The sequence below is a fragment of the Ilyonectria robusta genome (genome assembly GCF_021365365.1).
Source record: "Ilyonectria robusta strain PMI_751 chromosome Unknown BGZ61scaffold_2, whole genome shotgun sequence".
NCBI lineage: Eukaryota > Fungi > Ascomycota > Sordariomycetes > Hypocreales > Nectriaceae > Ilyonectria > Ilyonectria robusta.
In genome coordinates this window covers 383,498-1,415,106 of record NW_025764436.1, presented here as the reverse complement: position 1 = coordinate 1,415,106, position 1,031,609 = coordinate 383,498, and the positions used below count along the sequence as shown (strand labels likewise).

Here is a 1,031,609-nt window from a genome sequence, read left to right as displayed (position 1 = left end):
ATCACTTCATCCTGTGCCAAACAAAATGATGTACCGTACCGTGCCGTCCCTCGCCTCACCCGCGTCGCCTCGCCGCTCCCTCCTCCCTCCGGACCATCTACCCGTGATTCAAAGGGTGTGGGGGGTAAGTGGGCACAGCGGCGGCGGCCCCGGGAGAGGGGCAGTAAAAAGCAAATCTGCCGTTGATTGCAAAAGGCCAACTGAAATCCATTCCCATCAAAACGAAAGCTGCTGGGGTGACATGTCAGACGGGGACCGGGGTTCGTTGTTGTCGAGCCGCACAAGCTGCCCGATTACAAACAGGGAGAAGCAAAGAGGTCGGTCGTCTTTAGGTTTCCCCCCCAGTGCGGCGTCACGATGAGGTCGCCTAGTTCCAGCTTCAAGGTTCACCCCGTCCCAGAGGCCCATAGGTTCATGGAGACTGGACCCACGCTGGCTGGGCTGATGGCGACATCGAAAGACTGGAACGAGCATTAGGATGGGGCAGGATTCACAATTAGAAGGGCTTCGAGAGTGGTCGATGGCAGTGTCAGACAACGTAGTGCCGGGGCCGACTTAGGTGCCGGGATGGAATTGGCCGTGATAGCCAGCATTATCAGCTGTCAGTGGGAGAGCCGAGCCATAACTGAGATGACTATTACGATGCACCTGGACCGAAGAGTGGGCGACCCAAGGGACCATATATGCTATGACAATCCCTGCCATGCCGATCCAAGGCACCGGTCTACTACGAAAGTACCTGGTCACAAAAATCCCATATCGGACAGGGCGATTATAGGGCAATTGTAGGGCAATTGCAAGGCAGAGGTGGGTATCTTTTCGTGGGCGGGACCAGGTCGCTTTTCTGGGTACCTACCTATGACAGGCATTGGGCCGTTGGGATGCGCGGTATGGCATACCGACATGACATGGAATGCACAGAGAACTCGAGAGGAACATTGCAGACGGCGGTTGAGAGCCAGGGTGCAGTACGGCGCTGTGCAGACCAGGACTGTCAGTCTGGCAGTTGGATCAGACCGAGACTACAGCATTCGAGCGACATCGCCATGGTGAGTGAGCGACAGGTGTGCATTGCCGGCGTTGTCTCATCCCGTTCATTTGTCCACAACCATACCGTGCCTGGGAGGGCGACTACGACTGCGACTACGACCGCGGTTGGCACTCCTTCAATTCCGCTCGTCTCGTCCGCCAACCCTCCGTTCACCGCACGGCGAGCTGGACTGCCTCAAGTTGACATGCGTGCTTCCTACACCACTCCGCAGACACCCACCACCGCCACCACCCTGGCGCAACAGATGCTCCGCTCCCGCAACCACTTGGGGTCTCAGTCTGCCGCTGACTTCATGTTCTGCCTCTCCCGTCCCTTGTCTCGGCTTGGCTCTAACTTATCCTCCACCCCTAAAATCCCTACAAACCCTACGAATCTTACAAACCCTACAAACCCTACCTACATACCCTACAAGCCTGCCCTCACTGCCTGCCCTCACTGCCTGTCTGCCTACCTCCTTTCTAACTTCTGACTTTCTGACCTACCGGCTTCCCTCGTTTGGTCGGTTTCGCAACATGGTGCGCACTGACGTACCTGCCCTCCTTGGCCCAAGCTCACTAACTTTCATTAGGCAAAGCACTCGGCATCGCTCCCGGAGCGTCTCTAAAAGTTTCGACCCCATCGCGCTTCTCTGCTTTCTACACTACACAGGCTCACTACACCACGCTACACACGCTACACACTCCGCGCACTATACGCACTCGCACTACACACACGACCCCCCATGCCCATGCCCCGACCCATGCCTCCCGGACAGCCCTTCACGGTCCCAAGCTCCTGGCTAACTGGCCGTCTCCACCCTCCGATCCTGGGCGGCTTCTGGGCTGCACCGAGAACCAGGACACGGGGCGCGAAAGCGGAGCCCTGCCATGCCATCCGTGGACGGGTCTTTCCATGTTGCTCGCTCGACACCCTCAGGCTTTCCCATTCCCAGTTGCCAGGTCTCCCAGGCTCTCCCAACCCTCACCTCACCTCACCTGTTCGTCATTGCGATCCATTGATCCCGCGACCTCGACGCTTTGGATTCGCCTCCCCCGCCCATTGCGCTCCTCGGCTTCGTTCCCCGAAGGCCGTGGCCGCAGCGCGATCAAACAACGAGCCAGGTACCCGTCCACTGTGGGTACACCTCATGTATTAGCTGGGGTTGTCCGCTGCCCGCTGCCCGCCGCTGCTTGCTGCTTGTTGCTTGCGAAAAAGCCGTTTACCTACCTACCCCCCCTTCCCTTCCCTTCCCCCTCCCCTCCCCAAAGGGACCACAGGGCATCCTGTCCCGGCCCCGTCGAGACGGGGATTGGGGCACATCTGGGACTCACGCCGAGGGGCATTGCGACTGTGCAAACGGGAGATTTTGCAACTGGCATGACGGCTCGTGGTCTGAAGGAGGGGCCACAGTCCACGTCCGTCCACGCCGTCCGTCCATACAACACCGTCCGGGGGCCGCGCCGCAGGGTACATTATCACCAACATCCCCGGGTTTGTTGTAACAGCCAGAAACTCTAACGCTCGACCTGCTTCGCTTTGTCTCCCGCCGTCAACCAACTAATCTACGTCGTTGGTTACTCTTCCGCCTCGTTCCTCTCCCGTCTTTGATTCCTGTCCTTGCTGTAGCCGGCCTCCGCCCCGCCTACACCCCCCGTCCTCATCACGGCTCCCGTTTGGCATTGCATCACGGCCCCAGTCTACAACAAACCAACTTTCCACGACTCGACACTTCACCCATCTACCCCCTCCCCCCTCAAAAAACCATAAAAGCCCGAGCATCTGGCCATTGATCCATCCTTTTCACTTCTCATCAATCTTCAGACTTCTTTGGCTACCTTCAACTACCATCAATCCTTCTCAACCATTTCACGCTTGGTTGTCTCTTGTGTGGATATCCACCCGCTTCAAGCCTTCAACTTACATCTCACTTCACTCACCAGTAAGTCCCCCCTCTCCTGCACCACACATGTGGATGGGAGTCCGTCTGGTTGCCGAAAGGCTTCCCCGGCCTTCTCTGACTCTGTGTGGGCAATTTCCTGTTATGCAAGGCTAACTCTGGTCCTCCCCAGGAGCTTTTTTGTCCAATCGGGCCAAGCCCTGTCAAAGGATTGAAGATTATTCGGTCCGGCAAGACGCATCCTAGCAACAGAAACACCCAGTTCAACCAGCTCTTCCACCACCGTGGCTACCGACAAAATGGCCAATGCGTGCGCGCACTCGTTTCGGATGATCAAGTCGGACAGCACCTTGATCCAGTGGGTTTGCCAACATTGCCGGTCTGGGCCTCACTGGATGATCTTTGAGTGCACCTACTGCAAACTCCACCTGTGTCGAGTGTGTACGCAGGCTGCTTAACCCTCCGATGGGATCCCCGGCGGCAAGGCATGTGTCACTGGTGTCTGGCGTGGGGGAAGGGAGGGGTGTGTGTGCGAGCGTGCGCATTGTCCGACTGTGAGTGTAAGTGCGAGAGCGCGTGTGGGCAGTCCTGTTTTCGCTCGCGTGTTCCCGAGTTGCGGACATGGCCTGACTGACATGGCACCAGATTTGCAACGAACAAAAAGAGATGCTTTGTTAGTCCCGGCGCAGGAGCAAAGACAGACCGTCGCATCCGGAACTTTGATTGCACATGGCAAGGCTGCCTGGAACTTGGCATTGGAGACGTGGTGCTGTACAAAGCGGCATGGGCGGCACACGCCCCTCCACCTTCGCAGATCCATGGCTGGCGACAAGACTCCCCTTGGCTGTCGACTCAGGTGGCCGAGCTAAACGGAGCTGAGGCCAAGTCGACACGACGCCTACGGCTAAAGCAAGAAGTCTGAGGGCCTACGCAACGTCACCGATACCAGAGGGAAAAGGGGGCTCTCAGTCATGACCGTTTATTCCTGCTGGAGAGCGAGTGGAGGGCCAGCCAATGCTGAACCAGGACATTGGATGACTTACAGTTTTACAACTTTCCTTGAGGGTGTAGTGCCCTGCAAGATCCACGTGGGAGGCTCCAGCCAGTGCCCCGTTTTGGGAACTGTGCAGCACTAGCGACCCCCTGGAGCAGCCCACGACGCCTAGGGCCAGCCCCTAGGACATGCCGAGAGGGTGGTCCAAGGGCTTCTTCAGGGCTTCCTCGGCGCTCAAAGAGGAGAGGCGCAGGCAAGTTGGAGCCCCCTGGCTCTCTCTTGTCACCGTCACAGTCACTTCTCTATTGCCAATCGCGAATTGTCTACCGATGGAGGCTGGACCTGGGTGGATGTTGAATGCGGCTTGAGCCGGTCAATCCGGGTTATTTTATTTTCCTTTTATTTTTCTTTTTTTCTGTTTTCTTATTTATTTTCTTGGGGATTTGGTCTCTTGTTGCGCACAAAAGGAGGAGTTATTGATTGACTCTGGGTTGTGTTCCGCCAGTCGGAATTCCTCCCCACATCTGCCTGGACTGCGATGAAAATCCGTTTCATCTTTTAGCATGTCTTTTTTGGGTTCACGGCGCATAAAAAAAAGGGACGGTGGGTGTTGGGGGCTGTTCGGCGCTCGAAATAGACTACGGCTTGAAATGCAATTTTTTTCTTTGGCTCGGGCCAAGCGGAACAAACAACGAGGGAATGCGAAGCGGTGAAAGGGGTTGGGAAGCTTAGAGCCTGGAAGTTGGAGGCGGAGTAAGAAAGAAGCGGTGATGATAGCGAATGATTTCCTTCTGGTGGACAACATCCTCCCTGGCTCCATTTCCGTTTTCCGTTTTCCGTTTTCCGTTTTCTGTTTTCCGTTTGAGGGTGCTCTCGGTCTTTGGGTTGTCACTATTTTGTTTCTGTATCTAACTACATCGGGCGCTTATTACTGATGGCAGAGGGCTACCTACCATGTAACATGAACTAGGGATTGAATCCTTTACACACTGGGCAAAACCGCGCACTGAAGAATGCAAATGGTGAGACGTTTATTGGGGGCGGCGACGGGCAACGGGCAACGGGCAACGGTAGGCGGATGGGTGGAGGAGTGGAGGAGGTGAGGGGCCCGAACCGTAAGGGAGGGTCCTGTAGAGGGTCCTGTAGAAGGGTTCTGCAGCGGACCTTGCAGAGGGCCTTGCAGCGGGAGGGCCTTGCAGACGTTTTCTGCAATGCAGCCCAGAGCAGCGGATATACTGTCGAGAATGGACGATCACCAACCCTCATGCCTCGGAAAGTTTAAAAGGTCATAAAGACAAGACAAGCCAAGCTCACCGAGAGTGGAGATGCGAGATCCCCAACCAACTCTCGTACTCTTTGAAGGGTGCTGCGAGGGTTCGTTTGGCCGGCAATAATCGGTCAACTAGGTAGGTGGGTAATGTAGGCGTCGCTGGCGGCTGGTTGCTGGCAATGGACCCTGGGAGCGTGCCTTCCTGCAATCTCCTCTTGGCCGGTATTGTGCCGTGTGTAGTCGTCAACTCCTCGCGGCCGAGGCTCGGTTGGGCACCTGGCCGTTTGATCTTGGCTCTTTCCTCCTTCCCTCTCTCCCTCCCTACCTGCCTAGGTTACCTTACATGGTAGTATTCGCGCCGTTTGCTCTTTACGCTTTGTGGCCGCTGACCGATCCTGATCTCGGTCAACGGCGTGTCCCTCATCCCCATCCCCATCCCCCCCATCTCACATCCCGGATCTCACATCCCACATCTCATATCCCACTACTCCGTACTCACATTTCTACATTCCCACCTTCCTACCTTCCCACATGCCACATTCTGCATCCTACATGGTGCATCCCGCATCCCACATTCACCCGATCCATTGACACCCCCCCCCCCCCCCCCTTCCCAATGCCCAGCTCCGGGTTTGTTCCCTTAAAGGCTCAAACATGCTTCCCCTTTCCCCCGCGCTCGCCTCGCTTGGTAGGTCGGTGTCGGCGTTTGCGTCGTTCCCTTGTCTCTTGTCCGTTTCCCCGTCAGATCATGCTTCTCTCCTCCGTTACGGCAATCTCGTGCTTTACGGCAATCTCGTCCTCTACTCCTATGCCGTCATCCATCATCATAATCCGACTGGGGTAAAATACGTAGTTGGTGTCGACGTCCTAGTCTAGCCTTGTCTCGCCTTGTCTCGCGTCCGTTCCGCACCGAATCGGTTCACATCCACAGCCGGCGCCTCTAGACCTGGCGCCTCCCTCCCTCCCTCCGTTCTTCCCACCCCACCCCCATTCGGACAGCTACGGATGGGGCTTACGGAGGGCTACGCTACGGCGCCATGGATAAAACTGACCAAAAACGCAGGCAAGGATAACACTGATTGGCGGCGCTCTTACTATGCGCTACGGATGTTACATCACCTCGCATTGGGGCATCGTGCGCCGGAAATCCCCAAGGATTACTGGCTCATAGGGCACCCTGAGGGACCAGCGCGCCGCGGGCTGGGCGCCAAGATACGAGCCAGAAGGCTTCCAGAACAACTAAAAAACGTTCGGCGTGTTTCCAACTCTCCACCCGCGCCATCCATGATCCATGCCCATGACCATTACCTACCGCAGGTACCCAAGTACCTTAGGCACGGACGGGGTACAAGGTACATGCGGTGCAAACGTTGCAGTCGATGATAGCTGTGGCGGTTCCCCTTTTCGGCTGTTAATAAAGGCACTTCGGCGACGAGTGCAGCTAAGCACAGACCAAGATACCGATAGACGAGGCCCCCTTCATTGAGTCTGCATCTGCACCCACACCACTCTCAGACACCGACACTAACACTAATACCGACACCAACATCAACACACCGGACCGTCACCGACACGGACGCACACTCAGACAACAAGCCACAGGCACGCACACACGCACACATGCACACATGTACACACACGGACTGGGCGGCTCTTGGGTGCTTCGATGCGTACCGAGGTGCATAACTAGGCTGGCAATCCCAATCAGCCTCCGTCAATCGTGCTCTCACACCAGCACAGACTCGAAACAACCCATCTACGCTCTTACACTCACGCACTCATACACTTTGACACCTTCACACTTTCACACGTCGCCACACAGTACATCCTGCTCACCTTGTGAACACCGCACACCACCACCCCAGCCACCGGCTCCGGCCTCCCGTCCGCCCGGCTGGCCGGACCCTTCGGGGAACGAGCCCGGCGTGCCTCAACAGTGAACTTACTATGCGTTCACGGATCTACTAAGAACAGAGTTTATGAGGCCTCACCACCCCTGCCTAACTTGTCCATTCGGATGTATGCGATTAGCCCTTAGCTCGTCTAGTCGCGCCTCGCCTCGCCTCGCCTCGCTTCGTTCCCCGGGTATTGGGATTGGTTTGTGAAACGTTCCTGGGATGCCACGGCCCTGCGGCCATTGTGACGTTGTCCTAAACATGTCTTCTTCAGCGCCCGCGCGGCTGCGGGCAGGGCGGGTCATGGAACACTTCCAGATGCTGCCACCAAAGTGCCACCCGCCACCAGTCGTTCCTCCACCACCCTGGCGGGTTCCCTGTCGTGTATTCCTTCGCCCCCCGGTCGCCGTTCCGAACCGCGGAAACACCAAGTCACATGGGACCGTTCCCGTCCCGTGGCGGCAGTGGCTTGCCTGGATGGCTTCCCCGGCGCCGGCTGTTTGGCACACCTAGAACTTAGAAGTTGCTAGCAATAACTAGCCCGTGACGACAAGTCGGGTGGACGCGTCACACCTGACGTGGAATGGTGATAGAGTAGCCATGTGGATGCTCAGGATCTCTTCTTAGGATGAGGCGGCAAATGGATCTAGGTGTGGCTCTTGCCAGTTGATTGCCGCTCGTCTACCAGGAACAACAGCGTGATAGCCCGGCCCACCTTGTGTAACACTCCCCTGGCAAATACAGAGTTCCTCTGTGGGGACGTGATGCATCACCAAAAGCTTCTTGCACCCCGAGACGGATCCGATGTCAACGCAAAGACCACACGGTTCGACAAGGTTTTGCTGTGCTTTAGGTTTGTTGATAATACCTAGCAGCTTGGGGATCCTTTATTGGCCAGTCCCAAACTGCCCGCTGAGCCATCCTTGCCTTCACCTCGACGCTGTCACCAACAGAGACCTTATCGTTGCCGTCGGGACTACCAATGAGGAAACCATATCGGCCGAAGACCGGCGAATGTTTGGCTCCGCTATCAACCCTCCGGTCGGACATGAGCTTCTTCAGCACCGTACCACGTTCTCCCTCTGCAGTACAGCCGGTTTTGTAGTCGACGTTCAACGATGTGCACCGGTTGCAGTTCTTGGTCAGGGACAGCTTATGGTTGCGGTTGATACAAAGCTCTGCCCAAAAGTCCTCGTCCCACTCGGCCTCGCCATCCACAACCACGTTTGGTCGAAATGCGCCCATCTCCACTTCGGCGTTGGTTAGTCGACGCTGACGCTCTTCAGTGACTGTTCCGTCGTGATGAGGTAAGGTGCGCAGTCTGTAAATGTCAACCAGTCATCTTCTTCTGTATCGATCCTATTTCCTGCAACATGGCCCGTTACGGAGGAAACCCATGATTTCGCAGCCGGCTGGGACTTGGGTGAGAAAGTTCCCAGGATGGGACGTCGGCCGTCTCCGATGAAGATGAGCGCAGTATCAAACCCAAAGCAGGCTGAGAACCATGCATCACATTTGGTTCCCATACGGTACGCAATGACGAGGCTTTGATGAAGGTTGACATGTGCCTTTTCCAAGTCCTCCAGGCTCGGCTCGAGGGGAATGTCCAGAACAACCTTTTGCTGAGGCCGTGAAGGTACCAAAGGCTCTTGTGGAGTCATGTACCGGACATGGATGTTGTCCCCCACGATCTCCTGCGCGAAGAGAGAGCATTGCGGATACTTGGATAGTTGGATCTTGCTTAATTCTCCGGAAGCTTCAACCTTGCACAGCATGAACCGACGATCGTGTTGGATACCCTGAGGCCCAAGCTTCGCGACATCGAGTTGGATGCCTCGGATGCCCTTGATCGGATAGACCCAAAGCTCTTGCCGGTCAGAGGTGGACTTCGGGATGACAAACCACGCTTCACTACGTCTAATAAGAAGCGATTCTCCTCACCTCGGTGATCTTCATCGTTGGAAATCTGCTCTTCTCCCACTCGGCTTGTGGTCCCGTAAATCACAGATGTTGAGATCGAGAGCGGGGATGATTGATAATCGAGATGGACCCCCACCGGCGAGGACATCCACCATTATCTACGCCTTGACAAAATAAAATGGACACCGATTGTGGCAACGAAACGGCATATAGACATGGCAGATGCAGGTGGGTCAACGCACTCGACATTCTTCCTACAGCTGGCGTGCCTCGCTCTTTTACCACAGCAGTGATTCACTGAAATGAGAGAAATGAGAGATATGAGAGAAATCCGATTGTGCTCAATGGGATCATCTATTGGGAGATTCTGAACATGCCATCTTTCAACCTTTCTGTTCTCGCTTAATCGCCGACGCGTCACTGGTCATCTCCGAGCGTATCATCTATTTTGTCGCCCAACACGGGAGATCTCTCGGTTTTCATCCCGCAAACCGAACCTGCGGTGTCCACAGTGGAGCCGGAAGACTGCTAATATATACAGTCAACGGGTCCGTATCATTCCCACTTTTCGCTCGCGTCGAACACACCCAGCGTCTTGTACGAAAATATTCGCGAGATCCGCAAGCATCGGACGACTCGGCGCCCATTTTCCTCCCCCGGGAACCCTGCCCGCACGAACCCGCCCCGCGCCCAGCTCCGGTGTCCGACAATGGCCGATAAGACGGCGGCCGGATCGGCCGTTGCAGTTTCAGATCTGACCCCCACTTCCCGGGACTCGCAGCAACGCTCCGATGTCGAGGCCGATATTGAAGGCAGCGGAGGAGAGGATACGGCAGTGCAGAAGACGAAGGTCTCGACGATAGGAGAGCGTCCTGCATGCTTCAAGAATACGTTTCAGGAGGTTTCGTTTGTCTTCATGGCCACTGTGGCCATGGCGACCAGCACCTTCTTGACTGGCGCCACTGTCATTGTCACGGCCTCTATCGGGAAGGACTTGGACATGTCACAGAGTCAGATTTCATGGATCTCTGCGGCAGCAACGTGAGAACCCCCTATCCCCAAGTCCAATTGGACTCCCCCCCGTATCAGGCCACTTCTGGCAACGCGATGCTAAGTCACGTCGCAGCCTCACCGCGGGAGCCTTCCAGCTCACCATTGGCCAGCTCGCCGATTTGCTGGGCCGCAAGGTTGTCTTTCTCTTCGGCATGGGCTGCTTCAGTGCGTGCTCTTTGATTGTGGCCTTTGCGCAAAACCCGTTCTGGATGGACATCCTATGTGGTGTTCTCGGTCTGGCCTCGGCCATGGTCGTCCCTCCAGCCATCGGCATCCTGGGCGCGGCATATGACGTGCCCTCGCAGCGAAAGAACTGGGCATTTGCTAGCTTTTCCGCGGGCAATCCTCTTGGTTTCGCCGTGGGAAGTATAGTGTGCGGTATTGCTGCGCGTATCTTCGACTGGCGTGCCAGCTTCATCCTCCTGGCCATTATCTGGGCGATCCTGGGCGTTGCGTCCATCTGGATCGTGCCAAATGTCGAGGCCTTTGAACCAGCGCCGTTCAAGACCCGGCTTCGCATTGCCGTGCAACGCTTCGATACCCTGGGCACGATCCTCACCGTCCTTGGTGTGGGCATATTCACGGCAGCTCTAACGTCAGTCCTCCCTTATCCAAAATGCCTGTAAATCCTTACTAACATGATAACAGGCTCGGTCCCGGAGATGGCTGGAAGTCCGCTCACGTCATTGCCATGCTTATTGTTGGCTTTTTCCTCCTTGTTGTATTCATCTTCTGGGAGAACTACTGGGAGCATCCCCTGATGCCCCTCCACATCTGGAAAGACAGAACCTTTTCTCTGGTATGTAATCAACTGCCCCTTTGTGGTCGAACCACCTGGGGCTGCTGTAACAGAGTATGCTAACATGGACGGAAAGCTTGTTGCGACCGCAATTCTGGGTATGATGTCCTTTACATCATCCAACTTCTGGCTCGCGCTTTTCATGCAAGAGGTCAACGAATATGATGCCCTGAACGTAGCCGTGCATCTCTTGCCGCAGGTTATTGCAGGCGTCCTCTGGAACATTGTGGCGGCCAGTATCCTCCACAAGGTCAACAACACGCTCATCATGGCAGTTGGCGCCGTGGCCTACGTTGGCGCAAACCTGCTGCTCACGTTCAACAAAGACACCTCGTTGTACTGGGCGTTTATCTTCCCCTCGCTGATCATGAACGTCTTCGGCGCTGACTTCCAGTTCAATGTCACCAACGTAAGCCGTCTACCTATGACTTCGATATTTGTCCGCAATTGCTAACCCCCCTCAGATGTACGTGATGCAGGCACTCCCAGCTCACCAACAGTCGCTTGCTGGTGGTATTTTCAACATGCTCATTCGTCTTGGGTCCACCATCGGCCTGGGGATTTCGACGGCTGTGTACAGCTCCATCAAAGAGGCTCAGGCGGGAGATGGTGATATTAACGAACCGTTCCGGATGGTCTACTTCGTCTCCGTGGGTCTTGCAGGCCTTGGGTGCTTATTCGTTCCGTTCCTGCGGATCGGGACACAGGGCAACGTGGTGCCGGACAAAGAGGCGACGGAGGTGGCCACCGACCTTATGGAGCCCAGTACTGAAAAGGATGGCGAGAAGCCCGTTACGTCGGAGAAGGAGGATGATGGCGAGAGGACGATCACTGGCAGTGTAACCGAGAAGTAATGGTCTCCTAATTCTTGATGGGGGAGGCATGAGGATCTTCACGACACCACTAATACCAGCGAAGTGGATTATAATTTTTTGGGCAAAAGGATAGAACTAAGGCATTCTGGGAAAAGCATTTAGGACGAGTAGACATGGGAGAAGCCAGCCCAAAACTACAGCGAGCGATCCAGTCATTCCTATTTCTACGGAGATGCATCAAATCAAAGTTTTGTTTTTGAGTTTCGGTGTTGACTTTCATTTTCGGCTCCTTGGCTCGCGGCTGGGATGAAATCCGGGATTTATTTTCTCTCTCCGTCGGCGCCCAGCTGGAGTTGACAATAGAGTAGATATATAGATGGATGCCTTTATGTTTCTTTCAGGCCTTTAGCCTAGTGACGATTAGAAAAGTGTTAGCTACCTACCTACCTACCTACCCCACAGCGCACGAGCACTTTGTCCAGCCTTATTACTTAACAGGAGGAGGGTACGTACTCCAACCGTCGAACTTCTACTCTGATTCAGCCTTAAACATCTATCCGCTGAAAAGCCTAGCCCATTCCCAGTCTGGCAAATATCATGCCATTGGGAAGCGTCAAGCGTGGCTGAACATGGCAGGGCTCAGTCATCCGCTGTCCCTTGTACTTTTATCCACCAACCCGATTTGACTCGGGGACTGACGTCGGTTCTGACTGCAACCTGCGCAAGGATCTCGACGCGAGAGCCGGGCTGTGAAGGCCGGCCATCGCGCAGCATCAGGCCTCATATAGCTCTGATGCGCAGCTGAGAATCCTCCGAGGGTCAGCCAGGGTGGAAACTTGGGAAAAGCACAAATGGATTCGCCAATTAGGGAAACGGGCTCGCCAATGCCCCATCGCGAAGGTGACGACGCCACTAAAATCTCACAGGATGATCTTTCGAGCCCCGGTTTCGCTTGTGACGTCTCGTGAAATAGTCGCCGACTGGATCCCTGAGCCCCGTCTCATCGACACTGCGTTGCCAGGCAAGCTGTCTCCGAGTTAGATGAGATGGAGCTTGCAAGCTTCCTCCGAGGTTGGCACTTTGGGGGCTGAGCCGGAGCAAGGCGGTAATTCATAAAGAGGAATATGTCCCCGAAGAAGTTCGAGAGAAACTCAAGCCGCTGCGCCCTTGAAGACGGCCTCGAAGACGGCCTCGAAGACGGCTCTGAAGACAATTCGGAATGGAGCCTCAGGACATTGACCCGGCGTTGATGCCGCAGGACCCGTTCCTCCCACAAGAGGACCAGCTGCAAAGTCCCGTCTTCTTAGACACCCAGGCCTGCCTCTGTGCGTTGCAGACGTTGCCGAGTACGGACTCGACAAAGGACACCGCTGCTTGGCAGTGTATCGGTAACCAGACGCAGAGTGTTTACGAGGTGACGACAGGAAAGTGGTTCAACACTCTCCATGGCGGCAGCAAGATCAACTTGACTCTCTTCGACGATTCCAATGGCCCGGATACCACAGAGCCCAAGACTTGGAACAACCAGTCCAAATCTCTCAAGGCTTTGACAAACGAGAAGAGCCTCACTGTGTATGATCGGGCCTGTACCGGGAAGAACAACACGGCCTTCTCAACCAGCTACTATCAGGCCGTCGCCCAGATGAGCAAGGACGAGCTCCCCATTGCCGCCACACCCTGTTGGAGACCCGGTGCCTTTCCCATGCAGCTGCAAAGCGTTGATTCATGGGAATCCAAGGGTTGCAATGAAGGATTCCTCTGTATGCCCATCACCGAGAGCCGTCAATGAGCCATGCTGACGTGCCCAGGTGCCAACAACACCATCAATTCACTCCCCTTGTTTTGCCCTCCCCTATCCGAATGCCAGGTCGCGAGACTGACTGGGGTGACATGTGCCCTCAACGGCAGGAATGTGGGAATGGGGCCTTTTGAGCCTGTCGTCTGCCAGCAAGGCTGGTACTGCCCCCCGTCGGCCAAGGGAAAGAAGACGATCCGTTGCCCGGCGGGTTCGTACTGTCAGCCCGGCGCCTCAACTCCGACTCCTTGCAACTTCGGGAGCCGGTGTCTCGAGGGTTCATCATACCAGCTCTTCCTGATCCCGATTGTGGTCCTCATCGTTGTCGACATTCTCCTCGTGGCTGGAATCTTTTTCGTCAAGTTCAAGCAGCGATTCCATTCGAGTTCCCGGGCACACATTAGCTCCTTGAAGAACCGCAAGGGCATGAGTGGTGTCACAGCGAGCATTACAGGCTACAAGACGCTTCCTGACGAGAACGACGACATTGACCAGGAAATGGTACCGATGAATGCGACATACCTTCCAAGGCAGGACACTTGGACTGGCTTTGAATCCGCCTTTGACGTACTGTCCGCCAACAACGCGGACCGGTCTCAAACAGAGGCCGGTCTGTCGCCACACCTCAAAGCCTTCATCGAATCCATGAGAAAGGCAACAGAGGCTACCAACTTTGGATTGTCATTCGCATACTCTGACCTGGTTTTCCACCCCAAGGGCAGCCCTAAGCCAATTCTTCAAAACGTAACCGGATCCATCGAACGCGGATCCCTCGTTGCTATCATGGGTGGTTCGGGTGCTGGAAAATCGACATTTGTCAATGTGTTGATGGGCAAAACAAACAACACAGGCGGCCTTGTTTCCGTCAACGATGTCCCTGGCAAGATGAAGAAGTACAAGAAGCTGACGGGCTACGTGCCCCAGGACGATATTGTGCTGCCTGAGCTGACCGTCTACGAAAATATTGTGCATTCCGCTAGAATTCGGTTGCCTCGAACCTGGAGCGATGCGGAAATCAGGGCCCACGTCGAGTCGGTCATCGACTGCTTGGAGCTGTCGCATGTGAGAGACTCTTTGGTTGGAAGCGTGGGCAAGCCTGTTATCAGTGGTGGCCAAAGGAAACGAGTCAGTATCGGGATGGAGCTGGCCGCGGCGCCTATGGCAATCTTCCTAGACGAACCGACCAGCGGCCTGGATGCCACTGCGGCTTCATCTATCATGCGGACGCTCAAGGCCATTGCGCGGCTTGGAATCTCAATCATCGTCATCATTCACCAGCCCCGTGCGGAGATCTTTGACCTTTTCGATAACCTGATTCTCCTTGGAAACGGTCAAACCATTTATGAGGGCTCCCAGATTGAGGCCACACCCTACTTTGAGGGTGTGGGCTTCCACTTCCCTGAGCACTGCAACCACGCTGATGTGATTACTGACATCATCACTGGCAACGGTCGAGACTACAAGGCGAGCGGTGACATCTCGAAAGAGGCCTTGATATCGCATTGGGGGAATTGGCAACAATCAAGGGGGGACGACACCAAACGCAACACGACGGTTTCCATGTTGGGTGGAAACTCGATGCATCAAGCCCTCAAGAAACGCGGGGCCCCTCGTATCAAGCAAGGGTGGCTTTGCCTGAGCCGGGCATTCCTCCAGCAATATCGTGCAAAGGGTGCTTTCTGGGCCGAGATGGGATTGGCAACGCTTGCCGGTGGACTTTTGGGACTGGCCGAGAATCCTAAGCACGGCGTCCTCTTCGTTGGACTCTTTAACGAACCGTACGGAGTCTTGTCAACGGCCATGGACTTCCGGTCTGCACCGGAGTTGGCGCTTCTCATGGCCATCGCTATCGGACTGGTGGCAGGCCCCCCCGGAGTCAAGAGCTTCTCGGAGGAGACACTGCTGCACCGTCGAGAGGCTGAAGCCGGCCATTCTCGACTGGCCTATTTCCTTGCCAAGATCATTTCTGTTCTGCCCCGCATGACTCTTGGTTGTCTGCACTTCACTACGCTCGTGCTCTTGTTATCTGTCCCGATTATCGACTGGGGTCTCGCGTTCCTCGTGAACCTCATGTACTTTTACTGCATCTACGGCCTAGCGAGCTGTGTGAGTATGGCTGTCCGGAGAGAAGATGCGCCTCTATTCGCGACCATGATCAGCCTTATCGTGGGCATTCTTTCTGGAGCCGCACCCCCACTGGCGCAGGTGAAGGAGTGGCATATCGAATGGCTCTGGCGGGCGTCGCCCGGCGTTTGGCTGGCCGAGCTTTATTTCGGCCAGCTGGTGGCGCCGTTTGAGTATCTGTTCAATGTCGAAGCCGCATCGAAGGTGACCGGGTTTCATCTCGATTGGAAATGGATGAACATCCTGGTATTGCTGGGGATTGGGACCGTTTACAGAGTGCTTGCATACATCGGCATGCTTGTTGGGCACAGGCTGAGGAGGTAACGCAATGGCGCTTTGATAAATGCGATACCGTACTGATGATTTAAATCATTCAAACTACTAATCAGGCAACTCTTCACATCTCTCGTTGCCTTGATATTGTCTCACGGGTTTACAGGCAAACTAAATACCGTAGAGGCGATATCAACTACTCAGGAGTATCCAACATCAAGACACAACGCCTATTAGACGTTTAAGGAGACGGATGAGTGTAGAAACTAAGATCAATTTAACTATAAAATTAGGGTATACGTAATGGCATGCATCCACCGGCCCTACCTACGCCTTCTCAATCTTGCCAGTCTTAACATCGTAGCTATAGCCTGTGATGGGGACATCAAGTACCAGGGGGCTCTTCTTCAAGATAGCAATGTCATCTAGAATGCTCTTCTTCACATCAGTGAATGCAAGGAATGCGATATGGTCCGCATCTTCATTTAGATCCTGTCTGATCTTGGACTTGAGATCACTGTCGGAGAAAGTGAGCATGCCGCAATCGGTCTGTACAGGTCAGCATTTGCGCACTGAATCGCCTCATGGATGTCTCTTCTTACGTGGTGAATGATGACTATTTCGCGAGTTCCGAGAAGCTGCTGCGAGATAATCACAGAGCGGATTGCGTCTGCGGCACGGCCGCCGGCGTTGCGGATGACATGGGCATCGCCCTCTTCAAGCCCCAGCAGTCTTGCGGGGTCTAAACGCGCATCCATACATGCCAGAACAATGACTTTTCTGCATGATGAAGTTATATCAGTACTAGTTTATCGTGGCAGTTCAGTTGGATATGGACCTACCGTCCTGGTGGCATAGGCAGGCTCCCCTTGTCAAAGGAGGCCGCGTACTTCTGGCTTGCGGCCTCGAACTCCGGGATGACTGATTGTACAGACGCCATGATGTTGATTGTGTATTCCCTTGGTATTTTTTGGCTGTGTCGTTTTAAAAAATGCATACATTCTCCCTGGGATCCCGGCTCTTTATGTATCACATCTGGAGAGATGCTTTTGGGAATAGTCACTGGCTTTAGTTTGCGGGGTTCACCCAATGGCATCAGTGCTATCAATCGCCATTTCGACCTTCTATTTGCCATTGACTGTCACACGTCATTCTGCTTTCAGCTCTCTTGTCAGACAAAGTAATATTTAGCAAGGGTGCACTTGATAGGGTGGTATCTGACAGGCATGTTAAGGCACCTCGCGGCGCAATTATATTCAATCTCCGTCACGTTTTATGCAGGTGATCGATAAGCAAGGCGCGAGGCGAGCTCGGAGTCTGGGAGCCCAGCTTCTTTGAAATCCCAGACTCTTGGAGATAGCGTGTTCTCGATGACCGCCTTTCATTGTACGACGATGGCGAGGTCGATCTGGCTATCATCTGATGACGACTCTCATTTGAACCATCTAGAACCTTTCAGAACACCAACTCCAAAACCACCAACACAAGAGGAGCGATGGCCGCGAGCGCCAAGCCTGGTGTCAGTCCAGCAGCAGCATTGTCCGAATCCCCGGTTGCCGAAGCAGATCCGGATGCAGTCGTTGAAGCTGTCGCCGTGGTCTTGCTCATCATGTCGTTGTACTTCTGGACGACAAAGTTGGCCACATCGTCGCCATAATTGGTGATGTACAACCTGTGTACTTCTCCATCGGTGCCAAGGTCGCAGAAAACATCCCCAGTGTCGCAATATGACCGCATGATGCCAGTGTAGTTGTCCTCGCACACGGTGATGTTTTCACGCGGCCAGACCTAGACGCATCAGTTCGCCGCAGGGCCGCAAGACGGTAAGCACACATACCCCGTTCTTCTGGCTCGTTCCCCTGTTGTAGGGGGCTTCGGCCACATGCGTCGGGTCTCCGAAGACGATGATGGCGACAACTGGTTCAATTAGTAATCCGAGCGGCATTATATCAGGCCATTTGATTGCAAATACCGCTGTCATCGACGAGGCTCGTGGGGAGCGGAGCGGCCTCTGAGAAGCCGCTGATGCCGCTGCTGCCGCAGAAGGCGTCGCTGGTGACCTGGCCGCCCTGGGAATAACCGAATACGGCCATTTTGCCATTGGGACAAGCATCATGATAGCTTGTGATCATATCCTGCATGGCATCCACGCCATCTCGCTCAGAATACAGGTAATCCGGGTCAGAAAACGCGGCCGGGTAGTCGAGGGGCTCAACCGCCGAGTCGTCGATGCGGTCCGCAATATCCTCGGCGAGGCTGCCTGTGACTCCAGCGCCCTTCTTTTCGCCAGTGCCTCGCGCAACGATCATGTACAGGCCTTGGACGCACGTTATGTTGGAGTTCTTGGCCAGGGCGCCAGTGGCGAGCAGCGCAATAGGCAGGGCGGAGAGGTGCATCTTGAGAGGATGACGACTTTGAAAGGTGAGCTGGGACCGGCTGAGACTCTTCGAGGTGGTAGAAAGCTGGAATGAAGATCGACCAGAATATATGAGGCGGATAGGCTGAGAATATGAGTTGTCAGTCTGCCCAGCCCAGCCCAGGAACGAGCTGAGCTCCAACCGCAATGTAGGGTAATGTCTATGATAGTACACATAGTCCGCATAGTATTTGCTTCTGCCCAGCTCGCACCCCACAAGGCCCGCCAGTCTAAAGCCCTAGCACAAAGATCTCCGGAATGAGCACTCTGTAGAGTGGGATCAGTCGGGCAGTGATTGGGACGCACTGTCAGAACTTCCCGAGACCCCGTGGAAGATAAAGATGGCATTTTGACCGCCACAGAGAGTGGTGGTATATTTCACAATATGATTGGTACTCCAATTATGGTTTTCATCGATCAGACAAGGCCCGTCACTCATATGTTTACAAAAATGGTTCCTGGACTCCTTGCGGAGCTAACTAATTGAACTTGACGACTTACATGGTACATATCATAGACACAGTACACATCATGGACTTTTGCAACTAGGAAACACCCAACACTGAAAAGCTCCAAGAGAAAACTCTAGAATACTCATGATGTATTTCATGTCTCATCCTTTATCACACGGCCACCGCCACAATCTGTTATCACAACACATAATGGCATTGTCTCACCTAAAAAACAAGCTCCACGTCTCTTCCGCAACCAGTCACCACAACAAACAAGTACCCATGACTAGATACTCTAAGACAAAAGTCTGCCGCAAACTCTAGCCCGTAGCGGACGCGAAGTCTTCTCCCGTGGCCCGCGGCGGAATACCGGTAATGCCCGAGACACCCGCTGCCACGGCGGCGTTGCCTCGCTCGACGCCCCTCCCGTTTCCGAATATGGATGTTGCCTTTGCGGACGGGAAATTCCCGGGAGACGATCAAGATCAATCCGTACATTTCGGAATCATTAAATAACGCCATGGTTCTGCGAGAGTTTCGGACGGGACTAGCCTCGCGCCACCTGCAAGAGGCTATCGCTGTCGCACAGCAACACGTGAATCACGTCTTAGATCTCGGGCATACTGTTGACAGATCGACTCAAATAAAACATCCCGCGGCGTCTCCTGACTCAGGTTAAAATTGGAAAACACTCACTTTAAAGTATTGCAATCCTACTGTGGACTTCCCCAACCATATTCGAGCAAAAAGGGCCAACGACTTCCCAGACAATGATCCCCACGACATTTTTGTCGTCGAATACATTCGAAACCACCCAAATAGCTGCCCATAGAATTTATGTCCAGGTCGCGTGCGTGTCTTTAAAAAAAGGGAAGAGAGTTCATTCTCGGCCCTTTGGAACATCGGTAGCCTCGAATTTATTGACATCACGTTTCAAAAGTCGGCCGAGCTAGCCCGCCCGACTGCTGTCTGTGAAGCGCCTGAACTATAGGGTGTGATCAGGCAATTTCAGCGTTTTGAGATCCAACACCACCTCCTCTTTCAGGCTTTCGTCCCCAAGCGATATACAATTTCCCAGCACCATGCGCCACAGGGATCGCCGAGCTTTTAATTTCAGTGTGCAGGGAGAGTGATGGCTTGGCCCAAGATAGTGGTAGCAATCGCTCCTTGCATTGGCCCTGTGCACTGGTTGGATTCGGCTTAGTTGGGTGTAGGTAAAACCAAGGACAATCCGCGTTATATTATCCAACCATAGCGGTTCAATGCCGTAATAGTGTCTAACCATCACGCCCTCTGCGTAAACTGTATGGACCCGGTTGACAACTTGACTTGCTTGCCTCATCCGTTCTCACCTGAGGTTTTCGCTACGTGAATGTCGGCTGAAGCGTACGTTCGGTGGGGCTGAGTCAGATTCCTAATATGGGCATTAAGTCCGCCAGGCCCAGCTCCGATTGGCGGTTCCAACCCCAGCCGCCAGGGTATTAAGGATATGACTGAGATCCAAGATCCGAGAAATGGCGGGATAGTTCCAAATAAACCAGCTGATATGCGTGGTATTTGAGAAAGCCTCTAATATAACCCGCATATAGTTTATGGATGTCCCGATTGAGCCAAAGAGTGAGAGTGATCTTCAAATTTTGCTCCGTAATCAAGTTTGGTGGCTGGAGAGTATACGGAGCCCGGCCATCGGGGCCAATTTGGTACTTTTGAGCAGCGCGATTGATGGCGACCGACAGAGCTGGCAGGTGACCACACAGCAGGATCTCGAATAAGTTTGCTTGCGATTTAGCCCTGTCCGGGATTTTGAAGTGCAACTGGATAGGCTGCCACGCTGGTGACCGTTCAAGGCAAGGAACAGGAGTCGCTTGCAAAGCCGTACGTGTTGGCTGGTTGACTTCCAAACCATATCACGACACGATAAAGGGGGCCAAAATGGAGCCTCAAAGGGTTTTCTGTGATTCTCCAGGGCGCCTGAGAGCCGGCGTCGATAGTTTCAGAAGCAGCGTCACACCGGTTCACCCAAGGTTGCCGTGCACGATGGTGACAAATGAAACAACTAATGCGTCTTAGTTAGTATCAAGACATGATTGCTGCATGCGACGACAGGATGCAATAAGGTGGGTTTTCTTGTTAGAGAATGGTAACACGACGGTATGCGTGTCAGTCTTGGCGAGCTGTCACTTCGAGGGGCCAGCTGTGTTTGGGTGACATGAGTCTTGGTGTTGGTCTTGTTTCGCTGTGACTGTCAAACCCGGATCACTGGTCGCTCCATCCCCAGCTCATGGTGATACTGTTCGCGGTGCTGGTGACAGTCTTCTCTCGTTGCATGAACTGCTGCCAACAGAGTCGGTATCAGATTAACAGAGAGAGGAAGTGTCATCTGGGTTAAAGTATCGCGAGAAATTGAAACGAAAGCCAAGAGCTATTGTAGTAATCAAGCCCCATAGAAGGAATATCCAGAAGTACGATGCTGGTTGGCTCAAGAGCCCCGTCATGGACCGGGTAGCTTCTAGAATCGGGACCGGAAACTGGCCAAGCCTGACAACTGGTCCCTCCTAAGAACGATGATCTCTTCCCCACACGTTGCTCAACTCACGCTGGGATTGCTTCAGCTACTTTTAGCATCGCTTGTTTCCATCTAATACAAGCGCAAAACAAGGCACAGAAACGAAACCCAGGAGTCAATGCAGCTGTATCATGAACGCAGTCGCGCTACCGGATGTCGTCAAATGCGATAGCCTTGAAGCTGGGGTCGTCTAGCCACCTGCGGCGCGGCGGACACTTGTCACAGCCCCCCGTCCACTTCAAAGTGTCTCCTAGCAACAGGCAAGGACATTTATCCATCGCAAAAGCCGGCAATCTTGACTTCCCCAGCGACACTTGGCCAATGCTGCGATACACGGCTGATCGTCAAACGCTGCGGAGAAGAGCAGGCGGAGTCGAGCGTTTCAAGAGTGCATCCTTGGCGTTTGAGTTGAGGGCGTATTGCCGGGGGGATGCACGTTTGAGGGAATCGCCCGAGCGGAGGTGTGCGGTGCGATGCGGTGCAGGGAGCTGGCGGCTATCGAGTTAAACTTGGTCCTCTTTCTCACCGTCCAAGAACCGATATCCGAATCATTGAGGGGACTCGCACCAACCTCCCCCGCAGCTATTACCGAATTATTGATCAGTCGCATGAAGCGCAATAACTAGGTCAATTGGTGGCGGACAACTGGTCGTGAAGGTGGGACACGGCGTCCTCGCTAGTCGTATCTAGTGACCGCGCGGCCTTAGCTTAGTCCATCCCGCACGATCGGGACATGCCTTGGGTTTAATCACTGGTTGATGGTTGGACAGACGAGCTGCTGTTCGATGCTTCGTTCGGCCGCCGGTCGGTCCCACAGCCAACCCAGCGACGGCCATCAGCCAAACTCGTCTGTTGGACGCCAGGTCGGTAGGCGCATCCCCGGCCTGTGTCAAATGTCTCGGGATTCGTGTGTCTGGTACGTCAGCGGTGGAGTCGGCCAGCATCTGGGATCCTCATAGTACAGGTGATGATGATGCCATGGCGGCGCTGTTGGCGGGGTTTCGTGCATTTTTTTCACGTTTGTCTTTGGTCGCCATGCCGTCGTACGTCGCAGTACGTCGCAAGCGTGGATGATTGCATTGCCGTCGTCGTCGTCGCCGCCGACGTTGATCTGCGGAGGAGAGTGCATAGCCGTGGGCGATATCAGCGGTCAAGCTTGGGTGCCCGAGACACCGAAGACGTGTGACCGACCGACCCAGGCCCATGCTAATACTGAAGCTAATGCGATGCATGATTGAAAGGCGATGGCGTCAAAGAACAAACGAACACCCTGCCAACAATTGCTCGCCCGTGAGTGCCTCGTGCCCACCCCTCCTGTTGTTGGTCTTGTTCTCGCCCTTCAGCGGCCCCATCCCCAGTCGGGCACGAGACGGTGGCCGTCGCGGGTCCAGACTGCTGGTCCCCTGGGCGCTGTGCCACTACCACGCGCACCATGCTGCATTTGCCTGCTAGAGGCCGTTGTCATTCGGTTCACGGCGAACAGGTAGTGGCGTTGGGGATGACTCGGTCGGACGCCTCGACCGTCCACAGCTGCTCGCGTGTCGCTCTATTGGACGCCGCCGTGAATGGCGCCTTATCACACGATGCGGGCAACGTTGGTTAAGGCAACGTGCCCACACACACTTGCGGCCAGGCGTGTCTTGGCTGGGCTTGCGGATTTGGTTCCCCGGACATGGGAAGTTGTCCATTGTCCATGATGGTCGACAGGCGACAGGCGACAGGCGACTCTAATGAGAACAAAGAAAATATTGGGTGGGAACCCGACGCCGCGGGCACCGGAACGAAGCGTGTTGGGCGACGCTACAGGCTTTGCGGGTGAAGCCAGCGGAGAACTAACGGCTTCTGGACTCCAGGTCGGCTGGGCCCCCCGCTTGGCGCTTCCAAATAATGAGTCTTCTTCAACCCCAAGTCGTCAATCCTCGACCCTCGACCCTTGTTAGCTTGCCGACTTACAGCGGGTTTGCCTATTGCGCTTAATTAGGGTGCAGCAGCTGGAGCTGAAGCTAGGTATGGGGCTGGGATGGGTGAAGAGGAGGTGCGCCGTAGAGTCGCAACAACGAGATAGCCGCCTGTTAATAGACGTCACGCCGCGGGCCTGCGTGCATCTCGCAGCCAACAGGGAGGGCAGGGGAGAGGTGAAGTGAGGAGGGTTGGGTGAGGGATAGGACCGAAGTGTGTGGTGGATGGTAGGTGGATGGGACGTAGATGGTTGGTTGATGGGCGTCCTCTCAGATAAGGCACCGCGCAACTGAGGCGGATCGACATGACGGTGGTTGACGTGACAGTCGACAGGAAAAGTCCTCATAATCACGCACCGCTGGATGGCTGCATCGCAACCGCACATGTAGGGGGAGCGATGCAGCAGGATCCGACAGTCTGGTCGCCCTTTGCCAATGAATCGAGGCGCGGAAGAGGGAGATTCGAGCCGGACGTGGCGTGTCATGTCACGTCGTGTTGAGGTCGCGCCTTGTTGAGTGAAGCGATGCGGGCGCCCTTGGAGCCTTTCCGCCTTTGGGGGGGCGAGGAGGTGGGAGGTTCGAGGTTGCTAGGGAGGCTACGGGGGGGCTACGGCAGGTTACGGGGGGGTTGCCACCCACCAAAACCCACTGCGACGGGCACCCACTAACTAAAACAGGAGCCCATGGAGCGTGGAGCCCATGGAACGACCCTTGATCCCACAAGCTAACAGCTAACAGCTAACAACGGGTCGCTAGTTTGAACGGGCGACGACGCAAGGCCACCAGGGATGGCAAGCCCCGGGCAAGGAGGAGAGGAGGGAGGAGTTACCTAGATGCATGGGCTGCATGGGCTGCATGGGGCCTTGCCAGGTTCTTCATCAGCGCGCGCAAGGGTTCCAGTGAAAAAAAGACGCTGCCACCACCAAAACGTCCTCGGTCGCAGGTCAAGGCTCCTCTCGCGTTGATCGAATAATGCTGACGACGGCCCTCTTCATCCTCAGCTCCTGCTCTCCGTCGCACTCCTCACATTCCTCCACAACTCAATTCCTTCTGCCATCTATTACTGTATAATCTTCTGAGCCTCTCTATTCATCACTCTCCCATCCACACTCTACCCACTACTCTATTATTCTTTGCTTTATTGTTTCCGGTCCATTTGATACCCTCGGTCTGCTCTACTATCTACTATACCCCCCCACCACCACGCGATCTCCAAGTCGCCCGTCGTCGACGCCTGCTTTTCGAGGCTGGCTTCCTCTACCTCTGTCTCTGTCTCGCCTCTGTCCCGACTCTACTTTGGATCTGATTATTATCGAATCCCATTAATCGCTTCCCCTCTTTCTCGATACTCCATCCGACCCCACGAGCTTTCGCAACCATGGAAGCTCCCCACCACATGGCGATTCGCGAGCTCGACCTCAGCGCCTACCATCCAAACCCTCTGGTCGACCGGGTCAACGCCATGCCAGGACTGAAGACAAGTGCAGGTAGGCATCCCTTTTTTCCCTTTCTTTCTGTTATTATTGTTTTCTGTTGCGTTTTCTGCTTCATACGGCTCTCTGTCAACACGGCCGTTGCTCGTTACGAGCCCAGGGGCCCTGTAACGTAACCGAGTTTTTTTCTCTCTCTCGCGTTCGTTACCTTGGCCACCGGAATAATATCCAACCCTGGTCATCAGCTCGCTTGGCCCTGTGGGCACGAGCCTTGGGGACCCTGAATCTCAACCTAATGTGGTGAGCCTCGGGCCTTGGGTGGCATTTCAGCACTTGGCGTCTAGGCAGGAAGTCAAGCTGTCGCTGGGAACAAGTGCTCCTCCGCCTCGGTTTTTGTATGTGGGAGCGATGTCGGTGGCGACGACTTCCTGTCTTCCACAGCGCGCCTCGCGTCCATAGATGCTTTCTACCCGTGCACGAGAATAACTAAACCTCAACGAAACACATAATGGAAACCTGCCACTAACATACACCTCGCCAGCTTTCTTCACCTTCCTCCGCGCCAACCTCGTCCTCCACTCCGCAATGTCCTCAGCCACCAGCACCCCGCGCCTCGGCCCGTCCTACCCATTCGCGCCCTCGCCCTCGCCCTTCTCTGCCTCTGCCGCCGTCTCCGCCGATCAGCTCTTCGATCTCGATGACGACAACATTGATATCCCCCCGCTGTCCCTCGAAATCCTCGAGTCCCGCCGTGACAAGGTCGACGGCCTCCGCCTCGTTGCCGACTCCATCGCACAGATGCGCCAGCGTGCTTCCGTTGCCCTCGTCTTCCACCCTCTCTGCCTCGCCGGCCTATCCGCCGCGCTTGCTACCGTCTACCAGCTCGGCTTCGTCTCTACCCTCGATATGGGCGTATCCATGACCGTCTCCTGCGGCGTCGTTATGAGTTACCTGATGGGCATCCGCTACCTCGCCAGTGGTTACGTCTCCCTCGCCGAACGTCTACGCTGGGGCTGGCTCCGCGCCGACGACGGTGAGGAGGACACACTGCTGGCTGCCCGCTACAATGACGAGATCATCGGTTCCCTAGTTCTTCGCCTCGAACCTAACCCGGCCGCCCTTGCCAGTCCCAGGCGCAAGTACCGCAGCGTCGCCCTCCGCGGTGGCAAGGGTGTCATTCGCGCGTGGACCACGAGCCTGCGCTACCGTGGCAAGGGTGTCGGTAAGGACCTACTCTACGAAGCTGTCCGTATCACCAAGGAGCGCTGCGGTCGGGATGCCGAGGTCGGCTTCGCCCAGGAGCATGCCAACAGCGCCATGCTTCTCCCCGGTATCTTCAATGCTCCATTCCGCCGGGACGAGGTCCTCGCCACCAAGGCGCTTGAGGAAGTCCTCGTCGACTACGAGGTGACTAAGAAGAGGAGGTAAATGAAGAAAGGGAAGAAACAAGAATAAAAAAAGAATAAACAAGACAAAACAGAAGAGAAAGACTTGGAAAGGTTGTGTCTGCACTAGAGGAGGCAGGTAATGGTCGGAGGTTGTGGCACTTTTGCATATTATACTTTCACTTGAGATACCCCAGATACCAGATACCATTCGTTTTAAGAAGACTAGTAATTCAATTAGGTCATGATAGATAATGACTTCAAATTCAACTCCCAAACACCTTGGTGGTCATGTCTTGCTGCGTCGAGTGTGTCTCCCTTTGACAATCTTACATCTGTTCGTTGCCATCTGCGCATTACCATCTCCCCTTCCAAGGCGAACCATCGCGACGAAACAAGTCAAGCCGAATACCAACATCCATCAATACAACGTTTTGAAAAATCAAACCATGGGTATCATTCAACCTCGAACAGGTGATCCTTGCATCGCCTAAGAGTAGCCAGAGGCAGGTCCGACGGCGTTCTTGGGCTTCTTACGGTCATTGTAAGTATCCGGGTCGAATCCATAAATAGGTCGACCGATCCGCTTCAGACTATGGATGACCTAGAAACAGATGTCAGTCATCTTGCAGAACGAACCAAATGGTAATATCAGTGGGAGTTACATCATAGACGGTGACCGTCTTGGCTCCACGGTATTCAACATACAAGGCACAGTCCTTGAGGATCTTTGACGTGGTCAGCTGAGAAAGTAAAACAAGGCATAGTGGCAGGGCATACCATTTCGAGTCGGTCCTTTAGAGCGGCGCGGGCATCATCATAGATGGCAGCCGAGATTCGCTTGACACCACCACGACGGGCGAGGCGTCTGCGTGCCAGTCAGTACAGTACATTGCGCGATAAGACGTGGCTGGGAGTGGTGATAAGAGTGCAGATCGTATCGAAAAATAGTGCCGCGCTTGGTCGCTGATGTTGTGATAACAGTGCAACTCACCTAATCGCCGGCTTGGCTGTAACCCAGTTAGCAATCGCGCTAATCTCCTGGATACAGAATCACATACTTATCCCAAGGATATTGTCCCTCAGGATCTTCCTATCGCCAAATCGTCAACACCCGCCACAACGTTCCAAAGCCGCCGCCACCGGTCTCACCTGTGTCGCTTTCCCGACATGACCGTCTTGCCTCCAACCCTCGCAATTCCCTTTTTCGCACCGCCAGGCCCGCCACGCTGCGAGACTGAGGTACCCATGCTCGGCTTTATCGATGCGCCCGCTGGGAGTTTGTGAGGTGGGTTGCGTGCGGGTGCTTATCTGTGAACGCGGGGTGAGGAGAGCGTTATCATGTATCAGAGACGAGCAAGCGGATAAATGGGGAGCATCCAAGATAACACGTGGGAAGCTCAAAGGGCGGTAGAAATCTGCGTTGACCAAGGATTTGAATCGGGAAGGTGAAGGTGTTGTTCATGAGGGTGTGATTCAGTCAAGCTTTTGAGAGTTGCTGAAGGTTGCCTAGAGTTTCTGCACGTGACATTGCAGCTTAACCAGTGTGCACCTCATACAAAGAAACCAACGATCATGCAAATAGGTAGCCAATTAGCCTAAGCGTCCTCGGGGAGCCCAAGTTTTGGTCTCACCATGGTCGCTATAGGTTTATCATAAAGCCTACTCTATAATCAGGCCCAATGTGCTTTTACGGTCAAGCGAATAGCTAGCTATATGTAGGAAATACCGAGTTAAAAGCATCACATTAAACATGTTCATGGGCTCATGTCAGAACAGAATCGGGTGTCTAATTTTTTTCATTGCCAAAAGCAGCGACACTTTTTTATGGTCCACGTCTCATCTCAGTATCCCTCGTGCCCGTGCTCCCACTCAAGCATCGAGAAGAATTCGTTACGGCCGGGTGGAGTTGTAGGCACCGAGAAGTCGCGCGGAGGCAGGTATCAATGGCTTCATAACATTCCGCCCCGAGCTCCAAACCATTCGCCCCCGTCACATCCTGGTATGATCCCTCATATACCGACTCAACATAAAAAGCAAAACTATGTCCTTGAACGCCAGGACCCCTGCTGTGGCTGTCGCCTGGACGTGTGGCTGATGAACAAGAAAGCAACGCGAGTGCACCGACGCCTCTTGTACAAGGGTATTAAAAGGATAGGAGTCGTAAAACGATGCGAGAAACCTTGGGTAATCCATGCTTCGGCACCTTGTCCGAGTAACAAAGAGCACCCGAGTATCCCATTTGGGGACAGATGACCCATATTCTCAGTTTGGGAAAACGAGGAATCAAGGCCGTCTCCCAAAATATGACAAGCAATGGCATAGCTCTTATGCTGCAGCGGAGACTTCCGTGGACTCAGTTGCCTTGATGGCCTCGGGGGCTTCGGGGGCTTCAACAGCCTTTGGTGTATCAGTCGCCTCGGGAGCGCTGGGTGCTTCGGTGCTAGATGCTTCCGGAGCCTCAGAAGGCTCGGTAGCTGCAGGGGCTGCAGGGGTTTGGGCAGCAACTGGGACTTCAGGGGCATCCTCCGATTTGAGAGTTGGCTCAGCGAGACGGGCCCTCTTGGAAGGTCGCTCGTTTGCAGCTTCGGCGGCGTCCTTGGCGTCCTTCAACTCAAGTTCAAGGTCGTCAAGGCGTCGCTTCAGACTGTTCTCTCTCCTGTGGCTATCTTCAAGCTGAGCGCGAAGTTTAGCTTCGCTATCCTGTGCTGCCTCGAGCTGCGCGCGCAGTTGGGTCTGCTCGATACCGGCGACTTCCTGTCCTCTTCTCGCAGCGGCCTCTTGCTTCTCAAGCTGGCCTAGGCGGCCACGGAAGAGCTCATTAATCAGCTCCAGCTCGCTCACTCTCGTCTTAAGACTAGAGTTGTGCGCGATAAGCTGCTCCTGTGTCTGGGGCGCATCGGGATTGCGGTCCCCGTTCAGTGGAGATGCGGCGCGTCCCTCCGCGTTTGTAGCAGCAGCGAAACCCACGGCGTTGGATTGATACGGATCGTCAACCATGAAGGAAGGCAGGCTGTGGTTGTACATCGATGGCGTGCCAGTGCGCGAAATCGGCGAGTCGGATCCATCATTATGTCCATTTGCAGACCGTTGCGAGGCACGTCGCGCAGCCTGGGCAGCATGCGCATTCGCATTCTGACCGGAGAGATCGAGCCGATTGTGATCAGTTGCGACGGGGAAGTTCTGGGCTTGTTGTTGGTGCTGCTGCTGCTGCTGCTGCTGCTGCTGCTGTTGCTGGCACGTGTCAGCGATGCGCGGTTCGAGGTGTGAAACGGGTGTACCTTTTTCTTCGGCACGAGATCTGGTCGCATCGTCTTGACGCGATTGCGACTCTTGATAACGTCAGTCTTGAGAGAGATAGGCCGAGGGCGGCCGTGCAACTTGAGGAACAAGCCGCAGGCATTGCAGAGGACGGAACCAAACTCGTCGCGACGCCATAGTGGTGTCGTGGAGGTCGCGCAATTCTGGCAGGTAGGCTGCGTAGATCCGTTAGTGGCCATCATGACGCCGGTAGTTTGGTGGTAAAGTGAGGACGAGGCGGGAGGGAGGGCGATGATGATTAGTATCTTGATCACGATAAGAGGATGGAGTAAAAATCTTTGGCCCCAACATAACTGGTCTGATAAGCCAGATAAGCCCACATAGGGGATCCACGAAACTGCCAAACTGAGCCTAGCACGGCCAGGATTATGATAACACACGTGATCATATCAGTGGCACGCGATAAGACAGTGGATGTGCACAATGGCAGCCCCCCGATAATAACGCCGCGGCAATCCGACATTTCATATCTCCCCTGCATGCAGACGATTGTTGTGGCTGGCCAATTGCGATGCGATTGCGAGAAAGAGCGTTTCGGACAGATCGGTGATGGAAAGTGTTGTGGTGATGGGACATATTTGCGACGTACCAAGTTCCCTCCAGAACCCCCACTCGTGGCGGCGGGCGACGCACCGGTATACATCGTGGGCAGCGGTCCGTTAGACGGTCTAGCAAGAAGGTGTTAGTCAGCGAATTATGCACAGTAAAAAGAGCCTTCGGGATCTTCAAGCAACTTCATCCTGGGCAGGGGAGAGCCTCGGCGCTGATAACGTATCACTCGCGTCTCCCGGTCACTCGGGGGTCGCACAGAGACTTGTGTCCAAAGCGCAGCGCGTACCTTGACTGTGGCGAAGCGGTCGCCGCGCTCACGGCCGCCAGGGACGATATGCCGGGCAGCTGCGTCAACGATGCCGATGCTGCAGTAGAGGCAGAGCTCGGCCGAGAGATCGGCTCGAGAGTCGGCGGCGGGAGAATCTGGGGCCCCTCCTCCATTGCCGGTCGAGGAAGGGGACAGGTGTTGTTCGAAGGATGTGTAAAAGCCGGGGTAGTTTGCGGGAGAGGAGCTCCAAGGTCGAGCTGAAGCGCAGGGCTGTCGCAAAGTGGAAGGATCGCTCTGAGAGTCGATATTTCGTCGCGCTCAACGATTGGCAAGGATTATGGTGCGATTGCTTCTCCTCCAAGGGCGGTTGTCCAGAGGGCAGAAAACGTGAACGAGACCACGCAGAAGAATCGTACGGACGTGGAAAGATTCGAGGGATTCGGGGCACGGGTCAAGGAAGCGGACGAATAAGGACCAGGTACACGGCCCGAGCCAGAAGCCAAATGAGGATGGAAGTGCTGCGGAAGCCAAAAGCACCCGAGACAATAAGACTTCAGGTGCGCGGGAAGTGTGCGAGCAGCGCTGGGCAATGCGACAGCGAGTAGTGATGTACAGGAGCAACTATGGAAGAGCAAAATACGAAAAAAGGTCGACGACCCCCTCTAAAAAGCAACGTCGCGGCGGTTGTCGTCTGCGAGTGCGATGGGCCAGCGCGGTCAATAAAGTTGGATTTAGGCTGGGCTGCACGTAATAGAAAGAAAGGATCGCACTACGGGAGCACTCTCATTGGACGGCGTGGTGTGAATCCAGGCGCTGTGGTCTCTGGAGGGTGACGGTAATTTCTGGCGGACCAGCCTTAACTTATCCCTTATCACTTATCCGATGAAGGGCACAAGGCCGACGGATCTTATCAACGCCTCAGGAACGCGGGCGGCTTCATGGATCGCCGCCGATTTGATCGCCCGCCGTGATGCCGGCGCAGTGGGGAAATTTGGGGGGTACGTATCCGTACATGGCCAGCATCTCCCTCCCAGGGGGGCTACCCAAATCTCTTTCTGCTCCCGTGATGGTGGTTATGGGGATCCGCACGAGTGATTTGGCGCATCTCGGCGGTTCCTTTGGCGGACCCCTTTTGGAATGAGCTGATGGTGTGCCAATGTGCTTCCTAGTCCATTGCCAGCTGTGGATTGATAATTGGCATTAGTGGCTAATTAAATGCTACGTATTTTGGTATTGTTCACTTGTTTGGGACAAGGGACGAGTGAGATCGAGAGCCCTTGCATTCGGGTCTGTGACATCGCGGGTGTTGTATTTTGTCTCGATCCAGGGATGGAAAAAAGGTCCCTAATAACGGCATAGACATTGGCCTTCCCTATCCCCAAGACGGTCTACCGTGACAGGGTCCGTACCGACTCCTTGTTACATAAGGTAAGGTTACCATCATGTCAGATCTTGCAGCTGTGTCAGCGCAACCTACTGGAGACACCGAATCTCATGAGCCCCTTTTCAGCACCAGATCCGTCAACACAGTGAGACATCGGGTACATGTGCATCTTCCGAGTACCGTTCCAACGGTCAGGCAAGTTCGCAGCCAATTCTGAGATTATCCAGTTCGACTGTGTGGCCTTTCAACCCTTTGCCATGGTCGATGTCACGAGGCCTCCAGCTTCCGCAGCATCCGAACGGCACGAAATTGAATTTTCCTCCATTGATACTCCGTACGTCAGATGAATGACGATGTGCGGCGCACGCACTAGTGGTAGACGCCGCGTTGGACTCTTCGCATGCTCTACGGCGCTGGGAAAGGCATGACAGTAAAGTAAGCAGTAAGCAAACGTGCAGGAAACACGACGCGTCCTTGGCAATGTGGCAGTCCCTCAAGACGAGAGTACATACGCGTAGTGTAGTGTTGGTTGCGAGGCACGTCATGATGCAAGGCGTTGAGCCACACCCTTTTCCGCCCATGGCCCAATCTGGCGCTCACCAGCCACGGCCCTGGCGTCATGGGGCGGCGTCGACCCTCATCCGCAGCGACCTTACAGCGACCTACAGCGGCCCCTCCACCAAAAAGCGAGCCCGCTACCCGCCGCCACTGGCCCAAGGCCCGAAGGTCCAGCCCAGCCCTCCAGCGGTGTGAGTGACATGCAGCGGACGTCCTGATCTTCGACTCGTTTTGGATATCCTTCTTCCGACTCATTTCACTTCCTCCGACCATATCACGCTCCGTCCCATCGCCCTTCACTATCGCCTGTGTCTTGGATCTAGAAACAGCCACACCCGTCCCTCAATCATGTTCAACTGGGCCAAGCAGACGTAAGAAAATCCGCCCCCACCTTGCCATGCTCTCGTTCCCCTCCAAAAAACGCTTCCCGAGACCCGGAGATGGATGGACAGCCAGACAAGCAGACAAGACAGACATCCAACTAACTCTCGCAATTACAGGTTGGCGAATGTCGCCGGCACCCAGGAGCCCATCTATGGCCCTACCGCCATCAAGTCGGTCGCCCTCGAGGCCGAGAAGACGCCCTTCACCGAGCTGAAGCGCGAGGACCTTGCGTGGCAAGCCATGGATTCGACGTCGGTCGAGACAGCGAGCTTCTACCTCATGGGCGACAACGGCTACGTCGCGCTCGCCCAGGTCATCTATAGTAACGTGGCGTATGCTCCCTCTCCGTTGTCGATGAGACAAACGATACTAACCACCGTCTCTGATCCAGCGGCATCCGAACCACCTGCCAGTTCAACTGCAAGGTCTTCAGTAAGGACCAGGACAAGCCCCACCTCTGGTGCTCGACGCCCCTCAACAACGTCGAGCTCAGCGACGACAAGAACAACTTCTACGCCGATGACTGCGCCGTCGAGCTGTCCGACGACGGCACCTACTACACCATCAAGAGCATGAACGACGACCGCGCCATCGTCAACCTCAAGATCACCCGCACCACGCCGGGCTTCCAGGTCGGCGAGTCCGGCCAGACGCTCTTCGGCACCGACCTCACGAAGCCCTGGGGCTCCATGCGACACGCCTTCTGGCCCCGCTGCGTCGCCGAGGGCACCATCTCGGTCAAGGAGGGTCCCATCGACTTCAAGGGCCGCGCGCTGTTTGCCTACGCCCTCCAGGGCATGAAGCCCCACCACGCCGCCGCGACCTGGAACTTTGTCGACTACCAGGGCCCCAACTACTCGGCCATCCTGATGGAGTTCACCACCCCGCCCTCGTACGGCACCACCTCCGTCGTCGTCGGTGGCATCGCCAAGGACGGCGAGATCATCACCGGTGGCTGCGCCCACGCCGCCGCCCACACTGCCATCAAGGGTGACAACGAGAACTCCTGGCCCGAGCCCACCGAGGTCAAGTACTCCTGGTCCGGCACCACCAAGGACGGAAAGGCCGTCACGGCTGTCATTGAGGGTTCTCTCGGCGAGCGCAGCGACCGTGTCGACGTCATGGCCGAGGTCCCTGGCTTTGTCAAGAAGATTGTTGGAGCCGCCGCTGGTACCAAGCCCTACATCTACCAGGTTCGTATATATTCTCCCGGTCTTGATATCCCAGCACTGACACCCCTCCAGTACCACCCCAAACTCCCCTTCAAGCTGAAGATTGGCGACGAGGAGATTGTCGAGGAGGGCATCATCTTCACCGAGGCCACCTTCATCTCGGACCCAGCGTCCTCGGAGTGAAAATCGCCTTGAAGGACTACTTTCGAAAGTGTTACAACCGTGTCGCATTGGGTAAATACATAATCAGGGTCGGCGTTGGAGACGGCTTGGTCACTCGCTTGGTACAAATGCATTGATGCCCTTCTCATTCTAATAACTGGCATCCCCCACAGCGTCGGGGCCCAGAAAACATACAAATATAATGCCCATTTTTGTTAGTCGAACCTAAATACCATGCTATCGTGGTCGCTGAGTCCAATCCAATCTCTTTTGCGCAAGGGGGAATTTGATAGTTGCGTCACCGTCTGGCAATAGTCCAGAGGCTTGAACCCAAGGGAGAGGCAAGCCAAGCTGAAATGATTTCAACGTGTAGATGGCTCGCGGAGGCGCATGTCTCTGTTCCTGAATCCGTCTTTTCTCCCCTGTATTCCGCAGTTAAGCGGCCCCTCCCCCCCCTGGGCTTAGGAATCCCAACAGCGCGGGCAACCCCACGTGTGGCCCTGGCGATGGATCGCGACTACACGCGCAGCATTCCAGGATGCCGCAATGTTTTAGATGCGATCCCTCCAGCCCCTGATGTTTGTTTGCCCTGTCCTCGGCCCCCCGGCGCCCTTGTTCATTAAATACATCTGGAGGAAGAATCCCTCGAAGCAAAAACACAATCCAGTTCAAACCCTCCCTCTCTTCCTCGCCTCCTCCCCTTCATACCTCACCATGTGCTCTAACGCGGTGCCTTGTCTATCGAAAATGACGTCCCTCGATTCCTCCTACGCTCCCCTGTTCCCCTCGCCGTTGAACCCCGTCAGCTATGGCCCCGACGGCTCCTCGACACGCGCCAGCCGCCGGAGACGGGGTCAGTCTGTTCGGCGGAGGCCGACGTCGCACACGCTCGCGCAACGGTTGATGCGCAGCAAGGCGGCCGAGGCCTGGCGAGGACATGTGCTGAGCTCGCAGCTTGCGCAGGGTGACAATATCGGCGTTGTCCGTCGCAAGGCGCCGAGGAACCGAGTAAGTTGCGCATCCCTTTGCTTCGCGGGAGGCTATCGTCAGTGATGTCATGATTGCTGAGACGTCGTGCAGGGGTGTTGTCCGTCGCTCCCTGACCTAAGAAGCCTGGGGCTGAGCTTCTCTCTCGTGGGATACACTCGGAGTCAAGAACCTGTGATTCGGTTCCGGCTGCCAGACTTGTCAGCCTTGACGACGCGGCGGGTGATAATGGCCTTGGGCCTCGCAGGCGTGATACCAGCATTGAGTGCGCAGAACTTCCTACGGCCTGCCGAGCCGTTATGACACGGACTGAGGTGGGGAGAAGACGAAGGCGAAAAAGTTAATGATGGCATGAAGAATTGTGATTTTGCTCGGCGCCCCCCTGGCCTGGTGTTGAGAAGTGTCTATGAATATACCCGCGTACCCCGTCCGTCATTTGTCCCCCTTCTATGCGTCCGTCGTTATTGAAATGCGTGACCGTGCCAGTATTATCATATCATACATCGTCTAAGGCATAGCAGCTTTTGACTCATTGATCCTTTTTGTTATCCGATTTGTTCTCCGGGGGAGGGGACGCCTGCGTGTCCGACTTTTCCGAGACCGTTCCAGCGGAGGCATCCTTGGGCGTCTCCTCCTGGTTGGGGTCCTTGAGCGACTGCTCAACCTGCCATATGGCCCTCTCCAGCTCAATCTCCAGGGCGGGGATGTCGAGCTGGCTGGAGAAGGTCTGGACTTCCTTTTGGGTCAGCAGCGTCTGCTCCTTGTTTTGGGGCTCCTTGGGGGTCGCGGCGTGGGTGGCGTAGAGCTCGTCGAGAATCTTGGAGGGCGCGGGCTTGACGAGCTTCTTCTCGAGGAGCCATTGGATGTGCTTGCCGCCCGCAATGGCTCGCCAATGTGACCACGCGCGGTACAAGAGGTAGAAGAAGGGTAGATTAGGGATTCTTGAAGGCACGTCAGCGGCGTATCTCAATGGGCGGAACTCGGGAGGACCTACACTGGTACGAGGGCAAAGGGGATCGAGATGGGCATGCCCACGCAACACCAGATGAGCTTCCGGCGATGCAGGGCCTGCCGCTCCGTCGCCAGCGTGCGGAGGATCCCCTCAGCCTTGGCGTGCGGTATAACGGAGCTGGGGTAGCACACCTCGATATCTTCCCTTCCCTCCAATTCATCCGCACGGCGCCGCGTCGACAGCGGCGGGACGCTCTTGAGGCCCCATTCCTGGTAGGGGATGCGCCGGAAGGCGTAGTTTCCGTAGTCGACGACCTTGCGCTTCCAGCCCGACTCCTGCTTCTCCCATGTAGCCCACGTCTTGGCGGCCCAGACGGTGCCGCGGTCGAGGTAGCTGCGGTCCTGCGCCGTGGTGACGACATTGAGGCGCTGCGCGTACAGCAGCGTGCGCCGCGTCGAGAGCGGGAGGAGGAAGAGGCGCATGGCGGCGGGCGAGATGCGATATTATTGGAGGAGTGGTTTTGTTTCGGGATTCGGTCGGTAGGCGCAGAAAGCAGCGGCGAAAGGTAGGACAGGCGAGAGAGCTGTCGGGGCGAGCTGACCGTGGGAGATGCAGCTATAGCAGCATCGCGAAGTAGGCCAATCCACCAGAGCAAGGCCTGCAGCAGCTGCAGAAGAGAGAGAGAGAGGGCGGGAGAGCGGACGAAGGGGGGGCGCAGCAAGCAGACTAATAAACGAAATCCTTTGAATGCGTTCGTTGAGCTGCTGGGGTATTCCACCTGGACGAGCTGAGAGGAGGATTGGGGCGATTCTAGAGCGCTGGAGCCGTGGCGAAGCTGACGACGATGATTAGTTTTCAGGCCCCTCTGCCCTCTGGCAGGCACCCACCCGGAGGCCCTCCCCCCAAAAGAACCAAGGATTTGGAGTGACGCACATGGTCGTCATGGTTGGGGAACCAAGATTTACAGCACGTGCATGGCCCCCAATCAAAGCCTGTCCTTCCAGGGCTCCAGGGCTCCAGGGATCCCCTCTTACAGCGGGACAGCGGTCAAAGAAGGCCCTGTCGACGCCGGCGGCCTAACCACGGGGGTTGGTTAATTGGGCATTTACCCACTGACGGCCCGGTAGCAGCAGCTTTACCGCTTGAGAGCACACGGCATGACGCAGAAGACTTCCATATCATTTCATCTCCTGGCAATGTATATCGACGTATCGCCATATCTCATATATCGCCCATCATCTCTCCCTCTCTCGTCTCGACCCAGAATTCGATGCACAATGGCCCGTGCATTCTTCAACGCCATGCCGAGAAATCCGCCTTGTCGGGCTTGTAGCACATCCTTCCAAGGCCTGCAACTTGCAAGCCGCTCCCTGTCACCGCCGCCACCAAGATGGACCCCCCACATCGACACCCAAACTCGCCCACACAATCGAAATTCCGCTTCTTAGCTGCAAATCCTTCCATCCGGTTTCAACATTCACTCGGGCGAATGGTTTAGTGGTATAATACTCCCTTAGCATGTTTCATCCGAATATCTGGGAGTGGTCCAGGGTTCGATTCCCTGTTCGTCCAACGCAGGTGGTTTAATCCCACTGTTATATCCTTTCTTTTTGATTTTTTTTGCCACTTGATTTTACTCCTTTCTCGGTAACACGGCCACCTCACGTCAACTCCAATGAGGACCGTATTACATATCCTCGGAACCATTCCTGAAGTGAGTCGTACAGCCTTCAGTTTCTTTGCCCCTCTCTCGGCTTTCCCTTTTGCTGAGGCCTGAAGCTGTTAACGTCTGCTACTGATGATCCCACGTATCTATAAATGAAGGAGACGAATGCACATCACACGAAAGTAACGCCCTCCAGCGATGCTAGACGATTCTGCCTGATATCCTTTCGGCATAGTCCTCGTACCCAAATTTCGTGCCTTGATGATTCTCGTACGTACACTTAGCCCAGAAAGAGCAGAAACGGTTGCATCAAGGATAACCTAACTGCGATACAGGGTGGGACACTTTCCATGGAAACCACAATCATCAAGACTTCAATATTCTATGGGAATCTTCTCTATCCTAAGGCTACCTAACAATAAAAGCTTCATCACTCCTGCACAACTTACACAAAACTCCATGCCTCATCATCCCAAACCATTACGCCTCTATCAGACACATTCTATCTATGCCCATATTTTCACATCCGACATCGTAGTCATGACATGTACATGTATGTATCCAACCGTCTCAGTGCTTTACGCCTTCATCTACGGGGCTCTTCGCCCGAGTTGAGGGCCCCTTCCCAACAATCTTCTCGGCCCAGTTCCACCCAGCTGAAAGTGGGCTAGAACTTCGCTGCGCCTCCTTGCCCTTTTCCTGCGACGTGGGCAATGTCAATGCCGCAGGCCGCCTCTCTGAGGGAGGAGGGTCGCCACCAAAGTCTAGATCGCTGTCGCAATCGCTGTCGACCCAGTCGCGCTCGCTCCATGTCATTGAACCATCGTGGTCAGTTCGAGACCGTTTCCCCGAGGTATCACTGCCTTGGGACTGTGGCGGAGCTTGTAGGCCCGGTAAATCAGACACTTCATCCAGGGCTTCACGCGCCTCGCTCTCGGTACGTGTGGCCGGCGCCTCCGTAACAGAAAGGCTGTCCTTAGTCTCGCCGCCATGTTCGTCTGGTGGCTGGTTGATTTCCCGCGCACGCTCGCGGTTGCTCTCGTCTTCTGTTCGCAGATGGGAGGCCGCTGAGTCACTAAAGTGCTCATCCACCAAGTGCTTGACGACAGGCCAGCCGTAGGCATTGGCAAACATGCGACGGACAAAGATGTTGTTGTGCGCGTCGGGCTCCAACTTGACCAAGACTTTCCTCCAGGACAAGTCCCGATGATAGGCCCTCGAAATCTTCTCCTCGACGCGCATGTTAGAACTGTCGATGATCTCATGGGGATCCTTGTCGGGATTGGTATTTGTCGTGTCGTCGTAGTCCTTCGTTGATTGCGTCGTATCTTCGTGGTGAATCGAGGGATATGGTGACGAAGACCCGCTAGCTGTTGAGACACCCGTCGAGGCCCGCGAAACAGAATGTGACTGAGTGATAGTTTTCCTTCGGACTAATGTGGTCGGCCGCTTCTTCATCGGCGGCCCTGGGATATCGGCCGGGTGATATACTCGATCATGGAAGATGGTCCGCGGCCGCTCAGAAGGATCAATCAAATAATCAACATCTGGCATCTTGGGATTGAGGACATCACCAGCAGACTCAAAGAAAGTCGTCTTTGGCGGAGCCGTAACTCCCTCCTCTTCTTCCTCGTGTCCAGACGTTACCTTTGACGGTTTGGGCGATGCCGAAGGGCTCGGCTCTCCGCTAGCTGTGAGGTCCCCAGAGCTGAGTGTCTGACTCCTCCGGAAAATCATTTTCTGCTTCTGCGAGACGTTGGGGGGTTTTGGTGGCTCATTACTCTTGAAAAAGTTGAAGAAACCCGACAACGGGCCACTGCTGTTAGAGTCTCCCGAATCGGATGGCACGTCGTCCATAAATGGCGTGGGGACGGACCGCAAACTCGCCCGGTCGTCTTCGATAAGCGCATTACTAGATGGCAGCGGAACCTCTCGCATATTCTCTCGAGACTTATCGGGCGTTACTATTCCAGACAGATTCCGACTCTGTCGGTCACCTGCTGGAAGCTGCCTCTGGCGAGGAGAGGCCATGTTGGCACCGGTGAGTTCTGCCCATCCGAAACCAACTACCGTCTCGACCAGGCCAGCATCCCGCCGCGCCTTCTCGACGCGATCGAGGCCTTGCCAGTCCAGGAACAAGAGACAACTCGTGCGAAGGGGAACGATGCCATCGTTGACAACATTGGAGTACACGGTACGATTGCGGAACTTCTTCAGGGCCGTATGCGCGGGTCCCGTTGGTAGGATCCTCAACAGGGGTTTCGACTCCGGCTGTGACTCTCCATAAACCTTCTTGTGTGCCGTCTCTCCCAGGTTGCCGACGAGGGCGCCCCATCCGCTACGTGCAAGAGTCGGAGCCCTCCACGTCAAGCCCAAGTCTTTACCGGTCCTGCCAACCAGGCCAAAATCCAGGGCAAACTTGACATAAAGTGGATTCTCGTTGCTTAGCCCCAGAAATGGTGACGCCAAGGTAATGAAGTTGATTGGTTTAATGAGGTTGAAGAATTCGGGAGAGTGTTTTTGGATATAGGCAATGGCGTAGGTCTGTACAAGCCCTCCCAGTGAGTGTGCAATGAAACTGATGCTGGTGATTTTATATGGTCGTTCGTGTTTTTCTAAATGTTCTTTGCTGTGGTTCGAGACTACACTGCTGTGTTTGTGTGCCGGTTTTAGCTCGGAGTCGCTCTTATCAACCTTGGTAGAATGGAACACTGATTCGGCAGCCCCCTTTACTGACGGGAGGAATGGTTGGTCTGGATATGTCGTGGAGAGCACATATCTGGCAAGTCGTTTACCCAAATACTTGATGCCTCTCTCGGTCTTGGTGGCATTCCCCGAGTAACCACGGACAATCACTTCTTCGTCGTCGCTTTCATGCTCATCCTCGTCGGAGGGGTGGTTCTGGACCTTTTCGTCGTTTGTTGGATCGGCGTCTGAGTCCCGTTTCCTCCTAGCAGCTCGCTGTTTTGCTCGCCGTGCCTTGGCATCGATCTTGGCCTGTCTCACAGCTGCATCAATGCTCTCCTTCATGAAGAGCATGTCAGCGCCAAGATTACTATGCAAGCCATGCGTCAGGACCACCAAATGGATATTCTTGTGCTTGCGGGGTGCTGGCTCTTCTTCAGTCTGCGGATCTCCTGTCTGGACCATGCTCTCGATTGCCTCATCGGCACCTGGGTGTCTCCGGGCTCTACTCTGGCCAAGGTCATCCCAACCCGGAAGACGTGGCGTGTTCCACAGTGTGGCTGTATCCTCAACCTTGACCCTTACAGCTCGCGAGAAGACTCCCCGGGGCTGCGCTGGGTGGTGGCCGTCCTTGGCGCCGATGCTCTGCTGATGGTCGCTCACTTTGCCTGGTTGCGGCACTTGAGTCTGTCCGCTCAAGACGGGGCTAATGCTGCTTAGGTTTAGGGACTTGTGGTCGCGTGCCACCACGACCTCATATCCCACGGCCGCCGAGGTGGAAAACAGGACCTGGGACGCTACCTCGATGATCCAGCTGGCACATTCTTCGTCATGCTCCGGGGCCTTGCCAAAACCGCCATGGCCGCCCATGCCGGCGCTCTGGCGAATGTCGTCTGGTACGACGAGCTCGCATTCCCACGAGCCGCCAGCCTTGACCATGGGCTCGAACTCGGGCACGCCATACCGCTCGGGGTTCTCAAACTTCTCGTTGGGGTTGAAGGCGGCAGGGTATGCGGCGGCGGAGAGGGTATACGGCCCGTGGACGAAGGCGGCGCGCAGGGCAATGGCGCACGTGTTGCGGACTCGCAGGTAGAGCTTCTCGGGCGACGGCAGGATGCGGTCCTGGGACGGCGTGTAGGTGACGGTGTATCGGACGACCTCGCCGGTCTTGACGCTGCCGATCTGGTGGAGGAGCAGCATGTTGGCGTTGGCGTCGGCGCGGCGCAGCGTCGTAGCGAGGGCGCTCTCGAGGGGTTCGGGGGACGTCGGATGGAGGGCGAACGAAGCTGTCGGCGTGGGTGCGGAGACGCAGACAGAGGCGGAGAGAGTGGGCGAGAGCACGGGCGAGAGCGAAGGAGACAGGGAGAGGGCGAGGGCGGATGCTATTCTGGACTTCCTGACGTCACCATGCCCGGCCAAACGGTCCTTGTCGGTGGACGAATGGGTTCTCGAAGCTGAAGCTGTCGGGGGCGACGGTAGCTGCGGAGGGGGTTCGTCTGGCATGGGGGGAACTAATTAGGAAGCAGACAGCAGAAAGCGGGTTGGCTGACGTGGACGCAACGTGACTCTGTGAGAGAGAGCCGGCGACCGAACCACCCGAAAAGTCTGGGTGCCGTGGCCGTGGCCGTGGGGGAAGTCGCGATTTGCGATTTGCGATTGTGCGAAACCGAGCGATGACGGTAAGCTTGGTGCTTGGTGCGTGGTGATGGGCCTGTGATGGCGGCTCACGGCTCAGTGCTCACTGACAAGTCACACCCGTGGGACCTGTTTCGGAACATTTGGAAACGTCTTGGCTTGCCTACTACCTACCTTACCACGTACAGTGGCACTGTACCTCCAGCCCTCCAGCCCTCCAGCCCTCCAGCGCCCTTTTCTTGGCCATTAGTTACGGGGCCCCGGGCTTCCTGTGCATCCCGGTGCGACCCATCCGCCGCCCGGAGTGCGCCAATCATTCCTCGGCGCCGACATTCTTTGGCCGTAATAACCCCGCCATGGTGCTAGGAAGTTGCTCTAGTTGGGAAGTCCCCTGTACGAGGCCTAACCTAGAGGGGTACCAGTACCTGTGCTGAGGTTACCTCTACCTAACAGATAGGAAGGCCTGGACGTCCGATGAAGCCGCCCCGAAACCACCGAAACTGCCGATAATAAAGTCACTAGAATGCTGTTGGGCTTAGTCCGTCGATGGTCTTCGCAGGGGTCTTTTGCAGCTGGAGGCCTGTCAACCTTGGCGGCTGGCATGTGGTGATGCTCAGTATTAGGGCTAATCATCACACGACACCCATCGTCATCGGGTTACTTCCTTGTGACAGCCATAGGCATAGCGACTGGGATCACCGCTCAACTCCTTAGTTGTGACACTTGACACCAAAACACTGGACACTGGAAACTGGAAACTAGATACCAATGACCCCATGGTGGTGCCTAATGAGGTCGACATTTCTAAACCAAATACTTCGCCGCAACTAAAGACAAATCCCGCCCAAATGACACCCAACCCACCCGTCAATCAACATGTCCCAAATCCAGTCCTGTTGGTCTTCTGTCCCGAGCATCGAGTATCCCGCTGGTCTGCCATACGCCCGAGTCCTCCCTTTAGATATCCATATCCTATCATACAACGAGAGAATCCTATGTGTCTTGGTTTTTTCTTCATTTTTCTCTCTCAAATATCCTCGTAGACCGACCGACCGAATACCCAACCTTTGCCTTCATAATCGTAACTCGTAGCTTGTGGGAGCTGTTTAAGCCATAGCCATGTTGTGGGCAGCGGCGGCAGCAGCAGCAATCTCTCCTTCAAAGTCTCCTGGCTCGACATATTCCCTCCATGAGTGTACTCGTCCCATGCCTATGCCGCGACCAGTTAGCCCGGCAAGAGTCGACGATTTTGGAGTCACACTCCGTCGAGTGGCCCTCCTGCCGTGCGAGCCTTGGCTAAAAAATGACCCTTCCTCATCGTATTCGTTGGGATCATGTTCCACCACGACACGACCTGGGTATACCATATTCATTGGAGGCGGCATACCCATAGGAGGAGGCATCCCCATCGGAGGTGGCATCCCCATCGGTGGTGGTGGCATCAAAACAGGCCCCATGTGGTGGCCCATCGGCGGTTCCATCCCAGGCATCGAACCCGGCATATGGCGGGTTTCCGAGAATCGGTCTGCGAGGCGGCGCTCCATTGAACCCCCTCTCGCACCTCTACCTCTGCCGCCATGGCCGCCGCCATGGCCATGTCCACCCCTCGGGTCTCCTCTGTCAAACCCGTTTCGGCCTGCCGGTGGTGGCGCAGCCGGAGGCGGTGGTCCTCCGTGGCCGTATTGGCCATTCATGAAGTGTGCGGGCGCATTCCCAACCCCACCGACATCCCCTATCCCATCCATGGGGTCGTATTCATCCTCCTCGCCGTAGTACTGAAGCTTTCGTGCCAGTTCTTCGTCCCGCTGTTCCTGGAACTGTCGTAGGAGCATCTCTTCTTCATAGCTCTTTGGCTGTGGCCGGACTGCAGGCAGGCCGCGGCCAGCCCTTCGTTCTCCGGGCGATGGCGGATCCTCATGGTGGAACCCGTTATCCAATTCTCCACGACTCATGGGGGCGTGGCCACTCATGTGCTCGACGTGGTCCGAATCAGCGCCCTCAAAGCTGAACCACGGGCAATCACAGCCCTTCCACTTGACACCGCAAATCATGCAAAACTCCGCACCACATCGACTGTTTCTAGTTAGCATGTGTACAAGAGCCTCCAAAATACAATACTCACCAAGTCATGTGGTTGCATCCTTCCTTGAGCTCAACCATGGCTCTGCATTTGTAGCACCTCTTCCAACCTTCGTCCTTGGCCTGCTCCAAGAACCTGGCAGTTTCTTCGTCCCTTGGGCACCTTCGCGGGTGGTGCCATTTGCCATTGCAGGATACACAAACCTTTGTTTTGCAACGGCCACAGCGAGCCATCTTACGTCCAGAATCACGGTCGCGGTGGATGTTGGCTGGTTTGATCCATTCGCCACATTTTCTCATTGGGCAGTACACACGGTTCCGTGTCGAATATTCGGCAAACTTGCGGTTCCACGTCTTCTTGAAAGAGCGATCGAACAGCTTGTCCACGTGGTGTAGTGGTATATGGTCCGAAGTGCAGCATTTAGGAGGCATATGCTGGGGATCAGTAAGAGATATTTTGAAGTTTCGCTTGAGGCAGGTGTGGCACATGCGGTGGCCGCATTTGAGTCTGGGACACTTGTTGACAGGGACCTCATCCAGGCATACAATACAGTCACGACTAGAATACAAGTCAGATCTCCGTACTTTGGAATGAGACTCGGGAGCTTACAGTTTGGCTGGCCTCTCTGGAGAAGATTGGCGGGATGATCCGCCAAAGAGACTTCCTAAGAGACTGGGTGGGCGTCGTGAATTTGATCTTGACTGCCGGGTGGTGTGGATGATTGCGGTCCGGCGAGGTCTACCCTCACGGCGGACCTCTCGATTTTCATAAACCTTTGTAGTTCTGACACTCTAGTTAGACACATGGAACAGGGGATGGATCACATCTGGGGTCCAACCTTCTGGATGACACGGGCGGTCGTGAGCTCTCGATTATACTCAATACCCTGGATTGGCGACGATGATTTGGGGAATCACTGGCCTGCCTTCTAAGCGGACGCTGTCGCCGTATCGGAGAGCCGGTCTCTGAAGAGGCATGGCGGTAGTTGACGGTATACTCTTCGTCAGACCGGGAAGGCCTCCTTCTACTCCTCGCCCGCAGTCTCTTGTCTTCGGACGAACCAAAGTAATCGTCCCGGCTCGAATGCCGATCTTGGCGACGACGGTATTTAACATCGTCGTCCTCGACTTCCTCGACCACTTCTATTTGGTCTTCACTTTCATCGCTCTCATCATCACTGTCACTTTCACTTTCACTCTCCGTTGTCGACGGGGTCGACTCGGAGGAAGGTTCTCGATGTTCTCGGTGGGCTCGAGGTATTGGTACTCTGTGTTCTTGTGGTGCTCTGTGCTCTCGAGTAGCTCTGTGTTCTCGATGTTCTCGAGTCGCACGGTGTTCTCGGGGTGTTCGGGGTTCTCGAACTCCTCGGTGTTCTTGATGCGACCGGCGTGGGCGCTCCCGCTCATACTCGGGACTCGTCTCTCTGGTCCCTGACTCCCAACGGTCGTCCGACGAATCCTCATCCTCGTCTTCATAGACCAGGATCTCCCTGGGCCTCCTGTAAGCATCTGTTTCGGCTCGTGTTAGGTGCGGCGGCGGCATGGTGCGATTGAATGCGTCCAGGCTCCTTGCGCTCCTTGCACTCCTCACGCTCCTCCCGTGGCCCCTCGGTGTCCGATCGTCGGGCCTTTGTATCTCGTGGATGCGTGGTGGATGGGGCAGCGAATAGGGCAAGACGTCATCTGGGGGATACCAATCATGGCCCTCTGGGCGACGGTTTCTCCGCCGAGGCATGCGGGCATCTCCCTCGTCGGCGTCTCGATGCATTCCCAGCCTCATTTTGCGTCCGCCCCAAGGACTGGTGTTGGGCCTCGACACGGCCACGGCGGTGTCCGAGGCTTGACTAGTTGCTGTAAGAGTAAAAAGGACAGGCGACTGCGACTGTGATGAGAGTGGGCGGCCACTCAGCGAAGTCCACGCTGCGTGCGCGATTGCACCCCCAGAAGCTGATTGGAGTCGAGAGGCTGATCATGCATGGCAGCCGCAGCGTTACGTCGGGCGAGAACGAGAAGCGCACGCCCTGCAAATTGGGCCGCCAGCAAGGACGGCAGCGAGAGGTCGGAGGGGGACAGGCAAGGGCTTTAGTACTGCAGCGTTGCCCCGGGAAGGTTAGGAGAGGCACACAGATGCGGGCGAGGGCTCTGAGGCTGTCGGTATGTAAGATGTCGGGAGAAAAGAGGGAGTAAAGTGGTCTGCCGCGGCGAGCGCTGGAGAAGGCGGCACAGTACTCTGGAAGCAAAGCAAGTCTGGGCGCGGTTTATAGGTCACCCCATCGGGTACGGGGCGAATCAATGTGCCCCTCCCCCGCGTGCAACTGGTGATGCACTGATGTCTTGGGAGCGTCAGAGATTCCAAGACACGATATCCAGCCAGATACGGGCTGAATCACACGAGCGTTCGAGAGCCAACGGAGAGGGATGACGAGAAATGCCAGCGCGCGCGCTCGATGGTTGGTGGCGGGCTGCGCAGGGCTTCCAGATTCGCAGGGCTTGTGGACGAGTTGGCTTTGTCGGTGTGCCGTCACGTGGCGGAGGGGGGATTGGGAGGGTCGCAGATGGGTGGTGACTGGGAGCCCGATGACGGGTGGGATGGATTGGAGGGATGGATCATGGAGGGATTGGAGGGATGGACCATGGATGGATCATGGCTGGATCATGGATGGATGACGGAGGAATGAGTGGATATGAGGAGGGTGGCACATTGAATGGTAGTGGAGGTGGAATGGATGGTACTTTGCAAGATAGTGGAGGTTGGATGGTGCTTGGTTCAGTAGTGACGAGTAATAGCGAGTGGATGGATGTTGGGCGTTAGATGGTGGAGGGATTGAGGGATTGATTGCCCACAGCCTGCAGGCCACAGGCCACAGGGCCCAGAGCCAGGGCAGGGCCGCAGACCACAGGGCAGGGTGGGTTGAGCCGTCAACCAGTGGACCAGCGGACAGTGAGTCAGTCAGCTGAACGTTGGGGCTGGCGCCTGCGCCTGCTGGGGGCCAGTGTCTGGTGTTGAGGGCGCCTGTTCCACGTTGTGACTGCGTGTGCGCTCCGACATGCCCGTGTGCCTGTGTGTGATTGTGTGACCGTTGTGGTTGCGCTTGTGGTTGTGCTCGTGCTTGTGCAAACGCGCAAAGATCCGGGGCGGTGCGGTACCTACCTACCAACGCATGCGGCGGTACGGTACGGTACGGTACGGACGGTACGGCCCCTTGGCCTTGGCGCACACAGCCTGCCCGCGCTGCCCTTAAATGCTCTCTGGCCCACGGACCTATCCCTTCCTGAGCGAGGCGTGCGTGCCTGGCCGTCATCGGGCGTCTTCGTCTGTGCTCGCCTGCTGGGAACACATGACTGGACAAAGGAATGTGAGACCTCCAGCCCAGGTTGCCAGGCCCCTCGAGGTAAGTAGCCTCCGTCTCCCCGACAGAGTGAGTGTTCGGCGTCATCATCTGGTACTTCCGTTGCCTCAACTTCTCAGCGCTCGCCGGAGTGGGGAACAAACATCGGCCGATCCGGGGCTCTCCGGCTCCCTCCGGGTCCATCCCTGGTGGACCAGCCCCTCCCTCCCCTCGGCCCGGTCCGGCATCTGCAGTCAACTGCCGCGCCCTGACAGATCCGGCCTCCGCTGTCTGGCTTTGAATGTTTCGGCCTGCGTTGACCCTGCGTTGACGCCGAAACCATCCGAGTGTTTCCGCCTCTTTTCGTCGCCCCCAGTCGCCCCCAGCCGCCCCGATATCTGCACGTACGATGACATGCGTCACGACTAATGGTAGCACATCTAGAGGTACCCCTTAGAGGTTTCGTGATGCCCTGTCAGAATAGGCAACTATCGTCCTCGTACAACCATGCCGTGTCATGAAACCATCTCACAACACAAGCCATCTTCTGCCAATTTCAACTGGGCTGCTTTGGCCGAACTCCTGAATTAATTTATATCCCCTGCGTATCACCGTCCAAGGAAGGAAATGCCTTGCATGATTCTCATTGGCTATTCAATGTAGAGTGCCCATGTCTTTGCACCTTTGTACTCGTACACTAGGAAGACATTCAATATCTAACTTTGCCCTTCCTCCCAAGATAAAAGCACCTGTTAAAATTACAGAGATTGAAGTCACGACAACCCCGTACCGTCCTAGAATGCGAGTCGCATAAAGCTTTGGGTATTGCTGTGTGTCCACAAAAACTCCTGAGCGATGAGGGGCAGCCTCAGTCGGCTCCAACTTGAAGAGCTCCGGTTTGTGCCCTCATCTGGGAAATGAGTTACCAAATTAGTAAACATCCGTCGTCCCCTGAAGATCCACCGGTGAACCGGAAAAGTTCAAGGCTTGTTGCCGTTGTGTGGTAGCATGTCGGCTGATCGGTCCGACTGCCGTGACGTCCTACTTACCCAGCCAATCAACGAAACCCATTCTGAGCGCTTCCTTAAAGTGGTGGTGTAAGCCTAGAATATTCATACCCCGGATGAACCCCCTGGTACAAATTCTCCAGCTTTGGGGCGCTTTCGCGGGGAACACTCGGGTTCACCCTGGGCAGAGTGAGATCAACCCAGCATACACCGTTCAATAGTTTCTGCCAACTCATCTTGTACCATGGCATTCCATAGTTTTGGGTTGGTGGCTGTGCCAATAGGTGTACTCTGATGTGTGGTTGGGGTTGTTGAGATGTCACCATTGACGAAGGCTCAGGTGGAGTCCATGCACATAGAAGTCGGTATTATCGTTTTCTGCACGATTTTTTCCTGGATTCGGACATCAGGTTCCGAGAAATGTTCGCCTCCGTACTTCTGCTTCCTTGATGATCTCAGCCGCAAGGTTCAAACTTGGTGCCAATACGGCATATCGTTCGATTTCCAGCACAACTTCGTTGATGATTTGGTCTAGCGCCTCGCGGTGAGGCACCAGTGTGAGCAAGATGGCGAGTAAAGATGGCGACATGGTCGCGCCCATGATGAGCAAGGTCTGAGAGACCACAGAGAGAGCACCTTGCCAAATATATGGCATATGACCTGCATGGCTAGAGAACAATTAGCGTCAAGAACCAAAGATTTCTTCGAAAGAGGGCTTACTGCTCAACAATGTGTTCCAACTGTCGTATGGATGCCTCGAGGCATTTGTGGCAGCAATCTCGTACCGCAGGATCCAGTACCGCCTGCTCATTGTCCAATACTGCCAAGATGTAGGGCCGATATATAATGGTACGGCAGGCGAAGAATCGTAGTCGAAGGACTGTTTGTATCGGGTCCTGAATAACAGTTCGCGTGAAAGGGAACTGGAGTGGCAAGGGCAGACTTTCGTACCACTGGGTAAGTTGATAGTCAAGCTCCGCAACCACAGGCTCCAAGCTGGTGGTGGAAGCCATGGAGTCCTTGGAATATATGAGCTGGCTGACCCTGTTCAGGAGCCGACGTAGCGCAATCTCAGCAAGAAAATACCAGAGCTCATCTCGGCCAACCTGTTCCGCCTCCTCTCCTTCGAATCCTCCAGGCAGGCCAACATTCTCCTCGAACTGGACCACCCCCGAGTGTGGCAGATCTAATTCCGCGAGTAGGTCGCTTTCGAAAAGTAAGGCATTCCAGTAAATACGCTCCACCAGTTCTCTTTGATGGCTGGGAATTCGGCTTGGAGTCATAAGGAGGAGTTGGAGCTTGGTGCTTGTGGTACAGAGAAGGTTCCACGCCTCCATTGGCCGGACCAGATAAAAATGATATGCAGCAGCGAGAAGATGGCACTGCGCCGCCACAACGCTGTTTGCTGTCATCATTCCTGGGAGGAGTGACCATGCAGCCGTGAAGTACTGTAGACCTGGTGGGTCATCCTGAGGAACGATTCGTGAGATGCTGCCATGCAAACTGGCTTGACCGAGAGCCAGAACAAGCAGCACAATGCAGCTCTCAGGACCTTCTCGAAAGCCGTTTGAAAGAGCTGTCCGGTATTGACTACGCCATGTATACGGATTGACGCAAGCGTACCAAACATTGACCCTTTCGAAATACGCCTCAATATAGGCCTGGGTGTTGGACAAGTCCACGCAAGGCGTTTTCGTCAACGAATGAAGGGGTTCTCGGGCCATCTCAAGCTGCAGGAGGATTTGAGGATCATATGGTCGCGAAACGAGGTCTCTGATGAGCGGCCACTGCAACAGGTGCATTGCGGCGTTCGTGTGGACCTTGGGCATCGTGGAGATGTTGGTACCGGTAGGCTGGGCAGACCACGTCCCGAATCCACCGTTTGGTATGGGAACAAAACCGCTGGCATTAGTACCGAGGAGTACATTTTCGCCGCTGAGCCCGGTGCCATTGCTCATCGATGGGGAATCTTGAGTCAAGTTGAGGCCGTTTCCTTGAGCATTAACCATGCTCATCTGCAACAAACTTTCGATGTGGCTAAGGCGCTCAAGAATTAGCTTGTCGCCGGCATCCAACTTGATACCTGGTTCTCGATAGATGCACTCAGCGCCCAGTTCAGTGCACAGCTTGCATTTTGGCTTCGTTCCATCGCACCGGGACTTTCTCGATCGGCAAACCTCGCACTATAATAATGATTAGCCGGTCGCGATACTGAAAGCTATCCAAACTTCCGCAACATACAGCGATGGTGGCTCTGCGACGTGGGTAATCAACCCCCGCGTCAGTATTCCTCCTCTTCAGTGGGTTTGAGCCCTCGTCGCTCGAGACCCTTTGCCCATTGGCCATGTTGTCGGGCCTGTTGTCAGAGGACTGTGAGAGATGCCGGGATTTTGGAGCAGCGCTGAGCATGCCCTCTCTGCTGAAGCTGGACGTTCGATGGGTCCTAAGATTGAGGGGAGACTTGATGCCGACGTCGTTTGACATCCCTGCTAGCGACGCAGATGATATGTCGATGCTAAAGCTGTCACGAGTGGGAAGCGGATACTGCCTGGTGGAAGCGCCCGAGGCTGAGTGAGGAGATTCACCCGTTGAGGATGGGGACATGGCGTGAGGTTGTGGTCGAAGCCAGATATTGCAGGAGATGAGTACAGACGATGAGTCGCAGTCTGATCTGACAGACAGCGCTGTGGCGTAAGGCGGTAATATGTAGATGGCTTCGCTAGAAGCCGAACTTAAATGTGTAGGCAGTCCCGAAGAAAGGAATGTCAGCGAGGCGACATGTCGGGTACGAGGTGGCGGGGGAGAAGCTTCAGGTGACGAGAATCAACCAGTGGGATTGAAGCTTGGGGGGTGAGACGACAAATCGGACGTAATGATGGGAGGCGACTGAGGTTGTCTTGGCTAGATGAGAGATGAGAGCCGACTGTGGACGAGTGAGAGATGCTGGAGTTTGACAGGAAGATGGAGCACTTCAACAGTTCGTCACCAAAGACCAGAAGTTGGGGAAAGGTTCACTTCTCACGAGCAGAATGGATGAGCTATGGTTATGTATGGGGGACAACAGGGACAAGGGTCTCTGGAGGGCTCCTGGAGGGCTCTGAGTCGACTTGTCGGGAGCGAACCCCAGACCCTAGGCTGGCCCGGCGGTGGAGGTGGGGAGTGGGAGGTGGAGACGGGGGCGGACGGCGGATGTGCTTGGGGATGATGGGAACTTCTGGAGAAATGGGCCGGCCCTTGGCCACCCAGAGTCGGCGGCGGGGCATCCAAATTGGACCTAGTTGTGATGCACCCGGATTAGACGAGCTCAAGGTGCCAAGCCCCAGGCCAGACCCAAGGAAGGGGAGAGACATGGCATGACAACCGAGGGCCGACTCTCCTTGTCGACAGCGGTTTCTGGTGGTGGTGGTGTCGAGTCCGCCACAGAGGGATCGAGATGTTGAGCACGGCCGCGTGTCTTGGAGGATCGAGCCGTTACTGAGACGCAGTCTGATGTACGAGGTAGCGTGCTGAGGTAGCGTTGAGGCATCTTGGGTTGCGAGCCCGTTCCCCCGGAAGCCGCTGCACGCTCGAGGCACCATGTAGCCGTGGCGCGCATGCTGGCAGTCCGACAGCCTGACAGCCTGCCTGGCGACACCCATTGCGCGGAAAAGGTCAGGCAAGTACTTTGTCAACTGTACGGAGCATCCATCCTCAGCTTCCCCCAAGCACACTCGGCCGAGCATGGGGCGGCGGGGTGACGCCAATACGGTGGAGGAGGGTGGCCGCATAGCATGGACCGGCCGACCCCCCCTCACAATTGCAAGCACGCCATTTGTGGATGAAGGTCTTTCCGTCCGATCTTCGACGAGGCTCATCGTTGCAGGCATCCAGGTTGCTCTAGTATGAGATTTGGCGTCCCGGTTTGCGGGTGGGAGTCGTCTAGGATGCAATGGACTTGCATCGGAAAAGCGTTTGTCATGAGGTTCAAGGATGGATCAAGGTTGGGTCAAGGATGGCTCTGTTCGGCTGTGGAGGAAGCACAGAGAGTTACCGTATGTCGTGTCAAATTAGTACTGTATTCTTATAGGCGCGCCCCGCTCTGAATTTACCCGCCAGGCGCCAAATCCCCCTGCTGTCAGCCTTAGTGCGTCCCCGCGATACAGTGCGGAGAAATATTTCTCTCTAGGTAATCTAATTTTCACCCTCAACACCTCTATAACATTCAACGTACTCTGCATACGGTCCTACCGCCTTGCTATCTATTTAAATATTGGAGAGAAGGGAAAACATGACACTTCTATTCTGAGATTCTACTGTAAACCAACCGATCCCCATACAAATCCAGGTTTGTCCTTTTGCCGGTCCCTGTAAAGCTCACTCTACCAAGTCCATTTTAATTGATCGAACCCACGGGCCACATGTCACCTTGAGTTAAACCCTCGCTACTTTTCCCTCTCTCCCCAACACGAGACCTGCCTACCTGGCACATGGCTACCAAGTCCCACCAAAGGAGCCTCTTCCTTAGGCCAGGGACCATGGGATCGCTGGTGGAGGATGCGGATCCCATCCGGGAACTGGCACACTCTAGTCATGGGGTCCGTCTATCGTCCCAGGTGTCGGTATCGTGATACTGCTCGCGCTTTCAGTGGGCACTTCAATGCCTCATGGTGAGGGCAACCGGCGTCCTTGCGAGTTGCGATGACAAGCTATATTCGCTGCCTCTGCACACTGGGTGTTGTGTCCATTAGGAGCTGGGTGCTGCCAGAATTCAACATCAGCTCACATCACCTATCGACACCTTCTGAACTCGCTGACGGAGCCTCGCTCTCACATAAGTATCCGGCACTCACCAGACTGTACCTCGTGCGTACCCGCCACCGTAGAAGTAGCATGTCAACGGCCCGAATAGGAGAACCACGCTGCCGGAGCGTAGCAGCTCTGTCCAATCCACGCCGGAGAATGCAGCCAATCTGCTGGTGCGCGACGCCTGAGGAGACAGTCTAGCACATCTTGAGGCGCCGGGTCCAGTGGAAGAGGCTTGTCGGGCTGCGGGGAACCTAGGGTGTGCCACACCGTCCCCGGCTCATTAACTTTACCCTGCAAGCCTGGTACCGACGTAACTGGGCCAGTGCGGTAATCTGCGGCCTGAGACGACGCCTCCGCTGGCGAATCCATAGCGTAGTGCTGAGATCATATCATAAGCCTGGATTTTTAAATCTTTTTTAAAAAAAAAATTTGAAATAAGACGCCATGATGAGGCGTCCTTCAGGATCTAGTGAATAATAGGGGCGCAGCTATGATCGGACCGACCTGCGTCTGGCTGGTAGATGGAGGGTAACATTCTCACATTGGGGGCGTGGCTTGCCATGATGTCAGCTTCCATGCTCTTTCCATTGTGACGGTCCCTGTGACCCTTCTCACAAGGCCATCCTTCTTGATCAAATGGGATATATTTGTTTACCTTCGATTATAGTATGCACTTGGACTTCGTCGACAGATCCAGATACATCGCGCAGCTGAGAGTCGACCATGGCGACCCTGACATGATACGCAGGTACTGACGTTATGTGAGACACGCCCCATGCATCACAGAAACTATGGTAGAAGGATTTTGCCTATATTGAGTAATAGAAGTGTACCCGGCCCTATGTTGAGCTTCAAGCAATAGCGACGGCATATATAGAACTAGAACGTGGCACCCGCATCGAAAGGCTTCCAGCCCTGTCGGATCAGAGACCCGATCTTCCGAACTTGGGTACCAGAAGACGTAGCTACGCTTGTCGCGTCTAATGGATTATGTGATTTCCTCTGCTATAACTTAAATTCTCGTACGAGCTCATGCACGTTGTTGGAAATGAGATCTGCCCAATTTCTCTCATTTGGGTGTTCTTAAGGAGGGAGTGTGGGCATGTGCAGAGTCTTCATAGACCTTGGTCATCACTCTAGATTTTTCATGATGACTTACGGTAACCAGTTTCATGGAACTGGTCCGTATATCGTCTCCCTATTTGTACAAAGAATGCAACTTCGCAAACCCATTCATTTACTCATTGAAAATAACTGCCGTTACCTCTCCTTCAATACTAGCATGCGCCACAAAGTTTCCCAACTCTCCCGTTTCAGCATCCCTCTCTATTATGACCACCCGGCCATCACTCTGAAGCCCCACTGCAACCAGTGTCCCGGCCTTGTTAATGGAGAACTGGCGCGGGAATAGTCCTCCGCACGGTGCTTCTTGGACTAGGTCGAGGTGGCCCGTTTGAGGGTCGATGGCGAAGTTGATGAGCGGGTCAGATGCAACAGCAGTGCTGTTGTCGGGGTCGAAGTTGGGAATCTCAAGCGTGCTCTCATTGCGTGATGAGAGAATGAGAAAGTTGGAGTCAGGCTTTACGCTCATGTTAGCAGACTTCTTCCTCACCCGTCAAGCACGAAAGAGGTTTCTTACCGAGATGATGATCTCAGACGCGGCGCCGCCGGTCGGCATACGATTCCCTTTTCCATGTATCCCACTTGTCCAGACCTCTTCAAAGGCGATGGACTCATCATCGTATGTCACTTCGTACCCGACGACGGTGTTACCAAGCTCCGTCACCAGGTACATAAAAGTTTTCTCCCCCCGATCCGCGAAGGCCAAATGCCTGGGCCCACTGCCGGGGGCCACGAAGAGCGGGCCGCGTTCCGTGAGGTCAAGATCACCGTCACGGATGGCGTATACGCGGATGAGGTCGGCGCCCAGGTCCGGCACGAGAATAAACTGGCCCGTGGGATCTACGACAGCAGCGTGGGGATGTGGTGCCTCTTGACGGGACGGGTCCGGTCCAGGTTGGGCCATCTTGAACAGCCGAGTCTGAACTGATCTGATGGCAGATGGGTCGTCAACGTCCCAGGTGGACAGAGCTGAGCCGCCGCTGGAAAGAGATTGCGTTAGCAAGTGAGTATAACAGCCTCAGATGAGATATCTGGAGGCACAGTGGAAGATGGAAGCATACTAATGGGCGAGGGCGAGTCCATTCCTGTCTTTGCCGTACACGGCCGCACTTACGGGTCCAAAGACAGTCCGCACCCTGTCTAGTCGGACCAAGCTTCCATCTTCGATGACCGAAAATGAAGATAGAGACCCTTCACTCCCAGTAGTCAAACCCTCATCGGTACAGTACAAAATAGAATTGGCGTGGTCAAGCGTGAGCCATGAGGGGCTTCCGGCGCATCCATCTGTGGAGGCAACGGGTTCAAGGTCCACGGACTTGGCGACACCGCTCTCGGTCAGTTTAAATGTCGTAACGGTCCCGCCGTACGAGGCAACATAAAGGAAGGCAGCCGATGCGAGGCCATCGGCGAAAGTAAAGGGTGCCGCTGGCTCCAGGCCGTGGCTGAGGTCGGCGGAGTGGCCGTGGTCGTACCTGTGGTAGGCGCAGTGGACGAGAAGAGCGAGAACGGGCAAAGAGAGGAGCAGCACGGGGAGGAGCACCCGGGAATTGTTAGCCCGATATGACGCCCCGTGTGCAATGGCCGGCCGAGGAAGAGATCCCATTGTGTTGAACGAGCTGGAAGTTGTAGGAAGACGAGGTTCTCGAATGTCGAGAGTTACCTGTCGATGTTACGACGACATTTCCCGAATAGGTAATTGAAAGACGGGTCCCGCATACGCGTAACGGGCGACGAAACGAAGGGGTTTTTCCCGGTCGATGGAAGCTAATAAATGTGGAGAAGCGGAGAGCAGCACCCAGGGGCGGCGGTTAGTTGAAAGTCCAGAGAGCTGGCAGCAGGAGGAGAAGTGAAGGGATGAAGGAGAGGATGGAACGAAAGGGTGGAAGAAAAGGATGGGAAGATAAAAGGGAAAGAAGTGAATCGGCATGAAATCCTTCTCGTGGGAGCAGATGTTGGGCGGGTCTCAGGATTCAGTTAACCAACTCGTGGTGTCATCCTTCGAGGACTGGATCAGCACCAACAACAATGGCCAAGCGCTTAGGTCGCGGGGTGTCTTGGCCCGGCCCTGGTCGCTCTATTTCTACCCGCATGAGGCTGCTTACGGCAACATCGCCATGCAACCCTGCAATATCAGGTCGCATGTAGATGGACAGAGACGCCATGCAGACACGGTTTCTGGCTCGGATAGAGGATGCGCTTTTGCTGCTGCACGCCGAGAACTTTTTTTACTCGTGGAGATCCATGCAAGGAGACTTATATCATAGCCCCGAATTGCACGAGCGCAATCCTCATTGAAACACAAATGGCTTTTAAACTCGTGCCATACGACGATGTACCTGTACCTGCTCCAGGTTCGGCCCCACGCCATCCTTCAGCTAAACGATGGCGGCGTCGTCGATGGATGAGCTAATATTAGATAGACGACAACCGAAGGATTATGGCCAAAACCTTCGCCCTCAGCTTGCTTAACCGTCGACAAATCAGCGAGGGCGGGTATGCTACAGAATTTGATAGGATTACATGTGTAAGTCATCATCGGTGCGTAGCGCAATTTAAAAAGCAACAATAGATCGACGCACATTATACTTTGTTACATTCCATGATTTTATCCTGTCAGCGAGAGGCGAAACGTAGCCGAAACACCCGACGGTCTAGAACCGAGCAACAGAATCAGGAATCGAGCACTGATCTCTCCAGGAACAAAGCTCAAGTCTCAGAGCCACCTGCTGCCTCTCCACCTCTGCCCATCCTCTAGTCTGGGGTATCAACGCTTTTCCAGCATGTCCTGAGTCCTAGCCAGCTAATCGCCGCGATTGACCTCTAGCGGCTAGAATTCGTGGAGAAAATTTTAATGAACCTTGCATACTATATCAATATTCAAGTATAACTCCAAACCCAATTTTGAAATCGACTACATGCCAGGGGACAGTAATTACACTTTCTCTGCAGTGAAATCCTGGATCGCTGGTGTAGTAGTTCCTCTTGATCGAGACATGCTGTAAGGGGCCTATAGAGTGCGTTTGTTAGCTCAGAGATGGGATGAGCCAACAAACAGGCGACTTACCAAGACCTCCTTTGCGTTGCAGACTCTCCAAGCCAATTTCCTCACGTTTCCATCCGCCGCCACAACGGGGGGTGCGAATTCAATACCGAACATCTCACGGATAGCGTAGACAATCCTCTTGGCGTACTTACTGTGCCGCTCAACGTGACCCCCGAAAGGCTCCTCTGGTTTGTTGGGCGCAATATCAGGATCGCGATCGAGGCAGTTCTGAACAATAGGGAGAAGAGCCGCCTCGACAGCTTGCTCATACAATCCTTTTGAATCAACATCCACGTCCTCTTCATCAAACTTTGCGATTTGAATCGCAAATGGTTCCGAAATCGCCATGGTCGTGTGATTACCATCGTGATGGTATCGGAATTCAAACATGCCTTGAGTCCACCAAAGTTTGTCTCCCTCAAAGACGACTTCGCCTTCGACCAGATCGGCACCCGATGATTCGGATTCGGGCACAGGGCGCTCAAGAATGGAGATGCTTGTATCGGCTGTCAACGCGTCGTATAGTCCAGGGTTTGTTGGCGACCAGCGTCCAAGCGAGGGAACTTCGGTTGTTTCCCGAGAACGGTTGTCTGTGACCATGTACAAACCAATCCAGTCCTTCTTACTGTGGTTGGCAGGGGCCCTCCACTGAACCTTGAGAGGCGCACCGTACTCGTAGGTCATCGTCTTGATAGGCTTTGGGAACCTGCCATTCAAGCTTTCCTTTCCAGTAGCCCTCTCATCTCCAGATAAATCAAGTGACGGTTTACCATGGACAATCAGAGAGTACTGCTTGGGATCTCGTCCTTCCAGATCCGGGGCGATCCGGGTGATTGTGAGTCGCGCAGGAGCCATATTGAATAGCGCCGAAGTATCGCGGACAATTGTCTTCACACCAGCGGCAAACTTTGGCCGGGCCATGTCAAGGAAGTCGTCAACAAAGTGGGACGTTTCATCAATAACCTTGTCCATGCTCTCCTGCCATACCTTGACGGGAGGGGGCAGCGAGCGTTTGATGAACTTGGTGAGACCAGCCTCACCACGTAGGCCTCGGCCGTAGATCTTTTGCATGTGTGGCTGCTCAACGTAGGAAATGAAACCGACGGTCAAAATCTGTGTCACGAGGGCCATCAGGAAGATGGATCGACTCCAGGTGATAAGAGCAGCGCCCCACACACCCGCGGTACCGAATACTCTCTCGGGGTTGTTCAAAAACCGGTAAATGGACTTGTACGTCAACTTGGCTTGGTGGTCAAAGAAGAAGTCGCCGCAAAACCAGCCGAACTCGCCAAGAGACTCGTAGATGCTGAATGCGGTCCATAACTGCAAAGCCACCAGGCCAGCACCGAGAACGTGCTTAAGCATGACCAGTCCATATGCCCAGTCTTCCGGAGGAGAATACATCTTCCAACACGCAGCAATTAAGGAGGTATTGGTCATAACCACAGTGATGTGGTACAAGCCCTTCCACTGACGCCAAGCCTCACCTGCACTCTCACCATACTTGAGGAAGTGGCGGGTCCACATCTTAGTCTTTGACTGCTGGTCCAGGATGAAGCCGAGACCGAGATGATACCACGCACGCCAAAGCAATGCATGGATCACGAAAACACCTTGCCAGAGCGGGGTCGAGGGAGCCACGAAGGTGAGGGCCGCTACGTACAGGGGCAATGCAATAACTGTAAAGTCCGGGACTCGGAATAAGTCGATGTTGCTTATTCCGACAAGGTTATGGACCGGGGCCGGAGAGTCCTTGAGGGACGGAGTGAGGGTCTGCTGGTCGAAAGATCCTTCAGCAAGCACAGCACGATCACTTTGGCTGTCGGAGGCAGTCCTCTTTCGTGGGGAAGGAGGGTTGTAGATCTTTTCAATGTGAGGGTTCTCGACAATCACAAGGAAGGCGAACTGGGCCAGGTGGGCGAGAACTGAGATGAAAAGGACCTCATAGCTGGCAGCCATCATGGAGATGCCGTAGTAGCCGGCATAACCGATGGAATACATCGGGTGAGGAGCCATCTCGAAAACACCATCGAAGGTCAAGTCTTGGTCGATAAGGTAGAAGAAGTCTCCCCAGTACCAGGCGAAGTCCTTGACGACTCGGTGGGCATCGAGCTTCACCCAGAGATTGAAGCCGATCAGAGCAATGCCGATAGCCCAACGGGCGATCCCAAGCAGGGGATTCTCTCCCTCGGGAGTGTGTCCACATACAATCGCGAAGAGGCAATAGGACACGAAATCACACATCAAGATCAAGTCAACAACCCTTCGGAAAACCAACCAAGTGTTGTACTCAATGGGGGCCTTTTCGAATTCGTAATCCTCGGGGATCTTGGCTTCGAGCTCGCCTTTGAGGAAGCTGTACAGCCATGGTCTCGGGTTCTTGCCAGTCGTCGGGTTCTCAAAGAGCTTCCAGCGCTGCGCCCAGGTGATGAGGCGATGGTGCCGAGACTGGATCTGCAGAAGAATGCCAATGCCGATGTTGTACGAAGCGCGCCAGAACAGGAAGACGAGGGCAAAGACGGTGCGCTTCCAACCAGCCGGAAGCGAGTAGGCGGCGAGGATGTGGAGAGCCAGAATTGCGAGGACCAAGGCGTCGGACAAATTCTTGGGCTGTCGTGGATCGAGAAGTTGTGAGACCATGTCATGAGTAGTGGGGACAATGAAGACTGGTTTTGACATGTGAAAGTCAGCCAAAAGGGCCTCTGGGGTACATCGTTACTGGGACAAACAAACCTGTGCCGTCTGGTGTGCGTCCATACGTCTTCTGGACTTTCTCCTTCGGGACATCAGCATCGGGCGACTCTTCGCTTTGCCCTGGTTCTGGGCCAGAGGAATCCTTCTCGTTGGACGAGTCGCCCCTAGATTGCCGAACCCGAAGGCCAGGGCCACTGGGTGGCAGATCGGCGGAGGAGCTCATGACAGTTGACGGTGACAGTGCTCAGCAGACAAAAAGGTGTCAGACAGGCAATGAAGAAAAGAAAGGTGGGAAAAGAGGTGCCGAATTAGGAGACCCAAAAGAGGGCATCCACGTGCTTAATGTTAAGTAAGGCAAGGTACGAGAGAAGGCGGAAGAGCTCGACGGAAGTAACGGGCAGCGAGCGTACAGCGGGTAGCGAGCAATTGTTGGGACGCTTTGTGCGCTGCTTAAACGACGTCAGGGCTCCGCAGGCCTGCAGTCTGAAAGAAAAGAAGCCAGCGTTACCAGGAGCCAGGGATTGATCCCAGTGGGCGGTTTAACCAGGGAGCCGCGCTGGGCCTCGAATCAATTGGCTCGTTGTGGCCGGTTGCGTGGTTGATCGCAGCTCGTGTAATGAGCCTCCAATGACGTGCGGCTGAGGCTTACGCTGTTGAAGCTCTAGCCCGGAGTATTTTCTGACAGGCGTAACGGGACAGATGGAAAGGGTGTAGGAGGGATGGAAAAGTCGAAGATCAAATGCAGTGTCTGTGTTTGTGGCAGCATCCATGAAGCCAGCGCAACCCATAGCGTCGTGGAAATGGCGGGGAGGTAACACTTTGCATGTGCCATGTGCCATGTGCCTCCCGTCTGCAAACTCAAGTCACAGCCAGCGGGCAAGGGATGGAAGGCACCTTCCCCTCCAGAGCTCCAGCACGGACCCGCACTTGGGCCACTGGCTAAAGTCCCACTGGAGCACCGCACCACAGGGGCGCCCAGCCTTACCCAAAACCGTGGGGAGCACTGCCGTAGCTGGCCACCGAGCCCACTAGCAACCTCCACTACCAAAGCAGCGGTGCCCCGGAACGAGACGCTTTCAATTGCTCGCATTCCACCGCTCCACTGAGTCGCGTGCCCGATTGATGTCACAATCACCAGTTGCTTCACCCAGCAGTCATAGGAACTCCCTCTCATCTGCCACTTCTTTATTTCTATGTAACGTCCACTACGGTCCATGTCTCGCTCTATCCGCAAACAAAAATCGCCGATTCTACCCGCTGGTTTACACAGTTACAGAACGGCCTGCAGCTGGTCATGGCCCAAGCTCAAGGCGCTCTTCCGATAGACACCCAGAGAGCTACTCCACACTCGGAGCTCAGTGGGGCCCGTCTTCACGATGGAGCCTCTTATATGGCTGGATTCATTCCACTAACTTCCGCAGCCCTCAGGACGTCGTGGGGTGGGCACAATCACATGCTCGCACTTTTACCAGAACCAGGAGCATCGAACAGAGAGTTGGGTGTCCTGAATGAATCTTATTGCTGTTCATGGCTGAGAGTCCTCCCCCCAATCAGAATATCGCATAGGCTAAATACGCCACTCATCGTCCAAATGAGCCGCATCAAGGAGGAGTCTATTTCACGTTGCGCCCTCGCATCGCCAGACAACTTCTTCTGCTCGCTCGCATCCCGCCATTCGACCCTGGTTCTAGCCCGCACTAGGGGTGTCACTTGGTTGCTTAGGTAGTCCCTTGTCCCGGGCGAGTGATTAATTCCAAGTGGGATATTCCAGTAATTACCCTAGTCTCCCTTTGTTGGGGGACTTTGGGTTGGCCCAGGGTCCAGCAGGAGTGAGGCCTCATTCGTCTGGCTTCCGCAGTGACGAATCTCCCGCACCAACGAGGAGAGAACAACAACTCGCAACCGACGCCGAGTGGGCGGGGGATAGCTGCCCTATCCCTCAAGGAGGTAGGCCAGACCGGATCGTGATTCTCGTTCTCTCGGCCATAGATTCCGTTCTTACGGTGTGGGGTCTAGACTGATGTTCTCTCTTGGGCAGAGCTGCACGGAGCTGGTCTAGAACCATCGGGCATGGTTCTTATCTTTTGTTGAGCTTTCTGAAATCGTCTTCTGGAAGGGAGTCTTCCGGCCGAAAGGCTGAAGATCGGACGACAGAATCGCCCAGGATTGAAGGGAAGGAAATCGTCTTTTCACCAGATCGACCAACCACAAGCCGACCAAACAAATACTGCCCGCTAACCACTGTCTCATCCTTGACGCCACTTCGAACTTCGAGCACGACTATGATTTATCTATCCAGTGTACCGTTCCCTTTGTTGTCCATGGACACATATCAAGCCCCTCGGGGCGAGAGTTTACCTTGGCTCGCGCAGCCTTAGGTCAATAGAGGTTCTTAACCAGTCAATATTTGGTCAACCCGTCGCCGTTTATATCCAACCTCCCTCACAAGCTATGATACTTACTCTTTCTTGAACATTGGGTCACTGTGGTGCCTCTCAAGAAACTTTGAGTGAGCATCTCAGGTTCGAACCGTCAACATTGGAATACCCTGGTCGTTTCTCGCGTCCATTCAAGGTGAAAAGTATACATCAAGTTGGCATTATTTCTAGCCGTTTATTCATTTTGGGTGACCTTCATAGATCATGCACAGTATCACCACTCTTTCGCCAACCCAGGAACAATATCCAGATAGCCGTTGAATCATGAGGTGCAAATCCTCGACCAATGCATTACCGTGCCCCTAACTAACCCGTGACAAGAACGAAATAGCCTACGCGGCCTTTTTGGCAAACTCCACCCGGAGAATGAGATGCTTGAAACCGAATCCGTCCATCTTGGCGGCAGCCTTAACAGCGTCGCCACGGTCAGCAAAGCTGATAAAGGCGAAGCCCTTGGCCATGCCAGTTTCCCGGTCCTTGGCAAGGAATACCCTAGTGACGCGACCGAAGCGCTCGAACATATCCCGCAGCTCTCCCTCCTCGGCCATCTCGGAAACCTATTATCTAGAGTTAGTATCGTAGCCAGTGCAGACTTGAAAATATTACTCACGTTTGTGACACGCAACGTAGCAAAGTCGTCGCGCTCGCCAAACTTGGATCCACCCATGCGCTCGCCACCAGCTCCTCCAGGCCCGCCACGCAGGGCAGGGGGAACATAGGAACCCTTCTTGCCAGCAGCAGCACCACCAGATGAGAAGTCGTCGCCAACTCCAGCAGCAACGTCGGCGGCACCGCTCTCCCCGACGGGGGCCATGGTGTCCTTGTAGGGACATCTGGCAGTGAAATGCTCTCCATTACAGATACGGCACTTGACTTGCTTGTCCTTCAACTTGTCCTTCATGGCCTTCGAGGCTGCGTCGCCACCGTCCTCCTTGGCATCCTTGCGCCAGTTGACGCTGGGTCGGAAGATGATGTTCTCGGCCACAGAGGTGGTATCGGGGGCAGGGCCGGCAGGGTCCTTGGCGCTGAGGCCGAACTTGGACCACGATTTTCGGTCGGCGACTCGGGGGTTCACGGTCTCGGTGTGGGTGATGTATCGGACGCGGCGAGTGGTCTTGACCTTCTGGCCTTCATCGTTGTATTGGTAGGTGATGATCGTCTTGGTTCCGTCCTTGTTGGAGATGGTCTGGGGGGGAGGGAGCTCAGTTGTGGTGGTGGTGGTCTCCTCGATGTCGTCGTCGTCGGCCCAGTCGTGCCTTGATGGTGGGGTTAGTCAGAGGGGAAGTCGCATCCGCAAGTCGAGACCGCACTCACTTGGGCTTGTTCGCTGCTGCGGTAGCCATGATGAATCAGCCGTATCCGAGATTCTGGTTCAATATCGGTGATGCGTTCTCGTTCGGTCTGGGGGTGTCGTCGCGGCTCAGAGGGGCGGTCCGTCGTGATCGTGGGGTTTCTCGTCGATGAATGAATTTAATCACTTTTTCGTGGTGCGGCGGTTGCCATTAGTGGGGCATGAGTCAAGCCACAGGCAGGCTTGGACCAAGCCACGGGTATTATCACGTGATGATAAGAGATGCTCTTGAGATAAGCCACAGGATGAATCCTCGCTATCAACCCAAATTAGGCTCAAGAGGGGCTTAGAGAGAGTGTCTTTGGAATCATGCCATTCGGAGGAATGGGTTTAGTTGCTGCGACATTTTCCCGGGTCTCTCGGCATTCAGATACGACAACTTCCTCACATTGGAAACGAATGAGGGTTCAGAGTTGTGGCGCAGCTCGGCGCAACCAATCCGGTGGCGTCGACTTGACGTCTGAGGCTTTGTCTCGAGTCGACTTGTCTGACATGGCGAAGAGGACTCCAATTTCGCAAACCGAATGCTCAGAAATCCCTCTGCGCGGTGATTGCTAATCGGGATATGTGAATGTTGGGAGCGCTTTCCTTGGGCCGAAAAGTCAGAGACAACCTGCCAAGTGGTTTGGCGCCGGGGAACAGGAGAGCCAAGGGTGGCGCAGCGGAACCCTCGCCAATCCCGACCACGTAATGAGAGGCGAGGCCTGTGGCGCGCAAGGGGGCCATGTGAGACCGCGACGTGAGTTTGGCCCCGGATTCAACTTAGCTTTCTCGTCTTTATCTTCCACTTCTTTCTCTCCTTCCATCGAACGAACCGCATTCTGTCCTTTTTCGCGAATATCTCATCCCTCTAATCCATCTCTTGCTATCGTGCGCGCTCGAGCAAACCGCCCACGTCGACTCAATCCACCGAAAACACATCACGATGGCCTACAAGCAAGACGAACCTCCGTCCTACGGACAGCCTCCCGCCGCCCCGCCCTCTGCGTATGGTGGTCAACAAGATCCATACCAGGGCCAGCAACAGCAGGGCTACTACCAGCAAGGGCCTCCCCAGATGGGATACCAGCAACAAGGCTACCCTCCTCAACAGCAAGGCTACCCTCCTCAGCAAGGCTATCCTCCCCAGCAGGGCGGTTATCCTCCTCAGCAGGGCTATCCTCCTCAGCAAGGCGGTCCTCCCCAAGGATACTACCCTCCTCAGCAGGGTGGCGATTCGAAATCCGGCGGCCTCATGACTGGTCTGCTGGCCGGTCTGGCATGCTGCTGCTGTCTGGACTGCCTCTTCTAGACGCCAAATACATCGAGACCGGAGGATGGTGATGCAACCACGTGTAGTTTGTCGGGCTCACCCGGTCGCGGCCTCTCAACTGGATACCGGCGATATATTGCGAGGAGAAAAGGGATTTGAGGACGATGCGCAGCATGGCGCATGATGGGACAAGTTTCTGCAGTGGACGTTCGACATGACTTTGGAACTCGTCTGGCGTTAGGGTCTGGCTTTGCTAATATGCGCGTGGATTAAGCATTGCAACGAACTTCACCTTCCGTTCTTTTGTATCAAAGTATTAATATTTACACTTCGACCTCCTATCCTTGCTCCATCCGTACCGTCAATGCGATAGCTAAGACTACCATTAAAGACTCGTATAGAGTGTGTCGAACTCTGCTTTGACCTTCTCAACACAATCATTGCTGTAAATCATGTTCTGGACGTCAGGGGATGTCCACTTGTCCGGCACTGAGCCGCTCGTCTTGTGTTCCTGGAACATCCTGTCTCTCTCTTCCTTGGCCTTACCTTCGCCTAAATGTAACGTGCGCCCTGATAAAAAGGCCATCTGTACGAGGTTCGAAGTCCACTCCTTGCGAGACATTTCGTATACCTTTAGGCACTTGGCGATTGTCTCTGGTTGGGCGTCTGGAGCAAGGGAGAGCACCTCGGCGATGGTGGCACCATCCTCGATGGCCATGGCAGCACCTTGGCTTAAGTGAGGTAGGGTTGGATGACATGCGTCTCCAGCGAGGGCAACGCTTCCGTGTGTCCAGGTTGGTAGTGGCAAATACATCCTCAGCCTCCACTCGCAGACCTCTCCCTCTGGGACAAGGTTGAGCATCCTGTGAACCAGCGGACAAAAGGTTTCAAAGACCTTCAGCATCTTAGTTTTCGATCCTCTGGTTGTGTACGTGGCTGAAGGGGCAGTCGCAAAATTCTCGTCAGGTTGAGAGGTCGAAAGGTTGTAGATAGACTTTCCATCGATGGAGTAGGCAATGATGTGACGTTTCTCACCAACCCATCTGACAACCTTATCACTATCAATCAGGGCGAGCAAATCTGGGTCATGTGCCATGTCTTCCCGCTTGAGCATGATGCGGTAGGCAGCTTGCCCAGTCTCAGCTTCCTCGGAGGTAGCCCCGACTTGTTCCAGGAGCTTTACCCGAGTCACGCTCTTGATGCCATCGCAGCCCAGGAGAATATCGGCTTCGACTTTGCGAGGCTCAGAATCTCTTGGCACGACAGTAAAGGAAACTCGGGGCGAAAAGCCCGTAATGTCTTGCAGGGAAGTTGAGAAGTGGAAATTGATGCTGCCCTCCCTCTGGCACGCCTCGTACATGCGGCCGGCCAAGGAAGATCTGTGCCCACAGCAATGCGAGTATCCGTATTTAGCCTTGATATCCGGCATGTCGACGTGCGCGAGTTCAACGTTGGTAGCGCCCTCTGTCGGTCGTTAGCTATCTGCAAGTGCAAGGCCGAGGATTCATTGTCATACGCCGGATACTACTCCCTGTAACATGCGTCGCGTCCCTCTCGATTTCCGTCCAACAACCTAGCTTGTCCAGGATCCTTCCCATATTTGGTGCCATCTGGATTCCGGCTCCAACGAATCCGAGGTTGCTGGCCGATTCGTAAACATCGATGTGCTTGAACCCTTTCTTGGCAAGGGCCAATGCAGTCCCAAGGCCACCCATGCCGGCGCCCATGATGGCAATGTGCAAATCTCGAATATCACTCATCTTCACCTGATTGATTTGGATAATGAAGTGGAAGAAATAACTGGTAAGAAATGAATAGCAGTGGTATAATGACTGAACCAATTCGATGTTTATAGGAGCCCGAATGGGGTCAATATCTAGCTTGAGGGTGGAGATACATAATGCGGGGATCAATCACGGCTTGTCGGAGAATGGAATTGAGAAGATGGGATGTGGGGAACGAGCCAGTTTGCCGATGGCTAGGTGTCTGAAAGATGAGGAGACATCGGTAGGTTTCTCGGGACCGGCAGAGCAGTCGGCAATTGAGCGGGCTTGTAGTCGTAAGCCTAACCGACGACAGCCACGAGCTCAGCACAATTGGAATTGAGCGTACCTCATTAAACACAGCTGGAGTACTTGCACTTCCCTTATTGATGTTGAGCAATCCTTAATATCGCTTTCTTTCCATATTATCATGGTACCATTGAGGCCAAATAGTGATTGCTGGGAAAACGCTATCCTGCCCATGGCGAAATACCCTAGACCCCAAAACGCAACTCGAATGCTGATGCTGCGAACGGAATTCACAGCCACCCGAGATAGGTTATTGAAGTTTGAGATAAAACTTCGCCTAAAATATTATCTTTAATCCCAAATTCCCCTTTTCGGAATAGAGACCTAAAACGGATGGATATCACAAGACGAGGCGTGCTGCAGTGCTAATCGTATTAATAGTTCCCATTATGCTTCGCTCGCTCAAGAGTTTTGTCTCCACGCAGAGATGTTTGTTATTTATTTAATACACTGCTTGAATAATACTACTGTTAACATTTAATTGATGTACCTAGTCTTCTTTCATATACTATACTCGAATGTCAAGTATCTTCACAGTAATAAGCCCGAACTTATTCATCTCAAGTGAGAGAGAGATACGTGGATTCATCTGTCACTTCCAGCCGGGTTGATGTTTTGTCGAAGGGATACAACCGCCTATACGTAAATAAATCAAGACCAGCACAGCATTGTGGTGTCGGAGATTTAGGTTCACATTTAGGGTGACAAGGGGAGCAGGGACTGTGGCGAGAATATGGGCTGTTTGGAGAGTCGTTTCTGCAGTGGCGAGGAAGCCAAAGCCTATGTGGTAGCTGTCTTTATTGCCAAGCACGAGGAGGACACTAGGCGCATTCTTTTGTGAGGGATCGACAAATTGAGAGAATGAATGAAAGCTTGGGAGCTTTGTTATTTTACTGCTTTGTTCTAGATTAGGTCCGTCAAATACCTGGAGATGCTGAGAAGCTATTGAAGACGGGTGGCTGGTGGAGGAATGGAGAGGCGAGGTTTTGACGTCAAGGAGGATTTAGGTTCGGTGGCCGAGAGAAGGAAACATGCCAGAACGCGCAAACCGAAGATTGTCTAATACAGGAACGAACTACACACGAGGCAAGCTATGCAAATGACGGCGAGCCAAATCACTCTCACAATTGTTCCTCATACTGCGACATAATATTAGAGTTCAATGCATGGAGAGTCATTGAGAGACTCATGATTCGCTTGTTGATCCAGGGTACAGATAAACAGGTTCGCAGAAGACGGCTGAAACCATGATTGAAAGCGGGGTGATAGGATGGAGGGGCGATTGTTCCATGGCTCGGCAGCACAGCCCGTGGCACTCTTGTGTCCGCCTGTAATAGGAATGGGATTGGCTGGAGGCAGTGGCAACATGCTATTCGGGTGCAATCAACGTGGTGTTTTTTTTGATGGGGTTGGAAAATCATACCAAGTGCGGGCGAAAAATCAAGAAATCGATCTTCAAAGAACGACATCATACCCTCCACTACGCCTACGCGAACACCTTCTCTTGGAGGGAGGCCGCTTGATTGATCCCTGCCAACGTATTCCCAATCGGGTGGTTGGCCCGCCATCGGCCAAGGTGCTATTTGTAGATGACAGCTCATTGACGCTGCACGCTCCACTGTAGCACCCAAGGCCAACACAAGGCCACGCAAAGAGTCATACAGGGCACAAAGAAATGATGGATCCGTGTCGGAGAGCATGGAATAAAGAGAGGATCGATCCCGGGCCTCGTCGACAAAGACGGGTCTCATCTGGGCTCGACTGGGCCACGGAAGCGCGCGGTCCAGCGTTTCTATTTTGCCTGCCGTGGCGCCAAAGGGCGGCTGGCCAGGAGCCATGACAGCCAACAAAAGCCAGTCGCGGGCCCAGATTCCAGGCAATTCCAGGCACAAGGGCCTGTTTCGAAGCCGGCCGTGGCCAATGAAGCCTCTGATGTCATGGATCCAGCGCAGCGCCTGCTACAGGGTCCGTTGCCCAGTTTTTGTGGCCTTTGTGGCCCAGCGGGGTCCAGGCGGGGGCTAGCCTGGCTCAATCGCTGGAATGCGCGCTGGCGAGCCACTCAGAGGCCTGCTCCCGGGCCACTCCGAGGCCGCAGCCGCTGCAGGGGCTCCAAACCATGACGCGACCAAGGATGGATGGCACTCAAACATGGCGACAATCTCCAGTAATTAATTATAAGCCAAACGGCCGTCGTCTCGCTTCGGGCCTTGCCTAATCATGATTCTGCCGCCCAAACACCCCAAACACCTTCCTACTGTACCTTAACCTGCGACTAGCTGTGATGGCCGTTTCCTGCCGTCACTGATTCTCTACACCATATTCCGCTGTCGATCCTGAGAAGCACATCCCTCTTGAGCTCTTAATCGGCGCCCTTGCCCGCCCAGGGCCCTCCCTCTCCTCCGCGTTTCAACGACCCGACTGGGCCAGAAACCGCAGCGATGGCTTCAACCGCGTCTGAGACGGCCGACTCGTCCGAGTCGGTGACCGACACGCTGTCGTCTATAGTCAGCTCCGCTCTTCGCTCTGCGGCCTCCTCTACCATCACCGCCTCCGCTACCCTCAGTGCCTCCGACTCCCAATCCGACTCCACCACGCCGACATCGACAACTTCTGCGGCCACCGCAACCGCCACCAGCGATGCCGACAGTAGTCAGGGAATTGGAATCGTCAGCTTCCTTACTGCGTTGGCTGTTGCCATGATCGTGTTTGCGGTCCAGGTTTTGCTTTTCCTCTTTCTTCGGAACAAGTTGGCTCGAATCTTGTACGTCGATAAGCTCCTGAAAGCTCCTGAAAACTCCTGAAAGCCTCTTCTGACCCCTTCTCTAGTAAACCCAAGACATATCTGGTCCCCGAACGCGAACGAACCGAGCCTCCGCCTAGAACATTCGTGGGCATGCTGAAGACGCTATGGCTATACAGCGATCGCGAAATCATCAAAAAGTGCGGTCTGGACGCCTACTTTTTCCTTCGATACTTGAGGACTCTCTTGGTCATCTTCATCCCGATCTGCGCCATTGTCATGCCCATTTTGATTCCACTCAACTACGTTGGAGGAAGGGGTAAACAAGTCGACATCGGATCCGACGTGGCTAGGAATTCTTCCCAACCAACTGGATTAGACACTCTGGCATGGGGAAACGTTAGCCCTACTCAAACCAAACGGTACGATGCTCATTTACTCATGGCCATTCTCGTTGTTATTTGGGTTTGTGGTGTGTTCTTCTTTGAACTCCGAGTCTACATCAAAGTCCGACAAGACTACCTCACCAGCGCCGAACATCGACTTCGAGCTTCCGCCACAACCGTCCTCGTCAACTCTATTCCCTCAAAGTGGCTCAGCGAAGAGGGCCTCAGGGGACTCTTCGATGTGTTCCCTGGTGGTATCAGAAATATCTGGCTTAACCGGGATCTGTCTAAACTTCTCGAAAAGATCAAGGTCCGGGATAAGATCCACCTGCAGCTCGAACAGGCCGAGACAGACCTGATTAAAGCCGCAAAGAAGGCACAACTCAAGAAAAGGAATGCCGAAGAAAAGAAGGAGCGCAAGATGATGAAGCTTGGTGCCCTTAGCAAGGAAGAAAAGGCTGCTCGTGATGCTCAGGAAGATGAGGAGGCCAAGAGGAGGGCTAACAGTGCCGAGGGCACGAATGCTGGAGACAACCACGATGTGCCCCATACCGTTGATGCCGGAGTTCGCGAGTCCCGGTATGAAATACTTGAGCACGACAGTGACAACCACCGTGGGAGCGAGGGGAAGCATTCAAAGGGATTCAAGGTACCCTTCATTGGCGATCCCCTTGCCAAAGTTGGTCATGGAATCAAGGGAGTCGTTACCAAGGCTGGTAACGGCGTCGAGGACACACTGGAGACAACAAATGGATTCATGGGACTCAGCCAGTCAGACGAACGTGCCCCATCCCGCACATCCGACCGTTACCGACGCCCCAACACAGCGGATGATGGAGGCGAGCTTCCCCGTCCCTCGGCTTCGGATACACTACGCGCCTTGAACACCCACTCTCGAAACGTCTCCAGCGACTCCACGAGCGAGATTCGACCAAAGGACCCGTACGACCCCATGGCTCGTGGAGGCAATACTGTCCGAGCGCTTACGAATATTGACGAAATGCTCGAAACAGAGGCTCCGAAATGGTGGGAATTCTGGAAGCCGCCCCCTGGTAGTTATGCTTCCCCCATCCCGCAGGGTGCTGCGACAGCTATACGGAACTCGACAGAGAGCAAACCTCTCTTGCTCAAGATTAAACATGCCATTCCATTCATGGGACCAGAGGAGGAGGTTGTCGAGTATCCCGTAGCTCACAACCCCGACTACGAGGAAGAAAAGGAGGGTCCTGCTGAGTGGGAGAAGTATCTTAAGAAGAAAGATCGCCCAACTCACCGTCTCCCCTCCTTCGGAGTCTCTTGGCTCCCGGGTCTTCCTCTGATGGGCAAGAAGGTGGACACCATCTTCTGGTGCCGTGAAGAGCTGGCCCGCCTCAATCTTGAGATTGAAGAGGACCAGAAGTACCCCGAACGATTCCCTTTGATGAGCTCGGCCTTTGTCCAATTCAACCACCAAGTCGCTGCCCACATGGCTTGCCAGAGCGTCATCCACCATGTTCCCAAGCAAATGGCTCCCCGAATGAACGAGATTTCTCCTAAAGATGTTATCTGGGATAATATGGCCTTGACCTGGTGGCAGGAATGGCTGCGAACTAGCATTGTCACCGGCATCGTTTGCGCAATGATCTTCCTGTGGGCCATCCCAGTGGCTTGGACGGCGGCTCTGAGTCAAATTGATACCCTTATCCAAGAAAATGAGTGGCTATCCTTTATCAAAGACAACCCTGTCCTCGAGAACGCTGCCAAGGCGATTGGTGGTGTCCTGCCAGCCATTGTCCTCGGTCTTTTGCTCTTCCTGATTCCTCACATCCTCGATTTCCTTGCTGGAGTCAAGGGAGCCAAGACTGGATCCCAAAAGGTCGAATTTGTCCAGCAGTTTTACTTTGCCTTTCTCTTCGTCCAGGTCTTCCTCATCGTCTCGATCGCGTCCTTCTTCGCAGCGTCTTTGGATGCTCTGATCCAGAACATCCAGAAACTGCAGACAGCTCAAGATGTTCTGAACCTCCTCGCGGAAAACCTGCCCAAGGCTGCCAACTACTTCTTCTCTTACATGATTCTGCAAGCCATGTCGACGAGTTCTGGTACTCTTCTCCAGATCGGCGCTCTTATCATGTGGTATGTCATTGCTCGGATCCTCGACAGCACGGCGCGAAACAAGTGGTCCCGTAATACCAAGCTGAACCAAGTACGATGGGGCGCTTTCTTCCCCATCTACACCAACTTTGCTTGTATTGCGCTGGTCTACTGCGTCATTGCGCCTCTGATTTCCGTCTTTGCCATCATCACGTTCGGCCTTCTCTGGGTTGCTCAACGATACGCCATGCTATACGTGACCAGATTCGAGAACGATACCGGCGGTGTTTTATACCCCCGGGCTATCAACCAAACCTTTACCGGAATCTACGTCATGGAACTTTGCATGGCAGGATTGTTCTTCCTCGTCGACGACGAAAAGGGCAGGAGCGCTTGCACGGCTCACGGCATCGTCATGATTGTTGTCCTCCTTTTGACTATCATCTACCAGATCCTGCTTAACATGTCCTTTGCACCACTCTTCCGCTACCTACCGGTCACATTCGAGGATGAAGCGGTGCTCCGCGATGAGGCGTTCCAGCGCGCACAGGATCGTCGCCTTGGTCTTCTTGATGACGAAGACTCGTCTGATGACGAGTACGAAAACGGAGGCATCAACAGAGAGAAGGTAAACCAGGTGGATGGCACCCAACCTATCGAGCTGGAACGGTTTGGTTCGATCCGACGTCCAGTCAAGCAAGTCGGAGCATGGGCCAAGGGAGGAGGTAACCAACTACGCAAGCTGGCGATGGCCAACAAGACAAAGGACAAGAGCAAGAGAGCATCTCAGTACCGACGCAATCACCGCCAAAAGGATCTAGAGGCCCAGCGCGCCATAGGAGAAGCGCTCTACGGAGGAATCCACGACGAAATCGAGGACCTTACACCCGAGGAGCGAGACCTACTCACCCGCCACGCCTTCCAGCACGAGGCCCTTCGCGCCCGCCGACCAACAGTCTGGATCCCTCGCGATGACCTTGGCGTGAGCGATGACGAGATTCGCCGAACCCAGAATTACAGCGAGCACGTCTGGATCAGCAACGAGGGCACGGCGCTTGACAGTAAGGTGCGCGTCGTCTACGGCAAAGCTCCGCCCGACTTCTCAGAGATCGACCTGATCAACCTGTAAATCAACATTGCACGCTCGACGAAACACAAAAACACAATGAGTGCGCAGCATTACAATTTTTTCTTATTACGTATTATGTTTATTGCGGACTTTTGTCCCTTGGCGCAGCTATCACATGCAGCTTGCGGGCAAGATGCAGTTGCAATAGGGGGAAGAGAAATTCAGATGGCAATACCCAGAAAGGACAGCATAGTCCTGTGTTGAGAAGGACAAGGGGGGCGGTAGTCCTATAGATACCAGTTTTCACTAGAATTTACGAATACACACGTTCAATCATTTCATATTACACTCATCGTCCCTTTGGAAATGGCTATATTGCGCGAATGTGAAATCACGTCAGGCAAATCTCTGTCGCGAATATTAGGGTCCTCCAGAGTATTCTTTCAAGGTCCATCCAGGATCTGTCGAGAGCTCATCACAGAAGCATGCTGGCTGCAAATAACACACAAGCGACACATGAAGCATGCGTGAAGTAGAATATGATCTGTATGAGTATCGTCTCTCGGTCTAATTACCGTAATGTAATGCTGGCTGTATGGTCAAGTATATCCAAGTCTAATGTGCAACGAAGTGCAGCACCACAAACAAATTAACGCCTCACATGTCCTCCCATCATGCTTCATGACGGCCGAGGTCCTGGCCCTGCACGTTAAGGTGCTGGTAGACAAACGGCCGTGTACTGGCTTCCCACTATTCTCCTTGCAACGCCGTCCCAATGATTCCGCCTTTTCTGGGGTTCTCGTGCCCTACCCTCCTCGAACGCCGTTGAGGTGATGGGAGGGTTTTATATGTGTTCGTCTACAATTCGCGCTTCCGCCTTTCTGTCTCCTTGGTATCCTCCAGCTCCTTGCGGATCATGTCGTTGAACTCGTCTGGGTTGTCGAGATACAAGTGGTGACCAGCTTTGGAGACGAGCAAGACCTTGGCGCTGCCGTTCTCACTCCGCTTCTCCTCATCTGTGCCGTGGATCAGGGCCTTTCGCTTGGTCTGGTTCAGCTTCTCCTGGGCAGCCAGACCACCAGCCACATCCATCCAGTCGTTTTCTCCGTACATGAAGACAATTGGAATGCCAGTCTCCTTCGGTGCCTTGGCACCGTCTGGTTGTGGGATGGGTTGTCGGCCAACTTCTTGGATGCGGTTGATGACTGGTCGGCGGGCATACGCGCCAGGGGCGAGGATGTATGCAAGCGCATACTCGCCGCTACCCTTTTGTTTGAAGATCGAGAAGGAGTAGTCGTGGAGAGCCTGAGACTCTTTGGGAGGCAGATGATTGAATCTTCGGGAACTCCACCCGGAGACGAATCTGGGGCCCAAGGGACCAGTCAATCGCACGATGCTGAATGGGGAGATGTTCGCGTCCCAGAGCCAGACAAACCAGCTCGGAAGGGGGCGCTTGATGACGACATGGGCAGGCTTGTGCCTTGCAAGCGTGCTGGCAGCCTCGGGGTCGGCCATCGGATCGTCGGTGAAGTCGGTTGGCAAGGTCGGTTCTTCGGGGTCGGGCATGGCGGCGTTGACGGCATAGGGGTCCTCAGGGATTCCGACGGGAGAAGCCAAGATCAACTTCTTCAAGTGTCCCGGGTACTTGATCGCATATGATACCGCGAGGTATCCGCCGAGCGAGTGTCCCAGCAGCGTGAACCGTTCAATCTTGCGGGCCTTGCGCCATTCTTCAAGGGCATCGATGAACCAGTTCTCGGCTTCCTTGACCTGTTCCTCCTTGTCTTTGGCGTGGATCTTGAATGGGGGTCGCGTTGAGTTGCCCATGCCCAGCATGTCGAGAGCATACAGCTTAAGGCCCTGGACGCGCGAAAGGGGCTCAAAGTTCTTGTAGAAGAAGCCCAGACCGGCGCCGTAGCCGTGGAGCATAACGAGGGTCTCCTCGGTTTCTTCTCCGACCCTCTCTACCGATACCTCATTTAGGGCGCGATTCTTGCCCGAGAGCTGGACCATGGATCGTCGCCAGATTCGGGTTCCGTACGGGTCGTGGCTGTCGATGGCGTTCGGGTGGGTGATGGTGCCAGTGGCTTCCTTCAGGTACGGCATGAGGCTGAGGACATTGTGCTCAACGTTTTGAGGGCTCAAGCTGGACCACTGGAGGCAAGTTAGTGACGGTCGACCGGAGACAAGAGGGGATTTGAATTTGCCAACTTACCCATTGGTATGCCGCGTCCTTGTAACCCATGGGGAAGAAGGCAGCGGCTGTGCGAGCAGGCGGCGTCTGTTTGTATTCGTCTGCATGCTCAGCAGCACGCGAGGTCGGCGGGCGCACCGTGCCGTCGGTGGTGGACATGTTGCACTTGGTGGATGGAAGAGAGGCGGCGAGAGTGATACGGGAGAGTTGCAGCACCGCGGATGAGGTTTGAAGCTTGAGCATGCCTATGACAGCGGACGGGGGCCGGGGCGCTTTTGAAGCCCCAGGCCGCCGATAAAAGAATAAGGAGGCGCTGCCAGGTTGCCGGGTATGCCAGCGGATGACGCCTCTGTCGCCTGGTTTGACACGTTTGGACGTCGGCGAGCCGGAGTTAAGGCAGATTCGGATTTTGGATCGTTCCGATGCCGATGGGAATGCGGGATTGCCGGCGCTATGGTGATGAAGTCCGCAGTGGGTGTAGGGAGGAGTTATGACGGCGCATTGCAGGTCCGCAAGGGCCGATGTTCAGTTCATGCAGAGATTGCGGATAGAGGGAGTCAATCCCGCGTGTGGGCGTCTGGGAGGGAGTGAAAGCGCGCAAACCGAAATGTTTAGAGGCGTGGCGGCGAAGAAAGAGAGGTTCCGGCGGAAGATGTCGGTTCTTCTCCGTACCGTGGCTCCGGTGCGGTTGTGCTACGTACTACGTAGTTGTAGACTGGAATTTTTACTGGGCTTGCTGGGACAGAAAAGCGCTAGTTTTCCGCCTGCCCGCAAAGGACAATCCCCAACGTGTTGGGAGAATCTGCTGCAATTGGCGCTCGGACCCTGCGTCGTCCGCTGTCTCTACGTACCTTACTGTGGCTGTCCGCTGGGCTGTCCACTGTCCGCTCCACTAAATTCCATGCCCATCCTCCGCTTGTGTCGCCTGGGCCGAGCCCCGTTCTTGGACTTGTACTGGAGCGACGGCAGACGACTCGCCCATGTGATGACGTTCCACGCCCGCCCGCACTGGACGCTCACGCCCGAAAAAAGGCACCACCAAAGGCACCACGACAGATGAGAAGCTCGCCCACGTTTTGCGCTACCACAAGCCTCTCTCCATCACTGCAACTTCCTCCCCGCGTTATCCCTCCCAGCCGACAGCCCCTCGTTCCTGCTGCCGCCAGCCGCTGCTGCCGCGCTTGCAGCTTGCTTCCCTTCTTGAGCCGTCACCCTCAGCGTCTCCTCGGCGGCTGCATGGCCACAAGCTCTCCCTGACCGGCTGCCGTCCAGCCTCTTGGGGCCCGACTGAACCCCCCCCGAACCCCGAATCTCTCATCGCCATGGCCGACGACCTCGATTCCATTGTCAAGGGCGCATCTCTCCCGTCACAGGGTGCCAAGGATGCCGCTGGTACGAGCCCAATCATCGCCTCCTCCGGCAAACATGGCGATCCCCTCAATCACACACCGAGCTCGCCCTCCATGATATACCTGAATCTACTCATCCTCGAGGCGTCTTTGCGAGCACAGTTCCTCGAGCTACGTGCGAGAAAACGCCACCATACCTTCTTTCTGACCCTCCTGACCTTGTGGATTGCCCTCTTCGGCTATGCCCTGTTCTTCGCCCCCCGAGAGGATGGACGAGGTGTCGGCGGCTCCATTTACTGGGCAGTCGAGGGTGCCGAGAAGGTGTGTCTGATGGGTGGCATAATTACCGCCGTGCTCGTGTGGGCAACCGGAATCTGGGACCGCGGAATTCGATGGCCGCGACGCTGGTTTGCCATCTCGAACCGAGGGCTACGAGGCTTCAACTGCAAACTTGTCATAATACGGCGGCCGCTGTGGTCCGAAGCGCTCTCGACGATTGGCTTTTTCCTAACCTACGGCCTCTTCTCGCACACCGCCAGCTCATCTTATCGATACGTTGAGCCGAGTCTGCTGCGCGATGTTGACAAGGATCTTCAACTCTCCAACGAAAATCATCCCACTCTGGTACTACCACACGATGATGAGGAACGAGCAGGACATGAGGAAGACCTTGCACCTGGAGGTGACTACGTAAAGCTGCTCTTGCTGGCCAAACCATTCTCCGCAAACTTCAGAGAGAACTGGGAGCTGTATCGCACCGAATACTGGGAGAAGGAGAACGAACGCCGTGCCCTGCTGCGCCAAAAGGTCAAGGAGCGAGATCGCCAGCTTGCCAAGCAGCAGTATGGATGGTTTTGGTGGCTCCCGTGGCGGCATCCTCAACACCGACGACCCGACCTGGAGAAGAGCGCGCATCCTCCGCGCCATTTGGTAGTTGAGAAAGAGCGCAGACGCCGCGGCAGCAGTGTCCGCCGGGCATCTATGAGCTCGACCAGGAGCCAGACACCAACAATTGAGGGCGAGGATCAACCAGTCAATCGCCGGCCCAGCAGTGGCTCACTCTCTGGACGTCGGAAGAAGCTTTCGACGAGCTCCAAACCAAAACGGCCTGTGAACGAATCGCGGTCTGTAACGCCAGAGATTCCGTCGCCTCTGGCTCGAGAAAGAAGTGTTACGTTGGAGGCGGCTGCGAATAGCGACTTGCGGAATTCAGTGTCCTCAAGATCCAGCGTCAGTTCTAGAGAAAGAGAGTAACAGGGTATTAGAGCGAAAGCGAAAGCAGCCTTAGTAGCAATGATGAATACACCGTGACTCATACTACGTGATGGATAGCCATGTGATGTCAGATTGCTCAGTCACCCGGAAATCGTTGCCGATTTGCAGTTGGATTTATTCCCAGCTAGGAAGCTGGGATAAACTCCATTGAGTCACACATGCTGCAGGGGATGCGATTGGGCTTTCCGTCGATTGTCCGTACGTATCATGGTCCAACCGGCTCTATTGTATTATCTATATTTATATTTTATAAATTCTTTCATTAGGCAACCATTTATTACTTCTTGAAATCTTATCCCTCAGTGCTAATTGGGCTTATTGTCGGAACTTTTGCACGTCCACTGTACGTACATAAGAACCCAGGTCGGTTGCTTCATGTTTATGGCACCTCACCTGTTATCAACCTCCTGCGTGACTAGATATCTATACGGATATCCCCCGGCTGTGTGTCGCATACTTACTACCTGTCACTCTCCTCTCCTTATTCACCACCCACCATGGCCTCGGAAACTCAAACCGTGTCCCACATTGAGACTCTCCTAGAGTCGAAAACACTCTCGATCTCTTTACGAAACCTAGAGCTCAAGGATGCCCCAGCCTTCGCCCATCTCCTCTCGGACCCCCGCAATGCCTCGGACCCCAACATTAAGCCCATGGATGTATCCACCGCACAGGGCGCCATTACGCGCATGCGAGAGTCTGCCTCTGAACCAACCGTTTACGACGCCCACGGCAAAGTCATCACCGGTCCCAGCCGCGTGAACCTTGCGGTTGTGCTTGGGTCGGAGGACCAGCCTGATGGGAAGATGATCGGCCTGGGCGGGTACGGCGCCATCAAGGAGCTCGAACGCAACGGGGAGAAGCTCCGGGCTGGGGATGTGGGCGCGCTGATCGGGGCCGACTACAGGGGCAAGGGCTATGCAACCGAGACGATGAAATTGGCCATGGACTGGGGCTTTGCGGGTGTTGGACAGGGTGGACTACAACTGGATCGCATTACCATCACGACCCTCAACGACAATGAGCCGATGATCAGAGTGATCAATGACAAGTTGGGGCTGAAGGGCAAGGGAATCGAGAGAGAGGCAGATAGCGAAGGCGAGATAGAGTTGTACTGGGAGTTGGAGAAAGGTGATTGGATACTGAATTGAAGGTCTTGTCGTCGTCTTGATAGCTAAGCTCCCCAAACCAACTCCTACTCAAAACCAAACTTCCGCAAAAACGCCCAAACACCAAAAGCTTCGTGCCCCTATATCTTCGTCATGATGAAGTAAAGAAAAAAGAAATGAAGTGAAGAAAAGAAAAGAAGGTTTAATCATGAACCGGAAACAGTCGTTTCCCAAATCAGAACAATCACGCTATCCATAAACTCATTCTCGGACCGCTTGAAAGTCGCGGTATCTCCCACAGCGGCGCGCTTCACGTAGGCCTGCCACACGGCGCCGTCAGTGCCTCGCACCGAGTCCATCAGCCGCCACACGTTGCGGCGTCCCGTCCAGAAGAGCATCTTGCGCTTGATGTCGTCCTCGTCGAGGTGCAGGGGGCCGATGACGGCCTTGCGGCCGACGCCGGTGTTGGGCATGTCGGCCATGTTCATGCCGTCCGGGTACTCCGTGATGGTGTACCCGTTGACCAGGATCCAGTTGTCGCGGAAGCGGTAACGCTGCAGGAAGCACGCCTCGCCGCATACGTCGGTGACGAGGTGCGCCATGCTCGGGTTGAGCTGGTGACGATCCTCGTAGTGGTGCAGCGCCAGCGGCGGGACGCCCGTCTCGTAGCTGTCGGTTCGCGCGGCGTATTCGTCGTTATCGTTGGGCGAGTAGAAGCTCGGGAGCACACGCATCTCCATGTCGGTGTGGTGCGTAAGGCAATCTTGTAAGAGGGTGTCCCATCCCTTGCTCTCCGAATCGGCGCCTGAGCTGTCGAGGCACGAAAGCCCGGTGGCTCGCGACAGAGCAGAGCGCGTGAGGAACACAGCGCCTCCGCCGTACGTGGTTACGAAACCGTCTCCGATGGCCCAATCGGCCCTCTCGCTAGGCAAGCCCACGTAGAGCTCCTTGTCGGAGTTGTAGTTGAACAGGCGGTGCTGGAGGTACGACAGGTTGGGCAAGAAGACCTTGTCGTCGAAGATGCCGTACCACTTCTTGCGCTGGCCTTTCTGCGCCAGGGTACCGCTAAAGTCCTTGATGATTTGCATCATGCCAACGTATCTCTGGGCCACGGACATGGGCTCCGTCGAGGTGGTGACGTAGGCGTCGATTCCCTGGAACTTGAGAATCTCGCTGAGCTCCTTGACCTGGTGGTCTGGAGACTGGTTCAGGACGAGCACAAATGTCGCACCGTTTCCGTCATGGCTTCCTCCCGTCATCCACCGCGCCCAGTTCTTGACCATGGTGAACTCGTCTTCCATGACCTTTTCGTAGGTGGTGGAGATGGCGAACAAAAAGTCGGAAGCGTCTACCTGCGCAGGGAGCGGGCTCCCGGGGACTGGGACGTCCAGCTGCTTCTGAGCGACCAACTGGATACGGCTGGGGTTTTCCACATCGATATAGTTGAATTCGTTAGAATGAAAGTCGGCGTCGAGATTCGTCACGGACGTCCACTCCGAGTCCTGCTCGAGGGCCCGGATCTTCCACGCTGACCATGCGGTGGAATTCGTGAGACGATACTTGTTCTTGAGGCGATTCAAGTACTGCTCCTCCGCCGGGGGAGCCGCTGCGGCCAGGTCCGCATAATCGATCACAATGTTCCTCGTCTGAGACCTCGACAAACGCTGGGTGTAGAGGAAGAAGACGACGACAAGCACAAACACAAACAGCCGGATGACCTTGGAGGGCAGGGCTGGGGGGCCGGTGAGCACGACCATGGTGGGGGAATGAACGTAGGCAGATCACCGAAGCGGCGACCTGATATAAGTAGAAGCAAAGGAGTGACTTGGGGTGGGAGCGAAGAGGTCTGGATGAAGGCGAGGCTACCGGCGACCAGCGGGCATGCTGAAGAGCATAGGAAGAGATCACACAAGTTACAACGGCGGGACGAGAGACGAGGGACCTACACCTTGCGTCACAATGGGCGGCAGGGGACACTTAATAAAGCTTATATGGCGACAGTATTATCTCCAAGAGTGCAATTTGTGGCACGGCATCAGTGGCAGATCCGGTCCCTAGACCAGTCCTTGGACTAATATGAATTGAGTGCGCGGTGGGCCGATCATCCTTCAGCCAAGACGTGAAACTGATAGCCCCGGTTTCAATAAGCATGGATACAGCGACGAGAAGGGGAAAGAGGGTGATAAGTTGGCGAAGGAGGGGTATCATGGATGAGGAGCAATTTAACCCAGACCAGGGGCCGGTGCTAATAGCTTGATTGGCGCCAATCATGGGGTCGCTGGTCTGGTCGCGTACATACTACGTGGTAGTACGTGGTAGTTCAGGGACAGGACGGACGCACAAGACCAGTGAGAGACATCCACAACGGTTGTCAGGATCGAAAGGAGCCTCCTCAGGAACCGATGGGTTGTGATTGGATTCCATAGACCCTGACTGCATCTGCATCCCGCGCCTGGTGATGTCAGGGCTGATAACCATATTTGCCGTTGAACGCGTATAGCCACCGCAAGATGACGGAGTGGGCGCGCCAGACGCACGCCCGGCTCTAGTAAGCAAACTAATGACATGATGCAACCCACTTCTCCTCCTCATCGTGCGCGGAATAAGCCGGTTTCTAGCCTGGACGCGAATCCCTAATAATATTTGCGACTTTTGTTGAAGAGCGCTGACCGCCTGCATCCCAGTCCTCACTTTGCCGCTTCGGCGCCAGAACCCCCACCTCCTTGACCCTTGACCCTTGGCAGTTGAACCGTTGGTGTCGGCCCTGGTCCAACGGGGGGGACGAAGCGTCTTCCCGCCTGGAGACCCCCGCTCGTGGTATAAGTCATGGGCTTGTTGGCTAAGACGGTCGCTTTCGCGTGCTGGTACATGTCGAAGCACTCCGCGAGAGCTTGATCAATCGTGTGGTTCGTTGGGACCATGGCGGTATCGAGGATCTCTCTGATGTGATCTTCGACTTCTCTAAACTCGGCCATGTTATATCCGTAGCGGTCCGGCAAGCCACTGTTGTGAAGAAACGCAAGTAGCCCGGCAATGATGGTGTTGGCTGCGCCAAGAATGGTGATGGGCGTGCCGTGTTGCAGGCTGAGCGAGCCGAGGCCTGTAAGGCTGGCTCCGAGGAAGAGTTGCAGGATCATTAGAACCTATCGCATGATGCTCGCAAAATGGAAATTGTAAAAGGCCTTTGTGCGTTGATAGACAACATCCCTGTAGAGCCCGCGAGGAAGTCCTTTGGGAGGCCACCACCAGCTGACAGGGTGCAGAGGCGCTTGATTTTCTGCATCTTTGACACCCCCAACACCATGCGCGAGAACCGCCCACTCGGCGTGCGTGAGAAATCTGTGACGGGGGATGTTGCAAAGGCCCAGGTCGTGGCTCCTAGGGGTAACGCCACCATCGGCGTCCTCCTTGCTGACGGCGTGCTGGATGTCTGGTGTATCCAGAGTGCAGGTTGTGAAATCAGCCGCTAGGCTAGGTTTAGGCTGTTGCGACATGGGAGCTGTAAACAACGGAATAGGGGGGATCAAATTGTAGTAGGAGAGTTTGTATGATTTGCTGAAACGAGTCTGTTCATGCGTTTAGGAATGAGTATAGGGGTCCCCGAAATCGCAAATGGGAGCACTTACGTGGTAGGGCCTGACGGATTCAAGAGCGAGGATTCATGAGGTCAAAAGGTTAGAAAAAGTAGAGAGTCGGGATGAGAAAGGTTGTTGAGTAGACACGGTTGCGGATGGAGGTTGGAGAGAACAGGCTCTATGGCTAAACTTCTGTGTCTATTGCCATGTTCGTCATTCCTTCCGTTGGAGAACGCCTCTGAGGCGATTGAGAGATAAGGGCAGGAGCATTCTTGAGAAATGCGCTTGCATTATTAACAACTGCGTTTAAAATGTAACACTTGTGGGAAGGTTCCAAAAGTGAAAGCTGGCAGTGGGAAGCACTTATTCTACTCTTGGACATTACGTCGAGATACGACAAGAGCCATGCACATCCTGCCTATTGCAAAACGCGGGTGGCTCCTTGGGCATTTAGATATCAAGTCTGCCATCCAAGGCAACATTTCTCAAACCCAGGTATTATGTTAAAATAAGAGTTAGTTTCGCGCCTTGGTTACCCAGTGGCTTTATTATGAGAGAAGCGGAGCAGATATTGTAATTATGTCGTTACTTGAGAGTTTGATCTTCAATTGACTTCGTCTTGCTACCTAAGCTTGAACCCCTGTGAGACATGGCGGGGAGCTTACAGAGGTGGGGAGCAGCTCCTCACCGCCTTGGTGACGAGCGGCAGAATTGTCAAAATTTGGTTCCCACTTGACTTTTAGCATCTCGCGACCACACCAGGCTGCCCTTCTTGCGACCCGCTTGCATGTATCGCAGTGTTCTAAGACCAGGGCCAATTTCTGGCATACGCGTGAAACTTGAGCTTATAATCACAATCGCATCGATACTTCCTTCTCCAAGAACCCTCCATTCGTCCCGCAGCCGCCCTGCTTATAGCCAACAACAAATCGCTTGCCACACTTTTTCCACCACTACTAAGATGGCTGGCGACGCACCGCCCACGAACACGGTCGAGCATGGTGGCAAAGAGTACCGAACCGTCACGGAAGGAAAGGCAACTATCCTAGTGCCCCAGGGCGCCAAGATTGGCGAGGATCGTGGAGAGGTTCAACAAGTCTTCTACAACCCCATTCAACAGTACAATCGCGATCTCTCGGTTCTTGCGATCAAGACATACGGCGAAGAGGTTCTCGAAAAGAGACGAGAGCAGTATGAAGCGCGCATGGCAAAGCAGGGGAAGAAGAGAAAGCGCGATGATGATGTGTCAAAACCTAAGGAAACCGCTGACGAGGCCGGAAAGTCCACAGTCGAGGGCCAGTCGCAAGCTCTCGAGCAACCAAAGTCTGGGGTTTCGGAGAAGCAACAGAAATTCGAGCCCCCGAAAGCCCAGTTCAAGATTCTTGACGCTCTGTCAGCGTCTGGATTGCGAGCCCTTCGATATGCTCATGAGCTGCCCTTCGTAACCTCTGTCAAGGCGAATGACCTGTCTGATTCGGCCGCGGAGACGATCAAAATGAATGTAAACCACAATGGGCTTGAGGAAAAAATCACCGTCACGCAAGGCGATGCTCTCGCACACATGTACCGCGCGATTGCGGACGATTTGTCGAGTCGAGATCGACAAGGGAACGCCGGCAAGGCTCACAAGTTCGACGTGATTGACCTGGACCCTTACGGTACGGCCGCGCCATTCTTCGATGCTGCAGTCCAGGCTGTACGAGACGACGGTGGTCTTCTTTGCATCACCTGCACAGACAGCGCTGTGTGGGCTGGGCATAGCTACTGCGAGAAGACGTTTGCCTTGTATGGTGGAATTCCCATTAAAGGCATGCACTCGCACGAAGGTGGTCTACGACTTGTGCTGAACGCAGTTGCAACCTCTGCGGCTCGCTACGGTCTGACGATTGAACCCCTCCTTTCGCTTTCGATCGACTTTTACACCAAATTCTTCATTCGTGTTACCAAGTCTCCTCAGTCCGTCAAGTTCCTCGCTGCTAAGACGATGCTGGTGTACAGCTGCGATCAAGGCTGTGGTGCTTGGGAAACACAGCCTCTCATGAGAAGCAAACCGACGCCCAATAAGAAGGGGTCTGGGGCTTTCTACAAGCACACTATGTCTCTCGGGCCGACTGCTGATCGGTTTTGCCAGCACTGCGGATTCAAGATGCACATCAACGGCCCGATGTATGGAGGACACATTCACTCCAAGGACTTCATACAGCGACTCTTGGAGCAGATCCCCGGAGCGGACAGCTCTGTCTATGGCACCTTGCCCAGACTTGAGGGTATGCTTCGAACGGCTCTTGAGGAGTATCTCGAAGGACCAGAGATCAAAGAGTCAATCGATCCCAAGGATATCAAGCTTGCAGCCATTGACAACTACCCCTTCTTTGTCATCCCTAGCAAGCTGGCCAGCGTGGTCAGTTGCTCGACCCCTGGCGAAGATATGTTTAGAGGGGCCCTGATGCACCTGGGTTACCGAACTACGAGAAGCCACTGCCGACCGGGAAGCATCAAGACCGATGCCCCTTGGTCTACAATTTGGTGGGTGATGACTGAGTGGATCCGCCAGAAGTCTCCCATCAAGGAAGCAAATATCAAGTCATCCTCGGCTGCTTGGAAAATCCTGAAAGAGGCGGGCCTGGTTGGCCGTGAAGATGCTGGATCGGAGGAAGCACCATCCAAGGATCAGAGCACAGAGATGGAGGGGGTGGAACAGCAACAGGCGTCAGACGCGAAGGCCAATGAGTCAGCCGATGCATCAAACGGAAGCGAGGCTGTCCCTCCAACCGAAGAGGAGCTGCGCAAGACATTATTGTTCAACGAGGACTTGGTGCGACTTGTGCGTCGACGTGGAGAACAAAAGTATGTTCGATACCAGATGAATCCTCGGGAGAACTGGGGTCCGCTCTCCAAGGCCAGCAAACGGTAAGATACAGACATGGATTGTTCCATTCCAGTCGGAATACCATACTTGAAGGAGAGGAATGACTGCGCCCGATTTACTTAATTCGGTCGTGTGGATTCGGTTGATGCGACTGGCGTCATCTGGAGCCTGGAGCGGACAATCTTCGTCAGCTGGAGCCGGCCCCACAAGCGATGGTGCAAATCCAGGGCAATGCCAGAACAAACCGAGCCAAATAGCGCAGCTCTTCTAAAAGCACCGCCCTCTCGGCTCCGTCAGGCCGATTGATTGCTCCTTCACATGCAGGGCGTTTGCTCGTGACCGCGCTACGCGTGCTTGCTGCCTCACCTGCCTCACCTGCCTTTATTGGCCAGATAGCTACTCCATCCCAACACCACACATACATACATCCCATTCATGCATCTATCAAGATCGGTTGTCCTTGTCTGAAGCGAGCCGTCCCTTTCTTTCTCTCTCTTTTCTCCTCTCTATGAATCCGGTGTTTCATCCATCGTTGCTACTGTGTCCCGCCCCGTTCCCCGCACAATGAGCTCCGCACTGTCGCAGGCGCATCCTCAAGAGGTTCTGCCTGTAGATGACGTCGCTTTCGCAGACGGCAATCTGACGTGGACTCGAGCCGGAACATCCGAAAAATTTGATGGCGACGAAATCCTGTTCATTCTAGAAGCACCAGGCACAAATACCGTGGACCTGGAGTTCATCATTTGTTGTCTCAAGGAAGTCCCCGAAGACCAGGGAAACCCGTATCGCCTCTCTCTGTTTAGAACCACAGAGATACCTGCTGAGGTACCAGAGCGATATGTCATTAGGGATTTGCCGCCTTACCTCCGCCATGGGGTAAATGCCGAGGTAGACGTCATTGTCTCGACCAAATCCGGCACGGGCTTAGCCTTGAGAGTATGGGAAGACGTACTGCAACACCTATGGCAATTAATCGCAAGTCACGTTGGTGAGCAGCGTACGCTTCAGGCCCACGGTCGCCAGGCACCCACAAGCGAGTTGTATTACCGACTCAGTATTACGCAAAGTGCGGAGACCATTCGCAACTTTTCGAAAAGTGTATGGGCCTCAAACGACCAGAGCCCAAGGTCAAGAACCATTGTCCTTCTCAGCGGAGACGGCGGAGTGGTGGAGCTACTGAATGGGTCTGATCAAGACTCATCACACGCGACCTTGCCCTTGATGGCACTGCTTCCTCTGGGGACGGGAAATGGTCTCTTTCATTCCATGCACAAGCCTCTATATCTGAGTCCCGGACCAAGCCCACTGGTCCATGGACTACGAACGCTCTTTCAGGGAACGGCTTCTGATCTCCCGGTCTTTCGAGCGTCCTTTTCACCGGGTTCTCGAATAGTCACCTTTACCGACAAAGCGTCTGCGACTGGTGAATCCAATAATGATGCCAAGTTTTTGAAAGAAGAAACCTCTGTATCCCACCTGAACGGCGCCATCGTTGCTAGTTATGGGTTCCACGCCAGCATTGTCTACGAAAGCGACACGCCTGAGTACCGCGTCCATGGCAACAAACGCTTTGGTATGGTCGCCCAGGAACTCCTCAGGGAGGCCCACGCATACGGCGCGCAGGTTTCCATTCGCCGTCCCGGATCGTCCAAGTTTGAGGGCATCCCTCGGGACACGCATGCATACGTGCTCGCCACACTAGTGTCGAACCTAGAACGGACGTTTACCATATCGCCCGCGAGCAAGCCCCTCCAGGGACAACTTCGCCTGGTTCACTTCGGGCCTGTCGGAGGCGAGAGGACAATGGAGGTGATGATGAAGGCATATGACGAGGGTAAGCATGTGGATATCAAGTGGGATGATGGTGAGCAGGTTGGATACGATGAGGTGGAAGAGGTTCGAGTCGTCATTTTGGAAGAGGAAGAGAGGTGGCGTAAGGTCTGCATTGATGGCACAATCGTCGAAGTTCCAAGCGGCGGGCAGATGAACGTGAAGATGTTGGAGCGAGGGCCTTTTAGGGTGTTGGCAGATTCTCGTCTGTTGCGTAGATAAAGAGGCGCCGGGGGGGTTGATACAGCATCCGCTGCCTGGTAGTGTATTTGTTGATTGGCACGCATAGTTCAAGTTATAACTCGTCTCACTGTTGGAGTAGTTTCTTCACCCTCTTCTCCATGAGTTGCTCGAACTCATCCACTCCATTCTCCAAAACACTCATCTTTCCTCCCTTCAACCGATACACCACTCGCCTCCTCGGGCTCTCTTCGTCATCGTCCTCCTCGTCGCTATCCTCTTCATCCTCATCCCGTGCCCCCTCCACCACACCTCGCATGAACCATCGGTCGTGGCTCACAAGGATGACAGCGCCCTCCCAATCACGCAGCGCCTCCCGCAGCGCCGTCACCGTCTCGTAGTCGAGATGTGTGGTGACTTCATCGAGGATCAGGCAGTGAGGTTGTCGCCACAGCAGCCGGGCGAGTTCGACGCGGACGACTTGGCCACCTGAGAGCTTCATGAGAGGCACGTCGGAGGCGAAATGGCCGGGGAGGCCGAGCTTGCCGAAGAGGCCACGGAGTTCCCCCTCGTTAATCTCATCAGTTTGCGCTCCAACCTCGCGAGTGAGAAGAGCTAGAGCTGTGAGACCTGGTTCTTCGCGCCCGATGGCCTGGAGAGCGTCGACGGCGTGCTGGGAGTAGTAGCCCAGCTTCAGGCGCGGATGGGCGGTGACTATGCCGGAGGACGGCCGGGTTTCGTCAACTAGCAGTTTTACTAGCGTGGACTTCCCGGCGCCGTTCAGGCCCAAGATGCCGATGCGGTCGCCCATGCTGACGGAGAGGGTGATATCCTGGACCACGAGAGGGGTCTTGGGCGAGTATCGAAATGCGACCTTTTCGAGGGAGATGAGCGCCCCTGGGAACCGCAAGTCGAGGGTCTCTGGTAGGCAGATGACGACGGGGCGGTCCTCGGGGGCGATATCAATATCCTCGCGAGCGGTGAGGTGAAATCCCACGAGGTCGCGGTTCAGCTTGAAGCGGCCGCCGCGATTGCTGACTTGCAGGCCCCAGCGGTCGTCGAGCTTCTTCTGTCGGGATTTTGCCTGTCTGAGCTTGTTCTGGTCGTCGTTGGCCTTGCCGGCCTTGATGTTGGCGGCAATGGACTTTTCAATGTGTGCCTTCTGCTTGTCCTGAGCGTCCTTCATCTTGGTGAGCCAGAGCTTACGCTCCGACTGGGAGGCCTCATAGGTGGGAAGATCACCGTGAAAAGATGTAAGCTGCTTATCCTTCAAAATGATAATATCAGTGCAGACGGAAATGAAGTCGCGATCGTGGGAGACGAGGATCAGGGTCGGGGCCTTGTCCGTATCCTCGAGACCTTGGAGGTAGCGCTGGAGCCAGATGATACCCAGGAGGTCGAGGAAGTTGGTGGGCTCGTCGAGGATAAGAATGTCTGTCTCCTGGAGCAGAGCTGTTGCGAGGGATGCGCGCATGTGCCATCCACCCGAGAGACTCGTGATGGGCTTCGCCATGAGCGACTCTGAAAACCCAAGACCAGTGAGTATCCTCTTGGCCTGCGACTCCGTCTCAGCAACGTGAGAGGGATCGACCTGGATCTGAAGATCGGCTAGCATATCAATAGCCTCCTGCGTTTCCGCTTGGAGGATATCGGGCGTGATGTCGTCGTTCGCCTGCTCCAAACTACACAGGCTTATTAGAGTCAAGGGGCTCGATGGTGCTCAATGACGTACACAATGCCGGACTCGGCAACGACTTTCTCGTATGCCACCAATGCTTTACGCGCCTGCAGTCCACGAGCGCCACTGCGAAGTCTGGCGTCCTTGTCGAGTCGGAAGACACGTTGCTGGTGGCGGTGATGCTTTAACTGGCGTAAGGCTCGAACCGGGGCGTATGAATCCGAGGCATTGACGCCTTCGGATAGGACTGCAGATATGAATTATGAGAACAGATGCGGTTAGAAATTTTGAAAGAAGGCATACCCTTTATCTCCTGCTCAACAGTCTGCTTCGCCGTAGCTCGCTCAATCACCTCTTCCAAGACGCTTGCGGCAGAGCCACCTTCAGAGGCAGGCTTTCCATCGGAATTCTCACCGACGAGTCTAGATTGCTGCAGAAGTGCTATTCTGGTTCCCTCGGGGATTCCAGGGATGAGCTTCTCCGCAATAGCCTTGAGCAACGCTAATGACGAGTTGGTTAGCAAGAATCACCTTGAAGAGTGCTCCAAAGTCAGAGTCGTACTAGATTTTCCTGTCCCATTGCGTCCGACAAGAGCATACCGTTGGCCTTCCTTCAGCCTCAATTTGGCATTAGTGAGGATCTCAATGCCCTCAGCCTTTGCCTTGCCCTTGCTCTTTGCCGTAGACTTGCCGCTGGCCTTGCTGCCCGAAGTGACGGTGATGGAGATGCCTTCGATGTCGAGCTGCGGGTCCCCAGAGTTAGATCCTGGCTGTCTGTGAGAGGTGGGCTTTTAATGGACGTTTGTACCTCGCGATAATTGGGCGACTCGATGTGAAAGCGCGTCTGCTTTGAGGTGCAGAGGATGGTCGCTACAGATTCATCGGCAATCGACGTCATCGTGGACAGCAAGGATTGAAGAGAAGCAGAAGCAGAACAATTACTCTGGAAAGAAGAAAAGGGACAAGAAATTCAAGAAACGCAATCTAGTATCGTACATTCAGTGATTGATGGAATGAAACCAGCAGATGCGCTTTGCTCCCGCACTGGAAGCCAACTGGCACTACATGGGTTAAGTAGTTGTCTTTGTGATGGCGATTTTGGGTGCTCTCCGCGGATTTTCCCCGCGATGGCTTTGCTCTCAGCCAAGTCCAACGCCAACGAATCACGGTCCGGGAGCGACGAATAAGGTGCTTTCGGAGAAGAAAGACATGCCACTTGCCCTTTCCGTGTAGAGGTGCCGCCATCAAACTGTCGGTGACTCATACCGGATGACTCGCTACATTTATTGAATTAGGACCCGCCAATCGCCACGCCTCCGCCTTGCTGCAGTTCAATTTGTGTGACCCCAAGATCTACAGCGCGAATAAATCGATTGTGTCAGTTTCGGGGACGCTGCCAGTCAGGGCGGGAAATGACTGCTTAATGAGTGAGTGAGTGACTCACTCATTGATAGATCGACTCGCTATTTCGCGGTATTATCATTCACAAGCTCTCTCTCACGCGACGTAGGTACCTAGCCAACCTACACTATTTCCATAGCACCTCTCGTTCTATCGGATTAGTTTCACGTTAATTGTACGGTTGAAAGTAAACAGGAAGAAAGGAAGAGGAGAGGGCCAGATGGTAAAAAAGTTTTCTTATTTTTTCCTGTGATTTCTTTTCCCCAATTATATCTCTTCCCTTGCGACATAAAATACGTCGTTTTATCCCTCTTTGGGGCGCGTGCCATTGGAGCATAAGTCCACCCACGATTGCAGCAACATCTGACTGGGAACCCCGTGGTTCTCAGAATTGTGTTTGGTATGCTAGTCGACACGGGTGGAGATACTTTAATATCCAATGACTCCATTCTTAAATGAGACTGGCTGTGTTTGAAAGAGTTGCATTAAAGACCTCCTGAATGTGACTGAACTCTGGGGCTGCTGCATCGAGGGTCGTTTGTCCTGCAACTTATATTCTGGATGAATAGACCCTGGTAAAGAAACTATCTGTTATTTTTTGTAACAGGTTGCGGCATTTGCGAACTGGCTCCTCACCCAAGTGGATGTATGCTTGTGCCACTTGTGTTCCAATATAGAGGTCATCGGGCGACGAAGGGTGAACCAGGCTGGTTCTGGGCTCTGGAATCGAGGATGCAAGACCCTTTTCCGTCTGGTAACCCTGACCCGACGCAGCAGTTGACATCCCCGTGCGAGTTCGGGCGTATAATATATAATAGATGAAACCAATTAACTGGAAGAGACATCTTCTTGAGGTTTCGGGGATGTCGGAAGCGGTCGCTAGGCGCTCAGGGCGTGGTGAATTTCGGCCGTCATCGTCGTCCTCAAGTCTGTTGTGAAGCCTGTGTTTGGCCAGGTCCTCGGCAGGCTCGACCTCCATCCGTCGGAGGAATCGGGAGAAGATTAGCATCCACAGGTGAACGTTCGTCTCGGTACACTCCTCCTCCCCGACGGCGACATCGAGGAAGGGGGCAGGTGCTGACGGAATCAGCCGCCTCTCCTTCAAGACTCAGAGCCAGAGATGGTTTGGGGGGGGCCATGGTTAGGTATAAAACGCCGCCTCTTTCGTTTTGGAAGTCTTTCCGTCAGCTTCTCAGTAGAGTCGACGTTCAGCCTTGCGATGGACTCCGGGTGCGAGCTCCTGGAGTGGATGTGTCCACGGCCTTCGAGATCAGTTCGGGGACGGTACCCCCAATGCCCCCCAGCATACATGTGCTCATTGGCCTTCAATCTCTTGCGCCGTAGTAGTGTCTGGCGCCTTCGCCAGGCAGTATCGTAGTATCGTAGTATATGCCCAGGAACGATTGCAGATCGAGTCCTGTATAAGAATCGACCGGCTTTGCCAGGTCGTCTTGCTGACAAGCTAAGGTAGATTAGAGGCATGTCATGTACCACAGGCCATTGGCCTCGATTACCTCAGTATGCGAATGCGAGTACCCAGAGCTTCGAACCAAGGCGATGAGACAGGCACCGCCAGTGCTGGGACTGGCTTTCGTTCCGAGAGTCATGAGCTTGCCGGTGCGTCATGCAGGTTGTGGACTTTATGCATTGTCCTAGACTGTCGTTAGAGTCTATTTGGTCACTCAAGGGAGAAGGGATCATGTGAACTTACTCCAGAGCCAGGGCTGTCGTTCAGGGTCTTGGAAACAGCGTGGTATATAGAAGTTGTGTAGAGAACTGAGTTGACAGAGACTTGATGGGGTATTTATGCCCGGTGTCAGTGACAGAGGCTTCTGGAAACTAGATGCTGCATTCATGGAGGTTTGCATAGAAACCTGTCCACGATGCAGCTTGCTATTACGCTGGTCGGCAACTGGATTGCTTGTCGATGTCACAAACCTGGTTTACCGAGCTTGTCACTCAACCTGCTTGCTCAAGCAGACTTACAAGGGACTCCAAAGCTTCCACAAACAATCAATAACTACACTACCAGAGCGAGAGGGAACGGGAAGTCGAACATGGGTCGACGTTTGGTCAACTTGTGTGTAACACCCCGTCTGCATTATTGGATCTCGCCCTTCCCACCTAACCTGCTTTCGGAGATGAAGATAGAAACTTGATCATTGAATCTATGATTCATTCCCCTTATTTGAGTCGTGACTGATACGTTTACGAAGTTTGTGTGGCCCTATTTACTGGGTGCTGTCGCCTGCATTACCTACCATGTTTCAGCATTCCATTGCTTTCGTTTCACAGAGTCGTCTTCCACCGTGGCCAGCCGTTAACCGCTGTATTTGGCTTCAAACCTCTCCTAACATAACGCCTGCTGGATAAAACTGCCCAGCTCTGTGCAGAGTAGTGATATTCAATCCTTGCTTGCATTATTCTTCCACTTGAACAGACCAAACTGTCAGCCCATGTTAGCCACTAAGTCGCTTCAAGTAACCACCTGCCTAATTCTTCCAGGGAACTTTTGCAATGCGACAGAGTTGCTTATCACCAGTCGCTAAGATAATGCTTGCGACTCCAATAAATAACCCCACACTCCCCATTTTCCCACTATCTCAACTTCTCTCATTAACCTCCCCAGGAATCTGTATTGTTGTCACCAACATGAACTCATCCACTCCCCAATGCGTGCCCTCTGCGGACAACGCGTTCGGTCCGATGGTCGCCGTCGAATGTCGCCAGGGATTCGACTTTACCGTCACCTTTGAGCAATCCATTCTTGTCCTACTTCCCGCCACGCTTCTCATCGTCGCGGCGCCTCTTCGTCTGTTCCATCTTCGCCATTCCCCCGTCAAAGTCGCTGGTCATGGCCTCCGACACCTCAAACTGGTCAGTGAAAACAATCCGCATGCACTATTCGCCGCGTTTCGTCCTCGATGAATGGGAGTCGAGATTAACACGCAGAGCTCAACAGGCCGCCATCGCCGTCTTGGCCGCCCTGCACCTTGCCCTCGTGGTCCTCTGGGCGACGCGTCCTCCAGGCGCCCGTTTCAGTCGTGTCTCTATTGCTGCTGCATGTGTCTCCTTTGCCTCAAGCTTGATGTCCTGTGTCCTCTCGTATGCTGAACATGTCAAATCTCCGCGCCCATCTTCCTTGTTGAATGCCTTCCTCCTCGTATCTCTGCTGCTGGACGCGGCACTGCTCCGCACCCTGTGGCTGCTGCCCTCGTCCATCATGAGTGCCTCCATCCCAGCCATCTTCACAGCTGCATGCTCTTGCAAGGCTGTCCTCCTCATCCTTGAGGCATGGGATAAGTCATCATACTTGATAGCCGGCGCCGGCCCGTACGCACCGGAGGTTACGGCCGGCCTCTACGCCCGGGCCGTGTTTGCGTGGGTCACGCCTCTGCTGCAGACGGGCTTTCGGAGGCTGTTGAAGCCGGTGGATCTGTTTTCGCTGGATGAAGATATGGGTGCGGCGGGCTTGGTCGAGAGGTTTTGGTGGCATTGGACAAAAGGTTCGGTTTGTCTCTTACATAGCTACTCCCATATTATTAAAATCACCCTTAAATCCGTGATGTCCTTGTACTAAACGTTTGCTCAGCATCATCAACACGCAAGCACCGGCTCATTCGATGTTGTATCATCACTTTAAGATGGTCCCTCGTCGCTGTCGTGCTCCCACGACTCGCCCTCCTGGCCTTCACCATCTGCCAGCCCCTCGCGCTGAACCGCTTTCTCATCTTTCTCGACGATTCATCTCAGCCCGCCACCATCGGTTACGGTCTTGTCGCCGCCTACGGGCTCATCTATTTCGGTATCGCAGTTACGCAGGCCCTCTATTGGCATCGCAATGGCCGCTCCGTCACCATGCTGCGGGGTGTTCTTGTCTCGGCCATCTTCTCCAAAGCTACCGAGACGAGCATCACGGCAACGGATGATTCGGCGGCTGTCACTCTCATGTCATCCGACGTGAGTCTCTATTTCAGCGCCATTCTTCTCAGACTAATTGGTGCGCAGGTCGAAGTCATTGTCCGGGCCATCAAGGAGATTCACGAATTCTGGGCAAATGTTATACAGATTGTCATTGCCACTTGGCTGCTGAGTATCCAAATCGGATATGCCGCCTCAGGTCCAATCATCGTCTCTGTTGTAGCCCTTCTCGGTACGGTCGGGGTTGCGCCTCTGGCGAAGAAGTATCAAATTGCCTGGTTGGCGAAGACGCAAAAGCGAGTGGGTGAGCACAATCCAGATCTCGATACCTCTCATACAACTCTAAATCTCCTCAGGAATCACATCCGCCATGATCGGGCATATCAAGAGCATCAAGATGTCTGGTTTGGCGCAGAAGCTCTCTGAAACAATCGCAAGTCTACGCGTCGAGGAAATCAAGACTGCTAAACCCTTTCGTGTTGTCGGCAGCATCACTTCTTCGATGGCTCAAGTGCCTCTTCTACTCTCACCTGTGGTGGCCTTTGGTCTGTTCCAGGGCGTGGCTGCAAATTCTAACCAAACACTTGACGCAACAAGAATGTTCTCTGCTCTCTCGCTCATTATCCTTTTAGCCCAACCGCTTTTCTGGATGTTTGAAGTCGTTCTTGACATGAGCGCTGCTCTTGGAGCTTTCGAACGGATTGAGAAATTCCTCGTCCAGAATTCACGTCAAGAGTATCGCCAGGTCTATCCACAAGCACCGTCTGAGATTCCCCTTGAGCACGATTCGGAGGCTGTGGAACTACAGGTCCTTAGAAACCATACTCCTACCTCCATGGTTAGCAAGATCTCAGAAGGTTTCGCCGTCGATGTTCTAGAGGCAAATTTTGCGTGGTCAGAGGAGCGGGAAGTTCTCCAAGACATCACTTTTACAATTGAGCGCAGTCAGTTTGTTCTACTGATCGGACCAGTCGCCTCTGGAAAGAGCACACTCTTGAAAGGGATGCTTGGAGAAGTTCCAAACACGACTGGTAGGATCAGTCTAGCCAGTGAACGGCTCTCCTGGTGCGATCAGACACCGTGGCTCTTGGTATGCAACCCAGGGTCTATTACTCCCCTGCCTTAACTAATTGAGTAGAACAAATCTATCCGGGAAAATATCATTGGGTACTCTCATTTTGATCCAAGCCTCTACGACCTCGTGGTCAAGTCCTGTGATCTTGGAAGGGACTTCAAGCAGCTGTCAGAGGGTGATATGACTGTGGTCGGAAGCAAAGGTCTTGCTCTCAGTGGAGGGCAAAAGCAACGAGTTGTGAGTACGCAGGTTCTGCTGTCCAATCTTTGCTAATAAATCCAAGGCTTTGGCTAGGGCAGTGTACTCCAGGCCGAAGATTGCCCTGTTTGACGATGTCTTCAGCGGTCTGGACAACCATACTGCACAGCGGGTCTTCAAGAATATCTTCCTTAAGGATGGATTACTTAGGAAATTTGGCACCACAATAATCCTTGCCACGCAGTCAGGTAATTTCGCTATCGCAGAATTCTTGCCATCATTAACATGTCTATAGTGAGCTTCCTTTCGTCCGCGGACTTGATACTCTGCCTTGATGGGAACGGAAAACTCTCTGAACAAGGAACTTTCGATCATCTTCGAAATTCTGGCGGGTACATGCAAACACTCGTCAAAGACATCCCCAGTTCTCAATCCATTGGTTTTGAAGATTCTATTGACCCCGTTGAACACGCCGACAACACAATGGTCAACTCCAAGGCCAAGCCAGTCAAGGAACAGGAACCAGATGAGCGCCGCCAACTCGGCGACAGGACCGTCTACCGCTATTACTTTGGCAGTATAGGTTATACTTTTCTCGGTACTCTGATTGCACTGGAGATTGTGTGGGCGTTCTTAGAGAGTTTTCCCAGTTCGTTGAGATCCTACCCTATACTCCAAGCATCACGGAAGAATACTAACAAACCATAGCTGTGTGGCTGAAATTCTGGACAGATGCCAACTCAGATGGCAAATATCAGCGAACTGGTTATTATCTAGGCATATATGCTATGTTACAGGTCATGGCTGTCGTTTGGTTCGCTCTGCTCATCTGGTTAGTGCCGTAAAATATTACGAGAACTATTGGAGACTGACAGCAACACAGGTTCGTCCTCGTGATAATCGCGGCCAAGTCCGGAATATCACTACACCACAGGCTACTGTGGACCGTCATGAAGTTCGTCTAACTCCTAGATGAGACTTGATCTGTTGCTAACGTATACAGGGCCCCACTGTCCCTGTTTACGACCACAGACATCGGATCTATTACAACGAGGTAGATGCGCCAGTTTACATTCTACCCTAGTATCTCTCAATTCTAACACCTCTGGCAGGTTCTCTCAAGATGTTGGAATGGTCGATAGACACCTCCCTCTCGGCCTTGTCGTTACACTTGCTAGTGTGTAACCCCTATTGCCCCCTCTCAAACCATCTCCTCTCTAACATCCCAACAGGCTTCTTCGGCGTCATATCCAAGGCTGGTCTGCTCGCCGCCTCCTCCTACTACGTTGCCGTCACCTTTCCTTTCCTCTTCGCCGTATACTTCTACCTCCAGCGTGGCTACCTCCGCACCTCACGGCAGCTTCGCCTCCTCGACCTCGAAGAAAAAGCCCCCGTGTACACTCAATTCCTAGAGACACTCGATGGCCTCTCGACCCTCCGCGCCTTTGGCTGGGCACCCGCTGCCATCGAAGCCAACCACATCCTCGTCGACCGATCCCAGCGTCCGTTCTACTTGCTCATCATGGTACAGCGCTGGCTAGTCCTCGTACTGGACATGACTACCGCGGCCCTTGCGCTCCTGGTGGTTGGGTTTGCCGTCATGCTCCGTGGCGACGTGGATGTTGGATTAACAGGCGTGTCGCTAGTGCAGCTTATAGGGCTCAGCGAGACACTCAACATGCTCATTCAGTTTTGGACGTCAATAGAGACCTCGATCGGAGCCGTGGCACGGATCAAGCAGTTTGCAGAAGACACACCAGAGGAGAGTCGACCTGGGGAGACCCAAGAGCCGTCGACCGCCTGGCCTGATAGAGGAGGAATCCAAATCAGAGACTTGATAGCATCCTATGAAGGCAAGGAAGAAGTCAAGGTTCTCGATGGAATCAATCTTGACATCAAACCGGGCGAGAAAGTCGGCATCTGCGGCCGAACAGGGAGGTTAGTAGCCTCTTGACGTGATCACCGTCTCCTTAACAGTCTACAACTAACGTCTTCCAGCGGGAAGTCTTCCCTTCTCCTCGCCCTCTTGCGCCTCCTCGATCCTTCCTCCGGTACCATCACTGTCGATGATCTTCCTTTGACAGCCTTGCCACGAGAGACGATCCGTACACGATTCATCGCCATAACGCAGGACCAGTTTGTCCTCCCCGGTACGGTCGGCCAGAACATCGATCCCTTCGGCACTTGCTCCCTGCCAGCTATCGTCGAGGTTCTCCGACTCGTCGGCTTGTGGGACACGATCGAGAAACGCGGAGGTCTGGAGGCACCGTTCGAGGAGGACATGTTGAGCCATGGTCAGAGGCAGCTGTTCTTCCTGGCGAGGGCGGTGCTTAGAAAGGCGGTTGGAATGGTGGTGCTCTTGGACGAAGCTACGAGCAGGTAAGTCTACAGCGCGTGTTATAGATGGTGACCCCGTTCAAGAAACGCACTGACAACAGGCCAGTGTGGACCAAAAGACGGAGGAGGTTGTGAAGAGGGTGATTGAAACCCAGTTTAGAGAGCACACCGTTATATCCATCGCCCACCGTCTGGACACGATTCTGGATTTTGATCGTGTTGTAGTCATGGAGAAAGGCCACATTGTTGAAGTGGGCAAACCAACAGAGCTTCTTGCATCATCAAGCAGATTCAAAGCACTTTGGGGTGCCAGCTTCAGCACACGCAACTAGATCACGCAGATTTAGAAAGGAAACAACCAAGTATATCATGGGCTCTTGCAGTGTTTAGCCTATTGGAGGATTGTGTATATTAAATAGTAGTCTAGGTATCTAGTTCGTCTCTCTCGACAACGACGAATCTCCCCTTGCCAGCCCTCGAGGCCCTGATATGTCTCTCAACATTCTTGGCCATATTGATAGCCTCTCTGTAGTTAGTTCTCTCCGATGGAAGTGCGTCATCGCCAAGCTTTAATCCCGTGTAGAGTCGTAGCTCAGTGATCTTGCCCCAGTTGGTGACCCAGTCCACATGGTCATGATCAGACTCAGCCAAGAGGGCCTTGAACCATGGCGTGCAGCCAGTGAGGTCCAGAAACTCGAGTGCGTACAGGTTCTTACTCAACAGACGCAGGACGAGCAGGGCTTCGCTCCAATCGTGATCGATGGAGTGGGAGTAGAGGTTGGTCCCGCCATACGGGATGTTGCCCTGGGGTGAGGCGACGAAAGATTGGCGGCCCCGGGTGATGAGACACGGATCGGGCCAATAAGCGAGACTCAGATGGGTGAGGGAGGTGAGCTTGGAAGACAACCCGATGAGCTGTTTCCAGGATGCAGACGAGGCATGGCGGGGATCTAGGGCGAGCGATAGGTGGGTGAGGTTCGGGAGAAGTGTTCGGGGAGGGCTTAGAACGGTCTCGGGTACGTCCCAAGAATCCTGGGGCTCCGTCGAATCCTGATCTGTTGTCGGGAAAAGTAGTTCACCAACATCCTTCAGCTTAAGGGAACGGCCGATAGAGCCGGAAAGATCGAGGTAGTTCACCTCGCCATTGGAAATGGTTCGGCCCTCCAGGTCATCCTCGGTGAAGGTATCCGGGGGCGGCAGGAGAATTGCCTTGAGGTCGCTCAGAGACAGACCCTCTTCGCTGGCAATGCCAACAAAGCGTATCAGTGCTGCCTTGAGATGATTGGGCACGAAGTACAGATGATATTGATTGTACACGCGATGGAAATCCCAATCGTACGCCAGCTTCCGTAACACAATGTCTATGAGACTCCCTCGCGCAGGGAGGTAGGTCCCAGGCAAACTCGTGTCAGCCAGACACAGGTTCAATCGCGAAGCGCCCGACCAGGCGCCAGAGTTAGCATCGTCCGTCAGGCTACGGGAGACCCAGCTCCGAGGGGGAGGAGGTCCGGCGGGAAGTCTCCTGCCATTTCCATCGAACCTTTGGCGAACAGGGCGTCGGGAACGGGGCGCAGGGGTTTCGGGGATCTGGAGAATCTCCCTGATGACAGGAGGAACGCTCGGGGCGGTGGCTGGGTGAGCGGGCTGGGTGGCCGCGGATGGTCCAATCGAGGTACGACGCAAGTTTGCTAGCAGCTCGTTGACACTCCGTTGGGGCCTGTCTGCTGAGCACGGCTTGTGAGACTCTGGCGGCCACGAGGGAGGAGGTTGGAGGTTGGAAGGGGGGGGGGGGGGGGGGGGTCTCAAAGGGAAGCAAGCCGAGAGGACCGTCTTCGGCCTTGGGGGGTGTGAGGCATCGGGAGGGAGGGGTGTGGCGGGGGAGAAGGCGGCGATGGGGATGCGCTTACCGGCGATACTGGACGATGAGCCCGCGGTTGGCTTGAAGGACTTTATGTTCCTTTTCTTCGGCATGCCCGGGGGAGGTCGCCTAGTGTGGAGGGCGATGTAGGGGGAAGCGAGAATGGGAGAGAGAAGCGGAGCGCGAGCTCTTTTGTCCCAGTGAATGATGACGAGAGCAAGTTTAGGGTGGATTCAAGCTCGGGTTGGATGGACTAGATGAGTCAAGCTGGGCTGATAGCGCCGGGCTCCTCTCGCGTGGCAGTGGGTAGCAGTGGACTGCAGTGAGCTGCAGAGGGTCCTGGGGAGTCACTTCATTGTCATTGCCTACGTTCCAGTGAGTCACAGCGCTACCGACAGCTCTGTCAGCGCTCCAAAGGCGCTGGACCTGGAGCCCCAGTGACTCAGGTAGCGGATATACCCCTGTAACTACCCTGTAACTACCGCGACCTGGACACTTTTCCACGGCCTCAGCTCAGACTGGGCTGCTTCACTAGACGCCACAGCCGAAGATCGATCCCTCGCAGGGTGACCATGGCGAGACCCGGTGCACACACCCAGAGACACGCCCCGAGCACCCAAGTCAAAGTGAAGCAAGACATCCAAGCCGAGCTCAGCCCAGGCTCAGCCTTTTCGAAGATCCGAGTGTCATCTTCATCTGAGAGTGGAGTGTGCTCACGGCAGCGCAGCCAGTCTCAGGCCAAGGCAGAATCGCCCCCAAGCAACCACCACACACTCGGCCATCACTATCAAGCCCATCCACACCGATGCGCTTCGTCATCTCGTGACGCCACCAGCATACCTCCTCTCGCCTGCCACCATCCTATCCCGTCCGCCTTCCTTTGTCCTCCTGCGGCCCGAATGCGCCACGCGGCATATTGAATCAACTAACCCGTGACGTGCCCCTCCTCCCGAACTTGAGGCCACTTACACCGAGTGCCGGTTTCAGGCCCGTCGCCGCCCGTCTTCGGACTACGCTGACGTGCAAATATGAGCTTGGCAAGGATGTCTGGTCTCTAAGCGCCGCCGGTTATCAGCTGTAAACACCTTGGCCATCTTCCTTGTGTCAGAGTGTGATGCCATTGCTTGGCCCAAGGCATTGTTGGTCAGACGGCGACATCCTTCCAACCTTCACCGGGATATGAAAAGTGCTGCGCAACTCTGTCGATCGCGGGTCTACTCATTCTCATTCTCACCGATTAGCGTATCGTTGTTTTAATTCGCTGCTGAAAGCAAGGCCATCCATGTTGCCGTGGCATTTGTAAGATTGCCTTGTGCTGTCTCCCGTCCCGGTAGCCCGGAAAGAGGCGTAGACAACTCCCACCCACAACTCCACGAAATCCTGTAAATTTCGAGCATCTGATGCCGTGACTATGTGCTTGCGTCGACTTGACCTCTTCTAGCGAGACATGTTTAATCGAATTTACAGCTTTGACCTTTGAGGCGTCCGACTGCCGCAGACTGACATCATTCAGCAGCTATTCCGTAACATGTTCGCCCTGCCTTTCACAGTCAGCACAAATCAACGTCGACATAATCGCACTCGATCAGCACCATCAGGTTGTGCTTGCTTATATGAACCGGCGACAGCGGTTTTGCTTCCTCGTAGTCTAGGCCAGGCGAGACAAACACTGTCGTCCAGCATAGTTTGGCATGAACCGCGGGTGCTTGCATTGTACGCCTCGTTCATTGAGGCGGGAGAAGGGTACCACAGATATGCTTCCCAGCCTCCAACAAATCAAAGAGACACCAGTATCAAGCATGGTCTCAAGGCCTACAACAGCGCCGGGGTGGAGAGGGGTCTAGTTTGCAAACAGGGGTGTGGACCAGAGTTTCCATAACTTGAGGCTGCCCAACATGCTTGCCCACCTGAAAAACCTCCGCTGAATTAGCACTTTGGAAAACGAATAAGAGTCATGGGGATGTGTTTCGGGAGAATGCGCCTTGTCTTGACCGCATTCAAGCTCCGCCAGTATCTTTGTCGCCTGGTGCCATGTGGGCACCCTTGCTATTATGAGACAATTATGGAGGCAGGAGAAAAGCCATGGCATCTTACTCCTCGAGAGATGTTTGATGTTCTGCTGAGCAGCACTGTTTGTCCAGATCATTGGTTACCGACAGAGACTGAAGCTGTGTTGCAGAGGCGTTGCCACGTATCACTCCCCTCATCCTCCCCTCATCGCCAGCTTCCTCTCGAAGGATGGCATGCGCAGCGTGTACACTGTTTACTAATCCATTTCGAGCGCAAGGCAAGCACCCGTGATAAGAGGCGAACACAACAGTGATGGTCCTCCGTCAAAACGCCGTCCCGTGGCTTAGTGCCGATGGGGTGGCAGACCTTCATGGTCCTGTTGGACGACGGCCTGATCTGGAAGGACGAAGCGAATAAATTCCGAATCGGACTTCGTCCAGCCAAATAAGATGAGACAATCGACTCGAACACCCTGATCAGGGCCCGGGTTCGCCCTCAAGGCTTCCCAGGATCGCATTCCTTCAGTTTCGGCAGTCCCTCTGAAAATTTCTTCAGACGACTTTTGTCTCTGCCTAGAAGTTTGCTTCCAATGCGACCTAATCCCTTGGCGCCTTTGTGTCACAAGTCAGAAAAAGGAGTGGTTGCCGTCCCGGGGCGCCATTTGCCTCGCGCGGAGCCAGCAGCTTCTCAGGGCCACTCTTTACCGTGACCGGAGCCTATTCTAGACCAAGACGATGCCATTCGGGGGGAATAGTATGCCGTTTAGAGCACGCGACTGGTTCCAAGCGCATTTAGCAGAGGACGAGATGTCTTCTGACCTCGCCCGGTCAAGATTGGCTCGGGCGGCCAAACGCCTTCAGCATGTGACAGGGTTGCCTCTTGGATAGGTAAACTACTCAAATGTGCTCCATTTCAGGGGCCAGAAAATAGAGTTGGGAATGTCCTTGACAATGGCGTAATGCATGTGTACCTGGACAGGTCACCAACCAACGTGAGCCTTGCCTGCTTTGGCCCCCAACTTGACACGCAATTCGCGACACACGGTTGGTTATGCGAGATGTAGGGCTACGAACGCATGATCCACCTGTATCTAAGATGGGCATTTTAGCTGCCCATGCGACGATTGTAAATACGGGATTTAGTGGGAGCCAAAAATGTACCAAGCACTCCTTGGTTGCATTGGGTGCCCACCCCGAGTTTTACGATTTGTGACAAGCCTTAAATCCTACTCCCCAGGGCCGAAATGACATTCTCCGTCGTGTCTCGGGCAAAGCAGCCGTGCCAAGCCACTGGTCATGCTGGGTGCAGACGATCCGACAAGGGCCACTTAGAATGGTAGGATCAACGCATGCTCGGAGGACGCGAATGGTGGTGAAGACGAAAGTGCGGTGCTTACCGTTAGCCCTGACTAGCTGAGAGTGGCTCATGTGTTGCCATACCAAGCGCGGCAGGTAAAATTGAATAGAGATGCAAGGCTGTAGTCACAGGACGGGGTGACTTTATCATCGTTCTCTTCAGGGGGCCGCTAAGAGCTGTCTTACTGTACGACGCCCATCCTCGAGCAAGCGAGGCGGTGTCTTGCTCTCCACAGTATCTTCGATCCCTCGGCTAGCGTCACCGGTTTGGAGACCCTCGCCGTGCTTTGTTGGCCAAGCCAGATGCCTGTCGGTTTAGATTGCTCTGCAAGGCACCGGCAGATTCACCGTGATCGGACGGCGATGGACTCAGTCGGAATATGCCGGTGAGCAGGCGAATTGCACCCAAATGCACCGCCCGGGTCAAGTCCAACTTGGGGCCGTGTCTGTATAAACCAATACGCCAGCGTCCATCCTCACAAAGATGCAATGGGTACGGACTTGGGGTGTTGTCGACCTAACGCAGTGGCCCACCGGGCTTAGCAGGATGATGCGTGTCTCTTGACGAAAACGTTAAACACCCGTTCCTATTTTAGAAGGTGCAAGGATGGGTGAATGTGCTCTGCATTATGGGGTGGCTTGATATTTCTAGTCTCTCTGATAGTGTATCATTGCCATGATGTGTGTGCAGCGACCCGGCGATCTGAGGTAGGTACCTAGGTAGCTGAGCCAAGGTTGGCGCCTTCTATGTGGGTAGGTAGGTACCTTAGATACCTAAGGTAGGTCTTGCCTACAGCTCAGGGCGTAAACGGGGGTGGACCGACCCAGCGGATGGCTCCTCGGGAAGTGCAGGTACTGTTTTGTAGCGCTCTGATAGGGGTGCCTCGGGAAACCCATACAGTCATCGGGGAAAAGGTAACCATCCATTGTCAACAGTCGTCCACCGTGATAGGGAAATGGTGCTGCATAGCATACCTAGGTAGGTACAAGGCAGCTGAGTAGTTGAATGGTGGGGTTCTGACGCGTGGTTAGCGCCCACGGCACTTGTTTCAGACCCAATAATTAGCGTCCAGGGACGGCACTGACAGCCTGCTTGTGCGGTACAACGTAGGGCTCTGATATCCGGGGTGATTCCCCACCGTCTCGCTAACCCCCTTCTGTAAGGTGCGTACGAGGGGGGTACTTTCTGGATGATGGGTTCGCGGGGTGCCAGTGTGACCAATCGCGAGCAGCCAGCACGTGCTAGGGCAGCTAGCGGAAGATCAGAGGGCAGGGGCCAGCAAGGCACCCGAAAACAGACCTGCGAGGCTCGACCGGTGAGGGATCGCCCGTGCATAGGTGGGCTGTGCGTGACAGCTCTTCGCTTGTTGACGCCAAACCTCACCCAACCATCCTTCGCCGCGCCGACAATTGCAATCCTCCACTCATCCACTCATCCATCCACTCGTCCACTCGCATCTCTGACCCAGAGAGGGATCGGATATGTCCGCCGTTGGAAGCTAAAATCTGGGATCTTGGAGACCAGCCTCAGCGTTGACGCCGCCAGTGGAGAACTGGAAATTCAACAGCCACGGCCCGCCCATTCTGTTCCGTGGTCATGGCATCGGGGGCTGGATTTGAGACTCCCAATGGCTTTTAGGTTTGCCTCTCAGATTCTCTCAGGGATGGCGACAATGGCCGGTGATAGATCGTCGCTGTCATGGCGATGCGGGTGGAATGAGATGGCCAGCCCAAGAATGCCGGGGTCAAGTCCACCACAAGGGCCACCACCCTGGTCAATCTCTCTCCTCATGGTCTCAGCGAGACGATCTTAGCTCCGCAGTGGTCCGCGTGCCAATCGACACACAGCCGTGGAGTATTGGAGTACGTGCATCTGCTTGCAAACAACTTGACACCGTCTGTTCCGTCACCCAACTTCATCCAGCATCCGGACCGTGACACATCTTCCTGCAGCTCACATGCAGCATCCTTTGCTTGCCTGCCTACATTGGCGCCGACCCCCCGCCGCCGCCCACCGCCGCCCTAAGTACGGCTGCTGCTGCTGCCCCCCATTTCTCTGCACTAGGCGTTGCCATGCAAGCTTTCTACATCGTCCTATCACCCTTACGGGATACGACCGCCGCCAGCGGAGGGTTGACATTTGGGCTTTAGTCACTTGTCACATTGTACAGAGATCTTCCTGGGATCTGACCAAGCGATTCTTGGACTCATTCGTCTTGGCTCTCGGTCGCAACCATGCTGAGCCTTGAATGGCAGCAACGGCTTGCAGTCGCACCGCTTACACCACTGCTATCAGCCACCACGCCAACTCTACATACAACCACCGGGCCTGATTGATGGGCCCCCAAGTAACGGCCCGATCCGATCCAAGGTTGAACCTGCCTCTCATTCGTTCTGACCTCGTTTGCTCTGGCCGCCGTCCTGGTCGACGAGGGCACCGACCTTGAACGCCGCATGTCGCGTTCCGGGTGCTTGCCCGCATTTATGCCCGCCCAAAGCCTGAAACGGACGACGAGGCATCACACTGGCCCGCTCGGGGAGGTTTGCAGAGGCAGCTCTTACCAGCGCCCTTCAAGACTAGTCAACGGGAGCCGACGCCGATGCTTGATGGCTGCATGGTTTCCACTGGAGAAACACGAGGACCTGCAGCCAGCGAGCTTCTCGCATTCTAAGTATGGATCTTCTACCTCCTTCTAGCTTACGGTCCATGCCGGCGTTGAAGGGTGGCCAGCGACACCCCCTCCATTCCCTTCGGTTCGGGTACATCCGGATATTATTGGTTAACTTTCAAGATGCACGATCGTCAGCGTCTCTTCGATTTGATTTCGTTCAATCTGTATTTTGGCAAGCTCTGACCGATGATTCGACCCCGCCTGTAACAAAGGATCCGATCTTGTCATTGACCCGTTTCTCCCGTTGACACTCTGATTTGGAACGCTGCAGCTTCTGCGCCGTTGGGACGCATCCGCCGTCTGTGGGCATGAAACTTTCTTCGACTTCACGTGTGTTTGTGTAATGTTAACGGGCTCCGCCCAGAACCCGAGACATGGCCGGGCTATCTGACAAGAACAGTCGATCTTTTCGCTATGGACGGAGAGCACGCCATGGGGTCAGCCACCTAGCTGTCGAAGCGCGTGGGGGAGTTCACACGGCGGGCCTTTGGTAAACCGCCGAGAGCGACCTGATCTGCTTAATTGCTTCTCGTTGGCTGAGGATATGATCCCCAGGCGATCGTGGGTCTGGTCGGTGGAGAACATCCCTGTGGCAGACAGAGCATCCCGGAATCCACTATCGATCTGCTTTCGATCGCTCCATCCATCATACTCGAACAGAACCATGACCAGAATTATTTCATGCTGAAAACTTCTCGCATCAGCGCATGGCAAATATTTGCGAGTAATGCGGTCAGACTCCAATCCAGGCACTTCAGTGTTAGTGGTTGACAACCTGCTCACCGCCGGCCAATCCTTGACGCTTTTCCTGCCGTCGCCCGCCTTTGGCGTCTTCCTCTCGTCAAACTATGTCCTTTCCCAATCAAAAGCAGTGTTTGTGGCCTTTCGTAGAAGCCCTTGACGGCCGGGTGCTTGCATGTTGATGCACTCGAGCTGGCACCGGGGTGGATAGCCACGGTCAGTAGACTCGGGACAGCGCCATTGTCATGTGCAGCCCTGGTGTATACGAGCACCACGCTATCTACTATGGGGATTGATCTCTCAGCCCACACCGTGAAGCCAACAAACAGTTTCACATCATTTGCGGAAGGATTCGTCAATTGAGACTGGAGCTCTGAGCATAGAGACCCATCGATGCATGGGCATGCGATCGCCGCAGTGGGCCAGACCCTGAGCTCATTCCGGCATCCGCCTCACAGGGAGCCCCGAGGGCTCTGTTTGGTTGAATTCGCGAGCGCATTTCCGATTTGAAGCATTACCCTGCAATTGGTACGGCTTCCTGCCTCTCATTGTTCCTGAGAACTCGAGCATCCTCCGCGGCTTTCCACGTCTGCCGGTCATCGATGACGGTAAGACAATTCTATGCATCGCCTACAGTCCATTCACATGGTCCTAACTTGCCGCAGAGATGTCCAAGGAAGAATATTACCTTTGATTAAGAGACCAGGGTCGCCTCGCGCCCCATAATTCTCATGTGTCCTTCCCGTTGTCTCAGGCTCTGCGCGACCCAGTCGTCTCCAGTCAAAGGTCCCTCCCCGCCAGCCGGTATCCCCGAGTCTGTCATTATCCTTTGAGCGCTTCGGCAGACTGCTTGCTTGAGAATTAGCTCCTTTTCTGTTCCTTGCTCGGTCTGTGCCACGGGTTCTCGCGATCCCCCCTTGAACCTCCGGGCCCTCCTCAGCTTATTCCTGTGCGATCCTAAGTCAAGCCACCGCCGCGGCCCCAAGCGGCGAGGGTATATAGACAGCCAGATCCTGCACCCGCGCGGTTGTGTCTTCTCATAAGATCGCCATTGTTGACCAAGTCCTCGCAATCACCATTAACGTCACCTCTCAATTTTTTTGTTACACCAAGCATCGAGCAAGGTCGTCACTCAAACCAACGGACAAAGACACCTTGATTTGTCTTCGAAGAACGCAAAGCCACTACGAACTGCATCAAGTCGGAAAGACTTATCTAATTCTGCAGCGGAAGACAAGGGTGAGACATCGATGTCTTTTTTTTCCCCATCCATCTCGGTTGCTTTGGCAGCCGAATCCGCATCGTTTCGGTGACGAGTTTCTTGGTCGCCGTTTTCCGTCAAGTCGGGGACATGAGTGCACGACGGAGTCTTTGGAATGCTTCCAGGCACGGGTCGAGTGCTGTTGCCTAATGGTAGATTCGTCCTAGTGATCTTCTCGGCCTCGAATCCGGGCTGATCCAGTTGCAGGGATCGAATGGCCATCCCTAGAAGCATGTCAGTCCCTTCCTCGACTCGTCACGAGGAAAACAGGTGATAGTCGTTTCCGAGAGGAAATGGCAGCTAGTCAGCAGCGTCAGCCCATTGCTCTCTCGCCCTCATTCTAACATTCTTCGTCCATGATTGGCGAAGAGTGTGATTCCCTCGTCGTCAATCACTCTTTCTCGCCCCGATCGATCGCTGCGTTTCTGCCGTCAAATACTTCTTACATGTCACTTGAGACAAAGCTGATGATCGTGAATTCCAGGGTCCTAACGATACTCATCTAAAGACGTCCTCGGACACAACTACGTATCGAAGCCACGCGACTGACGAAAGGTGCTCGAGCTGGGTCCCTCAATAAAACTCTAGGGTATATGACATGACTTTATATGCATTGCATTACCTAGCCCTTCCTGGGCTTTTCGGGGGTTTGGCTGACACATGCGCTACCGGATTTAGTGTGGGAGGGCGAGCTCAGATACGAGCCACGAAAGCCAGAACGAAGGCCGACGCCAGCTATTTCGTGGTAGATTCCGCCTTGCGACGACAGCCTGTCGTTAGAAAAGGGCGTATGAATTCTCAAATCCCAAAGGTGAGTTATCTGTCTTGTTTCTCAATCATGTCGACTGCCCGGGTTTCCCATTACTTCAAACCGTCCGGGAGAAACTTCCGGGAGATCGGCGCCGGTGGACAATCCATGCTTTGGAGGCGAATGTGATGAGGCCCAATAAGAACGGGCCTCTTTCACTCGGGTGCATCCCAGGAGACGGAATCGGGGGGGTACGCTCAGCATCCCAGGAGGTAGGTGTATCCATTATCCTCTGTCATTACCCTGCCCATCCATGTTTTCCTTTCTCTACGTCTTATCAGCAACCAATTTTTCGCCATCCATTTTCAGAACCGACACAATGTCCGATGGGCATCGTCTGGATGATCCAGGTCGGTGATGGGGATTCAGAATGCAGATGCAGCGGACCCGCGTGCCTAGTTTCGGTCGGACCAACGCCAAGAAATGCGTCGTGTGGCCATTGAATGCACGCAAGAGCTTTGCAGCACGCGCTGCAAGAAATCTGTGGCGTTGTGCTTCCGACTGGTGCTGGGTGCACAGCACATGAGCGTGGAGCCCAGCCACGTATCTTGTCTAGGTCCCGAGTATCTCATTGTACTCGACGGCTGGGCTGGATTGCGAGCTGGGTTGGGATGGCATGGGCCAGGCCGGGGCCTTCAGCCTGAGTTGGCGTCACTCGCGTATTGCGCGGGACCATCAAACAGCCCCATATATCCCAATATTCCCGTCGGGTTCCTGTTCACTAGTTGACTCTTGGGCGCATTGGAATGGGGAACAGTATATCTCAGTTGGCTAACGCGTTGATTGACAGACACAGTGGCCTTTTCCACAGAAGCCGACGGCTCGCAACCGAGGGTGGTGTGCGAGTTACGTTGACCAGGCCAGACAAGCCCATGTCACATCGCCATCAAATGCCGTTGCGCGCAAGGACGTGACATGGCTGACTATTGCCGTCGGTACAGGGGCTGACATGCAGTTCGTTCAGCAGGATTTTGACCCTTCGCAGCCCGGAATGGGCTACATGGACATGGCGACGCACGCTGAAGAGATGAGGTGAGTTGCAATGCGTTGATTGGATCGTTGTTGTGCTGTGTCCAGGTAGGTATCCAGGTGTCCAGCTTGTGCTCGCTTTGTTTGGTCTGTCTCGACTGCCTACCTCGCTCTATGTTTTGCAGTTTTGTTTCTACTTTTGGTCAACTTGCACGCCTGCCTGGGCTTGCTCCGGCTTCCTCTCTCACTCACTCCCGTTCTCGCTCCCCCACCCTCTGATTGCTGCTACTCACACTCCCGGTCGCCAAGTGGCTGACACGTTACGTGTTGTTTGTTCTTGTATCCGCGTGGTGTGCGCACCCCGTGTTGCGCACTGCGTGCTGGGTGCGTGTGAGGGAACAATACGGGGAGAGTACAATGGTCTGGAGGCAGAGCCAGACCCCCCATGCTCATGCTCTCATGCCCATGCCCATGCCCCATACCCGGTGGCGGAGGCGGACGATTGCAAGTACCTTAGGCCATTCCCATGGGCTGTCTTTGGCCGTCCGTCTCTGTCTTTGGCCTGCATTGCCTGCGTTTGCCTCACCTTTTACATACACGCTCCTCGTGCTGCCGCTGCCGCCGCCGCCGCCACCCAGCATGGTCTCCCGGTTTATGCAACTGCAGACATCAGCAAAGGCAGCAGCAGCAGCAGTAGAAGCAGTCTTGTTGGGGCTCGTTTTTTTTTGGTTAATAATAATCCCTACCGGCTCTCACTCTCACTCTCACTCTCACCATCTCTCTCTCCCTTTCCTCGCTTTCCTCGCCTTCTCTCCTCTCTCTTCAACCACCCCTGTCCTTTTTCCAATTTTTTTCTCCTTGGTTTTCTGCCCTACTGCAGGCAGTTCCCTTTTGAACCAACAAGCCTAGCCCATCCGTCCCGCAACCCAACCGGTGCGGAATCGTCAAACCGGCAACCGCCAATAACGGCCAAAAAGCCTTTGCCGCGCGCCCATGTTACGAGTGTAAACGCACCCGCTCCCAGCAATCATCATTTCATTGCGCATCAATCCACAGTCCAATCCACTCTTCCCCCAGAACATCGCGTCACATTGCAATCGCAATCGCAGTCCTTAGTCGCAGTCCCAATCCCAACCCCCAGCCTCGCGCCTTTGCGTCCCCCCGCCCGCCCGCTACACTACGCCAGAGCTCCCCGTCTTGCACAGCACGCACGCTTCAATCCCTGCCCCTCATCCCCCAAATTTCCAGGCCGGCGCATCCCATCACACACAACCCATCCAGCTCACCTCACTTCACTTCACTTCACCTCAACTCACCCTCATCCGCAAATCGCTCCCACAACTCCACCCGCACCCGCACCCGTCCCCGTCTCCGTTCCCGTACCCGCCGAGCGCTGCCTCCAGAGCCCAGCCCACCCCCCCCCAGCCCAAAACTCCCGTTGCGGCCGTCAAGCCTGATCTGCTCTCTCCTGGGTGGCTTGGGCGCAGGGCAATGGGTAGCTGCTTCGACGCCCGGGGTGCCGCCTGGATTTATTTGTACACGCTTCCAAGCCCCTTCCCGCTCACTGCTCACTGCCGCGAGCTGCTGCATCGCCGCAGCCTCTCGAAACTCCTTCTGTGCCACTCCAGCGGTGGCAGTATTACCTACAAGCTGTGACACCTGGACACCTGGACACAGTACCCAGGGAATGGCAATACAGCATCTCCTGTGGCCGCGTCTTTTTGCCCGCGTCCTCGCTACCGTTGCTCCCTGGTCTGAGGCCGTTCCGCTGATGAGGCCCCAGATATCCCCAGGAAGCCAATACTACTTCTCTCTCGATAGAGCCCACCCAGCCCTCGTCGCTCTTAAACCTATTCCACCCGCCAACCAGCAACTCCACAGCGCCATATCCCCAGGACGCAGGTGCCGCCTTTTATCAACCTCAATCCAACCCTCACATCTTTTCGGGGTACGACATCCGTGCTCGCCTGGGCTCAAAGTACGTGCTATCCAGCCTATCCCGCCTATCCTTCCCTCTCCTCTCCACCTTGCGCTGTCAGCTCTCTCTCTTTCTCTCTCTCTCTCTCTCTCTCTCTCTCTCTCTCTCTATCTATCTATCTATCTCTTTCCTTCTCACACGCCCACCCCTGTCTCTCCTTGCCCCCCTCATCAACCTGCCCATGCGCCCGCTTGCTCCAGGGACTGGGAAACTCAAGTCGCAAAAGTTGTCTTTGGCTATCATGGAAACCCAGCGAGATCCGCCCTCTTAAAAGACTAAAACTAATCACAGCGAGCAGCAGCGCCGCATCTACGGGAATGGCACATCCCCATCCCCATCCCCATCGTACCTCAGGTCTCCCACACCCGGGTCAGCAGATCAGCACCCGTGAGCAGTACACTCCGGCAACGCCATCCTACAAAAGGGCGTCGGAGCACCCATCGCGATCCCCGTCTTTCCCCTTGAACACGCTTCGACGCAATCCCTTGTCGCCCACTCCGAGCCCCATTACCTCGTTCCCGGTCGGAGGGCCAAACATGGGCTCCGCTCAGTTTTCCAACCGGGGTGCTCAGAGTATTCCGCCTCTGCTGTCTGTCAACACAATGGGTTCCCTCCAGTACCAAGATGGCGCCGGCACGCCGGTCAAGGTTGACATTACCGGAATCATTGACAAGGGTTTCTTCCTCTCCGACAACGAGTGGACCTGTTACCGGAGGAACTACTTCTCATGTGGCTGCTCCTTCTCCCTGACCCCCTACATGCCTGATGTGTCAATTCAATTCACGGCCACGAATTCAACCCAGACTGTTCAACTCTACGGTTTCGCAATGTGCATCTCAGCGGTCGTGTCAGACAATGAACAGCACAACATCGATCTGGTTCAGCACACCCCCAAGAGAGACAAGGGACCCATCATGAAGCCTGAGAAGATTCGGCTCGGGGTCAAGCCGCCCCAGCAGGGCCATCACCATCATATGGAGATGTTCCCAAGCGCCGTGGTATCCAGTCGTTACCCTGACAGCTTCACACCCGCCGGCGGCCAAACGCATCCGACAGAACACACTTTTGAGCGTATTCAGTTCAAGCAAGCGACTCAAAACAACGGCAAGAGAAGGGCTGCGCAGCAATACTATCAGCTCGTCGTTGAACTCTGGGGCGATGTTGGATCCCAGGCCCCCGGTGAACAGTTCGTCAAACTCGCCTGTCGAAAGTCTGCCAAGATGATCGTCCGCGGGCGATCCCCTGGGCACTATCAGAACGACCGGCGGGGGAGCCAAAGCAGCGGCCCCGGTGGTTCGTCTGGCAATCTGAGCAGCTACGTCCCCGGTGGCAGCATGAGCGACTTCAACCAGAACCCAATGCTGGGGCCATCGGCCTACCAGCAAGGATTCGATGGGCGGGGAAACATTTACAATGTTCGCCACCACGATATACCACCAGAGTCTATAATCCCTTCGGAAAATGCAAAGGCGATCGACACGGCGAAAGAGTATCAATACTATCCAGGCGCCATGTACGACGGGCAGAGTGACCGGATCGATCTCTTCAATTCCCGCAGTGAGGCGGAGGCTGCCGTGCCCCACATGGCCACTGGCATGGACGTGAATGGAAAAATCAAGCACGAATACGATGGGGCTACTCTGCCTAGCATCTTCCATCCGCCGGGGCAGGTAAGCGAGCGCCGCCCAGGGCCGTTTGATGGCAAGCCAAACACCAACGGCTACTATCCGACCATGGTTCCACCCCCGGGTGTCAACATCACCATGACTTGAGTGGGCCATCTCGGAGCATTTTGCATTTTCTGGGGTTAACAAGGCTCATCCCCCAGCACAAAATGGACGACCGAATTTATTCGATGAGACTGCGCAAAAGTTATTATGGGCTTCCGGTTGAAGAGAAAACAAAAGAAGACTCGGACAAGGGTACGGGCATGGATACGGGGTTAAGGTCTTGATTTCAGGGTTTCTTTCGATCGAAAAGTGATACGCTCGCGAAAACAGAAGTGCATTCTGCATTGATCCAGAGAACTGACTCCTGGCGTATTGCAAGGATAGAACAAGGTCATGGCAGCAAAAGAGGGGGATCCTCGTTGAGGCCCAGCCGAATGTGCTTGGGTTCACGGACAACTGTTACGATGTGTACGACACCGGGTCAGGAGTATGGAGGATGGAGCATGGGTCTTATTGGTTTCTTGATTGTTTGTCTGTTTTGTTTCTGCTCTTCTCGGGGACGTAAAATGGATGGTGGATCGGAATGTACGAAGAGGGTGAGCGGGAAGAGGGGTCAAAATGGAAGACAGAGAGCGCGTGAGAGAAACAAGGGGGAATGATTGGAGGGGGAGCAGGGACAGGAGGGATACCCAGGTTGCATTTCGTTTCCTATTCTCGCACATTTCTTTGCCTTTTCTTCCTCCTCTTGTTGGATGTGATTCCTCTGCTCAGGATCCTGCGATTTGGTTGGAAGGGTATGAGGCATCATTTTCTCACTCATCATTACGTCATTGAAACTTTGGACAAAGGGAGAACGGGGGTATGGCACATGGGATGGATGGGATTGGACGGGGAATATGGAATGGAATACGGAAGGAGACATTGGCGTTGAGAAAGAAAGGTAACAACGGGCCAGGGGCCAGGACACGAGGGCATGACACAGAGGGCCTGGTATTGGCCAGCCGATGCCACGCCCACGAGGGCCTGACTTTGCTTTTTTGTTTTGTTTTTATTAATTGCTTTTAATGACGATGTTTCACCTGGGTATCATGACGACGTGCATTTGACGATGAATGGTTCATGAGACTGACGCCACAGGCGGCATTGCTAGACTAGGTGTGTTTTTGAGTGGTTGTCGTCCAGGAAACGTGGGTCATTTGGACAGTTAGGGTGAGAGTGAGGCCGCGTGCCTGGGTGGCCTCAGAACCGGGAGGTTGGTTGTCAAGGTCTTACTGGGTGGCGTACTTTGCGGTTGCATTTTGACGAAGAAAGGGAAATGGCAACAATGCCCGGTTGGAGGGAACTAAAACGAGGCTTCAGGCGTCATGGTCCAAACAAAGCCAAAGCCGAGACTTGACTTGACCAGGTGATAGCTCAGATGGCAACCCAAAGGCCGGACCAGACCAGACCAGGCCGCGCCAGATCAGGCCAGACCGAGAACTTGGATCAGCCAACCAGAGCGGCGGCTTGTTGGCCTGACCTGCCGTCTTAGTTAATGTCCAAATCCCGGAGCGCTCGCGACCGCGTCCCCCGGCGATCCGGAGATAGGCGTGACCGCATTCGGAACATGGCCTCCAAGCCGGAGCTGGTTGTCCCGCCTGCCCACCCGGGTTTACCGTGTAGGTGGGTGTAAGCAGCGCGGGAGTGAGGCCACCATATCGGCCTTTGCCTCCAGCTTTGCCTCCAGCACTAACACTGCAACTCTGCTACGCCCCCTTTTTTCCCACTTGCGGCGGCCGTTAGCTTGTCGTCTCTTGTCAACTTCCAAAAGTTGGAACCGTCGGGAAGCTGACTCGCGCGCGGTTCGATTAAGGTTGGGCCCATTGCCCCATGGCCCCATGGCCCCACGAAAACGGTCCGAGCCCCGTCACATAAGGTCGTTAGCCTTTGAAGGGATCGCTCGCTTCATCGACTGACGTAACTAGACTACGCGGGAGGGGCTTGGAGGAGGAAAGGGCCCGGTTGGAGTGGGCCGCGACAACCGGTGTTGCGTTGTTCTAGTATTTGTGAGGGTTGGTTTCGGTGGCTTGGGACGCTTGTGATTGACGTTGGAATCGTTGGATGAGGAAGTTGGCGCCGCGAGCGACGTCGGCCATGGCGCTCGGCAGGCCCTGTAAGGATTCCGGGGGAGGGGCTCGAGTAGGAGGTCACATGTGGGATTTGATCAAGACATGGCAGGCTTGTGATGTGGCAAGTCTCTAGATCGTATGGGGTTCCAAGGCGCGGGCTTCCTAATTCGGATGCATCGACTCCGGATGCTTGGAACTAGAGATAACGATACTTTCCAGCTGGACGACGACACTTCCTTGGCAAGGATACGGAATAAGGGAATCCAGCCGGGATCATCCACAGACTCAGTCGGACGTTTTTGCACTTATGCCATCCATGGCCCTTGTCGGAGGTCGACCAATAGCCGGGAGTCCCCCCAACTATGACGTTGATCCCAACACTCGGTATTAAGCACTGGAATTAAACTACCTCCCTACTACCTACGCAGTAGGCCACTGAATACACCACACCCTCCGCCACAGCACCCAGACTTTCTCCCACCGACATCTACCCTGCAGAGATCTAGACCGAACAAGACCACATCATGCTGCGTAACCCAACTCCCGATCCCCAAAGCCACCCACCCACGCAACCTCGGCCCATGGATCGATGCATCCTCGCCAAGCGGGGACGTCCCAAAAATACCATGCGCGCATCAACAACCGACCACGACTCCCAACCCCCGTCGAACTGGGCCCCTCGGATGGCCCTGCATGGCCGAGGAATGAAGAAACCCGAGATTTGTCGAGGCCGATGAAGGAAAGCCAGCGCCCACATTCACACCCTCCCGTCCTGCAAGTGCGACTGGCTCCTCTTCCGGTGCTCCACCCTCGACGACGCTCCGTTCATATCCCGGGTTTCACAGCATGTATGCGCCCACCGCCCATCCACGGCCAACGATCTCGTCGGCCGGGTGATGGGGCGTGACGATTGGCCTCCCGTCGGCGAGGCGCGCGGTATTTCGCAGACCGGTTTTTCCCTGGGCGATTGTGCGTCGCCGGGCAGGTGCACAATGTTGAGAATGGGGGGCGGCTTGGGCAGCAAAAAAAGGGGCGAGCATCTCGGTGAGGAGCAAGGGGGGCGTCTGGGGAGAAAAGGCTCGGATGGACTGGCTGGGATATCCGGGAATGGAGGGGGTGCGTCGACGGCAAGCAGGGAGGGAAAACCGAGCGAGGCTGGCGAGCAAGAGGGACGGACGGACGCACACATACACACGCATATGCACGCACACACACGCCGGGATGAGGCTCATGCAGGGCGCACACCGGTGACGGGATTGTGCGTCCGATACGGCGGCTTCCTGCCTTTGCTCTCGCCTGCGCCGAGGAGGATTTGCTGGTGTTGGCTGTTGGCTGTTGGGCATGCGGGCAGCCTGCGCCGGGTTGCAGGAAGTGGCCTGACGCGGCCGCGAGAAAGGGTCGTTGAGGCGGCGAGGTAAGGCGAGGCGAGATTGACCGGCTGGGCACTGATGAGGGCGAGGGATGAGGACCGAGTTGGGCATGTCAACACCCGATGCGACGCCCGCGGCTGGCTGGCATTTCGGGACTGAGATGGCGTCGACTCCGGCCGACTTCGCTGTCTAGGTAGCTCTAGCTGCAGTTGTTCGCGTCACCCAGTTTGCGCTGATCGGCGGTGCTACTCGAAAAGAGGCACCCAGCATCCGACATCCAGCATCCAGCGTCCAGTATCCAGCTGCTTCCCCCAGCGCCCGATCCCCAGCTTCTCTCCGTCACACCCTCCAGATGGCATCCGCCATCTTGGCCACCACGGCCATCTCCGCCGTGTCATGCACGCGCACCACGTCGGCGCCTCCCTGCACCGCCGCCACCACCGCCGCCGCCGTGCCCCACGTCCGCCGTGCCGGCTCCGCGACGCCCGTGATCTTGCCGACGAAGGACTTGCGGCTCGCGCCCACGAGCCACGGCAGGCTCTCAAGCCCGGGCCAGTAGCGCAGCTCGTCCAGGCGCCGCAGGAGCTCGAGGTTCTGCTCGCTCGTCTTGGCGAAGCCGATGCCCGGGTCGAGCATGATGCGCCAGCGCCGGATACCCGCGGCCTCGGCGGCGGCGACGCGGGCCAGCAGCTCCGAAGCGACGGTGGGGATGAGGCCGTCAGGATACGACGTCAGGCCGGTCATGGTCCCGGGGGTACCGCGCATGTGCATGAGGCAGATGGTCTTTTGCAGACGGGCAACAGTTGAAAGCATGTCTGGGTCGAGCAGCCCAGCCGAGACATCGTTGATCATGTCGGCGCCGTTGGCGACGACCTGCTCGGCGACAGAGGCGCGGTACGTGTCGACACTGATCACAACGTCGCGGGTCTCCGGCAGTGACCGGATGAGCTGGACTGCCGGAACGACGCGGGCTGCCTCCTCCTCGGCGGAGACCTGCTCGCGGCCAGGGGCGGTGGATTGGCCGCCGACATCGATGATGGAGGTGCCGCTTCGGACCATGTCGAGGATGGTCTGCGCGAGGTTCTCCGGGGCGTGGACGCCGCCGTCCGAGAAGGAGTCTGGGGTCACGTTGAGGATGCCCATGACGTGTGTCTTCCTGTTGCTGGCGAGGGCTGTCAGGGGACTCGATGTGGCAGACAAGGGAGTCATCGAGGACATTGGCTCGCCGCGAGGGAGCTCGTGGAGGTAGTCTCGGATAAGCTTCCAAGGCTTTGCAGGGTCAAGTGACTTGGCTGGCATAAGTCTGCAGTTTGTTAGGGATTTTCTGTATCGTTTGAGATCCGGGTCGCATACTCTGCTAGAGGTCTCAAGACAAACTCCCTCTCCAGGACACCAGCATGAGGCACCGTTAGTCGCTCATGGCTCACTTTCTCATCTCCATAGAGGAGTATGTCCAGATCAATGTTGCGCGGGCCTTTGTCAATGACCTTCTTGCGTCCCATCTCACGCTCAATGGCCTGGAGCTCATCGAGTAGAGCCAAGGGCTCCAGCTCAGTCTCAACCTGGGACGAGGAGTCAGTGTGAAGGGAACGTCATGCCAGGTTCAACGGGGCACTCACCTCGCAGGCGCCATTGACAAAGCGGTCCTGGTCCTTGACGTACATGGGCTCCGTCTCCCACAGGCTGCTGGTCCGCTTAACCTTGATCCCGCGGCGGTCCATCTCGTTGCAGGCGCGCTCAATCTCGGCGACACGGTCACCAAGATTGCTCCCGAGGGCGATGTACGCCGTCTTCTTGCGAGGCTTGCTGCTGCCGCACGCGCAGCCGCAGGCAGAGTGCTTCAGCCCGGGCATCGTGCTCCGGGTATGGAGCCGGGGGCGCACGGAGGTGACGGTTGTAACGGAGGCCGAGAGCATCCGGCGTGGTTGCGATACGGGCGACGCAGATGCGCATCGCGCAGGGAAGGACCGCAATGAGCAGGCGCCGGCATTGGAGTGAGAAGCGCCGAGGCTTCGGATTAGGGGGCGGGATGGAAATGAGCGCTTCATCATGGCCCTTTTGCTGCTACATGCTGCGCTTTATGCTAGGTGAGGTTCGCTGGTGACGATGGCGAGCGTCGCAAAAATTTGCGATAGAGAGACGAGTGGCGTGTGCGTAACGTTGGAAACCGTCGGTGGAGTGTTGTCATTGTGTGTGGGGTTGCACTGGAGGTGTTTTCGGCCGTGTCTACTGTCTAAGTTAGTGAAGATGTGAAGATGCGAATATGGTATATGGAAAGCCTATGGAAGGGATGGAGAGTCTATTCGCGATGCTGAGTTTGGGGTGTCACAGGTGGAAGGCTTCATGATCATGTGACGGGGGTTGAGAGTCCGGGATGGCGATTGAAGAGGCCGGGGCAGCCCATTGTCTGTCGCCAGGATGTTCTCCACATTGTACCGGCGGTTGTGCGTAGCCTAGGCATGTAGTAGGCAGGTGGAAGACGGATTGAATCTGACGCTTCAGGGGCGAGACATTGACAGTTGAGACCGAGTGTGAGAGGGAGGGAGCACATGTCAGTCAGTCAGTCAGTCAGTCAGTCAGTCAGTCAGTCAGGCAGTCAGTCAAGTAATAAGTCAGCATCCCACGGCGGTTTGCGACTGGAGACGCGGTAGGTTTCTTACTTGAGCAACCATGTCAGCAGCGACGGCGATTCAGTCAGACAGACAGCCGTCGGTCAGTCAAGCAGTCAGTCAGTCAGTCAGTCAGTCAATCAGCGGCAAATATCACGGCTCTTGTTTTTCTCTCTCAACTCACCATCCATCTGCTGTTCCCATCGTCGCAAACCAACCGGCCAAACCCGCATCAGCCAATGGAGAAATTGGTAGCACCTCCTCGTCCCTCGGCACATTCCCCAGATTCCTCGCTGGGGTCGCCCCCCGTTCCCCTCCAACCCCGGCGCGCTAGTCCTCTTGCGGCTTCGTGGGCCGCCTTCCTGTCCTGCGTGACGGCTCCTGTGCCTCGGCATGTTGGCCTGGCTTCCTCCATCCCTCCATCCCTCCATCTCCAACCTTTCAGATTTGCTCGACTCAGCTGATGCCCTTGTTCTTATAACTTGCGCGCGCCCCTTTGCTTTGCTCCGCTCCCATCTCCCATCTTTACCTCTGTGTATCATAGTCTGACCGTCTTCTGCTTCTGCTTCTCCGTCGTCGTCTTCTCGCTGTCACGGATCCATTGCCATCAAACCTCCATCCCCAATCCATCGCATCTCTCCAAAGCCTCAATTCACAATGGCATCCCCACGTACGTCACCACTACCACCGCCATCACTACCACCACCAATCCTCCCCCTTCTCCCTCTCCTCTTCAGCCTCCCATGCAAGTAAAGTCGCAATCGCTAACCCTCCTGCGTCCGCTAGAGAAGCTCCGCACCCCCATCACCGATCTGTTCAAGATCAAGCACCCCGTGCTGCTGGCCGGCATGAACGTCGCCGCTGGCCCCAAGCTCGCCGCTGCCGTGTCCAACGCCGGCGGTCTCGGTGTCATCGGCGGCGTCGGTTACACCCCCGAGATGCTCCGCGACCAGATCGCCGAGCTCAAGGAACATCTCGACGACAAGAACGCCCCCTTCGGCGTTGACCTGCTTCTCCCCCAGGTCGGCGGCAGCGCTCGCAAGACCAAGTGCGTATTCCCCGACTCTCCGCGTTCCCCAAATTCATGTGCTTTTCCGTTCTTCCCCACATCACCCACTCAGCCTCCTCTGTCAAAACTTGGGTGGTGGCGGCTGAGTACAATCACATGCAAAACGCTCCGTTCCTTTAGCTCAGCCTTGCGCGCGCTAGAGGCTCGCTCATGACCACTCGCGGCTAACACGCTCTACAACAGCTACGACTACACAAAGGGCAAGCTCAATGAGCTCGTCGACATCATCATCGAGGAGGGCGCCAAGGTCTTCGTCTCGGCCGTTGGCGTCCCCACCAAGGCCGTCGTCGAGAAGCTGCACGCCCACGGCATCGTCTACATGAACATGATTGGCCACGTCAAGCACGTTAAGAAGTGCCTCGACCTCGGCGTCGACATCATCGTCGCCCAGGGTGGTGAGGGCGGCGGCCACACCGGCGATATCCCCACCACTGTCCTCATCCCCGCCGTTGTTGAGATCTGCAAGAAGCACAAGTCGCCCTTGACCGGCGGACCTGTCCAGGTCGTCGCCGCTGGTGGCATCCACAACGGCCAGCTCCTCGCCGCCTCTCTCATGATGGGCGCCAGCGCCGTCTGGGTCGGCACCCGCTTCATCCTCACCGACGAGGCCGGTGCCCCCAAGGCCCACAAGGAGGCCGTCCAGACCGCCGGCCACGACGACAACATCCGCACCATCATCTTCACCGGCCGCCCCATGCGCGTCCGCAACAACGAGTACATTAACAACTGGGAGGTCAACCGCCAGGCCGAGATGAAGGAGCTCACCTCCAAGGGCACCATTCCCTACGAGGCCGACCTCGACAAGATCATGGAGGAGAGCAGCGACAGCGACGATGATGACGCTCTCGACAAGTTCCGTCCCTTCCTCATGGGCAAGTGCGCCGCCGTCGTCAACGAGCAAAAGTCAGCCAAGGCCGTCGTCGACGAGTTTGTCAACGACGCCGTCTCCTGGCTGCAGACGGGCAACAAGATGATTGCCAAGCTGTAGAAGAACCAAACACCAGATCCTCCTTGAGATACCTGTAGACTATGAGCATTATTGCATTTTACGTACCACCAAGACGAGCATGATAAATATTACATGACCCTTCTTCTTCATCTCTCAGACCGAGGTTTTGTTTTCCCACCACATGATTAAGAACAATTTGACGTGAAAGAGGAACAAAAAAAAACACATCTATTTCATACTAACCAACACAGCCAACTTTGACATTCACATGTACGCCAGCACCCAAAAGCATCCCGCCCCATATTTCATGCCGAGGGTATACGCGTCAGGGGCTCTGGCAACAACCCATGATCTAACTGGGTGCATGTCTTGCCTGCCCTCTACTTCGTTACGACATCTAAAGCTTGGCGCAGTCGTGCTTCACTATTCTCCTACTAGGGCCCAGCCCGTTCAGTTTCCGAGATAATCCCGGATGGCGCCCTGGAGTCGGCCGGCACTCTCGCCCAACAGGTTGGACAGGTTGTCGAGATCATCCGCGGCCGTGATGCCAAACTTGCGCACAAAGTCCTTGGCGGCGGACTCGAGATCACCGTAGTCATCTTCGGGCTCATCCTCTGGATGACCAAAGTAGGCATTGGACGAGATGGCAGAGGCACCCTCGAATCCTTGAAGCCGGGTCTTGGCCTCGGCTTGGGCGCTGGGATCGAAGGAGCCCTTGCCGAAGAACTCGTCGGAAGAGATACCCTTCTGGGCACCGAACTTGCTTCGGGCGTAGGTCTGCGAGTCATCTGGGATTAAGTTAGCATACGTATCAATCAATATCACAACAAGGTAATTTACCTTCAGCAGCAGCCTTGACAGGTCCAACAGAGCCGAATCCACCGGCGTTCTTCTTGGGTGCGGCGGCCGCCTTGTTGCCACCAATTTGTCCGAAGCCCAGCCGGCCCATACCCATGCCTAATCGCTCCACTTCCGCGTCAGACTTTTGGCGAGTGTGTGAGGACAGGTTGCTTGAGCTGGGGTTCACAGGAGTGGGCGAGATAATGGTGGCCGCCGACCCAGAGGTGGTCTTTGCTTCCTCAGCCTCAGGGTCATAGCCGAGCTTTGCGATGCGGTCCGCCTCTTCCTTGGCCTTTCTCTCAGCCTCGTCGAAATCGATTAAATCGCCGGTAACTTTCTTGACGCCCAACTTGGTTGTCTTCTTTGCACCGAGAACGTTGGCTTTGCGGGGGCCAGTAGCGGTCTTGCGCAGGGCAGCGGAGGTTGTAATGCGGCTTGCGGGCTTGGTCTCGCCAGAGGCGGTTCTAGCAAGGGGAGACGAAGTGCGCGCGATATCCTTGCCATTTCCTGCGTTCAAGAAGGGAGAGGGCGTACGGCCGACGACGGGCGGGGTACCGGTTCGGGAGACAGGAGGGGTAGGCTTCTTGATGGAGGGCTTGTCCCACGAAGAGAAGAAATCGTCGTCGGGCTCGCCAGCGGGGGTTGCGGCGCCGTCGTCGGCGCCATCAATGACAACCTCGCCGGGGAATCTATACATCTGTCAGGTCCAATTCAGGGATATATAGTTCCACGATAAGCCACGTACTCCTGGGCATCCCGGGCAGCGCGTCGCTTAAGCTCATCCTTGTACTTAGTAGCAGCGTTGGACTGGTACTTGGTCTTGGAGTCCTTGCTGTTGAGGGCAGCAGAGCCGCCGTTCTGCTGGAAGAACTTGGTGGCCGACTCATTGCCGCCAACCTTCATCACTCGAAGCTGGTCCCATTGCCACTCTGCGCAACCGGGTTAGTTCTGGAAGTGACGAGCAAGGGGCGGCGCGCGGGGAACGTACGGTCGAGGTTCGTTGATCGCACAAACGAGATGTGGACACCTAGGTTTCGGTGGTTGGAGGAGCAGTCCAGGCAGAGGTAGATACCGAAGGGCACAGAGGTCCACGTAGGATTGTTCTGTCCGCAGTCGAAGCAGATCTAGAGTAGAAAGCAGAGTCAGCGCTGTTTCCATTGACCACAGTACGAGCGCGCAAAGCAGGGACGCGGTGATGGCGCGTGCTTACCTTGTTCGCCTGCTTCGTCTTCAACTTCTCGAAGATCTTCTGCGACTGCTGCTTCGTCGCAAGGGGGGCGCTCATCTTGGCACTGGGGTCGCACTGCGGGCAATGTCTTGATGGATGAGGGGAAGAGGAGGGCTCGTGCTGCGGGGAGACGCTGTGGTTCTCCTTGACGACGCGTGAGGACAGAGTTCGTCGGGCTGGGTAGAGTTGGGTGTCGGGAGGTTAAGGAGTCGGTCATCAAGGGCGGCGGTTTGGTAAAGTGGCATATCAGAGCGCGCTATCCCCTTTCGGGCGGCGACAAGTTCCCCACGTCGGATTCTGCCCAAGGCGGTGTCGACGCAGGTCATCGCGAGACCCGAGAGCTCCATGTCGATGCCGAGAAGACCATGTTGACCACCACTGCCGGCCTTGTGAATTGATTATTGCCATTGTCAGGACTTTGATCCTGGGACCATGGCTGTCGCAAAACCGTCATGATGAAGCCGACCAATTCCCTGCTCACCACCCGCCCAATCGCCTTCCTCGGCCTCCCGCCCGCCCTCCGAACCCTCGCCATCCCACGACAATATTCCACCCAGAACAGCCTCGGCGCCGCGCCGCAGGCCCCGAAGCGCCGAAGCAGAACCGTGACGCCTTTCAACGACGATGGTTCTGTGCCGTGGAGTGAGCTCTCCGCCGCCGAGAAGACTGCTCGGGCAACCCAGCAGAGCGTCAACTTTGGCATGATCCTTGTTGGTCTCGTGCTAACGGTATGTCGGTCCGCGCATTGACAGCGACAGCTCTAACTTTGATAGGGCGGTGTTGGCTACTTCCTATGGACCGACGTATTCTCCCCCGATAGCAAAATATCACAGTTCAATCGCGCGGTGGACAGAATCAAGGACGATCCTCGTTGCATCGAGTTGCTTGGCGACGCCAGAAAGATCACGGCTCATGGAGACGAGACATTCAACAAGTGGAGGAGAGCTCGCCCCGTTTCGTAAGGGAAATTGGGCCATGTCTTTCCAGGGGGGAATGCTGACGGACTTAGGTCTACGGAGAAAACCGACGCACAAGGGCACCAGCATCTGGTGATGCACTTCTATGTAAGCTCGCCCACCGACAAACAAGTATCCCGCAAGCTAACAGTCCAGGTCGAGGGGCAACGCAACCGTGGAGTTGCTCAACTTCACATGATCAAGCATCGTGGTCATGATGAATTCCTGTACAAGTACTTTTTCGTGGACATCGAGGGCAATGACAGAATCTATCTCGAGCAAGATGCCACGGGCTCCGCCAATTCAGGAAAGAAGCTCAGCTTCTTCGGCGTCAAATGGGGCTAATGTCTATGCGCACCAAGTGGTCGTGGTTAAAAGGTTTGGTTACGAGAAATGCCCTCATGTACAACTGGTTCGAAGGAAACTGCCTGCATATCATGTTGATGGGGCAGGCAAGGGACTTTTCACGTGTATGATACTGTCACTTCGATGACCAGAGTTTAGGGGATTCATCCCCATGTCTGTACTATTAAGATGATGTTCTTCAATCCCGTCCACCTATGTCCGCAAGTTTGAAGTCGTTGCCTGGTCTTCCCTTCGGTTGAGAGGAGACTGCTAATTTGCAAAGACATTGATATGGGTGGCATGCTTCTGTACTTGATAAACGAAAGACATTTGACGCGCTTTCACATTTGGTTGAATGATATCGGTTATTTACGGTGTCTACCATCTATAGAGTCTTGCAATTCTAGTCCCTTGAAGCAATCTTTGATCATAAACATCCTTCCTTTAGGAGTTGAGAATTAGTGTTTCTGAAACTGCTGCGGATACTGAAAGTGGGTTAAAGAATCTTGACCATGAGGTTCGTTCACAAGGAGTTCCATGATAGAGATTCAGACCTCCAAGTTCACATACATAGATTAAGAGCATCACTATTCGCACTTACAAGGACGTGCTCTATCTTAAAGAGACTTATGAGTAATACACCTAATATGGCAGTTTAGAAGAGAATATTTCTACAACGCAAACTTTTAATATTTGTCCTAATATTTTATTTTATTTCAGCTATTAAATTACAGTTACTAGTAAATGTCTAAGTTTGACTTATACTACTTAACTTCATTATTTTGCTTGAGGTTTAGCCGACGGGGCTTGTATCTGTGTGTGAATAGCAATGCTCTAGATTAGAGGCTCCGTGAGACCCAAGGACATCGCATGTAGAGCCATGCTACTTTCTACAGTCCCGTCTTCTTGTGCTTCGCCCCCACCGAAACAATAGGATTCGAACCAACTACTCGAGTCAACAAGATTTATCTTGTGGGCGATTCGACAAAAGGTCACCTTGCCTGTGTAGTGATAACCAGTTCGACCTTCGACATTGAAGTAGACAGAAACAACCAGAGAGCGAATATCGCGTAGACCCAACCCAGTATGAGCGGAATGATTGAACGAAGGAATCAAGTAAGCTCGGTTCATTTCCTCCATTTAGGAGCTTTGATCGATGATCGGTGTTTCTGGATGTTGAGACTGTGTTCGAAAACCACTGGTCGCGTGTCCTGCAGTGTCTTGCAGGTTCTCGTTGAGACTTAAATGTCTACAGCTAACTGAGACAGAACAGCTGCAGGCGCATTGGATTACCTAGAGTCAATCCCAAGAGTCAATCCCAAGTTCATCATATCTATGCTCCAGTATGTATGCGTTTGTGGATCCAAATGCGCTGAGTAGCAGGTTACTCAATTGCCCATTCGAGATTGTAGGATGAGTCCTTAAATTCTACTCCACACTGACGGCACCTTCTTAACCGAGCAATTCTACAGATAGAAGACCCGGAAGAGCAATCATTCCTAGCGTATAAGACACACAAACCGTATCATCATCGCGGGACCAGATTGCTTCTACGATGACATCCTATGACGGATGGATGCCATCTTTGATGAACATTATTGGCCCACACAATATCAGCCTGGATAGATCGAGTCAATATGATGCAGTGGTCACCTATGGTTAATAGTTTAACCTCGTTTAACATCATTAGATGAATCACGGCAACGGAGTAGCAGTAGCATAGAGTGATGACACATCACTAGTTGGTATATTCAGCACCGGAAGGCCCTATAAGTGAAGATAATAGGGTCGATGAGCTCTAGTTGCCTCGAGCCTCTTTGCAACCCGTTGGTTTCCTGTCTCCGGCTTTACTATGGCAAGCCCTCGTCCGGTCTATTCTATCAACATATGAGCAGCATCTTTCCCACTCTGGTTGAATGCAGCGTCTATCACGGTTATTGTTCAAGACGACTGTTGGACGATTCCGAAGCCGGACGCAGTGAGCGCATGCATCCTGAAGGATCACTTGAACAAGGAACCTCGACAAACAGCCGGCATCGGAGTTGTCAAAACGACTTGCTGGTTCATCCGAGGCGTTTTCGTATTTCCGTCACACATCATTACCCTCGGTTCTTCAACCAACACGCCGACTCTAGCGCAGGCGTCTTCCCTGTCGATGAGCGGCATCACATGAGTTCGGATGATTTCAACCATGCAGGTTTTCTGCAATGGCTGGCAACGGACATTATCCTCCTGCCAAACCCGGAGCCGACGGAGTTTTCGGTCGTGGCCCCGGTCGACGCGGTGGCCACGGTGAACGGCATCTCACCTCGGCATCCCGTTCTGGCAGCGAGGACTTCTGGCTCTTCCGGGCCGGCTTCCCACGTTGGATGCACCCCCAAACCTTCGATTCCCCGGACATGTGAGAATGCGGGGGAACGCGCCCAGCCAAGTCAGGAAATAAGATCGGGGGGTGCAGCTTGAGCCGCACGAGACGACTGCAACGTCAACTCACTCAGCTGAAGGCAAATGTTATCATGTGTCAATGGCGTTATACTCACGCGACGCCAAAGGCTTGGGGGTAGAGACGGAGGTTCATGGCCGGCACATTCGCTCGGCAGAGGTCTGTTCGAGACCCGGAATTCCAGACCCAGGACCCCGGATGATCTGTTTTTCTGGGAGAATTGCACTAACACTGGCGAGGTGGAAGTAGAGCTAGCAGAAGGCTAACACGGCCACCACCCGGCGAGACTTCCCCCGCTGGGAAATTGTAAACACCAGCAGCGAAGCCATCTTTGCGCTTCCCCGCTAACCTCGTCTCCGGGCTAAATGCAGCCGGCGGCGGCGGCGGTCTGGGGAACGGTATCTGGGGGAGGGAGGGGGCGTGGCAAATCTGGGGAAATGGTGAGTGGGAACTGGAAACTGGAAACTGGGAAGTTGGGAATGGAAGCGGGAGGGAGAGTGGGCGATCCGACCAAGCCCCGGAATTGCAATGGCCGACTCGCGCTCGTTCCAACTTGACCCGGCTCTTGGCTCCCCGAGATCGGAACCGCGTCCACTGTCTCTCCCGCTCATGCCGTGTCTCGTTCACCATCTCACCGCGGAATGCCGGTCTCTGCTCCGGAGCCGTGACCCAGTCGACGGCCGTCGCAAAGCCCTGCTGCACAAGGCGCTTCGGGCGAGCGGCTCTGCGGCTCCACGTATCGATATCGTGAGCTCCACGCCTGGTGCAGCTTGTTATCTCGTCGCCAAGGTCTGGAATCAGGAATCATCAGCTAGCTCGCCACCCCTAGTTCCTCCGCCTCTGGGGCCCCATTGCCCCCAATCGCCGACACGTTTCTTCCCGAGGCGAATCGTGCTGGCTCTTTCCACCTTCCCATTGATAGGGAGCCGAAGTCCCCCCTGATACAAGGCGCTGGTGGATCTGGGCGTGTGCCTTCTGACTGGCGAATATTTGGGCCGAGCGAGCTTTGGACCCTGCACCAAAACGACAGAACGCCCGCTCACTGACACGGGCGGGCAGCAAGCCATTGACGCCCCCAGGTCTGAGCTCTCGGGGTCAGCACCGACGATGATAACGAGCCAAGGTCAAGGGGGGAAATTGGAGGGCTGGAGTTACTCGTCGTGGGATCCCGAAGCTCGGCTCTCCGTTACCCCCGAGCCACGCCGTCTCACGGCCCCGAGCTTCTCTTGTCTAGGTACTTGGTTGCATTAAGCAACAAAGTCATTGAGGCTCAGCCGGCTTCCCATCCAGGGCAAGGTCAGATCGAGGCGTGTTCTGTGGTAGCCGATCAAGGTGAGCCGGACCTCCCGGTATGTCGGTGATTTATTGCAACGCTATGCAATGCATGCCGTCTAGCTGGTTACGAGGAGGGTTGCGCCGATCAGTTTGGTAACACAATTAGCCACTATTACCACGTTATTAGGGAATTAGGTCGCCTTCTTCACATGCAAAGATGCCGAATCGGCGCAGGGGCAGGCTCAACGTGCATTGTTGAAGCTACAATTTGGCTTCGTTAGTTGCTGCTTAGGTCAGATCATGCGATCGTTCAGGGCCCGTCACATGTGATTGTGACAAATTCCCGGCACGTTCCAATACGTCACAAGGATTGTGACGAGTTGTATCTTATCAAAGCCGCTCGAGATGTTCATTTCTAGCCTGTGAATATCACGGGCGAGATGATTGATAGGCAGATGCGCAATTTGGACCAACGGTAAGTTTGAACCATGGTTTGCCCAAAGTTACTTGGAACAAAGCGGAACCCCAACTCCTGGTCAGCGGTAACTATCCGCATACCATCTTGCATCGGCATACTGCAACAAGTTAGTTCTTACAAATGGTTTTTCATGAGGTCGGCAGAAGGAAGCTTTTGGACATCAAACCATCTCAGTTCCGACCGAGCCAACCAGCGCCAGAAGAAAATCTCCGGATGAGCATGGTAGAGCGACCCCTCCACGTGGAGGCTTTCTTGGAGCGCGATGCTGCAGCTACAAAGAGATAACCGTCGATAAGAGGCGTAGTGGCAGATAGCCCAAGGTGAGAAGCATGTCCAAATCTCGGAGACACGGCATGATGCCATTCTGATGCAGGTTTTCGGCTTTCGTATTGTAGTTTGTGAGTCAAGCCAATGCACTACTGTCAGTTTGCATTGGCGACGTGGTTGCATGGCTGGCTTGTGATAGCCCGAGCGTCACAAGGGGCAGCTACACATGTTGTCTGTCTCTATGCCCGGCGGCGTCACCTTTGGGCGTCAATAGCTCGGTGCTCGCCAATGGGCGACGCGGTCGGTGCCAGCTCTACGGGATGGGCTTGCATCATTGAAACATCAGCCGTGCAGCTTCCGAAAGACGAGTGACGAAATGTGGAAAGTATCGCATCGGATGGCGTGTAAACGGTGCCCAGATCCGGACGCTGTAATCGGACCTCAAGTTCGAAGGCATGCACAGGAAGATTGACAACATTCGAAGGTATAGGTACATTCAGCTCTACAAGGCAGTACAGTGCTTCTTTCAGTAGAAAGCCTCAAGACATCGTACTGGAGGGATGCACTCAAGTTTAAGTCTTATTCTCCTAAAAGTGAAGTTTTAGTTCCTATTAGCTAAAGCATACTTCAGTACCTACCTACATAGAATTGAATAAATTAGGGAAACCTCGCTTATATGAGCCTGTTTTTGCTCACCTTAGCTTGGGTGGGTAGTTGATCGATCGGTTGCAGAATGTACGTGTAGAGGGCTCCCCAGTATCGAAATTGTCAAGCTTCCATCGCGAGCCCCTGTACTATCAACGTCACTCAGATACACATCGGGCGCTTTCGGAAGCAAGGCCAGGCAGGAAAACCCACGTTCAGCAAGGGGACACTACCGCGCAAATCCAACGTCTGCTCCACGGCACGCAGGATCGAAAGCCACAAGATGGGCCCAGGCAGGGACAAGGCTAGCAGTAAAACGTGGGAGCTGCCAACAAACACGACAACCAACACGCAGCAGCAACATCAGCAGCAGAGCCGTTTTCTGTCCGCGCCAACTCGGGATGAACAACAGGGCTGTGCTGTGAGCTGTGAGCTTTGTGGTTTGGGTACCAACCACGTCGACCTCGCTGCGTCGCGTTGTCATTTGGCATGCTTGGGGATGACTGCGAAACCAGAAACAGGATTTGGACGGAGATGCCGTCGGGCGTGTAAGGCTGTGCTGCATACTACATTTCCCACTATGTCGACGTGTCTCTCTCACTTAGGTGTCGTGTACATGCAAGAGTACTTGGAAGACGGCCATGGAAGCCCACACCCTTCCAACGTGTGTCCCAAAGACTCATCCTCTGACGCAAGCCCGGCTAGTGACAAACAGAATGCCATGGCGCGATGGCGATTCGACTCATGTTCAGTGTCGCAACTCAAAAATACCCAAAACCCCAAACGACCCCCCTTGTTCCCGTGCAGTCCCGTGCCCGCATGAAGTCATGCCCCAGCCAGGGCCATGATGCCCCTGCAACCCTGCAAATGAGCCTGAGAGGCCTTCCCCATCCCGACCCATGCCCCATCTCGCGGGGCCGGCGTGGGGGGACGCGTCAAGGGTGGCCGGGGGGTACATTGCGACATTGCGACATTCTCACTCTGGCCTCATTACCTCCCTGCTTGCGCTTCCTGAGTTCTGACCCCGTCGGCGGAATCCTGTCGTCACTCGTCGGCCGATGGTGACATCGCGGCCCTCGTCCCGACCTCACAAGCCGAGCCGCGCCCGCCGTCCGCCCTGGCTTAGACGCTTGCCTTGGGCCCTTGGCCGCCCAGCTCAAGTGGCAGCGCCTCATTTCCGGGGAAAGCATTCTTCCCCTCTCGCCCGCCAATCCGTCCCCGTAGCTCCCCGCCCAAGTCCAAGCGCCAGGTTCGTGGTGATGACGATTATCGGGGCTGCGCAAACAGCCATCCCAGCCAAACGTCCAGCGAGCCAGCTATTGGCGATAAGGCTAGCGCCAAACCGCCCTCTATCAGGGTGCCTCGCGACCAAGCCCCGGATTATGGCTCAGGTACTGTACGTTTCGCGGGCTTGAGGTGGGATATGCCAGCGATTATTGCCGGGGGGCTCCTAGCAAGGGCGTGTCCCGTCGGCTATGCCATCCGATCCGGGCTTTACCTGCCATGTAGGGAGATCCTAGCGACAGAACAGGGCGACGGGGTTTCGCACTGAGTCGCCGTGAGAGAGAACCTGGCAAGAGAAGCAAAAAGCCAAGGCGCGAACGTGATAACTGGAGGGGATTCAACATAGGGTGATGAGCAGTCAAGTCAAGCCCGCTTCAATCCACTTCCGGCGCCAATCTCCCCCTCTACTCCATCCATGAGAAACAGGGCTGGGGAGGCATCAGAGTCACCACGACGCCTCCCCAAAAGAGTTCCAATCATTTGTACAGACTGCCGAGGAGGCAGACAGCTTTTGGCCACACCACCCCCTTTGCCGTCACTTTTCCCGGGAAGCACGTGTGCTCTCTTTCCTCGTCCCATCATCCGCCCTTGTCGTCGGCTCAGCTCCCGAAGAACACGGCAGCAAGGGTGACGAGACACGAGACACGAGACACGGCATCAGCCCTGATGTTTGCCTCTCTCCTTTTCGTCGCCTTGACCCTCTCACAGGCTGGCGGGGATGAGATGAGAGGAGCACTATCCCGAGTCGGACGCCCAAACGGACCCCACCCTCACACTTGTCTTGACTCTTTGCCTCCCTTTTCGACTATCTTGAGACAGCGCGCAGCCCTCTGTGACGGGCGTATTGTTGCCGGGTCTTCTGGGTGGTGCCTGGGGGCCGGGAGTCGAAGCCCAGCTGGCAGCCGGCCCCGGCGTGGCATTAGAAGCCTGCCAGGCGGACGAATCACGGCCCATCGAAGCGCTCGAATCGCTTTCTAGTTCCCCCATCATCTGCCGCAGCCTATGGTTGACTCGTCCCGTCGCGGGTTCTGTGTGGCTAGATCAGGATCAGGTTGTCGACCCGCGATGCCGTCCCATCGACTGCCCACCTACCAACCCTCTCCCTCAGGTCCCTGCACCGTCGAACCGCCTCTATCCGTTCGAAGGTGCACACATGTCGTGACTCGTCAGCTTTGGGCTCAGCTATCTTGCTGCCCCCAACACGTCTCGGGATTCGCTCGCCCTGAGTCAAGGTAAGACTTCGCTTGCAGATGCCCAGTTCCAAACTCCGTGGACCAGGTACTATCCCAAGGTTCACCAGGGTCGAGGCGCATTGCTGTTCCCAATAACGAGCCTCGCGTGTTCAAAGACTCAAACTCAAGACCCATCGGGACCGGATCGGTCCTGTCGACACAACGACATCTAATCGTCATCGCGATCACCAGCTTGCCCCCCCCCCTCTCCCCCCAGCTCCTCCCCCGCGATACGACCACCCGCACGCCACCCACCCACACCCCAGACTTTTATCACAACCTCCATGCAGAGACCCCAAGAGTTGCCTCCTTCACACCATACCAGGCGACCTTCAGCAACCTCATTCGCCAGTACTGTCTAGCGGTGTAGATGGAAAAAATGCCTTGTCCACCACAAACCTTTGATCAACCGGCAGCCGGCGAAACGAGTGTGGCCGCAAAGTCCAGGCAAAAGAAAAAAAGAAATCAAAATGCCAAAAACAAAAATTGATTTGATGTGCCATGTAACACGTGAGGCCACCACCACCAACCACTCTGCACATAGGTGCGTGACGGTAACGTTGTCCGTGGCCTCCTTCTTTGTCTTTACCGACCTTCCAAGCCAGTGACCGAACGGCGAGCCTCGCCGGGGCTAACCTGATAACACGCTCGCCCAAGGGAACAGGATTCCGTCTGCTCCGTATTTAGGAGGATTCCGTGCAGAATAGCCAGAATCCCTCGCGGTCCACCGGCCATCGAAACCGCCGCTGTTCCCACCTTCCTAAAGCCCTGCTTGGAACCTGTTTCGCATCCGCAACGTGGTTCCTCACGCTGGGCAGAGCGGCCAGAAGAAACGACCCGCCAAGCCGGCCAAGGGACCAGCGAAAGCTGAAAGAAATTGACTTCTCAGCAAGGCGCAGCTCGCTTGAAGCCCTCAGGAGCTGACGTGATCTCACCAGGCGCTTGGGTGTCGCAAACTACCTACGTTTGTGCATTTGTGTGTGTGTGTGTTGCCTACATTGGATCAAGGCGGGCACTTCCCGTCCAAAGGTACCGCCCGCGTCGTACACCCACTACCCCAAGCGGACAAGCAAATAGCCGTCTGGGGGAAGCGGGCGTGGTGTAATATGTGGCTTCGTGTACTCTGTTGATCCTGGGGGAGCTGAGCCACCCCCCAACGGGGCTGTCGTTGGTGGCCTTTCCCCAGGATGATGGGGGGTTTTTGGTCCCTTTTTTTCTTTTTTTATCTTTTCTTTTTTCCTTCGTTGTGCCGGCCGCCAGTGCAGCCAGGACTTGACATGCAGTGCCTTTTCCCGCAGATATACTGGTTGCATCGCCCGATAAACTTGTATGCACAACCGAGCCAGGGACACGAGGCGCCCCCAGCGCCGGCGCGGCAACTGTTGCACGACGGCACTAATCCAAGTCCCCCTTCCCTTCCAGCGTTTGGCTACTGGTATCCGTGCCGAGCACGCTATCTCGTAGATGGTAGTTGCATGTTGACGCCGACGGAAGCCAAATCCCGCCAATGCCCACCCATTCCATGAGAGCGTGTGCCGTCGCCGGGAGAGGTTGCCTATATTCCCTACCCCCCTACACGAGTTGTTCTCTCACGGGTTATCTCCCTGAGGTCGTCTGGGCACTTCCATGTGACGACGGGGCGAACATCTGACTTTTGGGGGGCCACCCCTGGCGGCATCGAGGGCTGCTCATCACCTCAGCCATCATGTGGGGTGGATGGGGGGACAGACTGGGGGGACGCTTCTGTGAGCGAGAGGGGTGTGAGAGGCGCTACAACCCCTACAACCTGCTGGAATTGACTCACTGGTCCCGCGTACAGCGTCTGGGGCGAGCAAAAATCGCATTCCCTACAGGCCCTGGCGCGCTGTGCCGTGCCGTGCGCTGTGCAAACTCGTACCCCGTCAATTCCATGGAACATGACGGAATTACGTCTCCGGGGCATATTCCCCCGGGGCGTTGCGCTGGCTAAGCTGAGCTGAGTTGTTGAGGCCAGCCCCAAGCATAGTCCCCAGGTGCTATGACTTACCTGGCGACACTAGTGCATCGATATCGTCGTCTGCTGCGGTTCCGCACAAGAAATTCATGGCCTTAGCAGATAGCGTCATTTGGAGACCAAGACATTCAATCCAACCCCTCCATCACAGGTCGCCACGGGGCCTCCGTGTCACTTGAGGCTCGGTGAGTTGTGCAGGTAGCACATTGTAAATCACAAGGCGGAGTGGAGGCCAAAAGTAATTTGAAATAGACATTATTCGTTGCCTGATTCACATTTCGTCTCATATCTGTGTCTTATCGCGAAAAGTAGAGGATTGCCCCGCCCCGCCCCGCCCCATCTGCCGTTACGGTCCCTGCAGGATAATGCACATCTGAGGGGCATACAAAGAAAAAAACACAGCAGTGTGAAGTGAAGCATAGTAGACATAATAATAGTAGCTTTCATAGCAAGAGAGTCGAGTTTTCACAAGATTAAAAAAAACCTGGTATATCAAATATACTTTGCTTTTCCGGCCGAGGTATGGTGGCCCCGAGGCAAGCCCGAGAGAAAATCCAAGTGCTCCGCAATTCGACAAGTCTAGTCCACCATCCCCTCCGAGAAAGAAAAAAAAAAGCCTCCCAAGGGCGGGTTCAGGTCCTGATGTCCTATCAGCCCGCCCACCCAGTCATCTGGGCCGCTTCACAAGTGCCGCCCAAGTCCTCGCCGATTGCTCAACTCATGAGGAGAAATTCGATTGCCATGTAGTACCCTGTAAACGCCGTCTCCGTCTAAACCTCTATAGCCCAAGTTTGTCATCAAGTCGTAGGAAGTGCCAAGCCATGGATGTGGTCTGCCCTACATCCTATCCATGAGGTCGCCGCCAGCTAGACTTCCCGCCGCAGAACTCCTGCCGCTGTGGCTGAATCCGTTGTCCGACAACAGGTCCTGGACAGCCACCTTGGGGACCTGGGGAACGGGGAGCTTCCTCTGAGATCCGTCAGGTCGGCTGATAATGTCGGTCAGCGACATTCCAGTGGACCTGGGGGCTGTGGTAGGCGGAGGAGTCTGGAACTGGCTGTGCTCCAGGTGGGGCTCCATCGGTGCGAGCGCAGGCGTGGTGTTGTGCTGGAGAGACAGGTTCCGGAGGCTGGGGAGCTCGTAACCGGAGAAAGGTCGCAGGCGAGGAGAATGGGCAGGCGTAGCGATGGGGGTGTGGTCTGGGGTAGGAGACAAAGAGTCATGGGAAAAGGTGGGCGATGAGGGAGCCGTCGAGTTGGGGGAGTTGGGCCTTGATCGCTTGGCGTGTCGAAGAGCACCGTTGTAGTGGTCATCGTTGGGCTCGTCACCGGAGTGAGTTCGCGACATGTGGTAGGCGGACAGGGTCGGGAGGTGACCTCGCGAGCTGTGCATTCCATGGCTGTAGTACGGGTGGTGGCGCGAGTTGTGGTGGGGAGGAGCAGTGAAGCTCTCTCGCTCGACCTGGGCAACCTGGGTGGCCGCCTTGGCCAGCATGGAAATGTCACCGCCGCGGTTGTAGTGAATAGCGGAGTGGGGAAGAGCAAAAGTCGAGTAAGAGTGGGGAGGAGAGACATTGGGTGAAGCCAAAGTCGAGGTAGGAGCCGAGCGGATCGTCTTGGGAGCGGGAGGCGGGGCCATCATTCCCTCGGAGTGCATGTGAGGCGGGAGGCCCTGATGCTGATGCTGGTGCTGGTGCTGCTGGGCCTTGTTGCCTCTCCTGGAGTTGGGGTTGTTGTGAATGCGAGAGTGGCGGGTGAGCTCATCGGAGCGAGAAAACTTCTTGCTGCAGCCAGGGAACTGGCAGGCGTGCGGCTTCTCGCCCGTGTGGGTGCGGATGTGGCGCGTCTGGTGCTCCAGGCGGTGGAAGGCCTTGTCGCAAAGGGGGCACTTGTAGGGTCGAGGCAACTCGTTAGAGCTCTCTGAGGCCTGGGCGCCGGGTAGAGGCCCATTGGGCTTGATGACGGTGACTGCTGCGGTTGCCATCTCGACGTCACCCTGTTGGGAGTTTTCGGATTCCTTCTCTGCCGATGCTGTGGGATTCAGGAGATTGGAGAAATCCACGGCGGACTGTGCTCGCTGCATGTGAAGCGGCTGTTGTCGACCGGTGGCTTACACAAAGGGTGCTATGTTGTAGTCGTAGATAAGTCCGGGGGAGGACCGTTGACAAGTCGATGGCAGTGAGCGTTGTTCAAGTGTTGGTGTGGTGGATGTTGTTGACCGAAGAGGCGAAGGAGTCCTTGGGCGTCTTCGGGAAGGTGAGTGAGTGTGCAGGTTGCAAAAGCTGGGGAAGTCCGGAGGGATCTGGTAGTTGGCAGTTTGGAGGACGGGAATCTTTGGACGAGGGAGGGGACGGGGGGATCAAATGGTTATAAACGACGCCGGGCTCGGCCGGGTCGGTACCCACGCAGCACAGCATAGCGCAGCGCATGTAGCGAGGGTTGGGTACCTGAACCCGCTGCAGGCAGCGGTAAAACAGGAGCATTCAGGGCAGGTCGCTGGGGGGGCCGGCGTACCGCTACGACGTGCTACGTACAGTACACGGCTGCAGGGAATGGCTAGTGGGTGCCAAGGTGCGTGCGATGGGGAGAGGAGAGGAGCGGGTGGGTGAGAGAGGGCCCCCAGGGTCCAAGGGGGTGGGGATAGGGCGGAGCGTGGGTTGGGTTGTGTGTGGGCGTGAGACGTGGGGCGAAGCCGTGGGGCAACGGGGCGTGGGTGTCAAGGTGTGACTGACTGATTGAGCAGAATGACTGACTGAGGCACTGGGTGACTGAGTTTTGGGAGGGAGAGGGTGTGGGCGTGTGGGTTTTGGAGGGCGGCGCCAGCACCCCAGGCGGGAGAAGCAGGAGGCTCCGAAGCTACGAGATTTGGCGCCCCCATCCCCATCCCCATCCGATGGCCGCTCGCTCGGGGAGATAGAGGATATCTACAGCGTATCCTGGGCCACCACCGCTAAGGTAGCCAGATACCGCGACAGACTGCGCCGAGCCGCGCCGTGCCTTGGTACAGCGACCTGCTCCGGGGCATGGCCGAGAGGAGAGTTCCCCCCCTTCCAGAGAGCCAGAGGGACCGAGTGACGACACGTATCCGCAACACACGGCGCACTGCCGGCGAATGCGATAGACGGGAAACATGACGACAGCTGGGTCGAGGGCCCCAGGGTCGACTGTCATCAACTGGGGATGCGATGCTGCTGCAGCGACCCCCCCGAGACATTGGCTTTCCCCCAGGCGGAGAGCCGGAGCCCACACCCCGACACCCCGACTCTTCTCCATCTCTCGCTCGCCCTCTCGTCCTCTCTTATCCCTCTCCACGCTCCACGCCCCCGGCGCCGGCGCCTCCAGTGCTTCTGGACGCGCCAAGAGGGGTGGACGGGCGAACCTCCAGCGCTCGAGTGGGGACGGTGCGCTCCAGCTTGCCCCTTCGCTCGCCCGCTTCGCCGCTCGACGGTGAGATTTTTCCCCCTTCCCACCTCACTCCACCACCGCTCGCCCAAGGCCGGCCCGGGGCGTGGGGCGCGCAGGCGTGTACTGCCGTGCTCGACTGATTGGTCTCCATTCCATCCAGTGGCTCCAAGGCCCTGCCCTCTGCTTGACTCGTCTCAAGGCCTGGCCGTCGTGTCCATTGTCGCCGAGCGCTGAGAAGCCCTTTGCCCTGCGCCCGCCACGTCGGCTGTTCTTCGCTCTGTCAGTCGGCGCGTCGGCAGAGCTAAGCATTTGCAGCATTTGCGACCATGACGCCCAAGTCTTTGGTCCTTTCACCCTAGTCTCCGTTGACCTTGTGCCTCGGTGGCTTGGGGGAAAATTAGACCTTGGATGTCGCAATAGTCAGCCTGTATTTCTCCCCTTCCGCTCGGTGACCCGCCCGAAGATTCTCCATCCGTCCTGTCCTTGTCATTATCATGCTCTTGCGCTGGACGTCCGTCAGAACCTGGCTTCACTATTAGGCCAGCCGCCGACCCAAGCACGTATTCATGAACTAAACTAAACCACCTCGATCCTGCAAAGTAAAACAAAAACGAGCTGCCACGTACGTAATGGCTCACCCTCAAGGTCCAACTTGTGCCCATCATCCATCATGCGATGCCGTGCTAATGCCCATCCCCATGCCATGCTACATCCATCCCCTCCATCGATCCGCCGCTGATGCTAGACATGGTGGGGGGCTGCCCTGGCCCTTGTGGGCTCTTGACTCGCTTGTTGGCGTGAATTCCTTCCACTTAGGGACTTCACGATGCCTCACGAGGGCGCCATTTCCATCCATCCCAGACCCAATTTGCATTGGCTCACATTGTCAATCACTCCGTTTTGCTTTTTTCCGTCGGCAGTCTTGTGCTCTGACTAGTTATCCAAAACTAGCTTCCGCATTCAACCTACCTTTACCCCAGCTTCCACACACCCCGGATTAGAGGAAACTCTCTCCAGCAAACCCCATCTCACTCGGGTGCGAATCCGAGAATATTCGCAATCTTGCCGGCATAAACCAGGAACACCTGGAAATCCCCTGATGGAAGACACAAGTAGGAAAATAGTCGAGCGGCATCGCAGCACGCGGCCCCGGAGCCAAGACCGGCTGTGGGGATTCTCACCAGACTCAGGGCCGGTCATGTCTCCAGGCCGACCCACGTCAAAGCCCATGATAAGACAGATTGACCATCACCAGACACATCTTTAGATCAATATAGCCGGCCCTACGATATTGTCTCCAGATTCTCTTTTCCCCTCGTCTAGACTCTGTCCTAGGTCGTCTGGGGGCACTAGGACACTCAAGTCAGGTCTAGTTGCTATCGTCATTTTGGCTCCGGCGTGGTCCAGCCATTCAACGCGATAAGCGCGCACCCCAGAGTTCCGCCCGCTTCAGCCCGCCTCGGGGTCTCTCCGGGTCTCTTGGGGATCGTGCCAAGTGCACCATCCGCCTGGTTACTATCGTCAGTCTTTGTCTCTGCCCCCGTGTGGATGCGTCGCTGGCATTTTCGGGGCGAGACCGCACCAAGACAGACATACCCCGGCTCTCAGGATTTGCCTCCCCAACTTCCTCATGTCCGCCCCATCCCCGGACGATATCCTCGGCCCAAAAATGGATCAAATGAGCCGTGGCCCTGACCTCTCGATGGAGTTTATCTCTGGGGTCCAAAGGCCTAGGTCGACCTTGGGACGTCTCCATCTCCGCATTTGCGCCATCACGAGGGCCTCGAATGCATCCAGACTCCAGTCTTTCTATCTCATCCCCATCTTGACCCTCTTGATGAGCAACCCTCTTGGCCTCTTTCCCTAGCAGCTCAGCACAGCAGGCGGATCCGCGGGCTACCTTTCCCCAGACTTCCTTTTTTGCAAATGATCAGCGAGAGCTTCAGGCCGGGCGGGCCAATTGTGCACAATGCGGTCAGGGGTGCGGCAACCTAGCGTGGGGGTGATAAGCCATTTTGGCTGATATCACGCCTGAGGTACCTCGAGGCTCTAGAAGATGGTAGGGATTTGCAAGCCACCGGCGTCCCTCCCCCTGCCTAGAAGCCGCCCAAACTCTCCCCTTTCCAGCAAAACACCCTGTCGTTCTTCACCCCAGAGCCAGTGGGTGCGCAGATAAGGAAACTGTAACCGGGGCACGGCCAAGAGGCTCTGTTCGCTCTCCAACTTCTCCAGCTTCCCCTTGTGCGATGGCGCCCCCCCAGATACCCAGAGCCTAGTGCCTGTCGCAACCACTGCGCTAGCTCCATCAGGAATTTCCGGGGCAAATGATCTCAGATCTTATCCTAGGAATCGGCGGTTCGGAACGGCGATGTCCGCACGCTTGGGTGTGTGGCGGAACTACCCAACTCAAAGTCCGACCCAGATAGCATCACATCATTCAGGTGAACGGCCGCCAAATCTTCCGGCGCTCTCGGACCGACAAGGCGAACGGACCGACAATCGTCCCCAGATTCCGTGCGTCAACAAACATTGCCACTGGCGCATGGAGATTTGTTGATCAACAGAACGTGGCTAACGATTAGTTCCAATTGATGCGTCGTGGCGGTTCCAGGGTCAACTCTGCCTGTCCCTGCGCTATCACGGACTCCCCTCTCTGGAGAGCCTCCATATCAGGCGCCTGTCCATGTATTTCTCCTCAATGAAGCCCCGATAATAGTGCGCTGATGGCATGGGGATGCGGGAAACCATGTCCAGCCAAGTCAGCCAATGCGCCCGCCCTGAATCCGAGGACCTGGTTAGGACTCGGTCGGCTTCCCGGTGAATGGGTGATTGTTCACCCCCAACCCATGACAACCTCCAAACTCTCCTCTACACCCAGGTAAATTCTACACTATTGTATTCATTCCTGGCGACCTTCTCTCCGCTTCCTCGAAGCTCGCCCTCAGACGATTCTCAACGCAACGACGTTGCTAGAACCCTTGACACATGCGATGGCAGGTTACTCCTGACTGGGTCGCTTCCACTTTGACACCCCCGTCAAGTGTCAAGCTGGGCCCCTGGGCATGGCTCGCCCAGCTTGGATTTTCATGGCAGGATGCATCAATTGTGTTTTTCATGTGTCAATTCCGGTGACTTGATTTGGGACCTGGTTGTGGAGTAGCCGTACAAGGTCCCAGATGCGTAAGAGGCTCAACAAGGGCATGTCATCTCGGCTGAGCGCAGTGGATGAATCGCACCAGAGAGCTCACTGTTCTCCGCTCAGAGCGACATCCCCCACGTGGTATTGGAAACCGGGGGCGGTTGCGGCCCTCAGTGCGGCACTAACTTCCCGAGGGCCGTCGGCTCCGCGGTGATAGAAAATGCCCTGTGGACAACACCGAAATTAACCCAGAAGGTGGCGACCAAAAAACATAGCCTCGGCACCCTTTGAGCGTCGAAAAACTCGAGTCAACCTGTCAAAAACGTGTATCCCTTGCTGGTCGGCTCTTTCGTTCCCAGCGCAGCGTTTGGTGGCTTGCGGGCGTCCCTCGCCGCAGATCCTAAGGTCTGGATCTTCGACAAGCTTCGTGGGGCTCCAGCTTTTTTATGCACAATGCAGCAATCAGCAATGATCCCCCCTGCAGGCAGGGTGCGGCTCAGCTATTGTTGATCCCCTCAGGCATTGCGAGGGATTGCTAGGAGAAAGGGGCGTGCGGATCTCGACGCCATGCTACGTCCGCGGGTCCGTCAACAGGTAGCGACTCGGCGTATCTCTGTGCGAGCCATATTGGAAGAGATTGATGACGCCCCCGGACCCTTTACGGGGACAGCTCGGAGGTGCGGCGGAGCGCATAAAGACGACATGTGGGGGTCAAACAACGAAGTGGATGATTGACTGGAACCAAGAGCCACTGTTTGTGAGAAAAAAAACTCTTCCCCGTTATTCCGCGAAATGTCCCCGATATTGGCCGAGCCGTACCAGCACTGTGAACCAGCGCCAAATTACACAGTATCTGCACAGTTGCACTCCTTCTAGGCGAATGGTGACATGTCGCTGTCGGTGTGGAGGCCGAGCCTCAGGTGAGATGACATGTCGCGCCGAAATCAGCTGTCTCCGCACTCAGCTACCAGGCCTCTACAAGGACTGTTCGTTGCTCCAGCCAGGTAGGAGATACCTCCTGTGACCTTTGACCAGACCGGCCCGGTGCCCTCACCGAGAGCAAGCTCGGTCCTCGTAGGAACTCCTGGGTTTCATGGACTCAGAGCCTCCTAGGGTTCCAGGTTCCAGGTCCTAGGGTCCTGTCATCCATCCATCCATCCATCCATCCATCCATCCATCCACCCATAACCAAGCTCCCCGACGCCGCCCCGTCATGGAGTGTCATCGTATTCGGTACCTTGCAGCCGCCGCATCTAGCCGGGTGAGGGTTTTAGAGACTCGCCGCACGAGCTTTCCTCTAAGCCTCATCGCTGACTACCAAACTCCACCAACTAGAGCCACGGGTCCTTGGCATGTGCAATGAGCATTAAAACCGCCGCACAGGTCAATTCCCTGGTAGCTGCGCTAAATAGGAAACCGCGTTGATACCACGTTGATCCGCATTACTATCAGTGTGGGGCAATAGCTGGGGGAGGCTGAAGCGCTCCAGCTCGCCCTGGAAGAGGAGATTCAGAAACAGGGAGGTTAGCTACCCAGACATTGAATCTCCTGATCCCGCAGCGGCTGAGCCAAGGCCGATCACGGCGATGGCAACTAATGCAGCTGTGGCCAGTATCGTGATCCGGTAAAATGCAAACACTCGCCGCATCATATGCGACTTGTTACGAACCGAAGCCCAAGGGGTAACTCATGCGACGCACGAGCTTGGCCGCAGTGTAACTCAAGCTTCGAAGGATCCCCGTCGCCAGGCGACAGTTTTGGAAGCTGGAAGACAAAGTCCGTTGTCGACCAACCCTGTAGTTCTCCTTGCGCTCCTGTCGCGCGCTCCCGACCAAGGTCATGCTCGGTTTCTTATCTTTGCTTGGCTGGGGCGGATTAGCCCCTATCACGACCCCAGACTGTCAATCCTGTGACTCGAAATCTCTTCCGTCTTCTGCCGGGGTTCGGGGTAACGGGGAATGGGGTAGGCTTATCTTCCCCACAGACTCATCCTTCCTCCCGTCTCAAGGGGGTGCAACATAATTAACCAGAGTCAGTATCAGTGGGCTCGATCATGCGCTGGCCACAGAAAGTCTCAAATCCAACTCGGGAGATGACCTCGCAATTAGTCCTCCGCGACTCCGCGAACCCGCGACTCCGCAGACGCACGGATAATACTAGACCCCTGACTACCTATTGATAGTTTGGAACATCATGCTCAGCCCGGTTCTGCTAGAGGCCACCTGCTCGCCTCGGGAGTCGGTTGTGTCCCCAATACTTGCTGGGATCATCCGAGATGGTGTTCTACAAGTGCCGGACTGACAACCGAGGTTTAATGAAACATGATGAATTAGGTACTCAGCCTCTTGCATATTTTGTTCCCCAGGCTTGGTCTATGGAGCCTCCGCAAAGCGATGGCCGTTCTATACCAGAGACCGACCGGGGCTATGTATTATCAGTATTCCCTTGGAACACGAAGCCTCAAAAACAGAGGACCATCTGATGATAAATCGCCTGCCCGGCTTCAATTGGCAAACTGGGGAGCGATTTGCCACGGTGGTTAAACTGCCCATGCCCCATGCTGGGGTAGCGGAGTGGTCCGCCTTATCGAGATTCATGGCTCGAAACGGGCTCAACACGGGAGGATGTAGTTCACCGGGGTGTATGGGGAAAGGATAATGGCCACCGGGAGACGCGGAGTGGCTGGCTCAGGTGAGCTTCGGTGGGCTGATGCGCCCTCAAATCGAATGTTCCATCGAAGTTGGGTTTCGTCGCCGTTCAATTTCCACTGACTGAGAGGAGGTGGGCGGCCCGGACTTCCTAACCTGGACACACCAAGCTGGCATTTTGGGTGTCACGTGAACGCGTGTCCCCTCCAACACGTGCGATGCCGCCACACGGTGTTGACCACTCACGACAGCTTCATTGACTGGCTGGAGTACTCCACGCCAACGGAATGACGGTGGAGGATGGACAATTATCATGCGATTCACGGTCATGACAGAGCTAGCTTTGACACACCTGGTACCCGTCAGTCTCACGATGCATCCCACGACACGGGCCAAAGCTAACCCATGAGGCAGACCGACTGCCAACCGTCTCGGCATCTCAGGCTCTAGACGAGCTACGAGACGACACTTCGAGTCTCATACCGACAGGCTTGGATGATCTAGATCAAGCACTTCTTGGTGCAATATCGATTGACACCCAGGGCTCTCCTCAGCACGGTGGTGTGAAACGGGGCCAAGTGACAGAGATATGGGGACCCCCAGGAACAGGCAAGACAGCCTTGGGGTAAGAGGTCGAGTTATTTGATAAGGATGGACTCTCGACTGACACTTTCGAAAGTCTACAGCTTGCCGCAAACACACTGTGTGATGGCGACGCCGTGGTCTGGGTAGGTCTGTGAATCAAACGCACCCTCAACTTTCCAGGCATGTCTAACCCGACTATTTTTGCATAGACTGCTTCCAGGCAGTACGTAGTCATAGGATCAAGGCAGTAGTCGACGGGGTAAGGAAGTCTCATGTCCCTAACGCCCCTGAAGGAGAACAGGAGAGCGACTCGAGCCGTTTCTTTCACTACTCCTGTCTCACTCTGCCTCACTTCATCGCTCTCGTTTCGCGCCCAACACCCAAATCAATAGCGGCCAATTGCTCTTTATTGGTTATCAGTTCCCTGTCTGCGCTGGTAAATTCGGCTTTGCCCAAGAGCAATGATGCAAAGGCGGCTCCTAAGCTTAGCAAGGGTATGTGCATAATCGAGCCACTGCAAGCCACTTATTGATATCTACCCAGGACCAACCCCCGCCGCAAAAAGAGTGCAGGCGCTTCAATCCATAATGAACGCTCTTCAGAAACTAGCTGCAACCAGGAATTGCGCAGTTGTGATCCTGTCGCAGTGTGCGACAAAAGTGCATTCAGAGAGGGGCGCAACCCTGACTACCGCTGTGAACGCAACAGTCTGGGAACAAGGCGTGTCAACTCGATTGGTTCTGTTCCGAGATTGGATCTGGCAAGGGAACAAACTAGCCAGCGTCTTTTTGGCAGGCCTGCAAAAACTCGATGGGAAGGCGACCCATGAGGCCGTGGAAAATATTGTCGCATTTAAAGTGGAACCAGTATGTCGGCATGATCTGTGAACGCTGCGGGGGTTTGCTCACATCACACCAGGACGGCTTGGCCAAGGTGCCCTACGATGCGACTCAATCAATCGATATGCCAGGCCAGAAGCGGAAACGGGGACACACAGAACTCGAAGTGCCTGATAGCGAGGATGATGAAAATTACGGATGGGGGGATGGCGATGAGGCGGCAATGCCGGCCCCGCCACCTCAGTGGCAAGGAAGTGAAGATATTCTCCTGGGGCAGGAGGTCGGGCGAAGCGATGAGGAATACAGTGATGATGGCTACGGCGACAGCGACGGTGGCAGAGAGGGACTGTACGAAAGCGACTGAAGAGCGACCGAGCAATATTGATGGATGACGACCCCGGAGCAGTGTCTCCCTCTCGGCGCCGGTGAAGCGCCGAGAAGGTACACCGAGCTCCACGAGCGAAAAAGCTCCCCGGGTAAACCCCACAGAACCAAGGAGTCGAACGGCAGAGCGCATTGATATGAGCCCCTTACTAGACGACGGATCCGCCATGACGAAAAGTTGGGCAGTGGAGAGGGAGAGGCGACCATTTCTACCGGTCAAATGTCGGCTTGTCTGGGCATCGGTCAAGTCCGGCCGAACACCGATAGTGGCAGGCCGTGGAAGCGGCGTGGAGGCGGCGTGGAGGCGTCGTAGAAGCCCTGGGGAGGACTTCGTCAGATTTAGCCGGGCCTCCCAGAAGATGACATGCTTCTGGAAGGATGAGAATTTTCCAAAATGGCATCATTGGCGTGACTTAGCCAAGAGACTCCACCATAAGTGAGGCGGAAACAGCTAGCGGCACTTGGTGCTCCACCGGGCCGGTCGTGTCGTCGCTGTGGCTGTGGGGAAAAGATACCTGGAGGGTAAACGTGGAGGACATCCTTTGGACAAGAGCGTCTCTGGGGATTTGTAGGGACACACCACACTCCCTAGAATGACGGTGCTCAGCCCTGCGTCATTGAGGGGTGGCGATTCGACAGAGGGAGGCGGCCAGGTGGACAAGCAATCCTCGGCATACGAACGGGCATAAAATGGAGGCAAGGAGGCAAGGAGGACGACGCAGAGGAGCATCGAGAGGGCTGGAAGGCAAGGAGGGCCATGAAGAGCAGAGAGCTAGGTCGCAAAGGCGTGGGATTGGCTGCCAAGAATAGGCCGATTGTCACCAGTCTGTGGCTCTGTGCCCCCGGGACAGACGGGAGATTTGCACTTGCGGAGAAAGTTCCGATGTGCTTGGATGCTTGAACTTGGGTACTCGGTTGCAACTCGCCCAGTCCTAGCGGCTTCATGCAAGCCTCCTGCTGCCTTGTCTATACAATTTCCCAACGTCATCGTCGGCAGTGGAGAAGAGACTCGGCGATAATCCGATGGCGAGGCATTCATGTCTCACTGGTGCAGGGCAATGTGTGGGGATGGAAAGCCCTATTTCGATTTACCGTATTTTGCTGGACGCACTCGGTCCGAGACAAACAAACAACGCAGACAAGCAAGGCCCAATGAATTCAGGCGGCGATACAACCCGTACAGACCGACAAGATCGAGCTGCCCCAGCCATTGGGTGTAGTTGAGCTTGTGAAAGGTTTTTTTTTCTGCTGGGTCGTTGTTGGGCTGCCACTATGAATGCACACCGCCAGGGTGGCTTTTTTTTTTCTTTTACCCCGGCCTCTTCAACACCACCAAGCAGCGCCGTACCCATCTTTGCGTTTTATGGCGGCACACTCCAGGCGCCAGATCTCACGATCTGGGACACGCAGCTGGATAAGAAGCCACTAGCGTCACTGCCCTGCCTGCATTGGACTGGATGGACTAGACTACGTTGGTGCTCAATCCAAGTGGTTGCACCGCCTTGGGAAGACGCTCTGTGGTACAGCTCTGTGTGACGCGGGCAGTAGCACGGAAATGTAGCTCCTACCGATTTTCAAGCTAAAGGACGATCCGGAGTGATGTCCTCAATCCGCGAATGGGCATCAATTGGCTTCGAAGGTCGGGCCTGCTTAGGTCGACACACCGCTGGCCTTGAGGTAATGTACAGACATGACTAGATGAAGCTATCAGTGGCCGACAATGCCTCCAGGCCGATGCTTCAAGCCGACGCTTCACGCCGATGATGGCCCTCTCTCGTCCAACCAACTCCCGCCGTCAACTTTTTCCTTCTCGGGTGCTAGATTGCTACTCCAACTTGTGCTACAATCTCAGTACCACTGCATACATACTTGTGAGACCGCCCGGCCGTCAGTCACATCCCCATCGTACGTGAGCTCCAGGCCGTCCGGCACAAAGCGCATCTGCAGGCCGCTCAGGCGATTCCCCATCGACATGGGCCGATCGCACCTCACACTCACGGGCGAAGGCCGGCCCCGACAACGCTGTCTTGCCCCGCCACATCCTCTCCTCGGCGCGGCGGAGAAGGACCTTGAGGCGTCTGGGGTGTGTTCCCGTCCGGCAGCGGAACGAGGTGCAATGTAACTTCCTCCTTCTCATCGGGGGATCGATGTCGGATGCGGGAAAGGGCGGAGAGAGCCAAGCTGGGGCACGCGGTGTCGCGCGACCAGCGGACAAGGACGTCCAGCGAGTGCTACAAGGGATGGAATGCAGCAAATGCACAACAAGATGGTGGGTGGACTGTTGAAGCACGCGCCAGGACCGTCTTCTGGCCTGATCGCGTTGCCATCCCCTCCAATCACGGCGCCTGGTTCATTGGCCGGGAGTGTGCTTTCGGATGCCTCATCGGCATATGCGCGGCAGATGGGCGACGATCCTGTTACGTTGACACCTTTGCGGGATGTATCCCCCCCTTTTGTTGCTTTTCTCCGACGAGACGGCCGTCTGGGGTTGGATTTTGCGACGACGGGAATAGCACATGGAGGAGCTGTATCGATTAATCGTTCGATGACGGGTTCGTGCTGCGTCCTCGGATCACGGCCCTCGGCACTCGACCTTCGTGGAGGGTGCCAGTGCAACTCTGTTGGGAAGAGCCGGGGGCCAAGCTGCGGGGGGTTGGCGGTGGGCAGAGCAAACGCCTGATGAATACAGGACACGTCCGGATTACATGTTGCGGTGGACAGCCGGCTCATCGAGATCTGGGGTTTTGAGGTTGCGCGTCCGGCAAGTGTCGAGGCCAAGGCCATCGAAAACCTGGAGCAGCTCCCGCACATCCGCTGCACAGAGAAGCTGGGGGAGTGGCTGTAGCATGTTACTCGACTCCCCGTGGGAGAAACAGTGAGGTCATCCCCTTGTCTATTCGTATTTCCCGGCCATTGATACGGACGGTTGCGGCATCAGCAAGATGACCTTGCCCCCGTTTGCAACTGGACGCCGCTGTTAACGGCGGAGAGGCTTCGTCCGAGGGCCGTCGCCATTTTTGGTCCCTGTCACGTATCAGCATGCCGTCTCCGGAGAAAGCCGCCGCTGGTCTCTTGTTTCATCGCCATATCGCCGGTCCACGTTCCAATGATCCATTGGTTTTCTAATCACAAGCAAATAACTCCTTGATAGCCGCCGCTATGGCCATGTTTCTGCTCGCTCCCCCATGCCTATATGTGCCTGTTGGCGGGGAATAAGACTGTGTGGATACGGTACAACAGCATGAATCAAGAGTAATACTTTTTCAACGGTACAATGCAACTTCTATTTAGCTTCGCCACTGGCGGCCTGACTCGCAACGACTCCCAACACAATACACGTCAACTTGGGTGGCTAGCGGTTTGATAGCGGGCCGCATCCGGGCAAGGAGGTTCCTGGGAGAAGTGAGAAGATTCACACCAGGCCGCACAGAGGGATGTCTACACGGAGGGATGTCCGCACAGAGGGAATGTAACAGAGAGAGTCGGTGTGGAACTAGCACCCAGGTTGCGCAACTCTTGCACTTCGCGCAGAAGATTCGAGATACATGAAGTGGATGTGGTTGCCTGCATCTCGTCTCGGAGTCATAGCCCCATAACCGAGCTATTGCGGGTATGTCCTTTGTCATAAATGAGATATGATTTGCGTCTGCATGTCATTCGATGCTTGGCGGTGTCGGGTTACAACTTCTATTAGTGTAAAGATACTCCAATTGTGAGCTGGAATGCGAAATGGTTAGACAATAGATAATGTGTGTCTCACCGACACAGCAATTAGTGCAGTACATGCAGTCAATTGGCATGCACACATGCACAAACTGAATAGCGCCGAGCGTCTCCCAATAGAAGCAGCAAGATTCAATGGCCTGCATGATACGATAAGCCACCAGTCCTACGATTCCATAGGATTGGTTAGATCATATGCAATCCTAATGGGGGACACCTAAGACCGCTTGATATCGACGAGCGGTGTAGGGTAGGCAGATTGGTTCGGCGACCCGGAGTTGATCCTGCGATAGGAAAGGATAGCAAACATCTAGGTCTCACGAACGGTTATGACCTATCATTAATTCAATCGTCCCCAATGTAATTAAGCTTCCAAAGGGAAGCGGATTCATTCCTCTTACTTCTGGGGTTAGATTCTAGTCGTGGAGACTCATGTTTAATCAATGAGTTAGAGATGTAGTCACGAGAGAGCACCTCTATATACCTCCATACAATTTGTTTGGTTACAAACAATTACGAACCCAATTGGTGTACTTTTACTTTAGTCAACATTCTGCACTACGCGAGTCTGACGAAATTTAAGACTCCAAGTCCAAGGTATTATCTCATACCTATGCTTACGAAGGCATTCCTCTGAGTGACAACCGAGCAGTATAACCGCGTGTTATCTTGCACCCTCGAACAAAATCGGAGCCATGGGGTCATTGGGGCTTGTCTAGTTTTTCAAACCTCTCATACAAAGGTTCGGCAAAAAGTCACGTTTCTGGCGGATTGGGCTGAAGAGGTGCACCGCAGATAGCCAAGTGGAAGGGAGCAAGTTGGGGATAAGGGACACAACCTGATTTCAAGAATACGTCATTAAATCAGAAATCCAGTCATCCATTGTGTGCTGGGGCTGGCGATCAGCACCCGCGCTCGCCTATTCAATGGGATGAAAGAAAATCCACCCATTAGCGAATCAATGCGGATCTTCCTCCGTCACCTACCTCTGTTGTGTGTCTTAATGATGACCACTTCCGGACCAACCACATTTTTCCTCTTTGAGAATGGGTAATTTATCGGAGCTGTGGGTTGAGGTGATAACCTTGCTCCCGCTCTTTCTGGGTTGAACTGGCGTGTAAACCCTTCCCGTCCTTACGCGTCTTGGAATAAACGTTGAGAGAAGTAAAGGCGCAATCTGATCCAGAGCCCACCCCTAAACAAATTCGATGGATTTGGCAGGAAATCCCGTTAGTAGAGGTCATTCCAAACAAGTTTCCAGTTTTGGCATGCCTGATTCTTCGTGGTGGTATTCACCTGGCGATGCGCCGAACATCAGATTGTCGACAGCAGTTTTCTTAACAATGATGAAGATGTTTCACATGACCATGACGTAGTTGTATACGTACTGCGGTCTACCAGGACGTAGGATCCATCGCCAGCTTCTACGTTATCAGGAAAATACTCAACCAATGCTCGAGTGATCAAAGGGAGCTCGAGTCCAGTTGGATTGATGGCTGTAGGGTAAGCCCAAAAGGAAACATGGACGGAAGCGGACAATCTCCGGGACCGTCGTTCCTTCCAATCACGAACGCGCCACACAGACAAGTCGACGTCTCTTATTGGCCCACAATCTCAACACAGTCACTTCACGCTGCCTGCTCAGACGACCAGCATCACGATCATCGCGATTCATCGTAGTTGAGCATCATTCACCGTGTGACGAGCATTGCCGAGCAATTCTCAAACCAACGTCACCGCCAAATGAGTTACGACTGAGACTGCCGACAAACGCGAGCCGAACCCGATCAACTCCGTAAGACGGGCAGCGAGCGGCTGGTGGTTCCGTCGAGGTTGAATTGAGCTGCCAGGCCATACAAAGCAGAAGCATCGCCAAATACAATGTAAGTCTATCTACATCTTCCCCTTTAAACCAGCCGTGATTCATGGCTTGGAAAATTATCGACGAGCGACAATATGAAAGTGGCCTATTGTGACGAGGGATTGAGTACGAGGCCTCCAGTGACAATGATTCACATCATGAAGAGACGTCGTCTTATCTTAAACACAGCACCCTCCCATGCTTTAATGGAACTCACCCTTCCTGACATTGATCTGCAGTACCAATATGTCAGAACATCCAAACGGCGGGGACTCCCTGGTCACCGAGGCCAATATCAATGTCCAAGAGAAGCGACCATTCTCATGGCTGTATGACACGCCCTTCTTTACGTCAATGACTTCAAGACAATACTGATAAAAACCACAGCGAACCTCACCCCATTTTCGTCATCATACTCATCGGTCCCGACGAGCAGCCCTTCGGAATCCAAAAGGACTTTCTGTGCGACCGATCTGAGTTTTTCCAGAAACACTTCTCCTCGACCGCCATCGAAGACAAGGTCGAGCACGTTGTGCGACTCCCAGACGCAACACAAGAGGTCTTTGGGTTGGCTCAGAGTTTCCTCTACACCGACGCGGTCATTTCCGATGTGTCCAACGTGCCGTCATACGAGGCGCTCGTCGGCTTGTGGAACCTGGGGCACAAGCTGGGTATCCGGGGACTGTGTGACAAGACGCTCGAAGCCATGGTCGACTGCCGGCGCATCACGGAGCGGATCCCAGCCACGCCCCTGCTCATTCAGGTCTGGAAGGATACTCCCGAGGGCTCATCGATCAGGAAGCTTCTCTTGTCGTGGACGGCAGAGTACATGCGTTCTTCCGATGCTAGGGCAGAGTTTGCAAAGTCGTTGCCACAGGAGGTGCTCAGCGAGCTCGTCGTAGCCATGAGCTCCTTTGATACCATCACGGCGGTGGCAGATACGTCCGTCATCTCAGCTGCGACCCCTCGCAAGAACGTGCACTATCTGGAAGAAGAGAGTGAAGATGAGGTTATCAAAAACACCAAAAAGAACCGGCGATCTTTGGGCACACCTAGCGGGCTTCTGCCATCTGTCGACCAGAAGCTGGCCAACAAAAACAAGCCGCCCCGGCCTTCTCTCCCCAAGCCAGTACCAAAGCGCCGAACAAGTGCCGGCTATGTGGACAGCCGCACATTTACAACAGCGCAGAAGCTGGACTTTTGCGCAGATCTCCTGACTAGAATGCTCTCAGGACCCGGTATGTGCTCATCTTCCGCCAGGGGCTAGTGTCTTGTGTGTTCTAATCAATCCATAGGTTTCTGGACACGTCTTGTCGGCCCCTTCCGTGACCCGGTCGAGCCGGTCGAAGACGGCGTGCCGGACTACTTTGACAAGGTCAAGCGGCCAATGGACCTTAGCACGATCAAGACCAAGATGGACCGCAAGGACTACAGCAACGACGAGGAGTTTGCGACAGATGTGCGGCAGATCTTTGAGAACTGCTTCAAGTACTGGAAGAAGGGAGACCCAATGTGGAATGCCGGAGAGAAGCTGCAGAAGACGTTTGAAGACAAGTTCTCGCACATGAACAAGTGGATCGCCAAGATGGGCGGTGAGGAGGGCGAGTAGGGCGCTTGAACGGGATGGTGCACGATTGTTGGTGCGGGAAGCTGACTGGGTCATTGTTCCACGGGCGCATTCTGGGGTTCACAGAGGCGCGATGTGCAAATGGATTTGCAATGGTGACCGACGGCAAGGTTTGTTCTTCCATTGGCAATGTAATTATTATGAGTTTGAGATCGACTGTCTTTGGGAGGCGCTTGGTGATGTGATTGGGCTCGTTGAGGACGCGAGTAGAGAGCCATGGAAGGATTCTGAGTCGGACCACCGTCCCACGGATCTTGAGATTGCCACAAGGACGGGACCAAAAAGCAACCAGGGCTTATAATTAATCATCTTGCTCTTTCATCATGACATTAGCGGCATTAACTGCCATGCGGGTCTCGAATCAAGTGTGATGAGCGACGATCGCAAGTCAGTGAAGGCCCGGTTTCCGTAGCAAGGGCCACCGGATCGCCGCGGAAAATGGGGTTACGCAGAGAAGCCGGCGAGAGTGAAGCGCTAGAACGGGCGGGCGGCCTAGGTCGCGGCGGGTGGTTGTTCTAGAGCAGCGTGACAGACGGTAGGTGGTGTAGCAATTTACTATACGACGGGGCGAGTTGTCGGAGCAATTTAAGGAGGTAATTTGGCTATACGTCAAGTCACTATCGTGGTGTCGCTAAGGAACATTCGAGCCGGCCTTCTGGCTGAACGGAACAGTAACTATCAGCCGGGATTAGGTGTCTCTTCTTCCAGGATGGCTGGTGACGCACTGGGGAAAGGCTGAGAGAGGGAGAGACGCTGAGGGAAAGCGGGACAGTCCATCAGACCACGCCGCATCGAGCATTGGGCATCGTGACGGCGATAGTGGTCAAAGAGGGCGAGAGAGGGAGGGAGCAATCTTGAGTCGAGTCATCGACACGTAGGCCAGCCACGTCACAGTGGGCGGTCGTTATTGGTTGGGCGCAGAGGGATATTTATGCGACTTTGAGGTTCCTGAATCATGGTGAGGGAGGGATTGGCACTTTGTTCGCTGGCCTTGCATTGTTGTTGGTCTTGCAGATCGCCCAAGTGGTTGCATGCCGTGTTGCTAACGCATGGATCGCGCATCTGGCGTCGCGCAGTAGATCGAGAGTGATGACAGGTGGGTGACACCGCGACAATGGCCTTCGAGGCCTCTTGCTTCCCCTGTTAGTTTGTCAGTCTTCCATCGGTCTCGCCCGCAGAATGAAGGGACCTGAATGGAGGGCTCTGAATGGAGGAGCGCGTGTGTGTGTGTGAGTGACAATCCCCTGCGGTTGGAAGAAAAGCCGCCCGGGCCTGTCACAGTAACCTGAAACCCAGTCGAGTCCTCCTTCCCCCGGTCCCTGGTCCCATGACGCAGGGCTAGAAGATTCCTGGCCATGCGCCGGCGAATCAGACGCCGCGATCGGGCCGAGTGGAGACACAGCTTCGTGCTAGGATTGGGTTTTGGTTCCTGGTTCCTGCGTCCACACGGACGCCACTTGGCCACCTCCAGCGTAGTACAGGCTCGCCTAGCGCCTGGATCTGCCCCCCCCAGACCACTACAGACCACTAAGACCACTACAGCGCGTCGCCCACCACCCAGCGTCGGCTGATGCCATGTCCGGTAGCAGGTGTGGTAGGGGGGGGGGGCTGGAGGGGACCTGCTGCAAAGGGAAGTTGAGCCATTGGACCCCGGTGTTATTGGGCTATGCGCGCTTTCGAGCCGTTGCGGCGTTACGCGGTTGGATGTGGATTCAATTTAATATTTAATCCAGCACTCAGGGTCCCCGGGCGCAAAGTGGGCGGCCAACAAACAAACGTAGGAGAGGCATCTCAGTGAATGGATCATCACATTGTTTAAATGCCAATGTTTAAAGCTGCTCTGTTGCTTGATTCGCTTGATGTTCGCTGAGAAAGGGCAGGCAGAGCGGGCAAGATTGCGCTTTGACACCGTCCGACACGCCATAGCCAAGGTTGGCTTGGTCGCCTCTTTTCTGTGACCATTTATCCAGCATTCCTGCTGTACTACCTACGTAGAAACACACGAGCCCAACCCAAGGCTCGTTGTCTTGCTTGGGTTTCGAAACGAGCACGCGCATGAAACGGCCGCGAGCCCAGGCCACACATACCATGCCATGCCCTGCGCACAGTACTACGTAGTAGGTTCTTCCTCGGCTCTTTTGCCTGGGTCTCTCGCCCGTGCCCACGCTGCTCTCTCTCTCTCTCTCTTCTCCTGCTCCCGCAATCCCCAAACACCCAGCGTAGCAACTTCGTCACTCGGGAAAGGGGCGGTGCCTGGTGTTGAGCGAGGCGCCGTTCCGCACCAACCGCCCCGAACGGGCAAGGCGCGGTCCTTTTTCCCCCGTCGTCTCTCGGTGGTGAACCACTCGCCAGTTGCCACCCGCCCGCCGAGATTTCTTAATTAATTAATTACAGCGAGCGGAGGGGAGCGGAGGAGGCCACGGGATAGGTCCAACGGTCGGGTGGTAGGGGTTTGCGATATGCGGAATGGGGGGGAAAGGATCTTCCCTCCAGGGATTGATCGACGCCGCAACACGCATTCTCCCGCTCGCATTCGCCCTCAGTTGCTCGCCCTCAGTTGCCCACCCACACGTATACACAGACTGCGCGCCGCTTCTCTCTTCTCCTTCCCTCCTCTACTGCGCCGTTCAACGCCTAGTTCTGGGCTTTGGCCTGCTGTTTCCACGGATATGTACTGGGCGCTGGTGGCCACCTCTCCTACAACCTCCAAGGGTCCTAGCCTGGTCTGCGTCCCCCGTCCCCCCCGTCCTCCGTGCTACAGTCCGATACCATACCCTGACCTAATCATCTCCAATCTGTACCACGTCTTAATTACGTAGCGTCGTCAACTCAGTAGCGCACCTGCTGTAGTCGGAGCCCTGTAAGTTAGTTCGTAGCCCTGTAGTCGTAGTCCCGTTTGGGTGGTTTGGCCTTCCTGCCCATCCTTTTGGCTTGGCGCGGGCCTCTGCCCATTTCCATTTACACCTCATATTGCCCATCCCCGTCCTCTTCTCTCCCTCTCTCACACCTCCACCCTACCTCTCCTCTGCTTCGTCCGTCGCCGTCGTCGTTGTCCTTTTTTCCATCGCAAACCTCAGAGTACCAAGTGACTCTAGCCATTCTTTCAGCAAACCTACGCGAATATCTCTATCGCTCGCTTGACAGCACCCTCGTTGAAATCTCCGCCAGCAATCCCCACCGCCATCGTACAAACCCTGTCCGTGGCTCTGCGTTCCCTGTCGCACCAGATCGTACATTGCAAAATCCTTTCAATCTTCGAAATCGTCGAAATCTTCAGTCAAGATGCTCTTCCGCTTCGCCACCTCCATTGCCCTCGTGGCCTTCGTTTCCCACGTCGCCGCCCAGCCCGAGCCTTACAAGCTGGTCAAGGGCCCCGTCTTGGGCCTCAGCTTCGCTCGTCGCGACACCAACGGGTACCAACCCGAGCAGTCCGTCTGCGGTGACGGCGACACCTGCGCCGAGGCCTGTGGTAAAGGCTATGAGACTTGCGCTTCCAACGACTCTTCCACTCACTGCTACAACCCTGCTGATGCGCAAATCTGCTGCTCCGACGGCTCCGGAAGTAAGTCCCCTGGCGAGCTGAAGAATGCCTTACACGCGCTCTTCTAACATGATGTTATTCGCTGTGCTTGATGCTAACCTCTTCTCCTAGACTCTTGTGATGATGGTTACTACTGCAGTCACGACACCGCCGCTAACACCTGGTGCTGCCCTGACAGCATGAACCTGGTCGAGTGCGCCGCGGCTTACAACGTTGATGGTGCTCTCGTGTCCGACGCCCCCATCACCAGCTCCGCTGAGCCCACGACGACTTCCACCACTTCCGTTGAGCCTACCACTACCTCCACTGAGCCTAAGACCACCTCCACTGAGCCTGAGACCACTTCCACTGAGGCCGAGACCACCACCACTCCCGAGTCCACCTCGACTCCCGTCTCCACCACCTCCAAGAAGGCCTCCACCAAGTCCGTCGTCACCAAGACTGAGGTCGACGATGAGACCACCACCATCTGCCCTACTCCCAGTGCCGGTTACAGCACTGCTTGGACCGGTTCCAACAGCACCGTTACCAGCGTTGCCCCGACCCAGCCCTACGAGACCCCCGCTGCCAGCGGTTCATCGTCAGCCGGAGTCCCTGCCGTCACCACCAGCGTGAACGGCGCCGCCGCCACCGGTGCGAGCGCCCTGCTCATCGTCGCCGCCGGCTTCTTCGCCCTCCTATAAGCCAAGACCCTCTGAAATCAGGCAAGCTCTGTCCAGTGGAAACGTTGGCACTTTCGAGTAGCCCCCAGGACACGACATGCTCATCGTCGCCACGATTTAACGAGTTTCATGATGAAGAGAGCGATGGAGGCTTTAATGGGGATCCGCCAAACCGAAGAAAGAACCTAAAAAAACCTGTTGTGCAATGTTGAACCACACGTGCCCTTCTCACGACATATTTGACTTACAAAGAGATTCCCCTTCAGTTTGCGACCCCCTTCAATCGGAGTTGATCGGCTTGGTGTTTTTGGTAGGAAAAGGAGCACAGGGGGAGGATGGAAGATGAATGAACCGCTCCAAGGGCTTGGGATTTAATAGGTACATGCCTGCCACGTACCTTTACTTAAACATTAGTTTCTATTCTATGCGGCGACGTCAGAGCTTGTCTCGAGCTCGTCTGCGAGTACTTTATATCCTAGTAATTGCCCCGGTAGACAATTTTACTCAACATTGCACCACACATATATACATACACTGCTTTCCCGAACCTGGTGCCACCCGCCGACGTGACGTTGATATTGGATTTGAACGTCATCCGTTACTTAAGCCAGCCGCGCCGCAGGGAACATCTGTGGGGACGCAGCCGCTAAGGCTGGAGCTGTCAACGGCCGTCAGCACAACGGGAATGAACCCTGCGATGGCGGGATGATGTGCGTGCGGCCCGTACCCACCACAGGGCGTAAGCCACCGACAGGGAAGAAAGGGAGACGCGGCATTCATAAATCTTAAATACGAGGAAGGGGGTCATAAAGTTGCATAGTGGATGGATGTGGTCATTACTTTCGAGATGGCTTGGCTGATGAGTTGAGGACTGTGGTTGGCGCCTGGTTACTGGGTGTATATCTGGACTATCACCTACAAGTTGGATGTGCGGATGCGTCTGAAGCGGGTTGGAAGATGATGATGCAGCGGGATGGTGATGGTTCAAGGATGCATACATGACTCCAGCTCAGTCCACACCAGTGTGTTTTAGAACTGATTTGAATGATTTCTTTTCCACGATGCAGAGTTCCTCCGAACCAGGTAGCTTGTTAATACTTGTGTGTGATTCGGAGGGTGGACTGGATGCCAAGGATGTTACGGTAAGCCTGCAGCTTAAGCTCCTTCGATCCGACATAGCAGGGTTAAAGATGCGTCTGCGAGAGAATGAACATGATCTGAGTCTAGGCAGAAATCGATCTTGATGCATGAACCATCCTTGTCGGGGCTACATCCCGAAATGTGACCCGTTGGGGGTTTCTCAAGTCGGCGATAGATGCCACTCGGCACTGATTGCTCGGGAATGGGATTTACAATACTCACATAAACATGAACCGAATCGAGCAACCAAAACGATCGCCCTTGAGTGATAGACATGTCACATTACAGCGACATAGGCTCAAGACACGACGAGGTGTCACTCAACTCGAGTCTGACAGGCCGGGAATCCGGCAGGGTATGATTGTTTCTCTCCCTCATCTAAAGATGTTCCGCGCAAGAAAAATACAGCGGACAAAGGCCCCATCCTCTTGCTACTCGTCACATATCATTACTCGATCTTAGTCCTGACCAACAGTCTCGGGAACCTTCTCCGCATCGTAGCCGAGCTCCGCCTTGAGCTTCTCGACGAGGACGACGTAGCGTTCTTGGGCGGTCTCGGCAGAGATACCCTCGTCAACGAGCTCCTTCCAGGCGCGGTACTTGTACTTGCCCTGTAGGTTCATCATTGTAATTAGTTTCTGCTTCCCTCGAGCCGACCGTAAGCGAATGACGTACCTTGAAGTCGAATGCGCCGGGAGCGGTGACAGTTGAGATGTCCTCGCCGCATCCGACCTTGAAGAGGGCTGTAGGGCGAGTTCTGGTTAGCAGGATAGAAACGGATGGGAGGGGCAAGGGGGAAGTGGGGGAGTGCGAACCGTAGAGCTCGAGGAGCTGGTCGTTGCTGGGCTTCGCGGTCAACTTCTTGGAGTCGACGACGGCCGTCTTGAAAGCTTCGCTCTGGGTAGCCATTGTGAATGGATTGCTTTGTGGGGGATAGCTGGGTGGATGGTGTTTCTGTGAAATGAGACGAAGAATAGAGAGATGGAAGCTGAGCTGTGTTGGGATGGAGATGGAAGATGGAGAACCGAACGGGGGGGGGAGGATTATTGTTGAGGGACGAGTACCTGAGGTGGCGGTTAGCGGGGTCCAACTAGGCAAGTCACAAGCGATTTCGACGGCGGAGGGGGAGGGGTCGCGGGCAGGAGCGAGTGTGACGTCGTGGGTCTCGATTGGCCCAGAACGAGACGGCAGGTGGGCTTGGCAGCTGGAGGGGATTTAGGGATTTATGGATTTACCAGTAGGCCCAGAGGGGCTTCGTTCACGCTGGCTTTGGGATGCGTGCGTACTAACACCACACAACTCCATCACTGACGAGAAGGGGGGGGAATGGGAGGGAAAATAGAGAGGGTACCCGCATAATCTCCATGCAAACACATACAGACACATCTAAACCACATGCCGCGGTTGATACTGACTATATGATCAAGTGACGTAAGGCGGTGGTGGCAGTGGTGGTGTCATGAGCAAGACCCTTCGAGGCATCACCATTACGGCCAACTACCGAGCTAGAATAAGAGCACGCATATAAACAGACCACGCGCAGTGAGGCCACTTCCTATTCGGTCGAATACAGACCATAAACGATCCAGATACTTGTCCGGTAAGTAGCCTTTCCGACACCCTCCCACTCACACGGACATGACAGGTCCTCGTCATACAAGCTACAGCGCACCACCTTCTCCGCCACCGGTCTCGCTCCGAGACTCCGGACCGCACGCTCGGCTTTACCCAACATCCCTCAACTCCATTCCCTCCCAGCACACCACAATACAGTAAAAAGTCCGGCCTGACATCAAATCACCAAAACTACACTTTCCGGTCCTGATCGGCTTCCGCTGGTTTCCTTTTTTGCAACGAGCTGGAATATACAAAACAGGTCTCATGGGGAAAACAGTCGTCGTGTTGGGCGGCTCCCTCGGCGGTCTGGCCGTCACACATCGCTTACTCAAGTATACCCAACCACATGAGGAGGACTTGAAAGTCATTCTTGTCTCAAAGGTACGCAAGCCTGAATATTTTCTATATGAGTTTACCACACGCTATTTTCATAATATCGCCAGCACAAGACTGACATCCCACAGAACAGTCACTTTTACTGGAACCTTGCCTCCGTTAGGGCGATCGTGCCCAACCTGATCAAGGACGACCAGATCATTGCCCCGATCCGGCCCGGTCTATCGCAATACCCTGCCGGAAGTGTTGAATTCATCATCGGCGCCGCTATGGCTGTTGATGTCGCATCCCGTACCGTGCAGGTCGACACTGGCGCCGACGGGTTGTGCGTGCTCACCTACGACCACCTCGTTCTTGCAACCGGCGCCAACGCCGCAGACACAGACCTCCCATGGAAGGCCTGCGGCTCACACGATGAACTAGTAGCCAACCTCCATCGCACAGCCGAACAGGTTGGTGCTGCAAAGCACATCGTCATCGCCGGCGCGGGAGCAACAGGCGTTGAGGTGGCAGGAGAAATCCGCTTCGCATTCCCCTCCACAACCGTCATCCTCGTGTCCTCGGGTTCAAGCCTCGTCGGCGGGGACTCCATCGCGTCAAACGCAGAGCGAGAACTCCGACGCCTGGGTGTCGAGATTCGAAAGGGAGTACGAGCGGAAGAGGCAACGCCGACGCCCGATGGCAAGACCCGGGTAGTGTTGTCGGACGGCGAAGAGTTAACGACGGAATTGTACCTGCCGACTATGGGGCTGGTGCCGAATACTGACTTCTTGCCGTCCGAGTGGCTGAATGAGCATCGTTATGTGGACGTAGACGATGAGATGCGCGTGAAAGGCGCGGAAAATGTGTGGGCTGTTGGCGATGTCATCTCGAAGCCGCGGGCGAGTGTGATATGGACTGAAGCACAGGTAAGCAACCTCTTCTTTCTTTTTAGTCAAGGAACCATCCAAAGGCTGACAAGTACCTAGGCGGCCGGTGTGGCAAACAACATCGACCTCATGTTCAAAGGCGAGCCTCTTGAGTATGTCAAGGGCCCAGCAGTGGACGCTTTCCTTTGCTCGATAGGCCGATCACGCGGAGCCGGTCGACTCGGCCCTGTACCTGTCCCATCCCTTGCGGTATGGGCCATCAAGGGCCGCACGTTGGGTATGGAACGTACATCCAAGTACGTGGACGGGAGCATGTGGTGATACCCCCTTTATGACTAGAGCAACGCCCGATATACCATTAAAAAGCGCCGTATTATTCCTACAAGCCATGCAGCAAAACCACACCACCACTCCAAAGATGCAAGTTTCGTCTATCCTCGCCTCTCATCCTCAATCTCCCGTCGGATTTGTTCCAGGATCTGCTCCCGCGACCGCAGGTGTCCCTCCAGGCCATCCACCTGCTCCTGGACCGTCTGGAGATCTTCCGATACGCTCTTTAGGCTCCCGCCCACGGCGCTCTTGCCTGTGCCCTCCTCCAGTTCCTTCAGTTCTCTCCGCTTGTAATCCAGCAGCTGGTCTAACTCCTTCTTGACGAGCGCGGGCTTGGAGTCGCGCTTGCCTCCTTTTCGACGCTCCGCAATCTCCTCCACCTTCTTCATCTTATCCTCTAGCTCCTGGAGCTTGCGCTTCAGTCGGACCTCCTCCCAATCCTCCGTCTTCTCTGTTGAAAAGTCCGTGCCCGCTGACTTGAAGCCGCTGCGGCCCAACCGCGTCAGGTATTGGTCGCCAAACTTGGCCTTGCGGCCGGTGCTCGTCGTCTCGTCGGCCTTTGTTGCCCATCGGGAGTTGGCACCTGTTCGCTGGTTATCGACCTGGTAGTCGATCTGGTTGCGCTCGAAGCTCGAGCGGAGAGATGCAGGTACGGTGCGGGGAATGCGGAAGCCCTCGTGACGGTAGTTGAGAATATGCAGAAAGGCAAGGCATGCGTCCTTGTTGATTGTCGATCCGGCGGAGGGGTTAATCAGATTCCAGGCAGAACGGACATCAGTGTCGGGGACGTCGAGTGATTCGTAGAGACTATCAAGAGTGTTGACTGTCACATGTTAGTCAAATCGGTGGTAGGACAGGTCTCGGGGCACAAACAGGCAACCTCGCCGCGCATGTCCCGGTTCTCCTGGTAGATCTGTTCATATTTGGACTTGTCCTGAGGCTTCATGTACCACTCAAACCCGTCCTTGAGCCCGAGGGCTTCGTCGTCATCCTCCACTTGCTCAAACTGAACTTGCTTCCCCGTGATCGCTCGGCTCGCTTGTACGAGATGAGCCTTGGATTCGGGCACCAGCCAGTCGGGTAACGTCGTCGGTACGTCGGCGTATTCCTACTCTTGGTCAGCCGCTGTGTGACAATCGTTCATGCAGCGTCTCATTGCGTCCATACCCCGTTGAGAATGTCAAAAATCACTCGCATCGCGACGCAGAACTCCTCAAAGTCGAGGTTGCCATCGTTGTCCACGTCCGCCAGGTCCCACACCCGCTCAAGCTGGTCATCGCGCAGTCCGCTGTTCTTGAGCACGGGGGCGGCCTGCTCGCCAGTCAGAAACTTGCCGCCGCCTGTCCGAGTGGAGAAGATGTTCCAGTAGGTCTCGATTTCTGCCGCCTCGATCTTGGGAGCCATAGTTGCGGTGGGCCAGCTCGCGGCGATGCTAACGACGCTGGAAGAGGCGGGTTGTTGATGAATTCGACGTCCGGGAGCCGCGGTCGCTTTCTGTGAGCTGTCGCAAACTATTGTACGTCCGGCAGCCGCGTAATGTCGGACACTGGAGAGGGATGACGGTGGCGATGGGCGTAAGGTTGTTAATGACGAAGCTCCCCAGCCTCGCTTGGGTTGATTCCCCTGATAGCAAGGAGAGCAGCTCCACGAACCCCGCTTGGGGAATATCCGATTTAGCGCATAATCTCGTATGCTCACCACCATCGATGTACCACCCACTCGGGTCATAATCATCTTCTATCACACTTCTTTACTCTTATCAACAGATGCGAACATGGGCTTTTCGTTTTCAACGGGGGTCTCATCTCCTTGGTGATGTGCAGTTGCTCCCTCCCCAGTACTAACCACCCTCACGCTACCACATGTCCCGGTTGTACCTGTCACGTTTCGATTTCAACTCGACGCACTCGCTAGGTACCTAGGCGAGGTAATCCGTTGATATTGCAGAGACTTCCGGAAGAATCGGGTCAGCGTGGTACCGCGGTGGTAGTGGGGTTTACTCTCGGCCATCTACCAGTCTACCCACGACTACGAGGTTTCCAGATGCCGAAAACGAATGTCACATTGCGAGTGCGATAGGGCATCGGATGCAAGGTGCATCTACCAACCACAACTGATGGAGGCAGATTGTGGGGTTGGGCGGTCCAGTATCGTTCTTTGCAGTGCTCAAGATCGGGTTCAATACAGCGATTCATGCTGTCGCGTCTCTCGGATCGAGTGTTGATAAGTGCCCGGAGCCTGCGCAACCGGAAGCCGCCGGGAGTTGGCGTCTAAGCCGGGAACGCTGACTTGGATATCCCGAACACTGCACAGTGACAACCCCACCAACCGAACGATTATGCAAGGCATTGATTTTTGCTTCCGAATACGCAGGCGACGAGGCTTTTATTGTACCTGGGGCCAAGGCACCCCTCTGCAGCCAGGATGATTGGAGACCCAGCCCAGACTGAGATGTCATGATGCCAGAGCAGTGAATGAGCTATTCCCAGGCCAGCTTCACCGAGGTGGCTGACTAACCAGCAGGGATCAATGTTGGGCCCTACTGCCTGTTAGGGATGAAGTGCCCCCAGAGGTCCAGGAACGGGACCCCAGTGGACGGTTTCAGTGGAGCCCCAGTGGGCGCTGGGCGGCTGGCGACGATGGAGGGGCAACCCGCCTACGACTCTGGAGGGGTTCCAAATGACTTTAAATTGAGCCTTGGAGACAGACCGACTAGCCTCTTCTCTCCTGGACCCATTGCTCGCACTGCATCGCACTACTACCCCTTTGCGACGTACTCCTCTGCTTCTCTCGCCCTCTACGTCCTGCAGAACCTCTGCCTCTATCGCAATGTCGACCACCACCACCACTACCACCGAGGCCCAGCCCATCACGGCTGAGGCCATGCTCCGCCTCTTCCCCGACATTGACGCCAGCTCGGAGCCCCTGTCCGGTCACGATGAGGAGCAGATCCGCCTTATGGACGAGGTCTGCATCGTTCTCGACGAGAACGACAAGCCAATCGGCACCGCTAGCAAGAAGATCTGTACGTGCAGCCGCGTCCGTCCACAGCCTCGCAAGAGCCATATCGCCGCGTCCATCGCAGTCGGTTGCTAACATGCCTCGGACTAGGCCATCTCATGACCAACATCGACAAGGGTCTCCTCCACCGCGCATTCTCCGTCTTCCTCTTCAACGACAAGAACGAGCTGCTTCTGCAGCAGCGCGCCACTGAGAAGATCACCTTCCCCGACATGTGGACAAACACGTGCTGCTCCCACCCCCTTCACATCCCCACGGAGACCGGCTCGACCCTCGCCGACTCCATTGACGGAGTCAAGCGTGCTGCTCAGCGCAAGCTTGACCACGAGCTTGGAATCAAGAAGGAGCAGGTCCCCTTCGAGGACTTCAAGTTCCTGACCCGAATCCACTACAAGGCTCCCAGTGACGGCAAATGGGGCGAGCACGAAGGTACGTCTATGGCCCATGTCTACATGGCTACGCAGTGAATTTGTCAACCAACTAATTCGCCCAGTGGACTACATCCTCTTCATCAAGGCGAACGTTGACCTTGATGTCAACGTCAACGAGGTCCAAGCCACCCAGTACGTCAGCGCGGACAAGTTGAAGCAGCTGTTCGAGGACCCCACCCTCAAGTTCACCCCCTGGTTCAAGCTCATCTGCAACTCGATGCTCTTCGAGTGGTGGGAGAGCCTCGACTCGGGTCTCGACAAGTACATGAACGAGCAGGAGATTCGACGCATGCTGTAAGCCAAATACGAATTTCTGAAGTTAAAAAGTCGGAGCAATGAGGACGGCAGACGGGATGGTTCCGTAGGTGTAGGAGGAGAGACACATGTGGTTGATAGTTTTGTTCGCGGTTGATCTGCATAGATATCCACTCTCATGGCCCTCGAGAGATGTCCCTCGGACGGAGAGCCGCTTTCTTAAATTTGACGTCGTCCACCCGCTGCCCGCCCGCTGCCCGCCCGACCCGCTCAATGACTTGAAGATCAGCCGGTGGGACATGGCTGGAGAGAGTCGCCGGACTCGCCGAAGCTCTATCACCACCGGCATCCGAGGGAATGATGTGGCCGCATGCCGAAGATCCGTCTCTCAACTCCGCTCGGTCCCATTCCCACATACGAGGTGCAGCAACGTACCGGGCCGTGGCGAGCCGTCGACATGCAACCGGAGCAGAGTAGCGCCGTCACCTGGATCCTTGCAGACGCCGAGCGCTGCAATCGACAATCACGACGGCTCCGCTAGCTTGCCGGGCCTCGATGATAGGCAGCCGGGAGCCCTTGGCGCCGCGGAGTCTGTCTCACGGCTTCCCGTCGTCTCGGTGGCTTGGGCTTCTCTTTGTGCGTCTGCCGCCCAACCTCTCAACCCCACGGTTTGGACGAGTCGTTGTCTTCCCACCACGCCCGTCCGCCCACGTCAATGGGAGCCACATCCATTCGCTTCCCATTCTGTAACTAGCCACATACGCTGCGGGGGGTGAAGCCCTGGGACCGGCTTCACGAAGGGCTCGCCTGACCTGTCAACCTGTCCAACACGGTGACGCCGCAGCGCAACCCCCACCGGTCATGCGTGCCCAGGCCTTGTTCTCACCAAAACCATGTCTTACAGCAAATCGCCCAACCGTGTGCTTCTGCAACCCTGACTCGCAAAGGCAGCTTCACCCCACGAATGCCCACGAATGCCCGCGAATGCACACGAATGGCCGGCCCGGTGACGAGCCAATCGTGCTCGCAGCCATGTCTAAGCGTTGCCGTATCTAGGCGCGGGACCTCCCGGCACTTCCACCGACTACTTAACCCTTGGCCCCGGGTTGCCTATCTCCGCCTCTTTCTTCCCTCCGTCACCTGTCTCGACACTCAACAGTCCCTGGTTTCACTAAGCATCCTCAAAGGAAATCTCCCAAAGCCACCCTTTCAGCCGGGAACGCTTGAGAGAACCTCCAGCTCTGTGTCTTGCTACTGTTGCCACTTGCCTGATTGCTACCCCAACGCCTCTCCGCTCCAGCTTCGTCCCGTCTCACCCTCTCACCCTCTCACCGTCTCTCCGTCTCTCCGTCTCTCCGTCTCTGTGCCCAAACCTGCTCCCCCGCGGCTCTACAATCTGCGATCCTGAACAGCATCGCTAGCTATCCCGTCGAGCCTTCGAACCCTACTACCTAAGCCCGCCTTCGAGAGCCTGGCCCGCTCCCACACCACATTGATGTCGGTTGAACTCCGCGCCAGCCTTAATTGCCTGCGTCATCCTTCAAGGTTTACGCCTCTCTCCAGAAGTCAGCTCTCGCAAGTCCATACGGGCGATAGTATCCAGAATATACAATGTGAGTCTAGGCCTTTAGTTGCGAGCCGCTTGCTTAACACGCCGCGCGGCTCTTAGACCGTTCAAGTACCGAGTAAAGCATCCGGCCCACCATGGACAATTTAAATGGGAAGACGGCCCTTGCCGACTGGCGACGTCACTCTCTCGTGCCGCCATCCTGGGAGGACACTGTCCGCGTTGTCAGCATTGACGAGAGTGCTGCGGCCGGCCGGTCGTTGGCCCACTCGTTTGCTACGGATGCAATGAGCCGCTATGTCCTCGATGGAGATGACATGGCGGATTACTCGGATGAGCACAAATGGAAGCTCCACGTCGACATCATGACTTATATGGTCGCTGGCCACGTCTACAAGGGCGTCGTCACGGCCATCGGGCCTGACTATGATGCCGTAGCTCTGTGGTATGTAGCTATCCGTCCCTTCTAAGTGGCGAGGAACATCAAATGCTCACACTCAATGCTCTCGAGATAGGCTGCCTCCGGGTAAAAACATGGAAGACTGGTGGACTGTCTTTCGGAGTGGCATGTGGAGGTTGTGGTATCAGCTCTCGCCCGAGGGTCGCAGACGCTACTTCGACGAGATGATCCCCGTCTTGAACCACACCAAGGAAGAGGTCATGGCGGATCGGGATAGTGAGTGCTACTATCTTGTCTACCTCGGAACGAAGCCCAACGCGAGAGGCAAGGGCTATGCCGGAAAGCTCATCCGCGCCATGATTGAAAAGGTTGATTTTCCACAGCGTCCCTCATGAACGACTTACACCTCGTCTCCCCTCATCCAATGCCCTCGCAAATCACCCCTGGAGTGATATGGATTCGTCACTAACGCATCCCGTCTGTAGGCCGACGCTGAGAACCGCCCGGTGTATCTCGAGTCCAGCAATGAACTCACCAACGCGTACTACGCCAAGTTTGGCTTCGAGGTCAAGCGGATCGTAGTGTTTGAGCGCGGCCGTGACCCTGTCCAGCTGTACATCATGGTTCGTGAGCCACAGGCTCCGAAGCCAGAGTACTCTGCCGCGCCAGTCCTCCTCCCCGCCCTTGGCGGAGTGAAGGTCTAGCAGCGAGTGGTCGGAGAGGCTTGAGGTTTGAAGAGGAGGAGTTTGATGGGAAGGGAGATTGAACGGAAGATTGACAGGAAGATTGAAAGGAAGATTGAACAGAAACTGTGTGGAAATGGGTGCGATGGCCTGGGTGAAGCTGGCCATGGCTTGGTCGGTTGACCACATTCATTCACTTTGAACGGTTGTTGATTTTGAACGACGTAAGACGTGCGGAAGCCATTAGGCTTGGACACCCACGTCAATGACGGTCTTTACCGCTGCAATATCTCTATTCATGTTGTATTCGGCAGTGCACCGACTAGCTCCAGTCATTCATTAGCAGAAAATAAATAGTCATTCCCTCATAAGCTGGACCGCCTATATCCTTGAACACCTTTTAACCAGCTTTGTACCCTGTAACAGTTGACACGTCCCATGCTCACTGCCCTCTCTTCAAGACCTCAAGCGCGCCGCTCAGTATTCCAGAATCGCCCACGTCTCGTCGTCGACAGTTGTGTAGATTAGACCCTGTCCGAGCAACTCATCGGCGCCAGTTAGGACATCCCTCACAGACATGCTAGTCGAGTTGGTGATGACGTTGAGATGGATGCCTTCATTTCCGCCAGGTGTGTCGTTCATGAAGTTGAACATCTTCTTGGCCGGGGCGGAGCAGCCGGACAATTTACTGTTTGCTTGGCTAGCGTTACCGCCAGTTTGGTCATTGTATCCGCCACCATCGACGAACATGCTGTCTCCCTCGCCGTTGGCACCGTTCGCTCCACCAAGAGGTCCCTTGGTGAAGTAGAGGTGGACGTAGGTGGCCTCGAGGAGGTGGTAGTTGACCTCGTTGGGGTCGGACACGGGGCGGATAACGTGGGCACCGACGTGACGCTTGTTGAAGGACTTGAGGCGGCCCCAGATGCGAACATGGGAGTCGAGCTCGTACCCAGGGTCAGCATCATCTTGCTTGTCGGCGTCTATCCACTTCTTGACCTCGATCTGGCCGGTGCCGTCATCGATCTTGAGGGTGATGGTTGTGGGTTGCGGGTTCACGTTACGGACTTGACCAACGAAGGTGATCTGGGTGACGGGGGAGCCGTCGATGCGGAAATCGGCGCCGGCGTAGGCCTCCTCGGCGTCGAGGATTTGCTTGATTGTGACGGGGCGCAGAGACTCATCTTGGTAAGACTGGACGTATCGAGGATCTCGTCAGCAACTGAACGCTCGCTTGGTGGATGCGTCAGGGAGAGGATCATGGCATCCGACATACCTTGCCACCACCGCCACCTTGGCTGCCCTGCTGTGAACCGCCTGCGAAGAAGCCGCCAGAGTCGTCACCGCCCTGAGCACCGTATGCGGGTTTTGAGTATCCTCCGTATGCAGCTGTCCGGTTTAGGTTAGTAGATGTCCACGGTGTGGTTCAGGAGTGGTGGTGGGCATACACATTGTGGTAGTTGGCGGAGGTTTTGGTAGATGTAAAAGCAGTAAGTGTCACACAATGAAGGAGACGCGTGAAGTCGCGACTTGGTTTAATGGATGGTTGCCCCGCGATTCGCGTCCGAACAGTGGGGCATGGACTGGAGAGCCTTAGTCATCCCAGTAGCCGCCGCCTGGAGCTCCAAGCCGAAGGTGCTTGAGCACGTGCGCCTTTCAGTCTCGGCGCATTCTTCCTCAGCTAATCAGTGCGGCCCGGACATGCTCCCGGCGGCGGGTAAGTAAGTCAGTCCACTCTGAGATGCTCACATGAACGACTGTGCGGAGCGGCCTCAGCAGAGACCAGCAAGCTGAACGCAGTAATTAAGCTGCATGGCGCGTCAGTCTCGGATCAGGCTGATGATTCGATTTATCAATCGTTATGCAATGCGCTCCTGCACGTCTCCAACGGCGCGGGTGGGCTTGCATCCCGTGAGCGGAACGGACGGGATCGATTCGCGAGTCCTGGATCAACGACCGTGGTCCCATGGAACATGGTCGCATCTGGGAGAAATCCTGGGGCAATTCCGATCCCGAGCCAGAATGCCGAAGTCGGTTCTGGTGCGACTTTCACCGGGTCCTAGGCCCAGACTGCGTTTGTTTATGCGTAATTACGTCCGTCGATAGCTGTGCTGCTCTCGCAATGCACAATTAGCCTCGGCAGCGAAGTGGAACGAGGCACTGTAGCGCTGCACCCCGGCTTCGGCCTCGATCCCCGTGTTTCCAGCTTTCCCGCGACCGGCCGCCGACAACTTGACATCTGACATCAACCTCCTCCACCTTGTTTGCTGTGCCCCATCCAAACAGCATTCCCCGTCCATCTCAAGTACTTCTTCCCGTGCATCCCGCAAGCCCTTGTCTTTTTCCTTTTCCCGCTCACTCACCTCTGCATCGCTGTCCTTCCTATAAGCCTTGATTCCGTCATGGGGAGATCTCAGACCGCGACCCTTCCCCTGATCCCGCTCGCGCGCGGCACCATCCTCCTCCCCGGCCTCGTCCAGCGCATTGCAGTCAACTCCAGCCGTCCCGATATCCCCGCTCTCCTCGCCCACGTCTACGAGCGCGCTGCTACCAAGGGCCCCGATGGCCGCATCGATGGCGTACCCATCGCCTGCGTCCCCGTCTCCTCGCCCCTAGTCGGCCCCAACGGCCAGCTCCTCATCGGCGATGCTGAGGACATCGACAGCTCACAGATCGAGAATATAAACCCAGGCAGTGCCAAGGAGAAGGATCTCTACAACTTTGGTGTTGCCGCCAAGATCATTGGCATCGATGGAAGGGGCACCGGAGAGTTCGCTCTGCGCGTCGAAGGCACCTCGCGCATCCGTGTCGATAACATCACTCGGGAGCGGCCCTTCTTCGAGGCAAAGGTCACATACTTTACCGATGATAGTATGTCCAAGTCAACACGGCCCAGTCTTCGTCGGAACTTACTAACCGTCTCGTAGTGGCATCCCCTCCCGACAAGCAGCTTCAAGACCTCTTCGCCCTCCTAAAAACCCGATCGCGAGAACTAGTCACCATTCTGAGGATTTCGTCCCTCCTACCTCGAACCAAGGGCGGCCCCGTCCTGTCGCCATTGATAACCAAACGATTGGATATGCTCATTATGAGGAAGGAAATAAAGGATGCTGGACTGCTAGCCGACTTCATGGCCAACCTAGTTGAGACTTCGCACGAGGAGAAGCTCGAGGTCCTCGCCGCGCTAGATGTCAAGGTACGCCTGACCAAGGTCATTGAGCTGCTTGAACGTCAGGTCGGAGGCATCAAGAACAACTTTAAGATCACCACATTCGCCGCCATGCCCGTTACCATCTTGGATCGGTTGAATGAGAACCAAAACCGAAAGGGCAACTCGCTACCTCAAATTCCGGGCATGTCATTTGTTCCTCCGTCTGGACAATTCCCTCCGAACAATGATCAAAATGACGATCAAGAAGCCAACGAACTAGACGAACTCAAGCGGAAGCTTCAGAATGCCAAGCTCCCTCAAGAGGCTGCCAAGACCGTAGACAGAGAGATGCGGCGATTACAAAAAATGATGCCAATGAACCAGGAGTACCAAGTTACCAGAAATTGGTTGGAAACCCTGTCGGAAATTCCCTGGTCGACCCTCACCGATGATCGTCTTGGCCCAGAAACGCTGCACAAGGCCAAGAAGCAGCTTGACGAAGACCACTATGGCCTTGAGAGCGTCAAGAAGAGGCTGATCGAGTATTTGGCGGTTTTGAGACTGAAGCAGTCCATCAATGACGACGTGGATGAGAAGATCAAGAAGGCCGAGGAGCACATGGACAAGCCCAAGGAAGGAGAGGATGGGAATGCTGATGCGAACCCAGCTGCCGAGGACACAAGCCGGCCAGAAATCGCTAAGCTCCAGATCCTCAAGTCCCAGCGCCAGGTGGACAGGTCCCCCATCATGCTCCTGGCGGGACCCCCTGGTGTTGGCAAGACCAGTCTTGCTAGGTCCGTGGCGACGGCCTTGGGACGCAAATTCCACCGCATCTCTCTTGGTGGTGTCAGAGACGAGGCCGAGATTCGTGGCCACCGAAGAACCTACGTTGCGGCCATGCCTGGCCTCATCGTCCAGGGTCTGAGGAAGGTCGGTGTTGCCAACCCTGTCTTCTTGCTTGATGAGATCGACAAGATTGGGCAAGCCAGTATTCACGGCGACCCCTCGGCGGCCATGCTCGAGGTTCTCGACCCCGAGCAGAATAGCAACTTCCAGGATCACTACGTTGGAATGCCCATTGACCTTTCCAAAATCCTATTTATCGCCACAGCCAACAGCTTGGACACAATCCCAGCTCCTCTCCTGGATCGAATGGAGACCATCTACATTCCTGGCTACACTACTCTCGAGAAGCGTCACATTGCGATGCAGCACCTGATCCCCAAGCAAATCAGGGTCAACGGACTGGCCGAAAGCCAAGTCGCTTTCAACCAGGATGTTGTGTCCAAGATTATCGAGTCCTACACTCGTGAATCTGGTGTCCGTAACCTTGAGCGTGAGATCGGCTCGGTCTGCCGTGCCAAGGCTGTTGAGTTTTCAGAAGCAAAGGACGGCGGACATGCCAACGACTATCAGCCGGCCCTCACTGTGGATGACATTGAGAACATATTGGGTATCGAGAAGTACGAGGAGGAGATTGCTGAGACGACGAGTCGTCCCGGTATCGTGACTGGCCTCGTCGCCTACAGCTCTGGGGGTAATGGCAGCATTCTGTTCATCGAAGTTGCTGACATGCCTGGCAACGGACGTGTCCAGCTCACAGGAAAGCTTGGTGATGTTCTGAAGGAGAGTGTCGAGGTGGCCCTGACTTGGGTCAAGGCCCATGCATTTGAGCTTGGTCTCACGCCCGAGCCAACTACCGACATCATGAAGGAGCGCAGCATCCACGTCCATTGTCCCTCAGGCGCCATTCCCAAGGATGGCCCCAGCAGTGGCATCGGCCAGGCTGTGGCCCTGATTTCTCTATTCTCAGGCAAGCCAGTGCCGCCGTCCATGGCCATGACGGTAAGTTTTTGGCGGATTCCTTGGCGAACGACATTTCGATGTGCTAACACTTGTTGTGCTACAGGGCGAGATTTCTCTCCGGGGCCGAGTTACAGCCGTCGGAGGTATCAAGGAAAAGCTCATCGGCGCCCTTCGAGCGGGCGTCAAGACGGTGCTACTCCCCGCCCAGAACCGCAAGGATGTCAAGGATCTACCGCAGGAGGTCAAGGATGGACTCGAGATCCTCCACGTTAGGTGAGCACACATCCCCTGTCCCTTACAGCTTCGGCACCGGCGCCCTTGTGACACCGCCCTCCCGCCGATGTTTGTCATACCCCGAGCACGGAACTGGTGTTACTAACACATGTCTCGCACAGCCATATCTGGGAGGCGATACGCCTCGTCTGGCCCGATTCGCATTGGGCGGACGACAGCAACTTCCGGGGCATCGAGCCTCGGCTGTGATGAAGTCTGCAGCAACCCCTCATCCGGGCGCCTGCGCCTGCGTCTTCCTGCCGACGCCTCGCCCATGTTCCAGCCTCCGATGTTTCAATGTCTTGTCGATACGCCGAACCTGTTCCGCAGCGTTGAAACGTCTCGTGGCGACAACACAACGCAACGAACCCCCGTTCCAGGGAAGATGGCGACAGCCCCCAGCATGGCCTAATTCAGCCCGTTTTGCGACGCATCCAGCCGGGGACGCGGCTTCCCGTCGTACAAGGGCTCCCCGTGATCCCACGTTGTCCTTCCCTCGGTGCCAAGGGCGCCTCACACATGCACAGACACACGCTCTCCTCTCTCTCTCTCTCTCTCTCTCTCATTTAATCTGCGACCTGCAGCATCGAGACAGCAGGTGTGGCGTTCCGGATCAAATTGTGTCGAGGAAAGCACCGACTCGTCTATCTCCTGAGCGGGGACTGCGGAGCGTGTACAGCAAGGTGACGGCAAGCGAGCAGGGAGCCCTCGTGTCACGCCGAGCCGTCTCAGTTCGACAGTGGACGGGGAAACGAATGGGAATACGTCTTGTCTCTCTGTGTGAGAGCCGGGGAGGAAACCTCGTTGCACATGCGCTGGGTGAGTCGCGTCGGAGAGGGCGCGTGGTGCGAGTGTCCTCTTGCACGAGAGGGCACAACCTATGCCAGGCACCAGAGACTCGGCACGCGGGTAGCAGGATCACGGCGTGGATTAGCGAGGGCAGGTGTTTTGGTTTGACGCAGAGGGACTTGAGGATATTTCGGGGGCGTTTTGTGTATTTCCTCGTCATGATGGCCTCTTCTCAATGGCCTCGTCTCGAGTCCATTACCCTATAGTATGCCATTTAATACGTAGCATAAATATTTCCCCAAGTATATTGAATATGCACATTTTTTGGGGCTCGCAGCATCGACGAGCATACCGCGATTGTCACCTGTTAGACATGTCTTGAGAATCGATAATGCGGTAGCTGCAGAGCGCCCCTATTAACGCCGGCGTCAACGTGTCCGAATCAAGCAAGGCTGGGCATGTTAGTCAAGGTCGGTCCCATTAGGCGTCAGCCGCGCTCAGTCCCTGCACCGGTAGATCCAGTTCTCACGACGCCATCCCCCTGACTTTCACGGCCTGGACCAAGATCGACGCCGAATGCCAATCACATCACCTTTTGGGTCCCGTCGATGACACCCCGGCCGCTCGATAGTCTGCCTTCGTTCCTTCAGCGAACGCCTTCCCACGGACTGAGACAGGCAAGGTGGAGCAAGGAGGTGGCATCGGAGAAGGGCGGTTTTGCTTTTTGCTTCCACCTGTCATATTGCTAAAGGAAAGGTCTCGACTGGGGCAAGCAGAGCTAGTTCGGCTCGCTCCACCGTGTCAAGCTGCACTGCGCTCTCGGTGCTACTTTCGTGATAGTTACTTACCCAGGGGAGAGAAAGAGAAAGAAACTGCACGACATGGCCGGACCGCTTCGTCGGGGTCCAGAGAATGGCCCCCTTTCCCTTTTTACTGTCAAGTGTGGGAAACAAGAGACACTCACATGCGTAGTACCTTGGCGGAGGTCTCAGCTGAAGGCATGTCGACGACCCATGTGGTTTCTCCACCGTTGTTTCTGCGAGAGCCAAGCTAATGTGGCCGAGAGACATGCAAAGTGGGCGAGGAGAGACTTTGCTTTTGGGGGGTGGGAGCGTCAAGGACAAAGCCGGGGAAGGCTGGACTGAACTGGGCAGTGATTGCTGAGCCGCCACTGCAGAAATGACATGTACCGTACTTCCATGATGGGGATCGTCATCGCAAGCGAGGCTTGTTTGAGATATCTTGTAGGTTCGCAGTGACTAGGTGGCGGCGTAGTGTAGGGTAGTCTGCGGTGTTGACTGAGACTCTATGTTCAGATTTGAGATAGTGAACGGTGATTGGGATGTCTGGGATGTTTTCCAGGGCTGGTAGCGCGAGTAGCCTCCCTAGTGTGGCTTCCCTGCGGGCGAGTCGGGTCGGAGCCCAGGCACCTTTGAGCTGCGACCCTGCGACCCTGCGGCAGAGCTCTCGCAGCTCGTCAATCTCATGGCTCCCACGAGCACATCTCCACGACTCATGGCTAGCCAAAAGCAACTGTCACTAAGGCCACATCACATGGACGCCACCCAGCCTCAATATGACAGAGACAGGGAAAACTCGCCAACCTTGCCGGCGGCACAGGGAATGTTCGGAGGAATCAAAGACGCCTCCATCACTGTATCCGCGTTGAAGGTAAATCAATCCACGAGTAAGCACCATCGTGGAACCGTAAGAGCCTATCCCAAACAGAGCTGGAGAGCCGGCTCTAACATACGTGCCTTCTCGTATTTCTTATCGCCATCGCCGAAAGTCAACAAGCGAGACTCGCAAGCGGCCTCAACTTTGCTTCACTAGAACCCCTCGGACACGTCGATGGGACATTGCAGGTTCATCGTGGCTCCGTGCACGGGGATACGGCGATACCTAATCGTGACTCGGACCTTGCCTATAGCATGCATCGGCCTGTCACTTATACCGCACGCCAGTAGGCATCATGATCGGCCCTAGCCCTATCACCCGCCTCTCAACAGCCGGTTCGTCTCATCTGTCACAAAGTCTGTGTCTGTCTCTGGTTCTTGGCCCGATCGTCCGTAGCTGAGCATCGCGCGTCGGCGACCCAGCCAACGAAGGAGCATGCAGGAGACCACTGATGCTGGCGCCCGGTTCCATCTGCAGCACACAGGCGCGTCCCAAAACTCCGGGCCCTTGATCGTCGTCCGATTATCCTGTGTAGCACATGTCTCGGGCGCGTCATCTGCCGTTGTTGACCATGCGTCACCGCATCAGACCGGTACGTAATGGTGTCTGGGCGAAGGGGAAATCTGCCACGCCGAGAGTAACTCCCATACCGCACATACCAACAGAGTCGCAAGCCGGACCACTTCTGATAGATTTGTGGTAGCATCGAAAGGTTTGCCCCCTGCCGGAGAATAATCGAGACCTCTGCAACGAAATGAGAGCGATCATCCTCCAGGGCCCGACGGGAAAAAAATCTCCGTCTGGCCAGTAAGCGAGCGGACAAGGGGCCGCACTCGATGTGCTGGAGGGAATGGAGGGGCGTGAGAAAGGGATCCCCAGGTGCACTGGCGGAAGGCCCTGGCGGAGTTGGGTATGATCGCGTGCAGCAAAAAGGGATCGCATTGAGGCCTGTGGCAGGGACGCACTACCGAATCAAGGAGAGATGAACCTTCTCCAGTGATGCCGGGAGTGAGCTGCGCTTCAAGTTAATGACGGTTGGGGACCCTGCCCCTGTCGACAACACTCGCATGCGCAGGGGACGAAGCATATTTTGGGACACGGCCTCGTCTCTGCTGGGAAATTTCGTCCGCTTTCTGTCGTTCTGTCGTTGCCAAGCCATCAGCAACAGTGGTGAGAATGACTGCATCAATAGACCCTGCCCAGACTCAAGCTGGATGCGAGGTGACGTTGGGCCGCCGGTGAATTTGCAAAGGTGGAACCTTGGCTATGACGAGACCTCTGAACCCCAAAGCCCATCCTCACAACTAGTGATAGTATCGTCATGTCATATCATGGTGTTCCGGGGGCCCCCATGTCCCGGAAATTTACCTACTAAGTTATGGAGTTTACCAATAGCGCTTCCCGTATCGGAACGGCAAAACGGCTTCAGCCGTCACGGCCAAGGCTGCAGCACGGGCCGAGAGTAGACTTTGGAGTTGTTCATAACCGTCATTGACGAGGCTGGGAAGCAATCCTGGATGGTCACCGGGCCGTCAGAGAGTTCATCATAGTCAGATTCTTTTCAGCTCACCACCAATCTTTTCCAAGTTGGGAGTATTTTAAGATTTTCGAGACCCTCAGCGCGTAGGTTTGATTAGATGAAGTGACATCGTGAATGATCGAAGGGCTGGTCCTGGCTTGCAGGGAATCGACCCTCCCCCTCGAGACTATCTGCTTGGATGTGCCCAGAGTGTCATATTCCAAATCAGCGAGTGACCCCGCTCGTCTCTAAAGAGTTGACCTCATGTCAACTCTGGAGGGTGAGCGACGGGCGGCGAGGTCGAGGCGGCGGCCGCTTACATGGCTGGTCCATGCTGTTTCGCCCTCGCCGTTCCCTTCCGCCGTATCGGGTAATTGGTTGTGCTGCGATTCCAACCGGCGATGATGGATGTACAGTTTTGAACTGTTTAACACAGATGGATTGAAAGGCCTCGACCAAGACACAGCTCTTGGCTAGGCGCTCGTACGATGCCCACGGCGTCTTGCCATTGGTACCGGGAATGGTAGGGAGATCCAGGCGGAAGGATGACGATGCTTTGTCTCTAAATTACATCCCACGCCGCAACTGAATTTCTCATCTCGCTCTCGGATTTGCGAGGGCTGTCAAGACCCCGACCCGCAGTTCTCGGCGACTGACAGCGACGCAGGTCACTGGTTTGACAGGCGGCGATTAACCTAACAAGGAAGCCTGGGCAACTGGGACCCTGGAAGCCCGGGACAAGTGAGAGGCCCTTCTGGATCGGGTGTTATGGACAGCTTGGTTGGTAATGGGAGGCCCGTTGTCGACGATGTCAGGCTGCATGTGGAGAGACAGGCGAGGGTCCACTGCCATGTGCCATGTGTCCGTGTGCCCGTCCATGGATGATGGTTGTCCAGGCGGCGCTTGGGGGAACAAGGAGGAACCCTGTATATCCCTCGTTGAGGGTGTGAAGTCGGGGGTGCTTGCATCGGTGCTGCTCCAGGATTTGTGTCTGTGCGGCACCCGTGGTATAGGTGACGACCTTGGAGGAAGACAGTATGAAGTACAGATTACAGTACCGCCCTGCGCTTTGCGCTCATGGGACTGGAACCAGAGACAATTGGAGGCGCTGGTGTTGGGTGTAGTGCTGGGCCCCCAAGAAATCCACAGCGGCGGCCCGAGTATTTTGTGGCGGCACTGGCTGTCTGCAAGTAAGGGATGACGCCCTAGCTTGGTGCGAAATATCCCCGGTGGATGGCTGATATTGGGACTAGCCACCCAAGGCACGGAGAAAGCCGTCCCGGGGAGTGATCGGCGGGTGAATCTCGTGATATGAGGCTAACAGAGGAGACGAAGGTTGGAGCATGGTGATAACGCAAAGAGCGGTCGAGAGGCATGGGCTGGTCGGGAGGCGCGAGGAGGCGTGGAGGCGCGAGCAGGCGTGGAGGACGGAGTCGCGGAGGCGTGAGAATTAGCACATGGCCGTTGGCTCGGTTGGGCTGAACCCGGAGCTGGCCTCTGCTTCACCCTCCCTTTCCTCCACCCACGAGACTACTGGAACTAGTCAGTCGCAAACCCGCCGTTGGCAGCGTCGATCATTAGGTGCCATTGGTGTCGCTAGGCCAAGCTTTGGGCAGGCGGTTTGCTGGGAGCACTGGCGGAGAAATTCACCATCGTGACTCCGGCGGTGGCAGATTGGCGGATTGGTGGAGTAGTGGCGCGGCTTGCGTCGTGAGGCGTAAGGAGATTCAGGTTCGACCTGATCTGTGCAGGACCGAGAACATCGGCGTCGTCGTCGTCGTCGTCGTCGTTGGCGTCGTACCCCAGTTAGGCGTTGGATGTTAAGTCCGCCGAGAGTTGGCGGGAGTTGCCACCCGCTCCTTGCACCTTCCTCGTATACGGAACACCCATGCTGGCAGGCCTTGCTGGTTGTTGTTGGCTTTTACCTGCCCCCCGGACCCTTTGTAAGCTGTTAACCGTTAGGCAAACGTCAAAGACCTGGTCCGTGGGAACCATGAAGCCTCGGACCCGAAATGAATGGGCACAAGCTACGGCATTGAGTGGTGTCTTCTCTGAAGCTTCGAGGGTCCCAACCGTCGGACCGCGAGAGCTCCTTCTACCATGTTCGTGCTTGCCGGCCGAGGCAGCGTGCGCATCGGGGCCTCGCCTCGCTCTTCATGACCGTGCCCATGACCGTGCTCGCGCTCTCTCCATGTTGATGCCCATGCTGGGGCCCAATGCACGTCTATGCACGTCTATGCTTTGCAATAGTACATACAGTAGTCCTATTCTTGAACGAGGAGAACCAGCCGCGCCGCACATGCCTGCATTCCCGTCAACCTAAAGCAGATGAGGTCATCCGAGGGCCTGGCGAGTTCCGATGGGTTGCGGTCGCCCCTGGAGCCTCACGCCTGACGCCTCACGATGCTGTGCAACCATTCATCGTGTGTCTCGCATCATCCACCCCTTTTGAAGTCTAGCTAGGTTACACATCAACCAAGGGTGGACAAAGTTGGCTGTGCCAATCGAGTCCGATTTCCAGAATTTTACCTTGTAACTTGTCCTTGATACGTCCATAGTCCATCCTCAACTCTAGCCTCAGCCTCTGATTGCTCTTCAGCAAGATTGACTTTCACCACTTACATCATGTCGTTTGCGTCCCCAAAAGCGATATTGTCTGTAAACTTGCGCTTCCAAACCTACGTTGACATGCTTTGCTTCGAAGAATATTATCACCTGATATGTCTCAGACTCAGCGCCACATCCGCCTGCGTGTCCAACGACACGCGAATCATGAAACCCTATGTTTTTTGGCTCCACCCGGCAGCAAAGCCGGTTACTCTGTCTCAGGCCCCCTTTGACGGGATGATTCGCGAGGTATCGCCGTTGATTCATGGCTCGGAAGGCGCTGGCTCATCGTGTAATTTTTTCTTTCTTTTTTTTCAAAAATCCCCCCAAAAAATCTGGCTGAGATTGAGTCAGTCTGACTGAGATTGATTCTGTACTTCGTTCTTCAACTTTCACGATGCGAAATATGTTGACGTTGTAGCGTCTGGAAAATATGACAGCCACCGCACTAGCGGCGAGGCTTGGTGCTGATACCCACTCTGAACCGTCCAACTGGAGCCGAGGCGTTTGCCACCTCAGCCGTCTTAATGTACGTACTATTATCCAAGGCTCAGCCCGTAAGAATCCGTCGAGGTCTACGGGACTTGCACTTTAGTCTTCAAGAATTCTTCGTAGGGTCCTGGCTTCGTCCTAAGCCATGTGCCCACAATCCTCACCGGCATCCCTAGTAGTATCGCAGCCCTACGCCGTCTACTGGGTGCAATAGGTATGTGTTTGACGCCTCAAGTTTCCCTATATCACTAGGGAATGAGGAGAGCTGAACGGACAGCTAGTCAATTGGCGGCGGATCTGCTCACGTATCATGCAAGGGCTCTCTAGCCCATGGATCTACATAACAAATCTGAAACGTCCCAATTCAACCTTTGCCCTGGGCGATCAGTCTTTTCGACGGGCACCTGACTCAATGCACACGGACAGCCAGGATCCCGAGGAATGGCGTTGAGCAGCGATGACACTAGGCCGGTTTAGCCAACCGCCACGGCCATGTGCCACGATGGGGACGTCGTTAATTAAAGTTGGCTGACATTGGCCACGCCAAAGCCGGGGCAAGGGCTGGGCCACCGGGGGTGAGGGCAGATTGACAGGGGTCACTCGGTGTGGTGGGAGCGGGTGATGGCGTAGAGGGAAGTTCGGAAGCGCAGGGAGAAGAGGTGTTGTGGTGGGGAGCCTGGAGCGCGTGTCTTCCTCATGGCTGTGGCATCATTTCTGTGTGTGTCTCAGGTGGGTGAAGACGCTTGACAGGCGGGATGGGTTCGAGGGCTTGATCTACGTGCAGTGCCGTGGCGTGCTATGACTACCTTGGTTCAACGGCTCTGCAAGCTAAGGGCCTTTGGTGGTCCATTGGGGCCATAGAACCGAAGAAGCAAGTAACGGGCGTCGAGGCGCATCCAGACCTGCCCGTCAGTGGAAGCTCAGACCGGGTCCAAGAACTGTGGCTTGTTGCCAGGGGGTGCGTGGGCGGTGCGGTGCCTAGGTGTGCGTGTCTGCAGTCTGCAGGCTTCGACCACGTCGTTCGAATTCGAGATGTCAGCCGAAGAGCCCGGTGATGCGCCCAGATCTCGAGGCTCAGGCCCCTCCGCGAGTCGGAGGATGCATGGACCTGAATGCTAGATGAGATGAGCAAGGAACGCCGCAGAACCCGGGATACCAGCCTCCGGCGACCGTAAAAAAACCCCCCGTGGTACGGCACGCACCGGTAATTAGGCCCATTAATCCTAGAGCGAGCGTGGGGTGTTGGGGTGTGAGGGTCTGGATGCAACTCATCACGAAGGGCCAAGCGTGTGTATGTGCATCGATTGATCACGCCAGGCAGTCAATCTAGACCTAGCGAGAACCGCATCTCCAGCCCTTTTGTGCACGGGATGTCTCATCCTGCGTGATATCATGGCCCGACCCTTTCTGCGGTGCATGCATGCTGCGACGACATGTTTGGCAATTCACTTGTAGGCTTGCCGAGGTGTCCAGTAAGAGAGAGATGCTGTGTAGATACTCTGTAGATACGTGGTAAACCACCACCAAGAATCCTCGATTGGCCGATTCCACAGGTCGCGTGCAGAATCCAAAATGTGTGAGGTAGCATTCTGGCCGGAGGGGTGTCCCACGGTGGAGGGCGAGGTGTGTCTGGGCACCACTAGGAGCTTCCTTTCATCCCATGATCCATCCCATCTGTCTGGCCTAGGGTCGCAATCATCCATTGCCTATCAGCTCATTTGCGCGGTTCACCCATTTTCCAGAAAGCAGGCGGGCAAGGCGGGCAAGGCGGGCAAGGCGGGGCGGTAAATGGTACAGTTACAGTACCTTTCGTTAATAAGGTTCCCAAGGTTCTGGAGCGTCCAGGAGCTGAAGCAAGGGACATCGGGCGACCCGCGCACCGGCTCGGGATATTTAGCCATCGGGTTAGAGCTGGGGCTAGCTAACGGTCGCGACTGATCTGTACATAGTAGGTTTCGATAGACACGGTCCAAAAGCCTTTATTAGAAAGCCTGGCATTTCCTTGGTTCACCATGGTGACGATGTGGACTCGGACATGGCTGACCGAGGACGCCACCAAGTCCCCAGAGAGCCCAAGCCGGTAGAACTAAGCGCTCAACGTTGAGATGGGAAAATGAAAGAGGCGTTGAACAAAACCAAATACGCCGACGCCCATGTTTTTCTCGGGTATGCTAGATTAGCATTCATCGGGATCAGATGCCAGACACTCGAAGGCTCGGAACCTCAGACACCGGAGTCGGCGCCGAGCCTTTGAGATTACGGAAGGGAGACGGCATGCTACCACCCCCGAGTGACGATCATTAACGGGGGGGCAAGGACCTCATTGTGGGCTGGGCCGGGCTCGTCCGTGTGTCGACGATACGCAAGTGGCCGTTTCATCGCCCTCGGACTTGCAAGGCTGGAGGGCGCTTGGCCCGGTGGGGGATAGACAAGCGGCCGCCCAAAAGACAGGGTAGCGTAGCAGAGCCAGCGGCTGATCCGGGATCGTGAAGTCGGCGCTCTCATGGGCAGAATACATCATGGCATTCTCGGATTGAAAGGTACGAATATTTTCACACCTCTAACAGGGCTGTAGAAGAAAGTAAAGAGGTACACTTCTTTAAAAAAAAAAAAAAAAAAAGTAACGATAGCGAGGTCATCAATCACGATAATGTGTTTGAATCCATCGACAGGGACAAGGATGAAGGGTAAGGCTGGGGGCGGTTACATGGGACAGGCTGATCCTGGATAGGAACTGGACGAGGGGATCGGTGATGACGTCCAAGGCGCCCAAAGAACCAGGCCGAGCAACTTAGACGCAAGTCGAGGATCACCCTAGTTCACGGTAGTATTGGGTAGTCTGATGGCACATATCCCGGCCGCCAGGTGGGCGGTTGTTGAGAGCAGCCATGGGCCGTGTCGATGAGATGAAGTTAGGGGGGGGAGGATGGGGAATTCTTGGGACCCATGTGTCGAGGTCTCGTCCCGGGATGGCACTGTTGCATCAGCCATGCGATCTGGCCCGTCCTCCCTTGGCTGATTACGGAGTCTCTGGGACTCGATCGGGCGGAGAGGATGGGATTCGGAGTGGCTGTGGTCTGAATATTAGTTAGCATGGCTAGCATGGTTAGCAGACGGCACTGCGGCACTATGGCGCTAGGTTGACAAGGCCCGTTCTTTAGGGACGACCTCCCAACGGGCCATATTTGCCCCTTCTGGAAATGCAGTGTTCTGGAGCACTAATTTTCACCTCTGAGACCCGTGCGGTTGATCATGTGCGCGGCGCAAGGAGGTTGATAAGTTGGCGATTACTGACCTAGCATTTCGGAATAAGGTAGCATGGATAATTCGGGTTGGAGGAACTTGAGGTTTAGGACGAGGCAACCCCCCCACCTCCCACCTAGGGCGCGCCGAGGAAGAAAGACCCCGACAATGGCAGGTGCGGTACTCGGGACCCCCGAACAAATGACATCCCTTCATCACATCAACGATCAACGGGTCGGACGGAATTCGGAACTAACGCCAAGCACATCCTCAGCGGAGATATTCACATCTGGGAGCCCTCCATCTTTCTCCGCCGTTTTCGTATTTTTCATTCGCCCATGTCGCCATCGTGACAGTGGCCTGCCAACAGTAAGTCCGGCCACAGGCTAAGCGAGAGCCAGGCTACTCAGCACCTTGCAGTGACAGCCGCCCAGCGGGGAAACGGCCCACAACCCACTGCGCCCGGGGGACGCTAGGGTGACGCCCAGCCGGGATGGCCAACCACGCCAACCACGCCAACCACTCCAACCAGCCCGAGCCAGCCAGAAGCCGGGCGCTATTCACAGCGGCGTCAGCGTCCACGGGAGGGTTTTCGCAACGCGAGCGAGGTCAAGCCTAGGGGCTTTTTAAGGGGGGAGCGTCAACGAACGTATTTGCCGGGGTGGCTCAAGCTTGGGGCCGCGCACGCGTCGTTGTGTCAAGCATAAGGCCGGACCGTAATGGAAGACAGAATTGGGTGTGATGCTGTGTTACGGCGAGTCGTTCATCGCCACGGGACGGTCACGGAACGGTGCTTCACCTCCGGACACGAGCACTGCACCCGGCGCCAGGCCCGCCAAGATGGCCATCCAGGATGAGGGTTCTTTTTCCTTCTTCTGAGGGTGGGTTCTTGGACCCTGGGACTCGCAGATTCTCGCCGCCAGCGCAAGCCATGGATGGCCCCGGCCGGGCCCATTCTGTACGCCTGAGCTGCTTGCAGGGAAGCGGCGGCCCCAAGAGGTGGGAGCCGATGCTGCATGTTGTGCCGCATGTCGTGTGCTGCCGAGTCGAGCCTCGAGACAAGAAAGGTCTGGGTCGGTCTGATCGGGGCACTGAGGCACGGAGGGACTGATCGAGGGACGAGGGACCAGGCATGTAGTACCCCTATACCTACCTCCCTTACCCTGGGACCAGATCTTGCGGCATCGTACATTAGTTTCCCAGGTTGTATCACCCGTCTGCAAGGAGGAGGCTCCTGACGGTTCATTAGCCACCACCTGCATCTGTAACCTAATATCCCAAACGATGGGAAGCTGGCGATGGGACGGACAGCGTCTTTTTGAGTGGCAACAACCAACTGAGTCTCGACAAGGTGCCCGGGCTCCCTGGTAGGGTCGTAGCTGAGAGGTATTGGACAATTGTGTGGGTGTTGGAAGGGGAATTCACTGGTGCTGTAATAATGTACTCTGAGGGCGAAATAGAAAGCGAGTCCCGATGGCCGTACTCAGGGTTTCGATCAAGCATCGGTATCAATCATCACCATCACCATCCTCATCTTCATCATCATGGACTCCTGGTCCACCAGACCCATCCCATGTCTCAACCCTGCCGCAAGTCGCCAAGTCGCCCACCGGCAGGCTCACCATGCTCATACCCGAGCTCCGGGGTATAGGGAGGGAGGAAGCGCGGTGGTGTTGGACGTTGCCGGCCGGGCACCCTCCATAGCAAGCCTGAGCCCATCACCACGCGCCAGCCAACGAGCCTAAACCCAACTACGAGGTACCTGCCGCAGAGGCGGGCTAAGGCATGTATCTGTCCAAGGACGGGAAGGTGAGCTGCAAGTCCTTGAGCCCTGGAGCCCTGGGGCCCTGGAGTCCAGCCCTGGAGCCCTGCATGGAGCCCTGTCTCTCTTCCGCTGCCAACATTTTCGGCCAGCATTTTCCCTTGTCCCATTCATCCCATCTCAGCGTCCACAACTGGTAGTTCAACGGTCCACAGTCACGGACCATCCCTTCTTCAATCAATTCTCAACCATCTTCTCTTGCATCATCCGCCCTCGAATATCCCAGCCCCCCCCCGGTCCCGGTCCTGGGCCAGACGTACCCCGGGCACCAGGGCGTCTAGGTGCCCCCGCTTTTTCGTCCCATGATTTCTCCGTCTTCTTCAGTGACCTTCTGCTACGTGGTAGTTGAATTGCAGTCCTCTCTGGCCCCTTCCCGCTCCCACTCCCAAACGATGGTCAATTCATAGTCGATCACCGACCGACCGACCGACCGACACGGCGCATGCCGCAAGAACCAGGGACCCAGCCGCAGAGCCAAAAGGGGGACTAGAGACTCCACCGTGGCCGCTCCAAGAGCCCGCTCCCTAACGCCAAAAATGCCCACTTCCAGGACCACGCCAGTGCCATGCCAAGGCCAACGCCCACGCTGCACACTCGGCGCTGGCGCTGGGAGCCCATGCTCGATGTAGATGTCTGGACACCCACACCCCGGAACTCAACGGGCACACCCTTCCTCTTGCACCAGTTCAGCAGGCTTTCGAGGCCCCGGCCTAGCTGGGACCAAGGGCTTCCCAGTTCCCAGCTAGGTACTATGTTAGGGACACGATCCTCTCTTCCAACTAAGTTAGGTTGCTAGGGTTTGAGGCGTCGTCCAAATCTCAAGCTCCGGCTGTTGGGTGCTGCACGCTCTCGCCGATCTTGGTCGTCCCGGTCATGACGGCACCAAGCACCAAGACGCGAAACAGCCCTACTAACTCACTGGGCTTGTCTGGCTGGCTGGCCCGGCTTGGCTGGCTTATTTGATCGTTTTGACTGTCTTGACTGCCTTGAATGTCTTAGGCAAAATCTAGAACAGAGAGATGAACCCCTTGACGGGCGGTTTCTTCCCTCTTGAGGCTAAGGCTCCATGCCACGCGCGCGCCGGCTGCCATGCCGTGCGAGACCTCTCCGTGGCTGGCCCGGTGTCTGTGTCTGTCCATCGTCCATCATCACCACCACGCTCTTGGTTTGGCACCTGGCCCATGCTCCAGCTCTAGTTTGCGCATTGTCTTTGGCTCTGCCTCCATCTTCCATCTCCCGTCTGGAGCTTCTCGTGTCTTGTGTCGTTCATCCACGCCCCCCTGCCAACCCTCCCCCCACTTCCTCCCTTTCCCCATCATGTGCCTTCTTCTTCATCATCATCGTCGTCTCGTCCTTGATACTGCAGGGTTGCGGGTAACTTGACACTAGCTGCTTGGTTAGCTGGCTTCGTCTCGTCTCGTCGCTGACCACACGCCCCCCGTCACCCCCAGCACAACCACCACCACCACCACAAACCTCCTCCACCTCCACCTCCACCACTTACTACGTCCGACTACGTAGGTACCTCAATACCTGCCCGCCAACTACTGACCAAGGAAGCAGCAACCTGCATCCTCCGCTCTTCTGAGCCTGCGTTTGGGGCCTGCCCTGTCTAGTTAACTACTGGCTGCTGCTGCTGCTGCTGCTGCTACTACTGCTGCTGCTACTGCTCCTTCTCCATTTGCTGCTAGTTCTCCTACCTGCCGTTGTCTCGCTTGCTGTCATCCCATCTTTTCGGGCCTGCCGACTCTCATCCCCAGCCAGTCGGCGTTCGTCCGTCTCATTCTGCCCATCATCTTGACACTCCCCTTTTCCATCCAGTTGCGTCAACCGGCCGTTGCTGCTTCGGCCACGACTCGCCGCGAACAAGACGACGGCATCACATGAGACATTCTCAGTCCTCGTAGTAGATAACTCCCACACGAGACGAGACACTGCCCCTCTCCCTCCTGCTCGCCGGGCCCGTTCACCTCCACCACGCCCCCAATCATTGCCGCCCGTGGTGTCTTATTGCACCTGCAAGACTAACACAGGCAAAACGCCTTGGGCCCCAAGACACGCGGAGAATTCTCGTCAGTTATGGCCCGTTGACTGGGGATCGTCATGGCATAACCCTCTACCGGAATCCTTGATTAGCAGCCACTCTAAAATCCGAACAAGGGTCGTCCCCGATGCCCTGTTGCCAACCCTGAACCACCCCCGGCTGCATCTCAATTGCGCCGCCCCTCTCCAGTAGCCCGATAGTCACACAAAAACCGACCGCGAGCCACCATCTAGCTTCCGTCCACAATCCGCCTTTTGTGCTTGCGACTTGCCGGCCAGGAAGGGCCCGACGAATTCCCCCATCACGACCAACGTCCTCCGAGTCCGCTTCGCAGGTCCTGGTCCCTGGGCATCTCTGTAGTGGCCCGAACACTTCTCGACATCCCACCAGCACGGCTTCATGCTGTATTACCAGGACGCCCCAAGATCCATCTTCCTAGTATCACAGTGCAGCATCTCGTCCCACAGAGACTCACCTTCGTCTGTCGCTGTCGTCGACACTTAACTCGCAGTCTCGCAGCCACGGCTTGACGTTGTTGACACCTTCTCAACACCCACCTGTTAGGCAGTCTTTCCTATCTGGCAACGCTTCGGTGCCGATAAACCTGCGCGGGGCAACTATCCTAGCCATCCCCAAGTCGACCTCGACAACCTCCTAACACAGGGACCTAGTTAGCCTGTTCGCTCCTGGGCTGGACGAAGCTACTCGCCACTCGACGATTGCGTCTTCGACAGACCGGCTTCCCACCAAGGGCAACTGTGCCAACTCTGGTTGCTGCTCGTGCTGTGTGGAAGGGGATGCTAACAGCGAAGGAAGTCTTGACGACGTGTTGAAATCTCCATACCGAGACCACCCTCTGGCACTAGGCCTAGGGGACTCGGTGATTGTGGGATCGAGCATACGGACGCCTCTCCGTCCGGCCAACTGAACCAGTACAATCGCTCCCCCCATGCTCCCCAGAAGTCTTCTCGTCGACGAACCGCCTGTTCCGCTCGGCCAGCGCCGAGGAGTCTCAGACCTGGCGCGAATCGCCTTAGACCTGACCTGGGCACCCAAGAGAGCAGAGTTGGACGACTCTGCCCGGTCTCGGGCATACCCCTCGCCGCCCATGTCAGGGTCTCCGCCTCTTCCCACGAAGCCATTTCAAGGGGCCGGCGAACGTGGTCAAGCCCCGGGTGGCTATCCAACTGTCAATCCCCAAGATGGCTACCGCGGAACTCCGAACCAGCAGTCTCCAATCGATCCCCGAGGACCACCCAGCATGCCTCCATCGCTACCCAGGTTATTCCAGCAAGAACAACAGGAGTCAATGCCCTACCCATACCGCCGGCCGGAGGAGCCCCTAACCAGGCCAGGCCAGTATCCTCAACCCGGAGTTCTGGGCATGCCCCAACAACCTGGCTATCTGCCTACAGCCGGCCCCAGTGCGCCAGCACCGTATCCTGTGCCCAGCCGGCCACTAGTTGCGGAGAGCCAGCAAATGACTTCTCCCAAATCCCAAAGGAAGACTAAGGGCCATGTGGCCTCCGCCTGTGTTCCATGCAAGCGGGCCCATCTCCGGTAAGAACTCCTGTAGGAATGGACATCCTGTGCACAGTTGCTGACCAGATGATAGATGTGACGGTACGTATTCCAGATGACATTCTTGCCCCTCGATTTCTTTCCATGCATCGCGCACAATGCCCGAGTCCTGCGGCAAATCGACAGGGCGGCAGCGTCTCCAGCCCGACCCGATTTGTCTGGGAAAGCAGGGGTTCACCAATGTCGATAACTCTAGGGGGGTAGGGGCAGCGCCACTACCCTGTAAAGGGTGCAACTTGTCGAGGAGCCTGTTTCGGACCTGAAACCTCGACTCGGACGTGATGGGCAACAGGTCCGTCGACTGCAACTAAAGAGCTGGTCGAGAATATGGCCTTGGAAGACTTGCGCTCGAAAAGAAAGAGCCTGGCTTCAAGGGCTAGTTGTTGTGCCTGTTAACATGCCTGCACGGCAATTGCCACGACTCGGAACTGCTGATGACTTCGTATCTGGATATTGGTGCTAATTCTCATTGTAGCGCAACGACCTTGCTCGAGATGCATCACAAACGGCAAGGAAGACTCTTGTGTCGATGTACAACATAAGAAACGAGGACGACCGCGCCTGAGAGACGACCGAGATACACGATATGACCCGTCACGGTTCCCACACCCTCAAGACGCAGCTGCGAGACGACCGTTGAGTATATACCCATCTGGTGGTGCAATGGGCTCAGGGTAAGGACTCAGTCTGGACTTGTCGTTTTGTTAGATGCTAATGTGCCGAGTAAGGGAGCCGATACCACCCAGATACCTTGAACGGGCCCCGGGCGCGGATGCAAATGCGTATGCGGTACCCTCGATTGCAGCTCGGGTACCAGAGCCCGTGGCCTTCTTGAACATGAAGATGGAGTTTGCCAAAGTGTCGCCAGTGTTTGCGGATGCCATAGGCGGCGCCAATATCCAGGGACGAAATTTAGGCGACGTTGTGGTGCCGACGGAACGAGACAGGGTCTTGGCAATTCGAAGCCAGCTCCTGGAGGAGCAAACGAGAAAAGAGCCGAACTACCTACCTCCAATCCTAGCCAGGCTCGACCACATAATACAGGGACTTGGGTTCAGCGCGGAGGAAATCGGGCGGTTCCAACTGGAGCGTCAGGAGTATCTGACTTTTCGAACGTTTGATGGACAGGCTAGGCAATATCCAGTGCGCTTGGGTCTTGCGAAGGAAGGGTCCATCTATTTTGTGGTGATGGTGTTGAGCCACACTGCACGACACTCCTACCCACAGGCGCCCTCGCCCCTTTACGCTCAAGGGTACAACCCGCAGCCGCAGACACCCCAGGCGACCTACGGCCAACGTGCCCCCGTCTCTGCAACGTTCGATCCTGCGCGTCAGCGGTTCAACGAGGGCCCTCTCGGATCTCGGCCGCCTCCAGGTTCATCTGGGCAACTGCCGCCAAACCCAAACCCGGGGATGGGGGCCGGAGCACCGTCGTATGCTGCGTCGCCGAGTCGTCAAGAATACCCGGGACCGACGTCGTATCACATCCCCCGAAGCGAATTGACGACGACGATTCGCCCTCGACCTCAACCGTCATTCCAACTACCCCCGATTCGAGCACAGCAGGATCACGCTGAGCATCCTGGAGAGCGGGCCTGGTCTCGGGAGGAACGCCCGGGCAGAGTCGATATCGGAGGGCTGATTGAGAAGCCAGACGCGTCAGGACGGCCACGATAGTACCGCGATCGTCCGATTTCTGGGCTCTCTATCCAGTAACGGGGCAAATGACGACAACCCCACACTCTAAACACGACAAAAACCTGCTTCTATCGGGAACAAGCACTTGATTCGTCCATCTTTTGTGGTCGTACGCTGAATTGCGCGTCTTTTCTAACGATAATGCTTGTATAATAACCCTCTTTGGGGAGGCATCGCATATTATATGTCATCCTTTTGTGGGACAAAGGGCAGCGACTGAGAAGTTTGCTGCCGGGGAGGATGGTTTTGGGCATTTCAGCCGATGGCGTTGGTCGAGGATGTGGCCGTGGATGCTGCTTTTAAGGGCCGGGTGGGCAGGATAGATGGATCCGAATCGACTAAAATGACTGGATCTGTACGATAATATGTGGCTTGGCGCCGATCAGATGCCCAAGTTGGCAGCGCGCGTGGTGGGCATAATTGTTGAGCGAGGGCCAAATGCGGCGTGGGCAATGCCCTCTGATGGATGATATGGTGGGGAGTGGTGAACGAGAAGATGGATGCAACAGGACAAGAGACGCCACGGCAAATGGGTAATGCGAGACAAGAAAGAGACGAGGATGAAAAGAAGGAGAACAGAGGTGGTAGGAGATGTCCGTGGGCGCAAAGGGGTTGATATATGAACAGGGAAGCCCAAAGCGAGTTGGGCGAATAGCAAAGGTGTTTTGGGAACATGGCAATATACCACAACCGAATGTATAATGCGATTCATATATGATTTAATTTCCATTTTGTTTTTGGCATGGATCGACAATTAATGGTGAATGTGTCCGATAGGTGGTGAGAGGTTGGTTTCTGGGGGCGGGATCAGGGAGACATTTGGCGTCAATGGCTGGCGACTTTGGGAGCGTCCCACGTGGCCATGCTCGAAGCAGCAACGGCAGAGAAGGCGTGGGCATGGAGGTGTGACGGCGGGAACGGTTGGAGCAGGATGGAAAACGGGATGGAACAGAAATGAAAGTGAGAGCAGCCCACGAGGGAAACGGAGCCTCGTGCCGTGTTTGTGATACCAGGGCTCTGTACAGGTTCTGCGCGGGCTGAGTGCGCAGCGCTCCACGTTCATGCGCATGCCTGGAGTTCCTGCACTAACATGACATGCCACAATCATATGGCCGGGCTACTGAGTAATGGCCCGGGGGGGGGGCTGTAGCATTTGCATTATTCTCCGATGCCCTACCGAGACCCGATTCGCGATCGGGACTTTGGATCCGGAGACGGGAGTGGACTTTGTACGTAGTATCGGAGCCTGAGTATGTCCACCTAAGTCTGTCCACCCAAGTCTGTCCACTTAAGCCTGTCTAGGTACCTAATGGACATATAAGCACGACGAACAAGTACAAGGAAGTCGGGATGATTTTGAGTGGACAGCACTTAGTCACCTCAAGGTGTCCTCGTGATTGGATTGTAAGTTAATGAGTATCACCAAAAAAGTAAAATGAACGGAAATGACCGTGTTTTGATCGCACACTGCGACCGATTAGTAGAAACCGGATAAGTATGGTACGTGCCACAACCGTCGGAAAACAAAAGCAATCATCGACAAGTCCGGGTGACGAAGCCACAATCCGGATTAACAGGAGCAGGCTCATTGCTCAAGAGCCACCCCAACCCAGGAGTAATTTCGCTAGTGGAACACCGCGTTCTCGATAGTTACGTAGATATCCAAGTCGCCCATATCCAATGACGGACTGGAGTTATGGTTGCTCCTTGGCAATGCGCAGTTAGGCGTTGACACGCAGCATCGCCACTTTATTCGCCTGATCTGATGTTCGGATAACATGTGGTGCTAGTACAGCAGGAATGAAAACGGCCTATCCGGTTCCGTTGATACGAGACTCCTTGCCCAAATTTATTAATGAAACTAACACTCAGTCTAAACCCGACCGGTGTGAGGCTGGTACTGGCCCAGCTGGTATCTGTCAGGAGGTCCCGAAAGAGAATTATTGGGAAACAACCAATATTTATCATTTAGGGGTGCTGGCGACTATAAACGGGCCCTAGTATGGAGATGCCTTTTGGTAAATTCAATTTTAGCGCTTAATTCGTACCTTGGCTGTTCAAGCGCAGCTGAGCGGGTCGATATTGTCTACTGGGACCTTGATGGATCTCATCCGCCCGTTGTTCCGGAGTAACACGACGCCCGGCACGACGCCCACTTGACCTTGAGGCTATTGAGATACCTTGTGCATCACCGAGATATACTTTTGGCTTTGTAAACCACCCGGTTGTCTAATCAAAGAGCTGCCACTGGGTCTGCACCAGAACCTTCATAGCAATTAGGGGATCAATGCCATTCTATCAAGGCCATTCCGAGTTTCTTTACGTAACCACGTGGCTAGAAAATGTTTTCCACAACCCTTTTTGGGCGTTTCTGTCTGCTGTACCGCCCTGATCTTTGCAAACCTTGTTCTGAGGCTCAGATATATAAGGTCGTCTCCTGACCGTGGCGAGCCAGAGCAATTCAGACCTCGACACATTCCAAACCCAACCGAACAAGACGATGGTCAACAACAACGACACCGCGCTTACTCCCGACATGGTCCTCTACATTGAAGAACCAGGAGGGCATCACTAACAACGCCATAATCTCGACTCCATAATCATCACAGGCAACGCTCTGTCTCTTGTCTGCTCCCTCAAGGTGAGCAAGTTGCCGGCACAAGATAAACAAAAACCCAGGGTTTTCCACAATTCAAGTATTTCCTACCCAACGCTTCCACGATGACCAAACATCAAGCTTTGCAGCTTGGAAAAGTTAAACCTGTATTAATATATAAGTAGTTGGCCTAAGAAGTCGAGCCCTGACTCTTTCCCTCCTTCTCACATCACCTTTCCTACCAGGAAGCAACGATGGCAGTGGCGAGAACCCTGGTCGGCTCGGCTGACCTAGCGAGCCCTGCAGCCATTGCATATGCAACCAAGAACCACATCACAACAAATCAACTTTATTTCTCAAGCTCAATAAGAACATCCTATCAGCACTGGAACGAGTGCAACACTTCAAGAACCCAGCTGAAGCCGAGGCCCAATTGGTCTGGCTTAGCAACCTGGACCGGGTCAACCTAGCGCCGCTAGGTTGCGTGGCCGCCTCTATTACGGCCCACGACAAGAACCTAAGGTCTTCTGCCGCAAGCAACATAGCAGGCTCGAAGCCCTTCGAAATGCGGTCACAAGTAATACGACCAATAAAAAAGACGAAGCAAAGGTCAAGAAGATTGGCCGGAACAGGGCGTGGCTGTTAGAGCTGTTGGAGCTGTTCTTTCTCCCAAGACGTTCCTGAAAGGCCCCCGGCCATACGAGCCAGAGGGTCGCATTGACCATTCTCGGCTGTGACCTGATGCTGGGTGACGACGATGATAATATGATCTCTCCAAGCCGGTGCGTAAAGCGGACCGTTGAGGCAGACGACCATGGTCAAGGGCAACACTCGCTTGGTCCCATCGGAAGCTACGAGTTTACTGCGAACCACCAGCGAGACCGCTACTACATCCTCCAACCCTGAACTAGAAGTTCCATCTACGACTCGACTTTGCAGCGACCAAGAAGCGACCCCGTTTCACACATCCGGCAGCGGTTGGGGGCGGCTGCCACTAAAAACCCCCAAGTGCAGTGGAAAGTCGTGGACGGAGTTGCAGGTCTTTCTTACAGACCTCCGAGCCCACTTCCTTACACAACACCAGATAAAAGACGCTGTAAGCTAGCAGCTGCCTCGAAGGGCAAGTCAAGTGATGACGGACCAACTATACGATCACGGATAGAGGAAGTAACAACGAGGGCGCGACGGAGACATTTGCATTGACTTTATTATATTCAGTGAGAGAAGGCTGCGTTGATGGACCTGGGCGGAGGTGTGGAAGTCAAGTATTACTCCAAGTTAGAAAAGAAAGAAAAAAAGGTATAAAAAAAGCCAAAAAACCCCAACAAATTGGAAACACACCGCATGTTCCCTCGGCTTAGTCAATATTTGTTTCCGCGGTCTTCGAGTGCCATGGTCTAGCCAGCTTACCCGTCCGCCCGCTGGAGTTGACTGGGGCGGGAGTGACATGTTTCTGCCGACGGCCGTTGCGAAACCACCTCCTATGGTACATCAAGCCACCAGAGCAGATGCGCCATTTTCCTTCTCTCGTACTCGCCTTGTGGCAAAAGCGCAGCCACGGTTGCTGGCCATCATGAGCTGATTGGGGAGATACCTAGCTCCCGTCTGAAGGAGGTCCCGGATGTCCAGTACCTTAGGCTTGTAGCGGCGGTAGCGCAGGTACAGCAGGTCGGCCTAGCGCCCACTTAGGCCTTCAGGTTACCGGCACCCGGGTCAGCGGGCTGGCTTCAGGCTTGCAGTTACAGGGCACTTTTTCTGGGGAGACGCATGCATAAGAATTGGATCACGGCCGACAAATGCCAGATCGACGGCGCGGCTTCTTCTCACTTATCGTCGATATCGAATGAATCATCTCTCGACGTCACCATTGCTCCCCGGCCGTGATTGATTGACTCCCGGATCCCTCTCGAGAATTGCTCACTCGCACATGACCTGCTCCGGCTCGCTCAGTGAACCTGTGTCTCGCAATTGACTCGAGCCTGGTACCGTTATCCCGACATTGGGCTACCAGCTCGCCCAGAGTCAATATCCCCTCATCACAGCGGCTTCCGCATCCTCTACTCTACACGTATGCCGCGGCCGGGACACGCACCTACGCACCGTGACCTGTCACTGACTGAGAGCAGACTCCCGCGCCAGCTCTTAGCCGCTTTGTCAGACCGTGGCAGAGGCACAAGCACACGCAGCGCTGACAGACTCTGGCAATCGCCGACAGTTGGGTCTATTCATAGCAGATCTTGTGGAGCAAACCCGTCAATTCATTCACCTCTCTATCTCGCTTCTCACCAAAAGCCTCATCATGTCCGACTCGGGAACCGTGGCTCTCTTTTCCCCGGCCCAGCATGGCCACCTCATCCCCTACCTCGCCGCCATCCACGCCTCCTGCATCACCCACGACCGCACAATCGCCACTTTTCTGCCACCCCTGTCCCACGAGAAGCTTCTCGCCTGGTGGAAGGAGCGCATTGCCGAGGTCAACGATGGCAAGCGGCTGATCTTCATCCTGCTCAACGAGTCTGAGCCTGGGACCCGCGCCAAGGGTGGTGAGGTTATGGGCGTTGTGATGCTCTCCATGCCCTACTCCGAGACGGGGCCCTTTCGTGGCTTTGTCGAGAAGCTCCTTGTTCACAAAAACTTCCGGGGTAGGGGTGGTGCCAGGGCCCTCCTTGGCTCTCTCGAAATCGAGGCAGTCAAGCGCGGGAGGTCCATGTTGGTGAGTCACAGACGCTCAATTCCAGCTTGATTTATTCTATTTGAAGTGGTTCGCTGACATGAGTCCTCGCAATGTGTAGCTCCTTGATACCGAATCCGGTAGTGCAGCAGAGGAAGTGTTTAAGAAATTCGGATACGTGGAGCTAGGCCGGATCCCAAATTACGGCTTGAGTCCGGCGAGGGAGCTGAAAGACGGCACCTTTTTCTACAAGCAATTGCAATGAGTGGCTCCCCCGCGGGTGTAAGGGGTCATTCCGGCGAGGGCTGCTCGTCACGAGCCGTGTTCCATTTGTTTTCGATATCTAGACTCTTCACAAAAAAAGTTAGGCGGAAGGGGAGCGAGGCGACTCGATTTTGCTGCTGTTCTGATGATGGGTTCTGGCTTGCGAGGAGCTGCGGGTTGCTTTTTCTAGATCTCGAAAGAATCGACGTGATATGACATCAACCGGCCCTTGATGCGTGCATGTGGGTGGTTGTTCTCATAGAGCCATTGTTGTTCCCCACGGCTTGCCTCAATGGCTACATCGCTGGAGCACTTGTTCTACCATTAAGGGTTGTACTAACTGGCAGAGAAGTAAGCTTATCTAGAGTACAGAGTTAACTTAATTAGGACATTCAGGGATGCATTTCATCACACTCAAGCCTTACGATACCAGAATAACAAAATCAAAGGCTGAGCCGGATGTTATGTAACACAATCTTTCGCATTACCTGCTGACATACAGCCCCATTTACTATCCCCATTTACTATCCCTAAACTGCAGATACTCCCTTGAAATGTTGATACAATTCCCAAACGCCACTGATCCATCAACATTGACTTTTGCACACCATCTACTCGTCGTCCGACAACTCCTCTACCCTCGGCGCCGAATATGGGCGCTTCTCAAGCCCGGCAGTATTCACCTGAGTATCAGTGCCGGTGGTGGTTGCAAGAGCGGGAGCAACCTGGCCAGTGGCCGCAGCCAGCGCGGGGTTGGCACTGGTTGGCGCGGACTTCGACTTCTTCTTCTTGGGCTTCACAGTCTAATCTTGGTTAGCTCAAGTATCAAGTAAAACATAAAAAGCGGCTCACCTCATGCCAGGCCCAAACAGGCTTGAAGCTGTCCATGAATGAGACATCCTCCCACAGGTTGGGGAAAAGCCAAAGACCAGGAGCCGCAACAAAGTAGGTGATGCAGAACAGGATAACACGGAAAATTGCCATCAAAAAGAACAAGCCGAGGAGACCCAGCAATCCCCAGCTCAGGTAGTAGACTCCCTGGCGCAGCACCAAAGGCCAGAGGGGGTAGAGAACAATGGCGAAGATGGCAACAAGGGCAAGACCAGCATAGACCTTTCGCATGATCTGACTGCCCTCCCAGAGCCAGGCATAGTACATTTCTTCCTTGGCCTCCTGTTGCTGCTCGATCTTGACGTTCCACTGGCCCTTGACGCGCTTGGGCTTCTTGCCGTTGGCGGCAGCCTGGGGCTCAATCTTGGTGACTCGGAGGGCGAGCATGCTCAGAGGAAGGAGCTTGAAGGTGTTTTCTAGGGAAGCTCGGTCGGTGATTTCGGGCAGAAGAGGGTTCTTCTTGCGGGCCTTCTCATACGCGGGAGACTGCAGGGCTCGGAGAGCTCGTTTGACTATGGTGCGTTAGCGGCTGGTAGCTTCTGACTCGGAGCAAACATACCCTTGAACATGTCTTTGCGCTCGCCATTGAGGATACACGTGCGGGGCTTGAGCTCCTGGCCTCGTAGGAAGTTGGCGACGGCCAAAGCCTTTGGATTCGGGGGCCCAGGAGTGATGGGCTGGGCGCGACCTTGGCCCTCTTGGGGAGGGTGCGGGTGTTGGTGATCGTGGCCGCCAGCCTGCTGTTGCGCTTGTGCTTGGCGTATTCGCATCTGCTGAGCCTGAGCCTGCTTCTTGATGTGCTCGATAAATTCCGGGACGCTCATGCCGTTTTTCTCGGCATCGATGGCCAGTTGCCGCTGCATCGCTTGGATCTGCTCGGGAGTTGGGCGCTGACCTCCAGGCATCTGCATTCGGATCTGGCCTGGACCAGGCATCTGACCAGGTTGAGGGGGAGGAGCGGCCATTTTGATCGCAAGGTTCGCAACGAGTGTCGAGAATGATTAAAATTAGAAGACGAAGAAGAAGAGGAAACGGCGTGCGGAAGTGGACCGTTGCGGGCTGCCCTGCGGACTTTATGAAAGAGTGTAGATGGAGATGCGTTCTGGCCTTATTAGCTTCTGACGTCGCGCCAGGTGTTCACTTCCCTCCCGCACCAGCCCAAAATTTCCAGCTGCATCTGAGTCCCGCTTATCTCCACGTGACGCATAACCACAAGGTCCCGGCGCCCCGATGGCCCTGGATCGGCCGCCACTTTAGCATTGGCCGTTTTCGTGGGGTTGCCTCCATTTTACATTCGCGAGGCTCGTCAGCCTTGTTTGCGACAGCTTTCATCTACCTACCATCATGGGCGACCGCTTGACCCAACTGCAGGATGCTGCCGACCAGGTACGCTCCCGTGCTCGACGATGATTTGATACCCGCAATCTGACAGATTCATACAGCTGGCGCAACAATTTGTCGCGTGCTTGCACTACGTCCACAGGCGACACGATCTGGAGATCCTCGGGCCCAACGACAAAGTCCGCGATGTGAAACAAGAGGAGAACCAGAGAGAGGGTGCGAATGACACTGGAATTTCCCACGTATATCAGAGTCGCTTACTATTGTGTAGTCGATCCTCTCCCCGCGGATGAGTTCCGCGCAGGCATGGTCGAATTGTCCCGAGACCTCATCATCAAAGAACAGCAGATTGAGGTCCTCATCTCGTCACTTCCGGGTCTGGACAACAGCGAAAAGGACCAAGAGCGATATATCAAGGAACTGGAAGATGACCTAAAGATTGCCGAGGCCCAGCGGCAGGAGGCCATCAAGGAGAAAGACCAGATTCTGGCCGAGCTCGATACCGTGATTCGAAGCATCCGACGACCTTGAGGAGATCTTTGTTTGAACGAAAGACGGTGGAAATGGATTGAGGAATGCATAGCGTGGAGTTTGGGTAATGAATGGGCCGCCGAGGACTAAGGTTCACGGATCACGGAGTCCCCTGGACTCTGATTATCTATTCGAAATTGTTTAAATGGTATCTCTCCCACTGCGTGCCCAAAAACCCGTCAACTATCTAGTCTCGTTTGACACCAGCCATCTCATGGCGGCATTGTCATTTATGCGCAGAAAATCATGGTGTTGTAAATGTCTAATTATCCTGGTCGCTCTCCTCTATCCCGTGGAGTGCTTAAGCGGACTTGGATTTGAAGAATTGAGGGTAGACGTCGCGGAGTTCAAGCAGATGTTGGATCTGGAACTGCGATGCGGGGGTCTCGGGGACCTTGAGCCCCTCTTCCACCAGGTGGGTGGCCGTCCACCCGTACTCCTTCGCGTTTACGCAGTTTTGATAAGAGTCATCTGGGAAATGTTTAGATATGACTGGGTAAATCGGGGATCAGAAAAATCTGCTTACCAACGAAAAAACAGTTCTCTGGCTGTTCTATGCCGGCCTCCCGCATGGCTTTCTCGTACATTCGCGGGTCAGGCTTGCAGATCAATGGCTGCTGTCCATAGTCGCAGAAAGTGAGTCCGTCAAAGAGATCGTCGATGCCCAAAAGTCGAACTACCCGCTTGCCATGCGTCTTGTAAGCATTGGTGAAGAGCCACATGGTGACCTTGCTCTTGTCAATGTCCTCAAGCAATGCCCGAAGCTCAGGATTGGGCTGGATAATTCCCTCCAGGGGGAGAGCATCGTCCACCTTGGTGTTGTAGTCAAGGGGGTCAATCTTGTGGTGTCGCATGAGGCCCTCGATGGCGAGCCCATAGTTTTTGTAGTACTCCTGGTGCAGCGTGACGGCCTCCTCAAATGGAATTTCAAGGTGCTTGGTGAAGTACTCGTCAATGAGCTTGGCCATCAAATCATGGACTTTGGTACCTGAGAAAAAGATGTTAGTATGTGACACTTTTCGTGCTATGCGTGGTCGTCTCACTTCTTGGGTACAAGCAGTTGTCGATGTCACTGCGATCTGGTTAGCCAAGAACGGGTCCGGAAAGGGTGGCATCAACGCACAAGAAGAGAACCGGCTTGCCGGTGGTTGGCCCATTAATGCTCCCCATGATTGTCCTGGTGTGGGTTTTGGTGTTGAGGTGAGTGGTGGTGTTGAGGATTTGAGAGAGCGGTGTCAAGTTCGAGACACGAGCGAAGGGAGGGAGGGTAGCTTTGAAGGCGCGATTGAGTGATGACAATGTAGATGCACGTGGTCCCAGCGGGTGCATTGAACGGTTACTAGAAGATTGGATACTTGAGAGAGTTTAATGACAAAAAGATCCACCGCTAAATCTCGTTATTTGCCACGTTGATATAGTTGGAGCTTGCTGGTGTGTGAGTTGGGAGGCGGCGAACGCCGCCCAATGACTCCTCCGGCGTGGGTGCTGAATAATAACCTCAGATATGTACCCAGCTCCGATGACGGCAAATTCAATTCAGGTTGATACCAGCATGACTGCACATCCAAGAAGAAAATAAACCCTTTTTCATGTATGCGCAACGTCCCGCTTACAGCTAATTTCGATGAGCCACGATGACAGGGATTTTATATCCCTTTTGTCTCTTGCATGTATGCCTTGTCATACCGGGGTGTAGAGTCGGGCCAGACCGAATGCAGGGAAATCGGAGCTCGGATTATCCAGAAACGGCCCGCAACGTGCTCATGAATCCTAGAGCCATCCACTCAACAATGATTGTAAGTCACATCCACTTGAGTCGATCAATGAGGATATCGGGCTTTTATGGACGGTTAATATCTTGCAAAACGGTTGTCGATGCTTGCACACCAGAATCCCAGCTCCAGTCAGGGGACGCAAAACATGATGGCATTAGGAAGCAACATCTTCATTCTGCGTACTCTTCGAAAGCCATATTCGACGAAGGAAATATGCCGTCCATCTCAAGAAAGTCCGATCGATGAAATGAGGAGCTGTTTTTGATCACGATGAACCGTACCGTTCTCATTACCCCCCAACTGATCGCCTGCACCTAACTTGGTAGGTAGTGGTAGGTAAGGTGCCCACCTCTAGGCCCTGGCCCCGAAATTCTGCCAGTCACACCGCCTAATTATCCCCCAAAGCCACCTCGAGCTTGTGTTAATCCCCTGCTCCCTTGGACGAAAACATCAACTTTGCCTCCAGCACAAACGCCATCTGAACAACCCCGACCCACGCCTTTACAGATTTGGCAGAAAGAAGCATCTAGATCTCGCCGTTTGGCGTATCGTTCTTTCCCATCTCCTGTATCGCTAGCTCGCAAGTAACATTCGGTGCTCGAGCTCTGCCAGAGCACCAGGTGACGCGACGAGCATTTGCTACTTGTTGCCGCCATGGCACAGGGTCGTGTTGTTCAGGGGCATGCCAATGGTGAGAACGTTCCCTTAGGCCTGGCGGAACGCCAAGGCCGCGAGATTCAACAGTACGAAAGGATTGTGCGGTTTCAAGAAGCCGTCCTCTCTGGTAACCACCCACACTTCAAACTTCCTCCCCATCTGATTGCATCGGCGCAATCATCCGTCCATCCCATAGATGGCACGATCAAATCTACTGCGCGTGCCCGCCAGCTTGGGAACTCGCGCTCGTTTTCTGCCAATGCGCAGCAGCCAGGCGTACCTGTCGGCGCAGCCCAGCCTGTTTTGGGCTCTGAGAATTCAGCCGCATCCAAGCCCTTTTCCACAGGCAACACTGAAATCAACCCTATTCTACTAGAAAAATCAGACGATCTCATCAAGGCCGAGCTGCAATTGCAGAGGCAGCGACTAGAGCGAGGTTTGAGGGAGGAGATTGACCAGCGTCGTGCAGCGACGAAAAGTACAGCACAGGGAGAGCCTCTTGCTGACTTCGACCTTTCTGATGTTCTGTCAAAAGCTCTGACTCTCGTCCAAGCCAGCTCGGCTCCGGTTCCTGCTGATGAGAACGTGGGTGCTACTAATCACGATACTTCAAGTGATTCCTTCGACGACAACACGTTCTACTCGTCACAGCATAATACTCCCGAGTCGGTTTTAATTTCTCGCGTCAGAAACGAGTCCGAGGAGGCGAGGGCTCCCGCTGCCCCCGAGTCCCAAAAGCCTCCCAGCGTGCGGACTGATCCTGCTAGACGCAATCACACGACGGATGCCGTACCAGATTCGAACGCTTACCGACCATACCCGCCCTACCCCCAAACCGCCGCCCATGACGATAGACCCCAAATCGGTCAGGTCCCCGGGCTAAATCGCCACGTCGATGAGAGGGTTGTGCCACATGGGCCGGTTCAGAATAATAGTACGGGCCAAAGCCAATCTGATGACTCCGGAAACATGGAGGTGGATCAGCTGGATGTGAACTACAGAGCGGCTCCTCGCCAACATCTCAGTAACTCCTACCTTGACAGCCACCCCCCTTCTCCCCTCATGCGAAGGCACGAGCGGTCGCCTCCCCCTCAAACCGCACACATCTCTCCATTAACAGCTGCCAGACGACCTGTGCCGCCCGTTGAGCATGTATCGATTTCATCTACAGGGACACCGGCACAAATTGCTGCGCTCAGAAGTGGGCCTGCTGCGGTCACGAGCCCAGAAAGCTCACCACAAGGCGGGAAGGCATCGGATAAGAAGAAGGGGAAGAAGAAGAAGAGAAAGGCAGACAGGCAAGCGCCAGAGGCCGAAGCGACTCCGTACATCAAGCCAGAACCCCGATCTCCATCACCTATGAATGCTCCATCCTATATCCGCCCCAACAAACGCCAGAGATACGCCCAGCGCCCAGAAGATGAAACAGGCCTAGAAGCACCGCAGACCAGCAGTGCTCCTTATGAGCCTTACCCAGGCCGGTTGCAGAGGGATGATCGCATTCCTGTAGGCTATGAAAGGACTGCTATCTATCCCCAACGCGCAGCGAGCGCTGCCGGGGCTGGTGGCCCAGTCTATGGGAGAGAGTATACAGACGACCGATATGTCTCCGGAGTCCCATATTATATGGCGCAACCCTCACTTGTTCCAGCTTCCCACCCGGACCATCACCAAGCGCAACTGAGCTCTCAAATGAGGCCTAGTGACGGATACCCACGCTCTTCATGGCCTTACCAGGGCGCCTACGATACCCCCCCGATGAGTGTTCGGCCAGAGAGTGAAGCTTTCTTAGCTCCGCCACGCCCACCACCAACTCGGATCGTTGTAGATGCTTTTGGACGTGAGTACATTGAGCCACAGCGCCCCACAGTCGTCCGACATTCTGTTGCTCCTCCCATGCGATCTGGAGACCCTGAAGTCATCTACGAGCGAACGGCACCTAGGGCTGTGTCTAGACACACCGGAGTCGAGTCGTACGAGCAAGGAGGGGCGATATATCGGAGGGCGTCACCATCGTACATGCCGAGGAGGGTTGTGACACAGCCTGAGTATATCTCGCAAGATTACAGAGACAGTCGGCAGCGGGAATACTCAACACGGCCAATGGCGCCGCCCAACGAGTTTGTCGAGGTAATGGCGCCGCCAGAGAGGAGACATGTGGAGGACGGACCGAGGGAGTTTATTAGCCGGGCGACGAGCGTCCGGCCAGCAGAGCCTGTGCGATATGAGGTCTCTCGTGACTATGCACGGGTCCAGAGCGTACGCCCCGAGGGGCCAGTTCGCCAGTATCCGGCGAGTGTCCACCCAGAGGCCCGTCGCGAGGCTGCGCAGCCTTACATGCGAGACTATGGTTCCCGCCCGGTGGAGGCAGCCGTGGTGCGACAGGAGTATAGTATGCGGCCTGTAGAGCGGTATTACGACCAGGCGATGCGAGGAGGTGAGGAGATTGCATTTATTGAGAGGCCAAGAGGGGCGACGCAGGAGATCGTGTACGCAGACGATGTAAGGAGAGAAGTGTATCGTTGAGGCGCAACTAGGACAAGCGAAAAGGAAAACGGAACAACAGCGGATTGAGTACAAGTATAGAATCGGGCTCAATGAATAATGATAATTCTCAAGGGACTTTACACTGTGCTGCTCTACACCAAGCGCTTTGATGGGCCGACCATGATCGACCCTGGAAGAGGGACCGTTGACAAGAAAGCTTCGATATGTGGGTGGCCTGACCCTACCATTACTGACCACCGACCACACTTCTGGAACTCTAGTCGTCAATGGGTTATCTGGCAACATCCAGAGCTGTTTGCATCTTGAACGCCCTTTGGTCAAAATTTTCTGTCATGCCAACACCGCCTCGACAGTGGCTTATTTCAACCCTCGGATTGCAACACTGGCTGGGTGTTTTCTGTCAGGTCCTCTTCTTTAGTTGCTAGTGTCAACTGCATGGTACTTCTTGGAGACCGCTCTCACTTGCATTGTCTCTATTTGGCCAGGGATGAAGAAGGTCTTGGGGTCTGGTTCCAATGTCACATTTTGCAACGTTGGATGAAACCGAAGGCATTCCATAGCGGTCGTAGGAGATAGTCTAACCGCGGATCATCTCGTTTACCGGCGTTCATTCGTCGAGCATAGTAGCATCGGGGCAGTGGAATGCGAGCGCCTGGGGGCTGTGTGATGGGCTGGATGGGACTTGGCAGGTAAGCCGAGGCGTTTGATACCACTTCTAGGCCACCATTCTATCATGTCCTGTTTGACCCGTGAAGTTGGAACATATTAGGGAGCTAAATTAAGAACCCGAGGCAACGCAACGCAAACAAAGGCACGACAGAACACGGCCGTTGTGAAGGACCAGGGCTAGTTACTCCTCTTGACCACCAAGCTACGTCGATCATACAGGGACGCGTGGGCAGAAGCAACCCTCATTCTACAAGCCCGTACACTGGTCGTATCAAACTGGGCAAGAACCCTTGCTTCTTGTATTATCCCTTGACCCTGGACCGGCTGAGACGGAGCCCGCAAACACCGGGTATGGAGCCGCAGGGGAGACACGACAAAGAAGCGATTGCAAAGCGGGACGAAGTCAATCAATGAGGTCATCGGTGGGCGCGGGTCCAGAGCGAGCAGGGGGACCGCAAGCTTTCAGCGACACAGCCCGACTACTAGGGATGGGGCAGGCAGCAGTGGCGAGAGAATTGATGCCAGCAAGCCAGGCATTAATATATTGTGAGGGGAGGGGTGTTTTGTCGACAGATGAGAAACGAGAAGTTGGAGGGATTGGGGAGATCAGGGACTTCATGGCCTGAGCGGCAATCGTGGTAAAGTTCCGGCTGTGAAAACAGCCTGTGGCAGGGGAGTTTGACGGCTGACGGTCGTGCATGTACCGGTTGCGCCGCCGTCTGATAAGGGCGCCAACGAGCTGTTGATGTGGATATGTGGGTTGGTAGTGGATGGGTGTAGTGGTGGTGGGAGTGGTAGTGGTTGTGGGGATTGTACTAAGGACAACATCTGGCATGAGGTGTTGGTGAAAGAGAGAGGGAGAGAAAGAAAAAACGAGATGAAATATTTCCCAAAATGGAAACACGCAACGGTCTCGTGGACAGCTAGCAATCCCCTATAGGCGGGCTCATGGTCAAGTGGTATAAAAGGCCAAACTGACCTCGTGAATAAGCCAGGGCCCTCTTGATGACTGACTGACTGACGGACTGACTACCTACCTTTGGTGGGAAGCGGAGACGCTCCCGAGCGACAGCGCCGGGACTAGATGGGCCAGTCGGATCGCGCAAGAGTCAACTGGGCTTGTTGGCTGGTGCAGCACCAAGGGGCTTTGTCACCTTGGACCTTCGGAGCTTGGGAGTCGGAATAGAATGGCCGATCTGAGACATGGTGTACGTTGAGTACGGCATTGCAGGGACTCGAGGGCAGGCTCTGCTCTTCTGCATTGAGCTGGACAGGGAGTGAGCATGTCGGCAGACTCGCGCATAGGGACCGCGTCGTCTTTGGCCAAGTGTCGTTTACTCTCCGCTTGGATAGGCTAGAAAGAAGAAAGGTTATCCCCAAGGTCGAGACTTGTTGGGAAAGGCAACGCAAGGTAACAAAATATGCTTCGAACCACGCGACGAGCCGCGCATGGGGCCAAAGGAAGTGAGTGGGAGGGAGTGGCGCGGGTTGGCTCGTGATACTGGAATTTTGGCGCTCCGAGTCGAGACCCGTCAAAGCACCCAAAGACATGACAACGCATCGAAACGAAGGAGGAACAAAAGAAAATGACACGATTTGAAGGGATGGTGAGGCTCCCGGCAGGGCCTTGATCTCACATTGGGATCACGAATGTACGAATATGGGGCCCTCGAAGTGAGAACTGAGAACTGAGGCTAAGCTGGCTGGCTCCGGCAGTGGTTGGCGTGGTGGTCGGCGGTCGACTGGTGGTGTTGGCGCTGATGGTCCACTGCGACGTACCGTAGTCCACCGTGCCACCCCCGGCCGGAGGCTTTCTGGCTGACAGCACAGACACAGACATATTCCTTGCCAGCAGGCGTTCCCTTGGTATGCTGCCGTGTTGCAAATACAGGAAATTCCGTGCATCTAGTCGTCGTGCTGTGCAAGGAACGGCCTCTCCGTACGACCAGATGGACGCAGGTGAACGGGATGGAAGTCCTTTCCCCCATGCCATGCTGCCATGCGGCCATGCGGACCCACCGTGCTAAAGCATCCGTCACCCAAGGGAATCAAGAGGGTTAACATGGCGCCGGTATCGTGCAGTCTAGGTGAGAGGTGGTGCTGGACTGGACTGTTCGCTGCCGCACATACGCCTGCATGACGATACTGGGCGCGGATGAAGGAGGCTGCCCCGGCGGATCCACCCGAGCCCTTGAGCCTGCCACTAAACGCGCTGGAACGCAGCTCAGCGGGCTCCGTCCCAGCAGCCTTCCACTCATGGTACAGCACTGGGCCACCGCGCAGTACCGTGCACTGCATCCCACCCGCAGCGAGAATGGGCTGGACTGGATGGGGGCGTGGCGTGGGCGGCGGGCCTTGTGTTTTCGAATCGAAGCTGGTCGAAGGGGTTGAGGATTGTGCGGAGGGAGGGATCGAGGGATCGAAGGATCGAGCGATGAGGAGACTGTCTCTCCCGTCTCCTGTCTCGCTCCATGGCTACGGGAATTCGAGCGGAGAGGGCATGGGAAGAGCAGAGGGACAGAACAAGCTGAACTTGGTGTATTTTGGCCCGTCCAGTGTGGATTGTGGGTGGACGACGACGGGCTGAACAAGTACCCCGAAAGTGTGGCTGCCGTCCTTATCCATCCATGTCCCCAATCCTGGTCCACCCACACGTATGGACAGAACCTGGAAGGTACCTCCTCTGTCCTGGTATACAGTACGAATACATCCATCACCCACTGGACCACTACCCACTGGACCACACCTGCTGGCTGTTCTCCCAACCCTCCTCCAGGTACCTTCTTCCCTTGCCTGACCTCGTACTGCTGACTGACTGAGGGCCTCCGCTTCCCAATCCCTCCTCGTCAGACCTGGAAAGAGCTCACCACCATCCTTCTTGCTCTTCTCCCCGCTCCTCTCATCCCCATCCCCATCCCCCATCCCCTTTCCGTTCTTGCTTCAACTTACGACACTTCGCTTCTCTCGACCTCGCCTTTCCCCCCCCTCCATCCTTTTCCTCCCCCCTCCGTTCCCTCCCTCTCCCTCCCCCTCTGCCTCATCGTCCAACCCGCCGACCGTCGTCGAGGTCGCCCACACCGAGGACATGAATAAGCTGGCAAACATGCGTCACTGGTCGGAGAGGATGAGCCCCAACTTCGGAATGGGCCGTCCCAATATGCCTATGAATGCCCTCAATGCCCACCCCAAGAACGCCGCCCAACCGGGGCAGCCCATAAGCTCACCCCAGGCTGCCGATGCCACTATCCACTACTCGTTCAACGTGCCATTTGCTTCCGATCTCGTCGGGCCCGACACCGAGGACATCCTTCACGCCACCACCGACGCCGTCCTGCGATGGACACACCCCGAGGACGCGCCGGACGATGTCGAAATCCACGAGCTACCCGTTCACGCCCAGAACCTGGCCAACCTCAGGAGGTTATGTCGCGAACTCTCCAACGGACCGCTACCCATCGAAGCCCACGTTCTGTCCGCGACGCCCAAGAACGGAAAAGGACTGCAGGTCACCACCGTCTGTCTATCGGGCTCTCCAGAGCTGGTCCACAAGAGCCGAGAGACCATTTTGAATGATACCCCCATCTCGCTCGTATGTCCCGTTCCGCACGTCCTTCGATCCGCCCTGGTCAGCGTATCCCATGTCGCCCATTCTGACCAATCTTCTAGCGCTGCACAACGATCGACGTCGATGGCCAACTGGTCTGTGATATTAACGGCGGAATCCTCAAGAAGTCTGTGACGGACAACCTCGACTACATTTCCAGCTACTGCGGTGTTGACATCTTTCTCCTTGGCCCCAAGCTGACCCCGATGGTTGACGGAATGACTGGTGAGGCTGAGATGCGGATGGATCAGCGATGGAGGGTTGCCATCTACGGCGACATCTTGTCGTCTGAGCACGCAAAGGCCCGAGTCCTGATCCACATTGATACCTTGGTACGGGGTTTCCACGCTTTACGTTCTGGTCACGATCCTAACTTCTTCCCAGCTCGGTCGTGTTGTCGATGGTACGAAACTCGAATTGTCTTGCCACCAGCTCGTTTGTGGCCGCCACCGCAAGAATATCAAGTTGATCGAGTCATCCACCGGGACTGCTATTTACTTCCCGCCCCCGTTCTCGCAGATGTACCGCTACTGCCCGCCGAAAGCAACTCGTCGTGATCCCGCCGATATCTTCATCACTGGCGAGACCCCTCAGGCCATTGAGCTCGCCAAGCAGAAGCTGCACGAAACTGTCCAGCGAATTAGGCTCTACGTTAAAGACGTGACGATTCCTGCCGCCAAGATTGATAGCATCCTCCTTGGTCGCTTGGATAAGGTCCGCAAAATCCTCGAAGCGAATGGAACCTACATCATGTTCCCCCCGTTGGCAAGTCAGCGCAATATGGTTCGAGTCCAGGGCAGCGAGGGTCTCCACGTGGAGCGAACCGTTCGAGAAATCATGTCACTGGCAGGCCAGTTCTACAGCGCAGGATGGTACATTCAGCAGCCTGAGTCTCGACAGCTTCCAGGCCCCGCCGATATTCGCACCATGCTGGGTGATATCTGCGCGAACTCGGAGGCGGACCTATCTTTCGACAAGATGACCTTCACCGTCACTGGATCTGATGACGCTGTCAAGTCCGCTCTGATGGTCATCTCGGAGATCAAATTTGTAGCTCAGTCTCAGTACCAGATTCGAGTCAAGATCGAGCTTGCCAATGAGCACAAGGAGTTTGTCAGTGGCAAGAAGAACGGCAAGATCAACAAGATTATGGGCCAAAGTATGCAGGACCCCGCCTTATCATTATCACGTCACTAACCCATTTGAAGGCAATGTCCAAATCATTTTCGACGGATTCAACGAGTACAACTTCAACATTGACGTCATGGCTGCTGGTTACGAGTCGATGAAGCAGGGCCTGACCCTTGTCGAACAGGAGATGCCCGCCTCAATCTCTTTCCATGTCCCTGACCAGTACCACAAGCGAATCATCGGTATTGGTGGGCAGCACATTCAGCGAATCATGAAGAAGCACTCCGTCTTCGTCAAATTTTCCAATGCCATGGACAGAGGTATGTTTTGGCAGCTGGCTTTCATCCGCACTACTAACATGCGCTATAGGTGGCATGGGACGTGAGGATGATGATATCAAGGTCGATAACGTCATTTGCCGAACCCCCGCCCGCAACGCCCAGAACCTCGATGCAGTCAAGAACGAGATTCTGGAGATGGTTGATCGTGCTGTAAGTGTGCCCTATGGTGTACAATTACTCGACCCCTAACTGAACGTTCTTAGGACTCTGAGTACACCTCTCAGATTGTCAGTGTTGATCGCCTGTACCACCGCCAGCTCATTGCTCGCCTTCCTGAGATCGACGAACTCGAACAGAAGTACAACTGCAAGATCAACTTCCCCAGCACCGAGCAGGCCAGCGACGAGGTGACTGTCAATGGACCTCAGTGGCAGGTCCCTCACTGCGTTGACGAGTTCTTGGGAATGGTCCCCGACAAGCACGAACTCATCCTTGCCCGCAGCCCCGAGTTGATCAAATTCCTCGAGTCTCCCGAGTTCGCTCACGATCTTGTTCCGAAGCTGAAGAACCAGCATGAGGTCGAGGTGACCGTTCATCAGAACCCTGATGAGGTTACTGAGGACGGCTCTCCAACCGTGGCCCTTCTCTGGGGCTTTACTCGAAACAACGCCGGTGGTCTTCGTGATGCTATGGATTTCCTCCAGTCTCAGTTTGCGACTTCCGGGGCTGAGATTAACATTGTTAAGGGCGCCCTCCCCCGACCCAAGTCCGACTCGTTCGAAGACTCGCTTCAGTACTTCGACTCAAAGCTCCTTCAACATGCCCCTGCTTCGGTGGCCACAGACTCCCCCGTCAAGGTTGCCTTTGGCGACGAAGTTGCTCGTGAGCGAAGCAGCATCCTCGACCGTCTCCGAAAGCCCGGCAGCATGACCTCGATCTCGTCCTTCTTGGACCGCAGAAAGAACAGCTCTCACTCAGCCCATGCCAACTTCTTCAAGGGCTCGAGCAACGTGTCCAAGTCTTCGCTCATCTCCATCGAATCGACCCGCAGCTTCAATGCTGACCGAAACCCCTGGAATGACAGCGGCGTGAACCTCCCAGAGGACGATAACCCCTGGGCCCCGCGCCCTTTCAGCACCCATGCCGACAACAAGTTGGCTATTCCCCAACCTGGCGACGTTACACCTCGCCACAGCGCCCGCGCCTCCGGCGACAGCGGACGCCCTTCGACCTCTCATTCTATGAATTCAGGATACCCCGCCCCTATTGGGCCTTTCCGTTAGATTCCCCCGTGTTAGAACCTCTACATGCAAATACCCCGGCTGGATATACCCTGGCGTAAAATACCCTGGAACGTCTCCTTCTGCATCGGCCGGTTTATGCCTCGCTCTGTTTGTTTTCTCTTCGCTGTCTTTGTGTTTTGCTGTTTTTCCTATCGCTGGTTTTGTTTTGGTTATCGGGATCGGGGGTCTTTTTGACGACTTGACGTCCACTCATTATACCCAGTCACGCAACGAAAAGCTGAGGACAAAAAAATGAAGAATACCCCTGGTGCCGAGCGATATGATCTTTGAGACATGGTGGATTGATTTGGGGAGAAAGATACCAACATCAACGAAAACAAGAAGAAACATGAAGAGTCTTATGTCTGGAGAAAGGCGACGACTATACACGGAGTCGAAGTTGGGCATTGGTTTGTTCCGCCCCATTCTTATGACAGACTTATATTGTTTATGGAAGGATGTGTTCGCAATGGATATTGCTCGCTACGGTTCCAAAATGTCTCTACGGCTTCTGGATGGACTCTAAGCGAGTCTACCGGGCGAGAATGAAAAGTTAGAGAATCACTATACTGCTATGTGAGTTCAAGAAACTCAATGATACCCGCGGTTTCGCGATTGCTCTTCACAAATTTTATTCCATTCTTGCAGTGACGTAAATGTTGTTTTATTGCGTCGTGGCATCCTCGTACTCAACTTGTCGCGCCCTGGGGCGCAAGGTTTATGTCCAAAGGATCTCCTTGCAATTGTACTACTACATCTCCTCTCTCTTGCGGATTTCTGGAACTAACTGCTTGAAACGTGGGAATATATCGGTCCAAGCTAGACTATCATAGGTGCCAGCTAGGAGGTCCCTAGTGCTCACATACGACTCGACAACAACACTACAGGAGCCATTATGAAAGATATGTCGCAAATGAGGACGACCTCAGTCCACTTTTCCCAGAAGGCGTTCAGGGTATCCCTGCGGGCGACGGCGAGATGAGTGTAGCACATAGGCCGCCTCAAAAGCCCATGTACGAAGAAGGCATCCGCCACAGCCACTTCTCAACGGAGGAAGCGAAGTGGTTATTCTCTGCTGCCTTTGCCCCGGAGTCTCGTACCCAGGGTGTCGCCGTCGGCATCTACTACCTTTGCGTTGTGAGTGAGTTGACAGGAGCTGATAGAGAAGCATGGATTGTGCCCAACACCTTCGCATATGATTCAGACGTATGTCGGTCGTCACATGCTGTCTTAGTTTCGAATCTCCGAGAGGGAACATATCATACAGATATAATTAACTGTAGGATGCCACACGTATTAAACACAATATTAGGAGCTTAACCATCTTGCCTTCCACGCTGTCAACAATGCCACTCTATGTGCGCTGCAAATCGCCCATGAAACACATTGCCTGTAAGTGAAAAGACAAGACTGGGTTTACCTGCAAGGCTTTCCGACCAACTCCACACCGTCGCTGTGCTTCTACAGCCACTAGACACATCTAGAACGACTTCCCGTTCATCATCCGCTCTTGAACAACCCTCACATCTTCCTTCGCAACCTCTTTCATTGCCCTCTCGACCGCTTCCATTATCTCCTCCAGCCGCTTCTCGGGCGATTCGTCCTCGGGGGTACTCTCCTCAGACGAGAGATGGCACTTGCTACAGAAGCGCTCTACTTTCGGGGCGTCTGGGCCAGAGCGGCATTTCCACTAGCCGCCGCTCTTTTTCCGGACCGCGGTATCCCAAAGGGAGCTTGGGTCGTGCCATTCCTTGTCCCATCGTTGGCGTTTCATCGGCGAGACTTGGCACTGCAATTCGAGGGTGCGGATGGTGTTGAGGAGCTGGATGAAGCGAGATTGCGTAGAACCAGGCCAGAGGTCGAGAATGTTGTAGGTGGTGAAGATGAAAAACCAGTCGGGGACAAGGACGGTTGGCAGATCTGAGGAAGAGATGTTGGGTTTCGGGGCTGGAGTTGGTTCGGGTTCGGGCCCTGTTGTGGATCCGGGTGCTTGTTGCCAGTGCCTCCAAAAGGCCTTGTTGTATGCATTCCTATTCTTAGACCGGATCTTATCGAGGTTCTCTTGATAGGCGCTTTGGCTCAGTGGCTTGGTCATGCCCTCCAGATAGGAATGCTCGCCGACTTCAGGATGGGCGACGATCGGCGCTCGTAGGAGTCGCTTGTCAAGTCCTCCCGACTCAAGCAGGAGCTCACGGTGACTCTCTGGGGGCTTCTGGTCGGCTCCATCCCACTGGAAGGTGAAGAATCCAGCTATTGCACCTTCTGACTCGGCGTGATTGATCGAGATGTGCTTCATGTTATCCAACAACTCAGTTTCGACCTGGCGGATCACTTGTTGCTGGGCTGGGGCCAGGGGCGGCGGCGAGAGAGGTCGTCGGCGAGCTACACGCCCCCTGGCCCTCGACTCTGCAGCTCGTGCAGCATCGGATTTCTGGCGCTGTTCACGCAGGAAGGTTGCTAAGATTGAGTCGGCCTTCTCCCGTGCTTCGATAACAGGACCGTAAGCGTCCTCGCGAGCTTGCTCTTGACTGGCAAGGAACTCGACCAGTTGCGCGCCCTCCTCGGAGTACTTCTCCAATAGCTTCTCGACTTCGATACTGTTCGCAGTGTTCATAGGCTGGAACAGCCTTTCGCCAGCCTTTGGGTATAGATCGCGAGAAGGGGGTGGGAACTCCAAACGGAAAGATTGCGACTTAGTGAGGACAGGGTCGCAAACAGGTCGAAGTCTGTCAAAGTGGTTTCGCGATATATTGATCGGCGTATCGCCACATGGCTTGGCAGCTTTCCCGCTCGTATCTTGAGACGCAAGGGTGGTCGCAAACGAAGAGCGGCTGGGCAAAGGACGGTCGAACGATGGGCGCAACGCTGACGGCTCGGATGGGCCCCGTGCCGGAGATGTGGGCGACGATTCTGGCAAGTCGCATTCTTGATGCGCCTCGGCAGCGCGTTCTGAAGTTGAGGGCGAGGGCAGGTTGCGCTCGATGAGGAGCGACGACGGCGGTCTCGAACAGGTAGAGCTTGGAGGCCTCAGGCTTCCCGCTGTGCTCTTGTTGGAACAAGCATCATCGCCATCGCGCAGCTTAACCGCCGCGTCTCCTGGATCCAGCATGGTCGATAGATGTGTTGATGACGGGTGGCGGTTGGAATTTGTGGGCGTAAGCGCGAGATGTAAAGACGAAGGTAGAGGGGAAAGTCAACAGAGGGTGAGAAGGAAGTAAACACAACTCAACAGGCAAGGCGCAAGAATTCCGCCAAGTTCAGCAAACGGCGTCAAGGAGACAACGAAGTTATGACTTGATTTCCCGGAGCGAGATCTCGAGGAGAAATATGAGCAAAGAAAGATGAGTGTTGAGGGTTGAGAGCTGCAATCAGTGGTATGCTCTCGTTTGTTGATGCGGCACCTGCCTTATCAGGTACCTACCTCATAGGGGCACCTTACGTCCCTTATATAGGTAGGTAGGTAGGTACCTTACCACCTTAGGGTTGCGCTGAAAAGAAATCGGTGAGTTGGCGCTCCCGCGTTTTCGTCAGTGAATCATGGTCATCGTGACGATCTGCGAGGCATACGTCAACAGCTGGTACACACACCATGGCCGTTTTCCCCTTGATCAGTTTGCTACGCACGTGCAAACCAGGCATAAGCCAAGTCCTTGGCTGTGAATTTTGCCAGACACAAAACATTCATTGACGCAATGCGAAGTAAAGGTGGCCGTCTGTAAGTAAAAGCGTCCAGAAAAGCATGAAAGTTGTCGTTGAAACTCATCTTCATGTTTATCCAAGATGGCATCCATGGAAAACATAGCTAGGGTATACAGATCCACACCAGGGAAGCCGAATCGACTCTCTCTCTCCCTTCTAGAAGCCATTTTCCCGAACCCGCTCAATGACGCATATCCAGCGCCTAGCCCAACGCCGTCCCACCCCGTTGTTGTACAGGTTATACAGCTTGTCACACGCTCAGCGGCGACAGCCACACGTGAAGCTTCATCCCACCAAGGGTCCCACCTTGACGCGCTCCCGGAGTTGCCTTGACTCTACAACTGCGCTTTGTCTCTCCCGTCGCTTTTGCTCCGCCTCGATTTTAGCAAAGTGACCGCGAGCACCGTGTTTCAGCTTTGTGATCATGTCGGTGGCTCTGCCCTTGTCCAGGCCCTTGATGGTCAGGGGGTTTGCCTTTCCGCGCAGCTTGTTGATAAAGTCCACCTGGCCTTGGGTAGGCGGCAGTGATCGCCATCTTTGGTACCGATGAATAAATGTATGAGGGAATGCGTTGGCTGCGTAGCTGTCCGCTCCATGCACCGCATCAGGGAAGGTGGCTGCAGTGAGAATCTCTCGGGGGACTGCGTATGGTGACTTGGCCAAGCCAGCTGGGAGCGCTCGCACCTCCACCGCTCGGTATATCGGGGACGAGGTTCCAAGTTCCTCGCTGATCTTTTCAATCCTGATGTACGAACCGCTCGGAGCGGAGAGGATAAATTTTTCTTGCCCGACTTGCACCCAAGAGTACTTACTAATGGATCGAATATGCTTCTCCCCTGAAGTGTCAGCGATTAGGTCGAGGACAGACGAGTAGTCTGTGAATGTGACTGTGTCAGGAGAGCCTGGACCGGAGGTTGTGTGGAACGACAGAGCACTCTGTGCAATGTCCTCCCCCCGATCCTCGGCCGCCTTGATCTTCCGCATCTCTTTGACCGACGCACTTTCCACCAACACGTTGGGGTCCAGGCCGAAAAGAGTTGGCGTAGTAACAATCCCGGTATCTAAACTTGACACTAAATCGATTACGTGGCAGTCCTTTTTCCCTGGGTGAAGTCTCATGCCTCTTCCAATCATCTGTACAAGTAGGTTTCGCGACCTCGTCGGCCTTCCGAGGACGATGCAGTCGATGTTGGGAATGTCGGTGCCCTCGGTAAATACACCGCAGTTAACAAGAACCGGGAATTCTCCCCTCTTGAAAGCGTCGAGAGTTTGGCTTCTCTCGACTCTCGGCGTATCTCCCGTCACGTATCTTGCTTCGAATCCGTGCTTGCGGAATGTCTGGGTGAGTTCAATGACGTGTGCTACGTCAACGCAAAAAACAAGTGTCGACTTCCTTCCTTGGGCTTTCGCCATCCAACTTCGAACCGTAATGTCGTTGATCTCATCGGTGTTGACAATTTTGGAGAGCTCTCCAGGCTGGAAATCGCCAAAATTATTGCTTTTAACTTGTTTGAGGTTGGCGGTCGATTCAACAGTTGTGAAGATGACATCTGAAAGCCACTTTTCGGCAATCATGTCGACATAATCCTTGTGGTAGACAATCTCGTCAATGGCTGCGCCGAGTTTCACACCATCGAATCGGGAGAAGGTGGCAGATACACCGATCAAGTTCGGGGAGCCTTCTCGCTTCTCGTCGAGACCAAAATGTTGGAGGGTTTTCAAGTATCCTGGCGCAACTATGTGGTGTGCTTCGTCAACTAGCACAAGCTTGAACCGGGAAGGGTCAAACTTGGCCAACCGGCCCTTGGACGTGATACTCCGGACACTTGCAATGGTGATATCGGCGGTCCCCGTCGCATGCACGTTTCCCATTTCAATCTCAATGCTCTTCTTTGGATATGCCAGCTGACAATGGTTTGCGGCTTGTTCAACCAACTCTCGTCGATGAGCCAGGATGAGGGTACGGTTAGCGTCCTCTGCAGTTGACGGCATCCTGTCAATGAGTTGTGTGAAAATGACCTATAACAAATGAGCTTCATGGCCAAGGCAGGACCTCGCAACCCATACCGTCTTGCCGCTTCCGGTTGCTAGTGAGATTCCGACTCGTTTATGGCCCCGCTTGAGCGATTCCAAGACGGATGTGATGCATTCTCGTTGATAGTCTCGAAGCTGAAGCTGCTTCTTAGGGGCTACGGTGGATGCGTAGGCTCTGAGCGCCCAGGGCTTGAGCACAGGTGCGCCCAGCCTGGCATTCGGCCTGAGTAAACATTTAGCCACCGTTCGTAGCATTGCACATGATGAGATGCGCAATACCAATATTCACAATGCACATGATTTGAGATGAAGCTTCGACAGGTATTCGAGGCGCTTGGAGTGCAAAGTTGCTAGCGTCTGTGTTAGTCAGCAAGCGTTTAATGGTGGTTGGCTCTTCAGTCATCAACTGCCGGGGCTTCTAGAAATTTGAGACGGTGAACCCTGTGAACCAAGTGCCGAGCATCTCGCTTCTCTATAACTCAAGCCTTTTGTATTCGCAGGGCTCAATCATCATTCTGTTGGTCGAGTTTCGACTTCTTCTTCTCCGCCTCTGCTACCATGTTTTCGCCTGCTCGGAGCATTCTTGACGCCGTCAGCAACAAAGGAGCATGGACTCGGACGCCGACTATCCGTTCGGCGAGGAGGAAAACCTGCCTCGTCACTCTTCGCCTTCAGACATGAAAAGCCTAAACATTGCAGAATATTCTCAACATGTCGACCCAGTGGAAGACCCCTACCTGTCGGGAAGCGTATATGCCGAAAGCGAAGACAGCGCAAATTCCTCCGCCAACAAGGAGGAAGATGATGATGAGCGCTTCTCTCTCAAACGACCAGCAGAAGAAGCTCTAATACCACAAGCTTTCAAAAGACACAAAGGTGTCTTAAACACCGACTACCTCGATTTACTCAACGGCGACATCGAAGATGCAGCTCACCGAGTCTGTATCTCCGGCGAGGAAGATAATGAACCAAGCCAACTTGGCGTCACTTCCTGGTCGCCTCTGGAGAAGAAATTATTCTTTGAGGCCATGGCACGCTTGGGGCAAGAAGATCTGCCTGGTATCGCGTCTCGCATAGGAAGCAAGAGTGAGATCGAAGTAAATCACTACCTCAGCGTCCTCAAGAGGGTTCACCTTATGCGACAACGGGAAGGATTGCGTCCAGCAATTGAGTTCTCAGAGTTTCCCGCCGCCGTCGAGCTCAGCCAGCCTCTGTGCCACGCCCTAGACGAAGCTGCAGATGCAGTCTCCGTCAGACAGGAGCGCAAGGAAGAGCTGCGGGAGGAGAACAAATGGGGAGAGTGCTGGGACATTACACCAAGACTCGCCCGGAAGCTCGACAAGGGTGAACTGATTGCAGAAGGCCAAGATGTGGCGTTTGCTGGAGTCTTGAACGTCCACAACTGGCTGAGACTTTCGGAACGAATTTTCATGAACTCTTCCATTCCAAGTGACAACTGGAGCTATATCGAAAACCACCCGCCATCCATGTGGGCAACCACATTTGAGGATTTCCACTCTTTGGCTGTGTCAATCACTAGAAGGCTTGTTCAAACAGCCATCTTTCTCAGCATGTCCAGGATTCGAGCCAAGAAAGAACTTATTCCTTCAACTAGGGACATTGTGAGGAGGCAAGATGTCGAGGCAGCCATTGCGTCCTTGGGCATGACGTCAAACTCGCGCGGATTTTGGCTCAAGTGCGCCCGGAGGCTTCGCCTTGAGGTTTATGAGGAGCCCCCAGACCAAGATGACGATGTCGAACAGGAAGCTCTCACGTATGACCAAGTCGAAGAGGCTCTCTCGGGAGACGAGGACCAACCTCTTTCGTCAAGATTGGAGCCAACGCCAGCATTTGTCAAAGAAGAATCCATCGAATACCACAGCCTGGATGAATCTGAATCCGAGTTTGAGACGCCATTTACCCTCTCTGATGACGAAGAAGCCGCTATTGACAATGAAGCCAACGAGGTGCTTCAATATTCTGCTGCGGACTTCCCTGAGACCTATCGCACCAAGGAATCACTAAGAAACCGCATTACCACAGAACGACGACAAGAAGAGTACGCGGAGGGCTGTGATCAATACGCAAGTGGCCAGGCAGAAGCCGAGATGTGGGAGTTGCTCCAGAAGAAGCCTCCTATGGGGTTACCCAAGGTGAATGAGCCAGGGCCAATACAACGCTCGAAGCTGGATGTGGAAAGCATCTTCCCCATCGGGCGGGATTGGAGAAGCAAGATCAGGTATCACAGCGAGTGGGAGACAGAAAAGGAGCGGAAGAGCTAAAGGAGACGTGAGGCTACTATCTTATGATGGTGCATGATATTTCCACGACATCTATGACTGCCTATCCAACTCCCAAATTGGAAGTTGACGAATATTGACTCTTGAAGAGGTCTGGTTGATTAGAATAATAGTAATTTTGGGGTATCTAAGCTGTAAGCCCGATACTGCAATGCAGTCATCATGGCTCCGTGTCATTTTTCACCGTCTAGTTCTCCTCCCTCTTGCCCGCGTTCTCGCCGCCGTCGCCGTCGCCGCACCCCGGCTTTTATTAGCATTCGCATTCGCACCCCTCGTCGTCCTTGACACAGGAGTACCACTCTCCTCAGCACTTCCCTCTTCCTCGTCACTCGATCCACTCTCATCCCCGTCGCCCGCTTCCTCTTCTTCTTCCTCTCCCTCTTCGTCTTCCTCCTCGGTCGTCTCAGCCTTCTCCTGCTTCTCGGCCTTCTCCTGTTTCTCTTGCTTTTCCAACTTGTCTTGCTTCTCCTGCTTTTCTAGTTTTTCCTGCTTCTCAGCCTTCTCCTGTTTTTCTTGCTTCTCGACCTTATCCTGTTTGTCTTGTTTCTCCTGCTTCTCAGTCTTGGCTTGACTGGCTGCGCGCTTCCGTCGACTTGAGCTTCTCTTGCCCTTTGTAGCTGGCGATTGCGCATCCGTGCCCTCCTCTGTATCCTCAACCGAGGTGCCCCTTGTCTTGGAAACCGTGTCACCTCGCTTGCGTTTCTTGGGGGGCGAAGGTGCTGGCGACAGCTCGAGCTGCGGGGGAGACGAAGGAGCCTCGCTCGGGTCCGCGATGGCGCGCTGCATCATGGACTCCAGGAACTGATCCCTGGGCAGCGAAAATTCGACATACCTGTCTTCGGTTTCGTCTTCGTCAAAGTTCTCCCGTTCGTCGATGACTTCGAGGTTGTAGTACGTGCGCAACTTCTGCCAGATGTAGGGAATGCGCGTGTGCGGGTACAGGTCGGGATCGAAGCCGTGATTTCGAAGGTGTTCTGAGATCGCAATCATTCGGAAATGTCTATGCATGCCTGTGGGTGGTCAGAAGGGAAGTCGCACGAGTAGCTAGGCATGCGACTGACCTGCTGGTTTCCATCGAATGACGCCCTTGAAGAGCGAGGCGACCTGGTCATCGGTCCATAGCTCGTTGAAGTTGTTCTCAGGTTCTTTTGTCTCGCCGGCGTCATCGGCGTTGTCACCGGCCGGGGGAGTATCGACGTCCATGGCATCGTCGTCGCGAACCGGAGTTGGCGTGGCAGCGGCCTGGCTCCCACGAGCGCGCTTCCGAGGAGGCATTTGGATTCGCAGCGGTTGGATTGTGTGTGAAGCGTATTCGGTGCGGCCCGGAACAGGGTTCTCGGCGCGATTGGCGGTGGTGGACGTGAAGATGGTTGTTGGATCGAAGTGTCAAAAAGTTCAAATCTCGAGCTTGTAGCAATGGATCAATCATGAGACGGATGTGGTCATGGGCAGAAGAAGCCTGCAAGGGCCACTGCAAGCTACTCCCGGTACCTCTAGGCCGGCCGTCTAGCGCGAGTGGAGGGGTCACTGGCGGGAAACGCGCCCTGAAGAGCCCCAATCGTGGCGCGTCGCGGGGATCAAACCTCCACTGACGTCGGGGAAATTCACCAACTTGGCAGCGTCGATGATACGGTCCAACTACCGCCTTTCAGACTGATCCATGACATCCTACGCGGTGCGCAACTACAGCTATGCCTGGCAATGAGGACAAAGCAGATGTCTTCGCCATTCCCGACCTATGGCAGACCCCCAAGTTACTTGATCAGCTAGGTCAAGCCGGCGAGCCTCCGTACTTTGCGACGGAGCTCAAAGGTACGGATCCTCAACTCACCGCTTTGTTGTTCGCCGTGCTAAGTCTTGGATTCAAGATAGCCTCGATTCCAGTCTGCTGCAGCTTGCTCCGCTTGCAGTCGAGCAGCATGGCTTCTTCAAGCTCCCATCTCTCGAAGCCTCTACAGTCGTCGAACCCGACGCCAACGTAGCTTCCGACGACGCAGAGACGACGGTGGAGAGCACGCCAGACATCGAACCTACCGACGATATGTGGATGGGACTAGAGAAAGCGCCAGAGAAGACCGCTGAGCACAGGACTTGGGATGCGTTCCTCAACGCGACTTCTGCGACGACCCAACCCCCGCTGATCACCGAAGCTGGCCCTACTACCTACGACGCCTTACTGTGCTGGTCAATCGATCCCTTGCGACTCGACAACTCTGACGTGCCTGTTGTGGAAACAAAGACATACATTTCTTCATTGCTGGCGCTTGCGATTGGCCAGGAGTCAGTGTTCTTCTTACGAGACGACAAGAGTCGGAGATTCACCTCTGCTCTACCGAAGATGCGGATTTCGGGATATTCAAGACATGTGCTGCAGGGTCTAGAGAAGCAATGCTTTCGCTGCGGCTCGATCTTCTTAGAGCTGCGGGCATTTGTCCAATTGACCTACTCCAAGCGTTCGACGCGATGCGGCGTCGCTCTAGCCAGCGCCCTCGAGCAGATTCTAAAAGATTCTCAAGAGCATGTAGCGGTCCACGGACACAACCCGCGATCACTTCTAAGCCTTCAATCGACAATCAAGGGCTTGTTGGCTATCCTGGAGCCGTTCCACAGGCTCACGTCGAAACTTCGCCGAGGTTATGCTGATGAAGATGTTCTCTCCATCGTTTTCCACGAAGCATACTCGGTCGACCATCGCGAAGAGCAGCTACGTGAAATCATGCGAGAGGTGTTGCAGCGAGTTTCTCGACCCTGGATTGAATTCCTCGAGGAGTGGATTGGTACCAGACGGGAAGAGGGGATACCATTGACAAAGTCCAGTGTGGGTGAGAGCAAGGGCTTTATCAAGGTCGACGTAGAAACCTACATGGATGACTTTGGCCTGGAAGTGGAGGATATCGACTTCCGCTTGGACGATGCCAAGATGCCCCATTTCATGCCTCATGATATTGCCAAGTCCATTTTCGAGACGGGCAAGAACCTGCGCTTCATCAGAAGCTGCCATCCAGAACACCCATTGGCAAACCATGAAATCCTCGCTTTGACGCACCCCCCGAGGACTGAGTGGCTTTACGACTGGGATGCCATATTACAGTTGGAGATTCGGGTTTCTGAATATCGGGACAACCTACTTGGTGCCATCCAGAAGAGCCGCTCGGACACACAGTCCTCCCCTCCAGCAAGGGGAAGCTTGCTTCCACCATGGCCTCAGACTGAACTGCAGTTCTTTGGTGTAGAAGAACAGAAGATTGAAGAACGCTTACTGGCATCCATCGACCAGTTTAATCAACCCCTTGCGGATGCTGGTGCTAACGATTCGCTCAGCCTTGTGGTTCGTCAACGTCTTTCTGGCCGATATCAGTCTCCCTCAAACTCCTTCAACTTTGCGCCACATTGGTCCTTGCTTCCTGTCCTATCCTTTGGTGGTATCACTTCTGCTCAGTCTCAGGTCGTTAACCAGGAGAGCTTAAGACTTCTCTTTACGCATCATGACTTAAGGAGTCATCTCAAGATGCATCGTGATTTCCACCTGTTTGGCAATGGTCTATTTTCGAGCCGCCTCTCTCATGCTTTGTTCGATCCAGACTTGGAAACCGCCGAGAGACAGGCTGGAGTTGCACGCCAGGGAGGCGTCATGGGTCTCCGACTAGGCGGCCGAGACAGCTGGCCTCCCGCAAGCTCCGAGCTTCGGCTGGCCCTTATGGGGGTGCTGGTAGAAAGCTTCGGATCAGAAAACGGGTTCTCAAAAGAGACGCTAAGCAGCATATCTAGGGACTCGTCAGAATTGCCTGGAGAGCTGAGCTTTGCTGTCCGTGACTTGTCGGAGGAAGAGATTGAGAAGTGCATGAACCCAGATTCATTGGAGGCGCTGGACTTCCTCCGCCTATCATACAAGGCTCCAGTCCCCTTGTCGAGTATCATCACTCCAGTGCTTCTAACTCAGTACGATCGCATTTTTAAGCTCTTGTTGCGAATTCTGCGAGTGCTCTACGTCGTCAACCAGTTATTTCGGGACGTCAATGCAAGAACAAGTCGATGGAACGATCCGGAGAACGCCTCGTATCGATTTACTCGGGAAGCACATCACTTCATCTCGGGTATCACCTCGTACTTCTTGGATGCAGGGGTTGCGATCCCATGGCAAGCATTCGAGGCGAAGCTGGATCAGATCCAATCCGACCTGAACAAGCCCAATTCTAAAGGCTCTCAAGAAAAGATGGAGAGCCCCGATAGGCTTAGGGAACTTCATTCTCAAGCCCTCGACCGGATTATGCTTTCCCTTTTCCTAAGGAAGCGGCAGCAACCAGTGCTCAACTTGCTCGAGGAAATCTTTGCGGCGGTGCTCCAGTATGCAAAGTACTCCAGAATGCAAGCGTTAGGAAGGGCCACAGGCAGTGATAAATCCACAAAGCCGGAAGAGTTATATCGGAAATTCAAGAAGAAGGTTCAGATATTCATTACTGTCTGCCGAGGACTGACAGAGAAGAGTCGGTTTGGTAGCAGTAAGGGGGGTGACGACTTGGGCCTGAAGCAGGATGGCATTGGCGAAGATCACCTAGTTGCACAGCTACTGATGAAGCTGGACGCGAACGATTACTACTCTAAACACTAGTAGATAGTTGAAATTCAAACTCGAAAGAAAACAAAGAAAAACATGGTCATTTCCCACCCGTCTCTTCGTGGTGGTCATGTTCAATCTCCAGTGCTGAAGTGAAGCAGTGACCAATACCCCGCCATATTGGGCGGAATGTGGGTGGGCTGCCCCTCATCGCGTCTCCACGCGTTTACATCGTCACCATCAACAAATCTCCGACCCAGCGACCGTCCGTCGCTAGGAAGCCAGCACCATGTCCCGATCAAGCGCCGCAGCGCGCAATCTGAGCCTCACGGAGGAGCTGGAGAGGCTCGAACAGTCCATCACGCTGACTCTACAAGGTACCGCGCCCTTCGCCTCTTTTGCTGTGGCTTTTGCTGTCGCTTTGGCTCACCGGCAATCCAGAAATCGACCATAACTTCAGCAAGTCGCACCGAATCGTCACGACAAGCATCCTACCTTTAGTCGAGCAATATGGAGATCATTCCCGGGCCGTCTGGGAGGCGTCTAAGGTGAGCGCTCCATCATGGGCCGACGAGTCGAAATCGCTAACAATGGTCCAGTTCTGGAAGCAATTCTTCGAAGCCTCTGCCAATGTATCACTTTCCGGCTACGAGGAGCTAGCCAACGACGAAGAAGAAACAATGACGGTCGAAGAGAGCACAGCGATGAGGGACGAGACGACGGCAGACTACACCGCTCAGCATGGGGAGGAGGATGTAACAGCCACAACCGGCGCGGAGCAGTCGACCTACCACATCGACGAATCGCTACTCGACGATGCCGAGCTCTCCGGGAGCACTCCTCGCCCGCCTTCGACAAAGACCTCAAGGACGCAATTCTCACACCTCCAGTCGCCGTACGAGACCATGAAGCGGGAGATGCAGGATGAGGAGGGCCACACGACCGTGCTCGAAGACAACGAGGACTCCACTGTGTTGTTCGCCCAGCACACTGCGAGGTTGCCAGACATGTCAATGACACCAGGCGGCCGTTTCGATGAAGATGAAGACCAAACCATTGAGCAATCGATACACCGCAACAAAGACCCTCTGCTGCATCGGATTCTGGACAAGAACTACCGCATCCAGGCCACACCACATAAGCCGGCATTGCGCATATCCCCCCTGAAAAGCACCCAAGCCAAGAAGGAGACCCCTGCGTGGCAAGATTCTCCAATGTCGTCACCTGAAATGGCGGTTCCAAAATTGCGCAGCGAGGCCTTTATGTCGCCCATGAAGACCAAAGCCCGGGAGCGTTTGGCGGCGGCCACTCAGGGACCAAGAACGCCCGGCGTCAGCGTGCAGACGCCCGCGACGGCGAGGAAGACTCGGGATGTGTTCGCCGATGATAGCACCATGGCGAGCGGGAAGCAAAAGTATGAGATTGATTGGGAGAGCGACGAGGAGGATGACGATATTGACCTGTACGCCGGCATGAGCCCGCCAAAGACGATCCAATTCGCCCTGCCCCCATCCAAGTTGCTGCAGACCCCTGGTGAGTTGTCACGCTGGTCAAGTTTGTGGGTCACGAGAGCTAATGATTTTTTCAAGCACGAGAGGCAAGCCAGAGGATTGTCGGTGACATCCTCCTCGATGCGGGCGCAGACCCAAACTCGTCCGAGTACAGTCCGAGCATGGTCAAGATGAACGAGGACATTCTCAACGACAGCTTCTAGGGACGTATATGGTACAGAACGAGAAAGCCAAAAGTCGAAATTATTTATTTGCCTCTAGGCAGTTTATCAATACAGTAAGAAAGATACCCCCTGGGACATGTCTTATCCCTGGTCCAGTTCCCGTCATTCCATAACTCGTCAATAAATCCGTTTGGTCACCGATTGACCAATCTTTGCCAACGTGTCTGACAAGCCTACCCTCATATACAAAAGAAACCCTCCATTTTCTATCCCCGTGTACCCATGTCGTGCATCACATTCGACCCATGCCATACAACACCGGGGCGCGGACGGCTCGCGGAGGAGCCTCAGAAACCTTAAACCATGAACACGTTAATACTAGAATCCAAGCACCGAGTCAGGAAAGCCTCTGAGATGTTGGCTTAGACGCTAAAGCGCACCTGTGACTTGAGAGCCTGTTCCTGCAACTTGTTGGCATCGACGGCGGGCGCCTTGGGCTCCGCCTTGGGCTGTCTCTTGAACTTGCTGAGCAGACCTGAGGTCGAAGAGTAGGAGGCTACAGATGCCGTCTCAGGGTCTGCGGCTGGGGGAGCTGCGTTCTTCTCCTGCTCACTGGTGTAGAGGATGCTGTTGAGCATGGAGTTGGTTTGTTTCCGGCCGAAGGAGGCGCTGGAGCTGGTGTTGGTGAAGTTACCGACGCCCGACATTTTGAAAGTGAGATTGTTGGTAAGTTGGTTGTTGAATTGGTTGGTTATTGTGAAAGAATTGGGAATAGACAGCGAAGAGCTGAGACTAATAAGATGATGAGATGGTTTGAGCGGTGGCTTAATGAAGACTTGGGAGTGTTTGATGCTTGTTATGGAAGTGTCTGCCTGGTGTCTGCCTGATGTTCAAGTCCACTATCTGTTACATCCTCATCTCTTTATACTTGATGCCTGGACCCAGGGGCCAGGTAGGTGACGAATGATGGCAGAGTTCAGGCAGCCAAAAACAAGGTCATCCAGACTGACGCTGCCCATGCAAGCATTGTCTTGCGTAGCATCATGTCTAGTCACCAGCAACGCTTGCGTGAGTCATGACGCAAAGCCCCAACAGCAATTTAGTTCAGCCTCGCAAGGCAACTAGGATTGAAGAGATCCCGGAACAAAGCGAACAACGGCTGTGCCGGCGACTAACTTACGCGTTTAGGCTGACGAAAAGGGTGCAGGTGCTGGGTCAGTGCGACACGCAAGGCAACTTAATTGGGATTAAGGCGAGCATGCAGCTGGTAGTGGGGAGTACGACACCATAACACCAGGGCGGGAAATCGGGATGCAATAAGATTTTGCCTCGTACAGCCCGCCATTCATCTGTCTTACTGGGCCGCTCTGGCCATGTGGGAGCAATTCGGCTCCGAGCCGCTCTAAGCCCGGATAGACATCCGTCCGGTTGACTCACACACGGTCTTCTGGAGTGTGGAGAAGACCAGCGCGGCGTGCTCAAACGGGAATAGGGAATTAGGATTCCATGCGGGCGAGACCTGATATCAAGGCCAGATTGATCAGCAAATGCCAGGTTTGAACCCGACTGGATCTAGTTAGCCAGCAGTCGACGTCGCGGACGGCCACGACAGCTTCTACGTAAGGTAGTAAGCTGTGCATTCTCATCTTGGAAGGAGCTGACGTTTGGTGATGCTCGGCTTGCGTAGTCGCAGAGTCGCGATGGATGATCGATCACGACGTCGACGAAGCGGTCAATCTCAGAATTTCCCTCGGACTGTCTTTCAGGGATGAAACACACCACAGTCATCAAAAGACTCATACTCATTGCGCCCTGCTGGTGTTCCCTACATACAACCATGGCTGTGTCCACGTTACTCACAAGGTTATCCCAAAGCGGAAGTGTGGGTGTATTGAGCGTGCCGTGTACTCCGAGCCAGGGTCCATTATGTTTCTCATTGAGCGACCCAAACCTGGGACGGCCGCTTAGCTGTGCCGCAGGTACCATTGGTTCATCCAGGCACACCGCAATTAAGACGGCCATCGCCTTATACACACACGGTTTTGGTGCCGGTTCTGACGGTGAGGAGTGTACATCACACCCTCCAATGGCGGTCCCAAGAAATCAGTCAGAAGACAATTGAAGCCCGCATAGTCATGCATACGTCACCCCGACGAACTGCGTGTTTGACTCTTTCGGTATGTAAGCGATTCGAGGATCTATGCTCGAACAGGAAGCTCGTAAGACGTCCGTTCGATTGGAGTGAAGTTCGAATTGGAGGGGTCTACCAGAGCCGCGCGCGTGGCTGGAAGTGGCTTGTGTGGTGGCTAGTGACCTCGGTCTCTCTAGTGGCTCAGCTCACAACCAGCCCAACTCTCACCAGCCAATAATGGCCCCCAAATAAGCTTAACGCCCCGCAGCCTATCGATAAGGCTACGCGCATGGCTTATCGCTTATCCGACAAATTTTCCCACCCAGTAAGTGGGAATTTTTTGGAAGATTGATTGCTGATGATCGGTCCTGCTGATGCTGGAGACGACGCGCAACCATGGAGCAGCAATTGCATAAGCCGCATCGCAAGTCCAAGGACAGGAAGGACAAGAAGGACAAGAAGGAGAATACTGGGGGTACGTGGCCTTGCGCTTTGCGCGCCTTTCCCGGTGAGAATGCATGCTAACGTCAACCAGAGCGCAATCCAAAGGCCTTCGCCTTCGCCAGACCCGGAAAGCTTCAACGACAGGCAGCGAGATCGCAAGACGTATGACGGCCCTCTGCCTTCCCTACTCATGCCTCCTCGATACTGACAGCCTCCAAACAGGTCAGAGAAAAGCGACTCCATGTCCCGCTCGTCGATCGACTGCCCGACGAGGCCCCTCCTCGCCTCGTCACCATCGTTGGCCCTCCCGGTGTAGGCAAGACGACCCTGCTCAAGTCCCTAGTCCGACGATATGCCAAAGAGACCATCTCCGACCCTCAGGGTCCCATCACTGTTGTCACCTCCAAGAAGCAGCGCTTGACGTTTGTCGAATGCCCCAACGAACTCGAGGCCATGGTCGACATCGCCAAGGTGGCCGACATTGTCCTCCTGATGATTGACGGCAACTTTGGCTTTGAGATGGAGACTATGGAGTTCCTCAACGTCCTCGCCGCGACAGGTATGCCCGGTAACGTCTTTGGCATTCTGACCCATCTCGATCTGTTCAGGAAGCCCCAGGCGCTCAAGGATGCCAAGAAGAGACTGAAGCGCAGACTGTGGACAGAGCTATACCAGGGCGCCCACCTGTTCTATCTCTCCGGTGTCATCAACGGCCGATACCCTGATCGCGAGATTCACAATCTATCTCGTTTCCTCTCAGTCATGAAGAACCCTCGTCCGCTCATCTGGCGCAACTCACACCCTTACTCCATTGTCGACAGCTTCCGAGACATCACCCACCCCACCAAAATCGAGGAGGATCCCAACTGCGACCGGTCGATTGTTCTGTCTGGATATCTACGAGGCACAAACTTCGCGTCACAGGGGCAGCGGGTACACGTTCCCGGTTTGGGCGACTTTACTGTCTCAAACATGGAGGTTCTGCCAGACCCGTGTCCGACGCCATCCATGGAGCAAGCAATGGCGAAGATCACTGGAAAGACTGGGCGGCGAAGGCTCGACGAGAAGGAGAAGAAGATGCATGCGCCAATGTCCGATCGCAGTGGCCTGAAGATTGATGGCGACGCCATCTGGATTACCCGTGAAAAGGGCTTCAGCTTTGACCAGGAGGATGAGGATGGCGAGCGTGGTGAGGGTGAGGAGATGATTGTCGGTCTTCAAGCTGAACGAAAACTCCTCGGTCAAACCGAAGACGGTGTGCAGCTCTTCAGAGGCGGCGAGCAGATCAAGGAAGTGCCCGAGGAAGAGGACACTGGACGAAAGTCACAACGCAAGGCCCGCTTTGCGGAGCGAGAGGATGACGACGAAGAGCAAGGCGAGGATGATGAGGGATTCGTTAGCGGAAGCGACGAGGGCGATTCTGATGCCGAGGTCGAGTTCAACGAGGGTAAGCTTGGCAAGATGTTCCGGAAAGATGCCGACAAGGAGGGTAATGAGGAGGATGTTGCCTTTGCGGACAGCGACTCGGATCTGGGATCAATGTCCGAACAGGATGATGCGGACTCAGATGAAGAATACGACTCTGACGAAGAGGCCGCTGCTTTGAGATGGAAGGACAACCTAAATGGCACAGCCTCAAAGCTCCATGGCAGGAGACGCTCATACCACACCGGCGACTTGGCGAGGTTAATGTACGAAGAGTCATTGAGCCCCGAAGAGGCATTAAACCGATGGAGGGGCGATGACGGTCAGGAGGAGAACATTGAGGACGATTCGGATGACGAGGAATTCTTCAAGAAGTCAAAACAGGAGAAGGACGATGCTGTGGAGGACAGGTCGATACCCGAATTTGACTACGAGGACCTGGCAACGAAGTGGGCAGAGCAGGACAACATTGAGGCACTGCGAAAGAGATTCACGAGTGCCTTTGGCAGAGGTGACGATGAGGAGGGAGGCGACGATGATATGGAGGGAGGAGGCGATGACAGTGAAGGAGACGGAGAGTTCCAGGATCTCGAAGCCGAGGAGGGCGAGACCAAGGCTGAAGAGCCACCCCAACAGACGGCCGAGGACATTGAGGCGGAGCGAGAAAAGAATGCCAAGCGCAAGGAAGAGCTCAAGCAACGGTTCGAAGAGGAGGATCGAGACGGTTTCCTCAACGACAAGGCCAATTCCCGGCGAGACGGTGGCGATGTGCAGGAGTTTGGCGAGGACCAGTGGTACGAGTCGCAAAAGGCCATGATCCAGAAGCAACTCGACATCAACAAGGAGGAGTTTGAGACTCTGGACGAGCGACAGCGCGCAGCCGTCGAGGGCTACCGCGCCGGCAAGTACGCCAAGGTGGTGCTCGAGGGCGTCCCGGCCGAGTTCGTCAACAAGTTCAACGCGCGACTCCCCATCGTCATCGGCGGACTGTCGCCGACCGAGGACCGCTTCGGCTTCCTCCAGGTGCGCGTCAAGCGTCACCGCTGGCACAAGCGCATCCTCAAGACCAACGACCCGCTGATCTTCTCGCTCGGCTGGCGACGCTTCCAGACGCTGCCCATCTACAGCACCACCGACTCGCGCACGCGCAACCGCATGCTCAAGTACACGCCCGAGCATATGCACTGCTTCGGTACCATCTACGGCCCTCTGATCGCCCCCAACACGGGCTTCGTGTGCTTCAACTCCTTCTCCTCCAGCAACGCCGGCTTCCGCATCGCCGCCACGGGCACCATCCTCAGCGTCGACGAGTCGACCGAGATCGTCAAGAAGCTCAAGCTGACCGGCCACCCCGCCAAGATCTACAAGAACACGGCCTTCATCAAGGACATGTTCAACTCGTCGCTCGAGATTGCCAAGTTCGAGGGCGCCTCAATCAAGACCGTCTCGGGCATCCGCGGCCAGATCAAGCGCGCGCTGTCTAAGCCCGAGGGCCACTTCCGCGCCACCTTCGAGGACAAGATCCTCGCCAGCGACATCGTCTTCTTGCGCGCCTGGTACCCGATCAAGCCGCGCCGCTTCTACAACCCCGTCACCAACCTGGTCGGCTGGCAACCCATGCGCCTCACCGGCGAAGTACGCCGCGACCAGAACATCGCCACGCCCCAGCCCAAGAACAGCCAGTACCGCGCCATCGAGCGCGAGACCCGCCACTTCAACCCGCTGCGCGTGCCGCGCGCCCTCGCCGCCGACCTGCCCTTCCGCTCGCAGATCGTCCAGACCAAGAAGCAGAAGAAGGAGACGTACATGCAGAAGCGCGCCGTCGTGCTGGCCCCCGGCTCCGAGGAGAAGAAAGCCCGCGCCCTCATGCAGCAGCTGCTCACCATCCGCAACGACGCCGCGGCCAAGCGCCGCGCCAAGAAGGACGAGAACCGCGCCGCCTTCAAGAAGAAGCTGGCCGACAACGAGGAGAAGAAGGAGGCCCGCGAGAAGCGCGAGTCCAAGGAGTACTGGCGCAAGAACGGCCGCAAGCGCAGCGCTGCCGAGGACGGTGCTGGCGGTGGTGGAGGTGGCCACAAGCGCAGGAAGTGAGCATGAGATGGAGATTGGGCTCGCACGTCTGTGTAGATGCATGGCCAAGGATGGTAAAAAAAGATAGATGTGTATACCTTGCTGGGTTGGCGTTGGTGAGAACAGAAAATCAATACAGTTATTCAAGAAGCGCTACAGTTCCCACACCATGGTACAGCGAGTCTGTCATGATTTCCAAATTCAATCACTCATCATGCCAACATTCACATGCACGAGGCCATTCAGATAGTAGAAAAATACAAGTTGTAATTGTGCAATCTCAACTAAAGGGAACCAAGCAAGAAATGCCCAAGCCCCTCGCAAGCGCACACAATGTACAGTCCGTCAACACCAAGCTTCAAGAACCAGGGTAGCAAAAAAAAGAGCCTCGAACCGAATACGTCCACCAACAACCGACGCAGTAATTAAAAGGTTAAAGCCTCGCACTCCTTTCCTCATCAGCATGAAGTTCATCCTCCCCGCCTCCACATCATTCTTGCCCACGGGCGCGGCCTGGAGGCTCACTCCTTGATGACCATATTATCATCTCTCCTCTCCATATTTTTTTCATCCTCATGGCAATCAACCCGAGTCATTGTCGCATTGCAGGTTAAGGAATGCTCTGAAAAAGCAGTTCACGCCGAATTCCAATCTGACAAGTCCCTTGCCCTCGATCAAAGAAAGACACACGCTCCGAAATGCCGTCAAACATGTCATTGCCTAGGCCAGCTATGCCCTTTCTCAAGTCGTGTACACGTGGAAATCGCTTCGTATCGGCCGTTTAGGCAGTAGAGACGGGGACCTTCTCGTTGACGGGGTCCTCCTTGGGGACCTCGGGGAAGTCGACCTCCTCGGCCTGGGCGGGGTCCTCAGTGGGAGGGTTGGGAAACTCGGGCGCAGGCTTGATGATGACCTGGCGCGAGGGAGTCTTGCCAGACAGAAGAGCCTGGACCTTGCCGGTGTAGTCGCCAGCATACTGCTTGCCGAGAGCGGAGACCTGGTCGAGCTGCTTCTGGGCAACATCCTTGACCTGGGCGGTCTGGGAGTTAATCAGGTCGGAGGCGTTCTGGATTTGCGCATCGATAAGCTCCTGGTTGCTGGTGTAGACCAGGGGAACAAAGAAGACGACGGTGGTGCCGATGACGGCAAGACCCCAGTAGGGGACGAGCTTGACGAGGAAATAGGAGATGAAGGCGGCAACCCAAGCCTAGGGGGGCTTATTAGCTTCAAAAAGGATCGTATGGTTCTGGAGTTTGGACTTACGGCGCAAGAAGCGCCAATGTTCTCGGCGAAGAGGATGCGCTGAGCCTCAATGACAAAGAAGTTGATCAGCTCGTGGACATCCCCGATAAGGGTGTCGAGAGTGTCGCGGGGAACAGTGTAGTATCGGCGGGGTCGAAGATGGGTGGCCAGGCCGTGGTTGAGGACGGTCTTGCCAACAACCTCGGCGAGAACGGTCACACCCAGGACCATCCAAGAGAGCTTGAAGCCCCATCGAAGGATATCGAGGTATCTAGCCGAGAAGATGAGAGCGACGATGGTGACGTAGGCGATAGCAGAGGCACCTGGGCGAGCGATTGCGTTAGCGATGGGCTTGCGGGGAGGTCAAGAGCGGTTCACTCACGAGGGTTGTTCCATGACAGGAGCTCGGAGAAGAAAGAGTGGTAGTGGGTGAGAGGCTGGCCGGTGGCAGCAGGGTTAGCCGGCGTGCGACGAGCAGCGGCCAGGTTGGAGAACTCGTTGGAGGTCTTCTGTGTGTGATCCATGACGTTCTGAGCGACGGGGCCTATTAGGGGCGGAAAAGCTGATGTTAGCAACGGTGATCGAGATAGCAGCAAGGGGGGGTTGTCGCCTGGACTGCGAATGGGTGTGATGGGATCACGAACCGTTAGTGACAGTGTTGTACGCAGCGGCGGCGTCTAAGATAGAGAGTTAGTCGGTCGGTTTATAGCAAACGGTTTCGATCGCGGATCGGGTTGGGACAGGGAAACTATGCAGCACATGTTAGCAAGAAGCCTAGATCCGAATTGTCCCGGAGGAAGCGCAAGAGACGAGACAGCGCAGCAATGCAATACGCACCCCACTGGACTTTGTTGTTTCGTAGAGAGAGGCTCCGTTGACGGCCGGGGCGGAATCAGCCATGGCAGGTATCGAGATGCGAGTATGCGTGGTGTACGAAGGAGGATCGGGAGGTCGAAGGAGGAGAGAAGCAAGTCTCAGGTAGCGTCCAGGAGAGAGAGATAGGAGGTCTGCAAGAGAGCGAAAGGCGGCGTGAGCAAAAAGTGGCCCGAGGACTTGGTGGTGGTTATGTCTCGCGCAGTGTCTTCCGATAAGGGGCGGAGGAGAGAAACGGGCAAGGCAAGCGAGCCAGTCCAGGATAGGTAGGGAAGGGAAATTTAGAAGGAGACGTACCTTGCAGTGGCAGCAGAGCGGAAGCGGCAGGGGGGGGTTGTGCAGTAGGAAAGCTGTAGGCGATGGATGTGGATGTGACGATGATTCTGGAGGAGGACGATGACGGACGGGGTGGGCGGCGAGTTAAGTGGAAGAGAGAAAGAGAAGAAGAAGGACAGGTTGTCGATGGTGACGAAACTAGACGCCTTTGTTGCCGGAAACAGGTCACCCACCACCTCTAGACCTCAGGCACTGCGATAGTGGCCACGGCGACCAAGACGACGACGGGACACGCAACCTAACACACAAACCCGGCTGTCGACAGCACTAACACGACCCCTACAGCGGCCTTGTCCACAGGGCAGTTCAGTTGGTCGGTACCTAGCACCCAGGTGCCTTGTGGAGCTTGGGCCGCCCCGGAACCAAGATTTTTCTTCGACGCAATGGAACCTGGGAAAGCCTCCGTTGGCCGCACGCAGAGCTACCAAGCATAGAGGCAGCTAGCTTAGCTCCCCCGACAGTGGAGGTATCATAGCTGAGGTGGATGACGCAGTTTCGAGACTCCGGCGGTACCTGGGTTCTCGCAGCGACACCACCGGATAGCAGGTACTCGCCAGGTTGCAGGGCCCATACATGTGGTAAAACCAACACGCCTCCTTCGTGCTCCGGTCGACCCGCCGCCGTCACCTCTGGAATGAGCCGAAACAAGGCCATTCCGAACTTGACACACAAGACCCGGAGGTGGGTGTGTATCTTTGCTTCACGTGTCAGATCTAACAGCGGCCGTCGCCTCAGATAAGAAAGATGATTTTAACACTGAAAGACGGCAACCTAAATATCTGCCTCCCCCTCCATCCAGGCACCCGCCAGAAGGTAGTAGCGGCAACAACAACACGGAACCCCCTTACATCAACCTCCGGGCTCCTCCCGGCTGCAAAATGAATGATGCTTTGACGTGAGATGATCTGGTCATTTTCCAAAGCGGAGCCCGCAGTCTGCTCCATGTCCATGCATGTGATAATCCCTCCCGACGGCGGCCCTTATTTAGCGCTAAAATAAGGGCTGCCGGGATGGACAGAAAAACAAGACAACGAGGCAAATGGTAAGGTAGGTAATAAGTCGGGAAGAAAGCACTGGCCTCTTTATTAATTTTCTTCTTCTTTCTTCTTTCTTCTCCCATTTGATTTCTTCAGATTGGATGGCCCCTCCCATCTAAACAAAAATAAAAGCGACTGTGCACCCGGCAACTAGGTAACTAGGTATCAACGAGTTGACGGCTTCCTGAAGGTATCCACCTAAGTTAGGATTGCGATGCGACAAAGTTGTCCCATGGTCCATTCTCCCATGGCAAACATATCTAAACAAACTCGACTCTATGATTCTCAAAGTCTTACCAGTGCTTTTGGCTCAGTTTGCTCTTCCACTGCTACCAACTCGTGTATGTAAGGAGCACAGCGATTCCCCCTTAAGGTGCAGTACATGCAGTGCATGATGCATGCATGCCATGGCGGCACGGGGCAGCTCTTGTGTGGGCCGGCACCTTGTTGTACATGTCACCGTTGGATGGATGGATGGATGGATGGGCGGGTGGACAGATGTCCGGATAGGCCGATGTCTCCGGTGCCGTGAAAGGTCCAGCCCGCAAGCATCATAATATGTGGGTTTGCGACATCGCCATTTACAGCTCGCGTGCCATATTAGCTTCTTAGAAGAAGCTATAAGTAAAGAAACACGCACTCATCAATGTTTTAAAAGCACACATACTATTTTTGCAGTCGAAAATTACCGTGTTGCGCCGACTGCCAGAACGAAGCGGGACACCCCCAAGAATATCACACCTTTATTTATCCTTGTGACCTGCACTTCGTTCGGCATCGCATCCATGCATCATCACAACGTGTCAATGCTGAGTGGTCCAACCCCCAAGGCGATGCCCACTGTGTTGTACTGAGAGTAACGCCATCCTCGCCCCGGACTTCTCTCCCAACCTCCGCCTGGGCTCCTCCCAGATTCCCGTCCTTCCCGACATCCCATATCTTCCCCAGAAACCATCCCAGTGTGCCGAGTACATTGAGGTCCAGCTATGCGCATAGTGTTTCCCCTCCCACCACCACTGGCGTCATCCCTCGGTTCCATGCTCACCTCGGCATGTTTTATTATTGGCCTGAACCAACTCGTATTTATGTCTATCATCCGAACTTCCTTCTGTCACGCTCCGGTTGTAAACTCCAAAATTAGATTGTAGATGACTGTCTGACTGGAGAAATACGCTTTGATTATAGGCTCCGCGGCTCTATCCCGCCGCGCCCGCCCTTAAAGTCTGCCTTTTGATGCAGAGAAAGACCATATCCGAACTCCCTTGCTAAACTAAACAAACGCCCGAGCAATGATATGATATGATGATGGAGGACAATGAGAAGAGAACAAAATCAACAACGGCGCGTGCAATGCCAATCCGCCCAAGGACATGCAAATCCCACATGAGTTTCAGTTCCCATCATAGGTTTGTCCCAACACAAACGCTCGCCAATGTGAGGCGGTCAATGCCCAATATATACATAGAAGCATCAGTGGAAAAACAAAAAAAGAGTCCAGCATTGCCAACAGTGTCGCGTGACCATCATGATGCCACTAAACTGCGGGTGCTTGTCGTCGTACGGGCGGTTCAATCCCGTTACCTTCGCCAACCCCAAAATCCGCCCCCAGATGAAGGAGATCCCGCTGCGTTCGACGCCGGTTTCGTGGGCGTCTCGGTGGAAGGCGACGTCCCGTGTCCAGTAAGTAGCCCAAACACCCCCATCGGCCCCGATTGAGATGCTGATGACGAATGCGACAGTTCGCTGTGGCTTAACCCATGGGCCTTGCGCAAAGACTCCAGCTTCTGCCTTGTCTCTTCGGCTTCCTGCTTAGCCATGGCCTCGGCTGTCTTGGCCTGCACAAGCTCCAACAGCAACGCCTCGTTCTCGGTCGGGGGAGGCCCGGGGGCCGTCGTCGTCACCGTCGGCACGTTCGGTTCGTGGGGACGGGGGAGGGATGAGATCCTCTTATTGAACACACTGCCACCATTCCCGCCCTTTGCTTGCGATGGTGTCGACTTGCTCCGCCCCAGCTTGAATTCCCTCAGGCCTGCGCCGTTGCCCCTGTTCCACTCGGGTTCTGGTTCTCGGGTCGGCTCGTGCGCTGAGTAGGCTGATGCGCGCGCCTTCAGTGTGTGCATTTGTTTCTCTAGCCGCTGCTTGTCTTGGTGGAGAGTCCTGACATGCGCGTGGCTCTCCCGGAGCTGCTCCTTGACTGTCGCCATCTCTTGGTTTAAGTCGTTGATCTGGCGATTGTATTCTTGTGACTGGGACATCGCACTGGCCAGTTGATCTTTGGTGTGTTCCAGTTCCTCACGCAGCTGCACCTTGGACTGGAGCATTGACGACCGTCGCTGGTCCTCATCAATCTGGAAGCGACGCTCGACCAGGTCAAGCAGTTTTGACAAATCTTCAGTCGATGGGGATTTTGGGTTGTCGTCATCCTCCTCCTCCTCATTTAGTACATCGGCTGCACTGTTTAGTCCATCGGTGGTATTAGTTGACTTCCTGCGCTCCGCGCCTTCATCACTCCGGCTCACTTTGTCCACCGTCTCTTCGTCTATAGTCTCCATGCCCGGTTTCTCTTCATCGTCGCCATCCATTGTCGAGATTTTGACCTCGGGGTTGCTCAATTCTGTTGATGTCGACTCCCTGCTCGCCTTTTGTCTCAGTCCACTGAGGAGCGATTGGACGGCCTTACGATCCTCTTGTCGCTCCTCTTGCTCGCGCTGGAGCTGGTTCGCGAGCAGCGCATGATTTCGCTGCAACTCACTCAATGCGGTCAGCAGATCCTCGATTTGGCTGTGCAAGTGTCGCTCGTCGCTGTTCTTGTGGGTCGCCGCCGACTTGGCTCCAACAGGCGTTGACTCGCGAGTCAACGCACTGTCCTCGGCGTTTGACGAGTCTCGCGTCAAACTCGTGGCATCCGTGGACGTGGAACTGGTGACGCTTGCAGAGCTAGCCTCCATCGAGTTCAATGTCGATGCGAGGCTCTGCTTCGATGTACTGCGGCGCAACATGCTCAATGGTCGTGATGGTGCGCTGTTGCCAGGACTGAGATTGGCAGATTTGGGCGACAAGCTGGTGGTAGATGAGGCCCAGATGCGACCCAGAAAGCGGCTGGCTGCTGTGGTGATTTCGGATCCTCTTCCGGGCGTGGTGGCAGCTGTCTTGGATTCCTTGTAGCTCTGTTCCAGTTGTTGCATGCTCTCTCGCGTAACAACACCCGTCAATCCAACAAAGTCTTGGACAAATTCATCTGCATTGTAATGATAGCAATCCCAGAGGCCCCGGGAGAGGAGGAGGGTCATTATATCCTCCATCTCAGTGCAAGCCAATAGTCGCGCCTCGTTCTTCCGCATCAGGGATAGCGCAACTCGCATGATGGTTTCTGATGCACCTTCGGCAAAGATGACATCGTAGATCCGAAACAGCATTGGCAGGGGGCACGTCACAGCAAAGAAGCTGAGAAACCACTGCGAGACATATGCAGGGTCGACCTGGAGCTCCTCCAGGTGGTTCGATAATACCGGCAGACTCTGTCGCAACAGCTCCCTGAACTGATAGATGCGCACATGAAGCCCAGAGAGATCCGGGAGGAAGCAAGCCCGGAGATCGTATCGCTCCATGAGACTAGGTTTCTTGTCAACACGCCACATCGGCCGGATTCAGAAAAGGTGTAACTCTTACCGGACCAGGACGCAAAATGCCTGTTTATCGGGCATATGCATCAGTAATGGGCCAACCAGAAAGGCCAGCCCTTGGCAGTAGCCAATTTTGGTGTCGTAGAGACTGAAGCACTTGAGGACTCGACCCAACATACGTTGCCCATCCCCTTCCGGATCCCGGAACATGTCCACACCCGGAAAGCTCCGTCCCAAATCCTTACCGATGATGACCTCGTACGGGCTAGACTCGCCTGACAATCGCTCATACTGTTCCTCCAACACCGCGTCCCGCGCACCAGACATACTCTGCCAAACAACCCCTCGGAGCGGAGGAGGAATGCCTTTGCGGATCTTGTTGGACAAAAGCGTCGGTAGTCGGGCGGCTGTTTGTTGATAGTCCTTTACTAGCGCAGCGTAGAATTCAAGATCAGTCATCGGCGGAGGGGGAAGCATCGAGTATCGTAGGGCAGGGGGTGTCGGGCCCTGGACCATTTGTCGAAGCTGTGCCATTGAAGGTGGACGAGGCTTGCTGACGGCGCTGCGTTCCACGGTAGCACGGTCGACGCCTTGTACTTTGACGCTTTTCGGGTTCGTAGCCAGTTTGGCATTTTCCTGTTCAAGTCGTGCAAGCAAGAGAGCGGTTGACTTGTCCGGTCAGCATGTTTACTCCTTCAACCCCATACAAAGGAGGGGAGCAGGTACGTACATTGTCTGTCTCGTCATCCTTGGTCTGCTCATCTTCCGTCTTTTCTAGCTGCTCCCAATTGACCTCCTCCTGGTCGTCTGAGGAGTGGTCATCATACAGCAGCTCATCCTGAAGAGATCGAGTAACGATAGGGGGCGGCATGGTCGCTTTCGAGTCACGAGGGGTCGCCGTATTTGCTAGCTCTCCCGTACTCGAAGCATCCACTACCCCTTCTTCGCTGTTGTCCTTGTCGTCGTCTTCGCCAACCTTGGTGTTGTCCTTTTGGTCGTCCGTCACGTCTTCCGTCACGTCGATCGTCACGCCGTGCTTCACGTCGTCAACCACGCTATCGTGCCCGTGATCCTTGGTCGGGGTCGATTGGGCCGTGTCAACATCGAAGCCGGTCGTGGAAGTGTCGAGGAGGAGAGACTCGGGTTCGGAGAGTCGAACCGTAACCATGGAGTCGTGTGCCATCTTCGGGGTCTCGGGACTTTGGTCTCGGTCCATCATGGAAGCTCGTTCAGCAGGCGCGGTCGAAGGGAGAGACTCATGGTCGCTCTTTGTGACGTCTGTGTCCATGCCTGTCTCCCAGTCGGGTGGATGCGTGTATCGTTAGGACTGGGACTGGAACGGAGAGTGTCAAGACACAATCCAGCGTTGACGGAGGGACCCTCTCGGCGAGGCGCTCTGGGAGCGTCCGGACCCAGTGTCGCGTGCTCGAAATTTTGGATATCAAACAGAGTGAAGCCGAAGTCAGTATCAGGCTAAACAAGAGACTCAGCGATAGCCAGCCTAGTGAGAACGCGCCTGGGCTGTTGCATCGAGGGGTGCTCCCACGGAGGCTGAAACGGGGAGGAGCTGCCGCGATCTCGGACTCGGGGGCTCGGGATCACGGGGGGCCTCACGGGACGGGAGCTGGGAGAGAGCACGTAGGATTCGGGGGTGCGGAAATCGAGAGACGAACGAAGGTCAGCAAAGAGAGGCTATCTCGGTAGACGAGGCAAGAGCATCGACACGGTCGAGAATGATTGTGGGGATTGTTTGGAATCGAAGGATCGTCTAGGCGTTGGCAATCTGACTCTCAAAACTCGACCTTCTAGGGGGAAGCATGTCTAGGGGGATGATAACCAGCGAAGGCCCCAACAGTGAGCCTATTCGATCCCCTGACCACCGCGTTTTTAGGGAGTCGCTAATTAACCGCCGTTCCAGTGCAGGCCAACCCGCTGCCCGCTGAATGTGCCCACTGAGTGGCCACTGGGGTTCGGCCCCCAGGCGGTGTCCACAGGGCTACAGTGCCGGGGGACTGGCGGGGGTCCTGGTGGGCAGCCACAGGACAGGGGGTCGCAGGAGCAACAGTGCCGCCGGCGATAACCTGGGTCAGTCAGGTCGCTTTTTTCATAATTTCCAGTACCCGGCTTTGGTGTCTGTGATTCAAGACACCATCGTCGCGAATGAGGGGAATTCATCCTGTATCGGGCTGGTCGGGACGATGACGGGCATGTTGAGCATTTCGGAGGCATTGAACAACAAAAGCCCGGGGCCCGTTGGATACGAAGGTCCACGATTCGGAGAACTCCTACGGCCGTCGTTGCAAACTCCGCAAGCCCTGGACCCTGGGCGGATTTGGCTGTCATTGGCGAAGGTCCCAGGCCGATCCCTTCCTAAATCCAGTAGCGTGCTTGTCAGTCAATGCCCGTGGACAGCACAAGAGGCCGTGAGCCGTGGTCTTGAGCCTTTGACGGCCCATCCGCGTAGACCGCCCATTAGCTTTTTGGCGGTTCCCAGAAATCCAGGGGTAAAGTTGAGAGTCCCCACGCGGGAAATGCAGGGACCCTGCACTCGTGGTTCCTGTGGCGTGCGGTCAGTGCACCAGTCACACCGCGTCGTCTGGCTTCGTTCATGCGGTTCATCTCGAGTGCATCTTACCCTGGACTAATCACCACATGCTGCATGAAATTCTGCACCAGCTTTTCAGGCCAAGCAATTACTGTCAGCCGGCAAAATAGCATCTTCGACAGGCATATATTTGGTTCGTCAGTTCGATATTCAGTAAGAGAAAATTTCTCGACTTCGGTCTTGCACAGATCGACATTAGTGGCTGCCATTGCAGCCCTCCACCGCCATCCCAGTTGGTGATCTGATGGCATTCTGATCCTCCGATCGCACTTCCTGCTCTGTCTTACCCTCGTCGTAATGCCCAAGACATCCGATCACACACCGGTTGTACCCCAGGGGTAAGAGTGCCATCTCTAATCGCATAACTTTTGCAGATTGTATTTGGTCAACCGAGCCTAGTCGCCCAGCATTGCACCTATTTTCCTCATTCCGCTCCCTGCGTCATGTTTTCCCCATCAAGCAGGGCTGAACTCTGTATCGATGATTTCATATTGCTCTCAAGGGTTAGATACGTTCCTCGGACTCAAGATAGGTGCAGCTCATCGACCCTGATTATAAAGAAAAGGTGGTTGTACCGTAAAAATAGGACTCACCTCGCAGGATACAGGTGACACTGTAAATCTCAGAAGCGGCGGTGCCTCGGGTATTTTCGCCATCAAAGACAGTGCAAGAGAAACTACCCGAGAGGCATCACCCACACGCGGCGAGGGGGTTACCAATTCCCGACGCGAAGGATAGGTACATCGAGATATTGACGTGATGGGGATGGGTAATTCGGTCTACTGATCTTTCCAATACGTGGAGGTGTGTGATACTTGACAATTGACTTGAAGAAACCCATCATCGGAGCGTTTTGTGTGGCTAGCTCCACTGTGAAGTACTTAACTCCTGTCCCTATGCTTCAATATAGTGTTTCTGAGTGAGCTTCAAAACGGGCTTGACTTTAGAGTAACAAGATGAACATGATGCGGATTGGAATGTCTCTTATTTATTAACAACAAATCCAAGGAAACACCTTACTATGTTCTGGTTTATCTCTCTCCGGAGTCGAGAGATGCAGTGTTACCACGATTGAACGACACGCACATTGCCCGGTTGATTAACATTTCATTCCCAACTAGCATACACCAGAAGGCAGGATCCCTGTATACCTGTCTCTACGCTTGGAATCCCCTTATCTGATTTAAGACATGGTGACGACCCAGCGGGTCTGAGCCACTGGCTAGTGTACAGTTCCTCATAATACTTTTGTCCTCGCAAACCTCATGGCCTCATCGCTAGCATGGGGATCGAGCTCACAATCGATGGCAACGGCTTTATTATTTGGCTCTGTATGCTTGATGAACAATGTATTTTATGTCTTATATCTTGACGTATCCCGTTGTTCCAGAGTACAAGCCGAGTGGTCGGCTACCTTTCCGCAGGAGTCGCCAACAATATCTACAGCACAGATATATCATGAATGGGAAGATCACCGCCCCTTCATGTTGAACATGTGAAGAAGAGAATTACTCAAAAGAACACGCCGAAAGCATCCATCCAACCAGGCGAGAGGTTTATGGTGGAACACATGAGCCCAAACCTGGGAAATGTCTGGTGGTCCCAGAGGAAGATGAGGGCCTGCCCCCCATTATAGGCGACTTAGACAACATGGGACCAAGTGATTTCACATGCACTTGGAATTAAAGCTGCATTTGAAGCTGGCCGAGATGACTATAAAAGTTTTTCCTTATTTCCATCCTTCTCATGTTCCCCTTGCTGTTCGAATCAGACGTGTACTTTCCGCGAACCAAGGCCCAAGCACCAACATTTCCAGCTCCAGGCCGGGAACCACTCTCATTCCATCCACAATATTACATACTGAACAAGACAGAAACAAAATATATGCAATAGTGGTGAGGCCTCACTGCCGATGTGCGACTGATGGTACGGGGGCAGTTGGCTCATTCTCTTGGTGTGAGTGAAGAGCACTCCTGGGAGGACCGCACTCGTCGACGCGAGAGCATGGTGGGATATGCCTTTCTTGACCCGGAATGGCAGGCCTTGTTCGAGAAGAATATTTCACGATGTCTTGCGGTACACCCATGTCACATTAAAAAGCTCATATGCCTCAGCGGTTGAAGCACTTCGTCGAGCATGTCTGTTTTGGAATCGAGCTGACGCCTTCTGGGTGCTCCGCTTACACAGGTTATCCAACCGGTAGTGCCAGAGAAGTGGATTGTCAGTACTCCTAAAGCGACGTTGGGAAATTCTCTTCTGAATTGAGCACTTGGGATGAGAATGCCGGCTGAGAACTGCATCTGAAGATCAGCCACTACTTTCCAAGTGACTCGGATCTTGAGGCTGACTGGTCTTGCGGCCAACGAATGCGCTGTGCGGGTCTATCATACAGAAAATATAGTGTAGCTGGAGTGACTCGCTATGCTCTACTATGCAGACTTATTAGAACTGCTCGATATGGGCTTGCCTAAATACTCAGAAGGCTGCACATCTTCACGGCTGTTACGGACGTCAAGCATCTACACTCGTGGTATTGACCTGTTGGGGCGAGCACCCAGCTGCAAAATCGAAGCTGCCGTCTCCGAAATATGCTCCAACCTCGACCATCTCTCTGCATAGTTCCTGGTTGATACGCTAGACGTCATCAGGTATCATCCGGATCGTATCCGGACGGGGCTCAAGACCGTGGGCATGACGTCGTGAGCGCTCAAGCCCAATGCCAACCCAACTGAGAGAGAGAACCTGAGGCTGAGAATGGTAGTAGCAGCGGGGAATATTCCCAAGCTTGAGGTGATGGAGATATGGTGGGGTGACACGCACAGTGTTTCTGTGTTTCGTCACAACACAACGACCTGAACCAAAATCTTGTGGCGAGGGACATGGACAATAAAGTTCAGCCCCCTGTTCGCGGTGGCTTGACAGATGGCGGCAGCTAGTTACGGCGGCGGAAGGTTGTGCGCGGAACCAGGTGCTATGATAGATCGGAGTTGGTCATCTCGAATGGCGCCGCTATTGACGAGCTGAAGCTAAATAAGCAGGTTGTTCACCTGGCGACCCCTGAGACAAATTCGGCGTGAGAGCAAGTGATCGTCGCTTGGCTTATTAAGTTGGATGTCTACATGGAAATATTATGGAGGTGATGATTTTGATACTAGCGACGATTTTGATACTAGCGACGATAATACTCTACGGAGACTTATCATAGTGTTACTGTTACCCCAAGCGTCCGATGCCTAAGATAAACATGGTGGCGACGTCAGACTGGGTTCACTGTCATCACTTTTGGATAGGCGCACCTCCATATGCGGTTGCGCTCAGCCCCGATGTCTCACCTGCAAGCCCAACTGCAGCCAGTGAGTGGACTGACAGTCTGACGCGGCGGCGGCGACGGTGACTTTCGGCGCCCAAAAGGATCACCACCGTCGTCTACGGGAACGAATGTGCTCCGTTGTGGCGTCTGGGCGGAAAGCCATGTCTAATCTGCTCCCTGGCACACGCGAGAGAGTCTTGGTCCCGTTTGGGATGCCGCCTGGAGGCGAGCCAAATTACCGGCGGGGCGATTCACGCTTCCAGTCCGGGGTCGAGCAGAGGCAGAAAGAAACAAGCCATTGGCGTCCGCCTCCCCGGAAAGGGGACTTGGGGAGCAGCTACGGAGCAGTTCCAGGGCGCGATGAAGAATTCCAGTTGTACGATGCGGTGAGAGGGGCGCCCCCGGCATTGGATGAGGTGAGTCGAGGTGAGGCGAGGAAAGGGATGCAGCGCGTCCCGCGGACATGGATGATAATACTTAGCGTGGGCTGCCATCGCCTCACATCGCCTCACATCGCCTCCAGAGTCACTACCGAGCCATCGTACATAGTGCGTACATACATGGGACGTGACAGAGCCCCGTCCGGCCCTCACAACATGCTGGGTGGACGCATGACACTCGCTGATGGAGTCGCTGGCTGCACGGGGTGGGCGACCACATGCCGGCCTGGGCCAGCTCATTGGAGCGGCGGCCATCGTGAGGTGTGTACGGAAGCCGGAGAGGCCATCGTGATTGGGGGCATGGCGGCGGCGAGACACGGCCCAGCTGTTGCGAACCGCCGGTTCTCAGGTACTTGGACCTCGTTAAGGCCGGCGAGGGATGACAGACCGCCGGTGTGTGGTGTTTGTTATCGCGACATGGCGGGGTGGCTGCGATCTGGAGCTGTCCAAGTGCAGGTAATGGGTACGCAAGTGCGTGCGAGGTGCGTGTGAGAGCAGCGTGCCATTGGTGGTGTCGTGATCCAAAAGGATGTGCCCCCCCCCGGTGTTAGTTGTCCGTTCTCGCACTCCCTCCGCGACTCCTGTCCCCTAAATTGATGCGATCGTCTGTGCTCTCTGATGGATCGGCAATTGGAGCCAAGATCAAATAGCTCTCATGATGCCGAGATAAAATTGCAAGTCGATACCGAATTGGCTCGTGCTCGCCGCTTGAACGATGGCCCGTGAACGACGGACTGCATATATTCGCAAAGGGGGGGGATCGGACACCGCGATGGACGCCCCCCATTCTCACCCACGATGCAGGCCTGGCCTTATCTTTTGGTGTTGTTGATCATGGGGTCGCCTCTAGTTTTCGACACCAACGCCGGCCTGGGTCGGGGCGGGCCAGGGTTTGGGTTGCATGGGCCAGACTGATGGGTGGGCGTCGACTAAAACGCACGAGTCTGGAGTAGCGGTTTGCTAGCCACCACGCATGCGGAAACAGGACGAGAAATCCTGCATCGTACGTCTGCGATCCGATCCAGACCGGTTCATGTCCGTCATCGCAGGCCGCGCTGCTCATGATGCCTTCTTTATGCACTGCAGGCCGGCCTAGGCGGCTGAGCTGATGTCACTCAACTTCCCCTGTCAGCCATGGTAGCACGACACGGGCAATTTTCAACCACCAGCACCGACCGAGTCATGGTGTTTAGGGATTGCATGTCAACTTCCTGGAGCAGCCTGCAAGAGGACATCCAGTACACACCATCAGTAACACCGCCACTACCACCACCAACATTGTGTTTCCATGCACCCATCCCACCCAAAGAGATTCCCTTCACCGATTGTTCTTGATTCCGATTTTCGCAGTGTCTTGATCGACCACCTTTCATGGCATGGCTATGGCTAATTTGCCTGCTGCTCCACACCACTCTGATCCTCGCCTGTGCTGTTTTCTCCTGAGGCGGGCGGGGGCAGGCATGAGAGGAGAGAACCTAACAGACAATGCTGCTACCCCTCCCGTCTACAACAAACAGGCTGGTGCCACAAAGTACTTTGGGACCTGTACTACTAGGGAGGTAGGTATGTATGCAAACCATTTACCAATCCCTGAAGGTTCGCTTCCATGTCGACAGTGTAGGCGAGGAGTTTACGTGAGATGAGCAGGCAGCGCTGGAAAAAGCAGTGTCTCCGATGCGATGGCGTTAGACGCGCTACGGCAGCCCCCCCCCATGCTCACGTCTCCAGACCTGTTTTGTTAGTCCCATCTTGGTCTTTCAGGTCTGATTTCCCTGGCATAGTGCGTAGCCGTAGTGCGCGCTGCGTCAGTCGACAGTTCGTTGGGTGGGGGCAGCCACTGACCATCCTTGTCCACTGGCGTTACACCGTGTCGGCCACTAACGTGTTAGCGCTCTTGGTGCTCTGTGCAGCGTCCACGGCCACTGAGCCTTAGCCTCTCTCACTTGGCTCCTTTGGCTCCTTTGGCTCTCCTGGGAAGTCGGTTGGATCCCACTCGAGCCTCGAAGCCTCGACGCCCACGACGTTCCCTTCCCTTGCGTCTCCTTCTTGCGTCCCCTTCCCTTTTCCTTGTTCTTCTCTATTCGCAACCCGTTTGTGTTTTCTTCTTCGAGGGCGCCTCTCTCTCGTTCGCTCCTTTCTCCCCGCTTCACCCCCATGGCGCGTTGAGACCGCATTGGCGAGGCGGCACGCTTGCTCCCACAGGAGACCTCTCCCAACACCATGTTCTCCTCGACGCTTCGTCCCGGGGCTGGCTCCCGTCGCGTCAACCGCCGTCCCGACTCGACCGGCTCGCTGTCGCCGCATCCGACACGCCGCGAATACACTCTCCGGAGACACGCCACGGCCGACTTCACAGAGGCCGACGATGACGAGCCTGACGATTCCCACGAGGAGGGCCCGGCCCCCCGATTCCCCAACGACCGCCATCTTGACGACGAGGGCGAGGACGACGACGGGGACGACGACAACGACAACAACAACGGGGCTATCGGCGAGGACGGCCGACATGGAGCTCTACCCGTCCTCCCTCTCTTTTCTGCCAGCCACTTGGGTGCGTTGCCCCGATCATCCAATTGAAATATTCAAATAAAGAATAACAGTTCTGACCATCGACCCACAGACTCCTTGCCCATCTACAGTCTAACTCATGCCATCCGAATCATCGTATCCGCCCGAACCGAGACGACACTCACCTGGGATCAGCTTCGGTCTCCACAAGTCTCACAGTTTCTCGTCAAGCCTATGCAACAGCAGATCCGCACCCAGCACTTCTCTCGCGCGACGCTATATGCCTTGATGGCCAACTGCCTCCAGTTCTGCAAGGAGGGCCAGCGGTACCCAAGCAACGCGGGCATCAGCAGCACCCGGGCCAAGGTCTGCGAGCTGCTCACCCTCAAGCTTCTCAAGGAGTACAACACCCGTGAGCTCATTGATGCCCTCGCCTATGACTTTTACCCCCTGCAGGGGCTTCCTGGTTCGCAGTCTCCCAATGCCGTCCGCAGAACCCCTCCCGGCTCCAAGATGCCGTTGACTGCTTCCCGCACGTCCACCCTCGAGGTTGCAATCCGAGCCTCAGCCAAACACTTCCTTGCCCACCCCGTTGTTGTGCAACAGCTGGATGCCATCTGGAGCGGTGCCATCACCTTTCACTCGTCTGCAGATAGCTTGCACCGTGAAGCCCATGAACGCAATGGCAACGGCCAGATTGGCAAGCCCGATGCCAGAACCCCGTTGCTTAGAACTCTTCCTGTCAAGGAATCCTTCTCCCATCATGCAATGGGCAGACGGACCGTGACGCTCTACGATCCTCGACAGGCGTCCCTCCTCAAACTCTCCCGTCTCCGAGTGCCTCGATATAGATCATTCCTATCCACTCTGTCCCTTGCAGTATTGATTGGCCTGTTCCTCGCTGTTCTCGCCCAACGATCCGTCCAGATCACAGGCCTTGAACTAATATTCTGGTTCTGGAGTGCAGGTTTTATGTTGGACGAGCTTGTGGGTTTCAACGAACAAGGCTTTGCGCTTTACATTATGAGTTTCTGGAACATCTTCGATCTCGGCATTCTCATGCTCCTCATCGTCTACTACGGTATGCGTGCCTATGGCGTCTTCTTGGTGGATCCTCATCACTGGAACGACATGGCGTACGATGTGCTTGCGGCGAATGCCATTCTGCTCTTGCCACGCATCTTTAGTATTCTTGATCACTATCAATATTTTTCTCAGCTTCTCATCGCCTTCCGGATGATGGCTGCTGATTTGTTTGCGGTGCTCATACTTATTGGGATCATGTGCAGTGGATTCTTCGTCTTCTTCACTCTGTCAAAGAACTCGTTCGAGGCATCTGAGGTCGCCTACAAGATATTCCAGCTACTCATGGGATTTACACCCGCGGCTTGGGATGTGTAAGTCAACGTCAAACCCTCGCAAGGATGAAAGGCTAATCAGAATTAGGTGGCCTACGTACAATTGGCTGGGGAGAGCTTTGCTCGTATTCTTCCTCATTATTTGTCACTTTTTAGTCGTGTAAGTTACACTTCAGACTACTCAAACTCACCTGGCTAACCTGGTCTCAAGCACAATCCTCATCACTGTCCTGACCAACTCATTCATGACAATTGCATCTAATGCCAATGAGGAACACCAGTAAGTCCAAAAGTGTTGCACACCTGAGCGCATATCTGATCGTATTCCAGGTTTTTGTTCGCCATCAACACCATCACCATGGTAAAGAATGATGCCTTGTTCTCCTATATTGCCCCCAGCAACATTTTCGCTTGGTTACTCATGCCGCTTCGATACTTCATGCCGTTAAGGCATTTCGTGTGGCTGAACCGGACCATCATCAAGGTGACACACTTCCCTGTACTGTTCTGCATCTATCTGTATGAGAAGTTTTGGCTGGCTCCGTCCATGTATGAGCCAACGGACCTGGTGGAACACCCAGAACGTGGAAGAGCCATCTCGTTTGCAGACCCGGTGTCCAGAGCAATCTTCAGCCCGAGTGTCCGAGTTCGCGAGGAGTCCGTTGCAGGATACCAGAAAGACCGGGCTCTCGAAGAAGTCTTTCGACGCGTGCCGGATCCCCTCACCCTGAGGACGCAGAGACGCCATGAGAGGAGGAAGACTCAGACCGCCATTCGCAACTGGATGGACCAGCATGACGAAACAGGCGAGTCACCAGGTAATTGGCCCACGCTGGAAAGCGGCGCTGTTCCCAACTGGCAGAGGAGGTTGAGTGTGGGATGGGAACGTACCCCCAACCTCAGACGCGTCTCAGATGTAAGATCAGCTGCTAGCGATCCCGCTGATCTGCTGTCTAATAACGGACACCCGTTACGACACGAGCATTTCCTGAGAACTCGTGTGGCTCCTGAGGCACCGGAGTACAAAGATCAAACCGACGCGGATGGTGATGACGAGCTTGTCACCAACGACGAGGATGAGGATGATAACGGCACAAACGCTGAGATGAGCCGGGCTGGTATTAATCAGCGCATTTCCGAGGAACCAGAGGATAGCTACTTTTCTTCACGCATGGCTTCGGGCTTTGGCAAATTGGCATCCTCGGTGAGTTCATCTGGCAAGGATGTGCCTCCAACTCCACGGCCGAGACGAGGTGGACACACGCGGACATTGTCGACCAACACCATTCTCTTCAACCCTCAGGAGATGAAGCAACCCCAGGGTGCTTCTCCGGTCTCGCCCCCTCACGCCGGACAACCTCGGCCGCGAACTAGCGGACGCACAACTGGAGGAGAGAAGACCCCGACTCACGCCGGACGTCGTAGCTCACCACGACGGTCGTTATATGTGGCCGGATCTAAGGCCCGACCTGTGATGGCTCCACGGGCAGAAACGGGTGCCGTCAGCCGGTCCGCGCTTCTCAGCATCGAACCTCGAAACAGACCCCGAGAAGTCAGGAGACTGTCGTCGTTAGATCTAAGCGTCATGTCGGATCAGATGCCATTCGGAGGTGATGATCCCCATGCAGTCATGCCTGGAAGCTTCCAGACGCAGATGGCCATGGCGATGATGAAGGACAACCGGCTGCGGGCAGCTGGTAGTATGGATGCCGGAGATCGGGACAGAATTGGAAGATTGGTGCTGGCCAGGATGAAGACGCTAGAGGAGAGCTTCGCAGACGTGATCCGGGATCTACGGGATCTAAAACATTCGTCGACAGCCCCCACGACTCGACGGAACTCATCAGGTGATGAGGCCAGAACGTCGCCCATGATCGAAGTTGCTGGGCGAGATCGGCTCCGCAAGGCCAAGCTCGAGGCCGCGTCGAAGAAGGTGCCGCCTCCTTCAAAGAGACCCGTCAGCCGGAGGAGCCTAAAGGAGCCAAAGGCAATGTGGGACGTCAAAGGAAAAGGCAAGGAGGTGGCATACTCGTCGGATGACGAGGCCGAAACGGACGACGACTTGTTTCAGAAGGGCGGCTCATTGTAAAAAGGCACTTGGTGGGAGTTGACGGCGTCGGCATTACGCCCATGTGTGTGTGCTTATGCGTTTTCTGGGTGCATTGGCCCGGCGTTGGGGTGCTTTTTGGATTGCGGACGGACGATCGGGACCGAAGCATGTTCCGACATGTAGGGAGAGACTGGAGTAATGGTGGTTGTAATTGTGTGAATAGAATCGAGCCTGACGTGACCGCAACCTGTAACCCTAGTTTCTGTCTGTATGTATATCCAGTTACTCTGAAAATGATCTTCATTAGAAGACTTCATTCATGCATTCGTCCGAGTCTTGTATGTTCGTGCCTGGTATTATTCGTCCCGTCCGCCGCCATCACCATTCTTTCCTTGTATTCCTGGAAACGCCCCTTGTGTCAAACCGACCCTAGCCGTTGATGATGGTCCATGACTACCCCGTTCGCTGCTTATTTGCCAGCATTGGCTTTCCAGACGACCAATCGATCAAATTCCGCCGCCGCTGCGGTCGACAGACACGTATCCATGCGGTGCCTTTCGAGTGCGCTGCTCGACGTCGTTGTGGCTCATTGAAGCGGCCTGGTATTTGAAGGCAATGGCAGTGGCGGTTGCGGCGGCAGCGAAGACGAACACGGCCTTGTGTCGGCTGGAGACGAGGAATATTAAAGTTGGCTCTGCGACGCGGGTGCGGGCATGCACTTGCGGGAATGGGCTTGCTGGTAGACTTACAGGAAGGGACGGGTGGAGATGGACGAGATGGAGGGCTTGGTGGTTTCCATTGTGGCGTGAGACGAGAATGTGAGACAAGAGAGGGTGGATTCACGAGCTGTCACTTGGGGTGTGTGAAGCTGGGAAGATGAAGCTGGGTGTGTGTGGTGAAGATGCGACAGGTGAAGGAGAGAAGGCAATTGATTTATGTTGGACGGATGGTGGGAAGATAAGGGGAGGACGAAAGTCTAAAGTCGAGGCGGCGAGAGGAGGAGGGAGGAGGAAGGAACTAGGTTGGAGATTACCTCCTTACATAGCTACCTAGGTAGGTGGGTAGCTTCTTGGTGACGGGAGGCAGGAGGCGGGATGCGGTAGACTATAGTCCATTACGTAGGCACCTACCCAGTCAGCAGCTACCCATGACTGCCTTACCTACTTGAGGGACCCATGATGCCTTTCCCTTCTGCCCGAGTATGCCATGCCGGGACGCTCCCGAGATGTTCCCTATGGCGCCCAGGCCTTAGACCAGTTTGGGTGGCAAATGGGTGGACGAGGTTTTGTTGGGAACACACACACACACACACATACACACACTCTCTCACCGACGCGTTGCGGTGACAGGTGAGAAGGTGGTCAGTGGCGTGGTGTCGCGTGTAGTAGTTCCTATTCATGCCGACTGCATGCAACCTAGATGGCGGAGGAGGAGGGGCACGCGACACTAGGCGCTCGGCGGGGAGTGAGTGCGGGGAGAAGGGCCCAGGTATGACAAGGTCTGACAAGGTAAGGCAGTTCAAACGTATGGGATTGGACACTGCGTAAGTACATACCTCGGTCTGCGGATGCTAGCTCGGGACTTGGTTGGTGATGGTTCCGGCGCATCGGTCTAGAACTGAGATGGGGTGCGGGAGTCCTAGCGGGAGCTCGTACCGCGCCTAACAATCCTGGCTCGGCAGCTTGGCTTGGTTGCTCACGGGTATGGGGTAAACGGGGTTTGTGTTTTCTGTCGCCCTGCGGCAATAAGTTATTTATATGTCTTCAATGTACCTGAAGCGATGACGAAACTGGGCATGGAAAGTTTGAGGTGCACAGCATGCGTGCTCTGAGGTACAGACGGCCAGTACATGTCTCAAGCCAGTAGCACTACCCTAGAGCCAGCGTTTTTGGAGTGCTTGTTTGGCCAATACTCCACACTCTCTACTTACTCCTCTACTTTCTTTTGCTGGATAGAATAGAGACGGCATTCGTGAACTCACAGACCTCACTCTAACCATTCGGCCACTTCCAATAATCACATGGTAGATCAAGGAACCTGATTGGATGTGACTCTGTCGCCTCGGGGGGAGTCATCCAACCCCCGCAGATCCTTACGGACGATGGCTACATGCCTTCGGGATGCGGCAACAAGCATTTGCAAGCCGTTGGCTCAACCGCAATCAACTAGAGTTACACACCAGGTCTGGTCACCAAGCGGCTAACCTAATTGACTATGCTTTATCCATTTGGTACGTCATATGGACCTGACTGGCCAGGCAGACGCAAATTTAAGGTAAGTTACCTGCTGCAACCAGAGGTACCGCAGTCAACCAAACCTGAATGCGGCTCACCTGCAGGCTGACCAGAACAGGCCTTGAGCCCTCAAGGCAACCATCGCTCAGGCATCAACTTGGCTGATTTGCTACCGATTTCCTCTCTCTTTGCTCTTCACCAATAGCGACTCCTCCATCTACCTCGTCTCGCTTTCGTCCGCATTCTGTTCCACTTCAGACCTTGCTCCGGCCTATGGTGACCGCTACCATCCACTCACTGCCTCACTGCCCACTGCACCGCCCACGACCGGCATTTGCATGCTCCCACCCAGCCCTCGAGCTTGGTTGCCTGCGCCAGGGTCAGCAGCCCTGGACCGTGGTGGTGTTGTCGCATAGTTTATTATCATCAGGCTGCGACGGACCACCTGAAACCTTCTAGGCTTCTGAGTTCTCTTCCTTTCATCTTCGACACCCTCTTGCCGTCATCTCCTCCGTTGCCGTTGCAGCATCGCATCGCATTAACCACCATTAAACACTCTCGGCACATCGTGGCACATACGTTTTTGGGTCCGGATCCCGACATCATCTTGCGCATCTATCCATAGGCTGTGCCCGACATGGATTTGGGTCACCTCTGGAATAGCGACAACGGGCACACTGTGCTCGACGTCTGGTCCGACTACATGGAAGATGTTCACGTGACCGAGGGTGAGGCCGACAATGTCCTCGACACGGCTACCAGGGACGAGATGGCTGAGATTACCTCTGCAAGGGCCAGAGGCATCTCTGACTTTAACGAGATGATCAGGCCAGTGTTAGGAGGAAATGTAGCGACTGGAGTCTCCCAGACTGACGCCATAGGCGTCGAAGTCGCAAGCATGTCAAGATGGATTGGTCCTCATTTCAACAAACCTTCCGGCATGCAAGACAAGAAGCTGCCGAGGTTAATGGGACCTCAAAACATTGAATCGGCTCGCAGATTTGAGCTTTACCACCTTCACACCGTCGGCTTTGAGATGAACACAGGAGACACTCTGGTCATCATCGACTTTCCAAACCGCTCGACGGCCACTCAAAACCAAGCCGATTGCAATGGAATCGCATACAGGTCCCAGCAGTTCCGCGTCCATTCTCACAACCTGCTCGATACCAATTCCGCCAAGTTTGCCGAGATGCTCGCGCCTACGCACCAGTTTAGGACCCTGAGGCGTCGCAAGCTGGTCAACAAACTGCCGGAAGGCGTCAAGTATGTGTTGGACCTGACACCGCCGTCCGAAGGCGACGAGCTCGTCTTCCAAATGACCGAACTGTCTCTGACACCGGGAATCACCAAGTGGTGGAGCTCCTGGATGCTCCAAGAAGTGGATTCTTGGCTTGTCTGCGGTCACGACGACATCTGCACGTGTGACCGAAATCCCCCTCGATCCCCCACAGACGAGACCTCCATGGGGGAGTACTCCTCAGAACTCGGGTCGCCAACGCGCGCGACATGGCCTCATACAAGGTTTAGAGCAGATGGTTTGTCGACACAGCTCCCCCTGGACCCCGACACGCTCCTCCAGATGAAGGCGAGGAAAGAAAATGACCTCTTTGAAACACCCGACTTTCGGCGCCTTCCAGACTATTGCCCTGTTCGTCACCGCAACGGTATCATCCGACTGCTCATGATAATTGAGGGAAAGCATGTCGCCATGGATTCAGCTTCCCGAGTATGGACTTTGGTGAAGCTCAGCAAGATGTTTGACTGTGGTTCGGTTATTAGAGACCTAGTGGCACAATGGATCATGCACGGTCTCAACACTCGCTTCATCGAGGTGTTGCCCGAAGAAGCTCTCCAGATTGCCTTTACTTTGGAGCTTCCGGGAGTGGCTCAGTCTGCTTTTCGGATTCTTGTCAACGAACTCGCCCTCGAAGAGGCCGGCGGCAATACTGCCAATAAGAAGCACTCACAGACTACCGTGTTTGGAAGAAAGCTGGGGGATCTACCGGACGAGCTGAGCAACCTCGTCCAACATGCTGCGCGGGCATTTATCGAACGCTTGACGAATATGGATGCCATCCTCAGAAACCCAGACATGTTCGACTATTGGAACATCGAGGAATGGAAACGACTGCGAGTGCTTGAGCAGCTTCTTGCTCAGGAGGAAGGCCCGACCGCTGCCAAGGCCTATTTTAAGATCCAAGATCTCATGAAAGCATTTGTTTACGAAATCACCGAAGCGTATCGCATGGCAACTTCGAAGGCCCTCTCCACCAGCGTTGTCGCCTACCACAGCATAGACAAAGACCGAGCTACCTACGTGGAGCCAAAAGACTACGAGACGATAGTCCCAATCATGAAGAAATTGAATCCCATCCAGATGATTCTCTGTTCCCTCACCTACAACGAATTTGGAACAGCCCTGGATTCGAAATTGTACCTCGGGAAGCAGGTCAAACTGCCAGGCCAACCCAGAATCTCCTTTTTCAAAACAGTCGAAGACGCGGGGTTCGCGGTCCAGGCAGTTGTGGATGCGAACCCGAGGCTTTCCTACTCAGAGGCATGGCAGCCATACTTTGATCCAAGAGTCTGGGGCAAACCACGCCCAATTCGGAGGCCACTGGTGAATTTGACGGACCTTGAAATCAGTATCAAGGACCAGCTGCGACCAATCACCTTGTCATGGCTCCGTCACGACATTGAACCGTCGCTTAACATAACCCGCCATCTGCTGCTTACGCTCACTAACGATGAGATGAAGTTCTTACCCCTCTGGGCAGGAGGTTGTGATGATGGAACGGGGGGTGTCTTTGAGACTCAGATTCCCCCGGCTGTCATGGGTCCCAACGGTCCGGGACCTTCGTACCATACTGGTATCACAATCCCATCTCAGCCATCAAGTGAAGGATCAATGATCGGAGATTTGGCCGAGATGAGGCTGCGCGGCAGCACAACAGATGAGTCCGTCGATGTCCATGACAGCATTTCAACAGTCTTCCGCCCAGACCGAGTCATTGCGGACGACGTCTCCATGGAGTCAGAGGCTTTCACCGCAGGCGGGGCTGAGTATGAAGCTGCCAAGTTCGAAGTCCCAGCTGACCACCAGAGCATGGGATCGGTGGTGAACATGCTCGTGGATATGGTCGTTGAGGATACCGACTCGGAGGCCCAGTCCACGGCTGCCGATCGAGAGTTGACGCCCACAGGTGACGATGACATGGAGTTTTGGAACGACGAAAGTGACAGCGACGACAGTGTTGTCTTGATCGAGACTGGGCAGACCAAAGGTTGATTGAGTAATGGTTTCTTATGTCTGGGGTAATGTACGCGAAACAAAGAAGGGAGTCAACATGCTCCCTACGTAATGTGAGAAGGCAGGTTGAGCTAGGAAGGTTGGATACGAGTATTTACTCAAGATATACATGAAGACGCACGAATAATTATGACCGTAACGAAAACAAAAAAGTTGGGGGTATCAATCGATTTTCCATTTCCTGCTCTACAAGTTGTTTCGTTTTGGATTTCTCATGTTGTCGTTCCTCCGTCCCGATTAAACGCCAGTAATGTTCACCATGCATGCCATACCCAACAAGATCTATTCCCATCTTTCATATCATCCTCGTGAAAATTAAATATAGAAAACCGCAACAAGAAAACCCTGAATATTCAACCTTAGCCCCGGTTGAGCGTGTTGCCAGCGCCCTTGGGGTTATGGTCGGTAAACTCATCCCACGCGCGCGCCTTGTACGTGGCCTGGTCCGCGGCCTCCATGTCGTCCTCGTCCACCACAGGCTTTTCCTCCACGCCGCCCTGCAGGATGTTTCCGCGGCGCTTCTCCTCGTCGAGGTACTCATCGATGGACATGGTCGGCAGGTTGTGGCCGGAGCGGAACACGCCGCGCGTCCGGTCGGTCCGGGAGCCGACGAGCGTGAAGGGCTGCAGGGGCTTGCCCTGCGTGGACAGGAGAGGCCCGCCGCGGTTCGTGAGGCTACCCAGCGGTTGGTCGAGGCGCGTGTCGTTGCTGTCGGGCTTGGCTGCGACGCTGTCGGACTCGGGGTCGGGCCGCGGCGCCTGGGCGATCATGTCGAACTCGCGATTGAGCGAGTCGAGGGCCTGCATGGTCGTGTGGACGGCAAAGGTGAGGTGAGTGAGGTGTAGCTCGCGGACAATCTCCTCGTCGCCGTGGTCGAGGTAGCGCGGGTTGCGACGCAGCACCTCGAGCTTCTCCTTGAGCTGCTTCTCGGCCTTGTAGTTTGCAATCTTGCCCTCGCGGCGGGCAGCCATGTCGCTGCCGGCGACGACGGCGAAGGCATTCGGGTCGTCGCGGTAGCGCTCGACTAGGCGATCGTAGGGCGCACTGACGAGGGAGTACCCGTCGACGAGGGCCAGGAAGCGCTCGTAGGCGGCGCGGGAGGAGGCGAGGACGTCGGCGCGCTCGTCGAGCTTGAGGCCGGGCGTGCGCTGGACGAGCTCGGCGTAGTGGAAGTCGAGCAGCAGGTAGGGCAGGTCGGCGGTGGCGATGTCCTCGGCGGCCTCGTTGGGCGAGAAGATGGCGACGCGGGAGAGCTGGTCGCGGGCGCGGGCGTAGAGCGCGAGGGCATCGTCGAGCTCGCTGCGGTAGGCGGGTGAGGTGGCGGGGAGGGTGGTGATCTCCAGCACGCGGCGCTGGTCCTCGGCGGCCTGGAAGATGGACTTGAGAGACTGGGGCTCGTCGGAGGAGACCATTGCGGTTGTTGGGAGGGAAGGGTGAGCGGGGAGGGGAAGAGGAGGAAGAGGAAGAGGAAGATCGGAAGATATGGCAAAGTGTAGGTAGAGAAGATGCTGGATGGTGGTTTGTAAATCCCATTAGACTAAGGCCCTGGTCCGCGGGGTCGTTGGTCGTTAGTCGTTGGTCGTTTGAGGTAACTTACCCCTCATCGTTGTGCAGATACATCTAGCCCTCTGCAATCCCCTGTAGCTCGCCCCCTATGCCCGCTAGTAAGCCCGCGGATCAGGGCCTAAAACGGGAGTTTGCGGATCTGGCCCTAGATGGCTCGTGCTGCCGGAGCCTTGGTACCTGATGTTATGTCAATGATATATATATATGGATTCTTCGGCCTGGTGCCCAAACTTTTCTCTATACTGATAGAGCTTTGCAGTTTCCCTTCTGCCTGTCCGATGGCAAATTACCTTCGCCGCCCCTCCGTTACCTAGCCGAGCACCTATCAAGGCCTACCGGTGGTCACTGATATATGCCCGGACTCCACGCGTGTGACACTGAGTAAAGAAACTCAACTAACAGAACGCCTAGTTTGGTCCATGGTATTTTCCTCTACCGTTTCTTCCGAGCTTCGATGAAGCGAGCCACGTCTGAAGGGTACTCTTTCTGCCACAAGTGCTGACCATCCGCAATTTCTCTAAACACCTCGCCACCTAATTGGTCTGAACTTTCCGGCGCCTGATAATGGTACTTTTGCAATAGATACGCCATATTGTCGAGAGCCCTAGACATGAAAATATTAGTCGAACCATGACGGAGTGATGCAGAATGGGGTTTAGATTGAAGGGACGGGTGGCAGGCCTACCTCCGTCGAGTGACATGGCCAGGATTCATGGACGAGTATACCAAGCATGGCTTCAGGGTATAAAGCAAGAGCCTGTCGTCAAACTCGTCGACTGGCTCGCTTCGTGGATAGTGGTTAAAGTAGGAGCTACAGTAATCCAGCTCATGCATGCGGTGATGTCGTGTTCTCCACAAGGCGAATTCCATCTCATGGTGGGCGTAGTAACCGCTGGAGTCGAAGAGATAGAGCGTGTCGGTATCGGCAGCTGTGCCGAAATTGCCATTCCATAGATCTCCATGGATGAAGCAGGGGACGATGGTCCTGCCGTCCTTCTCGAGGGCGCCGAGCAACCTGGGGACAACGTGGGTGATGATGGGCACAATGGCTGCGTGCATCGTATCCCATCTTCCGTTGCTCAAGGTGTTGTAATGATAGACTTGGTAGAGCATCTTGGCAAACAGCGTCTGCCACTTGGACTCCCAGCCGCTGAGGTAGCAGAGCATGCCGTCGAAGAGCGGTCCATCGGTGCCGGACCTGTCCGAGGTTCCGCGCGAGACGGCGTGTAGCTTGGCCACGAGGCTGCCGGCCGCGTCAAGGTCGGGCAGGACGCGGGAGACAAAGGGGACGAACTCGGTGATCAAGTACGAGCACTCGTTTGGCGACCGGAGCGGGACGCTGCCCCAGGTCATGGGCTTCGGAACATGGTTGGGGATGAGGGAGTATAGCTTGCACTGGGCTTGGTACTCGCTCTGAAGCATGTTCCTCCCAGTGGCTCCCATGGCGTACTGGAGATCAATCCATCATCAGCCATGCCATGCCGCGCGGGAAGGGATGGGAGATAATACCTTGACAAAGAACTGCACGTCGTTGCCCAGCTTGTCCTTGGCCTGGATGAGACCGATACGGAACCAGGAACCGCAATCCCCGTGATCGACACCGCGTTGGATGACGGTTCCAGCGGGCAAGGCTTGGCCGCGTTAGCATCCTGGGCGGAGAGAGCTGGCTCTGCGAGACCATCACCAGGGTTGAACCACCTTTGAAGACAGCATCGAACAAGGGAAACCCTCCGTCCGCGTGCCGGAGGCTGCCGTGCGCCAGGTTGTCGGCATCCCAGGGCGACGCCAGTTCAATCATTGTGGTGGCCGAGAGTCGAGGCTCGCTTGTTGCGATGCGAAGACACGTCTTAAGTAGTCTACAGCGGCATTCCAAAGCAAGTGGCCAAGGTTTAACACAGTAGCATCACCGCTTTGTTGTAGTTTTTTTATATCCTAAAAATCAATAATTTATACGAGACATGATTTCCAGCAGATCTAGCCTTTTCAAGATGCAGCTGTTACTGCAGCTTATTGAGTTATTGCAAAAGGTAACCAGTTGGACTAGAAACCTTAGTCTGTCTGAGTATACTGTTGACCATTGAATGGACTGGGTATATAGTCTGTATTATTGGTACTATTGTTGGTGTGTTTTTTTACTGTAGAGCTTCTAGTCCCCCCTCTGGTTATGTGTGTACTAGGGCACCCTCTTGATATAGGAATAGGACAAGACAACACAGACAACATGATCAAGGCCATCAAGTGCACATAGTAATAGAACATTCATATTTCAGAGTTGGATATCAATTGCGATAATAAAGCTCGGCTCCGGAAGCAAGTGACCACGTCCCTGACTCCTCAACACATAGCCTCCAGATGTATCTCATATCATGCCCGAGCCTGTGGCTGCAAGGGGCTCTTCCAGGAAAGTGCAAAGGAAAAGTAAAACTAGCAAGGCGAAACAATATAACTGACAGTATCATGGGAAGTGCCGCAGACAATACTCTTGTCCGTCGACTTGACGAATCTAGTCCTCATCATCATCCACCTCAAATGGATCTTCGCTCTCGTCGTCGTTCTGCTGGTCCTCCATCATCGACGAGTCCTCGTCGTCAATCACAACTGGCCGTCTCGCAGCCGCTGCTCGACCTGGCCGCGCCCTTGCAGCCGGTCGGGGAGGAGGCGATGAAAGTTCTTCCATTTCCTCATCCGAATCATCATCTAGGACACTCTTCTTTATGGCCTTTCGAGCCGCGTATGCCTTTGCCGCTGGGGAGAGAGTGCTGGCCTTTGACACTGCCTTGGCTCTGCTCTTCGGCGCTGCCTTGGGTGCGGCCTTGGGCTTTGGCTCAGGCTTGGCATCGTCCTTGGCCTTGGCCTTCGCTCCAGCAGGACGACCTCGGGGTTTCTTGACACTGGTAAGGCCTGCTACCGTAGCGCTAAGTGATGTGGCCTTGGAAACTGCCGGCTTGGCTGGAGAAGGGACCGGGTCATCATCAGACAGGAAGCTGTCGATGTGGTCTCCCTTTGTCGCGGTCTTGTGAGGGGAAGACTTGGCCAACATCTCGTAGTTGGTGTCGTCAGGGCTGTCAAAGTCAAACGACTTGGCCGACTTAGTCTTTGGCTTTGGAAGGCCACCGGAGCTGCCATTGCCGTGGCTTGAATCGGGGCGGTTCATGGCATACAAACTAAGTCTGCCGCCGGATGACTCGCCCGCCGGCTTGTCGATTCCCTTGACAAGCGCGCCGACGTCGCCGAGCATCTGGTCGTCGTCACTCTCCGAGTCTTCGTCATCGAAAATGGTCCTCGCCTTGGATGCAGCAGCCCGCTTGGTGCGAACAGGAACAGCTTCAACTTCTGACTGCGACTGCGACTGCGCAGCCTTGGCTGCTGATTTGCCCTTGCCGAGTGCCGCAAAGTCATCATCGGAGAAGTTGTCAGATAGCTCTACAACATCAGACTCCTTCTCCACCTTGACCTTGGGCTTGGAACTGAACGTCTCTGTAAACCTCTGGGAACTCTTCGTCTCCTTGGCAGGCGCGGCCTTGGCTGCTGCAGCCTTGGGTTTGCCGCGGGCCTTCTTCTCAGGCTCATAATCGTCTTCATCCTTGACCTTGCGGCCACGGCCAGCACCAATCTTCTTCGACACTCGGCGGCCCAGGCGGCGAATGTTAGTTTTGATCTCGGCAGCAAGCGCGAGCTGGTTGTCCCACTCGGCCATGAACTCGTCAAGGTCTCTGCACCACAGGTCCTTCTCATTCAATGCGAGAAGGTCGTCGTGCTCAGTCTTCTTTTTGGCAATGGCATCCTTGAGCTTCTCGAGACGCTCGGCCGTAAGAGACCAAATGGGCATCTAGTCCGCGTCAGTAATTGAATCAGCTGCACCCGTCGTTGTCCTTACCGAAAGTAGGTAGTCGTAATCGCGAGCGCCGCCGTCTACAGCGTCAACTTCCTCTTCTGCTTCTTCTTCGTCTTCGTTCGACTTCTTTTCTTTTCCTGGTGGGAATGCCTCATATTTGCGTTCTCGAAGCTCCTCCACAAGCAAGCTCTTCTTCTTTCTGCCAACGACAAGCTCGCCATCAATAATTTCCTTGATGAAGCGGGCCTGGTTCTTCAACTTGCGGTAGTCGGCATGGTACACACCGAGCCAATATTTCTGGGAACAAGTCAGCAACATATTTCGACATTTAGAGCAGTGCACAAACCTTTCGCTGCAGGTACATGTCCATTCGATGGCAATAGTACTCCTCCAAAATTTCCTCAACCTTCTCATACTTGCGGATTCGGCCCCGAGAGTCAAAGGCTACCAGGTTGGATGTTGCTACTTGCTTCAATAGCTTAAAACGCTCGAGTATGCCCTCCTCGAGAACCTTGGGCATGAATTTCTCGTCAACCATAATCTCAAAACGGACAGTGTTGTGATCGTTGAACTCCTTGTAATCTTTGATCCAGGTTGGACCGTCACCGCCACTGATAATTTTCTCAAGCTTGGCCTTGAAGTCATCTGTCCACACTCGGATGGGCAGTTCAGTGATGATAACCTCGTTCGGGTTTTGATCGTCTCGGGTGGCAATGCCATTGAACTTGTAGCGATCAGGTCCAGCCGCCTTGGGTTCACCTTTCCAGCCACGGAACCAAGGTGTCATGGTCTCGAAAGGCTTTTCCTCGTCGTCATTGTCGTCAAGGCGACCCATTCGGCGCTTCAGGTTCTTGACGATTTCCGCAGGATGGTAGTTGGGAATCGACGTGCTCCAACCGGTACCAATACCGTCAGCGCCGTTGACAAGGACCATGGGAATGATCGGCGAGTAGACCAAGGGCTCGATCGGTTTTCCATCGTCAAATTGAGCTTCCAGGTTAGGCTCATCTAGAGGGGAAAAGATCTTTCGGGCGAATGGTGAAAGGCGAGTGAAGGTGTAACGAGGGCTAGCAGCATCTGAACCACCGGCAAGTCGGGAACCGAAGTTTCCACTTGGCTCTAGACAGTTGATGTTGTTTGAGCCGACAAAGTTCTGAGCCAAGCCAATGATCGTCTGCTGAAGAGACATTTCACCGTGGTGGTATGCCGTTTGCTCGGAAACGTAACCAGCCAATTCGACCACCTTCTTATCCTTTACAAGGTTTCTCTTGAAGCAAGCATAGATGACCTTGCGTTGACCAGGTTTCAGGCCATCGAGCACGGAAGGAATTGAGCGCATGTTGTCAGCCATGCTGAACAGGATCAGTTCTCTGTTAACGAAGTCGCCGTAAGTGATCGACTTGGTTGAGTGGTCCAAGAAAGTACCCGGAACAAAATTGCCGAGCCACTCCTTTCGCGCGTCTGCCTTCTTCTTGGAAAAAGCAAGTTCAAAGAGTTCCGCCTCGTCTGGTTTCATGACTTGGAACTCCTTCAGATGCTCGTCGAGGTTGGTGAAGTAGACTTGGGCATCCTCGTTGGTAGAGGATCCCAGACCCTTGAGGTATTTGGCCTGCCATCTGGACTGCTCGTTGGCATGGGTCTCTTTCCATTCTGTGTACTGGGGTTGTGTGAAGAAGGTCTTCAACTTCTTGGGCTTCTTCGGATCGGGTCCTTGCCAGACCTTGACAATGGGCGTGATAAACTCACGGAAGAAGTCGGGAACTTGTAGGAGCGACGGGAACTGCACTTGAAGGAAGTTGATGAGAAGACCCTTGATATGACTTCCGTCATGATCCTGATCGGCCATGATCATCAAGTGACCATATCTGAGACTCTTGGTATCGGTGTAAATCTGCTTGTGTTTGAGACCCAGGAATTGCTTGATGTTCTGGATTTCTTGATTCTTTGTTATTTGATCAATGGATGCATCGCGTACATTGAGCATCTTTCCGCGAAGTGGGAAAACACCGATGCGGTCGGGATCAAGGATGGCTCGGCCAGACACGGCTAAACCCTTGGCGGAGTCACCTTCTGTCAAGATCAGAGTGCATTCGTGGCCACGTCGTGTGCCAGCCAAGTTGGCCTCGACTAGCTTGGCGTTGCTGACACGGGAACGTTTGCTTCCGTCACTCTTTGCCATCAGCTTGTCGGCTTTCCGCTCCGCGAATTCCATGATGTTTTGGATAGCATCTGATTTCGCAATCTTCTTGAGAAAGTCTTCCCCAAGAACACACTTGCTACCAAACTGGCTCGTCTTGGTCGTCATTTGTTCCTTGGTCTGGGATGTGAAAGCCGGGTTGTTGACAAGACAGTTGACAAAGATGAAAATGTGATTACGGAGATGGCTTTGTTTCAAGGTATGGCCCTTCTTCCTCTTGTTAAGAGTCTTGAGCAGGTAAGCCGTGACCTGATCGGCGACGTAGTTGACGTGAGTGCCACCACTTGTCGTAGCAATGGAGTTGACGAATGAAACTTGCTGGAAGGTACCGTCCGAAACAGCGAAGCCAACCTCCCAGCGAGGATGGCTCTTGTCTTTGTCCATCTCGACGGTGCATGTTGGAGTGCCACCCTCCTCGTCGGTTCTATCCTTGGCAATCGACTTGGCGTACAGATCGCAGTAGGCCTTGAAGTCCTTGATCTTGATCTGTTCACCATTGAGGTGGACTTTGATGCCTCGGACCGTTCCGACCATGTCGTAGACTCGCCGGAACAGCAGGCATTCCAGGTCATCGTCGATGCCTTCTGACATACCAAACCGTTCGTAATCCGGCTTGAATGTGATGCGGGTGAAGTCAGATGACTTGCTGGATGTGATTTTGGCCTTTTGCATCTTCTGCATGTTGTCCGTCCACGTTTGCTTGTAGCGCTTTCCATGCTCGCTATCCTGACATTCAAGATTGAATTCAGTGCTGAAGACGTTACAGAGCTTGGCTCCATAACCGTTTCGACCACCAACCGTCTTCTTCTCGTCATCGTCGAAGTTGGAACCAGCCAAGAGATGGCCGAAAATGAGCTCGGGGATGTAGATCTTCTCCTTCTCGTGGATCACAACAGGAATACCTTTACCGTTGTTTTCCACGCTGATGGTACCATTCGCACGATCGATGTTGATCTTCATGTAGGTCATGGTGCCGTCACGTTGCTTGTTGTCAGCGGCGTTGACGAGGATTTCGTCAAAGATCTTGTAAAGACCAGGTACGAAGGTCACGGCTCGGTATTCCATGAGGGAGGTTTCCTTGTTGAAAACCCACATCTGCTGTTCCGTCTTCTCTACTGATCCGATGTAGGTATCAGGACGCTTGATGATGTGCTCGAGCTGGGTCAATTTTTGGTATGTTTCGGTGGCGGTCTTCTTTGTCTTGGCCTTGGGAGGGCTGTCGATGATCATGCTGTCGTTTTCGAGCTCCGCCAAGGGAACTCCAGAAGACTTCTTGGGTGGCGGGTCTTTTTTTAGTTTCTTGGAGTTGGGAGGGGTGTTTGAGAAGCCAGAACCGTCGCTCATAGCATCATCATCGTCGCTCTCGGGCTTGGGGCGCTTCTTGGTGGCGGCGGCGGGCTTGGTCTTCAGCGTGGTTTGGACCATCTTCTTCACGGCGGGTTTCACGGCGGCTTTCTTTGGGGCTGCCTTGAGCTTAGGTTTCTGCGACGGCGACGTTAGCAGCGGGTTCGAGGGGGTTGTTGTTCGCGAGGGCTCCATTGCGGCGGGTGTTTCTTGCATGCGCTGGCAAGGAGGTGTTGAGATGTGACAGAAGGCAAAGAACGAGTCGTTGGTGGAAGCAGAAAAAGTAGCAGAAGAGGTGCCAGCTGTGAGGCAGCTGTGCGCCCGTGGCAGCCACTGCGCAATTCACAGTCGGTTGAACAAAGAAGCAAAGGCAAACACTCACAGGTTCCATGACAAAGCCATCGGACTCGTCGTCGAGACTGAAAGCCGAGGCATCAGAGGCGTCGGAATCCATTTTCGTGGTAGATTTGAGCACTGCCCTGGCTTTGGTGGCCAAAGTGGATGTTGTCGACAGAGAGAGTAGAGGCAACAGTGGCCGACAAGGGAGAACAGTCAATGGGGCAGAGCAGCTCAGGCGAGCAAAAGGTGAAGCTCGCGCGCAGATTCGCGACAACAAAAGAGAGGGGACGAGATGGGCCAGCCTGATGACTTTTACCATCAACCAACTACAAAGAGCGAATGTTGTTGTGGCAATCAGTGTCCCGCGCGTAAACAAATCCCGGACGCGACCCCTGCGGCCCTGCGACATCCCGGATGCCGATAGTGGAGACCGTGTTTCGACGCCTCAGGCCATCGTGACTGCCCAGGACTGATGACCCACACTTGGGCCTGGGCGCGATTGCACCTGACTCAGCAACCGAGGTACAGTACCTACCAGGTAGCTTCAAGCTTGGCCCGAGCAGCATCTTCAACTTATCTTGTCAATTCAGACGGTGTTTGTACGCCCCAAGATCGACCCGTCTTTCCAGGGCAGCTGTATATGCTGTGGCGCTCAATTCGAATCGGCCGATATTGAATCGAGATACTCAACAGCCTGGACTTCGAGGCCTTCCTGTTCCACAAAATGTTGTTCCTGGATGCAGCAGCCACTAATAAGTCGTCACCACAAGTCGTCACCAGCGAGCGCAATTCGTGGGAGTCAGGCATCACAAATGATCTGAGCATCCGCCGCAGAGAGGTATCGCACGCTTCTACAACACACCCAGAGATATCGAATGCCTCTACAACACCCCCAGAGGTCCATAATGTCGGCTTCATGCTAGAGCCCGGTCCATTCGCTTCCTAGATACGCACTTGTCACACAAGTTTGACAGAACCGGGCACTCCCCAATCCGGGCAGCCGACCGCTACGCGAGGACTGACAGCTGTCTGGTTGTCGAGAATCCACTCTTGCCGTCTGCCTTCTGGCCAACCCTGTCGATTCTCGAAGTCAGACATGCACGGCTCCAGTTTTGACCGGTGGGCCGAGTCTGGACGTACAACAGTCTGTGAAGAGGCACCCTCTCTCACCCAGGTCTGTGTCGCCCCAAGCCCGGACGCAAGGCCTGGTCTATACTCTCCGTTCCACCGTCTTCGAGACCAGCGTGGCTGATGTTGGCCGTATCACTTGCGTGAAACTGACGAACTTTTCATCGTTACGCTCCCAGGCTATTCCGTCACGATTGGCTGATTCCACTGACACAGGAGCTATGAATCGTATCTGTTCACTCCCATTGCCCCTGTATCGCGCTGAATCCTGTTTAGGCTATCGAGGTCGAAGTCGACCTGTGATAGCTCCTGCCATCCAATCTCAATCTCAAGCTATCCCGGAATACTTAGGCCCAGCTATGCTTCGCTTGGGAAAGTCGCTGGTGATGGCTTATGCAGCCTCAGCATCCACTGGGTTGGGGAATGACCATCTCCTCACCCACTCCACGCTCACTCCTCGCGGCCACTCGCAAAACGGGTAGCCATATTTACACGTCTCTTCAGGGGCCTGTCCAACGCGGCATGCCGGGCGACACCAGCCCATGCGGCGTGCGCCTTGAGCTCCACAACTTCAGAAAATTAGGAAAAAAGGCAGGCTGCTCCGAAGTCGATGCAGGGAGCCGTCTGGATGACCAAGGTTGCACTCCGCGTGAGGCAGTGACAGCTCCTCGCCTTAGTCCTCCCGCCGTCCCACACTGGATATTGTACAATCATCTGAAACTATCCCTTGAGTATCAGAGATTTTATCTCCGTTCTCTGTCTGGCTCTAAGCGTGGAAGTAGGCACTCTGAATACGCTCACAGCTCGGCCCGACGGGCTCATGAAGAGAGCCAAACAAGACGCCTGCCTTGGACGGATGGGTGGCGGGGTTCTCATTTATGACAGGCAACCAAGGCTAAGCAGTCTAAGCCTAAATCCAGCGTGTGCCTAAGTTACCAGTCGTAACAGTGCTCTAGTAGGGTGTGTTGGCTCTCCAAGTGTCTGACATTCGCATTCAGTCAGCGCCTCCGAATTTAGCACAGAGCCTGAAAAGAAATCGCAACATCATTCGCTGAGAATCATTTTATCTCTAGCGTGGACGTTGGACGCTTGGATGTGTTGGTACCCGACCCGTCGGTTGGTTGCAGCAAATGTGATCAACCTCATCAAAGCTTCTGTCTACATATCCGCCAGAGGATATTGACTCGAAGGCCAAGGGATGGCACTCTACAAACACAGTGCTTTTTGGGAGATTGCATGGGTACCGAAAAGTCGTTCAATTGGACGTCCTTCGTGGGATACAGAGACAGTTGTACCGATCTACCTAGCGACCGCCAGGGGCCACTCGAGTGATTGCCCAAGCACCATGCGAGTTGGCGAATCCCGGCATTAGGGGGAACTTATGCCCTGGCCGGCACTGTACGGCAATCAGAAGGCTTCTCAAGAGTTTGAGCAGGTGTCCCTATCGGGCGTAGGCTTGTACCCCCTCGGACATTTTTCTTGTACCTGTGCGCCGGCAAGCCCGCGTGAGTAACAAGAGCCGGCAGCATGACAGCTGTGATCTCCAGCGCCTTCGAAAGAGAAGAGAGGAAGAGAGAGTCAGCTATCCTTGTTTCTAGAAATCTCCGTCGAACGTTTTTGGGCAGCAGAGGATGAGTGAGTGGAGGAGGAGGCAGACATGCACACTTTGGCTCTTGCGGACCAACATAAAACTTGGACTTATTTTTACGGCATGGTCAAAAAGGAACGCTAAAACATTCTCCAAGTTCTGTTTGCTGGGGTCAAGGATCCTGGAAGGTATCTTCACTCACATCAAACACCACACAGTCTAGCCGGCTCTACCCAAGTCGGTGTCACTTCTCATCTGCCATAGGGGCACGTGGAGCGACTCGGGCGAGGTTTGGAAAATGAGCATGAATTGCTTTCACGACTGGCAGACAACAGAAAGCTTTTGTTGTCCTGTCTTCACCGAGCGGACCGGGGTGGGAAGCCCCTGGCGATGGGCGATGCAAGTACCCGTTGGCGCTCCAGTTCGCCCAAAGCTTCCTGAGGTGGCTTCAAATAGTGAGACATCAAGGATTATGCCCCAAAGGGCTTGCATTTGCGATCGGCAGATTCAGGTGTCGCCCCCGCGACTTGCGGGACGTCCCATCCAGCTACAGGATATTGTTAACGAGCAACTCCCGTTCTGGCCAGCGGGTTTCCGATGTTGGAAGCACCTGCAGTCGGAAACGGCTAGGTTGTTATTGGGCCTGGTTTGGGGGATACACACCACGGGAGTGTGACGGAAAACGGAGAGCAGAGCAGCAAGGGGCGACGGATGAGGGCCGCGCTCTCACCCCCAGCGGCTTCGGCCTACACGCCCCTGTTGCGGTTCTCTGCCTTTCGGTCTTGATGCGGAGAAGACAGCATGAAAGCACATGGCGAAGTTGTTTGATACACTGGACTCCAAAATTGTAGGTGTGGCCATTCTGGTGCGCGGAGGCTCCGAGGCGACATGTACCGTCGAGGCTGTGGGACACGCCGCGTCTCTACTCATCAAACTACCTTGGCCCCCTCGTCCTGGCTTCCGGTCCAAAGGTTACAGGCTGAGTCGACTTCCTTCATTTAGAAGTTTCGCACCCACCCAACCACGTTGTCTGGTCATCTATCACTTGGTGGCGTATGCTAGGCTTCGCCAACGCAGAGCGGTGGGAGTTTGCAAACGAGGCCGTCTCATTTTAGGCATCCCGCCAGAGGGAGGAGACAAAGAAAAAGACACCGAGAATATCGGTCAAGCCAACAGACGTCGCTTCTAGCTGCCGGAGTTGCAGCCTCCGTCCGCAAGTGACTTAAGCCTCCGGGCGAAAGCGACCTAGGGTTCCTTGTCCTTGACGCGTCGGGGCAAGAGGACACCGCCTGGAAGACTGTCCTGCCCCGAGTTGTTTGTCAAGCTTGAGAGTGACTTGAGTGGGAAGAGTTTCCACTCACTGTTACGCTGTCTGTCCTTCCCTGCAGTTTCGGGGTTGGGTTATATCACGGGCGCCGCCCACCGCCCCATCCAAACCACCTGGTTCATCCCCCCCAACAGCGACGAGGCTTCTTTATCCCTCCAAGACCACGTTGAGGACCTTACCTGAAAGAAATTCTGTTTTTGGCCCCTGGCAGACGCCGCCGTTCGCCATGCTGTCTCTCAAGACCCTTCTTAACCCAGCCTCTCCCCGGCGAGAGACTGCCCCCTCCTTTCATCCCATTCCTGCATCTTCCTCTCTCATCTTCTCTGCCAACACGAGTGCCTCCACCTTAGCGATGGACCGACCGATTATGCCTCCTAACCGGAACAGCACGGGGCGAGCCAACTTGGCCAAGTCGAAGATCCGTGCCCCCATCAACTACCCCCCATTCGAGAACCTCGATGATGGTTCTGTCATGGAGATCAAAAGGTTTGGGATCCAAACCTTTGGGTCCATCCAACAATCTTGCTCGCACATCCCCTACAACAGCGGCAAGAAGGGCTTCTTCGAGAAGACGGGGCGAGAGAGCTTCGAAGGTACGTGACTCGGTATTGCCCCCGACCATCTGGCACTAACAACGACGCAGTGTTTCGATACGAGTTCACGCTCCCTGGACCTGGACAAACTATTGAATACACCGTCATGTGGGACTACAATGTTGGGCTTGTCCGCATGACCCCCTTCTTCAAGTGCTGTCGATATGGAAAAGTAAGCAATCAGTTGTCGCATTTTGTCGTGACGGTGTGGCGCTAATAGTGGAAAAGACCGTTCCAGCCAAGATGTTGGGTCTCAACCCAGGCCTCAAAGAAATCTCGCACAGCATTACTGGAGGCTCGATCGCCGCTCAAGGTAACTTGCTCTCTCCCTGTGGATCTGCAAAGCCCCTACTAACTCGCTTGCTAGGCTATTGGATGCCATATTCCTGTGCCAAAGCAGTGTGCGCGACATTCTGCTATCCCATTGCTGGGGCGCTGATCCCCCTTTTTGGGGCATCCTTTCCTTCTGAGTGCTTCCACCCCGACTCTCCAGACTTCGGCCGTATGACTATCGACCCGCAACTGGTCAATAGGGCTACCCATGAGGCTGAGTTTTCTCGTCAGCAGCACATGAACAATATCACTTCAGGCTTCAGTGGTGCTACTAGCTTCCCTCGAACCGTCCGCCCAGCCACCCTCAGTCCTTTTGATCAGGACGAAGGCAGGTTCCAACTCAGACCTCGCCTTACCTGTGACTCTTCATGGATGCCGGAAGATACGGAGAGCCACTACCATTCGGTACCTAACTCTGCGTCGAGCATAGGATCTGGGCTTCAGGGGTACACGTTACCATCGCGCCCCAGCTCGAGTTGGACTTCTGCCAACCATCCCAGCCCACAGTACGACTTGTACCCTGATCCCAGCCCCTACCTCAGTGCTGTGCCAAGCATCCCGTCGCTCCAGCCTCGCAACACATCCTCGCCACCTGGATGGAGTCCTAAACGACGACTGGACTACGAGGATTCAGAACACGGCTACAGAGCCAGCGCGAGCCCGATCATGGGCAACATGGGCAACACAAGCCATGTAAACTTCACAAGCAACACGGCCAATACGAACAATATGAGACTCAGTTCTATTCTAGCGACTGGATCCCCCGAGCCGACTTTAACACGAGAGAGAACAAGACCTGTGGATGAAAGAGCTGAGGATGCGGCTGCGGTGCTATTGCTCCTGGGCGGTAGGGAACAAAGCCGCGGGTCCTATACCGCGGCTGGCCCCCCTCCTGTCGCCCCAACCGGGTTGATATCGTCTGGGCCATGGCTCGACGATGAGCATCCGAGAAAGAGGCAGCGGACAAACTCGTTTTAGCTTCGAGGCCGCACTGCAGCCCGTAGCGGCGTCGACTTGGCTAGGAGGGTATCTGAGCCGAGAGGAGTTGGGAGCATTTGGAAAAGTCCTTGGTCCAAGGCAGCTAGTATTGGGTAGACAATTCATCTCTGGCAGGTGTTTTCTTTTGGGAATCTCTTTTTGTTTGCTTTCAAATTTGTTTGGACCAGATGTTGCACGTTTATACCACTAGCAAATCACAACACCACGGGTAGTCTATCAGCCGGGTCAATCATCAAATCATCAAATCACTTTTCCGTCATTGCCTTTGCCGTCCCGTTCCCACTTAGTTCGCCTGATCCTCCTCGCCCTTCTCTCTCGCCCTCTTGGCCTTGTGCTCCTTTACCCACGCCTCGGCCTTCGCCCGCGGCACCACAAAGATGCGCACCACCTCGTCTACAACCTCGACCTTGCCCGTTCCCAGCACCTTGAGGAGCGACACGCGCTTGCCCATCTTGAGCAGACCGCCCTCGCGAGTCTCGACGTAGCATTCGACTCCGGCGGGAGTGTACTCACGCTCGCGGTCCCAGGGCAGCGGGAACACGTACGACAGGTGGTCGTCGAGCGACTGCGTCTCGTTGAAGGCCTTGATGAAGTCCGACTCGAGGTGCAGCGGGTACAGCAGCACGGCGGGGAACGACAGCGTGCTGCGCGGGTCGTCCTGGTCCGGAACCAGCTCCAGCTTGGCGTCCTCCATCTCCGGCGGCTGGGCCGTCGTGCGAGTCGGGATGCCGCGCGCACGCAGCGCGGCCTTGAGGAGCAGCGCGCGGCGCTTCACGCGGGCCTCGCGCTCGGCGACAATCTTGCGCTGCGAGTCGAGCTGCTTGGCGCGCTTGACGAGGTCTTCGGCCACGGCCTTCAGGCCTGCGTTGTTCTCGTCCAGGGCCAGGCCCCGCGCGCACACGTCGTCGGCCTCGGCGATGCGGTCCACGGCCAGCAGCGCGCGGGCGCTGCGGTAGTGCGCCTTGACATTGCGTGGGTTGAGGCGGATGGCGGCGGCGCAGTCGGTCCAGCAGCTGCGATAGTTGCTGAGGGCGAGATGGCAGGCGGCGCGGTTGACGTAGAGGGCCTCGAGCATCTCGCGCTGCTTGGCCATCTCCTCGTCCGAGTCGGGCTCGCCCTCGGGGTTGGTCGTCACCTCGCCGCGCGTGCGCTTGCGCTCCTCGAGGAAGAGGATGTTGATGCCCTTGGTGTAGAACTCCTTGGCGTCCCCGTAGCCCTTGGTCTTGAAACACTCGTTCCCGCGATCCTTGAAGTCGCTGCCGTTCTCCAGCGGCGTTCCCTCGTAGGCGAGGGCCTGCAGCGCCGCGATGTCGACGTTGTCGGGATCCGCGTCGTCCAGATCCGTCATGAACAGCGGCGTCCTCTTGATTTCCGCCACGACTTCGTCAACCGTCATTCCCTGGCTCGTCTTGGCGATGGCATGAGCCAGCGGCAGCTCAGGCATCGTCGCCTCGCTCTGCGGCTGTGAGTCGGAGGCATCCGGCTTGGACACCTTCATGGCCTGGCCAACTTGGTCGACGAGAGCATCCATATCCATTTTTCTTGTGTTTTAGAGCCTCGTACGAGAGCAGCCCCTTTGACGTTGAGAAATGGGAGCGACTTGGTTGGGTGGACTCTGTCGTTCCCCGTCGTCAATGAGTGACTAACTCGCCGACTAAAATTTGACCATCTTCTCCAACTTTCGGTGGGTGTCCAAAATCCTATTGGGCGACGCATCTCGACAACAAATCTTCAATATGACGTCGAAACCCGAAAACAATAGCCCCCATTTTACTTGAAATTAATTTCTTTACACTGCGAATTGTTACATCGTCTATTTAAACATCACTGATTCTTCTTACCACGCAACTTGTGGGAGACAGCACGCTTTGACGTAGGTGTGAGTCGATCCAGCTCCATTGCCTTCTATGAGCATCCATGAATGTTGACCCTGATCTATAAAATAAAAAAGGAAAAGATTTGAGCAATAATAGGCAACAATTAACTCCCATGCTCCAATTCCAGCGCTCTCCTCCGATGACTCAAAACATGCAAGCCAAAAAGAAAGCCAACCGCTTGAACCAAGACAATACCGAATGGTGCAAAAAACAAATAAAACTTTTGTGTTAACACTGGAAAACAACCCCAAACTCCAAGCCGCTGATCCAACCCAAACATATACATGTACATCGTACGCTGTTGACTGATTTCTCGGCCAAAGGTGCATCTCTCAAAAAGAAAGTATCTAGTCACCGGATCCCCCTGTGCAGGTTTCCCAAATCATACCCTTTGACCTACCTTGTCAAGACCACGTTAATCAGAGTCGTAGAACGGTACTTCAGCGATAGTGACAGTGACATCCTGTTTGCGGCGTACAATCCCGTGCTCTTCGGAGTGCTCGTCGTTCCACGCTCGCGGTACCCAAAAGCACTGGACGGCACCGACAACAGCGACGCCAGCACTGGCATACCATGACAATGCGGAACAATCAGCCCTGGTGCCAAGAGTGTACAGGAAGCCTGCAATGGGAGGCGAAATCATGCGGCATGCAGCGGCCGCGCTGGCAGCCAGGCCATTGACCTTGCCCAGGGCGCTTGGACAGGGAGTTGCTTCCTTGATGAGAATCATGAGGAGAGGGTAGAGGACGATGGTGAGAAGGTTGCGAACGGCGAGACAGAGGTAAATGGCAGGATAGAGGAGAGACTGGGGTACGAGAAGGAGCATAGGCATGATGATGTAGGCGACAGGATGCATCACTGCAACGACGAGGAAGAGCCGATATGTGCCGAGCTTGTTTGCTGCCCATGGAAAGATGAAACCCTGCACGATCAAAGCGATGCCACCGTCGACCGCCATGATCGCCCCCACGTTGCGGAGAGACAGGCCTAGTCCGCCGGGAGAGTAGAACGGGAACACCGTATGTGCCTTGGCCGTTTGGAAAGCCGAAACACGATCGTCTTCGAAGAAAATGGGCAACAGATGATCATAGGTCATGGAGTGGTATGTGAAGATGCACAGGGATACAATGAGTCCGACAAGCCCCTTGTTCCAGATCTTGACGAGCGGGGGAGGTGTGTCTTTTTCTGTCAGAGACATATCCCAGTCCTCTCCCACACCTTCGGTAGCCCCGTACGTCTCGACTTGGGAGTCGGTTGTTGAAGTGCATTTTCGTGGGTCCGAGGATGGGATCAACGGAGTTTCTTCCGAGGCACAGCATTCAGTCGGTTGAGCCGTCAGTGGTCGTAGATCTGGGTGGGTTTCCTCAAGGAGAATGAATCCCAAAACAATGCTCAGGAGCAACATGGCAGCGCAGAGAAGATTGGGGAGCAGGTAGGGGAAACGCTCGAACAAGCTGCCGACAGGGAACGTCCGAGGCCAAGACTCATGCGGGTTAGCAAACATACCACCAATCGAAGGGCCGATAATTGTGCCAACGCTCCAAACAAAAGGCATTATGGAGAATGCTCGTGCTGTATCATGTCAGCTGGTCCATGGGAAGAAGGCGAGATCCGTATTGCCGGAGCAAACTTACGTTCGTGCTCTGGCCGGGTGACCATTTCGCCAACCATGGTCTGAATAACACCAATATTTCCGTTGAGCATACCACCCAGCGCCCTGCCGAACAAGGCAACCCAGAAGTTGGGAGCGATTCCCACCATGATCATGCTGAGCATGGTACCGACGCATCCCAGGATCAAAACTGGCTTGCGACCGATCCGATCAGACAAACCACCCCAGTACATGCCCATGGTAGCCTCGGCAAGCGAGAAAGCTGAGATGAGGAGGCCGGAGTAGAAGGAGGCATTGTTTTCGTCTCCAACGTGGAAATCCTTAACCAATGCCCACGCATATGGAAAGATTGACGTTAGGGCAACGGGCTCCGCCAATCGAACAATAGCTTTGAAAGCATGAAGTTAGCCAATTTCGCCAAGTCGCTGCTGAAGGGATTTGAGAAAAAGAATTACCGAGGAGGAAGAGCTGCATTGCCGGAAAACTATCCGGGTCCCGGGCGCGTGACCGGTTAAGAAGAGCCATTGTGTCTTCGCCTGATAAAGGCTAACCGCGACAAATGCAATTCTTTGAGAGGTCAAGAAATTGGGACAGTAGGATAAGACGGTGGATAAAAGTGTTGCCGTCTTATGAAGGAGGGTTATGGCTGTGCGGTGATGGGATTACGGGCCGAGGATGGCGTTCAAAGGTACTGGTGTTGGTCTTTCGAGGCAATAAATACAGTGGCGGTAAGCGTCGAGAATGCCCCAGGGAAGGCAAACAGATATAGGGTGACTGAAGCCAGAGAGGAAAGATGGTGGGAAGCTTTGGAGAGGAGAGAGACGGAGGGTGGGAGGCCATATTTGAACCGTGGCAGTTGGGGCCGTGTAAGTGCAGCTGTGGTTCTGGAGTGGAGTCTTCGGGCTCTGCCAGGCCGGGACACCCTGATAAGAGCATTGAGGTAAGAAGTATGCACCGTTTGCAGAATGAGCGGCGGCGATAGCACGGTGGTATTCTATCTATGTACATAATATGGCCTGTGGAGAACCAACTTAACATGCTGGGACCTGGACTTGGCGTAGCCAGACACGCGACACAACTTAGCCGAGATGTGGCTAGACGAAAGCTGGGAGTGCTGTTAGAGGGGAGAGAGGAGAGAGAGGAGAGAGAGGGGATCGGATGAGCCGGGCGGACGCATTCACTGGATTCATTGATAACCCGAATTCCTCCCAGGCGGGAAGAGGGGGAGGAGGAGGTGTGGGAGGAGGGGTTGTCGCAACATTTTCCGAGGCGGCTCCAGAGATCACAAGGGAGCGAGACCGCTTAGGAGCATATCCCCCCTCCTCCACACCTTGACTCACCTTAAACTCGGCACGAAATGAAGAAGCCGAACTTTTGGGAGCTGGCTTGACCGCATGCTGCAAGTCGCCTCGTGATGGGATTTCCTTTTCTATATACCCTAGCGGCATCTTTCGGAGCATCGCTAGCACGGGTGGTCGGGGGTCGGTCGGACAGTCGAGCGAGGCCCTCGTCGGACTAGATCAACCAGGTTGTTCTTACTACAGTCCCGCAAAACTGCCCTTGACATTAGCCGCCTGTGAGACAGGCAATCCAAGCGGCTCCCGGGCCCCGGCTTTTCGAGAGATGGCTCGCCAGACCTGCATGGGCTTGGTCTGGATTCTGCATGCAGCTGCTCTGCTGAAAACGGTGAAATGTGATTGGTTGGCAACAGGTGATAATGCTCCTGTTCAAGTGGCCTGTGCGCAGCTGGTTGTCGATTCGAGGGGCTCTGCGCTAGAATATGCTTGTATCCAATATCAACACAGAGCGACGGGTCGTGATTGGCCAAGTGTGGCCGGCTAACGATCGCCACCCTGGATGAAAATTCGCCTGGATGCGCTAGCAATCGGAGCCGACAACGGGCTACTGCCTTATCCATCCTCATCTTCAGCATTCATCTCGTAACATCAACCTCGACAGAGTCCGCCTTACCCACCTTGGAAAGCTGACCGCGACCGAAGCTTGGTGGTGCCATATGGGTTCGCTGTCCCCCGGCCTCGTGCGGCGCCCAGCAGCGACTCATGGAATCTGTAGTCCAGGCCTGCTCAGATCGGCCCACGGCCATCCCATCGCTTCTACAAATGCAACAAGCACTGGGGATGAAATCACGTCACTGCTGCAGTCCCGTTGATTTGACCGGAAATCTGCTCCGCTGAGACATCAAATCGCCGTTACCAGCTTCCAATGATGAATGCGGCTCGGCAGAGTCAGAGGCATTCATTGGCTCTGTCTCAGATGCATGCGAGGCACGCCCTGTCTTGGAGTCGCGGATGGTTACCTAGCAGGGACGATTCCCTCCACTACCACTCACAAGTCGCAACACCTAATTTCTGCACTGCTCTCTTGCTAACGCTACTCCCCGAAGACCGGAACCCAATGACATGAACTAGACCTGGTTGGGTTGAAGCCGCCGTTGCAACGTTAGCTGGGGGCTTAGCTGTGGTTGTCTGTGCGCCCGCGCATATGCACTGTTTGCTGCCTCGCATTCTGGCCTGCTCCATCAACCTTCCGAATCCCTCCTTTGCTCCCCCTCCCTCCGTCCCTCCTCGTCCCACTGTGCTCTCCCCTCTTGCTCATCAAGGCGCAATTGAGATTTGGTTCCTTGATCGACTGCCGATCGCTTTGTACCGGAAGATTTGCACCGGCGGCATTACTGCCCCTCCTCTTTCAGATAAGTAGATTAGATGGAAACGTCGATGCTGGATCAAAGCAATTCCTATCGCCCGCTTATCTCGCAGTTCGCCTCGGCTTGGGTGTGGCCCACCTGGCCCTCGACCTCCATGCTGCACTCGGGGTTTCATGGAACTTCGTCAAGGCCCGAGAGCTCGGCGCCAAGCAAGGCTTGTTTTCTCTGCTCCTCTAGTCCTAGCTCTGAGTTGACACCGCCGGCACGCAAATCTCCGGCGACATCACCGGGCACCTGTGAGCATGTCGTCCTCCTTTGAGTCTGGTTGTCCTCGTGCCTCCAGGATGACCATCTCTGGCCCGCTATCCGTTCATCTGGCCCCTGTCGTCATGCATCTACCGAAGTCCGCTAGCGGGGCTTGCACTAGTTCCCGCATTGGAGTTGACGGGGATCAGCTACAGGTTGTGGGGTTATTCAACGACACACCATCAGCGCGGCTGGGCATCAAGTCGGACCGTCGCATTTCGTTCTGCTCTTCTCGTGGGGAGTCGGTTTCAGCCGATTTCAGCCGATTCCGAAACTTGGCTCGCGAAAGATGGTAAACAAGTCAAGATGCGATATAAACACCTGAATTCCCGATACTATTCGGGGTTGCTGTCCACATTTGCTTTCCAGCATCACATTTATAGCAGGCGACCAATGCTGCTCCGCTGAGCGGCACTTGACTCGCGTTCGGAACGGCAATTCCATTTATGGTCTGGACACCAACTCCGCTCACCGCAACAGCCCCGGCATCCCCCTTACCTACATACGTCCAACGATGGCGCATACGCTACCATGCTCGCCAAATTAACCCACGGCATGCTTTGCCTTGAACACCGCGATAAATCACTCGTGATTCGCGGGGTAACATCCGTCTGTCATTGCCAATCTCAGTGCTTCGGAACCCAAATATTTTTGAAGGCTTAGGCGGGGCTCCAGCCAGTCCGCGCCGTTTATCTGCTTCCTTAATTTTCGACGTCACCACTTTCAAAAACTGCTAGCTTCGCATTATAGTTGGCAGTAGCGGACAGCCCGGGTGCGGGATGTCGAGATACACAGATTACGACTTTGTGGTGTCTATATGCGAGCCAGTGAGAACCCACGCCAGCTGCCTTCTGATGGAACGCTGACTGCTATGTCATCAATAATTTCACAGGTTCCTAGCGATGCTAGACAAGTTCTGGGCCCTGAAAAGCTCACCGTGCTCTCTAGTATATTGACTGCTACCATTTCTCTAATATCTTACCGCTTTTATCTATTGGACTTGCTATTTCTTGTGTGACCAGCAGACAGCATAGCTTTATCACGGTGTCCGTTCGACTCGATTGGATGTCTTCGGTATTTTGGAACCGGGCATGGCCTGACCATCCCGGATTAATATCTTCGCGAAAGGTTAAATTTGGAAGATCAAGAACTCAACGGAAACATTGCCATGTTGCCTGACTGATCGATCGATGGCAGGTAGGGCTAAGGGGGTGGATGCATTGATATGCAATAAATGTTACTTGGTTGTGGAACAATTGTAACCCAACGTGTGCCCAGTTTGCATATGCGTTGGCGAAGTCAACCCACAATCAGTAGATCCGATTGCTGGGCCCTTTTACATAAGTCACCCGAGGCGCATCTTCATGCCCGGAAACACCGGGGGTGACGTTCTAGTTCCTCACTCTGTTCCTTGCTGGCGTGTCGTCGGGGCTTAACTTTGACATGTGTTTCCGGCTCTTATCAAGTCAACACCTCTGATTGCCCATTGTTGATTTGGCGCCGTAGATGACGTGCGATCAATGGACCATGATGCAAGTTATACACTGAGCTGAAACATGTTTGCCTTGAGAGCATCGAGTCAACTGTAACGATGGCCCTTTTCTACTGGGCCTAGTCAAATGGTGCTGTTGGTACCTAGGCACTGAAATCCTTAAGCTCATCACGCAATATTTGAGGTGCAACGTCCCGTCGGCACACCCCGTCTATACCAGACCCTCACTCAACCCCCATCTCTCTCAGAAGTGCTTTGTACTTCTCCGTCTCCTCCATCATCTCCTTCTCAGTTCTCGGGCGTCGATCCTCGTCATCCACCCTCGGCATGCTTCCTCCCGGCACAGGCCGCCGCCGCACCTCCTGATCCCATAGCGCGCCGCCCACGTTGCCGTCCTCGCCCGCCATCTTGACGTAAACGACATCGGGCGTCCCCAGGTCGCCGGCCTGCCGCGGGATGACGTGCACGTGCACATGGGGCACCGTCTGGCCCGCCGCCGCGCCGTCCTGCACGGCCACGGAGAAGCTGCCGGCGTCCGGGTCCGGGGTGGGGAAGTACGCCCGGGCTAGAAGCCGCTGCATGAGTTGCACAGTCGTGAAGAGGTCCGCCATCTCCTCCGCGCTCATGTCGGTGAGGCGGCGGTGCGGCGCGTGTGGGCAGACGAGGATGTGGCCGGGAATGAGGGGTTTGAGGTTGACGAGGGCAAATGAGTGGGGGGTTGAGAAGAAGACCTGTGGTTTTGTAAGCGATGTAGCTACAAAGGAGGTGATGATGAATTCAAGATGCAGATGAGTGATGACAAAAGGACACGTCGTGGGACAGTCTCCATGCCGCTTCACTCCTCTTGAATGGACTTTATTGGATCCACCAACGCAGACCCAGCTACTCACCTGTTTCGTCACCTCGAATGGCCCAAACTTGATGATCCTATCGCCCGCGCCGGTGGAAGTCATGATGGCTCTCACGCTGCGACCCGCTGCGAAAGATGTTGTCGCTGTCCACGCCCTCGACATGAACATGCTCCAATGGCGACACCGGCGACTCCTCAAACCTTCGAGTCTCTTGTGGCGGATTCGTAGGTTCAATTGGACGAGAGTTCGTGAGGTGTTGATGCAGCTTGAACGGATATGAGGGAGCGCTGTGGTTCTGGGTGACGCTGATGTCATTTGCGTGTCGCGCCCACCCGAATCAAACTACGGCCCCACCCGAACGAGATGGTGGCTTCTGTCACAACGGCATGATCTGATTGCGTATGTGGCATGGTTGGCGCATTTGCTCTGGGACTGATTGGGTTTACTGATGACGTCTAGTGTGTATATGATTTATAATAATAAAATGTTCCGTGTGGCTGAGAGGCTTACATAGAAAATGAGTACCAGCCCTCCCAAATGTTCATCTAATCACACGCCTAACGCTTGCCTCTGTCCGCCGTGAACTCCGATAGTTATTCCCACAACACAGGCCCTCTTCAATAGATATGTCTAAAACCGCAATTATTTACAAAAAGCGGATCTGGTCTTCATCGTCGACGAGATCCGGTCCGGGATTCAGTGGCTCTCGCTCCTCCTCGGGCTCCTCTTCCCAATGAACTATAAAGTTGGTTAGCATGTCCACAAATAGCTGTACAGAGACGAGCAACTTACCATGAGGCTTCAGGATGAGGCTCGACGTCAAGGCGACGCAAAATATGAATGTCAACAGCACAAAGATGGCCTGGGGGAAGAACCCGACCGTTGCAGCATACAGTCCGTTGAACAAGACGGGGCCAAGCACCCTGGCCAAGGCCTGAAGCATGCCAACGGCGCCAAGAAGTTGGCCAACCCGTTGGGCTGGCACATGCTTGGTTACCATGGCCTGGCAGGTAGCACCGCCGAGCCCGCCGAAGGCCGTCACCATACCGCATGCAAAAAAGACACGGTCCGACTTAGCCATTGCGTATCCAATAGATCCCAAGACGTCGGATACCAGAGCAACTCGGAGAATCCATACATCGAGGTTGTCCGCTCCTGTATGCTTTTCTGATACCATCTCACCGGCCTCCCTCCGGCGTGCGGCCGGACGTGTGCGTCCAAAGTAGTTGATGATGGGGAAAATGACCAAAAGTACCACCACCCGGACAAACGACAACGCAGACACGAACTGTGAGGCCTCGAAATTGCCCCAGTCAAAAATGTATCCGCTGTACAGGACGATGACGGCACCCGCAGCAATGGAGGATCCCAAGATGATGGTGTCGTTGATAGCTAGCGCCACCAAGTTGCGACGGAGAGCGGGAGACGTACCTGGGCCCTTTGGCCAGAGGATCTTCAGGGGCTCGAATGGGTTGATGGTCCGGATGGTAGTCAGCCAAGAAGTGCTCGCCACTTGGACTCGCATCTCCTGCTCCTTTTCCCACTTCTCTCGGGCTGCCAGCTGCCTCTGCTTGGAGAGCGATTCGGGAATAACAAAGCCGACGACCAACATGAAAAAAACATGAAATACTATCACGGCGTAGAAGATGGAAACGAGGTTGCCCGTCCACTTGGCGAAGTACCCGGCCAGGATAGGACCAAATGCCAGTCCGGAGAATAAGCATGCGTGCATGTAGCCCATATACACTGCTCGCTTCGAGGGCGGCGTACAGTCGCTAGTGTACGATTGACTCATAATGCTTCCAGCTGTGAATGAACCAGTCATGCCGTCGAAAACGCTGCCGAGGAGCAGCCAGCGATAGTTGATGGAATTCGGAAATTGGACAGCCAAGACCGTGATGATCTCGGCGAGCACTCCACCAACCGATGACAGCGCCATGAGGCGGGTTCGGCCGTACCTGTCAGACAGGCGACCGATGCGCGGCGCCACAATAGCACTCAAGATGCCGGTGACAAGGTTCATGACGAGCATAAAGGTCGCCACGTTCCTCTGGACCTCGGGGATCTTGCATTGAGGGTTGTCGCTTCCCAGCAACACGGGGTTGAAGTCGATATCCGGATTCTGGAGTTTCTTGTCGGCAAAGTATTGTTTACACACGAGATCGAGGATACTATTTTCAGCCTGGGTCAGCAACGCAAATGATGGTGCTCCGGGAGGAGCGCTGATTGGGAGTCCTTACAGATTTAGTCTCGGCACCATCACGCCTCCAAAAGCAAGTGTGAAGATGGCAAAGGGGCCGAGCAGCCAGTAGACCTATATGCGGTCAGAACTGAGATGCGAATAGTGTTTCCACAACGGGTCATCGCACAGAAGGTCGGCGCCACCACGGCATGCCCTCGAAGTCTTTATAACCATCCCAAACGCCATCGGAGGCATCCTCAGCTTGAGCGCCCCGGGCGCCATTGCTCAACAGGCCAGTCGTCTCGGAATCGTCCATAGTGGGGTTCGCTGTCGCAATCGCCGTCGATGTCGCAATACCGTTAGATCGTCTCGCTCTCGCCATGGTGAAGCGAATGCGCGCGCAACGTGTTCACGCGCGCAGGTGAGATGGGAGGAACAGTCTTTCGGATCAGTCGAGGGGTTGAGGCGTGCAGGTGATGCAATCGCAAAGCGGTTCGGCCGTCGGTGGGCGATATCGGCTCGGTTGGAAGCTATCGCATGGCACTCGGAACAGTTGGGACGGCTTGGATAGCTTGGAAGAGTTGCGACCGGGTTCGAGAGAGCATCAACGATGGGGGAACTGCGCAGCCATATCGCAGACACGGGGGATGTCAGCTCGGGCAGGAAGATACGAAACACGGCACGGGCGAGAAGGGAGGATCTGGATTAATAATGGATCCAAGCGAGCGGAAGCCGACCCCCAAGATACGTCGGAGTTCTGCCATGGTGGTGGAGTCGAGCTACCCAGACTGAGCCAAGCCAACTGGCACGGCGGAGTTCACGAGTCGGACTCCGGGGCGGGTGGGGGGCCCGATCCGAAGGCCAACAAGATAGTCAACACTTCAACACTTGCTGTGTTGGCTGTATCAGCGCTGCCCACGATGATGAAAGCGCCCAAGATACAGGGATCCGTCAATATGGGTCAGCCAGTGACTGCTCTCTTTCGCGCCCGGGATCCAAGCATCCCGCACCCCGAATAAGCAGTTGCGCCAGGGCCCCAGCCAACCGGGCTGTGAGGCCATTGCCAGCGAATAAATAGATGACGCGCTCAACTGCTCCGCCCGCACCAAGTCGGCGATTATCATGCTGCTATGCCGCTACTGCACCGCAAAAGGAATCACTGATAAGGCCAGTTAGCATGACGAGATAATCCGAGAGCATCAAGGTTGTTGGGTGCTTCCGGCTACTGCGAGCAGTCGGTGTTCGGAAGTTGGTCAGGCCGTAGCCGTCATTTCGGCGTGCAACTGCCGAGCCATGACGCCGATGCTGCTAATTGCCCGCCATCAGTCGTTTGAGATTCGTCATGATGTTGCATTTCCCCATGTTTGCGATAGCCAAATGATGAAGTTTCAACAACCCAATGTTATCGGACTCGGATATTGACTTTGGCTCACCACTTGGGTAATGTGATGTGAGCATGATGAGAGGTGCTCAGACAAGCCACGGTGCGCATGCTGACGGCAACACAGGGGAGTAAGGCGCCAAAATATGACAAGATGATCTGAAACGAGAAAAGAAGCTCCCGAATCTTATGCCCTTTCTTCAGCTTGTAACTTGATCAGGGTGGAATAGCCGTCGATGATTGCCACTCCCCATGCTGGTGTACTGCACGCAACAGAGTTAGCTATGAGTTGAGAGCCCGAGATTAGAGGTGGATCTCAATATTTGGCAAGGCACAGTGGTCGCGCGCCATCTCACCACTCAACCAATAAAACGCCGCAAAATCATGACTCAGCATATTCGTCTCAAGCTCTTCGTGACGCCTGCAGGCCCTTGCATATTTTCAGAAAGGCGTGTCGTGAAGCCTGGGACTGGCACGATCGCATCCAACGCCCCGACAGCGCGACTGCGAAACAACCGTCACGATGCCCGTCGTCAAGGGAGGAGTCTGGACCAACATCGAGGATGAAATCCTCAAGGCCTCCGTCTCCAAGTATGGCCTCAACCAATGGGCGCGCGTTTCGTCGCTGCTGGCTCGCAAGACCCCCAAGCAGTGCAAGGCGCGATGGAACGAATGGCTCGACCCCAGCATCAAGAAGATCGAATGGAGCAAGGACGAGGATGAGAAGCTTCTGCACCTTGCCAAGATTATGCCCACGCAGTGGCGCACCATCGCTCCTATTGTCGGCCGAACCGCGAACCAGTGCCTCGAGCGATACCAGAAGCTCCTCGACGAGGCTGAGGCGCGAGAATCCTCTGGTCTTGGCCTCACCGGCCCTGAGGGCGGAGAGACCCAGGCGCCGAGCGCCGACGATGTGAGGAGGTTACGCCCCGGCGAACTCGATCCGGATCCCGAGACCAAGCCCGCGCGACCTGACACGATCGATCTCGATGAGGACGAAAAGGAGATGTTGAGCGAGGCTCGTGCCCGTTTGGCGAATACACAGGGAAAAAAGGCGAAGCGAAAGGCTCGAGAGCGCCAGCAGGAGGAGTCGCGCCGTCTGGCTGCTCTGCAGAAGCGGAGAGAGCTCAAGACTGCTGGCATCAACGTCAAGATCAGGTCAAGGAAGGATGGCGAGATGGACTACAATGCAGACATTCCCTTCGAGAGGAAGGCATTGACTGGCTTCTACGACACCTCCGAAGAGTTGGTGCTGAACGAGCGTCAGCGCGCGGCCTTCGATCCCCGCAAGCAGCAGCTCACTGCCAACAAGCGCAAGGGCGATGAGGACGAGGAGAACAACCGAAAGCGAAGAAAGAACGAAAAGGACGGCGCGTCGGAATCACACAAGGCAGCGCTGAAGGCTGGTCAATTGCAGAAGATCCGAGAGGCTGAACAGAGCAGCAAACGACGCGGCTTAGTTCTGCCGGCGCCACAGGTCAGCGAGGGAGAGCTGGAGGACATTGTCAAGATGGGTAAGATGGGCGAGGCCGCCAACATTCGAGCTCGAGAAAGCGAGAACGATGCCACCCGGGGACTCGTCAGTACCTACTCGACCCTCAACTCGAGTGCTCCTATCCGAACACCGAAAGCCCCCGAACAAGACGACCACATCGCCAACGAGATTCGAAACATTCGAGCCCTCAACGATACTCAGTCGGCCTTGCTGGGAGGTGAAAATACTCCTCTTCACCAGGGAAGTGCCTCGACAGGCTTCGATGGCATTGCTCCCCGGAAGCAGACCATGGCAACACCCAACCCCATGGCCACCCCCTTTCGAGGAGCCAACGGCGTTGGTGCAACGCCCCGTCAGCCCGGACAGACCCCGATGCGAACTCCCCGAGATACCTTTGCACTGAACCAGGATGACGGTATGTCAATGGTTTCGGCTACCCCCCGAGATTTGAGAATGCGAGATCTTGCGGTGCGGAATCAGCTGCGGTCTGGTCTTTCGTCGCTCCCCAAGCCCAAAGATACGGAATGGGAGTTTGATATTCCCGATGAGCAAAAGGAGGCGATGCAACTCGAGGATGTGGTTGAGGAGGATGCCGAGGAGCGTGATCACCGGGATCGCGAGATACGAGAGGCTCAAGAGGCCCTAGAATTCCGACGGCGAACTCAAGTGATGCAGCGCAATCTGCCGCGACCAGTTGTTGTGGACCTGGCCGATTTATTAAAAAAGGCGAGCAAGTTGACCTCCGCCGCCGAAGCCCTTATTGCCAAAGAGTCGGCGGCACTCATGGCCAACGACGCCATGAAGTACCCTCTCCCCGGTGCGCAAGTCAAGGGTGCGCCCAAGGTTCTACCCCAGCTCGACGACGATGCCCTTGCGGAAGCTCGCCTTTTGATCCTGTCGGAAACGAAGCCTCTGCCCAGGCTAGAGGATATCCAATCTGCCTTTGAGGCTCGTGCGAGCAGCTCATTGCTCCTCGGCCTCGGCTGCTATAATGACGACGAGGAAGAGGAGGGTGTGGCCATGAAGGCTGCTTTCGATGTAAGTCTATTTTGAAACACGCTCAAAGTCCCGACCGCCAAAATACTAACCATCGAGTAGTCTGTTCAGGATTCCATCATGGCCTCTGCCGAACAAGGAGCCAAGCTAGAGAAGAAGTTGTCTCTGCACCTCGGCGGCTACCAGAAGCGACAGAAGATGCTCAAGGACAAGATCGGCGGCGCCTCTGAGGCCCTCGAGAAGGCTCGTGTGGCGCTGAGCGGATTCAAGACGCTGGCCATTTCGGAAGACGTTGCCATTGGACGACGCCTGGCCGCTTTGCGAGAGGAGGTAGGCTTCGTCAACCGACGCGAGAGAGAGGCGCAGGAGGAATACAGGAAGGCCAAGGAGGAGCTGGACGCTCTGATGGCAGGAGGCGTGAATGGGTTTCATTAGAGGGACAAAATGGATGTACGATTAATTTGGGGCCAACAAAGCGTGTGTGTGTGTGGGGGGGGGGGTTACTTGATATCAATTGATCCTAACTATCCAGACTACCGAGGCTAACTTATGCTGTTCTGTTTTCTGTTCCCCAAGCATTACTCATCTATTCATACTCTTCATTATAGCAGTTTGCGGTATCTGGGAAGGAAATGGCTGATCTATCTCTTGCGAACACCGAGACGAGGCAGCTTTATCGGCAAGGTCAAAAACACCGAGACGATGGCAAACACGACACAAGTGAGAAACGTCAAACGAAGCGCGGACTCATAGCTCAGGACAACCTGCTCTTGGTAATGGGGCTCCAAGTTGAGGACCTCTTCGACGGAGCCGCGCACGAGACGGATGACCTCGTCGCGCTGGTCGCCCTGGACGAACTTGTTCAGGTAGTGCAGCAGGGCATTCTGCAGGACAAGACTACTGCTGGCGATGCCGAGGACCTGGCCCAGACTCCGCCACAGCATGAGGGTGCTGGTGACGACGGCCTGCTCGCTCTGCGGGGACGCGGCGAGGATGGCCAAGAAGGTGCCCGGGAACTGGAAGCCCTGGCCGATGGAGGAGGGGAGCAGGATGAACAGGTAGGCTTGCTTCGGGAGGTCACGGCGGAGACAGGAGAGGGTGATGGTGCCGAGGAAGAGGAAGATGGAGCCGGTCAGGACGGGCCACTTGAGGCGGCGCGTGTAAGTCACTGCAAAACCGACGAGCGTGCCCGTCATGGAGCCGGCGACGGTGGGGATAACGAGCCGGAGGCCGGACGAGGTGGCCGAGGTGAGGAGGACGGCCTGGAAGTACAACGGGCTGCTGGTGGTTAGCCACGGCGGAACGGCGAAGAAACTCGGCGCATCGACAGGTCTGCTCACATGTTGAAAAGAATCGAATTGGCCAGCACCGACGCGATGAAGTTGCTGAAGATGAGGTTGGCGCGGGGACTGTGGCGGATCAGATGCAGCGGCATGATGGGCTTGTGCACCCACGACTCAACCCAGATGAAGAGCGGGAACACGACGGCGAAGATGACGAGCGAGGCCATGACGAACGGATGCGACCCTGGAACGTGTTAGTTGCTGAAGACCAAAAGATCACGGCTCGTGGCTGTGGTGACTTACACGGCAAGACGTTGCCTCCGAAGTTCTACACGACATGGTTAGCACGGACGGGCGACTTATACAATCCACGCTCTCTTCGCAACCACACTCACCAAACCCAGAATGCCAAACGTGATGGCCGTCGTCAGCAGCAACGAGCCCTTTGCGTCAAACTCCCTGAGCGCCTGCCACACGCTCTTGCGCTCGCCCTGGATGCCCAGGTCGTCCGGGATGGCGACGGTGGAAACGGCCATGCACAGCAGCAGCGGCGGCACCTGGACGCCAAACTCCCAGCGCCAGCCAAAGTAGTCGGCCATGGCGCCTCCCGTGGCGGCACCGAGCGCCGAGGCGACGCCGTAGTTGGCGTTCATGATGGATTGGTATGTGCCGCGGTCCCTAGATAGGTAGCCGCCCGTGTTAGCCAAGCCAGTTGTTCGCGGCGTGTCTCATCTACGGGTGCTGTTGTCTCACCCCAGAAGAGTGGGTGGCGTGCAGTGGCTGCAGGCATGCGCAACAGAGGCAAGGGTGAGTTGGGGAGGGGGGGAGCAGGTGACTCACTCAATCGGGACGAGATCGCTGATGATGATGCTACCCAGAGTGATGACACCGCCGGCGCCGATACCGCACGCGGCCCGGGCGAGGATGAAGCTCTTGATGCTGCCGGCCAGCGCGCACCAGGTCGTGGCGAGCGCGAAGACGCCCAGCGAGCCGACGAAGAGCGGCTTGCGGCCGACGGCGTCGGACAGGCGGCCCAGCAGCGGCTGGAATGCCGACGACGTGAGCAGGAAGGCCGTCGACAGCCACGAGGCCGAGTTGGAGGCGTGGAAGTAGGACGTGATGACGGGGTGCGACGACGCCATGATGGTGCCGTCGAAGGCCGAGATGAAGTACAACGTGAGGATCTGCGAGAAGATGAACCAGAACCGCGTCACCGAGATGTCGTTGAGGTACGGCGTCACCACCACCGTCGCCGCTGACGCCTCTGAGCGCGCCTTGGACGGAGCCCGCGAGCGACGCAGCAGCGGAGATTCCTCATCGGGATCGCAGCCATCGTCAACGGCCTCTTCGTCGTCTCTTCGAGGGTTAGGGTTAGGCACGGACGGCCGCAGCATCGAGTTCTCAAACGACTCGGGCTGCAAAAAGCTGCCGCCTGTCGTCAGCGACTTTGAAAGAGCCTCGAACTCGGCAGCGTCGATTTCACCAGGGTCGTCGTCGTCGTTCCCGCGCGCCCTCCGGCGACTCGTCGGGACCGCTACCGGCACCGGACCGGAGGAGTTGCGAGGCTCGGCAAGCGAAGCGCCTGTACTCGCAGCGGAGTTGCCTGAGCGCCCGGGGCGTCCATTTGTCCAAGAGGAGCTCATTTCGACACAGCAACCCGGTGCTTACAAGTTTGTGAGGAGGCAGGTTCAAAAGAAAAACAAGGTGAGGCTGAGCTGGTTAATAATAGGCAAGGAACCGGTGGATCCCCAGGGGGGTTGTCGTGATCGCAGACTTTTCGGGGAGCTTGCACTTGCAGTAGTCTTGGCCACCCGCCCCGCAGTGAATCCTATCGGTGCAAAGGTCGGCCGTCTTATATGAGTCTTATGAGTCTTCACATGTTGTGCAGCGGCCAGGGAGGAGTCAACATAAGCGGTGTGGCCTCGCAAACAGTGTCCAGGGCGTATTAAACAGTGTAAGCGCTCAAGACATATGCCTGGCGGGGTACATCAGGACTGAACACTTGCTTCTATGAATGACTGGCAACCATCCCTCGAGTCCTGCGCTCTAGCAGTCCTAACCCGGCCACCACTGTCTCACAGCTTTCCCAACCACGTCGCCGTAAACCGCCTCCAAGCGCCGTATTTGCCGTAGCAAGTGCCGAAGCGGTCCGACCGCCCATGCGTCCAAGTTCCTCAACCTCGATCTATTTCACGCCGTTTTGGGTTGACAAGGCCGCAGCCGCCACGAGGATGCCCGCCCCCGTGATACCTCCGTCATGGCAGGGACTCAAATCCACCTCTAACAAACGCTCATTGCCAAATCGCTTCTCTAGCAATTGGTCCAAAAATTGCTGGCAATCCGATAAATAGTCCTGGAAGTGGACAATGCAACCGCCCGTGTAACCAACGCCCAACTTGCAGGCCCGATCCACGACAGGCGACCCCTCCGGAGGAACGTCCCCGGCCAGAGTAAGAAGAGCCAGCGTCGCCGCAGCCACGATACCAGCGGCGCGAACCTCGATGGCTTTGGCGATATGGTAGAGTGCGGCAGCAAGGCCCTCAGTCCAGTTAAAATTTGGCGACCCTGATGACTCCGGAAACTCTGTCTTCAAGCGAGATAGGAGATCTGGCGACTGAAGAGGCCTAAAGTGACTCAAGAATGTCGTCGTGAGACCGTGCCTCTGCAGAAGTTTCGCTGGCAACGTTTCTGCGGCAATTCCTAGGTTACTCGTCATGTAGTCGACCAGCATGATGCGTCCGAGCTCGCCCAGGTATCTCCCGGCAGTCATGTACTCCAGAGGTTGGAAGCCAGGCGACTCGTTTTGTGAGTCCAGCACCTTGTCCCACCGGCTCATTAAACCCAGTTCCCGTATCGGAGGAGCCGTTCCATTAATGCTCCATTCGGTATTTATCGTGATCTTGATGTCGTCGATATGTTCCCCAACACCAGCGGGGACCTGCTGCGGGCGTTTGCTAGGATGTAGCTGGCTCAGTCTCAAAGGTATCGTGGCATTGCAGCCAGTGCCGAGAATTAAGCCCATGGTGCCTCGCTTGGTTGTGGATTCGTCATACGTGAAGACGAACGACACCAGGGTCGACACCGAATCGTTTGCGATGGCCTCGACTCGAATAGGTGGAAGGTCGGGTGACTTGGCGCGGTTGTATCCATCCAATAGACGAGCGCCGAGGTTAAGATTGGAGGATATAGCGAAGCCTTTGCCCATTGTCATGAGTGTCGCCTCTGATAGCGAATGTTGTACCATCGGGAAACTGAAGGTCACACCGAGTGGGATTTCCTGGTCGGCCGGAAGACGCAACTCGGTGCATCCGTCCAAGATGACCTCAGCAATGCATTTTCCAATCCACAAGAAGAGGCTGTCAGAGTTCTCGTTCTTCAGGTGATCGTCAATAGGCCAGGACTTTTCCATACGCCGTCGCATGCGTTCGGTAGTCTCTGGGATGTAACCGTTGGCCTTGCCGCCAAGCTGAGAGGCTGCTGGGAGCTTGGGCCGGAGCTCAACGAACCCAACCCTGAGGTTTGTACCCCCACTGCGAAGTCATTAATACCAAAGACAACGTAAAGAGCCAGTATCGATGCAAAGCGATGATGCAGGTGCGCAAGTGACTTACATGTCTATGGCTAGGTGGCTGGAAATCTTCATCAGTCATTGGATACCAGAAACAGGGATGCGGCGCTCGATCCCGCGAGGTCCACCAGGGGAACGGAAACTCACCATCCTTGGCTACTATGATGCGCGGGCCGCAGAATGGACTCGGTGATGGGGGTAGGCAGGAATTGGTTCTGCGACTCGAGAGCGAGCTTTCCAAAAGTCCGCAGGAACGACTGAGACAGCAGGTGGACCTTGGCGAGGTCGATGTGGAGCGGCTCCAAGAAGTCCTGGATGGCAGATGTTGGGGAAGCCATATCGAGCGGAGTTTGTGTTGGGATGGTGTTTCTGCTGGAGGAAGAGTGATGTTGGCCGTCTCGAGATGCTAGAGCATTGTCACCGGCAGGGTTGAGGAAGGAGGAGGGCTCTTGTAGCAAGCAAGCGGAGTAGCAGGAGCAGGGGCAGGAGCGATGGACGATGAGCGATGTGCGATGAGAAATAGGCCAGCAGTTTGTTGGAACCAGAGACGTGGCGGAGTGGTCCGTTTTTGTATCAGGCAACGAGGCGGCCCGTCAGTGATAGTGGGTGCAGTGTATCCTGGATTCCTGTGCGAGTTCGAGAGTGAGAAGCGACAAACGAGCAAAGGGAGGAAAGAGGTTGAGTTGGTGACCAGCCAATGATCATGTAGCTACGGCCAGGGCCAATGGCAAGCTGCAACCCGGTCCCGGCGTCAATCAAGGAGGAAGCTGTCCTCAATTCAATGGCAGGTAACAGGTTGGGGGGAATCAACCTAGAATCTGGGGGATCCGATATCAGGAGCTAAGCTGGTCTCGGGGCACCGCGGCCGGTATAAGTATCCATTTCGAAGTCGCCCCAGGTCCAGTAATAATTAATGCTGCAACCGAGTGGAGGAGGAGGCGCAAGCTCACGCCTTTTCAGTCCGTTCGGTCGGTCAGTCGGGGACTTTTCTACGATGCGCAGCGTGCCAGCGAGTGCCCTGGGATCCATTGACGGTACACTGATGTACCGCTGCACTGATCAACTGCTGCGCTGGGATACAGCTCCGTCATGCACCGTTGCATTCCACGGATGCGCTACAACCGTTGGTCGCTACAGCCCCCTGGCCCCTTGAGAAGCCCCGACAACGACAGGCGGTTATGGGGGACTCGGTGCTGCACTCCACCACATAAACCTCTGAGGCATAGCGGTCGGGCCGTCCATCTGTGAGTCTCTATTCGCAGCCATTGCGGCCCAGGCCCGGTCCTTGCCGCCTCACGGGCCGAACAGTCCCTGGAACTTTGGGGCTTCGAGGCTGCTTGACCCAACTGGAGGAGACGTGCCATTCCCTCCACTGGCCGCCCCAGCCAGCCAGGTACCTAGCCACACAACTCCGCGGTTCCATTCATGATCCGTCATCAGCGAATCACCCATTCAGCCATTAAATCATCCAGCCAGTCATTTTACCCTTCTCCCCCCCTGGTACTACCGCCGCGACGCCATCGCAAGAGCCTCCATCTAATCTTCTCGCCGTCGGTTCCTAGCCGGCTGTCGCTGTGATCGTCATCGCTCCCGCTGCAGCATGACTCGGAACCCAACCGAAACACCATCCAGTAGTCCATCTCCACAACTGCCCTCTGCTGCGTCGGCCCATCCTCCAGCATCACCATCACTCCCTGCAACCGCCTCCGCTACTCACCCACTCGTCATCGCCATCCCCGTCGCCATGAACGAGAAGCGAGCCATATCCCCTCCGCGAGCTCTCCGTCGCAACCGACCCGTCGCAGCCGTCCTCTTCTGCCTTGTCGTCCTCTACACCTTCTGGCAGTTCCAGCCCGTCCCAACACCTTACTTGGACGAGGTCGCTGCCGTTCTCGGCGAGACTCTCGAAGAGATCATCACCATCGACCTCGTTCCCCTCGAAGCGCACATCATCAGCAAATGCCCTGACACCAGAGTACGCGCCAAGCCATCTATCCTCTCCATCCGCCCTCACTGACCTTGTGCGCCTGCAGGATGCTATGCGACAACTGATCCTGCCCGTCATGCAGCGTGTTCATGACCGGGTCAACTTCACACTCTCCTACATCGGCCGGTACGTACAATCTCAATGACACCGTCACTCTTCAATCGACTGCCCTTTAACAATGCTAACATCGCCTTGCTATCCAGCCCGACCGCCAACGACGGTGTCGAATGCATGCACGGCCCCGAGGAGTGCATGGGCAACATCATCGAACTTTGCGCCCGCGAGCTCTACCCCGACCCCAAGATCAGTCTCGGTTTCGTCATGTGCTTGACGCGCGATTACCAGGAAATCCCCGACCGCTCTCTCATTGAAGATTGCGCCCTTGAGCACGCCATCGACTTCCAGGCCCTGAACGAATGCGCGACCGCGGACGATGGTGCATATGGCCTGGGTCTCCTTCGCAACAGCATCCAGAGAACTACCGAGGTACGTTGCTGAGGCAGTATGGAAAGGGTATATTATGCGAGCGGTGAAGAATCATATGTGCTAACCGTACCAATTCAGGCCGGTGTTACCAAGAGTTGCACCATCCGTCTCAACAACGAAATCTACTGTATCCGCGATGACGAACAGTGGATCGACTGCCCCAACGGCCCTGGCGTCAACGACCTCATCATCGCTATTGAGAAGCTCCACCGCTCTTGAGCGGCTCGAAGACTTCTGTCCAAATTTCGCTTGCCTCTCCTAGCGTGTAGCTCATTGAGATACCGTCCATACCCGCCTCGTCGCCTCCGGCCATCGCCCCAAGCGTCTCGATGATGCTCTCTAATCCCACCGCCTTGCCTGTCGCCTGCGTCCCCCCGGCCTCGAGAGCAACATGTACGATATGGATGTGAAGGTGGTAGTACGTCGGCTGGTAATGCACGTACAGCTTGAGCTGGTCGGGCTCAATGGAAGGGTATGTCTCGACAGTGGCCCCGATGAGCTTGGCCTTCATGTGCTCCAGCCAGGGAATGTGCTTCTTTCGAAGGTCCCGCAGCGACCAGATGTCCCGTCGCTCTACGAGCGCCAGTAAGTGCAGGGCGTCGAGAGTCTTGCGGTCCCAGTTCAGGTCGGGCAGGAGGAGGAAGCCCTCATCGCCCGCTTCTCCCAACTTGGTCCTGTATATAACGTCTTCCACTTCCTTTCTGCCCTCGATAATGTTGAATACCCAGTTGAGCCGCCCCTGCTCCCGCTGGCTGAGCATGTACGGCCGGATCTTGTCCTTGTAAATCTGCGGTGTCTCCGTCACGAACCGCACTCCCTGCTTGCTATACTTCTTGATGTGCTTTTCCGTACACGGGTAGATGAGATTAATCTTGAGGTCGGCGACGAAGTCGTCGCCTGCCAGCGTGCCCTTCTCCACGCCGCTGCGCGCCATGTACCAGTGATAAATGTCATTCGCGCCCAGGTTCTGCAGCCGGGCCAGCGTGGCCGGCACGTCGACGAGGTAGTCGGGTTTGGCGGGGAACGGGGCGCGTTCGAGAATGAGCAACGCGGGCTGCTCGTCGATGTGTCCGTAGAGCGAGGTACGGCGGCCGGCCTGGTCTGCGAAGAATAAACGCCATCAGCACTTCGATCTCCCGCAATACACAGAGGAGGCTAGTGAAGGGAGACGGGATGAGGGTGAGGTACGTTACCTTGGTTGAGAATGCGGTCAAGCTTGAATTTGGGGACCAGGGCCTCCGCGTTCGCTTTGACGTCGGCCATTGCGCACTGACTGGGTGTTGGTTCAGAAACGGGTGTGCGGTGCGAAGATTCAGACACAAGGTAGAGGAACAATTCGAACTCGTGGCGTCCTGGAATGTTTCCAGAGACAAGATAGTGGCCAGGCTGGATTCCTTTGCCCCTCCGGCGACATGCAGCACCCCGCGGTGGGGCTGGCCATGCCCGCTTCAATCGCTTCAACCACGTTGATCGACAACACGGAGTGCTCCGTATCCACACAGCTAGTTTTAGTACACAAGAGTAATCAGCCTTATGAGGAATGGAGACAGCACATGGCAAGGGCACAGGTAATCCAAGGACAGCTCATTTGCATTTCAACTAAGTAACCGGCGGAGTGGTTTCCCAAGACGGTCGAGGGCTCTCTATTTGTATCAATGCCATCTAGAGCAACATCCGGAATAATATGATGCCTCACCTAGGCCATCGATATGCCTTCCAAACCACTCCCCTGCCCAAGACCGTCTAGATCTACACATAAACCTCCCCCTTTCAATACCGTTCCCTCTACTAAAATCACAAAATTAGTTGGTCGGCAACCCTCCTCGGCCTCCACGATATTGAAACTCCTTGCATCTCCGGGTATATAGAATAAACACGTGAAATGAATCGGGGAGGGTCCTTCCACTGGTCGTGATATTATCTAAATCGCGTCCCCTTCGCCGCATATGAACTGCTCGCGCAGTTGATGCAGCGCGGGCTGGCCCCGTGGAACTGGGAGATCACTTCGTTGTCATTGTTGGGACGCGATGTCTGTCGAATATTATGTCGGTCGTCGAAGATAAAAATAGAAGGGCGTTAAGCGTATCGTGCGGATGCAATTCTTGATGTCGTATCCTTGCAGAGGGAGTCAGAATACCCCTTGGGAACGCCAAGGATTGACGGGTGATCATCGCGATGCGTGTGACGCGAAATGTGTATGAGGCAGTGCTATGTATGCCAACCAGAAACGCCCAAGACCAAAACGCCATAGCCAATGCGCTAACAACGAATGCCTTCATGGGGCCGTATTCAAGAGTATAGACGTCGTGACTGTGAGTTAAGTTCATGAGAGAGTCGAGTGACCGTTGAAGCCGTTGGAGCCGGATTCGGTAGATCCGTCTCCCTCGATGGTCTTTCTCCAATGCTCAGGGAGGCAGACGCACACCAATGGGAAGGCCTTGATCTCGCCATCGCCAATGGGGGAGCTATCACGACGACCAGAGGTATTGGATACACCGCTGTCTCGTTGAGATGCTCGTCGTACCTCCCATTCTTCGGCCCGCTCATTCAGAATGATGCCGGTTGCCCATCCATCGTCCCAGATACCCACAACCTTCAGCATATCTCCACGCTCCAAGGTGAACTCGTCGGTAGCACGGGGTTGGTATGCCCACAGAACAGCAACCCGGTCGCCAGGGTGAATGTCCTCTGAGGAGTAGTAGTCCTTGAAGAAAGGAAGCTGCTCAGACTGCTGGCTAGTCATCCCTGGTGGAGATGAGAATCCTCCAGCGCTGGTGGGGGACTGCGGGACGGAGCTTCCTAGGACGGAACCACTAGAGAGGGAGCCGTTTCTCCTAGGATTCGGTGGTGGCGCTCGAAGGATACCGGCACGAGTGTCTGACATCGGGCTCTCACCAAACTCAGAAGATGAAGAGTTGTCGGGCCCTCTTCGTCGAGCAGGAATGTATCCAACTCCTCCAGCATTTGATGAATCATCCCGATGATGAGAAGGAGAGTTCCCAGAGTGGCCCTCCAAGGCTGACATGCGAGCGATACGTCCTCCTGGAAGCACCTCGTATCCTTTGGGTGCACTCGGGACTGCCGGGGCTGCTTGGGCCATTGCTGGGCCCTTCCTTGCTGGGGATGGCTGGTTGAAAATGCTGCCCTTGGGACTAACTGGTCTTCTCTGCCTCTTCTTCACACAGAAGAACAGAGCAACGGCAAGCAAGGCAATTCCAGCGAGAGCGCCAATCACAATGCCAGCAATCGCACCGCCTCCCAATCCATTGCCACTGCTGCTGTCGTCGTCCTTGTCGTTGTCGCTGTTGGTGTCGTTAGAAGAACCGGAGCCTCCGGAGCCCGACGTCGATGAGGCAGTTGGCGCTGTGAAAGTCATTGTTGCAGTGAGCGAGGGCAAGACGACGTTCTTGCAACGATCCTCTGCGCCTGCGCCGTAGCAACAGGTGTCAGTCGAGTTAATACCTCCTTGAGCGCAGTACGAGCAAAGTCCGATGGTGCTATTTCCATAGCCACAGTTGTTCGACTCATTCTCTATGCCCGAGATACAGGTAGAACTGTCGAGGGCACCCTCGGGAAGAGCACAAATGGTGAAGTCGGATCTGATCAAGCCAACCAGGTCGGCTCGTGGGTTGGAGCAGAGGCTATCGTCGGAGGTAACGTAAACTTCGCTCTGGGCGTATTCGGCGCAGGTGTCGGCGCATAGGGGACGAGACTGAGCGTTAGACAGGCCACAGACGCTTATCGAATTCTGAACAATGGCATTGCACAACACCGTTGTTGTGAATCGAGCGTACATGTCGCTTGAATTTGTCAGGTCAACACCTCCACATCCAAAGACATCCTCGTATCTGAACGTATGTAAGTAACCGGTCCAGTAGCATGGTTGCATTATTGACTCACTTCTTTTCAACGTAGGTTGTCTTGACGTAGGTAGCGAGCTGAGAGTCAAAGTTTTCTCTATCAGTAACGTAGAGCAGGAATGGACTGATCTTTTGTTAGCCTATGTTCCTCAGAAAGAACTACTGAACTCACAAATCAGTGGACGAGGAGTTGATCGAAATGGAGGCGGATTCAAAGGCAGGACAGGTGGTAGAGCCTTTAAGTGAAATGCAGGTCTCAGCTGCCACGAGTGCTGGTGAAGCGGAGAGGAGAGTCAAGATGGCATTCTTCGCGCTGAGCGTGGTGCGTTTCGTTGATCGGGACTGGTCCTTGGCTGATGGGCGGCGGCTGCGTGCCTTGAACTGGGGCGTGGGTAAAGACATGGCGATATCTCGGTCCGCAGACGGAAGCAGAACACAGCGGGTGTTGTTTACTGAGGAATCTCCACATTCATTGTCGTCGAGGGAGGATCTCTGGTCGGGGGCCTTCACCATTGGCTGTCGTCGGTCCGGAAGTCGTAGATGCGCGGGTTTCGAAGCAGCTGACGGTGAACGAGATGCCGGCAGGTGAGATCGTTGATTAATAGCCGCAACTGAAAGACGGTGCCGTTGAACGAAAGATCGGACCGGGTGATGCGGAGTTGAAGCAGACTATAGACGCAAAGGTCTTGATTCGAATGCGTCGGAAGAACGAACGATTGCAGTTGGCGTTAATTAAGTTTAGAATTAGATGAGCGAAGTGAGCGTCGTGAAGCGATATGTAAAGGAAGGTGGCACTGGACACCGGCCCTTGAGGAGGAGCTTGCTGGCTCGTTCCTGGCGATTGTCGTCGGGCTGGACGTGCAGTTGAGAGGAGCCAGCACACAACGCTGGCCAGGCACGGATGGGGGGAGGGAAAAAGAAAGAGTCGAGACGAAGCCCAGACAGGGTGAAGAGAGGTGAGAAGGGGCACCGAGCCCAGGAGTTCGGACCAGCTTGGGACCAGGATATTAGGGGGTGGTAGCGCCTAGTATGGACGGGGGTAGACGACGCAGCAAGGTAGCGCGCGACTGTGAGAGCGAGGCTTTGAAACTCGGTCGCGAACGAGGCGGCGAGAGGCGCGTAAAGACCAGGCGTCGAGTGTGCTAATGAGAGCAGCAGGGCCCAGCGAGGAGCCTGTGCGTGAAGCGTCGTAGGAGAGTTGCAGAGAGGTAAGAGAAGAGTCCAGGATTGTGCGAGGGCATGAAATGCAGAATGTGGGCGATGGTGGTGTTGGCGTCTGGTGTTTGGGCCTAATGCTCATGCACCACCACGACCGCACTGAGAAGGAAATGGCGATTGCCGGGGGGGTGCCTGCCCGCATTAGTCTCGGAAGAGGATGAGCAAGTCCCGTTTGCGACGACGAGACAACGGTGCTGCTCTGCGACAAGTATCTCGGCGCCGGTTTTACGCCCATTTGAGCCCAAGGCGATACCTGGTCTCACTACGGGTCCCTCTGGGGCGTTTTAATTTTGGGTAACAGGGGTGGTGCGGATGCGGACTGGGGGCGTATTTGGCGCCCCGAAGCCAGGAACTAGCGCCTAGCCAGGTGCCGTCATCACTAACGGACCTCGCATCTAGGTACCCTAACCTATCTATCGCATAAATGCAGCGGCCATGGGGCGGCCAGAGGTACCGACGGAGCCAAAACACCACCGCCGAGCCCACGAAGACCGTAAGTTAACCGCTGCGGAGAAGCTGCGAAGAGCCGAGTTGGACCTGTATCCATCCAGCGGTAGGGTGCCATCCAAACAACCACGTTTCCCTCCGCCTGTCGTCTGTCCCTTGCCGCGCACCGCTTCGTACAGGTGACCTGAATGCATCCGACCTGTCATTGACACCCTCAATTGCCTCACTGCCCCAATCATGTCGCACCGGCGGAATCTGTTCCTGCAGGTCATGACCTCCCCCTACCTCCGAGAGGGCCTCTTGACGCCCTCCTCGCATTGCCCTGACTCCTCCCGCCAGGTCTCGACTCCGTTCTAATGGTCCTTCGCCCGCAATCTGTTCCGTTTCCACGACACCATCTTATGCCCACGTGGACTAGACCACTAGAACCATAGTCGCTGAGACTCGGTCCCCGTCATTGTCCCAGTCATGTCCCAGAATCCGTCAATGGCTTGCAATCCGGATCATCAGCCGGCGCCTCTGCCCGCACAACCGCGAGTCAACGCCCTGCGAGTGGCTGTCCTTCTGGTTTCTGGATGCGCATCAGCCCGAAAAAGAAAAACAGTCCGCTAAACGCTTGCTTCTCGGCCTGTTTAGCGTCTGCGCCGGTCATCTCGGTTGTTTCTCTTTCGCGCGGACGCTCGATTGATGAGGGAGCAAGACGGACCATCTGCCACAGCCCACAACCCAAGAAACGCCAACCTGTGTTTGTCCGTCTCCGATCGATCCACCGATGATCCCACCAAACACAGGCTCGAAATGCACAAGCAACCCCCAAACAAGCTTGTGCAAGCCGACTATCCAAATAAGAATGCGGCCCAGGTGGTTGTGTTGGTTTGCACGCAAAATTGCTGCAATTACTCGTTGTGCAACCACCACTTTTTAGCTTGGCTGCTTCGTCACCCAGCGAACACCAGCTTCCACGACCAACGACCACATTGGACGAGGCAACCGACTGAGACATTGTTTAAGCTCCAGCCGAGCTCCCTTGTTCTACTAGCCGCATCTCTAGGACGCCTCGGTAGAGATAGCTTTTCTCCCCACCACCAGAATTCACCACCACATCTTGCCCTTCCTGTGTTCGTCCGCGGCTTGTCGCTGACCGGCGGCGATAACATCTCGCCGTCCCGCCACTCCATCTGACCCAAAGCGGTAGGTAGCTATGTAGCTACACCGTCAGCTAAACCGCCGGCTGAAACTGACCGTGGATACCATGTACCATGCCACCGCTGCGCAGTGTAACATCACGACCCCAGCGTATCCACGAACACTCACATGTTTCTTCAGGAACAGATCAGGGTGCTCTTCGTTCTAGCGGGGGCTTTGCGGGAAACGCGGCCTCGCCATCCCATTGGCCCGTCTCTGATTTCGTTGGTGCATTCGGGAGATGACGATTCACCAGCAGAACACGACGCGATCTACAGCCCGGGAAAGCAAGACACCGCTGCCGATGATAATACCGCCATCATTTTCCCTCGCTCCCAACAAACAAAGAAACTTTTGTTACCTCATCCCGCGGGTACGAACCGTCGGAGGATGTTTGCCGTTAATTTCGGTGGGGTCTTGTGGCCTCAACACTGCGTCGTTGGGATCGCAAACTCGTCTACACGGAGCCAAAAGAAAAACACACCAACCACAAGACGACGGACTTAAGAGCCCGAAACATTGGATTGTTGATCACAATTGCAATGGACGAAATCCCTCATTGCACCCGAATTTATACACAAGCACGATAATAACGGCATGCACCCTGTTGCACAAACAGCAGAACAAGGTTATTCAGTTCCCACAGGTGTAATTTCCCATCCATCATGGGTCCCCTGCTCGACCAGGTCCTCGTTTCACTTTGAGCCAGGGAAAGAGACTGAGCAGGGTCACTCCGTTCCCAGACTCTATGCAGGCTTGCAGTGAGCTCGTATCAGCAGAGTCGTGGTCAGTCGAACCGAGTTGTCCTCGCAGCATTCGCAAAGTCAATTGCGAACCATTGTGGGGACGATAGTTGAGGGACTTACACCGCGCAAGTCCCTGGCAATCAGGGCGACGGGAAACACGCGCCATACGATGTAAAATGGAGCCAGACTATCCGTTATCGCCAGAAAAGGAGAGGCAGTGCTGCCTTTATGGCCTGGCGTCGCCAGTTGCCGAGTTCGCTCGGGCGCGTGAGTGAACAACGGCGATCGGGTCGGGCCTCAGCTTAAGCTCCGCAGGCCCAACGCAGCATCGTGCCATAACCATGAAGTCCGCATTGAAGATGCGAACGTCAAATCTCAACCTTATGAAGTTATGTTTGTAAATGGCGTCTAGCTTCATGCAATGGCCAGCGCTTATCGTTGACTGTAATTAATTCCTTAAGATCCTACTCAGTACAATGGTTCAAAATCGAGATTGAGACAAACTACCCTCTAACAACACAGGATCCATGTATATCTTCAGCCCAACAGACTGCTTGTCCACATTAAAGACTCGAAATATCACATATATCTCCTTTCCACCACTGCCATGATGATCATACATCTGTCATTGCGAGTTAGCTCCAGCGAGTTCGCGACGTCAAAGCTAGGAATATGGAGTAATTACTCGTTTGTACTGGCTTTTGCTCATATAGAACGGCGTGTTGCATGGTCCTGTTGTAGTTTTCACTTGAACAAAATAGGTTGGGGTCCTAGCTTCCCATCTGGAACCCAGGTAGCCGCGGTTGATGAGCAAGCGGGTAAATGCTCCCTCTGTGTCATGATATGTGATATCAGAAGCCTCTCTTCCCTGCGCCGGTTGTATATCAGCATAGTCTGGAAGGACCGCTGCGTAGTTGCGGATCGTGCTTTGCCAGTTTGCTGTCGAAAGGGCCGGCAAGGCGGGTTCGAGAGATTTCAGAAGTTCAAAAACCTGCGACTGTCCGTTAGTGTGTGCGGTACTCGAAAGTCTATCGTATCGACTAAGTAAATTGGCCCTGAATCCTTCCCCCACCTTTTCCCTTCGGGCTTTTTTATACCTAATGATTTAGGAACTCTCAGCCTTATAACTTATGGCTTAACTTTAGTCCATAAAAACAGGGCCAATTTATCGAGTCGATACCGTACATCTACTGACATAAAGTTCTCCAGCTGCTCCAATCACCTTGTTCCGTTCCAGTTGCGAGGTGTCACTATGCCGGATTGGTCCCTCGAGCCCGTCGTAGCTAAACTCTCTGTCGTCGACAGAGGGTAAAGCATCTTGCATGCCAAGCATGTCATATATGCTCGGGCTTGGGAATCTGGCTCCTCGGGCGGCTTGGAAGACTTGGCCCATCAGGGCCTGGTTCTCGACGGTTTCCACATCTGCAGCCACAGTGCTTTCTGATAAATCAGGATTTCGTCTAGGACCGCTTGTGCTGGGCGTCATAGGCTCTGGATGACTCTGATAAATCCTATCAGCGGCGTCAAATATTGGCTCAATTTGCGATTCGACCTCCGAGATCTCCTGGTCTTCCCAATACTCATCCTCAGCCTCGACTGAAACAATACCTTCTTCGTCGAGAATCTTCGAAATCAGGTGTCGGCTGGAGTTAAGAATATTGGTGGTGATTCGAATTCCTTTTTCATCAATTGTGCGATTTCCAGTAATGGGGTCTGTCATCATCCATTCGAAGAGGCGGCGAGGGAGTTTGCTTGTGAAGCAAAACGCCCTGTCCTCCTTGTTGTGCGGGATGAAAATGTCCGGCGGTACCGTCCTGTCATCGAAATGGAGGTCACTTCTGATTCGTTCGTGGGTATATGTTTCTCCATCCTGCGACAGATAAAATTCAGAGGTAATTCGGTCAACTTCGTAGATTTGGATACGTCTCAAGACATCGTAGAGGTTGCCATCATGTTCCAACCGGGGACTGTTGAAGTGGGCAGCAACACTATGCATCTTGGTCAGCGAAATTGGACGAAATCGATGGAGATGAATGGATTAATACCGGTATAATGCATGCGCCCTTGGCGGAATAGTGTATTCCGGAGAAGAGACATGCCACTTCGCTGATCCTTTGAAACTGGTGAGTTCCTTGACCAGGTTTGATAAGAACCTTCCTTCCAATCCCAGCCACAGTAGAAATGGACGGAGTCTGTGTGTCTCATCCAAAGTGAAGTCGAGTGATTTAACTCGGGTTGCGAAGAAATCTTCCAGGTGCGTTCTGTCGATGATGGCAAAGTTCGTCTTCATCGTAGTGAGCTCAATTCGACCATCCGGATGCCTGACGGGAAATATCCGTGACCTGATGAGTCGCACATTGGCAAGATAGCGGTCGGAGTTAGCCAGAAATGAGTTTAAAGCCCAGATCTGCTGCTTCACTTGCTCGACTGAGGATGTTGACGATCCCAGCCGTACCAGCTCGTCGCACGCCAGCTCAATACTAAGAGTTTCAGTCCCGAGAATGTCGACAAAGAATTCCTGTAGGTTTGCGTAATGACTTCCTGAGATCTTCTTCCCTTGGATCTCAGTTTCACTTGACCATACACAGTCTGGCACACGGTGCCAGCCTTTGTACTCGTTCTGTTCAACGTAGATGAGGGCATCGGTTGCAAAGGTATTTCTGTTATTCAACGCATATTAGCATCATTTCAGTCGCATATGACACCCTGATTGTGTTTGGTGACCTACCTGAGAAGGTACTTATCAGAATCATTCAGATTGGTGGCCATGCCGTGGAGATGCACGTATATGTCACGAATTCTTGCCAAGTCCTCACATCTCTGTTCCTTCAGGTACTTGAGCTCATCGACCATGTTGTACCAAGTGCAATTTGGGACTCGGAGCACTTCTGTAAAAAGGGTCGTGATAGCTTGCAAATCATTTGGCCCGTCGGCAAGCATCTCCTCGTACCTCCGTTTCAGGGGGTATTTGCTCTCCATGGTAGGCGGTGCATCCCACAAACACTGACGAGGGTCACCCCACTGGGGCTCTTGATTGCCTTGCGGGGGCACATATCCCCTTGAGTGGTTGGCGAACACATTCCTAAAAGGGTAAAGGGTTAGTTAAGAACATGGCTGTGGGAGGTTGAACTGACTGGAGGTACTCCTGCTCGACCGTCCTAGACGCCGATTGTTCAAGTTTTCTGAGCAAAACTGTGTACAGTTCAATGATTCGACTTCCGTCTGTTTCTTTTACAACATCCCCGTTACAGATTTGACATAAAATTGTCAGGTAGAAGACCATATCCGGATTGACACCAACTCCGAGGCATCGTTCAAGAAATCCCCACTCCTTGGCATATGTTCCACGTTCCACGGGGCCATCAAGCTTCAGAAATGGAAATGGCTCTTCCTCTTTCAGGAACCTGGCGCGTTGCTCCTCAAGATCGGGAAGGGGAAGATACGTAGCTGAGAGCGGCACTATGTCATCATCCTCGCACAGAACCCGGACGCCTCCCAGCTTGCCCTGCAGCTCAGGGGAGAGTTCAATGGGTGACCCTCCGGAGGGCCAATGGGTGCGTAGAAAACCAAGGAACTTTTCCGGGCGGTACTTCGCGATGTAGTAGCATGCTTCGGAAAGATCGCAAGGACCTGAACGTGTGGCCAGTCTCAAATAGCGCCGTGCCCCTGCGTAGCGGCACAACCATGCTTGCCAACTTAAAGAGGTCGGATGCGGTTTGTTGGGGATATCTGAAAAGTAGGAGGAGTGGACAAAGTCCACCGTCATTCCTGGTGCATTTTGGCCATACTCGTTCCCAGCATCCGTTTTCTTCAATAATTCCTGCGGTCCCAGCGGGCAGTCATCGGGGATGTACATATCCCGCACGTGTGCGGAGAAACATTTGAATTCTTGATTAGCCAGCCCAAACACAATGTTGCTATCCATTGTGCTTGAGGAAAAGCGATGGGTCTTGTAGAGGAATTGTAGCTCCTTGGCGTTACCCGAAAAAAAGGTCCCGGCTCGCGACAGTGCGTCTCGTTGCTTCTGGAGAATCAGCTGGCGCACAGTGTTGACATCTGTGGTACAAACACCGAGGTGCTTGAATAATTCTGAGCGCCGACTATTCGCCATTGCGCTGTATTTGATCAAATCAAGGGGAAGGCTGGAAGGAATCGGGACCCCTTCAACTTCAGAAAAGTATACCTCGCCTTCGTCGTTCTGCGCTCGCGACAGGCCACTTGCCAGTGGAAGTAGACGCATCTTCCGCACCCTCTCGCGTAAGAACTTGTGTTCTGGCCCTTTGAATAGGATTAAAAGGAGCTCTGCTGCTTTGGTGTGCCAATTTTCACTTGTCTTGTTACCCCACATCCTTGATCCCACGGCACTGAGATCGTTTTGTACCCTGTCAAGGACCTCTGTCCAGCAGAGTCTTGCCATCCCAAATTTCACGAGTATATCGGCATCTTCAGGCTTATAGTCTGTAGATAGATAAATATCCAGTGCAAGGTCTCTGAATAGAGGGTCTCCATGGCAGTCAAGAAATATAGGGGGGAGTGGTCGAAGTTTGTTGACCTGTCGCCAAGGACCTCCACTTTGGGGCCGCAATACTGCTAAGGCGGCAATCTTGTTTTCAATAGCTGTAACCAACTTTGACCAGAATCCATCGTACTCAAATGTGTCTTTGTTGGGGAGATATCTCATCCAGGTATAAGGGAGTCCCGCAGAACAGCAGAATTGCCAGACGGCTCGGCAGAATGCATCGGCAATGACGTCGAGAATTTCTAAATTCCGCACCGATGTCTTCGCGATATCGTGTGGGTTGCCTTCTGTGACGAAGTCGCTGTGTATGAGGAACTTGTGAATGTTAGCGCCGGACTCCGTGACTCTGCCTCAGCGTCTTACTGAGAATCCCATATGTCCTATAGGAAGAGATGTAAAAACATCCTGCGGTTCGACTATAGGCTGGGAGGTTGTGGAGAGGGGGAAACCTAGAACGACTTCGACAGCCGCATGTCCTTCGGATCTCTCGAGCTCGGAGGGGGATCGGGTTTTACTTTCAGCCATGTGTCGGGTGATGTGATAAATTTTGGAAGTCGTCATGGTGTCTCCGCCTTCAGTAACACTTTTAGTCAAAGTGGCCCGATCTGAACCGGTCCATGTTGCAGAAAAGACTGTTGACTTCTGGACTTTTTCTTGACTGTCGAAGATAGAGATTCGAATCTCACGTATGTTTCGCATAAACAATAGGGCGATTTCCGGGATGTCACTGAACTGCTGATGAATTGCGTCTTGCTTCATCACGAAAGGTTCTCCTTCAGTAGGGTCGTGCAGCAGCAAAGTCATCCTAGTCAGAGGGTGTGGTAGTTGAACTTCTGGCTCTTGCCAAGTAGGAGAGATCATTCCAAGTCCCGAGTCCCCTGGTTTGTGCTTGAAATGGAAGGAATAGTCACCGGACTGGATGTGGACTTTCCATGCTGCCATGAACAAGGACCTGAAGCCAATGCCCTTCTCACCGAAATACCGGGTGAGCCCTGTCTTACAACTCCCGTTGATATCACAAATCGCTTTGAGATTCTCTGGCGTAAAGCCATCTTCGTTGCAGTCAATGATTATTCGGTCCTCGTAGACTTCAAAGGCGATTGATGGGCGTTCGCCTCGATCCCGTGCCTTGGTAAAGTGGCTGTCTTCAGCATTCTGAAGAATTTCGAAAATGAACCGCGTGTTGCTTGTGTAGAGACTTTTCGCCAGACTAGGGTGATATCAGTTGTGTGCTCTACGAGCATGGGGAGTTGACTTACGCAGCGACTTCCGGAAGAACGCCCCCATTCAGCTCCTTGATCACACGTTGAAGTCTCTCCTTCGAATATTGGCTGGAGACCCCCTGCCAAATCTCGTCTGGCACATAACCATTTTCGTCGGCGATGGATTCCACGAGTCTGCGGGCTTGTGCCACTCCTATTGGTACTAGTGCCATGGTTCGCGGAGTTGGGTAGACACTGGGAGGGAAATCTGGAACGTCAAGATGAGAGGGAGAAAGGACAAGGATGATCAATATTCGAGACTGACACAGTACTTGTAGGCAGATTAACTCTGAAACACTGTAATAAAGTTGGGCGGTTTGGGCAGCCAGCTCATTCGCCCATCGGGGTTCACAACCAACAGGCCAATTGTGTTGGCCATTTTGGTGTCGGCGGCTACCATGCGACCTCCAGGCTGCTGTGTGACTACTCGTTTAAATTGTCATGCCTGGTTAGGTACCGTGAAATGAGAAAAGAGCTTTCAATAATGCTATATGCCCCCATCTCACATAACAGTCGCTGATCTGGGGATTGACTAGAATAGCCGGGTGGGTTAGTTCATGCATGTTAGTTGTGGTGGGCCGAGGTTCGGCCCCTCACTTGGAGAGGCGGTTTGTACACGGCCAAGTCCTTGCGTAGAGTTCCCCAGGTAGCGGGAACACCATATCTTTCACCTACCAATATACACAAAATCCCTACACAATGAGTAGTCCGCAATCAACCAAGCTCTTCACTTCGACAAAGGTCGGTGCGCTGGATCTCCTGCACCGAGTTGTGATGGCGCCGTTGACTCGGAACCGTGCCGAGGCGGGGACAGCCATCCCGGCCGACTTTGCAGCCGACTACTACGCCCAACGTGCCTCACGTAAGTCGTACCGCTATTGCAATGCACTGCAAGAGCCGTCATAGTGCATGTCACTTGAATTACTGACTCTATGGATATTTAGCCGGTGGCTTGCTCATCTCCGAAGGAACGTTCATCGCGGAGGAGGCTGGTGGCTACAAACACGTCCCAGGTGCGTAGTTGAGCAACCGACTCAGAAGACATCGATGGCTCACTCGGTTCCTTTTTCAACGTCCTAGGAATCTACTCCCCCGGTCAAATCAAGGCCTGGAAGCACATTACGGATGCTGTCCACGCCAAAGGCGGGTACATCTTCTGCCAGCTCTGGGCTCTAGGGTAAGTCAGCCACCGCCCGGTCTCTGAATCCCTCAACCGTCTCCTATAACTTCGCATGCTGCTTCTAACGACAACTGCCTAGCCGAGTTGCTGACTCGAATATGGTTCCTGTTGTATGGAGCGCCGGATCGAAGCCCTTTGTGACAAAGGGTCCTCACCCGATGCGTAGCGATGACTCATCGCTCGTCAAGTTGACGGTCATGGAACCGGCCGATATCGACCGGTTTGTTGGCCATTATCGACAAGCAGCATTGAACGCGATCGAGGCAGGCTTCGATGGAGTTGAAATCCACGGGGCGAATGGCTACGTGAGTGTTTGCACCGAAAAGTCTCCTTGTAGCATATTGACTGACGCGGTATAATATGCAGCTCATTGACCAGTTTGTGAGTCGTATGCATCAATGCTGTATACGTAATCCGGCCTGACTAACTATCTCACAGCTCCATAGTTCGTCTAATGACCGTACGGACTCATATGGAGGAAGCATCGAGAACCGCATACGCTTCCCCCTTAGAGTTCTGACGGCCGTCTGCGAGGCCATTGGCCCCGACCGCGTCGGCATCCGGATGTCACCCTTCTCCTTCTTCCAGGGTATGCGAGAAGAGAACCCCCTTTCTTTGTTCGTTCCCTGGACGGAAGCTATTACTAAGGCTCAACCATCTCTTGCATTTGTACACGCCGTCGGGCCCAGAGCCCTGGGGTCGATAGACACACCAAAGCACTTGGAAAATTCCGACGATTGTCTTGACGTGATCCGGGAAGTGGTCAGCAAGGCTGGAGTAAAGCTCATCACCGCCGGGGGCTTTCTTCCCGATACGGCTATGCAGCACACGATTGAAACGGATGACCTTGTTGCATTTGGGAGATACTTTATCTGTAGGCGCGCCAGCATGGTGGTGGTGGTGGTGGTGGCTGATGGGCTAACTTGCAATAGCGAACCCCGACCTTCCGGCCAGGATCAAGAATGGATGGCCTCTTCGCAAGTACGACCGATCAACATTTTACACTCAAACCACAGAAGGATACACCGAGTACGTGATGACGAGTGTGATTTTGTTGGTACATTGCATACTGACCATGTTGCAGCCTCTCTGCTTACAACGCGAGACTTTGAGATGTAGATTTGAGGGTTCATAGACTCAGCGTTCCGCAACATAGACTTGCGTGTTAAAGATCACGAGGGTCTAAGTGAAATAGAGGAATGACGACTGTGAGGTTTTAGAGAAGTTTCAAGCCATGAGCTGGCGGTCTTCCAAGCTCCGTCTACGTGTGACAGCTTCCCTAAGGTTCAACGCCTTAGGCTGTGCTGGAGTCATTCCAATAGAGCAGGCCCGAGGACCTTGTTGACTGCGCACCTACCGTTTTGTACGAACTTGAGGCCAAAGTGAACTTTATTAAACAGGCAGACTTTTGGCCATGCTGCCCAAACCAAAAGGGTGACACCAGGCTTCAACGAAGCACAAAAGTCATCCAACCTCTCTCCCAAACTACCTCCACAACCACCTCACTCGTCTGCCGCCCAACCTCATGTTGCCGCAATATCAAGATGGACTTCTTCCGCAAGACTTTTCTGAACCTATTCAGTGCGGCCCAAGTCGCGTTTGACCAAAACGAGGCCGCCTTTTCCGCTGCAAACGAAGCTTGGAAGGCAAATCAAGTGGCACTAGTAGCCGACGGTTGGGAAAAGCTCCAGAGAGAGGCCCCTTGGAGCAAGACGGCGACGAAAAGACGTGCAAACAAGGCGGCCCTCAAGACCAATATACCAGCCCCAAGAGGATTTCCGGCCGAAATATTCCTCCAGGACCAGGACAAGGCATTCGCCCAAGCGTCCTTGGCATGCAACATGCCGGGGGAAGCATCGCAGCTCATCCTTTGGACGGATGCTTCGGCAGGGTCTCGAAGGTACTTCACTTTTACTGGACATGCCGTCGTGTTCAAACGAGCCGGGAGCTGGGTTCGGATCTCAAGACGCTACGTGGCACCGGATCAGTCAATTTTAGCTGCAGAACTTCGGGCTATCGAGCTCGCACTGGATTTCGCTGTGCAGTTGGTCCAACACAACGTTAAGACAGAGAAACCGCAGGTGGTAAAAATATTCACTGACTCACAGTCGTCACTCCGAGAAATCGCCTGGTCACAGGCGTCACACAAGGTACGTCGCAAATCGCATCGCCGCAAACTGCGAAGAGGGCAACCGGCAATGGTCGAACTGTTGCAAGTGATGACGCAGAGGGCTCAACTGTTGGAAAAGGCTCGCGTCCAGTTGGAGCTGCACTGGGTGCCGAGAAACTGAGTCGAGGGCAACATCGTGGCGGATAAAGCTGCAGGAATGGTCAAGCATGCCGGGAACTCGGCGTCCAATGACCTCGTGCATATGGATTGGGACTTTCAAGCTGAAGGGCCTAACCACAACCCAAAGGAAACAAGGCGAGTCAATTAACCGGTGGATGATGCTGACTTGGGCTGAACTGACAGGCTTGGTAGAGGACTCCGGCGGCGACTTTTGGTCTCGAAGACGGCCATGGCGGAACAGGTTGTTTTGTATCTTCCGTCGGGGGCTGTTGGCCCAGTGTATTATGGGCCCATTTACGAACCAGGCCAAGACGAAAGCCGGGATCCAAGACGGGACCAGGAGCAGCAGCTCCAGGCACAACAGCCGCAGCCAGTGAGTGAGCCAGAGTCGCAGCCAGTGAGTGAGCCAGAGCCACAGTCGGGGACAGAACGAACACAGTCAGGCCACAGCCAGGACGACGAATACGATGAACGCGACACTAGCCAACGTGAGATGGAATTATAGATAAACCGACCACCTTACCTCCGAGCTGATCTCATCTGCATCCCATCGTGCCCAGATACAAGTGCCCGAGGCCGAGATGACAGGGGGTTTGATCCCCGGATTGATTATTGACCCTGGATGGCGGACTTCGGTCTTCTGAACAGAGCGGTGGTAATTTGTGTAGTCATTCAGCATGATTTATCTGGCAACGGGCGCCAGGGTCCAAAGCAGCCCCAACTTGTTGGCAAACAGCCCAATTACAGGCGACGGTTTTAATCACACAACCCATAACTCCGCGCGTTGGCGTCGTCTGAAGCGCGGCGTCGCAGCATCTAGACCCCAGTCGGCGATCCTCCCGCGCCTCGCGCCGACGCGAAACTCCGACCTCCGACTTTGCGCTAACAGCCTATTTCCTAAAACGGCAAACGCTTGTGGGTTTGGGGAGCTCCCTCGCTCGCGGGACCCTTGGCGCGAGGCCGACCACCGATGCCTGCGCTATTGCTCGTTGTTAGCAGGGAGCAAATGAGCGGCATGACTTTTGTATTATATTAGGTGGCTTGCGCTGCGGCATCAATGACGACGTTCTCCTTGTTGTGTAGATTTGCTCAGCCCTACAATAAGTCTCTGAAAGCTGTTGCATCGGGAGCTTCATCGTCGCCAAGAGGTTCACCCTCGACGTCTCAAGTATAACAACCAACACCAGGTTTATTCCCACCAGCACACCACCAACGACAGCAATATCTCGAGTTTCCGACTCATACACCATCGTCATGTCGTCACAATCGGGTCAAGCCCAGGGAGTGAGTTTCTCTCTCGATTAACACCACAACATGCAGTCAACTAATCAACCTTCTCTCCGCAGGGCCCTCCATACCTCCCCACAACCGCCGGCCTCGGTGGCCGCCCAACCGTCTCTGTCGATGATCCCATCTCCGGCGTACTTCTGGCCTTCTTTGTTGGCGGCGCCGTCCTCAACATGACCATCTTCCAGCTCAACAAACGACGCTCTCACAAGTTCATCCTGTCCGGCCTCCTCTTCGGCTTCTGCATGGCCCGAATCTCTGCCAACGTCCTCCGCATCGTCTGGGCCTCGTATCCGAGCAACGTTCGTGTCGCCATCGCCGCTCAGGTCTTCGTCAATGCCGGTGTCGTTCTTCTATTCGTCGTCAACCTCATCTTCGCGCAGCGCATCCTCCGCGCCTTTCACCCGCACATTGGCTGGAGCAAGCCCGTCACGCTCGTTTTCCGCTTCCTGTTCTTCAGCATTGTCGCCAACCTCATCATGGTAATCGTTGCCGTTGTGTACAGCTTTTACACTCTCGACACGACTATCCGTTCTCAACTCCGCAAAATACAGCTTACTGCTGTTACCTACCTTGCAGTCCTGGCCTTCTTGCCCCTGCTCGTCACTGCTATTAGCATTCTGCTCCCGCGCAAGGCTCCCATGGACAAGTTTGGCCAAGGTCGCATGCGCACCAAGGTCTTCCTTCTTGTCTTCACCTCGAGCCTTCTCACTCTTGGCGCAGCCTTCCGTGCTGGCGTCGCTTATCAAATCCGCCCAATCGCCCACCCAGCCTGGTTCCACCACAAGGCTTGTTTCTATGTTTTCAACTATGTTATTGAGCTCATCGTCGTCTACTCCTATGCTCTGTCGCGTTTCGACCGTCGCTTCCACATCCCGGATGGCAGCAGTGGCCCCGGCGCCTACTCCAGCAGCGACTCTTCCAATGACCGTATCTACCGTGTCAACACCGAGTCTGAGGTCTTTGGCGACGACGAGCGACCTCGAGCTCACCGGGCGCAACCGAAGGAGGAGCCCAAGAACGAATCCGTATAATTTCTCGGCTTGCTGCATTCACGTAGCTAGTACAGCGGTGTTTATTGTCTGTTAATACTACTCAGCAAAGGGGAATCGAGCTTCAGCTATGGAGATTTAACCATCAGCAACCTGTATCAGAGATGGCCATCTCTCGACTCAAACTGTATCAATTCATTTATAGAAAATGGCCGATGGGATGCCACCAAGATAGACGGATGACTTATGAAATGACCTAATCGGACGACCTCGCGGTTGTCAGAGTCAGATAGACTGTAACTATATATCATCACAACTTCAAAATACATGGCCCCCACGATGTGAAACCCAATGGCAGTGATGCAAAGTAGAACAGTGATTAAAGAGGCGTCGGAAAAATGATGCGATTCTTCAATACTAAGTGAAGGATGAAGCTTATTCCAAGGCTAAGTCATGTCAGATCAACGACTAGAATAGCCTCGGTGCTTTAAAGGAAACTATTCACAAGTACGAACAACAAACCAAACACAAACAGGTCTGTGGTGTACACAGCTTCATTCATACGACATTCTTCCTTCTTTCTCTTGTAGCGTGGACTTGATAAGGGCATATCTAAGCATTCATAGGGGGAAGGGCCATGCATGCACTGGGAAAAAGAAAGAACCCTCTCCTCCTCCAACCAGGGATGGTCATGTGCGTCTGAGAAAGTCTCCCCGGATTTTTGCCTATTTTTTATTCCCACAATGTTTAATGACTCGCCACAAGCGATGATGCAGGTCCGTACATCCTGCACCAGGGACTTTCTAGCCTGGGAGGGATTTTTGCGTAAAACTGTACAAGAACAAGCACAGCTCTCGGCGCCGCTGCGTTGCTGGTCGCGAACGGGGTCGGGAGTTTGAGCTTGGTTGGACATGGGTATACGGGCAAGATTAGAGGAAGTAGTCGGGAGTCCCTGCGAGAAATTAGCAAATTGAATCTACGAGTATTGCTCTTCGTGTGCGACTTACGCCTTGAGACCATCGGCTCTCCTGCTCTAGGGCAAGGGTCGAATTGCAAGCTGTGCTTTGGTTAGTCTTCTGTAGGACAATGTGAAGGAGGAGTAGACATACAAGGTGTACTTCAGGTGCTCATCAATCTCCATGATGGCGGCCTGGTTACCACATCGGTAGCAGTAGTTGGGCGCTGTTGGTATATGTCAGTCCAAGCCCGAGGAGAAGGGTGGTTGCACAAGCAGTGTAGCGTACCTGAGAAGATGGTCACGACATTTCGGTCTTGGGACCAGTTATAACCCTCCATAACGAGCTGATGGGCTCGTGCAATCAACGTCAAGCCGTTGTTATGATTGAACGCCTCTGAAATATCTTGTCCGAAGGTATACCCCGCACCACGTGGAGAGATTCCCCAACCGCATCGGTCATCGGGATCTGACCACAGAAGGTCACACATGGGACCCTCGTGGGGAACCTCCTGGATCCGGTCCAGGGCTCGGATGTTATCGAGCGTGTCGATACTGGGGGACAGGCCGCCGTGGAGACAGAAGATCTGGTTGTCGATGAGGGCGGTGAGGGGGAGGTAGTCGAACAGGTCGGTGAAGTACTTCCACACGTTGGCGTTGCCGTACTTTCGGAGGCACTCGTCGTAGAAGCCGTAGACTTGAGTGATCTGACGGGACTCGTGGTTTCCACGGAGGATGGTAATGCGCTGGGGGTATCGGATCTTGAGGGCAACGAGGAGAGTGACGGTCTCAACCGAATAGTAACCTCTGTCGACGTAATCACCTGGAAGCTGGGTCAATCTCTAGCGTCGCAATATGTCACCTCGGAGTGGCGTACCCATGAAGAGGTAGTTGGTGTCGGGGTTGGGACCACCAATCTTGAACAGCTCCATCAGGTCGTGGAACTGGCCGTGGATATCACCGCAGACGGTGACGGGGCATTTCTGGCGAGTGAGGTCAGATCCAGCACCTTGCTGATGGGGGCGCATAATCAACATACCACTGGCTGCACATTTGACTCCTCCTGCAAGACTTCTCGCGCCTGTATCGAAGAGTTAGCAGGACGCCCTTGTGGATCACGCGAGAGCGCCGTCACAGCAAACCGCCTGACGACGCGACGAGGCCATTGTGCATGACAGCTCAACAACATCGACGCGGCCCTCGGGCAGCTGCAGCACGGCGTCCCCCCTTCTCGGTTCCCGTCTCACCTTGTCGCAAAGTCTCTGGACATCGGACTCGGCCAGCTGCTTGCAGGACATCAAGCTCTCAATCCAGCCATCGAGGGTGGGGATGGTGGTGGGCTCGAGGTTGAGGACGGGTGAAGCTTCGGCGGGTGCTCGCCCGACGTCCTCCATATTGGTGTCCATGGTTCTCGGGCGCGGTTAGGAGGCGGTAGGCAGAGGGAAGAGTTGGAGGAGAATGACGTTGTGTTGGCGTTGACGTTGACGTTGCCGTTGCGGTCACGCCTGAATCGCGAGCGGTGGGGCACGGGGCACAAAGGCGGCGTCAGGGGGCGGAGAATGCGGGCGGGAAGTAAAAAGGGCGTGGAGGAGGCAAGCGCAGGACGCTGTCGGGCGCTGGGAGGGAGTTGCTTTTGGGTCGTGGGACGCACAACCTGTTTGTTGGCGGGTGGATTCGGTGGTGGGCAGAGATGAGGGAGAGAGGGAGGGATGGCGATAGTTGGGGGGGCTCCAGGTTCAGCCTTGGGCTGAGGATTGCTCCTCCACGCCTTCGCTTAATCTCACTGTGGTAGTAGTGTGGCGGGAGCACAGTGGCACAAGTGGCGACATCGCTGGCTGTGGCGGGAGCACAATCTCCCCCGCTCTCGGCCTTTTTGCTGTGGCGTTGGCACCACTGAAATGCTTGCTCATCCTAACGAGCAATCTTGGATTGATTTGGAGATGATGAAGTAAAGATACGGGCGAATAACATGGAGTTTTTTATTCCTTCGAAACTGTGGCATCTGTCAAAGCGCATCCGGCCTTGAGCTTCTTCTCCATGGATTTCGCCTTCAATTGAACATCTTGGTGGACTCAGCTGCACTTGCACCCCAACATTCCACATACCACATCATCCCCTCATCAACGTTAATTAATCTGCGACAGGGCGGGCCATTGTCTATGTTACGGCAAAGTGGTCCACCACAGCCATAGGCAGTCACAACATTGACGCACTGAAACATCTCTGTCAAAGCCCCTCTGTCCAATAACTCACTCCAACTCCCTCTGCCTCATTCAGCCACTCTCTCAACTCATATATAGCTTAACTCAGGTTGCTCATTCCCTCAGGACAGGCCCAGCCCGACCGGAGGGGTCTCCTGTTCCATAGGTATATGCTCCAGGTCCTGTCCGACCAGGTTCATAAAGTCCAGTCCAACCTCGGACAGCTTCTTGGCGTGCTCCTTGGCCCTCTCCATACATTGCGTCCACACGGGACCGCCAGGCTCTGTGCTGCTCAATTGTCTTGCCAAAATCACATTGAATGCTTCCACCTCCTCCTTGGCCCATTTGACACACACGCTCATCATGGGCGGTGGGAAACATGATTGGAAGCATTGCACCGTGTTGTGGATGACCATAAAGTAGACAAAGGACACCTCCCAAATATACAGGTGTAGATCACCCTGGAAAATGCACTGTCTGTGATTGCTGTGTTAGCATCATCTCTGGGTGTGTGTATAGCTTCACTGACCTGGATCGTTTGTGGATCTTGTCGCTCCTGGCGGCCAAGTACGACTCCCTGGCTTTGTCTTCAAAACCCAGCCTTGTCAACCAGCTGACGTTGCGTCGTGTCTTGTTTTGCTCATTGTGCGTCAACTCTAAGCCGCGAACGATCATGCCGGCTAACTTGGCACATCGCTCCTCAACTTTGAAGTTGATAAAGTCCTGAGCGACAGCGTTGTTCTTGAGCCCTCGAGCCAGTCCCTTCAGTTTCTCGACGCGGGCAACTGCAGGTTCAAAACGCTGCAGGGCGATGTCAATATCGAGCTCATCCATTTGACTCTCGACCCAGCGGAGGTTCTGCTGATTGCCGTCCACCTCGATGAGCATGTCCTTGATATCCGACAGGGTGGCCAGTAGCTCCGTTTTCTGAAGGAGACCAGGGTCTCGGGACGCAAAGTAGTTGATGGTCTCTCGAGCCTTGTTGTTGGCCTCCATCTCGGATCGAAGCCCCTTACGGAGCTCCTCCACAGCCTTGCGAACATTCAGCAGCAGCGTCTTCTTCTCGGGGTCTTCTGGTTTCTCCGTCCGGTAGATGAAAGATTCCTGGCCAACTCCTCGAACCATGATTGCGTCGGCCAGCTTGTTCCGGCTTCCGCTCGACGACTCTCCAGTGCTCAACATGTCCACAACCTCTACATCCAGCAATGGCCAGCAGCGATCAGCCACCATCTTCATCATTGGCCCTCGAGCGTCAGCATTTACCCCGTCAGTCTTTCGCTTCTTACGCGATGCGATGAGGAGGTGGTCGTTGAGCAAGAATATTTGCATAGCCCGACGGGACTTGTAGGTCGCATTGTCCAACTCAATCCAGGGGCCAGCGTTCTGGGCCACATGCCGCCCGGCTGCGTTGGGCAGGAACTTCTGCGACCCTTCGACGTTCTTGTACAGAGCTTGCATTTGCGAGTTCCAGAGCGCGCTTCTATCGGCAACTGAGCTTCGTTTGTCCCGCTTCGACAAGGTTGTCATTTGGTCATCTTCGCCCTTCATCGATGCCGCCCGTAGAGCAGTCGTATTGACCTTGAGATCTGACATGAGGTTCTTGAGAGCCCTCATCTCGCTTTTGAGCTTCTCTGCCTCCTTGCTGATCTTGATAAATTGGGTCCGGTTCTGCATGACGCTCTGCTGTAGGTCGCTCGCGGCCCGGGCCTTGAGCATGCGTAGCGAGTCCTCGAACTCGCGGATCTGGTCTTCGGTCGCATCGCTCAAGATTTTGGAGACGTATTGGTCGGGGATGAGGGCGGGGTCTCGCAATGTTTTCACATCAACGACCGGCGCAGCTCCTCCGCCTCGCGAGGGAGGTGGCCGATCATTACCGCGGTCTCTGGGTTCGAAGTTGGCAAGCGAGGCTACCGGAGGCATAGGCGGAGCTCCATCGTAGCCGGCAGGCACGTTGTTGAACCGAGTCGAGTAACGTCGCTTCACGAGATCGGATGTCTGGGTGGTTCAGTAAGCATGGGGGATCCTCAAGAGCTACAGGACGAAGAGCGCACCTTGCCGCCAGCTACCGGGGGTGGACGAGGCCGAGGCCGTGAAGCTGGTTCTGACGGCACCGGTCCCTTGGGCGAGCCATCCTGGATGATGGGGCTGGATATTTGTCGGGGGGCGCTGATGGTAGGGCGCTTCTTCCGCTTGCCGCTACGAAGCGATATCTTGCTACGCTCCTCGGACATGGTGGGCGGGCGTTCAAGCTGGCGTGGAGGATACTGGAGGATTCGGTGGAAATAAGAAACAAGGCGGGACCCGAGTCGGAATTGGGTCGAGGATAAGGAGACCGTCAAGGCCGCCGTCGAGAAACCCAGTCACGCCGAGTCGCGAAGGAGGAGGTGGTTGTGGTTGATGTTTCACTCAAGCATGCCTGGCCATGGCGCGAGTACGCAGTCGTCGAGCTCCCTCAGCCTCTCTCCATACGGAGCACAGTCTAACAGCGAGGCACGCAGCGGTACGTACCTGGACAGCTCTCCTCACTGTCCTCGAGCTCCGAGGCGGCTCGGCCGGGGTTTATCCGGCTTGGGCATCGTGGGCTGCCCAATCAATGCTCCGAGCCCGCTGTCCCCTCTGGGGCTAGCGCATCATGTGCGGCGCGGCGGTTGGACATGGTCCTAAAAAATTGGTTTCCCAATCGCGACGTCTTGAAAGCTCCCGCTTGATTCTGCTGGCCACCATTGACGACGTAATACTCTCTCCGCCCCGTCACCACCCCCCTTGCGTGCCGGGCCTCTATCGCAATCGACCACAACCTCACTTGCTTCAGTAGCTGCTGCACACACCAATCAATCCGCCAACATGGTCCAGAACAACGCCATGGTGACGGCATCCGTCGCAACCGTTGCCGCTGTTGTCGTCGGTAAGCTTCCATGAGGGCATCCCGCACCGCCGCCGCTAGGGCCCAAGCCGCCGAGCCATTGCTAACTCTGAGCCCCCCTGGAAGGATACGTCGTCTACTTCGACTACCAGCGACGCAACCAGGCCGAGTTCCGCCGCAACCTGAGGAGGAACGAGCGCAAGCAGGCGCGGGCTGAGAAGGAGGAGGCCGAGGCTTCGACCCAGCGACAACGCGGCTCGATCCGGGCCAAGGTTGAGGAGGCCAAGGAGGAGGGCTTCCCCAGCGGCGTGGAGGAGCGTGAGGCCTTCTTCAACGAGCAGGTCATGGCCGGCGAGGTTCTGAGCCAAGATCGTACGAGAGCCCCTCCATCGATAACGCAATCATGAACGGTATACTGACTCTGTATTTACAGCTTCCAAGGCTCTCGAGTCTGCTCTGGCCTTTTACAAGGGCCTCAAGGTCTACCCTGCACCCGGTGACCTTATCCGCATCTACGACAGCACCGTTCCCAAGGTAAGCAGACACGCGAGCAACTTATATCTCAGCTCCCACGAGACTAACAATTCCGCAGCCTATATTAGACATCCTCGCCGAGATGATCGCTTACGACTCATCCCTCGATATTCGGGCACCCGCTGCCCCCGCTGGCATCAACCTGGCCGACATCCCCAACGTCGGTCTCGATTAAAGGGAGACAACAAGTGTCTCTTAAATTCTGGTTCTCCCCGCTCCTCGCACACCAGATACGAAAAAAACATCCAACCCCAAAACTGAACTAGAAGCTCGGAAATCCCCGGGCCCTAAAATCTGATATGGAGACCTGACGGCCTTCGATGTACCATAGTCTCGCTCTTCCAACTCCATAGAGCTTTGTGTAAACAGGTGTACGTTGAACGAATCCCGGATGGACCTAGGAGCGGCAATGCTGGCAGCGTTTCCGCAACACATCATGATGTTTAATTCTTTCTTTTACTACTGTTCCGTGGGCTCTATGAGGCCTCAATTTTTCGCCCCTTCCTGTCCACTCTGTCGTCACGCGGGTCAAAACCCCCGTTGCCCCAGGTAGCCCACTCCGGAGTCGCCTCTCCCATGTAGTCCTCAGGTTTCCAATCACCATCGACGCCCCGCTCTTCCAGGAGCTCAAAGAATTTCTTGTAATCGATGGTTGTGTGCCACTTGCCGTCCACCTTGAATCGGTCACTCGCCAGCAGGATGCAGCAGCTGTGGGCATGCTCAGCCGCAATACCATAGTTCAGGCCCTTTTCCTGCAGTCTCTTCTCCAAAGCTTCGACAAAGGCAACGACTTCCCAGTAGAATGGAACATTTGACATGCTCAATCCGGCGTTGGAGGATGTAGACGTGCCACAGTACGTGACACCTTTTACCTCGACGAAGCAGGGGAGACCTTTCTCGACGAGTCTGGCATAGCCCTCAGCTTCTTCGTCCACATTGAAGCCCTTGACCAGCGTCAACCTGAATACCGTTCGGTGGTGGAAGCGCTTCTCGCGGAGGATATCAAGGCACCGCTGGAATCTCTCCCAGAAGTCTCGGTGGAGGGGTCTGTCGATCTTGCGCAACGACTCCTTGTCAGCCGCATCGATGGACACGTATAATTGCGTGACGGCCTTCAACGCCGCCAATTGGTCGGGGTGCTGTGCATTGCAGACCAAGAAGGAAGAAATTCGCTCCTTGTGCAGCATCTCCAGAAACTCGTTGATGTAGGGGTAGAAGATGGGCTCTCCCACAAGCGACAGTGCACAGTGGCGGATCTGCATGGCTTCCGCGAAACGTTCGGCTCGAACACCCGGCATGCCGCGCAGCATCTTAATTTTCTTGTAGTGGTTCATCTTGACGCCGTCAAAGATCAGGTCGGGAGGGTCCACCACCCATCGCCAGGTTGTTCCAACTGGATTGGTACCGTGGCGCCAGCAGAAGACACATTTGTTGGAGCAAGAGAGAGAAGGTGTCGTCTCCATACATTGGTGAGAGTTGATGCCATAGAAGGAGAACTTGTAGCAGGAGCCTCTGCCGCGTAGGGCCGACTTGGTCCATCGACATGTCTTGACTCCGGAGTGGGAGCCAACGATGGCATATCCTTGCTTAGTCAGAGCGGCGTATGTGGGCGAGTTCTTGGCCACCATCTCCTTGGGACCTCGGACAGGGGTCTTCTTCTTGGTAGATGAGCCGTATGAGGTGAAGTCAATCGCGAGAGGGGCTTTCTGAGCACCAGTTGAGCCGTCATCCTTTCGGATCATGCGACCAAGGTCCTCCACGTCGTCTAGAGCTTTTCCGGTGTTTTTCTTCTTGTTGTCGTTTGGCTCGTCATCGAACAGCACTTCACCATCGTCCTCATCTTCCGCCTCCTCCTCGACGTCACTCTCATCGGGCGCTCCACTGCCAGGAAGCCCTTCGCCGAGGTTTCCAGTGCGAGCGACGTGTTCAACCACTTCCTGAACACCTTTTGCCCACTCTTCAAGTCTCTCGGCGTGATCGCTGCCCATATCTCCCATTCCAACTGGGTAAGCCCTCTTTCGTCCAGTCAACTTGGCCATCCACTTGTCAATATCCTTGGCCTGGAAGCAGAAGCCTTCAGGTTCCGTAGGCCAGTTCTCCTTGTCGCCATATCCGAATACCGAGTATCCCAATAAAGGTGAAAGAGGGGCAGTATCGATGCGGAAGTCATGATGCGTCTCCTGTAGGTGCTCAAGGAAAGTGTCGTTGATGGAATCGATATTGTAACTTGGGATGAGGAAGAGGTAAACCTGATCGACATATCCGCGGATCTTGGACGGGGAAATGAAATAATCATCAAAATCAATCTCTGTCAAATCCAGCAGTTCCGGCTTCAGGAATGATCGACCAGACTGTTTTGCCAATTCATCGATGGTACCCTCGAGAGTGTTGATGTACTCCCTCGCGAGCTTCTCGGTCTTGGTGGTAACGGATGAGAAGAATACCAGGATAAGAACCGGTCGGGTCATGTCCATCTCATTTTCGTTGGTTTTGGTAGGCTTCTTGGCCAACCCTCCCTTGATTCTTCGGGGTCCTTGCGATTTGACATCCTTCTTTGGTGGTTCGGGCTCCGCCTCTACGATTGCGGTCTTCTCTTCGATGACCACCTTTTCAGGCTCCTGGTAGATTTTCGGCAACGCAACCAACTCCGTCTTTTCGACATTAAGGTGGAGGTAGATTCGAGCGGCGCCGAGAACTGCGAGAATAGCGAGGATAATCGGGGTACGGTGGATGTGCCAAGCTTCGACCAGGTCTACAGTCCAGGTTAGAGATGCGACAGGCGACAGTAGGGTGCTACAAACTCACCATCGACAAAGGAGTCGAGCCGAAGAGGCGACGAATGGTTTGCCCAGTCCATCTTGGGCGTGTGATTGCTGCGGTAGGATCACAGCACGCTGACGAGACGTTGAATCTGTGGTCTTCGCTTCCCACGTCTGGGGAAAAGGTTTGCCCCGCTACTGACAATTTTGGTGGGGTCGTTTCTCCTTCGTCATTGCGCATCGCCAATCGAATGGCAGCGATTTGATCAGCGAACCACACGCTGTGAAAGTCCTCGCACGGCTTCTCATTCGACCCTTCGCCAAATATTCTCCGATTCGACTTGCAGCACCACAACTCGACCACACGATGGGGAAAATTGAAGGGGTTTTTTTTTTTTTTTTTAAAAAAAATATATATATATCTTTTTGTATTTGGAACGACGGCCTGACAATACCAAAAACACCGATGCTATGATTTAAATACCTCGCTTCTATGCTCCTTACCCATCCTCAGACGATCTCAGGCGAGGGTGATGCTGCCAAGTTGAGATGTAGCGGTATGTACGTTGAGAATAAAATATAAAAGAAGTCGTTGAAAATGATACAGATGCAACCATTCGATATTAGGCAGAGAGTCACCTAGACCCTTCTGTCAGACCCTGCTGCTTCAGACTTGTCTCTCAAATCCTTCAAGCAAGGCGCATGGAACATCTCGCCTGTGATGGCCAGCTTCACGGTCCTGGTTGCGACAACAATCCACAGCAGCAAAACCGAAAGCGAAAGGATCTAATGAATTGTTATTATTTTCCCCAAAACAATAGAGAAAGGAATGCGAACCAGGGGTCTTACCATTGTAGACACCTTGAAGAAGTCACTATCAAGGTTCTCCGCCAGGGCGCCTGTGCATGTTGCCAATACGCCTAGCGGGAATGTAAATCCCCACCAGCCCATATTGAATGGGAGGCTCTGCATGGTAGCAATGCTGATAAGTGCAAATGATAACCAGACCAAAGCAAACCCCCACATCAGAATCGCTAGGAACACGCCCAAGACATACAGGATCTCACCGCCACGCAGGGCCAGGGATCCAAACGCAGTGGACTCGGGGAGTAGCTTCATAGCCACCTTTCCCAGCTGCTGAATCCCAAATCCGCCCTGGCCCAGGGGACCGATAGGCAGGAACACGGAGACAATGGCCTCCTTGGGCGGAATGGAGTGGATGGTCAGCCGGTGGAAGTACAGGGCCAGCACACAGGCGGAGAAGGACTCGCCAATTCCCCAGAGAACGTAAGACGTGATGACTGTAGTCATGGCATGGGCGCGGTTAGGGAGTGCCTCGGCGACAATGCCTCCCGATGCGGCCGCGACAACTGCGGGGACAATGGGGAGGAGAAGAGCAGCGGTGATGTTTTGCAATCCCGGTCGGTGCCGGTGCATAACGATAAACGGCATGCTTATGCAGGTTGCAACTGACAACCACACATCAATCCACCAGAACGCCCATGCCAGGTAGATGAACCCATCGCCCCACTGTTTGCAGCATAAAACCATCATGTTGATGATTGCTACTCTCACGTCAGCGTCCTGCGCCGCCCAGCGTCACGGGCCAAACTCACTGGCAAAAGCCATTGGGAAGCATCCCAAGAACAAAGACTGGCCGGGGTGAGAGATCATGGCCCCCCAGATCTCAGGGTACAGCGTGTAGCGGGCTATGGACATCCCCAGGAAGGTGACGAACAAGATCACATTGAGGCCGAAAAAGGTGTATGAGACACACTGCAGCCACTCTGCATTGTAAGGGAGGTTATGTAAGAGAATTGAGATGATGCCTGTCCCCATGCAAACTGCAAACCATCTATTGAGTTATCAACACACCTGGTCAGAGTAGTTCGCTATGATTTGATGCTGGGTGTAGGGCAAGGATGGTTGTTGGTTGGGTGGTGGTGGTGTGGATGTGTGTGGATGGATGGGACTTACGACGGTGTGAAATTCCGCACAACCCGACGCCACCCGACGTTCTCCTTGCATGGCAGTGTTGATTCGCAAGTTCGTGGAGGAGCGTCGGATGTCGACTGGCCGTTGGAACACAGAGTGGGAGTCTTGTCAGACATGTTGGTGTACACGGCCGATCACGCGAGGCTCTTGGTGAAAGTGGGCAGTGACACAAAAGGAGTGGTGGATCAGGTGGTGCGGGAAAAGAGAGAACTCGCCAAGATGGGAGCCCTCGAGAGTTCAACTAAAGGCCTTTGACTCTTGTGACTCAGGGTCCACGGTGGCAACTTGGCATTCCAAAGGTTTGTCACGGAAAAGAATTTCGAGGAAACACTCCGCCTTTTCTTGCCAAAGAGAGTAATTTTGCAATTTTGACATCATGCATCAAAACACGAGAGCGGAATGACAAAAAGCGCCGCCGGGAATCGGTAACGGCCCATGTGGATTCCATCGGATACGTACCCAAGCCTAGTGCCGACTCGAGGGCCGGTGCGCCGATAAAACAAACTGGAAGTCCCCGACTATGCAAACGGCAGGCCGCCTTATACAATTGGTTTCTGGAGAGAAAAAGAGCAATCCACATCAATAAAGAGCGTATTTGACAATGGAAACCTGTCGTTTCTTCAGCCGTGCTCAATGCCCGCAATCGCCGTGTAATTCTCCTCTACCAACTCGCAGGCGCCCGTCCGCACCGTGCCCACAATTAACGCTATCCGCGCAACACGCCCGACGAAGATCCAGCCACTTCCCAGTAACCCTAGCGTCATGGCAGCCGAGCGTCCAACCAGAAGCGGCACACTGGCTCACCGGACCCTGTGGCTCGCCGACTCAGCCCGTCAAATGATGTCGGTATCAATCAAAGACCCACTGCCAGATGTCGGTGTTACTATCTGCCGGCTTGGTCGTTCCCGGCCCTGACCGACGACAGGGTATCGGAGCATGGCCGCGCAAGTAGTCGTCGTAGATCCCCGCTCGCAATCCCCCAAGTCGGTGTGTTGTCCTCTCCTCCTTCAGGCTTGTGTCAACCCAAGACAACCCATCAACCATCCAGTCGACAACCATTCAGTCATATAGCATCCAACCGCACATCCCATATCTCATCAAGTATCCCACAGCGCAACAATGGCGGTCGGCATCCTCTCCAACACCATCGGCCTCGGGGTCTCTCCCAGCGTGGGGACGTTCCCGCAGGACCGGTTCGAGGAACTCGTAATGGGGTTGAAGGAAGCACTTGGTCCGTCGTCGGGTCTGACTTGTGACGATGTCAACGTCAACTTCCTGACCCGCCTCATGGAGGACTATGATGGCTCCGACAACCAGTGGAGCAAGTATGCCTTTGGTGACCACAGCCGGGGCTACACCAGGAACCTGGTTGATGAAGGCAACGGCAAGAGCAACCTGGTGAGTCAATCGAGGTCGACTTGACCTGGTCCAACAGAGGCTAACGGCATGTATAGCTTGTCCTTGTTTGGTCTCCCGGCAAGGGCAGCCCTATCCACGACCACGGCAAGGCTCATTGCCTGATGAAGATCCTGCGAGGGAACCTGACCGAGACTCGTTTCGCCTTCCCCGAGAAGGAGGGTGAAGGACCACTAGAGTTGATATCCGAGAAGGTATATAAGGAAAATGCTGTCGCCTATATGGCTGACGAGCTTGGACTCCACCGAGTGTCCAATAAGGGCAGCGACTTCGCTGTCTCCCTACACTGTAGGAACCCCTCCCTAGTCACCGACACTTGTCGCGCAACTAACCCGCAACTTTGCAGTGTACACTCCCCCCAACGTAGCCAAGAAGGGGTGCCACATCTTTGATGAGAAGACAGGAAGAAAGAGCCACGTGCCAGGTTGTCATTACTTCTCAGCATACGGCCGGCTGCTGAAGGAGTAGACAATGCGGCGTCTTGGGCCTCCAAGGCCGTGACGAGACATGACTTTGCTGGATTAGCGTTTGCGAGATTGCGTATCGAGATTGATCGCTGCTTTGTCTGCTTTTGTGTGTTGGCGTGCACTTTTGTATGTTGTCGGTCCTGTCGCGGCCCAGCTTGATGTGGTGTGGCCTGGTTGGGAAGTGTTGAGTAAGAAAGCCTCTCATGTACCTCCAGTATAGCAATATTAGCAAGGAATACACTGCTCAGGCCAATGAAGACCCTAACAGGCTCAAATTCGATGTGAAAGGATGTAGAATGAAGGAAAGGAGAAAAAGCTGCTGTCCCTCTATTCCATCATTGCTCTCCTCATCACGACACCAGGGAAACTGAAGCACGCAATTCCAGCTAAGCTGAAAACGGCATCGGAGGTCACTTCCATCGCACAAATCCCTTCCGAGCCGGCCGATTTCCGTGAGCCATTGATGGTAACATTGGCTGCATTATAACGATATACCTGTTTTGAAAGATTTAATCGTTACTTCAGAACTAGTGGTATAACAGGTTCTCAAAAGGAGCTTTTTACTGGTTAGAATCCGTGGCTAGTAGGTCTTGGCCCATTTTATTTCACTAAATGCACCTATCATATTTCAGCATTGCCATGAGCCAAGAAATTCAGATAAATGGCATTATCATAATAACCCCCGCGGTGCAGGAGAGCGTGATTTAACCATAATTGCCGACATCCGGTGCCATCCGAGCCACGGCGATGATGGCATTTCTGGTCTCGAGTCGCGTGAGCTCTCTCGGAGCCCCCTCGAGAGTCATGTAAGTCGACGCTGTATTGCTCACTCGGTCCTTTCTTGAAGGTGCGTTTGTCATTCACTTTCTCTAGGTAGTTATTTCGTCAAACAATGGCGCTACACATGTTGTGCCACTCTGCTCTGGTCTTCTGTGGTTCTGAGGCTGTGCCTGGCGTACCACCGACCCGACTTCCGTCAATGTCGTCTTGACGCGTATGCCCCAGTCACTACTCGGATATTGGCCCTTGGTTGCCTGACTTTCAAGCAACCCATGTGGAACTTGCGTTCTTCTTCGTATCGTGAGCTGATCGGGACAGTTCAAATTACGGCCAAAATGCATCTGGGCGAATGTCGAGCTATTCTGTTGATCACCATTGAGGCGCATTTCATGATCCTCGTCAGGTAACAATTGCATTATGCTGTTGTAACCCTCAGAGTAGATCAGCAAGTAGTTGGTGGTGCAGGATGCCCGGTACGGCGCATAGTCCGATCGTATATCACAGATGAGACCGTTTCCCCGGCTTCAAATGCCCGTCCTAAAATCTCACGCCTGGTAAATCCTACAAAATCACTTGCGCCTTTCCGTAGGCGAAATGACGGTCTTCGCCGACAAGGAGTCGTGACAGGCCAGCTTAGCCCAGGCTCCCAAGCAGATGAGAGCCTCGCTCGGCACTAACTCCCGATAATCCAACATCGTGGTGTTCAAGTGGCGGTACATGTTTACTCTCATGCAAGACGAAACTGGCCCTTGCCGTTTAGGGAAGGGGTCATTGCTGATTTAGAAGATCAGTGTCCTGTTGTGACGGTTCTCATGTCTGAATCCCCGGGGATAGTGGCGGGTGTGATCAGCTTTGCATTAACTCCGGCCTGAACTCCGAGAACTGAACTACCACCAGACCAGCACAGATGCACATGCATATCCAACCTGGTAGCTCTTCGTAGAAAAATGACTTGACGATAGTCAAATTGCACGAATAATTGATGGCATGATTGATGAAGCTTGCGTAATGCTTGGAAGTGATGTCGTCGAGGGTAGTGTGATCAGATGTATAAGAACCAGAGAATCAGCAACTGTAAGCGGTTCGGCAGGCCAATTCTTCGTTGCCAATAAAGCTCAGTTGACTAAAATGGGCGCATCTTTCAGTCAAGCTTTCCCACCTCGGCCGGTGTTCACAGAAAAGAACCTGCCGGATCTAACTGGCAAGGTATGGCTCCCACACCGCCAGTGCATTCCTCCTCTTCGTCAAGGCAGGAATTAATACGCTCTATCTTAGGTCTACGTCATCACGGGACCCACGTCAGGTATTGGCCTCCAGCTTTCTGCTCTTCTTTACTCCAAGAACGCGACCGTTTTCCTCGCCGCTCGATCTCGGCCTAAGCTCGAAACAGCCGTCGAGAAGATCAAATCTCTTCATCCATTGTCGAAGGGGTTATTATATCCTCTAGATCTGGACCTTGGTTCGTACGATTCGATCAAAGCCGGTGCTTCTGAGTTCCTTTCCAAGTCGCAACGACTAGATGTCCTCTTCCACAATGCCGGTGTCCTGGCCCCTCCTAAAGGCAGTGAGAATAGCCATGGTGTGGAATTACAGATGGGTGTCCACTGCCTTGGACCATATCTATTAACATATCTTCTTGAAGAAACACTCAAAAATACAGCTCGTCTGCCCGACGTGGGCATAGGGGAGGCGAGAGTTGTATGGGTAGGCAGCTCAGGAGCAATGCTAACTCCGAAAGGAGGTGTAGACGTGGAAGAGCTCAGAAACGGGAAATTTCACGATCACCCGCCAACCACACGGTACTGCATTAGCAAGGCGGGAGAATATTTTCTCAGTGGGAAATTCAACAGAATTCTGAGGGTTCATGGTATTCTCAGCGTTGTGAGTTTCTTCCCGTTCGCAGTTCGCGTGGAACCCGAATGCAGCGTGTTCGAGTAGACGAACAGTAACTGACATTCCAATCAGTACCTCGATCCAGGCAATATCAAGACTGATCTTCAGAGAACATTTTCAACAGAGGTGTCTTGGATTGGGTCATTCATCTTAAATATGTTCCTCCACAAGGCCATCCAAGGCGCATACACGGAATTGTTCGCGGGTCTTTCTACGGACCTCAATTTGGAGACGTTGAAGGACATTGATACCTGGGTCATCCCGTTCGGTAGGCTTGGAACGGTCCGCCCAGATTTGGTTTCTGCATGCAGGACTGCCGTTGATGAACAGTCGGGGAATGTTGTTGAGTTTTTTGCCTGGTGTGATGAGCAGTTAAATGGCTATCTTTGATTTCAATTCAAGTTCACTCAAGTTCACTCAAAGTATCAGAACTCCGATATTGGCGTGTGCCGAGCTGGAACAGGTTGGAAGTCAAGAATGAATTAGTTGCAAGTAGCTACGGAATAATACTCAAGTTGAAGACTGCCATGGGTAAGAGACCAACCAATTTAAGGGAAGCAACCATTATATAATAGTATTTAACTCTGAGGCTTGCAGTATATCAGACAGCCTGGTAGGAAAAGTCAGCTTTGCATAGGGCCGGATCCGCACCGTGGTTTCCTTTGAACCTAGTCTACCATTAACAACCTAAAGAGTCCTTAACAACCTAAAGAGTCCTCAACAACCTAAAGAGTCCTCAACAACCTAAATTACCGACTAGCGACGGCTTCATCGGATCAAGGGCATCTAGGTCGGCCGGATCCCTGGGTAAAATTAGCTAGCTTTCTTCCTTCCTAGACTAAAAGATAAGGCCATCCATCGTCACCAAGCCGTCTCAACCAATCCATTCTGATTGATACCATGTAGATGGTTATTTGAAGAAGATAATGGTTATTTGAGACCCAGAGACGTCGAATGTCAATCCAGACCAGTCTCTCTATTCAGTTTGGCCCTTTTTTGTTCCTCATTGGCCTTGTCCTTCCGACCTTTTCTGTCTTTGCTATTAGGTGTCCTTCTCGCCATGGCCCTTGCACGACCCCGAAGGGCCGAGGTCATTCATCCTCTTTTGCTCTGAGGATCTCTGGCTAAGTCTCACAGAGGTTTCCTCGCGAAATAAAAAAGGTCTGTCTGTAACAGGATGACGTTGCCAAGACAATTAGGATTCATTGAGGAGAAACTTGTTGGTAAGTTCTTCGTTTGGCAGAGATTGGTCTGTGAACGGGTCGGATCAGGCCCTTGGCTCAAGTGGAAGGTCATTCGAGAAGTCTCACTTCATGGTGGGCCAGTTGACATGACCCGTCAGAGAGTCCTCTGGAAATTTTTACTTCGGATCAAGTTTCTAATTCCATGTCTAAGATCCAAGAGTAACTATAGCAACAGGCAACGTGTCTCCCGGTAGTCTCCGTAATTGAGTGTCCAGAGATATCTTGGGTGGAGATGCTCATGTAGGAACCCGGCAAGTAGCCTGTTCACATACTTCATTTCCGTTGGCCTCCGTTCACCGACTCCGCGCGGCATATATTTTCTTTTGTCACCAATGAACCCCGTCTACACTCCATCGAGACTCCATGGATGTTCCTTTGCCAATTGCCTATCGAGAGCACGAGCTTCTTTCTTAGTTGAACGCGCAATTGAGTGTGTCAAACTCCGTACGAGAGCTACAGTTGATTGCCCAATGTGACAGGGCCACACACGGGATAGATCCCTGACCAGGCCTAAGCGATCGGGAGATTCGTGCGGCTGAGCAAGCGCCCTGAAGAATTGGCTGTGCTCCGTAATTATACCACGTACTACGGAAGCATCTAGACGAGCGATCCTACCTGCAACTCGCAGACCCGCTCTCAGCTGGTTCAGCTGGCTCCGCTAGACTCCTGGAGGGGCCGGCAAAGGGCAGAGGAAGAAGGCCTCCAGGCGGCAAGGATACGAGTTTGCGGCAATTTGCGACCGAGATGACGTTCTCGACTGCCTCATATCTTCTTGGCAAAGCTGATTCTCGCGGCCGGACCGACATGCACTTGTCAACTTGCTTTTGAGACGGGATGATGCGAGCGGGATTAGACGGGTTCATGGTCGGGCGTTGAACAATGCGCCTCTCAACAGCCCGATCCGACGCCCTTGCTGATTCTAGAACCCCGGTGCCGGTGCCTTGCGAGGCTTAATAGACATGGGTCTGCATCGCGGCGCATCATCTGACAGCTAGCGCATGGGGTAAAGAACCTAGTCCCTGCAACGTCCGGACAGGCACATGGCCGGTGAGCTTGGCGGCTCCGGAGTTGTCTGGGGAAATCGACATGGCCGTTGCCAATCGTGGCCGGTGATGCCAGGGTGGTAGATGCTGGTAGATACTGGTAGATGCGAGTAGATGTTGGTCGATGCCATGTTGCATTCCATGTTACATTTCATGTATGTATCAAGTAGCTAGTTTCCTGTACCGGCCCCCAGCCATCACATCCGTTCACACCAATTCTCAGCCCATCACACCGGCATCGTGACCGATCTGGTTCGAGCAGCAAGAGATCGTGCCGTGGTAAGCGCCAGAAAGGAACTTGCAGATGAGTTGTTGCTCCGGACTTGGTTCCCCCGATGCCCGAATCCCTTGTCGACTCCAGGTCGCGTGAGGGTTGGCTGCCACATAGTATTGGCGCCCTCATCCTGAATCTGCCCGATGGATTCGCCTTGACGTAGTGTGGTGGGTTGAAACTTGACCGACCACCTTCGCCCCACCCCTCAGCTCGGCAGTGTCAACGGTAAGCCGATGAAAGGACGATCACGGACCTTTACCATTTCAAATCGAACGAAAAGTCGAAAATGCATGTCTTGGAATCGGCCCAGTGAGGCTGGTTGTGTGAGCACGCCAGTCACCACCCATGCTTACTGCAGATCAGTTGATGCAACCTGAAATGCAACCTCCGGAAACCCTGCCCTGTGGGTATAACCGAGATTTTTTGTTATTAATTGCCGGCTGCTGCGGTTAGGTTGCTGCGGTTATGTTACCCAGGCCAACTGACTGGGGTGTTCATCGCGAGATCGCTTCAATAATCTGGGGAACGGGACGGGCGGGAGATCAGGGTTACGATAATTTATTTTCAGAATTAACCCTTGTAGCTGAACGCAAAAGAGACAAGCCAATGTTATGTATGCCCATCCATCAAACGCCTGATATCAATATGCCAATCTAATGCCTGATGCCCTTGTAGCCCATCCGTATCAAGCCGTAGCGTCCTCCACATATGGTTTCTTGTACATGTCATTATCCGACCCGTTCGACACGCTGGCGGTGTCGGGATTCCTGCCCGAGACCGAGCTGGCTGCTGTGACGGAGCTGCTGTCGCCATCGGCGGCCTTTCTAGCAGCCGACCAAACAGAGTAGTCGTTCGTAGCCACGCTGGGAGCGTGTGATTGAGTGTGTGACTTGGAAATAGAGACATTGTCCAGAGTGAGACCGAGGCGACGCATCCCTTCGTTCAGAGCCTCGAGTTTCTGCTTCCTCTCTTCGGAAGTGGGTTCGGCTGCAGCAGGGGGCTGAATGGGCTGCGTGGGCTGCGTGGGCTCGGCAGACGCAGCAGCAGGGTTGCCAGTGGCGAGAAAGGCTTCCCGGTCCACTTCCTGCTCCTGAGTCTCCGCCTTGTGCTGCTTCCACTTCTCTTCGAGAGTCATGGGCGCCCCGGCATCAGGCTCTGGCTTGGGCTCCTTCTTCTCGCGTCTCGTGAGTTCGACCTCGAGGACTCTGGTGCCGAAGGGGACCTTGTTCTTAAGGCCATTATCGTCGCGGTCGTAAAAGAGGGCCCAGATGCCAGGGAGTTCCTCTACTGCGCAGAAGCCCTCCCAACCCTCAAGGGTCATGCGTCGGTCCTGCTTAGTGCAGTCGAATGGGCCCGTGATGTTTTCTTGGGCTTCTGTGCGGAGACCATACTTGACCTCATATGTTTTCTTGTCGATGTAGATCCAGTTGAGCTGGGGAGGGTCGTCGCTGATTGTACTGACCAGGCCTTCGTATTCCGAATCAGGGTAGGGGAGGAAGTATCCTGAGAAAGGGTAACCCTTGCTGACATTGTTTTTGGGGTCATGATTGTACAAGGGGTGTTCGTTGGCGATGTAGAGCTGAAAGGGTATTAAGTGTCAGTTATGTTCGCGTCCTGCTGAGCCAAGGACTGGGGATAGCTACCTTTGAATCTTTTAGGACAATCAACTTGTTGTTGATATCACGGCTTCGAATCGAAGGCTTCACACAAGACACGATCAAGTTGCATCGGCGAGAACGATGCTCCTCTCGCTTAGTCTTGGACTGACTTTGGCGGATAGCCTCTTGGGTGCCCAGCATAGCCGGGCAGATGGTGAGGGCGAGCAGCATAGGGATAGACATGATGACTTCTTGTGGGTCGTCCTTTTCGATGGCGGCTTTGAGTTTGTCAACTTCTTCGAGCAGTTTTTGCTTGCAGAGAGTGCCAAAGAGATCTTGGAGGGCGCTCTGGGGTGTGGACGTCGACGTGGAAGAGGACGAGGACGAGAATGAGGACGAAGAGGACGGGGCCGACATTGATGTCGCTAATTCAACCACCACAACAATGACAACGACGAACCATTCAAGAAGACCACACGATGACGCAAGAGAGAGGGAGGGAGGGAATTCAACTTCCGGGATACACAGAAAGATTTCCAAAAACGGTACACTATTTAAGGATTGTTCGCCCCAGATCCCCGACACCAAAAGTTTTGCAGCGCAGGTAGACGTGCAGATACCAGGATAGACCGTGTAATGAAATCCAATCAAGCGTCGGGTTGCCGGTGTTTCCCGACAAAATCATGTCATCCCAAGACCCGAACCGAAGCCATCAAGCTGGAAGGAAAATTCTCCAGAAGCCTGACCCTGGGCGAACCCCAACTTCCCGCAGCGATGAGCCTATCGAAGACCGACGATGCGGTTGGGGGGGAGAGGGCGCAAGAGCGGCGTTGTTTTCCGCCAACACGCATATGCGAAACACGGCGGCTGCGGCGTCGCGGGCGTATCCCTGCACCCGCATCGTCGGGGTATATGTGAGTATGTGAGTGGGTTCGACGGAGGCTAGATGCGGGAAATCGACGCCGCGTAGTCGGAAGTGCCGCGGGCCATCGAGGAATCGACGCCGGGGGGTCACTCGGAGGTCCGGAGGCAGGGATCTCAACGCCACGGCCCATGCCAACATCGGATGATATCGCAAGATACGTGCCAACGAAGCAGTGCCCCCTGACGCCCCGTACAGACGTGTCAATCCAGCTGCGACGCTGCACCTTTGTTCTGCAGCCGCTGCGCGCAGTCTGTGATAGCTGGTGTGGAGTCGAGCCCCCCTGCCGTCGGCTCTGGTTTTCCCCGGCGGCCGATGATGGGGGCAATGTGGACGATGTAGACGAGGCGGCGAAGGATATATGGAGGTTATCATTGGGGGCCATGCATCACAGAGCGCCTCTGTAGAGTCCTTCTGTACCTACCGGGACCATCGATGTCCGGCAGGGGCCCAGCCGGCTCTCACACCATCCCCAGGAAAACCAAAGAGCCGCGAGCCCTCTAGCGTGCCTCATGGTGAGACAGCATTGACAACTCATCAAACTGCGAGGTTGGAGATGCTAGGATGTGCTGGGGTAGCTCGGTGATGTACGGGGTCCCGCTCACGGTGGCCGGAGCCGCAGCCCGGTGTGGGCTCGCGATGTGCCTTGGAGAGGTTTTCGGCATGTCGTCTGAGTCCGCTTCGGGATCTTTCGCAGAAACGGGGGCTGCCTCGTGAAGAAGCAATGGGCCTGACGGGCCCCGAATTGTCTATATAAGCTCGCCGGTCGATCGTCGTTGGACCAAACTCTCTCTCATCATCAACTCTCACATCTTCTCAACAATCATCACTCGAGCCCCAGCTCCAATCACCATCAATCCTCCCCTCTTTAAACCAACGACTTTCGTCCACCCCCCCAAACAATCAATATGTCTGCTCCTGCGTAAGAAACCCGCTCAACCAAGAACCTATCCTCTTCACTCGCTTGGGAGTCAAGTGGCATCCAGAGTCTAACACTGTTCAGCACCACCACTTCTCCCACCACCACTTCCACTCCTGCCCTTCCCAAGCCCCCCATCACGTAAGCGCTCTGCAGCTTGCTTGCTACTCAAGCATCCAGAGGAACACAGGCTGACTCGTCTAGCTCATCCAGCCTCGCCAAGACCAACCCTTACCAGTCCGACTCCGACTCTGATGGCCAGGCCCGTGGCGGACGCCGTGGCGCCAAGCAGCAGTTCGTTGTTCCTCTGCCCACCTCCACCGGTCTCTCTCAGCCTGCCGGTAAGTCACAGGAACTTCCCTGCGCCCTCGAGAACCACCGCTGACGAACTCCCTGCAGGCCAGCTCCTGAGGGGTGCCACCGATGACAACGGCAACCAAAAGTCCGCTGCCCTCCTCGTCGGCATCAAGCTCGACCTCGAGGCCGAGGTCCACTTGACTGCCCGCGTCAAGGGAGACATTTGCGTCGGCCTTTACTAAGCCACTCGTCCTTGTCTAATTCCGATGGTGATTGGGTTTTAACACGGGGATACGAGATGATGATACACGAGAATCATGACAGCCCTGCCTGTGCTCTACGATTCCGATGAGCAGCAAAGTCGCAACCTCTTGAGGCAGCACTGGGTGTCACACGTTGGAAATTTCCTTTGTTCAGAACTAGCATATATAAACCATAGGTAGTTCAGTAGCAGAGTAACAATAAAGCTCATGACTACTACTACCTCTTCATCTCGCACTATGCATTCCATAATGGGACTTGATTTAATCCAGACAGTGCCATATTAACTCTTCACCTCATTGGAAGAGCCATCCCAACTTTTGAACCCGCTCGTGACGTTCAATTAAGGCTGGACTGCTTTAATTGCGCCACGTCTGATTAGCCTATTGTATCGGCTTAGTGCCGCTATTTAGCCCACGTTTTGGTACCAGCAGTGAATATGACAAAAGTCAACGAACACAAGGGTCAATAATTAGTGCCTACGCTTTTATCCAATCGCGTGTTATTCTGATGGAGATTTTTCGAGGCAGAAAGCGTTAGATGATGGTGACACAAGCCGTTGTTCTAAGACATCAAGATGATTATCAGCTCTAGAATCTGGTACTCGATGCTTTACACTTTACATGGTTCGAGACTATTGAGTGATTGATGTGGGATAATCCAGATGATTAAGTGTTTGTCTATATACAGGTTTTCGATTCGATCATCTTGGTGATCCAGCGACATTTTATTGTTTGATTTGCTGGACCTGAATCGGAGCGACACGGCCGATTCTGTGTTTCCACTGTGTTCCTAGTGATGTACCATCTTCATCTCGATTGTCTGAGTTTGCGATACTCGATTATTTAATTATCCTTCATTATTTGATGATGAACAAGGCCACCTAAACAATGGTTCGATTAACTAACCTTACCAAATATCAATTAGACTAACACTCCGAGTACTAGGCTCACGGTAAAGGCTAATAAATATAATGAGATATTTCTTATAGCACTTAGGGTTATATAAAAAAAGCGATTATCTTCAATCCCCTAGGGCTAATGATTTCCTAGAAAAAACACTGGCTTTCATACGGTAGCATTAACTTAGTTGCGGGGAACAAGTGAAAGAGCCAGCGTATAGTTCCAACAACTTAAAACATTAACTTTCAACATAGCCACCCACCAATTCCACGCATGATACCCAGTACAGCATCAGAAATTCCGATTCAAGAATCGGGGATACTTAGTAGCTATCGGAGAGACGCCATGTCGTAGCCCGTACTACCCTGGAGGTGCGAGTCTTCGTAGCCAGACCAACTGAGCACGGACACTTCCAACGACGGGCGCACACAAAGAACCCCTTGATCCCGGCACTGAATGTATCCGTGATTGCGTGACAGTCTTTCAGTTCGACAATTGCGCATACCTTTTTGCGGGAAAGGGTGCAGACATTGCTGATACCTAAATGAGCCCATTTTCGCCTGTACACTATCATGCCTTTATCATACATGACAGTGCGACATGGCAATCAGGCGATAAGAGAAAAACTGATTCATCAATTGCAACACTCGTGTAGCATCGTTTAGACCCTAGACCGCCAGTTGAAGGTTTGAGATCAACCCAAGGGCTGGCAAAGAGGCATCCATGGGGCATCCATGATACAGGGGCACGAGTACATTATTGCAGCTACACATGGATACCCTAGGCTTACTTGCACCGGGCCACCCATGATAATGCATCCCAACCCGAAAGCCTTAGCTGGCGTGTTATACCCGTACCCAATGGTTTGGATGCACACAACACGATATTGCACCAGGTGGGGGACTGCGGGTGGTACCGGAGTTAAAGCCAACCACGTATTAAGCAGCGAAGGCCAACAGGAAAAATGTCCAGGTGACTAGTGTAACCTTTATCTGAAATATGCATGAGTTAATTAACGTGGCCGTGAACAACTCGGTGTGGTGAGAAAGCCACCTCGGCATGAAGGATTTCGGTAGGTGAGGAAACTGGTGGAGATGATGGCGGGCGATCAATAGCGGAACAACCGGATGATCCGGCGGCGGTCCGACCGAAGAAGCAAGTTCATGTTACAGCTGTCGACGGCCCGACGCGTCTACACGCGACATAAGGCTTTAGAGTGAATCATTTAGAGGAGGAAGGAAGGGAAACAAAGACACAAACCCCCCGCTTCTGTAGAAGTCGTCAATTGCTCACCGCCGCACCATCACGATGCCTCGGCCAGCGAAACGCACCCACGAACTCATCGACCTGACGGGCGATGACAGTGAGACGGGCACGAATGGATCGCACGGCAAACGGCCCGCTTTGGCGCAGCACCCCCGGCGGATTGAGCGCAATGGCAGAGAAACACCAGGTTATCCACCTGGATTAGGTGGTACAAACGTGTACAGCACTGCTCCACAGAGCTCGAACGCCCTCGCCGCCTCGTCTCAGCTGGTGCCCGTTATTGAACCAGACGTTCTGGACCTTACGCAGGACAGCGATGAACCGGATCGCGAGCTGTACGGGACTTTTGGTGCGTGTTTCGTGACTGAATGCCGCTCCTGCATAATCTGATGCGTCACAGCGGGGAAGATTGTCGGAATCAGATACTACAGAGGTTATGCGTCGCCGGGAGAAACCGTTCTCTGCAGAAGGGAGCCCCAAAATCAGGTTCGTGTCTTTGCTGTGAACTAGGCATCCAATCCCGGACATCGTGTCTCAGGCGGTTGCTGCAGGCCGGAGACATGGAGAAACTAATAGCTCAAGCAGTATGATCGAAACGCGATCCGAGTGGACAACGTCGTGAACGACCAGATTGGCCATCTCCCCCGCAAAATCGCCGAGAAAATCGCACCGTACATGGTACATAATACCTTAGAACCTGTCCTATTGCATTCTAACTCCGCCCCAGGATCGTGGTGATGTTACCCTTGAGGCCCAGCTCACAGGCGAGAAGGGCTTTTACGACTGTCCCGTCAAGCTCTTCTTTTTTGGCCCAAGCGACCCAACTGAGCGTGCCAGGGTCGAGGACTTGCTTAAGAAGGACAAACTCGTCAAGGCCACCGAGCTCAAGAACACTAGAAAGGATGCTGAGGCTCGGAGGGCCGTGATGGGGCTGACCGGTGCCAGCACCGTGAACGGCCTTAATCAGGATGGTGCTATCCAGACGGAGCCGGAGGTGTCGTTGGAAGCTCTCCTGAAGACCAGTGAAGCCGTGGAGATGCGCAAGGGAGGTGACGCCATCAAGATCCTTGCGATCGGGGAGGATCAGTTGGAGCAGATGCCAAAGGCTGACCAGCCTTCCCGGCTTAAGTCGCAGCTTCTGCCATACCAGCGTCAGGTATGTCTACGCGAGAGGTGGATGTAAGTGCAACTGCTGACCACTATCTAGGGATTGGCTTGGATGACCTCCAAAGAGAACCCCCAACTTCCCCAAAAAGGCTCCAACAATGTCGTTCAGCTGTGGAAACTCGACAGCAGAGGTCGATACTGGAACATTGCTTCCGACTTTGTCACCTCGGCCGCACCGAATCTTCTTTCTGGAGGAATCCTCGCCGATGACATGGGCTTGGGCAAGACGCTTCAGATCATCAGTCTCATCCTGACAGGCGGACCCGGATCTACTTTGATCGTCGCCCCCGTCAGCGTCATGAGCAACTGGGAGCAGCAGATTCAGCGACACGTCCAGGCCGACCAGCTTCCCAGTGTCTTCATCTACCACGGTGACAAGAGGGCGACGGCTAAGGAGCTGATGAAGTATGACGTTGTCATCACCAGCTACGGGAAACTGTCCCGGGAGCGCGAGGATGGCGTCAGCAAGGTGTTGCTGTCGCCGTCCATCGAGTGGCGCAGAGTCGTCTTGGACGAAGGCCACACGATTCGCAACGCCAGAACTAAAGCCGCACTCGCCGCGTGTGACCTCAAAGCCAAGTCTCGATGGGTTCTAACCGGAACTCCAATGTAGGTCGCCTGAGCAACCCGTCTTTTGAGTCATCGCTAATGTAACGCAGCATCAACTCCGTCAAAGACTTGCACTCGCTCGTCAAATTCCTTCACATCACTGGAGGCATCGAACAGCTCGAGATCTTCAACGCCAAAATCACCCGCCGTCTAGGTTCCAACGATAGAAGCGCTCAGATCCTACTCCAGGCGCTGATGCAGGATCTGTGCCTCCGGCGTAAGAAGGATATGAAGTTTGTGGATCTCAAACTGCCCGAGAAGAAGGAGTTCATCCACCGAATTCAGTTCCGACCCGATGAGAAGCACAAATACGACGCTCTGCTGTATGTGTAACCGGCCTTATTCTGCTTGGAATGCTAGCTTACAAAATTACAGATCGGAAGCTAGGGGTGTTTTGCAAGAATACCAGGCGAATTCTGCAGCGGGACAGAAGGGCCGTTTCCAGAACGTCCTCGAACGTCTGCTTCGTCTCCGACAAACGTATGCATACCCCGTTCTCATAGTCGGCATATTGAATCGCTCACAATTATCTAGCTGCAACCATTGGACGCTTTGCAAACAGCGTATTAACGATATTCTCAAGCTGCTCGAAGATCAAGACGTCGTCGTCCTTAATGATAAGAACCGCGGGTTGCTCCAAGAAGCCCTGCGTCTCTACATTGAGACGCAAGAAGACTGCGCCATCTGTTACGACACGCCTACATCACCAGTCATCACGATTTGTAGTCACGTATTCTGCTCGGGCTGTATAACCCGCGCCATTGAGATCCAGGGCAAGTGTCCGATGTGCCGCAACCCGCTCTCCGCGGAGTCGCTGCTCGAACCTGCGCCCGAGACTGCCGGCGACGAGGCGCCCGAGTTCGACTCGGAGACGCAGAGCTCTAAGACGGAGGCAATGCTGCAGATCGTGCAGGCCACGCTGCGCAACGATGGGTCCAAGGTCATCCTGTTCTCACAGTGGACGTCGTTCCTCAACATCCTGCAGAGCCAGCTCAATGCGGCGGGAATCAAGTATACTCGCATCGACGGGAGCATGAAGGCAGACCATCGCGACCGCGCCATCGACGCCCTGGACAACGACCCAGAGACGCGCGTCATGCTTGCCAGCCTCGCCGTGTGCAGCGTCGGTCTTAACCTTGTCTCTGCCGATACCGTCATTCTCTCTGATAGTTGTAAGCCAGCCTACTTCCCCTCTTTTACACGCCGTCGAGAACTCTACTCTAACCGTTACTTTCTACTCGCAGGGTGGGCTCCGGCCATCGAAGACCAGGCCATAGACCGTGTCCACCGGCTGGGCCAGACGCGCCCGACAACGGTGTGGCGCCTCGTCATGGAGGGCTCGGTCGAAGAGCGCGTGCTGGACATCCAACAGGAGAAGCGGGAGTTGGTCACCAAGGCCTTCCAGGAGAAGACGGGCCGGGGTAAGAAGGCCAAGGATACCCGCATGGCAGATATCCTCAAGCTGCTTGGTTGATTTGTGACAGAGCGTCATTGGGTTTGATGGAATTACAAGGAGTTATTATGCCTCAGCCAGACAGCCACTTAAGATTTCGTGGTTACTGGAGGCGGAAAAGTTTGACGTTGATGTCGTTAAATAGCGGCCCATAGCCTCGGGGTTTAATTTTGCTACATCAACAAGTTCGATGAAAACACTTGATTGTCATTGACATGTCATGTCATTATTGATTTGTTTTTTCTGCAATCTACGGATCTTTTTACACCGGGTAGGTTCTGTTTTCACCCCTTCCTTGGGATACTATACAAGCCGGGGCCGGAGGCTCAACGACCGTAAATTTACTTCAGCCACCTGCCGTAGGCCCATCGGATGCGCTCGAGGGCCCGGGCCTGCAGCTGGATGCCTTTCATATTGGAGAGATCGTCAAGGTCCTCGAGGAATTCCCTTCCAATGTCGCGGGGCATCAACCGATCGACCAAGTTGCGCAAGACATGTACTTCGCACAACAAGAGACCATGGTCCTTGTACGACAAGAGGTTGCTCTCTGTGGGACGAGCCTCGGAGAGGATACGATCGATGTTTCGGAGGACGCGCACAGCCTTGCCGGCCTTGGCCGAGTTGCGCTGGCCAGATCGTCCACCGAAGATGCCGCGAAGGTACTGGAAGAGGCCGACCGAAACGATGACACCAGGAGTGAGACCGACGAAGCCGAAGACCAATTCCTGACTCTTGAGGAGGGAGTCGATGCCGGTCATGGCAACCTCAAGATCAACCTTTGTCTTCTGAACTTGGATCAGAAGTGACCGAACCAGGTCGCCCCGGATCGCGCCCATAAGAGGGCTTTGCAGGTCCTGCTCGAACGCTCGAAGCACTGGGGTTACATCACCCTCAGCGACCTTGGTTCGAATCTCGGCAATTTGAGAGTCGGATAGAGGCATTCCGCTCGTCGAGGCGAAATGGGGTTTGTCAAGGGCGAAGTCAACAACCATGCGTTCGAGACTTTCGCGATCGGCCTTGAGACTGTCCCGGCTCATGATAGCGATTTCACTCGTCTTATCATGCCGGATTGTTTGAATAACCTTCCCCGTCGGTTCCACAACCCAGTTGAACCAGAAATCTTGGACCGTCGCCCCAAAATCGAGGAACCACTGGACAATATCGGCCTTTCGGTTGAGTAGAATCCGCAAGATGGTGGTTGATGAGAGCACACCGACACTGGCAAAGAGCCAATACCGCACTAAGGGAGAAGGGGGGCCGTTTTCCTTTGCTAGGCCCTTCATAACAGTAAGGTGTTCAGGGAGAGTCTTGTCAATGATTTGGAGTAGCCGTCGGGCGAGGATTGCTGGTCGTTCAGTTGCGTTGCTATCCTCCAGGTGAACTGAGAGCTCGGGGTCCTCTTCCACGCCAGCAAACACCTTGTCTTCGAAGTCGTTAATGTTAACATCCAGAGTGCAGACCTCCTTGAGTACCATGTCGATCAGGGCGACGCTACGCTCAACGACACCCTTGAGGTCGTGGTGGTCCTGCATCTCGGCCTTTTCGTCGTCGGGACCAAACTGCAAGCCCTCATCCATCAAAACGCCAAGTCCGCTGGCGGTAATCTCTCTCAATTTCCTCAACTGAGCTTGCTTCCGTCTAGCCTCCGCACGGCAGAGAGCCACCGGAGACAGGACCTTACGTTGGATGTTGGCAAAGGAACGCTCGCGTATACTGTCCTGAACGATGCCATAGAACTGTTTCCACTGTTGCGAGAGTCCGGTCCTAGTCGAGTCTACGAAGTCGGCCGGAGCGTCTCGCACGGAACTGGATCGAAGCCGCAGCTTGGTCGTGCTGTAGACTTCTTGGGACCAGGACCATAGGCGAACCGGGGAGGTTTGAACAGTGTACAGACTGCTGTAGGCGTATGAGCTGAGGACATCGTCCCAATACCAAATGTCGTCACTGAGCGGGATAATTTGTTCCAGCAGGGTGTCGAGAACAACGCCATGAATATGGATGGTGGCTTTGCTGACGAGGAGCCACTCGATCTCATTTTCATAAGGACTCTTCAAGGCATCAACATGAGAAGGCCTCACAATAGCACCAGGTGGAGCAGGGATTCCAGACTGAGTGAGAAGGCTCCGGATGCGCCATGATGGGAGGAGAGGGTGAGAGGATGAGGTGCTGAGGGACTGGACGATGCGGAGCAGGTGGTCGAGGCGAGGAGAAGAGAAGGCATTGGCGACGGTGAAGCCCCGGTCATCAGTTTCCTCGCGTCCATCCTCGGACGAGTCTTCGGAGAGGACGGGGAGACGATCCAGATAGGCGTCGAGACGCCGCACCTGGCTGTTGGCGAAGTTAGTATTACCAGGACAAAAGTCGGCCCAGCCAAGGCCAAAGGGAGAGACATGGGGACTGGAAATGTCGGGTGTGGGATGGCTAAGTAGTCAGGGGTGGGCGGACGAACTCGGAGACAAGAGTCATGATGGGCAGAGCAAGAACCCAGGCTTTGACAACGCAACCAGTGTCAGGCTCGGCGGGTACAGCATCGGCCAGCAGGCGCAGCTCGCAGGGGGCTGTTCAGGGCTGTTCAGGGCCGTCCAGGAACTGACTGGTCAATGGCAGATCCCCGTACAGCCACCGGAGGGTCGGACGGAGCGTGGGCACCACAGTCGGGACGGAGGTACAGGCAGCGGCTGACTGGAGACGGCAGACGGGCAGAAGAAGAGCCGCAAATCAACTCGGCCGAGGGCGCGGAAGCACGGGACCACGGGCGGCAGATCGGGCTGGAATGGGTGGTGGCCCTGGTGGGTTTACCGGGAGTGGTGTGTTGCGTGACTGGAGGCTGGTGGCGACGTGAACTGTGCAGGCCAGTCCCAGACTTTCACATTCGCAGTGTGCAGCTCGCAGCGGATATTGTGCTTACTACGTCAGCGCGGGCGTTGGCTCAGGCTTAGGCTTAGGGCCGCGTGTGCTGTGCTGTGTGTGTGCGCTGGGCAACGGACCGGAGGCGGGTTGTGCGTGTGGGGTACTCGCCATCAGCCCAGACCGACGGTACGGATACGGAGATCAATTACGTCGGCACAGCACGGGCGATGGCATCACACCACACGGACAGGCCCGGAAGCTGGGGAGCCGAGAGAGCGGCGCGATGTGGCCGGGGCGGAGGTCGCCAACGGCCTAGCGATAAGTCGACGTCTGCCCGGCCGGCGAGGGTGAAACTGTAAGAGACGGGGCCGTGTTAGTGAGGGCGTTGGTTGGGGTGGGTTGGCTTGTGCGAGATGAGAGCGAGCATGTGAATGAGTGAGTGAGTGACCAACACGAGCTCATGTGAGTGAATGCGAGTGTGTGAGTGTGTGAGTGTGTGCGGGCGGAGCAACTGAGATGCATTCATTACCCTGGCTTGATTCGACGTCTCACACTGTTCGAGCGAGGCGTAGAATAGACTGCCGACGGTTGTGGTTGGGCGGTTCGGTGGATGATGGATCGTAGGACGTGGAGGACCACGGTGGAGGGTGTCCGCACCACGGTATTAGTATTCGTATTCGGGTTACGAACCGGATTGCGAACAAGCAACCACCAACAGCCAGAGCCACGAGGCCGCCGACTACACCCGGCAGAGGACGTATTGTCTGCCTGAATGAAATACCAAATGCAAGGGCCTGGATTGGGTGGCCGGATGAAACAAGGTCGAAAAGGAACAAGGTTAAAAGGCAAAGTATTCGGATACCAGACAGGCTGATGAAGCGCTGTAACACGAAGGCGAAGGCGAAGGCGAAGGCGAAGACGAAGACGACGGGTCCGATCGATGAGATCATCAGCCGGCGCCAGAACAAGGGAACCAACGGCGCGCATGATAAGGCGATACTCGGTGGAACACAGGCAATTGGCTGCAATGCTACGTAGCTCATCATCTCCCGCGACCATCCCTGGGTGTGGCGGCGGGCGGCAGCGTCCATACGCCAGCACCTCAAGCTGTCAGAACCCAAAAGACCACACCACTTTCCCCCAATGTTTGCAATAGTTTGCTGATGAACCGCTGCTCGGGAGCTCTCTGGGCCGGGCGGGGGTCATCCACAAACTGCTGAACGAGGGTCGGCAGTCCAGAGTAAACAACATCGATCCATCGTCACCAACCCCTGGACACTTCATTTTCGTTCTCGCCACTGGTCCATCCAGGGGACGCGCAAATGTCAGAATCAGCTGTCACGGACAGGACCAGATCCGGGGACAGGGGGGACAGAGAGATGCCGAGGGCGCTTGGAAGTGCTGTTTTTTGTGCTGAATTGGTCGCGCAACTTCAATCCCTCTGGAAAAAAGAACTGATGCCTGGTAACAGCTGGCGAAGGCCGTATCCCAGGCCAGTTCGTAAATCATCGTCCTTGACCGCCGTCAATTGCCGCCTCTGCCTCATCTCCCAAGTCGGGGCCGGAAAGTGATGTTGATGATGGTTATCACTGGGGCCACTGAGTGGCCCATGTGGTCGGTCCCCTGAACAAAATTCCCGTTAGACCCCCGTACCTCTCAGGGCGGTGACGGCACTCGAGGGGGCGTTTACAGCGCCGTCGCCCGTTGATGGCCCTGGAGCAGCCCGTACGATCCCCATGAATGCCCTGCGCCTGCGTCCGGAAGCCGGAAAGAACAATTTGGAGTGGGCTCATCTCTGGAACCATATGCCCATTTGCCATTTGCCCTGAGATTTCTTGCCGGCCTGCACGGACCCATGGTGCCAGGGGCTGCGTATCGTGGGTGGTAGGTTCCGTCCCGGCGACGGTGGAAGGACCCCTGTGGTCCCCTCCTCCTTCCCATTCCTTGGGTGCGGCTGCCCTGTGACTGGCCAAATTGGCATACACAAGTGGGCGTGTGGGTGTGCCCGCCAAGCCGCCGCCCCAATTGGATCTGGCGCGCGGCGGGCTGTCGAGGAAATGATAAAACCTCCCCAACAGCCACTACCCGTTTTCCTTCCCATCACCGCCATCGCCGACCTCTTCAAGAGCCGCCCTCTTCGACGACTTGGAATCGTTGAACGCTCGGTGTTTGCTGGTCTTTCCTTCAAAGACCTCCGTCTCCTATTTCCCTTTTACACAGTACTAGTTGCGAAATCTCCATCGGAGTCGACCGCAAACATGGACATTCTGTGAGTTTGCCCCTGATGCGACCCTCTGCGCGCGTCAATCCTCTCCCTCGAAATCGTCGCAGCACTCCTAACACTGATTTCTCTCGCAGCAACTCGACCATCAGCATGTCGAATCAGACTAGCGACTACCTCTCCGTCCTCGAGGAGGTCTCCAAGTACAATATCCAACTCAACTTCCTCGAGAAGCTCTGGGCCGTACGTCCACTGCGATCCATATTCCCGACTTGACACAATCAGACTAACACGCCATCTCTAGGCTTGGTACATTTACATGCAAAACGACACCCTCGCCACCGGCCTCATGAGCTTTGTTCTCCACGAACTCGTCTACTTTGGTCGCTGCATCCCCTACATGCTCATGGATTGGATCCCCTTCTTCAACCGCTACAAGATCCAGGCCCAGAAGATCCCCACCATCAAGGAGCAGTGGGATTGCGCCGTCATCGTCCTCGTCAGCCACTTCACCGCCGAGCTTCCTCAGATCTGGTTCTTCCATCCTATCGCCACCTGGTTCGGCATGGACTACGGAGTTCCCTTCCCTCCCGTGTGGAAGATGGCTGTCCAAATCACCATCTGCTTCATTATGGAGGATGCTTGGCACTACTGGTTCCACCGCGCCCTGCACTACGGTCCCCTCTACAAGGCCATCCACAAGATGCACCATACCTACGCCGCTCCCTTTGGTCTTGCTGCTGAGTACGCCTCGCCCATTGAGACTGCTCTCCTCGGTATCGGTGTCGTCGGCGCTCCCATCCTCCTCATGGCCTTCACTGGCGAGCTCCACCTCTTCACTATGTACGTCTGGATCACGCTCCGCCTCTTCCAGGCCATCGACGCCCACAGCGGCTACGACTTCCCCTGGAGTCTGCGCCACTTCCTCCCCGTTTGGGCTGGCGCCGAGCACCACGACCTGCACCACGAGAAGTTTATTGGCAACTACGCTTCCAGCTTCCGCTGGTGGGACTACTGCCTGGACACTGAGGCCGGTGCTGAGGCTAACAAGCGCCGCCGTGAGAAGAAGCTTGCTCTGCTCAAGGCTCAGAAGCAGCAATAAGCGACTGTAGCGACTTCAATGGGCAGCACATCTTGATTGCGGTGAATCAAGGCTGCTCTAGAGGCGAAAGGAATGAAGGAGAAAATATTCAGTTCATGATTGAATCAAGACTGAATGTGGCACATAACCAGTCCGTTGCCCGAGCGGCGGTACGAGCATTCGCACGGCGTTGGGGATGTTGATCGAGAACGACTTTTTACGCTTGTATATACAAAAAACCGCATAAGCCCGGGAGAGGCTCTAGACATACGTACTTAATACTCAGCGTCGTTCGTTGACCTAGGAAAATAACACCGTTTTGATTAAAGCAACCATCAAGTGCCAATTTAAGTGACAAGATGAACATACGGATATTCGACCGGATATACTTTGACGATAAATATCTTACAACCGGATCCTCATAGGCAAAAACAGCTGGGTTACTTTTTTTTGGTACTCCTACAGCCGTTGTTACCCTCACCCCTCACTTCTTCTTGGGCGTGCAACAATCCCCTGCCGCAATGGCGGCCTGATCAGCCAGACCCTTGATACTGCAGCTCTGATCGGCCTCGGGCTCTGGGGCTAACTCGCCCAGCTCGGCGGCCAGCGTGTCACACGCGGCGGCCATGACGACGTCCTTCTCAGAGAGGCCGGCTGGGTTGTGGGTTGTCCAGCGGATGAATGTCGTGTTGTAGACCTGGGGTTCTTAGATTGAGGAATTATAAGCGATATGAATGAGGGAGGAGTACGTTGGACCATTCAGGATGATGGTTCTTGATCTTGCACTGTAAAGAGACACCGGTCATGAAGTCCTGTGTATATCTCATCAGTTCCGCCTGTAATCATGCTAGATACACAACCTCATTTTGATCAAAGCTGCGGGACCCAAATGTAGAACCAAGAGCACTAAAGGGACGGAACAAACCCAAGTCTTTGCGAACGTCTTAAACCGGAACCTGCGCTCTAGCGCGGCGCCTTCGTTGGTGAGCGCCCACCGGCCACCCTCGGAGACCAACAGGGGCGTCAGCGCTGGCATGAGGCTCGCGGCGTCGGTGCCGGCGGAGAATCGCGGCTGGGCAGCCATGGTGGAGGCAGAGGATGAGAAGGGCCGGAAGAGGGAGGGGATGCGGGATAATGGCCGCAGGAGGAGCATTGCGGAGCGGGAGGAGGGTGGCGTTGGCGTTGATGAGGCTGCGAGGACGTTGGCTGTGGGTGGTGGATGGAGGATTGTGAGTGGTGAGGGATGGAGGGATGGGAAATACTTTTCGGTTGGTGGGGTTGCTGTGCATGGTGAAGTAGCTTTCAACAGTCATCGCTTACTGGCAACTGTAACATTTACAAAACGATGAAATTCATCTGATGATTCTTGAGGGTTGAAATAATAAATTCTACGAAATAAGATAGTATCCATCAAAAACATCTAGACGGCATGATAAAGCTGCTGACTGGTACGGGTTATGATATGACACCACGAACTCAACACACAAAGCGTGGAGGCATCTGACTAGGTAACAAGCTAATATTATCTTCCCAGGTTGTGTCGAATATGTGGCGATTTTTGTCAACGACCTTTGTGCTCTGTTCGTTTACTTTAAGATCAACCTCAAGCTCGAACTTCTTCTTGTGTCGCAGTATTATATCTGGACTGCATTTTTATACGTTGAAACGCAAGTCTGGATTAAGTGCTTTAAAAAGAACGAGTTTTTTATCCTGGGTCTTCATCTGCGCCAAAAATATTTGGAAAGAAGGTCATAAACAATGCCATATTGTGGCTTTCTGGCTTAGATGTAGCAGCGATATGTGGCTGGCTGTTTCGAATCAGGAAACTGTTGGGCTAGAAGGCTACTTGCCTACTCGCCACTGTGGTGAGCACCTCATGTCAAGGGCTCACACGGTGATGACCGAGACTTTGTTATCGCGAAATTTCTGGCAACTAGGAATTGAAAGGGCACGCCCATCATCATGTGCCGAATTTAAGGAGTGTGTGACGACCAGGATGCAGTTGAGGAGCGTGCATTACAATTCGTTGAAGCTGCATGGCGCTTAGTCAAGCGAAGACCTCGATGACTATCAAGTCATGAACGGGAAGCGAGTCCACTCTCCATCAAGCGAGCGGGAGCTGCTGAGCTGTCACGGCGCAAGTGATTGGGAAAAGTTGGCGCTATAGCTGCGCTTTGCTTTATCGGCAATGCATACATGACTTTCCATAAGAACAAAGACGGGCCAATATGGCCATACACACCGCCATTCTAAGGATGGGTATGACGCTCTTGCTGGCCATCGAGAGGACTGTGCTTGACAATCTGGATCTACATGGGGGCTTTGGTGGATAGTTTTAAAGTTAGATCGATTGCGATGAGAGAGGATACTTTTGATACCCGGGCGTGTATCGAGGAGGCCAGAGAGCTTTGCTGATGGGCGAATAGGAGACAAGAACCTCAACAGTAGTATAGTCAACGGTAAAGCATGAGAGCCGCATGGAACCTGCGCCGAAATCCAATTAGTTCGTTTGGATTCCCGTAGTTGCCTAGTTCGGCATGTCGTGGAGGTCCCCGGAATGCTCGGGAGGGGTCCAGGTCATCATTGGGTGACTCCGGGTAAAATACAGAGGATGAACCGGCTGACCTTGACGGGGTTGCTAGCATTGGGGCGGGGGAAGCGAAGCAAAATCTTTCAATAATAGACTCGGGGAGAGAAGAGGAAATGTGATTTTGCTGCCCGGCAGGCACGGTTTCTGGACAAACTTGGCTGGCCGCTGCATGAGACTCATTGAGGGTGAACTGTTGGCTTATTCCGAGAGAAGGCCGAGAGGATAACGACACCCATGTTGTTTGTCATCCGTTGTGGCTGGCCGGGAGGTGGATCGTAAACGGTCCGAACATCGCAACAAGATGCCTCCATGCTCGGTAGGCGTGTTGGGCGATTCCAATCGCGGAAGATCCTGTGTGGTGGTGGTGGTGGTGGAATGTATCTAGCTGGGTTGGGCTGGTGGGAGTGTTGGTCGTCCCAAGCAGTCCCCACCTCGAAGAATTGGGAGAGAGGGGTGCAGGTTGACGGATGGAGTCTGGCATAAATCGAGCACAAGTGAAGTGATATTTATTATGTTCGGGGAATTTTGTCATGCCGATATACCCGAGTATGCATTTGGCTATCTCTGCGTCAATGCCAAGATGCCGAACTTGATGATCCAATGTCACGAGTATCACTGAAGAGCTGCACGGAAGAATGGAAGGTATGACGGAGTGCAGTCTGGCATCGCGGCGCTGGTGCGTGTTGAGCCAGCGGATCGTGCAGTTGGCGGCAAGTGGTCCAAGCTCCTGCGCCCCACTCGAAGCACTTTCGGGGCGCAGGCCTCGCGGGGGTCTTTGTTTACTCTCGCGCATCCTGCTGACAAACCCATTTTCCTTCCTTGCTGCACCGACACCACCCCCCTCATCTAGCGATTGCGAAAGCACCCTTCGCTGCTACGGTTGCCGCAGTCTGCTGGCTCGTTTCGTCTCGCGCGTGTGGAATCAACCGAGTCGCGTCCGGCTTCTCTCCCGCGAGGTCAAAGCAATTGAGACCCCGTTACGCGGCGTCGCAGAGAGCTGTCCCTCCTGGTCCGCGAGGCTGGAGCCCAAGGTGTCGGACGAACCAGGCTGAGACAGAGGCACAGAAGACCCGGCAAGCAAGACAGTGACGATTCGGCTGCCTGCTTTGCCGCAACCCGGCGCTCGTGGACGAACCTGTCACCAAGGCACAATCTCCAAGAAAAGCGCGAGCGAGTGAGCACGGTTCCGAGAGCCCGAGCCTCCGCGTCTAAGCCCACCCGCCATACGCCAAGCAAAAAGCGGAGGAGCAAAGCCCGCCCAGTTTACCCTCCGGCCCAGCCACGCCATTTTCCGACCTGATCACCTCGGCGGGTTACATAATCCCTCCCATCGAACGTATCACGATTCACCAGCCCTCCCGTTCTTGTTCACGTCAGCGCCTCGCTCGCCTGCCCCGTAGTAATAATCCTCGCTCGCCCGCCGCTCTATTTGAATGCTGAGTCAGACCCTCCTCTCCCAAAGCTCAAGCATGCAGACCTCGTCCGCCAACGGCGCCAGCACTCAAGGTCAGTCAATTAATCCTTCCCTTGTCTTCATCTTGGTCGCCAGCTTGCTGCCGGAATCCCCCCTCACCACCTTTCCGGCGATCCGACTCCAGCTCCCCATCTCCAGCTCCCCATCTCCTCTTCGCTCACCCAAACCTCGTCGCTTCGTCGCTTCGTCGCAACGCTCGCGCCGGTCCCCCTCCATCCTCGTCTTTACATCATCCCTGTCGCGCACCTCGGCGCATGTCCATGTTCGGACCGCTTCACCCTTTCCTTACCTTCGCACTGCCCTGACGATCCTTGCCGGTTGCGCCGACATCTCATCCGGCTTAATCATTGTCGCAATTGCTCTGCCCAGTCTCCCACTGACATGAACTATATCAGCAGAGCAGCATCTGCGCGCACAGCTTGAACTCCTCAAGAACCACGACGTCACCTCCTCGTCCTCGTCGACCCCTCCCACGCGCGACCCGAGGAACGCGACCCTTCAGCCGGCCCCAGCGCGGCCAGCGAATGGATACGACCCTTTGATTGCTGCTTCTCAAGACGTCGCTCGCGCTCTCACTACTAAGTCCGAGGCCGAAGCTCACATCCACCCCGATCTTCGCGCCCGACCCAACCAAGTACCCACCGCCAACATGATGCCCATCGCTCCTCCTTCGGGGCATAGCCCTGGAGCTTCTGCCGGCCCCTCGGCTGCATCTATAGCTCCTGCGCCAACTTTGTCCATGCTGCCCGATGATGGCTCCAATGATGGGAGGAAAGCTAAGCGCGAGCTGTCCCAGTCAAAGCGCGCCGCGCAGAACCGAGCTGCCCAAGTAAGTCCATGTCACCCTTTGTTATCAAGCCCAGGAAGTTTGGTAGAGAATCCAGGAGGCTAATTGCTGTCACTGTAGAGAGCTTTCCGCCAGCGCAAAGAAGGATACATCAAGAAATTGGAGCAGCAGGTACGCGAGTACCTCGACATGGAGCAGTCCTTCAAATCCATGCAGTCGGAAAACTATGCGCTCCGTGAATATGTAATCCACCTACAATCTCGTCTGCTGGATGTTCAGGGTGAATTCCCACCACCGCCCCCGAACGTCAACCTGTCTCAACCTCCGCCAACCACACCTGGACCTCCTACAAACGTTCCTGAGCCGGCCCCGAGTAATCCTGCCGGACCGCTCGAGGCCGTTGCCCAGGCAGTCGCGGGCTTGGCCGCCCAAGAGCAAATGGTGGTTGACCGACAACAGTACCCTAGCCCTCAATTCAAGCCCGACGACGTGAGTGAGGACACGCGAACGGCAGATGAGATCAACAGACAGCTACAGCAACCAGATGAGGCCCATACAGCGGCATCAGCGGTTTAGGACGCCGATGGTCTCGCTGATCCTTTAGCTTTCGATTTATACCGGCGTTGAGGATGCGTGTTGGTTACGTTAAACAAGATAGTCGGATTACTGAGGCGTTCCGGGACTTTGCTTACTATGGGCGAAGGGCTCTTTCACGTCCTTTGCTACCAAATTCCTTTCCCTTGAAGCCTATATTATTGGCGCGTCGGCGCTGTTGCGACTTGGCCGTCGTCACGGACCTGGAAATGGGACTCACTTAGCTGGTTGGCTGGCAGACTAGCTTGCGGGCGTTGGGCAACGCACCTTGGGAGAGATGATATGTTGATGAAGGAGGTGGAATTATTATGCGATATCCTCGTAAGTGAGAGACGTCAGCATGTCGACACAGACTAGGATGCATTTTGTAGCTGTCTTTTTCGCATGGGATGTAGAAACCAGAGAAGCACCAAAGAAGCACCAAAGAACCTTCATTAACGCAGACCTGAATAGCAAAACAACCATATCTACCCGTACATGAACCTGCCCGCTTTTGACTCCCTGGTGCCCCCAACAACACTGCACAGTCTACGCGTACGAATTGCCCATATCATGTTCCTAGAAAGGGGGTTAGCGAAGCCGTCGATAAAACCTTGGCGTGATTAGGTTGGGAAAACGCTGGAACGTGCCTTGATATACTCCGGTCCCTTTTCTTGGTACTCCTCCCTCGAAATCTTGGATGTCTTCCAGCCAGCCGATCCAGCCCAGCCGGCAGCGCCCTTCCAGGCATCTAGCAGAGCATCCTCGGCACGGCGCACAGCGAGTGGCGAGTCGGCGGGGAGCAGAGAGCGCAGGCCGTCGCGGACGCGGTCGTCGAAGTTGCTGAAGAGGGTGTTGCCGCCGGTGAGGAAGACGTCGCGCAGGAAGTCGTCGCGGGTCGGCATGCCGGCCAGGCGCTGCGTGAGGATGTCGCCGGCGATCTCGACGATGCCGGCCTGGTCGACGCCGGCGATGGACGGGCGGAAGACCACCTCCGGGGCGCGGATGCGCTCGATGTTCAGGTGGATCTGGTTCAGCTCGGCCTGCGACGCCGGGTCGAAGGGGCGCGGCCCGCGAGCGAAGGCGTGGAGCAGCGACTTGGACCAGTCGGACTGGGCCTCATGGGTGTTCTCGTACTCAAAGTCCGGATCATACTTGAGCAGGTCCTGCTCGAGCGTCTTGAGGCTGGACATGAGGTCCTCCTCCTCCTGTTCGTCGTCGCTGTTGTCGCCGACGGCGATCTGGCGATATACGCCCCAGTCGTCGTCGTTGGCGCCAAAGTCGTCGTCGTCGCCGCCGCGCCGGCGCTTCTTGGTCGGCGTGTCCGAGGCCAGGTTGGCGATGCTCTTCATGCGGATCTGCGAGGCGAGCGACTTGCGGTTGCCGAGGTCCTGCTTGAGGCGGTCGCGCTCCTTCATCTTCTGGAGCGTCTTGGCGCGTCGCTGCCGCTTCTCGTCGAGCCAGCCCTCGAGGTCGTTGTCGCGGCGCTCGTTGTCGAGGCGCACCTCCTCGGCGAGGCGGGCCTTTTCGGCCTCCTTCTCGGCCTTTGCGCGGGCGCGGGCCTCGTGGTTGGCCTTCATGAGCCGCTGCTGGCGTTTCTGCTTGAGCTGGGCCTCGTCGAGCTGGTCGTCGGGGACCTCGACGAGATCGAAGTTAGGCTGTTCCTGCTCTTCCTCCGGGTCGCCGCCGACATCCTTGGTTCGTGCCTTCTTGATGGTCTTCTCCAGGTCCTTGACGATCTTCTCCAGCTGGTTTTCATCCTTAACGTCAGCGCTGTCGAGGATGCGGCGAGTCTCCTTCTTGGTCTGGTCCGTGATGCGCCGTTGGACATCCTTGTAATACTCCAGGTCCTGCTCCTTCTTAATGAGCTTTTCGAGACGCATCTTGGCCGCCTGCTCCTGTAATCGTCGTCCACTCTCCTTCTTGCGCTCAGCTACTCGGGCCAGCTCCTCCTCGCTCTTCTGAACAATCACTTCCTCGGTGAACGGGTACTGGATGACAATGTCACGGTCCTCTAGCCCGGTCCAATCAAGGTAGTCTCGAATCTCTTCGTCGTAGTCCTTGGAAACGTAGCCGTGATCCTTGAGCATATGCTCCGCCTGGGACACGTTCATCTTGCCAGTGAATGCAGGGTATTTTAGGCGGATCAGCTTGAGAAGGTACTCGGCATTGTGGTAGCCGCCCCAGTTCAGTCTGATCGCCTGACCAAGCATCGCCTTGGAGTTGTAGACTGGAATTACGTGGGTCGAGGTGTATGAGGATGAGACGACGAGACCAGTCTTGCCCTTGTTGTGCCTATATGAGAAGAGGGAGTCGATGCCGTAGGCCAGAGAAGGAGCGCCATAGCACTCGAAAACAATCTCCGTCATAGCTGCGATGCATCGGGTCAGCATGGAGAGCGCCCAGGGGAGAGCTTATACGTACACTTCCGCGAGTAGGGGAGGTTGGCCACCGCCTCGGTCATGACGATGGGAACGTCAATGCCGCGATCAGTTTCGTTCATTCCCAGCTTGAGGAAAATATAATCCAGGACATGCTCCGTCACGTCCCAGTTGCTGACGATTCCGGTACCTGCCTCGAAGGCGTTTCGAATGTGACCTCGAGCTGTCGTGTCGGCGTAGCAGTCGGAGCCGGCGAAGGAGAAAGTCTTGCCGATCTTTCGGTCGCGATATTTCGCCATGATCGGGGGGATGCTGAACCTGGGCTTCTTCTCGAAAGACCATCCGGCCCTGACGGAAGAAGAACCTGGGAGTGAGGTTAGCCAACGGATGTCGCAGCTCCCTGGCGAGTATCATGTGCTCACCATAGTCGATGACGATGGCCGCCGCGCTGCCCGGCTGCTCCAGCGCCCGCTTGCGGCCGTCGCTCTGGGGCTCGATGTAGTCCTGGAAGCGATTCTCCTTGACGGGGAAGATCTTTGCGGGCGAGTAGGTCTTGGCCACGGGCGCCGCGATGGCGGGCTCGTCGATGGCGGAGGGCGCCATGGTGGTATCGCAGATGCAGGAGGATTAGGAGGATTAGGAAGAAGGAGGGCGTGGAAGCATTATGAGGCCAGAAGGGAAAGGTGGAAATTCAATGCCGGGAGCGGCCTGGCTTCCGGTCGCCAATTGGGGGGGACTGGAGGGTTTTTGGAGCTTGGTCGTGGCGAGCAAGATGAATGCGAGGCTGCGAGGCTGATGATGGGACGTGACATGCGCTCTTAGTGGATCCACCGCCAGTGCATTATGCGCCAGTCCACCGCGGCAGCGGTCAGGTTAACGACCCAAGGTCACGGTTTTCTATAAGTGCAAAGGGAAAAAAGAGAGTGATATATTCAGTTTCAGAGCACCGGGAAATTTAAATCACACAGGGAGTTGAAAGATGTCAACATAGACAAGGTTCGTCATTTCATGGGTATTCATTTACTTCCAACAGCTACACGTCGAGCATCAGTTCCTACTGATTGAGTATTGTCTCAGTTCGGAGGCTTCAAGTTATCCGTCGCTGCGAGAACTCGTTAGCAACAGATTATGCAACCTAATAAAGAATACTCGTTACCTTCAAGATGGAACAGAACATTGGACTGGTAGTTCTTGAACATCTGCGCTACCAGTTCCACGTTCATGTTTTGGATGTTTATATCCTACGCAGTGCCGAGTCAGCATATCAGAACGAGAAATGGAATGACAGTGAAGACGAACTTGAAGGCTCTTGTTCATAACAACGACGGCCTCGTTGAGTTTTTCCTGTATTTTATCAGCTATTTGCCGTCCACTGGCTCAGAGTGAAGCGATCTCCATACCACGTTGGTGATGATGCGGGACAGCAGGAGGTTCTGCTGGTGCTCGTGTGGACTCTCCTGCGCGCATTGTCAGCGGATGATTTATTTATTGACGTCCAAACTGCGCCGTCTGCTTCGGAGGATTTTACCATCTTCAAATTGGTTCGCAAGATGATGAACGTGGTTGATCACTAGGTGTGAGTTCGTGCGCGACAGTGGAGGGGCAGTCCAGTGTTTACGACTCGGTGGGCCTGTGTACCAATGACCAGTGACGCCCAGTGCGCAAGCAGCGACTGACACGTGCGGTGAAGCGCGGCAGAACCCAGGTCCGTTCCAAGCTGGGCCAGCTCCCAGCCGCTCAACTCCAGGGCACCGCCGACGAATTGCTCTTCTCCCGGAACTACAGCGCTATCTTCGACACAACGATCTCCGAAACATTGCCAAGGCACCGCCTACGAATTCTCCCCCCGAAACCATGGCCGCCCCTACCGAGGCGCAGATTGCGCATCTGGAGCTCATCGAGAAGCTTGACATCCACTCAATCCACAAGACCTTCCGCAGCTCAACCTGGAAGCCGAACCAGCGCCGAAACAAGAACCTCAAGGCCATTGTTGGTGACGCTTCCCGACGAGAGGCCTCTGCAATGGGCACGCCCATGGACGTCAGCGGAAACGTGACTCCGGGAGCCGACGATGGATTGTCGACGAGCGGCACCACGACGCCTGCGACAGAAAGCGGCAGCCAGGCCCCCAACCTTGCGCAGGCCTCGCGGAGTCTGTCAAAACTGGTCCTGGAGAAGACACTGAAGCCTACCGGAGGAATTGTGTCGGCCCCGAATGCGACGTACACCAACATCGAGTCAGCGCCCTCGATGGCACACTCCAAGCACTACTGCGACATCACGGGACTGCCAGCGCCGTACGTCGACCCCAAGACCCGGCTGAGATACCACAACAAGGAGGTGTTTGGCCTCATCAGAACGCTTCCTCAGGGTGCAGCCGAGCAATACCTCGAGGCTCGTGGCGCCCACACGGTCCTCAAGTGAACATCAACCGGACAACTATTCCTAATATGGATTGCTACGGATGGTCGAGAGCAAGACGGAGGTGGGAGATGGAGGCCATACAACGACGTCCTACGAGGATTCAGAGCATTCATCACATGTTGCAGGTGTACGAGAAGTGACTGTCCGACCAACAAAGTCAAACCTCAACTATGCACCCTGAGCCTCTCGGCAAAGGGATGGCAATTGACGCTCCGGCTTAATCGTGATCCAGTGGGTTTTGTTCTCTGCCTAGGTCGACAGACTACCGAGAACGTATGGAGTAGACGATCTCAGTGGCCAAGGCGAAGAACGCCTTGGCCGTCGCGGCAGGTGCAGATAGGATGAATAGAGGCCATCTCTATCTGTCTTGGTTTGGTTGAAAGGGGATATTGAGCTGTGATTTGAGAAAGAGCCGGGTCAATCGCCCATGGCTCGCGGATAGCATGAGGGCTCAGGAGGAATTCCGATGCCCCGTCAGGTGTTTGCAATACTGTACCGATAAAGATGGACGTAATGATTGTCCAAAAACCAATTCACATCATGAATGCCACATCAGCTAGAGGCGTGAGCTTCCACATCCTGTGGTGCGCTCCCTAATCCGAAGGATTGTGAGAGAGCGATGAAGGATGAAGGAGACAGATGCTCTCAAAACCCACGGCTGCGTAAAATTTCATTACATGGCGCAGATACCCACTGTGGCCCCGACAGCCAATGGTCACGCGCCGAGCTCCAGGGGACGTCCAACACGAGCCTTTGGCCTCTCCCGCAGCGCCTGTCAACCGCTATCAGTACCGCGCCCCGCCCGTAGCCACTGGCGCCGCCCCAGCAAAGCACAGTACAGCACAGCACAGCACAGCGCAACGTATTCGTAACGCGGCCCGGAGGCACCAGAGGTAAGCCCCTGGAACGAACAATCGATGTGCCAGTTCCCTCCTTGCGCCTGCAACCACGTGTAACCTCGACCTCGACCGAAATCTCGAAACGTTGAACCTGATCAATCGCCAGCTCGAGCTCGACTTTATCACTCGCAATCCTGATACCCAAGGCGCCGCTGGCCTCTCGATAGTCCCGATCCCCTCGTTTTCGAACACCCGTCGCCAATATGTCCATGTGGCTGTCTGATACCCAAAGTACGTCGTCCATTTGCGCGTCCATCCCTCGTGACCACGGTGTTGCCTCCGCGGTGCCCGCACAGCCGTGATGCCTATCTGCGCTTGGTTGCCATGAACAAACCGATAAAGACTTCGAAAGCTAACGATTGTTTGTCTATAGAGATTGGGGTTGTCTTCTGCTCTGGCGGTAGGTACGCGCGAGTTCCGAAGCTTCGGCGCATGGGCGGGATGGCGACTGACGACATGGACTCGTGTAGGAGGCTTCTTCCTCATCGGAGGCGTCATGCTGTTTTTTGATCGGGCCATGTATGTCGGGAACACTTGTTCTCCCCCAATCCCCCCGTGCTTCATTTGCTAACGACGGTGGTTTACGTAGGCTTGCCATGGGAAATGTACGAGATACCCTTGCCCTCGACGAACCTCGATCGAATGAACCCGAACTGACGTATATGTAACTGTAGATCCTTTTCCTCATCGGCTTGACCATTATCATCGGACCGCAGAAGACACTGCTCTTCTTCGCGCGCAAACAGAAGGCTAAAGGCACGGGCGCCTTCTTCCTCGGCTTGGTGCTCATACTCATGAAATGGACCTTTGTCGGCTTCATTATAGAAGCGTACGGAATAGTGGTACTATTTGGGGACTTCCTGGGCACCATCGCAGGCTTCGCGCGGGGCTTACCAGTCGTGGGACCCTACATTGGCATCGTCGTGGACAGGCTAGGCATGGGACGCCGAAACAACGAACTCCCCGTCTAAATGACAGACAAAGTTCAATGAGAATCATAACGTTGGGACCCCTTGATTGGGCCAAGCTTGGTCGACATGGGGACTCGAGCTCGTTATTTGTATGGACTATCCGGAGTACCGCCTTGTCTTGATATGGTGTGGAGTTCAGGGAGGAATAGATTGGCTTGGAATCCGGGGATTGGCGTTATCTGAATCAATTTCCCTCGGACCGGTGGAATGAATGGGGCGCATGATCAGTGTACATCACCCGAAGCTGTCATACCGGGCAGAGCTGGGAGCCGGGAGCTGGGACGGGGCAGCAGGGACGGGGCAGCAGAGGACACGGCCAGTCGTGCTGTAGCTAATATGGGTGGGAGTCGAGAGTGTTTCACGAGACGGCGCTCGGACGGACACATCTGGGGGGCATTTGGATTGCCTATATGCAGAATCGTGTAGAAACAGAGACTCTTTTGGACAATTCATGGCCAAACAGATGATTTCCTCCTCGCCTCGACGAGGCTCAAGCTGACCGCCCGGGTGCTCTAAAGAAAAAAAACAAGGCCTCCTCTCAATATGCTCAGTTCGCTAATCGTAGGCTGACTCTGACCGTTATTTCCCCAGTGCACATCCATAGCTATCCCAGTTTATTCCTTGGGGTTCTTCCTGCCGCATCCCACAATCCGGGTTCTGAGCCTAGTAACCGACACCGATGAGGTAGTCGGCGAGGGCCTCGACGGTCTGGGTGGTGCTGCCAGCAACCTGGGCCTCACCGTGGTGGGCGACGACGATGGCCTGGGTGGTCTTGGCGATGGCGACACCCTCGCGACCCTTTCGGGCGTAGATGCTTCGGTCCTCGGCCCTGGCCATGACGTATCGCTCACCACCGATGTAGAGGCCATCGGCAAAGGCCTTGTCCTTGGCTGCGGCATCGCCCGAGACGATGGAGGCCACCACCTTCATCTCGGCGGGCTGGAGCTATATTGGGCACAACAAGTTAGCTCTGGTGCAGGTGCTGTACGGCAGATAAGCCGGTTGAGAGGGGCAGTCGGTACCGTGAGGCCGGGGGAGGTGGCCCAGACGCTGTCGCCGGCAGCGCTGATGAGGGCGGCCTGGTCGACATGGCCGGTAGCGATGAGGCTGTCAGAGCATCAGCATCCCGCACTTGTGAGAAAGATATCGGCCGTATCGGTCTGGTCGAAAAGGGCTCGCGGGTTTACCTAGTGTCAACGTATGCTGTAGGGCAGAAGAGCCATAGGTTAGCTGTCTGGACTGTATTCGTGCGAGGAGGAGGTGGGGGGCTATTCAGACAGCGAGCGGCTGCCGAGAGGGGACGCCGGGATGGAGGCGGAGGCGGAGGGGATGGGAGGGCGACTGACCTTGCCACGACATGGTGAAGGTATGTGAGAGAGCAACGAAGCGTGTGTGGCGGACTGCGGAAGACGAGGCGGCGGCAAAGCGATGGGCGAGGAAGCGTTGAGGCGGAAGCGGTAACAGGAGGGAGAGGTTGTGAGTCTGTCGAGAGTTGCCCCTCCGTCCGTTGTCACTCAAATTGTTATCGAGCTTTCAGCACCGACCAATGCGATCCGCCCATTGGCAGTTCCCCCGCCGAGGGGTAGTGGGTACCTGGCCACACCGCTGGCAACGCGCGCGGCCACATGTACCGGGCACTTGCTCCGTTTCACTGGCGAGCAAGCATGATCAGCGGCCAAGTTTCGGATGCGCGCGTGTGTCATGTCACGCATTTTTTTCCTGCAATGATTCAACCACACACACACGAGTTGTTGGGCTCGGTGCATGTAACTATTGAATGTATGCAGCTATGCAGCCCGTGCCGTGTTCGCATGCTTGATGACGCTGCGGCCGATCTGTGTGCGTCTGCATCTGTTTGCCTCTTTTTCGGAAGCATACCTGGCCAGGCCCGTGTTTGGGCGTAAGCAAGTGACACCTCACCAAAACCATCCAAAATTATCACCATGCATCGCTACTTAGCTAGGCAACGAGAATCAATACTCTAGTCCGACGGTCCAAGCTGTCACGGAGCTTTCTCGCGTCCCTTGCGGCTAGACCGTGGAACATATGGCACCTGGCACAATATCCTAAACTCAAGGGCGACACCGAGATGCTCTCTGTGCTCTGGCCCCCAGAGACATTTCAGCCTAATTATTCCAGAAAGCTGTTGACATGTCGTAATATGAAGGCTATCCTGTTTTCTACGCTGCGATTTTGCTTCATCTATGTAAGGTAAGGTATGTAGCTGCCACGCGTACAGTTTTTTTTAGAAGAGATGCACTGTGAAGATGCACTATGAAGATCCACCGTCCAGAGGTATACACGCTATCACCAGCTGCAATCAAGCGAAAATCGGGCAGTACTAACGCCAGCTTCTAGATGATGAGACTCCAGAGCTAGAGCTATGGCGCCTATGGGAACTAAAAGATAGCTGGGCGTGCGGCAATGCCTAGCGCTCGCCCTCTTCGACGTCACCATAGAACGGGCTCTTGGAGGCACCGATCATCTCAATCTACCAGATCTACGGCAGTTCTGAAACTCGCTCCCGATATGTCTGTTCTGCCCGAGTTCTTACGTTCATCGATGTATTCGCCAGACATCAGCGTCAGCTTTATGGCGATTTGGTGGTTAAGATTTTGGACCAGCAAGGAATTTCGAAGAGCAGGAAACAAGTACAGTCATTGTACCAACAACTGAGTCAGGATCAAACGTCGGGGCTGATAACCTTCACTGCCAGCATGTGGCAACGACACTGGAGCCAACTTGTAGAACTGAAAGAGTTTCTACAGAGTAAGAACCTTGTTGTCGAGCCAAAGGACGGGAACGATGTTTTTTACCACATCCCGAAATTTGAATAGACGCAGGTATACTCGTACCATCGTATTACGCGATTTCTAAGCGACGAAGGATTCGATACGCCGACAACTGTAAGGTTTCAAGGGCTAGTGGATCGGAATTTGCCATACATTCTGCACAAAGAAGTCTGGGAGAAGATCACCTGTGAGTTCGCGGATCTAGAAGCGATCCTTCTCGATGAAAGATCGCGCTAACACATCTTCTTTCTTCAGCTGGTGTACCTCCAATAATGCGTCTTTCTCCTCTCACATTGAAGTCGCGAAATCCCTACTTGTGGAAGCGGACACAGACAATCATCATGTACCACTTACAGAGGCGTGTCGGACAATGGCACAACAGTGCCGCTGTTTCTTCGTGGTCATGGTCGTCCCTCAACTGGATCTGGTACCAGACTCGAGCCCAACTCTACGCAGAGGGTGTACCATTTGGCCGAATTCCACTCGGTGGGCCCCTGGAGATACTTAGGCTTTGGCGCACTGCAGTTCATGATGGCCCTGCGCATAGCGTTGAGTCACTTCCATCTTGGATGTATGATCCGTTGCAGGACCCGGAAGCGCCGTGCCACACTTCGAACAACCGCAACATCACCGCGGTTGTACCAGAGTATCTAGATTTCGACTCGTCTGACCTTGATGGCCATGCTTCAGACATGGAGCTGGAAGTCATGACGGAAATTCAAGAGGCTGGTTCAGAGAATGACCATGATTGGCCGCCTGACTTGCCAAAATACCAGGCCTTGATGCTTTCGTGGTATGGCTGCGAATCAATTGGGAAACAGCAGGATACGCCAGCTATGGGCACAACAGACCCTTTAATTCTCAGGAAGAAGATGCTGCTTCCACCACTCGTTATGGGCAACTTACGCGTATCGTCACTCCGGGTCCTTGTCTGCATAATGCGAGACTTTCATCAAAGGACTTTCGATGAATCTACGGAGTCAGACTTTCTCGATCTCACCGATAACGAATTTTGGCAGTCCATATTTATTGGGGGCCTCGACAACTCTTGGGAGATCAAAGACGTTGAAAGGTTGCAAAGCCGATTTGGCTGGGTCCTGGACCTCATTCGAAAAGGTCAAATGCCGGCCGAGGCAAGTCTTATCGAGGGGATATTCAGAGAAGTTTTGGCCGAGTCCATGCTCAAATCAACGCGACACCCGTACACCTATGATGTAGGATACGATGCAACGAAATATCTGAATCCGGACCTGTCGCCCCAATGGGTCGAAAGTCTTTTGAGGAGTACCAACGCATTACCAGCCATCAAGGCTTGCCTAGAAAGGTACGAGGTTGACTTCGGATGCGATTGGATATTTTCCACATATGGGCTCTTGATACCTCACGTCTGGGAGGGGCATCCGGTCGGTCATTCGCAACGCTGCAGGCATTACGAGCCTGCGATACACGCTGTTGCTTCTACATGCGTGTGACATCGTCGGCGACGGCATCACCTTGGCTGCGAAATCCTCGTCCTCCAATTGTTGGAACAAAGGTTATCGTCAGATTGCGCATCATCAAGCGAATCATCATCTACGTAGGCCTCCTAGTTAGTTCTCATCGGATCAACGCAGTAATATTCTCTTCATCAGACCTTCCCTCCCTCTTTTCGTTCTCGTCTTGAGGTCATCCGGCCGGGGGGTGGCAAACGCAGGTCGAAAGCCTGACTTGCCCAGCCTTGGAGTCAGACTCGTAAGTACCGTCGCTGGTACTGCCAAGTCACCAGATGGACGATGCTGCGGCCGGACCGGAAATCGAACGTCAATCTGACAGACCAGCATCCTGTGGGAGCCAAGATGGTGTTGCTGGACGTTTTGAAGATCGACGATCCGGCCAAGCCATGCGCCAGTCTACAAAGATTTCACGCCGAGCTGCTGTTGGGTCAACAAGTTCTGCTGCAAGGTCTGCTGGGAGGATGTCTAGTCTCTCAAGGCGCGGTCTATACTAGCTCTTGTTGTGACTGCTTGTGGTGATTCGTCATCGAGTAATTGCGATCCAGGCTGACCCGACACAAGCGGAAAGAAGCTATCGTGATGTGATCAGTGCAGACTCCAATCTGTCGCAAATGGACCTCATTGACTCCTCCACACTCTTGCCACCCACTCGTACGCTGTGATGCACCGTTAGGATATGTTCGGTCGCCTCTACCGCAAAGTCAGGCTGTTTACCCTCTGAATATTGCCTGCATGCTGTGCGTGTATTGATATCTATATTGTCTCGTATATCTAGATTCTCTACCTTCTCTCACAGTATCAGGATCATCCTTTCGTCGCTTCGGCTTCCCATCATGCAAGGGCAAAGAGTCAAAACGGCACTTTTGAAGGCAGCGGTTTCCATCCATTATTGGCCTGCCACACACAGACTTAGTAAGACGAGTTGTGGATGAGCACGCCTCTCGGGTGTTGTGTGCAATCTATTCCATGCGAGTGGGAAGATCACCCTCATGAGGGCATTTTGGATATAAATGACGCGAAAAACTGGTCAAAGGCGTGTTGCAGAACCGCTCCTTAGCCTGCTTGATGTGCCAGTCAGTGCGTGATGTCGCGTAGCAATAGTGATGAGCTTGCCTTTAGCGTCAGGTGAACTCGTACAAGGAAGGCCTCCATGTAGTTGCAAGGATGGAAGAGTCGAGAGTCTCAGAGGCTGGCAACTCACACTTGACCGCGTGTCTGCGTTACATCTGAAAGCCAAATTCTAATCCTCCCAACACATCTCACAATGTTTCAAGTGCAGGCCAAGGTCAGTGAGTCTACACAGCTGCAAATAAAAAGGACAAGGCCGACTAAGAGGGCCAGCTGATGGTCCAGGACAGTATCGCCCGAAACGCAAATGCACCAATACATATGCAGACACACTTGATCTATGAGCAGTCCTAGAATATTCTAGGAGAAGATAAGGATCAGGCGAAGTTGACACATTTCATACTACGGCAAAGCGAGGACCCAAAGCCCATATTCCACTGTACCTTAATCCAGCGTGCCGAATTCCCAAGTCCTAGATCCCGGAGTTGTTACAGTCTATATAATAATTCACTCACTTTATCGCGAGTTCGCAATCGTATAGACACGAGAGGGAGTCGAACACAAACTGAGGGCAATGGGTGCATGTGGCAATATTGTAAAGTCTGGCCCAGACGCATAGTCCAAGACAGCCACCGACTTGCCGGGAGATGTTATCCATGGCTATCAACTTATCAACAAGAGTGAGGATAGACTTCGACAGGTGAAATATCGAGCCCATTTGGGCCGGTCCTAGGAGTGTTTGCGGACTTGATGATGCAGTCCAAGTGTGCGACACGATCGTTCGTTGCAGCTTGGCCGATATTTTATGTGACGAACCCACTCCAGCACTGTCGACAATATGCCGGCTTCACCACATCGCGTGACGATATGCGACCAGAGGGACCGTCGCCCCCAACACATGGATCACAGATGCACAGGCAAAAGAGAATACAGAGGTGCCCTTCCAGAGGAGAGCGAGTTAATTCAAAAGTGAATGGGGTCCGATACGGGAGGAATGTCCGCAAGAATAGGGACCGGGGTGGACGGAGGATGTGAGGCGATGGGCAAAGCTGGAGTCGAAAAAGCCAACACAGGCGATTTGCTGGCACACACAACTGCCTAGCCTACTTGAGCCCCGTTTGCCATCCGACGTCACCATAGACGGAGGCGCCGTTTGAGTTCGGCGCCAGAGCAAAGGGAAGTCGTACGGTTGCCGGCACTATGAGACAAGGTACGGCTCTTAGTCCGGACCTTATGTTTGTGTGTGAAGAGTGCCACTTGTAATCCAACACCAAACAGGAAAGCTCAAAGCTCAAAGCATATAGGCGAGAGGCAATCAGGAGGTGTTTTGAGTGCATGGCCATGATCCGAGGCCACCGCGGGAGAGCATCTTGGCGCCGTGATGTCGGGACCTGTCACTCGCTGAAACAGGGACGTGGCTCTATTGTGCTTTGTCCTTTTGACGCGCAGCAGAGATGATCCCTGGAGCGAGGAGAAGCAGAAACAGTGACGGGGAGGAATCGACGGGGAGACCGCGAAGTTGATGACGACCATGGCTAACCCTGTCCTCTAAGTTAACCCTGACATGTCATTCCGTGTTTGGAGATGAATACCCACTCGGTAGAGCTGCCGAGCCTTGTCGATGTGAATCATGGGAATGTCAACTGCGCAATCGCAAGCCGAGGTCATCAGGAGGCGCCAGATCAGTCGGTTTGTCGTCGTCACCTGGTCCGCTCATCCACCAACACGCTGACCGACTCTTTCGCACCCACGCCCAGAAGAACGAAACCCGGCGATTATTCATTCCGGCTGTTGGCATTGCCGCTATGACCTATAGCCAGGCGGCGGTATTGCCCGCTGTCGGCCGTGTTTCCGGCCTTTTCAGCCTTGATGCGCGGTTGTGGCGCCTGATGGCAGCCTCCCGATGCTACTATGTACGATGCGACGTTGATCCTTGGGCTGGGAGGCCTTTTGAGTGAGTTGAGTGACATGAGATGGGCCAAACACCCCCAGCTTCCCATTACGGGGCGCGAGCGATTGGAATATCCTGGAAATTGGCAATCTGAGACGCAGCAGTGCGGGCCACTTCTTGGAAGGGTGACAACTTGAAACAAGTCAGGGATTGAGTACCCCCTGACGGCCGGGATGAATACTACGTAGTAATTATTAACGATGATGGGTTGCAAGGTTGAAGCCTGGGACGGCTTCCCGATTTGGAACCGCGGGCATGTTCGTTGTCCTCACCTTGGTCAACCAGTTTGGGATGGTGGCAATTGGGTCGGCATGTACGCACATCCACAGACCGCTCCATTACGGAGTACAATATACGGAGTAGGACGGTTGAATAATAATCACGGATATAGGTTTGGGACGAAGGATTCGAGCTGGCTCCGGTCAGGTCGGTCAACCACCAGACATCGACGGCGAGGATCAAGGACAAGGCATCCACGGCCACCTGAGAGACTGAGACGAACCGTTGGACTCCCGGGAGCCGCTTTGACACTCCAGCCGTATGTGACTCTGTTCTATGTTTGTCTCTGACCAGCCGCGGCTGGAAACGGCGGTCGTGTGCTCGGTCGCCGGCCAGACGGTGAACAAACAACCGGTACCGAAGCTGGCGGTCTAGGTGTTGGCCTGCACTCGTGGGCTTCGTTGTGGGGTGGGTAATGTGAGATTTGACGCGTGTGCCTCCAATTTAACAATCAACGCCCCGTTGTCAGAGGGGACATGCAAGTGCTCTGCGGCGCAGACAAAAATAAAATAATCCAGCGCTTGACTAGGCCGGCGCGAGCTCGAGCGCGTGCTTTGCAGCTTTCCAGAACGGTTCCCGAGACCTGGGAACCCATGATGACGAGGCAGGCAAAAAAGCAAGGAAGCTTCATATGTTCCGTGTGGCTTGATGTGGAAGTATGGAAGTATGGAAGTGTGCAAGTGCCGCGCCGTTGGACCGCTAGCCCGTCCGGCCGTCTGCCCACCGAGGATCCTGATCAGGAACCAAGCCGCTTTCTGATAATGGCTGCGACGCGTGAAGATTGACGATGCGATTCGGTGTTACATTTTGCCATTGAGGCGGACCAGGGACCCGGCACATCTGGGGGACTAGCAGCAGATTGCCACCCATTGTTCGGACCGCGGGAGCATCACCGTGGCAATCTGCTCCGGCAAGGCCGTAATCATGACAGCAGCAAGCAGCTCAACCGCGCAACCACTCAACCACGCCCGACTCGACCGACACACGATGGGACCGTGATAAATTTACTTTGGCTACGCTGGGCTCTGACCAACTGGAAATGATGGCCAATCTGCCCTCGACGGGCCCCTTCCCCGCCGCGCAGCTCATCTCCGACAGCGGCAGTTCTCGTCAGATGCTGTCCAACGACGCGACGCACCCGCTCTCTTCAACATGCACATGTCGCCAGGTGGCTTGTTGGCTACCTATTAACTTACTTGCTACACATGACAACCAACAAGAGCCAACATGGCAGTTATCAGCGCAAGCGCCAGCGGCGCAGTCTGTGCTACTGTGCACCACTTGCTGAGTCCTGGCACACGAAACCCGCCAGTCGACGCGCTCCACCATCCATGATGCCGCCGTGATCCATCCCTCTCCCGCGGACAAGGGTTTCTCGAGGCCGGAACCCAGCCTGCGGAACCCAGCTCTTGGCTCCAAAACAAGGCTCGCCAGCGTTGGCGCGGATCTACTACGTTAGGCTACGCCCAAGAGGAACCGTCCCATCAACCTCAAACATGCGACAAGTGTCGCCTGGCCCGTGATCCCAACCAGGCCCCGCGCGAGGGTTCGCGGAATAGATGAAAGCCCCTGGGTTCCCACATGATGCCGATTCTCCTCTGGAAGGGCGTCTCTGCATTCTCTATTTTCTTTTGCCTGCGCATCTGTCATTCTTGTTTGTTGTTGCTGGTGGCGAGCGAGTGTAAGCTGGTCTTTCATCCCGCTTCTTCTTCTTATTTCACTTGTGTGTGCCCGCAAACCGCCTGTGTTTGGCTGCTTCGACTCCAGCTTTGCCCATCGCTTACCACCATCCTTGCTCGCATCCTCCGTCCACCCCGGGTCCCTGTTGCGGTCATTTTTCCCGCATCGGACCCCGTTCACTTTTGAATTAACTCGCTCTGCCGACTCACACAATAGGCTCGCGCGAAAAGGCGGGGGTGGTGCCCTGTGAGACGAGAGGGGAAAGTGCCTTTCATCGACGCTCTAGAAAAGGATCCCCGGTCCTGGCGGTTTTTGTGGGTGAACCACAAACTGTATCAGACCCTGTCATCTAAGCCAGGCGGTCTATCTATACGACACTCTTAACTCAAGACGGTCCCCGCCACTCCCACAACTCCTCCCGTATACTACCGACGACCTCCCGTTCCTCGCTGCCAAAACGAGTGTCTAACTTCATCATGCCTCGATCAAGAGCAGAGACTGTGACGGCTCCATCTGTGTCAGAACGGCCCAGCACCAGCGGAGGACCTACAGGAACCAATCACTTCGGAAAGACCGACTTCAACAACCGCGTATCGAGAGACGACCTTACTCTCGCCTTAAAGAACTCAGGGAGGGGCACCGTCAAGGCGTATCATGTTCCGATCCGTGGCCGGCTACCCTCACCGGAAACCAGCCCTCGAGGAGAATCACCAGACCGTGTGACCATGGTGCGAACCGCAACTCCGGAGTCCATGGTGGAAACGGGCGAAACTGGGGTCATCGCCATCGGCATGGCGCTGGGCAGCCCAGCTCAAGCGGCTGTTTTCGAAAACCATATCCCGGCGACCCAAAGCACGCGGAGGGCTGCAGCCGACTTCCCAGAACCCGCCGAAGATCTGCAAGCGGTACCGCAAAAGCCCAAGAAATGGAACCTGTTCCGATCAAGGTCATCGAAGCGAACCCGGCCTACAGAGCCCCAGCGATCTTTGACAGACAACTCCAACGCATCAAGCGTCTCGCTCACATCTCGAGGACAACCGCCTTCAAGGACTGGATCACAACAAGATTCTTCAAAGAAGAACCCCCCAAAGCACAAACCCATCGTCATCCGATCCCAGACGGACCCCTCCGCGATCGAGCGGGTTGAATCAATAGAACCAGTTCCCGAGGTGAAGCTCGTCAAGGAACCCAAGCCAGCAAAGGAGCCCAAGTCCGGTGGTTTGGGTCGCAAGGTGTCACTAAGAGCTCTCCGTGGAGACTCGAGAGCCCGAAGGGCAGCAGAGAAGCTGGAGCCTATGCCATCGCCTCCAAGTCCTCCCCCCGCGATGCCCCAGTTGAGCGGACCCCTCCTGAATGTCGAGATCCCCAGCATCAAGATGGAGCGATACAGCGTCATGTTCGGCGGAGTCTTGGGAACGCAGAACTCATCCTCTTCACTCCTCGCTCGACGACAGGCGACGCTCGATCGGCTCAAGACCCTCAACGACGAGCTCCTTCAGAACGGCGAAGAGGAGCTTCCTCGGCCGCGGCGAGCGACATCGCCTCAACCCAAGGCCTCACCCGCATTCTCCCTGTTCCCAGGACTTCCCAAGCCTAGCCCAATCCAGCCCTCCCCCAGGGTGCGCTCAAACACCTCACCCGCCTTGTTGCATTCTCCCGTCGCGGCGACATTTGAACCCCTTCCCAATAAAGGCAAGGAACACACTTTAGGAGAGACCCTCAAGCCCAAGGTCTTCCTGCCTGCGACACCAAAGGACACCCAACGCGAAAAGAAGCCGGCTTCAACGACGGCCGATTCTCCTCCTCAACTAGTCTCCAAGTTCAGCAAGCAGCCGAAACGATCAGGCGCACCTAAACCCGACCCGTCCACCATCCGCCCCAGTCGGACGCCCTCACCAGTGACCCTCGAGGTGCAGGCTCAAGCACGCGGCAGACAGCCCTCTCCTTTTACACCTGACACATCCAGTCTGATCCTCGATTCCCCCGAGGACAGCGAGTTCGGGGACGAAGTTGACGTCCACATCACCGACAAGCTCCGGCCCACGCTCACCGAGCCTACATGGCAGATGGTTTCCCCTCCAGGCTCGACTACATCTTCCAGCCCCGAGGTGACTCGCAAATCCCCCGAGGCAACTCGAAAGGTCTCCCCGCCCTCGTCCCTGAAGTCCGCCGAGCAAATCACTGTCATCAAGTCTCAGCCCCTCCAGGCCGACCCCGAAGAGGCCCTCCGCAACGCCGTCGAGATCTCCATCGCGCGCCAGATCAGCGTCTCGCACCAGCAGCGCAAGATGCTACACCCACTCCAGAGCAACCCCAGCCTGCGACACCACAACGATGGCACCGGCTCAAACTACGGCATCCCCGTCGGGAAGAACGAGCGGCTGGCTGAGACGAAGTCGGCCCAGCCGCGGCTTGTACGTCCCCAGGACATCAACGTGTGGGAGATGCACCGCAAGAGCTCACGAGTTATCGTCGAGGGGGAACCCTAAAGCAAAAACGTATACCAGATGAAGCCTAGCGATGCATATGTAGAACGGCGGTTGGCATAGGCGGTCGGTTTTTTTTTTCTACCGTATCTTCTTCACTCATACCCACTTTATACTGCTGCTTCAAAAGAAGCAACGAGCAGGGACCTCACTGGTTGAGCTGTTTCTGTCGTCGTTTGAGGGCAACACCTCCCTCCATATCTTTTTTCTTTTGTCATTTTCATACACGAAGCCTTGATGGTAGGAAAGGGGGATACCATGGGTCATCTAGCAAGGCGCAGGAGCAGGATCGGACAGGGAGAACGGAGCGTGCACAGCCCTGGAGCAGGTCGCTGGTTCACAAAGGGGGTTTCACGCACGTCAACATTATCATCATCATCATCATTTGGAATAGAAAAAGCCCCATCATTAAGTGCTACTTTCATCCCAGCATATTTCCACGTGTACTTCAGTACTTCATGTGCATACGCTGTTCCCCTCTACTCCAATAAGTCTAAACTGCTCCAACGACATGGCCTGCGAGTGAATGGTTGGACAAAACGATTGTAAGTATTTGCGCCGCACCAGTAACCAATCTCAATAAGCGACATCCCATATATGCTGAAACGAAGTCGCGTCCCAACGCCGAAACGAAATGTTTCATTACATCAAAACACAGCACGAGTTCTGCTTCTTAGCTTGCTCTGCGGGAGAGTAAGGGGTTAGCTCGGGTCTTCTCCACCATGTGTTTCGGAGAGGGGGGTACATACGGTAGAACATCTTGCTCTGGTTGCTAAGACCATCGCTCTTGGCCACTAAGTCGTCAATCTTCTCGCCGCGCTGTAGCACGCTCTCAATAGTCTTGTGGAGGACAATCTTGGTCTCGTCAAGTTCCTTCTGGATCTTGAGAATGCTGTCGGCCTGCTGAGGGTCCTGGTATTTGGCGAGGTACTCGGTAAGCTCAGGGAAGGGCAGGATGGGCTGGCCGGTTGCCCAGGAGGAGCGCGGGTGCTTGATGAGGAACTCGTCGACGATCTTGCTGAGGAGCTGGTGGGCAACGAGAGCTGGGTACTGGTGATCGGACATTATGATACCGCAGATGCCCTCGGTACGGCTGTAGGCGTGGAAAGTGTAGTCTGGGAGGTTTCGGTGTGAGCTTGTGGACTGGATATCGATCGCGCGGACGTGGAGAGCGGCGCCCTACCTTGTTCCTCAACATCCTGTCGCTGGCCGGGACGAGTGCGCTCGGCGACGGTCTTTGAGAAGAGAGTCATGAACTCGCCATAGCTGGAGGAGGAGAAGCGGCCTGGTCAGCAACGGCGGTCAGGGGAGTCTGGGAGGGGAGGCGAACTTGTTGCGGGTGAATCGCGAGTAGGAGCTCAGTTCCTTCTCGGCGCAAATCTCGTGGGCGGGCTTGGCCTCGTTGCGAATGATCTAGATCCAGCAAGAAGAGTCTTTAGCCAACTGTCGGGATTGGATATTGGGGGGTCATGTCGGTGAGGGGCAAGGGGGGGCATACGCCGATGTAGTGCAACTTCATGATGGCGGCAGGATGGGAGACGGCGTCGATGCGATTGTGCGGATTGTCGTCGAGGGGCGGTACGGAGGAGGCGAAAGCGCAGGTTGCGTGCGAGATTGCAGGATGCAAGATCAGGATGATGGCGGATTGGAGTCTGAACCCGGAGAGCGCTGCTCCCGAGTCCCCGTAGGTCGTAGACCGTCCATAGGTCGTCACATGTTCCGCTATGACGGGGGGTCTGCTGGGCTGGTCTGGGCTGGCGATTAGGCCCCCGAATTTCCAGTGCAGCCTGCAACAAGCTTCAGCACTAGAGCGCTAAGCCTTCCGCGGCGGGCTTCCTTGTGTTCCCTGCTGCTACAGCCGCCTGCAGGTCACTCACTAACACTGTGGCCTGGCCGCCTGGCTTGCTGTGGCGGCGGCTGATGGCGGAGGCTGATGGTGGGGTGGGTGTCATTTTCAGAACCAAGTCACAGCGCAGCGGTGTATGACTCCACGGCGAGGCACTCTAGGACTATAGAACTCAGCTCTGCAACGACACAGCAACGACACAAACCATCAGCTCTCTCTTCTTCCCTGGAGGACCACGCCAAGGAGCACACCAAACACTAACAAGAGAAACCCCATCATCCAAGCCAACAGCGCCATGGCTTCGAGCGGGCTAAGTGCCGCAGAGGCCCAGTGGAGGGAGCAGTTCGCCGCCATGCAAGCCGCCATTGCCGAACTAAAGATCCCTCAGGACACAAACATCGAGAGCGATCTCGAAGACGACGACTTTGAAGGATACTCTTCCGGGAACAGCGGCCAGGATGTCTGGCAATTCATCTCGGACGATGACCAAGACGACTTCAGCAGCGACTTTGCTGAAGCAGCCGCCGTTGGTGGCTCTGCTGCCGACTATGGCGCGCAATGGTTCACCACCAAATGTTCAGCTATAGCCGCTAAGAACGGCCTCTCCCCTGATGTGTTTGAAACTCAGGTCATGAGTGTCCTCAGCTCCGGTCAATCCGAGGATGAGCTCCAGGTACACCTGGCTGATCTGGTTGGTTTTGACGATTTTGATTTCATCATCGATGTCTTGGGACACAAGGATGAAATCGTTGCCGCAGTCACTGCCAACGGCCAAAAAGCCCAGCAGGCATCGTCTGGACCGCGACTCTTGACCAGGGCTGAGAGGGAGGAGGCTCTACGTCGCCAGGACCTGGAGCATAAATCTGCTTCTCTTGCCACCGCTTCATCTCGAGAGCCCCAGTATCCGCACGTCTACAAGTCGTACAGCGCCGGCAACACCCTCAGCTCCACCGGAAAGAAGTACGGTCTTCCGGTGGGAAGCGAGCGGAAGATTTTTGACAAGTATGAAGAGTACTCTATTCCAGCAGGAAAGAAGGGAGTTCTTGGTCCCGGCCAGAGGCTCATCAAGATCTCTGAACTTGACGGACTTTGCCGTACCACTTTCAAGGGATACAAGACGCTCAATCGAATGCAGAGTCTTGTGTACCCCATTGCACACAAAACTAGTGAGAACATGCTTATTTGCGCACCCACTGGTGCGGTAAGTTTCTCACCCTCAAGTCTAAATGCTGGTGCTAAGTGTTCTAGGGTAAAACGGACGCAGCTATGCTCACAATCCTCCACACCATCGCGCAGAATGTGACTCCCAACCCTTTTGAGGACCTCGCTGCCACCGAATTCGCCGTTAATACAGATGACTTCAAGATTGTCTATGTCGCCCCCATGAAGGCACTCGCTGCTGAAGTCACAGATAAGCTTGGCAAGCGCCTTGCCTGGCTTGGCATCAAGTGCCGAGAGTACACCGGAGATATGCAGCTTACCAAGTCTGAGATTGTTCAGACCCAGATCATTGTTACCACTCCTGAGAAGTGGGATGTCGTTACCCGAAAAGGTACCGGCGATACTGAGCTCGTCCAAAAGGTCCGCCTTCTCATCATTGATGAGGTCCACATGCTTCACGATGAACGAGGTGCCGTCCTAGAGTCACTTGTAGCTCGAACTGAGAGACAAGTGGAGAGCACACAGTCGATGATTCGGATTATTGGTCTGAGTGCAACGCTACCCAACTACGTTGACGTTGCGGACTTCCTCAAGGTCAACAAGTACGCTGGTCTGTTTTATTTCGACGCCTCATTCCGTCCTGTTCCCCTGGAGCAGCATTTCATTGGTGTCAAGGGGAAGGCCGGCTCCAAGCAAGCCAGGGAAAACCTTGACAACATTGCTTTTGACAAAGTCAAAGAAATGCTAGAGCTTGATCATCAAGTCATGGTCTTCGTACACTCGCGACGAGATACAATGGCGACAGCCCGAACACTTCACCAGAAGGCCGTCGAAGATTTCTGTGTGGACCTGTTCGACCCATCATACCATCCCAAGTATGAGCAGGCTTGTCGAGACATGAAGTCTTCAAGATCAAAGGACATTCGCGAGTTGCTTTCCAAGGGAATTGGAATTCATCACGCGGGTATGGCAAGGTCCGATAGGAACCTGATGGAGAGATTCTTCGCCGAAGGTGTTCTCAAGGTTCTTTGCTGTACTGCTACCCTCGCCTGGGGTGTCAACTTGCCAGCTGCTGCGGTCGTCATCAAGGGAACTCAAGTCTACAGTGCCCAGGAGGGTAAATTTGTTGACTTGGGTATTCTTGATGTGCTCCAGATCTTCGGTCGTGCAGGTCGTCCTCAATTTGAAGACACTGGTATCGGCATGATCTGTACTACCCACGATAGGCTCACGCACTATCTGACCGCAATCACGGAGCAGCAGCCCATTGAGTCCAAGTTCTCCACCAAGTTGGTTGACAACCTCAATGCTGAGATTTCACTGGGTACCGTCACCTCCATCCCTGACGCGGTGCAATGGATCGGATATTCCTACTTGTTTGTTCGCATGCAACGAAGCCCCATGACCTATGGCATCGAGTGGTCAGAGATCCGAGACGACCCGACCCTGGTTCAGAGGCGACGCCAGCTGGCTATTCAAGCAGCCAGGACTCTACAACGATGCCAAATGATTATCTTCAATGAAACGACTGAGGAGCTTCGCAGCAAGGATATTGGCCGAATTGCTAGCCAGTTCTACATCCTTCATACCAGCATCCAAGTCTTCAACACCATGATGCGGCCGCAGGCTACCGAGGCTGATATTCTGAAGATGATCAGTATGAGTGGAGAATTCGACAATATCCAATCCAGAGACAGTGAAGAGAAGGAGTTGACGCACCTCAGGAAGGACATTGTCCCCTGTGATGTGGAAGGAGGCATCGACACACCCCAGGCCAAGACAAACATTCTGCTTCAGTCTTATATCTCGAGGGCACAACCCGAAGACTTCGCTTTGACAAATGACATGAATTACGTTGCGCAGCAATCTGGGCGAATCTGTCGAGCACTGTTTATGCTTGCTCTGAACCGGCGATGGGGTCATCAATGCCTGGTGCTCCTCACCTTGGCCAAGTCGATCGAGAAGCGCATCTGGCCGTTCCAGCATCCCCTTGCTCAGTTTGATTTCACCAAGACTATCCTCAACCAGCTTGAATCTAAGGACAACCTGACGATTGAGACCATGAAGGAAATGGAATCGGCAGAAATAGGGGCCTTGGTCCACAACCAGAGCGCCGGCAAGAACATTGCCAGGATGCTGTCCAACTTCCCCACGGTGCACGTTGAGGCCGAAATCGCTCCCCTCAACCGAGATGTCTTGAGGATCAAGCTCTATGTAATCCCCGACTTCCGATGGCATGACCATGTCCATGGAACGTCTGAGTCGTTCTACATCTGGGTTGAGAACTCTGAAACTTCTCAGATTTACCATCATGAGTTCTTCATTCTTAACAGGAGGAAGTTGAACGATGACCACGAGCTCAACTTTACAATTCCCCTCTCGGATCCTCTGCCGAAGCAGATCTACGTTCGTGCCGTCTCAGACAGATGGTTAGGAGCAGAGACGGTGACTCCGGTTTCCTTCCAACATCTCATCCGCCCCGACACGGAGAGCGTATACACAGAGTTGCTGAACCTGCAGCCGCTGCACATCTCGGCTCTGAAGAACCCCGGACTAGAGGAGATTTATGCGAAGCGGTTCCAGTACTTCAACCCCATGCAGACTCAGATCTTCCACACGCTATACAACACCCCTGCCAACGTCCTACTGGGTTCTCCCACCGGAAGTGGAAAGACTGTTGCCGCTGAGCTTGCCATGTGGTGGGCATTCCGTGACAGACCCAAGTCAAAGGTGGTTTACATTGCACCCATGAAGGCTCTTGTTCGCGAAAGAGTCAAGGATTGGGGAGCCCGACTGGCACGGCCTCTGGGGCTCAAGCTCGTCGAGTTGACTGGTGACAACACTCCCGATACTCGCACAATCCAAGATGCCGACGTCATCATCACCACGCCCGAAAAATGGGACGGTATCTCACGTTCATGGCAGACGAGAGGATATGTACGACAGGTCAGCCTCGTCATCATCGATGAAATCCATCTCTTGGCAGGAGACCGAGGCCCTATTCTGGAAATCATTGTTTCTCGTGAGTCGAGACCAGCTTCCTCAAATTTGAAAATACTAATGCGTCTAGGCATGAACTACATTGCGTCCTCGACCAAGAACGCCGTCCGACTCCTGGGCATGTCGACAGCTTGTGCAAACGCAACGGATCTTGGCAACTGGCTTGGTGTCAAAGAGGGTCTCTTTAACTTCAAGCACTCGGTCCGTCCGGTTCCATTGGAGCTCTTCATCGATGGCTTCCCTGAGGTCAGGGGATTTTGTCCTCTGATGCAGTCTATGAACAGGCCAACGTTCCTGGCCGTCAAGAATCACAGCCCCGAAAAGCCCGTCATCGTCTTCGTGCCTTCCCGACGACAGACCCGTCTCACTGCCAAGGACCTGATCAACTTCTGCGGAATGGAGGATAATCCTCGCCGGTTCTTGCATATGGACGAAGATGACCTCCAGCTCAACCTTGCCCGAGTCAAGGACGATGCGCTCAAGGAGGCCATCAACTTTGGCATCGGCTTGCATCATGCAGGTCTTGTCGAGTCGGATCGTCAGCTAGCCGAAGAACTCTTCCTGAATAACAAAATCCAGATCCTCGTGGCCACCAGCACCCTCGCGTGGGGTGTCAACCTTCCCGCGCATTTGGTCGTTGTCAAGGGCACTCAGTTCTACGACGCCAAGATTGAAGCTTACAAGGACATGGACCTGACGGACGTGCTGCAGATGCTTGGACGAGCAGGACGCCCGCAGTTCGACAACTCGGGAGTGGCCCGCATTTTCACCCAGGACTCCAAGAAGGACTTTTACAAGCACTTCCTTCATACAGGCTTCCCCGTCGAGTCCTCTCTGCATACCGTCCTGGACAACCATCTTTGCGCCGAAGTCTCCGCCGAGACCATCCTCACGAAGCAAGACGCCCTGGACTACCTCACGTGGACATTCTTCTTCAGGAGACTGCACAAGAACCCATCGTACTACGGGCTGGAGATTTCCGCTGAGGAGCATAACAGCATCGCTGCGCAGCAGGTGGCTAACGAGTTCATGGTCGAAATGGTCAACAAGTCGCTCGATGAGCTCGCCGAGTCCAACTGCGTCGAGGTCTTCCCCAACGGCGACGTGGACTCAACCCCAATGGGCAAGATCATGAGTTACTATTACCTCTCCCACAAGACGATCCGACACCTGGTCCGCCATGCCAAGCCGCAAGGCACGTTCCTCAACGTGCTCTCGTGGATGTCCCGTGCAACCGAGTACGACGAACTCCCTGTGCGTCACAACGAGGACCTCATCAACGACACGCTGTCAGACAACCTGCCCTTCCCGGGCCATGCCTTTGGCCTGCCCATGTGGGATCCCCACGTGAAGGCCTTCCTGCTCCTCCAGGCGCACATGTCCCGTATTGAGCTGCCCATCACGGATTACGTCGGTGACCAGACCAGCGTGTTGGACCAGGCCATTCGTATCATCCAGGCGTCCATCGATGTCCTCACTGAAAAGGGCTATCTCTCCAGCTGCCTGCAGATGATCTCCCTGCTGCAGTGCATCAAGTGCGCCCGCTGGCCAACCGACGCTCCCATGTCCATCCTCCCCAGCGTCGACGCGGACTCCAAGGACAAGACAGCTCTCGCGAAGATCAGCGCGCTCAACCACGCTCAGGTCGGCCAGCTCGCCAAGAAAATCGGCGTCCCAACCAGCCAAACCGGCCGCTTCTCCCGCGCCGTGTCCGTCCTGCCCAACGTGGCAGTCTCCATTGAGGAAGCCACGGCGCTTTCAGTGAAGATTGGTCTCAAGCGCCTCAACCCACTCGTTGAGCGTGAAGCCCGCATCTACGCCCCCAAATTCCCCAAGCCGCAATCCGAGGGCTGGTTCGTCATCGTTGCCGATGTCGCCCGCGACGAAGTCATTGCAGTCAAGCGCGTCGGCTGGTCTGCCGTTCCAGGACGCAAGCTCGAACCCGGTATGCGCCCTTCATCAAAGACGACCATCAAGCTGCCCGAGGCCAAGCCTGGGCAGGCCCGCAAGCTGGACGTCCTCGTTGTCAGCGATGGCTACTTGGGACTTGAACACCGAGTTCTGGGTGTGGACATTCCCGCGCCGCCAACTGTGGACGACGCCGTGCAAGAGAAGAAGGCAGCCGCGTCTGGATCAAAGTGAATTTAGTCTATGGACAAGCTGTAGCAGGCGCTCTGTTGGTGGAAACCCCGAGACACTACCAGTACCCAATGCCTCTGACAGCTAAAGCAAAGCAAATGGAAACATAGCAGACAAATGCAGTGTGCCAAACCAAGACATACTGGGAAAAAATGGAAATCATCTTGTGAGAGAAAGACGCTCACACCAAGCCGAATTATATCTCCTGAGAAATGCCGCGAAGAACGACCGCCCCCCTTCATGACCGTAGCCGACCGATAACCATAAACTCCTGGTGACAAATGGAACCCTGATGCGTCGTGACAGTAACGTAAAGAGAAGATGCAACGCAGCCCGAGCGATGAAGAACAAAAGGAGAAAGCCAGACCCTGGGTGAGTCGAAAGAAAGCCGAAGACCGAAAAGCAAAAAGCAAGACCAGAAAATCAAAGCAAAGCCACCCGGGTATCACACACGCAAACACACAAATTCGTCCCCTGTCATGACCTCGCTCCCTACAGATCCCATGCATCCATCGTGGGGGTCTGCCTTGTAAACCTGGCAGGGTCTATGTCGTATGAACCTGAGTCCCTGTCGTATAGTTGCGTCCCGCTGTATCAAGCCCTCAGCAGCACTTTCGCCGCTCTTTCTGCTGTCGATCCTGCGGCACCAGCTCCTGGCCGCTGGCTTGGTCGACAGTGACAGTGGGGGAGAAGGCTGGAGAGAAGAGCCAGCTACGGCGGTCGCGGCCGACACGAAAGCTGCCCCGCTGGTTCATGCCGTCGAAGTAGCCACCATCCATGCCGACCTCGTAGCCTGGACTGCCGGGAATGGCCGTAGCCATGAGGAGGGCCTGCTGCATCTTGCGGTTCTGTTCAACCAGCTTGCGAGTGACGACACGGAAGACCTCCTCGACACCTTCGCCGTTCTCAGCGCTGATCTCGTGGCAGGCGTCCCAGCCGACCTCCTGGGCCCAGAAGCCGGAGCTGCGCTTGGAGCTGGGGCTGCGTGGTTCGACGGCGGGGAAGGAGACGGAGTTGGAGTAGCCCGGGTGGCCGGACATGGACGCCGGAGCGAGTGGGGTGGCCGTCGGGGGTGGCGTGCTGCCGAGGCCGGGGGCGAGATTCTCGGCGACGTATGCGATGCAGCGCTCGAAGGGGACTTGGCGGGCCGAAGGATCGCGGGCGACGATGTCGGCCTTGGTGCCAACGACGTGGAGCACGACGTCATGGGGGAGGTTTTGGCGCAGCTCGGTCAGCCAAACACCCATATCGAGGAAGGACTGGGCGTCGGTGATGCTGTAGCAGAGGATGCAGGCGTTGGCGCCGCGGTAATAGAGTCGGGAGATGGAACGGAAGCGTTCTTGGCCGGCTGTAAGTTCCACATGGTTAGTATCGTCGTTGGTTACATGCGCGCACAGCTTCGGGTGTTGAAGACCCGGTGCGTGCTCGCGAGTCAGTCAGCGACACGGGGAAGCAAGAGGCAACCAACCTGTATCCCAGATCTGGAGACGCACGACGGTATCCGAGTCGGAATCAACGACGCGCTTCGTCAGGAAACTGGCTCCGACGGTGGATGTGATCTCGGCCGGGTTGAAGGCGCCTTTGCAATATCGCATCACGAGCGACGTCTTGCCGACGCCCTGTGCGCCGAGGACGACGATCTTGGCTTCAAGCGAAGACATGATGGCCGCTGATCCGCCTCGACGTCGGGGGTGGGAGGAGGGGGGAGGGGGACGCCAGCGGGAGGAAATAAAGGACGACGAGGATGAAGAAACGAAAGAAGCAAGAAAAAACAGCAGACGTAGAAAAAGAAAAGGGTGCCGGCAAAGTTAGGGTGTGCGGGAGGACGAGGCTTCGAGTCGGGATGGCGTCGGGTGGAGGAGGGGTCCGGACCAGGGTTTCTTCCCTTCAGGCTTCAAGCTTCAGGCTTCGGGGTTCACCAGCGGGCAACGGCGGTGGCGCTACGGCGCTATAGTAGATGAGAGAGATGATCTTCAGCTGGAGCAACAAGACGGGACAGTGTGTTTATCGCATCCACATGGCTCGAGGAGAACGGGGCAACGGAGAGGGAAACGGAAACGGCAAGGCGAGTGAGCAACGGCGGCGGGTTGAGCAACGGGTTGAGCAACGAACAACAGAATCGATCATAGGCGGCGATGAGGCATACTCATGATGGGGGCCCTCGAATCTGTCCAGCGCCGGCGCCCCGTACAATGTGCTGATAGGCACAGGGGTTGCGGGAAGAAGACGAAAAGAAGCCTGGATGACGGATGGTTTGTTGTTGTTTTCTGGGATTCTGGGAGGAACCCGCACCATGCAGGGTTCAGTGCATATCGAGCAGGAGTTAGGGCCAGCCGAGACGAAATGGAGGTTAATGCGGCACCCTGGAGAGCTAAAGCACGGCAGATAGCGGACTTTCAGTGCAGCCCTAAAAGGGTGAAAGGAGCCCTGAGGATCCTGTTCAGTGGTTGAAGTTTCAGTGGTTCACGAACCCTGAAGGCCCTGGCCACTAGCACCCCTCCCCCGCCGACACAGCCGCCGTGGAGGGGCAAGCCGCTGTTCCCCAGCCCAAGCATGGGAGGCCAGGTCTCACGTGGTGGCCGGCCCCTCCCTGTAGACTCGCTGCGGACTCGCTGCGGTTCCAGCGCCCGCCGTCCACTCACAGCGCCCCCCTCCCCAAACTGAGCTTCAGAGGGGTCCGGCGAAGGCGCACAGCGACGTCATGGCCCCGAACATGGCGTGCGGGGGGTCCGGGTGGCTCCCAAATGACCTGTGGACTGGCATCCGGCTCCGAGCCAGCGGGCCTTGATTTGACGGCGATCAACTGACGGGATGAGACTCGAACAATCACACAATCACATAATCACACCGCTCTCCCGCAGGTCACATCGCATTCCATCTCGACGGACCTTGGCCGTGCCGTGTGCGTCGCCTTGCAGCCGGATGGATTGTCGCCTTGCAGCCAGATGGATGCGACGCAATATCGCTCGCGGCCTTCCCAGCACCGACACACATGGGATGGGTGCGAAGCCAGTTCCACGGCATTGCGCTTTCGATGCGCAGGTGAGATGCAAGATGCAACGCGAGATGGCCGCCTCGACTGCCAACTGGCCGACTTGAAGCCTATCGCCGGCCTGCTGGCCTTGTCCTTTGCTGGGATTGGGACGATCCGAGCAAGGCTCCCCCCTTCTCGATCCGGACATGCATGCCTTGTACAGGCCCGCATATGGATGTGTTGATGCACGAATATGCGCGTCTTTTGCCTGTTTGTATCGCGTCCCGATCGCACGATGCGGTACTTACGGTGCTGAGCTTGGACCGGATACCCGAATCGCATCGGCTGTAAACCAGGATCGAGACCGTCTCTGCGTGTCTTCCCGTTGTTGTGTCCCGGCCATCATCACGATCCCTCCACCAGAAGATCTGCTCCGTCCAAAGCCGGGGATCCCAGCTCCTTGACTGATCTGCCCGGTTGTCTCATCCCTTCAGCCGGAGAATGTATGCTCATGCACGGTCAGTCGGTTATTGAGTCACTGAGTCAGTAGGCATGTCTCAGTACAACCTGAGCTGAAGGGTGCGTCATGTCCGAGACAATGACTTGCAGGCTCCCAAAGCGTGACAGTGCAGATGCTCCGGCACATTGCCAACCACACCTCGGTTGTCGCGACGATCCGCTTAGCCAACCAAACAAGGTCAACTCTAGTGTTATAAGATCCATCCAAAGAAGTGGGAAATACAGGCATGCATGGCGCGAATACTTTGTGGTTGTGCAACAAGGCTCGGAGATATTAGCAACATCATCCTCGTTTTCTGCTGCCTGTTTGAGTCAGCCATTGATTGCATTCAGGACAATCCCGTCTTAAGGTTGCCACCTTCAGTTACCACTGCTGGTTGACTCACTGTCTGCATCACGGTCCAGGCATACTTACAGCAAATAATGCATCCAATATTACTACATGCGGGCGCCCAGGCGTACAAAATGCATCGACCACGCAATCCACCCACCCAGTCCAGCGCCAACACTGGCAAAAAGAAAGCAACGAATCGTCACACAATACGCAAAAAGATCAAAAAAGAAACTGGATGGCATCAAGAGTCTATTGCTCCCGGCAGGGCTTGAACCTGCGACCCTCGCATTACCAACACTGGCAATTGAAGTATTAGTACGATGCTCTAACCAACTGAGCTACGGAAGCCGTCCAGTTGTGAAGCGGATGACCCGCTCTTGGATGATGCTGACTCTCCCAATTGGAGCCTAAGACTGGATGTGAGAGGAGTGGATACGGGTCTCCGAACTGGGCCTGCCGTCATGAAGGTCAAGAACACCAAGCTTGCTGAGCTGATAAGTAAATACTAAAGGGGTGTATGCATTTTAACTAACCATATATGAGAACGAATTCGCCTCCAAATTTGCGACGGCTCCCTTCAAACCGGAAAGACTGGACTACAAAACGGCGCCAAAGGTGGTACCCCCGCCTCGTTATGGGATCTTTCCAAAGCCGCCTACATGCCAGCAGTATTTCCATGTACACGGGAGACGTGTCAGTCGAGGATCCTATGGATGACATGCCCAAGAATGAAAACGGGAAGCCCTCTGACAAGAGCCAGTTTCTTGAGTAACTTGCCAAGTATAACAAGGATCTGGGCAACCAGAGGAGATTTATATTTTGGAGAGAGAGAGGGCTGCTGCATTCTCAAGTCGACGTGGAGGACAATAGGATTTTCCGTTGCACCACTGTATAAGATAAGGTGACGGTAGGACCAAGAAGAATCCGAATGACACCTCACTGACCTACATCGCGATGGAGAATGGGGACTCAAGACGAGTGGGCGAGGCAGCGAAGATGTTCCATGTGATCATTGTCAATAATGAGGAATGTCTGCGCACCTGCAGACACGTTCCCCGAAACAGGCGGCAACTTCCCAGTCGCGGTTCGTGCGCTGCTCCCAACATCAAGGAGCTCGAGAGAACTGGGATTTTTGTAATCCTGGCAAAATGATCAAGCATAGCACTCTACTCAAATCACCAAACCCCATCACATCGCAATAGATTAAGGCAATCAGACTGGGCCGGAATCATTTATTAAGCGCTATAGCGCAGTGTATATCCAAATCTTCCAGGACATCTCATGAACAATCCTAAGCTGGCGCAGCAACCATTTATAGCAGCAGAGCACCACCAACCAAGACAGCAGCACCAGCCAGGACGGCGTTCTGGGTGACCATGGCACCGGCAGCGTTGTCGGACGCAGTAGGGGTAGAAGCAGCCGAGTCGGAGCCGGAGGCAGAGGTAGACTCGGAGCCGGAAGCGGAGCCAGTCGCGGCGGCGGTGGAGCCGGTGGTGGAGGCTGGAGCGGCGGCGGTGGTCTCGCTGCCAGTCTCGCTGGCTGTCTCGCTGTCGACGAGCTTGTTGGCACCAGCGGTGACGGTGACAGGAATCAGCATATCAAGATAGCCGGAGGTGATGATGCTGCTGGTCGACGCGAAGGTCGACGAGTCCACATCCTCCACAACGCTCACGGCGCAGGTCGCCAAGTCCTTCTTGGGTTCAAACTGGCAAGTGATCTCTTGGACGCTGCAGAAAAGTCTTTGTTAGCAAATATTTACATACTAGGATCGGTGTCCATTCCGGCACGCGCCGGGTAAAATGTGGCATGCTGGGGAGTCTCAGAGGCACGTACTATGAGCCGTACACGGAGTCGGAGTAGGAGGATGACATGTAGAAGGTCGACGGGCCGTAGATGAAGGTCTGCGCCTCGGTTATGCCGCAATCGTTCGAGTCGGCGTCTTTTGGGCAGTTGACGGCAAAGGTTGTCTTCGCAGAATCGGCAGCGACAATTGAGGCCTCGAGGTCCTGCGCATCGTACATGGGCAAGAAGACGTTGACAGTGGTGGACTGGGCAATAACGGCGGCGACGCCAGTCACGGCGAGAAGGGCGAGAGAGCGGGCCATTTCGGATTATCAAGCGAGTGTGTTGTGGTAACGAGTGTATAGGGTCGGCGAGAGCGTTGACGGGTTGAGCAAAAACAAGACACAAAGGTGAAGAGGGCTGGCTATCCTTTTTGAAGCACGGAGTATTCTCATGCAGGAACTGGCGCTACCGTAATGAGACGGTTTACCAGGAGGTTCCAGAGCGGGACAAGGGCCAAACTCGGCCATTTCTTCTTTCGGGTTTAACAAGGAAATGTCTGTCAGGGGTGAATCAACTTCGCAGACAGGGGCATTGCCCTTGCCTGGCTGATGCTGTATTGGTTAAAAATGGAACCTTTTGATTTGCTTCTACTTTACAACATCAATAGGCGGTACATCTGGAGCAGTTTTAGATTATTCCAACTCGTTGAAAAACCTGTGCCGTTGATTCTCTGTGCAACAAGGCCTCGAATTCATGCCAGGATAAGCCTTCTCCGGAGGCGTAGCGCGGTGCTAGTGACGCTGCCTCCGTAAATGATTCACATTTTTGGCCTAACGTAGCAGCTAGTCAGGGGCCTTTTGCAGGCACACTGCCCCAGCTTTCACGGAGGCAAATGTTGCCGTTGAAGTTCGAGTGTTGGCGCTGGAGGAGACAAGAGATCCATGATTCGGCTAACTTCAGGTGCCAGCGAGGATCATACAGGGATCCCAGGGGGTCCTTCGGGCAGAATCATGGAGATATGGTGGAGAGTTAGGCACATGCAAATGCGGGTACGGCGTCTGGAGGCGCGATGCTTGGGTGACAGACTTGGTGATGGCAGCGGGTGTGGCGGCGGCACGATTCCGATGCACTGCCTTAGTCTGGTTGTTAGTCGAATGACATGTGCATCGTGAGCTCAACGGGACATTTGGAGAATTGACGAGAGCGACAGGCTTTTAGATGCACTCGATTGTACATTGTGCTATTCCCAGCAGGTCATAAATGTTGTCGCCAAGACAGGGTTGAGCATAGGTGACGACGACGTCCCGGGAAGCTGGATAGGAGACGTATCCCAGCGCTTCTCAGCGAATCGTTTCGGTTTCGGTTGCAGGTCATATCGGAGGAAATAAATCACGGACCAGATCGATGCATGCAAGAGCCAGTCCGATGTGGGTGGGGATCGTACGAGCGATGAGATTGGATGTCCAACCCATGGCTGTGCTTGTCCTCGTCTGTCGTCTATGCCGCTCCCATGCGCAATTACAATTAAACACCATCTGCTTAGGGGATAAGAACGGCCAGAGTCATCCACTACTCTTGGCCGAACTTCCACTCACAAGCATATCCTTCCTATCATAGAGCCGATATCAGATAGCCAATTCTGCATATACTCAGCCCAATTGGCGTAAATCTTGTTGCCAGTTGCACAAGCGAGTCGCACAGTAAGTTAGAAGAAACCACTATTACTAAAAAAGTTACTATAGTCTATTCCATATGAGTTGGTTTTGTATATTATTTGGTTTTTTTTTGTAGTCTTACTCAATATCATCAGATAGATCAAAACCATACAGTAATCTCAAACAGTAGGAATAAACAATAAGGGCTACACCCAGCACCAGAAGAAACAGTAGCTGAACAATAAGGTTGTTGCCCACCGGTCTCTGCCTGAAGCTTCCATTCAACCCCTCTGACTTCAACCCTATTGTCTGCAGTCAACGACCTTGCTGTCTGCAGTCAACAACCTTGAGATAGTAACCTTATTCCGAGCAATAGGATATAAGGGAGACGTCTCCCATCGTCAAGGGACCAACTTCCCTTCTGACACTCATCCCATCTCAATAAATTTCATCTGAATAACTTGTCACCATGTCGACTGCCATCAATCGCAAGGCCCTTGTTACATATATCCCTGCGCATCAGGGATACGAATCTGGATTCCGGCACAGCACAGGATTCCATTGGAATCTTCGAGACGAAAGGGAAAGACGCAAGCTGGATAACCATCTAAAATTCCTTAGAGAAAGGAACCTCCTAGACCTCTCACCACACCACCCAGAACGCCTGGATAGAAACCAAAGGATTGCGTTAGCCATTTTCGGATGCGGTCTGTTTCTTGACGATAGGAACAGAGCCAATCCGCAGGGGTTTTGTATATTATTAATATAGACTATCTACACAGGTTATTAAATTCTCTTTACTGATAAGTTAAGTAAAGATATTTGCTCTGATATCGAGTTGAGTGGGAGGTGAAGTGACCGTTTGCTCCATTTCAATTTGCCGTTGCATGTGTTGCCATTTCAATCATGGGGGCCCCTTGTGTGCCGTTAACATCTTCTCGGATGAAGCAAGTGTTGGGTTGAGAGTGGTTTGGTTTCTATCGCCCCCAGCCCAGCTTGCCTGGGTCTGAGTCACTTTCCTCTGAAGGTCACTTTAAACTTATACGGGGGCAAAATGTATGTGCGTGGTGGAGTGTTTGAAAGCTTCCAGGTAACGACGTCTGGCAACAGCTGCCAGTCAACTCAAGGCGCGATGCTATTGGGTAGGTATACCGCGTCGACGCGCCTCAAGAGCGAGACTAGGCGCCTGAGGCAACGTAACGTACAAGTTAGATCACTTGTCTCCCAACCTTCCTCTCCTTCCTCTCTTTTCTCTCTCTCATACCGAGCGATAGTCAACCGTACACGCCAAGCGACAGTCCACCGTATATACCAAGCGATAGTTCATCGCACATACAAAGTGACAGACCACCGCACATACAAAGCGACGGCCCACCGCACATACAAACCGAAAGTCAACCGCACAACAAAGCGACAGTCCACCGCACATACCAACGGACGGACAGTCCACCGCATATACAAAACGATAACCCACCGCAAATGTAAGTTATAGCAGTCTGAGCGTAACATTCAAGCATAGGGATTTATAAATACTAACTAGTATATAGATGGTGTCCTCGTCCCAGAGTGTCCGAGACTTGGTGTGGGGGATCGGCGCCCTCCGTCGTGGTGGCCGTGGTGGTGGCGATGGTGGCGATGGCCCCGGCCTCTGCCGGGGCCGGAAGTGCTACCGTGTTGGTATATCATGTCCTGTTTATGTGGAACTATAAAACTAATAGAATGTAGTGCGGTGAACATGGGCATATTGCCCGAAACTGTCCCAAGCCCGTCCGCCGACGCTCGGCGTCCCCTCGTCGAGAGGAGGCCAAGGAGGAGGCTAAGGAGGAGACCAAGGAGGAGGTCAAGGAGGAGGAGGAGGTGGAGGAGGAAGAGGAAGAGGAGGAGAAGGAGGGAGAGGAGGAGAAGGAGGACATAGTCCTGATTAAAAAAGAACCCCTCTAGGGGCCGGTGCGAAGCCGACCTGGCGGTTCACGAATTTGTTTTTGGAACGAGAGATATCATAGCCCGGGGGTAATCATGGCGTTACGATGAGAAAGTTGCTTTACTCTATAGTTGAGTTTCGATGAAAGAGATTCTTCAAAGAGTTCGGACCGGATCTTTGTGGTGGGGCCGGGAATCGTCGGTCCTTTTTCCATACTCCGTTCTCAGTAATTAGTGCTCGAACAGTTCCCGACCCGCTCGGGACATCAACTTTGTAGTGAGATTTTCTCACGACGAATCCCGGATGTGGGCGAGCGAAGTTAGGCGAGAGAAGGGAGTGTAATCGGGCGCAATGAGGCAAGCCAAGAGCCTAGAGCCAAGAGCCAAGAGCCAAGGAACGAGCGAAACCAAGAGAAGGAGTTATGCTCGTCCCTTTTGCTTTCTTTTTTTTCGCCTTCTACCACAAACGTCGCGCATCGTCACCAAGCCCGCAAGGAACTGGCGCCATTCTTGGCCGTTGTGCTAGGTCTTGGCGCTCGGAGTAATGATACGCCAGCACGCTTCACGGCCCAGACAGGGCTTGGCGCCTACTCAGCCGACTCGAGCCAGCTTGGCCCGGTCCGCCTATTGACCTCTCCTATCCCGTCCTGGCCAAAAGGGCGAGAGCCGGATCACCATCTGGATGACCAGAAGAGTCGCCCAGACCTTGGCGTTGCGTCTCCGCGGCGCACGGCACAACAACCCCCGGCTTGGTGCTGGCCCCATTTCCCGGGTTGACGGCCGTGGATTCTGCCATCCGAAGCTCATAAGCTCGTGCCTTCGCCCTTGAGTCCTCGTTGCTTGGTTTTGGTCTTTGTCGGTTCTGTCGTTGGGTCATGTCGCACACCATCATCTCCCGAGTCTCTCCACCCCATCGCCATCTTCCAGGCGCGTGGTCACCCATCCGAGACGGTCTTCGTATTCGAATTACCCCGTGATTCCATCCTGCTGGTATCCGTGGTTTTCTGGTCTGCCATTCGACACCACCAGTTGGCGTTAATAATCCATGCGAACCCCATCCATGTGCCGCATGCGTTTCCCGCAGCCACTGCTGGCCCTGCTAGCTCTGTGTGCGGTAGCATCCGCCGACAATAACGAGGACCCTGCCGTCACCACTGCACCAATCTACCTTCCTTACTACAATCAGGAAGCATGGTCTCTGGTGCGAGGCAGCGTCATTTCAAGCGTAGGCGATCCCAGTTCTTCCCCGTCTTTGCAGTTAAGTGCATGGCGCTAAAGACGTGTGCATCAGAATCCCCACATACAACAAACCACTTACACCATCTTCTGTCCTGACGATAACCCACCCGCCTGCGATATCTCACTCGAGTTCCCCTTCGAACTGGTTGAAGGCCCTGACACGGTAGAATTTCACGGCACATACACATCTACATAGTAGGTCTTCCCACCAGTGAGCGTTTGGTCCTCCGTGCTAACATTTTCTCAGCATCGCAAATCTCGAATGCACTCTCGATGGGACAACCGCAGCGACATGTTCAGGCTACTCAAGCTATAAAGCCGGATACACCAATGGCCTATACGCAGGTCCGACGGAAGTATCGTGGACATCAACCTTCTCCGGGACCGAGGTGGAATGGGGTGTCTTGACCATGGCCGAGGCGCCCAAGGAGACGGACGACTCATGGGATGTCACAGCAACTGCCATGATGACGCCCACGACAGTTTCCGGCTATGTGGAGGTCCCTTTGTCAACTGGAGACGAAGCTGCTGGTGCAAATTTAATGATCGATGGAAGAAGAGCAATTCTTGGGGCGTTGGGGAGCGCCATCTTGGCGAGGCTCCTATTTTAAGACCACAACGACGGTCGGGCGGAGATCATGTGGAGTGATTACACACACGACGACTATACAAAGCGATTTCATTTTCGGGACTCGAGATACCATGGGAGGTCGGGGCTATTGGAGTAAAGGATATTGACGGAACACAAAATCTGTTTTTCTCGGGAATGTACACATGTGAGGCCATGTATAGAAAGGGAGGATGGACAGCTGGATGAAAAGTTCACAAGGATTTTCTCATATTGCCTAGCCAGGTTCAAGAAAATTATGTCCAGCCTACTTCTACGTTCGGGTCTGGGTTTTAACATACTCTTGTTGGTATCGGCATTGGTGTCGCAGATGAGGGCTTTTGCAGGGCGTTTTTCGGCATAGGCATAGGCATGGACGTGGGAATGGATGAGAAATGAACGCGCAATCCGCGAAAGGATAGAAGATAGTAACCGAACGAGGCTTATGTGATGTCTTTGAAAAAACGAAACGTGTCTTTGCCATATGATGTTCGGCGCCGCCACTTGTCGGAACCCTACGCATTTCACATTTGAAGATGCCGGTAGGCGATGAGTTTGAGAAAGGAGATCGAACAACGGCAAATCCCGATTGCAGATGCAAGATCGTTTATTAGACTACATAGTATGCACTATTAAATCCATTCTTTTAGGTACTTACGATAGTATTCCTACTGGACTTCTTCTTTGCTCGTTGCTTTGCTGAGATCTTCGAGATTGAGTATTCGAGGCAGTCAAGTTTATCGTGCGTGCATGCTGCAGGAATAGCAAAGATCTCGGAATACACCTCCTCGTCCATCGACCGTGGAGAACCTAAACATCGCTCTTAGACGATGCAATGGGTAGGATAAGACTACATCATGCAATAAACCGGCAATATCGGAAGCAGTCGTGCATCACGAACCCTCTAGGTTGGCAGGTGATATGATAAGGAGCTCGCACATTCACTAGCCAACCGAATGTAGAAAGTCGCTTTGGCTTATTGACGCATGCACCTCGAATGCAGAGAACCCAATTGAGAGGTGCGTGATGCAAGGCCAATAAGGCGCCGTAGTGTACACGTAGGAGGGCGGTCAAGGTGGGACAGAAAGAGACGCATGGGCTGACGAAAGATGATTCAGAATGCGGCTTTCAGGCGAAGCGTAGAACATGGACAGGAATGATGCGGGGGCAAACGGGAAGAGGTTGCGGGTGGGCTAAGCAAGAGGTGTTGTTCAGCTCGGTTCGAGATACGAAGACAACCGAAAGAGCTGCAGCCCATCTGCTATACGCATACGAGACCAGAGTGAGGGGGGCCCTTGGTACTGGGGACAATACGAATAATGTGTGTAGTGTTTGCCCAAGATGTACATGGGACCTGGACAAGACAAACTTGGCGATGTCCTCTCGCACAGGTATCCGTAGGGAGACTTCCGGTTGCTCTTGGCCATCTCTGGCGTCTTTTTTTCCCTTTTTTTTTTCTGGGTAGCTTTTTGTCTTTCCCTGTCTCACATCGTGCTTGGCTGACAGCCAGCCCCATTGCGTCTTTCTTGAAGCCGTTAGCACAGGCGTGATCGGGTAAGCAGCGAGCATCCCTGGCGGCGCACTCGATATCACTGGATACTGTGAGCGGGGGACTGGGGGACTGGGCGCTCCGGCACAGGGCAGACCGAGGGCCTAGAACCAGTTCGTGGCCGCCAAGCTGAAGCTGCTGTGAGCTCAAGTTCGCATGTTTTGGCCCGCCAAATGCTTCGCCTGTGTGATAAACCCCTTGTCATCCATGGCGGCCGATTCCACGTGTCTGACTCAGCGGGTCTCCCTCCTGTGGGCAAGGCACATTTGCATGACACCCTCCAAGTCGAAAGAAATGGCCCAAAAAGGCACAGAACCGAAAGCGGAAACACGGCAACGCCCAAGGTGGGAGACGATCAAGCCCAAGCAAGGGATTTGGCGCGACGACCCCTTTTTCATGGCGCCCCTGAGATGATCAACTAACCTGCGGCAGGTTTCATGTTTCATCCCGTCCCGCAGCGGCTCTGCTCTGTGAGTGTGTGTGCGACTAGAAAACACATTGGAGCTGGTATCCAACAGCGAGAGCCGGCAAAATCGAGGGCCATGGGTAAAACTGGATACACAGTACAATCCTTGACGGGCGGGGATCGTGGGATCCTCTCCAAGCCTCCCAGGATTCCGACTTTGACGCCTTGAGATGGAGCCCAGGCTGGCCAACAGGCGCGAGCTGGAGAGAGGACGGAACCCCGGCAGCCAGTGAGAGGGCGTAGCGGTGGCGATCAACACGATACGGCTCTCACTCTACCTGGCACCTTTCTGCTCCAGCCCTAGGGACTAAGGCTTGGGCTGGTGGGCCGGTGGCCTGGGGGAGTTCTGGGATCCCTGGATCGGCCGTTCCTCTCCTCGTCTTCTCGCTCCCAAGCCTCTGGGCGTTGGTTTGCTAATGCGCGCTAGTCGCCAGACAAGCCCGCCAGGCGTTCTCTGGCGGCGGGCTGCTCGCCAGTCGGTGTGGCTTGACGGCGGATGAAATTGATGATAGACAGGGGCGGCTTCTGTTTGCATCTTGCGTGTTTGTTGGCGCGCGGCCAGGCGAAACACTCGGGCGACCAACCGTGGGCTCGTTTCGCGGCATTCGTTGGACGACGGACGATGGATCGTGGGCCCGGCTGGGGAATGGGTTTCAGAGCTCAGCCAGTCGATGGAGCGACCCCTCAAGCCTCCAGCTCATGCAATGCGGGGGGCAACGCTTGTTCCTGGCTTTTGCGCCTTGTTCCTGGGCGTTCCGTCTGCCAAAAAGGCTTCCTCGGTGGTTCATGGATTCACGCCCGCATGGCTCCCTCGCTCCAGGGCTCCCTCAGCTCGGGCTTGTCAACCCACTCGACCATGTCCGCTTTGGGGCAGGACGACTGAGATGTGCCCGATATTAATAGCCCAGCGGCGCCAGCGCACTCTCGGGCCACTGCCGTCTGGTCCTCAAGCCCGCCTCCAGCTTATTTCCTTCACGAGCCAGTCCCTTGGCCTCGTATTCATCCTCAGTCTTATCTTGCGCGGACCCAGGCCCGGACCCTCTTGGCTTTACTTTTTCATACCTTGGGGCCTGGCTAAGCCTTTCGCTTCCGTCTGACAGTGGCAGGGTCCATTGCTCTTTATTTGTTCTTATATGCGCTCACTGTCCCGTTCTGTGGTGTTGTTTTGTTGTCGTGAATAAGCTTCACACTCGTTCTTGCCGCATCTGTACACCCGCACCTTCCTTCACCTCACCTCACTCATCTCGTCATCGACCACTAGCCTCCGACTCAATCACAACCTCATTCACTCAACTAACTCTTCATTCTCTCAACCTCTCAATCGTTATCCTCGCCGATTGCGGCCCACGCCTTCTCGCCCACGTCTGCTGGGTGATATTTTGAACCTCAAGTCGCTGTGCGACAAAACTCACACACATCCACCATCATTCGATACCAGATCAATACGATGAAGTGGCTACCTGTTGTCGCCGCAGCCTCGGCTGCCGCGACTAAAACGCTCCCTTCAAGTCTGAACATCTCAGATCCTGGTAAGTCATCGCCCAGATCGTTTTATTAGTGCTTGCGCTTACAAGAGGCTACAGACTCCATCCGCGATGTCGCAGCCAGCTTGGCGTACGACACCATGTCGTACTACAGCGGCAACACCTCCAAGGTTGCCAAGGTAAGGCAGCCCCTATTCATTCTTCAATAGGACACCGCTGACTAGGTCAGGATGTCGGTGACCTCCAGGATCCTTATTACTGGTGGGTGGCAGGCGCGCTCTGGGGAACCATGCTAGACTACTACCACCTCACCAACGACCCCAGCTACAACGACGTAATTATCCAAGCCCTCCTCGCCCCAACCAACCTTGGCACTGGCGAAGATTATATGCCTGCCGAACACGCCGACGAGGAAGGAAACGACGACCTTTTTTTCTGGGGCTCCGCCGTCCTCTCTGCCGCCGAGCGCAACTTTCCGCAACCCAACAAAGACCTCCCATCCTGGCTCGATATCGGAGCCAATGTCTTCAACCAACTCGTCGGTAGATGGGATACAACAGACTGTAATGGTGGTCTAAGATGGCAAATATTCAGTACGAACCCGAACGGATTGGATTATAAGAACTCCGTTAGCAACGGTGGCTTCTTCCAGCTCGCGGCACGACTCGCTCGTGCAACTGGCAACGAGACCTACGCCAATTGGGCTGAGTATATCTGGAATTGGTCATCTGATATCGGCTTTATTGATCCCGATAACTACCACGTCTACGACGGTGCCAGCTCGGCCGATAATTGTACCAAAATCAACAAGTACTCGTTCACTTACACCAGCGGAATCTACTTGTATGGCGCCGCCGTGATGGCCAACTACACCGGACGGGCCAATTGGAAACAACGCACCGAGGATATTTTCGACGGAGCCGGCTGGTTCTTCTCTCCATACGAAAACTCCACCGACGTTCTGTACGAGGCCGCTTGCGAAAAGGTCAACCGATGCAGCGTCGACATGTCAACCCACAAGGGCTACTTGGCCCGCTCCATGTACCAGTCCACTCAGCTCGTGTCCTCGCTCAGTGACAAAGTCGACGCCCTTATGATTCCTTCCGCCGAAGGTGCGGCCCAGGCCTGTAGTGGTGGCGAGACCGGTCGAACCTGTGGTCAGCGCTGGTACACTGGCGCCTACGACGGCAACCCGGGCCTCGGCCAGCAGATGTGCGCCCTCGAGGTCATTCAGGGCCTTCTGACCGACGATGCTCCCGCGCCTCTGCAGGGTGATGATATCAAGGTCATCCGCAATCTCGAATGGCACCCGACTGTCAAGGTCAAAAGCACACCCACCACCACGTCCCAGCCCTCCGCCACCGAGACTAAGGCTGAGGAAAGCGAGGACGCCGCCAGCATGGCCCGGAGCAACCTGGTCTTTGCCTCGCTGGGTGTCAGCACCGTCCTGCTCTTCCTTGGACTGGTTTGAGGAATAAATGAGGAATAAAAGAAGAAAGATACCCTCCGTTTTGTATTTTTTTAGAGGTTGCACATGCGAACTGAGCTTTGCCGAAGAGAGGCGTTTCATTTTGGATAACATATAAACTGGGCCCTCGTCAGGGCGAATCGGGACATAGAATTTGCATCATGCCTTGACCATTGTTTCTATAATTTACGAGATTATGTCTAGAGGAACTAAATCTATGCTAGAACGCCGTTTTACCTCGTTTTCCGTCTCTGCCCTTCTACAGTGCTTTTGTCTGTTGTGGTGTTCTACAAGCCTCTCACCTCATTGAGTGACGTCCGTAGTGATTCTAGGAATCTGGTGACTTCACTCTCAGTACCAATGGTGATACGCAGGCATCCTAGACAGCCGTGCTCCTTGCCTCGGAAACGAACGACAACACCCTTGGACTCTGCCAGTTTCTCGTAGACGGCCAACGCAGTTGTGTTGTCCGGGTTGCCCACCGCGTCGAGCATCTCGAAGAGCAGGAAGTTACTCTCGGTGCCACCGCGCAGACGGCCAACACCGGGTATCTTCGGTAGCTCTGCCAGGATGCGGTCACGCTGGGCAAGAATCTTGGCACGGTTGTCATGCATGATTGCCAGGCCTTTCTCGGAGACGGCGTAGGATGCGAGGGCACTAGTAGGACTGGAGATGTTGTAGGGGGCTTTGAGACTGTTGAGGAGGCTGGCAATCGGGGGGGAGGAGAAGGCGGCACCGAGACGGATGCCAGCCAAGCCAAAAGCCTTCGACAGGGTCTGCATGACAACAAGGTTGGGGAACTCCGTCACCCACTCGGCAAGGGACGCATCTTCCGGAGCAAAGTCGATGTAGGCCTCATCGAGGACCACGACGCCGTTCCAGGTGGGGTGGTTGAGGATTTGCTCGACATCCGCCTTTGCGAGGACCGAGCCGGTGGGGTTGCCAGGAGAGCAAACGTACACAAGCTTGATGTTCGCCTCGTTGGTGAGCGCGTCGAGGATCTTCGGGACATCGAGCGCGAACGTCGGGGCCGGCAGCAGGGGGACCTTGACGATGGCGACGTCGTTGACCTGGGCAGACACGGCGTACATGCCGTAGGTGGGCGGGCAGGTGAGGATGCGGTCGCGGCCGGGCACGCAGAAGCAGCGCAGCAGGGCGTCGATTGCCTCGTCGCTGCCGACTCCCACGAAGAGGTTGTTGGGCGTGAGCGTCTTGGGAGTGTGGGCGTGGGTGTTGCGCAGGGCGCAAAGCTGCTGCTTCAAATCGGCCTGGTGGGGGTCGGGATAGCGGTGCAGGCCGAGGAAGTCGACGTCGAGGCCGCTGCCGGCAGTCGTGGCAACATCGGGGCCTAGCGATGGCCCAAAGGCGTTCTCGTTGGCGTCAAGGAGAATGTTGGTGCCGTCGTCCTTGTAGTCGCTGTGGCCGTTGGTCAGTCCGTGTGGTTTTCGCGGTTTTCGCGGGGCATATATCAGAGCGGGGGAGGGGCAACTTGCTCTCTCGCGCAGCGGTACGGCTGGAGGGCGAGGATATTGGGGCGGGCGCAGGCCTCGAGGTTGAAGGGGGACATTGCGGCGTCGAGTGTTTCCCTTGAGAGTGTGAATTGGGTTGAATTGGTGACGGGCTGGCTGAGGATGCTCAATCGGTTGAAGCTCGCGCGCCTTCCTCCATCTTAAACATCGGGGCCCCGCCGACGCCGGAGGGGCGAGTCATCGACTTTTCGGTGGGCCGCTGATAGTGACTGCAGGAATCAATTTCATAGCGGAGTACGATGCACCTTGGCAGCCAGCTTCGCGACGATGACTGCAGCATCCCTGAGTTACCCAGTAGGAATAATTGTATCCACGATGCTTCCCAGCCGCCAAGGAGTTTGCCTGTAGAGTTGACTCACTGGTTGAGAGTTACATCCCTGCGGGTTTGCGACTACCCTGTACAGGAAATTGTTTGCTGAACCTCCCCTGTTTTTGTGATAAGAACAGTAAGGTGACGTGTCTGTCTGTGAAATCAACATGTTAGTCACTGGGTACATCATGCTTACAGTACTTAATGATGTTTGTATACCTGGTTGAAGATTGCGATGCGAAACACCAGTTCCCCCCACGTTTATGGTCCAAGAGTATTCAAGCAGACTCACATGCTGAAGTTTGTCAAAACCCTCAATTTATGGGGAAGAGTAAATATGAAGAACAAGAAATGTGTGTTGAGAATTCAATTGATTAATCTAACGTAATATCTCTCTTGTAGATCTGTTGTGAGGGTATCTGGAATGGGAGCCGAGAATTCGGTAGGTGACGCCCACTGTAGAATGGAAAATACGAGCACTTCTTTCAATCAACAGCAACGGTCGCGTGGCCCAATGGCAAGGCGTCTGACTACGAATCAGGAGATCGTGGGTTCGAGCCCCACCGTGACCTTATCTTTTGTCAGTTTAAAGAACTGGTCCAAGGCTTCTTTTTTTGGTGCGAGTTGCGTCTTATTGCAGGAATTTTAGGGTTCTACTTTATAATATATATGTATTTAATTATAATATATCTTTTTTTCTAGCTTTTTATTATTTTATTTTATTTACTTTTCTTATTATAAATTTTCTAAAATAATTTAATAATTAGCTTAAATATATTTTTAATATATAATTTAAACTTATATAATATTTAAATATAATAAATTTATATTTTCTAAAAGTAATAAAAATAAAAAAAAAATAATACAATTTCAGTTTATTGACTCAGAATATATTCAAGGAGGATACTAGCGTGAGGCAAAAATATAAAACCACCTATACAGATAGGAATAAAAAGCGACGAAAAGCAAAAAAGAATATTGCGAAGGTCACGGTGGGGCTCGAACCCACGATCTCCTGATTCGTAGTCAGACGCCTTGCCATTGGGCCACGCGACCGTGTATTTGATGGAAGGACTGGAGCTGTTCCAGTACATATAGCCCTCTGGGACTGCTGTCCTAGAGGAGAATCAGTCCCTCAGCTCTTCCACCAAACATCTTCCTACCCATTGACGAGGGCAATCGTTCCAGATGTTACTGAATTCTTGGGACTTCCTTCAGCAAACACGCTTCGTAAACTCTTCGGCTTGCAATGCCCTGCATACCGGAAACATCGATGCCCCATGGAACCTTCATGAGTCACATACTCACCCCTTAATGCAAGTGTGATGGTTTGCTACTCTATTCTTCATCCGCCGGAGAACGATTGTTTGACAAACAAGCCTGCAAACAGTGAATGTTTTCAACACCTCCGTTATTGAGTTCTGGGTATAAATATCATCTCTGGGCATCTGAGAATTACGCTTCCCTCTTTCACCGTCAACCCTACTACCAGATTTTATATATACTATCACTGAGTTTCTTCTATACTATCACCGGATTTCTTCCGCACGATCATCACGGGGGCACAGCATCCATCCAACCCGGTCTAATGTATGAATGCCTGCTCGGCAGAGCACGTCCACCGCCCATATCGCATTCCCGGTTACAGCAAAAGCGGAATAAAGACTGCGCTAATGAGTAGTGTAGCGACGGCTTATATTATATGCGACGGCCCAAGACTGTACAAGGAGACTTGGCAGCGCCTCCGGTAAGTCACCAACACCCTATCCTATGTTACCACTCTTCCATGTGCCACTCTTCCATTTGCCCTTCTTCTATTTGCCTCTCGTCCATTTGCCGGGTCCTACGACGAAGTATTGTCGGAAAGGCTACCCTCAACGACAAGGTGTGAAAGAGGTACGCCGAGTGGCGTCCTCGGAAAGCCGATTGTTGCGCGAGTGTATCGCACTCGACAAGAAATTCAGAATGCCACATCACTTGGCAGCCTGACTGCAACTCAGGTTTGGATTGGGAATCTTCAAGACTAAAACCTGAAACATTTCATCAAGTATAGCAGCGAGGGCAAGGTCGAGGGAGCTTCTGGACTTATCCCTGGTGTGAGAGAATGTGGAAGAGATTCCCCGAAGTTCTTGGACCCCTCAGTATTACGGGACGTGCCTAACCCTAGCCCTAACGTGAGGATATCATCGCTCTGCCTAGCCGATGTGCAGAGTACCCAACTGCAGTTCCTAGAGGTGCAGACGGCACAATACGCGCAGACTGACATGTGTAAAACACATAGACGAGCAGTGTATGCGATGCGCCCAAGGAGAAGATGGCGAATACGACTGTACTGAAGAGTGGATAAGATGCGAGGACATCCACCAGGCCGCAATCCAACCCGCGCGACTCCACATGGGAGAAGTGAAGGAAAAAGATCGGCCGATGGTGAGCCTCCCTGAGGATCCAGCTATCCAAGTACTGACCCTGTAGGTGCGGGCATGGATACAGGACCTTCGCAGGCACATCCGGAAGCACATCCGACGACTCGAGAAGCAACACGGCGTGCGTACACGACGGGCATAAAGAGGGACAAGATGTGCTAACGCCCGCAGCAGATATGTCCGGGGTTTCTAGCCGACGCCCGGTATGACTAGCGGGAATAAGGGTTCAACGGGTACGAGCTCTCTGACGTCGGCAGGATGGAGGAGTTCGAGCAAGCAGAGAGGACTGCGGTGCGTATGGACCTATGCGAGGGCGGAGACGGCGAGGAGAACCCGTACCTGTACCGGACGTCCCATCAGCCAAGCGGCAAGACGCCCCAGAAGGGGCCGGTCAGAGACCACAGGCATTTGTCGGTCACTGAGAAACATGCGGCTTTAACTGCGGCCATGGAAAGACTCCGGCTCTTCAAGATGGCGGATACGTCCAATATACTACCGCAGATCCTAGAGACTGGCATAAAGGCACAGCCAGCCTGCACCCATCCTACGGCCCAGGTATCGGCTCCTAATACGCCGCTGAGCGTGCCACTCGCACCAGCTGCCCCGGTTCCTTCGCCTGCGTACTGGAAGTACAATGGAGAGTTATACCCAGGGGAGCCGGGTGGCTTGGGGCTCCTTGCTCTGTTACATTCTAAAAAGTAACAAAACCCAGAACAACTCACGGTTCCTTGCCATTCGAGACGGCATGAACTACTTTGAATGGGTAGTTCCAGAAGATGCTGATGATGGTTCCTTTGCTCACGACTCCGAATCGCATTCGCTGATGCCTCTCCCCGACGTCTTCCTGATTCAACCGGCACAGAACTGTGAGAGCCTCACCTTTGGATTTTCATCGGCCACGGAATGGAAGAATGCCATGTTCAACAAGCGATTTTTCAGGAAACAAAATTCACGCCATCTTCCCGGTGGTTGTTGTGTCGACACAAGAGCTTTATTCAACCACGAATTATGGCTGCAAGATTTTATGATGACGCTGGCTAGGTTTGGGGAGCCGTGGGCCACCATGTAGACGTAGCAAGTCGAGGGGCGTATCAACCGGAAAGGTCAGACGATAGTATAAACCGAAACCGATCACGAACGCCATTATTCACCCTCGATCATCTTCGCCCCTGCACATTCACTCAACCAGAAACTCGACAATATCATCAACATAAGGATGAAGGATCCAAGACCTAAATAGGACAGGGAATTTGGACTACACTATCACCACAGCTGAACCTCAGCCAACATACGGCATGCGACAAAAGACTTCCACATTGTATAGGAAGGCTGTGCGGAAACCCCGTCAACCTGGCAGACCCAAATTCCAAGAGAGCTGTCAGAGACCATCGACGACCCAGCAGTCGCAAACACGCCTCATCGACAGCGGCAGAAGCATGCCCGCATGGCCGGAGTTTCGAGTGAGTGGCTGCGCCATTTGATCGAAGATATGAACTCTGCGGTGGTCGGGTTACGAAATCTTGACCCTTTGCTAAGAATTCCCATGGGCGACATCATCGATCATCTTGTGGAGGGCGATGGCTTGCTGGACACCGCGAAAACTGAGGTGGCCCGGAGTGAAGCTCAGTCAAAGGGCCATGATGCAGACGGCGATTCATACATGGGTGTGGACACTGAAGACGGCGAAGACGGCGAATACTCCGACACTGCCAGTGAGGCAGACGAAGACTTCGTCGAGGGCCCCCTGTTGGAGTATCTTACTGACCTTCACAATGACATGGTCAGCGGTGACCAGCCTTGGGTTACTTTTTAATACCCCCTTACAGCAACCATACATGAGTCTAATAAATGCTAAATAACTTAAGTACCTAGCCATTTATACAATACAACAACCTGCCTAGCTGTTACCCTAGCGGCTGCACTGCAGCTGTAACAGCGGCCCATCAACAACGTTCCAACGCGGTCCCGAAGGTTTCCCTGGTTGCTAGTCATATTCGATCCCGGCACGCCACATTATCATTCACTCTCAGCTTTGCAGCTGAGTTTCAGTCCTTGGCCCATGCCAGAGCCTGCTGGCAATTACAACGCGAGACTGCGTCCAATCCAGAGAAAATATGTCGGTGGCGGTTAGGCGTGATGCGGGCGCAGATCGCATTTCGTTGACATATCGTTGTTTTGTGTCGGGTCTTGTACAAACACGCTCAGTGCCGCTCAGGCGCCGCATGCATTTACAGTCGTCTACTCAGTACTATCATCTACGCTCAGGCTGTGTCGCTTCTCCTCCAAGCTTATTGAAATAAAATACATCAAGTGCCGTTACCTTCATAATCATTTTCGTCTTCCGTACTTCCACATTTGGAATGGTCACAAGACGATCGCCGCTGCATTCTTCCGCAGCGTGACAGCGTCTGGCAGCGCACCAAGCCAACAACGGCGCCAGTTGCGTCATAGCTGTGACCAGGGTCGCCAGATGCGCTTACATGGGATGTAACTTAACGGTGCAGGCATCCCACTCCCGCGACAAACTACGCCCAAGGATCCTAAAAACAAGCATCTCAAAAACATCCTAACTACGCTTCTCAAAAATTCATGTGGTCGAGTTCTCGCGCCACGCTGCTGCGGGCCTTTGGAAGACCAACACGCCCCGAACCAAACTACCGCACCATGCCCGGTGCGCTTCCCGACGAGGAGAGCGGCTCCAGCGAGTCCGACTCGCTCCTGGATAGGGGCCAGCGAAAGGTGAAGCGCTTCTGGGATGGATTTATCGACTTTGCCTTTCAGGGAAACATTTTGCAGATTGCCTTTGGTCTCATGTACGTCATGACTGATGCTATCGTGGGTAATTCTGACTGACATCGCAGTCTCGCGGCCGCCTTCACCGACTTGGTCAAGTCTTTTGTCAGCGATGTGCTGATGCCGCCCATCTCCGTTATCTTGCCCATCAACAAGAATATGGAGGAGAAGTTTGCCGTGCTACAAAAGGGACCCAACTTCAATACCACCACTGGGTACAACACGCTTCATCAGGCCCAAGATGACGGCGCAGTCGTCATGGCGTACGGGTGAATACCAAACGCTTCATAAAGAATTACATTTCAGTTCTGACGGTGACAGGTCATTTATCAACCATGTGATATCTTTTTGCATGCTTGGATTCGCACTCTACGGACTGGCGCACTTTTACACCATGGTGTCGCATGATCCAATTATCAAGCACACAAAGAAGTGCAAGTACTGCAGACAAAGAATCAATGAGAAGGTATGCAAACAAAGATATACTTCGAGCCGTATGCTGACGTAGAACAGGCTGCGCGTTGCATTCACTGTACAAGCTGGCTTGATGGCAGGGAAGACGCGGTTCGGTCGTAGGGTATGGCCGTCATTTAATACCCAAAATCCCAAGATGGCCATATTGTTGCTGTGTATCAAGCTGGGCCTGGCTGGTATTAAGAAATACTCAGGCTGATTTTCTTTTGTCGTAATCCAGACGCAGAGATGGATACGGCGACATGCCAGTTCATCTTGAGTACCATTGCACAGAATGTGATTGATAGCATTTATATCTTACCGCATTTACTATTCAATAATACGAGCATAGCAGTTAAAACACGAAGTCATTTTTTGAGATCAAGTAGACGGCCCACGAGTTCGTTTTCTAAATCGAGACAGCGTGGTTATCCTGTAGTAGCACTTTCATAGATAGTCGTTCTCGCGAGAGGATGGACCACCCAGAGGCATAGCATTAAGCATGAGTATGCTATTCACACACACACCTATTACTACTTACATATATAACTTCATATCTCAATCCTGCTGATAATTATCTATTATCCTAATAAGCTTATAAGAGTAATTTTTTATATTTATTCTACAATAACTTTATTTTAGAGTTTTTCCCCAGATTGTTAGTGATTTACGCCGCTGTCAGATTGTCAGTCGATTCAAAGATCAGATTTTCCCCTAAATTTTCTTAGATTTTATTACCTATTGTCACCTCGCCGTCGATTCCCAGTCCGCACCATTTACAACAGTCGAGACAACACTGTCGATTCTGGATGTCTTGCCAACATCAACCTCAGCAACCGACCAGATAAAGCACCCGATGAGATGATTTTCTTCCTTTTGAATGTTTACCCAAACTGGTTGCGCCATAATTGAATCTCTTGGCCAGGGCCCTGACCGGCCGAGCTGGTCGACCCTAAGAGGGGTACCGTGATAGATCCGGCTGTAGGAAGGTGGGAGGTGGACGTTTTGGGTGTTGTTCCTGATCTTTTCCCTCGCTTTAAAGAATAAACTTGAGCGACAAATAATTGCTTATGCCTTGGCACAATATTTATTTATTTATTTAACTTACTTATTTTATTTTATTTAGGACCTAAGAAAGAGGCTGTAGACCGAGCTCTGAAATCTGGGTGCCGGTGATGTTCTAATTCCTCAGGGTGGTCGCCGAGGAGCCCCAGAAGGCGCTGTAGCGACAGGAGTAAACCACTGTAAGCCTGCGCTTACAGGGCTTAGGGTGAGTCTGGTGGGGCTATTCCATACGTAATTAGAACAAAGGGCACTGGAGAACCCCACTTTGCACTGCCCCGACTATACCTGGAATGCCGCGCCATTTAATGTTCAATATTGAGTCCCCTCCCAACAACATCCGGCCTGGTGGTCTAGTGGTAGTAAGTTGCACCAAATGAACGATCTCCAGGGTTCAATCCTAACATGCTTCAAGTGATTGGCGCTTCGGGAACACATCCCCATTCTCTCAGAGAAAATGTGCCAGGTCCCGGGTTCAATCCCCGGCCAGGCCCCATCATTTTTGGACGTTTCCACTGCACAAAGGTCAGAGGAGATCTCTATTTTTGTCCTCCAGTGTCTTTATATCCGGGCTATCTGGGTAGGTAGGTAAGGGCATCCATCCCTCACCGTCTTCCTGAGGCCCAGCAACCGTGGATATACCGTTGTGAGCTATCCTGTCCGACCTGGACATGACGTTCGTGTGACCAACGTCACTTTTTATTGAGAGAACCTAAATCTTCATACCCTAAAATTTATTTCCTCTACACTACGAGAACAAACAAATGAGAATCTAGTTGGGGATGAGGTGACGTAATTAGGCCTTGTCGCAACGCTGTCTAAATGTGAGCTGCCTGCGGACTGTGAGGAGAGTTGAGTCACCAATAACTTGTCAGTGATGGTTGAACACCAAAACATGGTTTAGCATAATACTTGACCCTAAATATTTATTCTCGAATTACTCTTATAACAAACGTCAACCAGCCAGTTGTCTTGGTCCCGATTTGGCGACTTGGCTTTACGCCTTCCTCTGGAGGTGACGTGTGCTGTGTGCGCCCACTACCCCTCTACGCATCTGCCGTGGAGGGCCTAAACTTAATCTGACACACGCAACCTACCAACTACGTCGCCTCACATGCGCGAGGATGAACATCTGCGATGGTATTTCCCGGGCTCCGCACCTCCGGCGATAGAGCTCCGTCTCTGAAGTCTAAGGCGAGCGTCGAGAGCGTCCTGCTGCCAGAGTATATCCACGAAGAGGCGCAGCTGCCCTGCGTCCCGCCCGAACGACCCGACCTCCGCGAGCTGAACAGCAGCCTCGAGGCGCTCGCCGCCATCTTCCCCGACATCCAGATCGAGGTCTTCCGCGAGCTGCTGTCCAACTTCGATGGCGAGTCGCGTCTCGCGCTGGTCGCCGATGCGCTGCTGAAGAACCGCGCCACTTGGGTCAAGGGGCGGTGGAGGGTCGACAAGGACGCGCAGGGAGAGGCGGTGCCCAAGACAGAGGTCTTCCGGAGCAAGGAGTACAAGAAGGCGGTCCAGACGCTGGCGTGGCACGAGTTCAAGGGCCTGTCACGATCGACCATCAACGCCGTGCTCGCGGAATTCAACTATTCCTACCTCGAAGCTCGACGAACCCTTGTGACGCTGTCCTCGAAATCATGGCGTTTTACGATATCCTCCCTCTTCTTCCGACGAAAGCCCATCGCTACGGGCGAGGCAGAGAACCACCCACTGGTATCATGGCGGTCGACCGGCCGTGGGTCCATCATACCGACGATCCGCGCGACGGGTAGCCCTGAGCTAGACCGTGAACTGTACAAAACGCTGGTGGTGCCCCTGAAGGAACGAGATCGAGAACAGAGGGAAACAAAGGATCGAGGGTTGGCGTTTTTGCTCAACAACGAGGAGGCAGAAGAAGCAGAGGCCACGCACGAGTGTGTGTGTTGCTTCATCTCGGCGGCCTTTGAGGAGTTCACGCACTGCAACCGGGACGGCCACATGATCTGCTTTCGCTGCGTGCAGCACTCTATCAAGGAAGCCATCTTCGGCCAGGGCTGGAACAGCAGCATCAACCCCGAGACGGGAACTCTCAAGTGCTTGTCTGTGGACGGTGATGGGTGCCCTGGCCACATCCCCGCTGAGCACATCCGCCGCGCGATGGAGGAGGAAAAGATGGGCGCTGAGATTCTACACAAGCTGGACCGACGGCTTGCAGAACACAGTCTCCTCGCCTCGAAGCTACCGCTCGTTCGGTGTCCGTTCTGCGACTACGCGGAAATCGACGACATGTACACGCCCTCACACGAAGCAACTCTTCGGATCAACGCTACTAGCATATACAACCTATTCTTCCTCATGCTCTGCATCGGAACCCTTCCGTTTGTCTTCCCGATTGTTTTCATATCCTCTATTATCTGCCTGCTCCTGAGCACGAGGCAATCATTTGGCGACTATATATCTATGGAATGGAGCGGAGCCCTCACCCGCCACCGACGACGTCGCCGCGGACTGAAATTCACCTGTCAAAGCCCCGAGTGCAAGCGGGTATCATGCCTCTCTTGCACAAAGTCTTGGCACGACATCCACGTATGCAACGAATCCTCCCTGGTCGCTCTCCGAACACAAGTCGAGCAAGCCATGAGCATGGCCATTAAGCGTGTCTGCCCCCGCTGCAACACATCCTTTGTCAAGAACGCAGGCTGCAACAAGCTTACGTGCCCATGCGGTTACAAAATGTGCTATGTGTGCCGAGCTGACCTCAGCGACGAGGGCTACCGGCACTTCTGCGATCACTTTCGGCCCGACGGCGACCCGACGCCTTGCACCGAGTGCGAGCGGTGCAACCTCTGGGAGTCGGAGGACACCGAAGAGGTTCTCCAGGCGGCGCGCGAGGAAGCTGAGCGCAAGTGGAAGGACATGGAGAACCGCGAGCTGTCGGGCACAGAACGGGCCTTTTTGGAGACGGGCGTTGCGGCGCAGAGGGGCGATGTCAGCGTGGAGCGCATACTGGTCAGCGGCAGAATCCCTGCGCTTTCTGAACTGTTCGATGTCATTGTGGAAACTATTTTTATCTAGGGTTACTGGCGTACAGATGGGCGAGCCTCGCGGTGGGCGAAATTGGATTTGCATACTGGGAATAAGGGCGTCTAAGCGGGTTTATGGTAGAGACGAGGTCAATCTCCACACCACATTCACAAGAGATTAGGGAATAGGACATTGGTAACGAATCGAATACAATACAGACGTTAGTGTACATGGCTTAACGTTTATAACTCCACAACATGCCCTCTCAAATCTTGCTCTTGGACTCGCCAACCAGCTCGGCGGCCGCGCCGGCAATGGCAAGCTTGCCCGTCTCCTTGACCTTGGTCTGGAAGGTAATCTTGTTGCCGTCGCGCCACATCTCGGTGACGAGAGTCTGGCCGGGAATGACAACGCCGGCGAAGCGGACCTTGATGTTCTTGAAGGCGCCGAACCGCTCGTAGACGGCCTTGCCGGCAAAGCCAAAGCTGCAGAGGCCGTGGAGGATAGGGGCCTTGAAGCCGCCGACCTTGGCGAACTCGGGGTCGATGTGGAGAGGGCTATACAATTGTCAGTCTTGGATTCTTGGTCTCTCCATGTCAGAAGGCTTACTTGTAATCACCGCTCAATCGGTAAATGGCGGCCTGGTCATCGGAAGTGGCCTCTTCGACGACGACGTCGGGGTGACGGGCGGGAGGCTTGTTAGCGGCAGTGGCAGCGCCGCGATCCTTGCCTCGGCTGGGACCGCCAAAGCCACCGCAACCACGGAGGAAGACGGTCGACTCGTTGTAGAAGATCTCCTCGCCAGTCTCAGCGTCGACAGTAGTGACGCCACTCTTGGCGATGGCGGCCTTGCCCTTGTCGACAACCTCAAGGAGACGCCCCCGAGAGACGAGGTTCGCGCTGGTGGGGATAGGGAACTTTCGGACCTCGAGATACTGCTCACCGTGAAGAAGCATCATGGGTGAGAAGTTGGGCACGATGTTGCCGAAATCAAACGGCATCTCGGTGTTAAAGGGAGGAATCACACCGAACGTGGGAATGACCTGGAAGTCATCGGCACCCTCGCTGTGATGTGTTAACAAGGTTCGCCTCAGAGGGCCAAGTGACTTACAAGGTGTACTTCAATTGGGTACGCTTAGCACCAATACCCAGGTTGTAGAGGATAGCATCGCGCTCCTCGTACTTGAACTCGGTAGGGTTGCCCTCCTTCTTAAGGGTTTCGTTGATAATGGCGAGATGCTCACTGGGAGCAGGTGCCTCAGCCTACTCGCGGTTAGTTAAACCTCACAAAAAGCTGCTAAGACATTGTTAAGAACTGACCTTGGACTTGCGGTTCGCCATGTTGGCCATAATCTTGTCCAGGCCGTCCTGGGACGTGGAAGGGTTGTCGACACGGCCGTCGAAAGTGGTAATGTCGCCCCAGGCCTTGACGACCTCCTCGGGAACGAGAGGCACGTCGACAGGGAATCCATGGCCGCCAGTGCGCTGCCATCGGGTCTTGCCAACCCAGCCACTGCCGACCTCGTAGAGACCGCCGGTAGGATCGGGGCACTTGTCGCTGCAGAGAGCGAGGACCAGAGGCGCAATGTAATCGGGCTTGAAGGCCTGAACCATCTCCTCGGGCAGGATGGTGGCGGTCATAGCAGTACCGGCGTTGGGGGCAATCGTGTTGACGTAAATGCCATACTTCTTGCCCTCAAGCGCAAGAGCACGCGAGAATCCGAGAATACCGCATTTCTGTCATTGTTAGTTAAAGTCTGAGTATTCCAGGGTTTTACTTACTGCCGCAGAGTAGTTGGCCTGGCCAAAGTTGCCATAGATGCCACTGGTGGAGGTCGTGTTGAGGACACGGCCGTACTTTTGCTTGAGGAAATAGGGCCAGGCGGCCTTGGTGACCTTGTAGGTACCTCGGAGGTGGACGTTCATCACAGGGTCCCACAGGTTATCGTCCATGTTGGTGAAAGCCTTGTCTCGGAGGATACCGGCATTGTTGACGACGATGTCGACACGGCCGAATGCATCAATGGCAGCCTTGACAACAGCCTCGCCATCCTCGGCTGAGGCCTTGACGCCGACGGCCTTGCCACCGAGCTTCTTAATCTCCTCGACCACGGTATCGGGGTTGGCGAGATCGTTGACGACAATGGACGCACCGTACTTGGCAAAGGCCAGAGCATAGGCGCGACCAATACCGGCACCACCACCAGTCACTAGCGCAACGCGGCCGGTAAAGTCTAGAGTCTCGCCACGGTCGCTGGGGCTCATCTTCATCGAGTCCTCGAGGAGGGTAAGGAAGTCGTTGGGGCCAGTGGGATATTGGGGGTTGGAGAAGTCGGTGACCTTGCTCCACTGCTTGAGGACGGCACCGGGGGTGTAAGAATCATCGGCCTTCAGGAGGAGACCGTTAGATCGCTCCCATCGGAGCTTGGCCATGTGGCCACCGCCAGCCTCAAAGATGCTGCCGGTCTCGGTGTTGCTCTTGTGAACCAAGACGGCAACCAGGGGGACAACCCAGTCGGGCTGGAGGGCCTTGAGGACATCCGGAGGCATGATGGTCTCGGTCATTCTGCTGGCGGCTGTTCAATTGTTAGCCTGGATCATCATCGCGACAGTACAGTCTGCATACCAATGGGAGCAACGACGTTGCACAGAATGTTGTACTTTGCGCCCTCCTTGGCGAGGGTCTCGGTGAAGCCGACCAGGGCAAGCTTGGCGGCGGAGTAGTTGGTCTGGCCGAAGCTGCCAAACAGACCGGCGGCGGACGCGGTGTTGATGACACGGCCGTACTTTTGCTTTCGGAAGTGAGGCCAGGCGGCCCTGGCGCACTTGTAGGAGCCCTTGACGTGGACCTTGATAATCAGGTCCCAGTCCTCGTCCTTGATGTTCTTGAAGCTGATGTCCCGCAGGATGCCGGCGTTGTTGATGAGGACATCGATGCGACCGAAGGCCTTGATGGCGGTGTCGATGATGCGCTCGCCGTTCTCGACCGAGTCGTAGTTTGCGACAGCCTTGCCGCCAGCAGCCTTGATCTCGTTGACGACGACATCGGCGGCCTGTGATGACGAAGAGTTAGCGGGGATTCGAATTGTTTCATGCCGATTGGAGCTATCTGACCTTTGTTGAGTTGCCCTCGCCCTTGAAGGAGCCGCCGAGGTCGTTGACGACGACGCTGGCTCCGCGTGAGCCGAAGAAGGTGGCATATGCTCTACCGAGACCGCCGCCGGCTCCGGTGACGACGACAACCTGGCCGTCGTATCTCAACTGTTCGGCCATGGTGGATGTGGATGTGGATGTGGTGGAGGTCGCGTCCTGGGTGTAGATTGGCGCAGGAACTTGGGGGGGAAGGATGGAGGATGGAGGATGGATGGAGGATGGTATAATGGAGAAATGCACACGCTTGGAGGAGAGAGAGAGAGGAAATGCGATGCAGCTCTTAACACAACGGGCCGGCAACTCTTTTGAACCAGAGGAGCCCTGGGACCTGGGACCTGGACCTTTGAACCTTGGACCTTGGCTGACGCCCCGACCCATCTTGTGAAGGGAGCCTCGGCTTGTTGTGCGGGTACCGAGGGGTACGCTAGAGACGGCGCGCTAGGCCGCGTTCGGCATCGGGCCGCTTCACATGCAAGGCGCGAAAGTCGGGGATTTGGGGAACGTGTAAGGGAAAAAGCGACGGAGATGGATGGAGATGAGGTCATGCGGAGAGGCCAGTCTGACACGGGATGAGCACAGGATGAGAAGTACTTGGATGATTAGTAGTTGTGTCACATGTTTGTGTATTTGCGCGTTTGGTCTCTTGAAGCAGCTGAAGCACACAGTCTAACGAGACTGTGTAAAAGCCAGCTCCCTCCAGGCTCTCATGGGGGTCATTGTCCATCATGGCTCATGGCTGCCACCATCCCGTCATGGCCAGTACCAATCCCGTCGGGTAATCTGCATTCCCGTATGTAAACATAAATTTCCGTCTGCTTCTCACCCGGGCAAACGACACGGCAGAGCGTCCAGCATTCAACACCCAACACCCAGCACCCAGCTCTAACACGCTCTCTCTCTCTCTCTATAACCCGTGACCCGCTGCCGACTCTTTTCCCGCGGCCCATGGCACAAAATCCCATACCCCACAATTTCCCCCACAAAGCCGAATCGGGACACGGTCAGTCCCTTCAGTCTCTGAGCGTCTCGTGCCCCGTCCGTCTCCCGGCGTCCGTGCCGCCGGCCTTCCAGCGTCGTGCCAGAAGCCGTCGCCCGTGAGCCTTCGACATGGCACCACCAACCACTGCAGCCTCCAGCCTTCCAGCAGCCCGTACCGCCCGCACCGCTTCTGCACACACGCCCCCCCCCTCCTCCAATCCCTTATGCCGTAGCCGACTAAACTAGAGTCCTCAAGTCCTCATCGGCTTCCCATCCTTCTCTCAAAATGCCCCCTCAGTTCGTCGATGACAAGACCCCCATCTGCATCCCCTTCATCCTCGCCCAGCTCAAGGCCCATCGCGCAGAGTCCCCCGACCGCCCCTTCGTCATTGGCCTCAATGGCGTCCAGGGCGCCGGCAAGACCACCCTCGTCCGCGCCCTGAGCCTCGCCCTCGAGGAGCAGGCCGTCCCGACCTTGGTCTGCAGCATCGACGAGTTCTACCTGACCCGCCGTGATCAGGTCGCCTTGGCCGAGGCCCACCCCGATAACGCTCTTGTCCAGCATCGCGGGGAACCTGGTATGAACTGAAACCCACGTGGGAGCCGTGAGCCCGCGCGGAGCCGAGCATCATTGAGCCTCACCCACCATCAGACCAACCATATCTGACCGCGACCCCCAGGAACCCATGACTTGCCCCTTGCAAACGCCTTCTTCAATGCCCTGCTAAAAGGCGACCCCGCCAAGCTCCCCAAGTACGACAAGGCCATATGTGCTGGCAATGGTGAACGCTCTCCGGAATCCCAGTGGCTGCCCGTCAACCAGCCCGGCCAACCCAAGATCCAAGCCATCATCCTCGAGGGCTGGTGCGTTGGCTTCCGCCCATTAACCCCCGAGGCCGTCGAAGCCAGGCTGGCCAAGCCCAACCACACCCTCCAGAAGCACAAGCTTGAGCACCTCCTCTTCGTCAATGAGAAACTCGCCGAGTACGACACCCTCACCGACCTCTTCGATGCCTTCATCCAGGTCGACGCCGAGGACCTTGGCTACGTCTACGGCTGGCGCCTCGAGCAGGAAGACCACCTCCGGGAGGAACGCGGTGACCCAGACGCCGGCATGACCTCGCAGCAGGTCGTCAAGTTTGTCGACGGCTACTATCCCGCATATGAGCTCTACACCGAAGGTCTGAGGAAAGGAGTCCTCCCCAACCGACCAGGTCATCAGTTGAGAATGGTCGTGGGCCGTGACAGGAAAGTGAAACGTGTTCTACGCATCTGAGCTTTACGAATCTAACGCACACACCTTGGGATACCACTAATTAAGATACCATGCCGAGCAGAAGCCCCGTTTATCGTGCAGCAAAATCGTGAATTATCGTAGCGGCTCTGTGTGCCTACCTACCTAGTTGTAGGTGAACTTGGTATCGCCCTAGTTCTCGCCAAACGCCCTTCGGATGCTACGCTCCTGATACAAAGCAAACCAACGTCCCAAGTCCATCATAAATGCAGTCATGACAGTCGTATCGTGACACGGGCTGCCACCACCCTCATCATCTCCTATAGCCTTTTGTCCTCCACTACTCGCTGACCATCCTGCTTCATCTTAGACAGCTTTCGGTCAATCGTATCCGTCTTAAGGCGCACGGCCTCCTCGCGGCTGGCAGCTTCATATTCAAACTCCTGGATGATCCGGCGTTTGTTTCTCCTCGCCTCGGTCAAGTCTTGCACAAACCCGGCAAATTCGCTCACGAACCATTCCCCAGAAGCCTCCCAATCGTCCACAGACATGGCAGAGAACAAGCCATGTTGTTCCTTCTCGCCAAGGTGGCGGAATTGGTCCAACCTCGCAATTAGGTTATCGGCGTTGGTGCTGAGCGGCTTCTCTTCTTCCTTGGACGGATCAAAGTCGAATGGTTGCCTCTGTAAATCCGTAAAAGCCATTGAAGTGAGTGCCATGTCGTCATATTCAGGACTCGGGCGACGTCGCTTCTTTTCTCGAGAATACTGGGTCATTGGTATAGCTGGCATGGAGCTTTCCATCAGAACTCTCTTGGCCACAGGCTTTGGTTTCTTGGGTTTTGGAGTCAGATGTTCGTCTTCCTGTGCGACCGAATCTACATCATCGTCTCGGCCGTGCACTGTCGTGGGTCGACGTGTATCGTCCGTCTTGTATCGCGTTTGCCATTGTGATTGCTGGATAGTAGGGGATGAGCTCCTTGCATGGCCATCGACATCATACGCTTCCGATTTACCCGCGTGAGACCTTCTAATCCTGACTTCGCGCATCGGAAGCTTTGATTCGTGCCTTAGTGGCGAGCTGGGGCGGATTTGGTCACTCTCGTAGAACCCATTAGGCTTTCGACGACCATTTGCTGCGTTGTCTCGGAACCCGTCATCCATGTGGGCAACATCGTGTCGAGGAGGTCTCTCAACCACGGACATGAAGCCGTCGTTTGCCACCACAAACGCAGTGCCAGTATGCGCTGGTCGGGAAGGACGGTTGCGATCTGGGAGATGATGTGACGGGATGTTCTTCCTGAGGTCCCGAGCCAGCTCCGGGCCAAGCTCAATTGGCTCTGCTGGCTCATTTTGAGGGGTCGTGAGACCCGAGTTCATGAAGCTCTCTCCGAGTTGTGACCCGGAGAAGAGATCCCCATTACGATCATTCGAGTTGGTTCGAGGTTGGCTATTTGATGACGAAATAGGATGAAGTTTTGGTGATCGTAGGGGCGGTTGACCGAAACCATTGCTTTCGCGGGGTGGAGCTGTGTATCGGCGGTTCACTGGGGAAGGCGCCCGGATATCCTCGAGTATCGCCTGCCGTGTCGGAACGGGGGCCACCGGTTGAGGTTGTTCCAATCGATTGTCGAGCACCGGAGCCTGGCCTCCATTAGTGTCTCGGCCATTATTCCCGGTGGAATTATTCCGCGCAAAAGCCTGTAGTCGGCCGCCTCTGTCCTTAAAGCCCGGCGGCATGCTGTCGATCGTAGGTGAGGAAACAGAGATGTTGAATGTTATTGGCCGCGAGGGCGGTAGGTGCTGGTCGCCTGTTGAACACCTGACTTCGATGCGATGGCAAATTTCGGTCGGGTGATGGGGTATTAAGAGGTCGGACGGCTCGATGCTGGCGCGGTTGGAAGACCTCCTGAACGCATGCGCGAAAGAATGTGGGAGGTCATGCGCCTGATGGCGACAACCATGGAGAGGAAGACGAATCCGATAGTGTAGATGTTGATTACTCGTGTCGGGAGATGCAAAGGTTGAGTCGGTAGAGCGACGTAGGTCTGTCAGCTTCGTTGAGGTTGAGATGCCTTTGTCGGGTTTCGCGTTTGGGAAGGAGCAGGCGTCAATGCGAATCGCGATGTCAGGTGACACAACATCGTCGTGGGATGCTTCGTGTACCACACCACGACCACATTGAAATCACCAACTCTTTTGCCTCTTGACTGACATAACTTCTTGGCTGAATATTTTGTACTCTTAAAATAATGCATGCTATTTATCCAAATTTCTAGTCATTTTGGCCACGTTGGCGACACAATTGTAATGACGTGGCTCGCCTTTTCTACTCACGACTTTGTACAAAGCCTGGCGCAGGAATCTGGTCAACTTCCCATTTTGAGGTATTAAGAGTGTATTGCTTGCCCTTCTTAACGTGACATTGAGCCACTATTAACAAAAAGTGAACTGCAGAATATTGTAAATCGTAAACTTGGGAAAGTCCCTACAAGGAAGGCCCTTATTATTTCTTTAGCTCGCAAGGGTATCTAGGCATACAATGACCAAAACACATGAATCGTGAACCTTCGCATCATTGCCATCATCATCATCTCATCATAATTTTCTCACAACACCTGGTGTTGGAACATTACACTGATCTTCAGTCAGCGATATCCTCGTCGAGCAAAAATTCTAGGAAGGACGAGCCTGGATGAGATTCTCCACAGCAGGGGCAGATGCCTTCTTCTTCACTATCCCAGTCCAAATCATTCATCTCATACCCACTAAATCGAGAAAATTGAATCCATTCGCGCTCTGGGTTGTCACGAGACTTTGGAACACGCTTCCAGATGACCGTCCCCTCGTCGCGGCTCGAGGTAGGGTGACCCTCCTCCCTGGGAGCGGGGGGAAGTGCCCCGAGTCTGCCGTGATTATGGCTCGAGTGGCCGTTGGGAGTGTCAGAATCGTCCGTGTCCTCGTTGTCATTGTCTTTAGCCTTCCAAGAGCGGATGACTCTGGCACACCATTTCTTTCCAGAGAGGGGCTGGAGGGATCGGGACTGGGCGATGTAGGAAGCGGGTCCATCGAGGTACAGCCCCTCGTCCTTGAGCATCCCACTCAACTCGGCCGATGCCTTCATGCCTGTATCATCAAACGGCATTCCCGTGATCTGGAGTTCGTTCAAGGTGCATCCGAGTTCGTGGGATGCAATGTCGTGCAATTCCGATCCCGAAAAGGGCAGCAGGGTGTCAGAGAAGTTGACAAGATCAAGTCGCAACGACGTGAGGGAGGGCAAAAGTCGAGGGCGAGGCTGCTTCTTGTTTTTGACGCTGGGATCATACGGTGCACGAAGACCCTCCAAGAAGTCGACAATCTGATTCCAAGTGTAGCATCGGAAACCACCGCGAACAAGGGGCGTCTCGGTTGGTCGTAGGTGAACCTTGAGTAGTTGATCCTTCTTCAGGTCGGAGTGGTAGCAACGATCAAGTTTATGCTTGCGGTTGCGTGAATCATCATAATACCGGGCGATGATGCGAAAGGTGACACGAGTGATGCCCTGGCGAAACTTGAAGGGCAGTTCGGCAAAGTTGCGCACGGCCTGAGGGGTGGTGAAGGTAAAGTCGTTGGATTCCCAAAGATAGCGGGTTCCTTCGACATGAAGGGCCTTGCAAGTCGCCAGGAAGTTAATGGCGATCTGATTACCTCTGCCCTTCTCCTTCTCGGCCAGGTTTTCGGACGTGATGGGCGACATGGGATCTATGATGGGATGCTGGCTCTTCATGGCAAACTTGAGAATCCGCAGGAGAACCTCCATGGGGAGGTACGGATGGCCCATGTCCTGGGCAGTCATGGAAGACCGAGTTTTGCGGGCGGTAGGGTCCAGTTGCTTGATGTGATTCAGAGCCACTGGGGACCAGGAAATTCCATTGTCACGCAAGATTCGCTTGAGTCTCATGTTTTCCTCAGTGAGGGACTGGTTGGCACGACGAAGGGGACTGTTGTAGGCTATCTTTGCCTGGTCCTCCTTGTCTCGGCATTCCCACGGGAAGACAGTCTGCGCGGTGATGTTAGTTGCGGCAGGGTCAAGATATTGGGCACGTTACTCACTGAGCCGTTGGCTGCCGCCATCGTGGATCAGGGAGATCACAAGTGGTGTGGAAAGGTGATGTTCTGCAGCAGGCTGTGTGACTGCGTTGAAAAGAGAGATGATGTAAAGTGGAAGTACAAAGGACAAAAGTGGTTGAACAGAGGGGTGATGTGGCCGTCAAACCTGGGCAGGAGATAAGACTGGGCAGCTGGCTGCCAGCTGGTGGGTGGAGAAGGAGCAGAGCGGACAGCTGCTCGATCGCTGTAGTGACCGAAGATGAAGGACAATGAGAAGAACCGGAAAATGGGGTGGAAATGGCGGGTTTCACATGGAAAGATCTGAGGGACAGGTGAATAAATAAGCCGCAGCCTGGGCTGCCGACAGTGAATCAAATTGTAGTCAATCACCCGGGAGGACTGAGTGGGCTGCGCTCGGTGTTTGCGACGGTTTGCGGGGGGCGCTGACACGGTTGACGCCCCGTTTGGCGATTGCAGACGGGGACCACAACGGATAAATTGAATGGCGCCCGGGGGGCAACTGGATTCGCTCTTGATGATCGTCTATGGCGAGGTGCCTGAGTTGCAGAGTTAAGAGGAGAGGTTGTACGAAGGTTGGTGGAGTCGTCTTAGCCGGTGCCCATCTGGTGTGACCTGATGAGCTCAGCGAGAAGCTTGGACTCCAACCGGGCCTGCCTTGCAGCAAAAGCACGCGGGGAGGGAAGGTGGAAGTCGCCTCAAATGCCCTGGTCTTCAATGGCCTAGGTAGGTACCTACCTACCTTACGGAGCCCGGATCGAGACCCCGGAAAGTTACTTCCGTAGTTTCATTCCTTAGTTCACTGGCCTGTCTCTTGGTTTGTCTGTTAAGGGCGAATGACCTGTGATCAATTTGGTGAATGCCATCGCTCCTGCTAAACTGAGGTGGTTGCCGAACTCCGTACCAAATCCATTCCTGGTGCTTTGCGCCACATGCAGCAAAGTCGTCCGACAAACCCCGAGTAACCTCCGGCATTAATCGTTTCAATTTACAGCGTCACAATGGCGATTTATCACGGCACTGCAGCATGATGTCCCTAGCTGTAGAGGGAGATACTTATCCGAGCCAATGATTTCAATTCATTGATGATTTAATCCGCCTCTATTCCAACGATACTCATTTACGCCTAAGACGAGGTACCGTCCGATTCTTCTTTGTTGCACCTGTCGTTTGCCTACCCCTTGAGCTTGTTTATTTCCCTGGCCGATCCTTAATAAGAATTGAGTGTCATTAGCCTGGCGCTATAGGATTTGCCGCTCTGGGAGGTAAACAAACGTGCTCGATGGGTGGGCATCTTTCTGACGTCATGATAGAACTCCCTGCATCAACAATTGTCTGTCTATGATGAAATGAGTGACGACGGCATTGCATATTATTTAGAGGGGTAAGCGAAGATGAATTAAGTCCTGTGAATATAAAGCAATCGTGGCGGTTCAATTTCAGACCCGAATCCTCTAATTCATCTGTAGGGAATTGACCACTACTTCCTAACATTCACGGTATGTCGTTCTCCAACACTTCTACAGGGGATGCTCCCGCCGATCCTTATAAGAAGGCGAACAAAGATGAGGTCGGCCTCAAGACCAAGGTTGATGACTTGGTTGAATTTATCAACAAGTGCAAGTTCAGCATGATGACCACTCGAGGTTCTTCCTCGGGCAACCTCGTTTCTCGATGCATGGCACTGGCTGCTACAGTGAGTCCTTCATCATCTCTCCACCCACTGCTACGACGACGAGGGAGTGTCTGACTTGAAATAGGAGACCGACGGAATCGACCTTCTCTTCCACACTAATACCGAGTCTGGCAAGACGGACGACCTCGCTGCCGACCCCCATGTCAACATATCCTTCGTCAATGCCTCGGGCGAGTGGGCGTCCATTGCAGGGACTGCAACCATCAAAACAGACCGTAATTTGGTGTCAAAGCATTACACACCGACATTGAAAGCCTGGGTCGGTGATTTGGGAGATGGGAAACATGATGGCTCCGAGAACGACCCCCGCATTGGAATGATTTTGGTTAGGATGGTATCTGCGACGTACATGTTGACGGCCAAGAACATATTCAGCCGTGCCGCCGAGATCGCCACGAGCGCCGTCACGGGCAAGCCCGCCGAGGTCAACAGGCTGCGAGAAATATCAGAGGTCGATGTTCAAACCTGGCGCAATACCCAAGCTGTGTTGACCGTTTGATTAGGGCTTGTTGTATATTATAGGAATTTGATGAATGACAACATGAGTATGCCAACCGAAGCCTATAGCTGCAGCCCATATTCGGCCTTCCAGATTCTGTCCCACTTCTCCTTGTCTACTGCAAAGTGCCGCACATAGTCGTGCTCCAACTCGTGAGCCCTTCGACCGAGCAAAACCAAGCTGTGTAGAGGTGGGCCAAGCTCCTCATCGGTGGAGCACAACTCCTCTAGAGTACCAGCAATAAACTTCTCTGTCTTACCTCCTACCCGAGCAGCACCGATGGCTAAGCTGTCCTTGCCATAAACACCCTCCTTACGCTCGTCCTCAATCTCCAGCATTTGCTGAGCGCATTGACCCACGGTCATGTAACGAGGCGGCTCGTAAATCAGCCTTCCTCGGGCAAGGTTCTCTAGGCTCTGCTCCTTGACTTTGATGTCCACCAGAACCAGTGTGTGTAGGCCGATAGTGCGATTCTCCTTTATCCGGTCGTAGAAAGATGCGGGCTTCCACGAGTCTGTGAAGAAGACCATGGACACTGTTTGTCCAAAGTTGTAGAGCTGCAAGCCACAGGCACCGATGCCGGACATGATGGATGCGTTAGGCACGGTTCGGACGGGGATCTCGAGTTCTCGGGCTCGCAAAACCAGATCGGTATGGGTAGTCGCACTGCCGCAAAATTAGCACTGAAAGGTTGAGGCCCGATTGTCCTGAACATACCCAAAGGGATCTCCCACAACAAGGAACGCTACGTCCTCGTTCTGAGCATTTCGAAGAATCTCGTCACTATTAGACTCAACCATCTCACGGTCGGCCACTATTATAGATCGGCCATAGTAAGCTTCCTATTCATCGTCAATATTAGCTCTCTAGCAGAGGCCGAGTTCTCCGTACCAGGACGGACTGGTTCACGAGCAGGATGCTGGTGTAGGCCTCGAGGTAGACCCTGGAGGCATTCTTGGCCACCTCAAGTCCCTTGACGGTAATATCCGTCTCGTCGGAGAGTCCAAGGCCCACTAAATACAACATGTTGCCGGTGTCGCGTATCGGTATGAGATCGCGGGTTGAAAATTCGAGTCGCAGTCAGTTGAGAAAAAGATGCCCCGCGGCGGGGTACTTTTAGCGTTCCGCACCTACAACGTCATGTCAAGTACCCCTGTCGATGAGCCTGGGTGCCATGGCAATCCCGACTTTTTCGCATTGGACGCGACCGACCGTGTTCACCTTGCATCCTCAATTCCACAACCACAATGGCCGACTCAAAGAAGGGCGGTGCCTATGGCGCGCCCGCCGGCGATACCGACTTTCGGAAAACCTGGGACCTCGACGAATATGCCGCCAAGGCCAAGGAGCGCGAGGCGAAGGAGAAGGAGGAAGGCAAGGCTCGCTATGAAGCCAAGCTTGCCGGCAAGAAATACCACAAGCCGATGACCGGGAACGAGACATACACATCAGCAAGGCGCAACATCATCGACCTTACCGCGCAGGTCGGAAAGACGCAGCTCATTCCTGCTGGCGCAGGCGTCGGAAAGCGCGGACGCAGTGCCGGTTTCTACTGCGAGCCTTGCGATTTGACCTTCAAGGACAACATCCAATACGTGGAGCATCTGAACACGCCCCAGCATCTGATCAACACGGGCCAGACATCGGAGGTGAAGCGAGCGACGGCAGCCGAGGTCCACGAACGAATCGAATACTACATCCAACGACGGGACGACCTCGAGAAGGAGAAGGCCACGAGCCTCCACGATCGGCTGCAGATGCGAGAGGAAGAACAGGAGAAGGAGGCGGAAGAGCGACGGCAGAAGCGCAGGGACGAAATGGAGAAGCGGCGTGCGAAGCAAGAGGAGGCAGCCAAGGTCAAGACGGAGTATGGAGAAGACCTGCGAATTGAGGGCGAGCATGAGGAGGACGACATGATGGCACAGATGGGTTTCACCGGGTTTGGTACTTCAAAGAAGTGAGGGCCGAGACGACGGACGGACAAACGGACGGAATGTTGGGCAAAACCTATGATACCCTTATTTCAACGTGGCGATGTAATATGATTGTGCGAATTGATATGTTGAGGGTCTATAGCGACGCCTGCGATATAACGGCACTGCTTCGTCCAACCGGGCCGGCGAGGACATGTTCGCGTGCTGCACAAAGGTCGGTGTAGCTGGACACCACCCATTCACCATGAGAGAGATCCCTGGCAGCCCGAAGCAGTGGATCGAAGGCAACTGGCGCAGGCTCAATCTGCAGCCTCGGCACATGGCAAGCCACTACGTATCCCGGCCATGGCTGCACGACGGCATCCTGTTTGTTCGCCGTGGTGGTGGTGCTGCGTCTGCTTCTGTTCCGGGGAGCCAACCCGTCATCCCCAACCATCATGAGTGGCGGGGCGGCCCTCCAAGTGCGCGCCCCGCCTGTAATCTGTAGACTCGGTCCACCATGAGGACCACCACCACGCTGCAGCAGCAAGCTAGCAGCCCACCTCTACGACCTCGGCGAGTCCTTACAAAAGCCAGGCCGCACACACTCGCGCACACGCACACCTCGAAATCTCTGTCCGCTTCCCTCCCCAACCCGCGAGTGCGAGCTAGGTCTGCGTCTGCTGCCTCCGATCGTCGGATTCCGTGCCCTCGCCATGGCCGCGAGTTCCGCCCCAGCCGCGTCGCTGTTGAAGCGACAGCTCAAGGAGATGCAGATGGGCAAGGACATCCCCGGCATCTCGTGCGGGCTCGTCAACGACAACAACATTTTTGAGTGGGAGGTGATGCTCATGATCAATGACGACTGCAAATACTACGGTGGTGCGGCCCCATGATCCTCTGCAAATAAACCCACATGGCCAAGGTCTAACTCTTCTCTCCAGGAGGCAACTTCCGTGCTCGCCTCGTCTTCCCGCCCAGCTACCCACACATGCCTCCCTCGCTCACCTTCCAAGACCCGATCCCGTTCCACCCCAACATCTACGAGAGCGGCAAGTTGTGCATATCGATCCTACATCCGCCCGAGGAGGACGAGTACGGCTACGAGGCCGCTTCCGAGCGCTGGACTCCCGTCCAAACCCCCGAGACCATCCTGCTCAGCACCATCAGCCTGTTTCATAGCCCCAATGACGAGAGCCCCGCCAATGTCGAGGCCGCGCGGATGTTGCGCGAGGAGCGCGAGGGAAAACACAAAGACTTCCGGAGGCGGTGCCGGAAGTGCGTGAGGGAGAGCTTGGGAGAGGATTAATGTCTTCCTGGGAAAGAGGGCAGGGTAGGTCACTGTGTGGGCGTTGGCTGTTGGCTCGTATCAAGAGATTGGCGCCGAGGATATAGCATTCGCATGGCGTCTTGGAACTATTGCGTGTTTCGTATTCATCAACATTGTGCAAGCGGCGGTTCTCTCAAGGTTCTCAAAGAGAGACGATGGGTGGCATGTATACCTCGAATGTTCCATTTTGATGGCTTTGATTAATTACTTACTGATCCACAACTCCAATGACTTTTCCCACTACTCGATCCCACTCCTCGTCCCATCGTAGTGATCCCTCTTGGACGGCGCCGTGCTTCAACCGGGCCAACTCATCCTGTCCCGTCACGCCCAGTAGCCTCTTGAGTATGGCTGTCAATTCGGATGAGGTTTCGAACCCACAACCGTTTTGACCGTCTTTGATCAGCTCTCCGAAACTTTCGAAAGCCGAGTATGCTGCGACGGGAAGGCCAGCGCCAAACATGTCCACAACCTTCATGGGAAGGTCAACTCCTGAGCTAGACTTGTGCAGAGAGACGCCAAGATCGGCACAGGCAAGCAACGAGGCGTAATCTCGGGTGGAGAGCCAGGCAGTGATGACTCGAATACCCGGGAGTTTGCCCTCGACTTGAAGCTTCTTGATTTGCTCCAGATAGTGCTCCTTTTGGGGACCCTTTCCGGTAATAATGGCAAGAATTGGAGTCGGTGTGTTGTCGACAGTGGCCGCGTCTGAAGAGGAATTGGCATATGATACTAGGGCATCCAGCAGTAGGCCAAAGTCCTCGTCTTTTGTCCACGAAGTGCTGCTGACAATCAGGCGCACCGTTCCATCCATGATGTTCTTGGCGTCGGCCTTTGTCTCTGGAAGCCGAGACAGAAATGCTTTTCGGTCCTCCGCTGTGACAGGCTGGAATACCTCGGCTGGTCGATCGTGCAGCGTGTAGACGGGGTTCTTGACATTGAATGGCTTCTGCTTGAGCTGGCGGGCCATGGCGTCGGTGACTGAAAGGTTGGCATTGCCGAGGAACCTCCCAAAGAAGGTCTCATACCACCTGTAGATAGGAACAAGAGGCTTATACCACTTGCTCTGGGTGGCTAGGATGGTATATCCATAGTTGTGCCAGTCTACGACGAGCTTGCTGCCCCGGATGAGGGAGACGAGGAGCACAACGTGGAAGGTAGGGATGGAGGGGGGGTTCTATAGTTATTTTGTCAAACTCGGTGTTCAGACTCAGGGGAGAGTAATGAGCCTCACCTGTATGATGATCCATTGGGCTGGCGGTGCAGAATACATCAACGTGGAGAACAGACCCCAGAACTGCCAAATAACTTTGCAGGGAATGTTAAGGAAGAAGGGTAGAGTCCCCCACTGGAGCACCTCGGGCTGCGGTGGGAGCGCATACATGGTGGCTCGAGGGTTTCCAATGAGATCCGGATGTCTGGCCGTCTCTACTACATGTTAGCATCGCGCCAAGCAGTTGGAAACTGAGAGCTGACCCTTGTAGCCAACAATATCGACGTTTCTCCCATGCTTGGCAACACTCATCGCATGGTACTGCATGCGAGGGCTGCGGCCGACATCGCCCACCACGAGGATCTGGATGTGTTCATCCTCAGGCTTTTCGGCTGGATGATAGCGAGTTGGGTTGAAGGTAGCGAGCCAGCGGAAGACCCAGACCAAACCCTTTAGGCCGTAGGCGAGCGCGATAACGCTGAGGCCGCCCGCGACCACAGAGAGGATGAATGCGGGCGTCATGCTTGTCTGGGGCAGTCGTGTGCTGTCGACAGCAGTCAGACACTGTGATGGCTGCGGTGTTGGTGAAGTGGGATGGGTTATGAATCTGATATTAGGTGTCCTTGCGCACGAGGTCCCACACGCGGGCGCACACACGCACCACTCCTCAGTTGCATGTGTACTCGGAAGAGGGAAGAATCGAGAAAAAGGCCCCGAGCCGCACCAGCAACCCGATGCAATACGTACGGAGTAGTCAAACGATGCTGCACGCGACACGATAGCTGCACGGCCTAATCAGATGCGCGCGATATGTGGTTATTGACCTTCCCAGACGGGTGGCAGCTCGGGAGCATCGCTGAGGTCGGCCGCAGAGCCCGTGCTGTGAGTTTGCTGCAGGGACCGTTGAAGCGCCAGCAGCCTATCCGGAGCTAGTTCCAGGTATACGATGCCGCTGGACGCACTGACCGACCTACCTAATCCGTGGCCAGGAACCGTCCCATTGAAACACAGCTGACCTGGATCACAGCCAGACAGCCACCCAACCTTCCGTCACGGGAGATTAGAGATTGATGGGTGCCAGGGATGGGCGCCCCAGAATCCCAGGCCGACCCCCGCTGGAGGGTGGACGGCTATCCCCAGTGCCCCGACTGACAGCGTCGATTGGGCGATTTAGCCACCGGGCCCATTGGCTTGCGCGTGCAGGCGGCGTTGAGAGCCCTCCGCCGCGACCTGCACCTTGGCATGCACCCACACCAGCCACACCAGCCAGTACCGCGGGGTGCTACGGCGCACCAGGGGCGCTAGGAGCACTAAAGTTTAGCGGGCTGGCAGGCCGCATGCAGGGGGGCCGTCAGGACCATCAGTGGCTATGATCCATGCTTTGGGAATAGGAGGAGGAGGATCCAGTGGAGGAGCTACTGGAGGAGGTTCCGGGACGACAGGAATGATGATGAGCACCTCGATCCATCCGTTTCTCGCCTTGATCGTTCTCCTCTCGCAATCGCATCTCAGATCTGCTTTGTTTCACAGCGAGACGCGTCCAAAGTTTTCTTATCAAGGCGTTTCTCCGCGCTTGCCCTGATCGCCTGCGCAGTCCGTCCCGAAGATCGCTTCTGCTTTGGGTTGACCGTCCCAGCTCCACGTGCTGCCACCTTCCCCATCTCTCCTGTTTCTCGGCCGCCGCCCAGGCCACCACCTACTCCCGCTCGCACCGCCGCCTTCCAATAAAGTACCACGTCCCACGACCTCTCTTCATCTCGTCTTTCACCGCGGACACGGAATCGCGGGACGCGTCACTCAAGATATTTGGTTGTCTCATCAGCTGATGACGTTGCGATTGGCTTGCGGGGACGCTCTGGGACTCCCGCTTCCTCGACTTTTGCGCCGATAAACCCACCGACCTGTGTCCATCAAACCGTTTGCGGCCAGACGGACGACCCTCAACCTCGACCCAAGGCCACCATGGCCTCCTCATACGCCCTTCCTTCTTCTGCTTTACCCCATGCCCACCAAAACCACATGCATTCGCACACGCGAGCCAACTCACAGCCGTCAATCAACGCTTTGAGAACGACCATGTCGAACGGCAGCATCTCATCGCGACTGGATGTTGATTCCCACGACCATGGGCATACCCACGATCTCGAACAAGTCCACGAGCATGACCACGAACATGACCACGATCACGATCACGACCATAGCCACGACCATAGCCACGACGGCGGATATGGGCTTCCAAACCCAGCCCGTCGTGGTGGGCACACTCGCCGTCACACGCGCTCCCACTTGTCGAACTCGAGCATGTTACTCAGCCGAGAGAAGCAGCCTCCACCGGCGCTCAACACTCTGGATGGCTGGACACAAGAAAAGACGCCGGGAGGCAAGAGTGTAATAACCCCGGGTCCCGAGACGGCGACAATGCCGTATTCGCCGCCCGACAAGCACGACCATGATCATGATCACAGCCATAGCCACGACCATGCTCACGATCATTCCCACGATCATCATCATGGCCATGTCCATGCGCACGCGGACTCCCACGAGAATAATGCCAATAGATCACTCGTTACCAGGATGCTGCTTCCCTACACCGCTCGCTTCCCGATTCTCCACGCAATCATGATCGAGAAGGATTCGAGGCGAATATTCTATTTTATGACGTATGTTATAGTCAATTGTTGCTATTATTCCATTGCTAACCTAATAATTTCATCCAGACTTAATTTCTCTTTCATGACAGTCCAAGCCTTTTATGGTTATGTTACGGACTCGCTCGGCCTTCTCAGTGACAGCATTCACATGTTCTTCGACTGCGTGGCGTTAATGGTAGGCTTGTTGGCTGCGGTACTGAGCAAGTGGCCCCGGAGCCAACGATTTCCGTACGGCTTTGGCAAGATTGAGACGTTGAGTGGATTCGCCAACGGTATTCTCCTCATGTAGGTTGCGTCCCAGGCAATGGGAGTGGAAAAGATGCTAACTCACTGCTCAAGGTTGCTTAGTTTGGAGATTGCGTTTGAGGCTTTTGAACGTTTGTGGGAAGGAAAAGAGACAAAGCGTCTTGGCGAACTCTTCGTTGTTAGCACGCTTGGCCTAGTAGTGAACATGGTTGGAATGATGGCATTCGGCCACCACCACCATGGAGGACACGATCACGACCACGGCCACTCGCATAGTCACGACCATTCGCATGACCACTCGCATGGCCATTCACACGACCTTTCTTCCCCTCCCCCGCAAGGAGGCTGCGGACACAGCCATGGCCATGATAACGAAAACATGCACGGCATTTACCTCCATATCCTAGCAGACACCCTCGGTAGTGTTTCCGTCATTGTGTCCACCGTGCTGACACATTTCTGGGGATGGGCCGGATGGGATCCTTTGGCATCGTGCTTGATAGCCGTTCTCATCTTCCTCTCGTCCAAACCCCTGGTCTATTCGTCAGCGAAGCGCCTTTTGCTGAGCATCCCTGAGGATACGGAATACAATTTGCGAAATATATTGGGCGGAATTCTCAACCAGCGAGGAGTTGTGGGCTATGCGACACCCAAGTTCTGGCGAGACGATCACAGCGCGAGTGCCACTGGAGGCAAGCTGCTTGGTGTTGTACACGTAGTGGCAGCACGCGGGGCGGCCCTAGAGGATGTGAGGGATCGAGTGCGCAGTTATTTTTCCAACGAGGGCATGGATGTGCTTGTTCAGGTAGAAAGAGAGGGAGACATGACCTGCTGGTGTGTCAGGCGAGGGGGGTCGACACCAGCACCGACACCAACATCACTGGCAGCGGTCAAGGCATTCTAGAGGAGGAGGCTGTTACTACTTTCGGCGAAGGGGAGGGTTGACTTCGAGTTGGGGACTAAGACGTTGGGGCGACGAGTACAGTTTGCGCTGCCTTCGCAAAAGCGCAGGAGAATTAGGATATACGGTAACGATGGGGGGCTTCTTGGAAAGCGGGCATCGTGGTCGGGGTCTTGGATTGATACATGGGAGGGCTACGTGGTGTAGCGGGTATATGACAGGGGACGGAGAGGGGAGCATCGTGGAGGCGATAAGCCCACGTTGTTTTGTGTACCACATGTATATGACTATGTTACTATTGCATGGAGGCTTTCTGTGTAAGTAGATTTGGAGGACAGTGCATACGGAATCATAGAGGGTCCTCGAACCATGCTCATCCACATGCTGCGATTATTTTACATGTGATTGTGACGATGTTAGTGAGACGGAGCAAGCTGGTGTGGGTCCTTTGATCAAGGGTCAGAGACATTTGAGAATTAGAGGCGGAGGAAGCGCTGGGTTGGTTAATTGGTCATGGGACAGAGCCGCAACAGTAAGTGCATACCTAGGTCGGCTTAATGGGTTAGGACACCGCGAAGGTGAATTCGGGCCGCTTGTCATCATGGCTAGATCTGCAATCAGATCCTGCGGGATGCCTGCAGGCAACAACATGGCACAACGGCCGATGGTACCCTTCCTTCAGCCCTGATGCCGTACTGTGTGGCTCAAGATGGGATGGTATGTGTCCCGAAGAAGACAAGACGTAGAAAAGGCAACTGGTGACAGCGGAGAGTGACATGTAGCGTCTCGATATGGATGCGCATCCAACGTCTTGCACAGTAGCCATCCAACTCCCGAGCCTCCGGTCTCCGGCACCCGGCCAGATCCGTCTGCCCGGCCGCCGCACCCGTGTTGCCAGACGGGACCCTATGAAAAATCCAGGTTGCATCGTGGACGGATGGGTTTAATGGAATTTCAACCCGCAGAGTATTCTCCTCCCTCCCCCGCCGGAGTCTTCTCGGGCTTCGTCCTCAAGTGGAAGCTCGACCCCACGATATGGTCCCAGCGTTTTTTCCCCCACGGCGCGCACAAGCCAGCGGGGAGAGGCACAAACCAAGAAAAAGGGAGGCGTCTGGAGTGGAGGCCAGACGGCCATTGGACAGGTTTCCTTTGACATATCAACGACGGACCCGTCGCTGTAAAATCGGCCTCGGTCGGTCGGTGATGCGCCTGGGGCTTGGTGGAGGGACGAGGAGAAAGCGGATCCCCCCGCCAGCCGAAGCCGAGGCAAAGAGAGGGCAGGGCCGCAGGACACTTCAGCGCGGCGGGCCGGGGCCCGGAGGTACGTAGCGGCAACCAAGGTACCTGCCGGGGATATCGCTTTCCCATCGGATGTTGCTCATTTTGGTGTAAGGAGGTAGGTGCATGTATATGTGCTGCTGCCCGTCAGCTCCTCGTGCCGCTGGCCCCCTGATTGTATCTTTCTTGGTCCTCTATTTCTCCCTCTTCCCCTACGAGTAACGTTACGAATCTTGCAATAACTTGACGCACACATTACAGAATCGATCTCTGTTGAGGCACGGACCTAGACGAACGCGACCGCTGGTTGGACGAATCAAGCCCGTCGCAAAAGTCACCGTCGCACTGGGCTGTCGCAAACCGTCCATCAGCTGGCTAGTGACGTATCAGCTGAGATTCTGACGTTGGCTTTGTTGGGGCGCATATCTTTTTTACTTTTCCGCGCGGTTTTTCTTTCTGTCTCCTCCGTTTCACGGCGATTCTCCGACATAACTGCAAACCGGCGCTGCGATAGTTGTGGTTGAACTGCCGATATCGATTCTCTCGCCCTCCCCTCGGCCGAATTCACCCCCCACACTCTCCGCCGCCACCCTCCGCATTCCCCAGGGTCGGGTCTCCACACTCTTCATAACCTCGTCCCGTCCCTCTAGTTGTCTCTCCTTGTCCTCCCTCTGCTTCTCTCTTCCCCTCCGTCCCTCATCACCACCACAATGTCTGCCGCCGACTCCCCCGACGCGGTTCTCGCGCCCGTCGTCGAGAACCTCCCGCTCGTCTCGAAGCAGCCCAAGGAGGAATCCAAGGCGCCCACGTCCGCCCTCGCTCAGCAGGTCCGCGCCCTCGCCGCTGGCGGCTTCGGTGGCATTTGCGCCGTCGTCGTCGGCCACCCCTTTGATCTCGTCAAGGTCCGCCTCCAGACCGCCGAGCGCGGTGTCTACTCGTCCGCTGTCGATGTTGTCCGCAAGAGTATCGCCCGCGATGGTCTGCGACGAGGCCTCTACGCCGGTGTGAGCGCGCCGCTTGTTGGTGTTACTCCCATGTGTATGTCCCACCTTGCCCCTCCCCCAAGTTCGCAAGCTGACCGTCCCTCTAGTCGCCGTCTCCTTCTGGGGTTATGATCTCGGAAAGCAAATCGTTCGCGGCGTCTCCGAAGTGCCCGCCGAGGGCCTCACAATTGCCCAGATCTCGACTGCCGGTTTCCTCTCCGCCATCCCCATGACCGCCATCACCGCTCCCTTCGAACGCATCAAGGTCATCCTCCAGGTCCAGGGCCAGAAGCAGCTCGCCCCCGGCGAGAAGCCCAAGTACTCCGGCGCCCTCGACGTCGCCCGCCAGCTCTACCGTGAGGGTGGTTTGCGCTCCGTCTTCCGCGGTAGCACCGCCACCCTCGCCCGTGACGGACCTGGCTCTGCCGCCTACTTCGCCGCCTACGAATACATCAAGCGCTCCCTCACTCCCCTCGACCCGGCCACCGGCAAGCCCAGCGGCCAGATCAGCCTTGGAGCCATTACCTGCGCCGGTGCCGCCGCTGGTGTTGCCATGTGGATCCCCGTCTTCCCCATCGACACCGTCAAGTCACGTCTGCAGACCGCCGAGGGCAACGTATCCATTGGTGGTGTCGTCCGCGAGCTCTACGGCAAGGGTGGCTACAAGGCCTTCTTCCCTGGCTTCGGTCCTGCTCTAGCCCGTGCTGTGCCCGCCAATGCCGCCACCTTCCTCGGTGTCGAGCTGGCTCACCAGGCTATGAACAAGGTGTTCAACTAAGAGCATCAAGGCAACCAATGTGAAGAAAACAATTCTCTACGACCATATAAAGACCCGCAAAAGTTTCTCAGTCTCAATTGGAGGTGCCCGTCGGTGGCTAGATGCTAGCTGTAAGGATTCGAGTTGGAAGTGGAATGGTTCATGACAATGGCGTTCCTGCTGGCCGTACTATACACGAGCGTATCTGAATGACACGCCCCTAGAAGTCGCACAATTCATGCATGTTTCTTTTTTTACAATATATATCCCATAGAAGATTTCAAAGAAGACTTTGAGAGCGAGATTAAAGCATAGACTACATGCGCGGTCAAATTTAACCACATATATTGGACAATCTTCCTTTGGTCCTTCCCCTTTCTCTTTGCCCGTTTCCACTCTCCTATCCGGAGTGGGTATCAAGTCTCAAGTACAGGAGGATATCATTTCATTCCCTTTGCTGCGCCCCCAAAATAACACCAAAGCATACAGTAACCGTTTCCCCCTGTGTTGATGAGTATTGACCCAACTATTCGCATATTCATTCCAATTTTCTGTTTCAATGATGACCCTTGCCCCTTTCGCCGATGCCATGAGTAGTAGTAGATGGACAGACCTGTCTGTCGTGGATTAAAACAATACGACCCAGTGTGAAGCAACGCGCGCTAGAAGTAACAAGGTGAGAAGGGATGTTTCTGGTTCCAATGTCTCCATTGGATTGGGGATCCTAGATCATCCCCCGCCAGCGTGATCGCTGTATCGTGAGCAATGTGGTTCAGATTACGCACGCTCGGTAGTCGTCCATCGTCTCTTAGAGAAGCTCAAATCGCGGAGCCGCTCGGCCTCGCCAGGAGGCATAGGGAGACCCCAGAGCCCGCCCAGGCCGTCTCCGAGCTGTGTCATGGAGAGCTCGGGGGGGGACTTGTCAAACTCCACATTGGTCTTGATCCTAATGGGAGCAGAGAGAACAGGCCCTCTTGGTTTGCCCTTGGGGGTCGAGTCTCCCATGGTTGATGAGACTGAGAACATGCTGAACGTAGGAACTGCAGGAGGCGGCAGCTCCGTCGACAAAATGGACAATGGAAACGACTTGGACATGAGGAATTCCGGGGCTGGGGGGTCGGGTTCCATCAAGGCTGGTGCCGAAGCGGAGACCGGGACGATTCCCTTGTTCTCCTGGCCCACCGTCTTGAACCGGGTCTGGTCGAAATCCGGCAACAGAGAATCAAAGTCGTCCCTCTCTTCATCGTCATCACCACCGCCATCATCCATCAGTCTTAGAGAAGACGGCGCAGGTGCCCATAACCCAAAGGAGGGGCTGTTTATTCCGGGTGAAATACTCCTCGGCCCGGCCCCGCCCGTTCCAAGTAAGGCCGACCGCGGTGAAGGGCGTTGAGAACCCGAGTTTCGGCGTATTGACGTCCCTAGAGCCGCACTCGCAGACGTACTGCGGCTTCCGTTACATAACAGGGGCTCTGATGTGTACACGAATGAACCGATGACGGCGCCAGTAGTATTGCCGATGCTTGGGGCGCGACCACGACTGCTTGCAGGTGCTGGGAAGGCATCCGTAGAAGTTGATCGAGCGGACACTGGGGTGGAGGATGTTGATCGTAGGTGATCGGTGCTCGCGGATAGCCGAATGTCATATAACAGATGGGGTGAGACATGGGGGTCCGATGCAGTATCCTCGATTGGAGAGCCGGCAAGTAGATCGTCATACTTGACATCCGACTTCCGAATGGCCATGGTAATTGAGGCGATTCCAACATCCATAAGAACTGGCTGGTGCGTGATGGCGCCAATCAAGGCATTGCAACCTGCGCCGTGCGACACGATGATGACCACATTTTCTACCTCTTCGTCGTCTGCAGATGCGGAATGATCATCATGGCCGTTCTGCATGCCCCTGGTCACCATTTCCGAAGGAGCCTCAGTGGTGGAATACCAATCCACCATTTTATTTAGGCCCCTGCGAAAACGCTTGTGCATCGATGTCCATTCCTCGCCGAATTGACCACCATCTCCGAAATCCAGGGGAGGCCTCATCGAGTCCCATTGATAATCCACAACCACGCACTCGTCGCGCGCATGTGCCACGAAGCCCTCGGGGATTTTGCGGGAGCCCGAGATGGCGTATTCCGGTATAGGAGCAGCATAGCCCTTCTTTTTATCAACTCGTCCTCCGACTTGCCCTGTGAGCTGCCCAGACAGCGCCGCGGCCATGGCCGAGGCAGGTGCTGAGCCGGAACTGTCCTTGTCCGATGATACGGAGGGAGGCGCTTGCATCGCACGGATAGAAGGGCTTGCGCTGGGAGAGCCATTCCACAAGGAGCCAGAAGCGGATCGGTGCGCTTGGGTGTGGGTGGTCGAGGGAGAGGTGGTCGTCAAGGTGCTGTAGTCTTCCCGTCTCAGCAGGTCGGCCTTTGCGCTACCCATCATGAGAGCAGCACCAGGCGGTGGGGTTATCATTTCGAAGTATTCGGGCGAAAGCCATTCTCCCAGGAAGGAGTCTAGCCGCAGAACGGCTGACTTGAACTGGTCGGGCGTTGATGTGGCGCTGGACGCGGAAACGAGGACGTCAGAGGGCTGATGGGGCGACTCAGGGGGAGTCTGGGCGAGGCCGGAGCTGATTCCAACAGAGGTCTGGACGCATCGGAGAAAGGGCGAGCTGTGGATGACGACCTTGAAGCGCCTCCGCTTTTTGGTGCCGCTGCGAGAAGCTTCATATTCGATCTTGGCCTGCTCGAGGATGCTGGCGATCTGGTTGCCGACCTGTCGCGACTGGAGGAATCCGCCGTAGGTCAGAGGAGGGTCGTAGGGAGTGGGAGAGGAGAGATGCCACTTCTTGTCGGCGGCGTCGAGGCGATTGCCGTGTCTGGAACAAAGTTAGCTGAGCCGTGTCTGGTGGTGCGATGCCATGTGAGGGCAGGCGATGGAATGTGATGCGATGCGACCGAGGTGCATCGTCGCAATGAGGGTCCACACCAACCTGACGACAAAGATGTAGGCCGGAGTGCCGCCCATGATGGCAGCAACAGCAGCAGCAACGACGACGGCAGCTGGCGCAGACGAAGAGGATTGGTTTTCTCAGACAAAGAAAAGATGAAGGAGGTCCCAGGTAATTTCTGGAGTGAAGCTGGGTGACGAGGGTGGCCGGGGGAGCCGGGGGGTAGTATAGACAAATGTGCGTGTACTTGGTTTTGGTGGTGCGTGGGTGTGTGGCCCAGTGGGCGCCGGCACGAGCTCCGTTACTCGGATAGTTCCAGGATGCAGCCGTGCAGCAGCTGGGGCTGTTTTGGGCGGTTTGCCGCCTGCGTGGGCTGCGCAAACAGGTGCGCGCTCGGTGCAGGCGACGGCGGGAGGCTCGGTGAATGGTGAATGGGGGGGGGGGGGTAGGGGAGGCTGGACAGGAATGTCGCAGGAATCTTGTTGTTCGGGGCAGAAGAGAGGCAGAGATGGGCTCGAGAGTTGGAAGCGTAAAGTTGTGGAGAGAAGGCGCTTTAAGCCCAGGGGCAGAAGAGGCGGACGGACAGGCTGGTGCGGGGAGGAGCGGAGTTGAGTGAGGAAGATGGGAAGAGAGTTTGGTGATGATGTCTACCTTAGGTAGACGAGGCACAGATGTACTCGGGCGATCCGAGAGGGGGGAGGAGGAGGCGAGTTGCGTGAGGTGAGTGGCGGGGTAGAGGTAGACAGGCAGGCAGGCAGGCAAGCTTCAGAGAGTGAGACAGGGAGAAAGAGGAAACGGAAGAGGCGCGGGAGATGGTTGTGTGAGGCTTGGGACCTTGGAGACCTGGAGACCTTGATTCTAGGCTAAAAGGTTGTGCAATAGGATGAGACTGCGGTGCCTCGTGATGCTCATATGCGGATGCTGCTGGCTGAAGACCGATACAGCACCTAACACAGATACGTCACTCATCGCTCCAGCTGCTCCTCCAGCTGCTGCTCCGTAACTACCTCTACCTTGCCCAAGTTAGGCACTCCTCCTCCTCCTACCTACCCAGAAAAGAAACCCCAGCCAACGGGGAGCTCTGGCGCTATTTGCCCGTGTCTTTCTGAGTCCGCAAATGCCTGCAATGCAAAGCAAATGCCCTGCAAATGCCCTGCAAATGCGACACGGCGGGACTGACCTGGTCCGGCCAAGGCGCGCCGCCAGCCAACCAAAGGCCGCCAGCCCCCGAGTGGACTCGTGCATCCCTGAATCCCTGGATTCGTGGAACTTGATCCTTTTTCTTTCATGTGATTTCTCAAATTGCGCCGCCCAGTCCAGTCCCAGCCCGGCAACAGGGACGCCACTCGCCGCCCCCGTGGCTGTCATGGTGTCTCTCGCCAGCCAGCCCTGTTCTATGCGCCCTGCCTGAGAATGGGTTTCTGAGGGGGTACGAAGAACGAATATGCGCCTCGTTCCTGCGTGTGTGTTGTTTCCCAAAGCCTCCCAAATCCCCCAAAGACGCCCCCCCCCCCCCCCAAAGCCCCAAGGCCTCAAACTCCCCCCATCCTCACAGTATCTACCCACCAGACCATCCCCCATCATGGCGACTTGCATTCGCCTAGGCCGTCTTGCTAGTCATGCCCTCGACATCCCCTCTAGGGCATCCCCCTCCACTGGGAACCACCCTAGTGCCGCATTCTGGGTGGGCCTGGGTCCTTTTGGGGCGCTCTGAGGCGCTCTTGGGACGCTTGGGTGGCCTTCTCTTCCGTCATGCCGCAGGCTTCTGGCTTCTGGCTTCTTTTTGGTGGAGTCGTCCTGCAGGGTCCCCTCTTTCGCTGTGACTGATGACTTGCTCAAATAATCCCAGCTCAGATGATCGTCCGTTTTCTCGTTTCTCGTTTTCCCGCCAGCCAAAAGGAGCCTTCAGTAGCACAGCACCGAAACACAGTCCCGGATACGATTCACAACTCCTCAGCCGATCCCGATGCCCCGTGCCCATGCTCGTGCTGATAGTTCAGTGCCGCTTTCTGATCTTGGTAATCGTGACATGGCCGCGGCAGGGGTCATCTCTAGTTGTGTTTCCCGTTAATACCGAGGTATTATTCACATCGCCGTACCCCGTTCTCCGTTCTCCGTTCTCCGTGCATCGTACATCGTACATCCGCACTCGGTCTCGCTTTCTCTGACCTCATTCATTCTCATAACGCAGCATTCCGCAATCGGCAGCTCTAACCCTCATCCCCTCTTTTCTATCTGATACGCGTGAGAAAATGGTACTCTAACCTAGCCCCATGTTCAATCACCGTAAATCTCGCTCGCGTAGTACACAATCCCATCTTATCCAAAATGCCGGGAATAATCAAGGGCGCCCATAATCAATGGCAACGCACCACGCGTGCCTGGTCCCATTCCCATGTATCTGCAGTCAGGGGCTTGCTCAGCCATGTCAGAAAATCAGAGCATCGAGGGCAATCGACGTACGCCCCAACACTGGCATCCCCTACGAGGCACGGTCTCTGCCGAACCATTACACGTCCGCGAGATTGGCCAACAAGTCAACAAAACCCGACTGGCGAATAAGACGCTGACAGCGATGCATTTTGTATACTTTCATCTTCTTGGTCGTCTTTTTCATCTTCAACATCCAGCCTCCAACCTTAATCCAGTCGTACTCGCCACTGTGCTAAGGCAATCATGAACTTACGCTTCATCACTTGCATCGCCCGCTTACCAATGTTACGCGGGACGCAGTTCTCCCAATCGGGAAATAGTTAGTGCTTGAACTCTACTAATGCACCAGGGGTTCGTCCGGCGTCGGCTTGAATAAAATGACCATGAGCTGATGAAAAGATCGACAATCTAGTAAGTGTAAGGCTAAGGATGCCATTAGGATTCTGATCAAAGCACACAAAGACCACACTGCTCTCTTGCCACATCAATTACCTTCACCCAAGGTTCATGGAGCGGCAGGCATAATGTGTCCATCGCTCATGGCAACGTGGATTTAGGGTCCACAGGTAGAAAGGTTATTCTCTATGGTTAACAAGGTTGGTTATAGGCAGAAGAGTTAAATTGAAAGCAAAGGTAAGTGTGCATAAGCCACTGTATTTTCTGGTATACTGGTATACGGTATTGGTGGTAGCGCTAAATGGTTACCCCTATCGTTTCCAACTACTTCGGTGTTTTAATCTATAATGTCTTAAACAAAATTATACTTCCCCCGCCACCACGGCAAGGGTGAACCTCAACCTTAACATACATATCCTAGACTGGAGTCTGGCTATTGCATGATATCACTGTTCATTTTCTCCCATTCTCTGCGCGACGAGTCGCCACACCGTGGCAGTGGCGACAGCATCTTTCACAGCTGCCCAACGGGAAGCTTTCGCAAATGGAGGTGACTGGCCCCCTTTATGTGGTTAGCGAACAACCATATACACATGAACATTGCTATTCGCACACTTGCATCCGGCAATTGCATACAAGAGTATCATCCCCCAATCCTCAAGGCGGGTATTCGCACACCTAAAAATATCTCAGGAAATTATGATTATAAGACCAATCCTTAGCACTCATCCCTCTTCATCATCCGGATTGTCCATCTTATTAAATAAAATAACAAACGAGGGACTTTAGCCTAAGCGAGCATTGATGCATGCATAATTCGGTGCATATAGTAAACTGAGGCTTGGTGAACGGATTTGTTCCTGTGTGTGAATTGCAATGCTCTCCGAAGACAAAACACGGGGTTTCTAGACGAGCTGTCAACATATCCTCTAGGTTCTAATAGTGAAGTGAATGAATACAGTCAGGGGGGAGGCAAAAAAGGGGGAGATGAATTCCCCTTGCCGATTGGGGTTCCAGAAGTTACCACGCCATTCCGATTCGCTTTCCAGACAACCCTCTGACTCGAACACTTCGTCTTTTGGTCCCAGCCATGGCGACCCTGTGCCTCCCCGCGATGCTTCGGCGGAGTTAAATGGCACCCCTCAGGGTGGCAGTGGTACCAAGCTCGCTGCTGCTCGGGCGGCTCTCTTGCTATTCAAGGCAAAAGGAAGAAGTCTGCCAAGACTTCCGCCTTCACTTGCATTGTTGGTGTTCGATCTGTCGACAACAATGGTTCGGTGAAGCGTCGCTATGAACCTACTACCGAAGAGGCTCCTGGGGTTGATACTGTAGTTGAATCTCCCGTTCAACCTGCTGCTCCCCGCGACTCCCCAGAGAAGCATCGCAGGGTGCTGGGAATTTAAAGGCAGCGCGGGGAGGGGTGAGGGTACACATGCTTTGAAGGGTTGAAAAAGCTAGAATGTTTTCTATGTTTTTGGGACCATTCAAGAAAAATCATGGGATGGATTAAGATAATATATCAGGAGATGTGGACGTGTGTTTCGAGCTGCTCTCAACGGCCAGCATTTGCGTGTCCTATCCTTGAATCCTGAACCCTAGGGCTCCTGCAAACGCCAGACTCCTACAGCTTGGTGAAGCAAAACGTCAAACTCATCAAAATTTCTGACGAAATTGCAATCCACCATCTTCGTCGTAGTACGGGCAGTCTTTAGGGTAGGCCAGTGAGACGGCTACACAGGAGAACAGAAGCTGCTTGACAACTCCTTAGCCATTCGGCATCAATTAATTAAACCGAAACTACAAAACAAATATATCGGCTTAAATGTCAAGAGAATGTTCGTCTTTAGCGATCTTGACATTAGTTTTCTCATATTGGTCTCCCCGGGATGGTCGAGCTAGGAAGCTACTAAAGGTTATCAACACTTCGAAGCTCATGCCGGCTAAAGCAGTGAGCACGTCATAATACTTCATCTCTGATCCCTGTATGTACAGAAAGCTCCCCCAAAATTTCTGTACAAGAGCAACGAAGAACGCCGGTTTCGGGTCGCCCGTCTCGCAGTTGGCTGGCGTGAAGGGCAAGGGTTGAATAACCTCCCGAAATCCGCTCAGGCAGGAGGGGAGCAGAAGCGACTAGGACGCTCCCTTGACGGAAGACAAAAGACATTTTTTCCTTGGTTGCGTAATATCGATGGCACTTTAATGTGATATGAATTAAATATCTATTTGATGTTGTAACGATTCCGGTTAAAATCTTTGACTACAATTAGCCGAGTGTGTTGGCCATGGGGCGTCCATCCTGGCAGAACGATCCATCCATTTATCCCTCGCAGCCTTATCGGACCTCTCTGCAGTTTTCCCCTCTCCAGAGTCACTGAGCGATTTGCGTCACTTAGCACCACGGATCTCATCAATCATGTGGAAAGTGAATGCCTATTGCGCGCCATGAGTTCGCTTTCGTCAACTCCCCAGCTCCAATTGGAAGGCGGTTCCACAGCCTTATCTGTGATACATCGAGAGCTTCAGGTAAAAATACATGATCTTAGCACCACGCCTAGAGGTGACTACCAACTCGAATCCATCCATCCTTCCAAGGACCTCATTGAAGATTTCAACTCCACCATTTGGCCTAATCTTGTCCCCGATTACGAAGGACTGGTCAGTGAACTGGTGTTCTACTGCCGCGATGAGCTCCTGAAGAGAGGTCTTAGGTGTATGGTTCATGGCAGAACCAAGACTGATCAATCTGTCAGAGACTCCCTGAAACGTCGAGGGCAGGGACGCCAGAAACCATTCACCAAATTGAGCGACATTTTGTATGAGATGCACGATCTCGCCGGTGTTATGATTGTGGTGCAGTCCGCAGCCGATGTAGATCGCGCCAATGGATTCGTCTCAGAGAGCTTTCGAGCGATCAAGGAGCCAAGCCACTGGTCGCCCGATCGTCCTGTGGGCCAATATTGGGACGCGCATTTTGGAAGCTACGAGTCTCATAACCATCATGTATCATTGAAAGGAGATTCCGAGGATTCAAATCCTATTTTCGAAGTCCAGGTCACCACCTTCAAAGACTTCATCTACAATCAATATGCCCATCCTTGGTTCTACAAAGGACGCAATGGATCTCTCACCGACAAAGACGAGATAGTCATGGATATGATTCATGGTGCCAGCTATTTGATTGAGATGGGCGGGGAGTACTTTTTAATCAGAGAAAAGGAAAACCGCAACTCGATCGAAGTTGAACACGATCTATTCCAGACCAAGCCTCGGGCAAACGGGCCAAGGAATTCACACAACACCCACCTGAAATCATACAACACTCGTGCAAAAAAGATTGCAATGACCACGACGCACGACATCCTTACAGCCTTTCAGTACGATAACAAACTGGTCATTGACGACTGTAACAAAATCCTGAAGATGCTTGGGCGAGCCACGCAACGTATTACAGACGACGAGATTGATGAGGAGCGGGTGCTCGCTATTCAGTCTCATCACCGACTAAGGGCCTGGTTTTCCATTGACCAACCCTCAATGCTTCTCCTGGATGGACATGGCAGCCAAGGACCGAAGTCTGAAGCCTCCTTGGTCAGCGCCAAGATCGCGAGCGCCCTTCTCAAACTTCACAGATATCAAGACAAGAAACGCATGTCTCCAATTATAGTGCCTTTGGCTTTCTTCTGCGGACAGCACAGAAATTTCGAAAGAGACCCAAATGCCAGTGCAACGGAGCTTGCCCTGAGTCTGCTTCTACAGCTAGTAGATCGCGGAAGAGACTTTATTGCACACGAATCACTCCAGCGAATTCTAGAAGTGGTAGAGCCGACAGAATTCCGTACTGTCTGTACATCACTCTGCGACCTGATTACCGAGCTCCCTAGGGAAATGTACGTGGTCATCATCATTGATGGTCTAAAGTTCTTTTCTCAGCCTCTTGAGCGACAAGAAGACACCGATGAGCTTATCATCAGCTTGATCTCGGTATTCAGACAGGGACCGCCTGCGACCCTGAAGCTTTTGCTTACGAGTCCATCGCGAGTTAGCTTGTTCGAGGGTCTCTTTCAAGAGGACGAGATTCTTCGACTTAGCAAAGACTTGCCAACAGGTGCTGTAGCGAACGACTTGACTTGGAGAAGGCCTCTTGAGCTGAGATAAGAAAATTTAAGGATGAGAACAAGAGCAGGAAAATTAAGTACAACGGACAAGCTTGAACCACTAACCATGAGCTGAGGAGGGACCTAATGTTGATTTGAGGAATGAAAGCACGATGCATAACCGACTGATGGGCACTTTAGCGACACCAAGTAGATAATGTCCGAGCATGTCTAACACGAAATCATTATGCCGTTCAGCTACAAGTCTTTGCAATTGAGCATATACTGGCATATTAACCAGACAATAGAACATAGCCATCATGGGTCTTAAATAGGATCATCATGGCGAGCTCGTCTCGAATGTACGTATAAGCTAAGAAGTTCTTGTTGGAATTAGAGGGCTCACCATCTAACAACGAATGGGTGTGGGTGCTCGGGCGGGATCCTCATTGCTGTCTACGCAGTAAAATGAGGCGGGTAAAGTGCAGCCTTACCAACTGAGCTTCGCCACAGGCGTGCATATTCTCTCATAGCCTCTCATTGGATAGAGGCCATAATCTTACAGCCAACAAGTGCAGATGGGGGCCCAAACGGTGCCTGAGGTTCTACTGCATAGTGTAATGGGGCGAAGTACGGAGCGCAGTTGAGCCTCAGCCCATGGATATTTGCCGCAAACATTCCCATTTTCTAATCCACTCTGACTGAGTAATTCCTCGTTATTTTGTTCATACTACGCGCGGCCGGCTATCTTGAGCAACTCTGACCGCCGAGCATATCGCTATTTCGCGCATCGTCTCCGCACCGTTGTCATCCCAGTCTACGACCTCAACGGCAAGTCTTAGTTAGCCCTACAAATCCGGTTCCCACAAGAGAAGTGTTGTTACGGTTGGCGCAAATTTACTGAGAGACACTGGAATTGAGACCACAAGCAATCGCACAGTTGATTCCTCGATGGAAGACAATGCTGAAAAAGGTTCAGCGCCAGCGAACCTCGGCCAAGATCTTTCGGATGCTTTTGCAAGCAAGTCTAGTGTATCTGCCAATAATGCAACCGCGACTTTGGCATCGGCATCAGCGGGGACCTTGCGAGAGGAAGACATCATCCCTCGCAAAGAAGACACCCCCGCATTGGCAATGTCGGATTCGGGAACGGGGATTTTCCAGAGGGTCTCCAAATTCATGTCAAGTGTGCAGCCGTATCAATTCATCCTGCCTCCCGATCTACGAAAAGAAATGAACGATCTCAAAGGAAAAGTCGACAAAAGGTATCCTAAGGACACAAACTCGTAAGTCTATACTTATTGCTTCAGATTAAATTGCTCTCGGATCTAGAAGGCTCGAGAACATTTAAGTCTTTGAAATCATCTCTTCGTTGTGGGTGTGCAGACTTAGCTGATGATGTTTAGCAATCTCTGGACTTGTGATATCGAAGTGCTCACCATGGATGACTGGAAGCAAGGCATCCGTGGGTCGGAGAAGAGGCCCATTCCGGTGTTGCAGGTCTATTACCAAAGGCTAAGCCGAGCAATGCCACTGGAGGCTTTGACGGGAGACTCTTCACAGGCACCACGGGATATGGCTCTTGACATGATCAGAGACCAAAAGAACCTGCAGAGGATCCTTATCAATTCAGACATTTTGCATGCGGAGCTGGAGTTCATCACATCGACCACAATTTCCTCCCCAGTTATGTAAGTGCCCTTATATTCTACATCAATTGGAATATTCAATTTTGAATGGCATGTCTGACGTCACGTTTAAGCATTATCCCCCCTTATGAAGTAAGAGTCCCCTCCATACTATCCATAATCTTCTTACATGTATTGAAAATGATCATAATGAGTTTAGATCTTGTTGCAATACCTGCCACTCTTTGAAACGAGGTTGGTCGAGCTTCGAGACGAGCTAGCCGAAATGACTCTTAACACCAACAATAACGATCAAGTCAATGGTACTACAAGAACTCCAGACATGGATATCGATGAACCCATCCAGCGGGACAGTAACTCTGAGCCAAAAGAAGTCGCCAAAAAGGTTGATTTCCACATCAAAGAGAACCAGCCGAAGAGTGGTGGTGGTGAAGCTGAGGGCCGTGACGCTCAGTCGAATCCTAGTCACACTGACTTGCAGGCAAAACTCTCGCAGCTCGAGATGCGGATTTCTCACCTGGGGTGCCTTGTTGATTTTGTCAACGAAAACCTCGCAGGGCTTATTGAGCTCAGAGACGATGTGAAGAGCGGAAAGTTGGAGAAAATCACTTTCGGCGATCTATGGCACTTGTTCAAACCTGGCGATCTTGTTCTGTCAAATCGGCGAGGTCGAGAACAGTTGCACAGAGTGCACTTTGTTACTGGTGGTCGACTGATGTCACGTACCCTGTCCAACAACGGCTGGCGCGCAGAAATCCCTGTCGATACGTGGACAGAATTCAAGGTAGATACCTACATGATGGCATTTGATGGTGACCAAGTCGGACCTGTAGGGGAATCCTGGGGAATCAACCATTACCTGGGCGAACGGCTGGTCACAGGGCTTCCGATATATCCAGCTCAGCTCCACCCGAACCCCGAAAGCCTACTCGCTCGGATGGATGCACGGGGGCGCAAATTCATGAAGTCCATCGGTCACAAACATTATGAAGGATTGGGTGAGAAGCAAACTCGGGGCCGGACTCGGAAGCAACTTCTACGTATCGTCGAAGACGACGATAGCTCCGACGATGACGACATGAAACCCGGGAAGACAAGTCAGGAGTACATTACCAGTGAAGTGTTTGTTGACTTCAAGGCATATCGAGAGGTCGATAAATATTACACCTTTAATCTCGGCAAACTGGTCAGAAGCAAGGTTTTCGACCAGGGTGCGGTCAACAGGTATCCGCCAGGCTCGGCTATGCATTCGAACGAGGACATATTTTCCGGCCCTGAGATCGACACAAAGCTCGGCGAGGACTATATGACGCAAAGCAGAGGCTTCTTGGAACCCTTTAAGTTTACTGATGCTGAGTTGAGTGCAGAGTACTATCAGATATTACCATCAGAGGTGCCTGGATACACGTTTAGGTATCGAATGTGGTGTATGGTGCCCCATTACCCCATCTAATTGCTCTTTGGTGACTCACAATTTTCTTAGACATGCTCGACGTTGATAATCTCCAGGACATTGATTTCATCCGAAATTCAGGGTTTGATGACCTTGTCATCCCAGAGCGCCACAGAAGTCTTCTAGTTGCACTGGTTGACAATCACACCTCGGGGTTTCAACGGCGACAGGAACGGTTGAAGAAACGCATGAAAGTGCCGGACAACGCCCAAATAGACCTTGTCCCAGGGAAAGGGCAAGGCCTCATCATTCTCCTACACGGACCCCCAGGCTCTGGCAAAACAAGTACCGCAGAGACCATAGCGTCGTATACACAACGTCCCTTGTACGCAATCACTTGCGGCGATCTGGGATTGGATCCGGAGTCTGTCGAAACTCGGCTTAGCAATCATGCAGCAAGAGCAGAGAAATGGGGATGTGTACTGCTTTTAGATGAAGCTGATGTGTTTCTTGTGTCACGAACTCACAGAGAGTTGAAGCGCAATGCTCTAGTCTCGGGTAAGTAATGCAATCTGCTTCTTTTTCAGAGTATCCAAAGATTGCCACGCCACTAACCCAAATTTAGTGTTTCTCAGACAGTTAGAGTACTACTCTGGAATCCTATTTCTCACGACCAACCGTCCTGGCACCCTCGACGAGGCCTTCAAATCGCGTATCCACGTATCTTTGCGATATGCTGAACTGGATTTGGATTCCACAAAGAAAATGTGGAACAACATCCTGAATCGCCTAGAGTTGGAAAATAAGACGGCCGAAATTAAAGTCAAATTCAATCGCCAGAATCTCCTTGACTTTGCCGAGCAGCACTTCAAGAAACGTCAGAAGGATGGCAAGACTTGGAATGGCCGGCAAGTACGTAACGCCTTCCAGACGGCCTTGGCTCTGAGCCAATTCGACAGGCGGGAAGATATCAAAGCCAGTGGCCAGACACTCGATGAAGCCGCGAAGTCGGGAAAGAAAAAATGGATGACAGTGAAGCTGACAAAAGCGAACTTTCAAAACATTGCGAGGACTATGCACGAGTTTGAAGACTACATTGTGAAGCTTCGCGGGAAGGACAGCGATACCGCTCGCGAGGGTGAGGTCCGAGATGACTCTTACGACCCGGATCCAAATGCACAGCCGGCGAGGAAGAATTATGCAGCGACTCTACCAGCCAAGAGACTGAGCTTCGAGCTGCCGAGCCAGTATCGGGCTGATCGAGCCTATCCGAACAGAACCAGGAAACGGCAAACGCCCAATCATGACAGATATGGGGACGAGGAGGATGAAGATGAGGATGAGGATGAATCAGATGAAGACGAGGATGAAGACGAAGATGAGGATGAGGACACAGAGGTTTAGTGGCAAATGAGCGGATGGAATGCACAGGAACAAGTGTGCGAGATATAACAAAACACAATTGCATAAAAAAAAATACGTTGTTACTGCAGGTGCTTTGTAATTAGGTCGAAATTTATTGGATGCGTTTTAATTATATTTTTTATGTGTAACAAAAATCGACTGTAGATATGGGGGAGAAGTTCTGCACTTCACATCTGGCCTGGCGAGGGAGAAGCAGGCGGTGGTGTGACACTATCTTGATGCAAACATTCTATATTAATATTTTCTAGTCTATCTACTAGCTTATTTGCTAAGTATTTGTGGGTGTTTATAATTAATATAAATACCACTGTACTTTCTAGTTTTATTAAGATTAATATAACTTGGCTCTAGCCCAACTATGAAGCTATAGTCACAACTGCGCCTATCAAGAAATACGCACACACCCATATCAAGTAATACACCAAGGTTCGATTCGATGATGCCCTAAGAAAGCGCAGGCCTTCTACGCGAGTCATGGGCTTGTTGCTTTTCCCAACGTGGCGTGCTTTACCGACTTCGTGGGGATGTGCAACGCCGAGGTTAGTACTAGAACGCACAGTTAAACGGGGCAGGCATCGATGGCAGAGACTAAGCAAAATAAGATAGTCAGTAATATTTTCATAGTGTCACCGGTCTGCCAGGCGGCTTTCAACATTGTGTCCCTGGCGGGCATGTCGGCCACCTAGATTCTGGCCCTCGGCTCTACGAATGTCCCGGGGCTAGAGATCCTAGCCCAGCCGGTGACATTCAGAAGAACTAGCAAGTCATCCCAAAATCTGAGTACATTTGTGCCAACTATGGACAAGGGCGAGGGCACCTCCAAATTTGCGGAGAGCGCCGCCGAAAAGAATGCCACACCCGTTAGGTCCGTTAGGTTTACATGTATTTAGCACATCGGGTATCAACGTACGGAAACATACAGACCAATACCACAAGTAGCTCGTTTCTCATCTCCTCCCAAGTGAACATCAGCATGACGTGATTTAGCGCACCTGGCAAGGGATCTGACCGTGATCCTAAAATAAGCCCTAAAGAAATTAGCATTATTGGGATCTAGTTGAGGCCGTTTTACATGATCAGGGCATGTTTCTTGCGGAAACAGTAAGGGAGATGCGTTGTTTTTACGTAGGAATACGATGAATGTCTACATACGAGGTCTTCAACAGTTGCTCTTTACAGCGAGGTACGCAAGTGGGTGGAGCAAGCGCCATGAACTAGACAAGGACAACGCGTCCCGGTCTAAATCAGTTGGACTAAAGACAGGCTGGGGTCGGTCTGAGCAAAATCACGCGGCGAGACGGTGAAGAGTACAGGGAGAAAAAGCGTAGCGAGCCATTAAAAGAACACTATTGACCAGAAGATACGATAAGGGGTATGTGTAACCCTGGTCTCCCATGCCGAAAATGAGCCCAAACCGAACCGGACCAGACCAGACCAGAAGCAAGGTCTTGTGATCCCCTGCCGTGCAACGAAGCACAACGAAAGCAAACACCAAGCAAGGATACCTGATACCAAATCCCTGAACGAAAACCCTGGAGTACACAGATAACGCAAATACATCGACCACGGCCGTAGCCAGACACGTGTGTCGAGCCCTCCTTTAGAGGGGGCATCCCAGAAAAGCAACCCGATGCTGATGCCAAATGATGCCGGATGAAGCCCGCTGTAGGCCGGCACATTACCCAAAACAAAACAAAAAGTCGCCATTACATGTAGTAGTGTGTTGGTTGTCAAACGCCTTGCCAATGCTCAAACCAAAGTCATAGTTAAAAAAGTCAAATCAAACGCCGTGTGCCATTTTCCTTGGTCTCATGCCTGGTAGTGACCGAAATAATCGTCAGAAAGCGCCGCGGGCCGCGGGGTCACGGCTTGAGGAGCTTCCGCTGCGGGGGTGTCGACGGGTGTCAGCGTCAGCCCCAGCCCCAGCGTAGCCTTACTGGCGCCCATCGTCTTGGAGCGGGAGTGTGAGGGCACGTAATTGGCGGCGGCGTCTTCCTCGTCGCTGGAGACGCTGTCCTGGTGGCTGTAGTCGCGGAGGTCCCAGCTGGGCTGCTGGGCGGCCAGCTGCATGTCGACCATGGCGTCGGCCAGGCAGTCCTCGTCGCACAGCGGCATGATGCGGTAGTTGAGGCTCTCCATGATGCACCGCTCGGTGAGGTTGAGCTGCTGGTTGGACCACATGCCGCGGCCCCAGGCCTTGCAGTAGTAGTGGGCGGACTCCTGGGGGTCCTCGGTGAACTTGACGGCGATGACGAGGGCGGCGAAGATGATGAGCTCGGGGTTGACCGAGTCGATGTGCAGCTGCTGGCGCTGTTGGAGGAAGGGCGACGGGGGGAGGGTGTGGCGCTTGGAGGAGGAGGAGAAGTAGTCGGAGAGCAGGGGGCAGGAGAGGCGCCAGCGGCGGGCGAAGCGGGAGTCGAGGCTGTCGAGGATGCAGACGGCGAGGGCGACGGTCTCGATAGGGAGGTTCGCGCGGCTGAGGAGAGCCTGTACGAGCGGCACCGAGGCCGTGGCCAGCGAGGCCGACGAGGGAATGAGGTTGACGAGGTGGATGGCGGGGCCTGTGGGTGAGCGGGTTAGACACGGAGTGAGACAGAACAAGGGAGCAGCAAGCTCAATGACGCAGCATCAACAGGTTTGTTGATTAAATGCACCGCCAGACAAACAGGCTGCCAAACAAATCTCGACTCACCTCGGAACCGCGCCATCAACGGCTCGCCATCGTTGAGCGTCGTCCGCGGAGACTGTGCGGCCGACGAGTTGCGGGAGCTCGGGGGCGGTGTGGGGAGGTTGGACAGCGGGCGGTAGGTGAAGTAGCCCTCCTGGTCGGCGTCGACGTCGACGTCACCGGAATGCTTAGTATCGCGGCGCATCATGGCGGTTCTCGGGTGTAGCAGCGGTGCTTGGTCGTCCAGTCCTCGGTCCACAGCAGTAGCAGTCGCAGGGGCTGCTTCTCATGTTTTTGGGGGGCGTTGGCGTGCGTTTTGTTCGGCGTCGGCGTCGGCGTCGTTGTCCACGGGGGCGTTGTTGTTGATGATGGTGATGGTGGAGGGGGGGAGGGATGAATCACGCGAGCACGCACACGACAGCAGCCACAGCGAAGGATGATGGTTCGGGGATGCAGGAGCAGATGGGGGAGGGAGGATTATATATACAAAGCGGTCGGAGTGTATATATAGACCGGCCGAGGAGCCAAGGAGCAAGGAGCAAGGTGCAACACGAACGAGCCAGCGAGCGAGCAGGTGGAGTCCCCGGCCCAGGGGGACCTTCACCTAAGAATAAGGCTGAGTCGCCGTGCTAACTGGGATGACGCCTGGGATGACGCCTGGGCAGCGAGAGAAAGCCACCGGCAAATAGCTCCAGGCCGCACTGGCGGTGGAGGGGAGCAAGCCCGCTTACCTCTAGTCTTGGTCTTGGTGGCCAGGACGGCCTGGACGGCTCTGGTAGGCCTGGTCAGTAATAACAGTAGGTGTGGTGGACGCCCAGCGCCGGGGCCAGGGGCGTGCCAGGGGACCCAGGCCCTGAATTATCGCCAGCAAACGCACCGGAGCGGGCCCCCAGTGCGTCCAGTGCGTCCAGTGTGTCCAGTGTGTGTCGAAAGGGGAAAACAGAGAGCACCGAATAAGCCGTCGTGTATTCGTGCTTCCGACTACAGGAATTGAACTGCCATAAACCACCCCGACCACGTAGCGAGAGCGAGGACAGAACATAGACAAGCGGGCGTGCTGCTGGCCCGTGGCTGCGGCGTCGCTTGGTTGCCGTCGCCTCGGGAGCTTGTGAGAGTGACATGCTGCCCTCCTCTCCGCAGTGAAGCCCGCTGATTTCTCCTCCTCCACCCCCCGTTCCCTTTGGTTTCAGCTGTGCCTGGCTGTGCTCTGTTGGCGTCTACTTTTTTTCCAATTTTTTTTATGCACGGGTGTCAGACAACAGGAACAGGACAAGATCAAGGAGCCAACAGAGTCCACTCCAGTGGAGCTTTGCGAGTGGCAAACAAACAAAACGGATCGGGGACGGCCGATGCGTCGCTCACAACACGAGCAACAATCGGTAGATGCAATGCAGGTTTCTGGGATGCCAGGGGGGGCTGACGGATGATCCGACGACGGCATAAACCCCAGCATTTCCTGGTCCAATATACCTGTGTCACCGCGATGACGCCCAGGCCCTAAACCAACATAATCACATATGTCTCGCGCTCTCAACCTCTAGCCGAAACCCGATCTAATTGGCTTTGCTCTGCGTTGTGAAGCGTGAGGTGGCGGCTGACTGCTGACTTTGGCTTGTCGGCGCTCGATCCCGTGACGGCGCCCAAAACCCAATCTTGGAGACCCCAAATGGCTTGGGCTGATAGATGTGGCCTGGGCCTCTCGGGAACACCCTACCGCGAACTATCAATTCGTCTTTCGTGAGTCGTGTCTGTGCGATTCAAGAAGCTGTCCGGAACGGGAGAAACGTGGGAGAAGAGACGCAAGGTTGGCAAATGTGGCGGTCATCCGGCGTCTTTCCCACTCTGTCGGCGCGCCGTTGTCTGGACGGAGTCTTGACTGCAACATTGGCGCCCACATGGTCAGACACAACAACATCTCCTGCAATACGAACAGATGATGGGCATGCGAGGGCAGCGAAACGCCGGTTCCACAGGATTCCCGGTTCCTGGCTAATTGGAAAGGACGATTCACACGAGTACTGTACGTCAACGGCGCGGATCCCGTAGATCTCTCCATACCGCAGTAGGACATTGAGCACACGATCGGTTTTTGCCAAATGCCACAGACGCCTCAACAGCCGCGGCCCCTGAAAGAGAAGAAAAGAAGACAAGACCGGACGCCTCTGTTTTTCCTTTGCACAAACACCAACCCGGTTGTTCTCTCAAAGCCGGGCATCAGAAGGTCGGCACATCACCTCACTCACTCCACCCACCCCCGGCGGCAGCTGGGCCGGGAAGTCTCATGGCCGTGTCTCCGGATCCCATTGCATATGCACATGCAGGCGCCCCCCGCCTGTCTCGGAACCTCGAACTCTGTCCGTGGGTGGACGACGGGACGACGGAAGTGGTGGGATGCCCTATTGGCGGTGAAACAGCCTCATTAGCGCACTCCCCTCCACAGCTGCATTCCTGCATCACGCATCAACACGTTAAATACCCGGATTTTTTACTTTGGGCGCTCCTCAAGTAGTTCGGTCCCGGCTGGCTGGAGTTGGGTTACGGGCCTAAACCCTTCGCACCCTCATTGGGACCTGGAAGAGACCTGGAAGAGTCTAACTTTGGCGGCACTGCCCCATGGGCTCGATCTGAGTGCGAGACAGCTTCACTGGTCGGCGGCGGCGATTCGCCAGATGGACGCCACGACCTTTGTTTCTTTTTCCAGTCAGTCGATGGCTTTTTTTTTTTTTTTGGAGCATGCACAGCATAGATGGGGTGTGTGCTGTGACGGACCATATCATGGGGCTCGTGGGGACTAAAGGCCACAGGTAGTACAAAGTTCAATGCGAGTCCAGACACCATCGTCACATCACATCATTCGGGGATTTTTTCCTTCACCCACAAGTCCAATCGAGATGTGCACGCAGCTAGTCGAACGTCGTATTCTGCACAAGTCGCGTGCTTCCGCGTACGTAACCCTCGAGTGGAGTCGCCAGGCGCGGCAAAGGCAACCTGAGCCGAGCACATCGCCGAAGGGGGCCCCTTTAATGGCTGAGGTGGCTCTCCTGAGTGCTTCGTACCGACCGACGCTCCCCTCGCATAGATGTCCACAATTATCGAGGATGGATCGCCTCACCAGCAGGACTGACTGACTGACTGACTGACTGAGCGCTCGGGTTCGGAGCGGACATGTACTTGGCACCGCCGACCCCCGAGCCTGAGGGGGGTGGCGGGGAGATTGGAAGCTCCAGCTGGACGCAGCTGAGGCTGACTTGGATTCGCGGGCGTGGGAGATCAACTGGAGAATGCCCCGGAGGCTTGAAGCTAGAGGCCCGACCTAACCGTCGCACCGTGCCAAAGTTCGCATGGGGCGGCTGGGATGGGCGATCTGGCCAAGATCGAGCTGGTAGGGTTCAGACGGGCCTGAGCTCCTTGGTGGGATTTACCGGTGGATGTCACCATCTGCTTGTTATTGCCTGGTTGTTGCTTTCGAGAATCCTACGTAAATCAGGGAGCACAAATGTCAGCGAATACTACCACGTCCCGTCCCTACCTACAGCCGCCGTTGTTACCTCGGTCCAAGACCAGCATTGTCCAATATCCGACACCTCGCCTGACGTCACTCTCCTCCTCGTCTATTATTATTATTTCTTCTTCCACAGAGCACGGAGCAATTGACCCTTTCCCTCTTTCGTCCTGAACAGCTCCGCCTGTTCGTTTGCCAGCGGCCGTGGTTCGTCGACCGTAGGTAGTACAGCGCGGTGGGTAATGAGCCGCACCAGGTCCAAGACCCTGACGATGCGCTAGCACCTTCAACCCAATTCCGTCAATTTGCTTCACCTCACCGCTGCCGCAATGCTACTCCGTGCTGCTATGTTTGGTACAAGGCCCGCCCAGGGAACCACCCGTCGCCCACGTTCCCAGGCCTGAGCAGTGGGGCTGGCACCAGAAGACGCCAGGGCACCAGAAAGCCGCCGCCAGGGCACCGTAAAAGATGCAGGGTCGGAGGCCCGGCTGGGCTCTGCACGAATCGGCTCCTCAGTCTAATGTCGTCCCCTGTCCACGAGCCGCGTCGGAAGCCATCATGGCGGCGCTGACTTGTCCACGTTTGGCTGCAGTGAGAGCGAGGCATTCAGCATTCAGCTCCCCTGGTCTCGCTACGTATTTCCCTCAAATGCAGAGAGTCTTGGCACCCAAGGCACGGACCTGGCAGGCTTGGACACGCGTATACACAATATTTGGCCTAAACGGGTCATGACATGGTGATGAGCACTGGACGAAGACGGATGAGCGCTGATGAACAACATTCAGGCTGTGTGAACATACTTCCAAGATAGACTCGGATTGTTGTTGGCCAAGTAGTCAGTCATGACAATTAGCATTGCGGGGTTGTCGATCTGGTGCATGACGATCACTTGGCAACCAGTGACGGGTGTAAACATCCAGAACAAGTATTGATTGACTAGGGTTATTCCATGGAAGTTGCTCACGGTGATGGATGATGGGTGTTGAACAACCCGATTCGATGACCAAGTCTCTTGCGACTTTGCGGAATGCGCACCGGAAACCCCGACGGCAATCGTCCGCCAGAAGGATAAGCAGACATTCCTTTGACGTTCTCGACGTCGTTTGATCGCTTTGACGTCTATTTTGTGGGCCTTGGACGCCCATTGTGAAAATCCGAACGCGGTTCCAATTGCTGCTAAGTCGTTCCCGGATGTTAAATGAGCTCTCGACCGCACTACACGGGGCCCGGCTTCATGGCAAGCCGAGGATGGCTGAGGCTAGAACGCACCAGGGCAATGGTCGCATCTAGATGCAGCACGCGAGATTCACTCATTAGCAGAGCTATTGACCGTTGGGTACAGAGCAAGGTTCGGTTCGATTCCTCACAGCGCTATTGGTATTGGTATCTTCTTTGCGTGACTCAGTGCCATGGTCGAGGTCGTCTTTGGCAGATGTCACCAATTAAAGTTTCCATAGAGAGAGTATTGACCTGTCATTTACCAGGAGTCGAGTTGGGCAACGGACAAGAGCACGAATGTGCGGAGCCCTCCGGCTTCGCGACGGTGCGCAGTTCCAGGCCATTCCTGTGGTGGAGAAGACGGGGAGACGGAGAAGACAATCGCCCCAAAGTAGAGTCTTTACACGCATTGATATTCACAGGCTGTCACGCGATAGTAGCATCGTATCACCTCTCTCAGTTCCTGATGCATCGTGGTGTACAACTGCCCCTAACAATGGAGCTGCACGGCGAACTCACCACACTGGAGCTCGTTTCATTCAAACATAGAGTAGGCTGGTAGACCCCTTTGCAGCTGAAATACACGCGGGATAAACTACACACCCTTGCGGTGATGCTCTCATAATACGTCTTTATAGAATTGAGGAGAATACAGTACATAGTTGAGCATCCCATCCACATCAACAGCCATCGCACCTCGAGGCTCACGGGCTCAAGCGCTGCGTCTTCCACTCATCACCCTCGCCCTCCCTCTCATACACAAACCGATCGTGAAGCCTGCTCTCCCTCCCCTGCCAGAACTCGATGCGGTCGGGCACAATCCTCAACCCGCCCCAGAACTCAGGCACGGGGATCTCGTCGGTCCCGTCGAAGCGCTCCTCGACCTCGCGCACCCAGCCCTCGAGCTGCGCGCGGCCGTCGTCGCCGTCGGCTCCCTGCGGCTGCAGCACCTGGCTCTGGCGGCTCGCCCAGGCGCCGATGCGGCTGCCGCGTGCGCGCGTCGAGTAGTACGTCTGGCTCTCCTCACGGGTCAGGCGCTCGACGCGGCCCTCGACGTGGACCTGGCGCTGCAGGGCCTCCCAGAAGAAGAGCAGGGCGGCGCGCGGGTTGGAGGCGATGTCGGCGGCCTTGCGCGAGGTGCCCAGGTTGGTGTAGACGACGAAGCCCCGGGCGTCCAGCTCCTTGAGGTAGACGGTGCGCGACGAGATGCGGCCCGACGGCAGCGACGCCGTGGACAGCGTGCAAGCCTCCGGGTGCGCGACGCCCGAGCCGGGCTTGTGGGCTTGCGAGAACCAGGCGTGGTACTGCGTGATGGGCGAGGCGTCAAGGTCGCCGCGGACGAGCGTGCCCTTTGTGAATTGATCGGCCTGCCCGTTGGTGTTGGAGCCCGCGGGGGCGACTAGGAAACCGGGCAGTTAGCATTTTACAGAGTACCAGCCGATTCAGCCAACAAGTTAGCCACGTCGCATCTTATATGTCATCCGGAGACAAACGAACGATACTCGTCGACATGGCGTGCCAGGGTCGGATCGCGGGGGAGGGGTAAATCCACGGCCCAAGCCATGAGTCGCGCCACTTACAAATGAGCTTGGAAGTCTCAGGAGGCGGGTGTAGAGCCATTCTTGCGGTTGACAGGAGGCAGTTCCTAAGCGTCTGGCGCATTGGCTACTTGCAAGAGTCAGAGGGAATTACGCTGGCCTTGGTGCAAAGGAGCAACTTATAAGTTGAAGAGTCACCGAGTACACAAAGTTGCCTCATGTCGTCCTACATGGTGGGGTGACCGATTTTACAGGCCCGACGTATGCGGCTTAGCGCCCTGGCAGTTGACGTCAAAGATATTCCACATGTGCAACCGAAAGAATCATTTCCAAGTGCAACGTGGATGATGTTCATGTCTTAAAATACAAAAGGAGTATCTTGTGTATCCGTACACCGATAGAGTAGTATCATGGTCCTGCAGCTTTGACACATTGCTGTGGCCAACTCACAAGCATCACAGCCAGCGTCTGGCCATGATCGATGAGATCTCCACTGTCATGATTTACCCACTGCCATTTTAAAACGCCCCAGACACTGAGCACGCATTCCTCATGACAAGACATGGGATTTTACCAATTCGGAGCAGATAAATCGAAATGCCCTCGTTTCAGTCTTGGTTCAAATGCGGCAGCTCATGTCCCTAGTGCACCCATGCATCGGGTGACACGTCCTCGAGCAGAGCGGTCTGACAACCTGATATTCACGCCACGACAGGAGACACACAAAACACACACAACGCACATACACGCAACACACGTAACATACGTAAATTAAATACATAATATATACAATCTATACATACATATACGGATACGACAACGTGAGTCGTCGGATTTACACATCTATACTCATAATACGTGCACCGGGCATTAAACCTCATGATGAAAATACTTGCTAAGCACCGCCATATCTATCCAGCCAAGATACAAACTTCTCTCAATCCAAATTGATGACTTTTCGTTTTCCAAAACATTCAATCTAAGAATCACCCATCACCAACGCCAACAGGGCCATGCGGCAGTAAAGCCCATATCGCATCTGGACGGTGTTAGTTTTGTTTCATACGAGTAACCAAGGAAACTTACCTGGCGGAAATAAGCTGCGCGCTGGTCAAAGTCGACCTCCTCGGCAACCTCCTCATTGCGGGGAAGGGGATGCATAACCACCATCGAGCCCTTGGCGTGCTTGAGGGCGGCGTTGTCCACGCGGTACGAGTTCTTGACACGCTCGTACTCCTCCTCGCTGGGGAAGCGCTCCTTCTGGACACGAGTGCAGTAGAGAACATCGCTGCGAGCCAAAATCTCGGGAGTCAGGCTTTCGGACTCGCACAGGAGCTGGCCAGAGGCAACTAGCTGCTCCCGAACCTTGGGGGGCAACTGGAGGCTCCTGGGGGCAACCAGCTGGACCTGGACCTGGTAGTGACGGAGCAGGTACACCAGGGAGTGGACGGGTCGTCCGTACAGGAGATCACCCAGGAAGGTAATGGTGAGTCCCTGGACTGTACCAAGCTCCTCACGGATGGTGAAGAGGTCGAGGAACGCCTGAGTGGGGTGCTCCTTGCTACCGTTGCCTGCGTTAATCACAGGCACCGGGCTGTACTTCTGGGCCACGTGAACGCTGTTCTCGTCGGGGTGGCGGACAACAACGGCATCACCGTAGCAGGCCAGAGTTCGGATGGTGTCCTGCAGGGACTCTCCCTTCTGGACAGACGAGTTCGACGTCGAAACGTTGATGGTTCGTCCACCCAGACGCTGCATAGCAGCGTCGAACGAGGCCGAGGTGCGTGTCGACGGCTCGTAGAAGAGCGTAGCAAGAACACGGCCTCGGAGGATGTTAAGGACACCCTCGCGCTGGACACCGAGGCGCATCTCCTGAGCCACGGTGAAGAGCAGGTGCAGATCGGCACGAGTGTACGACTTGACCGACAGCACATGGGTGTTCTTGAACGACGAGGGTCGCGAGAGCAGCTGCTGAATCGACGAGTTGACAAGAGGCTGCAGGGATGGGGCAAGCTCATCCACGGTAGCAGAACCCTCGGCAAGTCGAAGGCGGTTCATGGGCTTGATTCCACCCAGCATAGAGAGACGGCGAGTCTGGGGGGACTCGGTGGTCTGCGCGATGGAAGTGACCGTCGGCTTGATAGGTGGGGACATGGGGGGGATTAGGTGCGAGGACATATCCTTGCCCAGGGGTCCGACCTGTAGAACCTCGCCGTCCAGACAGACGGTGGTGTTCTGGAATGTGACGCGTTGGATGGAGGCACGCATGGCACGGCCCTGGAAAGGCGACCAGGCGGAGCCCGAGGCGGCGGTGTAGGGGCGGTCAATCTCGGCCTCGATGGTAGTACCAACCTGCTCATGGAGTTCAAAGATCTCCATGGGGTTGGTGTAGAGGCGAGTCTTGATGTCGTCAACCGTCAGCTTGCCCTCGGCAACCGAGGTCAGCAGCAGAGGCAGAGCGTCGGCGATGCCCATCGAGGGATCGGCCTTGTGGCCCAGAGAGGTCGCGAGCTGGTAGGGCAGAGAGCCGATCGAGAAGACATCGATGGTACTCATGTGCTCCCAAAGAGCCTCCTGGTCGGCCTGAGTGGGCAGGCGGTCACAGTCGGGGAAGTCCTTCTGCGAGAGGTACAGGGAGTAGATGGAAACATCGCAAGTAACCTGCAGACCCTTCTCCTTGCTGAGGGCAATAAGCTTGATATCATCCTTGTTGCTGATAGAGGTGACGTGGATACGACGGTTGTGCAGGCTGGCCAGGAGGAGAATCGAGGCCAGGTCAGTCAGCTTGGCATCGGTCACGATAGGTTTGTGAACGGGCCAGGCATCAAAATGAGCAGTGACGGCCGCAACCTTGCTGATGTTACCAGATAGGTGGTTGAAGGGGATGAAGAGCGAGCCAACTTCTCCAGTGACATGGCTGATCTGGTCGGCGTTGTCCGAGGTAGCCGAGACAGAGAAGTTGTAGTCGCAGAAGCCACCACGCTTGGAGTTCTGCTGGGCAGTGCTCAGGGTGATGGCATCGGTAATGGATCCATCCAGACCCAGGGGCATGACGCGGATCATGCTGAAACCAGCCGAGATGGAGGCCTTGGTGACAGTCTGGAGATCATGGCTGTCAGCGGAGACAATGCCAGGGACAAACGCCGCAATGTTGATGAGTCCGGGAAGGACAATGGTGCGGTGGCTAGTCTGGTAATCGCGCTTGGAGACCTCCAACTCGAAGTGGCGGGCAATGGCCTCGACGAGAATCTTGGCGTTCTTGACGTTGGTGACGAGAGGAATCTGGTAGTCCACGGCCATACGTCGAGTCTGGTAGCCCTTGCTCATGTAGTTGGCGGGTCGTCGGTACTTGTTGTTGGAAGGCAGGTTGATGTACAGATCGATGGTGTTCTTGGCCAGATGCTGAGTGAGGGAGAACTCAGAGTTGGTATCCTCCTCCTTGCCCAGAACCTCGAGGTACTGAACCGGAATGCCGTGCTCCTGGAGGAAATCGGCGGTACCAGAGGTGGCGAACAGCTTGTAGCCAATCTTCTCCAGCTTCTGGACGGCCGGAAGCATCTCCTTCTTGTCCTTGTAAGAACCAATGGAGAGAAGAATGTTCTTCTTGGGAATCTTGAAGCCGGTCGACATGAGAGCCTTGAGGTAGGCCTCGTTCTTGTCGACACCGAAGCAAGCAACCTCACCAGTAGAAGCCATCTCGACACCCAGGACGGGATCGGCACCTGAGAGACGAGAGAAACTGAACTGGGGGACCTTGATACCGACACAGTCGGGAGCGAGGTCGGTAGGAGGGTACTCCTGGAAAGGCTGGCCCATGATGGCCTTGGTGGCCATCTCGATCAAGTCAACACCCATAACCTTGGACACGAAGGGGAAAGATCGAGAGGCACGGACGTTGCACTCAATGACCTTGATGTCGTTGTCCTTGGCGATGAACTGAATGTTGAAGGGACCCGTCACGTTGAGAGCGGCACCAATCTTGCGGGTAGCCTCCTCAATGCGGCGAATGGTGGTGAGCTCCAAATCCTGGGGAGGCAGGATCAGGGTGGCATCACCAGAGTGAACACCGGCATTCTCAACGTGCTCAGAGATGAAGTGGCCGACGACGATACCGTCCTTGGCAACGGCGTCCATCTCAATCTCCTTGGCGTTCTCAATGTACTTGGTAATGACGACGGGGTGCTCCCGAGACACCTCGGCGGCCTGAGCCAAATACGACTCAAGGTCCTTCTCGGAGTAGACCGTGTTCATGGCGGCACCGGAGAGGACGTACGAGGGTCGGACCAGAACAGGGTACGAAACCTTGTTGCAGAAAGATTGAGCCTCCTCGAAGCTAGTAAGCTCCTTCCAGGTAGGCTGGTCAACCTCGATACGGTCAAGCATACGAGAGAACTTGTATCGGTTCTCAGCATTGTCAATCATCTCAGGAGAGGTACCCAGGACCTTGACACCGGCACGGTGCAGGGGCAGGGCAATGTTGTTGGGAGTCTGGCCACCCATGGCACCAAGGACACCGCTAGAGTTCTCCAGCTGGTAAATGTCCAGAACAGTCTCGAGGTTGATGTTCTCGAAATACAGCTTATCGGCCTCGTCGTAATCGGTGCTTACCGTCTCAGGATTGTAATTCACCATGATGGTCTTGAAGCCAGTAGCACGCAGAGTTCGGATGGCTCGAACGGAGCACCAATCGAACTCGACGGAGGAACCGATTCGGTAGACACCAGAACCCAGAACCATGACACCGTTATCCTCAAAGGTCACATCGTGCTCCGAGGCATTGTAGGTCATGTAGAGATAGTTGGTAAAGGCGGGGAACTCGGCAGCGACGGTATCGATCTGCTTGACGAAGGGCTGGATGCCGGCGTCGAGTCGCATCCGGCGGATAGCGATCTCGTTGGAGCTCCAGAATTTAGCCAGCTGTCGGTCAGAGAAACCAAGTCGCTTGGCCTGCAGCAGAATGCTAGGGCTCTTGGAGATGTCGGAGGTGCCATAGCTGGACATGTTCTTGGCAAAGTCGCTCAGGCCCTTGAGCTTGCTCAGGAACCACTTGTCGATCTTGGTCAGTTCCCAGATCTTGTCGACAGTGTAACCCTCGTGCATAGCGTTGGCGATGGCAAACAGACGCTGGTCAGAGGGGGTCTGAAGCTCATCGTCAATGCTCATGAGAGCCTTGGTCTCGCCAAAGCCCAGGTTGTGGAAGTCAATGGCTCGGATGGCCTTTTGGATGGCCTCCTCGAAAGATCGACCAATGCTCATGACCTCACCAACACTCTTCATGGAAGAGCCGAGCTGAGTGGACACACGAGTGAATTTCTTGAGATCCCATCGGGGCATCTTGACCACGACGTAATCAAGCGAGGGCTCAAAGCAGGCGCAAGTGACCTGGGTAACGGTGTTCTTGATCTCCTTGAGGGGGATTCCGAGACCGAGCTTGGCAGCGATAAAGGCCAGGGGGTAGCCGGTGGCCTTGGATGCCAGAGCGGAAGATCGAGACAATCGGGCATTGACCTCGATGATGCAGTACTCTTGCGAGAAAGGGTTCAGCGCATACTGGATGTTGCACTCACCCACGACACCAAGATGTCGGATGACATTGACGGCGGTGGTTCGCAGCATGTTGTAGTCCGCATCAGACAGAGTCTGCGAAGGGGCGACGACAATAGAGTCACCAGTGTGGATACCAAGGGGATCAAAGTTCTCCATGTTACAGACAGTGATGCAGTTGTCCTGAGCATCTCGGACGACCTCGTACTCGATCTCCTTCCAGCCCTTCATACTGCGCTCGATAAGCACCTGAGGACTGGCGGCAAAGGCCTTGTTGCAGAGCTCGAGGAGCTCCTCCTCGTTGTTGGCAAAACCACTGCCGAGACCACCCAGCGCATAGGCAGCACGGACAATGACGGGGAAGCCAATGTCCTTGACAGCGTGCATAGCCTCAACAATGTTGTTGGCGGAGGCCGACTTGGCACACTTCTCGCCAATAGAGTCCATGCTGCGGGCAAACAGCTCTCGGTCCTCGGTGGTGATGATGGTGTCAATGGGAGTACCGAGGACCTTGACGCCGAGCTCCTCAAACTCGTCCTTGAGTTGGATACCGACCTGGAGGGCGGTCTGTCCACCGAAGGTGACGTAGATGGCATCGGGACGCTCATACCGGATGACCTTGCGAACAAAGTCGGCATTGACGGGAAGGAAGTAGACCTTGTCTGCCAGGCCCTTGGAGGTTTGAATAGTGGCAATGTTGGGGTTGATCAGGACAGTGTAGATGCCCTCCTCCTTCAAAGCCTTGATAGCCTGACTACCGGAGTAATCGAATTCACCGGCCTGACCAATGCTCAGACCACCGCTACCCAGGACAAGAACCTTGCGGACAGAGACGCGAGGGTGCGCAGCCTCGTTCTCCTCGACGGTGCCGCCGGGGAAACTGACAGGGGCCTGGAGCAGAGCGGGATTCTCGGCGCAGTTGGCAATGGTGTCGATGAAGACATCGAAGAGGAATTCGGTGTCGCGGGGACCGGGAGTGCTCTCAGGGTGGAACTGGACGGAGAAGTAGGGCTTCTCGGCGTGCATGATACCCTCGTTACTGCCATCGTTGGCGTTGACAAAGAGCTCCTTCCAGCCGCCAGACAAGGACTTGGCGTCGACAGCGAAACCGTGGTTCTGCGAGGTGATGTGGCATTTGCCAGTGACCATGCTGGTGCAGGGAATGTTGTGGCCGCGGTTACCAAACTTCATCTTGACCGTCTGGGCGCCCGAGGCGCGGGCCAGCAGCTGGTGACCCAGGCAGATACCAAAGACCGGAATATGGTTCTTCTCAATGACGGCGGCAATGTTCTTTACGGTGTTTTCGAGGACGGAGGGGTCACCGGGACCGTTGGATAGGAAGAGACCGTCGAACTCGTCGGCGGCGCCAACCAGGTCATAGTCCCAGGGGCAGACGAGGACCTCGACGCCACGTTTAAGGAAGCATCTGAGCTGGTTATACTTCATACCGACATCGAGACACAGGACACGGATGGTACGACCCGACGGGTGCTTGCGGGCAACCGAGGCGGAAGGCTTATACAGTTTAGGGGCCTTGATGGACACTACACGACGATGAGCATGCCTTCGAATCTGAAGTCATGGGGAAACTCACCCTCTGCCACCAGGTTCTTGGTATTGGGGTCAACCCAGTCAAGCTGCTCAAAGGTCTCGATGGGAGCAGGGGCCAATGGGCCATCGATCTGGCTGACGGAGCCGTTGGTCAGAGCCTTGGACTCGAGGCGCATCTTGCCGAGCATGCTACCCGACTCGCGGAGCTTCTTGGTCAAGGCGCGGGTATCGACGCCGTACATGGCGGGGATGCCCTGCTCCTTGAGCCAGGTGCCCAGAGAAGAGGTGGCGAGGAAGTGGGAAAAGTCCTCGCCAGAGTATGATGCCGTGACCAGGCCAGCAATGTGGATCTGGGACGACTCGAAATGAGCGGGAAGATCGCCGAGGAGCTCATCAATGGTCTCGCGCGAGGGGACGCCATAGTTGCCGACCAGAGGGAAAGTAATGACGAGGATCTGGCCGCGGTACGAAGGGTCAGTGACGGACTCGGGATACCCCACCATACCCGTCTGGAAGACCAGCTCTCCAGCAATGCTCTTCTGGGCACCAAAGCTGTAGCCTTGGTAGGTGGAGCCATCCTGAAGCTCAAGGCAGACGTGGCCATCGTCGTCGGAGCCCACGATGCGAGCCGACGCCGGCGCCATAGTGACGGCGGACATTGTGAAGGGAGGAGGGTGAAGCTTCCGCACACAGGCACGAGGTCCGAAGACGCAACGCGGGGCAGAAGACAAGGGTAGGTGTTGGCGTTGCGAAGAGGGCAGAGGTTTGCGAGCGACGGCCGGCAAGAAAACTCGTTCTCAGAGTTCCCCTGGTCTGGTCAGAAGCTACCTCGCAATCATCTGCCTCAACAGCAATTGAGGAGAAGGGATGTTTGGGAGGAAGGCGGGGTTTGGAGGAGGAAGAGATTGAAGAAGATTAAGACGTCGACGGATGCGGCCCTCGACTTTTTTTTTTTCTCAGCCTACTGCGTACAGGTACCTACTAGGGTGCTCCCCCGCCGCTATTAGTACTGGCTACAGGGCGCCGCCATTGGCCAATGGCTGGGAGGCTCGCCCGGGTGCGTCCAATCCGAGCGGTTCAGGGGACTCTTGCAGGGCACTAACGCGCCCCGCCAGCGCCCCGGTCGAACCTCTCCACGGCTTCCATGATCTGGCAGCGGTACGAGGTCGGTAGGTACATGCGTACATGCATGCCGACGACGGTGCGACGTCGTACGCCGAAGGGTGGCCGGGCTGCTGACTCTGTGTGCTTGTGTGCTTGTGTGCTGGAGGGGTGGGTGGGCGACGAGATCGGCGGTCAGGGCCAGGGCCGGGGTCATGGATATGTCTTGGCCACCGAGACCAAAAGGGTCCAAGGGATGTCATGGCGGTGGCGGGAGATGTTCGCCAGAGGCATAAGCGTAGACGAGCGTGAGGGGGCTGGGATGGTAAGAGTGGGAGCTGCGGGCAAAGACTCGACTGTAGAGAGGCAGATCTGACAGCAGAGATGCAGAGCTGACACCAGGATCCAGTGTCATGGTGAGAGCTGTGATATGCAAGCCCTGGCATCTCCCTGTGGTGTCTCTCTAACACGACCGTATTAGTACAACCGCGGGCGGACATACTCACGCACACACGCACGAGTGAACCCTTCGGCAAGCCACATCTGTATGTCAGATTCCCGTCCAAATCACAGGCCTCATTCTTCATTCGGCATGGCCTGAGGTGACAGGTCTGGCTGTGGTACATCGCAATCCAGGCAAGCAATCGACAAATCGTGTGAATCCTGCCGCCGGCCCCAATCCTCGACCCAAGGAATGGATCCATTTCTCTCACCCGTTGGCCAACTACCGGTAGTCTACAGTAGTCGTGCCAACTAAAAACCCGCTCCCCATCCAACGCTGCGTATTGCGGAAGTTTTTTTTTTTCAGAGTTTTTTTTTCACTCTTGTGGGCAACCAGAAGGTGTCGGCCAATGACCGCTCCTCCATTGCACTCTCAACAAGCATCATCCGAGATATAGTACCGCATCAAGACCAAGGCGGAGAAAGGTACATGCACTCGGTGCAGAGGCGGAGTGGCATCCGAGGGAATTATACTGCCATGTCACGCGAGCTAGCCGTCTGCGTCTCCCCGCGTGTCCCTGCGTTGCGAGTCACCTACATTGCATACAGACACACAGAGCCCTACACACAGTACAATGTACATCCAACAGAGTATGTACCGAGGTATTACAACATGGCAATTGTTTGTTTTGTTTGGTTTTGTTTAGTCATGACTGCTACCAAATGTCGCTCCCGTAAACGCCGCTCAACCAGTCCACGATAGTGAATAGTAACCATCTGCAGCGCCCTTTTCCCATTCTCTTGTATCCAAACAGCACGTCCCCCTGGCCTCGCCCCTCAGACTCCATCCACTTCTCTGGAATTGGTGCACTAGTCCTAGATTCCAGTACTGGGGCTTGGCTGACACAGATGCTCTCTTTTCGAAACATGGCTCATGCAGACCAACACCTCCCAGACACCCGTAATGCCCGTAATGCCCGTTATGACCCACTCATCCAGCTCCCGGAATCGCGGCGTCTATGAACCGTCCCATCATATATACACACGGTCTCAACCCTTGACATGAAGATAAAGATGAAGATCCAGATCCACTATGAGGGCATGCCAGGGTGGTGCATCTGCGGCGCTGGCATGTTTGTCATTTGAGGTGTCTTATGGCCTGTCGGGCTAGCCTGGCTCATTCCCGGGTTGCCAGGTTTCTGGCCTTGGGGTCCGCCTGTCTGTGGTGGCATACGGTAGAGCGGTTCTTTCTTAGGGTCGAATCCAGGGAACACAGCCTGTAACCTCATGTACAGATCCTTGATGCTCTTATCACGGTCCTCTCTGTCAGCCACCGGGTCGACCTTGCTCTCCGGGGCATCGGGGGGGGCAGCCATGGCCCGGAGCTTGAGTGAGAGGTTGAGTGGAGGGGCGCTGAGATACGCTGGACAAGGAGGCACCTTGACCTCGGGCTTCCTATCTGCCAAGGCTGCCATGTATGAAAGATTGGCCTGTAACCGCCTCATGCATCTTCACGGCTGTTAGTGTCGCTCTGGAGCTTGCGTTGGAGCGGACATACTGCAGATAATCTTGTTGAAACAAGGTTTCTTCCTCTGTTGGTTTCTTGTCTCCTCCGTTGGCATCCGCATGTTCCTTTTTCAACTCTTGTTGTGTGGCCTGGATCTGAATCGACTCGTACAGCAATTCGTGGTTGATGTCCAGTAGAAGGGCAAAGCGCTCCTTGTCTCGTGACTCCGTCCCTGGGCTCAGAGGGGTTACCACAGCTGAGCCCCCATTCGTGACTACTCCCTGGTTCGCGGAGAAGGTCGGGGTTTGCGGCGTCGATATCCCAGCAGACGGTGGCTGTTGGTTCGTCGGAGTTTGGCCTTGTGAAGGGGGTTGCGGCGTCGAGAACTGTCCCGGTTGCGAAGGCACGGCGTTGTTAGGCGTGCCCTGGGCGGCGCTCGGAGGTCGTTGAGGGGTACCGACTTGGCCCATCGCCGCTGGGTTTGGAAGCTGTTGCGGTTGTTGTTGCGACTGCTGAGGCATACGTTGCATCATCTGAGGTTGCTGTTGCATTCCCGCTTGGTTCATCGGGAAGCCTTGCATGCCAGCGGCCATCATGTAGTTGGGAGCGAAGCCCTGTGGACCGGCCGATGAGGTAACGACTTGCCCATAAGGCGAGCCAGGGAATTGTTGCTGGTATCCTGCCACTGTCGTCAAAGAGTCAGCCGTCATATTCGCAAAGGGACATGGCAATGGTGTTTGGCGCAGAGCGGTCGCGCGTCTGTTCCATGACGCGCTCCGCGCCGGACCTTCTCTCGTAAGAAAGGTAACGGTTGCCGATCAAGCAACCGCATAGCAGAATCGATGCAATAGCAGGGCGCAGACCTTGGCGCGTTGAGGCGCGCCGGGATAGATCGAACCAGGGCACACAAGGGCGACTCACTCTGACCATTGGCCGCCATGTGCGGCATGGCGGCGTTTGGCATCATTCCGGCAGGGCCGCCAGGCATCATCTGAGGGTTCGCGCCAGGAGCAAAGGCCCCCTGAGGAGCCATGCCGGCAAACTGTTGCTGCTGGTTGTACATGACCTGCTGGCCGGTCGGCTGGGCTCCAGGCTGCTGTGGGGCGGCGTTGTTGAAGGAAGGAGCACCATTGTTGGCAAAGCCATAGCCGGCGGAGTACATGGCGGCAGCGCTGCGCTTGGACGGCGGCGGCAGCGGTAGCGACAGGGCGGTAATAGGGCGTTGAGGGCGTGGTGGCAGGCCACGGATGGCGCGCGAGACGGGCGATAGGCGCTTGGCGACGGGCGATGCGACGGGCCACTGGGTCAGTATCGGACTGGGCGCAAGACGCGCTCAGACACTCGCACACTCGGTCAACGGGCGAGAGGGCCTGGAAGCTGGAGGCTGGACGTGGACGCGGACGCGGGCCGGGATTGGGAACCTGCTGAGAGGCGACGTTGGACGGTTGGACGAGGTTGTGTGGGGCGAGGCCACGGCTGTCGACCGCTTCCGTCACGGCTATTCGACGCCGACGACACGGGCTGTGTGTGACCAGGTGCCGCCCTGCATGCGCGTATCAAGTATATCTGGCCGGCCGGGGCGTCGGTGTGAGCTTGAGGCGTCGATTCTGTTCAGTACCTCGTACTTTAGTTCGGCCGTCAACGACTCCGGGCGCAGGATCTGACCTGGGTTGGACCGGCGGTGGCGTGCGGCCGTCTCGGCCTGGGGGTAGCGATAGTCTGATTCGGCGAGGGGCCCAGCAGCGATGACGATGACGGCGAGTAATAGACTGGGATCGTGCCAGGGCGGCGCGGCTAGAGTGAGACAAGCGGCTTTCGCAGTGGTGCACGAGTGCGCGACTGCGCGGCCAAGCTGTTGTAATTGCTGTTGGCCGCTGTTGGCCGACGCTATTGCGGTTCTGTCGTGATGGCAAAGGTGAGGTTCTTTAGTGAACCGTTGGGAAATTTTCTTCGTCCACCATCAGCGCTAGCCGCCGCCAAAGGGCCCCAGGAATGGCCAGTTCTGCACCACCAGAAATGAGAGGCGCCGTGGGAATTATGCTTCATACTCTAATTACTGCAATTTTGTCCGTATTATGTTGGTAATCGTACACAGGCCTGCAACATGTACAATCCGTCAAATACGCTATAGGCATTCATTGGCTACAACTCATTGTGGTCACTAACAACTCTACACTACTACGTCATCCGTCCTACCATTCAGCCCCAGTTCTCCTCCACATCAATTATCAAACGGCATAAAAGTATGTGTCAAGAGGCAAAAAGAATGACTAGGTCACGGTGGGGATCGAACCCACAATCTCCTGATTCGTAGTCAGACGCCTTGCTGAAGTGGTTGTTAGTTGAGTGTTTGATGGGAGGTGATGGAGGAAGTTGCTCACCCATTGGGCCACGCGACCTGTCATTGGTTGGGTGATGGCGTCGAAAATTCATTCTATGTTGTGAAGCGACGGGGCAATCGAAATGGAGAAAAAAGAGACACCATAGTGGATATCCCACAACATCCTGATGAAGCAAAAAGAGAGGTCACGGTGGGGATCGAACCCACAATCTCCTGATTCGTAGTCAGACGCCTTGCTGTATTATTTGTTAGTTGTGTGTGATAGTAGGTGGTTGAAGACGTTACTTACCCATTGGGCCACGCGACCATGTCATTGGTTGGACGACGGCGTCGAGTTTTCATGTTATGTTGTGAGACCTGCATGTGGGTTGAAGAAAAAAGAGACACCACAGTGGGGATCCCACAAACTCTGGATAGAGCAAAAAGAGAGGTCACGGTGGGGCTCGAACCCACGATCTCCTGATTCGTAGTCAGACGCCTTGCTGAATTAATTATTAGTTATTGCTCTGTAATATTGAAGAGTGAGGTTGCTTACCCATTGGGCCACGCGACCGTGATGTTCTGATGGCGAGTTGGCTCGATTTTGGAGTCCATATTGCCAGAGTCAAGTATCCGCCGGAAGAGGCAAAAAGAGAAGGTCACGGTGGGGCTCGAACCCACGATCTCCTGATTCGTAGTCAGACGCCTTGCTACATTGATTGTTAGTTACTGAGTTAAACTCTAGTAGTTGGATAGTGATTCTTACCCATTGGGCCACGCGACCGTATTGTTCCGATGATTAAATGGCTCGAATTTGTGGTCTATATTGTGGGCATGGTTGTTGCTCAGTTGGGGTGGAGATTATGATGTGGCGGGGTTTGTTGGCGGGGTTTGTCATGTGACTTCGGTCGCCACAGGGTAAGTGCCCGTCTAAGTTACCTCAACACATCATCGTTGCTTGTCTCCCCTGTATCGTCTGTATTATGCCGTTATAATTATTGGAGATGTTTAGAAGATGCCGTAGTTATTGGTTCTATACGGCTATGCTTTTTGTGCCCACGGGTGGTTGAAGCCTCCTCTTGGTCATTGTATCAACCCAAAGTACGCTCGTGTCTGTGCACATGCAAGCCGAGAAACTTACATGCCGGTATTCTCGTCAGAGACCGCAGTCCTCCAACCTCGAATACTTCTCTATATGTTTTGAAATCGCACCTTCACTGCCCAAGGTCTTGGAGGAATTCGATTGAAACATAAAAGGATGAAATTGGAATACTTCTTTTATTTACTCATGTTCCTCCAGCTCCTGTCTTGACACAAACTTGACTGAGAAATGGGCAGGTTTGTGGTTCTTATGTCTTCAGCGGTTTAACTATCATCCGAACTTGTGGTTCCAGTTGCGGTCTAAACATCTTTGACTGTGAGTAGGTTTGAACAACTTCTTGCCTCCCCAATACTCTGTCTTGTGTTCATCCCATGTCAGTCGTGCAACTCCTTGATGGCGCTAGAGGACTACCGCCAAGTAACGAAGCGGCACATATAGCCGTTTCCCACGGTTGCTCCTAGATAGTGGTTATGGCTACAGCGATTTTATTATCACCAGTGATGAACCGTTAAACTTGAATGTGACACAAGAAACTTCGCCCTAGGAGTCCTCAGTGGTCGCATTTAACTTACGCTGTAGGGTAAGGTGATGCGATTTGCGACAGAATGGCCCCCTTTGTGATTTGCAAGCAAGTCGCGTCATATTCAAAAGAACACAGTCGTGTAAATGCAGAGGACTAAAGAGGTCAGTTCCCTTGGGAAGGCGTGTCGTGCCGTGGTCACGTTATCCTCTTGAGCTGGTGATCTAATCCCCACAAGGGTTACCAGTCATTGTGGCGAATAAAAAATCGGCAACATATGTAGAAGAACCGTGAGTTTTCCTTCGACACTCACATGATATGATGTTATCTTCGTGAATCAGTTCTAGCCTGACATATAAAGTGTTCCAATGCTGCGCTCTGGACTATTTATTTGACAACCGGCCTCCACATTAACAATAACGAGATTCAGCAAGTTCCAGATTTTCGAGATCAACTCGATTCAACATCTTTTGTGTTTACAAATCAATCAAATTTAACGCAACATGGTTGAGCCGACCGCGGTTATTCGGGCGGACCACGTCAACTGGCGTTGCAACCAGCCACTCGATCGAACCCTGAGGTGGTTTTGTCGCTTTGGCAACCCAATGACCCTCGTTTTCTGCCAGGAATGTTGTGTGGCCCGATATGTCGATGCCGAAGCTCTCAATGCTGATTGGGAAAGGATTGGAGAGCTTATATTTATTGATAGGGACGGTGTGGAGTGGTGGCAGTATGACGAAGTGGTGGAAGAAGAGCCTGTAGCCTAGGTGATCGGAGAGGAAGATGAGTTCTTACTAACGGGTACTACCAAGAAGAACAGAAAGATTGGTTCTGAAAAGCCTTTTATGTTACGCAACCAGAGTTCTTAAAGTACCTAGGCGTCGTTGGGTTTCCTCTCCAGCTGGTCATGTCTGCATTGTATGGCATCACGTGACACCGCGCTCAACGGTGAGTGCTGGGGCCATTAGCGCCAGGGGTTCGTTCGGGCGCCCGACTCCGACAACTCCGGACCATGTGTTGCTAATCTAGCTCAGTCAGTGACGCTCGCTGCATTCCCCATGCTCCATCATCGCCGTTATACCGATTTGTAAGCCCTTCCTGGGACTCACCTTAGCATCTTGTCGCAACGGTCGCAACAGGACATGTTGCCCGTGGCCTCAGGGGTATAACTTGTGTTCCCACCTGGAACTTCTGCTTCATCTCGTTTCCTCCCTGCGCCATCCACCATGAACCTCTCCGTCCTTCGTTTCCACGCCCTCGTGGCGGCGGCCCTGTTCGCAACCGTCGCTGTTGCCGAGCATACCAGCAACTGGGCTGTCCTTGTATGCACCTCGCGCTTCTGGTTCAACTATCGCCATCTCGCCAATGTCCTTTCCATGTACCGCACCGTCAAGCGACTCGGCATCCCCGACTCCCAGATCATCCTCATGCTCCCCGACGACATGGCTTGCAACCCGCGCAACGCTTTCCCCGGCACCGTCTACAGCAACTCCGATCGCGCCGTCGACCTGTACGGCGACAACATCGAGGTCGATTATCGTGGCTACGAGGTCACTGTTGAGAACTTCATTCGCCTGTTGACCGACCGCGTTGGCGCCGAGATGCCCAGGAGTAAGCGACTCCTTACCGACGACCGGAGTAATATATTGGTATACATGACTGGCCATGGCGGAAACGAATTCCTCAAGTTTCAGGATGCTGAGGAGATTGGTGCATTTGATCTTGCGGATGCTTTTGAGCAGATGTGGGAGAAGAAGAGGTCAGTAGAGATGCCCCTCCTTCCTGACACACGTGCTAACCTTTGCTAGATACCATGAGATCTTATTCATGATCGACACCTGTCAGGCAAACACCATGTACAGCAGGCTATACTCTCCCAACATCATTGCCACAGGTTCCTCCGAGCTCGACCAGTCGTCCTACTCACACCACGCGGACAATGACGTCGGCGTTGCTGTCATCGATCGTTACACGTACTACAATTTGGAATATCTCGAGACCCAGGTCAAGGACCTGAGCAGCGCCAAGACCGTCGGCGACTTGTTTGATAGCTACGACTACGAGAAGATCCACTCCAACCCAGGTGTTCGCTATGACCTCTTCCCCGGCGGTTCCGACGCCGCTCGTAGTCGCCTGATTACCGACTTCTTCGGCAACGTCCAGAATGTGGAGGTTGACCGCACCAAGAACTTGACTCTCGAAGAGGACATGCTTGAGCTCAGCAAGAAGATTGCCGTGCTACGAAAGAGGGAGGCTGAAGAGGATGCATCTCAAAAAGAGCACGCCAGCGCTCCCGCTAGCATACCGACTGAAGCACCAAAGAAGGCCCAGAAGACCAAGGCGCTCACGGATGAAAACTGGTGGACCAAGAAGGTGGTTGGCGCGACTGCTCTGGCCGGATGCGCCCTTCTCTGGGGCCTGGGATCATTGCTGGAGGCATAGATATTCGAACATGTCAAGTCACATTTATTCTGGAACCAAGAACGCGCCCTTTCGGACAATGAGAGTCTTGGTGGGCGTTTGACTTTTATTGAGAGCCACGGTTGCATCAATACTTGCAACTGAAATTAGTCTTGATCATCGATCAAGCGGGAGACGTGGGAATGAAGGCACCCAATTGCGGGATGCAGTGCTGTTACGAGCTAGAGGATCAGCTAAGGAGTCTTGTTTGATCAGGCGAGAGACCTGGCCTGTATGGATCAAGCTGGACGAACGGCTCCATACCCATACCGACGGAAGTTGAAAGTGTTTCCAGCATGTTTCCTTATATATGTTATATACCCATCCTCAGATGTTTAAAAGATTATGAGAATAAATTCCATCTACTTAATGCACAATAAGACATTCAGCGGCTCTCACGATCTAAACTCTTGCGTGCGCTTGGCTACTTATAAAGTTGCCCTCAATCACATCTTGGGCGTCTTAGTCAGCGCACGTCGCCTTGACCTGCAGCCATTTCTCAACTTGTGAGATTCACTTTCATTAATTGACGTTGCGCCAACTTCAATCTTCTCCGCCGAGGGCACAGGCTTGCTTTTCGGATAGCATGCACTTAAATTTACGGACTAGGAACATGTCCTCATGCCTTTCTAGGTAGCTACACCCCTCCACGGTTGTGAGACGACCGAGTTTTCAAGATGGATAAATCCAAGGTATGACCGCATCAGTCAACACACAGCCAATGCTCGATTGTGCCATTATTATTCGTTTTATTCCTTCAATCTCATGCATCTACATCCATTTCCCTAGCGGCGAATACGTTTCTACAACCTTTCGCAAATTGCTGACCTCAACCCCGCCTCAGACGCGTCCCCTCAAGACCATCCATCTCAAGTCGCGTCCACTTACAACTCATGCTCTCGCATGGTCTTGCGACGCCGAGTTGGCGGTCGCAACCGATGACACAATATACGTCTTCTTACCAGAGTACCCCAAAGCCAGCGATCGTGATGAGGCTACGGAGGAGGAACCGCACCAATTCTCTCTGTCGTTCCGGGCATCAGGGCTGATCCGACCGGACCCAACGATCAATGCGCAGCTCTGCGCTTTTGCAGGGGTCAGAGTTGCGGCTCCCCGGGCGACTGAGGAGAACTGGTTCACAGGCGTGGGTAGCGGGCTCGTCACGAGCTCTGGCGCATCAGTCTGTCAGATCATCAGGTTGGAATGGTCGCCGAAAGGGCTCGGGTGTAATCTGCGGCCTGTCCTAACCGTCTTGTCAACAAACGGAGCCATCATCGTGCTTGGAGAACACATTGACCGGCAGTCAACAGTAATATCGGGCATGCGCACGCGCGGCTTCAAAGCATGGAAGACGCTATGGGGCCTAGGAGCACAACTGCCTCTGCCGGATTCAAGTGAGGAGGACGGGTACCGAAATATGAATGAACGCATTCAAGCTTTCTCATGGGCCAAGGAAGTCTCCAGTGGCAGAGCCATTCTTGCATACTGCAATGATGCCGAGGAGATTGCGATCATGAGTGTACAGCTCTTTTCCCGACCGAAACCTTCAGAGCCGACAACTGAGGAGTCCATGTGGGATATCCAGGAACTGGCTCGATTTGATGGACGAGGACCGCACACAAAAGAGGATGTGAGTTTTTGCTGAACGAGCTATGTGTGCAATCCTAATTTTGTCTAGGCTACAGATATCACGGACCCTGATTTCGTCCCACATGGAAGCGCCTTCTCATTGAAATGGAGTCCTTGGTTTGTTAGCGAGGGCAAGAGGACAGCGATTCTGGCATACTTGGCAAAGAATCATGTCGGCTTTCGTCGGATCACGATCCAAGGTGACTGGGCCAAGGGCCAGCTCCCCCAACTCGACGTCGAAGTGGCAGATATGACGACTATCTGCACATTCCTACCGACCGACGCAATTGTTGAGTGGGAGGATAGTGTATGTGGGATCGCTGTGGACTTTTGAGCACAACTAACAAGGCTTAGATTATTATGGAAGATGATAAGCCGCTGGCTAGAGGAGTCATCGGCACGCCCTTTGATGTAAAGCCGTTCCAGGTTTCGCTCTCCGACCCACCCAAAGATCCGGGAGAAGCGCACTACACTTGGGAATGCTCTACTACATATCCCAAAGAAGAAGAAAATATCTCAAAAAGTCCTATCACCGGTATGGACCTTGCGAAACCGATTGCCAACATACATTGACAACTTCGTTCAGGACTCATCATGCACCGACCCAATCAATCGACTAGAGCCGCAGTTCCGCATTACTCGCTTGTCAGGCTGTCAGCAACAGCGAGCAACCAGGACTGGTACCAGACCAACCTCCCTGAAACAGGGTCCAATCCGCCGCAATGGGCTGGGAAGATTAGAAAACTCACCACACGGCTCATCTCCCGCACGTCTGCCCTGGAGGGCCTGGATTCTGACTCAGACGACTCCGAAGACGAGCTCATGGAGGAGGACGAGTCGAAGCTGCAGGTGCCCCAGTCGCGGTTCCGTATATGGGGCATGGCAGCGTCCCCGGGCGGCGGCTCGACAGTTGTTTTGGTGTCCCAGTACAGCACGCTACACCCGGAGCGCCGTGCCATTTCCAAGTTAATCTTTGGGTGGCGGGACGGACCGGAGCATCAAGACGAGACACAAAGCCAAGCAGCCACGCCATTGGAAGACCTGTCAACAGAAGGTCAGCTTTGGGAATGGATGTACGGAGGGGGCGCTGAGGTGCCCGGGACGACCGTTCAGAGCAAGATGAGTGCTGAAGTACGTGAGTCGCCACTCCGGAGGCAGTTTAGGGAGGTGATTGCGCATCAACGTTGTGTTTTTTGTGACTCGACGCTCCAGACCGAAGGGTACGAAGTGAAGTGCGAGAATGGGCACTCCTTTGGTAAGTCTTCACGTTTTGGCGGCTCTATCTATTCCATTCTCGGTCGGCTTACTGACTGCATATTAGCGCGATGTGCCGCGACTGATTTGGCCATCATGGGACCTGACATATCCCGTATCTGCGCCGTGTGCGAACTGCGGTGCCTCAAGGTGTCTGAACTATCGAAGATGGCGGAGGAGTACATTGGTTCTGGAACTACGGTTGAGTCGTCTGGTGAAGCGTGTGGTGGATGTGGCGGGAAGTTTGTGGCTTGAGTAAGGCTGTGAGGGAACTGGAGTTCTCCTGGATGCAATCAATCCTGGTAGGAGCCACTAAAATACGAAATATATTGTTCAAGTGTGTATTCTGCGTTCTGCACAACCAGTGACATGGGTGCTGGTTCGAAGTTGCAGGCGAGCAGTCATGCAGCCCCGCAACGCTTGCAACGGCGAGACGCGCGCGGTAAACCAGCCAGTAAAAATGGGCGCCGTCAGCCCAGAAGACGACCCCAGTACACTGCAGCAAACATTAGTGGATGACTTGGAGGCTTTGGCGGTATTTTAGGCGTTAGGCTTCCCGCAGTTACAGGGGTCTGTGGTGGATGGCCAGGGCCCTGAACGCCCCCAAGGTAGGCACCTAGGTAGGGACTGTTGGTCGCCAGCAACCCTCAGTCTCGCGTCGCTTTCCTCTTGGGCCTTTGTGAAACTTGCCTCCCTCACACACACCCCAGCTCCACGATTTCATTGCCTCCGCCCTTCGGCCCACAACCTTCGGAGACCTGGTCGTTTGCGCCTTGGTCTTGACGCCGCTGGTAGTTGTCGATATACCAAGCGGCAAGGCGGACCCGCCTGGCCTGGCTCCCTGCGTTATCACCGTCCCTCATGCCGGTTACACGCGCAGACGCCGCCGCAAAGGCGGACAACGCCTGCTTTGAGGAGTGCGCCATTCTAATGCTATGCAAGTGTGCTGTGCCCTGTTGCTGACCTCGTCTCGTTTTCGTTGCATAGGTCCCTCGCCTCAAAACCCTTCCTCTTTGTCATCGGCGAGGAGTGCAAAGAATTCCACGTTCACAAGGAACTCATCGGACAGTTGTCTCCCGCGCTCAATGCCCTCGTCAATGGCCAGATGAAAGAAGCGAGAGAGGGCCGCGTCGAATGGCCAGACCTGGACACCGACACCTTTGTTCGCTTCGCAAAGTATGCTTACTCGCGTGACTACACCGAGGCTGAGCCTGAGATTCTGACACCTCTAATTACCGTGTTTGAGGATCACTCTGCCACCGAGCAACAGGGCTCGCAGGGCTCGCAGGGTTCGGAGCGAGAGACGATAGACCTAGCAATCCACCAGGACCACGAGTCTTCCTCTTCCTCTTCTATTAGCGGCGATGACGAAGAGGGCTCTACGTCCATGAGTGAGGATGATGACGATGAAGGCGACGATGATGAAGAAGATGACGACGAAGACGACGAAGCAGAACACGGCCATAGGGATCCCACTGCCAACAGGATTGAGAGTGCCGAATCTAGCTCCGTCGCTTCGTCCACGTTGAGCGAGGCCGAAACCAACCATGCTCCTCACAAACTCCCGTACTCTATTAAATACTACATGGGTAGATGGGAGAGTCGCCTCGACACTCTCCTCACACACAGCACCCAGCAGGACTTGCGCAATCATGAAGCCCACCCTCAAAAACGCCGCCGCCTTCTCGATACCACCGAGTATCGGCTCGACCCCCGCTTCCATGACAAGTACGAGGCTATGAAGCACTTCGAGCAGTTCAATGTTCCTAGCCTCGTGGCTCCCACTGCACAGGCCGCTGCCGCTGATGCTCGTTGGCGACCCCGACCTAATGTCGACATGTGGGAGTCGTACCGCTCTGTATTCCTCAGCCACGCCAACCTCTACGTTCTCGCCGACAAGTACGGCGTCGAGGACCTGAGAGCTCTGACGCTGCGACGCCTGCATCATGCCCTGATGGAGTTCACCATCTTCCCCGAGCGCATCCCAGACCTCGTCGCCATTGTCCATACAATCTACGATAACACCGTCGAGGACGACGTGGCCCGAAATATGATCGTTGCATTTTTCTCTTGTATCGGCGAGGACGTGAAGACTTGCGAAGAGTTTCGGGCTGCGCTGCGCTGCCAGGGCGATTTTGCGGATGATTTGTTCCAGAAGATTACGAATCGGTTATACGGAGAGGTTATGTAAAAAGGGAACAATAGGAAAAGACTGGCGTTTGGGATACATGTAAGACTTGGGGAACGACTGGTGTGTCAATAGGTTACACAACGAACTGTTCACGTGTATGAATGGGAAACGTAGCCTCAAATAATAACGAAGAAGAATTTTCTCTCCATCATGATGATCGAATGGGGGTGGTCTACTCAGTTTCGTCGGTCTATGTAATCTGAGCCTCTGTCTTTCCCTCAGCATCACTCGCAAGCACATGAGCAGAGGGGGTTGATGACCAGGGAGGAAACATACGGCCCAAACGTAGGTTAAATGTTGCCATAATAATTCAAGAGGCACCAGTTCAGGTTCGCCTAGGTAAGAAATCGCCGCTTCTTGTCGTTATCCCGCCAGGAAAGGTAGCGATGATTGGGCTGGCCACAGCTGGGTGCTGGGATGGTGAAGAGGATCGAAAAGGCGGTTTTTGACAAAGGGTATGGCCTCTGTGTTGTTATCGTAAAGGAAGTGAGTCGTTGTTCTGTGTGGCCGCCGACACTGTTGTAGCGGAATGGCAAAGAGATTGGACTTTGGGTGGTTCAGTGTACGTGGTCGAGACTTGCGTGATGGACACACTCCTGAGGCAATCATGGTGAAGCAAATCACAGCGCTTTTCTGCCGTGGAGACGTGATTGGGATTTTCATATACCGCGGGACCTATCAATTCGCTTCTCGCAGGAGGCTCGTGTGTCATTTTAGTGTGACTCATTCGTGTTGATATCGGTGTCTACGATTCGCTTGCTACAGTCGGTACACCAACAACAAGCTGAACTCGGGACAATGGTATCTCTCATATAACGAATCTAAATCACGATAACCAAACAAATGGCCCGATTCAAAAAACACAGGTCAAACCCCACTGGAACATGCATCACTCTTCTCACAATCTTGGTCTCAGCAAAACATGACACTACGATTAGTACGTCAACGAACCTCAACTATCCAAAAAGCCCGCACCATGAACCCCCATAGCATATCTATCCCTGCCTCTTACTCGGGGATCCTCAGCCATCCCATTGCGATGGACCCGTTCGCCACGAATTCCTTAGTCCCCTTCTCGGCGCCGCAAACAAACCTCCCCTCGGACGGCTTCACGTAGGCGGCATGCAGGCCTGGCAAGTATACAGTCATCGGTCAGTCTCGTGCTCGGAACATTCGACTCCAGGAAACACGGATACTCACTCTCTCCGCCGAGCTGGGCGGATATTGGCTGCAGGTCGCAGTTGGCGTCGAGGCACGCACACGCGAACATCAGTGTATGGTCTTCGTCCGAATGGAACAGCTTGCAGTCGTAGCACGCTGCGTCGAAAGTCTGGTTGGCCCTGGATCAATGTCATGGTTAGCCGACCGATTCAGAGTCTCCAAGGAAGATAGTAGAGTGAAAAATGTATCATGAAGAACAAGAATGAGGCAAGTCTCACCAAGCGTAGTAGGCAAATTCGCCCTGGACCATGCTGAGGCATCGGTTGAGATTCAGCTCGGTCAACCACCTCCGCTTCCAGTGGTCAACACAGACTGCCTGGAGTGTCGTCTGCCCCTTTATCCCGTGCCCAACGAGCCTGATGTTCGTGCACTTCTGCTCAAATGCCCACTCGTGGGGCTGGTATTCTCTGGGCTTCCCCCTGACTCTGCCCTTGAGAGCTGCTGCATATAGCTTGACAAAGGGGATGGCGCCCAGAGCCGTCACTGGGATGGCGGCCACGACGAGAGCTGAGATTATGTGAAGAATGCGCATAGTCGCGTCGTATGATGAAGTAAGTAAATTTCGATATTGATATGTCGTATTCGAAGATCGAGTATCGAGAGATGGAACGCAGAGAGTCGGCAAAGCTCGTATAAACTGAACGAGACAATGATGCGGTCGTCTGTAGTGTTATTCACGACCATCCAATGCCTCTTACCTAAGAACTGGAGGAACATGCTCTGTGATCAGCAGCTGTATCAGACTTTAGTGTATTATAGTTTCTTTGTTTATTCCCTTTATTTTATCTTGCTGTATTCTATGTTCCTCTTTCAGTCTTCGTGTTTAATTTTCCTTTGTTTTGCGTTCCTAATTTCCTGCTACTTCCACATGGTACTTGCACCGAGGGTTGTACCAAAGACGATGTACCCTCGACTTTGGCCAGTAGTTATTCAGATACTGACTTTGGTCAAAACCAATTGCGCTCCGATACTGACACCACGTATACGATGTTACGACCACTACTAGATCTATCCAACAGATAGCTGTCGCAGAGGCACTACTCACATTCACAGGAGACAGCAGAAGCGGAGCAAACAATCATTTCATCGAGCATCACATCCTCATTTCCTATTTTCTCGTCACTATTGTAATCCTAGCCTCCAGGTGCCACCTTGCCCCTCAGGAAAGCTCTTCTGTGCTCGTCTCCTCATCCAACGACATGGATCCAGCCTTAGTAGGGAAGAACCGAATGCAAAAAGATCAAAATGAAAATACACATTAGCGACTAGCGCAACTCTCCTCCTCAGTCGAGGACGTTGTTCTGCAGCAAGAGTCGTAATCTTGTGTGCTCCTTTGAAACCAGTCGGTACTCGAGGACGTTCCATCGGGTTACCGACAGAAGAATATAACGGGCCATAATACATGGCGGGAAAATATGCCGCCTGGGATATGTGAAATGTATATAAACGTGGAAGAAGGGAAAAAACAAGACCGAAAACTCGGTCAAAATCAAAGTTGAAAGTTGTTGAGTGAGTGACAAGAAAGGTTGAAAATCATCCCCAAATATCGTTCAGGATCATGAGCAGACCGTGAGGCCCCTGTCCTGCCTTGGGTATCGCAGAACGCCGGCCTTTATCCCCGTTTCCCTGTTGACTCCCTGTGGCAAATCGCCGAATGCTAAATCAGACAAACTAAGCGTTTGTAGATTGCTCAGTATGCCTGACCGGGCACTGGCTTCCTGCCGACAGGACCAGTGGGAGGACCAGCAGGAGGGCCTTGACGGGGCTCCTGGGTTGGGTTCATAGGACTGCGTCCAGGAGGGCTGTTTCGACCTCCGGGAGGTCCTTGGCGGGGACCAGGCGATTGAGAGCGAGGGCCGGGGCTCATGGGACGGCCTTGAGGAGGTCCCTGACGAGGTCCTGGTGACTGAGAACGAGGTCCAGGACTCATAGGAGGTCCAGCAGGGCGCCCAGGAGGGTTCATAGGGCGGCCCATGGGAGACTGGCTTCGGCCACCGTTAGGGGTCATGGGGCGACCAGCGGGCGAAGCAGGGCGGCCTTGGGCCTGCATTCCTTGGGGAGTCATCGGGCGTTGGCCGGGAGGGCCCATAGGTCCTCGAGGGGGTCCGTTAGGGTTGACGGGAGGTCCAGAACGAGGGCCGGCTTGGGGACGAGGTTTGACGGGGCGAGTGGAGAGGCATGTTCGGGGAACGACGCCCTGCTTAGATCGATCAAGTCGAATGCAGAGGGCCTAAATCATTGTTAACATATCTCCAAGAAATCCAGGGCTCGGATACTTACCCATCCATCGTCGTACTCGTGAAGCAGTCGAACAAGGTCTCCAGCCTTCATGTCCAGCTCATCGTCAAGAGTAGGGTTGAAGTCAAGCTGAACGCGGTGAACGGCGGAGTTAACAGGACCTCCAGCAGCAGCAATAGCAGCGGCGCTACTAGAAGGAGCATCGGTGGCACCAGGGGATACAGAACTAATGCTAAACTCGGTGCCAGCTGGGCTGGGGGGAACAGGGGCCATAGGAGGGTTAGGGAGGGTCAGATCAAGCTTCTTAGGGCCATCCTTGCGCATCGACGTCTTACGAGCGAGCGTAGCAGACCCAGCTCCTGTAGCGGCGGCCACGGCGACTGCGACCTGTGGGCCGCTGGCAGCGAGAGGATCGTTCATTGTGTTCATGGTGCCAATAGAAGAAACGGGAGAAACTGGGCGAAGAGCATCGGAATTGGGAGTAGTGCTTCGGGCACGGATGCTCTCCTCCATGATGGGAGTAGGGACGCGCTCAGCCTGAGCACCGAAGGGGTTGGCGGGATCAGTGCTCTGAGCAGTAGATGGGCGGTCCCAAGCACTGCCTCCAGGGGCACGACTGGTCATAGGGCCACCAGCGGGGGGAACAGCGAGAGCCATGGCAGCACCCTTGCTGGTGCGCTTTTCGAGGTTCCAGTTAGGGAGGAACTGAGTGACAGGCCGGAGGCTGATGCGAGGAGCCTTGGGATCAGTGTGGGGAGTGGTGCTGGCTGCAGCTGCGAAGTGAGTATCGACGGGAGCGACGGGGGCGATGGGACCGTTGAGCTTCTCGTCGTCATCTTCGAGTCTCTCGCGCTCGGCCTGTTTGCGACGTCGGGAGAAGACGAAGAAGACGAGCATGCCGACGAGGAAGATACCACCGAGGACACCGAAAGCGATTCCGGCCTTTGTGCCAGCGCTCGAGTCTCCGCTAGAAGTAGAGGCGGCAGCGGACGCGCTGCTGCTGGACAGAGTGGAGGCGGCGGATTTGGTGGCAGAAGTCTCAAAGGTGGTGGACATGGAAACATCGCCGGTTGCCTGGGCCAGGACAGACTCGGTAGCAGTGTCGGCGGCATGTGTAATGGCAGACGGGACTGAAGAGGTGTCTTCCTTGGTGGCGGTTGTCTTGGAACGATCCTTGGCCGTCTTCGTAGTTTTGCTTTCCACCTCGGTTTCTTCGGTCTTGGCCACAGCCTTCGACTTCTCCTTGGTGGTGGCTTCCTTCTCCTCTGCCTTTGATGTCGTCTTTTCCTTGTTGGATTTGGCGGTACTCGTCGCCTTGGCCTTAGCAGTGGTCTTGGCTTCTTCCTCCTTGGTGGCAGTAGCCTTTTCCTTCTCAGCAGTCTGAGTAACCTTGACTTCTTTCCCAACGGTTGAGTAGCCAGCAACCTTTCCCTTGAAAGTGGGATCTGCAGTCACATAGACGGTGACCTTGACAGCTATTCACATGTTAGTCTTCTGACCAGGCGCAAATACGACCGGTCTTGAATGGGTAGCGTCCGATCATTCTCATATCCAGGTCGTCTCTGGGAAGATGCTTACCAGCACGCTCTTCGGGTTGATTTCCCATCTCTGCAGCCAGCTTGCCGATATCTTGGTTGGATTCGTCCCTGCGGTGCAGGTGCAGGTGTGAGAGAGGCATGTTGTCGGAATTGAAGAGCCGCGACGCAAACTCGGGTGGTTGACGGTCGAGAGTAGGCGCAATGTGGGAAGTGGGATCGCGGGATAGATAGCGGGATATATCGCCCTGTTATCGCCAGGAACTGAAAGGCTGGTCGCAACGTCGACTGGAATGGAGGGCGGTAATCCAGAGGGCGGGAACCAAGCTACTGGATACGGAATCTTTCGAGGCCGGAAGCGGGCTGATCGGAGGGTGGCGGCAATGTCTCAGATGCGCGCGGAGTTTGTAAACGAAGGTAAAGCGATGTAAGGGACCAAGTCGCAATGGAGTTGGACCAGGTGCCAAATGCGAGGGCGAGAAAGGTGAGGAGTTGGTGAGAGGTGAGGTGAGAACAATATGGTTCAGTTGATCAGGCCGGGATCCTGGAGGGTAAACACACGGCCAGGTGGGGGTTTGCGAAAAGCGCGCCGGGCAAAAAAGAGGGATGAAGGAAACGAATGGACGAGCTGGAACAACACGGGCGACGACGAGCGAAGCAGCCGTGGAGTAGCAGTTCTGAAAGAAGAGTTGAGGGAGAGGGAGAGAGAAAGGTGGGTGGGTGAGGGAGAAGGTGAGGGTGGTGGTGAGAGGGAGAAGAGAAGGGAAAAGGCGGGTGGGCTTTGCGGGTGACAGGGCGGCGGCAGATGGGGTGTGCAGCAGGGTGTAGCAGGGTGCACAGGCTACAGGCTGTGGGAAACACCAGGCAATAGGCAATAAGCAATAGGCAAAAGCCCGGCAGATGGTGAGAGTGAGCGAGTTAGTTGGTGTCTGAATTGCCTAATTCCTAAGGAAGCACGAGCGTCGATAGGGCAGCCAGGGCGCCTTCACGCACCCTAGCTAGCCCGCCCCTCGAGGCATGGGAGCTTAGTTGTGCATGTGCATGCAGATTTTACTTCTTCGAGATACCTACGCATGCGGAATTGTGCATATAGACTTATAGGAGACAGCACCGGGAACGTTGTTGTGCAACTGTCCTGCACAACGGCACAGCCGCCCGTTGTCACATCACAACGAAGACTAATACCGCCGACGCACCAATCCCGGGCGGATAATACGAACCCAAGTGGGGCTCCCCCAAGATATGAAATGAGCAAATGCCCATCCGCCTTGCATCCAGATGAAGATCAGCAGAGACACAAAACCAAACAGCGCTGGCCTTGGTGATGCAGGTACCTACAGGGAATGGCGCGCCCAGGGGTGGCGCGGGCCATTGACGCCAGCCGCCAGGGACCCAGCCCCTGTGATTGGTTTGTTTCACAGCTGTGAAATTGGCTTAGCCAGGAACCTGCTGGACGCGCTGGCCAATCCTCAGCGCCAGAAGTTGGCCGGGCCTAGGCTGCGTTGGTACCTGGCAGCGCAAATCCTCCCCCCTGGAGTCCCTGGAGTTCCTTTCACTCGCTATCGCTGTAGGGGTCTTCGTCGACGATGGTCTGTTCTGCAGCATCGCGTGCGTATGCCCCTGGGTTGCGTCCAGGGCTTCTTCTCATGAGGGCCTCACGCCGTGCCGCTTGGCCTCTGTAGCCCAATGTTTCCGCGCCAAAAGTACACGCTCTGGCGGGTCTTCTCACAGCATCCAAGTCCAACTCTGGCCTGGCTTGGCTTGGCTTCCCCGTTGAAATTATCCACCATCCTTCAGCTTCCCTGTCCCCTTTTCCTTGGCTTCCCCTCCCTCCATCCGACGAGCCATTCGTCTAGCGAGCCCGTCTAGCCAGCCTTGCCATCGAATGTCTGGCCGGCCTCGCTGTCTACTACGTAGTAGCTGACCGGCATCCTAAAACCTCCTAGCCTGGTTCCCCTCCGCTCCGGGAATCGACGCTGGCCCCATGACCACGGCCATCACCGCCGCTATCATCACCACATCGAGAGCCGTATGTCTACTATCGATTGTCACAGCCAGCGGATCGCCTTGATCTGGTAAAGGCTGCCGGTGCCAACGAAAAATACGAGATGCAGTCAAGTTGATGCCTCTCTCAGCGCGTAAAGCACAATGGCAGGGTATATTACTCCGTATGTATGCTTTCTTCCTCGGGCCTAAGCTCCACTTACTCCCAGCTCCCAGCTCCCAGCTCCCAGCTCTTCCGGGGTCCATCTCATTCATTGGAAATGGGGTCACCATGCACTACGTACGCAGCATGTCCCTACTACGTGGTACGTCAAGAGCAGGCCACACCCAAAAAAGCACACACGCGCTGTCAGAGGACATGACGGTGAGTCTCAGTCTCAATGGCCGGCGTATCCTGAGACGCAGACGCAGTGCGTTTTGTTTGTTGTTCAACGTCAACTCGCATCCTGTACCTCTGCCTCTGCATCTGCATCTCCATCACCACCCAACTCACCCCGTGCATGATGGTCTCCGCCACAGCGCAAGTCGGGCGCTCGCTGTGATTAAGTGATAATTTAGACTTGCTCCTAATGGCTCCTAACATGCAAATGGCCTCATACTGTCCCTCAGCCGCACTCTAGCACCCAGCTCGCCCAGGTCCCGACTGCCTTGGCCTCTGCACCCGAACCGTTACAACACCCGTCCGTCTTCCGCCCCAGGAAACCCAGTGACGCCACCCACTCTCCCATAGCTCCCGGACTAACCAGCTATGAAACACGGCCAACCCACGTCGATCTTCTCCTCTCAATAGCGTCACCCGCCGGGGCTGCATATGCCGAAATGAGGACACTTCTACTACCTGCTAAGTTGAGTTATACATACCACAGAGTGGCACAGAGTGGGCTGGATCCGTACCTCGGACCGGCGTTTGTTAGTGATGGCTCAAATGTCCCTCGGCGTACATTACTGTCCTAGTCTCGATCCAGACCCTATCTTGCACCCAACCTTGAAGTCGGGTTTATCCGTGTGGACCATAATTAAGTGAAGGTGTGGGCACCGTTCATTTCCTGCTAGCTGCTCGGAATTGGCATAATTAATGATCGTCATGCGAATCTGGGGCACCCGCCTTCGTCTATCGACCTTCCGAGCCTGACTCGACGCGCGCGCACACAACACGGTCCTACCGCGTTCGCTAGGCCTATTAATTTATGAAGCCCATGGTAGTATTTCTGCAGGCCACCTGGACCCTGTTGTTTCAACTTGAGTGTTCTTGGGCAAACAAAATCAGCTGCACTTCCAGTGTCATTGGCAAGCGACGCTACCAATATGCGACACCGCCAGGCCTTCCTCGGGACACGTCAAGCAGGGATCTATGATTGACATTGCAGCGGGATATCCTGCAAGGAGGCCTCAGATGGAGAAGATGGAAAACTGGCGAAGGGGTTTGTCCACAATCTCATCTCGGATTAGTCGCGTCTCTGGCAAGCTAGGTGTGGGCTTCCTTTTGCCCTCGGCACAGGGCTATTTCCCATCTGCCGGCTACATCCTAAGTCATCGATGAGTGCTTTTGTTTCTCATTGTTCGTCATATGACAGAGTTTAATGGCGTGTTCGAGGTGAATGGTTAAAGTGTGACCGGTGCGAGAGCTGACTCAAATGTGTATGAGACAGCCACCTCGGTCACACTTACACATGTCTCCGAGGTGTCTCAATGCCACATCCGCGTTGCTAGTTCACGTTATTTTTGGATCTCGATCATAACATCATTATATTGCTCCGACGGGTAAGGGCACTTAAAGGGCGGCGTCATTAAGCCTCGGTCGTCTCAGAACTACGTCACGTATTCTGAGCACAGGTGGATCGAGGATCCGACTGGAGTTTACTTCCCACCATAACCAATAGATGCAAGCATGTGAAAACAACAATACAATTCATAGCAGCAATGTAGAACCTCGGTATCAGAGACTGGTGCCCATTCCCACATTCACCACAACACCGATGCTCAGAGTCCACGGCCGTCTTTGTCCCCCGTTCCAGAACCTGATCTTGCAGGTTTAGAAATACTCTTCTCGCTGGCCGCTTCTCTTGTAACTAGAAATACTTTCCTCATGGCGACTCACCATGTTTTATTTCTAAGAATCGGTCTCCACCGGCCAAAGACCCTCGGTCTTGGGACAGCAACTGGTGTGGTGCTCAACGCACGTTGACTCTCCGTTCCCATAATCGCAGCTCCGTCGTTCGAGGACTAAGGTCCACGGTTTCTAGCTTCTAGTGTTCGTGGGAATATCTGAGTGCACATACATGTAGTATTTGCGCTGTTCGACTTTGTGCCAAGTAGCAGCCTTGAGGATGAAGACCTTGAGCTAAGGTCCTACAGACATCACGATTCCTCGTTCCCTCACACATGTCCTACCCCCACAATGGTAAAATTCGTGCCGTAGAAGAGCCCCTACTTGATCGATTGCGGCGTCAAAAAGCACTGGAACTCTCACCTTCCTCCATCTGCACAGCCTCGACCCAGTCCTTCAATTCAACTCCTCGTCGGCAGCAGTGCCACATTGCTCACCAATCCAGGCATCACGACAGCAACCGCCACTATCATTATAGCCTCCATGCTGTTGTTAACTCTCTCGACTCTCTCGGGCTCCGGCTTCCGCATTTGATCATTCTTACAATGGCCGCCAGCTCCTCGCTCAAGTAGAGCTACTGGCTGGTTGCGTTTTCCCAGGAACACAGCCGCCATCGCTGTGAGTGTGTACAACACCTTCAACACACTCTTCTTCCTCACTGCCGCGACCACCTCGCTGTCCGCGCCGGCTTTATCCGGCACGAACATCCCTTACCCGTTCGTCCTCGGCCCCGCGCCGTACACTGTCGGCATTGTCTTGGAAATAGTCCCCAGGGCATAGCGCAAGGCCTTCGAGGGCGATCCTGCAGATAAGGGAAAGTTGATGCGCTTAGAACTGTGGAGTTAGGCTCGACACGTCAATTATAGGGTGTATGCCCTCTGGCGCAGCGCGTATTGCCAGGTTGTGAGTACTTGTGTCGAGGGAATGATATCAGGGGTGCAAGCACTGGACTTCACGACGATGGCGGTACCGACGTTATATAATTACTGTGGCCATAGGTATGGAGAGCAGTGGAAGAAATTCAAGAAGGATGTCAAGTGGATGATATAACCCGGTATGTGTCAAGACGATATTAGTTTCTCTTGTAGGTCTCTACTTGAACCTTCAGAAAAATATACGACTTGCGTATATATTGGGAAACTTGTATCTGAGTGATTTGTTGTTTTATTCGATAGTGGTTTCTCAAATGAAATACATGTTCTTCATGTGCCTCTCAGGCACTGGATCTAGTCATCACTACTCAATCATATCCAACACAAGCATCTAAAGCGTGACCAATACAATCCAGGCAAACGCTCGCTAATGCCGAGTCAGTGCTCCGGGTATAATGCATATTTTCTTCGCGACCAATCCCCATCACATTGAATCCTCCATCTGCCGACTCCTGGTCTTGTTCCAGTTGTCCTTATCCTCTTTTCCGCCCTTCTCCTCCAGGCCCATACCCCTTTCTACCCACTCTGTGCTCTCCATGTGGCGCAATCGACTTAGGGCTCGAGCGAATGCAAAAGCCTCTTCTGATCCGACAAACAGGTCAGAGTCTTTCAGCTTATCGATGCTGTGTTCCAGGTCATGGGCCGAGTCTTCTTTTACGCCTTGTTGCATCAGACTCTCGGCAATCTCATCTCGGGAGACAAAGAGCTCTGTGAGGGGCTTCTCCGTGGTAAGAATCAGCTTAGCATTGCCCTCGTACACGGCGTCGATGAACAAGATGAAGCGGCGTGCCAGGTCGCGCTGCTGGTGGGTCATTCCAGGAATATCCGTCACAATAAAGGAGTCGTAGGCTCGGACCAGCTCAATATAATCGGCAGCTGCCTTTGGTTGCCGGATGAGTTCGTCAAAGGTGAACCACGCGGCCCGCCCGCTAACTCTTGGGACAAAAATCTCTCTGCCCCAGACCGTCTGGACTTCGGAGCGCGGTCCAGGCTGCTCAGGATCGCCAAGGAATCGAAACCACTTCTCGGCGTGATCGTTAGCATGGCTGTCGAGAGCGGTGTGGTAAACGCCCGAGAGTGGGCGAGCGATCTTGCGGTAGTCGGTAGGCGAGTCAAGGTTGATAACGTGGAGTCGGTTCTTTAGAAGCTCAATGGCAGGGATGAAAAATTCTCGCTGAACGCCATTCTTGTATAAGTCATCGGGGTGTCGGTTTGATGTCGTAACCACCACTACGCCATGCGACATGAGCGCTTCTAGTAATCTGCTTGCTGTTAGATTCGCACTAAAGCATGGTTCATGGCACACGCACCTTCTCAAGATCATGGCAGTGCCTACATCTGTGCACTGAAACTCGTCGAAACACAGTACATTTCCATCCTTCGCGATCTGGGCGGCGATGAATGGTATGGCGTCAATATCGTTGTCGTGTTGCATTTTGATACGATGTGATTGCAACTGGACCTCTTGCATAAAGTTGTTGAAGTGAATTCGCTTCTTCGTTTTGACTGACTTGGGCAGGGTATCATAGAAGAGATCCATCAACATAGTCTTGCCGCTTCCAACATCGCCATACAGATAGAGACCTCGGGGAAGACCCTCTGGAATCTCGCCAATTGCAGAGGCAGCTTTGGATTTTCCGAAGAGGGACGAAAAAACGGACTTTTTAACAGGCTTTAGAGAATCGATATCGGGGGGCACAATCGGGGGCGCGTTGTAGTTGCGCAATTCTTCGTGGAGGTTCTGTAGGTTTTGGATGATACCTTGAACCAATATTAGTGCTTGCTTTGAGGTGTACCAAGTGCTTCAATTGCAGTTCTCACCCCTCTGATGCTCGTCGTTGCGCAGTTGCCCCGCCTCGACACGCCTGTCGTATTCCTGAATTGGTCCGAAGTCCGGGCCGGCCTCCTCCGTGACGACGACAGTTGCCATTGACCGCGCCCTTCCGAGACATGACTGTGGTGTACTGTTTCCTTGGGGCGCGAGGATTGGTCTCTTCGGTCGGTAGCAGGATGGCATCGAGTTCACCGTCCGAGGAGTTGCGGTCGTCCGGAGAGTCCTCGCGCGTTGACCATTGCTGACCAACGTCGAGGCTCGCAGAGGGCGAAGAGGGGCAGAGCACCTCACACCGGCGCGCATGGTGTCTTTGTTGTTTTTCGTGTACTTTGTGTATTTCGTATCAGGAAATCCGAACTGGGAGGGTGGAATGTCGATCGTGCAGGCGCATCACGGGAGGAGCAGAGTTATGAGGGAGCGATATCATGGAGAAAGCCCGCGAATTCGGTGTTGAGGGATGATGCTGTGGGCCGGGATTAGAAGTATTCCCGGCAACTTGGCGCAGACCCGAGGCGGACCGAGCATCCCGTGGTTTAAGCGCCAAGCACCCGCAGCAGAGATCCACTAACGTCCCGGAACCAGGTGTGGTTTGCCTACCCTATAGCAATCTTCTGAATCAAACGGCTGGATGTCAACACCCAAAGAACGATCATGTGCATTATGGTAATGCAAACTCAATCCCTATGGTATATTGTAAGTGAGTTATGGGTATGTAGGTCGTAAATATTGAGCTAATATACATCAAATCGTCTTTCCCTCTTGGCTACCTTAGTGTGCAACTTCACATCTCGCATCTTGAAATCCGTCTACCCAACTATAGCTTCGGCCGACACGACGATGTCACCAACCACGTGGACATCCTTTGCTAGTATAAGTACACAATACGCAATACGATATACTGGGGCATCGGGGATATTCAAGGTTGGACAAGCCTAGGTGTTTTCGGGACCGCACCATGACCCAACTATGACGCAGCGACTTGTCACTCATGCAGGGACCATATGATTTCACGACTTAGCTGTTGTGATGGCTTGGAGCTGAAAGCTCTGGCCGATCTTAGTCCACTTTGAGAATTTGGGTTTATATGATTAATCATCCTCCACACCTTGGGTACTTTAGATATTAATGGATATGACCAATCTATGATGAAAGCTAGTGAGACAATAACCTATAAAGTTTCACGGCTAGTGAAATACGTCGTACCGTACCGAGGGGAGAAATCCCAGTCGTAAATAGATTGTTCACCGCAAGTATAATGATTCGAAACCCCCCTATCAATTCGCAAGAGAGTTTCGGCTGTTTTCGCGGAATCATGTGAAACGGAGGCTTATGGCGAGAAACACGGGCTTGGGGCAAATAAACATCAAAAGCAGACATTCCCGGGCCAACAAAAGCAACTGAATCACCTCCCGGGGGCATGGTATTAAAATGAATGTTTCGTGATGACTATCCGGAGGCTATCGCAACTCTACCAAACTATTGCTAATGACCCACGTAGCCATTATTAACTATATTTGCACCATGGCATATGCCAGACTAATAACACCGAGAAGGCCAAAGACAGGAACCTGGAGGAATCGGGCAGCGCTATCGTTATCGCTATCGTTGCTTTTTGACGAGTCGTCGCTGTCATCATCTTTTGAATCGGCATCGTCAGAGTCAACGAGCTTGCCACCATACATAGTGCGACCGGGAGTGACCGCCATGCTGAGTTCCGAGGCGCGTTCCTTGTAGTCATTGAGGGTCTTATTTTTGGAAGGGTTCACAATGCCGACCATGCCATCTGCACACTCATCGCCCTGGGAGGAGTAGAAGGCGATGGGCTCGGTATCATTGACAGTGACTTGGAAGACCTCGTCCTGTGAAAGAAGTTAGCAGGCAACTTCTCAAGTCGTTATGGACTGGGGTAAAATGATGCGCTAGACGTACTGCGGTGCCATCATCGGTAGAGACGAAGCCAGAGAAGAAGCCAGTGCCGAGCTCTAAAGGTGAGCAAGGGTACTGGTAGTCGCCAGCGACGACGCTGTGGTTCTTGGCCTCAAAGTGGAACTCAAGAACATCGTTCTTATCAGCGTCAATTGAGTCAGGGTCAAAAGTGTTGTCGCTAGTGGCGGTGATCTTGATCGTCTTAGCGTTGGTGAGGTAGGCCAGCGCTGCCGATGTGACGGCGGTCTTGAAGGAAGGCATATTATTCAATTACACGATAGGAAGAGGATGTCGCTGAAATGGTGATGACGAATGATACAATCCGAATGCCATGTACAAACAAGAGCGAGGAGCGGTAGGTGATATACTACATGGGACGAACGAGGTGAATCATAAGGTCCGTTGGATATCGCTGTTGGGTGGCAGGTTTTGTTTCTTTTCGTGAACAGACCGTTGCTGCGCACGTCGCAATAACAACTTGAAACCATAAGATTGGACGACACCGCTTCCTAGCCACTGATCGTGTTATGTAGGATGTTGGCCGCTCTCTTAAACGTGCCAAGCAGTCCTCGGTACTGTATGATCCTTGTCACCAGGATTTGAACCCGCTAAAATGGGAGCGGATGTTCAGATCGACAGGAGGTTCAACCGTGTTAACTGGCCAGATTTTTAAATCCGGGAGGCTTCCCTGCATAGAGCTGTGGAGTGGATTTGGGCGGTCAGTTCAGCTCTTTGCTGCCCGGGCAACAACAAAGCGAGAGGCCAGAATTGGCGCCACGGCAGCTATGCATGAGCCATCATGTAACGAACAACACATGTCGCCAATTCTGGTGACGGGCACAAAATGATGAACCTACCATATGTAATTCCGCGGGAATGAGAAAAAAACAAGGCTCCGGGAAATAACTACCAAAATGACGTCGTGTCTCGGAATACAAAGAGACAGCCGAAAGTGTGGGGATGAGCGAGACGCTGACGGGACAGGCGAGATGAGATGGGGGACTAAAGTTAGCCGACAGCCCTGTTGATTCTGTTGTCAGCTTTGCGACCGGCTCGGCCGACACTCGTGGCTCACCACCAGGCCTACTAGCTCCGCGGATGTATCGCCCATAATGGACGATTTTCTCAGCCTCGTTGGGGCGCTACAGGTGAATCACATCTGGATCGCTTGTAAGACCATTTTCCCTCAAAGATGAGATATCATCGCATTTTTCTTTCCCCTCTCCAATAGACAGACAGGTTTGGGAATGGTCTCTTATCTCCCCCCTCCACAATGACAAGGTCTGAATTGCTTTTGCATCTATCATGAGCCTGCATGAGCTGACCTTCGCTCAAGTTGTGGTGGGTGAGCAAAGTTGGATGCTGCAGCTGCAGTGCCAGCTTGGCTTGGGTTGTCTTCAGGAGTGGCTGCGGAGTGGCGAAAACCTAACCCACTTCCCGGGAACCCAGGGATTCTAGACCGCAACAGCGCAACTTCCGAGACCATTCAAGTCAATAGGAGCTGTCAGGCCACCATGGAGTCCCATGGAAGGACCAACCATGCGCCTCCGATGTATTACCTGTTTGTCATATATTGATGACCTCCCCGAAGGCTGGCCCGCTACGAGACCGGGTTCCGGACCGGGAAGACTAGCCGGCCCCGATGGACCCACATGCTCCGTATGACGCGGCTCCGGAGCCCGGTGAAGGCCCGACCGAAGTGAGTAAAGGCTTCGCCGGTTTGCCACTTGTCGGTCCTGCTGTTGGTGTATTTTTTTTTTTTGGCCCCTTACGTCAACATTGGCTAATGTGGAGGTTGGAGCTTGCGACACGGGAATTACAACGCCGAGAGTCCGCCAAGTCGCCGAACGTTGGATCAAATTACGCTAGTCCGGCAATCTGAGCGGCGGCTAACGAGAGAGGGGAGCTGATGGAGTTTTGCCCCTCCTACGTACCGGTCTACTTTGCCGCCCTCGGAGTCGTAACCTTGCAGCAAGCTGAACTACCCCGGAGATGGCAACCTTTTCAACTTTGTTTTGCCCCTGCCGAGGATTTTCCATGATGACAGCTGAACCTTCTGACGGAATTTTCCATTAAAAAACGGATTAAATGAGCACAGTATAGAAACAGCCCATGACGGCGTGTATGTAGTTAAGATGAGGCGTTCCCGCGGACTCAAAAGCGGCAGCGGGTATATCGGTCCGATTCAGCCGCCGTCTTGTAAACCGTTGGAGATGGAGAAAAAGACTTGAACTAGAAAGCCCATACCGTAACATCGGGATTAAAACTTGGATTGATTGGGTAGAGGCAATTTGCTTTGATGTGCCTTGGCGGGGCCGGATGAGTTTCGTGGGAGTCCAGGACTTTGGTCTCCGGGATGTGTGTGAGGTCGGTTCAAGGCTCAAATTAGTGTGATAATTTGGTGATGAAATTGATTCCTTCCGTTTGAGCAGTTGGGAGACATATCGGCTGGGGGAGAGGGGAATACCCCATTTCGCAAGTTTGCTGTAGCGACAGGGAGAAAGGCGGGCGGGTCCCTGAAAGCAGCAGCAAACACACCACAAATTCCGCTGCTGTGTTCTGATCCCCCACGCGACAGCGGGGTCCCCAGAAGATGTCTTGGATTTGTAGAAAGCGCATGCGTTTGCTGGGTTGGGATACTAATTCCGCCTGTTGACGAATATCATGCAGGAGACCACTTTTTCTTTTCTTTTTTTTGTGTTTACTTGAACAAAGACGGAATTTAGTTGCGCGACAGGCATTTTGGGCTGGAAGTTGAGACTACATGGATGGGAGCCGCTTGTCCTTTCGGCGTCGCCGAGTTGAGTTGACAACTCACAAAGGAGTCTTTGAACACACATGAACGCATGCCGATGTTCACATCGTGGATTCTCCTGAAGATCGTCGGGGCCGGTATTTTAATCGGGACTCCTCAAAGTGTCTCAACTTTTGCATCCCAAAGAGCAAGCTAACTGCAATTATCGCCACATTGCGACACTTGGACTCACACACGCAAAGAGACAACAACGCAACTGCAACTAACGAAAGCAACTAACGAAAGCAACCAATTATCATCACGAGATGCTGAGAGAACGCCTGCAATGGAAAGGGGGGAAGTACCTAAGAACGAAGAGATCCGAGAAGAACTCGGAAAAACCCGAGCATCGACCAACAGGACGATCCGACGTCGGAGTAGTGGGAGGCAAAGTAGCGGGAGGCAGAGGGGTGGGAGGAGGTTCGGGGCTTAGGTCCAAGATAATTCCCCTTCTCTCATCATGGTTTCAGCCCCACCGAAAGTACAACCTCGACGAGTGTTTCTTCCCCTTTCCCAAAATCACCTTCCTAATTGATAAACCGACCAAGTTACGGTGTCAGATTTGCCGCGAGGTGGAGTGTGAAATGAAGCCCGAAACACTGACCGTTGACGATTCAACCTTAAGCATACTACCATGCGGGCATGGTGCCGGTTCAGAATGTCTCAAGAGGTGGCTCCAGGTCAACAACTCCTGTCCGTTCTGTCGACTAAGTATGACGTACCCAGGATGTGGACATGTCATCCCGTTGCGCCCAGTGACAACGGAGGGCATCCATCTTCTGCCGCGAACGCTGCCGGACCAGGGCCACATTCCGTTGCTCTGTGCTGGGTGTCTGCGGGACAGCCTTGCAGCACAAGCAGAGCTGAGGTTTGGACAGGCGGCGTGTGCATTCCAGGATGCAAGGCAGCGGCTCCACGAGGGCGGAGGGGTGGGAGACGAGGCAGCCTTGTTGATGAGGCGTGAGGAGTTTGAGACAATCCTGCGGGACGAGGTGTACATGAGACATCTGACCACGTGGTTGACGAGTTGGTGAGGATTTGGGATGTAGATGGCTGACTCTGGTGGGTTGCTGGAGTTTGCCACCTACCGATTGGGAAAGATGACCGCGGGCCGGTCGATCCAGCTGCATCGGAGACGGTAGAATGTAGAAGAGCACGCGCGGACGCGGGGTTACACAAGAACACCATTGCATGATTAGGACCTGTTGTAGACCATTCTCGATTGAGCACCTGAATCGCGTATCTGACCTGTAATTAACAAAGTCCATATTGTATCTTAGCGGCGGACCAAGACGGCTCTCGAGCACTCTGCTAGTAGTGGCTGGAGCTTCGGGGGCGGCTCCGTCCTCCGATGCCTGCAACCTCCTGCAAAGCACTGGACTTTTCCGTGACCCCCGAGGCCTCTTTCGTGTATGGCAACCCTTCTCGATACGCCCTAACCGTTTTTCGCCTCAACATCGGTGTGTGCCTCGTTTTCCGTGCATGGCGGTCGAGTTGCGGACGTCATCACATCGAAGAAGTGAAATGGAAGCGCGTACCGATTGGCATGGTCTACGGGCTATTGAGGGTGATCGCCAGGACTTTGCTGGGGCATCCCTGTGGAAATCAGTCTTCAGTGCACACCTCAGAATGTCAGCGGGAACAGGGCTTTCGGCAGTGGTCCAATAGCAAGGGGCCAGCAGACCGGGTTTGGAGCGAGTCAGAAGCCAAGGTGTCATGGAGTGTGGTGCTTGCATCTGAGATCTTTGAGGCCAGGGAAGGACCGGGGAGGGTAGGGGGAGCCTTCGAGCGACGATTCGCAGGGAGCCCAGCTTTAGGGGTCACGGTTTACTTGCTTTTTTGGAGGCTCGGTTTCGCTATCGCCGTGTCCGTCCGGCGGAATTCCGTGGCCGTGGCCGTGTCTCGTAGCTTCTCCATCGCCGTGGTCCTGGGACGTCGACAGCCTATGACGGGGTTTGAAGGCGTCCCCAGCTGCAGCAGCACGCAGCACGCAGCATCCACCAAACAGCCCACCGAGCCCTGCCCTTGGTACCCAGCCACGATGCTTCCTTTCAGCCATGCCAGGCTGTGAAGGGTGATCTCCGCGGCCCCTCGTCCCGGTTCCAGGTACCGGGGACAACTCCACCATGGACCCGGCGAATGCAGACGGACGGATTCAGACGAACGGATGCAGACGGCTGGAGACCACGGTCCGACAACCACACAGACACTAGATGTCATTCAGAAGCACTCACGGACGCTCAAAGACACTCGCAGGACCTACCGGACGCTCACAGACCCTGAACCCCAGCTCCGTCCCTGGGAGTGTTGCTGTCATGACACCGTATTCCGCAGTGCTGCATACCGATACGACACCCACATTGGACACCAACAAAGCAACAATACGACAATACGACAATACGGCGCCGACTCACACACGACACCGACATATGCACACGACAGCACACGACAGCACACGACAGCACACGACAGCACTGACACATACACGACACCGCTCTTCACACCTCCACCGACTTTTACTTTCAACGTCGAACTCTACAGCAGCCTGTCAACCGTCAAGGACCGCCAGCACCCCCAAGGTGAGAGAGAGGAGTGGAGTGTGGGAACAGTGGAGAGAGCTCCCCCAACGGCCCGGCGAATGCCGTCCTCCCAGCGGGCGTCGAAGCGTCCAGATCCCAAGCCCCAAACGCCTCCAAGCCACCCCGGGAAAGCCTCAGTGGCCCCGGACCAGCCAGCTGGGAAAGAGCTGTTGGACGAGTAATGAGAAATCGAGATTCGCAGTTGAACAAGGTTTGCGAGGCCACAAGGGGGGCAATGGGGATGGGGCTCCCCTCTGTACCTGCCAATCCTTTCCTTGTGGATTGTCGATGCAAGGAAGCACCCTGATCATTCGTTGATCACCTACTACGTAGTGGCAGCACCGTCCGCACGCTCCGCCCTTGCGCACCGCCCTTGCGCACCGCCGTTGCTACTAAGCTGGCTGAAGTCGGCAGGTAGAGCCCTTCCTTCCCTTGCCTTAGTTGAAGCTCAGACCGGTTCTTTCCCCCCATCGCCCTCCTTGCCGTTCGCTAACAACTTTGGGCGTCGTGCACTCCGGACGTAGGTAGGGATTGCCGCGCTTCCTCGTCACCTCACGCCTCCCACCTCCCACTCTCCTCCACTTGCACCTTGCTCCTTGCTCCTTGTACTCACCATGCGCGCGCGCGTTGCGTTGCATTGCGTCGCATTACGTCGCGCCAGCATCCGAGCTGCGTCAGGGCATGTTCAGCTGGTCCAGACTGTGATCTTGTCTCGCCTCCGCTGAAGTCATCCGATAGGGCATTTCGATTGCACTTTGCCCCCTCCTCCCACGTGTTGGACCCCCCCTTCCCCGATGAAGATTCCCTGGACCAACTACGGTGCGTCCCAGCCCATGATCCTGGAGATTTCGGCCGTGGGCACGCCAAGCCTCATATCAAGCATCACAGGAATGCAGCCGTGTCATATCTCCCGCTTCCCGTCTCTTGGTGATGGGTTCATTTCGTCCGCCCCCTGGCACGACCTTGCAGCCCTAGCGGCGTCAGAGTAGCTCAACCCATTTCGCTCCAACCGCTGCGTCCCCAAAAGTAGGCGCCGGCGTACGGCATGACGCCCGAGGCGAGTTTAGCTTGTCGCGAGGAAGCGTGCGGCATGGTGCCACCGGCGTCCCTGCCTCTCCCAAATGACGGGTCCGCCCTCCGCCCTGCGGCTAACCAAAGATGCCAGCCGCGATGCGACAGACGGACGGTTGGTGATGGAGGCGTCTTCAGTTGGGTTGCGCTGCAACTTTCGAACAATTCCACCACGCTGCCTCCCACGCTGGACCTCTGGCGTGCGTGTAAGGGGTGTTGATGGTTTGGCGGCTTCAAACTCTGGTCCGTCTCACCGTCTTAGCAAACATGTGTCTGGCGAAGCACCGATGTTCGCGGCGTCGACTTACACCAGAATCCCACCCATCCTCCCCGTGACCGAGAGGATGGCTGGCTATTGTGCCGTCTCCACATCCCCCACCTCTGCGCAGAGATCCGACAGTGTGGTGCAAGCAGGACGCCGTGTGCGTGCTCTGCATATCGGCAAGCCCTACCAAACACAGTACAGCAGGCGTGTACCGACGTACCGACGGCGGTATATGCCGTGGTCTCATGCGCCTTCTGCCGACTCGCAATGATGCTGCCGGACCGACGCCTCTTGGCTGCATTGCGGACGGAGGTCCCCTGTCCGCATGGTGGACGTATCCTGATCGTTAGGTCAGCCGTCTGCGCCTCCGTCATCCATCCAGCTCTGTAGAGCGGATTGCGTAAACCTAAACCGCCTCAGCCACCTTAACGCCTAAGCCGTTTGCTTTGGAGGTGCGCCTCACACCCTCTGGCCATTTGCAAATCAGCTTGTGCTCTTCTTACCGCACTCATGGCCACTCCCATTCTTTGAAAGCTCGATAGCGGTCAACAACCCTGGGCGTCTAACCAGACACCATCCACGACCACACACCCACCTGACATGAACTAGACGCACTCCCTCGCCTCCCACAGGGGACCAGGACAAAGGGAGAACTGGCGGCTACGATGCCGAGTGGCTTCCGCTCCTTACACATCGCCAGTAGCTAGTACGTCGACCCTGGGGGTTAGCTAGTGGCGCTCACATTCGGGTTTCGCCCCATGCAGTAGCAGCGACTAAGTTATGGGAAGTCGTCGTTTCCGTTGCCTTAGGCTGTCCAGGGTCTCCTCCTGGAGCACCTGCAGCTTAAGGTACAGTACAGTTGTTGCTATACCCAACTGGCACTGGCTGGTCTGGCACATCCATGCCGGCTCGCCCGTGGTGGTTCCAATAGGGCTCCCACCTTCCGGCTGTCAAATGGGGGCGGATGCATTGCGGACGTTGGTTATTGCCCCGAGGTATAGTCTACATTCTGTCACATTTGGGCTTCCCATCTTCAAAGCCGGAGGAGTATTTGCGGATGTATGTCTCATGAGGCGGGCGTTAGCTTTGGCTCGTGAGCTTGCCTCCTCCACCTCTTAGAGTAGACCGGGTGCTCAGATGTCACTCCCGATTCCCGCATTTGTTGATTCGATAAAAGGTAAGCGTCGCTTCTCTCCATCTGCACCTCATTCGATATTTCCAGCTCCAACTTCAGCTCCGGCTCCAGCTCTCGCGCGCATTCGTCGCCTCCAGTCCAGTCAACAACAAGGGTCCTGGGCCGTTCGCGCTGTCCAACCTTTCCCTTCACTATTTTCGCTTGGCCTAGATGCCATCAATCCGTCCCTATCCCCTCTGCGACTTGTTCGAACGAGTTAAAACAACGCCCAAATGTCGAGCTCAACGAAGGACGTATGTGTGGCCCACCTTAGCTCGCCCCCTTTTCATCGACCCTTGTTCCTAATGACAGGATTTTCTTCTTTAGACAAAGAACCTTGAGCGTGTTAGAGACAATCAGCGAAGATCTAGAGCTCGGCGAAGAGAGCATCTGCTCGAACTCGAGCACCGGATTCGTGCCTATGAGCTCCAAGGGATCGAGGCCTCGTCCGAGGTTCAGCACGCCGCCAGGAGGGTCGCGGAGGAGAACAGAATGCTCCGTGCTCTCCTCAACAGGCATGGAATCAACGATGATTACGTTGTGAGCTTCTTGCACTCTAGTGCTGCCACGCAACCTGACCCAGGGTCAATATCACACTTCCCCTCCAGCAGCCCCAGCGAGGCAGTTCAGGCGATGCAGCAGGCATTGGTACCTCGAAGACCGGCAATTCACGACCAAGGCGTTCCATATCCGATCCCTCCACAGGAAAACCGAGACCAGCCCATGACCAGTGCACCGACGACTACAAACCCCCTCTGGGAACCGGCACAACCCATTCAGCCGGGGATTTCCTTCCCGCGTCCTCTGCCATCCAACGCTCCTTCACCCATGGGACGACCGACGATTGCTTCTCAGCTTCACCCTCAGCAATACAGCTCCCCGGTCTTCCCTGGACATCAGGTGCCGCGAACAGAAGCGTACCTCCCTTCCCCGGCCCCTATGCTGGAGGATCCGCGACGACAGAGCTACTCAATACCGTCTCTGCAAGCAGATGGTTCCTCGGCGGCCATGAACTACACCATTGCCATGCATCCATTCCAAAACCCGGGCACCTCAAACACTGGTGGCCCAGACCCTGGCCCACCAGGGCCATGCTGACAAGTAGAAGGGGTCATGGCAGGCTTGGATGTAGCCTGGCTTGACCTCGTCGCTTGATGATTATTCTTCCATGAACTGGAAATCTGACAAGGTGCCCTAACTCATCTCCAGAATTTTTCTCGAGATGGGTAGGGAGGTTGATGCTAATTTCAACAGGGTGCCATCCTACGACCGAATCAAGCACCCGCCATCCTGACAAGGAACTCGTCATGGCACACTGGAAGAAGCAGCGCGTACGCTCCGGGATCAAGGACTGGAGCGGCGAAGGAACAAGCCTTTGTGGACTAGGGCTCGAACTATTTACAAACTGCATCAATAAATCGAGACCCGACGCGTTACGAAGGACACGAATACTGGAAGGGTACAACCTTACGAAATGGATTCTGGGCTAATGAGCGGCGGCTGCACTCGTCATGGCACGCGCGCTTGGTCCGGCTACAGGGCGGTGGATGACAAAGGCAATGTTGCGAACTGCTAAGCCTATTCAACAGAACAATCCGAGGGGGAATCACAACTCGTTGTTCAGACTGAGACCTGTTCTTAACCGACAAAGCATCAAAGGCCTCTGTCCAAAAGACTAGGCCTCTGTTCAAAAGACTAGGTCCCTAACCAAACAATGGCTGGAATATGCATGGACAAAGAGCTCACATGTCTGATCGAGCTCCTGAATTGTACTTATTTAGGGGCTCTCCACGAAGAGCTGTCAGAGATAGCTGCAACGTCTTATATGTTCTTGGATATTGGAAACACGTTACAACCATGGTGTCAACTGAAATCGAATCAACAAGGCGTCAACTCAAAATGACAGTATCGGCTGGTACAGGTACTGGCAAACGCACTCCTCGCCAAAGCTCGAAGCGAAAACGGACGGGTGGCCTAGATGACAAGGAACACAAACGCACAACGAAAAGAACATGCAATGGCCCTGCTCCAAATAAACGCAAGCTCCTTGATGAGAATTGTGCATCTTCCACTACTCCGAAGAGAACGAAGAAAACGAAACTCGATCCCGACGCTCCTCGACAACGACCAAAAATAATCTGGGTCGTCACCCCCAAACATTTTGATATCCCCAAAATCAAAATCTGTCCGCCCAGCCCACGGACATCCACGGGCCCGCAACTTAAGGGGAGATCCGCCAGGGTACCTCCTAAAGAGCCGGCTCTGCTCTATCCCGTCAATCCGCCACCTAAGTCGAGGAAGAGGGAGACGAAACTAGAGAAGTCTACAACGCCGGGGAAATTGATAGTTGAAGGAGATGGCAAGCCTACACCGAAGGAGAGAATCAAGTTCATCAATCGCAGAAAGGCCGATACCCTTCCCAAGGCTTCCGAGACGGAAACGGAGCCCTCCATGTTCGACTCTACGAAGACTGAAACTTCTACGAAGCGTCTCAAAGAGGAGGCAACCCGCGCAGCAGCCAAACCCAAGCGGCCTAATCCTCGGCCTCGGCCTCCTCGGGAAGAGAAGGTTTCCAAGCTCGAGTTTTTTAAGGCAAACCTTCATGAAACCCCAGAGCAATCTCCCTTCACCACTACAGAGATTACGAATACCGCTGAGATCCTCACTATAATTGCCGAGATCTGCGAAGAAAATCCTAGGCCAGAAGCCAGTGCCGTGGATGCCCTACTCTATGCCATGGGTGAACTCCCGCCCCTGATGACCTACGAAGGTCGTCGAAAGGAGCCGGACTTGGCCGCGTCGTTGGTGAGGGCTGTTTACCAACAACCGAATGCGAAGAGATGGGGTACTGTAGAGGCTTTGGAAAAGCTGAGATGGAATCTGGAGGCGATGCAGAAGTTTGAACAGCGCGCGCGTGCGCAACCTCAACGGATGATGTTGACGACTTTGGTGATGAGGGAGAAGACATATGTGGAGCTGCAAGAGGTTGGGTTTTGTGTCTAGTTGAAGAGGGAGCTGTTGGATCAGATAAGGGCATACACTTGCGTTGGAAACCGAGATCGAACAGACAGTGAGGTAGTAAAAATGTGTATTTCGTAAAACTCCGTGCTCATCCATGACCCAAGCCCAATGTGTGTCTCATCATACAAAACCCGCCATCGTCTGTACCGCAACGACAAAAACAACCCATTCACAAGAAGTAGTCGGCAACCGGCTTCTTGGCCGGCATGCCGCGCGAGTCCTGCGGCGCCGCCTGGAACACGCGATACCTGCGAGCGGGACCACTCCGAGGCCCGCCGTCCCCTTCCATCATGACGCCGGCGCCGCCGTCGCTGCGGCCCACGTCGCCGTTGCTTCGGGCGAAGAGACCGGTGCCGGACTCGTCCTCGGAGAGCTCCAGCACGGCCGCGACGTTGCCGCAGCGGTAGCAGTAGTTTGGGGCCGACCAGACGGTGACGATGGAGGCGTCGAACATTTCCTTGAAACCCTCCATTACGAGCTGATGTGCGCGTGCGATCAGACTCAGGTCGTTGCGGTGATTGAAGACCTTGACAATGTCGGCGCCGAAGAGGAAGCCTGCACCACGCGGAGAGAGACCCCAGCCATCAATCTCGTCAGGGTCGGACCAGAGGAGGTCACACATGGCGCCCTCGTGCGGGACCTCCTGCTTGCGATCTATGAGTCGGATCTTATCGACCGTGTCGATGAGCGGACTCAGTCCACCGTGAACGCAGAGGACTGCTCCGGCAGGATTTCCAACCGTTCCACCGCTCGACCCTGACGCGCCGGAGCCTGGGGGGCCGGTCTTGTCTCCAGATCCACCGCCCGGACTTCGCGTTTGCTCTTGTGAACCGTCTAGTTGCCGACGTCGGGGGAAGCGGCTCATTATGGAGCCGTTCTGGTCACACACTTCGATCTCGGTCTCTTCGTCGACAGGTTCGGCGCCAGGGGATAGCGTGTTTGACGCACCCAAGACGATTGCGCCGAGGGCGAGGTAGTCGAACACATCGCAGCAGTACCGCCAGACATTTGCGCTGCCGTATTTCCGTAGACATTCGTCGTAGAATCCGTACACGGTGGTGATTTGGCGGGATTCGTGGTTGCCTCGGATGAGGGTCATGCGATCGGGGTATCGGACCTTGAGGCAGAGCAGGAGAAGGAAGGACTCCAGTGAGTAGAATCCACGGTCGACAAAGTCGCCTGTCGGGAAATTTGGTTAGTGGCAGAGCAACCCATCAAGTAAAGGAACATACCCATGAAGAGGTAGTTTGTGTCTGGGACATCACCGCCCACTCTGAATAACTCCATCAAATCGTGAAACTGGCCGTGAATATCGCCACATATTGTCACGGGCGCTGATACGGTGACGACGTTGCCCTCCTCGATTAGCAGCTCCCGCGCCTTGTGACAGAGCTCGCGGACTTGCGCCTCTGGGATCGGACGGCATGCGCGCAGCTGCGCAATGGCCCTGGGACCGACGTTAGCTTCCAGGCTGCGAGGATCGGCGGTCGGAGAGAGCCTACTTGTCGAGATCGCTCATGGTGGGAGAGGGCGTTGGGCGGCTGCACGTGAGGTGCGCTGGCCGCTTGTAGATTAGAGGGAGCCGAGGGAGACTATCAGAACATGTCGGAATATGCGCTCTAGGTCGTCTCGCAAAGGGGGGCGCTGGGAGAAGGCAAAAAGTTGGCGAGATGGGATATGTTTGAAAATCTACGTCCCCTTGCGATTCGCGACTCGCCTGGCGCAGTGACGACCAACCTCCGAAGAAGGTACGTACCCCGCGAGATGCCAAGAGATTTTCGGATTTACATGTGGCCGATTCCGGTGGACCCCAGCAAAGAGCCATTAGCCAATGGCAGAACGCCAAACACAATCATGCAGCTGAGGACTCAAAGTTGGGTGAGCTTCTTTCGTGAATTCCAGCCTCGGGCCCACGGAACACCTAGAAATCCCTCGACGACGTCAACCCGGCCCCTACGCCCCGGGAGGACGATGCTACGGTCACTACGTGAGTCCAATGGCATCTAACACCCCTCAAGATTCTTGCTAACACCCAATTGAGATCACTAGAGTCCCTTCAAATACCCCCACAAGTGGGATCATGCCACCACTTCTTCATCCCAAGTCGCGGATGACCTCGTCGTTGTTCGCCACGACCGTCGCCGCCTCCTTCTTCGTCGTCACACTTCCCCATATACTCCCGTGCCCTGTGCCCCGAGCCCGATTCGCCGATGGAGAAATTATGGTAGACGAGAACGGTCGACGCAAGAGATGGAGAAGGAAGGACACCAGCCCGGAGGTGAAGGACGGCATTGTGCAATTCAACGACATTGCGGCAGACGAGGTTGAGCAAGCAAAGCTGAGGGTCAGCCGAGAGTGCCCAGTGCCCAAGCCTGGAGGCATGCTGGGCGAGTGGTTAGGTTTCCGCAAAGTCGAGAGCGAGCAAAACCGGTAAACACCACCCACGAAATCCCAATGCGGATACAAATTCGAGCGACGATACGAAAAGAATACCCGCGATATACCGACTGTTGATTCTGGCTTTGGGGACGACGAATACTTGGCTCGGATTATGACGCTTGGATGGGAAACGTCGGGGGACTCGTACGATCTGACCAGAAACCCGGTCCGAGTCTGCGGAGACTACAATTGCGATTCATGGATCGCCTGAAATGGTGCAGAAAATAAATCGATGTGGTTGGAAGAGCTTGGCGCTGCGTCGTGGTTGAGTCGATTTTGGACTCCTACGTTTGGCGCACCGGACTAAGGCTCATACGACGACATCCTGTTCGACATGTTTTTTATTGTAGCTTATATCCACGAATCAAAGAAAATAAATGTTCAAAGCACAACTAGCTTTGAAGATGGTTGTGTCGATCCATGCTTGAGTTACGCTGGTTCCCACAATCAGACTAATTGGTACCCGCAAAACCGTCCGACTATTTTGCAAGGGCGAGGTTTTGCAATTCAATTATAGAAATGTACGACGCGCGACGTCTTATCTTTGACTGTACCGCAAAGACGGGAGCCAGAGGCGCGTGGGTTCGGAGGTTTTACGCTGTACGCGTTTCATGATGCTCAGACAAATCCAGGCGAGAAGGAATGCAATGTCTCAATGCCGAATGGATTGTGTTAGGATTACTGCCCCTTGACGGGAAACTTTGTTTGGACATCTGATATCCTTCGTACCTAGGTAGCCAAGGCGCAGTCGCATGAGACAACATTTTTTCAGGGGGTTGTAACGCGCCTCGCTCTCCCTTATCTTTGCCCTTGTTATGCATTACGCCGCTGATGGGATTTCTGTAGAATGGAGGCTTCAAGCTCATCTGAGGTACGTAGAGTGTCTCCTACGCAGGTAAGATGGCCGCTGACAGCCCCCGACGCAGACACTGGTCTCACGGGTGGAGTGATACGACGCTGGGTCGCGTGGTGTGTTTCGCCCGCAGGTATTACTTCGTACTTCGTACTGAAGCTCGTACAGCCAGCTTGTGCACAGGTCACATGGCCGGCAATAACTGGACAGCCGAGGCAGCGAGGGAGAAGTGAATGGAGAAGAAAGGGCGTATTCGTTAGTTGGAAAACGCGACAATCCTACTGCAAGACAAGAGTCGACCCTGTTTTCCTGGTTTGGATCGAGGGCATTGTGAAAGAGGACTCGACTCGGACCCATCCAGCCCCTGTCTTTGCAGCGATTGTTAGCCCCTCCAGTCCTTCAATAACCTTATTGTACGGTGCTTGGGAGGCCGTTGATGGGTGCACGGGCCAGCTCAGTGACAGTGCTACAGAAACGGGAGCGCCCAAGTCGCCCGGACTGGACGACTGGACGACTGGACGACTGGACGCAAAGAAGCGCCGGTTCCTCGCTGCGCTGAGCCCGTCCCAAACTCAGCCGAGATCGTGGGACTAGAAGCCAACACAACGCAACTTACTCACTTTCTGCGAGCTCTCAGGCCTCGACCCCGGTCCCCGATCCTCATCCTCGACTGGCTGCGCACTGCACTGCACATGCCGCGCGCTTGCAGTGCCCGCTGTGCTCGCCGTGCCCAATCCATCCCGTCTGCCATGCGATCGTGTCCAGACTATGCTTCGCCATCGCACTCCCCGGCCCCGACAGATTGAAGCCTCCTCCTGACTCCGTCACCCGGTAACCGCGGCCTCTCGAGGCCATGATATCCTCCTCTCCCCCGAGGACTGGCCCACACTTTGACTCGCCCGGGATAGAGGGCTCTTCGAGGACTACAAGCACCGCCGTCAACCGCCGAACTGGTCCTCGCCATCGTCCTCCTCGGTCACTTCCGCGTAAGCGCCAGCCCTGATGGCCCCTCACCCGGCTACTTTGGCTAACAAAACCACAGCTTGGATTGATTCTTACGAAGAGAAACACGGCTCCGTCGGTGATGATCAACTCCGACTATTAAATCCTCCCGCGCCCGCCGTTCAGTCGCAGCACAACTCCTCCCCGAGCGAGGTGCAACGCCGTGTCTCGAAAGATGGCTTCATAGATCCGGACGATCCGCTGCTGGGACAAGGCAGAGGCACGAGGGGAAGGATCCCTCACATTCTACGATATGGGCGTGCATCGATGCGCGGGAGGAAGTGGGATCACCTCAGGTCCGCCGAGCCCGTCATCCTCTCGGGGTTCCAACCGGCCACCAGGTCGACACAGCCCAACTTAGCATGGCAGGACTTTGTACATTCATCAGCCTATGGGCCCATGCCCAACGAAAACTCTACCGTCGTAGACCCCGAGATTCTGGACAAGCTGCAGCCAAATTTCGCCAACCCAGCATATCAACCCTACAACGCGCTGGATGCCAGGATACCTCGGAAGCGGCGAGCACTCGCGCCATATAAACGGGTATGGTACATGGCGATTCGACATTCCCTTGCACCACTGGTATTTAGACTTACTGTCATGGTTACCTCCATGGTCGCCCTGGCGGTTGCGGCACGAATCTACCAGATTGAGGACGTCGATGCCGATGATACCGCAGAGGAGACGCAGTCGGTGGTGGCAGTGGCAGTGGACTGTGTCGCAATTCCATACCTCGGGTATATGATCTGGGACGAGTACACTGGGAAGCCACTGGGCTTGCGATCGGCGGTTTCCAAGATTTCCCTCATCTTGCTGGACCTCTTCTTCATCATCTTCAAGTCGGCGAGCACGGCACTCGCGTTTGAGAGTTTAGTCTATCACAATTTAGCACATGCCGCGGTGCGGGATCTGTCAAAGGCGCTGGCAGCATTCATGTTGATAGGCCTCATAACCTGGACGATGAACTTTGCCGTCAACATATTCCGAACGGTGGAACGACTGGGCGGCGGCGAAGACGACGGTGAGCATGGATGAGAGACGGTGCGAGGACGACGGTGCGAGGACGACGGTGCGAGGACGACGGTGCGAGGAAAGTTGCGAAGACATTGGGAGCTGGAACTGGCCTTTGGCATTATACCCCTTCTGCAGGGATCGCAGTTTTTTTTTGTTTGTTTGTTTGTTTGGGTTGTGTTGTGTTGTTTTGAGACGATATGCATAAAGCTTGTATTGGCTATAGGTAGTCTTTTATTGTACTTTTATCATCTAATCCCGGACCATGAATAGAGAGAACGACGGCCATGGGGTTGCGAAAGGCATTTGAAGTCGATACATGCTTGAGTGAGTAACTGAACGAATGCATGAATGACAGACCGAAGCATCCGCGGATCTAATCAATCGCCCACCTTTCCTATTGTGTAATTACAGCACTCGCTATTCAAGGAGATGTGGAGCTTCAATGGCCGGGGTTCCTAAAAGGTGACGACAATGAGACTACGCCGGTCCCTCCCTCAGCTGGCGCCCGCCTGTAGGCAGATGCTATAGTGGGGGGAGGGAGGTAATTACACAAGGTCCCAGGCCATCCCTCAGGCTAGGGCGGTAAGGCGCGGCAGAACATGGCACTAAACTGCTTTCGACGCGCGCCCGCTTTGGCCAGTCGCCTTGCCTCAGGTAATGCGTGGATGAGACCAGCTGGGTCTGACTGCCTGATCTTCCTGCTCCAACGACGTCGCCCTGCAGACAACAATTTCCACCGTCTTTTTTCTTTTTCTCCTGTGACTCAACCGGCCTGGCGTGCAGACGGTCGTCCTTTTCTCCCCCGTTCGTGCCAGACCACGCAGCTTGTGCCTGTGAAGTCGCCCTCCCCGCCACCGACCGCGCTGTCCTTCCCTTCCCTGCCGCGGCGGTCCACTACGACCTCGTCCGAGCGATTCACCTCAGCTACGACGAGTCAGACGGGCGACCTTGCACGATCCATCCACCTTGAGGACACCTCTGCTGCCTGTCGGAGATATCTCATTCCCCCAGGCACAGCCGTATTTGAATCTGGCAGCAGCCCCCTCGCGAGCCGCTCTGACGACATCTTCTCGACTCCCTCCGATCTGAACCCCGCCTCGATCTTCTCCTTTGAGCCGCCGTGACCCCTCTGTCCGCAGACAGATCATGGCTACCAAGATGGCTGCCCCGAGCCAGATGCCCCCGATACCGAACCGGGAGGATATCGGAGCAACGTGAGTTGCCCGCGCGCTCGTGTGCCCAGCTGCTGACCGTGCTAGATGGACCTATCTTCAAGCCGGCATCGCGCGTATCATGAACGACCTCGAGCAAGGCATCGATATGCAGATGTACATGGGTGTCTACACGTACGTTCCTATGGCGTGTTCCCTTCCCCGGCTCCATCCCCGATGCTGATCTGATACAGTGCCGTCCACAACTTCTGCACATCACAAAAGGCGGTTGGCCTAAATGGACCCGCCATGCACTCTAACCACCGAGGAGGTAAAACGACCTTGCTTCCCCAACCACAAGGGCAAATTTTACTAACATGTCACAGCCCATCTTCTCGGTGAGGAGCTCTACAACAAGCTAATCGATTATCTCAAGCAACACCTCGAGGGACTTGTGAACCAATCCAAGGCGCACACCGACGAAGCCCTCCTTTCATTCTATATCAAAGAATGGGGTCGATATACGGTCGCCGCGAAGTACATCCATCATCTTTTCCGCTACCTAAACCGCCACTGGGTTAAGAGGGAGATTGATGAGGGCAAGAAGAACATTTACGACGTCTACACACTGCACCTGGTACAATGGCGTCGTGTGCTTTTCGAGCAGGTGTCGACCAAGGTCATGGACGCTGTGTTGAAGTTGGTCGAGAAGCAAAGAAATGGAGAGACCATCGAGCACGGCCAGATCAAGCAGGTCGTTGATTCATTCGTGTCCCTGGGTTTGGACGAGGCCGACCCCTCCAAGTCGACCCTGGACGTTTATCGATTCCACTTCGAGCGGCCCTTCCTTGCGGCGACCAAAGAATTCTATCTTGCTGAATCTAAGCAGTTTGTGGCAGAAAACAGCGTCGTCGAATACATGAAGAAGGCCGAGACCCGTTTGTCAGAGGAGGAGGAGCGTGTCCGGATGTACCTCCACCAAGACATTGCGATCCCTCTCAAGAAGTGCTGCAACCAGGCGCTGATTGCCGATCACGCGTCTCTCCTGCGCGAAGAGTTCCAGGTTCTTCTCGACAATGACCGTGTGGACGATATGGCGAGAATGTATAATCTGCTGTCTCGCATCCCCGAAGGTCTTGAGCCCCTGCGGACGCGATTCGAGACACACGTCAGAAAGGCCGGTCTCGCTGCGGTCCAGAAGGTGCAGTCATCCGAGGGCGACAAGCTCGAGCCCAAGGTCTACGTGGACGCTCTTTTGGAGATCCATACTCAGTACCAAGGGTTGGTGAAGAAGGCCTTCAACGACGAGCCTGAGTTCACTCGTTCGTTGGATAACGCATGCAGAGAGTTTGTCAACAGGAACGAGGTTTGCAAGGCAGGCTCCAACAAGTCACCAGAGCTGTTGGCAAAGTACACCGACGTTTTGCTGCGAAAGAGCAGCACCAGCATCGAGGAAGCCGAGCTGGAGCGCACACTCACCCAAATCATGACTGTCTTTAAGTACATCGAGGATAAGGACGTCTTCCAGAAGTTCTACTCCCGTATGCTTGCGCGACGTTTGGTGCACAGCAACTCCTCGTCAGATGACGCTGAAACTAGCATGATCAGCAAGCTGAAGGAGGCATGTGGTTTCGAGTACACCAACAAGCTGCAGCGCATGTTCCAGGATATGCAAATCTCCAAGGATCTCAACAAGGAGTTCCGGGATCATCTCGAAGGCGTAGAGTACACCAAGGCTGTTGATTCCACCTTTTCCATCCTAGGTACCGGTTTCTGGCCCCTGACGGCGCCCAGTACCGACTTCAACCCTCCCCCAGAGATTGCCGCCGAGATTGAGCGATTCATTCGTTTCTACAAGCACAAGCACGACGGCCGCAAACTGACCTGGTTGTGGCATCTCTGCAAGGGCGAGATCAAGGCAGGCTACTGCAAGAACAGCAAGACCCCCTACACCTTCCAGGTGTCGATTTACCAGATGGCAATTCTCCTTCTCTTTAACGAGAAGGATACCTACACCTACGATGATATGCTCAGCGCGACTCAGCTCAGCTCTGAAGTGCTAGACCAGGCCCTAGCCGTCATCCTCAAGGCCAAGGTGCTAATCATGGTGGGGGCCACTGGTGAGAAACCTGGACCTGGCAAGACCTTCCGTCTAAACTACGACTTCAAGAGCAAGAAGATTCGTGTGAACTTGAATCTGGGTGGTGTCAAGGAAGCAAAGGCGGAGGAGGCGGAAACCAACAAGACGATTGAGGAAGATCGAAAGCTGGTTCTCCAGGTATGCGCACTTTTGGTATTCGATCTGACTCGTTTGCTAACATATTTTCTAGTCTGCCATTGTGCGAATCATGAAGGCGCGCAAGAAGATGAAGCACACTCAACTGGTCAGCGAGACTATCAACCAGATCCGCTCCCGGTTCGTACCCAAGGTCAGCGATATCAAGAAGTGCATAGAGATTCTGCTCGACAAGGAGTATCTGGAGCGTCTGGAAGACGACGAACTCGGATACCTGGCATAAACGCCTCTCGTCAAATTTCGTCGTTCAGAAATCACACACTGCCACGGCATAGACTATGGAAGAGTGGTTTTGTTTCCTTATCGTGGGCTGGGACCGGCGGCGGCGGCGAGCACGGATGGGTACACTAGATGGTTAGCATGCAGCTGTGCTCCTTGGGATTCTCCCCTTTGCCCCAACCATGGTTCCCGTTTGGCTCTTTCCCTCCGTCCACCCTCTCATTCTTGTTTTTCTTGTCTTTATGATGACTTGCGTGGGGGATAATCGGATTGGAAGGGCTCGGCTGGGTTGAGGAGTGGGTGCGGCACGCTGCAAAAGCTTGGGAGAACAGGTGCGAGGAGTACTACACATACACATCAACACATACAGGAACAGGCATGTTTCAAGTGGGCTCTTTACGTAAATCAGGAGAGAAGAGTGTGATTTAAAAGACACGGCGGAGCCCATGTGCTCTGGGTCTGGTTGCTTGCTTAGTCAAATGCTTTGATTTGTTCCATTACTTGACGCGTGACGATATCGCTGCCCCATTCTATCTATCCATGATCCTATAATTAATGTCCTTTGGTGTCTTCAGATTCCTCATCTTCACTTTCTATATAGTCATCAGTCTTTGATTGCAGCAACATCGTCCTACTCTGGTTTTCGAGCCGCTTCCGCCTGGGGTTTCTCATTCAGTTCGTCGTCCAGCTTGTCGTCCAGCTTTTTATCCACCTTCTCATCTAGCTTCACTTCCACCAGCTTATCCCGCGATCCAACCACACCCTCTGTGTGGAACCCGTCGTCCTTTGGGGCGAAACCGTTCTTATGTGGTACATCTTCCTCCTCGGCCCTCTCCCTAGCCCTGGTTGTAGGTCGGCCCGGAGAGTCGCTTACACCAGAGAGGATGCTCTCGCTGAAGCTGACGCCCGTGGTGGGCCGGCCGGTGACAGTGTCGTCCGTAGAGCCAGTGCGGGACTCGGGGGCACTTATCATCTGGTAGTCGTTGTCGATGGGGCTGTTGGGCAGTGATGGCTCAGGCTTCTCAGACTCAGGCTTCTCATACTTTGGCGTAGTAGACTTGCGGCCCCAGCCACCTCCCCAGCCACCGGTACGACGCTTCTCGCCCGCCCATGTCGCCCAGCTAGACATGTAGGCGCCGGCTCTAGCACCGGCCGACTGCGCTGACTGCTGCGCCTTAGACAGGTTAGCGTTTTGACCGGCGTTTGAGTTGGCGCCACCAGCATTGTCGCCCTGGGCGGCGCGGGCCTCCTCGGCACGGCGACGCTGGGCTTCACGCAGGGCCTCCATGTCGGCATATAGCTTGTTGAGGACAAACGACGCCTTCTCACGACCGGCAGCGAAGTTGCGGCCGAGCACCTCGCGCCCCTGTGCGAAGCGTTCGTCGAGGTGCAGCTCCTTGACCTGCTCGGCGATGCGGCGTTGGACATCATCGATAGTGAGACCGCCGGCGCAAGGGTGTCGTGGGTCGATGATATCGAACAGGTGGGAGTCAGTGTTGGCGTCCCACATTCGGTAGTTCTCGGTACGCTTCCAGGCCTCGACCCAGTCCTGCCCAAAGTCCATGATGGGATCGCCCTCAACCTCCGGGAGAATGGCCTTGGGACTGCTGGTGTTCGAAGTGAGGTAGTTGTGGTATTTGACAGACGAGATGAGGGCGAGAATGTATTCTTCGAACTGAAGTCTGATAAACTCCTCGCTTCCGACATACTTCATCGTCTTGGGCCGGCTTGGGTTCGCCTCATCCCAGGTCTCGTTGATCTCCTGCGTCAAGTAATCGATCCACCGGCGGTCGGCGGCGGTAAGGGTAAGAGCGGTCCTTAGAGATGGCGAGGTGATGCTGATGACGTCCTCGTCAAGGTTGATGAGGATATCGCTGTATCGATCCTTCTGTTGAAGGAGGAGTGAGTTTGTGCTTCCGACAATGTACGACTTGGTCCCAAAGTCGGCCAGGATATCAAGTTGCTGGAGAGGCGTGTAAGGGCCATACAAACTTCCCTGGATCAGTTGTCAGCCACTTGATTCGATTCTAATGTAAGTCAATGGGTCGCGTTGTACCTTGCCAAAGATTTGGAGGGGAAGACCCATGTAGGACAGAAGAGAATTGCGATCACTAGTGCGCAAACTCGTGGGTTTTGAGAGGCACTTCTCGTAATTGTTCAATTCAGGATCTGCACAGTCCTGAAGGTTGCGAATGAGACCGGGTATCAAGGACAGAAGAGAAAATTGCATCATGCACAACCGATCGCACCTCGAGCCAAAGAAGAGCATCTGTGAGGGGTCAATATCAAATCTCAGAAGCTGTGTAGGTCAGGTCGGCTCACCTTTGGCTGGAGAAGGCAGCACTTCAACAGGACCAGTGTTTGCCATTTGAATTCGTGGATCAGCTCCCGCAGACTCATACCGAGGTACTGGTCGCGGTCCGCCTGGTCGTTCAGCAGGCCCCTATCCTTTTCATCCGCCAGGCTCTCCTGAAACCGGCGCAGGATCTCGACATCAGTGAATTCTCGCTGGGCAAACCAAGCCTGCGTCACAATGCTCAGGCGCTCACGTAGCATGCCAAAGAATTGCGGGCTATCGGCGATGACGACAACGGCCTTTTGCACGGTCGAGCGGGTGACATCTGCCGGGCGGTTTATGAGCTGGGTGGAATCCAGCTGTCGTGTACATGAGATTCCAAACAGCGATGTCGCAGGCGTGGTCTCTGTTGCCGGTCGGAGTAATGTAAAGTATGAAAAGTCCTCTTCAGAGCTATGGTCCTTGTTAGCACCCTGCCTTCAAGTCGCCTTCTGTCACGGCAAGGCTAGAAGCATAACTCACGCATGCGCTCCGTCACTCAAGGCCATAAACGGGAGCAATGACCAGCCAAAGTCCACGGCCGGATCACTTCCATCCTCGGCGCCAAACCACGTCTCGACCTCGGGGCCCCTCGCATGGTGGAAGCCGACAACGGTGACCAGGGGAGTGAATCCAGGGTTTCCCGGCGCAGGCGACGAGGGAATGATGGGTGACAGAATGGGCTTGAAGTCCTCGGGGGACTCGAGCGCATTGAGCGCCGGAATGGGCTCGTCGAAGCTCATTGCGAGTCGGGGGGGCGGGTTAGCGGCTTGACTGCCCGCCACGTATAAAGATGCTAAATTCCAACTCTCAGTGCGCTTATATCCTTGCCATGTACGTCCGACAGCCGTTGGGCGGCGATTCTATGCGCTCTCGAGGGACAGGGCCGTGGGTTGATGCAATCGTCGAGGTCAATCTCGGCTAGGAGGGAGGCTGCGGGCCGCGGGGGAGCGTCGAGCGTCGTGGGGGCGGGATCGAGATCGGGGATCCGAGGACGGAGCTGGGAGAAGAGATGGCTCAGAGTGAAGTCGTGGTCGGTCAAAATCCTTGTGAAATGGTTCCAGTGAAGTGGTCCCAGTGAAGTGGCGTCGTGGACCCCGCGGAGGGTTGTTGATGGGTGCGCGGAGGCGGTCAAGGAACGTTCGCAAGGCTCAGGCAACGGGACCAGGTAGCCGGGACGTATTGTGGCACGGCAGGGGATGAGATGGATACTGTGGAGTGGCGAGAGAGGAGGTGGTGGAGGAGTAAGAAGAAGAGAATGAAACCGGCGAAACAGGAGCCTGGGAGAACGAGACAAGGGGAAAAGGGATGGATGGAGGAGGACTCGACGTTGATGCGAGATCGTGACGGCCGCAAACAGGTGAAGAAGGGAAACGCCGACGCCCGTGTGAAATTAGAGTCGTAGTGGTAGTAAGTAAAAGTCGAGACGGAATTGGATGGAGTGGATGGATTGGATGGATTGGATGCTAATCTCGGGGCCGTGGCGTCACTGGTCGCTCGTCGTGGCAGTAGGCGACCAGACCACAGAACTTTTTACCTTAAGCTCACGCGTACAGTACCCCGCCATCTGCTGTGAGTTCAGCGCATCAGATCAGCGCATCAGTTTACCTTTGGCCACTGGAAATACAGTACAGTCCACTAAATCGCTACCTCACTAAATCACCGACCATCACGGGGCACCCATCGTGATCATGATCACACTCCGTGTCATCGAAATCTCATGCACATTCTCCCTCTCCCTCTCCTCTCCAGCTCTGACCTCCTCGGGTCGCATCACAATCCACGCCACAACTATGTAACCCTGGTCCTTGAGCCTCCTTTGCTAGCGGCCGTCTAACTTGTCCCGTCGACCCCTAAGTTAGCCAAGTCGTGGCAAATTCACAAAGACCAAAACAAGCAGCATCAACAACAACAAGTGACGCCTTATCACGTGCATTTCCACCACGTCCACGGCTTCTCCCTCTCCCTCTCCCTCTCCCAGACCGCATGTCATACAAAAGCCTCGTCTAGCCCACCCTGTCCGAGTCCAAATCCGTGGGGATCACCCATTCGACATGGCTGCTTGCGCTTGCTGGTCGCGCCCTCAATCTGCCGTCCTCAATTGGACGTGACCGCTTAGTAGGGGTCGCATCGCATGCCTGCCGACGTGTCTTGCATGACATGCCCCTATTGGCCAGCCCAAATCTCACTCTAGCGGGTGCACTACCGACTTGACTCTCTGTCGCTCCGCTCACGCACAGATATCACACTGTCATGTCCATGCTCGATCTGAATTGTGCCGAGATGACTGAGGCGCTGCATGTCTTAGATCATTCTCCGGAAAAGGCTGAGCGCATTTGTATCAAGTTTAATAACTATTGCCCACAGACCACCCAAGGAGGCGCCCCAAAATTCTGCTGCGTAATGTTTCACCAACTTGAGTGCAACTTCATGGTTTACAATCATCCTCTTTATACCCGATGGCCTATTTCTCAAGCACCAGAGAATGCTTAGATGAAGAGGAACCTATGTAAAACACTTAAGAACGCCCAGGACATGCACCTTTAATAAGATTTACCAGTAATATGGGGATAACTACTGGAGATTATTACAGGGTACATCATACACAGATTATGGACACATGAACCTCAATGTCCCATGCTCGATGGTTATCCTATGAGGATTTCATCAGTTGCTATACTGTTGGTCTCAACTAATAGTCCCCGTTGTCCTTCCAACTCCCCGGCAGTCCCATGCTCAATCCTTTCAGCATTGGACCGGGAAAGGTATGGTTGAGGAATATAGAGCAGCATCTGAGTCTTTTGCCAGGTGTCTTGAAGAGCTTGTGGGTCTGGGCATGCAAACCCTCTTGTTCAAGGCGTGCCTTTAAACATGAACAACGCAAGTGAAATCACCTCAAAATACCAGCAGTCACTGTGAGAGCTTCGGGAATTATCACGGCGAGACGAAACATGCATCCCTCTTCCAGCACTTTCGCTAGTTTACGTCAGGGACATGTGCAATAAACTTGCCTCGCCTTCTGAAAGTTTCCAAGAAACATGAAGGGCGAGCACACCACCCTATTTTGGGGCCATTATCAGGCGACGGAGGTTACAGAGTATTCATTTGCACAGATTATGGTGACGGACGACTCCCTTTGGCGTTGTTCGAATCGAGCTACCCCACACCTAACCTAAGCTTATGCCTACACTTCTTGTCAACGAATTTCTAGTGCCATCTGTGCAATCAATATTCACGCACGAAGAGCCGTAACCCACAAGCCCAAGTGACCATTTGGTCTAGCCTCGAGTGCCGGATATTGTCCCCCGTGATGCAAAGCAAGTGGTGGGTTTCATTCTAAACAGGCTATTTTGAAAGAAGCTTTGTTCCCTCCTCCACCAACCACGAACTGCCTTGATGATCCATGGTCACTCTCTTTATTCTGGCGAGCTATTTTAATCTCCGCGCACATACTGTACCTGAGACTCCCGAGATCTTCGAGGGTCAGAGACTCGACAACATGGGTGCTCCTCCTTCGCTCATCACAGTGAGTTTCTGCCACGTGTATGCAACAAAGGATGCAAGGAACTCCCACGTGGTTGCAGGCAAGGAGGTTCCGTGCCATCGGTACTCTGGAAAATGTCTATTCTTATGCTTTGCAAAAACCCCAGCCCACTCCGCAAATAAACTTTTGTTCTTCAAAGGAGCATGTGGTTATCGAGACACTGATAATTGGGGTCTCCTTGACTGACAACAGTAAGGAATCATGACATCAACATAGATCGACAGATGTGCTTTGAAGTCTCAATCAAATAGTGACAGAGTTCGAAAAAAGATCCTATGCTAGATGTGAGGGAAAGAATCGGAATCCTTTCCTGAATACCACCCCCCCTCGCCACTGAGCGAACAAAACAAGGGCACCCTTCTGCGACTAATTGAGTCGGAGAATTTGGCGATCTCACTACTGGCGCACATTTTCGAGTCAGAAGACACCAAACCACCTCCACCTAGTAGCTTGGAAGAGACCCGGAGCCGAAGTCTTTGTGAGATCTGACGGGCCAAGCCGCACAAGCACCCGCAAACAGCCTGGACGTAGATGTCACCAGTGGGCGTGGTCTCCGCCCCGTGCAGACCATGGCAAATCCGGCGCAACTGAAACAAGCCTCCCGGGCTTGAGATAAACGACGACTGAGCCTATGAGTAGTAGTTTGGTGGTTGGGATCTACGCTACGCCATGATCGGCAAAAGCGCTGAGGCGAAGGAGCATCGCCCTAAGTTCTAGCCTCGAACCTAACCAAGGGCTGGATGGGTAGACGTCACAAGAAACTATGATTGAAGACAAATCCCCAGTCCCTGCGATCTCGAGAGCTCATTGGAGTTGAGGTTATTCTCAATTGCCACGAAAGGTTCTGGTTCTATGCCGCCTATCAATTTCATAAAAAAACAGTTTATCTTCTACAGGGTCAACACATCTGGAGACAAAGAGGGCCGATTGAAGGGCAATCCAAATAGACGCGACAATTTCTATTTCATGTTCATAATGGGCGACAGTTTGCGTAATTATTTTGGAAGAACAAGCTGATCACAAATTCAACCGAATCAATAAAAAGGTTAGAAGCTTGATGTGTTTCCAGCCGTCCGCTTTGGGAGACCCAAGAGTGCAAGATGAGAAAAATACGCAACTACTGGTATTTGTCAGAGGAATGAGACTAGAGAGGGCATAGTTAGCCCAAAGCTTACGCTCCGCACCTGCCGCATTTGTAACTCTTGCTTATGATCGCCACGATACCCGCGGTTTGTGCATGAATCAACTCGGTCTAGGATGCGTCATTAGCACGCCGACAACTAAACGCGCAAAGTTCGGCAAGGTTTCACATGTTGCCAAGTGACTGACACAAACCCCTCGCCCAGAACAAGTGGAAATCGGGCGCCTGCATGCGAAGGATTCGCCCCATCACTGCTAAGCTCTCGGCTAGGCAGCATTTTTCCATAAGGTTGACCAGCGGTGAGACAGCAAGGCTAATGGGGCGGGCGCTCTTCGAGGCCAGTCACGACCAAGACATCGGACACTTTCTTCAGCCACCAAAGGATGCGCATGAGTTCGTCGTGGCTGAAGACATCCGTGCATCAAGTCCTAGATGGGACGAACGATAGAGAGCGATGCTGGTAAAGGGGGCTCAGGGGCTTGGCGGGATGTCGCCGCGTCGCATCTAAGCCACAAGAATCGGAATCAGATATAGGGGGCAAAAGAGAAGGCTGATTCAATGCCAGGTGTTCGTCATGCCATGACAGTGTGATACACACCCGTTCTCTGCAGCGCAGCAATGCATTGTTCATGCGGGATGGTTCGCCTCGACGTGGGACAAAGACATTATGTTGTCTGTTGACAAAGAGAGGCTTTTCGAAACAGCCCATGGACTGTGGTGAGACGTGGGACCTGACACAAACAGATTGCATCGCGTCTTGTGTTCACAAAACCTCCTGCTGAGCTGAATCAAGTGACTAGGAGATGAGACTGGCTAACAACAAGACCTCCGCCTCGTCCAGGCTCGAGGTGGATGGATGCATTGAGTGGCATCGAATTGTGAGTTGATGTGGAGTCATCGGGCGAGATGGGTGCCTTCACCCCGGGCGTCTTTGGACCTAGTGGGCTCATGCAGCTAGAACGAGAACCGGGAAGGTCTTAGCTGCCTTCTGGAACACTTCCTTGGGCGCCCAGACACGCCAGTCCGCAACCGAGAGCTATCTCGGCGGCTCTACCAACTGTGCGACCCCAGGAGGATTCGCAGCGCCGAGGAACGAACGAGGTGAACCACGGGGGTCATCGGGGAGACACATGGAGACCTCTAGGCGTGTGAGTGCTGACTGCAAGTGGGGTTAGGGTCTCCGAATCGGGAAGCCGGCGAGACAGGACGAGCATGTTGCGAGAGGCAGGGAAGGGAGCTCAAAGGGCTAGAGATGAGAAGCGAGAAGCGACAGGAAGTGGCGGTTACCGAAGAGAGTTCCCCGATATGGAGCACACCCCGGTGAGTCTCGGTGATCGTGATATATCGACGGAAATCTGTAGGCTTCAGTGCAAGATGGATAGCGGGGTGGAGGTGTTCGTCTCGACCGATGTTGTCTTATCGGCACCGTTTAATTTCCCTCACCCATCCACGCATGTAGCCCAGTAAGGCGACTAATAGGAATCAGATCATCAAACTTGTAGCCGCAACGTGCTGTTGCTCCAGATGTTTGACGAGTTGCCGCTGAGTGAGGACCAAGTCTGTACATTTTGTCCTGATGCTACTGCACATGCGCCCTATGTACATTGTCGGTCGCTCACTTTTTGCTTTTTGCGTCGTCAAGTTCTCAGCTGGCGCCCACGTGTCTTCCTGGTCGTGCCATCGGGGACCGGGAGCCGTCACCAATTGCGCACCAACGAGTCTGGCCTCCACTAACTGGGTCCTTGGAGTCGGGGTAAGCTGGCGGGTCGGTGATTCGCTGCCCGTCTTGGGATTGTGATGATCGAAGTGATTATTGATACTTTGCCAAATTGCGGTTGGGCGGACCGCCGCATCTGACTGAGCGCGGCTGGGCTTCGGTGAGAAAAGTGCCAGGTCACACCGCTGCACCAAAGACGGGTTTGGTTAATTAGCAGGTTGGTATTGGCGTACGTAGGTGCGGACAAGGTCCGGGGGTCAGAAACGAAGGGAGGAGGAATGTGCGCACCCCCTTGCTGCATCGAGGCGATCATTTTGGCGAGGGAATCAGGGAGGTAGGAGGCATGTGGAGGCACGGCGAGCAAGCTGAGATCAGTCAACTTTGCTTGGACACAGACTCATGTGCACTTTTCGTAATACCAAAGTATTGGGGTGGGCTAAAACAAAACGCCCGGATAGAGATGAGTGGGAGGTGAAGATGAATTTTCCATGAATCAGTCTCAGCTGACAACCGAGGGATTGGATCGGACCATCCAATCGAGCTGGGCACAATCGGAGGTGGCTTGCTAAGGTTTTGAACGCCATCTGAATTGCTGGTGTCGCCCACGTTGTGAGGTATCGACTCGAGTCGCAATCTGGGTGCCTGCGAAGCACCGTACGCGTTCTGCAGCTCCCGCCCAACAAAGCATAGCATCAGATGCAGTCAGTGGGAGGGCACCCCCACTGCCTGACGAGGGTGCTGGTCCTTGTAGAGTTTACAGCCCGTCGTGTCTCGAAGCTCATGTTCCACACGCCTCCCTGCTCCTCTTTGTTGGTTTCTGTCATTTTCTCCTCTCCTTCTCCAGGTGGGCCTCGTCCGAGTGTGAACGTGCCAAAAAAGAAAGTTGGGGTGCGACCCCGGCTCCACCGGCTTTGGTTTGAGTGCGTTGAGTGTTCACCATGGGCAGCGCCCTGAGCGGCGAGTTGAAGACTTCGGTGGAGTACTACGTAGTACAGCCGCAACACCCTCTCATTGCATGGTGGCGCATTCAATCAACGATGGCCTCCAATGCTGTCGTTGGCCTCTGAGAATGATAACGGGCAGGCTTTCGGTTCTACCCACTGCCTGTACGCTCTGTACCACCACCTCATCCATTGCTAGGCCACTATCAGCATCTTACCCCAAAGCAGCAAGCGACTAAAACGGCAGTGGTGGACAGGGCTGTCAGCGCAGCGCAATTTGCAGCCCCTTTTGCCAAGCCTCGCAGAACATTGTGAGACATCTCGGGGACGGCGGCGGGACCTGGCCTTTTGACAGGTCGAGGTTTGAGCGCGGCTGCACTTAGTGCGCCTGAAAAGAGTATTCCTCAGCTGATGGAGGCTATGGGATGCGAATTAAGAAGAGTCCCTCAAAGTTACTGAGTCGTAGTGATCCGGTTCAGCGGCGCTTTGTGCCAGCCTGTACAGGACTATCCTGGTCCGGGGGATGCATCCATGCTAGGTTCCTGGAGGCGACACCGAAGGAAGAGCCAAGACAACGCCGAGGCCTGGAACTTTGTGATAAAAAAAAACAGAACTCACACCACCTGTTTACTGACTGCCAGTGCCGGTGTTGGAGCCCCGACCCGGCGGGTTTTCTGTATCCCTGGCTTGAACAAGGTAGGATTGGGCTGAGGCTGGCCAACAATCAGCGTGTGGCCCAATGGAGTCTATCTCTCCATCACGTCGCCCGACTGGTAGTGATCTGGCTTGCGGATGCTGGGACTCTGCACGGTGACGGTGTCAGACGCGAATACCGGTTGGCATCCCAGAAGCCTTCTCGAACCAGGCATCGACGGGTCGGAGCGCTGACTACTACTATGTACCATCCGGAGGAATCGCGCCCAGCTCTACTCCGCAGGACGGGAGGGGATCGCGAAAGTCCGGAGTCTGAACGAGATGGAGACTTGCAGCGCAGAGTGTAGTCCCACATCCTAGGACCAGGGCGGGCGGCAGGGTCTGGCCCGGCTGTGCCCCATCAGCATCAGCATCAGCATCATCTTCATCAAACCAAACAAAGACACCATCATCAGGTTTTCATCGACCTCTTATCATCGCGGCGATTGGGTCTCGATTCCGTCTGTGTCGTGTACTCTGCAAGCGAGTGCCCGGACTCAGTTGCTGACTGCAAAACACACAAAGGCTGCACCTGCTGGCCTGTCTAGGGAAGGTCACGCTGGCCCTCACGGTCTCACAGCCTGCCGCCCGACTGCCTCGTTTCCTGCCTCGTTTCCTGCCTCGTTCCTGCCTGGCTCTCGTGCACTTCGACGTAGACCTACCCAACTCTGCACATGCACATCACATAAACACTCATAAGCCCTGTGGCACGCAGCTCTCTCGGCGAGACCTGACTCTTCAATTGCCTCGTTTCCCGGTTCCGGTTCCGTTACCGACGCCAAAGCCATCGCCTCCACGATCCCTCTAAAAACAGAAAAAGCACAGGTTGCCAGTTAGATATCCTGATCCTGCCGCCCCCCTTCAATTCCTGCCGCCCTCGCCCTCGCCCGCCCTCGCCCACACCCCTGCGTCCTCGGGCTCCCCACACGACGCCCCCCATTGGTCCCACCTACCGCCGTGCTGTGTCTCGTCATTGCAGTTCCACTGTAACTTAGCACGCCCTGCAAGCTCCCAGTGCGGCCTAGCCACTGCTCTGCAATACGGACGGGGGCCATACCATCTCTCCTCCGCCCACCGCCGCCAGCCAGGCCTTGTCTAGCACCATCCTCGACCCTTCCACGCCGGCCTCCGCCTCTCCAGCTTGCTCTCTCACCCGCGAACACCTCACCAGCAGCCACCAACCCTGGCCTGGCTACGTTCGCGTTCTCGCCATCCTCCTCCTCTCGCCCTCACGACACACGCCAACTGGACACGATCAATTCTCCAGCCCGTCCCTTCCGTATCCGCTCCTCCCTCCACTACTCCGCCCTCGCCAGCCATCCTCCGCAACCAACCGCCGACCGAACTCGCATCGCCCCAGGATCACGACGCCTCTCGTTCCCGGACACTCGACGACTGCTACTTCCCTGGGGCGCTCCCTGATCCCACGACGCTGCCTGCTAGATGCAACCGATAGCCATGCGCCGCTGATTGCCCTTATCGCGACACCCGAACCGAATTGAGCCCGAAAAGCACCGGGCCAGCGCAGCCGTTTTCCAAGGCCCGACGCTGCGCACTCTCGCAGACTCGCCAAGATGGGTGCCTGTATGAGTTCGAGCAATGAGGAGGTGGACCAGAAGAAGAAGAGTCAGGCCATCGACAAGATCCTCGAGGAGGATTCGAAACGATTACGGAAGGAATGCAAGATCTTGCTTCTAGGTAGGCCTGTACCACGGCCCGCGTGGGCTGCTTCTCTGAGGACTGCCATGGCTGACATAGACCCCAGGTTCCGGCGAAAGTGGCAAGTCGACAATTGTCAAGCAGATGAAGATAATCCACCTCCAGGGGTATTCAGAGGATGAGCTTTTCAACTATCGACCCACCGTCTTCAAGAACCTCGTCGAGTGCGCCAAGGCCGTCATCACGGCCATGCAGCAGTTCAACATCGAACCACAAAATGACGAGAACAAGACTCACGCAGAGTTCCTCATGGAGTATCAGGCCGAATCCGGCCCCCAAGCACAAATTGATGCTCAGGTTGGCGTCGCCGTACAATCATTATGGGAAGACCCAGCTAGGGAACTTCTTATGGAGCACCAGACAGAGTTTTACCTCATGGACTCGGCAGAATAGTGAGTTTGTACGAGTTTGGATGACGCGACAATTTCTAATCGGCGTCTGCACAGCTTCTTCCAGGAGGTCTTACGAATAGTTGCCGCCGACTACCTCCCCAACGAAATGGACGTCCTCCGAGCACGAACGAAAACGACGGGGATTTACGAGACGAGGTTCCAGATGGGCCAGCTGAGCATACAGTAAGGCTCCCCAAAACGCCATTTTTGGAGCCGCCATCGGATTGCTGACACTTGGAATAGCATGTTTGATGTGGGTGGTCAACGAAGCGAACGTAAGAAGTGGATTCATTGCTTCGAGAATGTGACTTCGATCATCTTCTGCGTTGCTCTGAGCGAATATGACCAGGTTTTGCTAGAGGAGAGCAGCCAGGTAGGTCCACTCCTACGAGGAACCGCGATGGGATGGGCTTTGCTAACAAGACTAGAATCGAATGATGGAGAGTTTGTTACTCTTCGACTCTGTGGTGAACTCGCGTTGGTTTATGCGAACCAGCATCATTCTATTCCTGAACAAGGTAGATATTTTTAAGCTGAAGCTGTCGCGGTCACCTCTCGGCAACTACTTTCCCGATTATTCTGGAGGCAACGATGTCAACAAGGCGGCCAAGTATTTGCTATGGCGCTTCAACCAGGTCAACAGGGCCCATCTAAATCTGTACCCTCAGTATGTACTCCGAAGTTGAAGCCTGTGGAGATGGGGATAAGGAGCTAACGCATGCCGCAGCTTGACACAAGCAACAGATACATCCAACATCCGGCTCGTCTTCGCGGCGGTCAAAGAGACCATCCTGAATAACGCGCTTAAGGACTCTGGGATTCTTTGATGGGAAAATGCTGTTTTGTTTTTGACCAATGATGTGAATATTCGGGACTGTACGGGCTGGCGTCGCGAGCATTATCCGGAGTTTTTGGGGATGGGAAGGAGGACGACTTATTTTTACACATCCCTTTGTTTGTTTCGATGCGGCGTTTCCTGCTTCTACGCTCTTTTCTCGCCCTCACACGCTCACGTACGGACGGACTCTCCGCTACAGTCTGGATTGAATGGCGAATCAACTACTGTTCGAAACTACAACACACAGCTCGACGACGACACCCGGACGAGAGTCACATCCAGTATGACGACGCTTTATGTTTATATATTTTCCCTGTTCTTATTTCGTTTTGTGGCCCTTGATTGGCCAATAGACGTGGGAACCCAAGACTTACATCTTTGGATTTTGCCTACTCGGACACGGAGTGGGTTCTAGGGAGGCAGCTTTGATTGAAAGGATACGGATGGCAGCGATGAACCCTACAGAAAGGCAGTGCCAACAGGGAACGTGGATGATGGAATTTAAATACGTGGGGAAAAGAGTGAAACAAAGCAAAAAAAAATCATTGCTTTCCATTCCTGTGGGCACTGCTGATTTCTAGGCTGGGGTAGAAAGCGCATGGTTTGAGGTATTGTTATTGTTGTTGTCTGACGATGACGGGACGTCACCGGGAGACGGGACTGTGTGGCATGCGAGTTGGTGGTTTTCAAAGTAGCTCAGCCCGAACTCGGGGATTGATGATGGAAAGGGAGATTTTCAGCGAGGCGGATTCATCAGTACTATGTGACCTTCTATCAAACTAGTTTGATGGGCTCTTTCATCTGTGTGAAAATGGTCTTCGTGGTGACTTGGAGTATGGTGAGGGGGCTGGCCGGATGAAAGCCAGACCAGGCTGGGGTAGTTTGAGGCCGGATTGAAGCTTATAGCAGGCGGTAAGTAATTGATCACCCGCCTCGTCGAGGAGGGGCTTTGAATCTGCAGCCACTTTGCAAAAGCGCCTCAACATCGGTCAAACAATGGGAAGGTTTTGCGCGTGTCGCGGCCTTCGGTAGCTCCCTGCTCAGCTCGTGGGGGGTTTCACGTGTTAACTGGGCTACAGGGGATCATGTATCTCTCCATCTGTAAAGCCTAACCCTATACCTTGTTGGCAGCTGTTCCCAAGTACAACCCTACCATCGGCATACCTCAAAACTGCGGCCATTCGCATGCGTCCCAGCCAAGGTCGTAAGGGGCGTCAGCTTGTTGTGGACGTGGCTTGGAGCTTGGGCCTCCGAGGACGGATGTCTCAACTGCGAGGCGCCATGGAGCTTGATTGTTGGAGAACTGGATGCATTTGGCAATTGCAGGAGTTGGTTGGTAGACACCGACAGGGGGTCCGTTTCCACCGACAGGGGGTGAAGATGAAAAGAAACAAAGGCTCGCCACTCGCAGCGAGCGGTAACACCAACAAGGTCCAGCACCACCATCAGACCACCGCGGCGATGCGCTCGCCGAAGACCGATCGCAAGTTGAGCGCGGCGGATATCAAATGCCGCCTGCGTCATGACGACCAGGGGCAAGCGCCGACTCGGCAAGATCCATGAGATTCAACCCACGGGCGTTTTGTTTTACAAGTGGGCTTGGCTTCTTAGCGAACGGGTGAGGGGGGCAAATGCCTCATGAAGCCATGGGGGGGTTTTCGGCTGCTAAGTATCCACGACGAAAGCCGGGTGGTTCGGAGGCGAGTCTCTCGACATCTAGATCTCGGTTCTGGGGGTACACGGTCGCTGTGGCGGACGTCGCGGCCCCGCAATCCGTGGCGAAGAGGGGGGGTCGACTAGGATGAAGCTAGGTAGCTGGTCTGGACTGTGGAGGGGCGATTGGGAGACGATGGAGCAAGAACAAGAGCGTACGACATGATGGAGGAATGAGGGGACATTGAGAGGCTTGTTGGGTGGGATGCGTGATGGATTGCGAGCTGCGATGCATGCATGTGAGGGTGAGGGGATCCTGCTCCAAGGCGCCCCAATTCGTAGCTGTATGTAGCCGTCGATGCGCGATGCTAGATGCGTGATGCTGGCAGCTGGACGCTCGGTGCTTGTTCGCGCGTGTGTGCCGACAATGTCGTCATGTTACAGACGGGATGGTTGTTCTGAAGGGGGAGGTGGCAGCGGGGAGCTCACCGGTAAGCTGGCAGTTGGCTGAGAGACCCGAATGCTCAGACATGCATATGGATCAGTCAATGAGGAGCTGGATGGGGGGACCAGGAGGGAGGAGGTTGTGTAGAATAGGAATAGCTGCGTAGCAGTAGGCATGATGGGGAGAGGAGAAGAGGAGGCAGTGGTCCAGAGCGCCTGCACATCCCATGATGGAGGGGGATGGAGCATGCCTCCCCTCGAGGCAAGAGAGAGAGGGGGTACCATACCTTCTTGCCTTCCTCCCTAAATCAATACCCGACGTCTTCTTCTTCTTCTTCTTCATCTTCTTCTTCTCATCACCCCCGACATGAATTAAATATACAGCTATTGCTACCTCTGGACTACTATCCCTTTGCCATCATCCTCGTCTCTTCTCTGTTCTGCTCCGTTGCGCTCGCCCTCCTCTGCTCGCTGCTCCCGTACTCTGGATCCGCTAAGCTAGCTTCCCCCGCGGCGCTTCATCTGTCTCACCCACTGCCTAGTTACCGACATAGCTACCAGCTGGTTGCGGTATCCATCAATCGAGCCGCCCTTCAAAACCTACGACTCACCTGCCGACTTCTCTTCGACTTTCTCTTCTATTTATTTCAATTTCCAATCCAATCTCCAATCCTTCACCTCCTCCTCCTCTGCGAACCGTCCATCCCTCCCGCTTGCTCCGTGTGCTGTCCCGCCTCATCGTCTCGCACAAGCAGGGCGTATATCCATCCAGTCCAAGCTACTGCGAGCTTACCTTGTTCGCACCCTGCAACTCCTCGACACTTCGACCCCGCTCCCCCACCTGAGGTGCGTCTCGTCTTGCCTGGTCTCGCTGTCCCGGCGAGTCGCGTTATCTGACGTACTCAATCACTCCTGTAGCGAAGTACGGTGGGTGACCTGATCTGATTTTCGCCTTCACCGAGCAAGGAGCTAGTCGTGGTACTTAACACCTGCTGCGCAAGCTTTCCTGAGCTTCCTCCCCTCCCTCCTCCTCCCCTCCTTCATGCTCTGATTGTTCTTTTCCTAGATATTTTGCTAGCCAGTCCCAAAATCAGGCTGAAAATATGGCTTCCGCGCAGGAGCCCATGCCAATTCGCCAGAGGCGTCCCTCTACAAGCGCCCCGATTGTCGACATCCAGGGTGCTGTCGGCCCCGCGGGCATCTCTCGCCCCAAACACACCAGAACCGCCACCGGCTTCGGCCCGAGCGAGATCACCAGCGTTGAAGGTACGGTGAAGCCCCTCACATAGCACAGTCCCCATCAGATTCCCAGCAATTGGTGTTCGTCAATTGCTGGCAACCGCCCGCGGTAGCAATCTCACCCAGCTGCAACCGTTACCCCACCATCCTCGTGTAAGTGGCGAATTAGGCCGCGATGCTAACCACCTTGAATAGCTTCCATCCCCGAACCCCAGCGCGAGGCATGGAAGAAAAACCAAACTGGTGGCTTCAGGAGCCAGGACGACTTTGAGAAGGAGGTTGTCCGTCATGTTGAAACCACGCTCGCTCGAAGCGTCTTCAATTGCGACGAGAACGCCGCCTATTCGGCCACTAGCTTGGCCTTCCGTGATCGTCTGATCTTGGACTGGAACAAAACCCAGCAGCGTCAGACTTACCGCGACTCCAAGCGCGTCTACTACCTCAGTCTTGAGTTTTTGATGGGCCGCGCCTTGGACAATGCCATGCTCAATGTTGGACAAAAGGACACGGCCAAGGGTGAGCACGCACTCACCACAGCTATGCCCTTTTGAACAAACCCTAACCGTATTAATTAGCTGGTCTCGCTGATCTCGGATTCCGCATCGAAGACATCATTGGACAAGAACACGATGCCGCCCTGGGCAATGGCGGCCTCGGTCGTCTCGCAGCCTGCTTCCTCGACAGCCTGGCTTCTCTCGACTACCCCGCCTGGGGCTACGGTCTTCGATATCGATACGGAATCTTCAAGCAGGAGATCATCGACGGATACCAGGTCGAAGTCCCCGACTACTGGCTTGACTTCAACCCTTGGGAGTTTCCTAGACACGATGTGACGGTCGATGTAAGCACCAACCCATGCATATGATGGCCATGATGGAACAAGAGCTAACTCGTCGCTCCAGATTCAATTCTTTGGAAATGTTTCCAAGTCCATCAACGACGAGGGCAAGACCATTACGAAGTGGGAGGGAGGCGAAATCGTCCAGGCTGTGGCTTTCGATGTGCCTATTCCTGGCTACGACACGCCTACGACCAACAACCTCCGACTCTGGTCCAGTAAGGCCTCTGGCGGAGAGTTCGACTTCCAAAAGTTCAACAGCGGAGACTACGAGAGCTCGGTCGCTGACCAGCAGCGAGCTGAGACTATCAGCGCTGTCTTGTACCCCAACGACAACCTGGAGCGCGGCAAGGAGCTCCGTCTGAAGCAGCAGTACTTCTGGGTAGCTGCCTCTCTTTACGACATTGTCCGTCGTTTCAAGAAGTCCCACCGTCCTTGGGTCGAGTTCCCCGACCAGGTAGCTATCCAGCTAAACGACACGCATCCCACCCTTGCTATTGTGGAGTTGCAGCGCATCCTCTTGGACATTGAGGGCTTGGAGTGGGATTTGGCTTGGGACATTGTCACAAGAACTGTAAGTCTTGAAATCTTAACCACAAAACATACTCTGACATTTCCTAGTTTGGCTACACCAACCACACCGTCCTTCCGGAGGCTCTGGAGAAGTGGCCCGTTGGTCTGATGCAACACCTCCTCCCCAGACATCTGCAAATTATCTATGAAATCAATCTCTACTTCCTCCAGGCGGTGGAGAAGGCGTTCCCCAAGGACCGAGACATGCTCCGGCGAGTTTCCATCATTGAGGAATCCCAGCCCAAGATGGTAAGGATGGCTTTCTTGGCCATTGTCGGATCTCACAAGGTCAACGGTGTCGCTGAGTTGCACTCGGACCTCATCAAGACAACCATCTTCAAAGACTTTGTGGAGATTTACGGCCCTGACAAGTTCGCCAACGTGACCAACGGCATCACTCCCCGTCGTTGGCTTCACCAGGCCAACCCCCGACTGTCGGAGCTCATTGCATCCAAGGTTGGCGGCCATGAATTCCTCAAGGATCTTACTCTGTTGAACCGCATCGAGCAATATGCAGAAGATAAGGACTTCCGCAAAGAGTGGTATGAGATCAAGTACGCCAACAAGGTCCGCCTTGCGAAGCTTATCAAGGCCGCAAACGGTGTTACGGTAAACCCAGCTGCCCTTTTTGATGTTCAGGTCAAACGTATCCACGAGTACAAGCGTCAGCAACTCAACATCTTTGGCGTCATTCACCGTTACCTGACCCTCAAGGCCATGAAGCCCGAGGAGAGGAAGAAGCAGCTCCCTCGCGTCTCCATTTTCGGTGGCAAGGCTGCTCCAGGGTACTGGATGGCAAAGCAGATCATTCACCTGATCAACAGCGTCGGAGCAGTTGTGAACAATGACGAGGACATTGGTGACCTTCTCAAGGTCATCTTCATTGCCGATTACAACGTGAGCAAGGCCGAAATTATCTGCCCGGCTTCTGATCTCAGCGAACACATCTCCACTGCGGGTACCGAGTAAGTTGGCTTCTCAAGTGTTACCGGGTGATTGCTTACACAGCTTAGGGCATCGGGCACAAGCAACATGAAGTTTGTCCTCAACGGAGGCCTCATCATTGGTACTTGTGATGGTGCCAACGTAAGTCGACCTGGATGAACCCTGCCGATGAACTAGACTAATGTGACATAGATTGAAATCACTCGGGAAATCGGCGAGAACAACATCTTCCTTTTCGGTAACCTCGCCGAGGACGTCGAGGACCTACGTCACGCCCACAACTATGGAGATCACGCCATTGACCCTGACCTGGAGAAGGTGTTTGTGGAGATCGAGAAGGGGACATTTGGCACGCCCGATGACTTCAGCTCCATGATGGCTGCTGTTCGCCAGCACGGCGACTACTACCTGGTTTCGGATGACTTCCACAGCTACATCGAGACGCACCACCTCGTGGACGAGGCGTACCAAAACCAGGAGGAGTGGATCAAGAAGTCTATCATCTCGGTGGCTCGCATGGGCTTCTTCAGCAGTGATCGTTGCATCAATGAGTACGCGGATATGATTTGGAACGTCGAGCCGCTCGTCGTTCATGACTAGAAGGTGAAAGCGAAGCGGGTATAGACTCGTAGAGGCGAAGTTTAAACTGGGAATGAGGCGGGCGAGGGCAGATTGACATGGATTCGGAGGAGTAGCTTCCAGTAAGACGGTCTGCACTGAAATGGTTGGGTTTACCTTGTAATGAACGAACATGACATATTTGCAACTGAAATTGTTTCCTGGTACCGTTGATCTGGATTGCCGTGCCATGAGTAAGGGAGCTTAATGTTAGATGGCCCCGCTACGTAATCTCCAACACTGGGACAGCCCGGCGATCTTTTCACGCCGCTGTGAAATTATTAGACACCGACAGGTGAATTAGCAAACTCATTTGATAACTGAGGGCCTTGATATTGAAGCGCGCTGAAGTCGTGTTTTGTGGTATCCCTGTCGCGTGTCGAACAGCTGCATCGAACTAGAAATAACTGTCACCTACCGCCACACACAGCCTCGTGTTGAGTGGAAGAGACAAAGTAAAAGAAATAAAAGAAACACCTTGACCGGCTCGTTTTCCTATAAATCGGGAATGTATGGGAACCCTATCTGTTGGTCATGATGATTGAAAATGTGCTGGGACGTCTGGGAATAAGGATGGTAGATGTCAGACCCCGCGGTGCAAGAGGGAGAAGACGGTTGTTTCTGCTCTAGGGGAAACTCGTATTTATTTGGATCAACCTATTCAAGGTTCTTGCACTTTAGGTCCCAGTCTTGCAGGGTACTAGCAAGCGTAAGGGTCCCCCCGCTGCAGGTTCGAGAGGGTCGATCCGCTGCGCAAGGGGTGAACTACAACCCCCTCCTTTCCTGCGTCCCGGTACCACGGGATGAGGGGTGTCCCTCTGAAGACTAATGCAGTGGCTGATCTTGGATGTGCCGTATGTGCGGCTTGTACCAACCCCGGAGTATCTGCTTGGGAAGAGGGAGGCTTCAGAAGCAGGTGGAGATGATGTGACAGGGAACACTTGGACCGGGGACGACAGGGCCAACAGGATAGCATGGAAACCCTATGAAAATAGCCGTGTCAAGTATGAAATGCAAGACACCTATGTTAAGGGTGAAGTACCTGATTTGACAAGCTGGGTCATCCTGGGGGTGTTAGTTAAGAGATCCCGGAACAAGCCACGCGGGAGGCGTTCATCCCGGGGGTTTGGCGGTGTCGATCGTAGGGTCTCGAACGACGGGACGGAATATTTCTGGCCATTGGAAGCCTTTTGTTTGGTAAGTTTTGGTCATGATGGTAGTCGATCTGGAACGATGACAATGGAAGACGAGATGGACTGGGTTGATCGACAGGGCACCCGAAGCTAAGATATTGTGTGGCGAAAAAGGAAGGAAGGGTTTACGAGAGCTACATGATCTTATTTGTTTCGAAAGATTGGTTCATTCTTGTTTCCGGGAAATTATCTGGTTCTGGCGTGTGTGAAGGGAAGCTTGCTTGCCATTGCAGGTTGAGCATGTAAGTTGAGGCGTTCTTCACAAGTGATCTACAACTCAGGGGCATTGCCTGCCCTTGTCCGAGGTATCAATTGGGAGTTACTCGGTACCCTTGGGTCGAATCTAAGATAAGACGGGTTGCCGATGCGCTGGCGTCAGGACCGACAGATGACAGATGACAGTGACGTCTGCGTGGGCGGATAGGACTCGGCACAAGTGGAATCATGGCGGCTGGGGTGGGAATGCAGGATGACGTCGGCGGGGTTGGGCGGCGGAAGAAAAGTGCAACGATGGCAGCAGCAGGGGAATTTAGGGCAAAAAACTCATGCATGCATGGGATGGAAAAGGAGCCAGGATGGAAAAAGAAACGACTGCAGCTAGCTGAACAAGAGGTAATTACTACGGAATAGTACGCAATACTACCTACGCAATAATACGCAGTAAGTGTCCCGGTACGGAGTAGTGTTTGTGTGGTTTGTGCGCTGTGGGACTGGGGAGAGAAAGAAAGAACAGAACATGGCCGATTTGTCACTGTGACCCCGATGCTTGGGACAAGTCTTACAAGGTACTGGCACCGAGGGGACCTTAACAGAGCAGAGGTACACGGCCACGGCATTTCGCAAGGGACTGTACCCGGCAAGTCTTAGAGACCAGACAGGGACAGCAGAGCAGGGCAGGGCGGGCCGTTGGGGGCCGTGCACGCCCTGAGCGGCTTGTCTCGTCTGGCGCTCAGGGGAGGGGGTTGTGTCTATGACGTCATGGAGGGGCCATTGTTTTGGGGGTCGGCGCGCAGCTGTGAGGATGAGGCACAGATCGGAGGACGATGGGAGCAGCATTTCCAGGTTTTCGAGACCGCGATGGGACATGTCGGCATGCGGGAGCAATCAGGGGGTGTGGGTGATGGTGCTTTTCAGGGTGCTTTCAGGGTGCTGGCAAAAACGCCATCGCCCAGCGCCGGTATCTGCCAACAACTGATGGGCTTCTAGTGCCGCGGTGATGGAGGGACGGGAGAAGACGACTCGAGAAGACGGAAATCGGCATGCCATTGACACTGGGAATGGCCACCTACGTAGCTCATGCTAGAGAACTCGGATAGCTTCCCAAGCTCCAATTGGATCTCGAAACACTGCATTTCGACTTCACACCGACTTCACACGCACGACAACAGGGAGGGGCGCTGCAATGCATCCAACACGGGATGAGACGACAACCTACATGCATAAGTTGGAGAAGCTGCCCGAGTCTTGATTCTGTCCCAGAGCCATTCCCCTCTTTTCCCTCTTCTTCTTCACCTCCGTCTTTCGTCGAATCCCCCTCCTCTTCAAGCTCGTCCCGTCGCCTAAGCAAACACACATCCACAACCAGCCTTCACAACCGACACCCACCCCTCCCCACACGAGCCTACGTATATCGCAAATCTCGATCCTTCACGACAGGGGGAAACCAGAGACCCATCCAGGGAACGGACGAGAAGACATATCAAGGGAGAAAAAGAGGAACCGCTGCGGCCACTGCCACTGCATTGACGGAGAATCGGAATACTCGCCCCTCACCCCGCGGCTGCTTAGATTTCCCATCCCGTACGGTTCCCGATCTCTTCTTGTTTTTAGTCTGCCCTGCCTCTCCATTCCTCTCCTGAACATCGTGTTTTCACTGTTTTCCTCTTTTCGCCACTGCGACGCTCAATCGTTACATCCGCCACGCAGCAGGGTAAGTGAAGCGTCTCATCCGGCTCTCAATGTTGCCGCCACCACTGTCACCAATTGCACCACCCTCTTCCCTCTCGGGACAGCGCACGCAGACAGACAAGTGCCACAGACGACCACAAGACGACCAGAGTGAGCACGAGGAGACGTGCAGAGCAGCACTAGGGCGAGCCACCAGACATGCCCGTCGGCTTCCCAACGTCTTAATTGGGGAAACGGCAACTAGCTTGCGTGACCGTGAGGTGGCTCGTTGAGCAGCTGTCGACGCACGCAACGCGCTGACCAAACCACCCACCGATTATAGTGCCCAGCTAAAATCGACAAGGGTGCGGCCTCGCATGCAACTGGAAACGAATGCTCAGCTCGTCCGGGTCTTGCGCTGTCTCGGGGTGTTTCTTTCTCCCTTCCTCGGCGTCTTTCACTTTGAATTGCGTTCAGGCTCCATTTCCCTTGAACCAACGGAGAATAGCAGATAGAGAGAACACTGCTAACCAAGACCAGTCGGCAATTCCAAAGTAACATACCTACGCAATATATCGGCCCCGCCACCTCTATACGACCACCCACTACGCCAGACGCCAGCGCCAGCGCCGACGCCCGCCGCCTGCACCGACGCTTCCTGCTGTCCTGCAGAACGCCTCCTCCGTGACAGCACGCCTCCTCTCTTAGTAGCCGACTCGACACGAGGACAGGACAAGAAGAAGCAAAAATACAAACGAGACAAACAGGGGAAACAATAGGAAAAAGAAGCCACCACACGACGTCACAGGAGGAAACTAAGTCGACCCCTACAACACCGAAGCGAAAAGGAAAAAAAGAAACGCGAAGCCGACCTTCCTAAACTCGACCGCGATCATCCCCTGCGCACGCTCGGTGTCTGAGAGTGACAGCGCAGTCCAGTGGGAACTCGACCCGATTCCAGCGGCCTCTCCCCCCCGCTCTAAACCGCCCGCCAACCGCTAATCGTCCAGCGTGTCCCCCGTCCATCCACCATCCCTCATCCCTCCAAACGCTATCCACCCCCCCAAATCGTCCATCAGTTTTCACCCACCGATTCTTCCTCCTCCTCTTCCTGCAACTCCCTCGTCCAACTCCGAACATCTCATCCCATCCTACGCCGTCGATCGATCAACCGCCAACGCCTTGTTGCGAGTTTCCGCCCGCCCTTCCCCTCGCCATCTCCCGTTACATCCCCGCTCCCCTCTACGCTTCAACCCCGCCTTCACCATGGCCGAGTTCGTCCGCGCCCAGATCTTTGGCACCACATTCGAGATCACCTCGAGGTACAGCCCGCTCCCTGGCGCCCTCTACGGCCGCCCGTCTCCGCGCGCTCGCGCATCCGCTTCTCGGTCGCTGACTCCATCTCCAGGTACTCGGATCTCCAGCCCGTTGGCATGGGAGCTTTCGGTCTCGTTTGGTACGTTCCCCCCACCACCATCACCACCACTGCCGTCGTCACAAGCACAATCCCCTCTCCTCGCGGCCGCCTGCATCCGCTAACCGTGCGCCCATCCAACAGTTCCGCCCGAGATCAACTCACCAACCAAAATGTCGCCGTCAAGAAGATCATGAAGCCCTTCAGCACCCCTGTGCTCGCCAAGCGTACATATCGTGAGCTCAAGCTGCTCAAGCACCTTAAGCATGAGAACGTGAGCACCGCCCACCACCCTTCGGCGCCTCAAGCCGAAGCCTATTCCCATCTCGACATCGACGACTAACTTGAGCCTCTTCCCAGGTCATCTCCCTCAGCGACATCTTCATCTCCCCTCTCGAGGACATGTATGTCCCCGACCTCGCTTGACTTCCAAGCCTCCTCGTGCCCATACTGATCGCATCGCAGCTACTTCGTGACGGAGCTTCTTGGCACTGATCTCCACCGATTACTGACCTCGCGACCTCTTGAGAAGCAGTTCATCCAGTACTTCCTCTATCAGATCATGGTATGCCCGACATTCCGCCACCATTCCCTTACCCGTCGCTGGTCATCAAATCCCGCTAACTCATCTCGCAGCGGGGTCTCAAGTACGTGCACTCGGCCGGCGTCGTCCACCGCGACCTCAAGCCCAGCAACATCCTCGTCAACGAGAACTGCGATCTCAAGATTTGCGACTTCGGTCTCGCTCGAATCCAGGACCCTCAAATGACTGGCTACGTCTCAACCCGATACTACCGAGCCCCGGAGATCATGCTCACCTGGCAAAAATACGACGTGGAAGTCGATATCTGGAGCGCTGGTTGCATCTTCGCCGAGATGCTCGAGGGCAAGCCTCTCTTCCCCGGAAAGGACCATGTGAACCAGTTTTCCATCATCACCGAGCTGCTGGGCACACCTCCGGATGATGTCATCGACACCATTGCGAGCGAGAATGTGAGTCGCCCTGGTATTACAAGCGGGCTGGTGGATTGGTGATTAACTTTGGCCCAGACGCTGCGATTCGTCAAGTCGCTGCCCAAGCGAGAGCGACAACCCCTCAAGAACAAGTTCAGGAATGCCGATGAGTCGGGTGAGTTACCAACCCGAGTGTCCAAGGAGCCACCTGCTAACCAATCATTCCAGCCATTGATCTCCTCGAGGCCATGCTTGTTTTCGATCCCAAGAAGCGAATAACCGCTACCGAGGCCTTGGCTCACGGCTACCTTGCCCCCTACCACGATCCCACGGATGAGCCCGTCGCCGATGAGAAGTTCGATTGGAGCTTCAACGATGCCGATCTCCCTGTCGATACCTGGAAAATCATGATGTGAGTCCTCTCGAAGCCTTGCCTGGATATTGGTGAACTAACCCACCTCCCAGGTACTCTGAGATCCTTGATTACCACAACGTCGAGTCTGGTTTGCCTAGCATGGAGCAACAGCAGCAGCAACTTCTGCAGCAGCAACAGCAGCAGCAGCAGTTCAATGGACAATAGACAAGGGTGGCTACCATTTACCAGGATAGGGTGAACTAGGGCGCAAGAGAAGGAGGCGCAAATGATACCACGAAATCACTCACATACACGCTCACCCATACCCATGCGTGCCAACGAGAGATGCGGAGCACACGCACAACCTCAAAGGCATGGATTTAACAAACGAACCACATCCAAACACGCACAAACACACACAAACGCACGTCTGGCGTTGGGGAGACAGAGGGGTGGACTTGGGGAGGTTTCTCTTTTTTAGCTATATGTTTCCAGTAAGGTTTTTTCACGATACAACGGAGCACAAAAATACACGACGCCGTAGGAGTTATGAAATTCCACCGATTGTATGTTGTGTACTTTTGGTACTTGCTCCTTTTTGCCTGCATTCGTCGATGTTGTATGTCCGACATCTAGTATTGAAGTGCTGAAGGATTCGTCGCCGGATGTTGCCAAGATTCACCCAGACCGCATCTCCAGGGTAGGCACCGAGCTACATATTCCCAAGCTACTGTTTGAAAATACTGTATGGTTTTGATCTATCCGATAATATTGAGTAAAGCTAAAGAGAAAACCCTAAATAAGGACTCTAAGTCCTAATGAATCGATTGAGTGATTAGGATCTTAAGGAGCTTACCCCTAAAGTACAAGAATGGAATGTGAAATGTTATGCAAAAACTGTTGAAGAGCAACGTCAGACAGACGGAAGAGACACCTAAGTCAATGAACTTTCAAAATGAGTAGAAAAAGACAAAAGAGGACGATCTATAGTTAGCAACCGAGTTCACTAGTTGTGCTGGAGATATCACAGCCAGATTATGCAGGGGCCATAGCCTGATATGGGGAACCACGGCACAGACACACATCATCAGCAATGCAACAAGCTGGGAAACATGTTTCTTGACTTCACGGTTGAGTGCAGACTCAGCCAGTTCTGCAACCCCACTCAAATCTGTTCTCGTTTATCTTGTCCACCTTGAGCACTGACGTGATTCAATATTGTTTGCCAGCATCACTAAACCGGGTATGATTCATTCTTGTTTGCGAGAATTCTCAAAAGGAGCTATGATTCACTGTCAATTGTGCTCACGAATTCCTCCGGCTCCGGATGATTCTAGATAAAAAGCCAACTCCTCTCTCGTTCTCTCCCTCACCTTTCTCCCTTTCCCTTCCCTCATCACTTTATCAACCACTCGTTTCTTTCAACGAGAGTCCAAGATGGTTGAGCTCCGGACCTTAAAGGTCACCAAACCTCTGAACGACTCCGAATTATAGCTTATCAAAGATACAACTCAGAACCCAGAATGCCTCGACCCTCTCTGAGTCGGTCAGCTTAGTTATATCCCCGACATTGATCTCAACTTCAGCCCGGCACCAACGCTGGCAATCTTATCTGGGTCCAACTGGTCCAACACACTCCTCGTGGATTAACCGTTGCCTCCAACACACCATATGCGGACGGAAGATGCCTGGTACCCTCGAGTCACATCGAGCTTGGCCTAAAGTATACCGAGACCAAACAAGTTGTCTCTGATCTGGTCTTGGGGAATGTCACCCTCCAAGTTTCCTCAAACCACACAAACTCGCCTCTACGTACTTGGCTCGAAAGCTTCTTTGTCTCACTCGGAAGCGCGCGACGTTGATCAAGGAATTCTTGAACGGTAAGTGAGCGCAGTAATGACGCGGAAGAAAAGCGTTTCTGACAAAAGACCCCAGGCATGGCACATTGCGGTACCATCGATATCTCCCAGCGCGGCTTGCCTTCTTTCCAAGACCTTTAGGGTGCTCCTTCCTTGACTCAATGACAGCCTCGCCCGGCCAATTAAGGCGAACAGACTCCCAGGCGAGGAAGCAGCGCCTTTGGGGTGCTCCTTCCTTCGCAAAGAGAACCCCAATCACATGGGCTGGACTTTTAAGTGGCAGTTTCCAGACCTTATCCTTATCCATACTTCCCAAAATCAACACTCAAGATGAAGACCCTTGCCCCCCTCGAAACTGGCGCCTTCGGGCTTTATGCCCATGATGTCTTCGATTTGGGCCAGCTTCAATCGTAAGTTATTTAAGCCTGGTCATTCTTTTCTGGGAGCATGAACTAACGTAGCCATCAGCAACCTCGTCGTCGTCGTCGTCGACCACGACCACGACCACAACCACCAGTGAGTCTTTTGCATGGTTTTCTACGATCCTGTGTTCTAATCGGTCTATAGGGAAGAGACCTCTGGTCGAGGGAGAAGAAGAAGAGAATGTGGGCGTGTCTGCCCCTTCTCTCGCCGCCGTGCCTACTGGTAAATGCCCTGTCCACACAAATCATGGGACATGGTATTAATTTACTTCTAGCATTGTCCTAGTTGTTTGTAAGTTTTCACGTTGGGTTGCTTTGATATCACCAGCATCAGTCCAGCTGCACCTCGCTCCTCCCCCCTTCGCTCACACACTTCCTGCTCCTCATCGATGTTCACTTTTATACCTCCCCCGCGATGCCGTCTCGCAAACAGAAGCAGGCGCAGCGCGACGCGAAGAAGGCCGCTCGGTTCTCTCGCGTTGGTCGACTCTCCGCCAGAGAGGATCGGTGCATGCACTGCTTTCGTTCGGCGATCAAGGCCAACCTCGACCACCTCAAGCCTGCGACAAGCCGCCTTCCCCCCGTCGATCTGACCCCGATCGAGTGCGTTTTCCCCGACGCCAAGCTGGACTTTGAACTATTGTACATTTATGTCATACTGACTGTATTGTTTTAATTAGCACGAACGAACCTGGACTATGCGGCTTGCAGCAATAATTGCCCAATACAAGCAGAATGTTAGACGGGTGCAGAATAAAAGAAATAAGCGTTAATAATTCTAGTTAGAAGCAAGCTGGTATTTTTGAAGGAAGGGATTACTATTCAGTTATTATATGGGGGACACCAACGCTGTGGTAGCTGAACAATACGGTTGTTGCACGCTGGTCTTTGTCTTGAGCTTCAATTTGACCCTTGTGCCCTCAACCCTGCTGTTAGTTAGACAGGGAACAAATTGTCTTTAGAATTTCGATTTGGTATTTCTTTGTAACTGCATACCTAATTGACACCATAATCCTCATCCTCATCAGATGTAGTAAAATGCAAGGCATGCTTCCATCTGATTCGAATGTGCCCCTTCTTCTGGTGAGAATCCTTATATTCCCAAGCTACCAAAGCGTTGGTCTTCCTCAACCATAAGGATGGGCCCCATTCATCCTCGCAAGGTGGACCCAAACTTGGGAGTGCTGTTGGAGCTGTCGTGCTGGGGGAATTCTTGATAGATGACGTCGACAAACTTCTGTATGCCCTCCTTTCCTCCTAGATAATCTAACGTCTCCCTGACACTCTTGCGGCACTGATTGGCGGCATCTTCAGAAATATCGGGATTTGTCAAGAACTCGAGCATTTCTGCGAGCACAAGTGCGATTTCTGCGGCGCCAACGCATGTTGCAGGAATATCCTCAGGGTCGGCATGGCGGGCACCGGACATCCGCTTGAGGGCTTCGGGTATGGCTCGAGGTTGGGGAAACTCCCCCTCGGAGTCGTGGGGGCTGGAAATGGGAGTAAACCCATCCTGAGTCGTTTCGGGAGTACCTGGATGAGGTAGGAGGCCTTGAGGGTCGGTTTTAGGTGTGTCTGGCTGTCGAGGCTTGCAGTCCACGTTTGTGGGGCGGGTTTTGAAGTAGAGTCCTTCGTATGGTTTGGCGAATCCGGTGTGAATGTTGTAACCTTTACTTTCCGCGTAACTCTGGTAATTTTGGTGCGTGTCCCGGTTTTCGGCAGCCCAAGTGGTGAACCTTCTAAAGATGTAATTTCTGCGGAGGCTGGCCTCGTTTCCGTAAAGCTCGAGGGCTCGGAGGTAACCGCGGCGGGGCAAGGTTGGGGGAGATAGACAAAGAGGATCCCAAAAGTAGTCTCTGAACTCACTGTCACTAAATACGGTCGGCGCAGTGCAGACGGGTATCGCGAAGGAATCCATCTGTAACCACGTAGAAGGAGATTGTGTGGAAGGGTGGTAGATTTCTTTTACCACGGGAAGTGACAAATCAATTACGCGAGAGCGTTGTGCGCTCTTGTTATTGGAGTGGTGCATCTGTCCGTGATTCACGGAGTTGACGGCTGGCAGCCAGCTGGCAGCTAGCAACTGAGTGTCAGATAGGCTGTTCATAAAGTGCGCATGGAGAAATCCACTCTATGATCCAGAGGTAGGCAGTTAAGGGAAACTATACAAAGCATCGTTGCGTGATATGAGTGAAGGGACAGTCTTAGGGATTCAAATTTGACATTTCTTTTTAACTGCTTACCCAACTTGCCTCATCGTCATCGTCGCCGGATCTACTAAAACCAAGGCATGCTTCTATCTGTCTCGGATGTACCCCTTCCTTTATTGATGGTAGTCCTCTCCAGAGATGCACATCATCATTATCTGGTACCATTTTGTGTCACACTCCTCACTTCTGACTAGGTATCATGAAGCCAAAACCAAATGCCCCTTTTTGTATGCATCCCAAATCTCCTACTCCTCTAGCATAGCTTGTAGATCTTCCATCTCGCCACTGTGATACACCATGTCGTAGAACTGGCCCCTAGAGTTATACAAGTCTTTAGGGGAGCCGCACTCGAGAACGCGTCCAGCGCTCATGACGACCACTGTGTCGTAGTCTATGATGGTGCGCAATCGGTGGGCAATCGTAACGAGCGTACGGTCGCCTCCGGCCTCCTCAAGTTCCCGCCGGAGAACCCGCTGAATGCCCCGGTCTGTCTCGTAGTCCATGCTGGCAGTCGCTTCATCGAGGAGCATCAGTTTGCTCTGGCGGATGAGCGCGCGACAGAGCGAAAGGACCTGGCGCTGGCCGTGGGAGAAGTTCTCACCACGGGCGTCGACGTCGGTGTCTAGAGATATAGCGTTACTGTGGACGTCATCTATCGCGCTGGCGGTGTGTTCGTCTTCGTCGTCGGAGTTTTGCGCAGAGAATGATGCGATGCCCTTGCAGTTGTCTAGGGCCTTGTCCAAGAGGTCCTTGGGAACATTGCCGCCTGGGTCGAGGTTGGACTCCACGGTACCGTTGAAAAGAACAGCTTCTTGGGGGATGATAGTCAGGCCCTCGCGGAGGCGGTGACGGGGAACCTTGGTGATGTCGACGCCATCATAGAGAATCTGCCCTGAGACGACGTTCGTGAAGCGGAGGAGAGAGAGGACCAACTTAAGTACAACAATTAGTGTCAAGGGAACCAAGTGTGAAGAGGGCATGGTATTTTGTTACTCACTGTACTCTTGCCGGAACCTGTGCGGCCCACAATGGCCACCCGTTCGCCAGCCTTGAACTTGAGGTTTACGTCGGTGAGAATGTCCGGGCCCTCAGGATCATATCGAATGGTGACATTTCGGAACTCAATGTCGCCAAACCGTGGCCAGCCTTTGGGGATCACATGGGATGGGTCGTCGGTGTACTCGCCCTCCTCGGGGTAGGTCTCATCGCCCTTCTCCTCGGGTTCTAACTTGACATACTCCTTGACTCGGTGGAACTGTATTATTCGCGTTAACATTTATCAGAAAACTTGGTGTAAACGGATCACCCACGCTCTGCATTTCCACCTCGAGATCGTTCATGCACCTAACTAGCATCAGAATCGTCTGGCTCAGACCGTTGGCGTTAGTGAGCGAGAAGCCGACAAGACCAGCAGAAATCAGACCGGCCTGGGACACGGCGATAATGCCGGCGGAGAGAGCCACCAGGGCGGTAACAAAGTCCACGCGAACCGCCACCCAGCGGTTCGCATTGAAGTTGGCCTCGGCTGCGGCCGACCAGGCGCGCAACTTCGCTGCCAACTCCTCACGGAACGCCTCCGACATGCCTGCTCTGGCACGGATAACAGACAACCCCGCGAGTGTATCAGCAAACTGGGAGAAGACAGGAGACTGAGCCGAGGATGTGAGACGCTTAATGACGACAGCAGTTCGAGTGTACATCTCGCCGATGAGGACGCCAAACAGACAGGTGAAGAGGGCCGGGACCATGAATATGGGCATGATGGTGCTGACGGCACCGAGACGAAAGATCATCATGAAAATCGAGTCAATAGTAGCCCGCAGCATCATGCTGAGCATACCGTCGATGGACGCCATGTCGCTAGAGAAACGGTTCGTGATGCGACCAATAGGGATGTGCTTGAACCACGACAGCGAGACACGCATGATGGCCCGGATGAAATCGTTGTGCAGGCGCCGGGCGGCCCTCCATGCTCCCCATTCGAACATGACGATGACGACCGAGGTGAAACCAATATCTAGGAGCGTGAGCACGGCATAGATACCCATGTAGTATGCGATGTCCACATGGGCCTGGTGGTTGTACGCCTCCACCCAGACGGAGAGCCAGAGAGTCCCAACAAAGCTGAAGATGTGAGGGAGGAGTAGGAAACCCATAATTACGCTCACAAAGGCAGGGTGTCCAAAGTAGCTCATGTATTGCAAGGCTGTGTCATGTTAGCATTGTCAAAGAGCGGAAGGGGAGTATCATACAAGTAAGGCGGCCCAATTTTCCAGATGCCTTCATTTCCTGGTTCACAATATCATTGTCAGGCTTTACCTCCGCACTTTCGGTCGATTCGTTCAAAGTGGTACTATCGGACTGAAGGCCACCCTCGACTTCGTCTGGCGTTTCGGCGTCCTCGATATCGCCTCCTAGAACTTGCGCTAGAGCAATGGGCTTGCGCACAACGCCGATTTGTGTCTCCGCGAGCTTGACCTGCCCATTCTCCAGCGAGATCGAGAAGTCTGCTTGTTCCGAAATCCAGGGTATATTGGTCACCAGGACGGTGGTCCTACCAGTCAGAAGATCACTGCAAAAGCAATGCTTCCAGACACCGGCCGCAGTCTTGGCATCCAGCGCTGCGAGTATGTCATCCAGCAGCAGAAGAGGTGCTTTTGAGTAAAGCGCTCTGGCCAAAGCTACGCGAGCTTTTTGACCTCCCGAAAGCGATGTTCCGTTCTCACCCACTGTCGTCTGGTCCCTGTTCGGTAGCTCTTTGAAGTCTTCTCGAAGACAGCAAGCCTCAATGACGCGATCATACCGTACCTTTTCCATAGGACTGCCGAACAGAATATTGGCCTGAATAGTGTCATTCTGAAGCCACGCGGATTGTGAAGCAAACGCTACATCTTCGGGCCTTGTCACAGATCCGCCCTCGATATATGTCTCTCCAAGGATTGCCAGCAGCAGAGTGGACTTTCCACTTCCACTGGGACCGCTAACGGCGTTCAAACCTCCTTGAGCGAAGTCAAGTGAGATATCATTCAGGCTGAAGGTGGCCTTTTTGTTCCGTCGGAACGAACCCCCTTTGATCCGCAGAGGACCTACTGGGTAGCGGGTAAGTGGTACCGTGCTTTCAAAGTACTTGTCAAGACGGCTGACCGATACCAGTGCGGCTGCAAAGTTGCGAGCAAAGGAGCTGGCCTGCATAATGTTCCTGCGAATGTTCTTGACGAGATAAACAGAGGTAAATGCGGTGGCGGCATCGAGACGATGCTTCTCGAGGCCCACGTGAAGCGCGAACATCACGAGTAAAGAGAGGAACGGGAAGACCTGGGTGATTTGGTTCAGGACGGCCTGAAGGACGGAAACTCTCCACAACTCCTTTTGCTCAGCTGCACGAGCCTCGATGATCTTTTCTGTGATGGGTGTCTCCCACGAAAAGTACTTGATGGCTCTCAGGGAGGCTAGATACTCTGTCACTAACGACATGCGAGAATCCTGGGCCTTCCTAACCTGCCTTTGGGAAAAGTACATTCTTTGTCCTATCCAGACAGACACGGGGGTCGCCAAAGCCAGGATGGCAGTACCAACCAAACAAGCCCATCCGAGCATCCGGTACATGCCAACAAGAGAAATGATGGTCCCTAGCGGGACTCCGACAGTGGCCATGACCATGTCTCGGGCTCTGTAAATGGCGTCCACATCTGAAGCCATGAGATTTGACAAGCGGCCGGCTGAGGTACTCTTGGGCGCCCCCTTTTTCTCTTTACCTTCTGTCTTGGTATTGGAGTGCAACTCGAATGGGTCTTCTTCCAGTTCCATGGAATCGAGGGCAGTGTAATACAACTCCTGGGTGAAGGCGGATTTTATTCGCACAACGAGCCTGGTGGAAGTGAATATGTACTGTTGAAAGCAGATGGACCGGACCAAGGGACCAAGAAACATGAGTAACACCCACAGCCAAGGACTATATGTGGCACCGCTTGGATCGGCAAGATACTCCAGTAGCTTGAACATGCCGTACGCAGCAACATTCTCCACTGTGTAACTGGATCCAATCCAGATCGACATGCGCACCAACTCGCCCTGCTGGAACCGCAATGCCGTCAGCAGCGTCTTCTTCGAGATCGAACGAGCTTTCTGGACTTGGCGCAGGAGGTACAAGGGCTCGTCGTACCAGGCAATATTGGGGATATCAGCCATTTCAAGCTTGCCCTTGGCCCCCTTCCATATGGTGGGTGTCAGCCAGTCGTAGGTACAGTAGAAGGTGAGCCAGCTGCAAGTCTCTTCGGGGGCGGGCTCGTCATCGAGGCTACGGCCTGGGATGTTGATGTCAATCTTGGGAGGCACCCATTCTCTTGGAGTCATCAACGCCAAGACAAACGTGAGGGTAAGAGCGGCAATGGCTCCGATCAAGCTGGTATCACGCAAGCACTGGGACCCCACCTGGATACATGGGAGATAGTGGGCAGTGGCGAGCAGAAGAAGCATGATTGTGAACACAGAGTTGACCTGGTGGAGAGCCACATGACGCCATTGAAGATCGTTGAAGAGGCGCAGGAGGCCTAGGAGGAACGCATAGGCGGGGACAACTACATTGAGAACGTGAACGCGACCCTCAACGTAGGCAAGGGAGAGAAAGGAGATGGAGGCGAGTCTGGCCGCCTGGGAGAGGAGTTCGTAGGGCCAGTGGATCTTGGATGCTTTTGATCGATGGACGAAGATTTCTCGGCGCAACTGAACCAGGCGAACGGCGAGCCATAACAGGGACAAGACGAGGACCGCAGCTTGGGGAGTGCCGGATTGTGCGAATTCAGAGACATCATTGAGCCACTGTATCTCTGGCAATTTTGATGGAGTCTGGTAGAGGCTAAGGGAAGGGGTTAGCATTAGGAAGGTGGTTGAGGCGCGACTAGCCAGTCCATGATGGACTGGGGCAACGACGCTGAGAGGTTTACGGACCTTGTTAGATAAGACTGCTGAGAGACGTGGGTAGATTGATTTCTATCGTAGGGAGAGAACTCATAGCCACCGAAGCGATGAATGACGAAATCCATGATGGTAACATGGGATCTCGGGCGAGATGGGCAGAGGGATGGGAAGGAGGAGGAAGGAAGGAGGGAGGAGGGAGGAAACAGGGAAGGAAGGAAGGAAGGAGAGGGAAGCGAAAGAGGCGAGTGTAGACGCAGATGCAAGATGCAATGCACAGAGAGCGACACGGACAAAGAGAGGAAAGAGCAAACTGCCTAATTAATCCCCCATACCGGGATCTTCCTGTGTCTAGGATCTGTGAAGCCCGAGGGTGGGAGTGAATCGTGCTGCCTGTGTTGCCGGACGCTGGATGATGGGATGCTGGACGCGTGTGTGCAGGGCCTCACGCCCAAAAAGCCGGGAGAGTGGGTTCCTTTGTGGTGGAGACTGCAAGGGGGTGATGGTGAGTGCTGCTTATAGCGGGCCCTGGCGGCGTCACACGCCCTATTGCACTGGCTCTCCAGCGCTCAGAAGCCCCAGAGGTCGTCGTGCGGGCGGCCGGGAGGGCAACTTTGCAGCCGATTACAGGGAGCTCAGTGGGATGGCCACCCCAACTGGCCGAATTCGGCGGGGTGCGCTGTGGGGCTAGCGGCATCGTAGTGCCGGGCCAGGGCGTCCTGGAGCCGCGGCGGGCAATACGCCACCACTGGACCCTCCCTGCCGGAAACAAACCGTACAGGACTGCCAAACTTCACCGACCAGCGAGCGGCGAGTGCATTGGCAGGCACCAGGACACGGGAAGCCAGAGCCGGCCATGCATTGCCCCTTGACCGCCTCTATTCACCGGTTTCGGTGTACATTTGGCGTGCCTAGCTTGCAGCAGCCAGCAGCCAGCAGCTAAGACTCAGAGTCAAGTCGTCTCTTTCCTCATCACCGCGGTGAGTGAGCGAACACGAGGACGGGAGCGGAAGCGCCCGCTGAACCATCGACAATCAACCTTCATCAGCCTACGGTCTTGCGCTGGGAGTGGTGCCGTGCCACCTACTGACGGCTGACGTGCCGCATGGGGAAGGTTGCCATGTGGGATCCAGGGCCCTTTTGTGACCAAACTCGGCTTTACGAGCCGGATCCGATCCCAGGCTTGATAAGACGTGCTTTGATTTGGGTGCTTTTGTGATTCAGAGGTATCGAATGTGGCCTGACTTGGACCAGGTTTGTGTAATGGGGGGCTTGCGTGCTGTGGAATGACGATGATGAACCTGGTTTGCGGCTGAAGCTGTGGGGAAATCTGCCTCAGTCAGTCATACACTTCTTGGAACAACTGAAATTAGGAATGCCGTTGTAGTTTCCACATGATGCGAATGCTGCGTCCTCAATCCTGATTGTTTGTACGGCTGAACTTGATGACGCATGGCTGCCTAAATTCACTAAACTGGCGAATACGAGGTCCGATCTTGGGGTTCAGCGTCCTCTTTGACTCAACAATTACAACTCTGATGGACACTACCTATGTGCAGCTGAGGGCTTGAGGTTACATGAAGGCCTACGTAATTAAACTGGTCGGTCCTCGATGACAGTGCGGCTTTAACTTGACACGAAGATGTCTGACATCGGCAAATTCGGTAAACTGGTTGACACGAGCGAGGTTTGGATTTCGGGGTCAAGCCGCCTCCCTTGACTAGCGAGTACAGTTCTGATAGATGTAAAATTTTCTATTTATTGGTAAAGACAAGAAATTAAATACTTCTGGCATAACTTCGGTGGGTGGCGCTGGGATTGCATGGACTTTCTCCTGTTGCTGAGTATGAACATCTGAACATCAAGACGCAACAATGGACTAAAACGCCATGGATTGAGCATCGTGATGAGTGCGTCCTCTAGTGAAGGTAAATCATCTATATACCTAGGTACTTGCGTGGCCGCCGATGGGACGGGGAACGGGCGTGGAAGACTGTTGGAAGAGTGCACTGCTGGGAAGGGAAAGAGTGGACGAAAGAAAACGAGGTGCAGCTGTACGATGGCGGCGATGTCAAAACTATACGCAGACATAAATTATTTGCTCTAATCCTAAATACAACTATAAACCATACAGCTAATCTAGCAGTTTAGGAAATAATATTTATATAAGCCTTAGTTTTAATATTTATCCCCTAAAATCATTTTTAGGATATTAGACTTATTGATGAAAATACCACTAAAGCTGAGGCGAGTGACACTATTGAGATAGTTGATTCTGGGAAGCATGGATGATGTCCGCAAACTGCAGTGCCTAAAAAAGCAACGCACTGCCTTGGGCTTGTTCTTGGGAAGGAAGGAGCACCCCAAAGGCGCTTCGCTTTTTCGACGCCTGAGGTTATGTTTGCCTCACGTGGCCGGGTGAGGCTGCCATCTGGGTAGTTAAGGAAGGAGCGCCCCAATGGTCTTGGAGAGAAAACACGCGGCGCTGGAACAGGTCGACGGTACCGCAATGCGCCATGTCTGGAGACTTTGTCGAAAAATTATTCCGTGCCATTGTGCACGCCACTTGCCGTCCAAGAATTTTGTGATTAGAGACGGCATGTTTTGTGCTGGAATACGGTCGGCCAAGTTCGATATGACTCAAAGGTACCACGCATTTTCCGTTCGCGGCAGGTGTGCTGGGGGGGGGGGCGGTCAATCCGTTAAAATTACGTGCTTCATGAAATGATGAAAAAGAGAATGAAGAAAGAGGATGAGCGAGAGAAAGCATGAGAGAGGAGTTGAATATTTTACTAGAACTATTTGGGGGAATCTGGAGGACAACTGACAGTGAATCACATCAATGCCCAGGGCGGAGAAGACGAGCGAGAACAGGGGAAAGTGGAAATGAAGAATCTTTCAGGGAAACTACAGTAATGTGTTTTTGAATGATTTAGAGATGGCTAGGCTTGCGAGATGCTATGATGTGGAGATAATTGCTGAATGCTAAGTTCTTTACGTTCCGAGACCTATGCTGCAATTCTGGGGTGACGAAGGGCCTGGGACATAATCTCACTCCTAGGCCTCATAAGTACCCTACCAATGCGTCGTAGGACCAGCTTTCCAAACCATTTCCGTTTTGTCAAACTGTATTTAAATGAAAGATCTAAATACCCGTCGTACCTAGTCGGCTACGACGGCAGACGAATAGAACTATGAGTCCTGACCTTTGACATATGTCTCTGTTGAATTCTGGCATTTTATTACCGTGTGTCTTTGTATCCGATAGTTGGTCAACCACCGAATTGTGCACTCAACCGTAGAGCAAAGAAGAAACTCCCCGGTTCGTTGTATTAATTGTGTGTGGCCGAGTGTGCTGTGGCTCCGCATATTGGGTAGCCGCCCTCCCAAAATCCGGCTGTGGTATCTCCGGCACAAGTGGTGAGCCCAGCTACTATCTAACTTACACATCACCCTCTCTGGCTATTTAAACTCGTCTTGGAAGTTTACTGGTTGTCCTGTCCGTCTGACGTTGCTCCATCCACAGTGTGTACCTGCAATTTTTCCCTTATGCTCTAGGGTTGGACTCTATAAGGCCTCTACCACAAGTGAATTTATTAGGACTTAGGGAACATACATATAATAAATTTAGCGCTTATCCCCTAAATGTGAGTTTCGGCCATTATTAAAAGGCTCTGTGCTGGGGCTGCTGAGTGATAAGTAATGTCTCAAACTTGCTGCGCCGACCTGTGTACATAAGCAGCCCGAATGTCGCCAGCAGCACATATTTCCACGTGGAAACAGCAGTAACAATTACTCTTAATTGCGCCAGCACCCGCTGGATTGATGGAATGTCATCGGCTATTTCCCTTCCAATGTAGTGAGCCTCCACTCTAGTCGCTTGCTGCAGAATCAATAGATGAGTTGGTTGTGAATAAATCATGCGCTTTTTTTTTTAAAGAGCTGGTGGGAAAATAAAGGGCTTTGCAGTGCAAGTTAGTTTGCGGGTTAGCTTGAGACCACTTATAATAGCTGGCGGATGTGAGTTTGACGGCTGGCAGCACTTGCCAGCTGGAAGAATAATAGTTATTGCTATTGTTATAGTATCCATTTGGGTAAAGAGTTTAGTTACAGAATGTTGCTAGTGCTAAAGCGCCCTATGTCCCCTATAGCTACAGAAGTTAATAGAGGCAGATTTAAGTTGTGTTATTACCTGAGATAACTTATTCAGTCTGCAAACTGCTTTTATTTTATTTTATAATACTAAGTAATAAGTTATTAAACTCTCAGTCTTACTTTTTACTTAAGATTTAATATATTTATATTAACTTTTATAAAATAAACTTTATTTTATTTTTCTTAGAATTTTAATTTTAAATTTTAAATTTAATAAAAAATATTTTATTAATTCTTTATTTAATTAATATACTAATATAAGCAATTTTTAAATTTTTATAATAATAAGTAAAAATATAGTATTTGTATAGTGTTTTTATTTTTATAATATAGCTTGAGTTAATACAGTTTGTAGCTTAAATACTGAGTTAGAACGGTGAAAAGTTAGGGAAATCTGGAAAAAGTAAGCACATTGTGATATAATAAAAAATAATTTAGAAACTCATATCAGTCGTTCGGCAAGCTGGCGCAATGGTAGCGCGTAGTCCTCCTAAGACTAAGGCTCAGGGTTCGAGTCCCTGGTTTGTCGATTAAATTCTTCTCTCCCTGATTTTCTCACCTCGACTTCGGGTGAGAAGTCGGGGGTGGATTTTTTTGGGAGTGTACTACACGCTAGCGTATTACCCTCGCAAAGCTAAGGCCAAGGGTTCGAGTCCCCAGTATACCGCAAATTATTTAATTCTCTGTTTAACTTGCTCGGTATTTCCACAGGACGATTCAACCCTGATTACTTTAATTACCCTTTATTTCGTCTCTGCCAGTAACTGTAATAGACGATTCTGACATCCTTACTTTAGTTACTCTTTCTTTTGTGCTTGGTGAGAGAAGAAATTAGTCTGCGTTGTCGTAACGGTATTTTCCACCGATGGCTCCCTCGCAGTTTTCTTTCACGTTGAGAAGTCCTCGTCGAAAAGACCTGGACAGGAGATATACACATGTTGGGTATGCGATCTCGACCATTGTTTTATTTATGTTGTTAGTGTCGGACTTCCTTCCTCATGACGCACTTGGACTTAAAAGGTCGGGCTGACTATCGATGTCCCTCCATTCTTACTTACACCTCTCGCACGGTCGGTGATCAACTAGGACCGTAGCCATTCTGCCGCCTCCAGACCTTCCTCTCGTCTTAGCGCGACCGATGTCCATATTTCTTTCAGATTCTCTGGTAAAAGTTCGCCGTTAATCCGGTGCGACCGAGGGCCCTTAGGCGGCAGTTTTGAGGTGGCCCACCTCAACACCAGTTCGACGACGAAGGTCATGAGCTGTGTGTGAAAGTTTAGGTAAATTAATTTTTGGGTTCTTGGAAAGTTCGTAAATAAAAAATCTAGATCTCTCTAATGTGTAAGGAGGGTGCCCAAGTATTATTGCAGTCTGAAGGACATCTAGGCCACGGAAAGAGTGTATTATGGAAAGCGATTGCGTTGTCCTGACTGCTATACCAGGAGGGAAGTCAGCGGCTAATACTATCGCCAAGACAGCACATGCGTAATTCTGGCAATCACCGAGCACTATTATTGATACAATTGTCTTGCTCACGTTGAGTGGCTCTTGTAACCATCTTGATTACCTAGGTTTCACTATGGTTCAGGGCCACGCATAGTCCGTTCCACGGTTTGGACCGAGACCCCCCCCCCCCCCCCTTCCTTCCTCAACCCTGTGTATTTTTTATCACATGACCTTTTCACGATTCAGGTCGGGGTCATGGCCTAAACACACTGCCGTAGCATAATCTCCATCATGGCTAATAGATACCATCGCACTGTCATCCGCCTCATCACTCTCCTGGGAGCTTTTAATCCTCGCCACTGGTGGCCCGCTCCCCAGTCGCTCCCCCTCTACTGCTCGCCGCTCAATGACCACGTCGTGGAACGTCAGCTGTCTGTGCGAGTGAGCCTTTATGGCTGCCTCTTTTGCAGCGAACCTAACGTGGAGGCGAGAGTTAGTCTTGGCTTCTCATCCTGTAGTCGAGACCAGCATGTGTCAACTTACCTCCCTGCGATGAACGCCGAGCACTTCCAGAGATCAGGGTCCCGTGCCGCCAACTCCTCATGCAGCTGCTGCCCTTCTTTCAAGGTTGCCACTATAGACGATGCCCCGGCCGGTTTGCCATCACTCAGCACCTTTGACGCGCGGGTCAAGACATGCAGGCGCGCATCGTTGCAAGCTAGCTCCTCGGGAGCGAGGATGCGATTCACGAAGCGCCTGGCACGTGTGCCGGAGAGGATGCGATAGATGCGCGATATCTGGCAAATATCGGTCCCAACATTCAGTGGAAATGGGAAGGTTCGCAGTGGCCTCATCTGCCCGTCCTGATATGCTGGTCTCGGGTGCGTGTGTTTGGTCGAGTAACAAGGAAGGTGCTAAAACTCATCGGAACCGCCTTCCTCCCAATCCTGCGTCCAGCCCGACTGCAGTCAGGGGTGTGGCGGCAACTTATCGATAGGGCACTGGTCTAAGCTTTAGGTCGGATGCAGTGGGGCTCTAGCTTCACGACGTCATGGAAGACAACGGCGAGTTTTATCCACCGGACGAAGACATCCGAATCTACGGCACGGGCGAGTGAGAAGAGAGGCTTTGGGATATTCAATTATTGAGAGGCTGAAATAAACGAGCGCGTCATCGAAATACATGCTCAAACTACCGTCGACGCCACCCTGGCCTTACTCCGCATGGCAAAAGCCCCATTGGCGGATGGCCCCTTCAATCCCCCATTAGTATCCTAGAGCTAGCACGCGACCATCTGCTATTTCCCATCGAGCCTTGGGCCTTGAACTTTGATCCGGAAGAAAGAAGGATGAATGGAGACTGATGGTTGTCGAAATTTGGTGCCTGCCAAAACATTCCTTCTGAGAAACTGCTTCTTATTCGGCGAGCAGCGGTGCGCGCTCCTGATCCGCCGGTGGGGCTTGTCTCCAAGAAAACTCCCTGCCCCTCCAAGCAGGAACTGCCACCACCAATGTCAGAATGAAGAGAATAGACATGATGACGAAGGCGAAAATCCACTGGAGGGCAATGACTTGGTGATGGAACTGGGCGACACCAAGAGAAGCCGCGAGCACGCTGAGAGCGAAGCCCATGGTGTAATCCTATCGCGATGTTAGCATTAAGTGGCGTGCCTTGCCTCGAGGAGCTTACCTTGTAAATGATGATGAAGAAAAGACCATAGACGAAGATGGCCCAGATGAAGATGTTGCCAAAGATGCGAGGCACCAAATGATGGGGATGGGGAATCATCAGTGCGCCGTTCCAGTAAATGGCAACAAAGGTCCATGCCAGAGGACCGGAGACCACAGGGGAGTGGATGAAGCGAGGGTAGGTATTATGGCGGAAGTACAGCGAGGAAAGGTTGAAAAAGTTAAGCACCAAGATGACCTCAGCCCAGTGAAAGTGAGATCTGACAAAGAGCATGATGAAGGCAAAGTGGAAAAGGTTGTTGAAGATGAAGTGGCTGCCGACGCTGGCAGCGGCATTGACGATGTCGGTATTGCTCGAGAAGAGGTGTCCGATGTAGCCGGCCTGGAGGATGAAGAGAACGACCCTGTATAGAAGTCATTAGCTATATGAAGCGTCACTGGGGTTGCTGGATCTAGCACGTACCAGTAAATTGATGTGATGGTGGCGTTCAAGGTGAAAGCAGTGCGGTACAAATCATTCTGGTCCCAGATACGCCTCCGAATGCTGTAGCCATCGCGGGGTTCGTTGACGGTGTAGTAGACAGAGACGATGACAGAGAGAAGCCAGGTAACGAGAGTCAGAATCTTGTATGTGAGAATAGCTCCAGAGGTGTGAGACTCCCTCCTGCTGAAGGGGTTCACTATACAGTTGGTCATGGTTAGCCATGGGATTTTTTTCAACACCCAGTTCGCGAGTGTGGGCGAGGGGGCAGAAGGAAGACTGCACACGAAGGACACTTACACTGGTCCCAGTTCACCATGATGGACGGTGGGTAGACCTAAGACGGTCGAGGTTTGTTGGGTATCGAATAAGGAGTTTAGCAAAATTGCTTCGTGATGAGACCGGAGGACGCGTACGCGGACTGTGAATGCGACTGTGTGGGTTGCACAAAGGCAAAGGGGATGCAAGAGGAATAAATTATCGTGGGAGGATGGGAAGTGAAAGCATTTAAAGAAGACCGACCCAAGCCGGCATTTGCGGGGAAACCTCAATGGAGACTCGAGAAAGCAGCCGAGAGGGGGAGGGGTGGGATCAACAAGCACGTACTCCTCGGGATCGTGGTGAGCAACGATGTCGATGTCACACCACATGAGAAGGAAGGAAGTCAAACAGCAAGCACCGGGGGTGCCCATGAGTGGAATGGGCAAGGCGATGCGCATGACGCCTCGATACACTAGCCCGTGTCTCTAGTGAAGAGTACTTGCTGGTCTTAGTTACTAGTTACCCCATAAGGGCCCATCAGACGCCATCGTTTGAGCTGTAGCTGTGTGAGAAGCAAGGTGTTGCCGAATTCGTACATTCGATCAGCCTGGCAGGCCAGATGACCTCACAGTGAATCCTGAGAAGCGCTTGGGGACGGGATTGTCTTGCGGGGGGGTGGGCTCAGCAGGAGACGCTTGATCGGAGAATTTCAAGCACGACGAGTGAGGATTGGCTTGGGTTCTTAGCGGGTGGTGGAAGGATTGGATGCAGTCCAAAGCGGTGGCAGGGTGATGGGATTAGCACGAAGCCATTACTAGGCGTGTGTAGTGTCATAATGTCTAGGATATACTAGTATCAAATTGGAGGTAGGTACCAGTATACGGCCATTTGATGGTGATTGGGTTGTAGTGGGAGTGGCTGTGGTAATGTGGGTGCCTGGCCGGATTCGATTGTCTTACTCAGAACCCGCTCAACAAAGGTCTGGGTTACTCGGAGGAGAATGGATATATGTGCGCCGCTTGTACTTGCAAATACGTCGCTACAACACTGAAGGCGGCGTTCTGCTAGCCGAGCAGCCGTGGATGCAGTTTCCAGATCAACATAGCGTCAGTTGTGGTCCGCATTCCACCAACTTTCCACCAAGACTCATTAGGCCCGACCCGAGTCTCATCAGTCCGGCGCTGGATTCGCAGACAATAGAGACTCGTCGAGAGAACGCGTGGTGCATGCGGCAAGCATGCATTGGGACCGCTGCAGGGAAGCGGCGTCACAGGGTCAGTGTGATTGGCTGTGGGCGATCATAATGACGACTTCGACTTTGGGCTGCACCACCAGCCTGCGCCTGGATCAGCTCACGGCGGCAGGAGTGCGCCTTCCCCACCCCCTGCCGCCCGGCTGTGTGTCCGTCCGGGTGTTTCCTCCAAGCGGTTTTGAGTACGTACCTACCCAAATACCAACTGCTTGTTAGGCATCTTGACAAGTATCACGCCGAGGTGCTACCATCCACCTGGTCCCTCAGCCGGGATCGTCTCAAACTCGTGACCCTCAGGCAACACTTTTCCCATTTTGTCGACACACGGCAGGCGTCGCCGTTGCGCATGGGACCGGCCAACCTCGAAACCACCCAATCACTCCTCAACCAGCCACTGCCCTCAAACCTTCCTCACCGTCATCGAGATTCACCACCAAGTTGATTTTCACCTGCTTGGCTGCATCTTCTCTTTGCACGTTGCGGTTTGTCTTCTGCACAATTGGCTGTCCCAGCCTCGGCTCGAGTGTGCCTTGTTGAAAATGGCCACCCCCTTCGTCAGCAAGAGCTCCTCCATCGCAGCCCATGGTCGGCGGCCGATCGGTCTCCGAGCGCACTGAGCGATACTGAGCCTTGTCGGACAAACTCGACATCAACACGACAGGGGGCTTTCTTGCTTAATTGCTGCGGTAGCTGTCGCATCAGTAGCTGTAGGTCACTGCAGCTTGCAGGCACACAGTTACGGTTCGCCGTGTTTCAGTCCCACACCCACTCACACGCTCTCTCACACACTCACTCACTTGTCCACAATCCCAACCCAACCATCGACTCACTCACCACCCACTCCCCCGCTTGTTGCCGCCCTCACTCATCAATCACGCACTTGTCTGGAGGATGCGTGCGTAACCCCTTACACCATCTCCTCATTCTTCACGCCAGGGTTCCCGCCATCCTGCACTTCCCGGCAGCCACCCTGTCCGACTTAATCGGCATTCGCTTACCCAACCGATACCCCAAGAGGGAAACCTGAAGCTAGGTTGGGCTGGCCTGGCAGGACCACGAGATGTCAAGACGCTCGAGGTGCGACAAGTTATGGCCCAAAAGCCTCTTGAGGCGTTTGGTGGCATACAAACACCTGACTTGTGTTCACGAACTTCAAGCATCAATGACAGCACCAAATTCTTCAAGTTTCTATCTTGAACGAACACCGCCAAGATGGCAATGTTCATCCTCGCCATTTTTTTATACGGTTACCGCGGGCTCTCTCCTGCCGGCTCATGACAATTTCTCCAGTAATGCTTGTTTCCCCCGCTGATGCAACCACTCAAGATGTATACCAAAACTCCCATGCCCAAATCAAGATCTACCTGTCAATGCTAACCCCAAGCGAATCGTCGCAAACTGCATTTGTCCATGCACATCGTATACTCATATCGACAAATGTCGCATCATTGCCGAGTTCTAGACGAGTGACCAAAGAGCCTGTCGCCAGCCTGTCGCCAGTTCTCCCAGCTCGATTGGCGTGACTGTGGCTCAGCCGGTTTCCAGTCCGCATCTGGTCTCTGATGGCTGAGACAACTTCCTCTTGCCCTCCTCTTCACCGCCATCCTGTCGACATGGTTGTTGAAATCCGCACTCTCGTGAAATCGGTTACTTGGTTGAGTTGAGCCAGTCCACTTTGTCTTGTTCTCTGCCACCCTGCGCTGTACTCGCATCTTGGTGAAGTCGGAGTTTTGGCTGATGGTGTATGGGCATTCGAAGGAAGTACCACTCTCGAGCCGAGGGCTGGCACTGCGAGCACGAAGAGATTCACTCTGTGCAATGGGTTCGTATACATTCGGGATGAGGGGCTCTTCGCTCAGGCCATATTGCATATCCCTTTGGTTGTTCTCGTCGACATATATACTGCGGACGTCATCGACGTCGAAATGGGCGTCCATCTTTTGTGAGCATGTAGTGTTGATGATGGATGCGGGCACCGGGGAAGTAGGTGACGGAAACCCTCGGCGTCCATGTGGCTCTGGTTTGGGCTTTAAACCTTGCTGGCCGGTCCTCTGCGGGAATGAGAATCTACCGATTGTATTTTGGGCGGGAATCACATACATGATATATTTACGTGTGTCGGCACATCACCTGCGCGAAATCCCGGCCAGGTTGGGCCGCCGGCAGGAGATCACCACGTTCCCTCGCGATCCCTCGCAACCGCCATTGGCTGCGGCGTCCAGGGGCCTCTTTCGGAATTTTCACAAAGAACGCCCAAAGCCGATTGCAGAGCCCAAATTCCAAAGCGCTCAGTCCAGGATGTCGGGTCATGCGGGGGGTGGATTTCCAAGATATGGCTGCGCCGCCGGCTCACTCGCATTGGTCACCCGATATATGCCAATGAGATGGCGGCACAGAGCGAAATTACAATTGCACATTTGCTCAAGACTGCGAGTTTCAGTTGCCTTCACGAGGCAACGGGACTATGTGGCTTGCTGCGGACCACCTGTTGGGCTTTCCGCACTGCTTGGCCAGCACAGCCGATCAATCCCTCGACCGCTTGACCGACTGATGGGAAGCCTTAAGGAAGGCCGTCGCCAACATGTCCCCACGCCGGCCAGCTTCCCTCGAATCTCTTTGTGTGTCCTTCGACCGAAAGCACCTTGGCAGCTCCTCAGATTGCTTCCTTACCCTCTGTTCTCGCTTCTTCTCATCGTGTAAGTCCCCGAGTGGTCCCCATGCGCCATGGGGGACACAATACCCCCCATAGGACGAGGCTCTGGGCGCAAAGACAAGAACCGGCGCTCCTCCCGCATTACCGATGCCACCTGGGACCAATACAAGCCTCTGTTGTGCAAGCTGTACAAGTCGTACACGCTCATGGTGGTCATGTCATTTATGAAGCAGCGCTTCGGCTTTGCTCCCAGGTATGTTAGAACCAGTCCGACCGAAGCCGAGTAGAACCGTCATCTGATCTTATCTCTTCCCCGATCAACAGCAAGCGACAGTACGGCTACCGATTCGAGAAATGGGGCGTCAGGAAGTACCTTGGGCCCGATAAACCGGGTCCCACGCGGAACGTTGCCGGCGTCGATGAATTACCCAACGAACAAATTGTCGACGAGTTCTTTGGAGACATGTCTCCGGATCTCAACAGCCCCGAATACGGATCGGGCTTGTTCCTGGACGTCCCCGGCCGTGGCAACAATAAAGGTGCCATCGCTCATCACGCCCCAAGCAATGCATCTGCAACCTCTGCAACCTCTGAGGCCAGTGCGAGCTACTTGGATGAGGATACCGACTTTGAAGACTCCCCGTCGTCGCCTGAGAAAACCACGTCTCCCATAAGCTACCCATGGGGAGCTGACGACGATGCAAAGAAGCTCGTTGCCGACTTTTGCTCTGCAATGTCCGATGACCAGAATGCCTTCGACATCTACCTCAATCTCTTCGATGCCCTCTCAAAGTCTCCCGCATCACTGATAGCAGCCAAGAGCATGATCATCACATCCTTGACCCGCGTCGCACAACAACCCAAGAATGCAAAACAGGCTCGGGATCGACTCTCACGTTTTCGGGATCACGCCAAGACCCATGGGTCTGATCGACCCTTTCTGTTCTCGATGCTCGATGCATGCATGGAGGAGCAGGAAGAGGTCACAGACGAGTCGCCAATCCACCTTCGCGTCTGCGAGATCATCCGGAAGGTCCTCGGCGACAACACTACGCTCGGGGATATCCCCCACAGTTATGCGGCCATTGACCTCGTGACGTATCACTTCCTCTCTTCGGGTCTGGAAGTGTACGAGAAGGCCATTACCGCCGACGATGGAAAACCAGCGACCTTGTCGTCGGAAGACCTACTCTATCAATACGTTTATAAGCAGCCATTGGCGGAAACTATCCGCTACGGTGACACCTCCCCTTTGCGCGGCTGCATTACTTGGTGTGCGAGACAATTGACGCTCGCCCACAAAATTCCACACGAGATAGCTTCTATCCCGTGCGACGACTCGCAGCGTCAGTGGTGCGACAACGTCCAGCTCTACTGCACCCTTTGGCACACTATGCTGCTCAATGTTCAGAACGGCATGCCGCCTCCTTGGTACGGTCCCTGCGAGTCAGCTCTTGGAATATCTCCTTCCGAGCTTCTCGTTACAGTGTGTTGGATGATTGGCGCCGATGTCGGTAGACCCGGTTCTAGCAACGACATCCTCAAACGGGCAACTTCCGTAGTCGAGGCCATGAGTCAGTTGCAGGAGGGCGATCTGTGGATTAAGTTCCTCAAGTTATTCACGTGGATGAATAAACTTGTCGACCCGGGCGAAGATGACAAGAAATTCGAGGCCACCATCCTCCAACACACCCGCCGCTATATATCTGCCACTCTCAACGTGGAACTACCCTTCCCGCACGAGCCTGTGGTGGATATACCAGACTTTCATTACCTCGATGGGCTAGATCCCTTCTCAACTGGCGACAGCAACAATCCCATGGCTCTCGGAGTCTTCGGCGACCTAGGTGGTATGGAGATGTAGCCCGTGGAAGAGCAATCTTCCGCGTCAGAATTGGAGGATTTGTGTTCTAGCACGACGAAGGGGAATTAGTTTCTGCTTGTTGTAATTGCTTTGTTGCTTTTTGCCATTCGTGAGATACCCGCCATTCTCTTGGGGTTCCCATATCAAATGTTATCGATTACTATGCAACCGTGCCTCGTCCCTGTAGTCGTCCGTGTAGTACACATGACGTCCACATTGGCAAGCCTACTCTATATTTCAACATGAGCCGATACAATTACTAAGAGAGTGGCTGGTTCAAGATATCTAGCCTCTGGATTTCCCAAGTCACGGGGCATCTCCAAGACAAAAATGGGTTGAAATCGCCGCGTCGCCCATCATGGCCTGGTCATCATAGACTTGACAGCAGTATACCGCAGCGGTGAGTGAAACGGCATGATTCGTTTTTAATTCCTCCTTGGAAATCACACCAGATAGCTGTCTTCAACTATAGGCTTGACATTTCAAATTACGAATCATCTGAGCCTTGTTATAGTCGTATACGAAGTAAAATGGGTCAAGTGGTAACGATTATGTCCTGGCCAGTCAGAATGCCATGATAGTATACAACACACGAAGGAACCCTAGCTTCTAGCAAATCCCATTCTTATCTTTCAAAATGACATGTACAATAAAAAAGAAAAACCGATCAGTCTTAGACGTAGGGGTATCAACCAGTGTAAGCTCCTGCGGGACATCTCTTTCTTCCTCCACTCTCGAAGCGCTGCCGCCAGGATTCCAATCTAACAAAACCAAAGCCAAAGCCAATAAAAAGCAGCTCTGTACAAGAAATAAAATGAAACATGGCATCTGAAATGCCTGTTTACGTTATAGAACACACAACCCCTCCTTCCACGTCTGTCAGCATCAGACCTCCGTCACCAACTGCTCTCCCTCGTCCAGTAAATCCGTCACCTTGCGCAAGTTGGCAATGAGGCTACGACCCAGGCCACTGAGAAGAAGCTTCTCCGCATTGGCAGGCAGTCCGAGGTATGTGGGTGGCTCACGCTCAGGCAGTTTGTGGATCCAAGCCATACAGTCCTGAAGGCTGGTACCCGAGGGGACAACTAGGCCACCGTCGGGTCCGTCGACAAGCTTGTGGTCAACCTCATACGCAGCCGGAGTGAGGAAATTTGTGACGAGCTGGGAGAGGAGCTTGAAGTCACCCTCGTCGTCGATCTTGCCACCGTACGTCTCCGTTACCAAGTAGCGCACCATCTCCCAGGGAATGTTCTGAGGAGCGATATTCGTTCGATTGCCTGCCACGCCATCGATCCAAGTGTCAACGATGAAAGTAGAGCATTCGTACTGCAACAAGTTAGTTTTGAATTACTCGGGTTAATGATGGGGTACTTACGTCGCTGTCGTTGAATTCCCAGAAACCCTTCCAACCGAGGTTTGGCGCGTACCGCAGTCTCTCCTGCACCACGGCGTGGAGGAATGACAGGAGCAGGTACAGTCTTGTCCTCTCCACGGGGCCCTTAGTGGGCCGGGCGGAAAGCGACGTCATGGAGTCCTTCATGTTGGCTCTTACACCTGCGGGCTGCTCGTACATGAGCACACGCGAGGCTCGAAGAAGGTTGACCGGAATCTTTGGACTGGACTCCATGGATAGGAAGAGGCGGAACTCGGCGTGTGGGTTGAGAGACTCCATACGCTTTTCCAGGCTCTGAAGCCAGGTGGGAGCCAAGTGTACGTTCTTGACCAAGACCCATGAGCCAGTCTGGGCAGCGTTGCTGATGGCCTTGTCGGCACTGGCAAGACCCTCGTTGGAACCCATGGCAATGTTGGTGCACTTGACACGCATTCGCTCGACCAAATTGTCGACCTTGTAACTTGCGTCGAAGCCGGGGCTGGATACCAGTGAGATTGGCAGAGTTGCGGACACCTGTTCTGCGGCCTCCTTCAGGTCCTCCACCACATCAAAGATGTCAGATCCGAAGATTTGGCCCACAAAACGCTCCGCAGCGGGCACAAATCGATCCATGCGGAAAAGCTTGAGAAGCAGAAGAGACAGGAGGGATTGATCATTGGCATCAGTCTTCTCATCCCAGATCTGCGGTACGAAATTCTCGGCCAGTTCCTCAGAAAAGAACTTATCCCAATCCTCCGTCGACACGGCATCGATCTTCTCCTTGACAATGCTAAGCTTCTTGGCCTGTGCAAATGCTTCATCCTTGTTGCCGGGGGTTGAGGACAAGTCATTGCCTTCGACACGGTTGTCGAGAATGACATCAATCAAGGTCTTGTCCATCTTGTAGGGAGAGGCCTGTGCAAGCAGCATGCCCAGAGTAACGCGGTCTTTCTGGAGCAGACCAAGCACAGTCCGCTTGAACGTGTTGACAAACAAATCTTTGACGATCACGTCGCGGCGAACATTGTGGTTCGTCTCGTTGGCGAGGTTCTTATTGCCATGCAGCACCGATTGGAAGATGTTGAGGAAGTATTGGAGCGAGAACTGGTAGAAATGGTTGATGTAGTGTAGCTGCTCCAGAACTGCAAAGACAGCACTGCAAGATCGGGCGATGATGCTGTACTGCTGTGTGATTTCTTCCACTTCAGCCATGACACCTTCAGTGTTGCTCATCTTGATGGAAATCTCGGCTGCCTCTGTCTTCAAAGTCTCGAGGGTCTCAATGACATTGTCGTCATCTAGGATGTTGCCGCGAGACTCATTGAGGGCCTGGAGCAGTCGCTTCTCGAGCTGGCGCAAGTGGATCTTGAACTCTCCTTGCAGCTTGATGAGGTTGGAACGCCTTTCGTCAACGTCAGGGCGCTCCGACTTGAGCACGTCGTTAAGTGACTGAGTCTGAAGACTGCTCTGAGTGACTGTAAAGTTAACAAAGGTTGTTCGACTGCAGATATCCGGCGCGAAAGTAGCCGACGGGTCTCGAGTTGACAGATAAAGCTTGAATGACGGTGAGAAGTCAATTTCCTGCTTGCCAAGCTGGATGAGAGTACGTCCACCCGTCTTTTGGTATTCCTTGTTGAGAACATGGTTGAGAATGGGGTCGAGGTGCTCCGCGTCTTGAATGAGGATAGGGTTTCCGAATCGGAGAGAACTCTCCAGTTGCTTTGTGAACGTGTCATCCAAGAAGCTGGTAACTGTCAAGCGGCGGTCCTTGCACTCTTTCTGCAGGAACTCGGTCATTCGTCCTGAGGGGTCGATGATGAGTGGGTACCGAGTGAAGCGCTTGAGAATGATGGCATTTTCTGTGCACAGATCGTCAACGGGAAGGGTGTTCTCCTGCCAGCCCAGACGCTCATCCGCTGTGGAGAGATACTCGGTGATTGGGTTGGTCGACTTGTACTGGATGCCAGAAAGATGAAGCTGGTGGAACCAGTCGTCGATCATGGACTTTCGGAATGTCTGATCGTAGAGACCGCTGTATGCCAGGAAGGCCGCGGCTACAACGACGTCCCCGACAAGGGTGTTGATCTGCGTCTCGAAAGACTTGCTTCCGTCTTCCCAACGAACTCTCTCAGATGACAGACTATCCAGTAGCCTGACACTGCGGTCAACCTTGAATTGAACCTTTGACATTTCAGACTTGATCGCCTGTGTTTCGCTGATGAGTGCAGCATATTCAGTCTTGTACGTGTTAATGCTGGTCTCGAGCTCGATGATGTTGTTCTCCACAGCCTTCGCGTTGGCCTTGGTCTCTAGCGCATCCTCTTCAAGCTGGGTAACTTCGATCTTGAGGGGACCAACACGATCCAGGATATCGGAGTAGTTAACCTGGGCAGTAACCCACTGGACCAAGGGACCACAGGCCCTGGAGGCACGGTTGACCTTCTCGAACGTGAACTCGGGGTTGGACAAGAACTCATTGCGCATCTTGTTCCTGAGGGACTTCGTCATTTGCTTCTCGTTGTCGAATCCGAGGATACTGGCAATGAAGTCATCCTTTCGCACCACGGCTTGTATAGCCTTCCAGTCGTTGATCTTATGGCTGAGCAATGCGCAGACGGCGTCGAGGGCTAGGCGGACACCCTGGGGCGGATTACCCATAGACCTGATCTCAGTCAAATGTTGACGCTTGATGTTGCTGACACTGGACCTGGCCTCCTCGACTGCAGGCTCTGCCTTTGCGAGATCCTCCAAAACAACCTTCTTTCGTGTAGCAACCTCAAACTCTTGCTTCTCCAACGCCGCCTGGATTTCTAGCGACGTACTCTTCCTCTGTTCTGCCTCGCGCTGGTCGGCGACCATGCGCTGCAACTTTTCGTTCGCCTCCGCATCCTTCTGCTCCAGCTGCGTCTTCTTTTCAGCGAGACTCACCCGGAGATCTCGCACTTTGTCGACGGTATCCCTGAGCTTCTCAAGACCGACATTTAGATGGCGCTGCTGCTCCTCCAGATCTTCACGCTTCTCGTTGTACAGAGTGACAAACTGCGCAACAAAGTCGAGGAAGTGTCGAGGAGTAAGGAAGGTCACCTTGCCTTGCTGCTTCAGCAGCTTCTCGTTGTAACGCTGAAGTGAGTAGTGGATGTACACCATCGAGTTGACAACTGTTTCTCGGTGAGAGGGCGGCAATTGAAGACCGCGGTAGGCAACCGGGATAGTGTCAGGAGAATTGAAGTTCGGCCGATCCAAGTCGATCTTCTGGGTCAGTTCATGGCCGACCTGGAAGAGCGCCTGGTCAGACCAGTCTCCGAACCAGTTAAGCACACATCGATTGAACAAGGCGGGACTGGTGGCTGCCTTAGACGAGAGGCCATCCTCTGGCGGGTTCATCGTAAAGACGACGTGTAGGTTCTTGACGATCTGCTGGGTAAACCACTTGTACAACTCATCGGGCGAGTCTAGGTGGAGGTTCTGTCGCTGAGCACCTTCCTTGCAAGCTGTCATGAGGGCTGCGTGCTCATCTCCCTCGAACAGACCAGGGACTTCGGCGTTGGCCAGGAGTGTGTTCATTCTCTCCAGGAAACCCGAGTCCAGAACGTTGGACTCGTCCATGATGAAGCAAATCTTCTCACCCTTACAACCACAGCGACGGAGGACATCTCGAAGATCGTCGTCAAAGTCCTCGGCAGAGTACCTACCGTGGACTTTGATCTGGAAGACCTTAAGACCATTCATCCACGCCACGAAGCGGGAAAGCGTAGTCTTGCCACTGCCACTGACACCAATGAGAATCAAGTGTCCTTGGGGTTGTCGGAAGACACGGTCAATGCGCAATACATGCTCCAAGACATCGTTAAAGAGGATCAAAGGGACATCGACCTCTTCCTCGCAGAAAGTCTTCAATCTGGCCTTGACAAAGTCTCTCAGCTGCTCGCGATGAACGGGGACATAGTTCTTGGACAACCAGTTGGAGAAGAGGATGGGGCCACCAAGGGCCTTTTCTTCGTCAATCGTAGGGAAGTGCTCAAGGGCGATTTTCCGTACCATATCGTCAGTCCACTTGCGCTCATCCTCCGCGACCAAACGATCCTGGAACAGGCGGAGAGCCTCGTGGGCCCAGATACGAATGAGACCCTCAATGGACAAGGTCTCCAGCGGTCGAATGGCTTCGTACACACCACGGGCCCAACGAGTCAACTCACGAGGACTGTATACGTAATGGGGTTGGATCTTGGGCGTGAATCTCTTTTGAGACTCGAGATAGAAGCGAACCATAGCGTGTGTAAGAGGCTCTGCATATCCACGAAGGGATGGGATGATCTTGAGGACCGCCGTATTGAAAGTGCCGTAGATCTGGTTCAGAGACAGCTCACCGGGGTAATCAACCATGATCAGGGGAGCGTGTCGGAGGAATCGGGCACCCATAGGGGTACGACCAGCGTCGGTGGGAGGGTTACAGGCGCCGACGAATTGGATCCGGTCGAGTGTAACCCAAGACTTATCGGAGGTTCGCCAGAAACCATTGTGCTCGACAAGTTGGCGCAAGAAGGAGATGGCTCGCTGGGTTCCATACTTGTCAGGGGCGGGCAAGTTGATTTCGTCACAGAAGATAACCAGCCATCGGCCAATCTGGGTCGGTGAGAGCATAACGCCATTGAGAGTCTTCTTGTACTCGCAGTACTGCTCAAAGGTCTTGATGAGGAGATCGGGGGTAGTCGCGCTGGAGAAGTTAAGGCCGACAACCTCCATGTTGGGCAGCTTGCGCAGTGCGCTGAAGAGAGTCATTGTTTTACCCGAACCAGGGGGACCGCAAAGCAGCAGAGGCTTGTGCTCCGCAAGCCAAGAGTAGAGCACATCCTCGTGGCGAACCGTATCGAGTGTAGGGATGACGACATCAGTTTGAGTAATGGAGTGGGTGTTGACCTCCACAGTGGGAACCTGGCTCTGCCACGGGGACCATTCGGCCTTGGGCAGGGTAACATCGAAGTCAATCAGAGAGCTCGTGCCATCAAGCGGCGGGGAACCAAAGTTGGCAAAGGCACAGATATCATCGCCGAATGACTTTCGATCGTTGAGGGGGCAGTCACCAGTGAGGGCCCAAACAAGCGCCAACAGAAGCTTCTTCGAGGCAAAGGCTTCAATCTGCTCTGGGTCGAGAAGGAAATCAGAGTGTTGGACGTTGTACTCGATAACATCTCTCACGGCCTTGTTCAGCAGCGAGAACAGGGTGCCGAGCACACGAGCAACAGTGAAGTCCATGATGTGGTTGTAGCCTTCGGCCCGCTTCAACGCTTGGAGCATGAAGTCTTCCTCACTCAGGTACACTTGAAGCAGATCGGCAAACTGTCCTTGGACCGCCAACGTCTTAGCGGGGTTGTGTCCTGTCGTGACACTATCCTCATCCAAGTCTTCGAAAGGAACGCTGCGAAGAGTCTCGAGGTAGTTGGTTACCATCATGGTAGGGGAGACAGTGTCCTCGCTGAACCAGACCATACCGCATCGACTGACAGTGGCAAGGGTAGCGTATTTAAGTGTCTCAACTTCGAACATGATTCGAACATTTGAAGGCAAGTTGAGACGCTCACCATTGGGCAGGGTAAGTAGCTTGTTGTCGTCAAGCACACTGTTCAAGTTCTCAACCCACTCGGGATCCACATCACCGTCGAAGACGATCCAGTGTCGTTTGGAATCCTCGCCACGCAGGTTATCGACAATCTTTCGCAGGATGCTCGTGAACAAACCATCCGTCCATTCGCGAGTGGTTGAGTCGAGGTTTCCGTACAAGGCTTCCTTCGACATGACCTTTGAATCAATGACGTGAGACACGCCTTCAACGCCTTCAACCTTTTGAAGGGCATCGAGCAGGAGCCTCCAGGCGACAGACTTTCCGGAACCAGAGTTACCAACCATCATGACACCATGGTGAATGTTCTGGATTTGGTACAGCTGGAGAACCTTGGTCATCCAGAGCTCATTGACGACAAGGTGGCGCTCAGCAGCGAGGAAGCGAATTGCATCTTCCAGAGCCTCAAGGTTAGCAGGGACGTAGTCCACGCCCGGGAAGCAGTCACCCTCAATGGATGTCATGATATCGACATCGGACTTGATCAACTTCGGTGCAATGGTTTCGCGAATGCTCTGCACGATAATCTCGGGCTCGACAACTTCTTCGACGCCAAGAGTGCCTTGGCCAAGGCGAGCACGCTTCAGGCCACCAGAGCTGACCAGGACACTCTTCAGTGCACGCAAACCGAAGTCATAGTGAGCCTGTTTGGAAAGCTTGGCAGAACATTGATCGAAGAAGGGTACTGTCTGCTTTGAGAGTTGTTTGGCTTGGTTGAAACCCTGGGAGTACAGCATGACTTCGGCAATGAGTTCCTTGTCGGGCTTCGACATGGCGACACTGCGGAAAAGCTTCTTCAAGTTGTCGGGCAGGTTGGAACGGCCTGCATATCCAGGGTTCATGGTGATGAAGATACCAGTGTTCTCGTTGACATGGAGCTGGCGACCGACCAGCTCGATCTGGGCCTGGTCATCCTCTACACCTTGCTTAAGACCCAGCTGGATATTCTGGATTTGTTGCGAGACAGCAGACAGGATACGCTCCTCCAGACGATTGAACTCATCGAAACAACCCCAAGCACCCACTTGGCAGATACCCAGGAAGATTCGGCCCATGGCCTGGAAATCGAAAGTGTCGTCACAGCAGAAGACAAGGGTGAATCTACCCAGCTGCAGACCAAGGGCTTTGACTGATTCCGTTTTACCTGTACCGGCAGGTCCGTAGGGCGAACCACCGAGGCGTTGGCACAAGGCTTGAGTGAGAGTGAGGAAGCATCGGTCTGTAAGGGGAGTGCGGACAAGTCGATCCGGAACGCCCAAGTATTCAAAGCCATAGTTGAGCTTCGCATTGGCCATCTTGATGTGGAGACGGTCAATAAAGTCCCCTTCGGGGTTGTTTACATAGCGCATCTGCAGCTGCCAGAGATAGTGACTGGGAGACTCGGCGTTGGCGTTGAAGAGATTCTCGATTGTATCGCGCTGGTGGACACATTCGGTAATCAACTGTTCGCACTTCTTTCGCTGGATGATTTCGAGGTCTCCCAAAACGGTATCAGCAAGGACGCGGAGAACTTCCACTTCGAGTTCAAACAGTGCCTTCAATGTCTTGCCGCCAGCCGCCAGCGAATTTTCGACGGCCGTAGTCCAAGCAACCTGGGTAGCAAGAACGACAATCTGGCTAGGGAAGGCCTCCATAAATTGGTTCAGGGCAGCACGGTCAATGTTCTCCGATTCAAATATAGGCGTGTACTGCTCGACGGCCTCTGCCAACAACTCGGCGAGGGTCGCCTTCATTCCACCCTCCAAAAGCGCCAACCAGTCATTGATTCTCGGGGTCTTTGCCAAAGAAATCTCTTTCTTCAACCGAACAGCCTCGCCCTCCTTCGATGTGAAGCCAGAGATAACAGTCTCGTCGTCCATAATGAGACCCGACAAGCCGGCGAACATCTTCTTGAAGTGCTTGGCAATACGCAGCGTGTCGTTACTGTTACCAATCATCTCCAACAAGTCTTCGTCACCGACGAAGTAGAATCGGGGGAACGACACTCGCTCCTTCTCCAGGTATTCACCAAGAGCTTTCTGGATCTTGTTGAGCATCTCCGCCAGTCGCTCGAGAGACTTTTGCACATTCGGAATATTCAGGACATCAAGGACATAGGGTGTCTTGTTGGCCTTCTTCATGACGGCAAGGAACTCGCTGTTGATGTTCTGGAAACGTCCCGACTCGATGGGGAGAAGATGCTTGATGTCCAGGTTACCAGTGAAGACGCCTTCCAGGTACACCCACTGGCGTTGCACATCAATCCACACATCGAACAAGACGTGCACGCGATTGAGCTTGTCTTCCCAGGAAACAGCTTCTTCCTCAAACTCCTTGTAGTAGGGCGAATGCTTCATGGCCTGCAAAGAGTTCAAGTTCTCGCTGCACTTGGCAAAGAGGTCATCCCAACCACGAATAAGTCGGCACTTATTCTGGTATCCTACCATCTCCAGTGCATAGTTCTGCCAGGTCTCGCGAACCTGCTTAAGGAACTCCTCCAGAGCCATCTCGCCTTGAGCCTGGGCGATGATGTCCTTGACGATGACTTCGGTTGCTACCAAGTTAAGATCCCAAACGTCACCAAGAGTCATTGAGCTGGGAGAGAAGCGCTTCTGCGGCTTGATCTGCTTGTAGATCTTTTGCCAATGTCGTTCACGAATGGCATCAGACTTGAGGTCGGAAAGAATGGGATTGACCTTGAGGAAGCCACGCAGAATGCCCTGGACGTGCTCAAAGGCAGCATATTGTCGCATCCTGCTGGGCATCTCCTTGGTGCTCTTGATGAGATCGTCCACCTTGGATCGAATTTTGCGTGGCTGCACAGCAGTCCACAAAATATCGCGGGTCTCGTTGAGACTCGCCCAGATGGTGGCGAGGTTCGACCAGACAGATTGAAAGTCGCGGATTTCCTCAAGGGTGGCCTCAAGAGAGTTGTCGGAGGTGACTGGGATATCAAGTGCCTCCTTCGCCTTCAAAACCATCTGGGAGTCGTGTTGAAGCTTAGAAATGCGTTGCTCGAACGAGCTGAGGGTAGCCGAAGCAACATCTGGCTGGATCGTTCCAGAAACTGGCTTCTCCTCGTTCCACTGAGCAGCAATCTCGGCAATTCTCTCGTTTACGAGCTTATCCTCTGTAAAGATTTTGGCTCGCAGCGCATCAGTCTGGTCCTGGACGATCCTGGACTTCTTTTCCAAGATCTCCTTGAGTGCTTCCCACTGACTGTCGATCTGTTCGATATGCAACCAGTCGTTAGGGAACTGGTAACGTTGTCTGATGAGCGTCGACTGTCCTTGGCGGAACATGTCGATTTCAGGGGCCCACGTCTTGACGTTGCGCTTGCAGCTCTGGACGACAGTAATAAACTGGACGGCTTGGGCAGTTGACGACGCATCCGAGCTCTGGCTCTCGAGATCCTTTCGGGCCTTCTCAATATCCGCGTTGACATCTCGCATGCGATTGCTGAGACGGCTAGCAAACTTCATGAGAATCTCGTGCTGCCACTGATCATACTTAGCGTTGACCTTGGTCTGAACCTGGTCATAGTCAATGGTAAGATGTCCAAACGCGCGACTGACTTCCTGCGTGTCAAAGGTAGATCGGGTCTTGCGAATCTCTTGGAGAAGCTGCAACCATCGAGGAAGTTGTTCACCAAGAGCATCATAGACTTGCTCAGACTGAAGGTCCCAGAGAGACTGGAATTGAAGCCATTTATCGACGTATGCACCAATCTCCTGGAGCTTATTCTCCACAGATACGTACACACGCTGGAGCAGATCAGCACACTCCGAGGGCAGGTCGGTGAAGCGGGGCTCGTCGTTGACGGTGGTAATGAGGCTCATCTGGTAGCGAGTGGCCTTGATCTTGCGGAGGTTGCAGACGATTCCAAGCCACTCGTGCAGGTGGAGGAACCAACCAGCTCGTGCGTATTCCAGCGGAGGATCGAGGTAGATGACTTGGTTGCGCATGGCGAGTTCCAGTACGAGGCGTTTCATGGTCGGGCCTTCAGGTTTTCCTTCCTCTGGGTTGTTCTGCTTGCGTCTCTCATCTTCAATCGACTCATCCTCAAATGCCGAAATCCAGGAAAGGACAGCGCTCTGGAGACGGGTGAGAAGGATCGATTGAACCTGGGCGTTCAAGCCTCGCACCCAAAAGTCAAGGTTTACATATTGCTCCAGGTTCAGCTGATCAACAGCAGACTGGATCGTATCCAGACGGGACTGGAAGGCTGTCTCATCATAAGCACAGGTATTGAGCTCCTTGAGCGCCTGCTCGACAGTTGCGTGGATGAAGTTCAATGCAACAACCTTGCTCTGGAGCACAGACACAGCCGCGGCGAAGCCTCGAATAAACATGCCATGTTTGCTCTCGGTGTTCTTGGCAAGGCCAAAGTCGGGTCCGCCAGGGAGGAGTGGCCGATTTTGCCTTGGGTCAGAGTAGAAGAGCTCGTGAGAGTTGATGAATGATTCCCATCGGAGAGGGACACCTTCACTGATCATCTTGTAGACATCGTTGCGGTGTCCGTTGAGAAGGATAGATTCATCTCCCATGACAGATATTTGTCGCAGAGTCTGAGACAGAGTCCTGACGCTCTCCATGAGGCTAACGGCATATGGATAGACTCGCTTCGCATCCTTCGACACGGTCGTAACAGCATGAGGAACGGAGTATGATTGCCAGGTCAAGTTACGTGTTTCCTTGAACAGGGTGATGATCTGAGAATCAAAGTTGACAGCCAGTTCAAGGATACCACCAGCAGATCGGACACGCATGATGTCGAAAAGCTGGCCGGAGATGGAGATCTTGCGTCGGTTAACGTCAGCGAGCCAAGCCTCGTAAATTCGAGCAGTGTCGAGCTTCTGCTTGAACAGTTCACTCTCCTCCTGAAGCTTGTGGCCTTCGGCGTGCAGAGTCCAGTCAGGGCCGAGCACAGCCTCAACCTTCCTCATGTAGCCCTCTAGCTGGAACTCGATTTGACGAGCCCAGATGATAGCACCGGACACAGGGGGGAGATCGCGCAACTGAGCCATAGCGTGGGTCTCTGAATGGCCATATTGCTGTTTGAATCGCTCGTGCAGTCCGTTAATAGCCCGCTTAACATGGGCCATCAGCTGGTTCTGGTACTCCTGGATGGCGCCACGAATCTTGGGTCGCACAAAAAGCGCGTTGAACTTGGAGAAGACTCGGAACATTTCGTTTGCAGTCTTGGCTGTAGCAAGTCGATCTCGAAGTCTCGCGATGATGGAGTTCTCAACTCTCGTTGTTCGCTCATTGTACAGGTTCTCTGCTCGGACCCAGCGTTCCTTGCCCTGATCGGTGACATCCAACAAGTCGACATTCAGAAGAGCATCCCAAGCCTGCTTCACTTCCTCGACAGCATCGACGTCGCCCATCTCATCCATGGTAATGCCGTTGGTGCCAGTCGTCTCGGTGACACCGAGAACGGTGGCCTGGGGGCCCAGCACGTTGACGATGGTGCGCTGGAGCTGCTCGTGGTTGTCGCGGAAAGTGCTGACGTACTTAATCCTCGACTCAAGTTCAGAGTGCTTCTTGTTGATCTTGATGGGGATAAATTTCTCGTTTCGGCGGCGGGTCACCTCACGAGCCACATTGGTGAACTCCTTGACGTTCTCCTCCCAGGTCCGGAAGATGTCGTTACAAGTTCCCATGATACTCTGGAACTGCTGGTAATCAAGGTTCACCAGCTCGGTGCCAGGAAGGAGGCGATGAAGCACGTCGTCCAGGTCGGCCGAGATGGCCTCGACCAGAGGTAGGGCTCTTCGAATCGGGTAGGGACATATCCTCAGCTTCTTGTTCAGATGCCCGAAAATCTGCGCGATAGCCTCCTGAGCCTTGGACAGAGACGTAGCAGACAGCAACTCATCCAGGGGGAAGTCTTTCATGAGCTGGTTGTACTTCTGCACCTTGTCCATGGCTTCCTTCAAGCCCGTATCGGCCGTGAAGCTCACGGTGGCTTGGAAACGCTTGGCATTCTTGAGAACCTCGAGGGTGAGTAGGACGCCTTCACTCCTCAGCTGGACCTCAATACCCTCCAGCGCTGACTCCATCGACAGCCAGAAATTAACTTCCTGGCTAGCCGTGCTGAACTCCTGGTTCGCATTCGAGGAAGGATCCTTGGTCAACTTGGTGATACCCTGAATCGACTTGATCCATGTATTCACATTCGCTTGCAGCTTGTTGAGGAATTTACTGTCTTGGACAACGTCTTTCGGGATCCCATCGATGGACGGTCGTGTGTGCCCAGCCTCGGCCAAGTCGAGGACGTCCTGGATTGCGGCGTGGAAGGTCAGCGAAATCTCGGGGATATCGACATTTTGCTGAAGATGAAGCAGACTCAGCTCCAGATCGTTGAGTCGCTTCTTTGTTACGGGGATGCCTGTCTTGGCGTCGACATCAGCTCGTCCCCTCGATCCGTTGGCTAGCTGCAAGCTCTTGGTGTTGGCGTCGAAGTACGGCACCAAGGCATGGTGGACATGAGAATGAAGAACCTCGAAAGGTGAAAGGGCCGTGCCTTGCTCTCCCACGGCAGCGAGGGAGGCCGGGCCAGGCAAATTAGTAATGAATATCTGAGAAGTAAGGGATCGGGTCGGATCGATGGCTTGGGGAGGCTTTAGAAGAACGAGCGAGGCCACCGTCGTGGACGACGAAGAGATCTCGTTCGAGAGGGTGTAGTTGTAGGCAGTTGGGACTATTCAAACATCAGCAAGGCCGTCTGACGGCCGCAGGGACGGAGGGGATGACGCACCAGTGGTGTCGGCCCCAGATTCTACCGTCAGGTTTGCGAGGTCTTTCTGGATGTAAAGGACATTCTGGGCATCGCCCGCAAACCGAGTACAGCGCGAAATGGTGTCTGCATAGCGGCCCTTGTGTAGCAGACTGCCGACTTGCTCCAGCTCGTCTCGTGTAGCGCCGAGAGCGATGCCACAGACGGCGGCCAAGTGCTCAACCACGCGTTCGGGCTCGATGGTCGGGAACGGCGCTGCCGCAGCAACGCCGTTGGCAGCAGTGCCTGGCGCCGCAGCCGTAGTGACCTCCATGACGGTCGGAGAATGCAGCGGCGGAAGAGAAAGAGGTGAGGAGTAGCTCAGCGGCGCTCAGTCATCTCCAGATCGTCGGCTCGAGGTGGGACGGAACGAAGGTTGGGAGGCAGTTGGCAGTGGAGGGGGAGAGCTCAGGGACAAAGGAGCTGGTGGGAGGTCGAATAGTAAACAAGCGCGGCGCGGGGCGCGGTGAGGTCCAGTGAAAGGAGCGTGGGTGTCGATGATTTCGAGAGGTCGTGTGATGGTATCGGGAGGTTAATACGCAGTGAAGGAGTAAGAGATGAGGATATCCAACAAGGAGTGTTGACTTTGGATATCGTCGTCTGCCGGGTTTACGCGACCAAACCAAAGGAGACCCCTGTCGCGACAGGACGGCATGTGTCAAGACTCAGGAGGCGCACACTGAGGAAGCCTGCGGGAGGGACCCTACAGCTGGACACCCGTGGGCTGGACACCCGGGACAGGTACGGCAGCCCACTGTAATCTTCACTAACCCTCCACTGAAACTCGTTGAAGGTAGCCCGGTGGGGGAAAGCGCCCAGTAGCAACCCGCCGGGAGCCCGCCAGAGCCAATCTGAGCGTAATTGTGCCTCGCCCATGATTGGCCCCGGCCGCCCACAGGGGCTCCCCAATGTGGGACCTGCCATGCTGGCGGTTTGGTTGCAGGGGTCCATGGAAATGAACCCTCCGCAGCCTGGCATTTCGGATACCGGTATTGGACCAAGATTCTGCAGTGCACTGTGTGTTCCGAAGCGTTTGGTGGCGTAGACACGTTCATCAAATCGCACCCCCATGTCACGATAGCTGACGTCTAGAAGCCAAATGGCACACCAAAATCAGGCACGGAGGTGCTGGTAACTACCTACACATCCCTTCTCCGCACGTCTGTACAATGTACGTACAGCAGCTCCCCCCCCCTCCCCCAGTACAAATTACCTATATCCCGTCAAAATATAGCCCGTACCTCCCGCCGATCTCCACAAGCGGTCTGTTCCTCCACCTTGAATCTTAGTTCACCATCAAGACGCCATGATGCGGGACGCGTAGCCTCCTCGAACTAAAAGGTACCGCACAGTGTCCAGCGTTATATCATGCAGGCTGTCTAAGATAGGTAGGTATCATGTACCTCAATCTGGTACCGGGATCAATCCGACATCATGTCTCAGGAAGCAAGCATCACACATGGTCCATTCACATCATACCTAGTTAACAGGCAAGCAAGTGTACATTGTCGTCCAGTAGCTCCCGGCGTCTACGGACCAATTCAACGTCTACACGCCCTGAAGCCCGAAACAAGAGAGTCATAAAGCCTAATTCCATACCTACACAAACATGCCGCCCACTTGCCCGAGGTAGTTCAGACCGGAATACTCCCAATCTTTCACCGCCGGACAAAAACCACACACAAAGAACGACAATAATCCCCAGTAACCAACGCCCATGTAACCCGTTTGTCAAACCAGCCCGCCCCGCGTCCCTAGCCATGCAGACCAACAAGACCGACCAATGCGCCAGATCGAGACTCTAGGCTGGGTTGCCTCCGGCCGCCCCGTTGGCCGCCAGTCTCTGCCGTTGAAACATGACTCTTTCGTTACAGATGTCGATAAACTCCTCAAATTTTTGAATGATGCCCTCCTTTTCTTCCAGTTTGGCTTTCAATGTGTCGATCTCTTTCTGTTTGTCCTCCTCAACCTTCTTCAGGTCCTCTCGGGCTTTTGCGAGTTCGCGCCTGAGGTCCGCACGGATGCGATCCTCCGCAGATTGATGAGGTTTACTGTATATGGCCGGTCTGTTTTCTGCCAGTCCGGTAGCAACCTTCTGTGGGTTGCGGTTAATGGCGGCGCGAGCATTGTAGATGTCCCTAGGGAGCAGGTGGCAGTCAGGGTTTTCTGTTTGCAGAATCTGTAGAGTTTCAGAGACACCTGCGCCTAGTAAGCAGCTGTTAGCGTTATAGGACACCAAATAATTGGTGTTGAACTTACCATTCTCCTTGAGCTGCTTCACAGCAGCAACCATCTTACTATCAAGCTTTCTAGCTGCCGGGTGGTGCGATGGGCTTTCGCTAGGTCCATGGTTGTGTTGCAAATGAGAATCATCTGGGCGGTAGCGGATGGTCCACTGCGTTCGCTGCTCGATGGCAAAGAAGCCAAACGGACAGTCACACTTGCGGGACGAAGTCTTACGTTTGCGGCACTCGGGACTCACTCGGCTTGGGGGTTTGCCAGCTCGATCACAGACAAACAAAACCTTCTTCAGTCCAGGGACCGTCTTCTTCGATCGGCCAATGACAATCGCGTAGCCAACCGACGTGCAATAACGAAGCACAGCCTTCTGGACAGCTTCCAGGGTCGGATAGCTGCCACCCTGAGGTGGAGGTGACATCATCTCACCCATTGGCTGTTGCGGGATGTAAGAAGGATCGTTAAGAAGTTTCGAATCCATCCCGCCAGCGTCATCTTCTCCTTCGTGATGGCTATCAATGTCCATGCCATCTCCATGCGCTTCTTGCTTTTGCTGCGGTGGGGGCTGCTGCTGCTGAATGGGCTCCGCAGGCAACTGTTGTTGTTGTTGCTGGGCTTGCTGCTGCTTTGCTTGCTTCGGTGCTCGCGGCTGTTGCTGGGCTTGCTGGGCTTGCTGGGCCTGCTGGGCTTGCTGTTGTCTTTGTTGCTCCTGCTGTTGTTGTCTTTGTTGCTCCTGCTGATGCTGAAGCTGTTGCTGCTCCTGCTGCGCCGCTTGTTGCTGTGCCTGTTGTGCCGCTTGCTGCTGCTGCTGCTGTTGATGCTGCTGCTGCTGCTGTTGTTGCTGTTGTTGCAATTGTTGTTGCTGCTGCTGCTGTAGTTGTTGCTGCTGCTGTTGCTGCTGCTGCTGAAGTTGCTGCTGCTGCTGCTGCTGCTGAAGCTGCTGCTGGAGTTGCTGTTGCTGAGATTGAGTCTGCACCTGGGCTGGCTGCTGCTGTTGAGGTTGGGGTGGAGACGGGGCCTGAGGCTTAACCTGAACTTGCTGCAGCTTAGGGGTAGGCTGAGCCTGTTGAGACTGTGGTCTCTGCTGGGGAGACTGCTGAGCATGGTGCTGGTGGTGCGATTGCCGAGGTTGGTTCAGCGGGTGTGACGGATGGTTCAAGTGCTGATGATGCATCTGTTGCTGCTGATGATGGTGCAGCTGGTTAGGGACAACCTGACCGAGGGTGGGGAACATCATCTGAGCACGCGGGGGCGGGACTGCGCGCGAACCCGAGACGTCGAGGGGACTCGGGATGGCGCTGGGCATGTGCGAGTTGGAGGAACGCGAAGTGCCATTGGGGACATTGCCGTTGACAGGCGTCGGGTTCTGGAAGAGATGCTGAGGGTATGAGCCGGCTGGTGGCTGCTGAGGCGTGTAGGCCTGGTTCTGGTACGGCGAGGCGGAGTGAGGTGCCGGCGATTGCTTGTTGGTTTGGTTGGGATGAGGAGGAGGATAGGCGTTGCGTCGGAGGTTGCCCTGGGGGAAGGCGAGGCCAGCGTGGGCGTTCGATCCCGGCCGTAGACTCGACATGGCGTCTCGTCAGGGCCCCGCGGAGTAGCCGGGTTGCAGGAGAGAGAGGTTGTGGAGAGCGTGGAGAGGGACCTAGATGGCGATGTCGATGTCGTCGTCCTGGACGGCGGGAGGAGCGAACGTAGTGGAGGACGTGACGTGACGTGACGTGACTAGAGAGGAGGGGAGCGAGGTGACTCGAGGGGGCTCCCACAGCCGAGCGACGGCCTGGCTGGGTCTGACAAGGCCGTGAGGCGTGACGGCGAGAGACGACGACGACGACGGGAACCAAGTGTCGACGTCGACGTTGAATAGTCGACGGAACGATGCGGTGCGGAGCGTCACTTTGCGTGAGAGCAAGCAAACCCTGGACCCAGGATCTTGGGTGTGTCGATAAATGGGCTGGACTGGGAGGAGGCGTGGAGGAGCGCGCTCAGCAGAGGCGTGAATAAAAATAGAGGGAGGGAGGGAGCGGGCAAGGCAAGGCAAGGCAAGGCAAGGCAAGGCAAGAGTGGCCTGGCCCGGGTATGCAAAATTCGGGGGGGGGGGTAGGTAGGGGGGCGGCGGCGGCCGGGTGGGCGATGGGGAACGGGGGGATGGGGGGAAGGAGCCAAGGGGGGAGGGAGGAGGGAGGGAAGGAGGGAGTGGAAGAGTGGAAAAAGAGGGAGTGGCAGGACTGGACGGGCGGGCAGGTGCGGTGCAGGTGCAAGTGCAAGGTGTGTGTCTGTGTAGGAGTCTGGAGTCTGTGTGTGGGGGGGGAGGGAGTTTTTGCTTGATTTTCCGGCGTGGCGTTAGGCGTCAGCGAGCCAAAAAGCGAGCCAAAGGCAAGCCCGCCCCTGCCACACACAATCAGACACACAAGGCAAAGGTCTCAGCTGGCGGTGCAGTTCACTGCAGTTGGGAGCCGGGGACTGGGTCCTGGTCTTGGATTTGTTTGACGCCAAGGCCAGATTTATTGACGATCCTCCGCAGGTGGGCGCTGGACGACCGGTGAAGCGATCCTAGGGTTGAGAGTCGGGACCAGATCTCGTCAATTGAATGGATGATTAAGCACCACACTCGACGTGCCAAAACTTTATTGTTGTTGTTTTTTTAATCCGGGTTCGATTTGATTTTTTGTGCACTTCTCCCTCTCTCCTCTCGCCACGTGACGCTTGCTCCCTGGCTCGCCTGTTCCGGACACAAGTCTTGATTACGTGACCACCACCGCCGGCCGGACCAGCTGGGCGCTGTACCGCCGCCGCGCCAGACTGATCTGAACCGGGCTTTCCGTTCCAGACCTCCCTCGTCGGCGTCTCCATCCCTCGAACGGGCAGGTCGGGCTTGGGCACAGAGACAACGGGACAAAGGGACATTGATAGCCCCATAAACCTACCTAGATAGGCTGGCAACAATTTGTTTACACTCAACTTACGGGCTGTTTGAGTCGCCAAGAGAGGCACCTTTGACGGCTGGTCGGTGTCCAGGACGCCGGGTCGCTCCGCGCCGATCCAAATCTTGACAGCGAACGGAAGGCTCGGTGGACAGATTCACTCGCCCTGCAGAAGCAAGTCACTCCGTACCTACCACCTGCCTGCACGGCCAAGCGAGGCTTGGACGCGTCGTCGCCTCGTCATTTCCGTACCGAGCCACGATCCAGCCACCACCGGCACACGGCCACCACTGGGGTCACCGCTCCCGCTCTCCAACTCTGCGTCATCGCCCTGCATCACTTGGGTTGTTTCCAATAAACCCCATGCGCGACAACCACGCCGTCAAGCACCAAATTGCATTGTTTCACGGCCGCTGGGGTTGGGCCATGGAGCTCCGTCTGGTCTTAAAGCCTTTATAGCCCCCTCCAGATGCCAAAGCAAAAGCCGATGATCCTCATACCATTCTCACTAGGCTGTTTATTAATAGCCACGCCAGCAGGGCGAGTGGTCGCTAATAAGAGACGTGTCGTCCGTATTCGTTCTCTATAGCAGGTGTTCATAGTACCTAGTCTGTCATGGAACATCGTACAGTCTGCTGACTGGCCGTGTCTCCCCTCTCCTCTCTCCCTTCTCTTTCTCCCGTTTTATTATCCCAGATCGGATTCAGGCAGGTATGTATTCGTCCTATCAGTTCCCGTGTCTGCCTCCGTCACCGCGTTCCTCATCCAAATCCGAATACCGGTCTCTTGGGAGAGTTCGCTCCGTTGCAAACCATGACTCTGTTGATCCCATTCCACCCAACCAGCTTCCATCGCACATGTTAATCATCATCCATCCATGGTATTATTCTCCGTGGTATCTTTCCAAAACAGGCAATCCAAAAGCCTTGTGACATCCAAAACGCCTTGTTCGCCTCCGTGTATGACCAAAAAGCAAATAAAACTCCCGAGAACCTCCCGAAAACCTCCCGAAGTGCATAATAAATCAGCACCTCTCAAAGAAGGAAAAAAAACGCCTCGATCTCTCCTCAATGATCGTCGTTTCCAACACCATCACCCAAAGTAAACCGGTCTCTTCGTCGGTCTACTTGTCTAAGTCGTCAATCAACCTTCTTCCGCTTGCTCGGCCGTTGACTGCCCTCCTGACCGTCCGTGAAATGCTTCTTCTCTATTTGATGCTGTCGTAGGTTATCCGGCCGGTTCTTGTACTGGCTCGTGCATCCGGGGTACAGGCAACGGTAGATTTTGGGCGGGGTCGTGGCGTGCTGTAGCTTCTTATGCTTTGCCATGCTACCTCCAAACCATCGAGGATCACCCTTTGGCCGGTAACCACATAGCTCACAGCAGCTGTTGGACTCTGTCTTGGTCGCTGCCGAGGCTGGGACTGGTGATGGCGGAGACGTGGCCACCGTTGATGGGCCGCCCACCGACACAGTCCCTTCGGGAGTCGGAAGCAGCTGAGGGTTGCCCAATGCGCCAGGGTCAATGGTCATCGCACCTGAGAAGCCGATCTGCGGGTCAACATCGAACCTCCCAACTAGGTTAAAGTCAAAGCCATCGATGTTGTGAGGAGTCATAGCTTCGATAACATCATCAAGTGAATCTAGTGCCGGTGTTCTTGTCACATCCACTGATTGATCTTGTAGTACTTGAGATGCACCAATGATTGCCTCGATAAGTTTGACACCATGGCGGTAGTAGATGGTCCTTTGGGAAATATTCGGTATGTTCTGTGCGTATAGCGAATCCATGTGCATTCGAACACATGAAATAAAACTGTCAAAGTAGACATCTGAGGGCAAACACATCTATTTCACCCGGTTAGTCACATCTTATTAGAACTTTTGTGAGTAGGATGGCTCTCACCTTTCCAGCGTGCATCAACTCCAGTTCAAGACCGCGCGAGGTTGACACATAGTTCGAGACCACACGTTGCAGAATATCGTCCAAACTGGCCAAGAAACTTGGGGAATCGGCAGTGTACTCTTGGAATCCATACTTGAGCATGAAATTGACCGCAATCGCCAGGGGCGAATCACTGGTCATGTTTAGGGTAGTATCTCCAAGATGTTGCATGCACAGTTCCGATGTTTGAATCTCGGGTTCGTCTATCGTGTGGATCGCCGAGTACTCCAGTTCTATACAACGCCATTAGCATGGTTCCAGTTCCAGATATAACAACTGTAGCTTACGGTCGAGGAAATACTGCGCAACAATCACCAGCGAATCTTTGCTAGACTGGGTTGCGGCAACTGATTCGGGTTCTTTGCCCTTTAGACTCAACGAGCGCGATATTGAGGAGGAGCCCTTGGCCCGGACGAGGTTGACTACATCTGTCTCGGTCATGCCCGCAGGTTTCCATAGGGCATCGACGATTTGGATGTAGAGTTGGCGATCTTGGCGGGAGAACCAGGTGCTGTATGACATGGCTTGACCAAAGAGATCGGTCCATCGACTGGGCGCATCTTGCTCGTGAACAACAAGAGAGAAGGAGTAGATCACATGGACAAAACACAGCAGCTTCACAGGTGTGGCAGGCCGACACCCGTCGAGGACATCACCGAGCGCTTCTAGCCCGCTCATTGCTATCGAGTGCGCCGACATGCTCCGCAGTTGATTGACAAGGTGGTTCTTGTTCATCCGCTGTAACTTGTCCATGGACTCGACGACGTGCATCTCCAAGGCATCCCAGGCCGTACCGATAAGAGACCTCGGGTTAGCATAGGCGTAGTAGCCAACAACAGGCTCGGTGATGGAAATCTGAGGCATTGGCGGCGGCATCGATGAGTCATCAGTCAACACCAGATTGGACCTGAGGGAGAGGTCGACAGACCCTGAGGTATCAAAGGAGAAGACGGACTGGTCAAGTCCCAGGGAGTTTTGAAGAGTGTCTGCGGTGGGCACAGTGTCCATCATAGGGATGTCGGCCGGGAGCTCCGAGAAGAAGGAATTGGACGCAGCATTGCCACAGTCGTCCCAACCGTGGCCCTTGGAAGGCTTGTCCGGGATGAGGAAGGAGTTGCTGCGGAGTAGGCCACCAGGGCTGTTCAGATCGTCAGCAGGCGAAGTCAAGGTAGACTCAAACCCCGCAACCTTAGCCCAGGGACCAGACCAGGCGGACATGGGCGAGATGTTGTAGCTGGCGGTGCTCGAGGTGCTGTTGGTGCTGTTGGTGCTGTTTGTGCTGGCGTTCGACCGGACCGAAGAGCTCGGGGCGAGCATCTTGCTCCGCTTCTTTGCCTGGGCCCTGTACTGCTCCAAGTCATGGGTGTGGACTTGGAGGACGGGGCGGTCCTGGTTGGTGATGCCTTCTTGATTGATGAGGTTCCTGGGGGCCACGGTGTCAGGCAGCGGGGACCAGTCAAGGAAGGACTCAGCGAGGATCGGGGCGGACGGTAGTTCCACGGGGCGGACGGGGAGAGGCTCGATAGGCAGCGGTGACACTATGGGTGTTGGTGCCGGGGCGGGACCGGACTCTGCCTCGTCGGCATCCTCCAGGATAGTAGGCAGCGATATCTCGCATGAGTCGATTTCGTGGATCTCGGTGGAAAACAGCTCGAACTGCGACGGCTGGGCAGGGTCCTCCAGGAGGGAATCGTAACTGGGAGGGGCGTCATCAATGTCAAGGTCCAGGCCCATGAGAGAGGAGGTTTTGTTCTTGTGGCCGAGGGAGCTGAAGAAGTTCTTGGCCATGGACATGATCTTCCTCCTCCTTGAGGGGTGGCCCAGGCAGCGCTTGCACTTGGCATCGCTGAAACGCTCGACCTTTCCGCAGTCGTAGCACCAGTACTCACCGACGGCGAGCTGGTCGCAGATGTACAGATGCTGGAGCATGAGCTCATGGTTTGGGAAGCGTTTCCGGCATCGCAGCATGGGGCATTCTCTCTTCTCGTCGGGGGTCATCTTGTCGCAGGCATTGCGCTTGACGGCGGCCCAGACGATGAAGCGGTATAGGGCGCATTCATCTTGGGCAGTGTCACGGTTACTACAAGGCGAATGAGTTGGCTAGACTTTAAGATGGATGAATGCTGGATGGAAATGGGATGGATGATGGATGGGCATGGGACATTGGAGGGACAAGGGGGTGTCTTACACACAAGAGGTCGAGGTCGACGATGTCGATGCTTCACTATCGTCCGATGCCACCGACACAACAGACCTGGAAGATGAGGAGCTGGATCGCCTCAAGCTCAAGCGATGATTCGGACTCCGAGTGAGACGCCGTAGGGCTGAAGGTCCTCCACCGGAGCTGGGCCCGTCCAAGGACAGGCGTTTCTTTGTTTCCATGGGGTCAAGGACAATCCGATCGAAAGCAGTATCAATATGCTGCACCAGGACAGGACGGGACGAGTCGTAGGCACTGACTCGACAGCGGGGGGGGGGGGCAAACAACGACGAGGGGGGCAAACAAGGAGGGGCCAGGGCTTTGGAAATGGTAAATAGGAAATAGGAAAAAAAAACAAGGCCTATCCGGAACCGCCACCCGTTGCCATGATGATTTGTTTTATTGCGACGAAGCGACGGGGACGACGTTGGGAGGCAGCTCGGGACGAGGTCCTAGGGCGAATAGAGAGGGTGTAGGACTTGGAGGCGGGACTAGGACTTGGATGGAGTGTGCGGAGAGATAGTGCGAGAGCGAGGTGTGAGTGAGTGAGTGAGTGGTGGTGTGCGGTGAGTTTCTGCACGCCTACCTACAGCAGGCGGTAGGTACCTAGCCTTCCAGCCTTCCAGCCTTCCAGCCCTCCATCCCACTACTGCGCAACTCCAGACTCCGGGACAGCGCAGTGCTACCACTGTACGGAGGCACTGGGCGGGTGCCAGGTGCCAGGTGCCAGGTGCCCGGGGCAAGGTGTGCTCCGGCGATGGCGGATGCTTACTCCGGGGGCCAAGCCAGCCGAAGACGAGAGGGCGGGCGAGTGGATTCACAGCGTTGCTTCGACAGGGACGTTGCTTCGACAGGGATAGATCGAGTTCCTTGCTCGTGCTCTCTGTCCTTCCTCCATCGTGTCTCTCCCCATCGGGCTGCCGCGGTGTTGCATCACTTGCTTCTGGTCCGTCCCTGGCCTGATGACGGAGCAGCATTGCAGCGGACACACACGCCCACCAGCTCCGCTCCGCCCAGATGGATGCATACAAGCCATATGCCCGGCCCCCAGTCCCATGCCGTCCCCCCGTTCGCTCCCCCGTCTGCTCTGCGCTGCACCAATTGCCGTCGCAGGTTGCGTCGAGTGGCTTAGGCAACGAGGCAGACTGCTCAGAACCATCAAACTGCGCCTGGCCCCCAAAAAAAACGCCCAGCCAGCCTCCCTGTCCCGTGCAGACACACACACGCCGGCACCCAGCGAATGCTACCAAAAAAGCCTCCCTGCACGCCCTGAGAGGCAGCCTTGGCTACCTACAGCCGCCTTTTCGCCATCGCCGTCGCCGTAGCGCCAGCTTCTCCAATGCCCTTTACAGCGCATCATGCCGGTTTCCCCATCCCCGCCAAACAGGACGAACTCAACCTCTCGTATTCTCCCCTCTTAGACCCGTCGCCCGTTAGCGCGCCGGCTGTGGCACGCCCGCGCGTGTGGCGTGTACCGGCAGGGCGCTACCGATCCCCGGGCGAGGCGGCTTCTTATGTTTTAAGGCGTCAGCTTGCCCGTTGACGTGCGTCCTACCTCAAAGCGGTATGATATAGGGCTAGCAATCGTAGGATGACATACGTAGTAGGTGGGGAATCTTCATTCCTTCTTTTTTTTCACCGTGGCTTGTATGCCTTGAGAAGGGCTTCGCATAGGACCATCCGAGCTGTGGTGCGTATTTATCTGCTGCCACAACTACCCTCCCGGGCACCGCATGTGCTCCATACCTGCACTCGAATCCATGTCCCAACTTAATCCAAGATATCATGGTCGTACTATGCACTACTCCATGGCCATAATGACGCCAGTGCGACCCCTAGTTGGATGTTTTAGCTCCCCCATCGCACTGCCGATCATTTTAGGGCTAGAGAGCTGCTGGGGCGCTTCCCAGCACTCTTCGCATTGCCTCTTGTCACTCGGCGTCGAGCTCTAGGGTAACCGAGAACGCCTAGCATCACCACCAGTCCGCCCAACTGCGAACCATAGGTACCTAGTTTCTAGTTTCCCACACCCATCGACGTTGTGCCTCGCCGTTTGATTCACTACCAAGGCACCCACTTTGCGGAATACAGGCAGCATGGATCAGTCTGGACCTTGAAAATATCTTCACCTTGACTCGGCACTGCGTCCTGACTAACACCTATCGTGTCGTGGCGGCTGCTGCATTCCCGCTCAGCCTCCCCCGGCATCTGTCCATGCAGGAACCTCCACCGCTCTCCACCCTCCACCCGGAGAGTCCTTGGTTCTTCGTCCTTGATGAGGCCGTGCTAGCCGTGTATGCACATCACACTGCCATTGTCAGACGGCATCCCCCGGCCCCTCCAACGAGGCAATGACCTCACTCGCCACACTCCATCGAATCGGATCTCTGCTCGGGAGGCCGCACGGTTCGCACACTCACTCTCAGGAACAAACTGGGCACATGTGTGTCTTGACAAAGAAACACGGGGTCCGCTGAATCCCCTAAAGCGTGTTGTGCTGTAATATACAATCATAATCTATGTCCCCTACTCGGGTATCTTGTTGTTGGCTTCCTTAGCCCTAGCCTTCTTCCCCATCACTTCCTTCAGCACTCGCAGCTTCTCCTCCGTCACTCTAATCGCCTCTTCCACCTCCCTCTCATCCATCCGAGCCTCCCTAAGACCCTCTTCTACAGTTCTTGGCTCTACAGCCCGCTTTCGGACAGTCACTCGATCCGCATTCAGCCGGTCCATCCCGACTCGCTCCTCCAGCCACTCCCATAGTTCGCTGTCCTCTCTTCGCCAAATTTCATCATACGCCGCGAGCCTCTCGGGCCTGTACATACCAATGTCTTGAGGGCTGCTGCTCGGTGTGAACCCGAACCCGAACCACGTAGCAACAAGTAAGCCCACGAGAAGTCCATACATGACATTACCCGTGAGAAGGGGTTGGATGATGTCGGCGATGGGTTCCAGAAGCCCTCGCACCGGCTCAAGAGCCCCCCAGCTTTTCTTATCAGGCCGCTTTGGCGCGTGGTTTTCCACGATGCCTGTTGGAACATGTGTCGTCCTTGCCTTCTTGCCCTTCTTCCTCCCCTTCATTGCGGAGGGGAGGGGGGTGGGAGCTGCGGGTCGCGTCGACACAGCAGACTTGAGTGCTGCAAATAGGTCCTTGCAGAACTGTACCTGGCCATCGTTGGCACCCTTCTCGATGGGGCCTGTAGACTATTAGCAACCATATTACAGCCTCTGACCCAAATATTCCACTTACCCTTTAGCCAACTCTTGCCCGTCCACTCGATAGTACAGTTGACTTGTAATCGAGTGGCATTGTTCTCAGCCCAAGAGAAACAGTATTTTGTCTTGACGCTAAAAACATTTCCACTCGGCACATCTGGGGTCTGTGTTGAAACGGTGAGGCTGATTGCCTTTTCGTAATCGAGGTTGTCCAGTGTCTCAGTAACGATACACTTGGTCTGCTTCGGCCCAATCGCACCATTCAGAGGTTTAATGTAGGTGTAGTTGCGACTTCGGTCCTCGAGACTCAATCCCTTCTTTTCGTCCATTTGCAGATCGAAACATTTTTGTTCTCCAGTCAGCCACTGGATCATCCAATTGACGGAAGCTTGGCCAAACACCAAGTTGAACACTTTGCCGATGGGAGCGGGAATGACGTCGTCCCCAACCACCCTGTCGTAATGTGTTGCCGAATCGCCGCAGTCTGTCGGCGCATGCGCGGCTGGACCTGGGAAATCTGCAGAAGTTCCTGAAGTAGCTGGGGCATCCTCCGACGTGCCGCCGTTTGCTGGAGCTACTCCAGACGCCTTTCTTGATGCAGATTTCTCCGCTTCTCCCTCGCCGCCGTTGCCTTCGTTGAGACTGGCATTGTGCATCTCCTCGTGGATGTCTTCATCGTAGTATTCTTCCTCATCGTCTTCGCCGTCGCTCTCATCATCTGAATCGGAACCGGCGTGATCCTCCTCGACGCCCGGCGGCTCGGCATCAACCTTCTCCGTCTTATCGCCGCCAGTCCCCTCTAACCGGACTCCATTGAGAGTACTCTTCAACGTCGGATGACCCAGCTTCCAGATGTTGACAATCAGGTCGTAGGTAGCATCTCGGCTTGTAAAGCTGGCGAAGATGTGCTTCGCATGTAGTGTTGTTACCATCAGGCCATTTTTGAAGACGAGCGCTGTGCTACGCTTCTCGACCGAAACTATCTCGTCGAAGCTCATAACAAGCGTAGTGGTCCATCCAAAAATATTGCTGCTGAAGCATAGGTGACCTTCTGAGACGTAGAGCCGGCCATGCGCGAGAATCTCCCTCTGCAAGGCACAGCTATAGTCCTCAATAAGGTAGTCATCATCAGGCACGCTCTTGAATAAATCATGGAAATCGCGATTTCTCTTTTTGCTGGCGATGGCGAAGCCGGTCAGCTTGGGGACACTGATGTTCGGATGAGCCAACGAGCTGTTAGCGGCTACGATGGCTGCCCCTATGGTATTACCAGTGGTAACAGAGCTGCCGCGCTTTCTGTGAGGCTGCTTCAGGGCACTTCGGAGACTTGACGTTCGTTGCACTCCGTTGGTCTTGTCGACGAAGTCAGGGGGCGGGGGGGTTCGGTCGCCACTGGCTTCATACAGCGACCTAGGCCGACTGAACATATCGTCAGGGACGAGTTCCACTGGGGTTACCGGCGAGTCGACCGGTGCCGACTCGGATCGGGCCCGTGTATCGACCATGTCGGGGAATCTGTTACTCATCGGGGTGCCAACGGAGCTGGGAGGTTCGCCGAGACCGAGTTGGCTAAGGCTTAGCTCACCAGCACCGAGGGTTTGCACTGCGGATTGCCTGTGATCCTTGGGGCCTTCCATCGAAGTGTGTGCTCGCGTAATGGTAGGTACAGGTGTTGATTCAGCCTGACCCTCTGTCTCACTAGGCTCTGATAGATCTTGAGTTTTGGGAGTCGGGGTCTTTCCTTTATTGGCACCAAGGCCAATACCGGTGTTCTGGATGTTGCTGAAGGTGCTTGCGGCGTTCTGAGCAACGGATATCATAGACGAGAAGAAGCCTGTTGTGGGAGTTGCGCTTGCGGTCGTCTCACCAGTCTCTGGGGTTGGCGACAGAGGAGCCGAGACGATGTTGGATAGCTTGCTGGGGCCGATGTTGACAGATCCTGATCGACTCCTTCGGTGCGCATTCATATTCCGCGAAGGGGAAGTGCCATTTGTGCTCGAGCCAGGCCCCGGAGCGTTCCAGAATGACTTCCGGTCAGGGGACGATTGTGCCGACGAGTGGGCGAACTCGGTGGGCGTCGGCGGCGTGTTGACGATGACGGGGGCAGGTTTATCCCCGGTCGGCGGAGTTCGAGGAGGGAGTGCTGTGTCGACCTTTGGCTGCACTCTCGACCGCTTGTCGGAGGGAGCAACTTTGGCTGGTGCAGGTGGCTCGATTATTGGCGGGACTTTCGGGTGATTGGGGTCCGCGCTTGGGGTGGCCTGTTGCTTGCCGGACTTAGGCGGTGGGTGAGAGTCGTCAGGCAGCTGTCGTTCAGGGCTGGAGTTGGTGCTCTTCTTCCCCTTGAATATCCCCTTGAACTTGCCCCCGGGCGACGGTGACCGGCGTTTGGGGTTGTGGGGAGGTAGCAAGCTTGTCTTGCTCCGACGGACCCGGAGTTCCTTGGGTTCCTTGGACTCGATCGAGACGGATCGTTTGGATGGGAAAGTCGAAGACTTGGACGCACTGCTGTTGGAGTCGACGTCGGTGGCTGGAGATGTAACTTCGACAAAATGGCCCGCTTGGATGATGGGGGAGGATGTCGTTAGGTAGCCGATCTGGGATGGATGGGTTGAAAGGGTGGCCGCTCGTGGTAGGGATCTAGAAGAGGCCCTGTCTTTGTCAGAAGGCCGCAGGCAGGTACAGGAGCAGAGGCATAAATAAAAGAGGCGTCAAGTCTCTAAACTGTAAAACGGGCAAAGGCAATCCACAGAATACTCTAAAGGCAATCGAGGAAAGATATGCCTATAAATGCACCACACGTGGGATGACGGCGGAGGCTGACTGGGATTGGGGGGTGTTTCTCGGTGTCTTGGGCGTCGCAGCACGGGAAAATGCGAGGCTGACAGTCGGTTGGGGTTCCACAACGACGACAGTAGCAACCACAGGGAACAGGAGGCAGAAAAAGGGCCGGGGGCGATGCACAGAGATGGATCTAAATCAAACTCACGGTTCGGGATCGGATTCGTACGAGCCATAGCTTCTGGATTCTTCGTCGTCGGCTAGGTTGGTTGAGAGTGTGCTTGCCAGCGTCTCGCGACTCTCCTTCGCACGGCCGCGGACATCGTCGTCCTGGCCCGGCGCCTCCGCGTCTCGCTCTTGTTTCTTTCGGAGGCGCTTGGAGGATATGGACTTGGGGAGGAGCTTGTTCAGCCCGTTGTTGTTTTCCATTGTCGGTCGTCGTACGATTGGGCGGGGGACGACGAGGTGGAGGAGGAGCAACGTCGAGATTCAGGACCGGTGGACTGGCCACGGTTGTCTGCGAGGATGCGGCAACGGTTGTCGACGGCAGGACACAGGTCGGCGGGCGAGGTCTGGAAGGGAACCTAAGCGACTCGTAATATCGCGTTGCCTCGCAAGCCGGCGGGTCCGAGCCGGAGGAGCTGGGGAGCTGGGGAGCTATTTGGAGCTGGTCAGCTTGGGATCCCAGGTTCTTGGTTGACGTCGTCGGTTTGGCGCAGAATGTTGTCCTGCTGGGTACCGAGCCTAGCTGGATGCGCTCCACTGGCAAGTCGGGAACCACGGAACCAGTCGGCGGCTGAGGTGCTGAAAGGCGCTCTGTACCAGGGCTGAGGACCCTGAGGATGGTACAGAAAGGAAGAGGTTGGATTGATTCGTTTCAAGGGGAGAATTGCGGGAGACGGAGAGGCAACGACGGCTTGCAACCCTGAGTGCATTCAGCGTCGTAACTTTCAAGCCCCCAAACCCGAGTGCGAGCCCCCCTGTTTGGCGTTCTAGGCGTCCGCTGGGTGGGGGGCGCCAATGGGAGGGCTTTTGGCGATCCTTGAAGCTGTCGCCAGCCCGCTCTGGACCCTCTCTGGATCCTCTCAGCTCCCGTACTTCGTACTTCGTATTGGTTTCGTGTCGGGCGCTGGGACCGGTCGTGTCGTGAGAATGAATACGCGGGTTCGGAGTTGGCCAGGTTCTGCCCGGTGGCAGTGACCGATGTTTCCTCGGGTGTTTATTTCGGTCGAGGCCGGGGTGTCGTCCGGATGAGGAGATTAGCAGTGGCTATATATTGATGGTTCTGGGGAGGGGGGTTGCTGTAAACGGATAAAATAGATTGGGAGGCTGAAGAGAGCGGGCATCAACAGTAGCTGCTGGGGACTAAGATATGAATGACGACGGTCACGCTGGAGACATCCTAATAGGGAAAGACTCGATTCATCACGGGATAATGCCGTGTCGTGAGCTGTAAATAATTGGCCGCATATATCGCCTTCTTGGACAGGTTGCGTGGTTCTCTGGGTGTCAGCGGCCATCGGGTTGATTGGGTTGGCGTCTTGAGCTGTTCCGTCTTGGCTCAAGTCAATGCTGTCATTTGTGTCTGGGCGGATAAATTGAGTGGATGAAGATCCCCGTGCACTGCGGCTTGTGGCAATCAAGGAACGGCTTGACCCGCTGTTCGCCCAACTCCAGGGTAACGAATCGCCTTATTTGCGTCAATCACTCGAGCTGCTGGTGCTCCGGTGCGTGCTGTAGGGTTACGCTGTAGAAGTGGACGAGAATACGCCTCACATCGGGTATCGATCCGAGTGTCCCATCAGCCTCGAAAGTAAAGAGGAGTACTTAGCCAGCCCCAAATCTCAAAGTAGTAAATGCCCCCTGTAATGAGGCTTGGAGAGAGATTAACCAGGTCAAGACGGCGAACCTCCTCAAAACCTACCCAGCCTTTGGGTCCCGTAGCTGTCTTGGTAAGTTCCCTTTTCCCACAATCCGGTGATACCAAGACGATATTCCCCATCTTTGACATCACTTACCCGCTCCCCCACAGCGCTCCGCTCCCTGAGCGAACCCCGCCAAGCGCTACCAGCGATCGTTTTGGGCCGGAGTCTTTGGCCATCGGAATGGCGGGATCTTTTGGCCGAATGCATCAAGTGACTCGAAAGCAAGCGGACAGGATCACGCTTTGACAACCATAGCTTCCACCGGAAAGAGGGAAACGGAGAAAATTAGAATACCCTTGAAAGAAATAGATGGAATAAAACGTTGAACATTTTCCCCAACAGCACCGCTTGTCTGGCTCTCTACAGCTTGCCCCTAAGAGCATGTTGAAGGCCACACACTCTATAGAGGTACTTGTACCCCATTAAACTTCCCGTTATCGTGCGGATTGCAACTCCCCCACACTTCCTCATCCCCAACCAACACCACTTTACCGTGCCACCAACCATCCCACGGACGGATCATCTACGCCCCAGAGCGCTCTTCCATCTCCCGTATGGAACCATGGATTCTTCGCCTCTCGTAAAGGCGCACGACCACGCGCGCGCCGCCGCCATCGCAACCCGCCATTCCTCCGACACCGTGGTAGCAATCGGCGAGCACACCCAGGCTGCCGGCGAGTTTGCTCGCGCCTCCAGGACTACCTCCAGCGTCGAGGCCCTCCGAACCCTCAAGCTCCTCGAAGAACACCACCGAAAGCTCGCCGAGATCCTCAAGCTCCCCTCCGAACCGACCTCGCAGTCCAGCGATGCCGACCAGAACGAGAAGTCCTCGGACAAAGACCAGACCAGCCAAGATGCCCATACCAAGAAGGACTCTGCGGCGGAGTCGTCGGCATCCAAGAAGCTGAGCCCACCTACACAGCGCCGGTATGCCTCCCGCGAAATGTCATCATCCATCGCAAGCAACCTGGCCACGGCCCGAGGCATTCGATCCAAGTATAGAGGCCAGCCGCTCGCTCCCAGCGTGTCCAACGATCAGGCGCCCGGCAACGTCGATGCGCTCTCTCGCCCACATGGGCCCCAGGCCAAGATGCAGAATATAATTGACCACCAGCCCGGAAAGCCCACCTGGGTCCCTCCGGCTTCGTCGCAGCAACGGTCCGAGAGTCACGGCAAGAACACTGCGTCCCCACGACCCGATGCTGCTTCGGCCGTGGTCGACGATGGGGGATATACTCGCTTTTACAATACCTTCGGGAGCCTGATCAACAAGATCTCGGCTCCCCTGGCCTTTGCTGGACTGCCACTGATCCAGGAGGAGTCGGTCACGCCAGAGCAGCCGGAGACCCCCGAGACATCCCCTACAAAGCGTAGTCATCTCAAGGCCTCGCCATCCAAGATCCTGGAACCAGACCTATCCAAGATCTACTCGAGGGCAACTATGCAAGCATTGGCTAGGGAAGGCCACGGTCCCAATGATTCATTCTACGTTGTGCCCACGACAGGTCACACCATGTCGTATGCCAATATCTTGAGCTTCGCCGAGAAGGAAAAGAGACGCCTTGGGGCTTCGTCACACACTGAATTTCTCAACGCGCCTGAGGATGACGATGACGACTTCGTTGATGCTCGAGAGGCCCCTGCTCCCCTATCTCCTGGAGCCAAGCGTCGTATCGGCCGCGCAAACACTGACAGGGAACTCAACAACACCATAGAAGAACTATATACAGAGAACAAGTCACTCAAGGACATGCTCGACAAGCTCACCAAACGCCTCCACGCTTTTGAAGCAAGTGCTCAAAATTCTGCCATGGCTCTTGCTGAGAGCTACCGTCTGATGCGTCCCGGGTCCCCCACGGCGGTTAGCAAGACCAGCGATGAGGCCATCCGCAAGAAGAACCAAGAGATGGAGGAGCAACTTGCGTCCGCGGTGAAGCAGATGGAGCGGCTTGAGAAGGACAACAGAAAGATGCAGAAGACGCTGGATAAGTACCGCGAGAAATGGGAGGTGCTGAAGGCCGGTGCCAAGGCACGTAGGGAGGCTCAGGGGGGAGGGGATAGTGTCGAAGATGCTGCGGCGGCTTCGGGACAAGGATAATTTGGAGGAATAGTCAGATCTCACTGCGTATTTAGTCTGGAATATATACTAGTCACGAAGGGTGCTCGTATTTCATTTCCCGCTTGAGAAACCAACTTCCGTCCCATGTATTGCGTCCTCCCCGACTAGAACTGATATCATGTGGTATGCAGCGTTGAGCTTGCCATCATAGTCGGGGAGAAGAAGACGCCCGTACTTCTCATCACCGTCTTTCTTTCTCAGAGCCGGATATCTTCTAGTTCCACCAAAAGCTTACACTGAAGCTCACACTCAGACTCCGAACATAATGCCACCACCCGATGGGAATCAGCAGCGTGTCCCCAGGCTCCAGAATACACTCCCTGTACTCGACGTCTTCCAGATCCTCCCTGACCCGCCGCACATCCTCCTCGCTCACGCCTTCCGGCAGCGGATCCCACCCCTCGATCACGCCCACGTCGAGCGCGCTGGTGTTGCTCATGTCGACGCCGTGCTCCGGGTTGCGCGGCCGCATGTGGCGCGTGGCCCCCGGCGGATACAGCCGCAGGTACTTTGCGCCGACGGCCTGGCACAGCAGGTTGTGGTAGCCGTCGGTGTGCAGCGGCGTGATGGTGCGCGCGGGGCCGAACCAGGCGTTGAGCTGCGGCACGTCGACGGGCGGCTGGTCGTGCGAGGCCGAGAGCGGGTGGCCGGGCACGTCGGCCCAGCAGAAGTCCGGGACGCAGATGTCGTTGCGGAGCGAGGGGATCTGCTGGAAGAGGTTGTGCTGGGCGAGGTAGCCGGTGGGCGAGGACGACGTCGTAGTTGGTGATGCGGGCTTGGGGTTGTCGACATAGCGGGTGAGGAACTCGCGGAACTGTATCAGCTCCTGGCCCCAGCCGTCGTCGACGTAGCTGCGCCCAACCTCGACAGGCACGAGGCGTCTCCCTCCGAACGTCTTGGATAACAGATACTCCGGGCTCTTCCATGGACAGTCGGTGAGGGCGGGCCAGTTCCCGATCAGGTCAGTGAGGACGATGGGCCACGGTGCCCGTCCAGGGCTGTTCATGTATTCCTCGAACTGCTCCAACGTCCACCCTGAATACCGCGGACACGCCCATTTTGACGACAGCGAAGGCCTCCCGAACGGCTCATCGGTTGAGAAGTTGTGGTGGAGTACCGAGCCTTTGCGTTGGCGTTTTGACGGCCTCTCGTCGTCGTGTTCCTCGGCACCAGACCAAACACCCTCCAGCATCTGCAACGTCTTCTCCAGCCACTGCTGTCGGCCACCGCCGCCGGCCGTGATGAGCGCCCTATCAAGCGCCTTGACAACATCATCGAGCGTGTCTTCAGGGAGAGCTTGCGCGGCGAGCAGTGGTCGTAAGAGAAGGTGATGTGTTTCCAGGATGAGTGTGTCAGTGTAGATCTGGCGCCAGATGGCCGGGAGGCGGTCGTAGCGGTAGGCGTAGAACTTGGAGTTGGCAATGGAGACCAAATCGGCAACCCTCTTCTTGAATAGCGCCTCGTCTACGCCGTGGACCGCATTGGAGTCTGCGGCTAGGGCGACATGAAGCTTGATGAGGATGCGAGCTTGCCGGGAGAGCAGCTCCGTCACAGCCACCACAGCCGGATCCCGCACGTCGTGTCCGTCTCGAGAGCATATGCTGCTACTCTGAACGTCGTCTCCATCTCCATCTCCATCCTTGAGTCCGGGTAGCCTCCCCGGCGTATTGCAGCCGTGATAAGACGGTTGCGCAACCGCATAAGCTGCATCCAGGTATCTGGTGAGCAGTTGCCCATGCGCCGCGGACCCCATGTTTCAATGCGGCGCCTAGCTAATAATCCGCGGCTTCATGCACCGAGTAACGAGGGTCGCCCTGGACTATGCGGCTTGCGGCTTTTGGCAGGTAGCATCGCTTGATGCCCAGGCCAGGGATTGATTTTGTTGAATTTGACGTTGGGAGGATGGAAGCTCCATAAGTGAATATACCTGGTAATTATTGTCGATGTGGAGAGTTGTGAGACCACCACCTTACGATATTTCCAACTCGGAACGGGCCACCTCGGGGCATTTATTTTCTAGAACAACCTTGTAATTGAGTTTAACCAAATCCCAGTAATTATCTGTCGCACGAGATCCCCCTGTAGGAGTGCCGGAATGTGGCCCTGCTTCAGATTTTCGTCTAAAGTGCTCGAGATCTGGGAACGATACGCTTCGCTCCATCGTCGCCTCTAGTTCTAGTGCTCTCGCATATCAATTCCATGTAAAGCGCGTCAAATGTTCAAATCGCTTTGAGTGGATTTTACATCTTACATATGCTCTCTAACATGTCCATATTCCAACAGTGCCGTCCCGCCTACCCTCGACTAGATATCCATCTCGTACACCTACACGCTCAACAATGGCGGGAGTCTTGCCCTCCTCGGCCGCGGTGATGCCAGCGCCGCAGTCCCATTGTCGTCCTTCGACCTTATCGTACACCTTCACTATGTCTTCGCCGGCAGCACTTACAATCCTTCGTGTATCAAACATCATGCTGGTGACGGGGTTGTCATACGCATAAGCGTCGTAGATGGACCCTGTCCGGAGATCCCATATCTAGCTCAACGTTAGCGCACAATTCCATCACCACAAGAGAGAGAACAACTTACTCTAATGCTTCTGTCCGCACTTCCAGTAACCAAGTGGACATCATCAAACTGCAAGCATGTCACGGCATCGGTGTGCCCAACTAGACTTCGATGGACTTGTCCACTCCGGAGATCCCACAGGCGGACCATACCATCAGCAGTACCGCACGCGAGGGCAGTCTCAAACACTTGCAGGGCGCCCACAAAGTCTGCCGAGCTAGACTGGGATCGTCCAGTTGGCCTCCAGGTGCTTTCGTTATTGCCGAGGTTGGCCGCGGCTGCCCACATTACGTCCAATGTTTGCACGCAGCGACCCTTCTCTAGATCCCAGTGGCGGATAGTCTTGTCTGCGGAGCCTGATACCAAAACATCTCCGCGGAAGTGAAGTGCGGTGATCTCGTCCACATGTGCCTCGAGGGTGAAGAGCGGGCAGTCGGCCATGCTGCCCGGAGGAGGCTCAAGATGATCGTCGGCTCCGAACGCGATGGCATCCTCGTCCTCATCATCTTTCCCGAGTCCACCGTGCGGGTCGTATTGCGCCCTGCTGAGATCCCACAGCTTGATCGTGGCATCCATGGATCCTGTCGCTAGAATATTGTCTTCAACCTGCAGAGTGCGCACTGATGCTGTATGGCCCTCTAGGAAGCCCATACACCTGCCCGCATTCAAATCCCAGACTCGAACGGTGTCATCGAGCGCAGCCGTAACCATAGTCCCGAAGGGGGCATCGAAATCCATTGCTGTGATGTTATCCTTGTGTGCACGGATTTCGCGGATGTTAGTTCCGGGCTCGAAATGCTCATGCAGTATTGGCATAGATTGTTTCCGGTGGACCTTTTTCGTTTTTCGGGAAGGCATGGTGCCATCTGAGCCAGGAAGTTTTTGGTAGACGGATTGTGACATAAATTCGGCATCGTGGTCATCAGCATCGCCGACAAGGTCCTGCTCGTCTTTCGTACGCGTGTTCCGTGCAATCTCCTCCGCCTCATCAACTAGCACCTGGGCCTCCTCTATCCGTACGTCCATATCGACAACTGGCGAGGTTAGCTTCGTGTCTTATGGCTGTCGCCATGTGCACATACCGTCATGCTCCAGCAACGCCTCATCCTGCTCCAACACGGCCAGCCGGTCCAAAATTATCCTGCGCATGCCGTGCAGGTTGGCAATCTTGTTATCGATTTCCCGAATTTCGTAGCTGGCCATGCTCTTTCGGGTGCCTAGGAGCCCAAACTCATGCAGCATGGCGGCCCTCTCCTTTTTTAGTTGTGCGAGTCGCTTTGGGCTCCCCGGCGTTGCCTCTGTATCCTCAAGCATCTTGCGTCCGCGGGAAACCCTCCGCCGGAACTTCTTGCCCTCCTCAGTCAGCTCGGGAAAGCTTGCCTGGAAGCCTTGGAAGAGGGAATATGCGTTCTCATGGTCGGGGATGTTGGCGAGCAGCTCGTCGGGAAGATACGTCAGGGCACGATGGCGAATCTCGTGGGACGAGAGCTTTGAGCGCATGAGGTCGGTCGGAGTCGTCCTGGCCATTGAGAACATGCTTCGCTGGACGGTGGGCCGCTTCATCTGCTTGTGGACCTCGGCCATTGCGGTCTGGTAGTGAGCGGCGGCGGCATCGGCGTTGGGACCCATCAGATGACTGGCTGTGGTGGTGACCTTGCGGCCAAATGCCTCGAGACCGCGGGTCTGCTTCCAATTAGCCCTATTTGCATTGGGTCATCGCGAGACGGCAATGGGTGGAGGGGCTGAGGGGAGGAGAGGGGAGGGGACGAGGGAGGTGGAATGGCGGGAGGGTGGAAGAGCGACATACCGAGACGATGGACTGGTCGTCGTCGCCGCCCATGTCGTCGGGGAAGCCATAGTTGTTCTCTGCGTCAGCCATGGCCGGGCGACTGCACGACTGTAGGGACGCAGAGCCTGATGGGTGGGGAGGAGGAGGCGGGTTGTTGGAGAGCGAAGACGGAGAGGCTTCAGATGCGAAGTCGAAGATTTGGTTTTGGTTTTGGCAGTTCGCAACGCAAGGAGATTGGCCATGACGCGCTGGGATTACCTTCCAGGTTGGGTCTTGTGCTGGGTACAGCTGGACCGAGGCGCTAATGTGGCCGGGCCTCGTTCCGCATAGGTGCTATAGAATAGGCGTTGGAGGTGTGAGAGCCCCTGTAATTGGTCCGGGGGGATCAGGTCAGTGCTGCCCGGTGAATCGCTGGCCGCTATGGGAAGAACAGTTGCTGACGGTCAGCACTATGGATAGCCTGGGAGTGGCCTGAGTGGCCTGGAACATACCTGGAGCATACCTGGAGCATACCTGGCACAGGCTGGCAGAACCCTGACGAGCCCTGTACGCGCTCCACTGCTGAGCTCTAAAAACACAAAGGCTGCCTACCCCTCGTCCCCCCTCCACAAACCCACGACTTTTTTGCGCGGGCACGGGCTAAAAAGCGGCCTCCACTGCCGGCCACCATGCCCACCATGCCCACCAACCATGCCCGCCCGCATTGAGCATTGAGTCAACTCCCGAATGCGCTTGTCCGTCCGCAATCACAGCCCGTCCCGTCATCAACTGCTTGCTTAGCCCGTCCCAGCTCCGCCCGCACTCTGCCAGACTCTCCCCTCCAAGTCGCGAGATCATCTCACGGCCTCCAGACGACAACAAGCGTGCCGGCCCGAGCCCGACGTCTCCCAATTGGCGCTGCACAGACGAAGCATGGATTCTGTCATCGACATGGCCGATGCCGCTCACGCCCTGGATCTTGACCGGATCCGCTTCCAGCTCATGTACGCTCGCCCGCCAACCCCGGCTCCCAGGAATCTTGGTGCTAACGTAGACAGCCGGCTCGAGGATACCATCACCTTTCATCTTATTGAGCGTGTGCAGTTTGCTTTGAACAGCGTAAGTTGGACGGGGCCCTGCGCTCATGCGACCCCCTGCCGCTTTCGCATCATCCCTGGACTCGCTGGACGTGCCCAACTGACTGTTGGCTTTGGCTCATTTCTAGAAAATCTACGTCCCTGGCACCCTGGATCTGCCGGATTGCGATCTGAGCTTCCTCGACTGGTACTTTTGCGAACAGGAGAAGCTGCAGTCTTTGATCCGTCGCTTCGAGTCCCCCGACGAGTACCCCTTCTTCCCGGACGCCCTACAGAAGCCCATCTTGAAGCCCCTCAACTACCCCAAGATCCTCTACGACAACGACGTCAACGTCAACGACAAGATTAAGCAGTTCTACGTCGAGAAATTCCTCCCCGCAGTGTGTCCCGACTTCGGCCGCGAGGAGCGTGGCGAGTCGCAGGAAAACTACGGTTCGACCGCAACCTGTGATATTGCTTGTCTGCAGGCTCTTTCTCGTAGGATTCACTTCGGCAAGTTCGTCGCCGAGTCCAAGTTCCGATCAGACGAAGAAACCTATATCCGCCTCATCAAGGCTGAGGATCGGGAGGGCATTGCTGAGTCCATCACCAACGCTGCGGTCGAGAAGAAGGTTCTTGAGCGTCTCCGCCTCAAGGCTCTGACCTACGGCAGAGACCCGTCGATCCCCGACGGGACCGACGGCCACGCTAAGATCAACGTCGATGCTGTGGTATCAATGTACAAGGACTTCGTTATCCCGTTGACCAAGGAAGTGGAGGTGGAGTACTTGATGCAGCGGCTGGAGCCTGCTCCTTGATGTCATTTATTGCGGAGCGCTCAAATAATCATTAACCGCCTTGATGGCACCCTGGAACTTGCCCGCCTCAATGAGAATCAAGTGTCCCTGTGCCTTAACGCCCATCTCTTGGAATGCCCGCTTGCTGTCCGCTACTACCTCGTCCTCTTTTGTGTAGTTGAAGTTGCCGTATGCCACCGCGTGCTTCTGCAGCACCTCATCCTCGGCGTGGAAATAGTATATCTGAGAATCCCCCTTGGCTTTCTTACGCTTCTGGCTCTCAACATCAATCTTAGACTCAAGCTCCTGATACGTCTTTGACAAGATCAGGTAGTGAGAAAATTCGTAGGGTTCCTTGTCCTCAACGGCCGCCTCGATCTCGTCGATTAACATGGAATACAGAGGAGGCGCCAGCTCTGAGGGCATGTTGATGAGGCGCTCCGAGAAGATCAAGCCAATATGCTTGCCGGCATTCACCAACGAAGGGATAGCGGCGAGCGAAGGGTTGGCCTGGGCCTTCTCGACCAGGTATTTGAGGACGTCGCGCATGGGCTCCTTTTCCCGGTGAACAAACGTATTGAGGGCCGTGAGCATCGCATAGGCATCGGTGGCCTTTCCATCGACCTTGATCGTAGAGCCGATAGTCGGCTGGGATAGCACAAGGTCGGCGAGCGCGGACATGTTGAACAGATTGGCGTCGACGTCGAAGAGTTGTCGCAAGAGAGTCTTGACGCCATGGAAGTCGACTTCGGCGTCGTAGTTGAACCACTCGAAATCCACATTTACCATGTCGAAGTCCTTTACTACGTATCAGCCGGGAATCGCATGCGCCGGGCTGTCAACAACACTCACCTCGTCATCGGAGCTGTCTTCGTCCATCTTGTCCACGGAGTTGTCGATAGGCGGGGCGCCGTCAGCCTCTCTCGCTCTCTTCTTGCCCATTATGCCTCGTGAAAGTGTATAAAAGTGAGATATCCGTTATAGATCCGCCAGGATATAGGAGTAGGATCCCTTCAAAGTAGCAGAGTGAACAAGTTTGAGGTCGCAACCAACATAAATGCCAAACCGCAAACACGGCCGATGCGTCCAGCATAAATTTTGCCAACTGCCCCTCACTAACCCGATTCGGTCTGATAAGAGACATGAGCGCGGCTAGTACAGGCACGATAGGCTGCGGCTGTGCAGCCAATGCCAAGCTCCAGCGGCAGCCCCACCCCAGGAATGAGGAGACGGGGCTGAAGCTCGCCGACCGCCGTCGCAGCAGCCTGAGCCAACTTGCGTCAGCGACGAGCCACTCACACTGCGAGTGGTTGAGACACGGAGACAACTGCGACCGGCGATACCCTCATCGACCTACACAACTCATGGCCATGATTGGCGTGCGCACGGTCTGAACGTCTTCTTCCTGCCATTGCCTCGAGTCTCCACCCCGAGCTCCGTCCATCCCGACTGGCGCGCAACGTCATCTACCTCCCAGCCATCCTCGCATCATAAGTTCGACCTCACCTGCCATCCCATCACCGCCCAAGATGGATTACAGCGCAACAATCCACGACCCCGAAGATCCCGGCGCCTCTCCCTGGGGAAACTCGCCGGTGTCGTCTCCCACCCGAAATGCCGCTGCCTTCAACTCCCTCTCAGGCGAGGCAGCTCCCCCCTTTCCCTTCAACTCTCAGTCTTCCAATGGCCTTTCACAAGACCAGGCCGTAACTGACTCTGAATCCCTCCCACGCCCGGGAACCGCTACAACGGCATCTGGAACCGAGGGGGAGACCGAAGAGTCCCAAACGTTAAGCCTTCCCGAGTCCGAATCGGCCCCCGCGCCTCACACCTCGGCCGTTGAACAGCAACATCAACAGGGAGCTCCCATCACTGCTGAGCAAAGCCAGCCTGCCGGAACGGAAGCGCAGCTAGGCCATGACCAACAGAACCAGAAGCCGCCCCAACCACAGTTCCGACTCCAAGCCAAAATCACAGGACTCGAACGAACTGGCAAAAAGGACCCTATCCTCCGGTTTGACGTCCACGTACGATCGCATTCGCATCCTCATTGGTTTCTGCGCTAATTATGGATAGACTAATATTCAACGGTTCCGCACGACGCAATTCCGAGACGTCCGACGACTACACTCTGAATTCGTCAAGCTTGCCGAACACCTGATATCTGCGAACCCCGAGGCGCTCGTTCCCGCAGTTCCTCCTCCTCTGACATCTGCCGGAGCTGGCACGGACGAGGACGAGGCCCGGGTCAAGGCCCTAATGCAGCGATGGCTCAATTACGTCTGCGGCAACGAGGTGTTGATGAGGGACGACGAGATGGTGCTCTTCGTGGAGAGCGACTTTGGTTACAGCCCTATGGTCAAGAGAAAGCAGCCGGCTACTGGCGTTCGCCGGAAGATCCTGAAGCAGTTTGCTCCCCCACCCGATGATACCCCTGAGCTTGCGGAGGCGCGACCGGCTGTTAAGTTGTTCTATCTCGGTACTATGGACGCTGGCCACAAGGTTGATAAGTTGGTCAAGGCGCGGAGAGGTATGTGATCACCGACTTTGAGCATTTCTCACGCGGGTTCTAACGAAACACAGGTCTTGGTCTCAGCGAAGCTGACTATGGCGCAAGACTTGCAAGCATGAACGTCCAGGAGCCGCACCCTGGCCTTGCGAATGCCTACCGAAAGCTTGGAAAGGTCGTCCAGGCTGTGGGCGACTACCACGCCGCTCAGGCGACTGCCGAGGCCACGACGCTCGGCGACCCGTTCCAGCACCATTCACAGGATGCATTTATCGTCAAGGAGTCTCTTACCAACCGTCAGATCCTGATCCGGGAGTTCTTACAGGCCCAGGAGGCGACTCGGAGCAAATTGAATGCCGCCGACCGCCTGAAGGCTAGCTCCAGTGTTCGACGGGAGAAGGTCGACGAGGCGATCTCTGCCCTTGACGAAGCCCGCCAGCACGAGACGTACCTGTTCAACAAGACCAACCGCGTCACCAACAACTTGGTTCAGGAGCGTCGCAAGTGGTTCGCAAGGACCGCAGCCGACCTGCGGATGAGCATTCGGGAGTACGTGCACCGTGAGATTGAGGCAGAGCGGCGCACTCTGTCCCTCCTCGAGACCGTCCGACCCGATATCCGATCGATTGATGCCTCGGGCGGTCTGAGCCGTCTTGGCCGAGAATCGCACCCCACCGTGCGCCGCTCGAGCCTCGCAGCCAGCCAGGGACCCAAAGGCGACGCTTGGAGTGGTGTTCCGCGTCGCTCCGACGCCACCAACCGCAGTGTGTCGAGCAGCTTCATGAGCAAGGTCTCGGAGGAGGCGGATGGCGAGGAGAGCCCCGAAGCAACCCAGGGACGGTCGGGTGCGGGCGCGCGTGCAGGCGGCCTAAAGGGCGTGAATGAGGAGGACGATGAGGATCGGGTGGATGCCAGGAATGCAGCGAGTCGACTGGCGGCCAGCACCTTCTGAGCTCGTCACAGGTGGTGGGATGGTGGATAAGTGGTTGATGAACACCAAGGGCTTGGCTCAGTTTTCTCATCTCTCTCGGTAGCATCGCTCAAAGCCCATGTCATATGTAAAGTCTGTCTGTTTTTGCCGGCCGTCCCTCCATCTCGTATGCACGTGTGAAAAAAGGGCGTGGCCTGCAGCTGCATCACTCGCCCGTACGCCCGGATAGAAGCCCGGTGGTGTGCGTCAAGAGGCATGCATCTGCCGTTCGAGTCTGCCTCGATCCCTGTCCTGCCGGCGACATGTCACAGCCTGCAGCCATCACTTATCACTCGCTCGCCCCGATCTGAGCTAATGGGCGGTGAGTATCGGATCCATGGCGTGCTCCTTGGCTTCTTATCGTGCCCGATCGCGAGGCCGCTCTGAGTTGTTCGTGATATAGGTGGATTTCAGGCATCATATTCTTCCTTGCCATACACCTGTGGCTGAGGCCTTTAGTTGGAGCCACGACATTGATTTTTCGTCATTGGAGCCACCTGTAGTATATGCATCCAGAAGATTACTTATCAATTGTTAACTCAGCGCTGTGCGTTTTGTCGGAAGCATTTGGCGATACCACGAGATAAGGAATTCTGGGATCATTGGCTAAAGACTCGCCGGCGTACGACCGGTCTGATGAAGACCTTGCGGCTCGTGTTGACCGGTGGCATGTGGGAGCGTTCTAGTGAACTGTGAATGATTCATCGAGGCCGCAAATACAGGATGCAGTGTAATGTTGTCTGGCGGTAGGAGTCCATTCTAGGTCATTGAGGCATTGAGGGTTGCGGGGCGTTATCAGTTTTATGGGTTGCATCTCCAAGCGCTTGATCCAGTCGGTGGCCTTATTGACGAAGGACGACAACCGAAAGTCTCAATGCTCTTACTACTTCCAAGGCTTAGCTCAAAGGCATTTGCCAAGCCAATATCGCAATCAAAAGAACCCGGGAAAATGCTACCATCAGAAGAAACCAATGTTTTTGATATAGAAGTCCATCGCCGGTGTCGGTACTTGGGAACCTCTTTCATGAATCCATTAGGCAATTGAAGTCAGGGGGACAAGGGTCAAATATGGAATCATGACAGAAGCGCCCTATCAGATTCACCGCGGCAACACATGTTGAGTTGGTTGGGTTGCGGTGGCACTGCAGTCCCTGTCACGCAAACTAAGGGTGAAGTGAAGCAAGGGAAAATCCAACGGCAAGCATGTGCGCTCAAAAGAGAAGAAAAGGTTGGGCTGGCTGAGATGTCGGCTCTGAGGAGAGACCTGCAGACGAGTGATGACGGGGACTGGGCAGCCAACGCCAAGAATGTATCCAGACCGCCCTAGAGTTCGGAACCGCTGGATTAACTGCCAATGGTTTCTGTTAGTGCGTCAGTTGAGCGGGTCATGGCGGCCTAGCACTTTGATAGATTGATTCAAACTCCTTCGCTGCGCAAGCGCGGAAGCTTGCTGCCGTCTGTGGTGAGAGAGGAACCGAACACTATGTCATAGCGCGAAATGCTCCTGGTGAAGTTGAGAAGGGTGTTGGGGGTGGCAGTATCGTCAATGCAACTTGGACTTTCTGCCATGCTCGAGTATCGTAAACTGGCCACTTGATTGCGGTGTTCCACAACGTGGTAGCTGGATGGTGTTGATCGCTGCCCCTACCTCATCGGATATGTAGGGCAACACAACCCGGACGGGGTGTGCAGACACGCCGCCATTATGTAAATCGTGCCCAAAGGTGCAGTCGCTGTTCCGCAACAGAGACAGGGGATTAATTCTGGGCCTGAGTGCTTGAGTTGTCCTATGTAAGTACTGACAAAGCGCAGCAAGATGACGATGTCTGTGACCCCTCATTTCACATAGAGCCTGATACCGACAAGCCCTGGATTGACGTGATTCAAGGATGAATTCGATCATGGTCTGATGGAGTCATCGTCGGTTGTACGTAGACGACTTGAGGTGGTCGGTCAGAGCTTGTCAACTTCGCCCAGGATGAGCTGCGTAACAGTGGAGCTAAAAAGTGCATGGATCTCGTCATTACTGCATCTTATCCGCCGTCGACCCTGAGGATTGAGTTGGAGACTCGGCTTAATTGCTGCGTCTTGGTACCACGAAGCTCCTTCATGCGCGGATTCATCTCCGAAGCGAGCATGCTCTCGGGTTGTTTCAGGGAGGTGCCCCTCAGAAGGAGACTAGGGTTCCTGAGCCTCTTGGATTTCCTCCTCAGCTCCAAGGGGCCGAGGGCTGCGATACCGTCTTGAACAGGGTTGGCCCAGGCGAGTCGCCATGTGCAAGCGTCATGGCCTCGGGCCGGTACAAAAGGAGATGCAGCTGTATTAGCGTGGCTAACTGTCAACGTGCAGGGTTGGATTGACCCGGAGACATTAGTGGCGAGGCACAAAGTGAGTGAGTTATTGGAACAAAAGGAGTTGATGGTCCGGTCACAGCACTGTAGGTAGTCTGTGTTGTCCCGATGTGAGCTGGACTGGACCAGCCTGATGCTTCGGCGGGATACATTATCGGGATCTGGATTGAGAGCCCATAACGACGAATTGCGCGAGTCAATCACTCGTGAGGTGGTACTGATAAGTAGGGACGAACAGAACTTTTCCGGGGGTCAGGTTCCGGCGGGGAGGGTGGGCAGCTGGATAAAGGAGAGTTGGGGAAAGCTTGGGGTCCATCTACAGGAGTCTGGGGTTCCGGGTTGTGACATGATCCCTGTCATGTCGTTATAGGCGCGGTTTCCGTCACCACGCTGCTGGGATGTTGACTCTTTGGCGCTGAACGACGGGTGCTGAATGCTGGAAGCTAGAAGCTGGAAGCTGGAAGCTCGAAGGAGCGGTGGTGGCCATGGTTGTCCGATACGAAGGTTAACGCACCAGTTAAAACCGAATCTCCGATAAGCCGGCATCAGGGCCTCGGAGGGATGTGCAGCAAAGATTTCAAGATCGCGATTGCGATTGCAACCCCGCCTGGCCCAGACCATGGAAGGCGCGGAGCCCGGTGCTCTTTCACCGTCTTCTTGGATGGCAGACTCAGAGGGCGAGAATTCTTCTCGTACATCATGTTGGGCTGGCTGGGGGCCATGATTTGTCAAGAGATGAGAGAAGCCAAGTAGGTCGGGTACCTAGAGGTAGAGGAGCTTGAGGAACAAGCTGAGGTGGGAGCAAGTTGGTGGGCTCACAGGAAGCGCCGATTGGAGCTTGGCTTGAAAAAAGAAATGGGCAGGCGTGGTTATAGGAGGGAAGGTGCGACTTACACGGCTCTAAGAAAGGCCGCCAACGCCTGCCGTACCTTAGTCCCCTGCACTCCCGACCTACGCGGAGGACCTCTACGGCCACGTCCCACTTTATCACTTTCTGAGTCCACAACCGACCATCATCCACCCATCATCCACACATCCACATGTCCGCACACTCATCCTTGAGGCCCTTGGCCTTGCGCAAAGTTGTATGCCCTGGCGTGCGCACATTTACCTAAGGCATGTACTTTACAGCACAGTACGACACAATACGTACTGGAGTACGCAACCCATCTGGGCAAGCCTCCACCTCGTCTGCAACTATGCAAACCTAATTAGTAGGCTTCTCGAAATTGCAACTGCGTCACTGACACCGACGTGACCGAATTTCGGACGCGGCTCATGGCTTGCCACCTGGGTCTTGCGGCTCGCGACCTTGTTGAGACGTCTGCTGTTATCAGATCCATGTCCATGCTCCAGCTCGCCTCTGAGGCCGGGCTGGCCTCCGCCTTCCGGGCCCCGCTCAAGATATCCTCAGTCGGCGCCCCGTCTTCACTGCCGAGACCGCTCCCCAATTCCAGGTCCGGTTCCTATTCCCTCGTGGCCTCAGCCCCTTCAGTCCCCATTAGTGCAAACGCCGTTACCCCTCGGCTGCCCGGGGCCCTGTCATGCCTGGGCAAGCCCTGGTCTGTCAGGGCGTGTCACACAGTTATCGTCTCTCACCGCACCGCGATCTCGGGTGGGTTAGGAGCCACCCGCCGACGCTGCCGCCGGCTTGTCGAGTTGTCTCCCGTATTCCCGGCCCATCTGGCCGCTGGCCGCTGGCCGTATAGAGGCGACGATTCAGGTCTTGTCGTCACATTCGGTGATCTGTTGTCTCGTTGAGGCGGGCACCAGTCGCTGTTGATGCTGGCTATCTTTCACCCCTCATCGGGCCAGGGCAACACTCGGCCAGCGCTGTGACCCACGACACCCCCTCCATCAGAATCGCCTTGGGCTTCGTCTCGCCATGGGCTGGGACCACAATCCGATTCCAGCTACCAGTTTTCCAGCGGCCAGGAGACCCTTGGATGGCGGGTCCTTGGAGCTTGCATGGGTCCTCCGCCAAGGCGCCCCATCTGTGCATGCAGAACGCCCGCTCTCCAAACAAACACGTTCGCAACCTCCGCTCTCCTTGGTCCGGTTCCGGCTCAGGCACACGGTGCATCATTGCATCTTGTGTACCCAAGCGCCGTCCCTCCGTCACCAAGTTGCTAGGCCCTGCAGATGGTTTGCGAGATTGCAATGCCTAACGGAAAGCTCCTAGCCCACCGGAGATAACTCGTCGTTACCTGACTGGGCAATTTTCTCTCACCCAGCTTAACGCTTGCTGGAGTCCTAGACACCGAGCCACCTTGGCGTTGGGTAATTGCTGATGAGCGCACGCCCTCGTTTTCGTGTACTGCCCTCGCGGATCGGACTGCTCTGGCCGGGGAGGATGGCGAGCGTTGCCACCTACTTAAGGGGTGGGGGCCCATCGCTTCTTCTCTCTATCTCCTCGTTGTCTGTTCAGAGATAGGCCCCTTGATTACCATCTCTCATCTTGGCTTCAAGCATCCCACGTCCTCGCAAGCTCCATATCCCACGTTCTGCCTGTCTATTTCCTCTGCAATCCATCGACTAGCACATTAAGGACGCCTCCGAGAGCCATCCCAGCCCCAACCCCCACGCACCGGACTGCTCCCACTCACCAGTCTTTCCACTAGCCAATCCCATCCGCCTAAAACACCCCAATAGGCAATCAGCCAAGCCATCGACTGAGCCTTTGTCTCCATCTCCATCATCATCCCACTCTCATCCCACGCTTCCAGCGTCACAATTACTCGCCATGGCCCCAGCTGCTACGGGGGAATTCGCGCCAACGCATCTACCCGCTTTCAACATGAAGCCGGTCTCAATCAGTGCCTCCGTCTTGCATGGTCCCCGGGATCTGCGATTGGTAAGTCCCGCTCCGGCCCGTTGCACAAATCTCCTTGTCATCAGCCCTACCCGAAGGAACTGTTCCTGACCCGCGCCGTTCCAGGAATCGAGAACTATTGAAGCCCCAGGGGCGGATGAGCTGCAGATTGCCATTAAAGCTACTGGTATTTGTGGGTCGGATGTTTCCTACTACAAGAAGTTTGCAAACGGCGATCTCTGTGCCTGTCATCCCCTATCTCTGGGCCATGAGTCGTCAGGCGAGGTAGTTGCCATTGGACCTCAGGTCAGCGGCTTCAAAATCGGGGATCGGGTTGCGCTTGAGGTTGGTGTTGCCTGCGGTCAGTGTGGCATCTGCCGTAAAGGTCGATACAACCTCTGCAAGAAGATGCGATTCAGAAGCAGCGCCAAAAGCTACCCTCACTACCAGGGCACGCTCCAGGAGCGAATCAACCATCCGGCTGTGTGGTGCCACAAGTGAGATTTCCCCCGAATGAACTATATCTTGGTAGAATTTGCTAATGAACTTAGGCTGCCCGACAATGTCTCGTATGAGGCCGCTTCTCTCCTTGAGCCCCTGTCCGTGGCCATTCACGCGGTCAACCGAGCCAGACCAGAGCCAGGGTCTACAGCACTGGTCATCGGAGCTGGCACCGTTGGTCTTCTTACGGCTGCTATGGCCCGCCAATCTGGTTGTACTTCCGTGACCATTACCGATATTGATGTTGGTCGCGTGAACTATGCCATTGAAAACGGCTTCGCAACCCACGGATATGTTACCCCGGTGTCATACCTGACTCCTTCCAACGTTCCCTCTGGGGTCTCCACCCCCGAGTCTGGTGTCATGACCCCTGCCAGCACATTCTCTGCTGCTAGCAGATTTGACAATGCCAAGGCACTCGCTGCAAAAATCCTTGCCGTTTCCAACACCCCGGACGCATTCGTTCAAGAAGAGGACGAGGACGGAGTGGACGTTGCGTTTGAGTGCACTGGCAAGGAGGCCTGTATGCACACTAGCCTCTACGCTACAAAGGCGGGAGGCAAGGTCATTATGGTCGGTATGGGTACCCCAATCCAAACACTTCCTTTGTCAGTTGCCCATCTCCGAGAGATTGACATCTTGGGCATTTTCCGTTATGCAAACACCTATGCTACCGGTATCCGACTGCTTTGCTCGCAGGCCCGGAACGGCCCTGGTTTCTCTCTTCCTTCGCTGGATAAGATGGTTACACACCGCTTCAAGGGTCTCGACAAGGCGCAGAGTGCGTTTGAGCTCGCGACGCGCACTAGCGATGACGATGGAAACCTGGTCATCAAGATCGTGATCGAGGCTTAAAGAGGCATACCATTTGTGTTTTGAACGCTTTATGACGATAGACCGAGCGCTTTACGATATCCCAGCACCAGCGCCAACGCCAGCGCCAGGCTGCTATAAATTTGGTTGGTTTCTGAAAAGTAGTTGGCGAGTATGAAGATTTTGGGCTTGTCAATTTTGCAAGGGGATTTTAGTTTGGGAAAGGAGGTGTTTTTATTTTTATTTGTTTCTTGTTTTTAGGGCCAAAAAATTAGACAGATGGGTGTGTGACGCGAACACGGCTTTTGAGACTGCCGAATTGTGTACCATGCCATGCAACATGTTCTATGATGTTATGGTGTATATGGAGTTCTACCTCAACCCCGAACGCCGGGCTAAATCAACAAAGTAAACAAGATCCCTACAGTAGGAAACCTGGAAGATCGCCACTCAGCTTCTCTCATAGCTATTATATGAGAATGTCGCCGGCGCCTCGAAGATTGAAGGAGGTTGGGTCAACGGCGTAGTCCTGGTTACGGCGGTTGGTGGCCTTAGCCGACTCGACGATGTTGAACTTCTTGCCCACATCACGGGCCTGGTTGACGCTCTGCATAATGCCGTTCAGGAGGCCGACTAGGTTGACGTCGTTGGTCTCGTGCAGCATCTCCTTCTCAAAGGAGGCTTCGTCTGAGGGGATGACGAGATCGAGGCGGCTCACAAGGGCTTGGATCTGGCGGAGGACAGTTTGGGACGGGGTTGTGTAGTCGGTATCCATGGATTCGGATGCCGTCTTTTCGCCATTGACGTACGAGGGGGGCAGACGCTCCAGGTAGGTGGTGAGGAGGCGGATTCGGGAATGGAGCATCTTGATGGCGTTGGCTTTTGCGGTGAGCGCAGCAATCATCTCGTCCTCCTCGATTGTGAGAGGAACTTCATCGTCCTGGGATGGGTCCTTTCGCTCCTCGTCTCGGCTCTCCACCAGTCGCCGCTTACCCTTGCCGTTAGACTCGACGGACCTGGCGGGCTTGTCATCCTTGGTCGCCACAGCAGCAGCATTCCCGCCAGCCCCAGCAACGTAGTTCATGCTGATCATCTCGGTTTCGTCGGTCTCGACGGAGTAAGGGAGTTCTCTGAACTTGAGCTTGAGAGGCGCCTCTCCATCATCCATCTTCTTATCTTCTCCATCGTTTTCGGTCTTGGCGTCGTCGACTTCGTAGTTGCTCTCGAAGATGGTCAGGGGGAGCCGGCCGCCAACGGAGTGATCGATGACTTGTTCGGGATGGAAGCCGAGGAGGACGGCGGACTCGTTCCAAGTTTCGAGAATTTGGTTGTGGACCGGGAGGATTGTGGAAGTCGGGCCGGAGGAAGGCAGCAGCGTGTACCAGCCGACGAAGTCGAGTTGACGGTCCTTGTGGACAGTGATCACTGGTCCAAAATGTTAGAATGTATATTCCACTGGTACGTGAGTGACATACTCTGCTCTAATCGTGCACCAAACTTGTCATGGTCCAAAAGGTAACCGCCTTGGACCTCGGGGGCAACTCGCATGTGGGCCTCAAATGCATGCTCGATGGTGATCTCGCGGCCGTTCTGCTGGCCTAACAGAGCACCAACTATAGGGCCTTGCTGTTCTCGGAGAGTGTGTCTCGTGATATAGTCGGAGATGGTGAGGAGGACGAGAGGGTGGAGGATAGCTTGGAGCTCGGAACTCTTTTGGTTGGAGAGGAGAGGGTTGGGAGTTGAGGCAGTCATGATGCCGCCTAGGGAAGGGAAGCCCGTCCCTGGTGTTGCAGTTGGGAGGTTTGTCGGACGCCGGATGGGGGAGTCTTGCTGAGGTATCGAGGGTTGTGAGAGCTGTGAGTGCAGGCTATGAATGGAGACAACTTCTAGGCACGGAGCTGAGGTGTTGGCTTGGTAGGTAGGCGTGATGCCCCGCGCTGTGATTTTGTGGGGTTGAACGGACAAGTTGACGTTGGTTCAGGCATTCCCGGATGACTAAGCCCCTCCGATACGGCCAGCGACAGGCGCAACATTTTGCCTACTTTCATGAATGCAGCCCTGGACATTTTCAGCCGTTGGGGATATGAACTGATACGGTATCCGTCTCTGCGGACGCGATTGCCAATCTTCCAGAGGTTGTGCAGTGCCTTGTTCCCGCCATTGTCGCGCTCGCCCGCCTATGCCTCTGCCTTGCCACTACCGCTGAATCCCCCTGAGCGCAGCTTCGCGGGCCAGAATTGTTGCAACCCCGGCGAACTGCCGAGCGTTGACGCAGGGCGAGCTTTGTACGAGATCGCCATGGCCGCAGTATCGATCGGCCACAAACAGTATTCCATCTACGAGACACAGCCTAGCCGCGAAGGCTTAATTGTTACACCAACCTTTGTGGATTTATTCCGACTGCCGCAGCGGTAATCGCGGCTCGCTGTTTGGCTTTGGGGGCCTGCACACTCAAAGGTAGCTCCTCACTTCCCCTATCTATGGTACTTGTTTCCTCTTACTTCCCTATGCGACCAATTTTCTCTTTTTCAACGTGAAACATGATCCTCACTGTCCTTCTCCTCTATTCTTTACTCTCTTTTTCATTTCTCTGAACGCCTCTTCTGAACCGGGGCATCTCTTGACGAAATGCAGTAGTTGATTTACTCGACCAGGCGTCTCCTCCCATGCAAACCTAAGGGGGTGTCCTGGTAAACATATTTCCTCCCCAGACACCCTAGACAAAGGTCAACTCAACGACGCACGCCGCCCATCATACTCTCGTCTCAAAGCATTCATTCAACATCGCCCTCAAAACCAACAAACTCACTTCACTCCACGAGCTCTATTTCGATGGAACCCCCCTCTAAGATGGATTCGTCAAGAGGAAAGCGCCACCGCGAAAGCAGCACCTCCAGTACCTGTCCTGTTCCGAGTAAGAAAACAAAACAGGCGACATCGATAGGGTCGGCTGCTTCATCATCGTCAACTTCTTCATGTGATGGATCTGTCAACCTAGACTGCATCCCGACCATTCGCCTGGAACCGCTCAAGCCTGCCTTCAGGGACGTCCGTTACGATGAATCAAGGGCACGCTCTAAATCACCACAACCACCATCGCCAAGGTCACTATGATGGCCATCTACAGCAGTAGCATTGTTTGAACTCAGCTTTTTTCTTGATTTTTTTTTGCATGCATACAGACCCCCTCGGTTTATAGACGGAGGGTATGAGTAACAGGACTCAGAATGATGGTTCTTGCACCACAGAAAGCGTGATCTCACAGGGAAAACTCCTGTCGGGTTCGGTATTGGGCGCTGCTATTCCAGCTACATGAGCGATCTGTTTTTTTCTTTTCATTATTGGCGTTTACGGATTCATAGAGGGAAGGCAATACGGTATGATCGGTAGACGGGATCAAGGTTTGGCCTGGGACTGGAATTGGGACAGATCAACAGTAATTAATCATACAAGCAACGCAGCCTTTTTCATTGATGAATAACTCATCGACTAGTATTTAAAGTCGTGCACTGGTTCCTCAAAATCCTCCTGCCATACCACATCAGGGTCGTGACTCACCAGACTAACCTCAAAGTTCTTTTGCCTCGTCACTCGCGTATTCTCCGCCATCAACTGCTCTAACTGTGCCATGGTATTCTCATCGCCCGCCTTCTTAGCAGCCATGTACAGCTGCATCAGTTCCGCATGGCGGTATTCATAGTCCAGCTTCACGCGCCGTCGCCGACTCTCCGGATCACATTTCGCGCAAGTATCGTTGATGTACTTGTGCTGAAGAGACGGGGTGCTGCAAGGTGAGCTGCAAGAGCTGCGTTGGGCTGCAACCCTCGTGAAGGTGTGCCCGCAGGCCATGCTGGTTACGAGTTTGGTGCACATTTGTGGATCTTTGTCGGAATATGATGAAGGATCTAATGACGAGGTATCAGTTCCAGAGGCCCATAGATATAGACTTGCGTGGAAACTTGAAGGCGTCCTTGTTCCGGGATCTCGAGGGTTGGGCGCCGTTTGTACGTACACAGATCCTTTGTCCTCCTCGACCTCCCCACGACCGCCACAGGCCACCACCTCTTCCAGAGAGAACAAAGACACATGAATAATGGAGTTTGAGATTTGATGATTGATTATTTTCGCTGCCTTCGTCTGGAGAAAAAGACCTCTAAACAGCAGAGGCCGTGCGTGTGGCATGATGGTCATCCTCTTCTTCCTTGACCGCTAAAAGACCCCTGTTACCTGCAGTCAAGACACCTAAGCTGTCCTCTTCCTCGAACAAATTTTTGAGGATGAAATCACTGGGCGAAGGACAATGAATACGGGTTTACAGGAAGATGCGCACAATTAATTATCATGATGGTATATTCTCGCCGAGGATCTTGATCGCGTTTCAATACCGTACACACCAGCCAGGATCTAGGTAGTGTCACCGCGCAGCAGAGGGAAAATTATTCTAATGTGGAGTTGATTTTTCTATCTGTTATACAAGACTGGAGTGTTTATCGTAGCGTATATCTATCCATCACAAAACTTCAAAATACCTGGTATCATTTCTCGCTGCACCTTCATTTTTTCTCCTCAGATGACTCCTTCTCTTGATCCGAGGACTCCGCCGCTGGTGGCCCCTGCTTACCCTGCTTTCCCTTCTTGATACTTTTCCACTCCATAAACATTGCGCTGATCAGTCCTGCAATCGAAAGGGCCACTGCAGCCAGGAAAATGCGGGTGATTGCATAGTTGTAAGCCTCCAGAACCGCGTCCATGTACTTTTCGGGTACGACCTCGTGCAAGTCCGTAGCACCGGTATTGACGATGGTATTTCCATCCAGTCCGGGAATATGTGCCAGGCGTTTGACAAGCAAACTACTGAGGATAGTCTGGCCGACAGATACGAAGACGGCACCGCCAAGCTGCTGACAAAAGAACGTGATGGCGAGCCCGGTGGATACGTCGTCCTTGGGGAGGGTGGTCTGGACTGCGAGTCCGACAGTTTGCATCCCTAATCCAAGTCCAAAACCTACAAGGAATTGATATCCGATCCAGCGAGGCGAGCCCGTCGCGGGAGTAAATGTGCTCAGAAGACCCTCGCCAATGGCCATCACACAGGGGCAAAGAAGCATCATGGGAACGTAGTACCCGATGCGTTGGGTGAACATGGCGGATACGAAAGATGCGACCACAAGGCTCAGAACAAGGGGAATGGTATAGATACCGGACTTGACGGGGTCGAGGTTCTTGGTCGCTTGGACTGTGGACGCGTTAGTGTTATATTGGATCATGGTTTCAATGGATTCACTTACACCATAGCGGCACATAGTAAACGGCGAGCATCATCGCGCCCGCTAGGAAGAACATAACAAAAGCACCTGAAAGCATAGTGCGCTGCCTGATAATCCGGAGAGGAATGGTGGCAGTTTCGGGCATCATGACTTGGACAGTGCAAAAGGCGATGGCCGTCACACCAAATATGACAAAAAGGAGGATCAGTCTCCAGTTACTCCATGCATATGTTGATCCTCCCCACTGTAGAGCGAGTACGAGGCAAACCATGGAGGGGAGGAAGAAAAATGTGCCTAGCGGGTCGAGTCGAGTGATGTGCTTCGTAAATGGGACACTTTCTTGGGGCTTCTTTGGTGATTTTAGGAAGAGAAAGAGGAATAGAAAGGCGGCCGCGCCAATGGGCAGGTTCATGTAGAAGCACCACCTCCAAGTAGCCTTCTCCGTGAAGGCTCCGCCGACGAGGGGGCCACAGACGGATGAGATGCCAAACACCATTGCAAACATGGCTGTTGACACGTTAGTATATATGCAAGAGACAATAAAGGAGGGAGTGTACATTGGAACATGGGTCGCTTGTGAAGAGGTATCATGGGGATAACAGTCATCATGGAGCCCGTCATGATACCCGCAGATCCGATACCAGCGATAGCACGACCGACGATGAAGGCCTCAGAGTTGGGAGCAGCTCCGCAGAGTGCCGAACCAACCTCGAAGAGGATAATACAGGCGAGGAAGCTCAACCGCAGATCGTAGAATTTATAAATCCGACCAAATACTAGCTGGAACGCGGCGGTGGTGAGCATGTATGCTGATCCGTACCAACCAATGTCGCCGAGGCTGTTGAACTCGTTTGTGATGGCGGGGATGGCTGTCGAGAGAATAGTACGGTCGAGGGCGACGAGGAACATGGAAACGAAGGCGGAGAGGATGATGAGCCAGAACTTGAGTGTCTTGGGCTTGTAATTCTCCTCGGCCTCCTTGTCAAAGGCAGGCCCGCTGGGGGCTGGTGTCTCGACATCGGGCTCGATTGGGGATGTGAGCTTCTCAGAGGCAGGTAATGACGAGCCTGGAATGGGATCTTGTTTGTCGTCGGTTGTTGGCTTTTCCTTGACTCCATCTGACCATCTCTTTTTGGGATCAGTTGAGGTGTGGGTTTCGGTCGAGGATAGGGAGGTGACGGATTTGGTCCGCATAGGGGCTTTGGCATCTTGCCCAGAAGCTTGGTTGTCTTCTGGAAAAGACATGATCGCAAGTAGGGAAAGAGGGAAGATAATTAAATAATTAGAGATGTTGGTCAGTCTAATATCAGTATGAGATCCAGATCAATTGCATGCGATGCGGCCATGATGAGAACTGCTTGGCAACGCCTGATATATATATACAAAGCATGCCTGAAGGGGAGACGCGGCTAGGTAGCACCCACATGACAACGGGTTCGGGCACTTCGAAATTGGGAAACCATCGGACGCAGACCGGGAATGAAATTTCGCATGGCGGCGGTGGAAATGGGCGTCTTAATGTCTTCCGTGTCCGAAGCCCGCCAGACATTCGGGGACGAGCCGTACAGTCGGATCCGGGCCTGGGGACGCTAAGCCGGTTTGGGGGCCCGTGGGATCAGGGTCCAGGAGTCGGGCGCGCCTGCCCCACGTTGTGCTGGCTCGTGCTGGCTCGTGCCTCCCCGCGCCAGAGCCCAGCTCGGAAACCTCGGGACCGAGCGGGTATCAGAGTCGTAGGTTGAGCTGCGTCGGACTTCAAACCCTCACCTTTTGAGTAAGCGAGAGAGCGAGAGAGCGAGACAGCGATCTACGAGCCTGGAGCCTGACGCCCTGCAGCCCTGCAGCCTAGGATCGGGCGACTAATCACCGAGTAGCTGTCGATTCGACCCTGCTCTACGGCTCTCCCCTGGCAATATTCGCATTGCCTCGTCGCATCTCGAGCAGGCCCGCTTCTCCATTCGGCCGTCTGTGACTCCGACTCTGCTCTGACTCTGACTCTGGCGCGGTCTACATTGGCCGTCGACGTCAGCTTCTCCGCAAAGACAACTGGCTCGGAATCTATCCATCCACATCGCGCACTACAAATCTCCATCCCGGCCCAAACAAGAAGACGGGTTGACGAACCAGGCGACCAACCACGCACGGCGCTCTGTCATCAGGTCCGTACGCCACAGGTGACGAGACCATCTCGCCGGGCCCGAGACATCGCTCCCTCACCGGCCGTCGTTGCCCGTCACCGCCACCGACTCGTGTGTTCCCGCACGGCAAGTTGCACTACGGGCCCGACCGCGCGACCCTTTGAGACGTCAACCAACCACACCCGTCCTCAGCCCTGCGACTGGATACTCGCACCTCAGCTCAGCTGCGTTCCCAGTCCGAAACGCATTGTCCACGACGTGGTCCACGAGATCTGGGGCCCATCGTGCATCGCGCCCCATGTATCCTGCGTCCGCCACGCACATCTGACCGGGAAAGGATACACCGGGAAAGGATACACGAGCGCCGCCGCCCGCTCCATCCATCATCACCACCACTCCGCCACCACCTCCTCCACACCCCCCGGCCTGACAGGCGAGCACCCCTGGCAGAGCCTCCGCGGTTCTGTCTTGGCGTCCATCCACCTCTGCACTTTGCTTCTGATTGCCTCCTGTCATGTCGGCCGAGATGCCTGCCGGAGCCTTCACCCCAGGCACGGCCCCGCAGCAACACCCGGCGCTGTATCCCCATCCCCATCCCCATCCCCAAACCCAGTTCCAACCATTAGACCCGGCTTCTATCAAGCTGACCCGCGGGACAAGCTGCGTCCTCTGCCAGCAACGCAAAGTCCGCTGCGACAAGAACAAGCCCTGTGCCAACTGTGTCAAGGCCAATGTCGAGTGCCGCGTCGTTCCCCCACAGCCGCCTCGCCGTCGCAAGAAACGCCTCCAGGAGAAGGACTTAATTGACCGTCTCAAGAAGTATGAGAGTCTCCTGGCTGAGCATGGCGTCAAGGTCGACGCCATCGGCCACGACTTGCGACCAGACGATCCCCCAGTCGACGATGTCGACGAGCTTGAGAACGACTTTGATGGTCTCAAGACATCTCCTGAGGCGAGCACATCTCCTGCAGCCTCCCAGCCTGAAAAGTAACTACTTCGGCCCTCATCTTAGCTAAAGCTATTGGACACAATATGCTGACAACCAACTAGTATCGGAGGTAAATGGTTTTCGTTACACAGAGAGGTATGCTACACGAACGCCAACCATACACCGAGAGACCTCTTAAACTAACCTACCGTGTAGTTCCGTGCCAGTGAAAAGATGCTCCAAGACTCATCAGACGAGGAGGTTGAGGTCCCTACCATTCACCGCGCATTTGACCGGATGTTTGCAACTGATGGCTTTCCCTTCATCATCGGCGGACAGCCCGGTCCCCTAGCTCAGTACCATCCTAGCCCTATCCACATCTTTCAGCTCTGGCAAATCTACATCGACAACATCAACCCTTTACTCAAGATAACCCACGTTCCTACTGTTCAAGCACAGATCATTGAGGCTAGCTCCAACATAGAAAATGCTCCGAAGAGCATCGAGGCTCTCATGTTCTCTATCTACCTCATGGCCATCACCTCTCTGGAAGATGACGATGTCCAGAGAATGTTCAATGAGCCCAAACAGGAACTGTTGGGGAGATATCATACTGCGACTCAGCAAGCCGTCACTAACGCCGGTTTTATGCGTAATAATGACCCCATCCTGCTGCAGGCTTACCTCCTCTATCTTGTAAGCTCGCTAAATACTTCTTTCTGTTCCCTATCCAAACTTATACGTTTCATAGTTTGCAGTTCGTTGGTTTGTCGACCCACGACAAGTCTTCTGCCTCATTGGCATTGCAGTTCGCGTCGCCCAACGAATGGGTCTTCATCAGGATCCGGGACAGTTTGGACTGCCCCCTTTCGAGGTTGAACAACGCCGCCGTTTGTGGTGGACCCTTGTAGGCTACGACCGCCGCATAGGAGAGATGACTGGATCAACAGTTACTGCTCTCTCCAGTGGCGGTGACTGCAAGATTCCTCTCAATGTCAACGACTCAGACCTCCATATCGACGGCAAGGAGTTCCCCACCTCTCACACTGGCCCAACTGAGATGCTCTTCTCTCTGACCCGCATCGAGCTCGCCATGGCCGTGGCCAGCGACAGCAACCGCGACAGCCAAAAGATGAACAACCCCGACAAGAGCCCCGTAGGTACGCCCAATTCTCGCCCTGCCGCCCCGACAATCCGGCTTGCCGGCCAAGACGGACCCTCATATACCCTTGACGGTTTCTGCGCGCACATAGAAGGCACCTATCTTACCCAATGCGACCCCAAGATCCCATTGCATTTCTTCACACTCACTATGACCCGCCAAGCCCTCTGCAAGATGCGCATCATCAACTTCCTCGTCCGCATGCACAACAACGACTCCATCCCACTGAAGGAAATCGAACGCGAGAACCTCAGCCTCCAGGCGATCCAGATGATTGAGTACGACAACGTCGTCCAGTCTTCTGAGTCCCTGCGCCCCTTTCGGTGGTATTCAATGCACCACTTCCCTTTCCCGGCTTACATGTTCCTCGTCCAGGAGCTGCGCCAACGTGTCTCAGGTCCTATGGTTGAGCGCGCATGGGAAGCCATCGCTAGGAACCATAGCCTTCGGAAACTGCTCAATAACTACCATAGCCCCATGCACATTGCCTTTGGCGGTCACTTCATCAAGGCGTGGGACGCCCATGAGGCCGCCCTCATTAGCGCCGGCAAACCAGTTAACCGCCCGAACTTCCTCGCCGCGTTGCGTGAGCGTGCCGAAACCCGCCGGCGGGCCCGCGCCGAGAACCTCCCGGACCCGGGTCTCTCGCAGCCCAAGGTCGGCGTCCCGCGCTCCTCAGCTGCGAGCGCGCCTGGTTCTATGATGACGCCTCCTACCGACCCGTCGATAGGCAGCAGCCGCGTCAACACAGGCTCTGCCGCTTCTGATAATGACTCGGGCGAGATGGATTGGTCCTACCTCATGTCCGGGTACAACGACTCGAACAACTTCCCACCGATGGGTGGTTTCGGCTCCTTTGGCGGCGTCGGCGGCGGCATGGGTGGCCCCATGGGCGGTCCCATGGGAGGTGGTATGGGCGGCCCCATGGGAGGTATGGGCGGCATGGGAAGCCCCCCCGGAGGCAATATGTTTGGTAATTGAAATTTCACATGATACATGATACATGGATACGACATGATTTACGGCGTCTTGGGAATTGCTCGGTTTATTAGAACGGAAGAAGGCACAGCGGGCAAAGCTAGTTGCGACATGTTGTGCATACATGAAGGAAGAATCGCAAGATGAGTTAGGATCTTTAACCCAACGGGCTGGGCGGTTAGTTGGTTGTAAATATACGTAGCGACCTGTGTTATGAGAAAGGAGGCTTGTAGTAGATAGGATTTGGATTCTCCTCTCAGTTGGCAGAAGCAGCACGTTAGTTCAGAGTACTAGACTCAGAGACCATGAGTGTTGAATGAGGCTGCCATACAGCCGGGTAAATAGCAAACATCTCAGCCAATATCAGAGGAGCATTGTCATCATCATATCGTCAAGTTTCCTGGAATCATCACAGATCAACCTGGTCAGTGCCCATTGCCTAATAATCCCCGATTCTAACCAGGATCCCACGTAACCCAAGACATGATGCAAACTCAATCACAGTCCCAGCCGTGCTGACTTTTAAACCGATGAATCTCCCTTGTGTCACCTCGGCATGGGCGACCTCCTGTCCCGTCTTGGCGTCTCACCGGTGTCCATAATATGACTGATCACTTGGCGACCGGAAGGCTTTCCCACTCCACACCCTTGGGGCTTTTGAGGCTTCATGCGAGTTAACAGCCCGCTAGTGTCACCGGCCGCTCGGTGTAAATGTGCTCGCTCGCTGGTTGGGTGGTATTGGTATTGGTTGGTGGGGGGCACAAACGTGCAGGTGCGCTGCGCTTTGGACTCCCCCAAGTGACAGGTCAATCTAGGAAATCCTTTTGGCTGACGCTTTGATAGCTCAGCCAATTCGCCGGATCCAACTATGACAGTGGCTTTTGCGCCCAGCAATCTACCCAATCGAGCCGAGCGTGAATGCGGGGGTTGTTGAAAGCCTCGAATATCTTCTGTCCCAAATCATCTGCTTCTTCTTCGGTTAACCCCATTACTTCGAATCGAGGTAACACGGCAGCGACCCAATCTTCGCAAATAGCTTGGCAAAACATGCCCATCTCCCTCATTCTGGGCTCGCTATGCCACCTTCCAAGCGGAACCTGGGTGTGCTGTTGTTGAACGTTGGTGAATCCAACTTCATGAAGATTTTGGACGATCTGCATGGGAAAGCGCAGGTTCCAGCCATACGTAGTTGTAAAAGGTCCCTCGACGAGACTGTAAAACGCATTGAAGGGATGGTCCTCTCCAGCTGTGCCATCCTCGGAGTTAATAAACGGTACGATCTCGTGGATTTCAATCCACCCTCCCGGTTTGAGGGCCCTAGTCTATGTTAGGTTCTCTGCTTGATTCGACATCTCAGACGGGGAGTGGTACTCAAAGGATCGCTCTATTAGCTGCCGCGGATGTCGCAAGGTCTGTAGCAACGCTCTTATGTGTATCAAGTCCGCATCAATATAGATATTAGTCCAAGGACGATGCTCGTCTTCAAGATCTTCGACTCGAAATTCAACGTTGGGCGGCGTCCAGTGCGGCTGGATAGGAGAAAGATCAGTCCCAATGACTCGGGCGCTGGGAAAATTCTCAGCCACTAAGACAAGCAAGTCAGCCAGATTCTTCATAGGACGAGTGGAACCAACTATCTTGGGCCCAAAAGCCGACTCCAGTCCCAAGGTCGACGATTTTCTGGGGGTGGTCCCCGATGGGAGCTAGAAAGAGGTTGCCGTCAAGAAGGTAGTCGAGATACAGCTTGTGTTTTAGCCCCTCGCGGACTTGCTCGACGTCATCATTAGGAAGGCCGTATCGGCCTTGTAAAAAGCCCTGGTATCTCCTGGAGGAAATCAGCGCCATAAAATGGGCAACATATCTCATTCCTCGTACCTCCCGTGTTCGTACGAGTGCAGCTCTCTGGTGTTGACGGATGTGAATTCGGACGTCCCCACCGAGTCTCCATAGTCAGATGTGGGGTCCTCTTCGGGATCTATATCGTTGTAGTCCATTATTTGGTTGCTGTAAGGTGTATTCTGTGTGGATAGAGACGGGGTGAATGGGAGAATAAGGACTGTGGCGGGGATACATGAGCAGCCGGCGTGGCGGGGACTGGTGTGAGGTGGGAGAGGTAAGGAGCAGGCTGTAAGAGAAGACCCAAGGGACTGGGGAGTGGGTCGTCTGCGAGTGCCGGCACCGGGCACAAATAAGCCGGTCCCAGCAGAAGGGTTCTGGGTCGGAGAGGATGGGATGGGGTGAGTGATAGGGGGAGGGGAAGACACAGAATGGGCCGAGATGGGACGAGACAGGTGGGAATGCAGATGAATCCAAGGTCACGTCCAGGTCGGCGGGACGTTGTCGGCGGGACGTTGTCTGCTGGCGAACTCCAACAGTCAAGACCCAGCAAACCGGGTGCTGTGGAGTGGGAGGGTGTTGCGGGATTGGCCAATGTTGTGCGTGGTCGGCGAGGGACCGCTTCCAGAAGAACGGGAGGGGGTCGGTCAGCCCCAGGAATCTGGTAACAAGACTCCAAGAGGGTGACAGGTGCGACAGGTACTTCAGGAGCTTCCGGAGCTTTGGGAGCTTCAGGAGCTTGGTTGTTTCTGCGGCCCAATCGTGCCAGTTGCACGGATCGGCGACCACTCTGCAACCCGTCGTGACGTGGTCGAACGAGTGAGGCTAATGTCGAGAGACGGTGCAAGTCAGCTAATGCACAGGGACGCATAGAGGGGCACACACCAGACAAGCGGCCGGTGGGAGCCAGTGGGAGCCACCGAGAGCCAGCAAGCAATTCAGGCGGCTGTCCAGCTCGCCGTAGAGGAGCCAGCTTGTCTCATCAGTCGGGGTCCGCGTGAGGTCCACTCAGAGAACGCACCAAGAACCTGCGACCTGTCGGTGGGACCCAAACTAGGCCATTGCTTCCATCGCCCATCATGACCCCTCACCGATAAGTAGTGGGCGGTGGCAGTGGCGCCACACACTAATCCACGCATACCCCCGGCGCGCAATTCGATTGACGTTGTTTGGCACTGTTGCTGTTGCTGCTGCTGCTTCGAGAGGGAGAAGGCATTGGTATTCCCGGCAGTGTGGTGCGCCAATGAGCCCGGAGGTGCAGGTTGTGCTGACGTTGCGTCTTGGATGCGTTCGACCCGGCTTGACTGCACGACACTGCTGTGATACAGCACCAGACCATGCTGTCGTATGCTGTACTCATCCTGCATTTACGTTGCCCGCCAAGTCCTTGAACTTGTTGAGCCCATGTTCATACCCGCTCCGAGCAGGGAGGGGCCGCTTCCAGCCCTCTCTTGGCCCAATCTTCTGGAATAGAGTCACTCCGCCCTTGGCAGCTAGCTCTGCTACCAGTGCCGCGTCCCGAGACACTGTACCGCTTGGTTGGGATGGAATGGGGGGCGCTTGAAGTGCGCTGCCGTGGGGATTGAGTTGGAGGTCGAGGCCAACGCCATTTGCGTGCATTTGCATTTCCCCCATCGTGTGGTTACTTGCTCACTCCTCGGCTCTTTAGTCTCAACCCTGATAGTCTGCCCGTCGGCAAGGCCGTGTCGACTGACTCCGAGAGGGGCCTTTGGTCTGGGCTTTAGCAGCAGCTAGCCGTCGGTGCGTCTCTAGTGGTGGGTGGGTGACTGTCGACCTGCGCCGGATTGCAGCATTCGCGAGTAGTCAACCGGCCCACATTGTGGCATTATCGGCGACAAAGTGCGGATGGACGGTCCTTAACCCATTTGACGGGGACATCGGCGCAGGGTCTTACGGCGGTGCCTCGCTTGCATGAGCATCGTCTGTCGGCAGGCATCTGGTCAAAATCGGTGTGACAAGGACCGGCAATTTGGTACTGGCAAGCCGTCATGCAGTAAGCCCCTCCCATAAGAAAGGCAAAGCTGTCGGGTGGCATTGGAAATGAGGTCTGCAGCAATATCATGCGCGGTGTCGATATGCCATGATGACGAGAGAATGTAAATGTTGGAGGAAAAGGACAGCCGGCCAGACAACAGACAATGGAGAGCCTGGGTCCCTTCAAGTTCCAGCTGTTCCATATCTTTCTTATTTTTGGAAGGAAAAGGAATGGGAGACGAAGAAGGTATGCTCCCTCGTCTGAGTCGTCTCCGTTACCAACCTAAGGTACCTACTTTGGGCACTTGCCTCCAACAGAATCTGGAGCCGTCGTTTGCAGCGCCTTCCCACTTCCCGGCCGATGGCAACCCCTGGTCATCCTTCCATTTCAAGCGCTTCAGCGCTTCAACCCGCTGTAGGCTAAAAAAAAAATACTGGGTGGGCACCTGCTGCCAGCTGGGCTCCCAGCCAATCTCTCGGCCAGAGGTACCTCTGCCATGTACCCTCACCCAACTCGCCAGGCGCGTAATGGCTGTGTGACACCGCGTCGCCAAAAACACGGTCGACAAAGTGGTCCATGTAATTACGGTACCACTTCCTCGCTCTCCGTCACCCACAACCGTGATACCTACTACACCGTCTCTCAATCGGTCATATTGCATCTCACGGCGACGGTTTCTGTGTTTATTATTGACCTGGCGTGCTTCGTACCGGGCCTGCATTTTCATCCCTCCAACCCCCTGGGCTCCAGCATTCCCCTTGCGACGCTACTTTACGCGACCTCTCCACGGACAGCGCGTCTGAATTTCCTGTCGCCCACGCCGCACCTGGTCGACATCTGCCACATGCTCCATGAATCCCACGAAGCATAACGATCGAAACGCGTGCAGTTCCTCGAAGCCATGCATCTCCCACGCTCTCTAATCTCGAAACTCTACACCCACCTCCAGAACACCCGTCATCCGCTCTCCCCTCCGGTCCTCATCCTTGTGGCTCTCGAACCCGATGCTCTCTGCGCATGCCGCGTCCTGACAAGATTACTGAAGCATGACTACATCCCACATAAGATCCAGCCCGTGGCGGGCTACACCGACCTTGAGAGGGCCGGAAAGGAGCTTGTGGTTCCCATGATGGAGTCTCAGGGCGGCAGCGGCGGCCTTGTCGTCTGTCTTGGTGTTGGAGGCATGGTCGATCTTGGCCCCCTGCTCGGGCTCGAACCCGAAGGCGACGATTCCCCCTACAGCGGCGTTGAGGTCTGGATCATGGATGCACATAGGCCATGGAACTTGGGAAACGTGTTTGGTGGCTTTCCTCTCGATCCGACAAATGAAGAGTCCTCATCCTACCAGTCAAGAAGTCCGCCTGGTGTCGATGGTGGAGAGATTACTCGAGGATATAAACCAGGCAAGGGTGGAATTGTGGTGTTTGACGATGGTGACATTGCGGACGACCTAGCTGCTGAACGAAAAGCATACTTGGCTCTGGTTGACATGCCGGAAATCGACGACGACGGCGGTGACTTGGGAGAGACCGACGATGAGAACGATGAAGGAGACAACTCAAGGCAGGAATCAGCTCACGCAGGCCAGAAACGAAAGAGCTGGTCAGACGCAGACGAGGACGAATTCAGCGACGACGATAGACCGCGGCAACGACGAAGGAGCAACTCGGTACGTAAGAAATTTGGCTCTTTGCGAGCACCACATTGACAAGCAACAGTCAAATTCTATATCCGAATCCCCACAGCGACCGAAGCCGAGGGGACTCATCTCCCTCCGAGAGCCCGATGTCGGCTTGTCAAGCGATCCGGTCGAACCTCCTTCCGGTGCCCAAGCAACACCTGCTTCATCAGCACGCGCTCTAAGACGACGACTCCTCCGAATGCGACAAGACAACGAGGCCATCCTGCATAAATACTACAAGGTCGGCTCATCATTTTCCGAGCCCCTCTCGTCTATGATGTACTCGCTTGCGTCCGAGCTCGGCCGCGAAGATAACGACCTACTATGGCTGACAATTGTTGGCGTCTCATCCATGGAACTCTACGGTCGTTCCTCAGCTGGCGTTGCCGCGCCTGTGAGGAATAATGATGCTAGTCGGCCTACGGGATGGCTAGGATTACGAGGTGCTAGGATACGCCAGTTACTACGCGACGAAGTGAGGCGGTTGAACCCGCCTGAAATGACCAATGGACGAGTTGCCGTCGAGAACACAGGTGTTATACCCACTACGGCCAGGAATCCCGAAGACACTGGAATCCGGCTCTCTCCCGAACCTCGATTCCTACTCATTCGCCATTGGAGTCTGTATGACAGCATGCTGCACTCACCATATCTCTTCTCCCGTCTCAAAACCTGGAGCGAGACGGGCATAAAGCGACTACATAAGCTCCTTGCCAAGATGGGTGTTAGTCTCGCGCAGTGCAAGCAGAGCTATACCCACATGGACATGATGTTGAAACGTGAGCTGAGGGCCAAGCTACTCAAGTATGGGTCTCTCTATAACCTTGACGAGATGGTGCCCTCGGTTGAGACGGACGGAAAGGATCGAGGGGGTGCCAAGGATGGATGGGGTTTCGTCCGGAGTTGGGGCTGGAGAGCAACTCTCAGTGCCCAGGATGTAGGAGTTGTCATCGGTGCGCTTCTCGAGGTCGGGAAGCATGCTCATCACGCGGATACTGCACAGACATCGAGTCAAGCAGTTCGAGAAGTTGACGAGGAAGCCGAGTTTGCAGCTCAAGGAGACGAATGGATTGGCCGGTTCTGGGAGGCCTACGATGCGTTGGAAGAGTATGTTAAACCCCTGTACATATATCCTCCGGTTCGCTAACAGTATCAACAGTATCGACTCGCTCAAGGCTGGTCTTCCCACGGCTCAGTTCCTCCATCGGGCCATCTACCGCACAGGAACCTCCCTTATCAACAAGAAACAGATCAAGCACCTTCGCGCCTTTCGTATGTGCGTCGTCAAAGACGGGCCTGACGTCTCTCTCTTTACCCATCCGGCAGCCCTCACCAAACTGTCACTCTGGATCGGAGAGGCTCTTTCTGAACAAGAAAGGGACAATCACGGAAAGCTATCACAGGGTGGACGTGGCACGCCGCTTGTGGTGGCCAGCCTTAACGAAAAACGCGGGGTCTATGTCGTCGTTGGCACTGGCGGCGGCGGTGGCCCGGACACCACGTTCCTAGATAGGGAAGCAGCAAAGCAACGCAAAGTAGAGAAAGAGGCTAAGCTCAAGAAAAAGGAGGAATCACGGTTTGCCAAGCAGAAGGTGCGAGAGGAGAAGTTGGCTGCGCGACGAGACGCAGGCGGCGAAGATGACGAGCTGGAGACAGAGTCTGAAGATTCCGACGGATCAGATTCAGACGACGACTCGGACGATGACGAGGTTGAGCATGAGAAGGGCTATGGCCTCAACAAGTTCGGCAGCGCGTTCCAAGAGGTTGTCTCAGAGACAAGCGCGCGTGTACGCATCGACAGCTTTGAGCACTGCGTGGTGGAGGTCAAGAAGGAAGACCTTGGAGGATTTCTCGAGAGCCTGAGCATGAAGGCTGTCGTTGGATAAAGCAAAAGGGTAACGGTTCACGGGTTGATTTCTCGGTGTAAGTAGGTAATCGGAATGGCAGCGGGCGGATCTTTGTCAGTGTATTGCAGGTGGAACTTATGCACGCCAACGTTTGGAGTGGAAGATGGAGCATGAGCGAGCATTCATGAATTGGGAGGAGCATGTATCGGTGCCGCTGGGCCGCAGGTTTGCAGGGCTGTTGATACCAATCAATTGGAGTATATTGCATATATGACAGAATATTTTGGTAAAGTGTATAATCATCCGGTGTGTCGATGACGATCCTGGCCTTGGTGTTTACGCCAACGGTGCTGCAACTGAGCTGGCGATAATGGGGGCGGCTATTTTACCTGAAGAGTGACGTGAGATTCGCTAAACCATGCCGAGCGCCATCCAGCGCGAATCACAAGCGACCGATTGCGAAGCCGGTACCAGGACAACCCAGCAACAGCGTCAGACTGTCAGCAACGCTAAGTCCTTCGTTCGCGGTAGCCTGTTGTTCGAAGACGTGCGTCCGTCTAACGCCCTCGGGAGCTGACACGACGGGTTGGCAATCTTAGGACGGCGTCAGCATGTACGTGTGATGCAATCAGTGGATGTAGGGCTGAATTGGATGCTTGGGCGGCGGCAAGGGGTTGTGTGGTATATATATACTGCTGGCGGCGAGAGGGTTGGGGGAGAGAGAGCTTGCGTGAGACAAAATATCTTGTGTCTCTTTGTTTCCTCCTATCGGGGTCGTATCACGGAGAGGAAGCAGTCATCCATCATGAGCGAATCCAAGGTTTGGGTTGACGCACCATTCAAGCTCATTCCCAGCGCCAAGGCCGGTGCAGAGGTGCATCTATCCCCAAGCCTTACGACCCTTTCAAGGATCCAAAGTGCTGACTGCCCAACAGGTTGGGAAAGAGGTTGAGGGTGCGAAGAACTTGGCCTCCGAGATGACAATCGTCCACAATGCAATCCTCCGCGGTATCAATGCAGTCTACAACCAAGCCCGTAACGTGTCAGCCAAGGGAACCGCCAAGGACAAGCTTGACTTTGCCAACTTTGCGTACGGATGGGCGATGATGCTACAGGAGCACCATGACGTCGAGGAAGAGAAGGTATTCCCGCGCATCAACGAGGTGACGGGCGTGCCAGGGTTGATGGATGCCAACGTGGACGAACACAAGGCGTTCCACGACGGGTTTGAGGTATACATCGAGTATCTGGACAAGGTGCGGGCCAAAAAGGAAGAGTTCGACGGCGAGAGGCTCGTCTCGATCATCGACTCGTTCGCGCCGGTTTTACGAGATCACCTGGAGCATGAGATTGACTCGCTCTTGGCGTTGGACAAGTACAGCGACAAGTGCGACTGGGGGAAGTGGTTCAAGCAGATTGTGGATGAAATCGTCACCACCGCGATGAAGAGATCAGAATACCGTGTGAGTTGTTGTTGTTGTTGTTGTTGTTGTTGTTGTTGTTTACCCGGGACGTATCTAGTTGATGAGACGACGAGTCGCAACTGGACAAAGACGCAGCTAACAGGTGTGAAACTTGCAGACCGACATATTCCCGCTGGCTGTCATCTTGCACGACAAGACATTCGACGGAGGGGTGTGGCAGAAATTTCCGCCGATCCCGTGGCTGTTCGCGGTGTTGCTACGATGGATGTTCATGTATAAGCGCAAAGATTGGTGGAGATTCTCAGGGTGCGACTTCACCTCACATCCTCAAGAGCTTCCTTTTGCGTAAGGTGAGATGAGGTGAGTTAGCGGAGGACAGACATGGGGGGCATGGATTCGAGCCTCTCGGTAGGATTAGCGGGTTTTGCTCTAGCAAGAAAGGGAGCTGGCGATGTTGAGATACCAAGGTGGGATGGAGACTCTCGATGAGGGTACGATAATCACATGCCCCGTAACCGGCGTCGGCGAATAGGTGACGAATCACTGTTGAAAGACCAATTGTGCAAGGATGCTTTGCTCTAGAGAGAAGGTGCCCCTGTGCCTTTGAGCATTAGTCAAATCGATACTGGGTTAATTGGGTCTGTCGAATGGCGAAGGGGGCTGTGCCTGCAAGAGGTGATCGTCTCCGATGGACGAACCAGCCATGACGAGGCATGAGACAGCGAGTCTAGGCAGGCGGTAAGGGTCTGTCTGCTCTTTTTGGTCTTGCTGGCCTTGCTAGTCCTGGAAAACTTGGCAATCCCGTGTCATGCTACGTAGTAGACTGAGGCCCTGGACCAACAGGAGGGCCGTGGCTAGTGCTGGCTCGTGATGGTGGGCAAGGATGTGGATGACAAGTGGGCGCAGCAGAGCTTATTGACGATAAAGTCGTTCGCTTCCGACTTGGCAAAGCACCAACAAAGGTGTGGCGTCGGGTAATGTGAGCTTTTCGATTCTGATGGGTGTTTTTTTTTCTTCCTCTCACGCTCTAGGATGCGCCATGGGTGACGGTCGGCGCGCGTTGAGCGGAGTTTATAGCGGAGGTGGTGAAAGTAGTCATTGGAAGAGGATGGAGAGACGGCAGAAACCGCAGGAACTGCAGGGGTTACCTGAGTTACGGGGTTGATCTCTGATGACTAATGGGTTGTCGTTGACCTCTCAAGGACCTTCCCTCTTTGAAGTTCAGTTGACTGCTAGGGTGCACGGAGATCAGTACGCAGCATTTAAAACAGTTGCGCCATCACAGCGATTTACGCTCCGGTTCAACCAGGGATCGCCAATAGCCACTGCGAGAGTGGCGCCGCCAGTCGAGTAACTTAACTCGAAGGGCAACAATGGGAGATGACGAATTGACGGCCAAGGGAGCGGCGGGGTGGGCCTCAGTGTCAGTGGGTGGTACCTAGTGGGTGATGGGGGAGGCCTCGGCGCTACCACACCCCCACCACAGGCCGTTTGTCCACCAACAACAGCACAGCCGCCCTCGACAAAGTGGCTCGCACCTCGAGATATGGACTCTGATAGGCGACGGCTCTGCGCTCTGTGCTCTGTGGCACAACCGTACAGAGCCCCTCCCGCCTTGCAAACTGTACTATGTACGTGATGCGTGATGCGTGATGCGCACAGCCGGCAGTCTCCAGCACTGCGTCGTTGTCCGCAGGTCGAGGTTGATGTCTGATACACGCCGCGGGATGAAAGGGTGCGCGCCGCCTTGTGGCTTGGTCCGTCGCATCTCACTGGTTCCGGCAAGCTGTGCGCCGCCACATCCATGGGAAGCAACGGTACTGGGCGACATGGCGTGAAGCATCGCGTGCCTCCCATATCAGAACGATTTTGTTGCACAAATGGATGAGCAGAGACGGTTGTGTTGATTAATAAAAACCCATGATTAGTGATGGACCAGAGCCTCGCCCACCGGGTTCTCTCGCTGACCATAGCCTCGGCCACGTCGTCGTCGCCTCTCGGAGTCCACGCGGCAAGAGGCCCCATTCCGGAGTGTAGGGACCCTCGTGGCTCGTCCACCCCCACTATTGCCTACCTGCCTAGGGACCTACCTGCCTACCTCACCGGTCCAACGTACATATTGGGGCGTTGATCTGGCACTACCGCGCTGAAACCCCGCCGCAACGTCTCTGAGGCTCGCTGGATGGTAGTGCGCTTGTCCGCGTAAAACCAAGTCCTGGCCACCTACTTCAGTGGCCCGTCCTCCCAGGCGTCCCCAGTGACCACCCGCTGCCTGCCTATTCGAGCTGTGCAGCGCCCCAGACCTCAGCGCCCCCAGATCTCGCATCTTTCGCATCCATCCTTCTTCTCCCTCCAACACCATCTCTCCCTCCAGCAGCTCCAACTTGCGATCCAACTCGACCCGGACATCCCGGGCCCTTCTCCCTGTTTCTCGCCCGGTCTCGGCTCTCCGCTCGACTTCTCATGATCCCGACTGCGGCCTGCGTTTTCGTCGTGTCCGCCCCCCTCGTCCCACCATCTTGAGCGGCGCCTCCCCCTCATTCCTCGCCTTCTTCCGCACAACAGCCTTACTTTACCCCCGCGACGCCATCCTCTCGCCTCGCCCAGCCCAACAACCGCCTGACGACGAGCCATCTCCTCAACCGCGATTCCCCTCCGCGTCCAACTTCGACCCTTCTCTCTTTGATCGCGCGATAGGACGTCTTCGGGCCCGCCTACTGCCCTAGACGGTTGCGCAATTCGCGCTCTGTGTCCAATCTCCGCCGACCTATTAACAGCTCCGATCCGCCATGGGTAAATCGTGAGTCCATCACCTGTCCACTATTATTCTCCCCCGCCCATTTCCCGCCTTAGTTGCCGTCGTCCCCGCGCGGTTGCGTGACGTACATGATTTACCCTGTCCTGAGCCTCATCATGCTCCGGCGCAGGCACACGCGCGCAACGTCAACTCGGATCCGCTCTGGGGAAGCGACGTCATTGTGCCTTGTCCGGTCTCCCGACCAAGTCTTTGCTGACTCTCTTGGCGCCTCTACAGTCAATCCAAGCTCTCGCAAGATCAGCTTGCTGAGCTCCAGAAGTCGACCCATTTCGATAAGAAGGAGTTGCAGCAATGGTACAAGGGTAAGATGACCTCGTACTCCCCGCCCGTCTCGCGCGCGTGCCCCTCACTTCACCGAGATTGAGACGGGCCCCTCGTCGCGTCCCTCTACTAACACTTAAGTGTTCTCAGGCTTCCTCAAGGACTGCCCCTCTGGTATGCTCACCAAGGAGGAGTTTCAGAAGATTTACCGGCAATTCTTCCCCTTTGGAGATCCAAGTTCATTTGCAGATTATGTCTTCAATGTGTTCGATAGCGACAAGTCCGGCTCCATTGACTTCAAGGAGTTCATCTGCGCACTGAGCGTTACTAGCAGGGGCAAGATGGAGGACAAACTAGACTGGGCCTTCCAGCTGTATGACATTGATGGCGACGGCAAGATTAGCTACGAGGAGATGCTCAAGATTGTCGAGGCGATCTACAAGATGGTGAGTCTCCCCGCCCCAGCCTCAACTTCAGCCACAACCACATCCCTATCCTTATCCTTGTCCTTGTCCCCGAAGCCGCCCCATCCGAGGTGTTGTTCTGTTGCCGGCGCAGTAGCTGACAAATGGCCTCTTTAGGTTGGCTCTATGGTGAAACTCCCCGAAGATGAAGATACCCCCGAGAAGCGAGTAAAGAAGATCTTCAACATGATGGACAAGGATGAGAACGGCAGCTTGGACATGGAGGAGTTCAAGGAGGGCAGCAAGCGGGATGAGACGATTGTCTCGGCGCTATCTCTCTACGACGGCCTGGTGTAGACCACGTAAGACTCGGGAACAGCATGAAAAAAGACGACACTGTGCGGGACGTCGTTTGTTGGGGCCGGAGTGTGAGGAGCTGTGTTTTGCGTTTCCCTATTGTTTCCCCCGCGGGCGCGTCCTTTGTTTCCGAGGCTCGCGAAGACGGAATATGACTTAAAGAATAACCTTTTATGTATTTGATGAAGCTCCTTGGTCATTTTGTAGTGAAAGCGGTAACTATCTGGCGGATCCTCAGATTTGGGGGGGTTCGGCATTTCTGTGCCGCATCGATCTTGGCATGATGCAGGTCTCAGACTGATTGGACATGGAAATTTGGGATAGGACGTTGCCTCGCATTTCACCATGTTAATTGTTGTAACTGAATTGGAAGACGTAGCATATCGCAAGATGGAAACTCACCGCCTCAGTTCGTCGATTCCGAGTGTCCCGAAGACGACTGGCATTGTTTCTAAGTTAGAGCTTTGGTCATTTATGGACTAACAACTTTTGGGACTCCATAAGTTACCACCTAAGTTACAGGTAAAGTACCTAAGGACTCGAGACTAAAAGAGTGGGTCCCTGCGCATCTCTCAACCTCACTTGTTACACAGTACCGACTTATTAACTCACAACTCTCTGCTCCCTTACACACAACCATTGCCCTTTCGGTGCCCAAATCCTGTCACCCACGGGGTAATCCAGGAAACTCCCCGGTGGCGCCATGGGCCCACTCGACGAGCTGATAGCCCATCTCGAGCCCGAGATTGAGGATCCTGGAGAAGGTATTGTCCCCTCTGCCGGAATACAGAGGCGTTGGTTAGTGCATGGCGCCACGTCCTCACCACCAACCCTCGAGATGTGATGTCTCTGATATCGCACTACCGAAAGGAAAACCAGTGGCTAAAATGAGCATGGCATAGAAACATTCTTCCTCTACTCCCAGCCGCTGCCCTCCCTGGATCTCGGCTTCATCGACGCCCGCGCCTCCGTCATCGACGTCTCCGTGGCCGGCCACGACTTCACCATCCACCAGTCCCCCTCGGTCCTCTCGTCCAACCGCGCAGGCGGTACAACAGGAGCAGGTCAGGCGCTTTATCTCGTATTATTCACTTAAATCACTTCTTTCTCTCCATTCCTCATTTCTTTCGCCGGCCTAATTCCCGCCGTGTCATCGTCATGCCCGGTCCGCTCATGCGCCTCCAGTCCTGTGGAAAATCACTCCCACCTTCGCATCTTGGCTCGCCTCGCCTTCCAACCCGCTCTTCACATCCGGTGCCCTTGGGAACCCTTCTTCCGCCTCCGTTCTCGAGCTTGGCTGCGGCATCTCACCGCTCTCCGCCCTCGGCCTAGCCCCGCGCGTGGCCCGCTACGTCCTCTCGGACCAGCCGTACGTCCAGCGGCTCCTCCAACGAAACCTCGACGAGAACTTGCCCTCGACGGCTTCGCCCTCCGGCCACGGCTCTAGCTCTCGCGCTCGTGGTAAGAAGCGCGGTGCTTCAGCGGCTCATGGGTCTCAAGCCAATGTTCACTTCGTTGCCCTCGACTGGGAAACTGATGAGGTGACCCCCTCTCTGACCGCCTCTGACCAAGTCCGCAGCTTCGACGCCGTGGTTGCATGTGACTGCGTGTACAACTACGCCTTGGTCACGCCCTTTGTCCAGACATGCGTTGACGCATGCCGTCTTCGTATTAAAGACCCCAGCGAGGACCGTCCATGCGTATGCGTCATCGGCCAGCAACTCCGTAACGACGAAGTCTTTGAGTTGTGGCTCGAGACGTTCCAGGCTTCGTTTCGCGTTTGGCGGGTTCCCGATACCGCCCTGCCCGAGGATCTCCGGTCAACGGCCGGTTTCGTCGTACATGTGGGCGTCCTACGGGATGCAACACAATCGGCATGAGCCCGTCTCTCCCCTTATTACTCACATTCACCATCGACGACAAGAGACATGACTAGCTTAACGACATATTTATATATGTGTAGTGCGAATAATTCGTTAGATTCATCGCCTTGATCAACTCTGCGTTGACTCATGGCCTCGATTAGAAATCCCATGTAATCCAATCCTCTGTTGCCAATCGTTTCTTTTATAACCAGGGCTGACAGAGCGGAGCTCTTGGTCGCCGCTGTTCCAACTAAAATTCAGAAATGCTGATGATATGCCAGTTATCCAGAGCGACATCCCATTCGCTGTAAAGACATTGAACCAACTCCGTTTCCTTCCTCTCCTTGGCTTTACCAGTCCAGAGGCTCGGTCTTCTCCGCGCCGCGATTCGTCTTGGGAACGGGAACAGCCTTGACAGCAAGCTTGCCGCCCTGGCCGGGGCGCTTCAGGTAGCCGGTGCCGTCCAGCCAGGGGGTCTCGGCAGTCATACGCTTCTCGAACTCGGTAATCTTGTCCTCCTGCTGCATGGTCAGGCCGATGTCGTCCAGACCGTTAATCAGGCAGTGTTTTCGGAACTCCTCCACCTCGAAGGCGCAAATGGTCTCGCCAGCGGCGTTCTTGATGAGCTGGTTGGGGAGGTCGATCTCGACGTCCCGGAAAGCACGAGCCTCGGCAGCGATGGCGTCAATGTCGGCCTTGCTGTCGATCTTGATGGGCAACATGCCGTTCTTGAAAGTGTTGTTGAAAAAGATATCGGCAAACGAGGGAGCAATGATGACCTTGATACCGAAGTCAAGGAGAGCCCAAGGGGCGTGCTCTCGGGAGCTACCGCAACCAAAGTTAGGACCAGTGCAAATAAGGATCTTGGTCTTGCGATAAGGCTCCTTGTTCAAGACGAAATCCTTGTTCTCCGAGCCGTCGGCATTGTAACGGAGGGCGTGGAAAGCAGCAACGCCGAGACCAGTTCGTTTGATGGTCTTGAGGAACTGTTTGGGGATGATGGCGTCGGTGTCGACGTTGGACATGTCCAGGGGAGCAGCAGTGCCCTTCCAGATGGTGAACTTGGGCAGACCAGCCGAATCGCTAACGGCCAGAGTGTTGGTGTGGGGGAGGAGGTCCTGGGGTTGGTCGCCAATGATCTCCCGCTCCTCTGAATCGTCCTTGGTTCGCTCATCGACGTGAGGCTCCTCGGTGGGCATCTCGCGGGCCTTGAAGGTGGAGTCGTGGGTGTAGTGAGACAGCTTACGCACATCGGATAGCTTGCCAATAATGCCCGCGGCAGCAGCCATAACGGGAGACATCAAGTGAGTTCGAGAGCCGGCACCCTGGCGACCCTCGAAGTTTCGGTTGGAAGTGCTGGCGCATCGCTCCTTGGCAGCCAGAATATCGGGGTTCATGCCCAGACACATGCTGCATCCAGCCTCTCGCCACTCGAAACCAGCATCGAGGAAAATTTGATCGAGACCCTCGTCCTCGGCCTGCTTCTTGACCAGCCCGGAACCAGGGACCACCAGAGCACGTTTAATGTTGGCGGCGATCTTTCGTCCCTTGACGACGTTGGCGGCAGCGCGCAAGTCCTCAATTCGGGAGTTGGTGCAGGAGCCAATGAAGACCTTGTCAACTTCGATATCCTCCATAGGGGTACCAGCAGTGAGGCCCATGTACTCAAGCATTCGGCGGCCACTGGCCTTCTTGGCCTCGGTGGAGAAGGTCTCCGGGTCGGGGACAGTGCCGGTGATGGGGATGACATCCTCGGGGCTGGTTCCCCAGGTGACAGTGGGGATGATGTCCTTGGCGTCAATGAAGACATCGATATCGTACTTGGCACCAGGGTCGGACTGAAGAGACTTCCAGTAGGCGGTGGCCTTATCCCAGGCAGCGGAGCCGTACTTGGGGGCCAGAGGTCGACCCTTGAGGTACTCGAAGGTGATCTCATCAGGGGCGACCATACCAGAACGCGCACCACCCTCAATTGACATGTTGCAGATGGACATACGGGCCTCCATGCTGAGGCTTCGGATGACAGAGCCACAGAACTCAATGACAGCTCCAGTACCACCGGCGGTACCGATGAGGCCAATGGCATGGAGGACAACGTCCTTAGAGCCGACACCGGGGGACAACTCGCCGTCGATCTGTATCCTCATGTTCTTGCTACGCTTGGTGATCAGGCACTGGGTGGCCAAGACGTGCTCGACCTCACTAGTACCGATACCGAAAGCGAGGGCGCCGAAGGCACCGTGTGTAGAGGTGTGGCTGTCACCGCAGACCACGGTCGTAGCAGGCAGAGTGAATCCCTGCTCGGGGCCAATGACATGGACAATGCCTTGTCGCTTGTCACCAAGACCAAAGTATGTGAGACCAAAGTCCTTGACGTTCTCCTCGAGGGTAACACATTGCGTTCGGGAGTCGTCCTCCTCAATGAAGGAGCCGATGTCCTTCAAGCCCTTGCGGGAAGTGGTGGGGACATTCTGGAGAGGTCGTGTGTTAGTGGATCCTGGGCCAACAAGTGTAGATAAAAAAACAAAATCCAAAGTGACACATACGTGATCAGTTGTGGCCAGAGTGCAGTCTGGTCGTCGGACCTTTCGGCCAGCATTCTTGAGGCCCTCGAAAGCTTGCTGTTGGGGATTGGGTCAGCGCTTGCCACATACTTCCTTTAGTGAGGGGGAACGACGTACAGGTGATGTCACCTCGTGGACCAGGTGTCGGTCTGTCGATAGTCTAGTTAGCTTCACCTCTTGGCGGCACGGGCGGATCTAGAGATTGTTACGCACCAATGTACAGGAGGATTGTGCCATCGAGCTTCTCGTCGACAATGTGCGCCGACAGAACCTTGTCGTAAAGGGTCTGCGGGTTACCTACGGGAGCAGGCATGGTGACACTCAAGCGAGCCGTGGACGGCAAACTCTGTGTAAAAGGGAGGATTGGGCGGTCCAAGGACGGACGGGAGGACAGTCAAAGTATGACGAGCTGGCGGGGTGGCGATTGGAGAACGGCAGTAGAAGCGGCGGGGTTGCTGCTGTTGTTGAAGGGAGGAAAAGTAGAGGGGAGGATAGCAGGGAGGAATGGGGGAATTGAATCGCGTTTCGGCCCTGGCCCTGTGAAAGACGATCCACCCAAGGGAAAATTGGATTAGACGAGGATTGGAAAAGAAACGAGATGAGAGGCAAAGGCTACAAAAAGTTCCAGTTCCGGCCCCTGGATTTATCAACAAAATTTCGGTGCCCCCCAAAGTCAAGCTTCATGGCTGTGTGGTCCGATGATCGGAGATGCCGTCAGCATTCCGAGCGCCGCCAGAGGCCAGCGCGGGGTAGACCCACTGGATGCTCCTGCACTGATTGTTAAATGCAGGGTCACCATTGGCTCCTGGTCGATCCTGCCTGGCCGATCGCCTCCCAGCAGGCCGAGGAGCCCCAAGCAGTCCCCAGCCGCCCTCCGATGCCATCAGAAAGACAGCCGCCCTCAGCCAACTTGCGGTGGGTTCGAGGTACTCGGTACGTACCCGTCCTTCGTTCTTGCCGTCACTCCATCAGCCCGTCATGCGGATAATGAATACGGCAGGTACTTGTCAAGGTACGTACCACCCGGACGTCGTCCGGCCCGTTGGAGGGGTGCATAGGGTAATTGCTGGCCCAATGACCAAGGCTGCTCGGAAACTCTTGTCGCAGCTGCGCCCGCCATCGCCCCGACACCAACATCAAAATGCCATCACGGGCCGGCTATCTGCTCCCTGCATAATGCCTCACGTTCTCGAACGCCCTCACTTATCAGTTCGGCTGCCATCACTCGAGTTGTGCCGTGCGCTGTGTGCTACACTCTGTCGTCCGTGATCCATGCTGCCATTGCTGCCCTAACAGTGAAAACTTCGCATTCATACCCCCAAGTTCACAACGGATAACTGCGCTATAGCTCACTCACACTTCAGGTTCCCACTAGCTAGCCGGCGAAACCGTCCCGCCTAGACCACCCCCAGACCAACAAAACGAGTCCACCAACCAACCATTGACCGCCTAGGCGTCGCTTTGTCCCGGGCCAAGACACAGTAGTCCTGCTTCGGACCCTTCAAAATCTTCCATACGTAATGTGCCACTCGACCCATCGACCCGCCACCGCTTCTAGCCCCCCGGGACCGGGGACCGGGGCTCTCCGTCGCTCCCTTTCTTCCTCCGTCCGGCCGCCGATCCAATCTTCCGGCCCTCACCCCCCGAATGCCACCACCAGCTCTTCCCCTGCAATCACTAGACCCTGTCTAACGCATGCTCCCGCCGTTGCTGCTAGCCTTATTGCCCACAAAACCCCAGACACAATCAGAACCGTTACCGGGACTGCCAACGCCACGCAGACACAATCCCAATAAGTCGTCTCTTGTCGGGCATTCCTCTCCCACCACTCTGATCTATAATCAAAGACTGGGCTGACCATCTGCCAACAAACTGTAATGAACAACACAACGTAGCTCTTTGTAGTACCCAGGACCTCTTTTGTGGCGTCCCACAAACCTCCACTTTCGAACGCCCCCCCTCCGTCATGGCACTCGTTGCTGGAAGGATCTGCGATGTCGGCGTCGACGTCGGCGTGTGGGTGATCTGGATAGCTGCCCGGAATGTAAACCGGAGGGTCCGTTGCCTCGGTCCTCATCTCTGACATGGGATTCTGAATCTCGTTCGTCTCCTTGGGCATGGTGCTGGGAATGTTGTGGCGACGGTGGGTCAGTCCAATCTTTTCCGTCTCGCAAATTTCTTCTTGGTGAGTTGTATACATGGACATGGGTGACATGCTGCACTGAAGATGGGACTCGGCTGTCTCCAACTTCCGATCTCCCAAGCCTTTCGAAGCGAGCATCGCGCTTCGTTGTATGGTGAGCCCCAGATGTCTCACCGATGTAACATCTGTCGCTGGTGTCTCGACCGGGGGCTCTGAGTTCAGTGACGTATTCGGAGTAGGATTCGTCTGGGAGCTCCCTGAGCTGTCCGTCATTGAGCTCAAGTCTGGCAGGTTGTAGATCACTCGGCTTAAGTTGCGCCTGCGTCGGTAGCCTGTTGGGCTGTTCTGGCTGGATGTTGACATTGGCAGGTCGTAGCCAGTAGTGGTGGTGATGGGTGTGGAAGCAGATGCCTCCTTGACCTCGTTGCACTTGCTCGTGATGTCCCGGATAGTGCCCTGAGCCCAAGTCTGGGCGCCTTCGCTGCGGCTCCTGTTCTTCACTGTCGTCAAAGTTGGCTGATCCACCGACGCCAACGTCTTCCTCACCCTCTCCAAGTCGGCGTGTATTTCTTCTTCTGTCAAGGGAATGTGGTCGAGGTTCAACTTCAGTTCCCCGTCCAGGTGTGACAATCCGGAGGGGTGGATGCTGTCTCTATCGCTCATCCGTCCGTTCCCGTTGGAGGGTGGACTTTCTGGAGTTATGCAACTGGTGCCGGTCCCCTGGAGCTCCTGAACCAATAGTCTTTTCCGAAATGCCGTGAAGGGGGGGCTCTAACCACCTGACATTTGGTTTCTCTGGAAGACTGGAGACCTCGCCGCCGTTTCTGATGGGCTTGTTGTGTGTAGGAAATGCCGGGCGCTGTACCCAGGGAGTGCCTGGACTGCATCGAATCTCGGACGGACAGTCGTCGATTTGTCCGTGAAGACTTTGTGCTGACTGGTGTTCTCCAGGGGAAAGAACTCTGCTTTTCCCTTTGACGATTCCAGGTTGAAGTTGTGATTCAGCGACGACGGCTTTATTAGGGCCGAGAGGCTGGGAAGTGATGTGCTGGTCGTTGTCGACCGACCTATTGGGTCCTCTCCGATTTCGCCCGGATCGAGTTTGCTCCGGGCTTGTCTGCCTAAAAAATAGCTATTCCTTTTGACTTGGTTGCTGTCATGAGTGAAGGTGTCGTTGTCGGGAATTATCATGTTGACAGCTGGCAATCCGGTTGATTCTACCTGGTGTGCTAAGCGCGATGCCTTGTGAATGTCTTCATTGTCAGTCGGGTGGTTTCTAGGCAGCTCAGGTGGCGAAATTGAAAGACTCTGTCGCCTGTTGCTATCCGGTTGCTCGAGATTGTCGAAGCTTATGCCATTCTCGAAAAGCTCCAGTGCAGCAGAGGACATGTTTGCTCGGCTTTCCACGTGTGGGGTTTGTACCACCGTTCCGGACGAGCCTGACGCGTCCTTGTAGGCCTCTCCGTGAAATGCCACAGGCTCCAAGGAAATACCCATGTTTGGCTCTTCTTTGGGAAGACTCGGGTCTGCCAACTCTCCTTGCCGGGTGTTGGCATTGTTTGGAGGTGGTTGTCGCACTGTGTTGTTAGGCATGTTAGCATGGATATGTAGGAGGATCAAAGGCAGAAAACTGACTTGCTGGCGGTGAGAAACTTCTATGAGACTGGGCGATGGGGCTCAAGTTCGGCTCTTGAGCAGATGACCACTGTTTGGATTTCCTCCGCCATCTAAATATGCCGTTGCCCGTCTGCAGTGCCGCTTTTGTTTGTTCTCGCCGTTGGAATCTTTCGCCTTCTTTCTTTAGTAGAATTTTCCTAATCTCCCTTTCAACTCTGGATTTGGTCGTTTCGGATGATGCATTCTTAGAAAACCGTTCGAGAGCAGCGAGCTTCTGGCCAGTCTGGCCAGTCTCTTGGCTGATGGCGCTTTGCTCGCTGTCTGAAGGAGTGATGACGTCGGGAACACCGGTTTGAGGATTGAATCCCTGAACGCCGAGATAATCACCGCTCTGTTTGAGGCTTCGCCTTTGTTTGCGGGCCTCTCTTTTTGCTTCCAGGGACAGACCATGATCTGGTGGTCGTTGCCCAAGCGAGGGAGAGGCTTCATCCCCTGGAACGACCGCCGTTGAATGACGATCCTGAGCATTCGTTTCTCGGTCTTCATCAGGCAGTCGCTTACGGGACGATGAGATCCTCTGCCAGTTTTTGTCGTCCCGTGGAGCCCAGCTCCACTTTCGGGGAGGTTCAACTTCAAGTGAAGCAACCATGCCCGCAGAGTCAGCTCGGGGTCGTGACTGAGACGTGCTCTGTTCTGGGCCAGTCTTGTGCAAGTCTTTGGGAATGTTCCACTCAGCAAGGCGGTTAGAATCGACGGTCCCGCTCTGATGCCTTCGATGACTGCCAGTGACCTGGCGTTGAGGCTGTTGGACATCAGCTCTGTGTCTCAGGTCCAGTTGTTCCCAGAAGCCTCGTTCTCTGACTGTTCCTCCTCGCTCCGGACGATGACTTGGGAGCATGGTTTTGACCCAACCACCCAAGGAAGCGGCCTGCCGAGTTTCTACCGGCGCGCTGACAGTTCGTTGCGTACGCCGTGTCTGGCGCAAAGTCTTGACGAGGGTTTCGCCTTCGTTAGGCTGTAATGGTGGACTGTTGACAGACATGGCAAAGTAAAACGGAGTGGATGTAAAAATAGTATGATACCGAATGTTGAATGTCAAAATATTGATCTCGACCTCGACCACTGAACCGGAGCCGTTGGAAACTTGACAGCGAGGGGCTGGTCAAACGACTTGCTTGTGGACCTCTGAAGACGTTGGGCTAGGCGTAAGAACAATGGGAGAAGAGAAGGAGAAGAGTTGGCACGTTGATCTGTACCTACTGCCAGCGCACCGACTGAGTTCCTGCCTAATGATAGTCAGTTGTTTCTTCTCCGTGGGTGAGGAAGGTGCATAAGTGGAAGGAGAGTTTGGAAAACGAGTGAAGACCGTGTTTCATCGTCATCGAACAGCGCACGAAAAGAATGGGCAGCTACAAAGGATATTAACATTGGATTCAATAATTAGCAACAATCCGTGAAACGCCAACCCTTGTTTGCGATCATAACAACAGCGGATGTCCGCGGAGGGAGATACTACAAAAATATTTACAACATCAGGCGTGTAGTAGAACAAAGGGAACAAAATATACAACTACCACCTGGGCGAGGGTCTCCCCTGAGGCGTCTGGTTTCTACCCAGCCCAGCAAATGGATTACTGGTGCCACCAAGGCTCGACCCGTTTAACCTCCTGCCATCCACGTTCCTTGAGGGTGTCCCCTGTTGTCCTCGGTTTCGTTGCTCAAAAGCAGCCATTTCTCGCGAGTTCCGCGGGGACTGGGTTTCTTGAGAGGTGAGTTCATTCAAGCTCGTAGCCTTCTTCAGGGGCGACCTGTTGTGGGTGTGGATTCCCATGCTGCCACCAAAATGCATGTTGGGCACACCCGACGAGGTTCCAGTATTAGAGGTTCCAGCGGAAACATAGCCAGCCGGCAAACTATGCCGAGGTACAGATGCCCGCTGGCTGACAGCTGGCTTGAACAATTCAGATCGACGAGACGCTGTTGGGGGGGTAAACATCTGTGGCTTCAGGACGTTGGTCGGGGTAGAAGCTCGCTCGTCAGAGAGTTTGGCAGGTTGCGTGTATGGGTTGACATGAGCGTGGAAGCCACGGCTGATCTGAGTTGTTGGAGTGCCAGTCTGAACAAACTCTCGGAGTTCGCGAGGTTGGTTTTCGCAGAACTGAGTGCCGACATCTCTAACGACCGGATGCAGATGGGGGCGAACAAATTTGGAGTCGTACTCGCGCAGTACCTCCTTCTGGATGATTGCCGTATCCTTAGCTTGTTGGGTGAATCGAGAGCAGAAGAAGAGAAGTTGACCAGAGATGATGGCCTGGAGAACGAGAGTGTTGAAAACAGTCATGCTCGGGCGAGGGTCCAGAGGAGCGAGGGGCAAGAATAGCATGTACACCAAAACATGGCCAGGGCCGAAGAGGCAGAACAGCCGCAAGGAAACCGGGAGCGGATCCCAGACCGACAGTTCCCACACATCAGATGCCTTGTCAGGGTGGGCACGAGACTCCGGGGTGTCGGGAGCGATGATTTTGGCGAGGTATCGGAGGGGCGTCGAGGGGGATGAATTGGACTGATCCACCTTCACACGTCGTGCGGATGGGGTCGAAGGCTCGACCTCCACATTGGCCTCGAAAAGTCGGTATTTGCGGGTTCGGGTAATGGTGTAGTAGGCATTCGAACTCGAAAACATGATGAGGGTCCAGACGAGAGGATACACCTAGCACATCCTGTCGTGAGTGGTGAGGCCAACGTGAATGGACAAAGAAGCACTTACAAAGAACGAAAGCCAACCGGAACCGTTGTCGTCGCTGAAGACGTCGTCGTTGGAGGAGGAAGAAGAGGAATTTGCGCGCGCAATCAGGAATATGAAGTTGAGTCCCAGGCCAAGTTGTGTCCCTGCCGAAGTCGAATCCCAATCCCTTGTTTCGAGCTCCTCCGACAGCCATAGCAGGAAGTCCATCGGGTTCAAGGCAGACATGATGCGCTCAAAGAGCGGCTGCCGCCGAACCAACCGCGGCATTTTGGACGAAAATCAACTGCGGATTAGAAAAGTAGTATTTCAGTGGTCGCGTAGCCGGATCGAGCGCAATAAGCCCGTCGAGAGGGAGAAAAAAGAGGGCGAGAAAGGAGTAAGGAAGACGGCACTGGGGCCAGTTGTTGTTTACTTTGAAATGTTTGGTGAGGCAGCGCCAGGCTTTGTTCCAGCAACTGCAGGGGCGCTAGGCGGCCGGCGCGGGGGCGGTGGTCAGAGCTTCACCAACCGGCGGCGCGGAGCCTCAGGCGTCTCCCGTCTCCCGCCTGCGATCCTTCTCCGGCTTCCACCTCCATCAAGGGATTCACACACACCCAGAGGCCCCCCCGATCCCGCTCTCAATCATTGAGATGGCTTCGCACGCGGACTTCAAAGACCGAGAGTTCCTCGCCGTCATCGGCGACGAGGTGAGCATTGCTCCATGACCGCATTTCCATGGGCGCCAGTCCCGCTGACGTAGGCTGCAATCAGGACTCGGTAACCGGACTGCTTCTCGCTGGCATCGGCGTGAGTATCTCTCCGATTTGGAAGTGATCGCAATGGGGGTCTAACTCAGTGTACAGCATGTCACCACTGGCGCCGATTCGCAGAAGAACTTCCTCGTTGTTGACACCAAGACGGACAACGCCGCTATCGAGTCTGCCTTCAACAGCTTCACCGAGGAGCGAAAGGACATTGGCATCGTGCTGATCAACCAGCACGTTAGTGGCACCATTGCCCTATCATATTGGCACAGATAACTGATGTGTTGACAGGTCGCTGATCGAATCCGACATCGAATCGACTCGTATACCGCAGCATTCCCTACTGTCCTGGAGATTCCTAGCAAGGACCACCCCTACGACCCCGAAAAGGACAGTGTTTTGCGACGAGTGCGACGACTGTTTGGAGAGTAGGAGGTGTAAACATCAGAAGAGCGGGACCTTCACGATGAACTTAGAGGAATGAAGTGGCTGGGGTTGACATGCATGAGATCGCAGGGCGAGGTTGCAGCTCTTGTACTTCGATTGGTGTTGAGGCATAATTGCATGCTTAATGCTAAGGGTTTACAATCCACTGATTCCCTCCTTCGGCTATCCCAAGTCGATTCTAAAGCCGGTGAAAGATGCTAACGGAAACGCGAAAATTGCCAAACTGATACACTCCTAACGATATCCCCGTAAGAAAAGAGTCCCAAAACCAGAAAGTCATCCCAAAATAGCGCTGTCGTATTTACGTATGACATGTTTCACCCATTACAAGTCGTTGCCGAAGAAGCGGCTGGACCTGGAGAATTCGACAGTGGCAGTCAGGCAGGTGATCTGAACATCATCGACAGTGAAGACGTCAGCCAGCACGGTGTATTTTCCCTAGAAATGCGTGTTAGACCATGTCCGAGATGGGGAATGAGAGCGGAACGTACGGGGGGGATCTCATTGGGGAGGTCAACGGTCTTGGTAATCTCGAGGTCGCCGGCCTTGACAGGGCACTCAAGGTCGACGTTTCCGATCTGCTCGCAGAGGTCGGCCTTGGTGCTAACGAGGCGGATGAGTCCGTACTTGACGGTTAATAGGACGTAGGCTCCCTCCTCGATGGTCTGCTTCACGGTTCCCTTGGCCTTGATGAGCAGCTCCTGGCCACTGTTGTGAGGTTAGTTCTCGATCTAAGCGCCAATTGTTGGGGAGCGGGGTAGGCCTACGCTTTCGGGGGGTTGGGCAGCAGGTCGACGCTGTCAATCTTGATGAGGTCGGCAGCGTGATCTCCAGGGCACAGCTCCAGAGGTGAGTCGCCGGGGATCTTCAGGTCATCGTTGACAGCGACATCGGGTGCCTTCCCATTGAAGATGCTCATGGCCGAGGCCGGGGCCAGGCAGACGGACAGGCAAGCCGCGACGGTTGAGAACCTCATCGTGAAATAGTCGGAATGATCAACTCGAAATGGGGTTGGTTCGTTTGAGAGGAGAAGGCGATGGGATGGATGATGTCGAGGCAAGGGGAGGATGACGGGCGTTATCAAGGCAAAGGATGGCGAGTGGCTTGGTGTTGAATGATGCGTCATGGGACCTCCGCTCCACTCTGATTGGAGTCTGATGGGCGGCTGGGGAACTGTTGATGCCTCACCGCCTTGGCGCTAGGAGGGCGGCGGGCAGAAATCCCGTGGGTACGTACCTGATTCCCAACCCCCGCCGGCCTCGGACGAACCATGCTGTGGCGCACGCGACGGTCAAGGGATGGACAAGCGATGGCCAAGCGATGACGACTATTTGAGTCACGGGCACGCCTCCATCCTCGGTATCCTTGATGTGCTGATCTCAGTTCAGTTTACGGTTCTAGGCCTGTCTTGACGGTCCTGGCATGAAATGTCTTGAACCCATTGTCTCATCCGGGATTGCCGCTGCGTGCTGGAGGAGCTGATACTGCTTGCGTCTTGGAATGGGTGCATGAGGCAAGGTCAGACGGATGCGCTTACCTACTTTGGCACTCCAAAATCGGCCGCTCCTATCTGCTCCCAGGCATTGCGCAATGAAACCCTGCTGTGGTCCTTGGCATCTTTGGCCGCTGCCGTAGTTATCGGATTGAATCGCACCTGCTTGTTACAGGCCGCCCGCGGCTAATCAATCAGTCTCTCGGGCCAGTCTTATCAGGTTATGACCAAAGATATCTATTTACGACCGTTGCTCATAGACAAGGGACGCTAAGATACAACGCCTCTGCTGCTCAAAAACTAAGAACTCTCGACTTTCTTTTCGTGTTGCATCTATCTTGTGATGCTTGGGTTGCCCTCTATGGGCAATCGCATGCTTCCGACGTGAGTGATCTAATAATACGCGAGGTGATACTTTCTGCATGCGACTCTATCTACCGAGCGCGATCCACATACGGCGCTGGCTCCTACGTGACGCTATGATGCTCATACTTGCATCATACTGTTCTTCATCAGACTGAGTTTCGTACCGCGACTTGGCGGCCACGATTGGTGAGCGGAAATCGGTACTGAATCTAATATGCACTCGACGTGGGAATAGGACCAGAGTGTACCCCCTCACTCAGGCGCCTCGTTTGCTTCACAGTCAATTATTGCTACTGTCAGCGCCTTGTTTTTACGCACGATATTATTTCCATTGAATGGTTGAGTCAACGTTTTCCCCGAGCCACGAATATTAGGCCCTATCACAACATGAAGTGTTTGCTCCATGAGGCGTTCTAGGGCAGGTTTCAAACCCCTAGTAAGATATAATCGCAGGTCGTCAGACATCCTCAGTATCATCTTCATTGCCCTTTAGCCATATGTGATCTGCTTCCTATTCCTTCTTCATTATGTAGAATCCTCGACCGAGGCAAGTGCCGATGCGTTTGCCACCACTTCAATCTCCCGACTTCGTAAGCCGCCCAGAGCTTTAGTTTGCAGTGGATGGCGGAGCGTCCCCTCTTACGGATCGGTTACGATTTCGAGAGACACGTGTTGCAATATTGCGGCATTCTGGTTCCATTGGTGAGCTTGGAGTTAGTTCATCGTTGACAAGGCTGCTTCGGGCACCAAGATCGATGTGCCGTACCTGGAATTGATCAAATGAAGTATGACTTTGTGAAGCCACGCTGACTAGCTCTCTTAGAATAAATCTTGCTAACTGAATAGCACTTTCGTTTGGAATCCCGGTGCCCGAAAAGTATCCAAGAAGTACAAGGACACGGGTGGGGTTTCGCTCCATTTAAGGGCGTTACTTACATGTGCAGAACTCCATAATTCCTTGTTTGCCCTCATTCTGCCCAATGTATGTCTCTGCTGTGATATAAGTACAAAGAGTAGAGTATACATTACAATGCGGATCATTTCTTTTGGACACATAGATAAGTATATCATTTTGACCACCGATCATGATTTACGCTTCGATACGTTAGTGACGACACAACTCCATTAGTCGAGAAGACTCCGGCGAATCCAAGGAAGCGTATTATACATGTAGGTCCCCTAATCTCACACTACCCAGGGCATAGTCGTTAGCTCTCAGAATACCAGTCTAAAATTTCGGTTGAACACTATGAAGAGGCTCATCATGCCGCCGCAACGTCTAAGCACCCCACAAATATGAACGTAATGTGTTTAGTACACAACGATCGCTGTCAATTAACCCTCAACAGGGCATGGTCAGTTTAAATTATGAGCAGTAAAGAATATTCTGACGAGGATATGAATTGATGTCGGTGAACTTTTTCGACAGGAGCAACTGGTATCCTGAAGCAGCCGGTAATTCTCTTTCGACACGCTGAGTTGTTGGTCAAGATTTGGGCTAGTGCAACGCCTTGATGGCTAAATATTCCGTAATATTGTTTGAATAATGTGATTCAGAAGCTTGGTGGACTGATTCTTCATGAAGCTCAACTCTCGATATGTCGACGAGGCTGTCGGGCCAATACAACGAAGTTGCCCTGAGGTATTGTGCGACACAGGCAATAAAATGGACACAATTTCTTCAAACCTTGGCGAAATTTCAAAAAGAGTTTTATTCTGTCAATGCTATTTCTAATATGTTGGTCACGACTACTATGTGGGACGGACGGGGTGGCTGATTGTCACAGGGGGCGTTGTCCGCGTTGAACCACTAGCAGCTGCAACTATCTGACTCAACGACAGAGTGGATGAGTTAGCATGTGGGCATGGATGACTGGGGCCGAGACTTTGCATTTTGGAAAATCAGTATTCAAATTGGTAACATCTTCAAATTTTTGGTAAAGAAAAATAGTCAAGTGAATCTAATTACGTCGCAAAGCTTCAAGCTTACTTGACGGAGTCGAGTCCCGATCCGACATAGAGCTTGTGATGTTCTCACTCGGTTTACCTTCATACATCTTTCTAATAACGGATTAAAACGGAGTCTGTTCTTGACTCAGAGTAGTAACGTCTCTCGCATGCTACTTAACCCGGTCTTTTGGTGATGTGGCAAAGACATCGGTCGATGACTGGTTTGTGCTAGAGTCTAGAACATATTCTACGCCATTGCTTGGGGTTTGTAATTGCGAGTATGCTACTGTCACTGGCCTAAGGCTCATCTTATCAGTGTACCCAATGTACTTTTTGAATGAAAAATAGCTATTGATCGTTCTCCAATCGAATATCCGTTGGAGAGATGTCATGAACTTCGTCGGCGCGGAGGGAATCACTAACGTCATGGGAGACATCGCCCACAACATGCTCCGGACCACCCGCGAGCTTAAGTTCAGGAAAGTCCGCGCCAATGCCGAAGAAATTCTGGTGTCATTCGGTTGGATTGATGGCCTTGCTCGATTCCCACAGGCCGTCCATCTACCAGCTTACCGGCTACGTAGAGATGGCTGCCGCATCTGCAAGTCCCAGGTTCGGACCAGCTCTTCACAAGAGGCACACCGGCTAGAAGTAAACATGAAATCTGTGTTAAAGAACTTTTTTGGCACAGCCGTTGCGTCTCAACCCATACAACCACTCCCTGGAAGCGACCCCGCCCATCAGCCTCTGTTAACAAAAGTGAGGAATCCTCAACGCCGAGTCTACCATCAACGCCTTTGTCACCACAATACCAATTGCAATTTAACCTACCCATACTTGGTTGAATATTGTGAGACTAATTTTAGAATGGCGACAAGACTATGTGATAGGCCCATGAAGCAAAGTGGTGGTGTTCATTTTTAATGGTGTCCTGGCACACCGTTATGTCGGCTTCGTTGCCATTGACGTGCAGAAGCCATAGCTGAAATTTAGCTATTAACTATAATACGTCTCCTAAATTTAGGATATGCATGATTATCCTTAATATTCTTTAGACTAGTATTTATTCTCCAAGTATATCGAGACAATTACATTCTCCAATAGATAGGGATTCAAAACTCGCGTGTACTTCGCACGTGCAAAACCGAGACGTCTATATATGGCATCGTATTCGCCCAATAGTCATGTACGAAGTAAATAGCATGTCGATTGAACAAAGTCCAATTGACAGAGGGTGCGAGGCCTCATTCTTTGACCCACGAGTCGCTAGTCAATCGCACCACTGACTGGAAATCTGGGAGTTCGGCCATGAGATTGCGACTGTTTTCAATTCGCTCTTATTTACGACGAGCCAAACAGCGAAATTACAAGTCCCGCAGTGCTTCATCGGACAGCATTGTAATGCGAATACCATCCTTTCCATCATGAGACGCCATAACGTACGTTGTGGCTCCTGTTTCGTAGAAAATTGTGCACTGAGGGGCTGGTTGTTTCCACACCTGCTTCCAAAATCTCCGTGTTCTCTAGAATAATGTGACGGGCTAGGCTTATTCAATACTCTACAGCGTGATCAAAACTGAAGTCAATTGACTCCGGCTTGATGTACTTCAGCAGACAATCATTGACCTTCATGTCAGTCAATCACTGATTTAGTGAGCTCATTCGTCGTAGCGAACGGCTCATCACGCAAAGTAACTCAGATACATATTTGGGGAATTAAATCGATCATAAGTAATATCTCGTCTTAGCTTATGTTAGGTTACTAAGCTTCTTGCAGTGCATCTCCAAGCAACATCAGGTCCATGATAATCTTTGGAGGTTCAGCGAGAGTGGCAAATCGTACTCGGTCAGTTTCAGAGTGTCTCTACTGTACCTATACGCGATCTCCTCAAATTTTTACGGCTGGTCAAAATTTCCCTAAGTCTCCCTTAACTGCGTTTTTACCAAAGGGTTTGTGTGTTCAGACTGGCCTGGGGAATGCACTTTTGACGTCTTGTTGTTGGAAGGACCGAAAGCGGCTAGAACATTTTGCCAGGCACCCGCCTCAGGTTGACTGAGAAATTCCGTGCACGGACCGCGTAGACCTCTGCCACTATAAAGTCTCACGTCGCCCGCCCGCCTTTACTGGTTTTCTTTCTTTCTTCTTCATACTTACCTTGCGAAGAACTTTGCCCTCGATCATGAATGGGGGAGTTCAGCGTGGAAGGCCTGCATTGCACATCGTGGTGTCGTTCCATGCTCCATTGTCCTTCGGGGCCATGGGTCGTGCAATTTTTGATTTATCACCTCTTTCATTGTGGACTACTGCTTGTCGGTGGCCATGAAGAAGGATCGGATCTTTGAGATGGGTAGCTTCAGCGCCCAGGTACCCTGGCACTTGGAATCACCTAGGGCAATAGAACACGGTCGAATAGGAAGCTCTGGGGCAATTGACAAAGACGACTCATACTAAGCCAACATGGACTGCCGTGGCGCGAAAACTTTTTAGCATGGCAGCTATTACCAGGGGCCCATGATAAGCCGGCTTGATGTACGAGGCCCGCTCTAGGATGGTGAGACGCCCTCACTGTGGAAGCTAAGCAGTAGGGGCCTTTGGAGCCAGGAGCCGGCCGCGTGCGCTCGGAACGTGATTGGATGGGTCATTCCAAGTGGGATGGGAATTGCAGGCACAGCAGCCACTTTCTGTGCATTTGCCATGCTGGCCTCAGCAATCACAAGCCGTGTATCCGCAGGGATTGCCAAGGTCGCGCAGGGAGCCGGGAGGAGGAAGCAGAACAAAGCGAGAGCGAATCCGCTGTGTCTCGCACTGTACGCGTTTTGGCCAAAGGCCTTCTTTGCCCCCCCTCTCCTGGCGCAAATGACCATGACGATTGACACCAAGGTTGGTTGGTCGGTGGTGTGAAGCTAAGGTTCGACCAAGCTGATTGATGACTGAATCCTTTCTCTCTCGAAGGCATGTTCGTGCTGTGTAGGTAATGCGGGCTCTCCGGAAGGGAGGGGTGTGGGAATGGAGTTTGTTGGTCACGGGGGGGCAGAGGGCGGAGGTTGCACGCATCATACCCAGACAGCCTTGTCTTGTATTCGAGGTTTCAGAGTGGCCAGTGAGTACTTCGTACACGCAGGAAGAAGCTTGAGCACGTTGCATCTTGAGAGGTGCCATGCATATTACCGCCCTGGTCGAGGTGCTGGACTGGGCTAGGCCTGTTGGAGAGCACAGATGGGGCAGTGCGAATATGAAGTCTCGCCACGAAACCACAACAAAGAGGTGCTGCGACTTGGAAATTGAACGGCCATGTGCAGCTCCGCCTGGGCGCGACGAGGCACTTGGAGTACAAGGGCCCGCTGTTGGGGCTGCTCGTAGTCAAACACAGGACAGACAATGTAGGTACAAGTAACAAAGTGTAGTGCGACGCGTCCAAAAGACAAGTGTTGACGCCGGTGAGGGGACAGGATGCCCAGCATCAATACCCACGTACCGCTCCATTCTCAACCCACCCATCCCGTCCTTGGCCATGTACAGTAGTGGTACTTCGACTCGCACCAACGACACGATTTGCAGGCTCCCCACTGGGCTGTCGTAATGACGCGACCCCCATCCATCACGCACCGCCGCAGCTGCTGCAGCTTCCTGCCCTGCTGAAACCGATGGAAGCTTCTTACTGGCGCGCAGGCACTGTGCGTAAGGGGATGTTCAGCTGGTTGGTCCAAAACAACAGTGCATCTGCAGCAGTGGCCAATAGCCATCGAGGATGGAGCTGCCCTTGCTCCTGTTGCACGCACAGAGCCACAGTACGAGGAGAGGCGGATGAGGGAAAGTACGTAGCACCACGACAGGCCGCCTGCCTCGGCCGTGTGTCGCGTGGCTTCAACTCAAGTCGCCCCAAGTCACTCGCGAGGTCGACTCGTGGCGGGTGCCAATTTCGCCCCCTCTTCAGCGTGCGACCTCCACCAATCAGCATGCGCAAGCCGCGAAGGATAATGTTCCAGGATGGGGCTCCCAGCGCCCACAGCGCGCTGTCCAGTGCCAGGCTCCGGCTAGCCTCTCATCCTGATCAGGCTACCGCGCTCGCTTGCCCTGTCGGAGGGTCGTCAGGTTGTCAGGCGAGTCTGCCTGGCTCTCCTCCCAGACTGTCGTCGTCACTCACCCTGCTTGAAAATCTGGTGAAGCCCCCTCCCAACTCCCTTCGCTCCCCGTTATACCGTGCTCTCGACCGTCTCGATTTTCCTAGTGCCCGCCCAAAACATCGTCGTCTTGGGGGACATGATATGGCATGGCCAGCCCGCCCTCTCTCAGGTTCCGCCCGCCTCGAAGCCGCCCGCCAGCGCCCCTGCCCGCGCCCATGGCCTCCCGCTCGTGTCTCTCGCCATCCGCAATTTCACTGTCTCCCCCCGATCTCCCCCTCCTGGCTCGGGCAGCGGGCAGCGGGCTCACCTGCAGTCGGCGCCGTGAGGTTGCCTCAGGCACAAAGGCGCGCCTGCACCATGACTAGTAAGATTTCCAATCCACCGCCATTCAAGGTTGGGTTTAGCGCCAGATTCTCTTTTGTCCTGTCTCGTCCGTCGGTCTCTGTGGGCTTCCCTCCCGTCCCAGTCCCCCCCCTCCGTCGCGGCCCTGCCCAGCCAAAACCAGCGCAAGCCCAGCACCTACGCACCTTCGTTAGCACGCAGCACCGCACCGGCACGCACTGAACACCCACCAGTGGCCCAGTGGCCGCTGCCACTCACTGCCACTTGCTGCCGCTGCTACATTGTACTGCTGTTGCGACCGCTGGCTGCCACTCAGCGCCGCTGACTGAGGTGCTCAGCGTCGAGGGTCGAGGTCGACTGGTCGAGGTCCATCGAGGGTACGTACCGATGTCCTTGCCTGAGCCAACCCCAGGAGCCCAGGTCGGTACCGCACCCGTCTTGTTGCAAAGCACCCGGCCCTGTCGCTCCTCCCCATCCATCACTCTTCCTCCCCCATCACCCATTACCCATTCTTCGTGCAGTCCACGATCCTTCCGCCCCCTCTTCTTCCTCAGTTTCTGCTCCCAACTCCTCGTGTTGGGATTGCGTTTGAGTAGTCTCATCCTCTGCCTTATTTTACTCCTTTTTTCCGCCTCGCACCGAGCCCGTCTCCCCACCCGCGCACCACTCGTTCTCCAAGTCGCCTTCAACCTCTTCGTGACGGATCACGACGAGTTTTGCGAAAACACAAACTGCCCGACCGCGTCCCCAACGCGCCCTCGAATCGTGCCAGCAATCCGTATTTCGCTTCTCAACGACCGTCACCTCCCTCTGGGCACGCTGCTTTCCCCCGTCGACCCGCCGCTCATCCTCTGCCCTTGACGGCCACGATCCACGATTCTCCACGACCCTCGAGCCCTCCACCGACGCCTGCGATTCCCCGACTGTCCGCCCGCGCCGGTATCCTCCCGCCGTATGAGACTTTCCGTGACTGTTCTCGTTCGCAGCGCCTCTTTCCGGTCTCATTGGCGCGCGTCGTAACAGGCGTCGTCATGCCCCAAAGACCGCGACCGTAATCAGTTCACGCAATCCCCTCCGACGTCAACTCCCTCGTGAGGTTCACGACAGATGATGACAGACAATACTACGCCGCTACCCCCGCCGTCTGCGGCTCCTAGTCAGGATGCCCCTCCCGTACCTCAGGGCCCGTCGGTCAAGGAAGACGTTGCCCAAAAGGTCGAGATGGTGGAAGAAGAACCCTACACCATCAAGTGTATCTGCAATTTCTCTGACGATGATGGAAACACGATTTACTGCGACACGTGCGACACGTGGCAACACATCGACTGCTTCTATCCTGACAACAGGGACGAGGCCATCAGTGAGGACTTCGCTCACTCATGCGCAGAGTGCAAACCGCGTCCACTTGACCGTCAGAAAGCTATCGAGCGGACCCTACGACTCAGAAATACACCCGCCGAACACCAGCTATCCGACAAGAAAACCAAGCGACCACCTTCGAAAAGCCATAAGAAAAAGGCGAAACCCATCGAGCTACAAATAAACGGACAACAAAACGGCACTCATGAGAGTGGCAAACACCCCAGCCCAAATGACCCTACCCATCCCCCCAAGAAACCAAAGCCCACGCACCGAGCATCACAATCCGTCGGATCGTTGCCTTCCAAACGAAGCCCCTCGTATGGAATCGCGCGATCTAATCCTGCCCACCCTCCCAGCCCAGCCACCACCCCACCCGACCTTCCCGAAGATTTTCAGATCCACCATTACTCTCAAGGTTTCTGCGACTTGTACAACGCAAAGGCTGTACCGGATGCCCACAATAATGCCTTCGCTAGCCTCGCCATCCCTACGGCTCTCTCTCGTTGGCTTCGCGACCCGGATATCATGAGGAGTGAGGTAGGTCGCACACACGAAGAGGTTTTCCAGACCGAACCAGCAGACCTCGAGGCCAAAAAGCCAAAACTCGAACTTAAGGACGCAACCCGATCGGTTGAAGATGGCAAATCCCTTCGGTGGCGATTCCTCAACTCTACCACGCCCATCGAGAAGGATGTGCCTCTCATTGAATTGAATGGCTCAATCGGGTTCCAAAAAGACTACTGCGCCGACATGTCAAACCTTTGGGCCGATCTTTCCTCCCCTCTTCCCTTCGTCTTCTTCCACCCCGTCCTCCCTCTCTACATCGATACCAGGCAAGAAGGCTCACTCGCCCGCTACGTGCGCCGGAGTTGCAAGCCCAACGCCCAACTAGACACTTATCTTTCCGGTGGCTCCGAATATCATTTCTGGATCGTCAGCGATCGTTACATTTCCCCCAACGAACAAATTACGCTTCCTTGGGATTTCCGACTAGAGAAGAGTGTCGACGCCCGGTGGCTTCATTTACTTGGGCTTAGCGAAGACGAATCATCCGGACACCCGGAATCGAGTGTGGACGAAACGGAATACATGCTCATTTCGAACTGGATTGATCGGATTCTCTCTGAATATGGTGGCTGTGCCTGCGATCAAGATAACAACTGCGCATTTGCACGGTTCCATCGACAATACATCTTTGGCAAGACACAGGCTCGCGTCCAGCCCAAGAAAAAGCAGCGCAAACCCAAGACCCAGGCCATCTCACCCACAAACACTAGCCAGGCCACCAACAGTCGAGCTGCTAGTGAAGGCCACGTTGATGATGCTCTAGATCAAGATGCAAGGTCGCAATCGGGATCGCGCAGCAAGCCGCCGAGCCGAGACCTTACTCCCCTACGACAAGGCTCTTTTGATCAACTGGGAATATTGACCGAGCCGACAGATCGGGACAAGCGCAAGGTGGCCATGGTTGAGGATTCATTCCGCCGCATGGAGCAACAACAACCGCCAAGGAAAAAGAAGCGCATCTCTGATGGGACAAACGTCTCCACTTCCTCAAAATCGAAGGGCCGCACTGGCTCAACAGTCTCCCAAGGAAACTATGTTGATTCAGGTACTTGCAGGAGCAAATCTGGATCGCCAGCCAGCTCCCGATCCCCTCAGCTTTCCCATAAACCCTCGATTTCAAAAACCGAATCCTCGGCTGCTAGGTCGCGCCAGTCCTCATCAACCCCCAAGGTGACGTACTGCAATGCTGCTGTACAGACCGATCCGGTTGAAGGCGAGTGGTTCAGCGAACCGATAAAGTCTCCTCAACCGAAGAAGCGAATCATCTCCCTCTCAAAGCGCCTACTGAACAACCGCAACAAAGTTCGAGGTGATGGCCGCAGACAGTCACTCGCCACTCAAGTGTCAAATGGCACGGAAATGGAACTCGACTCCCCGACAATTGAACAGAAGCCCACGATGGCAGTATTGGAGGCCGAGCTGCCATCTCCATTGCCACGGGTCGCAGATTTGTCTATGGCAGACGCAGCGTCAGGGCCAGCCACGACACCCCTCCTTGCTTCTTCAACGAGTGACGCTGTCGTAGCTTCTATCAAGGTGAAAACACCAGATTTGCGTGTTCAGATGCCACCAGTGCCGGCGTTCGATAACACTGGTCTTGGGATCCACTGTGCCACGACTCCCCACTCGGGATCGGTGGTTCAATCGCCACTGTGCAACGGAAATTTTGCCAGCCCCTTTGCGCCGCCTGCGGTCAATGGCATCGCTGCCCATCCTAGCCCAATCAAGAAGAAGCTTAGCCTAAGCGACTACACCAAGAGCCGGATGAACAAGGCGGCGGGCAAAGTATCCGGAGCCAGCACTGTTATCAAGGCGAATATTTCGAGCCCCGAGGACACCAAGGTCGACATCATTCTCGACTCTCCGCCAGTCGAAAAGTCAGGGGAAAATGTGGCTCCTCCCACACCAACCCCGACAACCAACGGCCTTTTATAACTGTACGAAGTGTCTGTACGCATATTTATCGAAGTCGGTTTCAATTTTCTTTGTTACGTTTCTTGGGGTGATTGGACTGGGTGGATTCAAAAGCCCGGAGTTCTGCTATTCTTATATACAGTGGCTGGTACGTCGGACGACACCCCCTATTATTGGCGTTTGGAGAGGGACACGGAAACATGGACATGGGACACTGGGATGGGCGAATTTGCGCGAATGTGGAGAGATCAATCGGCTTTGGATCTCGGCATGTCGCACCAGGTTTCGTCTTGGGGCCAGCGGATTTCTGGCATTGTCTCCCCCTTCTGGCATCCATCTATGTCCATGTATGGTCAGTGGCTCTAAGTGGTTGAGTCCAATGTTTTATGTCGTCAGCGCTCTCTCAGAAGAGGATGGGTTTTTACGGGATGTGGGATAGGACTGGAAGGAGACGATGCCACTGCCGTGGAAATTTTGGCAGTTTTCTTGTATTTCTAGGCATGCCCTGTTTCTTTGACAGGTGTTCCAAGTCGATGCAGAAAGGCTCGAAATGATGAAAATGGAAACTTTTTAATGGATGACTTTCACATCCACCCTTTACTACAATGGTCGTATCCCAAGGTGATTCAGCTTGCGTGTGGTGGCCAGACGAGGTGGTCTCTGTGGATCATGTCGGGGTATCATTTTAATCAAATGCTGTGTCTATGGTGGCTATCAGTTGTACGACTTTGGATCATGGCCTCCTGTCTTTCTTCTATTCTAGTATACATGCGGATGCGGCGTCGTTTTTGTATGATTTTTCTTGTAGATCCAGGCTCGAATCATCCGTGGCGCACCGTGCCCCAGTTGTCTTCCTTAAATACCAACAGGGCCAGGCGATGCCGAACGAAGAGGCCGAAGAGGCCAACTACAAGCTGGAGGAGCGTCACCTCCCAGGCCAAGCGATCTTCGCGCAGGGGTCCGCGCCAGACGAGCCACAGATTGAGGATGGTGAAGTTGCTCGTCTCAACGAAGCGGCCTTGTTCGTCGGTGGCGACCTTGAGAAGGCGGAGCTTCGCGAGGAGGTGCAGGACCTGACCAACGAGGGGGTGAGGTTGGCGCTCGGCGGACCAGGGGGTGATTGAGGGTTCCAAGAGGCCGGTGCGGGCGTTGAACTTGGGGAGTCGATGGCGAGGGCAGGGGATGAGGCCGAAGATCTGGGGGCAGGAATAGAGGAAGTTAAATATCTGAGGGACGAGAAGTAGACCGAGCGTCTTGGAGAAGTGGCCGAGAATACCGACAACAGCGAAAACCATGCCAGAGAAGTAGCAGTAGGTGTCGCCGACAAAGACCTTGGCGGGGTACCAATTGTGGTAGAGCAGGGCGCAAGAGACACCGATCCAGGGAAGAAGGAGGTAGAGGGAGAAGAGGTGGGAGTCGGTGGCGGGGTGGGGATAGGGCGTAAAGAGGTAGAGGCAATCGTTAAAGGCGAGGAGGACGGCGATGACGACGCACTGAGAGACCTCAATGCCATTGATTCCGGCCAGCATGTTGATGCTCTGGGGACAGAACATGGCGACGCAGGCCATGTAGAGGTAGTAGAGGGCGCCAAGGTCGAAGAGCTCGCCGAGGTAGGGCTGGAGCTGGACGGGAATGACGATGGATGTGACGTCGAAGTCGACAAAGTAGACGACGAGGAGGGGGATGGAGGCGAGGCCGGGGATCCACCACTTGTGACGCCAGCGGATATCGAAGAGGTCGTCGCCAATGCCTAGGAGCGCGATGGTCTGGAGGGAGATGATGGCGCTTAGGTAGGATGCGAGCTTGTTGTGGGGGAAGCGGTGCAAGAAGCGGCCTTGGTTGATCTCCTCGAGCTTGACGACCACATCACGGTTTCCACCACCGCTGGTGGCGGCGACGATGTCCTTGTAGAAGGGAAACGGGATGAAGACGATGACGGTGATGAGGTAGACGGCGGCGCAGATGGCACCCATGCACTCTGGGATCTCGGGCTTGTGCGCCTTGCTCATGTCGCGGCCGCGAAAGCCGGCGCGCATGAAGGTGGGCCCCAGCCAGCGGATCATGGCGTAGCAGAGGGAGAAGGCGAGCAGGGAGAGGGAGAGGCAGGCGATGAGGGGTTCGCCATCGCCCTGGAAGGTGTTTGCGAGGACGGCGACGGATGCGCTGGAGAGGGAGAGGAGGGTGATGAGCTCGGTGCGGGAGAGCGAGGTTGACGGTGCGGGCGTCATGATGGCGGCGGGAGGCGCAAAGTCGACGGAGCGCCGGGTGGAGTTGAGACGTTTAGATGGTGATTGTTCGTGGGGTCGGACGGCGGCGCATCGTGAGGAGGAGGAGGAGGAGGAGGAGGAGGAGGAGGAGGAGGAGGAGGAGAAAAGAGGCGGTCGCGGCGCGGGAAGGGGGGGTGTTGCAGTAGACGAGGCTTTTTGAGGAATTGGGGGTTTTTGTGCGAGGGCGAGATACAAAGCGACGTGAACGGCCGAAAAAGTCGACGAGTTGGAACTGCGCCGCGAAGTTGACGTGGGATGGTGACACGTTGTTGGATGGACGGGGCCGGGATCGGGATGTGGAGGCGTGTCGCGGAAGCACGTGCGAGCTGCGTGCGACGAGTCGCAGGTAATTAAATGAGTACGAAGTACGACGTACGATTTACGACGTATTTGCGAATACCGTAATGGCCATTCGCACATGAATGGGGGCTATCAATCCCAAGACCTGACTTATGTAAGGGCCAAGACTGAAACTAACATGAGTCTCCCTATCTTGGTCTCTTTGCTTGAATCTCTTTTGTTCATCTGCCAAAATCCATTCTATTAGGGCCGCACTGCAGCCCATTCATGCGGGTGACTGATGGCCATCGTCCATCTGCCGAGCCTCCACCAAACACCGTGACAATCGCAGGGCCACCGCTAGTTCCACCTCCTCGGCGTCTCTTGCAACGGTCAAGTTTGATACTTGCTACCATGGCCTGGGCTAGGTGACATCCCACTCGGTGCTACGCGCAAGTGCGTGCGTGCGTGCAAAGGGAGCGCTCGTTGGACACTGCAACTCGGCATCAGGACATTGTCATACATACCACGCAACTGCTGCAGTTTGTCCAGACGATAACGGGGGAGCACAGCTTACGGCCGGCTCTGAACAAACAAGTTTCATCATCACGGAGGATACAATAAGCCCCGGACTCCGACACCGCGCCATCTCCGCGGTCGGCTTTCGTCCAACAAGCAGCCGGGGAGTGTGATTCCGCTCACTTGCAGGGCTGTAATGGTCCTTGAACGGGGATCATGATCCAAAAGAGATCTGCGTTTCCCTAGGCTTGTCCCCTCCATCCCTCCATGTCAGCCCGGGCTAAGCACCAGGTCCTCCCCTCGCGTGCCGAGTCAACCGATAGACCACACACGAGTCAAGTCAATCTCTCTGACAAAGCTGCCCTGCCCTGCGGTGGAGCGTCTGTTCATTGTAACCTTGCCAGGGATTCCTCTTCTCTCTCCATCTTGCCTCTTCAGCCGAGTCCGTCTTACAGCAACCTCTACGCGCAAACATGTCGAAGATGACTTTATCCCGTCCGTCTCCATGGCAAATTCGTGGCGCACCCCCTCATGCCCTATGATGGCAGAGGCGCGCCCTGTCGCCGACACAAACGTGGGGTCCTCCCCTCTTTTTCCCTCCTTCAGCCGGAACTAAAACGATTGCCGTGGCAGTAGGCCATGGGCAAAAGTATGGGGAATGCGGATTGCGGTGGGCAAAGCCTTGTTAAATCCACTCGGAGATAGTGGAGATAATCCAACGCCCATTCCTAGTTTGCATCCTTTGACCCCAGTCTGTCTACTTGCGCAGCAGAGATCTGACTTGACAGTGAGTCAAGATGAACGGGGACTGGTCGTTCTCTCTTTCGGCCGAGCACAGCAAACTGCTTTGTAATTCGTGTTTTCCCCAAATACCTCCTCCTCCTCCTCCCGCTTGTCCTTCGTCTCACCCTCGGAATCATCACCACGGCTCACCACGGCTAACCCCGGACACTCAGTCTCGTCACTCTAATGAGCCGACTTTATTGCCCCAATTCCGACTTTCTCGACTGAAAGAGGCAAAAGGTCCGTTCTCGGCTTGTTGATCGTGGGCGTTGTCTCAAACCGTCTGGACCCTTTTTTAGACTGCTGAGATCTGGGGTTACGGGCGCTCTACTACTCACGCCAATCTTCACTTCAACTTCACTTACAATATTAACTTGATAATATTCACACCACGATGAGTCCTCATAACAGCGACGACGAAAAGACGGTCGGTATACCTCCCGGTGAGGATACCGACAATGCCACCGTCATGGGAGACAAGGAGACGAGTATTTCGCCTGCGAGTGGCAGTCCTGCAAAGGGGGATTATGGCGACGACAAACGCGAACGCGACGAATCACCAGAGGAGGATTTTGACATCGAGGCCCAGGAGGTAATAAATCTATATACATAGACTCTCTTTCATCCTATACTAATCCTCTTCTCAAGGACAACATCGAGATTGACCGTGTGGAAACCCGGAGAACAAATGCCAGCCGCAAGACGCATCGCAGCATCCTCAGCCGCCTCTCCAAGAGCAAGAGCAAGACCAAGGAGACGCTTCCGCCGCCCGTCCACCCCATCATGGATCTCGACAACGGCGTCGTCGGTTGGGAGAGCCAGCATGATCCCGAGCACCCGCTCAACTTCCCGCAGTCTCGCAAGTGGTTCATCACCGGCCTGCTCTCCACCATCACCTTCATGACGCCCTTTGCATCGTCCATCCTCGCCCCGGCCATCACCTACGTCGCCGCCGATTTCAACGAGCCCGACCTCACTGTGGCGGCGATGCCTGTCAGCATCTTCCTCCTGGGCTACGCCATCGGCCCCTTGATCCTCTCGCCCCTGTCCGAGATCTACGGCCGCAACGTCGTCATCACCACCGCAAACGCTTTTTTCTGCGCCTGGCTCATCGGCTGCGCCCTCGCTCCGACCCTCGGCACTCTCATCTTCTTCCGCTTCATGTGCGGGCTGGGTGGTTCTGCCTGCCAGACCATTGGCGGCGCTATCATCGCCGACTTGTTCCCCATCAGTGAACGCGGCCGGGCCATGACCATCTGGATGCTGGGTCCCATGTTCGGGCCCTCGTGTGCTCCCGTCATCGGTGGCTTCGTCGCCGAGACCATCGGCTGGCGCTGGGTCAACTGGATCACCTTCATCCCGGCCACCATGGCTGTCTGCGCCATGGTCTTCCTGAACCGCGAGACGAACCACCAGGTGCTCATCCGCCGAAAGACCGAACGCCTTCGCAAGGAGCTCAACCGCCCAGAGCTCCGCAGCTGCTACGTCGACCCGGACGCCGCCGTGCTCTCCAGACGGCGCATCCTCCTCAACGGCCTGACACGCCCGATCCGTCTTCTCTTCGGGTCCGCCATCGTCTTCAGCGTCTCGCTTTACATCGCCTTCGCCTACGGCTGCCTCTACCTCCTCTTCAACACAATCCCCATCGTCTTTCAGGGCAGCTACGGCTGGTCGATCGGCATCACGGGTATCGTCTACCTGACCCTCCTCATCGGCTACATGGCTGGCCTGGGCATCTTCTCCGCTCTCTCCGACAAGACCGTCGTGCGTATGACCAAGGCCAACGGCGGCGTCTACGAGCCAGAGATGCGCCTCCCGGACTGCATTTACTTCGCCTTCCTTCTGCCCATCACCTTCTTCTGGTACGGCTGGGCCGCCGACAAAGCTGTCCACTGGATCGTCCCCGTCATCGGCCTCATCCCCTTTGGCCTCGGCATCGTTGGCATCTGGCTTCCCATCCAAGCCTACCTCATCGATGCCTACTCGCAGTACGCTGCCAGTGCCCTCGCCGCCTTCTCCGTCATGCGGAGCGTCGTCGCGGCCTTCCTGCCCCTCGCCGGACCCCAGATGTACGCCTCCCTGGGCGTCGGTTGGGGAAACTCCCTGCTCGGCTTCATCGCAATTGGTCTCATCCCTATCCCGGCCCTCATCTACAAGTTCGGTGGCAAAATTCGCAAGAATGAGAAGATCAAGTTGTGAGATGATACCCACGAGGGTCGGCATTTTCTGTTGAGCAGAGAAGCGTAATGTGGTTGTCATGATGTCGATTTCCATTCGAAAGTTGATGTGTTACATATGACACGAGAACTAAAAAATAGTAATGCACGCGGTCCGCTTTAGATTCGTACATTTATACGAAATGGATTGTTCTTTACGTAGCAAAAGCATGTACATAGCAAGATTCCCTTCACTATATCAAATGTTCTCTCTCTTAACCAACAAAAGGATGAAATCATAAATATCTTCCATCTTAAACTACAGTCTTACTTAAAAAGGCTCATGTGAGATGTCTGCTTTAAATCATGAGAGAAATTTTACGATTTGTCACACTTATATTTGTGTTGCATGTGAGACACTTGGTAGAAGCACTTTTGGGTTTGCGAAAATAGTAATCCGGTATTATGCAAATAGATTTTGTTCTTCTTGAACTTATCAATAGGCAGTGTCATCGATGCCCTCCTTAGTCAAACGCTACCCGCTCTGTCTAAAATAGGCCGTCTTCTAGGAGGCATCCCTAAATAAAACAACCCCAATTCCATCAAGTGGTGGAAGTCTTGCACTTGCTGCATGTCCCACTTGTGACAGGGTGGTCCCTTGTTACAGGAAGCTTGACCGCGCAGTATTGTCCCGATTGGGCCGCTCGCCTACATGGCTCCGGGAACTTTTCGAATCTTATCACGTTGTTGCAAATGTTGCACCGGGATAGAAGGGTGACTGTGAGACACATTTTCGTTTGCGAGTGAGATTAGGATGCTGAGACGGTTGAGAATAAAACTTGCAACGTTCTCTCGAGGAGTTTGAATGTGAGTGGTTCAAAATAGAGACGTGAGTTTCTCTGTTGGTTTGACTGTTAATGGCTTGCTTTGCAGTGCTTGCCCAAGACGTGACCTGATGGATCTCCGTAGAGGGTGGTGGTGGGACTTCCTATATAGACACGTCCCCAACGTGATTCGCAATTCCATTCTCAATAATAGGTGATTCCTATGGCCCATCACTTGCGACGTATTCTAGTTCTAAAGTTTTAACCTTCTGGATACTCTCTCCATTCAACGACATCTCTCGTAAAGCGTAGCCTTTGACTGGACCAACACGGTTGAGGTGCAAATTCAGTAGCGACTGCAGCTGTGACCAATATGGCCCCTAATTCCTCACTCAATCAGAGATATTCAGGGGTTATGGTCCTATTACGAAAAGAAAAATGAGGGGAGCTTTCGATGCAGACATCCGATAAGATAGCACATCATTTGTTGGCGTCATTTTCTTCTATTTACTTTTCCAGTACCTATAGAAATACTATTGGAGAAAAGATCTCGTGGCGAAATCAAAGAGGGGTTTTTTATTTCATCAAGTGTCGTAGATGGATCTGTCCAGTCTTGTCTCCCAATTTCTCATAAATCTACACCTTGCTTCCAATGCAAGGCGCTCCGAAAACTCCGTGTCCGCCAATTATCCTTATGCCTGTCTGTCCCTGATGTATACAGTATTCTCCTACCTTTCATATTTCCTTTACAAAGCCCACCTCAACCAAGTCATCGGGGTCGATGTCGAGGTTGGCCAATTTGGTACGGGAATTCTCCCGGATCCACAAGAAAGACTCCAATGCTACTCGTCGAGCGAGGTTTCCAACCGTTATTTTCGGTCTCCGCTGCACTCTCATTGTCTGTTTCCCCATGAGATATACTGTCTGGGCGTCTCGTGCGGCACGAAGAGCTTCTAGCTCCTCACGCACATCCGGTGGCATCGCGTCCTCGTTCCCATCAGGAGCCCCCCGCGTGATGAACATCATGAGTTCCGCCACGATGATCCGCGCTAGATTTGGTGTAAGGATATCGTCCATGTATCCATGACGTAGAGCAATCCGGTAGCAGGACGGAATTTTGGAGGTGACGCGGGCAATGACGAACCGTTGGTCGATTGGCACCGTCGGCTGCGAAAGAGAGCGCATGTGGAAGAAGACGATGACTTGTGGTCGTGTCTGGAATTTGCGAATGAACTGTGTGAATACTTTGGGGATATGGTCACCACTTCCACCAACTTTGTCGAAAAATATGCCGAGACCCGATGCTGCGGTAACACAACCACCTCCAAACTCAGGTACGAGCCTCAGACGGAGTGGGCTATTGTTATCCGTAGAAACAGAATTGTTGCGGGACATTAGAAGCAGATCGGAGGGGTCGACTAAATCCTTCATTTCTGCCTTCCATTGTTGCTCCTTGCCCCATCTCCAGAGGATGAAGATGGTGGAAAGAATGAACGACAGCACGAGGGCAAACCAGGCGCCATCCGGTACCTTGTTCAGTGCTGCTGACAAATATACTCCATCAAGCAGGATGAAGACTAGGAACACGAATAGGACGATCAATGATTGGACGCGCCAGATGATGAGTGCTACCAAAGACACCAAGCAAGTTGTAATGAAGGTGACGATTATGACACATGCGCCATAGGCATGACCAAGGCTAGTTGTCTAGATGAACCCGTTTAGAATAGATACCCTCAAAGGGATTCCGGTGGACTTACGTTGTTGTACACGGCGGTAACTATGACAGTTCCAATCATAAGGAGCCAGTTCGCAAAGGGCATGTAGATTTGATCATGGAATCGACGGCTGGTGTGGACAGTCTTGATGTGGGGAAAGTAGCTCAACCTCATCAACTGCGAAATGAGTTGGAAGGAACTCGTAATCAAGGCTTGGCTTGCAACAATTGCAGCTAGCACAGCAATGACAATGCTGAAGTAGAACGTTCCGCCAGGCAGGGTATAAAAGAAAGGGTTCGTGAAGGCGTTGCCGGTCTCATCTCGCGAGATGTAGGCGGCCTGGCCTGCGTAAGTGATGAGCAAGCACGGGAATGCCAAACACAGCCAGGAAAGTTGGATAGCACGTTGGCCAAAGGCTCCAAGGTCTGCAAAGAGCGACTCAACTCCAGTGAAGGCGAGGAGAAGACCACCGAGAGATTTCCAGCCCTCGTCGCCATTTCGAATAAGGTATGTGAAACAATAGTGAGGGCTAAACGCCTTGAGCACAGTGTGGTCATACAGGACAAGGTTGTAGATGCCAATGCCCATGTTGTACAGGAGCCATATCACGACGACGGGAGCGAATGCCGTACCAATCTTGGACGTGCCGAGTGGTTGAAGCAGAAAGAGGAGGACCAGGATTCCACACGAGATGCCGACAATGGCGCTTCGTCCCAAATCCGGTCTGACGACTTGGATTCCTTGGATAGCACCCAAGACGGACTGAGCTGGGGTGAGAACGCTATCTGCGACAACCATGGATACGCCTAGCACGCCGACAATCTTTAGGATTGCCTTGGCTGCTCTGCTTCTCTCTAGGAAGTCTCGGACTATCCTACCGGCGGGCGGTAGCTCGGCTGATCCTATCTCCCGCTCCAAACGGACCATGATCCTATCGGGATAATTGGGATCGGTGCCGACAATGTTGGCGTAGCGGGCAAGAAGCGAATAGACGGCAAAGGTGCCGCCCTGGCCATCGTCATCGGCCGAGAGCACAATGAAGCAATACTTGACAGTGACGATAAGGGTGAGAGACCAGATGATGATGGACAAAGCTCCAACTAGGTCATCCCACGAAGGCTGCTTGGTAAAGGTTGAGCTGAAGACGTAGAGGGGGCTGGTGCCAATATCGCCATAAACGACACCGGTGCTCTGCCAGGCGAGCCAGAGGAGAAGGATGCCCCTGTATGTCTTCAAGGTGTCAGAGGCGCCCATACTGCGAAGATCGGGTGGCCTACCTGTTTGTTGTTTCGATTTAGATCCTCATGTTCAATTCGCTGGGCCTTTTCTTGATCGGCCAGGTCGCGGACGTCGGGATCGGTGGGGGCGGTGGAGGCGGCGTCATTGTCATTGTCATCAATGTTGACAATGCCGGCCCTCGTTTCTATCGTATCATCGCGTTCATCGTTCGGAAGTCCCATTTCGAGGTCGTTTTATTATAGGCCACTGGATGAGGCTGAGGAACGCAGGCCAGGCGTGCGGGATCCCGGGGTCCTGGGTTTTATACTCTGGACTGGAACTGGCGAAGCTCCCAGAACGGCCCACCGCATCCAGGACCTCATCGGACGGAGGCCGTCAGTAGCGAACATGGCCCCTTGGCGGTCCCTTGGCGATCCCACCATGGCTACAGCCACAATTCGAGGAAACGGCGTGCTTCGCTGATGCCAAGCAGTCACGGGACGTAAAGATGGCGAGCTGATAGGCTCATGGGCGACAATCTGTGGACGACCCACCTAATAAAGCGCAGTTAGCACACCGACCAAGCTGGTTGATGGCCTGCAGCGCATGGAGGCGTCGGGGCTGTGTGCATGCTGAGGGGCCTCTTTTCGCCTCCCTCTCCTCTCTCTCCTCTCTCGCTCTCGTCATAGGAGGGACGGCCGAGTGGTGAGGGGGAGCGTTCTTGGCCGAGATGACGGCGCAACCTTCTGATGTTGGTCCAATGGCGCCCCGGGCGGCCTCGAAGCTAGCGGCGTGAGTGCGGGGAATGGGCGACGATACCCATGGATACCCATGGGAGAGCTGCAACTTCTGCAAGCAGCCATGCAAGGCCAAGACGCTAAAAGGCTTGGTTCTCTTGGAAGGTGTCTTGGCTGGTGCTGACTCTCTCGCCGGGGAACGCTTCCTACAAATCCCGCATCGCACCACGGCGTGGACAAGGTCGGCATTTGGAGACAGTGGGACGTCGGTGGGACGTGTCAAGATGCTGTGTGTACGAAGTCGTGTTCTGGCGTGCAACGTCCCGATGCGTACTCCGTGGAGTGTGGTATGTGGTGTGGTGAGATGCTTTGGTGTGGAGTGCAAAAACTGTCTCCAAGAAACTCTCTCCGTCCGGGTATCCTCGGGATGACCACGTGAGGGGACGAGAGGTGTTAGAGAGTCGAATTATGTGATTGTGATTGCCGCGCGGTGGTTGCCATGCGGTCAAGACTTGTAACGCCGTGCGTTGCCTTGACAAAATGTCATGAAGATGATACGCTATCTGGTCTGTTTCTCCGTGAGGCGGAGAGATGGTGCGTTACGTACCTAGGTAGGTAGGTACCATGTAGATTCTCTTTCTGCCTGGATCCCCCACCAAGAAGGGAAGGAGCCGCAACACAACAATCTTTCCTCCTGATCCACGTCGAAACGATAACCAGATACAGGCAGAACGTGACCTCAAACCCGACATGCCTACTTGTGTCCCATTTGTAGTGCTGTTCCTGGCGTTGGAGAAGCAGATCCAGGCGGCGAAGATATAGACGCAGTAAAAACTCAGACATAAAAGACGCTGATAAATGAGGCAAAAGCGGCCGTGGAGCAGGCTCTTGATCCTTGCCGTTGGCTAAAGAATTGTCCTGTCCCAGCTCATTCACGCCAGTGCTTCCTTAGGCAGCCTCTACGGTTATGTTTACTGCAGCTATGGGTAGATGTGGTCCTTTTGACTCTCCCGCCGGCAGAGAGGGTGGTATTTCTTGATAAGGCTTGCGCGTACAGTGGGAGTCCTCCAACGCGTGTCGAGGGTATCATTTCGGTGATTCCGAGACGATGTAAACACGTAGACTCTTCCCAGAGCTGTGCAATTAAGAGGCCATTGGTATCATAGAACTCTTAAATACCCATGTAACTGAGCGAGACTGTCATACTTTCGACTTGTGATAGAACACCGGTAACAGCCAAAGAACGTCTTAACCCTGTCTGGACACACTCAATACACGCATTCAAGTCGGGAATTAACAAACCCCGGCAACCAGTCATCTTCATTACGCTTGTCAATGCCGCAAACTAAAGTCCTCGCCAATAGATATCGAGGCCAGTTACCATTCACACGGAATAGGTGGACATACATCGCCACTAGCATGATTTTGTGATAATAAACGATGATGAATTTGTCCTCCCAGTCGGTATCAGTCCTATATCCTCGTTTATGTGCCATTACTCTATCATATATCCCCATTTTATACCAACTCCCAGCTCATATCATAAGACCAAGCCATTCCCACCTTGCCCTTCTTTGCCAGAAATTCCTTTGCTGTAACGCCCCTAGCATCCTGCCCATCAATGGATGTCGGTTGGGCAACCTTCACCGACTGTCCTGGGGCTCCTAGATCCCTTGCATTCACATCGATCCAATGCCAGTAGCCATCTGTCTCCATGGGTAGCATATCATCTTTTCGACCATCAACCCCGTTAATGCAAAGCAACAACAGGGGAGGCTTGCCCCGCCCGTGTTTCTCCGATGTCCAGTGTTCGCAGATTTTGGAAAATTGAAACCGTACGACTTCGCCGCTATACACAGGGATGTCCCGTCCCTTCGGCTCCACGGTGTCCTCGCAAAATCCTTCCTCGTGTGCACCAGTGTAGAAGGTGGGACGCTCACCATTCACCTGGCCAACCTTTGGGCCCACGAAGTACTCCTCCCAGCTGATGACCCGGCCATCGTTGCGGAACTGGTACTTTGACTCGCGGGGGAAGTGTGACCTGCCGAACTTGTCGTTGGAGCTGTTGAAATGTGTAGGGGAAAAAGTCTGCTTGTACTGGTTGGTGTGGCCGTCTAGGTGACCGGCTCCCCAGCAGGCATCCAAGAGCTTCCACTCGCCGCCATCAATGCGCACCGCGTTCCAAGCATGGCCGTCTGGCTTGGGTGGAGGAGGGCGCTCCCCTTCTTTCAGGGGAGTGTACCCGTATCCCTTTCCATGGCCACTAACGAGGACGCACTCAAGCCCAGCTCTGTTTGCGATCGCCTTGTACACCTCCGCATAGCCTTGACAGACGGCTTTTCCACTGAAAATAGTGTCTTCAACTGACATGTGTTTAATAGAGTTTCCAAAGAACGCAACCGTGTCATAGACAATGTTGTGATGGAACCATGTGAAGATTGCGCGGGCCTTGTTTGTATAAGACGGGAATGGGTCGCAGAGCCCATGAGCCAGATGGCCTACAGGATCATTCCTCGGTAGTGATTGCCGGGGGAACTGTGCTGCTACTGTGTCGGGGCCACTCCAGTCTCGACAAATGAAGCAGTCGTCAACCACGGGAATGGGTGGAGGCGCTCGGGAAGCAGCCTCAATCTGTGCGAATGACGGACGCGAGGAAGCTGGTACTGGAGGAGGCTCGTCGTGTGACTGCGGCCGGCTTGGAAGAGCAGGTCGCACACCTGGGGATTGAGTTGAAGTGCCATTGGTGGGTGTTGATTTCGCAAATCCCATTGGCCGGGGTGGCAGTTTCCGAGGTGGCTGGTTGGGCTCTGTGGTCGCCACAGTTGCATTTCGCGGCGGTATGGCTGGCCGCGAAGGGAGTCTTGGTGGGAGAGAAGGTTTGGGTGCTGGAGCAGGCTCAACCTGGCGAGAAGCTGGAATTGGTTGGGCTGCTTGCTTGTGATACTTGGGCCGGGCTGCCTGCTTAATTGCCTCTGCAGTCTCCTTGGCCTCCTTGGCCTCACGTTCTCTCTTGGAGGGCGGCAGCGGAGGGAGACTGGCTGCATCAAATGCCGGGGGCAGCTTGTAGATGGTGCCCTCCGAGCCCTGACTGGTGACGGAGGATGCAGTGTGACCACCCAACGACAGAGAGGACAAAGTCGAATGCTGGGAAATTTCAGAAGAGCCCGAGTTACGTCTCACCGTCAAACTGGGAGGCTGCGTCAATGTGCGCCGGGGCGGCAAAGTTGGTTGACTCGAGGGGGAGCGGCTTGGTAGCGGAGGTGGGGCGGCAACAGGGCTCTGGTGGTGATGCTGCGTCCCGTTCAGCGCAACAGATGGGTTCTGTCCAGGAACCGATGGCGCATTGTTCCGTCGATTGGGCCTGGGAGGGATCGCGGGGCTATGATGGCCTGGAGGACTCCCAGAGGACGAAACCACTGGTAATGACTGAGTCCTGGCGTCGACGACAGGCCGGCCAGGGGGAGGAGGTGGTGGTCCCGGTGGGCGCTTGCGAGCTGGTTCTGGGGTAGTGGTGCTGAAATTCTTTTGCTTGTTGAGGGCTGCTATTCGCTCTGCCAGCGTGTTGAATTGAGGCTCTTCGGCGTCGGCCATTGTCAGGATAGCCTAGAAGCGGTAGCCTGCCTCTTGTTGTAGAGGGGTGATCGACGGCAGTCCTGATGGCCGTGATTTGGTGGATTCGACAATTACCTAGGTACCTTAGGTAGGTGGCGACCAGTCCACGTCAGTGAGCGTTGGACGATACGACGGGTCTTGTACCGCAAACAAACAAACGACAAACTGCCTGTGTCAAAAAGTCAGGGACGGTGAAGCATATAAAGCGAAAAAGATGGGGGAAACGAAAAATAGGCAGGAAACACGACGGGTCTAGGACAAAGTGGTTCCCGTCCCCATTTGCCTGATTGAAGGGTGATCGTTGGTTGTTGGTGTGACTGGACGGCCCGGGCACAGCCTTGGGGGTGGACCCAGGAGGTGCCGTTGTTACGGGGTGGGGAGCAGGGAGCCGTCCGATCCCTCAAGTTTCATCATGGCGCCGTAACCAACAACTGCGCCCGATTCTTAGCACCTCGAGTGCGGCTGAGAAGGATTTGTTCGTTGGCAGACGGCCGGCTTGCTTTTTAAGGGACCTATGAGCAAGGGTACGGGTGACCAGATGGCTGAGTCCAGACCGGACAGGTGGCAACCTTGCTTGGAGAAAAGGCGACTAAATTAGGCGTTGGCGATCACCCACTGTCTACGGAGTAAGTACCAGCCACGGCGATTCCCTGAATAGGTCGTCTCGTCTCGTCTCGTCTCGTCTCATCTTGTCCCAACTGATGGTGCTTTGATCCTTGGCTCTGGCCCTTGCCGTGGATTCATGACTCCACAGCATGTTGGGGTCCTTCCCCTTCCATGGCTCTATCGGCCGTGCTGGCTAACGAGAAGAGATCCCCCGAAATAGGTTGGTTGCAGATTCGTCTTCGTGTTGGACTCTTGGCAACGGGACCCAGGGCTGAGTCCTGATATTGCGGCACGGAAACCAAGTGCCGATGCAGGGGCGGAAAATATGCCCTCTGTACAGTGACATTCATCCAAAAGTACTCAGGTCAGCTTTCTGTGAAGAAAAGAGGCAGCCCAGCCATCATTTGCGCAAGAGACGCGAGGCCTGGTTCCACATGTCTTTGTCGCGTCTCCAACCGAGTGAGGAACAGATGGGGCGATTCGGAGGTTTTCGCCCAAGCGCCTTGACCCCACACAAGAAGCCGATGTGGGCATGGATGCTACGTACGTCCCTAGTCCAGCGCAAGTTTGGAGCGGTCGTTGAAAAAAAACGGCCTTGTTGTGCCAACTAATGCATCCTCGATACTGCCGTACGGACAGGAGTTGTTAGTGTTGTAGTCTGGCTCTTGAAAGCTGTCAAGGTGGTGCCGTTATTGTTCGTACGGTGACCCCGCTCCTTTCTAGGGTAAACGTGACAGTAGGAGTCTGTCCCAAGAAGATAGTTGAATGCTAACTAGGTAGTCAACGAGAAAGGATTGTGAGATATTCGGGCCCTTCGCGAGTGTTGAACCACGTTGAACGAGGGTGTGGGGTGTGTCTCTCAGGAACAGACACCGTCACACAACTCGGCAGCAGGCACGGACGATGAGGTTAATTTACCTGCGATACAGCGATAGGTTGTTCTGTCTCTTGGTGGTTTGGTAATTCTGGAAGGACCAAGCTCTGGTGTCTGACCAATGCGTGGCTCTAAAGCTTCAAGACAGATCCTAGCCTCGACGAAGGGGCAACGACTCCACTCGATTTTTAACAGTGAATGGAAGTTGCGAGGTGCTCCGCAGTATAGGTGCCCATTCTGTACTTTTAATTATTCAGCAAAGCCCAACAGGGCCTGAATCGAAGATGGCCAGGTTAACAGGGCGGGGTGGTGCAGACATGCACACGGCTGGCGGCTGGAGCCCCGCATGTCATCACCCAACAAGGCGAAATGAATGGTGTCTGTCTCTCTCTGACATGACAGCCATCAACCATTCGATCAGGGTTCGGAGCAGGGAGTGAAACATTTCTCCGAGATTTTGGTGATCGCAAATCTGCAACCAGACAGTCAACCTGTTGGCAGCAGCCCAGTGCCGCCCGCGCACTGTCTCATGGCGCGCCGTCTTTCACACTACTGCGTAATTAAACGTCACCAAGTCACCCACCATCGTGGAGCGGCATGGGCGGCGCATGGGGCAAGGGACATGGGATAGGTACCTACCTGTAGGTATGGGGCATGGGGCATGGGGCGATGTCCCGCCCGTGAGGCGACGGACCCTCCTCCAACTCCCCTCCCGCCAACCTCGGATGCCCGTCTGAGCCGTCTCTCCCTCTATTCGTACACGTCCTCTGCACTTTCCCTCTGCATCCCGACCTAGCCCCTCCCCGTGTGAGGCTGATCGCACCCCGTGCAGCCTATCCCACAGCGCTCGCACCGCCTGGCAAGAGCCCCTGGCAAGCTCAGAGCCCTGCTGCGAATCGTTGATCCGCCCCGCCATCCCATCACCACTACTGAACCAACAAAGAACCACCACAGACCTCCAGCCCGCGACGTACAAGTTGCTCGCTCCTCTGCCTTCTTTTATATACCTCCATTCCATTCGCTATTCTTCATCGCTCTCATCTCGCCCGTTCCCCCCCATTCCGCCTCTGAGACCTACTATAGCCCATTCCGGGCCGGACGCTGCGTCGCATCGCATTGCATCACCTCGCTTCGCTTCGCTTCGCTTCGGCCACGTCCCACACCCAAGTGACGTCGCCACCTCTGCCTCTACCTCCGACTCCGCTTGCGCTTGCGACTACGCTTCTCCGTCCATCTATACTCATCCCGTAGTGGTCGAATCGTCTCGCTCTTCCCGACGTCAGCGATCATGGCTGCGGAGGCTGCCGGCGACGAGGCTGCCCCCGCACCCAAGACTGCGCTCACCTTCCTGGACTTGCCACCCGAGACCCAACTAGAGATCCTGTCCCATGTATGCGCAACTCGCCCGCTCAACTCGCATACATCATGGATCCCGCTGACCCTTCTCGCAGTGCTCCCAATCCGATCTCATCTGCGTCGCACTCGTCTCGAAGCACTTCCACGAGCTCGCCTCCGCCCATCTGTACCGCAGCTTCAACATCCTCTTCCCCGATGAAGATGACCTGAGGTTCGAATGTCCCATTGACGGCCTCGCTGGTGGCCTCGATGCCTTCACCACGAGCGATTATAACTATGCCAAACATCTCAAGGAACTGTCCATGGACACTGTGAGCACAGGCGCTAAGGCCGAGCATGCTTACAAGCCATACTTGTACAGCGCTAGTTGCGGCAAGTTCTTGAATACTCTGTTGTTCTTGACCATCAAGAAGGCCAAGTCTCTCGAGATTTTCCGGTTCGTAGCGCCTCATATCCTTGCTCGTCCCCTCTTATGCTAACTGGCGCGGTTAGATGGAACATTCGCGTGGAACTCAGTAGACCCGTGTACCAGGAGCTGCACAAGATACAGACATTGACTACACTCCACGTCCGCATGCAAGCTGGCGAGTCTTACTATACTACTCCCCCCCTCTACCACTGGTGCTTGATGATGCGCCGGCTCCGACTCACTGGTCCGACCTCCCGCCACCGCCCCCAGTCTTCCCGGTTCCTATTGGGAACACGATCCCAACCACCGTTTCGAGCGGGCCTTCACATACTCTTCTACCGACGTCCAAGTCCAAGACCAAGGTTGGGAAGCGCACTCCTGTGTTGATACGGGAACCCCCAACACTCTCAGGCTTCAAGAAACTAAAAACTCTCTCTGTCCTCGACATCGACAGTCTGGACGTGGTAACTGAGCTCAAGACATGTGTTCGCAACTCATCAGCCACCTTGAACGAACTACACCTATCTCTGTCCGACTCTTTAGCATTACAGGCCCGTCGACCACCGCCAGACTCCGATCCGGATGATTCGGACGTGGATGATGAGTTTCAAGTCGTCCCAGCCTCCCAAGGCTCTAACTTTGAAGCGAGCGGGTCTTCAAAGACCTTCCGTTCGCAAGAAGAGCGCAAACTCCAAGAGTCTGTCTTGGGGAGGATCTTTGATGTCGAGCCATTCATCGTCAAGAAGTCACAGTTTCAGAAGAACCCTCGAGATGCCGCGAGTAGCAACGACAAAAGAGAGGACTCTGAACATGACGAGACGGCAGATCCCCGGGAAGAATTCATCTCATCGATGAGAGGTGTTTCCTCCAAACTGATGTCTCTCAGCAACGGCTCGCGAGACTTCTCTACTGAACAACAGGATATCCTTGACACAATCGAAAAGGCGGCCAGAAAGTACATCGAATCAGACAGCCTTCCGGCCAAAGTCTCAGATGATGCATCCCCTGCGGCAACCAAGGACAGTGAAGGTTCTAAAAAGGATGAGACCAGCAAGAATCTTCAGTTGGAAAATAAGGATTCTTCAAGTTCGACAGCCTCCAGCAGCCGGCCCAAGGGCAAGAATGTTGAAGGCGAGGTGTCCCCCGAGGATATCGAAATTGAGCATTTGGATGTGGTGGACGACGCAGACGACGATTCTGATGGTCAGGCTGCAAAGGACGTTGACGAGAAGTCTCGGGAGTTAGCGTCAGCAATTAACAGTTCCGGAGCACCTGGGTCCAGCTCAAGTACCGGAATGAACCGCGCTATCACAAATTTGGCAGCCCAGTTGACAAACACAGAAACGCTTTCAGCGAAGCTCGGTCACTTTCAGAAGCAAGCGGATGACCTCGGCCAGAAACTTAAGGGCATGTCTACTGAGGACACTGACGCTACTATTGTCCAGGTCAACGAAGCAGAATCCCAGCTTAAGGAACTTCTTCTGTCTATCGTCGACATCCAACAGCAAATCAAGACAGCAGAGGCCGAAATTTTGGATGCAACAAGGCAGCTACCAACTCATCCCAAGGAGGCCAGTGCTGAACAAAACCGACGGTCCATGGAAGACTACATCCGAGATACTCGCGGGGTTTCGCTGGAGACTTTGAGCATCCATCTAATTCCTGTCAAAGCATCCGTGTTGTCGAGGGCTATGGACTTGCGTTGCATCAAGAATCTCACACTCCTCAACGTCGGCAATCAAGCCCCTATTTGGACGTTGTTGGCTAAGGAGAACAAGGTCCACCCGTTGGCTCTGCGCAGTGTCTTCACCGACAATGTGTCTACTGCGTTCCTAACCTGCATGTCGCAACTAGAGGAGTTGCATGAACTATTTATGCTCGAACGCAGCTCAAAGTACAAGCCAGAGAGCTTTGCCCCTAAAGCTACAATCACAATTGATCAAATCCGTCGGCTTGTCCTCAAGAAGCACATGATGACTTTGAAGCGGTTGATGATCAAAGATGAGTCAAATGGTTCCAATTGGGATGTGAACCAAAAGGCCATGATTCTCATATGTAACCGGGGAACTCAGCTCGAAGAATTGGCTATCAGTATGAACATCCACGCTGTGGTAAGATTTATCAATTTCCCGTCTCACCTATTCGTGCTAACCTGTCTGGTAGCATGCTTTTATGCAATACTTCTCCGGGTTGGTGAATCTGCGAGCGATCCACATTCTTCATTTCAGAAACAACGACACATGCATATGGGTCATGCGCGAGATTCTGAATTTCATCGTTGACAACCTCTCCCACCATCCTGAGCTTAAGCTTGAGTGGATCGCTATGGAAGATGACCGGCTAGATCGTGTCATTCGACCTTCGGAGACGGCCAAGAAGGGAGAGGAGGAGTCGAAGAGGAGAGACAAGGGCAAGGGAAAGGCTATCCTTGGTCCCATCCACAACAATGATGATCTTCCGGTGCTTCCAATGAGCGACTGGGGCTCGGATACTGACAGCGATGAGGACGACGATGATGCGTTTCACTGCGGGAAACGGCTTCGTCTCAAGACTGTGGGAGTGCTGCAGTTCTACGATGTTTGGGGCGTCAAGATCTTTGACAAGGAGATTCGAACTGGGCGACTTTGAATGGGGTGAGATGGCTGGGAAAAACTTGGGAGACGGCTGGTTCACGGATTGGCTGGCGTACATGGAAATGCCCTCGGCATCTATCTGTATTGGATTATGGTTATTGGGTTGGCGAATCATGGGCCAACAGGCTCGCGAATATCCCTGGATACGGTTTTAGCGATTGGACATACATGTATGTACGTTATGAAGCGTTTGGACAATACCCGACATGCCGTCGCAGCGTGGTTTATTAGTTCCGAGTTCGCATGTCATCGTGATGACGTGCATGGGTGGAGTGGGGTTGTCATATTGCTTTGTCGGCGAACGGCCGATGCATCATGACAAGTGCCCATGTGCAGTGTAAAACTACGACGCTAGGGCACAGCTATTAATGCACAGGTTGCATGATCTGCTGCATGACCTTTTTATCTCTAAAAAATCAGGATTTACGAGTTCAATTTATATTTTCTTTTGCCCCTTTTCTCTCAACTCTCGAGGTTTCTATAGGGTAAGGGTGCTGCCATGAGAATATTGGTCACATCTGACACGACAAGGAGGTCCCATGTTGCGTACAGTTGAAAGGGTGTGAAGCGCGATATAAGTTGCAACCTCATATGTAGTGTTTTTCATACAACCGGATCCTTTAGCAATTTTCTTTTAATCGCACGAACGCGGCTAGGGAGCAGAAACCGCGCAACGGTGGTACAAATATCACGAAGGGGAAAAAGAAGCATGAGTTCAAACAATCATTTCGCCGTGCCTTAATCTAGGATTGGTACAGTTACATAAATACTACCCTTAAAAAAACGCGCGCGCACCCGGGGAAGCAGCAGGTATCTAATCTTGTATTTACAGCCTCGAGATGATGGCCTGAGCGTACTCGTGGGTCTTGGACTTGCCGCCCAGGTCGCCGGTGAGAGTCTTGCCCTCGGCCAGGGTATCAAAGATGGCGGTCTCAATGCGAGTGGCGTGCTCGGTGAGACCCATGTGTCGCAGCATCATGATGGAGCTGAGGAGCAGGGCGGTGGGGTTGGCCAGGCCCTTGCCGGCAATGTCAGGGGCGGAGCCATGGACGGCCTCGAAGATCGAGCACTCGTCACCGATGTTGCCTGAGGGGGTAAGGCCCAGGCCGCCGATGAGGCCGGCGCACATGTCGGAGAGAATGTCACCGTACAGGTTGGGCATGACAAGAACCTTGTCGTTGTAGGGGGTGGGGTCGGTAACCATCTTGAGGCAGCTGTTGTCGAGCAGCTCGGCGTCGAACTCGATCTCGGGGAAGTCCTTGGCGACGTCCTGGGCGACCTTGAGGAAGAGACCATCGGACAGCTTCATGATGGTGGCCTTGTGGACGACACGGACCTTCTTGCGACCAATGGCCTGGGCGTGCTGGAAGGCATATCGGAGGACACGCTCGGAGGCCTCGCGGGTGATGAGCTTGATGCTCTGGACGACGCCATCGACGACGACGTGCTCGATGCCGGAGTATTCACCCTCGGTGTTCTCTCGGATCAGGACGGTGTTGACGCCATCGTAGGGGGTCTCGAAGCCCGCGACGGAGCGGCAGGGTCGCAGGTTGGCGAAGAGGTTGAAGGTTCGTCGGAGGGTGAGGTTGAGGGAGACATGGCCCTTGCCAATGGGGGTCTATTGCAGCAATAGATGTTAGAAAGGTGCCGGTGAGGCCGAACGACGGCTTGCGCTTGGGGCAGCACATACAGCGAGAGGACCCTTTAGGGCAATCTTGTTCTTCTGGATGTTCTCAATGGCAGCATCGGGGATGGCGGTCTTGCCGTTCTTGAGGATGGGAGTGACGTCGACGGGCTCCCAGGCAATGGGAGTCTAGAATGTGTATTAGTGCTTGGAGGCTTACACGGAGAGGCTGTGGGTGGAGCATACCTTGGCGGCGGAGAAGATGTCCTTGACGGACTGGGCAATCTCAGGGCCGATACCGTCACCCTCGATCAAGCTGACGAGGAAGTTGCCCTGGACATGGAGTTAGCAAGGCGAATATCAATATGATCTGGGGTCTGGGCCAGGCATCAAGGCTGAGTGATTTTATCTCGGCAACCTTGGCTCGGACCAGCCGATGCTGGGGCCGCCACAGAGACGGAAAGAGGAGAGAGGAAAGAAATTGATCAAGCAGCGACGTACATTGGAGTCCTTGGTGCCGTTGTACTTGGCGACCTTCTCGCCGGCGGTCGAGTAGCATCGGTTCTGCGGCGGGCGTGTTAGCATTGGCGTGCGGTGGTGGTGCGGTGCGGCTGGTGGGCGCGAAGTCGTCACTTACGTAGACGGCCCAAGTCGCAGCGGCGCGGGGAGCTGCGCGCAGGGCCTGCCTGGAGACAGGCTTGGAGAAAGCTCGAATGGCCAGCATTGTGAAGGACGAGCGGGAATGCGAGCAGCCGGGACTCGGAGAAACAAGGGAGAACGAGGAAGAGAGGAGGGGAGAAGAGGAGAGGAGAGTAGGTGTAGATAGATTGATTGAAGAAGAAGTTTGAAGTTTCGCCCACGGGCATGAACCAAGTGGAAAACAATCCAATGCAACTCAGCGCACCCAGCGACAGGTTCTCCAGCCACTGCGAGCCACTGCGAATGTGGCGCCGGCGCTCCACTGCCTCCACTTCCTCCACTTTTCCGCGGCTTTTCTTGCTCCTCGTTCGGCTACAAGCCTCGGAGCCGCCGGATTTCCGCTTGCCACCGTCCGAGCCGGTCGTCGTCCGGTGGGCATCCGCTGGAACTCCGGGGAGGGCACTAGCCACACACGCGCTTAGGCCATGCAGGGTGCCACAGCCCCGCCATGGATAACGGATAACGGAAAACGGAAAACGCAGATAACAAGATCCCGCAAGCGCCACAGATGCGGCAAACCCACCAGCCACAGTCGTACATGCCGGCGCCCGGGCTGTCAACCTGTAACAGACGCTACACAGCCACATGCATGAGCTTCAAGGTGACGACCGCCCAAACGACATCAACACCAAGACAGCTTGCGACGCGTGCGAACAGCTCTCGATTTGCGCTGCATTAAGGCCCGGACCAACTAAAAACGCCACATACTGATCCCTATACGACTGTTTCCGACCTCACGCGACCGAGGGCAAGCATGCGCCTTCTGCCCTGATTGTCCCCCCACCTCCTGGCCATTGTCGACACCATGGCCGACTACGAACGCACCATCCTCGACTTCTACCAGATCCCCACAGCCTTCCCCTCAGAATGGCCCGCCGAGAAGGACGTTGAAGGCTCCGACGAAGAAGGCGAAAAAGGAGCGAAGCTCAAGCGGAGAAAGTCCCGGTACCAGGCCTTGGAGAGAGCTGTTAGCGACCGACGGAGCATTCTGCCAGGATCAGAACCCGGCGCTGGAGGCGTTGGGAGCCTGGTGCAGAAAGATGAACCCGACCCTTTGGGAACCGCCAACAGTGTTGTGAGGACGCTGAAGCAGCTTGGTCTGCCCCTCCAAGATGATTTGCGACTACGTATGTCCCCGCGCGAGCTGTCATGAGCTGGTCACAGTTGGAGCCAAGCTTATATCTCTGTCACAGGCAACCGATTCCTTCTCTCCTCGACGACATTCTCGCCCGCCCTTTTCCTGTCGCAGATGCATTCGGGGGCCGATACACGTGGCCTGGTCACCGGCCTGGACGTCCTTTCACAGTCTATCGACCAAAAGTCCGCCTCCCTCAAGGTCCTAGTCGAGACCAACTTTGAACGATTCGTCAAGGCCAAGGCCACAATCGATAACGTCTACAAGGAAATGAAATATCGCGGAGTCGAACCCCCCAGCCAAGGCCGTCCGCATTCTCGTCACGCTAGTCGCGGCAGTTTTCGGAGCAGCATCGCTGGGACAACGGCCATCAATAACCCCTTAACCTCGCCTATGCCCGACACTCGTAAGAAGAATGCGCTTACCAAGGAGAGTGAGTATGGTGTGTTGGGAATCAAGGGACCTCTGTTGGATGTCTCGGCAAAGGCGGAGGATGTCTGGGGCCCTGCTCTTGGAGGACGAGAGAAGGAGGAGCATCTCAAAACCGTCTCCAACCACTTGACAAGATTCAAGGACTATTTCGAGCTAAGCACAGCAATATCCGACAGCATCAAGCGCAAAGATTACGAGTCGCTGATTGAAGAGTTTGGTCGTGCCAGGAAGATTACCGACGAGGCTCGCAAACTATCGGAGGAATTGGAAGGCCGCACCCCGACTGAACCACAGCTTTATCAGCTAGTAATCGCAGGGCGCATGTGGCACGACGTTGACCATCAGATTCGGAATTTCAAGAGGGATGTCTGGAAACGGCTGGTCAATCTCCATACCATATCCAAGTCGGAGACTATGAATGGGCGTGTGCAGGACCAGCACACAGAGCTTATTAGCCTGCTCCTAGAGCTTGGTTCCGATGACAATCCCATTTGGGTGTGGCTCTTGAGCCGGTATGATCACCTCAAGGGCAAGATTCAAGCTACGTCGGACCGTTCGAAGATTGAAATCGAGGTCCTCCGCCGGAGATTGGCGAGCCTGGAGAAGCCCAGTCCTCACACGATAGCGAACCATCTCCGTTCTCTGGGTCGACCAGTAATCGAAGGTAAACCATTGTCGACTGACTCTCCCGAGGTCATTGAGCTGTGGGAGAAGATGCTCTCTTTCCTGAATAACCTCCTGTCACCCCAAGGCATCCTTGGGGAGGTGGTAGAGTTCTGGCAGATGGTGCAGGGCTTCATCGATGGAAAGGCACAAGCAAGTCTGCCAACGGGCTATCGAGATGAATCGCGACACCATCACCAGCTTTCGCCCCAGAACGTTAACGAGCTACGGAAGGGAGCGGTGGAGCTGGTAGATATGACACGCGAGCACGTTTTTGCCTTCTTCGCAGATCTGCCGCCAGAGGATATCTCATTGCTTTTCTCACCCATGCCAATGTCATCACCCAACACGCCAGTGGCATCGACGCCTATGTCTGGCACGTTGACACCATCGACACGAGACCCTCGCTTCAACTTTGATCCCAACAACTTGCCTCCACCATCACCTAAGAGGGGTGAGGCATGGGAAAAGTTGGCTTTCTGGCCTCCATGGTCAAACTCGATGAGCGGTGTTCATTACCTCTCCAAGATGCTGGCCCTGATTGGGTCTGGGGCGTCTGACATGGCTAGCATTGGCCCTGTTGCGTCAGGGGACAGCCAGATCCTGGAGCGCTTGAGGACTCTTGTCGGTGCCTCCCGAGAGCGCTGTGTCACTGCTCTTTGCGCAGCATGGAACCGCGATGCCGAGAACATCAAGTTCGTCGAGGACTGGCAGCGATCGGTAGAGCTTGGTGATGTGACACGGATGCCAGCCAGCTTTTCGGCCTTTGAGGGCGCTCTACTTTCAGGCATGCAGAAGATCCTTTACATATCTGACGCCATGTCGAAGCCGGGTGCAGGCGACATTGTTCTGCCACCGCCGACCAAGCTGCTCCAGATGGTGCGAAGCCAATACGTCACAACATTGTATAAAGCTTTGAGCGGCATGGTGGAGAACGCCGAGCGGTCTCTAAAGAAGTCTGATGACGACTGGTCGATTGAGAGCGACATTACGCTGGTTATGGCTGCAACACCTGTGGTATCGGGCAAGGGAACGTTGGATGCCGGTGATCGAGTAAGTCGCATACCAATGATACGACTCATGACAGCACTGACAAATATGCAGAACATTCGGATGCTCATGACCCTCAGCAACCTGCAATCTTTGCGCTCTCAAGTTGTACCCAGCCTCAACTCTCAGTTTGAGAATGCCTTTTCCGTCAAGTTGACGGATGAGTCCAAGACCATTCGAGACGTCCTCGGCCAGATCGACGCCCGTCTCTTCCAGTCATACACCAAGCAGTCGATCGAGAAGCTCCACGATATCATCCAAACTGGCTTGGCATCTAACGACTGGGCTCCGAGCCAGGGCCAGCGCGCCCAAACCGCAAGGCCTTACGTCTACGAGGCCCTCCTCTCCCTCGTCCTGGTCCACTCCCAGGTCTCCACGACGGCACCGTCTCTCACTCCCCAGGTCCTCTCCTTTCTCCTGGAGCAGACATCCATGCAACTCCTAGAAGCCTTCCGCCGCCGGCCCCGCTACACACTCGAGGCCCTCATGCAGGCCACCCTCGACGTTGAGTTCGTCGCCCAGACTCTCAGCCACTACACTACCGACCGCGCCTCGGAGCTCCAAGGCCAGATCTACCAAGAGCTCGACGGTCGCACCGACAACGAAGCCCGCGCCCGCCTACAAAGCGAGCTGCCCGAGATGCGCAACGTCCTCAAGCGCCTCCGCGACGCGAGCAAGAACGAGTTTGCCTGCTTCAAGAAGCCCAAGCGACCTGGCCATGGACCGAGCCGGAACAACAGCGGGATTTCAGTTCCCTAGGCGGTGTTATCTGTTGTCATGGAATGATATTGGGAGTACTGATTATGGCACAATGGGCGTATGAGACCAGCAATGTCAAGGAAACAACAAGTGTTTGTAGTTGAAGAAAGCTAGAAGTAAACTTTTTTATGAGGGCCAAAAGTGTAAGATTTGTTTATTACAGACATGCCAGAAGCCATCCCCCCCTTTTTGTGTGTAAAGACCCTGAGGTGTCTCATCCTCTACGTGTATAGATTCCGCAACGCCAGGTGAACAACCATCCATTACTTTTGGTTTCTTTTCATCATAATTTTCTCTCATCGAGTCGGCTGGGCTAGTTGCCTCAAAACGCCTAGTCGTACATGTCGTCGTAAAGGTATCAATTCGTGTTGTTTCCGTCCAGTCATTAGCCATTAAGGTGGTCGAAAGGGTACTACTCCACTGCCATCGTCAACAACGCGCGCTTGACTCTCCGTCTGTCGTTTGTCATTTTTCTCCTTCAAGCGCAACGAAGCTGACGGGGCCTGTCGAGTGAGCGCAGCAAAGTGGAGGGTATATCTAAGTAGGAGAATTTGGGAGGAGGAGATGGGAGCAGAAAGTGAGCTCGAGGGAGCGGGAGTCTGCGGGGGAGAACTGGGACCCTTCTTGACGGGCCTGAATTGTGTTGTCTGACGAGTATGTTAGCATATATATACGCTGTGAACCATGTAGCTTGAGACGTACAATCGAGATCCAAGCTCTGAAAATAGTTAACCACAACCGGATCTTGTTCTGAAGTGACCAACTTCCCGGCCTCGTCGCGCATGGTTTGAGGCAGAGCCTTGCGAATAGCAAGAAGCATCTTCAACAAACCTGCCAGATTGCCGCCTTGCTGGGTGAAAACGCTGGGGTCTCTTTCCAAGGGCCAGCCTGGACGAAGATGATCCTGTTCCCAGGCCTTGAAGGCCCAAGTAGATTTCTCGACACAATTGAGAAAAATGACGGCCGTGAGGAAGACCTTGAAGCTAATCTTGACTTTGCTGTCCTGGAGCACCCGATGCATGCCGCTCAGGAGGCTCTTCGACGTATTATTGGCCTTTCTTTCGGCCGCAGCGTTGAGTTGCATGCAAATCATTGTGTAGATGTCAATATCATTTTCGCTCTGAGCCTCCTTGATTCGCCTGGGCTCCTCTCCTTCAGTGCTAGATTTCTCCATTATATTCCACTGTCTCTCGAGGTCGATACTCTCTACCAAACCCCAGAGCTCCAGTGCCTTACGGAGCAAGTCGTCTTCTCCTTCTGCAAGTTGTTGAAGCGCGATCTCAAGAGTGACTCTCATAAACCTTGAGGGCTCGCGCTCGATGAAGTGCTGAAAGACATCACGCATGTATGTTTCGACTTTGCCGGGGATATCCTCCGTGTCCTGGTCAATCATGATGACCCGGTGAAAGGGGTCCTTGCTCTGCCTAGTGGCGGCCTGGGCCTCACTCGGTTCGAGCAAAGCAACTAGCGCCTCAAGGACAATGGCTTTCCCTGTCTCAGGAAAGTGCGAGACCTCGATCACGTAGCCATTGTTTACCAATTGAAGCTGGCTCTTCAGGAGGTTGATTCGATTTTGAGACAGGACCACCTGGACCCCAGCCGAGTAGAGGTCAAGCTGTTCATGCAACCTAGTGCGAACACAACCAGTTCTCCAAACACGCGGAGCCAGAACCTTTCGGCAAGTATCACAAGGAGTTCCCTTCCCGCAATTCTTCCGGAGGATTCTGCACCTGATGCAAGCGCCAATCTTTCGGACCTCCTGTACCTCCTTGCGCCGGGCAGCCGTAAACCGGGATCGGGAATGACGGGGCCGCCCACTGAAGGGTCCATCACCAGTGTCCATACGGATACCACCGCGGTTCATCTGAATTGGCACGGGCGGATGCTCGTTGACCATAGGAACCGGGGAAGCAGCGGTTAGGTACGTCATCTCGCCCCACGGCTGAGAGATATTAGCGTCTGGAGCCGTCGTAGCACCCGGAGAGTCTTCCGCAGGAGGTGAGATGTCAACGGTCGGAGGAGGGGTCGAAGATGGGTTGTCGCTGACGAGCTGAGGATCGAGAAGGGACGGGTTCAGTCGAGCCGCGGCTGCAACCGCAACGGAAATGTTAGAGACATCTGGGGAGGATTCGTTCCCAGGTAGGAAGGCCTGAAGTCGCTCCTCAGCTGAGAGTTCGGGTCCGGGAAGCGTGGTTGGCACAACACCTAGCGGCAGGGTCAGCTTCAGACGAACTCGGCTGGCCAATTTACAACCTCTTACCTCTATTGTTCTGCTGAACCCGGTTCTCATAGCTCACAGGAGGATTGTCGAGGGTGAATTGCTCCTGAAGTTCGAAGCGGTCACCAACATGCTGGCCGTTGGCGGGGTCGGCGGGGTCATGCCCACCCTGGACACTCTGGCTGCGATTGTTTTCATTCAAATCAACTTGCCGTGAGGCTTCGGCGAGAGTCTCGAGCGCGCTCCATCCCTGAGGCAGATTGGGGATATCCGTAGCTTGTCCGTTCGCCTGCGCATCGGGCGGGGGTCGGTCAGGAGCCGCCCTCGTGCTGGTGATGCCATGTAGTTCAAGACACGCACGCATTCGGTCCGACTCGGAGATGGCCGGACATTTTTTGGTGATGTGAGTCGTCAAACTGTCGATGCGGCCCTTGGGGAAGTTCTCGCCGCATTGCTTGCACGTGTGCGGATAACGGTTGCTGTTGTCATTGAGCTTCGGGCCACGGACGAAATACTCGAGGATGAGGGGGTTGGGCTTTCGGCCCATTGCGCGTGGGAGGGGTGGTTGCAAGCACCTGGCCTGCAACCTCCGACTTCAAAGCGTTCAAGATGTCGGCGCCGCTATAAATTCTTTGCTAGAAGTCCGGTCGCGATGTGCCGGCCACGGCGCTCGAAGATAGGGCTGGTGGGCTTGGTGATGGCTTCGTGGTGGCACAGATTCTGCCCTCGTTGACCGACAAAATTCTCACACCGCCTGTAGATTCCGGGCTATAGATATTCCGAGTCGCCATCCAGTCATGTAATTGGATAAAATTCTCCGAACGCAGATGATTCAGCCGATCACTATTAAGACAGGACGAAATGTTGAAGTCGTGGTATCGCAAAAATTCTAGGAACTTGATTTTAAATCATTGAATATCTACCAATTAACATAGATACCTTATTTCGGCATGTACCATTATGAATCTGGTCTTGAAGTGAGATGTGTCATATGATCACGTGCGCACCAAGCTCTGCGCCTTACAACTTGTTTGATTTAGAGGGGTCACAATCAACCCCACTATCCCCCTCGTTCATACGGAGTACGAAATCCACTTTCTCTGTAAGTCATGACCGTCGAAGAGGACATGGCGCTCTGCTGTCCCCAATATTGGGACAGCCGATACGTCAAATCGGGCGGAGTTGATTCTACTTACTTACTAGTAGCCTCGCTCTTTTCGCTGATCTTGAGCCCTTTTTTTTTTCCCCAGAGGCATCTCTTCAAGACTCAGGACGTAAAAGCAAAAGAGGTCTCACTCATCCTGCATCTGGGATCAGGAAACAGTGACATTTCGCACTACCCCGGCACATGAATACTCCTTATAATCCCAGTTTTTTTTCTTCATAATTAACCGTGCTAGGTATTCATATATCTAGTTCATCCCTGTTGACCCTGCGTCCCGTGGTTACAACAGCAGCTCTGTGTCGATTTCTCTTCTCCGGTTGTCAGCCCTATGACCGATCGTCATGCTGAGCTCGGTGGGAGTGGGTGGAAGCTTACTGATGTGCACAGCATGGTTGATCTTGCAGACAAGTCCATCAATTTTGGCCTTAACAAAGGGACCATTGATGCGATAATTTACGGTACCCCTTGGAGTCCCCCGTATGAGGTCGAGGACAGCACCAGTCGATACATGAAAGACGTCTTACACCAACCAAATACCCTAGCGCATGTCTCCCCCACTAGTCATCAAGGTCTCTCGAGTACTGAAAGACAACGGAACCTTCATCTACATTATATTCAGGCGGTCTCGTCCATCCAGCCTCTCTTGAACCCGGATTGGCATTTAGGACCTTAAAATGCAGATTCTTAGGCGAGAAGACTCCTTTGAGTGCTAGGGACATGCAATCAAGAGGAAGTCCTGATTCTTATTTTAGTACGGGGACGGTCCCAGTAACATCACACAACAAGGACGCGACTAACCTTCCCAAGGGGTTCATCGATGGCCAGCAGAAAGGAAATTTCATGGACAAAACGATGTCAATAATTCATATAAAAAATGCTAAAAAGTAAAAATACAGATGAGTACCAATCTTGTCTCAGAGAAAAGCCCAAGTGATCGATCGAATTGGTTCGCATCGTCTTAGATGGTTGATGCATATGGCAATTTTGCCGCTCCCCTACCCTGTGACATGTACGTACCCGAGCTCCAGTTACGGCGCGCCAATCTTAACCATAACCTCTGTCGGGCACGAGTCGGTGGCCTGCATGATCCCTCACTATTTTGTGTCTCAATATAGCTTGCTCCAAAATTTTGTATCGGAAAATGAGAATGAAGGGGTTTTGCTGTGTGGTGCATTGCTCAAACCTGCTACAAGCAAATTGGTGTGCTGGTAATTTCTAAGTGGAGCAGTAGTACTAAGATCGCTACACATGTGGTGTGAGAAATTTGAGAGTTGGTACAGTTTCATAGAATTGCACAGAGTCTTGTTCCAGTGACATGATAAACCCCATCGAGTACCGTTAGCCAGTTTCATGTTTTTACCATGCCAATACGTGGAATATACAAGGCTATGCTTACATATTAACCTAAGATGAATCTAGTCTTCCTTCCACTACAGATACAGACGCAGATCAACCATAAACTCCTCGCTATGCACCCAAGGCGACACCCTTCCGCGGTAGCCTGAAGGGTATCTGGTATAAACAAGTTCACACTTCACCTAGAACCCTCGTCTCTCCCCCAGACATCCCCAAACCCATCACTGTCTGTAACCTGGTATCTCGACATGTAATCTTCTTCTTCCTGCTGAGGTTGACTCTGGGCGCTGCTTCCCCACTCACCAACTTCTTCGTTGACAGGGCTCTCTACTCCGTCATAGCCAGGTGCTGGGCTGGCCTCCGGTGGAGGGCCCTTTCCAAGCCCGAGCTTGGATGGGTCCGGCTCCTCATGTTTCACAACCTTCTTGGCCTTTTTCTTCTTCTTGATTGGAACCACGGCCTGGGGTTCGGGTTCTGCAATCTTTTGTTTGCCTTTGCTAGTGGGCGCGCGCGTGGACGATCCAGCGACTGCTGGTGACCTTGCGGGTGGCGTATAAGAAGGAGACCTGGAGCCAAAGCTTCTTGCAGAGCGGTATCGATCTCTTAATGGTTCACTGGCTGTAATGACAGGATACTGATTCTCACGGTTAGCAATGAACTACCGCCGGGGGGACTCGAACTGACATTCCAATCTCCATATTCCAGCTGGCGTGCCATGTCATACAGACGATCCTCATCCGCATGGATCTGAGGTTCCTCAAAGGTGCCGTGGGCGTTTTCATTCATTTGGTCAGGTCGATTCGAGCTCGCCTCTCCGTTAGATGAGAGGAGCGGAGTCGTCGTGTTGATCTCTCCAGGCTTGGGAATCCAATACTTTCCTTTACCGCCACGTTCGTAGCGCATGCCCTCCTTAAGTCTCGCCAGTCTCGACCGGGAATCTTCGTGAGCCATGACCTTATCCCCGGAGTCGAACACCCTATACCCGTAGCTGTCGCCACGGAATGTGAGTTTGGAATCTTCGATCAAATCTCTGACGCCAAAGGCGTCACGGAAAGCGTGGTTCAGTTGCATGCGTGCAGATAGAATGCTATCATCTGCAAAATCATGCCACGAGAACGCATACCAATGAGCAACAGCAAACATGGGCATCTCAATGCAAATCAAGGCATCCTGTATGGCCGCAGCCAGATTGTCCGGTGTGTAGCCCTGGACGTTATCCGGAATAGCGCCTATCCAGACAAGAATGGAGAGGAAGAATCCTTGCCAGTACGATGCAAAGATGATGAGCTTGACACACAAGAACTTGGGGACCGGCCTGAAGGGCTGTAGGTCGCGGTGCATGCAGACCCAGAAGAGGCCAAGTGAGTACAGGCTCAGAGTGACGCTGAGGTTATAGATGATGCCGCTCCAGAGGTAGCCCGAGGTAAGCCCAATGTATCCTTCTTGGTACGTTCCGGTGGCCTTCATGATAACAGCTGCCAAGGCAAGAATCGGCTTCAGCCAGGCGTACTGCAGGATGCCACGTTTGATCGACAGGAAGGTGTACGGATCTGAGATATCAACCTTGGCTAAGACATGATCCATTGGCCAGAGATGTTGAACTGGCGCTCGGCCATGCATCATGACAATAAGGGCCCGCTCGCCGCCGATATAGTTGATGAGTAACTGGAAGAAGGTATAGATGGTGAAGGCCTCGTATATGTCGCGTATGGGGTCGAGGAATGCGGCGGCTTTTAGAGAGATCATGCTTGTCCAGGAGGCTATGGAATAGATGGGGACCATGAGAAGGATTCGCACGACATATCTCTGCAGGAGAGGCTTTCGGTAGTTTTTCGCCTGAAGAAAGATGGAGCTGTGGGCACAGGTTAGCCATGGTGTTCGGTTGGATAGAGAAGCAACGCAAAATCCTCACACAATAGACATCAGTGTGGCGATCAGGGACGCGACGCCTGATACCACGATGGTGGCATATGTAAGCTTCTGGCCGGTGCCGCCATCCGCCATGATGCCGGCGTAGCTCTCCATTGTGATGCGCGATCCAGATGGGAAGCTGTGTCGTATCCCGCAGTTCGTCTGGCGCGTCCTAGTACATGGCTGAGGAGCGCGAGGGCGGCGTTGTAGCTAAGGCGGTCGGGGAGAGGAAGAGGGTGGACGCAGAGCTTTAGGTGATGACGTGGGCGTTGGTAGCTTATTGATGACGGGTCGGAGTCGAGTGATGACGACACTGGCGAGACTCGCAACCTCTTGGGTGTCGAAGTCGTGTCGCGTACTGACGCCCTCCCAAAGCAGGCTATTGCTGGTGGTAGCCCGTGGTAGCCAGATGATGAGGTCGTAGCCTAGAGTCGGTACGGAATTATGGTTCATGCGCCGCTTGCTTGCAACTCCCTTGCTTGAGCTAAGGTGTGAAGGTGCACGAGCAGGTAATTAGCTCGGGCGGTTTAGCGACCTGTAGCTCGTCCCTCGGCGGCTTATAGGGGCAGGCGGGAGCTTGACGCGGCTGCGTCTAGGCGGGTGGGGCGCTGCAACTATTGGCCCCGCAGACCCTTTGTCCCCTGTAACCCCTGTAGCCAGTCCTACTTGGTTGGGTCCTGACCTAGCAACTGCAGGGGATGGATGGAGAGATGCTCTCAACCGCGTCGCGAGCTGACCTTTACATGACCTGACGGTTCCTGACCGACTCCCATCAGCCAGGAGATGCTTCGCCCGCCGACTTGCGCTGTACCTCCTTTGCGCGCGACTGTTTCAATGCCAGCGACCCTGAGAACTAGATGACGTAGCGCCTGTTTTGCCAGCCCGCGGAGCTGCCGGAGCACCATCCACCATGAATACCACGCTGTTGTACTCCGATACTGGCATCGCAGCAAGAAGCGACTCGAGCCCCGGATTCAATTAGTAGGCTGCCCCTCCATGTGATCTGGCAATGGCTAGAAGCTGACTTGTATCGTCTGTAGCGAGTTCCTCATCTTCGTGGCCTTGTGCGGCGTCCTCTCCGTCTTCTTCCTCCTCTACTTCAACCGGGTCTTCGCATCCATCGTTTCCTACGGCATCCGAGCATGGACCTGGCACTGGTACCGCGTATACATCGATGTGCGGGCCGTTCAAATATCCCTCCTTGGAGGCCGAATCTTCTTCACTGGCTTACGATATCATGGCGAAAACGAGGCATTCATGGTCCAACATGGGTACATCACCTGGCGATATTGGCTGCGACGAGTTCGCGATGCAGACATCATCAACTCCCGCCAATCAGCCACGGATACCTCGGGAGCTAACAAGGAGAGGAATGCGCAACTGCCATCCCGTATTCAAGTCGACTTGACTGGCTTGGAGTGGTTTGTGTACAATCGCAGTCCAGCATACGATGGAGTCCTCCGTGGCCTTAATGAGGAGCTTGACCCTGAGTCCCGCTCCAGTGGAACATCGGAAATGGACGGAACTGCAATGAGGTCTCGTGGGTTCAAACGACCCAGGAACTCTGAAGCTGGGGCCGAGACGCAAGGCCAAGAGGGTCAAGGGTCGAACGAGAAGCATGGCCCGGATGCCCATGGAATGTTCAACTACCGGCGCTCTACCACCGGTTTTGGAAGCGCTGACGATGACGAGCAACTCAATGCCCCATGCGATGTCGAGTTACCATTCATGATCCAGCTGCTTCCCTTCCACATCGAATGTCATAAAGCTGCCGTTGTTATGGGGAATGAGAATACCAAGGGCATTCTCGTGGCTAGGGCCGATTCAATGTCGGTCGATGTGGACGCCTCGGAGACGGAAACTGCTGACCCTTACCGACAAACCTTTAAAATTAAATTCAAACACCCCGTGGTTGAAATGAAGGACAACGAAGATTTCAAAGAAGACCAAGTCTGTCGAGCAACTCGCGACCGAGACAACACCGAAGATCTGGATGACATACCTAAAAGATCACTTTTCCGTTATCACCGCCGCAGGGCCCTTAACTCACTCCGCAACCTGGTACCTTACTGGCGGCGATCTGTGGAATCCTTCTCAACCGACTCACGGAATGGAATGAACACTGCTGCTTCGCAAGTCCCTGGCGTCAGTCAGTGGCAAGGTTTGACCCGATATCTCGACGATCTTGACCAAGATGACCGGGCCCGATGGGCATCTGTTGAGTATGCCGCCGTGTCAACCGTCCTGGACAGTCCCGAGGCGACCCTGACCGTGTACTGGGATGTTGTGGGAAAGGTCACCCACCAACACCATCATCGGAAGGATAGGGCATTTCCCATCAATATCAACGGCAGCGAGCCTCCTGCTTGGGGCATGGATTTCTCCATAAAGGGTGGAACGATGAACTATGGTCCATGGGCAGATCGTCAGCGTGCAGATTTGCAACGGTTTTTCTTCCCAAGCCTTTGCAAAGATGTCACTCCAGCCCAACCATTGGAGCTTGGATCCTGGAGAGTTCCCACGCAGTTCAAGTTGTACGTCGAAATGGACGATGCCGCCACCCTGAGGGTTCCCATTAGGGAGGAATCCAAGAACTGGCGTTGGCGCGGCAAGGAGCCACAGATGAAACACCAGAAGGTCCCCACGAAACGGAAGCAAAGACACCGAGCAAAGAAGGACAGCAAGGGCGATGCAACTCAGTCGCGCCCTGCAGGTTGGTTGGAAGTGAAGATCCCTTCAAATTCCACGGTGAAATTCAACATGGATATGTTGGCCAGCTCAACGGGGTATTCTACTCGCCTCGATATTAACTTGCCGAGTTCCGAGCTGTGGAGCAGTGTCAATCATGACCTGCTCTGGCGATCTGGTGCTCAACGAATATCTTGTGACCTTTCTAACCCTATTTCTTGGAATGGGCTGAGGAATTGGTACTTCAACATCATGAGCGACAAGATGGAGCTGTTCATCTTGCGAGACCATATCTTTCTCTTGACCGATTTGGTGGACGACTGGACGAATGGGCCACCAGCGGAGTATCTCGTCTTCACACCATTTAAGTACCACGTCAACCTCAATCTGCAATCCCTAAAACTGTACCTGAACGTCAACGAAGCCAACATCATCGACAAGGCAACAGTAATAGAGGAGAACACGTACTTCATTCTCTCTAGCCCTGCACTAATCGCCGAACTATGCATCCCCATCGACACCTTCCGACCCAGCAAGAACCATATTCCGTTTGAGGTGCGAGCTGATTCACTAGATCTCGCACTTCGGGTTCCAGAATGGAATACCCAGGCTGCCTTCCTCTCCTCTCGGGATCTTGGTCATGTTGAAGGCCTGGTTGTTGACGGAGGCTACCACTATAACGCAACAACCTCCTCCGCAAACACTGATACTCTGATCCTGAATGTTCGCGGACAATCTCCCTACGCTTATCTGTACGGGTTCTTTGTTCGATATGCTATCCTGTTGAAGGACAATTATTTTGGTGATTGTGTCCACTTCAAGACACTGAACGAGCATCAAGAACAGCTGCAGTTGAAGCAAAGAAATCCCGAAGCGGAGGACACTAACAAACCTCCTCACAAGAAGTCAAATGATATGGACGTTATCCTTAGTGTAAAGGTGGACGATCTCAGGCTCATGCTACCAACGAACCTCTACTCTGCCAATCGCTTCGTTCAAGCCGAACTAGCAAGCATTTCTGTAGACATGCGGTTCACAAACTACTTCATGGAGATGGAAGTTGAGGTGAGCCCAGTGAGCCTGTCGCTAGGGAATTCAGAAGGAGAGCTCGACTCCCCTGGAATGTCTTCATCCAGCACTCAACTCTTCATCGACGGTGTGCGCCTCTTCGGACACAAGCTCTTTGGCCTCCCGCCGACGGAGCCTGCGTATCTGTGTAATTGGGATGTCGGCGTGGGCGCTATCAGCGGAGAATGCACCGCTGATTTCCTCGTTGCGCTTGTGAGGGGGGCGAAAGGCCTTGCATTCTCATTCGACGACAATGAAAATGCTCTGGTGCCCTACTCATCCTTGATTTTTTACGACATCACCTTCGCACGGGTCAACGTTGACTCCGTTCGAGTTTGGCTTCATGTGGACGAAGCAGCATTCCTTCTGTCGACTGACGCCATTGATGTCAACTATAATGATTGGGCCCGATCGCACTACTCGAAACGCGCGAACATCAACATACCCAACATCCAGGTTTCGTGTGTGAACGCCGAGTCAGCTGGACGACAGCAGAAGTCAAGATACCAGCATCCTGTAGACACAGAGGCTTACTTACGAACTGCCGTGCATCTTGCAGTCGTTGGACGAAAGTTCCACTTTACCGACGAAAGAAAACTGCAGCAGGAGTTGGTGCAGCGAGAAGATCAGAGAACACACCGCGTCGAGTTTCTTGTGCTACCTCATTACCTCGATGAGATGATCCCAGAGGCAGTAGATCCTCCAGCTCAATGTGCACCCCCGCCACCACACCCTGCCGTCGCTATCGAAGGAGGTGCCGAAAGCGAGTCCTACAGAACAATCGCCTCTCGTCGTTCACGAGGCCTAAGCCACAAGAGCTCATTCCTCTCTCTTGCTCAGAGCCAACACCGGACTCGTTCCGGGTCAAAGCAGGGTGGCCACCTGGATCCCAGGTCCGCCTCGGCAGATAACCGGGCATCACTGAGGCAGAGGGGATCCCAGGGATCGTTTGGGCATATGTCAGTTGGAGAATATGCCCTGCGGGAGAACCAAGCTCATTCATCTGTTGCCTTCTCGAGCCAGTACGTGGCACCTCACTTTCCACTTCAAGGCGTGCAACCAAGCACCCACGAAGTTCCGTTCCAAAGCATTGAAGAAGGCGACGAAGATGAAGTGTTCGACATCGCGAATGCTGAGCTTGATGACATTGACCCGAACTGTCTCAGTGAGGATCATACGTACATGAGCGCCCTGATCGAATTTCCGTCTGGTATATCGGCTTTTGCGAACCCGATGTCCATTCGCTATGCCGCCTCACTCCTGGATGTACTGCAGCCGAACGAGCCTGACGATTTACTGGATGCTTTCCAAGTTGATGCCATGACACAAATCTTTGACCTACAGAAAGATCGTGGCACTGGAGGGAAGATTAGAGATATCTTGGTTAGGGTGCCGAAGGCCAACTTCCGTCTTCTGAACTCAACGGCGTCTGATCCATCGGAGCCTTCCCAGGACGAGCAAGACCAATATGACGTGACAATTTCGAAAGTGGCATTGGTTACTCGCACCACTACCAATTGGGAAGATCCGTTCAAGCCGGAGACATCAAATGATAGAACTTCCGTTCACCTACGATTAGGATCAGCGGAAGTGTCTGCCTCCGAGCGTCTATCCTCTCTGCAAGAGCCCCAAGCCGCCGTCATGGCCCAGATCGACAACGTCGTTGTGTCAGTTGGCTCGAAGGACGTGAGATACATTGACGCCGATATTGGCTCGATTGTTGGCAGCACAGCGTCTGGTAAGGTTGAGTACCTTGCTTCTCTGATACATCGCACAGGGACCATTGCCACCGATCTCAAAGAGTTACTTTCAGAGACCGTCACAAAACACGAAACCTGCCACAAATACTTCACATATCGTCTGCTCGAAGAAGGACAATCGACCAAAGACCCATCGTTCTTGGTTCGCCCCTCTGCCGTACTTCGGTCGACGAATGACCATATTCGGACATTTGATTCCTGGAAACTCGCAATGCGGCTGCGTCAAATCTGGACATCCATGGATGTGCAATCCCGGTACCACCTGATCCAACAGTGTCGGAATGGTGTCCCAACACTCCCAGATGACGCAACTGAGTTTGTGGTTGAAGCCTTTGAGAGATGGCGCGGCTGGGACCTGGAAGACTTGACCGAGGCTTTCCTACTTAAGGACATCTTTGGCCAAATCGGAGATGCAACAACGAAGCCTGACGACCATATTCCAATTCTCGGCGCTTGTAGACTTGGCGAAATGCACTTAGTACTTGACCCAGGTCCGAAACAAAACAAGATCGGTTTCGTCGACTTGGCTGCAAGAATCGATCAACAGGAGATCAACCCTGCAGAAAATTTGGCTTCTCCTGGAAACGCGGACAAGCCTCTTACTGTTGTCAACCTATGCTGCAACGAGGCGGCAATAAACCTGAACTGGGAGCTTTGTGAGCTAGCAGAGGACATACTGCGGCTCTACAACAAGAGTCGAAGCCAACCCAAGCCGAGCCCGACGACAGTGGTTTCCAAGAGTCATTCGAAGCCAAGTTCCAGTACCTTGCCCCCAATCCACGTCGTACTCGAAGTGACTAGGGGTTCTATTGAAGTCGAGACTATCAACCTCAACTCGAAGACTCTCAGTCATGGGCTGAAGGGGTCTCTTCTCTTGCATGGTGGACAAGAGAGCTCGGAATCCATCAACTGCATGATGAACTGCAATGCCGTAACATCCACAATGCATAGCAATTCTCATCTCCTTGGCATGTCGCAGCTTCTGGAACCCAGCATGTTTTTGTCTCACGAGGTCCAAGAAACCGACGAAGCGTCTTGTCATACTGTGAAAGCGACTGCTAGCAGCAAAAGCCTGACATTTGCGATCAAGGAAGATCCCATCGGACTCTTGGAGGTGGCCGACCTTCTGTTTCGCGACGAAATCACTCAACTGTATCGCCTCAAGAGTCAGTTGGTCACGTCGCCAAAGCCGAAGCCACGACGAGAACTAAAGAGAATATCGGAACGCCTTTCTAGCGTGAGGGTCAACATTGCCATGTTCCTGGATCAATACAGTATCTCTGTTCCTTTCCTCCAGTCCTTGACCTACAAGATTACTGGAACAGTTGCACGAGCCGCAGCTGCAGCGAACTTTGGAAAGGAAGTGATTTTTGACTTTGATGTCAAGGAAAATTACCACGAGATGCAAATCAATGTCAGAAACGAGCCTCGTAGCATCTCGCTCCTGCAAATTCCTCCAACGAATGGCCGCATCACAAGCCATATTGGCCAGACTGAGCATTCAGTTACGGTTCTTTCATCGCTTGAAGTTGTGCAGCTGGACGCTTCAGCAGTCTACAGTCTACTCACTGCGCTGAATAAGCCGCAGATATCCAGTGCTATTCAGGAGTTGCAACAGCAAACCAAGCTCATCAAAGGTCACATCTCTGACATCTTTGGCTCAGACGGAACAGACACGCCCAAACAAGTAATTCCAGCAACTGAGCCGAACCTGAAGCTCGTCTACAATGTCCATCTGACCCTGGCTGGCTTACATGTATTTGCCAACACATCTTTGAAGTCGGACATCGAGCCCCTTGCTCGTGTGCTCTTCTCTCTGGACAGAGCTCATTTACATGCCTCCAACAGGCACGAAGCGGAGGGGCCTATTCTCAAGTATCCCGAGCTACACTTGAATCTTAGCCAGATCGGCCTTGACATTCGACGAGGCCACGAGGGCTCTATGAGATCGTGCGGAAGCCTTGGGGTGGGAGTTACCGTTTCCGCCAGTTCCAACATGGGCGATGATGGGAGAGAAACTTGGTCCTTCAATTTCAGCAGCGACGATTTCGAGTGTAAGCTTGCTCCAGAAACCATCTCGACCGTTGTCGACGTTCTTGGCTATATGGGCGAGAAGATCAAGGACCTCGATACCTCTCGCGAGCTGGACTACCTGCGAAAACTAAGACAGTCCAAGCCGAAGATCACGATCAACGGTGACGAGGAACTGCCAGATGATGCCGATTTCATCGACTCAGTATTGGCAGCTGTGAAATATCATTTCGAACTTCGAAACATTCGAGTCTGCTGGATCGTCGCAGACAGCCTTGATGACCAGTCTAGTCGTAAGGAAGATCTCGTCCTGTCTCTGAAGCTCTTTCAGTTCGGTACAAAGACCAGGCATTCAGCTCGGTTGGCCATTGAGAACTTCCAGATCCAGATGGTACCACCTGGCCAAGACATGAGCCTCCGATCCCTCCATTCGGCCCTCCTTCCCGAAGTCATCTTCAACATTGCCTATGTCTCTACTGCGGAGGCCCGCCGTATGGCGTTCCAGGTTGTGGGCGAGTCTCTCGATCTTCGCCTGACGTCAGGCTTCATCGTGCCAGCTGCTCACCTCACCGAATCGATTTTGCTTTCGACGAAGAATGTGCAGCAGGCATCAACACAATGGAACACTGTGGTGGCACCACCTGACAAGAAGCCAAGCCAGGCGGTCAAGAAAGAACCTCACCGAAGTACCTTTGGCAACAAGAGATTGGAGAATCTGCTTGTCGATGCAGATTTCGCGGGTGCTGTCGTTTACGTGTCAAGCAAGAGGGCTATGGATGACTCTGTGAATTCAAGACATGGACGCCCCTCCTTGGCTGGCAAATATGGCCAATTCAACGCAGATGATTCTGGCAGTGGAGCCGTCCTGCGCAGTCCTGGGTTGGCTTGGAAGGTTGAGTATCGAGATAATGGAGAAGAAGATCCTTCGCTCTATGGCGAGATCAAGGTTGACGCATCCAGCAACATTCTCTATCCATCAGTCGTTCCGCTAGTGATGGACATGATGTCAAGTGTGAAGGAGGTTGTCAAGGATGACGAAGAAGCTGAGCCATCCGAGCAGCCGGAGTCACCAAAGACCAAACCTGAAAAGTCTGGGGATGAGGATAACATCCTTACCGCAGACCCAAGCGCCGTTCTGGGTCGCCTGAAGCTCAACTTGGGTCTGCGTATATGCAGACAAGAGTTCTCCCTCAGTTGCCAACCGATCGCGCGCGTTGCTGCTACAACATGCTTTGACAACATCTACTTCACGGTCAATACCGTGCGTTCCGTGGAGCAGGGCAACTTCTTCGCGATTTCGGGAGCATTTACCAAGCTGCACGCGTCCGTTCAGCATGTGTACTCCAGGGAATCGACCGCAAGCTTCGAGCTCGACTCTATCACACTGTCTTTCATGAACAGCAAGCACTTCAGTGGAACCAGTGGAGTGTCCGCCATCATCAACGTTAGCCCCATGGTAGTAGCCATCAACGCCAAGCAAGCGCAAGACTTCTTGCTCTTCCGAGAGATTTGGTATCCTAGCGAGCTACGTCAAGGGTCTTCAGCACCAGTGCCGAAACTCCAGCCTGAAACCTCGCAGGGTCATTTGGTGCAGCGATATCAGCAGGTGGCAGCGACAGCTGCATTCCCTTGGACGGCAACTATATCAATTGCCGCTCTTGATGTCACCATCGACCTGGGACAAGCCATTGGAAAGTCGGCATTTGCGATCAATAACTTCTGGATTTCCTCTAAGAAGACATCAGACTGGGAGCAGAACCTCTGTCTCGGTTTCGATAAGATCGGGGTCGACTGCACGGGGCGGCTGAGTGGATTTGTTGCATTGCAAGATTTCAGACTTCGAACCTCGATTCAGTGGCCGAAACGAGAGGAGGCGTTGAACGAGACACCCTTGATTCAGGCCTCGATCGCCTTCAACGCATTCCGAGTCAAGGCGGCCTTCGACTATCAAGCCTTCTTGGTTGCCGACATTACCTCGCTTGAGTTCTTGATGTACAATGTGCGCGAGAGCCATGACGGTAGTGGAGATCGACTGGTTGCAATCTTTGACGGAGAAGCCGTCCAAGTCTTCGGTACGACGACGTCAGCAGCACAAGGTATTGCCTTGTGGCAAGCCATCAAGAAGCTGGTCCAAGAAAGAAAAGAGAGCTTCGAGACTTCCCTGAAAGAGATTGAAAAGTTCATGAAACGAAGGTCGGTTGCCTCTCGAACGGCGATGCCCCAGGTTGTCCCAACGCCTAAGCTTCGTGAAGAGGACACCATTTCCAAGTCTCCCATCTCTCTAGACACAGATGTTGTGGTTACGCTCAAGGCACTGAACCTGGGCGTGTTCCCAAGCACCTTCTCCGACCACCAGGTTTTCAAGGTGGAAGCCCTCAACGCATACACTCGGTTTGCAGCTAGCTTGGAACAGCGACGCATCCACAGCATCCTCAAAATGATGCTGGGACAGCTTCGAATTGGACTTGCGGGGGTGAGAAATGTGGAGGCGCCGAAGACGCTGAGTGAGATCTCGGTGGAGGACGTTGTTCAGCGGGCAACTGGATCCCGCGGCGGAACGATCCTCAACGTCCCGCAGGTATCAGCAGTCATGGAGACGTGGCAAAAACCGCAGGACAACCAAATCGACTACATCTTCAAGAGTGCGTTTGAAGGCAAGGTGGAAGTTGGCTGGAACTTCTCACGAGTCAGCTACATCCGTGGCATGTTTGCCAACCACTCCAAGGCGCTGGAGCAGATTTGGGGCAAGGAGCTGCCGCTGACAGCAGTCAAGATCACGGGAGTGCCTGGGACGGAGGCGGAGCAGCGGGAAGGCGAACAGCAGAAGATTACGGCCGAGGTGAATGTGCCGCAGTCCAAGTACGACTACGTCGCGTTGGAGGCGCCCGTCATCGAGACGCCGCAGTTGCGTGACATGGGAGAGGCAACGCCACCGCTGGAATGGATCGGACTGCACCGCGATAGGTTGCCTAACCTGACGCATCAAATTGTGATTGTGTCACTGTTGGAGTTGGTCGGCGAGGTGGAGGATGCATATTCTTCGATCTTGGGATCGTCGTGAGGAGAGTTCTCGTGGAGTGGGTGTGCTGAGTGTTGCCCGTGTGAGTCATTCGGTGGGAGATATGCAAGCAAGCGAGGCGTTTTCATTCCGGGGTGATGTGTTTTATGTATAGATGAAAGTTTGGAGAGTTAGTCATGGGGTAAAACTAATATTATGAATCAAGTCTACGAATTGCATGCGTCTACGCCTTGTATCGCGCCCGTTGGGTCATGGCATGTAAGTGGAGTGAATGGTGGTGAGACGGATCCGTCATGGTTCTTGAAGGTGTAAGTTACGAAGTAAGGTGTAGGTAGTTAGCCGGGAGAGCTCAGCCCCGCTTCAGTCGAGCTTGAGCTTGACCTAGGTAACTTAAGACATCCCCGATTGGGCAGCTACATGAAGACGAGTCCCATTGGGTCTTTTGGACATGCTCCAATTGGAACAGGGCGACGGATCGAGCGGATGGCAGGCCGACAGCTCTGTGAGCGTCCAATGGCAGACAGCAGAGGCCAGACCCGTGGCTCGAAGATTTCTAAGCTGGAGGGGGCCGGTACATTCGCAGGTTGGGCGGCGGGAGTAGTTTCTTGGTGCTGAAGAACCAGGGAGATACCTGTCACAGAGATGGTGGCCGGGTACCATTCCGTCCAGACCACGGATGCTTGCGGTTGTGGCGGGCTTGCGGTCATGGCGGGGCAATCTACCTATGGAGGAGGTGTTTTTTGTGCGAGCTCCAGCAACAGAGCTGCCACAGCTTAGAAAGCATCCTTTCTTGGCCCACACCAAAATGCAACAGGGCCACCAGCATGGACAAGCATCTGAACAAGCACCGTGACAAGCATGCTCAGTCACGAACGACATCCAGCGTCTGGTGAATCAAAGGCTAAAACGCTGAAGAAACAATGCCAAGTCACCAGGTGGGAGGCAAGCTCGATGCCGAATGATCAATGGGGCGTTGTGGGCGAGACTGGGACTGGGAGGGGCGTTGCTGGGCGTTGCTGGGCGCAAACGCATGCCGTCATAGGCTGGTCACACTGATGGTTTTGGTGAGCGGGGGAAACGAGAATCTTTGCCTTGCGAACAGGGGATATCTGGCTATCCCTCTGCTATGCAAAGCATCATCTGCAGATAATCGCCTCTCTCGGACAAGAGTCACAGATGACCGCTTTTGGTAGTTTCGGTAGGATTTGGATTCGGTCTGGCTCAGCACACACAGCCAGTCAGACAGTGAATGATGAATCAACTCAGTCAGCCCGGCCAAAGCTACCTGGTCGAAGCTACCGGTGCCAACCTTCGCATGGGAGGTTACCCGAGATATCTCCTGGGGCGGCATGGCGGCGAATCAGGGTTGGTGCCCTTTTTTGTGCGTGGGTGGTGCGCGTTGGGTTGCTCGTGTTGCTCTCTGGGCCGACTCGAGTTTACAGTGGTCCTCAGTGGTATTCACTGGCGCTATCTCACTGAAAGAGACCCGCCGAACCCCTCCATCCCACTGATCCCACTGCCCCTCCCCCTCCTCCGTGAGAGAAAAAAACGAGCTTCTGGCGGGCAGAAAATCCTGCCCAGCACCCGCCCAGCAGCCCAGCCAGCCCACTGAGCGACCTCCCAGTGGCGGGGTTGTCCAGCTGGCTGCCAGGCTGCCCCACCAAAAAACCCACCCTTTTTTTAGCCCAAATTTTTTTCCCTCGCCTGTCGCAGCTGGTGCGGCGTGCGGCGTGTGGCCCTGTGTGGCCTGTGGTCTGTGGTCCAACTTTGCCGTCGCCGGGGTCGTCACATCCTCCTCCACCCTCTTTCCCCTCCCACCCTCCTCTCTCCCTCCCTCTTCTCTTTTTTCCCTTCTTCCCAACCTTACTCAAGGGACGCATAAAAGAGCGACAGTGGTTTCCCCCCCCTCGCTGTCCCTCCACCACCGACACTTCGAACGTTGCCCTCACGAGGCACCGCTTTGCATCTCGCACCAAGGATTCAGATCGCGGGGTGAACTTGACCCCGCTCTGTTCCACATCAACAACTTCGACTTTTCACACCAACACATAGTCAGGTCATCTCATCAATACCGCCAAGATGGTCAAGTAAGTCGCCTCTTTCTTCAATCTGCCTTGTACCAGCATCGTCGCCGTCGCAGATGGCTTCATCAAGCTTTTCTCAGCTTCGTTGCTGGTGCTGGTGCTGGTGCTGCTCCTCCTCTTACCCACCACTCCTACACACCACCGCCACCAATTTTTATACCCCGCTCGGAGATAAGCTACGACAAGTCCATGAACTGACATGATGCCAAAATAGCTTCACCATCGACGAGATCCGTAAGCTTATGGACAAGCCTACCAATGTCCGTAACATGTCCGTTATTGCCCACGTCGACCACGGCAAGTCTACCCTCACCGACTCCCTGCTCGCCAAGGCCGGTATCATCTCCTCCGCAAAGGCTGGTGATGCTCGAGCCACCGACACGCGTGCAGACGAACAGGAACGTGGTATCACCATCAAGTCCACCGCCATTACCCTGTACGGTCAGCTTGGCCCTGACGACGATGTCTCCGAGATTCTCGGCCAGAAGACCGACGGCAAGGATTTCTTGATCAACCTCATTGACTCCCCCGGTCACGTTGATTTCTCCTCTGAGGTCACTGCCGCTCTCCGTGTCACTGATGGTGCTCTCGTCGTCGTCGACACCGTCGAGGGTGTCTGTGTCCAGACCGAGACCGTGCTCCGACAGGCCCTTGGTGAGCGCATCAAGCCCGTCATCATCATCAACAAGGTCGATCGTGCTCTTCTCGAGCTCCAGGTTTCCAAGGAGGATCTTTACCAGTCCTTCTCCCGAACCATCGAGTCCGTCAACGTCATCATCTCCACCTACTTCGACAAGAGCCTCGGTGACGTCCAGGTCTACCCCGAGAAGGGTACCGTTGCCTTCGGTTCCGGTCTCCACGGCTGGGCCTTCACCATCCGCCAGTTCGCTGTCCGATATGCCAAGAAGTTCGGTGTTGACCGTGCCAAGATGATGGAGCGTCTCTGGGTTAGTTCATTCCATCCCCGGTTCTGAAATTCCACAATGTGACTGACATGTTTTCACGTAGGGCGACAACTTCTTCAACCCCAAGACCAAGAAGTGGACCAAGAACGGCACCTTCGAGGGTAAGCAGCTCGAGCGTGCTTTCTGCCAGTTCATCCTGGACCCCATCTTCAAGATCTTCGCCGCCGTCATGAACTTCAAGAACGACGAGATCACCACTCTCCTCGAGAAGCTCAGCCTCAAGCTCTCTGCCGATGATCGCGAGAAGGAGGGCAAGCAGCTCCTCAAGGTCGTCATGCGCACCTTCCTCCCCGCTGCCGACTCTCTCCTCGAGATGTTGATTCTCCACCTCCCCTCCCCCGTCACCGCTCAGCGCTACCGTGTTGAGACCCTGTACGAGGGTCCTGCCGACGATGAGGCCGCCATTGGTATCCGCGACTGCGACCCCAAGGCTCCTCTCATGCTTTACGTCTCCAAGATGGTGCCCACTTCCGACAAGGGCCGATTCTACGCCTTCGGTCGTGTCTTCGCCGGTACCGTCCGATCCGGTCTCAAGGTCCGCATCCAGGGCCCCAACTACATCCCTGGAAAGAAGGACGATCTCTTCATCAAGGCCATTCAGCGCACTGTCCTGATGATGGGTGGCAAGGTCGACCCCATCGACGACATGCCTGCCGGTAACATTGTTGGTCTGGTTGGTATCGATCAGTTCCTGCTCAAGTCTGGTACCCTTACCACCAGCGACACTGCCCACAACCTCAAGGTCATGAAGTTCTCCGTCTCCCCCGTCGTCCAGCGCTCCGTCCAGGTCAAGAACGCCCAGGATCTCCCCAAGCTTGTCGAGGGTCTCAAGCGTCTCTCCAAGTCCGACCCCTGTGTCCTGACCTTCACCAACGAGTCGGGTGAGCACGTCGTCGCTGGTGCCGGTGAGCTGCATCTCGAGATTTGCCTCAACGATCTCCAGAACGACCACGCCGGTGTTCCCCTGACCATCTCCGACCCCGTCGTCCAGTACCGTGAGACCGTCACCGGCAAGTCCAGCATCACTGCTCTGTCCAAGTCTCCCAACAAGCACAACCGTCTGTACATGATTGCTGAGCCCATCGAGGAGGAGCTGTCCCTCGCTATCGAGGGTGGCAAGGTCAGTGCTCGTGACGATTTCAAGCTCCGTGCCCGTGTCCTCGCCGACGAGTACGGCTGGGATGTCACCGACGCCCGAAAGATCTGGACCTTCGGTCCCGACGGTACCGGTGCCAACCTGTTGGTCGACCAGACCAAGGCCGTCCAGTACCTCAACGAAATCAAGGACTCCGTCGTCTCTGGTTTCCAGTGGGCTAGCCGAGAGGGTCCCATTGCCGAGGAGCCCATGCGATCCGTCCGCTTCAACCTTATGGATGTCACCCTCCACGCCGATGCCATCCACCGTGGTGGAGGCCAGCTTATCCCCACTGCCCGTCGTGTCCTGTACGCCGCCTCCCTGCTTGCCGAGCCCGCTCTTCTCGAGCCCGTCTACTTGGTCGAGATCCAGGTCCCCGAGCAGGCTATGGGTGGTGTCTACGGTGTCCTTACCCGACGACGTGGTCACGTCTTCAACGAGGAGCAGCGCCCCGGTACTCCCCTGTTCAACATCAAGGCCTACCTCCCCGTTCTGGAGTCTTTCGGCTTCAACGCCGATCTGCGCCAGGCCACTTCCGGACAGGCCTTCCCCCAGTCCGTCTTCGACCATTGGCAGGCTCTGCCCGGTGGCTCTCCCCTCGACAACACCTCCAAGGTCGGAACCATCGTCACCGAGATGCGCAAGCGCAAGGGTCTCAAGGTCGACGTGCCCGGTGTCGAGAACGTAAGTTTTACCTGCTCTTTTTGTGAAAAAGCTAGCGCGCTGACGAATATTTCCAGTACTACGACAAGCTGTAAGCGGCTTCCTGATGTGTCGATGGAACCACGATTCGTGCCAAAGTGGGCACAAAAGATCAACCGGCTGGTATTAAAGATTTGGGACGTATGCCCAATCCTATGGAGGAGCTCCCTCTGAGTCCAGGAGGGCATGCTGAGCGAATACCAAAAGAAAAAAGTCGAGAGCTGGGTTGATGCTAGACACCAAGGAAGCTCGGTTTGGCTTTCATGTAGTTACGTCACCATTTGATGAGTTGAAACACGTTTAGAAAGAAGTTAAAGGATGCCTGTGCCTATGTGACTTGGAGTGAATCAAAGACCGCCTGGTAGAATTCCCGCGAATTTTACATTAAATCATGTTGCTCTCAGAATGGGCGTTATTTTGACTCAAGTTGGAATGATATGATACAACGGGATGATGTACACCATGGCCTAGTAGATCTAAGCAATGCCTACTGAATTTTTTTTTTCGAAGGATGTTGGACTTGATTAATTTCGGGCGTTTTTAGGTCCATTGTCTTTGCTTGCTTTTGCGGGAGCTGGCGGGTGGGCTCCGAGAGTCCGAATTGGCGGCGACTCGGCCGGCTGTGACGACAGTTCGGCGCCGCAAGAGCTAAAATTAGGTCGTGCACCTCCTCCAACTTTCGTAACCTCAGACGAAGAGCGACACCCCAAGTCTGCAATCTTCACCAAGAGCAACCAAAGCGCCAACAAATTTATCCGGAGTGCCCTCATGCGCTGCGACCACTACATTCCGTCCTCCCCCTTACTCCGTGGCGTGTGAGCCATGTTGTTCCCCGAAGAAGATGCGCCGATGCTGAAGGCGTGGATTGTCAAGCGCATCGAAAACACGTTGGTTGCCCTCGTGGTCCTCGAGGCTCCCTTCGAGGCCCAGCGATCAATGCTGACTCGTGTCCCAATAGGTCCGACGCAGATGCCGATGTCCTTGCCGAATACGTCATTGCCCTGCTGAAGCATGATGGCGACCGCGAGGCGGTGCGGAAGCTTTGCGAGCAGGAGATTCCCGACTTTTTATCAGAAGGTACGCATGCACCCGAATGAGCTCACCTTGGACCACGGCGCGGATGCCTGTGGGCTGTGCCACGCTTGTATTTACCAGCTGCTAACACGGAGGCGCAAAACTACAGATCCCAAGGCCTTCCTCGACGATGTTTTCCAGGCCATCACCTACAAGACGTACATACCTGGCGCTCCGCCGCCGCCGAAATTTAGTTCCGAACTGCCTCCCACACAGCCCGCTTCCTTCGACAGTGGCGCTCCCAACGGCGGCTCACGGAAACGAGGCTTCCATGACCGAGACGAGTTCGACGGGCCCGACCCACGAGACGGCTCTAACCAGGCCGGCCGAGCCTATAAGCAACCTCGTCGCGGCGGGCGTGGCGGGCGAGGCGATGATATGAGAGGTGGTCGCTACGGAGGACCGCCCGGGGCCATGCATGGCTTTCCTCCGCAGCAAGACATGCCGACCTTCGATCCTAATAACCCGATGGAGGCCTTTATGCAGCTGCAGGCCATGGGGCTTCAGTACCCAGGTATGCCCAAGTTCCCGCAACCATACGGCGGCGGGAGGGGCCAGCCGAGGCGGAAGGGCCGCTGTCGCGACTTCGATACTAAGGGGTTTTGTTCTCGCGGCAGTACGTGCCAGTACGATCACGGGAACGAGTCTATCTTCATGCCGCAATCCATGGGGCTACCTAGTGATGGTATGTACTTTCAGTCCCCATGCTGCTTCTAAATCACGCCGTTTGCAACCGTTCTAACCCAGTGTTTCCATCAGATTACGACCCCAGTGATTCTATGTTCGCCATGGCGAATGCGCAGAACCACATGAATCCATTCGGGTTCCAACCTGACATGGGCGGCCGTGGCCGAGGGGGTCGCAAAAACCGAGGCCCTAAGAAAGGCGGTGCGCGTGCTCCCTTCTCCGCGGACGGCCCAGTCCATGATCGGTCTAAGAGCACCATCGTAATAGAGAATATCCCGGAGGAAAGCTTCAACGAAGACATGGTCCGGGACTTCTTTTCCCAGTTCGGCAGCATCCAGGAAGTGTCGATGCAGCCGTACAAGCACCTCGCGATTGTCAAGTACGACAAATGGGGGTCAGCCAACGCAGCCTACAAGTCGCCAAAGGTGATATTCGACAACCGCTTTGTCAAGGTCTTTTGGTATAAGGACGAGTCGGACATGCTGCCGGCATCAGTGCCCGCCAACGGGGGTAACTGGACCGGCGACCCCAGCGCATCCGCCGACGGCCAGGAGCCGGAGCCGGAAATCGACATGGAGGAATTCCAGCGGAGGCAGGATGAGGCCCAGAAGCACCACCAAGAGCGGGAGCTCAAGAGGGCGGAGCTGGAACGCCAGCGGATAGACCTCGAGCGCCAACAACAAGAGCTGCTTGCGAGGCACCGCGAGGAGAACGAGAAGCTCCAAAGGAGGCTCACCGGCCAGAGCAGCGAAGGCGGCGACGCGCCGTCGTCGGGGACAGACATGCTGCGCGCCAAGCTGGCAATGCTGGAGCAGGAGGCCAAGATCCTCGGCATCGACCCCGACGCCGAGGATGATACTGCCAGCTCGTATCACCCACCCCGCGGCGGATATCGAGGACGCGGAGCGCCTCGTGGAAGGGGTTACGCTCCGAGGGGACGGGGCAGCGCCCGGGGCCGTGGCGGCAACATGCACGCGGCGTATGCGCAGTACTCAATCGACAACCGTCCCAAGAAGCTCGCTGTCACGGGCGTGGACTTTACAGCGACCGAAAAGGACGAAGTGCTGCGTCACTTCCTTCTGGTAAGAAATCCTCTCCTAACTCTCCTATATCCCAGATCCGTCTTTCCTGTAGCTAACGATGTACCCAGAACCTTGGCGAGTTTGAATCCGTTGACCCCTCTCCGTCCGTCACCCACGTCTCCTTCCAAGACCGCAAGACGGCCGAGAAGTTCTACTACTCTCTCCATGGAAAGGAACTCCCGGGCGTTGACGGCCGCTTGGACCTCGCCTGGGTGTCCACCCCGTTGCCGCCTGTCAGGATGAACACGGTCGACGACCACAACGCCTCCGCGGCGGCCGCAGCCGAAGACAAGGACGACGTCATGACGGGCTTCAACGAGCCGTCGCATGAGGAAGAAGAGCCCATACGACGGAGGGAAGAGAGGGCGGTGGATATGGACTACGAAGTGGCAGATGAGGATGGCTGGTGAAACTAGATCAGAGAGGTTGCGAATTGCTGAGAAAATGGCTCCTTCAGCGAGAACAGGGGACGGCTTGTTAGATAAATGGGTATGAAAGGTGTCACGATCACGGTTGAGATAAATCAAAAGGGAAATGAAAAGACTTGGCGGTTTGGGTTTCCTGCCTGATCAGACAGAAGAAGAGAGGGCGTTGAGCCCTGGAATTGGAATATCATAGCCAAAAGATTCGGCACTATATTCGTCTTCAACTTGACGTCCTCTCTCCAACTCGCGATGACCTCGCTGCTGGGGCATCTCCCATAATCTCGCCTCCCGCCATGGCCAACATGCCATCATCTTGCCATCATCTCCAGTTGACCTCCACTTCCTCTTCATGTCTTCCCTTCCCTTCCTCCTTTCCAGTCCTCCTTTCTGTTCCTCCTTTATTCTCCTCCAATCTATCTCCCCAAAATTTCATATCATCCGTCATCCATCATCCATAGGCCTTGCCGGCGGGGTATCGTTGAGATGTAGAACAAGCAAAGCACGCCCCCAAAAAAAGAGAAAGTCGTCTGCGCCCCGCCGGGTTTTGTTTTATTGTGCGCCGCTCCCCCGTGTTCCATGGTAACTTTTTGTTGAAAAAGACACCCCCGTTGATGCACCAAGACGTAAAATAAAATCAAATAAAATCAAAACAGGAAAGTAAAGAAATGAGAAGAAAACGCCCAATGATGCAATAATGCTTTATGGTGATTTTCCGAGACGCATACACCGAAAAATGTTCCTTTAGGAAAAGAACCAGCGCATCCGTTTTGCGACATGGGATGGGAAGTGTTGTACTCCCTCCCTGTCGTCGCGTGCGGACGATTAGTTCGCGGCCGCGGCACCGTTGGTGGCGGCCTTAGGAGAGGCTGGAGTGGTTAGGTCCTTGACCTCGAGGTTCTTGAGGAGATCGAAGATAGTTGCGTTATCATGGAAGTCGTTGTTCACTGTAAGAAAGTCAGCTTTATTTGAATCATACATGATCGGTTAGAGGGTTTTTCTTACCAATGTTGACCAGGTACCACTCATTCATGACCTGGTCGATCAAAGCTCGGCTGGGAGAGTTGGCATCGTAGCAGTGGCCCCAGTCGACGCCCAGGCGGAAGGCCTCATCCTTCCAGGCGAGGAAGCTTATGCTCTCGACAATGGTCGGCTGGACAATCTCCTTGCCGGGGAACACACCCCATGTGACAGCGTTGGGGCCATCGCTGGGGGCGTTGGATCGGAGCTCACCATCCTTGGTGACGGCGTAGTAGGTGAGATCGGGGTGGTTCTCGATGCGGCCGATCATTTCGTTGAAGACATCGGGGTGAACGAGAAGCTCCAGGTACGACTTCTGGTAGACATAACCGTTGGAGGGGCCCCAGCCGTGGACAGGGTGCGATGACTTGGCACCGTCAACAGCGGGCTGTGAGTTGACAGTGAGGAGGCCACGCTTGTTGAGGGCAATGAGGCTTTCCCGGATGTCGTCGGCCTCACTGGTGAGAGGCGCCTCACTCCAAGGAAGAGAGTCGATCTCGTTGTGAAGGTAGCGAACAAAGAGGTTGGCAATGTCCTGGATGGTCGTGGGCTCTCCCCACTTCTTGCGGTTGGCCTCGTTGGTGCCGGTCAGACCAATGCCATAGGCATCGAGCTCACCAAAGGCAGGAGACCGCGAGTCACCCCATCGGCCGTTGGGGAATTCATCCCAATCCTGGGTACGAATGACGTATGACTTGTTGCGGTTTCGCCAGAAGACGGGTCGAACGTCCTCCTCACGACGGCCAAGACCCTTGGACTGCTTCCAGGGGAGGGCCTGCTGGAGTGGCCGCTCAGCACTGGGGGCCCACTCGAGCTCCTCGAGGACCATGCGGGTGGCCTGGGCGAGGTTCATGGTGTAGAAGTGGAGATGGAAGATGCCGTTGGCGAGGAGCTTGCGGCACATGTCGGCGACGAGGGTCTTGGCAACCTCTCGAACAGCAACATCGTCGTTCTTGACGGGCTCGAGGGCGTCCATCCACTGTTGGGGAACCTTGCACTGCATGTGCTTGGCGCGGCGGAGGAAGCTGGCGTAGGTTGCAATGGGCATGATGCCGGGGAGGATGGGGATGGTGATGCCGCGCTCACGGACCTTGCGGACCCAGCGAACAAAGTTGTCGGCGTCGTAGAACATCTGGGTGACGATGAAGGTGGCTCCCATATCGACCTTTTCCTTGAGGTGATCGAGGAGCTGCTCCTCGTCCTTGTTGTCGTCGGCGCCCTCGGGATAGCCGGCAACACCAATATCGAAGTGGGTGCCGTACGTCTTGCGGATGTGCTTGACAAGATCGCGAGCGTACTGGAAGCCGCCCTCGGCCGCGGTCCATGTCTCCTGGTCTCGAGGGGGATCGCCACGCAGGGCCAGGATGTTTGTGCAGCCAGCCTTGTACGCCTTGAGGAGGGCTTCGTTGACCCTCTCGACGCCCATGTCGGTGCAGGTCAAGTGCATGCAGGTCTCGAGGCCATAGACGGCCTGGGCCTGGAGCACCATCTCGCAGGTGAGCTCGGCAATGCGGCCGCCGGCACCCCAGGTGATGTCGATGAACTTGGGGCCGAAGTTGTACATGCGGTCCATGCGCTCGTAGAGGTTCTGAACACCCTGGGCGGTCTTCGGGGGGAAGTATTCGAAGGAGAAGGAGGGTTTGCCAGACTTCTCTGCGTCGGCGAGCATCTCCCGGATATGCATGATGGCGGTATTGAGGTATTGAGAAGTAAGTGTGCTTGAGGTTGGTGGAGTTGGTAGTTGAGGGAGACGGCGGGTCTCTGGATATAAGAGCTTATGGAAATTGCGGGGGAGGAGCGTGGGGAGGCAAAGGAGGAGCAAGTGAACTGGAGAACAGAGAAGGAATGTCAGCAAGAACAATTGAGGAACAATTGAGGTGTCACGGAGAGTGCTCAGGCTCCGAGGCCCAGACAGCGGTCGTCATGACTGCTGTGAGACCAGCTGTGGTGGAGAGAAAACCGACCTTGGACGCTGGAGGTGGGATGAGGGGTATTGAATTTCGTAGGTTGCGCTGCAACTCCAGACGAGGGGTCGAGGAGGGGAGAAGCAGCAGCAGGAGGGACGGAGGAGGGAGATTGACCCGAACAGGAGGTTGATTTGTAGGGCGAGGCGGGAATAGCGAGAGAAGATCGAGCAGCAGGTCCAAAGCGGAAGAGAAGAGATGAGAAAAGGTGGAAGAAAGAGAAGCGAGACTCGACTGACAAGACGAGACTTGGGCTTTGGTCACTGTCGGTCGTCCGTTGAAGGGAAATTTCTCTTCCCCCGGTACTGGCGCCGAACCACGCTAAGCACAGTGGAGTCACTGGAGGAGACTGGAGGTGTGAAGGTCCGTTTCTGGCTCCGAGACGAGATGGCCGGCCGCTGATTGGCCCGTTTGGTCGGCCTGTCGCTGTGTCGCCCCCTAGTCGCCCTGAGTCTCCTGCACCACAGCGCCGTTCCCGGGGCCCGAATGACGAGGGTCTAGGGGGGGAAGGGGGGGAAGGTTCCAAGGGACACGACAACCTCCACCTGCTTCTCCAGCTAAAAGTCGACCTTCACTTGTACCTATCAACTTGGGTCCGTACTCGTACCCGCTGCAGCGTCACCTCACCTCACTACGCCGGACCTGGGTTTTCTAGCGTCCTTCAGCGGTGCGTTCCGTGAAGACATCCTACAAACATTCACAAGTGAGACATCCACAGGTCCACAGGTGAGACTGCAATAGAAGCACTCATGATTTCACCTTCGTCACCAACTTACAGCGAGGTATGGACAGCTTCCAAGTTCGCCATACCGACTACTGCATCGTCCCCTGTTCCCTTCACCTCCTTCGCTCGGTTGCGTCCGAAGTGGTCCAACAACTCCAGGACCAAAAAGCATTCCACTCGTCATGAGCCACTGACGCAGTCCCTACATAATACGTAGCAGGTAGAGAGAGAGAGAAGAGCGAATACGTATCATCCGGTGTACTGACCAACCTCTATCAACCCCCACTCTGCTGCTTCTTCCCCTCCCCAAGAAAGCTGTCCCGCTTCCATCATACCTACTCACCGGTCACCAGCCACTAACTACCCTTGCCTGTTGCTGCACCGCCTGCTGGGCATTCGCTCTCCGGGGGCCTCGCCGCTGATCTTGTCTCGCCCTGGCTTGGAAGGTGGGTAACGATGCATCAGTCCATCCAGTCAGACACGCATTGAGGGATTCGGAGTCTGAGTCCCGAGCCTACGGCACGGCAAATGAACAAATGAACAAATGAACTCTGTCCCGTCTTTGTGTACATACATACATACATACATACGCCCTTCTACCACCTGCTGCGCTAGTCTCTCCATGTGGCAGAACCTACCGCCTGTCGTGCTCACCGCCAAATACCCGTTCTCGCCCTGCGCGAAGTACCGCCGTGGGTTGAGTGACGATTGGGAATTGGGATGATAGATTACCGGTACCTTCACCTGACAGTTAATTAGCCCACAACCGCAGAACGGACCGAGATTCTTTCCCCACGTGTTCCAACGGCTGGGCTTGGGTCAACCCACCGCCCTCCATCGACGGCCTCAAAGCCAACATTGGAACGAAATGAGTTTTATAACGTTGATAAATTTCTCGTCATGGTGACTGGAAGATATACCGTCCTGCCACCTTGCTTTCACAGTCCTCTTTAATTGGCTCACTCCTCGTGGGGAGACGAGCTCATGACCTTCATTCAGCGAGATGCATGTTACCTCCAGCTAAATTCTGCACCCGTTCCTCCTTTGTTGGGCAGCATAACACACGTGAAAGCGACTACTGTTCTCCGACCATGAGCTGCGTAACCACGTCAAATACCTTGAACACTATTCGCACGGAAATTACTAGAATCACTTTCGTTGATCCAGTCCAGTCCTCCAAATCACCCAGGTTGTAACTCCAAAATCCCCTACCGCTCATTAGACTCGGAAGTAATGTCTGCCTTACATGACCCAACGCCTGAACCACCCGTTCAAGGGATCTTATGAAAATCAAGTCCCGCGCACCTTGTTACCAGCCCGTGGGGCCTTCTATCCAATTAACTCACACCTGCAAGTCCGGAGCTGCAGTGCTTGAACAAGGGTCCACGCCCTTAAGCAACAACGGCGGCGCCCCCCTCATCCGGCGCCACCGATTGCTATTGTCGACAATGTGCCGGTCAAACAGGAACCACCAGCGCTCGAACAGCACCTGCCCGACCTCCCAGCTCCCGGGCTCGTACGGGTCGCCGCCGTAGATGCGCACGCCCTCGGCGCTGTCCTCGATGTCGTACGCAAAGTTGACCAGGGCCAGCGGGCCCTTGGCCTGGGGCGGCCGCAGCTCGTCCGGCAGCGTCATGATGTTGATGATGCGGTCCCGTACCTCCGGCCACGGCAGGAAGTCGAAGATGGGATGGTGCGGCACTAACACCTGCGATGCCGTCGGCCGCCACGCCGCGGGCAGCTGATCGGCCGGCGTCCCGGTCCCGTTGCTGAAGGGCGAGACGCAGTCTAGGTTCCAGATGGCCCCGCCGCAGCCGATGCGCTCTGCGATGCGCATCACTGCCTTGAGGAGTGTCAGTTCTAGAATAGGTAGGTGGAAGCTGTCTGGGAAGTTGAAGTCCGAGGACGTGGCAGAGGATGTATCAGGAGGTAGGAGGGTAGATGTATCCACGATACAGGAGAAGGTCTCTTGTAGGCCATGTTCAGCCGAGAAGTCTGGTTGTTGTAGGAAGTTGTCTCCATCCGAGTCTTCGGGAGTCAGAAGTTGCGGTAGCGACGGTGTGAATGATATGGCGCCGAGGGGCTCCCATGGTGATAGTCCAAAGTCAAGCCCGGCGATGATGCCTGGACTTGGGGCCAGATGTGGTGCAGTGTCATCTGCAGTCGTGACAACTACATCCACTCCGTCTTCCGCTTGGATTTCTGTTGACGAAGACGGAGAGGGCTCTTGAGTCTGGGTTACATGTGTCTCGGCCTCCTTGGTACCGTCCTTCGCAGCGGAACCACCTTTTAGACGATTCAGTCGCTTCTTCTCGCCTGTTGAGTATAGTGAGTACGACAAACCCAGTGGCCCAATGCTCATGTCTGCTCACGGTATCTGCGCTGCGCCAGCACGTTCAAAACTCGCTTTCTCTCTGCGGCATCCTCCTCAATGTGCGGGACCTCGAGTGCTGGGGCTTGTTTATGAATCCGTTGGCGGGTGCGTGGACGACCAGCAGATGTGGCAGCGGTTGTGCTTCCATCCGTCATTCTGGGCTGATCTCAGTTCTGGAGCAGATGGAGAAGTGTCATTCGTAGCCAGGGGCTTACAAATAAATGCCGATGCATGAGGTTCGTCCCTTGACTGTGTTGCTGGGGAGTTGTGTCGCGCCTTTTCAACCCATGATGACCGGACTTCGTCATCTCCACCCAGCATAACGCGTAAGAGTTGCGTAGTCTGCGCACTGTAGAGGCATAACGGTTATTAGGTACTCTGACTTGTCTAATTACCAGCGTGGGTGACATGTATTTTTAATCAATAGCCCCACTCACACCACCCTAGTACAGTGCTCCTGGTACAGTGTAATGCTCGCTCGAAGTTGCTCCGTGTGAACCCTCCCCGGCTTAGGCGTCAGTTGGCGTCGTGGCTATCTTTCAACCTCGATGGATTTTATTGGAATTGATTCGAAACTTGATCGTGTATCTGATCCAATTCTCGAAGTAGCATTTTTGAGTGTCGTCTCGGACTTGGTGTGAAGGGTTGAGTGGTCTGGAAGCAAGGTTCAGTTAGACATTTGCTCCAGAGTAGACCGCAGCGGGAAAAGATGTACATATTGATTCTTGACGGTACTGAGAATTACTAAACGACGTAATTCGATTTCAGGCGACGAACTACTTCAGCTCGTCGATTTTGGCGGTCGGGCAGGCCCTTTTGTATCTGAAGTCCGCAACACCATAACGCAGAAACATAATTCGATCCAGGATAGAGAGAACCGCAACGGATATTGAAAGAGGGGTAGAACCCAGGGAAAATATCCGAATAGGAAGTGGCTTATCGGCATTGGCAAGAGCGTGTGTATTTTTCTTTTTCTTTTAGTACACGCTATTTTACCTCGGTCTAGGTCTATAAAACTCGTAGCAGTAATTCGGAAAGGAAAACCCTTTTCAACTTTAACAATAATTATGGGATGAAACCCTCTGCGGTTTCGAGTGTGTGCACTATTAATTGCCATTCGGTAGTACAGCAATCGAGATAATTACGAGCAAGCCCATGCTCCAAGCAATGCCGACCCAACAAGAAGAACCGTGTTTATCGGCGTGCCGAATGAACCACTCTGGGCTTCTGTTTCCGTCGGGGTTGGGGAATCAGAGGGAGTCTCGCTCGATCCCTTCGACGTCGTCGCCTCCGTCTGTGACGCCGTTTCTGCTGCTGGTCTTGACCGGGACTCGCTACCCTCCGCCGTAGACTCCGCTCTAGATATATCTGTTTTCGATGCCAGTGTTTGCCCATCTGCCGTCGTAGCAGGACAATTCATGGACGCCATTTCTTCCGAATTCGCCGAGATGAGGCCCTCAGCGTCGATGGTACTCCAGTAGTAGGGATAGATCTCGTACATTTCATCCATGCCGCCTGTGATATAAGCCGGCACAGACCGCGCAAACACGAAACAGGAGTTGACGGCCCTGTCGCCGGAATCGCCACTGATGTCGCTCCCGTCTATCGTGGTCGCGCTGCACCGGCCGTACTGGTCCGGAATCTCATCGTCCGAGCCGCTCCCTAGGTTGCACCCCCAGTTTGTCGTGGTGCCTTTCCAAGTCCGCTCACCGGCCCACGACGACCCGGAGATGTGCGTGATGGTCTGCTTCGGGAACTCCGACGAGTCGCATGACGATGGGCAGGTGACGATGAATGTCTGGGTGTCCGAATTGGCGTCCACGACCGATGCCTCGATCGAGGCCGGGTGGTTGGTGTCGTACAGGAAGAACTGGCGGAGCGATGTAGACGGCCAGCCCGATGCAGGCTCTGTGGTGATGAGGGTAGACATTTTATTGATGTTTATAGCATGCAGGAGACTCAACGTAGCCAAGAGATTCTGGTTGCTATGTAGGTGAATATGTTGTGCGATGGAGTACTTGCAGTGAATGGAAAGGCGCAGCTCCGGCGTATTTATCCCGGTTTTTGCCTGTCCTGGAAGAGGCACAGCGTCCCCAAATGCCAAGATCATGGGGTCGCATTGAGTTAAATAGTCGCCGCGTAAATACGACACGGCTCGTACATTGGCCTCGAACAGGCAACGGCCGAGAGCAAAACAGCTTGGCAACTGTTGGAAGACTCCCCTTCCTGGCAATTGATTTGTGGGCTCATTGTCAGTTCAACCTCTTGCACCGCCTTAGACCCATATACTCTAACCGAGTATATAAATGTGCTAGGTTTGCCTGAATAAGGAATGAGAGAAATGGCCAGACCTAACCATTTTTCGCATTGGTTCGCATCCTTCGCCCATAATAGAATCATGTCGCCCAGGGCCGTCAACTTCACAACACCAACTACAATGCCAAGTGTAGAGGCGTAGGCGATTTGCGAGTTCGTATTCCAAGCCTTAAAACCGACGCGACGTCATGGCGGTGAGTAATTGGCCTCTAAGATGCCAACCTCGCCAGAACGACAATCCCGTGATGCCGTGCGAGACGCGGAAGTCCGATGCATCACTGATGCGGCACTTCCGCACGAGAACCTCGGGGCATAGCACCAGCGGGGCGGTTGAACAGCAGACACGAAGTCACACAAGTCGGTAGGACCGTTGGTTCTCACCGTCTCGGGCCAGGCTTTACTTCCCAACGTCACTAGCCAACTCTCTAGTTTTGGGATGATGATCTTGCGGTGAGTTCGTCCTGTGGCTCATGTCAAGGCTCGTGGACTGGGAGGAAGTGTGACGAGGCCTGGCGACACAGAATTTTCTCGTACATGATCGACGCCTCAAGGGACAATACGAATTGCTTTGAACTCAACGTGACTTGGTACAGTGTATGCTGTGCTCATGATGGGGAATCTCACAGTTAGGACCCTCCAGGTTTGAACAACCAGCTCACCCTCGCAACTCGGGCCTTCGGGTTCGATTTCGAAGGCGCATGGCACGATGATATCCGAGTCTAGCCATGTTTATCGGAATTGGATGGACATTCTTCACTTCTTTCCATTGTGGGCCAACTGCTGGTGGCGTCTCAGGTCAAGATAGAAGTTGTAACTCAGCTATGCAATTCCACGATGATAGCGTCGTTTGCATGCATATGCGCCGGACACTGGAAGAGGCTGACTCAAACGCCGTGCTCCATTAACCTGGTCGCTCACGCGGTGTTAGGTGAGATTCCATACCAGCCAGCAGGATTCCGATGTGGTCACAAGTATCGAAGGCCTCGTGAATTGAACTTGATCACACTGTCAACATTACACAACGCATATCCAATTGCCCGAGAGCGTCGGCTGGTTCCGTCCAATACAGAGGCCGATATTTTTATGCTTTCCTGATCATGCACTTGTGACCTCATTTTACCGGAATGTTTCACACCCTGTGCGTCGTGAGCGGCACCGCCCGCGAGCTCCGTCATCTAAGTGACGATCGATCAACCAACACTGCAAGTCATAACCAACTGCAGCAGCCGGGCTGTGCATGAACCCATGGCAACGGCCCGCAAAGTGTCCCGCGTCATGGTTCTTTTGTGTGATGAGAAGCCTGGGTCGCATCGTGTAGCCGCCGCGTGCGTCAAAGCCATCGTGTAGCCGCCTCATGCGTCAAAGGCAGCCTGTAGGAGTCGTTAGCCGCCAGCAAAAGTGGGCTTGGAGTTGGTTACAACCACAAAGGATTCCACGTCATGGGTCCTTTGTGGAGGAACGCCGGGGTCAAATGCATCGAGTGCCGCCGCCGAGAAAAGTGGGTATGTGAAACTTATTAGTAGACATTTAATAACTTCAAGATTCCTCGACAATATCGACAACGCAACACCATCTTCATTCTCAGCTACTTGCTCAATTCTGACCATGAAGCTCACTTACACTACTCTGATCCTCGCGGTTCTCTTTCGATGCTCCACCTCCGCCTCGGTCGACATGTGGTCATCGCCTCTCAGCTCCCGCGACGTCCCCCGGCATGAACCCATAGATCCCGATGAGCTGAGGGCTCGCCTGGGGAAAACACCAGCAGAGTACAACCCCGATAAACGACATGCAGGCATGGTATGTATAATCCAATGACCGGAACATGCTTCTCTTGCTAACAACTGCTACAACAGGTCTACTTCTGCTACGACGAGAACTGGGGCCCACCCTGCTACGCCTACTACCCCGAGCTCGACTACACATGCTCACAGCTTAGCCCTGATATCGCCGGCCATGTCGGATCCGTCTTTGTCGAGCCGGGTGCCATCTGCCGGATGGCCGGGTATGTTCACCAGCGTCGCCCGGATGGAGCTATGCTAACCAGATATAGGCGCTCAGTTAACGATCGATGCGAGCCGTTCAAGTTCTTCGCATGGCCAGAAACCAAAAACGGATGGTCCGATCTCTTTCACCAGGAAGTCCCCAGCGAAGAAGGCAGCAAGTTGGGGTATGAAACGAAGTATTTCACATGTGCAAAATGTACCAACTGTACTTGAGAGCAGCTGGCTCTGTGGAGAGTCGATTTACACAGACGGGAGGAATTAGAGAAGCCATTCAACCGGCCCGAGCCGAATTGCACCAGAAATAATTTGTAGGATTTAATAGGGGAAATAGTAATAACAGTGCCATGCCTTATCAGTCTCTCATGCTTGGTGACATCCGGGAGGATCTAGGCTGCGGCCCCACCACACCAATTTGCCCAACTCCGCAACACTTGATGAACAAAAATAACGCACCTGGACTTCAACAAATTGGAAGGCTTCCGTAGCTCAGTTGGTTAGAGCATCGTACTAATACTTCAATTGCCAGTGTTGGTGATGCGAGGGTCGCAGGTTCAAGCCCTGCCGGGAGCAATAGACTCTTGATGCCGTCCAATCTTTTTGACGTTTTCATTGATTTCGTTTTCTTTTTGTTAGGCACTGTCTGCTATGGATGGCATGGGAATCTGTGTGGGAGTTGATCCCGCGTAGCCTTTTTCATTATTCTGATTTACTTGCCCGGCCGCTTCAGTGAAGGGGAACCAGCTCAGCAGTGTTGGCCCAAGACGGAGACGGAAGTTTGGTAACGAGCTATATTGGTTGTTTCCGCGGGTTCAATAGTAGCCTCCTTCTTTTGTATTTTCAGCAGACTCTCGTCAAGTGCGCAAGGTAAAGAAGTTCACATTTAAACTCACATTGTGGTAGGTGCCCCTTTGTTTTCCTGATGTGGGACGGCAGGAGGGTGGGTGGTTATAGCCATCTACATCCAGAAGATTCACGACAAGAACGAAGGCAAGACCTGCCACTACTTTAACATCTCGTAGTCTTGCTAGTATTTCTCTTCCATCAATAAACAGAGACCCCTTACTACTCTCTACACTCATATCCCAACCAACATCCAGATATCGTGTTGATCATGCCACATCATTTCACCCTTCCCATCCGCCCCCATCCTCGGACCATCCCCTCTGGTCATGACTCCCACAACAACCAGATCACCTTTAACGCTGAGCCCACTCCAGCTTGCGCTCTGAAGCGTGCTCCCATCCGCTCTCGCCGACGGTCCGACCCCCGTGGGAGGATCGTTACTCGACATCGTCTCACTCAGGAGAACTCCAGGCCAGAGATAATCAAGGATGATGATGCCGCCTCAGCAGCGTTCTCAAGCTTCGATCCCGCCGACTCGAATACTTGGACTACAAACCCGCCCCCATTTCTTCAAAATGGCGCCATGTTCCCTTCGTCGCCCTACGAACACACCCAGGATGAGCAGGCCGTCTAGGCAAAGCCTGATGATCTTGGGTCACTACTCAACACGCCATCCCAATCACCACCTGTGGAACTGCTCGCTGAACATGCCAATCTCCTCAAGCTGGTTGGCGAAAACCTCAGGTTAGGTTCATCAGAGTCTCTATCCCCTGAGCCTCAGATTACTCGGGTACGAAGCACCTCCTCGTCGTACCCTTCCAAGGGCATTCGATCAACTCAATCGCCTGTGTCTGAACTGCCTCTTCACACCCTGAGTCTCTCAAATCTTTCCCAGTTCGGACCTTCCAATCGCCGCTTATCCCAGTTCCATTCGAGCTCAACATCGTCCAAGCAACGGTCTGTTAGTACTTCGGGTAGCACACAAGAGGCCATCGCGGAAGCTGCGGCTGTCATTACACAGTGGCAAGGAGAGCGCGAGCCCATCGCGTCGTACCATCGCTATGAACTCAATTCAAGTGCGGAAATACTGCCCGAAGACTCAACATTCCAACAAGCAAGGTTGGGCAGCGAAGAAAGCTCTACTAGAACCTCGGCCGAGTCCAAGCCCCCGCGCTATAGTGAGGTGATGGCGATCAAGAACCAATACGACGGGGTAGGCGATGCTCCTCACCCTGAGAGCCCGCTTCCTTCGGCATATCAACGCACGGGGCCTAAAGGAACAAAGCGCAAGCCCTCCCAGTTTTCCCTTCGAAGTCTTTCGAAGCCTTTTGCAAAGCGACCACGCCTCGAGATCAAGAGATTGGCCAGTAACGCGTATCAGGACAGCACCCGTCAGTTCAGCCGTGCCCGCGAATCAATGAGGCGCCAGCGCGATGAGGAGATGAAACAATATGCTGCCTGGAAGGCCTTGCGGCGCCGAAACAAGCCCGGAGATGCAATCAAGGGAAAGATTGAAAAGGGGTTTGGGACTTTCTCGATTGAGCGGAGTCGCTATGGACATAAGATGTGGTGGAAGGACGGCGTCGAGAAGTATCATGCACCAGAGTGGATGCAATTCGGGTCGTCGTTCAAGATGCAAAAATGAAGGAGGTGGGGGTGTACGTTAATTATAATAGTCATTAAGGGGTATCAGCAGGATACAAATACCAGACGCACTTGAATAGGCTCGGTTCATCAAGTATCCAATTGGCCACTGCATATCCAACATACCAATGCCGAGCCAGGTCTACATTACACACAATCATCTTACAACATATAACGGAAAGTCGCGCCTGGTGTTTGTTTTCGTTTTCCGGGGCCAACCAGGCCCTCCTCCTCAACAGTACTTCCATCAGCCAGCCTCTCGGTCTCCGTTCTGTCTAGCTTGCGGTTCAAATGCTTGAGATACAGACGCAGAGCAAAAGCTAAAAAGGCGACGCCCAACATGGCAAAGGCGCAGGTCGACATGCCCGGAGTGTAGTAGGGTGCGTCACGGTCAGGATACAGGCGGGTGCCGATGAGAGGACCACACTGGCCAACAAGTTGGAGGAGGGCAAAGCCACCGCCCTGGCGACTCTCGCTGGATTGGTTGTTGATGCTCCAGGTGATGATGAGGGTGACGACGTTGAAGAAACCAATGGCTGCAGGATAGACAGCCATGTAACGGACGAAGCTAGGGAGGTCCAGGGGCTTGGCGAGGGCGAGGAGGCCATAGCCGCTTGCGGAAGCGAGGGCATGGAAGATCAAGGGGACCGTACGGGCGCGAAGACGGTCGGACATGTGGGAGGTGAAGAGGACGATAAAGAAAGCAGCGAGGTAGGGTGGCGCGCTGAGAGCCTGGGAGGTGAGGGTATCGTGACCCATCTCGGTGAGAATCTTGGGGAGGAAGACAGGGAGCGACGAGTATGCCATGTTGGTGAGGAAGAACATGGCGGCCGTGATCCAGGCGATGGGGTCGGCGAACACGGCGGCGACGTCCCGCGCCTTGAGGCCGGATGAGGGCTTCGACTTAGCCGTGGTGGTCTTTTCATTACGGAGGCGGAGGCGGGCAACCTTCTTCTCTCGCTTGGTAAGGTACGATGCCGTCTGCGGAGAGTCGGGGATGATGTGCCACGCGAAGACGGAGGCGAGCACGGAGGGAAAGCCTTCGACGATGAAGAGCAGCCGCCAGGGCGCGATGGGACTGAGCTGGGCGAACTTGATAATAACCCAGGCAAGCGTGGACGCAAAGCTTGTGGCGAGAGGGGCCGCTATAGAAAGGTTCAAGGTGAGCCATGTGATTTCAGCGTATCTAGGGAGGTGTACGAACCAGATATGAAGATGGCAGTGCGGAAGGCCAGCTCCTCCCGCTTGAAGAAGAAGCTCAGATAGAACGGAACGCCCGTGAAGCCCGCCTCGCCAATGCCGAGGATCACACGCAGGGCAATCAGGACGGGGTACGACGTGGCAATGGCTTGGAGCGAGGCCGTCAGACCCCACGTCAGCACCACCATGGACACGAAAATGTGCGCGGGGATGACCTTCCACAGGAGGGACATCCACTCGAAAGCAATGTACGAGACGTAGAAGGCCGTGAGCGACCAGTCGTACCAATCATCGCGCGGCGGGGAGGTCTGGAGGTCTTCGTCCATGCCTGCGATGCGAGCATTGCCGATGTCTGCGTGGGGAATTAGGATCAGCGTTCTGGTTCGGCATGGAATGTTCGGGGAGTGGAGGGATGGACATACTGGACCGGTCGACGAAGCTCAACAGGAACAGCAGCGCCACGAAGAGCACCAGCTTGCGGTCGAACTTGCCACGCACGGCGCGGTCTTCGTCGGGAGTATACAGCTGGAAGCTCGCGACGGAGCTCCCGCTGGGACGGCGGTCGACTAACGGCTGGAGGTGGTTGTGGTCGTCGACATCCCAAATGGCACTTGGCCCGCCGCCGATGCGGTCCCGGTCGCGGTCGCGGTCGCGCAGCTCGTACGACTCGCTGCCGCCGACGGCCGACCGGAGATCCTCATCGTCGCTGTCGCTGAGGTTGAACTCGGCCGTGGTCTGGGCGAACGACTCGGCGGCGTCCGGGTGCGCGGGGTGGGTCATCTGGAGCTACCACCGGCTTTCGGGGGGGGGAGGAACACGGAGTCGGAGGATGGAAAGGGGGCGCAGCGGGAGGAGAGCAATGCTGCGGAGGGTCGGCGGCAGAAAAGACCGGTGCGCCGGGGAGGGATGAGGCGGCTATTGCAGGTGAGCGAGCAGAGAATTCATCCTCGCTACCTGAGGTAAGGAGGTTGTTGCGTGGACAGAACGACGTTGCACTGCTGGGCCCTGTCGGTTGGACGGTCAATTGGAGAGGTGTCTCGCCCACACGTGACGCGAGGCCCGACGTCATCGGGACGTCTCTTACGCGGGTTTCAGCTTTGGCTCCATCCGACCCGGAGTATCGGGATGTTTGGTTGCGTGATGTGTGATGTGCAACTGGGGTTCAATCGAGAAGTTTCTGTTTCACATGGGTAAACTAAGTATTATTGAATTGGCCAATTAAGTATTCTAAAAAGTGTACGGCTTAAATCCCAAGCATGAAAAGATGCTGATCCTTAGCCTCCCTCTGTTGCATCCGGGCCTGCAACACCAATTATTGCAATCCCCCTCCCTCGCTGAGTCCTATCAACATTAATGATTTGCACCGACAATTACCACTCTTCCAAACAGTCTCGCTCTTTCAGTTCAGAAATCAAACGTCGTCGCTTCTCCAGTGACGACGAAAAAAAGCCCCAATTTCCAGGCACGCTTTTTCGCTGTCCAAGACTCCCAATGACACAGACTCCCCACCCCCCAGCGCACTCACCGCGTGGCACTCTCCTTCTTCCCGAACAACCTCCTCAGCCCCTCTGCCATGGACTTCTTATTCTTCAGCGGCGGCCGCGCAGGCTGCTTTTGGCCTCCTGGTTCGGCTGGGGGGGTTGGGAGGGGCGGGTGTGAACTGAGCGGCGATGGACGCAGCGGAAGGCTGCTGGTGCTCGACGGCCCAGGACTCGTCCGTGGTCGTTGTTGCTGCTGGACTGGCTGTAGGGGTGGTGGTTTCAAAGGTGGTGGTTTCGAGGGCCGTGGTTTCAACCCTTGGGGGATGCCTTGTGACATGTCGTCGTCGTCGACTACAGACTCCTCCTCACTCTCGTCGTCCTTGAGGTTTGCCTCATCGTCACTCTCTGCAGGCACCTCCCTCAATTCATCTCCACAGACGACGACATACCATCGTATGTCCTCGCCCTTCTGCAACTCGTCTCTCAACCTCTCAAACCACTCATCCTGCTTCCGCATGCGGTACTTGGCCATCTCATCGACCACATTGGCGCTGAGGTCGATGCGCACAACGTAGTCGGCGACATAGGCGTACGGGCGGCTCGGCAACCTGGTGTCCTCCGGGTCAAACTCCTCCAGCAGCTTCACGGCGGACCAGGAGTGCACGAGCACGGCGTCGTTGGCCTCGGCGACGCGCGACGGCGGCACGGTGAAGTCGTCGTCGTGATGCAAGGGCTCTCCGTCCGAGGCCGTGGCGGGCCGAGGCTTCTTGGTCACATATGGCGATGGCGGCGCAGACGGTGACGGTGGCTCCGGCAGGAAGTTGAAGCTGGTGTGGAACTGGGAGAGGATGGCCGACGACGTAGCCGGCCCGATGACCCAATTCGAGGCGGCGTCGTCGAGGTCGTTGAGGACGACAAAGACGCGGATGTCGCGCCGGTGCCATCGGAAGCCGTGGCACAGATACGTCGGCATTGTCGAGGCGAAGAAGCGTGGTGGCGCGATACGAGAGCAATAGCGCCTTCAATCGATTGCCGGTGTCATCCAGCAGCCAGTCGCGATCTCTGCGTCACAGCGTGCCTCCTCGCAGCGGCCTCTTCCTCGCCGTCTCGTCGTCTTTCGTCACACGAGAATCCCCTTGGCTGACGTCGCAGCCTCGACGGGCGGAGCCGCGCTGACGAGCTGACGAGCTGGCCCCAAATAAATATCCGGCGCTCCTCACTCCTCGGGGCGTTCGGATCGGATCCCAGGGAAAACGAAACGGCGGATCCCCTAAGCTAGGAATCGCAGGTCGATGAAGTGTTTTTGGATCCTTTCGGTCCTTGGGTTGGCGCGCCCCGTTGGGACGGCAGAGAAGCCACCGTCCGTTGAAGCGCAGAAATCAGTCTCGCCTTGGGGACCAAGACCACGTTTTGCGCGGCCCACGGCGCGAATGCCCGTTATGAGGTGCGAAACCGGGCCTCCCTGTCATGTGAATCAATGCGCACTTGAAAATGATCCCTGTGAGATTGTGGGATTTTGGGATTGCAAGGTGACATGACATCTCCACGCTGCTGCACGCTGCTGCACGCACGGGACACCTTCATTTCTACAACGACCTTAATAAGATACAACAAACCGTAAGTACATGGTCCGTTCCATTCATGTGCATATGTGATAACCCAACGTATAAGTCTATTATGTAGGTAGAGCAGTGTGATATTTTCCCGTCTCGTGTTTAAAATTCCCATCCAAAGTCATTCAATTCCATGGTATCCGCAAGCTAGTGTCGTTGACATATCGAACACCATCGTTTTATCTGCATGTGTTTATACAGAAGCATATCCAACATCGTAATCCTCCAACCTCTCCCCCCAAAATCATCGCTAATGCGCCTCCTCGATCGTGAAAAGTGGTCCCTAGTTTCTGAAGCAGTCCATGTTCAGACTGACACCACCCATGTCGTCCATTCCCTCCATCCCCAACAATGACACCCCTCCAAAGTCTTGGGTGTCGAATTCAAAGTTCATGTCTTGTAACATGTTATCGATATCCTCGTCCGAAATGTTCACATCCATATTGCTGGGCATAGCGGGCGCGCCATCGATCGCTGTCTCAGCCTGACTGGCCTGCGGAAGCTTCTCGGCCATCATCTCCTTGAACTTGGTCAACAGCGTTGAGTCCTCTGCTGCCGTGGCGTCCGATTTGAGGATCTGGCGACCCCGGGCCTGCATCATCGCATCCGTCGGCATCCGCCCTGTGCTGGCCACATGGTTCTCCACGAAACTGATAAGGCCGCGCTCCAGCTCACGGGAGCAGAAGACCAAGGCTGGGCGAGCATCCTGAGACGACAAAGTCTCCAGGTAGCCGTTTGCCCCTGATTGGCCTGCAGGGAAAGACTTCGCTCCGATTCTCATCGGCACCTGGACATTGTCGTGGAATGGCTCAAGCATAGACTTGGGGCAAGCGTAAGGCGGCGCAAATCCAGTGCCACCTTGCTCAACCGCCCAGGCGTTTGAGTCGGGGAGGCCAGGGCCGTCCTCCTTCAGGATGCCAACCTGGCGTTTGAACCTCCTGAGCCACTCTATGTTATCCGCGGCAGTCTGGTTCCATGGGTCATCACTATGTACATGTTAGTTTATATGTTTGAGAACTTTAACCATAATCACTTACTCGTCATAAAGAATCCAGCGAGCCTGATGTTGCAGTTCGGCATCGGTAGGTACATGCTGGTTGGGGTTGTTTGGTGACATTATCGATGACACCCACCTTGTCAGCTCCTTTGCTAACCGTCGGTAACAGTTGGCGTCATTCAGGAAAAAGGGCCCAGGTTGAAGTGAGTTTGGGGACTCATGAGGCCCCTGGGTGTTTTTCATTGGGCACTCAGGCGACTTGGTGATTGTGGTGAGTGGGGTTTCGGTCATCGTGGGCTGAGTACTCGGCTGGAGGGAGATGGCTGGTGAGCTATCAGATACTGTCGTTGCTCCCACAATAGGGTGTCGGCCCCTGAAATTCTTCAACCAGGTGACGCTGTCGGCTGCGGTCTGGTTCCAGCCGTCATCGAACTCATAGATAATGATACGTGCTTCCCTCTGTAAATCCTCATCCGTAGGCTCAAATCCCTGGGACCGTTGGCTGTTGAGATAATCCCCCAGTTCCCTCTCAAGGCGAGAGTAGCTGTGGATGGTTGAGTCGATCAGCGTGGGATCGGTGGAACGGTACACTTGATCCTTGATATCTTCGTTCCGTGGAAGATGGGCTCGTCGTCGGAACGGGGCCAACCAGGTGGTGGAGGATACGACCAGGCGCAACAGCCAGTTGGCGATGGCGTCAGAAGGGTGTGTAGACACTTCTTCGACGCGGCCCACAATGTGGCAAGCCTCCTCTTGGAGTTCGTCGTCCATTGGCGTCAGGCCCAACATCTTCTTGAACCTAACAAACTCCTGAAGCTGCACCTCCATGGGGCACTCCTCGAAAATGTTATCCTTGCCGTTAATTTTGAGTGACGCGAGCCTGTTTTCAGCTGCACCACGAAGGGGACCGAATCGCGCCTTCTGTGCCAGCGCGTCGGAGTTCATGATAATATCACGAAGCCAAGAAGGGAGAGTTGCAACTCCCTGTAGAGACAACAATTCGCTCGCAAAAATAATACGGCATCCTTCCACCATCAGTTCGTCGTCGGTTGGTAGTCGTCCATGTTGCTCCTCGTGGTTCGCCATGAAGTAGGCCAACTCGAGCTTGATTAGCTCGTAAGCATTTCGGGGGGTTTCTGGCGGAGAATGATTTGCTACATATGGCAATGGAGAATTCCGTTCATAATGAATGAGATCTATTTCAAAAGTTAGACGCTTTAAGCTGATCTACAGGATATTGCAGAGGTCTCATACAAGGAGGGATAGAGTTCTCGACCATGTCGAGCACAGGGACTTCAAAACCCCAGTCACCCTTCCAGTCAGCCATGGAATAACCAGTCTTGAAATGCTCCGCCAGGTGATCGACTCGAATGGTCCATGTATCCATCACGATACCACAGAAACCGCACCGTGACCGAATCTCGGGAGTCGCAATTTTCCAGGATTTCATGGACCAGTCCGAAAACTTGATGTTGTGGACTAGGCGCAGATGCTGGTTGAGGTGATCCTTTCGATAGAATGTTCTCTCTTCGCCTGATCGCTCTTGGCAGGCTGAGTGGTTGTGGCTCTCGATATGAGCATCGTCTGGATTGGCCAAGCCGCAGAAAACGCAAGACAACTGGCCGTTTTCTGGGTTGACGGCTCGAGGTCCGTGGGGGGAGCAGACCCATCTCTCAAGAGACAGATGCAGCGACTTTTCGTGACGCTGCCAGTCATGCTTTGTTCTAAAAGTTTCGGTACAGAATGTACACTGGAAGGTCTTGAGAGGAGCTGCCAGGCTCGTGTTTGTCTCATTACCCGGCTTCCCGGCTGCCGTTCTTCGTCGACGACGGCGACGACCTCGGGTGTTGAACGGGGCTGAACCAAAGGAGCCCCAGGAATTTCGCGATCCATGTGAGTAGGCTGAGCCAAACGATCCATTGCTGGAGTGTGATGTGCCTAAACTGCTAGCCGAAGACTGGTTGCAGAGAGATTTGCCTGAACCATCGTCCGTGTAGTGGAAGCTGAAGGGACTGTTCAGTCCTGACGACAGGACTGATGATGAGGCAGTGACGGCCCTGGCGATAGCAGTGACCGAGGCGGGTTCGTTCTCTGGGGGAGAATGCTCCCAACGCTGAAGCGGATTCATGGCCTCGAGGGCAGGAGTGCCTCGGCGCTGAGGAATATCCATAGGACCTGACCAAGTCTTGAAGTGAGGGGATGTTGAACGAGGGGCCTGTGCCTGGACTTTGCCACGGCGGCGGGCATTGGCTAGCCAATTAGTGATTTGGGTCTTGTTGAGACCGGTTTGTCGCTGAAGCATTTCTTTCTCTTCGTCACTGGGATAGGGATGGCGGTTGTGAGTGGAGAGCCAGTTCTTCAGGATGCGAACAGACTCTCTGGAGAATCGAGCACCGATTTTAGGAGGGGCCGCGGTGGTCGAGCCGCCTTCGGCCAATGTGACCAAGTCAGTTGCCGATGTGTTCCGCGACGACCTGAGGGAGTCATCATGGCCATCGTCGGGGACGGTGGTGGTTGGTTGGAGATCAGATACAGACCACTGGTTTGCGGGGAAGGCTGTCTGATCGAGGTTGAAGAGCCCAACGCCGTTGCCAAAGCTGCAGTCGACGCTCAGAGCAACGCAGCTGGTGCAGTAGCCATTCAATTGACCCTCTCGGATGGTCTTGCACGAGAAGCCACCGAGGGAGCAGTTGGTACACGGCTTCGAGGGGAAGTCCCAGTCGAGGGCCGTGGTCAAGTCCATGTCGAGGGGAGCAGTGGCGACATCGGGCATGGCGAAGTTGTTCTCGGAGAAGTGCTGCAGGGCGCAGAAACTAAAGTCGTCCTCGTTGACATTTGCTAGGACGAGATCGATGTTGTCGTTGTCGGTAGAGTGGGCGAGGGTGGATTCGGGGTGAAATGCGTTGCTCATGGAGTTACCCAGGGCGTCGCCAGCCTTGTCCCAGTCGACATACTCGTCCATCTCGTCAAGGGTGGTCATGGCTGCGGTAGCTCAAAGGGCGCAATGCAGACGAGCTGTAGTCAGGCGAAAGGCGCGTGTTTCATCGACGAGGGTGTGAAAAGGCGTCACAATGACAAGCACCCGCCCTTTGTGTAGTGCTGTAGTGTCAATGTCAATGTCAAGTCGACGAGGATTTATTCAAACGTGTCCCACTTCCTGACGCCTTTCGAGCCAAGAGAAGTTGACATAAAGATGAAGTAAAGGGGAGAAGACGAGTCAGCAATACGTGGAGGCCGGCACAGTTTTGTTCAATCGATGGTGTTCTGAGATGCGGCGTCGGATGGAGTCATGAGAGAGAGTCTGCCCGCTGGAGCGCCTATTGCACCCAAGTCCAGCCACACCAAAAGAGCCACCCAAGCAAGTCAAGGGGAAAACGACGACCCACCGAGGAGAAGGCACGACTGGCTGGGGTCTCGTGCGTGCCAGAATGTCAAGAGTGCGCCCTTCGATTGACAGGCAGCACGATTTGGGGCCTGGAGAGGGTGGGTCAGCGCACCAATTGCGTGGGTTTACGGTGCCGGCTTGGGCGGTGCACTGTGTTGTGGAGAGCATGCGGGCATGTCCGTGCGCCACAGGTCGCCTTGGACGCCCCGATCAGCAGCGTTTTTACTCTTGTCGGTGAGATGGTCAGCTCGACATCACAGTAACCCTCGCACCGTGTCAGGCCGGGTGGGGCGCATCCGGGGCTCCGCTCCTCGTTGTTCGCAAGGCGTGGCCGCGCAGCCGACGACGATTTTAGAGGCTTATTTAGCCCGCCTGCAAGTTTGCAAGCCTGCACGCTGCAAGCCCACCCACTCGAAGCCTGCCCGAGACCGGCCCACCGTCACCACCCTGGTTTTTCTACCGCTTGCGCCTTTCCATCTGGCTTCGTGGGATTCTTTGGATCGTCGCTTTGGCGGGGGCACACCCATGGCTTGCCAACCGGGGCAATAGACCGGTCCGTGGCCGGAACTGACCGCAAGTGACCGCGACTGCCCGTTCCCGTTTCCCCGACCGACCGACCGCCATGGCCGCCGATTATCTTGACCACAGCCACAGCCACAGCCACAACCCATGCGGGCCCCCCACCTCGGCCAATATCGAGTACTTTTGCTTCTAGGAAGTTCCTCCTGATTCCTGCGTTGAACGCGCTGGAACATTCCAGACATCTTCTCTGAGCACGGGGAAACGCACGGTGCCATCAGCCAGGGATAGGTAGCCAACAAACGATGGGCTGACGCTGCTGTTGTGTTCTCTTGCTCGTGTGCCCGTCTGCCTACTTTAGCCGCTGATCTCGGGCGTATTGCGATGCGCCATGTCCGTACAGTAGTGTTGCATTCTCGCATATTGGTAATCAACCCAGTGAGGTAATCAACCTAGTGAGTGGTCAATATCAATCGCAACACTGACTTGCGGTGAAATCTGGGGTGTCACCTGTGGCGTCATGCGAACTCGTTGACCGCGGCCCCACTCCACCAGTTATGGATGCACATGGTTTGGAACGCTTAGAACATGTCGAGTCATACCATGTAGAAATATTTAGACGCATCTTATCTAATAAATAAGTCGCGACCATTACGGGTCGCCCGAAAGACGAGGGACCGTGTTTGGCCACAAGCAAGTGGGTTAAGCACCTACGTACCTTTCGTCTTTCAGCGGCCGACGTTGAACAAGCTTGGAAAGGTTTATTGCAGATGTCAACATGACTCCTTAAATTAGATCAGTCGCTTATCTAAGGTGACCACAAACTCTGCAGACTTTGGCTGTCCAATGAATTATCTCACAGTGCCGTCAAGTTCTCCAAGCTTGATGTCAAATGCTTGGTGCCTGGTGGCATTGGCGTTATGCCTCCCTTGAGTAGCAGCATCAGTTGGGGCCGCCTCTCTGCGGAGGAAGTGAAACCTCGAGTGAGTTTTCCAACGCTCATCAGTCGTCGAGTTCCACACCGCCCGCGCTTTACACTGTGTGAGTTAGTGAGAGAGCGTGTGTTTATTTTACCCGAACCAGATCCAGGTGGTATTTTTTCCCGGTGACATTAGGCTCAGAGCATTCATGCCGTGCATACGCTGCCAGTCCTTTCACTACCTATCAGGGAGTCCCCTCAGTTTCCTTGCAAGGGGAGCCCGTACGTACAACGCTACTCAATCAAGATGGCTGTATGGATTAAGTATACAGTTTCTGCAGGGCGTCGTTAAGTGTAAACACATTTCAAGTGGGTTTATTTGTCATGTCCAGCGGGTGAGGGATGACGGCCAAGACGAGTTCGAGAGCCAAATCCTTGCACCGATTATACGTCTAGTGCGATGCGTAAAAGACGACCGAGACATGTTCTGGGAAGAGATATGGGGGTGTTAATCCCAGGCTCTAGCCCAGCCATGGGATAGTATCCTCGTCAGCAGAGCTCACATATTTGTCTATGAATCACCTAGAACAAATGCGGTATGGAACGCTTGGTCGAGGTACATATATCTCCCCCGCCGGGGAACTATGCAGTGACCCGAATCGGAGATCCGATATGTCGTAAAAGTGGCTCACTGGTGATGAATAGGGTTGCGGTTTTTGTCGTTGTTGTTGACGGCTATTACGACACCGAGCATAGTTCTTATCCCCGCATTCTCAAATCCAACAGGAGATCGGTAGTTTACCCGTTATTCCTCTTTCTCCTTTGTCACCCGCCGGTTTACGGCTTCTTTAATACCTGATCAAAATCATGCTGGAGCGAGAAAACTAATACTTGGTAAGTTAGCTAAGAGTATTGTAGCTTGAAGTATTGCTATTTTCACACACATGAGCACATGCCACAATCCTAAAAAGAACTAATAATAACGAGCCGAAGTTATTCAGTAGGGTAAATTTAGTACAATCATTTCTTACATTATTACTCCTAACTTCTAAGGATACTTTATTTTATTAAGTAATGGAATCAGGCCGTCTGCGCAAGGCCGTACTTTCTACTGCTCATATAAGCCGGGCATGATAAATTAGCCGATGTTTAGATAAAGGCAGTTGCACTTGTATGCGGATAGAAGTTCCTTAGACATAGATGCGTGGTGTTTTGAACCATTGTCAGATCGACGTCCATGCAACGTCCTCAAACTCAGTCAACACCCGTCAATTTTACTGCCCTTGTTCTCGTTGCATTGGTAGTAAATGATGTCATTCTTTTGCCGGAACCAGCTTGATCCCAGGGAATCTTCAGTCTTGCTGGTTGCTGATGATCTGGCTTTCGATACCGAGCCTGTCTCACCTTGGGCACCAGACCAACTCACAAATAAGATAGCCCATATACTTCCTACTACGTTCTTGGCTTTTTCGACTCCCAGAGATAAGTGGATTTGCATCAGATGTTGTATTTCGTCTGTATTGGCTGCTTTAGGGAGAATCGAGCATGAGGAATCCCTGAGGGACCAACGTCGAGTTGGGCGCTCAGGGGGGACGTCTGATGTTAAAAACGTTCATGTTGGACACGCACGGCAACATTTCAAAAGGAATAGATCCGGGCCCCCCAAATTTCCATCGAATTGTCAGTTGCCCTTATAGCAAGAATTAATAGGTCAGCAGGATCTGTCATGGTTGTCGGCGTGCGCTGCCAAGGAAGGAAATCACCCCTGTCAATATATAGATATATTTGTGAGATACGATCTATATACATTAACGCTCCGTTTGCCTGTTATGACCAGAGAGTGTAAGTCGCGACGGTTTGCAGTGGCCGGGCGACTCTCGCCGATACAGCCTCCAACTCTCGGCACGGAGGAACCAAACTCTGGCGGCACAATTGTATTCAGTTCTCAAAATTTCATGGAGCCTTCTTTTCTCTCTCTCGAATTAGTACTTTCTCCCAAAACCCGTTTTGCTTGTAGCTTTAGTCAATCAATTAGCTCTGGTCGGCACCGCCGCTTCGCCGCCTCTCTTCCGATCGAATTTCCATCTCTCCTGGTCGTCTCTGCCCGCCCTATGACATCTTGTAACGGCACCCTTGATGCCAGGCTCAGTTACACTACTATTGGGACTGTAGCTACGTTACAATGTCAGTGCTACTGGGTGTAACGAGGCTAGTTACCAATGCCGTGTACGCTTCTACCTAGCTGGTACACACATTCATGACACAGGGCGACCTACTCTTCAACGGATTCGGCAGCATTTTCCGAAATATACCTCAAGATAGTGAAGCGCTCTCCAAGTTTCCCAGTACACTTCCTCTTCTTACGAGTTCTTGAACCCACGCCAATGTTCTTTCCGTAGTGTGGCATCCGGAGAATATGCAAGTTGCAGGCTGAGTGGTAAATTGCAGACTCCTCTCAGGTTAATATGATTTACTAAGCCATAGGCCGGGTTCGGCTTTCGTATTCGCTTACTTCCCAGTAAATTGACATACAAAAGACACCATCAATCATTCCTGCTCTTGTCTGTAGCCTTTGGGCCTCAAATCTTCCACTCATATATGAACATATGACGAGCCAACCTATTGTACACCGGTCTATCATGGAGTTGGTTTATCAATCATTAGTCCCCATCTCTTCCAGTGGCCAGGTTCCAGGCAAACCGTATGGGGATATCAATACCCGATTCTCAATCACACCTGGACCTTGGATAGTTATGACAAAGACTCTTAGTAGATATGCCCAACGCATAGCCACTGTCAAGCAACCATGTATGTTCCTACCCAACACCCCAGCTACCCATGGCGCAGTAACCGCATTTAATATGTAACCATACACCAGGGCAACATAACAGCCAGTATACCCGACAATTCGGAGAGAAGCATGTCTAATCATAGGTCCGAAACAAGTCTAGGCATGCCTGCTAGTGGATCTAGGATTTGAAACGATTTATTAGGAAATTGGTAAATACCCCGTCGATTCTCCGTGCCGTCCAGCGCGAATGTTTCGTATTGGATCGATCATATTGTTTCTCTTGGCCGTGGTCCCCTGCTGGTCACATTGTGGATTTGTTTGTTCACCTTCACTGCCACGGTCGTATTATTGTTCTTTCCTCGGTCTAGAGGTGTTCCCCCTGGGGCTAAAACTTGATTTTTGAAATGGCCATTCCATGCACAGTCGTTTATCATCTCAGTTAATGGCAAATTGTCTCAGTCAGTGGTGTGCAACTCTGTTTGGTATGAAACCTAATGGCATCGGGATATTCTTGAATGCTAATCTGGTAGCAGATGGATACGTGTCGCTGTAATTTGTTTATATCATTAGAACATATTACAGACCGTCTCCTTCGCGCTCAAGGAGGAGATCATTAGGTCCCCCACGTCTGAGAGGTTGTCTTGCATATTTAGATTTCATGCCCCCAACGCCCATTGTGTGAGCCATCGCATCGTACCTCGAGCCAGCAATATATTCAAAGGCTCAGACATAAAGCTTACTTCATATTCATTTATCATCCGCGGTATAGTGGCGTATCGCGATCCCAGCGATGTCCCTTTGGTGGCTGCCAGTGGAGAACATCACGGAAGTCCATATCCAGATATCACCCCATCTTGTCTCGTGAGCTGTACCCTAGCAGCGGCAAAGCAGGAAATCCTGTTGTCTCACTTTTTTTCGGATATGGGTAGCCGCGTCAATTATATGTAGACGTATGACCCCCTCGGAAAGATCACCCCTTCAGGCTCAGCCCGCATTACGCCCATTCTCGTAAAGAACAGGGAACCCAACTCATCACACCCACACACTGCAGAACATCCCCCAATCACTGCCTCCTGCCGACCACACTCCGCAGAACCCAATACCCATTCATTCAGCTCGCAGGCCTCATCCTCCGCTTAAGCTCCATCCCCGATCGGGTCCCGATCGGATTGCGAGTCGAAGATACGCTTTCAAACATCACAGCCCACTTGTAAACCCAACAGGCTGGTGAGCTGCGGCCTGGCGCAAGTCATTACTGGCGTCCAGTGCTGCTCCAAAGTAGGATCGCCAGCTACTTGCCGCTAACGGCATGCATTAATTTTTTTTTTCTCACAGTGAGAGATGCTAAGAACTGCCTAGTCACCCTTTAGCCAAAGGCCCAAAACGATCTGGATTGGTGAATTTTTCATAGCTTGGTGGCGCCGACGCTGGCAGGGATGGGGGGCCTGCTTTGAGCTCTCTCTCTCTCGGAGACCGACGACAGAGACCGACCAGACGACATGTGGGTGTCTCTTTTTCCTGTTGAGATACACGCGGCTTGCGGCGAAGTTGTCTATCCCATTTCTGGTACTTCTCCTGCGGGCCTTTATCGGCATCTTCCGAGTTCTCTCTCCGTACACGACTAACAGCATTCCACAGCCCTGGTGCATGTCATCTTCTAGAACCTTTAAGGGTCTGACTAGCACGGCGGCACATGGAAAGTGTCTCCAGAGAAAAAGAAAAAAGACTGCTAGATTCGGCACCCGGCCAACTCTGGCTTGCCAAGACCAGGGACTCGTGTCACCAAGTGGATATGGGCTTGTCAGATGTCTCCAATCCCCGCAACACAAAGCGAATAACAAATCGCCGATTTACCACAAACTCGATTCGTGACGACACCGACGAAGCTCCACCTGTGGAACACCGACCAACAGAGCCCCGATGTCTGGTTGGACAATGGCCCTGTCCCTGGTCTGGTTCCCCTCTCTCCTCGCCCCATGTCTATCAGCTCAACCACGTTTTCATATCTTTACGCAACCGCAGACACTGCCCGCCGTGTCACGTTGAACTTGTGGCGCCATTTTTTTCCTTTCCTGAAATATAGAACCATTTAGCGATGGCCTTATCATCTCGTTGTTCTAGACGGTCCATGTGCTTGTCCTCGGCTGAACAAGGACTTCAGCCCTATCGCCGACCCTGGGGCGACCTCAGTTGACAATCCCGTCATAATGACGAAAGGTGCTTCTTTGGCCAATGAGCCCATGACGTTTCTCAGGAATGCCACCATCTCGTTATGAGTTCACAATGGCGAGAAAAGAGTAAAGATGGAAAAAGATGCCTCTAGCCGAAGCTGTGGCCCAATGCAACCTCGTCCAGGGTTGTGCACATGCGTATATTCATGTCATAGTGACAAAGCGATTCAGGCTCGTGGTCCTGCAGACCTCCTGGGGATGGCGAGTTGGCCCATTCCATACTCCGCCGCCGTTGGAAATCAAACAGGACCTGCAATTGGCCCCAAACCAGCGTCTTGTCGAGTCGTTATTGAGTCCATTTTTATCAACCGTTCCATCGCATCTCCTTTTTAGCTCCTAGAAACTATCTCACTGTCCACCCAGCCCACCTAGCCAGATCTATGCATGCATATGAAATGCCATTGTAGAGGAGAGGCGTTGGAGACCGCGGTGTCGCAGTCGCCCTTTTTAGTCTTTTGTCGACCGGTTCCATACCTATTTTGAAGAAAAGTGTCTGCAAATGATCCGATTCCTTAAAAGCGCAACACCCGGTATCATGAGCCTGTAACCGTAGAGAAATTTCATGTGCAGTGTGAATTCCAAAAGCGCCCAGCCCATCCAGGGCTCCATAATCCTCGAACCGTTCGTGGTAGTTCAGTGTTCCAGTGACTCCTTGCTGACATGGAAGAACCTCATTAGTCATTGATTTGTCCCGTCGTGAATTTGCCTCATCAATCATGTCCAAGTTCCTGCAGCTCTCGCTCCTTAGCAGCAAGCATCTCTCGCATCCTCTCAGCCTCCCGTTGGAGGGCAGCTCGGCGCTCGGATTTAAGCCTCTCACTCTCCATGTTCAAGTCGCGCGAGCCTGGTGGGGCGCCCGGGGTGGGGTCTCGATTCGAAAAAGCCCCGGGGCTCGGAGCCGAGGCGGTTGTACTTCCAGGCGACCGTATGGGTGGGAGGGAATAGTCCCCGTCGTCGCTCCCTGGCCCTGTATTCGAGGGGCTACCGGTTGAGTTCGCAGGGTTCAGGATTGATTTGAGATTAATCGACGAGATTCGCTTCGTGCTCTCCTGTCCGCCCTCGTTCAAGTTGAACGGTTCGCCTTCGGTCGTAGAGAAGGAGCGTTTCCGTGTCGGCGAGAGGAAAGACGCAGGGGATAGAGACGACTGTCTGTCGGCAGCGGCCGTCATCGATGTCATCGGGGGTAACCTATTGTCGTCGTTAAGTGAAGAAGGGAGATTGCGCATGTTGTTGGATTGATGATATGCCGCGAGGTCGGACGTAGATGGTAAAGGTGACATCCTTCTGTTTGGACGCATGACAGGATGGGGTTCGATCGTGAGAGGGTGTTCTGGACGCCTCCGCAAACCCAAGTTGATAGACCCATCATCATTGATCGTTCCTCTCTCGGGAGTTGGCTCTTGGCTCTGGTTCTGTATTTCGACCGAGTCCATGGCGTCTTCCATTTCCTCATCCTGAGTAACAGGGATAATTCGTTTCCGTCTCTTGATGGTTGATTTTTTCATTGTCACGGGGCGATGAACACCATGGAGTTTATAGTACAATCCTTCGATAGTCAGCAAATAAAGAAAGCCTCTCAAGGCTGAAAACTTACCACAAGCGTTGCAAATGGTATGGCCACTTTCATCTCTTCTCCACAAGGGAGTGATGGTGGTCCCACAGTTTTGGCACGCAATGACGACAGCGTTGGAGGATTGGCCCTGGAGAGCGTTGACGTCGACGGGAACGGGTTCAGGTTTCACACTCTCGGGTCGACTCTGGCAACCCTGTCGCTTTTGCATGACGTTCAGATGAGAGCTCTTGGACACACGGTTGTTGTAGGCAGGGCACCCATTACATCCTTCGGCGCCACCTGTTCCATTGCACCGACCGCCGCCAGGACAGGTTCCTCCAGGGGTTTGGTCGGCAGAAACATAACTTGCTGGGTTCGCGCTAGACGGATTCTTGGACGAAGACGCCTGAAGGGGCTTCGAAGGACTGGTTCGGGGAAGATCCGCGGGAACGACATTCGGTGGTCTCTTGAGACTGGTTGGACGGGAGGCATTCCTAGCTTTTAGATAGAGGCCGCAGGCGTTGCAAATCGTAGCTCCTTGAGGTGACCTTCTCCACAAAGGAGTTCGAGTGGTGCCGCAGTTGCTACTCGATGGTGAGCTAGGAGTCAAGAATGAACTGGAAATGCGATTCTCACCTGCAGACCTGGCCTTGGCCTTGGCCGCCTCCTGGGGGCGGACTCGCTTTTGGGCCATGATCCAATTTCGACGAGCCAGGGCTGGGAACCTTGGGTATTGAGTCGCTGGGGGGAGTTGTTCTGGAGCCTGGGGAGCCACCAAATTTTGATCGGTAGTCTCGATTTTCCGGGTCAGTCGGAAGTCTGGTTCGTTCCTGAGAAGATGCCCCAGGCATGTCATTCGGTTTGGACGACATTGGCCTTGAGGGCAAGGCGGTTCGTACAGAGCCGGCCTCGCGTTGATGGCTATACGGCGCCCTTGGTTGCGTGTCCTCGCTCATTCCCGTGGAGCGAACGGGATCTTCAAGTAGAGAAGCCGCCGAAATGAGATGGCCGGCAAGTGCGTTGCTGAAAGCGGCAGGACAACGAGAGGGTGTGTTGGAGACGAGTTGGATTGGACCGATACAAAACGAGGGCTGTAGCATGCATGAGCGTCGGTGTACGGCCTTTGGCTGCGTAAGAAAGGGGCTGAAAGTGGTGAGATAGGCAGACTTTTGATGATGAAAGAGATGCCTAGGTGCGTGCAAGCCAAAGAAGGTTGCAGTTGGTTACAAGCCCGATGGGGAATGAGGCGAAGTCGGATAAGTGCCGGTGCCGGGTCCTGTGGATACGACGTACCAGGGCAGGTATGAAGTAGGGTAGTCTCTGGAACCGGTATCGAGACAAAGGCAACACGGCAGGCCAGTAGATCTGCGTATGTATGCAATGGAGCAGGAAAGGTTGGTGGTCAGATGATCGAGACGACCACTGGGGTACGAGATAGGCCAAGTCGAGGCAGATGACTGGGCAAAGCCCCAACAAGCCGAGTCAGTCGAATGGGGAGGGGGGTCGGCGAGAGTGGTCCCGGGGGATGACGCGACTGCAAGCGGAAACTCGGGACGGCGGCTTCGAGACCAAGTCTAGCAGCGATGACAAACCAAAACCCTGACCGAGGCGTCTAACAGTCGTAGATGTCGATTTGGGTTTGCGACTTGGGGGCGGAAGTCGTTGGAGGATATCAGGGAGACGACGGGGAGGAGATGGAGGGGGATGGGGAAGGTAGTGCCAGGCCCAAATACAGGTGTATACGGAGTCGAGGTTTGAATTTGAGGTGAAGCCGGTGTACAAAGTTTGAAGTACGTAGTATGTAGTAGTCAGCGAGAAGCGTCAGTGTGGCGCGGGGGCCAACAGGTAGTAGTAGTCGAATGCAATCGAGGCGACGAAGGCGAAGGCGCGCTTGGCAGACGGCAGGGGGCTGTCTAAATTGGCACCACCAGCTTGGGACGGAGTGACCAGGTACTTCGTAAGTGGTTAGATGACGGGGGGGATCAGATCACAGTCGCCCAGCACATTGATATTATGTAGGGCGTTGGCGGGGTGGTGAGAGAGGCCAGAGCAGCCAGAGCAGAGCAGAGCAGAGCAGAGCAGAGCAAAGCAGAGCAGGGGAGGATTGTCTGAAGGGAAAAGACGACAGACAGGCGAGAGTTATGCTGTCGGCAGACGCATGAGCATGGGCCTGAGGGGACCTGCTGGGGTGAATTGGACCCTCCGGTGTCCCTTAGCCTTAATGGACCGATGTGGATAAGATGAGGGCAGTGGATAGGGAGAGGGATGTCGGCAGGTGCATGTGCATGACCTGGTATTCCAGGAGGACCTTGCGCCAGGGACTGCGAGCGGCGAGAGAACGGGGGGGGAGACGACGACGACGGCGACTAGAGGGGGGGTGCCAGCGCCGGGAATGGCCAGGGCCAGAACGCCAGACCGACGCAGAGGAACGCAGACAGCTAACAGGGAGAGCACGGAGAGCGCGGAGCGCAAGAGGCACAGGCGGAGGAGGGTGTGGTTGACAGTTCCCGTCCTCTGTAGATGGACGAGTCGCGGGCCGGGAGTGACGTGCGTGACACGACGAAAAGCCCAGGGCCGGGGGGTTTCCTGTCACGTTTCTGGCTGGGGAGGTTGTGCCGCAAGTGGGCTGGAGAGGGGGAGGGGAAGACGGGCGGCGACAATGGGCGATGGGCGAGGCGGAGAAGGCGACGGGACACTGCGTGATGCGCCGGCGTGATGTGATCAACAATGGAGATGAGGGCCTGAGATGATGACAGTGGGTGAAAAGAAGCGGTGGGTTGGGGTAACCAGCTTGCCAGCCTGCCAGCGCCCGACCGACGGCCGCCCTAACGAAAAAGCCAAGCAGGAAGCCCCGTTCCGACGGGCTGGAGCGGGCGACCTGTCAACAGACTTGCAAGGCCCTTCTAAAGCCGCCCCTGTTGAGCCCTGTTGAGGAGGAGGGCTGAGGGGGTCCAGGGGCACGCTCTCCTTCACTGGGCGTTTGCAGGGCGCTGTCTTGGAGCTGCAGAACCCGGGCTCGCTTCTGTGGCCTCTGCCGGATTTGAACCGTCCTCTACGTCCTCTACGTCCTCTACGTAGTGCTACACCGCACGGCAATGGCCTGCGCGCCCCTGCCGAGCCTCGACCGCCGGCGCAGAGTCGCCTCGAGCCCTAAAAGCCCATGGCCATCGCCGGCGCATTTTGGTGATTCTGGTGGGGTCACCTCACCGCGGCTCTGTCAAAGCTTCTTCTCGAGACACGCAGTCGCCCCTGAGATGTCTTCGATTACATTCGCTGCACGCCCATTGGCTCGCACCGGGCCGGAGAAAATGCTCTAGGGCCACTTGACGCCGTAACGGCGTTGCCCGCTTCGCGCAGGGGATCGTCGTCCGACCGACTTAGATCCAGTTGGCGCTAGGCCGAGATCGGGCCCTCTTTTTTTTCTGGCACCTGGTCTTGACGCGCCACACCAAGCGCTTTACCAAATCACGACGCGCCTTGCGAGAACTTGCCCGCAGCGCGCCTCAACACCATTGCACCTCATCCCGCCAGACGCCAGGTTACCTCGGTACCTCACCACCCTAGCTTGTGCTCGTCATTGCGCTTGTCACTGTCCCTGCAATTCTGCTCCTGCGCCTGCGCTTGCTCCTGCTCCTCTTCCTGCGTGCTTATCGCTATCAGTGCTCCATATCTTTCCCCGTCATCGGGATCACCACCTCCTCGATCGGACCCAATTGACGACTCCAATCCCCGTCAATCCCCCTCCCTCGCCTCCCCCTCTTTCCCTTCTCATGGCTTCTTCAGAAGTCGGCAGCCCCAAACGGGAACCCACTCCCACTGCGCCCCTCTCCTCCATCCCCCAAAAGCGAGCTCTCGACGAAGGCCACAGCCCGGCCGTCCCCTCTCCGCTCAACCCCGAAGTCAAGCCCTCCGACTCCCTCCCCCCCGACGATACCACCCAAGCCGCCCGCTCGAAGCCCGCCCGCACGAAGAAGGAGACGCTCAAGAAGCGCGAGTCCAAAGGCGGCGCCCTCGGCCCCGATAGCGCGCGCGCAACCCCCGATCCCAAGGCGGCGAAAGAACCCAAGCAGAGCAAGTCAAGCCCTTTACGATATAAGCTCGCTCCCCCGAAGCCATCCGACTTTGAGTTACCCCGGGGGCCTGTCTTGACGGTCCATCATGAGCTCCAAACTCCCAATGGCGAGTCGGTCGAGTTCTTCGAAGCGTCCGAACAGTAAGCCTCACTCTGTATCCACCATCGTCCAGTCCCTGCTAACTCCCGAAAAGCGTCTGCAATAAGAAAAACTTCCGATATACGCACTGCATCGCCGATCCACTCTTCCCCTCGATGATCTACTATCGGCAGACCGAGCCAGAGCCCTTCGGCCCGCGCATGAGCTTTGAGGATGCAGCAGGGCACGTCTTCTTCGACAAGTCAGCGCGCCAGGTCACGACAGACAAGGGGTTTCGCATGGCCCGAGCCAATGTCGCAGTGAGGGAAGGGATATCGTACTGGGAATGCAAGATCACCCAGGGCATTCGAAAGCTCAAGGACGGCGAGGCGAAATCAGATGGCGGAAAACACGTACGCATGGGTTGGGCGCGGCGCGAAGCCTCCTTGGATGCTCCTGTAGGATTTGATGCCTACAGCTACGGAATCCGAGACGTTTCCGGAGAGAAGGTTCACATGTCGCGACCAAAGGATTTCTTTCCCGCTGGCGAGGGAATTGAAGAGGGAGACGTCATCGGGCTGGAGATTCAGCTCCCGTCAGAACATCTCCACCGCAAGATCATGTCGGGGCAGTACAATCCAGCTGTGGACCAGGCCGACGAAGAACCCCCGCTCACGGCCGAGGCACCCAACATTGTGCGCGATCGTGTGCCCATCCGCTTCAAGGCTCACACCTACTTCGAGAAGATCGAATACCACACAACCAAGGAACTTGAGGATCTCATGAACCCGGCCCCCACGGGCCCTGGCGGCTCATCTGAAGCCCCGGGCCCCATCCACCCAATACCGAGCTTGCGCACACTGCCCAATTCCTGTATACGCGTCTACAAGAACGGAGTCCTGATGGGCACAGCCTTCGAAAACCTCCTAGGTTTTCTTCCTCCAGCCTCGCGCCCCACGGCTCAGGTTGGCGCTCGTGAGGGTCTCGACGATGGCATGCTCGGATACTACCCGGCCGTCAGCGTGTTCCGCGGCGGCGCCGCAGAGGTCAACTTCGGCCCGGACTTCTGGTATCCGCCCCCCGGTTACGATACCACTGGGGGCGAGGTCGACATGGTCCGGCCCGAGTCAGGGCGCTTGGATAAGGTCAACGCCGTCTCCGCTCGCTACTGCGATCAGATAGCCGAGGACATTGTCTATGATATTATCGACGAGGTCGACTTTTGGATGCAGGATGGCGGAGGCGCAACGGATCGCCAGGGGGTGAGTGATAAAAGTGAAGCTGTGGCTTTGGCGCCAGGCAGGGAGGAGATCAAGGAACTGGTCCAAGACGATTAAAAGGAGTCATTGTCGCGGTGCATCACGGTGTTTGTTTTGGTCGACTCCAGAGATACCCGCTGCGTATATTGCAGAAAACAGATATGTCAAATCATCTACGTCATGCTCATGAAAAAGAGGCTCACTAGGTATATTCATTCATCCGTGTTATGTCCATCCCTCTATGCATATCCAAATCATACACCCGCGCTCATTACTCCTGTATTCGTCTCCCTGTGTCCCTTGACCGCGGAACCAGCCTCAGCGGCGAATCGGCTCCAATACAGCATCCTGCCCTACCGGTGGGGGCGGCAGATCCGTCAGTGGCGATACTGGCGATACCGACGACACCGGCGACACCGGCGACACCGGCTCTGACGTCGCCTTCGCGGTTGCCTCAATGCTGCGCGTCGAGGCTGGTTCCGGCGCCGGGAGAAGCGGGTCATCCGGAAGTTCCTCGATGCGGTCACTTCCATCGACGGGTGCTTCGGCATCGGACTTCTCCTTCTCCAGGCGAACTTCGCGGCCGCGTTTATGGCAGTACCAGAGTACGAACATGAGCACTACGATGAGGATTAGCAAGTGTCGACTGCGTAGTTTTGGATAGGGGTTCGGCACTTACGGAAGAGGGCAACGCTCCAGACGACGTTGGTTCCCATGACGGCCGGCCACCGCAGCTTCAAGGCGTTGACGATGGCCTTGAGCATGCTCACGATCGCGCCAGGCTTCGTGACCAACTCCGTGAGGTTCTGGGGCATGAATAGCTTCTTCGCTGCCTCCGTGGCTCCGAGTTCCATTTCAGCCTTGAGACCCTGGCTCTCTGCGGCGGCAGCAAGCAGCTCGGGCGCGAGCGATGTCGTCAGCTTCTCGGGTAACTGGGTAACGAGCTTCTGTAGCGATGAGGGCAGCTTCTCAAACCCGCGGTTGATGGCGCCGTCGCGGTCGTCGAAGAGGCTAGTGAGGTCGTTGCATGCTGTCGGTACACCATTGACAAGGTCCTTGAAGATCTGCGTGAAACGCTGCAGTAAGTCCGACGACTCGCTAGACAGCGAGACGATTTTGTTATTCTTTGCTTGGAGGTTCAAGCGATCGAGGACGTTTCCGAGGTCTTTCTTCTCGCGCTCGGCCTCGTCCGCGGTGATGTCCTCGGGTTTGAGGGTGTCGCCATGTTTCTTGTTCCTGTGGAATAAGAGCGAGAGGCGGTTTGGTTGTTTCTCATCCTTGTCCTTTTTGTCTTTTTTCTTTCCCTTGGCATCCTCCTTGCCCTTGCCCTTGCCCTTGTTTCCCTCCTCCTCAGGCTTTGCGACCTCCACGGACCGCTTATTGCTCAAGACGGAGTCGCTATCCGACAGCTCGATCTCGGGGGTTTTGACACGCGGAGGCAACGGGGGAGGAGGGCCATCATCCTCCAGTATCCTCCTCAACCAGGACTCGTCTTGCTTGTCGAGAACTGGGCTCAGCGGAGGGTGGTCGGAACTAGGGCGGCGGTCACTCTTGGACTCGCTCTGACTGTGGCGCTTGGGCTTCGCATGATTCGTGTCATCGACAACGGTTTCGATCTCGGGCATGTGCGTCTGGTCCCCTGTCGTCTCCACCTCGGCCGGTTGCGCGGCGTCTTTTGCGGCCTCCTTTGCGGCCTCCCTCGCGGCCTCCTTGTCGGCCCTGTTCTTCTTGAACTTCTTGACCGTGAAATATTCCAGCATGGTGCGCTTCGGTCGTGTCGAGCTTGTTTTGATGGGGTGTCGGCAGGACTCGGACGGGAAATGCGCTGGTCGATGGTAGTTTTATTGATTCAAGAGTGAAGACAAAGAGGCCGCCAGGTCGAGCACTCATGTCTCAACGTATGGTGCGTCAATGATGCCTAGGCGCGCGCTTGGTTGCTTTCATGCGGGGAGCTCCAGACCAATGCCCAGGTCGCACCGCCACATGACATCACACGCCACCCCTCCATCATGCTGTCTCTGGCCCCACGCAATCGCGCAGAAGCGGTGACATTTGTGATCGACGGCCAACTACCGACGACAACTCTCAGTGCCGGGCTGACGAACAAGGGCAGCTAATCAACTGCGTGCTCATGCCAAAATGGCGGTTCATTCGGGTTCTGGGTATTTCAAATCAAAGTAATATCATAGACATAACCCATTCATTCGTTGTCATCCATGTGTTCCTCAGCATTCCCCGCATCCTCTTCAGCCTCTTCTCCGCCCCCTTGCTCTCGAATAACCTCGTCAGCCAGTGTGCTTCGTCGCCAGCCGCCTCCTCGCCTTTGGCCTCTCTGAAAAGCCTCGGTCCTTGTAACGGCTCTTTCGCCAGTATATTTCTCGCCTGACCATGCACTTGAGCATTTCGGGCACTTCTTATCTCTGCGGGTTCGCCAGAACGCATCCTCGCAAATATCATGTAACCGGAAATTGCAGTTAGGCTCGGTGCATCTCAGGCCAATTGTAACAATATCCTTGCAGGCTTCGCAAAATTTAATCCGCTGCCACTCGTCTGGGCCAGTATCCGGGTCATTATATGTCTCGACAAGCCACGGCCGCAATTCCAGCAATGCCCGTGGTGACAAGCTGTAAAAGGCGTCCTCGCTCTTCTCAAACCAGCCTCCCTCGACTAGGCTTGCCAGAACATTTTCAACCTCGCTGTGTTTCAGACCCTTATCTCCTGGTGTTTGTGTCTGTGCATCCGCGTCGACTTGGCTTTGTCTTCGATCCGGCCGTGCCAGCTTGATAGCCTGCATCTCGGTGATGGCGAGAACCTCCATACGAGGCGAATTGTACTTTTCAAACATGCCATCGAGGACTCGTTTAATAAACGACAGTTCGTCGGGGGTGTGTATCGTCGCAAGCTGGGTCTGCGGATCGGAAGTGGTGTTGACCAGGGCGTAAATGCGTTGCTTCGTAACTTGATGGACAGTACTTCGGATTTCGTAGTCAAAGAGCGAAACCGCTTCTGAGGCAATTCCAATGTATTCGTTGAATTGCTGCTGCGTGACTTGGTCTGCGCGAACTTCGCTGTCGTTGCCACGGTCCGCAGTGAAAATCTCGGCGAGGACGGGCTGGGCCTCCTCAAAGGTAATAGTTCCTCGTGCCAAGATGGCCTGAAGAAACGCCCGGTTCCCGGCAGTGTAGCGGGAGTCTCCCATGTCGGCTATGTCGGCCCTTGCTATCCCCGTTCGTTTGTGCGAGGAAGCGAGCTGGGATCTGGGAAGTGGGCTGGTTGCAAGAGGCTCTTTGTGGTACAGGCTTGTGCATGGGAGACGCGCTAGAAGTTCACGCGTCGTGGTGGTTAGAGTAGTGTGGCGGTGCAGCACTCTCAGGTGTGGCTAGTGACTGGTGGATTACGTACGTCCTACGTACACGTGCTGATCATCATGCTTCAATTTGACAGAAGTTGGAACAGCCGCAGTTTCAGCGCGATCCATTCAATTACCCGAGCACACATGATTGGCCGACTAAAGTTCCCAGCTGTCTGGAACGCAACCCCAGCGTACGTCGTAGCCGATTTCGCTTCCGACCAGAAGGATATCGGGCAACGACCCCGACGCCATGACACAATGTTGCCTGCGGTGAAACATTTAGTGGGACTCGAGAGCATCACAGATCAGTCCGGTGATCGCAGATGACGAATCTCGAGTCCATTCTGGCGACTGCCTCGTGGTCTGATGGTTGGAAAGTCGGCCCGTGGGAGCTAGAGGATAATGACAGGATTTGGGCGTCGACTATTGACGCCTCTGGCGCCATCGCATTGCGGATGTGGCCCCCTTTAGGGATGGCAGCGGAATGTATCAGCCCGTGTTCCAGTTTTCGGGTTTCTCGGAGCCTCGTTCAGCATCCCATTGGCTCTGAAACGCACGATCCTCTCAAAAGTTCGCATATACGGTCCCACCATAGCATCGGCCGAGCTTCACATTTGGCTTCCGTGGGGCCATCTCCACACGGATCCAGAATTGTAGGGCCCAACTGACTCGCCAATCTCGTAGGGTGCCTCTCGATCTTCTCCCAGGGGCAATCCTCCCATCTACGAAGGTTAGGTTGACATGTTGATCACGTTGATGTGTGAATTCGATCGTGCGGTTGACATGCCACGTGTTGTCCCTCAGTTGTCCGCTTGAGTTGATCTTATGTGGCAGCTTTGCTTCAACCGTCGTCAGCCGTGCCTTCATCCAGACTCTGATTGACATACGTTGCTGTCTTGAAAATTGTCGAGGAGGGATCGATGACTGCCCAACTGCTCCCCGATGTGCTGGGGCTGGCAGTTGGAGTCCTCATCTACTCTATATTCTCCCTCAGCTTGGGCCTGCTCACGGCATGGCTTGTTTGGGTACATCGTGAAGGAACTAGTTGTAAGTGACATCCCTCATCTCTTTGCATGATCCAGCCTGGTATTAATTTGATCAGACGTGTTCCTCTTAGCCATCTTCACGGTGGTCGGGGGCGTAGCTTCAATTGCTCAGCAAATACATACCATCGTCGATTGGAGGGATATCAAGCTTGAGCAACATCGTCACACCGTTGCAAATGTTGGGAATCCAGTAGTCGCGCTCGCCAGTGGCTCAGTAGACCTGGACCTGGCACTCTTTTACATCCGTACGTGGATCAGCTCGTGCTTACATTGTGATACTAATACCTAGTCACAGAGTTTACTTGCTATGGTATCGAGGCACTGCTCATCTTCTTCTGGTGTGCGGTTTTGCTCCAGTCTGTTTTTCAGCTCCGGATTTTGGAAAACAGCCTCCGATATTCCAACGCTGTAGCCAAAGCATCAGCAATATTTTTCCCCGTCCTTATGGTTTGTCTGCTGCAAATCAAGGCCCTTCAGAACAACACAATTGGCTTCTTCGTCATTGCGAATCTCTGCAGTACGTTCCCGTTCCATTTTAGTAGTGTGAAGCCGTCAGCCTAACAATGAAGCAGTGTCAGTTGGTCTATTGGGAGGTGCCATCATGCTACTAAGCATCCTAGGCCGGTACATCTACACCAGGCGCGCCCTCATTTCCTTCCAATTTAAATACGGCAAATCTTCTACCAGGTCTGGTGCGCAATCACGAGCTTCGACTGCTGGTGGAGTTCAGGCTCGACAAAAAATTTACGACAGATGGCTTATCTTGCGACTTGCTATCGGCTTTGTGGCCTTGGGGTAAGTTCATGCAGCGTGGAAAGTTCCAAGAAATGTACTCACAGGTTGTCAACATAGGATATTCCAACTAGTTACTATTATGACCGAGGTGGTTGCCCAGGCCAAGAACAACCGCAGTCACCTCAGCGATTCTGCGGACCTGAGTCTAGCACAGGCCAGATCCGATTTCACTTTATTCTTGCCGGGCGCGACGCCACCATTGGTGACATTTGTTGTATTTGGTACAACGCGACCTTTCCGGCAGTACATGTGGGCTCACTTCGTGCCCGGTTGCTTTAAGCGGAGAGAGGATCCGCAAACACCGAAGAATTTACATGGGACAGATCACACCCAAAGTTCGCGGACACATGAAGTGTATGTATACAGTCCGAACAATAATGACGGACATGATGGAGCGAGTAGCTCGGGGTCTGCAATGATGTTGTCGGACTTGGCTCATGGACGGATAGACGACGATGCCGTGCCTATCTTGGAGGGTTCGACCCCCGAGGACGTTGGTGGCAGAGGTCCCCGTGCAGTTTAGGGCTACTTTGAGAAGCTGGATATAATGTTACTTTTTATCAATAATGAACAGCAATGTTTTGGTACTCAAACGTAAATATTTAGCTCCAGCAATAGAGAGGCTGCGAGCAACATCGCACTGGTAGAGCGAAACGCACCCACAAAGCTTGTACTTCACGTCAAAAGCTGGCAGCACCTTGAGGGTCAGATACGCTAGCCTGACCAATAACTATAGAAGATAAAATGTGCAATTCAGCCACACAGACCCATGAATCATAGACTTCGAGTGAAAGAAGCTCAATTCGTACATTCGAGGCAGCAACGTCAACTACAGGGTAGGCCGCTCACACAGGACCATCTGCTGACTCAGCATTGGCCTGGTCAACTGTGATTGGCCTACCGTGACTTCAATCCGCGACCCATCCCTTCAAACCACCGAGCTCAACGGATGAGGACAGCTTGAGGACGACAACAAACAATCGCATTTTATCGATATTAAAGGCTGGCTGAACTGCGCAAATATTACCAAGAACGCAGCGACTAGAATCGACCTAGGCTCTTGTCTGGCCTATTCCCCTGGTTAACCACCTTGAAATCCCACCCCGTGCGTGGCGCGTTGAGCCAGGCGTGAGAAGGCTGGGGCAAGACGGCAACGCTGGGAGCAGCCCGAATGAGCGTCAATCACGGAGAGCCATTTTGCATGACCAGCCTGGAGTAATTCGACTAGCCAGCTCCGCGCTCTCTCAACACGCAGGAGTCAACTGATTCACGTCCATCGCGCTGTCGGGCCGCGTTTGACGCCTCTCTCCACATTGAGCCCGGGCCTTCTGAGCTCACCTCGCGATCCTTAGAATCCGCCATCACAACCAAACCACCCCGAAGCCCGTAACCGCTAGTCGGTCACCGCCATCCGGTCACCATGGCGGACATGAGGGAATTCGACGTTATCCGGGTAGCCAGAAGCGATGGTTCGGACACTGGCCCAGGATATTGGCCGATGACCGCACCAGCCCCTGCTACCTCGATGAAGAAGACAGCTAAGGACGCCATCGCAGCGGAAAAGGCGCCGAGGACAAAACCGCAAATGGTCCGGCTAGCCGAGGACGACCCTAGGTTCGTCGAGTGGAGGGTTAAGCTGGGCATCTTGCTGAAACAGGAGCTCTGCCCAAACCCCGATGGTAAGCTGAGCTTGGGGTGAGTTGATATCATGGAACTAACAAGACTGGCAGAAGGGAACTCATGGTATGTCCAGTTTCCGCGAGGATACTGGCTGTACGAAAAATCGAAACACCTTTGGGTTTCTGGTTACCCACTAAAGGCCAAGCTCTTCAAGAGCCCTCAAGAGTTCGCCGTCCACCTGATATGGTTGCTCTCCACTTCCATGGACTACCGGGACTGCTGCTGTGCGCACTGCAATGCGGGAAATCTGGCCAAAGGAGCCGCCGCCATGGAGGATACTCTCATCATCACTCATGAGGCACCGAAGCCCGAGAAGATGCCTCCCAAGGTCACGCCAGTCCCGCTGCCCCAGATACCTGGACAGCCGCTGCTTAAGCATTCCGTTGCCGTTCCACGTTCGACATCGGCACAGTCAACCCCGGTGGTAACAGCCCAGAACTCACCGGTGCCTGCTGTAACTAAACCCAAGGTGCAAACCCTGCCACCCCAATCTCTACCACCCGTCCAACCACCCGTCCAACCTTCACCTCAACCATTACCTCAGGCTCAGGCCCAAGCCCCGCCCCCGCAGTCTCAAGCACCTCCCCAGCTTCAATCTCAACCTCAAATACAAACGCAGCCTCAGCCTCAGGCCCAACCCCAAGTGGCCCCGCAGCCCCAGGTTCAACTACAACCTCACCAGCAGCAACAACAAGCACAACCCCAGCCTCAACCGCAACCACAAATCACCCAATGGGCTCTCAAGTCTTCCCTCATGTTCCGTGCGGGAGAGCTGGTTTGGTATCAGAACGGAACTACCTGGCGTCTCGGCATGATTGCTGCCTCTGCTAATGGCAATCATGAGCTCATGCCCATCGGACACGGCGTAGTTCAACAACAGAACGTCAACAAGCTTGATGGCGACATGCGACCATTCCACGCCTTTACAGTTCCCCCAGTCGCTATTCCTGACCTAAAGGAGAAGATATTCGATGAGATTCCCTGGGAAGGCATGTTCCGAGCCCCAGGGAACGACGGAAACAAGCGGGAATTGATTACCCTCGATGCCTCCAAGATGGCCGCTGCCAAGATCGACTACTCCTATTCGCTCTGGACCCAATTATCTGAGGATCCCAACGCTAAGACTGTTACATACTACGGATGTTTCTTCGGAGCCGAACGGGTTGAGATCGGAGATACCCTCCGCCTGAGGTCACTTCCTGCCGAGTTCAACGTTCCAGCTGAGACTGGCGTCTTGGGTCTACGATTTATCTTCACGACCAAGGACTTCCCTGGCGGCGTGTTCTTCCGTGGACACATCTATCAGCCCGTAAAGGGAGATGCCGACCCCCCGAACGTCGTTGCTGAAGAGCACCTGCCCATTGCCCTGAGGGATGAAAGCCAGTGGCGCAACTCGACAAGTCCCGGCAAGCGCTGGCGCTGGGCCCTTGTCAAGGAGAATGTCGTGTTCAAGGAGCAATCGATTAGAGGTCGATTCTACCCCATCCACCGACTGATGCCCATTCTCAACCCCGATGGCTTCCGGCAGGCCGTCGCCCAGGGCCAGACCGACGAACAATACGCGCACCTTAACAACCGTATGGATGGGTCTGGGAGGTACCTGGGCCGCAAGTCAAATCGTCTGAACGCCCTCGGTGCCTCAGTACCCCACACAGCGAGATTTGCGATGGAACCCTATGTAAGGGAGGAGGCTCCTAAGGACCCGGGGGCGCAAAAGGAATAGTCACACGGAGATCAGGGTTTTCTTTTTCTTCTTTGGCCCTCATGCATAACACCTACACAGTATGTAGACGCGTGTACGGCCTGAGCTCTGGTTGGACAGGTGATAAGCGAAGGATCGGTGTGCGGTACAGAACCGTGTAGTTGGGAACTAGTCTAACGTTATTAGATGGATAAGACGCATACGCATGTTTGTGTCGAAAGTATGTAGCGCCTTAACGAGCATGTCTACAAGACTGGTTCCTAGTTCTCCAGTCTCTCCTGACCGAGTAAGCTTCTATAGTAGCACTCACCGCCAACGTCGAAGGTGTCCCTTGAAATATCGTCTCAAACAATCTCATATCGTGCCACACTCAGCTTTTGCAAACAAACCCAAACCCGAACCATGTGAGCGCCATCAAAGCCATACTCATACTCACCGCCTCCTGAAGGAAAATGAGACATTCCCAAGTCTGTCCGGCCTCTCGTTACCAACCTCGTAAACGCAATACCCACACCCTCTGTTCCCTTTTTCCTGCAGCCATTTCCAAAAAAGGCTGTCTCCCCTCCCAATCATCATCAAAAAGCAAGTCGGCGCCGTTTACGATGTAACGTCGGCCACGGCAAAAGCAACCACGTCGGTCATTTTCCCACGTAAGGGTTAAAAAAAAGGAAATGGCCTGCGGGGCCCCTTCCCCCCGTTTACAATGAGACATGTCGAAACGAATTGGCTCGTTACCGCTGGTCTGGTAACATCCGCGTGGTGGTGTGCAGCTGACCATCTGTCTCAGAGCTGCTCCGCTCCGCTCCGCTCCGGTTCCGTTGCGGGTCGCGGGATTGGGTGTGGGGTGACGTGGTTGGCGTGGTATGCGATGGGAAGAGGGCCTCAAAAGGGGAAGAAGGAGGAGGAGGACGCGGGGACCTTTGCAAACGGGTCAGAGTGGCGGGCGAATCGAGAAGGGTGCAAAGCCGTGGCGTGGATGCGGGTTTGCTCCGGAGAAGGGGGCAATATGATATGTGAGCTTCGAATCCCGGGTGAGGCAATACATTGGTTGATCACTTGGGCTTCGGGACGTACCACCCGTAAGGCTCAAACATGTGCTTTTGTGTGAGATTCAGGACGTCGTAGAACACATGCTTTGGATTCTAAGCAACGTATGAGAGGAATTACAATCCCATGTATATCAGCTCCTACGACACAAGCATTATTGTAATACCGGATTAATTGAGCGCCAAGGTAAGCTACAGCCCTGTGTCGACTGCTACTACTACGAGGCCGAAAGCTGCACATTGCATGCCTGTGGGTTGCAGATTTACAAAGCGATGACATAGGAGGCGGCACTGATGGAGACAAAGCCAAAACAAGTCAAGGGCGAGAAGAGAGGTGTGGATATAGTTCCCCAAGGTAGGGAATAGTGAGTTCGTTATTTTGACGTCAGGCTCGTAATGAGGATGCGAGACAATGTCCCAAAGATTTTCATGTGAGAGAAGGTAAAAACACCATCTCTCGCTGTCGCTAAAAAGTTCCATTAACCATCCAGCCCGCTTATATGGTCTCGTCTCCAGTTTTGCGCCGCCTTCTCCGTCCGACGTCGATGTGAGCTCCAAAACACGAATCCAGGCGTCTCGTCCCCAAGGCCATCCAACTGATACGCCGAAAGCGTCCTTTTCTCGTCTTTTTGCCCAAGTCTCGCACAACACTCTTCGTAAAATGCGTGGTAAATGACCGATGAATACACAGGAATCGTTAGATGGCGCTTGGATAATCCAGATCGTGATGTCGTATGTGTGTAGAAAACAGTTCCAACCTCTAGCTTATGGAAACAAATAGTCTTCGTGGGGTGATGCTCGTCTTGGGCGTGTCGTGTCGTGCCGGGATGTGTGGTGCATGTACCAAAGTGCGGAGATGCCAGGCGAACGGATGGTCGAACAGAAGAAGAAAGGACTGCGGATGGCGGATGATTTTTCGACTCATCGGGATGGGCCATAAATCTTCCAGCAACCGCCACCTCGCGCTCGCCGTCCTGATGTGGTAGTAAAAAAGACCAAAGAAAACAACCGCTTCGCTCCTCGTCCCCTAACTCCCGTGACTCGCCTGGGAGTCTAAAGTAGCCCCGGGCTCATCGAGGCGTCATGCAACTTTGAGGTTTTCGAGCCGAGCGTGAAGCTTCTTCAATATCTCCGGGTCGGGTTCCGGCTCTACCTTGCGAGGCAGAACACGGGGAGATTCATCGTTCTTCTCTAGGTCACATTTCTTGCATTTGGTGCCGTTTTCGGCGCCACTCGGGAAGATGGTCTTGCAGCTCTTACACTCATAATGGGGTATGCTGCTAGGGCCAAACTCATCTCCAGGATAACCAAAAGGATACTTGTCCTTCTTGGGTCTGTAAAGCTAGTTAGAACACGGCTTCGATAAAATACAGAGTAGGAAAGAAAATAAACAGGGGTGACGTACGGGTCTCGGGGACAATCCGTGCAGCGAACGTGTCCGCACTTCTCGCATGTCTTGTTACCGGAAATATAGAGCGTCTGGCATTCGTGGCAAGTTCGTCGGACTCGTTGACGGGGCTTCTTGTGAACAAGGTCCTGACCACCAGTCTTGCTGGGCCGGGTAAGGACAATCTTCTTGTCTTCATAGGCGTAAGAGTAGTCGGGAATAATCGGGGCGTTCTCCTTGTTGGCCTTGATAATAGCAGCCCGTCTCTCGCGGCTGGCGATGATTTCGGCCTCGGTGCGCTTGGGAGGGTAACGGGTGCACTTGGTGCAACGGGCGTGTTGGCAGTTGGGGCATTCCTTGGCGGAGGAGAAGGTCGCACTGCACTTATGGCAGGTTCGTCGGACGCGCATGCGGATGGGCTTATCCATGCGGAGAACAGTGTCGTCGGGGGATCCGGTCTGCAGCTCGGAGAGCTTGATGTCGAGGCCGTAACGCTCACCCAGCTTCTTGGCGCGCTCCTCAAACAGCTGACTGCGAGTGAGCTTAGACACGCCCTCCATGGTCTCGTACTTGGCGCGGGCTTCTTCAGCCTTGGTCTTAGGGGCGGGTTCGCTGCGAGCAAGTTAGTTATTGAGAGCCGATATTGGGTTTAGGAAGCCCAAAGTCAAACAGCCATCATCGTCAACGACAAAACATGGGTAGTGCCGACGGAAATACCCGCATGGCGATGGTTTCAATAGGAAGAAAAAGGCATACCTCTTGACGACTGGCTCCGGCTTGGGAGCAGGAGTGCTCTTGGAAGCGATGGTCGACAAACGCTTGGAGGAACTCTCGCCGCTTCGCTTTAGGACGGTCTTGACGCGGGAAAGGACCTTGCCAAGGCCCTTCTTCTCCTTCTCCTCCTTAGGGACAGAAGCCCCTGGCTGTGCTGGGGAGCTCATAATGGCGACGGTCGGGTGATTGGTCGTAGTCGACTAGATCCGGCGATCACGGTTTGTTGACGTCGACTGGTGGTCGAAGTCGAGATTGAACGAGAACGGAGTCGGAACTTGCGTGAAAAACGAATCGAATTAATAAAAGTCCTTGCCTAAGACATACGGCGACTCAGATTTCGCCAGGCGTGGTTTTCGAGACGGTCGTGGATGTCGGGGTGTCTTAGGGCAGCTAGCCAGCGGGCGTTGGCCGGGGATTTACAGTGGTTGGTCAGGCCGAGCGAGAGCGACACTCAGCAGAGGCGGAATATCAGGCAACGGCGACGGTCAATCGAGAATCGTCGACGAAGGGCTAGGGTATGGTAGATTGTGGTTTACCCAAAGGCTCAAATAGTTGCTCCCATGATACAGTGGATCGGGATGGATGGAGGTGGAGGTAGAAGAAGGGGAGGAGAAGAGGAGAGCGAGAGCAGGCGAGGCGGGAGCGGGCAGGGAGGACTACTTACCTAGAGGTGCAGGTGTCCCGCTGTGGACGATCTAGCTGGGCCACCCGGGGACTGACTCTGCACTACGGCTACGTACTGCACAGCGTAGGATGCGCTGCTGCAGGACGTGGACCGGCTGTGTGGGTGAGCCCAGAGCGGTGGTATTAGTGGAAACCAGCGGCCCGGCGCTACGACGAACAGAGGGCGCGGAGCGAATGGCAGGGGCCCAGGCCGCCCAGGACCAGCGCGTACCCAATGCCTGGTGACAGCCGTACGACAGTGACCCAGCGAGCCCTCCAGCAAGGCCCCAGTGGGCGGCAGAGCCAAGCAGGTTTGCGCGGGCTTGGCCAGGCTAGCCCGGGGCTCTGGGGACGGGAAGGGAATGGCGTCGGGTCGGGGTGTGTAGCGAGTGGTGTGTTTTGTGTGTGGCCTGGTTGCTTTGGCGGCGGACTTGGGGGCTTGGGGCTGGTAGGCGTGGCAGACCGGGCTGGCTTGGCTTCCTGCTAAGGACCACGTCGACTTCAGTTACGTCTGCTGGGGAGCTGGCGATTCTCGGAGAGGGGGTGAGGATGCGAGGAGGGGGCGTGGCTGCGTGGATGCGTGGTTGCGTTGAGGGTCGTGGTCCCGAGGGTCGCGAGGAGCCCCTGCACGCAATCGCGGGAGGAGAGAACAAGTGGGTGTTGGAGTTCCATTCCTTGGGATCGCAAGCCCAGTGGTCAGTCGCCAGGACGAACGCTCCCGGGGCTACGGCGCCAGTTGTCAGCGAGATGCCAGCTTGCGAACCAGCGACCCGGCGACCTTGGGCACCAGGTGGGGAGTGGGGCGGAAGACTGGCTTCTATGGGCTGACCCCTGTCGCCTTCCACCCAGATCCGTCCTCCCAACCTGCTCGTCGTCCTCTCCCGGTGGGTTTTGGGTGACATGGGTCGGTAAGTTCTGGGGTGGTGGGTGGTGGTGGTGGATGCTGGTGTGGATGTTGGTGGTGTGCCCGGTGTGGAGAAGGGACGCCGGGATTGGGGTTCAGAACAGGCCCGAAGCCCTGGGAAGAGGCCCGGGCGAACATGGGCCATGGACCACTGATCGATCCTCCATGGAACATGGGAGGGACATGGCGCCTGTCTCTCCACTGTGCTGGGAACAAAACACCACGGCCGCCTGCGCTTGTGCTGCACGCACTGCTGTCGGCCGCCCTGCAGCGGCTGCGGTGGTCATGTCTTGGATTTTTGGTCTTCCCCTCCTCGGGGATCCTCTCCGTGGCGTCGACCTGTGCAATGCGGGCGGCTGCAGCGTGATCAGACCTGGCGTCGACGCGGCGCTTCCGAACCTACGACTCGCACGCTGCCGTTGCCATGTTCCCAGCAGTCTGGCTCCCGCAGAGCGAGTGGAGGCCCCAGACCTCCGGAGCCACGGCGCAAAGAGCAGGATGAGGGGGGAATGTGGCTAGATGTCTATTCTCGGCATGGTGTTCGCCTCAGCGATGCCGTCTCGTCTCGTCTCGCCCGTTCGTGAATCGTGCACTTCGTCCGGAGCATTCGTACCTGAAAGCAAGCCGGCAGCCTCTTTTCTCTTTCTCGGTCATCGTGTGCGCGGCAAGTACAGTGCGTCATACACTGCGTCATACACTGTCCGCGGTGCTAACCATAACACCGAGACTCTCCTCCCCTCCCTGCATCCCACATCCTGGCAATCAAAGCATCCGCCTCCGTTGTGCCCGGCGAGTTGGAACCTCCCGCGAAACCCACTGATATCGGTGGAGCCTCGGTGCAAACGGGCATGAATTGAATTACTACACAAAGTTTGGGCCTTCCGTCCAAGTCCGGATCGCCCGCTTGTTTTCTCATCATCGCCTCGGCCTCCGTGGACTGCGCAAGCTTATCTAAGAGTGCCATACCTCCATCTCGCAATCTGGCTCGCGCCCCTGCTCTCGAAGGCGTCACGCCTCGAGGGCTCGTCGGGTTGCGCTCCCGTTAGTGGAAGAAACAGGTGCGAAGTCAACGAATTGTCCGCGGCCCTGGTCCCTTTATCCCCGCATGCTTCCAAGCCCAAATCAATCCATCCATGGCTTGGTCAACACCAAATGTCGCTTGTCAGCCCGAGGTGTTCGCTCTCACTATTGTCTTCATGTGTCAACCCATACCAAGGGAACCTACTACGTAGTACCTACGGCGCCTCACATGCGGTCGTGCAAAGGACCCGTTAGCTCGTTTTCGCTCCCGACAGCATGGGCCAGTGAACAGACCATGTCTTCACTCGCTAACCTTCACCTCAGACACCACAACAGATTTATCTCTTCACCTACAGCATACCCCTCCCCCCATCAGTCCACAGAATCCACCGCTCAAACCGCCAAGCTGCCAATCAAACCGATGAGCGCCAAACAGATCCCGGGTGGCAATGAGATGCGACACTCAAACATACCACACACACCTCACTGACGAAGGAGGACGTCATTAGTTCTACGAAGTCAATTCGTTGAGCTCGCTTCACGCCCACTGATGGCGCAGAGTAGGGTGGTAAGCACCATGTTCATTTCTCTTGGGCGATTAATCATCCTAATCGACCGTCCCGTCACCAGCCTCTCATCTCGGGGAGCAGGTGCCTGGGACCGGGAAATACGTGCCGTCCTACAGTGCAAGGAAGGTTTCCTTCAAACCGAATTGCTCATTACGGTATGAAACATCGACAGTAAGCAAAATAACAAGAATAAAACTTTCAACACCACAATCGCCATATCAGAGCCGACAAGTGCGACTCGTCCTTGCTTCATCCGCATACCGAGCATGGTGATCGCAACCACAACCGGGCCATGTGGCCCAGATGCTACCCTTTCGTCACGCACCCAGGCCACCACTTGGCTCTGACGAGGGTAGCTCCAAGCTGCATTGTCCCTGGTACCATGCCGTGGTCTCACATAGCACCCCTGGGGCTGTTTGGCTAGGGTTCTGTCTGTGGTTACCATGTACTATGCGCTGTACTACGTAGTGGCTCCAGCGTCAAGGGTCGAACGTTGGGAAGAAAGAAGCAACGAAAAACCCTGATTGGCGGTTCGTATCTGGGCCTGATGCCGTCCATCTCGGGATTCTGCACCTAGGGTTGACGAACCGATGGGCACTCTACCAGCATCCTCCCAATCTATTATAAGCCGTGTGTCATGGCTACCGGTGTGTTGGAGCCGGTGCTCGCGCTGGCGCTGGCGCTGGTGCTGGTGTTGGCGCTGGCGTTGGCGTTGGCGCTGGCTCGGTACCAGCAGCGCACCAGCAGCGCACCAGTACACAGAAATACTATCTCCCAAAAAGAAACGACCTAGGGAGAGCCTAATCCATCTTTAAAGGGACCTTCTCCGCACCAAGAACGACCCAAGGCACGGCCGGTGGGCGATGGCTCCATGCAACATTCCAGTCGGCTGAGAGTCGGTTGCCCACCAGTGCCAATGCCTTGCTGGAAACAGAAGGTTGGGTGGTGCGGCAATCGTCCCGAGCGCACTGTGCTTTGGACACGCCCCGTCCCGAGATGCTTGGGGAGATGCTTGGGGAGGGCGAATCCGAAATCGTATGTGTGGGCATGTGTGCGTCACTCTTGCACATACGAGCTTGTTCGGCCGACGACCGCTGCACCGTCTATCGCCGTCTCGGTTGCTGTTTGCTGTTTGCCCCCAGTTCGCCCCGGGACACCCTCGCCTCTTCCGTTGGCCCTTCTCCACGACACATGGGCACACAGGCATGTGTTGGGAGATTTGGGGGGCCATTTTGCTGCATGGCATGACTTGCGTTACTACGTAGTACGCCTCCACTCCAGAGGCAGCGCCCATGAGCTGATTTTGAGTCTCGTCCGTCCTGCAGATACCCGCTGTCGCTTCGACGACTGTGCCAACCTGGTGGATCGTCCCGTTTGCCCATCCTCTCATTGGAGCCGGACGGGTAATATTAGCACTGGAGGATCGCCCGCGGAAGGGCCAGCGGCCCCGTTTCCACTTAAATGGAATTTCTCACAAGGGCAGGGCCCAATTCGCACAAAAACTTTCGAGCTAGCTACTCATGTAATGCAGCGTGAACCGTCCCAGCGGTACGTCCTGTGTCATGATATGGAGAATGGCATTTTGGGAGAGCGGGGTGGTCAGCGAGTTTGGGCGTCAAGTCGATCGCCCGTGAATCGACCCATCCGCGGTGCTAGAATCTTTGGGTCCTGGTCATCCTGTCCCCCAAAACCAGAAGGCCGTCAGGATTTGAGTACCACTGACGGGAATAACATGCTTTGTACGGGCACCTCGGCCGCCGTTCGACCGCGTCGTCATCAGCGTCTCCCGACCATCACCGCAAACCGCAAATCCTCCGCTCACGCCGTACCGTTCCAGCAACCTGGCTAAATTGGGCAGAAGCAGTTCAGCATGGCAGCAGCAGAGGCGCGACCAAATCCCGGTGAGCTGGTTCCCAAGGAACGGCCACGCCAGTCTGTCCAGTACCAGACCACAAGCCTCACCGCTTTTCGGCGCTGTGTGTCTTGAATCATCATTGACGCGGGATGAGCGGCGTTCCTAGGGGTTGACGCCTCGTTGGGTCCTTTTGACAGAAGCAAACTACCCCAATCGGTCTCATACATCGGTGCGCCTAATTCTGCTACCAAGTAAGCCAAGCAAGCCTCCCAGACGCTGGCTGGTTCACTTTGGCGAGCATGACCCCGGACTTCCCGCCCTTGTAGTGGCTGGCAGCGGTGTCAACGCCCGTTCCCCTCGGGCCAAATTGGGGTACGTACGAAGTAACTTCTTGCTATGGTGATACCTGTGTCGGGTGGCCAAGGCAAGGGCACACTGTAATCGAGATTACATGGCTCGACCTGGTGAAGAGATTGCAGAAGTCTCCGGGTCTCTCGGTCAAGCAAGCTTTGGCGCCGTTGAGATTCAGATGAGACCGTCTCCAGAATCGAAGACTAGCACTGACCGAATGTGGATTTCTAATGATGCCCAAATCAAGGAATGGCCAGGGAGTGTCCCCAGTTGGACAGGTGAAGTGTCCCTGTCAAGCCTCGGGTATTTTATTCCATCTCCCCTAATTAGCACCAATGCGAACAACTGACAGGGGGAGCCGGAGCTTTACATCGGAGTTGAACTGGAAGAGGCAGGAACTGCGGGATCTGACAGCGATACTGGTTAGCAACCGTTCCAAGGGTTGGGGCCTTCTAGTACGTACTACGTAGTAGTACGGAGTAGAGCCAATTCCGTTGTTCTCAACCCCGATCTCAATGCCGTCTGTTTAGCAGAACCGTAAATGAACACTTTCCGCCGCAGCCGAATGCACGGTTAAAGAGACACACGATACTGCCAATCACCATATCTCCCGGTTGTCGCATGGTGAGCTAAGAGAGCGCTATTATTGCTAGGGTGCTCTGTGAGTCTCTGGGTTCTGCTTGCTGCAGACGTACCAGGACAACGTGCAGGGTGACTTGTCACGCATCTGCAACTCGTGCTTCCCCGGCCCTAGCGGGGACCGACTGTTCTCAGTTATGCGTCACCGAATGATGCAGAAGGACAACCATGCACATCCGCGAGGGCCGGGATGGCCCCCCGCGTCCGGCCATTTGAGCAACGTAGCCATTTAGCCAGCGGAAGGACGCGTTAGTACGATGGGAAGAAAAAGAGAAGCCCAAGACAAGATGGATCGCTTTGGTGGGCTCCTTTTCCAAAGTGGCGCCGCGGGACGGGAAGACCCGTGGATCCGCTGTTGCCACCATCTCCGGCTTCTATCATTCCTCCATGCCGAGCCGGGATTCCGAGTTGTGTGGAAATTCCAGAGTTGGCGGGGACATCGACGACTAACGCTCGGACTTGTTTTGAACAAAGTCTCCGAGATGCTTTCAACCCTCGTGGATAAACCGAACTTTAGAAGCGTCCCTGAACGAAAGATCGACAAGCAGCAAACAGGAAAGGCAGCTCGGCACCGAGCCTGTTTTTTTTGGTGGTGGACCTCTCCAATCACCACCATTCCGGGACAGGAACCATGCCTTGACTGAGCACTTATCGACACTGAAGTCTGATCAAACTAACAGAGAGGGTACTCTGTGTCTGTTTAATATGAGTTATTTTAGACGATGGCGCAGCAAAATGACGATCTTGCTGCACAGTGATGATAGTGTGCTGGGCTCCAGGCCCTCGGAAGATGAGCTCCCAATCAGTTGTCTCAAAATCTGCACACACGGCAGAGGTCCAGAACCCGATCGAGGGATTACGCCACGAGGCTGGCAATGCACAGATGACATGCTCAATCTCCTTTCTCCCTCTGTCTAATGGCAGATACGAGGAATATTGTTGATTTCAGTCTCCAAAGGAGGCCCGTGGTCAAGAACGCAACGCGAGGACTCCGAGCCGGTGGTCTGAAACCCAAAAGATGGGAAAGACGGACCAACGGACCAAACTAAACACGCACTCAAGCGGGTCGGCCTTCAAACTTAGGGGCTTGCGATCGCACGAAGAGAAGTACCGAGCTGGCGTCTTTCGGGAGGCAGACTTTTGAGCCACGCCCTTCAGCTCGAAAGCCTCGAATGTCGGGGTGATTCGATCTAGCCCGGCACGTTAGATTGTAGTCCCAAACCCGACCCGATGGGTCAATGTGTGATTGATTCAGTGTGGTCGCGGACAGAAAGGCTGCGCCGTGCAAGCCGTGCGAGCAGCCAAGCCTCCGGTCCCGAAAGACCTGCAGGAGATAGGCACCCGCTTTACCAGTTTTCAGGGTCATGGGACTTGGTTGCTAGAGGTTTGTCTCATCGACTACGGATCCGCTGATGGGTTTAGGGATAGGATGAGCGATATTGGCCCGGGAAGAGAGTGTACCGGGATGTATATCCAAGGACAACTCTAAGGTCGAAGTAGTATCAGTCTTCTGGTACACTACCCCTTTTTTGTTTGTCGTTGAAGGATGACAAGATAAGAGTCTGTGTGACCGCGCCAGTACTCCTGGATCCGACACCAGCGTTTCGTGTCTCAACCTGGCACCCTGCCCGTTGTTGTGTTACTACACTCAACATGGGCTTCGTCTAGTTGAAAGGGCACACCTCGGCGATAATATCATTAGCTAGTTCCGTGCTTATGGTGGCGGCTTCTGTAGGGTAAGACAGGTAAGACAGCCCAAAGCTAGTAGTATATGACGTAAATGCTAGCTACACAACCGACGTCCGCATTGTTACGGGAGTAGGCAAGGCCATCGGATAACCTGGAAACCAAAGTATGTCCCTGAATATCAGTCTCGTGGATAAGTGTGGAGGGAATGTTCCAAATACCTAGAGGGTAAGTAAGGTTGAGCTTCTCAATGTTCAGACGGAAGACTTGGGCTACTTCGCAACGAGACACTCAAACAGCCTTGACTTAGAGCAATTTGTTGTCATCACATATTCTGATATCACCCGCTCTTGATGGATATGGACGATTTTTAAAAAGTATTAACTTCGGGAATACGGTCCGTGGGAGGAAATGACGGCGAGTCCCTTGAAGCGTGGATGGGACCCATTGAGAGCTCGCCGTCCACCACACGGTTGTGATCATGACCTCAGCTAACGTCAAGGAAGCGCAAAGGCCGCAAAAAGACAAACAAATTGCCCAGTCCTGCTCCAGAGTTTCAAACGTGATAAACGAACGTGATCAGTCGTGAGATGTCGATGGTTGATTAAACAACACGATGCCTTCCTGGGACTGCCGATTGGTTGCTGAATTGTGATGCACGTCATTCGTCGCACCGGCTCATCATCGGCAAAGCGTGGTAGCGTCGCTCGGAGTCTGGATGCTCATATCGCTAGAACGCGGCGCGCGGCAAAAAAAGGAACAACTTTGATTGTCCACCAACGTATTATCATCGCCCCTCCAGCTCATCGCAGCGACAGCTCTTACCAGATTGAACTTACCATCACCTACGGAACCTGATTCCTAAGCTCCCAGCGCCCCAGACTGTGCAAACACGTCGTGCACAGTCGTCACCACCTTTCCCCGAGTTCCTCACCTTCAGCTATATGCAACAAGAGCCTCTTGCGATTCCAGCACCTGTGACTCATCCCGGCGTTCCCTCAACCTCCTCCTCCTCTCAGCATGGCCCCATTCACCGCGAACCCAACGGCCTCGATCGACTCCGCTCTGGCGGCTCGAGCGGCGGTTCCCAGTACTCCAGCCCTGCGTCGCGGCGTGACTCCCACCATGACGTGGATGTTGAGCTGCTCGACGAGGAGCTACGCGGACTGAGTCTGGGCGAACACGCCCCTGCCCCTGGCTACCGAATCTCCGAGTATGAGAATGCCATGACACCACCCACACCGAAACGGGCTCTCGGATTCAAAGTCATCAAGCGCTCTGAACCGCTGTCCGATGGTGTGCAACTCGAGGACTTCCCCAATGGTGCGTTGAAGTGGTCTCCACGCCCCTCCACTAGATACTGATCGATATCTGCAGAGATTCTGACACAGATTCTGTCGCACCTCCACTCCGACTCCCATGCCGCGATCGCCCTGGTATCGAAGCGCTTCTACGCGCTGATAACCAGCTCCCATGCGTGGAGAATGGCCTTCCTGCGATACTTCCCAGGACACGAGGCCCTGGAAACCAAGATAAATACAGACCTGTGGGCCGACGCATCGTCCGATTTTGTTCGGTCCGAAGCTCGCTACTTTTCTCGTCTCACACCCCTTGCGTCGTGGAGAAAAGAGTATTTGCTCAGAACCCGCCTGCTCCGGAGTCTGGCTCGTGGAAAGCCCGGATCGTCTGGGATTGTTGGGTCATCCGTCCGAGGTGGGAAGAAACTCAGCGCAGTTTTGACGTACAATTCCAAACTGCCTTGGGCCGTGACCAACATCCACGCCGTCTTCTCGAACGGGAATAAGCCGCCGAGAGCCATTCACGGCGCATCCGATCTTGGTGCTGGAACCATCAGCGATCCTACGAGCGGAAAGATTGAGAAATGGGGCCTCACGGACCCATTTTCTTCCATGCAATTGGATGAGGTCTTCCCTGGCCTCGTGCCGTATGGGCTTGGCGAGGGTCCTGCTGCCACACCCAATGTCATGGATGTAAGCCAACCATACGGCATTCTTGCCGGCGAAGGGTTCCCAGGCGGCCGAGCCTATTATCGACCCGTCCAAGAGAACCGTGGACGCTATCTGGATGCGGACACGGGCGTCGTCGATACCTATCCTGACATACCGAAGATCCCCGAGATGTCAGAGGCAATTTGTAGTGCTTGGCTTGCCAAGTCATCTGCTGTGCCATTGAACACCCAGTCGATGGTAGGCATGCTCACTGGCTCTACCCTTGGTATAGTCACATCGTATGCCATCGTGTGTGACTCGAATAGTCCACGACACTCAACTGGAGAAATCACTGCTCGATGGGTCCTGAGCCCGGGTGTGCCCATCATTGCTCTTAAAGTTGATGAAAACTACAGCCAGAAGCGAAGGTCTGCGGCCCGCGTTTGGGCAGTGGCCTTAAATGCCCTCGGTGAAGTTTACTACTTGACCGAGGTTCCTGCCAGCTCGCACACTCGTCACAAGGGTGAAGACATCACTAAGAATGCGTGGTATGCTGGCCGCTCAGTCTACTGGCACCTCTTAGAATCGACTCGACGTGTTGCACGCCCAGACGATTTGGACAAGAACGTAATCAGAGGTGCATACTCGCCTCGATCCCCCTCGAATTCTATGAATCTGAGCAAAAGCCAAATGGTCGCTGAGGCTCGAGAGATCGAGAAGTTCTTGCGCCACAAGCCGGCTCACTTTAGACGAGTTTGCGACGGATGGGATATGCTGCGCAGGCTGGAGGTGGATTTCGCCAGCGACGACGGCAACGGTGCTGGGGAGAACATCTTTGTAATTGACTGTGGGCTTGTTGAAGACCGCCCTGCCCGTGTCCAGCGGTACTCACGAACTCTTGTACCTCAGGAGCAAGCTCAAGCCGTCCTGGTCGATACGCCATCGCCGCCTCAACCTGGGCCATCCCTCTTCGGATCCGTTGACACTACCTCTGTTGAGGATCCCAAGATCATTAAGGCTCCCGAGCTGTCGCCGCCTGAGCCATGGCCCCCCACAGCAACGCCATCCTCGGATGTCTTGGCCCCTCTCCACGAGTGGGATAGTTGCACCATGGGGCTCAAAGGCCAAGATTTTGCTGCTATCACCAGTAGCGCATTGGATTCCTCCTCCAATGCTCTGCTGACGCTGGTAGAGGACCCGCTCTTCGCAGTCGAGGAAGAAATCCCCGGTCGCAGATCTCGACTTCTCGCTGTTGGAACCGACAACGGTGCTGTTCTCGTCTGGAACGGCCGCTCAGAAACAAAAGACACTGGTATCAACCCACAACGGTACATACAGACAGAGTCACCAGAAGTCTCTTGCCTAGCGCTCACCGGCTTGTACCTTGTCCATGGCGGAAGCGATGGTCTTGTCCAAGCTTGGGACCCTCTCGCCTCAACCCTGGATCCTATTCGAACAGTTAATGCTCGATCCAACGGTCGAGTGCCTCGGCACATGACAACGATGAATCCTGGTCTTGACGAGGATACCTACGCTGCGGTCGGCGCAATCTATCTTGACTCTGATTCGACTGTCTTACGTGGTGTCGTTTCCTTTGGCGCGTTCTTGCGGTATTGGGCGTATAGCTCTACGAGCCACTCAACGGGACGCAAGCGCCGCCTAAAGCATTCTGACATTCACGGCCGACTGGCGAGTCGTCGCCAGGGTGGCGATGTCTCGGATTACATTGCTGCGGAGGAAGCCGAACTTCGGCACGAGGAAGAGCACATGGCCCGTGAACAAGCTCGTCTGCGTAGTCGGTTTGGAGTGGGAGCTCTCGGCGATTTGACGGAAGAAGAAGCCATTCGGTACGCGCAGATGGTTTCTGAAGAGACCTTCCTCGACGAGCAGCGCCGAACGAGTGACTCGGCTGCTGATGCTAGCCTGGACACGGCGTCTACGTTTAGCGGAACAACGGTTGATACCCTCACGCCTGAGCCAAGTGTCGCAGACACGACGCCCCCGACAAGCACTACTGCAGATGTTGCCCCGCCTACGGAAGCTGAAGATGATTATGAGCAGCAGATTCAACAGGCTATTCGACTCTCTCTCATGGAAGGTGTCAATGAAACCGACAGTTTCCAGTCTCCTCGGGGCAACAGCTCTGGCGAATATGAGTTTGCTGTCACGTACAAGACCAAACCTAGCAAGAAGAACAAGAATTCTGGGTCGGGCTCGCCACGTGCCCAACAAGCTCCCATTGCTGGATCGTCGACTCTCATCGGACAATACGACGACGACCTTGAACTCGCTCTGAAGCTCAGCATGGCAGACCAAGGTCCCTCGGCGTCGGACATTGGCCTGGACGGTCCACAGGACGAGTTCCCCCCACTAGAGACGGAGGGCGTTGGCAAAGGGAAGGGAGTGCAAAGGTGGTGATGTGTGCCTAGGAGGCTTTGCTTCCTATGCTCGTGAATTCCTATACTCGTGTGAATTGCGTTGTGTTTATTTTAGTTGATTTAAGCTTCAAAGTAGCCCGGTGCCTCCTTGGGCTGTGCAAATGAGCATGTTCCCTTCCACAATGCCCTTATAGGCAGCCTCAACAGTTTTAGCTATCATTTGTTGTTCAACACTGCGAATAGATTATTGATCGAGTCGATAAACTAGCTCTAAGAAAAGCCCCTGGATGCCTTGTGAAGTTATGGCGACATTCCCCCCAAGCGTTAAGTTTTGAGGCTTGGATGTTCTTAACAAATCTTTAGCATAACAGCTACACACCCAGCACTATAGTGAGCATTGGGAAGATTATCGTGAGAGACGGAGTATGCAAGCCGACAACATGGCGTGCGGCAGTTTCTTGCCTCGCGAGTGCAGTCTATAAGTCATTTGTGACTAAATGCAATGGCCCTCTACCATATCTAGGCAAGACAGACCAGGCATGACCCGCGGCCCTGGGTTCAACAACAACACCATTAAATGGTAAGAGACGGTAGGTAAACTTGTAAGCCCACTTAGCCTGTGCGCCTATAATAGTCTCGACTAACTTGTATAAGCGGCACCTGTTGGTATGACTAGGCACTCAGCAAACAGGTCCTTGAGAACCTTGACTTCACCATTGCCAAAGATCCCAAGGATCTCAAGTGTATCGACTAGCATTGGATCGGCGTGGTACTCAGAAAGTAGCAAGACTGATGGCGCAGAAGGCCAATAACCCGGTGTAGTTAAATAGCTAGGCCATGGCTATTAACTCCCACGCCAAAATGGAAGAGCGTCTTAAGCTGAACGAGTATGCATATGTGACCTGTGAAACCAACCAGGCCGATCCTACCTTCAAGATAGTAATTTGGTAAGTGCAAATCGCTAGTACATACAATTGGGTCCCCGAATCATCTAATGCCGACCCACAGCGCATTCTGATAATTTCACTAAACAAACTAGACCCGCTGGAGAGCGATTCAATACAACCATACCAGCTGTGCATAAGTTTGGCAATGCAATCGAATTGTCCGACAGAACAACAGAAATGAGAAGCTATGTACTGGCGTGGTTGCTTTCCCAATTGGGGGCCCTTTGGCGACATGTAACACCATGTCCAGACTACAAATTCCTCGGCCATTCCCCAAAGAATAAGAATGTTTTGAGAGGAATCATCTGAGGATTAGCTAGATGGTTTCATATTGGGCACTTCGGGATTCGATAAATGTGATCAAAAATGGCTTTGACGAGATCCTCTCCGGCACGCTATAATCTGGTCAACTCGATGATCCAAGCACATACGACCATAGCTCTTAGAAAATACGGGATCCCGTCCGCTCTCCCTTAGTCAAGCTGAGAAGCGGCGAATTAGTACTCGGGTCGGTGACGACCGGGGAATCCTCGCTGTTGTATGTCTTTATGCCATTTCTTTTTGCATTCTTCTTTTACGATCTTGTTCTGTGTGTCAAGGATCATCCTCGCTGTGAATGTCATCCCCGAATAGTCCGCGAGTGCCACAGCTCATGGAGATGTCATCCACCATGAACTTATGCATGTGACTACAGATGTACTCAAGACGAAGCTGCGTATTCTCTATGTTGAGCTTCGGGAGGGGTGTCCCTGTCTCGCTGTTCTCGTCTCTGATGTGGAAGGCCGCATGAGCCTTGAGACAAGTCATAAAGGCCACCGTTCCATGATTAATATGAAGCCACACTACTGCAGTTCTGGAATGGTGGTGGAATGGACGGTTTTGACTTGTCTTGTACGGAATTTGGATGACCTCTATGTTTACAATGATTTGTAACTCTTTCTGGCGTTGTGGAAGGACTCAGTGACCAAGGGTAAGAAACGGCATGAAGATGTGAGATAATGCCATTGGCATCAAATAGTAGCTGTAGTAATTTGGTAGGTATCGAATACTATGGAGAGATTGGAGATTTGAAGGATGTAAGGAGAACAATGTCTAGCCCTACGTTACGCCAGCACCCTGGATTTCAGGTGGTAACAGCAATCGCAACGGGGAATTATACGAGACAGCAATGGTACCGATGCTATAAACTTGCAACAGAAAGCAGCACACCTACGTATTGTTGGCTGCTCAAGCTCATGACATTTGCCAGGACTCCGAGGTTGGTATGCAGATGATCCTTAGCCCCTTTACGTGGACATGCACCTGCGCTGATCATTACCCGCCTCCCGCAAAAAATATGCCTCGCGAGTTACAGCTGACCGGAAATCTGCCGGAGCTGAGCTGAGCTCCTGGACTGACCAGTCGAAAAAGGGGATCAGGGTAAGCTGAGAATACGAGATGCAGGATGACAAGCGTTAGGAGGAGGATGACAATGGACTGTACACTAAATGTCTTTTTTTGCTTTGCTCGTATCTGGCTTAGGTATCCATCGGTCCCATTATTTAACAATTGATGTCTTGGGATGGCATTAGTGCCATTGGTTTGTCACAGTCATCAAAAGACTTGTATGATAATTTGCCAAGCTGGCATTTTATGCTATTGTAAACTGCAATGATGATGTGGCATGCTTCGTGTACCCTGCAGCCGCCATTCATTCCCCTTGTATCCAAATAAAACTCCGTGTGGTATCATGATATTGCTAACCCAGGTCCGACCAGAGACGACAGCCCCCGTAGTGTGTCCCAAACCAATAAACCCCAGAGAACGCTTCTCTGTCCCTTTTGTTGCCTATTAAAGCCAAAGCCAAACGCCAATCGCTATGCATAACCCAGTCATCCCTGCTGCTAGGCTTGGCTGAAGCAAATAACCTGCATTACCTTCATCACCGTCATTCCCCATTTTCGACCTCTCCGTCTCAACGGGTACCGTATCTGATCCCGTCGCGGATGCCTCAATGGTCGTTACAACCGACGAACCGAACGGGTAGTTTAGCGTCATCGTCGAGATGACCACACCACTTGGTCCGATCGTGATAGTTTCTCCTCCAATGACTTTGGTCACCTTGCTTGCTTTTGGCCCAATCGTAAAGGTTGTGCCGTCGATAATTGCAAACGAAGGACTGACCTTGGTAATTGTAGCCCCTCCAACAATCTCATACGTAGTATCAGTCGCATCTGCTGAAGTGCCCCCTATTGTTGTGCCGTCTACAATTACGCCAGAGGGGCCAATCGTAATTGTATCGTCATCCACAACCTCGGATGCCTCCGGTATCCCTGGGCCGTATGTCAAGGTGGTGGAGTGGAAGACGAAGATAGATTGTCCAACGGCAGTAAACATTTCACCCCCCGTGACGACAACATCAGTTTGGTAGCCACCAACAGCGCGGAATGTGATCGTATCACCATCGACCACAACTTTTCCGGGGCCAATCGACACCGCCTCGCCGCTCACTGTAGTTGTCGTGCCCAAGGGGGGGATTTCCATTCTGGTACCGTCGACGACCACATCTGACCCTGACACAGTTACAGAAAGCCCCCCGGCGCTACCAGTCGTTGGTGTTAAGGCGGTGACGGCTGTTCCGACCGGTTGTGGCTTCTCCACCGTTGCTCCCTCACCAACTACAGCGGTAGGGTAGATGGTGAAAATTCCACGGCTAACAGTTACTGTTGTTGTCTGGTCCGGTTGTAGGCTAGAAAACGTCTCACCATTGATGATAACATCTCCAGCCTTTGCCGTGATGACAAAGGTCGTCTGTGGTTCCTGCTCCAGACTCTGAGGGCCGCCGTGAGCGTTGTCTTGCGACGCCTCCTTATGATCGTCTTGAGGATCGTCCTGGCCGTCACCGGTTGCTGGCGCGCTTTTGTGTTGCTGAGCTGTAATGCCCGGGACGTTCCCAGACTGGCCAAACCTAGGGACTGGATCCGAGGGAAAAACAGCAGAAGGGTTTTTGTCAGTTGTGATAAACGTGACTGTCACTCTTCGCGATGACTGGGTTTGGCCTCCATGCTTGCCCTTTTCAACGTCGCTCGACTCCGAATCACCAGGTTTAGCAGCGGCAAAGCAATCTGACTGAGACGGGCCGGAACAAGTCGGCAGAGGTAGAGGAGGTTCCTTTGTGGCTGTGATAAATCCGCCCATGCTCGAGATAAACGGTTCGTTCGTGCGAGTGGCTAGGGGAGGGGCTGAAGAAGCGGTGCCACAATAGTTTGGGGTCTCGATAGTTGGGTAAGGCGGCGTGTAATCACTGCGGTTCCCATAGATGGTTACGGTAGCTGTGAACACGATGGAATACACCGTGACAGGCTCATCCCCTTGGAGATCTGTGCACGTGTCGGATTGCGGTCCAGAGGTTGTTGGCCTAGTCGTTGAATAATAAGATTGAGTGCCATTCCACGAGGGGGTTGTCGATGATATTGAACCATTGTGGGAAGGAATTATTGTCGAATCGACCTCTCTGGTGGTGTTGGCTCGTGGGGTAGTGCCTAGGACTGTGGTTGATGGGGGGCGTTCTTGATTTGCGGATATCGTGCGGCCGTTTTCTTCTTCTGTCAATGTGGAATTGATCGTCGTGGAGGTGGTCGCGAATTGGGAATCTGGTATGGCAAGCGACGCCGTGAGGGAATCGAGAGATGTTGATAAGGAGCTGGAGGATGGAGGATCGGCTTGAGAGCGCGAAAATGCGAGGCTGGTGTCATGATTGACGGCGGCCGCCGTTGAAATCGGATCGGAGGTCGCAATCGACGAAGACGACTGCTCGGGTTGATTGGACACGGGTGGGGAGGAGGATGTCTCGTTGATGGAGATAGAGGTTAAGGTTAAGGAGGATGAAGTGGATGAAATTGAGCTCCCGTCTTGTCTGTGCATCGACGCTGTAAGCGAATGGGTTGCGCCTTCTGCAGGAGTCGCAATGGTGGTGGCATTTGGCGGAAGGTGCTCTGGAGCTCGCCGGTTTAGGATCTCTTGCGTAGAGTTTAGCAATGGACACGGTCGTAACTAAAGCTCAACCAGTCAAACTTACCCCATAACACAGCACCGGACGTCGACTGAGCCAATGCTGCGATCAACAGCAGCCCGGCAGTGTGAAGCTGCATGCTGAATCAATTGCCTGAACCCTCATGAGCACATGGGTCGAGGGGCGGGGCCTCGAAATCGCGTCGATGGAGTGAGGAGGAAAAACCACGGCGGCATCAGCACTGTTTGCAATGTCCAGACGACGTCTGAGCGCTGTGACTGACGCCCGAGCGATTGACTGGGAAATGACAGATGGAAGTCAAAAGAGGCTGCGGGAGCATAGCAGATGAACCGACACAGGGCCGACGGAGAAGCAATGCATTGCGACATGGGCATGGGGGTCAAATCAGAACAATGGCACCAACTCAGAACAGGCAGCCTGCAGGCTTTCCCACACAACTGGCCGTTGGGGAGGGGAATCCCAGCATCGACGTGCCGGGGCTTGCCTGTTGCGGCGCCTTCATTTGAGCAGATGCTACGGAGTGGGCCTCTGTCCCTGGTCGCAAGCCAGGGGGCCTAGTTCGGGGCCTTGTCTTCCACCATGAGCTCACCGACGACGGTGGCGTGCGCCGCCGATGGCCGAGCCCGATGGACAAGGGGCGCCAACGGCCACTCCAGCGCATGAACAGAGAAGGGGGCTGACGGTCCGCAGCAGGGCGGGAGCAAGGGACAGGCGGCATGGCCGATGGAGGATCTTGGATGCTCGACGTGTTCCAGCACTGGTTAACGACGGCACTTTGGCACTTGCTCCGGAGACATTGACCAAGACGCCCCGTGTTGCCTGGTGCGAGTCTCTCTTTCAGTGGCTTCGCTACTGACCTTGACCTCGGCCGAAATAGTAATGGGCGGAACATGCACAACCCTCTGGATGGCGATCACTTTTGGCGGCCGGCGCCCCGACCAGTCTTTTGGAGTTATGAAAGTCACTACACCAACTCTACCTACGCAGCTCATAGCCGTCTAGCAAATCAAGGTTCGTACTTGGCTCGTCGGTCCGCAGTCAGCTCCCCATCTCTCGAGACCTGGATCTGTGGCTGCAGCACATGGGTCAGAAATTGAGACTCGAGGCGCCTGACCAAACATTCCAGGGACCATCCACAGCAGCTGGGCTGAGGCTCACATCCGGCACTTGCTTACGGAGTGCTATGATGTCTTTGCAAATGTTCGCACGGCCATCGGACCCAGACCGGCAGTTGAAATGAGATTAGCAATTCCTGTTCCCAACCCCAGCCACTACTCGAGTGAGAACATTAAAGCAGGTATCTCAAATTATCATCGGTTTGTTAGCGCAGTCTGATGGTGAAGCTACGGTTGACAGTGTGGTGGAGATGCAGGTTTTTCGACGCTGCTCCGCTGGTCGAGTCTGCTGGGAACGAATTGTCCTGAACAGGTTTCGCTGTCCATGCCCGTACGGGATAGTAGCCGCACTCAGCAGCACTCAACAGGGGTGCAAGATCCTTCGACTGCACGACGCCAGCATTGCCAGCTCGGGGACATCTCAACCTATTAACTATTCTGTCCTGCCCGGCTGATCTGCCTCAAAAGGCTGGAACTGCTGGTACCTGCAAGTCATGATGGGGAATGGGGCTCCACCGCAGCGGCCATGGCTGAACTAAGTCGGCAAGCTTGTCGCCGCTAAAGTTTCCTATGATCTCATTTCATTGAGCCAGGGCCTTGACTATTCGAGAACCTCGGCTGCCGTCAGTTTCCTCCTCGCCATAGTAGTCCATGACTTGCGGGGCTGGGCTTCTGAGTTGGCGTTGAGACCCAGACGCTGGGTCATGGTCTGATAGATTGGGGGCCAATTCCTCTATCAATGCATTGACTGACTCGATCTGCTGGTAACCCTACTTCCCCTGGACTCTTTGCCGGACACTAACCGGGGGTCGCCCAACTGCAGGCAATAAGATGCTACCGTCCATCACAGAGCCAATCATAGTATGCATTTGCTGAGGACGCCTGACGCATTGGTAGGGTCACTCCAGCCACTGCAACGTTAAATGGAGGGGCGCCTTTTATCGTGGGCGACGGGCATGGCTGCTTTGATGCCTCGAGTGCCAGGACCCGCGCACTAAGTGGAACTGGTCAGATCTTGTCTGTTCACTGCCGCGTGATCACCTGGCTCGAGATAGATGATGCTGACTGAACAGCCAGGCCAGAACGGAATGCGACGTTGATCTTATTGCCAACAAATGCCAACAAATACCAACAAAAGCCAATGTCAACATTTCACATGCAAGCTGGCGGAAGTAGAGGAAAGTCAAGGTGTTGCCATGGACCAAAAAGCCGGAATGCTCACAACCCCGCCAATCCCACGTAGGCAGGTCGACACAAGACCTTCGGGGCTTTGGCCGGATAGGCGTGGATTGCATCCTCCCATGTTGTTTTCTCACCTCTTCTTGGTGGATCTCATCTAGCGAGCTCGGTATATGCGAGACCTAGTTTTTCCGCAAAAGCATACACGGGCGATTACAATCTTTCTCATCACTTAGCACGGTCTCGAACGGAGCCCTTGGCTAAACATGATTTGATAGGGCTAGACCGGTCTCAATCCCGACGCAGATCTAAGCTACTGGCTGCCTCATGGCCTCTCTGTGCTTCTTACGCGAGGTAAACATTTCATCTCTCATGCCTCTCAGTACAGGAGCAAAAGGATTGGTGGCTTTGGAGTTGGCTGGCTTAACAAAGTCCGGCATCGACGCTGAAGAGGCTCCTCCGATTGGCGATACATCCATCAGTTAATGTGGCTCTTGTCTCTGAAACAAGCAGCACCTCTCTCGGGCGGGACCAGTGAGGCGAGTCGAGACCCTAGAGCCTGGTTCAAGTTGGATTTAGGTGGCCGCGTGGGGCCGCTGATGCAGGAGAAACTGGCTGTCGGAGAGGTCACCCCTGGTCAACCATCCTAACCATCCTAACCATCTCCAGAACTGCCAAGCTGCGGTCCCCAGTTCAGGATGAGAAATGTTCTTCGCTCGCCCTCTCGCCACCCATCTTGGGTTTCCATCTGGCAAGGTTCCTGCTTCCGGTTGACGTCCCGGCATCCCTGCGACGCGTGACACCGGACGTTCGCCGTCTGAGAATCAGACTATCGTAAATTTACTCTCACACAGGCACGCTCTTTGACCATCTCTGCGCCTGAGCCCACTCCCCGCGGCCCCAAGTACGCTAAGGTTGAGAGGTCCGCACAGGCCAGGGGAAAGGAGCAACACTTCGTATCCGTCCTGCTTCGGTAGTTCCGCATATGTGCGTGTCTCGCGTCTCTCTTGTGGACTTGGCTTCTTTTCTTTACTACGTACTAATTAACCACCTCCAGCCTGTCTCCTTCGCGGCTCTACCTGCGAATCTCATCTGCGAATCCTTCCCGCCTCTCACTCCACGAACTGCTCGGTTGGCAGGCCATACCGAGGGCAATCCCCTCCCGTCGGGCTTGATGGGCTCACAGGCGACGATCGACGTACATCCGGCAACCAAACTGCTCTCCCGCTTGCCCCTCGGACGTCCGACACGAAGAGAAGCCGAAGCCGGCGCTGGACGCTTCATGATTGAAAAGGCGCCTGGCCAACGACATCGGTGACAGCGCCTCTACATTTTGGACATTCGACACCAACGAACGACATGTGGGCAACCATTTTTGCGACTGCGGTCGCTTTGGCAGGCTTCGCCCACGGTCGCAATCCCGCCCCAGTCTCAATACCATCTAGTATATGGCAGGTTTCTCGCTTTATCCTTTGCTGTCCGGTCGTCTAACCCCAGCGTAGGAAGGGAATTGATGGAAACTGGTCCACAGTGACCTTTTATGTGGGTTCCAACGCGCAAGAGCTTGATGTCCTAGTGAGCACATCTCTCTCTGAATTCTGGGCTGTCGGATCGGGAGGATGCCTTCCCAGTAAGTGCCCATCGCACTCACACACCTGACTGGGCGAAATGCTCGCCCGTCATGTCGTGCTCCCATGCCGTCATACGGGGTGCTAATGTGAATGTGACACAGATGAACTTCATTGCATCTCGGCTCGCGGTGGCGTCTTCACACCAGCGGAATCCAACCGATGGTCTCCATTGGGCATCTGGCAACTTGGACTCAATTATCTGGGGTATGGGGGGAACGGTGAATATGGCCAAGATATCATCACCATCGGCGGCGACGGCTTCCACATGTCTGACGTGCTTATTGCGACGCTCAATACGACAGACTACTTGAATGGGCTCTTCGGGCTGGGCATTACGCAAGGCAACTTTGGAGGCACAGTCGCAGAATCCCCTTTAACACAAGCCGTGAAGGAGTTCGGGTGGATCCCCAGTTACAGCTTCGGCTTCACTGCTGGTGCTCACTACCGTAAGTCGAGTCATTTTCTCCTCCCTCCCAAACCACACATCGGCTGATGCTCACCATTATAGGGAATGCACCCGTATCGTTGACACTCGGTGGCTATGACGAAGCGCGATTCGTGAACCACAATACTGATTTCACCCTAAATCGGGACGATGGGATCGTGACTCCTCTCATTCGCGGAATCGAGGTAACAGTCGATGAGGATCAAGACACGCCTGGGAACTGGGACTCGCGGCGTATCATGTTGTCGAGTTGGAACTCGTCCTTCAACGCCATCATCGACAGCACCACACCATACCTCTGGCTGCCCGAGGAGGTTTGCGACAGATTTGCGGACGCGTTCAACTTGACATACAACAGCACCTTCGACCTATACACGCTTACCGATGAGCAGTATGCCACTTACAAAGATGAAGACTCATTTTCCTTCACCTTCGTCCTGTCTAGCTTCGACAACAACGATAACTTCGGGGATCCGTATGATCTCTCTGGCATCGTCAACATTACGCTGCCCTCGAGAGCTTTTACCAGCGTGCTGCAGTACCCATTTATGAACCGGACGATTGCATACGGCGAGCCGTCTATCCCTTATTTCATGCTCCGCAGAGCAAGCAACAGCTCCACGTTCATTCTTGGCAGATCATTTCTTCAAGAGTCCTACCTCATTACAAAATACGACGAATCCGTTTTCTCGATTCACCAGACGAAATTCCCCAACTCGTCTCAGGAAATCGAGTTGGCCGCCATCCCCCAGCCAGATAACAGCCCTTATCCGCCGCCTGCCACATCGAGCAAAGGGCAGCTCTCTAAGGCCCAACAGGCAGGGATTGGAGTTGGAGCTGGTGTGCTTCTCACTGCCTTGGTTGCCCTCGCTGTATGGCTTTGTAAACGACACCGGCAGAAGCGTAACTACGAAAGGGCTGGGTCTTCGATGGATGAGAAAAAGAGCTCGGCATCGATCGTTATCTCAGATGCGCCCAAAAGCCCACTCTATCGACTTCTCTCTAAGATCAGCCGCCGAAAGAAGTCACCAAAACCAGGCCTCCAGACCGGGAACGACAAACAACAACCATCCGAGGCGCCCAACTCCCAAATATACGAACTGCCGGCCCCTATCCCTCCGGCGGAACTCGATGGAGATGACACAGCTTCTTGGAATGGCGACACCGAGCTGGGCACTGAGAATTCTCACCAACTGACCGCATATCAAGCGGCAAGGCGGAAGATGGATCACCAGCTCCAAGGACCCGTCCCTGCGTATTCACCTCCTGCTGATGGTATTTTGCCTCCTCCCGAGAAGGCTATCTATGAACCTACTCAACCAAAACGCCCTCCGCCTACCTTACAGCTATCACTGTCTTCGCCTCCAAGCTCACCAGGAGGTGGTAGTTCGAATTCAAACTCCATGCCTTTGTCATTACCCTCGCCCATGACTCCTCGGCATGACCTGAGCGGCCGACTTGCCGATATTCCTTCACCCTTAACGGTCAACTTCGCCATCTCTTCCACCTACAATTCCGGAAGCAACTCGGCGCCGGGCTCTCCCTTCCTATCACCATCTTTAAGTAGCTTTGAGGAGGTTGATGGTCCGAGGAGATCCAATTCTGACCATGAAGCTTCCCTAGCTTCAGCCCTAGCACGCCCCCCTGTAGTTGCCCAGAGAACCCCCATCGACCTGTCCAAGATCGTCTATTTGGGTCCAATACCAGGGACCACGCGGGAACCCCGACCCCATTCCGCCCAGGAGATGAGGACCCGAACCGACTCCATTGACGCCACCCCGAATGGGCAGAATGAACAGAATACTTACGACACTCTGGGAAGCAATTTCACAATGGAAGAGGCGGTGCGCTTCGCTTCACGATTGCAAGGGTCACCGGTTCAAAGCAGACCAGGCCAACTACGATCAAACCGCCCGGACGACATTCGGCTTCCTGGAACAGGCTCGCCGAGGGGACACTCGCGAAGCATGTCCCAACCGGATACCCCAGGGAGCCATCACCGCATCAATCCAAGTACGGAGCTGATTCACGTGCCGCAAATGGCGGAGAAGCGGTATAGCTGGGAAGAGGAGCGATGATACTTGCGCTTCGTCTCACCTTACACGACACTATCATTAGCACGGCGATTCATTCGTCGCGCCCCATCTCATATCTTCATATACCCGGACACAGGAGTAACGGCAGGGCTGGCGAGCAAGGTTAGGATTGATTCAAAGCGTGGCATTGATGTCTTGGGTAGAGGTAAATTTGGATGATTTCGGGTTCAGGAAGACATGAAATGTGTTGTCAAATGTATTTACTTTGTTCAGATGAGCCACTTAAAACGCCTTCATGGCCCATGAGCGTCTCGTTGTATGTATCATAAACGAAAATTAGAAAGCCTGCATTTATCTACCTATACCTCCGATGATTCCGCCTAAACACATCGGCAAAAGCATGGATGCCCACACCAAGCTTGTATGGATTGTGGTATATATGCCCAGCCCCTTTAACAAAGAGTATTGCTATTCGCACACACTTAAAATACTACTCGCATACTTAAGTACGTAGGCCAATTTCACTAAATCTTAATAATATACCTATTAGTATATTAAACCTAAAAAAATTAAATATGCTTTATTTTTAGTATTTATTGTCTAAATTCTGCTATTTAAATTTTATATTTTAATTTATTTTAGGGTAGAATCTGGAGACTCTTCAGAATAAGATACCATGAGGCGGGCGTGCAGTCTAGGTATATCTTGCACTATCTAAGTTTAGGCGTAAAAGGTTGTACTTGTGTGCGATTAGCATTTTGAACGTGTGCGAATAGCAATACTCTTACAAATTATATCTAAGAACTGTATGATCATGGGCAGAGATGTTCTTGAGATCCATTTCGGCTAAGATTCTTATTTGCAACATGCATCTCTTGGGTCTATAAATTTAAATCTAGATATCACATATTCGTTGATCCCAGGAACAGACTACCAAATCTCCTGCCACCATGTCAACGAAGACAATACCTTCTTTCGCTCATCCTCATTCTCGGCCCCGTCGGTAAAAGGATCAAATACGGCCCTCTTCGCCGCATCTGCCATCTTCGTCGAGCCACCACAGACGGAGAAGATGCCGTTTTGGAAGATGATGCCCTCAAGGCGCTTCGACTCTTGACGCAGCAGGTCCTGCACGTAAATCTTGTTGCGCTGGTCGCGGGAGAAGGCGAGGAAGACGTCGAGGTTCCCGTCTTGCACTGCCGCGTCCCACTCGGCGCTGAAGAAGTAGTCGGCGTCGCGGTTGCGGTTGCCGAAGAATAGGAGCGACGGCGCTGGGGAGGGGTGTGTGCGGCGCTCTTGGATGAGGGCTCGGATAGGCGCGAGGCCAGTGCCTGTAGCAATGGCGGTAAGAGGCCGTTGAGCGTTCTGCATGCCGTGGATGGGGGTAAGGACAGGCTTATGGGTGACGCGAAGGGTTGAAGCCTGGGGGAGGTTATCGAGATAGCGAGAGCAGAGGCCCTGGCGGGGTTTGCGAAGAATGGTTCTATATTTGACGAGTGCAACGAGCAGTTCGATCCGGGTGACGCCCTCTTGGGACGGATGGTTCAGCTCCTCGCCGCCATTGGCGATGCTAAAGTCCCGGCCGCGGATGAGAGGGAATATGTCCAGCAGCCGCTCAGCCGGGAGCTTGACTGAGGTAAACTCCTCTAGAACCTCGAGGATCGACCGACGAGACCGTGTAGCGTAATCAAAGTACTCGTCAAGGAACTCGGTCTGGGTAAACTCAAGGAGCCGCTCCTTGTGGTCTGGGTCGGTGGAGAAGTATGACATGCTTTTGAGAAACGAGCGCCGCGGAATTGACGTAATGTCGATGTTGTTGATGAGGAGGTCCCGTAGCGTACATTTTTGGTTTGTGTATAGATCCTGAGGAAGCGAGTCGCAAGTGGACAGGTCGAGGGGCTTGTCGGCAATGTCATCCCATCCCATGAGGGTGATGAGCTTCTGGGCGTCCTCTGGGAAGTTCTTGGGGTAGATGGTGAGGCAGTCTCCAGGGTAGCAGCGGAGTTGCTGGCCGTCCTGACTAGGGATATCGAATGAGGTGAGGCGGACGTCTTGCCAGTGGGAGGCCGGCGTGAGCCTGACGTTGTCGACCAAGGTAGCGGTCCAGCCGCCAGGGATTGGGAGAAGTTGATCGGGCGGCGGGCCTGACAGAATAGGATCGGCGCCCCCATTCATAACGTGTGTGCCTTCGAGGGCATTTTTCAACGTCCATCGTGGAGGGAGGATCACATCGTCTGGTATTGGTTCCAAACCATTGGGTGGAGGGTCGTTTTGGAGGAGGTGGTTATAGAGGCCCTCAGCCCAGCGGACGAAGCTTCCATCAATTCTATAGCAAATAGTTAGGGTCTGTAGGGTGGGATACTGGTCGATTCGGATGAGGACGGCCCACTTACCCATCAGGGAACTGCTCATCTGCTTCGAAGCCATCGATAAAGGTGGTGGCGCCGAGCTGGTCAAGGCGTCTATTGAGCTTACGAGCTGCCCAGTTGAATCTGATATCGAGTCAGATAACTATAGCCTGATCGTATAGATGTATTCATACTTAACATAAGTACTATCACCCAGACCAAAAGTGGTGTACTTGAGTGTAGATAGACAGCCCGGAGGCAGTTTCTTGCGCAAAAGTCTCTTCCAGAACACGAGGGAATTATGAGGCATATCGCCCTGGCCAGTCGTGGATATCACAAAGACGACAAAACTATGCTGCAAGAGGGCATTCTGAATACTGATCGTCAGTGACCGGGGGCTCATGAAGCCCGTGGCTGGACAAGGACTTGAGACGTACTAGGTCTACGGCATCCAGCGCTGCGACGCGGTTGGCAAAGTGCAGCCGCTGACAGAGGCGGCCAAGCTCCTCGGCCATGTCCTGGGCGTTGCCCGTCTCGGAGCCATAAAGGATGAGGGCATTCCTGTGCTGCACCGCCATGTCGATGAGGATGGATCGAGCGTCGAGAGACAAGTCATGGGGGGAGGAGTTTCTAATTGGGACCGGGGTCCGCTATCGCTCTCGCCTCGCGGTGACACATGAAAAAAAAGTTGCAGCGAGATGGAGGCGTTGGGCCATATTTAGCGCCAGTTTAGTGGTTCCTGGGGGTTCCAGGGGACGCGACGGCCGAAGCCCGGTGAATGGCGGGGGAGCGTGGACGCCGAGCCGGCCGGTTGGATCTTATCAATCGGGGCGGTGTCGGTACAAGCTAACACGTTGATTCTGGCTGGAAAAGTGCTGAAACAATTCACTTGTTGACATGTAGATCGTGTATGCGCTGTTGTTTCTAATTTTAACATTGTTTGCATCTCCTATGCATAAAAGTCTTTTCTGTTTTACTCTTCAATCCACCCCGGTGGTGCGGATTCTCAAGGCTCCGGGGCCGGAGATGCTGCACCGACTCTTGGAACTATTACACACTGCCCAGCTATCTACCTAATTACCATGACGATGTTGTACTGCGGTAGCTCTGCTATACGACGTACAAAACGCCCCTCCCGCCCAGATGGGAATTCCGCCTTCAATAGCTCCGGACCACAACCTGCATTGAAATGACGAATTGCTGCCAGCACCACAGCCATCCGTCCAGGCTGGCGGGTCAGGGCTGGGTCGGCAGGCGAAGCTGTGCCAACAGGGACCGGCAGCGCACTGACAGTCGAGCCCGAGTTCTAGAAGGTTTTCTAGTGGAGCACCGCTGTCGTCTGCGGGCCCTTGATGCTTGTCAGTGCCGGGCATTTCATCCGGAGATGTGGTTCATTGGTGGAAGCGCGCGGTTGCTGTTGAACACGCCCTGCCATTGAGGAGCGAGCCCCTTTCGCCATGTTGCATGTATTACATAGTCGAGAGTGCAGGATGGAAAAGAAATGCGCGAGTGGTCCATGCCAACGACGAGGTATCGCCCTCTCCGTCCCCGTGAGGAATAGACTATAGTTGACCTTGTCAGGGGTGCTGTGAGCCGGAGATTTCAACAGGCAGGAAATTATCCAGGGCAGCAGGCAATTTCGGGGGTCCAAGCAGCCACACACCAGCGGCTGACTGTCCAGTCTTGGTCTTGTTATGCTCAACTCACGGCGTGACTGTCAGTAACGAACCGTGCCGAGCCAGACACCATCAGGTTTTCTATTGCCATGCCCAAGATGGCTGATGTTGACTCATGCGGCAGCTGGCTCAGTGAGAAAGACATGCTTCCAAACACACGCTAGATTCCCATCCGCGTGGCTGGTCGTTGAGATCGTGTAACAGGTGAGCTGTATTGTCAAGGGCGGCCAAGTACTGGGCTGATGGGGAAGCTTGATTGATCAGCGATGGGGGGCTTGCCTAGCAATCAAAGGGGGTTCATGCTTCGCTGGCATCAAGCCCCTCGTTCCCAAAAAGGCAATGCTGAAGATACAAGGTACAATAGGGACTCAAGGAACAATAAACATCCATAATCGTCAATGCAGGTGCGTGTGGCTATGAATCAACCAGGTACATGGTATTGAATGGCATTACAGAGCATGAACCAGATATTTGTTGCTCATCCTGATGTCGTGATGCCTGATTCCTGCTCGCCGATGACACACGCCGATGCGCCGATGCACGCACCTTCACGCGAGTTCACGCCCCCCTTCTTTGGCTGGTGGCGCCCTCAGGAATCTAATCTACTACTACGTAGTACGTAGTAATGAACCGGCAGGACGGGCTGCAAAAGCAAACAGTGACATCTTCACCAAAAGGCACGAAACAAGGGTGCCAATCCAGTTCCAATGGTGCCAAATAGTGCTGGACGGTGCCTAACACCTTCCCCAGTGAGTGACCTGCTAGGGAGCGACAGCACCCAGGCAGATGACGTGCCTTCCCCAGCCAATATCGAGAGACCACCTCCCCTAATCACTCGACAACGCAACCCAGTGCAGGTGCGGGTGCAGGCACTTTGGGGCACGCACGCATTGCTCATGAATACACCGATACGTAGCAAACTCACAACACGCACGGCCGGCCCGCACACCCACACCTCAGGCCCTAATACCTACGTGAACTGCGAAATTCGCTGCCGCCGAGGCGCGAATCCGCGCATCATCGCGAACTTGGGCAGTTCGAGACATCGTACATCGCAATAAGGACTCTGCAGGTGCGCCGCCCCTGTCGCAGCGAGCGCCTCCTCGCCTGCAAATGTAGACCTGTCTTCACGGCACCTGTGCGTCCCGGACTTCAGCCCAGGGCAGGCGCTGGAAAGCAGCAACAAGCTCCCCCAGGCAGGACCAAGCAACGGGAGAATCCACAACAAAGGCTCCTGGGGAGCTCGATGAAGTATTGTATACATGTAGTTGCGATTCAATATACCTGCATCTCCCGTAATAAAACAACTGACCGCTCTGTACATTCTGGGTACTCGCAACCTTCATCTCCTCCACCCGCCGCACCTGCCTTTGCGCCCCAGCCCTGGTCAACTTCCTTCCCATTTCTCACACCTTGCACGCACGCACGCTTGCACGCCCCTGACCGTACTACGCCAACACGCCCCCTTCCTTCCCCCCCAAAGGCGAAGGCGAAAAAAATATTTCAGATTCGCGCGACGACTCCTGTCTCTCTCTCCCTTTCCCTTCTTCATCACAACCTCTCCAGTCACTTGTGTCTCCGCGCAACGCACCGTCGTCTGTCTAATCCCAACCTGTTTCTAGGGCACGAAGCTACCCTGATCAAACTCCTCCTTATTGCACCAGAGTTCAACTTTTCGAACTTGCATCCCTCCACATCGAACGTTCCTCCACAGGTCCAAGTTCGAACGTCATACTCAACCTAATCACCACCTCCATCATCCACACCAGCCGCCACCATGTCTGCCGCCAACACCAACACCAACGTGGATGCTGCCGTTAATGACGTCGCAAACACTCTGAGCAATACCTCCATCAGCAAGCCTGCCGATGACAAGACGGCCGCCAACGAGGCCGCCTCGGCCAGCGCTGCTGAGGGCCGCCGCCTCTACATCGGCAACCTGGCCTATGCGACAACTGAGGGGGAGTTGAAGGACTTCTTCAAGAACTATCTTGTGTGAGTATTCCCTCCTCATCCCATCTCGAGTTCTCGTTCTGGTCCCCGTGTCATCGCCCCTGTTCCTTGTCATGTTGGTGTCGTTCGCTGGAGACACGTGTCTTGACTCCGCTGTCCGTTTTGCGCCTACCTATCGACGATGCATCTTAAGAAATATCGCCAAGGATGCCCGAGGGTCCTTGTAGCATTGCAACGGCCTTAAAGCTCGCATGCATAACTGTCGGGGTTGGATTTTGTTTGATAGGCCACTTCTGTTGCTCTGACCGCCCTTGCGACACCGCTTCCATCACCACCGCTTCCATCGCCCTCGGAATCATTTGCTGACCAACTTTCCCTGTGCAGTGAGTCTGTGTCGATCCCCAAGAACCCTCGTACCGACCGCCCTGTCGGCTACGCCTTTGTCGATCTCTCTACTCCTACTGAGGCTGAGCGCGCTATCGAGGAGCTCTCTGGCAAGGAGATCCTGGAGCGCAAGGTCTCTGTTCAGCTCGCTCGCAAGCCCGAGCCCGCTGGTGAGAAGACTGAGGGTGCCAACGGTGAGGGTTCTGGCACGGAGGGCTCCCGTCGCCGAGCTTCCGGACGTGGTCGTGGCCGTGGCCGCGGTCGTGCTGGCCGTGCTGGTCGCGGTGGCCGTGCTGTGAGTCACCTAACTTGATACCCTTGTGACGGAAGGAAACTAACCGAACGCAGGACGGTGCTGTTGAGAAGAAGGAGGGCGAGACCGTCGAGGCTGTTGCTGCTACCGACGATGCTGCCGCTGCAGCTGCAGCACCAGCCACTTCTGAGGTTCAACCTTTGACAGACATCACAAACAAGATCGGCACTGACGAGACCACGAAGACCTCAAAGACTCAAGCTGCCCGCCCTCAGCGCGAAGCCCGTGAGCGCCGTGAGCGTGGCCCTCCCGCTGATGGAATTCCTTCCAAGACCAAGGTCATGGTCGCCAACCTCCCTTACGACCTGACCGAGGAGAAGGTCCGTACCCCTCTGCGCTCTTGAAAGAGTATGCAACTAACCTCCTACAATAGCTTATTGAGCTCTTCCAACCCTATGAGCCCTCTTCCGCCAAGATCGCCCTCCGACCTATTCCTCGATTTATGATCAAGAAGCTTCAGGCTCGGGGCGAGGCTCGCAAGGGACGTGGCTTCGGCTTCGTCACCCTTGCTTCCGAGGAGCAGCAGCAGAAGGCCGTTACTGAGATGAACGGCAAGGAGATTGAGGGTCGTGAGATCGCCGTCAAGGTGGCCATCGACAGCCCCGACAAGACCGACGAGGAGGCCAACGCCCCCGAGGGCGAGACCAACGGCCAGCAGGAGGCTGCCGCCACCCCTGCCGCCAGTGCTCCTGCAGTAGTTGAGGCCGCCAAGGCCCCCGCTGCCGCCGCTCCCACTACCACTGCCGCTTAAATATTAGGCTGGCAAGTTCCATGGGCCTGGAGAGACATCCAGCCTAAATGAACACACTTACGATATGGCATGCGATTTCGACGATTTCTCTTACGGTAGATTCTTGCTACACGAATCAAAGAAGAACAAAGGCGTTGCACCTAACCTGGGACCGGGAAGACGTAACCAGCATTTGTTGGAACTCTTTAGATCTCGGGATGGTGTTTTCTGACGGCCTTGACTTTGTTTTCTTGACATCATAATATCTCCATAATCGGAGCCCAAAAAACTCGCAAAGCCCTTTTATCTCTGTATTTGTATCTCCCTTTTCTCCATCACCCTTCTGCTGGGTTGTACAATAATAGCTTGAGCTGGAGGCGGCTGGGGAAGAGAAAAGCTTGGCGCAATCATTAACCGGGCGTTTTTGAAGCAACTACTCGTGTACAAGTTTCTTATATTGCGATGATGTGAATGAAGGTGCATGTTTGAGGATGCCGTAGTTTCAGTGGTAATCCAAGATTTAAGGAGCGGTAGATGGCGGTGTCTGATGTGGCTTTCTCGTCACCCGTCTAAAAAAAAACGTGGCTATAAGCAATGCAAGGCATAGGCAAGCTGCAGCCGGATGAGCCATAGTGCATCCCTCTGCAGCCAAGGGAATCGGTTTCACAGCGAATGGGTGGCACAAAATGGGTGGCTGCTGTTAGGGAATGAATGTGTGGGAGCTTTGGGAGCTTGGGAGTTTGGGAGTGAATGTAAGGTAAGGTAGGAGGTAGGCAAGTGTATTAGACGTGGGCGAGCGGTATTGGCCCCCATTGCCCCGCCGACCCCTTACCGGGCCCACGAACGGAGCATGGGCAGGCGACCTTGGTCCTGGTTAGACATCGTCTCCCTGCACTTTATCGAAACGCCAACTCGGCATCGAATTACTGCACAACATCCACACGCCGCTGCGCGAGAAGACCGGAATTACTCCTCTTGACTCGTAGGCTCGATCGCATTCGATACGTCATCATGGCTTCCAAGGCCATGTGGGAGGTTGACCCCGAGACTCGGTCAAAGGTCCGTCACCCATGCCATGCCCAGGCTTGATTCCCCTTCCCCGTCGCAGCCCCTTCTCCTGGGTCGCGATGCGCTGCGCTCACCCGTGCTAACCCTCTGTCCGTTCTATAGCTAGCCGCTCTGCAAAAGGTGTCTAACAACAACCTCTGCTGCGACTGCAATGCGCCCTCACCGCAATGGGCATCCCCAAAGTTCGGCATCTTCATCTGCCTCTCCTGCGCCGGCGTCCACCGCGGCCTCGGCGTCCACATCTCCTTCGTCCGCAGCATCTCCATGGACGCCTTCAAATCCGGCGAGATCGAACGAATGCGACTGGGCGGTAACGAGGGCTGGAAGAACTTCTTCGAATCGCACGACGCCACCCAGATGATGGGCATTACCTGGGAGGACTCGACCATCTCGGAGCGATACAGCGGCGAGGTCGGCGAGGAGTGGAAGGAGAGGCTGAGCTGCAAGGTCGAGGGCCGGGACTACGTACCTGGGGAAAAGAAGCCCGCGCCGGCACCCGCCAGGACGACTTCGCGGACGACCACGCCTCTGAGTGGGACGGCCCAGGGCGAGAGTGGTGGGCCGGGAGGCAAGGTCAAGGTCGACGACCGCTACTTTGCCAAACTGGGCGCCGACAATGCTTCGCGGCCGGATGGCCTCCACCCTAGTCAGGGAGGCAAGTACGCTGGGTTTGGAAACACGCCAGGGCCGAGCCAAGGGAACCAATCCGCATTGCCAAACTTTGATGATGTGCAAAAGGATCCCGTGGCAGCTCTGACCAAGGGGTTCGGCTGGTTCACCTCGACCGTGTCCAAGACGGCCAAGACTGTCAATGATGGGTACATCCAACCCACTGCCAAACAGGTACGGCCACCCATCATTTCATCATCTTCTGCTCCATAACTAATGTTTCTCTCTTACGTAGTTCGCCGAGGGAGACTTTGCCAGGCAAGCCCAGCAAACAGCAGCCACGTTGGCCAAGCAGGCTCAACTAGCAGGCAAGAATGCACAGGATGGATTCAACAAGTTCGTCGAGGGCCCTGAAGGAGGCGCCACCAAGAGGGCAGTCCCGTTGGACGAGACCAAGAAGAGCTTCTGGGACGAATTCTCGAGCCTTGCGGACCAGCGACAGCCCGCCAACAACTCCATCGGGACGAGTGCCATGGGCATGGGCAAGAGCAAGACCGCGGCGCCAGCTACCAAGAAGCAAGCGGATGATTGGGATGATTGGTGAGAGAGCGGCAGAGTAGACGGGTGCTAGGTGTAGGTGTTGGAGAATTGGAGTATAGGCGTGTCTAATGGCGGGGAGTCTCGATCTAGAAAGAAGTTGTCCCTCTTCTGTTCTAGTAATACCAACATGGGTTCCAATTACCACAGGGTATAAATGATATGCGGTTGGACTGGCGACCCATGTGTGAATTTGCTTTTGGCTCTGGCCAGACAGCCCTGGATGCTGACAAATAAATACGCGTCAAGTCATCCCCGTCGCCTAAGTTACTCGGCGCCTCACCGGACTCGGCGCCTCACCGGACTCGGATCCGGCTTCGGCCCCACTCGGGCTGGAGTGCCGGCATGGCCTTGCGGATGCTCGTGAACTGCACACGGCAACACTTGGTGTTTACAAATCTTAGTTTCATACCCTCAACATGGCTCCATCAATCATCGCTCTTCATGATAAATTCCCATACCAGACGGTGCGTACTCACCGTGTGAACACGGCTGGAACCCAGTCCGTCTCCTGGCATGTGCTAATATTCATCATCAATTGGTTTTTCTTGAAACCGGACAGATGAAGCTTAACTATCCGCCATTTGGAAGAACAGTGACGTGCATGTAGAGACGAAGTCATGGGCGTGTTGAATGGCTTCCAAGTCTTCAGGTGCGTAATCCAGCGTCTATCCCAGGACCCGTTCCAGTCGCCCAAAGTCCTGTCCAGAGCCACCCCAAAGCGGCAGACCGTCCTCTGAAAAGCTTCGATCTTTGCGGTGGCTCGAATGTGTCCTAGAGGTCAGGTTTAGGCTATGTTAGTAACTAACGAGTAGTCCGAGTGCGTAAAGGACTTAGGTTCAAACTCACTTCAAGCTCCTTAAGACTAAGAATTTTAGGATCAATCATATGCTCCAGCTCTTCGAACAGCGTTTAAGAATTCAATTTCAGCTTCTTGATAATAGGACTATCTTCGGCGAAATGCTCGATGTCGATCAGCTGTTGCTTGATGATGTTCAGTCTGAAGCCATTTCGGAGCGTCGCAATCTCATTCAATCTCATTCTTCAAATGACCAATTTCGTCAACGGCAGCGGAGGAATTGTGGCCTTGGGAGGCACTCTCCATGGCCTGAAGGCTCTCCGTGACGAGGAAAATCAGATGGATGGTCAGGAGTAGAACCAACTCGTATGGAACGGAGTTAGATGCGGCATTGCGCACATTATTGCAGCTTGAACAACATCTCTAGCCCTGGTTGGTTTTGGATACTTAGGGGTGCATTAGACCAGAACGATGAACAATGAATGATGAAAGAAAATGGCGGGATGGTAAATAGGAGACAGAGACATACTCTCATTGGCACATACATGATAAAGAGCTTTGTCTGGTTTCATAAGGGGCGTAATTTGATCCAATAAAGCGCATAGGAGTGATAATAAAGGAGCATTGGTTGCTTGGCCTAGTCGATATTATGGTGTGGCGAACCCCCTCTCACTCTCTAACCAACCCTCCATATAACTCGGACACCATCTCCAGCAAAATTCGCCTTGCTGGCCTGCCTCTAGTCTGTTTCAACTTGTTTATTTCGTCCGAGTACCATATCCATAGTCAAGCGCCACGATATCATGGACCCATCGCAAGAGGATAACGCGACAGCCATATTCGACGTCACCCACCAATGCCTCGATTCTTTCGATCGGGTGCAAGCCAAACACAGTGAATCAATTCCCACTCACTCATTTTTTCTCGGCGATGCATCAGCTACTTCCGAGAGGCAACATCATTCCTCTTGTGACTCCTTGGGTATTCTCAATAGCTTCTGGAATTGGGTTGACAGCACTGATGCGCTGTCGTTGAAGGACTCATCACTGGACGCAAGATTGCGAGGTTCGGCAGGCGTGTCCACCATGGTGATTGAGTTGTTGGAAATTATTCTACGGAACCTGCAGTGTGGTAAGTTTGATTCCGCTATTTAAGCACTATAAATATGTGAAAAGTTTGCAACTAGACCGCTAACGAATATCGGTTTGTCACATTAGTTGACCGCAAGCCGGAAGACCCGTCGATCCTCTCCTTTGATCCAACTCCGTCAGATCCAAAAGCACGGCAGGCCTTCCTCTCGAAATGGGAGAATTCCCTCCGGGCTATTCGCTCTACGCTAGATCACCTACACTTCGTAGACGCAACGATCAGGAAACTATCCGCAACACGGCTCGATCTCATGGTCACAACCTTTCTCACCGACGAGGACAGAGCCTTTCGGAGCGACAGTGCTTCCTTGGTCCGCTACAGATATCCAGCTGCCCGCAAAGGACTATGCCAACAACTGGGAGATGCCATAGCTGTTCGGCGCCAAATACTTCTGCGGAATAAACGCCACCTGGGTAGACTAGCCGTCAGACGTGTGCCCGAGAATGTGCCTTCTACCAAACAGCGCCAAAGTCCACATCTGGAGGTTTTACCTGGTATAATACATCAGTTCAAAGACGGGTTAGCGCACCATCCCACTGTGGTGGCAAGCAGCATCGCGAAGGCTTCTCGCTCAGACCCCCAGGTCCCGGCCCTTGGGGGCTCGCAGCTTTCGAAACAAGTTCTCACGACAGCAACCAGCACTATCACTGCCACGCTAGAGGAATATTTTGAGTACCCACTAGAAGCGACAATGTGCGAAGGTGAAACACGGGTCCAATGCCCTTTTTGCCTCATACATCTGGAACTCGGAGAATCGAACGAATTGAGACGCATCAGCTGGAGACGTCACATTGACGAGCATCTCAAGCCTTACGGCTGCCTATTCCCCGAGTGCTCTAAATCCCTGGTGTTCTTCGTCCACCGTCACGAATGGGAAGATCATATGGAATCTGCCCATTCGAAAGATTGGTTGCGTAAGGTCCACACTACGCTTTGGTTCTGTGATGTCGACCACGCCTCCCCTGAAATCTTCGAGAATGAGTTGCAGTGGAGGAGACACATGCAGAACCTCCGGAACCATCCAAATCGAGACCTGCCAACTCAACTTCAGCTTGACTGTCTGTCTACCAGGAGCAGAAAGCTCTTCTGGCGCGACAAGTTCGTCTGTCCCCTGTGCGAACAAATCCCCAACGAGGTACGAGATCTCCTGGAGAATGGAGAAGGAAAGCCAACGGTCATGTACAATCTTGTCGTTCGCCATGTCGCGAACCACCTACAATCACTGTCCTTGCTTGCAGTGCCACCCGTTGAAAACAACCCTCAAGAAACCCCTGGCACATTCGGAGAGTCGGTGCGAATGAGCGACAGTTGTGTTTCCCAGCCACCAAGTGGAAGAGGGCGCGTTGATGGAGCTTCTCTTCCTCCAGAGACCTGGTCGTTTCTAGATAGGGATCGCATTGCCTCTCTCACAATGCCCGGTCCGGGCTCGTCTCGGGATAAGGAGTATCTCGACTACACGCCCCCAGAGGATCCTCCAGAGCCATCAGAACAAGGTTGGGTTGACCGTTGGAACTTATGGAAGAATGAGAATGATGCTTTCTCTCAACACTGTTTTGAAGCGGATCCAATCCTCGCGCATTTCAATAAAACAGTTGGTCCCGTACAAGATCTACGCAAGTAACTGCATTGAATGGATTCAACATTGACTCAAAGGATGATGCTGATCGGATTGAGTTGCTGTTAATAGCTGAGAAAGGGGATGAGGAAACTGTGAGGATGACCCTAAGGCAGGGACCAGACCCGGAGGCAGCCGACCTGCAAGGCAGGACAGTGGTGTTGTGGGCGGTTGCAAACGGCCATAACGGTATTGTACGGCTATTGCGTTCGTATAATGTCAAAGGCCCGTTAGGTAGTTCCATGAACTCCATCATGTAATCTGCTACCTGCTCTTCCACTCTGCTCCTTACTACACTATCATACAACAAATAATGGTTACTGGAAGTCGGCTACTGAAATGCAGCACGGGGAAGAGAAAGGAGTAAAACAATCAGGGGAAAATCGATGAGCAAAAAGGGCGAGAGGATCCATAAACCGTCTTGCTATAGATCCAAATATAGAAAAAAAATTCCCTAAGACTCGCGCCTCGATGGCCACTTCTGCCATCGTGGTCATCTTAATGTTACAGTCCACAATTATCTGCATAAACCTCGCTGCCAGTAATTGAACTTGACGTACAATATCTCAAACTTTGTGAGGGGCATCGAAAGCATCGATCTCATCCACCCAAGGGATACCGTCCTGGGCTCCCATGCTTTGAATCGTCATTGCAGCAGCTTTGATCGCGCGAACAACCGCGCTCCTGGTGTCCCAAGTCCTCTTGGCCTTCTGGCACAGGTAATCAGAGGAGTATGCCCCCGTGAAGGTATCTCTGATTGTCCCAATCAACATGTGCACCTAAGAACGAAGGACAAATCCGAAACTCACCCTGCACCTGTAGTATCTTCGACTTTGATATCAAACGTGAGACAGTGGCCGCTCGCTGTTGCATTGGCGTAAAATGCCCCCTTAGCACCAAGTGTGATAACCACGTTTTCAACACCGCGGTTCAAAAATTCCTGAGCGATAATTGGCCAGGTCTCTTCGTTGACCTCGTCCATATGGCGGCCGGACATGATAGCTGCTTCCGACTCGTTAACCAGTAGATAAGTGAGGTATTAATAGAGGCGTTTATTAATGGGGGTTGTAGGCGCCGCATTCAGACAGAACTCAATGCCCGCCGTGCCAGCAGTTTCGATTATAGTCTCGACTACTTCCTTGTCGATTTCCATTTGAGCCACGGCCAAGTCGGGTCGTATCCCGCCTCCGAGCTGCTCGGCGTTGATGAAGTCCTCTTTCTTCCAGATTGCTGTTGCGCCCAACGTGAAGAGGCATCGATCCTTTTGAACTCTCAGGGCTTTTTTGTGGTGGTATGAGTGTACTAAAGCTGTAGTAATGATAGTTCTTTGTTGTTGAGAGATGGTGGGGGTGTCTTTGTTCGTGAGAGTAAGTCTTGCGAAACCTATCATTTCAGTGGCGCCTGGGCTCCAAATCTAGGCGACGCGACCCCAACGGTTGAATGAAGGCTAGTACAGCTCTAAGATACCACAATGCAAGCCTATCAGACCAATACTTTTTTCTGGGTGAGACGCTCTGTACACGCTGATTTCCCACAGCCGGCATCCTGCTTTATGCAGTAATACTATGCATCCTAATGATAAACAAGAAATGGTATCAGGTGGTCATTACTTGGATAGTAGTGCAACTCAAGAGGTTAATGGCCCGATCGAGCTCCACCAATATGAAAGTACTAATTAGGGATTGGATTCAACAAAGTTGTTCCACAAAGCCTTGCGAAGACTAGTATTCTTCCATGTTAAAGTAAAGCCATAAGATAAGCTAAATCGAGCACCTGAGGAGCATCTTAAATGACCTTGATCTTTTTTTCTCGTCAATGCAGTTGCGCCGAAAGATGTGGTGGTTAAACTCTTGTATGTCGTTAGAACAGATCGAACAAACTTCAGTCGCAGAGCCATGTGCTGCTGTTACTGTTCAAGACTTGCCATATTAACTGATCTTGACCAAGTATTTTTGTCGGACGGTTCGTGCTGATGGAGGTCGGCCACCATTGTAGTTGGACACGGCGTGGTATATTGCTCTACCATCCCAGCGCGGTGCATTCGTTCTAGTCTGGTTCTTGGGTAAGCAATTCCCTATATCAATCTCAGGTCTCTTCATGCATCTACATCCAGGCTCTCCATCAAATCAAGTGCAGCCATGTTTGTCGGTTCGGTGTGATTACGTCTAAGTCTCAGGACAGGACCTGTGTATATACCTGGCCTTGTAGGTGGACTAGCCCCAGCAAAGCTCGCCGGCCCCGCTGAGTCGCGCGATTAGCTCGGCTACTGGAGTAGAATTTACATTTTTATTCGAATTCCAACTGTATATGTGTGCATTAGTAGTTTGCGGCTGGACTCGGCGTCTGTGTCAAGATGCCGGGGCTGCAAGTCGGCTACTTATTAAGATGACCGAGCCTCGGTGATGGTTTCTACGAAAAGCACTGTATCAACTCCTGGAAAGCGATGCGCAAGAGGAATTCTACGGGGGTTTCGCAGTGTCTAAATAAACGGGGAATTTTGGGGCAGACGGGATTACAATCGCCGTGCCGTCGCTTGTTCTTCCTCGCATTTGCAGGTGATGCCGGTCGCAAACGGCAGTTCGGAGCGAAATCGCACTCGGGCTGAGGATCCCGAGGGCGTCACGTGGGGCGACGCCGAGGTTGGAGCCGGGCCTAGCCGGTACCGCTCCCGAGCTTTCCCCCATGACGGCCGGCTCTTAATCCCCTCCGTCGCCAACTCTTTTGTTCCATTGAGCAGCAGCAACCACAATGTCGGCACTACGGATTCTTGTCCCCGTGAAGCGGGTTATCGACTATGCGGTACGAAGCCTGGAGAGCAGCCTGCATTGGGGGTCGTGGAAAGAATTGTTCCACTAACGCACCGTGGTGCTGCAGGTTAAGCCCCGAGTCAACAAGACCCAGACGGGCGTCGAGACGGCCGGCGTCAAGCACTCGATGAACCCCTTTGACGAGCTTTCCGTCGAGGAGTCAGTGCGCATCCGCGACCAGAAGCGCGCCCCCGGTGGCGTGGAGGACATCTGCATCATCTCGGCCGGCCCCCCCAAGGCGCAGGACGTGATCAGGACAGCCATGGCTATGGGTGCCGACCGCGGCATCCACGTGGAGGTCAAGGAGGGCGACGACCTTGAGCCGTTGACGGTAGCGAAGCTCCTGTCCAAGGCTGTGGAGCAGCAGAAGAGCAACTTGGTGTTCCTCGGCAAGCAGAGCATCGACGACGACGCCAACCAGACGGGCCAGATGCTGGCGGGCCTGCTAGGGTGGCCACAGGCGACCCAGGCGAGCAAGGTCGAGTTCATCGCCGGCGACGAAGTGGTGGTGACCAAGGAGGTGGATGGCGGCGTCGAAACGGTCAAGGCCAAGCTGCCCCTCATCATCACGACGGATCTGCGCCTCAACGAGCCCCGGTACGCGAGCTTGCCCAACATCATGAAGGCCAAGAAGAAGAAGATAGAGAAGGCGAAGCTGGCCGACTTTGGATTGGACAGCTCGAAGCGACTCAAGGTGCTCAAGGTGGAGGGTAAGTGATGTTTTCCCCTTCTCCCCTTCCTCCTACATCTGCCGAGGATGTAGGAGAGGGTGTGAGGTTCTCATATCTGCGAGTGGACAACGGCTAACAGACATTGTCCAGAGCCCCCGACCCGACAGGGCGGTGGCAAGGTCGAGGACGTCGGTGGCCTGGTCAGCAAGCTCAAGGAGCTGGGTGCACTGTAAATGGGGATTTCGCAACCATGAATATCTATACCTACCTACCTTGCTCAAAATACCTCGGCTGGGATAAAATAGAGGTCGTTTATTAGCCCCCTTTCGTCACTCGGGTATTGTTATGTCGGATGAAATGAAATGAATTGAGTGTTGAACAAACCCAACCCACATGCAGTCTCCTCTCAGCTTGCCTTGGCAATGGCAACTCAGTTCTCACCCGCATATGTCGATTGAGGACGGAAGTGCACATGCAACAATGCATTTTTCGCCTCGGAGTCTCAGACAGGCTGAAGGGGCCATGCACGCACGGCACAGCCGCGGGGTAAATGACGAAATGCCATGCCCTAGTGGTGGGATGGACGAAACGCACTGGGCCCCAGGTCGAGATTTTAGCTGACAGCCAAGAGGACGGTTTAGTAGCTCCTCGACCCTCTGGCCTTCAGATATTCAGTCGGCCCAGCAATGACACATTTCTGGCTCGTCCCCTGGACCATCCCCTAGACCATCCCCCGGCCTAGCTCCGGGGGTCCAGTCGAAGGCGCGCCTTTCCGGGAACTCATCCTCGTGTCGAGCTCCGTCCCAGGATTGAGCCACGATGGGCCGCCCTAATCCGTTCTCTGCATCGCTATCACTCGCAGAAGCACGTCGGGGATTCTAGCTACAACTAGCTTTACGTTCCCCTGCGGCCTGGAAGAGCGCAGGCACGCCATTTGAAACGGGGCATTGGTCTCCGTCTCCACTGCTTCAATTCTCAGCCTCCCGGCGGCACCGGGATTGCATCGTCGACTTGTGAGAGAGGGGTCCGTCCTTCTGGGCTCGGTCCTCAGCTGGGCACGCGAGCAACTGGGTTTTTGGTTGAGAGGCGGTGTCGATGCATGGCGACGTCTATTGGAGCCCGATTCACACGGATTCATCCCTTGCATAGGCGACCACGGGCGAGAACGAGGAGGACGTGTGTAAAAGAGTCAATGGCTGCAATCGCCGATGCGTACGGCATAGTCCCAAAGCTACTCCGTAGTACAGTAGTACAGGACGTACAGTCAAATGGTTGGTGCTCATGCTCCAGATAAGAAAACCCGCTAGCGAATTGATATGGGAGGCAATCAGATGCCAACTACGTAACCAGGTTGGAAGGGAAGAAAAACGATATCGGAGGTGGGGATGGGTCATAGCAAGGTGCAAGGTTTTTTTCCCCGCTGGTGGGTGTGGTGGTGGTCACTGACGGCGGGAGGGAGGGGGGCGGCCAGCAGGGAAAGGGCTGCGATTGCGGGCACCTCCTCGCCTGTGAGAGGAGTGACAGTGGGAGGGAAAGAAAAAAAAACCCATCCAGCGGGGCTCTTCACCAATGAGTAACGCGCTGTTGTCAGGCACAGGGCTCCGTTGGCGCAGGCGACACAGACTCACTCGCGCGGGCGGGCCTGGGCGTCCTTTTGGGGGGCCTCTTTTTCTCCCGCCCGCTTCTCCATACACTTCTCACTTTCTTCCCTCCAACAATCAACAATCTGCCGCCGACTCTCACTAGAGAAATTCACCCCGTCGTCCATCCGAACGCCCACCGCCCCAATTCCTCGACTTGCCCCTCCGCTTGAGCTGCGCTTGTCTCTCAATCCGCCCTTATGAACGGGCGCCCGTCAGTCTTCACTTCTCAGGTACGCAGCCCTTTGCTCTGTTGTTTGCTCCCAGTTTGCTCCCAGTTGGCCGCTGGTCTGGGCTCGGTCCTCCTCCTCGCTCGCTGCGCTGAGATGACGACCCCACCATCGCCAACTCTCCCGCCGCCTCGCGTCAATCTGCCACGATCCAAGCCTCTTGTCTTCAACTGCCTTGGCGGCTTCCCAACCTGCCCGATACCCTCATCGCTGCCGTAATTTGCCGTCGTCGGCCTCTCGACAATCCAATTGACTCGTTGCTGACTTTTTTCCTCTCCCTCGTATAGGATTATCTCTCTGGTTCGTGTGGTCCCTGACTCACCGCTCCCATTCTGTTGGGTGACTCCAGACTCCTCGACTCCCAGACTAACCTGCCCTCCCAGACCACTTGTGGAGGTCACTGTCCTTGTAAAAGGCTCCTCTTGAACAACCGATTACTGCCTCTTCTCTGAAACCAACCAACCAACCAACCAACCCACCCAATCCCCTACCCGACTTCGCAACCATGTTCTCCCGACTGGCACGTCACATTGCCAACCCCGCGGCCAAGTCCGCGTCGGCTACTGGCCGAAACCTCATGCAGGTCCGATACCTGTCCGAGCAGGCCCTTGCTGGTGGCAGCAAGGGCAGGAATATGCCGTTTTCCACCCCTCGGGCTACCGCTCCTGTTGACTCTCTCCCTGCTACCCTCACCATCCGAGTAAGTCTAGAGGCTCTTCTTCTCCCAGAATTTGGTTGGGGAGAATCTCGGAGCTAATCTAGTCTATCTTAGAATGGTCCCGTCTTCCAGGGTAAGGCCTTCGGTGCCAACGCCAACATCTCGGGCGAGGCTGTCTTCACGACTTCCCTCGTCGGCTACCCCGAGTCGATGACCGATCCCTCCTACCGAGGTCAGATCCTCGTCTTCACCCAACCTCTGATTGGCAACTACGGCGTCCCTTCCAACGAGCGCGACCAGTACAACCTCCTCAAGTACTTCGAGTCCCCTCACGTCCAATGCGCTGGCGTTGTCGTCTCCGACGTCGCCCTCAACTACAGCCACTGGACCGCCGTTGAGAGCCTTGGCGAGTGGTGCGCCCGAGAGGGCGTCCCTGCCATCTCCGGCGTCGACACTCGAGAGATTGTCACCCACCTCCGAGAGCAGGGTTCCTCGCTCGCCCGAATCACCATCGGCGAAGAGTACGATGCAGACGAGGACGAGAGCTTCATCGACCCTGGCCAGATCAACCTGGTCAAGCGTGTCAGCACCAAGGCTCCCTTCGTTGTCGAGTCCCCCGGTGCTGCTCTCCACATTGCCCTCATTGACTGCGGTGTCAAGGAGAACATCCTTCGCAGCCTGGTCAGCCGAGGTGCCTCCGTCACCGTCTTCCCCTACGACTACCCCATCCAGAAGGTCGCTCAGCACTACGACGGTGTCTTCATCTCCAACGGCCCCGGTGACCCCACCCATTGCCAGGAGACTGTCTACAACCTCGCCCGCCTGATGGAGACTTCGTCTATCCCCGTCATGGGTATCTGCCTGGGTCACCAGCTTCTGGCTCTCGCCGTTGGTGCCCGCACCATCAAGCTCAAGTACGGAAACCGTGCTCACAACATCCCGGCTCTTGACTTGACCACTGGCCAGTGCCACATCACCAGCCAGAACCACGGTTATGCCATTGATGCCAGCACCCTCCCCAGCGACTTCAAGGAGTACTTCGTCAACCTCAACGACGGCAGCAACGAGGGTAAGTTTCCATGTTTAGTCACTGAATTACAGACTACAACTAACACCGTTCACAGGCATGCTGCACAAGACCCGCCCCATCTTCTCCACCCAATTCCACCCCGAGGCCAAGGGTGGCCCCATGGACAGCTCGTACCTCTTCGAGAAGTACCTCCAGAGCGTCCAGCTCGCCAAGAGCAACCAGGTCGTCTACAAGGACAACCGACCCAGCCAGCTGATGCTTGACGTCCTCAGCCGAGAGCGTGTCGGTGTTGAGCCCATGCCCCTGGCCGCCTCTGCCTGAGCGACTCGTTTGGAGGTACACTGGCGTCTTGGGGATTGATTAGTTAGGGCTGCGAGTTTTGGAATGTGAGGATTGGAAACTTTTCCAAATGGATACGTTGTAGTTATGAAGCTGGAAATCACAAATTGAATACCACCAGAGTTTTGAAACAACTTATTACCTCCTGAACATATATGACTATGCCTGTGAAACTTGGTATGGTAAATCAGAAGGCACTTAAAGGGGATTCACGGGTTCAATAGACCCGGAACACTGAACGGCCATGCTTGTATACGTATGATTGTATTATCATCTCAGCCAGACTACACCGGTGAGATGCAGTTTTCGCCTTGGTTTATATAAACCCCCATGCACGCCGGTCTGCCTAATGCCATTTTCTGTGTTCAGATGGCAAGACCGGATCCTCGAACTTGCTGTGTATTCACTCCTCCCTGTTCCTTTTTGTTTTCCTGGTGCAGACGACGCCTTATTTCGTCGCGCTTTTTGATAACACGCCTTGTTCATGTACACGTCATTACCCCTTTATTCAACCCTGACTTGGTAGGTAACTGCGTTCAGTATCGACGATCCCTGGTGTCCCTGCTGCGGAAGGACTCGCGGTCATCGTCGTTTCGCGGCGAATCGCGGCCCACGTCGTTGTCGTTGAAGCGAGACCGGCGATCGTCGCGTCCGGAGCCCTGGCCGGGCAGGTAGCGGTCGCTTCTGGGTCGGAAGCCGCTTCCACGGCCGCCACGACCTCCACGGCCACGACGACCGCCGCCGCCGCCAAATCCGCGGCGGTCACGATCGAAGTTGCCGCCGTCGCGGTGGGGCGGACGAATACCCTCGAAGATCTCCTTGCCACGGTCGACGAAGTTGTCGCCGCTCTCGAAGGAGTACCGGTTGATCTCACGGCCGACGTCACGGTTGCGGTCGGAGGTATAGAAGGAGCGCATGTTTTCAATGCGGCGGCGCGCGAGATCCTCGGATACGGGTTGGTAGTAGACGGCGGGCTGAGCGCTGGTCTGCTTGGTGTCGCCGCCGGGGGCGGAGGGAGGAGGGCGTGGGCCAGGACCGGACCCTGGGCGTACGGCGCGAGGACCTGTTGGAGGACCGCCGACATCGCGGTAGCCGCGAGGGCCGAGGGGGATGGAGTCGGCGGAGTTGGCGGCGGGACCGGGAGGTGGGCGGTTGCCCTGGCGGGAGAAAGAGGCGTTGCCCGATTCAAAACGTGCTTCGATCTCGCCGTTGGGGCCATCTTCGTAGACGACCTCCCAACGGGGTCCCCGGCGCCCACTCGACTCCTCCGTCTCGATCCAACCCCTGACCTTCTCTGGAGGCACAAAGTCCACCCAAAGGGGCTTGCGGTTGCTCTCGTTGGGCCACACGGTGTCGTGCAGAGCGGTGCGGACGCGCGATGCGGCCGAGGTCGACTTGAAGGTAGCGAAGGCATGGGTGCGGATTTGGTCGAGGAAGAAGTCGACAATGACATCGTCGTCGGTGACGTCGCCCCGGGGTGTTGCGAGGTCGGCGAGATGCGCCTGGACTTCGTGGGGTCGGAGGGGGCGCATAAAATTCTTGATGTACAGCGCCGAGGTAGCAGGGTGCACTGCCGGTGCGACGTCCCTCTCGTACTCCATTTCTTGTTGGTAGTCTCGAGGTTTGGTGGGTGGTGAATTTTCCGAGTCTCGAGTCTCGTGTGTGGTTTGCTCCTGAGGTTGCACTCGAGGTTGCACTCGAGGTTTCTCTGGAGTTTGCTCGTCCACTTTCATATCCTCAGGCAGCGATTCGGTCTGGGGAATTTCCTGATCTTCGGGAAAAATGACTTGAGGGGCAGTTTGGCCGTTTGTTGCGCTTTCGTCCGGGCGGGCGCGTTTGCGCGCGATTGCTTCCTCGCTAGGTGGCGGGGTGAGAGACCGACGTTTTCGCTTCAGGCTCTCCTGTGAATCCGGTGCCGGTATAGAACCCTCAATTGGTTGAGCCGGAGAAAGATCCTCGGTAGTGTTTGCTTCCTCCACGGTGTCTTGCATCGGCTCGTCCGCTGGGGTTTGCTCGGTCGGTTGTGGTTCAGCTTCTTGGCCAGTTACTGGCGTTGGGTCCGCATCGTCGGAAACGCTATTCTTCGTCTCCTCTGGCAGTGAATCCCTTCCGGCTCCATTCTCTTCACTTTCATCAGGCGCCGAGGGCGCTTTTTCTTTCTCTTTGGATTCCTCCTGGGATACGTTGTCCTCCACAGGCTCTTCGACCGCAATTTCGGGCGCTTCGACGTCGGGCTCTGCAGGTATAGGTTCGGTTGCGACCGACTCGTCTTGGGCAGGTGCGTCCTCGATTTCGGACTCGTCTTGGACAGGCTCGTTTTCGGCCTCGGTCAATCGCGCTACCAGCTCCCCCTTCAGACCATTGTATGAGAGACCGCGACGCTTGAGCTCCTCTCTCAGGTCGACGACCCTAAGCCTGGTCCAGTCGGTCATGATGCGATGGTGATTGGCTCGCCGCGACGGCTGCAGCCTCGAATTAGAAGAGTTCTGTAACGTTGAATGCGAAATCGGGAACAAATTTCGTCGAGGTTATTGGTTGTTGTCGGAGGAAAAAGCAAGCGGATGGCAAGGCGACGAGAACGAGAAGCGTAATTGACCACAGCCTTGTCGCAAACAATTCGTCCAAACTAGCAGGGGCATGGCCAATCATGAACATGGGTAGCTACAGATTATGTCAGCGAGACGGCCCCAGTTTTCTACGATCTTAGTTCAGGGCAGTGCCCCACCTCAGATCATGATGAAGCAAGCCTAAGCTCGCGTCTGCGAAATCGGGTGTGTAAATCGCCGGTACGGTTGACGTCAATTGAGATCTGTACCTGCATGTCAAACTGGCGAGACTCAACCTTTATCATCGTGAGTTCCAAGGTGTAATTTTTGGGCTCGATCCCGGCCGTTGAATTTCCTATTGCAGGTGGGATGAATCATGCAGATGTTTCAACGTCTACTTACATGTGAGCACACTTGGCGTTGGCGCTGAATAATGATTCACCTCGTTTCTATTGCGGCCAGCTGCCATCTTGAAAGGGCGTAGTCTTGGCGACTGAATATCCCGTCTCCAGTTGTTGCAATCCCTCGCTCCATTGACACCTCTTCGCCGTGTTATTTATGCCATTGGTGCAGACTCATATAGCTGCAAGCGACACAGGCATCGGTTGGGGCCGTTGAGGACCGAATGTATGCACGGATGAGGTTAGAAGACGGAGCTTCGAAGAACAATTCTAACGCCGGTTTACAATGACGTATTACTGGGGCCTAGTGTTTCTCTGCAGCGAATTGAATGCACACTCAAGACATATGCTACCGAGGTGACCCTCTACAGGGGCCATCAGGCGAGCACGGCGGAATAGCAAGCATGGCATCAATTGCCTGGGTAAGTTGAATAACTACCTGGCCTTCAATGGCCTGATTTCTCTAACAGAAAATGAACAATACTGACTCATTGTCGGTGAGCACACGGTGTGCATGATCCCAGGTCTCAAATCAGCTGTTTTATCTGCCGAGCAGCAACCCAGGGATTCGTCGTCTCATTTCCACACCGAGATGGAAGAGCCCGATCACTTATGACAGCGCTTTCTTGAAACCCGGCCGAATGTCCCAGTGGAATGACCCGGGCTGAGTCGGAATGCGGCGATGGTTAGGGATAGCCTGATGCCCCTGGCTCCGGCATCACACGACCTCTGCATGACCGACTCTGGAGCTCTCCGAGCTTGTGTGGGTCCGACTTACCACGTCATTGTTCGCCCGTAACCTCCACCTCCACATTTTGGACCTTAGTGTAAACACAACCTTTGGAAGGAATGTGATGACGGCGGTTTCGCTCACAACAAAGCACGCTCAACGAGTGAAGATTATCAAACAATTGGATTGAATTGAGAGCTCCTAAGATTTTTTTCTGGGGTTTCGCTAACTTCTTTCATCGTAATACATACTAAACATTGGTCTTAAGGCCCATCACGCGGCCATTGATATTCTCATACAAAGTAGGCACTAATTGCCAGGGATCTTAGACGTCGAGACCATCGACGACAACGCCCTTGTTCCAGGACCACTGAAGGGTCCTGGCCACCTCCACCGCACACGCCTCATCTACCATAGCGCTGACGAGATAGAGGGCCGCATCCACGCCAGCGCTGACGCCTCCAGACGTCACCACGCGAAGTCCGCCCAGGCGCATGGCAGCACGGCGGGCAATAGACTCACGGCGGTTGGAAACCTTGAAGGACATGCTTCCCTTGCTGCATCAGAGTATGTATGTCAGTCCGAGTGTCTCAGAAGCCAATGCACCACAAAGCGGGGTAGTGGCCAGGGTGGAAACATGTTACGTACCGGGCGTTAGAAGGGCGGCGGCCAGCATCGGACTTGCGGCGGATGTAGGGGTTCTCGTCCTCGTCTCCGAGGTCGAATCGCAGGTTGTTGACAACGTAGCGAGCATCCTCAATGACGTCGGTGCGCTCCAAGAGAGTCTGTGTAGCAGCGTCGCTGCAGAGGTTCTCAAACTTGGTCAAGTGGTCTGGGTGTGTGGTGGCCGAGAGGCCGGAGAGGATGCCCTGCTTGGCGAGGAAAAGAGCACCAGTGCAGACGGAGAGGATGGTTCGCTCGCGGGCAGGGTCCCGCTTCTGGAGCTCGGAGAAGTCGGTGATGAGGCTAAGGGGCTCGAGCTCCTTGTCGAGGATCTCCTGGGAGTTGCCGCCGACGACGACGAGGAGGTCAAAGTCCTCGAGACGTTCATGGGCGTCCTTGTAGGAAATCTGGGAGCCAACGATGACACCCTGAGTAGAGATGACCTTGGGCTCGGGGCCGACGATGGTAATCTCAAAGGCCTTGGAGTCTGTTGAAAGGAAGAGGGGGGATGAGGTCAGCGGGAGGGGTAACATTGGAAGGAGGGGATCGACGGGAAAGTGAGGGGGTGGTGAAGTGGGCAGGTCACATACTCTCAGGATCGTGGAAATCGTGGCAGGCCGTGTGGAAGACCTCGAGACTGCCAGCAAAGTCAAGAAGGTCGAACTTGTCGTGGACAGCGAAGAGCACATCAATGGGCTCCTGGTCGGCCACGGCGGAGGACTTGTTCGCACTCATCTTGCCGGTATTGTGGGTTTGTGGGTGAAAGGTGTGCGTATTTGGGGCTTCAGTGTGAATGTGGGAAGTGTGTAAGTCAGAAAGGACAGACACACTGGGGGAGATGGTTTGGGTAGATGCTTGAGATGAATTGGTTTGATGTGATGCAGATGGAAGATGGAGAGGAGAGAAAGAAAGGAAGAAGAAGGTGGGAGACGAGAGGAGGAGGTAGAAGTAAAATAGGGATCCCGATCGATGTGGTAGGGTACCTGGTCTGCCTCACCTTACCAGACACAGACCAGCCAGACCAGCCAGACCAGCCAGACCAGACCACCCATTCTGCTGTACCTTCCTACATGGCCGCGGTGCTACCTCACTGCTACGTACACACGAAGCGCATTGCCCAGTGCCAGTCATCTTCGACCTCAGTCCCTTAGTCACAGCGGCATGGAAGCAAGTGGCTCGATCCAAGTCAGAAGGGCACCTCATTGCAGCTGGCGTCACTCTCGTCTGGTGTGAGGACCCACTCGAGGCCGTACGTCTCGCCTGTCTCGCATGTCTCGCGGTACGTACCCGGAGGTCTCGTGGGGTCATGCGCCTGGGATGCGGGGTTGCTAGCGCACGGCTCATCCTCGGTGGGTCTGCCTGGGAATAAGTCCCGGGTACCGCTCCGGACGTGTGTCTCCACTGGAGCCCTAGGTACTCAGGACCCGGATCCCCCGGGTCAACCTGGCCGATCACCCAGTTTGTCCTCCTTTGCTGCAGGCCAACGCGCCCCACCACCTGCCGCATCCATCGCCCACTGAAGCCACCACAGGCCTGCCTGCCCTGTAGCACCCGCTACAAGCCACTGTAAGCTGCCCGCTTCCTAGCGGGCTTGATGCCCTGGAGCTTCGCCTAGGCCCCCTAACGCGTCCGGCAGACCCCGCTAGGAGCTCAGCGCTGCAACCCCCCGAAGCTTATCCCCCACTCCGCTACGGCCTTGCACCACTGCACCACTCCAGCTTGCAACCTTGCGGCCGCGGCACGTCGCCGCCTCAAAAGTGTCCCGCCACAACCCGCAGCCACGCTCGAGCTCAGACTCCATACCTGCGATCAGCTGCTCACGCCCGCCGCCGCTCGAATAGCTTCCTCCAAACCCCAGACGCTCCTCCAATATCCACACTATTCGGGCCTCGTCCGCTCGGTCTGGTCATCGTCAATCCTGCGAGCCCGGATGAGGCCGTCACGCCAGTCATGGCTTCATCGGCGTACGTCATTTGCCTCCTGAAAATATTCCTTCACGCCGTCTGCACATCCTGCCCCTGGCGCTGCGGCTCTGCCTCACGATCGCCACCCCTTGATCGCTCCCTCCCTCGCCAGAGACCTCTGCTGACCCTCATATCCACTCCCTTAGGTCGTTAAGAGACCTATCCAAGGCGATCATCGTCTTCCTCGCCGAGCCGACCACCCCACTCCCCGACGACCTCTCCCAAGTCATCGACGCCTACTTTCGACGACATCCGAAGTTTGACGATGCCGCCGCCGACCGTCTCCACGAGGAGCTATCGTCCATATTTGACAAGCACGTCAAAGATGCGCCCACCGCGTTCGCCCCGTGGCTGGCCATTCTTCGCCGTTTGCTGCCTGCGCTTCGCACCCCGGACCGCATCTTTGCCTTGTGGGACGCTTGCGCTGTTCTATCTGCCAAGGCCTCTCCAGAGAAGGATGTGGTAAACGAGTCCTTGGCCAGCATCATGGACATTCTGTCTTTGGCGGAAGAAGCCACGGAAGCCCCCGAGCAGAATATCTTCTCCAACCCGCTCGTCGACCGCCTCCTCACGGGATGGATAGACAAGCTATACCCCGCCGCCAGTGAAGGCGTCGCCTCTGCGGATTACAATGAAAAGATCACTCGAGAAGCGCTTATTCAATTTGGCACAAGGCATCCCAAGGTTAGTACACATTGTGCTCATGGCATACACGTGTCCGTCGACTAACGCCACCAAGGACATGTTCACAACCCTTAACCAGTTTTTCGTCAAGAGCCAGCATCGAAAAGCTGTCCTAAGATTCATATCTCACTACCTCCAAAGCCAGCCTCCCCATATCCACCTTATCCTCCAGACTCCGCTCTTTGGCAACATCCTAAAATGTCTTCAACGGGACACCTCTACTACCATCATCTCAGTCGCATTGACAGCCGTGATCATGCTCTTACCTCAGATGCCTAGTTCGCTAGTTCCATATCTTCCAACCCTCTTCAACATCTATGCCAGGTTGCTCTTCTGGTCTCGTGAGCGGGCTGGCATCGTGGAACCCCAAATAGACGACTCTGATCAGGCCGGACCTTGGGAAGTTTGTACCTACAGGGCTGGGGTGGATGACCATCCGGTCTATCACCTCTTGAATTACTATACGATACTCTACGGGCTGTATCCCATCAATTTTATGGATTACATCCGCAAACCTCAACGCTACCTTCGGCATGCTAATGTGGCCAATGCAAACGACATGGAGGTACAACCAACCGAGATTCGACATCAGTCTGAGAGGTTCAGGCGGCATCACCTGCTGCATCCCAACTTTTACACTCTTACCATTGATTCAGAAAAGACAGACCTCAGCAGGTGGATTAAGAGTGAAGCATCTGAGGTCGTGGCGGAATGCACTGGGCTTTGCTTAGTGACAGAGTTGAATCAGCTGGTCAGCCAGACCCTGCCCTCGATCCCTGCGGCAGAGGGTCCGATGAGTGAAGACTCTACCAAGGATGGACATGACCCAGCACTACTCAGTGGATCATCCATGGTTGAGCCCCTTGATGGCTACCGGATCACGCAATCTTCAAGCATGGAGTCGATAGTAAGTGGCCGACGGGCGTCGGGTTTGACACGTCAGGGTTCACAGTCAAGCCACCCGTCGACTCGTGAGTCGATGGACGCCAGGAACAGAGATCCAAGCGTCGACAGCCCAAGTCTGCTACCGCATCTGACGCAATCGGCATCCCATACGCAGCTTCAAGATATGATCCAGTCCAACAAGACCATCAAATCAAGTCTACATCAGTCGCTGGCCAACGACAGTGTACCTTCTCTGTCTCTCAGCCACCAAGAGTCGGTACCGGAGCGGCCTGCAGCACCTTCGATGACCGCACAACCAACAATCGGCTCACCACTGTCTTTGACTGAGACGAGCACCCAAATTGCCAACCTGCAACGGCGAGTCCTGATTCTTCAAAATGACCTGAATTTCGAGAGATATTTGAAGCAGCAACATATGGCACACATTGGCGACTTACGAAGAAGGCAGTTGGAGGAAGAGGCGACAGAGGCGGAGACTCAGAATCTCGTCATCATGAACCGCAATCTCAGGACTCGATTCGATGAGGCGAAGAAGGCGGAGATGCAGGTTCGTAGGGAATCGGAGAAAAGCCGAGCAATGGCAAAAAAGTGGGAGGCTGATCTAGCCAACAAGCTCAAGAACTTGCGTGACGAGTCGAAGAGACTCAAGACGGAATTCGAGGCTGTTCAGAAGGAGCTGGAAAACTCAAAGGCGGAGTGCGAGAAACTTCGCGTCTTAGTTTGCGAGGCCGAGGTGAAAGAGCTGAACTCGCAACAAAGCATCCAATCCATCGAGATTCGTGCGGCTGAGATTGATCGACTCAAGAGTGAGGTAGATAGACGGACGGTGGCAGAGCGGGATCAGGAGGCGAAGGAAGTCGAGCGGAAGAGATATATCGACTTTGCAGTTGAGGCCAAAGAGAAAGCCGACTTGCTATCCGCCCAGCTTGTGTCGCGAGAGAGCGAGGTGGAACGGGTCAGAAAGCTCTTCCAATCTCAGATTGAGACGCTCCAAGCGCGACTCTTGGAGGCCCAAGAAGGCCGAGCTCAGTCGTCCCCTCACGCCCGAGCAGCTGTCGAGGGAGCCCTAGCAGCGAGCCGAGAGAAACAGGCAGAGCTGCAGAAACAATGCAATCTCCTCATGCGCAAGTACACGGCGCTACAGTCGTCCTTGTTGGATATGAAGACGGGAGCAACGCCAGGACAATTACGGATCGACACATCCCACACGACTGAGGTGGACAGCGAGAGCCTGTCCATGTCAGCGAGCCCTGTGATGATGAAAACGCGTCCTCACCGTGTGCTATCAAACCCCGAGCTGGTGGAGGGTGCGGCGTATAATGTGACACCACCTCTAGAGCAAAAGCTGAAGCTGGGAACCCCCATGTCAGGCGGATGGGCGCATCGGCCTGGCTCACCATCTGGGACAGACTGGTCCGGGGACGGGTCGCTATCGATGAGCCCAGATCAACGGGCGTTCATTCGGAGCGATTCGTCGGGAAGGTTGATGGCACGGAGTCACTCGGATCTGTTTTCGAGCAGTATGGGTCGTCGCGATTCGAAGGACAAGGGAAAGGATGACGGTTCTGGCAAGAAGGACAAGAAGGCAGGCCTAAGAGGGATACGAGGTTTTATGTATGAGTGAGCAAGCATGGTCTTTGAGCGATTTCATTATGATAGATAGACTTGGATGGATGGGGTAATCCCGTAAGCGCAATTTGGATAGCAATATGTCTGGTGTGTTTTCAAAAGTGTTTGCCATGATGCTTCACTAGTGTACATGAGCAAATGTTGGGTCTGTAAGACTTAAATATGGTGGGAAAATTGGAATATATGGACGGGCAAATATGAGAGTCAACCTCGAGGTGATACAGAGCTCTGCTTGTTTCATTACTCTGTGCTATTATCGTATTCATGTGTTATGACGCGGATGTAGGGTAACACATGTACGAGCCCTCGACAAGCGCAGGAGGTATTTAGTCTCAATCAACGCTTACCTAATCAATCAACTCACCAGAGTTGCCATTGGACGGCTTCCGTAGCTCAGTTGGTTAGAGCATCGTACTAATACTTCAATTGCCAGTGTTGGTAATGCGAGGGTCGCAGGTTCAAGCCCTGCCGGGAGCAATAGACTCTTGATGCCATCCAATTTTTTTGTTAATTTTTGTGATGAATTTTGATCTCTTAATTAGGGTTACAAAGATCGTGTTGGTGTGTCGGTGGCTGTGTAGCTGTGCTACAACGACGTATTACATACACATCCGCGAGAAGAACGCGTGGCACTAGGTGGCGAGAGCAGTTTCAAGCCTCTTTTTAGACACATTTCTGTCTTGAGAAAGTACGAGGCGGCCTTTCATGGCTTAGAGAGGCAGGCAGCAATGAGAGGGAGCAGGATTCAAACAAGGTCCTTTACCTCATCGGGTATTAGTCTACTATGCAGTCTCGGAGTGTTGTTGATATCGCTTTTCATGTCCATATTGGAGCTGCTGCACAGGGATACTCAAAGAGGGAGGCATCCATCCGTACCTTGCAGTTCTCGCAGTTCTCGCAGTTCTCGCAGATGCCCTGATTGGCTCACGCCATTGAACTGATGGCTGCCTTTACTGGGCGTGAAGCTTGCTGCGATTTAATACCCTCATTTCTCTTGTCCTTGGTCTGGATGCCGGTTTCTCAGGACTGGCTGGTCATTCTCAAGACCAGTTTTCAACTGGCATGTTTTGGAAGGTTGCTGACAATGGCGAGAATGGCTGGCGAGCCGCAAAAGCGAGACATGGGGTTCGTCTCTGGCCGTCACCTACAGGGCATATGATGGCATGTTCAAGGACGCGTTGGGCAGCGCAACGGCCGGTTTAAACCTGGGGAGAGCGAGATGAACAATGGTTGAGATGCTGGTGTATAACGTCACCCCAATTCGAGCATATCCCAGCCGGGATATAGGGGGCCAAGCCTTCTGGACGCCCTGGCTAAAAGCGGCCGTGGGAAAAAAATGTCCGACGAGGGGTGGACATGAACATGGGTGGCGGTGGGGTTTCTGCAAGGAACGGCCCCAGCACTTGGGAGAGCTGACGAGGCCTTTGTTCCGGTTCTCCGTTGTGTCTCTGATTATTCGTGCTCTCTGTTTTGGACTTGGGCTTGGTTATCTTGCTTTGCTTGACCCTCAATTGGCGTGGCGGAGACTGTCGTAGTAGTGCTGTGGAAAAAAAAAAACCCGTCCAAATTTTCAACGCTCGCGGAGGCGACGAGTCCAGGCGGGCAACAACCTGCGTAAACGGGTTGTCCAAGGTTTTTCTCCCTCCCCTTCTTTGCTCGCTAAGATATCCTGCCGTCCCTTTCCTCTTCGGGCCAGCAGACGTCGAAGCTTCCAGAGGCGCTGGACGGAATGGAGGTTGGGGCATCTAACGAGGTCGCTTCCAAGCCAAGTTTGTCGTCCACGTCGTCGTCGACCCACGCATGACGTGACCGGTGTGTGTGTAGTGCTGGGTTTGGATTCGTATGCCCCCCTCCCAGGCCTCCGTTTTTTTCTTCTCATGTTCTCCTGCATGTGTGCATCCGTACATTTGCAAGTGGTACCGTAGTAATACTAGGTACGGTGGTGGTGGTGGTCTATTTCGAGCATTGCTTCTATCCCTCCCCCGTCGAGAGGCTGCCCATTTCCCCAGCGTTTGTGCAGAGCCAAGACCTGAGGTTGCGGAGGGAATCAAGCCCCCCAAGGCTGGGCGATGGTGCTTGTGCGGTTTGGGCTCAAGGTCAAGCCTCCGGCCGGGGTGGGAAGTGGGCTCTCAGGTCGTTCCCTGGCAGCTCGGCGTTGCTATTTCTGGCTTCCGTGGGCGATCCTTGCGTGGATGGCAGCAGGCATGGTGTTGGTCTGATCCATGCCGTGGGGATATTTGATAGGATAAGCGGCATGGTAAGTGGACAAGAAGAAAAGAAAGGATTGGAATTGTTGCTGTAATTGTTTCTATTATTGCTGACTTGCCGCCGCTAGAGGTACATTTTACTTGGGAGTTGTCATGATAGATACCTAGGTAGTCGGCATAGGGGTCCCTCTACCAACACTGCCTCCTCCTCTCAGTTTCAAGTACTGTATAAATGCGTCTCCAAACGGCTCTTCGGCACCCCCCGTATTATAGACCCTCCAGTGCCACGTCTCGTCCGGGATCGCCTTTGCGTGTCCTCGCAGCCATGATTGGACCGGCCCACCAAAGGGGGGTGGCCTGGCCTCAAAGCCAGTTCCTGTGCCTGGCGAGTCATCCACTCACAGCCACGGCCTTGGAAAGCCTGTCCTTCCATCCAGTCCCGTGGCAGGACGACCAACTTCACTTACATCCGGGGCGTGGGCTGGCAGTGGACCCGTCGATGGAGTCGATGAACTATTCCACGGTGGATCAAACGGCAGTGGAGACTCCATGACGCCCCATCGCCACCGACCTGGCCGTCTCCTTTGAGGATTTTCTGGGATCCATGGCTGGGATCCCAGCCAAGGGTGTGTCTGCATGACTGAGGTGTTGTCTAATCCCTTTCTTGCTCCATGTCCTTCTCCTACTTCTACCTCGCCGCTCTCTCCTTCATTCCTCTCACTATTCTTCATCCTATTTCCTTCCCTTATTTCGTAATATACTGTCTCTCACTATATACTCGGACCTTTTGGACCACGCCCTCGTTTATACGCTGTCCATTCCCTGTTCTGAAAAGATCTCTCCTGCTCTCTCGTGAGAACTTATAGAGTCCCTTCATCCCCCGGTTTCCCGGCCCAAAACACTCCTACACAAGATGCCTTCCGCCAACAGCCTCCTCGCCATGGCGGCCGCCGTCTCCACGGCCAGCGCCGCCTTCCAGGGCTTCAACTACGGCGCCTCTTACGGCGATGGCACCGTCAAGGTCCAGAGCAACTTCGAGGACGAGTTCAACGCCGCCGCCTCCCTCGCCGGCACTGACGGTGCCTTCACCAGCGCTCGCCTTTACACCATGGTTCAAGGCGGCTCTACTAACGACCCCATCTCGGCCATTCCCGCCGCCATCAAGACCAAGACCAGCCTGCTCCTGGGACTCTGGGCCTCGGCCGGTCGCACCTCGTTCGACAACGAGATTGCTGCCCTGAAGAACACCATTGACCAGTACTGCGGCCAGATCGACGACTTGGTCGCCGGCATCTCCGTCGGCAGCGAGGACCTTTACCGTATCTCGGAGACCGGCATCGCGGCGGGCTCTGACCCAGGCTGCAGCCCCGATACCCTCGTCGACTACATCGCCGAGACTCGTGCGGCCATCAAGGGCACCTGTCTCTCGGCCATCCCCGTCGGCCACGTCGACACCTGGAACGCCTACTCCAACGACTCCAACAGCGCCGTTATCGAGGCCTGTGACTGGCTCGGCATGGACACCTACCCCTACTACGAGGACACCAAGTACAACCCCGTGTCCGAGGGCGCCACGCTCTTCAAGGCCGCCTGGAACAAGGTCTCGGCCGTGGCGGGATCCCGCGAGATCTGGATCACCGAGACTGGCTGGCCGGTGAGCGGCAAGACGTACAACAAGGCCGTCGCGTCGACCAAGAACGCCCGCACGTACTGGGAGGACGTCGGCTGCCCGATGTTCGGCAGCACCAACGTCTGGTGGTACACGCTCCAGGACGCCGCGCCCACGACTCCCAACCCCAGCTTCGGTGTCGTCGGCGCCACTCTGACCAAGACGCCTCTGTACGACCTCTCCTGCGCCGGCGTCGACAAGAGCAAGCTCAGCCTCGGCAGCGGCACCTCGGACAGCTCGTCCAACAGTGACAGCGCCGCCACTCCCTCCACTCCTGCTACTCCCGCTTCCACTCCCACTGGTGTCCACTGCAACGGAACTTGTGGTGGTGGCTACAGCAACTCGACTGCCTCCGGCATCCACTCGGCTTACACCACCCTGAGCGCAGCTTCTACCGCCACCAGCGGCTCCAGCTCCGGCTCTGGTTCGGGCTCTGGCTCCAGCTCCGGCACAGGCTCCGGTTCAGGCTCCGGCTCCGGCTCCGGTAGCAGCGCCAGCAACGCTGCCGGTGCCTCGTCCACCGCCGTCACCGGCAGCAGCAACGGAGCTCAGCTCAACTCTTTCGGTGCTGCGGCCGTCGCTCTGATCCTGGCCGTTGCTGTCCTGTAAATTGGCCAGCACGATTCACTGTCCTTCTTGACGCACCAGCTTTCTTTTTTCAGACATGCTTTTTAATCATCGAGGTTGCAACTCCAATGTGCGCAACCAGGGGGAACGTGGTTAGGTTCCTCAAACGGTCATGTACATACACATTATAGATCGCCCTGTTGTCGGGCCTGCCTGTGGAAAGTAGAGCCCGCGGAGCTTGGTATTTGGCGGGCGGAAAACTCATATACAGACAAGGTTTTTGTTTCTTTGTGCTTTGGATTTCAGACGAATCCTTGGCTCACTTCTAGGGCCAACAAGGGTTGCGTCCCAACGTTTCGGAATAGAAACAAGTCGTTTTGGAATATTTCAAGTAAGGAAACAAAGAGAAAAATAGACATCGCCCTTGTTGAGGGTTGTGAAACGTATTGATCAGGGTGCTTCTCTCGAGTCGTGATTTGCTTCGCTTTGCTCTGTGCTTAAAGACCAGCCAAGGACAGTTGTCGCGTGACCTGATAGGCCGGTACCTGAAGTAAGCGCTAATTTAACAAGGCACCAACTAACTGGATTGGGTCCAAGTGAAGACTGGCGCTGGGACGTTTCAAAGCTTGATATCGTGAGACCACGCTGTTGTTACTGTGGTAGTGTTTTCAAATTGACCTGTCGCGTCGTAGATCCGAGATCCGAAGGCCCTTGCAGAAGCTCAAGCCAGCAAGAAATGCGTGCACGCTCGCACGTTTGCTCGTTTGTTCGGAACTCCGGGTGCAATGCGACGTCCGCTGTCGGCGATCGGCAATGCGGCCAAGGCTCAGCTGCTCAGCTCAGCGCAACTCGAGCTCCCCTAGGCCGTTGAAGCTCCCCGAGGCCCCTGAAGCTCCCTGCTACTGGCCCCCCCATACCTGTCATTCAGCAGGGTCCCAACCGTATTCCGTCGCCTTGTAGCCCTGTAGCCCCCCGCCTGATAGTGATCGCAGCGGCGCCAGCCAACCACACAGCTCCCCAGACTCTCTCCCCCCCTTTGGGCGTGGCCTATTCTGGCGCCGAATATACGAAGTCTACCATCTGTCCTCCACTTCGCTCATCCTTCCAACATCACTCCGTTCCCTTCGCTTCGCTTTGCCGTGCATTCACTTTGTGCGAGGAAGAGACTGCGCTCGAGGTGACTGACAGGCGGAATTTCCTTCTTGTTCTACGCATCTCATCGATCCCGCCGGGACACTCCACCATGGCTTTCACTCGGAAGAGCGCCTACATCGCGGCCGTGTGCCTCTGGTTCGCCGCCGTCGCGCTCGCCCACTCGCAAGCGGCCGCCCCGCGTGACGATGCCAAGGTGCCCTTGGACCTTGATGGCTTGAGTCTCGGGGAGCTGGATGAGCAGCTTCAGGTGCGTGTTGCTCCCCCTCTACGAACCCGCCCTTCCACCCGATGATCCGACGCTGACTGGACGCGATAACCTCGCAGACGTGCCCCATCATCCAGCAGCTCAACGCTGCGAAGCACGCCCATCATGCCGCCGCGCCGTCGTCCGTCACCACCCGCATCTTCGCAGTTCTCTTCCCCGGCTCTCCCGCCGTCAACGCCCTCCTCGCAACGCTGTACATCTCCGGCCCTCCCAACTTCCTCCTCGCGCTGTGCCCGACCAACATCGACCCGGCGTCACTGTCCGTCATGGTCGCCTTTGCCGTCGGCGGCCTGCTCGGCGACACCCTCTTCCATCTGCTCCCCGAGATCTTCGTTGGCGAGGACCATGACGAGTCGGTCAAGTTCGTGCTCGTCGAGCCCAACCGCAACCTTGTCTTGGGTCTTGGCATTCTCGTGGGCTTCATGACGTTTGTGGCCATGGACAAGTTCCTGCGCATTGCGACTGGCGGAGAGGGCGGCCATGACCACTCACACGGCCACTCGCACAGCCATGACGAGGATAAGGCCGTGTCAACTGGTGTTGCGACTACTGATGGGGAGGTCAAGTCGCGCAAGAAGGGCAAGAATGGCGACAAGGATGTGGTCGGCCCCGTTGATACCCATGAGAAGGAGATTAACCCTAGTGTCAAGCTGGGCGGTTACCTGAACCTCATGTAAGGACTTCCTTTGCTCTTTAAAACCCAATGTCTAGGAACCGCTTTAGCTAACCTGCGAATGTAGCGCCGACTTCACTCACAACATTACCGATGGCCTAGCCATGTCTGCCAGTTTCTACGCCTCACCCACCATTGGCGCCACCACAACCGTCGCTGTCTTCTTCCACGAGATCCCTCACGAGGTCGGCGACTTTGCCCTGCTCATTCAGTCCGGTTTCTCCAAGCGCGCTGCTATGGGCTCCCAGTTTATCACTGCGCTCGGTGCTCTGCTCGGCACCCTGATCGGCATCGCCGTCCAGGAGTTTGGTGGCCCGGCAAGCGATGTACCCATGGGCCGTAACGAGGGCCTCTGGGGTACCAGCCTGGTAAGTCGAAATGTCAATTTTCGCTCGAGCTTCTCGCCGCGCGCTTGTTTAGTGTACCTTTTCTAACATGATTTGTGCTTAGTCGTGGGGTGACATGCTTCTTCCATTCACCGCAGGAACTTTTCTGTACGTTGGCACTGTCGCGGTGATTCCCGAGCTATTAGAGACCGGTAAGAACAAGTCTGAGGAGTTGAAGAAGACTTTCGTGCAGTTCACCGCGGTTGCAGTTGGTGCAGGCATCATGCTGTACATCTCGTGGCACGATTAAACACCCATGTATTTATGGGTTGCATGTAGGAGGGAGATGGATGGCATGACATAGACTAGGCTGCATGCCGTAGTTCGTGTCCTGCTTTGGGGCGTCCACGGTTTCGATTGGCTTTGAGTATCGATACTGGGAATACAGGAGGAGGATCGAAGCTCTGCCGAGCTGATGTATGAACAAGTCAACGGCGCAAGGACTCTGTTCTCGTGATATCAAGTGGCCTCTTGATTTGCATCTTGTTGTAATTAAGAGATCTTGGTCTCAAAGGATCGCGGAAACAAGGTATAAGGCACTGTTTGTCACTAGATGAGAGCCATAAACATATTACAGACCACGAGGATGCAACATGTGCATTCTTGCCTACCATTTGCCACCAACTTCCCTTTTCAACATGGCAGTCAGTATAACACAGTGATAGTTCCCCATCATGTCTTCCGTCTAAGCACTCATTTCCCAGCATTATAGTGGTACGTGGGTATGTTTCTTTACATCTGCTGATAATTTTGTATGCCCAGACTCTAATCTAGTGCGTATTGTGGCGACAGCACAGAAGTCAATATCCTAGCTCTTATGACCTCTTTGGGTGCCCAGGTATTAATGGACTATGACGTGATCATGGCCAGGGACTAACCAGGAAGGAATATTAGGAGTATGCTCGTGTTGAAGATGACAATAGAGGGGTTGAACTGAGAGCTTAAGGCAAGGGTATGTGCAAAGCCATACTGTATGAGCTACTATGTCTTCTGGTCCTGAGTGTAATGCTAAATGTGTGCCCCTATTGTTGCAACTGTTAATTGATTGATTGCTTTAACGCCATGCTACTCAACTATCAAAGTTGATACTACTACTCTGACCAATTCATTTCGGGGAAGCCTCTAGGGAACAAAAACCCCCACAATGTCAATTCGCATTTGTGCTTTCGCAGGTTGGTCTCCTCGTATTTGGCTCGTTTTGCGATCCCCTCGCCTAGCCTAAGGCTGCAACTCGTAAGTGACCGAAATGCCCGAAGGCTGTTCCCCTACCTAGAGCGTGTGATCTCAACTCTGAGACCCTAGGGTGCCTCCGTCTCCGCCAGGTTCATGGGGCCAAGTCTGTGTTGTGTGGCCGGTATCGGGTTCCGGCAGTCTCAATCTCGGTCGGTCCCAGTTGTGGTGTCGGTCTTCTAGGCTTGTTTCTATCTCCGTGTTAGTGTTCGTGTTCGGTCTTAGTGTTTGTTGTAGGCTTGTGGGTTGTCCTGGTTAGTTGTTGGTTGTGGCGGTAGTCTGCTCTATTAGTTCCGATGTGGTTGATCGACTACTTTGCGGTTCGACTGTCTGTCACTCGCCAGCTGAGCGGTTGCGGTTCAGTTGTGCCGGCCTGTCTGCTGTCCGCTAGGCCACTGAACGCCGGTAGATTGTTTGCAACGACTGTATGGCTATGATCTATCTGATGCGAATAAAGCTAAAAAGACCAAAGTCCTGTGTTGAAGAGGATGGCGACTTAAATGGCAGACACTGCCCAGTAGATTACTGCAGACTCACCGCTCACTGCATGATGCGAATGTACTTCGTTTCATCCAGCCCCGTCTGGATCCTGCCTGGGCGGCTCCCAGACGTTCCTAGGCGTGACCACTGGTGGAATCCTCAGAGTTCAATTGCCTACACGCAGAGTTAGACATCTTTAAACGACTTGCCTATTATTCAATGAGCTCATAATATAGGCAGTGAATTGTTGCCGATCTCAAGTTATAAAACCACTCAACTACGAAGGAATTCCTATCTACTCAGTGAATTCATCAGCATACCCAATCCTCACCCACTGGCCTTCATGGGACCAAATGTTCGAAGCATAGGCGAGTAGAACCTACCATGCCAATTCCTCTTCGTGGAGCCTGATTGCACTAGGTAGCTTAATCCTCGATTTCCCTCCCGGGCCCAACATGCCTGTCCTTGGTGGCACGCCCCCTGCAGGTGGTTCAGGTGCATTCGCAGGCGACCGATAAGACTGTCCCCGATGCTCTAACGATCAGTCATTTGGCTAGCGTGCTCAGTTTCAAGACCTCGGGTATGAAATCTTGGTTTATTCCAAAGATGCGCAATCGAAGCACCGAGGATACCACTATCTGGGTAGGCAACTTGCCTGTGGCCAGCCTGTATCTGGAGCAGAGCGAAAGCGAGGAGAAGCCACCTGCCTCGTACGATCCTGCTGCTGGCTGTGTAGCTTGGATTCCTCGCACCAATATTCAACCACGAAGAGGGTGCGATCTGTTCGTCATGTTGGGTCCCGTAGAAGCTACTCACCTGGAAGCATGTTCAGTTCGCCAAGGGACTTAAGCGATACAGCGATAAGACAATGACCACTGACGAGTACGACGAGAGCAAATGTGAAGCGGCGTCACCTCACAATGCCGATCCTGTCTCCTTTTCAGAATGTCATGTTGGTGTTGGCGGTGAGGTAGTCGGCGATTGCCCAGTCAAACCTGCCAAGCTCCTCGTGGCGCGAATTAGAAGGGGCAATACTTGGGCCAAAGTCTGCTGGAAGGCTGACTGGGATAGATAGATTGTGATTGTCCAAGGTCGGTATGACAATCGAGCATTCTCGCTGGAATGATATGATGCGAGAGTAAGGGCCAGCTTGGCAAGCTGTGACAGACACTTGGTTTGCGGCTTGGCAGGAATTCCTAGCCTCTTGGCCTCGGATGATTGTAGAAGTAGTTGCAATAGACGTTATCAGCACCTGAGAGCCAAAAACACACATCCATACCGTAGCGCACATCAATCAGCTGATAAAGTCGGTGGTTGTGCCTGTACCTTCAAAAGTCTGTCCCAGTTGTATCCTCATGTCAACTTTTTCATGCCCACTAGATATTGATCTTGTGATACACGCGACCATCATGACGCAAGCTCCAGTGTTGAATGGCCAATGGTAGGGCACTGTGATACTGGTATTGAGTTCAGGGCTGTGATAAGCTGGCTTGGCAAGGGGAGCTATGTAATGTTGGCTTGGGGCTAGAGCGGCAACTTCCCGTTGACAGCGGGCGCAAATGCCGCCTTTGCGGTATCAGGTGTGGTACGTGTGATGCAAGGTGGTGATCATCCTTGCACTGTTGATCGATGAAGTCTGACCAAGCCGATTACCCGGCAGCCATTGGGTCAAAATAGCGTTGGTTGGGTTCTGAGCATGCATATTGATAATGTGTTGGGTGTCGAACAGTGCATGACAGGAAATATGTGGTTGAGCACCCTTAACCGAGGTTATGGTCGTGTAAGTAAGTCCACGAGACTGAGAGAAATCAGGTTTTTGGTCTAGTCCGGTCTAAATGGATTGTGATATGGCACTGGACGGTTCATCTTCATTCCCCTGCGGCGTGACTTGAAAGCCAAGATAAAGCTTGTCCAATTGTCATGGATAGCCGTCAATGAGATGCTCGATTGGGTTTGTTGCTAAGAAAGGGTTGCAACTCTGCTGGTTGGTAATGGTTGGCAGATTGACATTCATTAATCAGCGTCGGGATGCCGTAAGCAGAGGGCAGTCATCAATGTCAACGATCGCGCCAACACGCCTTGTGCTTGACAACTGGGACTCGTCCACCTTGTTTGACTCACCTTAGACCAATCAGAGGCGGGCAAGGTGGGGGAGATGCACATGGATGGGATTGGACCCTTAAAATGGAGATCCTGGGGAGTCATGCGAAGCGGGTAAAGTGGTGGTAGTGTGTGAGTGGATCGCGGGTGAGTGCCAAGGATGGTCTCATGGGGATGATTCATGGAATTGTGTAAGTTGGATGGTCACTGGTGCGCAGGCAGACCCTCATCACCAGCTTTCAAGCCTCCAGCCAGTGAGTTTGAAGGAAACAGGAAAGGGGGAGGAGGGGAGAGAAGAGACAACAGAACCAGGGCTTGTCGCATGTCAGCGGCGTTGCTGCCGACCGGATGCGGAGCGCGTGGAGAAGGATCTGTCCCCTCTCGTGCGTTCTGAGAGCTTCATGTGTGTGTGCGTATGTGAGCGCGTGGATGAGAGCATGTGTTGCTCAGCATGTCGTGATAGAGAATGCTTGTGGGTGAAGCCACCTCAGCTCCAGCCGCTGGCCAGTGCTCTCGACGGAGTGGGCCTTGCCGCTAATTAATCCCAAAGTTAGCAAAGTCACTCTACCTACTGCATCGTAGGGCAGGGCACCCGTTCAGTGGGGTGGCTGCAAGCGCTGAGAAATATTTCTGGTCGGGTGAGCGACCGGAGATGGTCGGCGCCGAGGGGAAAATAGTCACCCATTATTGTAGGCGACATCGGATGGGTATGAGGGTGGAGATGGACGAGGCCATTTGCGCGATGGCGGGTGTGGACGAGGCGGAAGAAGAGAAAAGGGGACAAGGAAGATGGGAAACGAGGCGGTGGAGAACAAATGGCATGCGGAGGGGAAAGATTTGACTCACCACATACACCCGCTGTTGGACAAAGCGGTGATTCATGTTTGCGACGAAAGATAGAACATCAGTTTCATCTGGTCGGTTGGTCCGAGACATCGTGAGATTTTCGGTTTGGTGTTGTTGGGCCAAGTTCGCGGTTGCGGCTGTAGTGGACGTGAACGGCCCAAAGCAACGAAGCATGGATGACACCCATGCCACCAACCAACAGCTCCATACCTAGGGTCGTTCAGTGGACCCAAGTTGGTAATAAGCTTGGTGAAGCAGCGTCTCGCCCGTCTCTCCAGTGTTGCAGAGTGGAATCGCATGGGGATCATTCCGGCGAGGGCAGGCAGAGAGCGGGCTACTCCAGACTCAAGCTCCGACCAAGCTCATTAGCAAACTGCACGAGAGCGGATTGTCCCAGATGCATCACACGGCGGTCCACTCCATCTGAACCAGCTTTCCAAACCCTGCAATCAGCTCATGAGCCAGATCTAGATGTCCTCGCTTCTAGGCAAATGTTGGTTGTGTCTTGACCATCTCCAAGTTGGATTGTCACCTCCGTGTTAGCTGAAAGACGTGCTCCGCCTGCGCGGAATCTCAGTGCCACGAAATGCAGCCACTTATTAGCAATGTCATCTTTGCCTCCACATTTGAATTTTCTCAGCTTCCGTGACCGAGAATAGATCTTTATTAGAGTGGCGGGAGCAGATGGTATGAATTTCTCGTCGTCAACGGCGGTCGCGTTGAATTGCCTGCTTGGGTTTGGCGCAACCGATGGATCCTGGGGTTGGTACAAGCGTTGGCTATGACAGCTCCGGAGCCACAACGACGACACGTTTTTACTCCTCGACCACTCTCATCTCCGCGGCGAAGCCCGTTGTCAACCGGGGGCGACTCGCGGGCAGCATGGAGACAATGGAGAGACGGTAGCTAGTCGCTGGAGCTGAGGGAGGGAGGGGCCGGTCGGGGGATTGAAGGCCATCACGGAGGGCTGGGGTGACTTTAGACAGACCCTGATGAACCAAAAACAGGCAGTGCGGGACCACAGGTGCAGCGAGAAGCTTCGTGAGGCTCCATTCTTCAGGTACCGAACGCCCCATCGAAGGCCATCGAGGCCACCATCGAGGGAGGATGCTACTATGTTGGGCGTGCTCGCCTCTTTTGCAGGGATGCAGGAGCGTCCAGGTCGAAACTCCGTGCATAGGAGCTTCTAGGGCGGTTATGGAAGATGCACCCCCAGGCTGTGGCTTTTGGGATTCGCTGGATGCCGGTGGAAGCTGATGTGAACCGGGATTGAACCCGATGGCTGGGACTGACTGGTTCGAGAATACCATCACGGACATGGAACCGGAGGCAAGGCACAGACTCAGGTGACAAACATGATTGGAGTTGGATGTTGTTGCGCTGTCGTCCAGTGGCCCTTCGGGAATGAGCGAGGGAAAAAGCACGGGAATGAGGCCCGTCGTCTGCAGAGCGTCGTCTGCAGAGGAGGCAGGCACGGGTGCGGCAGAGGCAAGCGCAGTGGGATGGTGGGAGGGGCAGGAGACAGAGCGCGTGGTCGTCAGGTAATAGAAATTAGGGATCTGTCTCGGAAGAGTAAGGTTTTGACTCCATGTCTGGGAAGGAGGGAGGGTGCGCTTGCTCTGGCCGCGCTCCTTCTTAGGCGAGCTACCTACCTAGGTGGGTAAATTTTTCTTCTTCTTTCTTTCCTCGTGCTGCGCGTTGGCTGACCGCCGGCGCTCTTCGGGAAGCCGCGCACCGTCCACGCCGTAGTTCGCCTTCACGATGCCCGCGCCCCTCCGTGTTTTCCGTGTTGGGTTGTCCACGTTGGGTTGTCCGCGTCGACGACAAGCCCGGCCCCCGTATTTCGGCCATCACATCACTTTCGAGGTCATTCGCACCTTGGATTCCCCATCGCGGCTACCACCGTCAGCAATATCCCTTGATTATGTGTTTACGGCAACGCCCCCTCGGAACCACAAAACACAAGACGAGTAGTACAATGCTATTCACCGACACCTGAAAGGTGTGGAGGGGCATGAATTCGTCGCGTATTCTCCAATTTATGCTCCAGTATTGCTCCATCCATCAAGGAGGTCTCTGCCTTGGACTGCCTCGAACTGCCTTGGAAGGCGCAGACGTGCCAGGGCCGCGTAACCAAGAGTGACGTCCAACGGTCCAAGATCTCGATGTTCACTTTCTAGAACGGTGGAACAGGTGCTTCGGCAGCAGGTCGCCGTCCAGCCAAGATGAAGAAGCAGGTGTTTTGCATTTTGCACGCGGTTTGTAGTATGTAAGACGGGCCGGTTATCGCCTGACGGCAGGCGGTTACTGTTGGCTGCAGCAACCCGGGATTTTGGCCATGAGGCGTGGGCTGGTTGATGCGGGTGGGTGCCTTGCAGTTTTGGACTCGCGCGCCTTGAGTTGGTTCTTGCTCTTTTGGGACATCTGCTGTTTCTGTTTGGCCTGCGGGTGCTGGGAGGCTCTGAGCTTCTAACATACGAGCTGAGACCACCCCGTGTCTACCGATTCGCACTCCCGATATATTCTCTGCTCCCCTTCTATTATGGATTGTGTCCACACAACGGCGTAGCCTTCCCTTCGCGGACGCTTTATGAGTTCTTGACTCCTCTCGACTTTGCTCCTTTAGTATCTTGTCGTCTAGTCCATCAAATAGCCTCACGGTTATTAGCCGGGCACGCACTTGTTTCCCTATGAATCAAAGCCCAGGGCATTAGGTGCCCAGGAACAAAGAAGCCCGGTGCTGGGTCACGAAGCAGCGATGCTAGCGTCGGCGGGAGCTCCACCATCAGAGCCCCTTCGGCACCGGGCAGCAGAACCACCTTTCACATTGCACGCTAATGCACGATGTGTCTAACCCTGGTCCAGTGGTCCAAGTGGTTCAGTGGTTCAACCTCTGCAGCCAGGTACCGGTACGAGCCTGGGGTACCGAGCAGTATCTGATCTGGCGCTACTTCCGCTTCCGTGCGCTGGGCGCTGTGTGTAATGGCTGCTGCCCTGCACGCCTTTCACCCTTTGGGCGCTGGACGCTGGTCATCCACCTGAAAGCACCCGCTATCGGCCCCCAAAGGGCGTCGTCAACACCTCTACGACACAGTGACTCAGGCGCTGTAGTCGCTGAACGCGCCCTAACCGAATCCCATGTTTGCGCCCTATGGACGGCAGACTTGGCATCATCGAGCGCTGTCCATTTGTAATCTTCCTAGTCAAAGGCTACGCCCTTCGGTCTGCCGTGTGGTATGAGTAACACACTCAATCTTCCACGGCCATATATGTGCAGACTGTCCATCCTCGGTTTTTTCCCCCTCCTGAATCGAGACCACGATCCAAAAAAAAAGTCCTCAGCTGCTCCATTTCCAGCACCATCACCAAGCAACCGCGCACGCTCCAAGCAACCCACTTGGTACCACCGAAGCTACACCATTTTTCGCCTCCAGCTTCTCTCCATCCACCCCCTCCCCTGGCCTACAGGCCTACAGGCATCGCAGGCTCCTCCTTTGCAGGCTCCTCCTCAGCAACTCAACTTAGACTAGAAGGCACGGGATTCCCGTGCTGCTACCTATATATCACGATGGCGAGACCCTCCTCCTCGGCCACGTCCCATCTCCTCAAGATCTCTCAAGACATCATGGCTCATCTCTCTCCCGACTCCGGCCCTCAGGCCAACCGCCCTCGTGCCGGCAGAACTGGACTTGACATCAAGATCGAGAACCACTGGACCTCCAAGGCTTACACCTCGGGCTCCACCATCAACGGCCATGTCGTTGTCAACACCCTGCGCGACGTGCCCTTTGATGACCTGGAGATTCAATTCACCGGCACCGCTTACACGCGCGTTGACTTTGTCAACCAGTACGCCACCTATGCCTCGCGACCCTTTATGAAGCTGCGCATGCCCATCCGCGCCTCAGACTTCCCCGACCCTCGCATTTTCGAGGCCGGCCGCACCTACACTATCCCCTTTCACTTTGTCGTTCCCCACCAGCTGACTCTCAGCGCGTGTTCCCACCACGTGGACAACCCGGCTGTGAGGGATGCGCACCTGAGACTCCCTCCCACCATGGGCTTGTGGGAGGTCAACGACCAGGCGCCCGAGATGGCTCAGGTCGAGTACTCCATCCGCGCCGCCGCCTTCCACGACGGTGCCATGGCTCTCGAGGGCTTCCACCTGGTCAAGGTTCTGCCGTCGCTCCCTGAGGATGCTCCCCTCGAGATCACCTCCAACGACGAGAGATACCAGCTCTCCAAGACGAAGACTATCCGCAAGAACCTGTTCTCTGCCAAGCAGGGCAAGCTGTCAGCCACGGCTGTCCAGCCCAGTGCCATCATGCTCTCTGCCGATGGCCTCCGCGCAAGCGAGTCGTTGATCAGGGTCAACCTGGACTTCGACCCGGCGACTCCCAATGCTGTTCCCCCCAAGATCAACTCCGTCACTGCCAAACTTCAATCCACCACATTCTTCAGCAACGCCCCCATGAACCACCTGCCCAACATGGGTTCCCGAGTCAAGTACCAGTCCAGCCCTTGCCTCACTTACTCGACCAACACCGCAATTGCCATCTCTCCCATCGACACCGTCTCTTGGCAGCAGGAGTCGGAGTTCCAACGTCGCGACTCAGGCTACTCAAGCAGCGCTTGGGCTGAGGAGGAATCATCCGACTCTGATTCCCACACCCACAGCAACACGTCGGCCAAGTCTCCCAACCGACAGGTGTCAGCACTCGACATCCCTTTCACGCTGCCCATGGGCAACAAGAAGTTCTTCCTGCCTACTTTCCAGTCGTGCATCAGTGGCCGGTCCTATTTCCTCAACCTCACCCTTTCGGTGGGACCCTCGAACACCAACTTCAACCTTGTTGTTCCCCTGCAGATTGGTGTGGAGAACATCTACGACCTACCACAGGGTGATCTGCCTTCCTTTGAGAGCGCCATGGCCGAGGCTGAGCTGGAGGCGGCCGACTTCCACCTCCAGCCACGCACGATGCATGTCCCATCGGAGCAGTACCAGCAAACCAGCACCCTCCCTGGTTACGACGAACTGCGAAGGCCTACTATTACAGCGGCCTAAGAAATCCCCAAAATTGAACGAGAGAGTAATGGACTCTGCAGGAGTGTAATCAATAATAATGGACGAGGCATAATAATCATATTCAGCAAAGCGATGATTGGAGAAGGACACGGAAACTTACGACTTGTTTTGGGTTTCTGCTGGACACGCAACGGATGAGTTTGCTGAGCGAGGAGTTTTTGTGGGTTTTGGAACTCTTTACCATTTTCTTGTCAAGACTTATGAAGACTATGTTTGTCTTTGGGTTCACTACGATGTTGGCACGGATATGGACATACAGGATGGCATGGTTCGGGGAAACATAAAAGAGATACCTTCATTTATAAGCAAATTTATTCTATGAACCTTCCACGACTTGATTCTCGACTCTGTTTCTCGTTCGGATAAGGTGTAAATTTCGTGAGGGATTCCTTGACTGAAGACGGTAGCTGTGTCCGCGTGTACGAATCGTACGAGTGATTTATGGTCGATCTCAAACTCTGCGAAGCTAACTAGAAACAGCCACGGTGAGACAGGAGACAACAGTACGGACGCAGGGTCGCAGGGTCTCTTGCCATGGTCTAGGCGGCTTCGTGCATTGCCGTCGGCTGACGAGCCACGTGGGCTGCCGGCCGGTAAGGTCAATATCGTGTTACCGCCGCTGCAACGCTCCCGCTCCCGAGTCCCACTCCCACCGGCAAAGGCAGCAGTAACGCCGGCCAGGACCAGCAACCGCTTACCCAATCGTACACTCTCAAGCTCTACGGCGGCATGTGGCACGCATGACTCGTTTGCGTGTGAGATCCGCGAGCCTGGAGCCCGTGATGCGTTCGCAGGGCTGGCCCCTGATGGCTTGATGCTTGCTTCCCGCCCCTTGCCCACAGTAGCTCCGTGTTTGACGGATGGGTCCGGAGGTGATTGGGCCGTTTGGCCGGTCCGTCCGGCACGATATGGATCCGGGGATCCACACGGCCAAAAAGGGTAGCACGCAGGGGTTGAGGTGGGATGTGATTGGCCGAGACGTTATTGGATCGTTTTAGCTAATCAACTACTGTGGGCATTTGGCTGTACTCATTTGTCCCACCTCATTCTTTTCCTTACCTCATCCTGTCAACGACGTGAGAATAAGATGACAGGATTGATGATAACCATCGAATCTTTCTCCGTTTGTTCCCTTAATCCCCCGAATCTAAACCAGACGAGGCGGGCCACTTGCAAGCTTGCTAAACGTCGGCTGATGTCCCGATTAAAACGGAACATCACACGACATATAACTCTCACAGTTTTGTTTCAGAATATGGTTTTTTCCCCGGTGCTAATAAATCAATATTCATGCAATATGCTCACCTATTAATATACTAAGGGTTCGACATGTGATGCTGGCATGGCATTCTGCAAAGGGTCGCCTGAGCCCTCTAGCATCGAGCAACACCCGCCACTGACGGTCTTGGGATGAGAGTTGCAGCCGATGAGCTTTGCCCCGAAAATTTAAAAGCAGCCCCAAAGATGATTCGCTCATTGACTGTATCAAACCAACCACTACTATCACCCTCCATATCAGAGAGGCTTGCAAAGGTCTTGACACCACCTCAGTCTCAACCAGCGTTACTCAACGTCAAACACCAAAGAGCTGCACCAATTCATCAAAGTTGATTTGCCACTTTGGTTTTATGTGTGATATCACTCCCATGTAAACACAAAACAAGTCAACCGTGCCCAACCCGCTCGCCGTCTGCGATTGGTTAAAAGTGCATATCGTTGCCATCTCCTGTACACAACCATAGATTTTGCGAGACAATGATGACCGTCAGTTTTTAGGTCACTATCAACCCACAAAATAGTCCGGCAATCTATCTCTTGAACTTCCAATATCACCGACGGAAAAAAATCTTGCGAATATGCCAAGATACTAGGACCTGCATTCTAGCCCTTTGATGAGTTCAACACATGCATCAAAAAAAGAGCGGAAGAATGAAAGAAGACTAGGCCCCATGTGGCTGAAAAGTAATTGGAAATCCTCGACTGAGTTTACCCAAAGAATTTGGTCCAGTCGTGGCGAGAAAAATGGCGACAATGAGGCCACAACTTCGGCAATGATAGCACATATAGAATTGTGCGGCTAGTGGCACTGAAATACTTCACCGTCTTCCTTGTTGCATGTATTGGCCCGGTGTCAAGGTTTCAGATTGTGCCGCATTTGCAACTGCCGCGGTATTTTGAAGTCTTGGGCTACGGTCATGTCCCCATCGAAGGATAGACGTGTTTGGCTCTGTTGTGTAGCTGCACACTGCGCGTCTTGTTTGCAAAAGGACAAAACCTATACATAATCAAGTCACTGTATTCTTTTCTGTTATTGTTCTTGAATTGGGCATATTGATTGGGGAAGTGGTGGTTGATATCTGTGGCCGGAACCCGTTCGGAACCCCTCGGAACGCCTAGTCTGTGGCCGGAATCTTTCTTGCAGCGATTGATCGGAACAGACAGTGGGGGTTAAGTGCTAAATCGCATGTCTTGTCAACGAAGGGCGTCGTGAATGACATTTGACACCGTGCATAGGTCTTAATTCGTTGATTGATTACGATGGCTTCGTTGACCGCTGAACTTCCGCCCTTCTAGACCGATGAAACCCTGGTTCCGCGTTGAGGCTCTCACGATGTCAGTCTATTGCGCCCCCACCAAAGAGGCTTGCGTCTACATGCTTCTGCGCCCTTTGACGACCGACGACGGGGGTACGCGTGTCAGATAGGACTCACAGAAGTGAGGCTCGGAATTAGACGTAGCCAAGTTGCATTTGTTCGACCGCCAGTCGTCTCGCCACAGTGTTGTAGGAAGCCATCCGCGGACAACCGCCACCAAGACCCGCTCCGAGTGTGGGGATTTTGGGTCCAAAGAGGGAGGTGGCATGGATTTCAGACTAAATATAAAGAGGCGCCACGCTTCCAACGGTTGCTTCCGGGCAGCCTCTTGAACTCGACAAGGCATTGAGACGAAGAGAAACGCGAACGCGCCATTACACAACACGATGGACTCCCAAGAGTTTCGCGAGGCGGCCAAGGCGGCCATTGACGAGAGTGAGTGCAGTGTTGTCGACCTCCAATTACGCCGGCACCCCTCCCCCGCACTCCGGTTTCCGGAACGTGGGAAACACCAAAAGAAGCATCACCAGTTTTTTTCTTCTTTACACCAATTGGCAAGAAACCAGCGCTGACAGCCCCCCTTTGCAGTCACTGAATACTACGACAATGTCGCCTCTCACCGCGTCGTCGCCGACGTCAAGCCGGGCTACCTGCGTCCGCTACTCCCCGCGTCAGCGCCGCTCGACCCGGAGCCGTGGTCGGCCATCCACGCCGACGTGCAGTCCAAGATCCTGCCGGGCATCACGCACTGGGCCAGCCCGCGCTTCATGGCCTTCTTCCCGTGCTCCGGCAGCTACCCGGCGGCGCTGGCCGAGATGTACTCCAACACCTTCAACGGCGCCCACTTCAACTGGATCTGCAGCCCGGCCGTCACGGAGCTGGAGACGGTCGTCATGGACTGGCTCGCCCAGGCGCTGGCGCTGCCCGAGTGCTACCTGAGCGGCGGCAGCACGCACGGCGGAGGCGTCATCCACGGCAGCGCGAGCGAGGCCATCCTGACCGTCATGTGCGCCGCACGCGACAAGTACCTCAACGCCGTGACGGCCGACCTGGCCCTCGACAGCGAGGAGCGCGAGGAGGCCCTCTGGAAGCACCGCAGCAAGCTCGTCGCCATGGGGAGCGCGGGCGCGCACTCGAGCACCAAGAAGGCGGCGCAGGTCCTCGGCGTCCGCTTCGTCACGATCCCCATCTCCGAGGAGGCCAGCTTCTCCATGACGGGCGCCGCCGTGGCCCAGACCGTCGCCGACCTGCGCGCTCGCGGCCTCGAGCCCTTCTACCTCACCGCCAGCCTCGGCACCACCGACGTGGCCGCCGTCGACGACTTCGCCGGCATCGCCGAGGCCCTCACGCCCACGGCCGGCACTGCTCACGATATCTGGGTGCACGTCGACGCGGCCTACGCCGGCTCCGCGCTGCTCCTCGAGGAGAACCAGCCCCTGACGACGCCGCTCGCGCACTTCCACTCGTTCAACTTCAACCCGCACAAGTGGATGCTCACCACCTTCGACTGCTCGGCCGTGTGGGTGCGCAGCCGCGCCTGGCTGATCGAGGCCCTGAGCATCAAGCCGCACTATCTGCGCAACGAGTACAGCGACAACGAGCTGGTGACGGACTACCGCGACTGGCAGATCCCGCTGGGCCGCCGCTTCCGCTCGCTCAAGCTGTGGTTCGTCCTGCGCAGCTACGGCATCCGCGGCCTGCAGGCGCACATCCGCAGCGGCGTCGCCCTGGGCGAGAGCCTCGAGGCCAAGCTGGTGAGCCGGCCGGACCTGTTCTCCATCTTCACGCCGGCGCGCTTCGGCCTCGTCACGCTGCGGGTGGCCGGCGCCGACGAGGCCGAGATCAACGCCCGCACCGAGCGCGTGTACGAGGGCATCAACGCCGCGGGCGAGTTCTACCTGACCAGCACCATGGTCAACGGCAAGTTTGCCATCCGCGTGTGTACGGGCGTGGAGCGTGTCGCCGAGGAGCATGTCCAACGCCTGTTTGATGTGCTAGTGGAACGAGCCGGTGTTGAGGTGGACAAGAAGGCTTGAGTGCGAAGAACATGATGGAAAAGACTGTTCAAGGTTGACTAGACCCTACAACATGGCAAGGAGTTCATAGACGCTCACTGGGGCTGGGTCGGTTGAGATACCTCGCCCCAAAGCGATTCGAATTAAATACCAAATATCGTTAAATTTTACGACACGCTGCGTCAATGAACTAACCTGTCGAGTGGGAAGTCATCTTACATCGCCCATCTCTAGTATTCGTCACATATCGTACACGCTTCAGACAGCCCAGTCATCCTGTGTTCATACACATAATACATATTATCAACGCCACGTTGACCTCCCTCTCTTTGGCCCATACTCGTAATATTTCTCATCGACGACACCACTCAGGTCAAACCGTGCTCTTGGCCGCTCTCTCTCTTTCTCACTATCACCCTCTCTTGACCTCTCCCTTTCCTTCCTCGGCCGTCTGCGAGTCGGTGACCTCTCGATCGAGCGTATACTTTCATCGTCACTCTCGTCGGGACTTGCGTCCCTGTGTTTCTCATGTTCATGTGCCTCGAGACTCCGTCGACGAGATTTGTCAAAGGTGTGGTCCAACCATGTCAGCGTGCCGACAAGGGCAAGGACGATGCCGGGCGTCCAGTCGAAGCCGCATTCTTTCTCGCGGATCTGAGGTTGCTCTTGGGTGTGAGATTTATGACGGCGTGAGTGGTGGGAGGGTTTGCTTCGAGGAGGAGCAGAGGTGGCCATGCGCCTTGCCATAGTGGAGGATGTGGACGGTTGGTTAATACTTGGAGCGTAGTGGCGCTACAGCAACGTAGTTGAAATTAGGAGGCCTTGTGGAACATGATCGATCTTGGTGAAGCAGGCCGACCACTGGAATAGTTATACTGACAAAATAAGGTGCCGCAACATCCATACCCTTCCACGACTACGCGTCCTCGATCTCCGACGTCAGATGTGATCGATGTGTGGTCTGGGTTGAAACATGGCCACCCTCCCTTGCGCAAGGGATTCATCATTGTCACCGTGGCCTTCTCACTGGGCATGTTGGAGGCGACATGCCTTGGCTAGAAAACGCGTAGCCAATCACTACCAACCAGCAATGCTTGTAGATCGAGTTCTCGAGCTGTGGGTGACGCCAGTGCTAGGACATACAAGGGTTCTATTCGATGCGGGGATGATAGTCCGGATGCCAAGGGTTGCGCTATGGTGTTGTGATGTCACCTTTGACGTCTATCCTGATCGTGACCGTCATCTGAAACTTGCATTTGCGCTTACCACCTAAATAGACACGTGCCACAAATTCATTGCATCTTATCTGCTCGTACTGCAAGAGGCTTGTGTGTATGAGCCATTGAATCGCTTGATTGTACTACTTCGACCCGATGGATTGGCCCTATTTTTATGGACTAAAGCTAAGCTATTTATATAAGGCTTAGATTCCCTAAATCATTAGGTATAAAAAAGCCCGAAGGCAAAGAGTGGGGGAAGAATTCAGGGTCAATTTACTCAGTCGATACGGTACTACTTCGAAAGTGCGCTCCATCTCTATCTGATGGCGCTAGTGTATGATTCGGAACATGATCTAAGCCTCTCTCAAGAACAAGTGTCAAATGCTAGCTCGTCTAGGCGCCATTGTCCGATGCAGCGCACGCTTAGCTTCGGTTTCCTCTACCAGCGGGAGCACTCCTTGATCTCTCATCTTCTGGAGAAACTCCTTCCCGTACGTGTACCCAAGCAGGTACAACTCGTCAAACTTGTGGAAATCAAGCGTCCCATATTCATCGATCGGCGGCCGCATGTAGATGCATCCCGCCATTGTCTTGGCACGTTCCAACGCATCAACACTCGACACGTACGCAAGCCGGGCCTGAATCTCTGCCAATGTAGGGGGGTTGGGATGCAATGAAAAGGGGTTCCATCGATTGAAGAACGCCCACGCTCCAGATAGCGAGTCGCCATATGTCTGAGGTGTGTTGTCATCAAGCGCCCCGACGTCCACCGCGAAGATGATGTCTACCCCTAGGCCCTTCATGTGAGACACGGTGAGGTTGTCAACGTATCCACCATCCAGTAGCATGCTGCCCTCGTCACAGAGAGGGGGAAGCAAGCCAGCCAAAGACATGGATGCTCGTATATATCGCCATGCGTATCCACTCGTGTGGAATTCTGCTCGGCTCTTGCTGATGTTTGTCGTATTACAGTAGTACTCGAGCCAAAAGTCCTCCATCTGGGTGTCGCCAAATGTCTTGAAGATGCCACGGTTGAATTCGTGACCAGTAGTGTACGACGCTGACGGGTAGGTCAGATCCAGCGCAAACCGCCAGAGACTGGCCATACGACCAGCAAACTTCTTGGCAAACCCGAACATGGGCACGACATCTGCGTGTCGAGCGTACAAAGCCCCAACAAAAGCGCCGATAGATGTGCCACCAATCACGTCAATGGGAACGCCAGCTTCTTCCATGGCGCGGATAATGCCAATTTGTGCCATGCCTCTTGCACCACCTCCGCCGAGGACGAGACCAATCGACTTTCCGCACAGACGGCGTGCCAGTCGGTGGAAATCGCCCTTGAACGGAGTGTCAAGGGAGTAGTACGGTGTTTGATGCACCTTTCTTGATGTGTACTTCTGGATCTCCGCCTGCAATACCTGGACTCTTTCCTTCAGTGCCTGACCGAGCTTCTTGGAAGGAGGATGCACCGGCATCTCGTTGTTCCGGAAGGCCATTTGGATATGGTAATGGCCACCATTGATCCATACTCGATTCTGAATCCATGACCTGGTTAGACCAGGCCGAGAGAATCGCTCCGCATGCAACAGAACCAGCATCTTCCTGGCAGTCGATTTCATTCCGAGCATAAAGCGCTCGTATTCCCCAATGGCTGGAGATCCCTCAGCTAGGCCAACGAGAAGGATACTGTCAGCTTGCGTGATACAAGTCTGGGTCCATGGCGAGTTGACATTGGTATCTAGTGGCGAGTCACAATATTAGCATCGAGACTCTACTCTCAAAGTGCAATAAAGAATGTGTAAAGTAAAATGTTCAGGAAAAAATTAGAGTTTATGAACCAGCATCGGACATTGCCTCTGGCATGGGTTTTCTCATCATAAAAGGATAGTGTCAGGAAATGACTTGTTGAGCTTACCTGCAACATATACTACGAGCCCGTACTTCTCTTCGAGATCCGCAAGGTATTGGGAGAGCTTCAGCTTTCCAATCTTGTTGAAGGCATGTTTTCCCAAGTGATTGAGAATTGCAGCGTGGTTGAGAGAAGTGGCACCGTTTGCAGGTCCAACCTGTGAGAGGGCACTCATAAGATGGTTACCAAAATCGATAACTGGCACACCCGCAGTCACTGGCAAGATAGCGACTGTGCGAAGATTCATCGTCGACTTCCGCATGTTGGTTGTCGGTCCGACACTCTTGTCCTTGGCAGAGACACTTGATGAGTCGTCAACTACTGCCCTCATTCGAGATGCAATAATCTTGGAGATCTTGATGGTAATGTTTGGATGCTCCTGCGCCAAACTGTTGAAGAGAGTGCGAGGGAACTTTACGAGCTCTGTGTCTCGAATGGCATGCAAGGTCCCTGGACGAGCGCTTTCAGTGAGCACCTCAAGCTCACCGACACTGTCTCCTTGTCCAAACTCAGCTCGAGATGCCACGCCGCCGTCCCTCCGATCCTGTACGAGTCGCAAACGACCGTTGAGAACGATGTAGATGGCCTCACTTTCATCGCCTTCGTGAAAGAGCACCTGGCCCGCATTGACTTGAACCCATTCCAGAGCAAAGTCAATGTGGAGGATCAAACGAGGCAGGATGTTGGTCAGCCTCTTGGCCATCGTGAGAAGCACAATAGGGTATCGGTCCACGATTCGTTCCAGTGATGCTCGAGGTAAGAAGCCGACATATACATCAGTCTTTGCAACCACGTCGATGAATGACCTGTATGAAGACACGCTGCCAACGTACCCAGCCAAACCTCCAGGCTTGACGAGGGCAACGCTTCGACGATGAGATTTGCCTTGGTTTTGAGACTCAGCTCGATCACGGGCAGCTTCGGTATGAGCCAGGTTTGGGAAAGAGCCCATCGAGGATGGTTCTGGGGACGGGGGACCACGATTGAACGTGCCAGTGCCAGTAGCTTGGAGGATGTTATGCATGTCCTCTTCGCCGCTCGTTCCAATATCCAAGAAACCGTCGATGACATAGTATAACCCGGGATTTCGCTCCCCTTGCTCAACGAGGACAGATCCTTTGGGGAAGAAGACAATCTCGACTTCATCCTTCATGTCATGAGCGAGTACCTGCGCATTCGGTGGCGTGTGCAGAGCCATGCCGCTCGAGGTCAGTGACTCAGTATCCCCATCAACGGAACCGTCATAAGGTCCCATGAATCCGAACGCGTTTGTATTCGCGTATAAAGCCTTGGATCGCCTCTGGTCAAAGGATGCCAGTCGGGGGGAAGCCTCTATCGACTCTGGCTCTCTCGAGACGCTGCCACTTGTATCCAGACCCAGGGTCTTGAACATGCACTCCAAGATGGAGGATCTGAACAGATTGTCCTCATCAACGGATTCGCGCGCATCGATGGAGATGCGAGAATGTCTTTGAGGGTCAAAGGAATTATTGAAAGACCGTTCATCCAATGGATTTGTTTCCTGTCGCTTCATTGAAAGCCCTGCCGTCACCGATCGTCGCTCAACAGGAGATAACGGGCCAACCCCACGAGCCAACTGAATGTTGGCAAGTAGATCACCAGGGCTCGGCGTATGAGGTGATGCACGTTCGCGCGGCGGTGCCAATGTACTGTTTACCATCGATAATGGGCGCTGTTTGGACATGGACTGGAGCACAGCCTCCTTTCGCATAGTTGTGCTTGACCTCCTCCGGCGATTGGCACCGGCATTGTGCAGAGCTATGCCTTTCGTCTCTTCATTTTCGCCGATCCGTTCCCTTTCGCGACTGAACTTCTCCTTGAGCCTCGCCAATGCGTCGCCCCGTAGAATATTAGGAAGCTGACACATTGTATACTTGACCATGTTCTTTTCGGTCTGTAGAACCTCTCCAGTCAGGCCGAGGTAGTTGAAAGCCTGAGAGAGTGTCACTCTCTGGAATCGGGACAGAATAACGTGGACAATGTGTGAAGTTGCCTTAGGATAGATCTTGATCAATCGCCGAAAGGCACTCGCAGGGATGATGGCAATAGTCGTGTCCACAGTGGCCCGAGCAATGATATCCGGGTGTGCTGATCCAGACGTCGCCCTGCGCTGCAGGTTTGGCCGGGTGCCATCACTTTGCATAGGCTCATCGAGGGACATGTGCGGTATCTTCGCGGACCTCTGACCATGCTCAGGACTGTGATGACCAAGGTCGTCTCGTGTATCGACGTCTTGGTTGGTATCATCATGCATTTGAGGCGTTCCTGGCATCGACATGTGAACATCGGAAGGGGCATGGTTCATAGAAGTCCTGGAGAATGCCGGATGCTTAGTGCCGCTGCTTCTCCCCGATGGTATTGGGGAGTCGTCTTCATTCGGTCGCAACTTGATGTCCTCTGTAAAGAGGGACATGATGGAGAATAAGGAAGACATGGGGGCTCCGTTCCGAACTTCAGTTAGAAGCTGGTATGTCTGCTGAGCCGGTGCCGTCTCATCCTCATCAGAAGAGTCCATATTGAGGTCGGTGCGAGACGCGGCGGCAGCCCGGGGACCTCGCCCAGACTTGACGAAAATTTCGACGAGGCCGTCAACGACGATGCAGAAGCCCTTCTCCTCTTCGAGGTTGATTGTCTCGCCAGCGATGAGCTTCCTGGTCTGCATGCTCCGGGTCAACTCGTGGAAGACCGGTCGCTCAAGGTATCCGAAGATTTTGATGGCACTCAGGAACTCATCCAGATAGCTAGACAAGCCGGACTTGGTGCCTTCCTCATGGGTGTCAGGGAAGAGGTCGATCTCCGGTTCCTTGCGCTGTGGCTCTGGTGGCAGGCGGGAGTACATGTTGAGGATCCGATACCTGACGACCCAGCTAACGGCCGAGACGAGGGCGGCCATGATGAACATGCTTAAGTCCCCAGTCAGTATATGAGATGCGTTAGAGTGATGCGGGTAGCATACAGCGTCGTGGCATTCATGGTCACTGTCCAGCTTGTGGAGAACAAGGTGAACAGGAAGGTGGGGAGAGTAATGGTCGCAATCCGAATGACCCAGTAGAGGATCGTGGAGACGACGTTGAGGATAAACCAAATGAACCACCCGAAGAGCCCTAGCCAGCTGTACGACCCTTGCGTGGCCACTTCAGAGGAGAGAGTGCTCATGTCGGCGGGGAGCGACGAGCTGACGGCGTGGGCGACGCTCTCGGTGATTGCGCTGGCCACCTGGGCGGCATTTGACAAGTCAGATGCCATGGCTGGAGATGTTGCTTCGCATGATAGCGTAGCATCATGGAGCGGCCCGCGAGGGGAGCAGAGGAATGGGGGAAGGGAGAGGCTCGAGGCCAAGGGAGAGGCGGACTTGACGAGTTTTATTGTGAAGTAGGGAAAAACGCAAATGCTATGGCTGGGCGCGTGCTTTTCAAGGCCCCGGCAGCTCAACTAGCTTGTGACGCGGAGCTTTTGGAGCTCAGCTGCCGAGGTTTGGCCGGCTCCCCCACTACCTCTAGCCACTAAATTTGCCCATGTGCCCTGTAGAGGGGTTGTCCGTCGCTGTCTTTCCACCACCCTAGTCGCTGTTGAAGCAAGAGATCCCACTTCTCGCTGCTCAGAGACAATTAGTCAGGCTCGTGACGGTCTACTTTGGTGCTAGAAACCGACGGCAAGGCGTCGTCTGTTCGCGCTGCGAACTTGGTTGTTCTGCGCCGCCGACGTTCTACCATGTATGCCTGATCCACCCGCGATCAACCCGCCGCGAAACCTTCCAGATGCCCTTCGCGCAACTCGTCCTCGGTAGCCCCGGCTCTGGCAAGAGCACCTACTGCGATGGCAGTCAGTTTTCTCGTCCCAGACATTCGTTATAGACTCCCCATGCTAACATGTCTCTGTGAAGTGCACCAGTTCCTGGGCGCCATCGGGCGAGCCTGCTCCGTCGTGAACCTTGACCCGGCCAACGACCACACCAACTACCCGGCCGCTCTCGACATACGCAATCTAGTCAGGCTCGAGGATATCATGCGCGATGACAAGCTAGGTCCAAACGGCGGCATCCTGTATGCACTCGAGGAGCTGGAACATAACTTTGAGTGGTTGGAGGAGGGACTGAAGGAGTTTGGAGAAGACTATGTCATCTTCGACTGCCCAGGACAGGTCGAGCTCTACACCCACCACAACTCTCTAAGGAACATATTCTACAAGCTCCAGAAGCTTGGCTTTAGAGTTGGTCCTCGACCCAGAATTTTTGGTTCCACCATTTGCTGACCATGTCCAGTTTGTCTCAGTTCACCTCTCCGATTCCATCTGCCTGACACAGCCGTCCCTCTATGTCTCCAACGTTCTCCTCTCCCTCCGAGCCATGATCCAGATGGACATGCCGCACGTCAACATCCTTTCGAAGATTGACAAAATCTCCGCGTACGACGATCTACCTTTCAACCTCGAATACTATACCGATGTCGACGACCTGACGTACCTAACGCCCCATCTCGAGACTGAGTCACCAGCCCTGCGCAACGAAAAGTTTGGCAAGCTCAATGAGGCGATTGCGAGCTTGATTGAAAGTTATGGCCTCGTTCGGTACGAGGTCCTAGCGGTCGAAAATAAAAAGAGCATGATGCACATCCTCCGTGTCATTGATCGTGCTGGTGGATATGTCTTTGGCGGAGCCGAAGGTGCCAATGACACAGTATGGGCTGTTGCCATGAGAGGAGAGGCATCCATAATGGAGGTGCAAGATATCCAGGAGCGCTGGATCGACCAGAAGGAGGAGTACGATAAGATGGAGCTCGAGGCAGAGGAGGAAGCGGCACGCATCCAGCAGGAGCAGGCCATGGAGATTGAGCAGTCTCTGCCAGCTGCCCCTGAGCCCGCGGGCATGGACCCGGACTTTGGTGACATGTCGGTCCCGGCAGATAGTGGAATCAAGGTAGTTAGAAAGAAATGATACCCGCTCAACCATCGGCCATGTCTTCGTCACTTGATTCATCCGTGATGTCGAGGGACATCTGCTCCTGAGTCCGTAGCGCACTCGTGAGGGAAGACGTTGCTCCTGAGGATTCCTCCTTGGCAGCCAGAATGATCATTTTAGCCTGTCGGATGGCCTCTTCCTCAGCTTTGCGAATCGTTCCGCTGACGCGAATGACGCGAAAGATGCACGGCTTGCCGTCTTTAACAGGGACACGATCCATAAAGGTCAGGGCAGACCAGAGCAGTTGGTAGTGGGCTCTCGGGCATCGAAGAATGAAAGTCGATGTAGCTAGGGACAGGTACTTGACTGTAGCATGTATGAGCATCAAAGAAGCAACATGGAAAGATAGGCAGCGGCCATCATACCTGAGACGCTTCCGCCAAGTGTACCAGATCCGTAGTCACCGAACAAAGACGCGACCTCGGCTCTGATGCCCTTAAGCAGCGCCTGCGGCGTGAGCCTGTCAAGGGTAGGCTGGTGCTGAACCACGCATTGGGGCAGATTGTCCTTCGCAGCGCGGGCGGGTTCCGGCGCGTACACGATGTTGACAAGGAGATATCTCTCTTTAATTCGCACCATGATGCGTGACACGCGCGGCTCGGCGCGTTGAGGACTGCAGAAAGGCTGAGGTTGGAAGGCTAAGCTGAGTCGTTCGGGGGAAGGATGAGCTCTGCATGCGCGTATCAGGCCGTGCGAAAATGGCTTCGGCGCTCCCCCACACAACCCCGAGCCAGTGGGGCCGTAGTCCAATAAGTCCCCCGCCATTACTATCATCCTCACCCAACTCAATCATACAATACACCCTCACTTCACCAGAGTGATGTCAGTAGCCCACTCGATCTGGAGTAAAAGACCCAGCATCTTGTAGTCGCTTATTCGCGCTCTTCACGACAGCCTTGGCACATCTTCATTTGCTTTGCTTCTGCGCCTTACCATGGCGTCTGCCCCCTTGAAGGCGGCCTTGCTCGTCGTGTCAACCACAGCTGCCCAGGATGCCGCGACCGATGGTTCGGGCCCGGTTCTCTCGCAGGTGTTGACGGATGAGGGTGATGGCAAATGGGAGGTCTTGGATACGAAAATCGTTTCCGATGACGTGCTTCAGATCCAGAGACAGATCACGGCTTGGGCAGACGGTCCGGATGGCATCCACCTCATTATCACCACTGGCGGAACGGGCTTTGCAACCGCCGATTATACACCAGAGGTGATTATACAACACCATATTCAATGCGGTGCCTTTGACTAATACCTGGGACAGGCGGTTACTCCATTGCTGCACAAGCAAGCCCCAGGTCTTGTCCATGGGATGCTCGCGGCGTCCCTCCAAGTCACACCCTGTGAGTTCTGATGGCACCTCCCTTTCAGCTTCAGTCCTAATGACCAAGAATCGAAGTCGCCATGATGTCGCGCCCAGTTGCCGGCGTCCGTAACAAATCAATCATTGTGACTCTCCCTGGCTCGCCCAAGGCCGCCAAGGAGAACCTCCAGGCGATCGTCAAAACACTCCCTCATGCTTGCTTGCAGGCGGCAGGGGCCAACTCAAGGGCACTTCATGCTGGAGGAGTCAAAAAGCTAGAGTCTGATGCTGGCATCATCGGTGGAAAACCACAGTCTGCCGACCCAGGACACCATGCTCACCATCACCATGGACACGGACATGGTCATGGCCACGGCCACGGAAGCCTTGTGAGACACACGATCCCAGGTGCTCTGTCGAACGATCCCTCGCTTGGGCCTTCCAGACGATATCGAGAATCACCGTACCCTATGCTCTCCGTGGAAGATGCCCTTGCGTTAATCTCACAACACACTCCTGAACCGGAGGTGATTACGGCAAAGGTCGATGGAACGATCATCAACTCCGTCCTAGCCGAAGATGTAAAGGCAAAGGAGAACGTGCCGGCCTTCAGGGCTAGCATCGTCGACGGGTATGCAGTCGTGGTCCCCAACAATGGCCAACTGAATGGAGTTTTCCCTGTCACAGCGGTGTCCCACGCCGCACCCGGCGAGATTGGCGCTCTCAAGGAAGGCGAAGTTGCCAGGATCACCACCGGTGCTCCTCTACCTCCTGGAGCAACGAGCGTCATCATGGTGGAAGACACAATCCTCAAGACCATGTCCGAAGATGGTACGGAAGAGAAGGAAATTGAAATTCACATTGAAGGTATCAAGGAAGGCGAGAATGTCCGCGAAGTCGGCAGTGACATCAAAGAAGGTACCACTATTCTCAACAAGGGCGAGCTCATCTCTGGTGTCGGAGGTGAAATCGGTCTCCTCGCCGCTGTAGGCGTCGCCGAAGCAAAGGTCTACCGCCGTCCTGTCATCGGCGTCCTCTCCACAGGTGATGAGATTATCGAGCACGACCGCCCAGGAGCCCTGAAGCTAGGCGAGGTCCGCGACACGAACCGCATCACTCTCATGTCCGCGGCAAAGGAATGGGGCTACGACATTGTCGATTTGGGCATCGCCAAGGACAAGCCCGGCTCGTTGGAGGAGACGTTACGAGATGGCCTCCGTCGAGCTGACTTGCTCATCACTAGTGGCGGCGTCTCTATGGGCGAGCTTGACCTGCTGAAGCCGACTATTGAGCGTTCCCTGGGAGGAACTATTCACTTTGGCCGGGTTGCCATGAAACCTGGAAAGCCAACGACCTTTGCCACAGTCACCGTCAAGGACAACGCAGGGCAGCGAGTCTCCAAGGCCATCTTCTCGCTCCCAGGCAATCCAGCTTCGGCCCTCGTCACGTTCCACCTGTTTGTGCTTCCGTCGCTTCACAAGCTGGCGGGCTTGGCGCCTGTTGGCCTACCCAAGGTCCCTGCCACGCTTTCCCACGACTTTCCGCTCGATTCACGACCGGAATATCACCGTGTAGTTGTGACAGTGGGCAAGGATGGTCTCCTTTCAGCGACGAGCACTGGTGGCCAACGCAGCTCCAAGGTGGGCAGTTTGAGATCAGCGAATGCCTTGGCGTGCCTACCTGGTGGAAAGGGGAAACTGGAGAAGGGGACAAAAATCGATGTGCTGTTGATGAATACCGTTCGCGGTGCTTAAAGGCCAGGTGGGCATATATGGGAACGCTGGACACTCTTCAACTCTAGTATTGAACCAAAATTTATCGAAACCTTTGCTTTATCAAGACATACGTGACGAAACTTCCTAGATAGGATCGCGATCCCAACATTATTTAGTTGGGTTTCACCTCCATGTGATGTACACTGCCGCCTGCCAAGGGATACCAGTACAGCCATAAACACATCCTCCCGAGCCATTCTTCCAAACGCCTGACCAAATATTATTGGCGCAATGCATGCGTGAGCTCCATCCTGGTTGGAGCAGGGGAGCCGGTGCCGACGGCACGACTGCCGCGATTCGTAGATGTCTAGACGCCCTCGCCGAACTCGGGGGCCTTGCTGGAAACGAGAAGGCCAATGATGAGACCGAACAGGCCCAGCACGGAGCTGAAAATCTCGATGACAAGGATCTTGACGAACCTAGAGAAAAGTCAATGTTAGACGTGCGACGAACAAACACGGCAATTACAACATACAGGGACGGGTCCGCAGCATCGGCCAGAGCAGCACCGCTGCCGTTGATACCGACCGCGACACCGCAAACCAAATTGCACAGGCCGACGGTCAGACCGGACCAGAAAAGGGCATATCCGGTGTAGTAGGAGTCGGGTGACCAGATCTCGGGGCCCTGGACGTAGGAGACCTTGCCGGAGAAGACGATGGCCATGATGACACCGTAGATGGCGACGACCTCGCAGAAGATAATGGAGATCAAGTTCTTGGTGCGGATACGCGGAGCCTTGACGCCAGCGCCGAGGATGGTCGAGCCGGTGATGAAGATACCCCTGCGGACGCGATTAGATTGATGGTCCCGTCGAGGGGGTGGATGGAAATGGAAGTCATGAGTATCGTGATGGGTATCGCGATGGGATGTTTGGAGGGAAGACGCACCATGCCGCGCCGACGACGGAAAGACCGATGCAGAGGGCGATACCTAGATCAGCCCAGGCGTAGGGCGATACAGACTCGAGAAAGGCGCCGACGTTGAAGGACTCGCCGCTGCCGGTGAAGAGCATGTCTAGATAGAGTCGTCAGCGTGGAATCCGGCAATGCTGGCCATGGACGGCCGAGGGAGAAAAGGTGCGCGTACAGAGACCCACGACGGTGAGAAACGACCCAATGCCGCCCAATCCATATGTGAGACTCATCGCGGCGGCTCGATATTGTTGTTTGGACGATCCGAGAGACGGGGGCGTGGGCGTTGAGGGCGTCGACGTGGAGGCTTTGTCGAGGGGTCCTAAATCGATGAGAGAGCTGTCCGAGAGCTCCTGTCTAAGCTGGCTCACCAGCGATGCGTCTCTAGCCCAGGCAGCTGGAAATTGTACCGACGTCACATGATGCGAGGCTGGAGCGCTGAGTCAGCAGCCGCTGCGCCTCACCGCGACTATTCCCCTCTCCAGGCACGGCACTGGTCACCTCGCCCTTGCAACACTCTGCGAACCGCCTCCAGCAGCAAATCTCCCGTCTATCCCGCAGACAGGACCACGAGGAAACCCCCAAGAAACGGACGGACCTTGTTGACAAGATGGCTACCGGCGCGCAATCTTTCTACGAGCTGTACCGCCGTAGCAGGTACTGCGCCGCTGCTCTCGCTGCCTTGCTACACCCCCGACTAACCTGACTCGCTTCGCAGCATCGGCCTTGCGCTGACGGATACGCTCGACGACCTCATCAGCGATGAGCGCATCAACCCGCAGCTGGCGATGAAGATCCTGGGCAACTTTGACCAGGCCATTACCGAGGCGCTGCAGAAGAACGTCAAGGCGCGCCTGCAATTCAAGGTGGGTTCTGCCGAGAGGAGTCTTGGGCATTGTTTCGGAGCACATGAACTGACGGCGCATCCACCATCAGGGGAGCCTCGACACCTACCGATTCTGCGACGAAGTGTGGACTTTCCTGATCAAGAACGTGACGTTCAAGATGGACAACGGCAGCCAGTCGGTGACGGCCGACAAGGTCAAGATTGTTAGTTGCAACGCCAAGAAGCCGGAGTGAAAGCAGCCAGCTTTGCAGAAGCGCAGGATCGCGACCGATCGACCATCGAGACTACGGCTACAGATTGGGAATGAGCCGACAGAATGGGGAATTTGCATTGGGCGGCGTCTGGGTCATGATTTCAATATCTATACAATACAATACAGGATAGCTACGGGTGGTTTTTGCCAGGGCAACCAGCTATTTTGGGGGGATACCAAGCCTCACAGGGCTCCCGAAGGAACTTTGGGTTGTTAAGAAATATATACACGTATTACACGACCAAAACTAGAATGACACAAGCTTTGCGCAACGCTTCACGCTGGTTCAAAGCATCTCGGCTGTCGTTTTAAATCCCCGGATTCTGGAGTAACGGCTACTGCCGTGGAGCCACCAGCACGCCGTCTCGGCCGATTCAGGGGCCGCTGGGCACTGCAACCACTGGAACGTGCCGTCATCGAACCGTCTACAGCGCCTACCCACAGCCGCAGCGCCGCAAAGTCAAAGCCGCACAGGCTGGCATCCAGTCCACCGCAACCTTGGCAGACACGCCTCATAGCTCAAACTCGCAGGATATAACCCACCCAACTCGGAAGCAATGGTCCGGAAACGCCAGCCGGCAGCGCCGGATGCCTCGTCCACCTCGTCTCCTCCATCCTCAGCAGCAGCAGCACCGGGCTCCTCGACATCAGGCGTCATGGCGGGCTCCTCGACAGCTGCTTCGCCGAGCGGTCCGACGCAATGGATGTTCTTTGCCGTGGCGAGCGGCGCTTGTGCGGCCTTCAATGGCGTCTTTGCGAAGCTGTAAGTGTGCGAAAAGCAGTGGTTGGTGATGCTAGATGCGAGGATCTTGGTGTTTGTGTGATTCGGGCGTTGGTTGGTTCAACTTGTGTTACACGGCATGAGAGCTGCTGGATCTTGATGAAGCTATACTGATGCCGTCATGCAGCACTACAACCGAGCTTACCGCCAGCCTATCTAACAAGATCGCTCACATCTTCGGCCTCTCCGCCTTTGAACATATCGTCGAAGCTGCCGTCCGCGTCGTAAGTTCCGTACATTCTTCACAAAGTACCTCTGCTCACATGTACAGTTCTTCTTCGTCCTCAACCTAACCTTCAATGGCGTCGTAAGTCCTCTTGTTCTTGTTATCATGTATAACACCGTTGCGGTCCACTCACCTACTCTCCAGATGTGGACGCTCTTCACCAAGGCCCTCGCACGTGGCACGTCAACCACGCAGGTCTCCATTATAAACACATCGACCAACTTCATGGTCACGGCACTGCTCGGCTTTGTCATTTTCTCAGAGTCTCTGCCGCCGCTGTGGTGGGCTGGCGCTGCGCTGCTGGTAGTGGGCAACGTCGTTGTCGGGAGCAAGGACGAGAGCAAGGATGCTTCGGCCGCGGAAGGGGGCTATGTTCCAATGCCCGGCGATGATGAAGGGCAGCCTGGAAGGGGGGACGAGGATGAAGATGTCATCGACCTGGGGAGAGGATCGGATGACAGATCAAGGTAAATGGGCTATTTGGGTTGTTCATCCCCAACGGGATTTTTGGATAGTCGATACTAAACTTGATACTTAGAACGCATTGTCAAGTATTGCGTGTCGTTTTACATTCATGTTGTATTCAAAACCGTGTAGATCTACCCTCGTTCCAACGCCAGCACAGAATCCGTGCTTCCCTTTACCGTACATGCAAACCAGATACAACCAAGCAGAACCAGATCCACACACTTATAACCGCCGGCTCTCCAACTCAACGCCCTCGTCTGCAATATCTTCGTCTCCATCCAAGATCTGCGCGCCTCGTCCTTGCGGACGATCTTCTTCGAATGAACCGCTGAGCCGGATCCTGCCACCAGATACGGTCGACAGCTTGCCTGAGACCCAGTTGCCCGTCCGGCGGAACAGCTCCCAGAGCTGCTCTTGGCCTTGGGCAATTTGGTGGTCGTCCTTGGGGTTCTCAGCCGCTTCGACCTTGAACTGATACTTGAGGCAGTCCTTGACGGTGACCAGGCCAGTGAGTTTGCCGTGATACTCAACGAGGATGACTCTGGGCCCAATCTTTCGGAACAGCTCCATGACGGTTTCGAGGGGAAGACGTGGATGGGCTGTCACAGGCGTTGAGTCGACATATCGGCTAAAGTCAAGGCCTGTGGAGTTTGATGATTCACCAAACTGCATGATTGACGGTGTTATAGGTGTAGTAGGGGCTAGATTGGTGGTGTACGCTGCAAAGTTGCACCGTGCCGTGCCGTCACTCTGCTGCGCACGACTGAGACGATCGACGGCATATCGCAGCTCTGTCCGGCCAATGTAGCCAACCAGGATCTTGGAGTTGTTGTCCTCGACAACGGGGAAGCCCTGGTATCGGTCATCCGCAAGCAACTGCTCGACTTCTCCCAGCGTGAGCCCATGGACTGGAATGGTGACCACCGAGGTTCTCATGACCTGAGAGACGGGAACTCCAAAGTTATGTTCCTCCTTATTGTCAAGGAACGGAAACCCGCTAAACCAAATCATGCGGTCAGCAATGCCTCCCTTTCCGAATAGCTCGCTCACGGCCTTTGTAACGCCGACGACGATCATGGTAGGTAGAATGTAGTTCAAGGCACCAGTGAGCTCAAACATGATGACCACCACCGACACAGTAATGTGCATGATACCGCTTAGCGCCGCAGCAGCTCCTAGGAGCGCATATGTGCCAGGAGTAATGCAAGGCTCGTCGGGCTTGCAGGCAGAGAAGAAGACACTGCCCGGGCTGGCCTCGTGGATAGCCTGGACAATGATACCCACGGTGCGACCAAACGATGCTCCGACAGCCATTGAGGGCACGAAAATACCAGCAGGGACTTTGCATCCGTAAGAGACAATGACCAGGCTCATTCGCAGCACCGTTGCTAAACTCAGCGAGATAATGTTCCAGTACCGCTGATCTGAGTCGCATAGACCGTGGTAGGACTCTCCTCCATTACACTCAGAGAATAGAATTTCCATGCTTTCTGTCATGTCAATCCTCAAAAAGGCGTTGGGGTACGCAATAATAGCGGTTCCTGCGGCGAGAAGGGTGGCCTCCAAGATGGCATAGTGCGTCAGATACTTCTTTCGGAATGCTTGAACCCGCAGATTCCACTTGATAACGAATGCTCCGTAAAGACCTCCAAATATGCCAAGGATGATGTAGAATACAACTTCGAAAAAGTGCCAGTCGTGTTTATACTCGACCTGGAACATGACGAGTTGTCCGGTTCGGAAGGGGTTCATGGCTGCAAGAACCGCTGTCGCAACCAGGGCACAGAAGTAGCTGCGCCAGAGTGTTTTGAGCGGAAAGTAACTAGACATTTCCTCGAGCGAGAAGAGTACGCCTCCAATAGGGCTACCGAAGGCAACGGCAACACCAGCCGCGGCTGATGCGCTCAATATTTCGCGGGTTTTAGAAGCATTTTGCTTGTACTTGTTGAAGAGCCTGGAGATGACATTTCCAGTGCACACGGCATAGTGAACACTGGGGCCTTCCTTGCCAACAGACAGGCCGGATGCGATAGCTAGGGGCAGGCATACAGACTTGATAATCAAGGTCCGCAGACCGAGGAAGCCCTTCATGACGAAGCCTGCGATGATACACTTGATCTCAGAGATACCTGAGCCGGCGGCGTACGGGGCAAAGGATTTGACCAAAGTGGCAGCAACAAAGGCAAAGAAGGTCTGTAAAGAGTTAGTTTGTTCCTTGTAGGTGGGCAGCTCGAGTCATACGCCAAAGACGAAGTAGAGGAAGTAGTTCATGGGTTCGAAGCCCGTCCAACGATGCCATTGCGAGCAACCTGGAATATGTTAGCCTCCGTCGCAGGTCCATATGCGCAAGTCAACTTACCGTTCCCCTCTCCCCAGCAACAGAAACTCTCATTCAGGTAGAACCCCGTCTCGCAGTAGCCAATCTTGATATCCGCCAGCCACTCAGTGATGATGTTCAACAATGCAGCATTCAATCCAATCGCCGCGCCGATAATAGTGACCACAATCCAGCCTTGCGCCGCATCGTAACTTCTCCATAGGTGGTATCTCCAGCCAGGCTGGCCCCGATCGTAGAGGCCGACGGCCTGTTTGCGCCGGGACTTGCGCCTCGCCTGCTCTCGCGCTGCGTCCTGCACCCAATCTATCGGTCCATATCAGCATTCGGCGGTTATCCAGTGTCGGTCGACGAGATCGCGCATGCATACCTATAGTAGTAAAGTCCTAGATGTGTCAGATTAAACGAGCTGTGAGCCGCTGAGTGTGTGGACTAACCTCGTATCTCTTGATCTCGGCAATCTCCTCCTCAATCAGAGCCTCACCCGAGCCGTTGGTGACGGGTATTTCGCCCTGCTCAGCATTGGAGACGGCAGAGGACAGGCGCGAGGATATGGAGGAGGGGCGACGCGAAATTGGGGCCGGATGCGGCGTCAAGTTGAAGGATGGCGATCGCAGATTCATGGTGTAGGTCGGGCTAGCATGGTCGCGATGGCGAGGGGCTCAGTCAGAGCAAGGGCGAGCACCAACGACGAGGATGCTATGCAGTCGAGTCCGGCCAGGGCAGCAGGTATGGGGTATGCAGGTGTTCGCTTGGTGTTTAGTCGGTTGTTTTAGCGAAATCAATGTGACGATCAAACGAGGCTGAAGGCTGAGGTGTTCTTGTAGGTTGCTAGTTGGCTGGTTGCTGTCATGCTGCAGCTGCATTGCATGGGGAACTGATCCGACGGCTGGGTGTCAGCTCCAACTGTGGCTGAAGCTTTTGCCAAGCCACAGCACCAACCCGGGTCGCGTTTAGTGGTTGCAGCGGCCCATCGCGTTTCGTGTCGTCGACCTCAGGGCGAGGATCCAACCAAACTTGATCCTCTCTGGTTCATGATAAGTCGGTTTCCATTTCAGCGCCCAACGAACCAGAGCATCCCGATTGCAGTCGTATCGGCCGAGTCAAGATTAATCCAATAATATTTCATCGCATCACCCTCGTCGGCTCGCTTTTCTGGTCCCCGGAGCGAGACGAACCTGGGATTTTCCCCCAAGTAAGGTAAGGCCAACAAGACCCAGTTCAAAGTCATCCCCAAGATCCCATATATTGCCTTGGATGCGCCTCCTAGGCTTCAAATGTATCTCTTATCTCACTCTGGGATGGTCATTTTCCTCCTAGCTTCTGCTACACAATCTCAGCCTGGACAGGGGGCGCCCTTACTCCAGTGCATTCTGCAAAGAATCTCATTTCATCCAACTGACCGATACACACAAGCTGACTCTCTCTTGTACTTAGGCTATCTTGCTTAGCCATTCATCTCTCGACCATCACTCATCCTCTAAATCTACCCACCATGCCTTATAATACTACTGCCATCCCCCCTAGAAAGGAGCCGACTGGTCAGACCCAGCTTCCACGTATGTTCCTCCTGGTCCCAGTCCCGAATCATTCGTCTAACCTCATCTTAGTCTCAAGAGTAAAGAAGATCATTTCCCAGGACTCGGAAATTGGCATCTGCTCCAACAATGCCGCCTTCGTCATAACGCTTGCCGCCGTGAGTTTCCATTCAGCCCATTGACAAAGATGCCTACTAACCTGTGGCAGGAAATGTTCGTCCAGCATCTCGCCGACGAGTCCCACACTCAAGCCAAGCTCGAGCGCAAGCCTCGACGAAACATTCAGTACAAGGACGTTGGTATGTTCTCCTCTCAACTCTCCCTTCCATCCGCAACATGTGTTCTAACACCATCTCTAGCCAACGCCATCTCTCACCAAGACAACCTTGAGTTCCTCGAGGACGTCGTCCCTAAGACTGTCCCGTACAAGAAGGTCAAGGCTGCTGCTAGTGCCACCCAGGCTCGCCTTCGCGGCGAGAAGACCGCCGAAGCGAAGTCGCCTGCAGTAAAGACCCCCGTTGCCAATGGTACTAGCAAGTCCATCGTCAACGGTAACGGAAGCCCCTTCACTGTGACCCCCCGCACTGAAGAGCGACAAGATGATCCCAATGCACAGCTGGAACTGGAGATGAGGCAGGCGGCTGGGCAAACCCGGGATGGTGACGTGACCATGACGGGCTAGGAGGCGGAATGAAACACAAGGGCCAGATCATTGTACAGGCGCGATGCTGGGCCTGTCAAAATACGTGGATGATGTAATTGTTATAAAGATGAATCAACTCCACGACGGCTATGCTCGGTCAGGCAGCGAGCTGGTATGAACATGAATACACCGAAATCCCACCCCCAACCTTTTTTATATGTCCCCCGAGACCAGGCAATGAGACAACCGTGAAACGTGAACCTTGCAGATATCGATTCCTTATTCCTCCATGGGATCCCCTTGAATTCCAGACGGGAGCCGTCCCTCGTTCAGCTCCTTCTCCAGCGCAATAATTTCCTGCAGGCTGGTCGCCTTCTTGATCCGTTCTTGCAAGCGCTTCTTCTCCGCATCCGTGAGTTTTATTCTCGACAATTTCGAGGGCGCGTCTGAGCCGCTGGAGGCATCAAAGGTTGTAGTCTTGATACCCATGATCTATTCGATGGTTAGATGGTGAGTCGTGTGATGAGGGGTTGCCAGCGCACCTTAGAGGCCAACACAGTAGGCTCCTCCACGGTTCCAAAAAGCTCCCGCCCCTTCTCTCTCTCGGCCTCCTTGACTTTCTGGTAGTCCAGGAACCTCACAGAAGGGCACCGCCAGAGAACCCAGTATCGATAATGCTAGGATGCTCGTCAGCCAAACCTATTCAACGTCATTTCTCGTAGCACGTAGTAGACTCACTTCCTTCTTGGCGACCGGGTTATCGACCAGCACGAGGTGCGTCAACCGTGGGAATGTTGCTAACGTATCCAGATCTGCCAGCTCCGCCAGGTTATTCGACGCCAGGACCAAGTTCGTCAGGTTGGGAATGGCCTTGGCCAGTGTGGGCTGGATGCTCGCGACGCGGTTGCGCGCCAGCAGGAGGGTCGTTATCCGAGGGGATAGAGGGACGTTTCCCAGGACCTGGATATCGTTGTCGGTGAAGTCGATGGCATCGTGAGGCTGCCGGCACACGTCAGGTTAGCTCTCTGCATTATTGGGGCCTAACAGGAGGGACAAGGCAAGGGAAGCACCACTTACGCCAGCGACACCCAAGTTCTCAATCGCGGGGATTCGGTGTCCTGTTCACGCCGCGAAGACGATTGTATCAACTCTGCCCTTTACGATCAAAAGTGTAGCATCTGCTCTTTTCACAACGCACCTCGGAGATCAAGCTCTCGTTCCTTGAGAGGATTGAGATAGGACAGGGAATCCCGGATGAGGTCGGCGGTGAGCCGCATCTTGGAGCAAGGACCGTTACCTCGGGGTCAATTTACAGCTTGGGGGTTTGCTGGGGGACGCTGTCTGTCGGCTCGGGCAATTTCCTGTCGTGGGCGGGCTGTTGGTGGGTGGGATTTTTGGCGGGTCGTTGAGTTGTGATGGCGAGGCTGATGAGCTCGACGAGGCGGAGGGGAAATTTTGGAGTGTGAATGCGGGCCAAGGTGCCTGCGCCACGTTGAGCCTCGTCTAGGTCGCGCATAAGCCACACTTCCAACGCTACCCAAACTACCTCTGTGTCGACTAACATCCTCAGCGAAAGAGTCTCAACTTCCTTATTCCTGTATCGATTTAGAGGTTTATTTTATGAATCAGAAAATTCAGAAAGTATGGCCCACATGAAATTAACGATCGTCAAATCAACCAAGAGGGGGGGTTATAAGAACCAGGGGCCTCGTTCAGACGTGTATTCATACTCTATCCAGTATCAATAACCCTCCGCAATAATTACAACGTCTTCGCCCGCAGGATCTGAAGCCCTTCCAATCCTCCGCCTGTTCCATATGTGCCCCAGTTCTATTGAAACACGAATACAACTCCTGACCGGTCCACCGAAACGCTCATCGTGTATGGGTACTCCAGCAACGCCACGTCCAAAATAGAATCCATGTGTGTCTGCAGAAGTTGCTGCTGCTGCATCGAAATCACCGTCGACCGCGGCGGTCGTGCACTCGAAGACTTTGCCTTGGACCCGGACCCTGCGTTCGGTGCAGTAGGTCCCTGCCGCGGGAATCGCTCCGTGTTCAGCGTCAATGCCGCCGTGGGGTGAGATGTCGTGTAGGTCGGTTTAGACTGATCTGGCAGAAGCCCGCTGTAGATGAACGAACTCTCCATACGAGATAGGTCCCAGAACCGGAGTCTCTTGTCTGATCCACCTGTGACGATGAATGCGTGCCGGACGTCCCGAGAGTCCTCAGCGGCAGCTGTTCCCACGATCATGGCCCGAACTCCTCGATCGGCGTTTGTGGTTTCGTTGAACTCAATGTTGGTAGCATACCGCCCCAGCATTCCTTCTGGCTTATCTTCGTCAACATCCCATGCCTCGTAGGTCTTTGGGCTATCCTTGCTGGCATCCTTATTACCGCCAGTGCGATAAATCTCTCTGCACACGGTCTTCTCCAAGTCCCAGACTGTCACTTCTCCTTGGCCTGTTCCACCGGATACACAAATCCATTTGCCACGGCCCTTGGTGGGGTGGATGCAGATCCGGTAAATTGAGCCCTTACCTGGCAGACCCCAGCCCCTGAGTCTCATCTTGAATCTGAGATCCCATAGGTCCACCACGCCATGCGAAGTTCCCACGCACAGCCAGTTTCGCTTCCTATCAACGCAAAAGCATGTTGGCGTTCCATGGTGAACAGGATTCTCAAGCACGTAGAGAAGGCTCATGGTCCTGAGGTCGATGCCCAAAATCCTTGAGCGATTCGTAGCGAGGATGAGAATGGAGCTCGAATCCTGCCTAAAATGCTCGCACCAAACCGCAAACTCGTCTGTGGGCAGCTGATACTCTCGCAGAACACGCAGCTTGCCATACCTGATTACCCCGCTGGCAGAAACTGTATCGACCTTAACAACATGGACACTTCCATCGCCCGCGCAGCTCACAAAACAATGCGAGTTCTCAATGAAGCACAGTGCAACAACCGGAGCTCCGTTGACATGCTTGTGTGTTTGTCTTGAGCGATGGGTAATGTTTCGCTCAAGCCGCGCAGTATCCCATACCTTAACGGCACCGTCATCACCACCAGTGACGAAGAAGACATGGTCAGGAGAGGCCAAGACCCTGTTGATGGGACCTTTGTGCTCTCCAAATGTCGCAACGAGTTGTCCTTGGGGCTTCCAGGGATCTTCACCTGGCTGGAGACTAATCCTGTTCGCCTTTGTGCGCTTGATTGGGGTGACCATCGGTCCGAACTCGATGACATCGCGAGGGAAGTTATCCACAAACATGTTGTCAAGCATCCTTTGGATATTCGGGTCACCCCCTTCGTAGCTATGCCTCGACAGCCTAGGAGTTGTCCTCTCTGCTTCGTTGCCATCTGACGAAGGCGCCTTTGGGGGCGTGGGTTGTGCAAAGGGTCCTTCAACTTCGCCAAATGCATTCGCATCTGTTGTGCCTGTCTGGGGGACCGATTTGTTCTTGTCTTTTCGATCAAGGAGACTCAAAGCACTCGCCTGATGTCGGACTGCTCTCCTTGTTGCGTATGGCTCTTCCTGAATGGACACGTCATCATCGGCCACCACCTGCCCGCGTGCTGTGGATGGGTTTCTAGAATGTCTCGCAGAACCAGCAGAAGTGGGTGATAAAAGCCTCTGTGGTGAACGTGGCCCACCGCTCAGCACTCGGCCCTTTTGTGTGTTGAGGGCTGTCCGCTTTCTTCCGCTAATCGGGTCGTCAATGGTCATCGAGGCATCCAGAAGAGCATCAGCAATGGTGTAAGGTTCAGTCGGGGGGTCAAGATTCGGCACAGCCGTGGGATCGCGAAGGGGTGCGTCGTTAAAAAACACCGTCTGGGGTGCGACACCCAAGGTCTTCAGAGAGACGACTCCTGATGGTGTCGATATTTCCGCCGTTGAAGCGTCTCGCGCCTTCATCTTACTAAGACGCCAGATAAACTCCCTGAGCGCATCGAGCTTCAGCTCATCCTCGTGTTTCAATCCGAGGTTTCTCAGTTTCGCAAACCACTGCTCATCTTCGTCATTGCGAGCCACCTTTCCGACTGATCCGGCAGAGAAGTCCCTAGACGATCGCGAACTCTTTGAGCCAAATAGTAAAGGTCGAAGTTGCTGGAGCGGTTTCCAATAAACACCTCGATCCGTCTTAAGGGCCCATGTGACTGCCTGGTCAAATACGTTCCGAGAAAGCGGCCTCTTCAAGGCATCAAGGAGATTCAGCTCTGAAAAGTCGGACAGAACTTCCACCTTCATGTACGGCTTCACCAGAGGCACCAAGTTGCATCTAACGTCAGCAACGGTCAAAAATCTTGCAGACATGGACAGGAACTCGGTGGCGGCCTCTCGTATCCAGATGTTTGGGTGCATGGTAAATCGGCTGATAAGGTCGGCCAGCTCCCAGACCTTTGGTCTCGAAAGGAGACCAAGACCAGCAAGTTGAGCAAGCGAATGCAGAGCTGCCTGAACCACAAACTCTTCAGGGTCGGTAAGGGCTTGGATCATCAGTGGTAGCATAAACTCTTCAAGGCTGGTGCTTCCAATGAATGTCGAGATGCCCACGATCGTATCAAAAAAGGCACATTTCAACGCCCAATCGCGGTCGTTCAGATATGTGTTTAGGTGAGTGAGCAAGACGTCGTTGGAATGTTCTTGGAAGAACATGCAGAGCTCAGGGACTGACGCCAAGAAAGCTCGGCGGACCGATATGTCTGGGTCTTCAACCAGTTGCTTGGTATGGCTCTCTAGAACTTCGAAAAGCTGCCTTCCGGCGTTATCAAAGACGCTCTCAAAATTAGCTTCCGCGTCTGCTCCGGGCTCTATCTCGGGATCAGCAACGGGCATCGAACCATCAGCCCTCAAGCTCGACGCCATCTCGAGGAATCGCTGTGCGGTAGTCGCAAGGCTTCCCAAACACGATGCGTATGTTGCCTTGACCAGAGGGCTCGGGATCTTTGACCTGGATCCGAGAGCCACTTCCATTCGAGGCAGCACGTACTCCACCAAGACATGCGAGTTGATCGGTGTAACCATTTGAACAAGCTGCAGAAGCTGAGTGATTGTTCTAATAGCAGCGATGACGACCAAATCAGTCTCCTCCGGTCGAAGAAGTGTCATTAGATATGGTAACACTCTGTCCAGCTTGGCTTCATCCGTGAGTCTCTCCGAGAAAGCTAAGAGCACGTCGCATGCCCTAATCCTTGACGAAGCGCGGGCTGTGTTTCTCATTGAGGATACAATGAGAGTAAGGAATATCAAGGTTCCATCATCTTCTGGCGGCTCCAAGTCTGAGGACACGGAGTGATCGTGGTTGGGGATATTTAGCCGTACTGGGAAATGAGACAGGCCGAGTCTTGAAGAAGATTGCAAGGCGTTTGAAATGCGCTTTTCGGGTTGATACCCAAGGAAGTAGGAAATTTTGTCAAAGTCGTAGAAAACGCGGTCTATCCGGTCATCAGCCTCTCCAAGGTTCTTCATCGCGCCCGACATGGGGCTGTTTCCCGATGATGGATCGGTGATGAGCTCCATGTACTGGTGAAGAAAGTTGTAAAAGTAGTTTGGAAAAACCTTTCCCTTCCAAAACTCGAGATATTGCTCCGCGGAATAGCGCTTCTCTGGGTCGAGCTGAATCATGTGGGATATCATGTCACGAACGTCCTTGTCGGAGATGACACTCAAGTGCGTAATGACAGGGTCGTACTCGCCACGGCGGTACTTATACAGCTGTGCAAGGCTAAAGATCTCGGATTCAAGAAACATCTGGGCGATGACGCATCCAGCGCTGAATATGTCCATAGCCCATGTCATTTTCGGCTTCTGTGGAGGCGCCTCTCCAGAGGCATAGAATCGCTCGGGGGCAATGTAACAAGTGCGCCGACTTGACGTGTCGAAGAAGTAGGAATAGTCGCCAGGGTTATCGTCTGGGAGCATGATGGGCTTGTATGCCGAGGAGAAGTCGGACAGGTACAACCAGTTCCAGGAAGTGACGAGAACGTTCTGAGCCTTGATGTCGCCGTGGTAGACGTCCCGCGCATGGCAGTCGCGGAGAGAGCAGAGGAGCTGGAAGGCTAGCCATTTCTTCTCGATATCCTCGAGGAACGGTCGTGTGCTGAGGCGGTCGTAGAGGGAGCTGTAGAGGTATTGACGAACGAGGTAGCCATTGGATTCGGTCTCGATGATGCGCTGGAAGCCGAGGGCGTTGGGTACATCGGCCAGAGCCTTGCGCTGCTCTGTGTCGCGTCAGTATACCCGCAATGATGAGCGCGCGTGATGCAGGCCAGCCTTACCTATGATCTGCTTCTTGTACGTCTCCAGCTTGACCTCGGGGTAGGGCTTCACGAGCACCTTGACGAGGACCAATCCATTCTCGTGGCGGCCGCGGATGGTCTTCATGAAGCGCGCGTCGCCGATGCTCTTCTCATAGTGCACATCGCTGAGCTCTGCGGCGTCGATGCCCGCGGAGCCGACGGACGGCGTCGCGAGCGAGAACCCTTGACCCATGGTTGGTGGGGGAAGCCTGGTGGTATCGTGATAGCTATCGGTCGGGGGATTGCGACGCAGCCGTCATTTTGGACGACCCGAGCTGGCGGGAAGGTTGGGCGAGCTGGCGGATGACGAAATCCTTTCGGGCGCAGTCTGTGTCGTCAGGGTCGCGAGGTTGAAGGCATCAGCGGTGTGTACCCGAAGCTCCCTAGGACGTCATTGGAATAACTGAGAGGTCACTTCCCGTGGTCACTACGAGGTGTCGGCGAGCCGTTCATGCGATCTCCGATGTGGGGCCGCTGTGCTATCTCAGCCGCATAATTGGCCCAAGCTCATCAAAGCTACCCTACATCTCCTGAACTCAAGTATGTTGCTTTGATTCACTATGCTGCATGATGATGATGACAGCTAGTCTTATAAAATACAACAAAGTACAAAGGCAATCTCCCCTCACAGCGACGAGAATTTGTCCCAGTGAACTAGCTCATAAGGCTAACCTCTCCGCATGAGTTCGCGGTGATAAACGTGTACTCCAGGAGCTTTAACGGAAGTTTGAGGATGAACCTTGATCGAATCAACGTTAATTATCTCCAGTCCAGTCTGGAACGAAGGAATTTGCCATCACCGGCCATTCTGCGTATCCGAAGGAATTCGCTAGCGGCACAGTTGCTAAGGCCCCCCAAGCGTGAGCGAATGGTTTCTATATAACATATCCCACGGAAGCAGCGGCTGGGATCCAGGACCCGATGAGTTTGGTCATTCCCGGTCCCAGACAAAGTGATTGGCTATCTTATTAAGTTATTTGTCTGGAAGAATTTGCGATTTATTCTCGACATCGCCACTTATAAAGAAATTCATTGCGCCAGCGATAGCCGCGAGAAAACGCGTCAGCCCAAACCAGACGAACTCAAATCAATATTCATATCCCAAGATAATACAAGAGTATTGCTATTCGCACACACTTAAAATACTACTCGCACACTTAAGTATACAGGCCAATTTCACTAAGAAGTCTCAATAATATACCTATTAGTAAGTTAAACCTAAAAAAACTAAATAAATTTTATTCTAAGTATTTATCCTCTAAGTTTTACTATTTAAAATTTATCTTTTAATTTATTTTAAAGGAGAAACTGGATAATCTTCAGAATAAGATACCTTAAGCCTTGCACTAAGCTTACCTAGGTAGGTGTAAACGATCGTACTTGTGTGCGATTAGCATTTTGAACGTGTGCGAATAGCAATACTCTAATACAAACTCGAGGACAGTTTCTTCACGTGTCTCCCCACGTCAATCAAGGGGTTTGATATGGACAGGAAGGCATGTGTTAAGCATTGCTTTGGTCAGATCAACTTCTATTGTTCTTAAACTAGTATCCATGACTCGATAGTTCATCTTGACGTCCACAATTTGGAAGACATTGTGTGGAACACTCAAGTATTTGACTTCATAGTCGCCGAGAATGAAACCACGGGGCCCGTCCAAGCTGTGGTGACTAGCCAGTTTCGCACGGCGGAGAACACTGGTCTCATCCGCAGCCAGGAAACAGCCTATCCATACTATTGCAAGGAAAGAGCAGTTGAATTACTGGCATATGCTGTTATGGGTGGTAACGGGTTTACACATCGAGGTCTGTGGGTGTGACGGAGACATATATTGCCGCTGCTGCTCCTGGAACATCTGCTGTTGAGCGGGACTCAGATGCTGGAAAGTACTCGGCGGTGTCGCACCAAAGTCATCATGTTTACAATGACGTGGTGGGCCGTCAGTGGGCCAGTATAACTGGTGGGCCCGGAGGTATAGATATGAGCAAGGGATAGAACCCGGAATTACACAAAAACCGATAGACTACGTGTTAGTTGTGTTTATAGATGGTTAGGCTGCGTTGGCCGTAATCGGTCACGTGTGGTGTTGTGCATCTCAGCCCTGCCATAGCCACGCGGACATTACCATATTGAGCTGACGGAGACTAATGCAACGTTTATTGAAGCCTGAAGGCTGGTTGCCTTGGCCTACCACATGGCATGATTAAAGTCTCAAACATATTCCAGCTGCTCTCTTCACATTCTCGATTTGTGTCCTGCATAATTCTTTTCACATCATGTGGAGTTTAAAGGGCGACATGGCCTCCTTCTCATATGTGTTCAAATCGGAGTCACTGAGCAACCAGATTTCTCGATGGACTATTCACCAGCAAGAACTCTGTCCTCTTTTTGCCGTATTGCCTGCGGAGATTCGCCTTCAGATATTCTCCATTGTTCTCACAGAAGAGCAAGTCCTGGTCAGATCCGATGAAGACCCGTCGCAAAGCCTCCCCGAACCCAACTGGCTGCTGCGCAAGCTCCCCGACGATACAAGAGAACCCGAGAGGGAGGGTTCTGATCTGGAGGAGCTCGGTGTAAACTACCCCAACTGGGGCCTTGGCCTCGGAATGTCACAAAAGATTCCTGGAGGCGACTGGCTTCGCCCAGGCATGTCAGGTCGGACGGTTCAACACACTTCCTTGCTGCGGACGTGTCGTCGGATATTCACCGAAACACGGAATATGCTCATGGAGAATGCTACCATACGTCTATTTGGAGGAGATTATGATGTGCCGCCCAACTCCCATCTCGGTTATAAAATGGACATGTACACCATGTCGCGCTACACTGCAAACCGTCTCACGTCCTTCCATCTAAATGTCCCGGTCCATTTCCTCGAACATGGTTTCCTCTTCACCCGCGCTCTCGACATGTGTCCGGCCCAAGACATTCGATTGACCATCCGCCAGGGTGACTGGTGGAAGACCGACACTTCGCCTCCACAGCTCACTCCCTATGGGACGGGCTGTGTCAACCGATTCCAGCCCAACCAAATGCAAGAGCACATGAATCTCACTAAAGACCACGGCCTGGCTAATAAACGGCCTCCAATCCCACCCATTCCCTTTGAGAGTGGTCCGAGGAGCCCTCGTGGTGCCTGGGGAGCGGCGCTCTCGCGGTTTCCAAGGCTACGGCGCTTCACCGTCGACTTTGAGTACAACGAGGATAGATTCGACTCGCTCCTGGAGCTTGCAGAATGGGCACATCGGGTCTGGCGCTTCCGCCTCGGTGGCCATATGGAGGGCTACTACCTAAGCGCAGCTGGGATCCCCATCAAGAAGACGAGTTGGCGCGGCCTGGCTCATCACTGGACAACTGCCCACTTCATTCACAGACATCAAGTGCACCACGACAACCCGCCCAATGCTACATGCTGTGAATTTCGCAACAAGCTCATGGATCAAAACATTGGGCCAAGGATGTACACCTTCACGGTGACGTGGACGGCCCGTAAGCTGGAACCCGAAGATGGCGACGATCCCAGCATTCTCGGCCCGGAAGCTTTGCCCGACCAGTGGAATGAGTTGTCAATCGATGGCCGAGCGGAGGAGCTCTCGTCGGACGATTGGCTTTCTGGCGATGTGCCAACCTATGAGCTCCTGCACCCAGCCTGTTCGCCGGGTTTCGATACTTGGTTGTGATTCACCAACAGTCAACTGCGAAGGGAAAGGGGAAGAAAGGAAACTATGAGCCCAACGAGGGAAATTTATGGTTCTTGTATACATTCAGGAGTTGTATCGCACTTCTCCGGAGGAGCCTGAGGCAATCAATATATGCATTCCAAGCTTGTTCAAAATCCCATGTATCTTTGGGTACCAGAGGGGTGGGATACCAGTGTAGGATCTGCCATTTTGTTCGAATGCCTACCAAGCAAGAAAAGTTATTAGATGAGGTTAATACGCTACGAAGAAGACATTTACGAACCATGTCAAGGCTCATAATTTGAAGATGATAGAATTTGATAATATTCCCCTTCTCCCAACGTAAAGTTGATGACGCTCCACCCTTGGTTCCTTGGCTCCCCAAAGCCTAATATGAGGAGACGCCTGTACCATAAACTCAATCCGAAAAAAAAAAAACCCATCACAAGCACCTAATTTACGAATGGGCAAGATGCGAAAAAAGTATCCAGTTTCATAATCTCTTTTAGATGTGCCCATTTGTTCGCGGCCGTAACCCTAGATAGAATGACAAAAAGAAACATGAAGACCCAGCCGTAGCAGTCGGCAAAAGTACACACACCCCACGCTATGAATGTTTTTTGTTTAGAAATCGAGAGAGAGCCAAGGGATAAAAAGAGCCCATCCGCAGACAGATGCCCCCGCTTCGTGGAAAGATGTTTGAAATCAATAAACAAAAAGACAAAATAGTTCCCTATCTCTCTCGGTTCCGTAACGCCGACAATAATGAGGCGAAAAAAAGCAATGATGAATAGAATGCGATGAATGGTTTGAGGGTAATTGATCAAAATATCGAACTGACCAACTCCCAGACACGCGGCTCGTGGCCATTCTAGGGCCCACGACTCCGCATGGCTCGAGTTGATCGGTACTGAAGCTTGGGCACCTCCATATCAATGTCGATGCCTTCGTCGGCCTCAATGATGTTGGGGTCAACCTCGAGAGGCGCGTCTGAGTCCAAAACATATGGAGGCTGGTCCTCAGGCTTGGCAGCCTCAAGCTTTTCGGGATCTTGGCCGGCTGGCATCGCTGCCCCGTCCTTGAGGCCGGGAGACATCTCGCGGCGCATGCTGATGGGTCGGCGCGTTCGGATCTTGCCCAGCTCGCCCGTCTCCTTGGCAAGCTCAGGCTCCTCGCGTTGCACACGTTCCATCTCCTTGGTTGCCACTTCCAGGACCTCGGTAAGCTGCTTCTGCACCTTTGTGATCTCATCGTTACAATCGCCGTCGCGCAAGAACTGGTGGGCGCCGTGCTCGCACATGCTCTGCACAATTTCTAGGCTCTTGTCCAGTCGATCGTACACATCCGGAGGTTGATCTTTCCCAGGCCCGAAGCCAGGTCGAGATATTGATGACATTGGGTTGAAACGTCGTGTGCTCATATACCTCAGTGAAGGAAGGGCCTCGAGGCCACTATCATCACTGTCATTCTTGCCCTCCTCAGACATATCCACCTCGGCTAGGCGCTTGATCTGGGCAACCTTTGCGGCCATCTTGGCCTTTCGCATAAGATTTCGGCTGGATGACACGAATCTCACGAGATCGTCGAAGAAGCCTTGCACATAGCTATCATAATACACAATGATCATGCTTCGTGTTCGATATGCTGGAGGAGCGCCCTCAGCGGATACCACTGACGACGACCGTTGTCTCCTCTTGACTTGTTGTCGTACTCGCGTGCGTGCTGCTTTGATAGCTTCCTGAGACTGCTTCACGGCGGATGGGCTGGGTGGAGAGACTGCGGATTCCTCCTTCTTGGCCTCGACAGGAGGTGTGGAGGGCTCGGTCGCCACGAGGGGAGAATCTTCGGGGATGGTATCGTCGGGCGTAAGCTCTGGGGCAGAAGTCATAGGCACGTCATCTTTCGGCCGGAGAGACTCGGTCGAGCCCTTGTTGCGTATGGACTTTGTCTCGGGGTTCTTTCCCTCAGCTGCAGCAACAGCGGCCAGCTCAGCTTGGCGCTGATCGATCTGGCCGCTGAGGTCGTCTAGCTGCTTGAGCCAGCCCGGGACGTTATTGGAAAGGTTTTTCAATGCATCCATAGCCATTTCGCGGGCGTCGGGTTGCGGAGGTGGTGCCGTGTTGACGGAGAGACGGAGCGAGGTGGTCAGCACCCAACGCTCCAGGGATTGGAGAAGGGACCGGAGGTGGTCCTGCGGAGACGAGAGAGGGAGGAAGGGGAGGAGGATTGTGTCGGATCCTGCGAGGTCGATGGCACAGTGCAGAAGCAGGCGACGCAGCTGAGAGGAGGTAGGTGAAGTAGGTGCGGGAGGATCTGTGGATCGACGGGTATCTTGGAGGTGAGCTCGGGGGTCGTGGTGGCGATATTAGGTGTCGGGGAGTATGAAGATCAGGTCGACAGCATGATGATCCAACGGCGTAGATCGTGACTCTCAGGAGGCGGCAGGGGATAGAAGAACTCGTGTCGTCGTGGTCTCGTGATCGTCGGCAGTTGATTGCTTCCTCCTTCGCGGGAGTGGGTAGACACTGAAGGCGGAGGAGGCGTCGGTGTCTAGGGAATGGGCCACGGACAGAGTTTCGAAGCAAGCAACTTCTTGGGTGTTGGAGCGGGTTGGTGGTGGTGAGGCTTGCTCTTTAGGCTGGCTAACGCAGCGAGTCGAGTGACGTTGGGCCCACTGTCAACCAACAAATGCGATCGGGGAAGGGCAAAAGTACAGCGCCTCAGCGGAACCAACAGCACTCTGGACGCTAAAGCAACAGTGCGTTTGCCAGTGGATTGCCAGTGGATTGCCTGTGACGGGGCCTAGTGCGTAATGCCAGGATAGCCGGGGTTCGGAGGCGCTCGGCGGATGGGGACTTTCGGCGGGAGTTGGTGGGCTTCAGCGGGGCGCGGATGGATGGCGAGGAGCCGCTAGGACGCTCCGAACTGGACCCTAATTATTGTCCGCCTCAGGGCTGTCGCTCTCGTCACTTCGAGTCCAGGGGAGCCGCGAGCGGGGATGGGCGCTAGCGGGAGGGATTGGAGAGGCCAACTAGCGGCTGGTCTGGGGGGGTGAGATGGTGAGTTTATTTGTCTGGACGGGGAGTGGATTATGGGATGTGGGCTGTGGAGGCTGGGTCGGGAGACGAGCGGGCGAGTGAGTATGTACCTTGGCTGGGTGGCGTTTTGATTGATCAAGCAACAATACGAAGAGGAGGGAGGCGTGGGCAATATAAAGGACGCAAGAGTTGATAAGACACTGGCTGCTGCAGGCACCGGCTAATGAGGAGGGAGGGGGGAGGGAAGGGGAAGCAGGTTATGGAAGAAGAAGAAGAGGAATGAATCGACGAGGGGAGAAACGAGACAAGCGTGCAGGTGAAGGCGAGAGATTTTTATTTAAATGCACAGGGGACGACGACGGGCCAACCTGCGTTGAGGTGCATTCATCCATACAGCCATCCATACATGCACACATAAGACAACGCAACGCAACGCAACGCAACGCAACGCAACGCAAACCCCGGAAGAGACAGTGTGCTATGTAGGGAGGTACGTACCGTCCGTAGTCCAAACATAGCCCGTGGTACTTCGTACCCGCCGGCCCATGCGCAGTTCGACGAGGTACCGCAAGTTGCATCGGAGTGCATGTCGCGCGGCACATGGCAAGGCCTGTACTGTGCGATGTTGTGGGTGGGATGGGATGTGAAGCATGGGCGGCAGAGCGGCATGGCGGCGGCAGGGCCGGCATGAGCATGGGTGCAAGCAACGCTGCAGCAGTGTAATAGCCCTGGCCGGCCGGGGCCTGGCGTGGCCACAGAGCGAAGCGGGCCAAGGGGGGAAGAAGAAGGGGAGGGGGGAAGGGGACGAGAGAGGAGAGGCAACAAGGGTCGATGAGATGAGATGCAAAAGCATGTGTGTGGATGTACGTACGGATAGATGTGGGATGGGATGTGATGTGATGTGGGCTGCGGGACGTGGATGGCGACATAGGTACGCACAAAGTGGCTCGTACATTGTACGAATTAATGGATTGACGGGCAGATAGACAGATAGACAGGCGACCAACGAACGGACTGATGACGGGCAGTCAGACAATCAGACAATTAGACAGTCAGACAGCAGACAACAGACAATCAGAACAGTCATACAATCAAAACCGTGGGCAACACGAAATACCCATGCCATCACACCGTCTCACAGATCTACTCACCCTCCTGGCGTCGGCTCAACACCCGTCATCACCTTTCAACTCAGCATCCTCTGACTCGATCACCACCGAGCGCTCCCGGCTTCAACCCACAGACGCACTCGCGCAAGCACACGCGCACCCGTAGCCTTGCGCCCTCCTGCAGCCACCGGCCGTTTTAACACAGGCACCTCCGCAGGCGCTACCACGGCGTTGTCGAGTTTTCCATGTTCTGCCCGCTACCCGCGGGCCCGATGAGCCGCCGCAGGGTAGTCCCCGAGCCTGCCAAGCTGTTCCCCGAGCCGGCCACGAGGTCCCCGAGTGCGGGCGGCGAGGAGTCCCCGGAGAGGGCAGCTGTTAGTAAATAATCACCGGCGAGGGCGAGACAGGTGGGGGAGGGAGCCGCAAATACGCCAGTACGTGCTCGAACCACGACGGACGTCGTTTATCACAAAGTATGCAAATATATGCTCGGTCGAAGTGTGCGCAAAAGAGCCCGGTCCTTGTATGTACGGGCGGCGAAGGGGCAAACAACGCGAAGAGGGGGTGGGGTTGCGGGCTTGAATTAGGCATTGGAGGATGCTCGCTGTTCGATGTCGATGTCGGACCGGGTCGAATGAACCGCCTCAGATACGCTCCATGACATGGATCGCGGGTGTTCGTCAAAGGACCTACCCCATCCAGCCCATCTTCAAACGACCGAGCGCGGATACATACCTCCTGTCGATGGAAATGCGTCCCCGTCGAACCCCCATGCGTGCGTGTAGCCATATATTGGGAACACAAGAAATGGAGGCAACCGTCATCGATCGCCCTTCGTGCAACCCCGGCCCGGTGCCACAGTCGTTCATGGCATTGTGCGCCCCAGAGCCCTTCATTCTCACCTGCCACGATATCCGCAAGATATTCCCCCGTGCCAAGCGCTCGGGGCGGGAGGAGGGCATCGGAAGCTCGTCGTGCCTCCGCATCGCCCGCGGACCCCGTATTGGGAGATTCTTGCGCCGTTATCCGATGCGCTGCCCTTCCCGCCCACGGCCCGCCGCCCGAAGAGTACGAAAAACCCGGAGCGTTACAGTGCCAGATGGCATGGCTTCGTCGAGAAGCTCTCCCTTGCTGGAGGACATCTCGCCGAGCAAATGTGTCACTCAAACAATCCGCCGAGACCCTAAAGCGGTACGGGCAGCGAGAAGAATTACCACGGCTGTCGCAAACTCACGACGTTGCTTTCAGGCCCGCCTCGTTAACCGACTGATGCTGGCCTGACCTGCCTGACCTGACCTCACCTTGAATCCAGGCATTCCCACAAAACTCACCACTCCAACCCGGCAATGGCCCATTTTGGAGATGCCGCCTCAAGGGGATGGTGAATGCACGTACGGAGGTACGGAACGAGTAGCGAGGCGCCTGTCGTCTGCAAGCCCTCGGGGGGCTAACCCTGCAGGACAGCGCCGAGGCGCGTCGCACGCCCGGAGGCAGATCACCACGGCCATGTTGATCATCTTTCTCCAGAAGCCTTGGCTATCTGATCCCGGTCGTACCCCACGTCAGAGCTCTGTCGCGAAAGATGGATGGCGGCGCCCCCCGAAGGGTTGCAGGGACGGGCTGATAGCTAAGGATCGCTTCCATCCTTCCATTCTCATCTGTATCGCACCCATCCATGCGCACGGAGGATGGGAGTTCGAAATTTACTGCTCTGCACGCGCTCAGCCGGCTACAGACTGTTTGTCAACTACCGACGATGTTTGTGTAGTCGGCAAAGTAATTGTGGTACTAGTTCAATCTCATGTAGCTAACTATAGCTGCCTGTCCTTGCTGAAGCGTGGAATTTGATTCCTCTCCCCCCACCGCCACTCTCGACAGGTCGTCGATGGAATGCCAATCCCATCCCTAAAAGGGAAATGGAGTCCTGGATTTGTGCCATGCGCCGCGGCCAGGCCCCAGAGCGCCCTGCCACAGTAGTGCAGCTGCATCATCCCACAAGCAGCTTGAGTTGGTTGCGCACCTTCGCGAGGGACCAGTTCGCTGCGATTCCCCCATCCGGAAGTCTCACAGGGAAAGGCTGTCTGGCATCAGCCAGCCTTGTTCTGTTGCGTGTGTCTGGCTGTATCGCCGTCTGTTGGCTGGGTCCATCCGCCCCTAAGTAGGTAGGTGACACCCGACCAACAACGCGTGTTGGCGCTGATTGAACAGCCAAAGAAGACCTCCCGGACTCGCGTCCAGACTCATCTAGACGCTCGATCCGACCAACAGCCGGCGACCGAACAAGCCCGCACTGCTTCTTCTCTCCCTTTTCAAGTTTCTGGCTGCTCGTCTCTGCCGTACATCAATCTGCATGCAATGTCATCCTCCCCACCCGCCCCTCTAAGCCTAAGCCCCCTCACCGGCCGGACCCCATTGAATAGCCCACTCAGAGTTTCCTCGAGCATTCAGCATTCAGCCTCCAGAGCTCTGAGCGTGCATGGTTAACCCCAACCTCCATTGCCACATCAATGCCAACCGGCAATCTCGTTGGCCATCAATCGCGGAGGTGATGCATCACAATGCCGAGGGAGACCCTCCCCCCCTCCCCTCCACCGCTCTCGCTGAGTTGACAGGCATCTTGTCTTGTTGTTGGTTCTTGTCTTAAACAAACAACTAATTCTTACACGGCTACGTTAGTCCCCCCCCCCCAACCAACATCCCAAGTCATCATCTTGTCCGAAGCCCCCGTCACATTGAGACTTGTTTGCTTGCGAATGGGTGGAGCTGGACACTGTCCATGTTCCATTTCTTCCCCCCCAGTGCATAACGGCTTCCTCTCTAAGAAGCGATGAGGAGGTGAAACACCAACCACAAAGCCTGATGGCGCATCCCTTACAGGCGAGGCCTGGCCACCATCCGGCCCCCACTGGAGATCGACGGCAGCTGCAGCAGCGCCGGCGATGCAGCGACAAGTCGGCAAGTCGATACTGGGCATAATCTGAACTCGTCGACATTCCACGTAAAAGAAACCCATGTCCACCTATGCTACCAAGCGTTATCCGTGGCCCCGCGCTCGTCCGAAGGCCCTACAGAACGTTTGAGGCGGCGGATCGGCGTTTGGCGGCGAGCCGTACTCGCGAGACCATGTCCGTCGGCGGCCAACTCACTTCTGCGCCCAGCCAAACGAGAACCAAGGGTCACCGCTTTGTTGACCGTGAAGGGATTTTTTTCTCATGCTCGTTTCGCTCCACCTTCCTATGCGTCATCGGCACTCACCATCGATATTGGCGAGATTGGTCCCTTGCCATCAACATGGTTCCCCCGAAAGCTCGCGTCTCTCGTTAGGGATGTATTCCCTGTCCAGCTGCTGCCAATGCAGCTTGCAAGCGTTGGCTGGGTATCACCTGACCTCGGCATCCACTTGGAGCTTCGATTCCTGTGGTACTGGGCAGATCCTCATCCAATCTTCCCCATGCCTTCAGCTGGGGTCGGCGGGTGGACCGCAATATGATGCATTGCCGTACCGTACGGATCTACCGAGACATCGCTAGATGCTGCTCTTACGACCGATCGTTGGCCTTGTTGATTCATTTCTGTCCGCTTAGGCCTGGTCGATGCAGCTGGCTACCGGTCCTATTTTCTTTGGACCAAGGTTTTGGAACGGATTTCATTGTCAGTGTCCGGCGGTGTACGATGTCGCAGTTGAAGGTCCCAGCGCTGGCATTGCAACCCTGATCTGTCACCCCACAGTCATTGGGGGTCACCTCCGACTTTCTGAGGTATGATTTTAGGTACATCAACGCCGACGGCAGCAGAGCTTTGGCCTGGAGCTACAAATAGCCCGTCATGTGTCTGTCGATCCACGGATCGCCCCGTAGCGACGTGACCGGCGCTAATAGTCAGTCTGTGTTGCTCAGGTCCAAGTCAAGTCAAGGATGCATTGACTCGGGGCGAAACCTGACGGCGTAACATCTTGACACTCCCAGCGCTTGCGTCGAGCTTGTTTTAGCCTGTCTGGCTGTGGAGGCTGGGACATAGATGATAATTGCCCGGGACTAAAAGTGTCTGGAGTGTGCAAGATAGACATCCTGTGAGACCTCGTGAGGAGGATCAGCACAACCTTGCCCTATCACGTACGCATGATCAGGGTTTCCCCATCATGCAATGTCTGGATGTCGTCCTGAGACCTGCTTTCGCTTTGCATGACCACAGCACCGTTGCAGGCGCAGCAGTCAGTAGCATGACAAAATCGCACAGACGAGAAACGAATGCGAACCCCATGGCGATGACAAAGAAAGTCATTTTCTGCCTCCACATTCCGACTGGACGCCTCCTTTCTTCCATCTTCCGAGACCTGCCTCCGAAGTCTTTCGGCTCCCGTTGATGTTGGTGACAGGTATGTATCATGTTGGCTGGGCACGATGCACGGCAGCCACACCATGTGCAGCAAGCACGTTGACTGGCGAGATGACAGCAACGTCAAGGGGCAGGGCGCTTGACATTTGACACCTCGCCTCCCCATGCCGCTACCGACGGCGATATTTCCGGTCGGACATACTTCGTACGTATTCGTGCGTATTCGTACGCCTAATCTGCACTCCCGTACGTTTTCGTGCCCTCGGTTTCGCACCATTGATCCTTGTTGTCTACCAACAAACGAAGGGCGACGGTTACTGTCCCACATCTTGATACCATCTCCTGATCTTCCTGAGGCTCCGTACTCAGTCATCGGTATGGTGATTGACCTTGAGGGTGGCTCCCTTTCCCGTTGCGTCTCTCAGCAGTACCAATCACCAATACATCACTGTCGTCACATTCTTTGCAGCAAACTAAGCAGAATCAGGAATCACTAATTTTGAGATGAAAAAAGCCAAATCAGGTGGCTGTATGTTTTTCAGATCGATCACCAACAGATGTCCACCAACCCACCTCGCCGATCCACGTCCCAGCGTAGCTCGTCAAACTCGATCGGATATTTTCGCTGTTCGGGGACTGGCGGACTCACGAGCCTCCGCCCAACAAGCCAACCCGCCCTTGCATGTATATAATCGTGACTAGAGGCCGTGACGCAGAGCGGAACAGTGTGCCACATGGCTTCGTGTGCGAGGTAAACCGGATTTGACTGACGGTGTCTGTCGCGTCCTGGAAAGCTCTATTCGATTTATTGTGCGTTTGAGCAGGGCTAGGATTACCCTGAAACCTTCATGTCCCTCGTCCCCGCACTTCCAGGTTAGGATACTGGGCCTCGTAACGGAAGATAGGAGGAGCCACTTTGGAATGGACAGCCGCACGGCCTTTGATGTGAAGAAACTCCGCTTAGAAGACATGGAAGGTTTATCAGTGGGCATGGCCTGAAAGATGAGCTCAATGCTACGTCGGGGGGCATGCGTTACTCGATGATCATTGTTGTTTTCATCATAGGGCTGAAGAAGCAGAGTCTTGAGGTTCTAGACCTTTGGAAGAGGGGCACTTACTTCGTGACCCATGCCAAGTGAATTATCGGCGAACATTGTCAATGTCAAAGAGCTGTGGAGCCAGTTCGCCTAATGTCTGGACAGAAAAAAGGTTGAGAATAAACGGAATGTGACTGAGATGCATAGCATATGCACAGTTCGTCTGCAGCCGCTCAGCAGACATTATCTCAAACGGCAATACACATGATGGAAGTCAAGGGGTCAAAGAAAAGAGAGTGAGTGGCCTTTCTGCCGTTTTCACCCTATCTATGATCCGTGCTTAGCCGCCTATCACGGGCTTGCTAGGGAACGCGACAACAATGGATGGATTTGGCACAGCGCAGCGTATTCAACAGGGATATTGGCCCGCGGAAGCAGAAGAAGCGACCATCCCTCGGAAGTCCCCAAAACGACCGGGCCATCCTTGAGAGCCCAAAACTCTCACAGTGCAAAAAAAGAGACAACTCGCCTCACGGGTGACGACATGGGAATCTGCCGGCCACTCGCCGGAGATGCCTTGTTCGACAGTAGCTGCCGTCAAACGGCCACAAAACCACGCCGTCGACGACGCTCGGTCTGTTCCCCGGCCCCAGTGACAGATGCCGTGGCCTTCTTGACCGCTCCAGGCAAAGGCCGCTCCACCCGGATCGAGCACGTCCGTTACGCGGCGATAGATATGGCGTGCTCCTCTCCAGCTAGGCCGCGGCGCCTGGCAAGTCTATCGTTGGCTGCTGCGTCAAGGGGTTGAAACCCTCGTCGCCACGTTTAACCGATGGAAATGGAGGACGGGCGGAGAGCAAGGCACGGAGCTTGCACCGGGGGGAGAGTTAATCTCCATTGCCAACCACCTCGATTGCAAAAGCAGGCACGTGGAATCCAACGACCTCGGTCAAGGGAAGCTCAATTTGCCGGGCCGCCACATTTTTTGTTGGTTGGTTGGTTGGTTGGACTGAAAATGGAGGACGATCGGTTGTTCAAGCAGCCCTGGATAGCCCTAGATATCTTCACCAATCGCCGGCAATGCGGAGGACAATAATTCCGCAGTGTCACATCTGACGCTTTTACGAAAACCCCCCGAAAACTCTCCATGATGATGATCCCAGATTAGCTGACGTTACGCACGTGTTGGCTGGTGGTTCCTATTCCGATCGGCTCATCTGTACAGCTTACTGTGCGTTCATCATGCCGTTAAGCGCCCCGCCATTTCGTCGCAACCTGCCATTACCTCGTTCGGCCAAGCTCAATTCCCTGCCGGCCACCAGTCGTTCATTACTTGCACACCCTCCGGGATGCAGTTGGCGGAAGGAATGACAGGCTGGGAGGGTATCCTATATTCAAACCCAGCGGGCTATATCAGACTGGGAGGTTGCAGCCCAGGAGCATTTCATTTGCCGGCCCTCTGGTTTCACCTGCTGGCACGCAATTGACCGGTCTTGGCCGCCGTGAGTTCCAAACACCAGAAGACCCGGGGGCCCGGAGGACCGAAGTCCGGCGACGAACCGAGCAGCACACAAAAAGTCGGGGGACAACTGCTCGTGAATCACCAACACTTGGTCCACCGAACTCCTTTTTCCCTAGCCGCAAGCCACAGCTCGGTTTCGCATCGCACCGCCGCACGGATCTAATAAGCAACGTCCAGGTTCCCAGCCTCTCCCGCTCCTCCAGGCAGGGCAATGACCGAGTGGAGGAGCGGAGCAGGGATGTCTGCCGCCTGCGTCTGCACCACAGCCGAAGCGGAATTAGCACCAGAGGGTGATCATGTACGCAGTCCGGAAGGCGAACGAGCCCTGGCAAAAGTCTATGTAAGCCCGTGACGCGGGCCAACAGGCAAAGAGGGATAAACGGCGGAGTGGCCTGGTCAGCAGAGGCAGACCTGTGACGCGCCGTGACTGCTCGTTGTTCCGCATCGAGGCCTTGTCCGCGCCGAGGGGGATCCATCCCGGTGAGTCGATGAGGCAGCAGAGGGCGTGAGGAGGCAAGGACACGGCTTGGGTGATGCGGCGATGCGGCGGCGATGAAGTGATGAAGTGATGAAGTGATGGAGCGATGAAGCGATGGGAGCGGAACCGTGCCGCCTGGCCCGTCTGGAATCCCGGCGGAAGAAACCTTCCTATCGTATCCAACTCGAGCTTTGTGCGTGTGTGCATGTGCGTGCGCGTGCGTGTGCGCCTGTGGAAAGTCCCGTTGCAAAGTTGCAGACGTCTCACCGTGTATGGCAGGCTGTTTCTACCTCTCTGCACCTTGAAGCCATCACCTACCACTACGTCTCCGCTCGACCGCATGCCCGCTCCGCGCCCTGGACCCTTGCTGCCTTTCCCGCTCCCTCCACCCCCGTGTCGAGCGAAACATCACGGACGGAGTCCGCGCGCTGAGCTCGGTGTGGTTGGTTGGGTGCATATACGCATTTGTCGCTCTGTCACCGCCGTCAGTCGAGAAACCCGTCGTCATCGAACCTGCATGTCTCACGTTTTGCGAGGTACGGCCATGGGCTCCGCATACTACCTATTCCCAACGCGTGCCAATGTGCATCGTCTTCTGCGCCTTGGCGAACCCCATTCGGAGATCCCGTCATCGGCCATCCACTCGCACAAAAAAACATGCCATGAGAATAAATCACGGGCCTCGGGGAGATGTCATTGCGCTCGGAGGCTTTCTGCATCCGCCCGTTGCAGGGCCTTGCCGATCTGTCATCGTGCTGACCCGTGCTGTGTAAGTACTCTACAATGATCACCAACATTGCGTTACGCCCGGTGGGTACGGTGACAGCTCATGAACCCCGGCGGCTGGCTTGATCGGCCGCCGTTGTGACAAATTGCCATCAACTACAATCAAGCATCGTAGCTCCTCTAGTAGTTCTAGTGGTGGGGGCTCCCGTCCCGTGATGGAGACGGTCCTTCGCCCGGTGGAGCAGACGAGACGACCGACGCACTATGGATGGCTGCACATACGCTCTCGTCTCGGTTACAGGACGGCGGCGGCAATCACTGGGCAATGCCATGCAGGACGGATTGCGGTGTCATGCAGATCGGCCAATGGCTTTGAAGTGGCTGGGCGAGGGTCGTGATCGCGGGATAATGGCAGGGTGATTGTTGGTGGAGGATCTGGAACTCGCGGCAGTTTAAGCCGCTTCTGTCGCAGATTCCCATGTTAGCGTTGGGCCGGTGCAGCCCAATCGAGACCGAAGACGGCTCGGAGATTTGTTGGGAAGTCTGTTCAATGCTCGCTCTGACTGATTTGCTGAGGAGGGTCGTAGTTTCATTTGCCGATTGGTGATGACCATGTCCAGTGATTATTGGTGTTGTATTTGTGTAAGATCTTATCGAACAAGACTGTCATGGGAGGAAATTTTGCATGTAAAATAATCAGTTACATGGACAATCAAACGCATATGCCGACGTCCTCAGAGAAGAACACTGTAGTTTCAATACTTCCTGGGAGCTGCGGGGTTGTTTGTAGCTGAGATAGTGCCGTTGAGACATATCCGAGCCAGACCTACCTTCTTGATTTCCTAAACCGAACAGCATATAGCAATCACATGCCGCGGCCTAGCTGCAACTCGTCACAACGAGTTAGAGGGCTTTCCGATTGTCAAGGTTGCTCTTAGTTCGCTACGTTGAGAAAACGCGGCGAGTGGCTGTCCAGCTTGTGGCAAGATGGCCAAAGCAGGACTTTCAACCAGAAATCAGACGAGCGAAGCAACATGTTAGATTAGCCGTGCTACTCAACTCCTTTCTAGCCATTCAATTCGTTACCTCCATCACGTAAATATCCCGATGCTGAGCCTCTTGGACAATATTTCCGCTGGACTTTTCCAATGAGACCTTGCAAGACATTGTTTAGGAGAATGTCACCACTTCGACGTTGATGGTCCAGGATTGTATTAAAATATCCAGTAGTTTTGCACTTGGAATTTCGTCTTGTTTCACTATCTTAAGCCGGGAATATTGTCCAAGAGGTTCCACCAAGTAAACTACTTGGAACAACTTCGCTGTGGTACGAATGTAAGCGCCCCAAGAACACATATACTCCAAACAATGTATAGTTTACTGTAAAACACTTGTATGAACTGGGCTCGATCTTATCACATTTCTTATTATGACGCTTCTCGTGAGTTGTAGAACAGGAGCTACCCTGTAGCAGAAGATGTGCCAAAAAAAAATTGACATCGGTATACTGCCTGCCCCTAACAAACCCGAAAAGGCTCGTGTGATACTATTTATTCTTAATTTCATCCCTTTGCAAAATGTGACTGCCTCTGAGGTTGGAAGAAACATGAGTGTCGTTGGTATAGATAATGGTACTGGGAAGCTGGAATCATCCATGTCCTAACTACAGATGAGAAAGCCGTAAGAACTCTTCACTATAACGATAGAAATTGTCATCAGAGTGTGCCAAATACTACCCATGATTGATCTAACGAAGTCCATTACGTCCTTAATATCCGTTTCTCGTGGTGTCATAAAGCTCGTGTGTTTGGGTTCGAAGTGTTTTGACTGATGATTTAACAACTAAGGACCTGCTTGTTCTAGCTGATGACGTGACTCAACTTTAAGCTTGTGGAATAGAGTGTCAATTACATCGATCTATGGCTTTGTAAACGAGGCGGTGACGTAGAATGGTAATGGGGCAAACTTGCGACAAGCACGAACTTGACTTCAATATCCATGATGCCTAGAGTTCCATGAAATAAACCAGCATTTGTAAAGGCAATTAGCTACTTCTCGTAATTTTCTATGAAGACTATTGTGACAATTTGGACAAGACCCGTCTGCATTCAGCCGTGCTCATCCCCAAACTATGTTCGTCTTTCTGGGCAAGGGGCTTGTTGACATTGGATTGAATGTATACGACAATTGTATAAACAATAGACAGCTCATTAAGGTATTGGGTAGGGTAACCAGTTGGACTAGAAACCTTAGTATATCTGAGTGTGTTGTTGACCTTTGAATGGACTGGGTATATGGCCTGTATTGTTGATACTATTGTTGGTGTTTTTTTTTTACTGTTGAGCTTCTAGTCCCCCCTCTGGGTATGTGTGTACTAGGACACCCTAACCTCTTGGTATAAACAATAGAGGAGTGATAGTTCTTATCTGCAACGAGGAATATACTTTCGAAGACGGATTCCAAGTCGAAGACGACTACAGTTGGTTGGTCTCAACCATGTACTCTATAGATATGTAGGTACGAATATCTGGGTTCACTTTATAACTTGCACATTTAACGAATCGATGTCCTCAAGTATCCAACTCCTGACGCAATCTAGGTCCGCATGTTTTTTGGAACACTTCGAACGTGGTCGATTTCACCAGGAGGGTTGGCCAGAACGCGGTTTACCAGGCATCTCACTCAAATAGACGTGCCAAAGAGTGTCTATTATTCCAATCAAGGCCAAACCTCAGTGGTTACCCAGGAGCTCTCAACCAACTTGTGGTTCCACCTCTGCGCAATCTCCGGATTCGATAAGTCTACCTGATCCACCTCATCTGGTACAATCACTACCACCCGGAAATTTTCTCTCGCAATCTTGTCATGAAGATCCTCTACCGTGTGGCCCAATCCCAGTCCCGGCGCCGGTTCCTCGCTCAACGGCGCTCCCGGGGGAGGGTTTCGGAATGATCCTCGCATCCCAGGACTGAGGTTGCCGAAATGCGCCGTCAGCTCACGTTCCCAGCTCCAATCAGCGGCGTCGTCACTGCCAGTGAGGCGCATATGGTGCTGGATGGTTGTCTTCACTGGCTCTGCAGCCTCGGAGTCGATGTCTGGGCCAAGAACGTAGGCATGTCCACGTATGCGCCACTGAGTGCGGGACGGGACGGCCCAAAACACGGCCTCGACGGGGCCACCACCACCAGTCTGAGGCGTGAGTGATGATGCGGATGAAGTGCCGGATTCAGAGAGTTCAGCTGTCTTCTGCATACGGGCATCGTTTGTGATAGCCAGGAGATCGCTCTCATACGCGGAGGGATTTAGCGGCGCTGGATTCTTGGGGTTGGGAGCTAGCGAGGCCCACAGGCCACGGAAAACGACAGTTCGAGACCGAGGAGTGATCCGGGGTGCGGCTCCCGATGAAGATGGAGGCTCATAATGCAGAGTGCTAAAGGAGCATGTAGGGAGGTCCATGGCTTGAATATGTTCGAGGAACAGGCCCCGCCATGGAGCGGGGGACGCGGCAGGATTCTCGGCTGCCATCGTATGATGAAGATGGCGAAATATGAGCTGCGTACGTTGTAATGGGATGGTGGAAGGCCTCATGGATGTTGCAAATTGCGAGCTTGGATCTTGAGGAAGATGACTCTAAGTTGTGTGTAGTTGCGGCGAGCTTGGATGACGTTGGAAGTGGTGACGTTTGACCCCACTTGTGAGAGGCTTGAGTTTCTCGGATAAGAGTAACCAACCCAGGGGATAAGTTACGTTTCATTATGTTACTAAAAATGGTAACATCTTCAGTTAAGTTAACGTTAATCAAGAGGGAAGTCAATGCTGATCTGATAGTAGTCGTAATCCATTCAATGCACAATTCACTTTCTCGTAGATCCATGGTGTGGCGGTGCTCACGGGGCGTTTTGGCGTTGATTTTAACCTTCGTATTCTCGTCATGTACGTGGTCATGTATCCATACCAGCTCGCACATGCATGACTCTTGTATATGTAATCAAGCCCGACTAAATGTGAAGCTACGTTCGTTCCTTTTTGATCTGCTTCCCTCTAAGCTCTAGCGGTGAAGCCAAAGCTTGGGTCACTTTGGAAATGCAATACTCCTTACCACGTACGGTAGTCATGTCCGTAAGAGACGGTGGAAATCAAAGTGAGCCGCCGCGAAGCCCTGAGAGGGATGGACGCGTGCGCCTTGTTGGGCAATCATGTCACTCGCGCCGTCAATAGCCCTTACCCAGGCCGGTATCGTCTCCTGGGACATTTATTGGCCACGAACCAGGTCCTGGGGTCCTGAGGGGAAGCCGATAGGAGGCCCAGGCCTACGGGTTGGGGCGAGAGCTAGCTTGAAAAGCGGATAGCTCGTCAGGCTGGGCTGAGAATGACTGCCGCGAGAATCGACGAGAGGACGAATGTGAGATTAGATGGCGTCGTCGATCAACGGAAAAACAGGAGGAAAGCCACGTTCATTGGGCTTTTCTTCACACATACCTCGTAATTTCAGCACCAATTACAGTCCGGTGCCTCACTAGCATGAGTCTCGTCCCGCTGCCTCTCCGCAGTGAGCCGGGGACCTGTCTTGGATTCGAGGCGCCACCCGTTTGACTCAGGCTGGAACTAGCCCGAGGTGTCTCGAGATCCGGGGGCTGTTGCCACATGGTGAGGCCAGTTTGAGTTCAGGTCTGGTTCTGGTCTGGGTCTGGAAGAAGTGTGCCAATGCCTCGTACGTCTTCGCGGAGAATTGTTGTCGCCAAAGAGGGCTGTCATGGAGAGGAGTTGTCGTCAGCTACCGAGGCATGGGTTTGTCACCCGGTGTCGCTTACGTACCGAGCTCCGAGCAGCTCGGGGTGGTGGATGGATGGGGTTTAATGGGATTGTAGGGCTGGCTGTGGGATAAATAGATTCAATCGCTAGGGCCAATGGCTTCACAGACATTCGTATAAATGGCGGAGTGGCGGCTGGGAGTAAGGCTGAAGGGATTGCCGGGACGACATTTCCCGCAACATGGCGGTTTCACGATTCAATCGCCGAAGCCCGGATCAGCATCACCGCTGCTGTTCTCCCTTCCCTCTCTCAGCCGCTCCCAACGCTGGTTCTCGTCGTCGAGGCCATCGTCTTCGCTGGCTAGTCTAGGCCGGGGGCGGCGCCTCGGTGGAGCCACCGGCCCAGCCGTGGCTTGCTCCAGGCCAGCCACGGGAGTGGTTTTTCCAAGGATGAAGAATGATGACATCCATTGGGAGTGGCTCGCCGGAGCCGGAGGCGGCACTTGCTGGAGTGCTGGACGTTACACTCGAGTCATCAGGCTCCGGGGGGTACGGGATAGGGGGAGGCCTCTTTGGTTGTTCATCTCGGCCATCCCACTATCTATCCCATTTTCGCGGTAGAACCTGAGTCGAACATGTCGCCTTGGGAGCGCCGATTGAGGGAGTGAGTGGGATAATCCTTGGGATCGAAATAGAGTCCATACGAGAAATGACGATAGTCCGCGTACTTGTGAGGCAGGGTTGCACAATTACCGTTGGAGTGGTCGGCTTGGCAGCGCGGCGGTGTATTTTTCGGGACGCCCAAGGACCCGGCGGCCCACTGTGAAGTGGCGGCCGTAGCGCCCATGGCCCGGTACATACAAGAGCCTACGTAGCACGGCAGTGGCCTACCGAAAGCACAGGGAGCCCTGGGGAGCTGGGGAGGGCCCACGGTAGCTACGACGGGAGGTGCCAGCGGCTTGACGGCCATGTTCCGTAGCCAAGGTCAGAGCAGAAGAGGTTTTTCTCGAATTGAGGTGTTTTCTGTTTAAATGGTGTCTGGCCAAAGCCGTGTAGATGCCATTGTCGGACAAGTACGCATAGAACTAGTGTCTTTTCGTCCGATGCTTCTGGTCTCTGCCCGACGCTAACACGCACCCTCCAGTTCCGCTGGGTGCCCGGAGAAGCTGCTGGGCTCCTCACTGCCCTGAATCCGAATGCCGCTACTCCGTGTATTCCGTCCCCTACGACCTACGACCTACGACCTACCTGCGACCTACCTACGACTAGTACCTCTAGAGGAGGTACTAAACCCAAACGCTCGCTGGGCGCCCTGCGGTACTGTGCCACTGGGCTAGGTGCCTTGGTCACTGCCCACTGGACTGGGGGCATGGAATCCGCGCTCCGCCCCCGCCTTTTCGGGGTCTTCTCAGTAAAGTTCCCACCCCTCCGTCTCCAATTCCCTTTTCTTTTCCGGGTTTCTTCACTGTTCAAGGCTGCCTTATTCCCACCGACAGCCCGTCGTTCTGCGCGTTTGCCGTCCATGCTGTCGCGGGTACCGAAATAACCTGTCATCTATTACGCAGCTATTACGCACCTCTTTTGCCGTCCGCCGGCGTCGTTCTGTCCGACTCCGCCCGTCCTCCCGCGTGCCGTCTCCATCCATCTTGGCCGTCCATCTCCGTCGTTATTCCCAGCGCCCAAAGCCCAAAGCCGAAACAACCGATACGCCCGCGCGCCCCTTGTGCTTCCCCCCCGTTTGCGTCTTTGCGTCCACTGTTCTGTTCCCGCTCACTGCGCAGCAGCGCTTCCCGTCAGTTTATTCCCGGCTGGCGACACCACAGCAGCGCGTGCGCGTGTGCACCAGAGCCAGAGCCTCAATCCGTTGGCTCGTTGGTAGAGCCAGATCGCGGCCCGGGATTACGCAGGAATTACTCGCCATCTCCTCGGGTCTGGAGACGGCGAATGTAGTGGCTGCACAAGCACCGGCTCGATGGACCTGTCTCAGCGCCCTAATCCGCACCACGCGCATCCGCAGCCCCAGCACCAGCACCAGCACCAACAGCTCCAGCTCCAACATCAACACCAACAACACCAGCACCATCAACATCCGCCGCAGCACCAGTCGCATCAGCTCGCGCACCACGCGCACCATGCGTCGCCCTTCAGCACTGCGCGCGGCGCCTCTTCCCATTCAACGGCTGGCGGCCCTGCGCTGACGCCGGGATCCGCATCCTCCACCTCCGTCGTCACCTCCCCCACTTCCGTCTCCCACCAGCTGCCTTCAGCTTCCCGAAATGCTTCAAGCTCTCGCCATCATCAGCCGAGCGACTATCAGCAGGACAGCGACGACCAGGAGGACACTAAGCCTATCAATGGCGATGAGCCTCCCAAGAAGAAGCAGAAGCGCAACAAGCCCACGCTGTCGTGCCATGAGTGCGTGGAGCGCAAGACCAAGGTGCGTAGTTCATTCCCGACGACTTGCATCCCTCTATCCCCGTCTTGTATTCCTGGTTATCTCGGTTGAGATGTGCCCACTTCTGCCACCCCAGATCTCAACAATAACCTGTCACAATCCTCTATCCTCATTGGCCAATGGCCCACGCATATCTCGTGTTCATCTCCTTGATCTTGATAATGTCGCAGCTGGATGTTCTTGCCGAATCACTAACGACCGCCAATAGTGCGATAGAGGCCGACCACACTGCCTTGCTTGTAAGAACACCCGCTATTTTCCTCTCTTTCGCGGTGGTACTAACTCCCGCCAGGTATAAAACGTCAAACCGAATGCAGATATGCTCATGTCGCAAATCTCCTCGAGTATGCTGTCTCCCGACTGCTTCCCTCGCTTAATGCTGACCACTATGTAGGGAGACGACTCGGTCAGCGGCCAATGGCCGACGGATGACCAAGGCTCCCAAGAAGAAGGCTGATTCTAGTGGCAAGTCGCCAATTCCCAACATCGCCGATCGAGGCATCTCCAATGATCCGGGGGCCACATCTAGAGGAGCTGTCGCCCTCTCCATCGGCCTTCTCTCCAACGTTCCCTACTCGTTACCCACCGCCAGCAATGTCTTTGGAATTGGATCGGAGCACCCCTTTGCAAATTACTGGACCTGCGAGGGAGGCTTACCCGAGGTCATCTCCGTCCTCCCGGAAAAGATCCAGGCCGACATCCTGCTGAGCCGCTACTTCGAGTGTGTCGACCCCGTTTATCCCATGATTCATCGACAAACCTTTTACGCGGACTATGAGCACTTTTGGCAAATGGGGCAGCCAGAGAAGAATGATGTGGACCCGTCGTTCATCGCTATGATCTTTGTAATGCTGGCTCTTGGCACTCAGTTCGTGACAACGTCAACATCACCCCGGGAGCGAAAGCAGACGGCCGAGTTCTACGCATCGGCCAGCAACCAAGCCTTACGGGTATCATCCTATCTGAGCAGCGCCTCATTGCGCTCAATCCAGGCCATGGTGCTCATGACATATTTCCTCATAAACGACAACCACGCATCAGATGGATGGGCGTTTGCGGGCATCCTGATCCGGCAGGCCTATGCCATGGGCCTCCATCGCGACCCAAATATTGGTGAGTATTGCCCCGTGAAAGCCCAAAACGCGTAATCTAACTCTGCCCAGTAACACCCAATGCTAGTCTCTTTGAGAAACAGCAGCGGAGGAAACTCTGGCAGGCCGTCTTGCTTCAGGATACATTTCTGACAGTACTCCTGTCTCTACCACCCTCAGCAACACATACCGATGTGTCTGTCGAGGACTTGTTGGATGATGGCTCCTCGATTGCTAATAGCGACCCTACGGACACGGCATATATTCGAGGCTCTTGGACGCTCGCGAACCTGGTTCAGGAGACAATCTGCTCCCCCAGGTCATTAGACGTGCCCATCTGCACTACCGCAAGGCACAAGTCGAAATTGATTGCCGACTTCCGAGCTGTGTATCGATCGTTTCCGGATGTGTTTAGATCATGGGATCCGGATAGCATCACTGCACTGTCCAAGACCAACAAGCGGGTCGTTCGGCAGACGTTATTCCTAACGAGCAACTACTTCCACAACTTGATGTTGGTTCACGCCTCCGAAAGCCCCGATGTTCCAGTCAACATCCGGGGCACGCTCGAAGCGGCACACGACGCCATCAGCGCATTCTTCTTATTGTTCGCACTTCTTGAGACAGAGGCTCGGGTTTGGTGGGTCTTTAACCATCGGGCGTTTTTGGAGGCGTTGTGCATCGGAAATGTTCTTCGTGAGGCGTCTCGGGAGCCCGGCGGCTCAGAGGCCATGGCGAGGGATCCGCTGCTTGTGAGGGCGAAAGCTGATATTAGTAAGTGGACTTGGTGAACTGTAGCTAGCGAGAACCTGCTAACATGGCAATAGCGAGGATGATTCAGATCATGCAGGTCATGGGTGAAGACTCCGATGTGGCTCGGACGCGAGTGCAGGTACTGAGCGAGTTTCTTGTGTGACTCGAGGATGAGTTCACAGACAACGAATAAATGAAGCACGCGTGGGGACGATTTTGTTGATGTTTGGATTGCATGACGGATAGCATGGCGCTCTGCATGGGATCGAGTTGAGAAGGGTCGACTGAAGACGGGAAGTTTCACCATGTGTGGTGCGAACAGGGGGTTCTGGATCATGTTAGTTGGATATACCTACGGTTCATTTGGATCATTTCTCAACGATGCGAACGAGCGGAATATTGAAGAGGCACGTTTTAGACCCCTGCAATGACCAGTTCTGCGAATGCACTTACAAGTTGGTTCCACCAAGCCTTACGCAGCAAGCCTTAACTTGTGCAGCACGCCTTACGTACGATTCAGTCGACAGCTCGCCAGGGGAGCAGATTACGGCGCGTCCAACGGTAAGCCAGCCGCAAGCCGACAGAAGGTGGATAGAAGGGTTCCCGTTCTCGGCAGCATGTTCATCTGGTGTTGCAAAAGGAAAGGGTCCGGAAGGAGATGCCGAAGGCGCCCGGCCCCACATACGGGCCTTGCTTGCAATTGAGGCGACCGGGGCAAGTGATTGGAGGACCAGGACAAGCGTGGACGGGGGCTGAGCGAAGGACTCGTCAGCTCGTCGGCGCTGATTGGCTGGTGGTGGTGATGGGCCACAACCAGCCGCGATGAGTGGGTTGATGAAGTCGATTGATTGCGCAGCCTGGCCCGCTTCCCACGCGGAGACGTCGACGAGGGACAAGGGACGAGGGACGAAGAAGACTTGCCTTGTACAGCAGTAAATACAACGGGCAGACCGACCGGGGCCTTGCGCCATAACGCACCAGCGCCATGACGCCAGCAGCCCGAGTACCGCGTACGTACTATACGAATATAGGCGATGACGACGAGGACGAAGGGTTCAATTTCCCCGAGTTTGTGGGTTTTTGGCGCTTTGCCTCATGGCCTCATAGTCTCATCCCTGTTTGGTTTGATCTTCCCGTTCCTGGCGTCTTTGCAGCTGGTGCCGGCCCAGTTGCGTTCATTGTGTCCCCCAAACGACTTGCCAGCTTGGGGCGTCTTCGTGATCCCCCCAAAAGGGCCCACAGTGCCTACGTACCTGTCCCATGGCACCGCGCGTCCCTCGCACCCTCTAGAGTCTTATCGGCCTCGCCTCTGCCCCAGTCCTGGTCGCAGTCAACTGCGCTTTTGCATTGCACAGCGCCTCTTTTCCAGGCACCCTTCATTTGTACCCTTTCCCGCCTGACATTCACGGCATTCCTGCCTTTTCTCTCTTTCCTTTCATCGGATACGCACCTATTTAGCCATCTGCCTGAAGCAAACGTATACGTGGATCCTCGATCCTCAACCGCCGCTGCCTACCCCCCCTCGGCTCTGAGGCACATCGTGACATTCGACGTTTCCAACGCAAGAGTCGAGTTCTGGTGGCCTAGCCCAACATGCGCGGCCTCACCAAGGCTGCCGCCTTTTTGCTGGCGCCGGCGCTGGCGAGGGCTTCGTCTTTGAGTCTGAATGGTGGGTTGCCTGCCTCGCTCGCGCTTACACGCCGCTCCCCCCACCGCAGCCTGACTGACACCGCGACAGAGCCGTGGGCCATCGTCGACTTGGATATCCCCACGGGGAAACATGATATCGACTCTCTGGTAATGACAAACCTATCCGGCCGTTGTCAACTTTCATGCCGCCCGCCGGGCCCCATGTACTAACGCATCCTCGCGCAGACCCTCCGCCTCGACATCCAGGAAACCGAGGACATCTGTGGCCCGACCAAGCTCCGCGTAAACGGCCACCACCTCCAGCAAAAAGAGGATGGCTCCGGATCCGGCGTCGTCCCCGTCGGCGAGGACATTATCCTCGGCGCCCACTGGGTCTTCTCCTGCATCAGCTCCAACGCCGGGCCCGAGGCGAAGCTCCTGCGCTTCACCGTCGACCGCCTGGACGGCGAGCCCGTCAAGGACCTCGACTTCGCCATGACCTTCCGCCAGACCACCCCGGCCGTCATCCTCGAGCTGGGCGGCGCCGCCTCCGCCTCCGCCTTGATAGAGGCCCAACCGGGGAATGACAGCCCTCCGGCCCATGAACGCCCGTCCCAAGAGATGCCCGACCCGGATGACGAGCTCCAGGCTCAGATCCACGAGCTCGAGCTTCTGCGCGACCAGGTCGACGAGCTGATGGAACTCATCCACGCCAAGGAGATGGCTATCCGCGAGCGCCTCGGCGGCAACGACGACCATCACCGGCGCCCCCCGCCTCCCCCGATCTTCATTATGCTCAAGGAGTGCAACGACGTGCAATGCGTCGTGCGCGCCCTCGCCGACAAGGTCAAGCACACGGCCGGCGGCCTGTACGGCGGCTTCTTCGCCCACGGGCCCGGCCACGAGCACGAGAACGGTCATGGATGGGATCACCCGGATCGCAAACGCCCTCACCACGGAGATGGAGGCCACCACAAGTTCCCTGGCAACCACTCGCGACCCTTCCCGCCGCCGCCTCCTCCGTTCTGTCCTCCCTGCCACGCGCCGCCTCACCCTCCTCACCATGGAGAGCACCCGCCTCCTCCCCCTGAAGATGGCGAGCACCCGTTCCCTCCTCCTCCTGAGGATGGTGAGCGTCCTCCTCCTCTTCACGACGGCGACCGACCCCATCCGCCTGATTATGACGATGTCTCTCCTCCTCCTCCTCCTGGCCAGGCTCCCCACGCGCCTTTCGACGAGTTCCCTCCTCCGCCGCCGCCTCCTCCTCCTCACCATGGCGATCATGAGCATGGCGATCATCCCCCACCCCACGGCGAGCCTCCGTTCGATCACCACCGCGGTGGTCCCCACGATGGCCCTCATGATGGAAGACCTGGCGACGACGAGTTCTCTATGCACCCTCCCCCTATGGAGTCTGACGAGGACGAGCGCCCCTCTCCCCCTGATCATGAAGGCCACCCACCTCCTCATCGTCATGGACACGGCCCACACGGTCCCCACGGGCACGGCGGACACCACCATCCTCCGGTATGTCCAAATCTGTGAAAAGAAACCCCTAGTTTTTGCTAACATCATTCTTAGCCTCGCTCCTTTCTCATGGGCTTCGGTATGGCTGGGATTGCCCTCGCCCTCTTCTGCATAATCGGCCTTGGTTACATGCGCCGCCGCGCCAACCACATGACACCCGAGTCCCGTCGTGCCCTTCACCGAGAGCGTCGCACTCGTGGATACGCCCTGCAGACCGCAATCCGCCGCATTCTAGCCCGGTGGACCGGCGACTACGACGAGGAGAAGCAGGCCATGCTTCACCACCGATCCTCCAGCGAAGACAGCGTCACCATGGAGCAAGAGATTGCGCGGTTCCGCGAGGCTGCCTTTATGGTCGAGGGTCTTGTTGCTGCTGAGGAGGGTCGCACCCACCGAGATATGGCTCCCCGGGGTCCTCCTCACCACTTCCACCCTCATCCTTACTACCACCCTCACCCTCACCCTCATGGACCTCCTCCCCCCCATGGACCTCCTCCTCACCACGGCCCTCACCACGGCCCTCCTCCCCCTGGTCCCCCTCCTCATGGTCCTCCTCCTCCACACGGCCCTCCTCCCCCGCCGCGTCCCCCCATGATCCCCGAGGACGTCCCCGCGGCGCAGTACCCCGGCTTCATGACTGGTCAAGAGCGTCTGCCCTCGTATGACGACGAGACCCACGACGCCTCCGTTGTCTCGGACGGGTGCCGCTATATGCCCGGCGCGGCCCACTACTCGCCATCCACCACTGCATCCACCACCAGTGATTTGCTTGGAGACTCCAAGCACTAGAATGTGGAATGTTCTACCATGTCCCTCCTCTTTGTAACTCCTGTTTGATGTTTTCTTGGTCATAGAGTTTTTTCAGGGGGTCCTCCATTAATAACCCTTGCTCCTCTTTGGTTCATTGTTTCTTGCGCTTCCGATAACCCCCAGCGCTTGTATATCGTATACGAGCGGGACTTTTTCTTTTTCTAGGCGTCTTTTTCTTAGCTATGGGTTAAAAGATGAATGATTGAAGCCCGTATATCAAGTACTACATAAATACAACTAAATACCAACCCCCTTTTCTCTATCCACATGCAATGTCTATGAACTCAGAAGATGCAATTGCCCCTCTTCCTAGCCGTAGATGAACTCCTCGTAGTTCTTAGCTAGACGTGCCACGCCGTCTTCAAGCGTCCACCCCTTGACCTCACACACCTGGCGGCATATGTCCTCGAGTGCGGTGTCCATAAATTCGCCAGCCGTGTGCAGATCGCTCTCGATGAGGATGCGATCGTCAGGCACAACACGCAGAACTTCGTCAGTCTTGGCGCGGCCAGCATCTGTACTCAGGTTGACGGAGGCGGAGAGGGATATGAAGATGCGCGCAGGGATCGCTGGGTGCAGATACTGCTTCAGGACTTCAACACTGGCGCTGAAGGAGTGTAGGCAGATTCGCGGCGGGTAAGGCCGTTCCTTTGCGTCATCCTCATCCTCCGAGTCCGATGAGAAATCCTCGGCGCCTTGTGCAACCATCCGGCGCTTCCTCCGCGTCATTACCTCCCGCTCATGTCCTTTCCACGTCGTGGCGAGTGTTTCATGCAACACCCCATGCGCCTGCACGCCATGGACGCTCACGGCGCGGCGCATCTTGGCTGCGAGACGCAGCTGCGCTGCTAGAACAACGCGCTGGTGCTCCATTCGGACGCGGTGCGGACTGAGCAGTCGACCCTCGCGCCCGCCGGGCGTCAGGCCGTCATCGCGGGAGTCTTGGGCGGAGGCGTTCCAAGCCTGCGGGAGGCGGAAGGCCTTGTCGAGGCCGATTTCGCCGACGAGTGCGTGCGGGTGGTCGAGGAGGCGAGTTTGCGTGGAGGAGATGAAGGCAGAGATGGGGATGGGGGTTGGAAGCGAGGCGAGGAAGGACGGAGAGGGTGCCGGTGCGAGGACGGAGGCATAGTGGGCCGCTTTTGCGGCGGCGGCGGCGTCTTCGGTGGAGATTCCGGAGGTGTGGTCGGCGCCGGGGCCGGTGACGGAGGTGGCGGGCCGGTATGTGGGCTCCGGTGCTTGGTCATCGTACAGCTGGTGGGAGAACCAAGGATGCCAGCCAAACGCCGGGACGACAAATGTCTCGGGCGGACCAGCAGAACCATCGCCGCTCGCCCCCAAGCGGCGTGCGAAAAAGGCGCTCTGGTCCAGGGCGGGATGCCGCGCTGCCACGTCGGCGACGAGATCCTGGTCCTGCGACCGGGTCGACATGACGGTCAGGCCGGCGGCGCGCATGGCGGGGAATTCCGCGACCGACGCCATGGTGTCGGTCGGGTGGCAGTGGGCGTCGCAGACGGGGAGGTGCCATGGGAAAGGGAGTGTGTCATGCCGGCGAGCGCTGTCGCGATGTCCTTCGCGGTCATGCGCTTTGTCGTCGGGGTCATGGGGGTGTTGCTGGCACATTGTGTCACTTCGCCGGGGCGAAGAAGGGTGTGGAAATGACAGTGCTAGTGCAAATCGGCGCTTCCCCAGATTTTGAGGAGTGTGGTGGGTGTGAGTTCTGGAGGGTGTCGACGTGTTCACAGCTTCGTGACCGGGTTTGAGCTGTGTGGTGGGCTCGGGTGAGATGAGATGGTGGTGGTGAGTGGATGATAATGGTGTGAGTGCGGAGAATACGATGTAGTGGGACTATTCCGCATTACATGGCGACGAGGAGTGGGCGCCAATCATTGATTGATGTTTGAGGCTAAAGTTGTGCTACCAACTGCAATTCTTAGGATAGAATTATTACCTCTATACTGAGTGTATATCTCATTAATACGAATCCCTTTTTACAATGGATTTCCATCTATGGCATATAATGTTAATTGGTCAATTTGCAAGGTTAATGCATTTACGTGAGCTTTTTAAGACCGTGCTCCCAATCACACATTGGCAAAGGTCCAACATCGCTCATAGTCTCACTAACTGGTTTATGACGGGTCTCATAATAAATATGGATATGGGCTCGTTCAACGCAAGGCTGCTTCTCCAACTTGATCTGGAGGTCTTGGTTGGCATCATGGGCAACTTCCAAACGCTCGTTTCGGTCAATGACAATATCAACCTCGACGAGCAAGCGTGGGCCGCTGTGGTATGCACGGGCAGTATCGATCCGTTCGAGTACTAGGGAGTGCGTCATGGCTACATATCCAGTTGAGCTCTATCTTTCTGAGGACAGGGAATCGTCATGACTCACATATATAAGTGATGAGTTGAAGTACCTCACGGTCGGTGGTGACTCCAATCAAGATTTGGAACTCTTCGTATGCTGTTCCCAGCCAGAACCCGGCAATGAGAACCGATAAGGCGATGGCTCCAGCATGATCAAGCCACCATCGCAACTTACTACCACCCACGGAGGTAAGGATACCGAAACCGTTGATAAGCATATCATTCCGGTGATCTCTCCAGAGAATATCAACCTGCGAGTAGGTGTCCTTGGCCGTCCAGCATAGGAAGAACGGGACGAGTTTAGTGACAAATACTCCTGCACAGCGATGACCGATAGCAGGTTGAACCCTTTTGTCTCTTCCTCTGATCCAACTGCCAGATCACGGCCCTATAAGACTATCAAGACAAACGAAACTAAAAACATAACGACGGAGAATACAATGTTGCCCGCAGTGAAAATGTGAGCGCCCCCAGAGGGAAATTTATTGGGGTCGACCTTGTCCACGTCGCGGTGCAATAGGTAAAGCATTCTGCCAGACATGGGATCGAAGATGGAGTCCGCCATGGTGGTGAACAGCGACAGGGATCCAGAGGACACTGATCCGTAAAGCTGCAGGCCGGAGAGGAAAATATTGGCGACGAGAGACCCCTTGACGTACATGAGGGTATTTTTCCCCGTGAGCATCCTTGGACTCTTGCTCGTGTTCATCGACCGACTTCAGCATCGACCGGATGTTCAGTGGCCGATCATCGAGGCTTGGCTGTACATCAAATTACCCTTCCGGACCGTCGCCAAGCAATTTCACAGCTGGGTAGTAGAGAAGTAGGAACTAACAGAGTCACTGGTTACTATAAGCGGCAGAACTATGATGGCAAACTGGCATTCCATAAACTGGTGACTATAACCGACATTTCTCTAGCTGAAATTTATAAACTAAAATTTGTACAAGCTGAAGTTCTTACAGGCCGAAATCATTCTGTACTAAAACTAACAGATTTCTTCATTGTTGGAGACTTGTTCTCAGCCTCGTTTGCATGTTTAAGGCCTCCCTTCAAAATCCCCCTAGCCACTGGAGATTCACAGCGCTTTCGTTTTGTTGCCTTTGTAGTCTCTTCGCAAGAAAGTACGGGCGTGCTAGGTGCTGGGGAGGTGCCAAAAAGGAGCCCCTCTAGTGTTATCTCCCCAACTTCATTTCGAGGTTCCGTTTCCTTGCCCTCTTGTCGTCCGAAGCCGCGTCCGATCTTCAACCTCTTTCCAGTGGGACTGCCCATGCCCTGTGCTTTTCCAACATTTCTATAGCCCCTAATTATATCGGCTCTACCAATATTAGGTCTCTTCTTCTGCCCAAAAAGGCTTTTTGTCGCAAAGTGATCTTGATACCCGAAACGTACTGGCACAAAAGGGTTGAATCCAAGCAGTGAGCCTGCCCCTTTTTGCTTATATAGGTCAACTCTAACGGGCTTATCCCACTCCCGTCCAGAACGGCGGTTTGGATCAGGCGGTACCAGGCCAGAATTTGCTGACAGACCATGGCTTTCAGACAAGTCGGGTGTAATAGACTTGTCGAAAGGTACGGAACCTGGCTCAATATGGTGGTTTTCAATATACGCCTGTAAGTCTTCCTCGGGTAGTTCGTGTGCCCATTTTTGCCCTGGTATCGGTCCCCATTCCTCGACCCAAACCCCGCATTGCTTCCAAAAGCTCTTGATGGCCGAATAAGCTATGCTTTCGATTTCATCGTGGGAAGTAGTTTCGTACTGAGGACAACTTTTTAGCCATTTTACCTCCTTAGCCACTAGATAGCGAAAGCGATTGACAGGCTTAGATGCTTCAGGGGCTACCAATGTCGTTGCATCTTGTACAACTTCCTTCTTCTCGCTTGGCTGTCCGTAAAGAAGAGGTCGGGTGGGCTTGAGTTGTTTGTGGCTAGATTCGTGGCCCCATGGACCTGTTGGCTGTATAATTAAGTCGGAACTTGAATCTCGATGAGCTAAAGGGGCGTCGAGTGGCAACGGTGTGCCCCATTCTTCCCGCCATACACCCTCTTTCACCCAGTCGAGCCAAATATTATACTGGGCGCTGGTGCGGTAGGAGGCTATGACACTATGAGACAGCTTTGTCGGTAGTCCTCGGGCTTCGTTTACTCTACTAGCTCGGGTTTGAAGGCGGCTCAGCTCTCTCCTCACTTCGGACTCGAATTGCTCAGATGGAAATGATCCCGAAGCAATGGGTCTCGATATAGGGGGCCCGCATAGGTCGGCTAGTGAGCTAGGGTCGATGGGCGAGCCATTCGGGAAATAATAGTCCCACTTCATGGTTTGGGGGAGATAAATATAGGAGAAAATTATGAGATGTCGGAGTTTGAAGATAAATCAAAGAGGATGCCACAAAGATTAAGTAGTTGTGGAGGTAAGAATGGGAGTCTTCCATGAACACAGAAGGAGTTAGCAAGATCAAGAAAGAAAGTACCATGAATACAAGGCGGCACAAAGGTACAGTGGGGTAAACAATAAAGACAAAGGTACAGGATTAAACATCAAAGAGTTTCGAAAAGAGAATGGGCGGGTGTCATGAATATAAAGGAGTGTGAAGATGAAAGCGGAATGAACAATGCAGGAAAGTATGAGGGGAAAGCATCAAGACAAAGGAGATGTGTATCACCCATTTTATCAGTTACGAGTTCAAAACTCGGTACAATACAGAATTTAGTAGGACACTTACAGTCACGCTATTTTTAAATCGCAAAGGACTCTGAGGAGGACTGGGATTGAACGATTAGTTACTATTTGCGTCGAGACACGCTACAACTGAGAAAGCTTCCTAACAGTCTGGCGAACTGACCCTCTGACGAACTGACCCTCTGACAAACTGACAAACTAACCCTCTAACAAGCCAACAGACCACCCGAGATTCCTACAATCTCTTTCTCTTTGCCGGAGGCCCCTCACGAACCAGCTTGGTTGTCTCTGCAGTTCCAAGACCCTTCTTAGCAATACTCCCCGCCTCACTTGAATCACCAGTAGGCTCAGCTCGCTTGGCACTGCTGGTTTTGGCATGAACAACCTTTCCATCCGTTCTTGGCGATGGCTTCGCACCTGCATCGGGTAGCTCAGTTTGGGTGCCCTGTGATGTAGCAGGTCGTTTATGTCCAGGAGCAGGTTGTTTATGTCCAGGAGCAGGCTGTTTATATCCAGGAGCAGGTTGTTTATGTCCAGGAGCAGGTCGGTTCTCAGGGCTGCTTGTTCTTCCCCTGGGGAACCTGGTCTCACGTCCACACTTAGCACAAAGACACTCTTCACCAACGGCCTTCCTCTCGGTGGCTGCTAATGCTTTCGCAGCTTGTTGTTTCCGGATATATTCGTGAAAGTCCTCGTGTGCCCATACCAGCCCCGGGATTGGTCCCCAATTCTTCCTCCAAATCCTGCACTCCTTCCAAAAGTCCTTGATGTTTGTATAGGCTTCGGCTTCGAGTTCGTCGTCGGATTTCTCCGTGGCATTTGCATAGTCCATTAGATGTACTCGTAACCATTCGACCTCCCTGGCCATCAGAGAACGGAAGCGGTTGATGGGTCGAGATGGTGCGTCAAGTTCAATGGGGGCTTCGGGTTGAGCTGCTGTTGTCGCATCGAGTGTAGCTTCGTTCTTCTTGGGCATCCCTCCAAATAATGGAAAAAGAGGTTTGGGGTGAGATGCCAACTCGTGGCTTGGGGGAGCCGGCTTTGGCTGCTTCTCATGGCCCCATAGAGAACTTGGCACCGCGTGGGAGGTGGGACAAAAGGGCAAGGAATCCGGTGACGACGCTGGGCCCCATTCTTCTCGCCAGATACCTTCCTTAACCCAGTTACTCCGGACGTAATTCTGGGCGTTAGTGTAGAAATCGCTGCTGGCATCGAATGGGATCAACTTATTTTTTGCCTTGCGCCCGAGCATTTGTTCCGCTATAACACGATCCTGCTCTCGCTCAACTTCGTTTTCGAACTGTCCCCACGGATTCGATGCGGAAAGATCAATACCCTCTTCATGGTAAATCGTAGACATTGTTTCAAAGTGCTGAAGATTGTCAGGAGGAATGAGGATGACAATGTTGAAAAAAAGGAGATGGGGAAGGTGACAGTCAGGGGGGGCAACAAACAAGAAGGAATTACGAAGTTAAATATCAAAGAAGGTCGTCAAAAAGTAGGAAACTGACGGTCGGAGGGGCTGTGAAACAAAGGATTTGTGAAGACGGTGATAGGAGGAATTTGCCAACGGAGTCGGGGAATGATGATCGGAGGGAGCCGTGAGAACAAAGGATCTCGCAAAGATGGCGATGTAAGGAGGCTGTGAAGATGAGAACAGAATGGAGTCGCTCAAAGTCTAACAGCAAGGAAGCTTTGAAGCGGTGAATACAGCCTGATGTATGATGGAGTACCGTGTCAAGGGCAGAAAGAAGCTCAAGGCGAGAAAAACAGGGCGGAGCAGGAAGAATGTATGATGGTTGTTACACAAGCCGGCTCGATTCAGCATTCAGCTGCCGCCACTAGCTCCTCTTCATCACGAACCGCCACGTATTCACTCAATAAGGTCTAGGCATCCCTTTTGCTTCCTTTTCCTCTTCAACAATAGCCGTCCTTCTCGCAAGCCTGGCTTGTCTAATACTAGTGCTGGCTGTCTCCTACTGGTGTGGCTTCATACAGGGACTATTGGAAGTACGCATGCTCAATATGTTGATATGTGACATTAACTAGCGTTTGTCCTAAATTAATTGTACTCTCTTGGGTCCTGAGGCAGACATTGCTTCGTTTGCCTCCCGTCCCTGTCATGTTTGTTTCCTCCTCCTTTTGTTTACATCTTCTCCCAAATTTCTGCTCGTTACTCGTTCTTTGGCAACACCGGTTGCTACTCTCGCCATGTCAACCCCAGAACAACCCAGTCCAGATGCGCTGTTCTCGCTTGTTGCCTATCATGGCAACATGGAGGCACACGAGATTATCCAAAGTAATCCTCATTTGGTGTCCATCCTCCCTGGGAAAACCAACCCCGCCTACCCTGATGGCCTCCAGCGAGGCATCACCATCAGGTTCGGTATGAGTCGAAGGCCCAACGGGAATGTTCTTGCATCAATCGGGCGAGATAAGACCATGGTTGAGATCGTCACGCCAACGCCGACCAAGGAAGACCCTCGATGGAACCAGGTCTCGCGAGTTCAGGTTTCCTTCGAAATCGATCCAATCACCCAGGTCGTGATGATTCACGATCAATCACCCAAGGGAACCACCGCTACATTTGGTAAGAAGGCTCAGTCCTTCGAACTCACCCGACTTCCCCGACGCGTCGCGGCAACCAGCCATGTCAATACCAAACTCCAATTCCCTCCAAACGTCAAGTTCAAACTCATTTGGCATGTTAATTCCCTCACTATTCAAAACAAGGTCTTGCCGAATATGTGCGATCCATGTTTTGCCCCCACGATCACGGAGCCAACCCAACCTACCAGCCCGCTATCTCCCATCCACCCTAGGACTAGCGGACTTCCGGGGATCCGGTTTGCTTACGCAAGAACGCTGGGTTCTGGCAGTTCTGCATCGGTCTCTTTGGTGTTGAACATCGATACTGCTCAGCACATGGCCGCGAAGGCCATCCCATAGACTAGCAAGAACAAAACCGGCGATGCATTTATATCCTTGAAGCGTGAGGTCGAGACATTGGCAAGACTCTCTCATGTAAGCCCCACGATTCCGATTCCTTTATCATGAGCTCGATTTAACCAAATGGCAGGCCAATATTATCAGGCTGTTCGAAGTCCAGGGGTTGGACCCAAGCCAAACCGCCGTCGACCAGTTCAATCGCCCATCTGTGATCCTTTTGATGGAGCTTGCCAGTGGCACTGTCAGAAGTCTCATGGAAACAGATGTGTTCAAAACTAACGTATTGAACTATCTTCTCTATGATTGTCTCCAAGCGCTCGATTATCTCGATTCAAATGCCGTCATTCACAGAGATTTAAAGCCTGAAAACATCCTCTGGAAGATGGTTGGTGAAAAATATGTGTTTCTCCTCGCGGATTTTGGCGTCAGCAATTCGGCAGATCGCGCCTGTTCGGTTTCGGGAACTTCGGGCTACATGGCACCCGAGATTCGGGAGCCTGGAAAGGTAAGGAGCACATCTAACTGAATCTTGGACTGCGGTGCTAATTATTTTCCCTTTTTTCAGCAAAGCGTAAAATCAGACGTATGGTCACTTCTTGTTACCTCGCTTGAGGCGTTCGACACTGAAAACTTCCGAGACACCATTCGCAACTCATCCCATGAAGTGATTGCAAAGGTACAGGCTATTTGTGAGATGGAAGCATTCAAACCCTTGCAGCCTATGTCACGCATAGACCCTCTTGAACGGGCATCCGCAGGGGATATGATTGATCTTTTGTTCCAAGGCGTCGGCCGCGCAACTCGAGTGTCGGAAACAGAGGAGCCTGACAACCAAGAGGCAACTGTAGCGATTCCAAGCAGCTCACCTCCAGCCTCTACTCTCGATGACGACTAGAGCTAAGTCACTCGAAGGTTACGTGGTGATGCGCTACTCCAACAAGATGGTTGTCGTGACCGTTGCCAGACTTTTGGGAACAATCAGCTCGGGAGTGGGCGGGAACGGGTGTCACTGCTTGCGAGAAAGGGTAAACAAGGTAGTATGGGGTGATGGGTGTCCGCAAGGGCAGGAATTAATAGACGGGGTAATTTTAGATGGAATGTTTGAAGAGGTAGAGACTCAATGTCATGTCGCGCGACCTAGCTTAATCACTGCTCCGGCCCAGCTTAGGTTGGAGCTTTTTTTTTCTGAATCAGAAAACCATTTGTCTTCGTCAGCTGTATATCCCAACTGTGAACCTCCGACACCCGTCAATATCACATGGTCGCTATGTCGTGGACTTGATACCTATCAGATGGTGGACTTGGGCAATATGGACCCGGTTGGCCCTGGGGATTCATTTTTGGGACCTCGTCGATATGACGCCCCTGAGCTCTACAAGCTTAGGACTGGAAAGGTGAGAGAAATTCCTCACCCGACTGAGCAGTGGGATTTGTTGCTGATACGATTTTTCCCAGAGAAGTTACAAGCAGCACATCTGGTCGCTTTTCGTCATCATAGCCGAAGCGTATGACCGCGAATTCCGAGAAACGCTTCGAGCCCGCCCAACTCAGGATATAATTGAACACGTTCAACGGGTTTCTGAGCTCGCAAAATTCGAGGCCTTGCGGCCCATGGCATGCTTGAACCCCGAGGAGCGAATATCGGCGGGAGACATGCTCGATATGATGTTTGGAGGCGAGGGCCGTTCAACTCCCGGAACAGCAGAGAATAGGGGTCATATTGACTGGCCAATCTAAGGTCAAGTCAACTCACATCCAGATCCCAGAATCGTCGCAAGACCCTAGGTGACTGGGTTTACCGATGGCTGGAGGATATACACTCGATTGGTTATGTGTTCTGTGCTCGGAAATAGAAAGCAAGCTCATGAGGTCATACGCACTCGATGTCCCAGCCTCATACTATTCGACCATTCACGCTGGGACACACGCGGCGAAGTGGGAGCTCCGTGACGAAAAGTAGATGTACCTTGGACTTCCAAAAGGGGTCAAACTCGCCGCATATCAAGCTCGCGTGCTGTGGCGACGTAGCGTCTCACTAACCCTCTCGGCGGTGGAGAGTTGAGTAGCATGCCTCGGTTGAGATCAATGTCATACATGCTTCCTATATCAAATGCAACTGCATGCCTGTTCTGCGCTGGCCACCACCCATCATCAACGCATCATGGCGCCAACGCACGCGAGAACCCCGCGATGCCGCCGCCACCACGACGGTTGAGGCCGGGAATTCAAGGGTCCAAGTGCTCGGTGAGAAGGTTGAAAGCCAGGCAGGAGAAAGAAGTCTAGCCTCTTTCAATCGGTGACAAGGGCGTCGTCGATCCCCCTCCGGTTTGTCGATTCCTCGGCCCCATGTGATGAGCAGATGGGGGGAGCTTGCGGGACGAGCTTGCGGTACCTGGGCGTTGCGGAGTGGCTGGGTGGTGAAGTAATTGGCAGGTTTGAGAATTAGAATTAGCATCTTACTGAGAGTGTGTGTGTGTGACTGGGCGGTTTCACAGTTTCACGGCTTCATGGTTTCACGGCTTTGCATTTGCATATCGGCGGCTTGTCTCGCGCCATCATGTTCATTCATCCATGTTCATCTCTGTTCATCTCTGGCTGTTCCATCAACACCACGACTCAACACATTCCCGTCGTCATCCCCCACCAAGACCCAGCACACCTCCGAAATAACCGAACCCACAGACTCTTGTCTCTTTGCCCATCCCACCCTCCTCTTTGTTCCAAGTCTTACGGCCACATTGTCTGCAGCGAACATGCACCAAAAACAATGGCCAAGGTACAAGAAACGCGGGGCAGACGGACAACTTCCAATGCCGCGCCATTGACATGTGATACCTACCTAGTTAGCAGCTTGCCGCCTCCTCCCCACACTTTCGCTCGCTCCACCTCCGCATTTTGATCTTCCCTGCACACCACAACTTCGCTCCCTCTCCACTCCTCCTCCTCCACTCCTCCTCCTCCACTCCTCCTCTTCCTTGTCCTCTCCTTATCCTCTCCTTATCCTCCTCCTCCTCTTCCTCCTCTTCCTCCTCTTCCTCCTCCACACTCGTCAATCATCAATCCCCTTCCATCCATCCCTCCCCTGCTCTCCTCCAACCACCCTCTATCCTTCAGCCAACCAATTCAACTCCTCAATCCGGCACTTTCCATCCTTCCATCCATCCACCCCGTCCACCCTCACTTACCACTTCAATACAACCCTCGCTCGCCCCCTCTCTGGCTTTCCCTTCAAGTCCACTCGCGCAGCCTCTCTTCCTGCCGTGTTACCCTCCTCTTCCCCCTTTGTTATCAACCCGCAGGTCGCCATAACAAATACGCACCCTCTACCGAGCTTTCCGTCCGCAGTTCCCGGCCACCGCGGAATCCACGTCTCGCTCCCCGACGTCGTCCTATATCCTCCTGTTCTGTTCCTCCCAGACCATAGTACTTGCTATACACACTTTGGCTCACGGGATCTCTTCACCGGCTGCAGGGGTGTCATGTAACCTTTTTAAAACTACCAACATACACTTGTCACCGATCTGATCACACTTCCTATTTCCTCTTTGCCATTTCCTCTTTATCGTCTCCCCTTTACCATCTCCGCTTTTCCTTTTCTTCCTCTTTCCCATTCTCATTCTCCCTTTCCCCGTGATTCAACCATCATTAGAATCACTCCAACTGCAACGGCCATCTCTCTTATATCTACGACATCCCACACCATACATATCTCCACCCAGACTGGACCATCTCGCTCCACTCTCTCCCTCCATCGTGTCTTTCCTGCATGGTTCTGTTATAAACCCTCCCATGGCGCTACTCAACCCCGTCTACGCCTTTATCGTCCCCTTTCTCTTCGTCGTCACTGTCCCTCTCGCCGTTTTCGCCGGCATCACCACCACCGTCGCCTTCTCCGTCCTCATCCTCCGTGTCCTCGCCGTCTACCTCGATGTCGCCATCTCCCTGATCCCTCACTACCTAGGCGGCCACAAGCCCCGTCCCTACCACCCTCATCCTCCGCGGCTCGAGGCTCTCAACGCCATCACTACCCATTTCTCCTCCTCGTCCAACTCCACGGCTTCCAATACGCCTCTGCGCCGTCGACGTCGCCGCCGCAGCTCTAGTGCCATATCCGGTACTTCCCTCACACCGGCCGCCAGCGAGACTGCCCTCGGCCTCCTTCCCAGCATCGGCCCGGAACGCGACTTTGAGGGTGTGGGCGGGTGGCGAGTCGCTGACGATGATGGGTGGACAACCATCAATTCACGACTTGAACTACCAGACAAACACCATGCCCGCAGCAGCCACCGCCCTCCATCAGGTCCAACTACTCCCGGCGAAGGCCCATGCCTCATGATGAAAAGCCGTGCCCCTAGCCCAGAGACCAAGCGCACCTCGGCATCCCCCAATAGCTCCCGGACGCGGACCCCCTCGGGACCACGAATTGCCTTTGCCACCAAGCCCCTCGTCGACAGCTACTTTCCTATGCTCACAGCTTCACCCAAGACCTCCAAGAAACCGGGTCAAGGAATGGTGGAGATTTAGACAGGACACAAGGATCGTCGAGTCCTATTCTGTCCACATGTACGTTACGATATAATGAATGAAACGCACTCCGGATTCGAAAAGCGTGACAAAAAAATCGGTCAGTCAGATAGACCATGATGGATGGTATCAAGGCGTTTATAGGTCGTTGATAATGAACAAGGAATTTGTGGGAAAGGGGCTGGATACGATGTCATAGCACAAGGGCATACACAACGGAGGCAAGGTCTAGGCTTTAACATGGAGACGTTGGAAATTATTAATCGATTTGCGTGTCTCTGTATCAGCTCAGTAATGAAACCACATTACCGCGATTGCGCCTGGTATATAAAACGCCTGAAACGCCATGTTTCCAAACCGTAGATCCCATCATCATCGTCATCATACCCATCATTCCCTAGCCATAACTGGCACTACAGCGTCTGCCAGAAGTAGTTGGCGTAAAAGTACCGCGAGAACTTCTTGTCCATGTTCACCACGTGCACATCGCCCTTGCGATCGTTGCGCACGACCGCCTTGGACCACTCGCCGTCCCGCCCATCGCGCTCCAGATCAATCCCCAGGCTGCGGTACACCTTCAGGCGCAGCAGCACCTCGTCGTCGACGGGGTCCCGCCGGCGCTGCGCGGCATCGCCCTCGACGCCCTGCAGCTCGAGCTCCTGCAGGCGGGCGGCCAGGTCGGCGGCCTGCAGGGCCAGGCGCTCGGCGTCGTTCTCGGCGTCGGAGGCGGCCTTTGCGGTGCGGAACTTGACCGTGTCGAGGCGGGCGATGTTGGAGGCGTGGTCGGCGGACACGTGCGTCTCGACCAGGTCGTCGTGGCGGGACGTCTGCGTGTTGAGCTGCCGCGAGAGCTTCTTGAGCGACGTCTCGGCCTCGCGCACGCGCAGGTCGCGCGCCTGCTGCAGCGTCGACAGGGACTCCTGGATGCGCGCGACGGCGAGCTTGTCCGGGTTGATGTTGAAGTTGTCGATGACGTGGTGGATGAGCTGTGGGCGTTGTTAGGGGGGGGGAGCACGGGGAATTGGGACGGGGGCTCACAGTTGCGGGTTCCTCGGAAAGCAACATGTCGGCGGTGTTTCTTTTTTTCGGATTGAGTGTGCTTTTCTCGAGAATTCGGTGTGCGTCGGGATCGTTGTTCTTTTTTCGTGTAGACCTTTGGCAAGTTTGTTGACTTGAATACTTCAGATGCCGTGAGGGTGGCCAAAAAAAGGTGTCAAATACACATGCCCAAAATAACCCCGGTCGCTGGGACGACTATCGGGCTATCAGCCACCCGGGGTTCAGCCGGCGCAGCCCAGCGTCATCGCACCGCCGCTATGACCAGGCCCGAGCCAGGCCGAACCCTGCCCAGCAAAAGCGCAAAAGCACTCTTCGGGTCTCCATTCTCTTCTGCCGAGCTCACAGTGGCAAGCCACACACGCACACCAGCCCACACGTGCTTCGTCCAAGGTACTGCTACAACCGCCTGCCTGCTACCTACATAGAGGTAGCATCTGCCTTGCGCATCTGATCTGCCCACCGATTCAACATCTCAACGGATTCCTCGCAACATCTCGCAATTCCTCACATCCCATTGTTGAGCCCGCCCGGAACTCGCATCTCGCCCCCTCCTCCCGCCTCTCCTCCCGCACCACAGCTCCCTCAGTCGCCATGGCCGAGCTACCATGTGAGTCCACCCCGCCGTCAATCGCCCATGCCCGCAATGCCATCATCATGGAGCTGACCACGACTCGATTGACAGATGCGCTCGACGCAGAGACGTTTGTGATCCCCTCACCCCCGCCCGCCGATTTGTACCCGATAGCCTAACCCGCATATACCCACAGGCCGCTGAATGCCTCGGAGCTGAATGTCCTGCGCTCACAGTATGAGCGCGAGGGCGACATGGTTGGCGTCCAAACCAAGTTCAACTACGCTTGGGTAAATCCACCTCCCTCTCCTAGCCCCAGCTCTCCCACCAACGTCCCCGACGTCATCGCCTCCAGCAGCTCCAACCGTGTAGCTCCTCACCATATCTCAACCGTTTGCTAACCCTCCCCTCTCACAGGGCCTCGTCAAGTCCAACCAACGCCAGGACCAACAACTCGGCGTCCGTCTCCTCTCCGAGATCTTCCGCCTCTCCCCCGAGCGCCGCCGCGAGTGCTTGTACTACCTCGCCCTCGGGAACTACAAGCTCGGCAACTACGGCGAGGCTCGCCGCTACAACGACCTCCTCCTCGACAAGGAGCCTGCCAACCTCCAGGCCTCGAACTTGCGCCAGCTCATCGACGACAAGGTCGCCAAGGAGGGTCTCATGGGTGTCGCCATTCTTAGTGGTGTCGGCCTCGCCGCTGGTGTGGTAGGAGCTTTCATCCTGCGGAACTCGAGGAGGAGGTAGATTTTGGGCCAATTGGCTACAAGATGATCGAAAGTCGACCCATGGCGAGCGGTATCGTGGGTGTTATGTGTGGGAATCCCAGCACTACATGGCGCTTGCTATCTCTGGGTTATACGGAATAGCATGGGATGGTTCAGGCGGAGCGAGTCTTCACGTTGCAAGATACCTGTATTATATGAATGACGCGGCCTATTTTTGGTAACGAACGCACGTACAATGATGATGCCAGCTATTTTTCTTTACCATCTCTCAAGTTTCACTGCACATGACGATGCAGAATTCAGATGACCGATTGCGATAGGCCATGACAGGTGCAGTATCCAACATCAGTAGTAAGATTAAAAATATATGTACGTAGTCAAGAATGGCGCTCCTCCAAATGCTGTCTAAAGGAAGCATCAATAACAAAGACGTGGGTGAGCAATGTTCTCTCTATCCTATGACAGTTATACACTTCACCTATCCGCAACAACATCACATCACTTATACTCGAAAAGGCACGCAAATAGACACAGGTAGAGAAAAACCGTCCCTCCGACTCAAAAAAACTAGACTAGCGGAAACAGTGATAACAACAAAGATCAAGCGAGCTAAGAAAAAACGGCGCACGATGAGGCGTGTTCGTGGGCCGAGACATCAAAACACCTCGTCTCGACAAACACACGGCTAAAATACAACAGCTGCTACTCGACTTTCCACCCCTGGCCAACCATCCGTCTGCTCCTGTCTAGTTCAATCCGTGGCCAATGCTCCATCAAGACGCAAAAGGGGGGAGAGGGTATCCGAGGGCACACCAGGCGAAAAAGGACAAAGGCAAAAGGCGTCGACGACCAGCCTTCTTGTGGGCATAGATTATAACGAAACCATATGTGAGTGACACGTCTGGGCGTTCAAGGATTCCCCGCAGAGGCATCTTCTGATCACGGATCCGGCTCACCAGAGAAGTCCGGTTACTTCTTCTCTCCAAAGTATCCATATGTGGTTGAGCGGAGACCGAGAACTGAAATATTCCCAAGGGGAGTCTCGGCCATCCCATCCCTACCCGTCTAGACAACCTGGGGCCTGTCCATAGCCTGCACTTCCCGCCGTTGCATGACTATTCTTCATAAAAGACTTTTTGCTTGTCCGTCTCCGTACGACAATCGTTTGTTGACGTATGTGATTAGGCGACGAGGTTTTTGTGGTTGATTAAAAAAAGGTGAGAGAAAAGAGGCGACAAAATAGAAGAATCGAAAGGAACGAAGGGCGTCGAGCTGGTATTGTATGGGCATCATGGGTACTCAGACATGGATAATGAAGGGGGGAAAACGAAGTCCACAAGTCGTCAGGGTGCTGGCAGCTTAACGCAGCGAGAAGCCCTTTCGCTTGCCCTCCTTCTCCAGCGGTCGTCCGCTCTCGATCCGTTGCTTCTTGTCCTCGAGCTCCATTCTTTGACGGTCGAGCTGCTCCTTCATCTCCTTGTGTCGAGCGTAGAGCTCCTCCTCGGATTGCTTCAGCTTGCTCTCCTTCTCGGCAACCTTCTGCTGGAAGACCATCTTCATCTCGGCCTCCATCTTGGCGAGCTTCTGCTCGTGTAGAGCACGCTCCTCCTCCTGCTTGACGGCAGGGTTGACCTCCTTGAAGACACTGGGGTCTTGTGACACGCCCATAGCGATGAGCTTGTCGGTTCTGTAGTTCTCGTAGAGTAGGTTGTTGGTGTGCTCCTTGAGCTCCTCCATGTGGGTACGGATGAGCATCTGGCGGAGCTTGACGAAGTCGCAGTGCTCCTCGTTATCGACCTCGATGATACCCCAGGGGTAGGCACGTCCACGAACCTTTCGGCCGTCGGCGCTGGTGATCTCGTTGGTGGCACCAACAACAGCGAAGGGGACCTTGGACATGATCTCGTTGTTCTCGGCGATAGTCTCCTCGTCATCGAGCTCGTATCGGGGGCCCTCGAAGATCTGGATGCCATGGTACTTGATGTCGGCAAGGATCTGCAAGTGGTTAGCTATCGGGTTTGGCAAAGGAGTCTGGTTCCACCTACTCTGGCCTTGAAGTTGGCAATCTCCTCGTCGGTGAGGGTATCAGACTTGGCGATGACGGGGATCAGGTTGACCTTGGTGTGGAGGCGGCGCATGACCTCGATGTCGAGGGGCTTGAGGGAGTGACCGGTGGGCTGGATGAAGAAGACGCAGGCGTGAATTCGGTTGTCAACGATGTTCATGCGGTTGACCTTGTTCTCGGCATCGAGGTAGGCGTCGAATCGCTGCTCAATGTTGTCGACGATGGGTCGCCACGACTCGTCGTTGTTGACGAAGTCGCCGAATCCAGGAGTGTCAACAACGGTCAGGCGGAGACGGACACCGGCCTCCTCAATGTCGGCGCTGATGGACTGGATGGTAACGGTCTTGGGAATGATGTCCAGGGAAGGGCCCTTGCGCTCCTTGGGGGGGTACAAGGAGGTGTTGAAGAGGGTGTTGACGAGGGTAGACTTGCCCAGGCCAGATTCACCTGTGAAAAGCAAATTAGGTCAGGGGGAGTTGAACTGAGACGATATATGATTCCACATACCAACGACCATAACATTGAAGTTGAAGCCCTTGCGCACACTCTTGCGGTGCCACTGGTTGGGCAGGTTGGCAAAGCCGACATAGCCGGTCAGCTTTCGTCGGACAATGTTCCGGTTGTCAGTGACCGCGGGCGGCGGCTGGCTGGGAACTGCGACAGTGTGAGAAAATGTCTTGCAAATTTGCAGTAGAGGGTTAGGCTCACCATTGGGAGGCGAGCCGGAAGGGGCCAACGCCGGGGATTCACTGCCGGAGGAAGCTATGAAGATGGTCAGCGCTGATTCCAAAAAGCTGGCGTGTAAGTAGTATTGGCTTGGATGCAGAGGCGCAAGGAAGATCCTGACTCGATGAATGCATGGTTTGGTGTTCGCCGTTGTTTCGACGCTCCTCCTTGGGTTCCATCCTGGTCTCAGGGTTTGAGTGGTTGTGCTCCGGGTCGGCCGCATCATGAATAGGATTGGCGTAAAGCTCGTCGAAAGAAAGGGGCTTCCAGGGACCGAGTTTTGGTGGCTCCTCCACCTCAAGCATGCTGCGATGATGCCGGACAGTTGCAGGCAGCGAGGCTACAGGAGAGGTACTCCTATTAATTTGCCCCAGTGGAATGCTGCTGTGCCTTCTGGTGTCCGAGTTCTGTGTAGAATAGTCCGTGGGAGATGTGAGGATCGCCCTGGCAACAGCAGTTCTGTCCACGGCGAGGCTGCGGGAGCGAGCCCTGACGTGATCCAGCAGGTCGAAGGCCATTGCAGAATTAAGGGGGTGAGGAGTAGTTTCTCGACGATAATGTTTCCGCGACCAAAAAGAGGAGACCCAAGAAAGAGTAGATGGCGAACGAATGTGGTTGTGTTATCGAGACGCGTGGTGTTGGCGGTGGAAGACGATGGAGTTGGTGCCCGGGGTGATTGAGCTCCCAAACTGGGACAGTTGTCCTCGTGGTCAGGAGGCAGCGCCTTCCTTTCCCTCTGCGATCCATGTGGCCAAAACAAGATACGAGAAGGAATTATCTTACCCATATCGATAATCAAGAGCGATCGGTCGGTGTGTAGAGATCTTGGTAGGAAAGCGCGGGTTCTAAGGGGTCGGGCGTTAGCTACGTCAGGGGAAAGGCCAGCTGTGCGAGCTCGGGAGACGGCGAGAAGGGTCCAGTCGACGGAGCGAGGTCGAGCTACAGGCGCGTGCTGCTCTGCGTCGTCGAAATAGTTGAGGAACGGGTTTCTCGAGGTCGGGCAGTCGTGGACAAATCCGGGGGTAGAGACTCGGGGGGTGGAACGAGGGCGAAGTACTCACCCTGAATTACCAGACGCGTGTCAATGGCGTCGCGAGGACAAGTTGACAAGATGCTCAAGTGGCCGTGGGAGTGAATGGCAGGCCTGCTCTTCACGCGCGATGGGAGATGCGACGAGAGGAAGTAGCAATGATGGCAAGGGAAGAGGAAGGAGGGAAAGGGACAGACGGGGTCAAGAGAGATCGAGGAGAAGGGAAATTTTGGGGTGCGACGGCAGAACAAGGAGAGGAAATTCTGATGTGCTGTTCTGGCAGCGAGCCTGCTGGGGCGGGCGTGCTGGCTGGTCCTGCAACAAAAGGGGTTTCGAACAGCTAGGCCTAAAGGGGCTAGCACTCCAGGGGTGGGCTCCAGGGGGTCGCTGCTTGGGGGGGATTGGGGGGGCGCCGGTGCTCTGGAGAATTAGCGGCAGGGCTGCTAGAAGGCCGCTGGGTGGGCCGCTGCAGCGTCTCGACGGGTACCGGGTGGCTGCCGTTGATTGGCCGGGGGAGGCTCTGCGGCCAATCAGCGGGCCGGACGAGGGGAAACGTAGCGGGTGTGCTGGAGGCTGGGAGATGAGGGAGCTCTCAAATTATTATCACAGAGGAGGAACCTTGTTTGCAAGAGAGTGCCCGGGAGGAATCCATCCATCAGGGAGCGCACACTCTCGGCAGTGCGCGAATGGGAGATAGGTTCCTAGCATGGCTCAGCCGGTCCAGGCACAGAGAGAGAATTCCTGGCTGCTCTCCTACAATGCCAGTCAGACAGACGCCTACAGAGATATCCACCGAGGCACAATATGGGGTACCAGTACCTACCTACTACCTACCTCCTGACATCTGAGGTGAGGTGAGGTCAAGTTGGCCACAGTTGGTCACCGGCTGGCATCCATGACATCCAAGGCATCCATGGCCCCCATTCTCGCCTTGCCATGCTTCGTCCAATCTGGCCGAGATTGGTACTGGAACCCAGGGCTGAAACACGTCCATCTATATCAATGTTTCCGTAGAGTAACCGCCTACGTAGTAGGAGCTCGAATCCCTCAATTAACATGTACTCTATGCGCAAGCATGAATACACCAGTCCGATGCCGTGATACGAGAAATCTACCTGGTCTGCCATTCCGAGCTCGTTTGCACGGGAAGCACGATCCGTCCATCCATGGTATCCAATGCCGTCTCCGGTATTCTTGTTCTACCTTCCAATCTCCCCCTTCCGCCAGGGCACGGCATGACGCGGGAGACACGAGAGACACGACAAAACTCTCGCCAAGTTCCTAGAGACAACGGATCTCACCTCCGCGAGACACTCCTGGCCTCTGACATTGAAGGTCTGCCCCGAGCTTCGAGTCATCAGGGGATAAGTACGTACCAGTTCTCGCCTCTCCTCTCCTGTGGACACCCTCACTCAAAGCTCCGGAGCGTGGCTTGCCTGGCACCTACCTACGGCCACTCTCACGCCTGTGCTCGGTGCCCCATGGCTCCCGTCGCAGCCCGTCAACCGTCTTGGCCACTTTTAGGCCGCTTGGATGCTACTCCAGTCCATTTACCGGTGGAGCCTAGGCCCGTTGAGGCCACCAGGGAGGCGGCCGGCTTCGGGTGCCACTGTGCCTGTCGCCCGATGGCATCCATCCACGTCACTAATTGCAGACCAAAGTTGGCCATTCGCGTCTCACTTGGCATTCGCTGTATGCGTGCTGGTATTCAAACATTCCTCCACGCATGGATAACGTGCCGCAGCGCATCTAGAGCCATCGTTCCTATCAAGGGAGTCCGCTGGAGGCTTGTCGGCTTCCTCTAATCGGAGCCCTCTGATCAGAGCAACGGAACGACAATGACACGCGTACCGGTTTACCTCCGTCTCCAGAAAACCCACACGAGCCTCCCCCCAATTCGGATGCACGTCTACCCACCCGGGCCTGCAGCACGACACAAGGCGCACCAAGCTTGCAGTGGTGGCTCGTGTTGCGTGCGATCAACCCGTCCAACGTGACGACGTCTCCTCGTAGTTACTCCACGCACACAATAAACACGGCCACAGCCGACACGAGTTCGTGACGTGAAGTGCATTCCAGCTTGATCAGACCTGTACAATCATACGACCCCCTAGCCCGACGATCCATCCGTTCCTTTCCTGATCCATATCTCGTCTCCCTGGAGCTTGGGATCCCTGCAATGGCGCCCAGTGCGCGGAGCTTAATGCACCGTCTTGCAAGCTAGTATCTCATTACCGTTGTTTCGTTTATTACCCCTTCATGTGAGTGTAATCGCAAATCCCTTGGAATAGTCTCCAGCCTCGAGAGAGAGAAAATACACTATTCTTGTCATAGCTCACATCAACCCTATTCCTAGCAAGCGATACTATGTGCCTATTAATCTCACGTTGATACCTCGATTGAATCGAAAAGGGGCAGGCTATTTCGCGTATTTTTAAGGTAGAGCCCCGACAAGGTTGGTTGCATCGCAATGTGCTGGTGTCGCAAACATCATCGCCCATTCAGGGCGCTAGATCCTGCACGCAACATTAGTATCTCAATGCATGGAACATTAACCGAGAAGCCGCCAATGCCACCGCATCCCAATGCTCATGTACCTATGTAACCAAGTCGATTAACATTCTTAGCGGATTTCAGGCAGTTCACCACGGGAGGTCTAGGGTAGCCCACCCGGTCGTAAAATCCTCCTTCACTATCCGCGCTCGACTAAATGTTCACTTTTATGACATAGATAATGCGATGTCCTATATAGTCATTCTCATGCCCATTCTGTTCGAATTTACCCCCTTTGAATTTCGATGAAACTTGAGATCATCGGCATTCGTTGGAAATGTAAATTGTGCTACTGGCCTTGAGAGCTTCCCCCGCTTGTTTGAGCTCAGCTTAACAACTATAGAAGGACAATTGGAATGACTGGATGGAAAGGAGAATTGTTCACCTTGAACTGCCTGCTAGCCATCTAAACAGAACACCCTCGCTTACTCAACTCTAATCCCCACCCACCCACAGTCCTAAAAGACACCAAGTTCATGTTTTGATACACCAATTGCCGCTTGCTCCCCCAACCTATGATACAATACCGGCCCATATTCCCATATTCCCTCCTGGTTATCGTGTGAACTTGTCTACATCTCAAGCCAAGAGATTAGTTTGTTGGCTGGCAAAAAACCGCTTGGACTCTGCGCACTTCGCGCTTTGGCAACCAGGGCAGCGGAGACCCATCTGGTGGGAGCAGGCCTGATTTTCCTTCAAATGCGCCACGGCGATGTCGGCTAGAGCTCTGATGAAGACCGGACTACCGTTGAGCGACTCTGCTCGCTTTACAGTGTCGGCATGGCCACTCTCCCCAATGACCTCCTCGTCAAGCTCGTACAGCGTTTCGATGTGGTCGGAAGTAAAGGCGATTGGGATGAGAACAAGGTCCTTTTGGCCCTTGGCGATGTATTCCTCTACGGTGCTGGCGGTTTGAGGTCCCAACCAAGCAGATGGGCCGACCTGCGACTGCCAGCACAACCGATACTGGTTCGAGAACTTGAGGCGCTGCATAACTGCATAGACAGTAGCCGCAACTTCGCTGGGGTACGGGTCGCCTAATTATTACGTCAGTTATCAACATCGTCACCCAAGCCACACAATTACACATACCTCGATTGACAACCGACATTGGCAAGCTATGCGCAGAGAAAAGAAGCACGACATCCTTGCGTCGCTCCTCAGGGTATTCTGCCAACTTCGCCTCAATGTTCTGAGCGAAAGCCTCAACCAAGCCGCTATGGGCTGGCCAGCGGTCAATCACACTCCACTTGATGGCGCCGGGGGGAGAGTCCTGGTTTGTCTTGCCCTCAAGCCTATGCCTCCACTTCCACAACTCATTCAAGCTACTCCCGGTCGTAGAGCACGAGTATTGGGGGTATTGGGTGAACGCGACGGCCCGCCCCCCCTTGCCATTGCCAAACCCGTCCTGAAGCAACTGGTGATACATCTCCTCAGTCAAGGGATCGGCATATCGGAAAGCGACATATGGCTTGTGAGGCGCTGTCTCGGGGGAGATTTTGTCGAGGATCTTGCACATCTCAGCGTTCTGGTATTCCGACCATTTCCGAATGGGCGATCCACCACCAATGGCGGCATATTGCTTCTGAATCTTGGGCGTTCGTCTTTTAGAAATGAAGGGCCCTAGGTAAGACTGTAGACGACCCAGGGGGATCAAATCGCCGTCGGCCTTTGGCAAAGTTAGCATATTCCGGACCGTTCGGAGCAAGTGGCACTAAACGTACAAAAAGCCGGCTGAGAAAGTCGCCAACTTCGTCGGTGGTGGATGGTCCTCCCATGTTTAGGAAGACCATGGCAGTTGGGCCCTTGGATCCAGTGGCATCCTGTGTGACGGGAGGGGCGGGAGTGGCCAGATGTCGTCTTTGGCCGGCGATCTGGGGTAGCGCAATTCGAGGTGAAGCAGCTTGGGAGATGCTCCTACAGAGCTGACCCCCCGAGCGTCGCAAGGCCATTGCGTGTATGAGTGAGACCCGTGGGTTGTTGGATTCGTGAGTCGATGCGGGACGAAGAGTGAGGAGATGATGGAGGAGGAAGCTCAATTCAAATTGGGTCGGATGCGATTGGCAGTTAGGGTGCAGATCTAAACCTGGTGGGCGATGATGCTTGCATCTCCAGAACTCCGGGATCGCCAACGGCGCATCTTATCGGACTTTTTGCCGGCCTGCGGACAGTTAGCGCAGGACCTTGAACCTGCAGCCTGTAATAACACATGGCATGTATTGACTAACTAGAGAGCTGCCCGCCAATCATGTGAAACGTAATGGGTTTCCAATCAACACGTGACCGCGCGAGATGTGTCGCGACTCCCCTGGCAAGGGCGCGCGTTTGCCTAACGCTTGGACCTGCGTCGCCTGCCTGTTGGCTTAGATCACGCAGCTCATAAACCCCGAGCTGACCTACGATGTGAACGTTTCCAACCTTTGACAAAGCACAATTTCCAGCCATGGCAGACTTCAATAAAGATTGGCGGCGCGAAGAAGATGATGATGAGGAGCAAGAACTCGATGAGACGGTAATTCTACACCCCCTGCTTTCAAATATCTGAAGCTCACCAGTCGCAGAGTTACAAGGCTCAGAAGGATGCCATCTTGCTGGCAATTGATGTGAGCAAGTCCATGTTGGAGCCGCCGCCGCACTCGGATTCCAAGAAGGCAGATCGAGACAGTCCGGTACAGGCCGCATTGAAATGCGCATACCATTTGATGGAGCAGCGCATCATCTCCAACCCCAAAGACATGATGGGTATTCTCCTGTTTGGCACCGAGAAGTCCAAGTTCCAGGATACCGAAGATGGCCGAAGTGGCTTGGGCTACCCTCACTGCTACCTGTTCACCGACCTTGATGTGCCTGCGGCAGATGACGTCAAAGCACTCAAGTCTCTGGTTGAGGAAGGGGAGGACGATGATGAGGTGCTGACTCCCTCAAATGAGGCTGTCAGCATGTCCAACGTCCTTTTTTGCGCGAACCAGATCTTCACTACCAAGGCGCCCAATTTTGGTAGCCGTCGCTTGTTCATCGTCACAGACAATGCCAATCCCCATGAATCCGACAAGCAGGCGAGATCTGCTGCTGCAGTGCGCGCCAAAGACCTGTATGACCTGGGTGTTATCATCGACCTTTTCCCTATTACACGCGGGGATGATAAGTTCGACCTTGGAAAGTTTTATGATGTAAGACCACAGTTCCAAGCAGTGTTATGACAACTAATAGTTTGGAGGATATCATTTACCGCGACCCAATTGGAGAAGCCAACATGTCCGAGATTCGGACGTCAAAATCGGGAGACGGTCTTACCTTGCTCAACTCCCTCACCTTGAACGTAAACTCGAAACAAACGGCGAAGAGAGCTCTTTTTTCGAACCTCCCTTTTGAGATTGCACCTGGCCTGAGTATATCTGTCAAGGGATACAACGTTGTCCACCGACAGACCCCGGCTAGGACGTGTTACATCTGGCTGGATGGCGAGAAACCACAGATTGCTGCGGGCGAGACCACGAGAATTGCCGAGGACAGCGCCAGGACCGTCGAAAAGCAAGACATCAAGAAAGCCTACAAGTTTGGAGGCGAGTACGTATACTTTACGCCAGAGGAGCAGAAAACTTTGAGGAATTTTGGATCGCCCGTCATTCGCATCATCGGATTCAAACCTAGAACAATGCTTCCGATGTGGGCAAGCGTGAAGAAGTCGACCTTCATTTTCCCCAGCGAGGAAGGTTATGTTGGATCGACCCGAGTCTTCACCGCGCTCTGGCAGAAGCTGCTCAAGGATGATAAAGTTGGAATTGCTTGGTGCATCGTCCGGTCTAATGCGCAGCCAATACTTGCGGCGATAATTCCATCCAAGGAGCGATCTGACGACGAGTCGGGTACACCTTATCTTCCTGCTGGACTCTGGATCTATCCACTGCCATGCCAGGACGACTTGAGAGATGTCAAGTCCTCAGGCGAGGTCGCCCAGAGCTCTGACGAGCTCAAGACGCAGATGAGGACTATTGTGCAGCAGCTTCAGCTCCCGAAGGCCATGTACAACCCAACCAAGTATCTGAACCCGTCATTGCAATGGCATTACAAGATCCTGCAAGCTCTCGCGCTGGAAGAAGAGGTCCCCGAGAAGGCAGAGGACACAACTGAACCCAAGTTTAAAGCCATCAGCAAGAGGGCTGGCGGGTATCTAGAGGAGTGGTCTGAGACGCTCGAGAATGAAGCTGGCAGTGCCGCGTCGAAGAAGGCCCTGAAACGAGAAGCCGATGACGACGAACTAGATAGGCCAACGAAGAGGAGCAGGGCAACATCGGAAAAACCATCTGGTTCGTCACTCTCCATGGCCCAGTTGAAGGCCTCCATCGAGAGCGGAGGAATTGTCAAGATGACTGTAGCTCAGCTCAAAGATTTACTGGGCGCGAAGGGTCTCAGCACGAGTGGCAGAAAAATTGAATTGGTCGAGAGGGTAGAGCAGTGGGTGGAGGAAAATTCGTAGAGTTGCCTCGTGTACTTGTGAATCTGTAACAGTGGTATATGAAGAGGGCAGGATGTATTGGGCAGGCGTTCTCGGGAGGCTGGGTTTGCAGCAGGCACAGCCAATATTGAAAATTTGAGTTTACGTTCTTCATCTATGCGCCTATGGAATTGATGAATTGTTTTATTGGAGGTATTTGGAGATTTGGGTCCCATCTGGTTGGGCATCTGAGATGAGGTTCATCTTCAACTCATGTTAACACAGCCAAACAATGAGAACAAGAAAACCCTAAGCCATTCAACACAAAAATTCGCCGTGAAAAAGCGCACAAGATTTCACTTCGTTTTCATCACCGTGCAATTGATACATGACTCTATTTTCTCTATCAAGATCATAGACGCATGCTCTGCGATGGCCAGCATCACGCCGCCACCAAGCGCTGAGGCTGACAAAGACATCTGGCTGGGCGCACCCCCCTCAAGCCGCGGCCTGGTACTACAAACACCCCTGGGTCGCCAATCCCACCAGCACCCGCACCCGCGTTCGCGCCGCCCGCGTCGTGAACAGCAGCCGACGCCGGCTTCATTTGACGACGACTCGCTCGCCAGTTCATCGCCGCAGCAGGAGCTAGATTCAGCCGCCTACCTCGCCAGGCTTCTCCGTCTGGCCCGATGTCGTCCAGGCTTCGCGCGACGCCGAAGCCACGCCATGGCCGACTTCCTCGCAAGCTTCAACCTGGGCGCGCAAACTGCCACTCCGTCCAGTAACCGGCAATGCCACTCCGTCGAAGACCTCCAGCTGCATCTGCGCAGTGTCCTCGATGCCAAGACGGCGCCGAACCGTGCCGAACATGTGTCGATGATCATGGAATTGAGGGCGACGGTGCAGTTCACCATCGCCCAGCCTCGAATCGAGAATCGTGAGGATGAAGCCTCGAACAACAACATCGATCCGGCACTGGGAGGAGGTTCCTCGATGCCTGCGCCCGAAGAACAGACCAGAGAGCAACCGCCACGGGTGGTGGAGGCCAACGAAGCGCTGGTGAACCAGCCACAGGACGACCCGAGTCTTCAGAGATTAGTCGCAACGCACATAATCGAGGCTCTCGGCGCGATAGACGGTAGTACCTGGGTCAACCGAGAGATGTCGCGGGGGGCACAGACTTGGAAGTTTACATTTGTGTGCAATAATTCCTTCCAGCAATGGAGCCACCAGCACGCGAAGCACTCGACCAAGTTGGTCGTTGGCGAGTACAGCCAGAGGGAGCCAGACGCAACCCTTAGTAGTAAGTTTGTCATGTGCATTCCCGATAGCGCAAATCGCTCATCGGACATCCAGGTCGGCCGGCTTTCGATTGTCGAGGCACAGTCATGATCGAGTTCGACCGAAATAGCCGAGCCATCATCGTGAAATACGACCACACGCCCCTGCACAGAACAGTGGCGGAGCTCTCTGAGTATTTCAAGCCTGCTCCTCGTGTGCTTGGCCCGGGAGCTCAAAAGCAGCAGCAGCAGAAGACACCAAAGAAGCAAAAGGCCGACAAGAGAGCACAGGATGAGCGGGGAAACCCCCGGAAGCGAAAGAGGAAGACTGACGGCGATAGTCAACCCATGTTGCCGGAAGCTTCAATAATGTCACTTCAGAATCATTCTGCGCAAGTGCCTGAAAATGGACAAGCCCAAACCGCCCCTTCATACCCCTTAGATCGACAACCGCAAGAGGCGAGCTCAGGACAGAACCAACAGGCCACCACTGACTATCCAGAAGAGCTACTGCAAGGAGAATCGGTGTCGTCAACAAGTCAATCACAGGCTCAAAAGGCTGACTCTCAGCCACCCTCTGGGGCGACCTTCCCAGTAAAAATCTCATCGACCGAGGCAGCGCGTCGTCGAGAGGCGGCCATGGCAATGCTCACTAAAGCCGGCGTGCCCCCAGATTCGCTCTCGGCCGACCAGTTCAGTATCTTCTCCAACCAATCACCCGAACTTCAGAAGGAGTCGTTGGGTATGCTTGTCAAATATGGTGCGGAGAGGCTGCGGATTGTTCATCCCAATAACAAAGGGGGGGCATCTTCTGCCCAGGCAAACACATCGCCAGGTCGAAGCAGCCTGCCTACTCCGTCCGGACCCATGACCACCAAGGAATTGGTTCCACAAGGAGGAGGTTCCAGTGATGCCGACACTGCAAACGGATCTGCAGCAAACGTTGGAGACGATGGAACGGCTGGCACCACACCTGAACCGACACCAACAGGGCGGCGGAAGCTAGGCAAATCACGCAACGCCTGCTTCACATGTAAGGGACGGAAAGTCAAGGTAAGGATCTCCTCGACTCACAAACTTGAATGAAGCTAATCAGTAGCAGTGTCCTAGAGAACGACCTGTTTGCAGCGAGTGTACGGCGCAAGGCCTGGTATGCGAATTCGCGCCTCACGTACCGAGAAAGAAGAAGCCCAAAAAAATGGTGCAAGATGAAACGGCAGAAGATGCAGAAGGAGACTACGTAGAAGACGAGGCTGACCAAGACGATGCTGAGCCGCATATCCCTTCTCAGGAACATTCGTCATATCCTCAGATGTCTGAGAGTAACATTCCTGCACTCGCCGTGGGTGCTCCAGCACAGGACCACCATACTTCACATGGCGACTACTTCCATCCAAGCTCAGGCTCGGCCTTGACCCAGGACGAAGCACCCTCACTGGCGCATCACAATATCACGGCAGATCCGGGGCACACCTGCAAGACGATATCGGAACAGGTCCAGCAACTTGAGCACCACACGGTTCCAGCTGAGACGAATGCAGTCCCTCCTACCCATAACAGCTGGGGTGTGGGCGGTTCTGCGTCTCGTTCCCGACATAATCTTCCATCTGAGCCCGTTCGTTCGGTGCCTCAAGACGTCCCCCCAGCGACCAACCAGCCCTCGTCAGATTGGAATACAAGCGCGAACAACAGCAGACCCGCAACAACAATAGCCTCTGTATCGCCACACATGATACATCCTACGATGCATCAGAGACATCAACCTGAAAATCGCCACCAACCACCAGATTCCGCTCCAGGTCCTGATGGATTGCAGGGCATGCAGCAAAGCATGTCATGGGCACAGGCTGCGATACAGTACCAGCACCAGCCGCCCGCTTCTTCTGCTGCTACAATAACTCAGGGTAGAGTATCCCCCTTCCAAGCCGCCGAGCCCCCCCGGGCCAAGTCGAGGCAGGGTCGCCGAGCTCAGTCGCGAACATCAGTGGGTGACCAAACGGCAGCTGGGGGTTACCAGTCGCCTTATACCCGGACTCAAACCAGAGCCAATAATTCTGGCAATCACTCATCGGATAGGGGTGGAACTCCGAAACACAATGATTATGGACGATCTGGAGCTACCAACACGGTAGCGAGTAAGTCGAGCCAAAAGTCTGGTTATGAACCATACACGCAGTCACAGGCGGCTTCAAACTTATCCCGGATTGTCGATCCTCCCAGCCGAGTTGCCAAGATAGCGATGTCGATGTCTTCACAAGCCTCCTCAACAGTGGCCCCGTCTTACCAGACCTCGTCTTCGAACCAGCGGTCGGGTTCGCAACGCACAAACGACCCACCACACAGCTCTACGTCTACATATCAAAACCAAAATACATACTCACAGCCGTCTGGCACCAAGCCTGACTCTACTTCTCGACAGAGCTACAACACGCGAGCGAGTTCGCAGGCTACGCGCTCCGAGAACAATTCTTTCAGCCACCAGCAACAGAGTTACTCGCAATATTCGGGCTCAACCCAACCTCAACAGCAGCAGAGCCAGACGAGCAACCAGTCGAACAGCCAGCACCAGAGCTGGTACGCATATAATAATCCGGGCACCAGTTCGTTTACATCCGCCAACCAGTCATCGGGGTATAGCTGGAAGGCTCCAGACGAGAGTTGGTAGGGGGGCTATGGTACATAAGGCGACCGAATGAAGGGACTGGACGCATTGCGTAGGGCGTTGCGCACTTTGCTTTTAGTCCATGGTTAAGAGGGTGACTTTTTCATGGATTTTGATTCGCCATGTTCCCATGGTTCATTTGCTCTGGGAATCTTGAGCTGGGATGCCGATGAGGCTCGGCCGATACGGAATTGCAATGTTTGCACTAGCGATACCTTTTTTAGTCCCGTTAGTTTCCAGCGGGAAGGTGCAGGTTCTGAGATTCAATCATGATTATCGTGGACAGAAGAATATGCGTATTGAGTTGCGATACTAATTATTATCTCCCATGGCGTGCATCCAGCTTTTGCGCCGTCTATCAAATTGTTACTCACTCTATTATGTGCTAATTATTGTAAAACCCAAAATGCTAAGAGAGGGTTGTTAACGTCATTGTTATCCGTCATTTCATCATATCCAACATTCAGTACATGACAACCATTCATGCTTCAGCTTCGAAGACAGCAAACTTGCTGAGACTGCGCAACTTCCCACCGAAGAAGTACAGCAGCCAAATACCAATAATACCAATGACACTTAGGCCGCCCAGGAGACTCGTGCCCTTGGCGACACCCAGATTGCCGAAGAGAGGGTGTGCGAAAAGAACACTACCACAGGCAAGGGCGCTGCGGAAGAAGTCGTTTGCCGCGAACAGACTGGCCGCGTACATGGGGTAGCTGAGCGGGATGTAGATGAAGATACACTGCATCACCACGAAGACGGTCGCACCGTAGATGGTGATTCCGATGGTCGGGACAATCCAATGGATGGACGCACGCGCAGTCCAAGCGAAGAGGAAGAGACCGATAGTAGGACCGAAGGATGCCACCAGGGCCGGGATGAGACGTGACTCCTGAACAGGCCAGCCGTACTTGGCGATGCGGCGGTCAACAACGTAGTACATGTAGGCAGTGTATGCGCCCACGCCAATGAGACAAGAGACCAGGATACAGAGGAAGACGAGTCCAATCTGACCAAGGTTCATGTTGTAGTAGACGGGGTAGACCAAGGGGAAGACCTCAAAGACTAAGGGAAATATAGTCAGTATATTGAATGCCACATAAGATGATAGGCACGAGCTTACAAGAATAGTAGATGCCATAGATGATGGCAGTGTAGATCTGGACGAACAGCACGGCGGGATCCTTGAGAGTGATCTCCATAGGCTTGATGAGAGCGTCGATGGCGACGGCCGAGACCTTCATGTTGCGTTGGTCGATTTCACTCTGGGACATGAATCGATCGGTGCCAGTCAGCTTTCGGAGGCGCTTAGCACGGCGAAGCAAGATGTTGGGGCCGCTAGTCTCGGGGAGGAGCAGGAACATGAGGATGAAGATCGGGGCGGATGCCCAGATGCTAATGTAGAGAGACCAGCGCCAGCCCTTGACGGGGACGGCGAAGCCACTGAGGAGAGGACCGAGGGCAGCTGAAAAGGGCTGTTAATACTTGCTCATATAAAAAAGAGAGGGAAAGGGGGGATAAAGGGAGACTTACGTCCACAGTAGGCGGCCGAGACCCAGGCCATCATGGCATATGGCAGAGCCATCAAGCTGTACATATCGCCCAGAGAAGCACCACCCGAAGCCAGACAGGGCGAACCGAAGAAGCCCTGGAGGAATCGAAGGACCATGAGGCCGGCGTAGTTGTCGACGAGGGCCGTGGGGATGGAGATGATGACGAAGAGGAACATGGTGACGATGTACACGGGGTTGCGGCCAATGCGAGGGATCTCACTGAGAGGCGAGAACAGCAGCGGTCCAATTCCATAGCCCAGCACGTACAGGGACAGTCCCAGCGTGGCCTTGACCTGGCTGACGCCGAACTTTTGCATGATGCCCTCGGTCGAGGACGTGTAGATGGCGGATGAGGTGTAGACGACAAAGGTGTAGAGGCAGATCAGCAGGGCGATGCCGCCGCGCTTCCTGTTGGTCCAGTTGTGCGGGTTCTCGGCGTCGTCGCTGTAGTACCAGTCGACGAGGATGGCGCCGTCCTTGGTGCGCTTGGGCACGACGGGGATCGACTTGACCTTCTCGAGCTCGTGCTGCTCGTCGACCTGGAGCCGGTCGACGGTGTAGGCGTGCGTCTCGTTGGCGGAGCGCGTGCGGTGCAGCTGGATGCGGCCGCCGTCCTCGACCTGCTCCTCCTTGTCGTGCTCCTTCTTGGGCTTGGGCTTGCCGTCCGGGTCTTCGGCCGTGACGGACGAGGCCGACGAGCCCACGACGGTGTTGTTGTTGGTGGTGTTGATCTGGCCATCCTCCAGCACCACGGCGTCGGGGTTGTTGAGCAGGATGACCCACGGCTCGGGCAGCTCGAAGCCGTCCTTTTCCTCGGGGTACTGGAAGAACTTGTTGCGTGTGACGAAGCGGATGAGCTGGCCCAGGGGGGCTTCGCGGATGAGCGCCGCCATTGCTGCAGTTGTATCTGGGCTGTGCGTGTACCCTGATAACGGGTGGCTGAGGGTAAGGTATGGGTGGAAGATGGCTTTGTACCAAAGTTTATACCACGAGATGGGTGAATCCGTGTAAGTGGATGGATGGTCGAGATGGCTCAGCACCAGGAAAGAGGCGTTTGAGCTGAGATGGGTTTATAGACCAGGACCGGAACACCATTGGAGACCGCATCGCATCTTATATCCCATCCGTCTGACGCTCACAACCTCGCCATGTGGCCAAGCGGAAGAAACCTCCCCCCCTCCTCTCCACGCTGCCTCTCACGGCCTGATAGGTAATCAGCAAGAATAGCCCATGACAAAAAACCGAACCGCGACGCTACGGAGCTACGTGATGGGCGCCGGACTTAGCAAGCAAGCACGAAACCACCACCCGGCCGAGCCAAGCTTTCACGCCCATCGCACGTCCGCTGGCGTGCAACAAAGAGAGACGCGACTCGGACCAACTCCAAGTGCGGGGATTACCAATCGGACGGGAGCGTCCATCTATCGTAAATGGCGCGTCTGGAAAGGCCGAGCTGCAAGGAAGATGAGGGACGCAAGGGGAGGAGGAGGGTGTCGGTATTACTCAGGTGGAGATGGGGTTGCATCTACCGACGCCACGGATTGGAAACACAGGGATCTTTCTTTTCTCTCTGTCTGTCTCTCTCACAGTGAGCACAGTCGATTCATCATCATTCATCGAACGGCCCAGGCCTTGGCGGAGTTTAGGGCTGACGCGAGACCGTGGATCCCTTTGGTTGGTCGGATTAGAGTTGTCGCCGCACGGTATCTCCTATTCCCATCTCATCTCATCTCATCATATCTCACAGAGCAAAGGCCCTTCCTTTCCTTACTGCCGATGGACGCCGGATCTTGGAGCTATTGAGCCACCGCTAACCATGTGTTGCTTTGGAATTACCCCGGCCGCTGTTAGCCAGATACACCCCATGTCGTCTCGTTTTGTGCTGGCTCGTGTGTGAATGTACCGCGCCCTTCACTCTGCAGATCCGTGAGCGTCAACTTCCGCGCTTCTCCGTCGGGGTGCTGACACGCAACATATCCGACAGCTTCATTTGCCGTTTCCCATCTGACCTGGTCGGATTTTGCCCCGATCCGCCATGACAGCATATGCCAGCCTGTTTGCCGCAGCCATCTCATCTTGCCCTGTTGCATCTCCCTTCCCTTCCCTTCCCTTCCCTTCCCAACACAACCCAACAGACGGTCCTGGCTCGCCCATTCCTGCCCAATGCCACCATCCCATCAAATCAAACCCACGCAAAACTCGCCCACAGCTCTTCATGCTTCTCTTCGCGTCGTCCACTGGAGCATATTTTTCTGAATCAGCGCTAACAACAAGCCACGCTCTTTGTCTACGTCATTCCGCTCGACAATGTCGTTGAGCCGCTAATTAAGCTCCCTGTAAGTGCAGATGGAAAATGTAATCATGGTTGCTCGCGGATCCGCTTAGCAATCGCACCGAGCCAGGTACACCAGTTTGCCCAATCCGGAAATCCTGTCCCATCTCCCATCTTGACTCATCGCCATCGGCCTTGAGATTGTCCCGCTTGGCCCACTTGATTTGTATGATACATAGCGTATATACGTGATCCTCCGACCGCCATCCCGATTTTCCTCTGTCTCATGTTGAGAGCGTTGGTTTAGATGCTTATCTGGGGACAACAACTAGAAAAAAAAAAAGAAATATGTGAGGGAGGGTGGCCTGGCATGTGGGATTGTAAAGTCCCTTCGCTCACCTGTCGGCATTGCGGCGAACATGCATCTCCGACCCTTCCACCCAGATCCTCGGTTCCAATCATGGCCATGTTGTGACAGCCTTCGCACACACACATTGCCGTCTTTCTGGCACGAGGCAGAAACTTTCCGACCGACACGACACTTGGTTGGCACCGTCAGCGCCCGTTCCACATGCAGCCGACAACCTTGGCTGCTTCCGCTATCCCGGAACCCTCGGCGTGGCTTATGAGGTCGACTTAACAAATGGTGTGTGCCGTGTTCGACTGTGTTAATGCACCAGAGTGGTGTGTTGTAGATGGTAATCTTATCCTCTCTCCAACCGCGTCATCACACTCAGTATCGAAACCATTCTCTACGATTTGACACTCAATATCCACTTCTGACTGTGTAACTTACAGCTGTCTATGCTCCCCAGGCTTGCTGACCACCAGAGCTTGTTGGCAGTTACTCCGCCTCAATGAGGGGCAAGTCCTAACCACGCGCTCTCTCACAACGTTTGACCGTCTTTCTGGGCCTTCAACAGCTCGGCTCGCCTGTCCATTCGGTGCCGCTGAAGGATCGTCTGCACCATCTCGGCCTTGTCACCCGTAGCCTTGGCCATCCGGTCCACGATTGGCCACACTCGAGCATCCTTCGCTGCCACGGCGTGATCAACCAAAGGTTGGACCCAAGGATGGAGCAGCCATGCTGTCTTGTGCTCTTCCTCGGACTTCTCTTCCTCGGACTTCTCTACCTCTGACGTCTCCGCCTCCATCACCCTCTCGGCATACTCAAAAGCTCGATCAAAATCTCCAGCTTGCGCACAAGCAGGGATCATCCGATCGTACAACTTTACATCTTCCTCCTGTAGCTGCCTGTCCTTGGGCACCAGGACACCATAGTCCTTCGCGAGCGCCCATAGAGTCTCTTGGTTGGTGCTATTGAGGATCAACTCCTTCAAAAATCCGTACCCCGGACGTTTACCGCTGAGAGCAAACGTCTCGTGGTACAATGGCATGGCAGCTTCTGACCCACGGACGTGGGCCATGGCCTCGATTGTGACTCCGAGAGCTTCCAAGGGAATCACGTCGTTCTTACGCATCTCTCCCAGGGTAGTCCTGGCCTCATTGATCAGCCAGGGGTTGTTTTTCATTGTTTGGTATATCCCCCTGGTCGTGCCGCGCTGGACACTGGCACCGTTTCGCTCCATGATGGCCAGGACACCAAGTGCGCCTGGCATGTCCTCTGCGGCCGCAAACGCATCCATGAGAGCCTCGTATTGGTGGTCAGGCACCCTGCCTCGGCTGGAGAGAATACCCAGGGCTTCCGAGGCCAGCGTCGTATCGGCATGTCTCGCTGCCGTGGCCAAGACGTTTTCAATGATTGCATTGGATGGGTTCAAGAGTGGCTGAGCCACTACATAGTTCCATACAAATTTCGTACCAGCTTCATGATATGCTTGGCTAAAAAGGTCGAGAGCATGAAGGAGCAATGTGCGGAAAGCGTCATCAGTACCCTTGGCGTATTTCCGCTGACGCAGCAGCTGCAGCATCTCATCCAGGAAGCCCATCCCGCCAAACTCCACAATGAAGATATCGTAGACCCAGAGATTGATCTGTTCACCGCTTTCATGCAATTCAGTGAGCTTGGCAAGCGCTAGCTCATGTTGGCCATCCCGAAGCATCCCGATCGCAATGTTCTGCTTCGCTGACATGGTGATTTCGTGCCAGTACTTGATCATGATGTCGACGACCTCCTGGCGCAGAATGTAGTCGGGGTGCACAGTCAGAGCTTCCAGTGCGCTGTAGCAGATGGCTGCCGTGGGCATTATACCCTGAGCGTCCATGTCGCGCAACAAATTGCGCACTCCCATGGCCGAGCCCTGAGGGTCCGTCATCGCATCCATCATGCACTCGTAGATGAAGGCATCTGGAGGATACTGTCGTTCCACAATGAGAAACTTGACGAACTGGACTATTCGCGCATGCGGATCAGGCATCATGTCGTAGTTCCCATTTCGTAGGACCTCGAGTGCTTTGACGATCTCCTCCGAAGGGATTGTTTCGAGTGTCGGCGTCCGTCGCCCGAGAAGTTGATGCGGGTCCTTCTTCGCTTGGATGGGACTGAGTTTCTTCTCCGCCATCTTGAAGAAGGAGTCGAGCGACGCAACCCCGGCGGAAGAGTCTGTGGTATCAACTGCGCTGGTTCCATGCCGGCGGCGTTGAATGAGACTGGCCCTGGGAATGGATCGGTTGCGGTTCGGGGACGGCCGGGTAGGTGCTACGAATAATGAAGCATTGAGAGCCCTGGGCAATGCATGTTCATCGAATGCAGGGCACAGGCAGCGCCAGAGCCCATCGTAAAGCAGTGTCGCACGGCGCATGGCTTTTGAGGATGTTGGTTCGTCGCCGTCATCACTTTTGCGCGTGAACAATTGCTGTTGGAGGTCCAAAGTTTTGTTCCTAGATTCTACCGTTAAACCGCGGAAGGCTTCCGCGTATCTCTAAAGCGGGGTGATGCAGCTCTGGGTGCCCGTCCCGGCGGCTGCCCACTCACCTTGGCCTCACCGAGAAAGCCGCCAGCTCCACAAGCTTGTTCCAATCCCAACATTCTGCTTCCAGCGCGCATCATCCACCATACCGACCGCTGGCGCAAACTCGACACCATGGTACGAGACCCCCATCCCTTCGCGCGCCCTGGCGATTTTTGGCCAGACCTCCGCTGTCTCCCCGGGGCGCACGCCGCAGAGCGCAAAGCTAACCACGTGCGCAGTTGCCCCTCGGTCTACTAAACGCGGCCCAAGGCCACCCTATGCTGGTCGAGCTCAAGAACGGCGAGACACTCAACGGCCATCTGGTCATGTGCGACACCTGGATGAACCTCACCTTGAAGGAGGTGGTGCAGACGAGTCCGGTAGGCAGCTCCCCTCGGTCGAACCCCGGACTACACACACGAGGCTGACGAGAAAATACAGGAGGGCGACAAGTTTGTGAGGTTACCAGAAGTCTACGTCAAGGGAAACAACGTGCGTTTTACCGAATCCTTCGCCTCCATGTGCGAGTTGGGCTCTGGCTGACAAGGCAACTAGATCAAATACCTGCGAGTACCAGACGAAATCATCGACCAGGTCAGCGAGTCGCAGAAGGGCCAGCAAGGAAACTTCCGAGGTGGAAGGGGAGGCCAGTCCAGAGGAGACCACGGCGGACGGGGCAACGATAGAGGACGAGGCCGTGGTGGTGGCAGGGGTCGGGGTCGGGGCAGAGGTCAATGAAGCAGCTAGGATGCTTCCTATGACATGCCTGGCACGTACAGTCATGAACGGGTACCCATTGATAGTCCCACACGAGAGGAGTGTTTTATTCCGGTCAGGGTGTATGGCATATGAATTTGGGCCACATTGATATCTAGACTGAACGTGACTCTCAAATCGCTTGGACACCAGCCTACCCTATGGTTTAACGTTATGCGGGTTGGTTCAACAAGCAGACTTAGCTGGGAAAAACAACCAATAGCTAGACTCCAAATACGAAATAAGACACAGGCCAGTCAAAATTAAGACTTGCAAAAAGTATGATTCATCTATGCTATGGTAATACGAATTCTACTAGGTCCACTCCCAACCGATTGTTTCAGTGCTCAAAGTTTCGAGTGAAGACAACATATCGAAGCAGATGGTCTAAACGCCATTTATCATCCCAGTCCAAAAACATGTACATATTCTCTTATCCATCATAGCGTCTAAAAGCTGGCAACAGCAACAGCAATCGCCTGGGTGTCAGAGTGTGAGATGGACACGGTGATGTCCTTCACACCAGCTTGCTTGGCAGCAGCTGCAGCATCGCCGTGGAGCTAGAGAGTTGTTAGCAAAATGTTTACGCATCAAGGTTGAGAGAAACTTACCGAAACCGTAGGAGCACCAGTCTCGCCCTTGAGGATCTCAATGTCCTTCAGAGCGGCGCCAGCTCCCTTGCTTGCAACACCCAGTGATTTGAACACAGCCTCCTTGGCACTCCAGCGACCGGCGAAGGAGCTTTGAGGGCTGGGGGCCTGTCGGCAGTACGCAATCTCATTGGCAGTGAAGTTGCGCTCGACGAAGGTCTCGTTGTGAATGTTGACTGCCGAGATATCCTCGACATCGACACCAACATTGCTGTTCTTGTTGGTTACCTTCTGGGCAAGAGCCTCCATGACCTGCTGGGTCTCCTTGGCCTTGACGCTGGGGACAGTCTTCTCAGACCGCTTCATGAAGTCGGCACCGAACTTGAGCTCGGACGTCTTCTTGTCCTCAGAGACGCGGGCGTCGGGGTTCAGCAGCACCTTGCTGAGCTGGTCCTCGGCATAGGGAGGGTCGGTCTTGGCCACGAACAGCCTGTTGTTGATGAGGCCGTCGTGGAAGTATCGGTAGGCCTTCTTCTGTCGGGCCTCAACCCTGGCGCAGTAGTCGACGTAGGTGTCCTCGTCAAGGGTAGCGAACAGGTACTTGGGGTGGATACCAATGGCTTGGGCACCCTTCTGACCGAAACCGAAGGAGGTGACGGAGAAGGCCTTGATGCCGTCGGTCTGAATGCTTCGGCTGGGGTAGACGATGAGGTCGTACTGCTCCATGACGGGGTCGACGTTGTCGGCGTTGCGGTTACCGGGGACGAGACCAGTGTTGAGCACCTGGAGACATCCGTTCATCATCCAAGCACCGGCAGCACCCTTGGGGTGACCAGTGAGGTACTTCTGGAAGACACCCAGGACGGCGTTACCCTTGGTACGACCAAGGTGGCGGAGCTGCTGGCAAATGACAGAGGACTCGTTCTTGTCGTTGGCCTTGGTGGAGGTTCCATGGAAGGAGGCAACATCGAGATCGTCGATGGTAAGGCCCCAGGTGGCGAGAGCACCACGGAGAGGAGCGATGCTGGGGTCGCTCTTCCAGAAGTGGTTGCCCATGCTGCGGAGAAGTTCCTTCTCCTGGCGAGCGGCCTCCTTTTGGATGTGAGCAAAGCGCTCCTGAGAGTACTCTGTTTCGTTGAAGGCACCACCCTGAGCCTTCATGGCGTCAATCTCGTCATGAACGTACTCGAGTTCAGCCTCCTGCCACTGCTTGATCTGCTTCTTGCGACGCTCGATCTGGCGACGACGGTAGCTGATATCAAGAAGAGGGTTGGGGAACTTGCTAGCATGCTCGCGAGCGGTCGTAAGCACACCCTGTCCAGGAGCCGGAACGGATCGGCCAATCTTGTCAGAGGCGGTAGTGGTAAGAGCCAAAATACCGTGGATGGGGACACCCATATCAAGGGCAAGTCTGGCAGTCATGATGACCTGGAGACCGCAACCCTGGGACTCCATGAATCCGTTTCGGGTAGTGGTAGTGGGTCGCGACATCTCCTTGGGAGTGCGTCCGTGAGCGAACTCATCGACGGTGTTGCTGGTGGCCTTCATGTTGGCGAACTCATACGAACCCTCCTCACCGAAGTCGTCAAAGCCACCGACGAAGCACACTCGGGCCTTGCCCTCCATGATGGTCTCGTAACCAATGTCGACGGACTCGACAGCAGTGGCACAAGCACCGACAGGGGTCTTGATAGGACCGGAGGATGACATCAAAAGCATGTTGACCCAGGCAGCCATGGTGTTGATGAAAGACTCCTGCAGAATATCGTTCTGGAGAGGCTGGTCAAGGAAGCGAGTCCTGTGCATGCCACGGAGAGCAGCAGCACCACCCATACCGGAACCGACACAGTTGCCGACCTCAGAGACGTGGACATACTTGTAGAACTCGTAGGGGTCGGTGATACCGCAGGAGAGAAGAGCCTCGGCAGTTGAGACAAGGAGGAAGAGGGTAACAGGGTCGACCTGGGAGATGATGTCCTCGGGGACACCATAGCGCTTGGGGTCCCAGCCGGTGGGGATCTGACCGGCAACGAGACGGTCGAAGCGAAGAGCCTTGGGAATCCAGAGGCCAGCGCCCTTCTTGAGGCGGACGATGTACTCGCCGCTCTCAGGGATCTCGAAGATCTCAACCTTCTCCCCGTGCTCGCGCTTGAACTCCTCAGCCGTCTCCTTGGAAGCCTCGAAAGGCTCGAGGTCCTCCTCGATGACGACCTCGTGAAGCAGCTGCTTCTGGTTGGGGTCGTAGCCGTCGAACAGCTCAGGCTCAATCAATCGAATACCGGAGTGCTCGAGAATGTACTTCTCGTACTTCTGCTTCACATCCTTGTCATCGACGGGCTCGCCAGTCTTGGCGTCAACCCAGCCAGCGTAAGGCTTGCCCTTGATAGGACCGTTGTGGTTCTTGATGAGACCCATGATCCAGGCCATCTCAACGCAGCCCTCGAGAGAGAACTCACCCTTGGCCTCCATCTCCCATCGAGTGCGGGAGTTACCCCAGGGACCGACTTCGGCGAAACCGGCGACGACAACGACCTTCTCGAGGTCAACCATGCCCTTGAGGGTCTCATGGTGAGGAGCAATCTCTGTCTTCCAGTCAGGTCGGTTGGGGAAATCAAACTTGATGTTGGCACGAGGATCGATGGTCTTCTTCTTGTACAGAACCTCAGAGGCAGCACCATTGACGATGGTGTTCTCAATGGCGTTCTCCTTGCTGACAGCCCTGCGGACCTCGCTGGTCTCCATGATGTCCTTGCGAAGCTTGGTCATGGTCTCGTTCAGGTTGGGGATGAACTGAAGACCGCCGTTAAGATCAGCGAAGACAGGCTCCGATTGGCACAAGTCGACGAGAGCGGGCGACAAAAGGCCGAGAAGGTTGAAAGCCATCTCCTGCTGAGAGAAGGTGCGGACGCCAAAGGCCTCAACGCCCTCAGCGACGATGTTGTTACCGGACATGAGACCAGTGCCTCGGGTCCAGCCAATGACAGCACCGCAGATGGTGAGGTAGTTGGTCCAGCTCTCCGAGTGCCATCGGTTAAAGAGGGTCTCGAGACCGAGCTTGGACTCGGAGTAGAGACCGTCGTTACCGAAGGTACCGTGGTTAGGAGACAGGGGTAGAACAACCTGAGCAGGACGAGTCTCGAAGCCGCGCTCGGCCTTCTGGGCCTTGACGCAGCCCAGCATACGGATCAAGTTGGTCAACATGATGCGGTGAGCAAGCTCAGACTTGGAGTCGATGGTGTCGATCTCACGTCCGTTCTCAGAAATGGCGGCGAAGGGAACGATGAAGTCAAGGTCCCATCCAAGACCGTTCTTGGTGTCGTAGATGTACTCGACGAGGGCCTCAACGTCCTGCTTGCTGCCCTGGTTGAAGGGAACAACGACGATCTGAGATCCACGGGAGCCATAGCGGGTGTACATGGCCTGGTAGTACTCAGTCACCTCTCGCGAGAAGCGACTGGTGGTGACGATGACCTTGGCACCACCGCTCACAAGGCCCTGGAGAACCTCGGCACCGATGGAACCGGCACCGGCACCAGTCATCAGGACGTTCTTGCCCTGGAAGCTGACACCAGACTTGGCAGCGTCCTCGAGAGTGTTGAGGTAGACGCCGGTGAGCTTCTTGCTGTAGTCCCAGCCGTGAAGGGACTTCTTCTTTAGGTGCAGGAAGGGGATGGTTTCGACCTTGCCCTTGTGCTGGCTGGTGGCCTTGAGGCCGGACTTGCGGGCCTTGCCGTTATCCTTGGGGATGATCTGGTTCTCGTTCATAGCCAGGGAGCGGAGGACCTCGCTGTAGAGGGTCTTGATCTCAATCTGGGAAGTCTTGGACATCTTGTGCTGCTGTTTGATGAGCTTGTAGATGCGCTGAAGGTCGCTCTGAACCTTGGTGCGGTTGCCGTATTCGGAGATCTTGCCACCCTCAGCCAACTGCTGGACGTAGTGCTCCAGCTTGCGGCAGCTGGCACGAGGAACTTCCTCGTAGTTGAGGTTACCGCGGGCGTCGACGGTGGTGCGAGGCCCGGTGGGAACGGCGACATCCTTGTAGACAGGGGCGATGTCGAGGACCTCCTTGCAGTTCTCAATGAGCTGCTCTCCAAGCATCTTGGCCAACTTGTAAGTCTCGCCTCGCTCGGTGGGGCAGTTGTCCATGTGGTATTGCATGAAGTCGATGAGCTTGGGATTTGAGCGGTTCATGATGCGAATGCACTGGCTGACAATCTCTCGGTCGACGACCTTAAGACGACCGAAGATAATATCGAAGTACATGCTGAGAGCATCCTGACGAGCCCAGTTCCAGGAGGAATCGTAAGTGCGAGCCTTCAGAGGGCTGAAGACGGGCTCAATACCCGCGGCGTAGAATTCGCCGTGCTCGGCTGTCCAGAGATCCAGTTGGGCCTGAAGGACCTTCTCAGACTTCTGGGCGTTGATGAAAGCCTTGTCGCCCTCGCGGAGATCAAGCTTGAGGTATCTGGCAAGGAGCTCGAGTTGCTGCTTGAAGAGAGCTCGCTGGTCCTTGGTCAGGGCGTCGATGGCCGCGGGGTCCATCATCATACCGCCGCTAGCACCACCAGCAGGGCCGGCTGCGGAAGTGGTGGTCAAGCTGATACCGGCATTGGTGGCATACTTCTGAGTAACGCTGTCGAGGAAGGCCTTGGCGTCAGCCTCAGAACCCAGACGAGCAGCGGGCTCCATTGTCAGAGCCAGCAACAGAGCACCGTCCTGTCGACCAGATGCGAGACCCCAACGGCTCTCAAGATATTTTCGAGTAGCTGTGATGTTGAAGCCACCAGGCATCTTGGAAGAGATCAATCGGGCGATAAGAGACTGGGACTGCTTGCCAAGCTGGCCATCGAAAGTGGCCTGCATAGCGGCACCGAGCTCATCGAGGGGAGTGTCTTCAGGCTTCTCGGGGGTCGAACCGAATTCTTTTCCGAGATCACCGAGAATCTCGTTCTGGAGCGTGGATTTACCTAGGAAGCGGTGAATTAGTTGGCGTTTCCCCTTTGATTTCAGTTTCATGAGTACTTACCACCGACAAGGTCCTTGATGGCCTTGCTTAGGGGCACCTCAAGTAGAGGCTTCTTGAGCTTCTGTGCAATCAGGGCGCGGACAATGTCCACGGCCTGGACAGGCTCATCAGCAATCGCAGCAGCGGGTCCTGCGCTTGGAGGGGGGGCAGCAGCCACAGGCGCAGGAGAGCCAGCGGCAGCAGCAGCAGGAGCAGCCTCAGCGGGAGAAGAAGCAACGGGCTCAGGCTCGTCCTCAACGGGGTCGGCCTCATAGTAAATATCCTTAGCATCCTTGTTGTAGCAAAGAATCTGGCGCTGAACGGACTTGGCGGCATCGTAGGCCTCGTACTTGGATGCCAGTGTTCGCTTGGCCATGACTCCTAGAGTGTCGGCGGGACCGATTTCTACGACCCGCTCGGCGGTCCTGTCACCGAGGAAAACATCTTGGGTCTCAATCCACCGGACGGGAGAGGCGAACTGGTAGGCGAGAAGCTCAACGAGCAGGGTGTGAGCGAGCTCTTGCTCGACTTCGGGACGCATGATGGGCGAATTAGGTCGGGGAGGTCGATGAAAGAAGGGGTATCTCGAAGAAGGCCAAAATGGCTATCGCAGCCAGAGTGTGGATTGGCGCGTAGTGGTGATTATACCGTGGGTCCGCTCAACCCAACGTACACACGAAGAAACGCAGCTGTCGCAAGATGCTCCCGGGCTGGCGAGGCAGGGAGTGGCAGCTGGGGGGAGGAGGGGGAGGATGTAGAAGATGGAGGCAGAAGTACACGGGCGAGGAGCGTGTAATTGAAGACTGAGTGCGTTCTGCCTGCCAGCGAGAAGCAATGCAGAGGATTTGGGGAAGAAAACGGATCCGGAGGACTGGAGCGGAAGGGCAATGGAGGGTAATCACAATTGGAGCCGTCGGCGAGGGAGTAGCCGATTGTTGAACGAAATGGCCCACCAAAAGGCGACGAGCGAAAAAAAAATTGGGGGAGCTGTGGTCAACACACCCTGGTCGCATTGCCTCCCTACGGCGTACTGCGACGGGGCGATGGCTCCAGACCCGGTTGACAGTGCAGGTACGTACCGCAAGTCAGGGAGGTATTACGCATCTGGCCGCTGTAAGGGCTGCTGCCGGTACCTACAGAATCCCCGTGGCAGGGTGCAGCGGCGTTGTAGACCCGAGTCCAAATCCCAAGTCCCCTGTACATGTACTTCGGCGTCTCATGGGGCTCGAAGGTGGTGGTTTGGGTGCCACTCATGACGGCGGGCCTTGGGATCCTGCTGCCGGCTTGCAGCACGCTCCTCAACCATATTGCCACGCTAGTCCGTACTAGGGAAGGCGGTATGGAAAGGGCAGCAACTGCCAGGGGTGACCAGGGGGGCGCCTTCCCCAGAAACCAAGCTTTTGGGGCACCATCAGACATGTTTTTGCTGGGCTGTCGCATCCGCCGCGTTACCTTTGCTGAGAGCCGACAACTGCTCGGCCGAGCGGGCTCGCACTGGTGGTCATCGCCTCGTAGGTACGGATTGCTCTTATCTTAGGTTTCGGATGCGTCTTTATCGTCGAGTTGTTGATGATAACAATCGCCCCTTCTTGGGGAATCTTAATGTGAGGTGACGACAGTCTGTGGCTTGATGGGTGTGGGAGCTCCCCTGCCATCATGGAGCTGACTCTGGGTGCAATTTCGCGTCTGGCCCAGCTTCCATCTCCCATGACACTTCTCCAGTGCGCATCGCTCGGCCAAGTACCGATACTATCCTTAGCATTCCGGGATTCCGGGCAACAACATGTCTTGTTGGAGGCCGCCGCACTCTATGCTGTCTCATGGTGAATTTCGATTAATTCGGTTGCCTTGTCTAGGTATTCTCCATAATACGCCATCTTCAGCAGAAGCACCCCGTCGCGGCTCATGCCTGCCCTTACAGACGGTACGGAATAGATCTTCAAGCCGTTGGTGCATGCAAGAAGCTACATACGAACGCCACGCCGCTCGTGGACAGGCCTCGGACCTGAGAAGTGCTCATGAATCGCGGCCCATTGAGAGGCTGATACTCCGTGAGGTGCATCCGGCACCAAGAGGAGGCGTGCCGGCGCGACGTTGGTTGGCACTCACTTGGCTCTCAGACATCCTGGATGATGTAGAGTGACCTGGACCCACTGTGCTCGGGAGCTGGGCGGGTTGATGTGGGCTGGTGGGGGCCACTTCTGTAGGGGATGTTGGCTGGGCGGTAGGGGGTGGCATAATGTAGTGGGATGTGTAGGAAGTGGACCGGAGTTGGGAAAAAATGCTGGAAGGCAGCTATCATAGTTGGTAGTGTATGAGGCATACGACGAGGTACCTGGCCGTCGAATCTTCTCGAAGAACAACCTCGCAGGGGAGTCTAGGTGGTCAACCCAAGCGCATCATGGATTGATGATCGTCAGGTGTTGGTGAAGTCATTATTGCTGGAGTTTCCCATGGCTCTTGTTGCCCCTTGGTTGAGTGGGGTGCTTAGAGTCCGAGAGCTCGGGATTGGGTGTCATCGAGACCGCCTCCAGACACAAGGGATCCGGAACAGCCTGTCAACAACGAACCTTTCGCTGTTCAACAAGCATTGGATCGGGTGGCCGGGCAGTTGCGAAAGAGTTTCGGTTCAATTCGGCACGACTACGGATTGTTGATACAATGTGGTGAGAGATAGTGTCCGGGATAGACCTTTGAGAAGAACAATTACACCATAGCTACGATGGAGGATGAGTTGAGTGCAACCTCTCTGGGCACACCGTGGCAACCAAACCGAGTCCGCCCGGCAGAATTTTTGTTGTTTTGTTGCTGGCGAATCGACATCTCACCAAAATTACCGTCAGCCTTCCGCCCATCCGTCCGCTGCAGGCGTGGCTCAACAGCAGCCTCACAGGTGCCCCAAGCTCGGCCCTACACGCCGCCGACCTGCCCCAAAGAGGGGAGGTGGAGGGCCGCAAGTCGTGCCCCAGGACACACTGGCCACTCTGGTGACTGACGAAGGCGTTGGTGGCAAGCCCCCAAGAACCGCTGCCCCTCCAAAATCCACAGAAACACCCCCCGAACTCTCCCGGCGGAGAGTGCTGCCACGCCAAGTACCGGTACATGCCCGCATTCCGAGGACCCCTCCTGCGCCAACCCAGCCTCGATGTAGCGGCGACCAGGCGCCATGCAACAGGGGACCACCGTGGCGTGGGGCCCATGCGGATCGAGCGAGCCTCCCATGTGGTGGTGCATGCCAATCGCACTCGCAACACTCGTAACTGGCGGGCGCCTGGACGGCTCTGGTGGGCTTTTGGTCGCTGGCAGGTACGGTGTGAGGGTGTGAGCCAGGTCATGGGTACGTACCCCTCAATCGCCCATCGCTCATCCCCAACAGAACTGAATTTTTGGCTGGTGTCGGTGCTGAGCGGTCTCAAACCTCCGGTTGCACATCCGACCTGATCTTAGCCGGGTCTTGGGGGCCTGTCTCAAGCTCGAATTTTCTCGTTCTTGAATTATACCATCCGTCGACCAATCTCGCCCTTGAGCTCTTTAGACCTCTGACCCTTTCTCCCGAGATTATCTTCACTCATCCTTCCTTTTCTTCTCTCGTGTCTTGCGCCTGGCTGGTCTTGTGTTGTGTGAATCCCGCGCTCCACTGATTCCAAGCTCCCTTCACTGCGGCCTCCTCTACCCTAATTTCCCCCCTCCAACCTCCTGGGGACCAGCCAGCACTGCGCATTGAGGATCGCCGGATACTCTGCCAGCGTCCTTGGGGTTAAGCATCAGATTTTCATCCGGTGCCACGAGTTGAATTGATAGGTTTGTCCCTCTCTGCGCGCCTAGCCCGCGCCCTGCCCGCGCTTTGAGACCCTTAGTAGAACGAGAGAACTGACTTTGAGCTCCCTTTTCCCCCACCGCAGATTTCTTCGATACCCCCTTCTCCCACCATGTACGGCTCAGGAAACGGCGCCCAGACGGGCATTTCCACCCCCAGATCAAACGCCTCGCTGCGACCTTTGACTCTGTCTCACGGCTCTCTCGAGACCTCCTTCCTCATCCCCACAAACCTCCATTTCCACGCCTCGCAGTTGAAAGACCAGTTCGTTGCGACCCTACCCGCCGCAACCGACGAGCTCGCTCAGGATGATGAGCCCTCATCCGTCCCCGAACTCGTAGCGAGATACCTGGGTCTCATTGCACACCAGGTCGACGAGGGCGACGATGACGAGTCCGGCTCCTACGAGGAGGTGCTGAAGCTCGTCCTCATCGAGTTTGAGCGAACTTTCCTCCGTGGCAATGAGGCACACGCCGTTGCTGCTACCCTCCCCGGTATCGAGGCTAAGAAGCTCGAGTTCATCCGCAGCTACTACACCGCTCGCGCCGTCTGCAACCGGCCCATCAAGCCTCATGCTTCCGCCCTCTTCCGAGCTGCTGAGGACGCCTCTGCCGAGATCTACACAATCTTCGGTGGTCAGGGTAACATTGAGGAGTACTTCGAGGAGCTCCGTGAGATCCACAAGACCTACTCTAGCTTCATTGGCGATCTCATCACCACCTCCGCCGAGATTCTTCAGACTCTCTCCAAGAACCCCAGCGCGGAGAAGATGTTCCCCAAAGGCCTGGACATCATGAACTGGCTTCACAATGCCGAAGCCACTCCTGACGTCGACTACCTGATTTCTGCGCCAGTGTCTTTCCCTCTGATTGGTCTTGTTCAGCTCGCCCACTACGAGGTGACTTGCAGAGTTCTTGGAGTCCACCCTGGAATGCTGCGCGATCGGATAACCGGTACCACTGGTCACTCCCAGGGTATTGTCATGGCCGCTGCCACTGCTGCTGCCGATTCGTGGGACTCGTGGCGCGATATCACCACCTCGGTTCTCACCATGCTTTTCTGGATCGGAACTCGCAGTCAGCAAGCTTTCCCCATCACCTCCATGACTCCAAGCATGCTCCGGGAGTCGCTGGAACATGGCGAGGGCTCCCCTACTCCTATGCTTAGCATCCGTGACCTTGCACAAACTGAGGTCCAGAAGCACATTGATGCTACCAACCAGTACCTCCCCGCCGACCGCCACATTGGTGTCTCCCTTATCAACAGCCCCCGAAACCTCGTCGTTACCGGTCCCCCGAGCTCGTTGTATGGACTCAACTCCCAGCTCCGAAAGGTCAAGGCTCCTACTGGCCTTGACCAAAACCGAATCCCATACACTGAGCGAAAGGTTCGCTTTGTCAACCGATTCCTCCCCATCACAGCCCCTTTCCACAGCAAGTACCTTTCTGAGGCCACTGCTATGATTGACGAGGATCTGAAGGATATCAACATTGATTCCAGCTCCCTTGGTATCGCCGTTTTCGATACCAACACTGGCAAGGATCTCCGCGAGATCAAGGGAAACATTGTTCCTGATCTGATTCGCCTGATCACGCGTGATCCCGTGAACTGGGAGAAGGCTACCGTCTTCCCCGAGGCCACTCACATCTTGGACTTCGGCCCTGGAGGCATCTCCGGTCTTGGTGTCCTGACCAGCCGCAACAAGGAGGGAAGCGGTGTTCGCGTCATTCTTGCTGGTTCCGTTGATGGCTCGATGAACGAGGTTGGCTACAAGCCTGAGATTTTCGATCGTGATGAGGAGAATGTCAAGTACGCCATTGACTGGGTCAAGGAATTTGGCCCGCGACTGGTGACCACTAAGGGAGGTCGGACCTACCTTGACACCAAGATGAGTCGCCTTCTTGGTCTCCCGCCAATTGTTGTTGCTGGCATGACCCCTGCCACTGTCCCCTGGGACTTTGTGGCGGCCACCATGAAGGCCGGATACCATATCGAGCTTGCTGGTGGTGGCTACTTTATTGGCCCCATGATGACCGATGCCATCAAGAAGATTGAGCAAGCCATTCCCGCCGGCCGTGGTATCTCAGTCAACCTGATCTACGTCAACCCCCGAGCCATGTCTTGGCAGATTCCCCTCATTGGCAAGCTTCGTGCCGAGGGTGTCCCCATCGAGGGTCTTACCATTGGTGCTGGTGTGCCCTCCATTGAGGTTGCCAACGAGTACATTGAGACACTTGGACTCAAGCACATCTCTTTCAAGCCCGGCTCTGTTGATGCTATCCAGTCCGTTGTTAACATCGCCAAAGCCAATCCCACCTTCCCCGTCATTCTTCAGTGGACCGGTGGCCGCGGTGGTGGTCACCACTCTTTCGAGGATTTCCACCAGCCAATTTTCCAAATGTATGGCCGCATCCGACGACAGGAGAACATCATCTTGGTCGCTGGTAGCGGTTTTGGTGGCGCTGATGACACCTACCCTTACCTCACTGGTCAGTGGGCTAAGAAGTACGGCTATCCTCCAATGCCCTTTGATGGTTGCTTGTTCGGTAGCCGCATGATGGTTGCCAAGGAAGCCCACACTAGCAAGGCTGCCAAGGAGGCCATTGTCCAGGCTCCTGGTCTGGAGGATGGCGAGTGGGAGCAGACCTACAAGGGCCCCGCCGGTGGTGTTATTACTGTGCGCTCCGAAATGGGCGAGCCCATTCACAAGCTCGCGACACGCGGTGTCAAGTTCTGGGCCGAGATGGACAAGAAGATCTTCACTATCCCCAAGGAGAAGAGAGTCGCAGAGCTCAACAAGCAGAAGGATTACATCATCAAGAAGTTGAACGATGACTGCCAGAAGGTTTGGTTTGGTCGCAACAAGGCTGGCGAGGCTTGTGACCTCGACGAGATGACCTACGCTCAGGTCCTGCGCCGCTGCGTTGAGCTCCTCTACGTCAAGCACCAGTCCCGCTGGATCGACCGCTCGTACATTGTCTTCACCGGCGACTTTATCCACCGCCTAGAGGAGCGTTTCACGTCTACTGCTGGCAAGCCTTCTTTGCTCCAGAGCTACTCTGATCTCAACGACCCTTTCAGTGTTGTCGAGCGTATTCTCGCCGCTTACCCAGAGGCTGAGAACCAGATCCTCAACGCCCAGGATGTTCAGTACTTCTTGATCATGACTATGCGCCCCACCATGAAGCCCGTCACCTTCATCCCTGTTCTTGACGACAACTTCGAGTTCTACTTCAAGAAGGATTCCCTCTGGCAGTCTGAGGATCTTGATGCCGTCGTTGGTCAGGATGTTGGCCGTACTTGCATTCTCCAGGGCCCTACTGCCGCCAAGTTCTCTACCGTCATTGACCAGCCCATCAAGGAAATTCTCGATGGCATCCACGAGGGCCACATCTCTCTGTTGACCAAGGACCTTTACAACAACAAGACCTCCTCCATCCCTGTCACTGAGTACTTCGGTGGAAAGCTTGTTGATCTTGAGGTTCCCCTGGATGTCGAGGGCCTCACTGTCAGCTATGATACCCACAAGAACACCTACCGCCTTTCCTCGTCCGCCGCGGCGACTATGCCCGAGCTTGACTCCTGGCTGTCGTTGCTTGCGGGTCCCAACAGGAACTGGCGTCACGCCCTTCTCATGTCTGATGTTGTCGTTCAGGGCCAGAAGTTCCAGACCAACCCCATCCGTCGTATCTTCGCTCCCACCCGTGGCCTCTTCGTCGAGATTCAATATCCCAATGACCCCGCCAAGACTGTCATTGTGGTTCGTGAGCAGCCCCGCCACAACCAATACGTTGATGCTATTGAGGTCAAGTTGGTTGGCGAGAACGAGATTGTTGTCAACATGATCAAGGACACTACTGCCCTTGGCAAGCCCGCTGCCCTTCCCCTCAAGTTCACCTACCACCCCGAGGCTGGCTACTCTCCTATCCGCGAGGTCATGGAGGGTCGCAACGACCGCATCAAGGAGTTCTACTGGAAGGCGTGGTTCGGCAACGAGCCTGTTAACCTGGATGCTGATGTCACTAGCAAGTTCGATGGTGGCAAGACCGTCATTACCGGCGAGGCTATCAACGACTTTGTGCACGCTGTTGGCAACCACGGTGAGGCTTTCGTCGACCGACCTGGCAAGACCGTCTTTGCTCCTATGGACTTTGCCATCGTCATCGGATGGAAGGCCATCACCAAGCCCATCTTCCCTCGCACCATCGATGGTGACCTGCTGAAGCTTGTTCACCTGTCCAACCAGTTCCGCATGATTCCTGGTGCGGAGCCTTTGAAGAAGGGCGATGAAGTCTCAACTACTGCTCAAGTCAACGCTGTTATCAACCAGGAGGCTGGAAAGATGGTTGAGGTCTGCGGAACTCTGGTCCGTGACGGTGAGCCCGTGATGGAGGTCACTTCTCAGTTCCTCTACCGCGGTGCTTACACCGACTTTGAGAACACCTTCCAGCGCAAGGTCGAGACTCCCATGCAGGTTCACCTTGCTACTACCAAGGACGTCGCTGTCCTGCGCTCTAAGCAGTGGTTCTCGGTTGACGAGCTTCCCCGGGACATTGAGCTCCTTGGCCAGACCCTGACCTTCCGCCTCCAAAGCTTGATGCGCTACAAGAACAAGGATGTCTTTTCTAGCGTTGAGACCCGAGGCCAAGTCCTGCTTGAGCTACCCACCAAGGAGGTCATCCAGGTCGCCAGTGTCGACTACGAGGCCGGCGAGTCTCACGGCAACCCCGTCATCGACTACCTGGAGCGTAACGGTTCTCCCATTGACCAGCCTATCAACTTCGAGAACCCCATCCCTCTTAGCGGCAAGGCCCCTCTGCAGCTCCGTGCTCCCGCGTCCAACGAGAACTATGCTCGTGTCTCTGGCGATTTCAACCCCATTCACGTGTCTCGCGTCTTCTCCACTTATGCCAACCTTCCCGGCACCATTACTCACGGCATGTACTCCAGCGCTGCCGTCCGAAGCCTGGTCGAGACCTGGGCTGCCGAGAACAACATCGGACGTGTTCGTAGCTTCCACGCCTCTCTTGTTGGCATGGTGTTGCCTAACGATGAGATTGAAGTCAAGCTTCAGCACGTTGGCATGGTGTCTGGACGTAAGATCATCAACGTCGAGGTCCGCAACGTTGAGACCGAGGACAAGGTCCTGGAGGGTACTGCCGAGGTGGAGCAGCCTGTGACTGCCTATGTCTTCACTGGCCAGGGCTCTCAGGAGCAGGGTATGGGTATGGAGCTGTACGGAAGCAGCCCTGTCGCTAAGGAGGTCTGGGATCGAGCTGACAAGTACCTCCTCGACAACTATGGTAAGCTGAAACGATCTCATTTGAGAATTTTCTCACGTATTAACCAATCATCTAGGCTTCTCTATTACCAACATTGTCAAGAACAACCCCAAGGAGCTTACTATCCACTTCGGTGGCCCCCGTGGTAAGGCTATCCGCCAGAACTACATCGCGATGACTTTCGAGACTGTCGCTGCGGATGGCTCCATCAAGTCGGAGAAGATCTTCAAGGAGATTGACGAGACCACCACCTCTTACACCTACCGATCCCCCACTGGCCTCCTGTCCGCGACCCAGTTCACTCAGCCTGCCCTTACTCTCATGGAGAAGGCTAGCTTCGAGGACATGAAGTCCAAGGGTCTTGTTCCCCTGAACAGTACCTTTGCTGGTCACTCGCTCGGTGAATACTCGGCCCTGGCCGCCCTTGCTGAAGTCATGCCTATTGAGAGCCTGGTGTCTGTTGTGTTCTACCGTGGTCTGACCATGCAGGTTGCTGTGGAGCGAGACGCTGCTGGCCGCTCCAACTACTCCATGTGCGCCGTCAACCCTAGCCGCATTAGCAAGACGTTCAACGAGGCTGCCCTCCAGTTTGTCGTTGACAACATTGCGGAGGAGACTGGCTGGCTTCTGGAGATTGTCAACTACAACATTGCCAACATGCAGTACGTCTGCGCTGGTGACCTCCGTGCCCTCGACACGCTGGCCGGTGTCACCAACTTCCTCAAGGTCCAGAAGATCGACATTGAGGAGATGAAGGCCAACCTCGAGGAGGCCACTGGCCACCTTCGCGAAATTATCCGTGGATGTGCGGAGAAGACGCTGAGCAAGCCTGTCCCTATTGAGCTGGAGCGTGGCTTTGCTACCATCCCTCTCCGTGGCATTGACGTGCCATTCCACTCTACCTTCCTGCGGTCGGGTGTCAAGCCCTTCCGATCCTTCCTTCTTAAGAAGATCAACAAGACTTCGATTGATCCCTCTAAGCTGGTTGGAAAGTACATCCCCAACGTGACGGCCAAGCCGTTTGCGCTGACGAAGGAGTACTTTGAGGATGTGTACAAGCTGACCAACTCGCCCAAGATTGGTGCGGTGCTGGCCAACTGGGAGAAGTATGTCCAGGACGAGCCTGCCACCAACGGTGCGGACGCCAGTGACAGCGGCTCCAACCTGGAGTATGACGGCCCTGGTGCGGCTGCCTAAGGGCGGATATGATAGGAGATGGAATGATGATGAAGGAGGCTAAAGATTCCCGAATTGGATTGTTTTGGTATGGAAGCATATAACGATGTATTCTGTAGTAGAGAGGCGTTTGCTATCATTGTGTTGTTAGATTTTAGAAACATGAACGATTTTAACTACATGACAAGTCCCTCAGTGTCGAGATTGAATTGGCGTGAATGTTGGCTCGAAACAGTGGGTGGAATGACGAGGCGTGCCAGGCCGGTTGATGGTTGGTTTGCGTAACGGAGTGATTGTTCCACCAGATCTGAGCTGGTCTCTGTGTTTGCCGAGGGCGGTAACTACTTTGGCATCTTCTGTCTCTTGGAATATTGGCCGGCGGCGGTGGCGGAGGCGGGGAAGATAGGTATTAGGCTTGGTTTGTCTGCTCCGAAGCCAGCCCCATCGGCTGCCGGCGAGGGCCGGGGATACGCTGGAGCGGAGATGGAGTCGGAGACGGCCTATCAGACTTGGCTCGCGGTACTTGGTAACACTAATTACCCGTGTGTGTACGTAAAGCAGTGCAAACTACACAGATGACTGTTAAACAGTTGGCTCGGTCTTCTGTACCTCTGCTCGGACGCCCGCGGCCGAGCTGCCACGGCCGAAGCGGCCACCCGCTTGGCTACACCCGCCAGAAACCCAGGAGATGATTTGGTTGGCCGAGGAATGATTGCGGCACGCACCGCATCGAAACTACAAAGGGGCCGACCATCTCATCTCAACCTCGTATATCTTGCCCTGCTGTCCCTGGATTCCTTTCTGTTCGTGTCCCCGACGCTTCTGCCTCTGCGAGTTTTTCCACTTCCGTCCGGCTTGGCCTACATATTACCTCATCACCACCAGCGCCGCCACCTTTCAGGTACCTGTTGCGCCAAACAAGAACTCAACACAACACCTCTCAGAAGTCCACCCACACAACATTCCAACCAACTGGTGCACCTGACGAAAATATGCCTGGCTTACGGAAACAAGTATTTCTGGGGACATTCATCTCCTCCAAGAGCCGCCAGGAACTGGAGTACCTCCATGACGCAGCCGTCTGCGTTGACAGCGATGGGAAGATTGTAAAGATCGATAAGGATTGCGCGAACGCGGAGCTCATCGATGATCGGTTGTTAGGGAAGCTAGGCTGGGAGAGAAGCGATGTGGACGTCCATGTGGCCAAACCGGGGCAGTTCTTCTTTCCAGGCTTTATCGGTGAGTTTGGCCATTCCGGGAGTGCCAGCTCCTCAGTTACGCGCCTTGAACTGGACAGACGCTGACGATGCTCAAGATTCACACGTGCATGCGCCTCAGTATCCCAACGTCGGTATCTTTGGCAAGAAATCGCTCCTGGACTGGTTAGAGAAGTACACCTTTCCGCTGGAGTCGAGCCTGAAAGATCTGGCCAAGGCACGCCGGGCGTACACCGCCTGCATCCGACGTACCCTCTCTCATGGCACCACGACGGCAGCCTACTACGCAACGATTGATGTGGAGGCAACAAACCTCCTGGCAGACCTCTGCCTGTCTTTGGGGCAACGTGCGTTTGTCGGGCGGGTGTGCATGGACAACCCGGATATATGTCTTGAGTACTACCGTGACGAGGGCGCCGCGGCCAGCCTGGAGAAGACACTGCAGACCATCCAGCATGTTCGAGATATTGACCCTAGTTTTGAGTTGGTATCTCCAATCTTGACACCGCGGTTTGCACCGTCCTGTACTAGCGAGTCCATGAGAGGCCTGGCCAAGATCCAGCGAGATATGGACCTACCGGTTCAAACCCACGTCTCAGAGAACAAAGGGGAGATTGCGCTGGTGGCAAGCATGTTCCCGGAATCAAGCTCGTACACGGCTGTATACGACGACCATGGTCTGCTGACGCCACGGACGATCCTGGCGCATGCGGTTCACCTAAGCGAGGACGAAGCAAAGCTCATCGCCGAGAGACAATCCAAGGTAGCTCACTGCCCGTGCAGCAACAGCGCGTTGACGAGCGGTACGGCGCGAGTGCGATGGATGTGGGACCGGGACATTACGGTAGGCCTCGGGACGGATATGGGCGCCGGATACAGCCCCTCGATCCTGGAGGCAGCTCGGCAGGCAGCACTGGTGAGCCGGCACCTGGCAATGGGAATCGACGAAGCGGATCCCGAACACGAACGGAGCAAGTTGACCATCGAGGAGGCGCTGTACCTGGGAACCCGGGGTGGAGCGGCGGTGGTGGGCCTGGAGACCCGGGTGGGCGGCTTTAAGGAGGGGATGGAGTGGGATACGCAACTGATTGGACTAGGCGATGTGAACGAAGAGGGTTTCGCCGCCGATGCCGATATCGATGGAGGGAATGTGGACATGTTTGGGTGGGAGACTTGGGAGGAGAGGATAGCCAAGTGGGTGTATAATGGGGATGACCGAAACACCAAGAAGGTTTGGGTTAAGGGTCGGCTTGTGCATGCAAGACAATGAACGAAAATAGATTGGGGATGGGTTTGTGAAGATGCAAAGACGCAAAAGCTTGGGCAACGGGTGAATTGAGTATGAGTGTGCCAAGAGCGTCACTCTGATGAGAAAGGCCATGATGGATGAAGGCGTGGAAACCGGGTTGAGAAGACACAATAGATGGCTCCCTAGCTAACTAGGCGAGAATGAACGAATGAACGAATGTGGCTGCGGGTGCTGGCCCAATGAAGAGATACGGTTGTACAAAACTTGCGTGAGGCTTTTGGTCGAGAACAAAGACACGTCTTTACGCCCGCAACGACCTGGTGAGCTGAGATGGGACTCCCACATTCAGCAAACCTAACTTTGATACACATTCAGCCTCTATTCTGGTTCAATACATGTCTAAAAATAAAGGCGTAGTGCTAGCTTTCGCTGGTTACTGTGGGCGCTTCTGGCAGCTGGCTGCTGCATCGTGGTGGTTGTAAGTCGGATGGGGCTGAGTTGAGAGGAAATTGTTCAAGGTACAGAGTCAGAATCTTGGAACACGATTGGTTTACCGTTTACGGTCGAAATAAGCCGGATCAGTGATGCCGGGTGATTGACAAGTGGGAAGAGATATTCAGTAGGACGAGGCGTAATAGCTTGTCAGGTGAAAGCTCGAAGCGGCTGAAGTTGACACCCGGACGAGCCAAAGACTTCGTCCCGCCGGCACACATGTGCCGAGGAGACAGTATTAACGAGCGTCGTGATTGGCTAATTCCCAGCTCTGGTCAAGTCATTGGCTCAAGCAAACAAGCGAGAGCGGGAACCGGGCTGAGCAGCTCGGCTCAAGAACGAAATAGCCAGGAATGGAATGGAAGAAGAGGACAAGTTTGGGGGGGGGGGGGTGGTCAGTTCTGGAGGTGAGAGAACCCTGGCTTTCAGCCCCGAGGCGCCAAGAAACGTGGCGCATCTAGGACCCGCCATGGCGTCCAGCTGGGCATTGAGGGCATTGAGGACCCCGGCATGCATGTATATCACAGGAGGATGGCAGTAATTAGGGCACTAGACGGGTGTTTGAGGTGTCTCTGCATGCTTTAGTCTGGAATGCAGACATGGAGATGTGATGGGGGGACAAAACAGAGCCGGTGAACGAGACAGACACGGGAAAGAAAATGAAACACAATTTAAAGAAATAAAGTGAGTCTGTATCACAAAAAGACAAAAAGGGAAGGGCGGAAAGGGGGCGGAATGAGGAGATGATACGGATGGGTGACGGTGCCACAAGGCGCAACGGCCCCTGCAGCCACTCACTCACTCACTGTACGAATGCGTTTTGCGGAAAGGGATCGACACGTTCGCAAACCGTTTCAAAAAGGAAGCAATCACACGGTCCACACCCGCAGCAGCGGGAGATAACAGGCCCTACCCAGTCTGCTGAAGCAGCACGTCTGCAGGGAGTGGGCAAAAGACTGCCCGTCTGACTTATTGGCTGGGCTGGCGCTGCAAAGGAGAAGGGCGATCGGTGAGAGCAACGCTAGAGGGAGGAAGTAGGGTTGGGTGTCATCACCTAAAATAAGTAAAAAAAAAAAAAAAACCCTCCATCCATTGAGTGGGAACAATGAGGATCCTCCTGTAAGATCTGTACGCAGCAAGATAGTGTGTAACCCAATGCGTGCAACCCATTTTGGAAAAATTCTGTTGGGGGGGAGGTTGTATGCGGTGACGGTAAGTGCATGCTGTAGCGGGTATACGCACTGACGCGGGGGACGAGATACCGGCAGTCAAGTGACGTGGGTGGTGGTTGATTGTGGCGCGTTGGAGCTGAGAACGGGAACTTGCTGCCAGGGAGCTAAAAGTTTGGGCTGGTCTGGATTGTACGCCTCAATCAGGCGCGTTGGATGAATGGTCGAGCCGCGAGATAAGTTGGAGTCTGGCCGTGTTTTTCTTATTTTTGGCTTGCTGGAGGCGTCGGGCTATTCGCGTATAGCCAAGAAGCCAAGACGTATGACGCCGTGAGGCTGAAGAGAGTCGTCCAAGGTCGTCCATCATCTGTCACGTCCATGTCTGATACCGCCCACCCCGGGATGGTACAGTACAAGACACACGGTACATACAGTATCCGATGCACGTAGATCACACAGATAATAAAAAAGCAAGCAAGCAAGCAAGCAAGCAAATTAATTGCTCCCCCGCCCAGTGCTATGCAGCAAGGCGGCCTGATGCCGTCGTCCCCTGGTTCTCCGTCCCGGCCGCCTTATACGAAGCGGCATCCGCGCCTGAGGTATCCAGGTATCCAGGTATCCATCCAGACACCACCACCACCACGGTTACCCGGCTTCGACTCCAACAAAGCACTGCCCGCAACCATACTTCACCGGACTGCACTCACCGACTGTTCTCACAGACACAACCACACGCCAGAAAAGCATCATGGGATACCGAACTATGCTTCTAGTTGCAAAACCGCATTCAGCTGCACAGCCTTCGCCTTCCGCAGGGCGCCCGCTAAACCCTACCCACGACCCATTGAGACAGCCACGGCAATGTGCCTAACCACCACTCCACCCATTCCGCGCTCCGCCCAGCGCGACCAGTTCAGCATCCCAAGCCTGTGCCGTTGCCCACGAGGCCCCAGCCTCGCAAAGCCCGCTGCCCAATGGCGACGCAAGTGCGTGGTGATGGTGCGGGTCGCCTTCACACTTCCCCCGGCCCTGCGCTGCACGGGCTGCGCGCCGCGGGGCTAGGGGGGGGGCAGATCCCCAACGGCGTATTGGCTGCTTGTACCGAGATGGGCGACTGTTTTCTCCTCAGCCCTGTGTGCTGGCTCTTACACACTAGGCATCGGATGCGGGACTCCTCCCGAGCACTGTGTGTGCCGTCCAACGTCCAGCGCGTGCAGGGCCGCCCAGCCAAGGGCGCGTGCCGGCATGTGCTGGCGGTAGAGATTTCCGCCCATGGACCTTGTCTACTCTCTGCCGCTGCGCTGTGCCAAGTGGACCTAGAGCAGAGACCAAGATTGCATTTGGGGAATGCCGTGCGATCGGGCTTCTGCTGTTCGTGCAGGGGTCTCCAGCCAAGAAGTCCTAGCCAAGAGGATGGCTTGAGTCTTGAGGCTGGCTGTCACGTCCATCCATAAGAAGACCCCCTTCCCCCGGGCGCTTGGGGACAGACCAGGCAGTAAACGGTTACGACAAGGCAGACAGATTCTACTGTTTCCACTGACTGGTAAGAGAAACGGTTCGCGCCTCACCTACCCACACTCGACGGGCGGCTGGGACCTATAAACTGACTTACACCCCCGCCAGGTTTCGCTTCTCCTCCTCTCTTTTCAGATCTCTACCAACTCTCTGAATACTCCTCCATACTCAACAACACCCTCTCATAGCAGTTACCATGAGCACCACCGGCACCACCACCGGCACCCAGGGCCTTACGGCCACCGGCGTCCCTGCCCTGCCCTTCTTCCTGACCATCATCCGCGGTGTCATTCTCGCCCTCTCCCTCGGTGCCCTGATCGCCGCTGCCTACAACCTCTCGCTTTTCGGCGGTTATAGCTCTTATCTCTCTGGCTACTCCGGCCCTGCTGGATTCATCATCTTCGATGTAAGTGCCATCACCGTACTCTTTTGACTCAATCCACCCAGAGACTGATCCCTGAATAGGCCATCTTCACTTTCCTCATCGTCGGTGGCATGCTGGCTTCCGAGTTCTTCGCCCCCCAGCTCTACATCCGCATTGCCTTCATTTGCGCCCTCATCCTCGATGCCATCTTCTGGCTCTCTGCCTGGGCTTGGGCCGCCTCCGTCGCCTCTTCGTTCTATAGCTACTACGACGGTTACTATGGCAGCAGCCACACCCTCGATGCGTATGGTGGCTCCCTGGCTGCCTGCGCTGCTCTCGGTGCTTTCACCTGGTAAGTCACTAAAATGAAGACAAATCTCTTGAGCTTCTAAGCTGATATTTTCGTGCTCAGGGTTTTGGTCATCGTTACCATCGTCTTCTTCATCAAGGCCTGCATGGCTTCCCCCCAGAGCCAGACCTTTGCTCCCCGAACTGAGGTCCAGGCTGAGCTTGGCGAGGCCAAGATGGAGGGCACTGTTCCTCCTCCTCCTCCTCCCGCCCACTAAAGAAACAGTCTCATATCTCCGAGGTTGACTCTCTGGTCCCCCGAGGTCTAAAGAAGTACGCTGCAAGAAGGGATTTGAGTGACTGCTTGGATAACTTTCTGTCCGCAGAGGAAACACCGACGCAAGGAACGACAATGGCTAAGCTAATGATGGCGCACATGGGCGCGTATTATTGAAGATTTTACGGGGCGCATATTAATAGTCCCTTTTTGATACCACTTTCAATTCCCATTCTCACATACTACAATCTACTCCTAAATCGCAAAGTTCCAGAACCCGAAGCATGGAGTCATCCTACCCAGCAATGTCTTGTGTCGTCTCTCCTTTGTCTCATGTCCTTGTCCCATGACTAACACACTTAGATTTCTGCCGCTGGGGACGCAGCATCTCGGCCTTCCTTTCGTGCCTATGGTCGAGAATATTAGTATTAAAGAGTCGGCATACTCAACAAGCTACCACGTACCGTACGCGCCCTGGTTCGCTCAAGTCGCTTCCGCGCCTCGTCCTGCTTCCTGATTTCCTCGTTCCGCTGATCCACGACGGCAACGCGCTCCTCGATGACCTTGACCATGCTCTTCTTGATCTGCCTGGGCAACAAATCCCAGTCGCTCGCCGTGGCGCCTAGGGCCATGGCCCGCATACGCCACCAGTCGCACTCGGCGGCGCGGTCGTTGAGGATTAGGCGGGTGTTGTCCAGCGCCTCGAGGCGCTTCTGGCGGGATTTCTTGGCGGCCTGGTTGTTGCGCTCGCGCTCGATGCGCTGGTTAGTGGCGGCGATGCGGTTGTTCTCCGCCTCGATGGCGCGCCGCTGCTCGTCGGAGATGGGGTCTTCCGGGAACATGACCCAGTCCTCGGTCGCCGGCTTGGGCGGCAGGTCGGCGATGGTCGAAGCCGGTAGAGCTGGTGGGTTGGCGGCCTGGAAGGCGAGCTCGCGTTCGATCTCGGTCTGGCGGCGGCTTGCCTCGTTGGGCGTGAGGTTGGTTGGCAGCGAGAGTCCGGCCGTCTCGAGCGTGTAGCTGCCGCCGACGCGGTGGAGAGGGTTGGATGGACGACGGGCTCGGGGAGCAGGTGTCTGCTGAAGAACCGAGGGCGGGCTGCCAGAAGCAAGGAAAGATGCAGCTACAGGAGGAGGTGGCGGTGGTGTAGCGGCGGGTTGAGGCAGAGCAAGAGATATGCCGCCGCCGCTGCCAAAGTGATAGCTCAGTTGCTGTTGATGAGGCTCGTCAGTATAGCGGGTCCGCTTCCGCTGCGGTTCGGCCGATGCCATTTCACTCTCTGAGTCGTCGACGAATGCTGCGTTTGGGCTGTCTGGGCTCTCTGGGCTTTCGGCGTAACGAGGCCGCTTCCTGTCTCTGTGGGGTCTCATGGTAAATCGGGCCAGAGGGTGTTTGGCACGTTGGATTGGGTTTGATATAGCCACGGCCGACGGCGATGATTGGCCGAGTTTGGTTTGCTGATATGAGCTGTCCAAGTCGTACTTGGAGGTGTGTGGTTGGTTTGTTGTTTGGCTGCACTGAGTCAACCTTTGAGAGGCTGGTTGCGTGTTTGGCGTTGAGTTTGCGGAAACGAACGCGTCAGTGATGGGAAGAGGCGGAGGAGAGGAGGATGACGAGTGTGGATGGGCGAGTTTAAGAGGAAACAAGGCCTCTCGTTGCGCTGTGCGGTAAATGGTTGGTCCAGAATAGGAAGCGAGAACAATAGGAGCAAACGGAAGATGAACAGGCTTTATGCTGCGTCGTGTGATGTGAATAGGGAGACAGTGAGAAGCGGAAGAAGGCGTCAACGCACCGGCAACCGGCCGGCCCCGCGGCCAGTTAAGGAAGCAGAGATTGATTGATTGCTATTGTATTGTTCTCTGAATAATAGGCAGGCCTGCTGCAAGCGAGAGAGTTCCATGGTTGTCCATTTCGGAAACTGTTGGGGCCTGAGAAGGTGAGGGAGATGTGATTCACCTCCGGCGGCGGTTTGGTGGCGGGCAGCTGGCAGCGGGCCGCGAGAAAATAGGCTGGCAGCTGGTGAGAGAGAGCCACCAGGGGATATTTGGGTAGAGTAGTTTGCTATGCGACTTTAACGGACATTAATCGCATGAGACCTGGTTTGTGGCCTGCATTTGCTCGCAGCGTGACTTGCACAGCAGACACCCAAATGATCAGGCATCGTGAGTTTGAACAGGTGAGTGAATAGAACCAGAGTGTATCTATAAGTCGCGAACCAACCGTGAGTAACTGTAGTCAATAACACTCAGCCCAAGTCGCTAGAACAATGCCTCAGGAAACCTGCCTACTACAAACTCTCAACCCAACGCCTCAGCCGCCTCTCCCGCATTCCTTGTGTAACATGGCCGTGTCTAAGCCGTCCCACGTGCGTGGCGAAGCGCCAAACCTACGAAACCGCCCAATCCTCAGTCGCCAGCGTCTCGTTCCTGCAGGCGCTCCCGTACGTCAAGTTACATAATGCGAAAGACGACAGACCGTTCAAGAAGAAACTCTAATCTGACGACATGTGGCTCCGTCCAAGTGACCCTCGTTACACAGGAAAATGTTGACGTCAGGGTTGTCAAGATGTCAGCAACCACGTGGAATCCGTGAGTCAGAACGGGCTAAATGGATCTTCATCGATGCAACCTCAAGCACAGATACGATGCGGAATCTCGGCGTTTCTCATTCCTCGTCCATCATGAACATAAAACTGCCCACTGACTACCCCCCCCCCCCCCCCCAAAAAAAAAGGCCCAAATCCAATCCGAACCCAAAAGGTATAATCACCCACTGGCCGCCTCAAGTTTGTTGTTGATATACTCCAAATGCAGGCCTTCCGCCCATGGAAACGCCCGTCGACGTACCCTAGCCCATGTCCCATACACTCGTACAAAACTGGTCGTCCCAGCATCCCGAACCATGATTGCCGTTGTTCCATCGTCAAGAGAGTCCCAGGCCTTATTTCCTCTGTGATTTCCATTCCCGGACCGCTTAGTGCCTCCGTTAATCCCATACCCAGTTATAATCACGGACGCCGCCGCTTTCACGCCCAATGCGCTGAGAATCGAAATAAACCACTTTTCCCAATCCGAAAATTGAGCATGCCGTGCGCCTTTGCTTGATCCGCCACAGACGTACCCTTGCTTATAGTGCAAGGCCAGTCCCATCTCCAGTCCATCGATACAACGCCAAAAGTTCTCGTCGCCGTTGCTGCTGTTCCCCCAGATCCTCGGGTACGCGGCCCCGGACCTGGGCCAGCGCACTGCGCATTACTTTACTGAATTTCCGCTGTCGACATATTAGTTTCAAATTCAAGAGGACCGAGTTAGAACATTGACTCACCTGATACTCAGTGTTCAGCGTCACCACACATGCTTCATGCGCTCGGACAATAGTCTCGCATGCCTTGGCCACACTTGGCGACGCCTCAGACTGGAGCTTATCCGCGATCAATAGTAAAAGGAACGAACCTTGAAGCAGATAGATGCCGAAAAAGAAGGGCATAAACTCCAGCCCGGGGTCAAACTCTAGAATCTGGTTGATGGCTTCGGCGGCTGCCACTGCGTGGCTTGTGGCCGTGATAAATCCTTCCGACGAGATCCAGAGGTCTTCGTCGTCAAGAAGATTAATTGGGTCCCATTTACCCGCCAGCAAAATATGCAGGACATGCATAACATGCGTGCCATATGCAATGACAATGCGAGTCTGGATATCGCTCTCCGTCAGACGATTCGATCCGTTGGTGTGCACAGAGTGCACTGAAGGGGTGGGGTGGTCCCCATGAAGTTCGCCGTTCTCATTCAGGGCCGGATCAGACTTGTCGTCTCCTGGTCGAGGGAGATTCTTGTGCTCGAATGTCTTTAAGCTCTGTTCATATGCCTCCAGGTGCCGGGTGATCTCTGTTGTTTGTGCATCCCACTCATGCCCCATGCGAAAGCCAATGCCGAATCGAGGGTGGTTCTTGGCATGGTGCAGGTCGACGATTTCACCTAAAATGGTCATGAGAGGTAGAAAGTATCCGAAAATGCTGTGACTGCGACACTCAAATTGTGGCCCACGAGGCCGCGAGTCCTCGAACCCTTCTGGGACCGAGTTTAGCAGATTGGGATCGGTATTGGGTGGGAAGTGTCCAAAGTCGCCGCTCTGCCAGGCATTATCATCCATGGGCTGCAACAGACCATCGCATTCGATATCGAGAAGGAAGAGGGGGCGGTTGTAGCAGAGTGCCAGGTGCCTATCCACGATGTAGACAAGCCACCATATTCTGCGTCTCTCCTCGCGATCCTCTTCTGTAACATAGCCCGAGTTGTTGCGTTGAAGGTCGTGTTCGTCATTGGCCTCATTATCCACATTATTCCGGTCGTGGTTGACTGGGGGAGCACTGAGTGGGAGCTCTCGTCCCAGTTTCAGTTCACGTGCAAGGGACCAAGCGGCATTCCACCATCTCAGACTCGCACCCTTGTACTCACTTGCTGAGACCACGACTGCCAGGTGAATGTAGGTAATCACGTCGTCTAGGCATCCTGCAGCACCAAACGGCCCAGACTCTCCGGTCAGGGCATCCAAGCTGATGGATCCGGGCATCGCTACACCGAGGCCCCCGAGAGCAACACCATCTGCGACGGGACTAGGGGCATCCCCAGAGACAGTGTGGATTAGAGGTTTGAGAAGACCTACTGTCAATTCCAAGAGCTTCTGGCAGGTCTTAGCCCGAGCCGAGGGCGCGCTGGCTAGGAACGGGACGTCGCTTGTCTGCGCAGCTACCCACAGCATACTTGCGAGCAGCGCAGGTTGACAGTGTCTTGGCTTGGAAGAATGAAGGAAAGATCTCTTCCGAAAGAGGAACCCCAGGACATAAGGGGACATGGGGTGCATTTGCGCAGATGACGATGATTGAAAGTACAGGTCCACGAGGTCGCAAGCTATGGAAAGGGGAAGGACGTTATTGAGGTGAGGGATGAGAGGCTCAAGAACGGGGTATCGAAGTTTGGTGTTGCCAAAGTTGGGTTGGGCCATATGTGGTTGAAATTGACTTGGGGGTGATGCCATGGAGATGCCCCAGCCGGGAGGTGTTCCGCCCATCTGGTACGCAATAGGGCTGTTTCCCATGCGAAATCCCGTGTTGTTGGGAAAGTTTGGCGGGCTCTGTGCGTGCATTGCGTACGATAAGTCGGGGTAGCTGGAAATGCTGCCTCGCCCGTTGGCGGCGTAAGCTTGATGGCTCAAACCAGGGCCATCCAGCCCCTGAGCATCATAGGGGTGGGCTACGGTCGCAACAAAGCCGTTGAGATCAATACCTGTGGAGCCATCGAGTTGTTCTCCGTCAATATCAGGGTGGCCTGTTAGATGAGGTTGATCGCTCATGTCGCCAAGTCTGTCGAGGCTATCTAGCCCCTGATTTGATTCATCGCCGTGGTCGTTGATTGTCTTATCACTTAGACTGTGGTGGCGTCTAGGAATGGAATGTTGTGATGAGCCATGGATAGGCAAGGACTCGGCCCCATTATCGTTGGATTGGCTGCCCTCGGCTCCGGAGCTGTCGTTTTGTCCTCCGCTCCCGCCTGACGCAGCTTGGGCTGCTGCTTGTTGAGCCAGCTCCTTTCTTGATGCCTTTCCTCGCTTCTTTCTCTCGCGGATGTATTCGCATCCAAGGCCGAATTCTATTGTAGTCAGCTACCACCTCATGTATACCGACTTTGCGACTTACCGATGCAATGGGCACAGGGATGTTGGCCGTCACATTTCGTTCGTAGCTGGTTGCACTGATCACAAGCTCGGCTAATTCTCCTTCTAATGGGGCCTGAAGTCCCAGGTGCTCGAGCACTGGGTCCATATGGGTGCTGTCGATGCTTTGTTGGAGGTCCCGCCCTGGCTAAATGGGGATTTTGGATACCGGCTTGTTGAGGGAGATGTTGAATGGGGTATTGCGAGCCCTGTCCCAGTGATTCGAGGCCGTTCGTCTGCATTTGGGGTTGTTGACCATGGGAATCAGGTGCAAGAGCAGAGGAGATATTTTGGTAAGGGGAGAAGCGTTGAAGAGGGTTGGACAACATCTCGTCTACCGCTTGCTGTGGTGTGGTGTATAAGACCTAGGTAGTTGATGGTAGAAACTGCAACTCTCCGGTGTTGATGATCTGGTTGAAAGCCCGGTATCCGTCATGAAGGATGGGATGGCTGCCAGATAAATCCAATTGAGACCGAACACTGCTCTCTACTGGATATGAGACGCAGCGGACAGGACAAGTACCCCCGATCTAGGGCTTGGGCGTCAGGCCTGAAGCTTCACCTTTGTGACCGAGGGTAACAGTACGCAAGGCTGTGGCAGGTCTGTGGTGGAAGGGGTCAGCTTTAACTCTTCCAGGCAGAAGGAAATGTTTGCGGGGAAGAGTGGAAACGGTCAGGGGGGTCAGGTATGAGGCACGTCGCGCACCAATAGAACATGGTCGCAACGGCGCAAGATCAACACTGCCAGTCACCACGCGGCACAGCTCTGAAGGAGGGGAGCATGCGCTTGCTGCTGAGTGACTCGGTATCCCATTGACGTAACGGTAGAAGAGGCAACGGAAATTTGATCTAGAAGTTCGATCATGCCTGTGCGTACATGGATATGTGACGGCGGGGTGAGTGTATGAGGTGTAGAGATGGAGTTGAGACGAGGATGTGACAGGAGACTGGTATCAGACGAGACATGGAATGGACACTCACCACGTTGTTGATCACCGATCTTGGCTCCTGGCAGGAGGCGCTGTTGACACTGCAACCGGCTTTCGTACCCACCGAACCAACTCTTTGAGCAAAGATCTCGCTTGTCGGTTTGGAGCGTGACCAAGATGAAGACGTAGTGGGCGACGTGCTGTCAGGATCGCCGCCTCTGTAGCCGTTGTTGCTGGGTGGGAAAGAGGGGTACACGATCACAAGTGAGCAAGTGTCTCTTTGCAATCGGCCAGACCAGAATGTGGTGATCCTGGCGGAGTGGAGGTGAGGAATGTCAGGCCAGTTCGGTCAGTTGAGGTGCGAGGTTAGTCTCCCAGCTCGGGTGTCGTCGTAGTCCGTGGCGAACTTGAGTCGCAGTCCCCTGGTGAATGCATAGACAACAAATTGGAACTGGGTCGTCGAAGCGCAACAATGATCGATTGAGTCGAGCGGACAGAAGCGCGCGCAGTAGGATCGATGCTTGTATACTGACTGGCGCACATATACGGGCGCTGCGCGACGGGTGAGGGCGGGTTGGATGAGGGGGAAGGATGGGCTTTTTTCTCTGGAGCAGCTGTGGTAGCAGCTCGTGACCTGATCCAGGGGCCGAATACTAGGCCTGTAGGGGAAGACTCTGCGGTTCTGGGCCTGGCACCTACTGAATGGGTCGCTTATTAGTGAGTACCTAGCTTGAAAGCTTGGAGCGAGGTCCCGCCGAGGGTGGGTTGATGGGCAGATGTGGAGGTGGTGACTGTGGAGGATGTGGAGGCATGGGGTGGTGACATCCACACAGCGTGGAGATGGCAAACCAAGTCGGGGTCGGTCTCGTAGCTTTGTTTCTTAGTCCACTAGACGTGGATATTTTCCCCGTAGCTTGCGAAAAGGGTATTGCGCTCTCTTTGTTCTTATATCTTCTTCGCCCCCTCCCTCCGTCGGGAATGAGGTCGTCGGAGACGAAGTGACCCCGGTTCCTGAGCGTTGGTTTACCGACGGGCATGGCGACCGAGAATTGTCCAGGGATCCATACACTCAAAGGCGCCCGAGGTGGAGAATCAGAAGGGGCGCCGAAATCCCGACCACATCGCGTCAGCTGGCTCCCATGCGGGCAAGAAATCCGGGCCCCTGCCATTTCTGGGGCACCTGGGGTAGGGAGATGGGCAAGATTGGAAGTGATGGCACCTGTGCCGCGACGCCGTGAGGGTGTGAGACTTGATGTGCAGAACCACAGCTCCCCTTGTCATGGAATCTTCCCTTTTCGTCAGGGCATTACCGTTTACACTCAACGGCTGCGCTTGGCGCCAGTGAACCAACCTTCAAAACCCGCGATTGCCGGGGCCAACTTGGCCAAGTGGCATCCGGCCTAGGAGCATTCGGGGGAGGGCGGGCATGTACTTCCTCCGGACACCAGTCTCCAGCCGATGGGTTATGTCTTTTGCTCGGCATGGTAATCTGAATATCAAGGTCGGGAGGCGGAAGGTCGGGGATCTAGCCCCTCGGAGCCAATCAGTAGCATTGAGATCATGTCGGCAGCAATTAACACCCCCTTCGCTCCTGGCGCCGCCATGCCGCGGCGCCACACAATGCAAGGCGAGGAGCAATTGGATGTGTGCCTCGTTCGCTCATTGCTCGGCCGGCCAGATACCTCGGAGTTGCGGGCCACCTCGAACCCGTCATCGCCGCTGATGCTGACGCTGGCATTGGCACTCGCACCCGCACTGGTGACGTGGATGGATCTGGCACTCGAGGAGTAGCGACGCGGCCGCAAGATGCCATGTCACGGCCCTGAGTCGGGACCTTTCCGGTGGCTCGCAAAGTACTACGTGGTGGCTGCCGGAGAACGGAGGATGTAGAATGGACGCCCGACGGAAAACCCACTGGCGGCGGGCTGGGGGATGAGGGTTTGGCTGTCTGCCGCCCTGATGCATGGACAAGGAAGGTGGAAAGGGTAGGTACCTGCTCAGGTCTCAAACGGGCTGAGCTAGCGAACGAACTGCCCCGTCACACCCAACCCTAATTTCTCTCCCCGGATTTTCACGTTAGTGGGGATCTGGCAGATGCATGAGTAGAGTACCTCTGAGCATGTGCAGCAAGCGAAGGAGGGAGGCAGGTAGGTTCAGGTGGTCCATACTCGGACCGCAGGAGGTCTAGAAGGGGGTGGAACGCGAAGGCGAGGCCGTTTTCTGGCGCTGTTCGTCCATCCCTTCCCTAAACGGCTGGTACCTGCCCCAAGTCCTGCCGCAGCAACTGCAACCAACTGCAACCTGCTGCATCTTCTCATCGCCTCAACTCGTGCCCAACTACCCTGCCGGTGCACCATTGGCTGTCGTTGTGCCTGCCATGTACCTCTTTGCTGACATGGCACATGGCATGTGCGCGCCCGACCAATTCCTTTGGAGCGCTTTGGCGCCCTCCCCGCAACAAATGGAACCCCCGAGGTAGCCTCTGTATTTTGCAAATCCTCCCCCGTCGCACCCGCATGGCATCTCCCCTAGCGAGGCCTTTTAATGTTAATGTCTCTACACAGCACATACTCTGTATTGGAAGAACCCCAGTGGCCTACAGAGCCTCCTCTCGCCAGGACGGCGCGCTCAAACGTGGCCTGTTGGCCCTGTTCGCGGTGGGCGTCACCCATGGACACTCACTTCACTTGTCCGTTCCCTCCCCTCACATTTGCGCTCCAATAGCATCTGTGTCGGAACCAACACCCTCCGAGCGACACTTGGCTCGCGGCCGCAAGTCGCAGCCACCTCAATAAGGCGCTCAAATCACCCTCGGCCCCAGCTTCCTGGTATTCTTTGGCCAAGGTCCGAGGAATGGGAAACGACGCGCGCACGAGCCGGCACTTGGGGCGGTGCTTGCTTGGAGGAGTGTACGAAGTGCATGCCATGCGTAAGGTATGTGTAAGGTATGTGCCCCGAGGTGGCAACTATGAGCTGCAACAAGGGCAACCCCCCGACCGCTTCTGCGGCACTGCCATCCCATCTTGACCTTCCCTTCCTATGATTCTCTCCATCCATGGCGCCCACCGGAACGCTTCTGGTGTGGCGCCGAGACAAGCAACGGGGGTCGGGCCGGATCCCCACTCGCCCGCATAGCACGCTCTTCCCCACCAACGCAGACTCACAACCACCCCAATCGAACCCCGGATTAGGCCGTCATGGACTATTGTTACCTGTCCGACCTGCTCGACCTGCTTTCGATCTGCTTTTCAACGCCCGCACTGTTCCTTTCTTCATCCTATGCGCGGCTACCGCATGAGAGCAAAGGCATTCCGTGGCCGTCATGTTACCCTCCTTACCCCCAGCTTCCACCACGTGGCTCCAGCCTGAACACTCCCCAAGACGGCCAGACGCTGGGCGAAGTAGTATTTGATGCAGCCTCTCTCCAAATTTCATCACGGGGAACGGGGCCTAGGGATGGCGCGATGCACCTTCTGCTTCCCCGCCCCTTGGCGCCCCGTTGTAGACTGTTACAGTCTCATGTCCTCTCATGTTGCACAGAATTTCGGCGCACGTTGGTTTCTGCCCTGGACAATAGGACTCCCCCGTAGCTTGCATTAGCGGACTCGGCCGAGTATTCGAATTGGTAGGCACCTTGTCCGAGAAGCGCCGACCAATTTACCACCAATGACACCCCCCCTCCAACCTCTCTGCCTTTGAACCACCTCTGGTCTGTAGGGATCAGAGTTCAGAAATCACTCGATTTCTACATATTCATGGCTGTTGGTCCACAAGAGGCGGTGCAATGCTCATGTTCAGACATGTCGTCCACCGCAATGCCTGATATTCCAGATCCGGAAAGGATTGTTCGTAGTGGTGTAATATGACCACCTCGAACTAGAGTGGATGGGTGTACGGATACGCATGTCTGCTTCTCTCACTGGGCATTGTCTAACTAGATGAGTCGTTAACATGCCTATTATCCACTAGTTTTCCAAGCTCCCGTGAAAACCCGTCGCCATAAATACCACGCGGTAGGGCGAGAAGGGCCCGAGGTCTGTTTTATAAAAAGGGTAGACGCCGAACATGTGTGCACAAAGTGAAAATCCCAACGGGCGATGATCCTTGTTATGGCACTGTGGGATGCGCAAAATTTGCACCCGATCTAAGTTACTTATACAATGATATTAGGGCACAGTTTATCACCAAATATAAGAAATAAAATAAAAGTTAGAGCAAGGTACTTATATTTGTCTTTACTGTTTATTCTCATTTCTGTCCAGATGCCTTATTCTAAACCAGCAGGAGATACTTGTCTACTATGCTTAGTGAAGCTCTCGCGGCACAAGCGTTCGGGAGCAAACTTTCTGCGTCCCACTGCATGTGTGAGAGTATTGATCGGCTGTATTGCGCCGATCGGGACGTGCCCACGGTCGTCTCTGTATCTCGCATGCATCTTCAGCGGCACTCGGCCGGATTTTCTCTCTTAGCTTTGCAAAAACCGTCGAGGGGACATCATTACCGAGCATGGAACATCCTCGAAGCAACGGTGCAAACGCGAAATCTCGGCCAGAAGGCTCAAATTCGGCATGTGTGTATTGATTTACCGGCACGCGAAGCGGCTGTGAACAGGCCCGATTGCATATGCATCTCTTCACGGTGACCGAGCCTAGTGCGACCTCCTAGTTCCCGTGGCGCATTGTCAAGTTATCGATTCTATGCTGAAGATCGAGAATAGCGCGGGATGTGACATTTTAAGAGCCAGGACCAGCCATCTTACAGCGGCATTCAAGAACTCCCGAGTCCCGCGTCAACGATGCCGGGGCCCCTAGGGCCAACGGAAGGCGGCGGACGGTCAGTGATCCTTCCACGCCAATCCGGCTCCCGCGGTTCTAGATGATGAGATTTCGGGACTGCGTGTATTGGGGTTAGACGCATACCATGAGATTTTTTTTTCATCTCCTCAGGACTTGTGTTTCATCTACGCACAGGGAGCACAGGGTCGGAATTGACCACCGATGTAACAAAGCCATCCCTGTTGGAGAGATAAGAAGGGACACAACGGTTGGAACCTTTGAAAGGAGTCCCTCCGGAATCTTGAAATCAAGAATGCTAACGACGCCCAGACATCTACGGGTCTAGGCAACAGAATTGAAAACCGAGAGCCGAGCGCCGACGTATTTTGTGACATGGGGGAGTTAATGGAGTGCTGCTTGTGAACAAGGAAATGTCGACTTAGAATCTTGAGTTTTGGCCCAAAGCCATTGCCACATGATGACGATCGCATCGCGTGGGCATTCATTCCACCCAGCGGCGTACCAAATTCTAGTCCATAATTTCTCCATGTACTAGTTAGTATACAGCCATAAGCATCACAAACTCTTGCCAATATTTTATGACCTGAACTAACAGGGTATTCCATCTCTACGACTAACTACCTCCACAACTAGTTTCAACGCCTTTTACCAGTATCCAAACTCCAGGCCAGATCCCGGGTCATTATCCATCGCGATATAATAAGTACACAAATAATCGGCTTCTCGGCTCATCATGTCTAGTCCAGGCCAGGCAGCCAGCCGTCCCCTGACAACGACGCGCCCAAGCCGTCAAATGCAGCCAACGGATCGTTAGCCTCGGCCTGCATGCTGACATTGCCGTCCGAATTATTAGTGTTGGGTGTGCCATTATTTCCGCCTTCACCGAACATGAACACAGACGCATCTTGCCCACCGTTGGTCATTTGCCAAGTCTCAAAGCTTTGGTGCCACCGCGCACTATCGTTCAAGAACCACTCCTGGCCGTCCATCCGCGCCGCCCGGCTCGATGTCCGTCTCCTATTCGTGGGGAGGATACCTGAGCCAGGTGGCATATTGGCTTGATTTATGGGAGCAAAGGAATTTTGATAGCCTGGCATTGGTGCCGGGGAAGGTGTAGAGCTCCATCCGGACATGGTATCAGACCCAAAGGGCATCCGCGGCCTATCCACAGCCATACCTTGCTGTTGCGCAATCGGTATGTTTGAAGTTTGGGCACTGGTCGTAAGAGGGCCGGAGACTGCTGGAAGCTGCATGGGCCGGGCGAGCTGCGTCTGGGTGTATTGGGTCAGGGGACTGTAATCTCCACCTGCTTGAAGTCCCAGGCCACCATCGGAGATAGGCGATGAGTCGGTATTCGATTGAGGAGAAGGCACATCAGACATGCTATAAGTGCCATACTTTTCATCCGCTCGTTGAAGGACAAAAGCAGCATCCTCGGGGAGCTCACAATTCCATTTGCGGGCGAGGACACTGAGGATGCTTAGGGTTCGTCTTGCGCATAACCAGTCTTCTGCTATTTCCTCGAGATGCTTCACCCCGTGAATGATGTCTCTTCGAGCAGTCTTCTCGGGAAGGTTAAGCAGGTGGATAGTACAAGCACTGTGCACCATATAAACAGCGATATTGCAGATTTGACGTAGATTCCACAATTTTTTGTAGAGACGCAATAGCTTAGAAATGGCGCCGGCATTGGCTGAACAGATTCGGCGAGGAGAAACATGGGGTGGAAGAGGAGACGCTGACGGTGCGTATTTTAAGAAGGGTCGGAAGAGGTGGATATACTGAAGATGGAAAAACATGCTGCTTTTGGTCAGTTTTCTTCCTGATTTAAGAATGGCTTAATAGACTCACTGCATGAGAAGTACGTTAGGTAACTGCCCCTCCTTCGGCTCGAATTCCTTGGGGAGCTCTTTTCGCCATTCTTCTAAACGGCGATGCAGCTCACTGAGCTTTTTAAGCTCAACGCTTTTCCCGCTGGAACGCCCCATCGTGCTGGGGTGGTAGAAGAAAGCCAACAAGTCGCTGCTAATTTCACACAGCTTTGACAGCTGCAGTGCAACAGCACGGGTTCTTGAAGGCTGCCTTGAAGACTGATCAAACCCGCCATCGGTATAGGGCGACCAAGATTGGGCATCCTCGTCCGGGAAGACATCAACCTTGGAAACATTGAAAGAATTCTTGGGGATCTGGGGGAGTCTTCCGAGGTAGTTTGACCAGCACTTGTCGAATAGATAACAACCCCAGAAAGTGATTCGTCGTGCATCAATTTCATGATCGCTCATGCGTTCCTTGTCAAGCTCCCCGACGTCGAGATTCAAACCAATATCTTCAGCCATCCGGAAACTCATTCCACTGTACACCCAGCCTTTGGCCTCCCGGGCACAACCCGCTTCGCGGACCGACATGAGAGCCAAGGCTTGAACAGTGACCAGGCGTGGCTTCTCATATTCATCATTTTCGATGATGAGACGCTTCGCCTCCGCGAAGAAGTGGTCACCCTTGGTCCGACTGTCCCCTGCGGTACCAAAAGCACCGGCGACACTCGTGAAGTGACACCCCAGCGCGAGCATAGCGTTTACCAGGAGCGATGAGCAATATGCGGTACCACGTCCAAGCCCTGCTTTGCCTCTCATGAAGTCTCGGAAAAACATGGTCTTGGACAGTGTGGTGAAATAAGGATAGTGCCAGTTGAAGTACATATTCATGAGATGGGTGATGAGTTGCGTATCCTGGGTGACGCGAGTCCATGTTGTGATGGGATCCCCGCCAAATGCCAGTTGTTCGGGGTTCGGATCAGTTTCCCCTCCGTAATGAGGATCGCCAAGATAGATGAGGTGAGATGTTCCGCCGATAAAGCGAACAGAGCCATTTTCAAGTCTAAGCTCGCCCATCTTCCGAGCTAGGTCTCTTTCACCCTCCACAGGCTGATCGGCGGAGAACTGGTCGTCGGTCTGGTCTAGGCCTTGGGCTTCTTCTAGTTCCCTCTCCTGTTGCTGCTGTTGTTTCAGGATTTGCTCGGCGACAGAGTCGAGGCTGTTACATGTCCGGATCTTGTTAACAATTTCGGAGACGTCTTCATCATCGGCGTTTAGAATGGCTTCGATGAGGATCTGGAGTGTGGAGTTCCGTGCCTTCATGCTATCGACCTTTTCCCGGTAGACGCCCTTGCGGCGATGATCCGAGTTAGGGTCGTAGACGCACTCAGTGCCGTATACACTGGCGCAGGCGGCACAGCTGGGGACAGCTCCATCGCATTTTGACTTTCGTTTCCGACAGGCGACACAAGCGGTGCTGACGCAACGCCGCTTCTGACCAGCAGCATCCGCTCCTCGGCGCGACTTCTTTTTCGCAATGCCCAAGGTGGAGGAGCCGGATTGCGCCAAATCGTCTGGTTGTGTCCCGCCCATGATGTCAGTCCCTAGAGCAGATGCTAGGCCAGAGGCGAAGGAGTGCGTTGTGATAGTCCGGGTGCTTTGCCAGAAGGATGGTACGACACAATCGTGGAGAGCAACGGGTAACGGCTGGGCCCACCTGCAAGCTGCGGGGGAAAAGCGAAGGAGCCGGTAATACGGGGCAACCGGGGGTCAATCAGGCAGGTAGCAAAGCGAAAATGATCTTGTTGCGGCTGGAGGGCGAGACAACCGTGGAAGACGCAGTGCGGGCTTTTGGATACCTAACTAGAACGTCCCGCGTCGGAGTGCTTGGTAATCAGTCATAGCTAGGGGGCGACCGGCCTATGCGTGAGTCGCGTGGTAGGGCGCTTGTGAAGCTTTCGTATTAAGTAGCGATAGAGCAAGTCGAGAGATGGAACCCAGAATGGACCACGGAGATGGAGAGTTCGGGGTGGAAGAAAGTTGCAGATGGAGAGTCGAGCGAGACTGGGATGTAGCGAGCCACTGGAGATTGTGGTTGAGAGTGGAGGGGCTAGTTTTTTCTGCCCGGGGAAGGAGGGGCTCAGCTTAGTCTCCGCCTACTATGACTGGGAGGCACGATACCAGGCGTTTGATCACCACACGCTTCAACCTCAACCATAATACAACCCAAATCGCACCGAAACGGCGAAAACCCACCGGGTCCCCGGCCCCCGCAAAACTGCACAGCAGAGACGCACCTAACGACCCGATCTAATGGACGCACTGATGCCAGGGCAAGGATGTGGCTCGTTGTCTAGTGCGGTAGATTGATGATAGCCAGATACCAGCCTGGCGTATGTCACTGATAAGGCCGCGTCGTAGATACATTGCACCAGATTGGCCGCCCTCGACATCCAGGAGTGCCGGTACTTGCCATCATTTGACGCTGACCTCCACTATTCGGCTTCCCATTAACCGGCGATAAGGGCCGTGGTTGTGTGGGGGATTCGGTCTTCCTGCTTTTCAAGATGAGCCAGGAGACCTTGGACTACCACGTCACAGGGTGGGGGTTTAGGACTGTTGGCATTAGTATCGCACATCAGAAGACCGCCGAGCCTATTTCTTTTCTTTTGATAGCCATTCGAGGCTGTGTATGCCCACACTAAAACAGTCGAGACCTCCAGCCTGCATTACCCTATCTCCTGAACCCCCCCGGTAGCTGCGCGTATCTCTTTTGCCGTTCCGCCCCATCGACCAGGGATCCGATGACCCACATACTGGTACCGCCCTCTCACGCTCACTTCGCTTCTCCCGGACATCACCAACTCTAACGACCCTCCCTGCGTCGTGCCAGTGGGGCCCTCAGGCTTAAGTCACAAGTCTTCGTTGGATGGCCCGTCTTGCCAGCCTTCCAGTATGGCTGATGTGGTCTTCGGCGCCGTCGAGGTCGCGGTGTGTATTACCGAAGTGGTCAAACTCCTCTACAACTACATCAACGGTGTCAAGGATGCCAAGGATGACATCCGCAAGTTGACACAGGAGCTCTTTGCCCTCAAGGGAGCTCTAGAGCACTTTAGTCTCCACGACGAGATGGGTATCGATAAGACAATGCAACCCCAGGTTGACAACATGCTGCAAATGACTCAAGAAACCCTCGACAGTATCCAAAGCCGTCTAGGAAAGCCCCGGTTATCCGCCTTTGGAAATGCTACTCAGAGTTTTTCTTGGCCCTTCAAGAGTCGTGAGATCCAAAAACACCTTAATACCATCGAGAGAGCCAAGACATGGTTTGTCATGGTAATTCTTAAGGACTCGAGCGAGATCACCCTAGCCGTCTATAACGAAATGAAAGTGCTCGTCCAGATACTCCATCAACAGAGCATCGACAAGCAAACGAACAAGATGATTCGAGAAACAGATGACCTCTTGGCCTGGCTCGCTCCCGTAAATGTTGATGAGATGCTCGACAAGGCTACTCAAAACAAGATCCCAGGCACTGGACGGTGGGTTCTGGACGATGCCCTTTCCGACTGGCTCCAGTCTCCTGATGTCAAGAAACCACTAATTTGGATTATTGGTAAATGTTAGCGTCAAATGCAACCATGCGAACACTTCAGCGCTGACACAATCGTCCAGCTGGCTCCGGCAAAACCGTTTTATTGTAAGCCTCCCACAAGACGTACCCGTTGAAGCCGCCACTGAACATTGTCGGTAGTTCCACTATTATAGAAGAGCTTAACCGCATTTCCTCATCCGATGCACCGACGAGTGTAGTTGTCGGTTATCATTGTTGCTCCCTTGACGATGCCGCCTCCCAACAGATTCCCAACGTCTTCGGCTCCATTCTTGCCAAAGCCTGCAACTCGAGGCCAGAAATCCTCCGGCACATTGCACCTTACAAACGAGCTGGTTCCTCACTCGTCCCTCATAATAATTTGACCATCTCAGAAATTAATGAGATAATGACCCATGTTCTAGCATCGTGTGAACGATTCTATGTGTTCATCGATGCACTCAACGAGACTCCGTACGAAGAGGAGCTAGTTCAGGCACTGCTTCACTTATGTGAACAGCATGCCCAAATCCGCATCCTCGTCACTTGCACTCGGGAACCACTCATTTCGTCTCCAGTCATCAGAAAGCGGAGTATGGAAATCGACTCTGTCAATAATGACATCGAGGCCTATGTTCGGCATCGATTGGCATCAGAGCCATGTTTCCGTGTCCTGAGTTCCAAAATCCACACAGAAATTCAGCAAAAGATCGTGCTGGGAGCTGACGGCATGTAAGAACACTTTTTTACGCAGTTTTGGTCCCGAATCTCACTAATAACAAGCGCAGGTTCCGCTGGGCAAAGCTTTGCATGGATCGTCTTAGTGTTCTCCGGACCGGACGAGATGTAAGAGACACTCTTCAAGATATGCCCACGACCCTCAACGACACGTATGTCAGTATTCTCGGTCGAATTCAAGACCACGACCGCGAAATTGCCCGCGAGGCTCTGTTATGGCTATGCTTTTCTCTGAGGCCGCTCACTCTTGACGAGCTTGCTGAGGCCGTCGTAATCCGCGAGTCTGACAGAGACATCGACGACGACTGCCGCTTGACACGGCCCATCATTATAGTCGACATCTGCCGCGATTTGATTGTGCATAGCGACAATTTCGTGACGCTTGCCCACAACTCTATCCGCAGCTTTCTTACTTCACCACATATTCGCAGCACCCCAGCAGCCTTCTTCGCCCTTGACCCTGCTTCAGCTCACTCTCAAATCTTACGCAAATGTCTCTGTTACTTGCGTCTAGGTGAATTTGCATCCGGGCCTGTGGCCGAGGTCGCGAGTTTCTATAATCGGTTTAAGTCTTATCCACTTGCTTCCTACGCCGCCACCTACTGGCCCACCCACTCAGAGCGATACACCATTGCTCCGAATGATGAGTCTCTGATACTGTCTTTCTTCGACACAAAAAAGCTTCCGAATGGGTCCAGCTTCGACTCCTGGGTTCAACTACTGCTAGAAACACAACAATTGGAACCAATCCGGAACACCCAGCCGCTGTATTACGCTGCCTCTTTTAACATGCTGGCAGTGCTTAAAATCCTCCTACGGCCCGAGCTTGGCACCGACTTAAACCGTTCAGGAGGTCGGTTTGGGTCCTCGCCCCTGTTTGTCGCCATATGGAGAGGCAACGTAGAAGCAGTACAACTACTACTTGAAGCTGGCGCCGATCCGTCTATACCGGATAAAACAAGCTTGATAACAGGTCAGGAGTTGGCAGCTAGTTTACATTTGACAGAAATTTTGCAAGTGATAGAGGACATGTCTATCCGCGATGGGAAATAGCGTGGTAGACATGTCTGAAGCGGATGAAGAGTCTCTAGCGATGGCCAATGACTGCCAGGGATAGACAATCACATTGCGGGCGAACACAAGTGTGGACGGAGTTGAATTTGAACATGGCATGCTTTTCAACAGTGGTGATACATAAAAGGTACATCAGGCTGTCTACCGTACACTCGAAGATGGTATATTACACAGACAGAACAAAATCTGCCCAACAGCCAGAACCTCTGTTTGCTGCCGTTCCAGCACTCGCCTTGCACCAATATTGCGGCAATATTTAAATCAACCGCGCTCAAGGTACCAGTTGTGGGCCAGCTGGTTGGTCAGGTAGCCGAACGGCGTGGGGACCTCTGCCATACCCTTTCGGGCCACGGGGTGGCGGAGATAGACGGCGGCACAGATGTTGGGGTTGACCTCGAGGTAGCGGGGGATGAACGCGAAGGCTGACATGAAGGGTCGGGGTCGCCAGGGGGTGGCGTAGGGCTTCGACTCGTCAATGGGGTTCTCTTCGTCATTCTTCAGGATTCTGGCGAGACGGCGGATCTCCTCGTTGGAGAACTCGGTGGTCGACATGATGTTGTGAGCCCAGGCTCGGTCCTTCTCGCTCTTCAGGCCGTCCAGACCCTTCTCCAACACACGCATCTGGAACTCTTTCTTCTTCTGCGTCCGCTCCTCTCGCTTCTCCTTCTCTTCGGCAGTTTCCTCTTTCGGCTCGCCGTCCTCAGTCTCCTGAACAGGGTCGGCCTTTTTGAACGCAGGCACAATCTGCAGTTTCCCGATCTGATCCTGCAGCTGGCTAACGAGGTCGTCAGCATTCAGCTTGCCCTCTTCAGGGAGCGAAAGGAAACGCTGAGCAGAGCCGCGGAACAAGCGAAGCTCCTTCTTCTGCTTGGCCGATAAGTTCCTTAGGTCACCCTGGAGAATCTCACGTGCGCTCCTTCGGAGGCGCCTGAGACGGCCAGTCTGAAGGTAAATCTCGTCCTCGGCGCTGAGCTCCACCGCATCGGCAGCTTCACCCTCTCCCTCAGTTGCCTTGGCGCCGGCCTTCTTGCTTCGAATTCGCTGAACAGCATCATCGTCCAGCTTCTTCCGAGACTTGATGCTCTGCCTAAGTGGTGCATCCGCCTTCTGTGGCCTTTGCTCTCCAGTTCCGTATAGAACCTTCTCGACGTCAACCTGGAACATGTCACCGGGGTTCAGGGCGTAGGATGGGTGGACCATCTGTATGAGGTTAGCAGGAGATTCAAAAGTCACATGGATAGAAGATTGTTCGGGAAACGTGCCTTCTTGCCATTGACCTTGACAGCTCCGTGAATGACGAACTGGCGGGCCTGTCGCACACTACTGGCGAACAAGGCTCGGAAAACAGCAGTATCGAGTCTTCGTTCCAGAGGGGCAAAGGTCATTTGCATGTAGGGGGTCATGTCCTGGAAGTGTTCAGACAACATCGAATTGACATCGCCGAACCCGGATTTTCGCTGGCCGGGATGGGTCAAGTTACGCTCGCTCTTGCTGGGCTTCGGGACCCGCGAATAGGTCTCGGCCGTCACCTTAGAAGTAGACAGACCGGAACCACGACCAGCCGCCTGCTCGGATCCATCGTTTGCGGCAAGGTACTCGGGGGGAAGGTCGACAGCGGAGAGGAGACGTCGCGAAAACAGGCGCACCCATTTCTTCTCTGAAATATGCTCGCCGTGATAACCGCGGGTTTTCGCCTTAGCGGCCCATTTCTGCTGGAAAAAAGTCGCTCGACCGTTGACAAGGGGCTCTCGACCAGCCGCGCGAGCTATGTTATACAGGTTGAATTTGTTCCATGATTGCCTCAATTTCTGTGTTGATTGATTGTCAGCCGATTGCGATTCCGCAGGGCACAGTGCTTGATGCGACTAAAAGAGGGCATCATTGCAAAGTATTCAATACATACCGGGCGGCTGAGGCTGTAGAATCTCCAAGGCTTGCGCATCTTGACGAATTGAGGCCCACGACGCTGGGAATTGGGCTCGTCGTGTGAGCTTGAGGTGCCAAATTTTTGACTCTCAAGCCTCGATCTGGACCAACGGATTATCCCGGCGCTCCGACCACCCCAGCTTCGAGGTCTTGGCAGCTAGTATCGGCTGACCTAATCATCCAGGGACCCGCGAAACGATAAGTGGGGCAGCGAGACGCGACTCAATTAACCAGGACGCGTCGCGGGCCACAAGATGTCCTGAAACCTCCGTGGGGAGAATCCATACCTCGAAGTTACGACATCGTTCGCAACAAAATTTCGGGGTTTTTTTTATGACTTCGCGATTTTGAAAATGCTGTCCGCCTCGTCACCAATCGCATTTCCCAAGAGCTCACCACCTCCAGCTCCGAAACGCACCCTAACTCACAACCATGCGCCTCCCAAACCAAAGGCCCGCCCTGGCCCATTTGTCGTGGAAGATGATGACTCGGACTCGGACTCGGTCGTCGAGAGTTCAGAGCCCATAGCGAAACGACCCATGCTCGAAGATCCACGGCAGAAAAGCTCGGAATCACTGGCTCGGCATGATGAGACTGACCCGAATGCCATCAACGACGCTCAAGTCACCTCACAGCTTCCCGAACCGCAGACTACCCTACCCGCCTGGTCAAGTCAACTGCCTCTCTTCTCAAAGTCTTTATTGAGTACGCTCGCGCCGAAATCATACACTGCTCGGACATGCCACGGCAAGGCGACAACCATTAAGGAACGTAAGACGTCGACGGCAGCCACATACGAATCCATGGTAGCGGCCAGGTCAAAAACCAAGGAAGGCCGAGCGAAACGAAGTTACTACGGAATCGAGATCCACGAACTTATCAATAACGCGTCCGCGGAGATTGCAATCCAACGGGAAACACGCCCCGTCCAGCCGAGCGTCCCCATACAGTCAGTCGAGGGAACAGTTTCAACAGGCAAGAAACCAAAGCGGACACTTCTATGGACGGAAAAGTATCGAGCTCGGAATTTTATGGACCTATGTGGCGATGATGGAACAAACAGACTGGTCCTACGGTGGTTGAAGAAGTGGGATCCTCTGGTGTTCCCCGGAGCAGCCAAGGCAAAGTCGAGCATTTCCAGACGACTGGGGATGAACCAACAGGATGAGGAGGAGAAGCCTCACAGAAAAATCCTCATGCTCACAGGCCCGCCGGGTTTGGGAAAGACGACATTGGCACATGTCTGTGCTAGACAAGCGGGATACGATGTCATGGAGATCAACGCCAGTGACGACCGAAGCCGAGACGTCGTAAAGAACAGGATTCGAACAAGTTTGGGCACTGAGAGCGTCAAGACTGTCAGCAATCGCAAGGAGGGCGATGGTCCGCAGAAGGTTGCTAAACCGGCATGCGTTATCGTTGATGAGGTGGACGGAGCGGTTGCAGGGTCTGGAGCCTCAGGCGAAGGTGGTTTCGTCAAAGCGCTGATAGACTTGGTTCTTCTCGACCAAAAGAACGCTTCAGGGGCTTCAGCAAACCAGAGCCACAAGAAGAAGAAGAAGGGCGACGACTTCCGACTGATGCGTCCACTCATTCTCATCTGCAATGACGTGTATCATCCATCTTTGCGGCCACTCCGACAATCAAATCTGGCAGAGGTCATCCACGTTGGCAAGCCCTCAATTGACGCTGTGGTGGGCCGACTGAAGAATGTCTTTGAGAAGGAAGGTATTCCCTGCGACAAAGACGCAGCGCGGAAGCTCTGCGAGGCAGCATGGGGCATGTCGAGCGGCATCGATGCGAAACGAGGAGCCGAGAGCACCGTCGAAGGTGACCTGCGAGGTGTCATGGTTGTTGGTGAATGGGTGGCTGGCCGCTTCCGCTCTACGCCTATACATGGTGCCGGCCGCCTCACCAGACAATGGATCGAACAGAACGTCCTCAACGACCTCGCCAAAGGTAGTGGCGGAGGCCGTGGGATAGGTCGTGGTGGTGTCAAGGATATTGTATCCCGACTCTTCCAAGAGGGCGGCGGCTTCCCAAAACAGGCGCTTGATTTGTCTGAATCCAAGACGAAGCACGAGCAGCCGAAGGCGGAGCTGGGCTTCGGCGAGTACCAGAAGAAGTACGCCATGGAGCGGTTGCGGCACATGATTGATACGAGCGGCGAGATTAGCCACATCATGACGGAGATATTCTCAGAGTACCCGAACCGCGAGTACAACGACGACTTATACCTCTCCAAGCCCAACCAGGCGTACGACTGGATGCACTTCCACGATACCTGCCAGTCACGCTTATTCTCCAGCCAGGAGTGGGAGCTCGCCCCCTATCTCAGCCAACCTGTCCTCGCGTGCCATCACCTTTTTGCCTCCCCGAAGCGCCATGTCCCCAACATGGGCTTTGACCGGCGCTGGGGCGGCGACGCTCAAGAGGATGCTCCGCCGCCGCTCCCCTTCTCAGGCCCGCGCGCCGACTACCAGGCGTTCGAGGCGGAACGACAAAACCGCTCTCAGCTACAGGCCCTTCAGAGCCAGCTACCGCCGACGTTGATGAGATCCTTCCGCAGCGTCGAGGACGTGGCCGCCGAGTTTCTGCCATATCTGGTGCGTCTCATTTCGCCCGACGTCAAGCCCGTCGTCGTGGGTGGCAGCCAGGGGTCTACGGCCAGCGTGCGGAAGGAGAGTGAGCGCGCCATGGTCAAGCGCGCGTCGCAGGTGCTCGCTGAGGTGGGCATCGCGCTGGAGAAGGGCAAGATCGAGAGCGACTCGCTCGTGAATCGCACGCCGCAATATGTCTACCGCATGGATCCGTAAGTACCTCTTGTCATGTTCGTCGTTTGAGTGTTCGCATACTAACATGCACCAAGTGACCTAGACGTTCTCGCTACCTTTGAGACCGCCGCCAACCTCCTCCTCCCCTCTGCGGCCCCCACCCGTTACGCCGTCCGCCAAGTTCTAGACCAGGAACTCAAGCTCACCGTCGCCGCGAACGAGGCCCTCGCCCGGCAAGCACGCTTCAAGGCAGGCAACCCGCTCGATCACGATGACCATGCCTTTGTCACCAAAGAGAACGCCGCCAAGAACAAGGTCCTCGCCATGATCGCCGCGGCCAAGGAGGCGACGCTCGTCAAACGAGACTTTTTTGGACGTGTTATCGAGGCACCGGTCCTGACGGAGCTAGAACATACCGAAGAACGGCGGGCTCGGCAGGAGGAAAAGGAGCGCAAGGTGTGGGTGACGTATCATGAAGGGTTGAATAATGCGGTGAGGAAACCCATGTCGTTGCAGGAGTTTATGAGGGGACTCTAGGGGAATTTGGGATCGATATTGCATGGCGCGGCAAGGATACTTAGAATTGGATCAGGGAATGAAATAATGATGATTGCTGGCAGGAATGCGTAATTCTCGTGTCGTGAAGATTCTCTTCTCTTCCAAATTGTTCATACATCTATATACCCACACATCGTAACCGCGTATATAAGCCTCTACCTGGGTCCCCCATGCGTCTATCCAAAAACCACCACCCCTCTACAACTTCGCCTTGGGTCGCTGGGGCGGCACGGCCAGCGGCTCATATGCCGTGTTGGACAGGTTGTCCGCGTGGTAGGCGGAGTGGTTGTACAAGCTGCGGACGTCGAGCAGGCCTGGATGCAGCTCGTCGATGCGGTTGCAGCCGATGAGGCGCATGTTCATCTCCAGCTCGTCCTTGAGGAGCTGCATGGCGCGCTCGACGCCGGGCTGGCCGTAGGCGCTCATGGCGTAGAGAAAGGGCCGGCCGATGCCGACGCCGCGGGCGCCGAGGCAGAGGGCCTTGAGGATGTCGGTACCGCGACGCACGCCGCCGTCAATGTACACCTCGATCTTGTCTTGGAGGCCGCGCTCGCGCAGCACGGGCATGGTCTCGGCGAGGACCTCGATGGCGGAGCGGGAAAACTCGAGCTGGCGACCGCCGTGGTTGGAGAGGACGACGCCCTGGCAGCCGTGCTCGACGGCCAGGAGGACGTCCTCGACGCGCTGGACGCCCTTGATGATGATGGGCATCTTGGTGATGCTCTGAAACCAGGGGATGTCGGCCCAGCTCAGGGCCGGGTCGATGAAGCTGGAGATGGCGCGGGCGGCGCCCTGGCTGTTGTCCGTCTCCTGGCCCTCCTGGACCTTAGTGCCCGGGTCGGTGAACTTGCTACGCATGTCCTTCTCGCGGCGGCCCAGCTGGGGGGCGTCGACGGTGATGAAGAGGCCCTTGCAGCCGCGCTTCTCGGCGTACTGGACAATCTTCTTGGTGATCTCGCGGTCCGTGTTGACGTAGAGCTGCAGCCACTGGACTTGGTCGCCCGCGGCGGCGTCGACGATCTCGTCGAAGGAGCACGAGGCGAGCGTGGGGATCATCTGGATGATGTCGTGCTTGCCCGAGGCGCGCGTGAGGACGACCTCGCCTTCGTGGTGGCCCAGCTTGCCGAGGGCCGTGGCCGTCACGTAGACGGGGATGGACGTCTTTGTGCCGAGCATGGTGGTGGAGATGTCGACGTTTTCGACGTTGACGAGGATCTTGGGGCGGAACCAGATGCGGTGAAAGGCGCTGTGGTTCTCCCGCAGGGTCTGAGTGAGGAGGTCAGCTATTTGCTCAGGCATTCACAGACATTCATGGAACGCAGAATCGCATACAATCTCGTCGTCTGCGCCACTTGAGTAGTATCCCCAAGCGCCCTTCTTCATGACACGGGCGGCGACGGCCTCAAAGTCGAGCAGGTTGTAGCACTGTGACAGTAAGGGCTTCTGGGCAACGCGCTCCAGGCGGCCGACCTCATCCGGGTCCTCCTCCTTCTCCTCCTGCTCGACGGTGTCCATGTCGACGGGGCCCAGGTGCTTGGAGGCATCGAGGTACTTGTCGAGGGTGTCTGGCGGGTGGATGGGCTCGTATTCTTCGGTGGCGTCCTTGCCCTGTATTTACTGTGAGCTGCGATGCAGGGACGGTGAGGTGAATTGACGGGGGTGAAAACATACAGCATATCTAAGGATGATTTTTTGACCTCCAGGGTGTTCTGTTGCGCCGAGTTAAGCTCAAGTCAGTCGCCGTTCATCTCTCAGTGTCTCTTCTTTCATCCGATCTCATAACGGCGCCGCGAAGCCAGCCTTATCGTGTGTTGATTGGTGACCTACCTGGGAGGAACTCGGTTACATCATACGCCTTGCCCTGTCGCAACGGGTTAGCACTCAGATCCAGCAGCGACAAGAGGATTCCTTACGTGGACAATGACCCAGCACGACTTGGCATTGTTGTGCTCGGCGACCTCGTTGCCCTTCAACACCATTGTGACGATATGAGGGGTATAGACGGAGGAATATGTTGTGATAAGTGGTAGCGATGACGATCTTCCGCCTTTCGCCCGAGACCGGATGTCAGTGAAATGACGGCGAGATTTGGCCCGTTGAACGCTGTGAAGCAAGGAGAAGCAATGGCACGAGACAACAAAAGGATGTCTGTCCGCAGAAGATGCAATGCAGAAACCAAGCGACTTCGGCGTCAGAAGCAATACAAGCAGGCGTGTGGTTTAAACAAAAGGGAAAAGAAAAGGAAAAGGAACAGCCGAAGCTCGCCGCCCGGAGATGGAATTCGGAGATGGTCCACCGCTGAAGGCGATGGCGCAACGCAAAGAAGGTAACTTAACCGATCGGGGGAACTGACAAACACGGCCGACAAGGGACCCGGACGAAACTGCCGGGGGGTGGCTGGCCTCGCTATTTTTCTCCACACAGCGGCCATAACAGCCTGTGGCAGCGCACGGATTAGAAGGTCGACGGTACCCGGGTCCACTGTAGTGCCTGTCGCTCCAGCGCCTGGTGCGCTAGGCCGCCACCTCCACAGCGCTGCTCGGGTAGTCGGGTCAATGGGGTGCGGGGTACACGTACATCCGTCGGCGCCAGTCGCCGGCGCTGCGGTGAGCTTCGTCACAAGGCCGGGTACCTGGAAATTTGCCCCGAGACTCTGGGATCTCGGTGTAAAGAACAGCGAGCGGGGATGGGTTTCTCTCTCAATCTCGGTCTGCAATACCTGCTACCTCTTCGCAGTCCCTCTTCACTGTGGACACAGCACGGACAATTTACCATGGAATCAACGTGGGTTCTTGTTCATCTCTATGTACGTACTCCTATAACAGAATCCCTTCTAGATCACTGCCACGTGAGCCAAGCTCCGATATTGTCCCTTCTCCTTCCCCCGAGTCCGGCGGCCATCCTGGAATACCCGGCCAACCTGAAGTATCCGGGCGGCCTGGCCGTCCCAGACGACTTGGCCGTTGCGGATATCAACGGAGCCCCGAGTCGCCTACCGGCTCCGCCTCCGTCCGCCAGCCGGCTCGGGGAATCGGCGTTTTATCCCCGGCCCATCATTCCCGGTTATTTCCACGCATTTAGTCCAGCCCAAGGATCGTGAGGCTGTTGTTGCTGCTGCGCACTCTGCAGGTGACCGGTGTTTGGGTCATACTCCTGGTTGCCGTAGTGGATTGTCTGTTGCGGCCCTAACGGAGGCGGCCCAGGAGGTGGAGGAGGTGGTACAAACCCGGGGGGCACATAACCTCCTTGGGTATGCTGCGCCTGAGGGCCTCCGAACGAGCTAAACGATTGGCGCTGCTGTCCAAACGTCGTCTGGTTCGGCGGTGGCGACGCGGGACCTCGCATCGCGTTCATGCCAAAGGACGTCTGGTTGGGAGGCGGAGACGTCGGCCCTGGCGTCCGCCCATATTGGCTAGGGTTGTAAGCGGGTTGTGCAAAGGCTGCGCCAGGCGGCGGGCTAAACGACTGCGTTGTCTGCTGGCCAGGGAAACCTTGGTAGGTCTGTTGCTGCGGGATCGTCTGTTGGTTGGCGGGAGGAGAGTTGGGGACCTGGTATTGTCCTTGGAAGTTGGTCTGCGGGTATCGAGGCGCTTGTCCCGACTGGAAAATCGGAGTTGGCGTCGGCCGGTTTGATGAGGGTTGTGGTGATGACTTGGCCGGATCCATCGACATCCTTTCCATCAGCCCCCGTAGCCGCTCTCGTTCCATCTCGGCGTGTGAGTTCTTGCTGGACGAACGCTCCTGTTCAATCTGGCCCAGGAGTTGCGCCCCCTCCGACCTGCGGTTGTTGACAAATGTCTCGACATTCTTTTCCAAGCTCTCCACCGTCTCCCGCATCTCTGCGTACCAGTTCTTGGCGCTCTGCAGTCCAGCTTCCAGATCAAGAAACTCTTGGTAAGCTCGCTTATACTTGTTGATAACAGTCGATCGGTGTCTCTGAATGTTTTCGTACTTGCTCTGCTCCGACTGAACCCTCTTGTCTTGCAGGAGCTTGTTGAACGACGACGTCAGCTCCTTCATCAGGCTGGACTGCTTGTGATTGGCCTGCAAGAGTCGGTTCTGGTGAGGTCGGAACTTTTCCAGCTCTTGCTCGAACAACTGCGTCTCATAGTTTGATATCGACTTCTTGTTGAGAATCAAGATTTGAGAGATATCATCGTTGTGGGCCTAAAATGGTCAATATGACAGAACTCGACTGTCGTGGTTGCAGGCACCGTTCACTCACCTTTTCTTTCAAGTCCTTCAGCACTTGATTCCGCTCTCGCTTAATAAGGTTGAGCTTCTTCAAAATATCCTCTACCTTGTTGATCTGGTCCACGACACTTGGTCCTTCCTCAAAGTCGGTATCCAGGAGGTTGGTCTCGCCACCCGCGGGGCTAGCGGTGTTGCTGCCCCGTTCCCGTGCTTGACCTACAGATCTCTGGAACAGTTGGTCAACCCCACCCGTTTGAGCGGCTCGCCTCATCTCATCAAAGTCACGCTCATTTTGGCGGAGCTTGGTCGCAAGCTGGTTATCGCTTCTCGACGCTTCGTCCAGCGCATCTCGATAGTTTCGGATATCGCCTCGCAGAGTCGTCGTCAATCTCGAGCTAGGTTGTTGCGTCCATTCGCCCTCATACTTGGATCGCATCTTCTCGCATACCCCTTCTTCCATGTCCAGTGACTTGGTGCCTTTTTCCAGGATAGAGAGAATCGATTCTTTCTCAGTCCTTAGGAAGTCAAAGATGGACACCGGGTTCTCGTGGTCGGAAACGTCATCACACCATTGTCGAAAGTCCTCGTCGGGGAGGATATCCTGGTCAAAGCCGCCCTTCAACACCTGCAGTGCCCCAGGTAGCCTGAGGTAATCCAAGCTCGCTGCCATCTCGCCGTTGGCAGTGTCGACTCTCTCCGTCTCGGCTCTAACTAGTTTTGCCTTCTCTTCGTCATACAAGCTTGCCGACTCGGTTACCGAGAACGGAACAATCTTGGCAAAGAGATCGGGGCCAGTGATGCGTTGGATATCTTGCCCAGCGTATAACTCGCTAACGGGGATTGGCTTCGCAGCAGGTAGCTTGGAAACAGGCTCCAGGGTAGCCTCTGCAGGTACTGTTTGGTGATAAATATAGTCATTATCCTTCACCAATTCCTCCAACTTGCGTTGAACCGTGGTGTAATGTCGCTTGGCCAATTCTTGAAGCAGCCCACCACATTCAGCATTAAGGTTAGAGCTCGGGGGAACCGAGCTCGGGAAGTTCCTCGCAACTCGGTCAGCTTCCTTCGCCTGGACCTCGGCGACCTGCAGGCGGCCGACCGCGGTGCCATGCTGGTTGGCATCATCGTCCGCAAGAGCTTGGTAGTACTGGGCCATCGAGTTCATAAGGTTGGTTTTGATCTGACAAATGTCAGTTCAATGTTAAAGAAAAATCATACCAGGGTGCGTAGTTCCCTGGGAGCGTCAGGGGATAGGGAATTACCTGAACAAACATAACCCAAACTTTCTCGAAAATTGCCTTGTTAACGTTCTCCTGGACGCCTTCGAGCGCTTGCCCGTAGAGATAACCGGCTTGCGAGGCCAGCTTTGCGAGCAAGCCAATCTTCTTCTTGTCGGCAATCTGCTTCTCGAGAAAGACTTCCTGAGCTTGCGCAAGCATAATATGGATGAGGGCCTTGACAGTTTCTCTGCTCAGGTCAGACGAGGGCGCATGAAGAAAGTTTTCGTTGATGTAGGTGAACATGCCGGCCGAGGCCTGGAATGAATGGTAGGCGGTCTTGAGGGCTGATTCCTCGGCACGGTCTTGAAAGGCGGCATGGCAGGAAAGGACGGCGGAGATGTTGAAGATGATGGAGGCTTTCTCGAAGGCGAGGGAGTATTGCGCAGTGGACTTATGGGTAAAGGCATCGAACCTGCATAGCGGCCAAGAATTAGTATCAGCTAGTCCGAGCAGGGGAAGCTCCCATGCAGCGCGGGGTGAGCAAGTGAGCAACACACCATGTAAATGAGATCTTGATATGTTGCTCATCCACGGGAAACCGCAAGTCGAGGAGCTCAAGCTGGCCATAGTATCGATAGAGCATATCCCTTCCGGAAGTACTGTCCTTGCCGGCCCCCCTCATATCCTGCCTCAGGCGGTTGAGCGTCGCACACTCCTCGGCATAACGCTCAGGGTCGTCGCCATAGGTATCGCGGATGTAGGCCTTGAGTGGCGCGACCCAGTCGATCTCGTTGGTGGCCTTGAGAGGCACGGAGATCATGGGAGATTGCGACATGGTGGGCGACGGCTGTGCGACGGCGTCGGCGGCGCTGGAAGCGAAGCTGGCTCAAGGGCGGATTGGAAGCCCGATGTATCGTGGGCCGCCAGCCAGGGGCATGCGGCGTGCGTGGACGCGGCGGACGGAGGACGGAGGACGGACGGATGCAGCGGCGGGTTCGACGTCGGAGCGCCGGTTGGCGGGATGTGAGGACAAGCGGTCGCCTGCGATGCGGCCTGGTCTGGTGGCTCTCTTCAACGTCAACGTGCGTTGGGGCGGAGGAACGAGCGAAGCGAGGGCGGGTCGACGGGAGATGTTTTGGGGGCTACGGCGGCGGGGGAGGAGGTCGGAGCACTGCAGATGTCGATCTCGGGGGCGGATGAGCAGCTGAGCAGCTGAGCAGCACGCACTGCAGCGCTGCGGGAGGCGGGAGAAATGGCCGGGTTTGACAGTATCAGGGGTCGAGACCGAATGGCCAGAGCGAGCGAGGTCGAAGGAGGACGCAAAGGTAGAGAGAGGTCAGGTAGGTAGAGAGAAGTAAGTAGGTCGCTGTCGAGGTCCAAGAGGAGCGGGGTCCGAGTGTAACCAGGTTGGCGGGCAGCGGTGACGAAATGGGCAGCACCCTAGCGGCGCGATACAGGTGGATAATTAGCGGGCAAGATGGGGACGGACGCTGGACAAACGACAATAGACGCAACTGGACAACGCACGATGGCAGCGAACACGAAACAGCCAGGAACTGGACAGAGGGGCAGTCAGGGACAGATAGACAAGTTCGTCAGAGAGATACGTTTGGTCTGGGTTCTGACACACACGCCCTCACCCTCACCCTCACCCTCACCCTCACCCTCACCCTCACCCTCACCCTCACCCTCACCCTCACCCTCACCCTCACCCTCGTGAGATCAAACCAGGCCTTCACTGGCCGGCCAGCATCAGACCGGAGGGACCTCGACGCCTGTAGCCGCTGGCTCAACAAGCTGCCGCCGTAGATGCCCAGCGGGTAAAGAGCTCACTAAACAGGTGCCTGACTACCACCCGGCGCATGGGAGGTGTTCGGCTGGCCATCCCGCTCCGTCCAAACGATCCAGAGGTGTGCATGTGCCGCTGTAAGGCACCTTGGGTACCTTGCACATGCATGTTAGGCTCTGGCCTCTAAGTTGCTTGGAGGCTACTCTGCCAATCCATGCTGCCGTGGGATGCTGTGCAGTGGTGTCGTGGTGCAGTGGCTCCTCCGTCTAGACCAGCCGAAGCACCCACCCACGCCTAATTAACAGCCGCTTGACGGCGCTGTCTGCAGCACACGAGCCAGTAAAGTCGCTGAGGGGTCCGCCCTGTGGCGACTGCTTCCCTTGTCTTAACCGCCACTCCACAACGCCGTCTTTCTTCAGTCATCGACTTCTTCACACCGATGCTGATGCCACATCGTCGCCCTCACCGTCGTGTTGGTTGCCCTGCATCGCAACTGGGGCTTTTGTACAGCAAATGCGTACAGCAATGTGTACACCTCATTGTCTCTGCATGCACAGCCAGCTACGTGGACTCTGTACGCAGGCAGGCGTGAGCTGGACGTGCGGTCTCAACAAAGGATCTATGTTGAAAATAGACCAAGATCCATAAGGGGAGCATGCCGCGTCACAATCTCCAGGCATCTATCTATCTACAGTACCTCGGAGGCTCAGAGGCTCAGAGCAAAGCCTCAATTACACGAATCACAGCCCCCGCACGTCAGCCAGTCCCATCGTCACATTCCCTCCAAATCCATCATCGTCGCCGCCTCTTCCCTCGAGTTCGCCGCCCACAACGCCCCTCCGTTACCCGCCGCAGAGCAAGGAAGCCACTTGGCCCATGCTATACCCCCCGTCGCCGGCCTTTCACCCCTCTCGTCTTTTCGTCCGCTTTCATCCACCATCCGCCACGCTTATTAGTAGGGCCATGCAGTGTCCCCAGACTATCCTTAGGCTCCTGTAGTCTGAACGCTGTGGCGCTTCCCGTCAAGTCCAATTCCGTGTCCTGCAGCACACCACGCGGCGAATGACGAGCATTGATGGCTCGACCACCGCTGCACTCGCCCGACGGTAAGGCAAATAAGGTAAGCTCTCCGTCGAGATAAACGAGCCCTGTCCCTGGCCGCTGGGTTCTGGCCCAGTTTCTCAAAGTCTTTGTGAGCCAAGCAAGGGCTGCTGATTTGGCCAGCCGCTCTAAGCGCCCAGACGAGCTGCGCTACCATAAAACACCGTGCAACCAACAGGCGGGTAGCTTGAGGCTTGGAGCCTTTGGTGACGCCAGTGTGAAACACTGGCCGAGTGGCTCTTTCGTATAGCGCCAGGTCTCAGTTCAAGTCTCATGTCATTGGAGGTAAAAACGTTGATTCGAAGAACGATTCCCTCTGAACTGAGCTAGCCTTGTGAGACATTCTCGGCAATTGTTTCTTCATCACTCCCCGTCCTCTCACCTACCAGCCGAAGAATACGATAAAAGACATGCCAATCATGTTCAAGGCTTACCATACTCCAGGAGATTGACCTCAAGCATTGGTCGACGAGACGCCACAAGCGGACCTAGACCTCGGCCGAGACCAAAGCAGAAGCTATGCCCGTTGCTGAACAACATGCAGAGTGATACGAAACTATAGCCCTCGACCTAATATCAGATCTCCTCACAAGCCGGGAGAACCCCCGACACGCCATTCACTACACGGAAAATCACACACGATGCCACTCACCAAACCACTAAACTCTAGTTTCCCCTCCTCATGCGGGTGACATCGCTCTCACATGCCCGTTCCCATCGCCCATTGGCCCGCCATTCACACTCGGCAAACATGGGGGCTTCTGAAAATCCCAGACCACGCGCGGCCCGCTCTGCAGGGGCCCTGGTTGACCGGCCCTCTCTTGTCGTCCCCTCCCAGATCGGCGCCCGCGGCCGGTTCTGCGGCCCATCTGTGCCTCGAGGCGGCGGGATCTTTCCTGTCTTGCGAGTGCGCATGGGGGCCGTGGGGACAAGGCCGCTGACATACATATATCACCCAACGACATCGGACGCGCCGTGAGATAAGATGACGAGGGGACATGGTGGAACGTGTGTCTGGTCACAAGAGCCACTGTGGACGTGACATCGTGAGATGATCTTCTTGTCGTCTCGGCCTCTGCGGACGAGGCCTCTCGAGTGACAGACAAGACGATACGATGCCAATGCGGGAATCGACCGAGGCGAGTCGCATCAGCCCATTCCCAGCCAGCCACTAAGACGCATTGTCACACCGCAAAGACATGGCTAAAAAGCTGGTGATGTGATTAGAAGCTGACTACCCCATAGTAGCCTGCTTCAGTTTACTGATTTGCTCATCGTCCGTATCGCTAGAGATCCGTCCATTCCATCGCGTCCCTCTGACTAATGACCAGATCATCGCACTACTGCCGCATTATGATATCCAATCCACTCCAAACCCCTTGACCTCGCCCCAAATCACAAATTCCAGATCTGTCGATCCCGTCGTTGGGTTCCCAGTCCATTCCTGCCTTCCCAATCAAGTGAAGACGCTCTCGGTAAACGCGTTGACCTGCAGTCCGCGTTCGGCCATCTCAGCGTCCTTCAAGAACTCCAGCGGGAACCACACCAGGTGGCCCCTGATCTGGTCGAGCTTCTTGCGCGCGTCCTCGGGGGGCATGAACTGGTCGAAGATGTGCCCCGGCTTGACGCCCCGAGGGGGGAGGAACCGGTCGTAGTCCTCAAATGTTTTGACTGCGCGGGACCGTTAGCAAAAAATCAAACCATCGGCTTCAAGGCCTGAGTGAGAACGGAGATGCTTACTGTGGTTGTCGGGATCTGCGTGGAACAAGTGCCTGAAGATCTCGGTGTTCTTGTCTGCCTGCCCCGTCCACTTCGCCCAGAGCTCGTCGCAGAGCGGATCCTCCGTAAAACTCCAGCTCGGGTCCTGGTCATGGATGTCGTTGTTCGGGTTCACAGACGGCGGCAGGGCGTTGATGTCGTCCTTGGCGTCGAAGTGCTGCGGGCCCAGAAGTCCCAAGTGCTCTCGCCACAGGTACCGGCGCAGCGTAGCCGCGTGGTATCCGGCCTCGTACGGCTGGCCGTCCATCATAATCGCGATCTTGCGCGTGTCCTCCATGACGATGCTCAGCTCACTGTCATGGTCGCCCTCTTGGCTGCGGTCGTTCAGGTTGCTCGATCCGCACACAACGTATCGGTCGTCTACGATGAGCAGCTTAGCGTGGATGTAGAGCTCCTCCTGAATCCAGTTCTTCAACTCAGACTGGGGGTCCTCTTCAAACCAGACCTCATCGGACACTGGGCCTGATCCAGCCATTGCGTGGTGAGCAACGGACGCGGACGTCTTGAGTTCCTCCTTGGGCATGGCCTCTTCGAATATCCTTCGCGCCTCCATGACGTTCTTGATAGACTCATCCAGCGCCTTCTTATCCATCTTGCCACGCATATGCTCATCCGCTTCATCGTCGGCCGGATCATATGTTCCGTGAATTCCCTCGCTCATAATCTCTTCCGCCTCGGCGCGTTGGACCTGCCGGTAGCTGATTCCCGTCTTCTTCTCCGTCTCTGTGATTCCGGGAGTCTTGTTCAGACGGTCATACGACCGCAGGTTGAAGAAAAAGATGTGGTTGTTGGGATCCACACCCTGGGCCCGGCACTGCTCGAAGATGGAGTGCTCGCCCCTGCAGATGGACTTGTACTGGTAGTCCATGATCGCCCTGGTTCCAGCTGCCGCGTCGTCTCTCAAGTCTCCGGCGAATCCTGGAATCGCAGGAATGAGGACAATCACCCTGAACTTTCTGTTCTCCTTGCCGGCGCGAACCACAGCCTCGACGATGGCGCTGCCGATGGTGTTGCGGATTGGGCCCTGCTGATCTCCGGTGGCGGTGATGAAGAATTGGTTCTCGATATAGACGTAGTGCTGAGCTTTTCGGATGATGTCGATATAGGCGTTCTGGATGGAATGCTCCTTAAGGATACCGCTAGACCAGTCTGCACTCGATCGCACAATCTGTGCCTTTACCGTGCCACGATTATTGAGGTTCTTCGTCGCCAGTGGCGTAAAGGGGTGTTGGATATAGTCTCCAACTGGGTGCTTGGGACGCTGGACACCGACAAGATCCTCGTCCGCGCCTTCTCGGCCCTCCAGTATGATCCAGTCGAACCGTTCGTCACGCTTGTACTTGTCGCGCTTGATGAAGTTCCAACGTAGTACAAAGTGCTCCGCAATGTCGTAGACCGTGGGGCCGATCACTGCCATTGCTACGTCGTGCCACGGCATTCGTCCGGAGTCTGCCTTGTTCAACTCATTTTGGTCCCATTCTTGAACTTGTTGGAAGTCCATGATTCTGTGATGATGATTAGTCCAAGAGCCCAGATGAATCGAAACAGCGAAGTAGATGACCAATGAAAGACGGCAGGATTCGATTGAACATACCTGTTGTTGTTGAAATCCTGGCCTGGGAAAATCTCCTCTCTGACACCTTCGGGGTGGACGTCTGAAAGCGGGTGTTGGTGGGCATCCCATCGTCCAAAACAGAGGTCAAGACCGCCGATAAAGGCCATGGCATAATCGACCACGATGAACTTTTCGTGGTGCGCCCAGTACACAGTGACATCTGCAAGGTTCTCAAAGGGATTGTGATCCGGGTGTCGGATCACCCGGATGTTCCCATAGCCAGGGCTTCCCTTGGGACACAGCCCGTTGAGCGCATGCTTGGTGTGTGCGGAGTTGCAGGTCAAGGCCTGTTCGACCTCCTTGTATACGCTGACGTAGATTTTGACTCCTTCCTCGGCCTTTTTCCTCAGGAGCTTGTCCAAGCGGTACTGTTGCTCGTAGTAAGGTGGACGGCGTAGGAACAGCTCAGGGGACAGCCACCAATCGGTGATGTAGATGGACTCCTTCGCCTGCTCGAGGGCGACGGAAACGGCCCAAAAGTAGTCGCGGCCATCCACATACCACTTCACAATGTTGCCCTCACGCTCGGGGAAGTAGGAGTTGTATCGGTTCGCCTCGGTGATCTTGGTGCGCTTGGCGTCGCAAGCCTGCTCGTGTTCCTCGTCGTGCCGATGATTGGGGTTTACGATGTTGGCTAGTTTCCCCAGCTTGTGCCTTGACTGTCGTTAGCAAAAGAAGGTAATTGAAGGTGTCATCCTCGTTCAACATCCTCGATAGAGGTCATGTGTACGAGGGGGACTATACTAACTTTTGGTGGATCAAATGGACCTTGGCATCTTCGAGCTTCGTGTTTTCCAACTTGTCCTTGAGGCCGTCCATCATCTTACTAAAGCCGAACCTGCTGCCGCTACCAGCTTCCTTCTTGTCCGCCATGATGAGCAGCGTGATTTACACCGACGTCGAACTGACCGGGGATTTAGGGTTTTCAGGGTCGTGGGGTATCCCGGTGGCGGGACGGGGAAATGATTTTCGAGGAAAGAGACGGGAGGAGAGAAAGGCCGGGACGGTGTGGCCTTAAGATAGTAATGGGTCTGGGTTCTGGGCGCTGTGCGAATCTTGGCGACGAAAAGAGGCGACGAAAACAGGCGGCCTCACACGACATGGACCGGAAAAAGCGGCACAGGTGAGACGCAAGAGGCAATACGGCGGACGATGTCATCGGTTGGTGGGAGCTGAGAAGCTGTCGCCAAGACCTCAAGCAGGATCTGTGTGTACGACAGAGCGGGGGCTTTCTTGGGACTTGGGTTTCGTCATGTTCGTGGCTTGCAAGCTAGAGGGAAATTCCAGGGTGCTCCCAGTCGCTGCGACCACCGATTGGCACTGTTAATTAAGACTGACGCGCTTCGGAGAGTCAGGCTGCAGCGGAAAGTATGGCCAGCCGTGGGACCACGTCGCCCTCATAGGCCACGCGGAGGCCTGCATTTCTGGGCAGAGGCTGGGTTAAGGTGTGGAGGGGTCGATTGGCGCTCCCAGAGCTGTTAGAGCTGTTGAATGGTTTCTACCGCCTCTCGTGCGTGGTTGAATAGGCCTCATTGCTGTTCAGCCAGGTCCCTGCATCGCAGATATCTCATCATGTCCCTGATGCGCCACGATTGTTGGTTGGTGGCTTGCAACTCGGGTCATGACGTCACGATGAGTTCCGGAGCCCGCCTCTGTGTGACGGCGGGGTGTCGATCTTCCACAAGCCCAAGTGTTTCGCATATCCAGGAACCAAACGATTCTTATTACTGCTGCCCTTGTTCATAAGATGATTGAACCTTGGAAATCCCGTGCCAGACCCCCGGCCAACGCAAGCTCGCTGGACTGACTTTAGCTGAGCTGAGGACATCGGATTGAAGCTGGAAGTCTTAGGTGAGAGAATAAGATTGAAGACTGCAGGTGAGCAAAGCAAGGGATGAGGCGTCGAGTCAAAGGTGCGTCACAAAAGTTACGACAAGTCACCGCGACAACCACCGAGCTCTTGGCAACGCACAATGGGCAGACAAAGCTAGCCATCTGTCTGTACGAAGCTCTGCTGGGGCCGTTCTGTTGAGCCGAGCGGTGAAGCTCCATCTCAGCTTGCGTTGCCCCTCGTAAATACAGCACGCACTCGTACCATCCCCGCCCAAATCACGCTGAGTGGGGTCCGCGACCCCTTATCGGAGCTTGATAGTTCCGGGCCGTCCTAGCACAGTGCTGCATGAGCTGTCCGGGGCCGATACGCGCCAAAGCTCTTATCGATTGCACTGTGCTGCGGGCGGTGCCCCTCCTTGGGCTGCCCCCTCGATTCGAGCTGTTACTCCAAGGGGACAGCTTGACCGCTACCGCTCCCTTCTTCTACTCAACTCATCCACCATCCTCTTTGCTCTGTACACTCGTCCTCACCATCAATCGATCATCATGTCCGCTCCTGCTTACCCTGCCGGTGGCACTCTTGTGCAGACCTTCAAGCGCTCCTTCACTGACGTCCCCATCGACGCCTCCAATGCTGTCTCTACCACCGAGTTCCTCGAGGCTGCCGAGGCCCTGACCACCATGTTCGGTATGTTCCTCCACAGAGACTGCGTACTATATTGAGCTGGCTCTAATGTCTTCATCTAGATGTTCTCGGCTCCGTTGCCTTTTCTCCCGTCAAGAAGGATATCCTCTCCAACGTTGCTGTTCGTTTTCCCAACCAATCCCACCTCCTTTGAGACCAGGCCTCTGACCGATCCCTCCCCGTCTATAGAAGCTCCGTACCCAGCAGGAGGCTGCTCCCGCCGAGTCCACTACCGTCCAGGACCTGGTCCGAAACGAGCTCAAGGGCAAGAAGCACACTGCTACCGAGGGTGGTCTCTGGCTTATGCGGTAGGTCCTCCGAAGCCCCTTTTCGGTCTCAGCTATGCTAATACGTGCCATCAACAGAGGTCTCGACTTCACCGCCAAGGCCCTCGCCCGCAACATTGCTACTCCCTCTGAGGAGCTTGCGGATTCCTTCCGTGCTGCATACGGAGAGACCCTGAAGCCCCACCACAGCTTCCTCGTCAAGCCTATCTTCGGCGCCGCCATGTCCGCCTGCCCGTACCGTACTGATTTCTACGCCAAGCTCGGCGAGACCCCTGAGCTCGTCACCCAGGAGCTCCAGGTCTACCTCGACGCTCTTACCAAGATTGTCGCCATCCTGTCTGCGTTCTTCGGCAGCAAGGAGGCCAAGTGGTAAAAAATTGCGCTGCATGTCCATAGCGGAAGCAGACTCATTTCATGATACGTAACGACCAGTCATGTGTCCAGGGAAACAGCGTAGTTGCTGGAACACGCCCTCTTTTGAGGGACTCAGAGGGAGATGAAAAATAGGACGGCACCCCGTGGCAGTCTGGAACTGAGCACACTCTACCATGTTAATGACAATTACTTACCTCCGTCGTTTGTGTCAACGCGGGGTTGAAACCGAGACATGTCTCATTTATGTGCCCCTCATGTGCTACCCTATAGGACTTGCCGTTGACGCCACGAATGGCTGGCTCTCCAAAACGAGCTAATTTTTCTTGTCTTGAACAGTCCTGAAACGTATTAGTTCTCTTAGGAATTCGTGCATAAGCTGATATTGTTGAGATGCAAGTGTGGTTGAGGTCAGCGGTGTCCCATCACTAATGTTGCCCTTTCAAGCCGAAGGCGTTGTCCATAGCTTCTCATTCGACCAAAGTAAAGATATGAGAAAGGAGCAAGTACTACACACTCCAACGGATAATGTTCAGTTTATGAGGCTCTGTGAGCTGGAGCTCAATCAGCCGGTGGCCATGGCGATTATGGAAGTAACCCATTCCGTCTTGAACGAGATATTCGTCTTTGGGGAAGTTTCCACTTACCTCAATACCGGCAACTCTACTGCTAAGAGGTTTTGGGTACCACCAAGGTCCTAGTTCTACATGTAGCCTCGAGTTGGCTTGGATACAATAATTCTGGATATCCTATCAAGAAAACAGCCAAGGTACGGCGCCAAGGCTGAAATGTTGAGGTCCGGTTACGAACTATTTTGGAAAAATTGCTCTCAGATGCGAAGGTGCTGCGTAAATATCACTTAGTAGACTATCCCGTGCTACAGTATTAGTTAAAGTAACCGGGATGGTAGAACCCCCCAAATTATTTCAATTGCAGGCGATTAAATTGACCCTGCTATCGGTCGTTTGCTTGATGGACGTCATCGTGGCCTTCAATGCCGCGCTCTGTGAACCTTGATTGATCATTGAGCATGAGTAGCAGAGCAACTAAGGTTATGTATGATAGAAATGGCCTGATCGCTTTGGAATCGATATTCGGGATTTCCACTCGCACCACTCGACAGGGACACAAAACCCGAACCCGCGGATCCATCGTCATTTGAGCAGCCACCCGCGGAAGCGCTGGGCCTGGGGGCGGCCACATGAGCGAGGCATCTCGGTCTTTCGGCCACGGAAATAAACGCACTCCGAGATGCGGAGGCGGACGGAAAATGCATGTTTAGATGGGAATCATGAGATCACAACAATGTCATGCATGGATAGGCATGCCAACGACTAGCGGACTGTCTGGCATCTTCGATCGACCGCACGACAGCTGACCCAGCACCAAAGGGCACAGGGCTAGAATAACACACGGCGCCCGTTTCCTGCTGACAGACACACCACTCCAGCGAGATACTAAAATTACGTTCAAGGTTACTAATCCGCTGAGATTGAGGTTGCTTAGTTGGCTATTATACTTCCTGCCAGCGCCGAGGAAGCCAACGGGAACCAAGCCGGCCCCGAAACCTTTGCACAACGCCCGCTGGCAAGGCGTCGCCCTAAGGCAGTCATGGTGATCATCGGCTTTAAGCAAGGATTGCATTGCATGTGTGACTCCCTACGATCTGGCCAATGCCTGACCCTCCCCCGTGGATAGGATTAAGGGTAAGGGTTAGTGACTGGGATCATTGGTTGGACGCGAACTCTCAGCGCAAAACCGCCCGTTTGAAAAGTCCGCGGAACGGACAATCAAACGAAAAAGCTTCCCGAGAATGCGACCAGGTGACTTTTTTCTTTTTTGGCCTCCATCCGACGATCCCGCCCACAGATCAAGGTGTTGCCGCTTTTTCAAATCCTGTATCCTAGATGCCGGGCGCCGTTGAAATGCATATCCATCCCACACCCTTTCCGAGGCATCCGAGATGGGGGTGTGAACCCTTGCTGCGGGAACAACTCGCCCTACGGGCAGTAAGGCGATTGCCAACTGACCAATTAAAAGACAAAATGTCTAGTCACAATCTGCTTCTTGTTGTCTTGTCACGGTAACGTTAAAAAATTGGATGCCACACCGGTGTGAAACCGCGGGTGGGAAGTGGTGGTCCTCGGTGGTCGCGGCGACATCAGTGTTGGTTCCACGTGCTAGACCCCGGGGCAGGAGGAAGCTTTTTCAAGCTGGTGGGTTGTAAGGCTGCAACGAGAACTCCGAGCGGATGGAATCGGCCCCGTCTGAGGCTGTTAGTCGCGAGCCGGGTTCTCGGGGGGTGCGTATGTTCCGGGTCTAGGGGCGTGAAATAGACGAGCTCTTGGCAAATCATATTTCACTTACTACGTAGTTATATATGGATTCAGAAGTTCCAACATGTCGTGATCTGAATCGTGTATTATCATCAAGAAATCGTACCTGTATCCAGCGCCATTTCGCTCCCAGCGCAAACAAAGTATGTACAAAAGCCCATTAAGACCTCCATTCTACGCCTCGCTTCTTCCTTCGTTGTATAAAATTCCACCTCTGGTCGTGTACTCTTATACCGTCTACCCGCCAGAACGTCTACCCGAGATAACAGTGTCTCGCTCTTTCATTAAAACACCAGAATGAAACATAGAAAAAGTGTGCTGGTGGTACCAGCTACGATCTTCCTGACCAAGACTTAAAAGACAGATACTTAGGCCGCTTTAATGTGGGTCGTTTGAGTTTCATGGATCTCATAGATTCTGTGTCCGTCTCGCAGTCACGTCCAAGCCAGCTGGCAATGGTCTGGACGGCCTCCTGGTACTCGACTCCAACGCTCTCCTTGGGGGCCATGGGCAGCGGATTATCCCAGGCGTGTTTTTCGCCCTTTACTAGCCGCATAGTGAATGGCTTGCCTGCGTCCGCAAGACGGGTTGCGAAACGCCTGCCCTCTATGAGCAGCATATCGTACTCGCAGAGGACGAGATGAACTGGTGGCAACTGCCGCAAGAGCTCGTCCGGCATAAGGCCAGGTGACAGACGTGGATCCGTGCGTTCTTCGATAGGGATGGGTGGGTATATGTAGGATGCATCGATGAGATCGGTCATGCCCTTGGGCAGCGTCAGATCGGGGCGACAGCATGTGAGCCGCTTGTCGGGGCGAGTGATTGTCCAGTCCAGAAGGGGATAGAAGACAGTTATACCGGCAATGCGAGGGGGACTGATGGGAAGTTTGTACCCCCAGCGGTCCGGGTCGTTCAGGATGAGCCAGGTAGACAGGGCATTAGTAGCCCCTGCAGAGAAGCCAGAGAGAATGATGCGATCCGGATCGATGCCAAACTCGGCTGCACGATGCTTAATCTGGAGCACGGCATCGACACAGTCCTCGATGGGGGTCGGGAACGGGTAGGCTGGAGCAAGGCGGTAGTTGACAGTGAAGACGACTGCGTCTAGCTGGGACATGACAGCGCCAGCCCAACGAGCATTGTCGGTGCCCTGACCGAGGATCCAACCTCCACCGTGGAAGTTGATGATGGCAGGGCGAGCGCCGATAGCAAGGCGTGGCGGGTTCCACACTTCGGCCTTGATCTTAGCGCGGCCTTGACAGCCCGGGGCAAGAGTAGCATCGAGGTAGATATCGCGTGAGGGCTCCGGAGCAGGAGGGTCAGTGCGGTTGGCGATGCTGAAGCCGAAACTGGCGGCAGACCGAATGGCCTGGGCTCGAGCGGTGAGATACCAGCGGGAACTGGCCTCGAGGGGGTTAACGTATCCCTCGGGCTCCGGGGTAGTAGGGTTGGTGGTGGAGGGGGTGGACTCCATGCCGGAGGGTGCGTCCATCCAGACGGCGGATGGCGGAATAGAGCCCAGTAAGGAGGACGGGATGCGGAGAGGAAAGAGAGAGGTGGCAGTCGAGAGTCACCGGCAGAGAGGGAATCGTCAAACACGTGGTTCAGCCTCTACGGAACAGGTGGGAGTGAAAGGGGGGGGCCAGGACTGGGGTAGATGGTGTCAGTGAGGCGGGATGGGAGGGATGGCTGAACGTGTGGATGGGTATGGGGATGGAGATTGGAGAGGCCTGGAGAGGAGTCTGGATGGTGCTGATGACGGGCGATTGTGATGGTGTTCGCTGACAGTGTCGTTAGTGGTTGTGGTGACAATACGTGTCGATTCTATTAGCAGCCAACCCACCCCATTAAGAGCGTTCACCCCTACGAGGCCAGATGTTCCAAATCCAGATACCAGGGGCCCCAAGCAGGTTGCGCCGCTGCGGGGAGGCTAGGCGCGCCGAGCGAGCGAGCGAGTTGTTGTGGGGGCGACGGCTTGATGACTTCGATGGCTTTGATCTCTTGGCTTGTTTTTCTTGGGCGATAATGCTGTCGATACTGAGAGATGAACTTGGAAGAACCTAGACTCCTGACTCCTGCCTGACAAAGCGCGAGCTCTGACCTTCTCAGCTATTGGATGTGCTGACTGATGACGTCGTGTCGGCCGTGTCCTCGAACCTGCCAATGGCGTGTTGTGTGGCGTAAAGAAGGTCCGCCTTACCAATTGGACCCCAAAAAAACCATTGGGAAAATTAAGGTGGGAAGGAATGGGAAGTGGATCCCGCTCACCTGCCACCTGCCACCGACCCGACACATCCGATGAGCCTTCGATGGTTGACGTCACATCGAGAAAGCTCGAGCAGCAGCGACAGTGATTGTGTCCTGTGGCGCATTGGGCGTCGGTATCTCGGTACTTTTGAGTGTCCTGCGTCCAGTCTCAACTCTCACCTCTCTTTTGGCGATCAGGTGAATCCTTGATGTCTACCATACTTATTATTCGGGTCCGACTACGTAGCTCCGGAGCACTGTCACCGGGATCGCCAAGCCTGGGGAGCCACACACGGCCCCGGCACAGACCCCGGCAGCCCGGTGAGGTCAGAACACTAAAAACAAAACCAGAAAATATGTGCTATACCAACACATGCCTCAGAATGGGGTTTGCCCTTTGGTATGTTGTGTACTCAGTACAAGCTTTGGATGCCGAGACGGGAGACGGCAACTCCCTGGCGTCTTAGTGTGATCAAGTACATGCTGTAGTGTCGCAGTGCGGTCGGTTTAGGCGTAGTGGCCATATCTCGTTGTTCTGATGCCGCCTATCCCAATGCCCTGGTTCTGCAGGTCCCACTCCCAGCAATCTCCAGCTCAAATCCGGACAAGGCAAACGAAAAAAAAAGTCCGTAGTAACCAGTCACGCGTGCATGCGTTCATGGCAGGGAGCGGTGCATGAAACGGTACATCTGCAGACGTGGAGTCGTGGAGTCGAGGAGTCGTGCACTGAAGGGGCGTGTGGAAAAAAAGAGTCCGTCACACCGGGCATAATGACGCACTATTCGTCTCGCGGCCGGCCACGCCGCCCTAGCTTTCGGTGCGGAATTGTCAGCAAAGCCGGCCCCCGTGGGCGTCTCGCTGCTCGAACCCTCGACGCTGACTTGACTCTAGGGGATAACTCGGCACGCGGACTCGTCTGGTTGGACGACAGAGCACCCTTTCGACTCAAGCTCTGGCGCGCATCACATCGCGAAATGCCGAGCCAGGCTCCATCCCTCCCTCCCGGCTTTTGGCCCCGGGGCCGAAGGGCGTGCCGTGAGGTAAGCAACCGCCAAACTCATTATTTTGCTCATTGCTTGTAAAGCTTCGCTCGCCGCCCGGCCCCGAGCCTTCCCGCTATATAAGGCTGGCTGCCCTACGCCACTGTAGCCTGCTTCGTTTTTAGCATCAGTTTCACTGTTGATCACCCAACTTCACAGCCCTGATTTACGCAAGCAACACGAAAAAGCCAGCTCAGCCCTGTTGCAGTACAGTACTTGGATGAAACAAAGTCCAACACACACCCATACGCGGATTGGACTCTCCCGTCTTGGTGTCACATCCGTCCCTGATTTGCAGATTCGATAACCAGCCCTCAGTCGTCATCGACTGTTCCGCCATCGCCACTACTTATCAAGCGTGTGGCCCGTCGAGCTGCCAAGACCCACCCCCCGGCCACACCACATCGAGAGATATGACGGCTTCAACGGGGATTGTGACCCCTGTCGGTTCGGCCTTTGGCTCCAGGGACCGAGTTAAAGATGCCTTTGCCTCCATGCCCTCGTCTCCAATCTCTACAGCACCTTCCACCTTTTCAAACATGACTGCCTATTCGAGCGGGACTCCAGTTCGCACGGGCTCGCCCAAGCGGGACTGGAACAACGGGAGCGTCGCCACCTCCCAAAGCGACAACATTGTTTACAGCTCCGAAACCTATAAGCCCAAGCCCACGACTCCCCCTCCCAACCGATTGCGCGACAGTGCCATCGAGCTCAAGGGCTCGACGCGGTCCAGCATGGACAGCCCTGCCAGGGAAGCTCCCAGGTCCGCCATGGCCATGGCTTTGGCGATGGCCTCGGGTGGCTCAGGTACTGGCACTCCCAACAGCCGCGCCTCGATCGAGAGCACTCGCACCACTGGCAGTGCCGATTGGCCTACGCACCCCTACGAACTCAACACCATCGCACAGCTCGACACTCTCCCTATTGGCACTGAAGTCACCTTCCGTGCCCGCATTGAGACTCAGCGTCCTCTCTCCAAGGTCCTCGACTTCCTCCTCCTGCGCGACCAGACCCACTCCGTCCAGGGCGTCCTCGCCGGTGATGCCACTAATGCCGACTTCATTCGCTGGGTTCGCAAGCTGGGCTCTGAGTCTCTCGTCCAGATCTCCGGCTTCCTCAAGGAGCCCCCGGGACCCATCCGATCGGCTACTCATGCCGGTGTTGAGGTCGACATTGATTCCGTCTATCTGGTCAACGCCGCCCACAACCTACCATTCAGCAACTACAAGCCCCCGGAGACGCTCCGCAACCGCATGACGTCGCGCATTCTCGATCTCCGACACCCATCCAACCAGGCTGTCTTCCGTGTCCGCTCCCTTGTCTCTCGCATCTTCCGCCAGACTCTTGAGGACCGAGGCTTCGTCGAGATCAATACCCCCAAGCTCCAGCCCGCTGCTACTGAGAGTGGAGCTTCTGTCTTCGCTGTCAACTACTTTGGGCGCCGAGCCTTCCTCGCCCAGAGCCCCCAGCTTGCCAAGCAGATGGCTATCTCGGCCGACTTTGGCCGCGTCTTTGAAATCGGCCCCGTGTTCCGCGCCGAGAACTCCAACACCCATCGCCACTTGACCGAGTACACGGGTCTCGACATTGAGATGGCCATTGAGCGTGACTACCATGAGGTCATTGAAGTCCTCGATGAGTTCCTCAAGTCCGTCTTCAAGGCCGTCTACAGCATGCCCGAGATTGAGGTCCTTAAGAAGCGATGGCCCAGCGGCGAGTTCAAGTGGCTCGAGAATACTCTCATTCTTCCATTCTCAGAGGGCATTCAGATGCTGCGTGATGACGGACGCGATGTTGAGGAGGAGGATCTTTCGACCCCTGACGAGATGCGCCTTGGTCAGCTCGTCCTCGAGAAATATGACACCGACTACTATGTCCTCGACAAGTTCCCCACCAACGCTCGCCCCTTCTACACAGCCAAGGACCCCGAGAACCCCAAGTGGACTCGATCTTTCGATATCTTCATCCGCGGCCAGGAAATCAGCTCTGGTGGCCAGCGTATCCACAACGCCGAGGAGCTGCGTGCTAACATGGCCGAGGCTGGCATTTCCGATGAAGGCATGGAAGACTACCTTTCCGCCTTTGACCTCGGAGCTCCGCCGCACGCGGGTGCCGGTCTTGGTCTCGAGCGCATTGTCGCCTGGATGCTTGAGTTGGGCGATGTCCGCTACGCTTCCCTCTTCCACCGAGACCCCCGCTCGTTGCCGGCCAAGGCGCCTGGCCTGCCCCACCCGGAGGCCGACACCACGAAGCCCCACCCCGAGGGTCCTCCGGCGCTTGAGAAGCTCATCGCCAATTACGGCGACGCCTCCAACACTTCATGGCTTGACGAACGGTTCAAGATCTGGCGACACTCCTCCGGTGCGGCTATTGGATACGTTCCGCAGGAGAAGTTTGCTATGGTCACGGGCGACCCACTCTGCGACCAGAGCCAGTACGCCGAAGTCATCCGCGACTTTGTCAAATACCTCGTGTCTGAGCTGCGTCTGACGCCTGTCTGGATGCTTGTTTCGATGGAGGTACAGAAGATCCTCGCGCGCGAACTCAGCTGGAGGACTCTTTCGTGCACTGAGGAGCAGCGAGTCGATGCGGATCGTCAGCAACTCGCCGCTGCCAACCAGGCCAACGGTATGAGTGCCAAGGCTCGTCGTGTCGAGCGCGAGGGCATCAAGATCCACGAGGTCAAGGCTGATGACGACTTCATCGCCCGTACCAATCCGGCCATCGAGGCTTGGAAGGGTTCACGCAAGGGCAAGCAGGTCCATCTCACCGAGGTGCGCCCTTGGGTTGACCCTGAGCACCGCCGCTACTTTGCCGCCGAGAAAGATGGCAAAGTTCTGTCTCTCGTGGTGCTGCACAAGTTGGCACCTCGCCATGGCTGGCAGGTCAAGTGGGCACTCGACTTCCCTGGTGCCACCAACGGCGCCATCGAGGTGCTCATTGGACACGCTCTGTCGACCGTCAGTGGCAAGGTGACCTTCGGCGTGGGTGTCTCAGAGAAGCTGACACCTGGTGAGCATCTCCACGGTATTCGTGCCCGCTTCCTTGCGGCCACATACCGCTCCATCGTCGACAGCCTCGGCCTGCGACGCAAGGCCAGCTTCCGTACCAAGTTCGGAGCCCTTGGCGAGGAGGTTTACATCTGCTACCCGAAGCATGGTGTCGGCCTGCGTGACCTGCAGCAGATCATCAAGTTCTTCCAGGACTAGGCTGTGCCATTGACCTGGATAAAGTAAACAGTATGATGAAGGATACCTATGATACCAAAGAGGAGAGCATACGAACGGGTATGCAAGGATGAGGGGTTATACAATGAATGAGCAAGGCAGTTTGGAATATGGAAATGATGACGATAAACGGATTTGGGTATGGGGTTTCCTTTTCTTAGGTTTCGGAGATTCTTTGAGTTGTCATGGGAGGCGTTGTGCTTTTTCCGTACGGCGAGACATTTCTATTCCCCTTTTGATACCTTAGACGGACGAAAGACAGCGGGCAGCGCTTGCTGGTGTATACCTACTTGATATTTTATTCTCTTTAAGAACATTTTTCTAAACAATGGCATTCCTGTGATTTCTTGATACAAGCAATTGGGATCAGTGTGACAGGTAAGAATATGGACAACTTAGAGTGGTGATAGTCGATTGACCCGACTCGTCATTCTTGTAAACTGACTCCCATAGGCTGATCGCACGTATACGGGATATATCACAACGAAGAAAACTGTGTTTAAAGGAGGAAAGTTGACAAGTAAGTTTCCAATTCATTATACTAGATATTCGACCTGATCGTCACCGGTACCCAAGTTGAACTCCGCAAAAGCACCCACCCCGTCATAGTCGATGTGTAGTATCAATCTTGAGCATTAGACCCTCCCTTAATCAAACACATCCGTCGCGAACCGTTCATGTCGGTGCTTCTCAAACCATTCCCTCGCCTCGTCTTCGGTAGTATCCTTCCCCATGTCCTTGCTCCACTCCACGGCGAGACGAATGCAAACATCCTCGATGGCCCTGCCGACATCGCGGCTTCCGCAGATATATGCCTTGGCGCCGCGGTCCCAGAGGGGAAAGACGTCCTTGCGATCATGGAAGAGTCGGTCCTGCACGTACTTGCATCCCTCCGACTTGTCAGTCGCTCGGGAGTACGCCCGCCGCACCTCCACGGCACCCATCTTCTCCCACCGGGCAAACTCCAAGGCGTAGAGGTCGTCAACGTCGGGGTCGCGGCACCCGAAGAAGATCAAGGCGGGGGCTAGGTCGCGGCCCGCAGCGAGCATGGCGGCGCGTTCCTGGACGAAACCTCGGAAAGGCGCGAGGCCACTACCGGCGGCGATGCAAATGATGGGCGTGTTTTCGGCGTCGCGGGGGAGGTGGAATGCCGCGCTGGACGGGCGGACGGAAACGTGGAGTTTCTCGCCTGCCGAGAGCTCGGAGAGGAAGCTGGTTGCAACACCAACGTGACGGCCCTGACCGGACAGCGACGGGGCATCGAGTAGGGAGTAGGTAAGTGTCAGTTTCGTAGGGTCGGCCAGGGGGGAAGAGGAGATGGAACTTTCAGGGGTTAGCAGGGCGGTATCTTCATGACTTGCGACGTAACTCACTATTGTCGAACCCTCATAGGGGGTAGCATGGCCAGATACGAGCTGATGGGGAAGGGGACAGAGGGATACTCCTCAAGCAGCTCAAGGACAGAGACTCGCTTAGCGACAATCTTGTCCTGATAGTCGTCTCCAGCTAGTTTCTCGAGTTCCTGGATAATAGCCTTGTTATCCGTTGTCTCTGCCACGGCCAAAATGTTCTGTTCCACAGTCAGCTATAACAGTTCTGCAGATGTATGAAGAGCATCGACCACTTACACGTTTCGTGGCCGGCTGCGACAGCTCCACGTATGCGCCCAGCACATCTCGCGCAGAGACGGGGGTGTCAGTCGGGAGAGTCGTAGGTCGGTCCGAGTGAATCTTGAACGCAGCATCCCAGGCCAGCTGGAAGCGCCGGAAGACGCGGGCAACGGTGGCATTGGGGTTCATGGGTAGGATTGCGAGGTAGTCACCGGCCTTGTACGACATGCCTGTGGGCAGCTGGATCTCGATGTGCTTCTTCGGAGGTCCAGATGAAGTAAGAGTTTTGGTCGAGACGACGAGAGCCTCCTCGACGTCTTGCCGGAGGGTTGCTTTTCGTGGGGTCGTCACTTCGACGCTGAGAGCCTGCACACCGGCCATATCGCCAGCCGCGCTCGTGCCGTACTTCTCCTTCAAGGCAGGCCACAAAGTCTCGTCCTCCCAGGTTTCGAAGTCGCTAAACATGTCGCTGATGGCTGCGTCGGCGGTGCCCATGGCTACAATGCGAGTGCCGCCTAGCTTCTCCAGTGTTGCGTCCACCAGCTTGGGGATGCGGTGGAAAGTCTGGGTCCAGTCGTGGTGTCCGCACCCGAAGACCGCGTAGGATACGTTGTCCATCTCGCTGCCCTTGAGATTCTCCATCCAGTTGACGAAGTGAGCGGCGTTGGATGGTGCCTGACCCTCGTACGAGGCGGTCACAATGACTACGGGGTGATCCCGCGGCAAGTTTTGCTTCGCCTCGTCAAGGGGCCTAACAGTAGTGGCGCTGAACCCGTGCGTGGGTGCATCTGTTGCCAGTCGTTGTGCCAGTGCCTCGCAAGTTCCGCTGTTTGAACCGTAGTAAACAGCCAGAGGCTTCCCGGTGGTGGGCTGCGTCTTAGCCTCGACGGTGGGCTTCTTGGTGGACTTTTGGCCGGGCGTGGGAGCCTTGCCGGCGAGGCTTTGCTCCAACTCGGTGGCCGTCATGTCATGGCGAAGGGTTGCCCGCATGCAAAAGTTGTCGGGCTTGAGTGTCAGGGTCTCTTTGATCTGCAACTGGTAGTTGGGATCGTCCATGGTGAAGTTGAAATTCTGGAAGAGCATGGCCATGGCGAGAATAGCTTCTTGCCAGGCAAATGGGCGACCGATACAACCTCTCTTTCCATTGCCAAATGGCTTCCAGCAGTTGGGGAACTCTTCGTTGAGACGGGCGAAGTTTTCATCATTCATGCGCTCGGGCTTGAACTCATTCGCATCCTCGCCGTAGACGACAGGATCGAGATGAGCCTTGCTGATGAGGGCGCTGACGACCTCTCCCTTGTGAATGAAATATTTCCCGCCAAGGACTGTATCCTCGTTGGCCTCAACGCTGAATGCCCCAATGGTAGAGCGGAGCCGGAGAGCCTCGCGAAGAACCTGGGTTATATAGTAAGTACACATGAACGGCGCATGGGAGTCAATCGGTTACTTACAGCAGCAATGTATGAAAGCTTGCCAATATGTTCAATCGTGATGGCATCTCGACCCAACACTTGATCTACTTCTTCTTGGACTTTCTGGTACTCTGATGGGTGCTTGAGCAAGAGGTAGAAGGTAAACGACAGCATCCCCGATGTGGTCTCGTGTCCCGCAATCAAAAAGGTGATGAGCTGGTTTGTGATGTTCGCGTCTGAAAGCTTCTCGCCAGTCTGCGGATCGACACCGTTGAGCATAGCTGCCAGCAGGTCCTTCCTGTCGCTTGGGTTCTTCTTTCTGGATTCAACCACCTCATCGGCTGTCTTCTTCATGGTTGCAATATCGGCGTCGAACTTGTCGTTGGCGGTGCGGAAGAGGAAGTTGGGAGCAAAGGCAGGGCGCCTTTGTCTGTTGCCACACTCTGTGAGGAAATCGCCCATGGCTGCGACGAAGGGGTGCATGTCCTCGCGGTAGTATGAATTGAAACGGAAGTCCATGGCACATAGCGCAAGAGTGTCGAGGGCAAGGCGAGTGAAGTCGTCGGCAACGTGGATAGGGGTGTTGGGGCCATGGCGGGCGAATTTCATGCACATCTGGGTGGCAATGTCGTGCATATCCCCAAACATGCCGCGGATGGAGAGAGGGCCAAAGGCAGGGACGAGAATGCGATGAGCCTTGCCCCAGTTGGGTTCATCATCGTAGGCCTAGATGAAGATGAAGAGGTTAGAGATTGCGTCCTCGAGGACGGTGGATGAAATCTTACCGTGAAGAGACCGTCGTGGACACCTTCTCTGACAACCTATAATTTTGTCAGTTACGGTGGTTTCGAAGGGCTGCAATCCTGGTCGGCTTACACCGAGAACTGTCTTCAAAGTCTTGTGAAAGCGCTTCTCGTCGCAGATCTCACTGACGAGAGCATTTGATGAGACGAAAATTGGGGAGTTGGAGCCCAATTGCACTCGGTAGATGGGACCATAGATGTCGGCAAGCCGGTTCAAGTCGGCCATGGGGCTGGTGGTGAACTCGCCAAGATTGCCAATGAGGGGAAGCCCCCGAGGCTGCGGGACAGGGACGAGTTCAGCCATGGCGATTGGGAGAGTGAGTCTGAATATGTTCAAAGCCGGCGTGGGTTTGGATTAATGGAGGGAAGGGGAAGAAGAGAGGGGGTTCGTCGGGAAGCTGGTGTTTCTTAAGAAGCTGAGTACGGCCAGTTCGCTGCACGTGAACGTTTGTCTGCAGAACTCGCTTGGATGTCACTGGATGTGATGCTTGCTGTGATTCGAGGCTGCAGGTCTGCTTTAATCCCGAAGTGATGTAACCCGTCACAACTCCAAAGTCTCTTCAGAGGCTAGTCGGAAGGGCTGTGGCTTGGGAGGAGAGGGAGGAGAAGGAAGCTGATGAAAACAGTGCGAATGATGACGATACGGAGAACTGCTAACCCGCCTCTCTTATATTAGTTCGTTCATACACGTTATTTTCGCATCCCGCATTCCCCAGGATCGACGGACCCACGACGCTCGCCGATGGTTGACATCGGCATCACGGCACCAGAACGGACATAGCAGATGGCCCGGCGGAGGGTGTTTCGTCCGCATCGCAGCCAATGCAACTAGTGCCCAAGTCGTAGCTCTTCCTGTATCCGCGTCCAATGTTGCGAGGCATCAGCCAATCGCAATGACTACATTTGATATGTTGCAGAAGGAATGCGGAGTCCCACGCACCGCCCTGCCGCACGGCGCTGGTGTTGTGGAGACTTCGCGGCGCGGAGCTTCGGGGAACGCGGCTTCGCGGTTGGCCAACGCCACGAACCGCGAGAAAAGATGACGCAAAGCAGCGAAGAGGCGGATTGCATTGAGGATCGTATTGTGGCGTCGAACCCATGTCTCTTCTTCACCAGGACCAGGCAATTGGCTTGGTGGGCGGCTAGTCATTCACCAGCGTATCATTCACGTCAATTCAATTCAATCGCAGCCCCATGCGCCCACTAACGTTTCCTTCATCAGTGCTCTCTGTTCGGTCTGCTCCGTCCATACTCTGTACCGCAATTAAACGTCGGCCGTTGTAGCTCCGACTCTCCGACTCTCCGACTTGACCGGACTTTTTCTCATCAATCCTGCTTCCTGTCAAAATACGCCACACTCTCAGTTGCGTCATTCGTGACGCCCAATCCTTCACATGTTGACACCCTTCGCAAGGAAGTAGCCGATGGCTTGCCTTCGCTGCCGTCTAAATATCCAAGAAGCTCCCATCCCCCAACAAGAGTCTTATTTTGCACCCAGTGTATTCTCCTTTTTAGGTAGATTCTACCACTGCAGTTATCCGACCCAATCGCGAAACTCAGTCACAATATACATGCATCGACATGACAACAGCGACACGGTAACATTGACGACGTGCACGGTGCATGACAACAGCCTGTCGGTTGACCAGAAAACCCATTGAGCAACCGGTGTTTCATGCAGCCCCCTATAATCTCCATGTTGGTCCTTGTCAGTACGCGCGTCGAATCCTACTACGCGATAGGTCAACGAACCCAAAATCTGCGTCGCCGAATGTCGCCGATTGTCACCCAAACTTCAAAAACTCATCAGCTTCTGCGACATACACATGCTCTAAATTCGTATTCGCGGCACAGGTGACTTGTGTACTTACTGGCCTGGCCACGGGAAGGTCAGCTCGCTCTCGGGTATAAGTTAGCAGTACATACGAGAGCCCTGCATGCACTCCATGGCCGACGATGATCACTGCCGATCTTCATATCGGTTTCCAGATCCATTGGAACAGCTCGCATCAAAATGCAACAACAATTATTCAGCCGGAAGCCGAGATCCGGGTGACGGCGATAACAAAGGGGTGCATGTCAGTGACGGGATTGTGGCCTGAACGACGGGCGTAACGAATGAGGTGCATGTTGGTGATCTCATCTTAGCTGGGTTCAATGAATCGGCTGACACTGACCAATGGAAGGAGCACGTTTGTTGAACTTGATGCAGCGGGCAAATTCACAACTAAACACTACATCTACAGTAAGCATCTCAAAATGGGCACTCATGGATGAAAGCGAAGAAGAACCTTAACGGCACAAGTGCGCAACCTTGTAAGTTTGTCAGATCTCATGAGCCAGCGAAATCACTTTCCCATTTTAGATGACAATGAAGTTGACCATGCCTCCCAGCCCGACCTGTCGGTATCGAACACTCACCTTCCACGGACCATATTAATCCGTAGCCTAACTTGAAATAGTGAGTATCGATGCAATGCTACCAGAAACAGTTACCTTGCGTGGCCTCGCTAAATGGGCTGGGAATATATCCCCATTAGAGTAGACCGTAAACGCATCCTGATCTCGTGTACTAGCTAGGAGAGGAACTATGAGTTGGGAGAGCAATAAGAGTCGGTGAGCCAGGACCGAAGAAGGTTAAAAGCACAGCTATAGTGGTCCGTTGGTAAATACTTATCTGGTTGGTGCATCACTTGGAGGGTCTTGAATAATATCAAAATTTCGCTGTCTACTCGAGGATGGCAAACTTCTCAGACAAGACGACGAACCGTCGGGGTGCGGCTGATTCTCCTTCTGCTACACGGAGCTCTCATGCAGGAACGGAGATCACAGGTCAAGATAAAGGACCAATACGACACGTCCAGGGACCATATGAAAGAAGATGGTTCCGAAACCTAGCCCTGCATCCCAGCAAAGCACGGCCTTCGTCCACGCTCCAATTGATGCTCGATGAGGCAAGGTCAACGAGCACATGAAGATGGAAAATAAGCATACAAGGGAAGGTAGTGGACGGAAAAAAGAAGACATCGGTAGTCTAGCTGCTTAAAAGCTAAACGCGAATATGGTTACGTCTAGTCCAACAACAAGAGAGCGGGTGGAAAGCCTCGCGTGCTGTCTTGGTCCCCATTCCCGATGCCCTCACCCGCAGGCCACGAGAGCCAAGACAAATAGAATGGCTTTGACGGTGCCGAATTTGCCGAGAAAGCGTGGATGGATGAGCACAAGGTTCCCAGCCGATCCATCCAAAGAGGATAGTCCCAGGATTAAACATGCGACTTGCTCAGAAGGTTCGAGCGAACAAGTCGTCAAACCGCTGTCCCCGCAACATCTCGGGCGCCCAGTGATTCCCCGGATCTCCAACTCCACTTTGATTACGGACGATAATTTTCCGCCCACTCCCGCCCAGAGATGGCCACGGCTAGTCCTTCGACCCCAGACATGGTGTATAAGCAGGAGTTGGAGTGTTCGGGAAATGATGCCAAAGATGCGGAGGGAGGATCATCCCTGCAATATACGTAGAAAACTAGAAAAAAAGCCAAATATATAAGGAACTGCTCGCGCGTAACTGTTTTCCAGAGCAACCCGCCCAAGTCCTCCAGTCCTTCATCATGGCGTCTCTAAAGCTGCTGTCCCTGTCTGCGCTCGCCTACTTTTCTTCGGCCGTGTGCGCCAAGACGTGTATCGTGCCGGCATCGAACAGCACAACGTCAGATGCTGCTGTGATCCGGGAAGTCTTCGCACGATGCGCCGAGGACTCGACCATCCTGTTCCAGAAGGGCGTCGAGTATAATGTCTTTGAGCCCATCTCGGCGACCAATCTGTCAAACGTCGTTATTTCCGTGCAGGGCAACCTCAACCTGCCCCAGGATATCCCTGCTGTTCAGAAGATTGTCGCGGCTGGTGGAGGCTCGGTTTACTGGTTCGATTTCAAGGGCACCAATGTCCAGTACATCGGTGCTGAAGATGTATGATCTACACCCACCTCTTTATTCCGGATACTAATATTTGCAGGTTACAACTGGATGGATCCGATCCTATGGACAGAAGTGGTGGGATGCCAACCCCGCTGGCTCAACCGGTCTTGCCAGCCGCCCTCACTTGATGAGGTTCCAGGCCACTAATGGAGTTATCAAGTACTTCAAGTCGTGGAAGCCCATCGGCTGGAACGTTGCGGTCAAGGGATCCAACATCACCATCTCCCATGCCATCGTCGATTCGGTTTCGGAGAGTGGCAGCTTCCCCTTCAACACTGACGGCTTTGGAATCGCCGCCACCGATGTCACTCTGACCGACTCTGTCATCTACAACGGCGATGACGCCGTCGCCATTACGGATGGTGCCCACAATGTTTTGGTCGAACGCACCACTGTTGGATACCAGACCCACGGACTGAGCATTGGATCTCTCGGTTCTGATTACACCAAATTCGTCAACGTCTCTAACATCAAGTTCAATGACATCACCTTTGCTGGTGGTCTTTATGCCTCTCGACTCAAGTCATGGACCGGTGGACAGGTAATTGCTACACATCCCCCCCTCACCTTCAATCCTTGCTAACTAGAACTAGGGCCTTGTCAAAAACGTCGAGTGGAGCAACATTCGCCTTTTCAATGTGACTTTCCCCGTCTTCATCACGCAAACCTACTGGGATCAGAACAAGGCGACCAGCGGCCGACCCACAGACACCGCAGTCATGATGGAGGACTTTACTTGGGAGAACTGGAGCGGTTCCATTAACTCGTACATGCCTGGTGATGGCTCTTGCGCTTCCGATGTGAGTAAACCCTTAACCCTGACCATTGTTGCCCCTCTAACTCGTGATAGCCTTGCTGGTATGACGTCGGTCTTCCCAACCTCCAGCACAACGAGGCCATCATTCTCGAGTGCTACAACGACAAGTCTTGCAAAAACTTCAAGTTCAACGACATTCGCATTTACCCTCAGGATTTGAGCTCCCCTTCGGTCATCTGCATGAATGCAAAGGCGAGCTTGAACCCGGAAATGGGTATTGACTGCCATAATGGAACATTCGTGCCCCTGTACTAGTATGACAAGACGAGTCATAGTTTTGAGTGGAATTGTAAAGTATTGAAGGGTTTTAGAAGAAGTAGGGCGAAAACAAGGTAGAAGGGGTTGATGATACCAAGGAGATGCGGTTTTACTCAACGTCATATTAGACATAGAACTCAAAGCCGAATGAAATGACCAAGCCATTGCTTTTTACCCGAACCCGAACCATCCAATCAGTCACAGTAGACCGGGATACATCCCACAATGATAGTGCCTCTCTGCGTCTCTTTGAGATGAATTACACACTAATTGAAGCAGTCCAATCGGGAGCAGGCATAGCATCAATTTCGATTATCACAAATCCATGTAAAACAAGCTATTATCCAAAAATGTAGCTCAGGTCTATTGCAGTCCCTCAATCTCCTTAATACAGTTACTGCCATCACAGGCGGAATGGTGTGGCTTACCATGAATCCATTGGGGACAAGCCTAACGTCTTCACTGATACCATCAAGCCGAAAGAGCTCACTGCGCGAACGAAGGATCTGCCTGCCCTCAATTACACGGTCGAGTATGAAAACTTGGGTTGCTTTACTGATTCTTCTAATCCGAGGACTCTGGGAGGTCACAGCGTCAGCTCGAGTTTAACACGCCTACTTATTGCGCTGCTGTCTGCTGTCGTGCTAGATACTCTGACTCCGGTTAGAGTATGGCAGGTACATCAGTCCTTTTATATAAACTCTTGGGTCATTGGCTAAGATCTCATTTCACTTCATAGTCAGTGTTACTGCGGCAATGATATCAATTCGGGCGAGAGCCAGGCCAGTAAAGATTCTTGCAACCAGGCGTGCGATGGTGACTCGTCTGAAAATTGTGAGCAAGCATGGTTGTGGGTAATTACCTTTAGTCTCTCTTAAATACTCATAAGTAACCGGTCATTTTGTCTACCATTAATATCTACTCTATCAAAAACCTTGTGCCCGGTGGTATTTCACCATACCCGGACTGGACTCGAGACCCTCTTTGGTCCCTTGACATTTGCGATCCCTCTCTGTCATCAAAGAGTCGTGCCACATCCTTAGTGGCTAAATAGACTAATGAAGAGAAACTCATCAATCTTGTCAATACTGCCCTCGGAGTTGATAGGCTTGAGATATTTCCCTACCAATGGTGGGCGGAGGAACTCCACGGCCTTGTGTACTCTCCCGGCACCAGCTTCTCCTCCTCTGGGAACTTCGGCCATGCATCTCATTCCCGATGCCCACCCTTACAAGCGCTGCATTCGATGACAAAATGGTACTAGATATTGGAGAGGCCATAATCATCGAAACCAGAGCCTACAATAACGATGGCCGAGTAGGGTTTGATCTTTATGAAAGTAGCTTCAGCTACTTCTCGTTCCAGGTGATACACAGCCGTAGCTAACCAGAATAGTCTCCAACCATCAACACCTTCAAAGACCCGCGTTGGGGACGCGATCGGGAATGTCCTAGTGAAGACCCTTTCCATGCACAAAACTTTGTTCGAGCCATGCTCAGCGGACTTGAAGATGACTTCACTGGATATAGGAGGGTCATTGCAACCTGCAAGCACTATGCCGCCAACGACTTTGGGAACTACGAGGGCACAGAAAGATATGGCCTTGACGCTATCATCACAACGCAAGAACTCTCGGAATACTAATTGCCCCTTTTTAAGATCTGTGCGGTCGAAAAGAACGTCGGGGTGTTCATGTGTAGCTACAACGGTATCAACGGTACGCCTCTTTGTGCTAATCACTATCTTCTGGAAGACATATTCCGTCAGCATTGGGACTGGTAAAGCGATGAGCACTACATCACGGGAAGCTGCGATTATGTTCCCTCGATGGTTACACATCATAAGTTTATGGATAACTACGGCGAAACTGCTGCTCTAACAATGAAGGCTGGCACTGATTTGGAATGCAACAACACGTCAGGGGCCGAATTTCTTCTCTCTGCTGGGGAGCAAGGGCTAGCCTCGCAGGGAGACGGTAACAAAGCACTTACCCGTCGTATGACAGCCTTGGTGATGGTCGGAATGTTCGATCCCGCTCAAAGACAAGAACTTTGGGAAATTGGCTGGGACGCAGTGAACACCGAAGCTGCTCAGCAGCCAGCTTACAAGGCGGCCTTCAGTGGTTCAGTTCTCATCCAGAACGATGGCATACTTCCGCTTTCATTGGGCTCTTCTGGGTCGTATGCATTTATCGGCCCCTTCATCGAGGCTGGTGAGCAAATGCATGGCATCTACTCCGGCCCAGTACCTTATTTAATCTCGCCTGTTGAGGCTGCCAAGGTTTTGGGCTTCAATGTGACCTACTACAAGGGATCTAGCATTGACGAGACGGACGGCTTATTTGAGAGCGCTATTGAAGCAGCCAAGGGGGCTGACCATGTCATTTTCCTGGGAGGCCTCAACCATTCAGAGGCTAAGTGAGCAGGCCGAACTTCGCGGTGCATCAGACAACACGGAAGAGCTTGTGGCCAAGGTCGACACCGATAGCGTCACTGGGTCACTCACATGGCAGACCATCCTTCAGCAACCTTTTACAAATTTGCAAGTCGAGGCCACAAACACTGGCGAAGTTGCATCCGATTACGTTGCGCTTCTGTTCCGGAAGAACAATGCTGGCCCTGAACCCCGACCCTTCAAGACTACGTCGGCATACACAAGAATCAAGGACATTCAAGCAGGAGACACAGCTTCTGATGAGCTTTAAATCACTCTGGAGCGGCATGTTCGGATTGGTGAGAATGGCAACAGAGCTTTGTACCTCGAAGACTACAAGTTTTTTGTTGATTTGGATGCGAAGTCTTCGTTGAGCTTCACACTCAAAGGTGCTCCAGTCTTGATCGAGGAGTTTCCACAGCCAGGAAATTAGCTACATTAATTGCCTGTACTAATACTTCAACCCTGCATCGTACGGTACTTTTTGTTCCCAAGGCAAATGGCCATAGGGGCGAGCCTGGTACCGATGCGGCCTTCAGTATACTACGGTTGTGCGACTTCAATGTGGAACTCAAAACTCAGGGAGGCTCTCTCACCGCTGAAAGAAAATTCACGCAAATAGTCACGAAATATGCCGTCACACACTAATTCCCCATTGTGGGACATTTATTGCGAAGGCTCCGTCTTTTCTTGACCAGTGCATCGGTACAAGGAAGGGTCTGGTGTGTTACTCCAGAGCTAACCGCTCCTTCAAGGTGGGTAATCACGCGCAATACGACGAGGAAAGCCTCTGAAGCTCCGAACTGTATCAAAATCACCATCATTACCTCTTTCCGCGTATGACCAATGTTTTTAAAGCTAGAATGAACCAAACTGGCGGTCGTGCGCTCATAAGGCGGCCATGTTGCCTCCAAAGTGGGCGAAACCTCGGTTGCGGTCCCGACGCCGTCGATCTGACATGCAGCGTTTCGGCCACGATTCACGGGGCTGCGCCACACGGCAGAGAGAATGCTCCGAGAAAAGCCAAGGAGCTTTGGTCGCAAGGCTGGGGTTTTAAGACCCGACTACTCCGCTAGCGGTTCGTTTTGAGACTGGGTCGCTAGGCGGCGTTGTTTCCAGAGAGTTTGGGTGTGTTGGAGATGCGCGGAACGGTTGCATGGAGGGGACAAGAGGCTGTTGGAAGTGGTTTCAATTATTCTTTCAATTACCGCCACTGTCTTGTGTGGTATCTAAATTCTAGAGGCTCTGGGGCAAGGGACTAAGCTCGGCACGATGCGTGTATTTGATGGGACGTTCTGTGACCCGTTGCTGGAGCACCGCCAAGGCGTATCAGGACATGAGACGACTCTCGACACCACCACCACCACCACCACCTCAATGTACCTCTGCAGGTCTCAAAGACATCCCGCTACCGTCCTTGCCTCCCATCTTCCGGTGGTGCACATCCATCCCCTGCACCATCCCAAGCGAGCCCCTCTCCCCTCCATCGGGGAGCCCGTCGTCATGCAAACTTGCATGGGATTCTTTCTGGTGGAAAGGGTAGTAAAACAAAAACAATGAACTACTGTTCGTATAGGGGATATCTTTCGTAAAAACAACGCCGATGCTCGCTCAAGGTCGTGATAGAGTAGTGGTGGTCGAGGTGGGAGAGGATGAGCGTAGTAGGTGGAATCTCTAGTGCATCCGTGCCTCTGGATCGTAATTTTTTTTATTTTCTTTCTTTTCTTGATGGTTGTGAATACAGTTCTCTCTCGCACTCGTCTGATCCTCCACGGATGAGATGAGGCGGAAAGAAGAATTTAGCAGACACGGCCTTGCATATCCGACTATGCACGGCTGCCGCCGCCAGCACGTCCACGTTGGGGTAGAGTCCAAGGCGTTGCGCAGATGATCTAATAGGCTTGTTAGAATCGCTTCACGTTTGATCAATGGGGACAAATAGCTTACCTCGCCTTCACTGTATCCCCAAAAGTAGACAATCATGCCGATAAGATAGTATAGGGCCGCATTAGTGCCCTGGTAGATGAGAGCGGCTGATAGCGCCGTGAGAGGCAGGATGGCGAGGCGGAATTCGAGGGAGCGGTGGATAGAGGTTCCAGAAACGAAGCTGAGCGGCCACTCGAGGCCGAACATTACGAGACCGAAAACAAGATTTACTACTTGTAATATCGGTATGGGCTTCACGGCTCCGTCTAGTGATTTGGTGAAGATGTCCCAGAAGATCTTGGGCCAGACGAAGCACTCGATGGCAGCAAAGACCTGGTCTATGAGGGGTTAGTCAATGAATCTCTCGCGAGAAGACGTCGTGCGCGCTGTGGTGACTTACAAGCTGCAGCGCTCAGGATAATGAGACGAGCCCAGTGGTTCTTAATAAGCTTGCCCATTGTGTCTTTGTTGGTGCGGGATGTCGATTAAGTGTGGTTTGGTGAATGTTCCTTGCGGATGCGTAATACCGGTCCTTCTCTTGCAGAGTCGTCGGTCTATCGAGATCTCGTCGAAATTATGGTACACGTCGGATCTGTCAAAGAAGCCGTCGGGATTGGAACACAAGTAGCCGGACCTGCGGTGGTATCGTCGAAGAGAGAGTGAAGGGTATTAAACAAGGTAATTGCTGAACCGAGCGGACAATGAATGAAGAAGGTGGGTCAAGAACGTCGGACCAGCAGACGATGATGGACAGTGAGGATTGAGGGCGGAAAGGGCCGATGTATATCGACGAGCGGATGGGCGGAGAGTGGAATTGGGGGGAACCCCGGAGGGTAGATCGGGCTTGGTGTATCAGATTGGTGAAGCCGGCAGTGTCGCGGAAGACGATTCGGGCGTCCAAGCTCTGACAATCTGGTCTATGATGGCAGCGGGCATGCAGGCATTGGCACGTTTCCACTACGAGACGGAAGAGCGCACAGCCGGACGAGATGGTGTTGTAGGTGGCGTTGGTGGCGAGGCAAATGTGAGTTCGTGCAGCTGTTGTTGTCGCAAGAATCAGGCAAAGGCGACGATCATACACGAGGGCGTTCGGAAAGACGGGATCTGAAGCATCGGGAGGGGGACAGCGACAGGCCGGGGCGGATGGCGGCAAGGCGAGTTTTAAGAACGGAAGCCCGGGTCTGAGTGTTTCTGTTCTGGGTTTCTATGTGAAGGGGGGGGGGTAGTAAAGCGGGCAATGCGACGCAACGCAGCAGTGCAAAGCCACGGCGGCCAAGCTTCCAAAGACCCGCCATGAAGCGCCCAGGGAGCCACGCCGGCGCAAATGCAGACCGGTGAGAGGTTGCGCTGCTGCAGACCGGGTCCCGTACAGCACGATCTCTGCTGGGACATGGGCAATTGGGGGGGGTGGTGATGGGGCGAGAATTGCCCGTCTTGGAGGCCAACGGCGGCGGGATGGCGGGGAGAGGGCGACTCGGAGGCTCTCACGCTACTGCCAGCGAGTTGCGAGTTGCAGGCCCCGTCACACACGGTAACGCCATGATCCCAGCAGGCCAGCGGCGACAAGCAGCGGCCGCCACTCCCATTGGGCGTCTGGCTCAACCGCCTCAACACCATCGTGGTGCGGGGGCTGGTGATTGGCGATGGCCTCGGCGGTTACACGTCGGCGCCCGGCCAATCACCGGGCTTGCCGCTCCGGACCTGGAGCCAGCAGGGGCTGTCCCCCCCCCCCCCCCCGGACGCCTGCAGGCCCGGCACGAGGCTAATTGTGAATTGTGCTCGCCATGACGCTTCTGGGCGGGGAGTGGTTGAGCGGGCAGATTCCTGTACACCAGGCACGCCGTATACCGCTGGAGAGGCGGCATGCCATGTGCCTTGAGATGCCAGGAAATGCTAGGAAATGCTAGTAAATGCCATGGGTCGCCGTGGGTCGTGGGTCGACAGAGATGCCAAGCTACGTCTTGTTTCCCACCGCCCGCCCAATGCCCATCCCATCCCATCACACACCCCCTCTCCTCTCCCCTCACTCACATCCAGCCTCGGATCATTCATCGTCAGTTCTCTCTTCAACGGGCGCTTCAATGCTTCAATGTTGGTTCCTGGTTTCAACAACCGCGCTTGTCTGCTTCTCCCTCTTCTCTCTCCTCACCACCACATCTGACACGCCTCGGGCCACGGCAAAGGTCTCGTGTGGCCGTGCTGAGGCAGACGTTGTTTTGCTGTCGTCCCTGTATCGGGCTGGCACACTTGACGTTGCGCTCTTGAGAGAGAGGGGGGGGATGGTCTAGAATATCCCTGTCTTTTCTGTATCACCCTGTCTTTTCCGTATTCCCTGTCTTTTCTTCTCTTCCCTGTCTTCCCGCCTCCACTCCACTCCGCTCCATGATTCTTGCAGACCGCATTGCAGTCAGTGTTCTTTTTTTATCCACCTGCCGCCGCCACCCTTGTCCCTGGCTGCCACCATGACGCTTCTTTCTCCTCTTCTTCCTCCGCCAAATGCCCTCATCGTGCCCTCCCTCAGCGCCCAACAGCCCAGCCCGCTTCGCATGTTGGTCGACCCTTCTGTCTCTTGAAACCCGACAATGTGGTCGCCCTGAGTTCAGCCCTAAGCGCCTGCGAGATCCTTCATTCCGCGTTTCCAACAGTAGCATTGTGGCGGTGTTGAATGTCACTTGTGGGTGTTGAATGACACTCGGTGCATTCATCATGAGTCCTCCTATTTCGGAACACCCTTCATCCTCTGCATCTCCCGCCCGGATCCGACAGCTGCCGACCCAAGCGTCCTCACCAGATAGCTCATGGCCCTGGCTCTTCTTCACTGGTCGGCCGTGGGGGGTGACCTCTGCTCCCAAGCCGCTAACCATCTCCAAGCCCATCGCCCGCGCGACGTCGTTGAGGCCCGGATATTAAGCATTGCATTGCATCAGCGAATGAAGGTGAGCGAATGAAGGTCGGCGCAGAATGTGATTTGCCCCCAAACTCGTGCAAGCGAGCCCTCGACTCGTTCGATAGTGCGTGACCGGATCTGGTCGCTCTTCTTGGCCAACATTGCTGGCGGCTGTCTTACTTACACGCGGACACACACACGCACATATTCTGGCCATACCCCCCCATCTTAGTATCAATAGTACAGATGAGTCCGATTCTTCGGCGGTTGCATACCGTTGCTGATTGGCTCCATCTGCGGTTACATCCCAGCCATTCCAACCCATCACTGTGCGTTGGCCTGCCGAGGCCATGGCAATGCAATACGGGCCCATCCAAGACCCCAGAATCAGCGCATCTGGTGCGTTTATCCCGATCAGGATGTCGTTAATGAGTCGCAACATCTTTCTGTGAGCGCACATGCGTTCAGTCAAGACGCAGGTGCCATCGCCAGCTTCCACTCGCTCACCTCCATGATCCATCTCCAAAGGCCCAGAAACCAATGCCCCACCACGCACGCTCCGTACCTTGCCTGGTCGCGGGGTTTTTATGTCCAATGTGACCCGCATCCTTGGATGAGTGATCGCCTTCGTGCATACCCATCAGCTCTGTCTGGGAATTTTATCAGTTGATACCCAGAGTCGGTGAACGTAATCTGCTGTGTTTAGCTCCGCCGTACCCATTTGGGAAGCTTTTGGCTTACACCATCTGCCCACTCAGCCCACTACTACCCTGCGTCACCTCTAAGCTAACATGTAATCAATATCACAATCTCCGTGACATTGAAGTTTAGCTGTGAATGGAGTTGCAACCGCCGGTGATTCAATTAGCTATCTGTGTCACCGCAGATGAAGTCCTTCGTGAGAGCCCCGGCGCCTGTCTAAAGACCTGGTTGGCCGAGTTTCCAACACTGAAGGTGATGCTCCAAGCTCAGCATATTGACAGAGTGTCCTCAAGACAACCTTCCCCTGAGCGATGACAAGTCAAACCACACTATTCTACTTCCCCCCTCCCATTGGTGACTCTGTCCGCATCATTGCATCTTGGGTGTGATTTGGGGTAGCTCGGCAGTTCCGAGGCTGCTGGATACACTCATGAATGGTGTTGGTTGCATCCCAGAGCGACACCGCCACAACGCTCAAAGGAATCCCAGTTCTTCCGTCTAAGGAACCCGCTTTTCCCAGCCACAGTTAGACGTGCAACACACGTGCGTGACAAGCCACGCCCAGCCTCGGCCAGTTGGTCGTCTCTCCTCAAGCAACTCACCGCCAGCCAAGATCGCCTATGAGGCTAGCTATGAGCCTCTGAACGAGGAACCCACAACCCAGGCTAAGATGGCGGACATGCCTATACTCCCTGTTCTATCTCCAGAACTACTTGCTCTGGTCTTCGCCCAGTTTTGCCTTCATTGCTCCGGAGAGTACGACCAACCATCCGGAATCTACACATTGCAGCAACTTTATCACCAACGACACCCCAATGATGGACGACATCAGAGTCAGGATCCGTCCGGGCACTCTCTAGGCCGCCATACCCTTTTCTCATTGTGTCTAGTTTCCAGGAAGTTCCGGGACCTTGCCCAACCTATCCTGTACCACGATTTCAGCTTAGGCCATGGCAACTCTTGGCAATACGAACGTTACACCTGGGACCGTCGATTAATTTCTTTTTTGCGGACTACCACACAGCGACCTGACCTCGGCGGCCTGGTTAAGACTGTATCCATCCACCCTTTTCTATTAGATGCTATTAGCATCGACGATGCCCGAGCTTGTCTAATGCAAGCCGCGGATGCTCGGGGAATCAACCTCCCTGAAGCCTGGAGACAACGAGCAGTAACCACTCCGAGTGATGAGAGAAAACGCTGGCCACTCCACTTCACTTCGTTTCTCAACTGTTTCTGGGAACGCAACGGCGACGACGAGGTTCAGCGAAGGTGGAATAGAGCCCTCACTACTACCTCGGGCTTTAGGACAGTGGCTGCCGAGCTCGTTCCTATGCTGATTGCCCAGCTCCCGAATTTGGAGTACTTCAACCTCCAACCCGGCGACGTGTGGCCCAAAATGAGAATTGTCGACTCTGCCTTCACAGCCCTCAACTTATCTACCTTGCATCTTAAGACTCTTACTATAGATGGGCTGAATTCGCCACTGTTGAAGCTGTCACCGGGTCTAGAGACACTCAACCTTCATTTGTGCTACCCCTCGAATGCTGAATCGACGCCAACACTGCCAGCTTTAACGACTCTCCGCATCACGCAGTCCCAAATAACCGAATATCACCTCCGAATCCTGCTATCCTCCTGCACTCGTCGTCTTCGCACCTTTGTGCATGAAGCTTTCGCTGATATTGGGGTTTACAACTCACCTGTCGCTATAATGCCTGCTTATAACCAATTTGTGCCATGCGAAGCCATGAAGCATCTTGAATACTACAACCATGGGGAGACTCTGAAGTCCCTGCATCTCGATCACCGCCAGCAACATATTGTCGCCAGCGCCGACGCCGACAAGCCTGCTTTCAGTCTCAAAGGGTTCGAAGCACTTAAACATTTGTTCATCAGCTCTAATGTGATCTACAATGGCAGTGAGTTGGAGCTCGATGACCCCATGTCCCTGGTCAAACGCATTCCCAGGTCAATCAGGTCACTACGCATATCACATCACGTCGAGACCGACGGGTCCCAACTCAAGAATGGGTTGATTAACCTCGCGGATTTGAAGCGGCGTCAACCGACAGAGTTTCCCAACCTTGAGCTAATTCGTTGCGATACGGAACTCGAATTCGACGATACACTTGAAAAGCTGTTTGCGTCAGTTGGGGTAGACTTTGGATACGATACCTGGTCCTTGAGTGAGGAGAGACCCTATTTGCCCTCTAAATCACCCGCTGCCGACGAGTGAGAACTGGACACAGATGATGAGTATGGTCTTGAGCATGCTCAAACTCATCTGGCAGCATTCATGAACGGCCTAGTAAGCGAGTACAGTGATATTTCACAGGCGAACAGAGTCTTGTTGTCCTCGAATGATTGCTCCTCTCTCAGTGTACTGGCAGATTTCACAGTGAATAGCTATTATCAATGGAATAGTTTCTGTAAAGAATATGGTATCTCTCTATTTGCTGTGCCTGGCGACTTGCCTAACAATGGCTACAGGCGGGGTGGGAAGATTCCCAAATGCCCTCTTTCCTATGCCGTACCTGGAGTGTGGTGGTGTCTAAGTGAAGAGCTGTGCTACTGTACAGGGCCGAAAGCCAATTAAACGTAGATAATGATAAGGTCCTCGAGCATATCCAACATAACCCGGCACTTCACCGTGCTCCCAGTGGACAAACCGGGCTTTGCAAAGTGTGCGGTGCCTGTCATCAAGGTGGATGTCCTCCGTCTACTGCCCAAATAATTTATCCGATTGGAAACCTCATGACTCGCTCATGAATATTCCTCTCATGAGATCTGCAGACCTGGGATCACTGGCTGCTTCGTTTTGGGATCCTTCAATGCCCGCAATACCTCCTCCAAGCTGTCGAACCGCTGTCGCTGTTTCTCCTCGGCAGCTTCCAGCTCCTCCTCTTTCCTCTTAAGCTCTTCGAACCTCTGATCGAGCTCTTCAAAGCGTTCCTTGGTCGTATCCGGCTTCTGTGTCGATTTCCAATACTCATACACGATCAAGGCACCAGCCACAGACAGAATGAACGTGTCACCAATGACATCGGCAAAGAGATCGACGGCCTTGGCCTCCGGGAGAGGTCGGAATTTGCGTCGCCACACGTTCTGGAAAGGCACCTGCTTCTTTGCTGCATCGGGGCCAACCTTCTCCTTGCGCTCCTCCTCCCGCTTCAGCTGTTCCTCCGTCAGGACGGTGGGTGCTTCGGCGCGCTCCTTGGCACGTCTCTCCGCATCAGGGTTCCGTAATAGGGCGACCGACATCTTCATGTTCAATTGGTGTATAGACTGGCCATATCGGGCCGCAAACGCTCGAAACCGGGGGTGGTCGTGGGCCTGAGCCTTTATTTGATTCTTTGCGGAATTGTCAGCAACGCGATCACCAGAGACGTCGAACTAGAGAGTGGCCATACCGCGCCATATTTGGAAACGTGCCGCACAAACAGTGCGGCAAGCTTGAAGAGGGGAAGAGGGACCATGGTGACGGATGGACGGTTGGAAGTCTTGGCTCTTGTGTCCCAGCGCCTGGGCACCAGTCTTCGCGTGGTGGGGTTGTTTTCGAGGACGTCCACCGATTGAGATTGAGGAAGCAGGCGAGACCGGCCAAGTTCGCGCCGTATACGAGGACGGGAGGAAGGGTCAGAAGTTGTTCAGGCTGGTAGCCTTGGATCTCACCAAGTGCTAGATCATTGGGTTGGAACGAGAGAGCATTCGCCGTGACTCTTTCAGATGCCAGCCTAGCTGCCGCCTGTGCCGGATGCCGCGATGTTCCGCTCTGGACGTGTTCGTGGTGGCCCGTGCGCATACGTCATCCTCTTGTCAACTCGCTGCTCTCAGGTCAGACATCTGGTATAACGCGAATTGGATGTTTTCGATGCTGCAATTACTTCGTACCCTTTGAGAGAAGTCAGTAAAGGTATTTTTTGAAGTTCTCAGAAGTCACTGGATTTAATTGTTCGCAAGGTGTGGGACAATATTGATTGTCGTAGTCGAAATCAACCGTCACTTATAAACTGCATGGCCGTTATGGCCGTTAAACTACAGCGGAAGCGGAAATGATCTGACTCTTTTGATTCAAAGGTTAATCTTGCATGAGACAAATTTGCGGAAGATACACAAAAGCAGAATCAATAGAGTCGTGCCAAAGACACAGGTACCAAAGCAAGGTGAATCAATGTCATGGTGATGCTGTAGTATTGGACTGGAAGCTGACCAATGGATGAAATAAAGATGAAATTCGAATGCTCAGCAATGATTATCTGGATAAAGCAACCACCCCTCATGAATCCGTCGCAGAGAGTCAATATTTGGCGATGAGCTCCAAATGTGATTAGATCTCAACCAGGAACACACAGTCACACGCTCGCTCAGGGTTCAACAGATATGAAACCGTTCACGGGTTGAACAATTGCGCTGGCCAATAGCACGCAAGAAAAAGTGACAGCGAGAAACGATCTCCAACGTCGCGCTCACACACACATCAATGCACATTGTTTGAAAACCAATCGACCAAAAAGCGCCTGTCTCATTGCCAACGCGCATTCTCGGACAATCCCAGTGAATTTAAGATGGGTTATCGGGAATCAGAGGGATTCATAGGGCAGCTCGGCGTGATGTGGGGCGTGTTGACAGTGGGCTACAGCGGTGTGTTCAGTAACGCGGCCGGGGTTCTATTGGCTGCAAAACGGTTGCCAGCAGCAACGCCTGCAGGAAAGTACACAAACCAACACACACGAGCCACTCCCAGTCGCAGCGGAGAGCAATGGCCTAACAAACCTGCCTTCTCTCTCACCCTTGTGTGGCTCGCCCAGCGACTTCTCTCCAGCACTTACTAACCCCGTCTATCCGTCGCAGTGGCATCCAGCTTGGCTCCAGCATTGCTTAATGCCCTCCTGTCTCCCTTGCGGCTTGGCGACACTCTCATCCCTCGTGCATGTTGTTTTTTCAGAGCTCGTAAGTCCCGGTTTCCCCCTGCAACCTCCTCAACCTCCCGAAACCCTCACCAGAAACATCAAACTCGACCTGTCACGCGCCGCGCTCTCGACACCGACAGAACCTCACTCACACCCTGCAATAGGCCGACCTTTGCGACTCCTGGCAGCCGTTGCTAACCCTCGCGATTCGCCATCCCCACCCTTCGGTGTTGATTCGCACAACGACTCTCCCAGCGTTCGAACCGGGTCATTGAAGCCATCCAGCAACCATGGCCCACAGGCTGGCGCCCAGAGGCGGCGTTGACTTGGAGGCTTTGTCCCCTAGGGATGCCAATGCCCAGCGAGCGCCCAAAACCACCGACATTAAGACGAAGACCGCCGCGCAACTGAGGGCGGCCAAGGACAAGGAGCACCCTCCTCCGCCTCCGCCTGAGGTCATCGAGCCCCCCAGCTCTGATCACCCCGATGGCGCTGTATATCAGATCGGAAAGTTGCTGGGCAAGGGCGGCTTCGCTATCTGCTACAACGGCCAGCTTCTTCCTTCCAAACAGAGATATGCCCTGAAGATCGTCAAGAGCCACATGCCGCCCAAGATGGAACAGAAGGTAGGTCGCAAAATCCATTTGATCATCAGAGTAGCCCTAACGTCGTCAAGTTTCAAACCGAGCTTCAAATCCACTCCAAGATGAAGCATAAGAGTATCGTGCAATTTTTCAGAGCCTTCTCATTCGAAAAGTCCACGTACCTGGTTCTCGAGCTCTGCCCTAACGGTTCCCTCATGGATATGGTGAAGCGCAGGAAAGGCGTGACAGAGCCCGAGATCCGCTTCTACTCTGTCCAGATTGCTGGCGCTATCAAATACATGCACAGCAAGGGGATTATCCACCGCGACCTGAAAATGGGAAACATCTTTCTCGACTCCCAGATGAACGCCAAAATTGGCGACTTTGGTCTTGCCGCCTTGTTGGTGACTGGTAGGGACATGCACACCATTCGCCGAACCACCCTCTGTGGAACTCCTAATTACATCGCTCCCGAGATTCTGGAAAAGGGAAGAAAGGGCCACGACCACATGGTCGATATCTGGAGCTTGGGCATCATCATGTAAGCCTCTTGGAACTGGATCCGTGTTTATACGGCTAACTGACTTTATTAGGTACGCCATGTTCACTTCGAAACCTCCTTTCCAGTCTTCCACAACCGACGAAATTTATCGCCGAGCCAGGGAGAGAGATTATGAGTGGCCTACCATGGAGAATTCACAGAGATATATCAGCCAGGATGCTAAGGAGCTGGTTGCCACGATGCTCCAGGATGCTGATCAACGCCCCGACCCCGATCTGATCCTCCAGCACCCATTCTTCACCACGGGATATATGCCCGATGAGGCGGAAATGAGCCCTCGCCTGCGAGAGATCCCCCCCGAGCGACAGGAATTTTATGTGACCAGGATGAATAGCTCATTGCAGGCGCAGTCGCTCAGGAACCTGAAGGACATGTGCCGGGAATGTTGCGTTGGACCCTGGAGTGGAGGCCAGGTCATCCACACACAGATTTGGAAGGAAATGGCGGCTGAAGAAAAGGCCGGCCTAACCCCCATGATCCCTCTTGAGGAAAACCTTGTCTATCGGCCTTTTGAGGATTGGTTGAAGGAGCAGCAGCAAATGAAGGCCAGGTACGCGGCCTCCATCTCCTCGCAAGCGGGCGGTTCCTCGGATCAATCCTCAGCCAGCCAAAGAGCCCCAGCTGGATTCCTCCGACAGCCGCCTCAGAGTTTCGCCGCCCAGCAAAGAGCTCAAGGCCGCCCAGCTACCGTCTTGGCCTCGCGACCCAAGCCTGCTGCCGATCCTGTACTCTCGGCATCCCAGAGCGTCAGGATGAGGACACGAAGGGAACTGCCACAGGAGGCTCCTCAAAAAGAACCCACCCAGTCAACTTACAGGAGCATGCGAACTTCAGCACGAGCGAATGTTCCATCCTCGAGATCGGCAATGGTTGCCCCCGAGAGACAAGTCTCGGTCCCACCTGAAAGGGTAGCGACTGTAAAGCCGCAAAGGCCGGACTCTATGCCACCCGCGACTCTCTTCAGCCCCTCGGAGCGGCAGAAGGACATTTCTGGAACACAGCCTGATGTGATTCTGGATCGATTGCGCCGACTCCAGGCAGAACTGGAGCGGGCTCTGAACTCTCGAACGATGGCCATCATCTCCTCGAAGTCTGTGGCGCCACCTCATCCTCACGTTGTAGTCAAGTGGGTTGACTATACCAACAAGTTTGGCCTTGGTTACATCTTGAACGACGGCAGTGTGGGCTGCATTCTCCGAGATATTCCAACGACGGACGGCAGCAAAACAGTGCTGCTCCCCCCTGCCGGTGTATTCATCCGCGGAGCTGAGAGACATATCTTGAGGCGTCAAGATGAATCCTACTCTGATAGGAGCCAACCACTCCCGATGACTGAACCTATTAAGTTCTTTGAAAACAACGGTGAGACGGGTCTCTCGGAGGTTATGGTCTCTCCTGAACATTTCCGGGTGGCGGTGAATGAGGATGGCACCGCGGGCAAGATGCAGCCTGGCAGGGACATCTTCCAGCACCGGAAGAGGGAGAGAATCATTCTTTGGAAGAAATTCGCCAACTACATGATTGCTTACGGGAGGGACGATTTCGTGCCGATTGAAGAGACCGACGCGATTGGTGCCATGTCCCCAGGGCGGAAGGGCACCGTGGCCGAACTTGTGACTTTCTACCAACGATTTGGAGACGTCGGATGCTGGGTCTTCTGTGATGGTCACCTTCAAGTACGTTAATTGAATCACACTCGATAATCGAAAAGACACTAACAGAATACAGTTCAACTTCCCGGATCATACCAAGATCGTCATCGATTCGACAGGTACCTGGTGTCACTTCTGGCACCTCCCACAGGATGCTGCTGAGAGACTTGCTGCGACTGGCACAATTGGAGCCGCTGCCTTGGACGATCGTGCGATGCTCTCGTACCCTCTACAGACTCTGTTGAACTTCCAGTCTAAGCCAACGGCGGCTCGTCCAAGCCGCACAAGCACCACGAGGAGGAGGCCAGATATTGACCCGGAACTACAGGGCATCCCTGCCGCGAACGACTTCCGCCGGAAAATCTCCTTCGTCAAGGACGTGGTCAAGGAATGGGTGACAAATGGCGGTATGGGCAACAGTGATATGAGCCGGGAGGGCCGTCTTCGATGGGGCGGTTTCCGAGAGACCATTGGCGCGAACGCTCCCCAGAAGCACGTCTGGGTAACGGTTGGATCCCGATGGGGCGATCAGCGACTGTCCACGTACGTCGACCCACGTAGGCCGTGGGAGCTGGGCGAGGACGTCGATCCTGCGAAGCGATGAAGCTCGCGGGCTTTTCTAGATGAGAGCGAGGCGTTGTTTTATTCATTTGTTCTTCTTGCACGGCCCAATGAGCAAGGGTGCACTTCCATCTAGACAGTGGATTTGCCGCAGCCAGCCGGTATTGCTGGAATATTCTGCACGGCGCAATGAGGGTTATAGGGGCTTGGGCTACTTACTTTTTATGTTGTTGGTCTTTGGCGAGACCGTAATGATTATCACGTCACTATTTTGGAGTTGCTTGTGCTATTCGTGCTTGACTGTGGGTGGCTAGCTAACAGAAGCATATGCAAACCTGTGTCTGTGAGATTTTTCAGTCTGTGGATGAAGTGGGAACATCGAAATGGCTCTGCATTTCGTTCGGGACCCGCGACATCCATCTTTATCAGTTGACAGCCATCTCCTCTGTCAGTGGAGATGGCATCAACTGCATTGATTTCACTTACAACCAGCCCATCCCAACGAGACGCACAAGCCTTAGACGACGGGTCTAGCAGTAAGGTTGTTAGTAGAGTCGATACGTAACACAAGACTGTTGAATATGATGGCGTTCAAAATACCAATCATTGAGAGGATTGTTTCATCGAAATCAGGGCAAGCAGCCTCCATTGAACCGTGTTATAGACTAGCGCACTTAATTGTCTCAGTTGCACACAAACAGAGCAGATTATGTCTAATATACGGAGGACCCTGTTGGTTTGTCAAGGGTGGTGTCGCTCGAACAGTCATCGAGCCCACGTACACACACACAGGCGTCTATGCCGCCATGCTTGTAACAAACAGACACATTCCTGACTTGAAGAATATCACTAAAGCTAGCCGGAAAATGTTTGCGTCTCACAGCCTGAGGCGCCATTTTGGAAGACAGTAATCATGTAAAAACCATGTAACAGTACGCAAATAGTATTCGCGCTTGAGAACAACCAATTATTCTATGTACAAAAGCACTCGTTGAAGAATCGACGCCTTCCAATGCCTCTCCGACACAACGAGCACGATCACTCCAAGTGATCTCAGACTCGGGCATACACCCAGATTAGAAAATGAAACAACATCTTAAGAAGCCTCTCCATATTACATATGCGTTTATGTGTTCGTGTGTGCGGGTGTCCTTATTCAACCTAACTCCCTTGTTTTTGAACCATCATGCCGTGAACCATGTCCCGTGGCGCCAAATATTCAAGCATCCGAGTAGTACTCCTCATTATACTGATGACCAGGAGGGCTCGTCCAGCTGCCTCCGCCACCGACGACGTTCTCGCGGGAGCCCCAGTAGCCGTTCTTGGATCGCTTGTCGCGCTCGAACTCGGCCCAGCGCTTCATGGTGATCTTACTGCTGTCGAACTCTCCCTCATACTCAAGGCCGGCCTTCTTGGTCTTTTCTCCAGCCGTCTTTCGGGTGTCACCCCATGAGAAGTCGTCAAACTTCCAGAAGGCATACGTTGGCAGAGCAAAGTTCCAAATCGGTAGGGCCATCAGGTAGATCAACATCCAAACGATGTAGGACCATGAGTGAGCGGTAATAACGACAAGAAGACCGGGGAGACCTAGAATGAGGGCCAGGAGAACTAAGGGAATGATCTGTGGCGGTGAGTTCACAATTGACGTCACAACTATATCAGGCGTTAGCAACTCCAACATTCATAAAAAGGTGATCGGTGTTACTTACCAACGTAGATAGTGAAGGCGAGAGCGGCAGGGAGGACAAGGGTACCAACGAGTTCGATAAAGATGACGAATTGCATACTGAAGCAGAAGGTACCACAAAGATCACGGACCAGGACCAGCTCCATAAGATTGTGGATGGTGGAGTTGATCCAGCGACGTCGCTGAGAAAGGAGAACCATGAACTTTTCGGGCACCGTCGTTTTGCACACAGCCTGGGGGACGAAGACCTGTTTTCGCTTGGGGAACGTCCGCAGCATCAGCGTCGTCAAGAATCGATCCTCGCCGAGGAGATACAAGTTCTTCTCGTGCAACGTTTCGACCACATTCTCTGAGTAATGCTCGACAATATCGGGATTCGCCAGAATGGGCACCCAATAATTCTGGGCTCCCTTGGGCGCCTTGATGCGGTACATGCAGAAGCAACCGGGCAAACAGGTGACACCACCGAAGACGGACTCGAAGGACTTGGCAAGGTGGTGAGAGACAAAGTACTCGAACACCTGGATAGCAGTAACCCAGCTTTCGCGCTTGTTGGCAATCTTCGTCTCGCCGCAGAGACCCATGATATCGGGATCCTTAACCATAGCGGAAACCATGTGCGTCAAACTGTCGGGGAAAACCTTTGTATCGGCATCAACCATGAGAATAATTTCATAGTAATCGGGCGATATTCCAGTAACCTTCCATAGTCCATTGAACATTTCGTACTCGAGCTCAGTCATTCGCTCATCGAACATGACCTTCTGGAGGAAGGACATGAGAATGATCTGACTGTCTCGCTTTCCTCGGTTACCGGGCTTAGACTGGCTAGCCTCGTCGGGAGTTCCACACTTGACCACAACCATCATGGGCACTCGCTGCTGTCGATCCGTAGGAATCTGAGAGGCAGTACCATAATCGTAGAAACCGCAGTAAATCTTAGCCATGTTGTGTCGCTTGGAGCCGCTGGCAACGGCGACGTAGGAGAAGGGCTCAACCATGTCAGGTGGGATAGAGTGGTCCTTAAGCATGCCCAAGCAAACGTCCGGAGTTGAAAACTTCTCTCCTTTGCCCTTGATGATACCATCGCAAATAACAACAATAACCTTGTGGCTGTTCGGGTAGTCGGTGGTGGCAATCGAGTTCAGGGTTGTTCGAATACCTTCTTCTCCTTCGGAATAGGCGGTGACCAGGCACATCGTATGAGCCAAGGGGAAACCCCAAGGCATCCAGTCCGACGGAGGTTGGGGAACAACAGAGTCATGGATGAAACCAGCAGGACCAGGGCCATCCGTAGGGGCGCTGGTAGCATACGGGTCCGATCGGAGGAAACTGGCACGACTGTCGTTGCCTTGCTTGTAAATTGAACCGGGTTGGAGGAGCTGGCTAGAGGCACCTTGGCTGGCCATGGTCGTGGGCACACGGCGCTGGGCCGGTGCCCGCTCGGCACCAGCGACAGTCGAGAATCGTGAGGTGGTAGGGAGGAAAGATCCGCGCTTGCTAGTTCGGTCAGATGATCCCGCAACGGTGCTTCCAATGTCGCCAGGCAATCTGACGGGAGCTCGGTAGATGTCGTCGGACCAGTCCTCGATCTGGCGGTTGCGCTTTCGGCGATCAGAACTCTGAGAAGTCTTGGCCGCAGCATATTTACTGGAGATGAACCACTGGAAGATGACGGCCAGGAAGAAACGGGCACCAACAACGGCCAGAATCAAAACAAGGGCACAGTACAAAACAACCTTGGAGGCAATGCAGCCAACGGTTTCAGTGTCAACGGAGCCGACTTTGATGATTTCCTCGAAGCACTGAGCATACTGCTTGTCATCGGACGACTGAAACATTCGGGTGACGTCGCGGCCGCGGATAGCCTTATTCACATCGGAATCTGTGTCCCTGAGTTCCTTCATGCGATCAGGAATGACGACTTGGCTCGTGTTGAACCAGTTCAGGAGATCAAGATCCAAGACGTGTCCGGAGTAGACAATCAGATTGCGCGAGGTGTTCTTAATATCGGCCCAGCTAAAGTAGACGTCGGCGGAACCGGTCAGGTCGAGGTAGAAGGCGTTTCTCGAGTCCAGAGTGGTGTGACAAGCATAGCCAAGGTAGTAGGGAATCGTTGTGTTGACCTTTGACGAGCCGTCCTGGTTGAAGGTTGTGCAAGGGTAATACCAGGCAAGATCCTTATCGCTGTTGGTCGGAACGTCAGAGCCCTCTGCAAGGGTGATCAAACCCTTACACTTGCCATTGACGTTCTGGAACAGAAAGCTGCCATCTTGTCCGCCGTGCTTTTCGGGAAGATCGTAGAGGACGTTGGCACCCAGTCCATCGGATCGCAGGGGGATTCCTTCGGCGGCGGGATGGTGGGACGTCGAAAGATCGTAGGCAACGCCGTGGAAGATCATGTACCCAGAACCAACCTTGTTGACGCGAAGTCGCTCGGGAGGGGAACTGCAAACAACCGCAGTGAAGCCAAAGGTCAAGAAACCGACGAAGCCCATCATGAACAGAATGATACTGATCAGACCCATCTTCTCTCTCCAAGCTCGCTGTTGCGCTCGGGTGGGCATGCCGCAGCACTTCATGATGAAACTAGGTGACCAGAAGGTAATGATGGCACAGTATACGTTCCAGAAACTGGGTGGGCGGAGCTTCTCCTCAATCTGCTTGCTCTTATGCTTCGTCTTCTTTGTAATCTTGCCCGATTTGGTACGGCTAGGCTTAGCTCGAGAATTACCACGGGCTCTTCCCTTTTCCTGGTCTCCGCTCACTTGCCGTCGTTGTGAGCCATGGGGCGAGTTTTGGGAAGCATTTTCGTTGAGGTTGGAGCCGGAGCGTTCTGTCGAACCTTCCAAGTCCTCGAGGATGGGGTCATTACCCGTCGAGGACGGGAGGACGTTCATGTGAGCGGCATGGGCGGCATGCTTGTGGTAGTGATAGTTGCGGTGGCCCTCGTCGATTCTGTTCCTCTCAGGTCGAATCAGACTTCTCTTCCGCGAGACAGGCTGGGCGGAGCTGCTACCGTGCCTCGAGTGGCCCGGAGGGCTGGTTGGTGACAGAGGCATACTCTCTGTATTGGAATTAGGACCGATGGTGTCAGCGAAGGAAGAGGCAGATTTCCCACGTTGATGTTGTTCTCCTACGGGGTGATAGCCACCAGCCTCGACGTCAGCAGGGCGCGATCGCCTCGAGGGGGAGTTCCGGTAGACATTGCGCTGATCGTATGTCGGACTCGCGCCCGGCCGTTCGGGGAGAGACATGGCCCTGGAATGTGTGTTAGAGTCAGGAAAATCGCGGCAGAAACACGAGGGCCAGGGCGGAGAGAGCGGAGGGAGACTTCACCCTTTGGTCGACACAAAGAGGCAAAGGGGATGGATGAAGCCAGGGCGTCGAGGATGATTCCGATCGGGAATGGGAAGGGACGATTCATGCAAACAACCACGCGACGTCGAGCAGCGCCAGGCGACGACAAATTGACGAGGATTGAAGCAACAAAACAGTCGGGCAAAGGAAAGGTCCGTCGAATGAGGAAATGACGGTGGAGGGCGACTCACGGGAAGGTTTGTTATGGCTGTTTGGCAGCCCCGAGACAAGATTGCGTTCAGTCGGGAAGATCCCTGTTATGACAGCTGGGGGAATGGGTTTCTCGGGAGACGGGAGAAGCAGCGGGTGGGAAGCGCAACGGTAGCGCCAGGAATGTGCAGTGCACCTGAAGAAAAGAAACCTCAGAGACAAGAGTCCCGCAGAGTTCAGGCTCAGTGAAGCAGCGACACGAGCATCGATCCGCAGAAGCCAGAAGGCACGACGCCGTTGTTTGGGGTAGACGAGCGACGGGGACTGGGAAATGGGGCGTGGGCCAGCTGAGCCGAGCTTTTGCTTGGACAGCGAGACAAGCGATGGCCAGCAGAAGCAGCCGAAAGCAGGTGTAGGGGGTGCCAGTGGGCGGCCCTGAATTTTTTTCGGCGGGCAGACCCAACACAGGGGCAACGTAAGAGCGGCGAAGAAAGGGCCCTCTAGTCGTGGTTTGGGCGTGGAAATGACGGGGCAGAGCGAGCGTGGAAAATGCAGGTCGAAAAGCAACAAAACAAGTTGCCGACCGGTATGTAGCGAGAGTGGGAGAGTGAGTGAGTGAGCGAGTGTCTGAGAAGAGAACGGGTGAGTGAGATGGCGAGGTGAAGAGTGGAAGTGAGAGAGCAACCCTTTCCCAGCGCAATCCGAGGGTGGGTGCAGGACTCGGCCTGGGGTCAACAGAAGAAGGGGGGGGGACCCAGTCCGAGGCGCTCTAACACACACTGTGTCGCTGTGGCAAACGAACGCGGGATCCTACAGTGCCGGCTAAGCGCCGCCCGTTGGGGGCAGTCATGCGCCGGAGGTTTGCATAAAGCCTGGAAACTGGGCGGCCACTGTGCACAACCCCTGCGCCGCGAGCACGTATTTGGCCGGTTGCCCCAGCACCATGGCTCGAAGTGTGCTAAGGCGATGCTAACCAGGATTACACAACTTGTACAGCCCAAGTCTCGCGGCTTCGCTCTCCCCGGATATGGCGTCATGACTTGTCGAAGCAGCCCTCCGTCTGGCGTCTCTCTGAAAGCCGGCTTCTCTCATTGGTCGCTGGCCATCTGTCAATACACGAGGGATACATCCCCTGGCCAGGTCCTGCTATTTTGAGCACCGCCACCAGACACCGCCAGCCAGCTCTAGCCTCCGACTAAATCGCCAGATTGGGGTCCAGCGAGGAGAGTACGAAGATTCAGGCTCGTACCTTGGTCCTCACGGAAGCGAAGGGGGGGGGTCACATGGCGTCGCATTGCGTTGGCCGGTTTTTTCCTACCATGTCCGCGATGCCTGTGATGCCTGCGATAATTCCGCGCATAGCGGTCCTCTGGAGCTCAGTTCTTGCACCGCCCTCCTTGTGCGTTGGACAGTTCAGCATCTCACGTACCACTCCGCACACCCGGAGAAGACGGCAGGGATTCATTTCGTCTAATTATTTCGCTTGTCTGGGGACGGAGCCCATCCCGGCTCCACTTCCACTGCCCTGTTCGCGTTGATGGATCCGAATGAGAAATACTACCAATAATGCAAAACCCTGTTCTGTGTTGTCTAATGTGATGTTGCTTCTTTGTTATCCAGTTGTCATTGACCGTTATATTGTTATCCCTCTTTGCCAACTTTTCGGCATTCCTCCGGGCAGGGATGGCTTAAAACTCCGGTCAGGGATTAGGACATCAGAAGGTGCCAATGAACTGGGCAGGACTGCCAAGTGGCCAAGACCCAGTATTCTGGTGTAATTAGGTTGGCCCGTGAGCTCCTTCGTAATTGGCTTTCGGGTCGATCAGTTGGTCGATCAATCCTCGCACCTCTGTGTTGTTCTTCTAGTGTTTGTCTGTCCCTGGCTGGAGGCGCATATTCTTTGATTCACTTTCCCTCGTCAGAAGAGAAGTGCCAACTCCTCCTGTAAGCTTCTGAACCCGATCTCTCAGCGAGACTCGCCTCCACCTCTTTCCTCTTCATCCGGTGGCTCTCTTCGATTCAATACCCGACCAACTTAGTATCTTAATGCTCCCGTCCTTTGCATCCCAGGTGCTCCACGTCTCTTGGCCTAAACCAAATCCACCTTCCGTCCGGAGCACTCGAGCATTTTGAGACATCACTGTAGTCCACCACTCCCAACCCCCGAACGACGGGGTTGAAGGCGACGGGTGTCGCGACGGCGTCTCCCCACGTGGTCCGGTAACTGATCCTCCCGGCTCTCCGGCTCTTGCCAATTTTATTCAGCCGCTGAGTCTTCTTGTACTTTGTACTTGTGTGGTGTTGGCCAGTACATCTTGTGGGTTCTCCAGCTGTGAGCTTGACTCTCATCTCAGTGCCCTTCGCTTGCTACTCGGCTTAATGTTCTCGGTCCGACCTGCGACTGACTGCTGCCGACGACGCCAATAAGTAAATTGTTGTCTCCGGCTTTGCAGGTCTTGCAGTCTCTCTCCCTTTTACCCCTCGTGGCGGCTTCTTGCATATATTGTCCATTACTTTGAAGTGTTGCAGAGCCCATACCATAATTCATGCAAGCTCCATATTCATACTCGTTTATGCCGGCTAATCCACCGACAGTGGTGCCTAGTGTTTATTGTTATGTTTGACTTGTGGCTTTTCTTTCCGAGAACTACTCTTCTTCCTGCAGGATTGATATATACTCGCGACGGGACGTTGCAGCTCTCCGCTTTCACCCGCGTTTTTTACTACCGCGAAACGCGCTTCTGGGGTGGGTCTGAATCTAGTCCGACTTCCAAGCATGGCTGCCAGCATGATCCGTATTTGAATAAATAACTAAAAAGCAACCACAAACATTTGTGTTGAAGTACATGAGTGGTGACTTGTATATTTTCTGTCGGTTTAACAGCTTTCAATTCGAATCATTCGTTGTGTTGTTAATGTGGGCGAAACGTGAAGTCCAAAGGTCTCAAATCATGTGTGAACTAATGTCGCAATCGCCTATTGACTTTCTCTATCCATGCATGAGCTCACCATAGAAGTACAGGCATCATCATACACATAGAACGCAACACACAAAAGAGAACAAAGAGATTTGCGCACACACCAAAACAGGCGCATTTATCGCACGTGAAGTTATATACGCGGGAGATGGACGTTCTCGAAAACAGTATAGGGTAGGCAAATTGCAACTGATTTCCACACCCAAGCTTCGAAGACAACACACTATCCCCTGCAACGTCAAATTCGTCCTTATCCGGACTCTGATCTAGGTTATCGAGTAATGAATATTACGATATCGACAAGTTGTAAACTCGCGCCCCGTTAAAACACAGGAACACAGACTCTGTACCTACAGTCTCAAGTGCGTCATTCATCACCCATAAAGACAACTGGATATCCGGCGCTTCCGTCAGAAGCACTTACGAATGTCTACGTCAACCTGCAACCTATATCGTATCGATCACACTGTAGAGGTGACCACGCCTACGGGATCACAGATGGGACTTGCGCCACGCACGGTCGTCGTCACCCATCCGGCATCCGGTGGGGTGGACATGGAGCTGCGGCGGGGTGGGAGGACAAACATAGATGATGTATGGCGACACGCGATGCCATTGGGAAGCAAGGAAGGTTTAGATACACGTATTCGGCGGCGGAACCTGGGCCGCGGGGGTTCCTCAAGACTCAAACTGGCATCATCCTGGGCAAAAGGGCTGTTGAGTGGGACTGTCGACGGGATCGTGGGTGATCCACAAGTGGGCTCAGTTTTGGAGGGAGGGGTCGGCGAGGTGTCGGGCGTGTTTGGAAAACGTGATCGTGATCGGATGTCTTGCTACGTAGTCCTCTGCGGGCGAGATGTAAAATCCCTGGAACCGGATGTTTAGTTGAACGCCCTCGGCAGGAGGATTAACTCACCCTAGCGGCTGACAATCATCCGTCATGATGAAACAAACTACGCCGTGGACTATGTACATTGTCCGATTTATAGAGGACTTCACAAGGAGTTTAAGTGGACTCTCGCGGGTTTTTTTTTAAAGCGCCATACAGTTATCCGTTGGAAACACATTCGGAGAGGAATGAGCCGTAGGTCATCTCCTGATGTCTCGGATCACAATGAGTATGGCAAGACGGGATCGAACTGTACAAACACAGTGTTGAGGAACAGCCGGAGGATGACGACGGACAGTGGGGCCGATCAGTGGATCCTGTGGGTGCCGTTGTCAACCGGACCCTGCGGTGTCACGCTGAAGCTGGGGGTTCTGGAGCTGCCACAATTTGCATCTTAAAAGAGCCGCAGGCGCCTGGCTCAGGCGCCTTCATGCCCTGGGGCGAACTTTGGGCTCCAGCAGCTCCTTTTCATCAGGCGTCGAACCCACCACCACCCCAGCATCAACACCAGCTAACTGCAACGCAACAGCGCTGGCTCGCCAGGGATGGAACACGCCTTCAGGGAGCTCCCAGCGACTGTGAGATTTAGGGTTAACAACCTTTCACAAGAAGAGTGTTGAGTAATGATCAGCGGTGACACTAGCCCCCAAGATGAGAATGCCCACAAGGGATCCATCGGCGGCTATCCGCACTGCGGAGTGGATTTTCGTCCCGCCCAGCCCCGGCGCCGCCACCGTAGGGCTCAATGGCTGGTGGTGACATGTCTGGGCTTTGCTGGCCAGCATTGCCTTGGGGGCTGGCCACTATTGCGAACCTTCGTGAGCATTGACGCCAAAACGGGAGTTTCCGCGGATGTACTGATTACCACATCCGCGGCGGCGGCGCTGCCATCAACTCTGAATTTGTCGGTCTGCGGGCGAGACCTGGCGTTGTGGCAATACGAGGGGAATTCGAGCGGTCTGAAGTGGCCGCCGAGGCGGTAGCCGCTTTGCCCAGTCTACCACCAACCAGGACCCAGCTGAAGGGCCCAAGCCAGGCCCTAGCACAAGTCACAGATACTTGCAGGTACATTCGGTGTCCGCAAACTCTCCGAGAAGCAGAATTGTCGTCCTGTCGCATCCTCCATCCCTGTCCGGGAGCGCTTAATAACTACTTAGACCTGTTGAATTATACATAGATGGATGGACTTTAGTTAAAGTTGGGGCCAGAACAGTAAGACTTGACTGCAACATTGAATGCAACCAGTAATATTCCAGAGCCGTCATGTTTACTGATGATTTGCATTGCAATGGCGTACGCAACGCGTGGCTTTGATGCTGATGTGTTGGTTTTGTGCTACCTATTATAGAGCCTTTCAATGATGAGCCGATGGCCACTTGGAAAAGTATGACAGCAGCTAGGCAGTGGCACATGGATGCTTCCATGCGCGCATTCCGATTGTCCGAACAATGGCAGTGAGCATTGAAGGTCCAGGAGCTGATACATGATCCAGCTTTAACGCTAGGGACGGATGGATCACAACCAGCGTTTGTTGCAAATGAGGCCCACGGGGTCGAATTGGCCCGAGAACAGGACGAAACTCGCAGAGCATTACCAACTGGGGGCCATTGGACCGTGTCTAACATCGGAGCTCCGGTTCGTGCCCACAGCAAGGCGGACCCAAGAGCCAGCGTGCGGCGCAAGTCTGAAGGAGGAGAAGCACAAAGTTCAGCCCCATAGCCAATCGAGGGGGACGGTGGTGGCATGGCCCCGACTTTGATATTAAGCCCTCTGAGGGGCTGGCACTGGGGGGCTGGTTCCTGTGGCATCCTCCTCTTGAGCAAGGAAGCAATTAACCCGCATTGGAGGTACTGACGCGGGGCCTTCAATTCGCCAAACCGATGTTTGGCGATTCGTGTGTCTGTAACCTGTAGACAAAATGGAATCATGGAGGGGGAGCCATACGGTCAGGGCCCACAGTCGAGGGATGAACACTGTGCCGACCAAATCTAGGAAGCTATGCGACGCTATCCCTGCCTGATTCAGGCCGTAGCTCCAATGCGCCAGTTAGCTTGGACGATTTCGAGACCTGCAGGCAGGGCCCAGAAGCAATTGTACAGTAGTTTGAGGCCAGGGGGCAGTTTTAGGTGAGGCTTTCTGGAGTCTGGAGGAGCGGCATGGCGTCTGGCTCAGCCCTGCTGAGGGCGGGGGGCCAGGGGCGCTGGATGTGGGCTGCGAGATGGTGATGACAGGTGAGAGCCGCGCGCGAGCGAGGAAGAGGAGAGGGTAATGGTGAGCCTCATAGCTAAACTCCGTATTGATAAGAAATGTTTCGTACCCGACGTCACTGGATACGAGGGGTCGGTCCGTTCAACTCGGAGGATCTGCGGAGGCGACTTACAATCGCTGCTATACGACAACCGGTGGGGGGAGCGAAACACATGACACTGACACGGAGCAATGCTCTGGAAAACAACAGCGACAGACAAGACAATCGACAGCACAGCACAGCGCAGCACAGCGCAGCACAGCGCAGCACAGCGCGGCGCAGCTAGATTTCAGTAGATCTCCGGTAAGGCTCGGCAGCATTTCAGCAGGCGCGCTGCAGTGCCGGGATGGGCCAGGTGGCTGCATGGTTGGACGAGGACAATGATGACGGGCTGTCGCTAGTCAGATGTTGTCTGGCACAGCTCCCCATTATTCGTCCTCTTGCAATGGCGGCTCTCCACGTCGGCCGTCATCGCAATGCCCCATTCCACCACCGCGGAGCAAATTATCAGAGGGGTAGGTGGAGTTGCGGAGATGGTGGCCTTGGTGGCCTCGGTGCGTGCTCTCGGGGCTCCCCTAACTCGTCATTACGAATCTGGTCTGGCCTGACATTGACGTCTTGTTTCCTCAGACCAGATTGTCACGCTTGGCGAAAAGGTGAGCGCTGGAGGGGGGTTGGCGTGAGCCTTGGCGCGGGCCTTGGCGTGGGCGTGTCTGATGCAAATGAAACATACTTGGCGCTTGGCCTGTCCAGGAATCGCTGCGTCTCTGTTCTGTGTCAAAGCTGGGTTGCTAGCTGCTAGCTGCTACTACGTAGTAGCTCCCCCGAGTCCCTTGGTGCAGCAAGCAGGCCTGCCAGGCCGGCGTAATAAATTTAGTAGCTCTGGGGAATCACTCGCTGCGGCAAGTGTTCCGAGAATGGGCGAGCCTTGGCCGCTTTGAGCCTGGGCCAGCCATCTCTGGCTGTTGTTTGGAGACGGAACCTGCTGGGGAAGGACATGTTTTGCTTCTGGTGGCTTGTTTGGCCAGGATTGGATTGGATCCGACTCTGTTGTTGGCTTGCCCGCTGCATCCGCGCCAACTTGCTCTCCCACTTCTACTTTCACCTCCATCCAATCCGTCCACTCCATCCACCAAGGTGGTTCAGGTCCAGCCTCCTTACCGCATGTCAATTCTTGCTGTGCCAGCTTTCCCGCGTATCCAGTACTTCTTCTAGCAGTGTACCTGGAGTCTGGTCTTCTGTTCCCGCCCGGCTCACAACATGTTGCGTTGTCTAGAATAGGCTGTGTAGTTTAACTACGGCCCCCACTTGATCAACGTGGACGTATTTCTTCATTCTGTCATCGTCGCCTTCGTAGTGGTTGCCCTTCACTTGCTGCCGTCCTTCGTCTAGGAGCATCCGTTAGGCGGGCCAGGATTGGCATCGCCATTACCGCACTACGATATCGTCATCCCGACAGTGCTTCTACCCACACCACTCCCACCCACGCGCCAACCGTTGCCACCCCCCCTTTCACCTGCTGGGAAGGAGTTAAAAAAAGGGGTTTCGTCAGATCACGACGTCGAGACGTCCTGGCTCTAGCTAAGCATCGAACACCTCCGTACTAGGTACTCGGTGCGCCCAGCCGCCGTCTAGGTGCTGAGATGCTGCCTGCCCTACCGTGCCGTGTCCCCCATGCGTTCTCTGTTACAAACGATTTTAGGGTACTCCGCACCACACAAACACCTGTTGCGGATTGTGCGTGCGAACTACCTAGTTCAGTGCAAGATCAGTGCGAGAGTCCCTGGAAGTCTGCCTCGTCTAGGCGGTGTCTGGAGGGCCGTAAATTATCCCTGCTTGGGCGGGTTCAGCTCCAGTTATTGGGCATCTTACGCCTAGGTACCAAGGCTTTCCAAGTACTGTGTACTCGTTACCTGGAGCTGAAGCCCAGGTACCTCGCCTTCTCCAGGCTAGAAACCGCTAAACAGCTCCCCACTGCACTGGGGCACCGCTGCACCGCTACTGCATCGCCTGCGCCGCCTGCAACCGCGCACCCGCGCACTCGCATTTGCACCTGGACCGCTGCGGCAGGCCCCCTCCCCAAACCCCAGGCCGTCCCAGCATCAGCGTAACAGCACCGACACCACCAAAAAAAGGCACCTGCACCCACTGCTACCCACTGCCTGCCACCCGCTGCAGCACGCACTCCACCCATCCCATCCCCTCTATGGAATTTTCTCTCCTCGACGCCGTCGTTTCTCCCTGCGCGGCGCTGCTCAACACCATATTTTCCTCCCGGTATCCCATTCCACTGCGATCCAGCCGCCATTAAAAGGCCTCTTAACGCCCTCCAGCCCCCCGCGTCGCTCGTTATTTTCCCCTTTGCTGCCTGTGCGCTGCTGTCTGGTCTCGGCTCTCCGGCTTCCGACGACCACCTCCACCAACTCCTCCGCCATCTCCAGCCTCCGCCACCCCCCCGATCACCCAGACTCCCGTCTCCCGTCTCCCACCGCCCATCTCAACCACTCGACCTCTCTTCTCGCCAGCGCCAGCGCCAGAGACGGATGCTTCCACGGCGTCCGACCATCCAATAACCAGAACCTAGACCTCGTGGCTTTGGTCATTCCGTAGACTGCTATTCCCGCGGGCCTGGTCGCACCACGACTACATCGTTACACCCAAGCCAACTACTTGACACTCGTCCGGTTGCGTTTGCGCTGCGACTGTTTGTCATACAGTCATGGCTGCAGTTACCACCTCCCCTCCTCCGATCATCGCATCGCCGACCTCCAACCGCCAGGACCTCCCGGACGACGGGCCCCGAAGCCCTATTAATGTCCCCGATCTCGACATGGCCGGTGGCCCCCGGCTGCGGGATGCCCCCATCTCCCCCGTGCGAGTAAATTTCCAGGACGACACCTGGGCTCAGCCCTCGAATGTCGATATCCAGCATACACAGATTCACGGCGCTCACGCCGAGCTCGTCGACCGCACTCGCGACCAGCCCTCGCCTCCGGCTTCCGCCCCTCCTCCTCCTCCTCACGCCGCCTACCTGCCGTCGAGCCCCCAGAGTCCTCGAGACTTCTTTGGAGCAAGCCCTGAATTTCCCAACACAGATGGGCCTCCCGTTCTGTCTTTCGATCCCTCATTTTCTCAGTCTCCCGTGTCCAGCCCAACCAAGAGCGTTCGCCCCGCCACAGAGGCACCCATGCTGGCCACCTCGGGACCCGTCGCTGATGGATACGAGCCCAACATGATGAGCCCGAAAGAGAGAGTGCGCAATCAAGACATGTATCGCAACAGCCGCGAGTCGGACGAGACGACCAGCACGAACCAGCAACCGGTATCGGCCCAGTCATCTGCCAACACCAGTGCCAGTTCGCTCTCAGGCATCAATGAGAATGCCGAGTGCCAGACCATTGGTGACTCGGCTGAAAGCTCTATTATTGAGGGTGACATGTCTAGGGACCAGTCTGTTCCGCAATTCCAGTACCACCACCAACGGGACTATCCCGTTCGCGTTTCGAGCGTTCCCAACGACGAGCGAACAGGCTCAAACCCCGATCTGGCTGAGAATGCCTCAAACGTCAGGCGCCATCTCACCCCCAACTCCAACAACTTTAGACGCAGCTCTGTACCTCGACCGCAATCAGCATACTCGGCTCTCTCCGACTTTGGCGGCCCCCGCGGTCGATCTCCTGGACTCATGCCTGGTGGTTCCCACATGCGCTCGCCGTCTGGGACGCGCAAGTCCCCCGATGTCCGACCCGCATCGTATGCCGAGCTTCTCAACGTGCCGTACCCCCAGCAAGCCCCAGCGCCGCTAGCTCTCGATAACTCCAACTTGCGAACTGTTATTGGCAACAATGCCTCCCTCCTCAGCACCCAGAAGACGCTGGACATGTATCGTCTAAATGTCAAGAAGACCAACGATGTCTCTATCCAGTATTCGTTCGCAGTATTCCTGATTTCCACTGCCCAAGAACAGGGTCTCGACTTTACAGATCCTAAGACGAGGAAAACTAGCCCTAAACCCCAGAAGGGACGCGATAGCCCCACCGCCGAGGGCAGCGTCTCCAGCCCCTACGAGCTGGTGAAGGAAGCTCGTCAGATCCTCCAGCGTCTTGCTAGCGGTGGATATCCTTTTGCCCAGTACTACCTTGCAGATGGTTACGCGTCAGGTCTCTTTAACAAGGGCAAGGAGGATTACAATTCGGCCTTCCCCCTTTTCGTCCTGGCTGCGAAGCATGGTCATGCCGAATCTGGATACCGCACTGCGCTTTGCTATGAATTCGCTTGGGGCTGCCGCAAGGACCCCGCGAAGGCGGTACAGTTCCTGCGAACAGCGGCGTCAAAAGGACATCCTGGAGCCATGACACGTCTTGGAAAGGCCTGTCTGTCCGGCGACTTGGGTGAGAAGCGATACCGAGAGGGTATCAAGTGGCTGAAGTTGGCTACCGAGGCCGCTGATGCTCAATACAACGTGGCCCCATACCAGCTCGGTTGCTTGTATGAGACTGGATACGGCGATGATGTCTTCATGGATGATAGCTATGCTGCGGAACTATTCACGCAAGCTGCGGACCTGGGACATCCCGAGGCGAATTTCCGCTTGGGCGATGCTTACGAGCATGGCAAGCTCACATGCCCTCGTGACCCGGCTCTAAGTGTACACTTTTACACTGGTGCTGCAGAGCGCGGTCATGCAGGCGCCATGATGGGATTGTGTGCCTGGTACATGGTTGGCGCTGCCCCAATCCTGGAGAAGGATGAAGAGGAAGCCTATGAATGGGCTCGTCGATCAGCAGATCTAGGTAAGTTGTTTAAGATGAGGAATCCCCCATGGAAAGTGAGTTGCTGACAACTCTCTTTGCAGGTTTCGTGAAAGCTGAGTATGCCGTGGGCTACTTTACCGAGATGGGTATTGGATGCCGGCGCGACATCCTGGAGGCCAACGTTTGGTATGTCAAGGCTGCTGATGCTGGAGACGAACGAGCGAAGCAACGACTGGCCATTATCCAAGCCGCCGTTAGTGGCGAAGGCACCCCTATGGAAGTTGTTGCGCCACGAAACGGCAAGATCCAGAAGGGCCAGAAGGACGACAAGGACTGTATTGTCATGTGAAGAGTTTGATGACGGAAAACCCACGGCGGGGCATTAATGGCGAAGAGGACGACGACGACTAATTACCACAACCACCTCTCTACGATGATGGGATCTACCACCACCCACGATCCCCACTTCCCCAGACGCCTTCCCTGGAATGGAGGCGTCTTCAGCATTCCTTTGAGTTTTTGGCATACACCGCATCTTTGCATCATCCCAGGGGGCTTTTTCATGGGGGCCGGTTTCTAGGAGTTGTCTTTTTGGAGCAAGAAGACGGCTCATCTCATTCACCACCCTCCTTATCGGTATTTCTTGGAGACAGAGACTTTAGACTAGAAATGGGGAGGAAAATGCGAGACTTACGACACATTGGAAAACGTCAAGATAGCGAACTGGTCCGGTCATGGTTCTTTGCGCCGAAGATAGGAAGGCAAAGCAAGATGGTTGTGTCAGGCACTGCCGTGGGACAACATGAGACGGGACAAAAGCAGATGTCAAATGAAGTTGGGTCTCACACCACTGAACCGTTTCTCCATTGCGCGAGAAGCGGACGAGAAAAAAAAGAGGAGAAACTGGTTGGATGGGATGGAAGCGTACGAATGGCGTTTTATGAACGCGGCTTGGATGTAATTACGACATAATAATTTAGTCTCTGTCACAAACGGGAGACTTGTTGTGCCTGAGTGAGAGCAGTTCCATGAGCATCTTTTTTGCATGAAGGCCGTAATGATGTGTACCTGCCGGTGAAGACAATGAAGGTGCAGGTAGCTGAGGCTTGTTTCTGGCTTGTGCCTTTTTTTGAATATAGTTGAAGTTGTTTGTACAGCCTATTTTACTCGGAGTTATTACATGGCAGATTGACTGTCATTGTGCACTTTAGCACCAAGATGTCAATCTGTGACATGCTGCACGATGGGCATGAGTTCAAGCCACCCGCTCGATGGTTCGATTGAAGACCGGGGAGAGATCAATAACACTTGATAACGAGGTTTCTCTGTACCTATCACCGTGTCTGTGTTACAGTGCCGTGTGGCTTCAATGTCGCAAACGGGGTGAAGGGTGGACAATACCGCCATGTTTACACAATCAATCATGTTAGCGAGAAGGCTAGAACATGGTGAACCGTAGTTTCAAAGGCGTAACGCTAGCTGGCGATATTGGATAGGTATCGTGGAGGGTGAACAGGTGTAGCGGGCATCATTGTGAGTAATGCTATCGTACTGAGGTTGCGATCAGTATCGCTGTGATCAGAAATGGAAGGTAAGTGAATTGAGAGCATTTCCGAGGCCGGAGCGGGGTGATGTCATGAATGGAGGGGAACCTGGTGGACCGAGGAGGGGTCCCGGAGGAAGAAGCAGGCCAGGTCAAGACAGGCACAGACGATATGGAGGGTGACAATGCATGCGGTGTGCGCATGGTGGAGCTGCTACGTTGCGTGCCATCTGGAGGTACTCACTCAGTAGCTTCAGCTAGACGGGCAACAGGCGGTGGACGACCTCCTCCAAGAACCCAACACGGCTTATCGCGCACCGGGTCATGGGATCTAACTCAAGGGACTAAAGGGGAGTTTTCCGCCAGGGTCCATGACGACGAGTCTCGCAGTAACAGTCTAACGGCCGAGACGGTGCTGCACTGTAACATGCTGATAACACCGGCGCAGCAACTGACGAGGGTATCAAGCTCGGCCGTTTAGAGCATCCACTTGGTCTCGAGACCCCTCATCTAGCCCTGGTCAAAGTCTCGCGGTGAATAGCGCTCTGAATTAACCCCTGGAATCGATTGAGCTTGGGTTCGAGCTGGGAGCTGGTCCAGTCGCGATCCAGCGTCAGGGCCGTCCTTCCGCCAAGCGACGTGCTCTGTTTAACCTCGTGGGCCTCGTCCGCCACCTCCGCCGCCTCCCTCACGAACCACAAACCGAACCCAGCCAGTGCGCTTCGGGTTGAGCGGGCACCTCGATAAAGCGCCGGAGCAGACAAATCGGGCTTTCGTCCCAAACCGGGCGAGCACAGACGAGCAAAGGGGCATTGATGCGTCGCATCTGGACTAGCTGTCGTGGAGCGATCGAGACGTCGTCGCCAAGGGATGAGGGAGCTCCGGATTCCAGCGCGGGGGGAGACATGAGCTACCTTGGATGGGCAGAATAAGCCGAGATAGGCAGAGCGTTCTGAAGTGTCGCAGGTGGGTAAATGGGCAAATGGTCGATTTCGCCCTCTCCCTGTGGTGGGACAACGGCACAGAGTAACAAGGGGGGTAAGGCAAAAGCTGATGCTGCGTCCTGGTGGGCGATTGTCGCATCCCACCACGGGATGGCGGAGGGGCCGTCAAGGGAGCGAGCGCTACGGACTCACTACTGACTACTGGGGGACTGCTGGGTACTGTCCGGGGGAGCAGTCTACAGGGATCACAGGCGGTCTCAGATGCATCTGGTCCAGTTGGGCTTGACTGACGGAGTTAGTGGCCACGCCGAGCCTCGACGGAACAGGAGGAGCACAGAGCTGATGTCTCGTCTTGGGCGAATCTTTGCGTTGACGTGGATACAAGACACAAGCAGAGCGAAAGATGGCACCAAGTCAAGTTACTTGCTTGGCTGGCCATGTGATGGGAGTCGGTGAGTGTCCTGTAGATGGGATCTCTAGTCTCTACCCTAGTCTCTACAGTGCTAGAAA

At 54.5% G+C, this 1,031,609-nt stretch overlaps 342 protein-coding genes, 9 non-coding genes and 2 pseudogenes across 353 annotated transcripts; 180 read left to right on the top strand and 173 right to left on the bottom strand.

Moving 5' to 3' along the window:
* Nucleotides 1-890: 890 nt before the first annotated feature.
* Nucleotides 891-2,548, top strand: BGZ61DRAFT_472223 (uncharacterized protein; the record flags this gene model as incomplete). The annotated part of the gene is made up of 3 exons (XM_046248310.1): nucleotides 891-1,327; nucleotides 1,464-1,549; nucleotides 1,620-2,548. 3 exons carry the CDS (start codon nucleotides 891-893, stop codon nucleotides 2,546-2,548), a joined length of 1,452 nt encoding a protein of 483 aa, XP_046110625.1.
* Nucleotides 2,549-3,226: 678 nt separating this feature from the next.
* Nucleotides 3,227-3,849, top strand: BGZ61DRAFT_472222 (uncharacterized protein; the record flags this gene model as incomplete). The annotated part of the gene is made up of 2 exons (XM_046248309.1): nucleotides 3,227-3,285; nucleotides 3,573-3,849. The coding sequence occupies 2 exons, from the start codon at nucleotides 3,227-3,229 to the stop codon at nucleotides 3,847-3,849; spliced, it is 336 nt and encodes a 111-aa protein (XP_046110624.1).
* Nucleotides 3,850-7,935: 4,086 nt separating this feature from the next.
* BGZ61DRAFT_502579 (uncharacterized protein) lies at nucleotides 7,936-9,093 on the bottom strand (the record flags this gene model as incomplete). Its single annotated transcript, XM_046251738.1, has 3 exons — nucleotides 9,028-9,093; nucleotides 8,364-8,951; nucleotides 7,936-8,331 (listed from the first exon to the last, which is right to left on the bottom strand). Exons 1-3 carry the CDS (start codon nucleotides 9,040-9,042, stop codon nucleotides 7,936-7,938), a joined length of 999 nt encoding a protein of 332 aa, XP_046110623.1. The 5' UTR covers nucleotides 9,043-9,093.
* Nucleotides 9,094-9,922: 829 nt separating this feature from the next.
* Nucleotides 9,923-11,712, top strand: BGZ61DRAFT_340234 (major facilitator superfamily-domain-containing protein; the record flags this gene model as incomplete). The annotated part of the gene is made up of 5 exons (XM_046239292.1): nucleotides 9,923-10,047; nucleotides 10,133-10,654; nucleotides 10,708-10,858; nucleotides 10,935-11,267; nucleotides 11,323-11,712. The coding sequence occupies 5 exons, from the start codon at nucleotides 9,923-9,925 to the stop codon at nucleotides 11,710-11,712; spliced, it is 1,521 nt and encodes a 506-aa protein (XP_046110622.1).
* Nucleotides 11,713-12,892: 1,180 nt separating this feature from the next.
* On the top strand, nucleotides 12,893-16,118 carry BGZ61DRAFT_410221 (uncharacterized protein; the record flags this gene model as incomplete). The annotated part of the gene is made up of 2 exons (XM_046243239.1): nucleotides 12,893-13,433; nucleotides 13,482-16,118. 2 exons carry the CDS (start codon nucleotides 12,893-12,895, stop codon nucleotides 15,914-15,916), a joined length of 2,976 nt encoding a protein of 991 aa, XP_046110621.1. The 3' UTR covers nucleotides 15,917-16,118.
* A 74-nt stretch (nucleotides 16,119-16,192) lies between these two features.
* On the bottom strand, nucleotides 16,193-16,805 carry BGZ61DRAFT_472218 (carbonic anhydrase; the record flags this gene model as incomplete). Its single annotated transcript, XM_046248308.1, has 3 exons — nucleotides 16,193-16,414; nucleotides 16,468-16,645; nucleotides 16,708-16,805. 3 exons carry the CDS (start codon nucleotides 16,803-16,805, stop codon nucleotides 16,193-16,195), a joined length of 498 nt encoding a protein of 165 aa, XP_046110620.1.
* A 515-nt stretch (nucleotides 16,806-17,320) lies between these two features.
* Nucleotides 17,321-18,261, bottom strand: BGZ61DRAFT_526854 (cutinase-domain-containing protein; the record flags this gene model as incomplete). The annotated part of the gene is made up of 3 exons (XM_046253023.1): nucleotides 17,321-17,653; nucleotides 17,703-17,782; nucleotides 17,838-18,261. The coding sequence occupies 3 exons, from the start codon at nucleotides 18,259-18,261 to the stop codon at nucleotides 17,321-17,323; spliced, it is 837 nt and encodes a 278-aa protein (XP_046110619.1).
* A 6,374-nt stretch (nucleotides 18,262-24,635) lies between these two features.
* On the top strand, nucleotides 24,636-26,118 carry BGZ61DRAFT_341003 (uncharacterized protein; the record flags this gene model as incomplete). The annotated part of the gene is made up of 2 exons (XM_046239365.1): nucleotides 24,636-24,744; nucleotides 25,232-26,118. 2 exons carry the CDS (start codon nucleotides 24,636-24,638, stop codon nucleotides 26,116-26,118), a joined length of 996 nt encoding a protein of 331 aa, XP_046110618.1.
* A 207-nt stretch (nucleotides 26,119-26,325) lies between these two features.
* BGZ61DRAFT_441003 (histone-fold-containing protein) lies at nucleotides 26,326-27,602 on the bottom strand. The gene is made up of 6 exons (XM_046244546.1): nucleotides 27,228-27,602; nucleotides 27,137-27,168; nucleotides 27,070-27,085; nucleotides 26,856-26,943; nucleotides 26,741-26,803; nucleotides 26,326-26,679 (listed from the first exon to the last, which is right to left on the bottom strand). Exons 1-6 carry the CDS (start codon nucleotides 27,323-27,325, stop codon nucleotides 26,566-26,568), a joined length of 411 nt encoding a protein of 136 aa, XP_046110617.1. The 5' UTR covers nucleotides 27,326-27,602; the 3' UTR covers nucleotides 26,326-26,565.
* Nucleotides 27,603-27,685: 83 nt separating this feature from the next.
* On the top strand, nucleotides 27,686-28,367 carry BGZ61DRAFT_86415 (uncharacterized protein). Its single transcript, XM_046257160.1, has one exon. It carries the CDS (start codon nucleotides 27,843-27,845, stop codon nucleotides 28,329-28,331), a length of 489 nt encoding a protein of 162 aa, XP_046110616.1. The 5' UTR covers nucleotides 27,686-27,842; the 3' UTR covers nucleotides 28,332-28,367.
* BGZ61DRAFT_86499 (uncharacterized protein) lies at nucleotides 28,368-30,579 on the bottom strand. The gene is made up of 4 exons (XM_046257161.1): nucleotides 30,235-30,579; nucleotides 29,986-30,064; nucleotides 29,357-29,551; nucleotides 28,368-29,297 (listed from the first exon to the last, which is right to left on the bottom strand). The coding sequence occupies exons 1-4, from the start codon at nucleotides 30,387-30,389 to the stop codon at nucleotides 28,404-28,406; spliced, it is 1,323 nt and encodes a 440-aa protein (XP_046110615.1). The 5' UTR covers nucleotides 30,390-30,579; the 3' UTR covers nucleotides 28,368-28,403.
* Nucleotides 30,580-32,287: 1,708 nt separating this feature from the next.
* On the top strand, nucleotides 32,288-34,157 carry BGZ61DRAFT_410215 (oxidative stress survival, Svf1-like protein). Its single transcript, XM_046243238.1, has 4 exons — nucleotides 32,288-32,529; nucleotides 32,659-32,874; nucleotides 32,934-33,735; nucleotides 33,787-34,157. The coding sequence occupies exons 1-4, from the start codon at nucleotides 32,507-32,509 to the stop codon at nucleotides 33,895-33,897; spliced, it is 1,152 nt and encodes a 383-aa protein (XP_046110614.1). The 5' UTR covers nucleotides 32,288-32,506; the 3' UTR covers nucleotides 33,898-34,157.
* BGZ61DRAFT_440991 (uncharacterized protein) lies at nucleotides 34,158-35,215 on the top strand. The gene is made up of 2 exons (XM_046244545.1): nucleotides 34,158-34,884; nucleotides 34,957-35,215. The coding sequence occupies exons 1-2, from the start codon at nucleotides 34,432-34,434 to the stop codon at nucleotides 35,164-35,166; spliced, it is 663 nt and encodes a 220-aa protein (XP_046110613.1). The 5' UTR covers nucleotides 34,158-34,431; the 3' UTR covers nucleotides 35,167-35,215.
* A 1-nt stretch (nucleotide 35,216) lies between these two features.
* On the bottom strand, nucleotides 35,217-36,699 carry BGZ61DRAFT_380289 (mitochondrial K+-H+ exchange-related-domain-containing protein). The gene is made up of 2 exons (XM_046242622.1): nucleotides 35,858-36,699; nucleotides 35,217-35,804 (listed from the first exon to the last, which is right to left on the bottom strand). The coding sequence occupies exons 1-2, from the start codon at nucleotides 36,295-36,297 to the stop codon at nucleotides 35,393-35,395; spliced, it is 852 nt and encodes a 283-aa protein (XP_046110612.1). The 5' UTR covers nucleotides 36,298-36,699; the 3' UTR covers nucleotides 35,217-35,392.
* A 599-nt stretch (nucleotides 36,700-37,298) lies between these two features.
* On the top strand, nucleotides 37,299-37,387 carry BGZ61DRAFT_t43. Its single transcript has one exon. It is a non-coding gene; the product is annotated as a tRNA-Ala (tRNA).
* Nucleotides 37,388-37,832: 445 nt separating this feature from the next.
* Nucleotides 37,833-41,951, bottom strand: BGZ61DRAFT_440989 (putative serine esterase-domain-containing protein). Its single transcript, XM_046244544.1, has one exon. The coding sequence runs from the start codon at nucleotides 41,667-41,669 to the stop codon at nucleotides 38,052-38,054; it is 3,618 nt and encodes a 1,205-aa protein (XP_046110611.1). The 5' UTR covers nucleotides 41,670-41,951; the 3' UTR covers nucleotides 37,833-38,051.
* Nucleotides 41,952-42,875: 924 nt separating this feature from the next.
* On the bottom strand, nucleotides 42,876-46,091 carry BGZ61DRAFT_86320 (uncharacterized protein). The gene is made up of 4 exons (XM_046257159.1): nucleotides 44,720-46,091; nucleotides 44,491-44,664; nucleotides 43,924-44,439; nucleotides 42,876-43,874 (listed from the first exon to the last, which is right to left on the bottom strand). The coding sequence occupies exons 1-4, from the start codon at nucleotides 45,658-45,660 to the stop codon at nucleotides 42,908-42,910; spliced, it is 2,598 nt and encodes an 865-aa protein (XP_046110610.1). The 5' UTR covers nucleotides 45,661-46,091; the 3' UTR covers nucleotides 42,876-42,907.
* Nucleotides 46,092-47,183: 1,092 nt separating this feature from the next.
* Nucleotides 47,184-47,732, top strand: BGZ61DRAFT_440985 (uncharacterized protein). The gene has a single exon (XM_046244543.1). It carries the CDS (start codon nucleotides 47,219-47,221, stop codon nucleotides 47,636-47,638), a length of 420 nt encoding a protein of 139 aa, XP_046110609.1. The 5' UTR covers nucleotides 47,184-47,218; the 3' UTR covers nucleotides 47,639-47,732.
* Nucleotides 47,733-48,622: 890 nt separating this feature from the next.
* On the bottom strand, nucleotides 48,623-50,820 carry BGZ61DRAFT_340140 (uncharacterized protein; the record flags this gene model as incomplete). The annotated part of the gene is made up of 3 exons (XM_046239282.1): nucleotides 48,623-48,884; nucleotides 48,937-50,399; nucleotides 50,458-50,820. The coding sequence occupies 3 exons, from the start codon at nucleotides 50,818-50,820 to the stop codon at nucleotides 48,623-48,625; spliced, it is 2,088 nt and encodes a 695-aa protein (XP_046110608.1).
* Nucleotides 50,821-51,260: 440 nt separating this feature from the next.
* BGZ61DRAFT_472208 (uncharacterized protein) lies at nucleotides 51,261-52,070 on the bottom strand (the record flags this gene model as incomplete). The annotated part of the gene is made up of 1 exon (XM_046248307.1): nucleotides 51,261-52,070. One exon carries the CDS (start codon nucleotides 52,068-52,070, stop codon nucleotides 51,261-51,263), a length of 810 nt encoding a protein of 269 aa, XP_046110607.1.
* A 1,977-nt stretch (nucleotides 52,071-54,047) lies between these two features.
* Nucleotides 54,048-56,135, bottom strand: BGZ61DRAFT_440982 (Lactonase, 7-bladed beta-propeller-domain-containing protein). The gene is made up of 4 exons (XM_046244542.1): nucleotides 55,842-56,135; nucleotides 55,185-55,783; nucleotides 54,641-55,103; nucleotides 54,048-54,580 (listed from the first exon to the last, which is right to left on the bottom strand). The coding sequence occupies exons 2-4, from the start codon at nucleotides 55,724-55,726 to the stop codon at nucleotides 54,239-54,241; spliced, it is 1,347 nt and encodes a 448-aa protein (XP_046110606.1). The 5' UTR covers nucleotides 55,727-55,783; nucleotides 55,842-56,135; the 3' UTR covers nucleotides 54,048-54,238.
* A 792-nt stretch (nucleotides 56,136-56,927) lies between these two features.
* Nucleotides 56,928-60,241, bottom strand: BGZ61DRAFT_86276 (phospholipid methyltransferase-domain-containing protein). The gene is made up of 2 exons (XM_046257158.1): nucleotides 59,900-60,241; nucleotides 56,928-59,832 (listed from the first exon to the last, which is right to left on the bottom strand). The coding sequence occupies exons 1-2, from the start codon at nucleotides 60,081-60,083 to the stop codon at nucleotides 57,152-57,154; spliced, it is 2,865 nt and encodes a 954-aa protein (XP_046110605.1). The 5' UTR covers nucleotides 60,084-60,241; the 3' UTR covers nucleotides 56,928-57,151.
* A 2,116-nt stretch (nucleotides 60,242-62,357) lies between these two features.
* On the bottom strand, nucleotides 62,358-63,780 carry BGZ61DRAFT_440972 (eukaryotic translation initiation factor 3 subunit G-domain-containing protein). The gene is made up of 3 exons (XM_046244541.1): nucleotides 63,613-63,780; nucleotides 62,909-63,554; nucleotides 62,358-62,855 (listed from the first exon to the last, which is right to left on the bottom strand). The coding sequence occupies exons 1-3, from the start codon at nucleotides 63,639-63,641 to the stop codon at nucleotides 62,631-62,633; spliced, it is 900 nt and encodes a 299-aa protein (XP_046110604.1). The 5' UTR covers nucleotides 63,642-63,780; the 3' UTR covers nucleotides 62,358-62,630.
* A 210-nt stretch (nucleotides 63,781-63,990) lies between these two features.
* BGZ61DRAFT_86221 (uncharacterized protein) lies at nucleotides 63,991-65,129 on the top strand. Its single transcript, XM_046257157.1, has one exon. The coding sequence runs from the start codon at nucleotides 64,340-64,342 to the stop codon at nucleotides 64,970-64,972; it is 633 nt and encodes a 210-aa protein (XP_046110603.1). The 5' UTR covers nucleotides 63,991-64,339; the 3' UTR covers nucleotides 64,973-65,129.
* A 157-nt stretch (nucleotides 65,130-65,286) lies between these two features.
* On the bottom strand, nucleotides 65,287-66,782 carry BGZ61DRAFT_513161 (uncharacterized protein; the record flags this gene model as incomplete). Its single annotated transcript, XM_046252169.1, has 2 exons — nucleotides 66,418-66,782; nucleotides 65,287-66,365 (listed from the first exon to the last, which is right to left on the bottom strand). The coding sequence occupies exons 1-2, from the start codon at nucleotides 66,659-66,661 to the stop codon at nucleotides 65,287-65,289; spliced, it is 1,323 nt and encodes a 440-aa protein (XP_046110602.1). The 5' UTR covers nucleotides 66,662-66,782.
* A 1,312-nt stretch (nucleotides 66,783-68,094) lies between these two features.
* BGZ61DRAFT_513160 (uncharacterized protein) lies at nucleotides 68,095-69,146 on the bottom strand (the record flags this gene model as incomplete). Its single annotated transcript, XM_046252168.1, has 1 exon — nucleotides 68,095-69,146. Exon 1 carries the CDS (start codon nucleotides 68,809-68,811, stop codon nucleotides 68,095-68,097), a length of 717 nt encoding a protein of 238 aa, XP_046110601.1. The 5' UTR covers nucleotides 68,812-69,146.
* Nucleotides 69,147-69,151: 5 nt separating this feature from the next.
* BGZ61DRAFT_380269 (uncharacterized protein) lies at nucleotides 69,152-73,581 on the top strand. The gene is made up of 2 exons (XM_046242621.1): nucleotides 69,152-69,734; nucleotides 69,800-73,581. The coding sequence occupies exons 1-2, from the start codon at nucleotides 69,412-69,414 to the stop codon at nucleotides 73,296-73,298; spliced, it is 3,822 nt and encodes a 1,273-aa protein (XP_046110600.1). The 5' UTR covers nucleotides 69,152-69,411; the 3' UTR covers nucleotides 73,299-73,581.
* A 515-nt stretch (nucleotides 73,582-74,096) lies between these two features.
* Nucleotides 74,097-75,591, bottom strand: BGZ61DRAFT_339816 (Alpha/Beta hydrolase protein; the record flags this gene model as incomplete). The annotated part of the gene is made up of 2 exons (XM_046239259.1): nucleotides 74,097-75,392; nucleotides 75,454-75,591. The coding sequence occupies 2 exons, from the start codon at nucleotides 75,589-75,591 to the stop codon at nucleotides 74,097-74,099; spliced, it is 1,434 nt and encodes a 477-aa protein (XP_046110599.1).
* A 1,163-nt stretch (nucleotides 75,592-76,754) lies between these two features.
* Nucleotides 76,755-78,324, top strand: BGZ61DRAFT_502563 (Spo7-like protein-domain-containing protein; the record flags this gene model as incomplete). Its single annotated transcript, XM_046251737.1, has 2 exons — nucleotides 76,755-77,956; nucleotides 78,039-78,324. 2 exons carry the CDS (start codon nucleotides 76,755-76,757, stop codon nucleotides 78,067-78,069), a joined length of 1,233 nt encoding a protein of 410 aa, XP_046110598.1. The 3' UTR covers nucleotides 78,070-78,324.
* On the top strand, nucleotides 78,294-79,289 carry BGZ61DRAFT_86198 (acyl-CoA N-acyltransferase). Its single transcript, XM_046257156.1, has one exon. The coding sequence runs from the start codon at nucleotides 78,554-78,556 to the stop codon at nucleotides 79,205-79,207; it is 654 nt and encodes a 217-aa protein (XP_046110597.1). The 5' UTR covers nucleotides 78,294-78,553; the 3' UTR covers nucleotides 79,208-79,289.
* An 82-nt stretch (nucleotides 79,290-79,371) lies between these two features.
* On the bottom strand, nucleotides 79,372-80,922 carry BGZ61DRAFT_526836 (uncharacterized protein; the record flags this gene model as incomplete). Its single annotated transcript, XM_046253022.1, has 1 exon — nucleotides 79,372-80,922. The coding sequence occupies one exon, from the start codon at nucleotides 80,920-80,922 to the stop codon at nucleotides 79,372-79,374; it is 1,551 nt and encodes a 516-aa protein (XP_046110596.1).
* Nucleotides 80,923-81,852: 930 nt separating this feature from the next.
* Nucleotides 81,853-82,659, bottom strand: BGZ61DRAFT_526835 (uncharacterized protein; the record flags this gene model as incomplete). The annotated part of the gene is made up of 2 exons (XM_046253021.1): nucleotides 81,853-82,308; nucleotides 82,420-82,659. The coding sequence occupies 2 exons, from the start codon at nucleotides 82,657-82,659 to the stop codon at nucleotides 81,853-81,855; spliced, it is 696 nt and encodes a 231-aa protein (XP_046110595.1).
* Nucleotides 82,660-83,145: 486 nt separating this feature from the next.
* BGZ61DRAFT_489669 (putative N2,N2-dimethylguanosine tRNA methyltransferase) lies at nucleotides 83,146-85,654 on the top strand (the record flags this gene model as incomplete). The annotated part of the gene is made up of 2 exons (XM_046250239.1): nucleotides 83,146-83,235; nucleotides 83,585-85,654. The coding sequence occupies 2 exons, from the start codon at nucleotides 83,146-83,148 to the stop codon at nucleotides 85,652-85,654; spliced, it is 2,160 nt and encodes a 719-aa protein (XP_046110594.1).
* A 519-nt stretch (nucleotides 85,655-86,173) lies between these two features.
* On the top strand, nucleotides 86,174-87,661 carry BGZ61DRAFT_341431 (ATP-NAD kinase-like domain-containing protein; the record flags this gene model as incomplete). The annotated part of the gene is made up of 2 exons (XM_046239401.1): nucleotides 86,174-86,593; nucleotides 86,633-87,661. The coding sequence occupies 2 exons, from the start codon at nucleotides 86,174-86,176 to the stop codon at nucleotides 87,659-87,661; spliced, it is 1,449 nt and encodes a 482-aa protein (XP_046110593.1).
* Nucleotides 87,662-87,746: 85 nt separating this feature from the next.
* On the bottom strand, nucleotides 87,747-90,454 carry BGZ61DRAFT_502561 (ABC transporter; the record flags this gene model as incomplete). Its single annotated transcript, XM_046251736.1, has 5 exons — nucleotides 90,105-90,454; nucleotides 89,859-90,039; nucleotides 89,601-89,798; nucleotides 89,352-89,544; nucleotides 87,747-89,310 (listed from the first exon to the last, which is right to left on the bottom strand). The coding sequence occupies exons 1-5, from the start codon at nucleotides 90,192-90,194 to the stop codon at nucleotides 87,747-87,749; spliced, it is 2,226 nt and encodes a 741-aa protein (XP_046110592.1). The 5' UTR covers nucleotides 90,195-90,454.
* Nucleotides 90,455-91,798: 1,344 nt separating this feature from the next.
* BGZ61DRAFT_472191 (uncharacterized protein) lies at nucleotides 91,799-92,304 on the bottom strand (the record flags this gene model as incomplete). Its single annotated transcript, XM_046248306.1, has 2 exons — nucleotides 91,799-92,159; nucleotides 92,189-92,304. 2 exons carry the CDS (start codon nucleotides 92,302-92,304, stop codon nucleotides 91,799-91,801), a joined length of 477 nt encoding a protein of 158 aa, XP_046110591.1.
* A 1,045-nt stretch (nucleotides 92,305-93,349) lies between these two features.
* BGZ61DRAFT_583698 (P-loop containing nucleoside triphosphate hydrolase protein) lies at nucleotides 93,350-98,601 on the top strand (the record flags this gene model as incomplete). The annotated part of the gene is made up of 15 exons (XM_046256331.1): nucleotides 93,350-93,574; nucleotides 93,660-94,203; nucleotides 94,290-94,657; nucleotides 94,706-94,922; nucleotides 94,975-95,708; nucleotides 95,757-95,930; nucleotides 95,977-96,139; nucleotides 96,187-96,540; nucleotides 96,600-96,723; nucleotides 96,775-96,846; nucleotides 96,895-96,945; nucleotides 97,004-97,068; nucleotides 97,124-97,829; nucleotides 97,890-98,270; nucleotides 98,335-98,601. 15 exons carry the CDS (start codon nucleotides 93,350-93,352, stop codon nucleotides 98,558-98,560), a joined length of 4,404 nt encoding a protein of 1,467 aa, XP_046110590.1. The 3' UTR covers nucleotides 98,561-98,601.
* Nucleotides 98,592-100,299, bottom strand: BGZ61DRAFT_440957 (uncharacterized protein). The gene is made up of 2 exons (XM_046244540.1): nucleotides 100,136-100,299; nucleotides 98,592-99,952 (listed from the first exon to the last, which is right to left on the bottom strand). The coding sequence occupies exons 1-2, from the start codon at nucleotides 100,197-100,199 to the stop codon at nucleotides 98,652-98,654; spliced, it is 1,365 nt and encodes a 454-aa protein (XP_046110589.1). The 5' UTR covers nucleotides 100,200-100,299; the 3' UTR covers nucleotides 98,592-98,651.
* Nucleotides 100,300-109,924: 9,625 nt separating this feature from the next.
* Nucleotides 109,925-113,652, top strand: BGZ61DRAFT_489664 (uncharacterized protein; the record flags this gene model as incomplete). Its single annotated transcript, XM_046250238.1, has 3 exons — nucleotides 109,925-109,965; nucleotides 111,686-111,880; nucleotides 112,179-113,652. The coding sequence occupies 3 exons, from the start codon at nucleotides 109,925-109,927 to the stop codon at nucleotides 113,650-113,652; spliced, it is 1,710 nt and encodes a 569-aa protein (XP_046110588.1).
* A 2,794-nt stretch (nucleotides 113,653-116,446) lies between these two features.
* BGZ61DRAFT_86044 (uncharacterized protein) lies at nucleotides 116,447-117,253 on the bottom strand. Its single transcript, XM_046257155.1, has one exon. It carries the CDS (start codon nucleotides 117,137-117,139, stop codon nucleotides 116,498-116,500), a length of 642 nt encoding a protein of 213 aa, XP_046110587.1. The 5' UTR covers nucleotides 117,140-117,253; the 3' UTR covers nucleotides 116,447-116,497.
* On the bottom strand, nucleotides 117,254-119,400 carry BGZ61DRAFT_86043 (Dihydropteroate synthase-like protein). Its single transcript, XM_046257154.1, has 3 exons — nucleotides 118,648-119,400; nucleotides 118,382-118,590; nucleotides 117,254-118,331 (listed from the first exon to the last, which is right to left on the bottom strand). Exons 1-3 carry the CDS (start codon nucleotides 119,077-119,079, stop codon nucleotides 117,368-117,370), a joined length of 1,605 nt encoding a protein of 534 aa, XP_046110586.1. The 5' UTR covers nucleotides 119,080-119,400; the 3' UTR covers nucleotides 117,254-117,367.
* Nucleotides 119,401-120,538: 1,138 nt separating this feature from the next.
* BGZ61DRAFT_440945 (2-nitropropane dioxygenase) lies at nucleotides 120,539-121,757 on the top strand. The gene is made up of 2 exons (XM_046244539.1): nucleotides 120,539-120,685; nucleotides 120,890-121,757. The coding sequence occupies exons 1-2, from the start codon at nucleotides 120,576-120,578 to the stop codon at nucleotides 121,692-121,694; spliced, it is 915 nt and encodes a 304-aa protein (XP_046110585.1). The 5' UTR covers nucleotides 120,539-120,575; the 3' UTR covers nucleotides 121,695-121,757.
* A 348-nt stretch (nucleotides 121,758-122,105) lies between these two features.
* BGZ61DRAFT_340522 (uncharacterized protein) lies at nucleotides 122,106-123,780 on the bottom strand (the record flags this gene model as incomplete). Its single annotated transcript, XM_046239317.1, has 5 exons — nucleotides 122,106-122,443; nucleotides 122,496-123,184; nucleotides 123,241-123,424; nucleotides 123,484-123,619; nucleotides 123,706-123,780. The coding sequence occupies 5 exons, from the start codon at nucleotides 123,778-123,780 to the stop codon at nucleotides 122,106-122,108; spliced, it is 1,422 nt and encodes a 473-aa protein (XP_046110584.1).
* A 290-nt stretch (nucleotides 123,781-124,070) lies between these two features.
* On the top strand, nucleotides 124,071-125,414 carry BGZ61DRAFT_440942 (TIM21-domain-containing protein). The gene is made up of 4 exons (XM_046244538.1): nucleotides 124,071-124,451; nucleotides 124,497-124,681; nucleotides 124,733-124,787; nucleotides 124,836-125,414. The coding sequence occupies exons 1-4, from the start codon at nucleotides 124,176-124,178 to the stop codon at nucleotides 125,022-125,024; spliced, it is 705 nt and encodes a 234-aa protein (XP_046110583.1). The 5' UTR covers nucleotides 124,071-124,175; the 3' UTR covers nucleotides 125,025-125,414.
* Nucleotides 125,415-126,753: 1,339 nt separating this feature from the next.
* Nucleotides 126,754-127,829, top strand: BGZ61DRAFT_440939 (uncharacterized protein). Its single transcript, XM_046244537.1, has one exon. The coding sequence runs from the start codon at nucleotides 126,816-126,818 to the stop codon at nucleotides 127,485-127,487; it is 672 nt and encodes a 223-aa protein (XP_046110582.1). The 5' UTR covers nucleotides 126,754-126,815; the 3' UTR covers nucleotides 127,488-127,829.
* Nucleotides 127,830-129,553: 1,724 nt separating this feature from the next.
* Nucleotides 129,554-130,066, top strand: BGZ61DRAFT_440936 (uncharacterized protein). The gene has a single exon (XM_046244536.1). The coding sequence runs from the start codon at nucleotides 129,632-129,634 to the stop codon at nucleotides 129,857-129,859; it is 228 nt and encodes a 75-aa protein (XP_046110581.1). The 5' UTR covers nucleotides 129,554-129,631; the 3' UTR covers nucleotides 129,860-130,066.
* A 13-nt stretch (nucleotides 130,067-130,079) lies between these two features.
* Nucleotides 130,080-131,073, top strand: BGZ61DRAFT_85959 (uncharacterized protein). Its single transcript, XM_046257153.1, has one exon. The coding sequence runs from the start codon at nucleotides 130,416-130,418 to the stop codon at nucleotides 130,953-130,955; it is 540 nt and encodes a 179-aa protein (XP_046110580.1). The 5' UTR covers nucleotides 130,080-130,415; the 3' UTR covers nucleotides 130,956-131,073.
* A 4,405-nt stretch (nucleotides 131,074-135,478) lies between these two features.
* Nucleotides 135,479-136,723, bottom strand: BGZ61DRAFT_489659 (carbon catabolite repression regulator; the record flags this gene model as incomplete). The annotated part of the gene is made up of 1 exon (XM_046250237.1): nucleotides 135,479-136,723. The coding sequence occupies one exon, from the start codon at nucleotides 136,721-136,723 to the stop codon at nucleotides 135,479-135,481; it is 1,245 nt and encodes a 414-aa protein (XP_046110579.1).
* Nucleotides 136,724-137,770: 1,047 nt separating this feature from the next.
* BGZ61DRAFT_472183 (uncharacterized protein) lies at nucleotides 137,771-138,091 on the top strand (the record flags this gene model as incomplete). Its single annotated transcript, XM_046248305.1, has 1 exon — nucleotides 137,771-138,091. The coding sequence occupies one exon, from the start codon at nucleotides 137,771-137,773 to the stop codon at nucleotides 138,089-138,091; it is 321 nt and encodes a 106-aa protein (XP_046110578.1).
* A 6,041-nt stretch (nucleotides 138,092-144,132) lies between these two features.
* On the top strand, nucleotides 144,133-146,026 carry BGZ61DRAFT_553340 (P-loop containing nucleoside triphosphate hydrolase protein; the record flags this gene model as incomplete). Its single annotated transcript, XM_046255547.1, has 6 exons — nucleotides 144,133-144,193; nucleotides 144,247-144,457; nucleotides 144,512-144,564; nucleotides 144,627-144,911; nucleotides 144,961-145,283; nucleotides 145,336-146,026. 6 exons carry the CDS (start codon nucleotides 144,133-144,135, stop codon nucleotides 145,618-145,620), a joined length of 1,218 nt encoding a protein of 405 aa, XP_046110577.1. The 3' UTR covers nucleotides 145,621-146,026.
* A 5,444-nt stretch (nucleotides 146,027-151,470) lies between these two features.
* BGZ61DRAFT_339885 (TFIID associated protein) lies at nucleotides 151,471-152,833 on the top strand (the record flags this gene model as incomplete). The annotated part of the gene is made up of 3 exons (XM_046239261.1): nucleotides 151,471-151,553; nucleotides 151,612-152,462; nucleotides 152,520-152,833. 3 exons carry the CDS (start codon nucleotides 151,471-151,473, stop codon nucleotides 152,831-152,833), a joined length of 1,248 nt encoding a protein of 415 aa, XP_046110576.1.
* A 3,300-nt stretch (nucleotides 152,834-156,133) lies between these two features.
* On the top strand, nucleotides 156,134-157,075 carry BGZ61DRAFT_472180 (uncharacterized protein; the record flags this gene model as incomplete). The annotated part of the gene is made up of 2 exons (XM_046248304.1): nucleotides 156,134-156,413; nucleotides 156,504-157,075. 2 exons carry the CDS (start codon nucleotides 156,134-156,136, stop codon nucleotides 157,073-157,075), a joined length of 852 nt encoding a protein of 283 aa, XP_046110575.1.
* Nucleotides 157,076-158,652: 1,577 nt separating this feature from the next.
* On the bottom strand, nucleotides 158,653-159,103 carry BGZ61DRAFT_472179 (uncharacterized protein; the record flags this gene model as incomplete). The annotated part of the gene is made up of 2 exons (XM_046248303.1): nucleotides 158,653-158,805; nucleotides 158,870-159,103. 2 exons carry the CDS (start codon nucleotides 159,101-159,103, stop codon nucleotides 158,653-158,655), a joined length of 387 nt encoding a protein of 128 aa, XP_046110574.1.
* A 972-nt stretch (nucleotides 159,104-160,075) lies between these two features.
* On the top strand, nucleotides 160,076-161,337 carry BGZ61DRAFT_341166 (uncharacterized protein; the record flags this gene model as incomplete). The annotated part of the gene is made up of 3 exons (XM_046239381.1): nucleotides 160,076-160,192; nucleotides 160,276-161,055; nucleotides 161,116-161,337. 3 exons carry the CDS (start codon nucleotides 160,076-160,078, stop codon nucleotides 161,335-161,337), a joined length of 1,119 nt encoding a protein of 372 aa, XP_046110573.1.
* A 110-nt stretch (nucleotides 161,338-161,447) lies between these two features.
* On the bottom strand, nucleotides 161,448-162,750 carry BGZ61DRAFT_489655 (actin cytoskeleton-regulatory complex protein END3-domain-containing protein; the record flags this gene model as incomplete). The annotated part of the gene is made up of 3 exons (XM_046250236.1): nucleotides 161,448-162,169; nucleotides 162,220-162,454; nucleotides 162,514-162,750. 3 exons carry the CDS (start codon nucleotides 162,748-162,750, stop codon nucleotides 161,448-161,450), a joined length of 1,194 nt encoding a protein of 397 aa, XP_046110572.1.
* Nucleotides 162,751-164,175: 1,425 nt separating this feature from the next.
* Nucleotides 164,176-165,096, top strand: BGZ61DRAFT_341509 (NUDIX hydrolase domain-like protein; the record flags this gene model as incomplete). The annotated part of the gene is made up of 3 exons (XM_046239411.1): nucleotides 164,176-164,371; nucleotides 164,458-164,796; nucleotides 164,861-165,096. The coding sequence occupies 3 exons, from the start codon at nucleotides 164,176-164,178 to the stop codon at nucleotides 165,094-165,096; spliced, it is 771 nt and encodes a 256-aa protein (XP_046110571.1).
* On the top strand, nucleotides 164,814-165,923 carry BGZ61DRAFT_85295 (uncharacterized protein). The gene has a single exon (XM_046257151.1). The coding sequence runs from the start codon at nucleotides 165,182-165,184 to the stop codon at nucleotides 165,827-165,829; it is 648 nt and encodes a 215-aa protein (XP_046110570.1). The 5' UTR covers nucleotides 164,814-165,181; the 3' UTR covers nucleotides 165,830-165,923.
* Nucleotides 165,924-166,757: 834 nt separating this feature from the next.
* BGZ61DRAFT_472175 (uncharacterized protein) lies at nucleotides 166,758-167,724 on the top strand (the record flags this gene model as incomplete). Its single annotated transcript, XM_046248302.1, has 3 exons — nucleotides 166,758-167,065; nucleotides 167,136-167,388; nucleotides 167,506-167,724. 3 exons carry the CDS (start codon nucleotides 166,758-166,760, stop codon nucleotides 167,722-167,724), a joined length of 780 nt encoding a protein of 259 aa, XP_046110569.1.
* A 456-nt stretch (nucleotides 167,725-168,180) lies between these two features.
* On the bottom strand, nucleotides 168,181-169,152 carry BGZ61DRAFT_472174 (uncharacterized protein; the record flags this gene model as incomplete). The annotated part of the gene is made up of 3 exons (XM_046248301.1): nucleotides 168,181-168,894; nucleotides 168,977-169,089; nucleotides 169,149-169,152. 3 exons carry the CDS (start codon nucleotides 169,150-169,152, stop codon nucleotides 168,181-168,183), a joined length of 831 nt encoding a protein of 276 aa, XP_046110568.1.
* Nucleotides 169,153-170,102: 950 nt separating this feature from the next.
* On the top strand, nucleotides 170,103-173,140 carry BGZ61DRAFT_340346 (ATP-dependent protease La; the record flags this gene model as incomplete). The annotated part of the gene is made up of 4 exons (XM_046239300.1): nucleotides 170,103-170,571; nucleotides 170,628-172,696; nucleotides 172,761-172,930; nucleotides 173,053-173,140. The coding sequence occupies 4 exons, from the start codon at nucleotides 170,103-170,105 to the stop codon at nucleotides 173,138-173,140; spliced, it is 2,796 nt and encodes a 931-aa protein (XP_046110567.1).
* A 1,316-nt stretch (nucleotides 173,141-174,456) lies between these two features.
* BGZ61DRAFT_472172 (uncharacterized protein) lies at nucleotides 174,457-175,236 on the bottom strand (the record flags this gene model as incomplete). The annotated part of the gene is made up of 2 exons (XM_046248300.1): nucleotides 174,457-174,978; nucleotides 175,150-175,236. 2 exons carry the CDS (start codon nucleotides 175,234-175,236, stop codon nucleotides 174,457-174,459), a joined length of 609 nt encoding a protein of 202 aa, XP_046110566.1.
* Nucleotides 175,237-178,908: 3,672 nt separating this feature from the next.
* Nucleotides 178,909-179,238, top strand: BGZ61DRAFT_526811 (uncharacterized protein; the record flags this gene model as incomplete). Its single annotated transcript, XM_046253019.1, has 1 exon — nucleotides 178,909-179,238. The coding sequence occupies one exon, from the start codon at nucleotides 178,909-178,911 to the stop codon at nucleotides 179,236-179,238; it is 330 nt and encodes a 109-aa protein (XP_046110565.1).
* Nucleotides 179,239-183,729: 4,491 nt separating this feature from the next.
* BGZ61DRAFT_440895 (uncharacterized protein) lies at nucleotides 183,730-184,999 on the bottom strand. Its single transcript, XM_046244535.1, has one exon. The coding sequence runs from the start codon at nucleotides 184,517-184,519 to the stop codon at nucleotides 184,007-184,009; it is 513 nt and encodes a 170-aa protein (XP_046110564.1). The 5' UTR covers nucleotides 184,520-184,999; the 3' UTR covers nucleotides 183,730-184,006.
* A 2,799-nt stretch (nucleotides 185,000-187,798) lies between these two features.
* BGZ61DRAFT_85201 (uncharacterized protein) lies at nucleotides 187,799-190,519 on the top strand. The gene is made up of 4 exons (XM_046257150.1): nucleotides 187,799-188,683; nucleotides 188,739-188,746; nucleotides 189,180-189,378; nucleotides 189,433-190,519. Exons 1-4 carry the CDS (start codon nucleotides 188,073-188,075, stop codon nucleotides 190,379-190,381), a joined length of 1,767 nt encoding a protein of 588 aa, XP_046110563.1. The 5' UTR covers nucleotides 187,799-188,072; the 3' UTR covers nucleotides 190,382-190,519.
* A 4,778-nt stretch (nucleotides 190,520-195,297) lies between these two features.
* BGZ61DRAFT_526809 (acyl-CoA N-acyltransferase) lies at nucleotides 195,298-195,934 on the top strand (the record flags this gene model as incomplete). Its single annotated transcript, XM_046253018.1, has 2 exons — nucleotides 195,298-195,711; nucleotides 195,791-195,934. 2 exons carry the CDS (start codon nucleotides 195,298-195,300, stop codon nucleotides 195,932-195,934), a joined length of 558 nt encoding a protein of 185 aa, XP_046110562.1.
* A 610-nt stretch (nucleotides 195,935-196,544) lies between these two features.
* On the bottom strand, nucleotides 196,545-197,789 carry BGZ61DRAFT_339496 (translocation protein Sec62-domain-containing protein; the record flags this gene model as incomplete). Its single annotated transcript, XM_046239235.1, has 3 exons — nucleotides 196,545-196,736; nucleotides 196,786-197,336; nucleotides 197,384-197,789. 3 exons carry the CDS (start codon nucleotides 197,787-197,789, stop codon nucleotides 196,545-196,547), a joined length of 1,149 nt encoding a protein of 382 aa, XP_046110561.1.
* Nucleotides 197,790-198,026: 237 nt separating this feature from the next.
* On the top strand, nucleotides 198,027-198,826 carry BGZ61DRAFT_440888 (RNA polymerase II transcription mediator). The gene is made up of 3 exons (XM_046244534.1): nucleotides 198,027-198,210; nucleotides 198,267-198,381; nucleotides 198,437-198,826. The coding sequence occupies exons 1-3, from the start codon at nucleotides 198,169-198,171 to the stop codon at nucleotides 198,694-198,696; spliced, it is 417 nt and encodes a 138-aa protein (XP_046110560.1). The 5' UTR covers nucleotides 198,027-198,168; the 3' UTR covers nucleotides 198,697-198,826.
* A 171-nt stretch (nucleotides 198,827-198,997) lies between these two features.
* On the bottom strand, nucleotides 198,998-199,866 carry BGZ61DRAFT_526806 (Haloacid dehalogenase-like hydrolase-domain-containing protein; the record flags this gene model as incomplete). Its single annotated transcript, XM_046253017.1, has 4 exons — nucleotides 198,998-199,167; nucleotides 199,223-199,684; nucleotides 199,740-199,768; nucleotides 199,820-199,866. The coding sequence occupies 4 exons, from the start codon at nucleotides 199,864-199,866 to the stop codon at nucleotides 198,998-199,000; spliced, it is 708 nt and encodes a 235-aa protein (XP_046110559.1).
* A 311-nt stretch (nucleotides 199,867-200,177) lies between these two features.
* On the top strand, nucleotides 200,178-200,921 carry BGZ61DRAFT_85142 (uncharacterized protein). Its single transcript, XM_046257149.1, has one exon. It carries the CDS (start codon nucleotides 200,331-200,333, stop codon nucleotides 200,715-200,717), a length of 387 nt encoding a protein of 128 aa, XP_046110558.1. The 5' UTR covers nucleotides 200,178-200,330; the 3' UTR covers nucleotides 200,718-200,921.
* A 204-nt stretch (nucleotides 200,922-201,125) lies between these two features.
* BGZ61DRAFT_472165 (uncharacterized protein) lies at nucleotides 201,126-203,654 on the top strand (the record flags this gene model as incomplete). Its single annotated transcript, XM_046248299.1, has 1 exon — nucleotides 201,126-203,654. One exon carries the CDS (start codon nucleotides 201,126-201,128, stop codon nucleotides 203,652-203,654), a length of 2,529 nt encoding a protein of 842 aa, XP_046110557.1.
* A 1,054-nt stretch (nucleotides 203,655-204,708) lies between these two features.
* On the bottom strand, nucleotides 204,709-205,140 carry BGZ61DRAFT_472164 (uncharacterized protein; the record flags this gene model as incomplete). The annotated part of the gene is made up of 1 exon (XM_046248298.1): nucleotides 204,709-205,140. One exon carries the CDS (start codon nucleotides 205,138-205,140, stop codon nucleotides 204,709-204,711), a length of 432 nt encoding a protein of 143 aa, XP_046110556.1.
* A 122-nt stretch (nucleotides 205,141-205,262) lies between these two features.
* Nucleotides 205,263-206,033, bottom strand: BGZ61DRAFT_85043 (uncharacterized protein). The gene has a single exon (XM_046257148.1). It carries the CDS (start codon nucleotides 205,854-205,856, stop codon nucleotides 205,386-205,388), a length of 471 nt encoding a protein of 156 aa, XP_046110555.1. The 5' UTR covers nucleotides 205,857-206,033; the 3' UTR covers nucleotides 205,263-205,385.
* Nucleotides 206,034-207,085: 1,052 nt separating this feature from the next.
* Nucleotides 207,086-210,744, top strand: BGZ61DRAFT_85021 (uncharacterized protein). The gene is made up of 6 exons (XM_046257147.1): nucleotides 207,086-207,894; nucleotides 207,972-208,241; nucleotides 208,294-209,068; nucleotides 209,118-209,360; nucleotides 209,410-209,531; nucleotides 209,585-210,744. The coding sequence occupies exons 1-6, from the start codon at nucleotides 207,391-207,393 to the stop codon at nucleotides 210,602-210,604; spliced, it is 2,934 nt and encodes a 977-aa protein (XP_046110554.1). The 5' UTR covers nucleotides 207,086-207,390; the 3' UTR covers nucleotides 210,605-210,744.
* A 1,137-nt stretch (nucleotides 210,745-211,881) lies between these two features.
* On the bottom strand, nucleotides 211,882-212,868 carry BGZ61DRAFT_440877 (uncharacterized protein). Its single transcript, XM_046244533.1, has one exon. The coding sequence runs from the start codon at nucleotides 212,697-212,699 to the stop codon at nucleotides 212,295-212,297; it is 405 nt and encodes a 134-aa protein (XP_046110553.1). The 5' UTR covers nucleotides 212,700-212,868; the 3' UTR covers nucleotides 211,882-212,294.
* Nucleotides 212,869-214,588: 1,720 nt separating this feature from the next.
* BGZ61DRAFT_489645 (P-loop containing nucleoside triphosphate hydrolase protein) lies at nucleotides 214,589-216,592 on the bottom strand (the record flags this gene model as incomplete). The annotated part of the gene is made up of 2 exons (XM_046250235.1): nucleotides 214,589-216,322; nucleotides 216,371-216,592. 2 exons carry the CDS (start codon nucleotides 216,590-216,592, stop codon nucleotides 214,589-214,591), a joined length of 1,956 nt encoding a protein of 651 aa, XP_046110552.1.
* A 422-nt stretch (nucleotides 216,593-217,014) lies between these two features.
* Nucleotides 217,015-218,619, top strand: BGZ61DRAFT_340224 (uncharacterized protein; the record flags this gene model as incomplete). Its single annotated transcript, XM_046239291.1, has 1 exon — nucleotides 217,015-218,619. The coding sequence occupies one exon, from the start codon at nucleotides 217,015-217,017 to the stop codon at nucleotides 218,617-218,619; it is 1,605 nt and encodes a 534-aa protein (XP_046110551.1).
* A 99-nt stretch (nucleotides 218,620-218,718) lies between these two features.
* Nucleotides 218,719-220,108, bottom strand: BGZ61DRAFT_84996 (chromatin modification-related protein EAF7-domain-containing protein). The gene is made up of 2 exons (XM_046257146.1): nucleotides 219,699-220,108; nucleotides 218,719-219,647 (listed from the first exon to the last, which is right to left on the bottom strand). Exons 1-2 carry the CDS (start codon nucleotides 219,910-219,912, stop codon nucleotides 218,818-218,820), a joined length of 1,044 nt encoding a protein of 347 aa, XP_046110550.1. The 5' UTR covers nucleotides 219,913-220,108; the 3' UTR covers nucleotides 218,719-218,817.
* Nucleotides 220,109-220,238: 130 nt separating this feature from the next.
* Nucleotides 220,239-223,302, top strand: BGZ61DRAFT_440871 (Spc98 family-domain-containing protein). The gene is made up of 2 exons (XM_046244532.1): nucleotides 220,239-220,449; nucleotides 220,506-223,302. Exons 1-2 carry the CDS (start codon nucleotides 220,329-220,331, stop codon nucleotides 223,244-223,246), a joined length of 2,862 nt encoding a protein of 953 aa, XP_046110549.1. The 5' UTR covers nucleotides 220,239-220,328; the 3' UTR covers nucleotides 223,247-223,302.
* A 6-nt stretch (nucleotides 223,303-223,308) lies between these two features.
* On the top strand, nucleotides 223,309-225,098 carry BGZ61DRAFT_84982 (DASH complex subunit Ask1-domain-containing protein). Its single transcript, XM_046257145.1, has 4 exons — nucleotides 223,309-223,569; nucleotides 223,634-223,740; nucleotides 223,792-224,725; nucleotides 224,782-225,098. The coding sequence occupies exons 1-4, from the start codon at nucleotides 223,482-223,484 to the stop codon at nucleotides 224,904-224,906; spliced, it is 1,254 nt and encodes a 417-aa protein (XP_046110548.1). The 5' UTR covers nucleotides 223,309-223,481; the 3' UTR covers nucleotides 224,907-225,098.
* A 61-nt stretch (nucleotides 225,099-225,159) lies between these two features.
* Nucleotides 225,160-225,574, bottom strand: BGZ61DRAFT_526796 (uncharacterized protein; the record flags this gene model as incomplete). Its single annotated transcript, XM_046253016.1, has 2 exons — nucleotides 225,160-225,222; nucleotides 225,308-225,574. The coding sequence occupies 2 exons, from the start codon at nucleotides 225,572-225,574 to the stop codon at nucleotides 225,160-225,162; spliced, it is 330 nt and encodes a 109-aa protein (XP_046110547.1).
* Nucleotides 225,575-227,394: 1,820 nt separating this feature from the next.
* On the top strand, nucleotides 227,395-230,958 carry BGZ61DRAFT_341610 (uncharacterized protein; the record flags this gene model as incomplete). Its single annotated transcript, XM_046239426.1, has 3 exons — nucleotides 227,395-227,473; nucleotides 227,534-227,604; nucleotides 227,665-230,958. The coding sequence occupies 3 exons, from the start codon at nucleotides 227,395-227,397 to the stop codon at nucleotides 230,956-230,958; spliced, it is 3,444 nt and encodes a 1,147-aa protein (XP_046110546.1).
* A 760-nt stretch (nucleotides 230,959-231,718) lies between these two features.
* Nucleotides 231,719-233,079, bottom strand: BGZ61DRAFT_526794 (Reticulon-domain-containing protein; the record flags this gene model as incomplete). Its single annotated transcript, XM_046253015.1, has 6 exons — nucleotides 231,719-232,144; nucleotides 232,201-232,502; nucleotides 232,562-232,723; nucleotides 232,824-232,856; nucleotides 232,894-232,927; nucleotides 233,017-233,079. The coding sequence occupies 6 exons, from the start codon at nucleotides 233,077-233,079 to the stop codon at nucleotides 231,719-231,721; spliced, it is 1,020 nt and encodes a 339-aa protein (XP_046110545.1).
* Nucleotides 233,080-235,761: 2,682 nt separating this feature from the next.
* BGZ61DRAFT_84916 (rab-GTPase-TBC domain-containing protein) lies at nucleotides 235,762-239,641 on the bottom strand. The gene is made up of 3 exons (XM_046257144.1): nucleotides 238,779-239,641; nucleotides 238,095-238,717; nucleotides 235,762-238,037 (listed from the first exon to the last, which is right to left on the bottom strand). Exons 1-3 carry the CDS (start codon nucleotides 239,334-239,336, stop codon nucleotides 236,003-236,005), a joined length of 3,216 nt encoding a protein of 1,071 aa, XP_046110544.1. The 5' UTR covers nucleotides 239,337-239,641; the 3' UTR covers nucleotides 235,762-236,002.
* A 2,700-nt stretch (nucleotides 239,642-242,341) lies between these two features.
* Nucleotides 242,342-242,636, top strand: BGZ61DRAFT_440857 (uncharacterized protein; the record flags this gene model as incomplete). Its single annotated transcript, XM_046244531.1, has 1 exon — nucleotides 242,342-242,636. A coding segment is annotated over exon 1 (251 nt), but the record flags the coding sequence as incomplete, so codon positions are not given.
* Nucleotides 242,637-243,710: 1,074 nt separating this feature from the next.
* BGZ61DRAFT_553294 (uncharacterized protein) lies at nucleotides 243,711-244,954 on the top strand. The gene has a single exon (XM_046255546.1). It carries the CDS (start codon nucleotides 244,092-244,094, stop codon nucleotides 244,893-244,895), a length of 804 nt encoding a protein of 267 aa, XP_046110542.1. The 5' UTR covers nucleotides 243,711-244,091; the 3' UTR covers nucleotides 244,896-244,954.
* Nucleotides 244,955-246,623: 1,669 nt separating this feature from the next.
* Nucleotides 246,624-250,358, top strand: BGZ61DRAFT_341620 (uncharacterized protein; the record flags this gene model as incomplete). The annotated part of the gene is made up of 5 exons (XM_046239428.1): nucleotides 246,624-246,954; nucleotides 247,024-248,308; nucleotides 248,358-248,429; nucleotides 248,481-248,549; nucleotides 248,600-250,358. The coding sequence occupies 5 exons, from the start codon at nucleotides 246,624-246,626 to the stop codon at nucleotides 250,356-250,358; spliced, it is 3,516 nt and encodes a 1,171-aa protein (XP_046110541.1).
* A 467-nt stretch (nucleotides 250,359-250,825) lies between these two features.
* BGZ61DRAFT_526791 (uncharacterized protein) lies at nucleotides 250,826-251,118 on the bottom strand (the record flags this gene model as incomplete). Its single annotated transcript, XM_046253014.1, has 2 exons — nucleotides 250,826-250,985; nucleotides 251,069-251,118. 2 exons carry the CDS (start codon nucleotides 251,116-251,118, stop codon nucleotides 250,826-250,828), a joined length of 210 nt encoding a protein of 69 aa, XP_046110540.1.
* A 3,058-nt stretch (nucleotides 251,119-254,176) lies between these two features.
* On the top strand, nucleotides 254,177-256,021 carry BGZ61DRAFT_440846 (uncharacterized protein). Its single transcript, XM_046244530.1, has one exon. It carries the CDS (start codon nucleotides 254,238-254,240, stop codon nucleotides 255,843-255,845), a length of 1,608 nt encoding a protein of 535 aa, XP_046110539.1. The 5' UTR covers nucleotides 254,177-254,237; the 3' UTR covers nucleotides 255,846-256,021.
* On the bottom strand, nucleotides 256,022-257,415 carry BGZ61DRAFT_440845 (TAP42-like protein). The gene has a single exon (XM_046244529.1). The coding sequence runs from the start codon at nucleotides 257,276-257,278 to the stop codon at nucleotides 256,226-256,228; it is 1,053 nt and encodes a 350-aa protein (XP_046110538.1). The 5' UTR covers nucleotides 257,279-257,415; the 3' UTR covers nucleotides 256,022-256,225.
* A 206-nt stretch (nucleotides 257,416-257,621) lies between these two features.
* BGZ61DRAFT_583662 (Fructosamine kinase-domain-containing protein) lies at nucleotides 257,622-259,286 on the bottom strand. The gene is made up of 4 exons (XM_046256330.1): nucleotides 259,131-259,286; nucleotides 258,942-259,063; nucleotides 258,118-258,881; nucleotides 257,622-258,036 (listed from the first exon to the last, which is right to left on the bottom strand). The coding sequence occupies exons 1-4, from the start codon at nucleotides 259,228-259,230 to the stop codon at nucleotides 257,865-257,867; spliced, it is 1,158 nt and encodes a 385-aa protein (XP_046110537.1). The 5' UTR covers nucleotides 259,231-259,286; the 3' UTR covers nucleotides 257,622-257,864.
* A 649-nt stretch (nucleotides 259,287-259,935) lies between these two features.
* On the bottom strand, nucleotides 259,936-265,262 carry BGZ61DRAFT_340940 (DNA topoisomerase; the record flags this gene model as incomplete). The annotated part of the gene is made up of 4 exons (XM_046239360.1): nucleotides 259,936-261,261; nucleotides 261,310-261,564; nucleotides 261,614-264,946; nucleotides 265,191-265,262. 4 exons carry the CDS (start codon nucleotides 265,260-265,262, stop codon nucleotides 259,936-259,938), a joined length of 4,986 nt encoding a protein of 1,661 aa, XP_046110536.1.
* Nucleotides 265,263-269,416: 4,154 nt separating this feature from the next.
* BGZ61DRAFT_489634 (uncharacterized protein) lies at nucleotides 269,417-271,094 on the top strand (the record flags this gene model as incomplete). Its single annotated transcript, XM_046250234.1, has 4 exons — nucleotides 269,417-269,783; nucleotides 269,834-269,955; nucleotides 270,012-270,096; nucleotides 270,151-271,094. 4 exons carry the CDS (start codon nucleotides 269,417-269,419, stop codon nucleotides 271,092-271,094), a joined length of 1,518 nt encoding a protein of 505 aa, XP_046110535.1.
* Nucleotides 271,095-271,398: 304 nt separating this feature from the next.
* Nucleotides 271,399-272,652, bottom strand: BGZ61DRAFT_489633 (uncharacterized protein; the record flags this gene model as incomplete). Its single annotated transcript, XM_046250233.1, has 1 exon — nucleotides 271,399-272,652. The coding sequence occupies one exon, from the start codon at nucleotides 272,650-272,652 to the stop codon at nucleotides 271,399-271,401; it is 1,254 nt and encodes a 417-aa protein (XP_046110534.1).
* Nucleotides 272,653-273,407: 755 nt separating this feature from the next.
* Nucleotides 273,408-275,129, bottom strand: BGZ61DRAFT_472143 (major facilitator superfamily domain-containing protein; the record flags this gene model as incomplete). Its single annotated transcript, XM_046248297.1, has 3 exons — nucleotides 273,408-274,564; nucleotides 274,627-274,992; nucleotides 275,060-275,129. 3 exons carry the CDS (start codon nucleotides 275,127-275,129, stop codon nucleotides 273,408-273,410), a joined length of 1,593 nt encoding a protein of 530 aa, XP_046110533.1.
* Nucleotides 275,130-276,928: 1,799 nt separating this feature from the next.
* BGZ61DRAFT_440839 (uncharacterized protein) lies at nucleotides 276,929-277,174 on the bottom strand. Its single transcript, XM_046244528.1, has one exon. It carries the CDS (start codon nucleotides 277,142-277,144, stop codon nucleotides 276,944-276,946), a length of 201 nt encoding a protein of 66 aa, XP_046110532.1. The 5' UTR covers nucleotides 277,145-277,174; the 3' UTR covers nucleotides 276,929-276,943.
* Nucleotides 277,175-279,291: 2,117 nt separating this feature from the next.
* On the bottom strand, nucleotides 279,292-280,020 carry BGZ61DRAFT_526783 (HIT-like domain-containing protein; the record flags this gene model as incomplete). Its single annotated transcript, XM_046253013.1, has 2 exons — nucleotides 279,292-279,798; nucleotides 279,958-280,020. 2 exons carry the CDS (start codon nucleotides 280,018-280,020, stop codon nucleotides 279,292-279,294), a joined length of 570 nt encoding a protein of 189 aa, XP_046110531.1.
* A 544-nt stretch (nucleotides 280,021-280,564) lies between these two features.
* BGZ61DRAFT_526782 (major facilitator superfamily domain-containing protein) lies at nucleotides 280,565-282,482 on the bottom strand (the record flags this gene model as incomplete). Its single annotated transcript, XM_046253012.1, has 4 exons — nucleotides 280,565-280,656; nucleotides 280,711-282,089; nucleotides 282,159-282,232; nucleotides 282,288-282,482. 4 exons carry the CDS (start codon nucleotides 282,480-282,482, stop codon nucleotides 280,565-280,567), a joined length of 1,740 nt encoding a protein of 579 aa, XP_046110530.1.
* Nucleotides 282,483-282,576: 94 nt separating this feature from the next.
* On the top strand, nucleotides 282,577-283,119 carry BGZ61DRAFT_472140 (uncharacterized protein; the record flags this gene model as incomplete). The annotated part of the gene is made up of 1 exon (XM_046248296.1): nucleotides 282,577-283,119. One exon carries the CDS (start codon nucleotides 282,577-282,579, stop codon nucleotides 283,117-283,119), a length of 543 nt encoding a protein of 180 aa, XP_046110529.1.
* An 814-nt stretch (nucleotides 283,120-283,933) lies between these two features.
* Nucleotides 283,934-286,639, top strand: BGZ61DRAFT_502531 (pre-mRNA splicing factor component-domain-containing protein). Its single transcript, XM_046251735.1, has 2 exons — nucleotides 283,934-286,014; nucleotides 286,075-286,639. The coding sequence occupies exons 1-2, from the start codon at nucleotides 284,005-284,007 to the stop codon at nucleotides 286,405-286,407; spliced, it is 2,343 nt and encodes a 780-aa protein (XP_046110528.1). The 5' UTR covers nucleotides 283,934-284,004; the 3' UTR covers nucleotides 286,408-286,639.
* BGZ61DRAFT_340908 (major facilitator superfamily domain-containing protein) lies at nucleotides 286,614-291,161 on the bottom strand (the record flags this gene model as incomplete). Its single annotated transcript, XM_046239355.1, has 7 exons — nucleotides 286,614-287,250; nucleotides 287,313-287,499; nucleotides 287,559-287,583; nucleotides 287,651-287,933; nucleotides 288,096-288,893; nucleotides 289,466-290,785; nucleotides 291,010-291,161. The coding sequence occupies 7 exons, from the start codon at nucleotides 291,159-291,161 to the stop codon at nucleotides 286,614-286,616; spliced, it is 3,402 nt and encodes a 1,133-aa protein (XP_046110527.1).
* Nucleotides 291,162-292,567: 1,406 nt separating this feature from the next.
* BGZ61DRAFT_526778 (uncharacterized protein) lies at nucleotides 292,568-293,308 on the top strand (the record flags this gene model as incomplete). Its single annotated transcript, XM_046253011.1, has 3 exons — nucleotides 292,568-292,798; nucleotides 292,857-292,936; nucleotides 293,014-293,308. The coding sequence occupies 3 exons, from the start codon at nucleotides 292,568-292,570 to the stop codon at nucleotides 293,306-293,308; spliced, it is 606 nt and encodes a 201-aa protein (XP_046110526.1).
* Nucleotides 293,309-293,489: 181 nt separating this feature from the next.
* BGZ61DRAFT_526777 (HIT-like domain-containing protein) lies at nucleotides 293,490-294,559 on the bottom strand (the record flags this gene model as incomplete). The annotated part of the gene is made up of 2 exons (XM_046253010.1): nucleotides 293,490-294,397; nucleotides 294,490-294,559. The coding sequence occupies 2 exons, from the start codon at nucleotides 294,557-294,559 to the stop codon at nucleotides 293,490-293,492; spliced, it is 978 nt and encodes a 325-aa protein (XP_046110525.1).
* Nucleotides 294,560-295,619: 1,060 nt separating this feature from the next.
* Nucleotides 295,620-297,558, bottom strand: BGZ61DRAFT_340160 (uncharacterized protein; the record flags this gene model as incomplete). The annotated part of the gene is made up of 3 exons (XM_046239284.1): nucleotides 295,620-297,144; nucleotides 297,197-297,280; nucleotides 297,329-297,558. The coding sequence occupies 3 exons, from the start codon at nucleotides 297,556-297,558 to the stop codon at nucleotides 295,620-295,622; spliced, it is 1,839 nt and encodes a 612-aa protein (XP_046110524.1).
* Nucleotides 297,559-299,300: 1,742 nt separating this feature from the next.
* Nucleotides 299,301-300,125, top strand: BGZ61DRAFT_84625 (uncharacterized protein). The gene has a single exon (XM_046257143.1). The coding sequence runs from the start codon at nucleotides 299,509-299,511 to the stop codon at nucleotides 300,001-300,003; it is 495 nt and encodes a 164-aa protein (XP_046110523.1). The 5' UTR covers nucleotides 299,301-299,508; the 3' UTR covers nucleotides 300,004-300,125.
* Nucleotides 300,126-301,075: 950 nt separating this feature from the next.
* Nucleotides 301,076-306,741, bottom strand: BGZ61DRAFT_84622 (uncharacterized protein). The gene is made up of 8 exons (XM_046257142.1): nucleotides 306,531-306,741; nucleotides 305,635-306,481; nucleotides 303,887-305,586; nucleotides 303,481-303,834; nucleotides 302,798-303,412; nucleotides 301,948-302,740; nucleotides 301,438-301,743; nucleotides 301,076-301,374 (listed from the first exon to the last, which is right to left on the bottom strand). The coding sequence occupies exons 1-8, from the start codon at nucleotides 306,704-306,706 to the stop codon at nucleotides 301,234-301,236; spliced, it is 4,932 nt and encodes a 1,643-aa protein (XP_046110522.1). The 5' UTR covers nucleotides 306,707-306,741; the 3' UTR covers nucleotides 301,076-301,233.
* A 491-nt stretch (nucleotides 306,742-307,232) lies between these two features.
* On the top strand, nucleotides 307,233-308,825 carry BGZ61DRAFT_489626 (uncharacterized protein; the record flags this gene model as incomplete). The annotated part of the gene is made up of 8 exons (XM_046250232.1): nucleotides 307,233-307,395; nucleotides 307,478-307,546; nucleotides 307,614-307,710; nucleotides 307,793-308,018; nucleotides 308,080-308,094; nucleotides 308,152-308,587; nucleotides 308,646-308,742; nucleotides 308,798-308,825. The coding sequence occupies 8 exons, from the start codon at nucleotides 307,233-307,235 to the stop codon at nucleotides 308,823-308,825; spliced, it is 1,131 nt and encodes a 376-aa protein (XP_046110521.1).
* BGZ61DRAFT_84575 (uncharacterized protein) lies at nucleotides 308,798-310,051 on the top strand. The gene has a single exon (XM_046257141.1). It carries the CDS (start codon nucleotides 309,258-309,260, stop codon nucleotides 310,002-310,004), a length of 747 nt encoding a protein of 248 aa, XP_046110520.1. The 5' UTR covers nucleotides 308,798-309,257; the 3' UTR covers nucleotides 310,005-310,051.
* Nucleotides 310,052-311,257: 1,206 nt separating this feature from the next.
* Nucleotides 311,258-312,324, top strand: BGZ61DRAFT_489625 (uncharacterized protein; the record flags this gene model as incomplete). The annotated part of the gene is made up of 2 exons (XM_046250231.1): nucleotides 311,258-311,287; nucleotides 311,350-312,324. The coding sequence occupies 2 exons, from the start codon at nucleotides 311,258-311,260 to the stop codon at nucleotides 312,322-312,324; spliced, it is 1,005 nt and encodes a 334-aa protein (XP_046110519.1).
* Nucleotides 312,325-312,382: 58 nt separating this feature from the next.
* Nucleotides 312,383-312,662, bottom strand: BGZ61DRAFT_84499 (uncharacterized protein). Its single transcript, XM_046257140.1, has one exon. The coding sequence runs from the start codon at nucleotides 312,609-312,611 to the stop codon at nucleotides 312,441-312,443; it is 171 nt and encodes a 56-aa protein (XP_046110518.1). The 5' UTR covers nucleotides 312,612-312,662; the 3' UTR covers nucleotides 312,383-312,440.
* Nucleotides 312,663-313,211: 549 nt separating this feature from the next.
* BGZ61DRAFT_526772 (Metallo-dependent phosphatase-like protein) lies at nucleotides 313,212-314,643 on the bottom strand (the record flags this gene model as incomplete). Its single annotated transcript, XM_046253009.1, has 7 exons — nucleotides 313,212-313,234; nucleotides 313,290-313,339; nucleotides 313,392-313,464; nucleotides 313,527-314,060; nucleotides 314,115-314,220; nucleotides 314,277-314,318; nucleotides 314,380-314,643. The coding sequence occupies 7 exons, from the start codon at nucleotides 314,641-314,643 to the stop codon at nucleotides 313,212-313,214; spliced, it is 1,092 nt and encodes a 363-aa protein (XP_046110517.1).
* Nucleotides 314,644-315,162: 519 nt separating this feature from the next.
* BGZ61DRAFT_410077 (Cullin repeat-like-containing domain protein) lies at nucleotides 315,163-317,915 on the bottom strand. The gene is made up of 3 exons (XM_046243237.1): nucleotides 317,490-317,915; nucleotides 315,968-317,433; nucleotides 315,163-315,915 (listed from the first exon to the last, which is right to left on the bottom strand). Exons 1-3 carry the CDS (start codon nucleotides 317,667-317,669, stop codon nucleotides 315,561-315,563), a joined length of 2,001 nt encoding a protein of 666 aa, XP_046110516.1. The 5' UTR covers nucleotides 317,670-317,915; the 3' UTR covers nucleotides 315,163-315,560.
* Nucleotides 317,916-318,141: 226 nt separating this feature from the next.
* On the top strand, nucleotides 318,142-319,274 carry BGZ61DRAFT_440790 (mitochondrial outer membrane translocase complex, subunit Tom20 domain-containing protein). The gene is made up of 4 exons (XM_046244527.1): nucleotides 318,142-318,343; nucleotides 318,428-318,673; nucleotides 318,735-318,835; nucleotides 318,894-319,274. The coding sequence occupies exons 1-4, from the start codon at nucleotides 318,283-318,285 to the stop codon at nucleotides 319,008-319,010; spliced, it is 525 nt and encodes a 174-aa protein (XP_046110515.1). The 5' UTR covers nucleotides 318,142-318,282; the 3' UTR covers nucleotides 319,011-319,274.
* Nucleotides 319,275-321,960, bottom strand: BGZ61DRAFT_410073 (radical SAM superfamily-domain-containing protein). Its single transcript, XM_046243236.1, has 2 exons — nucleotides 321,641-321,960; nucleotides 319,275-321,587 (listed from the first exon to the last, which is right to left on the bottom strand). The coding sequence occupies exons 1-2, from the start codon at nucleotides 321,690-321,692 to the stop codon at nucleotides 319,312-319,314; spliced, it is 2,328 nt and encodes a 775-aa protein (XP_046110514.1). The 5' UTR covers nucleotides 321,693-321,960; the 3' UTR covers nucleotides 319,275-319,311.
* A 273-nt stretch (nucleotides 321,961-322,233) lies between these two features.
* Nucleotides 322,234-323,705, bottom strand: BGZ61DRAFT_341574 (voltage-dependent anion channel; the record flags this gene model as incomplete). The annotated part of the gene is made up of 4 exons (XM_046239421.1): nucleotides 322,234-322,380; nucleotides 322,444-323,159; nucleotides 323,211-323,449; nucleotides 323,572-323,705. 4 exons carry the CDS (start codon nucleotides 323,703-323,705, stop codon nucleotides 322,234-322,236), a joined length of 1,236 nt encoding a protein of 411 aa, XP_046110513.1.
* A 734-nt stretch (nucleotides 323,706-324,439) lies between these two features.
* Nucleotides 324,440-325,574, top strand: BGZ61DRAFT_84412 (RmlC-like cupin domain-containing protein). The gene is made up of 3 exons (XM_046257139.1): nucleotides 324,440-324,987; nucleotides 325,044-325,293; nucleotides 325,352-325,574. The coding sequence occupies exons 1-3, from the start codon at nucleotides 324,709-324,711 to the stop codon at nucleotides 325,471-325,473; spliced, it is 651 nt and encodes a 216-aa protein (XP_046110512.1). The 5' UTR covers nucleotides 324,440-324,708; the 3' UTR covers nucleotides 325,474-325,574.
* A 519-nt stretch (nucleotides 325,575-326,093) lies between these two features.
* On the bottom strand, nucleotides 326,094-326,668 carry BGZ61DRAFT_472124 (uncharacterized protein; the record flags this gene model as incomplete). Its single annotated transcript, XM_046248295.1, has 2 exons — nucleotides 326,094-326,339; nucleotides 326,432-326,668. The coding sequence occupies 2 exons, from the start codon at nucleotides 326,666-326,668 to the stop codon at nucleotides 326,094-326,096; spliced, it is 483 nt and encodes a 160-aa protein (XP_046110511.1).
* Nucleotides 326,669-327,360: 692 nt separating this feature from the next.
* Nucleotides 327,361-328,648, top strand: BGZ61DRAFT_440780 (uncharacterized protein). Its single transcript, XM_046244526.1, has 3 exons — nucleotides 327,361-327,458; nucleotides 327,528-328,133; nucleotides 328,218-328,648. Exons 1-3 carry the CDS (start codon nucleotides 327,381-327,383, stop codon nucleotides 328,533-328,535), a joined length of 1,002 nt encoding a protein of 333 aa, XP_046110510.1. The 5' UTR covers nucleotides 327,361-327,380; the 3' UTR covers nucleotides 328,536-328,648.
* A 2,636-nt stretch (nucleotides 328,649-331,284) lies between these two features.
* On the bottom strand, nucleotides 331,285-333,120 carry BGZ61DRAFT_410065 (uncharacterized protein). The gene is made up of 2 exons (XM_046243235.1): nucleotides 332,350-333,120; nucleotides 331,285-332,285 (listed from the first exon to the last, which is right to left on the bottom strand). The coding sequence occupies exons 1-2, from the start codon at nucleotides 332,719-332,721 to the stop codon at nucleotides 331,392-331,394; spliced, it is 1,266 nt and encodes a 421-aa protein (XP_046110509.1). The 5' UTR covers nucleotides 332,722-333,120; the 3' UTR covers nucleotides 331,285-331,391.
* Nucleotides 333,121-333,947: 827 nt separating this feature from the next.
* On the top strand, nucleotides 333,948-334,835 carry BGZ61DRAFT_440774 (uncharacterized protein). The gene is made up of 4 exons (XM_046244525.1): nucleotides 333,948-334,148; nucleotides 334,230-334,286; nucleotides 334,350-334,486; nucleotides 334,545-334,835. Exons 1-4 carry the CDS (start codon nucleotides 334,135-334,137, stop codon nucleotides 334,682-334,684), a joined length of 348 nt encoding a protein of 115 aa, XP_046110508.1. The 5' UTR covers nucleotides 333,948-334,134; the 3' UTR covers nucleotides 334,685-334,835.
* Nucleotides 334,836-336,795: 1,960 nt separating this feature from the next.
* Nucleotides 336,796-340,299, top strand: BGZ61DRAFT_440770 (SNF2 family N-terminal domain-containing protein). The gene is made up of 9 exons (XM_046244524.1): nucleotides 336,796-337,220; nucleotides 337,272-337,357; nucleotides 337,457-337,549; nucleotides 337,599-338,027; nucleotides 338,079-338,647; nucleotides 338,698-338,970; nucleotides 339,023-339,127; nucleotides 339,182-339,819; nucleotides 339,892-340,299. The coding sequence occupies exons 1-9, from the start codon at nucleotides 336,914-336,916 to the stop codon at nucleotides 340,119-340,121; spliced, it is 2,730 nt and encodes a 909-aa protein (XP_046110507.1). The 5' UTR covers nucleotides 336,796-336,913; the 3' UTR covers nucleotides 340,122-340,299.
* Nucleotides 340,300-340,441: 142 nt separating this feature from the next.
* On the bottom strand, nucleotides 340,442-342,566 carry BGZ61DRAFT_526762 (ATP synthase regulation protein NCA2-domain-containing protein; the record flags this gene model as incomplete). Its single annotated transcript, XM_046253008.1, has 2 exons — nucleotides 340,442-342,428; nucleotides 342,550-342,566. 2 exons carry the CDS (start codon nucleotides 342,564-342,566, stop codon nucleotides 340,442-340,444), a joined length of 2,004 nt encoding a protein of 667 aa, XP_046110506.1.
* Nucleotides 342,567-342,818: 252 nt separating this feature from the next.
* On the bottom strand, nucleotides 342,819-344,140 carry BGZ61DRAFT_84381 (uncharacterized protein). Its single transcript, XM_046257138.1, has 3 exons — nucleotides 343,480-344,140; nucleotides 343,088-343,303; nucleotides 342,819-343,003 (listed from the first exon to the last, which is right to left on the bottom strand). Exons 1-2 carry the CDS (start codon nucleotides 344,007-344,009, stop codon nucleotides 343,156-343,158), a joined length of 678 nt encoding a protein of 225 aa, XP_046110505.1. The 5' UTR covers nucleotides 344,010-344,140; the 3' UTR covers nucleotides 342,819-343,003; nucleotides 343,088-343,155.
* A 918-nt stretch (nucleotides 344,141-345,058) lies between these two features.
* Nucleotides 345,059-346,567, top strand: BGZ61DRAFT_440765 (fatty acid hydroxylase superfamily-domain-containing protein). The gene is made up of 3 exons (XM_046244523.1): nucleotides 345,059-345,219; nucleotides 345,309-345,414; nucleotides 345,476-346,567. The coding sequence occupies exons 1-3, from the start codon at nucleotides 345,209-345,211 to the stop codon at nucleotides 346,271-346,273; spliced, it is 915 nt and encodes a 304-aa protein (XP_046110504.1). The 5' UTR covers nucleotides 345,059-345,208; the 3' UTR covers nucleotides 346,274-346,567.
* On the bottom strand, nucleotides 346,568-347,527 carry BGZ61DRAFT_440761 (pterin 4 alpha carbinolamine dehydratase-domain-containing protein). The gene is made up of 3 exons (XM_046244522.1): nucleotides 347,178-347,527; nucleotides 347,002-347,064; nucleotides 346,568-346,949 (listed from the first exon to the last, which is right to left on the bottom strand). The coding sequence occupies exons 1-3, from the start codon at nucleotides 347,403-347,405 to the stop codon at nucleotides 346,737-346,739; spliced, it is 504 nt and encodes a 167-aa protein (XP_046110503.1). The 5' UTR covers nucleotides 347,406-347,527; the 3' UTR covers nucleotides 346,568-346,736.
* A 2,784-nt stretch (nucleotides 347,528-350,311) lies between these two features.
* Nucleotides 350,312-351,679, top strand: BGZ61DRAFT_472115 (uncharacterized protein; the record flags this gene model as incomplete). Its single annotated transcript, XM_046248294.1, has 3 exons — nucleotides 350,312-350,348; nucleotides 350,715-351,145; nucleotides 351,224-351,679. The coding sequence occupies 3 exons, from the start codon at nucleotides 350,312-350,314 to the stop codon at nucleotides 351,677-351,679; spliced, it is 924 nt and encodes a 307-aa protein (XP_046110502.1).
* A 546-nt stretch (nucleotides 351,680-352,225) lies between these two features.
* BGZ61DRAFT_489614 (uncharacterized protein) lies at nucleotides 352,226-354,660 on the bottom strand (the record flags this gene model as incomplete). The annotated part of the gene is made up of 4 exons (XM_046250230.1): nucleotides 352,226-352,255; nucleotides 352,327-354,047; nucleotides 354,101-354,421; nucleotides 354,480-354,660. 4 exons carry the CDS (start codon nucleotides 354,658-354,660, stop codon nucleotides 352,226-352,228), a joined length of 2,253 nt encoding a protein of 750 aa, XP_046110501.1.
* Nucleotides 354,661-355,470: 810 nt separating this feature from the next.
* Nucleotides 355,471-356,481, top strand: BGZ61DRAFT_472113 (YL1 nuclear protein C-terminal domain-containing protein; the record flags this gene model as incomplete). Its single annotated transcript, XM_046248293.1, has 2 exons — nucleotides 355,471-355,525; nucleotides 355,706-356,481. The coding sequence occupies 2 exons, from the start codon at nucleotides 355,471-355,473 to the stop codon at nucleotides 356,479-356,481; spliced, it is 831 nt and encodes a 276-aa protein (XP_046110500.1).
* An 834-nt stretch (nucleotides 356,482-357,315) lies between these two features.
* Nucleotides 357,316-358,738, top strand: BGZ61DRAFT_440751 (Got1/Sft2-like family-domain-containing protein). Its single transcript, XM_046244521.1, has 5 exons — nucleotides 357,316-357,611; nucleotides 357,754-357,780; nucleotides 357,851-357,899; nucleotides 357,970-357,985; nucleotides 358,055-358,738. The coding sequence occupies exons 1-5, from the start codon at nucleotides 357,584-357,586 to the stop codon at nucleotides 358,349-358,351; spliced, it is 417 nt and encodes a 138-aa protein (XP_046110499.1). The 5' UTR covers nucleotides 357,316-357,583; the 3' UTR covers nucleotides 358,352-358,738.
* Nucleotides 358,739-360,055, bottom strand: BGZ61DRAFT_440748 (profilin). Its single transcript, XM_046244520.1, has 4 exons — nucleotides 359,698-360,055; nucleotides 359,539-359,554; nucleotides 359,374-359,458; nucleotides 358,739-359,296 (listed from the first exon to the last, which is right to left on the bottom strand). Exons 1-4 carry the CDS (start codon nucleotides 359,708-359,710, stop codon nucleotides 359,015-359,017), a joined length of 396 nt encoding a protein of 131 aa, XP_046110498.1. The 5' UTR covers nucleotides 359,711-360,055; the 3' UTR covers nucleotides 358,739-359,014.
* A 1,039-nt stretch (nucleotides 360,056-361,094) lies between these two features.
* BGZ61DRAFT_440746 (uncharacterized protein) lies at nucleotides 361,095-362,755 on the top strand. The gene is made up of 2 exons (XM_046244519.1): nucleotides 361,095-361,330; nucleotides 361,399-362,755. The coding sequence occupies exon 2, from the start codon at nucleotides 361,416-361,418 to the stop codon at nucleotides 362,613-362,615; it is 1,200 nt and encodes a 399-aa protein (XP_046110497.1). The 5' UTR covers nucleotides 361,095-361,330; nucleotides 361,399-361,415; the 3' UTR covers nucleotides 362,616-362,755.
* Nucleotides 362,756-365,385: 2,630 nt separating this feature from the next.
* BGZ61DRAFT_83773 (uncharacterized protein) lies at nucleotides 365,386-366,230 on the bottom strand. The gene is made up of 3 exons (XM_046257136.1): nucleotides 366,158-366,230; nucleotides 365,928-366,067; nucleotides 365,386-365,835 (listed from the first exon to the last, which is right to left on the bottom strand). Exons 2-3 carry the CDS (start codon nucleotides 365,992-365,994, stop codon nucleotides 365,480-365,482), a joined length of 423 nt encoding a protein of 140 aa, XP_046110496.1. The 5' UTR covers nucleotides 365,995-366,067; nucleotides 366,158-366,230; the 3' UTR covers nucleotides 365,386-365,479.
* Nucleotides 366,231-367,594: 1,364 nt separating this feature from the next.
* BGZ61DRAFT_440741 (uncharacterized protein) lies at nucleotides 367,595-370,477 on the top strand. The gene has a single exon (XM_046244518.1). It carries the CDS (start codon nucleotides 368,091-368,093, stop codon nucleotides 370,101-370,103), a length of 2,013 nt encoding a protein of 670 aa, XP_046110495.1. The 5' UTR covers nucleotides 367,595-368,090; the 3' UTR covers nucleotides 370,104-370,477.
* Nucleotides 370,478-372,020, bottom strand: BGZ61DRAFT_440740 (v-snare-like protein). Its single transcript, XM_046244517.1, has 5 exons — nucleotides 371,599-372,020; nucleotides 371,431-371,513; nucleotides 371,284-371,366; nucleotides 370,850-371,215; nucleotides 370,478-370,783 (listed from the first exon to the last, which is right to left on the bottom strand). The coding sequence occupies exons 1-5, from the start codon at nucleotides 371,617-371,619 to the stop codon at nucleotides 370,743-370,745; spliced, it is 594 nt and encodes a 197-aa protein (XP_046110494.1). The 5' UTR covers nucleotides 371,620-372,020; the 3' UTR covers nucleotides 370,478-370,742.
* Nucleotides 372,021-372,241: 221 nt separating this feature from the next.
* BGZ61DRAFT_526750 (Sec63 Brl domain-containing protein) lies at nucleotides 372,242-378,249 on the top strand (the record flags this gene model as incomplete). Its single annotated transcript, XM_046253007.1, has 3 exons — nucleotides 372,242-373,147; nucleotides 373,195-376,129; nucleotides 376,178-378,249. 3 exons carry the CDS (start codon nucleotides 372,242-372,244, stop codon nucleotides 378,247-378,249), a joined length of 5,913 nt encoding a protein of 1,970 aa, XP_046110493.1.
* Nucleotides 378,250-378,848: 599 nt separating this feature from the next.
* Nucleotides 378,849-379,907, bottom strand: BGZ61DRAFT_489610 (P-loop containing nucleoside triphosphate hydrolase protein; the record flags this gene model as incomplete). The annotated part of the gene is made up of 2 exons (XM_046250229.1): nucleotides 378,849-379,594; nucleotides 379,715-379,907. The coding sequence occupies 2 exons, from the start codon at nucleotides 379,905-379,907 to the stop codon at nucleotides 378,849-378,851; spliced, it is 939 nt and encodes a 312-aa protein (XP_046110492.1).
* Nucleotides 379,908-381,055: 1,148 nt separating this feature from the next.
* On the bottom strand, nucleotides 381,056-381,684 carry BGZ61DRAFT_83696 (uncharacterized protein). Its single transcript, XM_046257135.1, has one exon. It carries the CDS (start codon nucleotides 381,560-381,562, stop codon nucleotides 381,089-381,091), a length of 474 nt encoding a protein of 157 aa, XP_046110491.1. The 5' UTR covers nucleotides 381,563-381,684; the 3' UTR covers nucleotides 381,056-381,088.
* Nucleotides 381,685-382,326: 642 nt separating this feature from the next.
* BGZ61DRAFT_t31 lies at nucleotides 382,327-382,421 on the bottom strand. The gene has a single exon. It is a non-coding gene; the product is annotated as a tRNA-Ile (tRNA).
* A 964-nt stretch (nucleotides 382,422-383,385) lies between these two features.
* BGZ61DRAFT_526748 (uncharacterized protein) lies at nucleotides 383,386-384,178 on the bottom strand (the record flags this gene model as incomplete). Its single annotated transcript, XM_046253006.1, has 2 exons — nucleotides 383,386-383,800; nucleotides 383,907-384,178. The coding sequence occupies 2 exons, from the start codon at nucleotides 384,176-384,178 to the stop codon at nucleotides 383,386-383,388; spliced, it is 687 nt and encodes a 228-aa protein (XP_046110490.1).
* Nucleotides 384,179-387,148: 2,970 nt separating this feature from the next.
* Nucleotides 387,149-387,454, top strand: BGZ61DRAFT_526747 (uncharacterized protein; the record flags this gene model as incomplete). Its single annotated transcript, XM_046253005.1, has 2 exons — nucleotides 387,149-387,190; nucleotides 387,239-387,454. The coding sequence occupies 2 exons, from the start codon at nucleotides 387,149-387,151 to the stop codon at nucleotides 387,452-387,454; spliced, it is 258 nt and encodes an 85-aa protein (XP_046110489.1).
* Nucleotides 387,455-388,502: 1,048 nt separating this feature from the next.
* On the top strand, nucleotides 388,503-389,283 carry BGZ61DRAFT_340891 (uncharacterized protein; the record flags this gene model as incomplete). The annotated part of the gene is made up of 3 exons (XM_046239353.1): nucleotides 388,503-388,658; nucleotides 388,725-388,867; nucleotides 388,920-389,283. 3 exons carry the CDS (start codon nucleotides 388,503-388,505, stop codon nucleotides 389,281-389,283), a joined length of 663 nt encoding a protein of 220 aa, XP_046110488.1.
* A 3,458-nt stretch (nucleotides 389,284-392,741) lies between these two features.
* On the top strand, nucleotides 392,742-394,249 carry BGZ61DRAFT_340414 (glycosyl hydrolase family 76-domain-containing protein; the record flags this gene model as incomplete). Its single annotated transcript, XM_046239306.1, has 3 exons — nucleotides 392,742-392,823; nucleotides 392,878-392,957; nucleotides 393,008-394,249. The coding sequence occupies 3 exons, from the start codon at nucleotides 392,742-392,744 to the stop codon at nucleotides 394,247-394,249; spliced, it is 1,404 nt and encodes a 467-aa protein (XP_046110487.1).
* Nucleotides 394,250-394,406: 157 nt separating this feature from the next.
* On the bottom strand, nucleotides 394,407-395,898 carry BGZ61DRAFT_410037 (pyridoxal phosphate-dependent transferase). The gene is made up of 2 exons (XM_046243234.1): nucleotides 395,736-395,898; nucleotides 394,407-395,652 (listed from the first exon to the last, which is right to left on the bottom strand). Exons 1-2 carry the CDS (start codon nucleotides 395,811-395,813, stop codon nucleotides 394,534-394,536), a joined length of 1,197 nt encoding a protein of 398 aa, XP_046110486.1. The 5' UTR covers nucleotides 395,814-395,898; the 3' UTR covers nucleotides 394,407-394,533.
* A 687-nt stretch (nucleotides 395,899-396,585) lies between these two features.
* Nucleotides 396,586-396,657, top strand: BGZ61DRAFT_t44. The gene has a single exon. It is a non-coding gene; the product is annotated as a tRNA-Arg (tRNA).
* A 412-nt stretch (nucleotides 396,658-397,069) lies between these two features.
* BGZ61DRAFT_t30 lies at nucleotides 397,070-397,141 on the bottom strand. The gene has a single exon. It is a non-coding gene; the product is annotated as a tRNA-Arg (tRNA).
* Nucleotides 397,142-398,254: 1,113 nt separating this feature from the next.
* BGZ61DRAFT_583622 (uncharacterized protein) lies at nucleotides 398,255-399,577 on the top strand (the record flags this gene model as incomplete). Its single annotated transcript, XM_046256329.1, has 5 exons — nucleotides 398,255-398,512; nucleotides 398,558-398,629; nucleotides 398,683-398,711; nucleotides 398,766-399,149; nucleotides 399,208-399,577. Exons 1-5 carry the CDS (start codon nucleotides 398,378-398,380, stop codon nucleotides 399,575-399,577), a joined length of 990 nt encoding a protein of 329 aa, XP_046110485.1. The 5' UTR covers nucleotides 398,255-398,377.
* Nucleotides 399,578-401,028: 1,451 nt separating this feature from the next.
* BGZ61DRAFT_440722 (large-conductance mechanosensitive channel) lies at nucleotides 401,029-402,106 on the top strand. Its single transcript, XM_046244516.1, has 4 exons — nucleotides 401,029-401,321; nucleotides 401,370-401,570; nucleotides 401,623-401,767; nucleotides 401,815-402,106. The coding sequence occupies exons 1-4, from the start codon at nucleotides 401,098-401,100 to the stop codon at nucleotides 401,875-401,877; spliced, it is 633 nt and encodes a 210-aa protein (XP_046110484.1). The 5' UTR covers nucleotides 401,029-401,097; the 3' UTR covers nucleotides 401,878-402,106.
* Nucleotides 402,107-403,782: 1,676 nt separating this feature from the next.
* Nucleotides 403,783-406,041, top strand: BGZ61DRAFT_440720 (uncharacterized protein). The gene has a single exon (XM_046244515.1). It carries the CDS (start codon nucleotides 403,954-403,956, stop codon nucleotides 405,871-405,873), a length of 1,920 nt encoding a protein of 639 aa, XP_046110483.1. The 5' UTR covers nucleotides 403,783-403,953; the 3' UTR covers nucleotides 405,874-406,041.
* A 46-nt stretch (nucleotides 406,042-406,087) lies between these two features.
* On the bottom strand, nucleotides 406,088-409,095 carry BGZ61DRAFT_340507 (uncharacterized protein; the record flags this gene model as incomplete). Its single annotated transcript, XM_046239314.1, has 7 exons — nucleotides 406,088-406,379; nucleotides 406,432-406,887; nucleotides 406,934-407,085; nucleotides 407,143-407,559; nucleotides 407,605-408,398; nucleotides 408,449-408,875; nucleotides 408,937-409,095. The coding sequence occupies 7 exons, from the start codon at nucleotides 409,093-409,095 to the stop codon at nucleotides 406,088-406,090; spliced, it is 2,697 nt and encodes an 898-aa protein (XP_046110482.1).
* A 923-nt stretch (nucleotides 409,096-410,018) lies between these two features.
* On the top strand, nucleotides 410,019-411,293 carry BGZ61DRAFT_440717 (P-loop containing nucleoside triphosphate hydrolase protein). Its single transcript, XM_046244514.1, has 2 exons — nucleotides 410,019-410,531; nucleotides 410,634-411,293. The coding sequence occupies exons 1-2, from the start codon at nucleotides 410,240-410,242 to the stop codon at nucleotides 411,227-411,229; spliced, it is 888 nt and encodes a 295-aa protein (XP_046110481.1). The 5' UTR covers nucleotides 410,019-410,239; the 3' UTR covers nucleotides 411,230-411,293.
* On the bottom strand, nucleotides 411,294-413,320 carry BGZ61DRAFT_440715 (extracellular mutant protein 11-domain-containing protein). The gene has a single exon (XM_046244513.1). It carries the CDS (start codon nucleotides 412,924-412,926, stop codon nucleotides 411,508-411,510), a length of 1,419 nt encoding a protein of 472 aa, XP_046110480.1. The 5' UTR covers nucleotides 412,927-413,320; the 3' UTR covers nucleotides 411,294-411,507.
* Nucleotides 413,321-413,830: 510 nt separating this feature from the next.
* On the bottom strand, nucleotides 413,831-415,299 carry BGZ61DRAFT_526736 (uncharacterized protein; the record flags this gene model as incomplete). Its single annotated transcript, XM_046253004.1, has 2 exons — nucleotides 413,831-415,225; nucleotides 415,279-415,299. 2 exons carry the CDS (start codon nucleotides 415,297-415,299, stop codon nucleotides 413,831-413,833), a joined length of 1,416 nt encoding a protein of 471 aa, XP_046110479.1.
* Nucleotides 415,300-416,794: 1,495 nt separating this feature from the next.
* On the top strand, nucleotides 416,795-417,488 carry BGZ61DRAFT_340796 (uncharacterized protein; the record flags this gene model as incomplete). The annotated part of the gene is made up of 2 exons (XM_046239342.1): nucleotides 416,795-416,989; nucleotides 417,054-417,488. The coding sequence occupies 2 exons, from the start codon at nucleotides 416,795-416,797 to the stop codon at nucleotides 417,486-417,488; spliced, it is 630 nt and encodes a 209-aa protein (XP_046110478.1).
* Nucleotides 417,489-417,550: 62 nt separating this feature from the next.
* BGZ61DRAFT_340247 (tetrapyrrole methylase) lies at nucleotides 417,551-418,514 on the bottom strand (the record flags this gene model as incomplete). The annotated part of the gene is made up of 3 exons (XM_046239293.1): nucleotides 417,551-418,154; nucleotides 418,206-418,330; nucleotides 418,380-418,514. 3 exons carry the CDS (start codon nucleotides 418,512-418,514, stop codon nucleotides 417,551-417,553), a joined length of 864 nt encoding a protein of 287 aa, XP_046110477.1.
* Nucleotides 418,515-418,683: 169 nt separating this feature from the next.
* Nucleotides 418,684-419,831, top strand: BGZ61DRAFT_440704 (putative C2H2 finger domain protein). Its single transcript, XM_046244512.1, has one exon. It carries the CDS (start codon nucleotides 418,736-418,738, stop codon nucleotides 419,447-419,449), a length of 714 nt encoding a protein of 237 aa, XP_046110476.1. The 5' UTR covers nucleotides 418,684-418,735; the 3' UTR covers nucleotides 419,450-419,831.
* Nucleotides 419,832-419,842: 11 nt separating this feature from the next.
* BGZ61DRAFT_440702 (ubiquitin-conjugating enzyme/RWD-like protein) lies at nucleotides 419,843-420,902 on the top strand. Its single transcript, XM_046244511.1, has 2 exons — nucleotides 419,843-420,283; nucleotides 420,346-420,902. The coding sequence occupies exons 1-2, from the start codon at nucleotides 420,118-420,120 to the stop codon at nucleotides 420,708-420,710; spliced, it is 531 nt and encodes a 176-aa protein (XP_046110475.1). The 5' UTR covers nucleotides 419,843-420,117; the 3' UTR covers nucleotides 420,711-420,902.
* A 37-nt stretch (nucleotides 420,903-420,939) lies between these two features.
* On the bottom strand, nucleotides 420,940-422,466 carry BGZ61DRAFT_526731 (family 33 glycosyltransferase; the record flags this gene model as incomplete). Its single annotated transcript, XM_046253003.1, has 3 exons — nucleotides 420,940-421,908; nucleotides 421,966-422,159; nucleotides 422,208-422,466. 3 exons carry the CDS (start codon nucleotides 422,464-422,466, stop codon nucleotides 420,940-420,942), a joined length of 1,422 nt encoding a protein of 473 aa, XP_046110474.1.
* A 1,440-nt stretch (nucleotides 422,467-423,906) lies between these two features.
* Nucleotides 423,907-425,745, top strand: BGZ61DRAFT_341703 (cation efflux family-domain-containing protein; the record flags this gene model as incomplete). Its single annotated transcript, XM_046239440.1, has 3 exons — nucleotides 423,907-424,604; nucleotides 424,662-424,880; nucleotides 424,935-425,745. The coding sequence occupies 3 exons, from the start codon at nucleotides 423,907-423,909 to the stop codon at nucleotides 425,743-425,745; spliced, it is 1,728 nt and encodes a 575-aa protein (XP_046110473.1).
* Nucleotides 425,746-427,730: 1,985 nt separating this feature from the next.
* Nucleotides 427,731-428,781, top strand: BGZ61DRAFT_340676 (mitochondrial carrier domain-containing protein; the record flags this gene model as incomplete). The annotated part of the gene is made up of 2 exons (XM_046239330.1): nucleotides 427,731-428,058; nucleotides 428,111-428,781. 2 exons carry the CDS (start codon nucleotides 427,731-427,733, stop codon nucleotides 428,779-428,781), a joined length of 999 nt encoding a protein of 332 aa, XP_046110472.1.
* A 319-nt stretch (nucleotides 428,782-429,100) lies between these two features.
* BGZ61DRAFT_409995 (uncharacterized protein) lies at nucleotides 429,101-432,145 on the bottom strand. Its single transcript, XM_046243233.1, has 2 exons — nucleotides 431,750-432,145; nucleotides 429,101-431,635 (listed from the first exon to the last, which is right to left on the bottom strand). Exons 1-2 carry the CDS (start codon nucleotides 431,782-431,784, stop codon nucleotides 429,538-429,540), a joined length of 2,133 nt encoding a protein of 710 aa, XP_046110471.1. The 5' UTR covers nucleotides 431,785-432,145; the 3' UTR covers nucleotides 429,101-429,537.
* Nucleotides 432,146-436,886: 4,741 nt separating this feature from the next.
* Nucleotides 436,887-439,051, top strand: BGZ61DRAFT_513063 (uncharacterized protein). Its single transcript, XM_046252167.1, has one exon. It carries the CDS (start codon nucleotides 436,979-436,981, stop codon nucleotides 438,689-438,691), a length of 1,713 nt encoding a protein of 570 aa, XP_046110470.1. The 5' UTR covers nucleotides 436,887-436,978; the 3' UTR covers nucleotides 438,692-439,051.
* A 180-nt stretch (nucleotides 439,052-439,231) lies between these two features.
* Nucleotides 439,232-443,342, top strand: BGZ61DRAFT_440693 (uncharacterized protein). The gene is made up of 6 exons (XM_046244510.1): nucleotides 439,232-439,916; nucleotides 440,037-440,321; nucleotides 440,393-440,411; nucleotides 440,479-441,706; nucleotides 441,763-442,230; nucleotides 442,298-443,342. The coding sequence occupies exons 1-6, from the start codon at nucleotides 439,582-439,584 to the stop codon at nucleotides 443,074-443,076; spliced, it is 3,114 nt and encodes a 1,037-aa protein (XP_046110469.1). The 5' UTR covers nucleotides 439,232-439,581; the 3' UTR covers nucleotides 443,077-443,342.
* Nucleotides 443,343-444,906: 1,564 nt separating this feature from the next.
* On the bottom strand, nucleotides 444,907-445,973 carry BGZ61DRAFT_472084 (uncharacterized protein; the record flags this gene model as incomplete). The annotated part of the gene is made up of 2 exons (XM_046248292.1): nucleotides 444,907-445,658; nucleotides 445,790-445,973. 2 exons carry the CDS (start codon nucleotides 445,971-445,973, stop codon nucleotides 444,907-444,909), a joined length of 936 nt encoding a protein of 311 aa, XP_046110468.1.
* Nucleotides 445,974-448,767: 2,794 nt separating this feature from the next.
* Nucleotides 448,768-449,577, top strand: BGZ61DRAFT_83368 (uncharacterized protein). The gene has a single exon (XM_046257134.1). The coding sequence runs from the start codon at nucleotides 448,931-448,933 to the stop codon at nucleotides 449,417-449,419; it is 489 nt and encodes a 162-aa protein (XP_046110467.1). The 5' UTR covers nucleotides 448,768-448,930; the 3' UTR covers nucleotides 449,420-449,577.
* A 680-nt stretch (nucleotides 449,578-450,257) lies between these two features.
* Nucleotides 450,258-451,168, top strand: BGZ61DRAFT_83344 (uncharacterized protein). The gene has a single exon (XM_046257133.1). It carries the CDS (start codon nucleotides 450,466-450,468, stop codon nucleotides 451,045-451,047), a length of 582 nt encoding a protein of 193 aa, XP_046110466.1. The 5' UTR covers nucleotides 450,258-450,465; the 3' UTR covers nucleotides 451,048-451,168.
* A 21-nt stretch (nucleotides 451,169-451,189) lies between these two features.
* On the bottom strand, nucleotides 451,190-452,105 carry BGZ61DRAFT_472083 (uncharacterized protein; the record flags this gene model as incomplete). Its single annotated transcript, XM_046248291.1, has 2 exons — nucleotides 451,190-451,884; nucleotides 452,066-452,105. 2 exons carry the CDS (start codon nucleotides 452,103-452,105, stop codon nucleotides 451,190-451,192), a joined length of 735 nt encoding a protein of 244 aa, XP_046110465.1.
* Nucleotides 452,106-453,002: 897 nt separating this feature from the next.
* Nucleotides 453,003-459,777, bottom strand: BGZ61DRAFT_340614 (uncharacterized protein; the record flags this gene model as incomplete). Its single annotated transcript, XM_046239324.1, has 3 exons — nucleotides 453,003-453,062; nucleotides 453,110-459,111; nucleotides 459,162-459,777. 3 exons carry the CDS (start codon nucleotides 459,775-459,777, stop codon nucleotides 453,003-453,005), a joined length of 6,678 nt encoding a protein of 2,225 aa, XP_046110464.1.
* Nucleotides 459,778-461,333: 1,556 nt separating this feature from the next.
* On the bottom strand, nucleotides 461,334-463,111 carry BGZ61DRAFT_440679 (uncharacterized protein). The gene is made up of 2 exons (XM_046244509.1): nucleotides 462,219-463,111; nucleotides 461,334-462,169 (listed from the first exon to the last, which is right to left on the bottom strand). Exons 1-2 carry the CDS (start codon nucleotides 462,875-462,877, stop codon nucleotides 461,752-461,754), a joined length of 1,077 nt encoding a protein of 358 aa, XP_046110463.1. The 5' UTR covers nucleotides 462,878-463,111; the 3' UTR covers nucleotides 461,334-461,751.
* A 1,328-nt stretch (nucleotides 463,112-464,439) lies between these two features.
* On the bottom strand, nucleotides 464,440-464,566 carry BGZ61DRAFT_t29 (annotated as a pseudogene). Its single transcript has one exon. The product of its transcript is annotated as a tRNA-OTHER (tRNA).
* A 124-nt stretch (nucleotides 464,567-464,690) lies between these two features.
* On the bottom strand, nucleotides 464,691-464,815 carry BGZ61DRAFT_t28. Its single transcript has one exon. It is a non-coding gene; the product is annotated as a tRNA-Sec (tRNA).
* Nucleotides 464,816-464,936: 121 nt separating this feature from the next.
* Nucleotides 464,937-465,061, bottom strand: BGZ61DRAFT_t27. The gene has a single exon. It is a non-coding gene; the product is annotated as a tRNA-Lys (tRNA).
* An 82-nt stretch (nucleotides 465,062-465,143) lies between these two features.
* Nucleotides 465,144-465,271, bottom strand: BGZ61DRAFT_t26 (annotated as a pseudogene). Its single transcript has one exon. The product of its transcript is annotated as a tRNA-OTHER (tRNA).
* Nucleotides 465,272-466,363: 1,092 nt separating this feature from the next.
* On the top strand, nucleotides 466,364-467,058 carry BGZ61DRAFT_440676 (uncharacterized protein; the record flags this gene model as incomplete). Its single annotated transcript, XM_046244508.1, has 1 exon — nucleotides 466,364-467,058. A coding segment is annotated over exon 1 (259 nt), but the record flags the coding sequence as incomplete, so codon positions are not given.
* A 51-nt stretch (nucleotides 467,059-467,109) lies between these two features.
* Nucleotides 467,110-468,619, top strand: BGZ61DRAFT_380054 (peptidase C13 family-domain-containing protein). Its single transcript, XM_046242620.1, has 2 exons — nucleotides 467,110-467,868; nucleotides 467,918-468,619. Exons 1-2 carry the CDS (start codon nucleotides 467,336-467,338, stop codon nucleotides 468,549-468,551), a joined length of 1,167 nt encoding a protein of 388 aa, XP_046110461.1. The 5' UTR covers nucleotides 467,110-467,335; the 3' UTR covers nucleotides 468,552-468,619.
* Nucleotides 468,620-469,103: 484 nt separating this feature from the next.
* On the top strand, nucleotides 469,104-471,794 carry BGZ61DRAFT_440674 (transcription factor IIIC subunit delta N-term-domain-containing protein). Its single transcript, XM_046244507.1, has 6 exons — nucleotides 469,104-469,261; nucleotides 469,414-470,199; nucleotides 470,248-470,505; nucleotides 470,553-470,733; nucleotides 470,785-471,453; nucleotides 471,520-471,794. The coding sequence occupies exons 1-6, from the start codon at nucleotides 469,247-469,249 to the stop codon at nucleotides 471,705-471,707; spliced, it is 2,097 nt and encodes a 698-aa protein (XP_046110460.1). The 5' UTR covers nucleotides 469,104-469,246; the 3' UTR covers nucleotides 471,708-471,794.
* Nucleotides 471,795-472,141: 347 nt separating this feature from the next.
* On the top strand, nucleotides 472,142-473,791 carry BGZ61DRAFT_440671 (uncharacterized protein). Its single transcript, XM_046244506.1, has 2 exons — nucleotides 472,142-472,369; nucleotides 472,440-473,791. The coding sequence occupies exons 1-2, from the start codon at nucleotides 472,314-472,316 to the stop codon at nucleotides 473,641-473,643; spliced, it is 1,260 nt and encodes a 419-aa protein (XP_046110459.1). The 5' UTR covers nucleotides 472,142-472,313; the 3' UTR covers nucleotides 473,644-473,791.
* Nucleotides 473,792-474,472: 681 nt separating this feature from the next.
* Nucleotides 474,473-475,396, bottom strand: BGZ61DRAFT_583597 (uncharacterized protein; the record flags this gene model as incomplete). Its single annotated transcript, XM_046256328.1, has 3 exons — nucleotides 474,473-474,773; nucleotides 474,844-474,983; nucleotides 475,083-475,396. The coding sequence occupies 3 exons, from the start codon at nucleotides 475,394-475,396 to the stop codon at nucleotides 474,652-474,654; spliced, it is 576 nt and encodes a 191-aa protein (XP_046110458.1). The 3' UTR covers nucleotides 474,473-474,651.
* Nucleotides 475,397-476,411: 1,015 nt separating this feature from the next.
* Nucleotides 476,412-478,974, bottom strand: BGZ61DRAFT_83208 (uncharacterized protein). The gene is made up of 3 exons (XM_046257132.1): nucleotides 478,681-478,974; nucleotides 477,145-478,577; nucleotides 476,412-477,094 (listed from the first exon to the last, which is right to left on the bottom strand). The coding sequence occupies exons 1-3, from the start codon at nucleotides 478,778-478,780 to the stop codon at nucleotides 476,555-476,557; spliced, it is 2,073 nt and encodes a 690-aa protein (XP_046110457.1). The 5' UTR covers nucleotides 478,781-478,974; the 3' UTR covers nucleotides 476,412-476,554.
* A 3,777-nt stretch (nucleotides 478,975-482,751) lies between these two features.
* Nucleotides 482,752-483,455, bottom strand: BGZ61DRAFT_472075 (uncharacterized protein; the record flags this gene model as incomplete). The annotated part of the gene is made up of 3 exons (XM_046248290.1): nucleotides 482,752-482,864; nucleotides 482,921-482,990; nucleotides 483,186-483,455. 3 exons carry the CDS (start codon nucleotides 483,453-483,455, stop codon nucleotides 482,752-482,754), a joined length of 453 nt encoding a protein of 150 aa, XP_046110456.1.
* A 649-nt stretch (nucleotides 483,456-484,104) lies between these two features.
* BGZ61DRAFT_489580 (AFG1-like ATPase-domain-containing protein) lies at nucleotides 484,105-487,701 on the bottom strand (the record flags this gene model as incomplete). Its single annotated transcript, XM_046250228.1, has 5 exons — nucleotides 484,105-484,942; nucleotides 484,991-485,441; nucleotides 485,502-485,634; nucleotides 487,083-487,373; nucleotides 487,444-487,701. 5 exons carry the CDS (start codon nucleotides 487,699-487,701, stop codon nucleotides 484,105-484,107), a joined length of 1,971 nt encoding a protein of 656 aa, XP_046110455.1.
* A 2,341-nt stretch (nucleotides 487,702-490,042) lies between these two features.
* BGZ61DRAFT_440660 (uncharacterized protein) lies at nucleotides 490,043-491,500 on the top strand. The gene has a single exon (XM_046244505.1). The coding sequence runs from the start codon at nucleotides 490,501-490,503 to the stop codon at nucleotides 491,266-491,268; it is 768 nt and encodes a 255-aa protein (XP_046110454.1). The 5' UTR covers nucleotides 490,043-490,500; the 3' UTR covers nucleotides 491,269-491,500.
* Nucleotides 491,501-492,401: 901 nt separating this feature from the next.
* Nucleotides 492,402-492,995, top strand: BGZ61DRAFT_583593 (uncharacterized protein; the record flags this gene model as incomplete). Its single annotated transcript, XM_046256327.1, has 1 exon — nucleotides 492,402-492,995. The coding sequence occupies one exon, from the start codon at nucleotides 492,402-492,404 to the stop codon at nucleotides 492,993-492,995; it is 594 nt and encodes a 197-aa protein (XP_046110453.1).
* Nucleotides 492,996-493,803: 808 nt separating this feature from the next.
* Nucleotides 493,804-494,843, bottom strand: BGZ61DRAFT_472072 (uncharacterized protein; the record flags this gene model as incomplete). Its single annotated transcript, XM_046248289.1, has 4 exons — nucleotides 493,804-494,124; nucleotides 494,193-494,332; nucleotides 494,370-494,555; nucleotides 494,741-494,843. 4 exons carry the CDS (start codon nucleotides 494,841-494,843, stop codon nucleotides 493,804-493,806), a joined length of 750 nt encoding a protein of 249 aa, XP_046110452.1.
* Nucleotides 494,844-495,412: 569 nt separating this feature from the next.
* Nucleotides 495,413-496,735, top strand: BGZ61DRAFT_83147 (uncharacterized protein). The gene is made up of 2 exons (XM_046257131.1): nucleotides 495,413-495,577; nucleotides 495,651-496,735. Exons 1-2 carry the CDS (start codon nucleotides 495,557-495,559, stop codon nucleotides 496,419-496,421), a joined length of 792 nt encoding a protein of 263 aa, XP_046110451.1. The 5' UTR covers nucleotides 495,413-495,556; the 3' UTR covers nucleotides 496,422-496,735.
* Nucleotides 496,736-497,180: 445 nt separating this feature from the next.
* BGZ61DRAFT_472070 (uncharacterized protein) lies at nucleotides 497,181-498,326 on the top strand (the record flags this gene model as incomplete). The annotated part of the gene is made up of 1 exon (XM_046248288.1): nucleotides 497,181-498,326. One exon carries the CDS (start codon nucleotides 497,181-497,183, stop codon nucleotides 498,324-498,326), a length of 1,146 nt encoding a protein of 381 aa, XP_046110450.1.
* Nucleotides 498,327-498,419: 93 nt separating this feature from the next.
* BGZ61DRAFT_83125 (Metallo-dependent phosphatase-like protein) lies at nucleotides 498,420-500,063 on the bottom strand. Its single transcript, XM_046257130.1, has 3 exons — nucleotides 499,847-500,063; nucleotides 499,577-499,791; nucleotides 498,420-499,523 (listed from the first exon to the last, which is right to left on the bottom strand). Exons 1-3 carry the CDS (start codon nucleotides 499,861-499,863, stop codon nucleotides 498,514-498,516), a joined length of 1,242 nt encoding a protein of 413 aa, XP_046110449.1. The 5' UTR covers nucleotides 499,864-500,063; the 3' UTR covers nucleotides 498,420-498,513.
* A 361-nt stretch (nucleotides 500,064-500,424) lies between these two features.
* On the top strand, nucleotides 500,425-500,778 carry BGZ61DRAFT_340277 (uncharacterized protein; the record flags this gene model as incomplete). The annotated part of the gene is made up of 1 exon (XM_046239295.1): nucleotides 500,425-500,778. One exon carries the CDS (start codon nucleotides 500,425-500,427, stop codon nucleotides 500,776-500,778), a length of 354 nt encoding a protein of 117 aa, XP_046110448.1.
* Nucleotides 500,779-502,489: 1,711 nt separating this feature from the next.
* BGZ61DRAFT_526709 (uncharacterized protein) lies at nucleotides 502,490-503,673 on the top strand (the record flags this gene model as incomplete). The annotated part of the gene is made up of 2 exons (XM_046253002.1): nucleotides 502,490-502,622; nucleotides 502,679-503,673. 2 exons carry the CDS (start codon nucleotides 502,490-502,492, stop codon nucleotides 503,671-503,673), a joined length of 1,128 nt encoding a protein of 375 aa, XP_046110447.1.
* Nucleotides 503,674-504,312: 639 nt separating this feature from the next.
* On the top strand, nucleotides 504,313-505,134 carry BGZ61DRAFT_440652 (uncharacterized protein). The gene is made up of 3 exons (XM_046244504.1): nucleotides 504,313-504,866; nucleotides 504,912-504,998; nucleotides 505,058-505,134. The coding sequence occupies exon 1, from the start codon at nucleotides 504,318-504,320 to the stop codon at nucleotides 504,774-504,776; it is 459 nt and encodes a 152-aa protein (XP_046110446.1). The 5' UTR covers nucleotides 504,313-504,317; the 3' UTR covers nucleotides 504,777-504,866; nucleotides 504,912-504,998; nucleotides 505,058-505,134.
* Nucleotides 504,313-507,783, top strand: BGZ61DRAFT_583588 (Cullin). Its single transcript, XM_046256326.1, has 5 exons — nucleotides 504,313-504,866; nucleotides 504,912-504,998; nucleotides 505,058-505,134; nucleotides 505,190-507,081; nucleotides 507,134-507,783. The coding sequence occupies exons 1-5, from the start codon at nucleotides 504,799-504,801 to the stop codon at nucleotides 507,320-507,322; spliced, it is 2,313 nt and encodes a 770-aa protein (XP_046110445.1). The 5' UTR covers nucleotides 504,313-504,798; the 3' UTR covers nucleotides 507,323-507,783.
* On the bottom strand, nucleotides 507,700-510,590 carry BGZ61DRAFT_83080 (transport protein Avl9-domain-containing protein). Its single transcript, XM_046257129.1, has 4 exons — nucleotides 510,137-510,590; nucleotides 509,641-510,067; nucleotides 509,375-509,587; nucleotides 507,700-509,314 (listed from the first exon to the last, which is right to left on the bottom strand). The coding sequence occupies exons 1-4, from the start codon at nucleotides 510,394-510,396 to the stop codon at nucleotides 507,950-507,952; spliced, it is 2,265 nt and encodes a 754-aa protein (XP_046110444.1). The 5' UTR covers nucleotides 510,397-510,590; the 3' UTR covers nucleotides 507,700-507,949.
* Nucleotides 510,591-511,190: 600 nt separating this feature from the next.
* BGZ61DRAFT_440649 (uncharacterized protein) lies at nucleotides 511,191-512,232 on the top strand. Its single transcript, XM_046244503.1, has one exon. It carries the CDS (start codon nucleotides 511,907-511,909, stop codon nucleotides 512,144-512,146), a length of 240 nt encoding a protein of 79 aa, XP_046110443.1. The 5' UTR covers nucleotides 511,191-511,906; the 3' UTR covers nucleotides 512,147-512,232.
* Nucleotides 512,233-519,263: 7,031 nt separating this feature from the next.
* On the top strand, nucleotides 519,264-520,627 carry BGZ61DRAFT_340342 (guanine nucleotide-binding protein alpha-3 subunit; the record flags this gene model as incomplete). The annotated part of the gene is made up of 6 exons (XM_046239299.1): nucleotides 519,264-519,387; nucleotides 519,455-519,800; nucleotides 519,855-519,983; nucleotides 520,044-520,173; nucleotides 520,229-520,467; nucleotides 520,528-520,627. 6 exons carry the CDS (start codon nucleotides 519,264-519,266, stop codon nucleotides 520,625-520,627), a joined length of 1,068 nt encoding a protein of 355 aa, XP_046110442.1.
* Nucleotides 520,628-523,838: 3,211 nt separating this feature from the next.
* Nucleotides 523,839-526,930, top strand: BGZ61DRAFT_339900 (family 35 glycosyltransferase; the record flags this gene model as incomplete). The annotated part of the gene is made up of 7 exons (XM_046239263.1): nucleotides 523,839-524,001; nucleotides 524,170-524,490; nucleotides 524,550-524,815; nucleotides 524,877-525,386; nucleotides 525,434-526,350; nucleotides 526,399-526,471; nucleotides 526,523-526,930. 7 exons carry the CDS (start codon nucleotides 523,839-523,841, stop codon nucleotides 526,928-526,930), a joined length of 2,658 nt encoding a protein of 885 aa, XP_046110441.1.
* A 3,091-nt stretch (nucleotides 526,931-530,021) lies between these two features.
* Nucleotides 530,022-530,652, bottom strand: BGZ61DRAFT_440636 (uncharacterized protein). Its single transcript, XM_046244502.1, has one exon. The coding sequence runs from the start codon at nucleotides 530,587-530,589 to the stop codon at nucleotides 530,290-530,292; it is 300 nt and encodes a 99-aa protein (XP_046110440.1). The 5' UTR covers nucleotides 530,590-530,652; the 3' UTR covers nucleotides 530,022-530,289.
* A 288-nt stretch (nucleotides 530,653-530,940) lies between these two features.
* On the top strand, nucleotides 530,941-533,148 carry BGZ61DRAFT_82815 (mitogen activated protein kinase). Its single transcript, XM_046257128.1, has 9 exons — nucleotides 530,941-531,350; nucleotides 531,437-531,484; nucleotides 531,587-531,716; nucleotides 531,803-531,846; nucleotides 531,908-532,007; nucleotides 532,079-532,435; nucleotides 532,493-532,571; nucleotides 532,625-532,808; nucleotides 532,862-533,148. Exons 1-9 carry the CDS (start codon nucleotides 531,295-531,297, stop codon nucleotides 532,974-532,976), a joined length of 1,113 nt encoding a protein of 370 aa, XP_046110439.1. The 5' UTR covers nucleotides 530,941-531,294; the 3' UTR covers nucleotides 532,977-533,148.
* A 1,792-nt stretch (nucleotides 533,149-534,940) lies between these two features.
* On the top strand, nucleotides 534,941-535,625 carry BGZ61DRAFT_472061 (uncharacterized protein; the record flags this gene model as incomplete). Its single annotated transcript, XM_046248287.1, has 5 exons — nucleotides 534,941-535,020; nucleotides 535,079-535,126; nucleotides 535,178-535,255; nucleotides 535,319-535,324; nucleotides 535,361-535,625. 5 exons carry the CDS (start codon nucleotides 534,941-534,943, stop codon nucleotides 535,623-535,625), a joined length of 477 nt encoding a protein of 158 aa, XP_046110438.1.
* Nucleotides 535,626-536,012: 387 nt separating this feature from the next.
* BGZ61DRAFT_440633 (uncharacterized protein) lies at nucleotides 536,013-536,804 on the bottom strand. The gene has a single exon (XM_046244501.1). It carries the CDS (start codon nucleotides 536,459-536,461, stop codon nucleotides 536,183-536,185), a length of 279 nt encoding a protein of 92 aa, XP_046110437.1. The 5' UTR covers nucleotides 536,462-536,804; the 3' UTR covers nucleotides 536,013-536,182.
* Nucleotides 536,805-537,172: 368 nt separating this feature from the next.
* BGZ61DRAFT_502474 (P-loop containing nucleoside triphosphate hydrolase protein) lies at nucleotides 537,173-542,559 on the bottom strand. The gene is made up of 5 exons (XM_046251733.1): nucleotides 542,190-542,559; nucleotides 539,495-542,097; nucleotides 538,553-539,448; nucleotides 538,240-538,497; nucleotides 537,173-538,174 (listed from the first exon to the last, which is right to left on the bottom strand). Exons 1-5 carry the CDS (start codon nucleotides 542,282-542,284, stop codon nucleotides 537,488-537,490), a joined length of 4,539 nt encoding a protein of 1,512 aa, XP_046110436.1. The 5' UTR covers nucleotides 542,285-542,559; the 3' UTR covers nucleotides 537,173-537,487.
* A 4,209-nt stretch (nucleotides 542,560-546,768) lies between these two features.
* Nucleotides 546,769-546,840, top strand: BGZ61DRAFT_t45. The gene has a single exon. It is a non-coding gene; the product is annotated as a tRNA-Arg (tRNA).
* Nucleotides 546,841-547,950: 1,110 nt separating this feature from the next.
* Nucleotides 547,951-548,725, bottom strand: BGZ61DRAFT_409935 (uncharacterized protein). Its single transcript, XM_046243232.1, has 2 exons — nucleotides 548,301-548,725; nucleotides 547,951-548,232 (listed from the first exon to the last, which is right to left on the bottom strand). Exons 1-2 carry the CDS (start codon nucleotides 548,609-548,611, stop codon nucleotides 547,980-547,982), a joined length of 564 nt encoding a protein of 187 aa, XP_046110435.1. The 5' UTR covers nucleotides 548,612-548,725; the 3' UTR covers nucleotides 547,951-547,979.
* A 447-nt stretch (nucleotides 548,726-549,172) lies between these two features.
* On the bottom strand, nucleotides 549,173-550,245 carry BGZ61DRAFT_472058 (uncharacterized protein; the record flags this gene model as incomplete). The annotated part of the gene is made up of 4 exons (XM_046248286.1): nucleotides 549,173-549,397; nucleotides 549,447-549,849; nucleotides 549,909-550,125; nucleotides 550,227-550,245. 4 exons carry the CDS (start codon nucleotides 550,243-550,245, stop codon nucleotides 549,173-549,175), a joined length of 864 nt encoding a protein of 287 aa, XP_046110434.1.
* Nucleotides 550,246-552,884: 2,639 nt separating this feature from the next.
* BGZ61DRAFT_513039 (uncharacterized protein) lies at nucleotides 552,885-553,541 on the bottom strand (the record flags this gene model as incomplete). Its single annotated transcript, XM_046252166.1, has 1 exon — nucleotides 552,885-553,541. The coding sequence occupies one exon, from the start codon at nucleotides 553,539-553,541 to the stop codon at nucleotides 552,885-552,887; it is 657 nt and encodes a 218-aa protein (XP_046110433.1).
* A 622-nt stretch (nucleotides 553,542-554,163) lies between these two features.
* Nucleotides 554,164-555,956, top strand: BGZ61DRAFT_472056 (uncharacterized protein; the record flags this gene model as incomplete). Its single annotated transcript, XM_046248285.1, has 2 exons — nucleotides 554,164-554,345; nucleotides 554,417-555,956. 2 exons carry the CDS (start codon nucleotides 554,164-554,166, stop codon nucleotides 555,954-555,956), a joined length of 1,722 nt encoding a protein of 573 aa, XP_046110432.1.
* An 885-nt stretch (nucleotides 555,957-556,841) lies between these two features.
* BGZ61DRAFT_340087 (dynein heavy chain, N-terminal region 1-domain-containing protein) lies at nucleotides 556,842-569,979 on the bottom strand (the record flags this gene model as incomplete). The annotated part of the gene is made up of 3 exons (XM_046239276.1): nucleotides 556,842-557,282; nucleotides 557,332-569,630; nucleotides 569,688-569,979. 3 exons carry the CDS (start codon nucleotides 569,977-569,979, stop codon nucleotides 556,842-556,844), a joined length of 13,032 nt encoding a protein of 4,343 aa, XP_046110431.1.
* Nucleotides 569,980-576,003: 6,024 nt separating this feature from the next.
* Nucleotides 576,004-579,190, bottom strand: BGZ61DRAFT_341563 (uncharacterized protein; the record flags this gene model as incomplete). Its single annotated transcript, XM_046239418.1, has 4 exons — nucleotides 576,004-576,711; nucleotides 576,770-577,041; nucleotides 577,096-578,888; nucleotides 578,997-579,190. The coding sequence occupies 4 exons, from the start codon at nucleotides 579,188-579,190 to the stop codon at nucleotides 576,004-576,006; spliced, it is 2,967 nt and encodes a 988-aa protein (XP_046110430.1).
* A 2,344-nt stretch (nucleotides 579,191-581,534) lies between these two features.
* Nucleotides 581,535-585,434, bottom strand: BGZ61DRAFT_339667 (uncharacterized protein; the record flags this gene model as incomplete). Its single annotated transcript, XM_046239251.1, has 3 exons — nucleotides 581,535-582,205; nucleotides 582,259-584,876; nucleotides 585,214-585,434. 3 exons carry the CDS (start codon nucleotides 585,432-585,434, stop codon nucleotides 581,535-581,537), a joined length of 3,510 nt encoding a protein of 1,169 aa, XP_046110429.1.
* Nucleotides 585,435-587,250: 1,816 nt separating this feature from the next.
* On the top strand, nucleotides 587,251-589,091 carry BGZ61DRAFT_440614 (uncharacterized protein). The gene has a single exon (XM_046244500.1). The coding sequence runs from the start codon at nucleotides 587,493-587,495 to the stop codon at nucleotides 589,026-589,028; it is 1,536 nt and encodes a 511-aa protein (XP_046110428.1). The 5' UTR covers nucleotides 587,251-587,492; the 3' UTR covers nucleotides 589,029-589,091.
* BGZ61DRAFT_409911 (uncharacterized protein) lies at nucleotides 589,092-593,755 on the bottom strand. Its single transcript, XM_046243231.1, has 5 exons — nucleotides 593,425-593,755; nucleotides 592,700-593,300; nucleotides 591,639-592,651; nucleotides 591,348-591,585; nucleotides 589,092-590,753 (listed from the first exon to the last, which is right to left on the bottom strand). The coding sequence occupies exons 1-5, from the start codon at nucleotides 593,494-593,496 to the stop codon at nucleotides 589,264-589,266; spliced, it is 3,414 nt and encodes a 1,137-aa protein (XP_046110427.1). The 5' UTR covers nucleotides 593,497-593,755; the 3' UTR covers nucleotides 589,092-589,263.
* A 563-nt stretch (nucleotides 593,756-594,318) lies between these two features.
* On the top strand, nucleotides 594,319-595,279 carry BGZ61DRAFT_341294 (chorismate mutase; the record flags this gene model as incomplete). Its single annotated transcript, XM_046239389.1, has 3 exons — nucleotides 594,319-594,389; nucleotides 594,444-594,588; nucleotides 594,611-595,279. The coding sequence occupies 3 exons, from the start codon at nucleotides 594,319-594,321 to the stop codon at nucleotides 595,277-595,279; spliced, it is 885 nt and encodes a 294-aa protein (XP_046110426.1).
* A 6-nt stretch (nucleotides 595,280-595,285) lies between these two features.
* Nucleotides 595,286-596,200, bottom strand: BGZ61DRAFT_526689 (p21-C-terminal region-binding protein-domain-containing protein; the record flags this gene model as incomplete). The annotated part of the gene is made up of 2 exons (XM_046253001.1): nucleotides 595,286-596,056; nucleotides 596,111-596,200. The coding sequence occupies 2 exons, from the start codon at nucleotides 596,198-596,200 to the stop codon at nucleotides 595,286-595,288; spliced, it is 861 nt and encodes a 286-aa protein (XP_046110425.1).
* Nucleotides 596,201-596,532: 332 nt separating this feature from the next.
* BGZ61DRAFT_440607 (uncharacterized protein) lies at nucleotides 596,533-598,848 on the top strand. Its single transcript, XM_046244499.1, has 3 exons — nucleotides 596,533-597,285; nucleotides 597,335-597,788; nucleotides 597,842-598,848. The coding sequence occupies exons 1-3, from the start codon at nucleotides 596,788-596,790 to the stop codon at nucleotides 598,717-598,719; spliced, it is 1,830 nt and encodes a 609-aa protein (XP_046110424.1). The 5' UTR covers nucleotides 596,533-596,787; the 3' UTR covers nucleotides 598,720-598,848.
* Nucleotides 598,849-603,502: 4,654 nt separating this feature from the next.
* On the top strand, nucleotides 603,503-605,443 carry BGZ61DRAFT_409898 (chaperonin 10-like protein). The gene is made up of 3 exons (XM_046243230.1): nucleotides 603,503-603,942; nucleotides 604,027-604,397; nucleotides 604,452-605,443. Exons 1-3 carry the CDS (start codon nucleotides 603,832-603,834, stop codon nucleotides 605,254-605,256), a joined length of 1,287 nt encoding a protein of 428 aa, XP_046110423.1. The 5' UTR covers nucleotides 603,503-603,831; the 3' UTR covers nucleotides 605,257-605,443.
* BGZ61DRAFT_440600 (uncharacterized protein) lies at nucleotides 605,444-607,141 on the bottom strand. The gene is made up of 2 exons (XM_046244498.1): nucleotides 606,690-607,141; nucleotides 605,444-606,639 (listed from the first exon to the last, which is right to left on the bottom strand). The coding sequence occupies exons 1-2, from the start codon at nucleotides 606,964-606,966 to the stop codon at nucleotides 605,684-605,686; spliced, it is 1,233 nt and encodes a 410-aa protein (XP_046110422.1). The 5' UTR covers nucleotides 606,967-607,141; the 3' UTR covers nucleotides 605,444-605,683.
* Nucleotides 607,142-608,703: 1,562 nt separating this feature from the next.
* Nucleotides 608,704-609,376, bottom strand: BGZ61DRAFT_583566 (uncharacterized protein; the record flags this gene model as incomplete). Its single annotated transcript, XM_046256325.1, has 2 exons — nucleotides 609,227-609,376; nucleotides 608,704-609,119 (listed from the first exon to the last, which is right to left on the bottom strand). Exons 1-2 carry the CDS (start codon nucleotides 609,300-609,302, stop codon nucleotides 608,704-608,706), a joined length of 492 nt encoding a protein of 163 aa, XP_046110421.1. The 5' UTR covers nucleotides 609,303-609,376.
* A 391-nt stretch (nucleotides 609,377-609,767) lies between these two features.
* BGZ61DRAFT_339929 (major facilitator superfamily domain-containing protein) lies at nucleotides 609,768-611,675 on the bottom strand (the record flags this gene model as incomplete). The annotated part of the gene is made up of 3 exons (XM_046239266.1): nucleotides 609,768-610,450; nucleotides 610,503-610,988; nucleotides 611,039-611,675. 3 exons carry the CDS (start codon nucleotides 611,673-611,675, stop codon nucleotides 609,768-609,770), a joined length of 1,806 nt encoding a protein of 601 aa, XP_046110420.1.
* A 1,455-nt stretch (nucleotides 611,676-613,130) lies between these two features.
* Nucleotides 613,131-615,687, top strand: BGZ61DRAFT_526683 (fungal-specific transcription factor domain-containing protein; the record flags this gene model as incomplete). The annotated part of the gene is made up of 4 exons (XM_046253000.1): nucleotides 613,131-613,603; nucleotides 613,667-613,700; nucleotides 613,761-614,240; nucleotides 614,296-615,687. 4 exons carry the CDS (start codon nucleotides 613,131-613,133, stop codon nucleotides 615,685-615,687), a joined length of 2,379 nt encoding a protein of 792 aa, XP_046110419.1.
* A 667-nt stretch (nucleotides 615,688-616,354) lies between these two features.
* BGZ61DRAFT_82452 (S-adenosyl-L-methionine-dependent methyltransferase) lies at nucleotides 616,355-617,814 on the bottom strand. The gene is made up of 4 exons (XM_046257127.1): nucleotides 617,560-617,814; nucleotides 617,319-617,509; nucleotides 617,056-617,269; nucleotides 616,355-617,001 (listed from the first exon to the last, which is right to left on the bottom strand). The coding sequence occupies exons 1-4, from the start codon at nucleotides 617,676-617,678 to the stop codon at nucleotides 616,551-616,553; spliced, it is 975 nt and encodes a 324-aa protein (XP_046110418.1). The 5' UTR covers nucleotides 617,679-617,814; the 3' UTR covers nucleotides 616,355-616,550.
* Nucleotides 617,815-620,417: 2,603 nt separating this feature from the next.
* On the top strand, nucleotides 620,418-623,083 carry BGZ61DRAFT_340868 (CDC45 family; the record flags this gene model as incomplete). The annotated part of the gene is made up of 3 exons (XM_046239350.1): nucleotides 620,418-621,185; nucleotides 621,235-622,304; nucleotides 622,357-623,083. 3 exons carry the CDS (start codon nucleotides 620,418-620,420, stop codon nucleotides 623,081-623,083), a joined length of 2,565 nt encoding a protein of 854 aa, XP_046110417.1.
* Nucleotides 623,084-623,849: 766 nt separating this feature from the next.
* On the top strand, nucleotides 623,850-624,817 carry BGZ61DRAFT_489550 (uncharacterized protein; the record flags this gene model as incomplete). The annotated part of the gene is made up of 3 exons (XM_046250227.1): nucleotides 623,850-623,918; nucleotides 623,980-624,507; nucleotides 624,626-624,817. 3 exons carry the CDS (start codon nucleotides 623,850-623,852, stop codon nucleotides 624,815-624,817), a joined length of 789 nt encoding a protein of 262 aa, XP_046110416.1.
* Nucleotides 624,818-627,257: 2,440 nt separating this feature from the next.
* BGZ61DRAFT_472036 (uncharacterized protein) lies at nucleotides 627,258-628,308 on the top strand (the record flags this gene model as incomplete). Its single annotated transcript, XM_046248284.1, has 4 exons — nucleotides 627,258-627,268; nucleotides 627,503-627,588; nucleotides 627,698-627,993; nucleotides 628,129-628,308. 4 exons carry the CDS (start codon nucleotides 627,258-627,260, stop codon nucleotides 628,306-628,308), a joined length of 573 nt encoding a protein of 190 aa, XP_046110415.1.
* A 703-nt stretch (nucleotides 628,309-629,011) lies between these two features.
* Nucleotides 629,012-630,188, top strand: BGZ61DRAFT_341534 (uncharacterized protein; the record flags this gene model as incomplete). Its single annotated transcript, XM_046239413.1, has 3 exons — nucleotides 629,012-629,072; nucleotides 629,211-629,372; nucleotides 629,494-630,188. The coding sequence occupies 3 exons, from the start codon at nucleotides 629,012-629,014 to the stop codon at nucleotides 630,186-630,188; spliced, it is 918 nt and encodes a 305-aa protein (XP_046110414.1).
* Nucleotides 630,189-630,523: 335 nt separating this feature from the next.
* On the bottom strand, nucleotides 630,524-633,050 carry BGZ61DRAFT_340045 (aconitase family-domain-containing protein; the record flags this gene model as incomplete). The annotated part of the gene is made up of 4 exons (XM_046239274.1): nucleotides 630,524-632,644; nucleotides 632,720-632,794; nucleotides 632,855-632,886; nucleotides 632,951-633,050. The coding sequence occupies 4 exons, from the start codon at nucleotides 633,048-633,050 to the stop codon at nucleotides 630,524-630,526; spliced, it is 2,328 nt and encodes a 775-aa protein (XP_046110413.1).
* Nucleotides 633,051-634,229: 1,179 nt separating this feature from the next.
* On the bottom strand, nucleotides 634,230-635,886 carry BGZ61DRAFT_82267 (uncharacterized protein). The gene has a single exon (XM_046257126.1). It carries the CDS (start codon nucleotides 635,541-635,543, stop codon nucleotides 634,374-634,376), a length of 1,170 nt encoding a protein of 389 aa, XP_046110412.1. The 5' UTR covers nucleotides 635,544-635,886; the 3' UTR covers nucleotides 634,230-634,373.
* A 2,181-nt stretch (nucleotides 635,887-638,067) lies between these two features.
* On the bottom strand, nucleotides 638,068-639,510 carry BGZ61DRAFT_340688 (uncharacterized protein; the record flags this gene model as incomplete). Its single annotated transcript, XM_046239331.1, has 2 exons — nucleotides 638,068-639,207; nucleotides 639,265-639,510. 2 exons carry the CDS (start codon nucleotides 639,508-639,510, stop codon nucleotides 638,068-638,070), a joined length of 1,386 nt encoding a protein of 461 aa, XP_046110411.1.
* A 285-nt stretch (nucleotides 639,511-639,795) lies between these two features.
* On the top strand, nucleotides 639,796-640,546 carry BGZ61DRAFT_440569 (vacuolar ATP synthase subunit F). The gene is made up of 4 exons (XM_046244497.1): nucleotides 639,796-639,929; nucleotides 639,994-640,029; nucleotides 640,086-640,223; nucleotides 640,278-640,546. Exons 1-4 carry the CDS (start codon nucleotides 639,873-639,875, stop codon nucleotides 640,416-640,418), a joined length of 372 nt encoding a protein of 123 aa, XP_046110410.1. The 5' UTR covers nucleotides 639,796-639,872; the 3' UTR covers nucleotides 640,419-640,546.
* A 211-nt stretch (nucleotides 640,547-640,757) lies between these two features.
* Nucleotides 640,758-641,409, bottom strand: BGZ61DRAFT_489545 (phosphatidylinositol/phosphatidylglycerol transfer protein; the record flags this gene model as incomplete). The annotated part of the gene is made up of 3 exons (XM_046250226.1): nucleotides 640,758-640,871; nucleotides 640,925-641,141; nucleotides 641,201-641,409. The coding sequence occupies 3 exons, from the start codon at nucleotides 641,407-641,409 to the stop codon at nucleotides 640,758-640,760; spliced, it is 540 nt and encodes a 179-aa protein (XP_046110409.1).
* A 6,972-nt stretch (nucleotides 641,410-648,381) lies between these two features.
* Nucleotides 648,382-649,013, top strand: BGZ61DRAFT_82172 (uncharacterized protein). Its single transcript, XM_046257123.1, has one exon. The coding sequence runs from the start codon at nucleotides 648,508-648,510 to the stop codon at nucleotides 648,928-648,930; it is 423 nt and encodes a 140-aa protein (XP_046110408.1). The 5' UTR covers nucleotides 648,382-648,507; the 3' UTR covers nucleotides 648,931-649,013.
* On the top strand, nucleotides 649,013-649,692 carry BGZ61DRAFT_82180 (uncharacterized protein). The gene has a single exon (XM_046257125.1). The coding sequence runs from the start codon at nucleotides 649,096-649,098 to the stop codon at nucleotides 649,567-649,569; it is 474 nt and encodes a 157-aa protein (XP_046110407.1). The 5' UTR covers nucleotides 649,013-649,095; the 3' UTR covers nucleotides 649,570-649,692.
* BGZ61DRAFT_82174 (uncharacterized protein) lies at nucleotides 649,693-652,592 on the top strand. Its single transcript, XM_046257124.1, has one exon. The coding sequence runs from the start codon at nucleotides 649,816-649,818 to the stop codon at nucleotides 652,570-652,572; it is 2,757 nt and encodes a 918-aa protein (XP_046110406.1). The 5' UTR covers nucleotides 649,693-649,815; the 3' UTR covers nucleotides 652,573-652,592.
* Nucleotides 652,593-653,221: 629 nt separating this feature from the next.
* Nucleotides 653,222-654,965, bottom strand: BGZ61DRAFT_440563 (glycosyl transferase family 4-domain-containing protein). The gene has a single exon (XM_046244496.1). It carries the CDS (start codon nucleotides 654,777-654,779, stop codon nucleotides 653,373-653,375), a length of 1,407 nt encoding a protein of 468 aa, XP_046110405.1. The 5' UTR covers nucleotides 654,780-654,965; the 3' UTR covers nucleotides 653,222-653,372.
* Nucleotides 654,966-656,631: 1,666 nt separating this feature from the next.
* BGZ61DRAFT_82163 (major facilitator superfamily domain-containing protein) lies at nucleotides 656,632-658,846 on the top strand. The gene is made up of 2 exons (XM_046257122.1): nucleotides 656,632-656,991; nucleotides 657,048-658,846. Exons 1-2 carry the CDS (start codon nucleotides 656,794-656,796, stop codon nucleotides 658,596-658,598), a joined length of 1,749 nt encoding a protein of 582 aa, XP_046110404.1. The 5' UTR covers nucleotides 656,632-656,793; the 3' UTR covers nucleotides 658,599-658,846.
* A 1,217-nt stretch (nucleotides 658,847-660,063) lies between these two features.
* BGZ61DRAFT_82154 (potassium transporter-domain-containing protein) lies at nucleotides 660,064-662,838 on the bottom strand. Its single transcript, XM_046257121.1, has 3 exons — nucleotides 662,375-662,838; nucleotides 661,140-662,327; nucleotides 660,064-661,086 (listed from the first exon to the last, which is right to left on the bottom strand). Exons 1-3 carry the CDS (start codon nucleotides 662,555-662,557, stop codon nucleotides 660,115-660,117), a joined length of 2,343 nt encoding a protein of 780 aa, XP_046110403.1. The 5' UTR covers nucleotides 662,558-662,838; the 3' UTR covers nucleotides 660,064-660,114.
* Nucleotides 662,839-664,570: 1,732 nt separating this feature from the next.
* Nucleotides 664,571-666,643, bottom strand: BGZ61DRAFT_472025 (uncharacterized protein; the record flags this gene model as incomplete). The annotated part of the gene is made up of 1 exon (XM_046248283.1): nucleotides 664,571-666,643. One exon carries the CDS (start codon nucleotides 666,641-666,643, stop codon nucleotides 664,571-664,573), a length of 2,073 nt encoding a protein of 690 aa, XP_046110402.1.
* Nucleotides 666,644-669,432: 2,789 nt separating this feature from the next.
* On the top strand, nucleotides 669,433-672,537 carry BGZ61DRAFT_489539 (uncharacterized protein; the record flags this gene model as incomplete). The annotated part of the gene is made up of 4 exons (XM_046250225.1): nucleotides 669,433-669,534; nucleotides 669,596-669,936; nucleotides 670,082-672,020; nucleotides 672,073-672,537. The coding sequence occupies 4 exons, from the start codon at nucleotides 669,433-669,435 to the stop codon at nucleotides 672,535-672,537; spliced, it is 2,847 nt and encodes a 948-aa protein (XP_046110401.1).
* Nucleotides 672,538-673,252: 715 nt separating this feature from the next.
* BGZ61DRAFT_440554 (uncharacterized protein) lies at nucleotides 673,253-675,023 on the bottom strand. The gene is made up of 5 exons (XM_046244495.1): nucleotides 674,804-675,023; nucleotides 674,668-674,730; nucleotides 674,413-674,499; nucleotides 674,233-674,355; nucleotides 673,253-674,160 (listed from the first exon to the last, which is right to left on the bottom strand). Exons 1-5 carry the CDS (start codon nucleotides 674,888-674,890, stop codon nucleotides 673,369-673,371), a joined length of 1,152 nt encoding a protein of 383 aa, XP_046110400.1. The 5' UTR covers nucleotides 674,891-675,023; the 3' UTR covers nucleotides 673,253-673,368.
* Nucleotides 675,024-675,670: 647 nt separating this feature from the next.
* On the top strand, nucleotides 675,671-678,904 carry BGZ61DRAFT_526666 (exocyst complex component Sec5-domain-containing protein; the record flags this gene model as incomplete). Its single annotated transcript, XM_046252999.1, has 3 exons — nucleotides 675,671-675,992; nucleotides 676,059-678,148; nucleotides 678,200-678,904. 3 exons carry the CDS (start codon nucleotides 675,671-675,673, stop codon nucleotides 678,902-678,904), a joined length of 3,117 nt encoding a protein of 1,038 aa, XP_046110399.1.
* A 167-nt stretch (nucleotides 678,905-679,071) lies between these two features.
* Nucleotides 679,072-681,843, bottom strand: BGZ61DRAFT_502441 (uncharacterized protein). The gene is made up of 3 exons (XM_046251732.1): nucleotides 681,165-681,843; nucleotides 679,607-681,109; nucleotides 679,072-679,551 (listed from the first exon to the last, which is right to left on the bottom strand). The coding sequence occupies exons 1-3, from the start codon at nucleotides 681,667-681,669 to the stop codon at nucleotides 679,442-679,444; spliced, it is 2,118 nt and encodes a 705-aa protein (XP_046110398.1). The 5' UTR covers nucleotides 681,670-681,843; the 3' UTR covers nucleotides 679,072-679,441.
* Nucleotides 681,844-682,228: 385 nt separating this feature from the next.
* On the top strand, nucleotides 682,229-683,078 carry BGZ61DRAFT_440550 (uncharacterized protein). The gene has a single exon (XM_046244494.1). It carries the CDS (start codon nucleotides 682,616-682,618, stop codon nucleotides 682,958-682,960), a length of 345 nt encoding a protein of 114 aa, XP_046110397.1. The 5' UTR covers nucleotides 682,229-682,615; the 3' UTR covers nucleotides 682,961-683,078.
* A 652-nt stretch (nucleotides 683,079-683,730) lies between these two features.
* On the bottom strand, nucleotides 683,731-685,969 carry BGZ61DRAFT_82055 (organic solute transporter Ostalpha-domain-containing protein). Its single transcript, XM_046257120.1, has 3 exons — nucleotides 685,556-685,969; nucleotides 684,328-685,495; nucleotides 683,731-684,277 (listed from the first exon to the last, which is right to left on the bottom strand). The coding sequence occupies exons 1-3, from the start codon at nucleotides 685,666-685,668 to the stop codon at nucleotides 683,822-683,824; spliced, it is 1,737 nt and encodes a 578-aa protein (XP_046110396.1). The 5' UTR covers nucleotides 685,669-685,969; the 3' UTR covers nucleotides 683,731-683,821.
* Nucleotides 685,970-686,464: 495 nt separating this feature from the next.
* On the top strand, nucleotides 686,465-696,162 carry BGZ61DRAFT_526663 (uncharacterized protein; the record flags this gene model as incomplete). The annotated part of the gene is made up of 2 exons (XM_046252998.1): nucleotides 686,465-686,535; nucleotides 686,595-696,162. 2 exons carry the CDS (start codon nucleotides 686,465-686,467, stop codon nucleotides 696,160-696,162), a joined length of 9,639 nt encoding a protein of 3,212 aa, XP_046110395.1.
* Nucleotides 696,163-696,966: 804 nt separating this feature from the next.
* On the top strand, nucleotides 696,967-697,452 carry BGZ61DRAFT_440548 (uncharacterized protein). Its single transcript, XM_046244493.1, has one exon. The coding sequence runs from the start codon at nucleotides 697,086-697,088 to the stop codon at nucleotides 697,311-697,313; it is 228 nt and encodes a 75-aa protein (XP_046110394.1). The 5' UTR covers nucleotides 696,967-697,085; the 3' UTR covers nucleotides 697,314-697,452.
* A 486-nt stretch (nucleotides 697,453-697,938) lies between these two features.
* Nucleotides 697,939-701,316, top strand: BGZ61DRAFT_440546 (P-loop containing nucleoside triphosphate hydrolase protein). Its single transcript, XM_046244492.1, has 4 exons — nucleotides 697,939-698,207; nucleotides 698,419-699,151; nucleotides 699,213-700,988; nucleotides 701,045-701,316. The coding sequence occupies exons 1-4, from the start codon at nucleotides 698,200-698,202 to the stop codon at nucleotides 701,060-701,062; spliced, it is 2,535 nt and encodes an 844-aa protein (XP_046110393.1). The 5' UTR covers nucleotides 697,939-698,199; the 3' UTR covers nucleotides 701,063-701,316.
* A 512-nt stretch (nucleotides 701,317-701,828) lies between these two features.
* BGZ61DRAFT_339737 (uncharacterized protein) lies at nucleotides 701,829-704,259 on the top strand (the record flags this gene model as incomplete). Its single annotated transcript, XM_046239255.1, has 5 exons — nucleotides 701,829-701,893; nucleotides 701,965-702,083; nucleotides 702,190-702,759; nucleotides 702,840-703,849; nucleotides 703,918-704,259. The coding sequence occupies 5 exons, from the start codon at nucleotides 701,829-701,831 to the stop codon at nucleotides 704,257-704,259; spliced, it is 2,106 nt and encodes a 701-aa protein (XP_046110392.1).
* Nucleotides 704,260-705,096: 837 nt separating this feature from the next.
* Nucleotides 705,097-706,975, bottom strand: BGZ61DRAFT_526660 (methylenetetrahydrofolate reductase-domain-containing protein; the record flags this gene model as incomplete). Its single annotated transcript, XM_046252997.1, has 2 exons — nucleotides 705,097-705,218; nucleotides 705,277-706,975. The coding sequence occupies 2 exons, from the start codon at nucleotides 706,973-706,975 to the stop codon at nucleotides 705,097-705,099; spliced, it is 1,821 nt and encodes a 606-aa protein (XP_046110391.1).
* Nucleotides 706,976-708,864: 1,889 nt separating this feature from the next.
* BGZ61DRAFT_440540 (uncharacterized protein) lies at nucleotides 708,865-710,631 on the bottom strand. Its single transcript, XM_046244491.1, has 2 exons — nucleotides 710,352-710,631; nucleotides 708,865-710,295 (listed from the first exon to the last, which is right to left on the bottom strand). Exons 1-2 carry the CDS (start codon nucleotides 710,506-710,508, stop codon nucleotides 709,322-709,324), a joined length of 1,131 nt encoding a protein of 376 aa, XP_046110390.1. The 5' UTR covers nucleotides 710,509-710,631; the 3' UTR covers nucleotides 708,865-709,321.
* An 863-nt stretch (nucleotides 710,632-711,494) lies between these two features.
* Nucleotides 711,495-712,283, bottom strand: BGZ61DRAFT_526658 (uncharacterized protein; the record flags this gene model as incomplete). Its single annotated transcript, XM_046252996.1, has 1 exon — nucleotides 711,495-712,283. The coding sequence occupies one exon, from the start codon at nucleotides 712,281-712,283 to the stop codon at nucleotides 711,495-711,497; it is 789 nt and encodes a 262-aa protein (XP_046110389.1).
* Nucleotides 712,284-714,274: 1,991 nt separating this feature from the next.
* On the top strand, nucleotides 714,275-714,888 carry BGZ61DRAFT_526657 (uncharacterized protein; the record flags this gene model as incomplete). The annotated part of the gene is made up of 3 exons (XM_046252995.1): nucleotides 714,275-714,469; nucleotides 714,526-714,674; nucleotides 714,723-714,888. The coding sequence occupies 3 exons, from the start codon at nucleotides 714,275-714,277 to the stop codon at nucleotides 714,886-714,888; spliced, it is 510 nt and encodes a 169-aa protein (XP_046110388.1).
* A 262-nt stretch (nucleotides 714,889-715,150) lies between these two features.
* Nucleotides 715,151-715,245, top strand: BGZ61DRAFT_t46. Its single transcript has one exon. It is a non-coding gene; the product is annotated as a tRNA-Ile (tRNA).
* A 541-nt stretch (nucleotides 715,246-715,786) lies between these two features.
* Nucleotides 715,787-717,243, top strand: BGZ61DRAFT_553085 (uncharacterized protein; the record flags this gene model as incomplete). Its single annotated transcript, XM_046255545.1, has 2 exons — nucleotides 715,787-716,146; nucleotides 716,243-717,243. 2 exons carry the CDS (start codon nucleotides 715,787-715,789, stop codon nucleotides 717,161-717,163), a joined length of 1,281 nt encoding a protein of 426 aa, XP_046110387.1. The 3' UTR covers nucleotides 717,164-717,243.
* On the bottom strand, nucleotides 717,088-719,376 carry BGZ61DRAFT_409820 (major facilitator superfamily domain-containing protein). Its single transcript, XM_046243229.1, has 3 exons — nucleotides 718,785-719,376; nucleotides 718,367-718,714; nucleotides 717,088-718,307 (listed from the first exon to the last, which is right to left on the bottom strand). The coding sequence occupies exons 1-3, from the start codon at nucleotides 719,140-719,142 to the stop codon at nucleotides 717,325-717,327; spliced, it is 1,689 nt and encodes a 562-aa protein (XP_046110386.1). The 5' UTR covers nucleotides 719,143-719,376; the 3' UTR covers nucleotides 717,088-717,324.
* Nucleotides 719,377-719,883: 507 nt separating this feature from the next.
* Nucleotides 719,884-720,816, bottom strand: BGZ61DRAFT_472012 (uncharacterized protein; the record flags this gene model as incomplete). The annotated part of the gene is made up of 1 exon (XM_046248282.1): nucleotides 719,884-720,816. One exon carries the CDS (start codon nucleotides 720,814-720,816, stop codon nucleotides 719,884-719,886), a length of 933 nt encoding a protein of 310 aa, XP_046110385.1.
* A 923-nt stretch (nucleotides 720,817-721,739) lies between these two features.
* Nucleotides 721,740-725,433, bottom strand: BGZ61DRAFT_339463 (uncharacterized protein; the record flags this gene model as incomplete). Its single annotated transcript, XM_046239233.1, has 3 exons — nucleotides 721,740-722,442; nucleotides 722,494-723,649; nucleotides 723,708-725,433. 3 exons carry the CDS (start codon nucleotides 725,431-725,433, stop codon nucleotides 721,740-721,742), a joined length of 3,585 nt encoding a protein of 1,194 aa, XP_046110384.1.
* Nucleotides 725,434-726,277: 844 nt separating this feature from the next.
* Nucleotides 726,278-726,779, bottom strand: BGZ61DRAFT_472010 (uncharacterized protein; the record flags this gene model as incomplete). Its single annotated transcript, XM_046248281.1, has 2 exons — nucleotides 726,278-726,584; nucleotides 726,628-726,779. 2 exons carry the CDS (start codon nucleotides 726,777-726,779, stop codon nucleotides 726,278-726,280), a joined length of 459 nt encoding a protein of 152 aa, XP_046110383.1.
* A 6,229-nt stretch (nucleotides 726,780-733,008) lies between these two features.
* Nucleotides 733,009-734,806, bottom strand: BGZ61DRAFT_341077 (uncharacterized protein; the record flags this gene model as incomplete). The annotated part of the gene is made up of 3 exons (XM_046239374.1): nucleotides 733,009-733,844; nucleotides 733,893-734,434; nucleotides 734,487-734,806. 3 exons carry the CDS (start codon nucleotides 734,804-734,806, stop codon nucleotides 733,009-733,011), a joined length of 1,698 nt encoding a protein of 565 aa, XP_046110382.1.
* A 2,814-nt stretch (nucleotides 734,807-737,620) lies between these two features.
* Nucleotides 737,621-739,338, top strand: BGZ61DRAFT_526651 (uncharacterized protein; the record flags this gene model as incomplete). Its single annotated transcript, XM_046252994.1, has 2 exons — nucleotides 737,621-738,063; nucleotides 738,117-739,338. The coding sequence occupies 2 exons, from the start codon at nucleotides 737,621-737,623 to the stop codon at nucleotides 739,336-739,338; spliced, it is 1,665 nt and encodes a 554-aa protein (XP_046110381.1).
* Nucleotides 739,339-739,578: 240 nt separating this feature from the next.
* Nucleotides 739,579-741,020, bottom strand: BGZ61DRAFT_472007 (uncharacterized protein; the record flags this gene model as incomplete). Its single annotated transcript, XM_046248280.1, has 2 exons — nucleotides 739,579-739,880; nucleotides 739,940-741,020. The coding sequence occupies 2 exons, from the start codon at nucleotides 741,018-741,020 to the stop codon at nucleotides 739,579-739,581; spliced, it is 1,383 nt and encodes a 460-aa protein (XP_046110380.1).
* Nucleotides 741,021-741,179: 159 nt separating this feature from the next.
* On the bottom strand, nucleotides 741,180-742,660 carry BGZ61DRAFT_440526 (Nse1 non-SMC component of SMC5-6 complex-domain-containing protein). The gene has a single exon (XM_046244490.1). It carries the CDS (start codon nucleotides 742,457-742,459, stop codon nucleotides 741,461-741,463), a length of 999 nt encoding a protein of 332 aa, XP_046110379.1. The 5' UTR covers nucleotides 742,460-742,660; the 3' UTR covers nucleotides 741,180-741,460.
* Nucleotides 742,661-743,532: 872 nt separating this feature from the next.
* BGZ61DRAFT_526648 (uncharacterized protein) lies at nucleotides 743,533-744,976 on the top strand (the record flags this gene model as incomplete). Its single annotated transcript, XM_046252993.1, has 5 exons — nucleotides 743,533-743,659; nucleotides 743,715-743,903; nucleotides 743,954-744,175; nucleotides 744,231-744,453; nucleotides 744,511-744,976. 5 exons carry the CDS (start codon nucleotides 743,533-743,535, stop codon nucleotides 744,974-744,976), a joined length of 1,227 nt encoding a protein of 408 aa, XP_046110378.1.
* Nucleotides 744,977-745,873: 897 nt separating this feature from the next.
* Nucleotides 745,874-747,856, top strand: BGZ61DRAFT_489519 (uncharacterized protein; the record flags this gene model as incomplete). The annotated part of the gene is made up of 2 exons (XM_046250224.1): nucleotides 745,874-746,132; nucleotides 746,184-747,856. 2 exons carry the CDS (start codon nucleotides 745,874-745,876, stop codon nucleotides 747,854-747,856), a joined length of 1,932 nt encoding a protein of 643 aa, XP_046110377.1.
* Nucleotides 747,857-749,504: 1,648 nt separating this feature from the next.
* Nucleotides 749,505-749,914, top strand: BGZ61DRAFT_81798 (uncharacterized protein). The gene has a single exon (XM_046257119.1). It carries the CDS (start codon nucleotides 749,649-749,651, stop codon nucleotides 749,865-749,867), a length of 219 nt encoding a protein of 72 aa, XP_046110376.1. The 5' UTR covers nucleotides 749,505-749,648; the 3' UTR covers nucleotides 749,868-749,914.
* Nucleotides 749,915-749,962: 48 nt separating this feature from the next.
* Nucleotides 749,963-751,209, bottom strand: BGZ61DRAFT_526646 (uncharacterized protein; the record flags this gene model as incomplete). The annotated part of the gene is made up of 3 exons (XM_046252992.1): nucleotides 749,963-750,215; nucleotides 750,287-750,880; nucleotides 751,025-751,209. The coding sequence occupies 3 exons, from the start codon at nucleotides 751,207-751,209 to the stop codon at nucleotides 749,963-749,965; spliced, it is 1,032 nt and encodes a 343-aa protein (XP_046110375.1).
* A 3,626-nt stretch (nucleotides 751,210-754,835) lies between these two features.
* On the top strand, nucleotides 754,836-756,275 carry BGZ61DRAFT_553051 (uncharacterized protein; the record flags this gene model as incomplete). Its single annotated transcript, XM_046255544.1, has 2 exons — nucleotides 754,836-754,952; nucleotides 755,016-756,275. The coding sequence occupies 2 exons, from the start codon at nucleotides 754,836-754,838 to the stop codon at nucleotides 756,045-756,047; spliced, it is 1,149 nt and encodes a 382-aa protein (XP_046110374.1). The 3' UTR covers nucleotides 756,048-756,275.
* A 3,398-nt stretch (nucleotides 756,276-759,673) lies between these two features.
* BGZ61DRAFT_341438 (uncharacterized protein) lies at nucleotides 759,674-763,096 on the top strand (the record flags this gene model as incomplete). The annotated part of the gene is made up of 2 exons (XM_046239402.1): nucleotides 759,674-760,052; nucleotides 760,107-763,096. The coding sequence occupies 2 exons, from the start codon at nucleotides 759,674-759,676 to the stop codon at nucleotides 763,094-763,096; spliced, it is 3,369 nt and encodes a 1,122-aa protein (XP_046110373.1).
* A 2,737-nt stretch (nucleotides 763,097-765,833) lies between these two features.
* On the bottom strand, nucleotides 765,834-768,133 carry BGZ61DRAFT_526643 (uncharacterized protein; the record flags this gene model as incomplete). Its single annotated transcript, XM_046252991.1, has 2 exons — nucleotides 765,834-768,001; nucleotides 768,061-768,133. 2 exons carry the CDS (start codon nucleotides 768,131-768,133, stop codon nucleotides 765,834-765,836), a joined length of 2,241 nt encoding a protein of 746 aa, XP_046110372.1.
* A 3,535-nt stretch (nucleotides 768,134-771,668) lies between these two features.
* Nucleotides 771,669-774,463, top strand: BGZ61DRAFT_339671 (aspartic peptidase domain-containing protein; the record flags this gene model as incomplete). The annotated part of the gene is made up of 4 exons (XM_046239252.1): nucleotides 771,669-771,764; nucleotides 771,816-771,939; nucleotides 772,042-772,386; nucleotides 772,449-774,463. 4 exons carry the CDS (start codon nucleotides 771,669-771,671, stop codon nucleotides 774,461-774,463), a joined length of 2,580 nt encoding a protein of 859 aa, XP_046110371.1.
* A 777-nt stretch (nucleotides 774,464-775,240) lies between these two features.
* Nucleotides 775,241-777,443, bottom strand: BGZ61DRAFT_440507 (uncharacterized protein). Its single transcript, XM_046244489.1, has 4 exons — nucleotides 777,207-777,443; nucleotides 776,964-777,139; nucleotides 776,815-776,913; nucleotides 775,241-776,747 (listed from the first exon to the last, which is right to left on the bottom strand). The coding sequence occupies exons 1-4, from the start codon at nucleotides 777,345-777,347 to the stop codon at nucleotides 775,352-775,354; spliced, it is 1,812 nt and encodes a 603-aa protein (XP_046110370.1). The 5' UTR covers nucleotides 777,348-777,443; the 3' UTR covers nucleotides 775,241-775,351.
* A 313-nt stretch (nucleotides 777,444-777,756) lies between these two features.
* On the bottom strand, nucleotides 777,757-778,804 carry BGZ61DRAFT_440505 (uncharacterized protein). The gene has a single exon (XM_046244488.1). The coding sequence runs from the start codon at nucleotides 778,140-778,142 to the stop codon at nucleotides 777,843-777,845; it is 300 nt and encodes a 99-aa protein (XP_046110369.1). The 5' UTR covers nucleotides 778,143-778,804; the 3' UTR covers nucleotides 777,757-777,842.
* A 1,418-nt stretch (nucleotides 778,805-780,222) lies between these two features.
* BGZ61DRAFT_553047 (uncharacterized protein) lies at nucleotides 780,223-782,108 on the top strand (the record flags this gene model as incomplete). The annotated part of the gene is made up of 4 exons (XM_046255543.1): nucleotides 780,223-780,440; nucleotides 780,783-781,077; nucleotides 781,131-781,415; nucleotides 781,469-782,108. 4 exons carry the CDS (start codon nucleotides 780,223-780,225, stop codon nucleotides 781,844-781,846), a joined length of 1,176 nt encoding a protein of 391 aa, XP_046110368.1. The 3' UTR covers nucleotides 781,847-782,108.
* A 728-nt stretch (nucleotides 782,109-782,836) lies between these two features.
* Nucleotides 782,837-784,106, top strand: BGZ61DRAFT_341623 (uncharacterized protein; the record flags this gene model as incomplete). The annotated part of the gene is made up of 3 exons (XM_046239429.1): nucleotides 782,837-782,884; nucleotides 782,996-783,736; nucleotides 783,798-784,106. The coding sequence occupies 3 exons, from the start codon at nucleotides 782,837-782,839 to the stop codon at nucleotides 784,104-784,106; spliced, it is 1,098 nt and encodes a 365-aa protein (XP_046110367.1).
* Nucleotides 784,107-785,701: 1,595 nt separating this feature from the next.
* BGZ61DRAFT_471993 (uncharacterized protein) lies at nucleotides 785,702-787,668 on the top strand (the record flags this gene model as incomplete). The annotated part of the gene is made up of 2 exons (XM_046248279.1): nucleotides 785,702-786,029; nucleotides 786,116-787,668. The coding sequence occupies 2 exons, from the start codon at nucleotides 785,702-785,704 to the stop codon at nucleotides 787,666-787,668; spliced, it is 1,881 nt and encodes a 626-aa protein (XP_046110366.1).
* A 560-nt stretch (nucleotides 787,669-788,228) lies between these two features.
* BGZ61DRAFT_512976 (Ribokinase-like protein) lies at nucleotides 788,229-788,998 on the bottom strand (the record flags this gene model as incomplete). Its single annotated transcript, XM_046252165.1, has 2 exons — nucleotides 788,472-788,998; nucleotides 788,229-788,415 (listed from the first exon to the last, which is right to left on the bottom strand). The coding sequence occupies exons 1-2, from the start codon at nucleotides 788,657-788,659 to the stop codon at nucleotides 788,229-788,231; spliced, it is 375 nt and encodes a 124-aa protein (XP_046110365.1). The 5' UTR covers nucleotides 788,660-788,998.
* Nucleotides 788,999-790,165: 1,167 nt separating this feature from the next.
* On the top strand, nucleotides 790,166-791,453 carry BGZ61DRAFT_81667 (uncharacterized protein). The gene is made up of 3 exons (XM_046257118.1): nucleotides 790,166-790,461; nucleotides 790,537-791,179; nucleotides 791,291-791,453. Exons 1-3 carry the CDS (start codon nucleotides 790,411-790,413, stop codon nucleotides 791,371-791,373), a joined length of 777 nt encoding a protein of 258 aa, XP_046110364.1. The 5' UTR covers nucleotides 790,166-790,410; the 3' UTR covers nucleotides 791,374-791,453.
* Nucleotides 791,454-793,392: 1,939 nt separating this feature from the next.
* BGZ61DRAFT_440492 (class I glutamine amidotransferase-like protein) lies at nucleotides 793,393-795,163 on the top strand. Its single transcript, XM_046244487.1, has 2 exons — nucleotides 793,393-794,737; nucleotides 794,793-795,163. Exons 1-2 carry the CDS (start codon nucleotides 793,879-793,881, stop codon nucleotides 795,017-795,019), a joined length of 1,086 nt encoding a protein of 361 aa, XP_046110363.1. The 5' UTR covers nucleotides 793,393-793,878; the 3' UTR covers nucleotides 795,020-795,163.
* Nucleotides 795,164-795,195: 32 nt separating this feature from the next.
* BGZ61DRAFT_81622 (uncharacterized protein) lies at nucleotides 795,196-797,776 on the bottom strand. Its single transcript, XM_046257117.1, has 2 exons — nucleotides 797,763-797,776; nucleotides 795,196-797,698 (listed from the first exon to the last, which is right to left on the bottom strand). Exon 2 carries the CDS (start codon nucleotides 797,467-797,469, stop codon nucleotides 795,574-795,576), a length of 1,896 nt encoding a protein of 631 aa, XP_046110362.1. The 5' UTR covers nucleotides 797,470-797,698; nucleotides 797,763-797,776; the 3' UTR covers nucleotides 795,196-795,573.
* A 1,109-nt stretch (nucleotides 797,777-798,885) lies between these two features.
* Nucleotides 798,886-800,420, bottom strand: BGZ61DRAFT_502414 (class I glutamine amidotransferase-like protein). The gene is made up of 3 exons (XM_046251731.1): nucleotides 799,968-800,420; nucleotides 799,363-799,864; nucleotides 798,886-799,271 (listed from the first exon to the last, which is right to left on the bottom strand). The coding sequence occupies exons 1-3, from the start codon at nucleotides 800,110-800,112 to the stop codon at nucleotides 799,040-799,042; spliced, it is 879 nt and encodes a 292-aa protein (XP_046110361.1). The 5' UTR covers nucleotides 800,113-800,420; the 3' UTR covers nucleotides 798,886-799,039.
* Nucleotides 800,421-801,154: 734 nt separating this feature from the next.
* On the top strand, nucleotides 801,155-804,752 carry BGZ61DRAFT_409765 (Hamartin protein-domain-containing protein). The gene is made up of 3 exons (XM_046243228.1): nucleotides 801,155-801,341; nucleotides 801,488-802,025; nucleotides 802,081-804,752. Exons 1-3 carry the CDS (start codon nucleotides 801,328-801,330, stop codon nucleotides 804,553-804,555), a joined length of 3,027 nt encoding a protein of 1,008 aa, XP_046110360.1. The 5' UTR covers nucleotides 801,155-801,327; the 3' UTR covers nucleotides 804,556-804,752.
* A 190-nt stretch (nucleotides 804,753-804,942) lies between these two features.
* On the top strand, nucleotides 804,943-805,037 carry BGZ61DRAFT_t47. Its single transcript has one exon. It is a non-coding gene; the product is annotated as a tRNA-Ile (tRNA).
* A 2,670-nt stretch (nucleotides 805,038-807,707) lies between these two features.
* BGZ61DRAFT_339581 (glycoside hydrolase superfamily) lies at nucleotides 807,708-809,045 on the top strand (the record flags this gene model as incomplete). Its single annotated transcript, XM_046239241.1, has 2 exons — nucleotides 807,708-808,683; nucleotides 808,825-809,045. The coding sequence occupies 2 exons, from the start codon at nucleotides 807,708-807,710 to the stop codon at nucleotides 809,043-809,045; spliced, it is 1,197 nt and encodes a 398-aa protein (XP_046110359.1).
* A 970-nt stretch (nucleotides 809,046-810,015) lies between these two features.
* BGZ61DRAFT_379837 (ZIP zinc transporter-domain-containing protein) lies at nucleotides 810,016-812,153 on the top strand. Its single transcript, XM_046242619.1, has 4 exons — nucleotides 810,016-810,405; nucleotides 810,483-811,096; nucleotides 811,164-811,464; nucleotides 811,547-812,153. Exons 1-4 carry the CDS (start codon nucleotides 810,247-810,249, stop codon nucleotides 811,730-811,732), a joined length of 1,260 nt encoding a protein of 419 aa, XP_046110358.1. The 5' UTR covers nucleotides 810,016-810,246; the 3' UTR covers nucleotides 811,733-812,153.
* A 4,800-nt stretch (nucleotides 812,154-816,953) lies between these two features.
* On the bottom strand, nucleotides 816,954-817,989 carry BGZ61DRAFT_471983 (uncharacterized protein; the record flags this gene model as incomplete). The annotated part of the gene is made up of 2 exons (XM_046248278.1): nucleotides 816,954-817,790; nucleotides 817,846-817,989. 2 exons carry the CDS (start codon nucleotides 817,987-817,989, stop codon nucleotides 816,954-816,956), a joined length of 981 nt encoding a protein of 326 aa, XP_046110357.1.
* A 325-nt stretch (nucleotides 817,990-818,314) lies between these two features.
* BGZ61DRAFT_471982 (uncharacterized protein) lies at nucleotides 818,315-818,924 on the bottom strand (the record flags this gene model as incomplete). The annotated part of the gene is made up of 2 exons (XM_046248277.1): nucleotides 818,315-818,775; nucleotides 818,819-818,924. The coding sequence occupies 2 exons, from the start codon at nucleotides 818,922-818,924 to the stop codon at nucleotides 818,315-818,317; spliced, it is 567 nt and encodes a 188-aa protein (XP_046110356.1).
* A 485-nt stretch (nucleotides 818,925-819,409) lies between these two features.
* Nucleotides 819,410-821,548, top strand: BGZ61DRAFT_440480 (uncharacterized protein). The gene has a single exon (XM_046244486.1). The coding sequence runs from the start codon at nucleotides 819,707-819,709 to the stop codon at nucleotides 821,201-821,203; it is 1,497 nt and encodes a 498-aa protein (XP_046110355.1). The 5' UTR covers nucleotides 819,410-819,706; the 3' UTR covers nucleotides 821,204-821,548.
* Nucleotides 821,549-823,739: 2,191 nt separating this feature from the next.
* On the top strand, nucleotides 823,740-825,995 carry BGZ61DRAFT_81484 (pyridoxal phosphate-dependent transferase). The gene is made up of 2 exons (XM_046257115.1): nucleotides 823,740-824,253; nucleotides 824,407-825,995. The coding sequence occupies exons 1-2, from the start codon at nucleotides 824,205-824,207 to the stop codon at nucleotides 825,852-825,854; spliced, it is 1,497 nt and encodes a 498-aa protein (XP_046110354.1). The 5' UTR covers nucleotides 823,740-824,204; the 3' UTR covers nucleotides 825,855-825,995.
* Nucleotides 825,964-826,809, bottom strand: BGZ61DRAFT_81487 (uncharacterized protein). The gene has a single exon (XM_046257116.1). It carries the CDS (start codon nucleotides 826,578-826,580, stop codon nucleotides 826,137-826,139), a length of 444 nt encoding a protein of 147 aa, XP_046110353.1. The 5' UTR covers nucleotides 826,581-826,809; the 3' UTR covers nucleotides 825,964-826,136.
* Nucleotides 826,810-827,163: 354 nt separating this feature from the next.
* BGZ61DRAFT_440476 (uncharacterized protein) lies at nucleotides 827,164-832,350 on the bottom strand. Its single transcript, XM_046244485.1, has 3 exons — nucleotides 831,943-832,350; nucleotides 828,972-831,889; nucleotides 827,164-828,794 (listed from the first exon to the last, which is right to left on the bottom strand). Exons 1-3 carry the CDS (start codon nucleotides 832,230-832,232, stop codon nucleotides 827,431-827,433), a joined length of 4,572 nt encoding a protein of 1,523 aa, XP_046110352.1. The 5' UTR covers nucleotides 832,233-832,350; the 3' UTR covers nucleotides 827,164-827,430.
* A 394-nt stretch (nucleotides 832,351-832,744) lies between these two features.
* BGZ61DRAFT_526626 (uncharacterized protein) lies at nucleotides 832,745-833,919 on the top strand (the record flags this gene model as incomplete). Its single annotated transcript, XM_046252990.1, has 3 exons — nucleotides 832,745-832,808; nucleotides 832,870-833,195; nucleotides 833,248-833,919. 3 exons carry the CDS (start codon nucleotides 832,745-832,747, stop codon nucleotides 833,917-833,919), a joined length of 1,062 nt encoding a protein of 353 aa, XP_046110351.1.
* A 38-nt stretch (nucleotides 833,920-833,957) lies between these two features.
* On the bottom strand, nucleotides 833,958-834,522 carry BGZ61DRAFT_526625 (Rpp14/Pop5 family-domain-containing protein; the record flags this gene model as incomplete). The annotated part of the gene is made up of 3 exons (XM_046252989.1): nucleotides 833,958-833,980; nucleotides 834,004-834,249; nucleotides 834,309-834,522. The coding sequence occupies 3 exons, from the start codon at nucleotides 834,520-834,522 to the stop codon at nucleotides 833,958-833,960; spliced, it is 483 nt and encodes a 160-aa protein (XP_046110350.1).
* Nucleotides 834,523-834,734: 212 nt separating this feature from the next.
* On the top strand, nucleotides 834,735-837,065 carry BGZ61DRAFT_409747 (MoaB/Mog domain-containing protein). Its single transcript, XM_046243227.1, has 3 exons — nucleotides 834,735-835,147; nucleotides 835,202-835,280; nucleotides 835,337-837,065. Exons 1-3 carry the CDS (start codon nucleotides 834,878-834,880, stop codon nucleotides 836,992-836,994), a joined length of 2,007 nt encoding a protein of 668 aa, XP_046110349.1. The 5' UTR covers nucleotides 834,735-834,877; the 3' UTR covers nucleotides 836,995-837,065.
* BGZ61DRAFT_440470 (vacuolar ATP synthase 20 kDa proteolipid subunit) lies at nucleotides 837,066-838,292 on the bottom strand. The gene is made up of 4 exons (XM_046244484.1): nucleotides 838,105-838,292; nucleotides 837,906-838,032; nucleotides 837,491-837,799; nucleotides 837,066-837,434 (listed from the first exon to the last, which is right to left on the bottom strand). The coding sequence occupies exons 1-4, from the start codon at nucleotides 838,160-838,162 to the stop codon at nucleotides 837,323-837,325; spliced, it is 606 nt and encodes a 201-aa protein (XP_046110348.1). The 5' UTR covers nucleotides 838,163-838,292; the 3' UTR covers nucleotides 837,066-837,322.
* Nucleotides 838,293-838,429: 137 nt separating this feature from the next.
* Nucleotides 838,430-839,375, top strand: BGZ61DRAFT_440467 (transcription initiation factor IIA subunit 2). The gene is made up of 3 exons (XM_046244483.1): nucleotides 838,430-838,586; nucleotides 838,648-838,795; nucleotides 838,866-839,375. Exons 1-3 carry the CDS (start codon nucleotides 838,540-838,542, stop codon nucleotides 839,007-839,009), a joined length of 339 nt encoding a protein of 112 aa, XP_046110347.1. The 5' UTR covers nucleotides 838,430-838,539; the 3' UTR covers nucleotides 839,010-839,375.
* BGZ61DRAFT_440465 (uncharacterized protein) lies at nucleotides 839,375-840,595 on the top strand. The gene is made up of 4 exons (XM_046244482.1): nucleotides 839,375-839,792; nucleotides 839,938-840,034; nucleotides 840,082-840,117; nucleotides 840,181-840,595. The coding sequence occupies exons 1-4, from the start codon at nucleotides 839,587-839,589 to the stop codon at nucleotides 840,505-840,507; spliced, it is 666 nt and encodes a 221-aa protein (XP_046110346.1). The 5' UTR covers nucleotides 839,375-839,586; the 3' UTR covers nucleotides 840,508-840,595.
* Nucleotides 840,596-840,726: 131 nt separating this feature from the next.
* Nucleotides 840,727-843,462, bottom strand: BGZ61DRAFT_526620 (chloride channel; the record flags this gene model as incomplete). Its single annotated transcript, XM_046252988.1, has 5 exons — nucleotides 840,727-842,697; nucleotides 842,746-842,813; nucleotides 842,864-843,145; nucleotides 843,210-843,225; nucleotides 843,277-843,462. The coding sequence occupies 5 exons, from the start codon at nucleotides 843,460-843,462 to the stop codon at nucleotides 840,727-840,729; spliced, it is 2,523 nt and encodes an 840-aa protein (XP_046110345.1).
* Nucleotides 843,463-844,334: 872 nt separating this feature from the next.
* Nucleotides 844,335-845,059, top strand: BGZ61DRAFT_471972 (histone-fold-containing protein; the record flags this gene model as incomplete). Its single annotated transcript, XM_046248276.1, has 4 exons — nucleotides 844,335-844,398; nucleotides 844,450-844,535; nucleotides 844,586-844,676; nucleotides 844,737-845,059. The coding sequence occupies 4 exons, from the start codon at nucleotides 844,335-844,337 to the stop codon at nucleotides 845,057-845,059; spliced, it is 564 nt and encodes a 187-aa protein (XP_046110344.1).
* Nucleotides 845,060-845,242: 183 nt separating this feature from the next.
* BGZ61DRAFT_440454 (leucine-rich repeat-domain-containing protein) lies at nucleotides 845,243-846,517 on the bottom strand. Its single transcript, XM_046244481.1, has 5 exons — nucleotides 846,219-846,517; nucleotides 846,098-846,138; nucleotides 845,759-846,019; nucleotides 845,563-845,697; nucleotides 845,243-845,512 (listed from the first exon to the last, which is right to left on the bottom strand). The coding sequence occupies exons 1-5, from the start codon at nucleotides 846,295-846,297 to the stop codon at nucleotides 845,300-845,302; spliced, it is 729 nt and encodes a 242-aa protein (XP_046110343.1). The 5' UTR covers nucleotides 846,298-846,517; the 3' UTR covers nucleotides 845,243-845,299.
* Nucleotides 846,518-846,597: 80 nt separating this feature from the next.
* BGZ61DRAFT_379809 (uncharacterized protein) lies at nucleotides 846,598-851,703 on the bottom strand. Its single transcript, XM_046242618.1, has 2 exons — nucleotides 851,293-851,703; nucleotides 846,598-851,235 (listed from the first exon to the last, which is right to left on the bottom strand). The coding sequence occupies exons 1-2, from the start codon at nucleotides 851,504-851,506 to the stop codon at nucleotides 846,851-846,853; spliced, it is 4,599 nt and encodes a 1,532-aa protein (XP_046110342.1). The 5' UTR covers nucleotides 851,507-851,703; the 3' UTR covers nucleotides 846,598-846,850.
* A 1,908-nt stretch (nucleotides 851,704-853,611) lies between these two features.
* On the top strand, nucleotides 853,612-854,994 carry BGZ61DRAFT_526616 (uncharacterized protein; the record flags this gene model as incomplete). Its single annotated transcript, XM_046252987.1, has 1 exon — nucleotides 853,612-854,994. One exon carries the CDS (start codon nucleotides 853,612-853,614, stop codon nucleotides 854,992-854,994), a length of 1,383 nt encoding a protein of 460 aa, XP_046110341.1.
* Nucleotides 854,995-855,865: 871 nt separating this feature from the next.
* On the bottom strand, nucleotides 855,866-857,080 carry BGZ61DRAFT_341722 (uncharacterized protein; the record flags this gene model as incomplete). The annotated part of the gene is made up of 1 exon (XM_046239442.1): nucleotides 855,866-857,080. The coding sequence occupies one exon, from the start codon at nucleotides 857,078-857,080 to the stop codon at nucleotides 855,866-855,868; it is 1,215 nt and encodes a 404-aa protein (XP_046110340.1).
* Nucleotides 857,081-863,052: 5,972 nt separating this feature from the next.
* Nucleotides 863,053-864,011, bottom strand: BGZ61DRAFT_81180 (uncharacterized protein). The gene has a single exon (XM_046257114.1). It carries the CDS (start codon nucleotides 863,847-863,849, stop codon nucleotides 863,250-863,252), a length of 600 nt encoding a protein of 199 aa, XP_046110339.1. The 5' UTR covers nucleotides 863,850-864,011; the 3' UTR covers nucleotides 863,053-863,249.
* Nucleotides 864,012-869,669: 5,658 nt separating this feature from the next.
* Nucleotides 869,670-871,065, bottom strand: BGZ61DRAFT_440442 (uncharacterized protein). Its single transcript, XM_046244480.1, has one exon. It carries the CDS (start codon nucleotides 870,825-870,827, stop codon nucleotides 869,958-869,960), a length of 870 nt encoding a protein of 289 aa, XP_046110338.1. The 5' UTR covers nucleotides 870,828-871,065; the 3' UTR covers nucleotides 869,670-869,957.
* A 2,897-nt stretch (nucleotides 871,066-873,962) lies between these two features.
* BGZ61DRAFT_341643 (fungal-specific transcription factor domain-containing protein) lies at nucleotides 873,963-876,452 on the top strand (the record flags this gene model as incomplete). The annotated part of the gene is made up of 6 exons (XM_046239432.1): nucleotides 873,963-874,427; nucleotides 874,654-874,684; nucleotides 874,738-874,789; nucleotides 874,840-875,558; nucleotides 875,609-876,310; nucleotides 876,364-876,452. 6 exons carry the CDS (start codon nucleotides 873,963-873,965, stop codon nucleotides 876,450-876,452), a joined length of 2,058 nt encoding a protein of 685 aa, XP_046110337.1.
* A 189-nt stretch (nucleotides 876,453-876,641) lies between these two features.
* BGZ61DRAFT_471965 (uncharacterized protein) lies at nucleotides 876,642-877,260 on the bottom strand (the record flags this gene model as incomplete). The annotated part of the gene is made up of 2 exons (XM_046248275.1): nucleotides 876,642-876,711; nucleotides 876,743-877,260. The coding sequence occupies 2 exons, from the start codon at nucleotides 877,258-877,260 to the stop codon at nucleotides 876,642-876,644; spliced, it is 588 nt and encodes a 195-aa protein (XP_046110336.1).
* Nucleotides 877,261-877,882: 622 nt separating this feature from the next.
* Nucleotides 877,883-880,234, top strand: BGZ61DRAFT_526612 (uncharacterized protein; the record flags this gene model as incomplete). The annotated part of the gene is made up of 4 exons (XM_046252986.1): nucleotides 877,883-877,958; nucleotides 878,028-878,086; nucleotides 878,165-879,445; nucleotides 879,500-880,234. 4 exons carry the CDS (start codon nucleotides 877,883-877,885, stop codon nucleotides 880,232-880,234), a joined length of 2,151 nt encoding a protein of 716 aa, XP_046110335.1.
* A 330-nt stretch (nucleotides 880,235-880,564) lies between these two features.
* Nucleotides 880,565-881,875, bottom strand: BGZ61DRAFT_340985 (uncharacterized protein; the record flags this gene model as incomplete). Its single annotated transcript, XM_046239363.1, has 1 exon — nucleotides 880,565-881,875. The coding sequence occupies one exon, from the start codon at nucleotides 881,873-881,875 to the stop codon at nucleotides 880,565-880,567; it is 1,311 nt and encodes a 436-aa protein (XP_046110334.1).
* A 430-nt stretch (nucleotides 881,876-882,305) lies between these two features.
* On the bottom strand, nucleotides 882,306-883,310 carry BGZ61DRAFT_526610 (uncharacterized protein; the record flags this gene model as incomplete). Its single annotated transcript, XM_046252985.1, has 4 exons — nucleotides 882,306-882,595; nucleotides 882,651-882,891; nucleotides 882,948-883,013; nucleotides 883,065-883,310. The coding sequence occupies 4 exons, from the start codon at nucleotides 883,308-883,310 to the stop codon at nucleotides 882,306-882,308; spliced, it is 843 nt and encodes a 280-aa protein (XP_046110333.1).
* A 287-nt stretch (nucleotides 883,311-883,597) lies between these two features.
* BGZ61DRAFT_471961 (uncharacterized protein) lies at nucleotides 883,598-884,941 on the bottom strand (the record flags this gene model as incomplete). Its single annotated transcript, XM_046248274.1, has 1 exon — nucleotides 883,598-884,941. One exon carries the CDS (start codon nucleotides 884,939-884,941, stop codon nucleotides 883,598-883,600), a length of 1,344 nt encoding a protein of 447 aa, XP_046110332.1.
* A 598-nt stretch (nucleotides 884,942-885,539) lies between these two features.
* Nucleotides 885,540-886,664, bottom strand: BGZ61DRAFT_526609 (uncharacterized protein; the record flags this gene model as incomplete). Its single annotated transcript, XM_046252984.1, has 1 exon — nucleotides 885,540-886,664. The coding sequence occupies one exon, from the start codon at nucleotides 886,662-886,664 to the stop codon at nucleotides 885,540-885,542; it is 1,125 nt and encodes a 374-aa protein (XP_046110331.1).
* Nucleotides 886,665-887,515: 851 nt separating this feature from the next.
* Nucleotides 887,516-889,148, top strand: BGZ61DRAFT_512950 (kinase-like domain-containing protein; the record flags this gene model as incomplete). Its single annotated transcript, XM_046252164.1, has 4 exons — nucleotides 887,516-888,150; nucleotides 888,259-888,328; nucleotides 888,384-888,758; nucleotides 888,819-889,148. 4 exons carry the CDS (start codon nucleotides 887,516-887,518, stop codon nucleotides 889,146-889,148), a joined length of 1,410 nt encoding a protein of 469 aa, XP_046110330.1.
* Nucleotides 889,149-889,452: 304 nt separating this feature from the next.
* BGZ61DRAFT_583494 (uncharacterized protein) lies at nucleotides 889,453-889,990 on the top strand (the record flags this gene model as incomplete). The annotated part of the gene is made up of 2 exons (XM_046256324.1): nucleotides 889,453-889,647; nucleotides 889,709-889,990. Exons 1-2 carry the CDS (start codon nucleotides 889,546-889,548, stop codon nucleotides 889,988-889,990), a joined length of 384 nt encoding a protein of 127 aa, XP_046110329.1. The 5' UTR covers nucleotides 889,453-889,545.
* A 383-nt stretch (nucleotides 889,991-890,373) lies between these two features.
* Nucleotides 890,374-891,890, top strand: BGZ61DRAFT_553027 (uncharacterized protein; the record flags this gene model as incomplete). Its single annotated transcript, XM_046255542.1, has 3 exons — nucleotides 890,374-890,497; nucleotides 890,749-891,029; nucleotides 891,097-891,890. 3 exons carry the CDS (start codon nucleotides 890,374-890,376, stop codon nucleotides 891,736-891,738), a joined length of 1,047 nt encoding a protein of 348 aa, XP_046110328.1. The 3' UTR covers nucleotides 891,739-891,890.
* A 152-nt stretch (nucleotides 891,891-892,042) lies between these two features.
* BGZ61DRAFT_526606 (uncharacterized protein) lies at nucleotides 892,043-892,777 on the top strand (the record flags this gene model as incomplete). Its single annotated transcript, XM_046252983.1, has 1 exon — nucleotides 892,043-892,777. One exon carries the CDS (start codon nucleotides 892,043-892,045, stop codon nucleotides 892,775-892,777), a length of 735 nt encoding a protein of 244 aa, XP_046110327.1.
* Nucleotides 892,778-893,190: 413 nt separating this feature from the next.
* Nucleotides 893,191-893,842, bottom strand: BGZ61DRAFT_340102 (Spc24 subunit of Ndc80-domain-containing protein; the record flags this gene model as incomplete). Its single annotated transcript, XM_046239278.1, has 2 exons — nucleotides 893,191-893,763; nucleotides 893,816-893,842. 2 exons carry the CDS (start codon nucleotides 893,840-893,842, stop codon nucleotides 893,191-893,193), a joined length of 600 nt encoding a protein of 199 aa, XP_046110326.1.
* A 585-nt stretch (nucleotides 893,843-894,427) lies between these two features.
* Nucleotides 894,428-895,154, top strand: BGZ61DRAFT_526604 (uncharacterized protein; the record flags this gene model as incomplete). The annotated part of the gene is made up of 3 exons (XM_046252982.1): nucleotides 894,428-894,537; nucleotides 894,604-894,775; nucleotides 894,825-895,154. The coding sequence occupies 3 exons, from the start codon at nucleotides 894,428-894,430 to the stop codon at nucleotides 895,152-895,154; spliced, it is 612 nt and encodes a 203-aa protein (XP_046110325.1).
* A 1,188-nt stretch (nucleotides 895,155-896,342) lies between these two features.
* On the bottom strand, nucleotides 896,343-898,444 carry BGZ61DRAFT_553025 (Septin-domain-containing protein). Its single transcript, XM_046255541.1, has 4 exons — nucleotides 897,909-898,444; nucleotides 897,708-897,854; nucleotides 897,181-897,647; nucleotides 896,343-897,130 (listed from the first exon to the last, which is right to left on the bottom strand). Exons 1-4 carry the CDS (start codon nucleotides 898,150-898,152, stop codon nucleotides 896,495-896,497), a joined length of 1,494 nt encoding a protein of 497 aa, XP_046110324.1. The 5' UTR covers nucleotides 898,153-898,444; the 3' UTR covers nucleotides 896,343-896,494.
* BGZ61DRAFT_440426 (uncharacterized protein) lies at nucleotides 897,997-898,816 on the top strand (the record flags this gene model as incomplete). Its single annotated transcript, XM_046244479.1, has 1 exon — nucleotides 897,997-898,816. A coding segment is annotated over exon 1 (452 nt), but the record flags the coding sequence as incomplete, so codon positions are not given.
* Nucleotides 898,766-899,718, top strand: BGZ61DRAFT_80865 (uncharacterized protein). The gene has a single exon (XM_046257113.1). It carries the CDS (start codon nucleotides 899,087-899,089, stop codon nucleotides 899,651-899,653), a length of 567 nt encoding a protein of 188 aa, XP_046110322.1. The 5' UTR covers nucleotides 898,766-899,086; the 3' UTR covers nucleotides 899,654-899,718.
* Nucleotides 899,719-902,088: 2,370 nt separating this feature from the next.
* Nucleotides 902,089-903,461, bottom strand: BGZ61DRAFT_340053 (uncharacterized protein; the record flags this gene model as incomplete). The annotated part of the gene is made up of 3 exons (XM_046239275.1): nucleotides 902,089-902,546; nucleotides 902,602-903,178; nucleotides 903,234-903,461. The coding sequence occupies 3 exons, from the start codon at nucleotides 903,459-903,461 to the stop codon at nucleotides 902,089-902,091; spliced, it is 1,263 nt and encodes a 420-aa protein (XP_046110321.1).
* A 400-nt stretch (nucleotides 903,462-903,861) lies between these two features.
* Nucleotides 903,862-910,248, top strand: BGZ61DRAFT_409716 (uncharacterized protein). The gene is made up of 6 exons (XM_046243226.1): nucleotides 903,862-904,021; nucleotides 904,071-904,679; nucleotides 904,727-905,982; nucleotides 906,385-907,250; nucleotides 907,304-908,280; nucleotides 908,330-910,248. Exons 1-6 carry the CDS (start codon nucleotides 903,953-903,955, stop codon nucleotides 909,890-909,892), a joined length of 5,340 nt encoding a protein of 1,779 aa, XP_046110320.1. The 5' UTR covers nucleotides 903,862-903,952; the 3' UTR covers nucleotides 909,893-910,248.
* Nucleotides 910,249-910,370: 122 nt separating this feature from the next.
* BGZ61DRAFT_339981 (major facilitator superfamily domain-containing protein) lies at nucleotides 910,371-912,335 on the bottom strand (the record flags this gene model as incomplete). Its single annotated transcript, XM_046239269.1, has 3 exons — nucleotides 910,371-910,954; nucleotides 911,013-911,354; nucleotides 911,423-912,335. 3 exons carry the CDS (start codon nucleotides 912,333-912,335, stop codon nucleotides 910,371-910,373), a joined length of 1,839 nt encoding a protein of 612 aa, XP_046110319.1.
* Nucleotides 912,336-912,503: 168 nt separating this feature from the next.
* On the top strand, nucleotides 912,504-913,361 carry BGZ61DRAFT_80783 (uncharacterized protein). Its single transcript, XM_046257112.1, has one exon. It carries the CDS (start codon nucleotides 912,673-912,675, stop codon nucleotides 913,243-913,245), a length of 573 nt encoding a protein of 190 aa, XP_046110318.1. The 5' UTR covers nucleotides 912,504-912,672; the 3' UTR covers nucleotides 913,246-913,361.
* A 1,240-nt stretch (nucleotides 913,362-914,601) lies between these two features.
* BGZ61DRAFT_471950 (uncharacterized protein) lies at nucleotides 914,602-916,760 on the bottom strand (the record flags this gene model as incomplete). Its single annotated transcript, XM_046248273.1, has 2 exons — nucleotides 914,602-916,530; nucleotides 916,650-916,760. 2 exons carry the CDS (start codon nucleotides 916,758-916,760, stop codon nucleotides 914,602-914,604), a joined length of 2,040 nt encoding a protein of 679 aa, XP_046110317.1.
* Nucleotides 916,696-917,649, top strand: BGZ61DRAFT_440411 (uncharacterized protein). Its single transcript, XM_046244478.1, has 4 exons — nucleotides 916,696-916,761; nucleotides 916,866-917,006; nucleotides 917,068-917,118; nucleotides 917,182-917,649. The coding sequence occupies exons 1-4, from the start codon at nucleotides 916,759-916,761 to the stop codon at nucleotides 917,362-917,364; spliced, it is 378 nt and encodes a 125-aa protein (XP_046110316.1). The 5' UTR covers nucleotides 916,696-916,758; the 3' UTR covers nucleotides 917,365-917,649.
* On the bottom strand, nucleotides 917,646-922,911 carry BGZ61DRAFT_440409 (uncharacterized protein). The gene is made up of 2 exons (XM_046244477.1): nucleotides 917,994-922,911; nucleotides 917,646-917,942 (listed from the first exon to the last, which is right to left on the bottom strand). The coding sequence occupies exons 1-2, from the start codon at nucleotides 922,833-922,835 to the stop codon at nucleotides 917,832-917,834; spliced, it is 4,953 nt and encodes a 1,650-aa protein (XP_046110315.1). The 5' UTR covers nucleotides 922,836-922,911; the 3' UTR covers nucleotides 917,646-917,831.
* Nucleotides 922,912-926,906: 3,995 nt separating this feature from the next.
* On the top strand, nucleotides 926,907-933,273 carry BGZ61DRAFT_339521 (acyl transferase domain-containing protein; the record flags this gene model as incomplete). Its single annotated transcript, XM_046239236.1, has 2 exons — nucleotides 926,907-932,097; nucleotides 932,153-933,273. The coding sequence occupies 2 exons, from the start codon at nucleotides 926,907-926,909 to the stop codon at nucleotides 933,271-933,273; spliced, it is 6,312 nt and encodes a 2,103-aa protein (XP_046110314.1).
* A 971-nt stretch (nucleotides 933,274-934,244) lies between these two features.
* Nucleotides 934,245-935,739, top strand: BGZ61DRAFT_489483 (uncharacterized protein; the record flags this gene model as incomplete). The annotated part of the gene is made up of 2 exons (XM_046250223.1): nucleotides 934,245-934,491; nucleotides 934,568-935,739. 2 exons carry the CDS (start codon nucleotides 934,245-934,247, stop codon nucleotides 935,737-935,739), a joined length of 1,419 nt encoding a protein of 472 aa, XP_046110313.1.
* Nucleotides 935,740-938,241: 2,502 nt separating this feature from the next.
* Nucleotides 938,242-938,928, top strand: BGZ61DRAFT_80691 (uncharacterized protein). Its single transcript, XM_046257110.1, has one exon. It carries the CDS (start codon nucleotides 938,354-938,356, stop codon nucleotides 938,831-938,833), a length of 480 nt encoding a protein of 159 aa, XP_046110312.1. The 5' UTR covers nucleotides 938,242-938,353; the 3' UTR covers nucleotides 938,834-938,928.
* On the top strand, nucleotides 938,927-940,172 carry BGZ61DRAFT_80697 (uncharacterized protein). Its single transcript, XM_046257111.1, has 3 exons — nucleotides 938,927-939,300; nucleotides 939,360-939,610; nucleotides 939,671-940,172. Exons 1-3 carry the CDS (start codon nucleotides 939,091-939,093, stop codon nucleotides 939,822-939,824), a joined length of 615 nt encoding a protein of 204 aa, XP_046110311.1. The 5' UTR covers nucleotides 938,927-939,090; the 3' UTR covers nucleotides 939,825-940,172.
* Nucleotides 940,173-940,182: 10 nt separating this feature from the next.
* On the bottom strand, nucleotides 940,183-941,190 carry BGZ61DRAFT_526592 (uncharacterized protein; the record flags this gene model as incomplete). Its single annotated transcript, XM_046252981.1, has 2 exons — nucleotides 940,183-940,230; nucleotides 940,288-941,190. The coding sequence occupies 2 exons, from the start codon at nucleotides 941,188-941,190 to the stop codon at nucleotides 940,183-940,185; spliced, it is 951 nt and encodes a 316-aa protein (XP_046110310.1).
* A 1,756-nt stretch (nucleotides 941,191-942,946) lies between these two features.
* BGZ61DRAFT_340375 (fungal-specific transcription factor domain-containing protein) lies at nucleotides 942,947-945,855 on the bottom strand (the record flags this gene model as incomplete). The annotated part of the gene is made up of 3 exons (XM_046239302.1): nucleotides 942,947-943,090; nucleotides 943,145-945,462; nucleotides 945,510-945,855. The coding sequence occupies 3 exons, from the start codon at nucleotides 945,853-945,855 to the stop codon at nucleotides 942,947-942,949; spliced, it is 2,808 nt and encodes a 935-aa protein (XP_046110309.1).
* A 5,887-nt stretch (nucleotides 945,856-951,742) lies between these two features.
* BGZ61DRAFT_502388 (fungal-specific transcription factor domain-containing protein) lies at nucleotides 951,743-955,153 on the bottom strand. The gene is made up of 2 exons (XM_046251730.1): nucleotides 953,103-955,153; nucleotides 951,743-953,051 (listed from the first exon to the last, which is right to left on the bottom strand). Exons 1-2 carry the CDS (start codon nucleotides 954,656-954,658, stop codon nucleotides 951,989-951,991), a joined length of 2,619 nt encoding a protein of 872 aa, XP_046110308.1. The 5' UTR covers nucleotides 954,659-955,153; the 3' UTR covers nucleotides 951,743-951,988.
* Nucleotides 955,154-956,020: 867 nt separating this feature from the next.
* On the top strand, nucleotides 956,021-958,448 carry BGZ61DRAFT_489480 (ankyrin repeat protein; the record flags this gene model as incomplete). Its single annotated transcript, XM_046250222.1, has 4 exons — nucleotides 956,021-956,687; nucleotides 956,741-956,765; nucleotides 956,820-957,389; nucleotides 957,446-958,448. 4 exons carry the CDS (start codon nucleotides 956,021-956,023, stop codon nucleotides 958,446-958,448), a joined length of 2,265 nt encoding a protein of 754 aa, XP_046110307.1.
* Nucleotides 958,449-958,730: 282 nt separating this feature from the next.
* Nucleotides 958,731-960,411, bottom strand: BGZ61DRAFT_489479 (uncharacterized protein; the record flags this gene model as incomplete). Its single annotated transcript, XM_046250221.1, has 3 exons — nucleotides 958,731-959,669; nucleotides 959,732-960,277; nucleotides 960,373-960,411. 3 exons carry the CDS (start codon nucleotides 960,409-960,411, stop codon nucleotides 958,731-958,733), a joined length of 1,524 nt encoding a protein of 507 aa, XP_046110306.1.
* Nucleotides 960,412-960,645: 234 nt separating this feature from the next.
* On the top strand, nucleotides 960,646-963,800 carry BGZ61DRAFT_379764 (uncharacterized protein). The gene is made up of 2 exons (XM_046242617.1): nucleotides 960,646-963,207; nucleotides 963,265-963,800. The coding sequence occupies exons 1-2, from the start codon at nucleotides 960,749-960,751 to the stop codon at nucleotides 963,704-963,706; spliced, it is 2,901 nt and encodes a 966-aa protein (XP_046110305.1). The 5' UTR covers nucleotides 960,646-960,748; the 3' UTR covers nucleotides 963,707-963,800.
* On the bottom strand, nucleotides 963,801-966,037 carry BGZ61DRAFT_379762 (FMN-dependent dehydrogenase-domain-containing protein). Its single transcript, XM_046242616.1, has 5 exons — nucleotides 965,641-966,037; nucleotides 965,555-965,588; nucleotides 965,399-965,436; nucleotides 965,060-965,335; nucleotides 963,801-964,993 (listed from the first exon to the last, which is right to left on the bottom strand). Exons 1-5 carry the CDS (start codon nucleotides 965,704-965,706, stop codon nucleotides 963,926-963,928), a joined length of 1,482 nt encoding a protein of 493 aa, XP_046110304.1. The 5' UTR covers nucleotides 965,707-966,037; the 3' UTR covers nucleotides 963,801-963,925.
* Nucleotides 966,038-966,790: 753 nt separating this feature from the next.
* Nucleotides 966,791-969,976, bottom strand: BGZ61DRAFT_526585 (vacuolar protein-sorting protein BRO1; the record flags this gene model as incomplete). Its single annotated transcript, XM_046252980.1, has 4 exons — nucleotides 966,791-967,894; nucleotides 967,953-969,101; nucleotides 969,184-969,613; nucleotides 969,699-969,976. The coding sequence occupies 4 exons, from the start codon at nucleotides 969,974-969,976 to the stop codon at nucleotides 966,791-966,793; spliced, it is 2,961 nt and encodes a 986-aa protein (XP_046110303.1).
* A 593-nt stretch (nucleotides 969,977-970,569) lies between these two features.
* BGZ61DRAFT_512932 (uncharacterized protein) lies at nucleotides 970,570-971,203 on the top strand (the record flags this gene model as incomplete). The annotated part of the gene is made up of 1 exon (XM_046252163.1): nucleotides 970,570-971,203. One exon carries the CDS (start codon nucleotides 970,570-970,572, stop codon nucleotides 970,948-970,950), a length of 381 nt encoding a protein of 126 aa, XP_046110302.1. The 3' UTR covers nucleotides 970,951-971,203.
* A 2,284-nt stretch (nucleotides 971,204-973,487) lies between these two features.
* BGZ61DRAFT_341054 (uncharacterized protein) lies at nucleotides 973,488-976,244 on the bottom strand (the record flags this gene model as incomplete). The annotated part of the gene is made up of 4 exons (XM_046239373.1): nucleotides 973,488-973,702; nucleotides 973,772-975,315; nucleotides 975,405-976,079; nucleotides 976,174-976,244. The coding sequence occupies 4 exons, from the start codon at nucleotides 976,242-976,244 to the stop codon at nucleotides 973,488-973,490; spliced, it is 2,505 nt and encodes an 834-aa protein (XP_046110301.1).
* A 1,432-nt stretch (nucleotides 976,245-977,676) lies between these two features.
* On the top strand, nucleotides 977,677-979,041 carry BGZ61DRAFT_379751 (glycolipid transfer protein domain-containing protein). Its single transcript, XM_046242615.1, has 4 exons — nucleotides 977,677-977,946; nucleotides 978,006-978,064; nucleotides 978,133-978,251; nucleotides 978,309-979,041. The coding sequence occupies exons 1-4, from the start codon at nucleotides 977,805-977,807 to the stop codon at nucleotides 978,601-978,603; spliced, it is 615 nt and encodes a 204-aa protein (XP_046110300.1). The 5' UTR covers nucleotides 977,677-977,804; the 3' UTR covers nucleotides 978,604-979,041.
* Nucleotides 979,042-981,269: 2,228 nt separating this feature from the next.
* BGZ61DRAFT_340968 (Alpha/Beta hydrolase protein) lies at nucleotides 981,270-982,412 on the bottom strand (the record flags this gene model as incomplete). The annotated part of the gene is made up of 1 exon (XM_046239362.1): nucleotides 981,270-982,412. One exon carries the CDS (start codon nucleotides 982,410-982,412, stop codon nucleotides 981,270-981,272), a length of 1,143 nt encoding a protein of 380 aa, XP_046110299.1.
* Nucleotides 982,413-985,013: 2,601 nt separating this feature from the next.
* BGZ61DRAFT_340258 (uncharacterized protein) lies at nucleotides 985,014-987,434 on the top strand (the record flags this gene model as incomplete). The annotated part of the gene is made up of 1 exon (XM_046239294.1): nucleotides 985,014-987,434. One exon carries the CDS (start codon nucleotides 985,014-985,016, stop codon nucleotides 987,432-987,434), a length of 2,421 nt encoding a protein of 806 aa, XP_046110298.1.
* Nucleotides 987,435-988,099: 665 nt separating this feature from the next.
* Nucleotides 988,100-991,581, bottom strand: BGZ61DRAFT_341528 (cytochrome P450; the record flags this gene model as incomplete). The annotated part of the gene is made up of 6 exons (XM_046239412.1): nucleotides 988,100-988,775; nucleotides 988,826-989,022; nucleotides 989,081-990,457; nucleotides 990,514-991,200; nucleotides 991,260-991,295; nucleotides 991,351-991,581. The coding sequence occupies 6 exons, from the start codon at nucleotides 991,579-991,581 to the stop codon at nucleotides 988,100-988,102; spliced, it is 3,204 nt and encodes a 1,067-aa protein (XP_046110297.1).
* Nucleotides 991,582-994,885: 3,304 nt separating this feature from the next.
* BGZ61DRAFT_409666 (family 28 glycosyl hydrolase) lies at nucleotides 994,886-996,323 on the top strand (the record flags this gene model as incomplete). The annotated part of the gene is made up of 4 exons (XM_046243225.1): nucleotides 994,886-995,242; nucleotides 995,289-995,792; nucleotides 995,845-996,051; nucleotides 996,102-996,323. The coding sequence occupies 4 exons, from the start codon at nucleotides 994,886-994,888 to the stop codon at nucleotides 996,321-996,323; spliced, it is 1,290 nt and encodes a 429-aa protein (XP_046110296.1).
* A 1,257-nt stretch (nucleotides 996,324-997,580) lies between these two features.
* Nucleotides 997,581-997,970, top strand: BGZ61DRAFT_526577 (uncharacterized protein; the record flags this gene model as incomplete). Its single annotated transcript, XM_046252979.1, has 2 exons — nucleotides 997,581-997,691; nucleotides 997,722-997,970. 2 exons carry the CDS (start codon nucleotides 997,581-997,583, stop codon nucleotides 997,968-997,970), a joined length of 360 nt encoding a protein of 119 aa, XP_046110295.1.
* Nucleotides 997,971-998,207: 237 nt separating this feature from the next.
* BGZ61DRAFT_526576 (uncharacterized protein) lies at nucleotides 998,208-999,030 on the top strand (the record flags this gene model as incomplete). The annotated part of the gene is made up of 2 exons (XM_046252978.1): nucleotides 998,208-998,705; nucleotides 998,752-999,030. The coding sequence occupies 2 exons, from the start codon at nucleotides 998,208-998,210 to the stop codon at nucleotides 999,028-999,030; spliced, it is 777 nt and encodes a 258-aa protein (XP_046110294.1).
* Nucleotides 999,031-1,000,452: 1,422 nt separating this feature from the next.
* On the bottom strand, nucleotides 1,000,453-1,001,450 carry BGZ61DRAFT_80474 (uncharacterized protein). The gene is made up of 3 exons (XM_046257109.1): nucleotides 1,001,086-1,001,450; nucleotides 1,000,707-1,001,023; nucleotides 1,000,453-1,000,651 (listed from the first exon to the last, which is right to left on the bottom strand). The coding sequence occupies exons 1-3, from the start codon at nucleotides 1,001,141-1,001,143 to the stop codon at nucleotides 1,000,586-1,000,588; spliced, it is 441 nt and encodes a 146-aa protein (XP_046110293.1). The 5' UTR covers nucleotides 1,001,144-1,001,450; the 3' UTR covers nucleotides 1,000,453-1,000,585.
* Nucleotides 1,001,451-1,002,984: 1,534 nt separating this feature from the next.
* BGZ61DRAFT_440376 (uncharacterized protein) lies at nucleotides 1,002,985-1,003,798 on the bottom strand. The gene has a single exon (XM_046244476.1). It carries the CDS (start codon nucleotides 1,003,559-1,003,561, stop codon nucleotides 1,002,995-1,002,997), a length of 567 nt encoding a protein of 188 aa, XP_046110292.1. The 5' UTR covers nucleotides 1,003,562-1,003,798; the 3' UTR covers nucleotides 1,002,985-1,002,994.
* A 1,050-nt stretch (nucleotides 1,003,799-1,004,848) lies between these two features.
* On the top strand, nucleotides 1,004,849-1,006,714 carry BGZ61DRAFT_440374 (uncharacterized protein). Its single transcript, XM_046244475.1, has one exon. It carries the CDS (start codon nucleotides 1,004,945-1,004,947, stop codon nucleotides 1,006,511-1,006,513), a length of 1,569 nt encoding a protein of 522 aa, XP_046110291.1. The 5' UTR covers nucleotides 1,004,849-1,004,944; the 3' UTR covers nucleotides 1,006,514-1,006,714.
* A 341-nt stretch (nucleotides 1,006,715-1,007,055) lies between these two features.
* On the bottom strand, nucleotides 1,007,056-1,007,753 carry BGZ61DRAFT_526573 (OPA3 domain protein; the record flags this gene model as incomplete). Its single annotated transcript, XM_046252977.1, has 2 exons — nucleotides 1,007,056-1,007,628; nucleotides 1,007,688-1,007,753. 2 exons carry the CDS (start codon nucleotides 1,007,751-1,007,753, stop codon nucleotides 1,007,056-1,007,058), a joined length of 639 nt encoding a protein of 212 aa, XP_046110290.1.
* A 1,724-nt stretch (nucleotides 1,007,754-1,009,477) lies between these two features.
* On the top strand, nucleotides 1,009,478-1,012,589 carry BGZ61DRAFT_339400 (kinase-like domain-containing protein; the record flags this gene model as incomplete). Its single annotated transcript, XM_046239225.1, has 4 exons — nucleotides 1,009,478-1,009,813; nucleotides 1,009,864-1,010,312; nucleotides 1,010,365-1,012,009; nucleotides 1,012,062-1,012,589. 4 exons carry the CDS (start codon nucleotides 1,009,478-1,009,480, stop codon nucleotides 1,012,587-1,012,589), a joined length of 2,958 nt encoding a protein of 985 aa, XP_046110289.1.
* A 1,176-nt stretch (nucleotides 1,012,590-1,013,765) lies between these two features.
* Nucleotides 1,013,766-1,017,490, bottom strand: BGZ61DRAFT_341331 (chitin synthase-domain-containing protein; the record flags this gene model as incomplete). The annotated part of the gene is made up of 2 exons (XM_046239394.1): nucleotides 1,013,766-1,014,199; nucleotides 1,014,256-1,017,490. 2 exons carry the CDS (start codon nucleotides 1,017,488-1,017,490, stop codon nucleotides 1,013,766-1,013,768), a joined length of 3,669 nt encoding a protein of 1,222 aa, XP_046110288.1.
* Nucleotides 1,017,491-1,019,048: 1,558 nt separating this feature from the next.
* BGZ61DRAFT_440367 (uncharacterized protein) lies at nucleotides 1,019,049-1,019,431 on the top strand. The gene has a single exon (XM_046244474.1). It carries the CDS (start codon nucleotides 1,019,063-1,019,065, stop codon nucleotides 1,019,279-1,019,281), a length of 219 nt encoding a protein of 72 aa, XP_046110287.1. The 5' UTR covers nucleotides 1,019,049-1,019,062; the 3' UTR covers nucleotides 1,019,282-1,019,431.
* Nucleotides 1,019,432-1,021,147: 1,716 nt separating this feature from the next.
* On the top strand, nucleotides 1,021,148-1,021,606 carry BGZ61DRAFT_471924 (uncharacterized protein; the record flags this gene model as incomplete). The annotated part of the gene is made up of 1 exon (XM_046248272.1): nucleotides 1,021,148-1,021,606. The coding sequence occupies one exon, from the start codon at nucleotides 1,021,148-1,021,150 to the stop codon at nucleotides 1,021,604-1,021,606; it is 459 nt and encodes a 152-aa protein (XP_046110286.1).
* Nucleotides 1,021,607-1,022,672: 1,066 nt separating this feature from the next.
* BGZ61DRAFT_80385 (uncharacterized protein) lies at nucleotides 1,022,673-1,023,635 on the bottom strand. Its single transcript, XM_046257108.1, has one exon. It carries the CDS (start codon nucleotides 1,023,536-1,023,538, stop codon nucleotides 1,022,753-1,022,755), a length of 786 nt encoding a protein of 261 aa, XP_046110285.1. The 5' UTR covers nucleotides 1,023,539-1,023,635; the 3' UTR covers nucleotides 1,022,673-1,022,752.
* A 2,942-nt stretch (nucleotides 1,023,636-1,026,577) lies between these two features.
* Nucleotides 1,026,578-1,028,961, top strand: BGZ61DRAFT_526570 (uncharacterized protein; the record flags this gene model as incomplete). The annotated part of the gene is made up of 2 exons (XM_046252976.1): nucleotides 1,026,578-1,028,651; nucleotides 1,028,714-1,028,961. The coding sequence occupies 2 exons, from the start codon at nucleotides 1,026,578-1,026,580 to the stop codon at nucleotides 1,028,959-1,028,961; spliced, it is 2,322 nt and encodes a 773-aa protein (XP_046110284.1).
* Nucleotides 1,028,962-1,031,609: the final 2,648 nt, after the last annotated feature.

Coding starts and splice junctions, on each gene's coding strand:
- BGZ61DRAFT_441003 (XM_046244546.1), bottom strand. CDS start 27,325: ATGGGTACCTCAGTCTCGCAGCGTGGCGGGCCTGGCGGTGCGAAAAAG. Junction 26,804..26,855: donor TAAAGGACCGACTCGAAATG/GTATGCCCTGCC, acceptor ACCACGTCAAAG/ATCCTCAAGGACTGTGCCTT. Junction 26,680..26,740: donor AGACGGTCACCGTCTATGAT/GTAACTCCCACT, acceptor ATCTGTTTCTAG/GTCATCCATAGTCTGAAGCG.
- BGZ61DRAFT_86415 (XM_046257160.1), top strand. CDS start 27,843: ATGTCAGAACAGAATCGGGTGTCTAATTTTTTTCATTGCCAAAAGCAG.
- BGZ61DRAFT_86499 (XM_046257161.1), bottom strand. CDS start 30,389: ATGGAGGAGGGGCCCCAGATTCTCCCGCCGCCGACTCTCGAGCCGATC. Junction 30,065..30,234: donor ACCGCTTCGCCACAGTCAAG/GTACGCGCTGCG, acceptor CCTTCTTGCTAG/ACCGTCTAACGGACCGCTGC. Junction 29,552..29,985: donor GGGGTTCTGGAGGGAACTTG/GTACGTCGCAAA, acceptor GGATCTACGCAG/CCTACCTGCCAGAATTGCGC.
- BGZ61DRAFT_410215 (XM_046243238.1), top strand. CDS start 32,507: ATGTTCAACTGGGCCAAGCAGAC. Junction 32,875..32,933: donor GTCATCTATAGTAACGTGGC/GTATGCTCCCTC, acceptor TCTCTGATCCAG/CGGCATCCGAACCACCTGCC. Junction 33,736..33,786: donor CCAAGCCCTACATCTACCAG/GTTCGTATATAT, acceptor ACACCCCTCCAG/TACCACCCCAAACTCCCCTT.
- BGZ61DRAFT_440991 (XM_046244545.1), top strand. CDS start 34,432: ATGCGATCCCTCCAGCCCCTGATGTTTGTTTGCCCTGTCCTCGGCCCC. Junction 34,885..34,956: donor GCAAGGCGCCGAGGAACCGA/GTAAGTTGCGCA, acceptor GACGTCGTGCAG/GGGTGTTGTCCGTCGCTCCC.
- BGZ61DRAFT_380289 (XM_046242622.1), bottom strand. CDS start 36,297: ATGCGCCTCTTCCTCCTCCCGCTCTCGACGCGGCGCACGCTGCTGTAC. Junction 35,805..35,857: donor CCCTTTGCCCTCGTACCAGT/GTAGGTCCTCCC, acceptor CGTGCCTTCAAG/AATCCCTAATCTACCCTTCT.
- BGZ61DRAFT_440989 (XM_046244544.1), bottom strand. CDS start 41,669: ATGCCAGACGAACCCCCTCCGCAGCTACCGTCGCCCCCGACAGCTTCA.
- BGZ61DRAFT_86320 (XM_046257159.1), bottom strand. CDS start 45,660: ATGAGGCTGGGAATGCATCGAGACGCCGACGAGGGAGATGCCCGCATG. Junction 44,665..44,719: donor CCGCCCGTGTCATCCAGAAG/GTTGGACCCCAG, acceptor CTAGAGTGTCAG/AACTACAAAGGTTTATGAAA. Junction 44,440..44,490: donor CCAGAGAGGCCAGCCAAACT/GTAAGCTCCCGA, acceptor CTTGTATTCTAG/TCGTGACTGTATTGTATGCC.
- BGZ61DRAFT_440985 (XM_046244543.1), top strand. CDS start 47,219: ATGACTGGACAAAGGAATGTGAGACCTCCAGCCCAGGTTGCCAGGCCC.
- BGZ61DRAFT_440982 (XM_046244542.1), bottom strand. CDS start 55,726: ATGGGATCTCTTCCTCGGCCGGCCATTGCACACGGGGCGTCATATCGG. Junction 55,104..55,184: donor GGACTCGCCCTCGCCCATTA/GTATGCTTCCAT, acceptor ATCTCTTTCCAG/CGGCGGCTCAGCTCTGTCCA. Junction 54,581..54,640: donor CGTCTGAGATCATCATCTCG/GTAAGAAACCTC, acceptor ATGAGCGTAAAG/CCTGACTCCAACTTTCTCAT.
- BGZ61DRAFT_86276 (XM_046257158.1), bottom strand. CDS start 60,083: ATGAGCTCCTCCGCCGATCTGCCACCCAGTGGCCCTGGCCTTCGGGTT. Junction 59,833..59,899: donor ACGCACACCAGACGGCACAG/GTTTGTTTGTCC, acceptor TGTCAAAACCAG/TCTTCATTGTCCCCACTACT.
- BGZ61DRAFT_440972 (XM_046244541.1), bottom strand. CDS start 63,641: ATGGCTACCGCAGCAGCGAACAAGCCCAA. Junction 63,555..63,612: donor GCAGCAGCGAACAAGCCCAA/GTGAGTGCGGTC, acceptor CCCACCATCAAG/GCACGACTGGGCCGACGACG. Junction 62,856..62,908: donor CTACGTTGCGTGTCACAAAC/GTGAGTAATATT, acceptor TCTAGATAATAG/GTTTCCGAGATGGCCGAGGA.
- BGZ61DRAFT_86221 (XM_046257157.1), top strand. CDS start 64,340: ATGAGAGGCGAGGCCTGTGGCGCGCAAGGGGGCCATGTGAGACCGCGA.
- BGZ61DRAFT_380269 (XM_046242621.1), top strand. CDS start 69,412: ATGGCTTCAACCGCGTCTGAGACGGCCGACTCGTCCGAGTCGGTGACC. Junction 69,735..69,799: donor AACAAGTTGGCTCGAATCTT/GTACGTCGATAA, acceptor CCCCTTCTCTAG/TAAACCCAAGACATATCTGG.
- BGZ61DRAFT_86198 (XM_046257156.1), top strand. CDS start 78,554: ATGGCCTCGGAAACTCAAACCGTGTCCCACATTGAGACTCTCCTAGAG.
- BGZ61DRAFT_440957 (XM_046244540.1), bottom strand. CDS start 100,199: ATGCCGAAGAAAAGGAACATAAAGTCCTTCAAGCCAACCGCGGGCTCA. Junction 99,953..100,135: donor CTCATCGTCCAGTATCGCCG/GTAAGCGCATCC, acceptor AGCCGTGCTCAG/CAGACAGGCCCCAACGGAGT.
- BGZ61DRAFT_86044 (XM_046257155.1), bottom strand. CDS start 117,139: ATGCCCAACTCGGTCCTCATCCCTCGCCCTCATCAGTGCCCAGCCGGT.
- BGZ61DRAFT_86043 (XM_046257154.1), bottom strand. CDS start 119,079: ATGATGAAGCGCTCATTTCCATCCCGCCCCCTAATCCGAAGCCTCGGC. Junction 118,591..118,647: donor TTGTCAATGGCGCCTGCGAG/GTGAGTGCCCCG, acceptor TCCTCGTCCCAG/GTTGAGACTGAGCTGGAGCC. Junction 118,332..118,381: donor GTCTTGAGACCTCTAGCAGA/GTATGCGACCCG, acceptor AACAAACTGCAG/ACTTATGCCAGCCAAGTCAC.
- BGZ61DRAFT_440945 (XM_046244539.1), top strand. CDS start 120,576: ATGCTCCGCGACCAGATCGCCGAGCTCAAGGAACATCTCGACGACAAG. Junction 120,686..120,889: donor GGCAGCGCTCGCAAGACCAA/GTGCGTATTCCC, acceptor GCTCTACAACAG/CTACGACTACACAAAGGGCA.
- BGZ61DRAFT_440942 (XM_046244538.1), top strand. CDS start 124,176: ATGATGAAGCCGACCAATTCCCTGCTCACCACCCGCCCAATCGCCTTC. Junction 124,452..124,496: donor TTGTTGGTCTCGTGCTAACG/GTATGTCGGTCC, acceptor TAACTTTGATAG/GGCGGTGTTGGCTACTTCCT. Junction 124,788..124,835: donor ATCTGGTGATGCACTTCTAT/GTAAGCTCGCCC, acceptor CTAACAGTCCAG/GTCGAGGGGCAACGCAACCG.
- BGZ61DRAFT_440939 (XM_046244537.1), top strand. CDS start 126,816: ATGAGCTCTAGTTGCCTCGAGCCTCTTTGCAACCCGTTGGTTTCCTGT.
- BGZ61DRAFT_440936 (XM_046244536.1), top strand. CDS start 129,632: ATGCACTACTGTCAGTTTGCATTGGCGACGTGGTTGCATGGCTGGCTT.
- BGZ61DRAFT_85959 (XM_046257153.1), top strand. CDS start 130,416: ATGGGCCCAGGCAGGGACAAGGCTAGCAGTAAAACGTGGGAGCTGCCA.
- BGZ61DRAFT_85295 (XM_046257151.1), top strand. CDS start 165,182: ATGTGGTTGATAGTTTTGTTCGCGGTTGATCTGCATAGATATCCACTC.
- BGZ61DRAFT_440895 (XM_046244535.1), bottom strand. CDS start 184,519: ATGCAGGTGGTGGCTAATGAACCGTCAGGAGCCTCCTCCTTGCAGACG.
- BGZ61DRAFT_85201 (XM_046257150.1), top strand. CDS start 188,073: ATGCTCCCCAGAAGTCTTCTCGTCGACGAACCGCCTGTTCCGCTCGGC. Junction 189,379..189,432: donor GGTGGTGCAATGGGCTCAGG/GTAAGGACTCAG, acceptor GTGCCGAGTAAG/GGAGCCGATACCACCCAGAT.
- BGZ61DRAFT_440888 (XM_046244534.1), top strand. CDS start 198,169: ATGGGCGACCGCTTGACCCAACTGCAGGATGCTGCCGACCAG. Junction 198,211..198,266: donor TGCAGGATGCTGCCGACCAG/GTACGCTCCCGT, acceptor AGATTCATACAG/CTGGCGCAACAATTTGTCGC. Junction 198,382..198,436: donor AGAGGAGAACCAGAGAGAGG/GTGCGAATGACA, acceptor ACTATTGTGTAG/TCGATCCTCTCCCCGCGGAT.
- BGZ61DRAFT_85142 (XM_046257149.1), top strand. CDS start 200,331: ATGACAGGGATTTTATATCCCTTTTGTCTCTTGCATGTATGCCTTGTC.
- BGZ61DRAFT_85043 (XM_046257148.1), bottom strand. CDS start 205,856: ATGTCTTTGGGTGCTTTGACGGGTCTCGACTCGGAGCGCCAAAATTCC.
- BGZ61DRAFT_85021 (XM_046257147.1), top strand. CDS start 207,391: ATGAATAAGCTGGCAAACATGCGTCACTGGTCGGAGAGGATGAGCCCC. Junction 209,069..209,117: donor CAACAAGATTATGGGCCAAA/GTATGCAGGACC, acceptor ACCCATTTGAAG/GCAATGTCCAAATCATTTTC. Junction 209,532..209,584: donor TGGAGATGGTTGATCGTGCT/GTAAGTGTGCCC, acceptor GAACGTTCTTAG/GACTCTGAGTACACCTCTCA.
- BGZ61DRAFT_440877 (XM_046244533.1), bottom strand. CDS start 212,699: ATGACCAAGCCACTGAGCCAAAGCGCCTATCAAGAGAACCTCGATAAG.
- BGZ61DRAFT_84996 (XM_046257146.1), bottom strand. CDS start 219,912: ATGCCTCCTCGGAAGCGCGCTCGTGGGAGCCAGGCCGCTGCCACGCCA. Junction 219,648..219,698: donor CATTCGATGGAAACCAGCAG/GTCAGTCGCATG, acceptor GACCACCCACAG/GCATGCATAGACATTTCCGA.
- BGZ61DRAFT_440871 (XM_046244532.1), top strand. CDS start 220,329: ATGCCTGGCAATGAGGACAAAGCAGATGTCTTCGCCATTCCCGACCTA. Junction 220,450..220,505: donor CTTTGCGACGGAGCTCAAAG/GTACGGATCCTC, acceptor CTTGGATTCAAG/ATAGCCTCGATTCCAGTCTG.
- BGZ61DRAFT_84982 (XM_046257145.1), top strand. CDS start 223,482: ATGTCCCGATCAAGCGCCGCAGCGCGCAATCTGAGCCTCACGGAGGAG. Junction 223,570..223,633: donor CATCACGCTGACTCTACAAG/GTACCGCGCCCT, acceptor CCGGCAATCCAG/AAATCGACCATAACTTCAGC. Junction 223,741..223,791: donor CCGTCTGGGAGGCGTCTAAG/GTGAGCGCTCCA, acceptor ACAATGGTCCAG/TTCTGGAAGCAATTCTTCGA.
- BGZ61DRAFT_84916 (XM_046257144.1), bottom strand. CDS start 239,336: ATGGACACAGACGTCACAAAGAGCGACCATGAGTCTCTCCCTTCGACC. Junction 238,718..238,778: donor AGGATGACGAGACAGACAAT/GTACGTACCTGC, acceptor TGACCGGACAAG/TCAACCGCTCTCTTGCTTGC. Junction 238,038..238,094: donor GCATTTTGCGTCCTGGTCCG/GTAAGAGTTACA, acceptor CAAGAAACCTAG/TCTCATGGAGCGATACGATC.
- BGZ61DRAFT_553294 (XM_046255546.1), top strand. CDS start 244,092: ATGTGCTCCGTTGTGGCGTCTGGGCGGAAAGCCATGTCTAATCTGCTC.
- BGZ61DRAFT_440846 (XM_046244530.1), top strand. CDS start 254,238: ATGATAATTGAGGGAAAGCATGTCGCCATGGATTCAGCTTCCCGAGTA.
- BGZ61DRAFT_440845 (XM_046244529.1), bottom strand. CDS start 257,278: ATGGTCTCCTCCGACGAGCCCCAGTCTCTCAAGTCCATCTTCCAGGCC.
- BGZ61DRAFT_583662 (XM_046256330.1), bottom strand. CDS start 259,230: ATGATTGAACTGGCGTCGCCCTGGGATGCCGACAACCTGGCGCACGGC. Junction 258,882..258,941: donor ACGTGCAGTTCTTTGTCAAG/GTATTATCTCCC, acceptor ATTGATCTCCAG/TACGCCATGGGAGCCACTGG. Junction 258,037..258,117: donor GGCCATGTCACTCGACGGAG/GTAGGCCTGCCA, acceptor TTTCATGTCTAG/GGCTCTCGACAATATGGCGT.
- BGZ61DRAFT_440839 (XM_046244528.1), bottom strand. CDS start 277,144: ATGGAGCAGGCCAGAATGCGAGGCAGCAAACAGTGCATATGCGCGGGC.
- BGZ61DRAFT_502531 (XM_046251735.1), top strand. CDS start 284,005: ATGCCCGTCGTCAAGGGAGGAGTCTGGACCAACATCGAGGATGAAATC. Junction 286,015..286,074: donor CCATGAAGGCTGCTTTCGAT/GTAAGTCTATTT, acceptor ACCATCGAGTAG/TCTGTTCAGGATTCCATCAT.
- BGZ61DRAFT_84625 (XM_046257143.1), top strand. CDS start 299,509: ATGAGGGAGCAAGACGGACCATCTGCCACAGCCCACAACCCAAGAAAC.
- BGZ61DRAFT_84622 (XM_046257142.1), bottom strand. CDS start 306,706: ATGGCACTAGTACCAATAGGAGTGGCACAAGCCCGCAGACTCGTGGAA. Junction 306,482..306,530: donor GTTCTTCCGGAAGTCGCTGC/GTAAGTCAACTC, acceptor ATATCACCCTAG/TCTGGCGAAAAGTCTCTACA. Junction 301,375..301,437: donor GCAAAAGCCAGTACAAACGA/GTAATTACTCCA, acceptor TCGCAATGACAG/ATGTATGATCATCATGGCAG.
- BGZ61DRAFT_84575 (XM_046257141.1), top strand. CDS start 309,258: ATGGACTTCTTCCGCAAGACTTTTCTGAACCTATTCAGTGCGGCCCAA.
- BGZ61DRAFT_84499 (XM_046257140.1), bottom strand. CDS start 312,611: ATGTATTTTGAAGTTGTGATGATATATAGTTACAGTCTATCTGACTCT.
- BGZ61DRAFT_410077 (XM_046243237.1), bottom strand. CDS start 317,669: ATGTCCGAGGAGCGTAGCAAGATATCGCTTCGTAGCGGCAAGCGGAAG. Junction 317,434..317,489: donor CCCCGGTAGCTGGCGGCAAG/GTGCGCTCTTCG, acceptor TGAACCACCCAG/ACATCCGATCTCGTGAAGCG. Junction 315,916..315,967: donor AAGATCCACAAACGATCCAG/GTCAGTGAAGCT, acceptor CAGCAATCACAG/ACAGTGCATTTTCCAGGGTG.
- BGZ61DRAFT_440790 (XM_046244527.1), top strand. CDS start 318,283: ATGGTCCAGAACAACGCCATGGTGACGGCATCCGTCGCAACCGTTGCC. Junction 318,674..318,734: donor CGAGGTTCTGAGCCAAGATC/GTACGAGAGCCC, acceptor CTGTATTTACAG/CTTCCAAGGCTCTCGAGTCT. Junction 318,836..318,893: donor ACGACAGCACCGTTCCCAAG/GTAAGCAGACAC, acceptor ACAATTCCGCAG/CCTATATTAGACATCCTCGC.
- BGZ61DRAFT_410073 (XM_046243236.1), bottom strand. CDS start 321,692: ATGGACTGGGCAAACCATTCGTCGCCTCTTCGGCTCGACTCCTTTGTC. Junction 321,588..321,640: donor GCTCGACTCCTTTGTCGATG/GTGAGTTTGTAG, acceptor CCTGGACTGTAG/ACCTGGTCGAAGCTTGGCAC.
- BGZ61DRAFT_84412 (XM_046257139.1), top strand. CDS start 324,709: ATGGCGGTCGGCATCCTCTCCAACACCATCGGCCTCGGGGTCTCTCCC. Junction 324,988..325,043: donor GCAACGGCAAGAGCAACCTG/GTGAGTCAATCG, acceptor CGGCATGTATAG/CTTGTCCTTGTTTGGTCTCC. Junction 325,294..325,351: donor CTTCGCTGTCTCCCTACACT/GTAGGAACCCCT, acceptor GCAACTTTGCAG/TGTACACTCCCCCCAACGTA.
- BGZ61DRAFT_440780 (XM_046244526.1), top strand. CDS start 327,381: ATGGGCGCATCTTTCAGTCAAGCTTTCCCACCTCGGCCGGTGTTCACA. Junction 327,459..327,527: donor TGCCGGATCTAACTGGCAAG/GTATGGCTCCCA, acceptor GCTCTATCTTAG/GTCTACGTCATCACGGGACC. Junction 328,134..328,217: donor TTCATGGTATTCTCAGCGTT/GTGAGTTTCTTC, acceptor CATTCCAATCAG/TACCTCGATCCAGGCAATAT.
- BGZ61DRAFT_410065 (XM_046243235.1), bottom strand. CDS start 332,721: ATGTCGGCCCCGTCCTCTTCGTCCTCATTCTCGTCCTCGTCCTCTTCC. Junction 332,286..332,349: donor TTGTCCTAAAAGATTCAAAG/GTAGCTATCCCC, acceptor ATACCCTTTCAG/CTCTACATCGCCAACGAACA.
- BGZ61DRAFT_440774 (XM_046244525.1), top strand. Junction 334,287..334,349: donor CTTCCCAAGCCCCCCATCAC/GTAAGCGCTCTG, acceptor TGACTCGTCTAG/CTCATCCAGCCTCGCCAAGA. Junction 334,487..334,544: donor CGGTCTCTCTCAGCCTGCCG/GTAAGTCACAGG, acceptor AACTCCCTGCAG/GCCAGCTCCTGAGGGGTGCC.
- BGZ61DRAFT_440770 (XM_046244524.1), top strand. CDS start 336,914: ATGCCTCGGCCAGCGAAACGCACCCACGAACTCATCGACCTGACGGGC. Junction 338,648..338,697: donor GTTCTAACCGGAACTCCAAT/GTAGGTCGCCTG, acceptor AATGTAACGCAG/CATCAACTCCGTCAAAGACT. Junction 338,971..339,022: donor CACAAATACGACGCTCTGCT/GTATGTGTAACC, acceptor ACAAAATTACAG/ATCGGAAGCTAGGGGTGTTT.
- BGZ61DRAFT_84381 (XM_046257138.1), bottom strand. CDS start 344,009: ATGGTCGCGGGAGATGATGAGCTACGTAGCATTGCAGCCAATTGCCTG. Junction 343,304..343,479: donor AGACGTCGAATCAAGCCAGG/GTAATGAATGCA, acceptor CGTCTCTTACAG/TTTCACCCTCGCCGGCCGGG.
- BGZ61DRAFT_440765 (XM_046244523.1), top strand. Junction 345,415..345,475: donor TCCTCGAGAAGCTCTGGGCC/GTACGTCCACTG, acceptor CGCCATCTCTAG/GCTTGGTACATTTACATGCA.
- BGZ61DRAFT_440761 (XM_046244522.1), bottom strand. CDS start 347,405: ATGCTCCTCCTGCGGCCATTATCCCGCATCCCCTCCCTCTTCCGGCCC. Junction 347,065..347,177: donor AGACGTTCGCAAAGACTTGG/GTTTGTTCCGTC, acceptor AGATATACACAG/GACTTCATGACCGGTGTCTC. Junction 346,950..347,001: donor ATCATCCTGAATGGTCCAAC/GTACTCCTCCCT, acceptor TAAGAACCCCAG/GTCTACAACACGACATTCAT.
- BGZ61DRAFT_440751 (XM_046244521.1), top strand. CDS start 357,584: ATGTCCATGTGGCTGTCTGATACCCAAA. Junction 357,612..357,753: donor GTGGCTGTCTGATACCCAAA/GTACGTCGTCCA, acceptor GTTTGTCTATAG/AGATTGGGGTTGTCTTCTGC. Junction 357,781..357,850: donor GGTTGTCTTCTGCTCTGGCG/GTAGGTACGCGC, acceptor GGACTCGTGTAG/GAGGCTTCTTCCTCATCGGA.
- BGZ61DRAFT_440748 (XM_046244520.1), bottom strand. Junction 359,297..359,373: donor CCACCTCCCCCGGCCTCACG/GTACCGACTGCC, acceptor TGCCCAATATAG/CTCCAGCCCGCCGAGATGAA.
- BGZ61DRAFT_440746 (XM_046244519.1), top strand. CDS start 361,416: ATGCGTCTTTCTCCTCTCACATTGAAGTCGCGAAATCCCTACTTGTGG.
- BGZ61DRAFT_83773 (XM_046257136.1), bottom strand. CDS start 365,994: ATGGAGCGGTCTGTGGATGTGCGTACATGCCGACCCAATTGCCACCAT. Junction 365,836..365,927: donor TCCCAAACTGGTTGACCAAG/GTGAGGACAACG, acceptor ATTACTACGTAG/TATTCATCCCGGCCGTCAGG.
- BGZ61DRAFT_440741 (XM_046244518.1), top strand. CDS start 368,091: ATGCCTCGATCAAGAGCAGAGACTGTGACGGCTCCATCTGTGTCAGAA.
- BGZ61DRAFT_440740 (XM_046244517.1), bottom strand. CDS start 371,619: ATGAAGTTGCACTACATCGGC. Junction 371,216..371,283: donor ACAGGATGTTGAGGAACAAG/GTAGGGCGCCGC, acceptor GAAACCTCCCAG/ACTACACTTTCCACGCCTAC. Junction 370,784..370,849: donor CCAGAGCAAGATGTTCTACC/GTATGTACCCCC, acceptor ACTCTCCCGCAG/AGCAAGCTAAGAAGCAGAAC.
- BGZ61DRAFT_83696 (XM_046257135.1), bottom strand. CDS start 381,562: ATGCGATTCGGGTATCCGGTCCAAGCTCAGCACCGTAAGTACCGCATC.
- BGZ61DRAFT_410037 (XM_046243234.1), bottom strand. CDS start 395,813: ATGTCCCCCTTCAACCTCGAGGCCTGCGCCCGCCCCAATATCCTCGCC. Junction 395,653..395,735: donor ACCGCTGCGCGAGAGAGCAA/GTTGCCCCTCCC, acceptor AGCGACTACAAG/GACGACGGCACCAACATTCT.
- BGZ61DRAFT_440722 (XM_046244516.1), top strand. CDS start 401,098: ATGTGGTCGAGTTCTCGCGCCACGCTGCTGCGGGCCTTTGGAAGACCA. Junction 401,322..401,369: donor CAGATTGCCTTTGGTCTCAT/GTACGTCATGAC, acceptor CTGACATCGCAG/TCTCGCGGCCGCCTTCACCG. Junction 401,768..401,814: donor GACAAAGAATCAATGAGAAG/GTATGCAAACAA, acceptor GACGTAGAACAG/GCTGCGCGTTGCATTCACTG.
- BGZ61DRAFT_440720 (XM_046244515.1), top strand. CDS start 403,954: ATGGTATTTCCCGGGCTCCGCACCTCCGGCGATAGAGCTCCGTCTCTG.
- BGZ61DRAFT_440717 (XM_046244514.1), top strand. CDS start 410,240: ATGCCCCCTCAGTTCGTCGATGACAAGACCCCCATCTGCATCCCCTTC. Junction 410,532..410,633: donor CCAGCATCGCGGGGAACCTG/GTATGAACTGAA, acceptor CGCGACCCCCAG/GAACCCATGACTTGCCCCTT.
- BGZ61DRAFT_440715 (XM_046244513.1), bottom strand. CDS start 412,926: ATGCCGCCGGGCTTTAAGGACAGAGGCGGCCGACTACAGGCTTTTGCG.
- BGZ61DRAFT_440704 (XM_046244512.1), top strand. CDS start 418,736: ATGGCCGACTCAAAGAAGGGCGGTGCCTATGGCGCGCCCGCCGGCGAT.
- BGZ61DRAFT_440702 (XM_046244511.1), top strand. CDS start 420,118: ATGGCCGCGAGTTCCGCCCCAGCCGCGTCGCTGTTGAAGCGACAGCTC. Junction 420,284..420,345: donor CGACTGCAAATACTACGGTG/GTGCGGCCCCAT, acceptor TCTTCTCTCCAG/GAGGCAACTTCCGTGCTCGC.
- BGZ61DRAFT_409995 (XM_046243233.1), bottom strand. CDS start 431,784: ATGGGCGGCACTCCGGCCTACATCTTTGTCGTCAG. Junction 431,636..431,749: donor GCCTACATCTTTGTCGTCAG/GTTGGTGTGGAC, acceptor ACTTTGTTCCAG/ACACGGCAATCGCCTCGACG.
- BGZ61DRAFT_513063 (XM_046252167.1), top strand. CDS start 436,979: ATGAGTTCGCTTTCGTCAACTCCCCAGCTCCAATTGGAAGGCGGTTCC.
- BGZ61DRAFT_440693 (XM_046244510.1), top strand. CDS start 439,582: ATGGAAGACAATGCTGAAAAAGGTTCAGCGCCAGCGAACCTCGGCCAA. Junction 439,917..440,036: donor TATCCTAAGGACACAAACTC/GTAAGTCTATAC, acceptor GATGATGTTTAG/CAATCTCTGGACTTGTGATA. Junction 442,231..442,297: donor GCGCAATGCTCTAGTCTCGG/GTAAGTAATGCA, acceptor ACCCAAATTTAG/TGTTTCTCAGACAGTTAGAG.
- BGZ61DRAFT_83368 (XM_046257134.1), top strand. CDS start 448,931: ATGTACTTGGCACCGCCGACCCCCGAGCCTGAGGGGGGTGGCGGGGAG.
- BGZ61DRAFT_83344 (XM_046257133.1), top strand. CDS start 450,466: ATGAGCTCTCGACCGCACTACACGGGGCCCGGCTTCATGGCAAGCCGA.
- BGZ61DRAFT_440679 (XM_046244509.1), bottom strand. CDS start 462,877: ATGACGGCTGACTCTTTGACGACAGTGGCAGGATACCAGCAACAATTC. Junction 462,170..462,218: donor TTTCAACAAGATTATCTGCA/GTATGTCCGCTC, acceptor ACAGCCGTGAAG/ATGCATGAGGCGGTTACAGG.
- BGZ61DRAFT_380054 (XM_046242620.1), top strand. CDS start 467,336: ATGAACCTCTCCGTCCTTCGTTTCCACGCCCTCGTGGCGGCGGCCCTG. Junction 467,869..467,917: donor CAGATGTGGGAGAAGAAGAG/GTCAGTAGAGAT, acceptor AACCTTTGCTAG/ATACCATGAGATCTTATTCA.
- BGZ61DRAFT_440674 (XM_046244507.1), top strand. Junction 470,200..470,247: donor GACCGCACACAAAAGAGGAT/GTGAGTTTTTGC, acceptor AATTTTGTCTAG/GCTACAGATATCACGGACCC. Junction 470,506..470,552: donor TTGTTGAGTGGGAGGATAGT/GTATGTGGGATC, acceptor AACAAGGCTTAG/ATTATTATGGAAGATGATAA.
- BGZ61DRAFT_440671 (XM_046244506.1), top strand. CDS start 472,314: ATGCCGGTTACACGCGCAGACGCCGCCGCAAAGGCGGACAACGCCTGC. Junction 472,370..472,439: donor GACAACGCCTGCTTTGAGGA/GTGCGCCATTCT, acceptor TTCGTTGCATAG/GTCCCTCGCCTCAAAACCCT.
- BGZ61DRAFT_83208 (XM_046257132.1), bottom strand. CDS start 478,780: ATGCCTCTCTCACACCTGCACCTGCACCGCAGGGACGAATCCAACCAA. Junction 478,578..478,680: donor TCAACCCGAAGAGCGTGCTG/GTAAGCATCTTC, acceptor ACATGTGAATAG/CTGTCAAGGTCACCGTCTAT. Junction 477,095..477,144: donor ACGAGTACGACGATGGATGG/GTAAGTATCCGA, acceptor ACAATGATTTAG/GCCCTCTGCATTCGACTTGA.
- BGZ61DRAFT_440660 (XM_046244505.1), top strand. CDS start 490,501: ATGCTGAGAGAACGCCTGCAATGGAAAGGGGGGAAGTACCTAAGAACG.
- BGZ61DRAFT_83147 (XM_046257131.1), top strand. CDS start 495,557: ATGTCGAGCTCAACGAAGGAC. Junction 495,578..495,650: donor TGTCGAGCTCAACGAAGGAC/GTATGTGTGGCC, acceptor TTTCTTCTTTAG/ACAAAGAACCTTGAGCGTGT.
- BGZ61DRAFT_83125 (XM_046257130.1), bottom strand. Junction 499,524..499,576: donor CACAAACTACCTCTTCATGG/GTATGTTCCTTT, acceptor ATTTCCCGACAG/GCGACTTTGTCGACCGTGGA.
- BGZ61DRAFT_440652 (XM_046244504.1), top strand. CDS start 504,318: ATGAGACCAGCTGGGTCTGACTGCCTGATCTTCCTGCTCCAACGACGT.
- BGZ61DRAFT_583588 (XM_046256326.1), top strand. CDS start 504,799: ATGGCTACCAAGATGGCTGCCCCGAGCCAGATGCCCCCGATACCGAAC. Junction 504,867..504,911: donor CGGGAGGATATCGGAGCAAC/GTGAGTTGCCCG, acceptor TGACCGTGCTAG/ATGGACCTATCTTCAAGCCG. Junction 507,082..507,133: donor ATCGAAAGCTGGTTCTCCAG/GTATGCGCACTT, acceptor CATATTTTCTAG/TCTGCCATTGTGCGAATCAT.
- BGZ61DRAFT_83080 (XM_046257129.1), bottom strand. CDS start 510,396: ATGAGCTTCGACGAGCCCATTCCGGCGCTCAATGCGCTCGAGTCCCCC. Junction 510,068..510,136: donor TTGAGTGACGGAGCGCATGC/GTGAGTTATGCT, acceptor CAAGGACCATAG/CTCTGAAGAGGACTTTTCAT. Junction 509,315..509,374: donor CCCTCCAAATCTTTGGCAAG/GTACAACGCGAC, acceptor CAACTGATCCAG/GGAAGTTTGTATGGCCCTTA.
- BGZ61DRAFT_440649 (XM_046244503.1), top strand. CDS start 511,907: ATGTCCATGCTCGATCTGAATTGTGCCGAGATGACTGAGGCGCTGCAT.
- BGZ61DRAFT_440636 (XM_046244502.1), bottom strand. CDS start 530,589: ATGTTACTTTGGAATTGCCGACTGGTCTTGGTTAGCAGTGTTCTCTCT.
- BGZ61DRAFT_82815 (XM_046257128.1), top strand. CDS start 531,295: ATGGCCGAGTTCGTCCGCGCCCAGATCTTTGGCACCACATTCGAGATC. Junction 531,847..531,907: donor ATCTCCCCTCTCGAGGACAT/GTATGTCCCCGA, acceptor ATCGCATCGCAG/CTACTTCGTGACGGAGCTTC. Junction 532,008..532,078: donor ACTTCCTCTATCAGATCATG/GTATGCCCGACA, acceptor CTCATCTCGCAG/CGGGGTCTCAAGTACGTGCA.
- BGZ61DRAFT_440633 (XM_046244501.1), bottom strand. CDS start 536,461: ATGTCCGGTGCCCGCCATGCCGACCCTGAGGATATTCCTGCAACATGC.
- BGZ61DRAFT_502474 (XM_046251733.1), bottom strand. CDS start 542,284: ATGGATTTCGTCATTCATCGCTTCGGTGGCTATGAGTTCTCTCCCTAC. Junction 542,098..542,189: donor CAGCAGTCTTATCTAACAAG/GTCCGTAAACCT, acceptor CCCTTCCCTTAG/CCTCTACCAGACTCCATCAA. Junction 538,175..538,239: donor CAGGTTCCGGCAAGAGTACA/GTGAGTAACAAA, acceptor GTTGTACTTAAG/TTGGTCCTCTCTCTCCTCCG.
- BGZ61DRAFT_409935 (XM_046243232.1), bottom strand. CDS start 548,611: ATGAGGCCACTGCGAACCTTCCCATTTCCACTGAATGTTGGGACCGAT. Junction 548,233..548,300: donor TCGGCGTTCATCGCAGGGAG/GTAAGTTGACAC, acceptor CCTCCACGTTAG/GTTCGCTGCAAAAGAGGCAG.
- BGZ61DRAFT_440614 (XM_046244500.1), top strand. CDS start 587,493: ATGGATTCTTCGCCTCTCGTAAAGGCGCACGACCACGCGCGCGCCGCC.
- BGZ61DRAFT_409911 (XM_046243231.1), bottom strand. CDS start 593,496: ATGGCTGACGCAGAGAACAACTATGGCTTCCCCGACGACATGGGCGGC. Junction 591,586..591,638: donor GTGCGGACAGAAGCATTAGA/GTAAGTTGTTCT, acceptor ACGTTGAGCTAG/ATATGGGATCTCCGGACAGG. Junction 590,754..591,347: donor AGATGGATATCTAGTCGAGG/GTAGGCGGGACG, acceptor ACCTGGATGCAG/CTTATGCGGTTGCGCAACCG.
- BGZ61DRAFT_440607 (XM_046244499.1), top strand. CDS start 596,788: ATGGATTACAGCGCAACAATCCACGACCCCGAAGATCCCGGCGCCTCT. Junction 597,286..597,334: donor TCCTCCGGTTTGACGTCCAC/GTACGATCGCAT, acceptor AATTATGGATAG/ACTAATATTCAACGGTTCCG. Junction 597,789..597,841: donor GTTGGTCAAGGCGCGGAGAG/GTATGTGATCAC, acceptor AACGAAACACAG/GTCTTGGTCTCAGCGAAGCT.
- BGZ61DRAFT_409898 (XM_046243230.1), top strand. CDS start 603,832: ATGGCCCCAGCTGCTACGGGGGAATTCGCGCCAACGCATCTACCCGCT. Junction 603,943..604,026: donor GTCCCCGGGATCTGCGATTG/GTAAGTCCCGCT, acceptor GCGCCGTTCCAG/GAATCGAGAACTATTGAAGC. Junction 604,398..604,451: donor CCGGCTGTGTGGTGCCACAA/GTGAGATTTCCC, acceptor TAATGAACTTAG/GCTGCCCGACAATGTCTCGT.
- BGZ61DRAFT_440600 (XM_046244498.1), bottom strand. CDS start 606,966: ATGACTGCCTCAACTCCCAACCCTCTCCTCTCCAACCAAAAGAGTTCC. Junction 606,640..606,689: donor TGGTGCACGATTAGAGCAGA/GTATGTCACTCA, acceptor ATTTTGGACCAG/TGATCACTGTCCACAAGGAC.
- BGZ61DRAFT_82452 (XM_046257127.1), bottom strand. CDS start 617,678: ATGGACTACAACGATATAGATCCCGAAGAGGACCCCACATCTGACTAT. Junction 617,510..617,559: donor CACTCGTACGAACACGGGAG/GTACGAGGAATG, acceptor GATTTCCTCCAG/GAGATACCAGGGCTTTTTAC. Junction 617,270..617,318: donor CGGCTTTTGGGCCCAAGATA/GTTGGTTCCACT, acceptor TGCTTGTCTTAG/TGGCTGAGAATTTTCCCAGC.
- BGZ61DRAFT_82267 (XM_046257126.1), bottom strand. CDS start 635,543: ATGAGCGATAGAGACAGCATCCACCCCTCCGGATTGTCACACCTGGAC.
- BGZ61DRAFT_440569 (XM_046244497.1), top strand. CDS start 639,873: ATGGCTTCGCACGCGGACTTCAAAGACCGAGAGTTCCTCGCCGTCATC. Junction 639,930..639,993: donor TCGCCGTCATCGGCGACGAG/GTGAGCATTGCT, acceptor GGCTGCAATCAG/GACTCGGTAACCGGACTGCT. Junction 640,030..640,085: donor TGCTTCTCGCTGGCATCGGC/GTGAGTATCTCT, acceptor CTCAGTGTACAG/CATGTCACCACTGGCGCCGA.
- BGZ61DRAFT_82172 (XM_046257123.1), top strand. CDS start 648,508: ATGGCATGGCCAGCCCGCCCTCTCTCAGGTTCCGCCCGCCTCGAAGCC.
- BGZ61DRAFT_82180 (XM_046257125.1), top strand. CDS start 649,096: ATGTCCTTGCCTGAGCCAACCCCAGGAGCCCAGGTCGGTACCGCACCC.
- BGZ61DRAFT_82174 (XM_046257124.1), top strand. CDS start 649,816: ATGATGACAGACAATACTACGCCGCTACCCCCGCCGTCTGCGGCTCCT.
- BGZ61DRAFT_440563 (XM_046244496.1), bottom strand. CDS start 654,779: ATGACGCCCGCACCGTCAACCTCGCTCTCCCGCACCGAGCTCATCACC.
- BGZ61DRAFT_82163 (XM_046257122.1), top strand. CDS start 656,794: ATGAGTCCTCATAACAGCGACGACGAAAAGACGGTCGGTATACCTCCC. Junction 656,992..657,047: donor TTGACATCGAGGCCCAGGAG/GTAATAAATCTA, acceptor CCTCTTCTCAAG/GACAACATCGAGATTGACCG.
- BGZ61DRAFT_82154 (XM_046257121.1), bottom strand. CDS start 662,557: ATGGGACTTCCGAACGATGAACGCGATGATACGATAGAAACGAGGGCC. Junction 662,328..662,374: donor TAAATCGAAACAACAAACAG/GTAGGCCACCCG, acceptor GACACCTTGAAG/ACATACAGGGGCATCCTTCT. Junction 661,087..661,139: donor TTACCGCCGTGTACAACAAC/GTAAGTCCACCG, acceptor GGGTTCATCTAG/ACAACTAGCCTTGGTCATGC.
- BGZ61DRAFT_440554 (XM_046244495.1), bottom strand. CDS start 674,890: ATGCTGGCCATTCGAGCTTTCTCCAAGCCTGTCTCCAGGCAGGCCCTG. Junction 674,500..674,667: donor ACGGCACCAAGGACTCCAAT/GTACGTCGCTGC, acceptor CTCCATGTCCAG/GGCAACTTCCTCGTCAGCTT. Junction 674,356..674,412: donor ACATCTTCTCCGCCGCCAAG/GTATGCTCCACC, acceptor TACACATTCTAG/ACTCCCATTGCCTGGGAGCC.
- BGZ61DRAFT_502441 (XM_046251732.1), bottom strand. CDS start 681,669: ATGGGCCGAAAGCCCAACCCCCTCATCCTCGAGTATTTCGTCCGTGGC. Junction 681,110..681,164: donor GGTTCAGCAGAACAATAGAG/GTAAGAGGTTGT, acceptor CCCTGCCGCTAG/GTGTTGTGCCAACCACGCTT. Junction 679,552..679,606: donor TCAGAGCTTGGATCTCGATT/GTACGTCTCAAG, acceptor CATACTCGTCAG/ACAACACAATTCAGGCCCGT.
- BGZ61DRAFT_440550 (XM_046244494.1), top strand. CDS start 682,616: ATGACCGATCGTCATGCTGAGCTCGGTGGGAGTGGGTGGAAGCTTACT.
- BGZ61DRAFT_82055 (XM_046257120.1), bottom strand. CDS start 685,668: ATGGAGAGCTACGCCGGCATCATGGCGGATGGCGGCACCGGCCAGAAG. Junction 685,496..685,555: donor GCCACACTGATGTCTATTGT/GTGAGGATTTTG, acceptor CTGTGCCCACAG/CTCCATCTTTCTTCAGGCGA. Junction 684,278..684,327: donor TGGAATATGGAGATTGGAAT/GTCAGTTCGAGT, acceptor CGTGAGAATCAG/TATCCTGTCATTACAGCCAG.
- BGZ61DRAFT_440548 (XM_046244493.1), top strand. CDS start 697,086: ATGGGGCGTTGTGGGCGAGACTGGGACTGGGAGGGGCGTTGCTGGGCG.
- BGZ61DRAFT_440546 (XM_046244492.1), top strand. Junction 699,152..699,212: donor AGATGATGGAGCGTCTCTGG/GTTAGTTCATTC, acceptor GTTTTCACGTAG/GGCGACAACTTCTTCAACCC.
- BGZ61DRAFT_440540 (XM_046244491.1), bottom strand. CDS start 710,508: ATGACGGATGGAAGCACAACCGCTGCCACATCTGCTGGTCGTCCACGC. Junction 710,296..710,351: donor GCTGGCGCAGCGCAGATACC/GTGAGCAGACAT, acceptor TATACTCAACAG/GCGAGAAGAAGCGACTGAAT.
- BGZ61DRAFT_409820 (XM_046243229.1), bottom strand. CDS start 719,142: ATGACCCACCCCGCGCACCCGGACGCCGCCGAGTCGTTCGCCCAGACC. Junction 718,715..718,784: donor GAGCTTCGTCGACCGGTCCA/GTATGTCCATCC, acceptor TTCCCCACGCAG/ACATCGGCAATGCTCGCATC. Junction 718,308..718,366: donor CACTGCCATCTTCATATCTG/GTTCGTACACCT, acceptor ACCTTTCTATAG/CGGCCCCTCTCGCCACAAGC.
- BGZ61DRAFT_440526 (XM_046244490.1), bottom strand. CDS start 742,459: ATGGGAGACTCCCGCTACACTGCCGGGAACCGGGCGTTTCTTCAGGCC.
- BGZ61DRAFT_81798 (XM_046257119.1), top strand. CDS start 749,649: ATGGAAACAAATAGTCTTCGTGGGGTGATGCTCGTCTTGGGCGTGTCG.
- BGZ61DRAFT_440507 (XM_046244489.1), bottom strand. CDS start 777,347: ATGGCGGTGCAGCACAGGAATGCCCTCATCCTTTATGGCTCCGAGACG. Junction 777,140..777,206: donor CGCTGGATGCCGTAGACCTA/GTACGTCTCAAG, acceptor ATCAGTATTCAG/AATGCCCTCTTGCAGCATAG. Junction 776,748..776,814: donor GATGAGCAGTTCCCTGATGG/GTAAGTGGGCCG, acceptor TATTTGCTATAG/AATTGATGGAAGCTTCGTCC.
- BGZ61DRAFT_440505 (XM_046244488.1), bottom strand. CDS start 778,142: ATGCCCGGCACTGACAAGCATCAAGGGCCCGCAGACGACAGCGGTGCT.
- BGZ61DRAFT_81667 (XM_046257118.1), top strand. CDS start 790,411: ATGTCGGCACTACGGATTCTTGTCCCCGTGAAGCGGGTTATCGACTAT. Junction 790,462..790,536: donor AGCGGGTTATCGACTATGCG/GTACGAAGCCTG, acceptor GTGGTGCTGCAG/GTTAAGCCCCGAGTCAACAA. Junction 791,180..791,290: donor CAAGGTGCTCAAGGTGGAGG/GTAAGTGATGTT, acceptor GACATTGTCCAG/AGCCCCCGACCCGACAGGGC.
- BGZ61DRAFT_440492 (XM_046244487.1), top strand. CDS start 793,879: ATGACCGATCCCTCCTACCGAGGTCAGATCCTCGTCTTCACCCAACCT. Junction 794,738..794,792: donor CAACGACGGCAGCAACGAGG/GTAAGTTTCCAT, acceptor CACCGTTCACAG/GCATGCTGCACAAGACCCGC.
- BGZ61DRAFT_81622 (XM_046257117.1), bottom strand. CDS start 797,469: ATGACCGACTGGACCAGGCTTAGGGTCGTCGACCTGAGAGAGGAGCTC.
- BGZ61DRAFT_502414 (XM_046251731.1), bottom strand. CDS start 800,112: ATGAGTGCGAACAAGTCCTCCGCCGTGGCCGACCAGGAGCCCATTGAT. Junction 799,865..799,967: donor CGATTTCCACGATCCTGAGA/GTATGTGACCTG, acceptor TCCTTTCAACAG/ACTCCAAGGCCTTTGAGATT. Junction 799,272..799,362: donor CGCCGCCCTTCTAACGCCCG/GTACGTAACATG, acceptor ACTCTGATGCAG/CAAGGGAAGCATGTCCTTCA.
- BGZ61DRAFT_409765 (XM_046243228.1), top strand. Junction 802,026..802,080: donor TTGGCACAAGGCATCCCAAG/GTTAGTACACAT, acceptor AACGCCACCAAG/GACATGTTCACAACCCTTAA.
- BGZ61DRAFT_379837 (XM_046242619.1), top strand. CDS start 810,247: ATGGCTTTCACTCGGAAGAGCGCCTACATCGCGGCCGTGTGCCTCTGG. Junction 810,406..810,482: donor AGCTGGATGAGCAGCTTCAG/GTGCGTGTTGCT, acceptor ATAACCTCGCAG/ACGTGCCCCATCATCCAGCA. Junction 811,097..811,163: donor GGCGGTTACCTGAACCTCAT/GTAAGGACTTCC, acceptor CTGCGAATGTAG/CGCCGACTTCACTCACAACA.
- BGZ61DRAFT_440480 (XM_046244486.1), top strand. CDS start 819,707: ATGGCGAGACCCTCCTCCTCGGCCACGTCCCATCTCCTCAAGATCTCT.
- BGZ61DRAFT_81484 (XM_046257115.1), top strand. CDS start 824,205: ATGGACTCCCAAGAGTTTCGCGAGGCGGCCAAGGCGGCCATTGACGAG. Junction 824,254..824,406: donor CAAGGCGGCCATTGACGAGA/GTGAGTGCAGTG, acceptor CCCCCTTTGCAG/TCACTGAATACTACGACAAT.
- BGZ61DRAFT_81487 (XM_046257116.1), bottom strand. CDS start 826,580: ATGGCAAGGCGCATGGCCACCTCTGCTCCTCCTCGAAGCAAACCCTCC.
- BGZ61DRAFT_440476 (XM_046244485.1), bottom strand. CDS start 832,232: ATGGCATCTGACTTGTCAAATGCCGCCCAGGTGGCCAGCGCAATCACC. Junction 831,890..831,942: donor ACCATGAATGCCACGACGCT/GTATGCTACCCG, acceptor TGGGGACTTAAG/CATGTTCATCATGGCCGCCC. Junction 828,795..828,971: donor GCTCGTAGTATATGTTGCAG/GTAAGCTCAACA, acceptor ACTCGCCACTAG/ATACCAATGTCAACTCGCCA.
- BGZ61DRAFT_409747 (XM_046243227.1), top strand. CDS start 834,878: ATGGCGTCTGCCCCCTTGAAGGCGGCCTTGCTCGTCGTGTCAACCACA. Junction 835,148..835,201: donor CCGCCGATTATACACCAGAG/GTGATTATACAA, acceptor TACCTGGGACAG/GCGGTTACTCCATTGCTGCA. Junction 835,281..835,336: donor GTCCCTCCAAGTCACACCCT/GTGAGTTCTGAT, acceptor CAAGAATCGAAG/TCGCCATGATGTCGCGCCCA.
- BGZ61DRAFT_440470 (XM_046244484.1), bottom strand. CDS start 838,162: ATGAGTCTCACATATGGATTGGGCGGCATTGGGTCGTTTCTCACCGTC. Junction 837,800..837,905: donor TCCGTCGTCGGCGCGGCATG/GTGCGTCTTCCC, acceptor TCGCGTCCGCAG/GGGTATCTTCATCACCGGCT. Junction 837,435..837,490: donor GATGCTGCGGACCCGTCCCT/GTATGTTGTAAT, acceptor ACTTTTCTCTAG/GTTCGTCAAGATCCTTGTCA.
- BGZ61DRAFT_440467 (XM_046244483.1), top strand. CDS start 838,540: ATGGCTACCGGCGCGCAATCTTTCTACGAGCTGTACCGCCGTAGCAG. Junction 838,587..838,647: donor GAGCTGTACCGCCGTAGCAG/GTACTGCGCCGC, acceptor CTCGCTTCGCAG/CATCGGCCTTGCGCTGACGG. Junction 838,796..838,865: donor AGGCGCGCCTGCAATTCAAG/GTGGGTTCTGCC, acceptor ATCCACCATCAG/GGGAGCCTCGACACCTACCG.
- BGZ61DRAFT_440465 (XM_046244482.1), top strand. CDS start 839,587: ATGGTCCGGAAACGCCAGCCGGCAGCGCCGGATGCCTCGTCCACCTCG. Junction 839,793..839,937: donor AATGGCGTCTTTGCGAAGCT/GTAAGTGTGCGA, acceptor GCCGTCATGCAG/CACTACAACCGAGCTTACCG. Junction 840,035..840,081: donor TCGAAGCTGCCGTCCGCGTC/GTAAGTTCCGTA, acceptor TCACATGTACAG/TTCTTCTTCGTCCTCAACCT.
- BGZ61DRAFT_440454 (XM_046244481.1), bottom strand. CDS start 846,297: ATGCGGCTCACCGCCGACCTCATCCGGGATTCCCTGTCCTATCTCAAT. Junction 846,020..846,097: donor AGAACTTGGGTGTCGCTGGC/GTAAGTGGTGCT, acceptor GTGTGCCGGCAG/CCTCACGATGCCATCGACTT. Junction 845,698..845,758: donor ACCCGGTCGCCAAGAAGGAA/GTGAGTCTACTA, acceptor CGAGCATCCTAG/CATTATCGATACTGGGTTCT.
- BGZ61DRAFT_379809 (XM_046242618.1), bottom strand. CDS start 851,506: ATGGGTCAAGGGTTCTCGCTCGCGACGCCGTCCGTCGGCTCCGCGGGC. Junction 851,236..851,292: donor GTACAAGAAGCAGATCATAG/GTAAGGCTGGCC, acceptor GACGCGACACAG/AGCAGCGCAAGGCTCTGGCC.
- BGZ61DRAFT_81180 (XM_046257114.1), bottom strand. CDS start 863,849: ATGACTGAGTACGGAGCCTCAGGAAGATCAGGAGATGGTATCAAGATG.
- BGZ61DRAFT_440442 (XM_046244480.1), bottom strand. CDS start 870,827: ATGAGGCCTTCCACCATCCCATTACAACGTACGCAGCTCATATTTCGC.
- BGZ61DRAFT_553025 (XM_046255541.1), bottom strand. CDS start 898,152: ATGATGCGGCCGACCCGGAGCACAACCACTCAAACCCTGAGACCAGGA. Junction 897,855..897,908: donor TTCCGGCTCGCCTCCCAATG/GTGAGCCTAACC, acceptor ACACTGTCGCAG/TTCCCAGCCAGCCGCCGCCC. Junction 897,648..897,707: donor CTTCAATGTTATGGTCGTTG/GTATGTGGAATC, acceptor TGCTTTTCACAG/GTGAATCTGGCCTGGGCAAG.
- BGZ61DRAFT_80865 (XM_046257113.1), top strand. CDS start 899,087: ATGGGAGATGCGACGAGAGGAAGTAGCAATGATGGCAAGGGAAGAGGA.
- BGZ61DRAFT_409716 (XM_046243226.1), top strand. CDS start 903,953: ATGGCAGACTTCAATAAAGATTGGCGGCGCGAAGAAGATGATGATGAG. Junction 904,022..904,070: donor AGCAAGAACTCGATGAGACG/GTAATTCTACAC, acceptor CACCAGTCGCAG/AGTTACAAGGCTCAGAAGGA. Junction 904,680..904,726: donor ACCTTGGAAAGTTTTATGAT/GTAAGACCACAG, acceptor AATAGTTTGGAG/GATATCATTTACCGCGACCC.
- BGZ61DRAFT_80783 (XM_046257112.1), top strand. CDS start 912,673: ATGACAAAAAACCGAACCGCGACGCTACGGAGCTACGTGATGGGCGCC.
- BGZ61DRAFT_440411 (XM_046244478.1), top strand. Junction 917,007..917,067: donor AGGTGGTGCAGACGAGTCCG/GTAGGCAGCTCC, acceptor GAGAAAATACAG/GAGGGCGACAAGTTTGTGAG. Junction 917,119..917,181: donor TCTACGTCAAGGGAAACAAC/GTGCGTTTTACC, acceptor CAAGGCAACTAG/ATCAAATACCTGCGAGTACC.
- BGZ61DRAFT_440409 (XM_046244477.1), bottom strand. CDS start 922,835: ATGCAGGCCACTTTCGATGGCCAGCTTGGCAAGCAGTCCCAGTCTCTT. Junction 917,943..917,993: donor CTGGTGCTCCTACGGTTTCG/GTAAGTTTCTCT, acceptor ACAACTCTCTAG/CTCCACGGCGATGCTGCAGC.
- BGZ61DRAFT_80691 (XM_046257110.1), top strand. CDS start 938,354: ATGGCGACGCAAGTGCGTGGTGATGGTGCGGGTCGCCTTCACACTTCC.
- BGZ61DRAFT_80697 (XM_046257111.1), top strand. CDS start 939,091: ATGAGCACCACCGGCACCACCACCGGCACCCAGGGCCTTACGGCCACC. Junction 939,301..939,359: donor CTGGATTCATCATCTTCGAT/GTAAGTGCCATC, acceptor ATCCCTGAATAG/GCCATCTTCACTTTCCTCAT. Junction 939,611..939,670: donor GCTCTCGGTGCTTTCACCTG/GTAAGTCACTAA, acceptor TTTCGTGCTCAG/GGTTTTGGTCATCGTTACCA.
- BGZ61DRAFT_502388 (XM_046251730.1), bottom strand. CDS start 954,658: ATGGGCGGGACACAACCAGACGATTTGGCGCAATCCGGCTCCTCCACC. Junction 953,052..953,102: donor CCTAACGTACTTCTCATGCA/GTGAGTCTATTA, acceptor GACCAAAAGCAG/CATGTTTTTCCATCTTCAGT.
- BGZ61DRAFT_379764 (XM_046242617.1), top strand. CDS start 960,749: ATGCTGTCCGCCTCGTCACCAATCGCATTTCCCAAGAGCTCACCACCT. Junction 963,208..963,264: donor TATGTCTACCGCATGGATCC/GTAAGTACCTCT, acceptor ACATGCACCAAG/TGACCTAGACGTTCTCGCTA.
- BGZ61DRAFT_379762 (XM_046242616.1), bottom strand. CDS start 965,706: ATGGTGTTGAAGGGCAACGAGGTCGCCGAGCACAACAATGCCAAGTCG. Junction 965,589..965,640: donor CGTGCTGGGTCATTGTCCAC/GTAAGGAATCCT, acceptor CCGTTGCGACAG/GGCAAGGCGTATGATGTAAC. Junction 964,994..965,059: donor GTGGCGCAGACGACGAGATT/GTATGCGATTCT, acceptor CTCCTCACTCAG/ACCCTGCGGGAGAACCACAG.
- BGZ61DRAFT_379751 (XM_046242615.1), top strand. CDS start 977,805: ATGTCCGCTCCTGCTTACCCTGCCGGTGGCACTCTTGTGCAGACCTTC. Junction 978,065..978,132: donor ATATCCTCTCCAACGTTGCT/GTTCGTTTTCCC, acceptor CCCCGTCTATAG/AAGCTCCGTACCCAGCAGGA. Junction 978,252..978,308: donor GGTGGTCTCTGGCTTATGCG/GTAGGTCCTCCG, acceptor TGCCATCAACAG/AGGTCTCGACTTCACCGCCA.
- BGZ61DRAFT_80474 (XM_046257109.1), bottom strand. CDS start 1,001,143: ATGGGCAAGCTTATTAAGAACCACTGGGCTCGTCTCATTATCCTGAGC. Junction 1,001,024..1,001,085: donor TATCCTGAGCGCTGCAGCTT/GTAAGTCACCAC, acceptor AACCCCTCATAG/ACCAGGTCTTTGCTGCCATC. Junction 1,000,652..1,000,706: donor GGGGATACAGTGAAGGCGAG/GTAAGCTATTTG, acceptor CAAGCCTATTAG/ATCATCTGCGCAACGCCTTG.
- BGZ61DRAFT_440376 (XM_046244476.1), bottom strand. CDS start 1,003,561: ATGGGCTTGGAGATGGTTAGCGGCTTGGGAGCAGAGGTCACCCCCCAC.
- BGZ61DRAFT_440374 (XM_046244475.1), top strand. CDS start 1,004,945: ATGGCGGACATGCCTATACTCCCTGTTCTATCTCCAGAACTACTTGCT.
- BGZ61DRAFT_440367 (XM_046244474.1), top strand. CDS start 1,019,063: ATGTCCGCGATGCCTGTGATGCCTGCGATAATTCCGCGCATAGCGGTC.
- BGZ61DRAFT_80385 (XM_046257108.1), bottom strand. CDS start 1,023,538: ATGATTCCATTTTGTCTACAGGTTACAGACACACGAATCGCCAAACAT.